Source organism: Hypanus sabinus, chromosome 12, assembly GCF_030144855.1.
Source record: "Hypanus sabinus isolate sHypSab1 chromosome 12, sHypSab1.hap1, whole genome shotgun sequence".
NCBI classification, from domain to species: Eukaryota; Metazoa; Chordata; class Chondrichthyes; order Myliobatiformes; family Dasyatidae; genus Hypanus; species Hypanus sabinus.
In genome coordinates, this window is record NC_082717.1 from 25340945 (window position 1) to 26494377 (window position 1153433).

The 1153433-nt window shown below is 41.1% G+C and overlaps 8 protein-coding genes and 1 long non-coding RNA gene across 11 annotated transcripts in view; 5 read left to right on the forward strand and 4 right to left on the reverse strand.

Moving 5' to 3' along the window:
- Nucleotides 1-25580: 25580 nt before the first annotated feature.
- On the reverse strand, nt 25581-60158 carry LOC132402713 (gremlin-2-like). The gene is made up of 2 exons (XM_059985675.1): nt 59658-60158; nt 25581-31626 (listed from the first exon to the last, which is right to left on the reverse strand). Exon 2 carries the CDS (start codon nt 31623-31625, stop codon nt 31128-31130), a length of 498 nt encoding a protein of 165 aa, XP_059841658.1. The 5' UTR covers nt 31626; nt 59658-60158; the 3' UTR covers nt 25581-31127.
- On the forward strand, nt 58075-89834 carry LOC132402714 (uncharacterized). 3 transcript variants are annotated; one of them, XR_009515044.1, is made up of 4 exons: nt 58075-58283; nt 84774-84891; nt 87895-87974; nt 88484-89834. It is a non-coding gene; the product is annotated as an uncharacterized LOC132402714 (long non-coding RNA). The 3 variants fall into 3 exon arrangements; XR_009515043.1 differs by lacking the exon at nt 58075-58283 and adding an exon at nt 79347-80666; XR_009515045.1 differs by lacking the exon at nt 84774-84891 and having other exon boundaries at nt 88484-89833.
- A 22541-nt stretch (nt 89835-112375) lies between these two features.
- LOC132403321 (regulator of G-protein signaling 7) lies at nt 112376-581692 on the reverse strand. Its single transcript, XM_059986772.1, has 16 exons — nt 581609-581692; nt 325902-325998; nt 242955-243005; nt 207856-207962; nt 200501-200552; nt 187917-187981; nt 177729-177805; nt 176347-176428; nt 143672-143746; nt 140447-140545; nt 140290-140351; nt 136298-136408; nt 132241-132366; nt 125947-126133; nt 124200-124289; nt 112376-112576 (listed from the first exon to the last, which is right to left on the reverse strand). The coding sequence occupies exons 1-16, from the start codon at nt 581690-581692 to the stop codon at nt 112376-112378; spliced, it is 1566 nt and encodes a 521-aa protein (XP_059842755.1).
- Nucleotides 581693-640174: 58482 nt separating this feature from the next.
- fh (fumarate hydratase) lies at nt 640175-673948 on the reverse strand. The gene is made up of 10 exons (XM_059985676.1): nt 673781-673948; nt 668654-668788; nt 664879-664989; nt 661855-662031; nt 661056-661238; nt 657073-657238; nt 653442-653645; nt 650382-650509; nt 648675-648828; nt 640175-642222 (listed from the first exon to the last, which is right to left on the reverse strand). Exons 1-10 carry the CDS (start codon nt 673898-673900, stop codon nt 642080-642082), a joined length of 1521 nt encoding a protein of 506 aa, XP_059841659.1. The 5' UTR covers nt 673901-673948; the 3' UTR covers nt 640175-642079.
- Nucleotides 673949-680025: 6077 nt separating this feature from the next.
- LOC132402716 (kynurenine 3-monooxygenase-like) lies at nt 680026-725053 on the forward strand. The gene is made up of 15 exons (XM_059985677.1): nt 680026-680222; nt 690520-690589; nt 693404-693501; nt 699962-700051; nt 706606-706654; nt 706745-706832; nt 708440-708605; nt 708721-708792; nt 710862-710983; nt 712930-713077; nt 715317-715374; nt 716459-716541; nt 718226-718327; nt 718420-718479; nt 724422-725053. The coding sequence occupies exons 1-15, from the start codon at nt 680148-680150 to the stop codon at nt 724548-724550; spliced, it is 1410 nt and encodes a 469-aa protein (XP_059841660.1). The 5' UTR covers nt 680026-680147; the 3' UTR covers nt 724551-725053.
- A 14999-nt stretch (nt 725054-740052) lies between these two features.
- opn3 (opsin 3) lies at nt 740053-775719 on the reverse strand. Its single transcript, XM_059985316.1, has 4 exons — nt 775410-775719; nt 746945-747264; nt 742577-742828; nt 740053-740912 (listed from the first exon to the last, which is right to left on the reverse strand). Exons 1-4 carry the CDS (start codon nt 775717-775719, stop codon nt 740631-740633), a joined length of 1164 nt encoding a protein of 387 aa, XP_059841299.1. The 3' UTR covers nt 740053-740630.
- A 38530-nt stretch (nt 775720-814249) lies between these two features.
- Nucleotides 814250-943817, forward strand: LOC132403322 (WD repeat-containing protein 64-like). The gene is made up of 28 exons (XM_059986773.1): nt 814250-814400; nt 817896-818026; nt 823951-824044; nt 827397-827503; nt 846635-846745; nt 860580-860788; nt 862996-863136; nt 865351-865430; nt 868415-868554; nt 876752-876875; nt 877739-877887; nt 881804-882003; nt 884182-884353; nt 886716-886814; nt 888275-888406; nt 890376-890503; nt 896082-896219; nt 898719-898788; nt 902739-902778; nt 904323-904447; nt 906232-906334; nt 916227-916288; nt 925484-925596; nt 926850-927032; nt 928721-928829; nt 931318-931398; nt 936415-936537; nt 943803-943817. Exons 1-28 carry the CDS (start codon nt 814250-814252, stop codon nt 943815-943817), a joined length of 3330 nt encoding a protein of 1109 aa, XP_059842756.1.
- A 10625-nt stretch (nt 943818-954442) lies between these two features.
- zgc:112001 (uncharacterized protein LOC550384 homolog) lies at nt 954443-957092 on the forward strand. Its single transcript, XM_059985317.1, has one exon. It carries the CDS (start codon nt 954790-954792, stop codon nt 955663-955665), a length of 876 nt encoding a protein of 291 aa, XP_059841300.1. The 5' UTR covers nt 954443-954789; the 3' UTR covers nt 955666-957092.
- A 143789-nt stretch (nt 957093-1100881) lies between these two features.
- LOC132403323 (ALK tyrosine kinase receptor-like) overlaps nt 1100882-1153433 on the forward strand; it is an 891331-nt gene continuing 838779 nt past the window's right edge. Inside the window, exon 1 of the mRNA XM_059986774.1 lies at nt 1100882-1101882. Coding sequence (XP_059842757.1) covers nt 1101237-1101882 — 646 coding nt within the window. The 5' untranslated portion in view covers nt 1100882-1101236. The remainder of the gene's footprint in view (nt 1101883-1153433) is intronic.

The following is a 1153433-nucleotide window of genomic DNA, read 5'->3' on the forward strand; positions in this document are numbered from 1 at the left end:
AATGATCCAGAAATCTGAATCCCTGCCTCCTGTTCCAATCCCTCAGCCACGCATTTATCCTCCACCACATTCTATTCCTATACTCATTGTCACAAGGCACAGGCAGTAATCCTGAGATTACTACTTTTGCCGTCCTGCTTCTCAACTTCCTTCCTAACTCCCTGTAGTTGTTTTCAGGACCTCCTCCCTTTTCCAACCTATGTCATTGGAACCATTATGTACCACGACCTCTGGCTGTTCTCCTTCCCACTTCAAGATATTGTGGATGTGATCAGAAACATCCTGAACCCTGACACCTGGGAGGCAAGCTTTTCTTTCCTGTGTCCACAGGATCGCCTGTCTGTCCCCTAACTATAGAGTCCCCTGTCACTGCTGCAATCCTCTTCCTTTCACTACCCTTCTGAGCCACAGAGCACTTGCTTCCTCCAGTTGGGCTGTTCCCCCACCCCCCAACAGTACTCAAGCAGGAATACTTATTGTTAAGGGGGACAGCCACTGGGGTACTCTATAGTACCTGCTTCTTGCCCTTCCCTCTCCTGACTGTTACACACTTCTCGGTCTCCTGTGGTCCCAGGGTAAATACCTGCCTATAGCTCCTTTCTATCACCTCCTCACTCTCCCTGACCAGACGAAGCTCATTGAGCTGCAGCTTCAGTTCCCTAACATGGTCACTAAAGAGCTGCAGCTCGATGCAGATGTGATCATCCAGGAGGCCGGGAGTCTCCAGGACCTCCCACATCTGACACCAAGCACAGAGAACCGGCCTCACACATACTTTGTCTTTTTAAACTTTTTAAACTTTATACTTTTTAAACAGATTACCTACCTGGCCTCGACCACTTATCTCCGAAGCCCCTTTGAGTCAAAGCCTTCCTACTCTGTCTCCCGCTCTGCAAATCTGTCTTCCTTTAGACTGTTACTGCGGTTCTCACTGGCCAACCTCCATGTGCTTGTGTAGTTGTGCCCAATTCAAACTGCTGAAGAAGTAACCTTCACCTTTTCAACTCTGCTCGCTTTTAAACTCTTCCCGCTGTTCTCACTGGCCAACTTCCATGTGCTTGCCCTGTTCAAACTGCTAGTACCATTTTTACTATTTCTACTCTTGGGAGAACAACTCTATCTACCTCATCTATGTCTCTCATAATCATATCAACTTCTATCAGGTATCCCCTTAACCTCTGATGTTTCAGTGGAAACAATCAGTTTTTCTAACCTCTCCTTATAGCACATGCGAGTACATCTTTCCTAGACTGGGACAACCAGAATTGCAGAAAATACTCAAGTTTAGTCTAACTAAAATCTTGTATCAATGAAATAAATATATTTATCTGAATATGATGTATATAATTTTTAATTAAAATAAGTAATTGTTTTGGGAGGGTTCTAAATGATCATGAGCTTTGAAAGCATTGAAGTTCTTCAGAATTAAATCTCATGATCAAATGGAGGGAAAAATCAAATTTAGTTCTATTGACTGAAGAATTTAACTACTTCAACAAAAGGATTGATTCCCTGACCTTTTTCAGAATATTGCCTGCAATTATTCAAGCTCTATTTCAAAAAGTCTTTTGTTAAAAAGTAGGAATTTGGACAAAGGTAGTTCAATATGGAAATAGTCATAATTTCTGAAGATTCAAAGCCTTTCTTCTTTAGAGTTTTGTTTTACATTATTTTTAAACTTTTGAAAAGAAATTAAACTGGGTGTCATAGAGGCACAAGTAGAACTGCTGTCTCATAGCAAAAATAATGTGGATTCTATACTGACCCCCAGTGCTGTCTGTGTGGAGTTCCCACTTCCTCCCATAGCTGGATATCATAAATTGCTCCTGTTACATTTGTGAAGAGTAAAATGTGAAAGAGTTGATAGAAGAATGAAGAGATTAAAATGGGATTAGTGTCATATTAGTGCAAATAGTTACATGATGGTCATCATGAAGATGAAGGGCCAAAGGTTGCCTTCTGTGCGGTATGACTAGAGAAATGAACATGGGGAAAATAGTTTGGAATAATCTTAAAATTACAAGGAGTATAGAAGAATTAAGTGAGTAAGACTATCAGTCAAAGCACATCACAAAATAGGACTTGCTCATAACTTGATTAGCTGTAGGGTTATTTGATGCTCAATGTATTATGAATGTTGAACTTAATCAGGTAACCATATCAGCCATTTTGCAAAATTCACATAAGGTTAATAGATTTTAGATGGTTGAGAATTGAGGCTTGGACATTCCTACTAAACATTCATGCCTCCAGACTGGTTATAAGCTGAGGACAATTACTGTGCCTTTTCTCCAGTGATGCCATGGGTCACATTTGGGTGAATGCAAATTTTATACACAAGTGATATCCTCAACCACCATAGCACAAGGCATTAAGCAGGGAACAGCAGCTTATTTTTTTGGAGATTTTGGGTTTACATCAACCACTTGTTCAAAATGTACAGTACAGTGGGATTTGAATGCATAATTCAATGACAGATACACTGAAGCTATAATTATTTCATCACTAGTAGGATGGGACTTGACAAAGTAGGCCGTAGTCAGTATGGTTTCCATAAAGGGAAAATCTCGCCTCACAAATCTGTTGGAATTCTTTGAAGAAATAATAAGCAAGATAGACAATGGAGAATCAGCTGATGCTGTGTACTTCGATTTTCACAAGGTCTTTCACAAGTTGCCGTACATGAGGCTGCTTAACAAGATGAGAGCCCATTGTATTACAGTAAAGATACTAATATAGATAGAGCATTGGCTGATTGGAAGGAGACTGTGGGAATAAAGACACTTTTCTGGTAACTAGTGTTTCACAGGGGTCTGTGTTGAGATTGCTTCTGTTTATGTCATGCGTCAATGATATGGATGATGGAATTTGTGGTTTTGTGGCCATGTTTGCAGATGATACAAAGATAGGTGCAGGGGAAAGTAGTGTTGAGGAATCGGAGAGTCTGCAGAAGAACTTAGACAGATTAGGAGAATGGGCAAAGAAGTGGTAAATGGACTATTGTGTTGGGAAGTGTATAGTCATACATTTTAGTCGAAGAAATATGTAGGCTATTTCTATGGAGAGAATTTTTTTTTTAAATCAGAAGTAAAAAAAGGACTTGGGAGTGATTGTTCAGGATTCCCTGAAGTTTAATTTGTAGGTTGAGTCAGTGGTCAGGAACAAGTAAAATATTATCATTTATCTCAAGAGGGGTGGAATATAAAGCAAGGACATAATGTTGAGAATTGATAAATCACTGATAAGGCTTCACTTCAAGTATTGTGAGCAGTTTTGGGCCCCTTATCTAAGAAAGGATGTGCTGACATTGGAGAGGGTTCAAAGGAGGTTCAAGGGAATGATTCTGGGAATGAAAGGGTTACCATATGAGGAACATTTGATGACCCTGGCCTGTACTCACTGGAATTCAGAAGAATTAGGGAGGACCTCATTGAAACCTATCAAGTGTTGAAAGACCCCGAAAGAGTAGATGTGAAGAAGGTGTTTCCTAATGTGGGGTAGTCTTGGACCAGAGAGTACTGGTTCAGAATAGAGGGATGACCATTTAGAATGGAGATGATGAGACATTCCTTTAGATAATGACGAATTTGTGCAATTTGTTACCACAGGTGGCTGTGGAGACCAAGTCATTGGGTTTATTTAAGGCAGAGGTTGTTAGATTCTTGATTAGTCAGGGCATGAAGTGTTGCAGGGATAAGGCAGGAGATTGGGGCTGAGAGGAAAATTGGATCAGCCGTGATGACATGGCAGTGCAGACTCAATGGGCCAAATGACCTAATTCTGCTCCTATATCTTATGGTCTTAGAGGGTCAATCCCAATCGGGCAGGCAGAATAGCACTTCTGCAATAGGGGCATCGATTGTTTTTCTTACCCACAGCAGATTTCACAATCTGAAGTTGTTTTGCCCAATACTGACTCAAGTTTATTCAGGTGGAAGCTTCAAAGATCATGAAAAGCGTAGTTAGTCTAACAGACAGCTGCCTGTTATCTCTTTTTTCTCCCCCAGTGTGGAAACATCTAATACCGGAAGGCACGCATTTCAGGTGAGAGGAGGAAATCTCAAAAGAGATGGACAGGGCATTTTTTTTGCAGTTTGTTGCCCGGAATTGATCCAAGTTGGGTACATACACCATTTACAATATTTCCTGTGTTCCAAAGAAACATCACTCAAGAATTTTATTGAGTATAAGAGTTGAGATATCATATTGCCATTGTACAAAATCTAAATTAAGGCACACTTAGAATATTGTGTTCACTTCTAGTCAACAACTTACAGGTAGGATGCGGTAACATTAAGAAGAGTACAAGAGCTTCACCAGGATGTTGCCTGTAATGGAAGGCTTTATTTTAAAGTAGCGATTGGATGGGCTGGGATTATTCCTACTGCAAAGTAGGCAGGTGAAGGGTGATCTTATTAAGATTTATGAAATTATGAGGGGCACAGAAGATAGCTGGAGTCATTTTCCTCGGTGGTCCTTGACAGGAGTACAATGGTAAGGGCCTAATCTGGGCAAATGGGATTGGCATAGATAGACACCAGTCTGCATAGAACAGTTAGATTGATGGGCCTGTTTCTGTACAGTATAACTATAAACATGCACAATGGTTTGAAGATTTATAGATATGTTATTCTATAGAATTTTCACCAAATGTTTCATAGAGTCATAGAGGTGTACAGCAAAGAAAGAGGGCCTTTGGCACACCACATCCTTGCCAAGTGGGTAAATATTTTCTGCTCTTACAGAAAAGCCACTATTTCAAACAGAGCTTTGGCAAGAAGACTGGAAGGCTGATTATATTCAACGGGCATTCTCATTCCAGTGTTCCTCTGGCACACTTGTCCCTCTATCATGCACTAGCTCCAGAGATCTAGATCCAGGTCACTGTGAAAAGGAGCCAGGCATCCTAGCATTTTCCTCTTTTACTTGGCCTGTATGTCCAACAAGCATGTAGTTCTAAGATCACAAGGATGAGGGAAATTCTGCGTGTTTAATTTGGCACATTCTGAAGTGATGTTCCTCCATGAACTTGCAGTTCATGCATAGTTCAACTTGCCTCCAAGCAGCTCTTGCTCAGCATTCTGGCCAGAAAAGATAGTCTTAATCTGTCTTGTAAATTGTGTTCTAGTCTTGCACTGTACCCTATGACACTCAATCAATGCCGGTGTTCTGCATCTAGAAAGACTGACGCTGACATGAAGAAAATGTGACCCACTATTGAAAATTTAACACCTAGCTTGTAGGCTGCAATAGTCTATAACAGTTTGAAAATGTATGTTTCACCTTCCGTAAGACCATAAAATATAGGAGCAGAAGTAGGTCATTCGGCCCATCAAGTCTGCTCCACCATTCAATCATGGCTGATGCATTTCTTCCAGTCATCCCCATTCGCCTGCCTTCTCCCCATGCCCTTTGATGCCCTGGCTTATCAAGAATGTATCTATCTTTTCCATAAATGCACCCAATGACTTGGCCTCCACAGCCACTCGTGGCAACAAATTCCACAGATTTACCACCCTCTGACTAAAGTAATTTCTCTGCACCTCTGTTCTAAATGGACGTCCTTCAATACTGAAGTCATGCCCTCTTGTCCTAGAATCCCCTACCATGGGAAATAACTTTGCTATATCTAATCTGTTCAGGTCTTTTAACATTCAGCAGAATGTTTCTATGAGATCCCCCCCTCAATCTCCTGAACTCCAGGGAATATAGTCCAAGAGCTGCCAGATGTTCCTCAAACTGTAACCCTTTCATTCCTGGAATCATTCTTGTGAATCTTCTCTGAGCCCTCTCCAATGTAAGTATATCCTTTCTAAAATAAGGAGCCCAAAACTGCACACAATACTCCAAGTGGGGTCTCACGAGTGCATTATAGAGCCTCAACATCACATCCCTGATATTCTGTACCTCTAGAAATGAATGAGAACAATGCATTCACCTTCTTCACCAACTCAACCTGCAGGTTAACCTTTAGGGTATCCTACACAAGAACTCCCAAGTCCCTTTGCAGCTCTGCATTTTGAGTTCTCTCCCTGTCTAAATAATAATTTGTGCATTTATTTCTTCCACCAAGGTGCATGACCATACACTTTCTAACATTGTATTTCATTTGCCACTTCTTTGCCCATTTCCCTAATCTATCTAAGTCTCTCTCCAGGCTCTCTGTTTCTTCAACACTACCCGCTCCTCCTCCTATCTTTGTATCATCGGCACAATTCCAGCCACAATTCTTCAGATTCCTTGAATGAAGGTGCACAAGTTATTTGATAGAAGGGCTGAATGGGAATTGAGAAAATGTGTTTCAAAAGAGGTCTCGAACTCACTGCCTGAAAGAATGATGGAGGCAGAAGCCCTTGCTATACTTAGGAAGTACCTGAATGTGCTCTTGAAGAGCCTGACCCAATTGTAGGGAAGTGAGATTACCTGAAAGCCCATTTCTGGATGACATGGATACTGTAGTAGAACAAACTCTGATGCTGTAAACTTCTGTGATTCCACAGGCCTAATGTTTCTTTGATTACACTGTAAGAGCTGCAGGTACCAAAACAATAAGAGGAATATTAGCCATCTGCCTCCATGAACCTGCTCCTTTATCCATCAAAATCATTGGCATCATGATGGATTAGAGGTTACAACAACAAGACGCTATTAGAGCTTGGGGGATCGGAGTTTGCAGATCAATTCCGGCACCATTGTCCTTCCCGTGGAATGCATGGGTTCTCCCCAGGTGCTCAGGTCTCCCCGCACTGTCCAGAGATGTACCAGGTAGGTTAACTGGCCATTGTAAATTATCCCGTGATTAGGTTAGGGTTAACTGTGATTGTTGAGGTGGTGTGGCTTGAAGGGCTGTGTGGCCCTTCTCGGCACTATATCACTAAATAAAAATGAAGTAAAATAAAATGCTTCATTCTTAATTTTCCAGGATTATTGCACATCTTTTGGTTCCCTTAATATTCAACAATCTATCAGTCTGTAGCAAGGGTTCCCAACCTGGGATCCACGGACCCCTTGGCTAATGTCATAAAGATGTTTGGGAACCTCTGGTTCAGAGAAAACTCTGGAGATAATTCCAGATATTTACTGAAACTCCATGGTGAGTTTGTAAGCTTTAATCAATGTTGATCTATTCTTTGAAAGCAGAGGATAGTGGTGCAGGGGCACTTTTCTGACTGGAAGTCAGTAAACATTGTTGTTCTGCAAGAATCAGTGCTTGGGCCTCTGTTGCTTGTAATATTTAATAATGATTTGAATAAAACTGTATGTGGTCTGATTGAAAAGTTTGCAGCTGACACAGAAATTGGCGGAGTTATTGGCTAATTAGGACAGTCAAAGAATAGAGCATAATATATTGGAAATCAGTTGGAAATTTGGATGGAGAAATGGCAGATGAAATTTGATCTGAACAAAGTTGTAATTAATTTTATTATCAAAGTATATGTCACCATATACAACCCTAAGATTAATTTTCCTGTGGGCACACTCAGCAAATCCATATATTAGTAATAATAACAGGATCAATGAAAGATCAACCAGAGGGCAGAAGACAACAAACTGTGCAAATGCCAATATAAACAAATAGCAATAAATAATGAGAACATGAGATAATGAAATAAAGGGTCCTTTAAGTGAGATCATTGGTTGTAAGAACATTTCAATGATGGGCAATTAAATGCAGCTCTCCCCTTTTATTCAAGAGCCTGATGATTAAGGGGTAGTAAGTGTTGTTGAACGTGTTGATGTGATCCTGAGACTCTTGCATCTTATACCTGATGGCAGTAGTGAGAAGAGAGCATGACACAGGGGGTGGGGATCTCTGTTGATGGATGTTGCTTTGAAGCAGTGTTTCAAGAAGATGTGCTCAATGGTTGGGAGGGCTTTGCCCAGGATGGATTGGGTAGATTCCACTACCTTTTGTAGGATTTTCCATTCAAAAGCATTGGCGGTTCCATATGCCATAATGCAGCCAGTCAGCATACCCTCCACTCCACATCGGATGGATAGTGTTGCATTTTAGAAGGTATAATACAAAAAGAAAGTATATAGTAGATGACAGGACCAGAAGTATTGAGTTGAAATCTTGGGATGCAAGTCCATAGTATCCTGAAAGTGCTAACTCAAGTAGGTTTGTTGGTAAAGAAGTTATGCAACATGGTTGCACTTATCAGTGGGGATATTAAGTATAAAAGTTAGCAAGCCATGCTACAGCTGAATAGAACTTTAGTTAGACCACACTTGGAATATAGTGTGAAGTCCAGGTTGCCAGCCTGTAGGAAGATTGTTGAGTCTTCAGAGAGGGCACAGAAAAGGTTCACGACAATGCCGCTGGGATGGAGAGTATTAGCCCTAAGGAGAAGAGTGTTAACCTTGGACTGTTTTCTCTGGAGCAGCAAAGACTAGGGAGCAATCTGTCAGAAGTATATTTATTATGAAAGACTTAGACATAGCAGATAGTCCTTTCCCCTAAGAACAAATGTCAAGTACCAGAGGGCATAGGTTTCCAATGGGAGGAGGAAAACCTAGAGGAGATTTGGAAGACAAGATTTTTTATACACAGGGAGTACATGGAACATACTGCTATTGGGTGTGAGGGCATAGGGGAGGATGTCTGGGATTGGTAGATGCAAAAATAATAGTAATGGCTAGGAGGCTTTAAGACATACTCGACATGAAGAGACAGAGAATGGACAGACAGACCCAGATTCATTTGATTTGCCATCACAGTTAGCCCAGCTATGATTGGTCAAAGAGCGGTACTATTCTGTTTTACTATGAAGAAATTGCTCCTCATCTCCATCCTAAATTGCCTACCCTTCATTTTGAAACTGACCTGTGGATTTCTCAACCAGGGGATGTTACACAGGGGCGATGGAGGAGAACCCAAGTGCAGGACACTGGCACGTCGACTCAGTTGGGAAGGCTGACGTAGACCTGAACATAGAGCAGGAAACCAGAGGGATCTTAACAAGGATACAGGATTCACAGGGACTCTCTAGAAACTGGAGCAGAACTTAGAACTAACGGTTCTAATCAGAACAAAGTATCACATGAGAATTGACCAACGAACTGGCAACCTGTGATAGAGTTGCCATCATATTTATTTCCCAGTCTCTGATGAAAGCCAGGTGTATGATTATTGGGTAATTAGCAGCAATTGACTTAAATTGGGGCATGATCAGGGAGAAAGAAGTGTTACAGGGGACGGCCAACCGGAACCATGACAGGGGAAGCATCCTTTCTTCTTCCCACGAGAGCCTTGCAATTTACTGAGATCTTCTCCCACTTTTCTAAATTCTAGGGAATACAGTGTCAGTCTACTCAATCCCTCTGCATCTCTGTCATCCTTAGAGGTAGTCTGGTAAATCTTTGCACTTTCTCTGTGGCACGTACAGGGATAATCTCAATGATCCACTTACAACAAAATTATCATCTGCCTACAAATGTTTCAAAGTTCTGGCTCTTCATTGTGCTACTGAGGAGCAGCAGTAGTGTGTTAATGAAAATGAACCAATGCTGAATCCAAGAACTCTCTCTACAAAACCTACAGGAGTGCTTGAGGGAGAATCAGGTCAATAACCAAGCCCTGTAGCCAGAGTTCATTGAAGGAGGTCCCATTTCTGCTTCCTTGTTCAGGAGGCTGTTTTTGATCTTGTGTGGTCCACAGATGCTCAGTCATTGATCCTTGTGCGATGTTTCACAATTGATAGAGTAGGTTATCTCCCTTGTTTATCTGCTCAGAAACATGGCAAGGAACCAGTATCTCTGGGATGCAAGCCTTCAGAATTCCTTGCAGATTCCCATTTCTGTGTGGGCTGTTGGGCCATTGTCAAATTCTGTAGATGATGATCCGCTGTTCCAGATTATGACCTTGTTGGGGAAAAGGGTGGTCTGTCTAATGAGGTATTCATATGGCATGTAAGTAAGTCAATCATAGAATCTCTTGACAGAACAAATGTAGATTACACTTGAAAAATGTTTTCTTTAATGAGAGAGCAACACACACAAAGCTGGAGGAACTCAGTGGGTCAGGCAGTATGGACAGTTGACGTTTTGTGTTGAGGGGAAGACAGTGGAGAATGGAATAAAGGGAAGGAAGTGAGCAAAGGAACCACTGGGAGGGAGGCATGGTGATGGGCAGATCAAGAGGATGTTGGGGGGGGGGAAGAAATGGCTGTTGGGAGCAGCGGAATAAGGAAAAACTTGTACAAAGGGAGTGGTTACTGGAAGCTGGAGAAACTGATGCCCATGCTGACAGGTTGGAGACCACCAAGATGAAATATAAATGCAGGGGAGGGAGGAGGTACAGGGACAGATGTAACATTTAGCCTGGTGGAGGGATAATTGTTTGGAGTGGGATCTATGTGAGGAGGGATGAGCGGACAAGGGAGTCATGGAGAGAATGATACCTGTGGAAAGTGGAGAGGTGAAGCTAGGGGAAGATGTGTCTGGTAGTAGGTTCCTAATGGAGATGAGGGAATATTGAGTACATTGAAACGTTGAATGAGTGGCATCATGAGGTGCTTAGTAAAGACTATGGGATTTCTATTCCTGTTTTGTTGGTGGGGGTTTTGGAGTGAGGCAGACATGTGGGAAGTAGAAGAAATGTAGGTGGGAGCTGCTTCGATAGTAGTAGGGCATTCAGATTTCAGATGTCCTGGAATGGAAAGTGTCATCATGAGAACAGATATGGAGGAAGCGGAGGAACTAATAAAAAGGGGAAGAGGTATAGGCTAGATAACTGTGGGAGTCAGTGGGTTTGTAGAAGATGTCAGTGGTTAATCTGTCCTCTGGAGATGGAGGCAAATCAAGAAAGGGAAGAGAAGTGTCAGAGTTGGACCAAGCGAATTTAAGGGCAGGATTGGTATCAAAATTGATGCCATTGATGTGCTCCTCATATATTCAGGAAGTGGCACCAATGGAGCCATCAAGGTTGTGAAGAGAGAGTAAGGGAGCATTGCCATTATAGGTTTGGAACATGGATTGTCCCACATAGCCAGCAAAAAGACAGTCATAGGGCTGAATCAAGTTTCCATTGCTACACCTTTGGTCTGGAGTAAGTGGAAGGAGCCAAAGAAAAGGTTGTTGAGAATGATACCAGTTCTGCCAAAGGGGAGTGGGTGGTGGTGGAGCAGAATTAGTTGGATCTGTTACCCAGAAAGAAACAGAAAGTCCTGGGGCCTTGCTGATGGGGATAGAGGTGTACAGATACTGAACATCCATGGGAAAATGAGGCGGTTGGAGCCAAGGCACTGAAAGTTGTTAAAGTGTGGAGACCATACAAAGTGTCATGGATGTAGGTGGGAAGATGGAGTCAAGATACAAGGACACAAATTCAGTGGGGGAGGAGCAAGCAGAAACAATGGCCTTAAATGGCACTTTAGTTCATGAATCTTGGGTAGGAGGTAAAAACAGGCAATGCAGGGTTGGGGATCATTGGGTTGAGGCTGTAGAGGTAATGTGGACAGTGGTGGTGCAGAAGACAGTGGCCTGATATTTCTCAGTGGGGTCTTGGTTCAGAGGTAAATAAGAGGAAGTGTCCAAGACCAGGATCTACAGTCACTTGTGCCTCCTTGTTAAATTACAGTTTTGAAAGCAGGACTTTCCCATAGTTTTTTTCCCATAGTTTCCATGCAAAAGTAGAGTTTTTAACTTTTGAATCAGATAAAGAGGATGGATGGGTTATTCTTTCCAGTGTCCACTGGTAAATTAAAATTCTAGTCTTGGATGTCTCTGCTGGCTTACATTATTGGTTTGTAATGGGCAAAGGATGAGAGGAAATCCTTTAATTAGGGGATAAAAGCAACAATTAATATTGGACATACTGAAAATCAGGCATGGATATGGGAAGCAAGATGAAAACATTTACAGTAGTGCAGTAAAGTTCAAGGGGGAGGAAATACTGAGTAACAAGACAACATACTCTGAGGCTGTTGTTACCTAATGCCTTGTCTTGTGCAGTTTGCATATTATTATATTACTTAACATATAGGAAATTCTACATTTCATTGAAAATGTGATCATCCCAATGCATCCATAGTCTTGTAAATGTCAAGGCTGAAATAAAGGGGGTCTTTTCTGGTTGACTGCTGGTGACTAGTGGTGTGCCGCACTGCCAGTGTAGTGACTCCTTCTTTTGACATTCTTTGTCAGTGATTTGGATGAAGGAGTTGATGGCTTTGTGGCCAAGTTTGCATTCATTTCGAGAGGGCCAGAATACAAAAGCAAGGATGTGATGCCACACATAACACACTTGTGAACAGTTTTGTGCCCCTTATAAGAAAAGATGTGCTTGTATTGGAGAGGGTTTAGAGGAGCTACATGAGAATAACTCCGGGAATGAAAGAGCTAACAAATGAGGAGGGTTAAATAATTCTGAGCCTGTATTCATTGGATTTTAGAAGAATGAATGGGGGGATCTCATTGAAACCTATTGAATATTGAAATGTCTGGATAAAGTGGACATGGAGAGGATGCTTCCTACAATGGGAGAGTTGAGGACCAGGAGACACAGAGTCAGAACTGAGGAATGTCTATTTAGAACAGAGATGAGAAAATATTTCTTTAGCCAGGAGGTGGTGAATCTAGAATCATTGACACAGACGGCTGTGCAGGCCAAGTCATTGGGTATATTTAAGGTGGAGGTTGACAGTTCCTTGATTAGTCAGTGTCAAAAGTTACGGGGAGAAGGCGGGAGAATGGGGTTGAGAGGGATAATAAATCAGCCATGATGGAATGGTGGAGTAGACTCAATACATTGAATGGCCTAATTCTGCTCCTATATCTTATAATCTTTTGGAAGTGCCTTTCTCTACTCATCTGATATTCATTATGAGATAGATTTCACTATCTCAGAAAAAAAAATTTTAGCCAGATCAATTCACTCTAAATGATACTGATCACATAATAGCTGAGAGAGCTGATGTGCCACAATGTTATGGGTGGGTCTCAGCAATTTTGAGACAGTTGTATCCATCCAATGTTTCCGCAAGCTACTATCAATTAGAAGGTATAATTGGAAATGCTCTCATATAGTCCTTCTCACCATCATCATAGTATAGGGACTTGATGAGACCTCATCAGGAGTACTGTAGGCAAGTTTGGTCTCCCCAGCCAAGAAAAAACTGTACTTGCTATAAAGACAACTACACTGGTTCCAGGGATGGTGGGTTTGATATATCAGAAGAAATTTAATGGACTGTAAGAGATGGCACCGATAAGGGATGACTCATTGCTTGCAGCTCCAATGGCAATTATTAAATAGTCTCATTCAGGTCTACTGCAGCAGAAATCCACTGTCACAGCAATGAGTACCTCAGTAAGCAACATCGTTTTAAGAAGTTTAGAAAATCTATCAATACTCAAAATCAGCAAATCCTGGACTGCAATCTCAGGTCACTAGTACAGTTTCCCTTTAAGAAAAACCAAATGCTGACAGTGTGTTGGTCTGCAAGTTCGACTGAAATACTGAGGCCTTAGACCCTCACTCTTGACTATCCTTCTGGCAAATGTGAAGTCCCTGGAAAATAAAACTGAAGACCTCAGAGTAAGGTTGCTGCCCAGAGGGACATCAGGGACTGCTGTGTACTTTGCTTCATGAAATCATGGCTATCCCCCATGATTTTGGATGCAGCGCTGCAGCTTCACCATTCGTCATTAAGAAGGACATTTCAATCTTTTAAAGTCAGAGGAGGTGAAGTATGCTTTCTAATTAACTCATCATGGTCCAGAGACCTGGTGGTTCTACCTCAGTCCTGCTCACCTGACCTGGAACATCTAGCAGTCAAATATCATCCTTTTTATCTGCTGAAGGACTTTCCTTCATCATCCTGGTAGTGGTGTACATTCCCGCCCAGGCCAGCGAGCCAGACATTGGAGGAGTTAACTCCATAATCAGCAGGCACAACAATGCACACCCAATGATGTCCCTATCATTGTGGGGGACTTCAACCTGACCAGCTTGAAAAAGTCTCTGAACAACTATCACCAACATATCACCTGTGGAACTAGAAGAGCCAGCACACTTGACCATTATTATAGCATTAACAAGAACACTTACTGTGCCACCCCACACAGACACTTCGGAAAGTTCAATCTGCTGGCTGTACTTCTACTCCCAAAGTATAGGCAGAAACTAAAGACAGCATACCAAGAAGGTATGGTCAAAGCAGATGGAGGAGCACTTATAGAACTGCCTTGAGTCAGTGGTCTGGACAATTTTCAGGAATTCATCATCAAGTCTGAATAAATATGACACAGCTATCACCGATTCCATCGAGACCTGTGTGGGTGAGTGTGTGCCTTTGAGAGCATACCAGACATGTGTGGTGGATGAACCAAAAGATTCATAGGGGGCTGAGAGCTAGATCTGTGATATTAAAGACCAGTGATCTAGAACTATGTAAGAAATCATAGTATGATCTATCTTAAGAATGCACAAACAATTCCAATTGAGGCTAGAGACTGAATCAAATGAACATCAGCTCTGGCAAGATTTACAGGCCATTACTTCCTGCAAAATGAAACCAAGTATCATGAATGGCAGTGATGTGTCACTCCCATATGAGCTCAATGCCTTTTATGCACACTTTGAAAAGAAGAATAAAGCCACAGTTATGCGAATCCCTGCAGCACCCAGTGACCCTGTGGTCTCTGTCTCAGAATCCGATATCAGAACATCTTTTGAGAGGGTGAACCCTCGCAACACATCAAGCCCTGATGGTGTATCTGGTTAGTGTTCTGAACACCTGTGTCAACCAAGTGGTGAGCATGTTCAAGGACATCTGCAATCTTTCATTCCAGCATTCAGAGTTTCCCATCTGCTTCAAAAGGGTGATCATCATACCAATGCCCAAGAAAAGCAGGGGGTGAACTGCCTCAACAATTGTCGCCCAGTTGCACTCACTTCATCAGTGATGAAGTGCTTTGAGAAATTGATTGAATAAACCCCTGCCTCAGCAAGAACATGGACCCACTGCATTTGCCTGTCGCCACAATAGGTCTACAGTGCGTGCAGTCTCACTCGGCCTTGGGTTACCTGGACGATAGTAATACTTACATTGGGCTGCTGCTCAGCGTGCAACACAATCATACCCTCAGTTCTGAAAAAGAAGCTCTAAAACATAGGCCTCTGTACTTCCCTCTGCAACTGAATGCTTCATTTCATCTTGGGGAAACCACAGTCTGTGAGGACTGGAAATAACATCTCCTTCTTGCTGACATTCAACACAGGTGTACCTTAAGGATGCATATTTAGCCTACTGCTCTACCCTCTCTACACCCAAGAAGTGCGGCTGGAGACAGTTCAAATATCATCTATGAATTTGCCAATGGCACAACTATTGTTGGCAAAATTTCAGATGGTGAGGAGGAAGCATACAGGAGAGAGATAGATCAGCTAATTGAATGGTGTCAAAATGACAACCTTACACATAACATCATTAAGACCAAAGAATTGATTGTGGACTTCAGGAAGGGTAAGTCAAGAGAACACACATCAGTCCTCATCGAGAAGAGTGAACAGTTCCTGGGTGTCAACATCTCTGAGATCTACCTTGGGCTAAACCTATAGATGCAGTTTACATAAAAGCCATGACAGTAGCTATAATTCATTAGGAGTTTGTTGAGAATTAGTATGTCACCAAAGACTCTCACAAATTTCTACAGGTTTTACTCTGAAGAGCATTCCAGTTGGTTGCATCACTGTCTAGTATGGAGGGGCCACTGCACAGGATCAGAAAATGCTGCAGAAATTTGAAATCTCAACCAGCTCCATCATAGTTGCTAGCCACCCGACATCCAGGACATCTTCAAAAGGTGATGCCTCAAAAAGGCGGTATCCATCATACTGGATAGGACTCCGTCACCTAGGACATGCTATGTTCTCATTGCTGCCATTAAGGAGAAGGTACAGGAGCCTGAAAAAGATGTGCAGGTTGATAGAATCACTGGCCACTTTAAGTTGCTTCAGCTGTGTATGTGTAGAATCTCGAGAAAGTTGATGGGAATGTGAAGAAAGTAATATGGGATTAGTGTAAATGGATGTTTGATGGTTGGCTTGGGCTTGTTGGGAAAAAAGGTCCTATTTCCATGCTGAAGGGAAAAAACAACCTTCAAACCTATTCTTTAATGTTTAGTTAATGTTTAAGAGCAAAGATAAATATGCTGTAAGTGAGATTGTTGAGTTGTAGTCCTGTCATAACATCACCATTCAATGTAATCAGACATTGAGTTAAAACAACACTGAGAACTCACCAATTTAAAACGTGGAAATGGGTAAGAAGCTGTTTTGTACCTGTGCACTAATTCATTTGAAAATATTGATAATAATTGGGTAACAACACAAAGTTTCTTCATATGGATCTGAAAGTGCACTCGGACCCAGAGGCTGTCACAGTTCTCCTATTCAACATTCTTGAAATGCAACACCACTTTATCCCAGGCAATTTTAGTGTTTACATATGATTTTTAATCTGTTTTTACAGTTTAAATTAAAACTTCTTTAATTTACAAAATTGTGTTTGGTTTATTTAAGTATGTAGACCAACTTACCAAAATGAAATTGGATAGATAAGACTAACAAGAAAAAATTGAGAGCTATAGAAAAAATGCAGTGAATTGAAACTGATTGGATAGCTGTTCCAAAGCATCAGCAGAGCCACAATTAACTGAATTGCATTTTATGAGCGAGACACATTAATCTGTTATTCTTTACCTAAAACGAGTTCAGTGATCATTACTTGAACCACTGTATTCCATAATCACTCTCGCTTATCTTTTTTGTACAACCCCAATGTATTTATATCCTGTTTAGGATAAACTGCCAAGAATTTCCACCATTTCAAAATACAAGGCTGAAGCAACCTGTTGTGACTTGTACGTAATTGCCATTAAGATACATAGCAGTATGCAATAAGCATTGCTTAGTATCCAGTGATAAGGTACTTACAGCTACAGAGATATAATACTCCTCAAATCCTGTTAGTTTTCCATGGTTTGTCAATGAAAACTTCCTTCTTCTCCTGTCCCATGGGCACTAGATCTAGAGAAGCAGACATTGACCAAGGTGCAAGTCGATCTGAACAATCCTGCAGTAACTCAACTTTTCGTGTGGGAGGAAAGGAATTGTTGATGTTTGCAGTCAAAACCGTGCATCAGGGCTAAGTGAGGAGGGGCAGGATGATCAATGTAAAGAGAAGAATTTAGAGTGGTAAGATCTTATCTTACTGCTCCACTTCTGTGGTCTCTCCGGCACTCTGGCTCTTCGACTTTCTCACCATTCACCTTCTCCTCTGAGATTAGATCACCCACAGGCTGCTTGAACGTAAGAGGACCTCTATATAGGAAGCTATTTTTATGTGTGCATTCATCACTGGAAAGAATTGATAAGGATTTGTAGAGGCAGGGTACATTGCAGGGATAGGGTGCACAAGTCAATAATGATGAATTAGCCCACTGTTTTGCCAGTCCTTTGCTGAAGCTGGTGACTGTGGCTGAGGTAATGGGCTGCAATCTGCTGCCAGCCAAAAACCACCCACGATTGCTGCTGACCTGTGTGGTAGATGGAACTTATATTTTGCAGCTCCACCAGTGTCTTCTGAATGTTATAAAGGTTGCTTGATCCTCAACAATAAGACCCAGTGTAGAGCCAGGTCTTGCACAAAAACATGTCATCATGTAAACCGTAGGGCAGATAGGGGTGGGGCTGGAGGAGACAAGATCGAATAAGCCCCAGGACCAATCCTACTAAAAACCTTTGACTGCTGGCTATCAAAGGCTTTTTGCTTAACCAACAATCAAACTTACCAAAAAAAATTATGTATGTTTCTGTATTTCTCTGATTGTTTAAAGATCAACACAATACATTTTTCATGAAAATACAGTGCATAAAATCTTTTAAGCAATTATATTTATCTGAACTCATTTAATTCAACAGAATATGTATATTGACTCAATAATTTCCACATTCTCCGATGAGATTCTGCCATCAAACAGATCATGCCCTCTCCTCCCAGTATTACAAAGGGACTGATCACTTTGTGAATTCCTTGTCAACTTCCATTTCCACCAATCATTCTCTTCATCGCACTGATCCACACAGATGCAGGAGATACAATACCTACCATTTTTCCTCATATATTCCCACCACGGAAGGAATTAATACTACTCTTTCAGATGAAGCAGTGATTTATTTGCATTTTTCCAGTCATTTAATGCTCCTGTTGTGTTCCCTTCTACTTTGGAGAAAACCAGCCAGAGAATGGGAAGCCACCTTGTAGAACATCTTTGCTCAGTTCACAAGGGTGACCCTGAGTTTCTAGTGGTCCATCATGTTAATTCCACTTCTCACTTCGGTGCTGGCATCTCCACCTTTGACCTGTTATTATGTCTGTCTCAGCTTTTGTCTTGTCAAGTTCCAGCCCTTATGACTCAATGTTGAAGTAAACAATTTCACATAACCAGGCTTTTATATTTGTGTTAGGTACTCATTGAGGTATAGAATAACAGAGTAATACAACACACAAAAGCCCCTCTCCTCCATAATACTCTAAGCCCCTCCCCTCAACCTACCTATCTAAATGCCTCTTAAATATTGCAACCTGCTTTGATCACTTCCTTTGGCAGCTCATTGCACATTCTCACTACCCTCTGTTACCTCTCAGGTCTCTTTTAAATGTTTCCCCTCTTATCTTGTATCTGTGCCTTTTAATTTTGGACTTCCCAACACTGGGGGTAAGAACATGAACATCATCCACTTTATCCATGTCCTTCATGATTTTATAAACTCCTTTGAAGTCACCCCTCATTCTCCTACTCTTCAGGGAATAAAGATCTAGTATGGCTTTCCTCCCCTTATAACTCAGGCCCTCTGGGCCAAGCAACATCCTCATAAATCTCTTCTGCCCTTTCTCCAGATGAACAATGTCTTTCCTGTAACAGGGTGGTCAAAATTGCGGACAATACCCCAAGCACTGCCTCACCAATGACTTACATAACTGTAACTAATGTCCCTACTCCTAATTTTGTTACCTTGACTGATTAAAACCAGCATGCTAAACATCTTCACTCTCATTCACTTCACTTGCGTGGCTGCTTTCAGTGAACTGTGCGCTTGTACCCTCATCTTTCTCCGTCCCACATCGCTCATCACTGACCCGCTACTCACTATTTAGGCCCTACCCTGGTGTGACTGTCCAAAATTTTTCACCTTATACTTATCGAAATTGAAATTCATTTGCCATTCCTCAGCCATCTCTCCTCTGATCAATATCTTTTTGCAATTCATTATAACCTGCTTCAGCATCAACAAGACCCCCTAATTTAGGATCATCAGCAAACTTGGTACGTTCATGTACGTTCACATCCAAATTCTTCACATAAGATTTATGTGATAATTATTTATGTCATAAATAATGAATAACAGCTGCCCTAACACTAGTCCTGAAGTACCACACGGGTCACATGGTTTCAACTGGAGAATTGATCTTTACCCAGCACCCTCTGCTTCTTAACATTGAGGTAATTTTGAATCAACCTCAGTTACTCCTCTTAAATCCTATGTGACCTAATCTTCCAGATTAGTCTGCCATGGAGGACCTTGTTAAAGGCGATGACCTAACAGAGGAAAGTCACAGTGGTCAGGTCCCTGGCACTGAGCCTGTCTCTGTTATTCAGAAGGGAAGGGGGAGAAAAGGCATGCTGTCGTGATAGGGGATTGATTAGTAGGGGAATGGACAGGAGGTTCTGTGGGCAAGAATGAGATTCCTGGATGGTATGTTGCCTCCTGGATGCCATGGTCCAGGATTTCTGGGATTGAGTCCTCAGCATTCTTAAGGGGGAGGGTAAACAGGCAGAAGTCGTGGTCCATGTAGATACCAATGACATGGGTAGGACAAGTCTCGAGGTTCTGCAGAGGGAGTTCAGGGAGTTAGGTACTAAGTTAAGGGCAGGACCTCCGGGGTTGTGATCTCAGGATTGCTACCACGCCACGTGCTAGTGAGGCCAGAACTAGGAAGATTATACAGTATAACACGTAGCTGAGGCGTTGGTGTAGGAGGGAGGGCATAAGTTTTTGGATCACTGGGCCCACTTCTAGGGAAGTTGGGACCTATACAGATGGGATGGTTGGCACTTGAACCAGAGGGGACTAATATCCTAGCAGGAAGCTTTGTTAATGCTGTATGTTGGGGGTTTAAACTAGCGTTGCAGGCAGATGGGAACCTAAGTGTCAAAACTGTTAGTGAACAGGTTGTGGGTGCAAATGTTGGTAAGATCTCAGAAAAAGTTAGGAATCAAAAGGTTGATCATAGTGCAACTATTGTCCTGAGTTGCTTATATTTCAATGCAAGGAGTATTGTAGGAAAGGTGAATAATAGTGCTGAAGATGAGGTAGCTGATTTACAAACAGAGGCATGTGTGGTGAGGAGAGGCTGTTGATAGGGCAAAATTGTGCTCAACAGGCTGAGTTGCAATGGAAAAGGTGGACAAAATCAAAAGGGGTGAATACAGGACTGAAGGTGTTGTATTTGAACGCGCGCAGTATATGGAATAAGGTGGATGAGCTTGCAGCACAGTTACAGATTGGCAGGCATGATTTTGTAAGCATCACTGAATCATGGTTGAACGAAGATTATAGCTGGAATCTTATTGTCTAAGGATACACATTGTATCAAAAGGACAGCCAGGAAAGCAGAGGGGCTGGCATTGCTCTGTTGGTGAAACATGAAATTAAATCTTTAGGAAGAGGTGATAATAGGGTCAGAACATGTTGAATCATGGTGGATACAGCTAAGGAACTGAAAGGGTAAAAAGACTCTGATGGGAGTTGTATACAGACCCCCAACAAGTATAAGGCTGTGGCCTACAAATTACAATGAGAGATAGAAAATGCATGCAGTGTTACAATAGTCATTGGGAACTTCAAAATGCAGGTTGATTGGGAAAATTAGGTTGGTGTTCGATACCAAGAGGAGGATTTCCTAGAGTGCCTACGAGATGGCTTCTTAGAGCAGCTCATGGTTAAGTTCACTAAGGGATCAGCTAATCTTGATTGGGTGCTGTGCAATGAGCCAGAATTGATTAGAGAGCTTAAGGTAAAAGAACCCTTAGAAGAAAGTCATCATAATATGATTGAATTCGGTCAGAAATTTGAAAAAGAGAAGCTAAATTCAGACGTATCAGTATAACAGTGGAATGAAGGGAACTACAGAGGCATGAGAGGGGAGTTGGACAGAATTGATTGGAAAAGAACACTGGCAGATATGAAGACAAAGCAGCAACGGCTGGAATTTCTGAAAGGAATTCACAAGGCATAGGATATACACTTCCCAAAGTGGAACTATTCTGAAGGAATGATAACACAACCATGGTTAACAAGAGAAGTCAAAGCTAACATAAATGACACAGAGAGGGCATATAATAGAGCAAAAAAAAGTGGGAAGTTAGCTTTTAAAAACCAATAGAAGACAACTAAAAATGTCATCAAGACATTAAAAGTGGAATACGAAAGTATACCAAAAGAGGATACCAAATGTTTCTTCAGTTACATAAAGTGTAAAAGAGATCCAAGAGGGTTTATCAGACTGCTGGAAAGTGATGCTGGAGAGGCAGTAATGGGGGACAATGAAATAGCAAATTAACTGAATAAATACTTTGTGTCAGTCTTCACTGTGGAAGACACTGGCAGTATGGTGGAAGGTCCAGGTGTTGGGGTCATTAAGTGTGTGAAGTTACCATAACTAGAGAGAAGGTTCCTAGGAAACTGAAAGGTCTGAAGGGAGACAAATCACCCGGACCAGATGGTGCACACCCCAGAGAATCACTAGACCAGGGGTGGGCAAACTTTTTGACTTGTGGGCCACAAAGGGTTCTAAAATTTGACAGGGGGGCCAGACCAGGAGCAGATGGACGGAGTGTTTTGGTAATACACCTCATAAGAGAAAATAAAATATCATGGGATATGTAGAAAACATGTGCTTTAATTTCAATTGAAAATGAACAAATGCATTACAACAAAATATTTGTCTTTGAAGTCCCATGGTATTTAGCTTTTTATTGAAATGACTTTTAAAACACTGAAAATTAAATGAATAAAATACAGCTTTTTTAATAGTAACAGTTATTATTTTAAAGCACTGAAAATTCTGTTATCCTTCAAGATATTATCATCATCACTCTCCTCCTGACTGTCTTTATTTCAAAAACGGTAGGAGATGCAGGTCTACTTGTCCTGCTCCTTCTTATTCAATTGTCCCCTGTGCCAAAACTCAACAACGACCAGCACAATGACAGCGCGCCAGTATGCGGAGCACGTTATTTGATCTGGAGCGCATTTTTTATTTTGAGAACGTACGTGCACCTGCGCACTACTCATGTCCATCACTTAACAGAAATGACATGTAACATGAAAGGCTTATTGAAAAAAATATTTTCAAATGCATTTTTTACATAACACAACAAAGAAACTTATTTTTAATTTCAGTGGGAACAGTGTTGTTGGTCTCCCTTTTTAGCCAGCGCATCAAAATCTGGATTTAGTTTTGTTGTGGCAATTCTCAGGATGGATCTGAGGTGTCGGTCAGTTAACTTGGATCTGTGGCTGGCTTTGTTGATGTTCATGACGCTGAACGCCTGCTCACACAAATAGGTCGAGCCGAACAAAGAGTAAAGCGCAAATGTGGAGTAATACGCTGCACCTCAACAAAGGTCAATGTATATAGAGTGCGTCATCTATTGGGAAAACGCCAGAATTGCGGGAAAAAAATGTTAACAAGGTTTATTAATATAATCTCATCAAGTTCTGCAGGCCGGATTAAAAAGCTTAACGGGCCGCATATGGCCCGCGGGCTGTAGTTTGCCCATGCCTGCACTAGACTCTGGAATGGTTCCGAAAGACTGGAAAATTGCAAACGTCACTCCACTCTTCAAGAAGAGAGTGATGCAGAAGATTGTGGTTGGACATTGGTGTCAATCATTACGAATGAGGTGTCAGGGTACTTGGGAGGACATGTAAAATAGGCCACAGTCAGCATGGTTTCCTCAAGGGAAAATCTTGACTGACAAATCTGTTGGAATTCTTTGAAGAAATAACAAGGGAGAATTGGTTGATGGTGTGTACTTGGATTTTCAGAAGGCCTTTGACAAGGTGCCTCACATGAGGCTGCTTAACAAGCTAAGAGCCCATAGTATTACATGGAGGAATGCATAGATAAAGAAATGGCTGAATGGCAGGAGGCAAAGAGTGGGAATAAAGAGAGCCTTTTCTGGTCAGCTGCTGGTGACTACTGATCTTCCACAGAGGGCTAGTTTGGGACAGGTTCTTTTTAGATTATATGTCAATGATTTGGATGATGGAATTGATGGTTTTCTGCAATGTTTTCAGACAATATGAAAATAGGTGGAGGGGGCAGGTAGTTTTGAGGAAGTAGAGAGGCTACAGAAGGGCTTTGTCAGATTATGAGAACGGGCAAAGAAATGGCAGATAGAATACAGTGTTGGGAAGTATATGCTCATGCACTTTGGTAGAAGAAATAAAAGTGTTGACTATTTTCTAAATTGAGAGAAAATACAAAAACTGAGGTGCAGTGCGAAGGGACTTGGGAGTCCTTATACAGGATTCTGTAAAGGTTAGTTTGCAGATTGAGTCTACAGTAAGCAAGATAACTGCGATTTCAGCTTTCACTTCCGGAGGACTAGGATATAAAAGCAAGGAATTAATGTTGAAAATTTATAAAGCATTTGTTTCACCTCACTTAGAGTATTGTGAGCAGTTTTAGGGTCCTTATCTTAGAAAGGATGGGCTGAAACTGGAAAGGATTCAAAGGAGGTTCATGAAGATGATTCGAGAATTGAATGGCTTGACATATAAAGAGCATTTGGTGGCTCCAGGCCTGTATTCACTAGAATTCAGGAGTGACCTCATTGAAACCCATCAAATGGTGAAAGCCCTTGATAGAGTGGATGTGGAGAGGAGGTTTCCTATGGTGGGATTGTCTAGGACCAGAGGACATGGCCTCAGAATAGAAGGGCATCCTTTTTGAACTGAGTTGAGGAGGAATTTCTTTAGCCAAAGAATGGTGAATCTGTGGGATTATTTGTCACAGGCAGCTGTGGAGGCCAGGTCTTTATGTATAGTTAAGGCAGAGGTTGATAGATTCTTTTTCGGTCAGGGCCTGAAGGGATACAGGGAGAAGGCAGGAGATTGGGGCTGAGAGGAAAATTGGATCAGCCATGATGAAATGGCAAAGCAGACATGATGAGCCAAATGGCTTAAATTTGCTCCTAAATCTTATGATCTTATCTCAGAGTTCCAGCCAATTATTTTGATTTTTCCCAAACCACACCCCCCCCCACCTTTCTAATTTTCGTTTGTTAATTAGACTGCACTGAAAGCATTTGCATTATTGGGACACTGTTTGTCTCCATCTAATTAAAAGTATTCTCTCAGACTTTTCCATCCTCTCCCTCTTTGCAAATTAAAAGCATCTTTGCTTTCTGAAACATTAGGATCGGTTTCTCGGTCTATTGATGCTGCCTGACCTGCTGAGTATTTCTAGCACTTTTTGTCTTGCATTACCTTCGAGGTTCTTTTGGTCTCTATCAGTCTTCCTTTCCACTGAAATTAATAGACAACTGTTCCTGCATTGGAGAATATTTTTCAGTGTAAATGCTGGATAAGTTCTCTAAGTTATTTTCAGCTACTGACCTCCATGTTGGAGAGCAGCCAGGGAAAGGGAAAACCAATTACAATGGTCTGTAAATTTGTAAGTTCAGTGTTTTAGTCCTGGAATCATGAAGTTATTAGCACTAACATGGAAAAATAATAAACTTCTATGTGAAGAACAACCATGTTCCTGCAAGAGCCTATTTCTTCTCATACATATCACATAGATACTGCTGTGGGTTTGTTCTTGTCAACAGCGTACACGCACCATCAGTCTACAGGACACAGGAACTTGGGCTATATATATTTTTTGTGTGACTGTATGTTTACTGCTATCTTATTTGTGCTATATGATCTTGTGCAGTGTATGACTGTTGATGCCGAATTTTGCACCTTGGCCCTGCAAGAACACTGTTTTGTTTGGCTGTATTTGTGGGTATCCATGTAAGGCTGAATGACAATGCAACTTGAACTGAAACTTGAGATACGTTAGCAAGCAGGACAAGATCACCCACTGGAGTACACTTCACTAGAAAGCTCAGTGATAACTTCAAGCAGCACTACCTCTTGTAAGTGTCCAGGTATTGCCCTGGACATTGTATGTGGTCCCTGGGTAATTAGCTGAGATTCAACAGTAATGCTCTTAATTATCCTAAATTCATGAAAATTAATGAACACAATACACATAGAGGATCAAATCCATATAAATTTATATTGAGGGTTTTTGAGGTGGAGACTTTTCACTCTGGAGCAGTTATGCTGATTTCCAATTATATCAGCTGATTGTAATGTTATCAAGACAACAGAAATCAAGGAAGCAAACAGACTGAAAGGTCTGATAAAAATTCATGAAGTTGTATTTTATTTCTTGAGTTCTATACCATGATGAGTTAGAGAGAACTAATTCACAAACATCAAAGTTCATGTCATAAAAAGTTAATTGGCTGAAACATTAACCTGATTCTCACTCCACAGATACTGACTGTCCTGTTTATCTCCAACATTTATTGGCTTTAATCACAAACTTGAGACAACAGACAATTTCATTGTAATTCAAGAACTTATTTATTATTTTCTTCTATATAATTTACAGAGTAACTTTAAAATAATCATATTTCTCAGTGTGATAGCACTTCTTCATTTTAATAGTATCCATAAATCTTTGTAAGCTCTTCTAGCCAGTACAAGGCAACTTTCTTTATATATCATGAACCTCAATACGAAGTTATATTGTTCAGATTTAAAAAAATTATTAAACTTAACTTCTGGAACAAATCAAATCCAAGCTGATGCCTGTCATTCCCTGTGTGATTTTTGTAAGATGAGAATGTATTTCTAAATGTGATTGTAGGCAATGGTAGATGTCTTACACTTTGATGATTAGGTTGTCTACGGGATTTGAAGGATGCAGATATTATCAATGAGTGAACAGAAAGGAAACAAACCAGACTGTAGAAAGGACAAAAGTAAATTCTTTCTATCTATAAATGACTGGAATGTTACTCAATTGAAGACTTTGAATCTGAGACATTGAATGCTCAGAGTTCAGCCTTGATTAACACTGTGAATTTTCATATGAATTTTCTCTACATTGATTTTAACATCTAGTGACAGTTCAAGACTCCAACATTGAGATCTGATTGAGAAACAATCCAAGAATGAATCCATGAAAATGAATAAAGTTGGTAAGTGATGAGAATTGGAATGCTATGTTCAATTTCTATGAGATGCTAATGAGGCCTAAACTGGAGTAGTGTGTACATTTCTGGTCACCTAACTGCAAGAAAGGTTTCCATAAGATTAAAAAGAGTACAAAGGAAATTTACAAGGATGTTACCAGGACTTGAGGATTTGAGTTATAGGGAAGGGTTGAATATGTTGGACTTCATTACATGCAGCACAGGAGAACAAAAAGATTTTTGATAGAGGTATACAAAATTATGAGTGGTATAAATTGGATTTATGAAGCAGGCTTTTTTTCACTGAGATTGGGTGAAACTAGAACTAGAGGTTATACGCCAAGGATGAAGGTAAAATATTTCAGGGGAATTTGAGAGGGGGCTTCACTCAGAAGCAGGTTAAAATTCAACATTTGAGACAACTTTGGATAGGTACTTGGATGGGAGGGTTATGGAGGGCTATTACCTAGGAGTTGAATGAGACTAAAAAGACCCTGATGGGAGTTATATACAGGATTCCAATCAGTATCCAGTATGTGGGCTACAAATTACATTGGGAAATAGAAAATGCATGTAAGAAAATTGCTGCAATAATCATGTGGAATTTCAATATGCAGGTAGATTGGGAAAACCTGGGTGGTGCTGGATCCCAAGAAAGGGAATTTGTAGAACACCTACAAGAAGGCTTTTTAGAGCAGCTTGTGATTGAGCGAACTAGGTGAACGGCAATTCTGGATTGGGTGCTATGTAATGAACCAGATTTGATTAGGGAGCTTAAGATAAAGGAACCCTTGAGAGGCAGTGATCATAACATGATAGAATTCCTCCTGCAGTTTGAGAAGGAGAAGCTAATATCAGATGTATCAGCTCTACAGCGGAAGAAAGGGAATTAGAGGCATGAGAGAGGAGCTACCCAAAGTTGAGTGGAAGCTGGTTTCGAAGAACAATTCAGAAGGCACAGGATAGATACATTGCAACAAAGAAGTATTCTAAAGGCAGAATGACACAATCGTGGATGACAAGGAAAGTCAAAGCCAACATAAAAGTGAAAGTGAGGGATTAAAATAGAGCAAAAATTAGTGGGAAGTTAGAATATTGGGAAGTTTTAAAAATCCGACAGCAGACAACCAAAAAAAGCCGTAAGGAGGGAAAAGATGAAATAGGGAAGGTAAGCTAGTCAATAACATAGAAAGGATACAAGATTATTTTTCAGATATATAAAGATTAAAAGAAAGATGAGAGTTGATATTGGACCACTGGAACATGATGCTGTAGAAATGGGGGACAAAGAAATGACAAACAGAACAAATATCAATCTTCACAGCAGAAGACGCTAGTAGAATGCCAGAAATGTGAGAGTGTCATGGGCAGAAGTGAGTGTCATTACTAAGGAAAAGGCTTTTGGGCAGCCAAAAGCTCTGAAGGTAGGCAAGTCTGCTGGACCAGATGGACTATCCCCTGGGATCTGAAGGGGGTAGTTGAAGAGATTGTACAGGCATTAATAATGATCTTTCAAGAATTGTCAGATTCTGCAATGGTTCCAGAGGTCTGGAAAACTGCAAGTATCAACCCACTCCTTAAGAAGGGAGGGAGGCTGAAGAAACAAAATTATAGGCCAGTAAGCCTGACTTCAGTGGTTGTGAAGATGTTGGAATCTTGCCTGACTAATCTGTTAGAATTCTTTAAGGAAATAACAGGCAGGATAGACAAAGGAGAGTCCGTGGATGTTGTTTATTTGGATTTTCAGAAGGCCTTTGAGAAGGTGGTGCAAATGAGGCTGCTTAACAAAATATAAGCCTTTGGTTTTACAGGAAAGATGCTAGCATGGAAAGAAGATTTGCTGACTTGCAGGGGGCAAAGAGTGCGAATTACGGGCACCTTTTCTGGTTGGCTACCAGTGATTAGTGGTGTTCTGCATGGGTTGTTGCTGGAACTACTTTTGACACTGTATGTCAATGATTCTGTTGAATGAATTGATGGCTTTGTGGCCAAGTTTGCAGACAATATGAAGATAAGTGAAGGGGCAGGTAGTGTTAAGGAAGCAGGGTGTCTGCTAGACAGATTGAGAGAATAGGCAAAGTGGCAGATGGAATACAGTGCAGAAAAGTGCATGGTCATGCACGTTGGTTGAAGAATAAAATCATGGACTATTTTCTAAATGGGGAGAAATTTCAAAAACCAGAGCTGCACTGCGACTTGGGAGCCATTGTGTAGGCTTCCTTAAATTGGTGGTGAGGAAGACAAGTGCAATGTTGACATTCATTTTGGTTGAATTAGAATTCAAAAGCAGAGATATAATGCTGAGCTTTTATAAGGGATTGATCAGACTGCCCTTGCAGTATTGTGAGCAGTTTTGGGCCCCTTATCTCAGAAAAGATGTGCTGACATTGAAGTGGTCCAGAGGAGGTTCACAAAAATCATCCCAGGAATGAAGCCATTAGCAAATGAGGAGTGTTCATTGACTCTGGGGATGTAGATGAATGTTTAGATGAAGTGGGGAGGATCTCAATGAATCATATCAAATATTGAAAAGCCTAGATAGATTGGATGTGGAGAGGGTGTTTCCTGTGATGGGGGAGTCCAGAACCAGTGGGCACAGACTCAGAAATCAGGAACTTCCATTTAGAACAGAGATGAGGATGAGGAAAAATTTCCTTAGCCAGATGGTGGTGAATCTGTGGAATTCATTGCCATAGATGGCTGGGTGTGCCAAGTCATATACTTAAGGCGGAGGATGATAACTTCTTGATTAATCAGGGAGTCAAAGGTTAAAGGGCAAAGGCAGAAGAATGGGGTGGAGAGGGATAATAAATCAGCCATGATGGAATAGCGGGACAAACTCAATGGACTAAATAGCTTAATTCTGCTCCTATGTCTTATGGATTGGGCAGAATAACAATTTGACATGGGCTAAGTGGGCAAAGAGTGTGTTTCTGTGCTGTAATGCTCTATGACTCAATAACTCATGTAGATTATTAAACCTTAAGGTCTAAGGAAAATTAGCTTCTGTTGGACAAGTGAAGAGTTTTAAAAACCAGAATGTGGGAATCTGTCAAAATCAAATTGACTCCTATGAAATCATAATCAACTGTACAATTGGATGAAAAACATTTGTCCATGTTGTAGGTCTACTGAAGGAAACAAGAACTGAATAACTATGGCAAATGGTCCAGAAAGGCAGACCACAGTCAAAATATTGTAAAATTGCGAGGGAGAAGATGCTGGTCCAAGACACCACTGCTACAGACCCAGGGCCATTATCAGTGTCATTGTCAACAGATTGGGATCATCGGTACCAGACCGCAAACCCAGACAATAGTCAATTTAAGTCCAGCATTTTGCTCATTATTTTGAGATTCAATTATTAAGTAGAATTCCACCATTACACCAAGGGTTACAATCACCCTGCAATGGCCTCTGAACAACGTTTGATGAAATCTGCAGAACAAAAATGTACTTGCCTGTAAACAAACTGATCTGTTCAACTAAAAAGCTTTTACTGTTACGACTCCATGTTTTGCTCATTATGCCTTTTAGATCCCAAGTGCTTAAAATCTTTTCATGTGTAAAATAGCAATGCAATAAATGGTTTTCCCCTTTGTTCTACATAATCTGCAGGAATACTTTGTGTATCTACACTGTAATGAGTGGGCTTAATTGAGCAAAAATATTTGTGGCACAAACTTTTTTTCTTAATTAATACCATGTCCCTTCTGACAGTTAAGTTTCAACTTGCATTTCTATGCGATACTAAATGCAACAAAAACATATAGTGGAATAACTACCTTCTATTACAATGCTGTATTATTGAGACCGCACAACACGGCTCACTGTCACTTCTGAAACACCAGAACAAAATACTGTCCACATGCAGTTAAAAAAGATAAAATAAAGAATATACAACAAATAACTGTACTAATTTACACTTTCATCATATATTAACAATAATCGTTTATAAAAGAAGAGAGGAAATATAATCCATTGTCAATTTAGTGCCTTTTCTATATTCAGCTCCATTGAGATAATGTTTGAAAAGTGCCATTAATTCATACTTGTATGTACAAAATTATGGTCATGAATACTGAAATACAAAAGGCCAAAGAAGGAAAATAATAATTAAAAATGTTTTGAATAGTTAAATATATACTATTATCTTCAATGCAGTTTGATCAGCATAATCCCATGTAAAACATTGTTGAAGATCTGGATTTCTGGCTGTTCAGAGGTGCAGAGAACTGGCTCAGTCCCAGGCTCTGTCTCTGTGCACCAGGAGCACAGTTCATGTCTGTCCACAGTCTAAGCAGTTCAAATTCTCTTATCTGCATTGAACCATCAAAAAGTCTCCTATCTGGTTTGGCACCACATCCGTATCAAATCATGGGCGACAGCAGTGAGCAAAATGAAAGTGAAAATGTCCAGACTGTAAGAAAATATCTTTAAAGATAGTCAGGATAGGGACGGTTGTATTTCAACTATTTGGAGCCGGCAAATGGGTTTAGGGCAGCTTGTAATATTAGAATGGAATTTATTTTGAAACAAAATTTTGTCAGAAGGATTTTGTTCCTTTTCTGTAACAATTAAGATTTTTTACAGGTATTCAGTGTTTGGATGACCAGGGTATTCAGCCCAACTCTCCCACCTAAATACTGGCCATGCTCAAACTAAAATGTTGCTCATGCATTAGGGCAGGCTTTGTACAGTGTTTGTTTTCTACAGGTATTTTATCTGATGGCTGTGCTGGAAGTTGGGTGTATTTCCTACTAACTAGGGAGGCTGTAGTTGTTTATCTTATCTCACTGCTTGCTCCAGTCATTCACATTTACTGACATACATTTGCACTGCTTGACTCGCTGGATTTTCTTGTGTCTAAAGGGAGGTTGCAGGTCAGGGCAGTCCAGCTTGACAGTCAGGGTAGTAAATTTCTGTGGTTTACAGAAGGCACAGGACTGGAAAGATTCTTGATCCCTTTTAACATGCCTGGGGATATAGAAGGAGTTGCATTGTCCATAGCAGAACCTGTTGATGACAGTTTGGCTCAGACAACCATCCTCGTTAATAGTTTGCCTGAGGGGCTGGGTTTTACACCAGTCACTCTTCAGGTACTTGCGCTCTGTCACCACTAGTGCCTCTTGGCTAGACGCTAGGACATCGGGTCTCCTGCGCTTCTCTGAGCTGTTGGTATTTCCCTTGTAAAGGGGAGGAATTGCTCCGGGAGGCCGATTTTTTTTCAATTCCACCGCCATCATTAATGTCCCAACCAGGAAAAGGAGGATGATGAACTTCTGATACATCCTACGGAAAAAAAAAACAGAAAGTGAAGCAATGTTCTATACAGTTAAATACCGATTTCATTATCATTCCTTGACTTCTGACACAATAGGTGCATTACTGTCCTTATTTCAAAAGAAAACATAATTATTCCAATCAGACATACCTAGTGCCAGAATCACTTTTTAATGTGATTGAGTGCAACTTATGTATGCCCTAGGTTTCACAATCAGAGAGGTGGGACCACCCCAGACACCAGTTCCAATTCTTCTACTTTATCTTGGTGTTCCACATCTAATGTAGCGGGTCACCTTGATTATGGAGCTAAAACATTGGCCGACTTGAACCTGAGCACCAGCAATTCTGACTTTTCTCCATCTCTGACCTAACCTGGCCAACACTGAACATATACTGTACAGTACAATGCATCCAAGTATACTATTCAGACTTGGTAACATTAGGCTGAATTGAGCTGGATAAAGTATGCACAAATGTATCATTGAAGTATCCAGTTTGATCAGAGCTCACTGGTCTTGGATCATGTTCAAAAGATGAAAAAGAGAACTGAATAGATTGGGTAAGGGGCTTAACAATTTGAAACCTAGATTTAAATTTGATTACACTTTCAGGAGCACATTAAATATCTCCACAGATGCCCTTGTTCCTAACGTTAGAGGAGGTCTATACCTCTCAAACTCATCCCCTTCACCAAATCCAACATCTGAGCATGCTAATGCTTATTCTCTAGTTAGCCATCTACCTTTTGGTGGCAAAACATCCCCTCAGCCATCCCTAATAGGAAAAAATGTGAAACATATAACCTTGAGAGCTGAGGAGTCAAGTTCAGGGACTGCTCTATCTACCAGTTTGTTGTCCTCATATAGCAACACCAGTCACCATTAACATGAGTCTTCTCACAACCAGGAGATGGCACTTTTGAGTCCCCAGCTTAATTTTCACCTTTACTGCAGCATTAAATAGATTTGTATCTATTCACCTCTAGCCCCTCCACTAGATGGAGCACTGCACAGAGATGAGCGTTACGGCCTTGGGAAGGAAGGTTGACCTTGTTCCTATGATTATATTTGGTGTCCAAACTTGACTGATGTTGTAAAGGTAAAATAGATGCTGGCCTTCTGCTGACATCTGTGGTATCAGATACCATTCAAGAGAGAAAAGTCAGACCGAAGAATGATCATTCTTTTGCAAAGTATGTGAATTGTATGTAGATGTCAAGGTTTGAAGGTGGTATCCCTATCGTAAATTGAATTTCATCATTAACTACAAATGGGCTTATTTTTTCCAATGAGCTGAAAGAAAATAAATGAGAAATAAGGGAATGTATCTATTAGGTAATGTTAAATTAATGAAAATTACTTTGTTTTGATATCAAAGCTTTATTGCAAGATATTTATTGCAGACACAAACAAAGCTTACAAATAAATAAGATGTAAAAAGGACATCATGTTCTTATTTTAAAAGGGGGCAGGGATTATGGAGGAAACTCAAATGCTGAAAATCTGAAATAAAAGTTTAGGTGCTGGTGAAGCACAGTGAAGACTTGCTGTTAGCAAACAAAATCATAAATTACTGCATCATATGGTCTTTTTAATGGGCTCGATTGGGTTTCATAGTTTTGTTGCTGAGTGTAAGGAGTCGAATCTCAAAGTTGTATATTGTATACATACTTTGATAATAAACTTTGAATAGTAGGTCCAACAGCATCAGAGGAATGGGAAACTCAGTTACCTAGGCTAAGGTTGACTATCTTTCATCAGAATTCTGCAAAAGGCCTTTTGCCTGCACGAGAAATATGATTTTCACTCCACAGATATTTCTTGATATGCTAAGAATCTCTTTTTTTTTGTTTGTTTTGTTTTGTTCTTGCAAGTTAGATTCACATGAATATGAAAGAAATAAGTGCAATAGTTTGAGAAAAGTTCAGCTTAATAGCTTATGAGGAAAAGAGCAGGCTTAAAAAGTCATTCATCTAATGCTGTGGCTGGAATGGTCTTATCTTCTTAAACTCTATGCCCTTTATCCTAGTAAAACATTTCCTGGAATGCTATTTGCATGTCCATTAATGAGTGCTGGTCGGAGTCATTGATTTTACTAAACTGTTTACTAATGGTTTCTTAATAACAACACTGAAAAGCAGCAGGACCACATTACAGTGACAGCGCCACACTATGGACTCACACAGAGATCTAGCTCGGGGCATGCTTTGTCCCAATCTTCCATCAAAGGATAATAAAGAGTCAACTATCTTTAACTTTATTTTTATTAGAAAAAATTCCTTCACACCAGTTACACCACAGTTTAACTGGGTCAAAATTTCAATTGCTCCTAAGTGACAAACTGAAGCTGCAGTTATGGTTTATCCATGTTAAAACTCATCTGCTGAAATCCTCAACCTCGTCTTTGTTACCTATAAACTCTACTATTCGACAATATTCCTGAGTGGTCCAACTGTATTCTAATGTCCTAACTCATGCCATTGTTCTATCTCCCCTCAACCCAAGGACCAACATTGGATTAGAGTTTTGCAATGTCTTGATTCTAAGTTTTACCTTCTTGTACTTCCAATTTATGCATTAGCCTCCAGCCTTTTAACCTTTTGAAACATCAATGCCCCTCTTACTTTGACCTCTGCTGATCTATTTATCCCCAAATTTCATTTTTCTACCATTACCTTCAGGTGCTCTGAACCCAAGCTCTGAAACATACCTTTCTTTCCTGTAAATTTCTACAGATGTACCATGGAGAGCATCCTAACTGGATGTATCACCATCTGGTATAGAGAAGGCATTGGAGAGGATCGGGGAAAAAACTGCAGAAATTTGTAAACTCAGCCAGCTCCATCATGGGTACAAGTGGAAGATACCTTAAAAAGGTGACATCTCAAAAAGGCAGCATCTATCATTAAGGACCCGCATCATCCAGGACATGCGCTTTTCTCCTTGCTACCATTGAGGAGGAAGTAAAGGACCCTGAGGCAGGCATTCAACATTTCAGGAACAGCTTCTTCACCTCCACCATCAGATTGCTGAATAGCCCATAAATCCACGAAACCATGTACTATTTTTCTCCCCCTCTCTTTTTGCACTTCTTATTTAATTTTATATTTACATATACTTCTTATTGTAATTTACAGATATTTATGATGTATTATAATGTACTTCTGCCAGAGAACACCAGATTTAATGACATATGCCAATGACATTAAAGTTGATTCTGATTGTCTCTTTTGAAGAACTCTCAAAACCCCATCCCACTGAACAAGTCTTGCCTCATCTCCGCAAACATCTTGCTCTCATTTTCATTTATCTTTTCCTTGACAACATGATACATCTGAGCATGTTTTTGATCTGTTAAAGGTGCTATTTAATTTGATGCCAATAGTACCTGATTCAGCAACAAGACTGTTCAGTGAATAATGAAGAGTATGAAGAACAATGAATAATGTGTAGCGGTGTGCTACACGCAGCGCTGAAATAACGACACGCAGTCGGTGAGTTGCAGTTGCAAAAGAGGTTTATTTAAACTTCGCAGCCTCACTTTAAAGCCTTCCTGATCCTGCCCTCCCCGGGCGTGAATGCTGTAGGGGGTGCGTATTCACAGTCCCGTCCCGCGCGCAGGCTTGTCCCCTTGCTGGTGAAGCAGGCTTGGCGCCCTTTTTGGGACTGGCCTCAATGCTGGCGCGCGCCGCTTTGTGACCCAGTTCAAGTGCGCTGGGAAGTGGGTTGCCACATAACCCCCCCCCCCAGAACCGGCGGTACACCCCCCAATGTCCTCAGTCTAGGTTGGACTCTGTTTGGGAGGTCTGTCCAGGACTGCTGCAGGTTCTTCCTTTTGCCCCCTTGGGGCTGGTACGAACTCTCCTGGATGACCAGGGGTCCGCCCTACACCAACTGGGCTGACGAGGTGAGCAGATCCTCTTTGGGCGCAAAACGGATTCCGAGCAGGACCTAGGGAAGTTCGTCCACCCAGTTAGGCCCTTTGAAGTGGGCCACGAGGGCCGACTTCAGGTGACGGTGGAAACGCTCCACTAGTCCGTTTGACTATGGGTGGTAGGCAGTGGTGTGGTGCAGCTGTGTCCCCAAAAGCCTGGCCATAGCTGACCACAGACTGGAGGTGAACTGGGTGTCTCTGTCGGAGATAATGTGGGCCGGTACCCCAAAGCGAGATACCCAGGTTGCAATCAGTGCCCAGGCGCAGGATTCGGAGGTGGTGTCAGTGAGCGGGATCGCCTCTGGCCATCTTGTGAACCGGTCTATGATAGTCAGGAGATGCTGCGCTGCTGGGACGACGGGGTGGGGTTGGCTGGTGGGGACATCACAGAATAGGGTCCTCTCACCTGGGCCTACGGGGAGGTCCTGGAGCTGCAAACTGGAGACTGCAGTCCTGTAACTAAGGATCTCCTCATCTGCCTGCTACGCCTCCGCCAGCACTTCATAGTCTACCCCCGGGACAGGGCTTGGATTTTAGGAATGGAGAGAGCGTCCGCCACAACATTGTCCTTTCCCGAGACATGCCGGACATCTGTCGTGTATTCGGAGATGTAGGACAGACGTCACTGCTGGCAGGACGACCAGGGGTCCGATGCTTTCGTGAATGCAAAGGTAAGCGGTTTGTGGTCCATGAACGCAGTGAAGGGCCTACCTTCTAAGAAGTACCTGAAATGCAGGATTGTCAGGTATAGTGCTAACATTTCCCGGTTGAAAGCACTGTATTTGAGCTTGGGTGGTCGTAGGTGTTTGCTGAAAAATGCCAGGGGTTGCCAGCGACTCTCGATGAGTTGTTCCAGCACTCCACCGACTACTGTGTTAGATGCGTCCACTGTGAGGGCAGTAGGGATGTCCATTCTGGGGTGCACTAGCATCGCGGCCTTTGCCAAGGCTTCTTTCGTTTTAATCAAAGCGGCGGTGGACTCCTCGTCCCAGGTAACATCCTTGCCCTTACCCGACATCAGAGCGAACAGGGGGCGCATGATTTGGACTGCTGAAGGGAGGAAGTGGTGGTAGAAATTCACTATACCCACGAATTCCTGAAGGCCTTTGATTGTGGTGGTTTGGGGGAAATGGCAGACCACATCTACCTTGATGGGAAGAGGGTTTGCCCCGTCTTTAGTAATCCTGTGGCCCAGGAAGTCGATGATGTCGAGCCCGAACTGGCATTGGGCTGGGTTGATTATTAGGCCGTATACACTCAGTCGGGCGTAGAGCTGACGGAGGTGGGACAGATGATCCTGACGACTACTGCTGGCTATAAGGATGCCGTCCAAATAGATAAAAACGAAGTCCAGGTCGCGTCCCACCACATCCATTAACCGTTGGAATGTCTATGCGGCATTCTTTAGGCCGAACGGGGTGATGAGTGCCGTTCTGGGGACATCGTCCGGATGCATTGGGATTTGATGGTATCCCCGGACGAGGTCTACCTTGGAGAAGATCCGTGCGCCGTGCAGGTTTGCTGCAAAGTCCTGAATATGTCTGGTGTTGTAGCCTTGTTCAGCATGCAGTAGTTGCCGCATGGTCTCCAGCTCCCATTGCTTTGGGCACCATGTGCAGGGGGGAGGCCCATGGGCTGTCGGACCACCATATGATCCCCAATTCCTCCATCCTCTTGAACTCCTCCTTCGCCAGTTGGAACTTGTCCAGGGGAAGCCTTCGAGCATGGGCATGGAGGGGTGGTCCTTGTGTCGGGGTGTGGTGTTGTACGCCGTGAACTGCGGTGCCAGAACCGATGGGAAATTCGCCAGGACTCTTGTGTAGTCATTGTCGGACAGCATGATGGAGTTGAGGTGTGGGACTGGCAACTGGGCTTCACCCAGGGAGAACGTTTGAAAGGTCTCGGCGTGGACCAGTCTCTTCCTGGGCAGGTCGACCAGTAGGCTGTGAGCTTGCAAAAAATCCGCTCCCAGGAGCGGTTGAGCTACGGCAGCCAGTGTGAAGTCCCATGTGAACCGGCTGGAGCCAAACTGTAGCCGCACCGTACGGGTGCTGTAGGTCCTTACTGTGCTGCCGTTCGCGGCCCTCAGGGTGGGACCCGGTTCTCTGTTGCGGGTGTTGTAACTCGTCGGAGGTCAGACACTGATCTTGGCTCCGGTGTCGACCAAAAAGCGGCGTCCCGACTGCTTGTCCCACACATACAGGAGGCTATCCCGATGGCCAGCTGCCTTAGCCATCAGTGGCGGCTGGCCCTGGCATTTCCCGGAAACTTGCAGGGCAGGCTACAGCAGCGGGCTTCTGCGCCCCACCGCTGATGGTAGAAGCACCATTGTTTGTTGGTTTTCTCGCCCCTGCCTCGGGGGTTAGTGGGCTCTGTGGCTGGGCCTGGTCTGGTCTGCTACTGGGAGCGTGGCCTGTTGATCTGTGCGATGGATGCCCCACTCTCCTTCTTGGCTTTCCACATCACATCTGCCCAGGCCGCCACCTTCCGGGGGCCGCTGAAATCCACGTCGGACAGCAGCAGGCGTATGTCCTCGGGCAGCTGCTCCAGAAACGCCTGCTTAAATATAAGGCAGGGCTTGTGTCCTCCGGCCAGGGACAGCATCTCATTCATTAATGCCGACGGCGGCCTGTCTCCCAAACCATCCAGGTGCAGTAAGCGGGCAGCTCGCTCGTGCCGTAAGAGTCCAAAAGTCCTTATGAGCAGGGCTTTGAATTCTGTGTATTTGCCGTCCTCCAGGGGCGACTGTATGAACTCCTCAACTTGGGCAGTTGTCTCCTGGTCGAGGGAGCTCACCACGTAGTAGTAACGTGTGGCATCCGAGGTTATCTGCCGAATGTGGAATTGGGCTTCTGCTTGCTGGAACCATAGGTGAGGTCGCAGCGTCCAGAAGCTTGGCAGTTTTAACGAAACTGCATGAACAGATGCGGCGTCGTTCATCTTCGGCCCAAATATCGTTCAGGCCATCGGGGTCACCAATTGTAACGGTGTGCTACAAGCAGCGCTGAAATAACGACACGGAGTCGGTGAGCTGCAGTTGCAAAAGAGGTTTATTCAAACTTTGCGGCCTCGTTTTAAAGCCTTCCTGTTCCTGCCCTCCCCGGGCGGGAATGCTGTAGGGGGTGCATATTCACAGTCCTGTCCCGCATGCGAGCTTTTCCCCTTGCTGGTGAAGCAGGTTTGGCGCCCTCTTTGGGACCGGCCTCAATGCCGGCGTGTGCCACTTTGTGAGCCGGTTCGAGTGCGCTGGGAAGTGGGTCGCCACAAATGAACATATTTGTTCTACTCTACCTCTGTAGAGTATGTATGCTAACCATGTTCAATAAAATGGATAAAATCTTGTTGAATGCAGATATTTCTAAATAAATCCAGCACGTCTTCCACTTCACGCATGTCTGCTCTCACCCCATCCTCCTGCCACCCCTCCAGGGATAGGTAGGGCTCCTCTTGTCCATACCTACCACTGTGCCAGCATCTGCGTCCAGCACATAATTCTTTGTATCTTCTGCCATCTCAACGGGATCCACCACCAGCCATACCTTTCCCCTTCTCCCTTCTTCCCACTTTCCGCAGGGATCACTCTCTATGCGATTCCCTTGCCCATTGTCGTCCTCACTGATCTCCTTCCCGATACTCATTGTTGCAAGTCAAAGTGCCACACTGCTTCTTCACTACCATTCGGGACCCAAACAGTCTTTCCAGGTGTGATGACGCTTTACCTGTGAGTGTGTTGGGATAATCTTCTACATCTGGTACTCCTGCTGTGGCCCTTTATATGTCAGTGAGAGGTGACATAGAATGGGAGACTGATTGAGTGATCTTTAACGTTAATTAAATGAAATTCAGGAAAAGCCAATGAGAAGTGGAAGGTTGGGGCTACGTATTGTGTTTTCTTTTGCCAATTACATCATCGTTCAGGTTTTGGCAGGTAGTTGAGGACCACCAGTTCACCACACAGCAGGCCTGCACCTACGTGCATTTCCTCTATTTAGTAAAATTATAACTGTTAACTCATGGAATTCAATACATTCTCATTATGAATAAAAAGCAATCTGGATAAAATTATTTTAAATGCATGCCACTGAGTTCATTGTTGCTGTTAAACATAGATGTTATGTAGTTCAACAACATATTTAAGTAAACATTGAGTGATTGGGTCTGATTCCAGAGACAAGCATTTAGATCCTGAAGAAGGTTATTTGTTTTATTTATTCATTTCTCAAGTCCTGGACTAACATCCAGGCCCCAATTTATTCACATTTGTAATTGACAATGAGGAACTTGACAGTGAGTTATCTTTTTCCGGTGAAAATACTCCCACATTGCTATTCAGGAGGGAGCTCCAGGATTTAGACCCAAGGATAACGAAGGAACAACAGTATTTTTCCAAGTCAGGATGGTGTGCAGCTTAATGAGAAACATGCAGGAGTTCCCTTGCACCATCTGCCCTTGATCATCTGCTTGATAGAGACATTGGCATTGGTGTAGCTCGGAGAAGTAATTTTCTATTTTGTAGACTATATACATTGCAGCCACAACAGGTAGGATAATTGGTTTGCCCTGCATCCTGCTGGCTTTCTTGTGTGTCATTGGAGAGTCCTTAAGGATAGTCCTGACTTTGTGCCTTGCAGATAGTAGAATGCCCTCAAGTGATGAGTCACTCAATTTGGAATACTCATCTTTTAACCACAGTTTTGACTGGCTGCTCCAGTTCAGAAACATAGAAAACCTGCAGCACAATACAAGCCCTTTGACCCACAATGCTGTGCCAAACATGTACTTATTTAGAAATTACCTAGGGTTACCAATAGCCCCCTATTTTTCTAAGCTCCATGTACCAATAGTTTATTGATTTCCAGGTGGTAGATACTGGGATATTAATGAGGACTGGGTGTAGGTGCTTGGTACTGTTAAGTCATTGAATACCAAGGGTGGGTTGTTGCTTATTCAGAGATACAGTGTGGAAATGGCCTTTCCAGCCCCTCAAACTGTGCCGCCCTGATTTAACCCTAATCTAATCATGCGGCAATTTGCAATGACCAATCAGTCTACTTGGTATGCCTTTGGACTGTGGGAGGAAACCGCAGCCCCCAGGGAAAACACATGCATTCCACGGGGAGGACAGACAGAAAATCCTTACAGAGGTCACTGGAACTGAACTCCAAACTCCAATGCCATGAGTTTTAATAGCCTTGTGCTAACCACTATGCTACCGTGGTTCCCAAAAGCTCTCTTTGGAAGATAGAATTTTATGTGTCATTCATCAGCCCCTTCATGAATGTTGTCTGGGTGCACACAGAAATAAACTGGTCCATTTGCTGAAGAATTGGCAACTGTGATTGAACACTGTACAATCATCAATAAACATCCTATTGATTCTTTGATGGGAGTATTTTGCTGAAGCTAAGGACGCTTAAGCCTAGGACACTGTCCTAAGGATATCTTGGGGCTGAGAAGAATGTCATTCTATAACATGACTCAAAATATTGGATTGTTCTCCCCTGGAAGCTTGACACCACAGTCAGCCAAATGCTGTCTTGATGTCCAGGGCTGTACCCTCAACTCACCCCTGGAATTCAGCTCTTTGATCCATATTTGGATTACAGCTGAGTTGAGTTCTGTAACTGAGTGGGGCTGGTAAAGCTTAAACTAGGTACCTGTGAGTAGATTATTGTTGAGAAGTACTGCATGATAGCACCATTGATGGCATTTTCCATCATTTTTCAGAAGTTTGAAAATACATTGTTTCAACTGTTTATTTTAAACAAGATGTACCTAGGCAATATTCCACATTCTTGGGTAGATGCTAGTGTTATAACTATTTAGCCTGCAAGAGACTTAGAGAATTTTGGATTCAGAATTAATTTTATTATCACTGATATGACATGAAACTTCTTGTCTTGCAGCAGTAGTACAGAAAAATTCAGAATAAAAATACAGTAAGTTATAATTTTTAAATATTTAAACAGTGCAAAAAGAGCACAAAGCAGGATAATGTTCATGGGTATCATGGTGGATGTAGTGTCAATGTCAACATTTAAGAGAAATTTGGATAGGTACATGGGTGGGAGGGGTATGGAGGGCTATGGTCCCAGTGCAAGTTGATGAGACGAGGCAGGTTAATAGTTTGGAAAACTAGATAGGCCGAGGGACAAGCACAAAATGCCAGAGGAACTCAGCAGGGCTGTGGGACCTGTATCTGTGCTGTAGAGAGAAAAAAAAAGTGTTTGTTTTGAGTGCGTGAGTTTCCATGCAATGTGGATGAAAGGCAGACTGTGCTTGCGTACTATTACACCATGAAATTCAGGTAGGTGGAGCTCGTCAGCCTGGGAAGCCAGTCCACCTACGAGAGGGAAAACTCTGATTTCAAACCTCCGCTGCCTTGCGGCCAGACCCACTCATGGGGAAGGTTTAGGGAGTAAAGCCTGAGGACAAATCTGGATTTGGAGTCCCTTAGCCAGTCTGACGTTGCCTTCAACCTCGTTCTAGCAGCTCCTGTGACGACACTGGTGCCAAGCTGTATCCGCCCTTGGACAACATCAGTGGCGTGGAGAGGGGACACTCGCTGCATGGGCAACTGCTAGTCTTCCATACAACCTTGCCCAGGCCTGCACCCTGGAGATCCATGGTCTCACAAGACTAACAGATCACACACACACACACACTGAAAATAGTCCATGAAGATCATTAACTGAGAATGTTGTCACGTATGGTTTACACTGTAGCCTATTTTGTGCTCAGCTGAAGGTATTTGCCTATAATCTTGACATACCCCTGAATTTACAATGATCTGAAAGTTATTTGCAGAGATCAACTTCCTCCCAAATTATTTCCACAATTGTGCCAATTGTATATCTGTGCTGTATCTCTCTATGACCCTGTGAATCAATGATACAAAGCCTGCACTTTTAATATACATAGTTCTGCATCTCAAAGCGCTTCACAGGAATGTTATTGAACAAGATCTGACACTGAGCCACTTAAAAAGAGATTAGAACGGCTGGTGAAAAGATTGGCAATGGATTAAGTTCTATGAAGTGATTCTGAGGAGAAAAGAAAGTTTTAAAGAAGGGATGCCAGAGTTTAAGAGCCTAAACAATCAAAAGTTTTGCATTTAATTATCCTCATAATCTTACTGATGCTTATCTTTCTCCTTGTTAATAGGTGATTTATGCACGAATTAGTCTTTAACTATGTACAGTAAGTACATTGTTGGTGTTGGGATAGCACCTCCTGTGCACCAACCATGAAATGACGGACATTAAGATCATGAAGTTGTACAACGTATTAATGGGACATTTGGCCCATCGTGCCCATGCTGACCTTTTCTGCCCATCTAACTAATCCCATTTGTCAACATTGGTACCATAACCTTCTATCCCTTGAATTTTATTTTAATTATGTTTCTGCCCTAACTGGTTTAGACCTGAGAGGATTAGACACAGAGTTCCATGATCCTCTAAAGTATAAGCATGTTTATCAAAATTAACAGAACGGTTAGGGAAAAGCCTCTGCCTCATATTTGGAAACTACAGTATAATTTCCAATCATCTTTCTATCTTTCCAGCAAGCTCCAGCAAAATCTTATGACACTACAGTGCTTCCTGTGTACAAGCTATTAATAATAGTCTCCCCTTATCTACCCTACTTAAGATCTTAAGATTATGAAAATCTATGGCCTGATTCTTTTTGGATTTTGAGAAAAAAGTTCATTTATTCTCCTGAAATGAATTTGTATTCCAACATACTCATGCAGGAATGTGCATCTGTTTGCTTAAACAGTCTAATGCAAATTATTTAGGTGAGTCAATTGAATTCTTGGTTTTCTGAGGTTGTTCAAGGCAGATTTATATATCTTGCTGTAGATTTACCCCCTTGTAGTAATTCAGTCCATGAGTGAATGGATACAATTAGACCAAGCTGCTTTATTCACATTTAAAATACGTTCATCCCAATTCACAAGCCTCTATAGAATGTTATTAGTTTGTTTTAGCATATTTGTACAGCTTTCAGCCTCCTGCGTTTCATCTTGTGCTATCTGTTCTGAAACAGGCCATCATATGGCGAACTGAGCTGCCTCTTGTGCGTGACAAGGCTGTCTAACTATGAAGGACTCATGGATCTTTGCCAGAGGATCTTGCAACACAGACTGAGAATATATGAGAGACGTGGAGAGTATTGTTTTCAACTTTTCATACTTTCTGATTTCTTAATTCTGATCATTCCTTGACAAACTATCTTCAGCAGTATTGCAGGAGACCCAGGTAACTCTGTGCCAACTAAAACTGCAATGATGCTTAACTGAAGTAAAGTTCTTTGGGTATCATTATACACTCAGGAGTTGGGAACATCCTTTCTTCTTTCTCAAGTCTTTACAACGTTAAGTAACTGAGCAAAAACCTATCTGCTAAAAAAAACATGTGTAATGAATAATGCACTGGGCTGGAACTGAAATTTATTTAGGAGCTATTGGATGTAGCACTTCACTTACTGAGTCAGTAGATACGAGCAAGCTAATTTCTTTGTTAAATGAAACTCATTTGAAAGGCAGCACTTGTTCCTTAATTTACCACTATTAAAACTTAAGAGATTTTCTTTGCAATATGTCCTCCAACACTGATGCATAATGCCTGCAGGGTGTACAATCTGTAAAATTCACTGCAACAACTCACCAAGGATCAACTGAAAGGAGCCCACACATCCACGGCATCCAAGGACTGAAAGGATCGGGGCAGCAGGAGAGGCCCACCTGCAGCTTCATCTCATTCACATCGTATCCTGTCCCCTCTGGGCCTAAATCAAAGGCTTTCCTTCAAACAGTCCCACGGAAGCATCTTCACACAAGAGATTGCAAAGTTTCAAGAAGGGGACGCATTGTTTTTTTGCAAGAGCAATCGGGTTTGTGCACTAAATGCTGTCTTTACAAGTCACAACTGCGTCACATAATAAAATTAAGAAAATACAGAGCAGTTGCTTATATATATAGTTATCATTCTGGTTAGGTGCGGAAAAGAACAACAGGTTGAATGCCAATGTGCCTGGTTCTGTCCCTGAAAATGTATAATCAGTGTTCTTATTCAATGAACGGATAGCAAAATTAATTATTTACAATGGATGGCACAGTTCCGACTTCCAGTTCCAGACACGGGAAGCTGTGGAGGCCAAGTCATTGGGAGAAGACCTGATGGGCTGTGCGACCTAATTCTGCTCTTACATCTTACGGACCAGAGTTTAATCCTGACCCCAGGTACTGTCCATGTCTTCTCCCTGTGACCATGGTTACTCCCTCCTACATTCCAAAGTTGTGCTGGTTGGTGGTTAATTTCCATTTGTAAATTGCCCCTAGTGTTGCGAGGATTCTTGGAGGGAGAATGGCTCATAGCAAAATAAGATTGATGGCATTGCCTGCCACACACAATCTATGCTGTGAAGAAAAATGAGAAGAAAAAGACGAAAATTTTAGTCTGGAATTTGAAGGGCAGCACAGAGGTTAATGTACTGCCCCATACCTTCAGAGACCTGGGTCTCTGCTCTGAAATTGACTCTTGTGCTGTGCTTGCACATTCTACAGTACCCTCTCTCCCTGGGTCTACATGGGTTTTCTCAAAGTGTCCTGGATTCTTCTAACATCTTAAAGACTTGCTCTTGTGTTATTAGGTCAGAGTAAAGTACCTCTCAAGGGAGGTTTTTGCAAGATCAATCAAAGGAGATAGATTGGCATGTGTGAGAGGGAGTAAGATGCAGAGAATTAGGGAGAGTGTGAATAGTATGAATAGCTCCTTGGGAACTAGCATGGATGCAATGGGCCGATGAGCTGCCGCGCTCTTATAAGAAAGGAGAACATTAAGTGTGAGAAAATGTATTTACAAATTTTTGTTTGTAGCCATTGAAAACCAAAATGTCATTCTCATCATAACAGAGTAACCTCCAGTAATGTTTTAATGAGACTTGCTCTATTTCACTCTGTGTTTATTAAATCACTTCTTGAATAATGGCCAAACATTCCTGCCTTCTCATTCCAAGTTAAAAGTTTTACAATAAACACAGGCCAGAGAGTAACATCCAATTTCAATATAAAATTAAATTACAAAATGACTGGTGAAAACGTCCTTCACTCTTGGAGAATTTGCTTGTCTGGGAGTCCAGGGTCAAGGACCGGAGACCCAGAAGTGCCCTGCCCTGTCCCGGCGGCGTGTGATGGGAGGGAGGGAAAGGGAAAGGGGCTTGCTTTGCTGTTGTTTTGTCCTGTTCTTGTTGCTGCTGCTTGGGTTGTTCTTCTGAACATTGTGGGCATGCTACGTAGGCACTGTAATATCTGGTGACACCTGAGGGATTCCCAGCACATCCTTCAGTTGTGTTGATGTTAATGCATTTCAACGTATGTTTGGATGCATGGTGCATGTCATAAATAAATCTGAATCTGAATTGTGTTCACTTCTGCTGAGCTCACCATAGGAAGAATGTGGAAGCTTTAAAGAGGGTGCAGAGGAGGTTTACTGGGATGCTCATAGGATTGGAAGGAGGATGAGAGGTGTTACTGGTGTAACACGCTGTAAGGTTTCACAGCTAATGTCATGGCCTCTCTGTAATGTTCCATTGCTGAGATAATGGTTTCTCTGTAGCAGCAATGGTTGGGTTATGACCAGAGATAACGGGGCTTTGGAATGTATGCTAGCCAGAGAGCGGGATGTCGTTCTTTCTTGTGAGTCTGGGAGCAGGGATTTTGCAGGCTTTTGCTGGGGTGAGAATAAAAGAGAAGACATGAATGGAGAGAGTTGGTAGACCATCAGACGGATCAGAGGAGGAGCGAGGGTCCAAGGGTCAGCTACACTCCAAGGAAGTCGACGGGGAACAAACGAATGGAACAATGAGCTCCAATGTTGCATGTTAGACTCTTTCAGGAGAATGGGCCCTTTTCTTTTTTTTTTGTTTCTTTACTAACCATATAGTCAAATTTAGAATTATAAAGCTCAATCATTTAATCACATATTGAGTACTGTTTGTTATTTGGGGGTACTGATTTGTAACAGGGGGCACATCGCGCAGCATCCACCCGAACAAGATCTCTAAAGTTTGGCCGGGCTGAGGGCTGTCTTCCCCTAGGTTAAGCTGCTAGCCAAACCGAGAATTACACAGGTGTACAAGATAATAAGAGGCATAAATAGTGGGTAGCTAGAGACTACTTTTCCAGGATATAAATGGTTAATACAAGGAGAGATAACTTTACAGTTTTTGGAGGAAGGCATAGGGTGGGGGATGTCAGAGGTAGTTTTTCTACACAGAAAGATGTGCGTGTGAGGAATGCACTGAAAGCCTGGTGATAAAGGCAGATGCATTTAAAGACTCTTCCACGGATGAAAGAAAAGTGGTGGGCTCTGTGGGAACGGTTAGATTGATCTTGTGGTAGTTTAAAGGGCCAGCAAAACACTATGGGCTGAAGGCCTGGTACTGTGCTGTACTCTTCTATATTCTAAATTCTATTTTCTTACCTGGGTTACCTTGCAAGGCAAGCACTTTCCAAAGCAAAGCTCTGTAAAACTGCCTGTCTTAACTTAGTGTGCATGGAAGCAGCCACCTGAATCACAGTGTCACCTTCAAGCCTTTCACACTTGAAACTAATTAGTCGAATTATGACTGAGTCTATGACACATTGGATGCTGGAATGCTGTGTGCAGTATTTGGAAATTTTTTCAGAGGAAATTCGAAGCACGGGCTTTCAGGTGAACAAGAGAGAAATGAAAATCACATGATATTGTAATCCAGCATCAACAGGTGACACTGAAATGGTAGGCTTTAACAGGATTGATTCCTGGGAAGCAAAGGGCCAATAAGCTACTGTGCTGTTATTACTGGGCGTTAACTGTGTGAAAATGTACTTACAAATCTTTGTTTACATCGATTGAAAATCAATATCTCTCAGGATACGAGCCCAATTTTCAGATGCGTGATTCAGAATTATGCTGATATACCAGACAACAGTAAATCTGGATAAGAATCTTAAATCTAGAATACGTTTGCTTCCATCCAATTTTGTTTCTTGTAATAACTCTATAGACTGTGCGCTAATGAAGCAAATGCAACCTCCACTTTTGTTCAAGTGAATCCACCACCAACCGATCAGGGAGGTGGATGCTAGCCTCCCCTAACTAACATAACTATGAAACCGTTTGTCGTTATTTAGGCAAATGACCAGATTACTAGTCACATATAATGATATAATATATAATATAATATCTAATCATATAATGATCACATCATATCTCCAGTGCCCAACAAGTTTTGCTATGCCTCCGTGAAAGCTTCAAAACTCAACAACATTACAATTGATGACAAACCCAATGAGGAGGATGCTGATGTGGAATGTGATGAGTCACAATGCAAAATTCTGGAGAAAAAAACATAGCAGAAGGGTAATGGTGAGGCGAAATCAAACAGATTAAGAAGTGGAGTTCTGGTTATGGTTGGTGTGCACCAGATAAAGTACTCGTGAAAGTATTCAGGTTGCTGGAATCATCCTAGAGACTTATTATTGACATCGGAGTCACTGGCAGCCACAGTGATATGGCCTAAGTGTGCTTCCAGGTTTTTTACTGTACAATCTCTTCCTATTTGACCATGAAATGGCCCAACAATGGATTAATACCAGTGGCACGTGCTAGTCCGAGTAGAAATGGGAGGATATTTCAGATGAATACATGGCTTGAAAAATGGTGCAAGGGGGAGGGATTCAAATTTCTGGGGCATTGGAACCAGTTCTGGGGGAGATGGGACCGGTAGAAACAGAATGGTCTGCACCTGGGCTGGACTGGAACCAATGTCCTAGGCAGAGCGTTTGCTACTGCGGTTCAGGAGGCTTTAAGCTAATGTGGCAGGGGGATGGGAACAAGTGCAGAGAGACAGGGGGGTGTCTCTCTGAGGGTAGAAGCAAAAAGAGGGTAGAAGCAAAAAGTAGTAAGGTGAAAAGTAAAAGTGGCAGGCAGGCAAATCCAGGGCAAAAAGCAAAAACAGCCACTTTCCAACATAATTGTATAAGGACTAAGAGTGTTGTAAAAACAAGCCTGAAGGCTTTGTGTGTCAATGCGAGGAGCATTCGTAACAAGGTGGATGAATTGAATGTGCAGATAATTATTAATGAATATTATATAGTTGGGATCACAGAGAAATGGCTCCAGGGTGACCAAGGAAGGGAGCTCAACATCCAGGGATATTCAATATTCAGGAGGGATAGACAGGAAAGAAAAGGAGGTGGGGTAGCATTGCTGGTTAGAGAGGAGATTAACACAATAGAAAGGAAGGACATTAGCCTGGAGGATGTGGAATGTACATGGGTAGAGCTGCATAACACTAAGGGGCAGAAAACGCTGGTGGCAGTTGTGTACAGGCCACCTAACAGTAGTAGTGAGGTTGGGGATGGCATTAAACAGGAAATTAGAAATGCGTGCAATAAAGGAACAGTAGTTATAATGGGTGACTTCAATCTACATATAGATTGGGTGAACCAAATTGGTAAGGGTGCTGAGGAAGAGGATTTCTTGGAATGTATGCGGGATGGTTTTCTGAACCAACATGTCGAGGAACCAACTAGAGGGCAGGCCATTCTAGGTTGGGTATTGAGCAATGAGGAAGGGTTAGTTAGCAATCTTGTTGTGGGAGGCCCCTTGGGAAAGAGTGACCATAATATAGTGGAATTCTTCATTAAGATGGAGAGTGATATAGGTAATTCAGAAACAAAGGTTCTGAACTTAAAGAAGGGTAACTTTGAAGGTATGAGACGTGAATTTGCTAAGATAGACTGGCAAATGATATTTAAATGGTTGACAGTGGATATGCAATGGCAAGCATTTAAAGATCACATGGATGAACTACAACAATTGTTCATCGCAGTTTGGCAAAAGAATAAACCAGGGAAGGTAGTGCACCCATGGCTGACAAGGGAAATTAAGAAGAGTATCAAGTCCAAAGAAGAAACATATAAATTAGAAAAAAAAAGTGGCACACCTGAGGACTGGGAGAAATTCAGAGACCAGCAGAGGAGGACAAAGGGCTTAATTAGGAAAGGGAAAAAAGATTATGAGAGAAAGCTGGGAGGGAACATAAAAACTGACTATAAAAGCTTTTATAGATACGTGAAAAGAAGAAGATTGGTCAAGACAAATGTAGGTCCTTTACAGTCAGAAGCAGGTGAATTGATCATAGGGAACAAGGACATGGCAGACCAATTGAATAACTACTTTGGTTCTGTCTTCCCTGAGGAGGACATAAATAATCTTCTGGAAATAGTAAGGGACCGAGGGTCTAGTGAGATGGAGGAACTGAGGGAAATACATGTTAGTAGGGAAGTGGTGTTAGGTAAATTGAAGGGATTAAAGGCAGATAAATCTCCAGGGCCAGATGGTCTGCATCCCAGAGTGCTTAAGGAAGTAGCCCAAGAAATAGTGGATGGATTAGTGATAATTTTTCAAAACTCCTTAGATTCTGGATTAGTTCCTGAGGATTGGAGGGTGGCTAATGTAACCCCACTTTTTAAAAAGGGAGGGAGAGAGAAACCAGGGAATTATAGACCGGTTAGTCAGACATCGGTAGTGGGGAAAATGCTAGAGTCGGTTATCAAAGATGTGATAACAGCACATTTGGAAAGAAGTGAAATCATCAGACAAAGGCAGCATGGATTTGTGAAAGGAAAATCATGTCTGACGAATCTTATAGAATTTTTTGAAGATGTAACTAGTAGAGTGGATCGGGGAGAGCCAGTGGATGTGGTATATTTAGATTTTCAAAAGGTTTTTGACAAGGTCCCACACAGGAGATTAGTGTGCAAACTTAAAGCACATGGTATTGGGAGTATGGGATTGATGTGGATAGAGAATTGGTTGGCAGACAGGAAGCAAAGAGTGGGAGTAAACAGGACCTTTTCAGAATGGCAGGCAGTGACTAGTGGGGTACCGCAAGGCTCAGTGCTGGGACCCCAGTTGTTTACAATATATATTAATGATTTAGACGAGGGAATTAAATGCAGCATCTCCAAGTTTGTGGATGACACGAAGCTGGGCGGCAGTGTTAGCAGTGAGGAGGATGCTAAAAGGACGCGGGGTGACTTGGATAGGTTAGGTGAGTGGGCAAATTCATGGCAGATGTAATTTAATGTGGATAAATGTGAGGTTATCCACTTTGGTTGCAAGAACAGGAAAACAGATTATTATCTGAATGGTGGCCGTTTAGGAAAAGGGGAGATGCAACGAGACCTGGGTGTCATTGTACACCAGTCATTGAAGGTGGGCATGCAGGTACAGCAGGTGGTGAAAAAGGAAAATGGTATGTTGGCATTCATAGCAAAAGGATTTGAGTACAGGAGCAGGGAGGTTCTACTGCAGTTGTACAGGGCCTTGGTGAGACCGCACCTAGAATATTGTGTGCAGTTTTGGTCCCCTAATCTGAGGAAAGACATTCTTGCCATAGAGGGAGTACAGAGAAGGTTCACCAGATTGATTCCTGGGATGGTGGGACTTTCATATGAAGAAAGACTGGATCGACTAGGCTTATTCTCACTGCAATTTAGAAGATTGAGGGGGGATCTTATTGAAACATATAAAATTCTAAAGGGATTGGACAGGCTAGATGCAGGAAGATTGTTTCCGATGTTGGGGAAGTCCAGTACGAGGGGTCACAGTTTAAGGATAAAGGGGAAGCCTTTTAGGACCAGGATGAGGAAAAACTTCTTCACACAGAGAGAATCAGAATCAGAATCAGAATCAGACTTTAATCGCCAAGTACCTGTGCACATACAAGGAATTTACTTCCAGCAGATGTTGTCTCTCTGCTCATAACAATAATAATGATAAATATAAATGAAAATATAGATTATACATACAAGTAGTGCAATCCAAGTAATAGTTAGCCGACAGTAAACCGGCAGTTAACTGTTCAGCAAAGTGACCGCAGCAGGGAAAAAACTCCAATGCCTATTAGTCTTAGTCTGGAGGGATCTGAAGCGCCTACCAGACGGAAGCAGTTCAAAAAGTCAGTGCGCAGGCTGGGAGGAGTCCTTAATGATGTTCCCCGCCCTCTTCTTCAACCTGGAAGAGTACAGGTCCACAATAGAGGGCAGGGAGGCTCGGCAGTCCTCACTGTGCGCTGTAGTCTGGTTCTATCCTGCTTGGTGGCAGCTCCAAACCACACAGTGATGGAGGTGCACAGGACAGACTCGATGACTGCAGTATAGAACTGCAGCAGCAATTCCTGAGGCAGACCATATTTCCTCAAGAGCCGCAGGAAGTACATCCGCTGCTGGGCCTTCTTCAGGATGGAGCTGATGTTCTGCTCCTACTTCAGATCCTGAGAGATGGTGGTTCCCAGGAACCTGAAGTTCTCCACGGCGGACACATGGCTGCCGAGGACTGTGAGGGGGGACATAATGGGGGATGTCTCCTGAAATCCACTATCATCTCCTTTGCCTTGAGCGTGTTCAGCTCCAGATTGTTGTGACTGCACCAGAGCACCAGTTGATCCACCTGCTGTCGATATGCAGACTCATCACTGCGCTGGATGAGTCCGATGACAGTGGTGAATTTGTGGAATTCTCTGCCACGGGAAACAGTTGAAGCCAGCTCATTGGCTATATTAAAGAGGGAGTTCGATATGACCCTTGTGGCTAAAGGGATCAGGAGGTATGGAGAGAAAGCAGGTACAGGGTTCTGAGTTGGATGATCAGCCATGATCATACTGAATGGCGGTGCAGGTTTGAAGGGCCAAATGGCCTACTCCTGCACCTATTTTCTATGTTTCTAACAAGTCAATCAAGTGTTTGGATAATCTCTCTAAAATTCGACCCCATTGTCACCTCCCATAGCAAATGAAAATGGCTAATAAATCCTCAATACGAGGAAATCTGCAGATGCTGGAAATTCAAGCAACACACACAAATGCTGGGGGAACACAGCAGGCCAGGCAGCACCTATAGGAAAAAGTACAGTCAACATTTCGTGTCGAGACCCTTCGTCAGGACTAACTAAAAGAAAAGACAGTACCAGATATGAAAGTGGGAGGGGGAGGGGGAAATCCGAAATGATAGGAGAAGACAGGAGGGGGAAGGATGAAGCTAAGAGCTGGAATGGAGATTGGCAAAAGGGATACACAGCTGGAGAAGGGGGAGGAATATGGAACGGGAAGCCTAGGGAGAAAGAAAAGGGGAGGGGAGCACCTGAGGGTGATGGAGAACAGGCAAGGAGTGATTGTGAGAGGGGCAGAGAGAGAAAAAAAGGAGAGAGAAAACAAGGGGGATAATAAATAAATAAACAAATAAATAGATAGATAGATAGATAGATAGATAGATAGATAAATAAATAAATAGATAAGGGATGGGGTAAGAAGGGAAGGAGGGGCATTAATGGAAGTTTGAAACCTGACACAGACTGGGAGACCGTTTCGCTGAACACCTACGCTCTATCCGCCAGAGAAAGCAGGACCTCCCAGTGGCCACACATTTTAATTCCACATCCCATTCCCATTCTAATATGTCTATCCATGGCCTCCTCTACTGTCAAGATGAAGCCACACTCAGATTGGAGGAACAATACCTTATATACTGGCTGGGTAGCCTCCAACCTGATGGCATGAACATTGATTTCTCTAACTTCTATTAATGCCCCTCCTCCCCTTCTTACCCCATCCCTTATTTATTTATTATTCCCCCCTTTATTTCACTCTCTGCCCCTCTCACAATCACTCCTTGCCTGTTCTCCATCTCCCTCTGGTGCTCCCGTCCCACTTTCTTTCTCCCTTGGCCTCCCGTCCCATGATCCTTTCCCTTATCCAGCTGTGTATCCCTTTTGCCAATCAACTTTCCAGCTCTTAGCTTTTTCTCTTATCATTTCAGATCTCCCCTCCCCCCCCCCCCCCACTTTCAAATCTCTTATTATCTCTTCTTTCAGTCAGTCCTGACGAAGGGTCTTGGCCCGAAATGTCGACTTTACCTTTTCCTATAGATGCTGCCTGGCCTGCTGCATTCCACCAGCAATTTGTGTGTGTTGCTTTTATAAATCCTTCTTTGCCAGGCTCATCTGAACTCCAGGGGTAAATTAATTTCAGCTGTTAGTAATTCATTGAGAATGTTAAGTTGCTTTTTGTTGAATACGGAGACTTTCCTTCATTCTCTTGCCTTTCTGACTTGTTTTGTTTTGTTTGCAGTTTTACAGATCACACATTGCATTGCTTTAGCCCTTATTAAATGTTTGGTTTCAGTCTGAGATGAGTTTCAATAAAGAAAAATCTGTTGATACGAATCATTCAAGAACCATGAAATAAACATAGTCAATGGAAACAAAGAACAGATAAACCATTTAATTGTATTGATCTTACTAAATATCTAATCAATGTTGAGCATTCATACTTTATATTTGCACCATACTACTACAACAAATAATTTTCTCAGATTTAGGAATAATGTGACATCTATATATTTCTTCCACCATCCCATCCCAAGTTATAAATTCTAATTTTAGGTCAACTTTAATGAAGAAAAAATAACTTTGTTTACATTATAAGATCATAAGACCTAGGTATACAATTAGGTCATTTGGCCCATTGAGTCTGCTCTACAACTCCATTGTCTGATTTATTTCCCTCTGACTCTTTTCTCCCCGTAACCTTCGACACCCTTACTAATCAAGGAACTCTCAACTCCCACTTCAAATATACCCAATGGGTTGGCCTCCACAGCCATCTGTGTGCAATGAATTTTACAAATTCACTACCCTTTGGCTAAAGAAATTTCTCCTTATCTCTGTTCTAAAGGGATGTCTTTGTATTTTGAGGTTGTGCTATCTGGTCCTAGAATCTCCCACTGGAAGAAACATCCTATCACTGAATGAGAGAGCATTCTTGGATATATAATTTTTATTGAAGGAAAATTGTGCCCATACACTGTGTACAGACCTGTTTGCAAAACAAACTGGGAGGTATCTTAGACTGATAAAAATTCACTCAGTAGCTACAGATGTTTCTTGCTGTTTGTTTTAACATGGTACTGTGAGATTGTATATGTGGATTCTAATAGCCTGCTTGGGTAGGACACTTTAACCTGTCAAACCAGCAATAGTAAGTAATGAAAAGCATAGGGTTTGTCAATTAGAGACAGTCCCAGGATTCTCTCATAATTAAGAGCTACCACAACATGCAGAAAATGTTCAGTTTAGCCATTGCACCAATGGAGTGTCAGTTTTACTGAGCTCCAGATAAGCTACTGTACACCACACACAGAAAGTGTTGGTTAGTGGGCATTAGGCAATTATGGTACATGTGTCATGGCATTGACCAAAAGATTAGAACTTGAGAAATTCAGGAGAATGGTGACTTCTGGTACTAGGGAAACTACAAGCTAACGTAAGAAAATGGAAGTATTAATGCAATTGTATCCAAAGTAATGAGTGTCTAAAAGTTAGATGTCATTGATGTCATTCAGACAATTTATTAGACTGGTAAGTTGTTTTATTATTGTCACATGTACTGAAATGCAGAGAAAAACATTGATTTGCATGATATCCATGCAAATCATCTCATTATATTAGCACATCAAGATTCAAGGGAAAAGTAATAACAGGAGACAAAATAAAGTTTTAGAATTACAGAGATTCAACGTAGGCAGACGTTAAGTTACAAGGGTATGAAAACATAGGCTACTCCATATTCCAGCATCTGCGATGTCTTCTTATTCCAGACATAGCAGTAGATATTCTGTTTTTTATTCAACCCACCGCCCTCCCTAAACCCACCACTGGCATCATTCACTGGCAAGCATTTGTGGATTTGACTCCCAAAAGAGTTATCTGACAAATAAGTGTGAGTTAACAGACAATGCATTTGAAGTTTTCTATAATGGGCTGCTCAGTTAGTCCTGTTTCAAGCTGTTCAACCCATGAGACCAAGAATGAGAGTTCATGCTCTCATTTTAGTCATTGCTAATTAAAGCTTTCACCCCGAAATGTCGACTGTTTATTCTCCTCCATAGATGCTGCCTGACCTGCTGAGTAACTTCACCATTTTGTGTGTGTTGCTCTGGGTTTTCAGCATCCTCAGAATGACTTGCGTTTAAGATGAGAATTGTCTCTCTTGTTGACATTTTCCTGAATTTCTCTCTCTCTCTCTCTCTCTCTCTCTCTCTCTCTCTCTCCTTCTGGATAATGTTCCAAAGCTGGGAAGTGGGCAAGGTCCCTGGCTGGCAAAATGCAAGAAACAGTGGTGCAACTTATAACTGAAGTATGTCTGTGGAAAGAAATGGGAAACTGACTAACTGGTTGCTAATTTCAGAGTGATGCATGATCTGTTAGCATGAATCTTGTTAAGTGAGGGAATGGGCAAAATGGAGCTCCTGTTCATGGTGCCAACAGCTCAGTAAAGTAAAACAGCACTGACAACATTTCTGTTACCAACAAGCATTGTGCTTTCCTCGCATCCCTTTACTCACTGGTAAATCTAATTAAGATATCATTCAGTGGAACAAAATGATGGATGGGGTATTTTGTGGGGAAACTATGACTTCAACCCTGCCCTGCCCCACACTGCTATCATTTGTCCAAGTTAATGCCAAGCTGGATGACAAGATATCACCGGTATTGTCTTTTGAAGGACTTCAGCAATGTTCAAGGTCAGTGCTTCACGCCCCTGCCTAAACTCAGAGGATCTGGGAAAATAACTCCCAATGAGAACTGGTGGTTAAAAGGATCACTGCAGTACATGGGGTGACGCACTGACATTGCTAGTGAGATGCAGTCAGATGTCTCCCTGCCACTTTGCTGTCTCTCTGCTGGACTCAGTCTGAGTTGACGTGCAAGGGCTGACTCTATAAATGAGACCGGGAATAGGTTGCTGGGAAGCAGCCCAGAGTTCAGTCCAAACTTGACATTAATAAGCTGGGCAACTGGCTCTAAGTGACCGCACCTTCGGTCTCATTTATCCCAGACAGTGGCTGATGAGAAAGAGGTACACTATTTATTGCAATTTCAAGTTTTTTTAATATCAAAATAAACTTATTTTTAAAAAATTACAATAAACCATGCAATGCCTCTTCATTCTTCTGTTCTTAGACAATGCATGATGGACTGTTTCATAATACTTTATAAAACCAGAAGCACTGCTGTCACTCATGTGGCTCCCGGAGGTGGTACAATACTATAGTAATTGAGGGGATTCCTGTCCCTACCCATCCATAAGACCATTATACAGAGAGCAGAGTAAGACCATTTGGTCCACCATGTCTACTCCACCATTCCATCATGGCTGATTTATTATCCCTCTCAACCCCATTCTCCCGCGTTCTCTCTGTAACTATTCAAGAACCTATCAACCTCCACTTCAAATATATACAATGACATGCAATTCACAGCAGTCTGTGCAAATGAATTCCACAATTCACCACCCTCTGGCTAAGTAAATTCCTCTTCATCTCTGTTCTAAAGAGAATTCCTTGTATTCTGCAACTGTGCTCTCTGGTGTTAGACTCTCCCCACTAGAGGAAACACCCTCCCCACATCCACTCTGTTTAGGCCTTCCAATTTGTGATGGGTTTCAATGAGATCCTCCCTGCTTTTTCTCTCCCTGTCAGTTGTTAATGGAAGAACTCTATACTTTGATCTAACGTACTTTGGGTGTTGTCACTGTTTTAGTGATGGTGACAATTCTTACTCAGCAACCTGTCACATCATTGACCTAATGACCTGATATTAGACATTAATACATGAGACATGACACACTGCTATCTGGAGCAGCCCACGGGCCCAGCGGCATCCGTGGGATGAAATTCCTTTCCCCACAGAGGCTGCTGGATCCTCCAGCAGACCGCTTGCTTTTTCACCTGATGGTCAGCTTGTTGAGCAACTAATACTGGTCAAGGAGTCGGGTATCTTTGGCGATAAGCATCTGAAGTTAGCACCTCGGACAGTGCAGCTCTTCCTCGGTATTGCGCAGGGCACTAAACTGGATTTTACAGAATAGTTGCGGTACGGTTAGGTGGTCGTCCGGTCGATTGAATCCATACAGGTCGAATACGAGAGAGCGCCAGCTCGCTTCACTCTCAATCCCTTCCAAAGACCTTCATTCCGCATACTTACCGAGCTCCCGTTTGAAGATACCTGTTGAACCCCCACCCCACCTCCCCAGCACCGCCGTCAGTGCAGTTCAGACTCTGATCGCGAACAAAGAAAAAACACAATTTTCTTACCACGTTTTACTTCGTTTGGCAGTCGCTTCCACATATCTGAGCTTCAGTGTGGGAAGGTCTTAGAATTCAGATGCAGGAGCGGCAATCTCTCGGCCACTTCCGTTACACCACTCATAACTTTGCCAAATTTCACCGTTAGCCTGAGATGCTCGGCTACCCATTCAGATCAATCCCGCCCCCCCCCCCCCCCAACCCTCCAGAGTATGAGCGAACAGGAGGTCTAGTAGGTGAGGAGCGGAGACTCTTCAGCACCAGCTGAGTCAACGAGTTCCCCCAGCGGCCCCCTAGCGGCTGCCTTGCGTGAGCATCTTCGATTTGCACGGCCAGGCAACGTGGATTGTCAAAAACTGCGCAACAAGTAATCTGCCAACTCATTGGAACATGAGAGGGGGAACTGATTGCAAATCTTCCAGTATCACTTTTAAGCGTCTCTTCCGCTCTTCGATCCAAATTTCCTCCGCGCCGCTATCCTGGGGCAGTAGCTACACGTGAGTTTATGTGAAGATTGACGCGAAAATTGGTGAGTTTCAACCGAGATCAGACAGCAATTGTGAATAGCACTGAACCATAGAAATGATGGGCGAGCAGTACTTAAAGTGTGTGTGTGTGTGTGTGTGTGTGTGTGTGTGTGTGTGTGTGTGTGTGTGTGTGTGTGTGTGTGTGTGTGTGTGTGTGTGTGTGTGTGTGTGTGTGTGTGTGTGTGTGTGTGTGTGTGTGTGTGTGTTTAAATAGCTCGGAAATAATACTAAATCACTTGCACAGAAATGCCCCCTCTCCTTTGCTCGGCGCCGCACTCGCAATTCATCAACATTCCCCATCCGTTTTATTCCAACATGAGCTGACAGATATAATGGGAAACAATACTATTTAAAGACTCGTTTTCTAAATTATAGCCTTGTCTAAAAAAAAAATTCAATATCCACCAGGTTACTTGGTGGTTTCCATCCCTGTCCATGTGGGATGTCGCACGGGCTGAACGTCCATCAATAACTGATACAAGGTGCAGAGACCGTTACTGTCACCTGGTCATTAGCTATGAGTTACACACACACACACACACACACACACACACACACACACACACACGAAAGCTGGATGTATACATATACATACAGAGCTGGATATATATAATATATGTGTGTGTATGTGTGTGTGTCAGTGTACATATTCAGCTCTCTCAGCCCGAGCCCGGAGCCACTTGGGAGCTCTAATTTACTGATCCAATTTCAAGTTACTAAGATGCCACTTGAAAGAGCCAAGAAAGCGAGTCTGCGTGTGGGCGCATGTTAGAAGTGACCGACTCTGTGTGGGGAGAAGTACAGCACTCAGAGGTTAACCAGAGACGAACGCGTGGTCCATCCGTAGTGCACTGAACTGGATACAACAGAATGAGAGAAGGTTCACGACACAGAAGGAAACCATTCAAGTCCACTGAGTCTCCGCTGACTCAGTCATGTCAGTGTCAATGCCCTCTACTCTTTTATAGACCTGTAAATAATTATCTCTCCTCCAGTGTCCCTATTTGCCTCGGTGAAAGCGCGAGGCAATTCTGCCTCAATCATCCTAGAGCCTGAATTCAGATCCCAACTACCCTCTGAATATTTCTCTAATATTCCTTTGCATAAAATGAAATAAAATTACCCTTGGTCCCTGAAACCAAGCAGGTTTCCTTCGATTTACGCTAATACATTCATAGTATGTAGAATAAGCACATTCTCTCAAAAAAGACGTGCTGTCCCAAAGGAATAACAATTGCAAGACCAGGCAACTTGCATGAAGAATTATCCTGTTTTAATCTCGAAAACTCAGCGACGATCCGTATCAACCCGCAGGCCGGTTTGATACTGCCTATTGTCGAGCCGCAAGTCCCTTGGCAATGTTTTAATGTCCTTACCTGGAGAAGAGATGCTGGCCGGCCGCAGATTTGCTGTGTGGGATCGGGGGGTGTTGATGTGCACTGAGATTGTCAGGAGTGAGCAGCGCTGTTGCCTGCAAGACTGAATTCCATATACTCAAGACGAGGTGAAGAGAGCTTCAGACAGTTCTGGTTGTACAGCCAGCGCCGTTCAGTCTCACTTCTAGTTGATCAGAGAGTCTGCATGTGGATGTTATCAGAATGTGGGGCTCGGATTGGCTGTGATCAAACACTCAGCCAAAAAAACAAATCACACACTCCTCTGACTAATATTACACAAGCAACAGCCCACGGTGCCGGGGAGGGAAATTCCTTCACCGCTCTCTGCAGGGCACAAGCACGGTTATAGAGTACTCCGGCTGGCACATACCCACAACATGCCGCCGTATCTGTCAAACAAAGGACCTCACGCAAATGTTCCAGACTGGCAGGCGGTGTTCACAGTAACAGTAAGGTCAGGGCACAGACACTCGTTCGAAGCAGGATAAGCTCCAAGCTGGAGACAAACTCAAGAGGCACCGTGTCGGTCTTCTACATTCGCGGCTAAAATGGTAACAAGAAGTTCCCCAAAATGCAATAAAGTGGTGTCCCACATTTATCACGCGATTCTTGACGGGGTGGGGTCGTTAAATCCCCATTTTTGAAGGTGACCGCGCTCTCAAAATGTTTGGTCTGTCAATGTTCGTGTACAAAGCAGAGAGATATCAATGGGATAAGCTCACTTCTCTGTCAATGCAGCTAACGAGCACTGCAGATGCCTTAATTAGCTGCAGGATAACGCTGCTCTCCACTGCGCATCCGAAACAAATCATTCTCCGTCCATTTAGTCGTTTATGAATTGGCAATCAATTCGTTGAAAGCTGTTTCTCTCGAGACGGAGTGCCTAGGACCGGGGCTGACAGCCGATTCTAAGATAATAAGGTAAAGGGGTTCCTTTACCTTACTCTACATTCAAAGTAGCTACTCTCCAGATGAACGGGGAAGAATTGTGTTCACCCATAGGGTTGCGCTTTGAATTCCCTAACCAATAGGGCAGTGGAGGCTCAGTGGCTAAGTGTATACAAGACAGATAGATTTTGTGTTGCTCAGGGGATTAAGGAATGTGGTGTAAGTGCAGGAAAGTTGCGCTACGATAGACACTCTTATTGCAGGATGGAGCCACCGGGTCAGATGTTCTATTTCTCTATGTCCTCGGACACTGATCACCTGGCGTCGTATTCCCTTGAGCTCGCATAGTTACCCGAGCCCACGCTAACATGATGGCACGGGGTAGCAGGAGGCAATAGGGTGGTCAGGCTTGCTTGACTGGGGGAACTGAAGCTGGCACGGAGGATGTGCCGAGTATCTGCGTAACCAGCCACACAAGCGAATTCCTTAAAACTTTGGCGAGCTCGCTTGGATGGTGCTGGGCGCAAATAGCGCATGTTTGCAACAAACTGCTCCTCGTCACCAATCACATGCTTTTTGGGGTGTGAGGTGATAACTCTGAGGGAGCACGTTTCATATGCTTACCAGAACTTTTTGTTAGTGCAAAATAATTGCAAGACGTTCATTTGTAAACTTATAAAATGCTTGGGGAAAATGAGGGAATATAAAACAGGAATGCATTTCAACTGAATTTTTCATGAATGTATTCTTCCAGCCACACTTACAAATCAAATGCAGGGTGCTAGGGCCGTCTAGCATTCAGGTCACGTTTTAGTGTAAGAGCGCTAATGTTTAACACATCTTTCAACAGGGAGCAAGCCAGTGAATCCCGGCCATATTTTATATCCGGATCCTGCATCTTGTCAACGGCGACGCTACTAGAAGTTGGACAAGCTTCTGGCATGCAATTAATTCCTTAAACTTTTTACTTGTGAGGCAATAAAGAGAGACAGCAAATTCTCTTGACAATGTATATAGAAGTGCGTTGGAAGTGACACGTCCAGCCCCATCGGCTACTTGTCATTCTTGGCATGTTACATTGGAAATTCCGATTCAGTGCGAAGAACCGTCACCCCTTGCCAACAAACAACCAAACACTTTACGAAGTGCTGACAGACAATAGACAATAGACAATAGACAATAGGTGCAGAAGTAGACCATTCGGCCCCTCGAGTCTGCACCGCCATTCTGAGATCATGGCTGATCATTCACTATCAATACCCAGTCCCTGCCTTGTCCCCATATCCCTTGATTCCCCTATCCATCAGATATCTATCCAGCTCCTTCTTGAAAGCATCCAGAGAATTGGCCTCCACCGTCTTCCGAGGCAGTGCATTCCACACCTCCACAACTCTCTGGGAGAAGAAGCTCTTCCTCAACTCTGTTTTAAATAACTGACCTCTTATTCTCAATCCATGCCCTCTGGTACTGGACTCTCCCAACATCTGGAACATATTTCCTGCCTCAATCCTATCAAATCCTTTAATTATCTTAAACGTTTCAATCAGATCCCCTCTCAATCTCCTCAATTCCAGCGTGTACAAGCCCAATCTCTCCAATCTCTCTGCGTAAGACAGCCCTGCCATCCCAGGAATCAACCTAGTGAATCTACGCTGCACTTCCTCAACTGCCAGAATGTCCTTCCTTAAACCTGGAGACCAAAACTGTACACAATATTCCAGGTGTGGTCTCACCAGGGCCCTGTACAAATGCAAAAGGACATCCTTGCTCTTGTATTCAATTCCCCTTGTAACAAAGGCCAACATTCCATTTGCCCTCTTCACTGCCTGTTGCACTTGCTCATTCACCTTCATTGACTGGTGAACTAGGACTCCTAGGTCTCTTTGCATTTCTCCCTTACCTAACTCGACACCGTTCAGACAATACTCTGCCCTCTTGTTCCTGCTTCCAAAGTGGATAACTTCACATTTATTCACATTGATTGACATCTGCCAAGTATCTGCCCACTCACCCAGCCTATCCAAGTCTCCCTGTATTCTCCTAACATCCTCTTCACATGTCACACTGCCACCCAGTTTAGTATCGTCAGCAAACTTGCTGATATAGTTTTCAATGCCCTCATCTAAATCATTGACATAAATCGTAAAGAGCTGTGGTCCCAATACAGAGCCCTGTGGTACCCCACTAGTCACCTCCAGCCAGTCTGAGAAACACCCATTCACTGCTACCCTTTGCTTTCTACCTGCCAACCAGTTTTCTATCCATGTTGAAACCCTGCCCCCAATGCCATGAGCTCTGATTTTACTCACCAATCTCCTATGTGGCACCTTATCGAATGCCTTCTGAAAATCTAGGTATACAACATCCACTGGCTTACCCTCGTCTAACATCCTTGTTACACCCTCAAAAAACTCCAACAGATTAGTCAAGCATGATTTGCCCTTGGTAAATCCATGCTGGCTCGGCCTAATCCTATTTCTGCCATCTAGATGTGCCACTATTTCGTCCTTAATAATGGACTCAAGCATCTTCCCCACGACTGACGTTAGGCTAACAGGGCGATAGTTCTCCGTTTTCTCCTTCCCTCCCTTCTTGAAAAGTGGGATAACATTAGCCACTCTCCAACCTTCAGGAACTGATCCTGAATCTAAGGAACATTGGAAAATGATTACCAATGCATCCGCAATTTCCTGAGCCACCTCTTTTAGAACCCTCGGATGCAGGCCATCTGGACCCGGGGATTTATTAGCCTTCAGTCCTACCAGTCTACTCATCACAGTTTCTTACCTAATGTCAATCTGTCTCAATTCCTCTGATATCTTATGACCCTGGCCCATCCATACATCTGGGAGATTGCTTGTGTCCTCCCTGGTGAAGACAGATCTAAAGTACGCATTAAATTCTGTTGCCATTTCCCTGTTTCCCATAACAATTTCTCCCAATTCATTCTTCAAGGGGCCAACATTGTTCTTAACTATCTTCTTTCTCTTCACATAGCTAAAAAAGCTTTTGCTATCCCCTTTTATATTCCTGGCTAGACTGAGCTCATACCTGATTTTTTCTCTCCGTATTGCTTTTTTAGTTAAGATCTGCTGCTCCTTAAAACTTTCCCAATCATCTGTATTCCCACTCATCTTCGCCCTGTCATACTTCTTTTTCTTTTTCTACCGTGAGCTTGGTCTAGGTACTTCTACTTCCCTTATTAAACTCTGTCCTGCTCTCGGTCAGTTCTGGTTCAAGTGGCCCAGGGGTAACGCTTGTCAATCTAAAACCACTTTCCGAGAGTTGCTGCAACGTGGGGCAAGAATTCACTCCTAGGGCCCCAAGTGGATCTGATTCACAACTGTTGGCAGATCGCTTACAATTAAAATGCATCAACGCCAGTTGGTATATTTTGCAATCTGAAGAGACCTTCGGAGGGAGGAAGCTCTGATAATTGATTATAAATGATACCCAAGTTTGTTTAGTGTTTATGATTGCGTTCTCAGTCCTCTCCTGTAACTGTTTTCCCCACTGGGACTGCATCCTCGTTTTTTGACATCTTCTATAAGACAACACCGTCACCAGCTGCTTTCCCAAAATAACAGAGCTGTAGGAATCCTGTCCCGCAAGACCCTTCTTTCCACATGACTGTTTACACCTTACATATAACCCCGCCCTCTTCCATGATCTCCCCGTTTCATTTTCTTCTTCGCCATTTCGCCCCATCCCACCAACTTCTGATCTGCTCCACAATTGTACGTCTTGTTTTTGCCCGTGAATGCTCATTCCTACTGCTGTCCCCGTAACTTGAGTCAATATGCCCGCTTTCTACTTGCATAGCTTTCCCCTACATTATTTATTTCTATCACTTGACCATTCCCCTTTTCAATACAACTGGTCTGCCCAATTGCAGTTGATGTATGCTTCAGTGCCTTACAAATATTCACTTTCCTGTAAGTAATTGCTCCACTCTGCGTGATTGCGTTCTCCAACTAGACGCTGCCCTGTCCCGCTTTGTGGCCACCCCTCCAGTTTGTTGATGTTCTTCCTGGACGATGAAATGGTTGCTTAGTTTTCCAGATGCTCCCTACTTAGTTTTGTCAATCCTTCTTTTCAGTTTGTGCTTTTGGATATCAGGCGAATAAGGTTAGTGCAGGAAATTGAAACTGAGGTCAATGATCAACTATGTACCGGGTGATTGATAAGTTCGTGGCCTAGGGTAGAAGGAGATGAGTTACACAGCTCTCGTTACATGCGCATGCAGTTCAATTCTTTGAGTGATTATGCAGAAAGTTTGAAGTTAATAACGTCTCATTCTACCTTAAGGCACGGAATTATCAATCACCCCTGATGAGTTATTAACTTCAAACTTTCTGCATAATCACTCAAAGAGTTGAGCTGCATGGGCACGTAACGAGAGACGTATAACTCATATCGGCTTACCTTAGGCCACGAACTTATCAATCACCCGTACTTCATTGAACACAAGGATAACCGCGCGAGCCGAATGGCCTTCCGTGATTTTCTTTTTCATACGTTCCTTCCCAAAGCACCATTTCCTCCTTTTTGCTTTCTGCCTAGCAGGATCCTAATGGATTCTCTCAACTCTTCCCTGATACTGACTGTGGCGTGGCTGTTTTATATTGAAGTATTCAGCAACTTGTCTTTCTCGTTTATGTAATCGTTGCCACTTTACATGTGAGTACTCTTGAAAAAGAACAGACCGCCGGAAGAACTCAGCGGGCCAAACAGCATCTGTGGAGGCAAAGCGAGTACGCCGACGTTCCGGGTCGAGACATCCTACATTGGGACTCCTTCAAATATTTGCTCTCTCGCGTGCGGCACTTTGCACTTTAATAATAGCGCTTCCTTCCGCTGAGATTTCTCTCCGATGCGTTTGCTTTACCTTCTCCGATCTGTCACTCGAAAACGATTGCACTCCTTTCTAATGTGTTTTCCTCTCCAGAAAGAGTGTCTTGATCGACGTGATAGTGACAGTTCTTCCCCCACAACCATCTTTCCGTGTCGAAATACTATCTCTTGAGGTATAATATTTTCCGGAATTACAATCTTCTGTTGGACTCCTCGCTCTTGTTTCGGCTTCGCCTTTTCTAATTGTTCACTGTTAGCCCATTGCCCTAGCTTATTTTATTCTGATTCGTTATATTTATTACGTAAACACCAGATTTGAATTCATACGGTATAAGACAGTGATAATAAATTTGATTTTTTAAGTCTAGATGATAATTACTCTGTCCAGCTATCGCCGACCACTCAAATAATGACGTGTTTGCCTATCTCTCGGATGTCAACCTGGTGCTTTCCTCTGATCGATTGCTTTGTTTCATTGACCTGTGCGCAGTTTTCTAATTACAAATCGCTCCTACATTCTCATCATTTATTTTCCTGTCTTTATTTCGACCCCACGTATTTTTCGCTCTCACCCCGTCCCCGTCTCCTTCTCCCCCCCCCCTCCTTTTAATGAATCTGGTAGTAGAATGACTTTCTTCTTTCAGAAGAGATAGAAAGATAGAAATAAACTCTTAGTGACACTGTTGCACCTGGAGTTGTTGCGGCCAATCATTCCGCTGGTCGGAAAGTTCTTTTGCAATTGGATCAATAACGGAATTAATCAGAGTGCTGGGGAAATTAATCTGATTCGCCGAGCGGATCCAAATGTTTGAAGTATAGAAGTATAAAGGGAGAAACGATCTGTGTGTGTGTGTGTGTGAGACAGAGAGAGAGAGAGAGAGAGAGAGAGAGAGAATGTGAGTGTGCGCGTGTGTTAATGCGATTGCTACAGGCTCGCTTCGTTAATCTCAAATATTAACTGGAGCCCACAAGTTTTTTTTCGGCTGATATTAATGCCGGCTGATGTGTTGATTCTTGGAAAGTGGCGCCTGGTTTCAGTTATTCTAAGTGACTGTATAAACACAAAAGTAAAGAAGACGCAAATTTACAATCTCGCTTCTTCCCAGACGAGGCCTTTCTCCAGATATTTATCTCTCACTTCAGTCTGTGTTTCTATTTCGGGTTTAAAACAAACCAAAGGAGTACTGACTGTCTGATTGCACTGATAACAATTTGTTCTGCTCCAGGGGGAGAGAAAGGTGAATTGGTCCGACCCACACACATTTCACTCACCCTTTCGGCTGGTGTATCATTTGTGAAGGGAAGGTTTAATGCAGACGCGTGGGTCAGCGCCTACCTCCCAATCGCCCCGTGCCTGTGTTGGGGTGGGGAAGGGGAAGATTTTAATGGAGATAGGGTCTGTGACAAGTCACGGTTTGAGCTGCTCTCAATCCGCTCTAGAAATGTTGCCACTTGTCGTAATAAAGAAATGTGCCATTTACAGTAATCATTGTAAACTGGGCAGCATCAATCCCACTACTTAGGCATCAGGACAATAAACACTGTCGTGATATTGCAAATATGTCACTGAATTGATTCCCATGTGCGCCATTAAAGATCTGCGGCGTGCGCTGAATGCAATCTAACTCCGGGATAATTCAAAGATACGAAGTAAATGGTTCATATTTAAAAGCGAGCCACTTTGGAACTGTAGCCTAAGAAACACTTATTATGTTTTAAACACAGCAACGTTGTCAGAGAGCAATGCAACCAAATCATCCCGGCGAGACTGCATGGTCAAATACTAGATGTCACCTTAAACCAGGTGATGGTTTTTCTTCCTAGATCTTGCACCTTCGCTAAACTCTTGATTTTCTCTTACTCCATGCTCTTTCTAGTTCCAATCTCGAGTGATTTCCCATCGGTAGTAGGATGCGCTGCCTCTGGCGTTTCAGCTTGTCCGGTAGAATTAACAACAGGCTGAACTGTTTCAGGTGAAATGTGGATCAGTGGCGGTGAAAGTCATGGCGTTTAGCGATTGCCGTCCAGCGCCCTCTGCCGTCACGTCCAATCAACTGCCTCAGACTTCATTATTTACTTCAGTCTGTATTGCAATTTGGGAAAGGGATTGCGCATTTCATTAAACTAATCTTCCCATTAATTAGTAAATGCCCCAGCTATGAAATCCCAAGGATTTTGTTATTTGGCCATATATTATCATTTGATGGTTGTGGTCCTGATGAGCCACAAGCCGGAGATTGAGAACTGTTCCAAGATTTCTGAACTGGCTTCAATTTCCGAAGAAAGATAAATCAATTTAAACAACATCTGAGCAATATGTTATTATATACCCAGCATAAAATTAACAGTAGACAAAAACCAATCTATTGAAATAATGTTTACATTTATTGTCAATTCTTCTTTTAATCATAATCCTAATAGAGGTTTATTGCAAATATAAACCATCTTTTATCTTACATAAAGGAGAGATAACAACATTTACATTTACTTCCAAGTTCCTCTGGAAGCTATATCTGGAACAGCAGACATGATCACGTAACTTCTGTGACCTCTCTCACAATGGCTTTTCAGAGACCACAAATACTGTCAATGCTCTTCCCATCAAATTTATTCACCATTTACCCAAAACATCTTGTATGGGAGCAGGCATTGTGAAGCATGGCTGTATCTACACAAACCTTTACCTTCCAGCAACGTACTGGAATTGGTTTATTATTGTCACGGTGAGAAGCTTGTCTTGCCCACTGTTCATACAGGTCATATTTTTATAGAGTGCATTGTGGTAATCATAGTGCCATGGAGCACTAGGGTCATACAGCACAGTAACAAGCCCTTCAGCACCACTAGTCCTGCCCAACCTGTTTTTCTGCTTAGCCCCATCTATCTGCACCTGGCCCACAGCTCTCCATAATTCTCTCATCCATTTACCTAAACCAAAATTCTCTTAAATGCTGCAATTGAACCCTCTTCTTTCCACACTTGCACCAGCATCAGAGTGAAGGAGTTCCTCCTCAGGTTCCCCTGAAATACTTCACTTTTCACCATAAACCTATGACATGTAGTTTTAATCTCAGCCAACCTCAGGGGAAAAAGCCTGGATGTATACCCTATTTATACACCCTCATAATTTTGTATACCCTTATTCACTCATACTACAGCAAATAAATTTCTAACCTATTCAATCTTCCCCTGTAATTCAGGTCCTCAAATCCTGGCAAAATCCTTGTAAATTTTCTCCGCATTCTTTTAATCTTATTGATACCTTTCCTGTGGGGATGTGATCAGAACTGCACAGAATACTCCAAGGTCAGCCTCACCAATGTCTTAGACAAGTTCAGTAAAACTGCCCAACTCCTGTGCTCAGTGCTTTGATTTATGAAGGTCAATCTGCCAAACGCTCTCATTGTGTCCCTATTTACCCATGATGATGGTTTCAAGGAATGATAGACCTACTGCACTCATCAGTGTCCTACCTTGTATACTATATACAGTGTACTACTGGTCTGGCTTGACCTTTCATTGTGCAACATCTTACACTTGTCTGCATTAAATCCCATCTGCATGTTTCAGCTTGTTTTCCCAGATAGTGCAGATCATGCTGCAAGCTTTGTAGAGTGAGGTAAACCAATAAAAATAAAGTGTAATAGCCACGGTGCATTAGCAGTAAGGTGCAAGATTATAACAGGGTAGAATGTGAGGTCAGGAGTCCATCTTCAGTTCGGCGTTCAACACCACCATTCATCAGAAACTGGTGGTGAAACTGTCCTTGCTGGGTCTCAAGAGATCCCTCTGCAATTGGATGCTGGGCTTCTTAACAGTAAGATTATAGTCAGTCTGTGTGGGCAATGTCTCTCATCCCTTTACACTGAGCACAGGTGCTACCCAAGGCTGTGTGCTCAGCCCACTGCTGTTCACACCGCTGACACACGACTGTCGCAGGATCCAGTTCAATCCATGATATCAAGTTTACGGATGGTTGGCCTTATCAAGAACGATAACGAGATGGAGTATAGAGAGGAAGTGGAGCAGCTGGTAGGTTGGTGTGAGAAGAACAAACTAAATCTGAATATTGAGAAGATGAAGGAAACCATTGTGGACTTCAGGAAATTACAGACAAATGATCCCCCTCTGCTCCTTCGTAGAGAGAGTTCAGTGCACCAAATTCCTGGGAGTTCACAGATGACCTAACCTGGTCCCCTAATATCACCACCCTGAACAAGAAGGTACAGCAGGCCTTCACTTCCTAAGAAGATTGAGGACAGTAAGGCTCTGTTCCCCCACCTCGCCATCTTACATGTGTTTTACAGGTGCACCATTGAGAGCATCCTAACGAGTTGACCCACCATCTGTTATGGGGCAGTCGAGCATCGGAGCAGAAGTCCCTACAAAGCTCTGTGAGAATGGCTGAGGGGATCATAGAAGTCTCCTTACCATCCATCAGGAGCGCTGCGTATATAGGGCCTTTGGTGTTATTAAGGATCCCACTGATATATTGAGCGTCCCCTTTGACTTGCAATCACCAAACAGCAGAAAACAATGCTTAAAAACAAGAATGGACAGGATGAGAAACAGTTTCTTCCCCCTGGCCATTAGGCTTCTGAACTCCTTGACGCATCTTATTCAAAGTGTCACTGATCTGTTCCGTATCTTACAATATTTAATATTAATGCACTTTAGTTTGTTATTTATGTGTGATTCATCTGTAGATTTTATCCTTACCTTCATAAGTTATTGTGTGTTATGTGTACTAGTGTGCTTTACACCCTGGTTCGGGGAAACGTTGTCTCTTTTCTCTATACATTATATGGTTATATATGTTAAATGCATATATGTAGTTAAATGATGATAAGCTTCACTTGAATTATTGTGCTAGAAACCATTTAGTAGAATTATAACAGCAGAGTAGAAGGTGTTTTTTGAGCCTGGTTACGTGCTTGTGCCTGATGTTGGGGGGTGGGAGAAGAGAGAATATTCAGGGTGGACGGGGTCTTTGATTACACTGGCTACTTTACTAAGGCAGCAAAGAGAATAAACAGACTCTTTGTAGGGGAGGCTATTTACCATGATGTACTGAGTTGTGTCCACAACTCTACGTTTTCTTGTGATCATATGCTAGCTAGCTCGTTACATGGCAGCAGAAAAGTTCTTAAGTGGTTCTCTTAATCTTCATTTGGTTCATCTGGTATTTCTCCAAAATCTCAAGAATCATCTGCAACAACCTTTATTTCTGCAGACACATGCCATTTGTGATCAGTTGATGAAGAATAGATCAGAAATGGCAGATACTTCCAAAGGAGAAACAGAGTCATTGAATATTTCAAAAGTTCACCCGAAGTCAAAGGTCAACATCCATCTTGAACATCAAGAATTGTGAACATTTTAGTATTATTTAAGTGAATACAGTAATAACCATATAATCATAACAGCACAGAAACAGGCCATCTCGGCCCTTCTAGTCCATGCCGAATGCTTACTCTCACCTAGTCCCACTGGCCCACATTCAGCCCATAACCCTCCATTCCTTTCCTGTCCATATACCTATCCAATTTTACTTTAAATGACAATACCGAACCTGCCTCTACCACTTCTACTGGAAGCTCATTCCACACAGCTACCACTCTCTGAGTAAAGAAATTCCCCCTCATGTTACCCTTGAACTTTTGCACCCTAACTCTCAACTCATGTCCTCTTGTTTGAATCTCCCCTACTCTCAGTGGAAAAATCCTATCCACATCAACTCTATCTATCCCCCTCATAATTTTAAATACCTCTATCAAGTCCCCCCCTCAACCTTCTACGCTCCAAAGAATGAAGACCTAACTTGTTCAACCTTTCCCTGTAACTTAGGTGCTGAAACCCAGGTAAATCTTTAGTAAATCTAGTAAATTCTAGTAAATATTTTCTGTACACTATTTTGTTGACATCTTTCCTATAATTCAGTGACCAGAACTGTACACAATACTCCAAATTCGGCCTTACCAATGCCTTGTACAATTTTAACATTACATCCCAACTCCTATACTCAATGCTCTTAATTATAAATGTCAGTATTTATAAAGGCCAGGATACCAAAAGTAATAGACCACATAATTCCTGTTCTCTCTTAGAATCATGAAGTAATTGAGAAATACACCTTGGATACTGGCTTTTTGGAATAACAAGTCCATGCTGACCATGGTTACCACTCATCTAGACCCAATTTCTTGTGTTTGGTCCATATCTCTCTAATCTCACTGCCTCATCTACCTATCCAAGTGCTTCTTGTCTAATGCTATGCTCAGGCCGCTGGTTCTATATTTGACTCTTAATAGCTAAATTCAAGTCTTTAGGATCTAAAATGGCACATAGTGACCCTTCTTTCTTATGCACTGCTACCAAAGGATTAGAAATTGGTTATTTACCAGCACTTATTGGTAACTGGTTTATTACCACATTTACTGAAATACAGTGAAACACCTTGTTTGTGGGCTATCTACACAGATCATTTCAACACATATCAAAAAGGGACAATAGAGGGCAGAGGCAATGGAGGACAAGTTAGCTTTCATAATGTGCTGAGCTGTGTCCACAATTCTCTGCAATTTCTTGTAGTTTTGGTCAGAGCAGTTGCCATGCCAAGCTGTGATGCATCTGGATAGGATATACGTACAAGAATTGATGAGAGTCAATGGGAACACACTGAACTTCCTCAGACCTCTTAGGAAGTACGAGTACTGATGTGCTTTCTTGGACATGTACCATTGTTACTAATGATGTTGACTGTCAAGATCATCCAGGATGTCCTTCTGCTTAAGCCATGTAATGACTTACATTGAGCCGGCTTTTTAGTCGAGCTTGAATTGTAGATTTATGGAGAATAGGAATAGGCCTTTAAACCACAATTTTTGTGCTGACCATAATGCGAGTTTAAACTAATCTCATCTGCCTGCACATGGTCTATGTCTTTCCATACACAGCCAATTCTTAAGTCTCTCTCTAAATCCCTCTCATACATAGGAATCTGCTTCCACACTTTCTCTGGTAGTGTGTTCCAGGTACCTAACACTCTCTGTGTAAAAATCTTGCCTCTTAAATCTTGCTTAAACTTTCACCTTAAAGCTACACCCTCTGGTATTTGATGTTTTCATTAACTTGTCCAACTATATTAGTAAACATAAGAACTAAATACTCCTTGCTAAGATATTTATAGTCATTTATCAGCAGAGAATGTTCCATTAATTACATCATTATTATTTGAAAATATATGCACCTAAACAAGTCATTCCTACCAGCTAATATCATCAACGAGCTTACAATTTAATGTAGACTTACAATCAAACATTGGCCTAAGACTTATTCCTGCCTTTTTAAAGGAAAACTTGCTCTGCCACAAGCTTTAAACCACAAAATCGAGTAGTGATACTTTTACAAATTTATCAGTGTAGTTTGCATAACATAACGCCATGTATTTAAAATCTCAGATAGTTGCCTTGCTTATATTTTAGTGTAAGATACTCCTCTCATTCAAATCAAATGCACTGAACTCCACAGACAATATATTTGAATTTACCCTGAGTGTGTAAGAGGTTGGGAAAAATTTGATGGGAATATGGAGAAAAAAAGTTACAATGAAAGTGAGTGGGGTACAGGCCAACATAGACGTGTTAGCCTGAAATCATCTCCTTCTGCATTGTACAGAAATATGGAAATATAAATGTTCCCAGTAATTCCTGTGTTTTATTTTTCCCATATCCAGAGTTTACAGTCGGTAGTGAAGTGATCTTGAAGAAAGATTTCAGGTGATCCCTGTGGCAAGATCTGCCCTCCTGTCAGGTGACAGTTCATGGTTGATGCACCATCTATAACTCTTGGAGACAGGAAGTGAACGATACGCTTTTATTAGCAGCAAACCGGAGCACAGCATCTCGGAGACTGAGGGAGGAGCAGTGCCTCCAATCACCTTTATACAGGGGTCTGTGGGAGGAGCCACAGGAGCAGTCAGCAGAAGGGCATGTCCAGACAGGTATACATAGTTTACCACAATGGTGACTAGCTATTGCAATAGCATTAAGCTGGTGAAGCACTTGTGCCCATTGAGGAACCCTCACAGACAACCTACCAGGGAGTTAAAATAAAAAATGAAGCTTGCACATCTGACTATGGTGCAATGTGAAATATCAGAAGTAAATTCAAGATTCAAGATTGTTTAATGTCATTTCCAATACCTAAGTGTAAAGGAGAACAAAATAATTGTTACTCCTGATCCAGTGCAGCACAAAAATACAAAAGATAAAGAACATGAAGATAATAAAGAAAATACAATAAGTATAAATACAGAAGATAGTTTATATACATTGATTGCTTGTCAATAAAGTGACGCTAGGATGTACGCGAGATGGCTGACAGGAGATAATAAAGTAGTGGTGGAGTTATTGGGTGGAGGTGTTGATCAGCCTTACTGCTTAGGGAAAGTAATTGTTTTTGAGTCTGGTGTTCCTGCTGCTGGGTGACGGGGTGGAGATACATCTCTACCAAAGGAGGTGTAAGGCACTTTTTTCCTCCCTATCCTGCAGGTCACACTTGGGCAAGGTGTAGCATCTGCTTTAACCCACACGATCAGGGTCATATTAAGCTATGGGAGCAGGTAGTAGGTGGTCAAAGAGGCACCTTTATGTTGTTTTACCTTTAACCATGATGTTTTACCTTTACAATCCTTTATATTTAGATGTAGTTATGTGAAGGAATTACAATACTTGTGCGCACACAGACTACAATATGTATTTGCAAAGCTGTAGCCATAGATGAATATCTTGTTAAAGACTAGATTAAAGCCTGACATTAGCATGACCAGTCCAAACTTGTCCTGAGGTCAACCGCTTACAACTGTTTTCCTAATCCAGCCTAGATACCATAAATCCAACAGGTTTAAATATGCTGTTCACATGCCTGTAATATCGGACAAACTATCCTGGTTCTGGATAAAGTCAGCATGGCCTACACTGATCCAAGTGTGGATGTTTCTTGAGAACGTACACCCACCCCACTATCGGCCTGATTTATGTAAACAAGATGATCAGGCCAGACTGTCATTTAGATCTCATGTAATGAAGCAGAGGATTATTAAAGTATTTTACAGCAGGGCTAGGTTGCAGCTAACTTAAAATTATAACAGCTCAAGTGATTACCCTTGTGGTCTGCGGTGGACTGCTGAATCACTGACTGCAGCTTCGTAGCTTTCACATTCAACCACGCACATATGGAAATACCAAAGATACCCTCATTCTCATGAAATACAGACAGTGATGGGTAAAACTTCCACTAGCATTTACTACCACAGACTCCCAGTGTGGTGAGTTATTGCAAAGTAGGCTAGTAGAAATATAGCTATTTTATAGGGTCACAAAAGTTAGACAGAATAGATTTGTAAATTTATTTGCTACTTTTAAAAGTTTCTGTAAGCTCACTGCAATGCACAAAATACACGAAAGCTGTAGTAATAAACTGCTCAGACATCAGAGAAAGCTGATTTTATTTATTTTGCTATTAAAAGCCAAATTAACATTTCTGCAAATCTTCTTAAAACCTGGATCATCTGTTTTGTATTCCCTATTCTATCATTTAATTTCTTATGATTTATACTAATTTTTACCTCATAGACCCAGTGTACAGTATTTTTGGCAATGAAATGTGAAGGGTTGCTACATCTGAAGTGTCATATTACACTCCTGGACCTTGTGAAAGGCCAGTGAAGAAATCACAGAGGCCCTTGTAGAAATATTTGTTTCTTCGTTAGCCACTGGTGAAGTTTCAGAAGATTAGAAGGTAGCTAGTGCTGTTAAATTATTCTAGAAGGGTAGCAAGGAAGGGCCAGGCTACTACAGGCTGGTGAGTCTGCCTTCAGTTGCAGGGATGTTACTGGAGGGATAAGATCTACCATCACTTGGATAGTCAAGGCCTAATCTGAAATAGACTATGTTTTATGATTTTGTCAACCTTCTTTTGTGTGTGGGAGGTCATATTTAATGAATCTTTTGGAGTTTTTTTTTGATGAGGTAACTAAGAGGTTAGATGAAGGTAGGGTAGTGAATACATGAACTTTAGCAAGGCCTTTGACAAGGTCTCACAAGGCAGGATGATCTGGAAGGTTAGGTTGTACGGGATTCAGGAGGAGCCAATGAAGAAGATTCAGAATTGGCTTGGTGATAGGAAGCAGAGAGTGATGGCTGAAGGTCAATTGTCCAACTGGAGGTCATGAATAGCGGGGTGCCTGAGGAGACAGTGTTGGGTGCTCAATGATTCATTATTTATGTAAATCATTTAGGTAAGAATGTACAAGGCACATTCAATAAGTTTGCTGATGGTACTAAATCAATCTGTCTTGTTGATACTGAAACAGGTTACAATGAATTGCAAAGAAATCTTGATCATTAGGAAGGTGAATGAGGAACAGCAAGTGGATTTCATCTTAGAGATAAGCATGGATGATTTTGCATATTCAATCCAGGGTAGGATTTATACAGTGAATGGCAGGGTACTGGTGTGGAACAAATGAACCTGTGAATATGCCATGTAAGTAGACAGGGTGGTCAAGCAGGCATTTAGCATACTTTCCTTCTTCAGTTAGAGCACTGAGTTTAGATGTAGGGACATTATGATACAGTTGTAAAAATCAAGAGAGAGGTTGGCCTTGCTGGATCTTTATTACCTGGCGTGCAGGAGAATGAGGAATGACTCATTGATAAGGTGGATGGTCATAGTCTTCTCTCCAAGCTCAAGGAGTGCAAAATTAGAGGGCACTGTTACAAGATAAGAGGGGAGAGATTTAAAAGAGACCTGATAGTGAGTACCTAGAAGAAGATGCCAGAGGAAATGGTCAAGGCGAATACAATTCAACACTGAGGAGCTAGTTGTATAGGTACATGGAGGGGAAGGGCTTGGAGAGATCATGTGAACAACAAAGACTAGCAGGGATTAGCTTGGACCAGTTGGCCCTGCTTACTTGCTAGTAAGTAATTTTATGACTTTTATGACTTTATGACGGTGGAAAATTAAAGGTAACAGGATATAATTTAAATATGTTTTCCATAATTTTAACTGAGTATAGGAAACTGCACTGAAGCAATTATTATTAATTCTTGTCTTTTGATTTTAATTGATTAGCAATGTTTGTAAGCTAGACATAAAATGGTAACAAAGCAAATGTTACATTTTTCACACAGATTAGACAATCAGGGCAAAAGGTTTGCTTAACATTGTAGATGTGCTATTGCAGTTTAATAATCTAAAATGCGAAATATATTTTCTTACTTGTGCCTATCTACCCTGACCTGCTTTGGATTATAATTAAGTCTGCTTTGGTTCAACATTTTGTGAGATCTTGTAGATCCTATTAAACATAACTTCTTAAAATTAATAGCAAATGTTAAAACATAAAAGAAACATTTAACTAGATACTCCCTGTTAGAACAAGACTACAGTATTTTGGCACAAGCATTTACAACTGGAAAACTTCTGCATTTTTGAATTCATACCTTCCTTTGAATTGTTGCAAAGACATGCAGAGTAAAGGATAGGGGTTATTGTTACTCAGTTCCTGGATGCAGATCCAGGACCCTACTATTACCTTGTTGGATATAAACCACAGCTTTACATAAAAGTAAAGCAGGGCAGCAGTTTAGGTAGCAGTTAGCATATCACATTACTGTGCCGGTGATTACAGATTGGGGTTCAATTCCTGCTGCCGCTTGTAAAGGGTTCTCCCCATGACTGCTTGGGTTTCCTCTGGGTGTTCCAGTTTCCTCTCACATTTCGAAGACACATGGTTAGGGTTAGTGAGTAGTGGCATTCTATGTTGGTGCTAGGAGTATGGTGACATTTGCAGCCTGTGCAGCACCATCCTCACTGATTTGTTTGGATGCCAATGACATAGTTCACTCTATGGTTCGATGTTTTCGTATGCATGTGTAAAGAAAACCTCCTCTTTATAGCTTCTTCTCATCTGGATGAAGACCGAGCTGGTTGAATGCCCTGTCATGTTAATATTTAGTGAAGTAAATGGAATACATTGGGCATAAAGAAAGATGTGAAAATGCAAGAGACTGGTGAATCTGGTTGACAAAATACTGAGTAACTCAACAGCTCAGACAACATTTGTTGAGGGAAATGTACAGTCAATGCTTTGGGTCAAGACCTTTGGGACAGAAGAGTGAAGGGAGATAGCCTGTATAAAGGAGGTGTGGGGCAGGTGATAGGTTAATCCATGTGCTTTGGGGTGATTGACAGATGGGGAAGGGATAGATGGAAAAAGAAGCAGATATTTAAAGGTGAGGGTAGGTGGAGGCAACAAAGGGCTGCTGCTGATGGTATTTGATAGGAGCATGAAGCAAAATAATAAAGATTCTTACTCTTGAGGAGTAACATTTCCCGATAAGGGGGTCACCTTGCATGGCTTGGAAGGGTGGGAGGACTTGTTGCTTTGAAACAACCTCAGGTTCTGGGACCTCCTCCGTGGTGCTTGTAGATGTTGTTTCTGGGACAGCAGGAAGTAGTTCTGACAGCTCTGGATACCTTTCTTCTCCACGATGCATTTTGCATCTTCTGGATGTGTTGATATCCTAAACAGACCAGCAGACAAAGCTTTGAGCCAGTGCTTTCATTTTGACCATAGCTTGATGACCAGCATGTCGCTCCTCCAACACTTTAGCTCTCTTCCTAGATGGTACACCAACTCTCAATCCCCACATAAGGTAGCCCCTGTCAAGGCCAAGTTTATCTTGGTGCTTGTAAAAATGGCGGGAGTGGGATTTCTGCTGTGCATTCCAGCCACGGAGATCTGAGACCGTGTGGAGTCTTTTCTGGTTTCCCTTTGGATCATCTCTGCTGTAACAAGGACACTTTCGATTTGTACTGGCGACAAGGCATGCTTTGAGAGGAGTGTCCTCTTCTATAAATGTTTCAGGTGTTTTTTTTTCCCAAGGGTAAACAGGATAATTGATCAACATTTCCATGAAAGTGGGAAACCTTTCTGTGGATTGAAAATGGACACCAGTGGTTGATGGTCAGTAATGAGTTTAAACCCCAAACCGTAGTCAGTGGTCAGGGAACGTGACATAATATGTGACATGACTGCGCCTATACCAGAACGTGAGACATCACAGGCAAAATTTCACTAGACGGTGTGTATCATAAAGTGTACGTACAGTGTCTGATGTCACCATTTCCTTTACCCTTTGGAAAGCAACGTCACACTGCTTTGTCCTCTGCCATTTCTTCCAGATCTATAGTAATGAGTTCAAGGGATAGAGCACGTTGGTGAGGCTTGGTAGGAAACTGCTATAGTAATTGACAAATCCTAAAAAGGACCACAACTGTGATGCATCCTTTGGCCTTGGAACATCCACTGTTGAATTTTCTCAGCACACTTGTATAATTCTTGTGCTTCAATGGTAAGACCACTGTAAGTGATGCATAGTTTAAAGAATTCACACTTGTGGAATTATGCTTTGAGAACATAACTTTCTAATCTTTGTAACACTGTCTTGAAATTTTAGAGATGTTCCTTGCATCCTTACTGGTAACAATGAGGCCATCCAGGTAAGAATGAGTACCTGGACAGTCTTGCAGCAACTGGTCCATACATTCTGCCAGAGTGCAGGAGGTGCAGAAGCTACTCCAAAAATAATCCTATTATAGTGATAAAGTCCTTTTTGAGTGTTTATAGTAAGAAACACTTTGAACTCTTCTCCATCTCCATTTCCATCAGTAGGCAGGCCTCAGCTAAGTCCAGTTTGCTGAAATGCTTCTCTCCAGAAAGGTTTGCAAAGGTATCTGGTATCCTGGGAAGATAATCCACTTGCAGTACTGGGTTGATGGTGACTTTAAAATCACCACAGATCCTGACAGATCCATTCTTCTTTGCTATTAGAACCATTGGCATTACCCAATGGCTCTAGTCAACCCTGGAAAGAATTTCGTCAGCCTCCATGTGATCTAGCTCACTGGCTACTTGATTAGGGATAGGAAAAGGAACAGGATGGGCTTTGTAAAACTTGGGTGTGGCATTTTCATTTAACACTATTTGGCTCTTGATAAGTTTGTGTTTTCCAGCGCCATCTTTGAACACTGTTGTGGCATCATCCAGTATCTTTCTTAATTTGATTTCGACTCTATTGCAGGGATGTGGCATGCAAATTATGGATGGATCTCCAATTAAATTTTAGTTTTCTGAGCCTCTCATGTCCCCACAATACTGGCCTTCCTGTTCTTACCAGATAAATAAGAACATAAGAAATAAGAGCAGGAGTAGGCCATCTAGCCCATTGAGCCTGCCCCGCCACTCAATAAGATCATGGCTGATCTGTCCATAAACTCAGCTCCATCTACCTACCTTTTCCCCATAACCCTTAATTCCCCTACTATGTAAAAATCTATCTAACTGTATCTTAAATGTGCTTAGTTAAGAAGCCTCAACTGCTTCCCTGGGCAGAGAATTCCACAGATTCACCACTCTCTGGGAAAAACTCATCTCCATCCTAAATCTTCTCCTCCGAATCTTGAGGCAATACTCCCTAGTTCTAGTCTCACCTACCAATGGAAACAACTTTCCTACTTCTATCTTATCTATCCCTTTCAAAATTTTGTATGTTTCTATAAGATACCCTCTCATTCTTCTGAATTCCAGACAGTATAGTCCTAGGCAACTCAATCTCTCCTCATAGGTTAACCCCTTCACCTCTGGAATCAACCTGGTGAACCTCCTCTGCACTACCTCGAAAGTCAGTATATCCTTCCTGAAGAATGGAGACCAGACCTGCACACAGTACGCCAGGTGCGGCCTCACCAGTACCCTGTATAGTTGCAGCACGTTCACCGGGTAGGTTTCTGACTAGATGCTGCAATTTTGTTCATGCTCATTTTTGTTCCTGACTGTAACACAAATGGATCTCTGTCAACTGTTTCTATTGATAGATCTACTTCAACTGCTTTTAATTTGCGATAACTTTCAACTGCAGTAAGTTGCATTTTAATTAGGAGTCATTTTTGAATGCTTTCTTGTAAGATCACTCAGTATATCATTAAAACCATTACTGAACTGACAATGCTCAGACATCTTCTTCAATTCAGCCAACTAAGCTGAAATGGACTACTCTTCCCTTTGATTCTGCTGATGAAACCGAAAACATTCTGCAATCAACAATGAGTCCTGAAGAAGAGTCTTGGCCTGAAATGTCAACTGTTTATTAATTTCCATAGATGTTGCCTATCCTGGTGAGTTCCTTCAGCATTTTGTGTGTATTGCTTTGACTCTAAATGTTCTTGCATTACTTTCATTATATCAGCAAAGCTTATTTCAGCTGGTTTCAGCTGGAGCAGTTAAACATCTAAAAAAAACTGTGTGCTCTTCCACCTGGTACACAGCAAAACTGGCACTCACTTTGCAATGGCTATTTCATTTGATTTAAAATACTGCTCAGTTTGCTCTGTTACGTATCCCGTAACTGGATAACTTACCAGCAAAGATAGAGAGGTCCGTTGAAGTCTGATGGCATTATTTTCAAACGTTTTTATTTATAAAGGGGCACAAAAGTAAGGTTAATACAAACATTCAGATAATGCACGTTGTCAATACTCAATCTAAAGCGCAGGTATAGTAATAATCATCATTAAGAAATAACCTCTACTGTTGTCTAGGGGATAATACATTGTCTGTTGGAGATATAAAAGTCACTCAGATGTCTGCAGGCTTCAGCCTTTTGGGAATCACTGGGTTTCACGTGGTGCGACAGAGAGAGAGATTGGTGAGAAAAAGGAAAGACTTGCCGGTTCCTTATGAAGCATCCGTTGAATCAGGGGAGCGGGATCCCCCTCCCCAATGTTAGTTGAAAGCGGTTTTCCGTGATTCCAGCCACAAATTCCAATCCCGGAATCTAACGCACGTGGCTTCCTTCAAAATGGCTTCCCGCTACGGTGGGATCACTCTCGTGTCTTCTTGGTGCGTCTGAAGGGGCTGTCCCCCTTAGACCCTCCTTTATACTTCCTCACGGGGTCGCAGATGTCAATCAGGTTGGGATGATGCAATCTCTCTCTCAACCAGCCCACTTTGCCCGAGGGCTTTACACGTGATCTCCATGAGACAATAGTCACTGTCGCCTTATTTTGCATCCCGGTGGAACGTGCTATTCGGCACGTCTCTCTCTCTCTCCCACTTCCTGAGTCTATTCAGCACGTCTCTCTCTCTCTCCCACTTCCTGGGTCTACTGACCGCCCCCCCCTCAACGGGTGCTCTTGCGATTCTCACAAAGGAGGGGGCTGGGATCATAACAGCTCAGTATGCAATATTCAGTTATCCATTGTTCAATCAAATGTGTTCATCTTTCTGATGTAGCCAGCTAATTCTGCTTTTCAAAATTTATGACTGTTAAAACCATTTATGATCCTGTGAATTTGTCCATTTTCTGGCTGTTCTTTTAGCTCAAACATCTTTCCTAATCTGACGAAACTAGAGTTGTGCTGCTTTTTTTTACTCGACTCTTTCTCGCTGTTTTTTTTTTAACTCGAACATCTTGCTGTCCTTCAATAGGCAGGCAGTCATCTCCAGTTCATTTAAATCTTCCTTGTCACCACTGTTACTTTTTGTAACTTCGAAACAAAAAACACTGAGCTAGGAGGTGTATGTCTTAGTTTTGTTTTTACTTTTAGCGAGAAGCTCATGTATGATGTTGTGGCATAATGACGTATGCCATTCATGTACTTTTGCATAGCGTATAACCCATAGTGAACTATTGAAACAAAAAAAAGCTTAATCACATTATATTTACAATTTTACTCATATATTACTAAAATATTAAATACAAAACACTTTCTAACCTGTTTTTCCATTCAGAGCTCACTGTTAATCGTGTTTTCACATTTTCATTTGCTTGAACTCCATTTCCTCATCTACCTTTGTTTTATTTTTTCTGTTTGGGTCTTATGTTGCAGAACCAGGCATTTAATTCCTTTGAAAGAGCATAAAACAGTACTGTACAGGAACAGGCCCTTCATCTCATATGTTGTACTGAACCAATTAAATTAGCAATCAACTGGCCAACAAAACTAATCCCTTTCGTCTACACAATGTTCACATCCTTCCATTTCCCTTACATTCATATGCCTAAATAAGCATCTCTTAACAGATCTTAATATGTCTGCCTCTACCACCACCCTAGGGAGTGTAATCCAGGCACCTATCTCTCTATGTGTAAACGAGTTTCTCCTCACATCTCCTTTGAAAGTACCCCCTCTCACCTTAAATGCATGCCTTCTGGTATTATATATTCCAACCTTGGGAGAAAGATACTATCTATCTACTCTATCTATGCCTCTCATAATCTTATAAACTTCTATCAGATCTCCTCTCAGCCTCTACTGTTCCAGAAAAAACAGCCACGTTTGTCCAACGTTTTGTTATAGCACATGCTCTCCAATCCAGGTAGCATCCTTGTAAACCTTTTCTGCACCAAAGCCTCAGAATCCTGCCTATAATGGGGCAACCAGAACTGTATGCAATATTCCAGAAGCAGAGTGTAATACAATTTCTTGATTTTTGAGCTTAGTGCATTAACTAATAGAGGCAAACATGCCATGTGCTTGCTTTCTTAACCACCATATCACCCTGTGCAGCCATTTTCAGGGAGCTATAAACTTAGACCCCAAGATCCCTCTGTTCTCAACACTGTTTAGGATCTTTACATTTGACCCACCAACGTGGAACACTTCACATTTGGCCGGGTTAAACTCCATCTGCCATTTCTCTGCCCACATCTGCAATGATCTATATACCCATTGTATTCTCTGCCAGTATTCTACGCTATCCATAATCAATTCCCAAGTGTACTAACCCACCAATCTACATTTTCACCCTGGTCATTTATATACATCACATAAGCAGAAGTCCAAGTAAAGATCCCTGAGGAACACCAAAAAAACCCCTCCAGGTAGAGAATAAGTCCCTTTGAATACTATCCTCTAACTTCCATGGGTAAGCCAGTTCTGAATAAAAACAGCCAATTCACCATAGATCCCTTGCATCTTAAACTTTTGGATCAGTTTCCCATGAGGGACCTTGACCAACGGCTTATTTAAATCCATGTAGATAAAATCCACAGCTCTACCTTCAACAATCACCCTCATCTCCTCATCAAAAACAAAATGAAGTTAGTAAGACTTGACTTGCCATGCACAAAGCCATGCTGGTTCTCTCTAATTAGGCCAAGAATCCTAACCCTAAGAATTCTCTCCAAACACTACCACTGATGTGAAACTAACTAGTCTATAGTTTCCAGGACTATCCCTACTTCCCTTCTCAAATAATGGAACAACATCAACTACTCAACAGCCATCTGGTCAGGGCCCCAGCAATCTCATCTCTTCTCTCTCTCAGTAACTTGGATTATATTCTATCAGACTCTGGGGACTTATCCACCATAATGGTCTTTAAGAGACCCAATGCTATCCCCTCCTTTACCTTGGAATTCCATAGCATAATAATACTCTTGGCACTGATCTCCCTGTTGTCTACATCCTTCTCCTTGGTAAGTACTGATGTGAAGTGCTCATTAAGGACCTCACCCACATCTGTCGCTGGCAGCCCATTCCGCGCACTCACCACTCTGCGTAAAAAACTTACCCCAGACATCTCCTCTGTATCTACTTCCTAGCATGTTAAAACTGTGTTCTCTCGTGCTAGCCACTTCAGCCCTGGTAAAATGACTATCCACACGATCAATGCCTCTCATCACCTTATACACCTCTATCAGGTCACCACTCATCCTCCGTTGCTCCAAGGGAAAAGGGCCAAGTTCACTCAACCTATTCTCATAAGGCATGCTCCCCAATCCAGTAACCACCCTTGTAAATCTCCTCTGCACCCATTCTATGGTTTCCACATCTTTCCTATGGTGAGGCAACCAAAACTGAGCACAGTACTCCAAGTGAGCTCTGACAAGGGTTCTATATACCTGCAACATTACCTCTCGGCTCCTAAACTCAGTTCCATGATTGATGAAGGCCAATGCACCATATGCTTTCTTAACCACAGAGTCAACTGTGCAGTTGTTTTGAGTGTTCTATGGACTCGGACCCCAAGTTCCCTCTATCCTCCACACTGCCAAGAGTCTTACCTTTAATACTATATCCTGCCAACATATTTGACCTACCAAAATGAACCACCTCACACTTATCTGGGTTGAACTCCATCTGCCACTTCTCAGCCCAGTTTTGCATCCTATCAATGTCCCACTGTAACCTTTGACAGCCCTCCACACTATCCACAGCACACAAAAACTTTGTGTCATCAGCAAATTTACTAACTCATCCCTCCATCTTTTCATCCAGGTCATTTATAAAAATCACGAAGAGTAGGTGTCCCAGAACAGATCCCTGAGGCACCCCACTGGTGACCGACCTCCATGCCGAATATGACCCGTGTACAACCATTCTTTGTCTTCTGTGGGTGAGCAACAAAGCAATGTTCCCTTGGATCCCTTGCCTCCTTACTTTTTCATGGGGTACCTTGTCAAATGTACCATTCATTTGTATGGATTTCATCAATGTTGTCCAGTTTCCTTGCGCATGCCAGAGACATGCTGGTTGGTAGATTTGAGGCCCACTGAAGAATCAGAGAGCACTGATGGACATTTGAAGAGAATACGGCACAGTGAAATTACCGGAGGAATATCACTGATAGGCTGACTGGATAGGCTTGATGCTTTGAATAACCTCCCTTTATGCCATCAGGAAATACAAGAATATGTTAGTGACTTCCTCTGTGGAATATATGAACATCACATTCTTATATGAAACCAGCATCCTTCAGTCATCAGTGCAGAATACCAATGTTGGAAGCCAATAATGTTGCCAGGAATTCTAACCAGAAATGGAAGAACGCGTTTTCTCTTATGTTTAAGGGTGTGAACCATGATTAAGAAAAAGGCTTTAATGTGATGAATCACATCTTTGTTCAGCTTACTTCTGATGCATTTTAAAAAAATTTACAAGAAACCTGATAACCTGACGTCCACCCTGTCCGTAACAGCCATATGGTGTCCAAAACATCAAAACCATCCCGACACTCACTATAACTAACCTCTTTGAACAGATTCTTGGCCTCTCCACATGAATAAAATTCAGGAATAGTTTGATGACAAAGGCCAGTTTAAGGAAATCCAGAGCTAATTATTCACAAAGCTCTCAATCTGAGAGCTCCAGTACTCCTCAGAAAAAGAAACAGGCCACTGTAAACTGTCCAGTTGGTAGGTGCGTTGTAGAGCCAGGGAGGTGTTGATGGTGATTTGGGAAAATTAAAGTGAGATCAGTATAGGACCAGAGTAGAAGGGTGCTTGATGATTTGTGCAGATCTGAGAGGCAAAAGGACTGCTTCCTTGCTTAATGACTCTTTGACTCTTTTGCCTCTCAGAAAATGGCACACCAATCACCTTGCTATTTAAGTTAGCCATCTCCCGCCTCTTACGTCTCACTTAGGGTGTCATTACTGATATGCGAGTTCCTGAGTTCTTGGGTGATGGTAGTGGAGTGACTGTTCTGTCAATGTTGTTTTTGTCCATGAGAGTACTAATATTTGAGGTCCCAAAGTTCATATGGAGAAGTGGCAGCTGCATGTAAAAGGCTTCTAATGGAGACCGACTTCTGTATTGACACTAACACACAGAGTGGGTTCAGACTCAGTCACCATTGACTCCATCTTTCTCACCTCACCTAAATCCAACCCAGCCTCGACTTGATGTCTTTCATGCTCAGTCCTCCCTATTCCTGAATCTCCAAAGTCCTCCCACTCCTCTAACCTCCTCCTACCCACTCCCAGTCTCTCTCCTCCAGCTCCTGTAACCGTCCACCTCATTCCTCACCAGTAACCTCAACCTCTTTTCTTTCCTTCCATTCATTGGTCAATGTGGTAGCTGACGGCAGAACCATTGGCTCAGTAGCTGGGCACTGCGAAAGGACCTGGTATGTGGCTTGTGGGCATTGTGGGAAGGGTACGAAACCAGATGGTCTGCTGAAACTCTCCGGCACTGTGTGGAAAGAAATAACAGTGTTATCAACATGTACAAACAAGCTGGATGAACTCAGCAGGTCAGGCAGCGTCTGTTGAAATAAGCAGTCAACATTTCGGACCAAGACCCTTCGTCAGTATATCAGTGTTATAACTGCTCCAGAGGAGATTCCTCCCATCCTCATCATTTAAGTAATCAAGTACATCTCTGGTAACTTTTTTTCTAGCTTTCCTTTAAAATTATCTGTGCTGCCATTTATCCCAACCATTCTGGATCGATGTACCCTCTGCCTTCTCACCACTCCCTTCCCAAAGATGTTCCTTATTTCTTTTTTTCTGAATTAACCATAGAGAGAATAGGTGATATGTCTACTGGGCCAGTGTTCTGTTCTGGGTGTCAGATGTGTGATTTCTGGGAGACTACCGGCTTCCCTGACGGCCACATCTGTGCCAGCTCCTTAGAGACCGAGTTAGGGAGCTGGAGCTGCTGTTAGGGAAAGTGAAGTAGTGATAGACAGGAGTTACAGGGAGGTAATAACCCCGAGGCTACAGGAGACTGATAAATGGGTGACTGTCAGGAGAGGGAAGGTAGAGCATTAGATATTGGAGAGCACCCCTGTGACCATCCCCATCAGCAATGTACTCCATTTTGACTACAGTTGGGGGGGGGGAATGACCTTCCTGGGGGAAGCAATAGTTGCCATGCCTCTGCCATTGAGTCTGGCCCTATAAGGGCAGGAAACTGAAGAGGATGGCAGCAGTAACAGGGAAACCTAAAGTTAGGGGGACAGGTAGGCGATTCTGTGGATGTGGAGGGGAAACACGAACGGTAATTTGCCTCTTAGTCCGTGGGTGTATTCAAAGCAGAAGTTGTTTGATTCTGATTGATTGGAGCATCAAGGGACATGGTGAGAGGGCAGGTGTCTGGGGTTGAATGGGATCCAGGATCAGCCATGATAAAATGGCGGAGTGGACTCTGCTCCTATGTTTTATGGTCTTAAAGTCTTATGAATTGATTGTAACATGAACAAGTCACTAATGCCCATTTACAGCATGTAGCTGTTCCTGAAATCTGAAGTCTGGCTGACCATTTCTTGAACATGAAATATAGATTTTTACATCAGTACAGTACTGTGGGAGCACGGCATTGTGTTGTCACTGAACGCAATCCTACTTGTTCTTTCCAGTGGAGTAGGCGGTGTTGTGCTGCTATTTAAAAAAAAATGAAACTTTGTCCAGTCTCCTTGGCTAATAGTCAATCCTTCACCCCTAAAAGTCACCTTAAAACAGACCAGCAGGATTTTTCAGAGAGCAAGTCTGCAGATGGTCTGAATATGAAATAAATACAATAAAATGTTCAGTGGGTTATACAGTATCTTCAGGTCAGTTATCTTTTTAGTTCCAATAACAGCTCATCTGAAGCAGTAACTTTGTTTCTCTCAACAGATGCTGCCTTATCTGTCAAGAGCGTCCAGTATTCTCTGCTTATATTAACTGAATATCTGTCATGCTGCTGTCTGCAAGATGTAAGTTCGTGTGAATTGCCAGCTAAGCTGGACTAAATAACAGTCGTGATTGCTCTTCAGAGGCAATGCGTTGGCTGCAAAATGTTTCGGCATATACTCTAGATGCAATCATCTTTATCCCTGATCCTTCTAGCAAGTATTAAGCTGTCTCATTCATTGAAGTTGTGCTTTGGACAGATGTTGTTTGATTTGCAATCAAAATATTTTAGAACAGGTAGGAAAGGATAGGTTTAAAGCAAAGTTAAGGCATCACACATAAACATTGAAAATTAAATGTAAATGTGAATCAAATCTTCAAGAATAACTGGGTAAATGAAAGACTTATCCAACAGTCTTCAACTAATTCTTAATATTTCTAAAATAACATAAAGATTATGCAGGATTTATGCTGGTACAGATATTTGTTGTGGGGGGGGGGGATTTATGATTAAGTGGGATAAACCTAGCAGAAGATCTAAACCACTACTGAACCAGCTGACATCATTGATAATCTGTCTGATCTCTGAAAGTCACAGGACACCAAGAGACAGCCCCTGAATGCAAATATGAGAAGGTAGAAGGCCTAATTTTTGTACCACAGCCTCCTTAAGCATCTATCAAGCAACTTGACCAGTGAGGAGAACAGCAGGAAACAGTGAACAAAAACAGATTTTGCGCTGAAATCATTAGACTCCTAACTCTTGCCGTTATCCTCAGGATAAATTCAGTAGCAGACTGAGCATACACTGCTGAGTATTAAGAAAGTGAATAATTGGGGGAACATGTTATGCTTGGAGTGGAATTCTGATTTGCATTTTGTATTTATGTGTTATGTCTGGGGAAGGAATTGTACCAAATTTGAGTGCATGGCTTGGCACGTTGGATCAAAATTGAGCTTTGATCTGAGGCACATTTATTTGAAGTTGACAGCACTGGCCTCCATTTATGTTTGTACTAAGTGAGCTCGCAGCTCCAGTGGTGGAACTACGATAATACATTTTGAAGTCGACACTATTGTCAGATAGCTGCTGTCTCAGGTACAGACAACTGGAAATTTTATAAGTACCATATGAAACAATATAGGTCATAAAGTCAGAGACAAAAGCAATGCACTGATTCTCAAATTGTTCCTTCTGGGAATAATTTTGTCAAGGTTTCTAGACAGAAAAAGGAGAGCATGTTTGTTCCTGTGTCATGATAAATGTGTTAAATTTGATCTTTATTCAGCTTATTTCTGATGCATTGTACATGAAGACTTTAAAAAGATCAGATAATGTTAAATGCTATGTATATTGTCATTCAATGTTTAGATTTCAAGTATTTAAGGGAAATAGCTGTAATGAGTCTGGTTAACAGTGAAGCAAAGACTTCATATGAACTGTTCTCCAGATAAAATATTATAACCAAAGAAGATATCATTTCTTTGATGTAATCATTTCCTCTTACGTTCAAGGAGCTGTTTTGAATTGCTGTTCATTTCGGAATCCATTCTAATGATGCATATTAAACTGCTCCTGCTGATACACGGTGCTGAAATCCAGGAATGCTTTGGCTGCAAATGTTTATGTGCCTTAAATTAAAGTGTCCACGGAATAAAACATTAGGATTTGAATAAGAGTGGAAAAGAAGGTCAGATAAACCTCAAGGGAAGGACTTGCTAGCGTCTGAAAAGGATGGATCTTCAATAGATCCCAGAGTAAATGGAACTCAACATGTGAAAAGTCCCTGTTTGAAGGATTGGAAGGGACTTGGGGAAATAATCTCCGAGTGAGAGGTAGTGATCTGGGACACAAGAGCTGTGATGTTGGTGTAAGCAGAAACCTTATTTATCATGATGCAACTAAAAGTTTGCAGGGAGTAGGGGTTAAGTATAAATTTTATTTTTTTCAATAAATAGTATCCTGTCTGAGCTGTAGAACCACATTTGTATGAGAAATGGGTTAATCCGTAGAGTAGGCCATAATCAGCATGCTTCTTTAAGGGAAAATCTTACTTGACAAATCCCTTGGAATTCTATGAAGAAATAACAAGCAGAATAGACAAGGAATAATCAATGGATATTGTGTACTTGGACTTTCAGAAGGTCTTTGACAAGGTGTCACACATGAATCTGCTTAACAAGTTAAGAGCCCATGGTATTATAGGAAAGATCCCAGCAAGGTTAAAGCATTGGCAGGAGGCAAAGAATAAAGGGAGGCTTTTCTGGTTGGCTGCCAGTGACTACCAATGCTCCACAGGGGTCTGTACTGGGACGACTTCTTTTATTTTATATGTTCCACTTGTATGGTGGAATTAATGACTTTGTGGCCAAGTTTGTGGACGATACAATGATACGTGGAGGGGCAGGTAGTTTTGAGGAAGTAGAGAGGCTACTGAAGGTCTTAGAGAGATTAGGACAATGGGTAAAGAAGTGGTAGATGGACTGCAGTGTTGGAAAGCATATGGTCATGCACTTTGGTAGAAGAAATAAGAAGGTAGACTATTTTCTAAATGGAAAGAAAATTCAAAAATCTGAGGTACCAAGGAACTTGGGAGAAAATATGTGCTGACTTTGGTGAGAAGGTTCAAAGGATGAAAATGGTTCCAAATTGAATGGCTTGTCATATGAGGAGTGTTTGATGTCTCTGGGACTCTCCTCTCTAGAATTCAGAAGAATGAGGGGTGAGCTTACTGAGATAAATCAAACATCGAAAGGCCTCAGTAAAATGAATGTGGAGAGAATGTTTCATACAGTCAGGGAGTCTAATACCAGAAGACACAGCCTCACAATAAAGGGGTGTCCTTTTAGAATTGAGGTGAAGAGGAATTTCACATTGGCAGACGGTGACTAGTGGGGTTCCGCAAGGCTCAGTGTTGGGACCCCAATTGTTTACAATCTATATTAATGGTTTAGACGAGGGAATTAAATGCAGCATCTCCAAGTTTGCGGATGACATGAAGCTGGGTGGTGGTGTTAACTGTGAGGAGGATGCTAAGAGGATGCAGGGTGACTTGGATAGGTTAGGTGAGTGGGCAAGTTCATGGCAGATGCAATTTAATGTGGATAAATGTGAGGTTATCCACTGTGGTTGCAAGAACAGGAAAACAGATTATTATCTGAATGGTGGCCGAATAGGAAAAGGTGAGGTGCAACGAGACCTGGGTGTCATTGTACACCAGTCATTGAAAGTGGGCATGCAGGTACAGCAGGCGGTGAAAAAGGCAAATGGTATGCTGGTATTCATAACAAGAAGATTCAAATACAGGAGCAGAGAGGTTCTACTGCAGTTGTACAAGGCCTTGGTGAGACCACAGCTGGAGTATTGTGTGCAGTTTTGGCCCCCTAATCTGAGGAAAGACATTCTTGCCTAGAAGGAGTACAAAGAAGGTTCACCAGATTGATTCCTGGTTGGCAGGACTTTCATATGAAGAAAGACTGGATCGACTAGGCTTATACTCATTGGAATTTAGAAGACTGAGGGGGGATCTTATTGAAATTTATATAATTCTAAAGGGATTGAACAGGCTAGATGCAGGAAGATTGTTTCCGATGTTGGGGGAGTCCAGAACGAGAGGTCACAGTTTAAGAATAAAGGGGAAGCCTTTTAGGACCGAGATGAGGAAAAACTTCTTCACACAAAGAGTGGTGAATCTGTGGACTTCTCTGTCACAGGAAACAGTTGAGGCCGGTTCATTGGCTATATTTAAGAGGAAGTTAGATATGACCCTTCTGGCTAAAGGGATCAAGGGGTATGGAGAGAAAGTGGTTACAGGGTTCTGAGTTGGATGATCAGCCATGATTATACAATGGCGGTGCAGGCTCGAAGGGCTGAATGGCCTACTCCTGAACCTATTTAAAGAGCAAACACGAGGAAATCTGCAGATGCTGGAAATTCGAACAACGCACACAAAATTTTGGTGGAACACAGCAGGCCTGGCAGCATCTATAAGGAGAAGCACTGTCGACGTTATGGGCTGAGACCCTTCGTCAGGACTGATTGAAAGGAAAGATAGTAAGAGATCTCTTTTTCTATTTTCTATGTTTTCTATATTTAGACAGAGAATGGTGAATCTGAGGAATTCATTGCCACAATCGAGTGTGGAAGCCAAGACAAGGCCTTAAATTTTTGCTTAGTCGGGATATGAAGGGTGAAGGTAGAAGGCAGAAGGGGAAAATGGGTGACTATAATGCCCATGGCTTGAAACTTTTCCTATCAATATACTCTCTTCTCTGGTTCTTTTCATTGGCCATGCTCCTACAATTGACTGAAACATTTGTGACAGCTGACTGACCATAAGACTATAAGACATAAGAGCACAATTAGGCCATTTGACCTTTTGACTCTCCTATGCCATTCAATCATGCCTGATTCTTATTTTCTCCCCTCCTCAGCAGCACTCACCAGCCTTTTCCCCGTAACCTTTGATGCCGTGGCCAATCAAGAAACTATTAAATTCCACTTTAAATACACCCAATGACTGGCCTCCTCAGCTGCCTGTGGTAACGAATTCCACAAATTCACCACCCTCTGGCTAAAGAAATTTCTCTGCATCTCTGTTTTAAATGAATGCCCCTCTATCCTGAGTCTGTGAAGTCTTAAACTATAAGACACAAGAGCAGAATTAGGCCATTCAGTCCATCGATTCCATTCTGCCATTTCATCGTGGCTGATCCCAGATCCCATTCAACCTTATAAACTGCCTCTGTCACCATATCCGTTGATGCCCCGATTAATCAGGAATCTATCAACTTCTGCTTTAAATATACCCATAGACTTCACCTCAACTGCTGTCAGTGGCAGAATATTCCACAGATTCACCACTCTTTGGCTAAAATAATCACATGTTTTCCTGCATTCTATTTCATTTGCTACTTTCTTGCCCATTCTCCTAATTTGCCCAAGTCCACCTGCACCCTTCTTGCCCAACACTACCTGCCCTTCGATCAATATTTGTACAAACTTGGCAACTAAGCCATTCATTCCATCATCTAAATCATTGATATACAGCATAAAAAGAAGCTGTCCCAGCACCGACCCCTGCGTAACACCACTGGTCACTGGCAGCCAACTGGACAAGGATCCTTTTATCCCCACTCATTTCCTCCTACCAATCAGCCAATGCTCTAACCATGCTAGTAACTTTCCTGTAATACCATGAGCTTTTAACTTATAACATAAGGTCATAAGTGACCTTATGTGTGACTCCTTGTTAAAGGCCTTCTGAAACTCCAAATACACAACATCCACTGCATCCCCTTTATCTATCCTACTTCTAATCTTTTCAAAGAATTCCAACAGGTTCATCAGGCAAGATTTTTTCTGAATGAAAACATGCTGACTTTGTACTATCTAGTCCTGTGTCATCAAGAACTTCATAACCTCAGCCTTAACAATTGACATCTTCCCAACCACTGAGATCAGGCTAACTAGTCTATAATTTCCTTTCTGCTGCCCTCCTCCTTTCTTAAAGAGTGGAGTAACATCTGGAGTTTTCCAGTTCTCTGGCACCATGCCAGAGTCCAATGATTTTTGAAGGATCATTTCTAATGGCACCACAATCTCTAACCATAGGGTGCAGTTCCTCTGGTCCAGATCACTTATGTACCTTTAGGTCTTTCAGCTTTTTGAGCACTTTCTCCCTTGTAATAGTAACTGTACTTATTTCTCTCCTTCACACACTTCAACACCTGGGACAGTAAAGACTGATACAAATTAATCATTTAGTTCATCTGCCATCTCCTTGTTCCCCATTATTATTTCTTTGGCCTCATTTTCTAGTGGTCCTATATCCACTGTGATCTCTCTATTTTTTATCTTTGGAAAACCTTTTTCTATCCATCTTGATACTGTTTGCTAGCTTGCTTTCATATTTCATCTTTTCCCTCCTAATGATTCATTTAGTTGCTTTCTGTAGGTTTTTAAAAGCTTCTCAATCCTCTCTCTTTCCACTAATTTTTGCTTTGTTGTATGCCCTGTCTTTTGCTTTTACATGAGCTTTGAATTCCCTTATCAACCACGGTTGTCCTAATTTGCTATTTGAGTATTTCTTTTTTTTTGGAATACATCTATCCTGCCCTTTATCATTTTTCCCAGAAACTCAAGCCATTCCTGATCTGCTGTCATCCCTGCCAGCATCTCCTTCCAATTTACTTTGACCAACTCCTCTCGCATACCACTGTAATTTCCTTTACTACATTGAAACACTGCTACTTTTGTTGCTACATATCAAATTTTAAGTTGAACTCAATCATATTGTGATCACTGTCTCCTAAGGGTTCCTTTATCTTAAGCTCCCTAATCACCTCCAGTTGATTACATTACACCCAAGTCAGTATTGCTGATCCCCTAGTAGGCTCATTGACAAACTGCTCTAAAAAGGCATCCTGTAGGCATTCAACAAATTCAGTCTCTTGAGATCCATCACCAACCAGATTTTCTGAATTGGCCCGCATGTTAAAATCTCCCATGACTATCATAACATTGCCCTTTTGACATGTTTTTTCTATTTCCCATTGTAATATGTGGTCCACATCCTAGCTACTCTTTGGAGGCTTGTATATAACTGCCATCAGGGTCCTTTTACCCTTGCAGTTTCTTAACTCAACCCACAAGGATTCAACATCTTCTGATCCTATGTCACATCTTTCTAATGATTTGGTGCCATTCTTTACCAGCAGAGCCTCGCCACCCCTTCTGTCTACCTTTCTATCCCTCCAATATAATGTGTAACCTTGGATATTCAGCTCCCAACTACAACCGTCCTTCAGTCACAATTCAGTGATGGCCACAACATCATACGCGACAATTGGCAACAAGATCATGCACCTTATTTCTTATTCTCCATGTATTGAGATATAACACTTTGAGTACTGTATTTGCTACCTTTTTTGATTCTGTATCATAAATGCACTGATACTCACCCTGCTGGCTACAATTTTGTCCTATCATCTTTCTGCCCTTCTTGTCAGCCTGACTCTATGTTATCTTTGTTTTTTACCATCTGTCCAATCCCGAGTCTCTTCCCTCCTGTTCCCACTTCCTTTGCCAAATTAGTTTAAACTCTCCCCAATAGCTCTAACAAACTTGCCCATGGGAATATTTATCCTTCTCAGGTTCAGGTGTAACCTCTCTCCTTTGTACAGGTCATACCTCCCCCAGAAGAGACCCCAGTGATCCAGGAACCTGAGGCCCTGCCCCCTGCACCAGCTTCTCAGCCATGCATTTATCTGTCAAATCATCCTGTTTCTACTTTCACTAATGCACAAGCAGCAATCCAAAAATTACTAACCTGGAGTTCCTGCTTCTCAACTTTCTACTTGGCTCTCTAATTCTCTCTTCAGGACCTCATTGCTTTTCTTTCCTATGTCATTGGTATCAAAGTGTACCAAGACATCTGGCTGTTCTTCCTTCCCTTTCCAAAGTGCTGTGGATGCGATCCGAATTGTCCCTGACCTACCCTGAAGTAACATACCATCCGGTGTCCTATTCACCTCCACAGAACCTCCTGCGTTTTCCTCTGACTATTGAGCCCCGTCACTTCTGCTCGCTTCTTCTCCCTCTGTCTCTTCTGCACCATGGACCCATGCTCAGTGCCAGTAATCTGGTCCTTGTGGCATATTCCCTAGCTTTATTAATTAGTTACTTGCTAATTTAACTCTTTATTGTATATAATGACATTGACTAAATGTATCTTTTTTTTGTTAATCTTCAATAATAATTAATAAAAGAAGATTTAAAACTGGCATTCCCCAGTGAGGTTATTCCCCACAACAGTATCCAAAACAGTATACTCAATATTGAGGGGACTGGCCACAGGGGTGTTCTGCTTGTTCGCCTTCCCATTCCTTTTCCTGACAGCCACCCAGCTATCTGCCTGTTGTAACTTAGGAGTGACTACTTCCCTGTAACTCTGATGAATGATTTCCTCATTCTCCCGTACAAGCCTAAGCTTATTCAGCCGCTGTTCCAGATTTCTACCACGGTCTTCAAGGAGCTGCGGCCGGATGAACTGCATGCAGATGTAGTTCCCTGGGAGACTCTGGGTCTTGCAGGACTCCAACATCTGGTTGGAAATACACACAATGACCATTTAAACTACACTAAATACCACTGGCAGAGTAAGAAAATAAAGGAAACTTACCTGGACAACTTATCACCACCTCTCCCAAGCTGAAGGCTCCTTTGAGCCAAAGCCCGCTCCCACTCTCACCACTGGCCTACTCCCAAAAATGACCGCTCTGCTTGTCCCTTCTGTTCTTTTATTTCCTCCTCCCTGCCCTGCTCCCACCGCTGATTGTGTTGTTGGAAAGAAAACTGAGCGCCTGCAAAGCTCTCCATTTAAACAATTGCTTCCAGTATTTGTCTGATCACTCCCTGATCTCAGCAGGATCTTTCATCTCACATGACCTCCAATAAACATTTAACCTCTGGACCTCCCAGTCATCTGTTTCTTCACCTCATTTTTCATGCCTCCAAATCTTCCCTTATCTTCACTCCGCTTTCTTACTAAAGGTTTATGTCATTGACCGCTGCTGCTCCTTCCTCTTCCCATGATACTTGTCGAGCCTCAACAGGCAAAAAACTAGCTTAACATTATCTACATTTTCAGGTTCCCAGGTCACTTAAGCCTCACCATAATCCCTTTCAATAAGCATCACCTATACTTATGGAGTCCTCTGCTTTATCAGGAGGGAAGAAACTAAAATGACGTGAAGTGATAATCACAAATGTTCGGAAATGTACAACAGGTTTGAACTAAGTAGTATCCTGAGACTTATTTACTTATTGCCTGTTACACCACTGGCATTTAGGACAGCAGTGAAGATTCTCCTTCTCTGTCCATAGCCACTCAAATGTCAAAGGATTCTTCATTGCTGTTTTCATAACAGTTTTGGTTTACCAGTCAGTGTTGTTAGCCCTGATGTGAACCCCTGAACCTGGAGGACTGGCGGACCACTCTTAGTCTGTCCTCTACCCTTTGACCTGTTTGCCATGGGTGACCCTACCAAGAGCCAAAGCATAAAGCCCTGACTCAGTCAACTTAGCTGTCTGGGTCATTGAGGCATGCAAGTCTCCAAACTACAACAAGGTTCTGGTCCTCTTGGAGGTGTATCCCCAAAGCTTTCCCTCTTTTCCAAAGCTCAAGTTCTTAATATTCGGTGGCACGGTAGCGTAATGCTGTTTATATTGGCAGTGACATGATTCAATTATGCCATCGCATGTAAGGTGTTTGTATGTTCTCTGCGTGACAGTGTGCTGCTCATGATACTGCCCGAGCTGCCTTTCCATGCCAGAGGTCTGGGTCCAATCCTGACCTTGGAGCTGTCTGTGTGGGATTTGTACATTCTCTATGTCTTTGCCCATGCATTTCCTCCAGATGTTCTCCAGATGTCCCCTTACATTCTAAAAGTTAAAATGTTATTAAGCATTGTAAATTCCTCTTAGTGTGTAGTTGGGGGAGGTCATATGGTAGCATTGATGACCATGAGAGGAGAATCTTAAAAAATGCTTTAGGATTTGTATAATGATTGGATGTGTCTTGTTGGGACCAAAAGCCTGTTTATTTGCTGGATGGCTCTATTGACTCGATATCTCTAAGGTATGAATCAGGATCAGGAAAAAGACCTTTGGTCCTACAAGACTGCTCCACAGTCTTCACAACAGTCCTGAAGAAGGTGTATGGCCCAAAACATCAATTGTCTTTTCACTTCCATAGGTGCTGCCTGACATGCTGAGTTCCTCCAGCATTTTGTGCGTATTGCTATGGATTTCTAGGATCTGCAGACGTTCTCATGTTTTTGCTTCACATTGAATAAGATCATGGCTAATCTGAATGTAATGTCAACTCCTGGTTCTCACCTGCCCTTGTATCCTTTTACATTCTTGTTTACTCAAAGATTCTGCTTCTAATGCCCTTTGAGCAAGACAGTCCTGATGACTCATAACCCTGTCCAAGAAAACATCACCTTATCTAAAATCTTCTTATTTTTAATTGTGATCCTCACAAATTCATTGTTGATGATTTTTTTTCTAAGAGATTCCCCTCCTTCCCTGCATGGGTGGTGTTTTTCCCCCTGCACCCTCAACATAATTCACTATTTGAACAGACACTTAATTTTTAAAAAATCAACAAAAAAATAGACTTCAAAATTAGTCATAATTCTTTGTAACTGTTTCAGTTTAAAAGGGGTCTTGATGGCGCTAATCCTTTTTTAATGTAAACTGTCTTGGACCAGCGCTCTCTATTTCTCATATTATATTCCACCAACTTTTTTTGTCTCATGTCAGACGATCATCCAGTAAATGTACCATTTGCCATTAACACTAGTTTTATTGTGATCTGTTTGACAGTATATTAAACAGTTGTCCCACAGCTCCCTGGTTAATGTCCACGTTTAATTAGAGTACACTGGCTCCTGTGTAAAATTGAGATGTTACACTTCAATCTCAGCACAGTTTGCATGGAAAAAAAGGGAAAATATTTAGGCACAAAGAGATAGTCGTGGAACAGTGATCATACCCAGGGCACTTGTGCATTCTCTTGTTCCCAGACGACGTGTTAGTTTCATACTGGCACCTCATTAAAATGAGTCCAGCGTGCAGACAGCACTAATCAGACTGTTCACTGGCTGCTCTCTCTTTTGGAGAGGCTGGCTTTCAATGCCTAAAAAGGCAGCTAACCTTACTGGAAGAGGTGTAGAAATGCTGGCTGTAGAAATAAGAGGAATGCCTCAAGCTGTAAAACACCTTCAATAGCTTGCCATTGGAAGAGGCCGCAGAGGTTAATACCGCAGTGCCGAGTATATGATTTTAATGCAGAAAAAAATTCAAATCTTCAACAAGGTTGTGAAACTAAGATAGTTGTTTTCTTAGTCTCTTTTTCACATCTTCACCACCACACCCTTGGTGCATGCAACACCTCTTTAGGTAATTCCTTTTACTTCCTGGCAATTACTTCAATATATTTTACCCCATTTCTTTCCATTCCAACTGACACTCTCTCCATAATTGCTCACCATCTCTACTTTACAAGTGGTGCCATAATGACCTCACTGTTTGGCTCATTCCAGGCATAACGGTCAAGATGGTCCTCAACCTGCCTGCACCTTCTTTTGTACAAAGTAGTCATGTGTTCTTCCATGTGCCTCTAAGCATATAATGATAAATTTCTCTGCTGGTTAACTAATTTAAATGTTTTAAAATTAATATATTATTCTTCATTTTTAAATAATGTTTTTTTTTTAAATTACATTCCTAGTCTAAATATTTATGATCATCAAGGACCTTCCAACTGTGTTAAAAGACCATCATTGTGATCTGTGGGTGGGGCTCAGGTTTTACCTCCTCAGTTATCACTGACTGACAGCTCTACTTCCCAACATAACCAGGGCGTAAGGCCTCCACAATTCTGTGAGTTGTGTGAGCACAAAAGATAAGTGCAGGAACCAGTAGAAAGGCCCAGGCCAAGTCAATGTATATCTGCCTCATTAACTTAATTTCCTTTTCCACTGAAACTCTATGGATATCGGGATTCCTACTGTTCTTCATTACTAGTTTGGATTTCTGGTAATTGCTTCATTTTAGCTTGGGATTATTTCATAATAAATGTTATTGCTGGAAGTTGACAGCTTTCACAATTTCTCTTTTACATAACAGAAAAAGGAAATGCTCAAAATATTCATCAGGTACAGCAGCATCAGCTAAGAGAAATAGCGATAGCAGAGAAGTAAAATTTAATGTTTCAAGGGAGTGGCTGTCCATCAGTTATAATCACTTTGTTCACTATGAAAGAGCAGAATATGGTTGATGTGTATAATTACAAAGTGTTACAATAATAAATAAATTCATAGCAGTACTCAGAATGTGAACTATGTGAGGGATCCATCAAAAGGAACATCACCGAATAATGGTTGTTTAATTATAATTAATTGATTGAAATTGTTTTCCTTTTCTTTTGCTTATAAATTATGGAGCAAAACTTCAAAGAGTATTCAGAATAAACTCTTCTGTAAATCGATGAGTTCTATTTCACATTTTAGAAGTGGATCCCTTAATGGAAGTTTTTTCGCAAGTGAAAGCAATAAATTTTTACTATGTGACAGTTGTGAATTTTGTTATTATAATAAAGAAATTTTGTTGACAGTTGTCAATGTTTGAAATGACCAAGTAGATTAACATTGTTTAATCATTATAATCACTTTAAATTTTTGGAGATAAGCACCAGGTCTGTGATAACCAATGGATTATTTTTAAATAGAACTGAGTAATATAATATGCATATACTTCAAAACCCTTATCATTCAAGTATAAAGAACATGGTTATCAATCTATACTGCTATAAGTTAATCAGGAAGGAAATGAGTACAATAATCAGGTAAGTATGTAGTCACAATTGATTGGAGATTAAAACAATTTAAAGAGTGCAAGTATAGACCAATGGGACCAAAATATTTTTGTTTATATTACACAAAAATGAAAAATCTTCTAACTAATGCCTTGACAATCACAGTCTTGGAATTTGCAAATTCTAATGCTGCACAATTAATTATGGCAATAAACAGGTATTCACAGATTTTTTCACTACAAGGGAAATTTTACCCTATCCACTCACTGACTACTAGAGTTCAAAAGTACAATTATTGGAGTGTTGACAGTGCTGTCAGTTATTCCTGGAAACTGAAAGAACACATTGAAATTTACTTGAAAATCTCAACATATGGCATATCTGTAACACAGCAGTCTGAATGAGGCCAGACAGACTGATAATAAGAGTGACAAAATTGTTTGCTTCAGGGGCTTTGTGGTCTTTTTACTAACCTTAAAGCCTCATAATGACCCAAAATGGCTGCACAAAAATGCATTTGCTGTGGTTTACTTAACCAAATTATGTGAAGCTGTGAACTTGCAGTGTATGAAACAGAGTCTGCATAGATAAGATTGCTACAGTACCATTGCTGTATATAGAACTATAAAGATTGCATTAAACTGAAGGGATGTTTGGATAAATAGTAGGATCTAGATGTACAAAAGTTTCCAAAATGATACATGAATGCTTGCAAACCTGCTGTAGGCAAAAGAACAAGTGACTTTTTACGACCCATTTGCTTAGAAATTTTTATCTTAATCCACTACAACCACAGAGACAACAAGTTTCTACATTTTATTATCATTCTATAAAGAGTAATCACAATTCCTAAAGAATTTGTAAGATATGAAAATTGTTCAGGCTCTCCATATATGTTCAATCAGTGAAGATTTAATTATAGTTCTGAGTTAATTATACTTTACATTTCTTGTAAGATGTCTTAATGACGAACACCCCTACTTCTACAAGTATAGTCTGTGACACAGTTCATAAGAAAGTTGTGTTTTATGCTTTACGTAAACATTAAACAATTGTGAACAACCATAAAACAACTTGGCTTAAACATTTTACTCAGTTGTTATCATTAGTCCTGATGATCAGTATGCTTCAGAAAGGAAAAGAATGTGGATGCAAAGTGTCCCAGTGAAAAGACATACTGTATCTCTATTGTCACGAACTTACATCTAATTGAATTTGATGTCAGAATCAGTCTCTAGGAAATATAACATATGGGATCTTAGCAGCAGAAAATCCATTCAAGATTGCATCCATCAAAATGAGTAATAATAGTTGACACTTTGCTATTTACCAATCTAATGTACATTAACAAACAATGATAGCTTGACATGAAAAGGGTATTTCACACTTTATATCTACTTCCAATGCAACTGCTGCTGAGTTTGAGGAGGTGGAAGCCTTAGTACTTAGGTAATGCACTGTACTTTCAGAAAGCATGACTCTGTTTGGAAATCTTCTTACTGAAGTTGAAAACCGTGCCCAGTCCACTCCACAACTGAATGGTTGGCGATTCAGCAATGTTTAACCAGAAGCCTCTTTCTCATTAGTGAGTGGTTGTCAGAATAAGTGTGACAGCTACTGTGAAGGTAGTATGTGGTAATACTTTCACTTTGAAATTTGACCCTGGCTGAAGTAGACACCAGTGGACTGAGTCACTTGACATTACTGCCTTGGTAAGAAGAAATAACCGAAAATAATAAGAAACAAATTTAAACTGCTTTCAGTCAATCTGGATAGATCAAAATTTAACTAATTTGAACTCAGTGCATTTATTGTCAGGTGGTGTTTTAACCACCAAGTTGGAAAGAATAGAAGTTGAATTAGAACACCAGGAGTGACTGGCAGAATTATCAGACTTGCTTTCATTGATTGGCATTAGATAGCCATTTTACTGAGCTTCTTGGAGCAGGCAGGCTTAAACATCTAACAGTGAGATGAAAATCATGTCCAAGGAATGTGCTGTAGACAAATGCACAATGTTTTTGCTGAATTAAAAGTGATATTTGAGATTAGGGAGTTTCTGCAGGAATAAGTAAATTAGTTAGAAAGTAGGTCACATCTAAATGATTCCTATGGTATCTGTGCTCTGCACAACTGTATGCTTCCAGATGCTGGCTATCAGCAGAAGCTGTAAAACTAGACACTTATTTCCTTGTTTCAGTTGTTAAGTCCTACTGACAGCTAATAAAACCACAAACTCCATTTTCTTAGCTACATGGGCAGTCTACAATCAGTACACCTGTGTCTGCAATCATTAATCTCCCTCACATCAGGTACAGTCGCATTAAAAAAGCTGCATATCACCTGCTGCAAATACTTTTTCCTACCAACTATCCTCGTAGTGAGATAATCAAATGCTTTTAAATATTCCATTTGCCCTGGCATGATAACCCATGATGACTGTTCAACTTAATTTTAAATCCAAGGCTGACAAGGTACAGAGTGGAGGCATTAAGAAGCAATTTGGTGATTCTGTGCTTACAATAAGCATATTCTGGGCACGCTGCCCATTGGCATTACTCTCATTCAAGTGAGCAGATGGAAAATTATGTTCGCCTGCAATGTCCTGTGATGCATTTTCAGCAAGTGCCGAAAAGAACCTTTTCATTGCTTGGTATATTTTGGATTCAAGCTGAAGTCCCAAAGGTGAAAAGATAATTAATTTATCATTATTCCCCATCCCTATTCAAATTGTAACACCTCTCTCCAACAACTGCCTTTTTAATATTAAATCAATGCTCCTGAAATCATTAGTTAAATGACCCATGCTAACTCAGCTAATGATGACTAATCTTTATCTGTGTTTTCGATTTTCTTGAAATCATCAGATTAGTTGCAAAGCTCTAATACATTTTGACTCATAGCTGATTAATTTCAATTACACTAATCCATCCTCTGACTGACAGAAAGAAAACCAGTTCCATTTAAAATAGATTATAATCCACTGACAGGGATTTTGAAATGTTGTTGGTGTCATCAGTGTAAAGGTTGAGTCAACCAAGGGAAGGGAATATGAGTTAGGTTATTAAATCAAGATAAAATAACAGAAATAAGAGAATATAATCTCAGATAGTGGGACAATATTTATCCTCATTTTGCAGTATTATGACCTCAATTACATGTAGTGTTCTACATCTGGAAAGAAACATCCTTGATATCAATGCAACATGACTTTAGATGAACAATGTGCATTCACTGCAAGCGATAGAGCACAGTTGTTAAAACTTTTCATCATTTAGGATTTCAAGGAGTATATTTCATAATTGTTCTTATTTAAAATAATATAAGAATATTAAGTGAATTTGTGAGATCCAGTGTGTTAAGTTAATGGGTTGCATTGATTTCATGAATTGCAGTGCATTTAGCAATGGAAGTCATATTTCTACCAGTGGTATAGACAAAACCTTGGTCATCTTGCAGTGCTTTCTTCTTCCATGATTGTTCTCATGCCAGATGAATTTATTTTTAAAGACTATTTAACCTGCTCTTGCACTTGTCTTCATTGTTTCTCTGGTGAGGCATCTCATTATCAATGCTACATTGCTGTCTCTTCTTCAGCAAATAGTTACTGGCTCACTCTTCAGGTTATCGTCACCATTTCCATTTTAATCAAGGCTACATCCCTCCATGACTTTTGTTTTACAATATTGGAATGTCAGCTGGTTTATTTGATTATTTCTCCCAGGTGGAAACCTTTTTATTTTATTTCTGAAAGTAGGTTACATTGGAACCTCTTATTTTATAGCCAGGTTGGTATTTTTCTTCTTTGCTGATCACTTATGAATCTGGACTGAAGTACTGCAGAGAGAAAGGAGGTTTTTCAAACTTTCTATTGAGTAATCTTTAGTGCCTGCTGACAGTCTTTTGCATATAGTTATTTGGATAATTCTTTGCATCTTCTTTTTTGTTTTCAAAAATAAAAATGCCTGACTTGCAAATTGCTTACAGGAAAGGAGAGGAAGGATAATTAGATTAAGGTCCTGAAAATGTTAGGAATTGTAGTTATCACTTATAAAGGGGCTGTTGTACCTTAATCTCTCAATGAAACAGATCTGTTCATTAGAAACACTCTCATACAGATGGAAGCAGGCTCTTTGTCCCAGCTTGTCCAAGCTGACTGGGAACCCCATCTAAGTTAAATACATTTGCCTGCTTTTGGCCCTCGTCCCTCTAAAGCAGGGGTTCCCAGCCTGGGGTCCATGGACCCTTTGATTAATGGTTTTAGTCCATGGCATAAATAAGGTTGGGAACCCCTGGTCTAAACAGTTCATATCCATGTATCCATTGAACTGTATTTTAAATCATATTGTACCTCACTCTACCACTTCCTCTGGCAGCTCTTTTCATATTACTGACCATGCTGTGTAAAAAAGTTGCCCCCTATGTTGTCATAGGATTTCCCTTGCAACAGGCTGATCTGAGATGTTCTTTCTTTTTAGTGAGTGAATTAGCAAATACATGTTAAAGTAAAAGTAAGATCCTTGAGATAAGCTAATATTCCTGCAAGAACTCTTCAGTGATTGTCACAACTTAGTTATTAAAATACATGCCTGCTTTTCAGCATTACCTGCAACAGACTTAAATTTTCTTACAAAGAAAATATTAAACAAACTCTGAACTACTTTAAACTCATTATATTTATTTTATTTTGACTTACCTAGTTATTAAGAAATAAACCTAAAATTTACAAAATATCTCTATGGTGCTAAGTGCTTTTCTTAATATTCTTCAAGCAAGATTGACTAGCCATTTGCAATATCATATAACTGCTTTGAACTTCTAAGAAATGAAACACGCTGACTTAATTAACATGATGGCTCTCATCTTGTGAAACAATATCAAAACAATGAATAACTTTAAAAAAAACATTTGAAAAATAAATGAACATGAAAAAATAAACAAAAAAGACAAACTTTAATAAATCTGTAATAAATAGTGAATTCATTGTATTGTATAAAAATAAGACACAAAAACACTGAAGTTGCAGCACAGGTTATTTTCAGCAAGGATACTCTAACAAGCCTTGTAATAGAATCTTTCTGTGCTCATTGTATTTTGTGGTGCAACATAATGTTTGATTGTGGACAATAGCATATGTACTATGTACATAATAAACCTTTCTAATATCTCGCTGTATGAATCGTATTCATTTAATGACTTTCTGAGTTAGTTTGGTGTATGAATCATACTCTGAGTTGGAGTTTTAATGTTATGATAAACTTTAACTTATTATCTGTGGAGGTACAACACACATCGACTGGTTGATATGGCACTGGATGAAGTAAACATAAAAGACTTGGGGAGCACTCGTCCCTCCCTTCCCACCCTCTCCTTATATATCTGCAATGTCTTTGTACACACGCAGAGGAAACAAAGGTCAGATTCTCATTCATGCAAAGAATGGTGCAATGTCTTTTGGGTTCAGGATACACAGTGAGTTATAGCTTTGAAAAACTGATCACGCTTGCTCCTCGGCAGAAGGGTGAGTGGACTCATCAGTAAGACTGCACCAGACTTGTCAATCGTTTCGAAGTCAGTGATTTTCCCTGTGCAAGAGAAGCAGAAGTGAAATTTCTGGTTAGATCAATAGCTGTAACATCCACTTGCAGAAAATTAACTTCAAATCCAAATGAAACAAATTTGATATTGAATAATTTACAGTAAACAGAAGATGAAACATATCTATTAAACTTTACCTATGACATACACTTATTGGTCACTTTATTAGGTACCACCTGATGATAATGTGGCCACTGAGTGTATATTCATGGTCTTTTGCTGCTGTAGCCCATCCACTTGACAACTCAATATGTTGTGCATTCAGAGATGCTCCCCGACATGGTCCCAGAACACATCCTGGACAGTCAAGAAAACTCATCAACGCCTCTACATTCTGAGACGGCTGAAGTGAGCTGCAGTTTGCATGTCTATACTCACACCATGCTACAGATGCACAGCAGAGAACATCCTAACAAGCTGCACCACCTCACTACACGGAGACTGCACTGCGGCAGACAGGAAGGGTCGACAACGTCCAATGCATCACTGGCACCAGCCTGCCCGTCATCAAACATACATACAGAAAGATGCTGAAAAAGGTCAGTAACATCTTGAAGAATCCCACTCAAGCTGCTTACGGACTGTTTGTCCCATTCCCACCAGGAAGGATACTACATAGCATCCACGCCAGGAGCACTACACTCAAAAGCACTTACTTTCCCCAAGCAGTATGACTGATCTACACCTCCACCCACTAACTCTAACACTACTTTATTATTTCCTGTCAGTCACCTTGTGTACAGCCTAATGTCACTGTATCGCCTTGCAATCGATCTATGTACATAAACTATCTTATGTACTTACATTTACTCTGTTTTAATATTATTCTTGTGTCTTCATCTTTTGTTTTTTTGTGCAGCATCTGATCAGGAGTAACAATTACTTTGTTCTCTTTTACACTTGTGTACAAGAAATGACATTATACAATCTTGATTCTTGAATCTACTGTTGTATAATGTACAAAGTCAAAGTTCAAAATAAAATTTATTATCAGAGTACATACATGTCACCACATACAACCCTGAAATTATTTTTCTGCGAGCATACTTAGCAAATCTGTAGAACAGTTACTGTAAACAGGATCAATGGACAACAAACTGTGCAAATACAAATTTAAATAAATAGCAATTAATAACAAGCAGGAAATAATAAGATAAAAGAAAGCTTGAATGAGAGTAGTTATCTTTTGTTTAAGAGCCTGATGGTTGAGGGGTAGTAACTGTTCTTAAACCTGGTAGTACCTGAGGGTCTTGTACCTTCTACATGTTGGCAGCAGCGAGAAAAGAGCATGACCTGGGTAGTGAGGATCTTTGATGATGGATGCTGGTTTACTATGGCAACATTTCATACAGACGTGCTCAATTGTTGGGAAGGTTTTATCTGTAATGTACTTGGCCAAATTCACTACATTTTGTAGGATTTTCCTCTCAAAGGTTCTGGTGTTCCCATACTAGGCTGTAATTCAGCCAGTCAGTACACTCTCCATCACACATCTAAAGAAGTTTTTCAACATTTTTGATGACATCTGCATCTCTGCAAACTCCTGAAGAAGTGGAGCCACTGTCGAACTTACTTCGCAATTATATTAACACGATGGGTACAGGACAGGTCCTCTGAGATAGTGACAGCCAGGAATTAAAGTTACTGACCCTCTCCAAATAATGTGTGCTTATTTGTGTTACTGCCACCTTTCTGTCAGCTTGAACCAGTCTGCCAAATCTCCTCTGACCCCTCACATTAACAAGGCAACTTTCCCCACAGAACCGTTGCTCACTAGGTTTTTTTTTGTTCATTGCACCATTCTCTGTAAATTCTAGAGAGTGGATGCATGAAAATTCTAGGAGCTCAACAGTTTTTGAAATACTCCAAGTTCAAAGTTCAAATAAATTTATTACCAAATTACACAATTCTCACAATATACAACCTGGAGATTAATTTTCTTGCAGGCATTCTCAGAAAAATCCAGGAAACGTAATGAAAGACAGCTCCCAACAGGATGGACAAACAACCAGCGTGCAAAAGACAGCAAAGTATGCCAAATACAAAAGAAAAAAAGAAATAATAGTAATAAATAAATAAACAATAAATAACAAGAACATGAGATATAGAGGCCTCGAAAGTCAATCCATTTCACCAAGTACAGTTCAGTTTTGGGGTGAGCGAAGTTGAGTGGAGTTATCCACTCTGATTGAAGAGTCTGATGGTTGAGGGGTAATAACTGTTCCTGAACTTGGAGCTATGGGTTCTGAAGCTCTTGTACCTTTCTCCCGAAGGCAGCAGTGAAAAAGGTGCATCACCACGGTGGTGGGTGTCCCTGATGATGGATGCTGCTTTCCTGTGAAAATATTCTATATAGAATTGCTGAATGGTGGGGAGAGCTCCACCCATGATGGACTGGGCTGTATCCAGTACTTTTTGCAGGCTTTTTCATTCAAGGGCATTGATGTTTCCATACCAGGCTATGATACAATCATTCAATATACTCTCTATCACACATCTATAGATTTTTGTCAAAGTTTTATATGTCGTGACAAATCTTTGCAAACTTCTAAAGTACAGGCATGCCATGCTCTCTCCATAATTGCACTTATGTGCAAGGCGCCGGACAGATCCTCTGAAAAGATAACACCGAGGTATTTAAAGTTGCTGACCCTCAATCTTTGAACCCCTGATGAAGACTGGCTGATGGACCTCCAGTTTCCTCCTCCTGCTGTCAATAATCAGCTCCTTGGTCTCACTGATATTGAGTGAGAGATTGTTGCTGTGTAAACCACTCAGCCAGGTTTCAATGCTCCTCCTTTCTGCTGATGCATCACCTCCTTTGATTTTGGCCAAATCATTTCGCCATCAAAATCACTTAGATCTCTTTTCTTCCCCATTCTGACGGCTGGTCTGAACAACAACTGAAAGCCTTGACCACGTCTTCGAGCTTTTAAGCATTGAGTTGCTGCCACACGATTGTCTGATTAGATATTGCATGAAAGAACAGGTGTACCTTATTCAGTGGCCACGGAGTGTATATGAAAGGCAGACATGATGACAGGATAATATTTTCACTTTGCATTTTCCAATTACTGTATTGCATTAGACCTTATTCCTCTTAAAAAGTAAATTAGTAATAATTTGATTTGACAATTGTAGTAGCCAGCATCCCTCCATACTAAATGATATTTTCATTCTTAGAAGGTGAGTGTATTACATCTACAAAGTAGGGCGACTCCAAGCTAAATGAGAATAAAGCAGAGAAACTGCTGGAGGAGCTTATCCGGTTCCTCCAGAATTGTGTGCGTGTGTAACTCTGGATTGCCAACATCTGTTATATCTCTTGTGTTGATAAAGTATAGATTTGGAAGTAATGGGTAAGAAACTAATACTGTCTTCAAATTTTCCAGCCATACAGCATGCTGATTTCAAGTTTATCGTCATAGGCATGCATACACAGGATATAATTGCAATGGAAATTAGCTTATGCAGCAACAGCACATATATTACAAATACAAGTTAACATAAACTTAAATTATACATAATTTAAATGACAAAAATAAATATAATAATATCAATGCATCACTATAAAGTAATAGGACTAATTTTATTATTAATTCTAGTTCTCTTGTCATGAAACCCTTTGTCCTCATGGTTATTAAAATGAATCAAATTGTGCCTGCCTTAACTTAATTTCTGGAGAACATTGATAGGTGTGGGAATTTGTTGGTTTCTTTTCTCGTAGGTGGGGCTGTGACTTTATTGCTAAAGAGACTAGTGGTGTAATTTTGATCAGTGATTCATCATTAACAATTTATTTTCACTACTCAAACAAAAAAGTTTTAAAATATGCTAAAATCTGTTGAAATTCTATAAATTGGACACTGCAGGGAATGAGTTAGGATCAGATGTGAAAGTGAATCTTGCAAGATATCTGAGTGTTTCCTGGTGCTGTCTAATGGGAAAAAAATGTCTATAATTTTCTAACCTGCGGGACAGGTGCAATGGGCGAACCAAGTACACATTCATGTGGTCAGAACGCTGCTGAGCGGCAGTGAAAGGAGTTAAGGGAGCTGTGGAGTGTCAATGCATCTTTGCGCGTTGACATGCCAACCAAGCACTAGTCCCATTCCTGACATCCTTAAGCCCATGCCACACAAACTTTTCTGTCACCAGTTTCTGGGATGCCCTCCAGCCCGAGTGAGAAAGCCCATGGACTTGCCACCACAAGCTCATTGACACAACCAGCCTGGGTCGCCCCGTTAACACATCACGCAGTAGTGAAATGCTGCTGTCACCGAAAGAAATGGCCACCAATTTCAGCCCAGTGTCTGTTGAATGCAGCACTTGCACGCTCGGGTCCAAAACCTGGTCTGCCGCCCTCTGAACGTATTCCACGCCCAAATGGACAGCACCAGTGAAGGACTGGGAAAAGCAGTCAGCCACTAGGTCATGCTTCCCCGAGGCACGTTGGATGTCCGTGGTGAACTCTGAAATGAAAGGAAGATGGCGCTGTTGTCGAACAGACCGAGGTTCAGAGACCCTAGCCATGGCGAATTGGAGGGGCTTATGATCCACAGAAGCCGTAAATAGATGGCCCTCTAGGAGAAAACGAAAATGCCGCACTACCAAGTACAGACCAAGAACCTCACAGTCGAATGTGCTGTATTTGCGTCACATAGTTGAAGCTGATGGCTGAAAAAGGAGAGAGGCTGCCAAACACCGTTGACCAACTGCTGATGCACCATGCCGAGGGGGTGCACCAAGAGTGTTGCATTAGCCAGAACCTGCTTAGTGCTGAGAATGCCTTGAGCCTTTCCTCCATGACGGGCTTGGCTGCTTTGCCCTTAAGGGCCTCTTAGAGGGGACGCATGAGCTGATCCGCTTTGGGGACAAAAATGGTGGTAAAAGTTCACCATGCCCAAAAACTCCTGCAGGACGTTAACGGTGACTGGTCGAGGAACGTGCTTAATGGCCTCAACTTCAGCTGGCAGGGACGTGCCCCTGCTGCATTGATGCAGTGTCCAAGGAAGTTGAGCACGGACACCTAAACTGACACTTCACCAGATTCATGATAAGACTGTGCTGACTAAAGCTTTAGAAAAGGGTTCTCAAGTGTAAGAGATGTTCATCACTAGAAGAACTGGCTACCAAAATGTCATCTGGGTAAACAAACAGGAATGGTAAATCCCTGAGAATACCATCCATGAGGCACTGAGTGGTCTGGGCCGCGTTTTTCAGCCTGAATGGCATTCGAAGGAACTCATCCAAACCAAACAGTGGAATATCAGTGGTTTTAGGAATGTCACTTGGGTGGACAGGGACATGGTGATGACTGCGAATGAGGTCCACCTTTGAAAAACTAATTTTCCCTGCTGGGCAAACAGAAGGATCCTGGATGCGTGGGATCGGGAATCGGACAGGGGTCATGGCATTGTTGAGGCAGCGGTAGTCATCGCGTGGATCCCACCTGCCTTAGGTTTTGGCACGATGTGGAGGGGGGAAGCCCATGAGCTGCTCGACTGCCTGATGATGCCCCGGTGCTCCACAGCATCAAACTCAGCCTTGGCGACAGCTCGTTTCTCCGGCTCAAGGGGCCTGGTGTGGGTGGTGCACAGGTGAGCTGATGGTGTGGGTGCAGTGCTGCACCCCGTGTTTAGCAGTTAGAGAGGAGAAGGTGGGCTTGGTCAGGTCTAGGAATTTAGCGAGGAGGTGGAGGAAGTCGTCGGAGGCAGAAACGGTGCCGGAGAGGGAGCAGGAAGTCTCTGAGTTGACGAGGTGCCGGTTCTGGACATAAGTGAGAAGGCTGTAGGCGCAGAGGAAGTCGGTGCCCAGCAGCAGTGTATGCACTGTTGTCAACACAAAAATCCAGCAGAACCTCTGCCTGCCGAAGCACAATGCCATCTTATGCTTAGCAAAAGTCCGAATGGTACTGCCTTTCGCAGCCTTGAGAGATGGTCCATATTACCCAGTTCATGTGTCCAACTTAGATGTGGGCAGGACACTCACCTGAGAGCCCGCGTCACAGAGGAAATGGCGCCTGGAAACAGAGTCTGTAATGAACAACAGACTGCCTGGCCTGCCGACGCCCATAGCAGCTGACGGGCGCTGGCTGTTCTTCCCAGGCTCCTGGGACTCGTGGGGTGGGTGGCACATCTTAGCTGCAGGCCCAAACCTCAGGTGGTAGAAATACAGGGTAGTAAACCGTCATTGAGCCGCAGAGATTGTCTCATGTTCAGGTGGCAGCAAGGCTGTGAAGTCATCCAGCCGCGTAGTCGCACAGGTCCTCTGGGTGACGGAAAACACTTTGTCAGCCTCTCTCGTTAGAGCCCGGAGGTCTTTGATGGGAGAGCCAGCCAGACCCAACCGCACCTTGCCTGGGGGTTGTTGCAGGAAAGAGTCTCTGTAGATGAAACACAGCTGATGTCTGCCCGCCAAGGAGGGATAAAATGTGGTCCATCAACTCTGATGGCTTGGAGTCGCCTACGCCGGGCAGTGAGAGGAGCTGATGGGTGCACTCAGTCTTGGAAAGTTCTGCCAAAACTGCCGACTTCCAGGTGGTGCTGTAGGACGCTTATCATCTTGGTTGCCGTAGAGCCGTCTAACACTGCAACGACATAGTAATATTTCGTATTGTCCTGTGAGATTCTCCGCACTGCAAACTGGGCCTCTGTCTGAGCAAACCAAACTGTGGCATGCTCCTGCCAGAGTTCAGGGAGCTGGAGAGCAAAGGCATTTGCAGTCATTGTAAAATGAGTGAATTCACTCCATACTCGTCTGGAGGAACACTGGGGGTCACCATTATAGGGGTGTTGACAAAAATCGACAAGTATAATTACTTCTAATGTACTCTTTATTCCCTCAGCCAACAAATGGCGACGCGTGTGTGTGTGTGTGTGTGTGTGTGTGTATATATATATATATATACACACACATATATATCTGAAAAAAATGCCCCCAAAATGTAATAACGTACAGCATAACACTTGGCAAACTTAACCCTTAACAGTCTTGGTGAATCCTGTCTCATTAAATTAAGAAGTCCCTACACATGCCCCCCAGAATTCACCTAGCAGACAAAGTCAAATGAGCCGTATAATTTCCATCAGAGATTAGTTGTTAACATTTTACTTTCACTAATAAAACAAAAAGTTATAAAATATTCTAAAATCTGTTTAAATTATACAAAATGGGCACACTGCAGGGAATGAGTTAGGATCAGATGTTAAAGTGAATCCTGCAAAATGTCTCAGTATTTCCTGGTGCCGTCTAATGAGAAAAACTGCCTTTAATTTTTGTAGAACGCAAACACGAGGAAATCTGCAGATGCTCAAATTCAAACAACACACACAAAATGCTGGTGGAACACAGCAGGCCAGGCAGCATCTATAGGGAGAAACACTGTCCTGATGAAGGGTCTTGGCCCGAAACGTCGACAGAGCTTCTCCTTATAGATGCTGCCTGGCCTGCTGTGTTCCACCAGCATTTTGTGTGTGCTGCTTTAATTTTTTTAATTCTCTGTCATATCAAGAACATTTGTAGCTGCACTACTTTCAGAAATGCACTCAGCAGGATATATTAATTTACAATGCAACTGAGCAGTTGGCCACCTACCAAAGATAAATGTAAGGAGCTTGCTGAAACTAAAGCAGAAAATGTTGGGAATTTTCAGCAATTTTGACAGAATCTGTAAAGAGAGAATCTGAGTTAATGTTTCAGGCTGATATACTTTCATCATAACTCTGATTCTGAACAATATTCTAATGAAAGGTCATCAACTTGCAAACTCTTTCTCTCTCCACATTTGCTGTCTGACCAGCTGGGTATTTTCAACATCTGAAGAATTTTGCTTTAGTTCTGCTGCATAAACTATTTTATTGATTCCCTAACCTGTCCTTTCCTGGCAGGAAGGAGATGTATCATGTGATATGAGAGACATCGAGATCATTACGCTCTAGAGAAGAATCTGTAACAACCACAGGGGTGTCTTTCTTTCTTTGGCAAAGTCTTCACCCAAGTCTTCTTGGTCCGATTACAGGAGTTGGCTGAATGTGTCTACCTGGAGGCACAGACTGGCTTCCGTACTTGAAGGTCAACTGAGGAAATGATTTTCTCTTTCCTCCAACTCTAGGAGAAGTGCAAAAAAACCCCAAAAGAAACCTCTGCACGTTGCATTCATTGATCTCACCAAGGCATTTGAATTGGTCAGCAGAGGTGGGCTCTTTCAGATCCACTCTAAGTTAGGCTGCCCATCAAGACTACACAAATTGATCAAATACTTCCACAACTACATGAAGGGAACTGTGCAGTACAACTGCAGCTCTTTAGAGCCCTTTGACATAAGCAGCAGCATTATGCAAGACTGTGTCCTTGCCCAAATCTTCTTTGCTTTCTCCTGAGGCACGTATTTGGCATTATGTTTCGCATAACTCCATACTAGATCAGATGACGGGCTTTTTAACCACATCCACCTAAGAGTCAAAGGCAAAGTGTACAAGCTGGGATGAGAGGCTTGCTGTTTGCCAATAATGTAGCAGTCACAACCCACACTCCACAGTAGCTCAAAACACATAGACTGAATAAAATGTTCGACTTCATGGAAATGACTAACTCTTATATGAAAGTGGTATTACAGCAATGAGCTCGTACTACTTGCATATTTATAAATGTTGGGCTATTCCAGTAAAATTCATCTTTAAACTGTCAAGGAGTTTCATGTTTTCTTGCATCAATATGAATTACCTCAATTTGTAAATCATGGGGTTTACAATCAAGACTTTCTGGTTTGGAAGGAAAACGTTGCAAAAGTTCAAATGGCTGACAATTGCTCAGAATTCCTATTTATGGATTCATAAAAATATAGAACACAACAAAAGGTGGTATTGTATTTGTTTCAGATTTAAGCAGATGTTCTCATCAAACTGAATAAAATTACAGTGGTTCAAGCATATCCAAAGTTGTATTACTTTCTCTTTTACTATAAACAATTTTATTTTCAAAGGCAGCATGTACAGATATAAAAGAGATTTGTGGAAAAGGAAAGTAATGCATAGCATTGAAGAAAACTGAAAAAGAAGAATTTATTTCATGCTACAAAACTAAAGTTATAATACGTTAAAATGGTCCGTGGCTGAGCTGAGAGCTTTATACTGAGGATCAGCCTAAACAGGCCTGAAGAAGGTTTTCAGCCTGAAATGTCGACTCTTTTCCACAGATGCTGCCTGACTTGAGTTCCTCCAGCATTTTGTGTGTGTACTTTGTACTTCCAGCATCTGCAGACTTTCTCATGTTTAGGCTTAATGACATTGTTGGGAGTAGGGTGTGGTTTATTTTATATAGTCTCTGCTGATACTAGGCACCTAAAAGTAAATGGGTTTGGTTCCATTCTCTATCATTGATGCATCTCTTCATGGGAAATTCTAAAGTTAAAACCTTGACTGAAGCAAAGTTAAATAATATTTATGGGACAGAATATTTTGCTACTGGAGTGTGTTGTTTCAGAACTGGTCATCATCAGATGCCGAATTTTTTTATTGTCCTCCTGTAATATATTTACTATGATAAATGCAAAAATTACTATTAAATTTTCACACCTCAACAATTTTTTCCAATTATACATCAGGGACAGAGGCTTTCACATGCTGCATACAGATAGAAAGGATTGTGAGGGCGATTGATTTGAGCAGCAGATTATATGACCATTGAGCCTGCTTCACTACTTAAGCTCATGACTGATCTGATTTTTGCTTCAACTATACATTGCAGCTTATTCCCTAAGATTCTAGCTTTCCCTATATTTTAAACAATTGATTAGACCTCGAATATATTCAGTCTTCACAGTTCTCTGGGGTAGAAAATTCCAATGATTCGAGACTCTTTGAGAGAAGAACTTGGTCCTTTACTCCCAAACCCCCTTTTCTTACCTCCACTCAGGACCTCCAATAGTCCTTCCAGATGTAGGAACATTCACCTGCAAATCTCACACAGTCAACTACTGCATCTAGTGCTCCTGGTACGGCCTCCTCTACATCAATGAGACCCAATGGAGATTGAGGGACTGCCTCATTGAGCACCTTTGCTTTGTCTGCCACAAAAGGCAGCTCTACTGCCAAGTTAGAGAAGTAATACCTCATATTCTGTCTGGTTAACTGGTATGGCATGATGGCATGAATGTGAATTTCTTTAACTCTGGTAATTTCATCCCCCTCCTCCTTCCTTCTTTTTCCATTCCTCATTCTGGCTCCCTTCTTATCCTTCTCCATACATATCCATCACCTCCCTTTGGTGCCCCTCCTCCTTCCCTTTCTCATGTGGTCCTCTGTCCTCTCTATCGGATTCCTTATTCTTCAGTCCTTTACCTCTTTCACCTATCATCTCCCAGCTCTTTACTTCATCCTCCTTCCCCTCGTTTGGCTTCACTTATCACCTACCAACTTGCACTCCTTCCTGTCTCCCCACCGTCCACCTTCATTTCCAGTCCTGATGAAGGACATTGGCCTGAGACAATGACTGTCCATATATTCTCCCTGACCTGCTGAGCTCTTCCAGAATTTTGTGTGCGTTGCCCTGGATTTCCAGTTTCTGCAGAATTTCTTATGTTTGTGTTCTTGTATTTGTGATGCAGCCCCTTTCTGCTCACCCACAAGTGAAAAGAGGAGCAGGAATAGACCAGCAGATCCCTCCAGTGTGTCACATCACTTGATATGATCATGGCTGAACTACTCCAGGCCTCAACTCCTGCTCTGTGTCAAATGCTCACAGCCCTCAATAGTAAATATTTCAAACATATTTTTTAAATTCCACTTTAAATACTTCTAAAGAACCACAATCTACAACTTCCTGGAGTAGGGTCGACATTTACCATACCATAAGAGCATCTGCCATGTTTTGTAAAGTTGTAACATAACGCCCTGACGTTTGTATTTTATGCACCAATGTAAGTCTTCTTCACCACCCAATCTAGCTATGTTGGCACTTTCAGGGAAATATGGATTTGAATCCCAATGTCCTGATCATCAACATGCCTTGGTTACATTGGCTTTTCCTGCAAGCCATAGCGGCCTCTGTAGGACTTGCTAGAACTGATAAGACTGAGTGCATGTTTTGGGATCCCATACATAACTATAATAATATGGAATGAACTGATGTTAAGTCAAATATAGCCATCAACTTCAAAGGATTCAAAGGATCATTTGTTATCAAAGTATATAACTCTGAGGATCTTCTTCCCCTTATAGCCATGAAACTAAGAGAAAAAGAGAACTGCAACACAATCATCAACCCCCTCCAAATCCCCCTCACCTGCAAACAAAAAATGACAAAAAAATGGACCAAAGCTCAGAATATTAAAAAAACTATAAGATTGATATAATCTCATAGTCCATTATCCAAAATCATATCCATATGCACAATGTAGAAAACCTCAGTAACATCCTCTAGGCCCACCGACAGGCCACTGTCACTTACATATTTTATAGAAAATTGCATAGCAGAAAGGGAATGACATTTGTCCTCAATAGAAGTTGTTTCTGCAAAGATTTGAACTCTTAAATATCAAGACTTAAACAAGCAAAATCAAATCTTCTTGGCTAAGAGCAGGCAAGCACTGTACATTGGCCACTATTGAACATTATAAAATATTTAGACCTGTACAACTTCCAACATAAGGTGATATTATGTATCTTGTATTCCATTTTGGAGTGTTCTCAGTGGGAGACCTGGCTACAACACTGTAGGTCTTATTCTTTAACCAAGGACGTTTGAGGATAGATTCAGCAGCCATCAGTCAATATAGGTTAAATGTGTTAGCAAGGAATTAGCGAAAGTAATCACCGTTGCCAAGCTGCATGGGTCCTAGTGCCCTTTCCTTGGACAACATCGGTGGCGTGGAGAGGGGAAGGCCTGCAGCTTGGGCAACTGCCAGTCTCCCATACAACCCTGCCCAGGCCTGCACCCTGGGAACTCCAGGCGCAGATCCATGGTCTCTCGAGACTGACAGATGCCACCACTAGTGAAAGTACATCAAGGATTGAATTGCATCAGCAAGCACATAGAAGGCACTGAATACGAATGTTTAAAATCTGGATAGCAATTCTTACCTCTGACATTCATTTGGGATTGAATAATTTTGCAGTTAAAATTTAGAATTTTATTATTTATGAAATTGTCAGACAGTTTTACTGCTGGAATATTTAGAAACATAGAAACATAGAAAACCTACAGAACAATACAGGCCCTTTGGCCCACAAAGTTGTGCCGAACATGTCCCAACTTTAGAAATTACTAGGCTTACCTATAGCCCTCTATTTTTCTAAGCTCCATGTACCTATCCAAAAATTTCTTAAAAGACCCTATCATATCTGCCTTCACCACCGTTGCTGGCAGCCCATTCCATCCACTCACCACTGTCTGAGTAAAAAAAATTACCCCTGACATCTCTTCTGTACTTGCTCCCCAGCACCTTAAACCTGTGTCCTCTTGTGGCAACCATTTCATCCCTGGGAAAAAGCCTCTGACTATCCACACAATCAATGCCTCTCATCATCTTATACACTTCTATCAGTTCACCTCTCATTGTTGCTTCAAAGAGACAAGGCCGAGTTCACTCAACCTATGATCATAAGGCAAGCTCCCCAATCCAGGCAATATCCTTGTAAGTCTCCTCTGCACCTTTTCTATAACTTCCACATCCTTTCCGTAGTGAGGCAACCAGAACTGAGCACAGTACTCCAAGTGGGGTCTGACCAGGGTCCTATATAGCTGCAACATTACTTCTGACTCCAAAATTCAATTCCATGATTGATGAAGGCCAATACACCATATGCCTTCTTAACCACTGAGTCAACCTGCACAGCTGCTTTGAGCGTTCTATGGACTCGGAGCCCAAGATACCTCTGATCCTCCACACTGCCAAGTTTTACCATTAATACTGTATTCTGCCATCATATTTGACCTACCAAAATGAACCACTTCACACTCATCTGGGTTGAACTCTATCTGCTACTTCTTAGCCCAGTTTTGATCCTATCAACGTCCCACTGTAACATCTGACAGCCCTCCACACTATCCACAACACCTTCACCTTTGTGTCATCAGCAAACTTACTAACCCATCCCTCCACTTCCTCATCCAGGTAATTTATAAAAATCACGAAGAGTAAGGTTTCCACAACAGATCCCTGAGGCACTCCACTGACCTCCATGCAGCATATGACCTGCCTAAAACCATGCTTTGCCTTCTGTGGGCAAGCCAGTTCTGGATCCACAAAGCAATGTCCACTTGGATCCCATGCCTCCTTACTTTCTCAATAAGCCTTGCATGGGGTACCTTATCAAATACCTTGCTGAAATCCATATGCACTACATCTACTGCTCTTCCTTCATCAATGTGTTTAGTCACATCCTCGAAAAATTCAATCAGGCTCATAAGCCCTGACCCGCCCCTGACAAAGTCATGCTAACTATTCCTAATCATATTATACCTCTCCAAATGTTCACAAATCCTGCCTCTCAGGATCTTCTCCATCAACTTATGAACCATTTAGGTAAGAATGGTCTATAATTTCCTGGGCTATCTCTACTCCCTTCTCTTGAATATGAGAACAACATTCGCAACCCTTCAATCCTCTGGAACCTCTCCCGTCCCCATTGATGATGCAAAGATCATCGCCAGAGGCTCAGCAATCTCCTCCTTCACCTCTCACAGTACCCTGTGATACATCTCATCTGGTCCCGGCGACTTATCCAACTTGATGCTTTCCCACAGCTCCAGCTCATCCTCTTTCTTAATATTTACATGCTCAAGCTTTTCACTCTGCTTAAAGTCATCACTACAATCACCAAGATCCTGTTACTGAAACAAAGTTAGTCATTAAGTACCTCTGCTATTTCTTCCGGTTCCATACACACTTTCACACTGTCACACTTGATAGGTCCTATTCTTTCACGTCTTATCCTCTTGCTCTTCACATACCTGTAGAATGCCTTGGGGTTCTCCTTAATCCTGCCCGCCAAGGCCTTCTCATGGCCCCAGCTGGCTCTCCAAATTTCCTTCCTAAGCTCATTCCTGTTAGCTTTATAATCTTCCACATTTCTAACATTACCTAGCTCTCTGAACCTTTTGTAAGCTTTTCTTTTTTTCTTGACTAGATTTATTACAGCCTTTGTACACCACGATTAGGGTACGCAACCATAACTTCCCTCCATTGGAATGTACCTCTGCAGAACTCCACACAAATATTTCCTGAACATTTGCCACATTTCTTCTACACTTTTCCCTGAGAACATATGTTTCCAATTTAAGCTTCCAATTTCCTGCCAGATAGCCTCATAATTTCCCTCACTCCAATTAAACACTTTTCTAACTTGTCTGTTCCTATCTCTCTCCAATGCTACCTGACCAGGTTGATTTTCCAATACCAAATCAAGTACAGCCTCTCCTCTTGTAGGCTTATCTACATACTGTGTCAAGAAACCTTCCTGAACACACCTAACAAACTCCACCCCATCTAAACCCCTTGCTCTAGGCAGATGCCAATCGATATTTGGGAAATTAAACTCTCCCATCATGACAACTCTGTTATTATTACACCTCTCCAGGATCTGTTTCCCTATCTACTCCTCGATATCTCTGTTACAATTGAGCGGCCCATAAACAACACCCAGTAAAGTTATTGACCCCTTCTTGTTCCTAATCTCCACCCACAGAGACTCTGTAGACAATCCTGCTCCTATTTCTTATATTCTTATGTTTCATAGATGCTCCTTGGCCTGCTGCAATCTTCCTGCATATTGGGTGTGTTGTTTGTATATACAGCATCTGCAGATTTTCTTGTGCTTAAGTATTTTCTTGTCTGATGAATGAATCCTTCCCTGGGGTTCCACTGGCTATTACTATTTCATCAAGCACACTTTGGTGGAGTACATCAAAATAGGATGAAAGCCAAAAATGGGACAATAAAGGCACAGGTCCTCATCCAACCTGCTCACACTACACCAGATCCAACAATTATGATTCTTACTGACACACTGCAAAATGTGGATCATATCATAAGGAAGACAGATATAGACAGTGAAGTGCATCACTGGCTTCCATGTGCCAACAATTGAGGAGTTGGGTATTTGAAGCTGAAGATATTAGAAGTATCACAAAATATCAGTGTTCTCTTCTGAGACAACATGGGCTATGTTGGTGTGAATGTGTTATTTGTATGCCTGACACAGACAATAAGAACACAAGTTATAGGAGCAGAAGTAGACCATTCAGCCCATTGAGTCTGCTCTGCGATTCAATCATGGTCTGATCTATTTTTTCCAGTCATCACCACTCCCTTGCCATCCCCCCATACCTTTTAAAGCCCCAATTAATCACGTACCTATCTAGCTCTGCCTTAAATGCACCCAATGACTTGGCCTCCACAGCCACTTGTTGCAACAAATTCCATAGATTTACCACCCTCTGACTAAAGTAATTTCTCCAGATCTCTGTTCTAAATGGACGTCCTTCAATCTTGAAGTCATGCTCTCTGTCCTAGACTCCCCTACCATGAGAAATAACTTTGCCATATCTAATCTGTTCAGGCCTTTAAACATACAGAATGTTTCTATGAGATCCCCGCTCACTCTGCTGAACTCCAGGGAATACAGCCCAAGAGCTGCCAGATGTTCCTCACATAGTAACCCTTTCATTCCTGGAATCATTCCCGTGAATCTTCTGAACCCTCCCAATGTCAGTATATATTTTCTAAAATAAGGAGCCCAAACCTGCACACAATACTCCAAGTGTGGTCTCACAAGTGCTTTACAGAGCCTCAACATCACATCCTGGCTCTTATATTCTGCACCTCTAGAAATGATTGCCAATATTACATTCACTTTCTTCACCACTGACTCAACCTGGAGGTTAACCTTTAGGGTATCCTGCACAAGGACTCCTGAGTACCTTTGCATCTCTGCATTTTGAATTCTCTCCCATCTAAATAATAGTCTGCCTGTTTATATCTTTCACTAAAGTGCATGACCATACACTTTACAACATTATATTTCATTTACCACTTTTTTGCCCATTCCCCTAAACTATCCAAGTCTCTCTACAGCTTTCTGTTTTCTCAACGCTACCCACTCCTCCACCTATCTTTGTATCATTGGAAAATTTAGCCACAAATCCATTAATCCAATAGTCCAAATCATTAAAAAGCAGTGGTCCCAACACCGACCCCTGTGGAATGCCACTGGTAGCTGGCAGTCAGCCAGAATAGGATCCCTTTATTCCCACTCTCTGTTTTCTGCCGATCAGCCAATGCTCCACCCATGCTAGTAACTTCCCTGTAATTCTATGGGCTCTTATCTTGCTAAGCAGCCACAAGTGTGGCACCTTGTTAAAGGCCTTCTGAAAATCCAAGTACACCACATCTACTGTATCTCCTTTTTCTACCCTGCTTGTAATTTCCTCAAAAAATTGCAGTAGGCAGGATTTTTATGTAAGAATCTCAAAACAGATATTTTAATCTAAGCTCTATTGTGGGAAAAGATTAACAGGGGAATGGAGAAAAAATATATTCAAGCAACTGTTCAAAACATCCTTGAAAATATGAAACATCTTTAAGCAGTCCTGGGAATCTCTGGTCCATGAGAAGGAGCATTTGCGACATTAGTAATTGATCATATGTGTGTAATTAGATGGCATGAGGGCATTGGGCTGGAAGGGCAGTTCATGATGCTGTATCTCTAAAAGGCTCCAATTTACAGGATTGAACAAGACTGCAGAGAGTTGTAGACTCTGCTTGTTCCGACATGGCCACAAGCCTCCCCATCATCAAGGACCTTTAAAAGGAGGTGCCTCAAGAATACAGCATCCATCATTAAAGACTCCTCACCATCTGGGACAAGTCTTCTTCTCATTGCCACCATCACAATGGAGGTACAGGAGCTTGAAGACAAACACTCAACAATTTAGCAACAGCTTCTTCCCTTCTGCCCATCAGATTTCTGAACAGTCCGCGAACCCATGGACTTTAATTCACAATTCATCTTTATTTATTTATTTATTTATTTATCTATCTATCTATTTATTGTTTATTTTATTTTGTATTATAACTTATGTCTTGCACTGTGCTGTTGTCACAAAATATCAGATTTCACGACATACTGTATGCTATTGATAATAAGCCCGATTCTGAGTGCCGCTAATGTGTTCACAAATCCCTGAAATTCACTGGCTGAAGAGGCTAATGTTCTCTTCCCAACCAGCACTCCCATCTCTGAGACCTTGGCTACACTCAGATAGATACATTGGGAAGCCATCTGAAAATGTGTTTTTTCTCTTTATAAGGAATTCTTTAGGCCAAGTTTTATAAAAACAACTCTCCCAATAATGAGCCTCACACATAGGGAGAAGATCCAACACATAGTGCTTTTGGACCCTGAGATGAAACGAAATGGTGAACATGGCTGTGATGTGCATTCTCAGCAAACAAAGCCAGACATTAATGCCAAAATGCTTTAGGATATTCTTTTTAATGCAGTATTGCAAAAGTTCTTTATTAAATTTGCTGTTTACTGATATCAGCATTACTGAATGCGGAAAAAGACTGCCATAATTTTTTTGTTACCACACTGTTGTGTAAACAGCTGCAGAAATACACTCAGTGGCCGCTTTATTGGGTACCTCCTGTGGTGTATGTTTGTGGTCTTCTGCTGCTGTAGCCCGTGCACTTCAAAGTTTAATGTGTTGTGCCTTCTGACATGTTCTTCTGTGCACCACTGTTGTCAAGCATGGTTGAATTACTGTTGTCTCCCAGTCAGCTTGAACCAGTCTGGCCATTCTCCTCTGATCTCTCTCATTCACAAGTTATTTTCCCCCACAGAACTACCTCTCACTGGATTTTTTTGGGTTTTTTTTTGCACCATTCTCTGTAAACTCTAGAGATCGTTTTGTGTGAGAATTCCAGGAGATCTGCAATTTCTGAGATATTCAGAACAACCTGTGTGAAACCAACAATCATTCCATGGTCAAAGTCACTTAGTTCACTCCTTCCTAACTTGGATGTTTGGTCTGGGCAGCAACTGAACCTCTTGATTACTTATGCACGTTTTAATACATTGAGTTGCTGCCCCATGATTGGCTGATAAGATATTTGCATTACTTGCCAATGGAATAACAAAAGGCAAATTAAATTGGTAAATTATGAATCTGATTTAATCACCGGCCAATATTATACATGGCATTTTAAATTCAAAGATGATTTTCTTTGCTTTTTTCCACTGCTCCCACACTTATCCCGTAACTCCAGTGTATTATTAAAGGCTTGTCAGGTGCAGACAAAACAGAATTTTGAACATGTACCTTTTTTTTAGCCTGGAGCAGCTCCTGATAGGCACTGGAACGTAGGAAACGAGGGTAGGAATCACTTTTCATCAGTTTGTAAATGTGCTCCTAAAACAACAAGATATTAGCTGTAAACTTAAGTAGGCTCTATCATGTAGCACACGTATAGTAAAGGCTAACAGTGAGAACATATTGTAAGAATACAAGAAAATAGGATCCTCTTTGTCCCTCAAGACTGTCCCACAATTCTCAATGATCCTGGCTGATCTGCCTCAATTTCAGCTCCTCATATCATCAATTTTCTGATATTCAAAGTGGTGCCGCACAGTACAGGCCCTTCAGCCCATGATGTCTTTATCTAACTTTGTTACATAACTTCAGTAAAGTAGCCTCCATAACCTCCAGGTGCTTCATTTTTATCCCACGTTCTAAAGCTGTCAAGATTGGTGGGTAAGTTGGCCACTGTAAATGACCCTCAGTATGTAGGGCATTAGAGTGAAAGATTTAAGAAGTACCTTTGTGGTAACTTCTTCAAGCAGCATGTGGTGTGCGTATGGATTGAGCTCCCAGAGAAGATGGTTGAGGCAAGTAGAACAATATGGGTGGCTCAGTAGCACAGTGTTTAGTACAGCACTTTTCAGTGCTGGCAATTGAAATATTGGGATTCAATTCCTGCTGCTACCTGTAAGGAGGTTGTGTGTTCACCCCGTTTTCTCTGAGTGCTCCCATTTCCAAAGGCATACACGTAGTCAGGCAAATATGAAAAAATCTTCAGATGCTGGAAATCCAAATCAACACACATAAAATGATGCAGGAACTCAGCAAACCAGGCAGCATCTATGGAGAAGAGTAAACAGTCAACGCTTTGGGCTGAGACCCTTCCCGATCCTGATGAGGGGATCTTGGCCCAAAACGTCAGCTGTTTTGTCTTTTCCATAGACGCTGCCTGGCTTGGTGAGTTGCCCCAGCATTTTGTGTGTGTTACATATGGTTAAAGTTAGGGTTAGCAAGTCGTGGCCAGAAGCATGACAGCACTTATGGTCTGCTCCCAGCACATTTTGTATTGTATTTATCATCCCGCATGTGACACATTTCATTGTATGTTTCAATGTACGTGTGAAATTTAAAGCTAATCTCTCTTTAAATCCCCTTTTTAGAAAAACAACTTTACAAAAAAAAATTTGGATAAGTACGTGGGAGCATTCGGAGGAAACCCATATTGTCAAACTCTGCACATTCAAGACCCAAGGTTTCCATTGTATCCAGGTTTAATAGATCCCTAAAACAACATCGATACCAGCTGTTCCACTGTGTTGCCTCTTCTGCTTCTTCTTAACCTTTGATTGATCATCCTCTCAGTTTTGGAGTACTTCATGGGTCAGGTGACACTCTGTGGGCAAAGGAGTAAATTGGCAATCTACTCACGGGCCCGTGAAATGGCTGCAGAAAGATCTCAGAAGAGACACTTATGGTGATTCATCTTTTGATTGCTAAGAAAGGGGAAGATGGATGATGGCATTTACTGACCCCACTTAAATAATCTATGCTCTACTATCATTTCCCTTCTTGTAGAAAATGTGCAGTTTCATGATGCAGATAAGAAGATTATTTATAGGTTATGAGTAATCCAGTAATAGCCACATGCCTTCATTCACTGCATGATGCCTATTTTCCCTGGACACATGCAGCTTACATCAATGTACATTTCCTGCAGCAATTCTAAAAATAATGTGCACTTTTTACCTCAGTGATGTAAATTGCTCACCTGAGCATCTTCAAATGCATATCTTCCTGGGTCCTTCACATTTTGTGTGGTCTTATCATAGCTTTTGGAATCTACATTTATGGCACTGGGGGCTCCTGGGGCTAGAAACTCCAGCCAGATTTCCTGAACACGAGATGGCACCTCACGAATGGGCCTCTTCTTCAGGTCCAGGACAGCTAACCAGAACCTGTTCAAATGTTAAAAAAGTATTCTGTTATTAGGGCTTGCATTGCTATGAGTTAGCAAATGTTAGCTAATGTGATACTGTGAGAAACCCGAGCGGGAGTAGGCCTTTCAGCCTTTCAAGTTAGAGTCATAGAGCACGATAACCCAGAATCAGACCCTTCTGCTCATCTAGTCCTTGTTAAACTATTATTCTCTCTTGTCTCATCGACATGAACCTGGACCATAGTCCTCCATACCCCTCACATCCATGTACTCATCTAAACTTCTCTGGAGTGTTGAAATTGAACCCACATCCACCATTTCTGCCAACAGCTCGATCCATACTTTCACCACCCTTCAAGTGAAGAAGTGCTCCCCTTCAACATTTCACCTTTCACCCTTAACCCATGCCCTCTAGTTCTAGTTCCAAACAATCCTGGTTGATTATCCACCTCAGTACCTTGTTCCCGCCCTTTCCTCATATCGCCGGATCACTTCAGCATTAAGCAATAAATTTACTCACTTTATATTGACTTAGCTTCCAGTGCCTTCTGTGGTAGGAAATTCCACAGGTGAAAAAAAACTTTTGATTCCAGCTGTAAATCATATCCTGATGCTGTGGCCCCAGTCCTGGATTCCCCACCTACTGAGACCATCCTCTTTCTGCTTAGTCTGCATTGGCCTGTTGGATTTTATATGTTTTTACAAGATTCCTTCTCACAAAAACCTACAAAACTATAACAGGTCAAACAGGATAGAATCTCATTCATTTTTTCCACTGAATATAAACCTAACAGACTCAGTCTTTCCTCAGATGTCATTCTAGCAAATGAGAAGAGAAACAGACAGAGATAGTAAGCTTGATGAGATAATTGCTGTGAAGACCTAGCTGAAGATGTACCTTTATGTAATTTCAGGCAAAAGCTAAAGCCCATCACCTAACTGAGAAAACATCAGGGTGTCCTGAAATAGCACAAGAGACTAGGAGAAGGATCCCAATGATGGCCATGGAATGTCACAGACACTTGTACAGTAACTGTAACACTTATACAGTTTTGAGTTTATAATCTAGATAGTATAGTAATGAATTTGGACTGAGATGGAACAAGAGAGAAAACATAAGTTAAAAGATAATCAGCAATATGTTGTGAGGAAGTGACCACAGAACATAGGACCATTAAGACATAGGGGCAGAATTAAGCCAGTTTGCCCACTGAGTCTGTACTGCAAACAGTCAGTATGGGTGTTGTATGTTGTTCAAGAAGAGCATCAACTCTTATCAGATAATTTTCTGATCAAGAGATGCTTCATCTGTGTACCAGTAGTTAGTTTGCAAATTATGTATATGTGATCAAGAAATAAAATGTACTGAAAATGCTGCATAGCAGGGAAAGCCTTGATTTGACTCAACTTCCAGCTTGCCTAATCACATGTACTTGCCCCAGACGCATGCTCCTTTATTTCCTTTCAACTGCCTGCTCAGCTAATCTATTCTTAAACAACAATTCGGTATCTACTTAAATTATTAATTCCAGACATGTATTTTGTGGTTTTAGGACCAGCTGCTAAAGTCATTCTCCTGCTTCCTATCCAAAGTAGTTCATGTTTAATATTGTATCCAATTTTTTGGCCATATATATTTCACCTTCAAGGTAATAAAATTCCCCAAAGGACTTCACTGGAGTGAAATTAAACAAAAATGACTGGAAACAGTCTGTTTCTATGTCTACATTACTCTATTTGCATTATTTAATATTTTTCTATTAAAAACAGGGCTTCTGTGGTTTCAAACTGGTATTAATGTTCTGTCTCGACTTGAAGAGGAAAAGAGGTGACTTGATAGAGGTGTGTAAATTAATAAGAGGCATAGATCAAGTGGACAGTGAACACCTTCATTATTTTCAAATATACCTCAAAAAGCACAGTAGGTTTCTGTAACGTAATTTATTTCATGATGCTTGCGTGCTCTCTTCTTAGCTCTTACTACTTTGTGGGAAAATTTTAGTCTGATTAACTCACTAGAACACAGGACAGTGCAGACCCTTTGGTCCATGATGTTGTATCAACATATTACCGACTCTAAGATCAATCTAACCCTTCCCTCCCATATAGTCCTCATTCTTATATCATCCTTGTGCTTATCTAAATGCCCCTAAAATATTTGCCTCTATAACTACCCATGGCAGCACATACCATGCACCTACCACAGTGTAAAAAACTTATCTCTCACATCCCTCCTATACGTTCCTCCGAAAACCTTAAAATGCCCTCTCTTGTATCAACCGTTTCCACCCTGAGAACAAAAAAAAGTGTTGGCTTGATCTATGCTTCCTATCAAATCTCTTATCTATGCCAGCTCTATCAAATGACGACTCATCTTCCTTCACTTTGAAGAGAAAAAACACTAGCACGCTTAACCTATATTTCTTTAGTTTTATTTAGCAACACAGTATGGAGTTGGCCCTGCTGGGAATATGACAACTGCCCCAGCAACCCCACAACCCTGATTAACCCTAACCTAATCATGGGACAATTTACAATCACCAGTTAACCCACCCAGTTCAAATTTGAACTGTGGAAGGAAATGGGAGCAGCCCAGGGAAAACCTATGCATTCTATGGCAAGGATGTATAGAAATTCCTTACAGAACAGTGCCAGAAGTTAACTCCAAATTCTGGAATGCCCCGAGCTGTAATAGTGCTGTGCTAACCGCCATGCTAGCGTGGTGCCCACAGTATCTTATCCTCAGAGGACATGCTCTCCAATCCAAGCAGTATCCTGTTAAGTCTCATCCACACCTTCTCTAACCCTTCCACGTCTTTCCTATAATGAGATGATCAGAAATGAACACAATATTCCAAGTGCGGTCTCAACAGAACTAATTCCTTTCAATTGTTTATTTTAGTATTTCTCACCTTGCTTTCAGTTGATTCTGGATTTATCATATTCCCAATCTTTTTGTCTTTTACAAACACCGGAATAATGAAAGTAGTAACTCATTCATCTATCATTAATTCATTATTTTCCATTCTCAGGATCTAAACTCCCATTGAATAAACATATCTTTACTGCTGGTCCAGGCAGTCAATCCCAATGAAGAAATTGTGAAGTCAGTAGATTCACCCCTTTGGAGTAGTTGTGAACATGCATGCACAAGCATTTTCTTTATTTCCTCTTAAGAATTCTGGAGCTACAGCTGGTACAAGTGAAGTTCCAGAGATTCTAATTTCAAACTACAGGGTGGAGGAGCCCAATAGATTCATGAAAATCCATTTCCAGCATTTCATCTCATGTAAGTAAAGGTGATATTGAAAAAACACTTGGTGCTTGATAATCAGAATCAGAATCAGGTTTAGTATCACCAGCATATTTCATGGAATTTGTTGACTTTGAGGCAGCTGTCAATGCAATACATAATAACAGAAAAAATGAGAATTACGGTAAAAAATAATATATAAAATAGTTAAATAAATAGTGCAAAAATAGAAATGAGGAAGTAGTGAAGTAGTGCTCATGGGTTCAAAGTCCATTCAAAAATAGGACAGCAGAGAGGAAGAAGCTGTTCCTGAATTGCTGAGTGTGTGCCTTCAGGCTCCTGTACTTCCTCCCTGATGGTAGCAATGAAAACAAGGCATGACCTGGGTGATTGGGGTCCTTAATGCTGGATGTCACCCTTTTGAGTCATCACTCCATTGACCCTACAATGCCAGTGCCCATGGTGGAGCTGACTAAGTTTAAATCTCTCTCCAGCTTATTTCGATCAACAATCCAGATTAGGCTAAATTGAACTTTATGAAAAACGTGCATTAGTAGCACAATGCTGTTGAATATGCAGTTGATATCAGCATAGGATTTCCATCAGTACAACAGAGTTACAAGCCATTCCGGCCATGATGCTGTGCTGAACTAAATAAACTAGTAATGAAGTGCCCAGTTAAACTGGCCCATTCTGCTTATATATTATCATAACCTTCCATTTCCTGGATATTCATGTGCCCATCTAAGAATCTCTTAAATGTCTCTATCATATTTGCCTTCACCTCTACTCCTGGCAGTCCAGCTCTGGCACCATTCGCTCTCTGTACAAAAAAAGACTTGCCCTCCTCTCAACTTGAATGCATGCCTTCTCATATTAGATATTTTGAGCATAGAAAAGAAGGTACCAACTATACCTTTCACAATATTAAATTTCTCTCAGGTTTCCCCTCAGCCTCTGCCACTCCAGAGAAAACAACACAGCTTTGCCCAACTTTACCTTACAGCACACGCCCTGTAATCCAGCAGCAGCCTGTAACCCTCATCTGTGTCCCCTTCAAAATCTTGACATCCTTCCTATAATGGAATGACCAGAACTGACTGTATTACTTCAGATGCAGCCAAACCAGAGTTAAATTTTATTTTATTGTTTTTTTTTGAGATATGGTGTGGAATTCGCTCTTCTGGCCCTTTGAGCCATGCCACGCAGTAATTTGCCGATTTAATTTGAGCCCAAACATGGGGCAATTTACAATGGTCAATTAACCTACCAACTGGTATGTCTTTGGACCACAGAGGAAACTGGAGCACCTGGAGGAAATTCATACGGTCACGGAGAGAACATACAAACTCCATACAGGCAGCACCGAGAATTGAACCTAGGTTGTATGCACTGTAAAGCATTGTGCTAACCACTATGCTACTGTGCCACTAAATCAAGCTGCAACAGAGGTAATTTAAGAAAGGCAAGCATACCATATGGATTCCTAACCATTCTATCAATGTGTGCAATCACTTTCAGGGAGGGTGGACATGGATCCCAATATCCCTCTGCATATCAGCACTGTACAGTGTACTGTATTGTCACTTTATATTTGATGACCCGAAGTGAACACTTCACATTTGGCTTGGTTAAACTTCTCCTGCCTTTTCTTTGCCCATGTTTGTAACTGATCTGTATCCCACAGTATCCTTTGGCAATTTTCCGCATTATCCACAACATCACCAGTCTTCGTATTGTCTGTAAACTTACTAACCCACCCATTCACATTTTCATGCAGTTCATTTATGCATAATCACAAGCAGCAGAGTTTGCAGTATGGATCCCTGTGGAGCACCACTAGCCACTGACCTCTAGACAGAATAAATTTCATTGACCACTGTATTGGCAATGCCGCTTCTGGTCCCAGAAGAAGAGGGCAATGGTTCTACATAGGTAGTTATCCTAATGTGATACACCCTCTGATCAATCCAATAATAATGTTCAAAAAAGTAGAAGAGATGTATTTGATCCTTTATTAGCAATGAGTAAAGCACACAGTCTTGAAGTGACGAAACTTATGGAATTAAAGCCAGCGATATTAAATGTCCTTAAAAAATTTCAAATGTAATTAAGCAAAGTTAGGCAGTCAACAAAAGATATGACACCTAACTGTCCCCAACTTTAAGTTGCCCAGAAAAAAGCATGACTATGTAACTAATCTCCTCACCCACACCCACATGACTAACTACTATAATGAACGTAATAAACATGCAACACAGAACACAATGCGGATAGAAAACAGATGCATGGCCACTTCCCTCTGTCTTCTATGACCAAGCCAGTTCTGAATTAAAATAGCCAATTCACTATGGATCCCATGCATATTAGTCTTCTCAGTGAGCCTACCATGAGGGGCCTTATCAAAATCCTTGCTAAAATCCATGTTGACATATCCACAGTTCGGTCACAGCCTGTCTCATCTGCAATCAAGTTAGTAAGATACGGCCTGCTGTGGATAAGGCATTGCTGACTTTCCCTAATGGCTTTTCAAAGGCTCATAATTCCTTCCCTAAGAATCCCTCCAATCGCTTTCCTACCAATGGTGTGAGACTCATTGTCTATAGTTTCCAGGATTATCCATATTTCCTTTTTGAATAACAAAAGAACATTAACTACTCACAAGTCCTCCAGGACCTCACTTGTGGCTAGAAAGACACAAAAGTCATCATCAAGTTCCCAACAATCGCATCCTATGCTTCTCTCAATAATCAAAGTTAAATACCATTCGGCCCTGGAGACTTCATGTAAGCTCTGAGAGGATTTTACTAGGGATAAACAGTTTTGATATTAGTTTGGTCACTTTCCCCTGGGAAGAATGCTGCTGTACATACCGGAGGTTCTCAGAACTGAACTCAGACTCCACAAATTTAAGAAACTGTTCACGGCCAACGGGATCTTTTAAAACTTCATCAATGCAGAAACCCCATCGCTTTACTCTCTGTCCGTATGGTTCCTTGCTGCAAACACAAGTGGTAAAGATTCTTAAGAGTTATTAACAACAGCAGCAAGTTGCACTTGTGCATTTGGGCTTCAAAAAACTACAAGCGTTAATAGGATCTTCAGTCAATGCGCTACCTTCGAAACAATAAATGCTTTTATAATTAGCCTTCAACAAAAACCATGGTGAAATGGATGATCTCATTCAATTTCTTCCTTTTAAAAATTAATACTTTTAAAAATAATTTATAATTACTATCTGATTTTTTAGTTTAGGATGAGATATTGTTGGTAAATCTGTATGTAGATGGATTGGATTTATAAATGTAATTTCAAACTGTTTCATATTCCTTATATTGACAAAAAATCCCAGCAAACAGGAAAGATAGCCAATGTACAGTAACTTAGTTTCATCATCTTGTCTCTTTCTACACATGGGTAAATGTTTAATTTCCAAATACCTATCCATTTTACTTTTAAAATGCATTTTGGAAACTGTTTCCTCCACTGCATCTACTGTGATCCGGCATTTCTGTATGAGAAGAATTCTCTGATTTCTCCCTCTGGATTTGTCATGCTGATCCTTATTTTATACCCTCTGGTTATGAACTCACTAACTAAATGGAGATATTTGTTTTCCCTTTTTTTCCCAAAGCCTTTCAACATTATGAATAACCTCTTGGATCTCCTCATAATCTTCAACGATGCATTGGAAATTCATTCTGGCTGCCAGTGTTAAGCAACATGAAACATTGAATTGAGTCAATGGAATTGAAAGCAGTATGCAGATACGATGGTACATCCTTTTTAGTCCTATAAAATCAGAATGGATTTCTAGGTGCTACCCATTTTCCAGCCTCATCCAGGTACTTTGGGTCTGGGAGAAGGAAAAAAAAAACTACCTTCTACCAACTGTGAAAACCAGTGTAGATTAATAATGCAGAATTCACGAGAGGAAGAAATCTGAAGGTTGATAACAAGACAACTTTTCCTGAACTCACCTATTTGTTTACATTGGCAAGATATTGGTGTTCATTCTCTTTTGGCTGTGGTAAATTGACACCAATTGAATGACATGCATAGAAAATCAGGGAATTGATCGAGAAAAAAATCATTACGAGGCTTCTTAACTGAAATCCTGTCATCAATTTTCCTCTGAGTTGTTCCCAATGACAAATTTTCTGCACAAACTGCAACGGCCATATTACTAATTCATTTACCACAGAGATGAAAATACTCTTTCCATAAAAGGCTTCCATGGACCTGAGGAAAACCTGATGTGCACTCTCTTCTGTGGAAAGGATGTGTCCTCATTCAGTCCCATGTCATGCAACATAAGTTTATCAAAGAAACAATTATCATAGTACAAACTACCTTGAGTAACAAACAGGGTCCATTTTTATAGATTTCATCTATTAAGTCAGAAAATTACTCAGAATGGTAACCATACTTCCACAATATTGTAATAAATGAAATTAAAAGCAGATGGGTAATTAGTAAATGTGGAGGGAGAGAGACAACTGCTTCTGCCACTCGTAGCAACAAGCAAATACTCTTATGTCAGACTTTTGAATTTAATAATATAATGGGAGCTTGCTTGTACATAGGTGTATCGATCAGTTAGATATTTATAACCTGGGGACAGCATTAAGGTGCATAATGTAGAGATGTAGAGATCATTGTCACTGATGCTTGGGCAGAGAATGTCGGCAAATTGTCTTTTTCCCGTGGAAAACTTTTAATTTGCATCTCTTTGATGACTCTCTATGGGGTTTACACCTTGATTTACTGTAAATGAAAAGTCTAGGTCACAGGTATGCACCTGTAAAATTCAGTTTGTAAAATGCTGAAGTGATGGTAATAAACTTCAATGAACATCTGGTAGTGGGTGCACTTCAGAGGCAGTAAAGTGAAGAGCATCCAGAACTGTGATTATTGTATGATGGTTGCTAATTGACCCAGAACGATCACTAGCACAATCTAACATGAATGAAATGGCTTTTACATGCAAATTATGTATTAAATGTGTTCACTTTCCAGGCAATTTTTAGAAAATAAATGAACCTGTTCGTATTTTGGTTCCTTTAAAGATTTATGTAACAAAATGTTAAACCTATTCATTAGATCTATTAAACTAAACAATCAACACTATTATGCCATTGATTAATAGACAAAATAAATGTCATTCTAGCAGCAAAATATACTGTCTTAATTTAACATCCTGTTTCTTGATACAATATCCTTTAATGTATTTTAATAAAATAATGCTTTTAAAATATTCTGGTTATAGGCATGATATAAGCTATGATTAAGGAACAATTGTTCCATTTAGTGTCGGAATGTTTAATTGAGGACGCAGAAATATTCAGAAAATTCTAACCAAGTTTTTAATGTACGGAGATATGACAGTGTAGAGATAGAGAGATACATGGAGGTAAACATATATCTTCGCTTTTAAGGACCATTACGTTATCCTTTGTATTAAACAAGTCCTTAAGGAAGTGGTCTAGGGAGCCTGTTGTTCTCCACACAGAAGATTGGCACAGACCCTTTATCCTTTAAACAGTGCAGCTACGCAATAACATTCCTGCAGCTATTGGAAGCTTTCCCTGTTATCTCAGAATCCATTTGATATTAAAATAGCAAACTGAAGTATCTGAATTTTGGAACCTTGGTGTCTCAACTTATCTAAACACACATTCCACAGAGACACTTCATGAGACAGCTCTGGATCTCAATCTGCCATGGGTGTCTTTTTCAAGATTAAGAGTTTCTGCTTTCCTTGAATTAAAAACTTTGTTACTTTCTTTTACAAATTTAGAGAAATTTAAGAAGATTTGATACCTTTTCGTCCTAATCTTTAACAAGATGCACTTAATAGAATTTAATATAGCAAGGAAAGTGGAGGCTAAAGATTCTTCAGCTATAGCAGTATTACAAGTAGTATGCAAAATAGAATTTAGAAAATCCAATGTCTGGGTCAATTAAACCAGATACATTTACTACTTAAGCTTCACTATATTTTAACCAATATTGAAAGTTCTTCATCAGGGGAAGGAAAAGGAAAGTAACAAAACTTTAGTTTTTAATGCCTCTGGTCTGAAGTAATCCACACAAAACAGTTAACTCAATATGATACAGCTGTAATTTGGTAATTCAACTGACTTTATAATATAACACCTGTCAATATCCTTGTTTGATGTAAGAGCACATGTTCCAGTGGAGGGCACTGGAGCGAGTATTTTTTAAAGTCAGATATGGAGGTCCATGCAATTGAACATTTACATCTGGTTCCTACGGATTTCACTCTAATTTAAGTCAATGGAAAACATTATGACCTGTTTGGATAGTGAAATGGATCAATATCACTTGCAGTCAATTTATTGAACTATCAAACATTTTCAAATGATACAGAACAAAGAAAACTTTAATGAATGGTAGTAAAAGTGCATAATTTACCACTTTGCATCAGTTCTTTTCTCTTGCTATCAGTAAGTATGAAATCCTAGCTCTAATGAGAACTCATATTCGAAGTAACTGAAAACATTTCAATGATTTCTATGTTGTTTAGAATGTGATACATGTATAAAAATCTATCTAGTAAGTATTCTAATGTTCATAGTTACCAGTGCAGTATAAAAATTGAAGTCTTTCCAAGCTAAAGGAGTCAACACAGACTGTCTCTGCTCAGCAGCAGTTTATCTAGTCGATGTGCAATACAGGGAATGACAAACAAACAAGCATTGTGTTGGAAAAGAATGCAGAAAGGCAAGGTATAATGTAAAACCAAAGGTTTCTTAAAACTTAGTTACTTATCTAACAACATTAAATTTATACAGCTCTTTTAAAACCTGATGCATTCAAGGGTAGACAGACTTTGGGCTACTCAGCCTATGGAATTTAAGGAATGCCTGCCATTTTTCAAGTAGAAGAAGCAAAGTAAAGACAGACCTTGCTTCCAGCTCCCAGAAGGAAATGTCATCAGACGTCCACGGGTTTGAAGGTTCAGGGCTTATGAGAAATGGATCAAATTCCATATACTGCTCTGTGTATCCTATCAGACTAAAATCAAAATAAACAGCTCATGAGATAAAAGCATCCTGCATGCGTGATTATCATACCAATTACTACAGTTTCTAAATAGAGGGTTAATTGGTCTTCAAATATAGCAATAAGAAATTCAAATGAAGATGACTGTTCCTGGAGTTTCTGTGAATATGACAGAAGAGACATTAAATCTTTTCTGCATGATACAGTATACAGCACAATATGTCTATGATTTGTGAATATTTTATCCATCTAACTTTGACGTGTTCAGACTGGCAAGTGTGGATCGGGTCAGGCTGTTTTCTGGACAGGGGGTACTTGGAAAGTGGGAGGCCTTCAAAAATGAGATTTTGAGAGAACAAAGTTTGTATGTTCCTGACAGAATAAAAAGTAAAGATAACAAATGTATGGGACCTTGGTTTTCAAGGGATTTTGAGGCCCCTGTAAAGAGAAAAAAGGAGATGCCTGGCAGGTATAGGCAAGTCAGAATAAATGAGGTGCTTATTCAATACAAGAAATGCAGGAGAACACTTCAAGTCAAGTCACTTTTATTGTCATTTCGACCATAAATGCTGGTACAGTACATAGTAAAAATGAGGCATTTTTCAGGACCATTGTGTTACATGACACAGTACAAAAAGTAGATTGAACTATGTAAAAAAAACACAGAGAAAGCTACACTAGACTACAGACCTACACTAGACTGCATAAAGTGCACAAAAACAGTGCAGGCATTACAATAAATAATAAACAGGACAATAGGGCAAGGTGTCAGTCTAGGCTTCGATATTGTATTGAGAAGTCTGATAGCTTGGGGGAAGAAACTGTTACAATAGTCTGGTCGTGAGAGCCCGAATGCTTTTCCCAGACAGCAGGAGGGAGAAGAGATTGTATGAGGGGTGCATAATGCTGTTTCTTTTGCGGATGCAGCAGGTAGTGCAAATGTCCATGATGGCGGGAAGAGAGACCCCAATAATCTTCTCAGCTAACCTCACTATCTGCTGCAGGGTCTTGCAATCCGAGATGGTGCAATTTCCGAACCGGGCAGTGATGCATCTGCTCAAGATGCTCTCAATACAAACCCTGTAGAATGTGATGAGGATGGTGGGGGTGGGGGGTGGGAGATGGACTTCCCTCAGCCTTCACAGAAAGTAGAGATACTGCTGGGCTTTCTTTGCTATGGAGCTGGTGATGAGGGACCAGGTGAGATTCTCCGCCAGGTGAACACCAAGAAACTTGGTGCTCTTAACGATCTCTACTGAGGAGCCGTCGATGTTCAGCGGGAAGTGGTTGCTCCGTGCCCTCCTGAAGTCAACAACCATCTCTTTTGTTTTGTTCACATTAAGAGACAGGTTGTTGGCTCTGCACCAGTCCGTTAGCCGCTGCACCTCCTCTCTGTAAGCTGACTCATCGATCTTGCTGATGAGGTCCACCATGGTCATGTCATCGGCGAACTTGATGATGTGGTTCGAGCTGTGTGTTGCAGCACAGTCATGGATCAGCAGAGTGAACAGCAGTGGACTGAGCACGCAGCCCTGGGTGGCCACCAAGCTCAGTGTGATGGTGTTGGAGATGCTGCTTCTGATCTGGACTGACTGAGTTCTCCCATTCAGGAAGTCTAGGATCCAGTTGCAGAGGGAGGTGTTCAGGCCCAGTAGGCTCAGCTTTCCAATCGGTTTCTGATGGATGATTGTGTTGAATGCGGAACTGGTCTACGAACAGCATCTGAACGGTATGTGTCTTTTTTGTCCAGGTGGGTTAGGGCCAGGTGGAGGGTGGTGGCAATGATGTCATCTGTTGAGCAGTTAGGATGGTACACAAACTGCAGGGTGTCCGGTGAGGGGGGCATTCAGAATAAGGTAGTAAACTGCATGACATTGGCTTTGTGGGAGGTGCCAGAGAGTGATAGTAGAGGGCTGCCTCTCTGACTGGAGGCCTGTGACTAGTGGTGTGCTGCAGGGATTGGTGCTGGGTCCATTGTTGTTTGTCATCCATATCAATGATCTGGATGATAATGTAGTTAACTGGATCAGCAAATTTGCGAATGACTCTAAGATTGGGGGTGTAGTGGACAGTGAGAAAGACTATCATGGCTTGCAGCAGGATCTGGATCAGCTGGAAAAATGTCAGACAAGTGCGATGGTTTGCACTTCAGTAGGACCAGCCAGGGTAGGTCTTATCTAGTGAAGGCAGGGCACTGAAGAGTGTGGTAGAACAAGGGGACTTGGGAATAAAGGTACATAATTCATTGAAAGTGGTGTCACAGGTAGACAGGGTCATAAATAGAGCTTTTGGCATTTCGGCCTTCATAAGTACATGTATTGAGTAGAGAAGGTGGGATGTTATGTTGAAGTTGTATAAGATGTTGGTGAGTATGGAGTGCAGTTTTGGTCACCTATCTACAGGAAAGATGTAAACCAGGGTGAAAGAGTACAGAAAAATTTACAATGGTGTTGTCGGGTCTGGAAGACCTGAGATATAAGGAAAGATCAAATAGGTTAGGACTGTATTTTTTAGAATCCAGAAGATTGAGAGGAAAGTTATACAAAATTATGAGGGGTATATATAGAGTCGCTGCAAGAAGATTTTTTTCACTGAGATTGGGTGGGACTACAACTAGAGTTCATAGGCTAAGGATGAAAGCTTAAGGGAAACATGAGGAGAAACAACTTCATTCAGAGGGTTGTAAGAGTGTGGAGTGAGCTGCCAGCTTCATTTCGCCACTTAAGAGAAGTTTGGATATGTACATGGTAGTAAGGGTATGAAGGGCCATGGTCTCAGTGCAGGTTGATGGGAAAAGGCAGTTTAAATGGTTTCAGAATGGGCTAGATGGGCCAAGGGGCCTGTTTCTGTGCTGTACTTCTCTATAACTCAATGGCTTATTCAAATGGGAAAAGAAAGAAGTCAAAATATTTGTTTCCTGAGCAGAAGTAAGATTGTCAGAATGTTCTGTTAATCTGGAATGAGTGGATGGAATTTATATGAAGAACACTCAAAATGCTGGAGGAACTCTGTGGATGAGGCAGCATCTCTGGAGGGAAAAAGGCAATATTTATGGGTCTAGATCCTTCATCAGGATTGTTTCGTGAGGAGGGCAGGAGAAAAAAGCAACTGGGTGAAAATGGATGAAGGAAGTGCTGGCAGGTGATTGGTGAATCCATCTGAGAGGTGTGTGATTGGAGGAGAGCAGGAAAGATGTAAGAATCTGGGAGTTTATAGGTGGAAGTGACAAAAGGCTGAAGTAGATTGACTCTGAAAGGAGAGGAGAGTCCAAAGTGGGCCATTGAATAAAGAGTAGGAGCTGAGATGGGAAATGGGAAGGAAGAATGTGCAAGTGTTGGGCAGATTAAAGGGTGGGGAGGCAAAAGAGAAGAGGTAATAAGGCTGGTGGGATAAAGGGAAGAATTGTATTTCTATGGTACAGTATTTAATGCTATTTATATAGCAATGTTTACCCCATAATAAGTCCCAAAAAGACTGTGCAGAACGAAGAGCAGAGCTATGAATGACCAGTCAATTGTCCTTTATAGTATATTGATTACTAGATGTTGGCCATGACTTTGTTGGAACTTACTTTTCTTTTTGAAACTGCAACCAGATCTATATTCTGATTAATATCTGAAGCAAAAGGTGATTGTTCTCACAATGCAACACTTCTTCACTAAAATTTCAGTCTGATTAATATATTTAAGGTCCAGATTTGGATTTGAATGCAAGGCATTCAAAATACTACCAATTGATAGAATCTATGGGTGAAGGTCTGATGCAAGTATTGGAAGTAACGGGCTAACATATGCAGGCATGAAGCATGATTAACATATTATGTCTAGTATAGAGAAGATGGCCAAAAATCAAAGAAACATCTGCAAATTATGAAATGGAAAATCGAACCCTACCTTTCTGCAACCTTTGACATTTTTAACCGATGCCTGTCCAGCTGCATTTGCCAGAATTTTATCTGTAAAAGGAAAGTACATCAAAATAAACTCACAAAATTGTACAACATTGCTCTTATATAACACTTCTGCTACTCACCTGATCAATACTACTCACCTGCTGATGTAGCTCTTCTACTGTCGGCTGCTTTGCTTCTGGCGCAGGGACATGAGTAGGACTGTGACCTCGGACATCATTTTGTAATCCATAGACAGACTAAACACAAGATGGAAATAAGAATAATTTGGAAGTGTAAGTCCCTGGCTTGCCTCATATCTAGCTGACTTTGGCTTTTAGTACACATGGGGATTTTATGAAATAGAAGCAAGAACCCTCTACAAGGGAGTTCACCACTCAATAGGAGCTTTCTGGAGTCCTTTCATGGAGTTACAAAATATTTGCTTAATTCAGCCACAATTTACTGATTCCCCTAACTATGACTAGTTTAAAGCAATTGGTAATTTAGAGTTACTTACAGCTAACTAGACAGGTATAATAGATGAAGTATAGCTTTAAGAAGCTGTCTGAAAAGTTCTAGGAAGTTTCGCTGCCTTCCTCGATCCAAATTGATCAGCATTAAGGACCAAGGCCTAAGAAGAAATCACATTTGGTGTCCGGCATAACTTATGTTTCGTGTGTTGTTTTGCATCCATACTCTGATGCCACAGCAAGCAAGTTTTGTATTGCACCTGTCCCTCACTGTACTTGTACATATGACAATAAACTGAACTTGATGTGTGATTATGATCACTATGAAAACTATGTCTACTTTGGAATAAAATAGATTGCTTTATTAGTCATAATTATTTATAACTTATGGTTAATTTAGGCTTTTGTTATTAATGTTACTTATATGATGTTATATACCTGTGATGATGCTGCGAGTAAGTTTTTCATTTCATCTGTGCATACCTGTAATTGTGCACTTGACAATAAAATCAAGCTTGACTTTGATCACTCTTCATTTCCAACTGAATTGCAAGCTTAGAACCATAGAACATTACAGCACAGAAACAGGCCTTTTGGCCCTTCTTGGCTGTGCCGAACCATTTTTCTGCCTAGTCCCACTGATCTGCACCCGGCCCATAACCCTCCATACACCTCTCATCCATGTACCTGTCCAAGTTTTTCTTAAATGTTAAAAGTGAGCCCGCATTTACCACTTCATCTGGCAGCTCATTCCACACTCTCTGTGTGAAGAAGTGCCCCGCAATGTTCCCCTTAAACCAGGGGTTCCCAGCCTGGGGTTGCCCGCGCCCCCAGGGGATGTGAGATGAAATTTCAAGGGGTGCAACAAAGAGTGGCTTGTGTGCTTGAGTGACAAGTCACGGGTCATCACTCAGCCAGCTGCCAGCGTGCCTTGAGAAGTGGTAGTAATGTTTGTCCCAAGCACACTCCAGTCTCCAGCTGCCCGAGTCAGCATTGAGGATTCTCATCAGTGTTACCTGGGAAGTTACACCTCAGAGTTGAGGAGTCTCGTCAATTTACTGTTTACAATTTTTTCTGAATAAATTAGAATCTAATTGCTCAATTTATAATTTCATTTTATGCACTGAGTTAAAAGCTTATTTTTTTAAGTTCAATTTGTTTACCCACAGTATTGTATGTGGTTTAATTTGTGGCTCAAAAATTAGAAATTAGACTTCTTCATCTTCAAATGTGATATTACTTCTGTATGGGGTGCGGACATTAATCAAACATTTCCTAGGGGTGTGGGTCATAGAAAAGGTTGGGAACCACTGCTTTAAACTTTTCCCCCTTCACCCTTAACCCATGGCCTCTGGTTTTTTTCTCCTCTAGCCTCAGTGGAAAAGCCTGCTTGTATTCACTCTATCTATACCCATTATAATTTTATATACCTCTTAAATCTGTATAGGTTCCATGACCTCACTACTTGTTTGCCTTATTTCCATTGACTCCATGCCAGTTTCCTTAGTAAATACAGATGCAAAACCATTTAAGATCTCCCCCATTTCTTTTGGTTCCATACATAGCCGACCACTCTGATCCTCAAGAGGACCAATTTTATCCCTTACTAACCTTTTGCTCTTAATACTCCTGTAGAAGCTCTTTGGATTATCCTTCACTTTGACTGCCAAAGCAACCTCATGTCTTCTTTTAGCCTTCCTAATTTCTTTTTTAAGTATTTTTTTGCACTTTTTATACTCCTCAAGTACCTTATTTGCTCCCTGTTTCCTATACATGTCATACATCTCTCTCTTCTTCTTTATCAGAGTTCCAATATCCCTCGAGAACCAAGGTTCCTTATTCTTATTCACTTTGCCTTTAATCCTGACAGGAACATACAGACTCTGCACTCTAAGTTGTCTCTGCTTGGTGAGCCTTCAGATAATTACCGCATGGAATGCTGGCATGAGGGAGGATCTTAATAGTATCATTATATTCTGCAAACAATGAGTAGTTTGGATGCTGTTATGAGTCCCTCACTTTTCGATGACTCAAAAATTTATCCATCATGGGTTCTAACATTACCAATTTTAACATAGCCATTTGCAGTTTTACAAGATGTCTAATGTAATAAAATACACCAATAACTTAGAATCAGAATCAGGTTTAATATCACTGTCATATGTTGTGATATTTGCTGTCTTTGTAGAATGCAATTCATAATAATAGAGAAAAATGTATGTGTGTGTGTGTGTGTGTATAATAGTTAAATTAAACAAGTAATGCAAAATAGAAAGAAGAGGTAGTGAATTGGTGTCCATGAGTTCAATGTTCATGCAGAAACTGGATGAAAGAAGGGAAGAAGCTGTTCCTGACTCACTGAGTGTGTGTCTTCAGACTTCTGTACCTCCTTCCTGATGGTAGAAATGATAACATACCATTTCCCCTACTTCATCTATCTGGCAGATCCATAATCTGGAGCATTTGGATAAAAAGTTCTTTTATAACTTTTCTATAAGTTGTCTAACAAGAAATCGGGCCATGGTAGGATATACACTTTATTGCTTCCAATTTGTTTCCCAGTGTGTTAGATTCTATTTTAGATACCATGCTTTTCCAATGCATGAGTGATACATGCACTCAGCTCTACATTGGTCTCTCAGTAAACAATGCCCTACAATATTCTGTCAACACATTTCAGCAATTAATTAGGCACCGCTATATTCTACCAGTTCTTTAGGTTTCACGTTGTTCTGCCAATACATTTGGTTGTACAATGCTCTGTTGATATTTTGGAATTCTCAGTGTGCTGCCAATATACTGAATCTGCAATATTTTGTCTCAGTACTCTGCTTCACATTGGACCCTATATTTCTCTTGTCAGAATAGTAAGTTGAACAATCTTTTCTCAGGAGTTTTGAAAGTATATTTTACCTTTCTTGTTTTGTGAGGATTTCTCATTCGGGAAGATTTCTTTATGTCCACTTCAGTAGTATTTACACATCCTGGCTAAAAGCAAGAAGAAACAAATTTTAAATTTATACTTATCGTACCTTTCATCTACAGGCATCTGACATAAGGTAGTACATGAAAATGCACTAGAAAGTATTGAATTTCTGTACATAAGGAACATGAATAAAGCAAAACTTTGCACTAATGACCTGAGATTTCAAATGTTCTTAAAATAGTGTCTAATTATATAGGAAAAAATGAAGCACAGACTAATAAAATGACTTGATGAGCACTGGGTCCCAAAAATACATTGCAACTCTCAGTATGGAACTGTACATCAGTATGCTACAGAATACCCGCTGGGCTTCTTTTGTGTAATATTCATCCAGCTCCTTTGTGTTGTAGAAATGATTTGACCCAAAGTATATAATCAGTTAAAAAAGTATAGTGACGTCAAGTTTTCCCAGAGAAAATGCCCATTAGGCTCCCAATGGAGAAAAATGGTTAATGAAAATAAAAGGAGATAAAATGGTATTTCAAACAAGTCAAGGCAATCTCACAGTCTAGAAATTCCACTGTGCACAGTGATACACAATGGACTTTTAACAGGAGAACTGGCTGTACATTTATCACATCAATTCTGATGTTTGCAATTTTTCTCCCAAGTATAAAAACTAAATCCCATGTTGCTTATGTATTTGATGGCATACAATGGCATAAATTACATGAAACTCACTTATGCAGGCACAGTAAGACAGACGGGTCATTTAAGCGGATGTCAGCCTTCATAACAATAATGTTGCTGATATTTAAATGGATGATGCCATGGAGGTCCCAAGCCTGTGGTTCAGGGCCAGGAACTCATTTAAAGTAGGCTTCTGTTAAATTTAAACTTCAAGCTTCAAGATTGCTTAATGTCATTTCCAGTACATGAGTGTAAAGGAGAACAAAATAATTGTTACTCCGGATCTGATGCAGCACACAAAAAAAAACAATAAGATAAAGAAAACAATAATAAAAACACAATATATATAAATACATAACATAGGTTATATATACATAGATTGATTGTATATACAGTACATAAAATGTTGCCAGGTTCAGGAGAGCCTGTACATAAGATGACTGAAAAAGTAGTACTGTTGGCATGGGACAGACAATCCAAGAGCAGGGTGGGTGGGATCGTTCATGACATTGCTAGCCATTTTCTGGCACCTTTCTGTATAAATGTTCTTGTTAGTGGCTTGACTGGTGCTGGTGATGCATGGGCAGGTTTGCTTACCCGTTGCAGGGCCTTCCTATATGCTGCAGTGCAGTTTCCGTACCGTACAGTGATGCAGCATGTTAGGATGCTCTCTATTGTACACCACCTGTAGAAGGCCATGAGTATTGGTATGTCCAGCTCTCTTCCGTCTCCTCATAAAGTAGGGCGTCGGTGTGCTTTCTTGATTGTGTGGGATGTGTTCTGGGAACATGAGAAGATGGTCACTCCCAGAAGTTTGACACTGCTCGCAGCTTCCACTGGTGTGCCGCTGATGTTAGGAATGGTGCAAGTTCTCTTGAAGTCAGTAACAATCTCCTTTGTCTTATTGACATTGAGGAAGGAGCTATTTGCCTGGCACCAGGCACCTCCATCTCTTCATTGCCATCGGCAAACTTGACAATGTGATTACTCGGGTATTTGGTCATGCAATCATGTGAGCAGAGTGGACAGCAATGGGCTCAGCATTTAGCCCCTGCGGGCACCGGTGTTGATGATGATGGAGAGGGAGGAGCACTGCGCATCTTGACTATCTGAGGTGTGTTAGTTAGGAAGTCAAATACCCAGTTGCACAGTGGTGTGTTTAGACTGACGATCCAGGAGTTTGTTCACCAAGATCTGTGGGACAATAGTGTTGAATGCCGAATTGAAATCCAGAAACAATATTCTGACATAAGTGTCCTTGTTTTCTAGGTGTGTCAGGGCCAGCTGCATGACAGGTGCTATGGCATCCACCATAGAGCAGTTTTGTTGATAAGCATATTGGTCAGTATCTGGTGTGGCAGGAATGGATGTTTTGATGTGTACTATTCCCACCTGTTCAAAGTACTTCACCCCATATTGCAACTTCCCCTCTCCTAACCTACTAATTCCCATGACACCATACCATAACTTCAATACACCCCACTCAGTATCAGAGCAGATAAAGACCACAAGAAATGGTGTAAGACACTGCTAATCTCCTCATGCAAGTAGTGAGCCCCCACTCACTACTTCTCTGACCTCTTTCCACAGACCAAGTGTCTGGAGAAAGTCCTTTGAGTCTAGAACATAAAAGAATTATGCTGTTCTTGTACAAACCACCCAATGGTCCTGTTTATGTGCCTTTATCGTTCCGAAGTATTCCTAGGTGTGGATGCCAATTATCATCTGATGTAGATGCCATAAAAACAGAAGGAAATGCATTTCTTTGGGCAGCCTGATTAATCGTCCACATAGTTACAGTAAGCAGGTTGGCTCTGCTCTGTATGTTTATCTCTCTGAGCTTGTTTTCCGGAAAAAATCTGTGTCTAGCTGATAATTTATTTCCAAATGGCACATCTGCTCTGCCCAGTCAATACCTTCAGGTGGCAGTGTGGCCTCAGACCCAAGCACAGTGAATCCTGAGACTGTTATCATGCTGATGGCAGTGAGCAGTTGCGAAGTTCAGTTCATCAGCTAATCAGTGGGGCTTTAGACATTCAGCATTAAATAATGAGCATGTTTAGTTCTGTGCCAGCTAACAATCTCAAACAAAGCAGTGAGAAATTTGCCAAGACAAAAATATGGAGTGGGGCAACAGTGCCATATTGAGGGAACATTGCTGGTTCTATCTGTGGAGATGTTTCCAAGATGGCAGAGCTGTGATTTCCATTGAGATTGCACCTCTGATTTAGTTATTTCTTAGCTGGTGTTTAGGTTTCTAGGGATGGTTTTGGGGATAGAGAGGGGAGTTAGGGGTCATGTTAGGTTTTAGGGACAGAGATGGTGCGGAATTAGAGGTCAGGCAGAAGTCTAAGTCTTCGCTCTGTGCTCAAAGGCTTGTGATGTGGACTTGGGACATTTGTGGATGAGGGCTGGTGGACCCCCCCCCCCCACCCCACCCGGGTCAGCGAGTAGCTGGCAGTTTCCAGAAATGGAGCTGTGTTCAGACAGGATGAATGAGGTCCGATGAACACCTGGGTTTGCAAATCGGTGAGACCAGAGTTCGAGGTATAATGCTTGTGGTCCTGTCTTCAGTGAGTCTGGAGTTTGAGGCCTAGTGAGAGTGACCATGGGGTCGATGCTGTGGACAGAGGCCTGAGGGTTGAATAGGAAATCCAGAAGTCGAGGCCTGTTGGCCAGAGACCCAAGTCTGCGAATCTCTGCAACCGTGTTGGGGAAGTTAAAGCCCAAAGTCCTCAAGGCCGAGTCCAAAAGCAAGTCTGCCAGAAGCTGAAGAAGATGGCCTATCCTAGCGTTAGTGGACTGTGTATGTGTGGGAGTGAGGAATGGACCTGTTTTGCTCTTGTTGCTTTGTATGTTCTGTTTGTGTTCGTTGATGTTCTACTGAGCATTGTGGGCATGCTAAATTGGTGCCAGAATCTGTGACACCACCTGCAGTGAACCCCAGCATATCCTCAGTTGTGTTGGTTGTTAACACAAACTATACATTTTGCTGCATATTTCAATGTGCTGGTTGGCATCCATCTGTCGTGAAGGATAATGGGTGATCATCATCATCGGCACAAGTCTAGGTGGAAGGTATGGAGATCCGGAGATGCACAGTTGACAAGAACCTCCTCTTGGCCTCATCAGTGTTGTTCAACGGAAATCTTGTGAAGCAATATGTTTGGCACCAGCTTGGCTGTAGAAATGGCTGGAAGGATTATCAGTGACATCCAGCTACCTTGGGGGCTCCACCCCGGATTTGCTGTCTGGGTTTACTCCCGTAGCCTTCGTCTCTCCTGAGGCTGCCCACAAGGCAGTGGGGCTGGGGATTTCAGTGTATGTGTGATAAGTAAACTTGAAGCTTGAAATCTTGACTCTTTCCTGTGAAGGGTGAAGGCAGAGGCTTCAACTTCTACCTCAGCTGGATGCTACAGACCCGATTGCAGTATTTTTAACCCTGTGAGAGATTACTTAGCAAGGCCATTGTCAAGCATATACATGGGAGGCTGGTGCAGAAGGTTCAGTCACTTGGCTTTCAGGATGAGGTAGTAAATTAGATTTGACATTGACTTCACAGAAGGAGCCCAGAGAGTGGTAGTATACGGTTGCCTCACTGACTGAAGCCCTGTGACTCGTGGTGTGCCGCAGAGTCTGGTGCTGAGCATGTTGTTATTTATCAATCATATTAATGATTTGGATCATAATATGGTAAACTGGATCAGCAAAGATGTGGATGACACCAAGATTGAGAGGTCAGTGGATAGTGAGGGGTCTGGACCAACCAGAAAAATGGGCTGAAAAATGGCAGGTGGAATTCAATACAGACAAATATGAGGGGTTACATCTTGGGACGTTCAACCAGAGTTGGACTTACACAGTGAAAATTAGGGGACAGCAAGATGCTGTACAACAAAAAAGACCCATAATTCCTTGAAAGTGGCATTTCAGTAAATAGGGTTGTAAAGAAAACTTTTGGCACAATAGCCTTCATAAACCAGAGTTTTGGTTCAAGTTCTGGGATATTATGTTGAAGTTGTATAACACATTGGTGAAGCCAAATTTGGAGCATTGTGTACAGTTCTGGTCACCTACCCACAGGAAAGATGTCAATAAGATTGAAAGAGTGCAGAGAAAATTTACAAGGATGTTGCTGAGAATTGAGAACTTGAGCTACAGGGAAAGGGTGAATAGGTTAGGACTTTATTCCATGGAGCATAGGAAAATGAGGGGAAATATGATAGAGGTACACAAAAATATAACAGGTATGGATTAAATTCTCTGCATCAGTAAATAAGGCACCTAAGTTCAACTACGAGTCTCCTCTTATGAAATGTGTCTCTAGCCTCACCCAGGAAATTAGCCCAGGGGCTCACCTGTTAAAATGAAACTGAATGTGGGAGCCAGCATGGTCCCAATTTCACACAGGATGAACCAGTTAGAATATTCTGCATTTTGTCCTTTTTTTCCCCTTTGTACTACCTTGATCTGTCTGGATGGCACGCAAGCATAATCTTTGCACTGTGTCTTGGCACCAAACACTACGTTAAAATATTAACTTTGAGGAAAATCTTGACCCACTAATATGACTCCAGTTGCAGCAAATTGGTGAATCAAAGTTATGGTTTAAAAGAAATATGGGAGAGGCAGCAGACAATGGCCTCAACTTGAATCTGTTCCTCCCTCCACAGATGCTGCCAGACTTGCCAGAAATCTTCCCAGCATTTCTGTTTTTATATTCTCGGTGGCTCCTCTGCACATGATTATCATGTCATAAAGCTCGAAGAATTACTGAAAACTCTGACAACTCACCCTTGATGACGCAGTTCCTGGATTAATAACTTGCCTCTACCACATAGTGCAGTGCAGTGATTGGATTCTATTTCGAGAAATGCTAAATGAATGGCTGAGATTTGCTTCAATTATGTCCTGATCATTTCATTAAAGCCAAGAGATACAGCAGCTTGCAAATTCTTTGTTGCTGGAAATCTAAAATATGCAAAACTGTATAAGCCATAAAAGCTGTTTTTATTTGTTGTTATTTTTAACAGGAGGTTAATTTATTGAAGATTATTCCTGTTTAACTTAAAATGTGAATTATTTAAGGTCAACCCAACATAAATTGAGAAAAACAACACAAAACAATTGAAGAGAATGTTCAGTTTTTTTTGTCAAGAGACAAAATATAAAAACCAAAATTATATCTATTCACAAACATTTTGGCTTCTCTTTAAACTGTTAATCTTTATGTAAGTTCTCTAATTGATCGTAATTATTTTAGAAGAATCTGATGAAATAACAGAGGTAAAGCGTATACTGATTCCATGGGCTCGTACTGTTGGCGTAGCAGAAAATCAGACAACTTCCTCGTAGCAATTCTATATCTTAGAATAATGAACTGTCCTCCACCTTCTCCGCACCACACCAGCCCCAACCTTATCATCGAACCCACAGACAGAAGGGATGCTGTTGTGGTCTGGCAGACCAACCTTACCTTGCTGAGACCAGGCAGCAACTCTCAGACACCTCCTCTAACCTACCCTTTGAAAGGGACCCTCACCAGACCAGCAAAAATCTGTTTCTGATGCCATTACTAACTTCATCAACTCTAGAGAACTCCCATCCACTGTCACCAGACTCATAGTTCCCTTTCTCCACACTGCTTGTTTCTACCTCCTACCTAAGATCCACAAACTTGACAGTCTGGGTAGGCCCATTGTCTCTGCCTGCTCCTGCCCCACTGAACTCATGCCCGCAAACCTCGACTCCATTCTATTACCCTTGATTTATTTCCCTCCAACCTACATCCATGACACTTCACATGCTCTCTCAATCTCCTCCACAAATTTCAATTCCCTGGCACTGACTGCCTCATTGTCACCATGGATCTCCAGTCCTGTACATTTCTATCCCCCATCAAGAAGGCTTTAAAGTTCTCCATTTCTTTCTCAACAAAACCTAACATTTCCCACTGTTACCTTGAAATCACCACTTCCTACCATCCCCTATAAAAATGCTATTCCCCTTTCTCAGTTCCTTTGCCTCCACTACATCTGTTTCCAGGATGAAGCTTTCCATTCCAGGGCAACAGGGATGCCCTCATTCTTCAAAGAATGGGGTTTTCCTTTCTGCACCACTGATGCTGCCTTCACCCACAGTGCCTCCATTTCCTAGACATCTGCGCATACCAATTTTCCTCTCAGCCCCAATCTCCTTCAGATCCCTTCATGCCCTGATCAGTCAAGAATCTATTGCCCTCTGCCTTAAATATACATAAAGACTTGGCCTCTACGGCTGCCAGTGGTAATGAATTCTACAGGTTCACCACCCTCTGGCTAAAGGGATTCTTCCATACTTCCATTCTAAAAGGACGCCCTTCTATTTTGAGGCTGTGTCATCTGGTCTTAGACACTCCCACCATAGGGGATATTCTCTCCACATCCACTCTGTCAAGGCCTTTCACTATTTGATAGGTTTTGTAAGGTCACCCCTCATTTTTCTAAATTCCAGTGAATGCAGGCCTCGAGCCATCAAACTCTCTTCATAAGACTAGCCATTTTATCCTGGAATCACTTTAATGAACCTCCTTTGAACCCTCTCCAGTGTCAGCACATACTTTCTAAGATAAGAAGCCTAAACCTATTCAGAATACTCTAAGTGAGGCCTCAACAGTTGCTTTATAAAGTCTCATCATACATCCTTGCTTTATATTCTAGTTTTCTTGAAATTAATGCTAACATTGCACTTGCTTTCCTCACCACAGACTGAACCTGCAAATTAAACTTTAGAGAATCCAGCACAAGGACTCCCAAGCTCCTTTGCACCTCAGATTTTTGTATTTTCTCCCCATTTGGAAAATAGTCAACACTTTCATTTCTTCCACCAAAGTGCATGACCATACACTTCCCAAAACTGTCTTCCATCAGCCACTTCTTTGCCCATTCTCCTAATCAATCTGTCCTTTTGTAGCCTCCCTATTTCCTCAAAACTACCTGTACCTTCACCTATCTTCATATCGTCTGCAGATCTTGCAACAAAGCCATCAGTTCCATCATTCAAATCATTGACAAATAATGTAAAAGGTATCAACACAGACCCCTGTGGATCACCACTAATCACTGGCAGTCAGCCAGAAAAGTCTCCCTTTGTTTCCACTCTTTGCCTCCTGCCAATCAACCACTGCTTTATCCATAGAACCATAGAACCATAGAACCATAGAACATTACAGCACAGAAACAGGCCTTTTGGGCCTTCTTGGCAGTGCCGAACCATTTTTCTGCCTAGTCCCACTGACCTGCACCCGGCCCATATCCCTCCATACACCTCTCATCCATATACCTGTCCAAGTTGTTCTTAAATATTAAAAGTGAGCCCGGATTTACCACTTCATCTGGTAGCTCATTCCACACTCCCACCACTCTCTGTGTGAAGAAGCCCCCCCCACCAATGTTCCCTTTAAACATTACCCCCTTCACCCTTAATCCATGTCCTCTGGTTTTTTTTTATCCCCTAGCCTCAGTGGAAAAAGCCTGCTTGTATTCATTCTATCTATACCCATCATAATTTTATATACCTTTATCAAATCTCCCCTCATTCTTCCACGCTCCAGGGAATAAAGTCCTAACCTATTCAACCTTTCTCTGTAACTCAGTTTCTCAAGTCCTGGTAACATCCTTGTAAACCTTCTCTACACTCTTTCAACCTTATTAATATCTTTCCTGTAATTCAGTGACCAAACAGCACACAATGATAGAATCTTTCATGTAACACCATGGACTTGTTCAGCAGCCTTATATGGGGCACTTTGTCAAAGGCCTTCTGAACATCCAAGTACACAACATCAACTGGTTCTCTTTTGTCTACCTGCTTGTTATTTTTTCAAAGTATTTCAACACATCTGCCAGGTAAGATTTTACTTTGAGGAAACCATGCTGATTACAGCCTATTTTATCACGTGTCTCCAAGTACCCCAAAGCCACATCTTTAACAAATGACTCCAACATCTTCTGATCACTGAAGTCAGACTAACTAACCTATCATTTCTTTTCTTCTGCCTCTTTCCCTTCTTGAAGAGTGCAGTGATATTTGTAATTTTCCAGTCTTCTGGAACCATTCCAGAATCTAGTGATTCTTCAGAAGTTATTACTAATGCCTCCACAATCTCTACAGCCACCTCTTTCAGAACCCTGGGGACCATGTGGTCCATGTGACTCATCTACCTTCAGATCTTTCAGTTTCCCAAGAACCTTCTCTCCAGTAATGGTAACTTCGCACAGTTCATGACCCCTGACATCTGGAACTTCTGCCATACTATTAGTGTCTGCCACAGTCAAGACCAATGCAAAATACTTATTTAGTTCATCCAACATTTTGTTGCCCCCCATTTCTACCTCTCCAGCATTGTTTTCCAGTCGTCTGATATCCACTTTTGCATCTCTTTTGCACTTTACGTATCGGTACTCTCTTTAATATTATTGACTAGCTTATTTTGGATTCCATCTTTACCTTCTTGATGTCTTTTTTAGTTGCCTTCTGTTGGTACTTAAGAAGCTTCCCAATCCTTGATCTTGCCACAATTTTTTGTTCTGCTATATGTCTTCTTTTTGCTGTTATGTTGACTTTGAAGTGCCTTGTTAGCCATGGTTGTGTCATAGAAACTTAGAAAAACCTACAGCACAATACAGGCCCTTCTGCCTACAAAGCTGTGCCAAACATATCCTTACCTTAGAACTACCTAGGCTTACCCATAGCCCTCTATTTTTCTAAGCTCCATGTATCCATCCAGGAGTCTCTGAAAAGACCCTATCATTTCCACCTCCACCGCCGTTGGCGGCAACCCATTCCATACTCTCACCACTCTGTGTAAGAAACTCACCTCTGACATCTCCTCTGTACCTAAAGTCATCTTTCCTTCAGAATACTTCTTCAACTTTAGGATGTATATATCCTGTACCTTCCGAATTGCTTTCAGATAATCCAGCTATTGCTGGTCTGCTATCATCCCTACCACTATTCTTTTCCAATCAGGTTAGGCTAACTCCTCTCTTATGCTTTTGTAATCTCATTTACTCCACTATAATACTGATACATCCAACATGAGCTTTTCCTTCTCAATTTCAGGATAAATTTGATCATATTATGATCACTTTCCCCTCAGGGTTCTTTTACCTTAAGATCTCTAATCAATTCCAGTTCATTGCACAATACCCAATCTAGATTAGCTGATCCTCCAGTGGGCTTAACCATGCTCTAAAAAACAATCTTGTAGACATTCTAAAAATTTCCCCTCTTGGAATCCTTCAGCAACCTGATTTCCCCAATTTACATATTGAAATCCCCCTGACCATTGTAACATTACCCTTTTGGCATGCATTTTCTATCTCCTGTTGTAACTTGTGGATCACATCCTTACTACTGTTTAGGAGGCTGTATATAACTCCTATCAGGGTCATTTTAGCCTTCAGTTCCTTAGCTCAATCCACAATGATTCAACATGTTCTGACCCTATGTCAACTCTTTCAAATGATTTAATTTCATTTTTTACCAACAGAACCACACCACCCCCTATCCTTTCAATACAATGTGTATTCTTGGACATTAAGTTCCCAGTTATAATCTTCTTTCAGCCATGATTCAGTGATGCCTATCACTTGCCAAGCAGTGACTGTGCTACAAGTTCATTGACCTTATTTCATGTACTGTGAGCATTCAAATATAATTCCTTTAGTCCTGTATTTATCTTTTTCTATTTTGTCTGCCTTTTACATTGCAATTCATCCTGTTGACTACATTTTTGCCCTTTCATCAGCCTATCCTTGCTAGGAGTCTCACTACACACTGCCTTTGTTTGTAACCCAGCTACCTCATCTTTGCAATATCACGCTGGTTCCCACTCCCCTGCCAAATTAGTTTACATCCGAACAACTCTAGCCAACCTGCCCAAAAGGATTTTGGACCTCCTTGGGTTTAGGTGTAACCTGTCATACCTTCACCAAAAGAGATCCCAATGATCCATAAATCTGAACCCCTGCCCCGTGCACTAGTTCCTCAGCCACACATTCATCTGCAAGATCATCCAATTCTTACGTTCAACACGTGGTACGTGGAACAGACTACCCTGGAGGTCCTGTTTCTCAGCTTCCTACCTAACTTTCTAAATTCTCTCTTCAGGACCTCCTCACCTTGTCTACCTATCTCATTGGCACCAATGTGTATGGAGACTTCTGGCTGCTCACCCTCTCCCTTGAGAATGTAATGGACACCATCTGAAATATCCCAGATCCTGGCATCATGGAGGCAACATACCATCTGAGTCTCTCTTTATGCCCATAGAACCTCATCACTGTGCCTTTGACTAAGGAATCTCCTGTCAACACTGCAGTCCTCTTCACAGCATTGATCTACTGAGCCACAGCAACAGACGCAGTGCCAGAGACCTTAAGACCAAAAGATCACAAGACTTAGGAGCAGAATTAGGCCATTCAATCCATTGAGTCTGCTTTGCCATTCCATCATGGCTGATCTCAGATCCCATTCAACTCCGTACACCTGCCTATCCTTTGATGCTCTGACCAATCAGGAAACTATCAACGTCTGCCTTAAATATAAGATAATATCAAATCTATCTAGTATGATGTATGATGTTGTAGAAATAAAAGACAGTATCTAATTAAAAGCTCATATGTACAAAGTCGTAAAGAGTAGTGGGAGACTGGAGGATTGGGAAAACTTTAAAAAAGCAACAGAGACCAGCTAAAGAAGAAATAAGGAAAGGGAAGATAGAGTATGAAAGTAAATTAGCACCAAATATAAAAATAGATAGAAAAAGTTTTTATAAATATATAAAGTGGAAGAGGGTGGCTAAAGTCAGTGTAGGTCCCCTGGAAGATGATGGGAAAATTGATATTGGTTGATAAGGAAATGGCTGAGGCATTGAAAGACTAATTTATGTTGGTCTTCACGATGGAGGACATGTCTAGAATGCCAAAGAAGGATGTTATGAATGAAATGCGAGGTGAGGACCTTGATAAAATCACTGTCACTAAAGAGACAGTGATGAATAAGCTAGAGTGCTGAAGGTAGATAAGCCCCCTGATCCTAATGGGATGCATCCCAGGGTGCTGAAGGAATTAGCGGAGGTTATAGTAGACATGTAGGTAATCATTTATCAAAAATCTCTGGACTCTGGGGAGGTCCTGGTGGATTGGAAGAAAGCAAATGTCACGCTACTTTTAAAAAAAGGATGTAGGCAAAAGGTGGGCAACGATAGGCCAGATAGCTTAACATCCGTAGTCAGAAAATGCTTGAAGTTGTCATTAAAGAAGAAATAGTGAAACATTCAGAAAGGAGTGGTTCCATTAGACAGACGCAGCATGGATTCAGAAAGGGCAGGTCCTGTTTGACCAACTTACTGGAGTTCTTTGAGGACATAATGAGTGTATTGGATAGAGTGGAACAGGTAGATGTCGTATACCTGGATTTCCAGAATGCGTTCGATAAGGTTCAGCACAAGAGACTTATAAATCAGATAGGATGCATGGAGTCAGAGGAAGTGTATTGGCATAGATAGTGGATTGGTTAGCTGATAGAAGGCAGAGAGTCAGAGAGTTGGTATAAATGGGTGTTGCTCCAGTTGGCAGTCCGTGGTGAGTAGGGTGTCGCAGGGGTTGGTGCTGGGCCCGCAGCTGTTTACCATTTACATTGATGGTTTGGAAGAGGGGACTGCGTAGCATTGCAAAATTTTCTGCTGACACAAAACTGAGTGGAAAAGCAAATTGTACAGAGGATGTGGAGAGTCTGCAGAGGGATATAGATAGGTTAAGTGAGTGGGCCAAGGTCTGGCAGATGGAGTACAATGTTGGTAAATGTGAGATCAAACACGAGGAAATCTACAGATGCTGGAAATTCAAACAGCAACACACACAAAATGCTGGTGGAACACAGCAGGCCAGGCAGCATCTATAGGGAGAAGCACTGTCGACGTTTCGGGCCGAGACCCTTTGTCAGGACCCCTGAAAAATGTGAGAGCATCCACTTTGGAATGAATAATAGAAGAGCAGATTATTATTTAAATAGTGAAAGATTGCAGCATGCTGTTGTGCAGAGGGACTTGGGAGTGCTTGTGCATGAATTGCAAAAATTTGACTTGCAGGTACAACAGGTTATTAAGAAAACAAATGGAATGTTGGCCTTCATTGCTAGAGGGATTGAATTCAAGAGCAGGGAGGTCATGCTGCAACTGTACAGGGTACTGGTGAGGACGCACCTGGAGTACTGTGAGCAGTTCTTGTCTCCATACTTGAGGAAGGATATACTGGCTTTGAGGCTGTGCAGAGGAGGTTCAACAGGTTGATTCCAGGGATGAAGGAGTTAACCTATGAGGAGAGATTGAGTTGCCTGGGTCTATACTCTCTGGAGTTCAAAAGAATGAGAGAATTTCTTATAGAAACATACAACATTTTGGAAGATAGATAAGATAGAAGTAAGAAAGTTGTTTCCATTGGTAGGTGAGACTAGAACTAGGGGACATCACCTCAAGGTTCAGGGGAGAAGATTTAGGATGGAGATGAGGAGAAACTGTTTTTCCCAGAGAATCTGTGGAATTCTCTGCCCAGGGAAGCAGCTGAGGCTTCCTAATTAAATATATTTAAGGAACAGTTAGGTAGGTTTTCACATAGTAAGGGAAGTTAGGATTATGGGGAAAAGGCAGGTAGATGGAGCTGAGACAGATCAGCCATGATCTTATTGAATGGTGGGGCAGGCTCGATGGGCTGGATGGCCTACTTCTGCTCCTATTTCTTATGTTCTTATCTTCTTATATACCCACGGACTTGACCTCCACCGCAGTCTGTGCAGAGCATTCCACAGATTTACTACTCTCTGGCTAAAAATAATCTTCCTTACCTCTGTTCTAAAGGGTAGCCCTCAGTTTTGAGGCTGTGCCCTCTAGTTCTGGATGCCCCCACCGTAGGAAACATTCTCTCCACATCCACCTTATCTAGTTCTTCCAACCTTCGATAGGTTTCAGAGAGATCCCCCGCATTCATCTAAATTCATAAATCTAAAGTGAGTACAGGCCCAAAGCTGCCCAACACTCCTCATATATTAACCCCTTCATTCCCAGAATTATCCTCATGAACCTCTCGTGGATTCTCTCCAATGACAACACATCCTTTCTGAGATATAGGGCCCAAAACTGTTGACAATACTCCCAGTGTGGACTGACTAATATCTTATAAAAGCTCAGCATTGTCTATTTACTTTTAAATTCTATTCCCATTGAAATAAATGCCCACATTGCAGTTGCCTTCTTTACCACAGACTCAACCTATAAATTAACCTTCTGGGAGTCTTGCATGAGGACTCCTAAGTCCCTTTGTACCTCTGATGTTTGAATCTTCTCCCCATTTAGATAATAATGCGCACTACAGTTCCCTTTATCACAATACATTTCCTAACACTGTATTCCATCTGTCACTTTTTTGCCCATTCTAAATCCTATTGCAATACCTTTCCACCTATCTTTGTATCATCCACAGACTTTGCCACAAAGCCATCAATTCCATTATTTAAATCATTTACAAACAATGTGAAAAGTAGCAATTCCAAAACTGACTCGTGAGGAACACCTCTAGTCACTGGCAGCCATCCAGAAAAGGTTCGCTTTATTCCCTTTCACTGCCTCCTACTTGTCAATCGTTCTGATACCCATACCAGTATCTTTCCTGTAATGCCACAGGATTTTATCTTGTTAAGCAGCCTCTTGTGTGGCACTTATCAAATGCCTTCTGAAAATCCAAGTAAATGACATCCACTGCCTTTCCATTGTCCACCGTGCTCACTACTTCCTCGAAGAACTCTAACAGATTTGTCAGGCAAGATTTTCCTTTACAGAAACCATGCTGACTTTAATGTATTTTCATCATTAGTCTCCAAGAACCTTGAAACCTCATCTTTAATAATAGACTCTAACACTTTCCCGTACACTTAGGTTAGGCTAACCGGCCTAAATTTCATTCTTTCCTTTCGCCGTCCTCCCTTCTTAAAGAGCGAAGTGGCACTTGCAATCTTCCAGTCCTCTGGGACCATGCCAGAATCAAGCGATTCTTGAAAGATCATTACCAATGAATCCATTATCTCTTCAGCAACCTATAGGATGTGGTCAGTCCATCTGGCCCAGGTGATGTATCCACCTGAAGACCTTAGAGTTTCCCTAGCACTTTTTCCTTTGTAATAGCAGTGGCACTCACTCATGCTTTCTGACACTCACGGAACTCTGGAACACTGCTAGAGTTTTCCACAGTGAAGACAGATGCAAAGTACCTACTAAGTTAATTTGCCATGTCTTTGTCCCCCGTTAGTACCTCACCAGCATCATTTTCCAAAGGTCCCTTTTGTTATCCTGCTTTATATTTTTGGCAAGCTGGCCATCATATTTCATCTTTTCTTATAGCTTTTTTAGTTGCCTTTTGTTGGATTTTAAAAGCTTCCCAATCATCTAACTTCCCACTCACTTTCGCCATCCTATATGCCCTTTCCTTGGCTTTTATGCAGTCCTTTACTTCCCTTGTCATCCAGAGTTGCCTTCCCTGCCATTTGAGAACTTCTTCCTCTGTGGGACATATCTATCCTGTGCTTTGCAAACAATTCCCAGAAACTTCAACCATCTCTGCTCTGCCATTATCCCCACCAGTATCCACCTGAGCAAACTCTCTCGTGCCTCTGTAATTCCCTTTATTCCATTGTGATACTGAGACATGTGAGTTATTCTTCTCCCTCTCAAATTGCAGTATGAATTTAATCATATCGTGATGACTGCCTCCTAAGGGTTCTTTGTGTTGAGCTCCCCAATATGATCTGGGTTATTACACAACACCCAATCTAAGATAGCCTTTCCCTGAGTTGGCTCAAGCACAAGCTGCTCTAAAAAAGCCATCTTGTAGGCGTTCAATAAATTCCTTCTCTCGCAATCTGACACCAACTTAATTTTCCCAATCCTCTTGCATATTGTAGTTCCCCATTACAATTGTGTCATTACCCTTATTACAGACCTTCTCCAGATCCCCTTGCAATCTCAATCCCACATCTTGGCTACTATTTGGAGGCATATATATGAATCGCATGATGGTTTTTTTTATACTCACAAAGATTCAACATTCTCTAACTCTCTGCAAGGCAGTCACAATGTGCTTGTAGTGGAAGAAATAAATTTTCAAAGCGATGAATGGGATATCAATCAGAAAGCCTCCTTTTGCCTGGATGACATTAAGCAGTCCTGTTGGAGTTGCACTCATCTCGAATTGTGCAAAGTATTCCTTTACATGTAGCTTTTAGATGGTGGAAAGTCTTTGGTATCAAAACTTGTCCACCAACGATACCCATAATCTGCAATACTCTTGCATTACAATACATAAGCTAGGTTCATTTAGTTTCCAGTCAACGGCAATCTCCAACAGGATGAGGAGTCAGTGACAGTGATGTCATTGAGTGTCAAAGGGTGATGGTCACTGCCTAGTCCTTTGTACCACTTATCAGCCCATGTCTTCATTTTGTTTGGGTATTGTGTATAGGAATGAGCTATCCTGTTTGCTAATTGGTTGGAATTGGAATTGAATATTGAGCAATATTCAGAAATCGTCTCCACTCCTGACTTTGACTTGAAAGGAAGGCACACAGGAACACAAGAAAGCAGAACTAATCTACCATGCCTGTCAAGACTGTTCCACCATTCAAAATGACTATGGTGTGAACCCAATCTGTTTCCACTTTAAATATATCTAATGATCTTGCCTCCAACGTCTTTAGGGGCGGAGAGTTCCAGAGATCCATTACGCTCTGAGAGAAGAAAGTTCTATATGTATCAGTTTTTAATAATCAGTGCTTTATTTTGTAGCTGTATCCCTTCTTTGTAATTCTCCCATGAATGGAAACATCTCTTACATGTTTAAATAGATCACTCTCGTTTTAGTTCTAAACTCCAAGGAATAAAAACCAAAACATCTGAGACTCCCTTGATGTGACAACAATCTCATTCCTAGAATTAGCCTCATAAATATCCTTTGGATTGCTTCTTGTGCTATTATATCAGCTTTTCAGATGAAGGTCATCAAAACTGTTGACAGTATTTCAGATGCAGCCTCAACAACACTCTTTACAACTGCAACATCAGCTCCCTGTTCTTAAATTCCAACCTCTTTGAGATAAAGGCCAACTTGCTGTTTGCTTTCTTAGCTACTTGTCGGGCTTGTTTTCTAAAGAAAAAGAAGCTGAGGGTGGTTGGAATTTCTGCAATGAAATGACTGGGCCTGGCCAATTTACCTCCAATAAGCACAACCACCTTCCTCATGGCACTGGATTATTTCCTTTATGATTCTACTTAGTCTAAAGTAGTCACTATCAAGATTAGGCAGTGTTGCCTCACCAGTGAAAATTTAGCTCTTTGTTCCATTTTTAGACAAAACTCTGATGGTGTCTGTAGCTGAATGGTCTTGGCTAATCCCAAACTGGGAAGCAACGTGTAGTGTGTTGTCTAGTAAATGCTGCACACTGGCATCATCAACAACAAAATTTATCACTTTGTGATGTCTGAGAATTGAGTGATTGGAAGATAATTAATCGGCTAGGATTTGTAATGCTTTTTGCAAACAGAATACACCTGGCCAAGTTTTCCACAATGACAGACAGATGCCAGTAATATAATTGCACTGGGAAGCCTGGCTACAGATATGGCCACCTTTGCAAGACATCTTCGGCATCACAGCTGGTATATTGTCTAGTTCGGTCCCCTTTGTTGTAACTGGTGGCCTCAGTTATTTTAGTGCTGCTTGGTCAGACTCATTCATTCACCTATCTTTGCCACTACTTTTTATTCTGAGGGAAGAGCTCAGAAGAACAACCCTTTAGAACAGAGAAGTGGAGGAATTTCTTTGGCCAGAGGGTGGTGAATCTGTGGAATTCATTGCCACTGATGGTAGTGGAGGACAAGTTATTGAGTATATTTAAAGTGGAGGTTGATAGGTTACTGATTAATCAGGGATTCAAAGGTTATAAGGAGAAGGTAGAAGAATGGGGTTGAGAGGGAAAGTAGATCAAAGGCAGAGCCAAATTTATGTCTTATGGTCTTGTTTTGCTGTGGAATTTCAGGAAGACCTAACCCGGACTATTTTATATTTCGTACCTTAGTGATTCTTGAAAATTCCATCCCTCTGGTGAAATGGCCATCTGTTGGCTGCTAATGAGCACCTTTGGAAATAGAGATTGCTCCTTGCTTCCTTCTGCTGGGTTATGAGATGACCTCAGCAACTGTTATTTCGGCCATGAAGTGAATATGTGAGCACAGGTGTATATGACAAGGGCAGAATGCATAATATTTTCTGCTGGCAGGCTGAGTTTCCTCAGAGCCTGTGAACACCAGCACTTCCTGATGTCATATGGTAACACTGAAGATGAAGGTATATTTGTAACAGCATTAGTAACACATTCCTATAAGTGTTCTTGAACTTACTGATGTAAGGTAAGTTATAGAAACATAGAAAATAGGTGCAGGAGTAGACCATTCGGCCCTTTGAGCCTGCATTGCCATTCAGTATGATCATGGCTGATCATCCAACTCAGAACCCTGTACCTGCTTTCTCTCCATACCCCCTGATCCCTTTAGCCACAAGGGCCATATCTAACTCCCTTTTAAATATAGCCAATGAACTGGCCTCAACTGTTTCCTGTGGCAGAGAATTCCACAGATTTACCACTCTCTGTGTGAAGAAGTTTTTCCTCATCTCGGTTCTAAAAGGCTTCCCCTTTATCCTTAAAATGTGACCCCTCATTCTGGACTCCCCCAACATCAGAAACAATCTTCCTGCATCTAGCCTGTCCAATCCCTTTAGAACTTTATACGTTTCAATAAGATCCCCCCTCAATCTTCTAAATTCCAGTGAGTATAAGCCTAGTTGATCCAGTCTTTCTTCATATGAAAGTCCTGCCATCCCAGGAATCAATCTGGTGAACCTTCTCTGTACTCTCTCTATGGCAAGAATGTCTTTCCTCAGATTAGGGGACCAAAACTGCACACAATACTCTAGGTGTGGTCTCACCAAGGCCTTGTACAACTGCAGTAGAACCTCCCTGCTCCTGTACTCAAATCATTTTGCTATGAATGCCAACATACCATTTGCCTTTTTCACCGCCTGCTGTACCTGCATGCCCACCTTCAATGACTTGTGTACAATGACACCCAGGTCTCGTTTCACCTTTCCTTTTCCTAATCGGCCACCGTTCAGATAATAATCCATTTTCCTGTTCTTGCAACCAAAGTGGATAACCTCACATCTTATCCACATTAAATTGTACCTGCCACATATTTGCCCACTCACCTAACCTATCCAAGTCACCCTGCATCCTCTTAGCATCCTCCTCACAGCTAACACCACTGCCTTTGTGGTCCTACTTTTTAGTTTATCTCCTAACTCCCTAAATTCACCTTGTAGGACCTCATCCCATTTTTTACCTATATCGTTGGTATCTATGTGCACCACGACCACTGGCTATTCACCCTCCCATTCCAGAATGTCCTGCAGCCGCTCAGAGACATCCTTGACCCTTGCACCAGGGAGGCAACATACAATCCTGGAGTCTCGTTTGCGGCCGCAGAAACACCTATCTATTCCCCTTACAATCGAATCCCCTATCACTATAGCTCTCCCACTCCTTTTCCTTCCCTCCTGTGCCGCAGAGCCACCCATGGTGCAATGAACTCGGCTGCTGCTGCCTTCCCCTGATGAGACATCTCCCCAAACAGTATCCAAAACAGTATATCTGTTTAGGAGTGAGATGACTTCAGGGGACTCCTGCACTACCTGCCTACTGCTACGCTGTCTAGTGGCCACCCATTCCCTTTCTGCCTGTGTAGCCTTTACCTGCGGTGTGGCCATCTCACTGAATGTGCTATTCACGACTTTCTCAGCATCGCGGATGCTCCAGTATGAATCCAATCGCAGCTCCAGATGCTCAATGCGGTCTGCCAGAAGCTGCAGCTGGACACACTTCCTGCACACATAGTTGTCATGGACACTGGAAGTATCTCTGATTTCCCACATGCTGCAGGATGAACAAACCACGGGGATGATCTCAGCTGCCATGACCTACCCAGTACTTGCCTCAACTTTTGAAACTTCCTTCCTACTCTGTCCCCCTCTACTCCATCGCCCACTGCACCTGCTGTTCTACTTAAATACTCCCGCTGCCTCACTCTTACACTTACAAGCGCTTGAGCAGTTGTACCCCCGTTAAACTGCTGAAGAAAATGACCTACTTCAACAAACTGTTCTCTTTAAATACTCCCGCTATATATCACACACTACTTGTGTCAAAATTTGCAGTTGGTTTGGAGCAGGTAATGTCAACAGCAAAGACGGGCTGTAGTCTGCAGCTTGCTGGTATTCTCCACTATGACTTCCTCCAAAGGGCTCTGTCATCTCCCTCAATGGTTTGGACACTTTGACATCAATTCTCCACATTTGCTGCCTGACCTGCAGAGTATTTCAATATTGTCTCTTATAATCTCAGGTTTCCAGCATCTGTTAGGACTACCAATATTTTTAGTGAGGATCCCAACCCCTCTCCCATGTACTAGGAAAGCACAGGAAGTGAATGTGATGAGACCACACAATTAAATGTTATTGAATAATACAGCATGGAAGCGGGGCCTTCAGCTCACCTTGTCCATGTTGACAAAACCCCCATCTATGCTAGTCTCACTTGTCCGTGTTTGGCCCATATCCCTTTAAATCTTTACTATTTGTTTGCTTGTCCAAGTGTCTTCTAATTATTACTATTGTACCTGCTTCAACCACTCCCTCTAGTAGCTTGCTTTATATATGTATATATACCACCTTCTGCAAGAAGAAGTTTCCCCCTCAGGTATCTAAAATTTTCCTCTTTCCCCTTACACTTGTGCCCTTTAGTTTTGATTCCCTTTCCCGGGGAAAATTCAGTGCATTCTCCGCATTGCTGAGGTCCACCTGCTTTTCCTTTGCACAACTAATGAATAACAAGAATAACAAATGCCATTAGTGCAAGTGATAGGATTTAAATTATGGAATAAATACATAATAGTGCAATACTATTAAGAGTGTGCATTGTAGATAAGGCATTTCATTCAAATCAACAATGCTATTTAAAAGCACAAAAGCTGTAATTAAATCTGTCATTAAAAATCAAAGTGTGTCTATTTACTGTATCTCAGCTTTGCTTATAACCTGATTTGAATGTATTTAAAAATACTTCCAAAATTATCATATAATTGGTATTCATGTAAAATTGATTTCCACCATTAATTAACTATTTAAATCCTGCTCTGTGAAAACTACTAAGGTAACACCAACTTTAATTGTCTCCAATTTATGGACTGCCTTTGATCATGTAGAGGATCGACTATTTTCCAAACCAATGATAATGAAACTTATAGGGGTTTGAACCACTGATAGATGAATCAGAATCAGTTTTAATATCCCTAACATACGTCATCAAGCTGCACTTCATTAAAGCAACTCTTTATTGCTTCATTTCCAAACATGTTGCAAATAAGCAACATGGTAATGACAATTCATTGTCTAAATGTTCACTATTCATTCTAACAATGCAAGTTATGTTGCTTCTTCTCAATGGATGCAAAAACAAATGGAGTGAAAGGAAATTACAGACGGTATATATCTGAGACACAGAGAAAATGCTGAGAGCACTCATTGTCATCAGAGGGGAAAGAAACAGGTGACATTTACAGAACATTGTAACAGTACAGCGCAGAAATAGGCCCTTCAGCCCACAATGACTGTGCTGAACATGATACCAAATTAAATAAATTACTGGGTATACTTAAAGTGGTGGTTGAATGGTTCATAATTAGTATGCACATCTGATGTTACAGGGAGAAGGCAGCAGACTGGGGTTGAGAGGGATAATAAATCAGCAATGACGGAATGGTGAGGCTGGCTTGATGGGCTGAATGGCCTAATTCTGCTTCAATGTCTTATGGTCTAAATGACTAACATACTCCCCGCCCTGCTGAACTGGGAATTAAAAAAAAATTGTTACGTATGAGTATACCATACAATATCTGAGATTGTCTGATTGGACATCTGTTCTGAACTTCCTGAAAGAATTGTAGCCACAATAAGTGTTGCTCATTGTTCACAATGGACTTGCTTGCCTCTTGACTGATTTCAGTGGATCAAGCCAACAGCACACTCCATTCCTTTACTTTTCCTTCTCCTCTTCCTTTCCTGACGAAGGGTCTTGGCCCAAGCCATTGACTATTTATTCTTTTTCATCAACTTTGCCTGGCGTAGAACTGAGAGTTCTAGATATAAACGGCATATATGCTGATGCCATCACTTGCTTAACTGACATGAAAACCCTTAGCGATACTTCTCACTGTGTCAAACTTTGCAGTCACTTTGCAACCCCAAAGAAAAGAGAAAATCGAGTTTCTGTAAGTCACGGATTTCCAAGGAGACAGCTGGATTTCATAGCATGAGAGAGAAAAGAAGTGAGGAAGTCGGGACATTCTGTGCACTGCACTTCCCAAGGAGTTGTTGGATTGTGCATAATGTGGCACTTGGAAAGGGAGAATAAAAAGTTAAGTTTAACGGACAGACCGTTGTGGGAGCGGGCCAGTTTTAGAGTGTGGAGTTCAAGTATTGTTTAATAAAGGCTTCAGCAAGGATAGGCAAAGGCTGTAGGTAGATTTTTTTTTCTTTCTTATTGCAGTTAGAGAAGTGGGATGCCAGGCAGGATAGAAAGGGGAATGCTCCTCTCGCCAGATGTGAGAAGGCAGGAAGACCCCCAGTGTCCCTGATGACTACACCTACAAGAAGAGCATGCAGCTACAGCTTCTTTCAGACTGTGTTAAGGAATTCGAGCTGGAAATGGATGATCTCTGGATCATTTAGGAGGTTGGGGGACGGGCATGTGGTTGATTGACAGGACATACAGGGAGGTAGCTACATCCAAGGACAGGACACAGATAGTTAGGTACCTGTCAGGAGGGGGAAAGGAGATAGGCAGCCAGTGCAGAGTAACCCTGTGGCCATTCGCCTCAATAAAATGTACACCAGTTTGGATATTTTTGACCAAGCAGAGGAAAGCCAACACAATCAGGTCATATGTGCTGAGTCTGACTCTGTGACTGAGTGGGGAAGGGGGAGAGTTGTAGTGATAGGGAATTCCTTAGTTGGGGAAACAGACAGGAAATTTTGTGGACAAGAATGAAAAGTCCTACAAAAAAGTAGTGGATATGGCCCAGTCCATCAATGGATAAAGTCCTCCCTACCACTGAGCTCGTCTACATGGAATGTTGTCGCAGGAAAGCAGAGATGCCCACCACCCAGGACACGCTCTCTTCTCACTGCTGCCACCAGGAAGAGGGTACAGGAGCCTCAGGACTCACCCATCCCATCAGGCTCAGGAACTGTTATTACCCCTCAACCATCAGGCTCTTCAACCAAAGGGGATAACTTCATTCCACTTCACTTGCCCCATTTCTGTAATGCTTCCACAACCTATGGAATTAGTTTTGAGGATTCAGGTTCTCGATATTTATTGCTTATTATTTCCTTCTTTTTGTATTTGCAGGCTTTGTTCTCTTTTGCACACTGGTTCAATACCCAAGCTGGAGCAGTCTTTCAATGACACTATTATGGTTTTTATTCCATTATGGATTTACTGAGTATGCCCACAAGAAAATGAATATCAGGGTGACATATACGTACTCTGATGTAAGTTTATTTTGAACTTTGAGAATGATATTCCTGGATGATAATCAAGAGGATTAGAATATAAATGCCAGGATGTAATGCTGAGGCTTTACAAGGCATTGGTCGGATCACTCTTGGAGTATTTTGGGCCCCTTATCTATGAAAAGGTGTGCAATCATTGAAGAGACTCCAGAAGAAGTTCATGAGAATAGATCCACCAATGAAAGGATCAACAGATGAAGACCTTTTGATGGCTCTGGGCCTGTACTCAATAGAGTTTTGAAAAATGGGGGGGGGGAGGTAATTTCATTAAAACTTATTGAATATTGAAAGGCCTAGATAGAGTGGATGTAGAGAGAATGTTTCCTATAGTGGTGGAGTCCAGGACCAGAGGACACAGCCTTTGAATACAAGGACAGAGATGAGGGTGAATATCTTTAGCTAGAGGTGATGAATCTGTGGAATTCATTGCCACAGATGTCTGTGGTGGCCAAGTCATTGGGTAAATTTAAAGCAAATTTTGATAGGTTTCTTATGAGTCGGGGTATTAAACAGCCCTGGGAAAAGCAGGAGAATGGGGTTGAGAGAGATAATAAATCAAACATGATGAAATGGCAGAGTTGACTCCATGGACCAAATGGCTTAATTCTGCTCCTATGTCTTCTGGTCATATGGTCTTATCATATATTGTCTCCCAGGTAGCAGGGCCAGGGATATCTTGGATCACAACCACAGCATTCCTAAATGGGAGGATGAAAATTCATGATCGTAGTCCATGTTTGGAGCAATGACATGCGGAGGAAGAATGATGAGGTCCTGCTAAGTGGGTTCAGGGAGTTACAAACTAAGTTAAAGTACAGGACTTCCAGGGTTGTGATCTCAGGATTGCTACCTGTGCCATGTGCTAGTGCAGCCAGAAATAGGAAGCTCATACAGTTTAACATTTGATTAAGGAGATAGTACAGGATGGAGGGCTTCAGATTTTTGGATCACTGGGTTCTTTTCCAGGCAAAGTGCGACCTGTACAGAAGGGATGTTTTGAACATAACTGGAGGGGAGGGACTAATAATCTTGTGGGTAAGTTTGCTAGAGCTGCATGGTGGGGCTTTTACTAGAGTTGCAGCAGGATGGGAACCAAAGTGTCAGAGCAGATAGTGGAGTGGTTGTGGGGGAAGATGTTGTTAAACACACATACAGAGATAGGAATCGAGCATGGTGGGACTAATGTTCTGGGTTGTGTGTACTTCACTGTGAGGAGAGTTGTAGGAAAGGCAGATGAGTTTAGTGGATCTGCACATGGATTTATGACATTGTAGCCATTAATGAAACTTGATTGCAGGAGGGGCAGGCCTGGCAGCTCAATGTTCGAGTGTTTTAGTCATGATTGGGTGGTGTGGATTAAAGGGGAAGGTGGAAGGGGCGTTACTACTCTGGGAAATTGTCACAGCAATGCTCAGACAGGACAGACTGCTGAGTTTGTCTAGTGAGGTTTTATGGGTGCAATTGAGGAATAAAAAAGGGATGAACATATTAATGAGATTATATTATGGACCACACAACAGTCTGTGGGATTTAAAGGAGCAAATTTGTTCAACCTTCCGTTTCCTTTAATGTGACAGATATGGAAATCTGGCATCTTTTAGATAGATAGAATTACAGAGCACTACAATACAGAGACAAGTCCTGTGGCCCACCTAGTCCATGCTGGGATATTAATCTGCCTAGTCCCAGTTACCTACAACAGACCATAGCCCTATATACACCCCCACCCATTTACCTATCCAGATTTGCCTTACATGTTGACATTAAACCTGCATCCACCCACCTCTACTGGCAGTTCATTCCACACTCTCACTGCCCTCTGAGTGAAGAAGTTCCCCTTCAAATGCTCCCCTTAAACATTTCACCTTTCACCTATGACCTCTAGTTGTAGTCTTGCACACCTCGAACTGGGACCATGGATAACAGACAGACAGGCAGACAGACAGACATACTTTATTGATCCCGAGGGAAATTGGGTTTCGTTACAGCCGCACCAACCAAGAATAGTGTAGAAATATAGCAATATAAAACCACAAATAATTAAATAATAATAAGTCAATCATGCCAAGTGGAAATAAGTCCAGGACCAACCTATTGGCTCAGGGTGTCTGACACTCCGAGGGAGGAGTTGTAAAGTTTGATGGCCAAAGGCAGGAATGACTTCCTATGACATTCAGTGTTACATCTTGGTGGAATGAGTCTCTGGCTGAATATACTCCTGTGCCTAACCAGTACATTATGGAGTGGATGGGAGTCATTGTCCAAGATGGCATGCAACTTGGACAGCATCCTCTTTTCAGACACCACCGTCGGAGAGTCCAGTTCCACCCTCACAACACCACTGGCCTTACGAATGAGTTTGTTGATTCTGTTGGTGTCTGCTACCCTCAGCACACAACAGCAAACGTGATAGCACTGGCCACCACAGCCTCATAGAACATCCTCAGCATCGTCTGGCAGATGTTAAAGGACCTTAGTCTCCTCAGGAAATAGAGACGGCTCTGACCCTTCTTGCAGACAGCCTCAGTGTTTTTTGACCAGTTCAGTTTATTGTCAATTCACATCCCCAGATATTTGTAATCCTCCATCATGTCCACACTGACCCCTTGGATGGAAACAGGGGTCACTGGTGCCCTAGACCTCCTCAGGTCCACCATCAGCTCCTTAGTCTTTTTCACATTAAGCTGCAGATGATTCTGCTCGCACCATGTGACAAAATTTCCCAAACAAAGTACCAGCAACTTCAGGGGGCACTATCAGTCTGTGGGTTAAACAATCTAGTACATTGTGCATGTTACTAGTAATTCTTTCATAAAGACTCCAAACTTCAAGAAAAATATTTTTATTGTACTTAAAGGTGTTCATTTTATATCCCTGACCTTGTATTGGAGCTGATAGTATTTTGCTTTCAAATGATTCAATAGAATCCTGAGATTGTTCATCAAAAGGAGATCAACCATCTTTGGCTACAGTTTGAAACTTTTAGCACTGATTATTACCCCTTCTTCCAAGTCTAAATTATTCATTCCTCCTATGGGTAGATAAACTGCTCACAGGGACATTGTAATCAAGGCCTTTCTTACTGCTTTGAGCCTAAACATTTCCACTGAATATATGTATATATGCTTCTCAGAATCAAGCAATACTGCTCCAAAAAAGGAACAAAGTTACTGGTTACAGGTCAGGACTCAGCTTGAGTGAAGTGACAAGTAAGGCAGGGGAGGTGTAAGAACTATTTTATGCTCAGTAAAAGGAATTTTTATTCATAAGAGAACATGCACTATTAAGTTATGTTTTGACAAGTTTGTGTAAGTGTTGAAAAAGATCAACAAGATCAATTATTTATCGCTAGCTTTTATTTTTAGATTGCTGGAACAACAAAATAATGATTCCTGTTTTTGCAGTCAGTTTCAGTGGTTCTAGTTATTAATAGTTTAATCTGTTTATAAAGTACCCTGGATGCTATTAAGCTATCTTTTTAAATAAAAATAAATTGAACATGTAATTAAAGTAATGTTAATTATCATCACAAACTAGATACTTATCTTTTTTAAAATGGAGATAAAGAGTACAAGTCTTTTCGATAATGACTCAACACATCCTAGCAAACAACAATGATCAAATGGGGAATGGTTGAAAGAACAACATCTGAATTCTCCCAGGACTAATTTTGTAATGTATTCGAGATGGATAAGATTAAAATCTCGCTTCCATTCCAGATGAAAGTATTCAAATGGAGATTCAGTACGATCTGCCCAAATCCATGTGAGAAAAGCACATCGAACAAGATTACAGATAATTCTCCATTAACTATTGCTAAGCCAGCAATGTTAACTAGATTGATGCGGTTTATATTTTTCTAGTGAAGTGATTCTCTTTTAAGACTGGGCATGCTTGTTGGCCTTCTAGGTGAAAGTTACAATGCTCCTATCATAACCCAAACGAACTTCATGTTGGGCAATATCACCGTTATATCTCCATTACATTGATGGGGTGGCCATTGTGTGAGTGTTAGCGTGGAGAGGCTTTGGCTCCTCAGGTTTTGTGGGAACAGGTTTGGGTGAGGTACATATCTGGTAAGTTTCTTCTTCATCATCTGCTAATACATAGTTAGAGCAGCAAGGGTGACTCCAAGGGCTGTGTTGTGTTCTTTGTGTGAGATGTAGGAATTCTGCAACACCTCCAGCCTCTTAAATAACCATATCGACACCTGGTGCACTGAGCTGCAGTTCCTCAGAGAGAGAATGTGTTAAGGAACTGGAGCTGCAGCTCAATGACCTTCGGCTCATATGGGAAACCCACAAGGTGATGGATAGGGGCTACAAGGATGTGGTCTCCTCTAAGACGCAGAAGGCATGTATCTGTGTGACTGACATGAGAGGGAAAATAAATGGTCAGCCAGTGCAGATTACCCCTGTGGCTGTTCCCCTCAATAATAAGTGTTCAGTTTTGGATACTGTTGGGGGAGGGGTTCCACTTACTGGGGGGAACCCACAGTGAGTCAGGTGCTGTGGCTCAGAAGGGATGGAGGAAGGAGAGGACTGCAATAGTGATAGGGGATTCTATAGTTGTAGGAGTAGACACAGGATTCTGTGGACATGACAGAGATCCCCAATGGCATGTTGTCTCAGAGATGTCAGGGTCAGGGACATTTCAGATTTGGTCCACAGCATTCTAAAGGGGGAGGGTCAGCAGCCAAAAGTCTTGGTACATATTGGCACCAATGACATAGGTAGGAAAAGGGAAGTTCTGACGAGAGAATTTAGGGAGCTATGTAGAAAACTGAAAAGCAGGACCTCCAGGGTAGTAATCTTTGGATTTCTGCCTGTGCCATGCACTAATGAGGGTAAGAAGAGGAAGATTTGGCAGATATATGTGAGACAGAGGAACTGATGTAGGGGGCAGGGTTTCAGATTTCTGGACCGTTAGGATCTCTTCTGGGGATGGTATTACCTATGCAAAAGGGTTCCACCTGAACCTGGTGGGGGGGGGGGGTGCCACTGTCCTTGCGGACAAGTTTTCTAGGACTGTTAGGAAGGGTTTAATCTAATTTTGCAGGGGGATGCGAACCAGAGTAATAGGGCTGAGGATGGGTCAGTTGGTATACAAGCAGAGGCAGTGTTTAGCAAGACTGTCAGGAAGGACAGGCAGATGATTGGGCAAAAATACAGACAATGCAATGAGTTGCAGTATAACGGGGACAAAATCAAAAAGGGTGATGAATAAAGGATAAAGTTGTTATACAGTATTTTAATGCATGCAATATATGGAATAAGATAGATGATCTCGTCACACAGTTAGACAACAGCACATATGACATTGTGGGCATCACTGAGTCGTGGCTGAAAGGGGATTATAGTTCAAACACGAGGAAACTGACGAAGGCTCTTGGCCCGAAACGTCGACAATGCTTCTCCTTATAGATGCTGCCTGGCCTGCTGTGTTCCACCAGCATTTTGTGTGTGTTGTTGAGAGGATTATAGTTGGCAGCTTAACAACCAGGGATACACATTGTATAGAAAGGACAGGCAGTTAGCAGAGAGGGTGCCATGGCTCTGTTGGTAAAAAATGAAATCAAATCTTTAGAAAGAGGTGACATAGGATTGGAAGATGTTGGGGGGAAAGTTAAGAAACTGCAAGGGTAAAAAGATCCAGATGGGAGTTATATACAGCCCTCTGAACAATAGCCAGGATATGGGCTACAAATTACAACTAGAGATAGCAAATGCAGGCCAAAGAGCAATGTTTTAAAAACCAACAGAATGCAACTAAATATCAATAAGGAAGAAAAGGATGAAAAATGAAGAGTGGGAATAAAGGGAACCTTTTCTGATTGACTGCCTGAGACTAGTGGTGTTCTGCAGAGGTCAGTGTTGGGACCACTTCTTTTTATGTTGTATGTCAATGATTCAGATGACAGGATTGATGGCTTTGTGGCAAAGTATGCAGATGATTCAAAGATAGGTGGAGGGTTCGGGTATGTTGAGGAGGTAAGAAGGCTGCAGAAAGACAACATATTCGGAGAGAAAGTACAGAAGTGGCATGGAATACAATGGGAAGTGCATGGTTCTGTACTTTGGTAGAAGGATTAAAAGCATAGATTTTCTTCTAAACAAGGAAAAAAAAATTAACAAACCTGAGGTGCAAAGGGATTTGGGAATCCTTGTGCAGGATTCCTGAAGGGAGGAAGGCAAATGCAGTACTAGCATTCATTTCATGAGGACTAGAATGTAAATACAAGGATGTAATGCAGAGGCTTTATAAGGCACTGGTGAGGCCCCACTTGGAGCATTGTGAGCAGTTTTGGGCTCCTTATCTTAGAAAGGATGTGCTGAAATTGGAGAGGATTCAACGGAGGTTCACAATAATATTTCTTGGAATTAAAGGCTTATTGTATGAGGAGCATTTGATGGCTCTGGGCGTGTACTCACTGAAATTTAGAAGAATGAGGGGGATCTCATTGAAACCAGTTGAGTGTTGAAAGGCCTAGATATAATGGATATGGGGAAGATACTTCCTATGGTGGTGGAGTCCAAGACCAGAAGACATGGCCTCAGAACATGGGATGTTCCTTTAGAATGGATATGAAGAGGAATTTCTATTGCCAGAGGCTGGTGAATCGGTGCAATTTATTGCCACAGGCGGCTCTGGAGGCCAAGTGATTGGGTGTATTTAAGGTGGTGGTCATGGCATGAAAGATTATGGGGGTGACAGGGAAATGGATTGGCCATGACAAAATGGTAAAGCAGACTCACTGGGCCACATGACCTAATTCAGCCCCTCTGTCTTAAGCTCTTATATAGAGTTGGTATATTTCAATTTACTGAATAGAACTGACCAACATAATAAATTGTTGCACTATAAATAGAAGAGCTCCTTCAGAAGATGGAAATCTTGAGCTATGCACGCAAAATGCTGGAGCAACTCAGTTGCAGGCTGAGGTGAATAAGCAGTCTACAATCTACAATAGTAGATTACAATCTACAGAGGGGAATAAACAGTCAACGCTGGCCGAGACCCTTCATCAGGACTAGTGTTGCTCATTGAGTAGTTGTACTAGTGTCTCGACTCCCTTGATTTATTCTCTAAGCTTGAGTTTTTCCAAACCTCTGTGCCAACATCTTTCCACCACTACAAAGCATCTTGAGGTGGTTAAATTTCATTTACCATCTAATGGAAAGGCAGAAATATGAAATGGGATTTTCACTTCCAACCTTATAATTGCAGCAACTAAACCCTGAAAGCCAACATTCCGGGTTGGAAAAGATTACTAAATATAAACTCATAGATAGGCACTTAATAAATAACATTTGTCTCAAAGCTAATTATAAATAACACGTAGTTAACTTTCCTGGAACGTAATAGTGCCCATGTTAAACTTTGACTTCTTGCCTCATAGACAGCAAAAACACTGTGTATTCCAAGATAAACTTCCTGCACACTAAAACACATTCCATTACAAAAGAATATTGTTTTCGTGAAAGCTTTGTTTGTTATGGACAAGAACTCTAAGGACCATTTCATGAAATGCTAATTCACATTGGTGCATGGCAGACACAGGCAAAGTGCACCTATCCCCTTTCTTCCTTTTGATCTCTTCTGCCAGAACACATTGGCTAAAAATTTACTCTTAAAGCAAACAACATTTGCTTGATCTGGGACTGATGGGGAATGATACTCACACAGATATGTTTTGTGGAGCTTTTGGGTCAATCTGCACATCATTGCATAATTTTGGGAGCCATTCATAAAATACACTGTTTCATCATGGTCACAGCTCTCAAAGTTTCACTTCTCAGTTTCAAACACTATTGGAAGTACTGGGGGTGGGGGGGATCCTAACTGTGCCTGCTATCAACAGATGAGTGGGCTGAGTTGCAGATCATGACAAAAGGGACTTGCAGGGTAAGAATTAATAACCTTGGTAATAATTTGGTAAGTCTTACCAGAAATTATAAGTAGATATCTGGCACATTGTTTGAACTGAGCCAAGGCCATTAACATTATTTCTATAAACACCATCAATGATGGAGTAAAGGTTCTTTAAAGGCAGGGATTTCCAACCTTTTTTTATTCCATGGACCAATACCATTAAGTAAAGGGTCTGTGCACCCCAGGTTGGGAACTTTTAGGGCATATTCTGGACTTAGGGTTTGTAGTAAAATCTTAACTTCAGCACCAGATCATTAGATCTGAATGTAGATAGTAGATCAAATTTAAACTGCAGTTCTGGAAAAAAGGTTCCTGGAGCTCAGAACAGCAGTTAATTGAAAAAAATAGACAATACTGATTTAACATTAATTTTGTGTGTTTGTTGTGTGAGTGTGAAGGAAGAGGTGTGAAGGTTATATGTAATGTAAAGGAAGCATTGTAGATACTTTGAAAGTATAGAATTGTCTTTTGATCTTTAGCATATAAAATGTCAAGTAACATTGGATCAAAACAGGCTTCTTCCTTCAGGGACTGTTTCATTCAGTCAAATAAAAGACTTTTATATATATCTACCAGCTTTGGAGCCTTTGTTCACTTTACAACAGGAACCCCTGCTGTAAGGAGAGCTTGAGACATAATGCCTTGTGCATGCTTTTAATTCCAAACTGGATTCAATATTTGTTCAAGTTTACATGTCAATTCAACTGCGTAGTGCACAAGCTACGTCTTTTAAGCGATTAAATTTCTGGGCCTGTGTGTGTGTTACTGAGTAGAATAATTGGGCACCTCATACTTCCTTGATGATTTATGCTATGGTTTGTTGTGCTAGATGGGAAGCATGTTATTATAACCCAATCTCTTTGATCACCCTTAATCACAATTGTCTCGTTATACTTTCATGGGATTCGTAGAAGTGGACTGCAAATCTAACGTCAAATAACCAAACTTATTTCACATAATTACACTTAGCAAAGTGACCTTCAAGGCATTTTTGCTTATGAATCATGAATGCATAATGAAGTGTTGATATTGTTTAGTCACGATAATCCTCCACTCCATCGCCAAATGCAGATATTCTTGATTATATAAGATGGCAAGATAATCAGAGGCAACTGCACACATTACAGCAATACAAATGTTTCATCTGTAAAGCTACATTCTTGTAGACTATTTTTCTCAAGTGAGTCTTCCTGGAGAAATGCATCAAACCACAAACATCATTATATGAATTATTCACGGCTCATTTTTTACATCCGGAAGTTACTTACCACAGGCCTGTGTACATCCCAGAATGCTCGTTCTTGACTATCAAGAATTTTTCTTTCAATTTTATCTCTTTTCTTATCAACTCTGAAAATTAAAGAAACAATACTTTATTTATCATTAACGTTTGAATGACTTCATATATAGAGAGTAAATGATACGTGGAACTTGCTCCCAGAGGAAGTGGTGGAGTCAGATGCAATTACTAATTTAGAGGACATTTTGACAGACTCGTAAATAGGTAAGGCATAGAAGGATATGCAGCTAATACAGCAAATGGGATTAGCGTAAATGGGAAAAACTTTCAGCAGTTGGGATTAGTGTAGATGGGCAAAACTTTGACCAAGGGCCCATTTTCTTCCTATTCCATGCCATGCATGTATCTCTTTGCTTAAAATAACAGTTTAAAATAGAAAAGTGGATGGTAGGATTGAACTAATGTATTGATTTTTAGCTAAATTTTAAATGTAGAGAATATGCAAAAGTGGTTTAGGAAGAGAATTCCTGAGGGTAGCTCTGTATTAGATCAAAGTTTATTATCTCAAGGTGGGCAGGTGAACATGCATTAATCCAGACTAAGAGGACGAGGATCTATATATGTGGTTGGACTTGAAGGTCTTAGAGTGCCTTGGTCTTGAGAATAAGAGGGTTATGGTGCAAAGAAATTTGCCCGGGAATATACACATAATGTAAGGATATGAACTAGTTCATGTGTGCATGAAAATTGGAAGCATGGAGCCAACAGGAAAGGGAAATTTACCTTCAGAGTACCAGAAATGCAGATGTGGTTCACAGTAAGGGCAGATTATGTTCTAGATGTGGAAGAAGGGAATTTTAGCTATAGGTCGCCTGTGGAGCTGAACTCCCTACCTGGGTTGGAACTCAAAGATTGCAGGACATTGAAACTACGTCCAATGAAGTTTATGAATGAGGAGTCAGCAACGGTGGCAGCATAGTGGAGCAGCTCATAGAGCCACTGCCTCAAAGTGGCAGAGAGACATGTTCAATCCTGCCCTTGAATACTGTCTGTGTGGAGTTTTTCTGTGACTGTGTGGATTTCCTCTGGGTGTTCCAGTTTCCTCCCACAGTCCAAAGGCAAGTCACTTGGTAGGTAAATTGTCCATTGCAAGTTATCTCTAGAGTGTAGGTGAGTGGTAGAATCAGGGGAAAGTTGACAAAAATGTAAAGAGAATAACAATGGGATTAATGTCATATTAAAGTAAATGTGTGGTTGGTACAGACTTGGTGGGTTGAAGACCTTGTTTATATGCTATATCTCTTTAAGGCACTTTAACTAGTATATCAGTGATAATGATTAATATTTCAGTGCTGGTACCAAATAGATTCAAGCTCATAATATCATGAAAAGAAGCTGCCTCAGACTCACTTTGCTTGGGCTTCTGCTTGCATGAAGATAAATTCCCATTTTCGAGCAAATGCTCTTTGTAGACGAGCCAAACTCTCCTAGAATTTGAACATTCTATATTACATTTGAGCAGCCATCATCCATGACCATTAAAATAAGCACAGTTGTCTCTGTGTCAGCTCATGAGTTGGAGGAAGGCAAGGTTAATGTCACAACTTGCTGAAAACAGGATTTTCTTTACAGCAAACTCTATTTACTTAACAGAATCCATTTCAACCAAATCTCTAGCAAAAAAAACTCGCGACAGAAACAGTACGGAAAGCTCCTGATAAATGTAGAAATATGGCATCATTAAAACACAATGAATGGAAAACTATTACGTTATAAAAATAGATTACAACTCCAGTAAACTCCATTGACAATCTGACTAAAACTTGCTTTTAAGCAAAATTTGAAGTTAGTCAGAACTATTGCTTCAGTTCATTAATACAATGATGAAGTTTCAATAAAACATAAATTGACATGAATACAAATATTTTGCCTGCGCGAAATGATGCCGTATACTTCTGCATAAATTACATACATAATAAAATCCCAGTCTCTTCCAGAAGTACAGTGCCTAGACAAGACTGAAAGAAGAATTTATCATTAATTCTATCCAGGTCTAGCATATGCCTTTAACACCATCCAGCCCAGGATCTTAAGGCACAAACTAACGGAGATGGGAGTAGACACACACATGGTGGCTTGGATAATGGACTACTTGACAGACAGACCTCAGTATGTGCGGTTGGGAGACTGTAGGTCTGACACGGTGGTCAGCAGCACAGGAGCGCCACAGGGGACCGTGCTCTCTCCGGTCCTGTTCACCCTGTACACATCAGACTTCCAATATAACTCGGAGTCCTGCCATGTGCAGAAGTTCGCTGATGACACGGCCATAGTGGGGTGTGTCAGGAATGGTCAAGAGGAAGAGTATAGGAAACTGATACAGGACTTTGTGATATGGTGCAACTCAAACCACCCACATCTCAATATCACCAAGACCAAGGAGATGGTGGTGGACTTTAGGAGATCTAGGCCTCATATGGAGCCAGTGATCATTAATGGAGAATGTGTGGAGCAGGTTAAGACCTACAAGTATCTGGGAGTGCAGTTAGACGAGAAGCTAGACTGGACTGCCAACACAGATGCCCTGTGCAGGAAAGCACAGAGTCGACTGTACTTCCTCAGAAGGCTGGCGTCATTCAATGTTTGTAGTGAGATGCTGAAGATGTTCTATTGGTCAGTTGTGGAGAGTGCCCTCTTCTTTGTGGTGGCATGCTGGGGAGGCAGCATTAAGAAGAGGGACGCCTCACGTCTTAATAAGCTGGTAAGGAAGGCGGGCTCTGTCGTGGGCATAGAACTGGAGAGTATGACATCGGTGGCAGAGCGGAGGGTGCTGAGTAGGCTACGGTCAATCATGGAAAACTCTGAACATCCTATGCACAGCACCATCCAGAGACAGAGAAGCAGCTTCAGCGGCAGGTTGCTGTCAATGCAATGCTCCTCAGACAGGATGAAGAGATCATTACTCCCCAATGCCATTTGGCTCTACAATTCAACCACCAGGGGCAAGACATGTTAAAGTGCCAGGGTTAGGACTGAGCTTAAGTTACCACTCAATGCACTTTAGTAAACTATTAAAGAACTTTTTAAAAGCTATTTATTAATGCTTTTTGGGAGGGTGATTTTAGATGCATATCATATTTATACTGAGTTAAATACTGTATGTAATTAGTTTTGCTACAATAAGTGTATGGGACACTGGAAAAATGTTGAATTTCCCTTTGGGGATGAATAAAGTATCTATCTATCTATCTATCTATCTATCTATCTATCTATCTATCTATCTATCTATCTATCTATCTATCTATCTATCTATCTATCTAACATCGATCTGTAAGCATATCTCAGCTAAGGGAATGCCCATATCCATTCATACATGTAATCAATGTTTTTTACTGACCTCACATGTTGATAATGAACAAGGCTTGTCATGTCATATGGAGGTTGGAAGATGCTTGCATTGTAACAATTTTTTAACTACAGGTGGACTTTTCTGTTTTTCACCAGAGGTTCTAGAGAGGATTACCAACTAGCTACAGTGTTCCAGACTTCCACGCCTCTGCACAGTACAGTGGATGTACAGAAACATATCATTTAATTGTTTCACAATACAGTAGAGGTAAAAGTCAGACACACTGTGATCTGGTCTGACCTTTTTCTTTACCTCTGGGCACAGGAGTGATTCCTGGGTGGCTTCTAATGGCAGCAAACTGAGGATCTGGATAAATATTGTATTTCATCCCTCAGCTTCATGCCATCCATTGCTCAAGTATCAAATTTGGAAAGATTAGTTAAACAGTGTCATGAACCTTAATTGAAGAGATAAATGAAGCAATTTGGTTTAGGTTTTCTGTATCTTTTGAATTAAAATTTGTGTCTTTAATAAAATTACATGAGATATAGAAGTACTTAAAGATACTTTTAAATACAGAATTTCAAAATTATTCTTAGATCTTAGAAAATACTTAAATGTATTTCTAATGGTTAGAGGCATTTGGAAACTATAGGAAAGTGTTTGCCAGAATAAGCTGTTAGAAGACCAGCACATTGGTGCAGACAGGCAATGCAGGCTCCAGATACACGGGCTGAGGCCCAGAAGCATCATTAGCTGAGTTTCTCCAGCACTTTAGCCAGGACTGGATTTCCAGCATCTTCAGAATCATTTGTGTTAAAAAACAAATTGGAGGCTGACTTTTGTCTTATTGTAAAGTTATTCATTTTTTTCTAGCCTGCTGAGTGCACATGTCTGCATAATCCTTCCAAAGATCAGCCAGAAATCAAAATAACCATGACCTCTGCTGGTTTGACAGAAAAGAACTGTCAACTATATATATTAATTTCTATACAGACAAAACAGCATATCTTGTGTGAACACCTTTTGGAAGTGTTTTTTTTTAACAGGCTAGTTTTTACAAGGTTAAATGTAATGTTTTGTTTAATTACTTCAAGTATTACAAACATAGTTAAGTTACCACACAGATCAGCAATTTAAATTAGAAATCACTATGTAGATTTAGTATTGCCTCTATCATTCTTGCATTTAAGCTCTTACTATTTATTCACAAGCATTAAACCCTACTCACAGTCACCAATCAGCCTTGCTTTGGCATGAGGGGTCTATATTTCCACTGCTTTGATCATAAGACTATGTCCAATCCCTTCCATGTGTCTCCAAATTCTCATATCTCCCCACCAACATGAAGCACCCTGGCATCTGCTGCTGCAAGGTAATTACTCAGAATTGTATTTACAAATATCTGTTTGCTTTGTCTTTGATCTTACCTGTCATAGACAGGTATATGGAGGAACTTAAGGTGGAGGGTTATATGGAGGGGCAGGGTTTAAGGGTCGGCACAACATTGTGGGCCGAATGGCCTATACTGTGCTGTATTGCTCTTTGTTCTTTATATTCACCACAAAACTTTCTGATCTGTTTATCTTCTAAAATCCTCTCATACCTTCAGATATAGTGCTCAGTAAAACCTTTTATTTTCTTTTCAGTCTGGATATCTCCCCTGATACAGTGCCCAACTTGTCTTCCCAAAGAACTCAGAAATGAGCATTTCTGCCAATGTAACCACTTAAACCACAATTCACCAGCCCTGGCAGGATTTATAAGGTGGTGTTGAGATTCTGTCTCCTCTCTTGAAATCACAAGCTGCTCCATACTCAACCCAGAGAGCCAATTTGGATCCTTGATTTTCTTTGTTACGTCTATTCTTAAACCTTCAACTATCCATGATCTAATGTCACTGGAGAATGGCACAGTGGCAATATCTAGCAAAGCCATTGCTTCACAATTCTAGTGCCTCGAGCTCAATTCTGACCTTAAGTGTCGGCTGTGTGGATTTAGAGCATTTTTGTTGTGACTGTGCGGATTTTCTTTGAGTCCTTTCACATTCCAACAACGAGCAGAGTGTCAGGTTAATTGGCCATTGTAAATTCTGCCTAGTGTGTAGGTAGGAGATAGAATCTAGTAGAGTTGATGAGTGACATTTGCAATTTTGCAGCCTTATGGAACCATTCCAGAACCTTGTGATTCTTGAAAGATCGTTACTAATGGCTTCACAGCCTCTTCAGCTACTTATTTCAGAACCCTGGAGTGTACACTATCTGCTCCAGTTGACTTATCTACCTTCAGCCCTTTGAGGTTCCCAAGAACCTTCACAAACTTCAAGATCCCTGATACCTGGAACTTCCAACTTACTGATCGTGTCTTCCACAGTGTACTTGTTTATATTTGCACAATTTGTTGTCTTCTGCACTCCTATTGAATGTCCAATTCAGGTGGTCATTCATCGATTCTGTTATGGTTATTACTCTAAAATTTTATTATGTCAACAAGAAAATTAATCTCATGATTCTATATGGTAACATATTTGTACTTTAATAATAAATATCCTTTGAACTTAAATACAGTAGGTGTTTGAATGTTGACATAGACTCTGTGTATACCTCTAGGAGATGAAAATCATACATTCAGCAATTTCTCTTCTTGCCTCCCAGTCCCCTTTACATCCCTCAAATTCCTTTCTTTTCCTTTATTGTGGAATATTATCCTGGGTTTCGTGTAGACCTTCCCTTATACTGCCTTCAAACTCAACATCTAGAGTGACAGGAATGATTAAGTCCTCTGGCTTAAGTTAAATGAAACACGAGGAAATCTGCAGATGCTGGAAATACTGAGATCTACCATAAGCCTACAGACTCTCACAGCTACCTGGGCTATTCCTCTTCCCACCCTGTCTCTTCCCAAAACGCTATCCCCTTCTCACAATTCCTCTGCCTCCACTGCATCTGCTCTCAGGATGAAGCTTTTCATTCTAGGACAAAGGAGATGTCTTCCTTTTTTAAACAAAGGGGCTTCCCTTTTTCCACCATCAACTCTGCTCTCAAACACATCTCTCCCATTTCCCGCACATCTGCCCTCACCCCATCCGACCGCCACGCCACTCGGGATAGGGTTCCCCTTGTCCTCACCTACCACCCCACCAGCCTCCAGGTCCAACGTATAATTCTCCGTAACTTCCGCCACCTCCAACGGGATCCCACTACTAAGCACATCTTTCCCTACCCCCCCTCCCCTTTCTGCTTTCTGCAGGGATCGCTTCCTACTCGACTCCCTTGTCCATTCATCACCCCATCCCTTCCCACCGATCTCCCTCCTGGCACTTACCCTTGTAAACAGAATAAGTGCTACACCTGCCCTTACACTTCCTCCCTCACCACCATTCAGGGCCACAGACAGTCCTTCCAGGTGAGGCGACACTTCACCTGTGAGTTGGCTGGTGTGGTATACTGCGTCCGGTGCTCCCGGTGTGTCCTTTTATATATTGGTGAGACCCGATGCAGACTGGGAGACCATTTCGCTGAACACCTACGCTTGGTCCGCCAGAGAAAGCAGGATCTCCCAGTGGCCACACATTTTAATTCCACGTCCCATTCCCATTCTGATATGTCTATCCATGGCCTCCTCTACTGTCAAAATGAATCCAAATTCAGGTTGGAGGAACAACACCTTATATACTGGCTGGGTAACCTCCAACCTGATGGCATGAACATTGACTTCTCTAACTTCTGTTAATGCCCCTCCTCCCCTTCTTACCCCATCCCTGACATATTTAGTTGTTTGTTTTTTTCTCTCTCTCTCTGCCCATCACTCTGTCTGTTCTCCATCTCCCTCTGGTGCTTCCCCCTTTCCCTCTTTCCTTCACTCAAGGCCTCCTGCCCCATGATCCTTTCCCTTCTCCAGCTCTGTATCACTTTCGCCAATCACCTTTCCAGCTCTTAGCTTCATCCCACCCCCTCCGGTCTTCTCCTATCATTTCATATTTCCCCCTCCCCCCACTACTTTCAAATCTCTTACTATCTTTCCTTTCAGTTTGTCCTGACGAAGGGTCTCGGCCCAAAACATCGACAGTGCTTCTCCTTATAGATGCTGCTTGGCCTACTGTGTTCCACTAGCACTTTGTGTGTGTTGTTTGAATTTCCAGCATCCGCAGATTTCCTTGTGTTTGCTGTGACAAATACTGTATATATTTTGTATTGTTTTATCAAAAGTTTTCACCATATGTTAATGTGGAAGAGTGAACATTAAGCGGTTAATCTTACTGCGATCGTGCCCTCATTGACTACAGTTTAGTTTAGAGTTCTTACATGTATGAGAGCACTACATCCTTTACTGCACTGTAATACTGATACATCTGACATGAGCTTTTCCTTCTCAATTTCAGGATAAATTTGATCATATTTTGATCACTTTCCCCTCAGGGTTCTTTTACCTTAAGATCTCTAATCAATTCCAGTTCATTGCACAATACCCAATCTAGATTAGCTGATCCTCCAGTGGGCTTAACCATGCTCTAAAAAACCATCTTGTAGACATTCTAAAAATATCCCCTCTTGGAATCCTTGTGCAACTTGATTTTCCCGATTTACATATTGAAATCCCCCTGACCATTGTAACATTACCCTTTTGGCATGCATTTTCTATCTCCTGTTGTAACTTGTGGACCACATCCTTACTACTGTTTGGGAGACTGTATATAACTCCTATCAGGGTCTTTTTAGCCTTCAGTTCCTTAGCTCGATCCACAATGATTCAACATGTTCTGACCCCATGTCATCTCTTTCAAATGATTTAATTTCAATTTTATCAACAGAACCACACCACCCCCTATCTTTTCAATACAATGTGTATTCTTGGACATTAAGCTCCCAGTTATAATCTTTTTTTCAGCCATGATTCAGTGATGCCTATCACTTGCCAATCAGTGACTGTGCTACAAGTTCATTGACCTTGTTCGATAGACTGTGAGCATTCAAATATAATTCCTTTAGTCCTGTATTTATCTTTTTCTATTTTGTCTGCCTTTTACATTGCAATTCATCCTGTTGACTACATTTTTGCCTTTTCATCAGCCTATCCTTGCTAGGAGTCTCACTACACACTGCCTTTGTTTGTAACCCAGCTACCTCATCTTCGCAATATCACTCTGGTTCCCACTCCCCTGCCAAATTAGTTTACATCCGAACAACTCTAGCCAACCTGCCCAAAAGGATTTTGGACCTCCTTGGGTTTAGGTGTAACCTGTCATACCTTCACCAAAAGAGATCCCAATGATCCATAAATCTGAACCCCTGCCCCGTGCACTAGTTCCTCAGCCACACATTCATCTGCAAGATCATCCAATTCTTACGTTCAACACATAACACATGGCACAGGCAGCAATCCAGGGATTACTACCCTGGAGGTCCTGTTTCTCAGCTTCCTACCTAGCTTTCTAAAATTTCTCTTCTGGACTTCCTCACCTTGTCTACCTATGTAATTAGTACCAATATGTACGAAGACTTCTGGCTGCTCACCTTCTCCCTTGAGAATGTAATGGACACCATCTGAAATATCCCTGATCCTGGCACCATGGAGGCAACATGACATCTGAGTCTCTCTATCGTGCCCATAGTACCTCATTACTGTTCCTTTAACTTCCAGTTAGTCCTGACGAAGGGTCTTGGCCCAAAACATCGACAGTACTTCTCCTTATAGATGCTGCCTGGCCTGCTGTGTTCCACCAGAATTTTGTGTGTTGCTTAAGTTAAATGAGTTGACTTTTGTTTCATGTTGCTATTGATGTAGTTTTAAAGACTGACTTATAAATTATTTGAGGGGAGGGAATGATAGCTTTGTGGTTAGCACATCACTTTCAGTACCAGTGACCGGGGTTCAATTCCTGTCGCTGGCTATAATGAGTTTGTAAGTTCTCCCCATGAATGCATGGCTTTACTTTTGGTGCTCTGATTTCATCCCACCATCTAAAGGTGCACTGACTGGTAGGTTAGTTGGTCATTGTAAGTTCTCTCTCATGATTATGTTAGGATTAAAATCGGAGGCTTGCTGGGCAGTGTGGCTCGAAGGGCCAGAGGGCTAATTCCATGCTATAGAATAGTAAAATATAGATGATCAATACATCCCATTCCTTTTTAACTCAACTGTACTGGAGAGAAAAATACACCTTGAGGAAGAGCTAGTCGAATGTCACTCGACAATCACTTGAATCACAAGGGAAGAGAAGAAGGGGTCGCCCAAAGGAAACCTGAAGGCGTAGGCTTTTGGATGAACTGAAAGCTGCCTGCCAAACTTGGGAGACTGCAAAAACATCTGCTAGAGATCCCGGGAAGTGGAGGAATTTTATTGAGGCCCTATGCCCCATAAGGAGCGAAAAGGATTAAAGAGAGAGAATGTTCTAGGAAAGATGCCATTAAGCTGGAAAGAGTGAAGAAGCGATTTAAAAAGCTGTTGCCAGCACTGGAGGGTCAGAGCTCTGGAGAGAGACTGAACAGGTTGAGACTTTTTTCATTGGAGTATTGGAAAATAAAATGTGATTTTGTAGAGATGCATAAAATTATGAGTGACAGAGCTGCACAGTCTTTTCCCCCTGGACTGGGGTATCAAAAACCAGAGGACATAGTTTTAAGGTGAGAGGAGTGAGATTTGATAGATACCTGAGGGGCAACTTTTTCACCCACAGGGAGTTCTGTATAAGGGAATGAGATGTTAGAGGAAGTACTTGAGGCAAGTAAATTTAAAAAGCACATGTAGGTAAATGAATGAGGATTTTGAGGACTATGAAAATTAAGATAAAAGTCAACTTTATTTGTCAAATGTACATTGAAACAACAAAGCCTACATTGAAATGCGTTATTTCCATCAATGCCCAACACACTCGGGATGTGCTGGATGCAGCCCACAAGTGTTTCTATGCTTCCAGCACCAACATACGTGCCCAAAATGGAACAAGTGCAGGAGAACCTCTTTTACTTCATCCTTCCCCATACCAGAGATCCAAAGCTGCTTCACTTCCACTTCCACTTTCAAAAATGCACTTTCACCTTTTCCAGGCGAAGTGGAGATCCAGATGCACATTCCTTGTCTAGTGAATTTGGTGTCTGCAATGTGGATTCTTCTACCTTGGAGAAATTAGGTTGTGACCACTTTGTAGAGCACCTTATTCAGACAGCCGAAATTACCTTCAGCATTCACTCATCAACACTTTAAATCTGTATCCCATTCCCCCCCTGACCTATCATGCATCATTCCAATAAGATGCAAAATTAACCCGAGGAATAAGGTGCACAGTTATAGAAAAGTACAGCACAGAAACAGACCCTTCAGTCCATCTAGTACATGCCAAAACCATTTAAGTTGCCTCCTCCAATCAATCTGCATCGGGACCATAGCCCTCCATACCCCTACCATCCATGTACTGATCCAAACTTCACTTAAATATTGGAATTGAGCTTGCACCATTTGGGCTGGCAGCTCGTTCCACACTCTCATGATCCCCTAAAGAAAGTTTCCCTTATGTTCCCCTTAAACGTTTCACCTTTCCTCCAGACTCAGCAACATCTTTGTAAATTTTCTCTCTACCCTTTCAAGCTATTGACATTCTTCCTGTAAGTAGGTGATCAAAACCACACACATTATTCCAAATTAGGCTTCACCAATGTCTGATACAGCTTCAACATAACACCCCACCTCCTGTATTTAAAACTGATGTGTTGCCTCAGATTTTCCAGTTCTGAAGAAGGGTGCTTGACCCGAAAGGTTTTTTATTACTTCATTTCAAAAAGAGCCTTGCTGAGTGTTTTCAGCATTTTCTGTTTTTTTTTAAATATTTCAGCTCACACATTGCAGCTTCGTGATTTCTTTCACTGTACGACTGTGACTCTATTGAATCCTGTTCCCTGCTGGAAATGCTTGACCACTGTTTTGACATCTCTTGTGGCTGGGTTACTATTTGTAACAGTTTCAATTCTTTGTTTGTTGTTTCTTTTACTCAAGTTATGGAACGCTGGATGAGAAACAATCCCCAATCATTTTGCTAGTGACTCATTTAACACGCGCTTCATAACGAGCATTTGTCAGTTCATTACAATTTATAATTCCAATGGAAACTTTTTGAAGTGTGAGAGGCATTTTCTAAAAGCTGGTATTTTAAGTACCTGAAGATGATGATACTCATACATTTCATGAGTCACTCAGTGCTTATCCAAATAGTAAAATTTTGTCCTTCAAGATAAATGAATCAGAATGGTACTCACAGCTTCGTAATCCGCCAACTCCAACCGAGCTTTATTTTGCATTGTTCGCTTGCAGAGATAAACAGCTGGAAAAGGAAACAAAATAATTATTGCTGCCTTGAAAAAGCAAAGAACCAAGAGGATCACAAGTTAAACACAGCAAACTGCCGATATCAAGTATGCAATACATGTGCAAAATGCTGGAGAAACTTAGCAGGTCAGGCTGTGTCTATGGAAGGCAATAAATAATCAATATTTTGGGCCAAGCCCTTTCAACAGGACTTGCCCCGAAATGTCAAATGTTTATTCCCATCCTGTGGGAGTTCCTTCAGTATTATGGATGGTTGCTCTGAATTTCCAGCATCTGCAGAACCTCAACTGTTTAAGATTAGGTATTGCTGTTCCTTTTTGCATCTTGTGGCACATTGGGTGGCATTTTAAGATAAAGATGGAGTACAAAAGTAAGCTAGCCAAAAATATTAAAGAGAATACCAAAACTATCTTCAGATACATACAATGTAAAAGAGAGGCAAGAGTGGATATTGAACAGCTGGAAAACAATACTGGAGAGGTAGTAATGGGGGACAATGAAATGGTGGAAGAATTGAATAACTATTTTGCATCGGTCTTCACCGTGGAAGACACTAGCAGTATGGTGAAAGTTTCAGGTGTCAGGGGGCATGAAGTGTGTGAAGCTACTATAAATAGAGAGAAGTTTCTTGGAAAACTGAAAGGTTTGAAGGTAGATAGTTACCTGGACCAGAGTTCTGAAAGAGGCGGCTGAAGAGATCATGGAAGCATTAGTAATGATCTTTCAAGAATCACTAGATACTGGAATGATTCTGGAAGAGTGGAAAATTGGAAATGTCACTCCACTCTTCAAGAAGGGAGAGAGGCAGCAGAAAGGAAACTATAGGCTAGTTAGTCTGACCTCTGGTTGGGAAGATGTTGGAGTCAATTATTAAGGGTGAGGTCTCAGGGTACTTGGAGGCACATGATTTCTTCAAGGGAAAATCTTGCCTTGTTGGAATTCTTTGAAGAAATAACAAGCAGGATAGATGAAGGAGAATTGGTTGTTGTTGTGTACTGATTGGTTGATGTTTCTGAAGGCCCTTGACAAAGTGCCACATATGAGGCTGCTTAACAGATTACATGCCCATGCAATTAGAGAAAATATTCTTGTATCAATAAAGCAGTGGCTGATTGACAGGAGGCAACGCGTGGGAATGCAGGGAGCTGTTACTAGTTGGAAGCCAGAGACTAGTGGTCTGTGTTGGGACTGATTCTTTTTATGTTATGTGTCAATGATTTGGATGATGGAATTGATGTCACTGTTCCAAAGTTTGCAGACGATATAAAGATAGGTGGATGTGAAGGTAGTTTTGTGGAAGTAGTGAGGCTACAGGAGGACTTAGACAGATTAAGAGAAAGGGCAAAGAAATGGCAGATGGAATACAATGTTGGGAAGTGTATGGTCATGCACTTTGGCAGAAGAAGTGAAAGGACTATTATCTAAATGGAGAGAAAATACATAAATCTAAATTACAATGGGACTTGAGAGACCTTGTGCAGGATTCCCTAAAGGTTAATTTGCAAGCTGAGTCTGTGATGAGGAAGGTAAATGCAATGTTCACATACATTTCAAGAGGAATAGAATATACAAACAAGGATGCAATATTAGACTCAATAATGCAGTTGTGAGCCCTTACATGAAGTATTGTGAGCAGTTTTAAAAAGGATGTGCTGAAACTTGAGAGGGTTCAAAGGAAGTTCACAAAAATGATTCCAGAATTGGGTGGCTTGTCATATGAAGAGCGTCTGATAGCTAGAATTCAGAAGAATAAGAGGTGACCTTATTGAAACCTAATGAATGGTGAAAGGCCTTGATACAGTGGATGTGGGGAGAATGTTTCCTGTGGCAGGAGTGTCTAAGACCAGCGGACACAACCTCAGAATAGAGGGGCATCCTTTTAGAATGCAGATGAGGAGGAATTTCCTTAGCCAGTGAGTGGTGAATCTGTGGAATTCCTTGCCACAGGCAGCAAGTTTTTAATGCATATTTCAGGCAGAGATTGATAGATTCATGATTGGTCAGGTCATGAAGGGATACAGGGAGAAGATAGGAGATTGGTATTGAGAGAAAAATTGAATCAGCCTTGATGAAATGGGATGGGCCAAATGGCCTAATTCTGCTCCTATATCTTATGATTTATGGTCTTAATTGTTGTTTAAACAAGTTCAGTGAAAATCTTTTAGAGGAGAACTCTATCTGTATTTGCAGAGCTGTGGGAATGAAACCTAGTAATGGAAATACTTAGTAATTTGCAGTAGGGGCACGATGAATTTGGATATATTGTTTAAAGTTAACGATAGTGAGCATTCTAAACTAGGCTGCATAATCATTGCCAACCTTGCCCCACAGGAGCCAAGCGAGTATATTTACAACAATCAAATGGGACTTTAAAGAAAGATAAGTGGTGTAATCATTTTTTTCTTCTTCTTTGGGATTTCGGTGCTTTGGCAGAAGACCTGGAATCATTTGAGATCAGTGATAGGCTTTGCCACTTATCGACACGTTAATGTAGCTGAGCTGCGAATCGAAGTCCCGGCGAAGCTGCATCGTCGTGCTAGCTTTGCGCACTTGCTAGACTTCGCAGAAGTTTGTGACTTTAGTTTTAGTTGGAGAATTGGAAAAGAATAGCATTGTGGAAACACTGCCTGTATTTGTCCCATCAAACTCAAGTGGGAGCAAGAGTATTCCTGTTAGTCCCATTACCTGGTTCTTTGTCCACATGCCTGTGAATATTGCCACCTCCATCCCCAACTGAAAGCAGGAACTGAATCTGCTTCCAGGGCTTTCAGGCACTGTATTTTCAATCTCACCTATATGCAGCATGACATGTCACACATCAACCCTGGCACTCTTTTCTCAATCACCTTAAATCATAAGAATATTAAAAAAAAAACACGAGCAGGGATTGACCATTCACCTCTTGGTACAGCTCTGCCTTCAATAAGATTTTCTACCTCAACTCAACACCATTCCCTCTGATTCCACAAATATCCAAAATTCCATCAATCTCATTTCAGAATGGATTCAATGACCAAACCTCCACAATTCAAGAATTCCAATGATTTGTTGCCCACTGAGTGAGGAACTTTCTCCTTAGTTCAGTTCTAACTGGCCTTCATGTTATTTTGAGATGGTAACACTCATCCTTGAACCCAGAATCAACATCTGAATCAGACACAGGTGACAGAGGAGCTCAGATGGCACTAGAGGGCAGCTTCTTCAATCTCATCTGCGAAACAGCTTAAATTCCTCTCTTTAATGTCTCTTTTTTCCTTTTCAAGGGATCCTGTTAGAGTCTGTGATCTATAGCTGCATTCGAACTATGGTTCTTCATGGCATTGGTTCCTGCTCCCAGAGCTCACTAACTGGCCGTTTGCAGTATCTCCAGGAGTGGCGTGGAAGACTTGTGACCTCAGGCAGCTCACGTGGACCATATTACTTGCCACTGTTGCCAACTGAAGCATTGTCGGTGATTAGAACATTGAGACAACATATGTGACTGTCGGATGCCTCTGAAATTGAGCGCTTTCTCTCTCTCTCTCTCTCTCTCTCTTGACGGGGGGAAGTGTGCTGGTTCTCAAGTTGGATGAGCTCAAAGGAATGTCGCTTCAGACTGTAACATTGAAACAGCGAGATGTTGGTCTCCTATCTCACTGTGGAAGGGATGGCACCTCTCTCTTCCTTGTTAGTAAGAGAAGAGATCCTGTAGCATGCTGAGGTGCTGATTATGGACTGTGCTTTTTGATGATCTTGGAGGAGGCTTTTGCAATTGCTTGCTTGGTGGGAGCTGGTGCTTCCCGCTGGAACAATGTGGGGAGGATTGATGCTTTGCTGTTGTTTGTGTGTGTGTGAGGCGGAGAGCAGGCTTTTGAGCTCTAATGTTTTTCTGTGATTCATTCTTTGGGGTTTTCTTCTGTTTTGTGGATGTCTGTAAGAAGTAAGAATTTCAGGTTGTGTACTGTATACATTCTCTGATACTAAATGGAACCATTGAACCATGGAATCAGAATGAGCTTTATTGTCATTGGACATAAATTCTGATTTTTTTTATTTTGTGGCAGCAGTACTGTGCAGGCATAACAAATTATTATAAGTTACAATAAATAAATAGTGCAAATAATTTAGATTAAAGTTCAGTTAATTTATTTATCACATATGTATCGAAACATACAGTGAAATATGTCATTTGTATGAACAGCCAACATAATCTAATGATGTGCTGGGGCAGCGTGCAAACATCACTACACATTATGGTGCCAATATGGCATTCCCACAGTGCTTGAACAATTCAGAACTCAACGAGCAATGTTCTGAAACTACCCTGCTGAGCCCTATTAAAAAATGTGTGCATTCTTCTAAACTCCAGAGATAAGAAGCTTAGCCTGCTCAATCTCTCATTTCACCGACCTGGCACTCCAAGAATTAATTATAGAACACTCATTCTCTTGTTCTCGTCCCTTCCACCAATGGGGAAAAGTTTCTTCTTATTCATTTTATCTGGAACTGAATAACGTTGATAATTTGAAAACAAAGGAATCAAATTTCTATGAGTGCAATGCTGCAATTCGGTTGGAGTGCAGTTTAGTCAGGTTACCATTGTCTGTGGACGTGTCTTCCAACAGTACCTCAACCTAAAGTTGACCTGAGATGCTGCAACATGTCAGGTAAATGGAACACATGATGGAGATAGAGGGGTTGGGGCAGAGCTGTGGATTTCCCACTCACTATATCTGAATCTTTCAGTGGCAGGAGAGGGACCAGTGATAGAAATGTTGTTTACTTGAGGACATAGGCTTAAAGTAAATAGAGAAAGTTTAAAGAAGATGTGTGAGGCAAACTTTTACCCACAGAATGGTGGGTACCAGCAATGTTGTGCCAGGGGAAAGTGATGGAAACAGGTACAATTGCAATGTTTATGATACATTTAGACAGGCCCATGAATGGGCAGTTAACAGAGGGATGCATATCATCTTCAGGAAGGTGGGATTAGTTAGATCGGCATCATGGTTGGACAACACATGGTGGGATGAAGGGCCTTTTCCTGTGTTGTACTGATTTATGTTTATATTCTATCTTCTGTATACCAATCGATTCTGATGACTTTTTTTGCTTAATTACCAGTTGAACTCTTATAACTTCTGACTGGAACAAATCCAAAAAAATCTTACAGGGACATCCATTGGTAATATTCTAATGAGGTTCTAATATTCTAATTGTCTATGCTGGAAGTGCCATTTATTGAATGAGCTGTCAATGTGAGTCTCTGTCTACTTTGGTATTAATGTGTACTTTAGAGATGGGCACTGAAGGATGGATTTGTTAATGGCCTCTGTATTGTGGGAATGAGGCGAAACATGAGGATGAAATGAAATTCCCACAGCACCAAAGACAATTTGGACATAGGCCTTTCAACTGAACAAGTCAACGCCCTCCAGTAAACATCCAGTAACATCATTCCTAGTCTGTTATATCTATACTTACATCAACTCCTTCTGAATTCTACCATGTGCATACACTAAGGGAAATTTACAACAGCCAATTCATCTATCAAACCACACATCTGAGCTGAACTGGGCCTGCTCTGGGCTTAGTTTCTGAGGACTCACATTTGCTCTAAATGCTATTTGCTTACTTCTATTGTTTGCACATTTATCTCTCTCTCTCTACCCATTGGATGTTTGCATTTTTTTATCGTTCCTTTGAGTTTCTTCTTTTGTGACTGCCTGCAAGTAGACATATCTCAAGATTGTATAAAGTATATATACTTTGATAATGAATATACTTTGAAATTTGAACTTCGAACATCTTGGAGATGTGGAAGGAAATCAGAGCACCTGGAGGAATCATAAATGGTCTCAAGGAGAGCAAGCGAAGTCCACTCAGGCAGCTTTGGAGGTCAGAATTGAACTCAGGTCCTTAGAAGTGGGAGGCAGCTGATGTACCTGCTGTGCCACTGTGCTGCAATGCCACCCCTATTTCTGCACCCAGGCTGCCATCCAATCCTCAACTAATATTTTCCAGAGTTATCTGCTAAGTTGCTGGGTGGTAATCTTTGATGTGCACAGCAATTCCTTAGGAAATCTCCTCTCCAAGACAGTAGATTGCTTATGAGGTACGCTGGGGCAGTTATGGGTCTGACAAGAGCTTTCTCAGAAGTTCTTACTTTGTTTTGAAAGGAATTGCAATGGAGCTGCAGTGCTTGGGACAATATGTTCTATAGCTGCTAGGCACCTGCCAAGTTGGCAACACAATGTACAGTTGACCTGCTTTAAACGTGCAATCACATTGTGACGTCTGGAAATGACATACTGTGGTGATAGTTGAAATGTGGCTGATTGAAGACTGGATAGAGTTCTCTAATTCAATAGATGCCTTGTTTTTTTGCAACTCCTCCTATCATTACATTTAAAAATTGCTTGCTACAAAAGAATCGAGATAACGAGGTCAAATCATATCAGTAAAGAATATCTTAATCCATAAAAGTCAACACATTTTGGGTCAGGACAAATGCCCATCAGCACAACAATTGTGTCCCTGCTTTCATGGCCTGGCCCAGCTCCAAATTTTCTATACATTTTTGCTCTAGTTTCATTGTTACCAGGTCAAAATTCTAAAGTTCCCCAGGCCACCGCAGTGCGTGGGCACACTCATCAGAAGGACAGCTGTGGTTTGAGATGTTGACTCCCAATACCTCCCATAGAGCAGTAACTGTTGAACACATCAACAATGCCCACATTGCAGGAAAGAATATTAAAAATAAACATTTGTTTAAATGTTGATAAGCGATCGAGCTCTGATATTTACAGTAATAACAAACAATTAACCACTTTTGCATTGAATTTACTTTGGAATATTGGCCAACTGTAATTACTACTAATTCTTTCCCACATTTAATGGCCTTCATCCATTTTGTACATATTTTATTTTATTTTGTACATATCTTATTTGGACTTGATAGAGGTATTTAAAATTATGAGGGGGATAGATAGAGTTGACGTGGATAGGCTTTTTCCATTGAGAGTAGGGGAGATTCAAACAAGAGTACATGAGTTGAGAGTTAAGGGGCAAAAGTTTAGGGGTAACACGAGGGGGAACTTCTTTACTTAGAGAGTGGTAGCTGTGTGGAATGAGCTTCCAGTAGAAGTGGTAGAGGCAGGTTCGGTTTGTCATTTAAAAAAATTGGATAGGTATATGGACAGGAAAGGAATGGAGGGTTATGGGCTGAGTGCAGGTCGGTGGGACTAGGTGAGAGTAAGCGTTCAGCACGGACTAGAAGGGCCGAGATGGCCTGTTTCTGTGCTGTAATTGTTATATGGTTATAAGAACTGGAAAGGCACAGTCTATGTGATGTAGGAAGAAGTTGGAGCACCTGGAGGAAACCCATGTGATTACAAGGAGAACATGCTGCAAAACAAGTGGGATAAAAGCACGGCAGTTAGCGCAAGAATTTAAAGTGCCAGCAATCAGCGATCGGGGCTCAATTCCCACTGCTGTCTGTATATACGCCCCGTGACTGCATGGGGTCCTTCCGGGTGTCCCCGTTTTCTCGGCATCCCAAAGACGTACGGGTTAAGGTTAGTAAGTCGTGAGCTTGCTATGTTGGTGATGGAAGCATGGTAACACTTGTGGGCTGCCCCCAGCACACCTTTGGACTGTGTTGACACCAACAATGCATTTCACTGAACGCTTTGATGTTTCGATGTACGTGTGAAAAATAAAGCTAACCTTAAAATCTGAAGTAACATAGCATGGAAAAAGTGCCAATGGCCTATTATGTCCATATCAATCGTCGCACACCCATTCACACAAATCCCATTAGCTTCCTATCAGATTCCGTCACTCATCTATATGCAAAGGGAAATTCCTGGTGGCCAGTTAACCCACCAACCCATGCATCCTTGTGATATGGAAAGAAACCAGAACAGCCAAAAGGGAACCACACAGTCACAGGAAGGACGTACCAATTCTACACAGGTAGATTAGAACTTGAATGCACAGGAGGTAACTCTATGAGCTATACCACTGGGGTGCCAAGTGGAGGGGCTGACAGTGTCTCACTTGTTTCTGCCATCTGCATGGTGTCAACAGACTTCTGCTGAATCACAAAAGATTGCTGGGATTCTGACTGGCTGGCACATGCAGAAAACACCTCAATGCGATTGAGAGTGTCCAGTCTCTGCAGATCCAAGTTAGAAGAACGAGGCTTAAGGATGTCTAGATATGAGCAGCAATGTAATGCTGAAGATATTACAGCAAAAACACTGGCTCAGACTAAATGGATTCAACAGATCATTTTCAATGACTGCTTTCCAAGGAGTTTACCACTGCAAGAGGAAACAAACAACTGCTTTACAACCAAACAAGTACAGTAATTAATTTGTCATAATTTTAATGTAGAAAATATGGTAATCGAAATTATTCACATTAAGATCTCACAAATAACAATGCAGTAAATGAAAGCATGAATCTTGGCCAAGACGCCTGCAGCCATGAGATGTGTTAAGGCTTCAGAAATAGCCAAAAGGAAAAAAGCTTAATGTCCATCTACTAGATTCCATCAGTGCAACCTTAGGTTAGATGTCTCCATGATGCAGAGATAAGTAAGTTAGGATAAATACGTCATTGTTGCTTTTAAAAGCACCATGGTATATGTATTGGCCTACAGCTATAACACCTTGATAGGCAAGCAATTGGCAGAGTTCTCAACCATGCCTGCATCATATCCTACACATCTGCTGTCATCCTAAGCAGACCAAGGATAGAAGTTCCTTTGTCCTCAATTTGCATTCCATCAGCCTCCACAGTTGATGCAATTACTGAAAATGTTAAAAGGAGGCCACTACCTCCCCATCTCCTTCCTCTTCACTAACACCACACCCTTCTGCAGCAGCATTTGAAACTTCTGGTCCCCCTGCAGAGGTCAGCTTCACTCTATTAACATGAATCCTTTCCTCACTCCACCTTCCCTTGTCACTTCCCTTTTGTCTCAACTCTTCTTACCCTTCAGGCAAAAACTGTGCTTGCCAATGGAGCACTAGTTCCAGTTTAGGCTACTTTTCATATTGTGTCCTCCTCTGCTCCTTTTTTTTTCTTTCTCTCTCTGCCCATCACTCTGCCTGTTCTCCATCTCCCTCTGGTGCTCCCCCACTCCCCCTTTCTTTCTTCCCTAGGCCTCCTGTCCCATGATCCTTTCCCTTCTCTAGCTCTGTATCCCTTTTGCCAATCACCATTCTGGCTCTCAGTTTCACCCCACCCTCTCCTACCATTTTGAATTTTCCCCCTCCCCCTCCTACTTTCAAATCTCTTACTATCTTTCCTTTCAGTTAGTCCTGACGAAGGGTCTCGGCCTGAAACGTCGACAGCGCTTCTCCCTATAGAAGCTGCCTGGCCTGCTGCGTTCCACCAGCATTTTGTGGGAATACTCAGCAGTAAGGCAGTATTTCTAGAAAGAAAAAGAGTTTTGGAAGCCACATGGATCAGAAACAGTTCCACATGGAACAGAAACAGTTTACCTCTCAGGTCCAAAACCCCCTCATAAGAAATTTCTACAGATGCTGCCTGACCTGGTGGGTGATTACAGAATTTGCTTGCTTCTACCTCCTTCCCAAGATCCACAAACAAATCTACCCTGGCAGGTGCATTGTTTCTGCCTGCTCCTTTCCCACTGAACTCGTATCCATGCCTACCCTACAGAGCTGTCTGCTTTTATTTCAAATTTCAAGCATCTACAATGTTTTTTTCTGCTCTTGCATTAATTCAATGAAGCCCAATATCAACTTAAAGAATGGCAACCTCACATAATATGGTCCTCAGGACTAGTTAACAATAAACACCACAATTTCAGGCACGCCGCCATTCCAGTTCATATAGAAACAGGTGAATTCTAATGAAACGTCAATAATTTGTAACATCAACTCTGCTTTCCTTTGATTGTAGGGGCTGCCTGATCTTCAGAATATGTATAGCATATTCTGTTATTTTTATTTCAGATTTCTAGCTTCTGTATTTTTTGCATTTGGCACTGATCGGACCTTTAATAGAAGACATGTTATCAAGCCAAAGGATGAGTGAAACCATTGCATCTGACAGCACTAGTTTGCACATGCTGGGTAGGTTTCCATGCAGGTCTCAGCAGTAATCTGAATTACTTTTTTATTGCAACTTCTATGTCTTATCACTTCCATTTTAGCAGCAGGTATGAGGCATTTTAACCTTTAATCTGTGTTAGGATACATTAATTTTTACATTTTAATATCAAGTTATCTCTCAAAAAAAATACAAGTTTATTTTGGAATTATTATGTAACATCAGAAAACCGTGGCTGTGAAAGAATAGACATAAACATCCATCGGAAACAAGTGAACTCATTTAAAAATGATTACACGGAAATATCCCTGCTGTCTCTTGGAAAAAGAACATCATGGGGTACAAAGGAAGCTACTTATGCTAATTTGGAGTATGAAAAATTAATTTTGTTTATCACTTTCAAGACAGACTCAGGAATTTTTCAGCATTTGTGCACTAACAAATTATTCCTAGTCAAATTGACAATTGATTTAATGTCAGAGGAAGAAGGAGCTGAAATACTAATAATTCATTATATTCAATACCTTTCATTGAAAAATGACAATATTACCTAGGAAATGCTTCAAGCTTCATTTCTGGCATTGAATAGAACTGAATTTTGCAAACTCATGCAGAAAATAAAATAAATAAATAAAAACTCGTATTCTAATAATGGTAACTGGTGGCGAATTTCTACACACGATTACTTCCCACACTTAGCCAGGAGAAAGAAGCCAGTGGTTACAAAGCTATGGTGTGTGTAGCTCTGGGTTATGCTAGGCACATGGATGATACTGTGTAAACAGTGACTTTCATTTTCATCAATAGTTTGAGGATATGGATACCTATATCTATGTCCCTATACCAGTGAAAGAACATCTCAGCCTCCCAATCTATTTGAAATTCACAGCTTACTTTTCCTTGTTTCCTCCTGTTCTTCTTGTGCCCAGTGGCAGGGGCTGGGTGCTTGCTCTCCTGCTGACGTGCTTCTACCTGCAGCTCAATTCTCCCTACAATCAATTCTTCTTGTACGATTACTGCTCTAATACCAGGTTTCATCAAGAATCAAAATGACAGAGCTCTTTAGATAGCTGCTATTCTTTCTTTTTTTTGTTGGGGGGGGGGGGGTGCTGTTGATCCAGGCACTGCTGGAAAGGTCAACCATTAATTGCCCATTGCTAATTGCCCTAGAGAATATATTGATGATTCAGTTTAATGAATCACTGCAGCCTTATAGTGAAGTCATTCCACAGTGCTATGTAGATATGAGATTAAGAATTTAGAACTCGTGATGACAAAGGAGGATTATTTCCAAGTTAGGATGATGGGTAATGTGGGGTACAACTTACAGATGTGCCTGCCTCCCTTGTCCTATTTCTCTGATGATTTCACTGATTTTTTTCTTGCTCTCTATTTTGAATGTGTTATGTATGTTTTGCGCCTTGGCCTCAGAGGAATGCTGTTTCATTCGGCTGTATTCATGTATGGTTGGGTGATGTTAAACTTGTGTTTGATTTGATTTGAGGGTGATCTTAGTGGAAGTCAGACATTGCTCATCTATTCAATACCTCCAGTTGAATGTATTAGGCTTGCTTGTAGCTTTTACATGTTAGGTCACACTATTGTAGAGATATTCTGTTTTTGGGAGGTGATCATAGAAAATCTGGGGCAGGTTTAACAATCAATCAACAACATTAAATTAGTTTCAACAATGTATTTAAGAGGTTAAGCTACATAACGCATGCTAGTGGAACTACCCCAGGAACAGGTAAATCTAGAAAGAAATTAAAAACAACTTAGGACCTGTGAATCACCTTGATTGAATGTGGTTTGCTCATCATCACCTCCCTATGTGATGATTAGTTTACTTCAACTGTGAGACATAAATTAAAAGCAATTTCATTGCTGCATAATTTAAATGAGTCAAAACTGAGCTGTAAAACATCATGGTTCATCTGCAAATTGAAACTACCACACAAAATACTGGAAACACTCAGGCCAGTTCACATTTCTGGACAAAGGAAACAATAAATTTTTGATTTGAAACATTAACTCTGCTCCCCTTTTTGGAAACACTGCCTGAAATACTGGGTGTTTCCAGAATTTTCTGCTTCTATTTCAGATTTCTATTATCATTGGAAAATTTGATTTTCAGTGAATGGATGCTCTATAGTGGACGGAGAATTTGATTTTCATAAGCTGCCTGGTTGTGAGCTATTGCTTCCTTTTCAGACCAGCGTACCAAGAGAACTAATGACACTTTAAATACATGTCATGCTAAATTCACAATTAAAAAAGATATTTTAATATAAAATCTTTAATAATTCATGTTAAGAAAACAACATGAAGTGATCTAACCTCCATCACTGAAATAGAACCGTGCGATTGGTATAAGATTTTCAAGTAGACCAGCTACAATTGCATCTCTCATGCATACATTAAGGAAATGCCTTATGCAAGGACTAACCATAGTCAGTATTTTCTGGCTCCCAACAATTGGATGGCCAAAAGTATGGTGTCTGTAAAAAAGGAAAAAACATAGAAACCATGTTAGTAGATTATTGCTTTCCTTTGAAAACATCAATAAATATTCATTCTCATTTTTGAGTAATTTAAGATTTAATGAAACCTCATTGAGCACAAGCAGTAATAAAATGTTAAGCTTTGTAGGAATTTCATCCATATGTGCTGAGAACAACAGGTTTATAATTTATCAGGGCCTATTTTGGGGAAACACGTAGTCAGTGAGTGCATAACCCAACAATTCAAAGGCTTCCCTAAAACTGCCCCGGGCGTAACTTCAATGCTTTAGATCAGTTGTCCACATGTGTCGGCCAGACGACTGCTTTATCTCCTTGCAGGTATTTTGCCACTTGGCCCTGTTCCCAGATTCTGAGGCTCGAAGATTTTTTGCTCCCTTTCATGTCTACCTGACAGGTATGGTGTTGATGAAACTACTTCACTATGAATTGTGAAAGGCTTCTGCAACTCTTCCCTTCCAAATGCTATGATCCTCTCAGATACACGGTCCTTTAATCCAACTGCGCCATTCCATTCTTCACCCACAGTGTTAGGTCCCATAACTACGTTTGGTAACAGAACTCATGCTTCTCACTGGTCTTTTTGCTCTGCCTCACGGAAGATACCTCGAGTATTTCCCATGCATATCTTGGACTGTAACAGTTTGACTTGCTGCAGAACCAACGTCCACAAATGTTGCTCCATTCTCAATTAGTAACGTGGCCTGAGAGTTCATGATCAGTCAATACCATTCAGAATGCCACCTCCTCCTTATTCAATTCTGCCATATTACAGTGACTTAGTGGGCCTGATTCATACCATTGTTCTCTTGCCTCGGAGGCAAATGGGGACATCATTTGTGGGATTTGGACTCTTACTATATGCAATTACAGACTATTTTAAATGGGCTTTTTGAAGCTATGTGAAAAGCATGTAGCCTAACCGGACCAACCACATTAATACCATGGGCACAAGATTATGAGGAGTGACTTGCCTCCTGACAACCAGAAACCTCTCCATCGCCTGTAAGGCACAGATTAGGAGAGTGATGATGAACTTTCTGCTTGTCCAGATGAGTGTAGTACAACTCTCACCAACCATATAATGAATACCATTTACAAAATGGACTGCAGTTATTCACTGCTCCAACGGGTCGCTCCAACAACATTTCCCAAACCCATGACTTCAAACACCATGAAAGGCAAGGTCAACAGATACAAGGCATTCCCATTTCCGTTCCAACGTGTCAATCCATGCCTCCTGTTGCACCCACATGAGGCCATGCTTAGGGTGAATGAGCAACCTGATGGGATGAATATTGATTTCTCCTTCTTTTGCACAAACCCATCACCCCCCACATCTATTCCCTGCACTGACCTTTCATTTCTTCTCACCTGCCAATTACTTCCACCTGGGTCTTTTCTTTCTCCCATTGTCCACTCTCCTCTCCCATCAGATTCTTTGCTCTCCAGCCCCTGACCTTTCCCACCCACCTGATGTCACCTTCCACCTAGCCACTTTCCCCTCCCCCACCCCCACTCCCATTGTTTTATTCTGGCATCCTCCCACTTCCTTCTCAGTCCTCAACCTGAAATGTCAGCTGTTTATTCATGTCCATCGATGCTGCCTGACCAGCTGAGTTCCTCCAGCACCTTCTGTGGGTTGCTTTGGATCTCTGATGTTTGTGAACACTACCATCTGCAGTTCTCTCTCCATTTGCATGCCATCTTGACCTGGAAATGTAGCACTATTCCTTCATCATCACTGGCTGTAAATCCTGGACCTCCTAATGCAACATTAGGGAGAGTATATTCACCAGGAGAATTGCAACAAAATACTATATATTACTTTCTCAAGGACAATGGAGAATGGGCAATAAATGGCCTTGTCTGTGAATTCCAGATACCAAAGACAATTCAAAAAAATAAGTTGAATTAAATTTAAATGCAATTGTCTGTTTATTTTCTGTCCTTGTGTTTTATTTTCCAACCTTCACCACTTTTTATGAAGCTTAACGTTAATGCAGTTCTTGAAGGTACATTACTGAAATGAAATGAGTTCCAGATTGAGCTCAGATGACAGAGTGCAACATGCCATCCAACAGATCGCTGGTAATCGCTAAAGCAAAACGGAACTGTTACCCCAGAATATACGATACTTTCAGAACTCTAACCCAGACTAGGCGATTGTAATGTTGGCTTTTAGTGAAAGGAAGGAATCACAGATGAAGCAGTGAGCGAAGATTTTCACTGTCATAATTATAGTGATGTCTGCAGAGTATTACTGATGATTTATTCACTGATGACAGAACATTTAGCCTGGTGATCAGTTATGAACCATTTTTAAGTTTCTTAGTGAGCAATTAACATCATTTGAAGTAATCTAAAATTATAACAAATAATATTTACATTACTGAAGGGCATTATTTGAACTATTACTCATTGCTTGTTAACTTTTTCTGACAATGGAGGACACTGCAGTCCTTCCATTGCCCTGAAATTGTCCATGTGCCTGGTGTTCTTTGGATCCCACTTCTCAGCAACACTCAGCATATTCTGCCTACTGGACGATCAGTGAGAATCAAAATGGAAACTGCAGTTGCTGAAACCTAAAACACAAGCAGAAAATGCCACAAATTCTCAGCAGGTCTGTTTCATCCATAGGAAGAGAAACAGATTCAACAATTTAGGTTATTGAGGGTCCCCAACCTGAAATGTTGACTCTGTTTCAGATACCTCCTAACCCACTGAGTATCTCTGGCATTTTCTGTTTTTATGCAGGACCCACAGGAAAGCTTTGATTACTGGCGGGGGATTGCAGCCCTCCCTTCCCAACTCAGCAAAACCAGACCCAGGAGCTGTCAAAACAGCTAGTGTATTCGGAGGCCTTGGAATGCTTGTGAATGCCAGTGGGAACAGACTCAGAGCCGGCTTTCCCAGAGTGGCACCAGTGTTGAAATCCAGAAATTCCAAAGAGATAAACAGATTAACACCCAGCATCAGTACTGGCATGGGTAAGCACCATTCCCTGTGGTCTTATCATTGTCCAGTCTTAATTAGCTGTTAATTACCTGAAGCAGTAATTCTCCCCACAGATGCGGCTTGCCCAACTGAGTAATTTCAGCATTTTCTCTGTTACCTAATTAAATTTGGATGTTCAATGCGATATATGTTAAAACTAACTAAAAACGGTCACTAACAAAACACCATAAGAGGAGCAGAGTTAGGCTATTCGTCCTATCAAATTTGTTCCACCATCCCATTATGGCTCACAGCACAAAAATACAACTGCAGATGCTGTGGGTCAAAGAATACGTACACGACGCTGGAAGAACTCAGCAGGTCGGGCAGCATCCATGAGAAAAGAGACCCGAAACATTGGCTACTCTTTTCTCACTGATGCTGCCTGACCTGCTGTGTTCTTCCAGCGTTGTGTACGTATCCCATTATGGCTAACTTATTATGCCTCTCAACATTTTACTGTCTTCTCCCTGTAACCTTTGATACACATACTAATCAAGAATCAATCAACCTCCCCTTTAAATACTTAAAGGGTTAGATTGTGAAGAAAGAACATAAAAACAATCGGCCCCTCAAGCCTGCTCCGCCATTCAACAAGATCATGGCTGATCCAATCTTAACTCTAGTTATCACCAAATCCCACAAGGCAACAGTGCCAACCAACAGGGCACCATGCCGCCCATTTTATTTTATTATTCATCCCACCCAAACCCATGTGATCACCCGGGGGAAAAAAAAAACGATTTGCCAATTGAGGAGAAAAAAATCTGGAAAATTCCTCTCCGACCCATCCAGGCTATCGAAAACTGGCCCAGGAGATCACATGGCTGATCTAAACCTAGCCTCATGTCCACTTACCTGCTCGCTCACCGTATCCCCTAATGCCATTTTTATCCAGGAAAATGTCTATCTCCTTTTGAATTTATTGAGTGTAATAGCTTCCACAGCTCTCTGGGGCAGTAAATTCCACAGCCCCACTGAGTGAAGAAATTTCTCTTCATCTCAGTCCTGGAACAGCATCCCTTTATTTTAAGATTATGCCCCCTAGTCCTAGTTTCACCCAACATTGGGAACATTCTCCCCGCATCCACCCGATCAAGCCCCTTCACAACCTTATATGTTTCAATATGATCGCCTCTCATTCTTTGGAACTCCAATGAGTAGAGTTCCAATCTACTCAACCTCTCATCATTAATCAACCCACCCATCCCCGGAATTAACCTAGTGAACCTTCGCTGCACTGCCTCGAGAGCCAGTATGTCCTTTCTTAAATATGGACACCAGAACTGCACGCAGTACTCCAGGTGTGGTCTCACCAATACCCGGTACAAATGCAGTAAGACCACCCTGTTCTTATACTCCATCCCCCTAGCAATAAAAGCCAGCATTCCATTGGCCTTCTTGACCACCTGCTGCACTTGCATACTAACTTCTTGTGTTTCCTGCACCAGGACCCCCAGATTCCTTTGCACAGAAGCACTTTCCAGTTTCTCTCCATTTAGATAATAACTTGCTCTATTATTTTTCCTGCCAAAGTGCAAGACCTCACACTTGTCAGAACTGCTGGAGATTAAGGGCTAATTTGGTTGAGACTTTTAGGATACTGAGAGGGGAGTTAAGAATCTTTTTTTTATTTGTTCATTTTTTTTAAGGATCTGAGAATCATTGGCAAAGCCAGCATTTATTCCTACAGTTGCTCCTCCAGTCAGCGAGGATGAGCCATTTCCTTGAACTGCAGTAGTGATTCTGGTGAAAGTACTCTCACAGTACTGTGTGAGCACAATCCCAGATTTTGTGACAGTGAAGGAACAACAAAAAGAATGCGTAGTGTGTGACTTGGAATGGTACCTGCTACCCTTGTCTTTCCTAACAGTCAAGGACTTAGACCCAGCATGATGGAGCACCACTGATACATTTCCAGATCAGATGATATGCAACCTGCATGCAATGATTTTCCCCTGTGTACAAGGCCTTTTCCTTTTTGGTGTGGAGGTCATGGGTTCAGGAGGTGTGGTTGGAATAACCTAGATGGGGGATTGCAGTGCAGTTTGTGGTTAGGGTACTCAGCAATACTGGTCATGGGGGGAATGAATATTTAGAAAAGGGAGTAAATCAAGTGGGTTTCTTTGGCCTGAATAGTGTTAAGCTTCTTATGAATTGTTGCACGCATTCAGACAAGTGGGAGTATCTGTCCCTTATAGGTGGTAGAAATGTTCTCTGGTATCAGGCGGTGAGTCAGTCACACAGGATATACAGTCTCTGACCTACTCTCATAGCTACAGTACATACATGGCTGGTCCAGATAGGTGGGCAAAGCTTTTCTTGCTGATGGGGGATATCTTGGGCTTCAATATTCAAAGTGAGGAATTCACACTGAATATTTTGAAGATGGGGATCAATTGCTTTTTAACAGCCAGTGATACCAATGGATATAGAATTGAAGCAAGAAGTTAAGCAAGGATTGAAATTAGCCATGATCACATTAAATAGCATAAGAGTCTAGAGGGGCTGAATGGCCTATATCTATAATTCGGAGACTGACTCAGCAACATATCTTTAAATTATGAGCTATAGTTTGAAACCTGGCTATCAATTTGAACGCATCCCAGGGCCGAGGTAGATGTTTGGAGGATCATTTTCAAACAGGATTAGAAGACAGCAGGTCAAAATTTGGCATTTCTGTATCCATGACAAATTCCATGTAATAGCAAGCTTTGTGCTAATCCCATTTAGACATCATTGATGTAAAATTCTGTTTTGCATATGATCTCTGTCAATTGCACAGGCTTCAAACACTGATATAACCTCAGGGATCATATTATCTTCAACATTAGTTTAAGTACTACGCCTTGTCTGCTGCGTAGTATGTTTATTCTTTAACAGTTTACTGCTGGACATAATTGGAGTTAGCAAAGGGACCAATTAAATCTGGGAATCCCAACCGCGTGACAAGTAGTGAAAACCTTTGGAGAGCAGTCAAAATTAACTCAATCTATTAGAATATGTCAATGTTAATGGAGCAAAGGATTAAAGTTTATGAAAGCTTTTGGTTCATTTACAGAATAGTTGGCATGGCGAGTATTTATTGCCTGTCAATTACTGACTCAAAAGAACTTGGTGGTGAGCTAATTTTTGAGCCATTGAATTCCTTCTGGAGAAATCATTTTCACAATGTTGTTGGGTTGGAAGTTCCAAGCATTAGACACATTGGCGAGAAAGGAACAACATTTCTGATTGGTGTGTTACCGTAAAATGCAAATTAACGGATCAATTAATCTTATTCAAGATGCCCTGCTGTGCACAAACATTGGTTCTGCTCTGTTTTAATTACAATAAAAGGAATCTATCCCTTCCTGATGGTCTTACTATCCCACTGGTAAGAACCAAACATTGGTCTTTCGTGTCTCTTATACATTCTGTTCTCTTATCATTGGCTCTACTCACCTCCCTGACAACTGTCTGAAGTTGAACCAGATTGTTCTCACTTTTGTGTCATATTTAATTCTAAGTTATGCTTTGCAAAGTGGAGCTGAGGGAGAAGATCAGCTATAATTCTACGGAACAGTGGAACAGGCTTATCCTCATTTCTTATAGTCTTAGGGAATACCTGCTCCTTGACTTCTTCCTGTTCCTTTAATTCCTCCTCTGTGACTTCACCTTTCCCATCTGTATTATCTCCTGCTGAACCCTTCTCCCACATATTTCTATCTCTAGACATGACATTTCAAAGCACTCCCTGGGTGACACCTCTCTCCTTCTGCACCCCATTGTTTCAAATCTGTTGTTCCTCCAAACAATTGCTCCTTAAAATTTGCCATTCAATTACCCTGTACTTGCTGATGGACCTGGCTTCCTGTTAAGTAACATTTCAATTTAAAAATACATTTCTTTTCTTTCAATTTGTTCAATGGTCTCAGTCCTGCAAATCTCAATCTCCTCTAGCCCTAAACCCTACAGGTTATCTGTCTGCCTGAACATCTCCAAACTGAATTGCACCATCATTAACCATTATGCCTTCACTTGTCAGAGCTTCAGAATCCACACCTTTAATATCTCTACCTCTCTACTTTTCTTTCCTTCTTTAAGAGGCTTGACCTACTTTTTTGGTCATCTATCAATATGCTGGATGCACCTCTTAACCTTATAATATTCTGGGATATTTCTGTAAAGTGGAAAGCACTTAATGGAAGTTGTTATTACAATTAAAAGTGCAGCAAATTTACCATAGATTATAAAAAAAGACTTAGTTTTGTATTTCAGTGATTGATTTGTATCAGCCCACCTGGAATCTGTAGAAAGTTCCATCATCTTTCAACGTCAGGACATGGTCTGAGATTGGGAAGAGATAGCCATGAGCTGCCATCAATGATCCAAGGTGCAGTGCTTCCACTGTTCACAGAACAACATGAGAGGCATTGAGTTTTACCAAGACTAAATGTTCATTAATACATAATTAACCTGCTTACTAGTAAGTATATAATGCATACTATATTTCAGTAAGTCTTAATAAATTTCATATAACGATATTGAATTGCAAACACAGAATGATTAGTAAATTTTTTAGGAAAATAATCACAAATATTTTTAAGTAACAAGAGGCTCTGAGCATGAAGAGTGGGAGTAGAGTCAGCAATTACCATAACATTCAATAAGGTTGGGTAAACTTAAGCAGGTTTTTTCCATGGAGGTTGGGTGAGATTAGAACCAGAGGTCATGGGTTAAGGGAAGGTGTAATATTTAAGAAGAACATGAGGGGCAACTTCTTCATTCAGAGGGTGGTGAGAGTGTGGAACAAGCTGCCAGCAGAGGTGGTGAAACTGGCTCAGTTTCAACATTTAAGTGAAATTTGGATAAACACGTGGATAGGAGGGGAATGGAGGGCTATGGTCTAGATGAAGGTCAATGGGACTCGGCAGAGTGATAGTTTGGCATGGACTAGATGGGCTGAAGTGTCTGTTTTTGTGCTCTAGTATTCCATGACAATGACTCTATCACTAATGTTCCTATTTCTTATTGCCATCAATGTGCTGGATGCCACAATGCAGAAACTCATTTTACCAGTGCATCTCGTATTCTGGAGATTCAGATGGCATTTCCTCCCCTCTGTGACTCTTATCATTTGTCAAGTTACATAAAGTTTATTGTCATGTACCTATACACATGTATACTGTCAAATGAGACAACTGTTTTCTGGCGTAATGCATTGTAGTACACAAAGAACAAACCTATAACCCTCAATAACTTGGGAAAATAGAATAAAATCTACAAATGAATTACGCATAAAAAAAACAAAACAAAGTGTAAAAATCAAATACTGTAAGGCGGAGAACAAATTAACCGGTGACACTTTGATTGCTAAGTGGCATGTAGTTCAGAAGCCTAATGGTCTGGGGAGAAACATTTCCCATCTTGACCGTTCCTGTCTTTATGCATCAGTATCTCCTGTTTGATAGTAAAAAGTCAAAGAAGATGTTGGATGGATGGCTGGAATCATTGAGAATGCTAAGGGCCCTGCGTATGCAGCACTCCTGATAAATGTCCCCGATGGATGGTAGGGAGATGGCAAAGAATCAATAGATCCTTTAGTAAATTTACTGTCCCTGTGTACATATTTATGTTGGTTTGCTATTTCCATTTGATGATTTTTCTGAAGTGTTTCTGATTCCGGAGTGTCTCCGATGCACGGACATAAAAGTTTCATTAAGCATATAATTAAGTTCAAAATCCAACAACACCATAAGCTGTAAGCCATTAGAAACAGGTTTGCTGTTGATTTTTTAAGAACAGAAATTAAGTCAATGCTGAGGTGATAACCTATATTTTATATAATTACATTCTTATGATTGAGAAGGAGATCATTTATCCCACTGAGTCTTTGTCAACTCTCAGAGCAGTTCCATTAATCCCATTACCCGCTTAATTCCTTATAACCTGTTCTCTCATACATGCCCATTAATATCACCACACATGAATTTTCCAACTATCCACTTCCACTAGGAGTAACTTACGGTAGTCATTTCAGCTGACAATCACTACCTCTTTGGGAAGCGGGAGGAAAATGGAGCATGTGGAGGGAGCCCTTGCAGGGAGCTGCACTACCAGCTGCATTTGGGTGCCATCGTTTCGTACGACATTCATAGGTTTGGTCTGATCACAGGATCAACAACTGGCTTGCCATCGTTAGCTACCCAATGGCCAACTTGTTGGTAGACCAAGTTTTAAAATGGCACTGGTGAATCTCAGCGATTTCTGGCTGCTGGTCAATGAATCAAGGAACACAACTAAATACTTTGATAATCACTCTTTTTCTGGTAAATGATCATCACAAACAGTAGCCTGTAACTTCCCTTTAGACTTGGAGACAATTTGATGTGGCAGAACCAAGGCAAGGCAAAGCAGTGGGCCCATTGCCAACAGCGAGGAAGCCCTGAGATTCGATTGATTAAAATGTTGTGTCGAATCGGAAAGGTCGGGTACAGGCAAAATCTCCAGTCCGCAGAGCATACCAAAGTAACTGAATCCGATACTTGGGTGACAATTTAAGTGCCAGGCGAAATTGAGGTGACAAGGTCCAGGGCCCAGAGCATATCAGATTGAAAACCAGTGTTTAGATGATGATTTAAGCACTGAGGCAGATTGAAAAGGTCAGGGTGCTGAGGCCTGAGGCAAAGGTCAGGATCGTTCAGATCAAACGTCTTCTAGACGTTTATTTGGCTCTGTGCTGAGCTAACGGTCTGTGAATGGATTCTCTTTGTGGTCTTCAGCTCAGAACACGGTTTGCTTGTGTTTATTATTTGCGTGATTTATTTCTTTTTCTCTCTGCACCTCGGGTGTTTGACAGTCTTCTTATTTTTAATGGGTTCTGTTGGGTTTCTTTGTTTTGTAGCTGCCTGTTAGGAGATGAGTCTTAAGATTGTTTCATGTATACATACTTTGATAATAAATGTACTTTGAATTTTGAACTTTAAATGAAGGCAGCTGGCTTGTCACCTCAAAAGGAAACGGACATTCTTCATCAAATAAGAAATCCAACCTCTAGTCACTTGCCCTGTTCCAGGGTGTACAGTCTCTGCAAAATGCTCCAAGGAAATCTTCTCCTGCCTTTCCTGAGTAACAGATCTTCTCCTGCCTTTCCTGAGACACGGGTGTTCATTCCTTAGAGCTTAGTGGTGACCTTATCCAAACTAATAAGTGCCTAAGGGGCAACAGTCAACCTGCTAGAGGCATTCAGTGGGTCGAGCAGTGTCTGTGGTGTAGTAAACATGTTGGGAGAAGGAACTGATGCTGCTTTAGGTCCAAATCCAGTATCAACATAAGAACAGAAGACATAAGAAATAGGAGCAGAAGGCCATCTGGCCTGTTGAGCTTGCTCCACCATTCAATAAGATCATGGCTGGTCTGGCCATGGGCTCATCTCTACCTCCTGTCTTTTCCCCATAACCCTGAGTTAATCCTACTATGCAAAGATCTAACCAACCTTGTCTTAAATACACTTACTGAGGTAGCCTCCATTGCTTCATTGGGCAGAGAATTCATGACAAGGTTTTGCAGGCACTTGTGTCTCAAAGATCCTGAAAGGGTTTGATGGAGCAGATGTTGAGCTAATAGAGGTTGATGAGAGTGGAACTCATCGCCATCATTATGTGCTGTGTCATATGACATGGGCCATCATGGTCTTCCATCTGTCCTTAAAACCCCCTTCGTGCTGTTGTTTTTATTCTTTTCTCTATCCATGCACATAATTGCTCTTGGCAAATCTTTCTACAGAAGTAGTTTGCCATTGCCTTCTTTTGGACAGTGTCTTTACAAGACGGGTTATAGAGATGAGAGGGTTATAGTCCAGGGACTAGGCAGAAGACCAGGGTGGTGCGCACTTGATGGACTGTGGAGTCTGTTTCTGTGCTGTAGTAACTCTATACTGAGATGTTTCTACTAATGGGACAGTAATGAACATGAGGACATAGCTGCAAAATAAGGGCTGATCATTTAAAACTGCGATGATTAGAAATTTCTTCTCTCAGAGAGTAGTGAATCTCCAGAATTCCCTTTCCCTGAGGATCGAGCAGGCTAGAGCATTATATATATAAGTTGGAGATAGATAAGTATTTCAAAGATTGAGGAATCAAGGGTTATAGGTAACCAACATAAATCAGCAATGATTGCATTGAATGGTGAGGCAGGCAGGGAAGCAAATGGCCGATTTTCTTGTGCTGTTGTGTTCTTGATTCAGCTCTCAGTTCTGGATTTGATGATGTCATGCAGAAAGTCAGCATGATTTATCGAGTTTTCCACATAAGAAAAAAAGAGCAGACTCCAGATGTTGACCATTTCAGATATGGCTAGATATGTTGCTCAACCATGGATATTTCTGACACTGAAATGAACGTAAAGCTTCTGTGGTAGGTATCACTGATCAAATATTTTCAGATTACACCTTGAAAGCCCAAGACAGATGGAGAGGTTAACTCATTGTTGCCATGGTGGTACTGTGGTGCCAGATGTATCTGTCAAGCTGATTTATTCATGTAGACATACATGATTGATGCTTAGATGGGAAACACCCTAAATAAAACATTTGCAGAATGTCAAAGCCAATTAAACAAATCACTTAAATAAACATGGTGAATGCCGGTGATGCCTCAAGAACAGAATCCCTTTCTGCAGTAAGTCTCACTGTACTGAACTTACACATTTTCACTGGGGATCAGAAATGTTACTCTCTGATGTCAGCTGTTTTCTGCTGTATTTAGATATCCATAATTAATTGAGATTGGAACCGAGGTCAAAAATCATAATCTGATTAGAAAATTGTGCAATGTCTTCCTTAAGTGCCAGATCAACATCTCTAGCCTTATGCCATCACAAATGTGACATGGACACTCCAACCATTCTGCATCATTGTGCACATTCAAATTTCAACTTTCGATTACTTTACGCAGTGCTCATCAAACTCAAGTATTCTTTTCTAAAATTGTATATCTCCTTGATTTCTATTATTTCCTTTGGCTTTATAATATATTGTTCAGATCACATTTGGAGTACTGGAAGCAGTTTTGGGTTCCTTATCTAAGAAAGGATGTGTTGGCATTGGAGAGGGTCACAAAAGAAACACTTTCATGTTGAGAATGAAAGGATTAATGTATGAAGAACATCTGATGACTCTGGGCCTATATTTGCAGGAGTTTAGAACAATGAGGGGAGATCCCTGTGAAACCTATCAAATATTGAAAGACCCGGTTGGAGTGGATAGGGAGAGGATGTTTCCAATAGTGGGAGTACAGGACCAGAGGGCACAGCCTTAGAAGGTTCTTGTAAGTGCATCAATGGTTATGGAGAGAAGGCAGGAGAATGAGGTTGAGGATAATATATCAGCCATTACTGAATTACAGAGCAGAATTGATGGGCCAAATAGCCTACTTTTAGTCCTATGTCTTATGGTCGATTCTCTGATATTATTGAGGTTATGTGCTGTGTGTACCAATCATCCTTTTGCTTTGTCACTAAAAACATAAACAGTGCAAACAATAAGAGCAAGCAACACATCCGTTCTGAACACTGTTGCTTGCTTTTATTATTTGCATGATTGGTGTTTTTATTCTCTCTCTGCACATTGAGTGTTTGTTGGTCTTTTTTTTAAAATGTTCTTTTGGATTTCTTATTTTGTGGCTGCCTGTGAGGTGACAAATCTCAAGCTTGTGTAATTTGTACATATTTTGATAATAAGTGCACTTTGAACAATCCTGTAAATATAGCAGTCAAAGCAAAACTAGTTTGATTGGATTAACTGTAATGTAATCTGGACAACCATTCTGTATTTCAAAAACAGCTTCCTTGTTTTCTCTTTGGAGCTCAGGGACACTCCATGGTGTAGAATAATAAGGTAACTATCGAACCTCATATTAAACATTGAATTATTTATTTAGTCATTTACAAAATAAGAGAATAACATGCTACCATTGAAGACTGGATGTAATAGAGCAAATATCAAATTGTGCTGCTGCAGGTTTGATCCACGGCTTTTGACAGTTATGCGTCTGCTGTATCTTTTGAGGTGTGAAATCTGTATTAGCCTGAATTAGTCGTCCCTGATAATTGGAGCATATTGTTATTTTAGGTAAAAAGTCAAGTATATGCAAATTTTTTTTTGGTGCCACCACTAACTCTGAGCTTTTGGGAGAACACTGGCTATATGGTCAGCCAAGTCACTAAAATTACTTTTGAAACTGAGCTGCTGAAATTCCTTCATCCCCATTCCATGTTCCCATATCATGGTGGACTCTTGCAAATTCAGACTATTATTTCAGTAAGAGCAGCTTGATGTTCATAATTTCCATCAAAGTGCTTTGGCTGATGAATAGTAAACATTCATTAATAATACAACTCTTCCATTTGAACATGTTTGTGGAAACAAGATCTAAGGCCACAATGAAAATGGAAGATAACACAGAAAAATTCAGACCACTTGTCCCATTTGCTCTCAGGATGACCTCTGCTTAATCCAGATGAACGCACTATGCCATCAACAATAATGGATTTCATTCAGCTGTGAACTAATTTGTGTGATGGGGAAGTTGTTCCATGATCAGCAAACACTACTGCATGTGTCGTACTTTGGAGTAGCTAATATGTTTTGACAAAGAGGTCTTACATTAACAGGAGAGATTCTGCAGATGTCGGAAACCTTGACCAACACATAGAAAATACTCAGCAAGTCAGGCAGCATCTGTAGAGGGACCAAACTTTCAGGCCAAGACACTTTATTGGGACTGGAAAGCAAGGGGCAGAAGCAAGATTAAGAAGGTGGGGCAGTGGAGGAGTACAAGGCCACTATTAATAGGTGAAACCACGTGATGGGGAAGGTGGATGGGTGGGGAACGGGGGATGAACTAAGAAGCAGGGATGTGATAGGTGGAAGGGGTAAAGGGCAGAAGAAAAAAACATTTGATAGGATGGGATAGTAGATCATGGAAGAAAGGGAAGGAGGAGGGGACCTGACATGTCAGTCCATGGCCTCCTCTAATGCCAAACTCAAGTTTGAGGAGCAATACTCCATTTGGGTAACTCCAATCAAGTGGCATGAACATTGATTTCTCTAACTTCCAGTAATTTCTTCCCCACTCCTTAGTCCTTCTCTCATTTTCTAATCATTATTCCGGTTACCTTCTGATACCCTTCTCTTGTACTTACCTGCCTTTTGCCTCCCTCTGAACCCCCTCGGCGTGAAACATTGACTATTTGTTCTCCTCCATAGATGCTGGCTGACTCGCAGAATTCAATGGCTCCCACCCCATGCCATCCAAAAACATGAACTGCAACTTTGTTTGCCATGTGCCCTGTAATTTTGTCCTTTGCAAGTGTTGCCCATGGCCTGTTACTGATGATGCAAGCCTCCAGATTGATTCTGAATGTACCTCTGCACTTCACATCATCAAGGTAATCCCCTAGGATTATGAATATTTTATGATAACTCTCAGATATTAACATCATTGGCTATTCGTTCTTATGTATTGATCTTATTTGTTTAGGAGCACACCACTTACTTCCTCAGAAAGCAGTCTGCAGATCTTTTCTGTCACTGCAGAAATTACCTATCTCTGTTCCTAAGTAGCTATTTATAGGTACATCTTTTGACAGTTAACCAACACACCATTAACTGGACTCTAACCCCACTCTATTCTGTGCAGGATGTACAGACAAAGCATATTTTACCATCACGCATGGAATGAAATTTTGAAGTTACCAGGACTTAGAAGCCTCTGTCTAAAGAGGTAGGTATGGAGCTAGAAATTTATTTTTGGCTTGGTCTGGCAATTGTCCAAATTTAACAGAAAAATCTGACAACATTAGCGGCAGCAGCCAGAGGTGGAACCAATCAAACAGAACTGATGACAATTCTGAAGGAAAAGAATGAATAATAAATTGCCTATTGACAGCTGGTGGCATTGTGTCAGCACAGTGAAAAGTTCCATGAACACAAACCTGCTGAGATTTCCTCTGCAGGGCAAACCTTGCTTCACAGCTGGTTCTGTTCCCTGGTAACATGGAGGTGGAAAGGTTGCTTGCTGCAACAAACTGAATGAAAGACAACTAAGGGCCAGAACTGGCTGAAAAAACAGGAACCTTCATTGCTGTGCAGCATGTGATGTTTAACAAGCCTTTTTCACTTCCTGACTACCAACGAGCAGCTTCCACTTTGGTAATCTAATCAGAAGTATGCTAGATAGGAAAGCTGCTGCAACCATCATATATAAAAGAGTTTATTTTGTGGCTGCATGTTTATCATCAATTACCCTGAAGCATGATATAGTTAATGAAGTAAGTTATTTTATTAACTGCCTTCATTTTAATGGGGTGGTACATTCATGTCATATGATGTCCGTCAAAATACAATCACAGGTATTAATGTTAATTTACATATCAAATGACTCTATGGCAGAGGAAGGTTTTTGATAATGAGTGTTCAGTGGATGGAGCTTGCATTGGGAGTCTCTGGGTAATGAATCGTTTCCACTTTTGCAGATATCCATATGTTGATATTGTTCGTATGTTGAAAAACACACAAAAACACACTTGCTACGTTACCGTATCTCAGTGGTCTTGGAATGAATGATATGAAAAGCAGATAGACTGATAAGAAAGAACAATTAATAAAAAGCATAGGAACAGGTCACTTTGCCTGCAATGTTGTGCAAAACCAGCTAAAAAGCAAATCAAAAACACCCAAACACTATCCCTCCATCTTCCTTACATACATGTGCCTATCCAAACATGTCTTAAAAGCCCCTAATGAATTTGCCTCTACCACCATACCAGGCAACGCATTCCAGGCATCCACAACTCTCTGAGTAAATGACTTACCCTTCACATCCCCCTTGAAGCTATCCCCTCTCACCTTCAATGCATGCCCTCTGGTATTAGACATTTCAACCCTGGAATACAGATACCCTCTGTCCATTCTATCTGTGCCTCTCATAATCTTGTATACCTTCATCAGATCTCCCTCCATCCTCCTGCTCTCCAGAAAAAAACATGATAGCACATGCCCCCTAAACCAGGCAGTATCATGGTAAAACTCTCCTGCACCCTCTCCCAATCCTCAATATCCTTCCTATCAAGGAGCAACCAGACCTGTGTGTAGCACACTAATGGTTCAATATAACATCAGAGAATGTTCAGTAAAACCCTTAAATTCTTACTTTTCACAGACATCCACAAAACACGAAAAAAACCCAAAGAATGACAGAAAACATTTGAATCCCCGAAGTCCCCCTCCCCTTACCCCCAATGCACAGCCAGCAACAAGAGCATCAACCCTCCCCCCCCCCGCCACTCCCCATGGGAGTGAAAGAGAGAATAGCCTAGTTTTTCCATTTGAAAAAACAAATGTACATGTTCGTGTCAGCATTTTGCTTTTAACAGTATTACACGAACTTGCTTGTATGTAGAGATGTCCATAAATCTGATGTCTGTAGCCTAGGGATGGCTTGGTATAGTGAGTGGGTTCTGTAAATAGTAAGTGTACCACAGATGGAATTTGTAAACAGTATCATGTGTTGGCTTTGTGAACTGTGAGTGTATAACGGATGGAGTCTGTCAATAGTTTGTGTGCAATGAGTGGATTCTGTAAAGTAGCCAGTGAAGTCTGTGACTGGCGGATAGTAAATAGGGTGTGTACTGTATATACCGAGTGTTTATGAAGTGGAATTTGCATATAGTGTTGGTCTCTGTAAGTGGTGTGCGATGAAGGATGGGGTCTGTAAATAGCGAGTATGTAAAGTGTTGATTCTGCAAAAAGCCAGTGGAGTCTGTACATACAGATTGTACAATGAGGGAGCCTGAATACACGTGTATAGTGGATAGGATCTGTAAATAGTGAACACATAGCAAATGGAGTTTGTAAATAGCAAGAATACAATGAGTGGACTCTGTAGTGACTGTGTAGCAGGTGGTGTCTGTAAGTAGTGACTAGAATGGAAGTGGGTCTGTTAATAACAAGTGTACAAAAAGTGGAGTCTATAAATGCTAAGTGCAATGTAAATTGCGTCTGTAAATTTTGAATGTGGAGGAAGTGTATTTACATATTGTATCTTTACAATGGGGAGTCTATAATCCATCAGTGCATGGACCCTGTCTTGTGGGTTCAGTTTACAAATATATTTTCAGTCCAGTTGGAAATGTAAATGTAGAAAGACAGTCTGCAAGTAGCAGGAATTTTTCATTTGGCTTGGTCAGACAACACAATCTGCCACGAAATGTAGCAGGTGAGGTACATGAGTGACAGGATGCACCAACAGTATGCTACAGGTAGCAGAGATCTATAACTACTGAATGGATATCTAGAGGAACATATTACGGGCAAAGTGTGAAGCCAGGGAGTTCTTTAGCTCGAGAGTGTACAGCAAGAAAATATTGTGGCAAGGTTATTACGGGCAGGGTGTTAGTCATAGAGTTTTATAGCTAGAGAGTGCATAGTGAGAGAGTGTGCTCTGGACTAGTGGAAGTATGTAAAGAAGCAGAAGCATATTGTTAGAAAATGTATTGCTAGATAATGTAAGGAATGTATTATCGGCAGGGTTTATAAAGAGTTTGTTTAAAACAGTTGATTTAATATTGCCTGCCTTTAACTTTGGTTGAAAACAAATTTCTTTCCTTCTGTTTGTTTGAAAAGAACAAATTAAATCCTTTATTGGAACACATCATACATTCTCAGGTTTAATTAGTAGGAAAAATACAACTTAACAAGAGTCCAAGTTACTCTACAGTTTCAACAGGACAGTGACCTAATTTTAAAATCCAAAAATGCTGATAAAATTTGTCACGTCAGGCACCATCTGTGGAAAGAGAAACAGTAAGTATTTTGGATCTAGGACCTTGATCTGTTTTGATGAAGGATCTTATACCTAAAACATTAACTGTTTGTCTTCCCACAGATACTGCCTAACCTGCTGAGGGTTTCCAGCATTTTGAGTTTTCATTTCAGATTTTCAGTTTCTGAAGTTTTCTAATTTTCATTCACATTTTGCTTTTAACTATCTCCCAATCTGTCCAAATCCTTCTGCAGGCTTTCTGCTTCCTCAACACTATCTGCTCGTTCATCTGTCTTCATATTATTCGAAGCTTAGCCACAAATCCATCAATTCCATCATCCAAGTCATTGACATGTAAAGTGAAAAGAAGCAATTACAATACCAACCCCTGCAGAACACTACCAGTCACTGGCAGCCAGCCAGAAAGGCCTGCTTTTTTCCTAGACATTTCCCACAATACCGTGGCTCTTACTCTTTTGAAACAGCCTCACGTGCAGCAACTTGTCAAGGGCCTTCTGAAAATACAAACAAACAATATCTTCTGACTCCTTTGTCTCTTCTGCCTGCTATTTCCTCAAAGAATTCCAACAGATTTGTCAGGCAAGATTTCCCCTCAAGGAAATCTGACTTTTTGCCTACTTTATCATGTGCCTCCAAGTAGCCCAAAACCTCATCCTTAATAATGGACTCCAAAACTGGCATCAGGCTAACTGGCTTATAAATTCCTTTCTTCTGCATCCCTCCAAGCTTAAAGATTGGAGTGATATTTTCAATTTTCGTGAACCATTCCAGACCTTGAGAGGTCATTACTAATACCTCCACTATCTCTTCAGCTACCTCTTTCAAAATGTCCAGGTAGCTTATTTACCATCTAACTTCAGATATTTCAGCTTCCCAAGCCCCTTCTCCTAAGAACATTCACTTCTGTCCAACACTCCAATTCTGTGGAATACTGCTAGTGTCTTCCAATGTGAAGACTGATAAAAAATACTTATTGTGCTCGTCTGCCATTTCTTTATTCCTCATTACAACCTCTCCAGTGTCATTTTCCACTGATCCAATAACCATTCTCATCCATTTTATTATTTATATATCTGAAGTAACTTTTGGTATCCGGTTTATATTATTGCCTAGCTTACAATCATATTTTTCTTTTCTCTCCTCATGGAGTTTTAATTGCCTTCTGTTATTTTTAAAAGTGTCAATTCCTCTAGAGTCCTTCTCAATTTTTCTATTTTATATGCCTTCTCTTTTGTTTTTATGTTGTATTTGATTTCCCTTGTCATTCATAGTTGCCTCATCCTCCCTTTAGAATACGTTTTCAACTTTGTGATGTATCTATCCTGCACCTTCTGAATTGCTCCCAGAAACTTCAGGTATTGTTGTTCTGCCATCATCCCTGATAGTGTCCCCTTCTAATCAATTTTGGCCAGCTCTTCTCTCATTCTCTTTAATTTCCTCTACTGAACTCCAATACTGAGACATCTGACTTTAACTTCTCCCTCTCGAACTGCAGGGTAAGTTCTAGCACAAGGGTATACGTGCTATCGTAGGGACAGAAATGTGGGCAGAGGGGGTGGGGCGGCCCTGTTGGTGAGGAATGAGATTCAGTCCTTTGCAAGGGGGGACATAGGGTCAGGAGAACTAGAGTCTGTGTGGATTGAACTGAGGAACAGTAAGGGCAAAAGGACCCAAATGGGTGTTCTCAACAGGCCACCAAACAGTAGCATGGATATTGGGTGCAAGTTGAAAAGGGAGTTAACATTGGCATGTAGCAAAGGTAATGTCACAGTAGTTATGGGGGATTTCAACACACAGGTGAACTGGGAGAATCAGGTTGGTGCTGGACCCCAGGACCCCAGAGTTTGTAGAGTGCCTACAGGATGCATTCTTGGAACAGCTTGTATGAGAGCCGACCAGGGAAAAGACTATTCTGGATTTAGTGTTATGTAATGAACAGGATTTGATAAGCAATCTTGCAGTAAAGGAGACATTAGGAGGTAGTGATCATAATATGATAAGTTTTTATCTGCAATTTGAGAAGGATAAGGGCAGCTCGGAGGTGTCAGTGTTGCAGATGAACAGGGGAAACTATGGAGCCATGAGGGAGGAGCTGGCCAAAGTTGACTGGACGGATATCCTAGCAGAAAAGATAGTGGAACAGCAATGGCAGGTATTCTTGGGAATAATGCATAAGGTGCAAAATCAGTTCATCCCCCAGAGAAGGAAGGATTCAAAGGGGGGAAAGGGGCCACAGTGGTTGACAAAGGAAGTCAGAGATTGCACAGCATTAAAATAAAGGAAGTATGACAGAGCTAAGGTGAGTGGGAGGACAGATGATTGGGAAGTTTTTAAGGAACAACAGAACTTAACTAAAAAGGCAATACGGGGAGAAAAAATGAGGTACGAACGCAAGCTAGCCAGGAATATAAAGGAAGATAGCAAAAGCTTTTTTAGGTATGTGAAGAGAAAGAAGATAGTTAAGAACAATGTTGGGCCCTTGAAGAATGAATTGGGTGAAATTGTTATGGGAAACAGAGAAATGGCAGAAGAATTTAATGAGTACTTTAGATCTGTTTTCACCAAGGAAGACACAAGCAATCTCCCAGATGTATGGATGGGCCAAGGACATAGGGTAACAGAGGAAATGAAACAGATTGACATTAGGAAGGAAACGGTGATGAGAAGCCTGATGGGACTGAAGGCTGACAAATCCCCAGGTCCAGATGGGCTGCATCCTAGGGTACTAAAGGAGGTGGCCCTGGAAATTGTGGATGCATTGGTAATCATTTTCCAATGTTCCTTAGATTCAGGATCAGTTCCTGAGGATTGGAGAATGGCTAATGTTATCCCACTTTTTAAGAAAGGAGGGAGGGAGAAAATAGAGAACTATCGACCTGTCAGCCTGACATCAGTGGTGGGGAAGATGCTAGAGTCCATTATTAAGGATGAAATAGTGGTATATCTAGATAGCAGTGATAGGATTGGGCCGAGCCAGCATGGATTTACCAAGGGTAAATCATGCTTGACTAATCTGTTGGAGTTTTTCGAGGATGTAACCAGGAAGTTAGATGGGGGGAGATCCAGTGGATGTAGTGTACCTCGATTTTCAGAAGGCATTTGATAAGGTCCCACATAGGAGATTGGTGGGTAAAATCCAAACTCAGGGCATTGGGGAGAAGACTTTGACATGGATAGAAAACTGGTTGGCAGATAGAAAGCAAAGGGTAGGGGTGAATGGGTGTTTCTCGGAATGGCAGGTGGTGACTAGTGGGGTGCCACAGGGCTCGTTATTGGGACCACAGCTGTTTACAATTTACATCAATGATTTAGATGAAGGCATTGAGAATAACATCAGCAAATTTGCTGATGATACTAAGCTGGGTGGCAGTGTGACATGTGATGAGGATGTTAGGAGAATTCAGGGTGACTTGGATAGGCTGGGTGAGTGGGCAGATACTTGGCAGATGATGTTTAATGTGAATAAGTGTGAGGTTATCCACTTTGGGAGTAAGAACAGGAAGACAGATTATTATCTGAATGGTGTAGAGTTAGGTAAGGGAGAAATACAAAGAGATCTAGGAGTACTTGTTCATCAGTCACTGAAGGTGAATGAGCAAGTGCAGCAGGCAGTGAAGAAGGCTAATGGAATGTTGGCCTTTATTACAAAGGGAATTGAGTACAAGAGCAAGGAAATCCTTTTGCATTTGTACAGGGCCCTGGTGAGACCACACCTGGAGTATTGTGTACAGTTTTGGTCTCCAGGGTTAAGGAAGGACATTCTGGCTGTAGAGGGAGTGCAGTGTAGATTCACAAGGTTAATTCCTGGGATGTTTGGACTGTCTTACGCAGAGAGGTTAGAGAGACTGGGCTTGTACATGCTGGAATTGAGGAGATTGAGATGGGATCTGATTGAAACATATAAGATTATTAAGAGATTGGACAAGATAGAGGCAGGAAATATGTTCCAGATGCTGGGAGAGTCCAGTACCAGAGAGCATGGTTTGAGAATAAGGGGTAGGTCATTTAGGACAGAGTTAAGGAAAAACTTCTTTTCCCAGAGAGTTGTGGGGGGTGTGGAATACACTGCCTCGTAAGGTAGTGGAGGCCAATTCTCTGGATGCTTTCAAGAAGGAGCTAGATAGGTATCTTATGGATAGGGGAATCAAGGGATATGGGGACAAGGCAGGAACCGGGTATTGATAGTAGATGATCAGCCATGATCTCAAAATGGTGGTGCAGGCTCGAAGGGCCGAATGGTCTACTTCTGCACCTATTGTCTATTGTCTAATATGGTCACTGACTCCTAATGGTTCCTTTACCTTAAGCTCCCTAATTAAACTTAATGCTACTGCATTAATTTAAAGAATTACCTGGAGTCAGTAGATAGGAGTTGTCATTATATCTGCTTATCAGGAATCCAAAATGACTAATCAGTCATATATACTGCCCTTCTGTGCAGTAAAATTGTTCATATCAGATAGATTATCAGATTTCCAAGTACGTCATTTGGGATTGTTACAGTTCCAATATCAAAGGCAGGCATACCGTCTCAATGCCAAAGATACAGTGCTCGCTTTTTTCTTATATTATCTGATCTGCTATACTTCCATTTAAACCTGTTCAATATCTTCCTGTCAGCTGCAAGCATCCTCTCTAAAATTACTTTGGTTAGTCAGATCATTAGTATCATCTGCTTCTAATAAAGTCAACAAACTGGTGAGATGTCAGCATTATACTGAGAACAATGGACCATGCTCACTATGAAGGCTAGAAAAAATCCACATCAAATTATAGTTTTTAATCTAGTTTCACTGAGTTTGGGAAAAGCACCCTCATTTTGGCTCTGAGGACCAGAAATTCCATTGCACTATACCCATTTCATTTGGCTCAAAGTAACTTCCTAAGCTCACAATCTGGAGACTGGAGGCCATAAGACCATATTGGAGGTAAATGCATCCTATATCATGAGGGAAAAACGATTAGAACTATTTTTTGACATTGAGTAGCTACCTAATCACATTATTAAAGATATGTTTATCCTTCTCCTTTTCTTTTGATTATCAATCTCCCTTTCCTGAATTAGGAACTTGAGTAGGATGTGATCTTTGAGGATGTTGGGCCTGAAGTTCAGCTTCAGTTTGGAATCTGTATATCCTTTTGGCAAGAAAACATTGAAAATATAATTATCTTTTTTCTATATTATGTATTGCATTGAACATACAATGAATACAAATTTCATGACACATGCCATTTGATTCTGAATTAGATTCTGATTCTGAAACAGAACACTGGATCAAGTCCTATAGCCCACAATAACGTGATGCCAAATTGAACTAAATCTCTCTTCTGCTTTAATATGATCCATATCCATTGCTTGCAAATTCACGAGTTTGTCTAAAACAGGGGTACACAACCTGGGGTCCATGGACCCCTTGGTTAATGGTGAGGCTCACTCGGACAATGGGAATTGCTGGAAGGAACTTTGAACACCATAATGAGCCAGAGGATTGGAGTGTAGGATTAGGTAAGGTTTTCTAAATAACCTGATGGTGGAAATAATGAGGTGGGGTGGGGAAATGTCAATCATGTATTTGCATCAGGCTACCATGCTCCATTCAGATGAATGCTGCCCAAACCATTGGTCACATCGGAGAATACAGAACTGGAGTGGAAGTCAGTTATTCTTGGGGGACTGCCGAAGAGATGATACTCTACCAATTGCAATTCACAAGTGGATGGGTACATGAAGCACAAGGCCATGACAGAAAGTGCAATGAAAGTGACAGTCTTGAAATTATCACGTTGCGTCCAGGGGCTTGTTGACTGTGGGCTAAACTGCAGTGGCATGACTGCTGGAGTAGGGCTTGACAAGTCTGGTGCAGAAGAGCTGTAATCTTTGTGACAGGGAGTGTCTGGACGAGCACACTTCAAGAAATCAGTGTGAGTAAATCAGAGGCAGACACAAAGAAATTAGATGTCACTTTTTAACAATGGCAATGCATCCGTGCCACAGATGCAATTAGAAAGTAATTAAAGCAATAATGATTAACTCATATTATGAAGATCCACATGACTAATCAGTTAAGTACTCTATTACAGAAATGGAGGATCAAATACCATGGACTTGTGCTGCTTCAGTGATTCAACAAGAATTGGCCGAGAGGAAACAGAGCCACACAGATTCAAAACATCACTCACTGTGGGGTCAGCTGTGGAAAGGCTCGACCACTTCAAGTTCCTGATTATCATCGTCTCAGAGGATCTAACCTGGGCTGAACACATTGCTGCAGTCATGGAAAAGACTCTACGTCATTAAGAATGTGAGGAGATGTGGTATGCCACCAAAGATCCAGGTAATTTTTTACAGATGTACAGTGGAGAGCATTCTCAATAGTTGCATCAGCATCTGGTATGGCGGTTCCAATGTGCAGTATTGACAAAGGCTGCAAAGGATTGTAGGCTCCACCAGCTCTATCTAGGAGGGAACTTCCCCACTGTTTGGGGCATCTTCAAGAAGCGGTGCATCAAAAAGGTGCCATCCATAATTAAGGATTCTCACTATCAGGGCCAGTCCCTCTTCTCACCATTAAGGAGGAGATACAGGCAAGTGAAAACCCACACCCATCATTTTAAGAATAGGTTCTTCTCCTCTGCTATCAGATTTCCAAATGATAGATAACACATGAACGCTGTCTCGCTATTCTTCCTTTGTACTATCTATCTACTGTAACTTGCAGCAATTTTTATGTCTTGCACTGTACTGCTGCAAAAAACCAACAAACTTCACAACATACTACAGTATAAGTCAGTAATAATGAACCTGATTTTCATTTGATTGATTCCAATCCATATTGCCTGTATCAGCTGGGGAACTGGGAAAGTTAAAGAACTTACACTCAGTCTACACTTTATTAGGAAAATGTACACCAGTTTGCTAATGCAAAAATATAATCACCCAATCATGTGGCAGCAACTCAATGCATAAAAGTATGCAGACATGGTCAGAATGTTTAGTTGTTGTTTAGATCAAACATCAAAATGGGGAAGAAATGTGATCCAAGTGACTTTGACCATGGAATGATTGTTGGTGCCAGATGGAATAGTTTAAGAATCTCAGAAACTACTGATTGCCTGGATTTTCATGCACAATAGTCTTTAGAGTTTACAGAGAACGGTTTATAAAATAAAAACAAACATCCAGTGAGCAACAGTTCTGTGGGTGAAAATGCTTTGTTAATGAGAGAGGTCGGAGGAGAATGGCCAGACTGGTTCACGCTGACAGGGAGGTGATAGTAACTCAAATACCAATGGGTTACAACAGTGGTATGCAGAAGAGCATCTCTAAATGCACAACACATTGAACCTTGAGGGGGATGGGCTACAGCAGCAGAAGACCACAGTGGATTCCACTCCTGTATCTAATAAAGCGGCCACCGAGTATATATAATACTAATACCTATAATAATATAAATATATTAAAATTCAAATTAGAATATATTGAAAGCCTAAATATTTAACAACAATATATTGGTTATTGGATGTAATTATGTTGATGTCGAGGTGTAAAGGCACCAGATTACATTTCCTGCTGCAAATCATGGTAATGATGCCAAATCCTCCCAAACTATCGACCTCATCAGCCCTTATTTACAAAAGATAGGATTAAATATATAGATGCTTTTAAGATGAAACAATTGGTTATTAGGGGAAAGAAATAAATATACATATTAAAATTATTACGAACTCCATGGAGCATGTGGAGATCTTCCAACCACCAGGCATTCTTTCTTTCTTTCTTTCTTACTTTCTTTCTTTTTTTTCTAAGGGGCAGTTAGGGGGGAGGGGTAAAGGGGAGGGGGTATGGGTTATATACATTGTTTTTTTCATACTTTGTAATCATTTAAAAATGCAATAAAAAATTATTTTTAAAAAAAAAAAAAAAAAAAACTATAGAACTGAACAAAACCAAGTCATGCTCAAGGGAATGGTGGAGAGAAGATGCTCATTTCATGCAATATCTGTTTAGATCTACAGTAGAGAGAGTACTAAAGCACATCTATAGTTCTGTGCTTTCAGGAAGAGTGAAATTCCAGGGACAGGGTGTTTATTTTCTGACACAAGTGAGTTGTCTCATCTTCAATTTATACTTTTGCACTCGCATCTGTGTTCATTACTCTTTTCACCACCTTCCCTGCTCCACTATCCCAACAACCTCACTAGCCTACCATTGATCCCTATCAATATACCAAGCTTTTTAATCCCCATGTTTGACCTCACCATCACAACAGCTACGGCGATTGTACCAACTCCCTCCATGCAGCCACTGGCATTTTTTTCAAACAAGGCTGGCTACTGATGCTACAGCATTTGAAAGTTTTCAGACACAGTATATTTAGTGCATCACAGATATTACATGCATTATTCCTCACTGAGGCTGAAGTAACAGAGTTATTAATCTTTAGAGATCCAATGGCTTCTTGGGTAAGAAGCCTGCTTCTCTTTTTCTCTTTCTGGCAAATTGTCCTCCGCAACATGGCCACATCTCATTTGTGCAGTCTTGCACATTTCCTGGTGGAAACCTAATAGGTTTGACATACACTTTTCAGAAAATTCTCTTCATAGACAAGGATCCTTTCTCAGTACAAACACAGCCACTCTTTGTAGACTAATTAAACTTTATCTTTTTATAACATCTTCCAAATCACGTGCACTAGTGCCAGGACCAAGAACAGATAATCTAGTAAATAATCATTAGTCGATCAACACTTTAAATAATGTTGGTGGCTGGTGGGCTGTAGTAATGGTGGCTGAAGAGAGGGAAGTGTCAGGCTCCTTAATGTAGTACATAGCTGAACCAGATTAACACAGAGTGTTGTCTGCATTTGGAATTGGCTGCACTGGTGTTAAATCAGATTACATACAGTTTCATGTCATTATCTAAAATAAAAGCAGGAAATTTTGTAATTATCTAGTAGGTCAGGGCTTAACAGCGGGAAGTTCACTTGATGGAATTTTTTCAAAATAGAAACAGACCCTTCCACCTACAATGGACCTAGTTGTAGCATTCCCAAATCTCTCTAAGCCCTGCTTATTCAAATATATGTCAATATACCTAATAAATATCTCGACTCCTCTTGATTCTGACACCTCCTCTGGCAGCTCATTCCACATTATCAACTGCTCTTTGTGTAAAATCCTTACCCCCTTGATCCTCTTTAAACCTCCTTCTCATTTTAAATGATGCCCCCTTGTTTCAGACACCCCTGCTATGCGAAACAGACACTGACTATCTTCCTATTTATGCGTCTTATCATTTTGTATACCCTTATTATGTCACTCTAAGCCTCCTTCACTCCAGGTAAAAGAGACCAAACTATCCCGAGAATGCAAGACCTTCAGTCTAGGCAGCATCCTTGTGAATCATTTTCTGAACCATGACCCTCCAGAGTGTAATGACTGCAACTGCCCACAATATTCTGAATGGAACCTAACCAACTTCATCTTCTATTTGCCAAGTCTGCCACTAGCAACTATAAGGTCACACCTTTATCAAAATGGCATGCTGAGCACCTCCTCTTGGAATTGTGTATGCAAATCATAGACTCAGGTCTCTAAACAATGGACTCAATATAATCTGGTTTACTGCTCTCAATGTTTGATGGCAATCAAAGAACTCATTCTCTATATAGTCTCTTCATTTTCTAGTTTCTGCCCACTTGATTTCCAATCCTGGTGAAGGCTCTCAGCCTGAAACATTGACGGTTTATTTCTCTCCATTTCCTGTCTGACTTCCTGAGTTCCACCAACAATTTTTTGCGTGTGTTCTACATAGTATGCTATTTTGCATTTGTATATTCAAGCTAGGGAGGAGAGGTCTCCTGTAGTGTTTTTGCTGTATAGACAGATTCAGCCTGCAATGTTTGATGATCAGGCAGATGTAACCGTCAGCAAAGAGCTGAAGAAGAGTTGTAACCGTAGAACTCGGAGCACCCGGCTGACGTTCCTGACAAACGCATTATGCTTGCAACTGGAAGTCACCACTGGCTTCCAGCAGCAACTATGTCCACAGAAGTGTGAAGTGAGTAATCCATTAATGTGCCAACATAGCCAGCATGGCACTGGACGGCAATCACTTAAACAACTTGAGGAAGTTTTTATTTTTTGATAGATAAAGGCCTGCGTATCGCTAAGGAGAAAATAATGGTGTGAATTATTTGGGAAAACATATGCAGGTTCAAGCTTGAGAAATGTGGCCACCTCTGATCATTACTGGACGGATTTTATACAAAATATGAGTTCAATCAATGGTTTGAAATAAAGGACAGAGGGCAGTCAGCCTATCAGAAACAGTTGAGATTAACTGTTCTGGAAATTAGTCAAGATACAGGGTCGTTGCTCAGGGCATAAATTAGATTACACATTGCAGAGCTAATCATAAGTCTCTGTCACCCAAGGAAGTGCAATTAAATGTTCATTACCATTAATGTGGCAATGTTCAAGCTAAAATCTCACCATTACTCATGGAGTCATGACTTTATGTTCAATAAATTGACTGGATTGGAAATTATGTATCTTTGAAATAGGTGCAGAACAGAGGTCCCAGACATGCTCTGCATCCGGAGCGTTGAAGATGAAAATTGTGCCATTGATGAGAAAGCACTTTAGAGGACATTCTGAAACCATGGTTTCAAACTGCCCTGATACTGATGGTTAGTCGTTGGATACATTCTGAGAGGAATGGGTCGGGAAAGGCATGAAGTAATTGGGAGAAGGCTGACTTGGGACCTTTGCTGTGAGGTGAAGAGTAGCCTTGCTCCCCCAATTCCCTGGAATGATTAAAAAAACCACGCTAATCTCTACAGCCTAACACTAGTTGGTGATTGGGTAGAATCCAGGAACTCAGCTCTGCTCCACTTACAGCAGGATTTTCAATCTAGGGTCTACGAATTCCTTTGGTTAATGGTAAGGCTCATTGGCATAAACAAGGTTGGGGACCCCTGGTTTACAGAGACTGCAGATGCTGGAATCTGGACCTAGAAACAGTCTGCTGGAGGAACTCAGGGAGCAAGCAAAAGGAATAGTCAACATTACAGGTTGAAACCCAGCGTGCATCTGAATCGACTGAGTTTCTCCAGCAGATTGCTGCTGTTCATTTCATTGCTGCTGAGTTTTCAAAAGGACTCCTGCGAACAAAAGAACATAAGAAGCATGAATACAAGAGCCCCTTGAACCTACTCAGTGAGGTCATGGTTAATGTGATCTCCGCATCATCTACATCTCAGCATGTTCTCCATAACACATGGTTCCTTTATAGATCAAAAGTCCATCTATCTCAGCCTTAAATAGATTCAAGAACCCAGTCTCCACTGTCCTTTGGGATAGTGAATTCCAAGAAAATTTGCAAACTGGTAGAAGAACATTTCCAGTCACCTTCAACTTAACTGGTAATTTTAAAGGTTTTGGATCCCTAGAGTTCAGATTGGGTCATCTAAACATAGGTCTCACAGAATTCCCGCTAAAACCCTAATCAACGCCAGTGGGCTGTCTTCAGAGATTGCTCAAAGATTTAGGCTTCCCTAAATTGGGAATTACCACAGCAATTACTGTGGACTGGGTTTACAACTACCTCTGCAGGACTGACTGTGATACAAAGACAGTATCTGCAGCTACATTTGATGGATGCATCCCTCTTTGATACTGACCTGAAGGAGCTAGGTACTATTGCAGTTGATCCACTGTCAGAGTATAGACCAGAGGATCTCAAGCAGGGGTCCATGGACCCCTCGCTTAATGGTATTGGTCCATGGTATACAAAAGGTTGGGATTCCCTGGTATAGACCTTTTCCTCCCGTAATTTATGCTTTGAAACATAATGTGCTATACATGATTATTTCTGGCTGTTGGATTTGTAACTAGTACATATTGCATCAACCCTTATTCTGTATTGATTAGTGTAGAAATAGATTCATGTAGAAATGGGGGAAGGCATGAATATTGTCTTGAAATATATTGAAGTCAGAAGGAATAGAGCTAATATTCATTTGCCCAAATGCAAATCTGCCTGAAATAAGCATCTGAAATGCTCAGCCTGCTTTTACCAAGTGTTCACTGACTGTATGATAAACTGATACGTTCACTTGAGTGACTGACTTCCAAATCATGCCTAAAAGTAATGGTGCGACACAAATGATTGTGAAAGATAAATCAGGAGGTGATGGAAAATGCCAGCAGTACCAATTGGTGTTCCCACCAAATAGTAAAAATTAATGGGAAGCTAGACAATTGGGAAGCTGGACACTTAGGGAGCTTTTCAAAGCCAACAGAAGGCAACAAATAAAGCAAAAGGAGAGAAAGGATGAAATATGAAGGGAAGTGAGACAATAAAAGAAGATACCAGAAGTTCTTGTTTTCAGATAAATAAAGAATAAAAGAAAGGTTAGAGTGGACATCAGTCTGCTGAAAATGGAGAAGTAGTTCTGGGGAACAAAGACATGGCAAACAAACATAATAAGTATTTATATCAGTCTTCACTATAGAAAAATCCAGCAGCATGCCAGAAATTTGAAAATATCCAAAAGCAGAAATCCTTATATGGAGATCAGAGGAGGAGAGGGCCAGCAACTTCAAATTCCTTGGTGTTATCATTTCAGAGGACTTGACCTGGGCCCAGCATGTAAATGCAGTTAAGAAAAATGAATGGAAATGCCTGTACTTCCTTAGAAGTTGTGAAGATTCACTATCACATACAATACTTTGAAAGCGGAGAGTATATTGACTGTCTGTATCACAGCCTGATATGGAAGCACCAATATAGAAATTCCTCCAGAAAGTAGAGAATGTGGCCCAGGTGCCTCAAGACTCACAACACCAGGTTCAGGAACCAGTGGGGATAATGTCACTCATCTTCACTTGCCCCATCACTGAACTGTTCCCACAAACTACAGACTCACTTTCATATTTTCATATCTTCCCTCCATATTTTTGTATGCAGTGCTAATTAATTAACAATAATAATTATTATTACTGTATAACTGGCCTGGGTGCAAGGTTAGATTGCTTTGGATACCAAGCTGATTTGAAGAGCTTGAGAGCAGCTTTAGGCTGGACAATGAAATCTGGGCTCATGGACCTCTGATTTCCTTCTCCTGAAGTCAATAATCTGCTCCTTGGTCTTGCTAATGCCGAGTAAGAGGTTGTTTTTATGGCAACACTCAGCCAGATTTCCAATCTCCCTCCTATATGCTGATTCATCACCAGTCTTGCTTCAAGCCTGTAGCAGTGATGTCATCAACAAACTTGAATATAGCATTGCCAGTGTGCTTAGCCATACAGTCATAAGTGTAAAGCAAATAGACCAGGGGACTAAGCACTCAGTCTTGTATGTATGTTCTGCCTGATGAGAGGGAGACGAAGAGAGAATGTCCAGGGTGGGGTTGTTGATTATACTGCTGCTTTACTAAGGTGCAATAAGTACAGGCAAAGTCCACAGAGGAAAGGCTGATTTCTATGATGTGCTCAACTGCCTCCACAACATACTGCAGTTTTGTGCTGTCACAGGTGGAATATTACTATATCAAGCCACAGTGCATCCTGGTTATACTGGTGTGGGTCAAAGGCGACTTGCCAAATTTATTTAGCCTCCCGAGGAAGTAAAGACACTGGTGAGCTTTCTTCGGTGTGGCGTCAATGTGGTTGGACCAGAACAGGCTATTGGTGATGTTCACTCCAAGGAACTTGAAGCTCTCAACCCTCTCAAACCCAGCACCACTGACATAAACAGGAACATGTGCATTACCCCCGTTCCTGAAGTCAATGACCAGCCCTTTTGTTGCAGAGGTGACACTAAAGTAAACCGATGAGGTACAATCTTACTGAATGATGGAGCAGGCACAAGGAACTGAATGCTGCACGCCTGCTTCTACTTCCTGTCTTTCATGAAAGGGCTACCGAAACTGGGGATTCCCATTTTTCTGGTTTATTTAAGATCTGGAGTACAATTGGAAGCAAAATGAATCTTCTGAAGAATCAACAAGCAACATGGAGGAGGCTTTGCAATCCGTTGTGGATGTCTGCCCTTTTTCAAACAGCTATCCAATTAGTCCCATGTCCCTCCTCATTTCCCTCAACTCTGCACAGTACTTATGTAAATCCCTTGCATAAATTCCTGCTTAATCTGCTTCCATCAGTCTGTTGGGAAGGGCATTCCAAATCCTATTATCTTAATCTTTAAAAATTATCTCTCTCATCTCAGCTCTGGCTCTTATGACAATAATTTATTTTATTTATCACAACACTATGATTTGGAATGTTTTGTTAACTTCCCCTTTAACCTCCTCTGCTGTCAGAGGAACTACAATCATTGTGGAGAAAAACTCACCTTACCGTAGGAGAAGAGAACATGGCTTGTCTCAATGTAGTTTAAGGGAGGAGTGCATATAACGAGGTATTTTTCATTAATTTCTGATATTACTGTAAGAAATTTGAAAAATTACTGGAGAATTCTGTATGAGAATAGACATAGCCTATCAAGTCAGTGCCAACTCTCAAAGCAATCTCATCAATTCCATTACCCCACTACCCTAGTCTATCTCAGATTCCAAACAACTCCTTCTGATTTGCTTGATACAGAACCACTGCAGGGCTAAATTTCAGTAGCCAGTTATTCGACCACCTTCTTCAGGGATTCATTCAGGCTTTCACAGGAGTTTTTAAAAGGAGCTCCATCAACTCTATTATCATTATCATGTTTAATATCAGCAGGTAATGTCATGAAATTTGTTGTCTTTGCAGCAGCAATACAATGCAATGCATAATAATAGAAAAAAAACTTAATTCCAGTAAGGACATATTAGATTGTTAAATTAAATAGATTGTGCAAAAATAAATTTAAAAAAATAGTGAGGTAGTACTTATAGGTTCAATGTCCATTCAAAAATCATATGGCAGAGGGGATAACGTTCCTGAATCGTTGAGTGCATGCCTTCAAGCTTCTGTACCTCCTCCTTGATGGTAGCAATGAGAAAAGGGCATGTCCTGGGTGATGGGGTCCTTAAGGGTGAACAACGCCTTTTCGATGCATCGCTCCTTGAAGACGTCCTGGATACTACGGAGACTAGTGTCCATGACTGAGCTGACTAAGTTTACAACTCTCTGCAACTTACTTCGATACTGTGCAGTAGCCCCCCCAACCCATACCAGATGGTGATGCAGCCAGTTAGAATGCTCTCCATGGTACATCTGTAGAAATTTGTGAGTGCTTTAGGTGACATACTATATCTCGTCAAACTCCAAAAGAAATATTATCATGGTTGTGCCTTCTTTGTAGCTGAATCAATATGTTGGGTTCTTTAGAGATACTAACACCAGGTACTTGAAATTGCTTATCTTTCCACTTCCGATCCCTCTACGAGGATTGATTCGTGTTCCTTCGTCTTACCCTGTCTGAAGTCCACACGCAGCTCTTTGATCTTACTGATGTTGAATGCAAGGTTGTTGCTGTGACAGCACCCATCTAGTTGGTATATCTCACCTTCTCGTCACCATCTGAGATGTTGCCAACAATGGTTGTATCATCAGCAAATTTATAGATGGCAATAACAGGGGAAGGCAATAAGGAGTCCTGGGAAAGTGACCTGGGCTTTTCCCCATTCTCTACTACTCAGCTGACAGAGGGCAGTTACCAGATTTCTCTGCTGCTTAGGACAGACAACAATATCACAGAAAGGCTAGAACACAGAAGCACAGCCCACCAAATCCATGCAAGCTCTTTGCTAGAGTATTCAGCCCGGCCCACTCTGCTGTCCTTTCTCTATAGCTCTGTAGTTTTTCCCTATCTTCAAGTACTTCTCTGACAGATATTCTTCTTTTGACCCAGTGAAACCTGTTTTGGGAACCTAAGTATATTGAGATGAACTTCAGCATAACTTAACAGAGATAAACATATCCATATCCAATACCATGGGGTTCACCATATCAGTCTAGTTATAGGTAGGATTCCTTATCTTATTTACTTACTTTTGCCATGCATCTCTTTCAAAGTTCCTGTCACTAGATTCCAGCCTGACTGCAGTCTGAACTGTGCACTATTGCCATTGACCGCTCACAGACATTGCCCATACTCTTTCTCAGTGCATTATAACCCTCTCCCAATGCCATGATCTGATCCTTGAGATCCCAATCCACCGTGTGACTGAGGTTCACTATTCCTCACGTGATCCCTGTTGCATGACCTGTGACCTGAGCTCCCCCATTCCCTGATGTTTCTGTGCCTATTCCACACAACTCTTATCCATCTAACATTTGGGACCGATCCCACCACATCGGATACCATATCCAGAGCCAAAACAGCACTGGGAGCACCCATAACATATTCCCTGCATTTGAAATTTGCTCTCAAAATATTTTCAGTGATTGATTTTTTGATCTTGATGTATTTTCTAACTTAAATTAACATTCTGACCTTGCTCATTCACTTTTCTAGTAACCTGAAGCAGAAAAGCAGTTAGAGTATTCTAAACATTGTTAAAAGCTGGGCGACAATTTAGGAATCTTTAAATGAATCAAATTATGACCAATGTACATTTATTCTTTATAAATTAAGGAAGCCTTCTCCTCTTTGTTTTTTTTTCCATGTATGGCATTAAAACCTGACCTTAGAATCGAAATATCAGAGAAACTGGTACAAGCAGTGTCCTGAGGACACTGTACTGCTGGTAGATGTCACAGGAAAGAAATATTCATATATGGTTCTCCTTCCATTATTATACCTGAAACTTACTGTGGAACTGTTCTTACTTGAGATGAATTGCTTCATCCCCATGTGCAGCAAGGTCAAGTCGCTGAGGAATACAGGACTGGTTTCTGATTGTGTACATCTTGGCACATACTGTAACTTTCTGAACTGGAGAAAACGCTTAAATAGATGGTCTCTGATTGAAACTATCTGTCAGAATTAATGATTCCTAAATTTATACCTTAGCTAGATGGATAAAGCTGTGATTTGTGATTTATATTAAAAAAGATTTCTGCTTTTATAAGGGGTAGACCAAGGTCATTCCACGGGTGCCACCAGTAATTTGATATGACTTCTTTCAAAGCTCTGTGCAACGAGAGGCAGTGAAGATTTGTATTATGAGGTACGTAGCAATCCTGGTCCCAATTCAGTCAACAGGGAAACATACAGGTTAATCACAGCATATTGTTCCATCAGAGAGTCTTGCTGACTTAAACGCATCAACTTAGAAACTTCCATAAACATTAATAGATACTTATTTATCTATGTGCTAGTAATCCAATCAAGATCATTATTCATGATATTACTGAAATAACATGATTTTTCTACAAACAGTTTGATTTTCAACAGAATGAAATTTCTTGGAAAATTATGCACACCAAAGCCCTGAAATTCTGAAGATAAACTTGGCTTGCCATTGTAGTTCTCCATTCCGGTCTGTTCTGAACCTTTGGCCTCTCATATTGTTCCCAGGAAGCTGCATCCCCTTTTCTGATAAAGCATGGGGCTGCATTTACCTGAGGTAAGTAACCACAACACCAGTTGCAGCGAGCTCAAGTCAGCAAGGAAAGCAGGACGGATTTTTGATCATGATTACTTTGGTACTTTCTAGGCAGAGAAAATGCTTATATTAATGGTCTCTAAATAAAACTTCCTGTCAGAGAAAAGACTGAATTCAATAATTCCAAACATCCAGCCATTCCAGTTGCTATCAGAACTGCTCTTTTCTACATTTGAATCTAGAGGACAGATCTGTTTAACTATTCAATAAGATCACGACTGTACTGATTTTAATCTCAGCTCTGAATTCTTGTCTATCTGTGGCAACCTTTCACCTTCTCGATACCAAGAATTGATATATACTTTAAACATACTCTAAAGCTTCACTATCACCCCAGAGAATTACCTTCCACACCAGAAAACAAGTCCTGCATTCATGTTCTGTGTTTCAATGTGGGAAACCTTGCAGGCAATGGTCAACCTCTCCTAGTTTAGCTGTTAGTGTACATGGATATCAGGACAAATTCCCAGCCTCTTAATAATCATCCTATTAAGTTTCAAAGACCCGCAACTCCCTGTCTTAACCAGGTAGTCCCTTATTTTTTGAAAACAGTAACCCCTCACTGTACTTGTGCATATGATAATCGACGACTTGATGAAGATGAGAAGGAGGAGCAGGGTGACTAAAGGAATATTTAAATTTGGAAGCATCACCCATTAAGGTTTGTTATATTACTCATCTACTTTGTGGTGTGGACACAGAACACTTCAACTTCAACTTCAGAACACTTCCCACTTCAACTCTGCCTCTCATTCCCATCTAGATATGTCCATACATGGCCTCCTCTACTGCCATGATGAGGCCAAACTCCAGTTGGAGAAGCAACACCTCATCTACCATCTGGGTAGCCTCCAGCCTGGTGGTATGAACATTGAGTTCTCCAATTTCCGGTAATTCCCTCCCCCTCCCCCTTCCCCTATCCCAGGTCCCTCTCTGCCTCTCTTCCCTTTCAACTTTCTGCTTCTTTATCTCTACAGTTCTTTCATGCTTATCCCCTCCCCCCCTTTATCTTTCCTCTGATTGGTTTTCCTCCTGGTGCCTCTAGGCCCTACCCCCTCCCCTATCTGTATTACTGTGCTTCGGCCCTCTCTTCCGCCCCATTCCTGATGAAGGGTCTCGGGCCAAAACGTTGGCTACTCTTTTCTCACGGATGCTCCCTGACCTGCTGAGTTCTTCCAGCATTGTGTACGTATTTTTTGATCCACAGCATCTGCAGTTGTATTTTTGTGTTGTGACATAGAACATACTCTCCTGTAGGACTGTCCAAAACCATGGGTTATGCATATCAGTTAAGGAGCAACACACATAGGAACTGAAAGAACTCAGCAGCATCTATGGAGGGAAATGACCAGTCAACGTTTATCAGCTCTGAACACTGGAAAGAAAGGGGCGAGAGAGCCAGTATAACAAAGCTGAGAGGAAGGGGCAAGAGCTCATGGGTGCAATTTAGGATGGGATAGGCGAGTGAGAAGCTAATGAGGGAGGCAAGAGAGCGGGAATGATGAAATCTGGGAGGTGATAGGTGAAAGTGATAAAGGGCTGAAGAAGATGGAATCTGAAAGGAGAGGACTGTGGATTATGGAATAAATGGAAAGTGGGTTGGGAGCAGAGAGAATATCTTGTGGGTGTTGGGTAAATGGAGAGGTGGGGGAACGGAAAATGATTGATTGATGGGGGCCAGTCAGATCAGAATAATAGGGAAGTGACAGAGATTACTGGGTGTTATCAAAGTCAATGAAAAATATCAATGTCAATACTGTCAGATTGGACACTACCAAGGTGCAGTTTCTCTAATCTGCATCTCATCTAAACTTGGCAATGGAGGAGGCTGTGAACAGACATATCAGTGTGAGACTGTGAAGTGGAATTAGACTGGTTGGCCACTGTGAGATCCTAGCTGGTATGGCAGATGGAGTGAAGGTGGCTAATGAAGCAGTCCCCCAGTCTGCGTCGGGTTTCACTGTGGAAGAGGAATCTGAACTGTAGCAATGAATGCAATAAAAAACACCGATAGGTTTACATGTGACTGACTTGCCTCACGTGGAAGAACTGTTCAAGGCTCTGAAAATGTCAGGATGCTGTTCATTATTTAACACCATTATTCCCACAATCCTGACTGAGAAGTTGAAGAACCTGGGCCTCTATACCTCCCTCTGCAATTGGATCCTCAACTTCCTAACTAGAAAACCACAATCTGAGCAGACTGGTGATAACATATCCTCCTCGCTGATGATCAACATTGGCGCACCTCAGGGGTGTGTGCTTAGCCCACTGCTCTACTCTCTATATACACGTATGACTGTGTGGCTAGGCATTGTTCAAATACCATCTATAAATTTGCTGACTGCTACCATTGTTGGTAGAATTTCAGAAGGAGACAAGAGGGCGTACAGGAGTGAGATATGCCAACTAATGAAGTGGTGTCGCAGCAACAACCTGGTGCTCAACGTCAGTAAGACAAGGGAGCTGATTGTGGACTTCAGGAAGGGTAAGATGAAGGAACACATACCAATCCTCATAGAGGAATCAGAAGTGGAGAGAGTGAGCAGCTTCAAGTTCCTGGGTGTCAAGATCTCTGAGGATCTAACCTGGTCCCAACATATCGATATAAAGAAGGCAAGACAGCGGCTATCCTTTGTTAGGGGTTTTAAGAGATTTGGCATGTCAACAAATACACTCAAAAACTTCTATAGTTGTACCATGGAAAACATTTTGACAGGCTGCATTACTGTCTGGTATGGAAGGGCTACTGCACAGGACCAAAAGAAGCTGCAGAAGGTTGTAAATCTAGTCAGCTCCATCTTGGGCACTAGCCTAAAAAGTACCCAGGACATCTTTAGGGAGTGGTGTCTCAGAAAGGCAGCATCCATTATTAAGGACCTTCATCACCCAGGACATGCCCTTTTCTCACTGTTACCATCAGGAAGGAGGTACAGAAGCCTGAAGACACACACTCAGTGATTCAGGAACAGCTTCTTTCCTTCTGCCATCCAGTTCCTAAATGGACATTGAATCTTTGGGCACTACCTCACTTTTTTTTAATATACAGTATTTCTGTTTTTGCACTTTAAAAAAAATCTATTCAATATACATAATTGATTTACTTGTTTATTTATTATTATTATTATTTTCTCTCTGCTAGATTATGTATTGCATTGAACTGCTGCTGCTAAGTTCACAAATTTCACATCACATGACAGTGATAATAAACCTGAATCTGATTCTGAATGGTGGTGAGTAAGGAGGTGTAGTGCTTAGTTCTCTTGCAAGAATAAGTGACTGGATGGAGATTAGTGGGGAAGGAGGAGTGGTTAAAGAGTGTTTTTAGGAATTCTAGATAATCATCTTTAACCAGATAGTAATGTAGAACTTGCAATATATAATGAAGAAGAAGTAAACAAAACAATTACACTATACGTATATTGAATAGATTAAAAATCATGCAAGAAGCAAAAATAATATATATTAAAAAAGTGAAGTAGTGTTCACAGGTTCAATGTACTTTCAGGAATTGGATGGCAGAGGGGATGAATGAATAGATTAATCTTGCTGTTAAAATTTCATGTAGGGAAATATGAAATTAAACCACTAATGATGACATTGTAGTTTGTCTCATATTTATGACTGTCACAATATATTTTATTGATCAGTGCAAATAGTTTCACTGAAACTAAAGCTAACATATTGATGTCAGCACAAACAAAAAAAATTCTGCAGATGTTGGGAATCTAGAGCAATCCACACAAAATGCTGGAGGAATTCAGCAGCTCAGACAGCATTGATTTCAGGCTGAGACACATTTTCAGGTCTCCTTTGATGAGATGCTAAACAGTGATTCTGCAACCCAGTTCAAGGTGTTAAAAATTCCCTGCAAGTATTTACAGGGGTTCTGCCATCATTTATTCTTAAACTAGCACCAACAAAGAAAGGCCTTGTATGAATATTCACTCTACTAAGATTTGGTTATTATACTTTTGCACGCCACACTTCAGATTTTTCAACGTAGTACAAGTAATGTTTTCAGAATGTTTGAAGGATATGATGCTGTATAAATGGTCAGAGTACTTACAATCAAATCTATTGTCAGAGTGTGTTTTAAGTTCCTTAAAAATGTATGATAAAAAAATTTGAATCAGAATCAGATTTAATATCACCAGCATATATAATTAAATTTGTTGTCTTTGCAGCAGCAGTAAAATGCAATATACTGTATATTAATAGGAAAAAGGTGAATTACAGAACACACACACACATATATAAACAGTTAAATTAAATAAGTAGTGCAAAAATAGAAATAAAAAAGATGTGAGGTAGTGTCCATGGATTCAATATCCATTCAGAAATCAGATGACAGGGGGAAGAAAGTGTTCCTGAATCGTTGAGTGTGTGCCTTCAGGCTTCTGTACCTCTCTCCTGATGGTAGCAATGTGAACAATGTGACCTGGGTGATGGGTGTCCTTAATGATGGATGCTGTCTTTTTGAGCTCCTTGAAGATGTCCTGAATACTATGGAGGCCAGTGCCCATGATGGAGCTGACTATGCTTACAACTCTGTAGCTTATTTTGATCCTGTGCAGTCGACCACCAGACCAGACAGTGATGCAGTCAGCTGGTATGCTCTCCACGGCACATCTGTAGAAATTTGAGAGTATCTTTGGTGACATACCCAATACCCTCCAACTCTTAATGAAATATAGTCACTGTTGTGCTTTTTTAGCTCCATTGATATGTTGGGTCCAGGATAAATCCTCAAAGATATTGACACCCAGGGACTTGAAAATGATCATGTTTTCCACTCCTGATCCCTTTATGAGGACTGGTGTTTGCTCCCTCGTCTTACCCCATATGAAATCCACAATCAGTTCTTTGGTCTGACTGGTGTTGAGTAAGAGGTTGTCTTTGCATGCAGTTTAACCAAAAACTTCCACTGGAAATAATTTCCAAAGGACTTCTTGTTCAAAGAGACAATGTAATTATACTTGGTGCTTCTCTGGTCACTTTTACATATCCGGTAATGGGATTAAGATCAATCTAAAAGTACTAAGTTCCTGGGTTATATTTAATTGCTGTTTTTATTCAGTTGCTGTTTTTTGATGATTTCTTAGAACAACATGGTAACAATAAGCCAATAACCAGTAGGGCTACATTCAATTCAGCACTTAATCAACCTGTCACTAAAGTAATGCATGTTATGAACAGAACTCAAATGTTGATCAGCACTATTAGATTGCTAAGGCAGCTAAGATGATTCTAATAATATTGCTATACTTGCATTTATAAATTGCCTTATCAGTTTGCAGTGCACTTTAGACTACATTATTTTCTGAAGCACAGTGATTGCTGCTCTGTGGGTGGATAAACATGGCATGAATTTACACCAGGAATATCCCATACCTACTTATGAGTTCACACTCTAATTAGTGGCAAAAACAAAACCATTAAATAGTGCCATAATGTTACTAATGTCCCACACAAGTTTTAAAAGCAGCTACAACAAAAATGCCCGTGAGGATTTTGATTTAATGTATCAAGTGAGGAGTAAAATTCCATTTTTTTCATCCGCTCAACAATCTTGCTTCAATAAACAACGTTCAACAGAGGCAAATATCCCAAAGCACAACTACCAAAGATTTCACGTTAAACTACATGGAGATACAAGGAAGAGTAACCATGTTTCAATAAAGAGTCAAGAATGTGGACAGTCTGAAGGGAGGAAAGAAAAATAATTAGATCAGAAATTTAGAACTTTCTGACCACCAAATTTAGAAACCAAATCAGAAAATATCTTCTTACATCTTAGGAAAAGGACATAGTAAAAATTAAATTAAATAGCTTACCCATATAATAGGGGAGAGAATAATGTGGGCTAATGACTGGTGAATGGATTGTGCTACTGAGGTAACAGGGGACCACAGGCATGGAATGCAGCAGTCACAACAACTCCATCTTCAGGAGCTTCACTAATTGTGTTACAGTGGGCACCATTGTGGTAATAGAAAATTGGATGCAATAGGGTAGAGAGTCTGAATATAGATCCCCTCATTTCAATAAGAGGCTGCCAGCACCCCTGATAAAGAAAGTCATTGGTGTGTTGGAGAATGAGGGGAGATTTGACAGAGGTGTACAGGTAGGCTAAATGCAAGCATGCTATTTTTCACTGAGTTTGATGAGAATAGAACTAGAGATTATAGGTTAAGAGTGATATACTGAATGATATACTTAATAACATTAAGATGAAATACTTAATGAGAACCTGAGGGGGAATTTCTTCACCCAGAGGGTGGTGCGAGTGTGGAACGAGCTTCTAGCGAAAGTGGTGGATGTAGGTTTGATTTCAACATATAAAAGAAGTTTGGGCGACTACATGGATGGGAGGGCCATGGAGGACAAAGGTCCAGGTACAGGTCAATGAGACTAGGCAGAATAATAGTTCAACATGTACTAGATGGGCCAAAGGGCCTGCTTCTGTGCTGTAGGTCTTTATAATTCTGACTCGAGAGCAGAGAATGGCACAGAGGAATAAATAAGGCCTGTTGGCATTAGCTGGACATGTTGATAGTTACAGCCCCCAAATGACCAAGATGCCAGGTATCAGAGCACATGATGCAACCCATGATATCAGAGGTAACATGGAGTCTATAACCTGGACCAAACCTAGTGTACTTGTGTCCTACACTGCCCATTCAACAAGGATGTGTTCCACTTGGCACTGTGCATCAGTCGGCTTTCTAACAGAGTAAGTGTCAAGATGTTGCAGTTATCATTTGCAATACTGCTAGGGTAAGGATCAAGGACGCAGGGACTGGAAAGGCATTGTTCTCTTGTAGCAGAGGCTGTACCAGCTAAGTCAGGCTAAGTAAAAATTTCAGGCAATATCAATGTCTACAAAATAATCAGTTTCAATTTATTTAAGTTACATCATGCTTTTTGAAATAAATGCTTTGTTCTACTTATCAGATTGTGCATGGATTTACCAGTTTGAATCTCAGTAATTGTACCTTGGTCTTCAATGTTCAGATTCTTCAATAGCCACTGGACAATATCTGCACCTGTTAAAGTAAAACAGAAAGGAATGCTTGAATTATTGTCAACCAACTCAATTATGCCTATAGGTTCCACTTGAAAATATGATACAGAGTCATGCAGCAACTATCTATCATGTCTTTTTTTTTTTGCTTTGTTACATCAAAATATAACATCCATTCCAGAATCTGTGTTTTTCTGTTCATCATTTCATACATGATAGATGGGTCAGAAGGCATCTACTTGGGTTTGAATTTGGGAATGTAGTCACAGGTTAAAGATCAGCCAAGTGAAATTCATTTATACAGGAAGGAGATAGCTTTTGAACTCTATCTTGAGGGCCACGGATGCTCAGTTGTTGAATGTTTTTAAGATGGAGGTTGATAGGTGTTTGATCACTTTAAGCAATCAGAGGGCATTGGGAATGAAAAGGAAGATGGACCTCAAGCACAGCATCAACTATGAGCCATTAGCCCATACCCCACTCTAGCTTCCATTTCAAACCAATCGAGTCTACCTGAGTTAGTCCCATTTGCCTGCATCTGGTCCATAGACCTCAAAACTTTCCCTATCCATATTGTAATTGTACTTGTCTCTACCACTTTTTAAATGCTGTACTTGTACCTGCCTCTTCCACTTCATCTGGTAGCTCTGTCCATATATCCATTACCCTTTGCATGAAAACCTGTCCCTCAGGTTTCCTTTAAATCTTTTCCATTTTTCCTTAAAACTACACCCCCTAGTTTTAGACTCTAAAACTATTTAACATAAACTCCCTAATTTAAGCCCATCATGATTTTATAAATTCACCCCTCAACCTCCTTCACTCCTCAGAAAACAGCCCCACCCTATGCAGTCTCTCCTTCTAATAAAAGCTCACAGGTTCCAGCAACATCCTTGAGTTCTTTTCTGCTCCCCCACCCCTTCAGCTTAATCATATCCTTCCCAAAGTGTATTTACCAGAATTCTACACAATACTCCAAAAGTGGTCTAACCAACATTTTGTACGGCTCTAACATTTCTTGCATTCTGTGCTGACTAAGCAATAAGAGTGTACACTATGCCACCTTCAACACTCTGTCTACATATACCCTCACTTTCACAGAACTATGCACTTGTACCCGAAGGCCACAACTTTACTCAGAGACGTGCTTTTCACTCTGTATGTTCCGGCCTTAGTTTGAATTGCCAAAGTGAGCTAGTAAATGCCACCTACTATTTTCTTTGTTCACTTTCCCAGTTAAACTAGCATAACTTAGGACAACTTCCTTCACTGTCCACCAATTTTGATGTCATCCTCAAACTTGCTTATCATGCACACCTGCATTCTCAAACAAATTGTTGATATATATGACTAACAACATGGACCCAGCACCAACTCCTGTGGCACACCATGGGTCCCTGGGCCTCCAATCTGAAAAACAACACTCCACTTCCAGCTGCATTCAGACCAGCCTACCATGTGGGATCTTGTCAAAGGCATTGCTAAAGTCGGTGCAGACCATGCCATTGTCAATCCTCCTTGTCACCTAGCTTGTAAAGAAGGCCTTCTTGAATAAAGACACACCATTAGCCACCCTCCAGTCCTCTGGTACTGCATCCACAGATAACAATACAAAGATTACACATGTCCAAATCTGTGACTACATTTGTGAATTCCTAATTATTGTCCACATGTTCTGGACCCCAGCACAAACTTCAAATGCAACTTTGGCTTCCTTGATAATTGCCTCCAACTTCTTCCACTATCCAAATGGCTTGGGCATTCTTTTTGCTTATTCAGTCATTTTTGAGGCAAGGATGCTGCTGGCAGGGTCAGCATTTATTGACCAGCCCCAATTATCCATGAAAAGTGGTGGAACAGCCGCCGTTCCGCTGATAAAGTTGGGCAGGGAGCTCTAAGACTTGGACCAAGGAATCCCAATATGGGGTCCATGGACCCCTCGATTAATGGTAAGGCTCCATGGCATTAAAAAAAAGTTAGGAACCTCTGTCTTAGACCAAATGACATTAAAAGAATGGCAGCATATTTCTGGGAAAGAATGCTGTGCAACTTGGAGAGGAACTTACTGTGAATGGCGATTCCATTCATCTCTTACCATTGCTCTTTAACCCCAGTACATTTTGCAGATGGTAAACACTGTGGAGAGAATTAACATTCTGTGTGATGGATGGCATGGCAATAGATTGCACTTCTTTGTTTAGATGGTATTGACCTTCTTGAGAGATATTCCAGCTGCACTCATGCAGGCAAGTCACCTGCTGCTGAATTTTGGTCACTTTTCTGTGCAGAGGTCTTAGTAGATGTAATGACCACCTTGGAATTTACACAGACAACTCCCACATAAATCAGAGGCAGGTTAGTTCTGAGTTTAATCCCAGTTCAAGCACAAGCACATTCCTTTGTCTGTATTCTTCTGCAGAAGGCACTACAGTTTGCCTTGTACTTCTAAGTGCAGATGGAGCAATGATTTATAGTAGTATGGTTCCCTTACTGTTTCAGTTTCATGTTGACCTTTTAATGCATCCCAACATCTGATCTGCTTTACTCACTGCCTCTGAGCTGTTATGCAATTTAATGACGATCAGGAGACCAGATCTCTCCCCTTTTATGGATGCATTTTTCTGTCCACAGTTGCCCTGAAGGATGCCAGGTAGTGACACTCATAAAAGTAAGGCTTCACACATATATATTCTTCCAAAAGCTCAGTTTAACTCAGAAGGTGACACATCAGTTTCAATAACCGCCCACATTACTGCATAGCAATTGTATGAGAACTGTAAGTGTTCATTTTAAATAATAGGCTGATTACTAAAATCATCACAACATTCACTTTATTATTTCTTTCTTTCTGCCATGTTTTTATCATATATCCACATGGACTTCGTAATTCCTTTTTTTCTAATTAACACTAAATGATAAGCACAGGTTTAAAACTGCAAGATTCAAAGGATTAACCTCAACATATTTCATTTCCTGTAGTTTGCTCACCAGATTTGGTAAAAAGATGAATTTATTCATTTGCTGACACTTTCAAATAAACCTATAATTACAACATTTGGAAATTACGTAGCCACTGTTGGCTTGTCTCCACTTTGGGGCTCAAAATCATCAACCTGCTTTCTTCTTCCAAGAAAGGTCAGCTCAGCTTCAGGTTGTAAATTCTGTGTGTATATATATCCACACTGTTGGCAAAACCAGATGTCCTAAACATTGAGACACAAAAGAATGTGGATGCTGGAATCTGGAGTAACAAGCAAAGTGGTGGGGGAACTCAATGGGTCAGGCAGCATCTGTGGAGGGAAATGGGTGGTTGAAGTTTTGGATCGAGACCCTTCATCTAGAGTTGCAAGTTGTAAGTGCTGTTTTATGATACAGTAATCCAGTGCTTTTATGTTCATGCTTACTATTCCTATCTTTTATTAGAACATAGAACAGTACAGCACAGGAAAAGGCTATTTGGCCCACAATATTGTGCCGTACCAGCTAAAAGAAAATCAAAAACACCCAAACACCCATCCCTCCTAACTACACCATGTCCTCGTCCCTCCATTTTCCTTATGTCCATGTACCTATCCAGAGGTTTCTTAAGAGCCTCTAACGTAATTGCCACACCAAGCATCACATTCCAGGCATCCACACTTCTCTGATTAAAAGACTTAACCCTCACATCCCCCTCTTCACCTTCAATGTATGCCCTCTGGTATTAGAGGTTTCAACCCTGGGAAATAGATACGTTCTGTCCATTCTATCTATGCCTCTCATAATTTTGTATATCTCTGTCAGATCTCCTCTCAGCCTCTGGCACTCCAGAGAAAAACAATCCAAGCTTATCCTGCCTCTCATGATGGCACATGGCCTCTAAACCGGGCAGCATCCTGGTGAACCCCTTCTGAACCCTCTCCAAAGCCTCAACATCCTTCCTATAGTGTGTATGCAATACTCCAGATGTGGCCTAACTAGAGTTCAATAAATTTCCAGCATAACCTTCTGATTTTATTTTCTATTTAGAGAAACAGCATAGTTAAAGGCCTTTTCAGGCCAATGGGCCTATGTTGCCCAATTACACACGTGACCAATTAACCTACTAACCTATACACCTTTGGAATATGGGAGGACGCTGGAACATCTGGAGGAAATGCACGTGGTCACGGCGAGAACATACAAACTCTTTACAGTCAGAGGCGGGAAATGAACCTGAATTGCTGGCGCTGTAAAGCGTTATGTTAACTGCTACACTACTGTGTCGCCCCTGCATTGCATTTCTCGAATCTGAATTCCCCACTTGACTGGGATTTAGATTCACATCTCAGATCTATAAAGCAGTCAGTTAATCAATATGTTACCATACACAGCAGATTGTGTCTTTCAAAAATAATCTGTTTCAATAAGTATTTAATGCTAAATCATTCCCAGGTTGAGGGAAAAGAGTGAAGGAACACAAATGTCTAGATTGTTTAACAAAGAACTCTTTCTGTCTAGTCTATGATTCCAGTGGAAACTTTACACTATTATAAAATCAGTCATGAGAGAAAATCATCTGGGTAAAGTGATTCCGTTTGAATATCAGGATAGCAACAGCAGTTTACTGTCAAATTAAGGAACTGATATTGTGAAGACTAGCTGACATTGAACAAGCCAAACAAGATATTAAAATCAATTGGGTAAATTCTATGCAAAACATCATAGTCAGCCAGAATCACTGGTAATGTCCCAGGCCACACTTATGACCATGTTCCATGTTGCAGTTGCTGCAGTTGACATTGATATCCATGGCCAGGATGGTCTCATTTCTGTTCAGTTGTTGTGACTCCTGCTGAAAGAGTAAATGTCTCCTGTGGACAGAACTGCACCAGCTGTGGTGATCTCTTAAAGTCTCATAGCCAGTATCACTTAATCTGGATGGATGAGGCAGTGCTTTTCAGATAGTGTTTTAAAAGACACTTTAAAAAGAAGTAATGCATTGAAATAAATGGCTGCAAATATTGATTAAGTATAAAATGATCATGCTAATACTTCAACCTAAGGAATATAAAAACATCTTACAAAAGCCTTAAGAATAAATATCTATCTTGGAACATAAAGCTCAGTATTCAGATCAATATATTGAAAACAGAACAGACACAATGGAAACTTCAGAGACTTATTTTGGAATAAACTTTAGTTCTCACTACTACCATCGGCAGGAGGTATAGAGGCCTTAGAAACATAGAAACATAGAAAACCTACAGCACAATACAGGCCCTTCAGCCTATAAAGTTGTGCCAAACACGTCCCTGCCTTAGAAATTACTAGGCTTACCTATAGCCCTCTATTTTACTAAGTTCCATGTACCTATCTAAAAGTCTCTTAAAAGACCCTATTGTATCCGCCTCCACCACCATTGCCAGCAGCCCATTCCACACACTCACCACTCTCTGCATAAAAAACTAATGTTCCATACCACCAGATTTAGGGAGATTTATTACCCTACAAACATTAGGCTCCTGAACTGGGGTACATAGCTTCATTCACCTCTATTCTGAACCGATCAGACTCACTTTCAAAGATTCTTTACAACTGATGTTCTCAGTTCCATTATTTTTGTTTGCAGAGTTTGGCTTATTTTGCACATTAGTTGTTTGTTAGTCTTTTATGTATAGTTTTTTCCATAAAATTCTGATGTATTTCTTCAATTCCTGTAAATATTTGCAAGAAAGTGAATTACAAGATAGTGCATGGTAACCTATAAGTACTTTGATAATAAATTTATTTTGAACTTCTTTGTGACTCTCATCTCATAGTCATTATCCTGACATAGAAGCTTCAGTTTTGATCAGTGGTGGGGCAAGGATCCAGTATAAATGATGTGGACAACAGACATGGTGTAAGGTGGTCTAGAGGGGAGGTCACAGTTTCACCTGGAAATGATGGTTAACTTAATTTGCTGGGGTAAAATGGATCCTGCGGCACTGAGAAATAAACAAGGACTAAGCAATCCAGTTTTGAGGCATCTGCTCTTTGTAAATTACAGATAGTTAAAAACCTTTTGACTTACTGATGTAGTTCTCCTGGTACATTTTGTTAGAATGAACAAATTCTGTTAAAACTACAGTATTGTGTTTTTGCTTATACATTGTTATCATAGACAGAGCAACTTGCATATTGAAAATTAACCCTCTACAAATAACTATTAGTTCCCAGATGCAGGAACATGACTTCGCTCTCCTTCTATGGTAACTTTTAGACCATTTTACTGAAGGTTTGCCTATTCAGTTATTCCTCAGTCAAGAAAGCAGATTCATTGTCTGAAGTAAGCTTTTGCTAATATACAGTACATGCAGTACTCTTTCAGTCAACACATTGTGAGTTATGAATCTCTATTTAGTGAAGGAGGTTCAGTTCTATTTTTGGTATATGGAGCAGTTTTTATATTTTTTAAAAATAAGTCCATCTATAGGGAACCCTATTGTAAATTTCCAGATTGAACCCTTTAACGGCTCAGTTACACTGCTCTCCTTTACAGGCCTTGCTCCTGGTGGATTGACAGATTGCAAGATTAATGACTGTGATCTCATCACCACTGATTTATACTGGAGCAGCTCTCAGTCCGTTGCCAGGAAACTCTATCATCAATGTACGATACTGTTCCAATGCAATACACACACAAAATGCTGGAAGAACTCAGCAGCTCAGGCAACATCTATAGAAATGACTAAACAGTTGACGTATGAGGCCGAGACCTTTCATCGGTCCTGATGAAGGGTCTTGGCCTAATATGTCGATTGGATTTCCAGCATCTGCAAAATCACTTGTGTTTATGATTTACTGTTTCAATGTATTTCATTTTTTTTAAATTTTGGATGCTGCCAGGTAGACCTAACCCTGCCAGTCTTAACCCTCCCATCTTCCCATTTTTTTTTAATTACTCAAGCCTATTTATTTTGTTTTGTAAAATTAGCCAATGATATAAACGTAAAAGCCTGTGGCCTTTTTATATTCAGTTGATACTCTTTGTTAGCCTCCTGTTATAAAGTGTTAGAAATGTTTTGAATGTGAAATAATGTTTTCACTTGGCATAAGACCAGTTACAATTTCTAATTTTACAGATTTAATCACAACAGCAGATGCCTACCTCAGTTGGAAGCTTATTGAAACTTGACAACAGTTAATTACAATTCTTTGTTAAAAAAGCACATATTTAATTTTCACTTTCCCATTTGATTATGCACAAAGTGAATTAGTTTAATATAACATGTTTGCTTAACTCTTAACACTGATAGTCACAAGCTGTGACTGATTTTCACAGCAGACTTTGGTGTACAGATAAGCACCAGCCCTATTGTAATTGCCTGGCCAACATTGTAAATGTAAGCACCCCAATTTATTAGTGACCTTCATATGTGATGATTCGTGTCAAATTTTTGAAGAATGCTTGACTGTACAATGGGCATTAAATCCTTGAGCTTTAGTCAATTAACTTTTCATAGGATAGCTTAAAAACAGAATTGATATTGTTTTAGGCACTAAGATATTAATTTTGAACAGGTTGATGCCTCTGTTGGAGTGAACGTGGAGTGAAATAAGTGTTTATTGCCTAATATGTTGTCCAGCAGGCAGGAAACCAACAGGAAAGTTGTAACATAATCTCACTAAGATACTTCTACAGATGACTGAGTACATTGATGACAAATTTTGACAAACAAAAGCCAAGAACTGCAAGAGATTATCTGAACGAAGTCTTTAATACTGTGAATGGCTATAAAAGAATTTTTAAAAAATCGACGCAACCCTTCAACAGACCCACAAATCTTAATCTCACGCCTGTTAAACTTAGCTTTCCGTGATAGCCTACTGCTGAATTAAACATGTATTTGTTTATTTCTGTGAACCTTTTCCACAAGCTGTTAGTGCTTTTCCAGTATCCATCTTTCCAAATGACAAGTACAATTACCAGGTCAATTGCAAGTCATAAATGGTAGGCATTATTTGAATGTACAATGTGATAAATCTGAGCCTTATAAGTTTTAGTGGGACGCTGAGGGGCTTACACTGAGATTTACAGAATGCATGCATAAGAGGAAGAGAAAAGAATGGATCAGGTCATCAGATTTCTGCCATGCCCTGGCCAAGTGAGAGAGGGAATGGCTGAAACCTCGAGACCTCTAGACCACCTATGAAGATAGGTCTCGAGGTTTCCAGTATCTGTGGAATCTCTTGTGTCAGCACCTATGAAGCTCTCCTCAGTGAAAGGGAAATTTAGCCATGATGTAGAAAATTCTGCCTCCAAGTTTTGTGAGGTCATCACAAGTCAAACCACTTGCCTGTATGAAACTAACGCCAATGACAAACAAGGAAGTTGGCAGTGTCTGGGAGAAAGCACCCAATCCATCACACGGTAACTAGTGTGTGTTCTATCCAAATAATATACCACAATAACTTGCCAAGATTTGTTTTAGAATCTCTCCTGAGACAGTGACCTCTACAGTCTTAAAGGACAAGGGCAGGCTGTTGTTTGTAAGTTCCTCTTCCAACACTGCTCAGTCCAGGGTTGGAAATAAATCACCATTCCTTCACTTTGCTGCGTGTCCTGATGTTCTCTAGCCCAAAGCACTGAGGGACCACCTTCACCAGTAGGACTGCAGCAGTTCAAGGATTACAACTCATCACCACCTTTACAAGGGCAGATAAAGCTGGGCAATAAAGACTTTTTTTTACCAATACCACAGAAAAAATGAAAAGAAATATCCTGTGGAGTTAACTACATCATGGGAACCAACCACCCCTCTGTTGTCTCTGGATATTTATCTCTCTGCCTTAGTAATGCAGCCAACATAATCAATGACCCCAGGCATTCTCTCTTCTCCGCTCTGCTATTGGGAAAAAGCCTAATACAGGTGCCTACCAGGTTCAGTGACAGCTTCTATCCCTCTGTCATCAGACTCTTGAGAAGACCTCTTGTATAAGTTGGACTCTGTACCTCATAATGATGTTGCACTTCATCATTTACCTTCATTAGACTTACTAGTAGCCTTTACACTTTATTCTGCATTCAGTTATTGTTTCACCTAGATCTACCTCAATACATTCTGTTCTGTTCGAACAGAATGCAAGACAAACTTCTCACTGTATCGTGGTAGATGTGACAATAACAAACCATTACCTGTAATGTACCAATACTGAAGTTGTAGCAGGGCCCTTTGTGATGGTGGCTGAAACAAGCTTAGACAGTCACTATTCAGGAGTTGGTTGCCATCTTGCCAATTATCAAAGAAGGCCTGGATTGTGAGGTCCAAATCATTTAATCACTCCTCTATTGTTCACTTTGGAACAATATCAATATCCTTCGACCCTGCAAGAAGACGAATCTCAAGGTCTATACAGTATGTAGTATATACTTTGATAATAACTGTATTTGGAAATTTGACCTTTGCTATTCCTTCTGAGTAAGATAACATGTTTGCCATCCTGACATTCCATCCCTCTTCCTGTGCATGTGACAGAGTCAGGAAGCCAGTTGAGCCAGATAGCTGAGCCATTGCTGAAATTTTGTCGTCCACAGCCAACCCTTCAGGGCAGCTCTTCTCAAAATGGCCTGCTAAAGCCAGTTTCAGGAACCTTGACTGGATAAGAAGCAGACTTCCACCTCCCATGTTTTAGATGCCTAAATTTGTAATAGCTCTGAATTAATCAAGGCAGTAATTAATGCAAAGACTGGAGCTCTGCAACAAAGTGCATTTTTATTTCTATATTGATTTGATAATTGATATCCAATCAGGCACCAAAGTCCTGTCCCTTGTTTCTCTGCATTAGTATTGGTTAAGTAGGCCAGGTAATATCTTTGACGTTCTGAGGTTGGCAGCCTGCCCCTGCATTTCTAATAACCAGCACTGTTTATTGTTCTTGTGTTAAAATGCTTTTGTGAGATTATGGTGGGGAGTTCCAGTTCGTTTATTCTTACATTTTAGCTTGGGTTAGACAGTTATTTGCTTGTGTATTTGTGGGTCACCCTAACTGTAACCAGATGTGTGATGGTCACCCCCGTTGGTGTGAGACGGGTTGGGTTCACTCTCCGGGTCATGGTGCCCGGTCTGTTTTGTCTCTATCACAATAAAATGGTTGTTGAGTTAAAAAGCTTCCTCGTCTGTCATTATGGACCAACACCACAATATTATATCCATGGCAACATCTTGAGATCTCGACAACATTCACCAGAACAGATGAGCAATGCCTAATAGTAATAGAAAGTACAATGAGGATGATTTAACCAGAATATTTATTGATAATGAGAATAGCTGGTAGGTTTTATAAGCATATTCAGTTCTTACTTCTCAATATCTCCCTTTATGGAGATCTGCCATTGCAATTGACTCCTTTGCAGCCAGAGTCACAAAGAAGATTATGGAGTATCTGGAGCCTCCATTAGGCTCCAATTGTGACAGAATTATGCCTGCACATTCAGATGATTCCAGTGGCATTCCCAGCCAGAGGCTTGGGTTTGGCTCTCATTGGCTTCATTTTGCATCTTAAAGCAGTTTTCTGACTCATATTGTATACTTAGGGGATATTCCCTGACCCATTGGTCTGGGTTGAAGAGAAGGGTGATTCAGGACTGGAGCTCGATAAAAGCATCACTGTGAATAGCAGAGCATTGTGCATAGATCTGTGTGTGTTCTACATCATTACTCACCAGCAGCTCTCTCACTGAATGGCAGGTCTGGCATCTACTGAGCTTCAGTGTCTGCTCAACTAGACATGTCCAAAATGCTGTAAATGACTCTGCTTCCACCACCCACTCAAGCAGGGCATTCCCTGTACTCACTGCTCTCTGGGTGGAAAAAAACTCAGATCTTCTCTAAACATCTTACTACTTATACTAAATCAAGTCAAGTCAAGTCAAGCTTATTGGCATTTCGACCATAAACTGCTGATACAGTACACAGTAAAAACGAAACAACGTTCCTCCAGGACCCTGGTGTTCCATGAAACAACACAAAACTACACTAGACTATGTGAGACAGCACAAGGCTACACTAGACTATGTAAGACAACATAAAAACTGCACTAGACTCCAGAGCTGCACAGGACTACATAAATTGCACAAAACAGTGCAGGCAGTACAATAATTAATAAACAAGACAATAAGCACAGTAGAGGACAAATTACAATATGATAATAAATGCTGTAGATGTCAGTCTAGACTAAGTATTGATGAGTCTGATGGTTTGGGGGAAGAAACTGTTGCACAGTCTGGTTGTGAGAATCTGAATGCTTCAGTACCTTTTGCCAGATGGCAGCAGGGAGAAGAGATTGTGTGAGGGGGCATGTGGGGTCCTTCACAATGCCATTAGCTTTGCAGGTGCAGCGTGTGGTGTAAATGTCTGTAATAGCAGGAAGAAAGACCCCAATGATCTTCTCAGCTGACCTCACTATCCGCTGCAGGGTCTTGCAATCCGAGACAGTGGAATTCCTGAATCAGGCAGTGATGCAGCTGCTCAGGATGCTCTCGATACATCCTCTGTAGAATGTGGTGCAGATGGGGGGGGGTGGTGTGAAATAGACTTTTCTCAGCTTTTGCAGAAAGTAGAGACGCCGCTGGGCTTTCTTGGCTATGGAGCTGGTGTTGAGGGACCAGGTGAGATTCTCCACAAGGTGAACACCAAGAAATGTGGTGCTCTTAACAATCTCAATGGAGGAGCCATTAATGTTCAGTGGAGAGTGGTTGCTCTCCTGAAGTCAACAACCATCTCTTTCATTTTGTTCACATTCAGAGACAGGTTGTTGGCTTTGCACCAGTTCGTTAGCCGCTGCACCTCATCTCTGTATGCTGACTCATCATTCTTGCTGATGAGACCCACCATGGTTTATGATCTCTTTACAAACTGTACTCCTGAAAAACTAATCTAGCCTTTTATTAAACTGAAATATCCTCTCCTTCTTCTCCGAAATGAAATACAACATCCTGGTGAATCTTCTCTGCATCCTCTCCAAAACTGCCATATACTTCCCACAGTGTGCTGACCACAACTGCATGGAGTATACTTCAGTTAAGATCTGGCCAATGATTTATTAATGTGGAGCATACTGCCATGTCCATTGTGCTCAAAGTCAGAGTAAAAGTAACTTTTATTATTGAAGTACATATGTCACCACACAAAACCCTGAGATTCATTTTCCCACCGGCATACTCAGCAAATCTGTAGAATAGCAATTATAACAGGATCAATGAAAGATCAACTAGAGGGCAGCAGACAACAAACTGTGCAAATGAAAATATAAATAAATAGCAATAATAACAAAAGCATGAGATAATGAGACAGAATCCTTAAAGTAAGATCATTAGTTTTGGGTAACATCTCAATGATGGGGTAAGAGGGTGTAGTTATCCCCTTTTATTCAAGAGCCTGATGGTTGAGGAGTAGTAACTGTTCTTGAACCTAGTGGTGTAAGTCCTGAGGCTCTTGTACCTTCTACTTGATGGCAGAAGCAAGAAGAGAGCATGGCCTAGGTGGTGGGGATCTCTGATGAGGAATGCTGTTTTCCTTTGACAGCATTTCATGTTGATGTGCTTAGTGGCTTTACCCATGATGTGCTGGACTGAATCCATCACCTTTTGTAGGATTTTCCATTCAAAGCCTTTAGTGTTTCCATACCAGGCCATGATGCATCCAGTCAATATACTCTCCACTCCATGCCTATAGAAAATGCCAAAGTTTCAGGTCATGCTGAATCTCCACAGATTCCTAGGGAAGTAGAGACATCACTGTGCCTTTTTTGCAATTGTACTTATGTGCTGTGTCCATGACAGATCCTCCAAAATAGTAACACTCAGGAGTTTAAAATTGCTGAGCCTCTGAACCTCAGATCCTCCAATGAGGACTGGGTCATGGGCCTCTGGCTTCCCACTCCTGAAGTCTCCAGTCAGTTCCTTGGTCCTGCTGACATTGTGAGAGGTTGTTGTTATGACACCACTCAGCCAAATTTCAATCTCTCTCTTGTACTCTGATTCATCACCACCTTTGATTTGGCCTATGACAGTAGTATTGTCAGGAAACTTGAATCTGGTATTGGAGCTGTGCTTAGCCATACAGTCATAGGTGTAAAGTGAGGAGAGCAGGTGGGGGGGCTAAGCACACAGCTTGTGGTGCACCTGTGCTGATGCAGATTGTGAAGGAGATGTTGTTTCCAGTCCAAACTGGCTGGAGCCTACAAGTGAGGATGTCTGGGATCCAATTACACAAGGAGGTATTGATGGAACTTATTGATTAGCTTTGAGCGGGTTATGGTATTGAATGCTGAGCTGTAATCAGTAAAGAGCATCCTGATATACCGTATGCATCTTTGCTGTCCAGATGTTCCAGGGTTGAGTGAAGAGCCAACCAGATGGCATCTGCTGTGGACCTGTTGCTCTGGTGGGTGATTTTCTGACTACTGAAGTCTGGTATCCCATTTGCCTTTTTTTCCAACCATGTTATCTATCTCCTCTGACAATTTCAAGGGCCTTTGGACTTGCATTTCAAGGTCCCTCTGTTCCTCAATATTCCCCATGATCTTATCTTTCATGGTGCATGTCCTAGCCTTATCTTTGTTCCCAAAAAGCAACACCACATTAACAGGATTAAGTTCCATCTGTCATTTTGTAGCCCATTTCACTAACACACACATACCACCCTGGAGCCCAAGACTGTCCTTTTAGTCTACAGGGGAGTGAGTCGCCTATACATGTTCCTATTTGCATGTTTTTGTGTTTATCTTCTTGTCTTAAAGTTGCAGGTTTCTGGAATCATCCCTTACAGTTGCCAATCTCAGACAGAACAGTAAACCTATGCAGCCAAAGCAAATATTACCCAGGGTAGATATTGTACCCTGCCATCAAAACACAGAAGTTCATCTGTCAATATCTGCTCATACAGCAGTATGGCAGTGGGGTCGGTGGGGGAGGGGTGAGCTGCTGCATGATATAGGAATTACGGGATCAATCTTAAAAAGATATCACTTGCAAGCATTTAAATACAATTTATCCTAATGCACCAGCTGTTGAAAACTATTATGGAGCGGGAATGGTATGTTGCCTCCCTGGTGCCGGGGTCCGAGACATCTCAGATCAGGTGCAGGTTATTCTCGAGAGGGAGGGCAAGAACCCAGATGTTGTGGTCCATGTAGGGACCAACGACATGGGTAGGATGAGTGAGGGGGTCCTGCATAGTGAGTTCAGGGAGTTAGGTGCGAAGCTGAAGGGCAGGACCTCCAGGGTAACAATCTCAGGATTGCTACCTGTGCCAAGTGCGAGTGAGGCAAGGAACAGAAGGATTATACAGATTAATACGTGGCTGAGAGGATGGTGCAAGAGGGAGGGCTTCAGGTTTTTAGATAATTGGTCTTTGTTCCAGGGAAGGTGGGATCTGTTCCAACGGGATGGTTTACACCTGGACTGGAGCGGTACTAACATTCTTGCGGGAAAGTTTGCTAGTGCTACTCGGGGGGGGGGGGGGGGGGGTTAAACTAAATTTTCAGGGGGCAGGGTCCAGAATGTGTGAGAAGATAGCGAGATTTAGAATAAAGGACAGGTGGGGACTACATGGTTCCGGAATATTAAGTTTGTAGTAGAGAAAGGTGAGGCAGAACAAGTGATAAGGAGGGCACATGTACAGAGGGATGGTCTGATGGAACATGGAGTTAAATGTGCAGAAAGAATAAGTAAATTTAGGAAGGACAACAAAATTCTAAGGGCGTATATCCCGCTGGGAGTTCGGGGAGCTGGGTTGAGCACAAAAGGCAGCGATTTAAACAGAGAGAGGAGAAATGGGCTAAAAATTCTATATCTGAATGCACGAAGTGTCAGAAATAAGGCAGATGAGCTTGAAGCTCAGGTGTGAATGGGTAACTAAGATGCTGTTGGGATAACGGAGACAAGGCTGCAGGGAGATCAGACCTGGGAAATGAATGTACAAGGGTATACGTACTATCGTAGGGACAGAAATGTGGGCAGAGGGGGTGGGGTGGCCCTGTTGCTGAGGATTGAGATTCAGTCCTTTGCAAGGGGGGATATAGGATCAGGAGAAGTAGAGTCTGTGTGGATAGAACTGAGGAACAGCAAGGTCAAAAAGACCCTAGTGGGTGTTGTCTACAGGCCCCCAAACAGTAGCATGGATATTGGGTGCAAGTTGAATAGGGAGTTAACATTGGAGTGTGGCAAAGGTAATGTCGCAGTAGTTATGGGGGATTTCAACATGCAGGTGAACTGGGAGAATCAGGTTGGTGCTGGACCCCAGGATAAGGAGTTTGTAGAGTGCCTACGGGATGCATTCTTGGAACAGCTTGTACAAGAGCCAATCAGGGACAAGGCTATTCTGGATTTAGTGTTGTGTAATGAACAGGATTTGATAAGCGATCTCGCAGTAAAGGAGCCATTAGGAGGTAGTGATCATAATATGATAAGTTTTTATCTGCAATTTGAGAAGGATAAGGGCAGCTTGGAGGTGTCAGTGTTGCAGTTGAACAGGGGAGACTATGGAGCCTTGAGGGAGGAGCTGGCCAAAGTTAACTGGACGGATATCCTAGCAGAAAAGACAGTGGAACAGCAATGGCAGGTGTTCTTGGGAATAATGCACAAGGTGCAAAATCAGTTCATCCCCCAGAGAAGGAAGGATTCAAAGGGGGGAAAGGGGCCACAGTGGTTGACAAAGGAAGTCAGAGATTACATAGCACTAAAAAAAGGAAGTATGACAGAGCTAAAGTGAATGGGAGGACAGATGATTGGGAAATTTTTAAGGAACAACAGACCTTAACTAAAAAGGCAATACGGGGAGAAAAAATGAGGTACAAACACAAGCTAGCCAGGAATATAAAGGAGGATAGCAAAAGATTTTTTTAGGTATGTGAAGAGAAAGAAGATAGTTAAGAACAATGTTGGATCCTTGAAGAATGAATTGGGTGAAATTGTTATGGAAAACAGAGAAATGGCAGAAAAATTTATTAAGTACTTTAGATCTGTCTTCACTAGGGAAGACGCAAGCAATCTCCTAAATGTATGGATGGGCCAAGGACAGAGGAAATGAAACAGATTGACATTCAGAAGGAAACGGTAATGAGAAGACTGATGGGACTGAAGGCTGACAAATCCCCAGGTCCAGATGGTCTGCATCCTAGGGTACTAAAGGAACTGGCTCTGGAAATTGTGGATGCAATGGTAATCATTTTCCAATGTTCCTTAGATTCAGGATCAGTTCCTGAGGATTGGAGAATGACTAATGTTATCCCACTTTTGAAGAAAGGAGGAAGGGAGAAAACAGTCCTGTCAGCCTAACATCAGTAGTGGGGAAGATGCTAGAGTCCATTAATAAAGATGAAATAGTGGCATATCTAGATAACAGTGATAGGATTGGGCTAAGCCAGCATGGATTTACAAAGGGCAAATCATGCTGGACTAATATATTGGAGTTTTTCGAAGATGTAACCAGGAAGTTAGACAAGGGAGATCCAGTGGATGTAGTGTACCTCGATTTTCAGAAGGCATTTGATAAGGTCCCACATAGGAGATTGGTGGGTAAAATCAGTGCTCAGGGCATCGGGGGGAAGGCATTGACATGGATAGAAAACTGGTTGGCAGATAGAAAACAAAGGGTAGCGGTGAATGGGTGTTTCTCGGAATGGCAGGTGGTGACTAGTGGGGTGCCACAGGGCTCGGTATTGGGACCACAGCTGTTTACCATTTACATCAATGATTTAGATGAAGGCATTGAGAATAACATCAGCAAGTTTGCTGATGATACTAAGCTGGGTGGCAGTGTGACATGTGATGAGGATGTTAGGAGAATTCAGGGTGACTTGGATAGGCTGGGTGAGTGGGCAGATACTTGGCAGATGACGTTTAATGTGAATAAGTGTGAGGTTATCCACTTTGGGAATAAGAACAGGAAGGCAGATTATTATCTGAACGGTGTAGAGTTAGGTAAGGGAGAAATATAAAGAGATCTAGGAGTCCTTGTTCATCAGTCACTGAAAGTGAATGAGCAAGTGCAGCAGGCAGTGAAGAAGGCTAATGGAATGTTGGCCTTTATTACAAAGGGAATTGAGTACAAGAGCAAGGAAATCCTTTTGCATTTGTACAGGGCCCTGGTGATACCACACCTGGAGTATTGTGTACAGTTTTGGTCTCCAGGGTTAAGGAAGGACATCCTGGCTGTAGAGGGAGTGCAGCGTAGATTCACGAGGTTAATTCCTGGGATGTCTGGACTGTCTTACACAGAGGGGTTAGAGAGACTGGGCTTGTACATGCTGGAATTAAGGAGATTGAGAGGGGATCTGATTACAACATATAAGATTATTAAGGGATTGGACAAGATAGAGGTAGGAAATATGGTCCAGATGCTGGGAGAGTCCAGTACCAGAGGGCATGTTTTAAGAATAAGGGGTAGATCATTTAGGACAGAGTTAAGGAAAAAATTCTTCTCCCAGAGAGTTGTGGGGGTCTGGAATGCACTGCCTCAGAAGGCAGTGGAGGCTAATTCTCTGGATGCTTTCAAGAAGGAGCTAGATAGGTATCTTATGAATAGGGGAATCAAGGGATATGGGGACAAGGCAGGAACCGGGTATTGATAGTAGATGATCAGCCATGATCTCAGAATGTCGGTGCAGGCTCGAAGGGCCAAACGGTCAACTTCTGCACCTATTGTCTATTGTCTATTGGGAACTGTTATTTAACAACTCTTTGCTACATGGTTCGTTGTTAGGTGTCTTGTACTGTGGAACCAGGGATACAGCAAGTCATTCTAATATGTGTAAAATTATTAAGGTTTATTATTTAATTACAGCTTCATTCTCTGGTATAAGTGAGCAAATTAAAGTCATCGAGGCAAAGCAATTTTCATTAATTTTGCGTCAATTCATTTTCAGCACCAGAAGGTGCTTCGTAAATTGAAGCTTGGAGAATGAGAGCTATTAAAGCCTTTATTTCTCCAACCACAGTATACAATTTCTGACGACTGCTGGATATACATTGCGGGGGGAAATTGTGATTTTCAAATTGATGCTTAATTAAAGTCCCTAAAGTTCAATTCATATTACTAAGCTATTAAGTTAGTCATTACCTAAGAGTTGAATTAAAGTGGTGTACTGAGGAAGTTTTTTATCCTGTGATTGTTAAACATTTTTCTCTTTATGCAGTTTCTCAGAACTCAGGACGGCTTGATTCCACTTAATCATGCTCCATCCTGATTTTCCTGTGACCCATGAGCCCAATTAAGGAAACTCAAACTTTTCCAGAACTGGGGCAGGAGCATGTGTCAGGATGGGCAGGTGGGCAAGAAGGTGTGCTCTTTATGATGATTCTGCAGGGCTTATAACGTTTCAATGCATAGACTCAGGGTTCTCAATACGTTAGGGTCCAGCACAAAGACTGCAATATCAACAAACAGCTTTGGCTATCTCTTTTGTTGAAATAGCTCCTAGGTGATTTTTATACGATATGCTGATCAATATACAAGGATACGAGCCTCCAAATAACCTCAATGTGCCTAATTGTCAGCACGTCAAAGGGCTAGGTTAGGCCGGAAAATTATACTTGCAAAGTCTTAAGGGACAAAGGTTGCTACGGTTATATTAGGTCATCAAGAGAGCATGCCTGGAAAACAGTGAATCATTTTTCTGTAATTACAAATGAAGATTAATTGCCAGGGGTGGAGTGCAGTGTACTTAAGATTCACCAGAGAATTTTCTGAGATTGCATGCTTGTCATATGAGGATACACTGGGTGTACTAGGTCACCTGGAAGGAGAGGAGACCTCATTGACAAGAATATCAAAATCAAGAGGACATAGTTTTGAAGTGAGCTTTAAATGGGATCTGATTTCATTGGTCCACATTAGCACTGCATCCTTCTAAGCTTTGTCTTTTTAAGTGTATATCACCAACTCCTGTGACAGTGAATTCCAGGTAACAATCACTGTCTGTGTAAAAATGCCTGACATTCAGATTTCCATTTAAACCTCTGAAGAAGTAATGCCTCATATTCCACTTGGGTAGCCTCCAACTTGACGGCATGAACATCGATTTCTGTTACTTACAGTAATCTTTCTCTTTCTCTACTCCCCTTTCTGGACACCATCTCACCCCTTCTGTTCTTACCTGACAATCACATCCCTCTGGTGTCCCTCCTCCTTCCCTTTTTCCATGATCCACTGTGGTGAACTACATATACCTGTCTGGACACGTCCCTCTGCTGACTGCTCCTGTGGCTCCTCCCACAGACCCCTGCATAAAGGCGATTGGAGGCACTGCTCCCCCCCTCAGTCTCCAGGATGTTGTGTGGTCATTTCTTGAAGCTAATAAAAGCCTATCGTTCGCCTCCCGTCTCCGAGAGTTATTGATGGTGCATCAATTTTATTAGCTGCAATTTTAAAACATGGAGAGCATTTTACAACCGGATAAATTGGACATCGATCCTCAAGATCCCAAAGCAGCCATTGCCTTTGAACTCTGGCTTGCATGCTTCCAATCATACCTGGAAGAGATTCCCATGACTGAGCCTGCTATCATGCGCAGAGTTCTCCTCTCCAGAGTCATTCCGCGGGTGTACTCCCTCATCAGAGCCCTGCCAACCTACCAAGAGGCACTGGACGCCCTCAAAAGACAGTACCTGCAGCCGGTGAACACAGTCTATGCAAGACATCACTTAGCGGCACGGCGGCAGTGGGCCAGAGAGTCGAGCGCTGAGTTTGTCCGAGCCCTACAGATACTTGTGCGGGCCTGCGACTGCGACTGCAGGGGACTGACGGCGGAACAGCATGCGGAACTCCTGGTACGAGACGCCTTCATTACGGGGATCAGGTCAGTGTAGATGCACCAGCAGCTGCTGGAAAACGCCAATCTTACCTTACAGTCGGCGATCAAGCTGGCCGACACGCTGGAGGCTGCTCTGCACAACGCTGACGCTGTCCAGCCGCGCGATCTCCCGCCAGCCCCATGGCTGCCGCAGACCCCACCATCTGCCAGCGAATTGACCACAGCTGCTGCCACTCACGAGTCCGTGAACTCCCCGCAACACTCTGGCGAATCGACCATGGCTGCTGCCAGTCACAAGTCCGTACAGTGTTACTTCTGCGGACTCGAAAAGCACCCCCGAAAACGCTGCCCGGCCCGAGAAGCTACCCGCTCCAGCTGCGGAAAGAAGGGCCACTTCGCCAAGGCCTGTAAGTTTAAACCATGAGTGGGGTCGAGCAGTGCTGCATGCGAGGCATGGGGATTGCCATCTTGCCTGCCTGCCCCGTGCGAGGCATGGGGGCGGCCATCTTTGTTGGCGCCACCTCGCCCCGTCTCCGACCCACGGGTGCTTACCGGACACCAAGATAGCAATTCAACTCTGGCCTCCGTAACCCTTGACCAAAGTGCTCCACACCAGCTGGCAAGGTCAATGATGGAGATCCTGGTGGAGGGGCACAGGACTAGCTGCCTGTTTGACATGGGCAGCACTGAGAGTTTTATTCACCCGGACACGGTGCAATACTGCGGACTCGTGATACAGCTGGTAAGCCAGAGGGTCACCATGGCTTCAGGGTCGCATTCCACAGACATCCGGGGGGTGGGGGGGGGGGGTTGTGTAGCGACATTGATGGTGCAGGGCACAGAATATCGGGACATTGCGTTACTGGTCATGCCTCAACTGTGTGCCCCTGTGCTATTGGGGCTCAACTTCCAAAACCACCTGAAAAGTGTGACAATGGAGTATGACGGGCCCCTCCCACCAATCACTGTCAGAAATCCTCAGTTTTGTGGGACTTCGTCATATACCCCACTACTGACCGCACAAACACACCGACCCGCACATCCCACCCAACACCATGCCAACGGCCACGCTACTGACACCACTTGCAGCCTCTCCACCCCCAAGATCCCTCCCCCACTGCTGTTCGCCAACCTGACCCCCGACTGTAAACCTGTGGCAATTAAAAGCTGGAGGTACAGTGCGGGGGACAGGGCCTTCATTAAGTTGGTGCTGCGGCTGCTCAGGGAGGGGATCATTGAGCCAAGCACAAGTCCTTGGAGGGCCCAGGTGGCTGTTGTTTGGACTGGGCAGAAAAATAGGATGGTTGTGGACTATAGCCAGACCATCAATAGGTTCACCAGCTTGACGTGTACCCCCTACCCCGCATCACGGATATGGTCAACCAGATAGTTCAGTACAAGATGTACTCAACCATAGATCTGAAATCCGCTTACCATCAGCTCCCCATCCGCCCAGAGGACCGCCCCTACACCGCCTTCAAGGCGGGCGGCAGGCTCTATCACTTTCTGTGCGTCTCCTTCGGTGTCACGAATGGTGTCTCTGTCTTCCAGAGGGAAATGGACCGGATGGTGGACCAGTGCCAACTGAAGGCCACATTCCCATATCTGGATAACATCACCATCTGCAGTCATGACTGGCAGGATCACGATGCCAACCTCCAACAATTTTTCCAAGCGGCCAAAGCTCTTAACCTTACCTATAACAGGGACAAGTGGGTGTTTGGAACCACCCGACTCGCTATCCTTGGGTATGTCATGGAGAATGGGGTCATTGGCCCTGACCCTGACCGTATGCGCCCCCTGTTGGAACACCCTCTTCCCACCACCCTCAGAGCCCTCAAAAGGTGCCTGGGCTTCTTTTCCTATTACGCCCAATGGGTCCCTTACTATGCAGACAAGGCCCGCCCCCTGGTCAAGTCCACAGCATTTCCCCTCTCAGCCGAGGCCCACGCGGCCTTCAGCCACATTAAAGGGGACATTGCCAAAGCAATGATGCATGCCGTGGATGAGACCATTCCCTTCCAAGTAGAGAGTGACGACTCCAACTTCGCGCTGGCTGCTACCCTTAATTAGGCAGGAAGGCCAGTAGCATTCTTCTCTCATACCCTTCAGGGCCCTGAAATTCGGCACTCCGCGGTGGAGAAAGAAGCCCAGGCCATAGTGGAAGCTATTAGACACTGGAGGCACTATCGCGCCGGCAAAAAGTTCACCTTGCTGACCGACCAGCGCTCAGTTGCGTTCATGTTCAGCAACCAACATCGGGGCAAAATCAAAAATGATAAAATTTTGCGGTGGAGAATGGAACTCTCCACCTACAACTATGATATCCTGTACCGTCCTAGAAGGCTCAATGAGCCCCTGATGCCCTATCCCGGGGTGCATGTGCCAGCGTGCAGCTCGACCGGCTATATGCACGCCCTCCATGCAGATCTTTGCCACCTGGGGGTCACCCGATTTTACCATTTTGTGAAAGCCCAGAACCTGCCTTACTCCCTTGAGGACATCAGGACGATGACCAGGGACTGCCAAGTCTGCGCTGAGTGCAAACCGCACTTCTACCATCCTGAAAAGGCACAACTTATCAAGGCCACCCACCCCTTTGAGCGACTGAGTATCGACTTTAAGGGCCCCTTTCCCTCCACCGACCGCAATGTCTACTTTCTCAACATAATCGACGAGTACTCGCAGTTCCCCTTTGCCATCCCTGCCCCAATACCACTGCCACGTCCGTCATAAAAGCCCTGCACCAGCTCTTCACTCTGTTCGGATATCTCTGCTATATCCACAGTGATAGAGGGTCCTCCTTTATGAGTGACGAGCTGCGCCAGTACCTGCTGGCTAGGGGTATTGCTACTAGTAGGGCCATGAGCTATAATCCCCGGGGAAATGGGCAGGTGGAGAGGGAGAATGCCACGGTGTAGAAGGCCACACTCTTAGACCTTAAGTCAAAGGGATTGCCGGTCTCTCGCTGGCAGGAGGTCCTCCCCGAGGCTCTCCACTCCATCTGCTCCCTGTTATACACGTCCACCAATGCCACCCCTCATGAGCGACTCTTTTCTTTTCCCAGGAAGTCTGCCACTGGGACCACCCTACCGGATTGGCTGATGTCCCCAGGGCCAGTGCTGCTCCAGAAACATGTGAGGAGCAATAAGTACTCCCCGATGGTCGAGAGGGTTCACCTTCTACAGGCGAACCCCCAGTATGCATAGGTGGTCTTACCTGATGGGCAGGAGGACAAGGTCTCTGTCCATGACCTGGCGCCCGCAGGAGCACCAGGCCCCTACCCCAAACACTCCACGGTACACCGCACACACCAAGCCCTACACAGACTCCTCACGACACTCCCATACCAGGCGCCTCGTACACGCATGAGGGATTACTGACACCTAATGGGCTGGCACCTCAAGTCAGGCCGGAGCCAGCACAACCACTGTCTCCGGTGCAATCACCACCGGCACTGGTGCAATCATCACCGGTGCTACATAGATCGCAGCGACAGATTCGACCAGCTGATAGACTTAACCTGTAAATATACTTGTAAGAAACTTTGCCCATGGGGACTCTCTTTTAAAACAAAGGCGGGGTTGAATGTGGTGAACTACATATACCTGTCTGGACACGCCCCTCTGCTGACTGCTCCTGTGGCTACTCCCACAGACCCCTGTATAACAGCGATTGGAGGCACTGCTCCCCCCTCAGTCTCCAGGATGTTGTGTGGTCGTTTCTTGCAGCTAATAAAAGCCTATCGTTTGCCTCCCATCTCCGAGAGTTATTGATGGTGCATCATCCACTATCGTCTCTGGTCAAACTCCTTTTGTCAGCCCTTTACCTCTTCCACCTATCGCCTCTCAGCTTCTTACTTCATCCCCTTCCCTCTCCCCAGCTTGTTGTTCAGGCTTCTGCTCCTTTTGTTTCCAGTCCATATGGAAAATCGTGCTCCAAAACATTAACTGTGTATTCCCCTCCATAGATGCTGGCTGACTTAATGAGTTCCTCCAGCAATTTGTGCATGTTGCTGGGCATTTCCAGCATCTGTAGAATATCATGTGTTTCAGGTTTGCACAATAGTTCCTTTGATGGGGTGTTGCATTTCCACCACTCACTCACTTATTCTGAAGGGGTATTTTATTTCCTTGGTCAGAATTTTATAAAATCCCCTCCCTGAAATCCAATCTAATTCTGGCCAGCAAAATTTAACTTGAATCAGTAGAAAACATTTGGCAAGGGGAAAGTAACTTCCAAGTACTCTAGTCCTGCATATGCCAAGTATGATCAGGATTTTTAGCTTTCTGGCAGATGGTGGTATTTTTCTAATATCACTACCAGCGGAGGCACAGTAGAGTAGCGGTTAGTGCAATTACTATACAGTGCCAATGATCACCACTCAGGGTTTTAATCCCACACTTGTCTGCATGTTCCCCCTAAGATGGCATGAGTTTCCTCCGGGTGCTCCAGTTTTCTCCCAGATTCCAAAGATGTATGGTTAGGGTTAGGGAAAGTAAGCGGTTCCATGTTATGTTGCTGTGGGAAGAGTGGCACCACTATGGGCTGCCGGAGCACAATCCTCGCTGGTTTGAGTTGGCAGAAAATGTAGTATTTCACTGTATGTTTCAATGTAGTACAGTATAACTGAAAAATACAGCTAATCTTTAATTTTAATAATTAATCTCATTTTCTTTTGTGTCTCCATTTTCCAATATTTTGTCTCTACCAGACATTATTTTAAATATTCATGAAATCTTCAGGTGATTTCAGCATTTCCCATATTTCATGTGATTGGAATAAGGAACTTGCAAAGACTGTAAGACTAAAAAAAATATTACTTTTTGGTCATTATTGGTAACGGAACTCACATGCCTCAGAATGCAAATCTGCTCACTGGCGCTAAGCATAATATTGTAGTTGAATAGGTTCATTGTCGTCTCTGAAATGTACTTAATGGAATACATTTTGGAAAGTGCCAAACACATTGTCACTGCTATAATGTGCATGTGGCTCTGCAAATTGACTTGGGCCATGGTTTGCATTTTAACTATATAAGGCAAAGGAATTGGGACAAACAAATAATCTCTCAACAAAGAGAAGATTCCTTGGTTGAAAACGTCTCTGTGCCTATTAATGAATAAAGAAGTCAAAATTAAATTGATGTAACCGATGAGGAGGAGGTAGGCCTTCAGTCAGCAAGCCCTAAGCTTCACAATTCTCTGACTCTCTCCAATCATCCACTTCTACTTTCACCCTTACAATGACTCGAAAATCCACCTCATAGAATAACTGTTTGGTTGCCTGTACTACAATCTGTGCTTGTGACTCAGCGTCAATTTTACCCTGACAGTGTTTTTCTGAGAGGTGATTTGATTTTTTTATTGTTACTGTATCAAGCCACTGTGTAAATGCAATGCTGTTGTTTCAGTAGTTCCGCTGGCTTAATCCAATTAAAATCTTAACCCTTCTCTGAGCCTCCAGAGATGCTTTCAACCCATAGCAGCAGAAAGAAGCGAAAAATCTGAAATTCGGCAGAATTCAGTACTTGATGATTCATATTCACATAACAGTATATTACCATGCCAATCATAGTTTTACTGACTGGATCCCACAATATTTGCATTTATAATTATTTCTAGCGGCGTACTAGCACATTGCAAAATGGTGTTTAGCATTCCCTTACTTGCAAGGTGTTTAAGCTGAGTGTATAATATGCTTTATTATTTCACCGTGATATTAATGGCCTCTGAGTAAGGTAAATCACCCACTTAGTTATCAGTCCACCAACAAAAGTGCTCATATTGTATATTTACAAATTGGACTGCAGAGAGCCTGGTTTTCAGCAGATAAGCCACCTCTTTTCTTTTGCTACATGGGGAATGAAGGGGGCAATCCTCAGGAGTAGAAAGTCCTAGACCTGCTCTGATCGTAAAAGTAAAGAGCTCAAACTTGAAACTTTCATTAGCAATTTGAAATGAATGATCCAACATACATCACGACTCTCCCATGGGTTTCATTTACCTTGAGGCAGCAAACTCTAGGAACTAAGTCTAGATGAAGACAAGTAGGAGGTCTTAAAAGAACATTTTGAAATTTGAAACACACTAGATTGAATGCTAACCACTCGGATGGTATGAGGGTACTTCGTATGTCCAAATGCTTCTTTAAGCTAGGTTAAGTTTTTTTTTAAAGTGGTGAAGGAGGAACTCGGGGGATCAGACATGACATGCCTCAGGCTCCCAAAGGCAAAAGCCTCTAAAGCAAGGGTTAAAATTATTTTAGTATTTCCCCCTTGGTCAATCTGAGCTTCTTGCATCTTTCGAATGCCATTGCCCACTCTAGAAGCTTGATCACAGCGGTAGGGGATACAGCTGAACACCTCTCAGATCTGCCGCTGTGTTCTGATTTCCTCTTGATTGAATTTAGTTACAAAGTTCCACACAAAAAGAGCCGACTGAAATGATGTTACAGCAATAGAAATGTGTGATTTAAAATACTGGGGTTTGAAGCCAATTTGTTGAAAGTAAAGGTTGGCATAATCAGTCCTTTTGGAGTCTTAGTGATTCTAACAATAGCCATGGGTTACTCAGCAGGATTCAAAAACTTCAGAAGAAAGAGAATAAATTTAACAAGGATGGTAAGTGGAGCCTCTGGCCAGGAGTGAACTGACTGTCAATTTATATTCTCACAGGGAGGCTGTCAGCAGTCGGAGTGATACTTTAAGATCACAAAGATAACAACAAGGGACTGTAATAGACCACTTGGAAAAGGTAATGAAATACATATGGAAATGGAGACAGAGACTGGATGAATGTAATTATGAAATGGTGAGTTGTACCTGAAAGTGTATTGGCTTTTTAAAAAAAGAGTTGAAAAGAACTCTAAAAGGAGAGGCAAAATATTTTTAACATTGGAGCTGGACATTTTGTCCCAACTACGGTTTTCAACTAGACACTACATTACCTCTTGCTCCAGTTCATGTTCCGATGATCATTATCCGAGAACCTAAGGTTAGATTACATAAACAGAATCTCTCCATCTGCTCCCTCAACAGAACAATGCCCGTGCCTGTTTAATGTCCAGGATGGGAGAGGTATTCTTTCTTCCTGTTAAACTGTGGCAAAATGGCACAGATTCCATCCCATTGTCGAACATTGAACCAGGCTACTCACAATCCCTAAACAGGCTTTTACCCCCAGGTTGAACGAGACTAGATCTAGCGGTTATAGTTTAGGCTAAAAGGAAAAATATTTAAGGGGGATCTGAAAGGGATCTTTTTCACTCATAGGGTGATGAGAGTGTTGAACAAGCTGCCCATGTAAGTACAGTATTGGATGCAGGTTCATTAAGTGAAGGCTGGATGAGAGGGGCATGGGAGGCTATGGTCCAGATGAGGATAGATCAGACCAAGCAGAAAACCAGACAGGCAAGGACTAGATGGGCTGAAAGATCTGTTTCTGTGCTGTAGTGCTTTATGTTACCGTCCTATAGTGCACAGTCTCAGAATAGTAGAACATGCCTTTCAGAAGAAAGAGCCTCAGGATATAAGGACATCCCTTTAGAACAGGAAGAACTTCATTAGCAAGAGGATGGTGTATCGGTGAATTCCATTGCCTCTGACAGCTGCAGGGGTTCAGAGGTTTTAGAATACTACAAGTGTCAAAGTTATGGAGAGAAGACAGTAGTATGGGGTGAGAAGTAAGATAAGTTGCCCATGATCGAATGACCTAATTCTGCTCCTATGTCTGTTGGTCCTTTGGTCTTCTGTCTCTAAGTCTCGGAGCAGAGCATCATACTCTTCTTCCAGATGGCCCGTAATTTCAGTACTGTAATGCTACTTTCTCTGCCTGAGACCTCTCTTATTGCTGCTCACTCCCAAAATGACACACTTGAACTCTTTAGAGGCTATTCAACAACCCATTTGGTTAACGTTCATCACCAAATATCGAAGGTCAAATTGACCATACCCTTTGCTTTATTAAGAACTGTTCTTCCTTCACTCTGTCTGCACTCATCTGCATTGCTTTTGTCCCCTGAACAAGTTAAAATGGTCATGCCTTGGACTTGGCCTAGTAACCTGCTCCTGCCTTGCAGTCAGTTAAGCACACTCTGATCGTAACCTCATCCTACAATGTTCTCAGCTCTGGAAGTGCCTTCAAAAAAAAACTATAGCTTATTATTGGCTTAGTCTGCCTGCACTGAAGGAAAGTAATGGAAGCTCAGGGAGAGAATGTGGACACAAGCCTTCTCTTTAGCATTGGCAGCACAGACATTATACTGAATACTTCATTGACGTTTATTGGGTCATGCAGTATGGGAGCAGATAATTTGGCCCAACTCATCCATGCTGACCCAGATGACCATTTGGGCCATATCCCTCTAACCTAGGTCTTCCCAACCTTTTTTATGCCATAGGCCCTGACCATTAATCAAAAGGCACCACTGACTCCAGGTTGGACATTGCCGCTCTGACCCTTTCCAAACATTCCCTAGACTAAGACTATTCCAAACCTTTCCTAACTCTACATCTGAGACTTTAAAGGATGTGTTATGCACAGCAATTTCAGCAGGGGTATTGGAGTAGATGCTGAAAAAGCAACCAGGCATGAGGAATAGCATCAGGATGAAATTGACCATAGTTGTTTGGAAGTACCTTCCCTTGTTTATCTCCTTTGGTTACATGTCACAACCTAAATGTCAGTGACACAGCATGGTAAACACTGGCACAATAATTTGTCAGTTCCACACCTGCACTTCATTATTTCTTTTCCTTTAAATTTTGTTTGAGTTTCACAGCTGGCACCCATGGTTGTTGCACATTGTGGCAAAAATTCTGCTTGAAAAGGCTTCACCGTCCTGAGTCATTGTTTCACACAGATAAGATTGAGTACAGGAGATGTCACTCTGCAATCCTCCAAGAGCCAAACGTGGCATCATTTGAGCTTCTGATGCCCTGCATGTTGTCCGACTCAAGACAGGACACATTTCAGCACATCATGGAAAGCAGCCTCCGCTTACACTCTTCACTGCCTCAGCATAATCAAAGCCCCGACCCACCCACCCTGGCCATTCTCTCCTTCTCTCTCTCACCGGACCAAAGATAAAAAACACCTGAAGGCACGTAGCACCAGGCTCAAGAGCAGCTTCTGTTATCAGACTCATGGAGTGGCCTCTGGCATGATAAGGCAGAGTCTTCACCAAATAATATATCTTGTTATGAATTTGCATTTTATTGTTAACCTGCACTGCATTTTCCCTGCAGCTATTACACATTATTCTGGATCGATCATGTTTAACTTTGTTCTACCTCATGCACTGTGTTAGGATTCGAACTGCATAAACAATATACAGAACTAGCTTTTCACTAAACACTCAGTTGCCACTTTATTAGGTACACCTGCACACCTGCTTGTTAATGCCAGTAAGTTATTAGCCAATCATGTGGCAGCTTAATGCAAAAAAAAAAAAAGCACGCAGATATGGTCAGTTGTTGTTCAGACTAAACATAAGAATGAACAAGAAATATGATCTAAGTGACTTTGACCATGGAATGATTGTTAGTGCCAGATGGGGTGGTTTGAGAATCTCAGAAACTATTGATTTCCTGGGATTTTCACACACAACAATCTCAAGTGTTTACAGAGACTGGTGTGAAAAGCAAAAAAAAAAGAAAAAATCCAATGCTTATGGAGAAAATGCCTTGTTTTTGAGAGAGGTCACAGGAGAATAGCCAGATTGGTTCAAGTTGACAGGAATGCAAAAGTAACCCAAATAACCACAATTTATTACAGTGGTATATTGAAGAGCATCTTTGAATGAACAAAATGTTGAACTTTGAAGTGAATAGGCTACACCGGCAGAAGATCATGCTAGGTTCCACCCCTGTACCTAATAAAGTGGCCAGTGAATGTATCTTAGTACTTATGACAATAGCAAACCAATACCAAGAAGAGGATATATGCCAGCAAGCGACTGGCAAATGTGTGATGGGCCAGTGGCAAATGTAGTCTTCAGAAGGCTGTTTCCTTTAGTGTGGAGGATCTGCTGTTGTCCTTACACTATGTGTTTATATTCATGTACCACATTATCAGAATTTCGGCTGCCTGTTACTGAGATGGAGTGTATGTCTGATGGTCACCACAAATATACTGGCAACCATCAAGCACCAATAACTCTACATTACACTGTTCTCACATTAATCTACTTTAATTCCCATCATTGACATCAGATCCTGTCATTCGTGCCAAGATCTACTACCCACCTACACATCAGGGGCAAAATAACATTCCAGCCCACATTTTCTGGGATGTGAGAGGAAGCAAAACCACTCCGAGGAAACACCTGCAGTCACAGGGAGAACATCCAGACTCCACACGGACAGTGCCCAAGGTCAGAACTGAACCAAGGTCACTGGAACTGTAAGGCTCAAGCTGTGTTATTGTGCCACTTTCAACTGCAGCAATAGAACTGAAATTGGGGCCATGATCTAAAAGATCAAATTATGGTGTTTATTCGGATGACAAAATTAACTTTTTTCATAAGTCATAAGGTGAGTTTTGAAAAGACAAACTTAAAACTGCCTTAAGATATTTCAATATGAGAGCTGAGAGATGGCAAACCACAGTCACTGAAATGGCACAGCGGTACCACACCTGGCAGATGGATTGAATGACTATGGGGCTGCTTGCCAAATACTTGGAATGCAAACAACTCATTGACTTTCATGGAAAATGTTGCTTCTGCCAGTTGAGAAGTCTAGAACCAGGGGAAGTCACAGTAACAGAATAAGAGGTATGTCAATTGACACTGAGATGAGGAGACGTTTATTCATTCAGAGGAATTTTTGGTATTCTCCAACCCTGAGGAACTGGAGTCTCAGTCACTGAGTTCATTAAACTCACTGAACCTCATCACTGAACTATTCCCATATCTCTGGACTTACTCTCAAGGACTCGTCATCTCATGTTCTCAATACTCATTGCTTATTTATAAAAACAACAACAACAACAACAACAACAATAATAATAACAATTATTATTATTATTATTATTATGGGGATACCTCTTTTCCCTTATTAGGGGGAGAGAGAGAGAGAAAGAGAGAGAGAGCCTGTGGTATGTCGAATTAGTGGGTGAACGAGTAGATCTTTGGGATACTGCAAGTCTGTGTCTTTATTGATGCTTTGCTGCACCCTTGAGTGCTCAGCAGAGGATGCTGATGATTTTGTTAGCCGGGAGGGAGGGGGGATCATTGTATTGCTGCTACTTATGCATGGAAGGGGGAGCTGGGGGTCTCTGGGGTTCTAACATTTAACTGTCATTCATTCTTTGAGGCAGTCCTCTGTTTTTGTGGATGGTGGCGAAGAAAAAGCATTTCAGGATGTATATTGTATACATTTCTCTTACATTAAGTGTACCTCTGAGACCTTTATTATTTTGTATTTGCACAGTTTGCTGTCTTTTACACATGATTTGCCCATTCTGTTGGGTGCAGTCTTTCATTGATTCTATTATGGTTCTTGGATTTACTGAGATTGCCCACAAGAAATCCATAAGACCTGACCATTTAGGACCAGAATTAGGCCTTTTGGCCCATTGACTCTGCTCCATTATTTCATCATGGCTGTTCCTTTTTTTCATCTAAGCCAAAATCTCCTACATTCCTCCCGTATCCCTTCATGCCCTGACCAATTAAAAATCCATCAACCTTTGCCTTAAATATACCTAAATACTTGGCCTCCACAGCTGCCTGTTTCCAGAGATTCACCACTCTCTGGCTAAAGAAATTCCTCCTCATCTCCGTAGTAAAAAGACGTCCCTCTATTTTGAGGCTGTGTCCTCTTAGTCCTAAACTCTCCCTCCATAGGAAACATCCTCTCCACATCCATTCCATCAAGGTTTCTCACCATTTGATAGGTTTCAATTAGGTCACTCCTCACTCCATGAAATTTCATGCCCAGAGCCATCAAACGCTGTTCATATGACAAGACATTCAATCCTGGAATCATTTTCATGAACCTCCTTTGAATCCTCAACAGTTTCGGCTCACATCTAAGGTAAGGGACCCAAAACTGCTCACAATACTCCAAGTGAGGCCTCACCAGTGCTCTATAAAGCCTCAACATTGCACCCTTGTGAAATGAATGCTAACATTGCATTTCCCTTCCTCACCAAAGACACAACCTACAAATTAACCTTTAGGGAATCCAGCACAAGGAGTCCCAAATTTCTTTGCACCTCAGAATTTTGTATTTTCTATCCATTTGGAAAATAGTCAATCCTTTCATTTTTTCTACCAAAGTGCATGACCACACACTTCCTGACATTAAATTCCATCTACCACCTTTTTGTCCCAGTCTATGTCATTCTGTAGACTTCGTATTTCCTTAAAACTACCTGCCCCTCCACCTATCTTTGTATTGTCTTCAAACTTTGCAACAATTATCCAAATCATTGACATGTGTAACCCTCAGGTTTGGTCGGCAGTGTTAATTTGACTAGAGGGTTAGTAAAGAAACAAAAAGAAAAGGGCCCATTTTAATGAAACGGTCTAATGTGCACATTGGAGCTCACGATTTTCCCATCCATTTGTTCTCTGTCAATTTCCTTCAGGCGTCGTAAACTCCGACCCCATTCCAAGCCCACTCCATCCTGTAGTCTACGATCTCTCCGTTCTGGCATCTTCTCTCTCAATCTTCTGTCAAACAAAGCCTGTGGATACCTCACTCTCAGGCACACAAGGAAGAAAAGTGCCCCCCTCAATGGACGCCACACATTCCAAAGCCCCCGTTATTTCTAGTCACAGCCCAAACACTGCTGCTACAGAGAAACCATTACATTAGCAGTTAAACCTTTCCCAGGGCATTACACACATTTTGTATAAAGAATCGGTCCCAACACAGACCACTGTGGAACACCATTAGTCACTGGCAGCCAAACGGAAAAGGCTCCCTTTATTTCCACACTTTGCTTCTTGCCAGTTAGCCACTGCTTTATTCTGCTAGAATCTTTCCTTTAATTACCATGGGCTCGTAGCTTGTTGAGCAGCCTCAAGCGTGTCACCTCGTCAAAGGTCTTCTGAAATTCCAAGTACACAACATCGACTGATCCTCCTTTGTCTAATGCCTCCACAATCTCTTCAGCCACTTCTTTCAGAACTCTGGGGTGTAGACCATCTGGTCCAGGTGACTTACCTACCTTCAGACCTTTCAATTTCCCCAAAATCTTCTCTCCAGTTATGGAAACTTCACACACTTCATGAATTCTCACACCTGGAACTTCCAGCATACTGCTAGTGTGTCAGCCATGATTCTGCTCTCTTGCCTGGTGGGCTCAGCCTCAAGCTGGTCTAAAAAGCCATCTCATAGGCATTCTAGAAATTACCCCTCTTGGAATCCTGCACCAACCAATTTTCCCAATCTACCTGCACATTGAAATCCTCCAAGACTATTGTAATATTATCCTTTTGGCATGCATTTTCTATCTCCTGTTGTACAGGCAGACAGACAGAGATACTTTATTGATCCCAAGGGAATTTGGGTGCTGTTACAGCTGCACCAACCAAGAATAGTGTAGAAATATAGCAATATAAAACCATAAATAATTAAATAATAATAAGTCATTCATGCCAAGTGGAAATAAGTCCAGGACCAGCCTATTGGCTCAGTGTGTCTGACACTCTGAGGGAGGAGTTGTAAAGTTTGATGGCCACAGGCAGGAATGACTTCCTATGATGCTCAGTGTTGCATCTCGGTTGAATGACTCTCTGGCTGAATGTACTTCTGTGCCTAACCAGTACACTATGGAGTGGATGGGAGGCATTGTCCAAGATGGCCTGCAACTTGGACGCATCCTCTTTTCAGACACCACCGTCAGAAAGTCCAGTTCCACCCCCACAACATCACTGGCCTTGCAAATGAGTTTGTTGATTCTGTTGGTGTCTGCTACCCTCAGCCTGCTGCCCCAGCACACAACAGCAAACATGATAGCACTGGCCACCACAGCCTCGTAAAACATCTTCAGCATTGTCCGGCAGATGTTAAAGGACCTCAGTCTCCTCAGGAAATAGAGACGGCTCTGACCCTTCTTGTAGACAGCCTCAGTAGCTTGTGGACCACACTCTCACAACTGTTTGGGGGTTTACATTTAACTCCCATTAGGTTCTTTTTAACCTTGCAGTTCTTAGCTCTATCCACAGCAATTCAACACCTTCCAGCCTATGTCACCTCTTTCTAATGATTTAATTAAATTATTTCCCAGCAAAGGTACGCCACTCCCTCTGGCTTCTGGACTTTCCTTCCAATACAACCTGCACCCTTGGACATTAAGTTCCCAGCTATAATTTTCTTCCATCCATGATTCAGTGATGCCGTCAACATCATAGTTGCCAATCTGTAACTGTGCTCCAAGTTCATCTACCTTATTCCGAATGCTACTCCCATTCAAATATAACACCTTTAGTCCTTAGTCACCTTTTTTGATTTTGTCATTCTTTTACATTGCAACTCATCCTGTTGACTGCAATTTTGCCCTACCATCAGTCTCTCCATGCTAGGAGTCTCACTACACACTGCCTCTGTTTGTAAACTAACTACTTCATCTTTAGCACTGTCACCCTGCTTCCCATCCCCCTGTCAGATTAGTTCAAACCCACCCAACCAAATCTAGCCAACCTGCCCACAAGGATATTTGATATTCTTGGGTACAGGTGTAACCCCTCCCTTTTATACAGGTCATACCTTCCCCAGAAGTGATCCCAATGATCCATAAAACTGAACCCCTGCCCCCTGCACCAGTTCCTCAGCCATGCATTCACCTGCCAAATCACCCTATTCTTACCCTCAGAAGCACATGGCACAAGCCACAATCAAGAGTGCTACCCTGGAGGTCCTTTCTCAGCTTTCTAGAGCTCTCTAAAATTTCTCTTCAGGCCCTACTCATCTTGTCTATCTCTATCACTGGTGCCAAAATGTGTCAAGACTTCTGGCTGCTCATCCTCGCCTTTGAGAATGCCATGTACCTAATCTGAGACTTCCCTGACCCTGGCACCAGGGAGGCAACATACCATCAGGATGTCTTTGTCACACCCACAGAACCTTGTCTCTGTTCCTCTGACAAGGAATCTCACATCCACACTGCAGTCCTCTTCACCTCTCTACTCTTCTGAGCCACAGCACCGGACTCAGTGTCACAGACCCAGTCACTGTGGCTCTCCCTCGGCAGGTCATCACAGGATTGAAAAAAGCTGCAGGGAGTTGTAATCTCAGTCAGCTCCATCATGGGGACTAGTCTCCCCACCACAGAGGATACCTTCAAAGGACCATGCCTCAAAAAGGCAGCATCCATCTTTAAGAACCCCATCAGTCAGGAGGTGCCCTTCTCTCATTGCTACCAGCATAGAGGAGGTACAGGAATCTGAAGGCACACACTGATTTATTTAGCAACAGCTTCTTTCCCTCTGCAATCACATTGCCTAATGGCCAATGAACCCCTAAACGTCCCTCAATCTTTTTGCTTTCCTTTTCCACTACTTATTTAATTTGATTTGCAGTGCCTCTAAAACGTATTCACACACACTTCCTCCTGGAAGTTTTCATGTTTTATTGTTTTACAACATTGAATCACAGTGGCTTTTTTTTTTGACACTGATCAACAGTAAAAGACTCATTTTTAGATCTTTACAAAATGATCTAAATTAATTACAAATAAAAAAACTCAAAATAATTGATTGCATAAGCATTTAAGACGACACACCAAATCATCACTGGTGCAGCCAATTGGTTTTAGAAGTCACTTAATTTATTAAAATTTATTAAACTTTGTCACATGGCATGAGCAGAATCATCTGCAGCTTAATGTGAAAAAGACTAAGGGGCTGGTGGTGGACCTGAGGAGGGCCAAGGCACCAGTGACCCCTGTTTCCATCCAAAGGGTCAGTGTGGACATGGTGGAGGATTACAGATACCTGGGGATACAAATTGACAATAAACTGGACTGGTCAAAGAACATTGAGGCTGTCTACAAGAAGGGTCAGAGCCATTTCTATTTCCTGAGGAGACTGAGGTCCTTTAACATCTGGCGGACGATGCTGAGGATGTTCGATGAGTTTGTGGTGGCCTGTGCTATCATGTTTGCTGTTGTGTGCTGGGGCAGAAAGCTGAGGGTAGCAGACACCAACAGAATCAACAAACTCATTCGTAAGGCCAGTGATGTTGTGGGGGTGGAACTGGTCTCTCCGATGGTGGTGTCTGAAAAGAGGATTCTGTCCACGTTGCATGCCATCTTGGACAACGTCTCCCATCCACTCCATAATGTACTGGTTAGGCACAGGAATACATTCAGCCAGGGACTCATTCCACCAAGATGTAACACCGAGTGTCATAGGAAGTCATTCCTGGCTGTGACCATCAAACTTTACAACTCCTCCCTCGGAGTGTCAGACACCCTGATCCAATAGGCCAGTCCTGGACTTATTTCCACTTGGCATAATTGACTTATTATCATTTAATTATTTTGCTATATTTCTACTCTATTACTGGTTGGTGCAACTGTAACAAAACCCAATTTCCCTTGGGATCAATAAAGTATGTCTGTCTGTCTATCAAAATGGAGAGCTATTTATGACCTGTGTGCAGACAAGGTGTTTCAATTGATTGTAGTAAAAATACTCCTGTATCTGGAAAGTCTAAATGCTGGTGAGTCACTTTCCTGGCAAAAGCTACACAATGAAGACAAAAGAACACTCCAAGCACCTCTGCAAAAAGATTATTGAAAAACACAAGTCAGGAAGTGGATACAAGAAAATTTCCAAGTCACTGAATTTCCCTTGGAGTACAGTTAAGTCGATCATCGAGAAATGGAAGGAATATGACACAGCTGTAAATCTGCCTAGAGCAGGCCGTCCTCAAAAACTGAATGAGCGTGCAAGAAGGGGACAAGTGAGAGAGGCCTCCAAGAAACCTATGACAAATGTGGAGGAGTTACAAGCTTCAGTGACTGAGATGGAGAGACTGTGCATGCAACAACTGTTGCAGCTTTATTGGAGAGTGGAAAAGAGAAAGCCACTGTTGAAAAAATTCACATGAAATCTTGGCTAGAATTTGCCAGAAGGCATGTGGGAGACTCTGAAGTCAGCTGGAAGAAGGTTCCATGGTCCAATAAAACCAAAATCCATCTTTATGGCCATCAGACTAAATGCTATTTTTGGCGTAAGCCAAATGCCGCATATCATCAAAAACATACCATCCCTACCATGAAGCATGCTAGTGGCTACATCATGATGTGGGGATGCTTCAATGCAGCAGGCCCTGGAAGGCTTGTGAAGGTAGAGGGTAAAATGAATACAGCAAAATACAGGGAAATCCTGGAGGAAAACTCTGATGTAGTCTGCAAGAGAACTGTGACTTGGGTGAAGATTTATTTTCCAGTAACACAATGACACCAAGCATAAAGCCAAGCTCCACAGGAATGGGTGAAAAACAACAAAACTAATGTCCTGGAGTGGCTAAGTCAGAGTCCAGACCTCAATCCAATTGAGAGTTTGTGGCTGGACTTGAAAGGACTCTTCACTCATGATCCCCATGCAATCTGATAGAGCTTGAGCAGTTTTGTAAAGAAGAATGGGGTAAAGTTGCTGTGTCCAGATGTGCAAAGCTGAGAGAGACTTATCCACACAGAGTCAAGACTGTAATTGCTACCAAAGGTGCATCTACTAAATCCTGACTTGAAGGATACTTATGCACTCAATTATTTTCTGTTTTATGTTTGTAATTAATTTAGATCTCTTTTTAGATATTTGTTTTCACTTTGACACAAAAGAATGGTTTTCTGTTGATCCGTGTCAAAAAAGCCAAATTAAATCCACTGTGATTCAATGTTGTAAAACAATAAAACATAAAATATTTTATAGGAGGTGTGTAGATAGTGGATTCCGGTCAATTGGGCCATCAATTAATCAGAGCTGCTGCTTATTTGTTGCAATGCTTAAAGAACAAAAATCAATTGAGAAAATAGCCAGGATTCCCTTTAATTATTTGCAACTGGAAACTGTTGCTGAGCAATTTCTAACTAGTATCAGTTGTGTGACTATTAGACACAATACCATACTTAGAGCAAACAATTTTTAAACAGTATTAGTTGCATGGGTTTGTGTTCAAGAAGCAGTGATTTTTGTCACTGACAGTGTCTAAGAAATAAGCAGTAAGATAACTCAGAACTCTTGCTCACAGTTTTTTAAAAAAATCAGGCTTGGAGATACCAGAAACAGCCTTGAGTGAAAATGAGATGATTTCACCACTTCAACAAGTTAGGAACTGCAAAGAATCTGAAGGTATCAATAATCATCTTGAACTTTGCAATTAGAAACAAGATTTGGAAGATTCTTTGTCAAAATCACTGTATTAAGGGAGCCCATCATCTGCATTAGATGGCTGTGCTGACTTTGTTCATTACAGACAATCAAAAGAACATGGCAGCTGGATGAACTTCTTTGTCATTAAGTAATAGGGACCAATACAGTTTTTATTGTACTGTAGTAGCATTGGTAATGTTCTGATTTGTTTTCTGTTTCATTTAAATAGATAATTTGTTACGCAGTTAAATGGCGGTTTGTCTTTTTTATAGTTTTTTAACTATTTCCAAGAAACATCGGCTAATTGGGACAGCTGCTCAATTGGGCCAAAATGTACAGGTCCTGATGAGTCACAATTAACTGGAATCCACTGTATTTCATATTTATTATAATTTATAGTATATTTTATGTATTGCACTGTAATGTTGCTGCAAACAGACTTGACAATAAACCTGATTCAGATTTTGTATAAACCAGCTGCTCTCATTTAACACTTGAATATATTTTTCAGGTACGAGAGAAATAAATAATAAAGTTTCTATCCGCACTGGTCAAAACTCAGAAGCTAAGAATTAGGTAAAATGATCTCAACCCTCAAGGAAAGAGTGGCTGTTGCTATAAATACTGAGTAAGTCGGTGAACATTTGTAAGGTTCAACATGTTGATATGGACTATAATAAATCTACAAATGCTAATCCATCATTTATCATTTCTATTTTAGACAAGGGGACAAAAGCTGGTTCTGGCACTTTATGATGCCGAGAATGTGCTACTCTATCAGGAGGGTACAGGAAAAGGCAGTGTGTAAGTAAGGATTTTCAGAAAGGTCCTTGAAGATCGAATTTGTGTTGTTTGAAAACCTACAATCAATCAAATCAGATCAAATCAAGTTTAGTTATTATTCAAACCATACATGGGCATAGCCAAACGAGACAGTGTTCTTCTGGGGCCAAGGTGCAAAAACATACATGTGTAATCAAGTGAAAGAGAAAAAATATATAGTCACGTAAGAAAGTACATTTTCAGTCCAAGACTCTGAGCAACATTTCACCAATTGATGGTTCCTGGCAGTCCAGCATGTTATATCACTGATCCAACACTGGAGGGCAGCACCGACAGGAGAGGCCACCCCCCAATCAAGCGTCATTGCTTCAGGCGTCTCCTTACCTGCAACAGCAGACAAGCCCCTGGCTTGAGGCCTAGTCCTCACTACAACAGAGGTGACACCTCTGCCTTGCCTCCTGTCTCACCACCAAAGAAGGGAAACAGCGTTGCTGCACTCAGTGCAGGGTCTTGTGATCACAAAAGAAATGTCCAGGACAGTCACTCATGGTTTTGCTGCACATCACCTTCGCTCACCAATACCAGTAGCAGGCAGCAGCATGGTCTGCACCCAGGTCAGCCCCTCTGAACCCTGACCAGCTCATCCCACAGCCCAGCTGCCCGACTCGCCTCCTGCAGCCTAACGGTTAACCTTCCCTTCTCTGAACCACCTGCCGGCTCCTCTGACACTCCAGGCTGCTGAATCCGATCAATGAGCCACTCGCTGATTCGGTAGACCTGCTGTACTCGTAGTTCTTGAAGTCAAGTATAGTCTTATGATGCAAAAAACATATTCAACAAGGGGAAAAAAAAAGCAACTTTGGTCGGCCCCTGGGAAGCAGCTGCATCTACATGCGCCACCATCTTACTCTTAATTTTCCAATGAGATGTGAATGTTTGGTCCCACCCGTTTTCTCAGATGGACATAGAAGATTCTGCAGTACAAATTTAAGGTGTTCTACCCAAAATTTTTTTGTTGATTGCACTTGATTGTGGTATTTGGTCATTTGCGCATTGTTATTTGTGGGATCTTGCTGTGTAAGGAACATTGCATTATGCACCGCAGTAACTGCTTTTTAAAACATAGTACATTGACAGTAAAACACTCACTGATGGTGAAGGCATTTTAAGGTGATGTGAAAGTTGCTATGTAGGCACAAACTTTTATTTCACTTTCTGTGGAGGTCATTAGCTTTCTCCTTCTGTTTGGAAAGATTCACCTCCCTCTCTCCCAACCTCACCCACCTCAAACCAAACTGAGGCAATCCTGATAAAGGATCTTTGATCTGAAGCATTAGCTGTCTTTCCCTTCCACTGATGTGGCCTGACTTACTGAGTATTTAAAGATTTTTCTGTTTTTAATTTAGATTTCCAGCATTTGTTAATAATTCATATGAAAAACTAGTTATGATCACATTAATAACAATTATCATTATCACTAATGATGGCAATCCTTCACAGATCAGAGACAGATGAACATTTCAGGTGTAACCATTTAGTAGGACTGGATCTATTAAGTAGCTTCAGTTGAGATAGTAACCAATTTCTCTATTTCAGATAATAATCAACATTCTGCATAATTTTCAATTTAACATCAACTTGTTTTTTTCCTTTTGAAATCATCTCAATTTATGGATGCACCGTTGTATGTTCCCCTCATCTTCCTTTCATTATTGTACTCAGAGGTTTGAGGAATATACTTTATTACTCCACAACAATCTTAAAGTTCTATTTTTTACAACCTCTCATTTTCCAAAGTTTCTTAAAACTTTTCATTTAAGGTGTGTCCATAAATCCCCTCTCAATTAATCCATTAACATATGTTTTGTTATGGTAAACATTGTATAAATATATGTAATGATGGCAGTGGCTGACTGCTGAAGAAAATTATCTCAATAAGGAGTTTTGGTGATATATTGTGATAAACAGGAGTGAAATGAAGTGGTTAATCTATGGTGGGCAAATAAATTACACTTGCTTTAGATGTAATCTTCTTTTCTCCAATATCAAGAAACTGAAAATGGTGTTAAAGTGTTGAATTACGTAAGTGAAAGGCTACAAAAGTTAGACTGCATCAATCAGGCCTCTCTGCACTCAAATTGCAGCTAAAATTCCTTCAGAGTTTAGCAGAGGGCCACTCTGAAACCCATGGAATGCAGAGGATGAAGGTAATTAATCCCACAGAGGATTCTCTGCCTCCTTGTGATCATTTTCAAACTTCCTCACCTTCTCCGACTGGCCCCTTGAGTCACTATTATGATTTTAGACAGCCACTGCGGACACCGGGGCTCCAAGCTCATATCAGAAGAATACTGCTTTTCCTGCATCACGTGGTTTCCTTCCAAACTTTGTGAAATTAAAAGCTCTCATTCTAGTCTCATTGCTTTTGTTATGTGCTTCTTCATTTCCTGCTCATACACAGCAGCTCATTCAGTTCTACATGGAAGAAGATCAGCAAGATAAGGACTAACACTCTTTTTGCTTCCATTGTTAGAACCAGCATTTCCAAATTGTTCACTCTTGATTTTCTATTGTCATTTCAGCTTCCCAAACTAATTTGAGATATATAAGAAGAGGAAATATGCTAATAACAGATGGGCTTTTTAATGGTGACTACCCATCAGAGAAGCAGAAGGAGAGAAAATTGTATAGCTTATGTAGGCGTTAGAATATTCAGGTGCCATTTATGCACAACTTGTCATAGAGTCAAAGAGCACAGAAACAGGCCCGTCAGTCCAACTCATCAATGCTGACAGTGATAACTATCTACACATCCTATTTAGCCTGATTAGGCCTGAATTCCACTACTTCTATTCCATCCAACTACCTATCCAAATGCCTTTTCATTTGTCTAATTGTTTCTGTTTCTATCACCTTCTTCGGCAGCTCATTCCATATAATCATCTCCTTTTGTGTGAAAAATTCACCCTCAGAATTCCTTTTAATTTCTCACCTCTTACGTTAAACCAGTCCCCCTCTAATTTCAGATTCCCCTACCTTGTGGGTGGTGGGGTTTAGATACAGTATGTCACTACCAAAGGAAGTGTAAGGTGCTCCTTCTCTCTGCTAGCCTGCAGGTTACTCTTGGGAAAGGCACAGTCCCTGGCCAGCCCCCCGATCAGGGTCACGTGAAGCCACGGAGCAGGTGGTGGATGGCCATATGAGCAGCTGGTGCACATCACAAGTCCTTGTTGTGTCCCTGAAGAGTGTTGATCATGGCTGGGGTCACCCATCTTGTAAAGGCACTGCCTAGAAGCCACATCTGCAGAAAAATTTGCGGAGAACAACCATGGTGAAAGACCATGATCGCCATGTGTCCTACGACACGGCACAGAATGATGCTGATCACCATGTGAGAATCACCATCTACCTTTCTGTTGCACCTCATAATCTTATAAACCTTGATAATGTCTCTGTAATATGTGGTCACTTCTATTTTACAAAAGGACTACTCGACAACTTTATGGCCAAAAGAACATCTTTATCTGGGACGGCAAATGATATTTACAATACAGGGGCTTTCCTCGCCCCCCCCTTTCCTCGCCCATCAATGTACTTATCACTCACTGAGTGATCATCGCCCCCACCTTAACTCACCCATCATTGTACTTATCACTCACTGAGTGACCATCGCCCCCACCTTAACTCACCCATCATTGTACTTATCACTCACTGAGTGACCATCGCCCCCACCTTAACTCACCCATCATTGTACTTATCACTCACTGAGTGACCATCGCCCCCACCTTAACTCACCCATCATTGTACTTATCACTCACTGAGTGACCATCGCCCCCACCTTAACTCACCCATCATTGTACTTATCACTCACTGAGTGACCATCGCCCCCACCTTAACTCACCCATCATTGTACTTATCACTCACTGAGTGGGCATGGGCATGGGTGGTGGAACTATATACAATGCACACCGGAAATAAAAAAAAAACCCACTGACCCCAGAACCTGCCTCTTGCTACCAACAGCTTCCCAATTAGTATTAACTTACTTTTAATAATACTCACATTACAACACTTCTCCCCCTTTAAAATCCAACATTCCCTAAATATAGAACTGGGAAATAAAAACAGTGGTATCGTTAGCAACAGGTTACCAATACAAAACACCTAAAAAACAGGGCAAATTCAACATTCAATCTAACAACGAAAAATCTATCCAATCAAAGATTCAGTCTGTCAGGAGGTTTGCGAGGGCGCTGCGATCTACACACTACCCTGGGTGACCCAGCAGGTGAGGATGTTTTGGGTGGATCTAGTGTTGGGGACATGAGAGGGGTCTGCGTGAGAATGTCCATCCTCCTCAGGAGACCCCGAACCTTCTGCCAGCGTCTCTCCGTCTGGCAAAGTCACTGCTGGACATGCTTTCCTGGTATGCATTAAGTGGTCATGGCTCCTTAACTGGTGGTGGCGAGCTATTCTCAGCATCGTTGGGATAAACAGCATCTGCAGGTTTGCCACCTGACTTGGAACGCACTGAAGAAGGAACTTTGGTTTTTGAATCATCATCACGACCGTGGCTCAGAATAGATCCAATTGCAAATTTTTCAGAGTTCCTTGTTATAACTTGGAACTATCTGGAGTCCAACAGCAGGAAATTGCAATGCATTTCAGAAAACCTCTTGTGCTTGAACAAAGGTCTTGTCTGTTAAATCACAGTCATTGATGTTGATGATACATTCATTCTCCTGGAGCCGGTTCTCTTTTCTTGAATGGCTGTTCTCTTCAATACCACGAATACTCAGGCCAAGGAATCTTCCACTCAGCGTAGAGTTAAGGGGCACCACATGGATTTCCAGGGGGCCACCGACTCCAGAAAATTCTACCTTCTTTATCAAATCACTTAGAGTGCTTTTTGAATGCTTGTCTGGTGGTCCTGGAGGCTCTGTTCTTACATCGTCTGTGGGTGCTCCGTTTGCTATTGTTACGATTGGCTTCACATGCAGGTTCCTGTTAGCGGGATCATCAGGCTGAGATGCACCTTGCTGTAACTGGGCAGGGGGTACAAGAGCTGGGTCACTGCTTCGCCGGACCAGAAGTGGCTGGCTGGCTTTCAGTGCCGAGGGGGAAACCTCAATTTCTCCTGTAAAAGGCTGAAAAGCCATAAGCTACGCTGCGAGCTCACTCTCAAACGAGTCCGGACTATGTCTGTCACTCACATTGCCATCGGTGACTTCATCTGCATGTTGCGCCTCTTGTTCTTCATCCGTTTCTACATGCTGTAGGCACACGCTGTCACCTCGTTTGCTTCTCCTAGGTGGTGTGTGGCTGTCTGAGCCTGTTGCGCTTTCCCCTTCCCAGGCTTAACCTCACCCTTTAAACTCCTGAACTTTTTAGCTGAATGCCCCTTTTTGCTACAAGCATGGCAGACAGTATCGTTGAATTTGCAAACATTTGCATAGTGAGTCCCTCCACACTGAAAACATTCCACCCGCTTTGCCTGTTTGCCAGTCTCCCCCCTGACTTGGCGCCCTGCCGCCGACTGCGACCTCCCATGTCCTTTCTGGATATCCTTGGCATTATTAGCAGCCATCTCCATGGCAATCTCTAAGACTGTCTCGAAAGTCAATGGTGGGGTTCCCCCAACAAGCGGTGTTGAATGGCGTCATTATTAATGCCGCATACTAATCTATCATGGAGCATGTCATCCACGGCTCAGAAATCAGAATGCTCCGACAGCTGCCGAAGCTCGGCCACAAAATCGGCTACAGACTGACCTGGCTTCTTGAAATGGCTGTGAAACTTGAACCGATGGGCTATCACTGAAGGTTTTGGATTGTGGCGGTTCCCCACGAGCTTGACCAGTTCGTCATATGGAATTTCTCCCAGTTTCCATGGTGTTGTTAAGTTCCTTTTCAGCTCGTAAGTCTTTGCCCCACACACACTCAGGTGCTTCTTAGCCTCCTCAGTAATTCCATTAGCACAGAAAAAGTGTCCCAACCTTTTCTCATACTCCAACCAGTCCTCGGCTCCCTCCAGAAATTCACTGATAGTCTCAAATGCAGTCATTGGAAATGCAAGGCCGCTCACAGCTCCTGTTTGAAACGAGCCAACACATCCACAAAACCATCCCATCCTCGTCACCAAAAATATCTGTTAACTTCTACTTCACAAAAGGACCACTCGACAATTTTATGGCCAAAAGAACATCTTTAACTGGGACGGCAAATGATACTTACAATACAGAGGCTTTCAGGCACCTCATGCAGCATGGATGGTGGAACTGTATACAATGCACACCGGAAATAAAAAAACCCACTGATCCCGGAGCCAGCCTTTTGTTACCAACAGCTTCCCGATTAGTATTAACTTACTTTTAATAATACTCACATTACAACATAATGATTACTATCTCACACCGTAACACTGAATTTTTATTTCATAGTCATCTGCTTTACTTCCTCTGGTGTTCCCATTTCATTTTGAATAACTCTTTTATATTCAACCCATAGAAGCAGAATTGGAATCAGTATAATTATCTCTGATGTGTGTCATGAAATTTGTTGTTTTTTAGTAGCAGCACAAGTCATAAAAACTACCATAACTCACAATAAATAAGTAATTTTTTTTTCTGTTTCTATTGAAGCTCTTCATTCACAGTTGGCTACATTCTTCAGGTCCAATGTATCAGTGTTGTCACTGCTCTTCCCGCAGGTTGAGGTCTGGTCAACACTTACCTGCGTGAATTTCAAATGCAGTAGGCTTGCTGCTTGGGGGAATCAGATGATCCAGGCAGAGTGAAATCACTAAGGATCTCAGTTGCACTGCATATCACAAACATATGCTCATAATGTTCATACCTCTGGCTTTATTATTAAGATGCATATTTTCTACATTGAGTGGCCTCTTTATTAGTTACCTCCTGTACCCAGTAGAGGGGCACTGAGTGTATGTTTGTGGTCTTTCGTTGCTGTACTCCATCCATTTCAAGGTTCATGTGTTGTGCATTCAAGTAACTCTTCCACAATGCATGGTAATCTGAGTTACTGTCAGCTTGAACCAGTCTGACCTCTCTCATTAACAAGGCATTTTTGCCCACAGAACAGCCGCTCACTGGATGTTTTCTTTGCCTCTTGCAACATTCTCTGTAAACTCTAGAGACTGTTGTGCATGCAAATCTCAGGAGATCAGCAGTTTCTAAATGCTCAAATCACCCCGCCTGGCACCAACAATCATTCCATGGTCAAAATCACTTGGAAATCATATTTCTTCCCATTCTGATGTTTGGTATGGATCATAACTGAACCTCTTGACCATGCCTGCGTGCTTTTATGCATTGGAGTTTCTGCCACCTGATTGACTGATTAGAAACGTGCATTAATGAGCAGGTGTATTATCACTTCACCTAATCAAGTGGCCATTGTGTGTATTATACTTTCTGGAGCCAGAACTAAAGTTTTCTGTTTGCAGAAATAAATTATCTGTTGAAGACATAGTGAAGCACTTTTCTCCCCCTTTGAGATGTGCTGTGAGTCACTTGACACCTGCCAAAGAGCAGTGGAAACAGGATTCTTAAATATTTTAAGGAAAAGGTAGATAAGATCAGAGATAAGAATGTTAGCAGCGATAGGCAAGAATGTGAAGCGAGATTATAGTCAAATCAACCAAGATCTTATTGAGTGGTGATTCAGCTGTGTGGTCAGGTGACTTACTCCTATGACTAATTCCTATGTTTGTATGTAACCTTGATGGTTACAGGATTATTTATTGCTTTCTATTCTCTGACCTGTGCTCTTAATTTTTATTCACTTATGACACAATAACTTCCATTAATTCCCTGCCTCCAGAAAGCAATGTCCATCATTAAAAATCCCCACCATCCGAACCATGAAACTTTTCTCACAGCTGCCATCAGACAGGAGGTACAAAAGCCTTTAAGAACAACTATGTCTCTTTAATCAGATTAACACAAGAGATGCCAGCAATCTTGAGACACACACACACACACACACACACACACACACACACACACAGTGCCGGAGATACTCAGCAAGTCAAGCAGCATCTGTGGAGGGAATAAACAGTTGATCCTTTAGTTTGAGATCTATCCTAATCACTAGAGGTTAGCAACACAATGACTACTTTGTTCACTTTGCATTAAAATGGATATTTTGTTCATTGTTTTTCTAAAAATATGTGCATAATTTATGTTTAATTTGAGTTTCTCTTTTGAATATAATGCTGACATGATGCTATGTACCTGTGATGCTGCTGCAAGAAATTTTTCTTTGCACCTGTGTCAATGTGTAATTGTGTGTATGACAAGATATGTCAATATGGCGTCAGCATATAACGTTCCCTTGGTTGACATCTTCCAGATATCTCATGAAAATGATTTTTTAATTCTTTTACATCTGTTTTTCACCTTAAGTGTGTTTCTCAGTCTGTAGACCCTATGATGGACAATTTGGAGATCACTTGAGTGATCCAGCACTCTGCTGTCTCCGGGAAGATTCCAGGGAGTGAGCGCATACTTTGAGACGGAGCACAAGCTGATGTTCGACTCCATTTCACTGAATAAAGCGTCCAATAATTGCTGATGAAAGCATCGAGGAAAATTGAGAAATCAACGAGAATGTGGAAAGGAAGCGAGAGTTCAGTGCTGACTGCCTTCCTTTCGATCACTGCTGGAGAAGGAATCTGTGAATGGCTTATCACTGTGTGGCTCCTTGTGGCATGTGGGAAAGCCTCTCTGCCGCATGTGGTGTCCCCCATTTTTTGATTAATATGAATGATATCATAGGATGGCATTGTGGTTCTGCATTTATGGATTGGACTATTACGCTTATGGACTGTGATCTTTTTCAGACATGGTTTTTATATTCTGTATTTCCTCTTGCCCGTTCCTTCTCCATTTTGTTGTGCAAGGAGAAGGGGTTTGTAGGCTGATATTCTCCTGTATTCTGTTGGGGAGGAGGTTTTTTTTGTGGGTCAATGTTCCTGTTCTGTTTTGTGCACAGGAGGGGGTTTTTAGGGCTTGATGATCAGGATGCCATTCTGTTTTGTGCATGGTGGGTGGTGGGTTAGATGTTTCTTTCTGGATGACCTTCATGTCCTTTCTTTGTTACGTGGCTGACCGGAGAAGACAAATTTCAGACATGCATGTGGATATATGCTTTAATAATGAATGAACCTTTGGAACTTTGAACTTGAATTTGACTTTTGAAGACGGTAAACTCGTGCACAAGACAGCAGAGTATAGTGCTTTTCATGGAAGAATTCGATCCGTTAATGTATCAACTCTAAGGGATCTTTAACAACTCCCTAAACTCTTCAGAGCATTAATTCAACATTTATCTAAGGTTTAGCATTGCAGTTAATGAAGCACCATTCAGTATTATACCAGTGTCTCTGTATTGTTTAGGCATCATAGACAGCCAGGTACGTTGTGCTGGATTGCCTGTGGGCAACCAATGGGAGAAAATTTAATGGGGTGTGCATTCCCCTATAAAGGGTGATACTCCATCAAAGCAGCACAGGTAGAGATTTTCCAGTTATGCAGCAAATGAAAGCAATGAATTTACATGTTCATTTCATACATGGCTGTAGCTTTTCAGCCCCATTAGCGACTGACATTGTGACTCCATTAATCACACATTGGATTAACATTATCTTTCAGCTAGATCTGTCACCTCCACATTTGATGATCAGAAGCAGAAGTAAAGGTGAAGTACCATCTCAATTAGGATATTCTGAATAATTACAACAAAGCTGTCTCTGAAGTTAAACAAAGATAGAGGTCAAGAACAGGAAAAGGAGGATGAAATGAGTAAAAAACACTTTTTAAAAATTGTACTCTAATCTGGTGATTCCAAGTTAATGTTAAATTTATAATCCTGTTTCCATTGTTTGAGCAAGATTATTATTGAACTAGTGGCATTATACTCAGGATCCTATATACTACCTGAAAGTGAACAAGGGAACAATCCATTCAGATGGGAGTTGATGGCGTGAAGCTTAACATTGTTTGAGAGTGCTGTCTTACTGTCAATCATAAGATCATCTAGAGGCAAAACACACACTGGCAACTTTATAATATTACCTTGTTAAATCTTTCAAGCTGACAGTTATACACCAGGGTTCCTGGATAAACTCAAAACCAATTCTTCTCACATAATCGGGTCCCAGCAAAACATAATCTTAAAGGAACTTCAGACACAGCATGTTGACCTAATAGCCTTTCTATTACTATCTACATTACTTTTGTTATTATACCTCTTCTGTCCCTTTGTTTTGATAGATGTAACATGGATGGGTCATTGAGTTCCTATATTCTAGTCTAGCAGTACCCTTTCATCTCTTTATTATCAAGTAAGTTGGTAAAGCAGTTTATTAGTGTCACATGTATGAAGCTCCAGTAAAAATCTTTGTATTGCATGCCATTTATACAGATCAATTCAGAGCATGTATATTAATGTAGTATGAAGGGAAAGGGATTAACAAACTGCAGAAAGTAATGCAATGCAGTAAGACAATAATATGCAAGGTCATAAGAAGGTAGATTAAGAGATCAAGAGTTCACCTGTATCATGTGGGAGGTCAGTTCAAGGGTCTTGGAGTAATGGAATAGAAGCTGACATTGAGTGTAGTGGTGCATATTTTCAAGTTTTTGCCTGATAAGAAATGGTAAAAGAGGGAATGGTGGGATGGTTGGTGTCCTTGATTATGCTGGCTGTTTTCCCAAGGCAGCAAGAGGTGTGGACAAAATACATAGAAAGGATTCTAGTTTCCATGTTGGAATGGACTGTGTCTGTTGTGACTGTTATCAAAGTCATCGCAGAGACAATGAAGCTGGTAATATAGAAATCTTTATTCATCACATCAGGCAGGTATACTCATGGAGACCTTCCTAGCAGAGGCTCACAAATCCAACACCTTAAGATCAAAGTTAACAGTAGGTGATTCAACAGTTACAATGACATTGTTCACTTCTATATTTTGAGTTGATAGAGCTTCTTTAGAATTATATATCTATAGTGCGAGACAACTTGAATATTTATCACAATATTTGTCACAAAGTAATTCACACAAATAGTCTACAAGCTTCTGAAGACAGAGAGCCAGACAACCAAAATTAATGTTGTCAGGACTGTTTCTGAGTGCACAAAAAATTATTGATTGCCTATGTCTTTGAACATGTTTGATTGGCAAAGCGACAACATCAGTCTGGTTTGCATGCATGAACTCAAGTCACAATGGTGCAAATAACTTAGCCCCTGCTTTGGTTTGATGCAGGGCAATTAACACAACCCCATTGTCTTAACGTTTGGTTGATAAATACTCAGACACCTCAGGGTTATCATTTTGCAAACCATATCTCCTAGTCTGTGGGCCATCCTGTTAATTGCTAAGGTGCACTTTTAACTTCAATTTACTGCCTGCAATTTACAATACACAGTAAGAACTGAAGACTGGTTCTTGTTTGAATTAGTATCTGCTATATTCACATTACTCCAGAATAATCCTTAACACATCCTCACACCTTGACCCATGGACAGAAATTTGTCTCAGGAAGGCCAAACATGAAGGAGGATCTAATTAAATAGGGCAGCAAAAGTAAGCTTCACTTAAGTGAGGAACATACGATGCCCCTATCTACATTTACACTATCATCCCTAACTGGCTGTCTATAAGACTAAGCAGATTTTCCAATAAAATGTTCCAGAAATTTGATCACATCCTTTTCTTGGATACTTTTGTCCTCTCAATGTCAATCAGTCTTTAAAATGCCACGTGGTTGTCCATGCGCTTGTTGCCTCCTCCCCTACAGGCCCATTATGTCCTTATATTTGCTCCTTCAATATCTGATAGCTGAAACTCAGCAGTGGCTATCAGCAGTTACTTTGTGTGTAGCTTCAAAGCAAGGTAACTTTGTTTCAGGTTCACAGGCAACACTTCACGTTCTATACCATGAAATCTGACAATAAGCCCCTCAGTCCTTTAGGTCTATATACAGAAGAGTTTGGAGAGGCCTCTATTTGAATGGCTCCAAGGACCTTGCCCCAGCACCACATCCTCATCACTGGTTGGCCACTGAAAGGACCCAGCTCATTTGTGTCCGCTCCCATTCCAGGCTGGGGTGGCAGTCTTCAGACACTGTACGCAATTCTTTCTCTTTAACGGTTGCCTTGCCTTCAGGTTTGTGGAATTTAATGTCTCTGCCGTAACTTGGGTTCTTTCCCATTTATTTTCTGAATACCTTTCTATCCTTATCTATATAACTAATCAACTACTTCCAAAACCCACCGTCATCACAAATTATAGTTGCTATTATACTTTAACACACTGTTCATGGCTTGCTGACATGCTCTCTCTGTGTTTCCAGCATTTGCATTTCATTTGTAGATTTGCTTCCATCGGGAGTGGCCAGATGTGAAGCAACAGGCTGGTGTTGAAAACCACTTCAATTCTCTGCAACAACATTGTTACTGGGTGGACTTGTTCCCTAGTTCTGTCTGTGAGGGCAACAAAAAGTTGAGTCATACTATTTAACCAGAATCCAACATTCCCACTGGCTGCCTTGCTGGGTCCGTACTCAGACACAGGTTTCTTTTGTTAGAGCACCACCTGTGGTCCTATCTCCTGCGAGTGAGCCTTGGGACTTGGGCACCCCGCTGTGGGGTGAGCCTTGGGCATCCTGCTGTGGAGTGAGCCTTGGGACTGGGGCACCCCGTTGTGGAGTGAGCCTTGGGACTTGGGCACCCTGCTGTGGAAGGACTATCTTCTCTCCCTCTGCCTCTCTCTGATCAGCAATATGTTGCTGCCATTTCACTTGATCCCTCGACACTTTAATCTGGTACAATGGTCCTTTACACTTCTGTATAACTTTGCCAAACTGATACCAGTAGTTTCTTTCTCTATACTTTCAACTTCTGTTGTCTCATGTTCTTCTGTTGCTCTCTTTGCCCAATGTTGTGCACACTCATTCTGTTTCTGCTCCTTACTCTCCCCCTTCTAGCATGTCGTTACTTTAATTGCTGCTACATAAGCAGGCAGCTGCAGTGCTTCTAATAATTGTTGACCATGTTTGACGTTTGGGACCTCCTGTCATGATCCCCACATATTGTGTGCTAACTCCCCTCCTTGCTTGGGACTGCTGTCTCTCTATAGGCCATGTTGCCTGCTCTGAGGATCACAAACACATTTTTACTGTCTCTGCCTTGTCCATGTTATCTCTCCCTTTTCTGAGTCTATGATATCACCTGCCTGTCTATCCCAGGACAGTCTTCTCATTGGGCACACCAAGAATCTACAGGAAGCTGCAGTCCCCCAATTTCAAATATCTGAGGGTCACTTCTCTCTGCTCTCATTGTTTCACTCTCTGCACTGGTAATGTATGGTGTTAAGTTTTGTAGCTCCTAAAACTAATGAGAAGAAAAATTGGGGGGGGGGGGGCACTTTGTTTTTACATTACAGTGGCGCACACTTATGGCATCATGATGAATGCCAGTCATGTACTTCTTACATATAACCCATGGTGAATTATGTAAACAACACCCAATGCTTAATCAAACAATATATTTACAATATTACTCCAATAATACTGAAATATTAAATATCTATATAGTTCTATTCAGACCTAAAAATTTAATCATTGTGGAGGAATTCTTACTCTTGTGGGATAATATCTGTCCTGATGGGGGCTGCTTGGCAGGTGAGACTTGTAACTGTGAAAGAATCTTAGGTTCTGGGGCCTCCTCCGTGGTGGATGTAGGAGTTGGCTTTGGGACTGCAGGAAGCATTTCTGAGAGCTCTGGACAATTTTCATCTCTAACAATTGACTGTTCTGTTCAACTGATCGATGCATATTCTCCATATGACCCCAGATGCAATCTCCACTGTGTAGGAGAGCCATCCAGTTCTGTCCTTAATCCTGCCAAGTACCTACTTTTGATCAGCTCTGTAGTCCCTCGCCATTATTGCTTGCCTGGAAGTGAAACATCAAACTTCTCTGCTTGAGCAGCCCTCAATTTGTCTCGGCTATTTGTCCTACATATTCCTTCTGAGATTGGGAGTGCGAGGGATGACCCAGGAACAGCATAGCTGGTGGGTGGTTGGTTGTGGAGTGTCTTCCATTATGATATGCAAGGAAAACTCCCGACTCAGTGTTAGTGTAGTGTGTTCTACTGACATTGCTCGCAGTGTTTTCTTTAGACTCTGGACAAACCTTCCTGCCAAGCAATTTGTAGCTCTGTGGTTTGGTTCAGGTGTAATATTACATTCATTTTCAAGAATAACTGAAACTGTTCAGCAACAAACTGTGGTCCACTGTCACTGACTAAGTATTCTGGAACACTGATCCTAGAGAAGAGGCTTCTCAGCACATTAATATTGTGCAAGGCTGTTGGAAACACTGCTGGCCACAATGCAGCTACATCCACTACTAACAAGAAAGTTGTGCCCATGAATAATCTGACAAAATCCGCATAAATCTTGTGCCAGGGCAATTCAGGGCATTCCCAGAGGCCCTGCTCTTGGCATCTTCTGGGCATGTTGGCATGTTGAACAGTGCATGGCAATTTGCTTAACCTGCTGATCTGTTCCAGGCCACCAGACAAAGCTTTGAGCGAAAGCTTTCATTTTGACCATACCTAGACGTAGCTCCTCTAACAACTCTCAATCCTTACATAAGGCAACTTCTGTCAAGGGTAAGTTCATCCTGGTGCTGATAACAATTAGGCAACTGGAATTCCTGCTGCACATTCCAGCCATTTTGGGTGGCCATATAGACCTGAGAGAGTGTGGAATCTTTTCTGGTTTCCCTTTGTATCATCTCTGCCATAATAGGGAGACTTCAACTTGCATTAAAGAGAGTATGTCAAGAGGAGTGTCCTCTTTTGTAAATTTTTCATGTGTTTCCTTTACCAAAGGTAAACAGGATAATCCATCAGCATTTCTATGACAAGTTGTCCTCTAGAATTTCATCATGTAATTGTGTCTCCAAGAAATAGAGCCCGGCTCAGCATTTGTGATGCTACTTTTAGGGAAACATCCATCTGTGGGTTAAAAATGGACATTAGTGATTGGTGATCAGTAATGAGGATAAATTCTCTCCCATAAAAGAATTGGCTGAAATGCTTTAACACATTGAACCAGACTCAAGGCTTCTGTCAATCTATGCGCAATTTTTCTCAGCAGCGGTAAAGGAATGTGATGCAATGGGGTGTTCACTTCCATCACTCTGACACGACTCTACCAAATCCATAAGTCAATGTGTTACAGGAAGGCTTCACTGGATAATGTGGAAATGCAGATGGATTGTCCCTATACTTCCTTAGGAGTTTCTGAAATTTGGCATGACATCTAAAACTTAGCCAAACTTCTATAGATACTATGTGGTGGAGAGTATGACTGTCCGCATCATGGTCTGGTATAGAAACACCAATGCCCTTGAATTAAAAATCCTACAAAAAGTCCATCACAGTAAAGCCCTCCCAGCCATTGAGCACATCTACATGAAATGCTGATGCAGAAAAGTAGCATTCATCATCAGGGACCTCTATCACCCAGGACATGCTCTCTTCTTGTAGCTATGAGCAATTTCAACTGCTCTTTTAAGTATGAGTTGTGCTTCAGTTAGGAGCCATTTTTGAAAGCTTTCTTGTAAGATTCCACAAACTAAATGATCTCTTGGTGCATCATTAAGCCCATTACTGAACTAGCAATGCTCAGACAATTTCTTTAATCCAGCCCCATAAGCTGAAATGACTCCTCTGCATTTCAATTCTGCTTATGAAACCTAAAGCATTCTGCAATCAACAATGGTTTTGGTCCTAAATGTTCCTGCATTACTTTCACAATGTCAGCAAAGCTCATATTGGTTGGTTTAGTTGGAGTAATCAAACATTTAAGCAAACTGCATGCTCTTTCAACAATTACACTCAGAAAAACCAGCACTCATTTCTCATGGGCTAATTTGTTTCAAAATACTATTCAATTCGTTCAGTATATATAACCCAGTTCTCATTTCTGCAATCAAATATGTTTAACTTTCTGATGTAGTCAGCCATTTCTGCTTTTCTAAATTTATGATTATCACTTTTCATTATTTTTTTGTTTATGAACCCCTGAATTTCATCTGCTTTCAGTCTTTTTTTTTACTCAACCATCTCTCGCCCCTTGTAAAGAAAAAAACAAGCTGTGTTTTTTTAAAAGCTCAAACGTCTATTCTCTTTTTTCCGACGAAATACATGCTGGTTTTCTTTTCAATTCAACTGTACTTCACCAGGTTCTGTAAGTGGTCAGCTTGGGTTGGTTTTAATAGTTTCTTGTCGCCACTGTTAGTTTTTGGAGATACAAAGCATAATTCGGAAAAAAAAAACCATGGGTTGTGGGTGTTGTGGATCTACTTTGTGTTTATTTTAGTGAGGTGCACACTTATGAGCTGGTGGCCTAATGGTGAATGTTATTCACGTACTTCATATGTATAATCTTTGGAGATAACAAATAATTCTTAATCAAACAATATGGTTACAATATTACTCAAATATTACTGAAATATTAAATGCACAAGATATATCACCTCTCCGGTAGCGGGCAATGTTAAATCAATTATCCCTACTGATGACCCTGTGTCCACTAATGTATATTACCTACCTCCAGTACAGCCTTTGCGTACATTCATTGGTGATTACTAGCTGCAATGGAGGCTGCTGTCATCCATTTGTCTGACCAGGATCCTGTCCTCACTAGCACTATAATCTGGTTGGCAGTCAAATTGAACACAGAGGATGCTTCTGTGGTTTCTGCCAACTTTGTTGGTTAATTTAACACCTTCCTCCCTGGTTAGGGAACTATGGCCTGATAGGCTACAGCTGTAACTTATAAACTCCTTTATTCTTCTACCTCTATTCTGGTGCTCGCTTGCTGGCACAAAAAGCAAGTCCTCTATGACATCGCAGCAGCTAAAGATGCTTTACACCTCCTCTTCCCCCTCCTTTGGTCTATCTCTCTAGCTCATGATACTTACGTGAACACTCTGCTATCCCCAAATCTAAAATTTCCTGATGGGCTGAGCTCTGGCCTTCCAGCATTTTCAGGAAAACTGAATCATTCATCCCTGCATTGTTGAACCTTGAAAAAAATCCTTGTCTGCTCAATATTTATGCTCTGCATAATCCACCAGCTCTCTGAACCACTGACATTACCATTCCCTGGTTACACTCGCCTCCTCCCAGTCACTGCCTCACTTCCCCCTTAAAGAAGTGGTAACTCTCCACATTACTAGCATTCCCACTAGATACGCATACACCATCTCACTCTCCCTGGGCCATTCTATCCCAAATATTACCAACACGCACAGATCTATCGGGTGCATCTGGTGAATTTCAATCATTTCTTTGGTCTTGCACCAGAATTCTGAAATCCCACAAGCATCTTAGACTGTGGGCGGCTCAGACATCATGACAGGGTGAGGGTGAAGGGCTTGTGAATGGTAGTAATCAGGGTCAAGGGTTGGCTCGGGTCATCAGGATTCTCAACTTGCCACTGTCTGACCTCAATAGATGCTACCTCAACAGATATATGTGCTTATAAACTTTCCCTCAAACATTTCCACACTAATTCCCCATATTAATCAAAATATAACATGGATAAAAATTAAACAATACATATAGTATTTAAAATCACTGTAATTTTTCAATTATCTACTGCTGAGCTTATGGCGCCTGTTGTATTCTTGTGGATTGGAAATAAATCCCCTCCTTGCTGAAATCAACACTGCTGCACCTCGAGTATGCGTCCTTAGCCCAGTGCTCTACTCCTTATACACCAATCGATAGTTATAATAGGCACAGCACATCGCAATCTATAAATTTACTAAAGACACAACTATTGTTGACAGAATTTCAGATGGTGATGCGGAGGTGTACAGGAGTGAGATAGATCAGCTGGATGAGTGGTGTCACATCAACAACCTTGCACTCAATGTCAGGAAGACCACGAATTGATTATGCTCTTCAGGAAGGGGAAATTGTGGGAACATACACGAGTACTCATCAAGAGACCTGTATATCCTTACAGTTTTTTTGATTATATATTGCAATATACTGCTGCCCCAAAACAACAAATTTCATGCCAGTGATGTTAAACCTGCTTTGATTCTGATTCTCTTACATATAAAGTTCTGTTACACTAAAGTTTTAAGTCTATTCTTAAACATACAAACACTCAGAAACAAGTTATGATTCTACTGTTTCCCCCAAATAAGAATACATGCCCTCCTCTGGCATCCCAAATGGTCAGTTACCACCTTTTGCAACTGGTGGCCCTGTCTCCTCTAGCTATGCAATACTGTCTGATAGCTGGTTTCATACACAAGCACACATGCACGCACAGAGCACATTTATTATAAAAAAGCACATTTTTTATATCTATCAGTTCAACACTCCACAGAGTCCTTGATACTTTATGATCCAATGGTCATTGGCCTGAACAGGTCTAAGTATGGGCACAGATCTTAAAAATGCTCACCCCTATAGACTGCTAAAAAGAGGTTGGCCACACAATGAGTCGTGAATGGATTCTGGACAAGCATCCAAATGTTGTGACTGTGATCCAACTCACAGGAGAGACACTGAAGCTGGTGATATCAAAGTCTTTATTCAGCACAACAAGCAGACATCTTTCTGGAGGTACTCTTGGTGGAGGATCACAAACCCAAAAGTACATCACATTTACATAACCTTAACGGTAGTTAAGATTCAGTACGACTTAAATAGTTACAATGGCATCATTCATTTTGATAGTTTGGATTGGAGTTGCTTCCTTTGAATTACAGTGGGAAAACCCACCTGGACAAAAAAGACACATATGTTCGAATAATGTTTATAGACTTCAGTTCGGCATTCAACACAATCATCCCTCAAAAACTGATTGGAAAACTGAGCCTATTGGGCCTGAACACCTCCCTCTGAAACTAGATACTAGCTTTCCTGACTGGGAGAACTCAGTCAGTCCGGATCGGAGGCAGCATCTCCAACACCATCACACTGAGCACGGGGGCCCCCCAGGGCTGTGAGCTCAGTCCGCTGTTGTTCACTCTGCTGACCCATGACTGTGCTGCAACACACAGCTCGAACCACATCATCGAGTTCGCTGATAACATGACCGTGGTGTCTCATCAGCAAGAACGATGAGTCAGCTTACAGAGAGGAGGTGCAGCGGCTAACGGACTGTTGCAGAGCCAACAACCTGTCTCTTAATGTGAACAAAACAAAAGTGATCGTTGTTGACTTCAGGAGGGCACTCCTGAACTCCCCATTAAACATCGATGGCTCTTTGGTAGAGGTCATTAAGAGCACCAGATTTCTTGGTGTTCACCTGGCAGAGAATCTTACCCTATCCCTCAACACCAGCTCCATAGCAAAGAAAGCCCAGCAGCATCTCTACTTTCTGCGAAGGCTGAGGAAAGTCCATCTCCCCCCCCCCCCCCCCCCCCCCATCCCCATCACATTCTACAGGGGTTGTATTGAGAGCATCCTGAGCAGCTTCATCACTGCCTGGTTCGGAAATCGCACCATCTCGGATTGCAAGACCCGGCAGTGGATAGTGAGGTCAGCTGAGAAGATCATAAGATCATTGGGGTCTCTCTTCCCGCCATTACGGACAGTTACACTACACGCTGCATCTGCAAAGCAAACAGCATTATGAAGGACCCCACACACCCCTCATACAAACGCTTTTCCCTCCTGCCATCTGGGGAAAGGCTCTGAAGTATTTGGGCTCTCACGACCAGACTATGTAACAGTTTCTTCCCCCAAGCTATCAGACTCCTCAATACCCAGAGCCTGGACTGACACCAACTTACTGCCCTATTGGCTTGTTTATTTTTTATTGTAATGCCTGCACTGTTTTGTGCACTTTATGAAGTCCTGGGTAGGTCTGTAGTCTAGCGTAGTTATTTTTTCCTGTGGTGTTTTTTTTTAATGTAGTTCAGTCTAGATTTTGTACTGTTTCATGTAACACTATGGTCCTGAAAAACGTTGTCTTGTTTTTACTGTACCAGCAGTTATGGTCGAAATGACAATAAGAAGTGACTTGACTTGACTTTTATCACAAAGTACTTCACTCAAATTGTCTACAAGCTTCTGAAGACAGAGAGCCAGAGAGCTAAAATTAATGTTGTCAGTGCACATAAATATCCTGTGTACAAGATTACTACTGATTGTCTGTACCTGTGACCATGTTGATTTGCTAAGCGACAACATCAATCTGGTATGCCAGCTTGAACTCAAGTCATGTCACAATAGAGCTAATAACTTAGCCCATGTTGCCCGGTTTAATAGAGGCCAATTTCAGAACCCTATTATCTTAATGTTTGGTTCATGCATATGCAGACATCTCATGGTCACCATATCTCTTAGTCTATGGGCCAGCCTGTTTATTTTGCTTTTAACTTCAATTTACTGCTTGCAATTTACAATCCACATTAAAAACTGAAGACCGGTTCTTGCTTGAATTAATATCTGCTATATTCATATAACTCTTGAGTACTCCCTAACAGTGTTCACAACTCTCTGTAGTTTCTTACGGTACCGTGCAGAACAGTTGCCATACCTACCTGTGATACATTCTGAAAGGATGCTTTATATAGAATAAGTATCAGTGAGGATTTTTTAAGACATGCCGGGTTTCCCTAGCCTTCTGAGGAAATAGAGCTGCTGGTATCTTTCTTGGTCATAAGCATCTAAACGGTCGAATTAGGACAACCTATCGGTGATATTTACACTTAGGAACCATCTTCACCTTAGCACTATGGATAGAGACAGGGGAGAATGCTTTTATGCTCCAACCCATTTCCTGAAGTCAATGGACAATGGAGCAGAGAAAGTTAAGAAGTGTCAAAACTGAGGTACATAAGAGGATGACGGCTACAGGAAACTCTCGCCTTTCAGAGAAGATGGTTCTTTTTTAACTTTTCTTGTCAAAATGAACAATTTTACATTTTCCAAGTTTATATTCCATTTTAAGATTTCTGTCACATATGCTCTCACTGAAAACTGCTATCCACTGAAACCATGCATATTCCTTTTTTGCCTCCATATGTCCTCTTCTCAAAATACTTTCCTACCTGCTCTTGTATCATTATCAAATTAATAAACCACACATTTAGTTTGTATATGTCATTCATATAAGTTTCAAAAAGCTGAGGTCTCAGCTTCAATCCTTGGACACACTTCATTGCATTCTACCATCCAAATTAAGACCGCTTAATCCTCTTTCTTGTTTCCTGTTTACCAGCTGATCTTTTTTTATCCATACCAAAATATTACCAACCATACTGTGAGCTTTTACCTTTTACAACAATCTTTGATGCTGCATAGTATCAGATCCTTTGCCGAAATCGATAACATATCCACTGGTTCTTTTTAACACACTACACATGAATGTGCGCAGTGTAGACGGTGAAGGAGCTTTGGGGATTTTGGAAGTGAATCATTCATAACATAAAGTAGTGTTTTAAGCCCACATGTTGACTATAGGGGAATTCAGCCATTGCAGAACTGAACATCACAACACAAATGGTTGCAGACTCACAGTTGCATATTATCAAGGCTGCCAGCCCAAAACCAAGCAAGACCTACTTTATTACTGTAAAACCTCTGAATAGAGGTGCCTACTGTGCAATATCCAGTGCTCAGCCTCTCCTCTGATCAACTGGATCCTCTTCCTCCATGAAGAAATCCCAGCCAATTTCCTTGATTATCATGAAAGCAGGAATTAAATACGTTGCTTCTAATTTTTACTTTGGAAACGTTCAGATGGGCACAAGATGCAGGTTTTTATTTAATTTTAACTCATTCTTTTGGTTTGCAAATTTTCTTCTAGTTTTTTTTTGCAAAACTGATAGGAACAAAGGCGGTAAACAATGGTTAATTTTCTCTGCCTCACCGAGGCCAGGTGTAATGATGCTTTAGCTTTCTGGCTGAACTCATCAAACATGGCACAGGATCAAGTTCCTAAACTGTCTCTACCTTCTCAGGAGTTCTTTTAAGGAGTTTTAATATGATTTTTTTTTAAAAAACAAGTGCATCAGAATTTGAACAGCAGGGATTTGGCAGAATGTGAATGGTAAATGTCAGAATCCATGTTTATCACTGACATAGACTCATGGAGCCTACTGTTATCTGTTACTCCTGCTGTAAGCTTACATTTAAAATAACAGGAACTTGCATCATTGTAACTCTGCAAAGCGGTGCAAGGCTCCAATACACTTTTCAGGTGTGATTTTGAGTCATAGAACATTGAAGCACAGAAACTGTTCCTTCAGCCCATCTAGCTTGTGCCAAAACATTAATCTGCTTAGTTCCATTGGCCTGAATCCAGATCATATCCCACCATACCCCTCTCATTCATGAACCTATCCAAATTTCTCTTTAATGTTTAAATCTGGAATAATTTCAGAAAACATTGAATTTGATTTAACTGAGGCATGGTTTGGCACAGGTGAAAATTCTTACCTCACACTACTTAAAGTAATAATCTGCAGCAGCACGTATTCACATGTGTATGAAAATTCAATTGTACAATGCTGTTTGCTTTCCCATTGGTATGAATAAAAAAGTGTAAAAATGAGAAGAGCGATAATTCCGGGCCATGCCACATCACTTAAGCTCCATTGTGGGTACTTTTATTGTCCACCACATTGCAACCCTGACAGAATTTCCTTACGCAGAGGAGCTGGGACTATTTTCTTGGGAATCCCATCATTAAGCTCTCCACAAAATCTGACTGAGTGGTGTCACAACAACAACTTCCCACGCAATGTTCGCAAGACCAAGAAGCTTTGATTTTGGGAGGAGGAGACAGGAGGTCCATGAGCCAGACCTCATCAGGAGATCAGATGTGTAGAGGGTCATGAACTCTAAATTCCTTGGCATTATCATTTCAGAGGATCGGCCCTGGGCTCACCGTGCAAGTACAATTATGAAGAAAGCATGGCAGCAACGCTACTTCCTTTGAAGTTGGCAAAGAGTTGGCATGACCTGTAAAACTTTGACAAAACTTCTACAGATGTGTGGTGAAGAGTGTATTGACTGGTTGTATCACAGTCTGGTATGGAAACACTAATGCACTTAAACAGAAAACCCTACAAACAGCCCAGACCATCACGTGTAACTTTCTCCCACCATTGACCACATCTACATGGAGCTTAGCTGTAGAAAAGCAGCATCCAACATCTATTCTCATTACTGCCATCAGAAAGAAGGTACTGGAGTCTCAGAATTCATGCTACCAGGTTCAGGAACAACTATTGCCACAACCATCGGGCTCTTGATCCAGTGGGGTTAACTTCACTCAATTTTACTTGCACCATCATTGAAATGCTCTCACAATCTATGGACTCACTTTCAGGCACTCCTCCACTCATGTTCTTATTGCTTATGTGATGGGCAAACCGAGTTTGAGATGGGGTCCAGAGTTGACCCTATTGACCTGTGCTGCTATTGAGAGCAAGAGGGGGAGGCATCCAGCACAGATGTGTGAGAGGGAGACAAGATTTAATGTTATGGTTCTTCGGCTGATTACTTACCTTTTCTCCAAGGACACTTTAGCCTGCTTGTTAAGATTCCTGCAGAGACAGCAGGGAGGAGTTGGTTGACGGACAGCCAGTGTCCAGCATGTGGGGATAAAAAGCAGGTCTGCAAAGACACAGGCAGACACACCACAAGACACTGAATGAGCTTTGTGCACCCACGTGAAGGTGGGGGTTTTGGAGGATCGATTCGGGGAAATTGATCAGAGGCTCACAGTGTGAGAAGGTGCGACCGGTGGGGAACTGTTTGTGTGCTCACCCTCGCCTGGGTGACAGGTCCACCACTGAAGAACGGTCGTACGTGGTATGGTCATAGTCGGTGACCACAACAGGAAGACAACAGGAAGATCGGCGGCAATGACTTCACCTCTCATCACCTCTCTCTCTCTCTTTTTTCTCCAACAACTAGCTCAACCTGAACTGAACTCTTCACCATCGTAAGACTGTATCCATTTACCCCAGCACTGAAAGAGCTTGGTTTTGGTTTCTATTTCCACACTTCTGTATATATCATTGCTAACATGTTTCGCATATATTTGCATTTATATTACTGCATTGCTTAGTTTACTAATAAACACTATTAGTCACTAGTAATACCAGACTCCAAGGTGTTTTCCATTTCTGCTGGTTCTTAACCCGGTCACGGGGTACGTGACACTTACTTATTACTATTAATTATTTTATCTTTTGTACTTGCACAGTTTGTTGTCTTTTCCATATTGGTTGTTTGCCTGCCCTGTTGGGTGTGGTCTTTCACTGATTCTAATATGGTTCTTGGATTTACTGAGTATGCCTACAGGAAAATGAATCTCAGAGTTGTATATGGTGACATATATGTACTTTGATAATAAATTTACGTTGAACTTTGATCTTTGAGTAATTCGCTATTACTAAAGCGAAGATGCTTGAGAAGCTGTAAACCTCTGAAGGTAGATAAGTCACCTGGACCAGGGTCTTAAAAGAGATAGCTGAAGAGTATCTAGTACATTGATTGGTTGGATCACAGCCTGGTAAGGAAACACCAATCGCTTTGAATGGAAATTCCTAAAAAAGTAGAGGATATTGTTACATTTTGCAAATCTAAATAAAAAGAAATTCAAAAACAAAGTCTGGAATGGTGTCTTAGTTCAGTTTTTACTTTAGTGAGATGTGCATGTATGATGTGCTGGTGTGATAACATATGCTATTCCCATAGTTTTACTTATATCTAACCTGAAATGAATCACATAAACAAAGAATGCTTAATCAAACAAAATTAAGTATCATTACAATATTTTCCTGTTTAGCTATAAACTCCAACATCTACAGCATAGTAAATTTTACGTTGTCGCATTCATGTCTAAAGTTATAATTTCTATGAAGGATTTCTTACTCTTGACAAGTGGGGTGGGGAAGGAGGTTGTTACTGCTTGGTAGGTGAGACTTGTGGCTGTGATACAAACTCAGGTCCTGGGGCCTCTTCCGTGATGCTTGTAGGAGTTGACTCTGGGACTGCAGGAAATAGCTCTGGACACCTTTCTTCTGGATGTGATGGCATCCTGAACAGTGCATGGCAAGGTGCTCTGTCTGCTCATATATCCCAGGTCACCAAGCAAAGCCTTGAGCAAACACTTCCATTTTGGCCGCACCTAGGTGATTGGCCTGCAGCTTCTCCAGCACTTTAGCTCTCAGTTTGGATGGTGCCACAACTCTCAATCTCTACATAAGGCAACCCCTGTCAAGGACAAGTTTAAATGGGGGAACTGATGTCTCTATTGCACATTTCAGCCATTTTAGGTGGTCATGTTTACCTGAGAACGTGGTGTACTTTCTGCTTTCCCTTTCAAGCATCAAGAGGGGTGTTCCCTTTTGTAAAGTTTTTAGGTATTTCCTTTTCCAAGGGTAAACGAGACAATCCATCAGCATTACTGTGATTAGTCGTCCTCTTGAAGTCAATTTTGTAATTGTGCCCTCCAAGAAGCAGAGTCCATCTCTGCACTTGTCTTGCTGCTGTAAGTGGAACACCCTTCTGTGGATTGAAAATGGGCACTAGTGGCTGATGATCAATATGAGAGTCAACTATCTCCCATACAAGTAGTGGTTGAACCATTTTACACTCAAACTAAACTCAAGGTCTCTCTGTACATTTTTTTTTACAGCGGTAAGGGAATGTGATGCAAAGACTAAGGGGTGTTCACTTCCATCACTCATAACATGTGACATGACTGTACCTATACCAAAAGGTGAGACATCACAAGCAAACTGCCTTGAGATTTTAGAGATGTTCCTATCACCCTTACCACAATGATGTCACCCAGGTAACACTGAGTGCCCGGACAGCCTCGCAGCATCTGGTCCATGGCTTTCTGCCAGAGTGCAGGTGCAGATGCTACTCCAAAAATAGGCCTATTATAGCATTAAAACCTTTTGTGAGCTTTTACACTGAGAAATACTTTGAACTCTTCTTCTACCTTCATATGTAGGTAGGCCTCAGCTACATAACCATAGAACCATAGAACATTACAGCACAGAAACAGGCCTCTTGGCCCTTCTTGGCTGTGCCAAACCATTTTTCTGCCTAGTCCCACTGACCTACACCTGGACCATATCCCTCCTTACACCCCTCATCCATGTACCTATCCAATTTTTTCTTAAATGTTAAAAGTGAGCCGACATTTACCACTTCATCCACACTCCCACCACTCTCTGTGTGAAGAAGCCAATGTTCACCCCAATGTTCCCTTTAAACTTTTCCCCCTTCACCCTTAACCCATGTCCTCTGGTTTTTTTTTCCTCCCCTAGTAAAGTCCACTTTGCTGAAGTATTTCTCTCCAGAACGGTTTGCAAAGATATCACTTGCAGAGGGTATTGATTTACTTTCAGGACTGGGTTGATGGTGATCTTAAAATGATTACAGATCCCAGCAGACTCATTGTTCTTGGCTACAAGGATCACAGGCATTGCCAATGGGCTCCACTCAAATTTGGAAAGAATTCTTGCTTCCATACGTTCTAGAACACTGGCTACTTTATCTCAGTTGTTATAAGGAACCAGACAGGTTTTGTAAAATTTGGGTGTGGTGATTTCATTTAATAGTACTTTACTCTTGATCTGTTTGAATTTTTGAACACTATTGTGGCATCTTCCTGTACCCTTCTTAATTCACTTTCAGCTATTGCAGGGGATGTGGCATGCAACTGGTGGATGGGTTGCCAATCAAGTTGTAGCTGCTTTAGCCAAACATGAGAAAGACTGATAAAGAAACTGAAAAGGAGAAAAATAAGGGACAGAAAGGAAGTGACAACCTGAATTTGACCTTCTAAAGTACAGCACCTAGCACTTGTCCAGATTAAATCCCACCTGCCATTTCAAACGCATGGTTTTATGTGAAGAAGGTCATGTCTAATGAACTTGATGGATTTAAAGATCAGTTTGAAGCAGAATCGTAAGTGCTACTATCCAGACGTTTCAGACACATTATTTTTAGACACTTTATTTTCTTTAAAGCATTTCCTGTCCTTAATTCCTACCTTAAAGAGTTTTTTTAAACATATGTTATGTTATTCATTTCATTATAAAGCACAATCCAAATTTTACTTTACATAAATAGTAATTTACTCAGAATTGTGGCTCGAGAGCATAGTGGTTAGCGTAATGCTTTACACACCGGTGATTATGACAGGGTTTTAATTCCCTCGTACATTCTTATGTTTTCCTATGTGCTCTAGTTTCCCCTCACACTCCAAAGACTTACAGGTTAGGGTTCATAAGTTGAGGCACGCTATTTTAGAACCAGAAGCCTGCCAACACTTCCAGACTGCCCTGCAACAATCCTCAGACTGGATTGGTTCTTGATGCTAATGACACATTTATTTGTGTGTTCTGATATTTTGTGTGCATGTTACAAATAAAGCTGATCTTTAATCCTTAAATTCCTTTGAATACCTTATTCAAAGTTGACCGATGCTTAAATATTCAGCAAGCTAAATTAACATATTGAGGAAATGCCATGCAATCCTAGCTCTAAGTACACATTAAACTAAAGTTGGCAACCCTAGCATCAATGGTTGTGAAGGAACTCACGGATGTGAAACAGGTCAGAACAGGATCAGCACAGATGGTTGTGGGGATGGTGGAGTTTATGGAAACAATTCAGTGCAGAGTGTGATATGTAAAAATAATGCAAAGGTTAACCACAGGAACTAGATTGAAACATTCACAAGGATTACAGTTTTGGTTAATTGCATCTTGGGTTCGTTCACTCCAATACAACACTGAAAGTTAAAAAATTTAATTAGCCATAATCACACATCATAATTAATGTTTTCAAGCTGCTAAAAATCAATCTAATTCTTTCTATGCAATTAGCAATCAGTTTGGAAAAGAATCATAAATCTCATTACTGGAGCTTTCGATTGATTTGTAAGGTGCAAATGTCGCAATGTTTGCCGTATGGTTCAATGTTGAATGATGTTCGCAATTATCACCTTTTCTTCCATTCATTTGTTAACTGACAAAACTGAGTTTTTTTTAAGCTCTTCAGTTCGGAGAATAGTGATGTGGGATTTTTCCTAAATTGCTGGATTTCCACAGCGGCGCTGGGTAGGTGAAACAGGTCTTTGTAGGTTGCGCCGATGGGTGTGAACACCAGAAGAAGCCTTCAATTCCTCGCAAATGCTAAGGCACCAATTTAATCAAGAAATGAGTCTCCTCATCATTGACATGATTGATACTTACCGATACCTCAAGAATGTGGCCAACAGAATCAAAGACCTCTCCCATCCCGGTGATTCTCTCTTCTCCCTTTTCCCATCAGGGAGAAAATATAAAATTCCAAAGCATGTGCCACCAGATTAAAGAAAAACTTTCTGTCCTTGGTTAACAGGCCATCAAATGGACCTCTTATATGCTAAAGATGAATTCTTGATCTCACAATGTAACCTGTTTTGGCCTTAGACTTTATTTATTTATAACAAATAATCTGGTACAGGAGTTGGAATTTATGTTGAAGTTGTATGAGACTTTGATGAGGCCTAATTTGGACTACTGTATGCAGTTTTGATCACTTAACTAGAGGTTGAAAGAGTACAGAGAAAGCGTATAAATATGTTGCCAGAACTGGAGGACATGAGTTATAGGGAAAAAATGAATAGGTTAGGACTTTATTCCTTGGAATTTAGAGAAGATTTGATAGAGTTATACAAAATTATTAGGGTTGAATAGAGTAAAGTCAAGCAGACTTTTTCCACTGAGGTTGAGTGGGACTACAGCTAAAAGAGTGAAAGGTGAAAAGTTTAAGGGAAACGTGAGGGGAAACTTCTTCACTCAGAGAGTTGTGAGCATGGTTTTGAAGAATGAGAGAAGTTTAGATAGGTACATGGATAGTAGAGGCATGGAGGCTATGGTCCTGGTGTAGGTTGATGGGAGTAGGCAGTTTAAATGGCTTGGCATAAACTAGATGGGCCAAAAGGCCTGTTGCTGTGCTGTACTTTTCTATAACTCTATGGTGGTGGAACTCTAGTTAGTCCACATTCCAGGTCCTCTTCTGTATCTCCACTTCATTTGTTAACCTGCACTGCCATTTCTCTGTGGCTGCTACACCATATTCTGCATTCTGATTTAATTTTATTACTGTAATATAATTATGCATGACATAATCTGTGTGGATGGTACACACAAAGAAAAATTTTTCACTGTCTCACACTGCACCTAGTAATAAAAAAAGTAATACCAGTACCAAAATTGTGCTGGCTTATGTGCAGCGATTATGCTGTTATAATTCTGCATCGGACTGCAATCCCATTGAAGCAAGCTGCCAGTAGAGTACAGAAGCCCACATGATTGCTGACAGAAACCTGGATACATAGGTTGAGGAGATCTGCTGGGAGAATCATGCCCCAAAGGAGTATTGATGTAACAGACCATTATGATTTCACAAAAATGGTCCTGTCAGCTGTGGAAGCAGTTTGCAACACAGCCCCAAGCAGTCTCTCCCCTCTCCACACTTTCAGTTCGTATGGAGGACTTTGACTTGAAACTTCCATGGTTCCTCTCCCTGCACGGCCCACACACATTACCTGACTGATGGAGCTGATCCAGCAGATCGTTTGCTGTTCCAGTTTCCAACAATTGCAATCTGTGTGTTTCAGAATTCACCATACTTTCTTCAAAATACTAAGTTGTTGTACACAAAATGTGACAAGCATTGGATCCACCAGAGGCAAAGGTCACAGAATAGTACATAGGAATAATCTTTTCAGCCCACAATATCTGCACCAAACACAAAGCTGAATTAATCTTCCTGGCACTACCCTAATCTCTGGACAGTAAATATACCTCTATTCAACTATTGCTTATTGATTACATCTCCACCTTTGCAGTTTGCATGTGACAGCAGCCACACCCCGGTACACCACTTCGACAGATGGACTAAGCCAGGCCAGGGTACCCCAGTGAGATAGGGACGTACCCGTCCTAGCATGTGAAGTCAGCTCTGGTGGACTGGGCGGTTGAGATCTGCAGAGAGATCCAAAGGCTAGGAAGGCAATACTGAAATGCTCCATGGAGAACAAAGGGCATGACAAGGTACAGGAGACCTCATGATCATCCACTGCAACCAAGGAAGACCCCATTTTGTGACACTTGTTTGCACCACTAGACCTGGACTTCCAAGGTCAAGAAAGTGGAACTGGCCCAGTGCTCCATCTTTTTTAATTCAAAATCTCTCCCGTACAGGTTTACTGTCATGTCAGACATAATAGATGATCGCCACAACTCCACCTTCAATACTATAATGCCAAGAAAACTCATTTTCAAGTTTCTAGATTTGGGGCTCAACACATTCCTTTGCAAAAAGATCCTTGACTTCTTGACAAACTGACCATAATCAGTAAGAATAGGCAGATACTTCTACACCATAATTATTGTCAACACAGGTGCCCCACAAGGGTGCGTCCTCAGGCCTCTACTCTACTCTCTGTACATATCACCACAGAGTGTTGCATCTCAAATAATGATGAATCAGAGAACAAGAAGGAAGTAAAGAGCCTAAGGATTTGAGGTAATGACAACAACCTTTCCCTCAACATTGGCACTGCATCAGTGGAGCTGAGGTAAGGAGGATTGAGAGTTCAAGTTCCTATCAAGATCACCAACACCCTGCAATGGTTTAACCCAGATAAATGCCATGACCAGAGAATCTCACCAGGGCCTTTGTTCTTCAGGAGGCTAAAGAAATTTTGCATGTCCCTTTCGACCATATCCAATTTATACTGATGTCCGATGGAAAGCATCCTATCCCGATGCATCACTGCTTGGCATGGCAACTGTTCAGCACATGACCGCAAGAAACTGCAGAGAGTTGTGGACATAGCTCAGCATGTTATGGAAACCAGTCTTCACTCCATTGACTCAGTCCACACTTCTCGGTCACTCAGTAAAGCAACCAGCCCTCACCCGCCCTTCACGTTCTCTTTTCTCCACTCCCACTGGACAGAAGCCTGAATGCACACATTGCCAGGCTCCAGGACAGCTTCTATCCCACTGTTATGAGGCTATTGAATGGTTCCCTAGTTTGATAAGATGGGAACTCTTGACCTTGCAGTCTACATCATTATGGCTTTGCATTCATTGTCTATCTGCACTCTGTTATTGTTTTATCTTGTACTACCTCAGTGCACTGTTGTAATGAATTGATCTGTATGAACATGATGCAAGATCAGTTTTTCAATGTACCTTAATACATGTGACAATACTTTACCAATTTACCAACTAAATCCCTATACGTGATCTACATCTTGATCTTGCAATGTACCCTAACCGTGAACCTTATTTATTTATAACAAATAATCTTGTACAGGAGATGGGATGTTATGTTGAAGTTGTATAAGACATTGGTGAGGCCTAGTTTGGAGTAATGTGTGCAGTTTTGGTCACCTACCTACAGGAAAGATGTAAATAAAGTTGAAAGAGTGCAGAGAAAACTTACAAAGATGTTGCCAGGACTGGAGGACATGAGTTATAGAAAAAAATTAAATAGGTTAAAACTTTATTCCTTGGAACATAGAAGATTGAGAGAAGATTAGATAGAGTTAAACAAAATTATGAGGGGTATAGATAGGGTAAAGGCAAGCAGGCTTTTTCCTCTGAGGTTGGGTGAGACTACAACTAGAGGTCATATGTTAAGGGTGAAAGGTGAAAAGCTTAAGGGGAACATGAGGGGAAACTTCTTCACTCAGAGAGTTGTAAATGTGATTTCGAAGAATGAGAGAAGTTTGGATAGGTACGTGGATAGTAGAGGTATGGAGGGCTATGGTCCCGGTGCAGGTCGATGGGAGTATGCAGTTTAAATGGCTTGGCATAGACTAGACAGGCTGAACGGCCTGTTTCTGTGCTGCGCTTGTCTGTAACTCTGTTGTGGTGGAACTCTAGATTAGTCCATATTTCAGGTCCTATTCTGCATCTCCACTTCTTTTGTTAACTTGCACTGCCATTTTTCTGCAGCTGCTGCACCATATTCTGCATTCTGGTTTACCTGAATACATGTGACAATAATTTACCAATTTACCAACTAAATCCCTGTATAAGATCCATATCCTTTCATATTTATGTGTTCATCTACCACCCTCTTTAAAATCTGTATCATAATGCATTCCATGCAACCACCATACTCTTGTGTAAAAGACAGCACCACACAGCTTTGAACTTTGCTTCTGCCACATTAAATACATATCCTTGAGTATTTAATATTTCTACACTTGGAAAAAGGTTTGTGCTGTCTATCCTATCTATGCCTGTCATAATGTTATAACCTTTGATAGGTCACCTCTCAAACTCCAATGCCCCAGAGTAAACACCCCAGATATATCCAAATTCTCCTGCTTGTTCAATCTAGGCAGCATCCTGCTAAAGCTCTTCTGCACCCTTTCCAAAGCCTCCACATGCTTCCTGTGAGAAAGAAACTTGGAAGTGGAGCTTCATGGATTAACATATTTAGGTTGTCTCTAGATTTGTTCCAGAGATCCCACTTATGAGGAATATATTGAGATGGGCATGAATCCCAGATTACACAGCATATCACATATTACCACATAGGCAGCACGTCCAATCAAACGAGAATTGTTCTCCACTTCTGAGTGATTTGCCAGAGGCACTGTGTTGTTGGGATGACACGATGCAGAAATGTGGCTGTCAGGATGCCAGGGATACGAGTGGATTTGATCCAGATGACAGTCAATCACAATATGTGAGTGTGTGAGAGAATGTGATTGAGTGTGTAAGTGAAAAAACAACTAAATGTCAAGAGCAGATGGTATCCCTGTGAAGTGCTAAAATTTGGCAAAGAGGAAGTTTAGTATCAAATTCACAAACTCAACTCTCATGTCTGGAAAGAGTAGGACGTGCCAGAGGCCTCAAAGATGCTGTCATCATAAACATGTTCAAGAAATGAGCCAAGTCCAATTGTGGTCATTGCAGAGGGAAACACTTCCTCAACTACATCCTGTCTCCTGTCCCCAAACTGCAGATAGGATTCTGTCCATCCACAGAAAAAGACACATGGTTTTCACTGTGCATCAACATCAAAGGGAATGCAAGGAGAAGCCTTAACCACTGTGTTCACAAAAGATTTTGACTCCAGTCAAGAGGGATTCTGGAGCATCCTTCTCTGGTTTGGCTGCCCACAGAAAATGATCTTCATCTAGTATCTGCTTCACGATAGTATGCAAGCCATGATCATAACCAGCAGATACAACCTCAGTGCAGCCTGATGTCAAGCAGGGCCTCATTAACGCCCAATACTTTGTTAGTCTTCCTCAACAGCTTCCTGTCTGAGTGAGAAAATCTATAGGGCATATGTTCCACCTATATGTCTCTGCTCCAAAAGCAAATCACTCCAATTTCAGTCAGAAAGCTGATGTAGGCAGAAGGCCAGGTATACTATCACCATCCTTTTGGTGGCAGAGTTCTAAGTTGTGACTGACTATTTCACTGAAACACAAGAGCTTTCCACTTAACGTCTGCAAACATCCTTTACTAGCCCACCTTTTCTGTACAATATTGACCACCAACACTTTCCTGTACAATACTAATCACCAACAACAAAAGCCACTGCATCATCCTGGAATTCCTGGACTGCTTTTCATATATTGAGATCCATCTCTCTGCAAGAATAGATATCATTGATGAAATTCGCTGTCACCTGATTTGTGCCAACACAGTATTTGTTTGAGAAAAAAGTGAATCTTGACGTACAATTCCTAGCTCACGGGAAGGAGCCACAGAAGCTGCTTGCCTTCTTCAACTGAGAGATGGAGTATAAAAGTGAGGAAGTCATGTTGCAGCTGTATGCTTGTGGAACTTTTGGAAAGGGTACAGAAAAGGTCTGCCAGGATGCTGCCTGGATCTAAGGTATCAGCTAAATGGGCTTTGATTGGAGTACTGAGCAGACACAGAAGAAGCATTCCTGCATGAGTCCAGCGAAGAGCTTTCAAAACCCAGTCCCAATAAAAGAGGGCTATCAACTAGCAGAGCGGTCATCATGGGAGTGGTCTGAGTCAGAGTGGAAAGGCTTTGGCTCAAAAGGGCTTCAGTGAGAACAGGCAGAGGCAAGGTAAATAGGTAAGATCATTCCTTCTTTCTTACTTAACTCTTGAGTGAGCAGGGAGTATGTCTACAGAGCCAGTGTCCTATTCTGGGTGCCAGATGTGGGGGTTTTGGACTACCACCCTCCCTCATGGCCACGTCTGCACCAGGTGCATCGAGATGCAGGTCCTTAGAAACCGTGTTAGGGAACCAGAGCTGCAGCTTGATGACCTTCGGTTTGTAAGGGAGAATGAAGCAGTAATAGACAGGAGCTACAGGGAAATAGTCACCCCAAGGCTACAGGAGACAGATAAAAGGGTGACTGACAGGAGAGGGAAAGTAGAACATCAGATAGTGGAGAGTATGCCTGCAGCAATCCCCCTCAACAGTAAGTACTCCAATTTGAGTACTGTTGGTGGCAGGGGTGGACCTACCTGGGAGGAAGCAATAGTGGCCATGGCTTTGGTATTGAGTCTGGCCCTGTGGTTCAGAAGGGCAGGAAACCGAAGAGGACAGCAGTAATAATAGGGGACCTTATAGTTTGGGGGACAGATACGCAATTCTGTGGGCACAAAAAAGAAACACAGAAGGTGGTTTGCCTCTTAGGTACCAGGGTCTGCGATGTTTTTGGACGTGTCCACAATATCCTGGAAAGGGAGGGTGAGCAGCTAGAAGTCACAGTTCATATTGGTACCAACAACATGGGTAGAAAAAGGGAAAAGGTCCTGAAAACAGAGTACAGAGAGTTAGGAAGGAAGCTGAGAAGCAGGACATCTTTGGTAGTAATCTTTGGATTGCTGCCTGTGCCACATGACAGTGAGGATAGGAATAGAATGAAGTGGCAGATAAATGCGTGGCTGAAGAACTGGAGCAGGGGGCAGTGATTCAGATTTCTAGACAATTGGGATATCTTCTGGGGCAGGTATGACCTGTACAAAAGGGATGGGTTGCACTTGAATCTGAGGGGGAACAGATATTTTTGTGGGCAGGTTTACTAGAGCTGTTGGGAGTAATTTAAACTAACATTGCAGTGGGATGGGAACCAGTATGATAGAGCTAAGGATGAGCCAGCAGGTTTACAAGTCTATGATGTAGTATGTACAGTGCCTATGAGAAGTACCCATCCTCCTTGGAAGTTTTCATGTTTTATTGTTTTACAACATTGAACTACTGTGGATTTAACTTGGCTTTTTTGACACCGATCAACAGAAAAAGACTCTTCCATGTCCAAGTGAAAACAAATCTTTACAAAGTTATCTAGGTTAATTACTAATATAAAACACAAAATAATTGATTGCAAATATATTCACCTCCTTTGATATGACACACCAAATCATCACTGGTACAGCCAATTGGTTTTAGAAGTCACATAATTAGTTAGATGGAGATCTGACTTTGGAGACCTGTGTGCAGTCACAGTGTTTCAATTGACTGTAGTAAAAATACACCTGTATCTGGAAGGTCCAACTGCTGATGAGTCAATATCCTGGCAAAAACTATACTATGAAGACAAAAGATCACTTCAATCATCTCCACCAAAAGGTTATTAAAATCATAAGTTAGGAGATAGATACAAGAAAATTTCCAAGTCACTGAATATCCCTTGAAGTACAGTTAAGTCAATCATCAAGAAATGGAAAGAATATGGCACAGCTGTAAATCTGCTAGAACAAGCTGTCCTCAAAAACTGAGTGACCGTGCAAGATGGGGGACTAATGAAGTACGCCACCAAGAGTCCTACGACAACAGTGGCTGAGATGGGAGAGACTGCACATACAACAACTATTGCCCGGGTGCTTCACCAGTTGCAGCTTTATGGGAGAGTGGCAAAGAGAAAGCCACTGTTGAACAAAACCCACATGAAATCTCTGCTAGAGGTTGCCAGAAGGCAAGTGGGAGGCTCTGAAGTCAGCTGGAAGAAGGTTCTATGGCCTGATTAAACCAAAGTTGAGCTTTTTGGCCTTCAGTCTAAACTTCATGTTTGGCATAAGCCAAACACCTCACGTCGTCAAAATCACACCATCCCTACTGTGAAGCACGGTGGTGGCTGTATCATGCTGTGGGGATGCTTCACTGCAACAGGGCCTGAAAGACCTGTGACTGTACAGGGTAAAATGAATGCAGCAAAATTCAGGGAAGTCCTGGAGGAAAATGTGATGCAGTCTGCAAGAGAACTGTGACGGGAAAAGATTTGTTTTCCAGCAAGACCATGGCCCCATGCATAAAGCCAAAGCTACAAGGGAATGGCTTAAAGTTATTGTCCTAGAGTGGCCAAGTCAGAGTCCAGACTGCAATCCATTTGGGAAGAATTGCAGTGTTCAGATGTGCAAAGTTAATTGAGACCTACCCAAACAGACTCAATGCTGTAATTTTCTGCCCAAGGTGCATAAACTAAATACTGACTTGAAGGGGGTGAATACTTATGCAATCAATTATTTTATGCTTTATATTTGTAATTAAGTTAGTTCACTTTGTAGAGACCTGTTTTCACTTTGACATGAGTCTTTTTCTGTTGATCAGTGTCAAAAAAAGCCAAATTAAATCCACTGTGATTCAATGTTGTAAAATGATAAAACATGAAAACTTCCAAGGGGGGTGAAAACTTCTCATAGGCACAGTAACGTGAATGTAAGGAAAGAAAAGCCAATGATTGGGGTCAAATGAAGACAGAGCAAAGAACTAAATTGTACCACAGAGGCAAAATTCAAAAGGACAAACAATGCAGGCCTGAAGGTGCTGTATTTAAATGCACTTAGCATTCACAAGAAGGTGGACAGACTCATGGCACTATTAGAGATTGGTTGGTATGATGTTGTGAGCATCACTGAGTTGTGGCTGAAAGGAGGCCATAGTTGGGAGCTTAACATCAAAGGATAAGCAGGAAGGTATGGGCGGTGGTGTACCTTTATTGGTAAGAGATGGAATTACAACTTTAGAAAGAGGTGACATTGGGTCGGAGAACGTCAAATCTTTGTGGGTGGAGTTAAGAAACTGCAAAGGAGAGAAAAAAACATTATGGGAATCATAAATAGGCCTCCAAATACTACCAAAGATGTGGAGTAGAGATTGCAAAAGAAGTTGGAAAAGGCATGTAATAAGGGTAATGACACAATTGTAATGGGGGACTTCAATATGCAAGAGGATTGAGAAAATCAGGTTGGTGTCAGATCGCAAGAGAGGGAAATTGTTGAATGCCTATGAGATGGAATTTTAGAGTAGCTTGTTCTTGAACCTACTTGGGGCTATCTTAGATTGTGTGTTGTGTAATATCCCAGACCTTATTATGGAACTTAATGTAAAGGAACTCTTAGGAGGCAGTGATCATAATATAAAGCAGGACACTTAAAGTTTTTTTCAGTTATATAAAGAGTAAAAGGGAGGTGAAGGTTGATATTGGACCACTGGAAAATGATGCTGGTGAGGTAGTAATGGGGGACAAAGAAATGGCAGATGAACCTAATGGGTTTTTTTGCAATAGTTTTCACTCTAGAAGACAATAGCACTGTGCCAGAGATTTGTTAGTGTCAGGGAACAGGAGTGAGTGCCTTTGCTATTACAAAGGCAATGGCAAACAGAAAGATCTTATGGTTGATAAGTCACCTGGTCCAAATGGTCTATATCCAAGATGTAATGGATGCATATGTTGTGATCTTTCAAAAATCTCTTGATTCTGGCATGCTCCTGGAGGACTAGAAGTTTGCAAATGTGGCTCTTTATGTTGGGAGGAAGGCAAAAGAAAGGGAATTATTGGCCACTTAGCCTAACCTCAGTGGTTGGGAAAGTGTTGGAGTCTATTATTAAGGATGAGGTTTCAGGGTACATGAGGACTAATGATAAAATAAGTCAAAGTCAGCATGGTTTCTGTAAAGGGAAATCTTGCCTGACAAATCTGTTAGAGTTCTTTGAGGAAGTAACCAGCAGGGTGCGCAAAAGAGAGGAAGTGAATGTTATTTACTTAGATTTTCAAAAGGCATTTGATAAGGTTACACACATGAGGCTGCTTAACAAGACACAGTTCTGTGGCATTACAGGAAAGATATTAGCATGAGGAATGGCTGACAGGCAAGAGGCAGCAAATGGGAAGAAAGTGGGCCTTTTCTGGTTGGCAGCTGGAGACTAGAGGTGTTCTTCAGGGGTCAGTAATGGGTCTGCTACTTTTCACATTGTTTGCCAATGATTTGGATAGTGGAATTGATGGCTTTGTGGCATTGTTTGCGGATGATACAAAGATAGGTGGAGGGATAAATAGAACTGACGAAACAATGCGATTGCAGCCTTAGACAAATTGGAAGAATGGGCAAAAAAATGGCAGCTGGAATAGTGTTGAGAAATGTATGATAATGCATTTTGGTAAAATTAACAATAGTGCAGATTATTATCTAAATGGGGAGAAGGTTCAAACATCAGAGGTGCAGAGGAACTTAGGAGTCCTTGTGCAAGACTCCCAGATGGTTAATTTACAGGTTGGGTCTGTGGTAAAGAAGACAAATGCAATGTCGCCATTTATTTCAAGGGGAATACAGTATAAAAGCAAGGAGATAATGCTGAGGCTTTATAAGATACTAGTCAGACTGCACTTGGAGTACTGTCAACAGTTTTGGGCCCCATATCTCAGAACAGGTGTGTTGTCATTGTGCAGAGTACAGTGGAGATTCATGTGCATGATTCTGGGAATGAAGGGGTTAAGATATGAGGAGGTTTTGGCAGCTTTAGGCCTGTACTCACTAGAATTTAGAAGAATGTAGGGGGATCTCACTGAAAGCTACTAAATGTTGAAAGGACTAGATCAGGTGGATATGAGGAAGATGTTTACAATGGTTGAGGTATCCTGAACAAGAGGGCACAGCCTCAAAATTAAGGGCAACCATTTAGAACAGAGGCAAGGAGGATATTTTTTTGCCAGGGAGTGGCAAATCTGTGGAATGCCCTGCTGCCAACTGTGGTGGAAGCCAAGTCTGTGGGTATATTTAAGGTGGAAATTGATCATTTCCTGATCAGTCAAGGCATCGAAGGATATGGCAAGAAGGAAGGTGCATGGTTTGAACGGGATCCAGGATCGGCCATGATGGAATGGCAGAGTAGACTTGATGGGCTGAATGGCAGATTTATACTCCTATGTTTTATGCAGAGGTTGTTTTCTCTGGAGCCTCGGAGGTAAAGGGAGGACCCAATAGAAGCTCATAAAATTATGAGAGGTGTTTCGAGGGGAGACTGTCAGAATCTTATTCGCAGGGTAGAAATGCCAAATACTAGTGGATATTCATTTAAGGTGAGAGGGGGATTGTTGAAAGTAGATATGCCAGATATTTTAAATTGTAGGTGCCTGGTTTGGGGTTATAAGGTAATGACAGCAAGAGAAACGATAAAGACATCAGGTGAGGTTTTGAAGTCAGACACATAAATATGAAAGAATATGGACTACATGCAGGCAAAAGAGCCTTTTAATATGGCTTTTTGATCAGCAATGACATCATGGGCCTGTTCCTGTGCTTTTTTTCAATGTTTTATAAAGAGCAAGAACTCAAAAAACAACAAAAGGTACATAGCCTACCAGACAGCAGTGATCCCTGCTTATCTCTATGTTTCAGAGATACAGACTGTTCAAGCAGGCAACTTGGAGCACTGGAGGGCTACCACCAACACTAGCTCCTCCGGATCCTCAAATCCACTCAGAATAAAGAATCCAGTAACAATTTTCTCCCTGGCCACAATTCCCAGCATGGAGTCCTATAGCACGACATGTCACTTGTTTGCCCACCTCTGATGGGATGCCCAGTGAAGATATTCTGTCCCATGCCCTATCAGTATGATGGGAATAGATCACTAAGTAGAAAGAGGAAATCATTCAAAGATGTATTCCAAGACTCCTTGAAGTGATGCAATGTCCTCGTCACTCCCCATCCCATGGCACTTTCCCATTCAACTGAAGGAGATGCAAAGGAGTGCTGTTGCAGGAAAGTAGCATCCATTATCAGGGAACACAGCATCCAGGACATGCTCTCTTCTTGCTGCTGCCATCAGGAAGAAGGTACAGCAGCCTCAGGACCTGCATGACCAGGTGCAGGAACAGTTGTTAGCTCTCAGTCATCAGGCTCTTGAACCAAAAGGAATAACTTCACTCAACTTGACTCACCCCATCACTGAACTATTTGCACAATTCTTGGACTGACTTTCAATGACTCTTCATATCATCCTCTCCATATTTATTGGTATTATTATTAATAATTCTTCTTTCTCCTTATTTTTGTATTTGCACAGGTTTTTGTTTTTCCCCACATTGGTTGTTTGTCCATCTTGTTGGATATAGTCTTTTATTGATTCTATTGTGTTTCTTATGTGATTGCCCATAAGAAAATGAATCTCTGTGTTGTATATGGTCACCTATACATACAGTATTTACCATGATAATAAAATATTGTTGATTGTTGGACTTTGAACTTCGAACACAGTCCACTCACCTCTTCCTTTCCCAGCTTCAGGGGCCAGAACAAACTTTCATTTGCACTACATTGGCTCCGGTGTCATGCATCAGGTGTTCTCAGTGTTTTCTGCTCCAAAATGGAGAAATCGGACACATTTTGGGTGATGACTCTGCAAAGCATCTTGCTTAGTTTGCTGCAGCTTCCTGTTGTGTGACACTTTAATCCTCAAAGTTCCTTCTTTCCAACCACTTTGTGGCTTAGTGAGGTGCAATGTAAACAAGAAGAACACCTTGTCTTCAGTCTAGGAATTCTGCAGCTTTCAGAACATTGAATTTTCCATCTTCAGGTAAGCTCCCTGTACCTACATCTCTTTCTCACCCCATCTTTTTTAAAAGTTTCATTGGCAGTCCGTACTTCTGCTCTTTATCACCTGATCTGTCTTAACCTATCTCCATGTGATATTTTATCATAAACCACACTCCTCAGCAGCTGTGCTTTGAAAACTGGAACCCTTTCACTTATCCTTCAGTTTTGAGGAGGGGTTGCTGACCAGAAACATTGACTGCTTTCTCCTTCCTTTGATGCTGTTTAACTGGCTAAGCAGACAGAGCAGTATAGCTTTTGTTCTATCAGTCTCTGATTTGAATGCCTTACTAATTAGAACCTCCACAAAACTTTGCAATATAGAGTTCCAAGTATTCACTACCCTCTCGAGTTCAGAAAATTCCTCTCTTCACTGGGCAACTCACACAAAATGCTGGAGAAATTCTGCAGATCAGATTGTATCTATGGAGAGGGATAAACAGTTGACATTTCAGCCAGGGACCCTTCATCGAGACTGGAAAGAATTGGGGAGGAGCCCTCACCTCTGTCCTAATAGTCCTTCCTTACTCTGAAACTGATGTCTGAGTCCTTGACCAGGGAAAGCATCCTTCTTTTATCCACTAGATCAAGCCCAATGAGAGTTTTGTAAGTTTCAATGAGATTACTTCTCATTGTTCTAAAATGCAGAGAATCCAGACCTACTCAGTCTTTCACAGGGCAAACCCATTATCCTAGAAGTGATTAATGACTTTTCATTGTACTATATTGACAAGTATGTCTTTTTTTAGATAAGGAGGCTAAAACTGTGCACAATACTCCATTCCCATATAATTGTAGTAAATCATCTTTACTCCTGCACTCCAATTTTCTCATAATAAAGGGAAACACTTGCCTTCCTGATTGCTGGCGGCTGGTGTTTGTTGGTGTTCAGTTACTTGTGTACAAGGATACTTAGGCCCCTTTAAGTATCATCAGTTTGCAGTCTCCTAGCTTCTTCTCTTCTGCTTTATATTTTCATACATCCATGCTATTGCCCCCATCTCTTACTTAGCTTCCCCATATCCCCTTGAAAGCCCCTTTAGCCTCCCTACTCTCAAAATCCATCTTTTTTGCATTAGTGTGGAACTTGGAAATATGGGTGTCAGAAGATGTCTGTACAGATTTCCATTTTCTTACTTGGATTGCCATGCAGGCTTCAATGACCTGCAGTTCCATCTGCTCCCTGGACTCCCCTGTAATTTTCACTGATTATCACATTCTCTAGATAAAATCTAGGTCAAATCCAGATTGCTCACAGGTGTGTAAGCATCTCCCAGATCACTTTGCTTCAAAGACTGCAATTGCCAAGCATTCACTTGACTGTATATCCACTTTCTCTCAGTGCTCGTTGGCTCTTGGTTTTGGGGTGTGAATAATTTAACCCACTGCATGTTGGGGTTAAAGTGGGGACAAGGCTGGAAGGTGTGACTAGTGGATTACTATCCAACATAGGATCAGCTGAACCCAAACCTCTTCAAGAATGCTGATTAGTTTAATCCGGAAGGAGATGGAGAGCCCAGTGACATGGTGTCATGACACCAACTTTTCTCTCGATATCAACGAAACAAAAGAGTGGTCATTGACTTCAGGATGCACTTGCTACATCAATCATTCTGAGGTCGAGTGGGTTAAGAATTTCAAGTTTCTTGGAGTGAACATCACAAACAGCCGGGCCTGGTCCAGCCACATGACTAAGAAAGCACACACAAGACATCAGGAGGTTAAACAATTTGTCATGTTTTCTTCGATCCTCACCAATTTTTGCGGAAGCACCCTGTCCAGAAGCATCACAGTGTGGTCTGGTAACTACTCTGACTGCGACTGCGAGAAAATGCAGAGATGCAGATACAACCCAGCACATCATGAAAACCAGCTTTTCCTCCACAGTCTCTACCTACACTTCTCGATGCCTTTATAAAGTTGAAAGCACAATCAAACACTTCCACCCAGACCAGACATTCTCTCTTCTCCCACCTCCCAGGCTGCTAAAAGTCTATTGAATGGTTCCCTAATACAATAAGATGGACTCTGGACCGCTGGCTGGTTGTGACCCAGTTCCTTAGTGCCTATTTCTACTGCGCTTTCTATGTACTTATTCTGCACTCTGTTATTGTTTTACATTTACTACCTCAATTTTCATTGCAATGAATTTGTTGGCAAAAAAGAAGTACAATTAACAAATCAGTGAACAGAATTAAGGGCAGTGGCAACGGATAAAGCAAAAGTCTTTGTTCTTGCTATGTGGTTGCAGGAAAGGAAACAGCCATTCTGTGAGACTTGCTTTGCAGCTGCTACTGTGTGAATTGTTTGATGAACATATTCTTGCTCAGTGATAGTTTAAACAGAGCAATTGAATGTGGACACGAAGGATTTCTGCTAATGATCTGCCAAACCTGAGACCATTCTAGGAGAGGAAGCTGTTTGTAATATAAAATGGCAGGCTTGAAAAAGGAATGGCCTGTAATCTCATCATATTGGCTCACTTGAAAAGAAAAGAAGTAATTATATAGGGTATAAGGCCAAAGAGAGAGCCATGAGGCAATCTGCTTGTCACCTTGGGCTACATCCAATGAAAAGCTAACACAGGTTAGTCAGAAGAGCTTTCCCCAATGAAATTGAAGCATCATAGATTGATCCAATAAGGAAAAGAATAAGAGTGGATGATTTTGAGAGAACAGAGTGCCACATCACTGTGGAGACCACTCATTACACAAGTGAATGACCCCGCAACAGAATCATGGAGATTACTTTAGGATCAAGAAGAACTTCTTTTCTCAGCCATTATTTTTACTGTCTTTGCCTGATAATTAAGGATCAGGGAACCCAGTGGGTGTGCTCACAGGTACTTAGTTTTGTAAATTCATGTGATTGCTAACTGAGCCAGTAAATACAGATTCTCTTTGTGCCTAACTGATCACTATTACTGTGGGTTAATACTTGTAACAAATTGATCTGAATGAGTGGCTTGTAAGACCAGTGTTTCACTGTACCATAGCATAAACTCATTTTCCAGTTTACCAAATCTTTGCTGTGATTGTATATTTCCATAACTTCTCCACTGTTAACGATGAACTCGAATACCACTTGTTCAATAAAACCGATATCTTACCAGAAAATACACTGGGAATCTTTGACAAAAAACTTTTGACTGTGCGAATTGGAATCCCATTTTTCTCCTCTTGCATTCGTGCTATGACATCTTCCATCTGCAAAAAAAAAAATTAGACGGAACATTCATTATAGGGCAGTTTCCTTTATGCTGTCTTACAATGAACAAGATGGCATTTTTTGCTATTCTTTAAAGTTGTGGTGAATTGGTTTGCCTTCTGCACACGATCTAACTTTATATTTACCATAAGGCTATCCATTGTCTAAAGCAGGGGTTTCCAACTTGGGCTCCACAGTCCCCCTGCTTAATGGTATTGGTCCATGCCATAAAAAAAGTTGGAAATCCCCAGTCTGAAGGATTAGCAGGATAATCCATGGTATTGTTAATATAAAGGTTTATTATCTACAATGAAAAATATATAAAATAAATATAATTGATCCTTTCACAACTTGGAATTAATTTAACAATGATTTTAAAAAGCCTTTCTAATTCCTCAGAATATGCATCGCTTTCAAAAACAATCATCTGACTGAGTACGCTGACTGTTACATACACTCACTACTTTGCTTTCTAAGTATCTTAATCGATGCACTTCGTGATGTAGCACGTTTATTTTCTGGTGGCCAGATCATATATTCCGCGAACAAACTCTAAGAGAGTATCCGGACAATGACAGAGCTGTCAGTAAGAAATCATGAGACCTAGGGAATTTAATGTCCTTTATTTGTTTAAACTTCAGTTTTGGGCCAGTTGCTTGCCAATATTGGGCTTCATCAAGTACAACACCAGGATTGACTGACATTCTGTTTGTTTGCTTTCAGAGTCTTTAATGGAAACCAGTTATGTAGGTCTTCAGCCTGTCTGGAGCCAGGTTTTGTAAGTTGCCATGGCAGTCTGTCCTTTTGGTGTCTTTAATGATGTGTAATTCAACAGTCCTTCTTCATTCAGCCTGTCTGGAGCCGATTTTATTCTTTAATATAAAGTTTTTGTTTATCTTACCTATTTTTAAATCCATCTAGAATCTTTGTTCTACAACTCATTCCAAGACAAATCATGTGTTTATCGAAATTTGCAGATCAGTCGCCCAACATCCAACATAATATGAACAGAAAGATCCTGCTATTAAATATTGAGAATACCAAAGCCATGGTCATCAACCCTACTATAAATTCCATTCCCTAACCATTGTCTCCAGACTTGTCTCTGATGAGTAGCTGAACCTAAATTAGCCTTTTAGTAATGTGGGTTTTAGTTAACCACAGGACAAAATTTTGATCCTATCACCAAGCCGTCATAAGGTTGGCTTATTTCCTTCTCACTAACTCATCAAACAATCTGCTGTAAAAACGCTCAGTTAAGTCAACATTGCTCCCAGAACATGACCACTCGAACCCATGCCTTGATTGCCTTTCTTCCAGTGCTGTTGGATGCCTTAACCTTTTGCCTGTATCCTAACTTAGACCAAGTCTAGTTCACCCATCAGCCCTGTGCACGTTAACTTGCAATGATTCCTAGTTAAGCAACAGATTAACTTTAAAATTCTCATCCTGGTTTTCAAATCTTTCTCCAAGTCTCAATCCTCCTGAATGCTAATCTTGTTCAGCCCTATAGCCTCTTCCAATTCTGACTTCTTGAGCATTCTTGAATCTCATTACTCTGCCAGTGGGGACCTGGCTTGCAGCCACTTTCTCTGTCACTATTACACTTCATTCTGTTTTAGTTTGACCTTATTCTACCTCGATGTACTGTGTAATGATTTGGTCCATGTGAATAGCATGCAACATCGGCATTTCACTGTATCACAGTACATATGACAATAATAGACCAATTCCAATTGCACTAAGATCCAGTTCTGACAAAGGGTGCTGAATCTGAATAATTATTTTTTTTCTCTCCCTCTACAGTTACTGGCCGATTTACTTAGAGTTCCCAGCATTTTGTGCTTTTATTCCTATGCTCTAGAATTTCCCAGCATGGCACTGGCATGAGGGAATTACCTGCAGCTGTAAGTACTCTTGGCTCTAGTAGTGAAAAACTGATTTCAGTTTTGTTCTCAGGCCAATATTTTTGCCAATGATTTTGGTCCTGAAATCTCCATTAGGAGTTGGGTATTAACTTTGTCCAATGGCACTTATGTGAAGAAACATTGAATGTTTAGTTATATTGAAGGTACCTTATAAATGTAAGTTGTTGTTCTTATCCCTTACTTTCAACATTCTGTACGATTCTTAATTTCTTTCTCCTGAAAAATCTAAGCTTTTTATTTATTTGGTTCTTTCAAGGCTATAAATTTCAGAATCTTCATGTTCTTTAACAATTCAGCAAAATAAAACTGCTATTTTAAACATTTATCAACAAACATGGTACAAAAGATTGGAAATATGAGACTATTAATTAAGAAGGGGATTAGATTGAATAATTCTGTACCAAAAACAAACTGACCAGAAAAATACCAGAACAAGGAGAAGGTCTTTTGCTTTCAGTATATGTTTTAGTACAGATTCTAGCTGAGAAAAGGTTGATCCAGAGTTTCTCAGTACTCCCCAAGGCAAACAACTAAACTTTGGCAACATTATGTAAAGAGAGCAGGGTCAACAATGCATTTATGCTTATGTAACATTCTTCCAAACATTATTCCAAAATTACAATAACCTTTCCAATTTGTGTTGAGGTAAGTGTGCCCTATCAGTAGTAATTTATATCACATATTTATTGACAACAAAACTGACATCCATTTTCCCCTGCAGGAGATGACAGCAATTATGCAGTTCTATTCACTGGGCATTATAATTGAGCTTTAATACCAGTTGTTGGAAGAACTCATCCAATTTGAAATCTTCAAGCACTTTAGGTTTTTCTATGCACTCATTTGACTTCAAGGTGACTTACTTTCACTTTGTGGCTTTGGGGTTTCTAAGGTAGCCGATGAGGCTAAAGCAGGAACAGCAGACTGTTCCAAAAACGAGGCAAGAGGTGTTTGAGAGAGTGAGCAGAATGGTGTTTCCCTTTCACAATTTATGTATGGTTACTATGTGTTCTGAGTACATGGATTAGAGGATTTCAGCATCATCCAAGATGTTCCCAATTAAAACGTTTCCTTAAAGCAAATATCAATACTGTTATTACCCTGCCATTCTCATAAACAATTATAAAATAGATTTCCTCTTGTAGTATTACTCTGAGCACCATTTACATGTTTCTTTTCAATATATTATTACAATGAGATAAAGATTCTGTTGTTATAATACAAATCAATAGGTTTGGGAAAGTATCATTAGAGCAAAATAATTGACAAAGCTTGAAAGTTTTTAGCATTGAACATTAAGGAATGTAATCATTAAGGTAGACAGCAAGGGAAATATTTCTTTCAATAGAGGACCAGATAATTCATACCTTTTTCCCTTGCTGTCTACCTCTCAATGGAGCAGCCTCAGGCAAGAGCCAAAACAAATAAGCTGTTCAAGTTTGCATCAATATTGTTCCCTGTCTGACAACAACAGCAACAACAACTTGTATTTATAGTGAAACCAGGTATTGTCTTGAAAGCAGATTTGGCAAGAAGCATTTGGTTGTGCTGGCAATACATTTTATGTTAGCTACAACCCAGTTGTACTCTTGGTCTAGTTTACAAAATTCCCCTCCTGAGACTTCAGACCGAAATCTAGGCTGTCACCTCAGTGCTAAAATACTGGAGGTCACCTGGAGGGATGTTGAATTAAATCTCTTCTACTTACTCAGATCTTATACCAATACTCTGAAGAGCACCTCCAATACTTCTCTTTAAGAAAAAAATTCCAAAATAGAATATTGTTCATCATTTGTTGGTTGTGGGTTAAAATGACTGCCATAGATTCTTCAGTTTCAGATATTTCAGTGGTTGCAAAATACTCAGGGTTTTTCAGAGAAGCAAAGTGTAATTAGAAAGCTCTTCTTCTCTCTTTTAGAAAAATGTACTTGGGCCTAGAAGCAGGATTATTTCACCATAATGCAGTTTGTTTCCTGAGCACAAACTTATAGATAATCACAAATTGATTAATAATCTATCTACCATGGCATTCAAAAACACACTTTGAGTGGGGAAGAAGGTACTGGGTGAAATCAAGGAGGAAGGGAAAACAGCACTATAAACAGCTTTTTAAACTATATCCCATTACATGGTGGGAATACCTTCACCATGAACTCTGTCATGGCTCAGAAAAAGACATGTGGACAGGAACATGCTTAGAAAAGCCTTAGACCAGTGGATTCCAAACATTTTTGGGTTACCACCTCTTGGTTCCCAGACTTCATTCCCAGCATCTTCCTCTCCCCTTCCAGCCATTACATAAAAAGTATAAAGAATACTGATTTATGATGCACAGTGAAAGAAAACAGGAACTGCAAATTCAAAGCAGTGACAAATAAGACAGAAAAAAAGAAAACCTATTTAAAGCTACAAATAAAATTATTTCTTCATTTTATTACAATAGAAAACAATTTTCATCAACAGTCTTAGAGTGTACATTAGTAATCCAACCATTCATTGCCTAATTTCTTTCTCACCTCTCAATGAGATGGATGGGCTCAGTGCAGTGACAGCAGCTTTTCAACATCAGGTTGAAAGTTACTCCAAAGACATCTCAGATCCCCATATTCAGTCATTTTCAGCTTGTTTCATAACTTTGAAAGAAGTTGGGTGCTGAACATGCACTCCACTAAATGAGTTGTTGGAAAGGCAATAAAGAACCTCTTGACCTTTTTTCCACAGTGCAGAATAGCGTTCAGAGATTTCTTTCAGCAACCAAAAGTTTTGATGTGATCTTTTGACCTTTGGCTTCAGCTGAAAGTCATTTTGTAGCAAGATCAGTTCTTCCTTCGTCCTTCCTGTTAATTCCTTATTACAAGTATCCAGGAATGAATTAATTTGGATGGAGAGAAGATGCTGATATCACTCTGATGTCTTTATATAGCTCACCCAGGTGGGCACAGTATACTTGAAAATCATCTGGTATTCTTTCTTTCTCTTCCAACTCAGTGATACTCGGAAATTGGAACAGGTCACGACGGCCAATGCTGCACTTGAATAGTGTTAACTTGGACAGAAATGTGGAGACATCAGATTTTGTCTGATGTCTGCCAGAGAGAGCACAGAAACATCAGAATGGGGAGCAGGAGTAGGCTTTTCTGCTCTTCACACTTGCTCTATCATTTGAGAAGATCATAGCTGATCTTCTACCTTAACTTCATTACCCTGTCCTGTCATCATCACCTTAAGAGGTCCTAATTAACTACAGTACAGTGCAACAGTCTTAGGCACATATAAAAATAACTCAAGTGCCTAAGATTTTTGCACAGTACTGTATTTGATAAAGTGGAGTGGAGAGCATGTTTGCAAATCAGGCAGGAGCAAAGGATGGCAGAGAAGGATGTCAAGGGCTTGAGTGTACAATTGCAGACACACCCAACCCTGAGACACCAGGCAAGGTCACTTGATTCCAAAGAATTGATTTATTGATCATAACAGAATGTTTCTCTGGTGCTTTCTGCTCTCTCACCCCTCCTTTCCTCTTCTCACAACCATGGTTTCTCTCGCTCTTCCCTCTTCCCACTCTTGGCACACAATAGAGACCCATATCAGAGTCAGGTTTATCATCACTCACATACATCATGACATTTTTTCTGCAGCAGCAGTACAGTACAATACATAAAATTACTTCAGTAGTCTGCCTTAGCTTATAATAAGCAACTTAAGCACTCCAGCTGTACACATGTGCCTGGGACTGCAGAACTACATTGTGACTCTAGAAATCCATTTGCCACTCCTCGAACCACTTCCTTCACCAATCAAAACCCCCCTGTGAATCTCAACAACATCTCCTAATTTTGTGTCATCCCCAATTTACTGATCAAGCCTTGTGTATTTGCATCCCAATCATTTACTTAAATAACAAATAACAAGAGTCCAATGTCAACACCTTCAGCACACCACGTAGTTTGGAAAATCTCACACCATCAGTGTGGGGAACCTCACACAAGAAAATGCATCAACTGAGAGGTTTTAAGAAGGAGAAATATGAAATTTATACAGAAGTCTAAAAGTGTCAGAAGAGAAACAAACAGAACCATTAAAAGTTTCCTTTGCACAGTGGGAAAACCCTCATGTCAAAGCAAAGCAAAAACAATCTCTGGAGCATGAATTTCCTTGCTTAATGTGAACTAAGAGACAGCTTCCAATGTCACATTTGATACATGCCGATAATGGAACAACAAAGGACTAAGAACGACTCCATTTTTAAATGCAATACAACCTTTAAACACAATAAGGTTTTCCAAGAGTCAACTGGTTAAGAGGACACACACCTCCTCAAGTCAAGTCAAGTCAAATCACTTTTATTGTCATTTCGACCATAACTGCTGGTATAGAACATAGTAAAAATGAGACAACATTTTTTCAGGACCATGGTGTTACATGATACAGTACAAAAACTAGACTAAACTACGTAAAAAAAAAACAGAAAAAAAAAATAGACCACAGACCTACCCAGGACTGCATAAAGTGCCCAAAACAGTGCAGGCATTACAATAAATAATAAACAAGACAATAGGACAGTAAGTTGGTGTCAGTCCAGTCTCTGGGTATTGAGGAGTCCGATAGCTTGGGGGAAGAAACTGTTACATAGTCTGGTCGTGAGAGCCCGAATGTTTTGGCACCTTTTCTCAGATGGCAGGAGGGAGAAGAGTTTGTATGAGGAATGTGTGGGGTCCTTCATAATGCTGTTTCCGGAAACGGAATCAGTTTTATTATCACTAAAGTATGTTGCCCTCCAAGAGGGCTACAAACGGCGTAGGGTATGGAGGCTTGGGTGCATCAATGACCCAGAGAGCTATGTTGGCTGGAGTCATATCCTTGTGCTTTGACTCTTGGTAAGGTCACCCATGTCAAACAGGTCAAAGGGTAGATACCAGATTAAGAGTCCTCTGGGTTCAGGGGTTCAGTGCAGGCTAACAACCCTCACTGGTCAAAAAAAAATTGTTACAGATGCAATAGAGAAACTGCCCTAAATGCCCATGGCGTAAAAGGTAGTAACTAAAGTAGTCTGCGAAATTTGCTATATTGCAGCAGTAGTACAGTGCAAGACATAAAAAAACTATAAATTACAAAGATACATAAAGTCAAATCAGGAGATAATGTAAATAGGCCTCACTATTTTCTTCCTTCATAGAAAACTTTTGCTTCATTATAAATATTTTAAAAAGAAGATAAAATAGAAAGGTTATCAAACTATTCCATTTGGTAATCATTTCAAAATGTGCATTTTGTATTGAAATGAGTAGAATTCATAACATAACATGCAAACATCTTCCTTGGTTTCAAATTCAATGACAGAATGCTCATTAAAGGTGACCTCAATTAATTCCCAAATGCCCCTCACATTATGCAGATGACTATTTATAAAGCTCCGTTCATTTCTGTCTCTTAAATGATGGTGAATATACCTGACACTTTCATATACAATCACAGAGCAGCAGGGAGAAAATTTTGCTATGTGTTAATGCAACTCCCAAGAAATTTTATCAGAATTCAAATTTAGTCCATATTAATTGCAACAATGCCTTGGTGGGGAGATGATTGTTATCTTCCGAGAAATCTCAACGTGTTTACAGCCTTTAGGGGCCCTGCCTCTGACTCTCTCATTAATCCAGAAGGGACATCATCCTTATCAATACAGGGAGTCAAATATAGAAAGTGATGAGTGGGTGTGGTTGGAAGGTTTGGGGTTATATGAGTCCAGGCATCATCAAGGTAACCAAGGAAACGGTCTCAAAGTAAGTACTGGTGAAGAGAATGAATATGCTGGGGATTAGGTAAGGAGAGAGAGAGTGGATGTGGAAAGGTCATGAAAACCTGAAAAGGCCAGATAACTCTGCTTCTGATGCTTCCAGGATCTTTACTTCCACTAGACTTCAAAGTTCAAAGTTTAACATAAATTTGTTATCAAAGTACATATATGTCACATAAACTACCCTGGAAATAATTTTCTTATTTAGACATTCATGGTAGAACAAAGGAATACAACTGGAGGCCTCATTTGATCAGGGTTGACTGTAGATGTTGCCTCCTAGCTGTCTAGATACGTAAGCCTGGGCAGTGCAATATGGAGAACAAACTGCTGCCCAGGAGGCAGGCTCCCCCTCGCCATGCACCTGATGAACACAAAGGAACGGCAGAGACCGATAGAGTTTGGCACCAGCAGCATTGCAGGAGTTGTCAGTCAGCATTGAACTCAATGTAGGACTGTCTTAGGGATTCCAGTTCCAGGTTTTTTACTCTTGAAGCCTTCCCCGTGAGTGGATATAGCCATACAGTAGCAGAGATTTGAGATCAGTTTTCCTTCTCCTAGATCACTTGCCAACTATGGCTGGCAAGCCCAATCTGCCTGAAGCATTTGGTTTTAAGGTGACAGTAACCCACTTTGCCCCTTCTCCTGTCAGTAGAAATGGTTCTGCTGGGCTTAGTAGCTAAGCTACACTTGAAGGCCAGGAGCCTTGGTTGTCAAGAGCTACTTGAGACACACATCTTTGGGAGCATTTAATAGGCAATAGGAGCTGGCCCCATTACCATCTTCAGCTGTGCAATAGAACCAATGAAAATCTATACACAAAGCCTGACAGACAACCAATGTGCAAAAGAAGACAAACTGCAATACCAAAAAAACAACAATAATAATAACAGATAAACAGTAAATAAATAAAATTGAAAACATGAATTGAACGGTCCTTGAAAGTGAGTCCATGGGTTGTGGAATCAATTCAGAGTTGAGGTGAGTGAATTCATCCATGCTGTTTCAGAAGCCTGATGGTTGAAGGGTAATAACTATTCCTCAACCTGCTGGAATGGGATCTAAGGTTCCTGTACTCCCTTCCCAATGGAAGCAACAAGAAGAGAGCATTGTGGGGGGTCCTTGATGATGGATACTGATTTCTCGTGGCAGCATTCCTTGTAGATTTGCTTAATGGTGGGGAAGGGTTTTCCTGTGATGGACTAAGCTATATCCACCAGGAGGCATTTTTGATTCTTTGACAATAGGGTTTCCATACCAGACTGTGATGCATTCAGTCAGGATACTCTTTACAATGCTTCAATAGAAATTTATCAGTTTCAGATGCCAACTTCTACGAAAGTACAGGTTACCCCCGCTATCCGAAGGCAGAGTGTTCCTATGAAACAGTTTGTAAGCTGAAATGGCGTAAAGCGAAGAAGCAATTACCATTAATTTATATGGGAAAAATTTTTGAGTGTACCCAGACCCAAAAAATAACCTACCAAATCATATCAAATAACACATAAAACTTAAAATAACACGAACATATAGTAAAAGCAGGAATAATATGATAAATATACAGCCTGTATAAAGTAGAAATGTTGTATGTATGGTGTATTTTCACTTATCAGCATAGGGAAGACAGTGAGTCAAAAATCGATTTGGAGAAAAATAAAATCGGCACGTACACACATGCGCACACAACTGCTCACACTAGGCTTCACGGTCATGGTAGTCTTTCTCAAGGTAAACACACATATAAAGAGGGCACCTTCCTTTTGTAAAAGTGAAAATCCTCTTTGGTTAGTGAAAACAGGTACTAATGTAGGTCTTTCGTAACAGTGAGTTGTTGTAAAGTGAATGTTCGAAAATCGGGGGCCACCTGTATAGGTGCTGCCTTGCCTTCTTTGTGATGGCACTTACCTGCTGGTCCCAGAACAGATCCTCTGAAATGATAACACCAAGGAACTTAAAGTACATGACCCTCTCCACATCTGCATCGTCTGATGAGGACTGGTTCATGGACATCCAGTGCCTCCTCATGTAGTCAATAATCAGTTCATTGGTTTGCTAACGTTGTTGTTGTGGCACTAAATGACCAGATTCTCAATGTTCCACCTTTATGCTAATTCACCACCACCTTTGATTCGGCGAAAAGCAGTGGTGTCGTCAGCAAACTTGAATATGGCATTGGAGCTGAGCTCAGCCCACGTTCATAAATGTAAAGAGAGTAGAGTAGGGGACAAAGCACACAGCCCTGTTGTGCACCTATGCTGATGGAGATTGTGGAGAGGTAGTGTTGTCAATCTGAAAGTAAGGAAATCGAAAATCCACTTGCAGATCGTCTTGGAGGTTATTGATTAGTATTGAGGGGATGACTGTTGAATGCTGAGCTGTAGTCAATGAAGAACATTCTGATATATGCACTTTTACCGTCCAGACGCTCCAGGGCTGAGTAAAGAGCTGTTACGAACCCCGTAACTGGGTCACTTACCAGCAAAGATAGAGAGGTCCGTTGAAGTCTGATGGTACTATTTTAACAGTATTTATTGATAAAAAAATACACAAAATAATATCAATGCAAACATACAGATAACATATGTCGTCAATACTAAATCTAAAAGCGTGGGTATAATAATCAATAAGAAATAGCTCTATCGTTGTCTAGGGGATAATGTATTGTCCGATGGAAATATAAAAGTCACTGTTAGTTCGTTCAAGCTGCAGCGTTTTGGTTTGAGAGAAAGACGGGTTAAAACTTGCCCAGTCCTTTAATGACGTCAATCCTTCGAGAGTCATTGGGAGTTGGTTTCCCTGTTGTTATCTAAAAGCCGTTTGTCCGTGGTAAAAGCCACTGGTTCCAGGGCAAACAGAACCGAACGCACGTGGCCTCCTCCCATCGGCTTCTGCTATTACGGGATCACTAGCGTTTCTTCTGGTGCATCTAAAGGGGCTGTTCCCACAGACCATCTTTTATTCTGACTCACAGTGTCTCAGATGTCAATCAGGTTGGGGGGGATGCAATCCCTCTCTCAACCAGCCCACTTTGCCTGAGGGCTTCCACGTAGCACGGTATTGTAATACACAAGTCCGTCTCCAAGAGACAATGGCCGTTTCCCGTAGCTTTATATCGCTGGGGGGGAGGGTCAAGACATTCCGCATGTCTCTCTCTCTCATTTCCTGGGTCTCCTGACCCAAGTCAATAGTGATCTTGCGATTCTCACAAAGGAGGGGGCTACCCCGCACCCTTCGGCCCCTCAGAGCTGTGGTACATTCATAACAGAGCCAATGAAATGGCATCTGCTGTTGACCTTTTGTGACGGTAGGCAAATCAGAGTGGATCGATGTCACTCTCCCTGAGAGCATCTTTTAGATTGTGCAGCCATTAGTTGATAGTGCACTTATAGTGGCTTTCCTATCGAGAGAGCTCCTACTTCTCCAATATGTTCCATGGTTAGTTTCAGGACTGTTAAAATAATAGTGCATCAGTGGGGAAAGGGATAAAGAGCAGCAGTAATGTGCTGGGAAGCTGACATGAAGCCACATTTGTAACTTAATCCTTACAATGCCAATTATGGCAAGTAAACAATTGGTAATTTCAGTGTGGGAGGTAGGGCAGATCTCAATAAATTTTTAGCAGCCCACCCCTCCCCACAACTTCACCATTGGAAAACAATTTAAATATGCAAAGGTTCAGCAGATGACACTGTTTCCTTTTCTGCTGCTTCTAATTTAGTGAGTTCTAAACTGCACAGAGTAATTTTCTTTGCATGTTGTCTAAACATGCATTAAGATTTCCATGGTGTTACCTAAAATAGTCAGCTATTTGCTTTAAGTGGTGAATTAAACAAAAGAGGCCTTTGCACTGATTGCTGCAGAGACACCAAGAGACTTGACGGAGTTCAACACTGAGGTCACAATTTTAATTCCAACTCCAACAGTCCTGCCTTAGTGATGTGTATGATTCAACTCTCAGTGGGTGTAGCATATACAAGTGTGAGTGAACTTTAATACACTGTTATGTCAGACACTACTGCTTATCATGAGAGAGGCTGTCATCAATAAAAGATGCTCTGTTGTCAACTTTATCTAATCTAATTAACAGGGCCTGTAGCATAACTAAAGAAATGCATGGCCTTTGGATTGCATTAGATTGGCAGCCATGGAAAGATATATTTCTTCTTGTTTAACAGTTGCCCTTGGAACTCTTTCCCCAACACTTGTCTGTTCTCTCAGTCTTTATTGTGTGAACATGCTGAACAGAAAGGATCTATAGTTCTTGGTAGAGAAGTGGATAGGATTAAAGTAAGCAGGGGAGGCAAAGGAAGAAAGTGTTTATATCTAGAAGTAGATGGACAGAGATTAATGTGTCCTAGCTCATTAATATTGATGACGATATGTGATAAGCATTTTGCTATTTGTGGTGAGCAGTAGTTCTGTGTGCAAAAATGTTTTCTGAATTAGAGAGGTCAGAGGAGATTGGCCAGACTGGTTCAAGCTGGTTGACATGAATATGATGGGCCAAAAGGCCTCATTTACATTCAACAGTATACATTTTAGATCAGTATATATTTTACTTGTGCCTATTTGCAAAATGCTTTGGGAGGCTTTCCTTGCTTTAAGGACTGAATGTAAATGCACAGTAGGCGTGAATTGTTAATGGATTCAAGTGTTATTATGGGCACTTCAGCTTTAAGACTGCTTCTGCCTCCTGTATTGCTGATAAATGCATATACTCAGCTACCGCTAATTGCCTCATACATGCTGTGGCATTAATGAGTAGAATGGCACCATGCCGCTGTTAAAACCATTAAAGCTGCATGACTCTCTGTCTCCTTTTATATATAAAAAAATCACAAGCATGCTGTAAAATAATTAGCTGCCAACGAGAGGAGGAAAACAACGGTGGATCAATTGATCATGTATGTGCTAGCAAAACGGAGGAAATGGTGAACTTGTGTAAGAGTGCTGATTAAAGAGATTGGAGGTGCTACTTTCGACATGTCAGGTGTTACGCACTTCAGGTAGTGCTGTAGCAACACCAGCAGCCAGATCCTGTTGTGATGTTGAGCATTAGTTTCAGTGCCAGCTAATTTTGTTCTGCCAGATGCAACCATTCCGATACAGTCTGACCACATAAAAAAAAATGAAAATGGCCTGTATAAATGAGATGCTTTGATGTCCCAGAGGAGAAAATGAAAAGCAGCCCCAACATTACATACACCAGCAAGGAGGGAGCTTAGTGTAAATTTTCCTGTTACCAGGCTGGAGCTCTGGGATTGTAACATCATCATCTTCATTCTCACTGAAGTCACCTTTGGCTGGCCTTGCCGGATTTGAGGGAAGCAGCCTAATTAATTATGCATCACAAACTCGCTGTCTGTATTGGTCCAGTCTCCAGGAGCTTCCTGACAACTCTACAAAGCTGCAATTGCTGTTTAAATAGGCAATTTAATTTTTCCTGGGCACAGACTTGGAAATAACTTGGTTGAGTGACAGACCATCTTTATCTGGTAATGATTGTGTGAGGGAAATTAATGGAATATTGTGTACTGGGCCGGCTGCTCAATGTGGGGCTCTGTCCAGACTACTCAGGAGGTGGGCAAGGCAGAATCAATAGCCTGTTCAAAGTCAAATGGATGAGTGGGTGCAGATCAATGAAATTGTCACACTGAAGTCAGGAACTTCTCCAATGCGATGCATGCCACAAAGAATTTCTTCCTCCTCCACTTAACCCCAATTGAGCTTTTTAAAATTGTTCTTTGCAAATTTTACATATCAGCTCACAATGCAGCAATCTTTTAACAGTCATCAAAATGGGATCTATTTCCCTCCAGAAGTGGTAAACCTGCTAACCAGCTTTACTGTACATCTTATTTGCAAGATAGGTATTGATGTTCTGGCAAACAAGTCAGGGTGCAGACACTTTAGCTTTAATCTGATATACGGATCTCCAGCACTTCAGTAAATGCTTGTATGTAGGAGAAGGCAGTGATTCACAGGAAAGCCAGAATTTAAAGGGAGTGCACTTGAAATGGCCATTTTCAACATCACTAAGACAGAAAACCGTAAGGGACAGGGTCAGCTGAAGTTGGAGGTTCCCCCTAAACTTCACATCTAGCGTCAGTTTTATTTGTGAATTTTCTTTTCATGTTTATGGAGATTCAAAGGGGTAAATTGTCTTTATCATATTGTTGCTGTGTTTATGATGCTCTGACTCAATGGTACTCATTGCATTGAGCTCATTAGTACAGGAGAAGACAATGCCGATGGAGAAAGAGCAGGAATGGATTGGCACCACTTTTAGTTGGCTGTGGCTCTAACCCATTGACCTTCAGCAAATGTACCTGGCACTTAAAGAAGAATGCTTCCAGGTCAATGATCCTTGATGCAGTTTGAGAGTAAAGAATTCTGCTAGAAAATCTACAACCCTCCAGACAATCCTTGTGATGTCTACAGTGAAATCTACTTTCAGAGAATCTGGGTCACTGCGGATGATTATAGTCATTCTTAATCCTCGTACTAACATTAAACAGATATCATTAGATATCATGATATCATCAGATATCATTAACGTAGTTGCAATGAACTCAAATAAACAAACTTGAATCTACAGCCTGAACATGTTGAATATGTGGCAGGTTCAGTGTCCCTTCCATCGGACACAATAGTTCATGTCTTATATCCCTTTCAGTTATGAGATTGCAATCATTACCCTTGGAAGACTTTGTCAGACAAAGTCTTTAACCTGTACAGCTATCACAAGCACAGCTCTAGAAATCTGCCTATAATAGATTTGGGTGAAACTCATTTGCAGTTTTCTTTATGATATAGAAGTAGCCTATTTCAGTATGTCTACCTTTGCCAGTTGACAGAGTAACCTCTTCCCCTCCAACCACTAATTTTCTCAGGAATGCACCTCCCTATGTTAACATCAACTAGCCTCTCCCCAGATTCTACCACTCATCTGCACACTGTGGCAATTTTCATTAACCAGTTAATCTACTAACTTCATCGCTTTGGCATGTGGGGGAAAGAAGAGCAAAACATGGATGAAACCCATATGCCAAACCTGCAGAGTGTGGAATCAGAACGGGGTTTAATATCGCCAGCATATGTTGTAAAATTTGTTGTTATGTGGAAGCAGTACATTGCAATACATAATAATAAAAGCTGTAAGTTACAGTAAGTATATGTATGTATAGATTAATAAGTAGTAAAAAAGGGAACAATGAAGTAGCAAAGGAGTGTTCATGGGTTCAATGTTCATTCAGAAATCTCATGATAGAGGGGAAGTGGGGAAGAAAGACAATGTGCAAACTCTACCAGGGGTTAGATTTCACCCCAGGTTGCTGGAGCTGTGACACAGTATCTCTACTTGCTGCATTAATATACCACCCTCACAGTCTGCAGATAACAGAAAGGTCCCATTGGTGATGTAGTGATTGTCTCCACATGACCTGAATTGCAAGCTTGTCCTTTATTTTTCTTAACTTGCTTTATGTGTGGTTGTGAAAATATGCATTCCACTTTACCATGAAGCCCCATGAGTTTCTTTGAGTCATTTACAAGATATGGGCAAAGCCAGCATTTATCAGCATCTAAATGATAAAAGAGGCAAAGCCAGCATCTTATCAGCCTGTCACCTCTGATTCTGAATACCCCATCCAGGGAAAGTCATCCGTATATCTAATCTATCAAACACTGTCTGCTTCAAATCGAAACACAAGGGATTCTGCACATGCTGGAAGTCTAAAGCAACACACGCAAAATGCCAAGGAAACTGAACAAGTCAGGCAACTTCTATGGAAGGGAATTAACAGTTGGCATTTCAGGCCAAGAAGCCTCATCTGAACTCATCAGGTCTCAGCCCAAATTATCAACTGTTTATTTTGTATGTGTTTCAAATAAATCCCCTCTTATACTTCCAAGATCTTGAGTATTAGCCTGTCTGGTTAATCTGTCTCGTTAATCCATTCATTCTGGTAAAAAAAAATTCTGAAATTTAATCTCTGATGGGAGACTATCATAGGAATCTACAAGAACATATTATGCAACAAATATTAATCAAAAATGTATGCCCTTAAAAAAGACAATGATGCTCACCTATTCAAATATAACAGCTCTGCAAAACAGCTATTTTATTCTGACATAAATTAAATCAGCCAGTTTTAAAGTATAAATGTGGGATTTCACAGTACCTTTTCAATCTATAAATCATGTGCAAATCACAACACTATAACTGGTTTGAGAACATCCAATCCACAATTTACTTCAGATTGAATTCAGAGTAGAATTTGAATGAGACATATAATTCCATGTCCTAAGCATATTTTGACCACAGTGATCAGCCATGTAAATTTCCTGTAGAATTTCATGGCCTTAGGCTTAAGGAAAATCATAACTCACATTGAAATCCAACTCAGTCAGTCCGCTGAGTAATGTTGACAATGTTTAGAATACTAAAACCTCACTATTTAAAAGTTAAGGGCCAAGGTAAGCATGGCAAACACAAGCTGTGCCCTCCTTGCAAGGGTTGTGATGAGGAAGCAAGAAAGAACAGATTGACGACAGCCTCTCTTATGAAATAAATATCAGTGTCAGAAAAGTGTTCAGCCAAGTACTGCAGTCACCATTTTCTCTTGTACTGTCACTCAGGCAAAGAAATGAGAAGCAGGACTGCACTGTGCTCCAAATCTGCTCTGATCTGGTGCCTAAAACCCATTTCCCTGTACAGTCCCCATTTCTTAGATTCTGTCTGAGTTAATGAAAAGTTCAGAGAGATATGGCCTATATGCAAACAAGTAGAACTTATTCAGGTTGTCATAGACAAACTGGTCTATTTCCATGCTGATTAATTCAATGAGATGACTACATTCAAGAATGAGATTATCAAACATTTGAACTGTACTGGATGGGAAGAAGTCATTGAAGACAACCAGATGTTATTGAATGCTGGAACATTTTCGAGGAGCTGGTTGACCTCCTCCTGCTCTTTTTCCTTATGTTCTTGGTAGCTAAACTTCCATTGCTCTCAACTTCAAACATACACTCAATGGCCAATAATGTGGTCACCGAATTAGAATGTATGTTCATGGTCTTCTGCTGTTGTAGCCAATCACTTCAAGGTTCAACATGTTATACATTCAGAGATGCTCTTCTACACACCACTATTGTATTATGTGGTCATTTGCCTTCCTGTCAGATTTAATCAGTCTGGCCTTTCTTCTTTAATCTCTCTCATCAATAAGGTGTTTTTGCCCACAGAAATGCCACTTACTGGATTTTTTTGAATCATTCCCTGTAAGCTCTAGATGCTCTTGTGCATGAAAATTCCAGGAGATCAGCATTTTCTGAGATATATAAAGCACCCTGTCCAGCACCAACAATCATTCCATGGTCAAAGTCACATTTTAGTTTAAATTTCTTCCCCGTTCTGATGCTTAGTCTGAACAACAACGGAACCTCTTGACCATGTCTGCATGCTTTTATGCATTGAATTGCTGCCACGTGGTTGGCTAATTAGACACTTGCATTAACAAGCAGGTGTATAGGTGTACCTAATAAAGTAGCTACTGAGTGTAGATAACAACTTGGTACCTCCAGGTCTTTTCACAGAATTGCCAATGATTTAAAATGCTCTGCACAAACAATTTTCTCTTCACCTCATCCTAAACGGTTAATTTCTCATCCTGAGATTCTGCCCTTTAGTTCTTGACTGTCGAATAGGTCCCCCACTCCCAGTTGTTCCCACTCACCCCTCTTTCTCAATTCCCTGAAGTTTACCAGCATCTAAGACAGCCCCAACAAACTGCTCAAGATCGCAATGTAATTACCATTGCTTTGCAGATGCAGTAATAGGCAATGAAAATAATCTGCTGGGGTGGCTCAGTCAGCATTTGTGGAGGCAAAGGAATAGTTAAGTTTCAGGTGGTGACGATCTATTAGTATGACACAAGGGACTGTAGATGCCGTTGCCTGGAGCAAAAGAAATATAGGAGCAAACACGAGGAAATCTGCAGATGCTGGAAATTCAAACAACACACGCAAAATGCTGGTAAAACACAGCAGGCCAGGCAGCATCTATAGGGAGAAGCACTGTCGATGTTTCGGGCCAAGACCCTTCATCAGGACTAATATAGGAAATCGACTCAATGGTCCCTTTATTAGGTATACCTGTACACTTGCTCGTTAATGTAAATATCCAATCAGGTGGCAGCAACTCAATGCATAAAAGCATGCAGGCATGGTCAAGAGGTTCAGTTGTTGTTCGAATCAAATACATCAGAAGGAGGAAGAAATGTGATTTATGTGACTTTGACAGTGGAATGATTGTTGGTGCTAGATGGGGTGGATTCAGGTGATCTCAGAAACTGCTGATCTCCTGAGATTTACACACACACCATTCTCTAGTGTTTACAGATTGTGTTGTAAAGAACAAAAGAAAAACTTCCAGTAAGAGGCAGTTCTGTGGGTACAAACGCCTTGTTAATGAGGGAAGTCAAAGGAGAAAGTCCAGACTGGTTCAAGCTGACAGGAACTTAAAAAACCATATGTTACTACAGTGGTGTGCCAAAGAGCATCCCTCAATGCACAACAGGTCAAGCCTTGATGTGAATGGGAAATGGCAACAAAAAATCATGAACATACAGAAGTACAATAAGTGGCCACTTTACTTGTACCGAATAAAGTGTCCACAGAATATATATGTGGGGGGGGGGGGGTTCAGATTCAAAAGATTGACTATCCCCTTGCCGCCGCACATTCTGTCTGAACCACTAAATTCTTTCAGCAATACGTTTTATTATCACAAATTTTGTGCCCACTACAGGAAAACCAACCCTCCAGTAGCCTTGAGACTTGGGTGATGCTGGACTGGCAAATGGTCCAGATAGTACTCCCACTAATACTGCCCTGATACTGCCTGTAAGCAGATTGTACGTTCTCCCCATGACCACGTGGGTTTCCTCCAGGTGCTCCAGTTTCCTTCCACAGTCTAAAGGCGTACTGGTTGAATATTGGGCATTTTAAATTGTCCCATGATTAGGCTAGGGTTAAATCCGGAGATTGTTGAGTAGCACAGCTTGAAGGAGAGACTATATATCAATCAAATCAATCAATAAATACCCTGGCTCATGCTTTGCTTTCTCTTGTTTTAGTTGCAATACAATAATATAAAGAATAACCATAAACATTATAATGAAATGAACCAAATGAATTCAAAGGAGGCTGGGAAGAAGCAGGAGGAGAGGTGCCAGATTCAGAAAGATTATGATTTCCAAACAATGCGATAATGAATTATCAATTTACTGCACCGGCAAAATATCCTCTCAGTAGGCAGAGATCAAACAAAGAGATCCGCACATGTTAACCAACAACAAACAAGTTTATTGCGACTGATTCCTTTAAACTAGTGGTTCACAACCTGGAGTCCGTGAACCGCTTGGTTAATGGTAAGGCTCTGTGGCATAAAAAGTCTGGGAACCCCTGCTTTAAACAGTGCTGGTGAAGGATTGAGTAACACAAACAAAATGCTTAAGGAACTCAGCAGGTCAGGCAGCATCTGTGAGGAGGAAGAAACAGTCAGTGTTTCAGTCTGAGGCCCTTCACCAGGAATGGAAAGGAAGGGGGGTAGTGGGCGAAGAATCCAGAATAAGAACATGGGGGGTGGGGGGGAAGGACTACAATCTAGCAGGTGATAGGTAAGACCAGATGATGGAAAAGGTGGGTAGGTGGTGGAATGTGAGATGGGCCCCAGTCCAAAGTGTCATACCGTTCATTCACTTCTGCAGAGGAGACCTGACCTGCTGAGTTCCTCCAGTACTTTGTATGTGCTCCTCTGGATTTCCAGCATCTGCCGAGTCTCTTGTGTTTCTGGCAAAGGATCCTTTGTTTCTGTTGGCACCATGAATTCCTGCACAGATTTAATCACACAGTGAGGGACATGCTGGGCCGTCTGATATGTGAACAGACCAGCAGCATCTGATAGAGCAGGCAGCACATACCCAGCTTGAGGTGTCGAGTGGCATAATGGATGCCTAGGTCTATTTTAACACACTCAATACTCACTAATTAAATCACTTTCAGCTTCCACATTAACACCAAAAAATCAGCTGATGTCTTTCTCATGGATAATAACTAAGATATGCTTTGAACTGCATGACTGATCCAGATGTATGTAGTGTTCTGGTTGTTATTGAACCAGCAGCCAGTGTTCCGTTAACCCAATAACAGAGTTAGAATCCAACCCTAGTGAGCGGAGAGTGCAAACATCAGTAATTAAATAAATCTGGAATTTGAAAATTATCTATCCGAGATGAGGAGGAATTTCTTTAGCCAGAGGATGGTGAATCTGTGGAATTCATTGCAACAGATGGCCGTGGAGGACAGGTCATTGGGTATATGATAGGATCCTGATTAGTAAGGGTGTCAAAGGTAATGGAAAAAGGCAGGAGAACAGGGTTGAGAGGGTAAAATAAATCAGCCATGATCAAATGGCAGAGCAGACTCGATGGGCCAAACTCTTCTCCGATATCCTATGACCCTATGGTCTAATACTGGCTGAGTTACTCAGTCCCCACATGCAAACCATCTGCTTCAATATTTCCTTCAGGCAAGAAAACCTGTTGACCTTCAAGTGACTCTAGACCATACTCCCTTCAACGTAGTCACCCATCTCCCTGGCTGGGATGCAGTGTGTGCTGGTGTTGTTTGGAATTTTTATTTTATTAATGCTTTTCATTCCCCTCACATGATTGTATTCTTTTACCATGGCTTTACTCAAGTGGCCTCCGTCGGTCGTGGTCGACCACGGGTAATGTGCCTCTGGTAGTCACCGGGAGTGGCTTCTCCAGGGCGTGAGCCACAGCAGAGTTGATATGGAGATCCGTCTGTTGCCTATGCAGTGGGACCCCCCTCTCCATGCTGATAATGGGTCCAAAGGAACAATAAAGTCAGTACAGTTTGGCGCCAGCAGCATCGCAGGAGTTGCCGTGCCGGTGCTGGGTACAGCAGTCAGCCGCCTTCGGGACTCCGACTCCGGATTTTTCCTCGGGGTTTACTCCCAAAGCCTGTCCCGTGAGTGGGTATAGCCGCAAGGCAGAGGAGGTTTGAAATCCATCCGTGGTTAATGAGCCCCATCTGCCCGGAGCAACTGGTTTTAAGGTGCCAGTGATCTGACTGCCCCTTCTCCTGTCAGTGAGAACAGCTCCACCGGGGATAAGAACCGTGCCACACGTGAAGGCCAGGAGTTGGACTTGGTTGTCAGAGGCTGATTGCGACACACGCCATGAAGAGCATTTGTTTGGCAGTGGGAGCCCGTCCCCACTACCACCTTTCGGCTATACTACCCTTGGAGCCGGTTTTACTCAGACCTTAACAAAAAGGGTGTACGGCAGAACATAATCCGGCTCTGAAGCTGTTCCAGGCAGCATCTGGGAAGCGAGGTTCAACTGGGGCACCGACATCTACTTACTTCTTCAGAATTGTCTGATGCAAATAGCTGGTGCGGAAGATCAAAGTTGATAGGTGATCTCTTAGCTAATTATCCTGAGAATGGTTTATGATTAAAAATGCTGCTTTCCTTAGCAATTAAATTACTTATCCAATCAGAACACACATATCTCAACTTGACTGGAGCTGACAAAAGGCAAAGTAAACAACTAGTTTAAATTTAGATGCTGCTTGATCTTGAATTTTATTATATAGCGAAAGCTAAAATTACATTCACTGAAGTCTTGCTTTATGAACTATTGTGCTGCAAGGTCCCAGCAGTAAGTCAGATCCTCCTACTATTTTTTTTAATGTCAGAACAGGAAGTTACTGTGCTATTTGCACCCAGGAGCGATAATAAGCTGGGTCTGATTGCTACCACTGGGACATTCTTTAATTAGCTGTTTAAGTGAGTGGCAAGCAGACAAAATCAAACTGTGTTACCTGTTCATGGAGGCATTAGGAACGTGGTGGCAGGCAGATACAGGAAAGGAGCAAGATGGTCCATTTTATAATGTTACTCCTCTCCTGAACATTGGGACTTCCAAACCATGAGCAGTGAGAGGTTTGCAAGTTATTTGACTACTAAGAGGCTTTTAGTGTCAGGAAGAAACTGATGTGGCTTCACATGACTCCAAAGAATGACATCAGGATATAGGGATGCGGGGCTTGTTAAGGGTTCTGATGACCTTTCAACAGCATTTCAACCTGAAATGTTGATAATTCCTTTTCTCCCACAGATGCAGCTTGATCTGCTGAGTCTCACCCTGCAAAGCTAGAAAGTTTGATGACAGGCTAGCAATTTGCAAGATCAGAGCCAGTGAAGGTACCACTCTCTGTGCAAAAGAACTAACTCTGTCCCTTCCCCAATACTTCCCTCCACTCACCTTAAAGGAGGTCCCCTGGTATTAGCCATTGCCATCCTGGGGAGAAAGCTGGTGGCTATCCACTTTATCTATGCCTCTTACAATCTTATACACTTCTATTGAGTCACCTCTCACCTTCCTCACTCCAAGGAAATAAATCACAAACTCACTCAACCTTCCCATGTCTGACACATTCTCTAATCTGAACAGCATGCTAATGCATCTGTTCTGCACTTTCTCCAAAGGTAAAGATTAGGCGAGTTAAAAATACATGACTAAAATGAGAAATATGACATGGGTGCTTAACGGTGTAAGAGAGAGAACAAGTTCAAGCTTAATTGTCATTCAACCACATGCAGCCAAACAAAACAGTGTTCCTGAGGCCAATGTGCAAAACATAAACCAGAGTTACACACAGCACCTACTGTATAATTAGGATAGTAGAAAAACAGACAGTTAGAAAAAATGGTTAATAATAATAATATAGCTCAAGTCCTTGAGTGTCACAGCCTGTAGATGATTGTGCATGGATATCGTCTTGGAGCCTCATTTCTGTAAGAGCAGCCCACGGCTGTGCAAATACAGCCACAGACGAACGCAACCCAGCTTGTCATACCGGGAGTAAACACTGGAGGCCAGCACTGACAGGAGGGGCCAGCTCCCACCCCAGTACAGAATCCAGCAGCACACAGCCAGCTCTAGTGTCCCCCTTCCCTGGTGGCTGCAGAAAGCAACCTCTTGGTATGAGGGCCTGGTCCAAGCCACAGCCGAGGCCCCGCAGCTACTTTGCCATCAACTTCTCCAATGAAATGGACTTGCAGTATTCTACATTACTAGAGTCAAACAGGGTCTTGCAATCACAACAAAACCAATTATTTCCACCGTTTGTTTGGTCATGAACTACCTCTCATGCCTTCTTCCCTGGGTTGCTGAAGAAGGCTGCAATGTGATGCAGAACAAGTCTAGCTCCACGACTATTGAGCAGCTCGCTAGTGGGGTAAGCTTGTCTTACCCGATGTTCTTTAATATCCAGCAGTGTCTTGCAATTGGAAAAAATATCCATAAAGGATGAACAATTTCACCTTTGCTTGGACCCAGAAAGGCAGTGGCCTCTCTGGGTCCAAGGGTTAGGGCAAGTTCTTGAATGAGGAGGCAAAGGCAAAGCTGAGAAAAACCTAAGGAATGTGAAGCTTCCCTCACTACGTCAAACATTTTATCAGAAGCTATGCATACAAAAATCCAAGATCATATGTGTCCACCCGTATTTACAAGTACAAGGAAGCAATGGCATTGGATTAAAAGTTACTGTCTACAAGGAAACTGGTTGAAGAGCAAGGATACTTGAAAAAGTATTCAACGCCTACAACTATTTTCACAATCTACTGTCTCATTTTCTAAATGTAAAATATATTGAAGTAGGGTTTTTGAGCTAATCTACAAAACGTGCATTATGTCAAATCAAAGGAAAAATTGCAAAACATGTCACAACTTATTAAATATTAAAACCATAATAGTGAAGGTGAAAATATATTCATCTCTTATGCTAACTTTCTTCAGTAGCTTCTCACACAATATGTTGATGTAGAAAATTGGAGGATCACCCTGTTTTCAATGAATTCATAAGAATACCCTCTCTCTCTGTAACGTCCAACAGTATGGTCGACTTTCAAGCAACCAAACCAAAAGAAAGACAAAAGAGCTTTTAAGACAAGCCAGGGAAATGATAATAGAGAAGCACAGATCTGCGGAAAGGTACAAGACCATCTCAAAGGCACTGGACATACCTCAGAGCCCAGTGCCGTCTATTGTTCAAAAAATGGGAAAAAAATATGAAAGCACAGCTACCACTGCTTATGTCAGGCCACTGCTCTACACTGAGTTGCCAGAGAAGAAGGGCACTTGTAAGAGAAGCTACTGAGATTCCAACAGTCACTCTGTGAGTGAGCTGCTGGAGTCAGTGACTGAAACTGGAGATGAAATTTATGGCTCCACAATCTCAAAGGCCTTCCTCAAAAAGTGTATTTATGGAAAAATGGCGAGGAAGAAGCCCTGGCTTAAAAAAAAACATTTTTTTGCCAGTAAAGACTTTGTGAAGCATCACTTAGAAGGCACTGTAAATATGTGGAAGAAAGTCTTCTGGTCAGATGAGACTAAATTGGAACTTATTGGCCTCAAAACTAAGCACAATGTATGGCTTAAATCTAGTACTGTACATCAGCCAGGTAACATCATCCCTACTGTTAAGTATGGTGGAGGTAGCATCATGCTATGGGAGTGCTTTTCAGCAGCAGGAATTGAAAATCTGGTCAGGATTGATGGGAAGATGAATGCTGCTAGATACAGGGAGATCCTGGAATTAAAGAAGAGCTCCAGGGGTTGTGATGTATTCTTTGTGTGAGCTGTGAGAATTCTGGGAGACCTCCAGCCACCTGGATAACCACATCTGCACCAGGTGCACCGAGTTGCAGTTCCTCAGAGAACATGTTAAGGAACTGGAACTGCAGCTCGATGACCTTCAGCTCATATGGGAAACTGAGGAGTTGATAGAGAGGATCTACAGGAAGGTGGGAAGGTAAGTTGCAAGAGGCAGGTAAATGTATGACTAGCAGGAGAGGGATGGAAAATAGGCTGCAAGTGCAGACTATACCCTGTTTGGCCATTCCTCTCAGTAATAAGTTTACTGTTTTGGATACTGTTGAAGGGGATAACCTAAGGAGGCAAGGAAGGGGGTGGGTAGCTGCAGTGACCCGGTCTCTGGCATTGAGTCTGGTGCTGTGGTTCAGAAGGGGGTGGGGGTGGAGGGGAGAACTGCAGTAGTGACGGTGATTCCATAGTTAAAGGAGGACACAGAAGATACTGTGCACACAATAGAGACACCATATGGTATGTTGGCTCCTAGGTGCCAGGGTCAGGCATGTCTTGTATTGGGTCCACAATAGTCTAAAGGGGTAGGGTGAACAGCCAGAAGTCTTGATATATATTGGCACCAATGCCATAGATAGGAAAAGCAAGGAGGTCATTAATTTCTAGTTTTTCATGCTTTACAATTTTCCCTGTTTGTTGGACTCCACTGAGAAAAAAGGAGCATGTGATTCACAAATAAAAATTCTCAGTTAAATTGATCAAAATCCCTGGTCATAAAACTCATTTATGTGAACAAAGAATTGGGTGCTGAATATTTTTTCAAGGCGCTGTAGACACTATCAGAATAACTTGAAATTTATTGTGTTTTCCCTGTTCATTGTCCACATTTGAAAGCGTTTTCAAAATAATATCTGCACCAAGTGACAATAATCAGAGAAGTCAAACTAATTGAAGAAGATGGAGATAATGAAATAACTCAAATAGTGAGTAAGGAAGAACTTTTACTTAAGGGGATAGATGCACTGAGACACAAGTAATCTTCTTTGGAACTGACCACCTTGTTCGAACCTTTGAATCACTTTCAGAACCCACACAAATTCTCAACAAGAATGACATTTGTTGGAACTAGAGAAGCTGAAATGGGCAGTTTCCTGAATTATTCCAGCAGCACTCCTGTAATCTTAGACCGTTGTCAAGATGGTAAGAATGGGCAGAAATATTACCCTCACCTCACCAGTACTGAGATTGGGATGCAATACTCCCCAGGCTTCAACTCAGGAGATGTGTCTTCTGCCATTATTCCTGTTCCCTCAAGGGTAATCATTCAATTTCTTACCCTAGCCAGTTCATTATATCTATTTTTCCTTGAAGTTATCTTTTGAGGCAAGCCTGAGGTGAAGCTTTATTTTTTTCAAGACTGGTTCTAGCCATTTTACTTGTGATAAGAGGGAAGTTACCATTTGTGACAGTAATAACTGATTTTATCTGAACATTTCTGTCCCTTGAGCTATAGGCAGTTTTTAGAAAGAAAGCAAGGAGTGTAGTTGACATGGTGATGAGTTTTACTTTCTTTAAGAGCTCAGAGACAAATGTGTTATAACAGTGTGTCTATGATGTTTTTGGATGTAGGACCATTAGACCATAAGGTATAGGAGCAGAATTAGGCCAGTTCACCCAAGGAGTCTGCTCTGCCATTCCATCATGGCTGATTTATTTTCCCTCTTAACCCCATACTCCTGTCATCACCCTGTAACCTTTAACACCCTTATTAATCAAGAACCTATTCGCCATGATAAATATACCCAATGACTTGGCCTCAACCACTGCCTGTGGCAATGAGTTTCACAGATTCACCACCCTCTGGCTAAATAAAAATCTTCCTCAATTCTGTTCTAAAGGGACATTCTTCTATTCTGAGACTGTGCCCTCTGGTTCTAGACTTCCCCACTCTATTTAGCCCTTTCAATATTCGACAGGTTTCAATGAGAAACCTGTTAATTCTTCTTAATTACAGTGAGTACAGACCCAGAGTCATTAAATGCTCCTCATGTGTTAACCCTTTCATTCCCAGAATCACTCTTGTGAACCTCCTCCGGATCCTCTACAATGCTAACACATCTTTTCTTAGATAAGAGGCCAAAAACTCCTCCCTTATCCAAGTGAAATAGTCCAAGTGAAATCTGACCCAAGCCTTATAAAGTCTCTGCATTACATCCTTGCTTTTACATTCCAGTCCTGTCAAAAAGCATGTTAGCATTGCATTTGCTTTCCTTACCAACAACTCAACCTGCAAGGCAACATTTAGAGAATCTTGTACTCTCAAGTCCCAGTGCACCTTTCATTTCTGAATTTTCCCCCCATTCTGAAAGTAATCTATGCCTTTATTCCTTCTACCAAGGTGCATGATCGCACACTTCCCAAACACTATATTCCACCTGCACGTCAGTGCCAATTCTACAATCCGTCTAGCTCCTTCTGTAGATACCCTGCTTATTCAATACTACTTGCCCCTCCCACCTATCTGTGTATCATCCACAAACTTGACCACAAAGTCAACAGTTTCACCAACCAAATTATTGACATACAACATGAAAAGAGGTGGTCTGAACTCTGATTCCTGTGGAACACCACTAGTCACCAGCAGCCAACCAGAAAATGCCCAGTTTATTCCCACTTTTTGCCTCCTACTGGTCAGCCAATCTTTAGAGTAATATCCAACATATCCTCTAACTTTGAAAGTGATGTTAAGATTGCTCATATGCCTTTACTGCAGGTCCATTTGTAGAAATTCAGTAAATTGTCAAACATTCCACAATGACAGAAGAACAGTTGGTGTCCATCAAAAAAAAATGGGGACAAGGCTAAACTTAATTAATGTCTGGATAGGAAATGACAAATTCAGACTGGAGTCAGTAACCCATAAGGCAGAAACATAAAATTGCTTCTCATGTGTCTCTGAAAAGCCTGTCTGCATCTGTATCACTGCTTCTCTTTAAATGACTTCAGTGCACAATGATTTATTGGAAAACAGACCATTCCATTGAAGTGACACAAACAACATGTAAAACAGGAGGCTACTGGTCTTTTGCAAGTTGGGTTCCATTTAACGTACCCCAGGACTTATAGGTGGAAATCTACATTTTGAATTTCCATGTCAAAACTTTCATTTGGTTATAGGGACAGAAGATGCTGGAGATACTAAAGTCAGGCAGCATATGCCCAGAGAAAAACAGCGTCAATAACCTGCAGGAGGCTCAGTCACATTTCTTATGATGAAACATCAAAAACTTCAAATCTAGGTCCGTTTCCATAAGGCCGTAGGACATAGGAGCAGATTTATGCTCTGATCTGCACTGCCATTCACTCACACCTAATTAATATCCATCACAATCTCATTCTCCTGTGTTCAGCTCATAACCTTTAATGACCTTACTATCAGCCTTCATTTTAAATATACCCAATGACTTAGACTTCACAGCCATCTCGGGCATTACAGATGTGCCTAGCATGCTGAGTATATGAGCAGTTTCAACTTTATTTCAGATTTAGAGCACCTACAAGGTTGTCCTTTTCTTTTAGTTGGTCACTGATTTTTAAACAGGTGATCTATTCTTGCTACATGGGGACAGGTAGAATGCAAAGACTGGAACCTGGAGCAACACAAAATTGCTGGAGGAACTTAACGGGTCAGGCAGCACCTGTGGAGGGAAATGGAGAATTTATGTTTCAGGCTGAGACCATTCATCCGTACTGGAATAAAAGTGGAGAGGTAGCCAATATAAAAAGGTGGAGGGAAGGTGGGGGGGGGGGGGGAAGAAAGAGATAGCAGGTGATAGGTGAACCAGGTGAAGGAGGTGATAGGTGGATGAGAGTGGGAATTATGTCAAAAGCTGGGAAGTGATTGGTGGAAGTGACAAAGGGCTAAAGATGATGGATTATGATATGAGCGTGGAATAACCAGAGGGTGGAGCATGTCAATATGATTTGCTGATGATATCTCATCCATAAAACAATGTAATTAATTATATTGTTGTGTTAATTCCATTTATTTTCAACATGCAATTCACTCCAAGACATTAGTCTCTAACTTAAATTTGCTTGTAACCACTACAGACTACTTATCTATCATTTCAAAAAAATAATGCACAAAATGGTTACAGGAACAGAACCCTCAGCTCTACCTTCACCTAAATTATGGTTAATCTATAGCCTCATTCCATCTTGCTACTTTAACTCTGTGTTCTTTGATTTAGTCAATATCCAAAAGCTGATCAGTCTCTGTCTTCAGCAACTAAATCTCTATGGCCCCTACTGGTGGAGTATCCAAAAAATTCATTATATCCTGTGTGAAAAAAAATATTTTATCTTAGTCTGGAATGGTCAGTTGCTATTTCAAACTCCATTATCTCTGGAACTGCAAAATTCTGTTACTTCTTTCTCCTTGTGTTGTTTCAGTGTACTGATGTGTTAAAATTATTTCAAACAAATGAGCCATTTATTATTGTTCCCTGTTTTCTGTGTACTAATCACCCCTTCTCCGTGGATTGTCACCTTGTCATGGTGGAGAATCTTGTGTGGTCCTGAGATCCTGAGAGTGATGCCGTCTGGAGTGAGGCTCCTGGTAGGGTCACCCATGGCAGTAAGGTTGAGAATGAGGTCCCTATAAAGAAAAATCCAACCAAGACCTCAATGGTGGAACAGGCGGACAAAGTTACCTCGAACTCAACAGCTGCGAAGGCGGATGAAGGCTGCAACAAATCCATCAGCTCCATTCGTCATGGTTTCCATGCCATTGGTTGATTTGTGAAGTATAGTGTGCTTCTTGGAGTGCAACATCAAGTACATGTTAAACAAATACACGCACAGGCATCTTCGCTCTGTGATAGATCAATGGAATTAAAACCATCATCCTCGACCTCAAGGGATAGCCACGACGATGACGATTAATCACCCCAGGATATGACCCACAATTCCAAGTGCTACAATTTTGCATAAAAACACATTTTGTGCCACCTTGTTGAAGATCTTCTGATCGACCAAATATAATCACACACGTTTCAAAAAGCTCCACCAGATTTCTCAAACCTGATGTCCTTTTTATAACTCAACATTGATCAGCCCAATCCAAATTAATGGTTTCTATGTCATTTGCTACCATTTCCTTATTAACATATTACGGCAATTTTCCTGCTATTGACATCAAGCTAACTAGTCTGCCGTTCTCCACTATCTCTTTCCTTCATTTCCTCAAAGTGCTACATTTGCTACCTTCTAATATATGAAAAATAATGGACTTTTGGAAGATCAGGATACCCATGATCTCTATAACAGGTCTTTCAAAGATGGAGATGCTGTTTATTGGATCCTGCAGGTTTATCAATCCCATTTATTTTCCACTACTCTATGTAATGCTAATTTCCTTCATCTCCTTATTTGCTTAAGACTTGTTAATGCCCCCATTTTCAGGAAGACTTTTTTTGTCTTCTTTCATGAAGATAGACACAAAATATCTATTTTTAAATTTCTCCATTATTTCCATATTCCCCTATAATTTTCCCCTTCTTTACCTGCCAAGAACCCATATTAGCTTTTGCTTCTTTTTATTTAAAATGCTTCATTTGGAATTGGCATCACGCCAATTAAGGATGAATTATAGAAATCTGATGGCAGAGGAGAATCCATTCAGCATATTTTGTCTTTGGTGGTAATTGGGAGTGTGTTAATCATGGATTGTGATCTGGAGTTCATCAAAATTAGTGATCTCCCCTCTTGGCAGGTGTGCTTTGACACATCTTAATTTTGATAGTTCGCCATCACACAGTGATATTATGATGTTGTTCGATGTTAGTTAGGAAATATTTCATTGAGAGTAATATTGTACACAAGCTATTGAAGAGGTTGCTATGAAAGGCAACCTACATTTCACAAAATGGTCCTTTTTCAAGATATAGAACAAATTAACATGTGAACTGGTGTTGTGCAATAATTCCTGCCATTATTGAAGATCATGTTGGAAGTAAGTCTCTATCTAATCCCAAAGTTAACTGATTTGAAGTGTTTGAATTGTATCCTCTTTGGATTATCTTTCATGAATAGCTTTTGCTTAGCCTGACAACATAAACTCAAGAGTAAATATATGAACAAATTAGTGATCCTATTCACAATCTTATACACACACCCTCCAAACTTTTGTACTGCATCCAGCCTTCTTGGCAATTCTATCAAATATATTATAAAAGGTAATTCTGTTCCACTTCCCACAGATATAGCCTCACTTTTAGCATTTACTATTTTTTTATTACATTTCGAACACATGCAGACTTCTTTTGCCCATTATAACCACTTTTGACTTCATCAATTGAACTGCTGTTCCCAAGAAGGATTACAGTGTATGCATGGACAATAAACACGCAGACTGCTCGTTACTGGCGAAACTCAATAAACTCTCCTTATTGAGTTCGAGCAATATAATTAATCAATGTTATCAACCCTCATGCTGAAATTTAATTGTTACGGCCTGGTTACACCACTGGGTGTCAGCGTGTCCAAATGACAAAGAACTAACTTCACATATATTACTAATAATACACACACAATGCTGGAGGAACTCAAACCAACATGCTGGAGGAACCCAGTACCATTTATTTGAGTTCCTCCAACATTTTTTGTGTATTACTTTGATTTGCAGCATCTTCAGATTTTCTCTTGTTTGTGTTCACAATATATTAGTCACATTTACTGGTCAGTGTTTCAAAGTGATGTGGCCTTAGTTGCTTTACATCCATGTAAAGAAATTGAAATGTTTCTACCTTTAGTAAGCTCTATAAATTCATAGAAGTTATAGATATGATAGCACAGGATCACTATAAAAACACATGATAACGATTTCATGGTCATGTTGGCATAATTACCTGGTTAAACCAAATTATTAGCCTAATCTCAAAAAAATTATTTTGGTTCACTGATTAAACACACTTCGATAAAAAACAAATCCACAGGCATCAACAATTTTAGTCTAACTTGAGGAATAAAGAATAAAGGAACATAAAATACGTCACCTTTCACAACCTCAGCTCATGCCATATCAACACAATAGTAAAGAAATCATGCAGTCATGGAACCACATGATAAGAGCCCTTTGGCTTACATTGCCCATGTCAGCCATTATGGACCCATCAACATCATCATTATGTGCTGTGTCATGACTCACTGGACCCGCTGCAGTTTGTGTAGAAATTTGGTGCTCTTTACCATCTCTACCGAGGAGCCGCCAATTTTCAGCAGGGAGTGGTTGCTCCGTGCCCTCCTGAAGTTAACAACCATCTCTTTTGTTTTGTTCACATTAAGAGACAGGTTGTTGGCTCTGCACCAGTCCGTTAGCCGCTGCACCTCCTCTCTGTAAGCTGTTTGCGTACCGTCCCAACCGCTCAACAGATGACGCCATTGCCACCACCCTCCACCTGGCCCTAACCCACCTGGACAAAAAAGACACATACGATTGGATGCTGTTCATAGACTTCAGTTCCGCATTCAACACAATCATCCCTCAGAAACTGATTGGAAAAATGAGCCTATTGGGCCTGAACACCTCCCTCTGCAACTGGATCCTAGACTTACTGACAGGGAGACCTCAGTCAGTCCGGATCGGGAGTGGTATCTCCAACACCATCACACTGAGCATGGGGGCCCCCCAGGGCTGTGTGCTCAGTCCACTGCTGTTCACTCTGCTGACCCACGACTGTGCTGCAACACACAGCTCAAACCATATCATCAAGTTCGCCGATGATATGACTGTGGTGGTCTCATCAGCAAGAAATACGAGTCAGCATACAGAGAGGAGGTGCAGCGGCTAATGGACTGGTGCAGAGCCAACAACCTGTCTCTTAATGTGAACAAAACAAAAGAGATGGTTGTTGAGTTCAGGAGGACATGGAGTGACCACTCCCCTCTGAACATCAACTGCTCCTCGGTAGAGATCATAAAGAGCACCAAATTTCTTGGTGTTCACCTGACGGAGAATCTCACCTGGTCTCTCAACACCAGCTCCATAGCAAAGAAAGCCCAGCAGTGCCTCTACTTTTTGCGAAGGCTGAGGAAAGTCCATCTCCCATCCCCAGACCTCATCACATTCTACAGGGGTTGTATTGAGAGCATCCTGAGCAGCTGCATCACTGCCTAGTTCGGAAATTGCACCATCTCAGATCGCAAGACCTTGCAGCGGATAGTGAGGTCAGCTGAGAAGATCATTGGGGTCTCTCTTCCCACCATCACGGACATTTACACTACACGCTGCATCTGCAAAGGAAACTGCATTATGAAGGACCTCATGCACCCCTCATACAATTTCTTCTCCCCACTGCCGTCTGGGAAAAGGCTCCGAAGCATTCGGGCTCTTATGACCAGACTATATAACAGTTTCTTCCTCCAAGGTATCAGACTCCTCAAAACCCGAGGCCTGGACTGACATCTTGCCCTACTGTCCTGTTTATTATTTATTGTAATGCCTGCAATGTTTTTGTGCACTTTATGCAGTCCAGTGAAGGTCTGTAGTCTAGTATAGCTTTCTCTGTGTTGTTTTTTTATTATTACGTAGTTCAGTCTAGTTTTCTGTACTGTGTCATGTAACACCATGGTCCTGAAAAGCATTGTCTCATTTTTACTATGCACTGTACCAGCAGTTATGGTCGAAATGACAATAAAAGTTGACTTCTCTTGACGACATGGGTGATCATGGTCTATGACAATGGTTGTCCTTGGCAAATCTTTCTTTAGAAGATGTTAGACGAGGGTAAGCCAGTAGATGTTGTGTACCTAGATTTTCAGAAGGCATTCGATAAGGTGCCACATAGGAGATTGGTGAGTAAAATCAGAGCTCATGGCATTGGGGGCAGGGTTTCAACATGGATAGAAAACTGGTTGGCAGATAGAAAGCAAAGGGTAGCAGTGAATGGGTGTTTCTCAGACTGGCTGGAGGTGACTAGTGGGGTACCACAGGGCTCTGTATTGGGACCACAGCTCTTTACAATTTATGTCAATGATTTAGATGAGGGCATTGAAAACTATATCAGCAAGTTTGCTGACGATACTAAACTGGGTGGCAGTGTGACATGCGAAGAGGACGTTAGGAGAATACAGGGAGACTTGGATAGGCTGAGTGAGTGGGCAGATACTTGGCAGATGTCATTCAATGTGAATAAATGTGAAGTTATCCACTTTGGAAGCAGGAACAAGAGGGCAGAGTATTGTCTGAACGGTGTCGAGTTAGGTAAGGGAGAAATGCAAAGAGACCTAGGAGTCCTAGTTCACCAGTCAATGAAGGTGAATGAGCAAGTGCAACAGGCAGTGAAGAGGGCAAATGGAATGTTGGCCTTTGTTACAAGGGGAATTGAATACAAGAGCAAGGATGTCCTTTTGCAGTTGTACAGGGCCCTGGTGAGACCACATCTGGAATATTGTGTACAGTTTTGGTCTCCAGGTTTAAGGAAGGACATTCTGGCAATTGAGGAAGTGCAGCGTAGATTCACTAGGTTGATTCCTGGGATGGCAGGGCTGTCTTACACAGAGAGATTGGAGAGATTGGGCTTGTACACACTGGAATTGAGGAGATTGAGAGGGGATCTGATTGAAACGTTTAAGATAATTAAAGGATTTGATAGGATTGAGGCAGGAAATATGTTCCGGATGTTGGGAGAGTCCAGTACCAGAGGGCATGGGTTGAGAATAAGAGGTCAGTTATTTAAAACAGAGTTGAGGAAGAGCTTCTTCTCCCAGAGAGTTGTGGAGGTGTGGAATGCACTGCCTCGGAAGGCAGTGGAGGCCAATTCTCTGGATGCTTTCAAGAAGGAGCTGGATAGATATCTGATGGATAGGGGAATCAAGGGATATGGGGACAAGGCAGGGACTGGGTATTGATACTGAATGATCAGCCATGATCTCAGAATGGCGGTGCACTGGAGGGGCCGAATGGTCTACTTCTGCACCTATTGTCTATTAAGTGGTTTGCCATTGCTTTCTTCTAGATAGTGTCATTACAAGATGGAGACCCCAGACAGTATCAATACCCTTCAGAGATTGTCTGCCTGGTGTCAATGGTTGCATAACCAGAACTTCTAATTTGCACCAGCTGCTCATATGAGCATCTGCCACCTGTCTCATGGCTTTAAGTCAACCTGATCGGGGGGCTACAACTTGCTCAAGGGTGACCTGCAGATTAGTGAAGGGAAGGAGCGCTTTACACCTCCTTTGGCAGAGACATGTCCACCCCGCCACCCGTATCATGTACTCATCCATAATTAATCCCATTTTCCATTATTCAACCCATAACCTGTCATGTTTTTGGCTCTCTGAGCATGCAGGTACTTCTCTATCATTCACTCAGGCAAGCATCTCTGAAGGGCTGGTGATAAAGATGTCACAAACCCCATGATACTTGCAACTGTAGTTTATAGAGAAATTGAACAAGGATCAAGGAGAAGTGATTAACCATCACCCACCAAATAAAGCTCCCAGAACAGAAATTATTTCACTAGAAAATGAGAGTCAGCAAAGGCATGATCATTATCTTTGAAATAGAATGATGCAAGCTGTGAGCCAGTCAACTTTGCCTGACATTACAAACGGTCAGTTAGATTCTCAAGTCATATTGGGAGCACAGTGAGATTTGCTCAGTTAATGGAGAATATTTTCACTGATGCACATCAACCAGACAGTGGAAACCTAAAATGTACAACTGCATTTTAAGGCAGGCAGCAAGGAGGCAGGAACGACAACTGGCCTTGGAACTATTGAGTGGAAATTCAGTCACTCCCCTGCTGGTGTAAGAGCAGAGACCAAATCTCTATGAATTTTCAGGTCCTGGAACTTATAAATCAGAATTACATTTTATCCAATGGGAAGCTAAATGGACATGAATGTTTACTGTCTTTACTCTGCCTATGCCTCTTTCTAAAATTACTGAGACACAAGTTACTGTCACAAAAATACTACTTTCAGAGCTAATTTATCTTCTCTCTTGTTGTTTTCACCTTGGCAATGTCCTCCCCTTCAGCTAGCTTTTGACCATGAAAACAAATTACTTAACTTCATCTACATGCTGTATTTGAGAAAAAAATGTCTTTATATTTTTCAAGGCATTAATTTTCTGGCTGAGACAAACATGTGCTTACATGATAAACAAAAAGACAGACAATTATAGATGAATTCTAGAACAGTCTGAGCATCCTGGAACAAGGACTAGAGGTCATAGGAATGTAGGCAGCTTGCAATGTACTGGCATGCCAGAATGAGAATGGGAAGTAGAACTAAAACAGGTGGCCACTAGAAAATCCTGTCTGTGCAGATGGAGCAAAGGTACTCAACAAAGCAGCCCCCAGTCAATGTTGTATAGGAAGCTGCCCCATCCACAACAGGCAGAATTTCCAGGAGGCCACCCTTTCCCTTTTTAATCTACTTCCCATTCCAACATGTTGGCCCACAGTCTCCTCTACTGTCACAATGAGGCCCCTGCCAAGTTGGAGGAGAAATATCTCATATTCTGTCTGAGTAACCTCTAACCTGACAGCATAAGCATTGATTTCTCCTTAGTCCCCCTTCTTTCTTTTTCTATGCCCTATTCTGGTGTCCCTCTGAACCCATCTCCACTCATCACTTACCTATCACCTCCTTCTGCTGCCTTTTCTCCTTCTCTTTCTCCCATGTTCACCCTCGTCTCCTGTTAGATTCCTTCTTCTTTATGCCTTTACCTTTTCCTCCTCTCACCTCCCAGTTGCTCACTTCATCCCCTCTCCCCCGTCAACTAGATTCACTTATTACCTGCCAGTTTGTACTTTTGCCCCCTTCTTATTCTGGCTAATTCCCCTTTCCTTTCCAGACCTGATGAAGGGAATTGGCCTAGAACATTGACTTTTTATTCCTCTCCATAAATGCTGCTTGACATGCTAAGTTTCTCCAACATTTTGTGTGTGCATTATCCCATATTTCACATCTCTCCCTCACTGACTAGCAGACCAGATTAAACCAGACATCTTCTTTGCAGGTGCCACACTACGCCAGCCAGTATAGGCTTTTCCTAGTGTACGAATTGATCCAATATTTCTTTGGAGGTCATTGAATTTGCAAACAACAGGCCCACAATCAAAATAACTGTTGGCTTTCCACACAACACATTGAATAACAAGCTTCTTCAGATACCCATGAATACTTAGGCCACACTGAACTAAATACTACACATGAATTCAGTCTTTCTTTTATTTAGATTATAAATACGTATACTCTTGTTAACTTCTCTCCCAATTTGCCTGCAGCAGATTGTGTCCAGTGTTGTTCACCGCTGAATAACACCATGAGTTTATTAATAACTTCACAATAGCTCTCAGCTACTCAGTCTCCTTCATCTATTACCCACTTGCCCACACAAGTGATTTTAAAGTAAATCATTCTCTGTGAAGTGCTTTGGGATGTTTCTGAGATACACAATCAGATGCTAGAGGTTTATAAGTTTTATTTTGTTTATAAACTTGCCTGCGATCATACATTGCTGCTCAGGCACTGAAAGATTTTTGTGAAAATATGTGTTGTAGCATGCTCCAGCAGGGTATAAAATAAACATGTTTAGAGAATCAAGACTATCCCCTTCCAAAATTCTTCTGCTTTACAATCTCTAGAGTCTTAATTCTAAAAGAACCATGAGAGCTGGATAACTATACACTCCTTCCTGACTGTTGCCAATGCCTTTCCTGATCAGTCTCTGTTACAAAATAAATGGAATGCGGATTTCTCATTGGCCTGTAAAGGAGCACCAAAGTAACAGCATGATGAAACAAGAATACCAAAAAAGCTAGGAAATAAAAGTAGGTCAAATAACCCCGCAAGCTTGATCTGCCATACACTGTAGCTTAATGAGTTCTTCGAGTCATCCAATCCCCAAGAACTTAGATTCACAGAGTCCAGAAGAGTATCACTTTCAGCCTTGAAATATTACCTTGCTCAGGTAGAGAAATCCAAAGATTAACAATGTTCTATATAAAGAAATATCTCCTCACTTTGTTTTCCTGTGACTAGCTCCCACCAGTTCTAGATGCAAATTTAAGGTTTACCAAATAGAAAGATGAGCTGAAATTTATACTCAGATTCAAAATTTTGTATTTGAGGACCTACACTTGAGTGACCTACACCACTCACTCTGCACAATAGATTGTGCAACCATGCCCACCATTCATGTGGTACAACAGAGACTGCACTTCAAAAGTGATATTCTGTAACCCTCAAAACATATATCACGCACAGCACATAAAACAAAATATTACCACAAATAGGTTGATAAAATATAATTCAAAATGCATAGCACAGTTCAATAGTAAACAGCTCAGTGTCCAAGTGACACAAAGTATTCATTAGTCTCACAGCCTGAGGAGGGAAGCTGTTATTTAATCTTCCAGTCTTAGTCCTAGTGCCTCCTTCCTGATGGGAGTAGATCAAAAAGATTGTGGGATAGGTGTACAGATCCTCAACAATGTTTCAGGACATTTCTATGCAACGTTCCCAGTCTATGTCACAAATGATGGGGTGAGAGACTTCTAGTGATCTTCTCAGTGATTTTAACTATCCATTGTAGGGTCTTGCAGTCCATAACTTGCATCTTCCGTACCACACAATGTCGTGGCCAGATACGGACTTGATTGTGCTCCTGTAGCAAGTCATTTGAATAGCGTTAGGGAGCCTTGACTGCTTCAATCTCCTCAGAAAGGTTCGAAGCTGCTGTGCTGAAGACACGAGCACAGTTATTTCAAAGTAGACTTTTTTTCTTATAAACAGAATTTTCTTTAAGCTAACATGGAACATGTAAACATTTGGCTTTTTTTCTAATAATACCTATTCTTCTTAAACAGCAGTTTAAGAATGAACACAAAATACTGGAGGAAGTCAGCAGGTTAGGCAGCACCTATGGAAATAAACAGTCAATGTTTCAGGCCAAGACCCTTCTTCAGAACTGGAAACAAGGGGAGGGGGCAGAGGATGCTGGAATAAAAAGGTGGGGGAGGGGAAGGAGGACAGGCTAGAAGGTGATAGGTGAATCCAAGTGGGTGGGAAAGGTAAAGGGCTGGAGAAAAATGAATCTGATAGGACAGGAGAGTGGACTATGGGAAAAAGGGTAGGAGGAAGGCTCCTGGGACAGGTGATTATCCTGTGAAGAGAAGAAGTAGGAGGCCAGAGTGGGGAAGAGCAGCAGAGGGAAAGGGGGATGAAAAAATAAGTTATGGTAAGTAGAAGTTGATGTTCATGCTACCAGGTTGGAGCATACCCAGGTGGAATATGAGGAGTTGATCCTCCGCCCTGAGAGTGGCTTCATCATGACAAAAGAGGAGGCCGTGGACCAACATGTTGCAATAGGTATGAGGATGGGAAGTAAAATATTTGGCCACTGGGAAATTCCACCTTTGACAGATGAAGCAGAGGTGCCCCAAAGCGGCCCCCCAATTTACATTGAGTCACACCCATGTAGAGGAGACTGCCTCGGAAGCATCGGATGACCAAAAGCGATTCACAGGTGAAGTGTTGCCTCACCTGGAATGCTGTTTGGGGCTCGGAATGGAAGTAATGGGGGAAGTGAATGGGCAAGAGTAGCATGGATACGTGCCAGGAAGGAGATTATTCGGGAGGGAGAAGTAGGCAAGGGAATCATCGAGGGAGTGATCCCAGTGTAAAGCAAAGAGAGGGGGAGGAAATGATGTGGCTTCGGATACTTCGGCACTGGCAAGATCATGGTGGTGTTCTTGAAGCCACAAAGAATGTCCCAGGACAGAGAACTCTGCAAGCTGCTGTTGCCAGTGCATGCCCCCCCATAGGGTAATAAACGTATTAAGTAAGATAATTTGACAGATCCTAGAGTGATCTGGGATTGTGCTCCTTGAGTGTTTGGACCACAATCTCTCCTCTGGTGTTTTATTTCTGGCTGCTGTTATTGATTCTGAAAACATACCCAACACCTACTGATTAAGTGGCAGCAAAATTATAAGTCAGGGAAAGAATGTGTAGAAATTAGCACGGAAGGACAACAAAGTAATAGGTTCACACAATCACAGCTCAAGGTGAATAAGGAAGCAAGAAAGTGTTTAGAGTGCTAAGAAGTTGCAGGCAATTATGAGGTGATAATGATGAGGGACTTAGGTATCACAGGGGGAATGTGGTTGAGTCAAGGACAATGAAAAAATAACAAAATTATAAAAAAGCTGACAGAGCCAATAAGTGCAGCTTAACAAAATTTAGGAATAAGGAAACTATATACTAATAGACATAAGAAAGTCTGCAGATACTGGAAATCCAAAGCAATACACACACAAAATGCTGGAGGAACTCAGCAGATCAGGCAGAATTCATGGAGATGAATAAACAGTTGCCATATCTGACTGAGACTCTTCTTCAGGAATTACAACTATTCAACATTTTTAATCTTTCTTCTTATTAAAATGATTTAGTACTTAGTTTATAACAATATATCAGGTACATATAAGGCAGTACTGTAACAAATTAAAATCTTCTGATAATGACAGTTCAGTTTAGTGTTCTTGAGGCTTGATGCCAGGCTCTTCTCCAGCATTGGAGACACACAGAATTGCAGATGCTGGAATGTGAAGCAATAATCAATTCGGGGAACTCAAGACTGGTGCAGGGTTTGGAACTGATATATCAACCATTCCTTTCCAACCACTACTGAAACTGCTCAATCAGCTGAGATCCTCCAGTGCATTCTCAAGCATTAATTCACAGGACCCGGGAGAAACAAACAGCAATCACTATGAATCATCCACCTCAAAGTAGGAGATGGATCTCAATCTCCAAGCACTGAATTACACAAGGGACTGCAGACAAGTTGTATTCCATGCAATATTGGAAGCCAAGGGCTGAGTTGATTTATATTTTAAATATACTAAGGAACTCAAGAAAGATAAATAGAAACTTTTACCTGTGATTGAAGGCAATTGACTCACTGGTGAAGTATAACAATCAGAGAAGAGGAAAGTTTGTCAGAGCCTTCAATCTCCTTAATACCAGAGTCAATGGACAGTAAAAAAGCCATATGGCATGCTTCCTTCATTAATTGGGGCATAGAGATCAGGAGTCAAGAAGTTTGTTGTACCTTTGCTAAACTCTGGTTAGGCTGCACCTGAGGCCTATTTTGCCCCTTGATAGGAAAGGCGTAGAGACTATGTAGAGAGTTCAGAAGAGGTTATCCAGGATTAAAGAGCACATGCTATGAACAAACAGGTTGTTTTCTCTGGAGTGGCAGAAGCTGAAGGGAGACAGAAGTTTATAAAACTACCAGAGGCATAAATAGACAGCTGATATTATTTTTACAGCACAAACACATATAATACTAGAGGGTATGAATACAAGGTGAGAAGGTGCAAGTTCAAAGGAGATATGCAGTGCAAATCTTTCACTCAGATGGTGCGTGCCTGGAATGCACTGCCAGGAATGGTGATTGAGGCAGGTATGATAAAAATGTTTACAGTGCTCTTAGGTAGGCCTATGAATATGCAGAGAATGATAGGATATTGATTATGAGCAAACAAACAGGATTCAAAGTAAAAAGAAAATTTATTATCAAAGTACATATATATTATATACAACCCTGAAATTCATTTTCTTGTGGACATACTCAATACATCCATAAAAAAAATAATAGAATCTTCAAAAGACCAAACCTACTTGTGTTCAACCACTGTGCAAAAGACAACAAACTATGAAAATATAAAAAGAAATAATAATAATAGTAATAATAATAAATAAGCAATAATTACTGAGAGCATGAAATGAAGAGTCCTTGAAAGAGAGTCTATAGGTTGTGGGAACATTTCAGGTGATGGGGCAAGTGAAGTTGAGTGAATTTGGTTCAAGAACCTGATGATTGAGGGTAATAACTGTTCTTGAACCTGGTGTTGTGAGTCCTGAAGCTCCGGTACCTTCTTACTGAAGGCACACCTGAGAAGAGAGCATGACCTGGGTGGTTGGGATCCCTGATGATGGATGCTTTCCATGTTACCACTAGCCCTTGCCACTCTATATACTCTGGTCTTTGACTTAATATTTTCCTCACCCTCCTTTGTTAATCACATGTGATTCATCTTTTTCATGTGATCCCCATTTCTGATCAGGTTAAATTTCTGCTGTGTTATGAACTAGATGCCTAAGTGTCTTCCAGTTCTCATCACAGACCAATCCATTCATCTAATTATCCATACCAGGCAACTCTGTAGTCAAATTCTACCATGCTGTGTTAAATATTCCCTCATAAATCCTTACAACATCTTTATTAATCCACCACAACATTGTATATTAATCTTACTTGAGCTAAAATTACCCAGAATTGAGGTATTTGAACTTAAGTATGCAGATCAGTTGTCCAAACCTTTGGAAGAATTTTAGTAAAATAAGCACCATGCTATCTACCTATGGGGTATAGACTCAGTGGCCACTTTATTAGGTACCTCCTGTATAGCGGTTCTAACACATGGTTATTTGAGTTACTGTTGCCTTCCTGTCCATTTTTTTTTGTTTTTTGCTTTTCTGCACCATTCTCTGTAAAGTCTAAGGAGCTGTACATGAAAATCCTAGGAGATCAGCAGTTTCTGAAATACTCAAACTACCTTGTCTAACACCAACAAACAATCATTCCATGGTCAAAGACACAGACCACATTTGCTCCCCATTCTGATGTTTGGTCTGTTCAACTGAACCTCTTGACCATGTTTGCATGCTGTCATGTGCATTGAGTTGCAGCCACATGATTGGCCAGTTAGATACTTGCATTAACAGAGCAGGATACAGGTGTACCTAATAAACTGTCCTCTCAGTGTAGATTAGCAAAATTTCTGTTTCTCTAATGAGAAAGGTTGATTGTAGTGATAAGAAGACAGCAGCTGTTAAACATTACCCATCAGTATTTTTAGAAAATTTTGAAAAACAGCATGATATATGCTCCATTATTGCATCAGGTTCTTGCTACTGACATCACACTCAGGAAGAGCGCATCATCCACACAGGAAGAGTTCATTATTGATAATGAGACCGAATACATTTAGTGTCCTTTGCTATAGCGACAGTGAGTGGGGAAACACAACATGAATCATGTCTGTTTCACAACAGCATTTTGTTGTTTTCACTTGGCTTCATTACAAGGCTTTTTAAGGACTCTGTCCTCTTTTGTGTTGTGAGCATTGCCTGTTATTGACTGATCTAAGTGAAAAAGCAGCTGTAAGCTGGTTAAGCATCATTGTTTCAAAGTGGTATGAGCAAATTATGTTTAGCTAATGAATACATGCCATGTTGTGCTCCCTGCTGACTGGCACAGGTGACAATCATAGACCAATTTACCAATTTATTCCATCCAATTTCTGCTATTCCATCATTGAATCTGGGGAGTGTGGATAGCAAGAGAAATAACTAGATATACAATACTCACAACCCTGAAAGAGTGATGAAAGTTGAAATTGAATAGAAATTGAATCAATTGGATCTCTAATGTGTGTTGCAATTGCTGTGATATTTTAAGAGTGAAATCTCTTTATAATGTCTATGACTTCCTACCTTCATCTTCAATTCAATGAGAGATTGTGCTTCCAAGGGAGGCTAAACAGAATTTGTCTATATTCATTGTTTTCTAGAAGAATAGTACGTGATCTCTTTGAAACATATAGGATCCTAAAGGGCAAGACATGATAGGTGTTGAGGCGTTTTCAGTATTGAGAGAATCCTAAATGAGGGAACATAATTTCAGTGGAAGGAACCAGTTATTGCAAACTGAGATACATAGAAATTTCTTCTCACAAGTGTTGATGCATTCCTTGAATCCTCTGCCTCAGATATTTGTGAAAGCTTTCAGTCAAAATAATTAGACCATAAGAACAAAAGACAATTAGACAAAGGAGCAGAAGTCGGCCATTTGGCCCATTGAGTCTGCTCCACCATTTCATCATGAGCTGATCCAATCTCCCCTTTAGTCCCATTACCCAGCATTCTCACCATAACCTTTGATGCACTGACTACTCAGAGACCTATCAATCTTTGCCTTAAATACACCCAATGACTTGGCCTCCACTGCTGCCCGTGGCAACAAATTCCACAGATTCACCACCCTCTGGCTAAAATAAAAAAAAACGCATTTCTGTTATGAATGGGCACCCTGCAATCCTCAAGTCATGTCCTCTCGTACTAGACTCCCCTATCATGGGAAACAACTTTGCCACATCCACTCTGTCCATGCCTTTCAACATTCAAAATGTTTCTATGAGGTCCCCCCTCATTCTTCTAAACTCCAAGGAGTACAGTCCAAGAGTGGTCAAACATTCCTCATATGTTAACCCTCTCATTCTCAGAATCATTCTAGTGAATCTTCTCTGAACCCTCTCCAATGTCAGCACATCCTTTCATAAATCAGGAGCCCAAAACTGCACACGGTATTCCAAGTGAGGTCTTACCAGTGCCTTATAGAGCCTCAACATCACATCCCTGCTCCTATACTCTATTCCTCTAGAAATGAATGCCAACATTGCATTCGTCTTCTTCACCACCAACTCAACCTGGAGGTAAACCTTAAGGGCATCCTGCACGAGGACTCCCAAGTCCCGTTGCATCTCAGAACTTTCAATTCTCTCCCCATTTAAATGAGCATCAGTCTGCCCATTTATTTCTTCTACCAAAGTGCATGACAGTGCACATCCCAACATTGTAATTTATTTGCCACTTCTTTGCCCATTCCCCCAATCTATCCAAGTCTCTCTGCAGACTCCCTGTTTCCTCAGCACTACCAGCCCCTCCACCTATCTTTGTATCATCAGCGAACTTAGCCACTGTGATGAACTACATATACCTGTCTGGACATGCCCCCCACCCCCAACCCCCGCTGACTGCTCCTGTGGCTCCTCCCACAGACCCCGGTATAAAGGCGATTGAGGCCTGAGCCCAGCCCTCATTCTCCAGGATGTAGTATGGTGGTCAACTACTACTTGTTCTTTCTTCCAGTCAATAAAAGCCGGTATCTCGCCTTCATGTCTCAGAGAGAGTTATTGATAGTGCTTCAATTTTATTGACTGGAAGTTTTAAAACATGTAAAGTGTTTTATGTCTGGAAAGATTGGATTTGGACCCCCAAGACCCTGAAGCAGCTCTTGCCTTTGAACTCTGGCTTGCCTGCTTCCAATCATACTTGGAGGAGGTGAGTGCAACTGAACCCACTGTTATGCACCGAATTCTCCTCTCGAGGGTCACCCAGAAAGTTTACTCAGTTATCAGAGGCCTGCCAAACTATGAAGGGGCACTGGACGCCCTCAAAAGACAGTACCTGTGGCCGGTGAACACCATCTACGCAAGACATTGCTTAGCTGCGCGATGACAGCAGCCTGGAGAATCGAGCACCGAGATTCTCCGAGCCCTACAGACACTCGTGCAAACTTGCGATTGCAAAACACTCACGGTGGAACAGCATGCGGAGCTCCTCGAACGAGACGCCTTCGTTACAGGAATCAGGTCAGTGTATGTGCGCCAGCAGCTGCTGGAAAATGCCGATCTTGCCTTACGCTCGGCGATCGAGACAGCTGACACGCTGGAGGCTGCTCTGCACAACGCTGACGCTGTCCAGCCGCGCAATCTGCCGCTGGTTCTGTGCACACCTCAGACCCCGCCGCCACCAGTTCCCGCGAGCGAATTCACCAACGCTGCACCAGTCACAATTCCACGAACTCCCCGAACCCAACCACAGCTGCTGCCAGTCGCAAGCCCGCGCAGTGTTACTTATGCGGACTCGAAAAGCACCCCCGAAAATGCTGCCTGGCCCGAGAAGCGACCTGCTCCAGCTGCGGGAAGGAAGGCCATTTCGCCAAGGTCTGTAAGTCTAAGCCATGAGCGGGGTCAGGCAGCGCTGCGTGTGAGGCATGGGGGCCGCCATCTTGCATGTTGTCGGCGCCAACATGCCCCGCCCTCTACCCACCGGTGCTTACCGGGCACCAAGATGACAGTTCAACTCTGGCCACCATAACCTTCAACCAGAGCGCCCCACACCAGCTTGCAAGGTCAATGATGGACATCCTGGTGGAGGGGCAAAGGATTAGCTGCCTGTTTGACACGGGCAGCACTGAGAGTTTTATTGACCCAGACACGGTGCAACGCTGCGGACTCGTGACACGGCCGGTAAGCCAGAGGGTCACCTTGGCTTCTGGGTCATATTCCACAGACATCCGGGTGGGTTGTGTAGCGACATTGGTGGTGCAGGGCACAGAATATCGGAACTTTGCGTTACTGGTCATGCCTCAACTATGCGCGCCTGTGCTATTGGGGCTCGACTTCCAGAGCCACCTGAAAAGTGTGACTATGGCATATGACGGGCCCCTCCCAACACTCACTGTCAGGAATCCTCAGTTTTGTGGGACACCGACCTGCAAATCCCACCCAGCACCATGCCGATAGCTGCGCCACTGACACCACTTGCAGCCTCTCCACCATCAAGATCCCTCCCCCACTGCTGTTCGCCAACCCGACCCCCGACTGTAAACCTGTGGCAACTAAAAGCAGGAGGTACAGTGCGGGGGACAGGGCCTTCATTCAGTCAGAAGTGCAGTGGCTGCTCAGGGAGGGGATCATTGAGCCAAGCACAAGCCCTTGGAGGGCCCAGGTGGTTGTTGTTCGGACCGGGCAGAAAAATAGGATGGTCGTGGACTATAGTCAAACCATCAATAGGTTCACGCAGCTTGACGCGTACCCCCTACCCCGCATCGTGGATATGGTCTACCAGATAGCTCAGTACAAGGTGTACTCGACAATAGATCTGAAATCCGCTTATCACCAGCTCCCCATCCGCCCAGTGGACCGCCCCTACATCGCCTTCGAGGAGGGCGGCAGGCTCTATCACTTCCTGCGCATCCCATTTGGTGTCACAAATGTTGTCTCGGTCTTCCAGAGGGAAATGGACTGGATGGTGGATCAATGCCAACTGAAGGCCACATTTCCCTATCTGGATAAAATCACCATCTGTGGTCACGACTGGCCGGATCACAACACCAACCTCCAACGATTTTTCCAAGTGGCCAAAGCCCTGAACCTTACTTATAACAGGGATATGTGTGTTCAGAACCACCCGACTCACTATCCTTGGGTATGTCGTGGAAAACGGGGTCATTGGCCCTGATCCTGACCGTATGCGCCCCCTGTTAGAACTCCCTCTTCCCACCACTCTCAAAGCCCTCAGACAGTGCCTGGGCTTCTTTTCCTATTATGCCCAATGGGTCCCTCATTATGCAGACAAAGCCCACCCCCTGGTCAAGTCTACCACTTTTCCCCTCTCTGCCGAGGCCTGCGCGGCCTTCAGCAGCATTAAAGGGGACATTGCCAAAGCAACGATGCATGCGGTGGACGAGACCATTCCCTTCCAAGTAGAGAGTGACGCCTCCGATTTCGCACTTGCTGCTACCCTCAATCAGGCAGGCAGACCAGTAGCATTCTTTTCTCGTACCCTTTAAGGCTCTGAAATTCAGCACTCCACAGTGGAGAAAGAAGCCCAGGCCATAGTGGAAGCTATTAGGCACTGGAGGCACTATCTCGCCGGCAAAAGGTTCACCTTGCTGACCGACCAGCGCTCAGTTGCGTTCATGTTCAGCAACCAACAGTGGGGCAAAATCAAAAATGATAAAATTTTGCGGTGGAGAATAGAACTCTCCACCTACAACTATGATATCCTGTACCGGCCTGGAAGGCTCAATGAGCCCCCTGATGCCCTATTCCGGGGAGTGTGTGCCAGCGCACAGCTCGACCAGCTATACACCCTCCATGCACATCTTTGCCATCCGGGGGTCACCCAATGTTACCATTTTGTGAAAGGCCGGAACCTGCCGTACTCCCTTGAGGACATCAGGACGATGACCAGGGACTGCCAAGTCTGTGCTGAGTGCAAACCGCACTTCTACCGTCCTGAAAAGGCGCAACTTATCAAGGCCACCCGCCCCTTTGAGCGATTGAGTGTTGACTTTAAGGGCCCCCTTAAATCACTGATCACAATGTCTACTTTCTCAATATTATCGACGAGTACTCACGGTTCCCCTTTGCCATCCCCTGCCCCGACATCACTACCACGTCTGTCATAAAAGCCCTAAGCCAGCTCTTCACTCTGTTCGGATATCCCTGCTATATCCACAGTGATAGAGGGTCCTCCTTTATGAGTGACGAGCTGCGCCAGTACCTGCTGGTTAGGGTCATTGCTACTAGTCGGACCACGAGTTATAATCCCCAGGTGGAGAGAGAGAATGCCACAGTGTGGAAGGCCACACTTTTAGCCCTTAAGTCAAAAGGGTTGCCGGTCTCTCGATGGCAGGAGGTCCTCCCCGAGGCACTCCACTCTATCCGCTCCCTGTTATGTACGTCCACCAATGCCACCCCTCACGAACGCCTATTCTCTTTTCCCAGGAAGTCTGTCACTGGGACCACCCTACCAGCTTGGCTAATGTCCCCAGGGCCAGTGCTGCTCCGGAAACATGTGAGGAGCAATAAATACTCCCCGCTGGTTGAGAGGGTTCACCTTCTACACGTGAACTCCCAGTATGCTTACGTGGTCTTACCTGATGGACGGGAGGACACGGTCTCCGTCCGCAACCTGGCGCCTGCAGGAGCAGCAGACCACTACCCCGAACACTCCACGGTAACTATGAACCCTGTACCCGAGGTGACACCGCGCACACTGAGCCCTACACAGACTCCTCACGACACTCCTATACCAGGCGTCTCACACACGCATGAGGGATCACTGACGTCTAGTGGGCTGACACCTCCAGTTAGGCCAGAACCAGCACAGCCACCGGCACCTGCGCAATCACAGCCGGTGCTACATAGATCGCAGCGACAGACTCGACCACCTGATAGACTTAACCTGTAAATGTACTTGTAAGAAACTTCGCCCCATGGGGACTCTCTTTTAAAACAAAGGGGGGGTGAATGTGGTGAACTATATATACCTGTCTGGACACGCCCCCTGCTGCCTGCTCCTGTGGCCCCTCCCACTGACCCTGGTATAAAGGCAATTGAGGCCTGAGCCCGGCCCTCATTCTCCAGGATGTAGTATGGTGGTCAACTACTGCTTGTTCTTTCTTCCAGTCAATAAGTGCCGATATCTCGACTTCACGTCTTAGAGAGAGTTATTGATGGTGCATCAGCCACAAAGCCATCTATTCGATAATCCAAGTCGTTGATATACAACATAAAAAGAAGCGGCCCCAACATGGACCCCTGTGGAACACCACTGGTAACCAGCAGTCAACCAGAATGGGATCCCTTTATTCCCACTCTCTGTTTCCTGCCAATCAACCAACGCTCTATCCACGTATGTAACTTTCCCATAATTCCATGGGCTCTTATCTTGTTTAGCAGTCTCATGTGCGGCACCTTGTCAAAGGCCTTCTGAAAATCCAAATACACAACATTAACTGCATCTCCCTTGTTTAGTCTACTTGTAATTTCCTCAAAAAATTGCACTAGGTTTGTCAGGCAGGATTTTCCTTTAAGGAAACCATGCTGAGTTCTGCCTATCTTGTCATATGCCTCCAGGTACTCCACAACTTCATACTTTACAATCGACTCCAACAACTTCCCAACCACTGATGTCAAGCTAACAGGTCTATAATTTCCTTTTTGCTTCCTTGCCCCCTTCTTCAATAGCAGAGTGACATTTGCAATCTTCCAGTCCTCCGAAACCAGGCCAGAGTCTATCGACTTTTGAAAGATCACTGCTAATGCCTCCACAATCTCCACTGCTACTTCCTTCAGAACACGAGGGTGCATTCCATCTGGTCCAGGAGATTTATCTACCCTTAGACTATTCAGTTTCCTGAGTACTTTCTCTGTCGTAATTGTAACTGCGTATATTTCTCTTCCCTGACACCCTTGAATATCCAGTATATTGCTAATGTCTTCCTCAGTGAAGACTGATGCAAAATACTCATTGTTCCTCAGTCATCTCCTTATCCTCTTTGATATTATTTGATATTATTATTTTGATATTATTTGATACTAATACTTTGATATTATTTGCTAGCTTCCTTTCATAGTTCATCTTTTCCCTCTTAACGACCTTCTTAGTTTCCTTTTGTAAGCTTTTAAAAACTTCCCAATCAATTAAAGGTGGAGGTGGACAATTTTCTGAAAGATCAAGCAATTGACAGCTTTGGGATATCTGGCATACTAAAGGAGGCCTGGGGTAAATCAGCCACAATCATATAGCATGACTGGCAGACTTGAAGGGCCAAGTAGCCAACTCCTATTCCTATTTAATTGTGGTCTTGTGAAACCAGCACAGAAGATTATTAGTAGAGAGAGCAAGTAGGATTAAATTAGGTTTGAAGGGAATGTAAGTTCTCTGGGGATCATGTCCGGGCCCACTTCAATTCTGTGCACTGATGATGAAGTTGTTAACATAAAAAACGTGAAGAGAAAATGTCCAGGTTATATCAAAGTAAGATATACAATTAATTATATAGAAGACCTTAGGAAGTTCTAAGGAATCAAAATTACTACCATAGGCTTACAGTATATGCAGTGAAATTAATCGTCTTGCAGCAGCAGTAAAGCACAAAGAAAACAAATTATTATAAATCACAAGAATAAATAAAATTTCCAAAACAAAGAATAAAGAGTAGTGTTCATGAATGGTTTATGGACCATTCAGAACAGGGGTTCCTAACCTTTTGAATGTATGGACCAATACCACTAAGCTAGGGTTTGGTGGACCCCAAGTTGGGAAACCCTGATTTAGAGAGGTAATATTGGAGAGGAAGACACTGCCGCTGAAGGATCAAGGTGGGTTGTTATGACGATGAATGGGTAGAAGAGGAGGGTGATGTGATGAAATCTTGCTGGCACAGTGCATATTCCCAGTAAATTGAGAATCAGGTCAAAGAGCCAGGGAATGGGATTAAATGGGAAAGTTCTGGGACAAAAGGAGGGAGAATCCTAATGACACAGGAACCTGCTGTGTTTGAAGCAGAGACTACATCAGCAATGAAGAAAATGGGAAAGAATAAATATTAGTCAATGTGCTCACAATTATAACTAAATATTCAAGTGAAATAACAGGATCATTTCTATGTGCTTCTTTGAATCTACAATATTCCTTCCTTTTTCACATTGATTGCTACTCTAGTTGTAGGCTTATCTTTTGATTAATCAGTTTACACAAATAACATACAAAACTTCCTAACAACCTTTGGTCATCCATTTCTAATATGCTGACAACTAGGGAGTAATTTTAACGTGCCTCATTGACAAAGGAATAAATATTTTTCACACAATATTATTCTCCATCTTCTTCACAGTCATGGTGTAAAACCAACATTACCAATCCTATACTTATTTTGACATGTGACCCAGTTTAGAATTACAACCTTTAGCACTGAAACATATTCATGTGGACCTACTTCACCAATGTGCAAAATTTCTGAATTGAGTGGAATTCGTGACATCAAAGTGAATTTAATACTGGTTGAGGAATTAGAAAACAGAACAGTATAGAATATTATAGCAGGAACAGACCATTCAGATCGCCAGCCATGATATGAATTATATGCACATAGTCTGCAACTCTTTTTTTCCATGTCTGTCAAAATACCTTATAAATGTTGCTCCCACCTCCCATGGCTGTACCTTCCAGGTAGCTATGACTTTCTGTTAAAACTTGGCTTACAAATTTCCTTTTTCATCTTAAACTTATCTGCTCCACTCTTTAACGTGGCCATCCTGGGAAAAAGACTGACCATCTAACTTTATCTATTCTTGAAATTTAACATGTTTCTAGCAGGTTGCCCTTTAGGTTCAAATGCTCCACTGAAAACAACCCAAGTTTGTCTAACCACTCTTTATAACTAATATCCTCCAATATAAGCAACATCCTGATGATTCTCCACACCCTGTAAAAGGTCTCCAAATCCTTAGAGTATGATAACCAGAACTGCACACAATACTCCAAACGTTACCTATACAACAACATGCCTTACGGACTTTTATAGTTTGCACCTTGAATACCAGAGGCAAGAATGCTCTTTGCCTTCTTAGAACTCCATCCACAGGTAATGCCACTTTTGGGAAACTATGGACTTGCACTCCACTGCATACTTACCTTTTGCATTTGATTCCCCTGAATGCTTCAGCTCACACTTCTTGGGATAAACTTCCATATGCTCAGCTTTCCATCTGATCTACATAGTACTGTAGCTTTAGACAACCTTCTTCACTATCTAGAACATCACCAACTTGCAAGCCATCATCATACTTACTAATCTTCCCACCTACATTCACAGTTACCAAATCACAAACGTCAAGGGTCCCAGCACCACCCAGTCCTGGAGGAGGATACCACTAGACTTCCAATCAGAAAATCATCTTTCCTTTACTACCTTTTGCCTCCTAGCACCAAGCCAATTTTGGATCTAATTAACCAACTCCACATGTATCCCATGTAATCTTCTGGAGCACCAGCCTTCCAGGAGGGACCCTGTCAAATAATTTTTGGAAGTCTATGTAGGTAACATCCACCACCCTAGCCTCACCAATCAACCTTCATTGCATTCTCAAAAAGTTCATCAAATTTGGGAGACAGGGTCACCTCCATACAGAGCTATAGTGATTATAATTGAGCAAACACGAGGAAATCTGCAGATGCTAGAAATTCAAACAACAACACACACAAAATGCTGGTGGAATGCAGCAGGCCAAGCAGCATCTATAGGGAGAAGTGCTGTCGGCCCAAAACGTTGACAGCGTTTCTCCCTATAGATGCTGCCTGGCCTGCTGTGTTCCACCAGCATTTTGTGTGTGTTGTGGTTATAATTGACGCACATTGAGAGGAGAGAAAAAACCATTTCCCTAAAACTTAGAAAAGTTCTTATCTTGTAACCCAATGTTCATTATGGTGGTTGAGAAGACATGCAATGGGACAAAGTTTCATTTGGATGTCTAATCTTAAACCAGGAGACACAGCTATCAGCTATTTTGGAATGAAATCTGGAAACATTTCTTCACCTGAAAAGCTGTGAGTTCATTGGTTTGATGCTTAATAATTGACTGTGGTCAAGATGCAAATCAACAGGTTTTGGAAATTGAGGAACTGCATAGGAAAATGGAATTGCATGTAGAATTAGCCCATAAGCTAACTACGTGGTAGAAAGGTCTGATGTCTCAATGGACCACTCCTAACAATAATTAAAATGTTCTGATTTATAGTTTGCAATCTTAGCACTAGTGTGAAACCATTTCATTAGGTTAAACTTATAGTAAATTTACTATGACATATCAATTTGCTTAAATTTTAACTTCAAGGTGAGAAGCTGCACAGTGATTCTATGCCAGACTTGATTCAATTTGTGTGCTTCTCAAGTTAATAACACAATAGAAGCTATATCCAAACCATTCATAATTAACTATGCTCCCACATCAACTCATGATGTTAGCAGATTCAAGGGTGTGACAAGCATGAGCAGGTTGAGAGAAAAAATAGCAGAAGAAAAAGCTATATAAAACAACTAGCAGATGTTTAATAGCTATCAGAGTTACATAATTTTTTTTCCTAATGGTTTTACTTCAAGATAAAGCTTTGCCAAATAGAGCTCTTTCAGGATCTAGAGTAAGGAGGAAGGCAAAAGAAAGGAAATTATAGGCTAGTTAGCCTAACCTCAGTGATTGAGAAAGTTTTGGAGGCTAATAATAAGGATGAGGTTTTGAGGTACTTGATAAAGTAAGTCAAAGTCAGCATAGTTTCTGTACAGGGAAATCTTGCCTGACAAATTTGTTTGAATTCTTCGAGGAAGTTACAAGTAGGGTGGACAAGGAGAGGCAGTGGATGTCATTTACTTGGAATTTCAGAAGGTTTTTGATAAGGTGCCACACGAGGCTGTTCAACAAGATAAAATTCTATGGTGTTACAGGAAAGACACTGATATGGATAGCGGAATGGCTGACAGGCAGGAGGCAGCGAGTGGGAATAAAGGGGGCCTTGTCATGTTGGCAGCCGGTGACTAGTGGTATTCCTCAGGGGTCAGTATTGGGACCATTACTTTTCATATTGTTTGACAGTGATTTAGATAATGGAATTCATGGCTTTGTGGCAAAGATAGCAAATGATAAGAAGATAAGTGGAGGGGTAGGTACTTCTGAACAAGCAATGCGATTTTAGCAGCCCTTAGACAAATTGGAAGAATAGGCAAAAAAGTGGAGATGGAATTCAGTGTTGGGAAATGTATGATAAGGCATTTATTTCAAGGGGAATAGAATATAAAAGCAAGGAGATAATGCTGAGCCTTTATAAGACACGAGTCAGGCTGCACTCAGAGCATCGTCAACAGTTTTAGACCCTATATCTCAGAAAGGATGTGTTGTCATTGGAGAGAGTCCAGAAGAGTTTCACGAGGATGATACTGGGAATGAAGGGGTTAACATATGAAGAACACTTGACAGCTTTGGGCCTGTACTCACTGGAATTTAGAAGAATGCGGGGGGGGGGTGGATCTCATTGAAAGCTACTAAACGTTGAGAGGACTAGATAGGGTGAATATTTCCTATGGTGGGGGTATCTGGAACTTAAGTGCACAGTCTCAAATTGAGGGGCAACCCTTTAGAATAGAGATAAGGAGAAATTTTGAGCAACACACACAAAATGCCGGAAGAACTCAGCAGGCAAGGCAGCTACTAGGAAAGGAGTACATTTGACATTTTGGGCCGAAACTGTTCGGCAGGGCCTTTGGCCCGAAACATCAACTGTACTCTTTCCCATAGATGCTGCCTGGACTGCTGAGTTCCTCCAGAATTTTGTGTGTGTTGCTCAGATTTCCAGCATCTGCAGATTTTCTCCTGTTTGTGATCATGAGGAATTTTTTTTTTACCAGAGAGTAGTAAATCTGTGGCATGCTCTGCCACAGACTGCAGAGGAGACCAAGTCCATGTGTATATTTAAGGCAGAAGTTAACTGTTTCCTGGTTGATCAAGGCATCAAAGGATATGGCGAGAAGGCAGATGTATGGGTTCGAGTGGGATCTGGGATCAGCCATGTTGGAATGGCAGAGCAGACTCAATGGGCCGAATGGCCTAATTCTGCTCCTTTGTCTCATGGTCTTCTGGTCTTAGTAAAAGTGACCATAAAGCTGTCAACATGAATAAATACCAGTCATTAAAGCCCTTCAGTAAGAAACTCTATATACATATGGCATATATTAAAACCAGGCAATGAACAGAGTGTGAATTTCAGACACAAAGAATATCCCATGCTGTGAATTATCTTGAAATACATTGACAGTTGTCACATGGACAGCTATTTTGCACTAGCAGTAATGACAAAAATATTCAGTTAATCTATTTCTGGTGCTTTTGAAGCACTTACAGCCCCAAAAGTCTGTTAGCCCTGCTTTGTTTCTGGAAAAGTATTTGAGTGAAAACTTGGACCCATCCATAATCAATGGTGTAGACCATATCCCAAATTATTAACAACCTCTAGTGCTTTGGGCAGTAAGTCCTTCCATCCATGTATGTCTCTGGTAAATCTTTCAATGTACAAACTTGTGCCCCAAGTTATCAACTTAGTTTCCATGCCTCAATGGCACCATTTTTTCAGAAAGCCACATTTTTGTCAGAATTCCAGTGGGTGGTTTATTGTTCCTCTAGTGATGGGTGCAGCTTCCATCTGTCCACATAAAGCTGCTGATAATAACAGTGTTCATATCTCCTACATTAAATAGATAGGCTTTGGTTTGAGAGTGCTTTGGACCAAAAGATTAGAAGGATTTTTCTGATACGGATTATAGGAAATAGAAAAGTTTTAATGCAATACTCTATCATTCCTCAGTATTCTACACTGGAAGGAAGTTCTGAAAGCATGCAACTCTCTTCAGATTGAAAAGGGTATAGTTTTTATCCTAAGGAGAATGAAATTTAGAAGGTATAAAAGGATAATTCTTTTCACCTGCAGGTGATTGGAGTTTAGAATGCACTGCCTGAGATATAGTGGAAGCAGATACACTCACTGCATTTAAGCATTTGAATTGCTGAATTGTAGAAGGGTACATAGCACAGAAGACTACGCATCAAGTGCTGGTGAATGGGATAACTATTGATGGTCAGCAGGGCTATGATGGCTGAAAGGCCTATTTCTGTGACACTATGTGTCTACTTTGAGGTTGAGTTCAGTGATGTATGCTGATGACTCCCCCAAAACTATACTTGGCTTTGCTGCCTCCGCTCTGGGTGTCTTGGGTTGGTTCACTATCCTGACTATGTAGAAGGTTATTATTTGGTAAACACCATGATCCTCTCGGTATGCTGGTGATAGTGAGGTGATGTTAAAGGTTGGCATCAACCTTCTGTCTATTTTGCCAGCTGAATGCTCTGGGTTTGGTGTGTTTTTCTGTATAAGTTTATGTGTACATAATAAGAGGGCAAAGGCAAAAATCAAGGTCTCCAAGGAGTGAGAAAGGTGTGCATTTGATAGATATTTTTGTTGCACACAGTATTGTAATATTAAAGACAGCTATAGATGTGACACACTGTGATGCACTTCTGTTTTGACTTGAAAATTGATCAACACAGTATTTAAATTTGGAGCAGAATCTTTTGATAATGTTGATTACATGGCAAGAGATTCCATCTGCAGACAGAACATGCAGCGAGCCAGTTTTACAAATCTTGCCAAAAGCCTTGTCAAAGTCTATGTGCTTTGCATAATGCTACCATTCAAATTCTGAGCATTGATCTTTGGCTTCTTGGAGGAAAGGTCTACTCAGTGAAACCTTGGGTATTTCCAAAAGCTAGTTTTCTCACTTTGAGGAGGCTTCAGCTTCCTCTGTATGCGGTAGACTATAAACTTCAATAATGCCTGCGCTGCGGGCATTGAGTGCTGATATACTGTCATGTGGTGCGCCTTTCTTAGACAATTTCATTTTAACCTCATGGGTCCACTCATTTTCTCTTCCCCAGACTAATACAAATAAAGAGTCTTGGATGGATTCTGTTAACAGGATTTATCTGGAAAAATTCAGCCTTCAGGTTGTCCTATCTGGGGTCTCTTTCTTTTTAAAGAGTTTGATAACTTGAAGGATATCTTCCATTTTTGGTGCATATATGCTGAGATCAAAATGTTCTTCTATTTCCCAGATATTTGTTTTTTTCTTTTAGGTGACTCCCTGTTCAGCGATTCTTTGAAGAGTTCAGTCCAGTTTCATTCTTAATCTTTTCCTGATGCTATTTAGTGCCCCTGTTTATCCCTGAACATATTTGCTACTGATAAGTCATATTTTTAATAGTGATTCTTTTATCATTGCAGGAAGTAATAGCCATTGCTTCTGTTGCCAGGTTATCAATGCAGTGTTGTCTGTTTAACAAGGTGTCTGAACTCCTGATGTACCTTGCTGTTCTGCTGTGATATTTTCCTATAAGCACTGAGATTTTCTTTTTAAGCTCATTTTCTTCTGAGATACTATGATTTTCCGGCCATTAAATGTAATTCTCTTCTTCCTTTTTTTTTTAGCTTACCTGTAGCCCCAACGGGTTCAATTTTCCATTTATTGATAGTTGCAGCTTTGATCCACTTCTTCATGACCTCCTAATATGCCTCTATCCCATTCATCTTCAAGCATGTAAACATGTACTTTAACTGCAGAGTGAAAGATTTCTGTATTTAGTGGGACTTCTGCATTCCTGCGTGTGACGTGCTTGAACTTTACTAATAAACCTGCACCTCTTGGTTCTAGCATTGGGGGCTGCAAAAGGTTGTGGCAGCCAACAACATCTGCTCCCCTTCTCACTTTTACATTGTATGGAATGAGGGCACCAAAGCACAGAATCGTGAGAGGTTTCAAAGGTTTTAGACTCAGTCATCTCCATCATAGACACAACCATCTCCACCTTCAAGGGGATCTTCAAAAGGAATTCAGCATTAAGAACCCTCACCATCTGGGACTTGCCCAGTTCTCATCCCTCCCATCAAGGAGGAGAGACAGAAGCCTAAAGAACCACACTCAGTGTTTTGGGAACAGCTTCTTCCCCTTCATCATCAGGTTCCTGATTGCTTCATGAACCCATGAACACAATGTCATTATTCCTCGTTTGCTCTATTTATTTATTTGTTTGTTTTTTTTTAATCTATTGCAACATATTAATATCTTATGCCTGCATACTGCTGCCAAAATCAACACATTTCATGGGTAAGGTCAGTGACATTAACTCTGACCGAATCTGGAATTAATCTTTATATAGTTGTCCTGGTCTTGCCTCTTCTATTTGGAAATCACTATGTTAGCCTGATTATTCCACAAAATTAGAATCAAATTTTACTGGTGACAAGATTATTCACATTGCTGAGATTACTAAGCCTCTCTCTACTTTAATTCATGATGATCCAGCCATGTTTTCCCATTAATTTTTTGTTAACTCTGTCCCTACTCATTACTTGGTTTTACTTACTAAGTATTCAAGTCTTCAATAACAATCCTTAAGTTAGGATGGGACTTCTACTCAAGTAGGGGTCATTCCATTCACTTATTCAAAAGGATGGTGACATCCTCTGGTTTTATCCACTATCCTGTCCAAAACAAAGTTTCTGCTATTTATCTTCCAGGTCCTGTCATTGACTCTTCTCTGATGTCCAAGCTACACATACTGTCGTCTTATTTCTGGCATGGACTAGGAGGGCCGAGATGGCCTGTTTCCGTGCTGTGATTGTTAAATGGTTATATGGTTAACCTGGAAAGGCTTTCCTGTACTATGCATTGTTGGTATTGATTGCACCTCCGAAGATTCAGGATACTCTAAATGGTGGCATTTCTCCTCTTCTCAGTCCTAAAAGGGACTAATCCCTTTTTCTGATATTGTAAACCTAACTGGTAGGCTCCACAGCCAGACAAGTTCATTCACCCTGCATCCAACTTACTGAACTCTGGAGGAAATCTAGAGCTTTATAAAGAAATATATGCTGTTACTGCTAAATGCCAGCTTCCATAGTCTACCCTTTATCAACCTGAAGCAAAAATTTACTGTCAGGTTCTAATCCAGAACAAGTCCAATTTGCTCAACCACATGTAACTATGCTTCAATTTTAAAATTAATATCCTATGTTCAAATTTCTCCACAGCCTCACATTTCTTCCTATATAGGCTCCACTGGACCTCTATATCTCTTAGAAATTAGCACTCATCTGGTGCTGCACCATTGCTCAGATTTATACTTGTGGTTCAAACACAAGTATGAATCTGAGCAATAACCACACTCAGTGTCTGAACTCCAGCATTGGTAGTTATGTCTTCATTTGGTAAGATATAAAACTTTGAAACTGCCTCACTAAGTTTCTGTAGCTCTTTCCCCCAAATAAGGCAATGATAGGCAGGTCCAAGACAACCTATGGTGAAGTTATTTGATAATTGATGACACACCTTAAATGGCTAAGTGTTAATATTTCCCTTGCATTTTATACAAAGGTGATTTTCTCTATTAAATGTGAGTAAAACACTGCTATGGCTGTTGCAAGAAGTTGAATAAAATAAACAGCAATGCTTTCCCACAGTGCTTCTGTTCCTGAATAAAGCAGTTCCTTCAAGTCAAAAATAATAATGAGTATCCCAATAATTCTGTAAGGGAACCGTGAACAGACAAAATATCCACACACTTGCCTTCCCACCAATTATGACTCATAGCTTTCAATGTATTTTTCACAGGATTTGTTAATTTTGAACAAATTTTGCCTCAACAATCTCTGCTTCCTTTTACTTCTCTAACAATTCTGTTTTGCTTTTCTACTTTTTCCACATTTGTCTTTATATTCCAAATGTGTGCATACCTCTCCCTTCTTGTTTGAATTACTTTATTTCAACTTAATTTGTCCTGGATTTCATATTTCAACCCTCTCAGAAAGTAACCCCCAGTTTTTTTTATGGCTAGTCCTTTTACTGAAACCAAACAAATATCAAATGACATCAACAACCATTTCACTGCAGCTGACATTGACTGTCGTCTTCCTACTGTAATATACAAGATCTGTCATTACTCATGCTGTGGTACTCCAAATCTAATTAAACGTGTAGACAAAGTAAAACACAGCCCTTTTAGGCCATGAGTAAAACAATAACATTTCTCTTTCTATTGTGTTTGGTGAATCGTGTTTAACTCAATTTGAGTCCTTTGATGAAGTAGGTGATGATGGCAGTCTGGTTGATGCTCAGTGTACTGCCTTTCAAAAGGTGCTTGTCAGTGTAACATATAATAGAATTATTAGGGAAACTTAAGCCCATGGGATGAAAAGCTGCAAGGGATTTAAAATTGGTTAAGCTGCAGAAAACAGAGTGCTGGTGAATGCTTGCTTTTGAGATAGGAAGAAATTGTACAGTCATGTCCTCAGGTTGTGATATAACTGCTCTTTGTGTAATGATGACTTGGATTTGGGTCTGCAGGGCTTTATTTTAAAGTAAGCTGATGACGCAGAACTATGAAAGATTGCAATGTTGTAACAGAGATGAGACTAGTCGAAATTTTCAGAGCAAGTGGTTTAAAAGAACAGATAAGTGATTAAGTTGATGTAGAAAAGGGATGTAATTTATTTTTTGGGGGAGTGTGAGGAAAAGTTAATATAAATGCAATTATAAAAGTTTCCAAAGGTGCCCAGACTTTACATGCACAAGACTTGGAAGACAGCTGAATGTTCAAAGTAAGTTTACTATCGAAGTACACAAATGTCACCATACAACCCTAAGATTCATTTTCTTGCTGGCACACTCAATAAAATCCATAAAAGGATAATAGAATCAATGAAAGACTGCACCAACTTGGGCATTCAAGAAGTGTGCAAAAGACAACAAACTGTGCAAATATAAAAAAAATCCTAACAATACTGTAATAAATATATAAGCAATAAATAATCTGAGATGAAGAGTCCTTGAAAATGAGTCCATAGTTTCTGGGAACATTTCAGTGATGGGAATATGCTGAAAAACTGCAAGAAAATTAATCTTAGGGTAGTATATGGTCACACATGTACTTTGATAATAAATTTGAACTTTGAAAAAGAGGAGACATCCAAATTCAATAACCGAGATGTGTCCCTCGGTGGCATGCCGAGGGTGAGAAAGATTGTGTATAATTGTCAGGATTTTCCACAAGGTCCTTTGTTCTACTGCAGCCTCCAGTGTGTCCAGTTTGACTTCTATAACAGAGCCAGCCTTTCTAATTATTTTGTTGACCTTGTTGGCATCACTCCTGTTGATGCCATTGCCCCAGCACACCACCACATAGCAAGGATGATATGAATGTTACCCAAATTGTCTGTACTAGACTGTTGCATCACTGTCCCAACACTTTTCTTAGTCGTTCTCAATGCAATTTTGCATCTCTCCTTTAATTAATGTACTGCTGGAGTGCAGCTACTTTACAGGACAGGTTAAAAGTAACTAACTTCAGTCATCTGACAGCAGTACTGGGGAGCCAAATGTCTCATGGCAGTGAGGAACTTACATAATTTGTGACACTAAAGAGAACGCACTTGATATATAACAGGGACTAAGTGACACCAGACGCCCTTGACCTCCGAGTCAAGAAGTAGAAAGGGCTGTAGAAAGAAGTAGAAATGAGCAGGTTGCTTATGAGGTGGTGTGCTCCCTCTGGTACCTACTCTGGTAGATTTCTGTGTACTCCCAAAGCAAAGGGGATTGTTAGCTTATAAAGAAATCTATGCAGCACAATAGTACATGCACTAATTACTGCTGGAGATGAGATTCAATCACGAGTTCACAACCTTACCTCCCATGTCTGAAAAACATGTCAGGAGACAACAGAGATTTACAAATTGTTCAAAGTAAATTCTGAAATTCTAAATGTGCAAAAGAGGACACATCATGCAAATAATAAAAAGTAAATAAACGATACTGGGCCCATCAGCTGCAGAGTCTCCAAAAATAAGTGCACAGGCTGTGGAATCAGGTTGGCACTGTGATGAGTGAAGCCATCCACACTGGTCCAGCAGCCCGACAGTTGTAGGACAACAATTGTTCCTGAACTTAGTGGTGTGGGACCTAAGACTCCAGTACCTCCCGCCCAATGGTAGTAGCGAGAAAAGAGGTCAAACACCATCAGATGAGACGTCCCTCAAAAAATATAAAAAGATAATTGCCAATGTGTTTTCAAATATTCAGAATTTTACTCTTCTGTGTGCCTGGAGTGCGCTCAGAGAGATGATTCTACATCTCAAGATTGGGATCCCTTTCTGTCTCCACATGTGATAGTGTGTGTGGCAATAACAGCAGTGTTATCAGTTACTCAGTGAGTCATAGGTTCATGGTAAGGACTTACATTGAAACAGCTCATTTCCAAACCTTTAGCCACAGATATTCAGGCACTTTCCCAAAGCAAAATGTCTCTAATGTACCGAAGTGTTCATACTTGAATTGTGCTAAAGTAACAGACTGAAGCCTGCAACCTTTTAATTCAGAGAATATTAAGGACAGAGCCACTAAGAATGACATTCAGCTGTCAGTAGTCGCAGGTGGCCAGAATAATTGGAAAGAGATAAGCAGAAATAGAGATTGAGAAAAAGGAGTATCAGACATCCAGTGAAACCCTGCAGCAAGCCAATACACTTCCTCTACACCCACGGGACCTGCTTGGAAGGAAATGTAGCCAATTTATTTACATGTTGGATACATGCCAAATTAATCTAGCAATGCTCTGACAATGAACACTAGATTAAATTATTGCACCAAATTTGATTTGAACCTTGTTCTACGCATTTGTTTTCCCATCATTTGCGACAAGACTGTTAACTGCCTCAACCACTGGCAATGGAAGGAAATCTGTAAAGAAAAAGACAGACACACCAATATGCTTTGGAACCTTAAGGACAATGTTTATTTTTATTAGAAGGCTCTTTAAATACCAGTCTGACTGCATTGCTGATTTTGTCACACATTCCCTATCACTATTTTCTTGCTTCACTCTTTGGTATCTATTCTCCCATCTCTGTAACCTCCTCCCATCCAATAATCCTTCATTCCTTTTGGCACTTCTCCCTTATTCATCCATTTGCCTTCATCAACCAGAGGGTATTTATTTTGTTCCTTGTGCCATTTATTCTAGATTTCCCACTCAACAACTTCTCACCTCAGTGCCCCTCAGCCCAAGCCCTTGTTAAATCGTGATCATTTAACAAAAGATTGAGGGACCCGATTGAATACCATTTCTTGAAGTTTTAATAAGTTTTGTAATTTTATCTACATTAAACTTAGTTCTAAAATGGAAGAAAATTGCTTTTCAAAATGACGGTTACTAGGGCCTGTCAGATTCTTGGAGACTCCTCATGATACAAGGTCCTCCTGATATAAAACACTGGTGAAGCCTCACTTGGAGAACTGTTAGCATTTCTGGGCCCTTTATGATGTGCCGAAACTGGAGAAAGGATGTGCTGAAGCTGGAGAGGGTTCAAAGGAGGTTCATGAAGATGATTCCAGGATTGAATAGCTTATCATATGAAGAGCGTCGATGCCTCTGAGCCTGTGTTTACTAGAATTCAAAAGAATGAGGGATGATCTCATTGAAACCTATTGACTGGCGAAAGGCCTTGATAGAGTGGATGTGGAGAGGATGTTTCTTAAGGTGGGAGAGTCTAAAACCAGAGGACACAGTCTCAGAATAAAGAGGTGTCCTTTTAGAATGAAGATGAAGAGAAATTTCTTTAGCCAGAAAGTGGTGAATCTGTGGTATTTGTTGCCACAGGCAACTGTGGAGGCCAAGTCTTAATGTATATTTAAGGTAGAGGTTGATAGGTTCTTCTTTGGTCAGGCCATGAAGGGATACAGGGGAATGGGGGTTGAGAGGAAAAATGGATCAGTCTTGATGAAATGGTGGAGCAGACTTGACGGGCCAAATGGCCTGATTCTGCTCTAACAAAACATGCTCTAATGGTTTTATATTCAATGTCACCACACATTTCTTTTTCTCCCCTGCTGGGACTATGTAAGTAAATGCCAGGTTGTTCAGAGCAACTCAATTTCAGCTACTTTCACAGAGCAGCATTGCCCGGGCTACATCCTGGCTATTTTTGAACAAGGACTAACATTTAGTACCTCATTACTTCTGCACTGCAGTGTGTACCTGGTTAATGTGTGGCTGATTTGATTTCAACAGCTGCAGCTTAACAGTACCACCCATCAGCTACAGTCAGTGAACTCCAGCTACAATCCTTCCAGGTTTACCTTCCCTTTCAAATAGGTCACCCATTGCAGATTATGTTGATCTAACAACTCAGACTTCCGTGGGCCCATAACTCAGTGGTTGCCAGTTTCGGAAAACATATCCAGTGATTTTGTTTGCTGCTGGGCTGGGTGGGAGGAGTTGTATCGGATTTTAGCACACTTGCAGAAATCCAGTGACTAAGATCATGGCACAAGGTGAAGGAACGAAGCCTCACTTGACTAATGGCACCATGATATGATAAGATTTCTCTCATTGCTGGCTTACAGACAGAGAAACTATACAGCAGGGCTCCAATTCTAAAAAGCAGCTGTCATTAAAATTTGGCAAGTCATGCTTGCTTCAAGAAACATATTACTACTCAATACCAAGACGGATATTACTAGAATGCTAGCATTACCTTCAACAATGTATCATCATAAAATATAATATATTTTGGGAGCTTCTGGTAAGTGTATAGATATAGCAGATAAAACCCATTTTTTTTTGTAAATTATCAGATTGCCATTATTGTTTATTGGGCTAATATCTAACTTCCGTTGTTTACAGAAGCTGTAAGTTTTGCCCTAATTTTTGCTTCTGGATATTAGTATATTATATCAGTAAGGTTTTAAAGATTCTTCATATGATGGCAGAGAGACATAGGAGATTCGGCAGATGGTGGAAATCTTAAGCAACACACACACATGTAGCACATTGTAAGGTTTCACTGCTAATGAAATGGCCTCTCTGTAATGTTTCATGCTAATGTAATGGTTTCTCTGTAGCAGGGGTGTTTGGGTTATGACTCGAGATAATGGGTGCTTTGGAATGTGCGCTGGCCAATGAGGGGAGATGCTTTACTTTCTTGTATGCCTGAGAGAAGGCTTTACAGACTTTTGTTCAACGGAAGATGGAAAGAGAAGTTGCCAGAATGGGGAAGTCGTAGTCTGCAGGATGGAGTGAACTTGGAATGGGGTTGGGTGTCGACACCCGGGGAGAAAATCAATGGAGAATGAACAGATGGGAAAACTGTGAGCTCCAATGTTGTGCATTAGACTGTTTCATGAGAATGGGCCCTTATTCTTTTTTTTGTTTTCTTTACTACCCCTATAGTCAAATTAAGAATTACAAAGCTCAATTGTTTAATTGCGTATTATGTACTGTTTGTGTGTGTTGCTTGAATTTCCAGCACCTGCAGATTTCCTCGTGTTGTGCACTGTTTGTTATTTTGTGGCACAGATCTGTAACAGGGGAACACATCACGTAGCATCTACCCTAACGAGATTTCTCAAGTTTGGCCAAGCCGGAGGCTGTCTTCCCCTAGATTAAACTGCTAGCCAAACCTGAGGGTTACGCACAAAATCCAGGAGGACCTCTTCGGGTCAGGCAGCATTTATGGAGAGAAGTAAACAGTTTAGGATTCGGGCCAAGACCCCATGTGGATTGTTTATTCCCTCTATAGATGCTGCCAGCCAAATAACTAGCCTTTCCTTTAGAGTCAGAACTGGCCATTCCTAATAAGAGAGAGACACACAAGAGTATGATTGTGCAGTAACCTGAAGAACTCAGCAAGTCAGGCTATTCTTTTTAAATAATTTACCAGGATTGCCCTATCCAGTACAGCAAAACTTCAAAAATCTGGTATCCTTAGATCTTGGATGATACCAGACCAGTAGATCTTACACACAATTGGATATAACTCCCTTTTACCCCAATTCAGCTTTATAGATGCAGAGCAATAGTATAATGAATAAATAAAATAAATAGTATATAGTCATATAATAAAGTTTTCAGTGAACCATGTTAATCTGAGAGGGGAAGCAGCAGGAGGAGATCCAGAATCCAAATTATTAAGATTAATGACTGATTTCAGAAATGGCTTTAGGTCTTAACCTGAAGGATCAACTATCCATTTGCTTCCATAGATGAGCCTAACATGACCAGTACCTGAACATCATTTTGACAATGACTTTTAAATGGATTTTGTCCAGAGATGCAATGCCAAAAATCTGAAATGTTGCAGGTGTCTATAAATGGAGAACAAATAACTACAAGATAGTCAGACTGACATCAGCAATAAGCAGATTGTTCTGAGGGAGGACTTATATTAACACTAAGAGAAACACAGATTAGTGAAGGCTAAGTCAGTATGAATTTGCTCAGAAAGGATTATGTGTAACTAACTTAAGCTTTGGAGTTGGTAGCAATGAGTACAGATCAGGCCAGCATTTGATGTGACATACATGGATTTTAGCAAGACATTTGTCAAAGTCACACTTGATTAACCAAAAGAGCAAAAAATAAACACGAAATACAGGGAAAGAAACAAATTGTATCAATAACTAACTCAAGGATAGAAATGTTTTGTTGCTTTTGCAAATTTAATGGCTCGTGGGTATAAATAGTGGAGTTTTATACACTCAATAGTCACTTTAATAGGTATACATGTACATTAACACAAATATCTAATCAGACAATCATGTGGCAGCAACTCAGTTGATAAAAGCATGCAAAATAAGTCATGAAATACAATTATTGTTCAGATGCTCAGATCAAATATCAGAATAGGGAAAAAAAGTGATCTGAATGACTTGGATCGTGGAATGATTGTTGGTGCCAGATCGGATGGTTTGAGTATCTCAGAAACAGCTGAGCTCCTGAGATTTTCATGTATAACAGTCTTTGGAGCTTACAGAGAATGGTGCAGGAAAGAAAAAAAAAATCATCCAGTGAGCAGCAGTTCTGTGGTTGAAAACATCTTACTATTAAGAATGGATCCTAGGAGAATGGCCAGACTGGTTCAATCTGACAGGAAGTTGACAAGTAACTTAAATAACCACACCTTATAACAGCGGTGTGTAGAAGAGCATCTCTGAACACACCACACGCCAAACCTTAAAGTGGAAGTGGAGGTACCTAGTAAAGTGGCCATTGGGTGTTGTTCAGGACTAGGTGCTGTGCTTTTTTTTGTGTGACATGCATAAATGATTTGGTCTCAAATGCAGGAGATTACATAGAACATAGAAAACCTACAGCACAATACAGGCCCTTTGGCCCACAATGCTACGCCGGACATGTATTTACATGAGTTTGCTGATGATATTAAAATTGTCAGTGTGGTTACCAGTAAGAAACAGAGTCCCAGATTACAGGGTGAAAACAATGGGCTGGTGACTGGTTAAGCAAGAACAAAAGTGACAAATGGATTTCAATCTGGAGAAAGGTGCCATTTGAGAAGAGCAAGCAAAGCTTAGGAATAGATAATGTATGGAGGAACAGTGGAATCTTGCAGTGCATTCTCATTTCCCAGGTTGCCATGGATAATTCTGATATTTTCCCTTAGAGTTTACTTCTGAAGCCTTCCCCATGAGTGGGTATAGCCGCAAGGCAGTGGAGGTTTGAGTACAACACAAAAGGATGTCACTAGGGCTGTTGAATCATTCTTATGGACACTGTGTCAGGGTTGATTTCTTCAGAATAATGGGAATTGAGGGGAGAGTTAATTGAGGTGTGTAAACTTAAGGGAATGACCAGAAAGGACCTGTTTTCCTTATAGTGAGGTCAGAGGAACTGAGGATTTAACTTTATTTCTATAGGTTTGGGGTTTCGCAACAAACCGATCAGATGGGTATTGTGAAAGAAAAATGTCACCATTCAGTGAATGGTGTGGGACTGCAACTCACTGCCCAAATGGATGGCTGAAGCTCTCACCAAGTTTGATGAGCACTTGAACATCCATAATCTGCAGTACCACAGAATAATTCAGGAAATCTGGGAATCCAGTTTTACTCCGCATGGACTGAGTGTCTCGTCCTCACCTGCCATCCCTTGAGTCTCCAAATCCAACATATCATTCTCTGCAACTTTTGCAGCCTTCACCGGGACCCAAACACCCAACATATCTCCACCTTCCACAAGGATCATTTCCTCTGTGGTTCCTTTGTCCGTTTGTCCCTCTGCACTAATTTCCTTCCCAACACTTATCCCAGCAACCAGCTGAACTGCTACACTTGCCCATTTACCTCCTCCTGCACTTCCAATCAAGGCCCCAAGCAGTCCTTCCAGGTGAGGCAACATCTGTTGGGGTCCTCTACTGTATCTGGTGTGCCTTCCTCTACATTAGCAACATCTGACATAGACTGAGAGTTTGCTTTGTTGAATACCTCAGCTCTATCTACAGAAAACAGAATTTCCTGGTAGCCAACAATTTCAATTCCTATCGCTCTCCAACATGTTGGTTCATGGCCTCCTCTTCTGCCACAATGAGACAACTATTAGACTGGAGGTGCAACACCTCATATTCCACCTGAGCAGCCTCCAAACCGATGGCATGAACATCAATTTCATCAACCTCCAGTACTTTTTCCCCTCCCCCTTCCCTCTTTTTCATTTTCCTTTTCTGGCCTCTAACCACCTCCCCTCTCACCTGCCTGTGACATCCCATGGACCCCTCCTCCTTCTCTTTCTTCCATTTTCCACACTCCTCTCCTATCAGATTCCTTCTTCTCCAACCCTTTGCCTTTTCCACATCACCCAGCTTCTCACTTCATCCCCCCTCCTGAACCCACCTGGCTTCACCTATCACTTTTTACCTTCTCTTCCTACCCCTCCTTCTACCTTCTTATTCTGACTTCTTGCACCTGCTTTTCCAGTCTTGATGAAGGGTATTGACCCAAAAACTTTGACTGTTTAGTCATTTCCATAGATGTAGCCTGACCTGCTGAGTTCTGCCAGCATTTTGTGTGTGTTGCTCTGGACTGAGGGGCTTCCCGTTGTGGCAAAATTGTCTATGATGATAATCTCTTGAATATATGAAGATGAATACATGTTTGTTAATGATCCTCTAATTTTGCATATTATTAATGAATTTTGATTGTGAAACCTGGCTGAGTTTACATTGGTCAGTGTGTTTCATGGGTAAAAGAACTGAGCTTTGTCACTGACTGTGGCGGCATTTAGTCATGTCAAAAGTGAGTGGACACATTTCAGAGATTCACTTTATGTTAAGAGGTAACACATTTTAAGTGTAGATGATGATGAATTCATAACCTGATCTTTACTCTGATAGAATATAACACATCTAATGAAATCAAAATGAAGATGTCCCCATGTATCAGAAAACAGGCATGTTCAAAAAGCAGTACCTTGAGAAGGCAGCATCCATCATCAAGGACCCTCACCTTTCGGGACTTAGTACCATCAGGTAGAAGGTACGAGAGCCTGAAGACACACACGCAAAGCTTTAGGATTATGTTTCTCCCCTCTGCCATCAGATTTCTGAACTGTCCCTGAATCCATAAATCCGCACATCATACCCTTTTTGCACTATTTATTTATTTTATTTTTTTATTGCAACTTATAACAAGTTTTTTTTGTCTTGCATGGTATTTCTGCAACAAAACAACAAACTTGATGACATATGTCAGTGATAATCAACTTGATTCTGAACCTCTGCAACCTGCTTTGCTATACTTTTATCTATCTACTTGGTAGCAAAAGGCGTACACTGGTTGTGTAATCATTGTTGAATATGCAGTATCTTTCTACTCTCAATCTGCTGCCCAAGATTGAGCCAAAAGCATAGGATTAACCTCAGTGACCCTCCCCAAGCCGATATCTGTGAAGGGAACATTCCTTGAATGAATATATTAAATAAATCTGGAAATTGGACCTCAGATGGAATCATCTGAAGTCCCTGCTCCCCCTCCCCCCATCGCCCACTCTTTCCCGGAGAGGTTTTGATAGGACAAGCTTGGAAATAAGCTACATCTTCTGTAAATTCTCAAGTATCTCTGGAATTCAGAGATGTGATAAGACTCAAAATTCATATCAACTCAAATTTGAGTTGATTTTTTTTAACAATAATAAAACATTTTTAAAAATGGTTAAGAAAGCCCTAAAATATTTCAAAGTCATTAAAATATTCACTGAAAATGTAAGATAACTTAAAGCAAATATAGCCACCTTATTCAGAGAGGTTACTCCACAGGGTGTCACAACCATGGATTCGGCAGCGCAATAGATATGGCAATTGCGCTTGTGAATTTGTACATGTCAGGTAATTATTATTTAATCGTGATAGTATTTAACTCCATACTTGTCGTAGTGCTTGTCGAGACTTGGACAGAGCATAGCAATGCTTCGCTGCCTGTTTGCTTTTAGCCTTCCCTGAGAAATCGGTCTTTCGAGTCAACTGATTCTGAAGACTCACGGTATTCGTCTAATGTTTAGATTTTCATTGTGTGCTCGAGACTTGCTCTTATCTGGTTTGGATATGGACCAAGTGCGGAGTGAGAGATACTGAAGCAGGTCAATAGTTCACAAACTTTAATGTGACCAGCATTAAAGGGAAAATAAACAATAAACGCTAGGCCAAATAGGGCCACTAACTAAAACTTCCAAATGGGAAATGAAGCCTACTCTGCAGTTGGAAAGAAAATCTATACATTAAACGAATACCACTAGTCTTCAGATTCAGTTGACTCGGAAGTCCAGTTTCTCAGGGAATGCTGAATGCAAACAGACAACAAAGCAATGCTGTGCTCTGTCCAAGTCTTGACAAGCACTACAACAATAAGTATGGAATTAAATACTATCACAATTAAATATAATTACCTGACACATGCAAATTCACAAGCACAATTGCTGTATCTACTGCACCGCTGAATCCGTGGTTGTGACACGGTGATGCTTGATATTCCCAGTGTGACTGGTTCAGCCATAACATAAGAGATTGCAGATACTGGCAGCCAGAGCAACAGAAAACCTGCCATTGGAGCTCAATGTGTGATGTGGCACATTTGGGAGAAATGGAATTTTCAATGTTTCAGGTTGAAATCCCGCATCAGCCTTCTGCCCTTGGAGTCCACATGGATTCCAAAGGCAGAACATAGTAAAGGATGGGGAGGCAACAGTCAATCAGTAAGTCTATGAGTTACAGAATGTTTAAGTAGATCTGGGACTACCACACTGTCAATCATTATGCACCATCAACAAGAGATTCATCACTTGGTGTTGAAATCCACCAGTGTGTATATTGAGTTGAGATAAGTTTCACTACCTTTGAGTATAAAAACTTATCTTTATTTTAAGATTCCCTCTATGGCAATTCAAATAAAAGACATTATATACTTATTTCTAATTTTAAATAATTACCATACCAATTAAAGTCTCGAAATCTGAAGTCCAACAGTGCTTAACAATAGATACACAAATAAACTACTCGTAGTTATACAACAGTAAAGATTATTACCTGCTTGCCTATCTGAAGAACAAATTACAGAAGATGCAAGAGTTAGTACGTTTAAAATATTTTAGTAAAATCTTCTGTGGCAGCCCTGGAAAGCTGAAAACCAAGTTAACTTCTTGGTCATTAGATTTTAACGGTGGTAATTCTTTGCAAAGTTTCCAAACACCGTCATAGTAATTTATTGAAAAGTGGCTGGATAAGATTCCAGTTAGTATCTAAAAATGCAAATTATCACATTACCTCTAGAAAGTGGAGAAAGATCCAAGACAGCCTATCATTAAAATTGAAAAAGCAAAGCTTTGAAAGGAAAATAAATGCTAGTCTTCCATTCAATCTAGAAGGAAAATGTTGGAACACCTTTTCAGATGTACTTATTTGCCTACTGTGTAGTCTAATCACCTAACCATTCTATGAAGAAACTATGTTATTTCTTTGGTTTATAATTTTAATACTGATAGTTTGAACCTTCCAGAATTTTCTGTCTAAACATTTTTGCTTCTTTGCATAGATTTTCCTTTTTAAGGTAACTCTTTAAAACCTGCTTTTTTTTCTGTCCTAATACCAGTGCCTAAGAAGAATAATGTGAGCTGCCTTAATGACTATCACCTGGTAGCACTCACATCTACAGTGATGAAACGCTTTGAGAGGTTGGTCATGACCAGACTGAACCCGTCTCAGCAAGGACCTGGACTCATTGCAATCTGCCTATCACCACAATAGGTCAACGGCAGAAGCAATCTCAATGGCTCTTCACATGGCTTTAGACCACCTAGCCAACACACCTATGTCAGGATGCTGTTCATCGACTATAGCTCATCATTTAATGCCATCATTCCCAAATTCCTGATTAAAAAGTTACAGAACCTGGGCCTCTGTAGCTCCCTTTGCAATTGGATCCTCGACTTCCTAAGCAGAAGACCACAGTTTGTGCGGATTGGTGATAACATCTCCTTCTCGCTGACGATCAACACTGGCGCATCTCAAGGGTGTGTGCTATCATCCGATTAAACGTAAAAAAATATTTAAAGTATTCCATAGACTGAATGCTAATATTATCTTTGCACAGGAGACCCATATCAGGAGGGAGGATAATCAACGTTTTTTTAGGTTCTGGAAGGGTCAACAATTTCACTCGAATTGTACCGTTAAAATTAGGGGTGTGTCTATTTTTATAGACCCCTCAATATCGTTTACACATCATGAAATTATTTCTGACCCACAGGGTAGATTTTTGTTGATAACTGGCTTACTTTTTCATGGGAAAGTTGTTCTAGTTAATATTTATGCTCCAAACTTTGACTGCCCTGAATTTTTTAAACGTTTATTTACTTCCCTTCCTAATCTAAATGAATATATGTTGATAATGGGTGGAGATTTTAATTGTTGTTTGAATCCTTTGATGGATAGATCTAAACCTATTCGTACTCTTCCGAACAGATCAGCCCTACTTATTAATTTGTTTATGGTTGATTCGGGAATTACAGAAATATGGCGGTTTTTGAACCCTAAAGATAAAGAATTTTCATTTTTTTCACATGTATATCATAGCTATTCTAGAATTGACTATTTTCTTATTGATCATCGGTTATTAATGGATGTTATTGATTGTAAATATGATTCTATTACTATTTCAGATCATGCACCTTTGAAGTTATCTATTAAGATTTCGGACTATTCTAATAATATCAGATCTTGGAGGCTTAACGCTACTTTGCTTCAAGACCCAGAATTTATCACCTATATAAAACAGCAAATTGACTTGTTTTTCTCAACAAACTGTACTGAAGAAATCGACAGAGGAATATTTTGGGACTCTTTTAAGGCTTTTATTCGTGGACAAATTATCTCATATTCTGCTGGTAAAAGAAAACAAAGATATTTAGATATTGCTTTATTAGTGGATAAAATCAAGGAAATTGATAAGATTTATTCCGTGACTCCTACCAAAGAACTTTATAAGAAGAGAGTTGAGCTTCAAATGGAACATAGTTTACTATTATCTTCTTCAATTGAAAATCAATCAATTAGGACCAGGGCTCAATTCTATATTCACAGTGATCGTACTGGTAAACTGTTAGCTAATCAATTAAAAGCTATCTCGACTAAGCGACAAATTATTAAAATTCGCAAACAAGACGGTAATTTAACTACTGATCATAAAGAAATTAATAATACCTTTCAAGATTTTTATAAATCTCTATATCAATCAGAATTTGATGGTGACCAGTCCATGATAGATAATTTTTTTAACAATTTGAATATTCCTAAACTGATTGATGAAGACCATAGCCTGTTAGATGCTCCTATCTCTATGGTGGAAATAGGAGAGGCTATCTCATCAATGAATTCAGGGAAAGCTCCTGGTCCTGATGGTTATATAGTAGAATTTTTTAAAACTTTTTCTTCTTTGCTCTCTCCTTGGTTATGTGAAATTTTTAATGATGCATTTGCTAAGAAGAGATTACCTCAATCTTTTTATGAAGCTAATATCTCTCTAATTCTTAAAAAAGATAAAGATCCTACTTTATGTACATCTTATCGCCCTATATCATTATTAAATGTAGATTCTAAGATTCTTACAAAAATTTTAGCCATTAGATTAGAAAAAGTACTATCACAGATTATTTCAGAAGATCAAACTGGTTTTATGAGGAATCGGTATTCCTTTTTTAATGTTAGAAAATTGATTAATATAATTCATACTTCACCACCCACAATCCCAGAATGTGTTATTTCATTAGATGCTGAAAAAGCTTTTGATAGAGTTGAATGGATATATTTATTTAATACATTGAGAAATTTTAATTTTAGTCCTAACTTTATATCATGGATTAAATTAATATATCATAAACCCGTTGCTTCTGTTCTTACAAATAACTATAGATCCTCTTTTTTTCAATTATCTCGTGGTACGAGACAAGGCTGTCCCTTAAGTCCTTTATTATTTAATATTGCATTAGAACCTTTAGCTATTGCTATTCGTGAATCTCCTAATATTTTTGGTATTACCCGTAATGAGAAGTTATACAAATTATCACTTTATGCTGATGATTTGCTGTTATATATTTCTGACCCTGATAGGTCTATTCCCGCTATTTTATCCTTGTTGGTTCAATTTGGTACTTTTTCTGGTTATAAACTAAATTTAGATAAGAGTGAATTATTTCCGTTAAATGCACAAACTTTATTGAGTGATAGGATACCATTTAAAGTTGTTACTGATAACTTTACCTATTTAGGTATAAAAATTACCAAGAAATATAAAGATTTATTTAGACTGAATTTTTTACCTATGCTTCATCAAATTCATCAACTTACTACAAGATGGTCTCCTTTGTTTTTATCATTAATTGGTCTGATTAATGCTATTAAAATGATGATTTTACCGAAATTTTTATACTTATTTCAAGCCTTACCAGTTTTTATTTCTAAATCTTTTTTTGATAACATTGATTCAAAAATTTCCTCATTTGTGTGGCAAAATAAAAACCCTAGGTTAAGTAAAAAGCAATTACAAAAATCTAAAAAAGATGGTGGTTTAGCTTTACCTAACTTTAGATTTTATTATTGGGCAAATAATATTCGTAATTTAATGTATTGGAAACTAGATTTGGATTCACCACTGTGCCCACAGTGGGTAAATTTGGAATGTAATGAGGTAAAGGGATATTCTCTATTCTCTGTTCTTGGTTCTTGTCTTCCTGCTGATTTAGTTAAATTTAATAAACAAATATCTAATCCTGTTATTAAACATACATTACGAATTTGGTTTCAATTTCATAAGTTTTTTACTTTGAAAAACTTTGTTCTTGATAGCCCTATCTTACTTAATTTCTTTTTCAAACCCTCTTGGACAGATCAAGCTTTTAACATATGGAAAAGGAAAGGTATAAGATGTTTTCGTGATCTCTTTTTTGAAGATACTTTGATGTTATTTGACCAACTTTCCAACAAATTTGAATTACCTAAATCTAATTTTTTCAGATATTTACAAATTAAAAATTTCTTACATAAAGTTTTACCATCTTTTCCTAATTCAACTTTGGTGGACTTTACAGATTTGATTTTTACCTTAAACCCTTGTCAGAAGGGATTAGTAGCTTTTATTTATAATATGATTATGAAGATACAACCAGAAATATCAGTTAGAATTAAACAAGAATGGGAAAAAGAACTTCGATATAATATATTAACAGATAAATGGGAAAAAATTTTGCAAATGGTTAATTCTTCTTCTATATGTGCTAAACATGCTTTAATACAATTTAAAATTGTACATAGAGCTCATATGTCTAAAGATAAACTTGCTCGATTCTATTCTCATATTAACCCTCAATGTGACAGATGTCATTCAGAAGTGGCCTCATTGACCCATATGTTTTGGTCATGTCCCACTTTACATAATTACTGGAAGGACATATTTACTACTATTTCCTCAATTTGGAATATAGATTTACAACCTCATTTTATTACTGCAATTTTTGGCATACCAAATGAAGATGGTAATCAGTTTTCCCCTTCAATCAGACGAATGATTGCTTTTGTAACATTAATGGCCAGAAGGTCTATATTACAAAATTGGAAAGAAGTAAATCCTCCTACCACGTTTCAATGGCTTTCTCAAACTATTTCTTATCTGAGCCTGGAAAAAATTAGAAGCACTATTTTTGACTCATCAATTAAATTTGAAGAAACTTGGAGACCGTTTATTCGACATTTTCATATGAATTAATTTGGCCTTTTCCAGACCTTCTTTCTGCTTATTCATGTTCAGGTATGGAGTTCCGGAGTTTGTTGACACTATCATATACATATAAACTGTTATTATTGCCCATGTTAGTTTAGTTTAGTGTCTTATTTTTCTTAATATATACTTTTTTTCACATATTTTCAAAATTTTTTTTCTCTTTTAATGGTTATTTTTGTTTTTTTTCATATATAATCATATGGACTTGATTGATTAAGGTATTTTTTTTTCTGCTGATGTTTAATAGGATATTGTTATCTTATTATCAACGTGATTTCAAGTCTATTGTATTCATAATTTACTCATTATTATGTTATGTTTTTTTATATGTATGTATGAAAATCAATAAAAAAATTGAAAAAGAAAGAAAGGGTGTGTGCTGAGCCCATTGCTCTACTCTCTCTATACCGATGACCTGTGGTCCCCAACCACCTGGCCACAAAGCATGTGCTACCATGGCTGCGAGGAAACAATATGATTTGGTGATATGAAATGTTGAGTCAGCTGCTCTTTTCTTCATTCCCTGTCACGCCCACTGTTGAACTTGAAAGCACGTGAGGTCATCAGTCGCCTAAACGCAGTGATACCCTCGTACGCAGGGATCACTGGTTGGCCTCACGTGGCTGGTGAGAAGTGTTGTTGCTACTGTCCTGGAGCACGGACAGGTGGGCACCACCTCTAAACCTGTTTAGCACACCGAATGCTCGTGGGGAACCCGGTGCTAAAATATTCGCGGATGACCTAATTCAGGCTCAGGGATTTGTAAGTAGCAGAGCAGCTACCTCACTGCGATCTACTGAAAGTCATCCCTCGAACCAAACTTTTGTGGCCGATAGATCCTACCTACCTCCTTGAGGGGGGGGATTGGGGCAAGTGCCCTGTCGCACTCCTCCTCACTCTCCGGACTGCGACCACTGTGGCCCCGGCACTGGGACCCCCGGCCCTTACCTTGTCCTCTCATCCCAACTATGACCAGACACACCTGGCCAAGGCGTCTGGCGACAGGTGGGCGGGAGGCTGTCTAATGAGGCAACGAAGCCCTCAAAACTGCTTCAGCACCTTGAGTCCAAACATCCTGCACTTAAAGACAAACCCATTGAGTTTTGAGCAAAAAAAAAATGTGAGCAAGCAGGACAGAAACAAGTGCTGAGAGCCACGAAAACTAAATGGCGGAATAGACTGGACATAAGGAACCTCCTCTGAGTGTTGCTGTCTCTTATCACCCCTCGATGGGACCATCTTGTTGCAGGGAAACAAGGCCAGGGCTCCCAATGATTCAGCAATATTGGTGTGTTGCAATAATTTTACATGTTCATACACGGAAAATATGTGCTGTATGTTTAATATCCAAACATTACTTAAAATGTTACGATGCTATTGATTTATAAGTGAGTTATAGTTGACTTATCACTATATTCATGTGAGGAAAATACGTGCTGTGTGTTTAATACTAAATTCATTAGATAAACCGTTTTAGAAATTGAGTGTATTAGCCACTTATAAGTGACTTATAGTTGACATATCACCTATATTCCGGTCATGATTAACACCCCCGTCCCCATCGGCTGGTCGGCAAGAATATTGTCAATATTAAACCAGTCCGTGGTGCAATAAAGGTTGGTAACCCCTTCCCATGACTGTGTGGCGAGGCATAGCTCAAATAGCATCTATAAATTTGCTGATGGTGCAACTATTGTTGGTAGAATCTCAGATGGTGACAAGAGGATGTACAGGAGTGAGATATGCCAACTAGTGGAGTGGTGTCACTGTAACAACCTGGCACTCAACATCAGTAAGATGAAAGAGCTAATTGTGGACTTCAGGAAGGGTATGATAAAGCAACACATACTACTCCTCATAGAGGGATCAGAAGTGGAGAGAGTGAACAGTTTCAAGTTGCTGGGCGTCAAGATCTCCAAGGACCTAACCTGGTCCTAACATATCGATGCAGTTATGAAAAAGGAAAAATGACGACTATACTTCATTAGGAGTTTGAAGAGATTTGGTATGACAACAAATACACCTAAAAACTTTTATAGATGTACCATGGACATCTGACAGCCTGCGTTACTGTGAGGTATGGGGTGGGGGGGGGGGGGGGTGAATACTGCGCAGGACCAAAAGAAGCTGCAGAGGGTTGTAAATTTAGTTAGCTCCACCTTGGGTACTGGCCTACAAAGTATCCAGGACATCTTCAAGGAGCAGTGTCTCAGAAAGGCAGCATCCATTATTAAGGATGTCCAGCACCCAGGGTATGCCTTTTTCTCACTGTTACCATCAGGTAGGAGGAACAGAAGCCTGAAGGCACACACTCAGCGATTCAGAAACAGCTTCTTCCCTTCTGCCATCCATTTCCTAAATGGCAATCAAACTCTTGAACATTACCTCACTTTTTAAATATATATTAATTTGTTTTTTTGCACGATTTTTAATGTATTCAATATACATATACTGTAATAGATTTAATTGTTTATTTATTACTTTTTTTTCCTCTATATTGCATTGAACTGCTGCTGCTAAGTTAACAAATTTCACGACACATGCTGGTAATAATAAACCTGATTCTGATACACATTTGCATAGCTCAAAACCATATGACCATAAGACTTAAGAGCAGAATTAGGATACTCAACCCATCAAATCTGCTCTGCCATTCCATCATGGCTGATTTATTATCCCTCTAACCCTCATTCTCCTACCTTCTCCCTGTAACCTTTGGCGTCCTTATTAATTAAGTACCTATCAACTTCCTCTTTAAATAAACCCCATAACTTGTTTCATAAGTTCATAAACCCCATAAGTTTCACATATTCACCACCATCTGGCTAAGAAAATCCTGCTCATCTCTGTCCTAAAGGGGTGTCCTTCTAGTTGAAGGCTGTGCTCGCCGGTCCTAGACGCCCCTGCTATAGGAAACATCCTCTCTACATCCACTCTATCTAGGCCTTTCACCATTCAACAGATTTCAATGAGACCCCTCCCACTTATTTTTCTAAACTCCAGCAAGTCTTTGTATGTTAACTCTTTCATTCCCAGAATCATTCTCATGTACCTCCTCTGTACTCTCACCAAAGCCAGCACGTTTTCTTAGAAAAGAGAACCAAAAAGTCAAAACTTGTTTGATGCTGCTGTAGTGAAGCATTCAATGCAGACAATGTATAGGCATTAGCAGTGGATTGTGTTAATATATAACCTGTAATGCAACTGTTAATATACAACTATGATGCTGAATATTCTACTAATCAAGGTTTCCCACATAACTCACATCCTTGGTTTCAATCCTGTGCATGATCTTTCCCCACCCTAGCTCTGTAATTCCCCCCAGCTTCGCCACACTTTGCGGTTTCTGTCCTCCCTCATTTCAGCCACTTTGCAGATTCTAAATTTCCTCAGACCATTCATTCATGACAAATCCTTCACATCTCCAAGATCCAAGAACTGAAATTGTCCCTCAAAAGCTCTACACCTCTATCCTTCACTCTCATTAAGAGAATACATTAGCCTATTATCTGCCCTACTATTTCTACCTGTGTCTCAGGATTACATTTGGTGTGAAAACTCCCTAGGAAACACATGAATTATTTTAATACATTATGTTTCCTCTATGATTTCGTCATAAAATACGTCCTTACAAAAGCCTAGCAGTGAACAAGAAATGATACCTGCAGAGCAACTGTACCCGAATTACGTCACTAAAAACACCATGTATCCTCAGGCTGACCTATCACTGTGGGATAACATACTTGTACAGTCATCACCATTTACAGCTACTCATACTGAATGCACAATTAATTTGGATAATATTAATTATAACTTTAATAGATTAGTGCTGGCTAGCAATGATTTGTAAATTGGCTTCATTTGATTAAGCCAGATAATTATTTTCTATTTTTATGAAGGTGTTAAGATTTGGCAGGGCAAAAGTCTTTCATTACACGATGTTATCGTTTCACAGAGATATATGTTATTGTTTCAATCCATGCTAATGCATTAACTATATTAAGCCATCGATGGTATTTCAAAATTAAATATGACAATATATGATGAACGTATTTGAAAATACTCTCAATGTGAATTTTTGCACAAAGCAACTCTTAGGGAGGATCATTGCCTTCATCCATGCTACATTTTAAACATGTACATTAAGAAAGTAAGCAACTGAAATAATCAGGTCAGGACATTAACTTAATTACATGGCTTTTCTAGTGAGAAGTTTGACAGGCAGCTGCATGTTCCTCCTGAGGAAAATATATCACTGTGGGGTTTATTGCTGTTTAGAAAATTTTAATTTAAAAACAAAATCAAAATATAACTTAAATTGATGTAAATTGGAAGTCTGTTTCATCCCCAAGCTATTGTAATTAATCATATTTCTTGCCATAGTTATTAACTTTTAAAACATTTCACCTGACCCCTCTCCACAATCTCTTGCCATCTTCATTCTGTCGCCAGCATTTTGCAACTTCTCTGCTATCTAGCTGCCTGGTCATGCCACCCAGCACCTTTCCCTTTGTTTGACTATTCTTCCCCATTTGTGACTGAAATCTATTAGCCTTCTGAGAAATGTTCTCCGAACCTGTGTCTTTACTCCCACTATCAAAATGAAAGAGGAAACAGCAGAAGGCCATAAGACTATATGCTGCCCCCCTCCCCACTATCCCTGCCTCTACTGTTTTGCCCTTTTGTAAAAGTGGGTTGATCTGTTATCTAAGCACAGTGCTGCAGTTCAGCAGAGCCACTGCCTCTCAAAATCAGAGACGTGGGTTCAGTGTGAATCTGTGGTGCTGTCTTTGTGGAGTTTGTATGATCTCGTTGTGATCCACTGTCCTCCCACACTCTAAGATGTGCAGGTTGATAGGTTAACCGGTCACATTAAATACCCACTGGCATATTTGTGAATGTCAGAACCCAAGAGAAATTGAAGACATCTATAGTGTCTTCAATCATCTATTACCATCCACAATGGTCGAAGACCACCGTTGAACATACCTACATGTTGCAGGAAAACAGTATCCATCATCAGGGACCCAGCCCCCGTGAACCAGGGCACGCTCTTTTCTCACTGCTGCCATCAGAAAGAAGGTAAAGGAGCCTCAGGACTCACACCAGCAGATTCAGGAATAGTTATTACCCCTCAACCATCAGGAGTGGAGATAACTTCATTCAACTTCACTTGCCCCAGCACTGAATTGTTCCCACAATCAATGGACTCATGTTCAAGGACTCTTCATCTCATGTTCCCGATATTTATTTCTTATTTATTTGTTATTATTTTATTCTTTTTGTATTTGCACATTTTTTTTTGTCTTCTGCACTCTGGTCAAATGTCCAAGTTCAGCAGTCTTTTATTGTTTCTGTAATTATTCTATAGATTTATTGGGTATACTTAGCAGAAAATAAATTTCAGGGTTGTATCTGGTGATATATATGTTGTTTAATAATAACACTTACTTTGAATTTTAGAAGGTAGGGAGAATAATATTGCAATTAATGCAGGATTAGTGTAAGTGGCTGGTTGCTGGTCAGTTTGGACTGGGTGGGGTGGTGTTGGGATGGAGATGGGGCAAACAAATACGTATTTTGTTTCTACGCTGTATCTCCTCTTGACTCTGTGACTCTTCCCACCTTCCTGCACCAAATCCTGTGATTCCTCTAATATCCCAAAATATATTGATCTGTTTTTAATATCCTGAATGACATAGCTTCCAAAGCTCTCTTGGAAGAGAATTCTAAAGATTAATTGGTCACATGGGTGTAATTGGCTGGTGTGAGCTCATTGGGTCGGATTAATTTTCTTGCAGGCATTTACAGGGAGATAGAAATACAATAGAATTTTATGAAAAATGGTACATAAACAAAGACTGACAAGCAACCAATGTCAAAAGCAGAAAATCTTGACAAATAAAAATAATACTGACAACATAAATCATAAAGAGTGGGGGATTGTTATTGTCATTGAGGGGGGATTTTTATGGTCTGCAAGTTTTGTTTCTTTTATTTCTCATGCTGGAGAGAAGTTGATGTCTTTTCTTTTATCAACACCCATGGCTGTTCTGTATTTAATGGCTATCTGGAGTAGACAAATATCAGAGTTGTATTGTGCATGCATTCTTTGACAATAAAAGGAACCTTTGAATCCTTGAAAATAAGTCTGTTATTCATGAAATCGGTTCAGAGTAATGATGAATGAAATTATCCACACTGGTGCAGGTGACTGATGGTTGCAAGATAATATCTGTTCCTGAACCTGATGGTGTGGAGCCCAAGGTGTCTGTACTTCAGCCCATTAGTAAAAGTGAGAAGGCATGGCCAGGAAGGTTGGGGGTCTTTAATGATGGATGCTGCTTTCTTGTGGTAGTGCTCCATGTGAATGTACTCAGTGGTGGGGAGAGCTTTGTGATGGACTGGGCCACCACCACCACTTAGACCATTCCAGGCCATGATGCAACCAGTTATGAACCTCTCCACTGTGCACCTATAGAAATTTCTGAAAGGTTTTGCTGACATACCAGATATTCTAAGCTTCTGTGAAACTACGTGTTCTGTCACACTTTTGCTGTGATGACACTAATTGCTGGTCCCAGGACACATACTCTGATATTTTATCAGCAAGGAATTTAAAGCCACTAACCCTCTCCACCTCTGTTCTCCTAACGAAGATGGCTCATAAAGCTTCATCTTTTTCCTCCTGCAGCTGATGATCAACTCTTTGGTTTTGCTGACATGTTGTCATGGTACCATTCAACCAGATTTTCAATCTCCTTCCTATACACCAAGGTTTAAAGAACCATTGATTTCCTTTACAACATTTTTCCATTCAAACAAGCTCTCATTAGCCTTGGCTCAAACTTTATTTCTTATTTGTTGGTAAATGGCCTCCCCCAGTGCAATGGATTAAATTTACTTTAGTAGCAAATAAGCAGATTTCCATTCTCACTAATGACAACACTACCAAATCTGGAATCTTCCACAAATTTCTTAATTACAGACTTCAAATTTTAAGTCTAAGTTATTAACATAGACTGTAAAAGTACTGGATTGAGGTCTGAGCCTCAGGAAACCACTCCACGTACAGTCCATCAGTCAATAAAACTATCATTCTTGACCTTTTACTTTTAAATTAAATTTTGTTGCCTTTAAGAACCATAATTAAAAGCCACATCTTCTGAGAAAACAACAGAAATAAGCAGAAAATAAATTAAAAGGCGAGAGTAATAATTTGATTTTTTAACAGATATTGCCAACTCTTTTAAATATTTTTGACAATATGATTGAACAAACACAGTGTAATAAAAATACCACCAGGAGCTTCAAATGTATATAAAAGAACATTACAATATGTGAAAAATTTGCATGGTTTTGATACAGACAACAGAATAATAGTCAATTTCAGAAGATTTCAGGTCACTTGACACAATAATTAAAATAACTCAATGAATTATTCTAGTCTACAATGCAATTACGTTCAGGACAATTTAAATAGGCCTTTGCCCTGCAGGTAAGTAGACTGACTACCAGGATTTTTTCTTTGTGTTAACGTAGATAATGAAAACAAGCTTCTACTGAAACAATGATGAATCAATTAAACAAAAAAAAGATATAACAGGATAAAGTACCACAAGAAGAGTAACTATTTTATATGTTAATACTTTTTAATTCATTATCAGGTAATTGCTTCTCATCAAAGAGTATAGGTCTCCACAAGACATGTTCTGGTCCACTCCATTGCTATCAACCCTCACCTGCATCTCCTCCATTTCTCGCACTTTTATCTAATACTCAGAACACCACTTCCCCCAACCAATGATAGAGATGCCCTTATCCCCATCTAGTGCCCCAAGAGACTCCACCATCCAACATATCATTTTCTACAACTTCCATCTTCTCCAATGAGATCCCACAACTGGTCAGATTTTCTCCTCCCCTCTCCACTTTCCCAGGGTTTGCTCTCTCCGCGATTCATTTATCAACTTGTTGCTCCCCACCAACACCTCCAGGCACTTATACTTTAAACCATCTGCAGACACCTGTAGATGTCAGGCTGTCCTGGGTCAGTGGGACACTGGATAGGATAAGTAGGAGGCATGAGGGCCGATTATTTTACTACAATGTGATAATGTGACATGAGGTAAATCCACTTTTACCACCCAGAATATGTTTAGCTTGGATTACAGTGGGCAGTGGATGGTTTACAACCTATCAGAGACAAAGTTAAAGCAACGGGACCAAAAAGTGTTGGAGAGCTCAAATCCCTTTTGAGTGGTTTGATTAAGAATTTTACCAGATACAGCAAACAAAAGGACAATCAGCAGATGACAAACATCTTATTCAAAGGACTACATGATTGAGCATTGATTTTGCAAATAAAACACAATCACGGATGCTTTATCCAGGCTACTACATGCAGGTTCTGACAAGGGAAGTAAAAGGACAATTTTCACCTGACAACTGGTGAACGATAAGTTTCCAGTCATGCAACAGAAACTTTAGAGACAATACTTCTGAACTGAATTTACAAACACGTTTGCATACATTGTACCAATTCAAGTTAAACTTGCAAATATAAACATCCAGCTATTTTACAACAGAAGAGTCAAATTGTTCACTGATTAAACAGGTAAAAATGGGAATATTGATGTCATCACCAAAAATCCTGGACAATGTTTCTTAAGTCAAAGCTATACAGAATTGACTGGTATTGTGGTTGTGAAAGCTATTGATGGTAGCTTCATATGCAGTACCAGACATGAATTGATAGAAGATCTAGAATATTTTAAAGCACTACAACACAGAAACAGGCCCTTCAGTCCATCTAGTCTAAGATAGGTGGTGTTGTAGTTAATGAACACACACAAAATGCTGGTGGGACACAGCAGGCCAGGCAGCATCTATGAGGAGAAGCACTGTCGACGTTTCGGGCCAAGACCCTTCGTCAGGATTAACTGAAAGGAGAGATACTAAGAGATTTGAAAGTAGCGGGGGGAGGGGGAAAATGCGAAATGGTAGGAGAAGACCGGAGGGGGTGGGATGAAGCTAAGAGCTGGAAAGGTGATTGGCAAAAGTGATACAGAGCTGGAGAAAGGAAAGGATCATGGGACAGGAGGCCTCGGGACAAAGAAAGGTGGGGGGGGGGAAGCACCAGAGGGAGATGGAGAACAGGCAGAGTGATGAGCAGAGAGAGCGAGAAAAAAAAAACAACTAAATATGTCAGGGATGGGGTAAGAAGGTGAGGAGGGGCATTAACGGAAATTAGAGAAGTCAATGTTCATGCCATCGGGTTGGAGGCTACCCAGCCAGTATATAAGGTGTTGTTCCTCCAACCTGAGTTGAAAATACTAAAGATAAGGTGAGGCCAAATTTGGAGTATTGTGTACAGTTCTGGTCACTGAATTATAGGAAAGATGTCAACAAATTAGAGGGAGAAGAGGAGACTTACTAGAATGTTACCTGGGTTTCAGCACCTAAGTTACAGAGAAAGGTTGAAAAAGTCAGGTCTTTATTCTTTGGAGTGTAGAAGGTTGATGGGGGACTTGATAGAGGTATTTAAAATTATGAGGGGGATAGATAGAGTTGATGTGGATAGGCTTTTTCCATTGAGAATAGGGGAGATTCAAACAAGAGGACATGAGTTGAGAGTTAAGGGGCAAAAGTTTAGGGGTAACACAAGAGGGAATTTCTTTACTAAGAGAGTGGTAGCTGTGTGGAATGAGCTTCCAGTAGAATTGGTAGAGGCAGGTTCGATTTTGTCATTTAAAAAAAATTGGATAGGTATGTGAACAGGAAAGGAATAGAGGGTTATGGGCTGAGCGAAGGTAGGTGGGACTAGGTGAGAGTAAGCAGTCAGCACAGACTAGGAGGACAGAGATGGCCTATTTCCATGCTATAATTGTTATATGGTTATATAGTCCATGCCAATCTATTCTGCTGTCTAGTCCCATTGACCTGCACCTGGCCCATAGACCACCATACCCCTCCCACTTTTTTGTACCAATCCAAATTACTCTTAAGTGTTAAAATTAGGGTCCAATTTGACCCAAATCCCCTTGGTATTATTGCAAATGAAGATATAATTTTAAGTACTCCTAACCTACAGGTTTTAGTTTTTACCTCTCTTTTAGCAAGGAGAGCGATCTTGCTTAAATGAAAGGAGTCTAGCCCTCCTACACATCTTCATTGGTTACGTGATATTATGTCTTATTTAAATTTAGAGAAGACCCGCTGCTCAGTCTTAAATTTGAAACAATCTTTTTATGCTATCTGGGGACCTTTCCTAAATTACTTTTCCAATTTATAAAGTTTAACAGTGCATAGACTTTTATGTATATTTCTATCTTCTCTTCTTAAGTGAATATGTTTTTTTTCTAATTATCCATTATCATCCATCAGCTTTTTTCTTTGGTAGTTGGTAGGGGTTTGACTTTTTTTATATAAAAATTTATTTTATGATGTATGACCTATCTTTAAATTTTTGATTACACAGTGGTATACCTTTATGTGATATGCTATAACATTTTGATCAATTTTATTACAATATGAATGTACACAATTTATGTTGAGATATATCTATGTGTTGCACTCTGTAAATCTCGTTTTTTCTTCTGAGTAAAAATATTGTAAAAAGAAAGTGTTGAAATTGAACCCCAAACACATCTGCCAGTCGCAGTTCATTCTACATTCTGTGAAGAAGCTCCCCTCACATGCACCTCACCTGTAGCTAAGGACATATCAAATATTTCTTTAGAACTTCTGCAATTTTTGCACTAGATTCACATAAGGTCTGGGGGAACCCCTTATCAGGCCCTGGAGATTTATCCATCCTAATTTGCCTCAATACAGCAAGAACCTCCTTTGCTGTAATCTGTATACTGAACATGACCTCACTGTTGCTTTGCCTTACTTTTATAGACACTGTGTCCATCTTCTGAGTAAATACAGATGTAGAAAATCCATTTAAAGGATCTCCCATCTCTCTTGGTTCTGTGCATAGATGAATACTCTGATCTTCAAGAGGATCAATTTTGTTCCTAGCTATCCTTTTGGCCTTAATATACCTGGGGAATCCCTTTGGATTCTCCTTCACTTTGTCTGTTACAGCAACCTCATGACTTTTTAAGTCCTCCTGATTTCCTCAAGTGTTCTCTTGCATTTTTTAAATTCTTCAAGTACTTCATTTGCTCTTGTCTGCCTCTACCTGTTATGCACTGCTCTTCTTAATCAGAGCCTTACTATCTCTCAAAAACCAAGGTTTCCTAAACCTGTTATCCTTGTGTTTTATTCTGACAGAAACAATCAAAACTCTTTACTCTCAAAATTTCATTTTTGAAGGCCTCCCACTTGCTTTTGCCAGAAAACAATCTGTCCTAGTCCACACTAGTCAGATGCTTTCTAATACCATCAATATTGGCCTTTCTCCAATTTAGAGTCTCAACTGGGGGACGAGATCTGTCCTTCTCCACAATTAGCTTGAAACTGATACCTGTACAGGACCCTGCAACAAAAAAAAGGCTCAATTCTCCTTGTTTAGTAAATATGAAATAGAGCAGAAAACTGTCAACCACTTTGCTATTTTGTGAGAAGATGGTGATTCATGCAGAGAAATAGTAAAACATTAGGGAGTTACCTAAGGAAGAAGATCTCAAGCTGTGTGTGCTTTCAGAAATGATGCAACAATTGATAGGCAAGAGGAAAAATATAATATGATAAATCACTCATAATTATTGCTAAATAGTTTTTTATTTGTTGCATAATGTTTCATAATTGTACTTGCCCTTTACAATTTAGTTCATGATTGTTTAGACAGTTTTAATGCTGCTTGTCTCAATTTCTCAATTTGAACAATAACCTTAAGATTAGCCTATGAAAGAGAATACAACCCACGAGATTCTGAAAGTATGGTTATTTAGGATAAATTATAAATGCAGTACATAAATTAGCATATTTCAACATGAAAATAGGAATAATGAATGCATCTGCCCTTGATTACTACAGATTTTATGGATGCTCATTTCACTATTTAAGGTATAGTCTATGGCATAAGAAATTATCCTTACCTTTTGATCTTTTTTTGCTAATATTAAGACTGAAATGAAGTTCATTGGGTCCAAAGAAGAAAGTAGGTTTGAAATTCAGCTGCTTTCTGACAAACAGAGTGTGTCTCCAATTTGCCTGTCGTAGAGGAACAACCACCGATTGTCATAGTTAAATACAATCTCCACACTCCTGTCATCTCAGATGGAACTGTTTAATATATATAGACCAGTGACAGAACCACAAAGGTCTGTGCTGACATTTATGTCTCTCCTTCATCGTCGGATTAGATAGTCCCCAGCTTCCCTTAACTGCATCAATGCAATTTGCTTCAACTACTTCCATTCACATTCTTACAATTGTCTGGGTAAAGGATACCTTGTCAGGTAACATAAAGAAGGTAATACAGACATTTATACTGACACAGTTTGAATCACATAATAACCAGGATCTAAAGGTAATATTTAACTCTCAGCTCTATCTTTTCCTTTGATGAATGCAGCTCTCAATCAGCATCACTACAGCAGTATTATTTGATTGATTATTCAGTCATTGGCTCATAATAAGGCACATCTGGTGGCCAAAGGCACACAGACACGAGATCCAGCAGATGCTTAAAACCTGGAGCAGTCCTGCTTAGACCTTGAAAAGATTCATTATTCAGTTCTTAATTCGGATATAAAGTTCCATAAGGTCTGTGGACCTTTTATTGAGTACTTTCTTAACCTTCCTCTTAACTAAGGTTTTTTTTTCGGTCCCTTGCTTTCAGCTCTTTTGTTTTTGGTAGTAGGCATTATTATCTTCTGTTGCTAAGTGTATTTACAGTTTTGGGGGTTTGAATGTCCTGATTTATATTCTCTATATTGTGTTGTGGTTGGTCTGGAGTTCTTTTTGTTGCGGGGCTTGGGGAGGATACTAATTTTACATGTCTTCAATTTGGGTGCTTTCTCAATGATCTTTTTTGTATTATAGTATTATTGTATGTTTATTTTTGCACTGTATTAATTTTCTTCACTTAGATTTGGGGTTTTTTTTTCTGTCTGTAGTGATGTAGAAAATGCATAAAAAAACTAATTAAAAAAAAAACCTGGAGCAGCACACACACCATGCTGGCGGAACTCAGCAGATCAGGAAACATCTAAAGAAGGAAATAAACGGTTACCCAAGACTCTCTGTCAAGATCTTCCATCAGAAACGGTGAATGTTTATTTCCTTCCGTAGATGCTAGCTGACCTGCCGAGTTTGTCCAGCATTCCAAGCATGTTCCTGCAGATCAATGCTGTTGTCCTTGAGCTGACATCAGTAAATTACCATATGAATCATTTCAAACATTTTCAACTGATGGAAGATGCTGACAATAGTTCCCAACTCCCAACATCACTACTACCACCACTTCCCCACTAAAAACTTACACTGGGTCCAAGGCCACATACAACTGAATAATTATCATACATTTTCCTGCTTGGCTGACTGGTGCCCAAGACCTGATCTGAGAAAGCACTAACCTTAGGTCAATGGTGTTTGTCCTGGGTCGTGGAATTATTGATGTTTAGACAGTGAAGTGGTAGGAGAGGGTAATGTGGAGAGATGGTGGGATCCAGTGCTTTGAGTGGGGGAGTGGTAGACAGCGATTGCACTGAGGACCTGGCCGTGGATGGAGGAAGTGGCAGGGAGATGGAGTATTTCAGTAAGGTTCATAGGGAATTGAGGGACAGGGGCCTGGGAGGGAATTAAAGGATTGTAAGAATGAGGTTGAAATGAGCCGGGTTGGGGGATGTTGGATGTGTGTTGTCATGGGTGGAAGTGGTTCTAGAAGATAAACGTGGAATAAGACAGATGCCTGAGCTCCCGATGGGGGGTGTGCTGACACCATGGCCCCTCTCAGTCCAACATGGTCTAAGTTGTCCCAAAACATCACAGAAGCATCTCTGTATCTTGCTATATGTAACAGTAATAAACCAATCCCAATGAACATTACACAGGGAATGATGTCACCCCAAGCATCCAACTCAAGTATCTGAGAGAACAGAGATGACTTGCACTGGAAGCTCCTTGTTGAATTTCTGTAATGTTCTGAAAGATACCACCAGAGATCAACTATAATCAAGCGCTTGAGATACTGCATGATGCCATCACAAAGCAAGAAACAGTCCACCCTGATGCACTTAAAATTATAGTTGGAGACTTCAGTCAGGCTTGTTTGAAGAAATCCTTCCCCTGTTATCATCTACATGTAACCTGTAGCTGCAGAGGTCCCAACACATTTGACTACTGCTATAGTAGGACAATGAATGCCTACCATTCCATGTCCAGAATGCATTTTGAGAAATATGATCACTTGGCTGACCTTGTCCTATCTGCAAACAGGCAGAGGCTAAAAAGCAAGGCTCTAGAGATTAAGAAAACAAAGAGGTGATTGCGGGAAGCAGAGGAGAGGCTAAGGAATTGTTTTGAGTCGATAGACTAGGCTGTCCTCAAGGATTCACTGTGCATCTGAATGAATACACCATGATTGTCACAGACTTTATAAAAACAGTTGTAGATGAACATGCACCCACAAAGTTATTCAGTCTTCCCCAAACCAAAACCCAGGAGAGCTACAATTTGCTGAGGGTTAGATCAGGGGCCTTCAAGTCGAGCGACCAAGAAAGTTATTACTAGTCCAGCTACAATCTCTGGAAAGCCACCTCAATGGCAAAGTGGCGATTTTGGACAATACTGGAATCAGGTCTTGAGTGCTACCACCTCTTACAAAGTGAAATGCTGTGACATAGGTGACAACAGAGCTTTGCTTCCCGATGAGCCCAATGCCTTCTAAGCTCATTTTGGCTATCAAAACATGGAGGAACCACCATGAACTCCCACAGCCCCTGAGACCGAGGTGCGAGTATCCTTCAGGAGTGTGAACCTACAGAAAGCATTCATCACAGATGGGGTACCTGGTTGAGTACTAAAGACCAGTGCTGATCAGCTGGCTGGAGTGCTCACTGAGATCTTTAACCATTCACTTCAGCAGCATGAGGTACACACCTGCTTCAAGAAAACTTAAATTAAACCAGTGCCTAAGAAGAATATGATAACCTACCTCAATGATTATCATCCAGTAGCAATTACTGTTACAGGTTTCCACATTATTATTCAGAATAACATTGAGTTTTCCATACCATTTTCACATGCCTTCCAATGCTCTTCAGCCTTCCCCATGTCCTATTCCCAATAACACAATTGTAACTCCTACACACATATAGTCTACCATTTCTTCTCAACTTAATAGATTTTATGGCCTATCATTTCATTGCTTCATATTCTCTTCTTCTATGTGATTAGGTAATGGACGTTGGCCGAACTAGATGAACACTGGAGGCATCTCAACCAGTCCTATTTTCATTTTACAAAACATTTAAATCAAGATAAGCAATTTTGTTTGTGTTTTCCCATCTACCCCAATCGCCGTCAACACCCTATTCCCCAACACTACTGCTTTCTAGCTGAGGAGCTCTCTTCCAAAAAAAAACTCACTATGGAACTTTCTTGTCTCGTTTGTATTGACAGCCGCTTTGTCTCAGGGCTATCATTAGCCATAATTATAGATATTACAATGAAAATTCTAAACTTACTTCTTAAACAACAAGCTGCTTTCATGCCTGTAAGAGAAAACCAAGCCAGATTTTTAACAGCAAAATTGCCAACTTTCACCATCATTATGCCAGAAACTGACAGAAACTTTGAGACTTTCATACATCATTTAAAGTGGTAATCCCAAACGCATTGTTAGTAATTCAGTCCACCTCCACAGTCTGTTGCATGCCTCCTTCTCCCTGTAATAAAGGGGTTACTAAAACTAATGTGAGTTTCAGCTGCTTATCAACTGCTTTACTGTACAATACCCTGAAAACTTGTGCTACTATATGTGCATGAAATCTATGAGATTTGACTGGTGTACAAAGCCATCATTACCACAAGGCAAACTATCAGGCAAAAAAACACTTATTTTAGAAATATATAGTAAATTCTACATGAAAGTTCCTCAGAATATAAATAAATTTACAATAAAATATTGACTGAGTGGGTTGAGGAACCTCCTACATCATAATAAAATATAAATATTTAAAAAACATAATTAATTTAAGGAAAACTACTATTAACAAAAATAAAGCAATTGAGTTAAAACCCTCAATTATCCTTTTTAGTAAAGATCAACTCTTCCTGTTCGGTTCTACAGGTGGATAAGTACAGAACTTGCTGATACATGCACTCCAACAGCCAATGTTTATCTACTGAACTGCCCGCAGAAGAGGAACATGATCTGGCTCAACGTCATGAAGAGTAGCTTCTGCAGCAGAAAACTGTATGAGAGGCTGTCAGAACAGGTCATCTCAGGGCAGTAAGTTTAGTCACAACTGAGCTTGAAATAATTTCACTATTATTATCCTGTCTTTTGGGCGACCCCTTAAAAGGACACAGAGCTTTCCTCACTCTACCAAATAGAAAGTTAGATTCCCTGAAGGCTTGCGGGTGGTAAAGGCCACACCATATCATTCTGTTTCCTAGCTGTTTGGGGTACTGCCCACAAGAGAGGTATCTATGAAAATTGGCCCTCCATTCTACTGAATCCATATTGGGTAAAGCCCTCCCCACCATTGAGTACTCCTACACAGAACATCAGGGACCCCCACCACCCACAACATACTCTCGCTGCTGCCATCAGGAAGAAGGTACAGGAGCCTCAGTGCTCATACCACCAGGTTCAGGAACAGTTATTACCCCTCAACCATCAGGTTCTTGAACCAGAGGGGTAACTTCACTTCACCCATCATTGACTCACTTTCTAGGACACTTCCTCTCATGTTCTCGATATTTATTACTTATTTATTATTATTATTTCTTTCTTTTTGCATTTAAGCACTTAATTTTTCTTTGCACACTGGATGAATGCACAAGTTTGTGTGGTTTTCTATTCATTCTATTATGGTTACTATTCTACTGTGGATTTACTGAGTATGCCAAAATTGGGTCGTACTAGTGACATATATGTATTTTGCTAATAAATTTACTTTGAATTCTGAATTTAGCATGCACTGTTATTGATATATGTTTAAATCAAAATCAGAGAGATTCTAGTGGTGAAGGGATAAGGGTAGTTTTGACCCGGTGGGAAATGACGAACATTTCATGAAATGGGTTTTCAAATCCTGCCCTTATATTGAAGTTATGCCTAGAAGTCCATAAACTGATCTGTCTTGCTAATTTTCTACAATACTGGTGAATCCTTCTAATTGTAGAAAGTTAGCAAGGCAGATGATTTTGTGGATGAGGAACTGACACAGGGCACAAGAATGTATGTTCTGGGACCATTGGGACATCTTCTGGGATCGAGGCAGCCTATACAAGAGACACACTTGAACAGATGAATATCTTTGCAGGGAAACCTGCTAGTGCCACATAGGAGGGTTTAAACTCAATTAGCTAGGGGGAGAGGGGTACGTGTCTCTGAGCAGCAACATGTAATGGGATAAAACAGTACAAAGCAAAAGCAAGTTCAGTAATCAGGATAGCCAGATGCTCATTAAAGGGAGAGAAAGGAATACTCTGTAAAAAATGTTGGAGAAACTCAGCAGCTCAGGCAGCATCTTTGGAGCCAAATTGGTAGGTGCCTTTTCAGGCTAAGACCTTTCATCAGGACTGAAAAGAAAGAGAGCAGAGGCCAGAATAAAAGGGTTGGGAGGAGTAGGAGCACAAGCTGTCAAATGATAAGTGAATCTAGGTGAAAGGGAGATGGTAGGGAGGTGGAGGAGCCAGGAAGGTGTGAACGATGTGAGAAGCTGGGAGATGATACATGGAAGAGGACAAGAGTTTAAAACAATGAATCTGATAGCAGAGGACAGTAGACCATGGAATAAAGGTGTTGTTAAATCTACATACAAAGTCAGGAATCGAAAGGTTAAGCGTGGTAGGACTAAGGTTGATAGGGTAGTTAAGAAGGCCTTTGGGATGCTAGGCTTCATTGACAGGGGGATTGAGTTCAAGAGTAGAGAGGACATGTTGCAACTCTACAAATCTCTGGTGAGACTGCACTTAGAGTATTGTGTTCATTTCTGGTCACCTCATTATAGGAAGGATGTGGAAGCTATGGAGAGGGTGCAGAGGAGATTTATCAGGATGTTGCCTGGATTGGAGAACAAGTCATATGAAGCAAGGTTAGCAGAGCTGGGACTTTTCTCTTTGGAGAGTAGAAGAATGAGAGGGGACTTGATAGAAGTCTACAAGATTATAAGAGGCATAGATAGGGTGGATAGTCAGTACCTGTTTCCCAGGGCACCAATAGCAAACAACAGAGGGCAGATGTGAAAAATTAAGGGAGGGAAGTTTAGGGGAGACATCGGGGTAAGTTTTTTTTTACACAGAGGATTGTGAGTGCCTGGAATGGCTTGCCAGGGATGGTGGTGGAGGCTAAAACATTAGGGGTATTTAAGAGCCTCTTGGACAGACACATGGATGAAAGAAAAATAGGTTATGGGGTAGTGTGGGTTTAGTACTTTTTTAAAGGATTATATGGGTCGGCATAACATGGAGGGCTGAAGGGCCTGTACTGTGCTGTAGTGTTCTATGATTTAATGTTGAGTTGAGTATATTTCAATTCAAGGAATATTATAGGAAATTTGGATAAGCTTAGGGCATAGGTCTGCACATGGAATTTTGAAGTAGTGGCCATTACTGAGACTTAGTTGCAAGAGGGATAGGACTGGAAGCTCAATGTTCCCAGTTTCATTACTAGTCAGGGAAAATGTCACAGCAGTGCTCAGACAGGACAGGCTGGGGAGCTCATCTGCTATATGGGTGGAACTGAGAAGAAAAGAAGGCCAATGTTAATGGGATTATATTACAGAGCACCCAATAGTCTGCTGGATTTAGAGGAGCAAATTTGCAGAGAAATCACAGACTGTTGCAAGAAACCTAAAGTTGTTATAATACGTAGGTGATTTTAACTTTCCACATACAGACTGGGACTCCGATACTGTAAAAGGGCTGGATGAGACAGAGTTCGTCATGTGTGTTCAGGAAAGTTTCCTTAATCAATATGTAGAGGTCTCAGGTAGAGAGAGAGTACAAAACTAGATTTCCTGTTAGGGAATGAGACAGGGCAGGTGACAGATGTTTGTGTAGGGAAATACTTTGCATCTAGTGATCATGATGCCATAAGTTTCAAGGTACTTATGGAGAAGGAAGGATCTCATCCTTAGGCTGAGATTATAAATTGGAAAAAAAGCCCAACTTTGATGACATCAGAAAGGATCTGGCAAGAGTGGATTGGGAAAACAGAGGAGCAGGTGTTTGCCGTCTTGAAGTAAATTAGGATGGATAAGTCCTCAGGGCCTGACAAGGTGTTCCCTCGGGCCCTGTGGGAGGTTAGTGAAGGAAATGCAGGGGGTCTAGAAGAGATACTTAAAATGTTCTTAGTCACAAGTGAGGTGCTGGAGGATTGGAGGATTGCTAATGTTTTCTATTGTTTAAGGAAAGCTCTTGGAAAAACTGGGAAACTATAGGCTTTATTACAAAATGAGTCATGTGAATTGGAAATGAATTGCTGGGTAGAGTATAGTTGCCTTCAAAATGTAATTAGAGTCCATAGGACCATAAGACATAGGAGTAGAATTAGGCTATTTGGCTCTTTGAGTCTGCTCCATCATTTAATCACGGCTGAGCCTTCCCCTTCCCCCCCCCCCTTAGCACCAATAGCCTGGCTTTTCATTAGGTTATGGAGCACCATAGCATAGAAACAGGCCCTTGGGCCCATCTAGTCCATGCTGAATTATTAATTTTCATAGTCCCATTGACCTGCATCCAGACCATAACCACCTCCCATCTATGCAACCATCTAAATTTCTCTTAAACTTCTTAAGCTTCTTCCCTTCTGCCATCCGATTTCTAAACGGACATTGAACACATGAATGCTGCTTCAGTACGTTTTATTTCTGGTTTTTGTTTTGCATTAATTTTAACTTAACTATTTAATAGACTTACATATACTTAATGCAGTCATTTTTTCCCATGTTTATTTATCATGGATGTCATTGCACTGTTGCCATAAAGTTAACAAATTTCACGACATATGCCAAAGACATTAAATCTGATTGAGATTCTGAAATGTTGAAATTGAACCCATATCTACCACTTTCACTGGCCCTCATCATCCTTTGAATGAAGAAATTGCCCATCATGTTCCCCTTCAACATTTCACCGTTTACCCTTAACCCATGACTTCTAGTTCTAGTCCTACCCAACCTCAGTGGAAAAAGCCTGCTTGCATTTACCTGATCTATACCACTCTTAATTTAGTATACTTCTATCATATCTCACCTCATTCTCCTACACTCCAGGAAATAAAACCCTAATCTATTCAACCTTTCCAAAAACACAGGGAAATTAGATAAATATTTGAAGGAGGAAACCTTCCAGGAAAATAAAATGGTTTGAAAAAGCCAGCGGGGGCTCAAGCAGCTGGATAACTTTTTGTTTTGCATAACTCTATATATGGACAGATTCAGAAATCAAACAATATCAAATCAAACATTTTTATTCAGAATCAACAGAACTCTCAAGTCTAAAACCTTGAAGTAGGATCTTCAAGAAATTGCTTGGAAGTTCTCGTACTCTGTTAACAGACTCAAAAAGATAAACAGCAGTAATCTGCTCTTGTTACTATTGGTAACCAGTCAAGTAGTATTTCATCAGGAAAATTATTTTTTCCAGTGAGGTAACAAAACCAGCATGGATAAATTGTTATCAAGCTAGTCAACTTAATTTTAATGAATTTGTTTAACGAGCCCATGTCATAATTTATATGGGATTTATATTTCTAAAAAATTACAAAATATTAAATGAAATAACTACTAAATGGGTTATCATACTAATTTCAAACTAAAAATGGCAACAAAAATTCAAATAGGCATACTCCAAATTCCATACCATTTACTTGTGGACAGATACATGATCAACTTTACAAAGAACTCTTCGAAGTCCTTTTCCTAGTCCGCACCGAATTTCCTGATCTCAGGTAGTGTTGATATAATAGACAAAGAAAATAGTTGCACTTATACAGCACTTTTCATAACCTCCAAAATTGCTAAGGCACTGCAGCCAGTCAATCTCATTTTACCGTGTGATTGCTATTTTAATGGAAACAACCGGCCAACAATCTGCATCTGCATCCTGCAAGCTTCTAAAAACATTTTTGGGAACTTTGTTGAGAGGACTGAGAAAAACTCCCCAGCTTTTTTTGTGCCGTAAAATCATTTTCATCTCTGAGGGTAATTTTGAATGCCTCATCCAATAGTGGTACTTTCCAGACCGTACCGCTCCTTCAGTACTATGCTTGAAGCCTGTGCTCAGAATAGCCACAATCTCCTGACTCTGAGGCAAGTACACTTCCTCGTCAGGGCTATTTGTTTAGTAATTCTTGTCTGGAGGAACAAGACAAGGATAATAACCTCCATCTGCATTCCAAAAATCTCCTCTCCAAAATATAGGTTATTTTGCACTGTGTTAACAGCAAGGCCAGGTGTAGTCTTACCCACAATCAAATAGACTGATGAAATGCAATCAAATCCAAAAAGCACACAAGAAATTGAATCTGTTTTTAAAATCCAATGCAGATAAACTTGTACTATACCCTCTGTCATTCTTAAAATGTTACAGCATTTCTTTGACAGTTTTCATGACAACAAACTTGAGAACACAAACTGAATTAGATGAAAGAGTTTACACTGCAGTGAATGATCCAACATAGTTGCAACTATGTTTTCTATAATTAAGAGTTCCCTGAAACAATGAGTCTGAATTTTTCTACTGCAATATAGGGATTTATTTTAAACTAGACATTTTCAAGGAATTGAACAAAATTAAAGACTGCACATTTGGACACAAGGTTACATGAATGCAGAACCTCAAAGAAATTAATTAAAATATAGCTGATAATCTACACATAAACATACAAATGGGGAGCAGCATTAAGTATTTGGCCCTCAATTCTGCTCTGATATTTAATAAGGTGATGGTTGATTATTATCTCAACTCGTCATTTACATCTACTCTGTGATTAAGTTTTCCCATCTTGCTTCTCAAGAATGTGCCTTAAAAGTATTTAAAGTCTCTGCTTCCAGCAGCCTTTGAGGAGAGTTCCAAAGGGCCATAAAGCTTTGAAAGAAAAATAACTGCATCACCTCTATGATCAATATGTAGTCCCTTGTTTTCAAATAGTCAGCTACAGTTTTTGATTCTCCCACAACAGGAATCAATCTTTGTACCTTAATCCTTCCAAGAACTGTCTGGGTTACATATTTTTTCATCAAAGCTCTCCTTAATCTTTTACAGTCAAACTTAGCCTGTTCCAGGTATTAGTTTGTGAATCTTCTCCAAACTGTCTTCAATACGTTAACCTCCTTTCATAGATGAGACTTAAATTGTACACTGTGTTTCAAATGTGATCTGATCAATGCCCCTTTATCAATGTAGCATAATCTTCCTTTTTTTTCTTTCAATTCCTTAGTACTCGATGATAAAGGACCTATGGATGAAGTCTACCCAGACCAGGGAGAGTTGTCAGCAACAATACAAGAGTTGAAACAGCAAACACGAGGAAATCTGCAGATGCTGGAAATTCAAACACAAAATGCTGGTGGAACACAGCAGGCCAGGCAGTATCTATAAGGAGAAGCTCTGTCGACGTTTCGGGCCAAGACCCTTCATCAGGACTAACTGAAAGGAGAGATAGTAAGAGGTTTGATAGTGGGGGGGAGGGCGAAATGCGAAATAAGAGGAGAAGTCCAGAGGGGGTGGGATGAAGCTAAGAGCTGGAAAGGTGATTGGCAAAAGTGATATAGAGCTGGAGAAGGGAAAGGATCATGGGACGGGAGGCCTCGGGAGAAAGAAAGGGGGAGGGGAGCACCAGAGGGAGATGGAGAACAGGCAGAGTGATGGGCAGAGAAAGAGAGAGAAAGAAAAAAAAAACAACTAAATATGTCAGGGATAGGGTAAGAAGGTGAAGAGGGGCGTTAACGGAAATTAGAGAAGTCAATATTCATGCCATCAGGTTGGAGGCTACCCGGCCGGTATATAAGGTGTTATTCCTCCAACCTGAGTTGAAACATCAAGTTTTAACTGTTCAGAATGTTGGTGAGACCACACCTGGAATGTTGTGTGCAGTTCTGGTCATCCAGCTACAGGAAAGATGTCTTGCAACCAGATTTCTCAGCTTCAAATCTAAGCAAAGATTCTTTGATGTGCATTCCTTTGCATATGAAATGCAAATGAAAATAAGTCAATTTTTATAGTGAAGTATCTTCTTTATACTCTCAGGTTTCTGACCTTGCAGTAGCATTCCTACTTTTGGGGCATAAAACGCTTACTAGGGTGTTAACTTGACTGGAGGGCTTGGGTTATATGGAGAGAATAGATAGGAAAGGATTAGAGGGATATGGGCCAAAACGCATGCAAAAAAAAGAAAAGCTCAGGTGGGCAACTTGTCAGCATGAACAAGTTAGGCCCAATAGACTGTATGGTTGCATGGTTCCATGACAACTACAACACTTAAATGTGAAATAAATGTGCTGACTATTTTCTAAATGGGAAGAAAATTCAAAAATCTGAGGTGCAAAGGGACCTGGGAGAACATTCAAAAGGTTAACTTGCAGGTTGAGTCAGTGGCAAGGAAGGCAAATGCCATGTAAGCATTCATTTCAAGCAGTCTAGAATACAAGAGCAAGGATGTGATGCTGAGGCTTTATAAGGTACTGGTGAGGCCTCAGCTTGAGTATCGTGAACAGTTTTGGGCCCCTCATCTTAGAAGAGATGTGCTGGCATTGGAGGTGGTCCAGAGGAGGGTCACAAGGATGATTCCAGGAATGAAAGGGTTATCCTACGAGGAATGATTGATGGCTCTGGGTCTGTACTCACTGGAATTCAGAAGGATGAGGGGGGGATCTCATTGAAACCTTTTGAATGTCATTAGGCCTAGATGGAGAAGATGTTTCCCATGGCTATTTCCATGGTGGGAGAGGGCACATCCTCGGGATAGAGGGGTGCCCTTTAGCCAAAGGGTGATGAATTTGTGGAATTTGTTGTCACGTACAGCTGTGGAGGCTAGGTCATTGGGTGTATTTAAAGCAGAGATTGATAAGTTCTTGATCGAACATGGCTTCAAAGGTTACAGGGAGAAGGCCGGGAACTGGGGTTGAGGAGGAGAAAAAAATGATCAGCCACGATTGAATGATGGAGCAGACTTGATGGGCCATATGGCCTAATTCTGCTCCTATGTCTTATGGTCTTAATTCAAATATCACCACCTGGTTTTTCACCATTACATCCCTCGCCACACTTTCCAAAGGACCAACACTTACTTTGTTAGTTATTTTTCTCCCCAAGTATCTATAAAATCTCTTAGTATGTTTTTTATATTTCCAGCAAGTTTTAACTCACACTATTGATCTTATATCTTCATTATTTTAAATTCTAGCCAATTTTCTGACAAACTCTCCCACTCCCCCCCACAACTGCCACCTGCTGCCTTTCTCATTATTATATAATTATTGCTATTTTCCCTTTCTATATAATTTATCCTGGATAAAATAAAAGTCAGATGTATTTCCTTTCTGCCAGGACAGTAATGTCTTTTCAGTGGTTATCACTTAATATGAATCATTACCACTGATTTCAATATCTACCCTGTCAACAATAAAAAAGTGCTACCAGTCATATAATTTTCTAAATAAGATCAGGACGAGCAAAGGTACCAAGAGCTAAGTAGGTGGGGATGGGTGACTGCAGGTGGAAAGAGGCTTGTACGCTCTAAACAATGGCAAGAATTTCATTTTAGTATTGTAGAACATTGTACAGCAGAGAAATAGACCATTCAGCCCACAATGTTAGTCTGAAACAGCTAAAAAGCAAATGAAAAACACCCAAACACTAATTCCCTCCTACGTACCCCATGCCCATATCCTTCCATCCTCCTTACATCACGTATCTATCCAAATGTCTCTTAAAAGCCCTTAACATATTTGCCTCCACCACCATATCAAGTAACCCATTCCAGGCATCCATGACTCTCTGAGCTATAAACTTCCCCCTCACGTTCCCCTTGAACCTAACCCCTCTCACCAGTGATGCATGCCTTCTGATATTAGACAGTGGGAAACAGATACTCTCTGCCCACTCTATCTATGCCTCTCATAATCTTATAAACCTCTAACAGATCTCCCCTCAGCCTCAGGAGCTAACAGCCCAAGTTTATTCAGCCTCTTGTGATAACACATATCCTGTAAACCAGGCAGCATCCTGGTAAACCTCTTCTGCACCCTCTCCAAAGCCAGTGTACGGTTTTAGGAAGCCTCTGCCATTGCAAGGATCAATGAGAAAAATGTTCTGAGATAAAATCTCCCCTAGGATTAAAGAATGAAAAACAAGCAGCTAAAGGAACTCAGCATCTGTGGAGGCAGAGAGACAGTCAAAGTTTCAGGCAGAGACTTTGCATTAGAAACTGAGTGCAGTTGATGTAAGAAGTTGATGTTGATTCAATGATCTAAGAATTTTTTGTTCCAAATTCAAGGTTCTGCAGTCTCTTGTGTCTCCCTCAAATTCTTCCCTGAGTCACAGGTCATTGTGACTTTGACATACATTCTCTTCAATCCCCTGTGGTTGCTCAAATCTGTGATCACCTCCTTCATAAGGACAACAGCAGGTCATGCAGATTTTCTCTGAGGCACTGAGATTTGCAAAGGAGGATCAAAATCTGGTTTAATATGATCAAGATGTCATGAAATTTGCTGAATTTGCAACAGCAGTAAAGTGCAATATATCATAACAACAAAAACAGGAATTATACTAAGTATATATATTAAATGGTTAAATTAAATAAGTAGTACAAAAATAGAAATAAAAAACTAGTGAGGTAGTTTTCATGGGTTCAATGGTCTATTCTGAAATTGGAAGGCAGAGGGGAAGAAGCTGCTCCTGAATCATTGTGTGTGCCTTCAGGTTTCTGTCCCTGCTTCCTGATGTTAGCAAAAAGAACAAGACATAACCTGGGTGATGGGGGTCCTTAATGATAGATACCTCTTTTTTGAAGCATTGCTCCTTGAAGATGTCTTAGATAGTACGGAGGTTAGTGTTGACTAAGTTTACAAGTCTCTGCAGCTTACTTCAATCTTGTGTAGTAAGCCCCATCACCTCCCATCCTCACATAACGGATGGTGATGCAGCCAGTTAAATTGCTCTCTGTAGCATGTAGATTTCTACATCTGTTGAAATTTGAGGGTATCTTTGGTGACATATCAAATCACTCAACCTCTTAATTAAATATTGCCGCTGTTGTGCCTTCTTTGTAGCTGCATCAATATGTTGGGTCCAGCATAGATCTTCAGAAATATTGACATCCAGGAACCTGAAATTGCTCACTCTTTCCACTTCTGTGGAAAGCATGTGGCTTTGTCATTATTGGTCAGACTAAGGAACAAATCCTAAGGATATGATATGAGTTAGACACACCAGGCACTAAGTAGGGGTTGAACTAAATAAGTCAAAACCAAACAATTCAGTGCCACTCAGCGACAGTAAATATACTACTCTGTAGCAGTTCAAATCTCCTGAAAATCATTGCCATCAGTCAATGACAAGGGAAGGCTTGCTCAGCCAGCAGTGCTCCCAAATGTGGTTCAGTCAGTTCGCTGTGGTGGGCAGTGAGATTCTAATTCTTCAATCATTTACAAGGCACATCAGAAGAGCGTAGAAACTGAATGTTTGGCAGAAGAACAGAAGGAAACTAATAATTCAACAATTTCCCAAGGGAGAACAAGTTGAGAGAGCAAATTACGTGTTTATCAGATCAGTGAATTAAGTATCAAAGACTAAAGTGATCCCACTTCCTTAGATATTTATGGATGTGGGAGAAGGTTGATGAGACTGTTCTAATTGATGCAACTGACTTTCACTATTGGTGACATTTCTGAAAGCTGCCTGCAACTGAGAATAAAGTAGTTCTGCTCCAGTTGTTAACTGAAACAATTGAACAAATCCTAGACCTAGCCAAGCTCTTTCCTAATGAGGGAAACAACAGCATAGCACATGGTGCTCACAGTCACATTTGTCATATCATTAAGAACTGTGTCAAGATTGAGGAAGACGGCTACTCATTCTTCTGTGGCTGAGAAAATGAGTAGCAATCACAAGCAAATTAATCTTACAGCACTGATCTTCAGGATAGTGCACAGAATTCATAGTGCAATACATTTTGATGGAGAGTATCTAAAACCCTCCCAGAATGATTCAAATTCTCATAACTTTCTTCTTCCCTTTTTTCACTGACAGAAAAGGGGGCATTCAGCCCATCAAGTGCATTCTAGCACTGGGAGCAATTCCATCTCTCCATGCATTTCCTAGCAATGTATTCCCCCTCACAGTCCCATCAAATCCATGCGGATTTGTTACCTAAACTTGGAGTAATTTGCAATGGCCAATTAACCCACTGCGAACCATGCCGATGTTGTGAGAACTGAGGGGGAGACATGAATGTCACTACAATCTCAAGTTTTCACCATAATCTGCTAGTTACTTCTCATTCCTTTGCTCTGTTTCACCCATTAATATATCTATCTAATTCAGCCACACATCCATTTCTTCACAAGCAAGCAAGGGAATGGTGAAATGGGAGGCCGTTTTGTCCATCTGGTTCAGGCTAAGCAAAATAGTAAGTCATTTCCAAATCCTAGATCACAGAAATCATCGGCTAAAACTCCAAATTTCATCTCTTCAAGTGCTCTTTCAACGTGATGGGAGTTTAAGACCATAAGATACAGGACCAAAATTAGGCCATTTGGCCAATGGAATCTGCTTTGACATTTCATCATGTCTGATCCAATTTTATTCTCAGCACCAATCCCCTACCTTCTCCCCGTATCCCTTCATGCCCTGGCCAATCAAGAATCTATCAACCTCTACCTTTGACTTGGCAACAAGCTGCTGTGGCAAAGAATTCCACAGATTCACCACTCTCTGGCTAAAGAAATTGCATTCTAAAAGGACAACCCCTCTGTTCTGAGGTTGTGTCCTCGGGTCTTAGACTCTCCCATCGTAGGAAACATTCTCTCTACATCCACTCTATAAAGGCCTTTCATCATTCAACAGTTTTCAATCAGGTCAAGCTGCAGCTGGATGCACTTCTCACAGTTGTAGGTGTCAGGAACACTGGAGGGCTCCCTGCCTTCCCACATCCCACAGGAAGAGCATTCCACTATCCTGCCCGGTATCTCTACAGTCCTAGCTGAGCAGATATAAAGAAGGGAAGGAAAAAAAAATTAATCTTGAGTTTTTCTGCACTTGCCCCGCCTTCCTTTAACTTTCTCTTACTAATTAGTCCCGAACACCTGCAGGAAACACGTTCCAGTGTCCCAGTGGTCTTCCTCGATAAACGTTCCTTTAAATCCCTTCTAGTCCATTGCCTTAAGATCCTCAGAAAAAGAATTAGATTATTTTTGTTCACCTTGTCAAAGCTTCTCATAAGCTTATACTACTCAGTTAAATCTCCACTCATAGAAAATAGAATTAGAAGAGTACAGCAAAGGAACAAAATCTTTATCCCATCATGACAATGAAATCTTTGATCTGGAGAGAACAATCCTGTTTTATCCGGCCCTTCATTATAACTGTCGCTCTCAAGCCCGGCAGTTTCCTTGTAAACCTTTACTTCATGTTAGAATGTCCTTTACATAGTGAGGTGACCAGAGCTGTACTCAGGACTCCTGCTGTGGCCCTACTAATGTTTTTGACAATTATAACATAATCACCCTTGTTTTCCCCACAAATAGAAACATCTCTGCGCTCGCTCACCGAAACCCTTCAAAATTCGAGAAACCTCAGTCAGGCCAGTCTCTCTTTCCTAGAGATATAATCTACAGCTCACTTAGTCTTTTCTACAACCTCTCAGTTCCTGAGATAGACTGGGAAGTTGGAAAATAACTCTATATCTTAGGGATCTTGACAGTCAATGAGATTAGTTGTTAAAATGCAGCTAGAACTAATCTGCAGAATAATATTTATCATTACATTTTATAGTGGTCCTGTCCTTACAAAATGGTACAGTATATTGTTATTCTGTGAGCAATAGCATCATAGATTTATTAGCTATGCAGAAAATAGCACAGCTAGGAGCTGTACTATGAATCTCTCAAGAGATATACTTCAGATAGGAAATATGACAAATTACAGGAGCAGTTGAACAGTCTTTAATCTTCACCAGCTGTCCACCACTGCCTTTGAAACACTTTTATACATTTCCATTGAATTAATTCCCAGTGCATGAAGTGACCACTGAAAATCACTGGTTGGAAATTTGAGCACATCCTAAAGATTCAGGAGCAGGGTACAGAGAAGAACAACATTTGTCAAAAGGACATGGGGAGATAGCTCAGTCATGTCTATAATTTATTTGTTGAGTACAGTATTCAGGAGCAGAGGTGTGGGTGTAGATTTAACAGTTATGCAGTCAAGGTGCTTCAACATAGAGAGTAGAGTCGAAGAGAAGATTGGGGCATTTTGGAGATTTCAAATGGGGTGATGGGATGCAATTTACTTAGTTTACGGACCTCCCATTCTGACTTGCTCTGAGATGAGATTTTGTGATTACAAATGATGGAAGCCGCAGGTAATATGACCAAAGTTACATGGTCCAAAGGGAAGCGGACCAGGAATGAGAACGTCCTGACAGATTATAAACTAATGATGACTGATGTCAGCAAGTGTCAGAACAGATTTCCTGAATGGTGTGATACAACCCAGAATTGGTCGCAACTGCAATGTATACCTGGTTAAGGCAACTGTCAACACCAAACTATTGTCAGGAGTGCATGGAATCTAATTTCTGGGCTCACATGCTGGCTATCATAGACCTCAGATTCTTTTCATAAAATTTGTTTCATGCTTTCCACTCTGGTCGTTGTTTATATTGGTGACTGTTAGGATGAGAAAATGACAAAACCCAGGCTTGGACTCGTAGCTAGATGGAAATTTGTGCGGAACAGGGAATCAGCCTTCATTCCCACTCAAGAACCAGCTTCAAAAACAACCTTAATCGCTTCAATTCTCAGTCATTGCCTGTCAGTTCAGCTTCCTCACAGAAGCAGCATCTATCAGTGTCTTCCTTTGTTTTTCTCTGCTAAGCTTTGCAATGTCATAATTTGATCAGATACAAACTCTGGAGTTGCTGTTGACTCTAAGTGGCAGGTGTTAGAGATGAATGGCTCTAATTTATCAGAGCACTGTGCAAGCTGAATTCATTCTTTCAAGTGCCGCATATCTAATTATTGTTTTTGTTTCATTTTTGGGGGTTTGTTTGTCATAATATTTTAAAATGCAACAGACTACCAACCCTCACTCTGCAAATTTGGAAAAGATGGATTATTTGCAAAGAATAATTTCTAAATAGTTGAATAACTGAAAAGAATCATTTAACCCATAAAAAAGTATTTCATTCCAGCCCGTCTGCTTTCCACAATTCTTAATTTGCAGAATCTCTTATAGTTGATTGACATTAGGTAAGTTGGTAAACAGGTTTATTATTGTCTCATGTGTTGAGGTACAGTGAAAATCTTGTCTTGCGTACCTTTCATACATTTATTGAGGTCGTACATCACCATCATCATGTGCTGCATCATGTAACGTAGGCGTTTATGGTCTAAGACCACAATTGTTCTTGGCAAATTTTTCTACAAAAGTGGTTTGCCAACAACCTTCTGGGCAATGTCTTACAAGGCAGTCTAAGGTAAAATTATAGCAGAATGCAAAATAAAGTGTTACAGTTACAGAGAATGTGCAGTGCAGGCAGATAATACAATGCAAGATCATAAGGTAGATTATGAGATCAGAAGTCCATATTAACATTATAGGGAACCGTTCATTAGTCCTATAACAAGAGGGTGGAAACTGTCCTTAAGCCTGATGCTACCACTTTCAGTGTTTTGTAAACTTCTGTCCAATGAAGATGTTTAGGCTTCCTTTCTTCGTGCTGTATTTCCAGTACAACATTGCAATTCTGCTGCAAACAAGTTTTTCATTGAAACTGTAGCTTGAAAGCTTATGCATATGACAAGAAGCTCAACTTGACTGGACATGAATGTTATGATATTCACCCAACTGTGCCAGCTTCTGGGGTTTAGACACTCTAACTCACCAGAATATGGATAGCTGGCATGGACCCTTTAAGGATTCACTAATTGGCAGGCATGTTTTGGCACCAGGATTCTATATTTGAGGGGCACCTGAATGAGGTTCAGTGCTCTTAATATATGCAGTATAGGAGATAATTTGTCCTCTAATATGCCTTAAAAGCATCCCCAATGATAAGACTAGAAGTCTCTTTCCATGTATTTTCTTCCAAAAAAAGAGTAATTTGATTCTCCAGAAATTTTAGTACGTCCTTATCAGATAACAAAGTTAAATTAAAATGCCAGGATCTGTTCATATGATTGAAACCAGGAAGATTTAAAGATAGAGATACAGGAGAATGGTTAAATACAGCTATTTATTTATATTCAATGGATCGGACTAATTGAATTATTTAACTATCAATAAAAAAAATCAATCCTGGTATAGGAATGATGGACATGAGAAAAGAATGAATACTCCATTTTTGCTGGGTGAGAAAAATGCCAAATATCAACAATACCATACTTTGTTATAAAGGATTGAATAAATGCATTAGGTGTGGCTGATTTAAGAGAAGAATGATCTGATACTAGGTCTAGACAACAATTAAAACATCTAGCTTAGTATTCTGTTCTTATTTCTGTCTCGCATTGTGTCTCAGTTCTAGCCTTGCCATACTCCAGTTCTTGGGTCCAACCATCCTCACTAAGTTCTCTTGTTACATTGAATGTTGGCTGTGTAGAAATAATCAGAGTTTTAGCAGTCATATTTGGGCTCTATTTTCACAACAAGGCTTTTGAAGTCACTGGTGTTCCACCTCAGAGAAGCATAGGAATAGGGGAACAAGTAAATCCTTGAATAGAATGAGAATGGATGGTGAATCATTCATACAGCAAGGTCATTATTCTGACAAAAGTATGAGGTAATAAATTTTGAAAAGACAAACAAAGCAGGGAGTACATAAATATTAGGTACTAGGAAGTGTGGAGGAAGAAAGGATTTCAATATGCCTCTGCACAAATTCTTGAAGGTGGGAAAGAAGTAGTTAAGATACAGACACCAAGACAGAATATAATGGCGGGGAGGTCAGGCTAGAACTGCAATAAACATTACTTAAGCCATATCTAGCCTTCTATGGGCAGCCCTGCTAATCACACTACAAGATGTGGTCGAAGAGAATACACTAATCCAATATACAGATGACTTTGCTAGTGCTGCATTATAGGAACCTCCTGGACATTCAGGAAACCAGAAACCTTCACTTCACACCCAGCAGTGTGCTCTATTTTGTTCTTCAAGATCCTATAAATCTTATTGAATAGGTATGTGCAATTATAACTCCGCTATGGATAGTCCCAAGCCCGGATACAAAAGGAGGAGGGTGGGGTATCGGGCTAGCAACCCCACCCCGTAAAAACTCAGAGATACAGAAATGCCAACAGAAGCTCCAAAGACTTTATCCCAGTGAGAGGAAGATACAACAAGATAATGGGCTACACTTGGAATCTATATGAAAGATTGGTCCAGGACAGAGGACTCTGATAAGTTCTGTCAGAGGCCTGTGTTCTGGTAAGGGTGATGGGCTTAAGTCAGGAGTATGTGGAATTATACAGGTGCCATTAAATATAGGTATTCCTCATTCTCTTATCACTTATGAAATTAAATTATCAAGGAACATTATCAAAATCATGAAATACTTCATGGACACAACAAAGGCTTGGGATGGGAATAGAGCTGTTAAGTGACAGGCAATGGTAAGCCACAGGCAACGACAGGGAGATGAAAGAAATATTTAATCATTCATTTGTTTTAGTATTCAACAAGTAAGTAGAACAAGATGGATGAGTAAAGAGATGGATGCGTGTAATGCAGAAAAAAGGCATTTATGAGGTAAATTAATCCAAGAGAAAGAGAAGAAAACTCCTGGATTGCAGCCATGCAGTTTAAAAGATAGCAGAGAGATTACTTTTGTCTAATTTTTTGGCGAAAGGGTCAGTGCCAAAGGACTAATGGATACCCATTAAAATATCTGTTCATAAAACGGATTGAGCATATTCAGGAAATTACACACTACTCATCTTGAACATGACTGTAGAAAATAATAGAGGAATTGCAATTGAAGAAGACAACTCAAGGTAACCTAGAGATTAAAAGTATCATAACAAATAGCATGGATATCAAAAGGAAAATCTTGCTAGATAAACCTTTTTCTTTGAAGAGGTAACAGAGAAAACATAGAATGGTCATGCAATTTATCCAGATTTTCCAAAGGCCTTTGAAGATAGACACAATGAAAGCATGACTCAGAAGGTGATGTTGTTGGGGATACCAAGGCAGGTCGTGTAATATAGTTCAGATAGAAAATAAGGCAGAGTGTTGTCAGATGGAATCTAATCCCAACAAGTGTAAAATGAAGCATTTTGGAAAGTTAAAATGCTGTGGCACAGTAAATAAGGAACATTGATGGCCAGAGTTCTCTGAAAGAATGTAATGCTGAAATTTTGTAAGGCATGGCTGAGGCCTAATGTGGAGTATTGTGAACCATTTTGGGAACCTTATTTAAGAAAGGATGTGTTGACATTGGTGAAATTTTAGAGGAAGTTCACGACAGTGATTCCAGGAAAAATAGGCTTACTGTATGAGGACTGATTGATGGTTGTGGGCCTGTACTCAATGGAATTTAGAGGAACAAGAGGGGGATTTCATCGAAACCTATCGAATGTTGAAATGTCTAGATAAAGTGGCTGTGGAGAGGATGTTTTCTATGGTGGGAGAGTCTAAGACCAGAGGGCACAACCTCAGACTAGAGGCACATCTATTTATAATGGAGATGAGGTGGAATTTCTTTAACCAGAGGGTGATAAATCTTGGGAATTCATTGCCACAGGTGGCTGTGGAGACCAGGTCTTTGGGTGTATTTAAGGTGGAGGTTGTAGGTTCTTGATCGGTCAGGATGTGAAAGGATACAGACAGAATGAGGTTGAGAGGGAAATGGATCAGCCATGATGAAATGGTGGAGCATACTTGATGGGCTGAAAGCCCTAATTTTGCTCCTATGTCTTATAGTCTTATGGAAAGTGACAACATAGGTAAAGAGAGTGGTGGAGAAAGTATATGGCATGATCCTTCAGTCCAGATGAAGGTCCTCATCCATAAATGCAACCTGACCTGCTGAGTTTCTCCAGTGCTTTTGTCTGTTTTTCCAAAGTTCCAGCATCTGCTGTCTCTTGTCTATCTCGTGTCTATGGAGGTTGTCTCTGTGGTTAAGAAGGCATATGGTGCATTGGCCTTCATCTGCCATGTTGTTGCCGACTCACTTATCTCATTGAAGCCTCTTTGTATCCTCATCACTGATCACGTGTTGGGAAAAACAGAAATACTGAATATTCTTGGTGATGAGAGATTGGGAACAATTGATGGTCAAAGGTACCTGGGAGGCAGAGGTAATTGAGAACAGGAAAGCAGATGCTGCAAATGGTTGGGCATTGGTGTGGGAGGATTTGAAAACAAGAGTTAAGATGCATTATTCAAAAGACAAAGAGGCTTGATGAGATAATGATCAAGGTTCTTGAGGTATGTGTACAGGTGTAGTCCATTTCCCTTTGAAAAGAATGCCTGCTGTAAAGGAGGCACAGCAAAGACTGGAATAGTAGGTTTTCTTTATGAGGACTGACCAACAATACTAAGCTTCAATTTTCCTAACATTAGAAGAATGAGTAGCACTTCATTGAAACATACAAAATACTTGTACAACTCAGCTGGTTGGTTGCAGAGACAATATTTCCCCTAGCTAAGGTATTTAGAAATACAAGCCACAGTCTCAAAACTTAGGCTCGGCCAGTTGAGAATGAAATGAGGAGAAACATTGTCTTTCTAAAGTTTTAAATATTTTTGAGGTGTTTAATTGGTTATAAAGAATTTATTTGAAATTATTTCCCAAAAATAGATGCAATGATTAAGTTGTATTCCAAACAGAGATTAGTGAATGTGTGGTCATTGAAGATATCAAAAGGTATAGTTTTCGAGCAGGAAAATGGTGTTGAGGTAAAAGATGAGCCATGAACTTCTTGAGTGTTAAATATGAATGGCCTATTTCTGTGACTATTTTTTCTGTTCTTACCTTCTGTTCTTAATAGCCTGTTTCTGTACTCTGTATCCAATGTAAAATGGAGATCAAACACAAGGAAATCTGCAGATGCTGGAAATTCAAACAGCAACACACACAAAATGCTGGTGGAACACAGCATGCCAGGCAGCGTCTATAGAGAGAAGCACTGTCGACGTTTCGGGCCGAGACCCTTTGTCTAAAATGGAGATAGTGTCCAGGCTGGACAAAGGAAATAAGTGTAGAATCTGCTGCACAGACAAAGTTATATCTTGTATTGTTACGCATTCTAGGGAGTGATTTAGCTCTAAGTACCGTTGTTGTACCAAAACCCTCAATGACATTTTGCAGGTTAGATTCCATGAAATGATAAACTTTCTTTCTCCGTCTGTATGTTAGATTCTGCTGTCAGACTGCAAGCACCAGCTGGCCATGTAGGCAACGTTCTTGAGGAGTGGCAGGTGAGTGATGCCTTGAAGCTTTGCTACCAGTCAAGTCAAAGAGTCTCCTTTCTCAGCTCCTCTGACCACCAATATTTTACCATTCAGCACAGAAATGGAGAAAAAATGAAAAACAAGGTTAAATATTACCTCTACATACAAAGCAGCATTAAATAAATAAACGGTATGCCTGCATTGTATCGGGCAGGAAAGAGTGAGTAATTAGAGGTTTTTCTGCTGCCATCTGCCATGTTCAGTCCTGACAGGCAAAGAACAAACGTAAACAAAAGCTTTATTTAGGCAGCCTTTGATTTAACATGACACTGCTCAGAAAGGAAGAAGAAAGCAATCTGTTGCATAGTCACTTCAGTGAATATCAGTTGGAATCATCTCCACTCTAAGATATAAACTTGTCATTGGTACTGAAGAGGTCCTAAAATGAAAAGTCAGAATGCTGGAAATACTTAGCAGATCAGGCAGCTTCCAAGGACAAGGAAACAATGTTATCTTTTCAAGTCAAAGGTCTTTCTTAAAAAAAATCATGGGAAAATCATTGTCCAGACACATTGGACTGGAACCTACCAAATAAAACCTCACCATTTAAACAAAAATACTGTATGTCTAAGATGTTCGATCCCTGGTGATACAGAGTATCTGTCAGTTCCAAGAAGAGTCCAGCAATGTGGCCCAGTATTGTGGCAGCTCCCAAATAATTACATTGGGTGCTTAGATCTTGGATCAGGTTAGTACTAGCACGGAGCTAGATTTGTCAGTGACTGCAATAAGGGAAGTAGTAATTGCAGATTAGGAGTCAAAAGGAAAGGTAATTTCCAATTCCGTTGTTAATAATTTACCTTAGTTCTGGTTTTAATTAGTTATCAATATTCTTGAGTGTTTGAAGTTAGTTTTATTTTAATTTTTCATTAACTTTTGCATGCTTTTACATGTCTTCACCAACTTGACAACTGTTAGAGGTGGAGGCAAACTTTGTAAGCTCCCAGATCCTTTACTGGTGTCTCAGGGGCTGGTCATTTGAAACCAGATGCATGGAGATATTTTGCTGAGAGCAGTGAATCTCTGGAGATCTCTTCCCCACAGAGTTGTAGACAGTAGCTTGTTAGAAGTATTGAAAGTGTAGTTACATATATTTTTGAATGATCAGAGAACTTGAGGGTTATTGGGATCTGGCAGAGAGAAGTTGAGACCTGAGGAAGATCAGCCATAATTATATTCAGTGATAGGACAAGCTTAATGGGCGGGTGACCTACTCCTGCTCCTAAATTCTCCTGTCTATTTGATATTATGTGCACTGCCAGTGACCACAACACTGGATTCCAGTATTTTTCAGGACTTCTGAATGTGGATAAAAGAAGTATTTGCATGGGGAGAAAGCAGACTGCAATTCTTGAAAAGTTGGCCAGTGAGCTTTGGCCAATGACTCTGTTTCTCTTTATACCGATACAACCTGATTTTCTGAATATTTCTAACATTTCCTCTTTTCATATTGAAATTTAGCATCGCCTATAACTCTGTTCTTTATTGCAATTTCCAGGTTATTCATGGATCTAAGAAGTATTCTTAGCCCCCATCACACAGGAAATGCCCTCTTCTCATAGCTATCATCAGGAAGGAGGTACAGGAGCCTGAAAGCACACACTCAAATACTCAGGAACGACTCAACGCTTCTTCCCCTCTGCCATCCGATTTCTGATTGGACATTGAACACATGAACACTACCTCGCTATTTTTTGCACTACTTTATTTAACTTTTAATAGATATATTATATATAATATATATATAAAATTCTGTAATTCTTACTGTAATTCAGTTTTTATTGTTATGTATTGTAATGTAAGTCTGCTGGTGATATTAAACCTGATTCTGATTCAGATTTTGATCGTTATAACAACAATATAAATTTCCAGGTGGTATTTTTATCATCTGTTATTTAAACTTCTGTCAATGTATGAGTAACTTCAAAGGATTGTTTCTAACAAAATTTCTAATACTAGGTTGAAAATGCTTAAATAAATTTATATTTGTTGTTGACTTATCTGCTGGATGTATTGTGTTATTAAATACCTCCCTGCCTGAAATAACTGTCAACATGATGTTGTGTTTGAAACTTTCCCTATTTCTCATGCTTTCAGGGATATTTCTCCAGTTTTTCCTATACTATGTCCAAAATCTGTGTAATTTTTCTGTCAGTTCATCTACAGTGACAGAACTGCAGCCATTTACTTTGACTGTTGATTTTTTTGACAACTGCATTTTTTCTGTGAGATTTTCCTCCATAGAGAATGGATGTCCTTCAGTAATCTCTGCAACATTTTCTGTGAAAAAGAATCAAATATGGTTCATATTTAGCATAAATGATTATTTGTTTCATTTGAGCAAACAACAGACATAGAAAGTACATAGGGAAGGTGAAAATGATTGGAAATTTCTGAACCATGCCTTGCAAATTAGAACAATGATATTTATATGTTGGTTGTAGAGCTCGGGAAGCTGAAATCTTGGCAATCTACATCCTCTTCATCCTAAAAAAGTGGATATTCCTATTGGGCTGAGTTGCTTTTGATTGAAAAGTGGAAGGGATCAGAATACAGGAAACATCATAAAGGAAAGGTATGGCAGTTAGCAAGTAATGTGTTAGGTTCCATCTGATTTTAGCTGGAAATCAGTACCTTCAGGTAAACATCCTGGCTGAGATGGGGAAAGATACAAAATAACAAAACAACAGTCCAGGTGAGGGGTCCTTGTCAGAAAAGTCGATTGTTTACTCTTTTCCATAGATGCAGCCTGGCCTCCAGAGTTTCTCTAGCACTTTGTATGTGTGGCTTGGATTTCCAGCACCTGCAGATTGTCTCTTGTTTGCGATGGGGAAAGAGTAAAGACAGGGTGTTGAATAGATGCCCTGCAAGAAACTGAATGATTCCTTCTCAAATAAATTGATTCTCTGATTCAATTAAAGTAGAAATTGTGATAAATTTATAAACCAGTGAACATGGTATTTCCTAAAAGCCAACACGGGGCTTTCATTGGCAGATTAAAAAACAGAGACAAAATGGAGAGCAATACTTTTGGTGCAGTAGGAAAATAACTTGTACCTGATAAAGAAAGATTGCAAACAGAGTAAAGGGACAGGAAGATCAGCATGAAGATACAGAGGTGGTTGGCATAAGGCTCAGAGGTATAAAATAGAGAAGGCAAAGGTTTTCAAATATGAACCACAAAATGCAGATAGAGTTAATGGAGGCAAGGACACTGCAGGTGCTAGATTTCTAGCAACAGTGTGCTGATATTCAGTCAGGCAGCATCTGTGGGAGAAAAGTAATTGTTGACATTCCCAAGATTGCAGTTTTGATGCAGGGTTGCAATCTGAAATATCATTGATTATTTTCCTCCCACAGATGTGGCTCGATCGCCGAGCTCCTCCAGCAAATTGTTTGGAGCTCTACTAGCCACACCACGGTGTTACCCTCACTCCAACAATTAAAATCTGCATCCCCAGCCTTTGTGCCATCAACTCATGGCAGCAGTTTCGCTTTGTTCACCTTACCTAAACATGCCATAATTTTGCTCACCTCCAGCAAATCTCCTGTCAACCTCCTCTACTTCAAAGAACTTGATGGAATTGTATAAAATGATAAGAGGCATAGAGTTGACAATCAGCACCTTTTTCCCCAGGGTGACAATAGCTAATTCAAGAGGACAAAACTTTAAGGTGATTGGAGAAGAGTACAGGGGGAATGTCAGAGGTAGGCTTTTTACTCAGCAGGTGGATGGTGGCTCTAGGCAGAAACAGAGGGACATTTTGACACTCTTAGATAAACACTTAGATGAAAGAAAAATGGAGGGCTATGTGCAAGAGAAGGGTTAAGATTGATATTGGAAAAGGTTAAAAGGTCAGCACAATCTCATGAACCAAGTGGCCTGTACTGTTCTGCATTCTATGTCCTATGCTCTATGTTCGACTGTAGCTTCTCTAAGCTAACCTCGCATTGCTCATCACCAGTACCCTCAACTGCTCCCTCATTCTCAGAATCTGGCTCTTGATGCAATCTCAGCAATTTCTGTTTTAACTCCCATTTAATCCTGTTAGTATTAAAAATCAAGGTCTAAGGTTCCACCTTTTGAAATCCTGACTGCTGAATACTGAGGGGGCTGGCTAACACCGCTGCTAGGATGAAGCAGTGAACTATTTCACTCAGCTGTGCTCTTAGGGATTTTGTTTCGTAGTCAGCTCAGTATAACCTTTCGAATCTAGGACAAGGTGAAATGTGGCAGAGCAAATTACTGCTTTGTTCCAATTCTACCTCTGCTGTTCAGTCCCAGGTCAAAAATAAGGAGAGCATTATCTTTCTTAAAGTAGAGCAAGTAAACTGATAGTATAATTTATTAAAGTTCATCCTTTTAAATTACTGATCTAACTTAAAGTAAATAGAACGTTTTAAAATTGTTGTCCTCAATGTGCAGCCAGACTGCAGTTAAAACCTATCATTCATTCGAATCAGAATCAGATTTACTATCACCGACCTATGCCATAATATTTGTTAACTTTACGGCAGCAGTACAATGAAATGCATGATAAACAGAGAAAAAACTGAATTACTGTAAATATATATATATTAAATAGTTCAGTTAAAATAAGAAGTGCAAAAAAAAAACAGAAATAAAGAAGTAGTGAGGTAATGTTCATGGGTTCAATGTCCATTTAGAAATTGGATGGCAGAGGGGAAGAAGTTGGTCCTGAATCACTGAGTATGTGCCTTCAGGGTTCTGTACCTCCTTCCTGATGCTAACACTGAGAAGAGGGCATGTCCTTGGTGGTCTTAATCTTAATTTAAAGTAAATATAACTTTTAAAAAATTGTTGCCCTCAGATATTCCTAATTGGACTTTATTGTTCATTGTCATGTCACCTGCATGACAGTCGTGCGGAATTTGTGTCAGATGTAACGGAAGAAGTCAGTTGGACTTCCCTTTGAGGCTGACGAAAGCAAGTGGAAGCTGCAATATGATCAATGTACAGATCAGTATTGATTACAGAAGGTGGGTGGATGACAGTGACTCCTCTCACTGACTACCTCCAACTAAGGCTACGTGTGCTGAGAGTTTTTCCAAATTTTCACCTCTGAGTTGCTTTTCTATCTGTGACATGAGACAGATAGCTGATGTTGGTGCGATTGAGTTAGAAATTGCTGCAAAAGCACTAAGAATGTCAATAAAGTATTAAGCAGGAAGTGAGTGCCATCACTGGCCACCAAGGTTCAGATATCCTTGAGACTAACACCTAAATATTTGTGTTATGCTTTGGGGAGATTTCAGGAGACCCCTGCTGTCCTCTGTCAGGAGAAGTGTTGCCCAAGTTTATGTGCATTCTTTAAGACTTAGACAATCCCCTTATTCCTCACCTGAGTTAGATTAGAATAGTGCACAGCATAAAAATAATTAAAAGATTTTCTTCATGGCACTGGTGTTGAATACAGGAAATTGCCATTTTAAAATAACTAGTTCATCAACCACATTTGTTTCTGGTTAAATCACTTTACTATACCAGTTTTATTTAAACCAAGAATGCCAATTATTATTACAGCACTGGTCAAGGATACTTCAGCAAATTGGAACCAATGTAATAAAAAAAAAGCTATCAAAACTTCTGAACTAAAAATAAAACATGTTCATCAGCGAACCTCAGAGAAAGATTATTTGGTTTTATAGCAGCTGGCGTGAAGGAAGGATACTGATCAAGAAACAGATCAAATGAAAGCTTATCACACATAGGGTGGTGGTTATCTGGAACCATCTGCCAGGGAGGTTGGTAGAGGCAGATACAATTACAGCTTTTCTAAAGCACTTGAAAGTACTAAATAGGAAAGGTTTTGAGGGACCTGGACCCAGTACAACTTGCCTATCACCACAATTGGTCAATGGTATTTGCAATCTCAAAGGATCTTCATATGGCCCTAGATCACCTGGATAATACAAACACCTATGTCAGGATGCAGTTCATTGTCCATAGCCCAGTATTTAACACCATTATTCCCACGGGCCTAATCGATAAGCTACAGAATCCTGGTCTCTGTATCTCACTCTGCAATTAGATCCACGACTTCCTAATTGGAAGACCACAATCTGTGTGGATTGGCGATAATATCTCTGACTCGATGACAATCAACACCTCTGTGCCATGTGCTTAGCCCACTGCTCCATTCTCTCCATACCCAGTGTGGCTAGGCATAACTCAAATGACATCTATAAATTTACTGATGATACAACCATTGTTGGTAGAATCTCAAAGGGAGATGAGAGGGCATACAGGAGTGAGAAATACCTGCTAGTTGAGTGGTGCCTCAGCAACAACTTTGCATTCAATGTCATTATGACCAAAGAGCAGATTGTGAACGTCAGGAAAGGAAAGTTGAGGAAACACAAGCCATCCCTCATAGAGGGACCAGAAGTGGAGGGAGTGAGCAATGTCAAGTTCTTGGGTGTCAAGATCTCTAAGGATCTAACCTGGTCCCAACATTATCAATGCAGCTATAAAGAAGGGAAGACAGCAGCTATATTTCATTAGGAGTTTGAGGTGATTTGGCTTGTCAACTCAAACACTTGAAAATTTCTACAGATGTACTGTGGAAAGTATTGTGACAGGTTGCATCACTGTCTGATATGGGGAGTGCTACTGCATGGGATCAAAAGAAGCTACAGAAAGTTATAAAATCAGTCAGCTCCATCTTGGGTACTAACCTCTATAGTATCCAAGATATCTTCAAGGATTGGTGCCTCAGAAAGGCAACATTCATTATTAAAGACCCCCATCACCCAGGACATGCCCTCTTCTCATTGTTCCCATCGGGAAGGAGATACACAAGCCAGAAGGCACAAACTCAACAATTCAGGAACAGCTTCTTTCCCTCTGCCATATAATTCCTAAATGGACATTGAACCCATGAATACTACTTCACTATTTTTTATATATATTGTTTCAATTTTTGCACTATTTTTAATCTATTTACTATCTGTGTATATATATACACACACACACGCACATACATACACACACACTTACTGTAAGATTTACTTTTTTTCTTTCTTTCTCTATTATCATGTATTGCATCATGCTGCTGCTGCTAAGTTAACAAATTTTACAACATGTCGGTGATGATAAACTTGATTCTGATTCTAAAGCAAAGATCAGCATTACAGTTGGCATGGATGAGGTAGGCCCAAAGGATCCAATGTGAGCGTTTCCATGATTCCGTGAAATGTGTCAAAATGATATCATAGAAATAATTAAACTTAAATATAAAGCAATAAAGCAAATTGTTGTATTACCATCTATGAAGCCCAATGTCCATCCCAGCTTAATGGTTATGATCGACAATGATAAGCTCTCAGTACCCAGCTGTCTGTTGTAATCCTTCTCTCTGAACCAGTCAAAGACTCTCACCTGAAAATGGAGTGAATTACCAGACAGCCACACTGCACTCCAGTTTTGTTCAGTATCTGGATCTTTTTTCAGACCAGCTATTGGCAAGAGGCCAATGAATTAAAAAGTATTTTACATGTTCATTTCATTCTCAAGAAAACAAACAAGTGAATGAATTGCAAGTACCTGAAAAGCCCATGACAGTCTGAAACAGGAATAAAATTAAAATAAAATGTAAACAAATTACTCCGAAAACTAAACAATGAAGACGAGGAGTTGCAGGAAAATCAATAGAGGATTTTCTTCTAATTTATATCTTATTTAATAATAGGACCTTCTGGCCCTTTAAGCCAAGTCACTCTAGCAACCCCTGACAACCCCAATTTAACGCTAACCTAATCTCAGGAGGATATACAATGACCAATTAACCTACCCGGTCCCTGGCACATCTTTGGACCGAGGGAGTAAACAAGAATACCCTGGGAAAACTCACATGGGGAGAATATACAGAAACTTCTTACGGAGGATGCCGGAATTGAACTCCAAACTTTCAATGCCCCAAGCTGTAATAGTATTGTGCTAACCATCGCGCTATTGCGGCACCTAATTTATTTAATATTATTTATTTAATTCTGCTACTTTAAAATCAACCTGCACGTTATGAGAACTGAAATGTGAGTTCTTTGTACTATCTCATATCAGAATAAACAATGGCCAACTCTTCATCTTCATCGTTTGACATTTACATGTGCAGATACATAAGGATTTGCTTTCTGCTGTGCCAAGGTAGCGACAATGAACTGTCTGTATTCAGACAGCACTTCAGGCTTGAGGGCATTTATTGTTCAATTTAATTGCTTCCATCTGCTCTTGAAATATAAAGTATACTTGCACATACATCAGAACAACATCAAATGCCTACTGGCAGTTTATCTTTGTCAACAAAACACATCAGTTTTAGAGGAAAAACAAAAACTGGCATATATATGATTTCAATGTGCAAAGCAAAACTGATTTTGACTTTGATTTGGTGGATTTTTTGCCACTTCTTTTTGCAGTTCTCTTTAGAAATATGAACTTTCATCCAGATTTCTGAGACCAAGGAGTTATTTTAATTTGTTCTTGTGGCTGGTAGATGCGGTGTGGCAGGCAGTGCACATGGACTGAAATCCATGGTTGCCTAGTGAAAACAGAGTTGAGCCTTTTCCTTAGACACTGCAGTCACTGATGCACGCACTCTCAGCAGTGGATATTCAAGTCAGGATCAGGCTGGATCTACCAGAGACCCATGCACGGACCAAGCCCTTTTGAACAGCTTTGCTTCCTCAGACACCTTGGGGTCCAACACCTGGCAGGTAGCAGATCCCACTGATCCATGAAATGGGCCTTTTCTGACTACAGGCAACCAGCTCATTGGCAAAAGGCGGGCTTGACAGCTCCAAACCAATTTTTACCAGCAGATCATCCAACTCTCAGGTTAAGGGGCTGTCTGTGTAGGATTCCCATATTCTCCCAGTACAGGTCATTTTTAATTTCGGGTTTAATTAAACATCCTAAAGATGGCTTGACAGGCTAATTTTCAACTGTAACCTGTGTGCAGGAGTGTCAAAACAATCAAGGGGAATTGATAGGCATGTGAAAGAGGTTAAACTGACACCTCATTATCAATGAGAGATAAGAGCACAAACTTCCAGTAGATATATTAGACAGCCATTGAAGCAAGTTATTAGGATGTCAATTGGCATATTGGACATTTTTGCAAGTGTTTAGTAAAAGGGAAGTACAGTTAAGATTGTACGGGGTATGCAGGAGGCCACAATGGGAGTATTAGACCATAAGACACATAGGAGAGAATTAGGCCACTCAGGCCATCAAGTCTGTTCCTCTCAACCCCACTTTCCTGCCTTCTTCTTGTAACCTTTGATGCCCTGACTAATCAAGAAACTATCAATCTCCATTTTAAATACACCGAAGACATGGCCTTCACAGCCACCTGTGACAATGAATTCCACTGATTCACTACTCACTGGCTAAAGAAATCTCTCTATATCTCCCTTTTCTGAGTCTCTGGTGCTAAACTCCCTTAATATAGGAAACATCATCTCATCATCCACTCTATCTAGGCCTTGCAGTTTTGGATATGCTTCAATAAGATCCTCCTCATTCTTCTAAATTCCAGCGGGTAAATGTCCAGTGCCATCAAAAGCTCCCTTTTATTCCCAGAATCAATCTCATGCACCTCCTCTCCAATGCCAGCACATCTTCTCTTAGATATGGGGCTCAAAACTGCTCATGGTACTCCAAGGGAGGCCTCACCAGTGCTTTATAAATCCTCAACATTATGTACTTGCTTTTATATTCCTGACCTCTCAAAAAGAATGCTAACATTGCACTTGCCTTCCTTACCACTGTATGACGTTGTGGCATCACTGAGCCATGGCTGAAAGGCAGCCTCAGTTGAGAGCTTAACATCAAAGGATAGACTTTGCACCAAAATGACAGGCAGGAAGGTACAGGAGGTAGTGTGGTTATGCTTGTAAGAGTTGGAATTATATCTTTAGAAAGAGGTGACATAGGGTTGGGGAATATTGAATTCTTTGTGGGTGAAGTAAAGAAACTGCAAGGGTGAGAAAAAAACATTATGGGAATCATCTATAGGCCTCCAAATAGTAGCCAAGATTGCAATGGGAGCTGGAAAAGGCATGTAATAAAGGTAATGACACAACTGTAATGAGAGACATCAATATGCAAAGGGATTGGGAAAATCAGGTTGGTGTTGGATTGCAAGAGAGAGAATTTGTTGAATGCCTATGAGATGGCTTTTTAGAGCAGCTTGGAAAGGCTATCTTAGATTAGGTACAGTGTAATAACCCAGACCTTATTAGGGAGTTTAATGTAAAGGAGCCCTTAGGAGACAGTGATCATAATATGATTGAATTCATACTGCAGTTTGAGAGGGAGAAGCATAAGTCACATTATTCAATATCACAATGGAATAAAAGGAACTACAGAGGCTTGAGAGAGGAGCCTGCCCAGGTGGTTTGGAGGAAGATACCAGCAGGGATATTGACAGAGCAGAGATGGCTGAAGTTTCTGGGAATAGTTCACAAGGCACAGGATAGATATATCCTACAGTAGAAGAAATTGTCAAATGGCAGGGATAGGTAACCATGGCTGACAAGGGAAATTAAGGACTGCATTAAAGCCAAGGAAAGGGTGTCTCGGTAGCAAAGGTGATTGGGAAGTTGGATGATAGGGTACATTTTAAAATCTAATGAAAGGCCACCATAAAAGCTAGAAGGGAAAAGATGAAATATGAGGGCAAACTAGCCAATAACATAAAGCAGGATACCAATTTATTTCAGTTATATAAAGAGTGAAAGGGTGGTAAGAGTTGATATTGGACCATCAATCTGTCACCAAAATCATTGACATTTAATCTGAAAAGAAGCAGTCACAATCCTGATCCCTGTGGAACACCATTAGTCACTGGCAGCTATGAGAAGAGGCCCCCTTTTCCCCTCTCTTTTCCTCTTGCCAGTCAGACAATCTTCTATCCATGCTAGTATTTTTCCTGTAACACATGTATTGTGCACAACTTTTCTACATTTATTTAAGAAAGGACTTAACGATATTAAAGGCAGTCAAACAAGTTGCACTGCACTAATTAGTGGGATGAGAGGTTGTCCTATCCTGAGCACCTGAAGAAAATAGATCTATATTCTTCAAAGAATGAAAGTAGATTTATTGAAACATATAATATCCTGAGGGGATGCAACAGTGTAGCTGTCAAAATGTTTTCACTAGTGTAAGAATTTCAAATGAAGGAATGAAGAGATTGGGGACAGCTATTTTAAACAAAGGTACTTGGGAACTTCTCACAAAGCCTGATGAATCTCTGGAAGTCTCTGTAGGGTCTGGATTATTGGCTGTGGTTAGGGAACATGTATCTAGATGTTTGGACACATAGGGCTGAGGAGCCAATAATGCACTGTGAAGAGTCTCTTAGCCGATTTCATCATGGCCTGGAATGGAAACTTCAATGCCCAGGAGCAGAAAAGCATGCAGAAATGGTGGTTACAACCCATTCCATCATGGGAAAAGCCATTCCCACCACTGAGTACATTTACACGGTGCTGCCACAAGAAAAGACCATCCATTATCAAAGTCCCTCACCAACTTGCACTCTTCTCTACACTGTCACAGGCAGGATGCATCAGGTCCCACATCAGCAGGTTCAGGATCAGTTATTTCCTACAACCATTAGGCTCCTGAACTGAATAACTTCAATCCCCATGACTCTGAACTGATTCTACAACCTACAGACTCAGTTCCAAAGACTCTCTACAGCTCGTGCTCTCACAACTGCTCTTTCACTTGAACAGTTTGCCTTCTTTTGCACATAGTCACTCTTTGTTTCTGTACAGCTTTTCATGAAATTCTACTGCAGATTTTTTCCTGTAAATGTCTGCAAGAAAATTAATTTCAAGGTAGTAAGTACATTGTAACGTATAAATACATTGATGATACATTTATTTTGAAATTTGAACTTTGAGTTCTAGGCAAATTATCATTGATTAGGTTGAACCAAGGGGAGGCCTTGATGAGTTGGTGGTCCACTCCTGCTCCTACTATCTTATGATAACAAAAAAAGGTGGATTCCAGACCTAACCAAATCCCCTCTACCACCACTCTCCTCCATCTAGCGGAATTAGTTCTTACTCTCAATAATTTCTCCTTTGGCTCCTCCCACTTCCGCCAAACCAAGGGTGCAGCCATGGGCACCCGTATGGGTCCCAGTTATGCCTGCCTTTTTGTTGGCTTTGTGGAACAGTCCATGTTCCAAGTCTATACCGGTATTCATCCCCCTCTTTTCCTTCGCTACATCGACGACTGCATTGGCGCTGCCTCTTGCACGCGTGCTGAGCTCATCGGTTTCATTAACTCTGTCTCCAACTTTCACCCTGCCCTCAAATTTACCTGGTCTATTTCTGACACCTCCCTCCCCTTTCTTGATCTTTCTGTCTCCATCTCTGGAGACGGCTTATCTACTGATATCTACTATAAGCCTACAGACTCTCACAGCTACCTGGACTATTCCTCTTCCCACCCCGTCTCTTGCAAAAAGGCTATCCCCTTCTCACAATTTCCCCATCTCCGCCGCATCTTCTCTCAGGATGAGGCTTTTCTTTCCAGTTCGAAGGAGATGTCTTCCTTTTTTAAACAAAGGGGTTTCCCTTCGTCCACCATCAACTCTGCTCTCAAACGCATCTCTCCCATTTCCCGCACATCTGCCCTCACCCCATCCACCCGCCACCCCACTCGGGATAGGGTTCCCCTTGTCCTTACCTACACCCCACCAGCCTCCAGGTCCAACATATAATTCTCCGTAACTTCCGCCACCTCCAACGGGATCCCACTACCAAACACATTTTTCCCTCCCCACCCCTTTCTGCTTCTCACAGGGATTGCTCCCTACGCGACTCCCTTGTCCACTCATCCGTTCCCACCGATCTCCCTCCTGGCACTTATCCTTGTAAATGGAACAAGTGCTACACCTGCCCTTACACTTCCTCCCTCACCACCATTCAGGGCCCCAGACAGTCCTTCCAGGTGAGGCGACACTTCACCTGTGAGTCAGTTGGTGTGGTATATTGCGTCTAGTGCTCCCGGTGTGGCCTTTTATATATTGGTGAGACCCGACGCAGACTGGGAGACCGTTTCGCGGAACACCTACGCTCGGTCCGCCAGAAAAAGCAGGGTCTCCCAGTAGCAACACATTTTAATTCCACTTGCCATTCCCATTCTGATATGTCTATCCATGGCCTCCTCTATTGTCAAAATGAATCCAAACTCAGGTTGGAAGAACAACACCTTATATACTGGCTGGGTAGCCTCCAACCCGATGATATGAACATTGACCTCTAACTTCTGTTAATGCCCCTCCTCCCCTTCTTACCCCATCCCTGACATATTTAGTTGTTTGCCTGTTCTCCATCTCCCTCTGGTGCTCCTCCCCTCTTTCTTTCTCCCGAGGCCTCCCGTCCCATGATCCTTTCCCTTCTCCAGCTCTGTATCACTTTCGCCAATCACCTTTCCAGCTCTTAGCTTCATCCCACCCCCTCCGGTCTTCTCCTACCATTTCGCATCTCCCCCTCCCCCCCACTACTTTCAAATCTCTTACTATCTTTCCTTTCAGTTAGTCCTGACGAAGGGTCTCGGCCCAAAACGTCAACAGCGCTTCTCCCTATATATGCTGCCTAGCCTGCTGTGTTCTACCAGCATTTTGTGTGTGTTGTTTGAATTTCCAGCATCTGCAGATTTCCTCGTGTTTGATACCAAAAAGACTCTTTCTTTCGTATCTCAAATAAAGATATTCTTCATTGAACTCTAAGGTTCTTAAAATGTTAACACGCGTTAATATCCATTAATAAATACATTAAATTGTTTAGAAGAATTTCATCTTAACAAACTAACTACTTGAATGTACTGAAATTTAGACAAAGGGGATGATTTTTAAATGACAAATTGCAGTTTATTTTATTTATTAAAGGGATTTGTACTTCACAGGTTGAGCCAGCACAAGGACCCATCCCTAATTGGATCTGGAAAGGTGGTGGGTTAGTAGTCACGTTCACTCATAGCCTCATCAGGTAGTGCTGCTGCCTCACTGCTCCATTGACCTGGGTCCAGTCCTGGGAGAATAGTTGTCGATGGGATACTTATCAAATGGACTGTTTCCTGTATGGTATCAAGCTTCGAGAAAGTAAATGAAGCTGTACTCATCCAACCAATTAAAGATTATTCCATCACACTGTCGACTTTCAGAAGGCATTTGAAAAAATTCAGAAAGAATTTTCAGAAGGCATTCGATAAGGTGCCACATAGGAGATTGGTGAGTAAAATCAGAGCTCATGGCATTGGGGGCAGGGTTTCAACATGGATAGAAAACTGGTTGGCAGATAGAAAGCAAAGGGTAGCAGTGAATGGGTGTTTCTCGGTCTGGCTGGAGGTGACTAGTGGGGTACCACAGGGCTCTGTATTGGGACCACAGCTCTTTACGATTTATGTCAATGATTTAGATGAGGGCATTGAAAACTATATCAGCAAGTTTGCTGACGATACTAAACTGGGTGGCAGTGTGACATGCGAAGAGGACGTTAGGAGGATACAGGGAGACTTGGATAGGCTGGGTGAGTGGGCAGATACTTGGCAGATGTCATTCAATGTGAATAAATGTGAAGTTATCCACTTTGGAAGCAGGAACAAGAGGGCAGAGTATTGTCTGAATGGTGTAGAGTTAGGTAAGGGAGAAATGCAAAGAGACCTAGGAGTCCTAGTTCATCAGTCAATGAAGGTGAATGAGCAAGTGCAACAGGCAGTGAAGAGGGCAAATGGAATGTTGGCCTTTATTACAAGGGGAATTGAGAACAAGAGCAAGGATGTCCTTTTGCATTTGTACAGGTGAGACCTGTACCTGGTGAGACCACACCTGGAATATTGTGTACAGTTTTGGTCTCCAGGTTTAAGGAAGGACATTCTGGCAATTGAGGAAGTGCAGCGTAGATTCACTAGGTTGATTCCTGGGATGGCAGGGCTGTCTTATGCAGAGAGATTGGAGAGATTGGGCTTGTACACGCTGGAATTGAGGAGATTGAGAGGGGATCTGATTGAAATGTTTAAGATAATTAAAGGATTTGATAGGATTGAGGCAGGAAAAATGTTCCAGATGTTGGGAGAGTCCAGTACCAGAGGGCATGGATTGAGAATAAGAGGTCAGTTATTGAAAACAGAGTTGAGGAAAAACTTCTTCTCCCAGAGAGTTGTGGAGGTGTGGAATGCACTGCCTCACAAGACAGTGGAGGCCAATTCTCTGGATGCTTTCAAGAAGGAGCTGGATAGATATCTGATGGATAGGGGAATCAAGGGATATGGGGACAAGGCAGGGACTGGGTATTGATAGTGAATGATCAGCCATGATCTCAGAATGGCGGTGCAGACTCAAGGGGCCAAATGGTCTACTTCTGTACCTATTGTCTATTGTCTATTGACTTGAGGCTTGTAGATGGTAGACTCACTTTGAGAATTAGGAGAATGAACAATAAATAGAATGTGGAATACAATGTTACAGAAACAGAAAAAATAGAGTGAAGGTGGACAAATAAAATACAAGGGCCACGATCAGGTAGACTGAAAGATCAGGAATTCATCTTTATCATATTAGAAATTCTATCGTGAGCCTGATAACTACAGGATGGAAACTGTTCTTGAGCCTGTTAACACATGTTCTCGAGCTTCTGTATATACCACTTAATGGGAGTTGGGGAGAGAGAGAAGAGAAAGTGACCAGGTTGGGAGGATCCTTTGTTATGTTGGCTGCTCTCCCAAGGCTGTGGGACATAAATCAGAATTAGTGGAAATTGTTAACGCTCTGTAACTCCAAAAAATGATCAGAAAAGAATCATGGGGGGCCCAGGGTATAAATATGTGTACTTCATCACTTTAGAGTGGTGCACACTGATGACGTGGTGGAGTAATAATATATGCCATTTGCATACTTTTACACATACCCATAATGAATTATGTAAACAAGGAATATTTAACCAAACAATCTATCTACAATACTACTCAAATATTACTGAAATATTAAATGCACAACAGAAACAAAATGAATGGTAACATTTTGAGAGCTGGCATCGATTCAATGGGTCAAATAATTTTCTACCATGCTGAACTAAAATACGAAATTCTCCTGTTTGTTTCTGATATATTGCATTCACAGGTAAAATAGAAGACTACAGTGTTTCTTTCCAAGCCCTAATGTTCCAGGATATGGATTCTAAAGGTGTTTACAGAGGTTAATGAGGAGATGATGTTGCCTTTTTGATAAAGACCATAATACATACGATCAGAATTAGGCTATTCAGCTCATAGAGTCTATTCTGCCCTTCCATCGTGGCAGATTTATTATCCCTCAACCCTATATTCCTGTCTTCTCCCTGTAAGCCCTGACTAATCAAGAACCTATGAACCTCTACTTTAAATACACTCTATGACTTGGCCTCCACAGCCATGTGCAGCAATGAATTATACAGATTCACTGCCTTCTGTCTAAAGAAATTACTCCTCATCTCTGTTCTAAATGCATGTCCCTCTCGTCTCAGATTAGTCCTCTCATCCAAGACACACACACACAAAAGGAAAGATCCTCCCTACATTCATTTTATCAAGACCTTTCAATTTTTGACAAGTTTCAATGTGAAACTTCATTCTTCTAAACTCCAATGAGTATAGGCCAAAAGCTATCAAATGCTCCTCATATACTAACCTTCTCATTCCCAAAATCATTCTAGTGAACTTGATCTGGACGCTCTCCCATGCCTGCATATCTTTTCTTAGATAACACCACAGTCTTTTAATGGAAAACCATACAAAAAGTGATGGATATGGCCCATTTCATTATGGGTAAAACCCTTTTCACCTATGGTAACACTGTTGCAGGAGAGCAACCTCTATAACCCAGGCCATAATCTCTTCTTGCAGCTGCCATCAGGAAGAAGGCACAGAAACCTCAGGACCCACACCACTAAGTCCAGGAATGGTTATTACCCCTCAACCATCAGGGTCTTGAACCAGTGGGGATAATTTCACTGAACTTCACTTGCCTCCGCATTGAACTGTTCCCATAACAATTTTCTCACTTTTAAGGACTCTTCATCGCATGTTCTCAATATTTATCAGATTTATTATTATTATTTCTTTTTTCTTCTGTATTGCACAGTTAGATGCCTTTTGCACATTGGTTGTTGCCCATCCTTTGGGGTGTGGTCTTTCACTGATTCTGTTATGTTTCTTGAATTAACTGAGTATGCTCACAAGAAACTGAATCACAAGGTTGTATATGGTGACATATATGTACTTCAATAATAAATTTACTTTGAACTTTGATCTTAAAAGCTGCTCACAATACTGCAAGTGTGGTCTGACCAACGCTTTATAGAGCATTGCATTCTCACTCTTATATTCTAGTCCTCTCAAGATGAATTCTAACATTTTATTCGCCTTCCTTACCACCAACTCAACCTGTAAGTTAACCTTTAGGGAATTTTGCACAAAGACACTCAAGCCCCTTTACACCTCTGATTTTTGAATTTTCTCCCCTTTTAGAAAATAATCCACACCTTTATTCCTTCTTTCACAATGCATGACCGTACACTTCCCTACCTTGTATTCAATCTGTAATTTCTTTGCCCAGTATCCCGATCTAAGTCCTTCTGCAGATTCCCTGCTTTCTTGACACTTCTTGCCCTTCCACCTATCTTCATATTGTAGGCAAAGCCATCAGCTCCACCATCCAAATCATTGACATATAACATGGAACTAAGTGGTCCCCACAGCAACCGCTGTGGACACTAGTAGTCTCTGGCAACCAACCAGAAAATGCACCCCTTTATTCCCACTCTTTGCCTCCTGCTAGTCAGCCAATCTTCTATCCATACTAGTAGCTTTCTTGTAATACCATGGACTCTAATCTTAGTAGGCAACTTCAGGTGCAGCACTTTGGTAAAAGCCTTCTGAAAATCCAAGTAAACAATATCCGCTGACTCTCCTTTGTTTATCTACCCTGTTATTTCTTGAAAGAAGTCCAACAGATTTGTCAGGCAAGGTTTCCCCTTTAGGAAGCTGTGCAGACTTTAGCATTTCATACTGTTCCAGTTGCTTAACTCTATCCACAACAATTCTACATCTTTCAATCCTATGTCACCTCTTTCAAAGGATTTGAGTTTATTTTTTTACCTACACAATCTCCCCATTCCCTCTGCCCACCTGCTTGTTCTTTTGAATCAACTTGTATCCTTGGATGTTAAGCTCCCAACTTTAATCTTCTCTCATCCACGACTCAGTGATGCCCACAATTTCATACCTGTCAATCAATCTCTCACTGCGCTGTTTGGTCATCTACCTTATTCTGTATGCTGCGTGCATTCAAATATAACACTTTCAATCCTGTATTCATTACCCTTTATGATTTTGCCCCCATGTTACATTTCAGCTAATCACACTGACTGCAATTATGTCCTATCAACTGCCTGTCCTTCCCAGCAGTCTCACTGCACACTGCATCTGCTTGGATACCAATCGTCCCACCCTCAGCCATATCATTTCAGTTCCCAGTTGCCTATATTCAGCCCATAACTCTCCAAGCCCTTCCCCTCCATGTACCTACCTAAATGCCTCCAGTGCCCTCTATTAGTTTAAAGATAGTGATGGAAAAGGGTGCAGCCGCTCCACAGTATAGCAGCAAGGCTAATTTTGATGAATTAGGCAGGATCTAGCAGAGGTCAACTGGGAGGGCCTGTCTGAAGGGAATGGAGTAAACGGCAATCAAGAGAGAAACCTGTAAGAGAGATGTCAAGAGTTCAGGGGCGGCAGGGTCCTCTTAGGGTGAAGGGTAAATCTGGCAAGTTGAGGAAACCCTGGCTGATAAAAGAAAAGAAAAAGAAGCAAGTATGCATTGTTTTTAGGAGATTCAGTAAGTCACCAGACTCTTGAGAAGTTCTGTAGATGCATGACAGAGATCATCACCACATGGTATGTAGATTACAACCACAGAATCAAAGGAAGCTACAGGGAGTTGTCCACTCAGCCTACCCCAGCAAAAGCACAGCCCTCCCACCATCGAGGACATCTAAAAGAGGCGGTAGCTCTGAAATGCTGCATCCATTATCAAGGACCCTCACCATCCAGGACACGCCCTCTATTCATTACTACCATCAGGTAGGAGGCAGAGGCAGGCTCAATATTTTAGGACGTTTCTTGCCTTCTGCCATTAGATTTCTGAACAGTTCATAGACCAAATGAACACAGCCTCATTATCCCTTATGCACTATATATGAATGTTTGTAATTTATAGCAATTTTCCTTTCTCACACTGTACCGCTGTTGCAAAACCACAAGTTTCTTGACCTGATTTCCATTCTGATTCTGATATAACTTTTTAGGTACCTCTTCAGAGAACTCCAATAGATTTGGCAAACATGGCTTCCCACACACAAAGCCATGCTGACTCGAATACTGGCTCACTTGCCGTGTTCCTCGAGCATTGCTTCTGATGACCACTTCCTTGAGTGGCTGTAGCAGACTGCAGCATGGTGCAAGGGTCCACTGACCTTTTTTTAAGATCCAAGCATCACAGGGGAAGACGAATAACTCTGACACTGATAAACAGGTGACCTCAGACATGTCTATCACGTGATAATATGACACAGAGATATTTCAGATCATGTTGATCATTATACAACGCAGTAGCAAGGCCTCACTTGGAGAGCTGGAAGTTGCATTAACTAGGATTTTATCCCCTAGAATGCAGGGGTGTACAAGATCAAGAGGGGCATAGATAGGGTGAAAGCATGTTTTTTTTTTCCCTATCGAGAAGGTGCTAGGAACAAGAGGGGAACAGGTTTCAGATCAGAGGAGGGAAATTTAAAAGGGCTGTCAGCGACAGCTTCTTCTCACAAAGGGTGGAGTGTATTTACGATGAGCTGCCAGAAATAGTAGTTGAGGCAGGGACATTCGGAAACTTTAAGCACCATCTGGAAAAATATATGGCTAAATTGAGGTTTAGAAGTGAGGGCCAAATGTGAGCAAATAGGACTAGTTTACTGGACAACACAGATGACATGGATGAATTGTGCCAAAAGGCTTGTTTCTTTGACTCTATAAGAACTCCTAGCAGTTACAACAGCAATTGTTAGGCCTTCTGCATAACTAGTTCAACATGGCTAGTCACTGGTGTTGGTGTTTTCATGAAGTAGCTACTTTTGTCCCCCATTGTACACCATTTTCATCAGGATAACAACGTAGCACTTGCCATTGTTGAACTTCACAGTAATTGGAATCTACTTGCTGATTTCCAACGACAAGAGGTGCAATCAACTAAAGCAAATACTCTTGGGCCTCTGCTCATTCTGCTTATGATTCTTAGAACTGTTGGAATTACTTCACTTTCCAGCGATTTTATTCAGTTAATGAAGGAATCTTGAGAACATAACAAAATTTCCCCTGGAGAAATGCTTCATTGTTTCTACTCTTAACAATGGGATCTATTAACAATATGAAACCCAAATGAGTGGAAATGATGATGCAAAGAAACAGATAAGAAAACAAGTTAAGTGTATTTTGCTGAACTGGCCCGACAATGAAATCCTGTACATCTTTATTCATGGAATAGCAGCCAATAACTTCTAGAATATGACAGACTTAATTTCAGAATGTATATTGATTCTTTAAGAACTCTCACCCTGATGACCCTACTTGTATATATATAAATCCTATCTCAGGTTCAGCAATAATATTGATGGGCTGGCAGAAGGCAAGGATGAATTGGCCTACCTCGTGAACCATCTGGACAATACATCTATTAGATATGGCATGGAGATCAGTGCAGAGAAAACCACGCTGATGAGAAACAGTAAGGAGCCAATCATGATAAAAATACAGTCAATGGACAAGAACTAAAGTTTGCCAAATGGTTTAAGTATCTTGGTGCCATCATCAGTCAAGAAGAATCAAAGCCTGAAGTCCTTACAAGGACAACTCAATTAATAGAAATGCTGACTAAACTAAAACCTATCTAGAGAAGATAACAATGTTCTCATTTCCAAATTGATATTCCTGCATGCATCTCCATCTTCTTGTATGCATGTGAATCATGGACTTTAACAAGAGAACTTCAAGAGAAGATCCAGGCAATAGAAATGAATTTTTTTCAGAAGGCTCCTTGGCATCTCCTATACAGACTATGTCTCAAATAATGAAGTGAAAAGAACCATCACCCAGCACATGAGACACTACAAAGATCTACTGTCCACAGCAAAGAAGAGGAAACTGAGATGGTATGGCCACATAACAAGATCAAGTGGACTCTCAAAGACCATCCTTCAGGGAGCAGTGCAGGGGAAAAGAAAAAAGGGGCAGACAACAATGTAGATTTGAATTGAATTGACTTTATTACCTACATCCTTCATATACGTGAAGAGTAAAAGTCTTTACCTTATGTCTCTGTCTAAATACGAAATGTGCAATTTATAGTAATTTATACTAAATAGTATGCAGCACAGGATAATCAATATAACACAGCTGCATCAGCTTGAGTTAAGCAGTCAGATGGCCCGGTGGAAGAAGCTGTCCTGTAGCCTGTTGGTCCTGGCTTTTATGCTGTGGTACCGTTTCCCAGATGGTAGCAGCTGGAACAGTTTGTGGTTGGTGATGCACCATCAATAACTCTCTCTGAGATCTAAAGGCGAGATATCAGCTTTTATTGACTGGAAGAAGGAACAAGCAGTGGTTGACCACCATACTACATCCTGGAGACTGAGAGGCCGGGCTCAGGCCTCAATCGCCTTTATACAGGGATCTGTGGGATGAGCCACAGGAGCAGTCAGCGGGGGGTGGGGGGGGCGCGTCCAGACAGGTATATGTAGTTCACCACATTCACTCCCCCTTTGTTTTAAAAGAAGAGTCCCCAGGTGGCAAAGTTTCTTACAAGTATATTTACAGGTTAAGTCTATCAGGTGGTCAAATCTGTCGCTGCGATCTACGTAGCTCCGGCTGTGATTGCACAGGTGCCGGTGGTTCTTGCACCGGAGATGGAGGTTGTGCTGGTTCCGGCCTAACTGGAGGTGTCAGCCCACTAGGCATCAGTGCTCCCTCATGCGTGTGCGAGGCGCCTGGTATATACGCGTACGAGACGCCCGGTATATGAGTGTCATGAGGATTCTGTGTAGGGCTCAGTGTGCGCGGTGTCACCTCGGGTACAGGGTTCATAGATACCGTGGAGTGTTCGGGGTAGTGGTCTACTGCTCCTGCGGGTGCCAGGTCGCGGACAGAGACCATGTCCTCCCGCCCATCAGGTAAGACCATGTAGGCATACTGGGGGTTCGCATGTAGAAGGTGAACCCTCTCAACCAGCGGGGAGTATTTATTGCTCCTCACATGTTTCCAGAGCAGCACTGGCCCTGGGGACATCAGCCAAGCTGGTAGGGTGGTCCCAGTGGCAGACTTCCTGGGAAAAGAGAATAGGCGCTCGTGAGGGGTGGCATTGGTGGACATACATAACAGGGAGCGGATAGAGTGGAGTGCCTCGGGGAGGACCTCCTGCCATCGAGAGACCGGCAACCCTTTTGACTTAAGGGCTAAAAGTGTGGCCTTCCACACTGTGGCATTCTCCCTCTCCACCTGTCCATTTCCCCGGGGATTATAACTCGTGATCCGACTAGCAGGTACTGGCGCAGCTTGTCACTCATAAAGAGGACCGTCTATCACTGTGGATATAGCAGGGATATCCAAACAGAGTGAAGAGCTGGCGCAGGGCTTTTATGACGGACGTGGTAGTGGTGTCGGGGCAGGGGATGGCAAAGGGGAACCGTGAGTACTCGTCGATAATATTGAGAAAATAGACATTGTGGTCGGTGGAGGGAAGGGGGCCCTTAAAGTCAACACTCAGTCGCTCAAAAGGGCGGTGGCCTTGACAAGTTGCGCTGTTTCAGGACGGTAGAAGTGTGGTTTGCACTCGGCGCAGATTTGGCAGTCCCTGGTCATCGTCCTGATGTCCTCCAGGGAGTACAGCAGGTTCCGAGCTTTCACAAAATGGTAAAATTGGGTGACCCCTGGATGGCAAAGATGTGCATGGAGGGCGTATAGCTGGTCGAGCTGTGCGCTAGCACACGCTCCCCGGGATAGGGCATCTGGGGCTCATTGAGTCTGCCAGGCCGGTACAGGATGTCATAGTTGTAGGTGGAGAGTTCTGTTCTCCACCGCAAAATTTTATCATTTTTGATTTTTCCCCGCTGTTGGTTGCTGAACATGAACGCAACCGAGCGCTGGTCGGTCAGCAAGGTGAACCTTTTGCTGGCGAGATAGTGCCTCCAGTGCCTAATAGCTTCCACTATGGCCTGGGCTTCTTTCTCCACCGCGGAGTGCCGAATTTCAGAGCCTTGAAGGGTACGAGAAAAGAATGCTACTGGCCTGCCTGCCTGATTGAGGGTAGCAGCAAGCGCGAAATCGGAGGCGTCACTCGCTACTTGGAAGGGAATAGTCTCGTCCACCACATGCATCGTTGCTTTGGCAATGTCCCCTTTAATGCAGCTGAAGGCCGCGCAGGCCTCAGCAGAGAGGGGGAAAAGTGGTAGACTTGACCTTGTCTGCGTAATGGGGGACCCATTGGGCGTAATAGGAAAAAAAACCCAGGCACCGTCTGAGGGCTTTGAGAGTGGTGGGAAGAGGGAGTTCTAACAGGGATATACAGTCGGGATCAGGGCCAATGACCCCCTTTTCCACGACATACCCAAGGATAGCGAGTTGGGTGGTTCTGAACACACACTTGTCCCTATTATAAGTAAGGTTCAGGGCTTTGGCCACTTGGAAAAATCGCTGGAGGTTGGTGTTGTGATCCGGCCAGTCGTGACCACAGATGGTGATTTTATCCAGATAGGGAAATGTGGCCTTCAGTTGGCACTGGTCCACCATCCAGTCCATTTCCCTCTGGAAGACAGAGACACCATTTGTGACACCAAATGGGACGCGCAGGAAGTGATAGAGCCTGCTGCCCGCCTCGAAGGCGGTGTACGGGTGGTCCTCTGGGCGGATGGGGAGCTGGTGATAAGCGGATTTCAGATCTATTGTCGAGTACACCTTGTACTAAGCTATCTGGTTGACCATATCCGCGATGCAGGGTAGGGGGTACACATCTAGCTGCGTGAACCTATTGATGGTTTGACTATAGTCCACGACCATCCTATTTTTCTGCCCAGTCTGAACAACAGCCACCTGGGACCGCCAAGGTTCCCATTGCTTGGTTCAATGGTCCCCTCCCCGAGCAGCCACTGCACCTCTGACTGAATGAAGGCCCTGTCCCCCACGCTGTACCTCCTGCTTTTAGTTGCCACCGGTTTACAGTCAGGGGTCAGGTTGGTGAACAGCGATGGGGGAGGGATCTTGAGGGTGGAGAGGCTGCAAGTGGTGTCAGTAGCGCAGCTGTCGGCATGGTGCTGGGCAGGACGTGTGGGTCAGTGTGTGTGTGTGGTCAGTAGTGGGGTATATGGCGAAGTGCATGGTGCTGGGCAGGACGTGTGGGTCAGTGTGTGTGTGTGGTCAGTAGTGGGGTATATGGCGAAGTCCCACCAAACTGAGGATTCCTGACAGTGAGTGGTGGGAGGGGCCCGTCATATGCCATAGTCACACTTTCGAGATGGCTCTGGAAGTCCAGCCCCAATAGCACAGGCAGGAACAGTCAGCAGGGGGCGTGTCCAGACAGGTATATGTAGTTCACCACAGTTGGGGTGACTCGGGTCCCCAATGGTCCTTCAGGCCTTTTTTACACACCTGTCCATGTAAATATCCTGAATCAAGGGAAGTTCACATCTACAGATGCACTGGGCTGTCTGAACCACTCTCTGCAGACTCTTGCAATTGAGGGAGGTGAAGTTCCCAATACCAGGCAGAGATGCAGCCAGTCAAGATATTCTCAATTGTGCACCTATAAAAAGAATTCTGGGGGCCATACCAAACTTCTTCAACCATCTGAGGTGAAAGAGGTGCTGTTGTTCTTTTATCACCACACAGCTGGTGTGTACAGCCCACATGAGATCCTCGGTGATGTTTATGCCGAGGATCTTAAAGTTGCTCACCATGTTCTACCTCAGGACGTGAGAAGGAAGACCATACTTTCCAAAGAGGCAGTGCAGTGTAGATTAATTCCTGAAAAAAACAGGGCTCTCCTACGGAGAGAATTTGTTACAATTTGAAATTTGCGGAATGACCTTCCTCAGAAGACTGAATGCTCTGTCACGGAATTTATTCAGGACTGAGATCAAGAGAAATTAAGATATAGGAATTGATCAGTAATATGGATCCAAGCAGGGAAACAACCATGGTCATATTTAATGAAGCAGCAGGTACATATTGCTCCAAGTACTGTAGATTCCTGCTTAAACTTTCCATGTTCTGCAAAGGATTAGCAATGAGGGAAATGATGAAAATGTTATATCATCTATATTTACATCTGTCATTCATTTCTACTACCAGGCACACCCTTACCTTGGGTTGCTTGTTAATATAAATAATGTATTTTACTGCATGTTTTGATGTAAATAAATGAACCTGAGTTCGAGTTAAAATTCTCTGCCCAATTGAGAAAAAACAGCAAAGAAAAATGAACAAAACTTGTATTTTTAAGGCTTTTACATTAGGCAGCACGTCACAGTGGCTCTGACAGCCCACAAAGCAGAGTGATGGACGTCACGGCTACAAATTAAGAGTGAGCAGGCTGCAACTGCAAGATAAGGCACTGAGGTGATAACGGGAGAAATAACAAGCAAAAAATATTCACAGTTTGCCAATTCGTCTTGTACCCAACCAAAGCACAATTTCAAACAGGTTAAGGATGCACACAAGTTAGCAAACCTCACTTGTACAAACAAGGTGGGGCAGTGGTTTCTTTCCACAGGAGCAAGTGAACCATCAACTTGCTGCTTACCAGCATTAGCTCCAAAGACTATAAGAAGAAATATATATTAAAAAATTGGCCTATCTTTCATGCAAGGAGACAAATAAATCCGTGGTGAACAGATAACGCAAAATGCTTAACTAAGAGATCTGAACAAAACGAAAACACCATGCCTTTCAATACTGTTGATTAATTGCTCTTCCATGCCAGGAAAGTGAATCATCCTATTTATTAAATCAGAGCATACAACGTGAAGAGAACATTACACTCCATCTGGTTGGTCCCAAAGTTCAAGCTGTGTCATATTCTCATCATTCTTAATCACTTTCTCTGCCAAACTTCCATCCAATATTTTCTGTAATTTGTCAACATTGTCCACTCTCATCATATTTATAAGTAGTTTGTTTACAATTGCACACTCTGCCCTTCTAAATTTGCGATCTTGTTCCTTCTCACTCATCCTTAACTCTCCACCCTAAGCTGACACTGAGGCAAGATGGAGGAGGGACAAGATGAGAAATACATCAATAACTCACACAAAATTCTGGGTCCTGCTTCTTCCCCTTATAGTCCTGATTAAGGGCCTGAAATGTCAACTGTTTATTTCCCTCCTAAGATGCTGCCTGACTTAATGAATTTCTTCAGCATTTTATGTGTGCTGTTCAAAATTTTACTCCCATAACATGAGGGAGTAAAAATCTTTGCATTATGACTCTGTTGCAATGTACAGCCATGTGAATTTATAAGTCTAATGGCTTTCAGAAAGAAACTGTCCTGTAGATTGTTGGCTTTGGCTTTAAGGCTTTAAGCACCATTGGCCAGACGGAAGCAGCTGAAGCAGTTTATGGTTGGGGTGACTGGTGTCCCCAATGATCTTCCAGGCCTTCTTTCTGCACCTGCTGCTGTAAATGTCCTCAATCGAGAGAAGTTCATGTCCACAGATGTGCTGGGATGTCCATACTGCTCTCTGCAGTGCCCAGTAACCAAGGTTGGTGCAGTTCCCGTACCAGGTGGTGATACAGCCAGTCAGGATTCTCTCAATGCCCATGAAGAAGGTCTTCAGGAATTGGGGCTCATTCAGTCTCCTAAAGTGGAAAAGATGCTGTTGTACTTTCTTTTTGCCACACAGTCCAGGTGCGATCTTCGGTAATGTGTGTACACATTACTTGCAACTTTACGAGGCACTTGCAACTACTCACTCTCTTGATTGTAGACCCACTGTTGTTGATTGAGCTGAGCCTGTCTCCATTCCTTCTGTAATCTACAATCAGCTCTTTTGTTCTTTGGACATTTAGGGTGAGGTTGTTATCCTGGTACCACTGTATCAGGGTGTCAACCTCACCTTTGTAGGCTGTCTCATCACCGCTAGAAATAAGGCCTATCAAAGTCATGTCATCCGTGAATTTGATCAGCAGATTGGAGCTGTGTGTGGCAGCACAGTCATGGGTGTAAAGAGAGTAGAGGAGGGGATTCCGGACACAACCATGGGGGACACCTGTGTTAAAGGTCAGAGGGGCAGAGGTGAGGGAGCCCATCCTTTGCACCTGTCGGCGATCCGATAGGAAGTCTAGGATCCATCTGCACAAGGTGGGTTGCAGGCTGAGGTTTCTGAGCTTCCTGTCAAGTCTGGAGGGAATTACAGTGTTGAATACTGAACTGTAGTCCAAGAATAGCATTTTAACATATGCATCCCTCTTATCCAGATGTGTGAGGACAGTGTGTAGTGCTATGACTATAGTGTCATTGGTAGACAGGTTATGTTGGTAGGTTAACTGTAGGGGGTCCAGTGTGGGTGGTAGCAAGCTGCCGATGTAGTCCTTGACCAGCCTCCCAAAGCATTTGCTTATAATTGAGGTGAATGTGACAGGATGCCAATTGTTCAGGCATGCTACCTCGGTTTTCTTAGGTACAAGGACAACGATGGACAATTTGAAACAGAAGGGCACTACACATTGGGAGAGAGAGGTTAAAAATGTCTGTAAACACACCAGCCAGCCGTTCCACACACTCTTTGAGGATGCACCCTGGGATGCTGTCTGGGATGCAGCTGTTGACATGTTGGAAAATTCTATGTTCCTCAACCTCAGAGATGACCAAGGTGCAGGTCTTGTTGGCAGCTCTCCTCAAGGGTTCAGTCCTATCAACCTCAAATCAAGTGTAAAAAACATTTAGCCCTTCCAAGAGTGAGGCAGCAATGCTGGCTGTTGAAGTCCGCGATGGTGTGCAGTCCATGTTGGGGAACAATGCTGGCTGTTGAAGTCCGCGATGGTGTGCAGTCCATGTTGGGGAACAATGCTGGCTGTTGAAGTCCGCGATGGTGTGCAGTCCATGTTGGGGAACAATGCTGGCTGTTGAAGTCCGCGATGGTGTGCAGTCCATGTTGGGGAACAATGCTGGCTGTTGAAATCCACGATGGTGTGCAGTCCATGTTGGGGAACAATGCTGGCTGTTGAAGTCCGCGATGGTGTGCAGTCCATGTTGGGGAACAATGTCTTCAAAACACTTCCAAATGAAGCTTCTGACCACTTCCGTGTATTCAGAGATGTTCTCAGCTTGAAATTCCTCCCAGGTGATTTTAACAAAGCCGTCCTGGAACATTGAATCTGATTGGTGGGACCAGTAGTGAATGGTTTTCAATATGGCCACTTCCTGTTTCAGTTTCTGCCTGTAGGCAGGCAGGAGCAAGATGGAAGAATGGTCAGATGACCAAACAGGGGGTGGAGAAGTGCTTTGTAGGTGTTGCAGAAGGGAGAGCAGCAGTGGTTGAATGCTCGATGTGTTGGCAGAACTTTGGGTAAACTCTAGCCAGCGACATTTGGTTAAAGTCTCCAGCAATGATGAAAGCAGCCTCTGGGTGTGTGGTTTCATGGATATTGGTGGTTTCATACAGTTCATTGAGAGCCAGGTTGGTATTGTCCTGTGGTGGGATGTACTCAGCCGTAATAATAGCAGACGTGAATTCTCCAGGCTGCCAATAAGGTCGACATAGGTACTCCAGATCTGGGGAGCATAATGATTTGAGGGCGTGCACACTACCTGAGTCACACAAACCATTTTTCACCGTGAAACATACTCCTCCCCCACCAATTTACTTTTCCCAGAGTGGTCTATCGACCTGTCCATTTGGAACACAGAGAACCCGATGGGTTCGATGGAATCTCCTCCAACAGCCAGGTTTCTGTAAAGCATAAGGTGTTTCAGTGCTTTGTTTCCCATTGGTAGGAGATTCTGGATCTCAGATCACACAGCTTGTTGTCCAGGGACTGTACGTTAGTCAGGTGTATGCGAGGGAGTGGCAGCTGATTTGTGCACCGTCTTCACCTAACCAAGATGTCAGCACTTTTTCCTCACTTTCAGCGATGCTTCCTCGGTAATGCCAGTGCGGTGAATGAACCTCCCGTGGTTCGGGCGATCAGGGGGTTTCAGTGGTAGAAAGGCAACAGAATCTCTTGTGTTTAGACATACATCAGCACTGTAAAGCTGACTTGGTGCTGTGCCGCAGGCCAACAGCTGTTTTTTTCCAAGAATCTGCCTTGGTACAGTCTTGCCTTGGTCTCATAGCACATAAAGCAATGTTGCAGTGTCATGAAAATCCCCAGCCAAGACTTCTTACCATGTTTTCCCAGACACATTCTTGAGTTGAGACATGGAAGTTGGACTCAGGACTGACAGTACTCATTCCACTTGATTTTCCCTCCTTTTTTAACCACCTCCGTGCCAATTTCAAATGACATATAGAAAGGAAAATCCAATTGTACTTCCCTGCTCCATTTTGTAGTTTGTGAATATCCTCCTGAATATTGCTGAAGTTCATTTACTGAGAATTGAGAATATCACTGCTTACAGATTATATTGTGAATCCAAGGTACTAACTGTCCTTATCGTAACTAACTTTAGTGTCCTATAATCCCACTGTAATGGGTTATTCCAGCACAAGGGACGTTACTGACTTTGAGAGTTTCTTAGCATTTATTTTCTGTGGCACTGGCTATCCCAGCCATTCAGCCCATCATTCTCACTGGCATCTTGTGTGAATTTAACAGAATGACTTCTATAACAGAATGACTCTGTCAAATAGCCTCTACAGAAACTATCATTGATTCATATATCATTTACCATATTTAGATCTATGGATACACGCGTGGCCTATCAGCAGCATCAACAGAGCTTTACCAAGAGGGATTTCTCGCAGGTGGGTGGCGGTTATTTGAAAAGGGAGCTTCAAGAGCATTTGTCCATTGTATGTGGCCTATTAGAAGCTATAACTGGAGCACCAATCATGAGTTAAGTAGCAGGGAATGTTCAGGCATAAAAAGGGAGACACCGCCTAGCGGAGCGGTCATCAACGGAGTGATCTGAGGCAGAGTGGTAGGGCTTTGGCTCACTCGGGCTTTGGTGATAATGGGTCGAGGTGAGAAATAAAAACAGGAAGTATGTCTGTGAGTCCGGCGTTCTGTACTGGGTATCAGATGTGGGAGGTCTGGGAGTCTCCCAGCCTCCCGGTCGGCCACATCTGCACAAGGTGCATTGAGCTGCAGCTTCGTAGTGACCATGTTAGGGAACTGGAGATGCAGCTCAATGACCTTCGTCTGGTCAGGGAAAGTGAGAAGGTGATAGAAAGGAGCTATAGGCAAGTAGTCACACCGGGAACTCGGGAGACAGATAAGTGGGTAACGGTCAGGAGAGGGAAGGGCAAGAGTCAGGTACTAGACAGTACCCCTGTGGCTGTTCCCCTTAATAATTAGTACTCCTGTTTGAGTACTATTGGGGGGGGGGGGGGAAACGGCCTACCTGGCAGAAGCAACAGTGGCCACTCCTCTAGCACAGCGTCTGGCCCTGTGGCTCAGAAGGGTAGGGGAAGGAAGAAAGCAGCAGTAATAAGGGACTCTATAGCTAGGGGGTCAGACAAGCGATTCTGTGGACGCAGGAAAGAAACGCGGATGGTAATTTGCCTCCCAGGTGCCAGCGTCTGGGATGTTTCTGATCACGTCCATGATATCCTAAAGTGGGAAGCTGAAACAGCCAGAAGTCGTGGTACAAAATGGTACCAACGACATAGGTAGGAAAGGGGAGGAGGTCCTGAAAACAGACTACCAGGAGTTCAGAAGGAATTTGAGAAGCAGGACCACAAAGGTCGTAATCTCCGGATTACTGCCTGTGCCAAGCAACAGAGAGTATAGGAATAAAGTGAGGTGGAGGATAAATACGTGGCTGAGGGATTGGAGCAGGGGGCAGGGATTCAGATCTTTGGATCATTGGGAACTCTTTTGGGGCAGGCGTGACTTGTACAAAAAGGATGGGTTGCACTTGTATCCAAGGGGGATCAATTTCCTGGCAGGGCAGTTTGCAAAGGCTATTGGGGAGAGTTTAAATGTCTATTTTAATGCAAGAAGCATCATGAACAAAGTGGGTGAGGTTAGAGTGTGGATCAGTACTTGGAGCTATGATGTTGTGGCCATTACGGAGACTTGGATGGCTCAGGGGCAGGATGGCTACTCAGAGTGCCAGGCTTTAGATGTTTCAGAAAGGACAGGGAGGGAGGTAAGAGAGGTGGGGGCATGGCACTGCTGATCAGAGATAATGTCACGGCTACAGAAAAGGAGGAAGTCATGGAGGGATTGTCTACCGAGTCTCTGCGGGTGGAAGTTGGAAACAGGAAGGGGTCATTATCTCTACTAGGTGTTGTGGTGGGCGATTTTAATTTCCCAAATATCAACTGGCAACTCCCTGGAGGAAGGGGATTAAATGGGGTGGAGTTTGTTAGGTGTGCTCAGGAAGGTTTCCTGACACAATACTGTATGTAAATAAGCCAACAAGACGAGAGGATGTACTTGATCTGGTATCAGGAAATGAACCTGGTCAGGTGCCAGGTCTCTCAGTGGGAGAGCATTTTGAAGATAGTGATCACTATTGTATCTCCTTTACTATAGCATTGGAGAGGGATAGGAACAGACAAGTTAGGAAAGCGTTTAATTGGAGCAAGGGGAAATATGAAGCTATCAGGCAGGAACTTGGAAGCATAAATTGGGAACAGTTGTTCTCAGGGTAAGGCACGGCAGAAATGTGACAAATGTTCAGAGGATATTTGCGTCGCAATCTGCATAGGTATGTTCCAATGAGACAGGGAAAGGATGGTGGTGTACAGGAACCGGGGTGTACAAAGGCTGCTGAAAATCTAGTGAAGGAGAAAAGAAAAGCTCACGAAAGATTCAAAAAAACTAGGTAATGATGGAGATCTAGAAGATTATAATGTTAACAGGAAGGAGCTTAAGAATGAAATTAGGAGAGCCAGAAGGGGCCATGAGAAGACCTTGGTGAGCAGGATTAAAGAAAACCCCAAGGCATTCTACAAGTATGTAAAAAGGAAGAGGATAAGATGTGGGAGAATGGGACCAATCAAGCGTGACAGTGGAAAAGTGTGTATGGAACCGGAGGAGATAGCATAGGTACTTAATGAATACTTTGCTTCAGGATTCACTAGGAAAAAGGATCTTGGCGATTGTAGGGGTGACTTGCAGTGGATTGAAAAGATTGAGCATGTAGATATTAAGAAAGAGGATGTGCTGGAGCTTTTGGAAGCATCAAGTTGGATAAGTCTCCGGGAACAGAAGAGATGTACCTCAGGCTACTGTGGGAGGCGAGGAAGGAGATTGCTGAGCCTTTGGCAATGATCTTTGCATCGTCAATGGGGACAGGGGAGGTTCCAGAGGATTGTGAGGTTGTAGATGTTGTTCCCTTATTCAAGAAGGGGAGTAGATATAGCCCAGGAAATTATAGACCAGTGAGTCTTATTTCAGTGGTTCATAAATTGGTGGAAAAGATCCTGAGAGGCATAATATGATTAAGAATAGCCAGCATGGCTTTGTCAAAGGCAGGTTGTGCCTTACGAGCCTGACTGAATTTTTTGAGGATGTGACTAAACAAATTGATGAAGGAAGAGCAGTAGATGTAGTGCATGTGGATTTCAGCAAGGCATTTGATATGATACCCCATACGTCTTAATGAGAAAGTAAGGAGGCATGGGATCCAAGGGGACCTTGCTTTGTGGATCCAGAATTGCATTGCCTACAGAAGGCAAAGAGTGGTTGTAAATGGGTCATATTCTCCATGGAGGTCGGTCACCAGTGGTGTGCCTCAGGGATCTGTTCTGGGATCCTTTCTCTTTGTGATTTTTATAAATGACCTAGATGAGGAAGTGGAGGGATAGGTTGGTAAGTTTGCTGATGACACAAAGGTTGGGGGTGTTGTGGATAGTGTGGAGGGCTGACAGAGGTTACAGCGGGACATCGATAGGATGCAAAACTGGGCTGAGAAGTGGCAAATAGAGTTTAACCCAGATAAGTGTGAGGTGGTTCATTTTGGTAGGTCAAATATGATTGTATTAATGGTAAGTCTCTTGGCAATGTGGAGGATCAGAGGGATCTTGGGGTCCAAGTCCATAGGACGCTCAAAGCAGCTGCGCAGGTTGGCTCTGTGGTTAAGAAAACATACGGTGCATTGGCCTTTATTAATCATGGGATTAAGTTTAAGAGCTGAGAAGTAATGTTGCAGCTATATAGGACCCTGGTCAGACCCCACTTGGAGTACTCTGCTCAGTTCTGGTCACCTCACTACAGGAAGGATATGGAAGCCATAGAAAGGGTGCAGAGGAGATTTACAAGGTTTTTGCCTGGATTGGGGAGCGTGCCTTACGAAAATAGGTTAAGTGAACTTGGCCTTTTCTCCTTGGAGCGACAGAGGATGAGAGGTGTCCTGATAGAGGTGTATAAGATGATGAGAGGCATTAATTGTGTGGATAGTCAGAGGCTTTTTCCCAGGGCTGAAATGGCTAGTATGAGAAGGCACAATTTTAAGGTGCTTGGAAGTAGGTACAGAGGAGATGTCAGGGGTAAGTTTTTTTATGCAGAGAGTAGTCAGTGTGTGGAAAGGGCTGTGGGTGACGGTGGTGGAGGCAGATACGGTATGGTCTTTTAAGAGACTCCTGGATAGGTCCATGGAGCTTAGAAAAATAGAGGGCTATGGGTAACAGTAAGTAATTCCTGAAGTAAGTGCATTTTCAGCATAGCATTGTGGGCCAAATGGCCTGTATTATGCTGTAGTTTTTCTATGTTTCTACAATATTCTTTTAAGGTAGTATTTTTACAGTCTTCTTTCACTGGATGGCACGCTGCACTGTAAACATATCCAGTTGTACTTAATTGAATTTTGAAAAGCAAATATGTTTTACTGCCAAATGACGAGATGTGAAAATCATTGTGAACATATGTTTATGAAGGCCATATCATTCAGATCCAATTCATTACTAAGATAGTTGCGGCTGGGTCAAATGAACAATATAGGCTTTTGTTCTACTGGCTTGCCCTAATTTATATCCCATATTATTGAGTAAAATCAAATTATTTAAAGCCTAGACTTTAAGGTTTTGTCATTAGCTTCAGGCTACACATGCAGGAACTTCAAGTCATCACAATACTGAATGAAAACCATGCAATATGTCCATTGCCAAGTCTTTAATTCACAATGAAACTTCCAGTGTTAGATTAGAACCAAAAACAGAATCGAAGTCAGGTTTAACATCTCCAGCATATAGTATGTTGTGAATTGTTGTTGTGTTTGCAGCAGCTGTACAATGTAATACATAATAATAGAAAAACTGAATTACAGTAAGTCAGTAAGTATATATATATATATATATTAAAAAAGTCAAATTAAATAAGTAGTGCAAAAATAGAAATTAAGTAGTGAGGTAGTGTTCATAGTTTTTATATCTATTCAGAAATCAGATGGCAAAGGGGAAGAAGCTGTTCCTGAATTGGTGAGTGTGTGGCTTCAGGCTCCTGTACCTCCTTGCTGATAGGAATGCGTATAAGGCATGACCTGGGTAATGGTAATACAATGGGTAATACCACTTCTTTGAGGCATCTCTCCTTGAAGATGTCCTGGATGCTATGGAGGCTAGTGCCCAAGATAGAAATGATTAAGTTTACAACTCTCTGCAGCTTACTTTGATCCTGTGCAGTACCCCCACCCCAGAGCAGACACCATTGCAGCCAATTAGAATGCTCTCCACAGTACATCTGTAGAAATTTGAGAGTGTCTTTGGTGACATAACAAATTTCTTTAAACTCCTAATGAAATATAGCTGCTGTGGTACCTTCTTTGTAGCTGCATCAATATTTTGGGTTCCAATGAAGGGTTTCAGCCTGAAACATCAACTGTTCACTTTTTTCCCCATAGATGCTGCCTGGCCTGCTGAGTTTCTCCAGCATTTTGTGTGTGTTGCTCAACATTTTGGGTCTGGGATAGATCCTCAGAGATTTTGACACCCAAGAACTTGACATTGCTTATTGTCCACTTCTGATCCCTCTATAAAGATTGGTGTGTGTTCTCTAGTCTTATTATCTTTGGTCTTACTGAAGCTGTGTGCTGTAACACCATGCAACTAACTGCTATATCCCACTCCTGTATGCCCTTTCATCACCAGCTGAAATTCTGCCAACAATAGTTGTGTCATCAGCAAATGTACAGATGGCATCTCAACCGTGCCCAGTAACAAAGTCATTGATGTATAGAGAGTAGAGCAGTGGGCTAAGCACACAGCCCTGAGGTACACCAGGGTTGATTATCAATGAGGTGGAAATGTTATTTCCAACTTGTACAGATTGTGGTCTTCTGGATAAGAAGTCAAGGATCCAGTGGCATTGAGTCAATGTGTCTTTATTGCACTCCCAACATCTATTCCTAGGTAAGGGGACCAGAACATCATTCAGTCTTACAGGTACTTTCTTTCCAGAAGCTTCAGTAATTTCAATGAGACATTATTACTCTTGTTCTCAAATCTTTTTACAATACAAGCCAATATTTGCATTCACAATTTTTGTTTAATTTACCAGATATGTTAATGTATTATAGATTTTTGCCTTTTTATTTTCTTTTTTTTAAGGTTTGATTAACTTCAGATATTTTAGAAGCATTTTTTTTGGTGTTTCAGTTGCATTCATGTCATTTCAGTAACTTTTACATGCAGCAGTTTGCGGCTAAACCACCGAGTCTTCAGTCATCTTTACCTAAAATACTCCCCTTGAGAGATAATACAATGGTAAGCATGGACCTAATTTATAAAAGAGTGTGGCTTTCTACTATTTGAAAATCCCAAAGAAAACACTGCAATTCTCACATTGCTGTGAAAGGAAAATAAAACCTTTCCAGGAATTTGAGGTTTGAAAATAACTAACTGTTTTGAAGACTATCTGGGCCTAAGTTTGTGTAGCTCCATGAGTCTTCAATTGTTCTGAATGCCATTTAAACAGCATCTTGCTTTGGAGATATGGTGCTGGTCAATTAATGAGGTGAAAGACAATTTCTCACAGAGAGTATCAATGGAATTTAACTTAGAGAGTGGTGGAGACTACCTCAATGGGAATATTTAAGGAAGCAGATACTGTAAGTTTTACAATGATCAGAGAATTAAAGCAAAGAGCACAGAAGAGAAGAGGAGGTTGAGTACATCTGTCGTGATTACATTGAATGTAAAGCTTAAGATGCAGAGTGACCTATTCCTGCTCCCATTTCTTATGGTTTTATGTTAACCTTGAAATGCTTATCTCAAAATAAACCTGATCTTTGAACTAGCATTGGCAGTGACATTGCAATATTGTTCACAAAGTAGGCAAGATACGACATTTATTCTCATTGCTTTAATGTCTGCTAGAACCTATTGTTATTCTGAGCAGTCAAGTTTCAAAGATAAATGACCTTGCAATGAGTGTCTGAAACCTTCGAGAAAATCTGAAAATACTGGAAAACTAGATTAAACCTCGTGAAATTTGGAACCGCGCATCAGACTGTCAATATGCTTGGATCTAAGCAAGCTATATACACCTTAATTTCATACAAAAGCCTTATTAAAACATAGGTTTCATTGAATTGTGTACCTCTCACTGCATATTAATTTACTTGCTCAGTGTGTACTTTCAGATATTCCAAGACGCTAATTTAAATCTATATTTATTAATTATCTGTGGAGTTTTGAGACATGCTTGATGAATCTGCCCAGGTAGAACTAAAGTTGCTGTTGAATTCTCATTTCCTCTTCATGTGATATGCATCAGAGCCCTGCCACATTTTCTCTCACATGCAATATATTGTTCAAGATCCCCACTGTGATATGACCAGTCAGCTACCAGCTTTTATTATAAAATCAGCTGTGGCCAGAAAGGAATAAAATTTAAACTTGATATAATTTCTATTCACTTGGTTGCTTTTATTTCTAGATGTCTTTTTTGCTTTTACTTGAGGACAGGAGTGTGGTTATGTCCAGAAAGAACATTTATTTACACTCTTTGTTAGGTACAGGTGTGGAATCCAGTGTGGCTCTCTGCTGCTGTAGCCCATCCACTCCAAAGTTCAATGTGTTGTGCATTCAGAGATGCTCTTCTGCACACCAGTGTTGTAAAGCATTGCTATTTGTGTTGCAGTTGCCTTCCTGTCTGCTTGAACCAGTCTGGTCATCCTCCTCGGACCTCTCTCATTAACAAAGCGTTTTTGTCCCTAGAACTACTGCTGACTGTATATTTTTGTACCATTCTCTATAAACTTTAAGAGATGCAGATGTTTCCAACAGGTGGACAGTCGCAAGGCTGTGTGACCGGACGGCATCCCAGGGCGAGTACTCAGAATGTGCACAGCACAACTGGTAGGTATGTTTACTGACATTTTTAATCTCTCCCTCTCCCAGTGTAGCAAGTCCCCCTGCTTTAAATTATCCACCATTGTCCCTGTACCAAAAAAAAGGTAACATGCCTTAATGAATAGCGTACTGTCACACTCACCCCAATAGTAAACAGATGCTTTAAAAGACTGGTCAAGGATTACAGCTGCAACTTGCTGCCACCCAAAATGGAACCCCAACAATTAGCAGCTGGATCCTGGACATCCAGTCAGATCACCAGCAGGTGGTAAGAGTGGGCTCCCTCACCTCTACCCCTCTGACTCTCAACACAGGAGCCCCTCAGATCTGTGCACTGTCCCTTCCTTTGATAGTGTCACCACCCACAGCTCTAGTCTGCTAATTAAACTTGCTGACAACACTACATTGATTGGCCTAATCTCAAACAATAATGAGGTGGCCTACAGGAAAGAAGTCATCTCTCTGACACAGTGGTGTCAAGAAAACAACCTCTCCCTCAATGTTGCAAAAACAAAGAAGCTGATTGTGGACTACAGGAGGAATGGAGATGGACTAACCCCTATTGACATCAATGGATCTGGGATTGAGAAGGTAAACAGCTTTAAATTCTTCAGCACCCAAATCACTGAGGACCTCGTTCTGTACACACCAGCTGTGTGCTGAAAAAGGCGCAACAGCACCTCTTTTACCTCAGACGGTTGAGGAAGTTTGGTATGGGCCCCCATATCCCACGAACTTTCTACAGGGGCACAATTGAGAGCATCCTGACTGGCTGCATCACTGCCTGGTATGGAAACTGTACCTCCCTTAATCTCGGGATTCAGGAGTGGTGCAGACAGCCCAGCACACCTGTAGTTGTGAACTTCCCATGATTCAGGACATTTACAAAGACAGGTGTGAAAAAAGGGCCCGAAGGATCATTGGGTACCCGAGTCACCTCAACCACTATCTACTCCAGCTGCTACAATCCAGGAAATGGTACCGCAGCATAAAAGCCAGGACCAACAGACTCCAGGACTGCTTCTTCCACTAGGGCATCAGACTGATGAACTCACACTGATTTGAGTGTATTTCTATGTTACCTTGACTGTTCTATTTATTATAAATTACAATGATTGCATATTGCACATTTAGACCGAGACGTAATGTAAAGATTTTTACTCCTGTTTGTGAAGGATGTAAGAAATAAAATCAACCATGTCTGCATGCTGTTATGCATTGAGTTGCCACCACACGATCCGCTGATTAGATATTTGCATTAACGAGCAGGTATACAGGTGTACCTAATAAAGCACCCACTCAATGTCTATAGGCTTATTATTCTTTCATTATTATGGTCTTCCCCATGTCCCATAGTATCCACTGTCCATACACCCGATACTTCTATACACATCTACAAGTTCACATCTCAGCCTCCTGCACTGCACTGTGAACAATTGCAACATATCTCGTCATTCTTTGTTATTAAAGGTATTCCAGTCCAGGCAATATCCTGGTGAATCTCTTCTGCATTGTTTCTCATGTTACCATACTGTGGGGTCAACCACCAAGGTCATGCTCTCTTCTCGCTGCTTCTATCAGGATTTGCGCCACTAGGTTCAGGAACATTTATTACCCATCAACCATGAGGCTCTTGAACCGATGGAGATAACTTCACTCGCCCCATCACTGAAATATTGCGACAGACTATGGACATACTTTCAAGGACTCTTCATCTCATGCTCTCAATATTTATTGCTTATTTATTATTATTATTTCTTTCTTTTTGTATTTGCAGAGTTAGTTGTCTTTTGCACACTGGCTGAATGCCCAGTTGTTGCAATCTTTCATTTATTCTTTTATGTGGATTGTGGATTTATTGAGTATTCCTGCAAGAAAATGAAGCTCAGGGTTGTATGTGGTGTCTTATGAGGAAATTCAATAATAAATTTACTTTGAATTTTCTTTTTAAACTTCGAACCAGAAATGCACACTATATTCTAGACATTCCCTTAAAACACACTCACAAAATGCTGGATGAACACACTGGGTCAAGCAGTATCTATTGAAGAAAATGGATGTTTGATATTTTAGTTCATGGCCCTTCATCTGAACTGGAATGAAAGAGGGGAGATAGCCAGTATTTAAAGATGGGGAAATGAGTAGAGCAAGAGATGGGCATAAAAATTAGTGCTTATTTTAAAAATCATAAAATTATTTGCATTCTTTCTTCCACACATATAACATTTTTTTTTAAGGACAGGGAGGTTGCTCAGCAATAATTATGATGTTGGATGCAGTGGTATGTCAAACTAGATGACTAGATTCGTGTTTAGAGTTGGGCTTGGTGATGAATGAAAATGGTGCAGACATAGGTAAAGTTTACACCAGTTCTTTGACTGTGTGTAATTATGCTTGTGAAAGCAATAGTGTTACATGATAAGGAGCATCAGTATGGTAGTGTAGCAGGAAATTTTGTATTTCAAGATTTACATTTAATTTGCATACTCCAAAACTCAAAGAACCAGTTTCCAACCACACTCTGTGAAGTGGTAGGATATCATCATTCTTTTTCTACTAAAGTTGAAATTTTAAAGACCTTCTGAGGAACTGCATTTAAACACTTTATCTTGCACTGGAAATCTGTTCATTCTTAACCATTTGAGTTTGGTGGCCTTCCTATCAAGATGATGCTGAACTACGGTCTCTTTCAAAGTTATGGCTCAGACTTAGTTTTTCTATATGCTTATAGGGATTTTTTGGGGACAGAGAGGAGTTTGGGTCAGATGGAGGCCTGGGGGCAATCTGCCTTGGGATTGGAGGACAATCTGGGTGTTAGTGGGTAGCTAGATGGGAGGTAGGAAATGGACTTAGTTTGCTGCTGTTGTTTTGTTGCTATTGTTCTGTTGAACATTGTGAGCATGCTATGTTGGTGCTGGAAGTGTGGCAACACTAGTGTTGGTTGTTAATGTAAATGATGTATTTCACTGTTTCGATGCACGTGATAAATAAATGAATCTGAAAAATTACACATTGAGAACTTTAAGTAATGCACTGTGCACCATTACTTAGGTAAAAGTATTAGCACCATGGAAGCCTCTTTGCAGAAGCAGCCTATAAGAAAAGGAAATGTGCCCTCATCCATTCATTTCTATTAAATAACCAGCAGGAACTTGATCAGCAGCAATTTGAGCCTGTGTTAAGGGGATGAAATGTGAAGAGATTTACTGACCTTTCACTCTGCCACTGTCAATTCAATTCTACATTTATTCACACCTTCAGATCAATATTTGCCCTACCTGAATTTTCTTCTCCTGATCTATGCTTCTCCTCCAAGCTACTAAGACATTGTTCTATATCATTCTTCATTCCATTCTCAATGCATCAAGACTAGAGATTGTCCTCTCAGGTTTGCTTTCCCCTCTATATTAAGCTTTTCACAAGCTACTGAATTGTTTACCACATCCTCGCTTTCCTATAAACCTTGATTCCACACGTTAAAAGTTACTACTATAGTTATTTGCTAATACAATTACAACTTCTGCTTTGGATAAAGTTTAGTAATGAAATTACAGGGCAAGTTGGAGATACTGATCAAAAATAACAGCTTCAACCATTGGCTGGCACAATCCCAATCACTTGGGTTTAGCAACATAATGCCCACTTTTGTTCACTATGCACAATTTGTTCTAATTATGTTCTTTCTTGTAAAATTTGTGGTATATTTTTATTTGTGAACTCTGCTTATAAGATGCTATGGGCTTGTAATGCTGCTGTAAGTAAGGTTTTCATTGTACATGTATTTACTTCTGCATAGGACAATAAATTCAACTTTGACTTAGTCTTTTAAAATAGAGCTATTTTAGTTGTATAAAAGTTAGAGATTTAGACATCCCTGAATCTTTGTGACAAACTGGCAAATCTCATCAAAACTATCACCTACAGCAGTAATATATGATGCACAGAAGGTTAAAATGGATTGTGTCTTTGCTCATTTAAACAGTTCAGTCATCTTTACATCACATAATGAGAGTGAGCAGAATACCATGTGACTTTAAACAGTTCAGAAATGTAGGATATGGTTCTTAAAGGCTGACAACTATATAGTGTATAATAATTATACATGATGTATATCTGTATGTTCCTTATACATACGTACTCAGATGATGTGTGGTTAGATGAATGAACAACATATTGCATATGCTTGCACCCTGTTTCTCTTCAAATTTCTCTGTGTGGTATGGGTTTGAAGTCAGAGACTAACTTGCTTCTTTATCCAAGTTATTGAATGGTGCCTCTACCCAATTTGCTGTGATTTTTCTGCGTTCTTTTCTTTTATTAATGTCAAGTATGCAAGCATATATTGTACACTGCAGATTGGTGGTGAGGATAGAAAGTCAGTCGACAACAAAGTAAAAAATGCCAAGTCTTTGAGTGCATTGCCAAACATATGTGAACAGTGCAGAGATATTAGTCCAAGTCCATAACAAATGCTACTTCATGAGAAACAGTTAATCAGGTTACTATCTCAACAGAAGGAACATAATAGTCCTTGAGCAAAAACTTTGTCACCATAAGAGCAAGAACAGAGCAAAATAGCTGCTCAGACTTAAGTTGGTTACAAAGGGAAGCTTGTTGTACATGATTGGCTGAATCTCAATATATGCCTGGAACAGCTGGTAGTGTTTCTTTAAAGAAAGCAGAATATTCAAAATTGAAGGCGGTTGTGAGAATGTGCTTTCATAAAGCATTGCAACCAGATGCAAAAAAAAAACTAAAATTGATTCCAAAGATGGCAACTTGCTCACAGTAGCCTCACTGGGAGCATTAAGAGTGTAATTATCCATCCAGGACTCTGCCAGAGATTGAAGGACAGGCAGATGGCAGGCTAAAATTGCCGTCTGTGGGCTGAGGTGAAGTGTAATATGGGGCAAAGTCAAAAAGGGTGAATAATACAGGACTGAAGGTGTTATATTTGAAAGCACACAGTATACGGAATAAGGTAGATCTTGTTGTAGCTCAATTCGAGATTAGTATGTATGATGCTTTGGGCATCAATAAGCTATAGCTGAAAGGAGATCATAGCTGGAATCTCAACATCCAATGATATATAAAAGGACTTGCTGATAGATGGAGCAGACAGGGTGGCTCTGTTGGTAAAAAAAAATGAAGTCAAATCCAAAGAAAGAGGTGACATAGGGTCGGAAGATGTAGAATTGTTGTGGGTAGAGTTTAGAAATTGCAAGGGTAGAAAGACCATGATGGGAATTATATACAGGCCTCCAAACAGTAGCTAGGATGTGGGATATAAATTTCAATAGCAAGTAGAAAACACATAATAAGGGCAATGGTATGCTGGTCATGCAGGATTTCAAAATGCAGGAAGTTCGGGTAAACCAGGTTGGTGGTGGATCCTAAGAGGGAATTTGAAGAATGCCTACAAGATGCCTTTTTGGAGCAGCTTGTGGTTGAGCCCACTAGGTGAAAGTCAATTTTGGATTGGGTATGTGTAATAAACCAGATTTGATTAGGGAGCTTAAGATAAAGGAACCCTTGGGAGACGGTGATCATAATATGATAGAATTCTCCCTATAGTTTGAAAGGGAAAAGATAAAGTCAGCTGTATCAGTATTGCAGTGGAGTAAAGAGAATTACTGAGCCATGAGAGGGGAGCTGGTCAAAGCTGATTGGAAGGTTTCCCTATCAGAGATGATTGCAGATTAGCAATGGCTGGAGTTTCTGTGGGCAATTCAGAAGGCGCATAATAGATACATCGTGAAGAGGCACTGAATGACAAGGTAAGTCAAAGGCACCAGAAAAGCAGAAGAGAGGGCATGCAATATATAAAAAAAATAGGAAGTGAGAGGACTGGGAAGCTTTTAAAAACTAACAGAAGGCAACTAAAATACCATAAGGAGAGAAAAGATGACAAATGAAGGTAAACTACCCAAAAATATCAAAGAGGATACAAACGTCTTTTTAAGCTATACAAGAGAGGTGAGAGTGTACTGCTGTAAAATGACACTGGAGAGATAGTAGTGCAGGATACTGGAAATCTGAGAGTATGAGTGTTGTTGCGATTTCCAAGGACAAGGTGCTTGGGAACATGAAATGTCTGCAGGTAGATAAATCACCTGGACCAGGTGGTCTTCACCCTCAAGTTCTAAAAGTGGTAGCTGAAGAGATTATGGAAGCATTATTATTGATCCTTTAATAATTACTTGATTCTGGAAAGGTTCCAGAGGACTGTAAAGTTGAAAATGTCACTCCACATTTTAACAAGGGAGTGAGGCAGTTGAAAAGAAATTATAGACCAGTTGGCCTAAATTTTAGTGGTTGAAGTCCATTATTAAGTATGAGATTTTGGGGTACCTGGATGCACATGATAAAGTAGGCCAAAGGTAACATGGTTTCTCTGATGGGACATCTTGCCAGACAAATTTGTTGGAATTCTTTGAGGAAATAACAGGCAGGATAGACAAAGGAGCATCAGTGTATTCTGTTTACCTGGAATTTCAGAAAGCCTTGACAAGGTGCTGCATGTGAGGCTACTTAATATGATAAGAGACCATGGTATTACAGGAAATATACTAGCATTGTCAGAAGAGTGGCTGATTGGCAGGAGAAAAACTGTCAGAATAAAGGGAGTCTATTCTGGTTGGCTGCTGATGACATGGTCTTCCACAGCTGTTGCTATAGACATGTGTCAATGACTTGGATGATGGAATAGATGGCTTTGCGATCAGGTTTGCAGATGACACAAAGATAGGTGGAGGGGCATGTAGTGTTGAGGAAGCAGGGAGACTGCAGAAGGACTTGGACAGATTGAGAGAATGGGAAAAGTAACTGCAGATGGAATATAGTGGAGGGAAATGTATGGCCATTCACTACGGCAGAAGGAATAAAGGTGTAGTCTATTTTCTGAATAGGGAGAAAACTAAAAAAAATAATTAGAGATGCAAAGGGTCTTGAGAGTCTTTGTGTTGGCATTGGACAATATCCAGTAAAGGTTCATGAGAATGATTCTGGGAATGAAAAGGTTATCCTATGATGAGTGATTTATGGCTCTGGGCCTGTACTTGGAGTTATTTGTTTTTTAAGAATGATAAGGGATCTCCTTGAAACCTATTAAATATTGAAAGGTATAGATAAAGTGCACGTTGGGAGGATGTCTCCAGTAGTGGGTGAGTCCTGGACCAGAAGACACAGCCTCAGAATAGAGGGACATCCATTTAGAACAGCAATGAAAAGGAATTTCTTCAGCCAGAGGGTGGTAAATTCATTCTATAGAATTCATTGCCACAGGCAGCTGTATTTGAGTATATTTAAAGCAAAGGTTCTTGGTTCGTCAGAGCATCCAAGATTACAGGGAGAAATCAGGAGAACGGAGTTGAAAGGGATAATGGATCAGTCATAATGGAATGGCAAAACAGAGTGGCCTAATTCTGCTTGCATGTCTGTCACGTAGTTTTATGGTTTAACATCAATACTGAAGGTCTACCTCACTAGATAGCAGTGGAGCTGCTGCACAGCAAGAGCTTGCTGAATACTGCGCAGTCATCCAGGGGAGAAGACATTAGAGGCAGTGCATGGAGTAGCTTAGTGGTCCAACAAATGTTTGAAATGATTTTCCTGTACATTTTTTTGTGATCGCAAGACTTTGTTGGATATTGGTAATGTAGAATACTGCAAGTCTGGTTCATTGGTTCAACAGAGACACCAGTGACGGGGCAGCTGTTGTGCGGACCAGGCCTTTATACTGTGGCCTCACCCATTGCTGCACAGGGTCGGTGTGGGAAAGAGCAGAGGTGTGGTAGGTGCAGTCCCATCCCATCAGTGCTGCCCCCTAGTGTTCACTCAGTGAAAGACAAGCATTCATCTACGTCTGCATTAGTGAATGATGAGGAACTGCAGCATGCTTAATCTTGCAGAAATGTGGCTCAAGGACAACATCCCATGTACCATCAATCTTCAATTCCTGCCACTCTGGGACTTGGGCTAATAATATTTTTGTGACTGAATGTGCTATCATAACTACAGTATATGTGCTATGTGCCGTGTACTCTGTGTAGCTGTATGTATTGTTTTGCACCTTGGCCCTGGAGAAACGCTGTTTTGTTTAGCTATTCATTATATGTGTATTATTGAATGACAATTAAATGAACTTGAACAAAATATACACTGTGTGCAAATGAACAAAATATATTTTGTTCAATAAAATGATACAAAAATAGAGCAGTAAAGCATAGTACAAGCCCTATGGCCCAGTATGTTGTGCCAATTTATAAAAAAATGTACTCCACAAATAATTGTAACCATTCATCTCTCAACAGCCCATAGCCCTCCAGTTGTCATACATCCCTGAGCCTATTTAAAAGTTTCTTAAATGTCCTGTCCCTAATCCGTATTGGTTCAGCCTATACCATCATCCTTTCAGCAGTTATGCAAGGCACCCACTGCTCCCTGTGCATAAAACCTGCCTCTGACATCTCCCCTCACCTTAAAGAGATGTCCTCTGAAATTGTCATCTAAAACAAATGGAAAGAGGCAGCATAAGAAATTTACTGCAAAGTTAGTTACAGGATTTTCGATGCTAAATCTTAGAAACATGTTTGTAAGTAGGAAACAGGTTAGATAAAATAGTTAGCAGATATGCTGTTTCCCTGAAGGACTTGTAGAGCCACCACAACTAACATCCTATGGGAAACTCAAATACCAGCTGTAGACAATAAAGAAACTATTAGCACATACATATCAATGCAAAATGGCAAATTCGTTAACTAGTCAGATTAATATGGGACATACAATCACTACTGGACGATAGTCATTAAGGCAGTTCACAACATATTTCTTGGGCATTAGTATAATTGAAGCCTGCTAGAACTAGTTGGGTACCTCAGATTGCTGAAGTGAGAGGTTAAAGATCTCATTCAACACTCTAGTCACTTGATTGGTACAATTCTTCCGTACTTGGCCAGGTATCCCATCTGGGCCGGTTGCTTTTCATGGGTTCACCCTCCTGAGGGATGCTCGCACATCAGTCTCAGGGAGTTTGTGATGGTAGACAGACAACCAATACAGCTCTAATAATACGTTTTCACAACATGATGCCAATGGGATCAATGAGTTCAGCATTCTGACATTGGCAGCTGAATGATTTAAGTCAAGTGTATATTTAACCTGTCAGTGCAACATATTGCTCAGTTTTGGAGAAGGAGAAGGATCTTACCAGGTTCATCTGAATACCACCGATAAATGGCACAGTGAATTATATTCAGATCAAGTACTGTAAACTTAAAGCCACAAAAAAAAAATGCTTACAGCATACGAGAGTCAGCTAACACACCTGCCTATGGTTGTAACTGGTCCTATTAATCAATCAATCAACAATGAAGAGCAAGGATTGGTTCAGAAGATTAATACTGTAATGGCAATACTATAAATTTACATTTAGACATACAATTGGAAAGTATGCAGAAATCTTCCAGGATACCCATAAGGGTATTACAATTTATGGTAACCACATCAGATCAAAGTCAATCCTTTAGCCACCGAAGATGCAGATGAAGGAAGAGTTAGATAAAATAGAAAGCCACTATGACTGAACAGGATGACCAAAGTGCCACCTCAAGCAGACAGGGCTGATCAACTATGTAGTGATAACAAAGCAGTGATCTTTGCTTCACAGAGCTGGCAAAATCCAAAATTTAACCTAGACTTTTTTTTTTACATTTCAACACAATACAATGAAATTCTCAAAAGAGAATGCGCACATTTGTATAGAAAATTTAATTCATCTTGAGTGAAAAGCAGACAAAATGTATTGCAGCTAGTGAAAGAAAAAATGTAGATAAGGAAATAAGATGACATTGCAGAATTGATGGTATTTCTACACATGGCACAGCACCATGCTATGTTTTAGCAACATCTTTTAACAGTACTGACATTACCTCAGATCAAAGCTGGGATAAAGAACCACAAGTGACACCAGATTTCTGTGAGAAGAGTAAGGAAAGTTTGATGAGTGTTTTTTTATTAATAAACCAAGTTATAGCACATATGCTGAAGTATGCAACATACATCAAACTATTGATTTTGAGTAGCGATCTGTCATAGACTGAACAAAGTTAAGATTAAGATTAGCTTTATTAATCACATGATGAAAGATTCCGCAAAGTGCATCATTTGGGTCGACAATGAACACAGTCAGAGTCATGCTGGGGCAGCCCATTGTGGTGCCATGCTTCACAGCCTGCCCATAATTTACTAAGCTTAATCCATATATCGTTTAGAATGTGGGAGGAAACCGGAAAACACAGAGGTGAACCACGTGATCATTGGAGAACACACAAACTCTTTAACAGAGGCAGGAATTGAATCCTGGCCTTACAGCTGTCATTGCAAGAACAAATGTGTCTACGACAGGTACACTGACAAGGAGTGAGAGAAACAATACTCCCATTGAGAAAGAGACATTAAAGTATTACAGTACAGAGCATTGAGGACTACTTTCATTGGAAGAGTTAGAAAAATGGATGTAGAATAAAGTTTGAGAAAACCCAAGCCATGATCACTAATGGCGAGCTTCTGTTATCATTGCTTGCTCCTATATTGGCATGTTGGCAGCACTGAGAACTAAATGTACTGAGGGTGCAAATGTAAGTCATTCAACCACCTAAATGTGATTATACAAATCCAATATAGAAGTCAAAAATTAAAGCATATTGCTAATTCAAGAGACTGCAGATGCTTTGCCTCCAGATTGCAGTAAGTTACCTGCTCTATGACAAATCTTACAGACTGCGAGAGTGTAAAAAAACCATAAGCAATGATTTTTTTTCCTATTTCAGCAATGAAAACGGCCAAGAAAGCAAAAAAAACTCACTCTGAAATGAGTGAAGAAAATAAAACCTTAAAAATGATGGAGTGAAGCAAATATCCAGATGAAGAGCTTAGACCATACTATAAATGATAATGTTAAGCTTTCTTCAGTGCATACTTGTATTAAGTACATTAAAGACCTCACCATGGTCTTCCACTCAATTGCCTGACTACACTGCACTTTCTCTGTAACTGTTACACTTTATTCTACATCCTGTTATTGTGTTTCCCTTGTGCTACCTTGATGTAATGATGTGACGAATGATCCGTTATGGAATGGATTCAAAACAAAATTTTCAATAACCCAACTTAGCATTGTGAACAAGAAAGACATTACCAAGTGTCTTGCTCATTGGCCAGGATAAGATAAAGGTCTTGAAGAGTTGGTAGATATAGAACATAAAGTATTACATCACAATACTGGCCCTCTGACCAATGATGTTGTAGCAATCTTTTAATCTACTCTAAGATCAAACTAATCCTTTTCTACATAGCCTAGAGAACATCTTCAGAAACACACACAAAATGCTGGAGAAGCTCAGCAGGCCAGGCAGCATCTATGGAAAAGAGTACAGTCGACATTTTGGGCTGAAACCTTCAGCTGTGTTTCTTCTACATAGCCCTGCATTTTGCTACCATCCATGTACCGATCTAAGAGTTTTTTTTTTAGTATGCCCCCAATGCATCCACTCTACCACCATCCCCAGCAGAGTGTTCTATGCACTTCCACTCCCTGTGTGAAGCACTTACCTCTGACATCTCCCCCAATACTTTAATCCGATCACTTTAAAGTATGTTCCCATGTATTCACCCTAAGAAAATGTCTCTGGATACCCACTCTGTCTATGGTTCTTATCATCTTATCACCTCTATCAAGTTACCCATTATCCTCTTTCATTCCAGAGAGAAAAGCCCTAGTTCACTTAACTTGTCTTCATAAGTCATACTATCTACTTGGCTGCATCCTGGTAAATTTCCTCTGCCCCCTCTCTATGAGCGCTATATGTGTGTGCTTCCATGTGGACTTGGACATAACCTTTTCATTTGATAAAAATCACCATGATAAAGGATTGTATGTCATGGTCCCGAACGTTAATTCCCTATCTTGCTCCTAACTTTCTTTGATTATGCTATGGTCCCGATTGTTAATTTCCCATTGCTTCCAATTCAGTACAAGAACCTCTACATCACAACCACTGGTCTCCAGTTTGTCGGTCTTTTTTCTTGTGAGTAAACTACATTTCCCAATTGCTTAGAACCAGTTGTTCTAAGTTTAGCTCTAGTTTCAAGCTTTACCTACGAGACTGTTTCTCTGAGTCAAGGCTCCGTGTCAAGTCTCCGAGTCAAAGCTCCATGTCAACGCTCCATATCAGGACTTGGTGTCAAGATCTCTCCTGCTTGCTGTTTGGCATTTACGCTCGGGTAAACATCCAAACTCAATCTCCGTGCCTGTGTCCTGCACTTGGGTTCGCTTCAGTCACTCACTGCAACACTGTATCTTCTTAGTACAGAAAGATAATCATTTAAAAAAGATCATTGTGGCAAGGAGCTCAGATGGAAGGAGGTCCAGGAAGTTGTCAGGGCAGCCAGAGCTAGTTCTGCCCCCTGGTCCCAGTGGACTACCCTACAAAGAGTAAGAGCACTATCCTAGGTTCCTCTAGCTAATTTTAAAATTATTTAGGGTTCTCTGGTGTAGAGGAAAGGTTGCGGATCAGTCAAGGTGTGCATAGGGAGAAAAGAACTCCAAGGATCCATCGCACTGCTCAGCGTGGAAGGGAAGAGCCGGGGGAAGGACTGTGACTACAGTCTAAGAGGTATCACTGCCATCCAGGAGACCACCAAGGAGCTACAAGTCTGGCTCAACACTGTGGACAAATCAGGCCTACCTGGCAAGTTCAAGGCCTGGATCTACCAGCATCGCACCCTCTCCCAAATCCTCTGGCAAGTATGCTGTATACGAGGTACCCATGTCAACAACTGAGGCTCTTGAAAGAAATATCAATGGCTAACTTTGAAGATGGCTGTGCCTCCCACATAGTCCAAGTAACATTGCTCTGTACCAAATGAGAAATAAATCATAGCTTCCCTTCAGTAGCCCAAACAAGATCCCACCAAGAGATCTGGCACCTGACCAGGTTCATTTTCCAATACCAGATTAAGTACAGCTTCTCCTCTATGTTGGCTTATCTACATATTGTGTCAGGATACCTTTCTGAACACACCTAACAAACTCCACCCCTTCTAAACCCCTTGCGTTAAGGAGATGCAAATCAATATTAGGAAAGTTAAAATCTCCCATCACAACAACCCTATTATTATTGCATCTTTCCAGAATCTGCCTCCCTGTCTGCTCCTTAATATCCCTGTTGGGGGGTCTATAAAAAAAACGCTAGTAGAGCCCCTTTCCTGTCTCTGACTTCCACCCACTCTGACTCCGTAGGCAATCCCTCCGTGACTTCCTCCTTTTCTGCAGCCGTGACACCATTTCTGATTAGCAATGCCATGTACCCACCTATTTTGTCTCTCTCTCTGTTCTTTTTGAAAGATCTAAAACCTGGCACACTCAGCAGCTATTCCTGCTCCTGAGACATCCAAGTCTCTGTAGTGGTCACAACATCATAGTTCCACATAATGATCCATGCTGTAAGTTCATCCACCTTGTTTCTGATACTCCTTGTGTTAAAATAGACATCTCAAACTATCAGGCTGAGTGCATCTTTGCTTGAGGATCTGCCTACCCTTCCTCATGAACTTCCTACAAGCTGTCTCTACTTGTGCTCCAACCTCTCTATCCTCTGCCTCTTCACTTCTGATCCCACCCCCCTGCAAATCTAGATTAAACACTCCCCAAAAGCATTAGCAATACTCCCCAGCAGGATATTGGTTCCCCTTAGATTCAAGTGCAACCCGTCCTTTTTGTACAGGTCACACCTGCATCAGAAGATGCCTTAATGATCCAAAAGTCTGAAGCCCTGCCCCTTGCTCCATCCTTCAGCCACACATTTATCCTCCACCTCATTCTATGCCCATACTCAAAGTCACGTGGCACAAGCAGCAATCCCGAGATTGAGGTCCTGCTTCTCAGCTTCCTTCCTAACTCACTGTAATCTGCTTTCAGGACCTCCTCCCTTTTTCTACCTATGCCATTGGTACCAATAGGTAGCATGACCTCTGGCTGACCACCCTCCCATTTCAGGATATTGATATTGTGCTCATAATCATCATGAGCCCTGGCACCTGGGAGGCAAACTACTATCCTTTTTTCTTTTTCGTGTCCACAGAATCACTTATCTGTCCCCCTAACTAAAGAGTCCTCTATTACAACCGCCATCCTTTTCCATTCCCTGCCCTTCTGCACCACAGGATCAGACTTGGTGCCAGAAGCACGGCCACTATTGCTCCCCCAGGTAGGTTGCTCCCCCTCCATAGCACTGAAAATGGAGTACTTATTGTTATGGGGGCAGCCACAGGGGTGCTCTGCACCTCCTGACACCCTCCCTTCCCTCTCCTGATGGTCACTCACTTGTTACATACATTTATACGTATATTTTAAATAAAAACCAGTAAATGCTGGAAACACTCGGCCAGTCAGGCGGCATCTGCGGAAAGAGAATCAGAGTTAAAGATGGAGTCTGAGATCCTTGATTAGAATTTGTACTGAAGTTGTTGTTTTTTTATATATAAATATTTGTGGTGTGAGGTGGAACGCACAGTTAAAATATTTTATATCTACTTTATTGCGGACATAAATATTAGCCATCTGCAATGCAAAGAACAGAACACATTGTCCAAAAAATAACGAATCCTTTTGTATTGCATATCTCCTGGTTTCTTGTTTCAGCTTTTGACTAAATTCCTTATTTTAAATGAGAAATTTTATTTATAACTAGGAAAGCCTAATAGGTGAAGGATGTACTGTAAGAAAACAAAAGATAGACTGGAGGTGGAATATGAAAATTTAACAACTTTATTGCAAACTACTACACTGCTAAATGCTGCAGAGAAAAATACTTGCCCATTGTGGAGTGAATTGTGGAAAAATAATGACCAAAAAAAGTCAGATACCAATGAGTTCTTGCAGACACAAAGTCACTATTACACAGTGATTTGGATCAGAAAATGACAGTAAGTTTTTACAATAAAAACAGAACATACTGGAGATATTGAGCAGGTCCAATAAGAGGAGGAGAAACAGAGTTAATGTTTTAAGTTGGAGGTCCTTCCACCAAACTAGTAAAAAAGAGATAAAACAACTTAAGGCTGTAGAGAAGATACCCATGTGGCCGTTCCCCTCAATAATAATCATACCACTTTGGACAGGACTGTGGGAGATGGCCTACCAGGGCTAAGTTGCAGTGACCAGGTCTCTGGCACCAAGTGTGGCTCTGTGGCTCAGTAGGGAAGGTTGGAAAGAGGATTGTATAGGTAGAGGAGCAGGCAGGAGATCCTGTGGCTCTAAAAGAGACACCCAGATGATATGTTGCCTCCCAGTTTCAGGGACTTCTCAGATCGAGTCCACAGCATTCTAAAGGAGGAGATTGAGCAGCCAGGTACAAATTGGAACCAACAATATAGGTAGGGAAAGGGAGTAAGTCCTTAAGACAGGAGATAAAGAGTTAGGTAGAAAGATGAGATGCAGGACACTCCTGGGTGTTTCCTTGGATTTTCAGAAAGCCCTTGACAAGATGCCTCACATGAGGCTACTTAACAAGAGCTCATGATATTTCAGGGAAGATACTAGCATGAATAGAAGCAATACACATGGATATATGGAAATATATATGGAAATGTAGAAATAGTCATTGTTCTTCACCAGAATACAAAGGTTGGGGGAAGGGAAGGAAATTGGCTTGAAGATGCAAGGTGAAGCCAGGTGGGTATGAAAGGTAAAGGGCCAGAAAGGGGGAGGAATCAGAATAACAAAGAGTGGACAATAGGGAAAAGGGAAGAAAGAGGGACACCAGAGAGAGGCAAGTAGAGGTAAGTGGCCAGAATGGAGAATACAAGAGGGGAGGTGGAGGGAAGAGTTTTTGACCAGAAGGAAAAGTCAATATTCATACCAGCAAAGAGGAGGTTACCCAGACAGAATATTCTGGCTTCTTCCCTCTGTTTCCAGTCGTGAAAAAGGGTCTCAGCCTGAAAGAAAACTGTTTCTACATTTCCATATATACAGCCTTACATAGTTGGGTTCTTCCAGCAATTTGTGCGTGCTGCAGATGGAATATAGTGCAGGGAAGTGTATGGTCATGCACTTTGGTAAAAGGAATAAAGGTGTAGAATATTTTCTAAATGTGGAGAAAATTCAGAAATCGGAGGTGCAAAGTGACTTGGAAGTCCTCATGCAAGATCCCCTAAATATTAACTTACAGGCTGAGTTGGTGGTGAAGTGGTCAAATGTAATGCTAGTGTTCATTTTGAGGGGACTAGAACATAAAAGTAAGGATGTAACACCGAGGCTTTATAAGGCATTGGTCAGACCTCACTTAGAGTACTGTGAGCAGTTTTGAGCCCCTTATGTATGAAAAGATGTCCTGTCATTAGAGGGGGTCCGGAGAGGTTTACAAGAATGATAGTGGAAATGAAAGTTAATCTATGAGAATGAAAGACTCCTGGATGAAAGTTTCTGACTATCAGAATTTCATAAACATCAGAATCAGGTTTAATATCACCAGCATAATGCCACTGAATGTTTTCTTTGCAGCAGCAGTAAAATGCAATACATAATAGAGAAAAATACCTGTGACTTACAACATATATAATAGTTAAATAAGTACTGCAAAATATTTTTTTTAAAAAATTAGTGAGGTAGTGTTCATGGGTATAAAGCTCATTCAGAGGGGAAGAAGTTCTTCTTGAAGCACTGAGTGTATGCCTTTAGGCTTCTGTACCTCCTTCCTGTTGGTAGTAATGTGAACAGGGCATAACCTGGTTAATGGGGATTCTTAATAATGGATGCCACCTTTTTGAGGCATCCCTCCTTGTAGATGTCCTGGATACTATGGAGGATTGTGCACATGTTTGAGCTTAATAAGTTTACATCTCTCTGCAATTTGTTTCTATCCTGTGTAGTAGAACCACCCCCCATACCAGATGGTGATGCAGCCAGTTAGAACACTATCCAAACCAGAAACACTGGGTCAACAGTTCGATGCGCATTGCACTCACCGCGTGAGACACAGTTTTTGATGCTGGTAACCACCAGGAACTCAAAAAAAAATACACAAAGTCATCAAGGCAACGAAACAATACAGGGACAAGATCCAAACAACTCTCTACCAACAACACACACAGCTTATGGCAAGGTCTGCACACCATTGCAGACTTCAAAGCTAAATGCATCACTGCCTCTCTCCCAGATGAGCTAGATCCTTTTTTACTCTTGGTTCGATGTTGTCAACATGGAGCCCCGGAGGAGAGCTGCCGACGCGACTTGCACCAGAGTCATCCCTGGGGCTGAAGTATGGTACGCAGGTGTTTCCAACCAGTGGACAGCCACAAGCCTGGGGGACTGGACGACATCCCAGGACAGGTACTCAGAATATGCGCGGCACAACTTGCTGATGCGTTTGCAGATGTTTTTAAATCTCTCCCTCTCTGTGTAGAGTGCCCTCCTGCTTCAAAGCTTCCACCATTGTCCCTGTACCTAAACAGACCAAAGTAACATGTCTGAACGACTGGCATCCTGTCACATTCACCTCAATAATAAGCAAATGCTTTGAGGCTGGTCAAGGACTACATCTGCAGCTTGCTACCACCCACACTGGACCCCCTACAATTCACCTACCGACACAACTGATTGGCAGACAATGCACTGTCCTTACACACCTGGAGAGGAGGGATGCTCATGTGAGAATGTTGTTCTTGGACTACAGTTTAGCATTCAATACCACAAATCCCTCCAGAGATCTTGGCCTTCACCCTGCCTTGTGCAAGTGGATCCTCGACTTCCTGTCAGATAGCCGGCAGGTGGCAAGATGGGGCTCCCTCACTTCTACCCCTCTGACCATCAACACAGGAGCCTCCAGGACTGTCCTAAACACCTCCTTTACTCTCTATATACCCACAACTGTGTCACCACCCACAGCTCCAATCTGCTAATTAAATTTGCAGATGATACATTGATTGGCCTCATCTCAAATAATAACTAGGCAGCCAGAGAAGTCATCACCCTGTCCGTGGCATCTTGAAAACAACCTCTCCCTCAAAGTCGCAAAAACAAAGGAGCTGGTTGTGGACTACAGGAGGAATGGAGACAGGCTAACCCCCATTGACATCAATGGATCTGGGGTTGAGAGAGTGAATAGCTTCAAGTTCCTCAGTACACACATCACCAAAGACCTCTCTTGGTTTGTAAATACCAGCTTTGTGGTGTCACTTTCATCTTAGACAGTTGAATAAGTTCAGCACAAATCCCAAGGATTTTCTACAGGGGCACAATTGAGTGCATTCTAACTGGCTTTATTGGTGCCTGGTATGGGAACTCAATCGCAGGACTCTGCAGAAAGTGATGTGGACAGCCCAGCGCATCTGTGGATCTGAATGTCCCACTATTCAGGACATTTACAGTGACAAGTGCGTAAAAAGGACCTGGAGGATCATCGGGGACCCGAGTCACCCCAACCACAAACTGCTCCAGCTGCTACCATTCGGGAAACTGTACCGCAGCATAAAAGCCAGAACCAACAGACACAGGACAGCTTCTGCCACCAGGCCATCAGACTGATTAATTCACACTGACACAATTGTATTTCTAAGTTATATTGACTGCTTTGTTGTAAATCTTACTGTACATACTAATTACATATTACTATAATTTGCACATTCAGACGGAGATGTAACGTAAAGACTTTAACTCCGTGTATGTGAGGGATGCAGAAGATAAAGTCAATCCAATTATTCATGGTACACTGTAGAAATCTGCAGGTGTCTTTGCTGACATTAATCATGCTCCCCCAAAACCTCCTACCTTGAAACCTTCAGAGTAAACAACCCAAGTCTGCCCAATCTTGAATTATGCTTCATTTATGCTTTTTGTCAGTGTTACCAATACATTCTCTGCAGGTCAGTGTGTACTAATGAAGACAGAGAAACTATTATTACAGATTGATGATTTATGGTAGAGGTGGCCAGTTCTGTTATGTTACGAACCCCGTAACTGCGTCACTTACCAGCAAAGAGAGAGAGGTCCGTTGAAGTCTGATGGTACTATTTCTAACCGTATTTATTGATAGATACACAAAAATAATATCAATGCAAACATACAGATAATATACGTCATCAATACTAAATCTAAGAGCACGGGTATAATAATAATCAATAAGAAATAGCTCTTTCGTTGTCTAGGGGTTAATGTATTGTCCGATGGAAATATAAAAGTCACTATTAGTTTGTTCAAGCTGCAGTGTTTTGAGAGAAAGACGGGTTAAACTTGCCCAGTCCTTTTATGATGCCAATCTTTTGAGAGTCTTTGGGAGTTGGTTTCCCCGTTGTTAACTAAAAGCCATTCTTCCATGGTAAAAGCCACTGGTTCTGGGGCAAAATGGAACCAAACGCATGTGGCCTCCTCCCATCGGCTTCTGCTATTACGGGATCACTAGCGTTTCTTCTGGTGCGTCTGAAGGGGCTGTTCCCACAGACCCTCTTTTATCCTGACTCACAGGGTCTCAGATGTCAATCAGGTTGGGGGTGATGCAATCCCTCCCTCAACCAGCCCAATTTGCCTGAGGGCTTCCATGTAGCACAGTATTGTAATACACAAGTCAGTCTCCAAGAGACAATGGCCGTTTCCCGTAGCTTTATATCGCCGGGGAGGGGGGGGGTCAAGACATTCCACTCGTGTCTCTCTCTCTCTCTCATTTCCTGGGTCTCCTGACCCAAATCAATAGTGATCTTGCGATTCTCACAAAGGAGAGGGCTACTCCGCACCCTTCGGCCCCTCAGAGCTGTGGTACATTCATAACAGTTAGAACAAAAAATTGGAGAATTTAATTTCATGTCCAGAAGGCTTATCTGCTCCAGGCCTCATCTCCTCTTCTGCATCAATTCTATCAATCTGCAGTCTTTCAAAAATGTAACTTCTTCCTACAAATCTAATTCAGGTAAACAGAATTAATGTAGAAATGTACTAAGGATGCCATGGATCTGCTGAGCTGAAGGACCCATCTCTGTTGTGTATGACTCCACGACACTTCAAATGTCTAGTCAAGCTTGCATTGAGCCTTGTTGTAACAATGCGGGAGGTCCCAAATAGATAGGTCAGAGTGGAAATGTGATGGAGAATGAAATAGAGTATTGCCATTGAATTTCTTCAGTGTATATAAAATCACATTGTGAACACTGAATGCATTACAGAGTCTGGAAAAGTACCAGTGAATCATTGCTTTTCTGGGGGGAAAAAAATTGCTCCTGAGGGGAATGGGGGAGCACGGGTGTTTGGGGTTGAAAGAGGTGAAAATACATTTAAATATAGTTTTTACTTGTGAATATTTGAAAAACAAATCAGAAGGCAACTTGCAAAATTATTCATTTTCATCGCATTCCTATTTTTAAACACATTTCCCAATGGAATAACCATTTGCTTGTGGCTCTATCATTCCACTCATAAACAGCAATTTTATAAGTAAGAACATGACATCTGTCCTCTGCATATACTAAATGCGAGATGTAATAACTTTTTGTACTTCCATAGTAATATTCTGAACTCACTGGAAAATTTCAGAAGAGAGTTCAAACTGCATACTTTATCACAGGCACACAGACAGGCACACAGCAGTCAGGCAGAATCTATGGAAATGAATAAACAGTTGACATTTTAGGCCAAGACCCTTCTTCAGGACTGTATTTTTAGTACTTTATTTTCAGGTAATGTATACAATAGTGGATATACTTTTGTCCTCAATGTTCACAAATTCCTCCTACTTTTCTGTTTTTCTTGTTTAAATCATTGACACTGATGTCTATATTTAACAAGGGTGGCCCTATACTTGCTAGATAGGAACTCGACTAAAAGAATTGACTGATTTTAGTTCTCCAACACCATCTGCATCCAATGAGGCTGTAGCTCAATAAGATGACCTTGTCAAATTTACCTTTGCAGACTTCAAAGCTAAATGCATCACTGCCTCTCTCCCAGATGAGCTAGATCATTACCTTATTTACCTTATTTTGAGACTAATTAGAATTCTGGCACTCCTCAACAAGCCAGGGACAAGGAAAGGGAAATACCTGTGCCCATCAGATAATAAATATTCCATTAGATGTCGGCTCTCATCTCCACTCATAAGGACTGTCCAAACTAGAGCAAACATCAAACCCTACTCTGTCAGCCCACACTCCACGTGCATGCAGGTTTCTGGTGAAATTATCACATTAGCTAAATTGCTGTCGACTACCTCAGATGTCATGCTTGCCTCCTGCTTATACTCTCACCAGATGTTCCTCTCATACCCTAAGCCAACAGCTACTTACGTAAGCAGGCCACTGTTCATTACAAGCCAGAATGTGACTTCATAAAGTCAGGAACCCATAATGGAGTCAGTGACCTGATACAATTGTTTCAGTCCCCTCTGCATTACTATTGTATCCAGCGTTCTGGCAATGCTGCACCAATTGCCAGAGACCTTTGTGACTGCAATGATTTATTGAATTTAGATGTGTCCTCTTAGCAATGTGCAACTTTTGCTACTAGCACACAAAGGAATTTAAACTGCACACAAAAGGTTATCACCATCTACTTCGTTGGCACGTTAAGCATATTTCAAGATCGTACACAATCACATTTCATTTTCCAGTTTCTGATGTGGTTGGTGTTGACAATGTGATGTTTGCGATGACGTGTCTGCAGAGTTTAGAACTGCATTATTTATACTGTTCTCATTGAAAAAAATATTCAGTACACATGCTGCTGTCTCTGCTCAAAAAAATTGCACAACACAAGATTGTTGTGCACATTGGTTAATACAAATTAGAGGGAATATTGTCTCTTAGTGTTTAGATTGTAAAAGACTAAACAAACCATTCAGTTTAGGCCAGAAACTGCTAGTCAGCTTCATTAAAAATTTAGTTGCCCAAAATATGGTAGATATTGTTTGCTCACCGAACTTCAAAGATGCTTCTCTGCAAAGAAAAATTAAAAATATGAAGACAGACAACATGTACTTAATTATCAATCTTATTTTGCTTGGACTATCATCTGTAATACAAAATATGTACTACTGGTTAATCTTCCAAACACCACTTCTGTAGGGTTCAATCATTCATAACTCATCAGGGATGCTTGACAGCAGTTAGTCTTGTTAACTGGTATAAAAAAAATCCCATTCATGTGTTATAAAATCTCATTATACTGTTAAGTAGCCTCCTAGTGTAATTCAGTTTTAATTGGATTGTCCCAGACATTCATTATGGTGCTTAGTTTCTTTTTGTTGTTGGGTTTAAAAACTTGAAGGCCAGGTTAAAATGCTCACTGGATTACATGGGGGAAATTTGGGGCAAGGGTGGGACACGTGCCAGATTCAAGCTGGGTGAGAAACTCAGGTTACCAGCATCGAGGAGAGGTTAATCCTAATGGTCAGACCTTACATCTTACAGATCATTCACAATGTTACCTGAGACATGCAAAATCCACCAGATATCCTATGACCAAGAGTTTTATAGAGCCACAAATGAGGTCAACAAGAATCAATTCAGTGAATAGATGGGATAAGATCAAAGATGTAACAATTATAAAACTTCACCAGTCTGGGTCACCTTTGACCCATGTCCCAACTCCCAACAAAGTTGATTGGACAAAGAATTGTTGCTTTCCTCTTGCCAGTCTCTGGTTAAAGAGGAGGCCAAGGGCTAATTATATCATCAGAATTGCTTCTTATCTAAAGAAGGTCCCATACCGACTTTAAAAGGGCAGGCAGAGATCAGGGCATAGCAGAAGGAGAGAAGGATTATTCAGGATCTCCAAGTTAAAATCAGAACAGTCAGAGAAAACAATCAGGGTGGGTGGGCATGCCTTTAAGCATTTTGGACGTAATCAGCTCAACCCCAATTCAACTACTTGCATTTTTAAAAAGGCAGTAGATCTGGAATTGTGAAACCAACATGCTCAGCAGTTGAGGGCCTGTCATTTTAATAATGAGGCTGTGAGCCTTAAACTTTAACCATAATTTTTAACTCTTGGGGCTCAGGAAAGTTGTCATTCGGAGGGAAATTTAATTGGCAAATGCAGTATGAAAGGGATTTCCCTGCTGCTTATAGGATAGAAACAGCTGGACTACATCAACACATCTCCCAAACATCCATAATATATCCCTCCAATTAGCTAACCCACTATCAGTGCTCTCACAATCCAATCTCCCTTGGACCTCAGATCCAAATTCATAGACTTATGGAGTCCTAACACTCAGGAACAGTTTCTTCAGCCCAACAGATTCAGGCATCTTTCCTGCACAAGTTACATTTCATTCTTTGCAAATCTCCATTAACTCCTATCACTGATCTACACATTTGGGGTGACTTACTGTGGGCAATTAATTTACCAAAATGTAATTGGAATGTAGGAGGAAACCATACCACTACAGGGAAACCCATCTGGTCAGAAGCAGAACTTTAAACTCCTCACAGACAACACTGAACGTTAGAATCAAATTTATGTTATTGGAAATTTGAGGCAACATCTTCAACAGAGCTCTCACACATACAGTGTCAAAAAAAGTATTCACTCACCTTGGCTTTTTCAACTCTTTTCAACTGAAAAGACTTTCATGTCAAAGTGAAAACAGCTTTCTACAAATTGGTCTAAATTTATTACAATTATTAAACAAAATAATAGTTTCATGCCTACTCACCCCTTTCAAGCCAGTATTTAGTAGATGCACCTTTAGCAGTAATTACAGGCTTGTGTCTGTGTGGATAGGTCTCTACCATCTTTGCACAAATGCTCTCTGCAATTTTTCCCCAGTCTTCTTTACAAAACTACTCAAGCTCTGTCAGATTGCATGGGGATTGTGAGTGAACAGCCCTCTTCAAGTCCAGCCACAACTTCTCAATTGGATTGAGGTCTGGACTCTGACTTGGCCACAACAAGACATTAACTTTGTGGCTTTTAAGCCATTCATGTGCAGCTTTGGCTTTATGCTTGGAGCCTTGCTGGAAAACAAATCTTCTCCCAAATTGCAGTTCTCTTGCAGATTGCATCAGGTTTTCCTCCAGGATCTCCTTGTATTTTGCTGCATTCATTTTATGCTCTATCTTCACAAGCCTTCTAGGGCTTGTAGCAGTAAAGCATTCCCACAGCATGATGCAGCCACCACCTTGCTTCACAGTGGGGATAGAGTTTTTGATGATGTGCTTGACTTATGCCAAATATAACGTAGTGTGCTGGCCAAAAAAAACTCAATTTTAGTTTCATCAGACCATATAACCTTTTTCTAGCTGACTTCAGAGTCTCCCGTATGCCTTCTGGCAAACTGCAACAGAGATCTCATGTAGGTTTTATTCAACAGTGGCTTTCACTTTGCCACTCTGGCATAAAGCTGTGGCCATTGAAACACCTGAGCAACAGCTGTTGTGCGCAGTCTCTCCAATCTCAACCACTGAAGCTTGGAACTCCTCCTGAGTTCTCATAGGTCTCTTGCTGGCCTCCCTCACTAGTCCCCTTCTTGCACAGTCACTCAGTTTTTGAAGACAGACTGATCTAGGCAGATTTATCATATCCTTTCCATTTCTTGATTGTACTTCAATGGATATTCAGTGACTTGGAAATTTTGTTGAAATCATCTCCTGACTGGTGCTTTTTAATGCCCTTTTCATGCTGTTGATTGGAGTGTTCTTTCATCTTCAAGGTTTAGTTTTTGCCAGGATACTGACACACCAGCAGTTGGACCTTCCAGATACAGGTGTATTTTTGCAACCATCAACTGAAACACCTTGCCAGTACACTAGAGATCACCGTTTAATGAATTATGTGACCCCTAAAACCAATTGACTGCACAAGTGATGACTTGGTGTCATATTAAATGGGATGAATACATCTGCAATCAATTATTTTGTGGTTTATATTTGTAATTAATTTAGATCAATTTGTAGAGATCTGCTTTCAACAAAACATGAAAACTTCCTGGGGTTTGAATACTTTTTATAGGCAGTGTATATGCCCATCCTGCCTTTCGTATCACCCTTTCCCTTCAGAATGTTTTACAGCATTGCTTATTTCCATTTCCCCACTGGAGCCTCTCTGTTGAAACCTGGCATGTGGCAGTGAATCAGTCACTTAATTCAGCAGCCAAGATACAAGCTATAAAATTTGGAATCTGATGCATTTCTGAAACTTATGAATGCTTGCTAAAATTTACTTGAAAATCAACTAGAAAATAATTTGCTGAGGACAATATTCTATATTAAGTTTAACAAGATTACTTTTGTAATTAAGATTATAATTTTCCAGACTAACAATTAAATTCATGTAGATGTACTAAACTCAGCTTATTCTTTTAAAATATATTTGAAGTGTGTATATATTCCATTACAAATTGATTTGTTGTATTATTCTACTTAAACCTAAAGCAGTCTCAAATTACTATAGCTTGCAAATTTTTTGAAGTATTCAGTAAATAATCAATATTTGTCCAAGCTCTCCTGCATATACGCAGCAAGAATAGCTCCACCAAAGCCTTTCATTAATTTTGTCACATGCTGTGGCCTAACAGATGTTAGCACAGATTTTTCATATCTGAATGCTAAAAGCAGACAATTAGGAGATTATGAATACCAATTTATTCATCTAGTTTTTGACCTTTTAGTAGAATTATTTTAATTAAAACAGGAAGGTGCAATTAATTTAAAATAAACTTTGCTTTTCACGTACTGTTCAAACATGTTATGTGAGGATGGATGCAAGGTTACTAGAACTTTGAAGGGTTTAGGCATTCTAGTAAATAAACCAGTTGCAATGAACATGTGGCATAATCAATCTAATTCTCAAATGGATAATTCCCCAGGATTCAACTGCCTACAGAAAAAGAGATTTTCATCCTGTAATGAGCTGCGCATATTAAGCTCCAACAGACAAAATTTCCTTACAAGTTCTGCAGAGGAGATTCCATACCAAAATGACAAGGCTTCATGCCACAGCGGCTAAAAGCCGTACCCGTGACATTGCAAAAAAACTTTGGTAGCTGACAAAATTACATCCCAGTCTTAATCAGCTGTCAAATTTGTCTTCAATATCAATGCTTCTCATGTTCAGAAACATTCATTAACTATTAAAAAATGTCAAAATGGTTGTCACATTTCTTACATTAAAAGGATGCATTTAAGATTATTTCACTGACTGTGAAGAGCTTGAAAGGGCTAACTAAATGCAAAACATTAATTTCATTCTCACATTCTCAATTTGAATAATATTGTACTTTACTTTCTGTACATTTTACCATCATTGCTAATTTTCAGAACACAGCAATTAATGAAGGCTATAATGATTTACTTGGAAAGGTGATCATTATTGGTTTCTTTATATTACATAGAAACAGAAAACCTACAGCACAATACAGGCACTTCAGTCTACAATGCTGTACTCAACATATACTCACATTAAAAATTACCTCAAGTTACCCATAGCCATCTGTTTTTCTAAGCTCTATGTACATACCCAGGAATCTCTTAAAATACCTTATCATTTCTGCCCCCACCACTGTCACTGGCAGCCCATTCCACACACTCACCACTCTCCAAGTAAAAAAACTTACCCCTGATATCTCCTCTGTACCTACTTCCAAGCACCTTAAACCCATTCCCTCTTGTGTTAGCCATTTCAGCCCTGGGGAAAAGCCTCTAATCATCCACACAATCAAAGCCTCTTATACACCTCTATCAGGTCAACTCTCACCCTCTGCCACTCCAAGGAGAAAAGGCCGGGTTCACTCAATCTATTCTCATAGGGCATACTCCCCAATCCAGGTAACATCTTGTAAATCTCCTCTGCACACTTTCCATCATTTCCATATCCTTCCTGTAGCGAGGTGACCAAAACTGAGCACAGTACTCCAACTGACCAGGGCCCTATACAGCAGTAACATTACCTCTCAGTGTCATAGTCCCTTCTAGCAATCACCCACCTGGCTATTTACCACAGGAATTAGGCCTCAATCACCTCATTTAGTTCCAATCATTCCCAGGTTCCACTAACTACACACACCTGCTTTCCATCAACAAATACAGTATAAAAAACCCTGTGATCTCAACAAGGAGCTGCTAGTTTGTTGCTTGATTCTGGTGTGAGTAACTTTGTTTCATGGTTCTTAGGACTGCCAGTTCTAAATCTAGTATTGCTCCTGGATGCTAATTCTGCACTCACTATGTCAAGAACACCTCCTGACTCTGCCTCTGTGCCCATGATCTGCATGTAGGTTCATCCTTTGCCTTGCTTGTGTAACACTTGGCTCTTAAACTCAGTTCCATAGTTGATGAAGGCCAATGCACCATATGACTTCATAACTACAGAGTCAACCTGCACAGATGCTTTTACTGTCCTATGGATTTGAACCCCAAGACCCCTCTGATCCTCCACACTGCCAAGAGTCTTGCCATTAATACTATATTCTGCCATCATATTTGAACTACCATAATGAACCAACTCACACTTATCTGGGTTGAGTTCCATTTGCCACTTCTCAGCCCTGAACGGATTAGATATGGCAAAGTTATTTCCTGTGGTAGGGGAGTCTAGGACAAGAGGGCAGGACTTCAATATTGAAGGACGTCCATTTAGAACAGAGATGCGGAGAAATTAAAGGGTGGTAAAGACCTTTAAGAAATTAAAGGTCAAAGGGTGGTAAATCTGAGGAGTTTGTTGCCTTGAGTGGCTGTGGAGGCCAAGTCATTGGGTGTATTTAAGGCAGAGACATAGATAGGTTCTTGATTAGCCAGGGCATCAAAGGGTATGGGGTGAAGGCAGGGGAGTGGGAAAGACTGGAAGAATTGGATCAGCCCATGATTAAGTAGACTCAATGTGCCGAGTGACCTGCTTCTGCTCCTATATCTTATTGTCTAACTTGTCCACTCCTATCCCTCTCCAGTGCAGTGGTAAAGGAGATAGAATTGTGATTACTATCTTCAAAATGCTCTCCCACTGAGAGACCTGACACCTGACCAGGTTCATTTCCCAATTCCAGATTAAATACAGCCTCTCCTCTTGTAGGCCTATCCACATATTGTGTCAGGATACCTTCCTGAACACACGAAACAAACTCCACCCCATCTAAACCCCTTGCTCCAGGGAGACGCCAATCAATATTTGGAAAATTAAAATCTCCCACCACGATAATCCTATTATCATTACAACTTTCCAGAATCTGGCTCCCTATCAGCTCCTCGATGTCCCTGTTACTACAGAGTGGTCTATAAGAAATACTCAGTAGGGTTATTGACACCTTCCTGCTCCTAACTTACACCCACAGAGACTGAGTAGACAATCCCTCCTTTACTTCCTCCTTTTCTACAGCAGTGACACTATCTCTGATCAGCAGTGTCAAAACCCCATCTCTTTTGCCTCCCTCCCTATCCTTTCTGAAACATCTAAAGCCTGGCATTCAAAATAACCATTTCTGCCCCTGAGCCATCCAAGTCTCTGTAATGGCCACAACATCACAGCTCCAAGTACTGATCCATGTTCTAAGCTCATCCGCTTTGTTCATGATGCTTCTTGCGTTAAAATAGACACATCTCAAATCATTAGTCTGAGCATATCCCTTCTCTATCACCTGCCTATCTTCCTTCTCACACTGTCTCCAAGCTTTCTCTATTTGTGAGCTAATGGCCCCTTCCTCCGTCTCTTCAGTTCAGTTCCCAACACCCAGCAATTCTAGTTTACACTCTCCCCACTAGCCTTAGCAAACCTTCCTGCCAGGATACAGCGGTACTCTGTCGTATCTGACTCGCTCTCCCTCTCCTGACTGTTACCCACTTTTCTGTCTCCCGAGTCCCCGGTGTGACTACTTGTCTATAGCTCCTCTCTGTCACCTCTTCATTTTCCCTGACCAGACGAAGGTCATTGAGCTGCATCTCCAGTTCCCTAACCTGGTCTTTAAGGAGCTGCAGCTCAATGCACCTTGTGCAGATGTGACCATCTGGAAGGCTGGGAGTCTCCCAGGCTTCCCACATCTGACACCCAGTACAGAAAACCTGCCTCACAGACATACCTCCTGTTTCTGTTCCTCCTAGATAATTCACCTTGCCTCGACCCATTATCACCGAAGCCCAAATGAGCCAAAGCCCTACCACTGCCTCAGTTCACTCTGTCGACGACCGCTCATTTGATGACAGCTCCGCTAGGCAGTGTCTCCTTTTTTATGCCTGAACCTTCTCTGCTATTCAACTCAAGATTGGTGCTCTGGTTATAGCCACTGATAGGCAACGTACAATGGACCAATGCTCTCAAAGCTCCCTTTTTAAATAACTGCCACCGACCTGCGAGAAATCCCTGTTAGTAAAGCTCTGTTGACATCGCTGATAGGCCACATACAATGGACAAATGCTCTCAAAGCTCCCTTTTTAAATATTGCTTTCCTTATATCAGGTCCATTTTTGTTATGACAGATTATCAAGTACAGAGAGCATTGTTACCTTGGCTCGTGTGAAGTTTAAACTTAATACTATAAAATTGCTACAAATTAGACTGGTGTTAGATTGAAAGGATAATAATGCGGTGTCAAAGATCCTCGTCATCACTTCACAAACACCTGAATAGACTGGAACACACTTTGAATTATCTGGGACTATCTGTATAGAAATGAAGCGTCTTTTTTCAGATTTTATTTGAGTCTTCAACAACATTGATCTCTCATTGTTGACATGCACCTTATCACAAATACTCACAAGCTAAACCTTCCAAAACAAGTGACAATAGAAGATGATCAGAATATGCTGGCCAAGAAGACTTTCAAAACCAAGAACCAAAAATTACATTGTATCATGGATATTAAACCGATTAGCCAACATATAAGGGAGGAATTGGAGGTAGTTTGGATGTGTATATTAACACCAATAGCCATACTACCCTGAATTGTCCCATGGTGGACACCAGACAGAAACCATAAAAGGGATTGTACATAGGTGTGTTGAAGAACAACAAGTAGATGTGTTCTTTCTGCGCAGGTGAACCGGCTCACAAATAGCCATCGCGCGGGGGCAGACTTTGGTAATGCTCCCCTGACGTCGTTTACAGGAGAGGGCGGGCGCCGGGGATTAAATGCCAGCGCCGCGAAGTTTGAATAAACTAGTCTCGAAACGATTTACCGACTGCGTGTCGTTATTTCAGCGCTGTGTGTAGCACATCGCTACAAGGAACCATTAAACAGACAGACCACAGAGCAGCAACATTGTATCTCCCACATGAAGTTGTGAGATGCAAAAATTACTGAATGAATGAATGATGTAAATATATTAAGTGTTTTTCCAATCTCTAAATCACCTGTTGAAAACGATGCCTTGAGAGCATAGAAGACAATGACACTCGGCACAACAGCTAGGATCAGCTTAACTATAATAAAGACTCTGTGTGAGCCTCGGTCTATGAGGGTACCGGGCTGTTATCAGAGAAAAAGAAATTTGCAGAATGTCATTTAAACATTTAAAGCAAAGCATATTGACGATTAATCTTAACTTCTTTTCATTTATCTGCTTATTATTTATACAGTCCCATTAACAATATAATTGCTGTAAGCAGCCAGCTCGTTTATTGTAAAAAGAAAAACGCAGGTTAAGTTTAAGTGCTAAATGCTAATGCCCATACTTAAATAAATCCAACAACAAGGTGAAAAAGAGTCTAAAAATTACCCAAATGTTGGTTTTTGTGCCTTGAAGATATATTGTTCCATGGAACTGGACTCTGTTATTTGACATCGCTGCTGGGGAGAAGGGTGGTAAGGAGACTGACTTTTGCACATTCAACATTCCATATTTAGTACTCTAAGCATCACTTCCTGATGCCTGCATAATCTTATTTGCTCATATTTTATTAAACTTCATTCAAAATAAAAAAAAATTCTAAAACATATTAGTACAGCCTGCATTGTGGCTAGTAGATGTTAGCCTCAGTCAGAATTAGAATCAGGTTTATTATCACTGGCATGTGTCATGAAATTTGTTAACTTAGCAGAGGCAGCTCAATGCAATATATAATATAGAAGATAAAATAATAGTAATAAATAAATAAGTAAATCAATTACAGTATATGTAAAGTGAATAGATGAAAAATCATGCAAAAAAACAGAAATAATACATATTTAAAAAGTGAGGTAGTGTTTAAGAGTTCAATGTCCATTTAAGAATTGGATGGCAGAGGAGAAGAAGCTGTTCCTGAATCACTGACTGTGTGCCTTCAGGCTCCTGTACCTCCTCCCTGATGGTAACAGTGAGAGAGGGCATGTCCTGGGTGCTAGAGATTCTTAATAATGGACGCTGCCTTTCTGAGACAATGCTTTTTGATGACGTCCTAGGTACTTTGTAGTCTAGTACCCAAGCTGAGGCTGACTAAATTTACAACCCTCTGCAGCTTCTTTCAGTCCTGTGCAGTAGCCCCCACCTCCCATACCAGACAGTGATGCAGCCTGTCATTATGCTCTCCACAGAGTGTATTTGTTGACATGACAAATCTCTTAAAACTCCTAATAAAAGTATATTCACTGCCTTGCCTTATAACAGTATCAATATGTTGGGGCCTGGTTAGTTACTCAGAGATCTTGACACCCAGGAACCTGAAACTGCTCACCATCTCCACTTCTGATCCCTCTATGAGGATTGGTTTATGTTCCTTTGTCCTACCCTTCCTGAAGTCCACAATCAGCTCTTTCATCTTACTGACATTGAGTGCCAGGTTGTTGCTGCGGCACCATTCCACTAGTTGGCATTTCTCACTCCTGTATGCCCTCTCGTCACCACCTGAGATTCTACCAACAATGGTTGTATCGTCAGCAAATTTATAGATGGGATTTGAGCTATGCCTAGCCACACAGTCATGTGTATAGAGAGAGCAGCGCCATGAGCTAAGCACACACCCCTGAGGTGTGCCAGTGTTGATCATCAGCGAGGAGGAGATGTTGTCACCAATCCGCACTAACTGTGGTCTTCTGGTTGGAAAGTCGAGGATCCAGTTGCAGAGGGAGTTATAGAGGCCCAGGTCCAGTAATCAGGAAAGAAACACTAATATTAAAGCTATGCTAACCTGTTGTAGAGATGATTGATTACATTCTATGATGTGGCACAGTAGAGCAGCTAGCAGAGCCATTGCCTGACAGCACCAGAGATCTGGATTCAGATCTGGTGCTGTCCGAGTGGAGTTTCACATTCTCCCTGTGACTGTGTGGGTTTCCTCTGGATGCTCATTCCCAAAGAGGTGTGGTTTGGTAGTTTAAGGTTTTCCTTTGTGTATGGGTGAGTGGTAGAATGTTGGAAGGTGGGGGAATAAAGTGGATGAGGATATAGGAGGTTCATGTAAAATTGGTGTAAGTGGTCGGATGATAGTCAACACAGACTTAGTGGGCAGAAAGCCCTTCTTCATGCTGCATCTCTCATTAATAAAGAAACATGATTTTATTTTCATTACTGACCTTAAGTTTACAGTGGAAGCTAATTGATTTAAATGCATTTTAATACCAATAAAATATTTCCATGTAACCCAAGACACCCCAAGAAATAGAAGCAGTTAAAACTGTACTTATTGACAAGTGAGTAACCTAAATCTAGAACTACCCTTAGCAATCTTGAAATTCTCTTCACAAGTTATACAGTATCCTTATCCTGCTCATTTATTCATGTGATAATTATTATAGTATAATTTAACAGAGTTATCAATGCATTCCTGTTGCGAGTTGCTTTTCATTGCTGTATTAACCATTTCCTACCATCCGGTGTTGACTGGAAACCAACGCTCTGAACAGAAAATCCGTGGATACGACCCAACCCATCATGGGTAAAGGGCTCCCTACTATTGAGCACATCTACATGAAACCTTGTCGCAGGAAAGCAGCATCCATCAACAGTGACATGCCAGGCCATGCTCTCTTCTCACTGCCACCATCAGGAAGAAGGTATAGGAGCTTCAGGACTCACAACACTAGGTTCAGGAATAGTTATTATCTATCAACCATCAGTCTCTTGAACCAAAAGGGATAATTTCATGTAAGTTCACTTCATCATTGAAATGTTCCCAAAGCCTATGGATTCACTTTCAAGGATTCTTCAACTCATGTATTCAATATTACTGTCTATGAATTTATTATTTTTGTATTTACACAGTTTATAGACTTTTGCACACTGGTTGAATGCCCAAATTGGTGTGATCTTTCATTGATTATATTATGGTTATTATTCTATTATGGGTTTATTGAATATGCCCACAAAAAATCTTAGGGTTGTTTCTGGTGACATACAGTATATATGCTTTGATAATAAATTCACTTAGAACTTTGAACTTTAACCAGAAATTCTGAAAGAAACTCTCGGGTTCCAGATTCCAAAATACCGTGTGTAAATTGTAAACCTGGCACTGATCACCGGGAATTATTTCCTCCCCTGTTTTCCCGGGAACGTCCTGGCCAATCATGAGAAGCAATAGCTTCAGTAAACGGTCAGTGTAAGGACACGGAGATAAAGGCCATGCTTTAAAAATCTGCTGGGCTTCATACTCCCAGTGTGGCAAATGCACATCTGATTTTCACCCCAAACTTTAAATCAAATGATTAAGAATGCATCCAGATCCACTAATGGAGTGAACTGAAAAGCTTTCAATAACTTCCACTTCCATGATTTCCTTCATGCTTAAATTCTCTCATCCACTATTGATATCATGGTTATCATTTCCCTCCCCAGCATTAAAGGAAGGTTAGAAACAATAGCAGAAGGATGCCATTCTTCAGGCAGCTCCACATCACAACATCTTCAGGAAAGATCCTCTCCACTAACTTTAGTTTGTTGCTTGTTATCTCTAACATTGTTTCGCCTCATCTCCATAATCTGTCTTTATCTACCTTGGAGGTAATCAATGACAGTGCCTCATCTACGGGGTAAAGTTCACCAAAGATCTTCATTCCTTTGAGAGAAGAAGTTCCTTCTCATCTCCAATATAAATTAATCAAACCCTTGTGGCTTACTGCTGCTCCCATTTCTTATTAATCCTTCTCAAAATTTTATTTTCCTCATTCCAATTGTCTTTTTTGATTCACTTTTTTGAATCGGATCACATTTCAGCGATCATGACATACAGAGTCATAGATTTTCCAAGTGCTCCATCACCTGCCCTTAGTTCTTTACCCTATATAATAATTAAATGTATCTTTCTGCAATGTCATCACTCTTAGCTACTTTCTTCTTAGTTCCAACCATTCATTTTTCTATTAACGCACCTTTGTAATTTCATGAGAGATTGAGTGGGTGAAGTTGTCAAGGAAGTGTGAGCTTTTGTCACTGCCACAGAAAAAGAACAGACACTGTATTGTGAGCATATGAAGTATGAAGGGTATTTCTAGAATTAAAAGCTTCCCTGTGGTTATGACCTATTTTTATCAGCATTGATCAGTAGAAAAGAGCTGTGCTGTGAGGAATAGGTGTTATGACAGTTTGGAAGTGTGAGAGGTGATCTGGATTCTGAAAGACTTTACCAGGATAGACACGGAGGAACTGAGAGATGGTGGACTAAATACCTGTAACTATAAAAAATCAGGAGTCAGGGCGACAATTTGATTTCTCAATGTTATGCTACCATTTATTAAGATCATGGATGATCTTGTAGGGACTCCTTAATTTCATGAGGCAGAATTCACTTAGACCATTAAGGGTTAAGTCCGCCGTATATGTTACATGTAACATTGTACGTTATTATGTTTTGGGGTCAATATTTTTCTGATAAATATACAAGGTTGCCATTTGGTTGCGGGGAAAATAAAGTGTATGTTGGAGGTAATTACACTCGGGTTGGTTTTTGTCGACGCTCCTACAATATGACCATAACCTCAATGCTGCATCTCCATACAACCCCATTAACCTCAAACAATGTAGGGGTGTATCCAATATTTATCTGCTTCTGTCTTACAAATATTCAAAGACAGCTCCTACCATTGAAGAAGAGACAAAAATTCATGACCATCTGTGCGAAAAAATGTCATCTCAGCTCTGTTTTAAATGAGTGAACCTTTATTCTTCAAAAGTAAGCTGTTGTTTAGATTCTCCCACAGGAGGAAATAACATCTACTCTGTCAAGATCACTTGGGAACTTAGACTTAAATCAAGTCTATTCTCAATTTTTCAATAACCAGTGAATACATGTCCAATATTTCCTAATAACAATAACTATCCCAATCTACAATGGGTGGATTATCAATATTAGGAAATGTTGGATAGTAAACTTTCAATGCATTGAATGTTTACATAATAATAAAAAAAAGTTTTCCTTTTGGATTGTTGTCATGCATATTGGCCTGTCTGAAGTGTTACAGATCTCAGAGAATCACAATTGAGATAATATGCTATTTTTTTATTCTTCCTTCCAAAATGGACAATTTCACATTTCTCCCCCAGTATCCTCCATCTGTCAGACCTTGTCCACTCACTTAGTCTCTCTATAAGTATTTCAAAACATAGAAAACCTACAGCACAATACAGGCCCTTTGGCCCACAATGTTGTGCTGTACATGTCCCTACCTTAGAAATTACTAGGCTTACCTATAGCCCTCTATTTTTCTAAGCTCTATGTACCTATCTGGAAGTCTCTTAAAAGACCCTATCATATCCACCTCCACCACCGTTGCCAGCAACCCATTCCACGCACTTTTGTAGCCTCCTCATAGAATCACATAGCAGGTAAACAGGTCCATCAGCCCAAACGATCTATGCAGATCAAGATTCTGTCTAAGATAACACACATAAAATGCTGGAGGAACTCAGCAGGTCAGGTAGCACCCATGGAAATGAATAAACAGTCAACATTTCAGGACAAGGTCCTTTATTAGGAGTGGAAAGGAAGGGGAAGATGCCAGAACAAAAAGGTGTGGGGAAGGGGAAGGAGGATAGCTAGTAGGAGATAGCTGAAGCCAGGTGGGTTGGCAAAATAAAGGCCTGGAGAAGAAAGTATCTGATAGGAGAGGAGAGTGAAGAAAGGGAAGGAGGGGCACCAGGGAAAGAAGATAGGTATGTGAAAAGTGGTACGTGGTCAGAGTGGGGAACTGAAGAAGAGGGAAGGTGGAGGGACTTTTTTACTGGAAGGAGAAATGGATATTCAGGCCATCAAGTTGGAGGCAACCAGAACAGAACATAAGGTGCTGCTCTTCCACCATGAGGATGACCTCATCTTAGCACAAGAGGAGGCTATGGACCAGTATGTCGGAACCGGATTGGGAATTGGAGTTAAATACCAAAAAAACAGAAAATCTGCAGATGCTGGAAAGCCAAAGCAACACATACAAAGTGCCGGAGGAACTCAGCAGGTCAGGCAACATCCATGAGGAAGAATAAACAGTCGACGTTTCAGGCTGGGACTCTTCATCGGGACTCAGGAATTAAAAAGCTTGGCCACCAGGAAGTTCTGCTTTGGGTGGCTGGAGTACTGCCAATTTCCACGTTTGGTCCATATCTTTGTTACCCATGTATCTGTTTCAGTGTTTTGTAAATCTTTTTTTGTGTTTCTTCCTCAACCATTTCTTCTGGAAGCTCATTCCACATAAAGATTACTAAAATGTGGGAAGTGTTGCCCCACAGGTTTCTATTAAACCTCTCTTTTCTTACCCTAAGCCTACTGCTCGTTCCCTCATTCTTCATTCCTCAATTCTGGGAAAAAAGATGATGTGCACTCAGCAGATCATGATTTTATACACCTCCATAATATCAACCCTCATTCTCCTCTGTTCGAACAAAGAGTTATGTTCTCTCCAAAGCTTACTTTCTACCTATCTTTAGCTTATCAGCAAATTTAGCAAATGTAGCTTGGTGCCTTCAATGGACAGATTTGTATAAATTATACGAAGTGAAGCCTCATCAATGATCCCTGTGGCACACTATCCATTATACTGTATCTTGCCAACAGAAAAAAGACATATTTACGCCCACTCTTTGTTTCCTGTTAGCCTAGCATTTTTCTAAATGTTCAGGCCTCTTTCTGTCACAAATGATTTAATTTCTTTTCACTGAAAGCTGACTAAATGCTCACAACATAACACCACAGATTTTAACTGAAATATTATACACCAGACATAGTGTCAATCCTCCAACGCGTATGGGTGTGCTATAGTAATCCAGTGTTGTTTATACTTAACTCTTGCATATTAGTTACCATCAGCGACAAACTTGCTTCTTTTCCTTACCATCTATGAATACAGAAGCTATATTGAAAACTTTGAAAAACTAAAGGCCCTATTCAGAAAAACAAGTAGAATTTTTGTTATTTTTACACCATCATACAGACATAGGTGCTTCCTAAGAATAATTAACATGCAAAATCTTACAGAGCAAGATATTAGGATGAATGACCCAAAACTCCTTCCAAGGAGGAAAACATTTCTAGAGTTTGCAGCTGAGAATTTGGTTGGTATTGTTAAAGCAATTAATACAGAGGAGCATGAAGCCCTCACAGACTTGAAGGGCTGGAGGGGGTTATTGAGAGAAAAGAGACAAGACTATGAAATTATAAAAAAACAATATTAAAGGAATGCAGGTAACTGGGATCCGAAACTGTTTACCCTTCATCTTGGATCTATTGCTAAATATCACTCCCTATGCAACTCCATTGTCCATTCGTCCCTCTCCACTGATCTCCTTCCTGCAACTTATTCTTCTTGCAAGCAGAACAAGTGCTACACCTGCCCCTGCACCTTCTCCCTCACTACCATTCAGGGCCACAAACAGTCCTTCCAGGTGAGGGGACTGTTCACCTGTGAATCTGTTGGGGTTACTTACCGTATCCGTTGCTCCAGGCGTGGCCACCAGTTTATCAGTGGGAGCCGATGTAGGTTGGGAGACCGCTTCGCCAAACGCCTACGCTTCATTCACCAGAAAAAGCTGGATCTCCCGGTAGGCACTCATTTCAATTCTACTTCCCATTCCCATTCCAACATGTCCTCCTCTATTGCTGCAATGAGGCCACAATCAGGTTGGAGGAGCAACACCTTATATTCCTTTAGGGTAGCCTCCAGCCTGATGGCATGAACATAGATTTCTCAAATTTCTGGTAATTGCTCCCCCTTTCCTTTGTTATTCCCCATTCTCATTAACCTGTCTCACATTATCTCCTTACCTGCCCATCAGCTCCTCTGGTGGTCCTCCTCCTTTTCTTTCTTCCTTGGCGTTCTGTCTTCTTCTATCAGATTCCCCTTTCTCCAAGCCCTTTATTTATTTCAGCAATCAACTTCACAGCTCTTCATTACAACCCTTCCCCTCTCCCGGTTTCAACTGTCACCTATGATCTTGTACTTCTTCCTCCCCTCCTCCCACCTTCTTACTCTGACTTCTCATCTTTTTAATCCAGTCCCGATGAAGGATCTTGGCCTGAAGCATCAATTCTTTATTCCTTTCCACAATATGATTCCTGGCTTGCTGAGTTCCTCCATAATTTTGTGTGTGTGGCCTTGCTAAAGATAATCTCAGTGCACCATCCTGTGACCATTAAAATAAAAAAAACAAATTTACCAAAAGCAACCTTCCTTTCTTGATATTAAAAAAAATTACAGATGCTGGAAGTCTAAAAGCAGAACATACAGGAAATATTCAACAGATCGAGCAGCAACTATGAATGAGTGAAACTTTCTCTGCAACCTAGAATACAACTGCAATTTTATTTTTCTTTAACTTCCCATCCCACTCCCACTGTGATCTCTCTGCCACTGTCTCCATCTGCACTCAACTAGACAGCAGGGAAAACAGACCTTTCAGCCCAAATGATCCATGCTGACTAGGATTCCATCTAAGGTGGTGCCTTTTCCCACATTTGGTCCATATCCCTCTAAAGCTTTGCTATCCATGCGCCTGTCCAAATTCTTTTTGAATGAGTTCAATTTTGGAGGGAAGAACAAAAAAAAGCAGCATATTGTCTAAATGATGAAAAATTTCAGTATTCTGAGATCTTGACTCTCTCAGAAATGCCAAACTCAAAACACTCTCTCTCTCTCAATGTTCTCACTCTCTCTCTCTCTCTCTCTCTCTCTCAAATCTCTTATCCTCATTTTCTCTCTCCCTCTCTTTCTTGTCATTTACTCATCTATAGAGGACCGAATGTCTGCCTGATGCATTGAGCTAATGTGACTGCTGATAGCTGAAGTGTCTTATCACCCTTTCCAAGGAAATGAACTGCATTAGCTGCCCTGTCACACAATTCTGAGAGCTGTTAGAGAAGGGTAAGGAACTCACAAACAACCTACATTAACTCCATAAGGACCATCAGGTAACCTTCACTGATCTTATCCATTTAAACTCTCCCTATTGCACATTATGGAGCTATCTAGATGAAGAAATGGATGACCACATGTCCCAGAGCAAAACACTGTCATTTCAGAATAAAGCTTGGAAAGTGATGATGCATCCCAGCCGGAGCAAAAATATCTAAAGAGGTCTAAACATTAAGATGAGAAAGTTCCTTGAGTGATACAGGATACCATTTAGACCCTGACAGCTCTGTGCAAAACAGCAACAACTCAACAGTTTCCAGCACCTCTTCTGGAGGGCCGATTTTAACACCATCAGACTAACAGCAGAGGGATGGAAGACTGGTTAAAATGCCAGTTTACCATGTCAGTCCATTGCAAAGTGTTCCTGCCTGTAACTGAATTGATGTTGGTTTATTTCTGTCTGTAACAGTCCATTCAATAGAAACATACTGATGGCAGGCGATTTACAGAATGGTGAGGTTGGTGTTATGGTCCTCTGGATCCCATAAGGAATCATTAGATTTTCTCTGCCACTTCTCAATTCCAAATTGTACTCTGCTCTGAAAAAACCCTTCTATCTGCATTACCACCCATCTCAATTCTGGGAAATATTACCTCTCAATCACAATGGTATCTGCTGACCTGTCATCGGTGGGACCACATCACCTAACATACCTATCAGCATAAACTTCACCTCTAGTGTTAAACCACAGAGTGATCGATTAGTTCAGGCCAGATTTAACAGTATAAATAAGATCATTGTAGCAAGCTACTTTGTGGACAAAACCGTAAGACATGGAACAAAATTAGGGCATTCAGCCCATCAAGTGTGCTCCGCAATTCTATTGTGGCTGAGTAATCTCACTCAACCCCATTCTCCAGCTTTCTATCCATACACTTCGACACATTTGATCAAGAACCTATCAACCTCTGCTTTAAATACTGTATATCTAACAACCTAGCCTGAATCTGTCCATGGCAATGAATTCCACAGATTCACCACCGTCTGGCTAATGAAATTCCTCCTTATCTTTGCTCTAAAGGGGCCTCCTCAGAGTTATATGCTCATACAACACAGAAACAGTGAAGTTCCACTTAAACATTTCACCTTTCACCCTTAACCCATGATCCTAGATGTAGTCTCACCGAACCTCAATGGAAAAAAGCTTGTTTACTTTATCTATACCCCTCATAATTTTGTATTCCTCAATAAAATCTCCCCTCATTCTTCTATGTTCCAAGGAATAAATGTCATGGTCAGGATCGGTTCTCCTTTAAATTTAGTTAGGTTGCGTTATGATCTGGACCATTGACTCTTTGTTCCTTTCTAATTCCGTTTCACGTGTCCCTTGAGCTGGCAATTAAGGTGATCTACTCTCGACCCAAACCGGAAGGTTATAAGCCCCTGGCTTTAGCCGTTCGGGGCGAGAGTGTTAAGAAGCCTTAACAAGCTGCCGTCACTACGACAAGCCAGAGTTATCCAGCCCACATGGGAGTACCAGAAATTCGCCTTCCTGCGCCAGAGTGGATCCGGGCAAGGTCACTCACCAGGGGTGAGTTGAAGGCAGAGTCCTGGCTTGACATTCATGCCAATTGTCTGTGTCTACCCCTCGAAGAGTCCCGGCTCGGTGCCTGACTGGAAGGCGGAGTCCTGGCTCGATGTTCATGCCCATTGCCTGTGTCTACCCCTCGAAGAGTCCCGGCTCGGTGCCTGAGTTGAAGGCGAAGTTCCGGCTCGATGTCCATGCCCAGTGTCCACATCTGTCCCCTCAAGGAAAAGTCCCGGCTCGGTGCCTGAGTTGAAGGCGGAGTTCCAGCTCGATGTTCATGTCATATGTCCGCATCTGTCCCCTTGAAGAAGAGTCCCGGCTTGATGCCTGATCTGAAAGGAGGAGTCCTGGCTCAAGGGTCCCTGTCCTGTGTTTTGGTGTCCATGTTTCTGGCTGCGGTGAATCAAGGTCCTAGTCTCCTAGTCCAGGGGTTCGCGATGATCCAGGTTCCCTATTCCAGGCTGTAGCGATCCATGGTGTCCATGTTTTCTGGCTGCGATGAATCAAGGTCCTAGTCTCCTAGTCCAAGGTCCGTGGCAGTCCCAGTCCCCAGGGGAAATGTCCAAGGTCCGCAGCTGTCCATGTTCCCACTGTCCAAGTCCAAGGGCTGCAGCTGTCCATGTTCCCACTGTCCAAGTTCAAGGGCTGCAGCTGTCCATGTTCCCACTGTCCAAGTCCAAGGTTCCACGGCTGTCCATGTTCTCACTGTGCAAGTCATGGCCGTGGCAATCCCAGTTTCCTGTTTCCAAGTCCCAGGTCCACAGTGGTCCAAGTCCCTAGTCCACTAGTCCGAGGTTCGTGTTTCTCTTTGTCCTCCTTGAGTTCCCGATTTTCTGTGTAGCGAGTAATAAACGCTATTTTATCGAACCTAAGAAAGACGTATTTGTGTCCTGCGTGTGGGTCCTCTCCCAGCACCCTTGTCCCCACCACATGACAATAAAGTCCTAACCTATTCAATCTTTTGTAATGAGAGAGGTATGGCTAGTGATGAACCCAAGTCAAGAGTAAGGTCAAGAATTAACTCAGACTCAGACTCAAAATAAACAAGCTGCCAAAAATGAAATCCAAAGGTGAAGTCACAAACAATAGAACTAGAAATGGAACTCCTTCAATTGAGCACTGACGGGAATGGCCGGATGAGAACCTTGTCCTGAATGCTTACTCCTCTTACTTTTCCTGGTGGTCACCCATCTTCTATCTGAAGAATGTACTCTGGGTACGACCATCTCAGTAAAAGTATCATCAATGAGGTTTACAATCTCTCAGGTTGTCCTAAGTAACTTTAGCTCCAGCTCCGCTTCCTTGATCATGTCAGGTAAAAGCTGCAGTTGGATGCACTTCCCACAGATGTTGTCATCATGGAGATAATTAGGTACCCTGCAAACCTACATCTCACAGGAGGAGCATTCCATTGCCTTAACTACCATCCTGCCTACATTTGTTATACCTCTACTTTCTCAAGCTTAATTCCGAGCCTGCACCTGTTCTTACCAAAGCCTGTCCACTCTCACACTGGGGATCTCCAAAAATGGCCACTCTACTGAAACTATGCTTCTTTTTAGTGGCCCCAGCTAAGTGCCTAAAGAGTTGTTATTATTGCAGCCCACTGAATAGTTCAAAGGGCTCAGCGCTTCTTAAATCTTCCACTGCCTCACCAACTAATGACTGCTTGCAATGAGTGTAGTCCACCATTACAGGGAGAAGGCAGGAGATCAAAATTGAAAAAAAAATAGCCATGACTGAATAATGGAACTAACTAACTTGATGCCCAATTCAGCTCCTACACTCCATCTGCCAGAAGAAGTGGGATCTTTATTCCACTTCCCATTCTCATTCTGCTATGGAGGGAAGGCCAAAAAAAAAGCAGCATATTATCTAAATGGTTATGCTACAATTGTACAGGGTACTGGTGAGGCCACACCTGGAGTACTGCGTGCATTTCCTGTCTTTTTACTTGAGGAAGGATATACTGGCTTTGGAGGCATTGCAGAGGAGGTTAACTAGGTTGATTCCAGAGATGAGGAGGTTAGATGATAAGGAGAGATTGAGTCGCCTGAGACTGCACTCGCTGGAATTCAGAAGAATGAAAGGAGATCTTATAGAAACATATAAAGTTATGAAAGGGATAGATAAGTTAGAGGCAGGAAAGTTGTTTCCACTGATAGGTGAGACTAGAACTAGGGGACATAGCCTCAAGATTCAGGGGAGTAGATTTAGGATGGAGATGAGGAGGAACTGCTTTTCCCAGAGAGTGGTGAATCTGTGGAATTCTCTGCCCAATGAAGCAGTGGAGGCTACCTCAGTAAATATATTTAAGACAAGGTTGGATAGATCTTTGCATAGTCGGGGAATTAAGGGTTATGGGGAAAAATGCAGGTAGGTGGAGATGATTCCATGACCTTATTGAATGGCAGAGTGGGCTTGACGGGCCAGATAGCCTACTCCTGCTCCTATTTCTTATGTAGGCATGATAACAGGCCCTTCCAGTCCAACAAACCCATACCACCATGTGACCAATTAACCTATTAAACTGTGCCTTATTGGAATGTGGGAAGAAACCCAAGCTCCCCTTGAGTAAACCTGTGTGGTCACAGGAAGAAGATATAAACTGCTTACCATGGGTATTAAACCTGGGTCCATTTAACTTGGATCTTGATTTCATCAGAAATCAGGTGACATGGAATAAATTGTGTAAATGGGATTTCTGTTTTTTTATTCCTTTTTGAGAACAATGAATATGGAGAATCAACCTGTATGAACAGGAGTTAATATTTTCTGGTATAATGTTTGAGCAAACTGGTAGTCGACCAGTTAAGAATGTCATGAAGAACAGGCAAATGTGAATGATTAAGTCAATTACGGAACATTTTGGCCATGGTGATGCTTGAAGCATTCAAAAATAATCAGGAGAATATAGTCTGAATTTAATAAACTCAGTTAATAAGACTGGATTAATATTTTAGAGTTCAGTATGAATATGTTTGGGGTAAAACTATATAAGCATTTCCTGAGAGATATCCTTGGTAGAATGCTATTTTTGCAAGGAAGTTGAAGGGATTGTATAAACACACACAAAATACTGGAGGAACTCAGCAAATCAGACAGCACCCTTCCTTTTCCCAACCTTCTTATTCTGACTTCTGTCCCCTCCATTTCCAATCCAGATGAAGAGGCTCAGCCTGAGATGTCGACTGTTTATTCTTCTTCATGGATGCTGCCTGACTTGCTGTGTTCCTCCAGTATTTTGAGTGTGTTGCTCTAGATTTCCAGCGTCTACAGATGCCGACGAAGGGTCTTGGCCGGAAATGTCGACTGTACTTCTTCCTATAGATACTGCCTGGCCTGCTGCGTTCCACCAGCATTTTGTGTGTGTTGCTTGAATCTCCAGCAGCTGCAGATTTCCTCATATCTACAGAATCTCTTGTGTTTAAGGATGGATTGCAGAGTTTGTGATAATAAAATGTTACTAATGAATTTTATACTGATGACTGTTTTCTACAAAACTTTGTGCGAGAGTGTTAAGCCATCCTAAGGATTCGTTCATTTACAATGCTGCGATGACCAGCTCCAACATATCTCCCCTAACTCTCTCCTTCTGCAGCATCCAGATGCTGAGGAGAAAGCATAGTTGTTGCTTCAGTTATTTTACCCTCACATTAATTAGCTGTGATCCTTCTTGCATTGATGTGATAAGATAGAAGCAGGAAAGTTGTTTCCATTGGCTGGTGAGACTAGAACTAGGGGACATTGCCTCAAGATTCAAGGGAGAAGATTTAGGACGGAGATGAGGAGAAACTGCTTTTCTCAGAGAGTGGTGAATCAGTGGAATTCTCTGCTCAGTCTTCTTCACTAAATATATTTAAGAAGCAGTTAGATAGGTTTTTACATAGTAAGGGAATTAAGGGTTCTGGGGAAAAGGCAGGTAGATGGAGCTGAGTTTACGGACAGATCAGCCATGACCTTATTGAATGGCGGGGCAGGCTATAAGGGCTGGATGGCCTACTCTGGCTCCTATTTCTTATGTTCTTATATTAAGATCCAAACAGGAAAGATCCAGGTGAAAACATCAAAGTGCTGCACTACTGAAGGAGCTTCTCTTTAGGTAAGAAGTTGAACTCTAGTCTCAGGTAACTGCACATGGCTCTTTCTTCAATTATATTGAAAATAAGTAACATGAGTCATGACCAGTACCTTGACTTTACCTTGTAATCAGCATAAAAAAATTACTGGGTAATCATCAACTTTCTCTGTGAAGGAGATTGCTCTGCAGAAATTGATTACTGCATTTCCAACAATATAATATCGATTGCCTGCTTTAAATGGAAACCACTTGGGTCGTCTAAAGCTGTGGATGGTGCTTTATAATTACAAATGCTTCTGTCCTACTTTAGCATGGAGAAAGTATCGCTGATGTAAGACAGCCATAGGAATTACGTTGATGAGTGCCGGGAGTTTTTGCATTCAGTAATTTCTGCCAGTTCTAGGCACATGCCCGGCTACAGTATTAGATGTAGATAGTATTAGATGTGGCTTCCCAGTCACCAGCCCAAAGGATCAAAGGTTCATTTTATTGTCATGTACAATACAACTCTGATATTTGCCTTCTCCAGATAGTCATGAGAAACAGAAAGACCATGGGTGTCGGTGATAGAAAAGACATCAACTCACCCCTCCCGGCATCAAAAGGAAAAGAAACAAAACTTGTAGACCCCCTCCAGGTGCATGCATTGAAGCACCCAAGAAAAAATTATGTTTATAAATCAGATGCTTCCTCCCCTGCCAAAATTGGCCCTGCAAACTAATAGCTGCATCAGTTTATACTAAGTCACAGGACAGTAGTGGCAGAGGGCTGATCGTTGAATCCAGCTCTCAAGATGTCCAATGCTATTTGGCTTGATCTATTGGACTGAAAAAGTGGGAAAAGGAACATTAAATGTTTATTTCCCTCCATGGGTGTTTCCTGACCTGTTGACTTCCTCTAGCATTTTGTGACAGGTGCACAGTATTCATTTGAAGGAGAGAAGCTACAGTGAATCTCAAGAAGCCCTGTGATGTAGATCACGTTAAATAACATTGAACATCCTGGCTTCTAAACTCAACTCTCCACTGTTACTGCACTGCGACTTAGTACTATAAGCTAATGAAATTATTCGTTCGCATGACCATTTTTGGCAGGGGAGGGAGCAACTGATTTATAAGTATAATTAATATAATTAATTACAATTAATATAAGTATAACCAGTTCTGCTGAAAGGTCTCGGCCTGAAACATCAACTGGTTTCTTTTCCACTGGAGCTGCCTGGCCTGCTGAGTTCCTCCAGCATTTTGTGAGCGTCATGTTAATTAGTTCTTTGCTAGCTTGATCACTGATATGTTGATAGAGTGGTTGCTATAGTTTTACCTGTATTGCAGTTCAAATAATTAAAAAAAATAATTTTAAGACTATTTATATGGTAGATATTTTATAAAGGCCCCTGGCATGTGATTCATATTATGTGAGTGGTCTGGCTTCTCGTATAATGAGTAGTCATGATCCAGGTAATATGTAACTATAAATCATATTCCACTACTCTTCATATTTTTGTGTGTTTTTGAACGGTGTTACAAATTAATCGGTTAAGCACTTGGGTGAATAAATAAAAAAAAGATCAATTTCATGGTACACTGACTTCTTTTGATGATTCGTTGCATTGAACCTGGAGGCAAGGTGAATGCTAATTAGTCTGTTGTCATGTGAGATGAGATCTAGGGATATGTTTACACTATTCCAAACAGTACCTATAAATTACATTCAAAGGAAAAATAGATCCAACAATTAGTTAGTAGTTAGTCATATTTTGTAGAGATAACATCATGCAGTCAGCTAGGTCCCGTGATGATTAGTAATGAATACTGATTACATTTTCTCTAACTGAAAGGCAGAAAAGGTGGCAAAAATGAATGATATAGTTTATCTATGTTATAATTAATGTTCTAAAGCTTTCAAAAGGCCTCAGGAATAGATTTGGCTCAGAAGCACCTGCTCAAAATCTGCATGTTACTTCTGTAGCATAACCTCAAATACTGAATAAGATGGTCGGTTCTTTAACCAAAGCCCAAATAGGCCCCAACCCACTTTGCTGTTCTCATCTCCATAGCTTGAAGTCATCCGACCCAAGTTGGAAATACTGCAGACCTTTAATTAAGAAAAGGAACATTTTACTCATATGTGATATCTAGAAATTCTCAGTAACTTCAGTAGCCTTAACTACTTTTCATAGAATCATAGAAATCTACAGCACATTACAGACTCTTCAGCCCACAAAGTTGTGCTGACTATGCAACCTACTGCAGAAACTGCTTAGAATTCCCTTACCACAGATTCCTCTATTTTTCTAAGCCCCAAGTATCTATCTAAGAGTCTTTTAGAAGACCCTATTGTATCCACCTCTACCACTGTTGCTGGCAGTGCTTTTCACACACCCACCACTCTCCGTGAAAACACTTACATAGACTCATAGAAATCATAGAAAACCTACAGCACAATATAGGATCTTTGGCCCACAAAGCTGTGCCGAACATGTTCTTATATTAGAACTACCTAGGCTTACCCATAGCCCTCTGTTTTTCTAAGCTCCATGTATCCATCCAGAAATCTCTTAAAAGACTTTATCATATCCGCCTCCACCACTGCCACTGGCAGCCCATTCCATGCACTCACCACCCTCTGCATAAAAAACTTACCCCTGACTTCTCCTCTGTACCTACTTCCAAGCACCTTAAAACTATGCTCTCTCGTGCTAGCCATTTCTGCCCTGGGGAAAAGCCTCTGACTATCCATATGATCAATGCCTCTCATCATCTTGTACACCTCTATCAGGTCACCTCTCATCCTCCGTCGCTCCAAGGAGAAAAGGCCGAGTTCACTCAACCTATTCTCATAAGTCATGCTCCTCAATCCAGGCAACATCCTTATAAGTCTCCTCTGCACCCTTTCTATGGTTTCCACCTCCTTCCTATAGTGAGGCGACCAGAACTGTACACAGTACTCCCAAATGGGATCTCACCACAGTCCCATATACCTGCAATATTACCTCTCGGCTCTTAAACTCAATCCCATGATTGATGAAAGCCAATGCAACATATGCCTTCTTAACCACAGAGTCAACCTGTGGACTCGGATCCCAAGATCCCTCTGATCCTCCACACTGCCAAGAGTCTTATCATTAATGCTATATTCTGCCATCATATTTGACCTACCAAAATGAACCAATGAACCACCTCACACTTAGCTGGATTGAACTCCATCTGCCACTTCTCAGACTAGTTTTGCATCCTATCAATGTCCCACTGTAATCTCTGACAGCCCTCCACACTATCCACAACACCCCCCATCTTTGTGTCATCAGCAAATTTACTAACCCATCCCTCCACTTCCTCATCAAGTTCATTTATAAAAATTATAAACAGTAGGGGTCCCAGAACAGATCCCTGAGGCACACCACTGGTCACCGGCCTCCATGCAGAATATGACCCAACTACAACCACTTTGCCTTCTGTGGGCAAGCCGGTTCTGGATCCACAAAGTAATGACCCCTGGGATCCCATGCCTCCTTACTTTCTCAATAGGCCTTGCATGGGGTACCTTATCAAATGCCTTGCTAAAATCCATATACACTACATCTACTGCTCTACCTTCATCAATGTGCTTAGTCACTTCCTCAAAAAATTCAATCAGGCTCGTGAGGCACGATCTGCCTTTGACAATGCCATGCTGACAATTCCTAATCATATTATGCCTCTCCAAATGTTCAATGATCCTGCCTCTCAGGATCTTCTCCATCAACTTACCAACCACTGAAGTAAGACTCACTGGTGTATAATTCCCTGGGCTATCCCTACTCCCCTTCCTGAATAAGGGAACAACATCCACAACCCTCCAATCCTCCGGAACCTCTCCTATCCTCATTGATGATGCAAAGATCATTGCCAAAGGCTCAGCAATCTCCTCTCTTGCTTCCCACAGCAGGCTGGGGTACATCCCGTCTGATCCTGGTGACTTATCCAACTTGATGCTTTCCAAAAGCTCCAGCACATACCCTTTCTTAATATCTACATTCTCAAGCTTTACAGTCCACTGCAAGTCATCCCTACAATTGCCAAGATCCTTTTCTGTAGTGAATACTGAAGCAAAGTATTCATTAAGTACCTCCGCTATTTCCTCCAGTTTCATACACACTTTTCTATTGTCACTCTTGATTGGTCTTATTCTCTCACATCTTATCCTCTTGCTCTTCATATACTTGTAGAATGCCTTGAGGTTTTCCTTAATCCTGTCCACAAAGGGCTTCTCATGGCCCCTTCTGGCTCTCCTAATTTCATTCATAAGCTCCTTCTTGCTAGCCTTATAATCATCTAGATTCATATCATTACCTAGTTTTTGGAACCTTTCATAAGCTCTTCTTTTCTTCTGGACTAGATTTACAACAGTCTTTGTACACCACGGATCTTGTACCTTACAATACTTTCCATGTCTCATAGGAACATACCTACTCAGAACCCTAAGCAAATATCCCCTGAATATTTGCCACATTTCTTCTGTATGTTTCCCTGAGAACATCTGTTTCCAATTTATGCTTCTAAGTTCCTGCCTGATAGCCTCATATTTCCTCTTACTCCAATTAAACATTTCCCTAACTTGTCTGTTCCTATCCCACTCCAATGCTATGGTAATGGAGACAGAATTGTGATCACTATCTCCAAAATGCTCTCCAACTGAGAATCCTGACATCTGACCAGGTTCATTTCACAATACCAGATCAAGAACAGCCTCTCCCTTTGTAGGCTTATCTACATATTGTATCAAGAAACCTTCCTGAACACACCTAACAAACTCCACCCCATCTAAAGCCCTCGCTCCAGGGAGATGCCAATCAATATTTGGGAAATTAAAATCTCCCACCACAACAACTCTGTTATTATTACTCCCTTCCAGAATCTGTCTCCCTACCTGCTCCTTGATGTCCCTGTTACTATTGGGTGGACTATTGAAAAAAACACAGTAGAATTATTGTCCCCTTCTTGTTCCTAACTTCCTCCCACAGAGATCCTGTAAACAACTCCTCCATGACTTCCTCCTTTTCTGCAGCCATGACGCTATCTCCGATCAACAGTGCCACACCTCCATCTCTTTTGCCTCTCTCCCTATCCTTTCTGAAACAGCTAAAGCCTGGCACTTGAAGTAGCCATTCCTGCCCCTACACCATCCAGGTCTCTGTAATGGACACAATATCATAGCTCCAAGTGCTGATCCACGCTCTAAGCTCATCCGCTTTATTCATGATACTCCTTGCATTAAAATAGACATATCTCTAACCATCGGATTGAGCGTGTCCCTTCTCTATCATCTGCCTATCCTCCCTTTCACACTGTCTCCAAGCTTTCTCTATTTGTGAGCCAACCTCCCCTTCCTCCGACACTTCAGTTTGGTTCCCACCCCCCAGCAATTCCAGTTTAAACTCTCCCCAACAGCCTTAGCAAACCTCCCCACCAGGATATTAGTCCCCCTCGGATTCAAGTGCAACCCGTCCTTTTTGTACAGGTCACACCTGCTCCAGAAGAGGTTGCAATGATCCAGAAATCTGAATCCATGCCCCCTGCTCCAATCCCTCAGCCACGCACTTCTCCTCCACCTCACTCTATTCCTATACTCACTGTCACTTGGCACAGGCAGTAATCTCGAGATTACTACCTTTGAGGTCCTGCTTCTCAACTTCTTTCCTAACTTCCAGTTGTCATTTTTCAGGACCTCCTCCCTTTTGCTACCTATGTTGTTGGTACCAAAATGTACCACAATCTCTGGCTGTTCTCATTCCCACTTCAAGATATCGTGGTCGTGATCAGAAACATCCTGGACCCTGGCACCTGGGAGGCAAACTATCATCTGCATTTTTTTCCTGCATCCACAGAATCACCTATCTGACTTTCTAACTATAGAGTTCCCTATCACTACTGCCTTCCTCTTCCTTTTCCTACCTTTCTGAGCCACAGGGCCAGACTCTGTGCCAGAGGCGTGACCACTATTGCTTCCCCCAGGTAGGCTGTTCCCCCCCCCAACTGTACTCAAGCAGGAATAATTATTGTTAAGGGGGGGGGACAGCCACTGGTGTACTCTCTAGTACCTGCTTCTTGCCCTTCCCTCTCCTGACTGTTACTCTCTTCTCCATCTCCTGTGGTCCCGGGGTGACTACTTGCCTATAGCTCCTCTCTATCACCTCCTCACTCTCCCTGACCTGACAAAGGTCATTGAGCTGCAGCTCCAGTTCCCTAAAGCAGCTACTAAGGAGCAGCAGCTCAATGCACCCGGTGCAGATGTAGCTGTCTGGAAGGCTGGGAGTCTCCAGGACCTCCCACATCTGACACCGAGCACAGAAAACCGGCCTCACACACATACTTTGTCCTTATTTTAAACAGATTACCTACCTGGCCTTGACCCCTTATCACCGAAGCCCTGTTGAGTCAAAGCCTTCCTACTCTGTCTCCCTCTATTCTATTGCCTACTCCTCAGACACCTGCTCTGTAAATTTCTCTTCCTTTTAAACTCTCCCCGCTGTTCTCACCGGCCAACCTCTATGCACTTGCACAGTCATCTCCCATTCAAACCACTGAAGAAATAGACTCACTGGTCTATAATTTCCTGGGCTATGATATTACCTCTGACATTGCCCTTGTACCTACTTCCAAAAACCTTAAAACTATGCCCCCTCTTGTTGGCCATTTCAGCCCTGGGAAAAAGCCTCCGACTATCCACTCATTATCTCATACACCTGTATCAGGTCATTTCACATCCTGTCACTCCAAGAAGAAAAGGCCAAGTTCACTCAACCTATTCTCATAAGGTATGCTCTTCAATCCAGGCAACATCCTTGTGAATTTCCTCTGCACTCTCTCTATAGTACCCACATCCTTCCTGTCGTGAGGTGACCAGAACCAAACGCAGTAATCCAAGTGGAGTCTAACTAAGATCTTATATAGCTTTAACATTACCTCACAGCTCTAGAACTCAATCCCACAGTAGATGAAGGGCATCACACCATACACCTTCTTAACAACACAGTAACCTGTGCAGCAACTTTGAGTATCCCATGGACACCGATCCCAAGATCTCACTGATCCTCCACACTGCCAAGAGTCTTACCATTAATATTATATTCTGTCTTCAAATTTGACCTACCAAACTGAACCACTTCATACTTATCTGGGTTTAACACCATCTGCCACTTCTCAGCCCAGTTCTGCATCTTATTAATGTCCCGCTGCAACCTTTGACAATCCTCCAGACTATCCACAACACCCTCAACTTTTGTGTCATCAGCAAACTTACTAGCTCACCCTTGTATTTCCTCACCTAGGTCATTTATAAAAATCACAAAGAGGAGGGGTCACAGTACAGATCCCCGTGGAACATCACTGGTCACCATCCTCCATGCAGAATACCAACCATCTACAACCACCATTTGCCTTCTGTGGGCAAGCCAGTTTTGGATCCACAAAGCAAGGTCACCTTGGATCCCATGCTTCATTACTATCTGAATGAAATTTGCATGGGGATCTTTATCAAGTGCCTTACTGAAATCCATATACACTATATCGACTGCTCAATCTTCATCAGCATTATTTGTTACCTCCTCAAAGATTGCAATTAGGTTTGTAAGGCATGTTCTGCCCTTGACAAAGCCATGTTGAGTATCCATCATCAGATTATGTCTCTCCAAATGAGCAAAAATCCTACCTCTCAGGATCCTGTCCAACAACATGCCCACCAGTGAAGTCAGAAACACTGGTCTATAATTTCCTGGGTTACCTCTACTCCCTTTCTTGAACAGTGAACAACCCTCCAATCCTCCGCTACTTCTCCTGTCCCTATTGATGATGCAAGGATCATTGCCAGAGCCTCAGCAGTCTCTTCCCTTGCTTCCCACAGTAGCCTGGCTGTATTTGTCTGGTCCTGGTCACTTATCTAACTTATACCTTTCAAAAGATCCAGCACATCCTTTTTCTTAATGTCTATACACTCAAGCATTTCAGTCCACTGTAAGCCATCCCCACAATTGCCAAGGTCCTTTTATACTGGTGAATACTGAAGCAAAGTATTCACCACCTCCTCTGGCTCCATGCCCATCTTTCCACTTTTGCACCTGATTGATCCTATTCTCACACAACTCATTGTCTTGCACTTCACATACTTTAGAATGCCTTGGGGTTTTCCTTCATCTTGCCTACCAAGGCCTTCGAATGGCCCCTCCTAGCTCTCCTAATTTCATTCTTGAGCTCCTTTCTGGCAGGCTTGTAATTTTCTAGAGCTCTAACTACCTACTTTCTTAAACCTTCTGTAAACTTTTCTTTTCTCCTTAACTAGATTTTCTACAACCTTTGTTCAGCATGGTTCTTTTACCCTAACATCTTTTCTCTGCCTCAATACAACATACTTATGTAGAATGCCATGGAAATGTTCCCTGAATATTTGCCACATTTCTGCCATACATTTCTCTGAGAACATCTGCTCCCAATTTATGTTCCCAAATTCCTGCCTAATAGCATCATATTTCCCCCTACCCGTCAAATGTTTTCCCAAATTGTCTGCTCCAATCCCTCTCCAGCGCTATGGTAAAGGAGATAGATTTATGATCACTACCTCCAAAATGCTCTCCCACTGAGAGCTCTGACACTAACCAGGTTCATTTCTCAGTACCAGATCAAGTACAGCCTCTCCTCTTTTCCAGAAGAATTCATTGTGTCACTTTATTTCTAGTCTGTCAGCTTTGCCATTGTACAATGTGAGAGAAAACCAAGGGTTGGCAGCACACACTTATCTATATTATGAGCAACACACACAAAATGCTTGAGGAAATCAAACAAGTTAGGCAGCATCTATGGAAATGAATGACCTGTCAACATTTCAGTCCAAGACCTTTCATGAGGGCTCCTACTTCATGAATTCAAGTCTAGGTCCAGAAACCTGAGCACAAGATCCAGTCTAATGCCTAAGTCCAGCTTTTGGTGTCCGAGCTGCCATGTTTCGAAGCCTCTTGAGCCCTTGCCTGTGTTACTCTTTCAAATAAAAAGGAAAACCTTTCCCAATACCCATCCCTTAATCAATATCACTTGAGCAATCTAACTGGTTCTTATCGTATTGCTGCTCACAAAATGGCCACCGTCTTTCTCTACATTATAACATTGTTTTGCACTTCTGAGTATTTAACTGGCTTAAAGTACTCAGTGAAACCTGAGGTCACAAAGGCATTTTAAAAATTCAAGCTCCTTTTTATCATTATAAAACATGCATTTAGAAAGCAATTTATTGCTTTGTAACACAATCTAATAAATATTTATGCTTTTGGAACAAGGTAATAGATCACCTTCATGCTCATTTCAATTGTACATGACCCAAAAGGTGTAAATGTAATCTAATTCACAGAAGCTTTTTATATGGAACTATCTACTGGTGTCCTTGATAGAAATAGTGCTGAAGCTTTGTTTTATTACTTAAATATTAAATTTGATCATTTAATTTGTTTTATGACAGCTCATCATTCTGCAGAGTTCCAAAGTTGCCTAATTGAATTATTCTTTTGCTAGCTCATTTTCCTTTTTCCATCTACCTAATGGTGACTTGTATTTACACAAAGAGCAGCTGTGCCACATAAGGAATCAAGGCTCAATTCCCAGACTGGCAGAAGGTAACTGGGCCATTAAACAGGACCCCTGGACTTGAATGGGGAATATCAGGCAAGGAACTATACCCAATTGTATTCCCGCAGGAAGCATATCCATGGCAATCAGATGAGGACAGAATCAGGTCAGTGCAACTCAAAACTCTGCGGGCACTCAATATCACGGTATGAAGGTATTAGGGATTGTGAACAAATGAAATGATTAAAATCAGCAAGACAAAAATAGTAAGTCCAAATGGTTCATTAACATCCTTTCAACTCCAAAAAAACAGTACGCCTGTCTACTTATCGTCCATATACAACATAAAAGTCAGAATTTTACTGAATAAATACTTTTTATGCAACATTATTTATGATTATACCACAAGACAGAGAAATATGAACAAAGGAATTTAGAAGAACTGTAATAATATTTATCCGTATTGATGTGAAGCTAGTATATATTTAAGATGTCATATCCAAAAAATAATTCATTGGCATTGACAGGAGGTTAAGAAAAGATCAGTGTATATTGACAAAATACTCCAGAATAATAGTATTAACTTTCAGTTTACTACCAACACTAATATTTATTTCTTACCAGTGGTAGGTACTGTTCATCCAAATGGAAAACGTTTCCATTTCATCCAGTTCATTACAAATACAACTTAATAAAAAATACATAATTTGGAAATTGCTATACCTCTGCAAAACAATTATGCCAGAAAGTTATTCATTAATAAGCAATATTTCTTTTGACAAAGATAAAGAATGACTAATAGTCATTCTGTACAGACTTTCTGCTCCAATGTCTTATGGTCTAGCAATAGGCATAATAAGGCACCTACAGCTAATTACTGAAAATGTGTACACAAGATGATAAAGATCGTTCCATGTATTCAACTAATGGACAGCAACACTAGTGGCACAAGATTAGTATAGCGATTTTCAATGTTCAGTCAAAGCAGAAACCAAAAGTCATTATCAGAAGGTAAGATCTATTGATAAAACTGTTTCACTTTCAATGATGTTTCATAACATACCAAATGATTTCCTCTGGTCATTGACATGATGTGAGGCTTAGTTTTTTTTAAGTTGGAATGGGATTGTAGTGAAAACAAACTTGTAGTTGATCTCAACAGCATCCCATTCCTTAGCAAAGGCCTGCTCACTGGTACTTTTGAGTAAGGCTTGAGGCAACCATTATTGAACTAACACCCTCTCAAACCCACCACAACCAGAACAAAAAGCCCTAGGTCTTACTGGAACTAACTGGATTTCTCTACTGGCACTGGTCTAATCTAGCTGTGTCATCTTCCAACCAGCCCCTGGGATCAGCAGTTGTCCTTCTGTATGGCCAACAGGAGATAGTTGAAAGCCTATCTCCATCTATTTTGTTTTGAATGGACTATCTGGTAGATATTCAAGCAGGCCACCACATACACAGGGAAGTCAGGAACACAGAGATTGAGGGATATGTGTCACTGTCATTGGCTCCATCATTAAGTGTGTAGACTATGTTGGTATCTCAAGAACAGTCATTTCATAGCCCAACCAAAAACCCTGGCAGGATACTGAGGCTCGCTCCCTACTAAAAGCCCAGGATGTTACCTTCATGTCTGGTGACAGAACAGCTCTCAGAGTAGCCAAGAGAAACCTCATCACAGGTATCAAGAGGGTAAAGGTCACCTACGTACAAAAAATTCAGGACCATCTGTCTGATAACAATACCCAGTGTATGCAGCTGGACATCAAGGGCATTTCTGACTAGGCAAGGAAAAACAGTGTTGACTGTACCAGTGACGCCTCCCCACAGATGCTCTAAACAACTTTTATGCACAATTCACGTTATGCAACACAACGTTGTCCATGAAAGCTACTCCTTTCCCAGGTGAGCAGACAACATTCCAAGCTGACTACTCAGCGTGAGTGTACACCAGCTCACTGATGTCTTCAACACTTCACTCATCGTGGCTGCTTTCTCCACATGGTTCAAATCAGCCACTGTCATCCCTGTACCAAATCACTCTTCACCTTCAGAACTAAATAACTGCTGTCTGTTGGCACTGACACCCATCATCATGAAGTGCTTTGAATGGCTGGTAATGGCACATATCAAAAACTCCATTCCTGCCACATTGGACACTCACCAATATGTTTACCAACACAACTGCTCTGCAACAGATACTTTAGCCTGTGTCATGCACCTGACCCTGTCACACCTTGAAAACAGAACACTTGTGTCAAATGCTGATCCTGCATTTCAGTTCCGCGGTGTCCGTGCTATGGGAATATAATACAAGAGAGCTGCCCATAGTAAGGGATTCTAGGCCAAGAGGGCACAACTTCAGGATTGAAGGACAACCTTTTAGAACTGAGATGTGGAGAAATTACTTTAGTCAGGGGGTGGTAAATCTGTGGAATTTGTTGCCATAAGTGGCTGTGGAGGCTAAATCATTGGGTGTATTTAAGGCAGAGATAGATAGGTTCTTGATTAGCCAGGGCATCAAAGGGTATGGGCTGAAAGCAGGGGAGTGGGGATGACTGGAGGAATTGGATCAGCCCATGATTCAATAGCAGAGCAGACTTGATGGGCTGAATGGCCTACTTTTGCTACTATATCTTATGGTCATATGGTCTTATGGTCCCACAGACCTTGGTGAACAAACTCCTACTCCTCAGTCTAAATACACCACTGTAGAACTGGGTGTTGGACTTCCTAACCACAGAGAGTCAGGATGCACAACCACTCCTCCCACGCCATCATTCTCAACATGAGTTCCCTGAGCTCTCTGCTAACACATGACTGCATGGCCAAACACCCAAAGAATCACATCATCAAGTTCAACAAAGATATGACAATGGTGGGGCTCATCACCAACAATGATGAGATGGCCTACAGAGAGGAGGTGAAAGAGCTCGAGGCCTGGTGCCAGACAAATAAACTCTTTCTCAATGTCAACAAGACAAAGGAGATGGCTATCGACTTTAGAAAAATTTTCAGCACTAACACCCCACTTTACACTGGCAGCACAGCAGTGGAAACGGTGAGTAACGATTCAAAGTGTTATGTAGCACATATCAGGCCCTTTGACCCAGACTCGTACATGTCTAAAACAATGTTATTTGTTTGCATTTGCCCATGTCCCGCTACATCCTTCTCACTCCTGTACATGCCCAAATATTTTTAAAATATTGTAATTGTGCCCACCTCAATCATTACCTCCGGCTGTTCCTTCCATCCTCTGTGTGAAAAAACTGCCCCTCCGATTTCTCTTAAATGCCTCTGCTCTCACCTTAATCCTATGCCCTCTAGTTTTAGGCACCAATGCTCTGGGGAAAAAGACTAACTCAAGTCCTTCACTCTAGGCAACATTCCTGTGAATCTTTTTGTGTCCTCTCTAGCACAATCACATCCTTCCTATAGCGTGGCCACCAGAACTGCACTAAATGCTCCAACTATGGCCAAACCAAAGTTTTGGCCAAGTGTAATATGATATCTCCACTCCTCCACTCAATGCCATGGCAAGTATTCCATGAGCTTTGTCTCTGTGTTGACATTTTCGGGAAACCTCAGTACTGTGCAAAAGTCTTAAGCACATATATATACCTAGTATGCCTAAGATTTTTGCACAGTAACATACTTGTCAACATGGAATGGACAGCAAGTTTGTAAATCTTGCACAAGCAAAGGATGTTGGGAGCGGCAAGGATGGAGGGCCACATGAGCAGCGTGGGACAGGTGGCAGAGGAGTGTGGATGTGGGGGATGGGGATGCAAACACAGGCCTAACACACCAGGCAAGGTCATTTGATTCCAAACAATTGGTTTGTTAATCATTACAGAATGTCCCTCTCCTCTCCAGTCCCCTTTTCTCAACCACGATTCTCCTCTCCCTACCCCTTTCCCACTCACAGTCCATAATAGAGACCCACGTCAGAACCAGGTTTACATATACAATGATTTTAATCTGCAGCAGCAGCACTACTACAGTGTAATACATAAAATCACCACAGTACTGTCTTAGACACCCTGGCTATATAAATATACACACACATTTAAGACATACAAGACAGAGTAATGTTTCTCTGTTCAACCACACCTCCCAGGGCCCTGTCAGTCATTGTATATGTGCTGAACTGTTTTAACTTCCCAAAACAAATCATTTCCCACATGCCTGAGTTAACTTCCAATAGCTGTTTCTTTGCTTGCCTTCCCAGCTGATCAGCATCCTGTTGTAACTTTAGATAACTTTCTTCACATCCACTATCCCACCAATTTTAGTGTCAGCTGAAAGCCTCCTACTTTCCCATTCAAATCACCCCATTAATGCAGCCAAGGACTTTCTGTTATTATATTTAAATCATCAAAGCTACATAAGACCTTAGTTACTTTAACTTTAAGTTACTATAGTAACTTATAGTTACTATAAGACCTTACTCCCAATTGGAGTACAGTGTTCAGTTCTGGTTGTTACGAACCCCGTAACTGGGTCACTTACCAGCAAAGATAGAGAGGTCAGTTGAAGTCTGATGGTACTATTTTTAACGGTATTTATTAATAAAAATACACAAAAATAATATCAATGCAAACATACAGATAATATACGTCGTCACTATTAAGTCTAAAAGCGCGGGTATAATAATAATCACTAAGAAATAGCTCTGTCGTTGTCTAGGGGATAATGAATTGTCCGATGGAAATATAAAAGTCACTCAAGTTCATTCAAGCTGCAGGCTGCAGCTTTTGGTTGGAGTCAAGAGAGAGAGTTTAAAACCTGCTCATTCCTTTTCTGATGTCAATCCTTCGAGAGTCGTTGGGGCTGATTTCTCCTTTGTTTTAGCTAAAGCCGTTCTTCTGTGGTAAGGCCCACCAATTCCGAGGCAAATGGAAAAGGACGCACGTGGGTTTTCCACCGGCTGTCGCTATTACGGGATTTCTAGCGTTTCTTCTGGTGCATCTGAAGGGGTTGTTCCCCAGACCCTCTTTTATCCTGACTCACAGGGTCTCAGATGTCAATCAGGTTGGGAGGATGCCACCCCTCAACCAGCCCACTTTTGGTCATTCCCTGAGGGCTTCAAATAAATAGCACAGTACTCAATACACAATTCCATCTCCAAGAGACAATGGCCGTTTCCTGTGGCTTTGTATTGCTGAGGGGCCAGGACATTCCAAACCCCTTTGTGGATTCTGCGTGTCTTTCCCTCATTTCCTGAGTCTCCTGACCTGAATTAATAGCGATCTTGCGATTCTCAAAAAGGAGGGGGCTACTTTGGACCCTTCGGCCCCTCAGAGTTGGGGCACAGGCGTAACATGGTGACCTCACTACAGGAAAGATATTGATGCTATGGAGTGCAGAGGAGATTTACGAGGATGTTGCCTGGATTGGGGAGCATGCGTTATGAGAATAGGTTGAGTGAACTTGGACTTTTCTACTTAGAGCGATGGAGAATGAGAGGTGACCTGATAGAGATGTACAAGATGATGAGAGGCTTTGATCATGTGGATTGCCAGAGGCTTTTCCCAGGGCTGAAATGGCTAACATAAGGGGACATAGATTTAAGGTGCTTAGAAGTAGGCAGAAGTGGGATGTTAGAGGTAAGTTTTTCACACATTGAGCAATGGGTGTGTGGAATGTACTCCCAGCAACAGTGGTAGAGATGGATACAATAAGGTCTTCTAAGAGACCCTTAGATAGGAACATGGAAATTGGAAAAATTGAGGGCAATGTGGTAGGGTAACTTGAGGCAGTTTCTAGTGAAGGTTGCATGGTTGGCACAACATTGCGCTCCGAAGGTCCTGTAATGTGCGGTAGATTTCTATGATTATCCTCCAATGTTTCAATATCAGTTGTCATGCTTTCACAGAGTAATATTTCTGTTCACATTTATGTACCTGGAAAATAATGGTATATTCATTTTAAGCTTCTCATGAAACTAACCAGTCAGTGTTAATCATTGCGATCATTGTCAATAAAGTATCAAACCAAGTAATTATGATTTCACCAGTAGAATGAAGGCTATTTATGGATGAATTCTGTGCATAAATTAATCTTAGTCATTTACAGAGTCTGTTGACTCATATTGACAGGCAGCATTGCTCAATCATCTCCACTGTAGCCACTGTACCAATGTAACTAAATTCAACCTTATATCCTATGCAAGACAGCTGCCACATTATTATGCAGACTAGCTCTCCAACATGCCTTTATTGCTGAGACAGGAATTATGCTTATACTTGTACTTGCCTGTTCAAATTTCTGATTTACCTTAGGATTGTCATATATGACTTAACAAGAATTGAATTGAATTGGAATCGAGTTTATTACTTACGTCCCTCAGATACACGAGGAGTAAAAATCTTTATGTTACGTCTCCACCTAAATGTGCCATGTGCAATCATAGTGATTTATAATAAATAGAACAGTCAATTTAATATACAGTACACTCAAATCAGTGTGAGTTTATCAGTCTGATGGCCTGGTGGAAGAAGCTGTCTCAGAGCCTGTTGGTCCTGGCTTTTATATTGCAGTACCACTTCCCAGATGGTAGCAGTTGGAAAAAATTGTGCTTGGGATGACTTGGGTCGCCAATGATCCTATGGATCCTGTTTTACACACCTGTCCTTGTAAATGCCCTGAATCATGGGTAGTTCACAACTACAGACGTGCTGGGCTGTCTGCACCACTCTCTGCAGAGTCCTGCGATTAAGGGAGGTACAGTTCCCATACCAGGCAGTGATGCAGCCAGTTAGGATACTCTCAGTTATGCCCCTGTAGAAATTTCTTAGGATTTGAGGGCCCATATCAACCGTCTGAAGTGAAAGAGATGCTGTTGTGCCTTTCTCACCACAAAGCTGGTGTGTACAGACCACATGAGGTCCTCAGTGATGTGGATGCCGAGGAACTTGAAGATGTTTACCCTCTCAACCCCAGATCCGTTGATGTCAATAGAAGTTAGCCCATCTCCATTTCTCCTGTAATCCACAACTAGCTCCTTTGTTTTTGCGACATTGTGGGAAAGGATGATTCTTGATGCCACTGTGTCAGAGAGATCACTTCTTCCCTGTAGGCCACCATGTTATATAAAGACATGCCCTACCAGATTACAACCTCATCATTGCCTATTCAAAATTGTCTGTGACCCAGAAGCTAATATTCATCCTTTTGCCTAAAAACCGCCTGTGCTTAGAGAAGATTTAACTATGTATGGTATGGTGATCAAAATTATTGAGATTTGGGACTTGATTCACAAATCGGTTAATTCAACCTCTCTTTGTGCTCGCCATTGCCTTTTACAGATTAAAATTGTTCATAGAGCCCATATGTCTAAATCTAAATTATCTCGATTTTACCCTAATATTAATCCTCTTTGTGATAAATGCAAAAGGGGCGAGGCTTCTCTTATTCATCTGTACTGGTCCTGTCCTAGCCAGGAGAAATTTTGGAGGGGTGTTTTTATAACTTTATCCTGTATTCTGAATCACCACTTAGAACCTAACCGATTAATTGCTCTGTTTGGTTTTTTCGGTGAGACAGATATACGTTTGAGTTCAATATTATCTTTTGCTTCACTCCTGGCTAGATGTTTAATCCTCCTTAGATGGAGAGATGTTGTCCCGCCCACTCATGCTCAATGGCTTAATGATATTATGTCCTGTTTAGACCTTGAAAAAATTCATTATTCAATTCTTAATTCGGATATAAAGTTTCATAAGGTCTGGGGACCTTTTATTGAGTACTTTCATAACATTGCTCTTAACTAAGGTTTTTTTTTCAGTCTGTTACTTTCAGCTCTTTTGTTTTTGGTAGTAGGCATTATCATCTTCTGTTGCTAAGTGTATTTACAGTTTTGGGGGTTTGAATGTCCTGATTTATATTCTCTATATTGTGTTTTGGTTGGTCTGGAGTTTTTTTTTGTTGTGGGGCTTGGGGAGGATACTAACTTTACATGACTTCAATTTTGGTGCTTTCTCAATTACCTTTTTTGTATTATATTATTATTGTATGTTTATTTTTGCACTGTATTATTTTTTTTTATTTTGGTTTGGGTTTTTTTCTTATTTGTAGTGTTGTAGAAAATGCATAAAAAAACCAATAAAAAAAATTTATCCAAACAGAAATGAGGAAAATTCTTTAACCATTTACATTTTAAGAGGATTAGATTTGTGCTTATCTGGCTGCAAAATGTGATGTCCTGTGCTGACTTGTTCATATTATTTTAATAGCTATCCTTTGTTTTAACTTGCAATGCTGACTTCAGTTGGCACAAGGGATGGTGATTGAAACAGATATGAAGATTTGTAATGAATGAGAGTTCTTTTATTTGTGAGCCGCAAGCGTGTGCAGGACATTGGTCTTGTACATTTGATTCTAAGTTAAGTTAGCGAGTATATCCAAGTATGAATGTACTCCCTCATGGGCATATTATGAAAAAAAGTCTGTCTTTCTCCTACAGGAGCATTCAGTAGAGGTAATCGAGAAAGCTCACCGATGTTTCTACTTCCTCAGGAAGCTAAAGCAATTTGGCATGTCCCCATAAAACCCTTGTCAACTTTTATTGATACACCAGAGAGAACATCCTACCTGGCATGGCAACTGTTTCGCCAATGGCCATAAGAAACTGCAGAAAGTTATGGGCGCAGTTCAGCACATTACAGAAACCAGCTTCCCTCACAGTGATTCTATAATTTTCACAAACTCAGTAATGCAGCCATCATAATCAAAGACCCCATTCACCCCAGACATTCTGTCTTCTCTCCTTCCCTACTGGGCAGAAGATGCAAAAGCCTGCAAGCATCAACAGCTTAGCTCAAGGACAGTTTCTACTGCACTGTTATGAATATTGAATGGTTCCCTAAAATAATAAGATGGAATCTTACATCACAATCTACCTTGTTATATTCTTGATCCTTATCATGTACCTATGCTACACTTTCTCCACATTTTTCTTTGATCCATATGCCTATCTTGAAGTATCCTATATGCTCCTAATGCATTTGCCTCTACCGCCATCCTGGCAGTACATTCCATGCACTTGTCACTCTGTACAAAAAACCCTTCTGACATCACCCCTACACCTTCCTCTTGAAATGAGCTGTTGTGACTCAGGGAAAAAAAGATATTAGTTGCCTACTCTATGCCTTTTATTGTTTAACTTTTGTAAACTTTCCATAAAACATATAGCTTCTCACCATTATTTTTTCTATAAAATATATAAACTTCATGGCCACTATAATAGGTTCCACCAGTACCTAATAAAGGGCCACTGAGTGCATGTTCATGATCTTCTGTTGCTTGTTCAAGGTCTGATGGGTTGTCCTTTCAGACATGCTCTTCTGCACAGCACTGTTGTAACATGAGATTTATTTGAGTGACTGTCACCTTCTTGTCAGTTTGAACTAGTTTGGCTATTCTCCTCTGACCGCTCTCATTAATGAGGCATGTTCACCATCAGAACTGCCACTGTGGCGCAAAATAAATCAGGTGAGTGGCAGTTCTGTGGGCGAAAATGCCTCTTTTCACCCACAGAACTGACAGGAAGGTTACAGTAACTCAAATAACCATGTGTTACAACATTGGTGTGCAGAAGAGCATCTCTGAATGCATAACACATCAAACCTTGAAGTGAATGGGGTACAGCAGCAGAAGACCATGAAAGTACACTCAGTGACCACTTTATTAGGTACAAGACATACCCAGTGGCCACTGAATGTTTATTCCAATATTATGAAATTCTGAGCTGCTGTGGAAATAGTTACTTAGATCTTGGTTGTTTAATATGAAGCAGAATAATCAACTTCTTCCAGCACTTTGGCTTGCTTATTGAATTTAGTAATCAACATTAAGCTGCTAAGTGCCAGTGGTTGGCTAACAATTCTGTAGTGACAGTTGATTCCTGAGTAACACTCGCAAAATGCTGGAGGAGCTCAGCAAGCCAGGCAGTATCTCTGGAAAAGAGTACAGTCGACGTTTTGGGCCGAGACCGCTTCATTAGGACTGGAGAAAAAAAGATGGGGAGTAAGATTAGAAGGTGGAGGGAGTGTAGGAAGAAAGACAAGGTGATAGGTGAAACCACGTGTTTCTTCCTCCCGTCCCCCACCTTCTAACTCATCTTTTTTTTTCTCTAGTCCTGATGATTTTTCTCCAGTCTTCGCCCAAAATGTCCACTGTACTTTTCCCCATAGATGCTCCCTGGCTTTCAGAGTTCCTCCAGCATCTTGAGTGTGCTGCTTGGATTTTCAGCATCTGCAGGTTTTCTATTGTTTGTGATTCCTAAGTGTTGTCTCACATGAAGTTACGGTATTGATGCAAGAGCAGTCTTGTAAATTAGGTTGAAAATTTAAAATACTCAATTTTGACTGTTCTGTCAATAAGGTAAATCTTTAAAAACTGTGTATCCACAAATACTTCAGATAAATTGGCAACGATAAGGGGCACAGGATTTTCATCACGTTTCCAGGTTCCTTTCTAACTTGGTATGCTGAGCAAGTCTGCAGGGTCGAGTCATGTGAAATGAACCTGAGCAGATTCGTGAAGCAAGCAGAGAAGCCTTCACGGTGCAGTAATGACTGAGAGTGAGAAAAGGGGTATAAAGGCCACGGTAATTGATTGAAAAGTCAACCATGAGGCTTCTGATGCATTCTGTAGTCACAGGAGTAACAAAGGGAGAAATGAGATTAGGTAACAAGCACAAAGGGAAGAGAGAGTTAAGCACATATGTTCTGATAGTGAATTTTCAGAATACTGAACACATACATCCCCTGATCTTGCACCAAAATGCCTCATAAAAGAAACATCAATAGTAAAAGCTGTCAAGAGGAATATTGTAACAATCGAACACTAAAATCTTCTAGAAGGCAGCAGAACAGCCATGTGTTCTTTTGCAATTACTGGACCATCTCCAACCACTACTTCCCCATCCTTCACCTATGCCAGACTCCTACCTCCACAACCCCCATCCCTCAATCCCTTTTCCCCATCCCAACTCTTTACTCCTTCCTAAACCCCATCCCTGCTTACAGTTCCCTATACCCAACCCTTTACCTCCCAACTCCCAGCATGTTTCCTCTACACTCCACTAACCCTATTTCCCTCATTCCCTAGTGCCTCTGCAGCACATGCATCACCAGGAGATTGAGCTTCTAGGCAACTGAATTGAAACCAAGTCACATGGTTTCACTGTCAACAAACTGAAAAAGAAACCAGTTAGTCCAACACAAAAGCAATTCTCTATTAGTGCAACATGGTTACACTTGTCAATTCTAACCATTGTCAACTTCCTGCCCATGAAGCATTCAGCAGAGATGTCATTCATTGGTCTGTATTTGGCAGAGAGCAGGGGTTGACAGTAGGGAATGATGGTAGGTCATTGTGTGGACCAGGCCTCAAGCTGTGATGTCATTTGCTTACAGCCGCCAGAAGAGAGGTGTTGAAGCTGGTGTGCTCCATTGGGAATGGTGTGACGTGACGCCCAGGCTGGCCCACACAGTGCTCGCTCGGTAGAGCCAAACTGTATTGTGGTTGACTGTAGGTTTCTGAGGCATTCATGACTCGGGTCTGGACAGTTTTTATTTGCGTGGCTGTACCTTACTGATGTCCTTATGTGCTTGCTATCTTGTACGTGCTATGTGCACTTTGTGCTCTGTGACTGGTACTGTGTTCAGAATCAGAATCAGGTTTATTATCACTGGCATGTGTCGCGAAATTTGTTAACTTAGCAGCAGCAGTTCAATGCAATATGTAATATAGAAGAAAATCAATCAATCATAGTATATGTATATTGAATAGATTAAAAATCATACAAAAATAGAAATAATATATATTTAAAAAGTGAGGTAATGTTCACAGGTTCAAAGTCCATTTAGGAATCAGATGGCAGAGGGGAAGAAGCTGTTCCTGAATCGCTAAGTGTGTGCCTTCAAGCTTCTGTACCTCCTACCTGATGGTAGCAGTGAGAAAAGGGCATGCCCTGGGAAATGGAGGTGCTTAATAATGGACGCTGCCTCTCGGAGACACCACACCTTGAAATTCAATGCAACATTGTATTTCTGCCTTGTTTGGCTGTATTCATGTATGGTTGAATGATAATTAAACTTGAATTGAATTGAATTAATTTGAATTTCACAAAGCAATCCTCTTGTAAAAAAACTCTGTTTAGGCACCTGAATTATAACTGATTTTGCTGACATGCATTTGCATTGACTGGCACAGTTGCAGAGTTCAAGGGTCTCCCTTACAGCACGATAAATCCAGGTTCAGAACTGACTTGCAGTGCTGACGTTGTGGAGTCTACCTGTTCTCTCCTGCACCATATGGGTTTTCTTGAGGTGTCCTTGCTTACTTCCAAATCCCAAATATGTGTGTCTAATCTGTGGGGTAAATTTGTGGGGTATGTCGATAGTAGAATGTAGAGAAACTAGAATGAGTTACAGTAGGATTAGTGAAAAAAGGGGCTTGATGGTCAACATAGATTTGATGGGCTGAAAGGTCTGTTTCTGTGCTGCTACTATACAGAACCAAAGAGAAATATCAGAGCCCTACAAAGTGATCACGAACACTGGTAAACAAGTCCAATGACTGGATGAGAGGGATTCCTTCCTAAAGCCTTACCTAAAAGCAGACGAATAATTTTAACAATAAATTTTTTTAGCTACTACTATTAACTTCTTGTTGATGGTGTTGTGGCTTTTCTTAAATTAGAGCTCACTTACTGAGCCTGTCAGTACTGCCAAAGCAATAGAAGCCAGATAGTCTAACATTTAGAGATCTGCTCCGGAATAATAAGGAAACCTGACACTAATCCATTTCGTACACAAATGTATTTTGAATTTTTCCCCAACCCGATCCATCATTACCATAAAGATAACAATAACAAGTTATTAACTGCTTTAGGAGAAGAGGGTAAATACTGATCAAGAACAGAGAACACGTTGCATAACACTGAATAAATTACCCTGACTTGGCGGAAGTTCCAGGCTGCCACAGTACTTATTGACCCAGTCCAAACATAAGTCTTTGAGCTCAAAGCATATGGTCTAGTCCCATTGGGTTCAGATCAGGGGAGCAGGCTCTAGTAACACTTTCAGTGTAGTTGGATTAGATTCATATCATGTCACCCAACATTACATGTGATGGTTGAAATCCCCATCAAAAACTGTTTGAAATGCATCTCTGTTGCAATTTAATTTAAATAATGCCTAAGAAAGCAAGGTATTGCAGTTGGTAGATAGCTCTGAAGAAAATGTCATACACCTGAAGCATTAATGTTGCTTTTCCCCACTGAGCAATAGCTGAGTACTTATTGCTAATTGTAACTCCAATTTTAATGCAAACAATTAAAATAACATAATCTTCCTTCTGTCAAAGCTGTTCTATACAAAACTGAATGGAAACCCTGACCCTAAGTGTGGGCAGTGTGACAAAATGCTCCTTCTTTGGCCTGTAAAGTTGTCTACCAAGCAACGTGCTCCATCAGTCATGTTATAGTGTTATGATACCTTCTAATCTCCTTGATTGAAGTAGATGTACCTCATCGCAGAGACAGAATAAAATACACCAGTCTGACACTATGGTTAGCACTGTTATGAATTTCTAAACACTGAAGTGTTCTATAGATAATTGTCAAAATATAACTAGTTTCTCTCAAACAGCATTTGAAAGATACAGTTTATCAATGCATTTACACTGCTCATTTTCTAAAGGATCAATACACTAGGACCTTTGAATCAAGATACTGCAGCCATAGATTATATTTCTCCATTCTTCCCTGTTGTGCCACTTTAGTCAATCACTCCTTCAGTTCAGCTCTCAGACTTCACTTTTTTAGGTAATGCACTATTTTCCCCATGTTTTAATAGCTATCTTATGATGCAGTGCAAAAGAACAAAGGCAAATACACCAGATATCTCCCAATGACATACACCAAATCAACTTCAACTAAATCAATACACCCCTGACCAATTACTGCATACGCTTCCATGAGCAGTGATCCCAACACCCAAACAAAACAAACATTGTTTCTAATTCAGTTATCTCTGACCGCGCCATCTACTATCAGTCCCCACCACCAATCAACCATCATGTCTTTTGCAAATTCTTACAATCCCTGATTACTGACCCCAGCATCATCTACCATTCTGTCTACAGAGCTCAACCGTTGAATTGACTTTGCTGGCCCAGAGGAGCAATCGCAATCCCCAGTCTATCCACCATTGGTACTGGCTGCCAATGATCTCTGCAATCCTCTCATTTACCACCCCTTGAATCTTCCTCACTCCAAGATTAGCATATCTTTTGAAGTCTGCACTCTACAGGGCACTAGAGGTTCAGTCAATGAGGGCATTCAGAAATGAGATTGAACATTAGTCGAATCAAAGGGTAAAGGGAGATTGTGTTTGAGATATAAGACCATAAGACCAGCAGAATTAGGCCATTTGGCCTATTGAGTCTGCTCTGCCATTTCATCATGGCTGATCCAATTTTCTTCTCAGCCCCAGACTCTTGCCTTCTCCCCATATCTCTTCACACCCTGACCAATCAAGAATATCTCTTGTTGACTGAAAGAATAGGCTCATGGGGATAAATGGCCTCATCCTTTCCCTACTTTCTTCATTCAGACGGTATTTGTTTGCGCCTTGTCACTGGATCTATCCTACAACCTCTGAGCTCAGAAGCAGCAGAGCTGCCAAATGAGCCAAAGATGGCAGCGCCCTAAAAACCATTCCATCTCTCTACCTAGGTCTGATGGAGAGTCTCAGATCCATTCTCCTCCATAGATGCTGCCAGATGTGCTGAGTTCCTCCAGCATTTTGTGTCTCTTGCTCTCTATCCACCTTTATAGTCGAGCTTTTGATCACCCTAAATAATACTGCCCCTCAATGTTGCACATGCTTCTATGTATTAATTGCTACATGTCGATAGGGTGGTTATGAAGGCTTTTGGAATGTTTACTTTTATTAGTCGAGGCATTTAGTTCAAAAGTCAAGAGGTTTAGCTGCAACTTTATAAAATTCTGGTGAGGCCACATCTGGAGTATTGCGTACAGTACTGGTTGCCCTGCACTAGTGGAAGGATGTTGAGGCTTTGGAAAGGGTGCAGAAGAAGCTTACCAGGATACTGCCTGGTTTAGAAGGCATGTGCTATCCTGAGAGGCTGGATAAGCTTGGATTGGTCATCAGAGGCTCAGGGGAGATCTGATAGAGGATAACAAGATTATGAGTGGGACAGATAGCGTAGACAAGGTAAAAATATCTAATACCAAAGGGCATGCTTTGAAGGTGAGAAAGGGTAGGTTCAAAGGGAATGTGAGGGGCAAGTTTTTTACTCAGAAATTGGTGGATGCCTGGAATGTGCTGCCTGGTGTGGCAAATACATTAGAGGCTTTTAAGAGATGTTTAGATAGGCACATGGATGTGAGGAGGATGGAGCAATTTGGATATTCTGTAGGTAGGAGGGATTAGCATTTAGGTGTTTTTGATTTGCTTTTTAGCTGGTATGGCACAATATTGTGGGCCAAATGGCCAGTTCTTGTGCTGTACTGTTCTATGTTCTATGTAACATAAGTCACTCACCCACGTTTAAACACATGGAAATGGAAAAATCAATTTTCAAAATACTTGCATAATTTCCACAACCTGATTGAATGAAAGCTGATTTTGAGTTTTTTCTGTCACCAAAACTCAGTGCAAATTCTTATCATTCAAATAGAACTATACGTATTTCATGAAGAAAATGGTTTGGGAAATAAAATATTAATAGTTTAAATGTTCAATTTAGTATTTTTTGTATGGCTCTGATTTATACTAATGGCTGCATATTTTTCATGTTTTCTTCATTTACTTCCCAATTGCTTCTGAATCCTGGTTCTCTTATGATTCTACTTTATTTTATCATTTCAGGCATAAAGCAGCATGTCTGCTGTTATTTTGAAAGTTTAATTAGTGTTATACTAAGTAATTTGATTTAAGCAGGAAACACTCTAAAGTGAGTCAGAAAATGCAAAACATTAGCAGGAATTCACTCATTTGACAACAAGTTTTTGAAATGAAGGAAGATTTATGTGGACACTGAATGCCTTAGGAAATAGCCACTAAAGTGATTCATTGTCATTGCAGTTTGAAGAGAAATGCAGAAAAACTCTCCCTGGAACAATTGTATCACTCTACTAGAAGAGTTAACACAGACAAAATGGAACAACTATTTCCACTATATCTTTCCAGCCTGTTGCAAAATGTGGCTGTAACATACAAAACACTTCAGTTCTGTCTGCACTGTTGCATGGGATACCAATGGAATGATTAACTACTTCTTATTTGATGCAATTTTCCCCAAATTGAGCCCACGTGCTCCTTCAGCCGAAGCACACTTCCACTCATTCTCTTTCATTTTCACATTGTTGCTGACATGAGTTACAAACCATGGATCAAAAGTCATCTGAAGTATATGACCTTCCTCAAGCATGCTGCCTGGAGGTAGACATCTCAACCAAAAGGCATCTTTCACAACTTCAGGATATATTAAAATGGGTTTCCAGCAACTGACTGCTTCTGAAGAGCAGCCACTGTTGTTAACACAGGCAGCCAATTTGCAAGTAGTACCTAGCTCAACAGTAATCTAGTAAATGATCAGATAATTTGTTCTATGTGCTTGTTGAGCGAACAATTTTTCCTAGGGAGAGACCCCTGGACTTAGTTAATTGACTCCATGACATCTTTTACATCAATTTGAATGGAAGCTTGGTTTGCTCGTGTTCACAAAATGTCTCTGCCAAAAACGAAGAGCTCATTCAGCATCATAATTAAATTTAATCCAGAATATATTGATCTTGCATTCATGTCCACTTTTCTCTCACTGACTGATCCTAAACTGAGACAAGAAAGTTACTGTGTGCTTAATGCGAAGGGTTCCCTTAGAAACCAGAAGTTAGCAAAATTGGAATACTTCACATTTAAATGCTATGACCGTATACCACTAAAACATCAAATACTGATTGTAGTGGCTAAATTGTAACAAATCAAAGTTACCTTGTGACAAGTATAGCATACAAAAATCAAATCAAGCGCAAACAGTGCAACAACACTTCTGCGTCACAAAAATATTGAATGGTTTAAATGTGTTGTTTAATGACTACCATGAGCTTCAATAAGACCATAAGACATAGGAGGAGAATTGTCCCATTCAGCACATCAAGACTGCTCTGCAATTCTGTCATATCTGATTTATTATCCCTCTGAGCCCCATTCTCCTGCCTTCTCCTACAGATACACACACTCTGTTAGTAAATACTACTCTATATATGCTCCTTTACTCCTTTCTATTTGGAAGTCCAGCCCAACTGTTAACAGTGTGTGACTTTTTGCAAGCATGGTAAACGTGCTCATACAAATTCAGTTTTCTCTCACTATTCTATCCATCAAAGCCTGTAATATTACTGGCCTTGGCACTGAAACTGAAAGAAATTGAAGGAACAAAAAGCAAGAAGATATTGAAGTTGATTTTAATTCATTTTAGAAGTCTGAGGAACAAATAATAATTTCTGGCGTGATCCCCCCCCCCCTCCAGAGAATTTTACAGCATAACTGTAAAAATTCAGAATTGATCTGCAAGCCCCAGATTGAAGTGCTGTGAACTGGAGGCAACAGCAAAATGTACACCATCACCAATTGTCAATTTGTACCCAACCATATCCCACATGCTGTTGTTGCAATTAAACCCTGCATCATTATGCACGGTGTAGAGGAGAGACTGAAAGCAGCACTACTCATACCTAAAAGAGAGGAGCCTCCCTGGCGAGGATGAGGTATAGGAGTTATGTGCACGCAACAGCAAAAATAACATTCCATAACATTCCAATGAACTGATTTCAGAACCAGCTGAACACCTGCTGTCAGCATTCAATGCCATTACCATGGTGAGTCTGCTCTATCGGCATCACTGGGGTCACTTTTGAACAGAAACTCTGCTGCTGGACTCGGCACGCTATCACCACAATGCCCCAACATGTGCCTTCCACAAACGCGCTGCATTCACTCACTTAAACTGTTATAATGGTGCCTCTGTCGTTTGCAACCTCAAGAAGACCAAAACCGACAGACACACGGGAACACTGCCACACGCAGGTCCAAGTCAAGTACAAGATCAAGTACAAGTTGCTGTTCGGCCTAGTCAGGCAATCTCTATCCTCTAAGACTGTTCTGAATGGTCTAACTGGCAGATGTTCCAGAAGGCCGACACAAATGGAGAAGGTACAGACTTCAAGGAATTTGGTTCATCTGTCATTGGCTACATCAGTAGGTGTGAAGAGGATGTCAGTATCTTAAGAACAGTCATCTCATGGCCCAACCTGAAGCTCTGGCTGAACACAGAGGTGTGCTCCTTATTAAAAGCCCGGGGTACCGCCATCAAGCCCGGTGACAGGACAGCTCTCAGAGCCGTCAGGAGGAACCTCATCTTAGGTTAAGAAGCAAAGGCTACCTACGGACAAAAATGCAGGATCATTTATCCGATAACTATCCCTGGCGTATGTGGCTGGTTATCAAGGGCATTACAGGAAAAACAGTGTCGGCTGTACTAGTGACACCTCCTTCCCTGATATTCCAAACAAATTTTATGCATGTATCAAGGCATCCACATAACACCAGGCATGAAATCCCAGGAGAGCAGCCGTTGTCTGTAACAGCAGCAGACATGAGAGTCAACCCCCTTAAGGTGGCCGAATCAGACGATATCCTAGTCCGAGTAGTTCGGGAGTGTGCACGCAAGCTCATTGGCATCTTCAACACTTCACTCACAAAGGCTGCTGTCCTTACATGCTTCGAATCAGCCCCGTCATCCCTGTACAGAAGAACTCCACATCTTCAGACCTAAATGACTACCACCAGGTGGCACTGACAACAATCATCATGAAGTGCTGATAATAACTCCATTCCTCACTTTATTCTTATGCCTGTGACTCTAAGTCCAGCGCCAAAGCCAGACTTAAATTGCTGTCAACACCACTATTGTGGCCCAACTCAAAGGTGGTCACAAATCAGCAAGTAGGAGGGAGATTGAAAATCTGGCTGAGTGATGCCACAACAACAGCCTCTCACTCAATGTCAGCAAAACCAAAGAGGTGTTTTTTACTACAGAGGGGGAAACCAGAGGTTCATGAGCCAGTCTTCATCAGGGGATCAAGGGTCAGCAATTTAAATCCCTCAGCATTAAGATTACATTCTCAGTGGTTTTAATGGATGAACAATAACTGAGATATTCTCATTTTGAGAAACACATTTTAAAAATGCACTTTCCAGTTCAAAATTTTATAAATCGTTTTGTGAAGCACTGCATGACAAATAAGAAAAAGAAATCAAATGACGCACAGTTTGAAATCCATCAGTCCCCACTGGCCTAAATGCTTCAGGAAGAGATTCTTACATAAAGGAAGGCCATTTCATTCAGTGAAGCCCATGCCAATTTACAGAATAATACCTCTCCCCTGCCAATTTTCCCGAACAACCATTCTACCCACACTTTCATCAGTTTCCCCTCAGACTCTACAAATCGCCTGTATTCGAAAGGCAATTTATTGTGGTAAATTAATCAACTTACTTACACATCGTCAGCATGTAGAAGGAAATCAAATCATCTGGGGAACCCCATAAGGGTACAAAGAGAACATGCAAACTCCACTAGAGAGCACTGGAGGTAAGGACCGGACCCAGGCATTGAAAATGTAAGGCAACCATTCCATTAGCTGCACCATTATGCTGACCCTTACTTATATAAAACAATGCCATATAAGACCATGAGACCATAATACATAGGAGCAGAATTAGGCCATTCAGTCCATCGAGCCTGCTCCGCCATTTCATCATGACCGATCCATTTCCCTCTCAACTCCATTCTTATGCCTTCTACCCATATCCTTTTATGCCCTGACTAACCAAGAAACTATCAACCTTTGCCTTAAACACACCCAATGATTTGGCCTCCACAGCCACCTTTGGCAATGAATTCCACAGATTCACCAGCCCTTGGCTAAAGAAGTTCCTCCTGATCTCCTTTCTAAATGGATATCCCTCTTTTCTGAGGCTGTGCCCTCTGGTCCTAGCCTCCCCCATTATAGGAAGCATCATCTCTACATCCAAACTATTTGTGCCTTTCACCATTCAGTAGGTTTCAATGAGATTCCCCTTCATTCTTCTAAATTCTAGTGAGTAAAGGCCCAGAGCCATCAATGGCTCCATATGCGATAAGCCTTTCATTCCCAAAATTGCTTTTGTGAACCTCCTCTGAACCCTCTCCAATGTCAGCACATCCTTTCTTAAATGAAGGGCCCAGAACTACTCACAAGGCTCCATGAGGCCTCACCAGTGCCTTATAAAACCTCAGCATTGTGTCCTTGCTTTTATATTCCAGTAAGTTATCAGAAAAGTGAATGGAGTTTGTAATAAGGTTAGTCCAGGGACTGAGATAGAAGTTCAAAGGGTAACAGTTATTGAATGATGAAGCAGACACAAAGGGCCAAATTGTCACAGCTTGCTCCTAGTTCTTGTCACAAGTGAACAGTAAATCTATGTTTGATTGACTGATGGAAATAGGGAAAAATTGGACCAGTGGACTGACGTAGGCAGCTGCTGCAAATAATTAAAAATGACTAATTACACTGATGTTCCAAACTTTCACGAATCCTTCTGTGCTGCTTTGACAAGTCACAATCGTCATGTCAGTATTTTTGAAGGACCTGCAATTATTAAGCATTCTGGACAATTGTGAGGTGTTGCATTTTGCAGTTTTAAATGCAATGGAAAAGTATTCAGGAAATAGCAGGATCCTGAGGAGCTTCAATGTACAAGGGATCTTGGGGTTTAAATCTGTAGCTCCCTGACAGTGCCAACACTAAAAGATGGAATGGTGAAGAAGGCACGGAAGCAGCATGCTTGCCTTCATTAGTCGGGCATTGTGGGTAAGAGTCAGGAAATCATTTTGCGGTCACGTTTGTGGTAGTGTGTGGAGTTTGGACACCTATGTTGCAGGAAGGATTTGGAGAGGTTGCACAAGAGGTTGACAAGAAAATTTGCCTGAATTTGTCTATATTAGTAATAAAGAGAGAATGGAAAAACTTAAATTGCTTTCACCAGTGTTTCAATGACAGTGCGTGTGGTTTAATCAACGTTTATAAAATTATGAGAGGGATAGATTGGGTAGGTAGTCAGAATCTTTACCCTAGAGTCAGAATATGAAATACCAGAGGGCATTGGTTAAAATGAGATGGGAAGTTTAAAAGGGTTGTGTTTCGGAGAGGCAAGTTTTTATTTTATGCAACAGTAGGTGCCTGGGACACACTGCCTGGAGATGTGGCAGATGGAATACAGTGTTGGGAAATGTAGAATAATGCATTTCGGTAAAAGGAACAATAGTGCGGACTATCAGCTAAATGGGAGAAGGTTCAAACATCAGAGGTGCAGAGGGACTTAGGAGTCTTCGAGCAAGACTCCAAGAAGGTTAATTTACAGATAGAGTCTGTGGTAAAGAAGGCAAATGTAATGTTGGTATTTATTTCAAGGGGAATAGAAAATAAGAGCAAGGAAATAATGCTGAGCCTTTATCAGACACTAGTCAGGCCACACTTAGTATTGTCAACAGTTTTGGGTCCCATATCTCAGAAAGGATGTATTGTCATTGGAGAGAGTCTAGAGGAGGTTCACGAGGACGATTCAAGGAATGAAGTGGTTAACAAATGTGGTGCATTTGGCAGCTTTGGGCTTGTACTCATTGGAAATAGAAGAATGTGGGGAGGAATCTCATTGAAACCTACCAAATGTTGAAAGGACTAGATAAGGTGGACGTGGGGAGGTTGTTTCCTTTGGTGAGGGTATCCAGAACTAGAGGGAAAACCTCAAAATTGATGGGTGACCCTTTAGAACAGAAGTAAGGAGGAAATTTTTTAGATAGAGAGTAGTGAATCTGTGGAATGCTCTGCCACAGACTGCGGTGGAGACCAAGTCCGTGCGAATATTTAAGGCAGAAGCAGATCGTTTCCTGATCAGCCAGGGCATCAAAGAATATGACAAGAAGGCAGGTGTACAGGATTCAGTGAGTCTGGTATCAGTCATGATGGAATGGCAAAGCAGACTCGATGGGCTAAACGGCCTAATTCTGCTCCTATGGCTTACAGTCTGATGGTCTTAAGCACATACAATAGCAATATTTATGAGCTATTAGACATAAACATGAATATCCAGGGACAGACCATGTACAAATAGATGGACTTAGTTTGACATTATGAACAGTGCAGACTTGGTGGGCCAAAAGGGCCTGTTCCCAGGCTGTACAGATTTAAGTTCCACGGAAACTAAATTCCAGTAAAATATTTAAGAGCTAGCTGTATATTTTAATAAATAAAATGATAACCCAAGTAGAAAAGCAGCATCCATCATCAGAGATCCTCACCACCCAGGCCATGCTGTCTTCTTGCTGCTGCCATCAGGTAGAAGATACAAGTGTCCCAGGACTTGCACCACCAGGTTCAACATCTGTTACTAACTCTTAACCATCAGGCTCTTGAACAAATGGGATAACTACATCATCCATTGAGATGTTCCCACAACCAATCACCTCTCTTTAAGGACTTTTTCTCGTGTTGTTTCATGCTCTTGTTATTTATTGCTATTCATTTATGTTTGCATTTGCACAGTTTGTTGTCTTCTGCACTCTACTTGACATTTCATCAATCCTGTTATAGCTACTATTTCATAGATTTGCTGAGTATGTCTGCAGGAAAAGAATTGCAGGAGTGTATGCTGTGACATATATGTCCTCTGATAAAAACATTTGCCTTGAACTTTGAATTTTGAAACATTTCTAGCAATTTGGTAGTGTCCATCACTAAGGAGCCTCACCATATAGGATGTGCCCTCTTCTCATTGCTATGATTGGCAGAAGCCTGAAGACTTACAATCATTGACACAGAAAGAGCATCTTTCCCTTCACTATCTGATTTCTGAACAGTCCATAAATCCAAGAAGATTATCACATTTTTCCTTTATCTTCAGCACTATTTACATATTTTAAAAATGTTTTAGCAATTTATGTCTTTGTACCATACTACAGCTGCAAAACAACAAATTTCACATCATAACTGTCCATAAGACCATAAGACATTGGTGCAGAATTAGGCCATTTGGCCCATCAAGTCTGCTCCACCTTTCCATAATGGCTGATTTATTGTCTTTCTCAACACCATTCTCTTGCCTTCTCACCATAATTCCACAGATTCACCAACCTCTGGCTAAAAATATTCCTCCTCATCTCTGTTCTAAAGAGATGCCCTTCAATTTTGAGGCTGTGTTCTCTGGTCCTAGACTACCCCACTAAGGGAAACTTCTTTTCCATGTCAACTCTACGTACAGTGATAACAAATCTAAATCTGTTTTTGATTCAGATAAAAGTGAAAGGTAAATTAGTTGCTTATAAAATACCTTAACAGATTTATTCATCATAAAGGCATCCCTTTTAGTTGGGTTTAGCATTTATGTTTCTAACCAGACAACAACATTGTAAAAAAAAATCTAAATTTTGAGTGCAGACAGACAGTATTTTGGCAAATATATGAATCTCCTCAGATGTTTTGGAGCAGAGTTTCTTGAGAACAGGATGTTCTACATTTAAACCCCAGAGAGACATATCTTGTCATCTATCCAATAGTCATCAACACAGTAAAAAAGCTACAGGTAATAAAATGATAAAAGATGATACTATTATATATAATAGAATTACAATTCATTATTACAGTGCAATATCCCCCCCATCATAGCATTCAGAATCCTAACATAATAATAATCATCATGCACAAGACAAAGGATTAAAGCACCATAATTAAGGGTTTACTTCAACATTGAAGAATCAGTGTCCTAGGGCAGAAAGACAAAATACAATTTATTTCACAGTATTGAGATTACTATCATATTAAAACACTTTTAAAAACAATTACTGCATTGTCTAAAAATTAAACAGTGATGTCCCCATTAGCCTTTCTCTTCACAGAGTGAACTACATCATTTAATGTTCTATCTGGCAGAGCTCTTTACCTCTGTAATTTCTCCCTTTAGAAAACTGAGGTTGTAAGTGAATGTCACTGATGTTAGCAGGTAAATGTAACACGTCCATTGGGAATTCCTCTTTTTGTCATTTTAATGATGGCATTAATCTGTTCATTAGTTTTCAGTCACTCACGCCACACACGATAATTTCTACTCACCCTCCTCTATCTACAAATACTTTATTAGTATGTAGTACAGTGCGAGTCTTAAGATTCCAATGAAGGGCCTCAGCCCGAAATGTCAACTGTTTCCATAGCTGCGGCCCGACCTGCTGACTTCCCCCAGCATTTTGTGAGTGCTGCTTTGGACTTCCAGCATCTGCAGACCTTCTTGTGTTTATGATTAGGCACATATATACAGCCTAAGACATCTACTCTGTACTGTATTTGACAAAACGGAGCAGACAGCGAGTTTGTAAAACTGGCGGGAGCAAAGGATCTTGGGAAAGGCAAGGGTGGTGTGCCATGGCAGGGATGTGGGTAAGGTGGCAGAGAAGGAGTGCCAGGGTGCCAGGAGCAGTGGGTGCTGCGGGTGCAGGCACACCCAGCCCCGAGGCACCAGGCAAGGTCATTTGGCTCCAAACAATTAGTTTTATTGATCATTACAGAATATCTCTCTGGTGCTTCCCCTCCCCTCTCCCTTCCACTTTCCCCAACCATGATATCCCTCTCCCTGCCCCCTCCGCACTCTCAGACCACAACAGAAACACATATTAGAATCAGGTTTATCATCACATATGTCATGAAATTTGCTTATTTTTACCCCAGCAGTACAGTGAAGTAGATGAAATTACTACAGTACTGTGCACAAGTAAACTGCCACTCTGCCTACACTTAGAAAGTAGTTCTGTGACTGTAAATTCAAGTCCTTCTTTCCTTTAACCTGAGATTAACTTGATCCTGTTCTATTAATTATGTTTGCCTCTGTTTAAAATTTTGGAAGCTGAGTTAGTCCAAGCAACAGCTGTTGAATTCATTGCTACTGGTTGGAATTAAAACTGGAAAAGTATTTGATGAGTGATGTTACAGTTTATTGAAAATACATGGATACCAAGATGAGGGTATTTTAAAGGACAAAGGTAAGGGCCATGATCTGAAGTGAATCAGAGCAGAAGTTTCTTTGCTTTGTTTTGCATACCGTATACAATTGGTTGAAGTAATGATAGTTTATCCCCTGATTAAAGGAGCACTTTCATCAATTTAAGTGTCTTGCAAGATTCTGCAGTGCTTGATTACATCAGCTACTGGAAAGGTTAGGATTGAGGTGTCTCATTAACTGTGTGATGAAGATTGAACAATGAATTTAAGACTAATGTTATCAAAGCAATAGACTGATCACAAGCATTTCTGACATAGAAACATAGAAAATAGGTGCAGGAGTAGGCCATTCGGCCCTTTGAGCCTGCACCGCCATTCAGTATGATCATGGCTGATCATCCAACTCAGAACCCTGTACCTGCTTTCTCTCCATACCCCCTGATCCCTTTAGCCACAAGGGCCATATCTAACTTCCTCTTAAATATAGCCAATGAACCGGCCTCAACTGTTTCCTGTGGCAGAGAATTCCACAGATTCACCACTCTCTGTCTGAAGAAGTTTTTCCTCATCTCGGTCTTAAAAGGCTTCCCCTTTATCCTTAAACTGTGACTCCACATTCTGGACTTCTCCAACATTGGACACAATCTTCCTGCATCTAGCCTGTCCAATCCCTTTAGAATTTTGTACATTTCAATAAGATCCCCCCTCGATCTTCTAAATTCCAGTGAGTATAAGCCTAGTCAATCCAGTTTTTCTTCATATGAAAGTCCTGCCATCCCAGGAATCAATCTGGTGAACCTTCTCTGTACTCCCTGTATGGCAAGAATGTCTTTCTTCAGATTAGGGGACCAAAACTGCACACAATACTCCAGGTCCGGTCTCACCAAGGTCTTGTACAACAGCAGTAGAACCTCCCTGCTTCTGTACTCAAATCCTTTTGCTATGAATGCCAACATACCATTTGCCTTTTTCACTGCATGCTGTACCTGCATGCCCACCTTCAATGACTGGTGTACAATGACACCCAGGTCTTGTTGCACCTCTCCTTTTCCTAATCGGCCACCATTCAGATAATAATCTGTTTTCCTGTTCTTGCAACCAAAGTGAATAACCTCACATTTATCCACATTAAATTGCATCTGCCATGAATTTGCCCACTCACCTAACCTATCCAAGTCACCCTGCATCCTCTTAGCATCCTCCTCACAGCTAACACTGCTGCCTAGCTTTGTGTCATCCACAAACTTGGAGATGCTGCATTTAATTCCCACATCTCAATCATTAATATATATTGTAAACAACTGGGGTCTCAGCACTGAGCCTTGCGGTACCCCACTAGTCACTGCCTGCCATTCTGAAAAGGTCTTGTTTACTCCCACTCTTTGCTTCCTGTCTGCCAACCAATTCTCTATCCACATCAATACCATACCCCCAATACCGTGTGCTTTAAGTTTGCACACTAATCTCCTGTGTGGACCTTGTCAAAAGCCTTTTGAAAATCTAAATATACCACATCCACTGGCTCTCCCCTTTCCACTCCACTAGTTACATCTTCAAAAAATTCTATAAGATTCGTCAGACTTGATTTTCCTTTCACAAATCTATGCTGACTTTGTCCATGATTTCACCTCTTTCCAAATGTGCAACAATAGTACAATGTCAAAATGGAGTGCAAAAAAACAGCCAATGTTTTACCTTTGTAAGTTGTTGGTTACAACATTAAGACAATTAGAACATCATTACCAGTATTTGGTTTCTCACCGCAAGAATGACTTCAGGGTGACAACAAGGTATTGACTGTATTACAAAACAGAATAATAACATAATAACAGGGCATTTTCTCTGAAGGTGAGGCAGAGTTTGTCATTGAAACATCGATTATAATTGATATCTATACCCAGCTGGAAGCCTGCGAAGAGTTTACTCGTAGAATAATAACAGTTATAAATGAGCCTGAAAAAGCTAGTGCTTAAACATTGGGTTCACTTTATCTTAATATGGCAGACAAGTACTGCATATGGTGCTAAACCTTATCAATTCCTCTGCAAATATTCATAAAATTGTACAAAAACATGTATTAAAAGCAATTCTATCACAGTTTTCAGAGTTTATATCTGTTAACAAAACCTGTATGGTTCTTGTCCTGAGATGCACGAAGATAAATATTGTTGCTCCTTTATTTAAGAAGTTGATCAGGTATAAGCTATATAATTATAGGATGGTGAACCATAAATCAGTTGTAGAGAAATTACTGGAGAAAATCTTGAGGGATATCACTTATGTATATTTGGGAAAGTAGGGGCTTATTGGAATTAATAGTAAAAATGATTTTGTCTGAGGCAAATACTGGCCCATGAATTTGAAAAGATAACTGAAAGGAGTGATCAAGGCAGGTTGGTAGATGCTGTCTATATGGATTTCAATAAAGTGTCTGACCAAGTCCCAGGTCGTCGGCTGATCCAGAAGGAATCCAAGGCAGCTGAAGAGTTGGACTGCAAAATTGGTTTGGTGATAGCAGATAGTGGTGAAAGGACACTTTGCAACTGGAAGATAGTAACCGCTAGTGTACTACAGGGGTCAGAGCTGAAACCCTTTTTATTTGTGATATACTGTACATGTGTAAATATAGGAGCTATGACTTGTAGATGTGTAGATGATGCAAAAATTGTTGGAGTTGTAGACAGCTAGGAAGCAGGTTGTCTAAGGCTGCAGCAGAATATTTTCCGATAGGAAATTGGATGGAGCATTGGCAGATGGAATCAATCCCAACACAGACAAGGTGACACATTTTGAGAAGTCATATTGGAAGAGAATATAACCAGCAAATAGAACGATGCAAGGAAATGGTGATGAACAAAGAGACATTGAGTTTCAGATTTACCATTCTCTGAAATTGATAACACAGACAGATAGAGGCATGAAGTAGGGATATTGCATGCATATCTTTATAGGTCAGAACATAGAATATAAACATTCAGACATTGTGTTGGAATTTCAAAAATAATGGTTAGGCCTCACTTGGAGAATTTTGTGCATTTCTGGTCACCACACGATAGGAAGGATGTAGTTGTGCTCAAGGGAGTGCATGAAGATTCGTCAGGGCTTTGCCTGATTGGAGGACTTTAGCTATGAGAAGAAATTTGTTAAGGTGAGTTTTTTTTATTCTGGGTGTTGAAAGAGGCTGAGGTGTCCTAGTGGAGATATACAAAATGATATGAAGCATAGCCAGTGTAGATAGTCAGAATTTTCTTTCCTCTCTAGGAGTATCAAAGATAAATAATCATAGATTTAAGGTGAGAGGAAAGAGTTTTAAAGAGAATTTCAGTAGAGTCAGATGCAATCACTACTTCTAAGAAACATTTAAGCAGGCACAGAAAATATAGACCTGAGTGTACATGGACAAAAAAGGCTGTGGTGGGCTAAAAGTTGTACAACCCTATGACAAAGATCTCTCAACAGCTGTGTCACACTGGCTGCAAGTCAGCCCTTAATGAGCACCCCCCACTCACCCCAGGCAGTCACATTACAGCTGCAGGAAAGGTAGCCGTGGAGATGAGGGAAACTTGTGTGATGGGATGCACCACCCCTTTCCATCCTGATGTAATCATCTGGCCTTAATGACAACTGCATTGCAAGTGTTCTCTAATTACTGTAGGTTGCTGGATAATCAAGAGGGATAGTAAGATGGAGTTCAGAACTGAGTTGGGAAACACTACAGTGATTAGTACTGGGCAAACTGCTACTGGTACTAAGAAAACGTAGTAATATCAGGCAATTTTCCCAGTGGCTGTGATTCCAAGTAGATTGCTTAGATGATTAACCCTGCATAAAATCACACTAGTTTATTATTTGTGGAAAGGCACCCAATTTCTCAGGGTCTATAACATTTAAAAAAATGATTGAGATTAAGATGTACAAAATAAGTATGCATTATGTTAAAGCAAAAGAAGACGAAAGTCAGTGATTTTCAAACCAGAAATATGTACTGCATGTTTAAAATTCTCATCATAGGGTTAAAGTACATTGTGGTTTCTTTCACATAAGTAGATGGATCTGGAAATTCTCACTATATTGTTTTGGATGACACACAAACAGAAGTCTAACACTGTGTTTATATGTAATTTAAATAAATCAAGGCAAAACAAATCCTAATCCCACACTTAATAAAGTAAAAATGTCTCTAATAATGATGTTTTTCAGACTTTTCTAAGTATAAGCAAAATCTTATCACCATCTTCATCACTGATATTTTTGCCATGGTATTTCCTCTGCTTTCAAATGCAGCTTGTGGATTTAATCTAATACTAAACAACATTAGTAGAATTTAAGCTCCTTGTTCCCTTGAACATATTTTTCTCAACATTCTGGCTTCCTACTAAAGATTAATTCAATATAAGAATTTACTAGCATTGGCAATTTTAAGGGTATTCTTCAAGAATGCAATTCAGATCACTGGTTGATTTACTAGCTCTCTCAACCCCATTCTTCTGCCTTCCCCCCATAAACCTTGATGCCCTTGACTAATCAAGAACCTATCACTTTAACTATTCCTAATGACTTGGCCTCCATAGATTCACCACCCTCTGACTAAATAAATTCCTTCTCATCTCTGTTCTAAAGTACATCCTTCTATTCTGAGGCTGTGCCCTGTGGTTCTAGAATCCCCGAATATTGGAAATATCCTCTCCACATCCGCTCTATCTTGGCATTTCATTCAAAACCTATCTATTCAAAGGGTCTGAATGAGATCTTCCCTCATTTTTCTAAACTCCAACAAGCAAAGGCCCAAACCCATCAAACACTCCAGAGTAGAAGCAAAGCAAAAACAAAGTATATAACAAAGAATATTACAAACTATATAACAAAGCAGAAACCTATTTTGTCCCATCAAGTCTATGCCAGCTCATCAGAGTGACCTATTTTCCATCATGAATTTCCTTCTATTCTATTCTTCCAATGTTCGCATTAATGCCTCACAAAATTCTTCTAGTCAACCACGCATAATAGGCAATTTATAGTGGCCAGTTCAACCTACCAATCAGCACCCAAGAGAAACTCACATGGTGACAAGGAAATCCCAATAGATATTACCAAAGTAAGGATTGAACTCGGGCTGCTGGAGCTGGAAAGCAGAAGCTCTTTTGGCTGTTTCACTGCATCACCCTGGAGATAAATGTCTATACCAGTCAACTGATTGTAGAAATTCATCCTTCAAGGCATGCATCAAACAGATGAAATAGCAGTTTGCTCTACTTCTGACACTCAGGTCAATTAGTTTCAGTGAAACAGATTTTGGAAGCAAAGAACAATGTACATGCAATAATATATTACACATTTGGAACATGTGACTGTAAACATACCTTTCTTTCATCTTTAAACTCTCAGGGCCATAATCTTTTACATTTTTCCCACCTTAAGAAAAGCTCTGCTGGATAAAGTTTCTTATGAATTCCTTACATTTACAAATTTGAACATTACACTTTCCTTCCCTCCCTGCATCGTTCACAGTGTGTGTGTGGCACCTAGTCAGATCAAAGACTGAGAAGGGAATTTCAAAATTCAACGTTTGGCCAGTTGCAGAAAGAGAACTGGCAAATCAATTCTAAAACTCATAACATAACAAATAAAATTCCCCACGTTACTTCACATTAATTGAGGATGCCGGGAGGCTACAGAAGGAATTAGACCGATTAAGACAACGGACAACGAAGTGGAACATGGAACACAATGTAGGGAAGTGTATGATCATGCACTTTTGTAGAAGGAATAAAAACATAGACTATTTTGTAAATGGACAGAAAATTCAAAAATCCGAGTTGCAAAGGGAATTGGGTATTCATTGCCACAGGTGGCTGCGGAGGCTAGGTCATTGGGTGCCTTCAAGCCGGATGCTGATAGATTCTTGATATGTCAGGGTGTGAAAGGTTACAGGGAGAAGGCAGGAGAATAGGGTTGAGAGGGAAATGGAGCAGACTCGATGGGTCCAATGGTCTTATTCTTCTCCAAAGACCTATGGTCTTCATTCCCTTTAACCAGAATAAATGACACTTAGCTCAGTAAAAAATGATTTAGACTTGATATGACTCAATTTCTGCAGCAATATTAATTTATATTGTGCAATTACCAAGTATTCACACCATTTAATGCCAGAGTCCATTTTTATGAAGCGAACACAACAAATTTCCAATTTCTACACTTAATTGCATCTCTATCCTTGCATAAATTTGCAATGGCATTTGCACATTAATAATGCCAAGCACTCTTAACTTCACCATTATGTTGACAGCAGTTTAATACTATCATTGTGTTGTGTGACTTGGGGTGGAATTTACACTCAAAGTTTGGAGTCACTACATACAGGACTATCTCAGCTGTTTCCTGACTAATTTAAAACAGACCTTGTGTAAATAAATGTATTTTTATAACAAACCAACACTTGCAAATCATCAAGCTGCTCTTGATCAGTCACAAGTGCCATTTCTTGACATCAGAGTACACTATTCATGAATAAACAGGTGCCTACAACATGTTTCAGCAACTGGTTTCCATGGCAATATTTCATCAATCAATGCAAAGTACTTTTTAAGCTTTTCCTAAAATAAATTTATAATTCATTTTCTGGATAAAATATAAAATGTTGTTCATAGAGGGGAAATATTGGAAAGAATAAACTATGGCCATGTAGAATCAGACTTTTCCACGCACTGTTGACACAAGTACATACGAGCAAGCTAATCGGATGAAAGATTTTTAGTCTGGCTAGGACACACTTGTGACTGGAGTTGATGTGTTTTCTTCCATCATCACTCAGTCTTTCAAGTCCCCTGCTGAAAAGTTCAGGAAATTCAACAACTTGGAATTGAAGTTTTGCCACCCTTCATTCAACTGGAACAACATGGATCTTAATTTCAGATTGGCAATGAGTACTCTTGCCTATAAATAAAACAGCTTTTAAAATGAAAAACATTTTGGTGGTTATTTTGCAGTGGTAATACTACAATAGTTCAATGGTCGTTACCAGAGTTAGAGACCTAACTTATTGGTCGGGTTTGACTCCCACCATACCAACTAGGAAAACTAAATTTAACTAACAAGATACATTTAGAAAAAAGAACTAGTGTCAGTAGTGGCTAAAAAAATTCCTCCTCAGCTCCGTTCTAAATGGAACACCATTTAAAGGTCGACTGTTTATTCCTCTATATAGATGCTGCTTGTCCTGCTGGTTCCTCCAGCATTTTGTGTGTGTTACTCCAGCCTATTCAAAATCTCTTGTGATTTTGTGTGCAGTTTGTGCGGCCACGCTCCTCGATTATGACAGGAGGATGTTCTCAAAATTTTGACATTTATGTCATTATTGGACTGTAGTTTATATTGCTCCCCTTCAGTTTTCTGTTTTTTCCTTCTTGTTGCCGATTGGTGGGTTGGTGGTCTGGTAGGTGATATGTCAGCTAGCACGCCAGAAAACATACATGTTCACTGTACATACAGTATATTTTCACATTTTGGGACTTTGTGCGGAAAACCGGGAGCATTTAATAAAACCCCTGAACCTGCTATTGCAGTGGAGTCAGTCTTTTTTTCAATAGTCATAGAACTCATACATTGCCTCTACACTATACCTATGAACAAGAAAAATTAGAAATAATATACGTGTTATCCTTTAAGTCCTTATTTTAGTCACCTGAACTTAATGGAGCCATGGATGAAGGTCTCATAACAGCTAAGTAGCTTTACACTTTGTTGTAGAGTTTACTTCAGCAACAATATGTGAACTAAGTAGTCGGTGGCACCCTTGGGGGTTAATATAGATATATGATTAAAAATTCACCTTATGACCAAAATACTTAGTGACATGAGCTCAGTTATGCTCATGCTTGCAAACAATTCATTAGTAAAAATATGCATGGAAAACAATCACTCCCAGTTCTACATAGTCAAATATTAGTATTTCAGAACTGAATCTTCTATAGAGGATTTCTTTAAAGCAAAGGAGCACACTTTGCAATGTAGTACAAAATCAGGCTGATCACAATGTCAAAAGATGCGTTCCTGGGATGACTGATTTCAGAGTTTTTGCCTTTTGTGTTGCTGGATTAAGCCATGTTAAAAGATCAGACAAACGCTTTTGACCTTGAATCAGACGTTAGTCCACCATTGGTCACTAAGAACACTTACTTTTTGGAGAGTGAAAGACTTTTAAAATCATTTAATACATAAGAAAACCATATACATTTTGCACTGGCTCAGTCTTCTGCATCCATCAACAACCTCTACTTCTCTTATGACTGGAGCTACAACACTTGAATCATTAGCTCCTCCTTCCCAGCTACCCAGGACCCCCAACACTACTTTTCAATGAAGCAGAGAAATTCTTGAGTTGCTTCTAATTTAATATGCTACACTTACTGTTCACAGTACAGTTACCATTTTAGTTCGAAGAAATAAAACGTACTATGAGCTAGTACTTTCCAGAATACATGCGGCTGACATGAAAAAATTCTCAAATTCCTTCACTTTAACAGACAAAACAGAACTAAATCTGTCTTCATAATTCTGATTCGAACAACATTCTGTGTGATGAAAATTTTCCTCACGTCATTTTTCTTTCTTACGTCACTCATCTTCATTCTGTTCTCTACTCCTTCATGTTTTCACCAGTGAAAACAGTTGCACTCTATCTTCCTTTTTTAAATACACCAAGATTTTATATCCTGCTAGACTCCCTCACAATCTTTTCTGTTTCAAGGAGAACAAATCCCAACTTTTTCAGTCCCCCACCATTTTACTAAAGTCCTGCAATCATTCTAATAAATTTCTTCAGTACACTATTTTAAGACCTTTACATTTTTCTACAATTGTGTTGCCCATAAGTGAGAGCAGTACTCAAACTGGATCTGAATCAGTGTTTTATAAAAGTTCACCATAAATTTCCTGTTCTTGTACATGCAGTAGCATGTCTACCAATGTTCATATCATTCAAGATAAACAATGAGAATATCTATGCTACAACAATATGCCAATTGATAATCCCCTACACTGGCTCCCTGACCTTCAGCTACCTGCCATTTTTTGTTTGCTTTTTCCCAATTGTCTTTAGAGATAATGCAGATAGTGTGCTCAGATTTTTTTCGTGTTAGTATATAGCTGAAAATCAAATATTTGTTCTCACAGAAAGAAGTGGAAGAAAAATGTGGGGGTGGGCTGGGGGATAGCATTATACATAACAATGCTGTTACGAAGCAGGCAAAAATGATTAATTGGGACTCCAAGTGTAATTAATTGTACTTTTGATTCAACAACAAAAAAAAAGGAAAAAATTGGTGTGAGCCTTGGACGCGCCATCATCCTGCTCATAAGTCTATATCTGTTTAAAACTTACGGTGTTTGCTGGGAGTATGATAGGACAAAAGGTGAAGTATGACACAGTGAATGGTTTGGCTCTGGAATTCACTGCCTGAGTTCAAAAGGCCATAAGACATAGGAGCAGAATTAGGCTATTTTCGCATTGAGTCTGATCCACCATTCCATCATGGCTCTCCAATATTTCTCTTAGCCCCAATCTCCTGCTTTTTCCCCACACTCCTCCACGCCCTGACCAATCACGAATCTATCAATGTTGGCCTTAAATATACATAAATACTTGGCATTCACAGCTGCCTACGGCAAAGAATTCCACAGATTCACCACTCTCTAGCTAAATAAATTTCTCTTCATCTCCATTCTAAAGGGACACCCCTCTATTCTGGGTCTGTGTCCTCTGGTCTTAGACTTTTCATCTTAGGAACCATCCTCTCCACATTCACTCTGTCAGGCTGATTCACCATTTGATAGGTTTCTTCTTCTGAATTCTAGTCAATACAGGCCCAGAGACATCAAACACTCTTCATATCATAAGCCATTCAATCCTGGAATCATTTTTGTGAACCTCTTTTTCTCCAATTTCAGCACATTCTTTTTAAGATAAGGGGCCCAAAATTGCTCACAATACTTCAATTGAGGCCTCACCAGTGCTTAATAAAGTCTCAACATTACATCCTTGCTTTTATATTCCGGTCTTCTTGAAATGAATGCTAACATTGAATTTGGCTTCCTCACCACTGACTCAATTGATTCTCCTTTGTCTATCCTGCTTGCTATTTCTTCAAAGAATTCTAACTGATTTGTCAGGCAACCTTTTTTCCTCGAGGAAACTATGCTGATTATGGCGTATTTTACCATGTGCCTCCAAGTACCCTGAGACCTCACCTTTTATAATCAACTCCAACATCCTCCTGACCACTGAGGTTAAACTAACTGGTCTATAGTTTCCTTTCTTCTGCAAGTATAAACACCATAGGACTACGCAGCCATCACACCACTCAGGAAGGAGATGTACTTACTTTGGTGTGAAAAGTGCAAATCAATCCCAGAACAACAGCAAAGGACCTTGTGAAGCTGCTGGAGGAAACAGGTAGACAATGATCTATATCCACAGTAAAATGAGTCCTATATCATCATAACCTGAAAGGCTGCTCATCAAGGAAGAAGCCACTGCTATAAAACTGCCATAAAAAAAAGCCATACTACGGTTTGTAAGTGCACATGTGGACAACGATCTTACTTTTTGGAGAAATGTCCTTGGTCTGATGAAACAAAAATGACCATCGTTATGTTTGGAGGAAAAAGGCTTGCAAGCCGAAGAACACCATCCCAACCGTGAAGCATGGGGGTGGCAGCATCATGTTGTGAGGGTGCTTTGCTGCAGGAGGGACTGGTGCACTTCACAAAATAGATGGCCTCATGAGGAAGGAAAATTATGTGGATATATTGAAGCAGCTTCTCAAGACATCAGCCAGGAAGTTAAAGCTCGGTCGCAAATGGGTCTTCCAAATGGACATCGACCCCAAGCATACCTCCAAAGATGTGGCAAAATTTCTTAAGGACAACAAAGTCAAGGTATTGCAGTGGCCATCACAAAGCCTTGACCTCAATCCGATAGAAAATTTGTAGGCAGAACTGAAAAAGCGTGTGCGAGCAAGGAGGCCTACAAACCTGACTCAGTTACACCAGTTCTGTCTGGAGGAATGGATCAAAATTCCAGCAACTTACTGTGAGAAGCTTGTGGAAGGCTACCCAAAATGTTTGACCTAATTTAAATAATTTAAAGGCAATGCTACCAAATACTAACACAGTGTATGTAAACTTCTGACCCACTGGGAAAGTGATGAATGAAATAACAGTTGAAATAAATTATTCTCTCTACTATTATTCTGACAGTTCACATTCTCAAAATAAAGTAGTGATCCTAACTGACCTAAGACAGGGAATGTTTTCTTGGATTAAATGTCAGGAATTGTGAAAAATTGAGTTTAAATGTATTTGACCAAGTTGTATGTAAACTTCTGAATTCAACTGTATATTTATTGTGTGTGTATTTTGTATTCTTTATCTTTTATGGATTTTTTGAGCACCATCAGATCTGGGGTGGCAACTAGCTCATTCTCCTTACCCTTGTGCACAGGAAATGACATTAAACTACATTAATCTTAATCTTAGAACCAGAGAGCATAGCCTCAGAATACAGGAATATCTTTTTAGAACAGAGATTAGGAGCTATTTCTTTAGCCAGAGGGTGGTGAATCTGTGGAATTCATTGCCACAGACAGCTGTGGAGGCCAATTCATTGGGCATATTTAAAGTAGAGTTTGATAAATTATTGATTATTAATGGTGTCAAAGGTTACAGGAAGAAGGCAGGGAAATGGGGTTGAGAGAGATCAGCCATCAGACTCAATGGGCCAAAAATTCCTGTGCCTTATGTTCTAAGACGGGAGAGATGGATGAGATCAACAGGATCCCTGTTACAAAGACCAATACAGATTTGAAGAGACTAGCAGCCTCCTTCCATGCTGTGATTGGGCTGTAAGTCCCTGATTCTCTGTGGCTGTATTCATTTTATCATTGTGAACACATTACTTGTCTGTGCATTACTTCCTATCTATTAAAATAGTGTACAACATGGCAGAAAATACTCGACTATAGCAATGTTATGCAGTGCGTGTAACAATCATGATAGTCAGCCTGACCAGTCCTGTTGACTGCTCCAAGAAGTGACAGGCCTACCTTGCCTGGGCCTATACAGCACACTCCCTTAATAATCTCTTAACTACAGCTTGCCGCTCTTTAGCAAAAGCTGGGAGATATACTGGCTGATAAATTTATTCCTTTATTCCAAATTTTAGCGTGAAACAGAAAAGCTGCACTGTGAATGGTGACAAACTTTGATTAAGTGATTATTAATATTAAGTATATTATTCTCCATTCTATAGGGCAGAATCTCAAACAAAATCAGTGTTTGTGCTAAATTGTCCATCTGTAATTAATGATGTGGAACAGAGAACCAATCAGGTAATAGAAATACATTTATGCTCCTACCTATTTTTTAAAGACAAATTGAAGTTGACAAGGTGTATCACCATGCCCACATCACTAAGTTTCAATTGTCTTTCTTGATTTGCACATTAGATAAAATACTAAGGATTTGGTTGGAGCCTGATGTTTCTCAAATCAACCATCAATGGCAATAAAAGGTTAAATTGCTAAAACAAAATAAATAGCTATGAATTTTGATTGAATGGAAGTGCTGTGCTAAGTTGCTTACTTCAATTCTGATTTCCAGGGAGACCTGATGAAACTTTGATGTTAAGAAAGGCTCAAAATGAGCTTGGCAGATGGTGCCTTGTTCACAATGGGACGATAGAAAAAAAAGGAACAGAATTATTGACAGAAATACTGGCTGCTGGACTGTTTGCAAGACAAATGGACAAAGAAACCCTGGATAACATCTAGTCAATCAATCTGCTGTCGTGTGTACAAGTACAGTGAGGTACAGGTACAATGAAAATCAAAAATACTTGCAGGAAGATATAACAAATACAAGATAATCTATGTATAATTTATTTACTTAGAGATACAGTGCACGGCACCATGAGCCACCCCAACCATCAGCTCACTTATTTAACACTAATGTAATCACAGGACAATTTACAATGACCAATTAAGCTACTAACCAGTATGTCTTTGGACTGTCAGAGGAAATCTGAACACGCAGAGGAAAGCCACACAGTTTGTGGGGAGAATGTAGAAATTCCTTACAGATAGTACCAAAATTGAACTCCGAACTCTGAACACTGCAAGTTGTAATAGCTTCAAACTAACTGCTATGCTTCCAATACTCATACATAACACCGGAAGTTTCATAGCAGCTCATTAACTACCCAACCAACCACACCTTCAGGAATCCTCAGACCCACCTATGGAATAGACTATGGTTCCTAATTACCCTTTCAAGAACCCCCAACACCAGGAACAAAGAAAGTTATCCTTGATCTTAAAGAGGAAAAGACCAAGTGACTGATTAAGTCTTGCATCATTGGGGGAAGATGTCCCCTAGTGGTCATTGTGAGATGTGTCAAAATGTAACAGCAAGACTTGGTGACATGTGCAAAACTCTAAACTGATAACAAAAAGTAGAGCAGTGGGTTCCTGGTTAGGAAGTCAAGGATACAGTTTCAGAGAGAGAATCAGAGGCTAGGTTCTGTAGCTTTCTGATCGTGACTGTAGGAATGATGCTGTTAAATGCTAAGCTATAGCCAATAATCTGACAAAGGTATTTGCATTGTCCAGGAGATCCAAGGCCATGTAGCGAGCTATTGAGATCATGTCTGCTGTAGATCTATTGTAGCAATAGGCAAATTGCAATGGGCCCAGGTCCTTCCTGAGACATGACTGCCATGACTGACCTCTCAGAGCATTTCATCACTGTAGATGTGGGTGCTTCTGGATGGTAGAGGCAGGTTCGGTATTGGCATTTAAATAAAATTGGATAAGTATATGGACAGGAAAGGAATGGAGGGTTATGGGCTGAGTGCGGGCCAGCAGGACTAAGTGAGTGTAAGCATTTGGCATGGACTAGAAGGGCTGAGATGGCCTGTTTCCGTGCTGTAATTGTTATATGGTTATATGGTTAATATAATAGCTGTTAAAGCAGGTCACACTGCTCTTCTTGGGCACTGGTATAATTATTGCCCTTTTGAAGCAGGTGGGAATTTCTGACCATAACAATGAGAGATTGAAGATGTCTTTGAATCCCCCCCATCAGTTGGTTGGCATAATTTTTCAGAGCCTTACCGAGGACTCCATCTATGAGGAGGTGCACTTGCACAAATAAATTGTAGATATTATATTAAATCTACTTTATTAATTGTGAATGTTAGTGAATTGCTGACGCTTTTCTTCATGGAACAAATATATTTTTCTCTTATTAATGCATCCCTCTTTTTACTGCACAAGTAAGCCGATTTGAATCAATCTCCATTAACTGCTCTACTGATCAGATGGATATGAACTCATAGCATCAATAGACAATAGACAGTAGGGGCAGGAGTAGGCCATTTGGCCCTTCTAGCCAGGACTGCCATTCACTGTGATTATGGCTGATCATACACAATCAGTACCCCATTCCTGCCCTCTCCCCATATCCCTTGATCCCGCTATCTATAAGAGCTCTATCTAACTCTCTCTTGAATGCATCCAGAGACTTGGCCTCCACTGCCTTCAGGGGCAGACCATTCCACATATCCACCACTCTCTGGGTGAAAAAGATTTTCTGCATCTCTGTTCTAAATGGCCAACTCCTTATTTTTAAACTGTGGCCTCTAGTTCTGGACTCCCCCATCAGCGGGAACATGCTTCCTGCCTCTAGTGTGTCCAATCCCTTAATAATCTTATATGTTTCAATCAGATACACTTTGCATACACAGAAATCACCAAACACTGCACAGTATATCTAAACTTAGTTATTTTAAAACGGGCCTTAGAGGAAAAATGGATCATTCATGATAAAATGGCAGGACAGGCTCGATGGGCCAAATAGCCTAATTCTGCTCCTATGTCTTATGGTCTTCTGAATTGTCATCTTTTGCACATCAGTTGACAAACTCTAAAAGAGATCACCTTTAGGTGATGATGTTTAAGTGCAAGGCATTGAGTTAGGTACTGGTTTGGTTTCTGGGATAGAGTATTAAACTATAACACCTACTTGACAGGTTCATGCACAATCAAAGTGATATACATGTCAGATAATGCTGAACATTTGAAGGATCAAGACAAAAAAGAGACCGTGAAACTAAACGCTAATTGTTCACTAAGGAAACACCAAGTTTCAGATATTTCAAAGGATCTTCAAGGATGTGTAATCCTCCATGACATATTTAAGTTGGATGGATGTTCCTGCAGATGTTTAATTTAATAATGAGTCAGTATATATAAAGATACCTTTTCACAAATATGATGGCTACTTTGGAATCTATCTCAAAGCCAAAAATATGAAATGTAGCAAAAAAAAAGAAAATAAAATTTGTTAAGAAATTCACATGAGGATGATCATGTATTATTTTCTACTCCATTGCTACTTGTTAAAGAAAAACTTCTCAACGTCAAAAACAATATTTTTGGCCTTAAACATCCTCATATAAAATATTTTTTTTAACATTTTGTCAATTGATGCGCAAACTGTGGCTATCCATAACTACCTTTAGAATAAAACAATTTAGATATGCTGGACAGTGTACAGAGATTCCTGTGTACAAAGTGTATTCATGTTATGAGCTCACATCCTTAAGACAATAAGACACAGGACCAGAATAAGGCCACTTGGCCCATCAAGTCTGCTCTATCACTCCATCAAAGTTTATTTATTATCCTCTCAACCCCATTCTTCTGCCTTCTGCCTGTAACCATGACACCCTGATTAATCATGAACCTATCAACCTCCACTTTGAATATACTAAACAATTTGCCTTCTACAGATTCACCACCTTTTGGCAAAAGAAATTCGTCCTCATCTCTCCTCTGTAGGAGCGTCCTAGAGTCATAGAGTCATAGCACACTACAGCACAGGAAAAGGCCTTTCAGGCCATCTAGTCCATGCTGAACAAATATTTTCCCTAGTCCCATCAACCTGCACCCATAGCCCTCTGTACCAGTCCCATTCATGGATCTATCCAAATTTCTCTTACATGCTGAAATTGAACCTGCATCCACCACTTCCACTGGCAGTTCATTTCGCACACAACACCATCTGAATGAAGAAGATCCCCCTCCTGTTCCCCTTAAACATTGCACCTTTCATGCTTAACCCATGATCTCCAGATGTAGTCCCACCCAGTCTCAGTAGTATCCATCAGTGCTAATTTATTATTCCTCTCAACCCCCCTCTCTTCTCCCTGTAGTCTTTGATACCCTGACTAATCAAGAACTTATCACTCACCACTTTAAATATACTCAACGACTTCGCTGCCACAGCCATCCGTGGCAATGAATTTCACAGATTCTCCACCCTCTGGCTAAAGAAATTTCTCCTTATCCCTGTTCTAAATGCATGTCCCTCTAGTCCGAGGCTGTGAACTGCAGTCCTGGATTCACCCACTATGGGAAACATCTTCTCAACATTCACTATCAAAATCTGATAGATTTCAATGCGAATCCACATTCTTCGAAACTCCAGCCATTACAAGCCCAGAGCCATTAAGCTCTCTTCATGTGTTAAACTTTTCATTACCATTTCGTGAACCTCCTCTGGATCCTCTCCTTTGCCAGCACCTCCTTTCTTAGATAAGGGTCCCAAAATTGCTTCTTTATTCCTCCTTTAAGAGCCCTTTACTCCACTGTAATACTGATATACCTCACTTTATCTTCTCCCTCTCAGACATCCAATTGATCGGGAAAGTGGTTAACTGAGATGAGTTCAAATAGACTTGTCCAGTGAAAAAAGGAATGCATCAAAAATAAGAGGAAAATATAATTTTTAAGGAAGATTATGCTCCTAACATACTAGTACTCATTGTTAATAAAGTAGCTTTAACTTAATGTCTACTAGTTAAATTATTGCTGGTTGTGCAGTATAGACCTTCATAGAGGTCAATCATTATATTGATGAATAGAAGTGAAAATTTTGTTCCTCCCATTCACTATAATGGTTGAACTCTGCAGCGAAGGCCAAATGTCTGCACAGATAGTGGCATTCATTGAAAATGCTTGGTGTAAGACTGAGAAGGATTTGATTGGGTGCCATGATAATGTAATATTTAACACCACACTATTACAGAAGAATGCAGGGGGATCACATAACAATCGGAGCTTGGAATTCCATGCTGGCATCGTCCATAAGGAGTCTGTATGCCCTACCTGTGGAATCTGTGGGTTTTCTCCCACAGTCCAGAGACTTACCAGGTATGAAGCTAACTGGTCATTGTAAACTGTCCCGTGATTAGGTTAGGGTTAAATCAGGCTTTTTGGGGGGTGCCGGGTGGCATCACTTGCGCTGTATCTCTAAATGAGTAAATAAATAAAATTAAAGATGAAGATGCACCTGGCTCCTTTTGGCAACCCCAAGGTGAATCCCACCAGTGGTCCTGAAAGTACTCCTTTTGGAAAGGCCAACACAGCTGTGCAATAGAACTGAACCTGATATATATGTTCATTAAGGACACCAAATGAATCCTGAACTCCTTCATCACAACTCCTTGCCTCAGAACTGCTGGGGTTTTGTCAGCCTAGGAATAGAAATTAATTTATTGCCAGGTTTGGCTCACTTAACTGTTTAACTTCAAATGCTTTGTTTCTATTAGTATTTACACGGCAGATCTCCAAAAAGGATTTGCAAAAGCTACAAAATAACTGAATTAACCTTTCCTTGCAATTATCAAATCACTTGACAAGAAAATTATGAGTTGAAAAGTCTTTATCATCGAATCATAGTTGTATAGTGTTACCTATTGAATTTGCAAGTGTTTAGTAGCTGGGGTAAATAAGTGATATTAGTAACAATGCCATAGTGACATTCCACTTGCAAAGCAGAAATTCAGTAATTCCTCATTGCTGACTACAAATTTACAAGCAAGGTCAATGTAGGAGATTGACACAAAACTGACAGATTAATTTATGTTCAGTCTCCTTGGATTGTTACTCATTACAGAGCCTGAATATCACACATGTTGTAATATGCTGTATAACCTATATGTCCACACACATCCTCATCATCTGCTGTCCTGCAGTGGGTGAACACTTTACCATTTAGCTAGGTTTCTACAGACAGAATGATTTATCCTTCTGAGATGTCAGCATGATCATTAGTAGAAGCACTATGCTATATTCTGGAGTAACCCAATTGGTCAGGCAGCATCTGTGGAGGGAAATGGACAATATTGATGATATCATCACCCTCATTGCCATTACGTGCACCAGGATTAGATGGTTTAATCCTCAAGCACAAAGGGATTCTGCAGATGTTGGAAATTCAGAATAGCACATACAAAATGCCAAGGAAACTCAGCAGGTCAGGCAGCACCTATGAAAAGGAATAAGTAGTCAATGTTTTGGTCCGAGACTATTCATCAAGACTCATCGTTTAAATCTCACCTCCCTCAGAAAACTTGATGGAAGTAACACATTTACAGTTGACCATAATTTATGCAAACTTTCTCATTCAAGTGGAATGTACTTTTACTTTTAGATTTTACGGCCAACCTACCAAATACTCCAATGGCTTCCTGTACAAAATTAATTTTACAAAGTGTTAAAAAAATGACAATTAGAGAAAGAACTAAAGTCTGAATATTTTTCTTAAAACCTAACCTTGTATTTCAAATAAATGTATACACTTCTATGGACCAACCCAAATGAAACATATTGAGTTTTCTGACATTGTTTCATTAGACAGAATCCAATTGAATCATTCAGATATGCTAAGAAATAGAAAATCACCAGGTTACTGTCTACCCTCTCAGGTCTTTGAACACAAAGTGCTTGCGGAGTAGATCACCTAAGTTGAAGTACAAAGTTCAAACTATATGTATTATCTAAGTATGTACCGTATATTTACTATATGGTAGATTGAAATTTATTTTCTTGCAGGCATATACAGGAAGAAACACAACAGAATTTTATGAAATACTACACAAACAGAAAAAGACTAACAAACATGAATGTGCAAAAGAAGATAAACAATGGAAGTAAAAATAATACTGTGAACATGAGCTGTAAAGAGTCCTTGAAAGTGAGTCTGTGGGTCATGGAATGAGTTCAGAGTGGTGGTGAATGATGTAATCCATGCTGATTCAGGAGTCTGATGGTTGTAAGGTAGTAACTGCTCCTGAACCTGGTGGTATGGGACCTAAGAGTTCTCTACCTCCTGTCTGATGTTAGTATTGAGAAGACAGTTATGTCCCTATCAACATGCCACATTTGAACCTATGCTGGTGACAGTTTATTTTCCATTCCTGACAAGAAATATCTGTAGTTCAATTAGCATTGTTCCTTTCTTCTCAGTACAGTCAAATTGAACACAAATTCTAATTTGAGTACCTAGCTAAGACTATCCCAAGGGAACACCTCCCACAATTTTTTATAGGATGTCCCAGTAAAGATTTCAATGCTAATTTATTTGTTTCTCACCTTTATAAGAAGGGAGAGAATTACAAGAGCTGTGTCATTATCTTGGGACTAAAATGAATGCACATTCGAGATGTTACATTACTGATAATAAGGAACATTTTGCAAAATGATGAAAGAATATTGAAACTTTCACTAACATTCATAGTTTCTTTCTATGCACTTACATTTAATTCCAAATTGTTACATTGAATGTGATGTATTATTAAATTTAAACATTATTCAGGATATAGTTTACGGGAAACTGATGGAAAACAATTACTTTAAATTCCAATATATCATTAATAATCCTTCCTCGTTATATGTGCTTTGATTGTATAATGCAGGGATGTATTTGAAAGAAAATACTCTAACAGCAAGTGAATTATCGTATGTGGCCATCTCACCAATACTATTTATCAGTCATGGAAATGCATTCATTTGATTCAGTTGACAATAACATTGCCAGGTTGCCATCTGTTGGAACCTCTATGGCCCTAGCACTAAAGTGAGCTTTGTATGTACCTTATTCAAGTGCAGTTTATGAGGTTCCATGCAAAGCACAGCTGAATAAGCAAAGGGCAACCAATTAAGAAGCTTTCAGGATGCTTGAGCAGTGTAAAGGCAGCATTACATTTGAATCACTTCTTTCCCAATGTTGCCACATGTGATCTCAGGTTTATAAAAAATCATTGTCAAGAAATTTGTAAGGACACATCTATTTTACTTGGCAGACTTAAAATTCTACAAAGAAAGTGTCAATAATGATTTCTTTTCAAAAGAAGAAAATAACTCTCTTATTCCTCTCTATTAATGTAAACATTTGGTTCACATCAATGACTGCCAGTCAACACACCTACAAATGATTCACCTGGTATTCAGAGCGGTGATAGTGGGTTTTATCATATTGATTGAAGACTGAAATATAGTTTCTGTACAGTGGAATGTCAGTCCATATATTTTTTCTTGATAAGTTGTTGGTGTAAACAGTCACATTTTAAGGCAGAAGCACTTTAAGTACAAATCATTTTTTATTCTTTTTTAGGATTAGACATAATATAAACATTTAATCTTTCTTTTTTAACCTTCTTAATAATGAATGGAGTGCTTACATTAAAAAAAAAACAGAACTACAGGCAATAGTATGCTGAAAGGAATCAGGTATACGAGGGATTATTTGAAACAAGGCTACAGAAAAATCAGGATGAGGAATTAAACAATACAGAATCTAATGCATTTTGAAAAGAGCATGGGGAAAAGAACCTGAAAAGTTTCCATGAAATCAGCAGAAAAGAAGACATTAAAAAGGTAGAAACGGGTATCAAATTGGCAGAAAATCAAACCATATGGAGAGAAATGAAAGACAATGAAGGATTAATCACATTAAAAGGGATGGCGTCTAACAGTGGACCACAAAACAATGGAATGGCGGGGAATGAGAAATCAATCAATGTGTGCAAGATTTCCAGCAAGGGTAAAATTATCATTGGATCCAATGATGAAGAACACATCAAAAGTAGAAGTAATACCTCATCAAGGAGTAAATCATAGAAGATGGAAATCTGAAATTCAAACTAAAAATATTAGAAATGCTCATCAAGTCAGGCTCATTTCCAAGGAGACAGGAACAGAGGTAATATTACAAGTCTATGACTTTTCACCAGTACTGGGGAAAGTTATAAAATTAACATGTTTCAAGATGCAAAGAGAAGTACAGAAGACAACAGGAATGGATGTGATAGGCTATGCAGCAAGGGGAAGTGAATGCTTCGATTGCTATCACGGCAACTGAACGCAACACAGTGTTTGTGAACAAAGAATGGTGTGTTGCAGCATTCCCAACATTGAAATAAACAACTTCAGATACTCTGAGTTTCCAGTTTGTATTGGAAGCGTCCAATTCCAATGGAAGGTCATCAGCAGTACCATTAACTCAATTTTTTTCTCTGTCCAGAAGCTGCTGATCTGCTGAGCATTTCTCAAATTATTTTATATTCTATTTCCAGCAACTGAGGCATTTGTTTCTTCTTTCCACTCCCTGTCCTTATTCATTTCCCTCCATTTTGATCATCTACAGATAAATCAACTGCAATTAACAAGCCTTCACAATCCTCCGTAAGCAGCAACAGCACCACTTGTATCATTCATTTTCCTTTGCTCTCCCCATTCCCTTTCATCTCTCCCGGACTTCTCTGCAACTTAAAAGATGGTTGATTGCTAACAATCAGCCTGAAGCATCGTCATTGTTTCAGTCTTTACAGATGATGTTTGATCCGATGAACATTTCTTTTTTTCGTATATCAAGACAATTGCAGCTTACAATATTAAGTAAAAATGACAAAAGTAAGGCAGAAGTATTAGACTATAGGAATATTCCATGGAGAATTGCTGGTTACTGTGTTCTGCAGCTTAGAAAGTCTCACATTTTTAGGTACAAGTGGCAAATATGAATGTTTGAGATGACCTAGAGGTCAGCTGTTGTGCTTCCTGGCTATATACTGGACTCAGCACTGCATCTAGTGATGAAACACTGATGTACTGAGACAAGCCACATACAATGTATCAAGTCCTCAATTATACACCAGGACTACCTGGTATAACTTATCCACCAGCATGTCTTTGGGACGTGGGAGCAAATCAGATCATCTATCAGAAACCCACTTGGTCAGAGGGAGAAGACGTAAATGTCACAATGTCAGCTCCTGAGTTCATGGCCAAAGAACAATTTGTAGTTGGGCTGAGTAGCTTTATCCTGAATTAAGAAATAGATACTGTAACTTTCTAAATTGCAACAGAAGTACACTAATGAATGAGGCCTTGTCAACTTAGAGCACAGCCTTTTCCTTAGTGTCTGGTTTTTGATTTTGTTTTGTAAGTTTTTAGTTTGTTCTTCTTTTATCGTGAAAAATTTTTCCAGTCTTGATCCTGAACCTAAGTGTTGACTGTGTGGAGTTTAATACATATCCCCTGTTATGGTGTGGGTTTATGAAAGGTGCTTCAATTTCCCCCCACCTATTAAAATGATGGATCAGACCTTGATCCATGAAGCTGTGAGGCAGCAGCACTAGCTGCTGTATCATCATGCCAAAAGACAAGCATGAAAAGAGAGAAAGCAAAGAGATTAGATGAGGTTAAAATAAAGGACTTGGGATAACAAAAATGGACCACAAAATTAAACTGTCAAAGTACAGAGAACAGCAATAACATTGTATTTGAATAAGAAAGCAAAATCCTAATGGGATGAAATAACAGGAACTGATAGATGAAGAGAAGAAATACTAAATAAATATTTTGGTTCAGTGTTCAGCACTGAGACAGATTAGAAGAATTTATCAGAGGACAGGATTTAAAATTAAGAAGAGCAATCCTAAATAAATTAATCTAACTTGAAGAACAACATAAAACATGGGACATGGAAAATAGAACAGTACAGCGGAGGAACTGATGATGACTCTGCTGACCATAACTCCAGAACAGAAGATAAAAACCATAGCTCTTAAGGAAATAAATTTCACTTCATATAAAATTCAAGGAACAATATAACAGAAACACTATTACACATTATTAATACTTTGTTATGCTATGGTACAATGCCAGAAAAATCAGTAGATAGATCACCCCTGCTTTAAATAAAACAGTAGAACATGTCCAGGAAACTAAAGGGCCATCATTATACCAATACTGGGGAAGCAAAATAATGAAATTTCTATTAAAAATTTAATAGGCAAGATAGTCAGAAACCAAGTTACAATACTGTATAATTGGTATATATTTTAGCAGGAAAATGTGGGTTGATCAGCCTCAAAGGTATCTCAGAAGCAATAACAGTAAGAGTACATACAGATGCTGCAGTAGGCGTCATTCCTCCAGAACTCAAATATGTGTTTGAATATAATGGAACAGGTAAATAAATACAGCATCAAGAATCTATTCAGAAGATGGATATGTAGCCACTTTCAAAATGGACAAGAGAGGAAAGAGAAAAATTATAGCATTTTAAAGTTTTAAAAGTTGGTATGTGTGGTTCCCCCATCAGACTACTGCAGTTCATATATTACATTTTTTAAAGATTAAATGATGACATCAAAGGCAAAATTTCTAAAGTTGTGAATGATTTAGGTAGCGAATTTGGCAAAATGGAGCATTACATAATGACAAGGATTAAAGCAAATCATAAAATGTCATAAATAAATTTGTAAAGAGGGATAAAATTAGCAAGTAAAACTTAAGACAAGTAAACAAGTGTAGAATGGTAACATTGTTGTTAGCATAATACTGTTACAGCAGAGCAGCCCGGGGTTCAATTCCCACCACTGAATGTAGGGATGTTCTCCCGATGACTGCATGGTTTCTATCTGGGTGCTCCAGTTGCCCCCACATTCCAAAGACGTAAGTGGTTTAGTAGGTTAATTGGTCACGTGGGTGTGACTGGGCAGCATGGTCTCATTCGGCCAGAAGGACCTGTTCTGGCATTGTTTCTCTAAATAAAGAAAAATAAAATAAATAAACCTAAGATACTTGGTAGGAAAATTAAGGAGGTCATAAATTAATTAATAGTGAAAAATTGGGAGGTGAAGGCATTAAACTGTACTCTTTCTGCAGGGACATTCTAAACATAAATGTAATATACATACTAGTATAAATGTACAGACCTCTACTGTGCTCATTTATTATTCAGCATTCAGATAACAATATAAGAACTACAAGCTGGGGTAGGGCTTTCAGCTCTCATATCTGCTCTTTCATGGAACAATTGTCAATCTTTCACCTCAGCACTGCATGTCTGCAGTAATCCATATTTCTCAGTTTCCTCAACATAGAAGGAAACCCTACACTGCTCTCTATGGGAGATGTTTCTACTTATCCCAGTTCTGAATGCCTGGCCTCATATTATGAGACCACAACCCATGTTTCTTCGGACACATCATCTACCTGTTTAAGAATTACTGTATAGTGTATGTGTTTCAATGAGATCACCTCTCATTCTGAATTTCTGAGTGTATGGGAGCTTTCAAGTTGATCTTTTCTCCTGACCCAGGAATCACTCTAGTGAATTTTCTTGGAGACACTCTATCACAAGTATATTCTTAGACGGTGAAGACATGCCTGCATAAAATATTTGCCATGCAACTTGCCTTACGTTTTTTCAATATGAATGAAAGGGCTGCAAATGATTGGCATTCCTAAATCTTTCTGTACCTGCATGTTCCCTCTGCTCATTCCAAGTGAAAGGCCTACTAATATGCCCATGTCTGAGATCAGCTGATTCCTAAAAAATCGATGTAGTCAGGCACCAGCCATATCACTCCCTGCAAATCTTAGCAAACTGAAAGCACCAAAAATTTGTGCAAAAATCCAATGGGAATCCATTGCAAACTATCTGAAACAAGGTGATGGTCTGTGTAAACTGCGGTGTCACTGGGGTATGCCACTGCTGATGGAACACACATTCAACTGTACAGATTTAACGACCGAAATACTCAAGCTCAGAAAGGCAATGCAGGTTTCAACAGACCTGTGCTACACATGATGCTGCATATACAGTTTGTGAACCAATTCCACTTCCATTGCACCTAGAATCACCTGTTACAAAATGGGACAGATATTCCAGAGGATATCAGCATTGCATTGGCACCTAGAGAGCATACAGTGAGTGTTCAGAATGTGGGCCCTGCTGCCAGAGGGAACGCTTGAGACAAACAGTACGCATTGATTTGAGAAATGGCTGAATATTAAAAGAAACAGGGGATTTTGCTGATTGAGAGAGATAAGTAAAGTCAGGCATGGGCTAATGTAGGGAATCTTTATTCTAGGTACTTCTGTGCATGGACTAATTCAAAAACAAAACAATAAATGCTCTTGATTGTAGTTAATTTTATATAGAACTGCTAGGCACACGAGTTTTCCATAGTTACAATAGCTTGTTTTCTATTGTCTACTGAAGAGTATCAACATAAGTCATAATGACTCTAATGTTAATCATGTTGGAACGACTTAGAAGTTAAAACAACATTTGTCAAGACCAAACCTGAGTTAACATTTCAGGCAGATGAAACTGTCTTCTGAAAAATCAGGCACCTAAAACATTAACTCTATTGCTCTCTCCACACATGCTGCCTGACCTGCTGATTATTCGGGTATTTTCTATTTTAGTTTAGATCAGGGGATCCCTCCCATTATCTGAGGAGCTCACGGTGGGAACCCTTGCTTTAGATTATACTAAAGCTATTTGCTCTCCTCCCGCTAATCATGATGAACTTAGAAAGGATGTCACATCCCCTAGACAAGTAATATCACTCTTAAGGCTGTCTGTTCTCAGCATGTTGCCAAACAAGCTTTGCAGAATTGGAGTTTAAGTGTTACCATTGTGAAGTGTCCATGCATGCAAACAGAAATCCAATTACTAGGTAATATACCCAGTGTGGTAAAAGTCCTTATTTACCACTTTACATTGCAGCCAAGCAGCAGCTGATTTTTTCAACAAATATCAGAACCAACTTACCCTGTTATATTTTACTTCGTGTTCAAAAGTGACGAAAATAAAACCTTGCACTTTAATCTTTCCTTCTGAATTACTTTTGTTTCCTTGCACTCAATCTCTCGGTACCACTCTTTACTACATAAGGCCCGTCATCTATACAAGTTGTTAAAATTAAGGTTCAGGACATTTGCTTCATATGAAATTTAAACAATACTTAATATAATTCAACAATATTTAAGCTAGTGAATGACATCGCACTCAGCAGCAAAAATGCATTGGTTTAAATTATCTAACTGGGAAGAATATCTTCCACTCCAGACAATGTTAAAACGTGTTTAAATAACCTAAACTGTAAGCCTATGTAAGCAAAACAGTGCTCTAAACATCACATCAGATTATGTAATTCATGAAGAGCACACACAGAAGTCTTCTTTTATCGCGAGCACGTAATTGACCATCATTCTGCGGCGGTAACACCTGGACAACAACCTCACTCCTCGAATATTGAAGTTACACACCGGCTAGTTCACCGGCATATGGCGAGATGAAGAGTTGTGCCAGGTCTGACTCAGAGTTGCTCTGCAACCTGGCCACCTGTCAATCCAGCACCGTCGCCGGAGAGCCAGCGAGCCCAGCTCCGGGAGATTTCCAGCTCCCTCAGCAAGCTATCTCCAGCCCAGGCTCCGCCGCGGGGCACACCGCAGCATACTTTTAAAATGGCTTTTAAAGAAATGGTGTTTTTATTTCGTCAACTGCCAATAGCAGAAATTAACGGCGCGGTGCTCAAATCGATCCACAGGCGGCTGGAAATCCATCAGTCTGACTGCCCTAGCTCCACTACTGGGATTCCAGCCACACGCCCGAGGAGACACAAAACTGCAGAAACCCAAACAATGCTGTGGCTTCAGCAAGCCGGTATATCTTCTAACACACGTCTCCCTCTCTCTCTCTCCCACACACACACACACACCCATACACTTCACTCACTCACTCACTCACTCACTCACTTGCCTACCTTTCTGTACACCAGCATGTTGGGCGATTCGTCCGCGGTTCCGTTGTTACTCGCATTCTGCCCATAATTATTTCCTTGCGCCATAGCAAGATGTGCCTTGGGATTCCTGAATTCTCACCAGGGGGAGGAAACAAAAAAGGGTCTTGTTTTAAAATCTCAATTATGCATACATATCAAAAGATGCTGACAATCGTCAAGTGGAGATTGTAATAAAGAAAGAGCAGCAAGATGTCAAATGCGGTCACGGCAAAGGGCACAGCAACGCGGGACAGAGGCGGGGGGACAGGCCACCTGAACTACACTTAGATGCTAAAACAGCAATGATTTTGTCGGGGGGGAGGATTTAGCGGACAGCAGTACTCCTGCTGTAAACGCGACCCTCACCCCGATTCATGACAGTAAAGGTAATGCTGGCTGAAAGAAATGGAAAGCGCGAAGGGACAAACCAAATGAGTGTTCTCTAATGCAGCAGATCGCAAAATATATCATCGAAATTGCACTGTTCATTCGCGGCATGCTGCCCATGTTTCATCGCTGCCTTTATTTGCAAATTCCTAGTCCTGCTGTTCACATCGCGAGTGCATGCGGCGGGGTGTGTTGCTCCAGCGGGTTGTTTCGCGCTGGATAACCAGGCAGAACATTTAGGCTGTTCCCCCAACACCGAAAGACAGTTGGGTTCCTTCGCGCAGTGAGCCCGAGTCAGGCAGCGCCTTCAGCACCATAGACAGCGATCAAAATATTCAAGAAAGCAAGCAGTATAAGAGGGACAATAAATGCAAACAAATCCAGCATCGAGGGTCGCTGCCAAAGGCTTCGATTCCCTTTACCTCTCCCTTTCCCCCCAAGATTTGGATATAGAGCCGCTAGCATTTACCTCAAGCACAGCAGACTGCACGATAACAGCCAAAAGTCCTGATCTCTGCAACGCTTGCACCCGATCCCGGCCTCAGACAATTCATTTGCGATTTGCAGCGAGGCTCCGAGAGGGCAAGGCTTTTTTTTTCCTTTCTCTCCCTCCCTCTGTCAGCCTTATTTCTGGAGATGTGTTGCAGCCCGCGCTCCCTGCTGGGCACGAGCTCCCCCCACCTCCCGCTCGCGTTCCCGGGACGCACGGGCGCGCGGAATACGAGCCTCGCTGCTAACAATTGGCTCGCGCTCCGGGGTGCCGGGCTCGCGAGCGTGGTCGGCTCCGGACAGAGCCACAGCAAAGATCTTGTCTCGTCCCCTACCTGAACTACTTTCTTAAAACTACAGTCAGATGACTGGAAGTGATTGATGATGTTTCATTAGGACTGCAAGCTGCGGATGTAAAACCTCTATATCTTCCTCAAGCCGTGCATCGCTCCAAGTTGTTTGTTTTTTATTCATCCAATTGTGGATGAATCTTGATCAACCTTACAAAGGATGTACAACTGTAACTTGCTGAATATTCCCAGTAACTGTTTTCGATAAACCTGAGTATCACTGAACTTACAGCTAGAAATAGCAGTTAAAATGATCCATAAAATAACTATTACAAGACACTGTAAGAGTTCCTTTACCAAACCATTCTCTTTCAATCATATAGCTCTTCTTAAGAACGACCACTCTGACAAGACCAATGTACTCCAGTATCTCCTAAATGATTGAAATTCAGAGAGATCTCAGTATTCCTTTACATCAATCACAAAAAGTTACCAGGCAGAGCTGCAAGCAGTTGATCTTTGTTGCAAAGTTTTAAGAATAGAGAGGTTTTGTTACAATTGTATTAGGCCAAGCCTGGATTACCAAACTCAGTTATCATCCCCTTCCATAAAAAAAAGTCAAGTCACATTGGAAGCACTCCAACAGAGATTCAGTAGATTTATTCCTGGGATAGGAGTCTTGTTTGTTCAAACGAGGTTAGACAGTTTCTGTTTATTTGTTGGTTGGGAAGAATATTTTTTTTTAAAAATATGATCATAAAAGGCCTGACAGAGTAAATGTCAATTGGTTTTATCCTTGTTGGACTGACAAGTAAAGGATAGGTCATTTAAAACCAAGGTGCATAGAAATCTCTTCTCTCAAAAGGGTGGTGATTCTCTGGAATTCTTGTCCCCAAGAACATAGGAGACAAGTTAATTAGATATATATATATAGGGTGGGATCACACTGTGGAATTGAGGATTATAAGTCCTGCATAGACTAGTATTAATCATTTGGAATGGCAAGGCAGGCATGACAAGCTTACTGTTCTGTCCTTGGATCTGTCCTTCTTATTCTATCCTTCCTGTGTGTCTGTGCTCTAATTTACCACATACCATTGTTAGCAACACATACAAAATACTGGAGGATATACACATACAAAATACTGGAGGAACTCAGCAGGCCTGGCAGCATCTCTGGAAAAGAGTGCAGTTGACGTTTTGGGCCGAGACCTTTCAGCAGGACTGTTTCAGCATGAAATGCTGACTGCACTCTTCTCAAAACGACAGCTCAGGAAGACAAAATGCAATTGAGCCAGAGATACTCCGGCCCATGCCTCCACAATTCAAAATTCAACTTCCTTCTTCTTATACTCACTCTTTGGTAAGAAAAAAAAACTGGGATGAGAAGCAGTGGATGGAGTTCAATCTGGGAAAGTGTGAAGTGATGCTTTTGGGAGGTCAAACTGGAAGGCAGAGTACAATATCAAAGGCAGGATTCTTAGCATTGTAGAGGAACAAAGGGATCTTATGGTCCATGAACTTAGATCCCTCAAAGTTGCCATGCAGTTTGATTGGCCTTTATTAGTTGGAGGATTGTGTTCAAGAGCTACAAGGTAATTTTGCACATACAAACAATCTGGAGGAACTCAGCAGGTCGGGCAACATCCATGGAAACAAGCAGTCCATGTTTCGGGCCGAGACCCTTTGTCAGGTCTGACTGAAGAAGGAGGGGGCAGGAGCCCTATAAAGAAGGTGGGGGGAGGGTGGAAGGTGCCAGGTGAAGAACCAATCAGAGGAAAGATCAAGGGGTGGGGAAAGGGAAGCAGGGAGGGTATAGGCAGGAGAGGTGAAGAAGGAATGTAAGGGGAAAAGCACTGTGGGAAGTAGAAGAAGGCAGAATCATGAGAGGTGATAGGCAGCTGGAAGAGGAGGCAGAGTGGAAGTGGGATGGGGGAAGGTAATTTTGCAGCTCTATAAAACTATGGTTATACCACACTGGGAGTATTGAGTTACGTTCTTGTTGCCTTATTGTAAGATGAATATGGAAGCATTTGATTGTGTACAGAGGAGATTTAGCAGGGTGCTGAGTGCGCTAGGGAGATTTGTTTTGGAGCAAAAGAGGAAGAGAGGTGAGTTGATAGATGTGTGTAAGTGTATAAGAGATGAATAGATAGGGAGGATAGCCAGTTCCTTTTTCCCAGAGCAGCAATGACTACTGCAAGAGGGCATGCTTTTAAGGTGATTGGAGTAAATTATCGGAGGATTGTCACAGGCTGTTTTTTTATTAGACAGAGAGTGGAAGTTGCACAGAAGGCACTGCTAGGGATGGTTTCTTTTTTCATTGCAAAGCTGCTACCGACCCAGTCCTCTGAACCACTGATGTCTCCATTATCAAGTACTCCCACAACACTGTTAGGGAGTGTATTCCATAGTTTAGGCCCAACAGTGATGAAGGAATGTTGATACATTTCCAAGTCAGGACAAGGTGCTGGTGGGAGAACCTGCAGGTAGTGATGTATCTATGTATTGAAGCTGATATATTTTATTTTCTGATAGATAAGATTAGGAGACATTTATTTAAATCTCTGATGCATAGGGGTTTCAGCTTGCAGAGGATGGTGAATCTCTGGAATTCTCCATCCTAAGGGGTTGAAAAATAAATCACTGAGGGCATTTAAAGAGGAGCTCAATATATTTTTGCAAGATCAAGGAATTGAGGACAATGGAAAATTGACATAAGAGGAATTGAGGCTTGGCAGATCAACCATGATCATGTTCAATGACAGGTCAGTCTTAAGGCCTGCTCCTGAACTTTTCTTGTGATAGAGACAGCAGGTATGTCTTATTACCCTTTCCAGGTTACTACAAATGGGACACAGTACACCACAGATAGAAATTATGGCCTTTGATGGTGATGGCTAGGTTGTCAATGAAGTAAGCTGCTTTGATCTGCATGAGTAACACACACAGTCCTGATGTCAAGGTTAGCAGTTGTAGATTGAGTCTCTAAATATGTGAAAGTCTGGAATGCTAATTAATTTGCTAAACACAGTAAATGCCATAGATGCCAGTGATGTTTGTTAAGCACAGTGGAATTAGAGCTTCATTTATGGCAAAGAATCCAACTGTTTTTCCAATTTTAGTGACACTTAACTTAGAAAATATAAAGTAGTATTGGTAATACTCGAGTAAATGCTCATGTGTTGAAACATTTATTGATGGGAGAATCATAATGCTGAGAAAAGATTTTCAGTGGAAATCATAACTGCTTCTAACAAAGCATATATCGTAATATTCAATTTGCATCACTTCTGGCTTTCAAAGGATCAGAATATGATAGGGCTTCTAATGTAATTAAAAAGGTTATTTATGAAATATTCATGGCACTACCAGAACTCCACTGGCATAGTTTATGGGTGGAAACCTAAGACACTTGAACTTGATAATTCTGAGTGGAGATCAGGCAAGTAGATGTTTTAATTGCATTGCTGGGATATTTTAAAGGCTGGTTTCCTTTATATTTGATATTCAAATAAAAGCTGGATAAAGTTAAAGTCAATCAAGAATAGTGCTAAACTAGCTGTTGAGGTTCTACTGGCAAAGATCAATTTCACTGTCCTGGTCTTTGTCTCTTTTGGCTTAATAAATGTACATATGGATTTATATAACAGGAGTAGGAATCACAACTTAGACTCCCAAGCCTGTTGCACTATTATACAGCTCCTCTTTTTATATGACCAATGTTCCAATGACATCAGAAGGTGCAAGGTCTTAGCAACGATTTCTGAATAAGCTAGAATAAGACAATTCATCAAAATCCAGTTCTCATAAAAGCATGGAATACATGCACTGTGGGCAAGTAGCCTTGAACTAGAGCCACATATATTCATGGCAGAACAGAGGAGATTTTTGTCATAATGGGGGCATTTGGAGACACAGCAAGACACAGACACTGAACTACCAGGAACAGGACTAGGCATGAGAAGGAAGCAAGGGAAGTGAGGAAGAAAGGATGCTGGGCATGACAACAGCCCCAGACGAGACAAGGATTTGGGGCCTGGGCTTGGACTTTACGAGGAAAGCGGAACAAGGACATGAAACTGGGAACTAGGAGCCTGGGCTTGGACTCCAAGCCAGAGACTGGACAAGGACCCAGAACGTGAGTCTTGACTCGGGCTCGGACCCCGGAACCAGGCTCGGACAAGACGCAGCTATAGGATGAGGAGTGGCACAGGACTGGACGCGAGACTCCTGGACAGGACAATAGAATCTCAGCACCAGGCTGGGTGAGGCACATCGACAAGAGAACAGAGCCTGGGTTGAGGGAGAACAGGAACACAGAACACAGAGTCAAGGGAGAAACAGGAACCTGGAACACCAAGACAGGACCTCTCCTTGGGTACAGGACATAGGGTCAGGTCTCAGTACGCAGAACGCTGAACGCAACAAGGCAGTTCCCAATGCTAGGTAGCAGCAAAACAGCCAGACCTACCTACCAAAGGCATGGACACAGACTGACAGTTCCAAACAGGGCAAGGCTCCAGGCAGAGGCAGGGCAAGGCCCCAGGCATAGGTTGCAGGGCAGGCATCACAGGGAAGGAAGGGAACAGTCCAGCCTCAGGGTAACAGCAATGACAGCCTGACTTACCCAACAGAGGCAAAGACCAGAAGGGACAGATTCCACTGTAGGGTAATTGCAAGGACAGCCTGACAAACCCCACAGCACCTAGGGCAGGATACTGACAAGACGAGCCCCTCAGAGCCCAGGACAGAATCCTGTCCCCCCCCACCAGCCTTAACCCCAGGGCTACTTATATTCCTGGCCCCAAGATGAGAATCAGGTGCCTACGATTAAGCCCAAGTGAGATAAGGGAACACCAAAAGACCTGGAGTCTGGAGTCCCTGGACCAGACCGTGAGCCAGAATGCGGACATTATGGACCGGACCATGACAATTTTTAATTGTAATTTGCTCTGATGTTCTCTTAGACATGCAGAGTGAAATGAAGGAGCCTTAGAAGAATATGATGGAGACACCCAGGGAAATGACAAAGAATTTCAGTATTTTACCAATCGCAGGCTTATTCAGGATAGGAGAGTTTGTTCAGTCCATCATGTACCATATGTCCCTTTGAAAGAGCTAGCTGATTATTCAAAATCAGGTTTATTATCACCGGCATATATCATGAAATTTGTTAACATAGCAGAGAAGTTCAATGTAATACATAATATAAAAGAAGAAAAAAAACAATTATAATAAATCAATCAATCAATCACAGTATACGTATACTGAATAGAATAAAAATCGTGCAAAAACCAGAAATAATATATATTAAAAAAGTGAGGTAGTATTCACAGGTTCAATGTCCACTTAGGAACTGGATGGCAGAGGGAAAGAAGCTGTTCCTGAATCACTGAGTGTGTGTCTTCAGGCTACTGTACCATCTACCCGATGGTAACAGTGAGAAAAGTGCATGCCCTGGATGCTGGAGATCCTTAAAAATGAATGCTGCCTTTCTGAGGCACCACTCCTTGAAGATGTTCTGGGTACTTTGTAGGCTACTACCCAAGATGGAGCTGAATAAACTTACAATCCTCTGCAGCTTCTTTCGGTCCTGTGCAGTAGCCCCCCCCCCCCGCCCCCCATACCGGACAGTGATGCAGCCTGTCAGAATGCTCTCCACGGTACATGTATAGAAGTTTTTGAGTATATTTGTTGACATACCAAGTGTCTTCAAACTCCTAATGAAATATAGTCGCTGTCTTGCCTTCTTTATATCTACATCAATCTGTTGGGACCAGGTTAGGTCCTCAGAGACCTTGACACCCAGGAACGTGAAACTGCTCACTCTCTCCACTTCCAATCCCTCTATGAGGATTGGTATATGTTCCTTCATCTTACCCTTCCTGAAGTCCGCAATCAGCTCTTTCATCTTACTGACTTTGAGTGCCAGATTGTTGCTGTGACACTGCTCCATTATTTGGCATATCTCATTTCTGTATGCCCTCTCATCACCATCTGAGATTCTACTAACAATGGTTGTATCATCAGCAAATTTATAGATGGTATTTGAGCTATGCCTAGCCACACAGTCATGGGTATTCTCTCATTTCTATTCTCTCACTCATTCTACTGTGCCTGGAAAAGTTCTCCTTTTCAAATATAAATCCAATTGATTTTATTGCAGCTAATTTTGTCATAACACAGCAAATGATGTTTTCCAATTACTTTGTCCATTTGAAAAATGTGTGATGTGGGTATCTTATGTTAAGAAACTAATTAATGGTGTACTCATTTTAAAGCAGTTAAAATGCCATCCTACGGCAACATTTCATCAGGACTGATGAAGGGTCTCAGCCCAAAATGTCAACTGCTTACCTTTTCCATCAGTCCTGATGAAATGTTGCAGTAGGATGGCCAGCTGCTTGGCCTGCTGAGTTCCTTTACTAGTTTGTGTGTGTTGCTCTGATTTCCAGTATCTGTAGACCTTCTCACCTTTGTGCTACTGTAACATTTGCAAGTATGCTTGCTTTCACCCTTTTAAGGATTATATCATGTGACCAAATACCCTCTGGACTGCAAAAATATGTATTAGAAGAAATATATATTAGAGACGGTTTAGTGAAAAGTTTTGATGAAAAACTACACACGTCGTTGAGCTCTTCGTGTCTCATATATATCTTTCCGTACACATTAAGGGAGCTTTATAGAGACTGAGAAATACTGAACACATGTACATTACACCAACTATCCAATATGGCCATTTGTTCATAGAGAGACACTCCCCACCATGTAAGCAGAACTGATGCTCAGTATCTACATTGGAAACATATGTAAATAGACAACCAGAAATGCTGGGATCACATTGAGATTACCCATTCTTCTCAGTAACATTCCCTCTATTTATTTTCCTTACAGCTGCTCAGACCAACTATTGGTCAGAGCAGAACATTTTTACACAGCATGAAAACTGCTCATCACCTTAATATTATCAATTTAGAAAGTAATATTACAGCTATGTGGCAACAAGGGCTATGTGCTCGGGAGCATTTCAGCTACTGTGCAACCACACACCTGTGGAACATAGAGGAAAAAGTGCTTCTCAGCATGCTGTGAGATCTGGGGCAACTTCACACTTCAAAGAAGGGAGCTCAGAGAGAAACTGAAAGCTGCCTTTGTGGTTCTTTTTAAAGAGAATCATGAAGCATCGATCATAACATTGGGCTATTCTGGACACTGCCAACTGAATGAGACAGATGGTCAGTGAGATTGCAACCTGTTATGTACCCCCAGGGTTCATTTTTTCTGTGGACTGTCACTTTAAAATACCAAGAGAATAAGACTGACTTTTGGACACTGAGCTGCTCCAGAGAGAGGTGGAGTTACTAGATGGACAATTGAATGTTATGGTTTCTCTGCAACTTGTTTACTTTTTACAAGGACAGTCACAGGACACAGACGCACACATTTCGAGTCAAGATGGATTCAGTCAATGGAAGGCACCAGTGAGTCTGTCACTGGTTAAACTTTCAGTAGCCCAAAAGGAGTGAGTTGAGATTGATCCTGAGTATTGATAAATGACACTCTCTGAGTAGCCTGTGAGGATGACTTTGTTTTCATTCGGCTACAAAAGTGTGATTGTCACTTAGTTAATCCGCAGGAGCGGGTTCTCTGGTGAGGGGAAACCTTTGCGAATACCACGTGTATGTTTACCCTTTGTCTGGGTGTGGTAATTCACTGAAGAAAGGCACCCCTGTAGCAAATCACTGTTGGAGTTATTTCATATGTTGTGGCTATCACATTGTGTGTGATTGGGGTAACCTTACTGGTATGTCAACCCTTGCCTGGGTGGTGGTTCCCTTGAAGAAGGTCCCCTTTGTGATAAGCTACTGTTGGTGATAATACATACGTGGATTCAATTTGAGTATCCTGTGGCCACCACTTCGAGATGTCCTGTAGCTGAATTTGGGTGTTGTACCACTTGTGTTGAAAGGATATTCATTGAAGATCACTGTCGGTGATACTTCATGTGTGGAGTGGAACAACTTCGGAGATAAAACCTACTGCTATTGTTATTTTGTATTGCAGTCATGGAATCTATGGACTATCAATGTAATTGCCTTCTCACAACATTCGTCTTTGGATTACAAATATCTCCCTCATAACAACAGTAACAACTCTGCATTTGAAATGAACTGAACTTTCTTACATACCATCATAAGACTGTATCACTTACCACCTAAGCTTGAAGAAGTTTATATTACGCCTATATATGCAAAACACCGTTAACTCTTGTCTTACCTGGTTAAAGTTACTATATGATATGGTTACTAATAAAATAGTGTTTTGTTAACAACAAATCCAGACTCCAGGTCTGTTCTATTGTTGGTGATACTTTTACAGGGTTGCGAGTACGTAAAAAAAAAACAAATATAGAACATCTGTAATCAAAATCGTTGATAAGCGTTCTGAAAGACATTTGTGGGAAAAATTGGAAGTAGAATAGGATGTGGATTAATATGACAAGAAAATGTAGCTGTTCTGATTGAGGCAAAAAGCAATCCATGAAGTAGTGCCAGCTCATTCTTTTATTTGGATTTACAGTATGTTGTGATTCATATGCAGAAAACATAACTTTGAAATCTGATGATAGCAGAAAGGAGAAGGAAAGACTTGATAAAATTACAGACAGGCTTCTGGAAGAGATAGACAAAACTTAATGTGAATATCTTTGAGATATATTGAAAGGACTAGTAGGAAGGATGATGTTTAGTTAATGGGAAAAAAGCTGAAAAATATGATGGGACAATGAGAGACATTGAAATACACAGGATAGATTTTGTCTTTAGCAGTTTGACAGAACACAATACCCATTCTTTGGAGAAATGAACTTCTATTGATTTCAGTTTAAATGCAAGTCAATAAAGTCATGAAAAGGGCATCAGTGTGTTGATTATTACAGACTCGAAGATAGTTTCTAGAATGAACAAAATAAGTTGTTAAAATACTGAAAATTGTGAAGCTATACTGTTTTTACTCAAGCCAAAGAACTGGATGGAAGTTCAAAAGATATTTTTAAACACATTTATGGGATTTGCTCTATGATTAGGGCAAGACCAGCTGATTGGAAAAAGACACATTTAGAAAACATGCTTTCACATGAAGAATTAATGCCAATAGTGAACGCAGCATGTGATGCTTTTCACTGAGAGTGTTCATAAGAGTTTGATGCCTAATTGTTTCACTGTACTGAGTGACTTGTCTTTAAGGTAATTGGACTTTAGTTTCTAGTTATACAAAAGAACAAAATAAGATGAACTGGTCCATCCTCCACCCATTCTCTGTATCTGTAATCCATACATATTATTCATCACTACTGAAACACCACATCATTGACTACATGGTGTAAAAGTCGATTCATTTCATGTGGAACTGTAATCTTACTAATCTTAAATAAAAGATTTTTGCATGGATAGACATTCTTCAGTTGTTTATTTATGTCTGTTTTGAAGGATACCATTAATATCCATCATCCCATCAGGCAAGGCATTACAAACAGTAAACATTTTGGCTTAATTGATTTTATTTTGCATCCTTGGGATCTTTTGCCAACCAACTTCCGTCTGTGATTTCTGGCTATTGGTCAACCATTGCAACTACTTAGGCTTGGAAATTCACTAAACATAGAGAATATAGAATTTATACTTTGCTTCCAAAATTCATAAGAACATAAGACAAAGGAGCAGAATTAAACCATTTAGCCCATGAAGTCATTCCATCACGGCTGATTTATTAACTCTCTCAACCCATTCTGTGGTCTTGTTCCCTGTAACCTTTTATGCCCTGATTAATCAAGAACCTACCAACCTAATGACTTGGTCTCCACTGCCATCTATGGCACTGATTTTATTTTGACCGTCTTTTGCAAAATGTGGTATGATGTGCAAAAGTTGGGCTGCTAATGGCAATCTCTTACAGTATGTTACATGTAAAAGGCAGCTACCAGTGATGCTGAGGATGCATTGAAATTACCTATCCTTCTCATGTTGTGAGACCTGGAGCAATTTAACACTTCCGGCAATGAAGCCTAGAAAGAACCTGAAAGCTGCTTTTGTGTTAATTTTTCAAAGTGCGCAATTTTAGTATCTTTTCTTAGAGTTTTTTAAATCAATGTTCAGAACCCATTGTGGGTGCCTCTAAGGTAGGTAATATTTGTATTTTCCTTGAGAAAATGCTTCTTCTGTTTTCCTCCTGATTCACTGGATACTTTGTACAGAAAGGAAGTGCATGGAGAATGGCAGTAGATTGTTTGTATTTGATTAGCTGTTTTCTATTTTATTCCTTTTTTATCAGTTTTCTTTGGAGCACAAAACGCAGGATAGAGCAATTTAAATTGACATGGAAGCGGATAATCAGGAAATTGACAAAATAATTGCAAATCACTGTCAGCTCTGAGCATTAGGTATACTTTAGATGTCAATATTTCTTGTATTGAAAGGTTTCTACTGCCTTTCTTGTTATTCGTACACCAGAAGGGGATTCAGTGTTGAATTGAGTCCAACATAAGTTGCAGCAGATATGGTAAGTTCCCAGCATTCCACACAAAGCATCATAGAGCTTTCTGTCATGAGGTAGAGGTGGGTGAGTGAGTCTGTCATTCAATGCCACTTCATGAAAAGTCTGCCCTGCACTTTTCAGTCCCTAACCTCCACATCACAGATTCTGACCGAATTGTGAATGATTCCAAACCAATTGCTACTTAAACAATGTAATCACCTATAGAATGCATGTTACTTATCTATCCATAATGGGTCTTTGGTGTGCATTTGACCTCTTTAAACAATTGCCGGTTAATCTTGTGACTTGGTACAGTGAAAATAATGTATCACACTGTTCAATCCATAAAGGGTCTTCAGAAACAGGATCAGAATCAGGTTTAATATCACCAGCATATGTTGTGAATTTTGTTGTCTTTGTGGCAGTATTACAAGGCAATACACAATAATAAAAAAACTGTCAATTACAGTTAAAAATATATATATATATAATTCAATTAAGTAAGTTGTTCAAAAACAGAAATAAAAAGTAATGAGGTAGTGATCATGGGTTCAATACCCATTCAGAAATCTGATGGTAGAGGGGAAGAAGCTATTCTTGAATCATTGAATGTGTGCCTTCTGTACCTCCTTCTTGATGAAAGCAATGAGAACAAGGCATGACCTGGGTGATGGGGGGTCCTTAATGATGGACGTCACCTCTTTGAAGCATTGCTCCTTGAAGATGTCCTGGATACTACGGAGGTTAGTGCCCATGATAAAGCCCATTCAACTTCCTGTATCTTGGTACAGTAAAGCATTGATAATGTGGGACTACTGGCAGATTTCCTGTGATTTAAAATGAGCAGAGGAATCGAATTCTGCAGAGTTTAAAGAGAAGATGGGATCAGAAACAGGTGAAGCCCAAAATTGGAAAGTGGATTAATGGTGTTACTTCGCATTGTTACTTTTTCTGACTCAAGTTTGTGCTTGTTATTTCCTTTCTGGTCTAACTTGAGCCAGTGCTCTGAGTCATTTTTATTTTTGCGCAGTTTGTCATATTATCGCATTAGCCTCTTGTCACTCTCATGATCAAAGTGTTCAATTTTTTTTTCAAACTGTTTTCACCATCTGTTTCTCCAACACCAGAGATCAGTGCTCACTGCACTCTTTCAATGTCTGGGAAGTTTCTTTATACCTCTTTAACTTGCCCATTTCAGCTTCCATAATTTTTAGTGTGGGATGGACTACTCCTGCTTAGACTTAGACTTATACTTAGACTTTCAGAAGGCATTTGATAAGATGCCCCATGTGAGCCTGCTTAACAAGATAAAATCGTGTGATGTTACAGGAGAGATACCGGCATGGACAGAGGAATGGCTGACAGGTAGGAGGCAGTGAATGAGAATAAAGGAGCCTTTCTGGTTGGCTGCCAGTGACTAGTGGTGTTTCTTGTGAGTCAGTATTGGGGACTGAACTTTTCACATTGTGTTTCGATGATCTGGATGATGGAATTGAAGGCTTTGTGGCAAAGTTTGAGCATGATACAAAGATACGTGGAGGAATAGGTAGTGCTGAGGAAGTGGTGAGATTGCAGCAGGACTAAGACAAATTAGAAGAACAGACAAAAAGGTGGCAGATGTAATACAGGGAAATGTATGACAATGCATTTTGGTAAAAGAAAGAATAATGCAGACTGTTATCTAAATTGAGAGAAAATTCAAAATCAGAGGTGTAGAGGGACTTTGGAATCCTGATGCAAGACTCCCAGAAGGTTATTTTACCGGTTGAGTGCCTGGTAAAGAAGGAAAATGCAATATTAGTATTTATTTCAAGGGGAATAGAATATAAGTGCTAGGAGATAATGCTGAGCCTTTTTAAGACATTAGTCAGGCTGTATTTGAAGTATTGTCAACAGTTTTGGGCCCCATATGTTTTCCCATTGGAGAGAGTCCAGAGGAAGTTCATGAGGATGATTCCAGGAATGAAGGGGTTTTCATATGAGGAGCGCTTGGCAGCTTTAGGTCTGTACTCACTGGAATTTAGAAGAATGCAGGGAGATCCCATTGAAACCTACCATATGTTGCAAGGACTGGATAAGGCAGATGGGAAAAGGATGTTTCCTATCGTGTGGGCATTCAGAAATAGAGGTTACAGCCTTAAAATTGAGGCTAGACCTTTTAGAACAGAGTTAATGAAGAATTTTTTTAGCCAGAGAGTAGAGAATCTGTAGAATGCTCTTGCATAGACTGTAGTGGAGGCCAAATCCATGAGTATATTTAAAGCAGGAGTTGATGGTTTCCTGATTGGTCAGGGCATCAAAGGATATGTCAAGAAGATAGGTGTATGGGGTTGAGTGAAATCCAGAATCAGCCATGACGGAATGGTGGAGCAGACTCGATGGGCTGAATGGCCTAATTCTGGTCCTATGTCTTGTGATCTTATGGTCTTATGGATACACTGTACTTATTTTTTTTCAAATTTGATTCCCAATTAATTAAATAGGGTTTGCCAACTCTGAGATTAAGAGGATAAAAGTAAGATATTTTGCTTTGACAATTTATTTTATTTAAAGATTTCAATTATTTCAGTGTTTAAATAATCTATTTTATTTTGATATTATTTACTGTAATTTTAATTGCTTTAAATGGTTATTACACACAGTGAAAGTCTCTTTGCAATGTCTGACATCCTGGTGGGAAATAAGGATGTGAAGCAAATCATTGCTTGGGCCTTGTCATCAGTGTGGACAGTCCATAGGTTGGTTTAAACCCTGTCTAATGCAGCACCACATCTTGCAGACCCTTGGACAACTTCTGCCTAGAGATTATTCTGGCCATTCACAATGGAAAGAGGGCTCCAGGAAAATTGGAGATATCCTTTGGCCAAATAAATTCTTATTCTTTTTAAAAAGGCCAGTCAGTAAATGACTGAATTTAACTGATGCAATATAAAAGAGTGATGCTGAAGAAACATAACCATTCATTGCCAGTTTCCAGTTTTTAACTCTGGATAAAAAAAAAATAATCTATAGTGTTTTGTCTATATCCCAGTTCATACAGTTACATTCATCCATGACCCCTATGCCGAATGATCAAGACGTGCCCCTTTAATCATCTCCAGCCCCACATTGTAAGGTCATAAAATGCTAGGTGAAGTGCTTGTAAATGAGATTGGTATAGGTGGATAGAATAGCCAGAATAGACAGGTTGGGCTAAAGACCTATTTATGTATAAATCTATGACTCAAGGAACTCTACAAGATCTCTCCATCAGCCCAGTTCCTGCATCTGGAATATTCTTGATTGTAATTGCTCCACATTTGACAGTCTTACGTTCAGCTGTCCAAACCCTTGTCTTTGGAATTTCAACTTCAAAGCTTCTCTCTATCTTTGTCTTCCCTTAAAGCATACCACTTTACATCTGTTTGTGTGCTTCCCTACATTGCTCAGAGAGAAATTTGTGATGTTTTACTGCTATTAAAGGCAACACATAATTGCAAGTCAATTCTTACTGCCATTCACAAAATGCTGGTGGAACACCAAATCCATGGATCTGTCCTGACGAAGGGTCTCGGCCCGAAACGTCGACAGTGCTTCTCCTTATAGATGCTGCCTGGCCTGCTGTGTTCCACCAGCATTTTGTGTGTGTTGTTTGAATTTCCAGCATCTGGAGATTTCCTCGTGTTTGCTCTTACCGCCATTTCTATTTTGATTCCTTCAGCCATAGTTTGCTTCTCCTTCTGTCTTTGGCTGGAGGTGACTAGATTGATTTGTGGTGGAAAACTGTATGTCAAAAATGGAGACACAAGACATTGCCGATGCTGGAATCTGGAACAATATTTAAAATGCTGAAGGAACTCAGTGGGTCAGATAGCATCAATGGAGGAAACTGGATAGTCAACTTTTGAGTTGAAACTATTCATCTGGACTTAATATTTGCTTACACAAGCAAATGTGATTGTCAGAACACCACTGATGCTACTTTGTAAACTCCCTTCAATTTGATAATGTACCTGAAGCAATACTTCAAGATGTCAGTAGTTTGATTTGGAATGATTATAGCTGTAGACATCACTGACAAAGCCAGCATTTAATTTATGAGCCACTTTGTGTTTGCACATTGCTTCAGTCTATGTCTGCCACAGAGTATCCGTGAAAAGAAGCGAAGAGGATAGCTTTAATCTCTAAGGAGCCATCCTTTCAGCTTATGTTTAATGTCTAATTACCTCAGAAAGAAAGCATCATGGAGACTCCATGAGACTAGCTGCAATTGGTGGAGTGGGAGCCCTTTCTGATCCTGAAGCTGCAATGTCTCCTCATCAGCCACAGCCAGCAGCAGCAATAGTGACCGTTGGGTTTCCATGAAGCTCTTCACTCCCATCATACAGATGTTGCTCTTATACCATAAAGCATCTGTAATTTTCCTTCCCAGTTAACAATGCATCCTTCATTTCCTTGCTAAAGCACCAATTAGGAAATTGGCTCAGGTTATGTATTCACTCTGTGCTAGTTAAAAGGACTGACATTATGTTGACAGCAATTGTCAGTCTACCCCAATGGTGAAAATCGTCTGTGGATACCAATAGAGTAGATGGCATCATTCTACATCTATTTCCACAGTGATCTGGAGCTGATTGGAGAAACCACTCTCAAATACTCAGGCTGCGTTAGGACAAAAGGATATTGATATTCATGGGGTGTAGGCAATTTGGTTTTATTGTAGTTCTTTTTTTTAATTGAGATCATCATCATCATTATGCACTGTGTCTTAAGACATGGGTGATCATGGTCTTATCCATGGCCATGATTGTTCTTTGCATTTTATTCAGATGCAATGCGGAATCGACCCTTCTGCCTCTTTGAGCTGCACCACCCAGCACTTCTCCTGATTTAATCCTAGACTAATCACAGGAGAATTTATAGTGACCAATTAACCTGATAACTGGTATGTCTTTGGACTGTGGGAGAAAAGTGGAGCACCCAAAGGCAAACAAACAACTATGCTACCCTAATGATAGGTCTCGGCCCGAAACGTCGACAGTGTTTCTCCCTATAGATTCTGCCTGGCCTGCTGCTTTCCACCAGCATTTTGTGTGTGTAACTATGCTACCCTGCCGCCCCCACTGTTTCACATTATATCAATTAAATAAGTTAACTGTTTGCCTGGGCTATTCAAAAAATAAATGTGCAATGATTCAGTAAAGTGGTCTGATGTGGTTGCTTATCATCAGTATATTTGTAGAATGCGGCATTTTAAGATGATCTCACTGGCATTTATTCTCACTTCTCAAATCATGTCCAGGTCCTCCAATAGCTCAAGGTTACTTATGAATAGGAATGTCCAAATAACAGGAAAAAAGTTCTTGATAAACTTTTTAATTCAGTAAATTCTGTTACACACAACTAAAACAATTGGAATGATGCAAATCTATAAGGAGAAAGCCAGCTTCTGGCATTAAAGTGCAAATGTAAGAAAAAGAAACATGAATCAATGAGATAATCAGCCAAGAATATATTCTATTTGTTTATTCAATAACTACTAAGACAATTTAATAATGATGGTGAGACTCTTACCATTATTTATTCATGAAGCACATTGTCATTTACTTTGTATGTAAGATGCATGAAAGTGAAAGATTGTTTCTGTGCATAAAGCTGTTGGCAGATGGAATAAATGACATTCATCTTAGACAGTCAAAATGTGGGTGCACCCTGGAATTAAAAACTGCATTTTGATTTTAAGGGTGGATGACTGGTGCATTGCAAAATTATTGGCAATTTATTCAAATGTGTCTGGGAAGGCGAGACAGGGGAAATAAACTGGACTGTCTTTCCCCAAAAATAATCGCTTTGTAACAGATTGACATAGATTTGACTTCTTGGCCTCATAATATTAAAGTCAATATTATAAGAAGCGTAGATGGGCAAAAATGGAAAAGGCCTAATTCCTTTTCCAGAGAGGTCAGTAAACAAAGGGCAGAGAACTGAACTAATTGATGGAAAGTTTAGAGGGTGAAACAGAAGAAAATATTTCTCTGAACAGTTTTGAGAATCCTGAAGTCACTGCCTTGTTGCATTAAAAAGGACTTTGAACATTTGAAGATTTATAACTTGTAGGACAGTTATACAAATGCTGGAAATTAGGTTTAATCCAATGTCCATTTTTGATCAACGTGGATACAATGGGCCAAATGCTTTCTGTTTTATTTTCATAACTTTCTGTAATATTACTTAATTTCTTCTGATTATAGCAACATCGCAAATAGTATATCCTGATATACTTGTGATCTGCTAGAATTATTGGTAAAATTGTATGTAAGACAACAAGGTATAGAAGCAGAATTAGACCATTTTGACCATTGAATCTGCTCTGCTGTTTATTCATTGCTGATATTTTTTCTCCACCCCATTCACCACTTTCTCCCCATAGCTCCCTTACCAATCATCAACCTATCACTCTGTGCCTTAAATATATCCAATGACTGGGCTGGCATGGTAGCGTAGAGTAGCACAATGCGATACAGTACACGCAACCCGGGTTCAATTCCTACTGCTGCCTGCAAAGAGTTTGTATGTTATCCCTGTGACCACGTGGGTTTCCTCCAAGTTATCCAGTTTCCTTTCACATTCCAATGTGATTCCAAATAGATTAATTGGTCATTGTAAATTGTTGCATGATTAAATCTGGGGATTGCTCAAAGGACTGGAAGGGCCTGTTCTGTTTTGTATCAATAAATAAATAAAAGGAAATCCGTTTATTCTGAGGCTGCTTACCTATTAAAAATACGATTATTTGTCATTGTGCATATGTTCATTCTTTGTAATTTTGTGGTAGCTTACAATGACCAAAGCCCTTACTTTCATCTGTAATTGAATTTTATTTACTTTAAACTTTTAAATGGGCTGATAACTCAGTTATAATGTAAAAGGAATGAATTTTTCCACATTGGTGAGTGAAGTGAATCGCTGCATCTGATTTACTGAGGAGAGAAAAAGGATATACTGACAAGCTCAGGGGATAAATTTTACAGAGGGCAAACACAAAATTATTTTTCATTCATCTTAAAACATATGGATTGTCAAAAGATAGTGTCAAGAAGTAGCAAGAGATGCGCCAAAGCTAGAGAACAGTCTCATGCAAAGCTGATCAAACTAAGGAGGTAATATCACACTTTACCACCAAGTATCTATTATAGGCTGAAAATGTACCAGCTCAACAGTGCAGTCTCCTCTAATTGGAATGGTAGCAATATTAAATGTAATCTTGTGAGGGAGAAACATAGCTCACATGTATCAGTATTGCAATGGAATAAAAGAGAATTACAGAAGCATGAAAGAGGAGCTTGCCCAGATGGATTGGAAGGGTATACTGTTGGGGATGATGGCAAACTAGAGATGGCTGAAGCTTCTGGGAATCGTTCACAAGGAACAGGATAGATATGTCACACAGAGGAGCAAGTACTCAAATGATAGGGGTAGGTAAAGGTGGCTGGCAAAGGAAGTTAAGGACAGCATAAAAGTCAAGGAAAGAGCATGCAAGGTAGCAAAAGTGAGGGAGAAGTTGGATAATTGGGAAGCTTTTAAAATCTCACAAAAGGCAACTAAAAAACCTATTAGAAGGGAAAAGATAAAATATGAGGGCCAATAATATAAAGCAGGATACCAAAAGTTTTTTTCAATTACATAAAGAGTAAAAAGGAGGTGAGAGTTGATATTGGACCACTGGAAAATGATGCTGGTAAGGTAGTAATGGGGGACAAAGAAATGGCAGATGAACTTAATGAGTACTTTACATCAGTCTTCACTATGGAAAAAACTAGCAGTATGCCAGAGCCCTGCGAGGATCAGGGAGTGAGAGTGAGTACCATTGTTATTGCAAAGGAAAAAGTAATAGGCAAACTCAGAGATCTTAAGGTGGATAAGACACCTGAGTCAAATGAACTACATCGCAGAGTCCTGAGAGAGGTTGCTGAAGAGATAATGGGTTCTGTGGTCATGATCTTTCAAGAATCACTTGATTTTGGCATGGTCCTAGAGGACTGGAAGATTGAAAATGTCACCCACTCTTAAAGAAAGAGGAAGGTAAAAGAAAGTAAATTTAAAGACCATAAGACCATAAGATATAGGAGCAGAAGTAGACCATGCGGCTCATCAAGTCTGTTCTGCCATTCAGTCATGGACTGATTCAATTCTTCCAATCATCCTCACTCCCCTGCCTTCTCCCCATACCCTTTGATGCCCTGGCTAATCAAGAACCTATCTATCTCTGCCTTAAATGCACCCAATGACTTGGCCTCCATTCGTGGCAACAAATTCCACAGATTTGCCACCCTCTGACCGAAGTAATTTCTCCACACCTCTGTTCTAAATGGATGTCCTTCAATCCTGAAGTTATGCCCACTTGTCCCTGACTATGGGAAATAACTTTGCCATTTCTAATCTGCTCAGGCTTTTTAACATACAGAATGTTTCTATGAGATCCCCCTCATTCTCCTGAACTCCAGGGAGTACAGCCCAAAAGCTGCCAGTCATTACTTGTATAGTAACCCTTTCATTCCTGGAATAATTCACATGAATCTTCTTTGCACCATCTGCACTGTCATATATCCTTTCTAAAACTGCACACAATACTCTAAGTGTGGTCTCACGAATGCTTTATAGAGCCTCAACATCACATCTCTTCTCTTATATTCTATACATGTAGAAATGAATGCCACCATTGCATTTGCCTTCTTCACCACCAACTTAACTATGAGATTAACCTTTAGGGTATCCTGCACAAGGAATCCCAATTCCCTTTGCATCTCTATATCTTGAATTTTCTCCCATCTATATAACAGTATACCCATTTATTTTTTTCCACCAAAGTGCATGATCATACACTTCCCAACATTGTATTTCATTTGCCACTTCTTTGCCCATTCCCCTAAACTATCTAAGTCTTTCTCCAGGCTCTCTGTTTCCTCAACACTACTCACTTCTCCACCTATCTTTGTATCATTGGCAAATTTAGCCTCAAATCTATTAATGCAATAGTCCAAATCATTGACATACATCATAAAAAGCAGTGGTCTCAACACCGACCCCTGTGGAACTCCATTGGTAACCAGCAGCCAGCCAGAATAGGATCCCTTTATTCCCACTCTCTATTTTCTGCCAATTAACCAATGCTCCATCCATTCTAGTAACTTCCCTGTAATTCTATGGGTTCTTATTTTGCTAATCAGCCTAACGTGTGGCACCCTGTCTTCTGGAAATCCAAGTACACCACATGTGTCTACCCAGCTTGTAACTTCCTCAAACATTGCAGTAGGTTTGTCAAGAAGGAAATTATAGGCCAGTTAGCCTAACCTCAGTGGTTGGGAAAGTGTTGGAGTCTATTATTAAGGATTACGTATTGAGGTACTTGGAGACTAATGATAAAATAAGTCAAAATCAGCATGGTTCCTGTAAAGGGAAATTGTGCCAGTTAAATCTGTTAGAGTTCTTCAAGAAAGTAACAAGCAAAGTGGACAAAGGTGAGTCAATGAATGTCATTTACTTGGATTTTCAGAAGGTGTTTGATAAGATGCCACACATGAGGCTGCTTAACAAGATAAAATCCTATGGTGTTATAAGAAAGAAACTGGCATGGATAGAGGAATAGCTGACAGGCAAGAGGCAGCGAGTGGGATTAAAAGGGACTTTTTCTCGTTGGCTTCCAGTGACTAGTGGTGTTCGTCAGGGGTCAGTACTGGGACCACTGCTTTTCACATTGTTTGTCAATGATTTAGATAATGGAATTGATGGCTTTGTGGCAAAGTTTGTGGATGATATGAAGATAGGTAGAGGGGTAGGTAGTGCTGAGGAACTAAGATGATTGCTGCAGGACTTAGATAAATTGGAAGAATGGGCAAAAAAGTGGCAGACGGAATATAGTGTTGGGACATGTATGATAATGCATTTTGGGAAAAGAGGCAATAGTATCGGCTATTAACTAACGGGGAAAATTTTCAAATTTCAGAGGTGCAGAGGATCTGTGGTAAATGCAAGTTCTGTGTCTTTGTTATTGGTGATTGTACCGATGGGCATTTATTTTTGCCTATGGAGGAGGGAGATTGTTGCTCGCTGCCTCTTACGCACGGGAGGGGGGAGCTGGGGGGGACTTCAGGGTTCTCATGCTTAACTGCTGTTCATTCTTTGGGGCACTTCTCTGTTTTCATTGATGTTTTGTGAAGAAAAAGCATTTTAGGATATATATGGTATACATTTTTCTGACATTAAACTTGAACTTTGAACCTTTGAACTTAGGAGTCCTCGTGCAAAACTCCCAGAAGGTTAATTGAGACTGAGATAAAGAAGGCAAATGCAACGTTGGCATTTATTTCAAAGGGAATAGACTATAAGAGCAAGGAGATATTGCCCAGCCTTTATAAGATACAAGTCAGGCAACACTTGAAGTACTGTCAACAGTTTTGGAGAGTGTCCCGAGAGGGTTCACAAGGATGATTCTGGGAAGGAAGGGGTTCACATATATGAAGCATTTGGCAGCTTTGGGCCTGTACTCACTGGAATTTAGAAGAATGCGGAGGATCTCATTGAAACCTACCAAATGTTGAACGGACTAGGATAGGGTGGATATGCAGAGAATGGATTTTTTTTAGCCAGGGATTAGTAAATCTGTGGAATGCACTGCCATAGCCTGCAGTGGAGGCCAAGCCCGCGGGTATATTTAAGGCAAAGGTTGATTGTTTCCTGATCAGTCAGGGCATTAAAGGATATCGCTAGAAGGCATGTGTATGGGGTTGGCTGGGATCTGGGATCAGCCATGATGGAATGGTGGAGCAGACTCAGTGGGTTGAATGGCCTAATTCTGCTTACATGTTTTGTAGTCTAATGGTCTTATGGTCTTGTAAGGGTGTGATGGAGGTCACGTTGGGGAGCATGCTTTACCAGATTAGGCAGGTTCCATCATTAAGGACCCTCTCCATCCACGATCTGCTCTCTTCACATTACTGCCAACAAGGAGGAGGTACAACAGCCTAAAGACACAAACTCAGCATTTTAGGAGCAGCTTCTTCCCCTTTTTCATCAGATTTCTGAAAATCCATGAACCCATGAACATTACCACACTATTTTTCACCAGGCTTGGACTACTTATTCAACTTTTTAAAATATATTCCTTATTGTAATATAGAGAAATTTGTCTGCATTATACTGTACTGCTGCCACAAAAGAATAAATTTTATGAAGTACATCAGTACTAGTAAACCTGATTCTGATTCTCTTTTCTTTATTATCATTATGTTTGTTCTTAATAAAGACAAACTGAGCATAGGCTTACATTAGAACATTTTATTACTGAACTGCCGCTCAACCCCATGCATGTACAATCAGTTTACCATCATAGCTTCTGGTTCCAGGTTTGGATTGCCCACTGGCAACTCAAGTTCTTTATTATGCACACATAATAATACATCTTCCCCCTTGAAAGAAAACAAACACAATTCTGTGTCCTCATAAACATGCAAGGAACAATAATCCTTTCCAACAAGTATATCTACATTTCCTAGCTGGTCACTTCTCTTATTTTTTTTTTAATTTTTAACTGTTCAACATTTCAACTTCAATTGCAATGAGCAACTACAATTCCTTATCCAATCATCAACTTTCAATCAGTCTCTAAGGTGGCTTAATGGTCCTTTTTGGTCTGCTATTTCTTTCTACAGGTGTATTGCTTGCACTTACTGAGTAATATTTGTGTCCTTCTGACAGCTCTAATTAATATGGTTTTTTTTTTACATATGCTGGCCCCTTTGCTAAACAGACAGATAATGCATCACAACTATGGGTTGGAGTTAGTGGTTGTAGATTCATATGGTTCCTTCTGTCAGTGTCCCTCAGTCTGTCTGGATCTGGTAGGAATGTGGAGCTACTTCTTCTTCCATAAATCAATCCATGGACCAGGTGCCAGGATCATGATATTGGATTTGCACTTAATCTCCAGGCTTCAGGACTGGTAGGCTTCTCACAGTCTTATTTTGATGCTGTTTCTGTTTCGTGTTTGTGTTAATACACTGACAAAGTATTATGTTTCTGTTACTGAAATCAGTTTGACCTTGTGTGCTCTTTTAGGTGTCAACATATTTTCATGCATTGGAAGGTTAGTGAGCATGCATCAGCCCATCAGCATTTGGGCTGTTGAGTGGTCATTCTGCAATGGTGCACTTCTGTAAACCTTTAAACTTTTGTGGAAATATTCTCATCCATCTTGCACCTTCTTCATGAGGCCCTACAGTACCTTAACTGAACTCTCTGCGAGGACGTTAGATTTTGGATGATGTAACTTGAAGTTATATGTCGAAACCCACAAACACTGGCAAAGGACTCACATTCACAGCTTGAAAATTGTGAATCATTGTCTGATACTAATACACATGGATCTCCATGCCTGACAAACACAGTTTTCAGGAAGGCAATGACTGCCTTGCTGGATATTGATTGCAGTGCTGCAACCTCTGAGTAATTGGAAAAGTAGCCTGTTATAACAATATGAATCTTCCCATTACATTCAAACAAATCCATTTAAACTTTTTAGTACAGTCTCTCTGGAATAGAGTGGGATGCATCAGCTGAGATCCTAGTACACCTTTCTAGATCATAAAAGTTCAGCATGGACTCTTCAGTTGTGACTCTTTTCAGCGTTTGGGAACACTCTTCTTCCTCATGAAATCAAATCCACTGATTTTGCTGACATTCGAGGGATGAACCAGGTAAGTCACCAGCCCTGAGAAATGTCTTACCTCCTCTTTGTTTTGGAACCTCTCCATGTTTTTAATGGCTGACAAGTATCAGGCTTCACTCCCTCTTCTGATATGACATCTCCTATGAAAGTCAATGTTTTAACACCAAACTCACATTTCTCTTTATTTAATTTCAAATTGATATTCCATGTCACATCAAGCACCTGTCTCAGCCATTTATTATGTTAATCCTTGGTTGAGCCCCAGATGATAATGTCATCCATCACGGTCTAGACAGCAGGTATGCCCTTAAGGATCATGTAGGTGGTTTTATGGTAAACTTCCTGTGTGGACAGAATCCCATAGCTGAAGAAAGTGATAACTTGCCTGTGGTGTGTTGGAAGCACACAATCACAAACTTACCTCATCAAGCTTCATCTACCAAAACCCAGATGACATGTGAGATTGCTAAACCGCTTGGCACCTGCAAACCTCCTATGTTGGCAATGTAAAATGTTTTCCCTTGATGGCTTTATTGAGATCTCTTGGGTCTAGACATATCTGTAATGCTTCATTTTTCTTTTGCATAATGACCAGTGAGCTCATCCAATCTGCTGGGTCTTTCATTTTCTGTATGACATTTATCCATTCCATGCATGCTAGTTCTTGTTTAAGTTTGTCTTTGAGTGCAAACAGAATTTTCCTGCATGCATGGACAACAGGAGTCATTGTCTCATCTTTATGAATTTTCTATACACCAGGTAAGCATCCAAGCTTTTCAAAAACATCTGCGTACTCTTCCATGACAGTTATGTGGTCATCTTTGGTCTGTGCGGACACTACAAAAACTCTTTTCAGCAGATTGAGCTTTTCACATGAACTCAGACCTAATATTGGTTGTACTCGCCTTTCTACAATCAGTAGCTGTGCCTTTAGGTGCTGCCCTTTGTGCTTGAAGGTCACCAAATAGCCCTCTTGTACTGAAATCTTCTGTCCAGTGCAGTCTGTCACTTCAAAAACTTCACTGGGTAAACCTTGCTCTTTATTCTGAGCATCTGAATATCATCCATGGAAAACAGATTCACCTGTGCTCTACTGTTGAGTTTGAATGGAATTACTGCGTCTCAGTCACTGTTTTATGAACACCAGCTGTCTGTAGAGAATCTACAAAGAATTCTTCCATTTCCTCAGCAACAATGTGCACCTTTCTCTTGGTAGTCCCATCTTTGCAGCAATTTGCAAAATGATTCTTCTTCCCACAATTATTGCAGGCAGGACTTTCCGTAGCAGAACACGTCTTTGGAATGTGACTACCTTCTCATTTGCTACCTTTGCTGTTTGAGTCTTCCTCTTTCCTCTGCTGTTCCTTTGGGAAACATCTTGTGCATTGTTCATCTGTTTAGGACCTGTGCAGTTCCTTAGCTTGTACTCATGTGGTCTCTACTGCCTTACGCATATTCACAGCCTATTCCAGTGCAAAGTATTTTTCATGCAGCATTCTTTCTCTGAGTCCATTACCTGGAATCCCCCCTGCCCCCCAACTGCTCTGTCTCTAACCAGTGAGTTTCTCATAGCTCCAAATTCACAGGACTTATTCGGTGTGTATTGGCTGCAGCTAAAACCTTGTTTCTGGTCACAGAAAAGAAAACTATCAAACATGATGTTTTTACTCAGGATAAAACGCTCCACAAATTTTGTCATCTGAATTTAAAACTGTCAATCATCAATGTGAAAACCAGCTCATCAATTTGAAATTGGTTATAGGTGTTCAAAGCATCTTCACCAATTAAATGCAGAAATATAGATGCTTTCAATTTTTCATCAGTTCCTTCCACTCCGCTGGCAACTAAATATCTATTGAATTGCTGTTTGAAGTATTTCCAGTTATCAGTTAGCTTGTTCTGTTGAAGGGTCTCAGTCCCAGATGTCAATTGTTTTCCTTTTCCATGGATATGGCCTGGCCAGTTGAGTTCCTCCAAAATTTTGTGTGGGTTTGCATTAGAACATTTCTTACTGAACTGCTGGTCAATCCTCTGCACTCACAACCAAGTCACCATCATAGCTTCTGGTTCTGTTGAACCCTCACATTGCCCACTGGGTACTGAAGTTCTTTATTAATCACACATAACAACACAATTAACATCAGGGAGGGCATGCCTGAAGAAACACACTCAGTGCTTTAGAAACAGCTTCTTTTTCTACACCATTCTATTTCCAAACAGTCCATGACACCCTGAACACTGCTTTACCATTCCTGTTTTGCACTATCTATCTATTTATTGTAATTTATAGTTATTTTTATGTCTTGCATGATACTGCTGCAGGGGAAGATATCAACTTTATTTTATCTTGGATCTGATATGGACTCCAGATTTAATATGGTTGCTTGTTTCAAGGTTATTTTGGATGGACAATAAATGCAAGCCTTGCCCGGATCACAAATCCTAACAAAATGAAGTTTCCATTCTCATGCTTTCATACTTTGTCCATGATGTCAACCTGACAAAACCAGCTAGTTAAAAAAAGATAAGAAAAAAAGTGACATAAATTCTTTAGCATTCCGAGGCACCAAGCTTCTATTGTATTCTTACAATTTTTGGAGTTAATAAAACTGGGGAGGAGGAGTTCAATAATAAACTGCTGTTAATGTTGATATTATATATTGTAGGATAGTCCAATAACTAGTCCTGACAATATAGTACACAGAAGAGGAACAATCAATGGGGGATTGGCATAAGGGGTTTCAGTAAAAGTAGGATAACTGAAAGCAGAGTGATAGAGATTGGGCCTGTATCTTGTGCAGAAATACAGAGTTGAAAAGGTCTTCCAATAAATGGAAGTAATATTTAAAACAGTAAGTAATAAATAGTAAAATAAATACTATTCCTCAACGCCACCTGCCCCTCTACCTATCTTTGTATAGAGCGGAGTTACAATGTCTCTCCACTCTTTGAGAAGGGAGGAGGTGGGGAAGGAGAGAGGAGTTTATAGGCCAGTTAGCTAGACTTCAGTGTTGAGGAAGATGTTGAAGTCCATTATTAAAAATTAGGTTCTTGGAGCCCCATGATAATATGAGCCAACGTTAGCATAGTTTATTTCAGGTGAAATCTTACCTGACAAATTTGTTGGAATTCTTTGTGGAAATAACAGGCAATAAAAGATGTGATGGCTTTGGAGAAAGTCCAGTGGAGGCTCAGAAGAACGATTCTGGGAATGACAGGGTTAGCACATGAGGAGCATTTGATGGCTCAGGGCCTGCACTCGCTGGAGTTTATTAGAATGAGGGGGATCTCATTGAAGCCTATTGAACATGGATGTTGTTTACTTGGATTTCCAGAAGGCCTTTGACAAGGTGCTGAACATGAGGCTGCTTTACAAGATAAAAACCATTTGTATTACAGAAAAGATAGAGTGTCTGCAGAAGGGCTTAGACAGATTGGGGGAATGGGCAAAGGAGTGGCAGATGGAATACAGTGTAGGAATGTGCATAGTCATTCACTTTGGCAGAAGGAATAAAGACAAGGACTATTTTCAAAATGGGAAGAAATTCTAAAATCAGAGGTGCAAATGGACTTGGGCATCCTCATGTTAGATTACCTGAAGGGTAACTTGCAGGTTGATTTGGTGTAAGGAAGGAAAATGCAATGTAAGCATACATTTCAAGAGGACTAGAATATAAAAGTAAGGATGTAATGCCGAGGCTTTGTATTTGGGAGTATTGTGAGCAATTTTGTGCCCCTTGTCTAAGAAAAGATGTACTGACATTAGGGAGGGTCTAGAGGAAGTTAACGAGAATGATTCAGGGCATGACAGGGTTAACATATAAGGAATGTTTGATGGCTCTGAGCCTGCTGGACATGACAAGAATGAGGAGGATCTCATTGAAACCTATCAAATTCTGATGGAATGGATGTGGAGAGGATGTTTCCTATAATGGATGAGTCTTGGATCAAAGGGGAAAGACTCAGAATAGAGGGACATCCATGTAGAACAGAGGTCAGGAGGAATTTCTTTAGTCAGGATGTGGTGAATCTGTAGACTTTTCTGCCACAGTTGGCTATGGAGGCCAAGTATTTTTAAAATGGAGGTTGATAGGTTTTTGATTAGTCATGGTGTCAAATGTTACAGGGCAAAATCAGCTATGATGGAATGGCGGAACAGACTCAATAAGCCGATTGGTCAAATTCTGCTCCTATGTCTCATCGTCTAATAGCTTGCAAAATTAATCTTTAAAAAAAATCCAAATGTAACATCATAGTAGAGATGAAAACAACACTAATATTTTGTTTCCTTAGATGTTAACAATTATATCATAACAGAGAAGCACATTACAAGGATCTGTTTAGTTAACAATCAATAATTAATACATGGAGCAATTTTTATCACTGAGCAAATGATTGACAGTGAGCTTTTCAAATGTAAAACGTTAAGTCTGATTCTTAACTCTGAAATGACTTTATGTCTTAATAGATTGGAGTTGATGTAAACTCAAAGCTATAAATTTTTGGACACTTGATTTGTATGGCTAAATCTGACTTCTTCTCAGTTCTCTCAGTAGATGTATGATGTTATTGAAATCTTTATTTTCAGAGATACACAAAATAGATTGGAAACCTCATCAAAGTGCAGATTTAGTCACTGTTCTGTTGACTGTAACAGATGTCCAAAGAGGATATTCCTGCTGATTCTTTCTCAACTTAATCAAAATCTGTGCCAAGACACAAAGCTGAAATGTTACTTGTGGCTGGAGGATGAAGGTGGTTTTCACACAGAGTCTGAAAATTGACGAAACTTGGTAGAGAAACTGATTGAGGTGTTCTGAGATATTGCCCACCTACGGCTAGAAATTATTTAGTAATAGTGGGTCAGACTTCATGTTCAAGTGGGAGACCCTTCAGCAGAACTTTGAGCTGAAATGTTAACTCCTTTTTCCAAAGATGCTGCTTCTTCCACTGAGTGATTCCAGATTTTTCATTTTTATTTCTGACTTCCAGCATCTAGTTTATTTTTATTTTCATTTATAGGAGTAATGTTCTTATTCTTTTAATGTACGTTATTTACAATAGAAACATAAGGTATAGGAGTAGAATTAGACCAATCAGTCCATCGAGTCGGTTCCACCATTCCATCATGGCTGATTTATGTATTCCTCTGAACCCCATTCTCCTGCCTTCTCCCTGGAACACTTGTCACCCTGACTAATCAAGAATCTGTCAACCTGTGCTTTAAAAATACCCAATGACTTGGCCTCCTCAGCTATCTATAGCAATGAATTCCACAGTATCACCACGCTCTGGCTTAAGAAATTCCTCCTCATTTCTGTTCTAAAGGGACGTCCTTCTATTCTGAAGCTGTGCCCTCCCATTAACAATGCTCCCAGTTCCAGGAATTGTCTTCAAACCATACATTCCTGCACATGTCGCTCTTCATAATTTGCTGAACGCATAGGTGCTTTGCTGATATCATCTGGCCCTTCAAAGTACAAAACACAAACTGTGTGAACTCCTTACTCACCTAGGATTTGAACCTGCACTTGGGAATCTGGTGCAGTAGTTCCATTGTTCACAGTTTGGAGATAAAGCCTCCAAAGCATAGACTAGTTATGATTAAGCTGAATGGCAGTACAGTCTTACGGGGCCTAGGGGGCTATCCCTACTCCCTTATCACTGTGTTCTTGTGGTTATGTGGGCGGAATGAGAAATTGCACAAGAAATTTGAAATAAGCATAACTTGTAACAAAAATCAAAACTAATGAAAACAGCAAATTGGAGAGTTTAGTATTGAAATGTGTTATCATGCTGGACTTGCTGCCTGGATTGGAGAGCATGTCTTACGGAGATAGGTTGAGTGAAGTAGGGCTTTTCTCTTTGGGGCAAAGAAGGATGAGAGACAACTTGATCAGTGTGTATAAGATGATAAGAGGCAAAGATGGAGTGGATAGCCAGAGACCTTTTCCCAGGCTGGAAATAGCTAATACCAGAGTGCATAATTTTAAGGTGATTGGAGGAAAATACAGTGGGGATGTCAGAGGTTCAAAGGTTCATTTATTATCAAAGTGTGTATTCATATACAACTCTGAAATTTGCATTGCTCCAAATTGCCACAAAATAAAGAAAGAATATGAAAGCTGTTCAGAGAGAAACATCAAGCCCACCACACCCCCCCTGTTTAAAAATAGAATGACATCCTGATCATCAACCCAAACCTGCCTCCCCCCACACAAAACAGAACAGGAACATCAACCCCCAAAGAATAGCCCCTCCACCACACAAAAAAACTAACAGAACATCAACTTCAAACACCCTCCCCTTGCACAACAAAATGGAAAAGGAACGGACAATAAAAAAACATAGGTGTGAAAAAGATCACAGTCCATAAACATGCAACCCCCTGGTTATAGTCCAATCCATAAACACAGAACCATTATAACATCCTATGATATCACCGACATTCATCAAAAGAGAGGGACACCACACGAGGCAGAGAGGCCTACCCACCAGCCACAGTGAGTCACTCAGCGAAAGGTCACTCATAGACTCCTTCTCGGCAGTGATCAAAAGGCAGGCAATTGGCACTGAAACTCTCACTCCCCTTCTACATTTGCCTCAATGTCTCAGTCTTCCTTGATCCTTCAATCAGCGATTAGTGGATGCTTTAAATGGTGAAATATAGTTAAACATTGGCTCACACCCCGTCTCAGAGATTCTTCACATCAAGGCTGTCAGAGTATGCACTAGCTTCCTAGAATCTTCTTGGAGCCAGTAAATCACTGGACCTCTCAAACAGTCTCCAAGGTGAAAATCACAGGCTCTAACAGTCTCAGAAACATATTTAAGATGAAAAAAGAAACAGATTTAAAAGAAGTAAAAAAGTCATAAAGTAAAGAAGTAAAAAAGGTGAGGCCTAATTTGGAGCATTCTGTGCTGTCCTGGTCACATACCTAGCGGAAATTTATCAGTAAGATTGAAAGAGTGCAGATAGAATTTACAAGTATGCTGCTGGGTCTTGAGAACCTGAGTTATAGGGAAAGATTGAATAGGTTAGGACTTTATTCCCTAGAGCATAGAAGAATGAGGGAAGATTTGATGGATGTATATGAATTTATGAGCAGCATAGCTATGGTAAATGCACAGAGTTTTTTTCCACTGAAGTTGAGTGAGAACTAGAGGTCATGGGTTAAGACTGAAAGGTGAAATGCTTAAAGGGAACATGAAGGGAAACTTCTTCAGTCAGGGGCCGGTGAGAATGTGCCAGCAGAAGTGGTGGATGTGGGTTTAAGAGAAATTTGGATAAGTACATAGATGGGCAGGGCACGCAGGGCTATGGGCTGGATACAAGTCGATGGAATTGGGCAGAATAATAGTTCAACATGGACTAGATGACTAGAGGGGCCTGTTCTTATTCTGTAGACCTCTATATCGCTAGGTAAATTTATTCTATTACTAACAGCGGTGGGTGTGTGGAGGCAGATACATTAGGAACAGTTTAGAGACTCTTAGTTAGGTGCATGGATGGAACAAAAATGGAGGCCTGTGTGGGAGGGAAGAGTCAGATTGAACTTAGATTAGGTTAATATGTCAGTACAGCATTGAGGTATGAAGGGCCTAGAGTATTCTGTCTTCTATACCAGAGTTTTATCCAGGTAAGTATCAGTAAACCTATAGCTCCTCTTCCTAGCACAGAGCAGAAATTTGACACATCAAGAGCTAATGCCACCCACTCAGACTGATGTGCAAATCCTGCTTATCAATTCAAAACCTGCATCTTCCACCTCCATTGCTTTACCAACAACACTTATATTGAACTGCCATGAATGTCAAATTGGATTTGGGCTCATTAATCGAGCATACCAGTATCTCACTTTGGGAGAGTACTTAAGAACAAGAGTAAAATTTTGCTGTGTTTACTTTCCAGTCGATGAATGCATTGTGGAATAAATTCCAAATTCATTTTTATGAGAAGCTCAGAATATCCAGTTTTTTAAAAGCAAAGCAGAGCCAGTAACTCAGTTTGTATGTACAGTAATTATACTCTACATTTCTACAGTAATACCTAAGTCAGTTAATATTTTATTGCTACCCATTTTCTAGTAATCCCAAACACAGCCAATTCTGCAGATGCTGGAAATCCAAAGCAACACACACAAAATGCTGGAGGAACACAGCAGGTCAGGCAGCATCCAAGGAAATGAGCAAACAGTTGACGTTTCAGGCTGAGACCAGGACTGGAAAGGAAAGAGGGAAGCTGCCAGAATACAAGAGTGTGGGGAGATGGCGGAGGATAGCTAGGTGGTAGATGAAGCCGGGTGGGTGGGAAGATAAAGGGCTAGAGATAAAGAACTGATAGAAGAGGGGAATGGACCATTGGAGAAAGGGAAGGAGGAGGGGCATCAGGGGAACTGATTGGCATGTGGAGGAAAGGTGAGAGTCGAGAGTGGGGAATAGAAGAAGAAGGGAGGGGAGGGATTTTTTTTTTACCAGAAGGAAAAATCAGTATTCATGCCATCAAGTTGGAGTGTTCCCAGATAGAATATAAGGTGTTGTTCCTCCACCCCGAGTGTGGCCTCATCATAATGCAAGAGGAGGCCATGAACTGATATATCAGAACGGGAATGGGAATTGGAATTAAAATGTTGAGCCACCGGGAATTTCCACTTTTGCAGGATGGAGAGGAAATGCTCAACAAAGCAGTCCTCCAATTTACGACAGGTCTCACCAGTGTAAAACAGGCTGCACTGGCAGCGCTGGATACGATAGAAGACCCCAGCAGATTTGCAAGTGAAGTGTTGCCTCGCCTGGTAGGACTGTTTGAGGCAGTGATTGGAGGTGATGGAGGAGGTGAATGGAGGAGGTGAATGGGCTGATGTAGCACTTTGGCTGATTGCAGTGTTAAGTGTTGGGGGAAATGAATGGACAAGGGAATCATGAAGAAGTAACCCCTGTGGGAAGTGGAGAATGGGGTTCGGGTGAAATAAAGATGTATTTGGTGGTAGGATCTCTTTGGAGATGGTGGACATCGTGCAGAAAGACGTGTTGAATGCAGAGTCTCATGGGGCAACGGGTAAGGACAAGAGGAAGTCTACCGCTGCAAAGTGGGCAGAAAGTTCGTGTGAACACGGATGTCTGGGAAATGGAGGAGATTGAGGTGAGGGCAGCAACACTGGTAGAGAAAGAGAAACACTTTACTTTGAAGAGGGAGGACATCTCTGATGCCCTGGAAAAGGAAAATCTCATCCCAGGAACAGCAGAGACAAAGAACAATGAAAAAGGAATTGCGTTTTTACAAGAGACAGGATAAGAAGAGGTATAGTCAAGATAGCCATGGGAATAGGTAGGTTTATAAAGAATGTCAGATCAACATACATTTTCTTTCACTTATTTTCAATTTTTTTTTTCTTTTTTGACGATTATTTTTGTTTTCTTTTCATATATAGTTATATAGACGATTGATCTCTATTGATGTTTTAATAGGATATTATTATCTTATTATCAATGTAATTTCAAGTCTATTGTATTCATAACCTATTCATTATTATGTTATTTATATATATATATATATATATATGAAACTTAATAAAAAGATTGAAAAAGAAAGAAAGAAAAAAAAAGAATGTCAGGCGACAGTTTGTCTCCAGAGATGAAGAAAAGGGAGGGGGGAGTCAGAAATGGAGTTAAGTGAATTTAAGGGCCGGGTAGAAGGAGGAGGCAAAGTTGGTGCAATTGACTAGGTTAGCAAGGGTACATGAAGCAGCACCAATGCAATTGTTAATGTGGCAGAGTAAGAGTTGGGGAACTTTATTGGGAAAGGCTGTATACATGGACTGTTTCACATAGCTAGCAAAAAGGCAGGCATAGTTGGGGCTGTTATGGGTGCTTATGGCTACCCCTTGAGTCTGGAGAAAGTGTGAAGAAATTAAGGAGAAATTGTTGAGGATGAAGACTAGTTCTGCCAGATAGAGGGGAACTGATTGGCTCTTTTATTGAGAAAGAAGTGAAGAGCTTTAAGGCTTTCTTGATGGGGGATAGAAGTATATAGCAACTGAACATCCATGGTGAAAATGAGGTGGTCAGGGCAAGGGAATTGAACGTTTGTGAGGAGACTGAGAGCTTGAGAAGTGTCAGGGATGTAGGTAGAAAGGGACTGAACTAAGGGGGATAGAATAGGGTTGAGAAATGAGGACATGAATTCAGTGAGGCAGGAGCAGGCAGAGCTAGTAATCCCAGTTTGGTTTTGGATTGTAAAGTTACAGTCATTGAAACTGGGAATAGACAATAGATGCAGGAGTTGGCCATTTGTCCCTTCGAGCCAGCATCACCATTCACTGTGATCATGGCTGATCATCCACAATCAGTACCCCGTTCCTGCCTTCTCCCCATATCCCTTGATGCCACTATCTTTAAGAGCTCTATCTAACTCTTTCTTGAAAGTTTCCAGAGAATTGGCCTCCACTGCCTTCTAGGCAGAGCTTTCCACAGATCCACAGCTCTCCGGGTGCAAAAGTTTTTCCTGAACTCCATTCTAAATGGCCTACCCTTTATTCTTAAACTGTGGCCTCTGGTTCTGGACACCCCCCAACATCGAGAACATGTTTCCTGCCTCTAGCGTGTCCAATCCCTTAATAATCTTATATGTTTCAATCAGATCCCCTCTCGTCCTTCTAAATTCCAGTGTATACAAGCCCAGTCGCTCCAATCTTTCAACATATGACAGTCCCTCCATTCCGGGAATTAACCTCGTGAACCTACACTGCACTCCCTCAGTAGCAAGAATGCCCTTCCTCAAATTTGGAGACCAAAACTGAACATAATATTCCAGGTGTGGTCTCACCAGGGCCCTGTACAACTGCAGAAGGACCTCTTTGCTCCTATACTCAATTACCCTTGTTATGAAAGCCAACGTGCCATTAGCTTTCTTCACTGCCTGCTGTACCTGCGTGCTTACTTTCAGTGATTGATGAACAAGGACACCAAGATCTTGTTGTACTTCCACTTTTCCTAACTTGACACCATTCAGATAGAAAGCTACCTTCCTGTTCTTGCCACCCAAGTGGATAACTCACATTTATTTCAAGATGGCGGCACGACACAGCTTGCAGCAGCCAGTCCGGAGCTGCTTATCTGTTATTTGTGAAGTGGTGTGCCGTGCGCAATCATAATCGATTGAAAACGGACTAGGAGCATGGAGAAACATCTGGAAATCTCCAGGAAGACCGTCTTCATTGCTGCTGCTGCCGTGAGGTCCGGGACTCTGCTGGGAAGAACAGGCCCCCAGTCCTCTGTGTCGCACTGCCAATAGCCATTGGTGGGGCCGTCTTAATATGCTTGGCAGAAGATGGTGCTCGGAGAAGCTGTGCCGGAGGGGATGGTCGGAGGCTCGGAGGCTCGACGGACTCGGAGTCCACTGCGGTCAGGTCGCTTTCGGTATGTGCTGCGTCTGCGAGGCTGGGTTCGACGGAGCTTCCATTGTGTGCTGTGTTTGCGAGGCTGAGTCGGGTGAGGCCGTGGACGTCCATAGCGGGGGTATTCCCTTCTGCTGTCGGCATGGGATGGCGAGCCTGTTGGGACCCTGGGGATTTGTGGAAACTGTGTGGTGATTTGTTTTGAACTTTAACATCTTTGGACTATTTTTACTGTGCCCATGGTCTGTTTTTTATCAATTATGCTATTGTTTGCACTGTTGTAACTATGTGGTTTTGTGCAGGTCTTATAGCTTTAGTTTTTGGTCTTGTTTGTCTGGTGGATTTGGAGCTCCTTTCCGGGGAACGCACTAAGATGGTAGTGCGATATTAATACGCAGCAGCCTCTCCGAACGCTGGATTGGGGATTGCCAAATGTTTTGTGATATCATTCTGGAGGAACATTGTCTCATTTTTTAACTGCATTGCATTTGTGGTTTCTCAGTGACAATAAACTGAATCTGAATCTGAATTTATCCACATTAAACTGCAGCTGTCCACTCACCCAACCTGTCCAAGTCACCCTGCATTCTCCTAACGTCCTCCTCATATTTCACACTGCCACCCAGCTTTGTGTCATCTGCAAATTTGCTAATGTTACTTTTAATCCCTTCATCTAAATCATTAATGTATTTTGTATATAGCTGTGGTCCCAGCACCGAGCCTTGCAGTACCCCACTAGCCACTGCCTGCTATTCTGAAAAGGGCCATTTAATCCCTACTCTTTGTTTCCTGTCTGCCATATACATAGAAACATATACAGTGAATGGAGTTTGAAATTTCATTCACAATAATAGAAAAAGGCATAAGATTCTTTGTTCACTGAAGAGATTCTGTTAATGTGAATTAGTTATCAAATGCATTTCATTGTGAATTGAAAGATCATTTTAATCGCAAACTGATTGCTGAGGCCATATCTGGAATCGTCTGTGCAATATTGCTTTCAAGGAGGTATTGAATATTCAGAAAAGGATAATAAGGATGATCCTTGGGCTTATATGTGTACATTATAAAGAGAATCTTGTGAACCTGCATAAAAGTATGATGAAATCCATAGTGGAGAGAAATATGATTAATATAAATCTAAATATTTTATTTAAGACAGTGAGTGCACATTGAAGAGCTTGAACAGCAAGTTAAATAACTCAGGAGATTTACAGATAAATTGTAATGCCTTAAATAAAGTAAAGATTTATACAGTACAACATCCCTGAAACACAGTGGTTCCGTTGAATCAGTGCAGTTAGTATACCATATATCTTCTAACAGAAACAATTGTTCTGACCCTCACTCTGGCCAGATATTGACTAGACAATTAGGTGCACAGATCCATGATATCATATTTTACTAATAAAAAATATTTAGTCTTATGGAGGTTGTGTGGATTACAGTTGTTTAATTAACTTCCTTATATCCTGGGCTACATTCCGCTTTGTTCACATACCTTCTCTATGGCTCTGCTTGTCCAGATGCTACAGGTACATGCATTTTATTTTAATCTTACCTAACCTGAAAACTCCTTCCATTAATTGGTTCATCCATACTGCACAGGAATACTCCTTTTGGCTATGGCTATATAGAACAGTGAACAACACACTGTCTTCTCCTAACAATTGTAATTTTCTTACCATAGGTTTCCATTTATAATTTCCAATCAGCTTTATAAACTTTCAGAGGCAGAAGGCAATACATTTATATGGCTATTTAACATACTTAGCAAACCAGATGCTGATGAACTTCAAGGCAATAAACTTTTTAACTTTGTCTGATTCTCATAAAGCATAATTAATCCGAAACATTAATTCTCAACATAAAGGCGGCTTAACCAGCTGAACATTTCTAACAAGTTCCTTCATTCAAAGGTTTCCATCAATTCCATTAAATTTCATGTTTCCTTGCAACATAAGAGGAGGCCACTCTGCCCATCATCTATATTGGCTCTTCTGCAATTTGGCGATTTATGAGGAGAGAATGGATAGACTGCAGCTGTTTACCTTGGAGTGAAGATGGAGGAGAGGTGGCCTTATGGAGGCTCATAAAATCATGAAAGTCATAAACAAGGTGAATTGTCACAGTCTTTTATCCCCAAGAGAGAAGATTATAACTAAGGTGATAGCAAAAGATTTAAAGGGGGAACTGAAGGGCAATATTTTCAAACAGAACTTGGTTTGTATATGGAACGAGCTGCCAGATGTATAGTTACAATGTTAAAAGGCATTTAGTCAGGTACATTGATAGGAGATGTTCAGAAGGATAAGGGCCAAACAAAGACAAGTGTTTTACCTGTAACTTGGTTGGTATAGACAAGTTGGGCTGAAGGGCTTGCTTCTATACTCTATAACTGTATGACCCTGTCTTGTAAATACATACAAAATACAGCACGTGAGTCTGGAAATCTTGAGCACCAAACACAAGATGCTGGAGGAATTCAGCATGTCAGGCAACATTAATGGAGAGGAATAAACTTCTGAATTCTGGGCCAAGACCCTTCATCAGTTCTGTAAGGGAAGGGGAAAGAAGCCAGAATAATAGCTATGGGGAGGGGAAGGAGTACAATAAAGGGTCTTGGTCCAAAACATTTACCGTTTATTCCCCTCTATAGATGCTATCTGACTTGCTGATTTCTTGCAGCATTTTGTGTGCGTTGTTCAATATAGTCCTTTCCCATTCCTGGGCAAGAATCTATGATAAGAATGCCACTAGAGGTTAGGTTCAGCAAGAACCAGCATAACCCTACATCTTGCTTTTCTTTTCATTGTTTGGCTGGATCTATATTGCCTTAAGCTACTACAAGACACACAAAATGCCTTAGAGTCATTTAGGACAGAATCTTGCTGACCAAGATTCTCATCTATGTTAGTCATATTTGTCTCTGTTTGGTCCATATCCTTCTAAACATTTCCTATTCATGTATCTGTCCAAGTATTTTTAAATAATGTTAATCTGCTTCCCTCAACCACTTCCTGAGGCAGTTCATTCTGCACACTGACCATCTTCTGGGTGTTTTCCTCCCTCCACCTCTTTTTCTATTTCCCACTCTGGCCTCTTACTTCTTCTCACTGGCCTATCACCTCCTCCTGCATTCTCTCCTCCTTCTCTTTCTCCTATGGTCCACTCTTCTCTCCAAATAGACTACAATTTACTATCTTGGAGAAATTATGATATTATAGACATATCAAAGTCTGCAGATGCTGGAAATCCAAAGCAACACACACAAAATGCTGGTGGAACTCAGCAGGTCAGGCAGCATCGATGGAAAAGAATCAACAGTTGTCATTTCATTCCAAGACTCTTCTTCAGGACTGGAAGGGAAGGAGGAAGATGCCAGAAGAAAAAGGTATAGGGAGTTGAAGAAGGATAGCAAGTAGGTGATAGATGAAGCCAGGCATTTAAGAAGGATAAAGGAAGGAATCTGATAGAGTGGAGAGTAGATCAATATTCATTCCATCAAGTTGGAGAATATAAGGTATTGCTTCTTCACGCTGAGGGAGGCATCATATTGGCACACGAGGAAGCCATGGACCTACATGCCAGAATGGGAATGGGAATTGGGGTATATATTGGGATTTATTTTCTTCCCTTACTTATTACTTCCATTGGAGCTGAATCAAACTTTTTTTTGGATTTTTAACTTTAGGATGTCCCAGAGTATATAATCCAAATTAGCTGGCTATTTAATCAATGGGATCCAGTTTCTGTTATTTATGATATTTGGACAAAATACAGGAGGGCGGATTAGTAAGTTTTCAGATGACATGAAAGTTGTCAGGGTTTAAGATGGTAAGGATCATTGTCAAAGGATATAAAGCAGTTGGAAATATGGACAGAGAACAGGCAGATGGATTTAAATCCAGACAAGGATTCGGAAGTCAAATGTAAGAGGTAAGTAAATTGTAATTGGTATGGCCCTGGGAGCGTTGATGTACAGAGAGATCTAGGGGTGCAAAAGAATGACTCCCAGATAATGGCAACACAAGCAGATAGGGAGGCAATGAAGACATGCACATATTTGCCTTCATTGGTAAGGTCATTAAGTATAAAAGTCAGGAAGTCATGCTGAAACTTTATGCAACTTTGATTATACTGTATTTGGAACTGTATGCAGTTCTGGTTGCCATATCAGAATCAGGTTTATTATCACCAGCATGTGACATGAAATTTGTGAACTTAGCAGCAGCAGTTCAATGCAATACATAAACTAGCAGAGAGAGAAAAAACTATTATAATAATAATAAATAAAATAAAACATAATAATAAATAAACAAGTAATTCAATTATGTGTATTGAATAGATCTTTTAAAATGTCTAAGAACAGAAATACTATATATTAAAAAAAATGTGAGTTAGTGTCCAAAGCTTCAATGTCCATTAGGTGTTGGATGGCAGAGGGGAAGAAGCTGTTTCTGAATCGCTGAGTATGTGCCTTCAAGCTTCTGTATCTCCTGCCTGATGGTAACAGTGAGAAAAGGGCATGTCCTGGGTGCTGGACAGGAAAGATACGGAGGCTGCTGAAGAGGTTCACCAGGATGTTGCCTGAAACAGTGAATTAGCTTCAAGAAAAGGTTGGATAAACTTGCAATGTTTTCTCTGGAGCATTGGAGGCTTGGGAGGCATGGAATGACTTGACAAAGATATATAAAATTATATATCAGGTAGATAGAGCCTTTTTTCTGGGTGAAAATATCAAATGCTAGAGAGTGTCACTTTAAGATGGGAAAAGGAATGTTTAAATGTGATTTATGAGGCAGGTTCTTTGTTTTTACACAGACTGGTAGGTGACTAGAACACATTGCCAGCAGAAATAATGTCTACAGATATTATAGCAATATTTCAGAGGTATTTAGACAACATGAAGATGCAGGGAATAGGGAGATCTGGATCACGTGCAGGCAGATATTCAATCCACTTTGCTAATCATTGTGTGTCAATTCATGATCAAACACAAAAATACACATAGAAATAATTTTAAAATTGCCTGTGCACATTACTGCAGGTGCACATTCAGAAATGACTATTGATACAGCTGTAAAATGCCTGTGGATGTGTATAAAATGCCAGATATGTCTGTAGAAATGTTTTACATGTATACCTGTAGATACACCTGTGAAAATGCCTTTTGGTATATCTAAAATTGCAAAAGTCCCTGTAAAAATATACGAGCATAGAAAATGGAGCAGTACAGAACAGTACAGACCCAGGGATGACGATGTTGTGCTGGTCTTTTACCCTATTCCAAGATCAATCTAACTCCTTCCTCCCACATAGCCATCCATTTTTCTTTTATCAACATTCCTAATGCATCTCTCTACCAACACCCCTGGCAGTACATTGCATGCAATTATCGCTGTCTGTAAACATCCTACCATTGGCATCTCACTCCAATTACCTTAATTTTATGGCCTCTTGTATTAACCATTGCCACCCAGGGAAAAAGGTGCCATCTGTCCATTCTGTCTGTGGCTCTTATCACCTGATACATCTGAATCATCGCCTCTCTTCCTCCTTCCCTCCAGGAAGAAATGTCCTAGTTCACTCAACTTTTCTCATAAAACATGCTCTTTAAGCAGGCAGCAGTCTGTAATCTCTAATCTGTATAACATGTGCACTCACACGTATAGAAATACCCGTAGCACCTATTGTTACTCTACGTCCTTGTAAGATACAAATCTCACTGAATGAGATTGCTTGCTTATTTGGCAACAATAGTGAGATTGCATGCCGCTCACTTCATTCAAAATTGCTTTTTAGCTTGGAAGTAGAGAGATTACTGGTCAGCCAAATGTCATTTGACCTGTAAAGTAATACTGGAGTTAGTAATTTTGTATGCAATCTTTATTAGAAGCTGATAAATGACCTTCTGGAAAATAAGTCAATTTATGATCGCTGAGTTTGCAAGTTTTACAGTGTAATTATTGGTAGTGCCTCCTGTTACAACTGTTTGGAATATAATCTCTTCTGGTCGATGTACTGTTTGTTAACCAAGTATTCTCCTGCTTTTGGCATACATGGTTACTTAATCAGCAACTTTGGAGTTCTTCATGTGCCCTTTGATTCTGAACTATCTGACCATTATGTAAATGAATTACTGTCATGTCTGATGATTTCCATAATTAGAATTCCAATGACATCAAGACTACATCCACTGGGCTAGTATTTTGAATATTAAAGAGAGAAGCACTGTCGAAGTTTCGTCAGGACTAAGGGTCTCGGCCCGAAACGTTGACAGCGCTTTTCCCTATAGATGCTGCCTGGCCTGCTGCGTTCCACCAACATTTTGTGTGTGTTGTTGCTTGAATTTCCAGCATCTGCAGATTTCCTCGTGTTTTCCTTGAATATTAAAGATACCTGTTTAGTTTCAAAATCACAGCTTGTAAAATGGGTTGGATGCATTGGTGTCGGTGAGCATTTGTAAAGATGACAGAGATCTTTCACCTACACTAACGTTGCACTTTGTTCGATACATGGGGCAGAGAATCAGTGGATCTGTCAGTGTTGGCTTCCATTTCCGATCAACATTTTAGCCACTGCAAAAGAGGAAATAAGGGCAAAAGACATACCGAAGAATCTTTTGTCGTGAATGGCTGTTCCAAAATGACTTCATTCATGCCTCAAGATAACAAGACAGTGAAATGGAAACTTAATTCAGAAATAAAAGATATTAACAATTTCTGTGAAAAGGGATACAGTTAATATTTAACATTGAAGACCCTTCATCAGAACTTTTGGAGGTCGGGCTGGCTGGAGTCCAGGCCCCCACTCGATGCCAGAAGGTCAGGGACATGGATGGGTGATGAAGGATGTCTGAAGTTTAGACTTCCACTCTACACTTGAAGGTCACCAATGTGGACGTAGGATGAAAGACATCTGGAATGCTGACCTCCACTCTGCGCTTGACATCAGAGGCTAGGCTTCTGCTCCATGCACGAAGGCCAGCAACGTGGACGTGTGACAAAGGACATTTATGCTTATCATGCTGTCCCAGGATTGACTGTCTGTGTTAGCATGAATCATGAGGGCCAATGAGATGGTGAACCTGGATTTTGAGCCTGGAACCTGTGTCCCGTATTCGGTTCGGCCATTCCAGGATCGATACCGAAGATCAAAGCCCAAAGCTTGGTTGGAAGTCCAGAAGCCAAAGGCTAATGGGTCAAAGCCTTGAGACTTTGAGATTAGAGGTCTGGAGGAGTGTGTGTGTGTGTGTGTGTGTGTGTGTGTGTGTGTGTATGTGTGTGTGTGTGTGTGTGTGTGTGTGTGTGTGTGTGTGTGTGTGTGTGTGTGTGTGTGTGTGTGTGTGTGTGTGTGTGTGTGTGTGGACACTTGTGGGCTGCCCCAGCATATCTTTAGGTATGTTGATTGTTAACGCAAGTGACACCTTCTAATTTCAAAAATAAACCTTATTCACAATTGTCATCATCATCATTATGTGCTGTGTCATATGATATAGGCCATCATGGTCTTTCCATGACCATGATTGCTTTGGCAAAAATTTCTACAGAACTGCTTTATCATTGCCTTCAAGGCAGTACCTTTACAAGATGGGAGACCCCAGCCATTATCAATACTCTTCAGAAATCGTCTGCCCAGGGTCAGTGGCCACATCACCAGGGCTTGTGATATACACTAACTGCTCATACCACCATCCACTACCTGCTTCACGTGACCCTGATTGGGGGAATAAAGAGGTGCTACAACTTGCTCAAAGGAGATCTGCGGGCTAGCAGAGGGAAGGAATGCCTTACACCTCCTTTGTTAGAGATGTATCTCCACCCTGCCACCCTTTATTCATAATGAAAAATATAACAAAGAAAGGAGCAGTGCAAGAAACCTTTACACTCGTGGTTATTACATTTGGTATGGAAACTATTGTTCTAAAGAAAAAAAAAACAAACATAGCACTGTACCACTCCTGTGGTCTCCTGCAATGATCTGTCTATTTCATGGTTCATTGTTTGAGGAGCTTCCCCACCCAGTTCCATCCCTCCACGTGCAGTAGCAGAAGGAGCCTGCACTGTGCTCCTGCCCCACACAGACTTAGCACACCGATTCTTCTGAGCTTTAGTGCATCTCTCCGCACATATTCCTCAAGCATTCCCTTACAGATGTCTTGGTGTTCTGGAAGACAAACACATATCGGGCAGGACCAAATGTGCCTTTCACTGAGTTGATAACTTCCCACCTGCACTTGGTTTCTGTTGAAGTGTGTGTCCCTGGGAATAGTATGTAGATCGGAGAGTCCTCTGTTACACCACTGCTGGCAAATTAACCAGGACACAGACCTTTGCATCCATCTGCATATCATCTTTGCAATAACAGCCTGCAAAAAGATGGATGACCATTTCTTCCTCACGACAGTGTGCAGTAAGGGTGTTAGGTCATCTGTCCAGGAAGACTCTGAAAGGAGACAGCCCCTCACCGCCACCCATTAAAGACTTGCTACTTGTTGCTTGTTGGTGAGATCTGCTGATGAGGCATTCTGCCAAAAGGTCTGGACCACAGGCTCAGGGAACCACCCTAACGTGTCCCTATTATTCCAGTCCTGCCGAGTCTGTAGGATGTTATGTGCACACAACTGCCTGACGGACTTGAGGTCAAAGGTGTTTATTTGGAAGAACGCTTCTATGAAGGACAGGTATTGCGGCACCATTCAGCTGACTGAGACTTTGTGAGGTAACTGGGTCAGAGCTATCTTATCATTCAGTGATACTTGGAACCCACATACAGTGAGTCCACAGTCCAGCTGATACAGGCATACACAAAGGTGATCGTTAGGATGAAGACAACATTGTGTACATTTTTACTCCCATTCTCTGGGATTTGTGCATGGTGACCTATCAGACTTGACACCCATATAAAGTAGAAGACATTCTAGGTAAGAATCAAAGCAGAGGAGTGGACATCAGACCATATTTGCACAATGCAGAGCAGCCCTGAAGGCATATCGCATCTGATAACCAAGTTTTTCTAGCTATTGACAGAGCTCACCATTTCCACAGACCTAATCTTTGTTTCACACTTCCAGTTTGTTCCAGCCAGTTCTTGTTATATGTCTCACCCCTCTGAAACAGATCCCCAGCACTTTTAGGTAGTCAGACCAGACAGTGATGGGACATGGATGAATTGAAGAGCATTGACACAAACAAGCCTGACAGACTTTTCTCAGGGAAGTAACAAAATAGGCTGATGAAGGTAAAGCAGTCTGTATGGATATTGGTATTGGTATGACAAGGTTCATTCATAAAGGCTTGAGGTATTGTAACCAGGAAGACTTAACTGCATGGATTCAGAATTGGCTTGCCAGCAGAAGGCAGGGGGTGGTAGTAAATGAAGTGTATGTTGCCTGGTGGTGTCTACTGATGTTCCACAGCGATCTCCACGCTTTGTGACTTTTATAAATGATTTGGATGAGGAAGTGGAAGGGTGGGTTAGAAAGTTTGGAGATGACAAAAAGGTTGATGGAATAGTGGATAGTGTAGCAGATTGTCACTATGATATTGACAGGATGTATAGCTCAGCTGAAAATAAGCAAATGGAATTCAATCTGGAAAAGTGTGAAGTGATTCACTTTGGAGGTTGAACTTGAAAGAATACAGAGTTAATGCCAGGCTTTTTGGCAGTGTGGAGCAACAGAGGGATCTTGGTATCCAAGTCCACAGATCCCACAAAGTTGCCACACAATTTAATATATAGTTAAGAAGGCATATTGTGTGTTGGATTTCTTTAGTCAGGGATTGAGTTCAAGAACCATGAAGTTATGTTGAGTTCTCTGAAACCCTGGTTAGAACACACTTGGAATATTGCGTTCAGTTCTGGTCATCTTATTATAGGAAAGATCTGGAAGCACTAAAGAGGGTGCAGTTGAGAGGATGCTGGCTGAATTGGAGAATATGTCTTATGAGGAAAGGCTGAGCAAGCTAGGGCTTTACTCTTTAGGTCAAAGGAGGATGAGAGGTAACACTATGGGTGTATAAGATGAATGAAGGCATAGATAGAGTAGCCAACCATTGCCCTTTTCCCAGGATAACAATGGCAAATACAAGAGGACTTACTACAAATGTGATTGGACAAAAGTACAAGGATGATGTCAAAGGTTTTTTTTTACACAGAATGTGCTAAGTGTAATGAGGGCACTGCTGGGGTGTTGTTAGAGGTAGATACGTTAAGGACATTTTTGAGATTCTTAGCTAGGTATAGGGATGACAGAAAAATGGAAGACTCTTTGGGACAGAAGGGGTGGGTTGACCCTGGAGTAGGTTAAAAGTCTGGCACAGCATCATGAGCCGAAGGGTCTGTACTGTTCTATGTTCTACTTGTGGTTGACTCTGGTCCACTGCGCCAACTCAAACTGGTTGCAGATGCTGATCTATCTGTGACTGACTGTGGATCCGAGCATAAGACAATGATATTGTTCATGTACTGGGGGAGTTTTGACTTGTGTGCCTCCACTGTCAGGCAATATCAACCTCTTATGCTCTCATCCTAATGTATTTGGCAAAAGGTTCTATGCATGGCATAAGTAAGGCAGGGGTGAGTGGGCTGGAAAAGAAGGAATGCAAGGTACTTTCAGTAAAGAGAAGATGGGGGAGGGGTGACCATAATAGGTGGACAAAGTGAGTATCTGTAATTGGGCAAAATGGCACAGGCTAAGTTCCTTCGTGTGATGTTGTAGTTCTGGGTAATAATGCGTGCTCTGGATGACTTTGTAGAGAAATATCTCCGCTGGTCTTCAAAGGAGCATCATGGTGCTTCTACGCCAGCATGAAACGGTGTCTCAGTTTGAAAACGGATCTAAGGAGAGGCATCCAGAACAGAGAACCATTCCCTCAGTGGTATATTGGACTGACCAGCTGGCCTTCTGAAACCAAAGCCTCTGGGTTGATAGTTTCTCCTGGAGCCTTCTGACTCTGAATAGAGTGGGTTACAAACTGACCCGCAGCTAGAGTTATGTACCTAATAATAATGTATTGCCTGCAAAAGAACAGGAGCAATCACCCTGATAGATAAGCTACTGTGGTATGCAGGACAATGAAGACAGAAGGTTTGTAAAATCAACATTATTTTCAGGCCAACATCCACAGAACATTTTTAACTCCTTCGGTTTTCTGTGCTCAGCGCGATGTTACAAAGAACATGACTGACTTTAACAGCAAGGACAACGTAGGTTTTAGTATTTATTACAGAGTACAGCAGCCCAATTTGTCTGATAAATTGCTTTCAATTAAATGTGCTGCTGTGAACATGCGCAAAACTGCAACGAGCAAAGCTACAATAATCACAGGTGATCAACACAGATCAAATGAATGTGCATTAGAAATAATACCTAGTCTCATGGGCTATCAGTGGAGACACTATTAAATCTATCTCCAGGTAATGTCATAGGCCTTACTGCCATTTGTTCTTCATAAACATCTTCCACTGCAATGGAATCAATTCCTGCACAATTTCTTCAGTGAATGAATACCCTGAATAGAGGCTGGGTTCCAGTAATGCACTTAACCGCTTGTTCAATATTATAATTATGTACAGAGTAAGGATGTAAAATATAACCCTTTTTATGTCATAATGGAGCCTAAAATAACTGTATTTATTTTTAGTTTTGATGAAATGCTGTATATCCTAACCTAGTCAACTTTAATGTTATTAAACCCTTGTTTCAATCTGAGGCACACAGTTATCTCAATCTTTTCCCACTTGAATATTAAGCAGAAAATAAACTCTATGCGTCTATCAATTAGTTTTATGAGCATGCTTTATACAATTTTAAATAGCACAACTCAATCTACATATAAACACATTCAGCAGTCAGAAAGTGGTTACCCAACAGCTTTGAGTGACTATTAGTGATAGATGAACTATATACACAGTGTCACTGCTTCATTAGGCACCTTTGGTACCCAATAAAATGCTACTGAGTGTATGATTGTGATCTTCTGCTGCTGTAGTCGGTACACTTCAATATTCAACGTGTTGTGCATTCAGAGATCCTCATCTGCACACCATTGTTGTAACCTGCGTTTATTTGAGTAATTGTCACCTTCCTGTCAGTTTGAACCAGTCTGGCGATTCTCTTCTGATCTCTCTCATTAACAAAGCATTCTTGCTCACAGAACTGCTGCTCACTGGATGTTTTTCTTTTGTTCCTCAGACCATTCTCTGTAAAATCCGGAGAACGTTGTATGTGAATATCAGGAGATCAGCAATTTCTGAGATACATAAGCCACCCCTTTTGACACCAGCAATCATTCAAAGTTGAAAGATCAAAGCAAAATTATTATCAAAGTAATGCTTGTCACTATATACAACCTTGGATTCATTTTCTTTATGGCGTTCTCAATAAATCCATTAACCATAATTGTTATGGTCTGGTCCGGAGCCCGCATTCCGGGTCTTGATCCGGTCCGCGGAATGCGTACTCCGGGTCTTGTAGCCGTCCCTCCTTTCGCCCTTGAGCCCAATTAGTCACACCTGTGGATCGTCGTGGCTTGTTGGGGCTCAAGGAGGCACACCTGATGCCCATCGGCTGGCGGTGTATATAGGGGGCTCTGGGACTGAGTGGAGTTGTGGGGTTGCTCTGTCTTGGAGTTTCCATGGTTAAAGATGAGGGTTTTTTTTTTTTGAGTAAGTCTGGCAGTCACCCTGGACCTATTTCCCTTCCTATCCCTTGCCTTTGTTGGGCAAGCCAGGCAGGACTGCTGTTGCCTGGTAGGGGACTCTGCCCTTTTCCATCCCTTACTGCTGATGGGTTGTGCTCTGCAACCTACCCAGGTGCACTGTGACCTGCTCAGGCTCCTGTGTTCCTGCCTGGGAGGTCTGGGCCCTGCCTAGGAGTTAAGTGGCCTGCCCAGTGAACTCCAGGATCCTGCCTTGCCTGAACTCTGGGATCTTCCTTGCCTGAACTAAGACTCCCCTGGAACCCAGAATCACCTTGAACATCACGTCCCTCATACACATCATGGTCACCACATCTTGTCTATCGTTTAGTTGTTCCCATCCTGCCCCTAGTACTTCAGTGCCTGCGTCCTGCACTTGGGTCCAGCCTCCTGTCCCCTTATGACAATAATAGAATCAATGAAACGCTGCACCAACAGGGTTGACACCCAGTGTGCAAAAGACAACAAACTATGCAAATATAAAAAGGAATAAATAAATGAATGAAGAGTCCTTGAAGATGAGTCCATGTGTAGTGGGACCAGTTCAGTGATGGAGCAAGTGATGTTGAGTGAAGTTATCCCCTCTGGTTCAAGAGCCAGACGGTTGAGGATAAGAACTGTTCCTAAACCTGGTGGTGTGAGTTCTGAAGTTCCTGTACCTTCTCCCTGATGCCAACAGTGAGAAGAGGGCAATACCTGGGTGGTGGAGGGTCCCTGACGATGTATGCTGCTTTCCTGCAACAATGCTTAGCGTAGATGTGCTCAGTGGTGTGTGTGTGTGTGGGGGGAGGGGGTTACCTGTGACGGACTGGGCTGTATCCACGACTCTTTGAAGAATTTTCCATTCAAGGCCATTGATGCTTCCATACCAAGCTGTGATGCAGCCAGTCAGTTTACTTTCCACCACACGTCTATAGAAGTCTGTCGAAGCTTAAGATGTCATACTGTATCTTTGCAAACTTATGAGGATGTAGAGGCAGTGCATTGCTTTCTCCATATGTGTTGGGCCCAGGGCAGGTCCTCTGCAACGATAAAACCAAAGAATTTAAATTTTATGTCACTCTGCACCTCTGATTCCTTGATGAGATCTCACTCATGGATCTCCTTTTCTTCCTCCTGAAATTAATATTCAGCTCCTTGTTTTTGCTGACATTGAGTAAGATATTGGGACACCACTCAGCCAGATTTTCAACCTCCCTCCTATATGCTGATTCATCACCGCCTTTGATTTGGCCAACAACAATGGTGGGATTGGCAACTTTAAACATAGCATTGGAGCTGTGTTTAGCCACACGGTCATATGTTTAAAGCGAGTAGAGTAGGAGGCTAAGCACACAGCCTTTTGGCTTCCACAGTCAAAGTCGTTCTGATCACATTACTTTGCCATTCTGAAGTTCGGGCTGTACAACAACTGAACATCTTGACCATGACCACATGCTTTTATGCATTGAGTTACTGCCACATGATTGGCTGATTAGATATTTACGATTTCAAGCACATTTGCATTGGGTACAGGTGCATCTAATAAAGTGGCCACAAAGTGTATACAGGAATTGTATTTTTCCAGAAATGCATTCGACAATGAATAGATTATTTACTATTTATGTTTAAATGATATGTCTTGCAAAATTGAGAAAATAAAAGCTATAAAAATACTTGTCCATCTGTGGCCTTTAGAAAGTGGGACTGGTTTTACATTAAACATTAAAGGTGGAGTACAAAAAAGACATACAAAAAAGCTGGGTGAACTCAGCAGGTCGGGCAACATCCGTTGAAAGAAGCAGTCAACATTTTGAGTCGAGACCCTTCGTCAGGATGGGGCAGGGGCCCTATAAAGAAAGTGGGGGGAGGGTGGAAAACCAATCAGAGGAAAAATCAAGGGGTGGGGGAGGGGATAGGCAGGAGAGATGAAGAAGGAATATAAGGGGAAAGCACTATGGGTCGTAGAAGAAGGCAGAATCATGAGAGAGGTGATAGGCAGCTAGAAGAGGAGACAGTGTGAAGGTGGGATGGGGGAAGGCAGAGGGAGGGAATTACCAGAAGTTGGAGAATTCGATGCTCATACCAAGCGGCTGGAGACTACCCAGACGGTATATGAGATGTTGACGTTTGGCCTCATCATGGCAGTAGAGGAGGCCATGTATGGACATACCAGAATGGGAATGTGAAGGAGAGTTGAAGTGAGTGGCAACCGGGAGATCCTGTCTTTTGTGGCGGACGGAGTGGAGGTGCTCGACGAAGCGGTCCCCCAATCTGCGTCGGATCTTGCCGATGTAGAGGAGGCCACACCGGGAGCACTGGATGCAATAGATTACCCCAACAGACTCACAAGTGAAGTGTTGCCTCACCTGGAAGGACTGTTTGAGACCCTGAATGGTAGTAAGAGATGCGGTGTAGGGACAGGTGTAGCAACTCATCGGTTGGAGGAACAACATCTCCTATACCGTCTGGGTAGTCTCCAGCCCCTTGGTATGAACATCGAATTCTCCAACTTCCGGTAATTCCCTCCCTCTCCCTTCCTCCATCCCACCTTCACTCTGTCTCCTCTTCTAGCTGCCTATCACCTCTCATGACTCTGCCTTCTTCTACTACCCATAGTGCTTTCCCCTTACATTCCTTCTTCACCTCTCCTGCCTATCCCCTCCCTGCTTCCCCTCCCCAACCCTTGATCTTTCCTCTGATTGGTTTTCCACCCTCCCTCCACCTTCCTTACAGGGCCCCTGCCCCCTCCTTTAGTCCTGACGAAGGGTCTCGACCCGAAACGTTGACTGCTTCTTTCAACGGATGCCGCCCGACCTGCTGAGTTTATCCAGCCTTTTTGTACGTCTTGATTTGACCACAGCATCTGCAGTGTACTTTGTGTTTATTAAATATGAAGTGTTGTGTGCAAAACAATTTACCATGGCAAGGGAAATCTGAGAATCGTATAAATTCTCTCAAATTCTCTTTATTTCACATTTTTTTGCAATGTAGAGTGCAATAAAAATGTAAATAGCAATAGCAATAAGTAATGGAAATTAATTTGAATTACATGATTCCACAGAAAAGTTAATTTTTGCTCAACAATATCCAGGCAATAATATTCCGTGATAACTTATGCATTATTTAAAGTACTCAAGTTTTGTGTGTGGCAAAGTAGAAATAGACCATAAGGTAAACATCATTCATTAGATTTCTGGAACATTCCCCAGTAAACGTCTAAAGCAAAGTAAAAAATAAATTCTGTGCAGACTCCGTGATTCTGCATTTGCAGAGTGACCATATACTAAACTTGTAACCGATCTGGAAAATTGTTTAACAATAAAGCTGCCAAAAATAGAATACTGCATATTATTTCAATAATAATTTAGTTGAAAAGCATTCCCATGTACAGTAAGATCCTGCTAAATTGCACACTCAGGACTTCAGTGATGCTGGATTAACAGATTTTCTAGATTATTGGATACATTAGCCAAATATATTTCTGCTTCACTATTTTTAATGTAGGAACCAAAAAGTTTCAAATGAACCTGGTAAGTTTAAAAGATGGTGGTGGTGGTGGTTGTGGGGGTGGAGGGGAGGGAGTATACATGTCTCTATTTGGACTACTTGGTTGGCTCCAGCTGTGAAGTGACTTGACTTCATAAACTTCTCATTTTTTATCAGCAACTATAACGTTTACACAAATAATAAGTTTATTAAAATGTTTGTAGGAAGCGTTATCTAATTTTTAACTCAATTGTGTAACATGTTCAAAGATATGTTATCTAAACACGTGAAGAAAATGATATATGTTGGGAATTATCATTACTTGTCATTGACATTTCAAACTCAATTTGACCTGGTGAGGAATTTCAGCTGCAAATTACACTAAACACGGATTCAGAATTCTTGTAATTCTTTGGCAATAGTTTGATAAACATTGCACAGGGCACTGTATAGCCAGGTTTACTGTGGATAAAATGAATCATTAAGGAGGGTTTCTGCAAATTACTCCTTTTTAACTAGTGTATGAGGAAATGTTTTTATTAAATCTGAGAATCTGGATACCAGTGTAATGTGAAAATAGGTTTGTAGAGTTCTCTTGAGTCAATTTCAATTAGTAAAATAATATTACCCACTGGCAGTGAGCTGATTATAATTCCTTATTTGTTATGAACCTATTTATGTTATTTCAATAAAGCAGCTTTAGATAATAGACAATAGACAGTAGGTGCAGGAGTAGGCCATTCAGCCCTTCTAGCCAGCACCGCCATTCACCGTGATCATGCTGATCATACACAATCAGTACCCCGTTCCTGCCCTCTCCCCATATCTCTTGACCCCTCTATCTATAAGAGCTCTATCTAACTCTTTCTTGAATGCTTCCAGAGACTTGGCCTCCACTGCCTTCTGGGGCAGACCATTCCACATATCCACCACTCTCTGGGTGAAAAAGTTTTTCCGCATCTCTGTTCTAAATGGCCTACCCCTTATTCGTAAACTGTGGCCTCCAGTTCTGGACTCACCCATCAGCGGGAACATGCTTCCTGCCTCCAGCGTGTCCAATCCCTTAATAATCTTATATGTTTCAATCAGATCCCCTCTCATCCTTCATTCCAGTGTATACAAGCCCAGTCGCTCCAATCTTTCAACATATGACAGTCCCGCCATTCCGGGAATTAACCTTGTGAACCTACGCTGCACTCCCTCAATAGCAAGAATAACCTTCCTCAAATTTGGAGACCAAACCTGCACACAATACTCCAGGTGGGATCTCACCAGGGTCCTGTACAGCTGCAGAAGGACCTCTTTACTCCTATACTCAATTCCTCTTGTTATAAAGGCCAGCATGCCATTAGCTTTCTTCACCGCCTGCTGTACCTGCATGCTTGCTTTCATTAACTGATGTACATGAACAGCTAGATCTCGTTGTACTTCCCCTTTTCCTAACTTGACTCCATTTAGATAGTAATTCAGATCATTAAACCTAATCTTAAAAAATAAATCAATGATTCTACTAAAACACTGTCCACTACCAGTTTATGGAGGATGTCACATGGATTATAAGCAAAAGCAGATTACTCACTTTGCAACATGCAGTTTTGACCCTGACTTGACAATTGTCCAAAGTGGAATCACTCCATTACTTAGCTCTTATTTTACTTAACCAGATCCTTGTGATCTGGATGTTTTATTGTTTTAGTTGAGTACTTCACAAAACATTAATTAATGTTATAGTGTAGAAATTGCTGCAGTTCTAATTCTTAGCTAATGCCCTTGTGGTGACGTGGTGTGCAGGAGATACATTCCTCCATTCCTCTACGAGCCTGCAGGTCACCCTTGGGCAAAGTGTAGCACCTGCTTAGGCCACTGATTGGGGTCCGTGAAGCCGCCGGAGCAGCTGGTGCAAATCACAAGTTCTGGCTGTGCAAGCACTGACGTCAGACACACAAACCCTGAAGAGAGATTGTGGCTGGGCTCACTCATCTTGAAAAGATCCTGCCCTGAGGAAGGCAGTGGCAAACACCTTCTGTTGAAAAATTTGCCAAGAACAATCACGGTTATGGAAAGACCATGATCGCCTACGTCATACGACATGGCACATAACAAACCAAGGAACAAAGCTTGTGCTTTTATCCATGGTTAATTTGCATTTGGATTCAACTACTTACTTATTGCTCACAAGGAACTTTAATCAGAAACATGCTTACCACCTTTGAGTTACCTTAATTATGTGTTCAGTTATCAGAAAATGAATCTCAATGTTGTATATGGTGACATATATGTACTTGAATAATAAACTTACTTTGAATTTCAAACTATTTTTACCTTATATTTTGTATATCAGGTTTAAACTGGATCATAGAGTTTAGTTTATATTTAATTTGTCTGAATTGATATAAAATATTGACATATAATTTTCTTCAAAAAATGTTAATTTTACAAGTTGTTTTAAAGCACCACTTCTGCAAGATTTTACATGTTCAAACTGAAGATTTTGGGTAGGTTGTTCATATTGTTAATTGCTGGTGCAAAATGCAAAGCAACCACTGACATTCTCTAAACTGCACTCAGGTGCAGCCAGTAAAAGCTGTCACAGGTTCTCAGTACAAAGTCTCAGACACCAATGGACTGAGTTAGCTGCTCCAGATAATGTACAAAGACTGAACAAGCTTCCCATTCAAGCCACCATTTGGTGATACCCGTCAATGACTATATTTCATTGCTGGCCCTTTTCTACAAGATGGCTAGTAAAGCATCTATTAAATATGCTGTATCATTCAGTCTCAAGTGTTTATCTACATATCCCCTAGGGTGAAATAGACTCGAGCTACACTTTGATAAATATCATTTCTTACTCCAGCAATGAAATGCAAAATAAATTCTCAAACTCGTCGGGTGGAGAGGGGATGTTAAGGGATTAGGAGAGGGAAGAGAGAAAGGGTGGAGAGGGGAGTTGGGTATTAGAGAAAGTGTTGGGGGAGGGGTAGAAAAATGATGAGGGGATTAGTGGGGAGGGATAAGGGTTTGGGAGGAGCAGCGGAAGTAGGAGGAGGAGGAGGAGAGAGGAAAAGTGGGAGAAAAGAAGCGGGGTAAGAGGGGTGAAGGGGGCAGGAACAGACTGGGAATCAAGGGAAGTGGTTGCCGGAAGGGGAGTGTGAGGGGAGGAGGAGGAGGAGTGGGTAAAGGACAAAGACAGGTTGAAATGTGGAGGTGGATTGCAAGGAGGGAAAGAAGAAATAATAAATTTTGACAATTATGTCGTGGGCTGGCATTTGAATTGCAATTGTGGAAAAATATTCAACACTTGAGAACTTAAATTAATAGTGTCATAATTGTACAGCACTGAATTAACACCAAAGCAGCTCAAAATTACATTAAATATTTTGAATTATTTATTCACTATAATGCAGAAAATTACAGTATCGCACCATTGCTGAGTCATTTCAGCAATATCATGCAGGTTCCAGGTTTAATTCTGTGATTAATGACACCTTTGCAGATCAAGTTAATGTGAAGCTGAATAATTCAAAAATATTAATGATGCAGTCTTCAACAGCTCTCAAACCTGTGCTAAATAGAGCCACTTCTAGGTGAATTAATGGTATAAACATGGCAAATCAATTTAAATTAATTTATTCTCCACCTTACCCCTGCAAGACCACAGTATAAAGGATAACAGTAGTGCTGCATTTGGAAGATGTGATCACAGTGCTGGTCCCTCAACCCAACCTCTTTGGTCAGGAAAGCACAGCAACATCTCCATTTCTTGAGGACATTGAGGTGAGTCAGGCCCTCCATCCCCAACTTTAACCAGTTTTTACAGGACTGTCCGAACCAGACACATCACCTTCTGGTACGGGAATTGCAAGACATCTGACTGCAAATCCCTACAAAAGATTGCGAGCACAAACAATGGAAAATATGCAGACGCTGTAAATCCGAGCAACACAGGCAAAATGCTGAAGGAACTCAGCAAGCCAGGCAGCATCTATGGAAAAGGGAAGAAAAAATCTGCAGACGCTGGAAATCCGAGCAACACGAGAAGGGTCCTGCTGAAGGGTTTCAGCCTGGCATGTCCACTGTATTCTTTTCCAGTATGCTGGCTGGCCTGCTGAGTTCCTCCAGCATTTTGTGTGTGTTGCAAAAGATTGCGAGGACTGCTGAGAAGATCACTGGGTCCTTATCAGGACCGTTGCACTCACAGGGCCCTTAGCATTGTCAATGATCCCTCCCAACCACCCAGCAATCGCTTTGACTCCCTACCAACAGGCAGACGGCACTGTAGCATTAGGACAAGAACTGGTAGAATGGGAAAAAGCTTCTTCCCCTAAGCCGTAAGACTACTGAACTCACGGCCACCACCCAGGTCTCATCACATATGAAGTACCTGTAGTGTTGTACTGTTTACTTTATAACTTCTATCATATATACACCTTTATTATTTGTGGCATAATTATTTATATGTACCTGTGTGGTGCACTTTGGTCTTAAGGACTGTTGTTCTGTTTGGTGGAATACATGTTTGTGGCTGAATGACAACAAACTTGATGAGGTCACACTCTCTTTTGGAGCGTGGGGGAGGGGTCCTCATGTTACAATATTTACATCTCAAGTCATACAATTGACTGCATTAAATACCAAGAAGAGTTTATAAAACTAACCCAAAAGTAGATGTTAAATTCCACAACGTTTTACCAAATTACAGATACAATCTCCTAATAAAATTATCTTCTCTACATTAATGATACTAAAATGATCAAAGAGTAGTTTTGGAAGAGTAAGAGATCAATTTCTCTTAAAAACAATTCAATTACATACATAAAAGTCCGCTTGATATTCCTATGTGAAAATCTGGATATCAAAGATCTTGCACAGAACATGTTGAGTGAATGAGTTGCTCATGAATTGCACTGAATTTACGTTTTAATGAAATGCTCCTCTTGTGGGATGTGGGAAGACAGGGAGACCCCCAGTGTCCCCGACCACAATTGCAAGGAGTGCATCCAGCTGCAGCTTCTAACGAGTTGGAGTTGGAACTGGATGAACTCCAGATCATTTGGGAGGCTGAAAGGGTGATAGATAGGAGATAGAGAGAGGTAGTTACCCCCAAGGTGCAGGACACAGGAAACTGTGTGACAGTCAGGAAGACAAAAAGGGGTAAGGACCCAGTGCAGAATACCTATTTCCAAGCCCCACAAGGACAGGTCTATCACTTTGGATACTCTCAGGCGGGGGGGGGGGGGGGTGTTACTTAACTGAAGAAAGCCACCATGTACAAGTCTCTAGCACTGAATAGACGGGCATCCTTTTAGAACAGAGATGAGGAATTTCCTTAGCCAGACAGTGGTGAATCTGTGGAATTCTCTGCCCAAAGAAGCAGTGGAGGATACCTAAGTAAATATATTTAAGACAAGGTTGGATAGATTATTCTATAGTAGGGGGAAAGGCAGGTAAGTGGAGATGAGTCCATGGCCAGATCAGACATGATCTTATTGAATGGCAAAGCAGGCTCGATGGGCCAAATGGCCTACTTCTGCACATATTTAAGGCAGAGATTGATAGATTCTTGATTGGTCAGTGCATGAAAGGATACAGGAAGAAGGCACGAGATTGAAGCTGAGAGGTAAATTGGATCAGCCATGATGAAATAGCAGACCAGACCCAATGGGCCAAATAGCCTAACCTTACTTCTGTATCTTATGGTCTTACTGTTTTAGGACCTGCAATAACTGCACTCTGTAGAAGCATATACATTAAAAGCTTATGTCATGCAAGAACATGACAGTATTATATTGGAGTGGTGCAAGGATGCAGAGCATGAAGCACTAGCACAAGATGCTGTGTGTAGTAGGACACTGGATCACACCTGGAGTTTTATCCACATGCTGAATTCTGTATTACAAGCTCTGCATTTTAAAGTGGGAAAATATAGTGTTAGGTTCCAAGATGTTCAACTATTTACTAATAACTAGAAAAATAATGTTTGAATACCAAATGTCACTCTTGGTTATGGAACGGGGAGATGAGGACTCCTATGGAGTACATTACTGTGCAAATGTCTTAGGTACATACTGCATATGTAGCTAGGGGGCCCAAGACATTTGCATAGTACTGCAGTAATCTTATTTATTGCACTGTACTGCTGCCACAAAACAAACTTATTTCATAACATTCATAAGGGATGATAAACCTGATTCCGATATGGGAGGCGGGCAGAGAGAGCAGAATAATTCTTGGGAAAAGGGGAAGGGAGAAGGGAGTAAGTGGGAAGCATTAGAGAGACATTGTGCAACGATCAATAACCTAATTGTTCGGAATCAAATGACCTTGCCTAATGTCTCAGGGTTGGGTGTGTCTGCACGCATGCCAACCCCCGCTCCTTCTCTGCCACCTGAGACACAGCCTCTCCTGTGGCGCTCCACCCTCACGATCCTTTGCTGCCACCAGATTTACAAACTCACTCTCTGCTCCATATTGACAAATACAGTACTGTGCAAAAGTTTTAGGCACCCTAGTTATATAACTGTGCCTATGACTATTGCATTGTACAGTATAATTATTAACACTCACAATGGGTCATTTATTTGACTTTATTTCTCAAAATATAACAGATCATAGCTATCACATTGTTTGCAAATAATGATTACATTGTTTAGGTGTTTGTATCTCTTACCTAGTTACATTTCCAGAAAATATATTTGACAGTTACTTCGAATAGTCAAAGAAAAAATTATTTTAATGAATGCACCTAGTTTTCATCCATAAGTTACATTATTTGTAGTATATCTCCTAGGTCCTGGTATTTCACATCACACTTGGTTGAGCAATTCTCCATTATTTAGGATATAAAATAATCACCTCACAGAACAATAGAGGCTGCAAAGTCCATGGAATATGGACGAATAGAACAATGCTAGACTGTGATAAACAAACAGGTCAAGCCAGACGCTAAGGAACATTATACGGTATTCCGAACCATTATGTAATTTGGCATCCCAAGTTTAGAGTGAATATGTGAGATTGCTAAAAATATTCTGATGTGGCAGCCAAATAAAAGTCACAATGTGTCGTTGCTGTGATGTTGAGAATGCAAACATGAAGTTAGGCAGGGAAAGAGAGAGCAGAGCAGGATAGCAACCATCAGAAATCAGTGTAATTTGTAAGGGATAGGGCAAAAGCGATCAAAAATCACTGGAAACGTCGTGGCAAGAGAGCAAGGATTAATTGATTGATGGATTCCCAAAGGTGGGGGATGAGTAAGGAATGGAACTTACTGGACAGGTATCAGACAGCTGTTTGAATGCCACTGGGTTCAAAAGCCTTGTTCCATAGAATATGATTTCAAGATGGTGTTTATTTTATAAGCATAGTTTGTGATGGTTACTGTCTCTTCATATTATCCCCAGGCGAAAGGGAAAAAACATCAGAAATTTAGTTGTTTTTTGAGATACTTCTCTACCAAAGGGGTTATAAGGCGCTCCTTCCCTCTGCTAGCCTGCAGCTTACCCTGGGGGAAGGTGTAGCACCAGCTTAGCCCCCCACCCCTGACCAGAGTCACGTGAAGCCATGGGAGCAGATGGTAGATGCTAGTATGACCACCTGGTCCACATCATATGCGACCACTGACGGCAGGCAATCTGTGAATAGGATGGATAATGGCAAACCACTTCTGCAGAAAAATTTGCCAAGAACAGTCATGGTCAAAGACCATGATGACACATATCATATGACATGGCACATAATGATCATCATCATCTTTGGTTTTTAAAAAATAGAGGAAATACAATACCTATTGGAACAGTTATAGGAATGAAAAAAGCAACTACATGGGATGTTCAATTCTGCCTGTACTTCCCCACCTCCCTCACAACGCATCCGCTAAGACCACAAGTGTGACACCACTTGTCCAGCTTTCACAATTAGGCCACTAGTATGCAGATCCAAAGAGAAACGCCAAACTACTTTCATTTGCTGACTTTGGATGGCTTAAACAAAATTTTGGCAAGCTGGTGAATTGGGCACAGCAGAACCATATCTCTTTGTTATTTGTGAATCTTGCAGATTCTTGTCAAGTTAGAAGTATGCATTATTAGCTTGGTAAGAGTAACTCAGGGGTTGAAATCTGGTACAAAAATTCAGTTCCCTTGTAGACCGTGAAAGTAATTTCAGAAGCAGTGTTCATCATATTTTCTGCAGGCATTGGACAAGTTGGCTGTTATGAAATGCAGTTCACGAGGTAGAAGACCCAGCCCCAAATGGACTTCTTCAATTAGCAGCATTTACTACATAAGTCAAAGTATTGAATATTTCAAGTTCTGTTTCTGCTCTTTACCATGCATTCATTTCTAAAATAGCACACTCACTATAATATTTTCTATGCTAAATTACAAAGATTGCACAGGAGAATAGCAATTAGAAGTTTTGCAAAATGTTTATTTCCCAGTATTATGTAACATTTGGAGCCGAAAGAATGGTAAAAATTACTTAGGGCCCAGCATTTCCTGTGGTTTAACCCACTTTTCAAACTCTTCTGCTGTAAGGAATCCTAACTTGACTGCCATTTCTTTTAACGTTGTGCCTTCCTTGTGGGCTGCCTTGGCGATCTTCGCTGCTTTATCATAACCTGTTTACAAAGAAGTTAAAACCATCATTCTTTGTTTTTGAGAAATCCACACTTCTATCAACAATTTCCTAGCAAATTGTGCACCACAAAACAATTCACATCAATGTGCTTTATTTATAGAGTTCTGTCCATGATACTTGCCAAAACAGTGATGAAGGATTTGCTAGTCAAAAATGCACTCTTCGTTTTGTGGAAGGAATCTATCTTTCTGAACTACTGCTCAGGAATTGTACAGAACTAAACCAGTGAACCACAATGTGAAAATAGCAAAACCATCTCAGTCAACCTCACAAGCATGTACAGACTAGTGTCAGAATTGAGAGAGCCAATCCACAGAGTTAGCCAGCTTTGTCACAATTAGGTAATGATACAGACTGCTCCAACATTAACCCTGTGTATATATGGCCCATTAGAGGTACAAGCAGGGTAATGGGAAGGAAATTACATCAGAATTTCTCGGTATTAGTTCCATACCGCATGAATTACACATGTGCAAGGAGAACTACCGCAGGGTACTGTCCCACTGCTGATTTATCAGCATTCTCTATGTTGAGATCCATCTGGTGGTACTACTGAGGGTATGAGGGGCACACAAGAATGGGGGAACTTCAATGTCCCTCATTCGATGACTTGATGTTACAGTCTCAGAGATGGTTAAAGCCAAAGGACAGATTGGGTTTGAGGGGGCCTGAGAGACAACCAAAGCAATGGAATAGCATGTGGATATCTTTCTCTCCAATTGGTCAGCCATACTGGAATTTCCCCACAAAATAAAAAATTTCAAATTGGCGGTGCGACGCAGTTTGCAGCAGCATCTCCGGAGTTGTTATCTGTTATTTGTCAAGCGGGGTGCCATGCACAATCCTAATCTGATGAAAAATGGACGTGGGAGCATGGAGGAACATCTGGAAATCTCCAGGAAGGCCTTCTTCGTTGTTGCTGCTGTTGTGAGGTCCAGGTCTCTGCTGGGAGAACAGGCGCCCAGTCCTCGGGGTTGCGTTGCTGGTGGCCAGTGGCAGGAGCGTCGTAGCACAGAGGATGGTGCTAAGAGAGGCGGTGCTAAGAGAGGCTGTGCCAGAGGGAATGGTCGGAGGCTCAGAGGTTTGACGGACTCAGAGTCCGCTGCGGTCGGGGTGCTTTCACTGTGTCTGCGTCTGCGAGGCTGAATCCGGCGGCGCCATGGAAGTCCGTAGCGGGGGTATTCCATTCTGCTGCCTGCGTGGTATGACGAGTCTAATGGGACCCTGAGGACTTGTGGAAACTGTGTGGTGGTTTCTTTCAAACTTATTGTCTTTTAACATCTTTGGACTATTTTTACTGTGCCCATGGTCTGTTTTTTTAATCAATTATGGTATTGTTTGCACTGTTGTAACTATGTGGGTTTGTGTAGATCTTGTAGCTTTAGTTTTCGGTTTGTTGGGTGGTAGAGTTAGTCTCCTGACTTGGTGTGTCTGGGTAGTCTTGTTTTGTCTGGTGGATTTGGAGCTCCTTTCCAGGGAAAGGAGACGGTAGGAGACTAAGACGGTAGTGCGATATTAATACACAGCAACCTCTCCGGACTCTGAATTTGGGGATTGCCAAACATTATGTGGATTTTCTGGTGTAGTTTGTTTTGTCGTGTGCTTTTCTAATATCATTCTGGAGGAACTTTATTTCATTTTTTTTTTTACTGCATTGCAGTTGTGGTTTCTAAATGAAAATAAACTGAAATTCAATAGCAATGTGAAGTGCCCTTGCCATCAGAGTCATAGACCGTGACAGCACAACAGGTCCTTTTCCCATTTAGTCCGTACCAAACTATTGTTCTGTCTAGTCCCACTGACCCACACCTGGAGCACGGCCCTCCATACCTCTACCATCCAATAACTTATCCAAAATTCTCTTAAATGTTGAATTCGAGCCTGCATCCACCACTTTCACTGGCAGCTTTTTCCACAGTCACCACTCTCTGAGTGAAGAAGTTGCCCCTCATATTCCCCTTGTCACTGTGAAGACTGAGTCTGACTTTTACATGCAATATTTACATGCAATATTTACATGCAATATTCAGCACTCTGTCATAACCATATAAAAATTACAGCATGCAAACAGGCCATCTCGGCCATTCTAGTCTGTGCCGAACGCCTACTCTCAACTAGTCCCACTGACCTGCACTCAGCCCATAACCTTCCATTCTTTTCCTGTCCATATACCTATCCAATTTTACTCTAAACAACAATATCAAACCTGCCTCTACCACTTCTACTGGAAGCTCATTCCACACAGCTACCACTCTCTGAGTAAAGAAGTTCCCCCTCGTGTTAGCCCTAAACTTTTGCCCCCTAACTCTCATCTCATGTCCTCTTGATTGAATCTCCCCTACTCTCAATGGAAAAAGCCTATGTCAACTCTTATCTATCCCCCTCATAATTTTAAATGCCTCTATCAAGTCCCCCCTCAACCTTCTACGTTCCAAAGAATAAAGACCTAACTTGTTCAACCTTTCTCTGTAACTAAGGTGCTGAAACCAGGTAACATTCTAGTAAATCTCCTCTGTACTCTCTCTATTTTGGTGACAACTTTCCTATAATTCGGTGACCAGAACTGTGCACAATACTCCAAATTTGGCCTTACCAATGCCTTGTACAATTTTAACATTACATCCCAACTCCTATACTCAATGCTCTGATTTATAAAGGCCAGCATACCAAAAGCTTTCTTCACCAGCCCTATCCACATGAAATTCCACCTTCAGGGAACTATGCACCATTATTCCTAGATCATTCTGTTCTACCGCATTCTTCAATGCCCTACCATTTACCATGTATATCCTATTTTGATTAGTCCTACCAAAATGTAGCACCTCACACTTATCAGCATTAAACTCCATCTGCCATCTTTTAGCCCGCTCTTCTGTGTAGCTTTGAAAACCTACTTCATTATCCACAACGCCACCTATCTTGGTATCATCTGCATACTTACCAATCCAATTTACCACCTCATCATCCAGATCATTTATGTATATGACAAACAACATTGGACCCAGTACAGATCCCTGAGGCACACCACTAGTCACCAGCCTCCAATCTGACAAACAGTTATCCACCACTACTCTCTGGCATCTCCCATCCAGCCACTGTTGAATCCATTTTACTACTTCAATAATAATAGCTAACGATTGAACCTTCCATGTGGAACCTTGTCAAAGGCCTTACTGAAGTCCATATAGACAACATCCACTGCTTTACCCTGGTCAACTTTCATAGTAACCTCTTCAAAAAATTCAATAAGATTTGTCAAACATGACCTTCCACGCACAAATCCATGTTGACTGTTCCTAATCAGACCCTGTCTATCCAGATAATTATACATATCATCTCTAAGAATACTTTCCATTAATTTACCCACCACTGACGTCAAACTTACAGGCCAATAATTGCTAGGTTTACTCTTAGAACCCTTTTTAAACAGTAGAATAACATGTGCTGTAAGATTACGTACACAATCAGTACTCATAATGGTTATGTGAGCTACTGTTAAATTTCAGCAACCAAATGGTAACCAATTGGCCAGGCACTTTCCTCACTCCTCTAGCAGAAGAAAAGAACCCACTACCTCTCCCTAACCAGTTGGCCCAGTGCTATCCTTAATCCTTCAGAGGTAGAAAGATTCATGGTGCTCTCGCTAACCAGTTGGCTAGGCACCTCCCTCGCTCCTCCAGCAACAGAAAGGGTAGTCACCATCTCTCTCTAGTTGTCTTAACACTGCCTTCACACCTCCAACTGTGTAAAATCGGTTGAGCAATGATGAACATTGTCAACCTAAATGTAGCTTCAACCAGTTGGTGGACAATTATTCCAGAAATAACGAGAATAATTCCAGGAAAGAAAGGGTTACCATATGAGGAAGGTCTGGCAGCTCTTGGGCTGTATTCCCTGGAATTCAGGAGAATGAGGGGGGATCTCATAGAAACACTCCAAATGTTAAAAGGCCTGAACAGATTAGATATGGCAAAGTTATTTCCCATGGTAGGGGAGTCTAGGACAAGAGGACATGGCTTCAGGTTTGAAGGATGTTCATTCAGAACAGAGATGCAGAGAAATTACTTTAGTCAGAGGGTGGTAAATCTGTGGAATTTGTTGCCACAAGCAGCTGTGGAGCCCAAGTCATTGGGTGCATTTAAAGCAGAGGCAGACAGGTTTTTGATTAGCTAGGGCATCAAAGGATATGGGGAGAAAACAGGGGAGTGGGGATGACTGAAAGAATTGGATCAGCCCATGACTGAAAGGCGGAGCAGACTCGATGGCCTGAATGGCCTACTTCTGCTCCTATATCTTATGGTCTAATTAAGAATTTAAGATGGAGGGCCATGAACATCCCTACGGATAGCAAGTGAATGTAAGGGATATCTGACTGTGCAGCCGGATCCTAACTCCATCTGCAAGTTTGTAGATGATACTACCATGGTGGGCCATATCTCACTGGAGTTGGAGTACAGGAAGCAGATAGAGAGTTTAGTGGCATGGATTCATGACAACCTCAATGTCAATGGAAGAGCTGATCACTGACTTCAGGAAGAGGGTGGGCAGTGCATGTGCTCCTGTCTATACCATTGGTGCTGAGGCTGGGAGGATCAAGTGCTTCATGATCCTTGGAGTGAACAGTAACGTGACCTGGTGCAGCAAAATAGACGCTATGAATAAGGCGGCTCACCAACACCTCTACTCCCTAAGGAGGCTGAATACCTTTTACATGTTGCCATCAACCAGCAATCTAGTATATCCCAAAAATTAATAGGTTACACGCTGAATATCCAATGCATTATTCTATTTCTTAAGACACCACAGCACAGTACAGGTCCTTCAGCCCACAATGTTGTGCAAACCTTATCATCTACTCTAAGATCAATCTAGTCCTTCCCTCCTACATCCCCCTTCATTTCTCGATCATCCATGTCCAATAGCTTATTAAATTATCCTAATTTATCTGCTTCAACCGCTACCCCTGACAGTGCATTTCACACACTTACCACTCCCTGTGGAAGAGAAAGGTCATCTCTGATATCTCCCTATACCTTTCTCCAATCACCTTAAAAGATCTGGCCATTTGTGTCCCGAGAAAAAGTCTGTGACTGTCCATTTGATCTATGACTCTTATCATCTTGTACACCACTAACAAGTCACCTCTCATCCCCCTTTGCTCCAAAGAAAAAAGAATTAGCTCACTCAACCTATCCTCACCATCCAGTTCAGGCTGTATCCTGGTAAATATTCTCTGCACCCTCTCTAAAGCTTCCACATCATAAGACAATTAGAACTAAACACACTATTCCAAGGATGGGCTAACCATGATTTTATAAACTGCAACATTACCTCTTGGCTCTTGAGCTCAGTCCCCAACTACTAAAGGCCAACACACCATACACCTTCTTAACGACCCTATAAATGTACATGGCAATTTTGAGGGACCAATGTAAGTGGACCCCAACCAAGATCCTCCTGATCCTCCACACCACTAAGGATCCTGCCATTAACCATGTATTTCATACAAAACCAAAGTAGACTATAGTACTAATGGTACAAAAGGAAATTATGAAGGGCATAGAGAGAATAAATGCAAGCAGGTTTTTCCCCACTGAGGTTGGGTAGGACTACAACTAGAGGTCATGGGCTAAGGGTGAAAGGTGATAAGTTTAAATGGAATATGGGGAACTTCTTCACTCAGAGAGCCGTGAGAGTGTAGAATGAGCTAACAGCACAAGTTGTGCATGTAACTTCAATTTCAATGTTTAAGAGAAGTTTAAATAGGTACATTGATGGTAGAGAAATGGAGAGCTGTAGTCCTGGTGCAGGTTGGTGGGAGTAAGCAGTTTAGATGGTTCAGCCTGGACTAGATGGACTAATGATTCTAATCTTTTCCAATCTATACTTCTCCCTATGACAATGGAATTTCAACTTCCAAGGCTCAATTTTCAGTTAACAAAGTGTTAAATGAAAGAAGTCCAAATTAGCTGGGCTACTATCTTCAGACCCCTTTCAAGGCAACAGCCTGTTATTTTACACTGTTGCGTACGACAACAGACCGAAAACGCTTAGAATTTCCATCCCTGAAAGTATTGTTTACTTTTAAGACCACAATGCTATTCAAGATCTGCTGGAAACCTTTCACTTCATCTCCTGATTCGAGTCAAAAGAGATTCTTTTCTGTGAAGGTCAGGGCCTTCTTTCAAAGATAAAAGATGATTTTGTTTTGTCTTTTATTCTGACCCAGCATTACATGGTGACATGCTAGGTTTCTGGTACAAAAAGTAAACAAATAACATTTGAAAATCAGTCCTGGAGTCATGTACTATGTGGTGACAGTCAATCACAGCAGGAATATTGATCTCAAGTACTTCACTCTGATTCTAACTCACATTCAGCAGTTTCCCCAAAACGAAGACAAAAAGAAATAACATCAACCTGCTCTCTTACCGATATGTGGGTTAAGTGCTGTCACCAGCATTAGTGACTCATTCATTAACTTGTTAATCCTTTCAGTGTTGGCCTCAATTCCAACCACACAATTGTCTGTGAAGGAGACACAGGAATCTCCAATCAATTGTGCTGAATTCAGCACATTTTTAATCTGGAAGAGAAAAGCAAAATATATCAAATCATCTTGGAGATTAGAACATACAGTTAATACGAAAAGCTGAACGTTAGTCAGGCTTTGTGGTTCTAATGAGAAATAATAATTCCCCCCTGCTCCACTTTGTCTCCTAACCCAATGATCATACACATTAAAAGAGAAATCTATCCCCATTTGAAGAGTTCTTTCTTTTTAAGAACCACCTACTCAATCCAAGGACCTGGTTCAATGCTCTTTACCAGGATTGATTTTCAAATTTCACGTATTTCTGTAGTTCTTTATCAAAACTATAATTCATTCCAGAAACTAGTGAAATTGTACAATATGATATCACATAGAATAGTTGAGAGTGCAAGGAGGAAAATGGGCAAGATAGGAGAAAAACAATATAATAATTATAGCAGAGAGAAAGTAAACAGAAAGGGTGAGGCTTGTGCAGACAGAATTGCCAGCACTTGCCAAATGGATGTTTCTAAACTACAAGCGTGAACAATTTAAATGGTTATTTCTCATGTTTGGAAAAGGGCTGTGCAAAGGATAATATACTTAAACATCAACAAACTCAAGAGAACATACCAACCCTTAACAAACTTCCTTCAATATGAACAGAGGGCAGGGGAGAAAAAAAATAAATGAAGAAAGAACTTGCATATATGCTCCCTTGACATTATAGGAGCAAAGTGGCTGTTCTGAGATGAAGTGACTGTTGGATCATAGGATTGAGCATATGGGATACAACTAATTACACAAACAGGTTCACCAAATTACCACATCACTTGTTCCTTTTGCAAGGGGATTCTATCTCCTGCACTATCTTAGTCAGCAATACTTCACACTATATAGTTTTAGGAGATGAAGCAAAATCCATGCTTAAGTATAACAAGCAATAAGGACCTGACATGTTGGAAAGAGCTGCAGCAAACAGGAGCAGCAAAGATTTACTCCAGTAATCTGTTTGCCACAGCTCTGTCAAACATGTCAGGCCCTCATTGCTTGTTATATATCAGCATGAATTTTGCTTCATCTCCGAAAACTATATAGTGTAAAGTACTGCTGACTTCAAGTTGGTATACAATAGTGGAAATTATCAATTTTTTTGGGTGGGGTAGCATTCATTCCAACATATCTGAAAGATGGATGAGTGGATGTGACAGGAATAGCTATGTAGCAATATTACAAAACCCCAGTGCAGCAATAATTTCAACTTTCTCTTTGAGAATGTGGTTTCTTCTTCCTCTTAATAAAACTCAATTTCCCTAGTCCTGCAGCATATGAAAATCAGCCAAACCTTACAGTCTTTAGTTCAGGGATATAAGACAAAATTCACAGTGCTATATAACAGGCAGTAAACTTAGGGGACTATTTAATATACAAACATAGGCACAAACACAAAGATACATGCATCAAATACACTGCAGTTAGAGGACAAACAACCAATATTACATAGACACCCAGTATGTGCTTTTATTGTTTTGTACCATTGCAAAGGACTCATGTTATGACTAACCACAAATTCCTTCAAAAAAAAATCAGCCTTCTTTTATACTTACCATCATGGGCTTAAACACATTCAACTCAAAGTGGCCGTTACTTCCACCAACAGTGACAGCGACGTGATTTCCCATGACCTGCGCAGCTACCATGGTAACAGCTTCACATTGAGTAGGGTTCACCTTACCTTACAAGGGATAGAAAATACTTCGTGAAAATTAAAGTTAGACGTTAACAGAAAATGAGGCTTTATATAAACCATTGTTTTATTTTTGAATTGTAAGATCACAACAGTCAAAAATTAAATACAGCAACAAAACGAGGTGAAATTGCCTTATATGAACATGTGCACTATCCAAATAAACTCTTCCCGGGCTTCCAGCGAGGTACGGGTATTGATTATAACCGATGTTTCAATGACAAACTGCCATCTTCATCAGGGACGATGCCTGGGCATGTCTAGTCCGGTGTTATTTCTACCTCTCTCCCACCACCCCTCCCCCCCACCCCGTTGTCATCCCTCCTGATTGGTTAGTCCTCATCCAATCAGGTTTCCACTTTTCCATCTTGTTAATAATTGAATTCCAATTCTTATTTCTAGCGAGGTCTTTGTCTTTGTTAAAACTCTTTCCCTCTAGTTTTATTTCAATGGCTTCCTTTACCAGGCAGTCCCGAAAGCCATTGGTGCAGCACAGTAGTTTTGTGCGGTCGAAGTCAATCCTCTGGCCATTGTGAATGCAGAGCTGTGCTACCACTCATTTCTCCGGGTAACCCGAATGGTAATATTTCCTGTGCTCCCTGAAGTGTGTTTCCATCGTGCGTGGAAATATAGGGAAGACAGGTGGGAGTGATAGGTTCCTCCTTGCCATTAGGTTTCCTGGTTTTTCCATCAACACTAATCAATTTCCTTCTCTTTGTAACCATTCTGTAGAAGTGTCATGCATAATTGTCTCATTTGCTCAGGGAGACTCTTTGGATCTAAAATAGTTTTTGCATAGTTAGTCTAAGTCGAAAGAACCACTCTACTTTGGGAGGCATGATGGTAGCTGTTATTGTTGAATTATAAGTCCATTTGAATGGGTTTCCAGTAGACAGCATGTCTGAGGCTATCGTCAGGTTTCTGTCATATTAGAAATGTCCAGGAACAGGAGGCAAATATTCTCCTTCATCTCCATTGTAAACTGAATGGCTACAAGATAAAGGAAATCAATTGGACACTTAAAAACGGTCGAGGTAAAAACTAGGAAACCTAACAACAAGGAGGAACCTGTTGCTATTGCCAGCTTTCCCTATACCGTCACAGTTTCTGGGATTATCTGGATCCTGAAGAAATACTGGATTAATCCCATCTACAAGCCCATAAAGAAGCTCAAAACACAGCTTATGCGGGTCAAGGGTGACCTGGGACTCAGGTTGTCTGGATTCACAGGACTCCCTGTGAAAGTGGAGCAGTATATATCGGCCAGACGGGACACATGGTGGAAACCCACATCAAAGAGAACAGCGGCTGTATCCATTTGGATTACACTGAGAAATTAGCGGTAGTAGAACATGGCATTGAAATAAGAAGAAAAGAATTTTAACGAAGATGAAGGTCTTACTCTAAGCAAGAATTGGAATTCGATTGTAAACAAGGTGGGAGAGCGCAAACCTGATTGGATGAGGACTAACCCATCAGGAAGGATTGATATTGGGATATAAATACCACTGGACTATACAGCATCACCCCTGATGAAGATGGAAGAGTTGTCATCGAAACGTGAGTTATAATAGATATTTGTACCCATCTGGAAGCCCGAGAAGATTTTATTTGTCATGTACGCCGGGAAAGCACTAAATCCTTTTTCATATGCCCTATCCTCTTTTGTCCCAGCTTTTACTATGGCTCTCTAAAGCCCAGTTTTGCATAAGCTCAAAAGGTTCAAGTTTTATATGGCCATTGGACACTGGAATTAAAGTCTCAGTGTTTCCAGATTAATGGAATTAGAAATTATTAAATATTTTGTCACAAGAACCACATAGAATGCTGATGATTGGACAATTCCTCTCAAGCTCTTCAGTGCAGAACCAGGGCTGGTATCACATTGACATCATGTGGATTTCCTGGTTTTGTTACACAGAACAAGGACAGTCCCTTTGGTCAATAATGTTGTGCCTAGCTAATTAAACCAATAATTTAACGGCTACCTAAATTAATCAGAATCTGGTTTAATATCACTGGCATATGTCCTGAAATTTGTTAACTTTGTGGCAGCAGTACAATGCAATAAATGATAAATATAGAAAAAAAATTGAATTACAAATATATTGTATATTAAATAGTTAAATTAAAAATAGTGAAATAACAGAAATAATAAAGTGAGGAGGTGTTCATGAGTTCAGTGTCCATTTAGGAATCGGATGGCAGAGGGGATGAAGCTGTTCCTGAACCGCTGAATGTGTGCCTTTAGGCTTCTGTACGTCCTTCCTGATGCTAACAGTGAGGAGTGGGCATGACCTGGGTGCTGGGGGTCCTTAATAATGGACACCGCCCTTCTGAGGCACAGCTCCTTAAAAATATCTTGGATATTACAGAGGCTAGTACTCATGATGGAGCTGACTATACCGCTTTCTGTAGCACCTTGGTAATGCAGCCTGTCAGAATGCTCTCCACACAGTACATGGTAACTTAATCCCTTCTTGCCTACTCCATTCTTCACATAGTCAGGTGCCGACTAATGAGCCTCTTAGATGCTTCTTTCATGTTTGATCCACCTCAAGCCCTGGCAGCACTTTCCAAACCCATCACTCTGTATAAACAGCTTGCCCAGCAGGTCCCTTCAAACCTAACTTCTCTCACCTTAAATGCATTCCTCTAGTGTTAGAATCGTAGCCCCTGGTGAAAAGATAACAGCAGTCTGCTTGTTCTGCTGAAGTCCATGAATCAGTTGCGATCTACTGCAGTCCTAAGTTTGGTCCCTAAAGATAGGAATAGGCTCCTTTGGACAACAAAGCTTGTTGTAATCAAGATGTAAATTTTTCACCCTATGAACATATATCTTAAAAAAAAACAAAGTACAATATGCAAAGCAGCAACCATAGCCCGGCACTCTGCCGCTGAATACAAACTGTAGAATTACCAGGCATGATGCTGCTCCCTGGTTCGTTCTCAGGCAGAATAAGCTCCCCCAAACCAGAGCGAGGTCCAGATCCCAGAAAACGAATATCATTGGCCACCTTCATCAAACTGCAGGCAACAACGTTCATGGCACCACTCAGTTCGACCAAAGCGTCGTGTGCAGCAAGTGCTTCAAACTTATTGGGCGCAGTGACAAACGGTAAACCTGAAAACAAAGGTTGCATTATTCTCAGTGGTCATTTGGTGCAGTTCAGTGCTTATCGATGGAAGAATAAACACATGATCCAGCATGTGCCAAATGCTAGTGTAAAGCCACTGCTAGTTAGTGTAAGTGCAGGAAAGCACACATTTCTCTCCATAAAATGTCTTCTCCAGTATTTAACAGTTTCACCCCTCCACAGACTAATTAGAGTGAGGATGATTTTGTTTTACTGTGAGTACAACCACGTTCATTTAATTGCATGATGGCTGAAGAAATGAAATTTTAAAAAGCAAATAGAAGGAAAGGGAACATTTAAATATGCAAAAAAAAAATGCTAGTATCTGGTGCGTATATAATAAAAAAAATAAGAGCATTTTCCTTACCTTGGTAAGCTCCATTATTTTAAACTACATTCGCTGAACTGGTATGGCAGGGTGTGCCCAATAATTAATTACATTAGTACAGATTGCTGATACACAATATGCACTGTACAACAAAGAGGAGTCCTTATTGTGGGTGGATTTAAGAAACTACAAGAATAAAATTAAACACAGCCCCCCAAACAGTAGTCAGGATAAGGGATATAAATTTCAATGGGAAAAAGATGCGGCATATAAAAACGGCAATGTTACGATAATCATGGGAGGTTTCAATATGCAGGTAGGTTGGGAAAATCAGGATAGTCCTGGATAGGATACTATGAGAAGGAATTTACGGAATGCTTACGAGTTGGCCTTTTACTGCAGCTTGTGGTTGAACACACTAAGCGAAAGACAATTCTGGACTGGGTAACACGTACAATGCGCTGGAGGAACTCAGCAGGTCGGGCAGCATCCGTGGAAATGAGCAGTCAACGTTTTGAGCCGAGACCCTTCGTCAGGATTGAAGAGGGAGGGGACAGGGGCCCTATCTGGACTGGGTGTTGTGTAATGAACCAGGTTTGATTAGGGACCTCAAGATAAAGGTAAAGGCAATGATCCTAATATGATAGAATTCACCCTGTAATTTGAGAGGGAGAAGATAAAGTCAGATGTATCAGCATTACAGTGGAGTAAAGGGAAAATAGAGGCAAGAGAGAGGAGCTGGCCAAAGTTGACTGGAAGGGGATGCTAGCAGGGATGACAGCAGAACAGCAATGGCTGGAGTTTCTGGAGGGAATTCTGAAGGTGCAGGGTAGATACATGCCGAAGATAAAGAATTCTAAAAGGTGGATAAAGGTAACTGTGCCCGAGAAGGGAAATTAAAGATAACATAAGAGGAAAAAAGAGGGCATATAATATAGCAAAAATTAGCAGGAAGTTAGAGGATTGGGAAACTTCTAAAAACCAACAGAGGGCAACTAAAAAAAAATTATAAGTAGAGAAAAAATATAAAGCTGATCTTACCAATAATATCAAAGAGTTTGCCAGAAGTTTTTTTTCAGATATATAAAGTAAAGGAAAGGCAAGAGTGGATATTGGACCCTGGAAAACTATGCTGGAGAAGTAGTAATGGGGACAAAGAGATGGCATACAAACTTATTAAGTATTTTCTGTCAATCTTCAGTGTGGAAGACACTTCAGTGTGGAAGAAATTGAGTGTGTCAGGGGGCAGAAATGAGTGTAGTTGCTATCCCTACGGAGGAGGTGCTTGAGAAGTTGAAAGATCTGAAGGTAGATAAGTCACCTGGACCAGATGGACTACACCCCAAGGTTCTGAAGTAGGTAGCTGAAGAGATTGTGGAGGCATTAGTAATGATCTTTCAAGAATAAATTGATTCTGGCATGGTTCCAGAGGAATGGAAAATTGCAAATGTCACTCCACTCTTCAAGAAGTGAGAGAGGCAGAAGAAAGGAAATTATAGACCAGTTAGTCTGACTTCAGTGGCTGGGAAGATGTTGAAGTCCATTATTAAGGATGAGGTTTAGGGGTATTCAGAAATGCATGATAAAGAAGGGTAAAGTCAGCATGTTATTCTTAAGGGACAACCTTCCCTGACAAATCTGTTGGAATTCTATGAGGAAATAACAGGCAGGATAGGCAAAGGAAAGTCAGCAGATGTTGCTTATTTGAATTTTCAGAGACCATTTAACAAGGTGCTGTACATGAGACTGCTTAACAAGAGTCCATGGCATTACAGGAAAGATACTAGCATGGATAGAAGGTTGGCTGACTAGCAGGAAGCAAAGAGTGGGAATAAAGGGGGTCTTTTCTGGTTGTCTGTTAGAGACAAGTGGTGTTCCACAGGTGTCAGTATAGGAACCTCATTTTTTTCATGTTATATGTCAACAAACTGGATGATGGAATTTATGGCTTTGTGCCCAAGTTTGTAAACGATACACAGATTGTGGATGGGAAGGTAGTATTGAGTAAGTAGGGAGGCTGCAGAAGGACTTGAACAGTTTGGAAGAATGGGCAAAGAAATGGCAGATGGAAAATAGTGTAGAGAAGTACATGGTCATTCATGCACTTTGGTAGAATAAAAGCATAGACCATTTTCTAAAGGGGGAAAAATTTCAAAGGTCAGAGGTGCAAAGGGATTTTGCAGCACTTGTGCAGGATTCTCTAAAGGTTAACTTGCAGATGGAACTGATAGTAAGGAAAGCAAATGCAATGTTTAGCATTCCTTTCGAAAGGACTAGAATATAAGAGCAAGGACATGTTGCTAATATGCATCTCCTCTTTCCCTTCCTCCCATGCTTCACTCTCCTCTCCAATCAGATTCTTTCTTCTTCAGCCCTTTACCATTTCAACCTATCACTTCCAAATTTATTCCCCCTCTCCCACCCACCTTCCCTCTCACCTGGCTTCACTTATCACTTGCCACTGTGTAAACCTTCCCCTCTCCCCATCTTCTTATTCTGGCCTCTGCACCCCTCCTTCCTTTCCAATCCTGATGTTCTGTGGGCAAAAATGCCTCGTTAATGAGAGGTCAGAGGAGAACAATCAGATTGGCCCAAGCTGATAGGAAGGCAACAGTAACTTAAACAATCGTGTTATCTGGATGACGGAATTTGTGGCCAGGTTTGCAGACAATATAAAGATAAGTGGAGGGGTAAATAGTGTTGAGGAAACAGGGAGTCTGCAGAAGGAGCTGGACAGATTGGGAAATAGGCAAAGAATTTGCAGATGGAATATAGCATACTGAAGTGTATGGTCATACATTTTGGTTCCATACTTTAAATGGACAAGAAACTTTCTGAAACGTCAACTCTTTATTCCCATTCAAAGATGCTGCCTGACTTCCTGAACTCCTGCAGCATTTTGTGTGTGTTATTCAGTATTGGATCATCAGGATTTGTGGGGTTTCCCCGCAGTTCTGTGCAATGATCATTATTGGATTTATTCCTTTCAAGGCTGTGTTTGCATGCGAGACATTTGAACATTATATTTAAAAACTAAATTATTATTAATAGCCATAGCGCAGATACAGTTTTGCACAATGTCTGACCTGTGAATTCTGAAACTTTGGCAGCCACCTTCTCTGCAAATCCTATCCGCGTGTTCAATCCAGTTCCCACGGCAGTTCCACCAGCCGCTAATTGATATATCCTTGGCATTGCAGCCTTAATCCGTTCCATGCTATATTTTATCTGCTGTACGTAGCCACTAAATTCCTAAATTGAATGAACACCAAAAGCCATGAAATCCAAGCAATATTTTAAAAGGTAACTGAGGCAGTCTGGAAGAATATCATGTAGTAAGATCTCATGGTCACAGTAATCTGAATAGGACAGTTTTATGGAGACTATATTAGCAAGTTAACCTTTTATATTAGAGACATCCAAAACAACCTAAATTTCTGGCATGAAGGCTTCCTTTCACTTAGCCAATCTCAATTCATTTTCTAATATGGGACACAGCAGAAAGCCAGCGATGATTTTCCACAAATAAACAGTTTCACTGAAAAGAGATGTGTTATTGTTGATGAACTTTGCTTGGAGAAAGGAAGGAGGCAGCAGGAAGGATTGTGGAAGAATGGGAGTGAAATAAAATTTACCACAGCTAAGTTGAAATTCAATGCAAGCCAGATTGAAGAAGCTTTGCATCTGACTATGTGCACAAATTTGATTAAAACCCTTTGTCTGAACTGAAAAGTATCTGATTCCCTTTGGCTGCTCCACTATATACCCAATGAACACAAGATTTTCAAGTGTCTTTCTTCTTCATTATTTATTACACCTAAATGAACTCATCTATTGGACTCACCCGGCTGGACTCTCTCATTTAACCCAAAAAAAGTCTGCTGCCTTAACTGGATTTGTAATTCAACTGGCATCCAGGTACGATGTTAGAGTTCTCAAAACCTTTTTCAAGTTCTTCCAAGGCCTAACCCCTCCTTTTACCAGGAGGCTTCCCCAGGCCTACAATGCAGAGATCTTTCTACACCTCCAGTTCTGTTCCTTGTACACCTCCAATATCAATCATTACCTTCAGCTGCCAAGATCACAGGCTCAGGTAGTTCTTTTTTAAAGGTTTCTGCTCTGTTGTCCTTTAAACAGTGACTACATTCAGCGGCCATTTTATTAGGTACACCCATACACATGCTCGTTAATGCAAATATCCTATCAGCCAATCATGTGGAAGCAACTCAATGCATAAAAGCACACAGACATGGTCAAGAGATACAGTTGTTGTTCAGATCAAACATCAGAATAGGGAAAAAATGAGTTCAAAGTGACTTTGACTGTGGAATGACTGCTGGGGTCAGATGGGGTGGTCTGAATCATCTCAGAAACTACTGATCTCCTGGGATTTTCATGCACAAGTCTCTAGAGATCACAGAGGATGGAGCAAAAAAAAAACATCCAGTGAGTGGCAATTCTGTGGGTGAAAATGCCTCATTAATGAGAGGTCAGAGGAGAATGGTCAGACTGGCCCAAGCTGACAGGGAGGCAATAGTAACTTAAATAATCATGTTACTTGGATCATGGAATTGATGGCTTTGTGGCCAGGTTTGCAGACAATATAAAGATAAGTGGAGGGGTAAATAGTGTTGAGGAAGCAGGAAGTCTGCAGAAGGACCTGGACAGACTGGGAGAATAGGCAACGAATTTGCAGATGGAATGTAGCATACTTAAGCTTATGGTCATGCATTTTGGTTCCATTCTTTAAATGGAAAAGAAACTTTCTGAAATCAGGATCCAAGGGATTTGGAAGACCTCATGCAGGATTCCCTAAGGGTTAACTTGCAGGCTGAAGCAGTGGTAAGGAAGATAAATGTAATCCCAGCACTTTTCAGAATCAGAATCAGGTTTAATATCATTGGAGTATGTCGTGAAATTTGTTGACTTTGCAGCTGCAAGCAATGAAATACATAATAGAAAAAAAAACATGAATTACAGCATGTATATATAAAATAGTTCAATTCAATAAGTAATGCAAAAATAAAAAAGTAGTGAGGTAATGTTCATGGGTTCAATGCCCATTCAGAAATTGGATGGCAGAGGGGAAGAAGATGTTCCTGAATTGTTGACTGTGTGGATTCAGACTTCTATACCTCTTTCCTGATGGCAGCAATGAGAATAAGGCATGATGTGGTATGTACAAGAGGTATCTAATAAAGTGGCCACTGAGGGTATATTTACCTTTGCTGTCCATGCGTTTGGGCAAGTAACAATAACAGCTTATGGAGCTTTTTGTTAAATTTATTTTAATACTGCTCTTTCATATCACCTTACAATATTAAAGATTTTACATTAATACAATTTATTAAATGTTGTTCCTGTTACGAATGTGCCACAACTTTGAGGGGCCGAAGGGTACAAAGTCACCCCCTCATTCTTGAGAATCGCAAGATCGCTATTAATTCGGGTCTGGGACCCAGGAAATGAGAGAGAATCCTCAAGGTTTTGGAATGTGTCCTGGCCTCAGCAAGACAAAGCCACGAATAACGGTCATTGTCTCTTGGAGACAGAATTGCGTATTAAGTACAGTACTATTCATTGAAGCCCTCAGGGGATGACCAGAGTGGGCTGGTTGAGGGATTGCATCATCCCAACCTGATTGACATCTGAGACCCCATGAGTAAGGATAAAAGAGGGTCTGGAGAACAACCCCTTCAGACACACCAGGAGAAACGTATGAAACCGGTGGGGACTTGTGTGTGTGTCCATCCTTGCCTGGATGACAAGTCCTCCACGGAATGGCCTTGCTAAAGGACGAATACAGATCAAGATCGGACCAAGGAAAGCCGGCAAGTTTCTTTTCTCGGAATCTCTTTCTCTCTTCAACAATTGAAAACCCAGCGGTCCCCAAAGGCTGAAGCCTGAATGAACTGAGTGACTTTTATATTTCCATCAGACAATACATTTATCCCCTAGACAACGATACAGCTATTTCTTATTGATTATTATTATACCCACACTTTTAGATTTAGTATTGACGATGTATATTATCTGTATGGTTGCATTGATATTATTTTTGTGTATTTTTACTAATAAATACTGTTAAAAATAGTACTATCAGACTTCAATGGACCTCTCTATCTTTGCTGGTAAGTGACCCAGTTACGGGGTTCGTAACATTCCCAACTCATATTTATGTACTTTCTTTGTATACCAATATCAAGTCATTTCTCAATGTCAGATGTAGAATGAAAGTAGGTCTCAATAGCATGATCCTCAAACATAAGCAACTTTTAACTAATTAGGAATCCAGATATATATAAAAAAATGCATTGATTATTAATTAGAGGAGAAACTCTTGCTGGATGTAATTTAAACACAACAAAATAATGTCTATACAATTAACTTAATTTTACTGCTCTCGAAGATGAAAGCAGGACTTACCCCACCGCAACAGTTTCCTTTTCTCAGGAGAAATGAAGCAGTATTCATTTATCCTATCCTGACCTGTACAATTTCACACTCCTGGGACCAATCTCCTAAATCCTTTCTGCACCCTTTCCAATATTTGGTATCTATTTTATAAAGTAGTGACCAAACTAGTGTGCAATATTTCAATTATTATATAACTCAAGTTCAATACAGGTTTGTTGAACCTGTACTGCTTCCACGTGTTGTATTCAGTCCCGCTAGAATGAAACTCCAGTATTTGGTTTGCCTTTGTAATGGCGTTGTTAATCTGAACAGACACGGTAATGGACAAAATCTATGGACTACTGAGAAACAGTGTGTGATTTCTAGTATCCCTGTCTAGGTTTGAAACCTTGGTGAAAGTGATCTTTAGGGTATTGGGATCCAATGTCCATTCAACTTACATTACATCTTTGTCCAGTAAATAATACACATGAAGGATCTGTTCTCAGCATGAAGCATTTGATATGATTGCTGCAAAAGGACAGATTTTTTTAACCATCATTCCAGATGAGCTCCCTCTCTCAGCTGTGCTATCCAGTTTCTGACAGATTGTCTTTTTATTTCTCTTTGCTTTCTTTGTCAAATAACTGAGATTTCATACAACAAAACCCACCTGCCCTAAAGACAGAGGTACTGCATCTTGTGTATGTGTACGGCCAATCTTGATAATGTCTGCAAATTCCTTGGCCTTAGCGTCAAGGGCATCATGGAGCTTCTGCAAACCGGGCAGGAGTACCTCATGAACCTCCTTTGCAGCAGCAATATGCATGGCAGTTGGGAATGTATCATTGGAACTCTGCAACAAAGGGAAAGAAAGGAATTGGGAAATCAAGACAAATTCAACATCTGACATAATTAAACATTAAGTAAGATAGAAGTGCAGAATTAGGCCATTTGGCCCATCAAGTCTGCTCAAATTTATTTTAATAGTGCTCCTGCACATCACCTTGTAATACTAAAGATTTGACACTAATGAAATTTGTTAGTGCTGTTTCTAATTCTATTTATGAACTTTCTACAGGCACTCACATCAAATCATTTCTCTGTGATATTAGGTCCCAATAGCCATGGTCCTCAAGCATTAACCACATTTAACTAACTGGGAATTTGGAAAGATATTAAAATTATTCAAATGAAACCTTCAAATGTTGGAAATATGAAATTAAAAACTAGAAAATAGCAGACACATTCAACAGGTCAGGAAGCATCTGTGGAAAGAGAAACTTAACATTTCAGATCTGATTCCCTGTAATATTAAACCTGTTGCTTTCTCCATAAATACTGCCTGACTTGCACAGTGTTTCCAGAATCACTTGTAATAAAATGATTTCCTACTATATACAAGCTAATACGTGTCATTTTACAGACCATTTAAAAAAAAACACAAAGTTTCACAAGGCTAGAACCAGTACCTGGCTCTTGTTCACATGGTCATTGGGATGGACGGGATCTTTACTGCCCAGTTTACCTCCAAGAATCTCAATTGCCCTGTTGCTGATAACTTCATTTACATTCATATTAGTTTGCGTTCCAGAGCCAGTCTGCCATACGACCAGAGGGAAGTGATCATCCAGTTTTCCAGCAATCACCTGCAATGACATAAAATACCTCATTTTAAGATTCTTGTACCTTTTATTCAGTCTTAGTAACAAAGAATAGCAGCAAATAATCAAGTTGCTCTTAACATCATAATACAATACTTAGAACAAAAACAGAAGCCTCAGGACTAACCCAGTTGGTTCTGGAACAGGTATTGCCTCACAACCATCAGGCTCTTGAAGCAGAGAGGATAACTTCACTTGGCCCCTCACTGCAATGTCCCCACAACCAATGGGCTCACTTTCATGCTCTCAATATTTATAACTTGTCTATTATTATTTCTTCTTCATGTATTTGCACAGTCTGTTATTGCCTTCTGTACTCTGGCTGAACGCCCTAGTTGGGCAGTCTTTCACTGATTCTATATGGTGATTATTTCACAGAGTTATTGAGTACATCCACAAGAAAATGAATCTCAGGTTGTATATGGTGACATATATGTACTTTAATAATAAAATGTACGTTGAACTCAAGGATATTGTGCAAGTTCCAATACTATGTGTATGTGACCCTGCTGCAGGTGAGGCTTTCATTGCACCTGTGCATACATACACGCACAGGTGTGTAACACAATAAGCTCGACTCCGACTTTGGGAATACAAGGACTAGACTTTGAAGCCCATCCATCCAGATCTATCATCACAACCAATCCTGAAACATGTTAATTTTCTTGCCCAATCCATTTGTGTTTAATGTAATTTTCTACTGTACTGTAATATCTAATAGTACAATTCATTGTACAAGTCAAACTTCTATATTAAACTAAGTTGTGAATTTTTTTTTTGCATCGTCCTACTGTATGACTGAAAATTGCCACCCACTGGCCAGATCATAGCATGGCAACGTTAATGATCAGAAATAAAGAACAAAGAAATAAAAGTATTAGTAATCTCATTTACCTTTAATATTTTTCCTTATATATCACATATTCTGTACTTATCCTATCATGGGCAAATTACTAATTTCCATGGCATTTCTCCTGATTAACACGGGCGCCCTGAGGTGGTCATATGAATTGCATTTTAAGACTAAGGCACTCTGGACTGGTGACTTGGGCTCACTATCAGCAGTTTCTGTATTCACAACATGCTTAGTGTCTAACCTTCAAGAACATACAATCCCAAACCCCAAACACCTCCTATATAAACTGATCCTTGCCAAAAATGTACAGATCCTCCCTGGGTTACGAACACCTGACTTATATACAGTTTGTCCACACAAACACACATTTGGGAGGTTAGTAATAAGCTATACGGCTGAAAGCATCTTCTGAGAGGGGAAACTTGGTCTGAAGGAACACCATTTCATCCTGCAGAGAAAACGCTCTGGTTTAACTACACATTAGCCTTCGTCGGCTGTTTTTTTTAAATATATTGCTGGGTGGCCTCATTTCTAACTTATTAACTGGGTTACAAACAGTTCTCAGAAACAGAACCCTATTGTACCTGGGAAGGACCTGTAATTTGCTTAACTTGGTAAGAAATGATTGATCTGCTTATCACTTAAATGATTTAAAGCCACAAAATTGAAACATAAGAATCACGCCACAGAACAGCAATGTTTAAAATACATTTCAATTTTACAGGGCTATTGGTGAGTATTTAATATTTCAGTACTATTTTAGTAATATTGCAAACATATATTGTTTCATTAACCATTCACTGTTTATTCGCATAATTCATTACAGGTTGTATGTAAGAGTAATGGCATACGTCATTACACCACCATGTCATATGTGAGTGCCTCACTAAAGTAAAATAAAGTAGACACATTATCTTTTCTTTTCATTAATTTCTGGAGTTACAAGCCACAATAACTATGAATCAAAGTGTTCTGTGTGACGACACTGATGATTTTGTATTTTTGTGAGACATTATAAACAGCCCTTTTTTTTCCAGTTTTTCTTTTTCTCTTCCACTTCCATGGAAGTAATGTCAAATATCACGCTTTATTTTCCCTCTACTCACCAACAGAGAGGTTTCGTTAAAATAACGTATCTGGAAAGTTTTATTTTCCTTATTAGTTATTAGATTAGTTTTTTTGCATAATTTTTTTTTCTTTTTCTTTTTTCTGTTTTTTTATTATATATTATGATATACCTAGATTTGCCTAGTTTATTTATATATTGTATCGTCCATGATTTAGGAATACTCATTTATACTGTAATCATTGCTTATGTATTCTTTCATGTGCAGTTAAAATGTGCATGTTTGTAATCCCATTATCTATGAATCAATCGTATTTTGTTGATATTAATAACAATAATAAAAAGATTGAAAAAGAAAGAACAAAGTGTTCTGTGAAGCAGACAGAATGATGAAGTCTTCAAGAGATGCCCAATTCCAATTTCACAGCAAATTAAGGTATTTAAATGCTACATAACTTCCAAAGCCTTGTATGCATTGATACAATTTTTTCTCATAATGCTTGGTACTTAACAGTTCATTTATCAGAATGCATAGAGCTCTGGAGTGGTCGTATAGTTGAATCAACCTGCTCTGAGTCAATGTGAAGCTATGCAAATTGATGAGCGAATGTCAGTGTGGAGTAATTGCCAGGCACGATAAAGATTGCAGAAGGCAAAGCAATAAATTGTCTTTTCTTTCAATCCACTTTCAGAATGTTTTGTTCCTTACCAGTCTTCTTGGAGTTCCTGTAATGCCATTACAGGTCTCCTCTGTTCATTGACCATGACCTGTTCTAACTAAAATGGTTGCTTGTTTCAGCCCACTAGATTTGGCCATCACTTCTCCAGTCTAGCAATTCAGCTCAGATGGCTATCTTCCTTCCAAAATCCATGAAGATTCCACAATATATTTTATGTACTATCACACTACCTCATCTGCTGCTTTCATAATACCATGTGCAATCTTTGGGTCCAAGCCATAGTCCATATTCACTTCTGCGGCAGCTCTTTTCAAAATCCCAAATGCTTTTATCACTTGGATCTGTGAACAGAAGCCATGGAAGTAATGTCAAATATCACGCTTTATTTTCCCTCTACTCACCAACAGAGAGGTTTCGTTAAAATAACGTATCTGGAAAGTGTGTAAGGATTGAATCAGAAAGAATGCAATTTCCTTATGTATTTATACATTTCTGACAGATTGTATAATCTATTTTGCTATTAGAGAATTGCAAGCAAGACCTGCTGATGTTGAACTGGACAATATTCAAATTACACTGCATCACAGTAGGGCAAGTGAGGTCTATTCACTCTTTCTGAATTATACACAAAATCCTGTTTGCTGGATTCCCACCGTTAAAAATCTCTCAATGCCACAGTCCCCATAATCAGAATTCCATTTAAATTAAGACAAATGAAAAACAAAATTAAACGTTCTTCCAGTGCAAGAGTGAATATGTCTTGTATTAATTGTAAGTAATTTTGTGAGAACATAAACAGTTTTATTCTCTTTGCAGGGAGTGGAATTGAGATTCACTTTTCTGGTTTCTGGGATGGATTTGAGATAAGAGGACAGAGTATACTAGACAGCATTCTGTAGAGTTTAGGAGAATATGTGAAAATCTCATCAATACAGTACTTTTAAAGAGCAAACACAAGGAAATCTGCAGATGCTGGAAATTCAAACAACAACACACACAAAATGCTGGTAGAACACAGCAGGCTAGGCAGCATCTATAGGGAGAAGCGCTGTTGACGTTTTGGGTCGAGACCCTTCGTCAGGACTAACCGAAAGGAAAGAGCGCGGAACACCTACGTTCGGTCCGCCAGAATAAGCAGGATCTCCCAGTGGCCATACATTTTAATTCCATGTCCCATTCCCATTCTGATATGTCTATCCATGGCCTCCTCTATTGTCAAAATGAATCCAAACTCAGGTTGGAAGAACAACACCTTATATACCGGTTGGGTAGCCTCCAACCTGATGGCATGAATATTGACTTCTCTAACTTCCGTTAATGCCCCTCCTCCCCTTCTTACCCTATCCCTGTCATAGTTAGTTGTTTACCTGTTCTCCATCTCCCTCTGGTGCTCCCCCCACCTCCTTACTTTATCCTGAGGCCTCCCGTCCCATAATCCTTTCCCTTCTCCAGCTCTGTATCACTTTCGCCAATTACCTTTCCAGCTCTTAGCTTCATCCCACTCCCTCCGGTCTTCTCCTATCATTTTGCATTTCTCCCTCCCCCCACTACTTTCAAATCTCTTACTATTTTTCCTTTCGGTTAGTCCTTTTGAAGGGTCCCGGCCCGAAACGTCGACAGCGCTTCTCCCTATAGATTCTGCCTAGCCTGCTGTGTTCCACCAGCATTTTGTGTGAATACAGTACTTTCAACATTCTAGGCTGATTGCAGAAAAAAATTATTTCCCTTGGCTGAGGAGTCAAGATCAGGGGGACAGATTCAGTTTTAAGAATGATATCAAATGGATGGTGGATGGTGAATCTTTAAAATCCCTTGTCCTGAAGACTCTGCCATTGTATTCATTCCAAACAAATGGATATTAATGTGAGCAGGAGATACGGGGATAGTTTTGGAAAATTCCAGGTGAGGCTCCTCAGCCATAATCTTGATGAAGACAGAGCAGATTTTAAGGGCTTAATGACCTACTCCTGATTAGATCATAAGATACAGGTACAGAATTAGGCCATTCAGCCCATTGAGTCATCTCCATGATACAATCATGGCAGATTTATATGACCTTTCAATCCCATTCTGCTGTAATCATTGATAGCCTTATTAGTCAAGAACGTATCACCCTCCATTTTAAATATCCCACTTACCCAATAATTCTTGTTTTTCGTGTAAATGAGAGACAAACTGGTGCTAACCCTTTCTAAAGCTGTCACAAAATTTCTAAAATTGAGGTTTAAAAGCATTTAATTGCATGATGCAATTGGAAACATTCACTCAAGAAGACGAGAGTTTCAATCTGCGAAAATTCTTTTCCAAGTCAATTTCTGCCAATACTCTGGCATTTTACATAAGAAGTAGGAGCAGGAGTAGGCAATCTGGCTCTGCTATTCAATAAGATCATGGCTGATCTGGCCACGGACTCATCTCCACTTAAATGCCTTTCCCCCATAACCCTTAATTCTCCTACTACGCAAAAATCTATCCAACCTTGTCTTAAATATGTTCACTGAGTTAGCCTCCACTGTTTCATTGGGCAGAGAATGCCACAGATTCATCACCCTCTGGGAAAAGCATTTCCTCCTCATCTCCATCCCAAATCTACTCCGCCGAATCTTGAGGCTATGTCCACTAGTTCTAGGCTCATCTATAGTGGAAACAACTTTCCTGCCTCTAACTTATCTATCCCTTTCATAATTTTATCTGTTTCTAAAAGATCTCCTCTCATTCTTCTGAATTCCAGCGAGTACTGTCCTAAGCGACACAATCTCTCCTCATAGTCTAACCCCCTCATCTCTGGAGTCAGCCTGGTGAACCTCTTCTGCACTGCCTCCAAAGCCAGTATATCCTTCTTCAAATAAGGAGACCAGAACTGCATACAGTACTCCAGGTGCAACCTCACCAGTACCCTGTACAATTGCAGCATAACCTCCCTGCTCTTAAAATTCAATCCCTCTAGCAATGAAGACCAACATTTCATTTGCCTTCTTGATAGCCTGCTGCACCTGCAAACCACCCTTTTGTGATTCATATACAAACACTCTCAAGTCCCTCTGAACAGCAGCATGTTGCAATCTTCTGCCTTTTAAATAATAATCTGCTCTTCCATTTTTCCTTTCAAAGTGGATGATCTCACATTTACCAACATTGTATTCCATCTGCCAAACCCTTGCCCACTCACGTAACCCATCTATCTCTGCAGACTCCCCGTATCTTCTGCAGTTTGCTTTTCCACGCAATTTAGTTATCATTAGCAAACGTAGATACACTACACTCAGTCCCCTCTTCCAGATCGCTAATGTATATCGTGAACAGTTACGAGCCCAGAACCAGTCCCTGCGGCACACCGCTCATCACTGATTGCCAACCAGAGAAACACCCATATATCCCAATTCTCTGCTATTAGTTAACCAATCCTCTATCCACGCTAATACATCCCCCCAACTCTATGCATACTTATCCTATGGATAAGTCTTTAATGCTGCACCTTATCGAACAACTTCTGGAAATCCAAGTAAATAACATCTATCTGTTCCCCTCTATCGACTGCGCTCGTTATATCTTCAGAGAACTCCAGTAAGTTTGTCAAACTGGACCTGCCTTTGCTGAATCCATGCTGCGTCTGCCTGATGGATCCATTTCATTCCAGATGCCTCACTATTTCATGTTTAATGATAGCTTCAAGCATTTTCCCAACTACAGATGTTAAGCTGGCTGAGTTACCTACCTTTTGCCTACATCCTTTTTTGAACAATGGTGTGACATTTGCCATCTTCCAATCAATTAAAAATCAATTAATTAAAAATTAAAGGTAATTATCTTTACATTTGTTATAATTCTGTGTGACTTTTCATTGGCCAGAGGCTTTCAAAATATAGGTACATTGCTAAACTTTTGACCAAACGAATGGGGAAATAACACAATACTCCTGCAGTAGAACAATGGGCAAATTATGGTGAAGTGCCTGATGTTTTAAAGGATAAGAACGTTCATTTAAATAGCTGTCCCATTACTTACTGGCATTCTCTCAGAAGTCCCTCCAATTTTAAAATTCATCACTGATCTCACTGTTTGGGCTCCATAATATCGATCATTTGGCACCTTCAGTTCACCAAAGGTATCATACTCTATTCTGTATCCGTCAGAACTTGCCTGCAAAAATCAAAAGGTCAAATGTATTGATTTCTTCAGTAATCACATAACTGTGGTTGTGTAATTTTCAAATTCAATCTCAAAGTCCATTAGACACAAAGCAGTTTAAAACTTTAGAGGTCATGAGCAAAATTTCAGACAAGATAGGAGGCCATTCAGACAAGCAAGTTCAAATACAAGTTTATTTATCATTCAACCATACATGAATACAGCTGAACAAAACAGCATTCTTTTGGGGCCAAAGTGCAAAACATACATACATAGCTAGGTTGCCGAAGACTTTTGCACAGTACCGTTGTAACTTTCTGCATTGTACAGCTGGCGGAAAAAAAAACCATGATACAAGAGACTGATGATAAACCTGATTTTGATATGGGTCTCAGTTGTGGACTGAGAGTGGAAAGGGGGCAGAGAGAGGGTAATCATGTTTTCAAAAAGGGAAGGGTGTGGGAAGCACCAAGAGAGACACTCAGTAGAGATCAATAGACCATTGGAACCAAATGACTTTGCTGAGTGTCTCAGTGCTGGATGCGACTGCACCTGCACGACCCTGAGCCCGACATGCCTTCTCTGTCACGTCCCACACCTCTCTCGTGGTGCTCCACCCTCACTATTCCTAACACCCTTTGCTCCCGCCAGATTTATAATCTCACTCTCCACTCCACGTTGACAAATCCATTACTGTGCAAGTCTTCGACACGCCTCAGGCTTTTGCAAAGTACAGTACTTATTCAATTTCTGTGTGAATTTGGAAATATCTATGTCTTTATAGATTTATTGTAAAAAGGTTTGTCTGCTTGTGGCCCCTTACTACAAAAAACTTGTATTTATTTGACACCATTAAACTTCTAAGATTTTCCAAGACATTTTTACAGAAATGTAGCTCGACATAGACCACACGATCAACAACTTGATCAGAAGCTGCGGAGTCAGGTACAATTCAGCTACAATATCACTGGGGGTGTTTCCTCACTCAAAGAGATAATGGAGACACAAAACAGAAAGATTACACAATGGAGAGGTTTCCAATGCAGAACCATCAATGAATTAAGTACATCATTATAAACAGTGTCCAGTGAGCACATTACCCAATGAGTTACAATGAGAATGAAGCATGGTCAATCTACAAAATTATTTTAATCAGAAAACACCATCCATTTAAATAAACAACCTTACAATCGAAACACTCAGCAAAATAAAAATATGAATTCTCCTGAAAGAGTGTTCTGATTAGAGGATAACCTTGTAAGCAGGCTTGACTGACAGGTGAATTACCCAATCATCTCCACCCTGGCTAGAAATGTCAGCAGTCAATTTTAAAGTAATCCTGGACAATCATTCTTCTCTTGAAAATATTCGATTTTTTCTTGTATATCATTTTCTAAGATCTGGAGTGAAGTATGAAACCAACTTTTTCCTTAATAACTGGATCTTCACGAATTCAACATTGAAATTGGGACCACAGCTGTTTACAATTTACATCAACGATTTAGATGAAGGCATTGAGAATAACATCAGCAAGTTTGCTAATGATACTAAGCTGGGTGGCAGTGTCTTGTGATGAGGATGTTAGGGAGAATTTAGGGTGACTTGGATAGGTTGGGTGAGTGGGCAGATACTTGGCAGATGACGTTTAATGTGAATAAGTGTGAGGTTATCCACTTTGGGAGTAAGAACAGGAAGGCAGATTATTATCTGAACGGTGTAGAGTTAGGTAAGGGAGAAATACAAAGAGATCTAGGAGTCCTTGTTCATGAGTCACTGAAAGTGAATGAGCAAGTGCAGCAGACAGTGAAGAAGGCTAATGAAATGTTGGCCTTTATTACAAAGGGAATTGAGTACAAGAGCAAGGAAATCCTTTTGCATTTGTACAGGGCCCTGGTGAGACCACAGCTGGAGTACTGTGTACGGTTTTGGTCTCCAGGGTTAAGGAAGGACATCCCGGTTGTAGAGGAAGTGCAGCATAGATTCACAAGGTTAATTCCTGGGATGTCCGGACTGTCTTACGCAGAGAGGTCAGAGAGACTGGGCTTGTACACGCTGGAATTAAGGAGATTGAGAGGGGATCTGATTGCAACATATAAAATTATTAAGGGATTGGACAAGATAGAGGCAGGAAATATGCTCCAGATGCTGGGAGAGTCCTGTACCAGAGGGCATGGTTTAAGAATAAGGGGTAGGTCATTTAGGACAGAGTTAAGGAAAAATTTCTTCTCCCAGAGAGTTGTGGGGGTGTGGAATGCACTGCCTCAGAAGGCAGTGGAGGCCAATTTTCTGGATGCTTTCAAGAGGGAGCTAGATAGGTATCTTATGGATAGGGGAATCAAGGGATATGGGGACAAGGCAGGAACTGGGTATTGATAGTAGATGATCAGCCATGATCTCAGAATGGCGGTGCAGGCTCGAAGGGCCATATGGTCTACTTCTGCACCCATTGTCTATTGAAATTGAAAGTGGACCTGATTGAGGTATACAAAATGACGAAGGGCACGCATGGGAGACAGAAACTATTCCCCCAACACTTTGATTACTTTACACTTGTTTTCAATAGTTCTTTCTTGTAAAAAAGATGAAAAGTTGCAGTTTATGTTTAATTTACTGCTTTCATGTGCATGCTACGTATAGGTTGCTATGTGGCTGTGCAAACATGAGTCATGAAATCACAAATCAACCAGATAATCACCAACTTCTACGTCATGAAATTTGTCATGTTGCAGCAATAGTACAAAGATAAACCACTAATACTGTTGTTTGGACAACAAAGTGCTGATGTATTATACAAGGAAATCACTGCTTCTGAGATGGGGCAAACTGTAGCATTAATTTGATTAGATTTATGTTAAATAATTGCCAAGTCCACTGGACACAATAAAGGTTAAGAGCCCGAGAATAAGCTGCTAGAAGGGACAAGACTTACTGCCAAAGCCAACTGCTCTGCATTTAGAGCTATTTCAGTCAGCTCTGACACTGGATATCGGTGGCCCTGCAGAAACAGCCGGGTTTTGCTTTCCTTTTTTCAGAACCAAGTGCTAAGAGATGATCTACACCACTGGTCAGAAATAGCCCTAAATGATATCACTTTTAGATTCCTGAAGGGAAATAATCTGATTTGTCCCAGATGTCATAATAGATTCCAAAAAAAGTTACTGTTTTTAAAGTTTGACTTGGATTAATTTCAAACCCTTGAACACAAGTTGATCTTAGTTACCATAAAAGTCTTGAGAATTAACACCTCTAAGGCTGTTAAGTGAAAAACCATACAATCTTTTGTCAAGTTTTCTATTGGTTGGGAAGTCATACATCTTGAAAAAGAAAAAGAAAATAGTTTTTTTTTTCTTAAACAAGAGAAAATCTGCAGATACTGGAAGTCCGAGCAACACACACACAAAATGCTGGAGAAACTCAGCAGGAAAAGAGCACAGTCAATGTTTTGGGCCAAATCTCTTCAGCAAGACTTCTTTTATCATATAAAGGTTACTTCCCTGTATTTCATTAATTCAACTGAATTTAGTTGTTTAAAACCAAAAGCTATTTCCTAAAGTGGATATCAGAGGTAAGCTCGCAACTGTGGGGAAAGCAATGAAATCCATCCAGAACTAGAAATGAGACACTACATTTGATTTGAATGTTAAAGGACCTGTGTAAAAACAAATCTTTTTTCTAATATTTGACTTTCAAAGTTTCATATGACCGTTCAGAAATATTTTGAAGATAAAGGAACAGTGGATTCTGAATAAAACGCTTTGGCTTTCAAATAATTATTTACTCTTACAATCTCACAAACAAGTGGTCTCTACTGTTTAAAGATAGTAGATAGGTAGATACTTAATTGATTCCGAAGGATAAGCATTGTGGGGAACCCCTTCACCGCTGTTTTGCATATCCTACTTTGCAGTGTGTCACTAGTTGCCCTTCATTTCTTGGACAAACTGGGGATCCCCTAACCAACAACACTATGGGAGTAATTTCAACAGATGCACAGTAGCGTTCAAGGCAGTGAGTAGTTAAGCCTAGGGAAAGTACTACAAACAATAAGTGCCAGGCCTGGCAGTGTCATTTCATAAATGATACACCTACACTAAATCCACAGAATTACCTTCCAACAGTAATTACTGGCCAAGGCAATCTTAAATAACTCTAAAAAGATAAATTTTCTGTTGCAGAATTTTTTTTATAGTTAAATAATTTGAGTGTCGATAATTGCCAAAAGCATCTTCAATTACCACATGCATTTAGATACGCGGGTCTGCGACAGAAGTTCAAACAAGCCACTGAATAACAACCAATAGTTGTACACACATCCACCAATTACACTGCCGCCGAGAAAGATTCCAACCGACTTGAGGAGATGTCTGCCCTCTGCACTTTCTACATCAGAATCAGACTTTAATCGCCAAGTACCTGTACACATACAAGGAATTTACTTCCGGCAGATGTTGTCTCTCTGCTCATAACAGATGATAAATATAAATCCCTAAAACGGAAGTAAAACTGCAATCTATGTGTTTAATTGTCAGAAGGAAATCGGCACACGATCAGCCGGCTCTCACGATTCTTATTCCCACAGAGCTTAGGCCTGCAGGCTTTCCCGGTCCGTGTGCAGGGTACGCTTAAACAGCAGAACATCGAAGCTGAATAGAATCTTCTTTGGGGGGAAATGTTCATTAAAAAGGAACCGGTGGCGAAGTGCAGCTGCCTGCCTTGGTTCAGCGCCGCCACCCGGAGGGAGCGGCTCCGTTGCCAGGCTCCCAGTGACCTTGTGCGACGGGAACGTTGTCCCGGGGAACACGGGCAAAGCCAGGACTGCGCGGCCTGATGGACCCGAGAGCCCCCGGCACGGCGACAGGAGGCATGCATGCACCGAAAGGGCGAAGTTTTAACCGCGACGCGCTTCGGCATGACAGCCAGCGAACCTGTCGCAGTAAAGGCCGCACGGCGTGGGCGTCCCTGCCTGCCTTGGTCCCGAGGTTGATTGGACATGACTGCACTCACCATCCTCTTACTGACTGCAGCAGCAGCGGCCGGGAGCGAGTTCTTTGCAAATAGCTGGCAGCCTTGGATAACTCGGAGTTTGCCTTGGACGCACTGGAGATTTCGGACAAAGCGGAACATGCTGTAAAGGAGGGCGGGGAGGAACCAAGGACAGGCTGGGGAAGGGCCGCCAGGGGGAGTTGTAGAATGGGGCAAAGGCTTGAACCAGTTGCAGTCAGATATCTCATTTTACATTTGGGAGTTAGTTCAGTACTGCTTAGTATCCCTAAAATTTACATTTTTATCATGTTTTAAACTCTTTTTAGGTAACTAAATTTTGAAATTGCTGTAAAAGTTCAGAAATTTGAACTTTGATGCATTGCTTAACTATTGACAAAACTCCAAGGCAAATTTACAGAAGCTCAGAGTTGATGACATCCAGAGCAATAATCATACTGATAAGATATATGAAGATAAAATTATTCCTCCCAAAGAGAATCATATACACCACACGACCAGTAACAGCCTAGCAGATGCAAGATCAGTAGCCATTAAGCAAATGATAACTGCAGCTGTTGTAAATCTGAAGACAAAAACATACTGGAAATTGCAGCAAATGAAAAATTTAGCGATGGGAACCAATACAGCTCCAAATCAATGTTGCGACTGCTGCATTTGTAATGTTTTCACTTCTGGGTGGATGGGAAATGAATGGGCACAACATTTTGGGTTGATTTACGCAGAATATGGTCCCAGTGTACTTTCTGTTGTTCCTTCAACAACACACACAAATGCTGGTGGAACACAGCAGGCCAGGCAGCATCTATAGGGAGAGGTGCTGTCGACGTTTTGGGCTGAGACCCTTCGTTGACATTTCGGGACGAAGGGTCTCGGCCAGAAACGTCGACAGCACTTCTCCCTATAGATGCTGCCTGGCCTGCTGTGTTCCACCAGCATTTTGTGTGTGTTGTTGTTTGAATTTCCAGCATCTGCAGATTTTCTTGTGTTTGTTCTGTCGTTCCTTCATGGTTTTGTAAAGCTCCAAATCAAAGGAGCAGCAATGGGGATAAGTGGCCACTTTATTAGGTACACATGTAGACCTGTCCATTAATACATATACCTAGTCAGCCATAAAAGCATGCAGACGTGGTCAAAAGTTTCAGTTTTCTAAAAGGAACATTACACACATAATGAATCTCAAATTATATGGTAAATCTCTTAAGCATGAGTCCGTGGTAACATCTCTAGGAACGTGGATGGACACAAGCCTAACATGGAAGGTGCATGTGAATCAAGTGTAAAAAAAAGCCCTTAATGTGCTCAGATGCTCAGTTGGGTGTGATTGGTGTGTGCGTAGGAGGTCACTAAATTTTATATTGCTTTAATCAGATCTTTCCTTGATTGTGGATACGTTGCATATGGGTCAGCCTCACCAGCAGTCTTGGATAAGGTTCAAGCTCAAGCATTGAGATTATGTTGTGCTATTAACTCATCCGCAATATTGGCATTATTGGTAGAGATGGGTGAAATGCCTTTTCATCTATGCTGGTTACAGTTAGCAAAGATTTATCGGGTTAACGCGAAAGGACATAAAGTTCGCAATCCAATATTGGCAACATTAGTAGTTTTGGAAGCACTGCATCCAAAAGATCTTCAGTTTTGGGTGGATGGAAAGTGAATGGGCACAAAATGTTGGGTCGTTTAGTGTGGAATATGGTCCCAGTGTATCCCTTTCTGTTCTCCTTCACGGTTTTTCCCTTTGCCTGTGGTTGATTTAAGCTTCAAGGAAAGATCAAGAAGAGGATTTATTCTATATCAGTGGCACAGGTAATTCAGCAATATATGCAAGGTAGATATTATAGCTTCCTGCAAACTGTATCTATATGTAAGAAATTGGACAACTTGAAATTGGACAGCTTCTGTTGAGGCTACAAGATCTAGGCTGGTGTATTCATTTTTATGGGTCCCTGCCCATGTTGGGGTTGAAGGAAATGAAGTGGCAGACATTCTAGCCAAGCAGTCACTTAAAATCACAGATGTAAATGGAGTAGAACATAGAAAACCTACAGCACAATGCAGGCCCTTCAGCCCACAATGCTGTGCTGAACATGTACTTGCTTTAGAAATTACCTAGGGTTACACATAGCCCTCCACTTTTCTATGCTCCATGTATCCATCCAGGAGCCTCTTAAAAGACCCTATCGTATCTGCCTCCACCAATATCACCAGCAGCCCATTCCACACACTCACCACTCTGTGTAAAAAAAACTTACCCCTGAAATCTCCTCTATATGGTGCTTTTACGTACAGGAGAGGTGAAAGCGATAATTTAAAAGTCTATTTAATTAATGTGGCAACAAAATTTGGGATAAGGTAGAGGATGGTGGGAACTCAAATGGAAGATGGGTAAAATAGGAGGGATGAAGTTATACTTAGAAATTTACATATTGGATGTACTAGATGGAATAATTTCTTGTTCAGAATTAAAATGCATGAATGGGCATTTGTAGGGAGTGCACTTGTCAAGAAATGTTGCAGCATGTATTGTTTGAATGCACTTCCTATGAGTTGCAAAGGAAACTTCTAATTGCTAAATTGAGATCTTTGCATCGGACACAGGTTAACATGGAAAGTCATGGAAACTTGCAATTTTGCCATTGTATATAAGTGAATATTACTCTTTCTGAAAAGCCCTCAGCTTTTTGATATTATTGTTTTTTTTTGGGGGGGGGGGAAGGATTTAGTAGGTATACTTCCTGTCTCTTTGTTCTGCACTCCATCTCAGTAGATGGTGGTGATGCACTTATGTTGGTCTGCCATTAAACTTTATGAGAAGACATTCAGTTGTTATTCAGACCAAACATCAGAATGGGGAAGAAATGTGATCTAAGTGATTTTGACTGTAGAATGGTAATGGGCACCAGATGTCGCAAATCTCCTGGGATTTTCGTGTACAAAAGTCTCTTGAGTTTACAGAGAATGGTGCAATAAACAGCAAAAAAAGGTAAGTACTCCCTGCCCTCTGTGGAAAGAAGTTACTTCCCAGGTCTCTTTTAAATCTCTTCCCCTGTATATCTGTATTCTCTAGCTTTGGACTCCCGAAACTGTGGGGAAAAGACTATGACCATCGACCTGATTCATACTGCTCATGGTTTTATGAACTTCTCTAAAGTTCAGCTCTCATTCTTCTATGCTCCAAGGGGAAAAGATCCTGCATGGCCACCCTCTTCCTGTAACTCTGGCCCTCTAGTCCAGGCAGCATCCTTATAAATCTCTCTGTCCCCTCTCACGCTTGTCTTTCCTAAAACAGTACACAATGCTCTAAGTGTGGTCTATCGCAATGACTTCTATAACTGCCACATAATGTCCCTACTCTTAAACTTGACACCCTGATTGATGAAGGCCAGCATGCTATATGCCTTCTTGTGTGGCTGTTTTCAGTGTTCAGTACACATATACTCTCAGGTCCCTCTGGTTAGTGAGTGCCCTGCCATTCACTATCCTGGAATGAATGCCCAAAGTACATTACCTCACTCTTGAACACTGTTTGCCATTCCTCAGCCTATCTCCCCAACTGATCAAGATCTCATTGTAACCTGCTTCACTATCAAGACGCCCTAATTTAATATCTTCAGCAAACTGGGTAATCATGGCTTTTATATTCACATCCAAATCATTTACATAAAAAGTTACTAACAGAGGTCCCAACACCGACCCCTGCAGTACTCCACGAGTCAAATGCCTCCTATCAGAGAATAGACTTTTAACCATCGCCCTCTGCTTCCTTTCATTCAGCCAATCTGCCTCATTAGCTCCCCCTGAATCCCATGCAACATAATCTTCCAGAACAGCCTGACATGTGGAACCTTGTCAACAGCCTTACTAAATTCCGCACACACAACATCGACTACCCTACCTTCATCTATCTCCTTAGTTACTTCTTTGACAAACTTGAAAAGTTTTATCAGACATTACCTCTCACGCAAAAACCATGCTGGCTATTCCTGATGAGGCTTTGATTGCCAAGTGATAGTAGATCTTGTACCTCAGAAATTGCTTCAGTAACTTCCTTATAAGTGAATTTATAACCACTGTGTTGTTTTCTGGCCTGGTCTTGCTACATTTCTTGAACAATAGTACAGCATTAGCCTCCCTCCAGTCTTCTGGAACTTCACCAGTGACTAATGAAAAAGCAAATACCTCTTCAGGGCCTCGACATTTTTTTCCCTAGCCCCCCATTAGGTCTGTGGTGTATTTGGGCCCTGAGAATTTGCCCACCTTAATACATTTCAAGGCTGCAAATAGCTCTCTCCTCATAATAAGCACATGTTCTAAGACATCACTACTTATTATTCTCACTTTTATGGCATCCTTAGTAAACACCAAGGAGAAATAGACATTAAAAATCTTGCCCATCTCCTGTGGCTCTATACAATTCATAAGAGGCCCTAAAGGTCTCATTTAGAGGAAAGCTGAGGAAGATTCTTTTTCACTTAGAGAGTAGATGCAATATGGCACACACTGTCTAAGAAGGTGGTTGAGGAAGGTACTCTCATAAAATTTGAATGAGCACTTGAATTACCAAGGGATAGGAGGCTCCAAATGAAGTGGTGATAAATGGAATTGGTATTCTCACAGCTACCTGGACTATACCACTTCCCACCCTATTACTTGTAAAAATGCAATCCCCTTCTCTCGATTCCTTCCTCTCTGCTGCATCTGCTCGCTGGATGAGGCTTTTCATTCCAGAATCAAGGAGATGTTCTCCTTCAAAGAAAGGACCTTCCCCTCCCACCAATGCTGCCCTTACCATATGTCTTCCATTACCCCATGAGTGATAGGGTTCCTCTTGTCCTCACCTACCACCCCACCAGCCTCTGCACCCAGCTCATAATCCTTCGTAACTTCCACCGCCTCTAATGGGATCCCACCACCAAGCACATCTTTCACTCCCCACTACTTTCTGCTATCCACAGGGATTGCTCCCCACGTAACTCCCTTGTCCATTCATCCCTCCCCACTGATTTCCCTCCTGACACTTATCCTTGCAAGCGGAACAAGTACTACACCTGCCCCACACCTCCTCCCTCACTACTCTTCAGGGCCCCAAACAGTCCTTCCAGGTGAGGCAACACTTAACCTGTGAGTCTGTTAGGGCCATCTACTGTGTCCAGAGCTCCTGATGTGGCTTCCTGCATATCGGTGAGACCTGACATAGATTGGGAGACCCCTTTGCTGAGCATCTACACTCTGTCCACCCAGAAAAAGAAGGATCTCTCAGTGGCTACCCATTTTAATTCCACTTCCAATTCCCATTTCGACATGACAGTCCATGGCCTCCTACACTGTTGTGACGAGGCCACTCTCAGGATGGAGGAGCAACACATTACATTCTGTCTGGGTAGCCTCCAACCTGATGGCATGCCCATTGATTTCTGTAACTTTCCAAATTGCCCCCTCCCCCTCTCCCTTTCCTTCACCATTCCCCTCTCTCACCTTATCTCCTTACCTGCCCACCACCTCCCTCTTGTGCTCCTCCCACTTTTCCTTCTTCCATGGCCTTCTCTTCTCTCCTATCAGCTTCCCCCTTCTCCAGCCCTATATCTCTTACACCAATTGACTTCCCAGCTCTTTACTTTGTCTGCCTCCTCTCCTGGTTTCACCTATCTCCTACCGCCTTGTATTTCTTCTGCCCCCTCCCCCCATACCTTCTTATTGGCTTCTCATCTTTTTCTCCAGTCCTGATGAAGGGTCTCGGCCTGAAATGTTGACTGTCTGCTCCTTTCCATAGATACTGTCTGGTCTGCGGAGTTCCTCCAGCATTTTATGTGTGGTGCTTGGATTTCCAGCATCTGCAGGTATTCTCTTGCTTGTGATTGGTATGGAACTTGACGGTTTTCGTCACAATGGGCCTTAGGAGTCTTTTTCTGTGCTCTGTGAGTCTATGTTGCGGTGATGTGAAAACAGAACTGCAGTGAGAAAATTAACAAACCTTAATTTTCCGCAGTTGATTTATGTTCAGAGGTATCTACTTGTTTTGTCTCACGGGTCTGTTGATAATTTACACGTTAAATTTCCAAAATTCGGTCTTAGTTGGTAGTGGTAGGAGGATCAGGTAAACCATCGGCTTGGAAATAGCAGAGGGAAGCAGCTGGCGTTCAATGCAATATTGCACTTACCGTTGGTCGCCGCCGGTTGGCGCCCTCCAGTAGAAATACTCGTGGGGGTGAATTAACTTGGAGCCAATGAAGTTTGGATTCCGAGATTACATTGTCTCTTCTACGGAGTTGAAACTAGAGAGGTTATCAACAGCATTCAATGTGGGTGTCAGTTCAGTGAGGTCTGTGCGATTGATGAGAAGGAGGTAGCGACTTCAGCTGTCTGTAAAATGTCATCACGATCAAGTTCCCAAAACTACGAGTGTGGGAAAACAAAGAAAGTCGTGATTGTTGGAGGTGGCTTGGTAAGGTTCAGACAGAGTTAAAAATCGTTGCAATTTTATACCAGGAGGAAGCCCTTGCTCGCAAGGCATGGAGATCGAGTTCCAGTCGCATCCTATAAAAAACAATTCAAAAGTGTTTTAGAAAGAACCGAATTTTACAATTCATGCTTATAATTCGAGAAAAGCCAATATAAAATGCCAGGGCAGCTTTAAGTAACTGAGAATAGGTTTTAGACTTGAGAGTTCTACATCATTATTGTAAACCTGCATTGTGAAATGTTTATCCTTTGGGAATTGTTTTAGAAGAGTTAGTAATCATTACATTACGCTGCAGGGTAGGGACGGGTATCGATCAAATACAGAATCACTCCTAGTGCGATTAGGAGTCCAAAAACCTGCTGATGCTGGAAATTGACATACAAACAGAAAATGGTAGACATGCTCAGCAGATTAGGTTTTGCTCGTGGAAGGAGACTCAAGAGTTAACGTTTCAGCACAAAGAGCTTCAGCAGTACGGAATACTGAAAACGGGCTCATTTTAAATTGCAGAATGTAAGACTGGAATGAACAGAACAGAGGGAATGCCTCAGATTTTTGAGAGAGACATGATTTGCATTTATATTTCCTTGTGTTCTTGCTGTCTCACTGCTTTCAATTTAATGCATTTATTTTCCTTTGATCGGATTCTCTAACTGCCCCCCCCCCCCCCCCGTATATTATGGCACAAAGTACATTGTTGGCAGATTATCCCAATCATGTTGAAGTGCTGGTGAGCCTGGCATCACTTGTGGGTTAGATGATGGGGTTTGCAGCAGACGACGTGAAGATCGCTGGAGGGGAAGGTAGTTTTGAGGAAGCCGAGAGGCTACAGAAGGACCTAGACAGATTAGGAAAATAGCCAAAGTGGCTGATGGAATGCAGTGTTGGAAAGTGTATGGTCACTTTGGTAGAAGAAATAAAACCATAGACTATTTTCTAAATGGTGAGATAAGTCAAGAATCCGAGGTGTAATGGGACTTGGGAGTCCTGGTGGAGGATTCCCTAAAGGTTAACTTGCAAGATGAATTGGTGGTGAGAAAGACAAATGTGATGTTAGCATTCATTTTGAGGGGAATAGAATATTCAAAGTACATTTATTATCAAACAATGTATTCATTATTCAACTTTCAGACTTGACTACTTGCAGGCAGTCACAAAACAAGAAACCTGAAAGAATCCATTTTTAAAAAAAAAACAACCAACACCCAATGCACAGAGAAAGGAGGGGTTGAAAAACCAAAAATCATGCAAGTAATAAAAGCAAGCAACAGCATTGTCCATAGGCCCAGAGCAGCTGGAGTAGGCCTATTGCCTCAGCCTCCGTTCATCAAATCACCATGAAGCTCGCAGATACGAAGTGCGTAACAGCTGAGGCAGTCTCACGCCTCAGTGCTGCAGAGGGAGAAGTAAACATGGTGGAAGTGTGAGTGGAATTGGCCCAATCCTCTCCTAATCCGTCTAGGTCCTTCTGTAGCTTCTCTGCTTCTTCAAAACTATTTCCCCCGCCCCCTATCTTTGTATTGTTGGCACACTTGGCCACAAAGCCTTAAGTCCCAATAATTAACGCACAAGTGTTGTCAGGCTCACCAGCCTATAATTTTCAGTTTATTTATTCTTAGCACCCTTCCTAACAGTGGAACATCAGCTATAAAATCAAGTGTGTAACGTTGAGGCTTTATAAAACACTGGGCAGCATCACTTGGAGTATGGTGAGCAGTTTTGAGCCCTTTATCTAAGAAAGGATGTACTGACATTGGAGAGACTTCAAAGGAGATTCACAGAAAAATATTCTGGGATTGAAAGGATTATCACATGAGTGTTTGATCGCTCTGGGCCTGTCCTCACTGGAATTCAGGAGAATGAAGAGGTCCTTATTGAAACCTGTTGAATGTTGAAAGGCCAGATAGAGTGACTCAGGAGAAGATATTTCCTAAGGTGGGGGAGTCTAAGACCAGAGGACAGAGCCTCAGAATAGAGTGACGTCTATTAGAATGAAGATGAAGAGGAATTTCTTTTTCCAGAGTGTTGAATCTCTGGAATCTGTTGCTGCAGACGGCTGTGGAGGTCAAGCCGTTGGGTATATTTAAGGCAGAAGTTGATAGATTCTTGATTAGTCAAGGCCTGAAGGGATATGGGAGAAGGCAGGAGAATGTTGAGAATGAAATGGATTAGCCATGATAAAATAGTGGAGCAGACTAGATGGGCCAAATGGCCTAATTCTGCTTATATATCTTGTGGTCATATGGTATTGTGAGGGATCAGATGTGTAATAATTTGGAAAGTTGGTCTGAATATGGATAGTCATTATGGCTTTGTGCATGGCAGGTTATATCTAGATTCAGGGAAGAAGATTTAGTATGGTGATGAAGAGAAACTGTTTTTCCCAGAGAGTGGTGAATCTGTGGAATTCTCTGCCTAGGGAAGCAGTTGAGGCTTCTTCACTAAATATACTTAAGATACAGTTAGATAGGTTTTTACATAGTAAAGGAACTAAGGGTTATGGGGAAAAGGCAGATGGATGGAGCTGTTTACGGACAAATCAGCCATGGTCCTATTGAATGGTGGGGCAAGCTCGATGGGCCGGATGGCCTACTCCTGCTCCTATTTCTTATGTTCTTATGTCTAACCAATCTTAGAGTTTTTTTTTGTAGAGGTTCCCAAGAAGATGATGAAGAAAAGGTGGTGACTACCTTTTTATTCTCGAGGCCATTGACAAAGTACTGCATGGGGTGTTAGTCCTGTATGTTAAGTTGCTTGGCATTCAAAATGAAGAAGTCAATTGGATTTCACATTGGCTTGGCTGGAGAAGCCACAGCATGATAGTAGATGGTTGTCTCTTTGATTGGAGCCTAATGACCAGTGGTCTGTTGCAGGTATTGGTGTTGGATCTGCCATTGTTTAATATATAATATAGATGATTAAACTGATAATGTGGTAAACTAGATCAGTAAATTTGTAGAAAATAAGATTTGCGATGTAGTGGACAGCAGGGAAGTCTATCAAATCTTGCATTGGGATCCAGACCAGCTGGGAAAATGGGTTGAAAAATGGCAGATGAAACTTAATGCAGACAAGAGAGGTGTTTCACTTTTAGGAGTGCAAACCAGAGTGAGACTTACACAGTGAATGGTAGAGTATTGGGGTTTGTGGCAGAACAAAGAGGCCTGGGAATACAGATACATAAATTCCATGAAAATGGCATCACTAATATGTAACATTAAGAGAGCTTTTGGCACATTGGCTTTCATAAATCAAGGAACAAGAAAGGTGATGTTGTATTGAAGTTGTATAAGACATTGTGTGCAGTTCTGGAAAGATATTGATGAGCTTCAATGAGTGCAGAGAAAATGTACATGGATGTCGAGATTTAAGAATCTGAGTTATAGGAAAAGGCCCTGTAACCTTATTCACCTGAGCACAAGAGAATGAGGGGAGATCTTGTAGGAGTATACAAAATTGAGTGATACAGATAGGGTGAATACTTGTAGGCTTTTAAGGGAGAGAAGTTCAGGGGAGACATCAGGGGTAAGTTTTTTTACACAGAGGGTTGTGGGTGCCTGGAATGACTTGCCAGGGATGGTGGTGGAGGCTAAAACATTAGGGGTATTCAAGAGCCTCTTGGACAAGCACATGGATGAAAGAAAAATAGAGGGTTATGGGGTAGTGTGGGTTTAGTACTTTTTTTAAAGGATTATATGGGTCGGCACAACATGGAGGGCTGAAGGGCCTGTACTGTGCTGTAGTGTTCTATGGTTCTATGGTTTTCCCCGTCAGGTTGGTTAAGACTAGAACTAGTGTGCATAAGTTTAGGGTAAAAGACAATGTTTGAGTGATGTCTTCACTCAGGATGGTGTGAATATGGACTGAGTTGCCAGTGGAAATGGATGATGTGAGTTCAATTGTGACATTTATTTATTTTGCAATTCAGCACGGAGTAGGCCTTTCCGGCCCTATGACCATGCCACCCCAGCAATCCCACAACCCCGATTAACCCTAATGTAGTCACTGGACAATTTGCATTGACCAATTAGCTTACCCGGTATGTCTTTAGACTGTGGGAGTTAACCAGAAGAGAAGTATGGATGAGAGAGTTATGGGTGGTTAGGGTCTGGGTACAGGGAGAAGGCATTATGTAGAAGACTAGCCCGACAAGGATTATATTGACTGAAGAGTACTACAGCATGGAACAAGGCCCCATGACAATGACAACACTGTTCTTATCAGAGGTATAGCCTTTGCCCTGTCCATTCCACCCCCACCTTCTGCAATTCAAAATTGACTTGTTTACTAGTTACGAGGTTTTTGAACTGAAAAATTATCTCTGTTTATCTTTCTGCAAATGCTGTCAGATCTGAGTTTTGCCCGGCATTTTCTGTTTGTGAACAGTCTGTGCACCCATATACTACCTCACTGTTCCTCTTTTCATGACATATGTCAGTGATAATAAACCTGATTCTCATAAAGTGACTGGTAGTATTTAATCCTAGAAAGACGTAAAAACAAATGATTTTTATACCAGTTTGTGTCCATTAAAGTAATATTAGTACAACACTTGTGTTGCCTTTCCATATACTTGGCATACCATTTGTAGAGTTAAAAATAACCTGTATTTTGGGTAGATTTTATGATTGACACACAGTTTTTAGGAGATAAAGGAGCAGAAAATGCAGGCAATTAGGTTGCAGTAATTAGGTGGGGTTTGCAGTCATCTGTCAGACATTGATTTACCAATGTGCAGTAGAATTTATGGTACAACTTGTGATAATGATTTGCATGATTAAAAATTAACCGGTTTACATTCTAATCCTGATTTTTCCATTCTTCACTCTCTCCCCACACTTCAACCATAAACGGAGTGTATGTGCAGATGAGGTGCTGGCCTTGGCCAGTAGCATTACACTGTGGCAGTTAGATAGCTGTTATGTCATGCTTGCATCAATGTTGTCATCTGTGGAAGCCAAATTAGCTGACGTATGACTTGAACTTTATTCTTTTGTGACATAAAAATCTATAAATTGCAAGAATCAATATTGTGGGGAAAAAAAGCAAGGTAGTTTTCAAGGATTCATGAACTAACAGGCTGGAGTATGCAAGGACATCTCCAGCTCTCACTGGGCATCAGACAAATGCCCCTGAAGAGCAGTGTGACCTGTGACAATGACTATTGCATGCTAGCACTCACATATACACATTAAAATGCTTGGGCAGGTTGGTTATGGCTGGAATTAACTCAGAATCAGAATTCAGGTTTAATATCCCTGGCATAAATTGTGAGACTTAAATAAGAATATAAGAGATAGCAGCAGCAGTAGGCCATTTGGCCCATCGAGCCTGCTCTGCTGTTCAATAAGATCATCGCTGATCTGGCCATGGACTCCTCTCCACCTACCTGCCTTTTTCCAATAACCCTTAATTCCCCTACTATGTAAAGATATATCTAACCTTGTCTTAAATATATTTACTGAGGTAGCCTCCACTGCTTCACTGGGCAGAGAATTCCACAGATTCACCACTCACTGAGAAAAGCAGTTCCTCCTCATCTTCATCCTAAATCTACTCCCCCGAATCTTGAGGCTATGCCCGTTAGTTCTAGTTTCACCTACCAGTGGAAACAACATTCCTGCTTCTATCTTATCCTTTTTCATAATTTTCTGTTTCTGTAAGATCTCCTCTCATTCTTCTGAATTCCAGTGAGTACAGTCCCAGGTGACTCAATCTCTCCTCATAGTCTAACCCCCTCATCTCTGGAATTAACCTGGTGAACCTCCTCTGCACTGCCTCCAAAGTCAGTATATCCTTCCTCAAGTAAGGAGACCAGAACTGCACGCAGTACTCCAGATGCAGCCTCACCAGTACCCTGTACAGTTGCAACATAACCTCCCTGCTCTGAAGTTCTAGCCATCTAGCAATGAAGGTCAACATCCCATTGGCCTTCTTGATAGCCTGTTGCACCTGCAAACCACCCTTTTGTGATTCATGCACAAGCATTCCCAAGACTCTCTGCACGATAACATGCTACAATTTTTTACCATTTAAATAATAATCTGATCTTACATTTTTCCTTCCAAAGTGGATGACCTCGCATTTACCAGCATAGTATTCCATTTGCCAGTACCTTGCCCATTCACTTAACCTATCTATATATCTCAGCAGTCTCTCCGTACCTTCTGCACAATTTGCTTATCCACTCAATTTAGCGTCATCAGCAAACTTAGATACATTGTACTTGGTCCCTTCTTCCAGATTGTTAATTTATTTCGTGAACAGTTCTGGGCCTAGCACTGAGCCCTGTGGCGCACCACCCATCACTGATTACCAACCAGAGTAAAACCCATGCATCCCAATTCTCTGCATTCTATTGGATAGCCAGTCCTCTACCTATGCTAATACATGACCCCCAACTTTTCAACTCCTTATCTTATGGATGAGTCTTTTATGCGGCACCTTATCGAACGCCTTCTGGAAATCCAAGTAAATAACATCCATCCATTCCCCTCTTTCCACTGCACTCATTATATCCTCAAAGAACTCCAGTAAATTTGTCAAACAGGACCTCCTTTTGCTGAATCCTTGCTGTGTCTGCCTGATGGACCCATTTCTTTCCAACTGTCTCACTATTTCTTCTTTAATGATAGCTTCAAGCATTTTCCCAACTACAGATGTTAAACTAACTGGCCTATAGTAACCTGCCTGTTGCCTTCATCTATTCTAGAACAGTGGCATGACATTCATCATCTTCCAATCTGCTAGGACCTGCGCAGAGTCGAGAGAATTTTGGTAAATTATCACCAAAGCCTCTACTATAACTTATGCCATTTCTTCCAGTACCCTAGGATGCATTCCATCAGGGCCAAAGGACTTGTCTATCTTCAGACCCGCATTTGGACAGCACTACCTCTTTAGTGATAGCTACTGTATCAAGGTTCTCACCTCCCATTGCATCCATAGCATCTTTCTTTGGCATGTTAGATGTGTTCTCCACTGTGAAGACTGACACAAAATAGTCATTCAAAGCCTCAGCCATTTCCTCATTACCCGATATCATTTCCTCCTTCTCGTCCTCCAAGGGACCTATATTCACTTTAGCCAACCTTTTCTGCTTTATATAATTAGAAAAACTTTTACTATCCATTTTTCTATTTTGTGCTAGTTTATTTTCATATTCTATCTTCCCTTTCTTTGCTGCTCGCTTACTGGTTCTTTGTTGCTTTTTAAAGTTTTCCCAGTGTTCCAGTTTGCTACGACTCTTAGTGACTTTGTACACATGAGTTTGATGCCTTTAATTTCCTTAGTTATCCAAGGCTGGCTCTCTCCACCCTTATTCCTGCTTTTAACTTGAATATACTTCTGTTGAGCATTGTGAAAAATCTCTGAAAGTCTTCCACTGTTCCTCAAAAGCCTGTGTTCCCAGTCTACACGAGCCAAATCCTCCCTCATCCCATTGTAGTCTCCATTGTTTAGGCATAATACACTGGTTTAGATTGAACTATTGCAACTTAATTTGTATCATAAACTCTGTCATACTGTGATCACTCTTTCCAAGAGGATCTTCAACTGCAAGATCACTAATATTGCCTTTCCCATTGCACAGGACCAGAACTAAGATAGCACGTTCCCTTGTAGGTTCAGTAACATGCTGTTCAAGAAAGCCACTGCGGATGCATTCTATGAAGCCCTTCCTCAAAGACCGTCTTGACCAACTTGATTCAATCTCTAATCTTCTTGACCCTATGCCAATTTGCACGTGGCTCAGGTAGTAATCCACAGATTCCTACTTTTTTTTTTGGTTCTACTTTTTAATTTAGTCCCTTGCTATTCAAATTCCCTCAGAGGAGCCTCTTTCCTCATTCTACCTATTTCATTGATACCCACATGTTCCACAACAACTGGATCTTTTCCCTCCCACTGCAAATAAGGTAGCGATGTAGTGTTCATGGGCTCAATGTCTATTTAAAATCAGATGGTAGAGGGGAAGAAGCAATTTCTGAATTGCTGAGTGTATGTCTTCATACTTCTGTACCTCCTCCATGATGGTAGTAAAATTAACAAGGCATGACCTGGGAATTGGGGCTCCTTAATGATAGATTCCACCTTTTTGAGGTATTGCTCCTTGAAGTTGTCCCGGATACTATGGAGACTAGTTTTCATGATGGAGCTGACTCAGTTTACAACACTGCAGCTTATTGTGATCCTATGCAGTAACCACCACCCTCCCATACCAGACAGTGATGCAGCAGTTAGAATGCTCTGAATCGTACATCTGTAGAATTTTTCGAGTGTATTTGGTGACATACCAAATCTTCTCAAAGCCCTAATGAAGTATAGCCACTGGTTTGCCTTCATTGTAGCTGTATTGATATGTTTGATCTAGGTTAGGTCCTCAGAGATAATGATACCCAAGAACTTGAAGTTGCTTACACTCTCCACTCTTGATCCCTCTGAGGACTAGTGTGTGTTCCCTCTTCTTAACCTCTCTGAAGTCCACAATCAGTTTTTTGGTCTTGTTCAGTGCAAAGTTGTTGCAGGAACACCACTTAACTAGCTAATATATGTTACGTCCTCTCATCTCCATCTGAAATTCTGCCAACAATGGTTGTATCATCAGCAAATTTATAGATGGCATTTGATCAGTGCTGAGTCACACAGTCATGGGTGTAGAGAGAGTAGAGTAGTGGACTCACACACCCCTTTGCCAATGTTGGTTTCTCTGGTCCGCACAGATTATGGTCTTCCAGTTAGAAAGTCAAGAATCCAGTTGCAGAGGAAGGACAGAGGCCCAAGTTCTGGAGCTGTTGATCAGAACTGTATGAATGTGTTAAATGCTCAGCTGTAGTCAATAAGCAGTATTCTGATATAAGTACTTGCATTGTCTAGGTGATCCAAGGTTGTGTGAAGAGCCAAAGATCTTGTATCCACCATAGACCTACTGTGGTGATAGGCAAATTGCAGTGTGTCCAGGTCCACGCTGAGATAGGAGTTAATTCGAGCCATAGCCAACCTCTCAAAGCACTTCATCACCGGAGGATGGTCCTGAACACACTGCAATTTGTCGATCGCCACAATGAATACAATGTCACTGGCTCTCTGCTTTGGAATACCGAGACAACCACGGGTTATATCATCAGGCTACTGTTAATCAATTACAGCTTGGTATTACACATCATCATTCCCTCAATACTAATAACCAAGCTTCAAAACTGGGGCCTCTGCACCTCCCTCTGCAACTGGATCCTCAGCTTCCTCATCACAAGACTGCAGTTAACAACTTCTTACTGTTAATAAACACACGTTCACTTCATGGACACATGCTTATCCCACTGTTCTACTTTCTCTACATGCATAACTGTGTGACTAAGCACAACTGAAACACCACTTATAAATTTGCTGCTGATGCCACTTTTGCTGGTAGACCATCCGATGGTGATGAGGAGGCTTACTAGAGGGAGGTAGATCAGCTGGTTGAATGATGGCGAAACAACATCCTTAAGCTCATTGCCAGCAAGATCAAGAGACTGATTTTGGACTTCAGGTGGGAGAAGTTGAAAGATCATACGTCAGTCTTCATTGATAGGTCAGTGGTGGAGAAAGTGAGAAGCTTTAAATTTCTGGGAGTCAGCATTTCAGAGGATCAATTCTGGGCCCAACACATTGATGTAATCATGAAGAAGTTGCATGAGCAGTTCTACCTATTAAGTCTACCTATTAAGACATTTGAGGAGATTTCGTATGTCATCAAAGGCTCTTACAATTTTCTAGATGTACAGTGATGCATTCTGACAGGCTGCATCACAGGAGGCTCAAATGCACAAGACTGCAAGTGGCTACAGAAGGTTATTGAATCAGCCAGTCAAATTGCGGGCATAACCCTGCCCATCATCAAGGATGTCTTTAAGAAGCGATGCATCAGAAAGGCAGCATCTATCGTTAAGGGTTGTCACTGTTTGAGATTTGCTCCCTTGTCATTGCTCCCATCAGGGAGGAGGGAAAGGAGTCTGAGTACCCAAGCTCAACAATTTTAGAACAATTTTTTTTCTCCTGTGCCATTAGACTCCTCATGTCAATGCAACCAGGTAAAAATGTACCCAGTTGACAAGAAAGCAGCCAAAATAAAGGTCTGTAGTCATTCACAAGTGAATTAAATTATTGTTCTCATTTCTCTCCAAATTTATTTCTTCTTCAGAAATGAATGCTGCTGAAAGCCATTGCATTCACGGATGGTGGTGCAATTGTTGATGTGCTGTTAATCTGCAGAGAAACAAATAGTATTTTCTTTCCCCAGGTTGGTGCTTTAAATGCATGTTTTTTTGCAAAGCGAGGCTTCCAGGTGGAAGTTTATGAAGCACGGAAAGGTAGGTCTCACTATGTATTCTATTTCACTGTATTCAAACACATCTCAGATTTGCTCTGTTGTCTTCTTTATAGATCAGAAGTATCCATTAAGTATATAGTTATTAAATAATCTAAGGCCTGATTATTTATGTCTATTATATTAAAGAAGTGCCAACTGCAATTCCTATCCACATCCCATTCTTCCAGTGTAGCTATTCAATTCTTTAGTCATACTTTGAATCAATAAAATAATTTGAAATTGATACCTTTATTGTAAGATCTTTTTATTTTAAGGGGCAGAAATTCGCCTTTGGTTGCTTATACTGAGTTATTGGCAATTACTTAATTTTATATTCCACTTTTACCATCTAGTTCAGTTAAAATCAGTCCAATCATGTCTTTGGGCTAAGTGCAACTTGTAAATTGATGGGGTGAGGGGTTGTGAACAGGTTCTGGATGTGAACACAAAAGGAAGATAAAAGATCTGGCTAAGATACGAGTTGTATAATTGAGCCAAGTGACAACAGTAAGTAAGCTTGGAAGGGATACTCAGATTATAAAACAATTTAGAGGGTGATAGAAGGAAACAGCACCAGAGTTATTTGTGCTTTTGAGCAGAGGTGACTTGGCCAGAAATCTGGTTGAAAAGATTCAGGAATGGAACCCTGCTACTCCATTAATCGGCAAGAAGAATGAAAGTGCCTTGGAGTTATTCTGACTTAGAAATGATCTACTGAATGGAAATTTTTAGTTAAATTTTATTAGTTTAAATGTCTCCAGAATACCTTTTAAAATTATTTAACTTCCGATCTCTTTTGCTTTGAAGTGGTACTAATTGAAGTAGTACAGTTAGCCTGACATTAGTAGTGGGAAAGATGCTGGAGTCAATTATAAAAGAGGAAATTACGACACATTTGGATAGCAGTGGAAGGATCAGTCTGAGTCAGCATGGATTTACAAAGGGAAAATCATGCTTGACTGATCTTATGGAGTTTTTTGAGGATGTAGCTATGAAAATGGACAAGGGAGAGCCAGTGGATGTAGTGTACCTGGGCTTTCAGAAAGCTTTTGATAAAGTCACACATAGGAGCTTAGTGGGCAAAATTAGGGCACATGGTATTGGGGGCAGAGTACTGACATGGATTGAAAATTGGCTGGCTGACAGGAAACAAAGAGCAGCATTTAACAGGTCCTTTTCAGAATGGCAGGCTGTGACCAGTGGGGTACCGCAAGGTTCGGTGCTGGGACCGCAGCTGTTTACAACATACACTAATGATTTAGATGAAGGGATCTAAAGTAACATTAGCAAATTTGCTGATGACACAAAGCTGAGTGGCAGTGTGAAATGTCAGGAGGATGTTATGAGAATGCAGGGTGACTTGGACAGGCTAGGTGAGTGGGCAAATGTATGGCAGATGCAGTTTAATGTGGATAAATGTGAGGTTATCCACTTTGGTGGCAAGAACAGGAAGGCAGATTACTATCTAAATGGAGTCAAGTTAGGAAAAGGAGAAGTACAACGAGATCTAGGTGTTCTTGTACATCAGTCAATGAAAGCAAGCATGCAGGTACAGCAGGCAGTGAAGAAAACTAATGGCATGCTGGCCTTTATAACAAGAGGAATTGAGTATAGGAGTAAAGAGGTCCTTCTGCAGCTGTACAGGGCCCTGGTGAGACCCCACCTGGAGTATTGTGTGAAGTTTTGATCTCCAAATTTGAGGAAGGACTTTCTTGCTATTGAGGGAGTACAGCGTAGGTTCACAAGGTTAATTCACGGAATGGCAGGACAGTCATACGTTGAAAATTGGAGCAACTGGGCTTGTATACACTGGAATTTAGAAGGATGAGAGGGTATCTGATTGAAATATATAAGATTATTAAGGGATTGGACATACTGGAGGCAGGAAGCATGTTCCCGCTGATTGGTGAGTCCAGAACTAGAGGCCACAGTTTAAGAACAAGGGGTAGGCCATTAAGAAAAGAGATGCATAAAAACTTCTTCACCCAGAGAGTGGTGGATATGTGGAATGCTCTGCCCCAGAAGGCAGTGGAGGCCAAGTCTCTGGATGCTTTCAAGAGAGAGTTAGATAGAGCTCTTATAGATAGCAGGGTCAAGGGATATGGGGAGAGGGCAGGAACGGGGTACTGATTGTGTAGGCCGAGTGGCCTACTCCTGCACCTACTGTCTATTGTCTATAATTTGATGGCTGGCTCCATAACTAATATCACTGCATAAATAAAGGGGTTGGAATTCTTCATTGTTTAAAATGCTATTCAAAGATTCTTTGAATTTAGTTTAATGCAATGCATAGGTATTAAATCCTTTTCAGACTGGTGACTAAATAATGCAAGAGTGACAGTTTTGTTACCTGTTTACAAAACTGGCACAAAGCAGAAGATTTCCAGCTTTCCAGCTTCTAAACTATTTGGCTATTAACTTCTCAAAGCTGGTAATTTGAATGGCACTATTATGACATTTTGTGATAAGGTGCAGAAAAATTATTCTTGATTGTCAATTACAACAGTGGTCCCTTCTTCATAGTGTATGCTTGGGAATAAGGAGGAAGTTAGTCTTTGTAATGACTGCCATAGCAGAAGGACCCAACGAAGTTCATCAGCTGAGATCAACGGTGAAGAATTGCTCTTCTCTGCAGCCTTGTATACTTTCCTATTTCAATTTTATGTCAGATTCTTGGAAGTGATTATTGTTACACAGTTGTTCAGACTGTGAATGTTAGAGTATTTCCTGGGGATCCTACACTTGAGGGTAGCTAATGGATAGTGATGTATTTAAGAGAAGAGTGCCTTGACATCTCCCATTCCCTTTATGACAGATATTCGAACTGCTAACGTTGTACGGGGAAGAAGTATCAATCTTGCCTTATCTTACAGAGGTCGGCAGGCTTTGAAAGCTGTTGGAATGGAGGACCAGGTATGGTGAAAGTAGATTTTCTCTTCAAGTTGATGGAATGGAGTAGTGTGAACACAATTTTTTTCTTTATTTTAAAGGAAGATTAATTAATTGCCTTGTTTATCTATGCAAATTGGTGAGCCAGAATTAAGTTAATGGATTCTGCCAGTGTTGAAGAAAACTGTTTTAAGCGGGTGAATTCCACAGATTTAGCTTTCAACAGACTGCAATTCTCCTTGCTCACCCAAAGCTTCTGGTTTGGGAAAATACAGTTTGTTCTTGAAGGACAACGCTGATCCACAAAGATTTTGATTAAGTTGATGACTGTTGTAGCATTTTTGCTCAGAAGAAAATATGGTTCAGGTCCAAGTATTTAATGTCCAGAATCAGGCCTATAATAAAGAACAGTTGCTGATGACACCATTCATTATACAGTAGACTTTCCTTGGGATTTTGTATCTATGTTAGTTCTCCTAAGTACCCAACTTCACTCTCCCTGTCACTGAATATCCATCAGCCATCGTTCTCATTATTTCAATATCCTCAAACCTGTAACTATCTTCATCACAATCTCTTGGAATGAGGATGACTCACTTTGCCTCCAGTTTTTGGATCTGAGATTGCTGCTGAGGCTAGACTCTGCCACAACAGGAGCAGGAGTGTTAGGGAGGTTCATCGATGGAAAGTGGCTGCAGGGTATTGTAGACTCAGCCAGCTCCAGTATGAGGACAAGCCTTCCAACCAATGTGGACATCTTTAAAAGGTGGTGCCCAAAAGCCAACATCCATCATTAAAGATCCTCACCATCCAAGACGTGCCCTTCTCTCATTACTGCCACTGTGATGGAAGTACAGGATCCTGAAGAGACAACTCTCAATATTTTAGGAACAGCATCTTCACCTTCACCATCAGATTTCTGAATAGTCTTTGAACACAACTTTAACTATTCTATTTTGCAGTATTTTAGTATTTTATTTCTTATTGTAGCATGTAATAACTTCCATTGTTTTTCCACAAAACCTCAAATTTCACAACATGTCAATTATGATACGTCAAGTTGGATTTCTGACCCTGATTTTTGCTCAATTCAGTCCTGGGTCCTCATTCTGAATGAGCTGGTGATTCCCACTAGTTGGTGAAAAATTTTATTTCTTCTGCATTATTTTTATCCCTCATCCTTTCAAAATCCTTGGATTGTTCCATCCACCTGGTAATCTCTGGCTTAGACCACTCCGAGTAGGCTGTCCGTTTGGTGGGGGTGGGGTGGGGGTTTAGTGTCGGCATGTGAGCAATGTGGCCTGCCCATTGGAACTGGCAGAATGTAATTCAACCCTTAATGTTGGGATCATTGACCTGGGAATGGACACTGTTATTGGCTCGTTGATCCTGCCAAAGGATTTGGAGGATTTTGTGGAGACAGTATTGGTGACATTTGTCCAAGACTTTGAAGTGTCCACTTTGGGAACTGAACAGAAGAGTTCATGGTCCTTCAACTCGGTCTGAGTTTAATCTGGATGTTCAACACTTTTGCATAAGGTGACCGGAGAATGTGGTACTAGAAGCAGTACTTGATATAAAACAAATGATTCTGCAGTTGCTGTAAATCCAAGCCAAAGACACACAAAATGCTGGAGGAATTCAGCAGGCCAGGCAACATCTATGGAGAGGAATAAACTGTCGATGTTTCTGGCTGAGGTTTGTTTAATTAAGACCCTTCATCAGAGCGGTGTTCTTTGTTTGCTCTCCAACCCTAATTGTTAGAACATCTCCAGAAGTTTTAAATAATTAAATGTAAATAGTTTAAAATTAAAACTTTTAATACTTTAAGAAAAGACATTTAAATTGAATATTGTTTTTTTTTCCAAAAAACTCACTTGTTTGTATTTCTCAATCTGCATTAGCAATTCCAGCCAAATGAATGGGGCTATGGTGCATTCCCCTCTGGTATAAAACTGAGGGGCCAGATACAAAGTGCATCCTGTACCCCTCATTCATTTCCTAGCACATACCCCCAACCCCGCTGTCATGTAACAGCTCAGTATGTTTGTGCTCAGCCCCTGAAGTCTGTTCAGAAATGCAGCTCTGCCTGTAGCTGATTCCTGACTTGCTGCATTGTACTGTGTGAATAAACTGGGTTAGCAGACTGCTGGATAGCTTGATCCAGCCATCATAAATACCTTTTTGATATTAGTTTGGTCGTGTGTCCACTAGTGAGCTTGAGATTCTTGACCAGTCATCTTAAATTGATACATTTAACAAAATATAGACCACAATCAGGGAATGTCAGTGTTACTGGTCAGTTTCACCAGTGTTACCATTATCTCACTTTCTCTCAGTTGTTCCTGATGACCACACCTGCAATAGGTGAATCCAGCTGCAGCTCCTATCAGACCGAGTTAGGGAATTGGAGCAGGAGCTGGATGAATTACGGATCATTCGGGAGGCAGAGGCAGAGATAGATAAGAGTTATTGGGAGGCAGTCACACCGAAAAGACAGGAAGTAGGCAAATGGGTGACAGTCAAGAGAGGCAGGGGGAGCAGACAGAGAGAGAAGAGCACCCCATTGGCTGTTCCCATCAAAAATAAGTATACCGTTTTGGATACTGTTGGTGGGGATGACCTACCAGGAACAAGCTGCAGTGGTCCTGTCTCTGGCACTGAGGTTGGACCCTTGACTAGGAAGGGAAGAGAAGAGAGCGGTATTGATAGGGGATTCTATAGTCAGGGGAGCGGATAGGAGATTTTGTGGGGAAGATCTGGAGTCTTGGATGGTATGTTGCTTCCCTGGTGCTGGGGTCCAAGACATCTCAGATCTCAGGTTATTCTCAAGAGGGAGGGCAAGAATCCAGATGTTGTGGTCCATGTAGGGACCAATGATGTGGGTAGGATGAGTGAGGGGGTCCTGCGTAGGGAGTTCAGGGAGTTAGGTGTGAAGCTGAAGAGCAGGACCTCCAGGGTAACAATCTCAGGATTGTTACCTGTGCCATGTGCGAGTGAGGCAAGGAACAGAAGGATTATAAAGATTAATACGTGGCTGAGAGGATGGTGCAGGAGGGAGGGCTTCAGGTTTGTAGATAATTGGGCTTTGTTCAGGGAAGGTGGGATCTATTCCAAAGGAACAGTTTACACCTGAACTGGAGCGGTACTAACATTCTTGCAGGGAAGTTTGCTAGTGCTTCTTGTGGGGGTTTAAACTAAATTTGCAGGGGGCAGGGATCCAGAATGTGAGGGAGGATAGCGAGAGGAAGAATAAAGGACAGGTGGGGACTACACGGTTCCTGAATATTAAGTGTGTAGTAGAGGAAGATGGGGCGGAACAAGTGATAAGGAGGACTCATGTACAGAGGGATGGTCTGACGGAACATGGAGTTAAATGTGTTGAAAGAATAAGTAAATTTAGGAAGGACAACAAAATTCAAGGGGTGTATAGCCCGATGGGAGTTCAGGGAGCTGGGTTAAGCACAATAGGCAGCGATTTAAACAGCGAGAGGAGAAATGGGTTAAAAATTCTATATCTGAATGCACAAAGTGTCAGAAATAAGGCAGATGAGCTTGAAGCTCAGGTGCGAATGGGTAACTATGATGTTGTTGGGATAACGGAAACATGGCTGCAGGGAGATCAGACCTGGGAAATGAATGTACAAGGGTATACTTGCTATCGTAGGGACAGAAATGTGGGCAGAGGGGGTGGGGTGGCCCTGTTGGTGAGGAATGAGATTCAGTCCTTTGCAAGGGGGGAGATAGGGTCAGGAGAAGTAGAGTCTGTGTGGATCGAACTGAGGAACAGTAAGGGCAAAAGGACCCAAATGGTTGTTGTCTACAGGCCACCAAACAGTAGCATGGATATTGGGTGCAAGTTGAATAGGGAGTTAACATTGGCATGTGGCAAAGGTAATGTCGCAGTAGTTATGGGGGATTTCAACATGCAGGTGAACTGGGAGAATCAGGTTGGAGCTGGATAGGGAGTTTGTAGAGTGCCTACGGGATGCATTCATGGAACAGCTTGTACAAGAGCCAACCAGGGTCAAGGCTATTCTGGATTTAGTGTTATGTAATGAACAGGATTTGATAAATGATCTCACAGTAAAGGAGCCACTAGGAGGTAGTGATCACAATATGATAAGCTTTTACCTGCAATTTCAGAAGGATAAGGGCAGCTCAGAGGTGTCAGTGTTGCAGATGAACAGGGGAAACTATGGAGCCATGAGGGAGGAGCTGGCCAAAGTTGACTGGATGGATATCCTAGCAGAAAAGACAGTGGAACAGCAATGGCAGGTGTTCTTGGGAATAATGCACAAGGTGCAAAATCAGTTCATCCCCTAGAGAAGGAAGGATTCAAAGGGGGGAAAGTGGCCACAGTGGTTGACAAAGGAAGTCAGAGATTGCATAGCATTAAAGAAAAAGGAAATATGATAGAGCTAAGGTGAGTGGGAGGACAGATGATTGGGAAGTTTTTAAGGAACAACAGAACTTAACTAAAAAGGCAATACGGGGAGAAAAAAATGAGGTACGAACACAGGCTAGCCAGGAATATAAAGGAAGATAGCAAAAGCTTTTTTAGGTATGTGAAGAGAAAGAAGATAGTTAAGAATAATGTTTGGCCCTTGAAGAATGAATTGGGTGAAATTGTTATGGGAAACAGAGAAATGGCAGAAGAATTTAATGAGTACTTTAGATCTATCTTCACTAGGGAAGACACAAGCAATCTCCCAGATGTATGGATGGGCCAAGGACATAGGGTAACAAAGGAAATGAAACAGATTGACATTCGGAAGGAAACGGTGATGAGAAGACTGATGGGACTGAAGGCTGACAAATCCCCAGGTCCAAATGGTCTGCACCCTAGGGTACTAAAGGAGGTGGCCTTGGAAATTGCGGATGCATTGGTAATCATTTTCCAATGTTCCTTAGATTCAGGATCAGTTCCTGAGGATTGGAGAATGGCTAATGTTATCCCACTTTTTAAAAAAGGAGGGAGGGAGAAAACAGAGAACTATCGACTTGTCAGCCTGATATCGGTGCTGGGAAAGATGCTAGAGTCCATTATTAAGGATGAAATAGTGGCATATCTGGATAGCAGTGATAGGATTGGACCGAGCCAGCATGGATTTACCAAGGGCAAATCATGCTTGACTAATCTATTGGAGTTTTTCGAGGATGTAACCAGGAAGTTAGACGGGGGAGATCCAGTGGATGTAGTGTACCTCAATTTTCAGAAGGCATTTGATAAGGTCCCACATAGGAGATTGGTGGGTAAAATCAAAGCTCAGGGTATCGGGGGGAAGACATTGACATGGATAGAAAGCAAAGGGTAGCGGTGAATGGGTGTTTCTCGGAATGGCAGGTGGTGACTAGTGGGGTGCCACAGGGCTCGGTATTGGGACCACAGCTGTTTACAATTTACGTTAGCGATTTGGATGAAGGCATAAAAGGTAACATCAGCAAATTTGCTGATGATACTGAGCTGGGTGGCAGTGTGACATGTGATGAGGGTGTTAGGAGAATTCAGGGTGACTTGGATAGGCTGGGTGAGTGGGCAGATACTTGGCAGATGGTGTTCAATGTGAATAAGTGTGAGGTTATCCACTTTGGGAGTAAGAACAGGAAGGTAGGTTATTATCTGAACGGTGTAGAGTTAGGTCAGGGAGGAATACAAAGAGATCTAGGAGTCCTTGTTCATCGTCACTGAAGGTGAATGAGCAAGTGCAGCAGGCAGTGAAGAAGGCTAATGAAATGTTGGCCTTTATTACAAAGGGAATTGAGTACAAGAGCAAGGAAATCCTTTTGCATTTGTACAGGGCCCTGGTGAGCCCACACCTGGAGTATTGTGTACAGTTTTGGTCTCCAGGGTTAAGGAAGGACATCCTGGCTGTAGAGGAAGTGCAGCATAGATTCACGAGGTTAATTCCTGGGATGTCTGGACTGTCTTACGCAGAGAGGTTAGAGAGACTGGGCTTGTACACGCTGGAATTAAGGAGATTGAGAGGGGATCTGATTGAAATATATAAGATTATTAAGGGATTGGACAGGATAGAGGCAGGAAATATGTTCCAGATGCTGGGAGAGTCCAGTACCAGAGGGCATGGTTTGAGAATAAGGGGTAGGTCATTTAGGACAGAGTTAAGGAAAAACTACTTCCAGAGAGTTGTTGGGGCCTGGAATGCACTGCCTCGGAGGGTAGTGGAGGCCAATTCTCTGGATGCTTTCAAGAAGGAGCTAAATGGGTATCTTATAGATAGGGGAGTCAAGGGATATGGGGACAAGGCAGGAACCGGGTATTGATAGTAATTGATCAGCCATGATCTCAAAATGGTGGTGCAGGCTCGAAGGGCCGAATGGTCTACTTCTGCACCTATTGTCTATTGTCTTGCCAGAGATGCTGCTGAATATTTCTGGCTTTTTTGTATTATTAATAAAATCTTTTGTTTTTTGTGTTGCAAATCTCACATGTCTTAAATTCTTCAAATGTACTTCCTCTAAGGTCATTTCCAAGGGTATTCCCATGAATGCTAGGATGATCCATTCTCTTTCGGGCAAGAAATCCTCGCTTCCTTATGGAAAAAAAGGCCAGGTGAATCAAGTGTCTTGAAAATGTGTTTTAATGCTTGCAATATTGCGGGGAGGTTCTTGAATGCTTTTGTTTTTTTTAATGTACGCAGCTGAGGTAAACCCAATGTGATCTTTCTAAAAGCAGACGGATGACCCAATATAATTACTTATACCAAATACTACATGAAGGAGATTCATTCCAGGGAAAAATTAACTTTAGAGCAGAAACCATGGTGGAATGCAGAACAGTTAGTGAGAAGTAAATGGCAGAAACTCTGGACGGACAACTGCTGACCACCTTAAGTTGCTGGGGTCTTGGCTTGGTGGCACCTTCGAAGGCAGATGCTTTCTGAGCACCAACGATTCACAGAGTCTTATCTAAGCCAAGGGTTCCCAACCTGGTGTCCATGGCATAAAAATAGGTTGGGAACTCCTTGATTTAAACTGATCACTGACCATGTCTGCAGTGGTAATTGCAGTTGTCAATCGTGCATCAAAAGTGATAGCAGAACAATGATCTAGAAACAGGACAGGGATTGCTGAAGGTTCGAGGATTTTCTGTATTATTTCATATTTTCAACATCTGCAGTAGTTTGACTTTTGCAATGATGTTGAAACCCCAGGTTCAGCCATTGACTCTGCTTTCATTGTATTGGGATACTATGTCCTAATGCAGGATGCTATGATTCTGCAGTGGCTTGACAAACCATCTCTTAAACAGATGTCCATTCACACTCAAAGTATCAGGCAAAAGAGAATCAGGAAGAAGCTGATACAAATTGTGAATTATTCAAGTGACCCATGAAAAACTGGAAAATGAGCTTCTGATCCAAGGCCACGTGGGAATTTCTCAGACACCCAGCTCCTTCACCCACATCTCTATTTACAAAGTTCAAAGTAAGTTTTATTATCAACATACATGTATATCACCATATACATTCCTGAGGGCATATTCAGCAAATAGTAACTACAACAAGATCAATGAAAGATCAACCATAGAGCAAAAGACAACAAACTGTGCAAATAAATAGTAATAAATAACAAGATAAAGAGTCCTTCAAGAGAGATTGGGCCGTCTGGTAATGTAGTAGCAGCAGCAGCACTGGACTTTGGGGTGCATAGTCCTGAGTTCGAATCCCAACCTGGCCAGCAGCAGCATCTGTGTGGAAGAATGGCCTGGCAATCTACTTCTGTATCTTGCCATGGAATCCTTATGGACAACTACACTATCCATAAGGTCACCATGACTTTAGGACGAGTCGCCAGCACTCAACAACAACAATAAAATGAGATCATTGGTTGTGGGAACATCTCGATGGATGGGTGAGTGAGTGTGGTTAACCCCTTTGTTCAAGAGCCTGATGGTTTTGGCACCAGGTTTAGAAATGAGTAACAGATCCTCGTCATTTGTCATGAAAGGGTAGCAGTGAGTTGGGAACTTGCACACACGTAGAAATTTAAAATTTCTGTTCTAGGTGGAGTTATTTTTTGTTTGACCCCTCAGTGGTTCAAACTGCATGTGCAGAAAAGATGGGGAAATGAATTGACAGAGGTCTACCGAGATATAAAATTACAACCTAACCAAACCTAAGCACAGTCTTTCTGTTTGTAATATTCTCCCAGCCCAACCTGATCCTCAGTGTTGATACCATAAGATCTAGGAGAGGATTAGGCCATTTGGCCTGTAGAGTCTGCTCTCCTTTTCATCACGGTTGATCCAATTTTCCTCTCAGCCCCAATCTCCTACCTTCACCCTGTTCCCTTCATGCCCTGACCAGCCAAGAATCTATAACCTCTGCCTAATATGCATAAAGACTAGGCCTCTACAGTGGCTTGTGACAAAGAATTCACCACTCTGTGGCTAAAGAAATTCCTTCTCATCTCCATCCTAAAAGGACACCCTTCTATTCTGAGTTTGAGTCCTCTGGTCTTAGACTCTCCCAGCATCCTCTCCACATCTACTCTATCAAGGCCTTTCACCATTCGATAGGTTTCAATGAGGGCATCCTTCATTCTTTTAAATTCTAGTGAATATACTCCCAGAGCCATCGAAAATTCTTCATATGTCAAGCCAATCAATCCTGGAATCACTTTCTTAAACCTCGTTTGAATGCTCTCCGGTTTAAGCACATCCTTTCTAAGATAAGGGGCCCAAAGCTGCTCTCAGTACTCAACGTGAGGCCTCACCAAAGTCTCAAAATTACATTTTTGCTTTTATATTCTATTTCTTTTTGAAACTAATACTCACATCACATTTGCCTTTCTTACCACAGACTCTACCTGCAAATTAACCTTTAGGGAATCCTGCACAAGGACTCCCAAATCCCTTTGCACCTCAGTGCTGTGTATTTTTTCTCCATTTGAAAATGGTTAACTTTTTCATTTCTTCTACCAAGGTACATGATTATACACTACTGTATACCATCTGCAATTTCTTTGCCTATTCTCCTAACCTGCCTAAGTCCTTCAATAGCCTCTGTACTTCCTCAAAGGTACCTAACTCTTCACCTATATTCATATTGTCTGCTAACTCTCTGCAATAAACCCATAAATTTCATTATCCAAATCATTAACATTTAACATAAAAAGAATCAGACTGAACACAGACCCCTGTGGAACACCACTAGTCATTGGCAGCCAGTCAGAAAAGACTCCCTTTCTTTGCCTTCTGCCAACCAGCCACTGCTTTATCCATGCTAGAATATTTCCTGTAATACCATGGGGTCGAAACCTATTAGGAAACCTAATCTGTGGCACCTTGCAAAAAAACCTTCAGAAAATCCAAGTACACAACATCAACTGATTCTCTTTTGTCTATCCTGCTTGTTATCTCTGCAAAGAATTCCAACAGGTTTGTCAGGTTGATTTTCCCTTGAGGGAGCCATGCTGGCTAAGGCCTATTTTATCATTTGTCCCCAAATACCCTGAGACTGCATACTTGATAATCAACTCCAATATCTTTGAGTTCAGACTAATGGACCTGTAGTTTCCTTTCTTCTGCCTCTCTCCCTTCTTGTAGTGACATTTGCAATGTTCCAGTCTTTCAGAATCATTCCAGAAACTAGTGATTCTTGGAAGATCATTACTAATGCCTCCATAATCTTTTCAGCCGCCTCTTTCATAACCCTGGGGTGTAGTCCATCTTGTCCAGGTGACATCCTCACCTTCAGATCTTTCAGTTTCCCAAGAACATTCTCTGTTGTAATAGTAACTTCACACACTTCATGACCCCTGGCATTTGCAACTTCCACCATGCTACTAGTGTCTTCCATGGTGATACAAAATACTTAGTTAGTTTGTTTGCCATTTTCTTGTTCCCGTTACCACCTCTCCAGCATTGTTTTCCAGTGGTCTGATATTTACTCTCATTTCTCTTTTACTTTTAATGTATCTGGAGAAACTTTTGGTATCCTTTTTAAATATTATTGGCTAGCTTACTTTCGTATTCCATCTTGACCTTCTTAATGACTTTTTAGTTGCCTTCGGTTGGTTTTTAAAACTTCCCAATCCTCTAACTTCCCTGCAATTTTTGCTTGATTATATGCCCTCTCTTTGGCTTTAATGCTGGCTTTGACTTCTGTTGTTAGCCACTGTTCATCTTTCCTTTAGAATTCTACTACTTCTTTAGGATGCATATAACCTGTGCCTTCTAAATTGCTTCTAGAAATTTCAGCCATTGCTGCTCTGCCATATCTCTGCCAGTGTTCTTTTCCAATCATTTCTGGCCAACTCCTTTCTCATGCCTCTGTAATTCCCTTTACTCCACCATAATACTAGTAAATCTAGCTTTAGCTTCTCTTTCTCAAATTTCAGGATGAATTCAAACATATTATGATCACTTCCCTTAAGGGTTCTTTTACCTTAAACTCTTTAATTCTGGTTCATTGCATAACAACTAATCCAGAGTAGATTATCCTCCAGTGGGCTAATCATGCACTGCTCTAAAAAGCTGTCATGTTGCACTCTAGACATTCTCCCTCCTGAAATCGGCACCAACCTGATTTTCCCAATCTACCTGCATATTGAAATCTCCCATGACCATTGTAATATTGCCCTTTTGGCATGCATTTTCTGTCTCCCATTGTAATTTGTAGATCACATCTTTACTACTGTTTGGGTGTCTGTATACAACTCCCATCAGGGATTTTCCCCCTTGCAGTTCCTTAGCTCTATCTACAAAGATTCAACATCTTCTAACCCTCTTTCTAATGTTTTTTTTTAACCATCAGAGCAACGTCACCCCCTCTGCCTTCCTGCCTGTCTTTCTTATGTTGTGTATCCTTGGATATTAAGCTTCCAGCTATAATCTTCTTACAGCCAGAATTCACTGATGCCTATATCACATCTGAAGCTGTGCTACAATTTCAACTACCTTATTCCGTACACAGTGCGTATTCAAATATAACACTTTGCTTATTCACTTTCTTTTGATTTTTGTCTGCCTTTTACGTTATAACTCATCCTGTTGACTGCAATTTTGCCCTATCTACAGTCTCTCTTCCCTACACATTGCCTCTGTTTGTAAACAGTCCACCTTTCCTACGATCCCTCTTGCACTGAAATATATGCCGCTTAGGACATTAGTCACACCTTTTGATTCCTAACTGTGAGGTCTTGCCAACATCTGTCTCCACAACTTTTCCACTAACTGTTCTGGCATTCTGGTTCCCATTCCCCTGCAACTCTAGTTTAAATCCCACTGTGCAGGACTGACAAACCTTCCCGGTAGGATATCAGTCCTCTTCCCGTTCAGGCGCAAACAGTCCCTTGTGTACAGATTACACCATCCCTGGAAGAGAGCCCAATAATCCAAAAATCATATGCTTTCCCTCCTACACCAACTCCTTAACCACGTATTAAACTGTAAAATCTTCCTAGCACTGGCCTCACTAGAATGTGGCACAGGTAGCAATCCTGAGATCATAAACCTGAAGGTTCTGCCTTTTAACTTAGTACCTAAGTCTCAGAAGTCTCTTTGCAGAACCTCATCACTCATCCTACCCATGTCATTCGTACCAACATGGACTACGACTTCTGGCTGTTCACCCTCCCTCTTAAGAAATGCTGAGGACTGAATCCGAGATATCCCAGACCCTGGCAACCAGGAGGCAACGTAGCATCCGAGAACCTCGTTCTTGCCCACAGAACCTCCTGTCTTTTCCCCAACTAACTAATCTCCTATCACCACAGTGTGTTTCTCCTCCCTTTTCCCCTCTGAGTCACGGGTAAACTCAGTGTCAGAGACCTCACCTCTATTAGATTACCTCCCCCGACAGTATCCACAGTATTGTTGAGGGGGTTGGTCACTTCCTGACTGTCAACCAGTTTCCTATGTCCTGCACCTTGGGTGTAACTACCATTCTGTATATCCTATCTATCACCCCCCTCAGCCTGCCGAGCGATCCGGAGTTCATCACGTTCCAGCTCCAACTCCTTAACGCTGTTTGTTAGAAGCTGCATCTGGATGCACTTCTCGCATTTGAAGTCATCATAGACACTGAATGTCTCCTTGCCTTCCCCCATCCTGAAAGAGGAGCATTGTAGTATCCTGCCTGACATCTCTATTGTCATTGCTGAGCAAATAAAAAGCAAATAAAACCTGATTAAAAGGTGGTTCTCCAACGAACTCCATGCTATGGATTAGGTACAGCAATCTAAAACATACTGGCAAAACTAAGTTGAATAAAGTTGCCATCCAGACCTTGGTGACATTGTCCAAACTTAAATATTTTCATCAATATATGCACCTGATCCCTATAGAACACTCATAATTGAATCCCATTAGTTCTGTGTCTGGTAGGCAGGGTCTAATGTCGGGGTGTAGAAGCAATACACTGAGAACATGATGGAGTATTGATTCTACCAAATGTAAAGTCATCTGACTCACTTTACTGAGTACCAGTGATTCCTGCAAAATGGCTATTTGGGTTACAGATTGCAGATCTGACAAGTCACTACCTAGCAATTTGACAAGCATAGTGATTTATTTTTACTTCGAGAGTAAGATACCCTTCAGGCTGAACATGCCTGTACTGCCTAATTACACCCATGTGACCAATTAATCTACAAACCCACACATCTTTGCAACGTGGGAGGAATCCGGAGCACGCGGATTAAACCTGTGCAGGCTTAAGGAGATTGTACAAACCCCTTGCAGACAGGGAAAGAGTTGCTGATGCTGTAATAGCATTAGGTTAACCACTATGCTACCACACTGCCACATTTTGCTGTTGTGGAATTTGAGTGAGGCGGCTGCAAGAAAAGTAAACAAACACACAGTTAACTTTTTTTACAACCTGCATTTATTGATATGTGCAGATGACATGTTTCAGAAAATAGTGATGCAGCCATTCCCCCCCCCCCCCCCACCACCCTCCTCTTCCACCGTGCAACTCTTCTCACCCCATTCGGTCTTCTGGTAATCCACGGCAAAGTGCAAAACAACATTTTTAATATGACCTGGCAGTTATTCTCAATAGTAACCTTGCTAAACACAGAGGTGAATTTCTTCAGCAACCACATTTGTGCTGCTGCTATAAGTGAGTGTTAAATTTAAATCTGTCCCTTTATTTTCAGTATATCCTTTCAGTGGACAGAGCAAACTTAAATCGGGAACTATTATTTGGTGAGTTAGTGCTTCCAGATTTCTTCCAAAATTGCTTTGTTCCATTTTTGGTGTGCTGCTGAAGTGCGCTTAATATGTTTGTACTTCCAGCTGCTAGCCAGTACCCAAATGTTAAGTTAAACTTTGAAGAGAAGTTGCAACACTACAGTGTGGAGAAGGGGTTGCTGACATTTACCAGGTAACTTTACTTTGCAGTTCATGTGCTGTTCAAATTCCTGTCCTGTTTACTCTTCAGTGTGAGATAAGACAGATATATAGATTGCAGCACCACTGACCTAAGTGTTGACAAGGGAAGTGAGGGACTTACAAAATATGGGAAATAAAAGTTCTGTGCTTCAGTTTGGCTTAATCTAAGTAATTTCTTTTTTTTGCCTCAGGAATTCCAACAAAGCAGTTGCTGGTGAGGATGGGTTTGAGATGCACATCTTTAGTAATGGGGTATTTGTGTATAAACATGTCTATGTGCCCGTAAGCAAATGTCAGTCTGTAATTGCACCATCAATGCTACAAACTCTACTTTGTAGATGTGTATCCTTAAATTGGAGTACGTGCCTGCAGCCATCAAATTGCACTGTAAGGCATTTCTGACAGTCTCTTTACAAATTGATTTCTGCTCTCCTCTACACACTTTTCTGCTATTTGTTCTCCACCTACTTATAATCTTATAACGATGGCACATGTGGTCTTGATACCCTGTATTGCTATTCATTGGAGAACTTTAAGTAACATTTTGGAATGGTGCAGGGAAGATTAATATGAAGATTGCTGTGAGCTCACGCAGAGGTTAACTATGGATGGAGCTTGGAGAATGTTTTGGATAGCTTTGAAATTATTTCTGATTATCTTCTTGCAATGTAAGATCATTGATAGATTTTGATCACACCTTGCTAGTGGTTCTTCAGGGCCATAATTTTCTCTGACCATCTTTCATGTTTTTCTAATTATAATATTTTCCTATACCTAGTTTGATATAAAAAGGTTGATTTTAACTTCCATTGTAAGACAAAAATAACCAAATAACAGCTCGTGTTGCACCTTTTGTAGCTTTTCCAGTCTGAGATGAGGTGCTGACTGTTTGAAATTATGACCATCGGCTACAGGAATAGAGCAATTTTGACCAAAATACTGGGCATTCAGATAAAGTGGATCAATGTAAGAGCACTCGTCACAACCTGTAATTGCAGCTTAAATTAGTAGTAACCTGCACTGGTGGGAACCTCCATACATGACAGGGTGGACTGGTGCTGACTAACATTACTAATGGATTCTTATGCCTTCATCTGAATGTTATGTATTGCAGTAGCTGAAATGCTTCCTGTGTTCATTAGTGGTAGCTTCCACCTGTTGTCAGTTAAGTACAGCACACAACAAAAAATGACTTTGCCTATTTGTGTTAGTTTTAAAAATAAGGACTTCAAAATCCTTTCACACACTACCTACAAGTTTATTCTAGTTTTAGTAATTGTATGTGATATGCCTTTTAAAATGGTGATTTTGCTGCTGTAATTAATCATTTAATTTGCCCGTAGTTTGGAATGATTCATATGGTTTACACTCTTGCTATCTCTACACTGACAAATGAAGTGAAGATCAGAAGAGACCATGTTAGTGTTAGCCATTCCTCATTAATTTGTTAATTTACCTTCTCATTCTTTACAGTGGTAGCTCGAACTTATTCTTTGTTATTTAGGATGATTTTACATTGGAAGTTGAGGAACGTTTAGAATTGATATTGTCCAGACTGACTTAACCTACAGAAAATGATTCATTTTGTGTTCGTGCCAGACCTGATAACTCCACCTTTGAAGTTTCACATGATCTTGTTGTTGGATGTGATGGAGCTTTTTCAACTGTAAGGAAACAGTTCATGCGACAACCCAGATTTAATTACAGCCATGTTTACATCCCTCATGGTTACATGGAGCTGACAATGCCTCCTAAAAATGATGATGTAAGGATTAGTCTTAATACATTTATTTTGTTTTTTTTAGATGTTTCTTCTTACTTATTTTTGTCACTGTCTGAAAATGTTAACATCAAAAATTGGAGTGTTTTTTTTGTTCTAGTTTGTAATGGAACCCAATTTTCTTCATATATGGCCCAGAAACACCTTCATGATGATTGCTTTGCCTAACTTGGTGAGTATTACGTGCCCTTTTAACAAATGTTCTGCTGGATCATAGTCTTTCTTGGCTAGGTCCTGTTTGAATTTTGGAGGATTTGAGCTCAGGCAGGGTCTCTTTGGGGCTCTGAAGTTGTGTTTGGGGCTCTGATGTTGTGTTGGACTTCTGTCAGTCTCACAGAGTAGCTGGAATAAAATGATCACTCTTTTGCATAAAGGTGTAATAACCAGATGATTAAACTAGAGATGTGTTTGAGATCCACCTTAACACTGGGAGAATTTCAAAACAAGAAGTTAAATAAAACTGACTTAGAAAAGAAAATCTAGTGTTCACTGTGAACAAACATTTCAATTGTTGCAAATACCCATCCAGTTCACAGCTGAGGGGGAACTTTGTCTTCCTTATCCATTGTGATTTTCATGTGATTCATCATTAATTACTTTCTAAAATGGACCAATAAAGCTCCATATCATAAAAATAAATGGAATAAAGATGTATTTCTTGCTATTGGTGTTAAACCAGATTTCTTTTGGCTGTGTGCCTTGAAATTCTCTAAATGTATCTTGTAACTTGGACAACCCAAGAAGTAAGGTTGAAGAATATTAATTTATACTATATAGTCCAGGGTTCTGCTTTAATGCACTAAATTTACAGTCATATTTTGGAGGATCTTCCAAATATTTGGGATTTCTTTCTGTCTGTGATTGCAGGCAATTGCATTGGGCGTATGTTCTATATTTTTAAACCTCGTTTAAGCCTGTTGCATCATGACTCAAATGGATTAAGGACTTGGAAGATAGAATTCAAAGAGTTCCTGTTCTACCCCAAGTTCCTCCTGTTTTTCTGTGTTTATGTCAGATGACCATGATTTTCTGTATAGTTCCTGTCATTGTAATGAGTTATTCCTAGCTGGGTAGCTAGAATATATTCAAGATGTGCACTAGATGTGCATGATAGAAGATCTCACTGTGATATAGGGTGTTGTCCACACCTGAAGTTTAATTCCATTTATTAACGAAGGAAAAGGTAGATCTAATTTTTCACCTGTGACAGGCATTAGGACTTGCTTTTATAATAATTGAAGTGACTTTATATCTTGCATCCTTCACATACAAGAAGAGTAAAAATCTCTACATTATGTCTCCTCGGAATGTGCAACTTATAGTAATTTGTAATAAATAGTATGTACATAAGATATACAATAGAACATTTAATATGGCTTAGAAATATGATTGTGTCAGCATGAATTAATTAGTCTGATGACCTGGTGGAAGAAGCTGTCCCGGAGCCTGTTGATCCTGGTGGTACCATTTCCTGGATGGTAGCAGCTGGAACAGTTTGTGGTTGGGGTGACTCTGGTCACCAGTGATCCTTTGGGCCCTTTTTACACACCTGTCTTTGTAAATGTCCTGGAAAGTAGAAAGTTCATATCCACAGATGTGCTGAGCTGTCTGCACAATTGCAGTCTCACGTGTCCTTTGCAAATTGGGTCTTTCACAAATGTAGCTGATGTGCACATTAACCTTAGTTTAGTTTTTTTTTGTGTGTGCCTGTTCTCTGTAGTAGATATTTGTTTAAATTCTTTTGCTTCACTTGAAAGGATCTTCTGTTGGAATATGATCTTAAGTTATATTACGAAGCAAGTATTAAAGTTTTAATTTTGTGTTAATTTCAGCAATGGTTTTCTTGACCATGAATAAAGTGAATGCAAAAGTCAGTGTATCATATTTGGAGGCAGAAAATTACAATTTCATAACTCATCAGAAAATGATAAGCTAATAATGGTGAAGTGGCACAATCTTCAGTGATTATTGGAGGTGGTAACTACAGGCAACTGAACTTTTGAATTTAATCCTACAGTAGTCTACAAGATGTTTTATTGGTTGCACCATCTGAATGGTAAGATTTATAAGCTTGGATAGAGAGGTCAGACACATCACCATCAAAGAAAGGAGAATTGGATATAAAGTTCTGTACTGTCTTGCATCTAGCTTGAGAGGTATTAGAAACATGTATTCATTGTTTTATCCTAAAGTGCAATGTATTTTTAAATTGCAATATCATTTTCTTTGTTGCCTGGACAGGACAAGTCATTTACATGCACTCTCTTCATGCCTTTTGAAGAATTTGAGAAGCTCACGACAGGAGATGAAGTGCTTCAGTTTTTCAAGAAATACTTTCCAGATTCCGTACCTCTGATAGGAGTGTAAGGACTTTTTAATCAAGATAATTGCTTATCAATTTCTTACCCCACCCCCTCAGTTAGCATGGGACCACAGAATGGTTCCAACACAGAAGGAAGTTATTTGGCCTGTTAAGATTTGAACCATCCCTTTATGAGAGCAATAATGTTGTCCAACATGCCTGCAAATGCTTTCAGTTCAGATTCTTATCTGGCTCCCGATTGAATGCTACGGAGGAATCTGCCTCCACTGTTACACCTTGTAGCACAAGGATGTAGAGGCTTTGGAAAGGGTGTGGAAGAGATTTACCAGGATGCTGCCTGGATTAGAGGGTATGAGCTATAAGGGAGGTTGGATAAACTTGGATTGTTTTCTCTGGATCTTCAGAGGCTAAGGGGGAGATCTGACATTTCTAAAATACTTCATAAAAATGATAGGAACAGAAGTCATGTATGAAATTCCCATTCTAGACACCTTGGCAATCATTGATGTGTAAGAGAAACCTGGGGTGGTATGCCCTCAGTTTTTGGTTGATTGAACTCTTCCTTATCCATAATTCACATTTTTAAAAAAGTCATATACATCCAGGGTGCAATGAAGTTCCTTGTGTACATGAAGGTCACAGAGTAAACAGTATACATGGTAATTATTACTACAACAATAAATATAGACACCAGCACCTAAGAACAGAATGGTGCAAAGATTGTAGTGTAATCTAAAATAGTGTAAAAAGGAATACTAAAGTGAATATAACTGAGCGAGGCTGAATTATGAGTTCAAATACATGGTAGCCCCTCTAGGAAGTGTATGTGAGAGATGTGAATGATTCAAACTTTTTCAATATATTCTACTAAATTTTTTCCATCAATTTGCACTCAACAAAATGGCAAATATTTTAAAATCATTTGCAACTTTCAGGTATTTTCACACCTCAAAGTCGAGTTCATTGTCATACGCACAAGTACATGTGTGCATAGGTGCAATGACAAACTTGTAGCAGCATCACAGGCATGCAAGTCAAGCAACATTCACAATAAAATATAATTTATACGTTAAATTATACACTATTTTTGCAAAACACTAAAATATACATTTTAGTATAGAAAATGGTTGAATGATGTATCTAGTTTTGAACCTGGTGGTTTGGGACCTCAGGCTCTTGCCTCCTGCCTGATGATATCTACAAAAAGATGGCACAGCCTGGATGGAGAGGATATTGCCACCATGAGGCATTGCTTCCTGTAGAGTGTACCAATGACGGGGAGGGATTTGACCATGATGTATTAGACAAGTCTGCAACTGGCTGCAGCTTCTTGTGTTCCTCTGTATTCAAACTGCAGTAACAGACCATGACACAGAATACTTTCAGTCAGGATACCTGTAGAAGTTTGTTGAAGAGTTCGATGATCTGCCAAACCTCTTAATATCCTAAGAAACTAAAGATGACGGTGCACTTTCCTTTATAATTGATTCTATGCACTGGGCCCAAGACAGGTCATCTGACATTAACGTCCAGTAATCCACCACCGATTTCACCAATGGCTACTGATGCATGTTTGCCACCTTCCCCTGCCTGAGTCAAAAACCAGCTGTTTTATTTTGCTGACGTTGAGCGAGAAATTGTTTTAGTGGCTTCCCTCAGGTGAATTATTTTGCTCTGGTCAGCAGACTCATTGCCATGTTGGCTCCACTAGGCACCCTTAAAATTTGGGTTGGGTGCTAAGTTATCGGGGATTCTGCTATTATAATATGCAGTTGTCAAATGAATAAATCTTGTTTCATTGAAGTAAAGCAAACACATGGATACATAATGCAATGTAATTACTTTATAGAGAGAGGGAACCAGCTGAGGGATGAGATGGAAAGGTAGAGGGAAGCAAAGAAAAGCAGGAATAATTATTTATTTGCCTGACTTTAATGTTCACTATTGTGAAGAGTTGTGGATGACAAATAGGGCATTATTTTGCAGTGAGGCACTGAAGTGGGATTACTTTCGTTTGCCAGCCCAAGCAATGATCTCCGTGAAGTGTTCCTCCTATCACATTGGGACCAGGTGTGTGCTAATGGGAGATGCAGCTCACGCAGTAGTTCCTTTTTATGGGCAAGGCATGAATGCTGTAAGTGCTGAGTATCCAAAGCCTTCTGTTCATCCATTATGTAGACTGCAACTGGGTTAAAATCTGAATATTCATCTGCCCTTCTTAAATTCTTTCAATTACTTCTCAAGATTTTGATGATATGAGACGTTTTGTAAACAAGTATTTTATCAAACTTTTCACTACATGCAGCTTCAGGTATGATAAATTAAATTTTCAATGAAAACACTGGTTAGGCTACAGATTGAATTTAATGCCATATTTTGTTTGTCATATTTTAAGAAGCTCGTAGAAGCCCCAGAATATGGAAACTATAACCAGCCTTGAACAGCCTCCTTAAATTGCCAGTCCTTGGTGAAACCTAATTTTTTATTATATTGTACCTTCCACTAATTATCTGCACATTGCTTCATTATTTCATTTGGGATAATTCTATCCTAAGGTGACCAATGAAACTTGATTCTATTTATAGCAGTGAAATGTGGTGGATTCTGTTATTGAGACACATCGGGACTAGTACATTTTAGCCCAAAGCGGCTGTCCCAATCTAAAGTTTGATGAGAATAGTTAAAGGTATTAAAAAAAAGACAAACTAAAATTTAACTGAGTAACATTTAAGTATTTAAATAAAACACAGAACAAATTGGGCTACTGCTAAAGAACTATATAACTCTATTAGTTCCCAATAGTTATCAAAAGTGTATTTCATCCAGTGTATGCGGCCATGTTTTTTGATAGACTGTAAATGAACAAAATCAGTGCAGACACCTAGTGCAGATAATAGACTGCCTTCATACAATGCTTTTGATGACTGCAGCCTCCAAATCTTCCCTTTCATTGTAACATTCAAGGTAATTGTCGACACTTTCAAATTCTTCATAGTTCCTAACCGGAAGTAGTGAAATCATTTCATTTTCACTTTCAGCCATTTCTAGCATCTCCAAGCCTGAAGAATGCTTGAAACTGCAGTGAACAAAACGGTTCTGAATTGTCTTGCTGCTTATTTTCCGTAACTCTTGGTGACATAAAGTACTGCTTTTTGAACACAGACACGCACGGCTGATGCTGTTTAAAAACTGTTTGCTGTAAGCATGGTATAGTGTCTAACAGCCACAAAAGTACACACAACTGACACAGGTTAGAAACTGTTCGGTGGCAGTCTTTATCCTAATCAAGTGGCTTAGTGACTTAAAGAGTTCAGAGTGGAGCGACTAGAATAATTCCAGATCTGCAGGGTATGAGCTATAAAGAAAGATTGAAAGAAATGAATCGTTTTAGCCGAAGTAGACATTGAATGAGAGGAGACATGAGAGGAGTGTTCAGGCTCTTTGAGGCTATGACCAAGGTGGATGCCAGATGTTACTTCAAAATTAATCCACCATGAAGGACACAAGGCCATAGGTGGAGCCTGGTTAAGGGGAGATTTCAAACTAGCATTTCTTTACACAGGACAAGCTACAAGCTGTGTAGTTGAGAGTAGTACCTAACGGATTTTCAAAGCTAAACTCAATAGTTATTTCAACACACTATATGAATAGGAATTTGGCAACTTTTGTTGGGCCGAATGGCCTGTTTCGTCAACAATTTTCTAATGTTCTAAATAAAAAGAATCCTGGTGATTTTCTCAATTAGCTTTTGTTGTTTAAGAGCTGTCCCAAATAAGTGGCTCTCCTGAATAATTCTTAAAATAAATTGTATTTCTGATTTCTGAGACCATTATTTGGATTGCTACATCAGTCCATTTTTTTTTGTGGCTGGCACTATGCACAGCATGGTGCTTTAAACTCTAACTCTTTGACCTCTACTAGAAGAACTTTTTATCTTTCATGCCAAGCAACTGAAATGATTAATCGCAAGGGCAGTTTGAAGGGAAAATCTAGGCATGAAAAGGTTAGATTGATGTTGATCCCTTTTTTATAAGAAAGGTCTGTGAGAATAATTTAATAAAAGTCTGATGTTTTGCATACAAGTGGTGTGAGTAAAGGTATAGTTTTCTGAAGATATCTTCAGTTACTAGTTTGAACTAGAAAGTAAAATAATTGTTTAGTTATGAGTGCAAGCACCTTTAGACACTCCATTTGATGTAGGAAATCACCAATAATGGTGCATTGAAGCACGTGGAATGAGAAGATTCCAAAGTACATTGGAGCTAATCCATTTTCATGTGAAGAGGGAAATTCATTTTCATGAGCATGTGAAGAGGGAAATCTCTTCTGTTATTGAAGCTTCAATTGTTTTTATTTTCTTCCTTTTCATCAAGGGCTTTGAAGACTGCATTGTCTTTGATGAATTAATGGACCAGTTTAACAATGACCTGTGTAAGTCTATAAATATGGTGGAGATTGTAATGTTGCAATATTATCATCTTTCTCCCATAACATCACTAATATACACTTTGTAGGAATTGCTAGCTCCCCATCTGATGAGCTTGCAATAGTTTCACGTGATGTACCCTGGAATTTCACTCGGTAAGAGTGTACTTCCATTTAAGTGCACAGCAGAGGTTCCAGTCTGTTAGAATCAGCAGCTAAGTATTTTCCAAAACTTAAATACCTAAAATACCAACCTGTAACCTGTGAGACTAGAAATATTGGTATTACAATGTTGATACTACTACTTTAATTCAAATCTGCACACCTATGTTTTAATAACTTATCTGAATTCAAACTTAACACATTCCTAATGGTATATTTTCAAACACTTGGGATTCATTTATTATTGTCACATGTACCAAGTGAAAAGCTTGCATACTGTTCTTGCATTTCAAATCATTACATAGTGCATTGAGGTAGGACAAGGTAAAGTAATAACCAAATGCAGAATAAAATGTAACAGCTCCAGAAAAAGGCCCAGTGCATAGAGGCAAACATGAGGAAATCTGCAGATGCTGGAAATTCAAGCAACACACACACAAAATGCTGGTGGAACATGGCAGGTCAGGCAGCATCTATAGGGGGAAGTGCTGTCTGGATGAAGGGTCTCGGCCCAAAACGTCAACAGCGCTTCTCCCTATAGATGCTGCCTGACCTGCTGTGTTCCATCAGCATTTTGTGTGTGTTGCCAGTACATAGAGGTAGATTATGAGAACAAGAGTCCATTTTGTTGTACAAGGGAACCATTCAATAGTCTTATAATGGTGGGGTAGAAGCTATACTTGAGCCTGGTGTTTTCAGGCTTTTGTATTTTCCCTCCCCTCCCCTCTTCCTCTATTCCCCACCCTGGCCTTTTGCCTCTTCTCACCTGCTCATCTTCTTACCCCAGATCTCTCCCCCCCACTTCCCTTTCTCCTTCAGTACATTCTTGTCTTCTATCAGATTCCTTCTCCTGCAGCCCTTAACCCTTCCCATACACATGGCTTCACCTATCACCTTTTTTTGAAATGTGTTTATTTCTGTATTGCAGCTAAGTGTCTTCCTGAATTTTCAAGGCTGCGTGTACCCGATGATCATGCAATAAGTGATCTGGCTATGTACAACTACGTGGAGGTAGGGGACACGGGTTCAAGGATTCTACTTGTAATAAGCATGTAATAACTTGATGACAAGATTCCCAGTCTAGATTCTTTTGCTTTCTGAACTTTGCATTTTCAGATCACATGGGCAGACCATTGTGCAATAAGTTCCTTATTTCACTCATTGTTTGGAATGGTAGTTGATTAAAGCAAGGTCTGTTCAAGAGCAACAATTCTAGTTTGTGCTTATGAGGGTCTGTTAGTTCCTCTGTGGAGGCTGGGATAATGCAGCTTCTGAATAATATTGGTATTTCTAAGGGAGCATGGATAGAAAATGGATTTTATTCAGTATCAGATTTGTCTCAGCTACAAACCCTTGAGGCCAAGAAATATATTTTAGCATGAGGCCTTTAGTCTTCAGTAAATCAAGGAGGCAACATTGTAGTCATCTCAGTGACACAGCTGGTAGACCTAATGCAGACATCCCACCCTGCAAAATTTTGTTTCAGGGACGTAGCTCCAGTTTGCGGGAGACTCCCGGGAGAGGTGGAATGTCTGCATTAGAGTATCTCCTCAGCAGCTAGCCAGCTAGTTTAAATAACGTTAGCTATGCTAATGAACGAATGACACCTGTTAAACTCACCTCAACATGTCTTTTACATTTTAACCCACTGGGGCAATAGAAAAGTCACTGTTGCAAACACAGTAGTGAGCAACACTGTCATTATTTTTGACCCCTATTAAGCAGGGGTACACTTTAGTGTAGTTTGGGTTGAAGTATGTTTTTTGGAATATCTCTCCTCCCCCCACCCTCCCTCTTCCACCTCCCCCATCCCCCCCAAAAAAAAATCTATTTCTGGGATATTGCATATAAGTTGTGGGCATCAGGGAGCCGCTATCAGTATGCGGGAGACTCCTGGACTTCTGGGAGAGCTGGGATGTCTGCTAATGCCATAGAGCTCCAGTGACCAGGGTGTAATCTACACCTCTAATGCTAACTGGGTGGAGTTTGTATGTTCTCCCAGTGACTTGGCCACTGTGAAGTGTGGGTGGTAGAAGTTACTGGAATATGGTGAGGAAAGGTCTTGGGGGAAATGAAAAGGGGTATGGGATTGCTCAGTGTACTTGCTCTGACCTGAAAGGCCTTTTCTTGTTGTATGGAGATGTAATGATACTAACCAGAGACTGGGAGCTGAGGACACCACCTGGACAAACTCTGCAGGTCACTGGTTGTGAAAGGGCCTGTGGTGAGCTACATATACCTGTCTGGACACGCTCCCCCCTGCTGACTGCTCCTGTGGCTCCTCCCACAGACCCCGGTATAAAGATGATTGGGGCCTGAGCCCTGCCTCTCAGTCTCCAGGATGTAGCATGGTGGTCAATTGCTGCTTGTTCTTTCTTTCAGTCAATAAAAGCCGATATCTCGCCTCACATCTCGGTGAGTTATTGATGGTGCATCAGCCACAAAACAACCACTTACAATCCTAGAAATTGTGAAGGACTTGCAGAGGAGAGTGTGAAACCAGGAGGAACTCTTCTCTCCCCCCCCCCACCCCCTTGGACATGGCAATGAAATACTAAATATCTCCAAAACCACTTTCTAACTGATGCTCAGCTAACATTACATTCGGGTGGAAGATGTTTTTGCTTCACTTATTTGCTCTTCAGTTTTTGGTTGTCATTGTAACATGATTTTTGCTTTTGCTGTCTGCTTTTAGATGCGTAAGCATGTGAACTCAAAGTGGTTTATTTTCCGTAAATATGTGGATAGCTTCCTCCACTTCTGCTTGCCGAACACTGTTGTGCCATTATACACCATGGTGAGACAAGTTTCAGTTTCTAAACTCTGTATATTATACAAGATGAAGCAATCACGTCAGTTTCAATTCTTTCTATTGCTCTTTCATTTTAGGTGACTTTTAGCAGAATACGTTACCATGAGGTGATAAAACGCAATCAGTGGCAGCGCAAGGTATCAAGTTTTAACATTTTATATCCTAATTTTTTAAAAAAAACTTTTGATTCATTCTGAAAATCTGAAGATAATATAATGATAAGTAAGGATTCCATTTTCCAGGTAAAATTATGTACAAACCTCATGCATAGGCAGGAGTGTATAGTCACTGTGCTGGTGATTCCAAAAGCAACAGTGTACTGAATAGAACTTCACTAAATGCTGTACTTCACCTACCAGTTTCAAATCGGTTGAAGGCAGGTAGACATATTTAGGCTACTTTCATTTCAAATGACATCATGATAGTGGAAAATTGCCACTATGATTGTTGACTACCCGGCAAAAGACAAATCCATCCCAGCCAACTACCAGCCCATTTGTGTGGTATTGGTTTATCATAACGAGGTACAGTGAAAAGGTTTTCTTCCATACTGTTCGTACCGATCAAATCAGTCACGATGCATTGAGGTAGATCACAGTTAAAGAAAAGAACACAATGCAGAACAAAATGCAACATCTACAGAGAAAGTGCAGTGCAGGTAGACAACAAGGTGCAAGATCATAATGTAGATTGTGTGCTTATGTGTCCAATTTATCATACTATAATAGTCTTACAACAATGGATAGAAGCTGTCCTTGAGCTTGGTGGTACATGGTATAGTATCTACCGCATAAAGCAAGAGGGGATGAGTTTGGTTTTTGATTATGCTGGCTGCTTTACTGAGGCGGTAAGTGTAGACAATCTATGGAGGGGAAGCTGGTTTATGTCCGCGACTCTGCAATTTCATGTGGTCACATGCAGTGCAGTTCCCGTACTAAGCCATAATGCTTCCAGAGAGGATGCTTTCAATAGTGCATTGATAAACATTGATCAATGGGGACTTGAGCATCAGCAAAGTAACAGAAGGGGTTATCAAGCAGCACTTAGCAACAACACACTTACTAAACACACTTTGGCTTATGCTAATGTCTCTTGGCTGTGGACCTCATTATAGCCTCTGTCCAAATATTGGCAATAGAACTGAATTCTGGAGGACGCATGTGAATGACTCCTCTTGACATCAAAAAGTAATTTATGGCATTTAGCCATCAAGGAGTCCTGGCTAAAATAGATTCAATGTGAATGCAGGGGGAAGATCCCTCAGCTAGTTGGAAACATACCTAATACAAAAGATGATGGTTGAGCTGATTTGTACATCAATCATCTCCACTACAGAACACCTCTGCTGGCGTTCCTCAGGTTGGTGGCCTAGGCCCAGACGTCTTCAGGTTGTTGGTAATCTCATCTTCTTTAGTATCATTCACAATATCTTAGCAGGACCTGGATAATATCCAGATCTGAGCTGATAGGTGGCAAGTGACAGTCACAACATAAAAATGTCTGTCAGTAGTATCCAATGAGACAAAATCAGCAATCACCTGCTAATATTGAATGGTATTACCGTTACTCAATCCCCGGCTACAAATATACTGCAGGTACCATTCGCCAGAAACTAAACTTCAATAGCCATATATAATTCCAGTGCCAAATTGGACATTGGAAGCCGGAGGAGACGTATTTCACACAAGTTTGCCGATCGAGTAGAAAAGGCAGTAACTTGTGGCAGTTTGGCGCTTTGAGCAGCACCCAATCAGAGTTCGGGATTGATTGACAAAAACCAATTAAAGTAAGGCAGGGGCAAGAGAGGAGTGGACAGATTTTGAGGCTTCAGCTCTTTGAGGCTTCTGCGAGAGAGGCTTCAGTTAGAGAAGACAAAAATAAACCAGTAGTTAGGCCAGGCAGGATAGTGGAATGCTTGGGAAGGCAGGGAGACTTCTGGTGTCCCTGAGCACTTCACTTGCATGAAGTGCATCTGGCTGCAGCTTCTAACAATCCATGTTAAGGAGTTGGAGCTGGAACTCTATGAACTTCGCATTGTCTGGGAGACTGGGGAGGTGATAGATAGGCCACAGAGAGGTAGACACAGGAAACTGGGTGACACTCAGGAAGGAGAAAGGGGTTAAAAAACCAGTGTAGAGTGCCCCTGTGGCTATCCCAATCAACAACAGGTATACCACATTGTATACTGTTGGCGGGATGAAAAAGCGGCAGGCCTCTAGCAACTAGTGTGGCTCCACAACTCAGAAGGGAAGTGGGGAGAAGAGGTGAGTTGTGGTGACAAGGGGTTCATTAGTTAGGAGAACAGAAAGGAGGTTCTGTAAACAAGAATGAGATGTGTTGCCTCGGAGGTGTCAGAACCTGGGGCATCTCAGATTGAGTCCTCAGCAAGTGGGTAGGTTTGCAAGTGCTGCACGTTGGAGGGGTGGGGTTTAAACTATAGTTGCAGGGTGATGAAAACCAGAGTGCCAGAACAGATAGTGGAGCGGTTGTGAAGACAGATCTTGTTAAGACCTCAGACAAAATTCCTCAAGACCTTTTACAGGGGCACCATTGAGAGAATCCTAACTGGCTGTATCACTACCTGGTACGGGAACTGCACCAATCTCGGTCGCTGGGCACTGCGGAAAGTGATACGGACAGCTCAGCGCATCTGTAGATGTGAACTTCCCTCCATTGAGGACATATATAGCAGCAGGTGCATAAAGAAGGGCTGGAATATCATCAAGGACACTAGTCACCCCAACCATAAACTGGTTCAGCTGCTACCATCTGGCAAATGCTACTGCAGTATTAAAGCCAGGACCAACAGGCTATGGGACAGCTTCTTTCTACAAACCATCAGACTTGTAAACTCCCATGTTTGTACATGGCAACAGAGTCATAACACAAAGAATTTTACTCCCTCGTGTTGTGGGATGGATGTAATTTATAAATAAATTTAATTAATTGAAACTTTTGGCACACTGGTCTTCATTGATCGAAGTATTGAATACAGGAGGTGAGACGTTAGATAGGGTAAATGCAAGCAGGCTTTTTTTTCCACAGAGGTTGGGTGAAACTACAACCAGAGGTCATGAGTTAAGGGTGAAAGGTAAAAAGTTTTAAGAAGAACTTGAGGGGAATTGTCTTCACTCAGAGGTTCATGAGAGTGTGAAACGAGTTGCCAGTGTAAGTGGTGCATGCAAGATTTGAATATTTCAGCGGTTTTGACAAGTTCATGGATGGTAGGGGTATGGAGGGCTATGGTGATGGTGCAGTTGATGGGAGTAGGCAGCTTAAATGGTTCAGCATTGAATAGATGAGCCAAAGGGCCTGTTTCTGTGAATTGAATTGACTTTATTTCTTACACCCTTCACATATGAGTAAAAATCTTTGTCTTTGTCTAAATGTGCAATTTATAGTAATTTGTAATAAATAGTAAGTACAACAGGACAGTCAATATAGCATAGAAATACAATTGTATCAGTGTGAATTAATCAGTCTGATGGCCTGGTGTACTTCTTAATGACTCTATACACAATGTGGCTACAAGAATAGGTCTTAGACAAGGAATCCAATAACAATTAATTCTCCTCCTGACTCTCAAGGTGTATCTACCATCTGTGAGGCTCAGGTCAGGAGTGTGGTGGAATTTTCTCCACTTGCCTGGATAAGTGTAGCTTCAGTAGCATTTGAGAAGCTCAAGCCCATACAGGACATAGCAGTCTGTTTGATAGGCACCCTATCCATAGTCATTCACACACTTCACTATCAATGCACAATAGCAGCAGCTTGTACCATCTGCAAGATACAATGTAGCAATTCTGCAAGACCCCTTACATAGCTCCTTCCAAACCCATAACATCTACCAGCTAGAGAAAGACAGCAAGATTATAGGAACATCACTAATTGGAAGTTGCCTTTAAACCCACACATCATCCTGACTCACTGTTCCTTAGTCATTGCTGGGACAGAATCCTACAGTTCTGCCCCTATCAGCATTGTGTGTATTTTTATTTACTCATTTACAGGATGTGGGCTTACCAGCTTGGCCAGCATTTATTGCCCATCCCTAGTTGCCCTTGAGAAGGTGGTGATGAGCTGCCTTCTTGAACCGCTGCAGTCCCCGAGTTGTAGGTACACCCACAGGGCTGTTGGAGAAGGGAATTCCTTGATTTTGACCCAGTGAAGGAACGGCAATTATGTTTCCAAGTCAGGATGCTGAGTGACTTGGAGAGGGATTTCCAAGTGGTGGTGTTCCTGCGTATCTGCTGTTCTCGTCCTTCTAGATGGTGGTGGCCGTGGGTCTGGAAGGTGCTGCCTTAGGAACTTTGGTGTGTTGTTGCAGTGCATCTTGTAGATAGTACACACTGCTGCAACTGTTTGTTGATGGTGGAGGGACTGGATGCTTGAGGAAGGGGTACTAATCAAGGGGACTGCCTTGTACTGGATGATGTCAAGCTTCTCGAGTGTTGTTGGAGTTGCAGTCATCCAAGTGAGTGGTGAGTATTCCACTGCACTCCTGACCTGGTGGACAGGCTTTAGGAAGTTGGGAGGCGAGTTACACACCACAGGATTCCTAGCCTTTGACCTGCTCTGGTAGCCACTGCATTTATAAGGCTAGACTAGCTCAGTTTTCTGTCAATGGTAAGCCTCAGGATGTTGATAGTATAGGATTCAGTGATAGTGATGCCACTGAATGTCAAGGGACAATGGTTAGAGCCTCCCTTGTTGGCGATGGTCATTGCCTGGCACTTGGGTGGCTCGAATGTTACTTGCCACTTGTCAGCCCAAGCCTGGATATTGTCCAGGTCCTGCTGCATTTGGGTATGAACTTCTTCTCTATCTGAGAAGTCACAGTTATCTGTGAACATCTCCACTTTTGACCTTATAATGGAAGGAAGGTCATTGATGAAGCACGTGAAGATTGTTAGTCCTTGGACACTTCCCTGAGGAACTTATGCAGTGATGTCCTAAGGATGAGATGACTGGCCTCCAACCACCACAGCCATCTTCTTTTGCGTCAGGTATAATTCCAACCAGCGGAGAGTTTTCATTGACTCCTTTTTAGCTAGGGCACTTTGATGCCATACTTGGTCAAATGCTGCCTTGATGTCAAAGGCTATCATGCTCACCTCACCTGTGGTATTTAGCTCTTTGGTCCATGATTGAACTGGGGAGGTGATAAGGTCAGGAGCTGAGTAGCCTTGACGGAGCTCAAACTGGGCATCTGTAAGCAGGTTATTGCTGAGTAGTTGCTGTGTGATAGCATGGTTGATGACCCATCCATTATTTTGCTGATTGAGAATAGGCTGACAGGGTAGTAATTGGCTGAGTTGATCTTGCCCTGTTTCTTGTGTATAGGACATAGCTGGGTAATTTTCCACCTTGCCAGGTAGTTGTCAGTGTTGTAGCTGTATACCCACAACTTTCTTAAGTACTGCAGTAGTTCAAGAGGCAGTTCACCACTGCCTTTGCAAAGGCAATTAGAGATGAGTAACTAAATGCTGGCTCAGTCTGTGAAGCCCACATTCCCTGAATCTGGACTTTTAACAGAGATGAGGAGGAAATTGCTAAGCCAGGTGAGTCTATGGTATTCATTGCCAAAGACAGCTGTGGCAGCAGAGTTACTGAGTATCTTTAAAGCAGATCAGTCTTCAGCAATGCCACGCAGACTTGAGCAATTATTTTCTGACTGTTATTGTAACTACGTGTGTTGGGTGTTTTTTCACCCTGAGCCTAGAGGAACACTTTTGTTTGGATGTATCCGTGCATATGACAATTAAACTTGACAGATTCTTGATTAGTGAGGGCATCAAAGGTTACAAAAAGCAGGCAGGGAAATGGGGTTGACAGGGATAATAAATCAGCCGTAATTGAATGGCAGAGCAAACTTGATGGGCCAAATGGCTCAATTCTGCTCCTACACCTTAGGAAATGACAAATTCTACACACATTTGATGTCCATCAAGTTAATCTCATGACATTTTGAGTCCTGCCACTGTCAATTTCTCTATTAACTCTGAAAGAAATATTGCTGGTAAGCTATTGTATAACTGTGTGGCTATGCTGATAGTAAATTCCTGTATTTTCCTTTCAGGTAATTAATTCCATGTTAACGGTTATCGGAGTAATCACCACACTAACAGGAGCAGTGATTCTCTTAAAATACTTGCCCAAGTCACTTCACACCATGGAGCTGCTGAACAGGAAGTTTGGCTTTCATTAATCAAATGAGAAGCAAAATCCTTCTGGTTTTGAAACAGAGAAAAGAGATCACCATTTTAATTTGTCTCTGTACATAAAGTAAAGATCTGATAGAAAATATGCACTACCAACATGATTTTAGCACTGCCTGTAATAAGTACTTTCTAAAAATCATTACACTAGCCTTGTTCTGCCTTTCTCATGGAATCAGACTTTGTGTTTGCTGGGAGAGTGGGTCAGTTTTTTGGGTGGCTCCAGCCGAGCATTTACTGTCATTTACTTTCATCATGTCCTGTGTCAGGAAACCATGTTCCTTCACAAACTGGATAGGGTCCTTAAGGTCTGAAAGGTGAGGTCCTCTGATACAGGTAGAATGCCACTGCTCATCTCCTTCAAGATGATGGAAGATGGCACAGCTGCCAAATTAGTGTGTTACAAAATGGCTTACCTGCATCCTATAGCTACATCAGCAATAATGCTTAAAAGAAAGTAAAACCAGTTAACCAAAGTAAATATGATTGAAAAATAAAGCCTACTGTTAAGTCCTTGGAACATGTTTGGTCACTTTTACTACACGAATGCTACCACTGATCAACTGAAATACCTCAGACAGCTAGACATAACAAACTCTACCTCAAATATGTACTTCAAACTCCCACAATAAAAATGGACAAACTCTGGAGTGTCAGTACAGTGGATCACTAATGAAAAGGGAAAGGTTAAGCCTTGAATGGATTTAAAAACAAGGCTGATGTTTCACATTGGCTGCAGATTCCACTCTCGGATTCCATCTCCAAGGCAGAGCAGCAGCTAGACTAGTAGGTTTGGTGAGGTATGTGGGGAAGTTCTGGTTGAGCTTTATAGAGCGAGCAAGATGTGAGGTTCTGGTAGATTAAAACTGACTTAAAGTCTCAAAGATCTGGTTGGGAGGTGCAACATTCATCATGCCAACCTGTTTAATGTTAGTGGAGGGTTACTCAGCACAGTTTTGTGGTGGGAGCAAATCAACTGGATGGATTAAGTTGTGAATTTTTCACAACTAAGTATTGGATAAGTAGTCTGACAAGGCAAGTACTGTGGAAAAGTTAAAATTGTACTTGGAGTTATGGAGATTATCCCAAATTCCTTTTGGAGTCTTTGTGTTGCATACCTGATTCTGAATTAGAAAGCTGAATCAACAGTAGTGTCTGTTAGGTTTGGTAATTCAGAAATATTGGAGGATTTCTTACCCTTGTGGGATAATGTCTTTCCTGACAAGGGATTCACTCTGCTTGGCAGGAGTGAGTTGTGGGGTTGTGAAACAATCTCTGATTCTGGGCTCCATGATGGTTGCATGAGTTAACTCTGGAACTGCAGGAGGTGGTTCAGACAGTTGTGGACACATTTCTTCTGGACCTGTTGGTGTCTTGAACAGTCAATGGCAAATTTCATTGGACAATGTGGATAATAATGTGTGAGTATAGTACATCACACTGTTTTGTCCATAGCCATTTCTTTCTGATCTGTAGTAGTCAGTTCAGAGGGTGGAGCATGGTAGCCAGATTTGGCTAGAACCTGCTATAGTAATTGACAAATCTTAAAAAGGACTTAACCTGTGACATGTCTTTGTCCTTGGGACATCCACCACTGCTTGATTTTCTCAGCACACTTGTGCAATCCTTGTGTGTCAATGGTATGGCCATAGTAAGTGATGCTTGATTTAAAGAATTCCTACTTGAGCCCATAATCTTCTAATCTTTTTAACACAGTCTTGAGAATTTGGAGATGTTTCTTGTCATCCAGGTAACACTGAGTGCCTGGGCAGCCTTGCAGCACCTGGTCCATAGCTTTCTGCCAGAGTGCAGGTACAGATGCTACCCCAAAAATAAGCCTATTGTAGTGATAAAGCCCTTGTGAGTGCTTATGGTGAGAAATTCTTTGGACCCCTCTTCCATCTCTATGTGTAGATAGGCCTCAACTAAGTCCACTTTACTGAAGTGTTTCCCTCCAGAACGGTTTGCAAAGATAACCTCTATCCTAGACAGAGGGTATTGATCTACTTTCAATACTGGGTTAATTGTGGCTTTAATATCACCACATGTCCTGACAGACCCATCCTTCTTGGCCACTGGGGCCACTGGTGTTGCCCATGGACTCCACTCAACTTTGGAAAGATTCCTTTGGCCTCTCTGCGATCTAGCTCACAAGCTACTTTATCACAGATAAGATCATAAGAAATAGGAGCAGGAGCAGGCCATCTGGCCCATTGACCCATCCCCGCCATTCAATAAGATCATGGCTGCTCTGTCCGTAAACTCTGCTCCATCTACCCGCCTTTTCCTCATGACCCCGTAATTCCCCTACTATGTAAAAATCTATCTAACTATTTTAAATATATTTAGTGAAGAAGTGTCAACTGCTTCCCTGGGCAGAGAATTCCACAGATTCACCAGTTTCTGGGGAAAAACAGTTTCTCCTCACCTCTGTCTTAAATCTTCTCCCCTGAATCTTGAGGCAAAGATATCATGAATCTTGCTGGTATAAGGAATTGGATGTACTTTGCAATACTTGAGTGTGGCAGTTTCATTTAAGATTATTTTATCTTGAAGTCTTCTGTGGCATCATCCAATAATTTTCTTAATTCACTTTCAGTTGACTCTGGTGCAGAGGATGTGGTATGCAAATAGTAGATGGATCTCCAATTGTTGTTGTCTCAGCCAATGATGACCCCACAATGCTGGCCCTCCTGTTTACCACAAACCCAATGTGCCTTTTTTGGCTGTTGGGGTGTATGGGGTGTCTAGGGAAGGGTAGCACCTCTGGTGGGGGGGGGGCAGCTACTGTGCCCTTTTTCAGGGCACCTCGTCCACCTTTGGTTCTCCACCTGGCGCTCAGCTCTCACCTGTGGCTCCAAGTAGCTGTAACACGTGCAGCGACCACACCCCAGTAAACTGTTTCGGCAGACGGTGGTCTTCGACCCTTGGTGCGGTCAGAGATCTGTCTATCCCAGCGTGTGAAGTCTGGCCCCGGCAGATTGAGCGGAGGAGACCGATTAATGGTCCAACAGTCAAGAAGGCAGGCCCAGCAGGCATTGTAGAGTGCTAAGAGCACGACAAGGCACTTGGACGTCCTGGTCATCCACTGCAGCAGAAGAGGTCACCATCTGTAATGGTTGTCTGTGTCACTGGATCAGGCAGTGGGACTGCCCCTGTGCAATGGCTGTTCCACTTAACACTCCATCATGCACAGGTTTCTGTCGTGTGATTCATCTCAGTCTGAAATCAACTCGTCATGGGGGAGTGGAAAAGCAACAAGTGGAGATGACCACTGGCAGTTGTAGTCACAAACCTGCACAAAGGCCGCCTTTGGACCAGTGGCCATTTGTCTCTCTACCCGGGGCAGCAGAGATGTCCAGCAGCATCCAGGGTGACTGGGCAGCCCTTTTTAAGGACAGCACTGCCCACCCTCGCATGAGGGAGGGGGGTTAGAAAAGGTACCCTAAACATTGCCTGCCCCATAACATCTGGCTAGCTAACTGCAGCAGGTGGATCAACTCCTTAGCGGTTGACATGCATAACAAAGGAAATTCATCTTTGGAGCCTGGAATATCGGCACTTTGCTGGATAGAGACAAGGTGGCAAGGCCTGAAAGACGAACAGCACTCATAGTGGCCAACTCGCCGTTATCGCATTGACATCGCCACACTTAGTGAGACCAGGTTTGCAGACGAGGGTTCATTACAGGAAGCAGTGAGTGGATAGACGTTCCTTTGGGAAGGGAAACCACAGACTGACCACAGGATCCATGGAGTAGGTTTTGCAGACAAAACTGCTCTGCTGAAGGACATCCCTACTCTACCCACTGGAATAAAGGAACATATTATGAAGTTCCACTTTCCTCTCAGCAAGTCCTGGTATATCACCACAGTCTATGCACCAACCCTCGTGAGTGCAGACAAAGATGAGGTAAGTTTCTGCGAGGATCGGGACCAGACTATTCGGATAAACCCCGCCAGTGATAAACTCGTCATCTTGGGTGACTTCAGTGCTAGGGTGGGGACAGACAGCGACAACTGGGACGGAGTGCTTGGGAAACACGGGGTGGGAAAACCAAACAGTCACGTCCTGCTGCTTCTGAACAAGTGTGCCGAGCACAACCTGTGCATCACTAACACGAATTGCAAACAAGTAGAAAACAACCTGGATGCATCCCGGGCCCAAACACTGGCAGCTACTCGACTATGTCATAGTGCGCCAGCGCCACCTTCAAGACGTCACCATCACCTGGGCCAGGCGAGGTGCTGAGTGCTGGACAGATCACAGACTGGTTCAGTTGGTCCTCAACCTGCACATAGCCCTTTTGCATCATAAATAACCAAAAACTGTTAGTGTCATTCAACATCGGCAGACTGCAAGACCCAGGACAAGTCTAACATTTTCAAGATGTACTTAATGAAAAACTCTGCGGCAATTCACCACTTGCAAGAACCCATTCTGAAAAGTGGAACAGTTCAAAGATGTTATCACACAGACTACAACAACTGTACTCGGACTGAAAACCCGAGTGCATCAAAACTGGTTTGATGAAAACCACAAGACCATCTCAGCAGCCCTTCAGGCCAAGAACAAGACCTATGCAGACTGGCAGAATGATCCATCCTCTGTCTCAAAGAAAGACAAGTTTAGACACCTGCAGTCCAAAGTACAGGTGGAACTGTGAGAAATGCAGGACCAGTGGTGGCAGAGAAAGGCCGAGCAGGTGGAACACTAAGCAGACATGCATGCCACCAGAGAGTTCTTCAGCACCATAAAGTCAGTTTATGGTGCTTCTAAATCGAGATGCTCTCCCTTCCTGTCATCTGACGGGTCGAGCCTGATCAAAGATGAGGAAGGACTGAAAAATCACTGGGCTGAACACTTTTCTAACCTACTCAATAGGCCGTCCACAGTTGATCCTGACTCTTACAGCAGATCCCTCAACAGCCAGTCCTGGATGGCCTAGACCTGCCACCCTCTACTGATGAGGTCAAGAAAGTGATCTCGCAGATGAACTCAAATAAAGCAACAGGGCAGGATGAAATTCCTGCCAAGATCAACAAAGTATTAGGCCCAAATGACTCACGGGCATTCCAAGACATCCTGGAGGACATCTGGATCACAGAGGAGATGCTTGACGACTTCTGCAATGCCCTCATCGTGGCTTTCTACAAAAACAAGGGAAGCAAATCAGATTGCGGAAACTACAGGGGTATCTCACTGCTGTCCATCGCAGGCAAGACTTTTGCCTGCATTCTCCTGAACAGACTTGTCACCGTCTCAGAAAGCAACCTCCCAGAGGCGCAGTGTGGCTTTCGGCCAGAACAGAGTACAGTAGACATTTGCTGTGAGGCAAGTCCAGAAGTGCATCGAGCAGAACAATCCTCTTTACTCTGTCTTCATTGACCTGGCGAAGGCATTTGACACTGTAAACAGAGAGGCTCTCTGGATCATCCTGAGACATTACAGATGCCTGAGGAAATTCATAAAGATGATTCAGCTGCTCCACAACGGAATGACAGGACTGGTCCTTTGCAGTTGTGATACGTCAGCTGCATTTGCCATTTCCAACGGGGTGAAGCAGGGCTGTGTATTAGCCCCAGTCCTGTTCAATCTGTTCTTTACTTGTGTAACGTTCTCCTTCGCGTGTACTAATAACGCCGAATTCAACGTCGAGATAAACCACAGTCAATGAAACCAGATCGCAGTAAGATTAACCATTTACTGTTCACTCTTCACATTAACATATGGTGAAAACTGTTGATAAAACAATACAAGATTGATACAGTATTTGTTCCTTCCTTAATGTCACATTTCAATTGTAAATACTTGCAAAGGTGACTATAACTACATTACACTAAGGTGCAGTATACAGGCAGAGTTTACCTGCGCCATTGACTACTTTAAATACACTTCAATGCAACTATCCGCAACTCTTTAACTAACGAAAGCATAAACATTATCGACCGTCGTTACTTTTAACAGGATTGGCATTAACATCTTAGTTCAATATATCGATTATCTATTAACTTACAGCGTTGCTCTCACTGTGATTTTTCATGCCTGCAAAACAACTTCTGCTCAGGTGTGCCTCGTGGTGAGCCCCCACCTTCGCGTTAATTTCAAACCGGTACTTTCCCACAAGACGTGGCGAAACCGGATGTGACGTCATCACATGCCGATATATTTTACATGCAATGAATATACTTTAAACACTTCTAATTCTAACTAGAAAATACTATCGAATGAATTACTAAGCGAAAATATTATAAACTAAATAACTGTCGTAAAGACAGCACAACTTGCATGTTGTTACATGCTGTCCAAGGTCTGAAGGAGCGAGTGTACATCAGGTACCGATTGGATGACTCTCTTTTTGACCTTCGCTGCTTGAACACACAGATGAAGTGCCTCCATACAGTCATTCAAGAAACCCTACTTGCTGATGACTGTGCGCTCCTGAAGCACAAAGACTGTGATCTACAGTTGATGCTGAACAAATTCTCAGACGCTGCTATGCCCTTTGGCCTGGCCATCAGCCTGAACAAGACTGAAGTACTTCACCCGCCCATGCCAAACACTAACCCCATTGAACCAAAATCACTGTTGACGACACCCAGCCGACAAATGTAAACAGCTTCAAATACTTGGGAAGCATCATCTCGAGTGATGGGTCTTTGGACAAAGAAATTGACTCCAGGATCATCAACGCCGGCCAGGCTCCAGGGAGGCTGCGTACCAGAGTACTCAGTCGAAACAACGTCTGCATCTCCACAAAGCTGAAAGTCTAAAGAGCTGTGGTTATCCCTTCTTTCCTATATAGATGTGAGACCTGGACTCAGTACTGACGACACATCAAACAACTGGAGAAATTTCACGTGTGCCCTCCACTCCATCCTTGGCATTCATTGGCAAGACCGTGTCTCCAACCTGGAGGTCTTGGATCACACAGAGTCCACCAGCATTGATCCCTGATCATCAGAGCCCAGATGCGGTGAGTGGGACACGTCATCAGAATGGACGACCACCGTAAACCTTGCCAGCTGCTCTATGGTGAACTGGAGACCGGAAAAAGACCAAGGTTGTCCACGCAACCATTACAAAGACACTGTGAAGGAAACTCTACGCTACTGTGACATCCAGCCAGGGGAACTAGAAGCTGCGGCTGCTGACAGAACCCACTGGTGAGCCCTGTGCTATGAAGCCTACACCAGTTTTGAAGACGGGCGCTGCCAAAAACTGATGGAAAACTGTGAGTGGCATCACAGATCAGCAGCCACAATTATTACAACAGATGTCCAGTGCCCCTGTTGTGCTAAACTCAGCGCTTCCAGACTGGGACTGCAGAGCCACCTCCATGTCCACAGTCAACCTGCACAACAGCGTGTCTTCTTCCAATCCGAAGGACTACCACTAATAATATTTCACTGTTACAAATGTCATTGCCACAGTGTCCAAACTGGGATTGTTTTCCTCGGAGTGGAGGAGACTACGTACCATTCGGGTAAATGATATTATGAAAGGCATAGATAGTGTAGAGAGCACCAGCCTTTCCGTCATCAAGGACACCTTCAAAGGCCAAGCCTTAAAAAGGTGGCATCCATCATTAAAGACCCCAGGACGTGCCCTCTTCTCATCACTACCATCAAGGAAGTACAGGAGTCTGCAGAGAGACACTCACCATTTCAGAATAGCTTACTCTCCTCCACCATCAGATTTCTGAATGGACCATGCACCTGTGAACACTACCCCATTATTTTTGCTCTTTTTGCACTCCTTAATTTTTATTTAAAAATATACTTGTTGTAATTTAGTTTATTTACTATTACTATATTTATTAGTACTAATGCACTGTTGCAAAACAAGAAATTTCATGACATATGCTAGTGATATTCTGATTTTTAAAAACCAAGTGGAAATTTTAAAATATGAAATACAGACTCGCTCTAGGTCAGGTAAAGGCAAAAGACATCGCCTCCTCAATAGGGTAGAGGAACACCAAAGGTTATAGGGAAATCAGTAAGACTTCAGGAACATTGAGGTAACTGAGGTAGAATGTTCACAAAACAAAAAAAATTAAGAATAAATATAAGTATACTTGGTCCAGCAGCTCACCAGCCTCAGACCCATTAGCAATATGCAGGAATGCCTAGACAAGCCATTGCTTTAACAGGAATGGTGTCATTTGGGGGACGTATAGCCATTCAAAAAACTAACAGGAGACAACTTTGAAGGTATTAGGAAAACCTCTTGACCCATCATGCCAATACAGCTGCTTATCCACAGGCATATTACACCACAACTCATTCATTAAAAACCAAGAATGAACTTTGTGAATTCATAGGTACCCACTTCTGCCCGAGAACTTGGTCACTAGGATTCTATACAAGATTTTCAGGATTCATTTATTTATTACAAAGTAATATATAAATTATACGAGATTTGCTTGCAGGTAGCTACAATGCAAAAAAAAAACCTGAAAGAACACAGTTTAATGGGAAAAAACCCAAAAGACCAACACTCTATGTGCAAGAAAAAAAAACAAATCATGCAAACAATTGAAGCAAACACCAGCATTCTGAATCAAAAAGAAATCCTCAGAGCCAAACCCCAGAGTAGCCAGGCAGTCTTCACATCCTCAGACCATTAACATGACCATCGGGGAGAACGAGCAAAATGATCTCAACCAGCATCCTGTCTTCTCAGTCTATCTGGGTTGGCATTTAAATTGTCTAAACAGTGCATTGTACCTCATACCAGAACCCAGGCACTGCTGCTGTGAAATGCCCTGGGTCTCGACCACGCCACCCAGTGACGCATTCCAGGCCCACATTTTGTTGCCCAGCCCGAATCTGCTCTCAAACTCCTCAGATCATTTCGGCACCCAGAGCAATCCAGCTTCACCCTCAGGCCAGTTGAATGAGCATCGGAACTTCTCTGCCTGGGCTTCAACTTCTCCTTTTGGCACCCAGATTTTATGTGGATAAGATAGATAGACACCAGTATCACTCCTTCCTTGGGAGGCTAAAGAAATGTGGCTTTTCTCCTTTGACTCTCACCAATTTTCATCACTGCAGTTTTATCAATACTATACAGATGAATCGTGCCTTGATATGGCAACTGATCTGCCCAAGACCACAAGAAGCTTCAGAGAGATGTGGACATATGCCAATACATCACAGACACCAGCTTTCTCACCCTAGAATGTCTACAATTTTCACCATCTTGATTAAGCAGCCAACATAAACCTGTACCCATGCCAGGAGTTTACTCTTCAACCCACCTCCCACTGGGCAGAAGATACAAAAACACTTATCACTAGGCTCAAGTCTAGCTTTTACCCCACTGTTAGAAATGAACCATCCCCTAGTATGACAAGATGGATTCTCGACCTCTCAGCCAATCTCTTGTTATGGCCTTGCACTTTATCTTTTATTTTAATGCTTCATTCGGTTATTACTTTCCCTGTTACTACCTCAATGCACTGTTGTAGAGAAATGGCCCATATGGATGGCATGCAAAACAAGGTTTTTCCACTCTACCTTGTCACCTGTAACAATAATAAACCAATTTACCAAACCAGTAGTCCATATGCCCAAAACACAAAAATACAAATGCAGATGCTGTGGATCAAAGAATAAGTACACAACGCTGGAAGAACTCAGCAGGTCAGCCTATTTGCCTTAAATTTTTGGCTGGGTTCTTATTGCAAAAGAAATTGCCAGCAGGAAGTTTAGGAGAAAGCTGTAAAAATGCTAATATTCTCCACTGCTTCCTCTTGTAGTAACGTGCAAGTGTTCTCCAAAAAATAATAATTGAGCATAAAGTTAGATTACAATAAGCATGATTAAGATATAAATAATTGGAATGACGCAAATGTTATTCCTTTGTTCAAGAAAGAGAGTAGGGATAATCCTGGGAATTAAAGACTAGTGAGTCTTACTTCAGTGGTGGGCAAAAGATTGGAGAGGATTCTTAGAGACAGGATTTGGAGAAGCATAGTCTGATTAGGTATAGTGTTGTAGGGGGAAAAATTAGTGAGGGCTAATAATAAATAGGGATGTGGATTGTGCTAATGTTGGAAGAAGGAACCATAGGCAAAAGTAGAGATATGGAACGCAACAGCAACAGCTCCCAAGTTTAAGGAATTTCTAATTATGTTATAGCATGTATGCACTGTAGTAATAGAAAATTGAATTTGCTGTTCAACTTATCTCCAAGAGAACCACACACAGTCTTGTCGTGGTTTGGAGGCACATGTGCCTCAATGACCCAGGGATATGTTTTGGTTGGAGTTAGGACTTTCTGCTTTGTTTTTTTGTTTGGGTCTCCCATGACAAACAGCTCAAGGATAGATGAAGAGTGGCCCACTGTTTCTCCAGGGTTAGAGGGTTCAGCTCAGGGCTAACAACTCTGACTAGTAAAACAAAATTGTTATGGAAACAGCAATGAAGGATTCTTTAGATTGGGTCCGCAGCATTCTAAACGGGAAGAGTGAACAGCCAGAAGTCTTGGTGCATGAAGGTGAGGAGGTCCCAAAAAGAAATTTTAGTGAGCTAGGTAGAATGCTGAGAAACAGGTCCTCCAGGGTAATAATCTCTGAATTGCTTCCTGTGCCACACACGTGAGGGTAAAAATAGGATGATTTGGCAGGTGAATGTGTGGCTGAGGAACTGGTGCAGGAGGCAGAGGTTCAGATTTATGGATCATTGGGGTCTCTTCTGGGGAAGGTATGACCTGTACAAAAGGGACTGGTTAAACTTGAATCTGAGTGGAACTAATATCCTTGCAGGAAGGTTTGCTAGAGCTATTCCAGGAGGATTCAAGCTAATTTGGGAGGGGATATGAACCATAGTGATTGTGCTGAGAATGAGGCAGTGCGTAGTGAGACTCCTAGCAAGGAGAGGCTGATGAAAGGGGAAAATTGCAAAAAGGATGAGTTGCAATGTAAAAGGCAGACAAAAATCAAAAAAGATAAATACAGGACTGAAGATGTTATATTTGAACATGTGCAGTATACAGAATAAAGAAAATTAATTTGTAGCAGTTACAGATTTGCACGTATGATATTGTGGGCATCACTGAATAATGGCTGAAGGAATATTATAGTTGGGAGCTTAACATCCAAAGATACCCATTGTATCAAAAGGACAGGCAGGTAGTTAGAGTGGAGGTGGGGTTTTGTTGGTTAAAAAAAAAATGAAATCAAATCATTAGAAAGAGGTGACATAGGATCAGAAGGTGTTGAATCGTGGGTACGGCTAAGGATCTACAAAAGGTATAAAGACCCTGATGGGAGTTGTATACAGACACCCCAGACAATAGTAAAGACATGGTCATCAAATAACAATGAGAGACAGCAAATGCATGTCAAAAAGGAAATATTACGATAGTCATGGGGAATTTCAGATGCAGATGGACAGGGGAAATCAGGTTGGTGTTGGATTCCAAGGGGGAAATTTCTAGAATGCCTACGAGATGGCTTTTTAAAACGCAACTTGTGGTTAAGCCCGGACCAACACACAAAATGCTGGAGGAACACAGCAGGCTCGGCAGCATCTATGGAAAAAGAGTACGGTTGATGTTTTGGGCCGAGGCCCTTGCCTGAAACATCGTCTGTACTCTTTTTCCATAGATGCTGTCTGGCCTACTGAGTTCCTCCATGTGAGTTGCTTGGATTTGAAAACAAACTTTTTACAGGTTAATTGCAAGTTGCTAGGCACAGCTTTGTAACTGCTTTTCACCGCATCCTTGCAATCCAGCTATACTGGATTGGGTGTTGTGCAATGAACTGGAATTGATTAGAGAGTAAAGGAACTGTTGGGGAAAGTGGTCATAAAATGAATTTACCCTGCAATTTGAGAAGGAGAAAGTCAAGTCAGATGTATCAGTATTACAGTGGAGTGAAAGGGGTTACAGAGACATGAGAGAGGAGCTGGCCAAAATTAATTGGAAAGCAACTCTGGCAGGGATGATGGCAGAGCAGCAATGATTGGAATTTCTGGGAGCAATTTGGAAGATGCTGGATACAGACATCCCAAAGAGGAAGTAGTCTTTTAAAGGCAGGATGAAACTACTGTGGCTGACATGTCAAAACCAACATAAGAGCCAAAGTGAGAGCATATAATAGACCAAAAATTAGTGGGAAGTCAGAGGATTGGGAAGCTTTAAGAACCATCAGAAGGCAACTATAAAGTCATAAAGAGGCAAATGTGGATATTGTACCACTGGAAAATGATGCTGTAGAGGTAGTAATGAGGGACACAGAAATGGCAAATGAACTGGAAAGTATTTTGCCTCAGTCTTCACTGTGAAAGGTACTAGATTGAGTGTGAGGGGGCATAAGTGTGTAAATTTGCCATTACCAGGAAGGTGATTGTTGGGAAACTGAAATGTCTGACACTAGCCAAGTTACCTGGACGAGATGGTATATACCCCAGAGCTCCAAAAGAGGTGGCTGAAGGGATTGGGGAGGCATTAGTAATGAACTTTAAAGAATCAATTGCTTCTGGCATGGTTTCAGAGGAATGAAAAATTGCAAATGTCACTCCACTCTTCAAGAAAGGAGAGGGGCAGAAGAAAGGAAATTATAGGCCAATTAGTCTGACCTCAGAGGGTGGAACGTCTTGGAGTCTATTGTTAAGAATGTGGTTTGGGGACACTTGGTGGCACGTGTTAAAATAGACCAGAATGGTTTCCTTAAGGGAAAATCTTGCCTGACAAATCTGCTGTAATTCTTAAATGAAGAAATAACAAGCAGGATACCCTGTTGTACATAATATTTATTATGAATTACTATAATTGCACATTTGAACAGAGATCTAAAGATTTTTACTCATGTATTTGAAGGATGTAAGTAATAAAGTCAATTCAACGGAGAATCAGTGGATGTTGTGTACTTGGAATTTCAGGAGGCTTTTACAAGGTGCCACTCATGAGGCTGTTTAACAAGTTAAAACCTCATGGTATTACAAGAAAGATACTAGCATGGATTGAGCATTTGCTGATTGGAAGGCTACAGAAGGACAGACAAATTAGGAGGATGGGCAAGGAAATTGAAGATGGAATACAGTGTCGGGAAGTGTATGGTCATGCACTTCGGTAGAAGAGATAAAACCATAGATTATATTCTAAATGGAGAGCGGTATCAAAATCTGAAGTGCAAAGGGACTTGAAAGTCCTCATGCAGAATTCCCTAGAAGTTAATTTGCAGGCCGAGTCTGCAGTGAGGAAGGCAAGTGAAATGTTAACATTTATTTTGAAAGGACTAGAATAATAAAGGATGTAACGTGAAGGCTTTATAAAACACTGGTGAGGTTTCACTTGGAGTATTCACAGCAGTTTTGGGCTTTAAAAAAAATCAAAGAAAGAACGTGCCAACATTGGCAAGGGTTAAAGGATGTTTACAGAAATGATTCCAGAATTGAAGGCTTGGGACACATTGCTGGCTCTGGGCCTCTACTCACTAGAATTAAGAAGAATGAGGGGTTACCTGATTGAAACCTATCCAATGTTGAATGGCCTCAGTAGAACGGATGTGGAGAGAATGTTCCCAATGGTGGGGGGGGGGGGGTCCAAGACTGGTGGACACAGCTCAGAATAGAGGGGTGCCCTTTCAGATTGGAGACTAGTAGGAATTTCTTTAGCCAGAATGGTGTGTTGTCATTCATGAGTTGGGGGATTTCAATCACGATTCGCGAAATAATATTGGAGCTCTGTAACACCACGGTTAGACAACACTTGGAATACTTTGTTCAGTTCTGCTTGTGTCATTATAGCAATGATTTAGAGAGAAGCTTTAGAGGGAGTGCTTATAAAATTTACCAGGATGCCACCTGGACTAAAGGACACATCTTATGTAGATGGTTGAGCAAGCTAGGACTTCTGTTTGGAGCAAAGGATGATGAGAGGTGACTGATAGAGATATACAAAATTTATAAGAGATGTAGAAAGAGTTAACAGCCAGAAACTTTTCTCCCAGGGTAGAAATAGTTAATACAAGGGGGCATAATTTTAAGGTGATTAGGAGAAAGTTTGGGGGAGGGATGGTGTCAGAGGTATGTTCTTTACAGGGTGGTGGATGAATGGAACACACTGCCAGAGGTGGTGATTGAGGCAATTACATCAGGGCACTTAAACTCTGGCACATGGATAATTAAAAAAAAATGGTAGGCTAATGGAGGAGATAAAGTTTAGATTGAAATGTCAGTGCAATCTCACGGGCCTAAATACATGTACTTCCTATAATGTACCATATACTCTACAAGCACATAATCTGGAAGGATGTAAACATACTGTAATTTGCTATTTGCCTTGGGCTAAGTGGAAACTTTTCTCCTGTTCAAAGTGCATCAAGTTTACTTTACATAAAAGTTAAATACTAAACAGTTAAGCACTCAACACTTCAGCACTGTTAAGTGTGTCTGATTAACTCCTGTGGAGTTACAGAGCACGTTGAAAGCTCCATAGGCTGAAGTACCCATTTCTGCAGTAACCCCCGTCTGCTTATCTGTTGATAGAGCTAGTTAAATAAAAGAATTTGAGGCATTAGTCAGTTCTTCTGATCTTATGTAGATATTGACTTTTTTCTGCATGCTTTCATCATGATTCAACAACCATTACGTTTGGTAGCATGCTAGGGGAAGACAGCCTCCAACCCAGCCACACTGAGAAATCTTGTCTGTGTGGATGCTGTGCGATGTGTTGCCCAGTTATGAATCCATAGCAGAAAATATCACACAGTACACCATATGCAATTAAACAATTGAGCTTTATAGTTCTTAATCTGGCTATAGGGTTAGTAAAATAAAAAGAAAAAGGGCACTTTTTAATGACAGAGTCTATTGTGCATGTTACAGCTCACGGTTTTCCATCCATTCATTCCCCATCGACCTCCGAGCATTGTTGACTCATGGACACTCGCTCCAAGTCCACTCTGTCCTGTGTCTACCAACTCTCTCCACTCGTGTCTTCTCCCTTCATCTCTCACCAACTAAAAGCCCCCGAGTACCTGCTCTCAGACACACAAGAGGAACGACACACCTCTCATTGGATGGTGCACATTCCAAGCCCCCCACTATCACTGCTGCTACAGAGAAATCATAACATTAACAGTGAAAAGCAGTTACAAAGCAGTGCTTAGCAACTTGCAATTAATTAACCTGTAAAGAATTTAAAAATTCTTAACAGAACCTTTAATTTCATCGTACAGCTTCTGTAAGGGCAATCACCCCCATCTCCTATTACAAATTCTCCATTTTAATTTCTGGGACTGAACTTTTGATTAATACTTACTTCAAGACAGTGGCTATATTTCATTAGGAGTTTGAGATTTGGTTTGTCAACTGAAACACTCAAGTTTCTACAAATGTACCGGCAAGAGCATTCTGACTGGCTGTATCACGTCTGGTATGGGGGAAAGGGGTGTGGGGGAGGGGGGTGCTACAGCACAAGATCGAAATAAGTTGCAGAAACCTGTAATCAGTTCCATCATGGGTACTAGCCCCCAGGTACCCAAGACATCTTCGAGGGACAGTGCTTTAGGAAGGCAGTGTCTATCATTAAGGATCCCCACCAGCCAGGACACACCCTCTTCACACTGTATCATTGGGAAGGAGGAACCAAGGACTGAAGCCACACATTCAGCAATTGAGGGACAGCCTCTTCCTCTCTGCCTTCTGATTTCTGAATGGATATTGAACCCATGAACACTACTTCACTACTTTATTTCTGTTTTTGCACTATGTATTTTAACTTAACTATTTAAAAGACATACATATACTTAATGCAACTCAATTTTTCCCTATTCGTCATGTATTTCATTGTACTGCTGCCATAAAGTTAACAAATTTCACAATATATGCCAGTGATATTAAATCTGACTAAATGTCCTGTAACATTTAAAATTTGACACTGTGTTTATAAATAAAACACAAACTGCTAAAATTATAAATAACAGTTTAATATCAATTTTCCTAAAGGCTCAAGTGCAAGGTGCTGCAGGAATCGTGGTGGTGCAATGTCTCAGTCTAATAGGAACCGTGGCATGATCAACTCTCCCATATCATTGCAAAATATAGTTTTCCTCTTCATGCTCTTTCTGATCTCAGAGGCCTCACCTGAACAACATTTGGGTTTGTAGCATTGAGTTCAGCAGTGCTACCAATATCCTGAGTTTCATCATTTGCTATGATGAATATTATCGAAGATGAACTAAAAGTCACTCTCTTTTTTGGTCTGTCTGCAACCTTTTCAGAAATGACAATAGGTTTGATTGGCTTTTCACTTCTGACTCTAACAGTGCGATCTTTAATTGCCCACTTGATCCTCATAACGCGAGAGCAAAGGAACTGCTTTAGGCACCATCGATACTGTTGAAATGATCACAGAAATACCAGTTTCACTTTGTCATTCATTAATAGTTAATACAAGAGCATTTTGTCAAGATTACTCATTTGGAAACTCAAAGATATGGACTAATACCACCCAACTGACAGGGAAGTTACACTCTGTTAATGAGGCAAATTTAGACTGGATCATTGTACTCAGAAGGTTTACTATTCTGGTCTGGCATGGCCTAAACGCAACAGAGCAACAAGTGAGGCTCTGCAGTTTGTGCTGCTCCCTCATAGCTCCAGGTACTAAGGTTTGACCATGACCTTGGGTGCTAACTGCACATTCAACCCATGGCCAGAGATGCTTTGACTTCTGCCTGCATCCCAAAAAGTGTTGTTGGTAAGTTAGTTGGCCACTGTAAATTACTTTAGTGTATGCAAGTAGCAAGAATTAAAAGGAGAGCTGATGAGAGAATAAATGGGACTGCTCTGCTGGAAGCAAGAATGGACCCAGTGGATTGATGGCCTGCTCTGTAAACTATCAATCTCCACTTTTAATGACCACCTGTACTGTCCTAGTAAGCTACCAGAGCTGAAGGGCAGTTAGGGTACATGTCAAGATGCTAAACTAGCCATCAACACTTACACTCACTGACAAGGAAACAAGATTTTGCTCTGCACAGGACATGTTTAATGATTGCATTCATTACATTAAAAGCCAGAAGATTCATTTTATTTAAATGGAAAAATTCTATTCCCCCTACTACATTTCAATGGTTTTCCCAAACTATAACATATTTAAATTTGGAAAAAATTAGGAGTGGCACTATCGACCCTTCGGTTAAATTTGAAGAAACTTGGAGACCATTTATTCAACATTTTCATATGATGTAAGCTGACTGTTTCCGAATCCTTGTCAATAATTTTTTGTTCGAGTATAGAGGAGTGGAGTTAATGACAAATAACAATTTTAACCGATGAAACATGGCAGCCCAGCTTTTGTTTTTATTTTGTTTTTTTTTTTATTTGTTAGTTTAGGGGGATTTATTTTTCTTTTGTAAAAATATTTTTCTCTTTGGAACTATCTCATGTTTAGTTATTTAGAGATTGGGAGGCTTAGATTACACATGTTACTCGGAGTCTGTTTCTGTATACGTGAACAGTTATTAATGTAATCCCCATCTCTTTGTATCATTATCATTATGTTCAGCTATTTGAAACTCAATAAAAAATATTGATTATTGACATGTTTAAATGAAGGCCAGGCATACTTGTATATGGCAAGCCAGTTCAATGTGTGGAAATCCAATAGAAATCCCATTATTGATGATTTTCTAGAAAATAACCATTGGGAATATAACATGTATGGACCTCACTCAAAGAAAAAACTTACCTACAATTCTGTTTGAACTTCTTACTAACGTCCAAGGTCAAATAAATAAAATCTGAACTGTTTTCAGCCGTATACCAGGAGGGGCTTAATTCTTCATTTACATATTGGGGAGGTGGGGCAGAGGACAGGAAAGCACAAGAACATCAATTTCTTAACTTATCTCTCCAGTTAAAAACAGCCAAGTTATCAGGTCAAAGAGGAGGAACCTCCACATTCATATCACAAATATTTATAACCTCACTGAATTAAGGAATGCAAGATTACATGTTACTTCTATTTAAAAAACATGGTAAGTATTACAACATACCTTTCTGCTCATGAAGGTATAAATGATGGGATTAGATGTTGTGCTTGATTTGGCAAGAAGAGAAACTATGATGGTTACAGAGGGGGTAATTACATCAGTGTAACCATAAACCACCATAAAGGACGTCACGGCATATGGCAGCAAACAAGAGAAGGCCACAGAGATCATGAAGAAGCACATCTTTGACATATTCTTCTCATATGTTAAGATCCTTGCAAATCGGGCCATCTGAAGGTCTTGAATGTTTCGAAGCTGTGTAAACATGAAAGGCAAGTCATAAATTTAAAAGATCAATCAGGCAATTATGCTTCCTTGGGATTTGCTTCTGCTTATCAGGAAGGCCCTGACTCATGCCGGACTCCAACGCACTAGGCTCTTCATAAGCTTTCAAGTCCCAGTATAGAGTCTGACCCTGGATTTTATTGTGCACACGTACTGGGGTCATCACTGGATACGGCCACAAAAGGGACAAGAGAGAAAAAAAAGTTAATCAAATTGTACAACAGCTGGCTAATTCCTCTTTCCCGGATACAAGATTACAGAGAGACATTCCAGAGTCAATTCCAGTTGAGCGATCTCAGATCAAATCAGAATGCAAAATCAATCATGGGCAAAACAGCTCAATTTCATAGAGAGAATCCCCCTGCCCCTGATCCCCACCTCTCTCACCACCTGATAAAAGAAACCAGTGAAGTTTTGATAAACAGTCCAACTTATTGGATAGCAGTAGAAGGATCAGTCCGAGTCAGCATGGATTTATGAAGGGAAAATCATGCTTTGACTAATCTTCTGGAGTTTTTTTTTGAGGATGTAACTATGAAAATGGCCAAGGGAGAGCCAGTGGATGTAGTGTACCTGGACTTCCAGAAAGCTTTTGATAAAGTCCCACATAGGAGATTAGTGGGTAAAATTAGGGCACATGGTATTGGGGGCAGAGTACTGACATGGATTGAAAATTGGCTGGCTGACAGGAAACAAAGAGTAGCAATTAACGGGTCCCTTTTGGAATGGCAGGCTGTGACCAGTGGGGTACCGCAAGGTTCGGTGCTGGGACCGCAGCTGTTTACAATATACATTAATGATTCAGATGAAGGGATTAAAAGTAACATTAGCAAATTTGCTAATGACACAAAGCTGGGTGGCAGTGTGAAATGTCAGGAGGATGTTATGAGAATGCAGGGTGACTTGGACAGGTGGGTGAGTGGGCAAATGTATGGCAGATGCAGTTTAATGTGGATAAATGTGAGGTTATCCACTTTGGTGGCAAGAACAGGAAGGCAGATTACTATCTAAATGGAGTCAAGTTAGGAAAAGGAGAAGTACAACGAGATCTAGGTGTTCTTGTACATCAGTCAATGAAAGCAAGCATGCAGGTACAGCAGGCAGTGAAGAAAACTAATGGCATGCTGGCCTTTATAACAAGAGGAATTGAGTATAGGAGTAAAGAGGTCCTTCTGCAGCTGTACAGGGCCCTGGTGAGACCCCACCAGGAGTACTGTGTGCAGTTTTGGTCTCCAAATTTGAGGAAGGACATTCTTGCTATTGAGGGAGTGCAGCGTAGGTTCACAAGGTTAATTCGCGGAATGGCAGGACTGTCATATGTTGAAAGATTGGAGCGACTGGGCTTGTATACACTGGAATTTAGAAGGATGAGAGGGGATCCGATTGAAACATATTATTAAGGGATTGGACACGCTGGAGGCAAGAACCATGTTCCCGCTGATGGGTGAGTCCAAAACTAGAGGCCACAGTTTAAGAATAAGGGGTAGGCCATTTAGAACTGAGATACGGAAAAACTTTTTCACCCAGAGAGTGGTGGATATGTGGAATGCTCTGCCCCAGAAGGCAGTGGAGGCCAAGTCTCTGGATGCTTTCAAGAGAGAGTTAGATAGAGCTCTTATAGATAGCAGGGTCAAGGGATATGGGGAGAGGGCAGGAACGGGGTACTGATTGTGTATGATCAGCCATGATCACAGTGAATGGCGTTGCTGGCTAGTAGGGCTGAATGGCCTACTCCTGCACCTACTGTCTATTCCCATTTCAAGGAATTGCTTGCAGGGAAACTTTCACAGTGATTACACAAGTAGTTAATACATGTAGACAAGCTGACAATATACTTACCTTCATTAAAATCTAATAATTTATTTATAGAGCACTTTTCATACAATGTGATAAAGTATAAATTTAAAAAGACAAAATGTTCATTGAAAACAAGTTTAAATAAATCGCTTTTGAGCTGGAGTCTGCATTCCTTATAGAATTAGGTAATGATTTCCACAGTTTAGGAACGTATTTTAAAAAGCTGAGCTGACAATTTTCTTTTTCGTTACAGTAATTTAAGAGACTGACAGAAGACCTGAGAGCTCAAGCAGGATTAAAAGTGTTACATTTTTAAAAACATCTGGACAGTTGAAATGTTTGTAAATCATAATTTATAATCTCTCTTTAAACCTGTCCACCACAGATCTGACAAAATAGAAGCCATTATGCTGTAAGAGACAGTGGCTCAAAATGATTTTTTTTGGGTTAACTACAGAACTAAAAACAGATTGAATACTTGTTAATCATAAACACAGGAAATTCTGCAGATACTGGAAATCAAGAGCAACACATACAAGATGCTAGAGGAGCTCCTAGCTTCTCACTTCATCCTCCTTCCCCCACCTGGCTTCACATCTATCACCTTCTAGCTTGTACTCATTCCCTGACCTTATTTTGGCTTCTGCCCCTTTTTCCAGTTCTGATGAAGGGTCTCAGCCTGAAAAGTCAACTGTTTATTTCTCACCACAGAATATTTGTAAAGGCTTTAAACTGGTCCAGCCAGTTTGTGTAGCAACATCACACACTGTCAGAGAATTTGGACCTTCTCAACAAACAGCATACAAATTGTAGGAAAAGTAGGGGGGGGGGATGTTGGTTTCATATACATATTCCAGAATACAGATTGACAAGTTTACAGACAGGAAAATCCAAGTCTTTCCTCTTAAACAAGATACATTTTTTTTTATATATATGAAAGGTAGACAAGAATCACGGTGGGAAGACACCCAATTGGCAGGCTCAAGTATGGAGAAGTCTATAAGTGTTGGTTAGGAGGACTCATTTGCATGAGCAGCCTGGTTTACATACTCTTCATGGCCAAGATTGAAATTGCAGATATGTTAAATTTAAAATCACCAGCCTCAGTACATAAACAGCAACCTACGTCCTAGACCCTGGTCAAATGTCTCCTTCTCAACTCAGACTGAGTGAGAGGGGTGGAGGGATAATTAATGTTCCACTCTTTTTGGGCATTTATAACATTCTCCCCATGGATAATCTGTAAAGTTAATTTCATAAATATTAAAAGGGAAACATGAAAATCAAATAAATGATAGCAACCCTGATACTATTCATATTACACAAACGAGATGGAAGGAAAGCAGGGTAGAATTTTTGATTGTCTTTTTTTTCCTATGAGGAGAATCATGTAGGCATTTCAGACACCAAGATGTAAAGCGTCTTGCAAAACAATAATTCTGAATCAATCCCAGTAATGATTTATTCAGTGCAGACATATTTGGAATCTTCTGATTAAGGTGAGAATCCAAAACAAGATGATTGAGAGCAGATGATATGAGGAAGGATGAAGGGGATTGTCAAATGTCCCATCTGGAGAAGTCATAAATGGCCTTAGTTTTGGACACAGCTTTCTAGGCACCATGTAGCTTTATAAAGTCCAAAGGTAGCAGGCAGGAAATATGTTCAAAAATCTAGCTGGGAATGCATCAACTTTCAAAGGTATAAGGCCTCTTCTCCCTATACTTGAAATCACTGTATCGTGAGGTGATGTTTGAGATGTTCCCGTAACATACATTTTCTCCAAGGCAGAAGGCTGTTAAAGCTGGTTGAAACTGTGTTCAGACAATTTGCAGAGTGCACATAGTATGTCCCCTTAATGTTTGGAAACCACTTCTAAGAATAATTTTTATAAGATTTGTACTTTTTAAAGCAATCTCATTTTCACAATCACTGGCAGAAAGCGGTATAGCAGCTAAATTATGTTTTTCACCTTTCTCATTTTTCACTGGCCAAGTATTAGCACAATACCCACGTGATGCAAAATTGTTTTAATTATGTAGCCTATTAACTAACATCGTTATCTAAGGAATTTTCTTTATCTTATCTATAAGAGATTTCTCAGAAGCACCATCTTCATTCCTTTGTCTTACAATCCTTAGCATTGTTTCTGAGCTCTTTAGTTTACTTAGTATTTGTATGTTTGTACTCCAAAATAAATTGAAATCTTGGAATTAAGACTGCTTATCATTCCTGACTCCCTAAACTTCAGAAATTAAACAGATGCAACAGTACTTAAGTTCTACTTACCATTCTTAATGTATACAAAATATTCCCATAACAGTAAGTTATGACACCTAGAGGGACAAGCAGGCATCCCAGGAATAAAAAGAGGATAAATGAGGTGTCACTGGGGTTTCTCGCATCCCAGTTCACTGAGCAGCCTAGTCTATGCAACTCCAGAGTATATCTGTTCCAGCCAATTAATGGCGCTCCGCTCCAGGCCAGTGAGTAAAGCCAGATGTAGGTGATGGCCCGCCAAGCCCAGGAGAAATCAATTGCTGTCGCATTCACCATCCGGAGGAAACGCTCATATGCCAAGACAGTCAGTGATATTATTGATGAAATTCCTGTGGTTTAATGAAATGAACACATTAAATTCTTTTCACAGGAGATAAACTTAACAGTAACTAACACCTCTTCTCAATAACTAACATCTCTTCTCAATTGTTATTTGCACTGTGGGACTTATGAGTCTTGGAGGATCTAGTGCTTTCCCAGCGAATTTGATGAATAAACTCCTCTGGCTTCCTGCTGGGTACATGTATTGATTTTAACTGATATTTCCTTGACAAATTCTTCCTTCTTCATCACAGTTAAAGGTCTTGACATGTCTATTTCAGGGGATACTCTATATACCCCTGTGGTCCGTCCCTCCTGATTGGACGAGGACTAACCAATCAGGTTTCCACTGTCCCACCTGGTTTCCAATCATATTCCAGTTCTTACTTGGAATGAGACCTTCATCTTTGTTAAAATTCTTTTTCTCTAGTTTTATTTCAATGGTTCTCTTCACCAGGCGGTCCCAAAATCTACTGATGCAGACAGTAGCTTTTGTCTTTGGAGTCAAAGCTATGGCCATTGTGAATGCAATTTTCTGTTACTGCTGACTTCTCCGGGAACCCAAACAGATAAACCAGGAAACCTAGCAACGATGAGGAACCCATCACTACTGCTCGTCTTTCCTATATTTCCACAGTTTCTGCAAGGATCTCCAGGATCCTGAAGAAATACTGGGTTAATACCATCCAAAAACCTGTAAGCTCAAATCCAAGCTTATGCAGGTGAAAGATTACCTAGGATACAGTTTGAATGGCATTTACAGGATTCCCTGTGAATGTGGAGCAGCATTTATTGGCCAGACAGGACGCATGGTGGAAACCCGCATCAAGGAGCACAGGAGGTGTTTCTGTTTGGGTCACCAAGAGAAATCATCAGCAGAACACTGCATTTGCAATGGTCGTAGGTGCCACAAAACTACTGTGCCGTGCCAATGGATTTTGGGACCGCCTGGTGAATCAAGCCATTGAAATAAAACTAGAGAAAAAGAATTTTAACAACAATGAAGATCTCATTCTAAGTAAGAACTGGAATTCAATTGCAAACAAGGTGGGGCAGCGGAAACTGACTGGTTAGTCCTCAACCAATCAGGAGGGATGGGCAATGGGGGAAATATATGCAACTGGACTAGATGTGTCAAGGCATCATCCCCGACGAAGATTGCCACTGAAACGTCACTTGAAATTGACACTGAGAAGAGTTCATTCAACTTGAGTCTTCTTTGTAATAATGAAATAATAGACTTTTATTAAAATTATAAACCGTATCTTGGAACTACCATTTCAGAAACACACAGCCATCTTCTGCGTAGAAAAGCAATCAAATCGCCAGTTCCTAGAAAATTCATCATGGATGCAAAGGCATTCAAGACAGATGATGATAGAAAGGCCAAATTGTGTAACCCAGAGGACAGATACGCAATGCTTGGCTTTAATTTAACATCTTGAAACTAGGCCTCAAGTTCTGGGGTAGGGATTTGCCATCCTGGAATATTTAGTCAGAATTTGAGTTAGTTCCCCTTAAAAAGGGGATTGAATTTGGATATGGTCAATTACTAAAAGCAGAATTGAGCAAAAGGCCTCACAGTTCATGACAGTGAGCTCAGATCAACCCTGTCAGCATTTTATAAAATCATTTGCTGCACATTGCTGTTCTCTCTTCATCTACCTCCCCCCACACCTCCATTGCATCACTTAATCTGAGTAGGAGATCCACTTCTATAACCATAACTACTTTGCAACCATTCTTTGTCTTGTTACCATATATAGCTGCCTCTGTGGCAGTTCAATACAAGACCAGAAGTGAGTGAGGTACAGAATGATCTTGGTGTTCTTATGCATGAAATACTGAAGTTAGCAGGCAGATACAGCAAGTAGTTAAGAGGGCAAAAAGCACATTAACTTTTATTACAAACATGTTTTACTTTAAAAATAGGGATATTCCATTACAATTGCACCAGGGTACTGTGCAAAGTTTTGATGCCCCTAACAAGGATATAGAAGCAAATTTCAAAGTAAATTTATTATCGAAGTTGGTACACGTTACAATGCACTACATTGAGATTCATTTTATTGTTGATAGTTGCATGAAAATAAAAACTATGATAGAGTTTTACAAAAATGATAAACAAAGATCAACGAACATCCAACGTCCACAAAAGAGACAGAGCAAATAAAAATACTGAGAACACGAGTTACACTGGAGATTCACCAGGTCCAACTGTGGGATGTGAAGATTGCCTAACAAGAGGCTAAGCAGGTTGAGTCTGAACTGTCTAAAGTTTAGAAGAATGAAGAATGATCGTATTGAAACCTAGAGGGTATGACTGGGTCGATATTGAGATTCTTCCCCCGCACCCCAACTCCCATGGAACTCAAGTTGAGAGTTAAGGTAGCATTCATTTCTTCTGGAAGGTTTTGAATTTCTGGTCTGCACTGGACCCCACAGAATGGTAGAAACTAGCTACTAAAGTGGATGTAGATTAACTTTGAGGGATTGGAGGCTATTGAGATCTAACACAGAGGAATTGAGATGTGGCCCTGCTGAATGACAAGCAGGCTTGTGAGGATGGGTAGCCTACTCCAGCCCCTTGTGTAGAGGGAGATCAATTTCAAGCAAATTATTGGATCTGAATTTCTTAAATTTTCTTCCATCTAGTTTATAAAAAGTAAAATAACAAGCTAACACGAAGGCATAACACTTCAAGATTGAAGTACCAGAAAGTCATCAGGGATTGCTGTGTACTTTGCTTCATGGAAATGTCAGTCACTCCCACCATTTCTGATACAGTGCCACCACCGGATAGCTACAAAATTCACCGTAAAGATAGGACAGCGCAGTGTTTTAATAGGTCGAGAAGGTGGAATAAGCTTTATGGTTAACTCATCGCAGTGCACATTCCACTTCAGGCCAGCATTAGCCAAGCACAGAAGATCATCAGTCATGAAACAGCACACCCTGATGGACAATAACAGTACCTACTCCAGGCCGCAGCTTATTGATTACAGCTCAGTGTACGGCACAATCATACCCTCAGTTTGAATCAACAAGCTTCAAAATCTGAGTCTTAAGGTGGATAAGTTTCCAGGGCCTGATGGGATTTACCCCAGGTTATTGAAGGAGGAAACAGATAAGATTGCTGCTGCCTTGACCAATATCTCACGTCCTCTCTAGCCACAAGTGATGTCCCAGAGGGCTGGTGAGTAGCTAATGTTGTACCTCTAGTTAAGAAGGAACAAGGGAAAGTACTGGGAACTATAGACCACTGAGTCTCACGTCATTGGCAGAGAAGCAGCTCCAGAAAATTCCAAGGGATAAGAAATCCATGACCTTTGGAGTTGGAGGCAGCGGTAAAATGGCACAAAATGGCAACTCCTTTGCTTGCATCTTTGGAAACAGCTTTATTTCCATCTTGAATATCTTTTTTGCCCTTTCAGGATTCTTTAGAAGACCCTGACCTGGAGTTACATGTAGACTTCGGTTCTTTGTGGGAATGGGACCCGTTCTTGGGGTTTCAGGACTGGCCAAGGGTTCGGCCTGAGAGGCATCCTAGCATTTGGAAGCCTCGGATCTCAGGGCTTTGGAGACGGGCGGATCAATGGTCAGTGACTTGGCAGGAGACCCGTGTGTCATCGGAGGAGGCTAGAAAATCTTTCTCTGTGGGCCTGAAGACCCGAGATCTTTGTGATCTTCAGGCACAGGGTTCATAAAAAGCAACAAAACAGATTTTATAACATCATAAACCAGCGGGTTGTTGTTATGTCTCCCACTTGCTGTAAAAATGGAGGACACCTCCTTCTTTCTCACTAGGGAGAGAGAGAACCTGTGGTTTGTCGAATGCCAGATGAAATGCGATAGGCTTTGGGGTAACTGCAAGGTCTGTGTTTTTGCTGTCCCTTAGCTCACGCTTGTGCTTGGTAGCAGGTGCATTTTTTGCCGGTGGGGGAGGGGGTTACTGTTGCCTTTCTGCCGCTTACACACAGGAGGGGGAAGCTGGGGGGGGGGGGTACTTTGGGGTTCTCATGTTTAACTGTCGTTCATTCTTTGGGGCACTTCTCTGTTTTCGTGGACGCTTCACGGAAGAAAAACATTTCAGGATGCATATTGTATACATTTCTCTGACATTAAATTGAACCTTTTAATTAGGGAGAGGCAACATTGCTTTGTGCGTGGCCTGGTCATGCCCTACCAAGTTGATTGCATTTTTTTTGATAAGGTGACAAGAGAAATTGATGAGGGTAGGGCGGTGGATGTTGTTTACATGTATTTCAGTAAGGCACTTGACAAAGTCTCCCATGGAAGGCTAATCCAGAAGATTAAGATGCACGGGATCTCTGGTGAATTGGCTGTTTGGATTCAGAACAGGCTTGCACACAGAAGACAGAGGGTATTGGTTGTAGGGACTTACTGAATTCGAGCTGATATCTGTAATTAGAGAAGTTCTGCAGGGATCTGTGCGGAGACTTCTGCTGTTTGTGATGTATATAAATGAACTGGATGAAAAAGTAGATGGATGGGTTAGTAAATTTGTGGATGATACCAAGATTGGTAGAGTTGAGGATAGTGTAGAAGACTGGCAAAGAATACAGCGTGATATAGACCAGTTGCAGATAGGGGCTGAGAAATGGCAGTGGAGTTTAACCCGGAGAATGTGAGGTGTTGTACCTCAGTAGGGCAAATGCAAGGAGACAGTACACTGTTAAGTGCAAGATTCTTCACAGTGTTGCTGAGCCAAGAGATCTTGGTTCATAGCTCCTTGAAAGTGGTGACACAGGTGGTTAAGGCGACTTGTGGAACACTTGCTTTTGTTAGTCGAAACATTGAGTTCAAAAGTCAGGAGGTTATGTTGCAAATTTATAACATTCTGGTTAGATCACATCTGGAGTATTGTGTGCCATTCTGGTCACCCCACTATAGGATGTTGAGGCTTTGGAGACAGTGAGGAGTTTTGCCAGGATGCTGACTGGTTTAGACAGCACGTGCTGTCACAAGACGGTGGATAGACTTAGTTTTCTCTGGTACTCCAGAGACCGAGGGGAGATCTGACCGATTTACATAGATAGTCAACACAGTATCTCTCACAAGGTGCTGGAGGAACTTTCCAGCTCTACTTGATCCATCACCTACCACCTTGTATTTCTTCTTCCCCCTCCTCCCACCTTCTTACTTTGACTTCTCATCTCTTTCTCCTCTCCCGATGGAGGGTCTCAGCCCAAAACGTCGACTGTTCACTCTTTTCCATAGACACTGCCTGACCTGCTGAGTTCCTCCAGAATCGAGTGTGTTGCTTTGGATTTCCAGCATCTGCAGATTTTCTCGTGTTTTTGGATAATCTGTTTCCCAGGGTTCAAAGTTCGAATACCAGAAGGCGTGCACTAATGGTGAGAGGGGGGTAGGTTCAGATGGGATGGGAGGGGCAAGTTTTATTTAAAACTCAGTAGAGGATGCCTGGAATGCGCTGCCTGGTATGGTGAAAGTGACAAATACGTTAGAGGCTTTAAGACGGGTTTAGATTGGCGCAGATGCAAGGGACACTGCAGGTAGGAGGGATTAGTGTTAGGTGTTTTTGATTTGCTTTTTAGTAGGTTCAGGACAACATTGTAGGTTCTATGTTCTAAATTAATATGTCCTGCAGTTTATTGCTGCCACAAAACAACACATTTCATTTTAAAAAAAGCGTCAGTGATATTAAATCTGATTCTGATAGTCTGGGCTTCCGTCTTGAGGTTGTGCTCATTAATTTTATAATATGAAAGACAAGTCCAGTCAAACTAAGACCATGAGAAAGGGGAGAAGAATTAGGACATTTGGCCCATTGAGTCTGCTCTGCCATCTGATCATGGCTGATTTATTTTCCTCATAGCCCCATTCTCCTGCCTTCTCTCTGTTACCTTTGAGGATTTTGTTTACCTCCACTTTACAATATTTCCAACAACTTGGCCTCCACTGCCTTCTGTTGCAATGAATTCCACCGATTCACCACCCTCCGGATCTAATGGAGAGGTAAATGACAACTGGGCTGGAAAAAAATCTGGCTGTGGGGGGGGAGGGGGGTGGTGTTCATTTCTTCTTCCTGGGATTCAAAGACAAGATATTACTGTCTTAGGATACGGGCCAAACTTTTGAAGCTAACAAGATGAGAAGCTACTTCAATAAGCAGTTTATCAACCTGTGAAATTCTGTATGACAGAGCAATGAAAGCTAAATTGCCAAATTTAAATTGATAGATTTCTGGTACAAAAGCCATCAAGAGAAATGAGAATAGGTATCAATTCAGAGACAGTTGTACTGAATGACAGAGCTGGGAGGGTCCATGTTCTAGATTTAAACAACAAAAATCAGCACCAAAATCTGCTGTCCAGGAGCAACAGTAATAATTAGAATTTGCTGAATTTTTGTGGAAACTATTAAACACTTAACAAGGTGTCCTCATTAGAAATACAGCAAGATCAGCACCCCTGCCACTGACTTTGAAGAAACTCATTACACCAAATCTTTTCTCCAGCTCTGAAAGGTCAGAAATCTCAATTACCTTATTTAATCCATATAGATATAGTTCTATCAGCTGAGCATTTTCAATGGCTTCTGCTTACATTTGTAGTAAATTGTGTTTGTATCATTAATCCAAATATTAATTCTCCATGAGAACTCCATACACAAAGTTTTGGTTACCCCATTATAGGAAGGATATCAAGGCTTTGGAAGGAGTGCAGAAGAGTACGAGGATATTGCCTGGATTAGAGGGCACAAGAGATTGGACAAACTTGGGCTTTTTCTAGCATGGCAGAGGCTGAGGGGAGATCTGATAGAGGTGTGCAAGAATACCAGAGGAATAGAGTAGAGTAGACAGACAGCATCTCTGCATTCCCACCCCGCCCCCACTCCCCCAACCCAATGGTTGAAATGTCTAATACCGGAGGGCGTGCATTTAAGGTGAGCGGGGGTAATTTCAAAGAGATTGAGGGGCAAGTTTATTTGTATTTACACAGAGTGGTGGGTGCCTGCAATGCACTGCCTGCGGTGGTGGTGGGAGGCAGAAACATCCAATTTTTAAAAAGACATTTAGACGGGCACATGAATGTGTGGAAAATACAAGAATATGGATGTTGTGTAGGCACAAAAGATTAGTTAGCCATTTAATTACCGACTGAATTGGTTTGGCACAGCACCGTGGGCAGAACAGTCTGTTCCTGTGTTGTACTGTGTCAGATTTGGTTACTCGGCTAAAATGTTCTCAGCATCATTTTATGGGTGAAGCAAGTTAAGCACAGCATTGGAAATTTGAAAATTTCAAAGTGTTTCACAAGGTTAAAACATTGTCAGGACAGTGCACAGAGGGAAAAAATTTTGAATGTGTACTTCCAGCAATTACAACTTGCACTCCATACAAATTTGGTGCAACAGCTCCCCCTAGCATCCCAGACAAGAATACATCAGCAGTTCAGTCATTACTGACTCTTCCTCTAAAGTTTAAAAAAAAGAACCTTCCCTTATCTTTTCATATAAAGAATGTTTAAATTAAAACTGGTGTTTCATCCCTACATACCAAAAGCCCAGTACTGCACTAAATTGACTGCAGACTATGAATAACTTTTCATAGACATACAATTGAGTACCAGCAACCCAAAGATAAGCAGCAGAACAAGAGGAAACTTGCACCAAATGCTGACCAACCCTGCAAGGTCCTCCCATGGACACAATTATGTATTTCTGCCAAGTTTATTCCACAGATGTGCAAACATATTTTCCTTCCACATTCAACTGAAACATCTTCACCAGTATATATAGTACTGTCTTAAGCAGATATATAGCTGGGGTGCCCAAGGCTTTTGCACAGTATGCTTTTGTCAATGTGAAGCAGAGAGCAAGTTTAAGTCTGGTGGGAGCAGAAGATGCTGGGACTGGCAAGGGTAGATGGTTACGGAAGGGACAGAGAAGGAGTGCCGGGGTGGGGTTTGTTACGGTGCAGATACACACGGCCCTGAGACACCAGGGAATGCCATTTGATTGCAAACAATTGTTTATTGATTATAGAATGTCTGTTTCTTCCTGCTCCCTCCCGTCTCCCTTACTTAACCCCCCAATCATGATTCCTTTCTCCCTTCCCAACCAGTCCACAACAGAGATACAGATCAGAATCACGTTTATCACTCACACCTTACAAAATTTGTTTTTGTGTCAGAAGTACAGTGCAAAGCAGAAAATGACCACAGAACTGTTCAGATCTTAGGTACCCTAGCTTTATATACAGTATGTACCTTGAACCTTTGCACCCACCGTATTGTAGCTCCAAATCCTTCCAGTATGCCTCATTAAATAGAGAAGCCCCAAGGGTTTAACATGGCAAACATTCATTGCATAACAAGGGTTGTGCAATTTTATCACTCTCAAGCAATAAACGCTAGCAGTTTCACCAGAGTCTTAGATAACACACAGGCCTGAGTTCAAACTGGAATTGATAATTATCATGCAAAAAGAAAAAGATATTCAAGCTTTCAGAAGCACAATTAGTCTGGTGAAAAATCTGTGCCAGTCACTGCATCGACTGAGAGCTGTCACCGCTCCATTTCATTCAAACTTCCCATCAGATTCCAACCGGATGACAAGAGCAGATTTCATTTGTCCACCAGAATCAAACAAAGAATTTTGTCTAGATGAAGTTCAGAACCACTGGGTAGTATTTCTATTTACCCGTGACTGCATTGTCCAAAATATTTCACAGTCAAGTTAATTTAGTGACAGCTGAAAGGTTGGAAGGTGAGATTGAAAACAAGGCTGACAATAAGGCTTGTGTATGGCATTTAGAAAAAAGGAAGATAGAATGTAGTCAAAGGTGAAATTGCAAGTATGATGAAGTAATTACAGCAGCACAAGTACATAGCATTAGAAATAACATTCACAGGAACAAATTAAATAAATAGAATTAAATCAAAGGAAGTTCAGTGTAGTGCAAAATGGTCATAGTGTTGATATACTGTGGTAGTAATAGTGTTAGCAGCTTTGTTCACTAATCAATGTTTGAAGGGAAGCAACTTTTCTTGACCCGTGCTGAGATACTTCAGGCTTCTGTACCTCCAGCTACAGGATGACATGGCCCAGATGGAGGGGATATTTGACAATGGATGTTCCCTTCTTGAGACAGTATTTCATGTAGATACTACTGTTGTTGGGGGGGGGGGGGGGGAATATGCCAGTACGTACCGGCCAGACTCCACTACACTCTGCAGCTTCTTGCAACCTGCAAGTATTGATATTCTAGAGCACGATGCAACCAGTACATGCACAGATGCTGGAGAATTCAGTGAGACGCCAAGCCTTCTGAGAAAGTGAGGGTGCTGCTGCACTTTCCTGGTAAGTAGATCAGTGCGAATGGCTCAGAAATGGCCACTCAATATCCAGGAACCGTCTCCACCACTCATGCTCACATTCGCACTGTTGCATACTAACCTTCCTCTCATACCTGAAGTCAACAGTTCTTCAATTTGACATTGAACAAGAATTTGTTTACCTGCCCCACTCTATGCTGACTCATCATCAGCTCTGATTCATCCAGTGGTGTCACCGGTAAATTGGAGTTGTGCTCAGCCACAGTTGTGTATATGAGGAATAGAGCTGGGGAGGATGGGATCAGGCATGCAAACCCGAGCAGCACTTGTGTTGATGGGCAACAAAGATATGTTATTTATTGATGTCTGCAAATGAACAAGGATGCAGCTGCAGAGGGAGGGAAAAGGCCCAAGTCTCAAAACTTGATGAATGTGGATGGGTTGATTGGGTTGAACACTGAGATGTAGCCAACGAACAGCAGCCCGACGTACGAGTTTGTGTTGCAGATGTGTTCCCATAACAGATAGCAGAGGTTGAGCAACACTGTTTGGTCACATGAGCCCAGGAAGCAGCTGTAATGTGGCTTTCAGAAGGTGAATAGAGTAATAGTTCCCAGGAAGTGTAAATCAAGAGTTATACAGCACAGAAGCAGCTCACCAGCTCACCAACTACATGATATCCTGGCAAAGTATTGTCATTCTACTAATCATTCTTGTATGAGGGGGCTGAGCTGCGTTAACACTTTCACACGCTGTCCCAAGGTTAACACACAACTTATGGACACTCACTGCATATGAACAAATGCTCATGATATTATTAAATTCAAAAGTCTAAAGCAAGTGCATACATGTATTCCATGAATTTTAGAACTACTTTCCACTCTCTCTATTTTAAGTGCTCCTTATTTTAAAAAAAGTATCTGCCTTTAGATGTTATTCATTACAAAACAGTGGAGGAGTGGTCACCATAAAGTGATTGTTGGCATTTTCTGACTTACTGATGTCCAAAGCAGAATTTATTTGCTACCAAGATAAAGCCTGATTTAAACCCTATGTGGGGATTCCAGCAATTTACTCACAGTAACTCTAAAGGGAATGTATGCAACTCATTCTGAAGCAAAATTGATTGTAAGGACCAAAAAAAAACCTTGGGGCCAGTTACAGAAATTAACAGTACAAAAATTTCAATAACAGTTCCTTGTGGTCCTTCAAGAAGATGGTAGGTAGCCTTGTTGTAGGGATTGGAGGCTTGTGTGCCTCAATGATCTCGAGAGCTAGGTTGGCTAGAGTCAGTGCTTTGGCTGGTGATAGGTCACCTATGCCAAACAGGTCAAAGGGTAGAGGCCAGACTAAGAGTGATCCACCAGTCCTCCAGGTTAGAGGGTACAACTCAGGCCAACAACCTTGTCTGGTCGATTGTTATGGGAACAGCAATGGAGAATCCTTCTATATCTGTGCATAACAGTTTAGACCCTGAACTACACCAGGGGCACACTACAGAAGACGGCCTAGGACAGCAGAGATGGATGACCTTCATTGATGCCTTGAACACCAGCAGCAAGTACCTTGTGGTACAGTGATTTGCACACTTTACCGAACCAGCTGCCAGCTCAGGGTACAATTCCTGCCACTGTCCATCAGGAGTTTGTACATTCTCCCTGTGAACATGTGGGTTTCTCCAGGTGCTTCCAGTTCCACCCCCATTCCAAAGATATACTGTTAGTGTTAGTGAATCGTGGACATGATACGTTTGCTCCACCAGGCTGTTCGGCACAATACACAGATTTGATGCAGATGATGCATTTCACTGTATGTCTCCACCTGCATGTGACCAATAAAGCTAACGTTGTTATTCCTTTCCACTGCACTATTTTTATAATTTATATATTTTTGTGTCTGAACTGTGCTGCTGCTACAAAACAAATTTCACATTATATATCAGTGATAATAAATCTGATTGAGTAGCTGACACGGCAGAGGATCACAAGAAAGTTCTAAACACAGAACACAGGAGGAGGATGTTCTATTAAAAAAATTTATATTTTCATAGGCGCAGAATTCTGCCCTCACCCCCGCTCCCAAAATAAATAAAGGGCTAGAACAAGCTACAACAGGTCAGAGCAAGACCAAGGTTGTGGAACATTGTGTAGTGTGGATGACAGCAAAATTGTGAGAGAAGTCAAATCTGGGATTGTAATAAAGTCGGCACCTGCTTCTGGCAGAGCAAGGTGTGCGGTACTACTACAGATCTGAAAGTCATCTTAACAGCAGAATTAGAAGAGAGGTTGAGCTCAGCTGACTTGCAAAGTTCCACTGGAAGTTGTAGTCAGGTAACTAGACAAATCCAAAGCCAAAAAAGCACTTGTGTTGCCTGGAACTCCAGTCTGCTCAGCATAGGATGGAAGAGACTTCAACTCATCCCAGCATGAAGGACATTTGAAAATAGCTACTGCAACCTTGAGATCAACAAGGTAATATTTAAGTATTAACTTCTGATGACCAGGGTTGCTTTCGGAACCACTACACAAAATAATTCAATTCTCTTTGGGAAGATAATATAGCAATGCTAAGGAGAAGCAACAGCTTGAAACTCCAGATACGAGTGCTAGCATAGCATTATTGGACTAGTTATCCAGGAGTGTGGACCTACAATCCAAAAAAAGAGCTTACATCTCACACAGAAGCGATGGAATTGAAATTCAGTGAAAAAAAATCTGGCATAACTAACAAGGAAGATGATGATTGGAGGTAGACAAGAGGGATTTTGTGAATCTGTGGGGGTTGGGAAAGGAGAGAAGATAGACAACTAAGTAGGTTAAGCTTGTGGATGATGGGCAGGTGGAACCTGATGTGAAGGGGAAAGAAAGTGGATAACAGAAGGTTGAAGTTGGAAGAGGGTATGCAAGAGAACCGGGATGGATCTGATGAAGACAGTGGAATAGAAGACAAGAAAACCGAGATGGATCTGATGAAGACAATGGAATAGAAGGTATGCAGGTTACTCAAAAAATGGGAATTCAATATTCATGCTGTCAGCACGTAGATAACCCAAAGTACAAGGTGCTGTTCTTCTAGTTTGTGTTTAATCAACCCTGGCATTGGAGAAGACAGCACAGATACGACTCTGTGGGAATACAAAGGATACTTAGTAGATTCCTCCTCAAATTTGTCAGTGGTAATTCATGTTGAACTAACAATCAACAATGATATGCAGAAGCAGTATTAGAACATGGGACCAGAATGTATTCTGCCTTCAAACATGGGCTGATAGTCCTGTCATTGACTAAGCTGGCTGACTCCTGTCTGCCAGAGTGGCAGGTAGTGAAGAATAAACATACTTCACCAACTGTGACCTCCACCCACTGGTAAAAGTGGCCACATTTCCAGAGGGGAAACAGTCCCACTTACATACAAGGGCACCAGCATGGTGCAATACAAAATAATAATAAGAGATAGACCAGCCACAGATTTGGCAGTTCAAAAATGGGCATCAATAGACCATGAACAGCAGGATAAAGGTACATGACTGTAATTTGTAGTCTTATGGCCCACACATTTCTCACTCCATCAATAACGATTGTCTTTAATTTAGTAATGATTACTGCATAATTACTGGGAGCAGTGGTAGGTTGGCATCACCTCCAAAAAGGAATGCCAGCCTACTGAAGCCTACAGGCAGGCTTAACAGCAGCATGCAAGAAAGAGCGCCAAGCAATCCCGCAAATGATGGACCAGGTCAATGTTCTGCTCTGCCATCGGATCAAATCATAAACTGTAGTGCAGCAAGAGGCTGCAAGAACAACTCCATCCTCCATGCAAAAAGACTGAAGCATGTTCAGCCAGAACAAATGGATGGACCACCTTAGCTTCCCCTCATCTCATCCCTACAATCCTCACCATCACAGAATCAAGTCATCACATCAAGCTGATTCACCATCTGAAGCAGTTTGCTTCAACAGCCACAAAGGCTCCTGGGCCAGACAACGTTTTAGTTGTAGTACTGAAATTCAGTACTACATTGGAAAACTGCCCAAATAAGTCTCATTTACAAGAGACAGGACAATTCTAATCCAGATAATTATCACATTAGTCAGTCTGCTTATAATCAAAATGATGGACATATCATCAATAGCACTACCTAGTGGCAATTGTCCAATAAATGACCTGCTTAATGATATCCAGTGAAGATTTACCCAGAACCACTCAGCTGCAGATTTTGCAACATTGCTCCGGACAGAATGAAGCTGAGCCTCAGAAGCAAAGCAGAATTTGATAGAGTCACATGAAGGAACCTGGAAAATGGCAGAGATCAATGAGTATCAAGGGAACAATTGGTTAAAACATTGGTTAAAATAATACCAAGCACAGAAAGATTGTTGTGGATTTCAAAGGTTAATCATTCACTCACAGGATATCCTCAGGGGAGTGTCCAGTTAACTTCAACTTCCTATCATCAAGGTGCACATTGATAATTGCATAATGATGGATTCCATTCACATTTTTGCAAACAAATAGCTCCATGTCTACACACAGCAAGATATCATTCAGACATGGGCCAAGGTGTGTCAAGTAACATGGAAGCCACAGTAGTGACAAGCAATAACCACCTCCACTTGATATTCAATGACTTCTCATCACTGATGGAAACAGTTTCTGGATAGTTGGTCACTATCACACAACCATATACATGCTGTGGCTAGATCAGAAGGTCAGAGGCTGGGCAAATCTCATTTTACATTCTAAATCCTTTCCACCTTTCACAAGGCACAAGATTGCTGCAATGGAATAATTTCCACTTGCCTCAACAAGTGCAGCACAAACACCAATCTTAACCTAACTTCATAAAATCGACCGCATTAAACTTCCTAAACATTAATTCCCTCTGCCACTGGCACACAATAACTACAAGCAGGATATACATGGGAGCACCATCACCTGAATATTCCTTCTCATGATACACACCATTCCAGCATGGAAATAGATCAGCTGACCTTTGCTGTGTCAGTTTTTAACATTGGTTCAAAATGATGACTCATCGCCATCAAGGTTAATTTGCTGTGGAAGAAATGTGGTTTTGTCACGGTTACCAACTCCCCTACAACAGTGAATGAAATGGAGTTATGGTATACATGTTTAACAGTTTGCAAAACTAAATATACTAGGACAAATAGATACTCTTAAAAAGTCCCATCCCATAAACATCATAGTATCTGGCCATAATAGTGTGGTCATTATTGCATCTAGATTGCATGACCCAGCTTTAGAGTATACATATGCAATGTTCCCTCTAATCTGTAATGACCTGTGTGTGCAAAACTTGTGCCATGCAATTTTTTGTCCAGTGGCAACATGTGCACTCTAAATAGCTTCTTCAATAAACACAGTACAAATAAATCAGTTTCGAAATCCTGCAGACAAATCATTGCAAACTTCATGTTGTCAAAACCCTTTGCATCAGAAACTGGAAAAGGAAATGTCATTGTGTACAATTGTGAAATATACTTAACATGCAAACAAAGTAGAGAGTGCCAGCTTTTTATGCACGGTTTAAATTCCCTTGTGCTCTAGAAGCAGAAGGTGTGTGTGGACGTGCACGCCTTAGAGGCAGCATTGTACACATGACGTACAACTAATGAGCACATCTACTGCAAGGAATCAGAGCACAAGATACATGGAATTCACTACTAAATTCAGGCTGGAACAGCGAGATGTCGGATTAAGTATCAAATAATAAAATGGTATTCTCACTGAAGTATCACAAGACATAGAAGAATTAGGCCATTGAGCCCATTGTGTCTGCTCCACCATGGCTGATATATTATCCCTTTCAACTCTATTGTCCTGCCCTCTCCATGCAACATTTGACACCCTGATAAATAAATAGCCTATCAGCTACCACTTTAAATATACCCAATGAATTGTCCTCCACAGTCATCTATTGCAATAAGTTCCACAGATTCACCACCCTGTGACTAAAGAAATTCCTCTCATCTCTGTTCTAAATGGATGTCCCTTTATTCTGAGGGTGTGCCCTCCAGTCCTAGACTCCCCAACTATAGGAAACATCCTCTATGTTCACTCAATCTAGGCCTTTCAATATTTGAAAAGGATCAATGCGGTTACCAACCTCATATTATTTTAAACTGCATTAAGTACAGGCCCAAGCTATCAATTGCTCTCTAAACGTAATCCCCTCATTCCTGGAATCATCCTCTGGACCCTCTCCAATGCCAGCACATGTTTTCTTAGATAAGCAGCCCAGGACTGCTCACAGTACTCCAAATGCAGTCTGACCAGTGTTTTATAAAGGGCCAGGAACAATAAAATTCAGCACATTTCTGTTTTTCTGATTAATACTTGCCAACTTCTGAAAATGCCGTTTTTTTCATAATGATCCTGGGTATCATCTTCCACTGGGATACCAGCACTCAGTGCAGTATAAAGGTGGCTTCTTGTTTGCTGCCACTCTTTTTGGCCTAAGAATCAATGTCCCCAAAACCAAACTTCTGTACCAGCCTCCTCCTCTGTGTAGTCCCAGTGAGACCCAACCATCAGTCATATCAGTCAATGAGGTAGCACTGAAATGTTCTGAATCTTTTACATACTTAGGAAGTGCTGTGACCAACACCAACTCTTCAGATCTGGAAGTTGAGAGGAGAATTCAATCAGCTACAAAAGTCTTTGGTGCTTTGCAGAAACAACTTTGGTCTTGCCAAGACATTAAATTGGCAACCAAGGTCAAAGTGTATAACACAGCTGTTTTACCATCTCTGTTTTATTCAACTGAAATGATGACATTGTATTGGAAGCACATCAAGAAATTGACCAAGACAACTTGGGTATTTACGCCAAATATTACACATCAAGTGACAAGAGAGGGTACCAGATGTGGAGGTGTTCAAACGTGCTGGGACAGTCAGTGCAGAACCGCACATCACAGCTTCTCAGCTGCGTTGGACTGGTCATGTCACAAGAATGAGCGATAATCGTTTACCCAAAGCTGTTTTCTATGGCAAGCTACATGAAGGAGAGAGGAAGCATGGTGGTTAGAATCCGCGCTACAAAGATGTGAAGAACACTGACATGGATGTCAACACCTGGGAGAAAGATGCTTTGGACAGAAGTTGGTGCTACATTGTCAAGAAGTCAATCCCAGCTATCGAGGAGGAAAGGCAGAAGAAATATGAAGGAGGTCATGAATGCAGACATTCGGTGCTAGACCAGTCAAATCACAAATGCAACCGATTTGGGAGACAGTGCCAATCCAATGCTGGTCTTGTGGCCCATAAACATGCCTGCAGAGACTAAAATGTCAGCACAGTCAACATCGAAATTGACAGACAGCCGAAGAAGATGATAAAGGTGGCCATTATACCTAGCAACTGGTCTTTAGACTGTGGAGGGAAACCAGAGTACCCGGAGGAAATCCACATGGTTATGGAGAGAACACAAACTCCTTACAGACAGCAGAGAGAATTTAACCCGGGTTACTGTTACGAGTTAACCACTACACTACCCTACACTACCACCCTATTTAATCCAGCCATGAACCTTAGCAACCTCTACCTTCAACACAATTTACATTTTTAACCCATCATTGTGCAATCAAATGTAATAACCATCTTTTATGTTTGCATCCAAGACTCCATACAAATAGCAAAAAAAAACAAGGCTCCACTGATCTCTGTGGTACACCACAAATTCATTAATCTTGTTAAGCAGAAAAATACAATTTTATCTACTCTGCTTCCCGAGAGCCATCAAAATTTCTACCATGACAATGCTACCTTCTGCAACTAGAGATATCGTTTTCCACAACTCCTGATTCAACAATTATCCAATTCTTTTGGAAATCTATGGAATTATTGGTTTTCCTTATCCACAACAATTTTCTTCCGCAAAGAATTCCAACATCGACTAAATACAATTTACTTTCTCAAGGGAATGTTAATTTTGCCTAATTACCATCTAGTTGCCACAGCATGTTTAATATCAGTTTCTAGCATTTCTCCTCATTATCAATTCATGAGGCATGACTGCCACTGGTAGAGCAACTAACAAACGGAATAATTAGGGCTAGAATTGGGAGTGGGCAAATAAATAATGCCTAGAAGAGGTTAGAATGTAGGCAGCTGCAAGGCGGCATTGGACAGAGACAAATTGAATATAAGGTTAAGAAAAATGTAAGGTTGTTGTTCAATGTTTGCTTGCTAATGTCATCAGCTCGAGAGGGAATAGACAGTATTTAGCATCTCAGTTAAGCATGCACAAGATTTAGCCATTTAGATCCGAGTCAGGGCTCCAAGCGGAAGTGGTGAAGCTCAAATGTGCTGGTTTAGCAATGGAATTCTCATTCATTTGGTCCTAGACCCAAGGGGTGGATCCCAAAGGAAACTGCAGTATCACAGTAGCATTACAAGTGCACAGATATACCAATATTAAAAGAGAAGCAAAGAAGAATAAAAAAAAGTGACCACAAACAGTCTAACAGGAGGGGATCATCATTTCCCCAGCTATAGGTTGACTTATTATAGAACCTAATAGTAGAGGGCAAGAATGACTTCATATAATACTCTTTGGAGCAGTGGAATTGTCTTAGTCCATTACTTAAAGTGCTTTGCTGTTCAGTGAAAGTGGCATGCAGAGGTTGAGAAGCATTGTCCAGAATTGGCAGGATTTTCTGCAGGGCTCTTTGCTCTACCACAGCCTCCAGTATGTCCAGTTTAACTCCTATAACAGAGCCAGTCTTTCTAATCAGTTTATTGAGCCTATTACCATCACCCATGTTGATGCCATTACCCCAGCTCCCCACTGCATAGAAGATAGTACTGGCAACAACCGACTGGTAGAACATATGAAGAAGTTTGCAAACTCCAAAGGACCTCCGCCTTCTCAGGAAGTAGAGGTGACTCTGGCCCTTCTTTTATACAACCTCTGTGTTGGTGCTCAACTCAATTCTGTCATTCAGGTGTTCGTAGGTCGTCACTACATACACATTCTCACCATCAACAGTAACAGGGAGCAGTGCAGGCTTAGTCTTCCCAAAGTCCATCACCACCTTCCTTGCCTTATTGAGCACAGGAAGTGGTGGGAAATTGAACTTCTGAGGATGCCAAGAACTGACCCATTTTAATGAGCTGCCAAATCATCCTTCTAACTGTTAGCTATCTTTTTAACCAGCTGTGTTTGATCAAGAGCAGGAGGTAGCCGTGAGCATTGTCCATTAATCAACATTGCAGGTTGTTTGCTGCATATTTATTTGTTAAACTGTGCATGTGTTTGTTACATTCTTTCCCAAGATAATTCACCTTAAAAGTGCATCAAATGTGGAAAGCGGCCAGTGAGTGAGTGGGCCAGTGAAGAAATGGAGATTTGAGGCTTTGACTCGAGAGATTCTGGCAGTTTCGGCAGTTGGACTGTGCAATCAAGTCAATCAAGATTTGACTAGCTCAGACTCAGCAGAAAGCAGCTGATTGGGCAATCGAGGCTTCGATGAGAAGAGGCTGAGGACAAGCTTCACTCCAAGTGAGATAAGGCCGGGTAAGTTCCTTTCAAAGGAGAAAGTTTCAAAAACTGAGGCAAGTATTGGGTAGGTCATGGCAGCTGAGATCGGCCCCGTTGTTTGTTCATCCTGCAGCATGTGGGAAATCAGGGATACTTCCAGTGTCCCTGACAACTATGTGTGCAGGAAGTGTGTCCAGCTGCAGCTTCTGGCAGACCGCATTGAGCATCTGGAGCTGCAATTGGATTCACACTGGAGCATCCGCGATGCTGAGAAAGTTGTGAATAGCACATTCAGTGAGTTGGCCACACCGCAGGTAAAGGCTACACAGGCAGAAAGGGAATGGGTGGCCACTAGACAGCGTAGCAGTAGGCAGGTAGTGCAGGAGTCCCCTGGGGTCATCTCCCTCCTAAACAGATATACTGTTTTGCATACTGTTGGGGGAGATGTCTCATCAGGGGAAGGCAGCAGTAGCTGAGTTCATTGCACCTTGGGTGGCTCTGCGGCACAGGAGGGAAGGAAAAGGAGAGGGAGAGCTATAGTGATAGGGGATTCGATTGTAAGGGGAATAGATAGGCGTTTCTGTGGCTGCAAACGAGACTCCAGGATGGTATGTTGCCTCCCTGGTGCAAGGGTCAAGGATGTCTCTGAGCAGCTGCAGGACATTCTGGAATGGGAGAGTGAACAGCCAATGGTCATGGTGCACATAGGTACCAACGATATATGTAAAAAACAGGATGAGGTCCTACAAGGTGAATTTAGGGAGTTAAGTGATGCACCATCAATAACTCACACTGAGACGTAGGCGAGATATCGGCTTTTATTGACTGGAAGAAGGAACCAGGAGTGAGTGTCTATCATACAAGGTCTTGGAGACTGAGGCCGAGCTTCAGGCCGCAGGTCTCCTTTATTCAGGGGCCTGTGGGAGGAGCCACAGGAGCAGTCAGCAGGGGCGTGTCCCGACAGGCACATAGTTCACCACATTAAGAGATAAACTAAAAAGTAGGATGATGAAGGTAATAATCTCTGGATTAATACCAGTGTCACGTGCTAGTCAGAGTAGAAATAGGAGGATATTTCAGATGAATATGTGGCTTGAAAAATGGTGCAAGGGGAGGGATTCAAATTTCTGGAACCAGTTCTGGGGGAGGTGGGATCGGTATAAACAGGACGGTCTGCACCTGGGCTGGACTGGAACCAATGTCCTAGGGGGAGCATTTGCTGCTGCTGTTCAGGAGGCTTTAAACTAATGTGGCAGGGGGATGGCAACAAGTGCAGAGAGACAGAGGGGTGTAAAATGAGGGTAGAAGCAAAAAGTAGTAAGGTGAAAAGTAAAAGTTGCAGGCAGGCAAATCCAGGGCAAAAAGCAAAAAGGGCCACTTTTCAACATAATTTTATCAGGGCTCAGAGTGTTGTAAAAACAAGCCTGAAGGCTTTGTGTGTCAATGCGAGGAGCATTCGTAACAAGGTGGATGAACTGAATATTATATAGTTGGGATCACAGAGACATGGCTCCAGGGTGACCAAGGATGGGAGCCCAACATCCAGGGATATTCAATATTCAGGAGGGATAGACAGGAAAGAAAAGGGGGTGGGGTAGCATTGCCGGTTAGAGAGGAGATTAACGCAATTAAAATGAAGGACATTAGCCTGGAGGATGTGGAATCGATATGGGTAGAGCTGCATAACACTAAGGGGCAGAAAACGCTGGTGGGAGTTGAGTACAGGCCACCTAATAGTAGTAGTGAGGTTGGGGATGGCATTAAACAGGGAATTAGAAATGCATGCAATAAAGGAACAGCAGTTATAATGGGTGACTTCAATCTACATATAGATTGGGTGAACCAAATTGGCAAGGGTGCTGAGGAAGATGATTTCTTGGAATGTATGCGGGATGGTTTTCTGAACCAACATGTCGAGGAACCAACTAGAGAGCAGGCCATTCTAGATTGGGTATTGAGCAATGAGGAAGGGTTAGTTAGCAATCTTGTCGTGCGAGGCCCCTTGGGTAAGTGTGACCATAATATGGTGGAATTCTTCATTAAGATGGAGAGTGACATAATTAATTCAGAAACAAAGGTTCTGAACTTAAAGAAGTGTAACTTTGAAGGTATGAGACGTGAATTAGCTTAGACTGGCAAATTATACTTAAAGGGTTGATGGTGGATATGCAATGGCAAACATTTAAAGATCGCATGGATGAACTACAACAATTGTTCATCCCAGTTTGGCAAAAGAATAAACCAGGGAAGGTAGTGCACCCGTGGCTGACAAGGGAAATTAGGGATAGTATTAAGTCCAAAGAAGAAACATGTAAATTAGCAAAAAAAAGCAGCACACCTGAGGACTGGGAGAAATTCAGATCAGCAGAGGAGGACAAAGGGCTTAATTAGGAAAGGGAAAAAAGATTATGAGAGAAAGCTTGCAGGGAACATAAACTGACTGTAAAAGCTTTTATAGATACATGAAAAGAAAAAGATTGGTCAAGACAAATGTAGGTCCTTTACAGTCAGAAACAGGTGAATTGATCATGGGGAACAAGGACATGGCAGACCAATTGAATAACTACTTTGGTTCTGTCTTCACTTAGGAGGACATAAATAATCTTCTGGAAATAGTAAGGGACCGAGCGTCCAGTGAGATGGAGGAACTGAGGGAAAAACATGTTAGTAGGGAAGTGGTGTTAGGTAAATTGAAGGGATTAAAGGCAGATAAATCCCCAGGGCCAGATGGTCTGCATCCCAGAGTGCTTAAGGAAGTAGCCCAAGAAATAGTGGATGGATTAGTGATAATTTTTCAAAACTCCTTAGATTCTGGATTAGTTCCTGAGGATTGGAGGGTGGCTAATGTAACACCACTTTTTAAAAAAAGGGAGAGAGAAACTAGGGAATTATAGACCAGTTAGTCTGACATCGGTAGTGGGGAAAATGCTAGAGTCAGTTATCAAAGATATGATAACAGCACATTTGGAAAGAGGTGAAATCATCGGACAAAGTCAGCATGGATTTGTGAAAGGAAAATCATGTCTGACGAATCTTATAGAATTTTTAGAAGATGTAACTAGTAGAGTGGATAGGGGAGAGCCAGTGGATGTGGTATACTTAAATTTTCAAAAGGCTTTTGACAAGGTCCCACATGGGAGATTAGTGTGCAAACTTAAGGCACATGGTATTGGGGGTATGGTATTGATGTGGATAGAGAATTGGTTGGCAGACAGGAAGCAAAGAGTGGGAGTAAACGGGACCTTTTCAGAATGGCAGGCAGTGACTAGTGAGTGCGGTACCGCAAGGCTCAGTGCTGGGACCCCAGTTGTTTACAATATATATGAATGATTTAGACGAGGGAATTAAATGCAGCATCTCCAAGTTTGTGGATGACATGAAGCTGGGTGGCGGTGTTAGCTGTGAGAAGAATGCTAAGAGGATGCAGGGTGATTTGGATACGTTAAGTGAGTGGGCAAATTCATGGCAGATGCAATTTAATGTGGAATAATGTGAAGTTATCCACTTTGGTTGCAAGAACAGGAAAACAGACTATTATCTGAACGGTGGCCAATTAGGAAAATGGGAGATGCAACGAGACCTGGGTGTCATTGTACACCAGTCATTGAAGGTGGGCATGCAGGTACAGCAAGTGGTGAAAAAGGCAAATGGTATGTTGGCATTCATAGCAAAAGGATTTACGTACAGGAGCAGGGAGGTTCTACTGCAGATGTACAAGGCCTTGGTGAGACTGCACTTAGAATATTGTGTGCAGTTTTGGTCCCCTAATCTGAGGAAAGACATTCTTGCCATAGAGGGAGTACAGAGAAGGTTCACCAGATTGATTCCTGGGATGGCAAGACTTTCATATGAAGAAAGACTGGATCGTCTAGGCTTATACTCACTGGAATTTAGAAGATTGAGGAGGGATCTTACTGAAAAGTATAAAATTCTAAAGGGATTGGACAGGCTAGATGCAGGAAGATTGTTTCTGACGTTGGGGAAGTCCAGAACGAGGGGTCACAGTTTAAGGATAAACGGGAAGCCTTTTAGGACCGAGATGAGGAAAAGCTTCTTCACACAGAGTGGTGAATCTGTGGAATTCTCTGCCACAGGAAACAGTTGAGGCTGGTTTATTGGCTATATTTAAGAGGAAGTTAGATATGACCCTTGTGGCTAAAGGGATTGGGGGTATGGAGAGAAAGCAGGTACAGGGTTCTGAGTTGGATGATCAGCCATGATCATACCGAATGGCGTGCAGGCTTGAAGGGCCGAATGGCCTACTCCTGCACCTATTTTCTATGTTTCTATGTTTCTAAATGTTATTTTAACTGCAGTAGCCCATATGGTACATTAAAAAAAAGGCATACTACAGACACAGGCAATGTCTGGTTAGACTTATGAATAACTAAAGACAGATCAACAGCTTCTGTTCATCACTTTAGTGATTGAAGTAATATGCGCAAAATAAAGAATAATTGTGACAATGAACAGGCATTATATGTAATCTTGACATAGAATAGAATTGTACAGTGAACACTGATCAGGGCAATTTGATTAAGAGTACAAGGAATAACAAAAATCCTTACTTTGTTCTATTCTACCAACACGAATGCTCCTAAATCGTTTTAAAAAAAAATAACACGTGTCTAGCCCAGAGGTTTCCCAACCATTTTTATGCCATACACCAATACCATTGAGCAAGGAGTCTGTGGACCCCAGGTTGGGAACACCTGATCAATCCCATTGATATACTCCTAACACTACTGTGCTCACAACTGCTCTGCTGGCATTACATTTCCAACTGCAGGTAGGTTCAGGGTATCATTTATGTACCAAAGTATATTTTATAGTTCCTCCCTACTTTATGGCAATCCATTTTGTTTTCTTTGCCTGTATCCCATTCTGAGGACTAACCCCAGGAGAATTTTTCCACCGCATCATGCAATCCTCTACCCATCAGGACTTCATGTGCTTTCAATCTTTGCAGTTGTCAGTGATCTGTGCAAACTTTGCTTTACAGTTCCTTAACATTCACATGTTGGATTTATTCTTTGATTCTTGGATCCTGGATTCTTTGATTCTTTGGATGGAGAACATAGAAATCTACAGCACATTACAGGCCATTCAGCCCAGTGTTTGACCATGCAACTCTAGAGGCAACTATGAATTTCCCTGTCAGATGCTCCTCTATTTTTTGAAGCTCCATGTAGCTATTTAAGAGGTTCTTAAAAGACCCTATTGTATCCACCTCCACCTTTGGCAGTTCATTCCATGCACTCACCACTGTGTAAAAAAAAACAAAAAAAAACTTACCCCTGATACCCCCTCGGTACCTATTTCCAAGCACCTTAAAACTATGCCCCTCGTGTTAGCCATTGCAGCCCTGGGAGAAAAGCTCTGGCTATCAACACAATCAATGCCCCTCATCATGTTATACACCTCTATCACCTCTCATTCTCTGTCACTCCAAGAAGAAAAGGCCAAGTTCACTTAACTTGTTCTCATAAGTTATGCACTCCAATCTAGGCAACATCCTTGCAAATCTACTCTGCACTCTCTATTTATGATGTCTCCTCAATCTCCTGCTTACTATCATTACATGTGCACCCAGGCTTTCATCACTGGTATTCCTTGCATCCTGTACATTTTGAATATAATACTGGACTCCCCCTCCTATCCTTCCAACTACACCATTGTCCCATAAGTGTATATAGCTCAACTAAGCCTACATCACCCTCTGAATAGCACAGCAATTCCATCCTTTCTATCTTCAATTGTCTCATCCCGAATACTCGCAGGGCTTTTGGGAAGAGTTGAGTGGAGAAAAGTAGCTTTGAATTCATTCCCATTCATCCTACCCTCTCCTGTACTGATGTGCATCCTGCAACAAGATCATACTATTGCTAATGAAGCCTACATTTCCCTCTAGTTTAGCAGAATTGGCCATCTTTGAGTGTCCTGACATTTCACCATCCTTCTGCGATTGCATCATCATGAATTTGATGGACACCTGGCCAAGGTGTGATAGCATCACCAATCCTCTAGCCCCAATCCCTTCTTCAAATTAAGCCATCTGGCTACATATACAATTATAATTTGATATTTCCATTGATTCCAAAGTACTTCCTTCTTCTTGAACTTCTCAATGTTCCACACCACTCATGGTTAAAATCCTCATCCTCTCCCATCCAAGAACTATAAAAATTGATTCCCAAGATACTTCCTTTTCATTGTTGCTCTGTTCCAGGAGCAAGCTCAGTATTCCTATCAATGACTGCTCAGTGTTCAAGAGATCAAGAGTAACTTGTCTGAAAAGAGTACATTTCTAGTCTAAAATGTGCCCCACTCCATATTGCTTTCTTTTGCAAACTGCTGTTCTGGTTCAGCAGTTAGAAAGTTCCTCCTAACAGATGGCATGGAAAGGGCATGACACTTTGAAAGGAGGGATAGGACACAATTACCAGCCCAAATTTCATTTAAACTTCATTTGAATCTTCCCCTACCCATACAAATATTTTTGACACCAAGTAACTTCAAATTTTGTCACCATGTTTCATTTTAATTCACTGTCAAACTGTTATTCCACAATCTTTCTCCAGAAACCTAACCAGGATAGCACTATCCCACAGTTATCTGTAACAGATAACCATCCTCAATTATTTCCCTTGTACAATTTTACAACTATATTCTCTCTGAAGCAAAACAACAACTCCATCCAGGTTCAATTAAAGCTAGACTTTCAAAATACCAACTGACTGGTCTTTAGCCATCCATCCATCATATTTCCACAGCTATCTTTCTACTCAGACATGCCCTCTCTCCACATCTCTGAAGCTCCAATCTCATTACTCATGCCATTACCCCAGTCTTGGTAGAATCATTATTCCAATTCCCCTGTTCAAAAGATGCAGATGAGTGGATTCAGCAGTATAGTTGTTTTAACTACTTACTATTACACTGCTTCTTGAACATCGCAATGTTCCAAACCTCTCATGGTTAAAATCCTCACCCTCCTCTGTCCAGGAACTATTGAAATTAATTCAACAAGATATTTTTATTTCATTAGTGCTGTTATGGGAGTAAGCACTGGGCTGATATCTGAATCAAAATCAAATTTTGTTCTAATGGCAGATGATTCCAGAATCATCCTGGATTAAATGTTACTCCTAGATTTTTCCCCCCTACTGGAAATACCCTCAAATGACTGTCACAGCTCTGTTCAAACCTCAAACCCAATAGACAGAACCTGGACATTATGTCACTAAAGACTTGAGGCACCCACAACTTTGGGAACAGTAAACTTACTTGGCTCTCCACACTCTTTCATCCAAGCTCCAAACTCACCTTCTTTAAATTCCTTCCCCATCTAAAATATTCAGCTCATGCTGAAATCCTCCTTCTCTCTTAGTCCTCTCCCAAAACAAAAACTATAATCATCCACTTTACTTTTGAATGAATGAATGCATGCTAGGTCACATCGTTAATGGTTCTCTCTCCCTCCAGAAATAGCAGTTAACGTCACAGCTCTGTACAAACCATTGATCCATTTGCAAAATGCCTTGCTATCTCCAAGCTCAATTTCCTCCCTAAAGGATACATCACCCCTTGAAATCCATAACCAGCCATTCTTGCAGGCACGTTTAAATACCTTCAGTCTGGATTATTCCCAGTTGCAGCACTGAAATTTAATCATAAATCATTGAGACTATAAAAGGCCAATCCCTCCCATCTCCTCTCCTGGCCTGCTACAGCACACAACACCATTGACTACACTACTCTTCAAAGTGACCTCAGTGATGCAGTTTTACAAGTTGGACAGTTTGTTTCCAGTTCTGGCTACATTCTCACCTGTAATTGCTTCTCTTCTAGGTCCAGATGTAGTTGAGGAAAAAAAATACATTGGGCTTTATTACAACACACACAAAATGTCGGAGGAACTCAGCAGGCCAGGCAGCATCTGTAGAAAAAGAGTTCAATTGATGTTTCGGGCTGAACCCCTTTATTACAAACAGCTTGATGTTTAAGAATAGAGTTTTTGTGTAGGATGTCAGTGAGCATACCAGGAATACTGTGCTGAGTTGTGGACCCAATTCAAAATGCAGAAATCACTTGAAAGGAGGCTTGGGAATAAGACTGCCCTGTGAAGAGAGGCCAGTCTGTTTGAGATAGTATCCTTTAGGGGTTGAAAGAATAAGGGGTGAGCTTTTTGAAACACTCAAATTCTAATGGATCTTGACACAGCAGATTGAGATGTTTTCACTTGGGGGGGGGGGGAGTCTCAAACAAAGGTGTTTAAGGTTGGTTTCTTAAAACTGAAGAGCAAAAATTTTGCTCTGGGGACAACGATTGCCTGGAATTTTCTGCCTTGCTGGATGCTGGAGGACCAACATTCAAGGTGGAAATAGATACACGTTTCAATTGATCAGAGAATAAAGTGTTATGGGGAACTTGTGCAGACAAGGAGCTGACACTAGCAGATATCTACCATAATCTTATAGAATGATGGATGCCTGGAGGCTTAGGCCTACACCCAGTTTGTTTGTTGAGCATGGTTAACCTTAATAATTGTAACACTGCAGGAGTGCCTTCATCTGCCAATTCCCTCCTTCAAGTCAAGCCATAAAATTTGCCTCTACTTTCAGCTCTCACTTGACTCATGTCAACAAGGATTCTGTCAAATGCCATAGGTTGTTTTACAAAGCTAAAGATGCTTCAGGAGTCACAGATAAACACAGCATAGAAACAGGCCCTCCAGCTCAATTTATCCACACCAAAAGTATTACTCATCAAATTAATCCCATTTGTTGCGTTTGGGCTACATCACTTTTATCCATGTATTTACTCAATATTTTAATAGCGACCTATCTGCCTTTGCCGTTTTCTCTGGCAACTTTTTACAAGTAAGTACACACCACCACTTTTGTGAAACTGCTGCCCCACAGGTCCCTCCTGAATCTTTCGCTTTTCACCTTAAACCTATGTGTTCTAGTTTTTCGTTCCTTAGTTATTAAGTTGGGAATAAAAAAAACTACACGTCGATACAATACCAAGTTTGATGTATCCCTGACCATTGGGAGATAAACCATAACTTAAGTAGATGTCCCAAAAAAAAGCACAAGATGCACAGAGTGGTTTCCTAGTAATGGAAGGTGACCGCCCCCGGCTCCTCTCTCTGCAGATGCCAGCTGATCCATGGGGAGTTTCTGTTGCTAACCTGGGTCTCCTGGTGCACACTATCGGCGACATCACCGCAGCGTTTCTGAAAACGTTCCCGGAATAAGAGGTTCTCCTACCTCTACCTCCTACCACCGTGGAGGGGATGGGAAAGGGATAAACGTACTCACCAAACAGACTGCTGCTGAAACCATCCCAGACACAAGCACCGTTATCCCAAATCCATCGCTCTTTTACACAGGAGATCAAGGTAAAGAAAACTCCGAAGACAGACAGCAGCAAGTCACTGATGCTGATGTTCACGAGGAAGAGGTTGGAAGGGCTCCTAAGCCTCTGAAATTTGCAATAAAGCACCAGCATCAGCAGGTTATTGCAGAAGCCCACGGCACCCATCGTGCCCACAATGACCGCCAACACTTTGTAAGTGCCGGAGCTGAAGGGCTTTTCCTCCAGTGCGTCAGTGCCGTTCGCCGAATTCATCGCTGCCTGCTGCCCGACTGCGACATGCTGTGTGGTCGGTGTGCAGACAACCTCCAGAAAGATTCGGGAAGTGAGCTGTGTGATATGTAATCTGAACTCCAGACAGCGCCGAGCCAGTCGTGTGCTATTGGAACCACTTCATTTAAATTCGGGCTGGTAATTTTGCCCAATCTCTCAGCGTCATGCACTTCCCACGTCACCAGTGAAAAGGGAGTGGAGATGTTTCTGACTGCTGAGCCAGAATAGCAGTCTGCCAAAGGAAGGAATATCGACTAGGGCACGTTTTAGACTACCTTTCAGTCATGTTATTCTTAATTTTATTACACGGTGACTGTATGTAAAAGGAACGTTCTGTGCCTAGTGACTTAACAGAGAAACGCAATTGAGTGATTCTAATCAGTTAATAATTGGTAATTACACCCAAAGGGCCATAATTGACGATTAAATTCTCTATTGACGATATATTTATTCTAAACACGGTTATTAACTATGCCAATGAATCTGTAGAGCAGTCACGTTGCCTTTAATTATTTTATACCTATGAGGATCTGATGGACGTTGGGGTCCGAATCCATAGGATACTCGAAGATACTATGTAGTTGACTCTGTGGTTAAGAAAGCATACAGTGCGTTGGCCTTCATCAACCGTGGGATTGAGTTTAAGAGCCGAGAGGTAATGTTGCAGCTATACAGGAGCCTGGTCAAACCCCACTTGGAGTACTGTGATCAGTTCTAGTCACTTCATTACAGGAAGGATGTGGAGACCATAGACAGGGTGCAGAGGAGATTTACAAGGATGTTGCCTGGATTGGGGAGCATGCTTTATGAGAATGCGTTGAGTGAACTTGGTCTTTTCTCCTTGGAGCGAAGGAGGATGAGAGGTGACCTGATAGAGGTGTACAAGATAATGAGAGGCATTGATCGTGTGGATAGTCCGACACTTTTTCCCAGGGCTGAAATGACTACCACGAGAGCACACAGTTTTAAAGTGTTTGGAAGTAGGTACAGAGGAGATGTCAGGGTTAAGTGTTTTACGCAGAGAGTGGTGAGTGCGTGGAATGGGCTACCGGCGACAGTGATGGAAGCAGATACAATACGGTCTTTTAAGAGACTCCACGATGGGTACATGGAGCTTAAGAAAATAGAGGGCTATGGGTAACTCTAGGCAGTTTCTAAAGTAAGTACATGTTCTGCACAGCATTGTAGCCCGAAAGGCCTGTATTGTGCAAACATGAGGAAATCTGCAGATGCTGGAAATTCAAACAACACACAAAATGCTGGTGGAACACAGCAGGCCAGGCAGCATCTATAGGGAGAAGCGCTGTCAACGTTTCGGGCCGAGACCCTTTGTCAGGACTAACCAAAAGGAAAGATAGTAAGAGATTTGAAATTAGTGGGGGGGAGGGGGAAATGCGAAATGATAGGAGAAGACTGGAAGGGGTGGGATGAAGCTAAGAGCTGGAAAGGTGATTGGCAAAAGTGATACAGAGCTGGAGAAGGGAAAGGAACATGGGATGGGAGGCCTCAGGAGAAAGAAAGGAGGGGGGGGGGAAGCACCAGAGGGAGATGGAGAACAGGCAAACAACTAAATATGTCAGGGATGGGGTAAGAAGGGGAGGAGGGATCTTGGCCCGAAACGTCGACAGCGCCTCTCCCTATAGATGCTGCCTGGCCTGCTGTGCTCCACTAGCATTTTGTGTTGTGATCTGTATTGTGCTGTAGGTTTTCAATGTTTCCAGAACTTGCCTGGCATATCTGTGTCTACCTGACTCCCGATTTCACATAAAAATTACCATGATCAGTCTTTCCCTTCAATGGCTAATCAGACTGGCAAAGATAGGGTTGGTGCCAGATCACAGTAGGAATGTAAACCACATTAAAACGTATGTAAAAACTTGCAGTTAAGACTAAGTGGGCGAAGGTTTCCATTAATATAAAAGTACAAATTAAATTTATTATCAAAATGTATATGTTACAATAAACAACCATGAGATTTTCTTGTTGGCATACTCAATAGATCTATAATAGTATAATAACCATAACAGAATCATTGAAAGGTCACACTGACTTGTATGTTAAACCGATGTGCAAAAGTTAACCAACTGAGCACATACAAAAAGAAATAGCAATAATATAATAAAAAACATTGGGAATATGAGATGAGTTCTTGAAAGTGAGGCCTTAGGTTTTGGGAACATTTCAATGGCGGGGCAAGTGAAGTTAAATGAAGTTATCCACTTTGATTCAAGAGCTTGATAGTTGCCACACTCCTGAACCTGGAGCTGTAAGCCCTGGGGTTCCTATACTGTCTATAGAAGTTGTGTCAAACTTTTAGAAGTTGTACTGAATCCTGGCAAGATCCTAAGGAAGTAGACATGCTGCTGTGTTTTCTTCATAGCTGGCACTTGCATGCTGGATCCAGGACAGGTCCTCTGAAATAATAACACTGAGGAGTATAAAGTTGTTGAATGTCTTCACCTTGCATCATTCAATGAGGACTGGCTCATGGACCTCTGGATTCCTTCTCATGAAGTCAATAATGAGCTTCTTGGTCTTGTGGCTGTTGAATGGGAGGTTGATGTTTTGACACTATTCAGCAAGATTTTCAGTCTCCCTCCAATATGCTCATTCTTCATCACCACCTTTGATTTGGCCTATGGCAGTGGTGGTGTCAGTTAACTTGAAGCTGGCTTTGGAGCTGAGCTTAGCCATACAGTCATTAGTGTAAAATGAGTAGGTGGGGAGGGGGTGCTAGGTACACAGCTTGTGGTGCACCTGTGCTGATGGCCATCATGGAGATGTTGCCAATCCAAAATGGCTACACATCTGGAAGTCCAGGATCCAATTCTACAAGGAGGTATTGATGCCAAGTTTTGGAGCTTATTAATTAATTCTGAGGGAATGGTGGTATTGAATGCTGAACTGTAGTCGATAAAGTATGAAGAGCCAGTGATATGGCTTCTGCTGTGGACCTGTTTTCTTTGGTAGGGAAATTGGCTACCGGAGCTACCCTTAACCTGCACACCCTCTCTCCTTCAGCCTCTCAGTTTCATCCCCCAACTCTACCCCTAACCATTACCTCATAAACCCTCTCTCCCCCAGTCTCTCGCCTCCATCCCTACCCCTATCCCTAACCCTAACATCCACGCCACTTTGCTGGCCCATATCCCCACAAACTTGAGCACTCATTCCTACAATCCACCCCCAAACACTGACCATAAGCTATAACTCCACTAACCTTAGCCATGGCCCCCACAAACCCTTAGCAGATTCATACCTTGAACTTAATAAGAAAGATGCAAGAAGAGGGAAGATTGCAATAAAGGCAAATAGTGTTGGACCAGGTTAATGAAGGCATGGACCAGATCAAAGTGGCGGGATCAGATGACACTGAGTCTCCAGTAACTAGAGCAAGAAACACAAGAGGGAAAAGTATTGTTAAAATTTTACTCTGGGGTGGCACAGTAACGTAGCGGTTAGCACATCACCGTGCCAGCTTATGGGGTTCAATTCATGTCGCTGTCTGTAAGGAGTTTGTATGTTCTCCCCTTGACTGCATGGGCTTCCTCCAGGTGCTTTGGTTTCCTCCCACGTTCTAAAGACACATGGGTTAGTTGGTTAATTGGTCACATGGGTGTAAACACCCATAAACACAAAACCTGAAAATGAATAGAAAACCATCATTATGTAAAATATTTTGTGTCACCTTTGAGAAAAGTCTTTAATTTAATTTTGAGGTACAGCTTGGCAACAGGTCCTACCAGCCCAATGAGCCTGCACTGCCCAATTACACCATGTGAGCAATTAGCCTATTAACACATAGGTCTTTGGAATATGGGAGAAAAAGTATGATTGCTGGCATATTTGGAGTGTTATCATTAAATATGAAATGAATTGTTATTGAGTAAGACTGTTTATGTGGAAAATAAATTACAATTTCTTGTTCATAAGTATCAACTCCCAAATGACACCAAAACTCCCCAGAGGTCATTCTTAAATTACATTGTGTGAGCTGCAGTATTTCAATGGTCTTGGATGCACAATGTCACTGCGTCATTTTCAGAACTTGCTCCTGGTCTGATCCAGAGTCTTTGGGAAGAAAAGAAACATAGTTGTACTTACTGATAATGAAGTGATAATTTCTGAACACACAAGCTATACTATAGAAGTTGTGAGTTATTTCTTTAACAATGTCTCTCATTTGGTTACTCTCTTCCAAGACAGCTAATTTAATTTAGACATGCAGCAGGGTAACAGGACCTTTTGGCCCAAAGAGTCCCTGCCGCCTAATTACACCCATAACATTGAGTAAAATAACAGCTAAAAAGCAACTAGTGATTTGGCTTTCAAAAGGTGAGCTGTTTCTGAATGATATAGAATGGAATTATCTCTTCCACTTTTCAAGGGTAATACAGTCGTATGTTATGAAAGTGATAATATTGTCAACAAAACTGGCATTTACAAATGTGCTCCTTATGTACAGGTTAGAAAACTTTATATTAGAATGAAAATTTTTGTTTTACACTTTCCTGTTATATCTTGGGGTAGTGAAATTGTTGAGTTATGGATGGGCCACTAGAGCTTGCGCATTGATCCAGAGATAGGAGTTTGCTCACAGCATGTGAGTTTACCGGAATAAGATGCTCGGTGCAAGATGTAATATATCAAGATCAGCAGTTATGCTGAAGTGCAGATTGGACACAGTGGTCTGAATAAAGGAGAAGGCATTTTTATTGTGGATTTCAGAAAGGGTAAGATGGGGGAACACACACCAATCCTCACAGTGATCGGAAGTGGAGATAGTGAGCAATTTCAAGTTCCTGGGTGCCTAACCTGGTCCCAACATGTCAATGCAGCTACAAAGAAGGCAAGGCAGTGACTATACTTCATTAGGAGTTTGAAGGGATTTGGTATGTCAACAAAAACACTCAAAAACTACTATAGATGTGCTGTGGAGAGCATTCTGACAGGCTACATCATTGTTTAGTATGGGTGATATGGGGGAAGCGTGAGGCTACTGCACAGGATGAAAGTAAGCTGCAAAGAGTTGTAAAGTTAGTCAGCTCTATCATGTGCACTAACCTCTGTAGTATCCAAGATGTCTTCAAGGAGTGGTGTCTCAGAAGGTGGTGCCATCATTAAGGACCCAGCTACCCAAGACATGCCGCCTTCTCACTGTAACCATCAGGAAGGAAGTACAAAAGCCTGAAGGCACACAGTCACTGATTCAGGAACAGCTTCTTCCCCTCTGCCATCTGATTTCTGAATGGGCATTGAACCAATGAACACTACCTCACCACTATTTTACTTTTCATTTTGCACTAGTTAATTAATTTAACTATTTTGTGTGTGTGTGTGTGTACGTTTACTGTAAGTCAGTTTTTTCTATATTATCATGTATTGCATTGTACTCCTGCCACAAAGTTAACAAGTTTCACAACCTTTGCCAGTGATACTAAACCTGATTCTGATTAATTGATTGGGGAAAAGCAAACAAAAACAAGTTGTTGATCTTCATCTTTCTAATTCAGAGTGGTTCTCACTATTATGGTCTCAGTAATCATGCGTTCCAATAAGAGCAGCTCAAAAAATGATATTTGAGTATTGAAGGACTCTTTATCTGGGTTTCTTAGTTTGCAGCTCACATTTCAATCCTAAGGTAGGAATGCTACTGTAAGGCCAGAAACCTGAGAGTATAAAAAAGATATTTCACTATAAAAGTTGGATTTTGAAACACTACAAAGGAATGTACATCAAAGAATCGTTGCTTAGATTTGTAGCTGAGAAATCTGGTTGCAAGACAACCTAAGATTAGCTCCATATTTTTTTTTAAAGATATCACAGGGCAATGTTATTTAAAACAAAAATCAGTATTCTTCTTCCTATGCTAATCAGCTAGCAAGACTGCTGAAAGTGCCACTTGTGGGAAAAATGTATTGTAGATACTGCGGAGGAATGTATTTGATGAAACGGTTTGACACAACAATCTTCAGGTTATGACATTGTAGCAGAGCTAGCGTCCATTGCCTATCCTTAATTGTCCTTGACAAGATTATGGTGTGCCTCCTACTTGCACTACTTTATCTGGAATGCACTCACATTCCTATACTGTTACTACTGTTCTAGGATTTGGATCACACAGTAATGACGAAATGATTCACCACATCCTGGTGGATAAAGATTCATATTACTTCTGTGCGACTACTGTCCTTGTATACAGCAGAGATCCCGAGTCTCTAAAGTGCTGTTAAAATTTTTATTAAGGAGTAATTCCCAATACCAGCACTTGTACAAACAGTTCTCAGAGGTAACACGCATAATGGATTTTAGTGTAACTTTTATTCCTCCAAATGAAATTCAGATTTTGAAATAATCTCCTGGGGTCAGGATGAATTCAAAGGTTCACTTATTATCAAAGTAAACAGTTCTGGAAATTCTTCTTTTCCAGATAGCCATGAAACCAGGAAAGAGAAGAATGTGGCATGATCGTCAACCCACAAATCCCTCCTCCCAAAAGTGAACAAAAATGGAACAGGTACATCAACCTACAAATTCAAACCACCACACCCCCCCCCCACACACACACACACAAAAAAAGCAAGAAAGATCAGATGAAAAACATAGAATATAAAAAAAACTTCAAGACAAAAGAAAATCCATAGTCCAAGTCCATATCCAAAACGCAGAAAACCTGGATTACATCCTCCTGGCACAGCAGCAGGTCTTTCCCTCTGCCAGCACCACGATCCCACTGGCACTCAAAAGGCAGTCTCCCCTCTCCCTCCAGGAGAAGAGTGATCCCAACAGCAATCAGATTCTGAGACTACTGGAAATGCCTAGATGGCATTTGAACACACTTCCACAAGTGGAGTTGTTGGAAGTGTAGTGGGTTACTTGAAAAATTCTGTGCTCATATGCACTTTTACTATTTTGAATAGTTAAGGGCAGGGATTTCCATGTTAAATTTTTTTTTCAAGGTAGCTCTGAGAACATCCTTGAAGAGTTTTCTTTGTCCTTGAACTGTCTCACTATGGAGCTTGGAGTAAACTACCAGCTCCAAGAGTCAGGTGTTAGCAACCTAGATGACGTGGTCTGCCCATCACAGAACGGTAGATATTGGTGCTGAAAAGAGTGGCCTCAATTAAGAGAATTCTGTGTGAACAATTCTGGCACTTTCCCTCATGTATTTTAAGGTGCTTGTTGTCAGCTAGTTCATGTGGCTGAAGCACGGAAGAGAAAGGCCAGCAGGCTATGGGTTTCGTACCAAGTTTGTGGTCTTAAGCTTCAAACTCTCTTTCTTAGATGGTGAGTAGTTTGCAGATGATTAATTTTGTCATCTGTGCCTTCCTTCGCTGAAATATGGTTCCTGAGATATGGAGCCAATCTATTTTCTACAGTCTCATTGTGGGCTTTAGTTGCTGTGAGGTGCAGGGTGTGGTGTTCTGCAGCTAGACAGGTTGCTAGCAGGCCATTGTATAATGAATATGACACCACTCTTGTGTGTGTCCATGAATAATGATTTGGGACTCCAACCGATGCATAAAGGGAAAGTATTGTCTGTATACTGCACTGTAATAATTAATTTGTAATCAGATTGTTTCTAGAGTGGAGGCTATAAAAACTGAAGTTTCTTATTCATCCTGTAGACCAGCTGCATTCCAATGGGATGTTTGTTGGAAAAGGAGGTTGACAAGCATACTGGAGGTATAAAATATTCTTGCCTGATCCCAATGTGTATTAGGACTTGATCAGCAGTGGACAAACAAGACTGAATAGGCTCCATATTATTGTGATAAAGATAAAATCTTCTCAAATGTCACAGATTTGAATGCATTTGTGAGTTCTAAAAGGTCACATAAAGTGTTTGATGCTACACCCTGTATTTTTATTGGAGTTATCACCTGGTGAAAATCATGTCCATTCTACACCTTGATGGATGGAATCTACACTACAGCTTGGAATAGCTCTTCATTAAACCGGGGGGGGGGGGGGGGGGAGTGGGTGGGAAGTAGTTGAGAATTACCTTGCAATGATTTGCGTTTGGAAGATGTGGAGTCCCAACTGTAAATAGCTCAGCTGAATTTGTGTTCTTTCTATCTTCAAGTTTCTGGAGTGTCTCTGAAGAAGTTTGAAATCTCACCAAGACCTTTATTTCCTCAGGAGGAAAGTTTGCTGGTCTTACTAATTTATTTTATCAATGCAACATTGCACTTGGTATCTCAACTGCTGTGCATGTGATCACAAGACACTGCCCAGAGTTGAGGACACAGCACAGCACACTACAGAAAGTAATCTTCTCTTCATGGACCCTGATATTATTTCTCACTGCTTCAATAAAGAAGCCAGCATAATCAAAGACCCCATGCACCCTGAATATTCTCTCTTCTGTTGGATCTGAAAATTCAAAAGCCTGAAAACATACAGGCTCAAGGACAGTGATACACTGTTGTTGAATATTTCCCTAATGTGTATGTTAAATTGGACCTCACAATTGACCTCATTATGATCTTGTGCCTGGCTGTTTACCTGTACTACTACTCCTCTGTAGCTATTATGCTTTAACCAGCATTGTTATTGTTTTACCTTGTTCCACTTCAACAGACTGTGTTAAGATTTGATCTGTTTGGATTTACATAAGAAAAGTTTTTTCACTGTATCTCAATATATGTGATGATAATAAACCAACTCCAACTCCTTGGCATGCTCCCTCTTTCCCAGTTGAAGGAGGTAAAACTGTGATAACGGTGCCATTTCTTCGGTGCTCAGGAGGAATATCCAATCCTCCAAAAGCATTGTTGCTCCTCAGTTGATGTAGGATCTTTATAACTTGCTAGATTGGGTTAATGGTAAAGCTGCACTAGTGCAGTTTTGTGCTTTGGCTGTGCTGTGGAATAAAGTTAAGAACAAATGCACCACCCTACAGAGTCTTCATTGAGGAGTTTTTGAGATGCTCCTTCCTATTTGGTTTTGACAAGCTCCTCAGTCCTGATATTGGGATGGACCTTTGACACTTGGCCAAAGTAGTCTCAAATGCACTGAAAAAATATGTACATCATGGTTACTGGTGAGTTATTGGATCTTCTGTATCTTTTTCCTTTCGCCATCTATTCTGTAGCTATCAAGTATTTTTGTTGGACCTGGATTTTCAGATGCCAATAGAATATTGAACATTACTGCACAACACTCGTCCTTCGGCCCACAATGTTGTGCTAACCTTTCCCCCTGACGTATCCCAGAACTCTCCATTTTTCTTTTATCTGTGTACTTGTCTGAGTCTCTTAAGTATACCTAAATTAACTGCCCCTGCAATGGATTTCTGGGTACTTACCTCTCCCTCTGTAACTTACTTCTGGCATCTCCCTAAACTCACCTTAAATGGGTGTCCTCTGATATTAGCAATTGCCACCCTGGGGAAAAGTGCTAGATGTCCATAGTCTCCTCACAGGTTCAATACCATACAGGGTATGGTAGTATAGTGGTTAAGTTATCAGATTTGCATACAGGGTCTTCAACCATTGTCCCAGAACGAGAATTCACATCTCACTACAGAAGCTGGTTGATTTAAATTTGTGTCAAAACCAATAAATAAATAAACAACTAACTAAGAGTCTTAGTTGTGGAACTCATAGATCTGCATTCATCTGGCTCAATCATATCCTTACCCCCTCTGGTCTATACATGACAATGATAGATCACAAAATTGACTGACCCTTAACTGGTTCCTCAGCTGAAAGGCAATTAGGGATGAACAGTAAATACTGGTATTGCCAGTGACATCTTCACCCTGCGAATGGATCAACGGAATGTTCTAATGGTTGACATCATGGCAATCCAAATTTCATTCTCTTCTTTTGACTCATGCAACCTCTTGTTGTCTTTGGGTTGCTAGGTTGTTTTGAAAATAGCTTCCTTTATGGGTGTTTAAGGCATTCAATTTTCTTCTGGCAACTTTTCTGTTGTAATTGTTTTATAGGAGCCAACCACTTGAAAATGGATAAGGTGCCAAGTTAGTGAAGTAAACATTCTTTTGTGGTCCCTTACTGATATGATAACGCAATCTAATGAGAGCTACTGCTTGGATAAAGGAGCTGCTACAATCTCCAGTTCTTGTCTCCCTGATGAAAAAGGATACGGTTATGTCGCGATGATGTTCCAAGCATTTCTTCAGGAAGAAAGCACCAGTGGAGTTTCCTTCTCCTTTCTTGCGAACTTTGCACATCTTCCCCTTTTGGTTCCAATTGGCCCTCACCATGCCATCACAGGGTATATCCCTGGAAAGCTGAAGGATCAGTTGAAAGTTTTAAATTCAATCAAATATGGACGTGACAGGCAAGAAAAGAGTTCAATGAATAAGCCATGTTTGACAAAAACATTACATTTTTGTCACATATTGTCTGATAACATTCCAGCATGTGTGTTGCTTAGAATCCTGATTAAGCAGTTATTATTCATTTGAGATTGAGAGATTTAAAATGCATTTTAATTCAATACTTGATTTATTTTTCATCTGTAGAGAAATAGATAAAATATTAAATTAAAAATAACAGGTTTGACACTTTAAAGAAGCTTAAAAAGATTTGTTTCCCCAATGTTCACATCTTTCAGTTTATATTGTAAATAAAATTGACTTAAAACTAATTAACAAAGATGATCCCATAATCGCTGAGGTTTTGTAATAGTTTTTAATATTCTTTAATAGTGCAGTTGAGGAAAAAAGTCATTGTTAAAAATCAAATGGCTTGGGTCACTACAGAATTTACAGAAAATGTATCTGGCTGTAACCTACAGGAGTACATCTTCAATCCATAGAACACACCTTCCTGAGGTAATCTTAGGAACATGCAGTGTCAATCTGGTGTCACTTCATGGATTGATTTAGTTCAAAGCAAACCTCAAGTTCCAAATTTTCTCCCCAGAGCTGTTAGCCTGGTTTCAGCTAAATCCTGCTAGCAATTAACAATGAAACCCTACATCAGGTATGAGCTTTGAGTCAAGTCAGTCTCGATGAAAAGCCAAAGCTTTATCCTCACCATAGATGACGCCTGATCTGCTAATTCCCTCCGTTTTAGAAACATAGGAATATAGAAAACCTACAGCACAATAGAGGCCCTTTGGCCCACAAAGTTGTGCAGAATGTGTCCCTACCTTAGAAATTACTAGGCTTACCTGTAGCCCTCTATTTTTCTAAGATCCATGTACCTATCCAAAAGTCTCTTAAAAGATCCTATTGTATCTGCCTCCACCACCATAGCTGGCAGCCCATTCCACGCACTCACCACTCTGGGTAAAAATTTACCCCTTTCACCTCCTCTGTACCTACTCCCCAGCACCATAAACCTGTGTCCTTTTGTGGCAACCTTCAGCCCTGGGAAAAAGCCTCTGACTATCCACACTATCAATGCCTCTCATCATCTTATACACCTCTCATCCTCCCTTGCTCCAAGGAGAAAAGGCCAGGTTCACTCTACCTATTCTCATAAGGCATGCTCCCCAGTCCAGGCAACAACCTTGCAAATCTCCTCTGCACCATTTCTATGGTTTCCATATCCTTCCTGTAGTAACGTGACCAGAACTGAGCACAGAACTCCAAGTGGGGTCTGACCAGAGTCCTATATAGCAGCAACTTTACCTCTCAGCTCCTAAATTTAATTCCAGGATTGATGAAGGCCAATACACCATACGCCTTCTTAACCACAGAGTCAACCTGTGCAGCTGCTTTGAGCGTCCAATGGACTCGGACCCAAAAATCCCTCTGATCCTCCACACTGCCAAGAGACTTACCATTAATACTATATTCTGCCATCATAGTTGACCTACCAAAATGAACCACTTCACACTTATCTGGGTTGAACTCCATCTGCCACTTCTCAGCCCAGTTTTGCATCCTATCATTGTGTCTCTGTAACCTCTCACATCCCTCCACACTATCCACAACACCTCCAACCTTTGTGTCATCAGCAAACTTACTAACCCATCCCCCCACTTCCTCATCCAGGTCATTTATAAAAATCACAAAGAGTAGGGGTTCCAGAACAGATCCCTGAGGCACACCACTGGTCACTGGCCTCTATGCAGAATATGACCCATCTACAACCACTCTTTGCATTCTGAGGGCAAACCAGTTCTGGATCCACAAAGCAATGTCCCCTTGGATCCCATGCCTCCTTACTTTCTCAATAAGCCTCACAAGGGTTACCTTAACAAAAACCTTGCTGAAATCCGTATACACTACATATACTGCTCTTCCTTCATCAATGTGTTTAGTCACATCCTCAAACAATTCCATCAGGCTCATAAGGCATGACTTGCCCTTGACAAAGCCATGCTGACTACTCCTAATCATATTTTACCTCTTCAAATGTTCATAAATCCTGCCTCTCAGGATCTTCTCCATCAACTTACCAACCACTGAGGTAAGACTCATTGGTCTATAATTTCCTGGGCTAACTCTTCTCCTTTTCTTGAATAAAGGAACAACATCCGCAACCCTTCAATCCTTCGGAACCTCTCCCATCCCCATTGATGATGCAAAGATCATCGCCAGAGGCTCAGCAATCTCCTCCCTTGCTTCCCACAGTAGCCTGAGGTACATCTCATCTGGTCCCGGTGACTTATCCAACTTGATGCTTTCCAAAAGCTCCAGGACATACTATTTCTTAATATCTACATGCTCAATCTTTTCAGTCCACTGCAAGCCATCACTACCATCAACAAGATCCTTTTCCATAGCGAATACTGAAGTAAAGTATTCATTAAGTACCTCTGCTATTTCCTCTGGTTCCATACGTGCTTTCCCACTGAGACACTTGATAGGTCCTAATCTTTCACATTTTGTCCTCTTGCTCTTTACGTGCTTCTAGAACGCCTTTGAGGTTTTCCTTAATCCTGCCCACCAAGGCCTTCCTATGGTCCCTTCTGGCTCTCCTAATTTCTTTCTTGAGCTTTTTCCTGCTAGCCTTATAATCTTCTAACTCGTTTCATTATCTAGCTTTTTGAACCTTCCTATTAACCTTATAATCTTCTAGATTTCTAACATTACCTAGCTCTTTGAACCTTTTGTATGCTTTTCTTCTTGACTAGATTTATTATAGCCTTTGTACACCAAGGTTCCTATACCCTACCATAACTTCGCTGTCTTATTGGAACGCACCTATACAGAACCCCACACAAATATCCAGGAACATTTGCCACACTTCTTCCATACTTTTCCTTGAGAACATCTGTTTCCAACTTAAGCTTCCAATTTCCTGCCAGATAGCCTTATAGTTCCCCTTACTGCAATTAAGCACTTTTCTAACTTGTCTGTTCCTAAATCTCTCCATTGCTATTGTAAAGGAAATAGAATTATGATCACTATCTCCAAAATGCTCTACCACTGAGAGATCTGACACCTGACCAGTTTCATTTCCCAATACCAAATCAAGTACAGCCTCTCCTCTTGTAGGCTTATTTACATATTGTGTCAAGAAACCTTCCTGAACACACCTAACAAACTCCACCCCACCTAAACCCCTTGCTCTAGGGAGATACCAATTGATATTTGGGAAATTACAATCTCCCAACACGACAACTCTGCTATTATTACTCATTTTCAGGATTTGCTCCTCGATATCTCTGTTACTATTGAACAGCCTATAAAAGAATCACCCAGTAAAGTTATTGACCCTTTCCTGTTCCTAACATCCACCCACAGAGACTCCGTAGACAATCCCTCCATGGCGTCCACCTTTTCTGCAGCTGTGTCACTATCTCTGATCAGCAGTGCCTTGCCCTCCACCTCTTTTGCCTCCCTCCCTGTCCTTTCTGAAACATCTAAAGCTTGGCCCTTGAAGTAACCATTCCTGCCCATGAGCCATCCATGTATCTGTAATGGCCACATCATATTTTGAAGTACCGATAGATGCTCTAAGCTCATCCGCTTTATACACAACATTCCTTACGTTAACATAGACGCATCTCAAACCTTCAGTCTGAGCGCATCCCTTCTCTATCACCTGCCTATCCTCCCTCTCGCATTGTCTGCAAGCTTTCTCTATTTGTGAGACAACCTCCTCTTCCCCAGTCTCTTCAGTTCGGTTCCCACCCCTCAACAATTCTAGTTTAAACTCTCCGCAGCAACCTTAGCAAACCTCCCCACCAGGATATTGGTCCCCCTGGGATTCAAGTGCAAGCTATCCTTTTTGTGCAGGACACACCTGCCCCAAACAAGGTCCCAATGATCCAGAAATCTGACTCCCTACCCCCTGCTCCAATCCCTCAGCCACGCATTTATCCTCTACCTCATTCTATTCCTATTCTCACTGTCGTGAGTGGGTGTCGCTCTGGATTTCCAACATCTGAAAAATGTTTTGTGTTTCTAGTGGTCCTTCAGGTAAGTTTTCTATCAATGTCTTCAATTCTTCATCTTTCTACTTTCTGCATAGCAAATTTCAGTGTTCTGCTTTTAATAGAAGTGTCAATTTGAACATATTTTGTATTAGGTCATCGTGCATAGCCAGGAACTGTAGACTGCAATGGGATATGGAAAGCCCATAGTTAGGAGGAAGTAGTTTCTAGGAGGATTGAAACAGAAGTAAGTGAAATCACAGAGTTCCTGCTGGGAAATAGAACAGGATGAAATTAGAAATCAAGACCTTAGCAAAGAATAAACTAGTGAAAGACAAAAAAAAACACTTAAATCAATTAAAAATAAACCTCAACAAAGGAAATTTAGAGAAATTCAAGACTGTCCTTGCCTGACCCCTCCTTTGCTGTTCTATGATCATTCTTGCAAACTTCATCACCAGTTTTCACATCTCAACAGATTATAATCTTCAAGGTCAAAACCACTTGTTTCACAGTTGCTGGTAGAAATGTATGCAAATATCTTGCCTTTATTGCAAACTATCCATCTTCTTTGAATCCAAATATCTTGAAGGTAATGAGCTCTAAATGAAAGGCCATTCAGGGATATTCCTTGCCTTTCCCCCACCTCCTTTTACGGGCACCTTTCCCCCTTCCTTTCCAGTCTTATTGAAGAGTCTTGGCAGGAAATGTTGACTGTTTATTCCTTTCCATAGATGCTGCCTGACCTGCTGGGTACCAATAAGTGGTGACTCTGTGTGCATCTCTGATGGGAATCATCAAATATTCCTGATTAGGACAATAACTGCTGAAATCCACAGACACAGAAATGGGTACTTCTGTAAGCAACATTGTTTTAAGAAATTTTCAAAAAACTATTGATACTCAAACCTAGTGATACTGCCAGATCCCGGACTGCAGTTACTTAGAAATGTAGGGTGGGTAGGATCTAACATGAAAAAGGAATCGGGAAAGCAACAAAGTACTATGAAATATCATTGGCAGATATGACATCCTACATACGTATTAAGAACTACAGGTAGCGAGGGAATGAGTAACTCTACTTGGAGATGAAAGCGCTAATCTGTATGCAGAGTCAAGCAATGTGGGTAATGTAATTTGGGAGGATCTTCTAATCTGCATTCACAAAGTACAGAATGTGGACGACACTCAGTTCAGGGAGATGGGGATAATGATCGTTTGGAGCATGTCTTTGTTAAAAAGGTGGAGATTTTAGATATCTTGGAATTCATGGAGATGGATGAATTCCCAGGACTGGATGGAATCTATCCCAAGATGCAGTGTAAAGCAAGGGATTTGGTAATTGGGCACCTGATGGATTGTTTTCATATTTGTTAGCCATAGTTAGGATGCCAAAGGGCTGGAAGATAGCTAATGATTAAGAAGGGCAGCAGGAATAAGCCAGAAAACCACAGACTAGTGAACCTTGTGTCTGTGGTAGGAAATTTATTGGAAAAATATCCTAAGGGACTGACTTTATGTACACCAGAAAGATGAGCTGATCATGGATAGTCAGCATTGCTTTATGCAAGAGAAATTTTGCCTCACCAATTTTTCAGAGGAGGTAACTAAGAAATATAAGGAAAGCAGAGCATTTAATGTTGTCTATGTGGCATTTATTAGGGCATTTGAGAAGATCATGCATAATATGATGGGTCAGAAGATTAAGGCACTTGAAGTTCAAGGTAAGTTGGCTAACCAGATTGGCTTGGTGATGGAAGGGAGGTGGTGGAAAATTACCTTACAAATAGTAAGTTTATGATCTGTGGTATAACACAAGGGTCAGTACTGTGACCTTGGGTGTTTGTGATATATACAGTTAACAACTTGGTTAGAAATGTAGAAAAATTGGTGGTGGTGCATGGTGGAGAAAAATGTCTAAGGCTACAATAGGAATGTTAGACCAAATAGGAATGTTAAAAGAACATAGAATAGTACAGCACAGTACATGCCCTTCGGCCCACAACTTTGGGCTGACCTTTAAACCCTGCCTCCCATATATCACCCCACCTTAAATATAGAACATAGAATAGTACAGCACAAAGGTGGAACTTAATCCTGACTAGCACACAGTCAGTTAGGGTAGGACATGTACAGTAAATGACAGTGTAGCAAGGAATGTTAATAAATGAACAGATCTTATGCTCACGTCTCTTGATCCCCATTAGTGGCAACACAGATAGTGGTGAAGAAATGTTGCGTGCTTGTCTTCATTAATACAAGGTGTACAGGAGAAAGGTATACCAGCTGGTTTAGTGGTGTTGCAGCAACATCAGTAAAACTAAAGAGCTGATTATGGACTTCAGAAAGGGGAGGACGAGGGAACGTGAACCAATCCTCACAGAGGGTTCAGAAGTGAAACTTGAGTAGTTTCAAGTTCCTGGGTGTAAAGATCACTGAGTAGCTAACATGGTCCCACCATATTGATGCAGCTATAAAGAAGGCAAGGCATGGGCTATATTTCATTAGGAGTTAGAGAAGATTTGGTTTGTTACCTAAAACACTTGAAAACTTCTACAGATGTACCCTACAGAGCATTCTGTCTGTCTCTGTGACTGGTATGAGGGGGACTATTGCACAAGATCAAAAAGTTGTACAATTAGTCAGCTCCATCTTGGATTCAAGCCTCCGTAGTATCCAAGACATCTTCAAGGAGCGGTGCCTCAGAAAGGTGGCATTCATTATTATCATCCAGGGCATGACCTCTTCTCGTTGTAACTGTCAGGAAGGAGGTACAGAAGCCTAAAGGCACACACTCAGCAATTCAGGAACAGCTTCTTTCCCTCTGCCATCCGACTCCTAAATCGACTTTGAACCTATGAACACTATTTCACTTTTTTATATTATTTCTGTTTTTTTCACTTTTTAATTTAACGATTTAATATACATATATATCTTTACTGTAATAGACTTATTTTATCATATACTTACCCCATATTATCATGTATTGGATTGCACTGCTGCTGTAAAGTTAACAAAAGTCACGACAAATGCCCATGATATTAAACCCGATTCTGATTTTGATGTACTGGGTCAAGTCCTGCATTCTTGTGCATTTGAATTGCTGTACTAGAACATGATGTAACCAGTCAGGATACTTTCAACAGTACATTTGTGGAACATGTTAGTGTTCAATGATAAACCAAACCTCCTTATCCACCTAAGAAATTAAAGATACTGATACACTTATGATTGTATCTAGGTGCTGGGTCCAGGACAGATTATTCAATATGTTAGCAGCCAGGAATTTAAAGGTGCTGGCTCTCCCCACTGCCAATTGCTTAATAGCAGAGGTTCAGGTTCTGAGGTGTGAAGATCACCAATAGTCTTCTCCAGTCCACACATGTTGATGGCAGTCTAAAGTGATAAATTTAGAGGGGTGTCGAGGGGTTGATGAGGATAATGTAGATAGATGGTAAGAGTTGAAAGGAAGACGTTGCAGTTTGCCTTTCCTACAATTGAAATAAGAGAAGTGGGGACGGTACGTATGATGACAAGTGCAAAAGGGTGACCATGAACATGGAAGAAGGGTATCAGAATCAGTTTTATTGTCACTGACATTTGTTAGCGTACAATACAAGGCATAAAAATTACCATAAGTTACAAAAAATAAATAGCATAAAAGAGGAATAATGAAGTAGTGTTCATGGACTGTTCAGAAAAGCTGTTGGTAGAAGGGAAGAAGATGTTCTAAGCATAGAATGTGGGTCTTCAGGCTCCTATCTCTCCTCCCCAATGGTAGTAATGAGAAGAAACCGTACACTGCATGCTGAAAGTTCTTAATGATGGAAGCTACTTTATTGAGACACTGTCTCTTGAAAATGTCCTTGAATGTGGGGAGGTTGTAGCCATGATGGAACTCTTAGAGTCTACAGCCCTCTGCAGCTTCTTGTGACCTTGTGCATTGGAGCCTCCACACCAGGCTGTGATACAACCAGTCAGAAGGCTCTCCATTGTACATCTGTAGATATTTGCTAGTCTTTGGTGACATACCAAATCTCCTCAAACTCCTCATGATGTATCTCTGCTGGTGTGCTTTCATGATTGCATAAAATGTTTATGAAAACTTAAAGGAGTGGTCTATTGGAATTAGATGACAGAGGACGTTGGGAAGAGTTTGAAATCAGAATTATCTGCAAAACAAAATGGATCTCAGTGTTGTATATGGTGACATACACGTGTTTGATAATAAAGGTGAGACATCCTGCAGATGCTGGAAATCCCAGCACCACACACACAAAATGCTAGAGGAACTCAGCTGGCCAAGCAGCATCTAAGAAAAAGAGTAAGTAGTCAATGTTTTGGTCTGAGACCCTTCATTAGCACTGCTGATTTCCTCCTGCATTTGTGTGTGTTACTAACTTTGAACTTTGCACTTTGGACTGAGAAAGTGCAGAGTCTGCTATTGAACTCTTTCATCAATATGTGAAGTTTTCAGACAAACAAAACTATTTTCAAATTGGGCCTTTGATCTATCCTTTTGAATTTAACATTCTAGTGAAGATTATAACCTACAAAAAGGCTGTAGTCTCTAATATCAAATTGGTGTCTCATAAAGTTCAGTTCTCTTATTGCATATTTGCCTATCAGTACATCTGTTGAACCAATTGAATTGACCATGGAAGCTACCCAGAAAACATCCATAGTTTTGTTTCCCAAATAAGATCTTGTGGAGTGGGATCAATAATTAAACAATAATTGCGCCAACTCCCACCAGTTATTTTCTCATTAATCTGTGTTTACAAAGCAGTGTAAATAAAGTTAACAATGCCCTACAAAGTGCAACTGGTACAAAGAGTATATGATATCTGTATGCATACATGTGGGAGTTTTTCATGTGTATATACTGACAGGTAAAACATCTCTCTTCCAATATTATTTATATTATATATCATCAAAAGCCATTCACTTCTGATTTCATGTAGACAAATGGTTTAAATTGAAGGCAGCTCATTATGTTTTATCTTTTATTGTGCAGTGCCATTTACTGACTGTACTCCAGGAACAATATTGATGTTAGGCTTTAATGGTAGCAGAGCATTTCACATTTTGTTGAGTTTTTTTCCTTGTATGCCACAGCAGGTTCCACCATTTTTAAGCCGTTTAGATGATAGTATATAATACTATTCATATCAATTCTTAACCTTGTTGTCAATAACAACTAGAACAAAGAACGAGTAGCCACATCTTTCCACTTCGTGCTCTCGGTAGGTGTGGTGTGGAATAGTGTCAGCAGATGAAGCTAAGAATTTTGTGCATTGCAGCAGACCTCATTTGGGAATGCAGATATTCCAACAATGAGTGAAGGGTGGTTGGGGTTTGCTCTTCTTTCTGTCATTTGTGCAATTTGCTTTTTTTTGCACGTGAGGAGAGGGTTTTTGCAGTATGGGGATTGATGTTCTTTTTGCTGTTTGAGCATTTTTTTTTTGACTGAGGGGTGTTTGGGGTTCCTGCTGTTGTTCAAACAATTTGTTTGTTTTTTTTTTGCGTGCAAGGAGGGTTTGGCATTTGTTGTTCTTGCCATTTGTGCCATTTGTTTTTTCTGTGCGAGGAAGGTTTGGGATTGGTGCCCTTGTTGCAGTCTACATGATTTGTTCTTTGCACGTGGTGGAGGGAGGGGCTGATGTTCTTGTTGCTGCTTGTGTGATTAGTTTTATTTTGCATATGTGAGGGTGGGGTGATGTTTTTCTTTTGCTCCAGGGTTTTCTTTGTTTTGTAGCTGCCTGGAAAAGACGAATCTCAGAGTTGTATATGGCATACACATTTTGATCATAAATGCACCTTGAACCTTGACTTACTAAAGTATTTTATATCACTGAAAATTAATTGCTGTTATGTTTCAGTGGCCACATTTTGTAGTGTCCATAAACTCCCACCCCCATTCCCCCCAGGCTGTTTTTACCCACATACATACTAGCAGCCATAAATCTATTTAGCTTCATCTGGGAGTAAACTAAGAGTCACAGGGAGACTGTGTAAACTTCATGTTAACAGAACTGTAGGTCAGGAGTGTACCTAGGCAAAAGAAATTTACAAGCACAGTGAACAAATCCATTAAACCAGGACAGGATTTCACAGTTACTTAAGTTCAAAGTTCAAAATAAATTTGTTATCAAAGTACATATTTGTCACCATAGACAAATCCGAGGTTCATTTTCTTGCAGGCGTACACAGGAAATCCGATAACCAATATAGAATCAATGAAACACTGTACCAACAGGGTGGACAACCAGTGTGCAAAAGACAACAAACTGTGCTAATACAATAGAAAAATAAATCATAATAAATAAATAAGCAATAAATATCGAGAGCATGAGATAAACACTCCTTGAAAGTGAGTCCATAGGATGTGGGAAAAGTTCAGTGAAGTTATTCCCCTTTGGTTCAAGAGTCTGATGTTTGAAGGGTAATAACTGTTCTTGAGCATGCTGGTGTGAGTACAGAGTCTCCTGTACCACCTTCCTGATGGCAGCAGCGAGAAGAGAACAGCATTCATCATCGGGGCATGAGCATGACACTGTTTTTCTGCCACAACATTCCATGTAGATATGCTCAATGGTGAGGAGGACTTTACCAGTGATGGACCGGGCCATTTCTTTTTGTAGGATTTTCCATTCAAAAGGCTTTGGTATTTCCAAACCAAGCAATACGCTTGACTCTCCAAAACACATCCATAGAAGTCTGTCAAAGTTTTACATGTCATGTCAAATCTTCACAAACTTTGAAGGAAATAGAGGCGCTGCTGTGCTTTCTTTGTAATTACACCTACATGCTGTGCCCAGGCCATGTCCTCTGAAATGAAAACACCAAGAAATTTAAAGTTTCTGACCCTCCCCACCTCTTGTCCCCTGACGAGACTAAAAAATGATCTCTGGTTTCCTCTTCCTGAAATCAATAATCAGCTCTTTGGTCTTGCTGACATTGAGTAAGAGGTTGTTATACACCACTCAGCCTGATTTCCAATCTCCCTTCTATAGGCTGATGCATCACCACCTTTGATTCGGCGAATGACGGGTGTCGTCAGCAAACTTGAATATGGCATTGGAGCCACAATCATAAGCATAAAACAAGTAGAATAGGGGGCTAAGCAGACAGCCTCATGGTTCACCTGTGCTGATGGAGATTGTACAGGAGATGCTGTTGGCAATCGGATCTGATTGGGGTTACGAGTGAGGTAATCAAGGATCTAATTGTACAAGGAGGAATTGAGGCCAAGGTCTGGGAGCTTATTGGTTAGCTTTGAGGGGATGATAGTATTGTATGCTGAGCAGTAGTTGATAAAGAGCAACATTATGTGTGTACCTTTGCAGTCCAGACGTTCCATGCTTTATTAAAATATATTTTTAATTAAATTTTTAAGAGAATTACGTACAATGAATAGAATAATAAAGTAATGAAAGTTAATATTAGCCCTCCCCCTTTCCCTTAACCCTCTCCCCCTTAACATCCCCGTCTAAAAAAAAAGAAAAAAGAAAAAGAAAGAAAGAAGAAAGAAAGAAGAATTGCCTGGAAATCGGAGGATCCCCACATGCACCATGGAGTTCAAAATAACTTTAGTATATATCTTTATTTTTTCCCCAAATAACTAATAATTTTATCTTCAAAGGACATATATTTAATCCTATCTTTTGTAGATAGGGGTGTCAAATTTTCAAAAATATATCATATTCATAAATTATAAGTAATTTTTGCAAGTGGAATGCAGCTACATATTTCAGTATTCCAACAGTCCATAGTTAAGTATGAATCTGATTTCCAAGTAACTGCAATAGCTTTTTTGGCTACTGCCAATGCAATGTTTATAAATTTTTTCTGATATTTATTCAATTCAGGTTTCAGTATTATCCCTTCAATATCACCTAATAAAAATAATGTTGGGCTATGTGGAAGTTGTATTCCAATAATTTGTTCCAGTAAAAGTCTTAGATTTATCCAAAAAGGTTGAATATTAAAACAAGACCAAGTAGAGTGTAAAAAAAGTATCTATTTCTTGATTACATTGGAAACATTGGTCAGATAAATTTAGGTTTAATCTAATTATTTTTTGTGGTGTAATATATAATTGACAGGCTAGATGCAGGAAGATGGTTTCCAATGTTGGGGAAGTCCAGAACGAGGGGTCACAGTTTAAGGATAAACAGTTTAAGGAAGCCTTTCAGGACCGAGATGAGGAAAAACTTCTTCAGACAGAGAGTGGTGAATCTGTGGAATTCTCTGCCACAGGAAACAGTTGAGGCTGGTTCATTGGCTATATTTAAGAGGAAATTAGATATGGCCCTTGTGGCTAAAGGGATCAGGGGTTATGGAGAGAAAGCAGGTACAGGGTTCTGAGTTGGATGATCAGCCATGATCATACTGAATGGCAGTGCAGGCTCGAAGGGCTGAATGGCCTACTCCTGCACCTATTTTCTATGTTTCTATGTAAAAAATTGTATTGTACTAATCTAAGTGGAACATTTATTGTATTTGTCATACTATCAAGACATAGTCTTGACCAATTTTTTTCATCAATTTTAATATTCAAATCAGTTTCCCATTTTTGTCTTGACTTATGAATTCCTGGTTTAATTGTCTGTTTTTGAATCAACTTAAACATACAAGACATAATTTTTTTTTAATTTTTCCTTTTTGAATTAAAGTTTCTATTTTATTAGGTTTTGGCATTAACATTGTTTGTCCCAGTTTATCTCTTAAATAGGCCTTTAATTGAAAATAACAGAAAAGAGTGTTATTTGATATTTTATATTTATTCTTTAATTGATCAAATGACATCAATATACCTCCTTCAAAACAGTCACCTATATATTTGATCCCTTTTTGAAACCAGTTATATAAAAGTTGATTATCCATTGTAAAAGGAATAAGTCTATTTTGAATTAGGGTTCTCTTTGCTAATAAAGGTTTCTTTATCTCATCATCCACATTTACCTTATTCAATAAATTGATCAAATGTTTTAATATAAGAGATTCTTTCTTTTCCCATATCCAATTGGATTCCCATTTATATATAAAATCTTCTGGTATATTTTCTCCTATCTTATCTAACTCTATTCTACTCCATGCCGGTTTTTCTTCATCAAAAAAGATGCAATATATTTCTTTATCAATATATCATCTGTAGTCTGTCCATATTACTAATATTAATAAAAAGATTTAGAAAGAAAAAAGAAAAGAAAAAGATGCAATAAATCTAAGTTGATTTGCTTTATAGTAATTCTTAAAATTTGGGAGTTGTAACCCTCCTAGATCAAATTTACACGTCAATTTTTCCAACGATATTCTTGACATCTTACCTTTCCAAAGAAACTTCCTCACACATTTATTCAACTCTTGAAAAAACTTCTGGGACAGTTGTATTGGTAATGTTTGGAATAAATATTGTAATCTGGAAAATATATTCATTTTTACAGCAGTAACTCTACCTACTAATGTTATTGGTAACATCATCCATTTATCAAGATCATCTTGTATTTTTTTTCAATAATGGCAAATAACTTAATTTATATAAATTATTTCTATCATTATCGACTCTTATACCTAAATATTTTATACCATTTGTTGGCCATCTAAATTAAGTTACTAATCACCATTGACTATAATCTCCTTTAGCAAAGGGTAAAATTTCACTTCTATCCCAGTTTACTTTATACCCTGATATTTTCCCATATTCTTCCAATCTGAAAGATAATTTATGCAATGAATGTAATGGGTTTGTTAAGTAAATCAGAACATTATCAGCAAATAAATTAATCTTATATTCCTCCTGGTTAACTCTGAAGCCCACAATGTCTGGATCCGTTCTAATTAATTCAGCTAATGGTTTTATTGTCAATACAAGTAGGGCAGGTGATAATGGGCAGCCTTGTCTGGTTGACCTTGTTAACTGGAATGATGTTGAAATTTGACCATTTGTCACTACTTTAGCTTTGGGACTAGTATTTAAGGTTTTAATCCATTTTATAAAAGATTTTCCTAACCCATATTTTTCCAATACCTTAAATAAAACGTCCCATTCCAATCTATCAAATGCTTTTTCTGCACCCAAAGCAACTGCCACACTCATTTCCTCCTCCTTTTGTGCCAGATGAATTATGCTAAATAACCGAGTTACATTATCCGCCCGATTGTCTATTCTTAATAAAGCTGTTTGATCCATATGCATTAATTTTGGTAAATATTTAGATAATCTATTAGATAAAATTTTTGCTATTATTTTATAATCCGTATTCAACAAAGAAATAGGCCTATATGATGATGGTTTTAAAGGATCTCTATCTTTTTTTGGCAATTCTATTAGGATCGCTGTCGAAAAAGATTGTGGAAGTTTATGTGTTCTTTCCGCTTGATATATTAACTCCATAAAGGGAGAGATTAATAAATCTTTAAATTTTTTATAAAATTCAGGCGGAAAACGATCTTCTCCTGGAGATTTATTACTCTGAAGTGATCCTAAAGCTTCTTCAACCTCTTTTAATGTAAAGGGCATATCTAATCCTTTCTGTTCTTCTGAATTCAATTTTAGAAGAGTTGTTTGTGATAAAAAATAATTCTATCTCAGCAACCTCATTTTGTGATTCTGATTGATATAATTTGGAGTAAAAAATTTTAAGTTTCATTAATTTCTAAAGGTTTATAAGTAATTTTATTTGCACTTGTTCTAATTGCATTTATTGATTTGGAAGCCTGCTCTGTTTTCAACTGCCAAGCAAGAATCTTGTGTGATCTTTCACCTAATTCGTAATATCTCTGTTTAGCTCTCATAATTACTTTTTCTGTTCAATATGTCTGGAGTGTATTATATTGTAGCTTCTTATTAACAAGTTGTCTTTGTTTTTCTTCTGTCATATATCTTTGGGATTCTTTTTCTAATTTTGTAATCTCTTTTTCCAATTGATCTATTTCTACCATATATTCCTTCTTAATTTTAGAAGTATAACTTATTATCTGACCCCTCAAATATGCTTTGATCACTTTCCATAATATAAATTTACCATCAACTGAATACGAGTTTGTATCCAAAAAAATTTGATCTGTTTTTTCATAAAATCACAAAAATCTTGACGTTTAAATAAAATTGGATTAAATCTCTATCTGTAAATGAATTCCTCCTTATCCATCATTATCATTGTCATTATCAAGGGGGGATGATCTGACAGTATTCTCGCTTTATATTCTACACTTTTCACTATCCTGAATATTCATTGACAATAGGAAAAAATCAATCCTTGAATAAGTTGTATGTCTATTTGAATAAAATGAATAATCTCTTTCTCTTGGATTAATTCTTCTCCATATATCAATCAAATTCAAGTCTTTCATCAATGATAAAGTTAGCTTTTTTACTTTTGATTTTGTAACAGCCTTAGTTGACCTATCTAGAGCTGGGTCTAAACAAAAGTTAAAATCTCCACCTATTAATATTTTATCATGTGCGTCAGCCAAATTCAAAAACTTGTATGAATTTTGCATCATTTTCATTTGGTGCATAAATGTTCACAAGAGTCCATAATTCCGAAAAGATTTGACAATGTATAATCACATATCTCCCCACAGAATCAATAGTACATTTCGTATTTTAATTGGTAAGGTTTTATTAACCAAAATTGCAACTCCCCTCGACTTTGAATTAAATGAAGCTGCAATAACAAGTTGGAGTGGATTCAAGTTATTTCTCAGGCAGCAGTTGATGTTTCATCACTAGCCTATGAAAACATTTCATAGTAAATGCCCAAATCACAAACACAGAAAATCTGCAGATGCTGGAAATCCAAGGCAAAACTCACAAAACGCTAGAGGAACTCAACGAGCTTCATGTCCATAGTTGCTGCCTGACTTGCTGAGCTCCTCCAGAATTTTAATGTATTTTATCATGGTAAGTGCCACTGGGCAATAGTCATTGAGGTAGGTTCCACTTTCTTCTCAGGCACCAGTAAAATTGAAGCCTACTTGAGGCAGGCGGGTACCCCAGACAGCTGAAGTAAGAGGTTAACGATCTCAGTGAACATTGCCGCACAGGTTTTTAGTACTCAGCCAGGCACCTCATTTGAGTAGGATGCTATCTGTGTGTTCATCCTCACAAAGGATGCTCTCACATCAGCCTCAGAGACTGAAATCATAGTGTCATCAGGGGCTGTGGGAGCTTATGAAGATGCCTCCATGTTTTGACAGTCAAACCGAACAGAGGACATTGATTTCATCTGGAAACAAAGCTCTGTTATCATCAATATTGCCTGATTTAACTTTATAAGAAGCAACAGCATTCGAGCCCTGAAGCAACTGTCGAGCGTCCTTCATTGATTCAAGTCTAGTCCGTTCACCCGTGAGATGGCTTTCTGGAGATTGTACCTGGATCTCTTGCAACTTGGTCACCAGACTTCAATGCCCCTGATTTGTCCTTCAGCAGATTGTGGATCTCATCGTTCATTCTGGGCTTCTGATTGGTGAAGAATCTGAATGATTTTGTAGAGCCACACTCATCTATGAACTTTTCCTGAGCTCTGCCAGTGTTCAAAATGTATTTAATTTCTGCTCATCTTTAGCAAATCAAATATATATCTATGTCATTTTATTTTAATGGCAGGACTTCCTTCTTAGCTATACTTAAAATGTACCCATAAAGTGCAACATTTTATGCAAGCCTGTGATTTTGTGATCTTTTCTGTGTATTGTAGTGTTATCATAACATAGATCATAGCTACCATGTTATCTGTGCCATCAATTATGTTTATTCTATATTATCTCCAATCATTCTTCCTACCAAAATGTATCACTTCTCACTTCTCCACAGTACATTTCATCTGCCATGTGACCATCTTTTCCACTTCCTGCCTATATGTTACTGCAGTCTATTGCCAATATCCTTTCGGTTTGAGTCAGCCGCAGACTGTGGTTTGTACTCTGAATCAAGTTCATTTATATAGATCTAAAACAGCAATGCAGACAGCCCAGTGCATCTGTGGATGTGAACTTCCCACTATTCAGGACTGGTGTGTAAAAAGGGCCCAAAGGATCATTGGGGACCCAAGTCACCCCAACTATAAACTTCCATCTGCTACCATCCAGGAAATGGTACCGCAGCAGAAAAGCCAGTATCAGGAGGCTCTGGGACAGCTTCTTCCACCAGGCCTTCAGACTGCTTAATTCATGCTCACAGATCTGTATTCCTATGTTATATTGACTGTCCTATTGTACTGTTTATTACAAATTATGATAAATTTCACATTTAAAAGGAAACGTAATGTAAAGAATTTTACTCCTTGTGTATATAAAGGATGTAAGTAATAAAATCAATTTAATTCAACACTCATAGCTGGGAAACATTACTGTTCATCTTCCAGTCAGAGAAGCATCCATTCATCACGTCCTGTTGACTGGAACTTTGCTAACTTTGTTGCCATGTTATCAATGTCCTTTTATGGCCATGTGGTCATTTTTGTTGATGAGACTTTCATATGACAGTTTATGCCTTCTGGAAGACAGTGCGCACCATATCAACAGCATTATCTTCATCAACTCTGAAAATGGTTTAACATGATTTACCGTTAATACAATTGTTCTGGGTTAACTTACTTATTTTCCTCTAGGTGCCTAATAATTCTTTCACAGATCAATATTTCTAAAGATCTTTCCTTTCTCCTTTTGTTTCGGTTCTCTGACAACAGCCTCATATCCAAAGAAAATTGGAAGGTTATAATCTGTTCCGATTTCCTCTTATACTTCCCTCAAAAACCCAGGTGACTTACAAACTTTGAGCTTAGTCACATCTCTGTACCTAATCCCCTTTCAGTATGCGGGCTTCATTGTATTCATTCGTCCTTGCATTCTGAATTGCCCCGTGAGGCATTATGGTTTGTGCAGATGATGATGATGCATCGGTATAACCTGATCTTCTGGTTCTGAGAAGTCCCATTGCTTTGTAAGCAATCATTTGGATGATGAGGAAACATTTATCTGTCTATTCTCCACTGTTCTGGAAAGTAATAATATTAATGTAAACAATTATTTTGTGCAGAGCATTAGGCCATTAACGATGCCCCTCTGTGAATCAGTGAGAGTATGAATTTGGAATGCATATCCCTTTCATAATTTATTTTCCATAATTTCTTTATTGTATACAGTACTGTGTAAAAAGCCTCAGGCAAATATGCCCTATACAGCTCGAGTGCCCAGTACTGCATTTGTCAATGTGGAGTGGAGAGTGAGTTTGTAAATTTGGCGGAAGCAATGGATATTGGGAATGGTGCTGGTGGAGTGCCATGGGAGGGGTTTGGGGGAAGTGGCAGAGAACAGGTTCCAAGGGTAAGGGGTGCCGCAGGTGCAGATGAACCCAGCCCTAAGACTGCAGACAAGGTCATTTGATTCCAAACAATCGGTTTATTGATCATGTCAGATTGTCTCTCTGGTGCTTCCTGCCCCCTCTCCTTTCCCTTCCCCTTTTCCCAACCACGATTCCTCTCTTCCTCCCCTCTTCTCTCTCTGTCCACATATCAGAATCAGGTTTATCATCACTCACGTTCAGTGTCACGTTTTATTTGTGGCAGCAGTACAGTGCAATACATAAAATTACTACAGTACTGTGCATAAGTCTGTGTGTGTATATATATACACACACACACACCTAAGACTTATGCACAGTACTGTTCAGCATTCTGTGTTCCAAATTTGTTGTAGTTTCATCAGCAAAGCACAGCATGAATTTTGTTGTCGGTTTCCATACATTCTACGTTTTGATTTGCGTGGCAGGATCCATTCTGCAAGGTCCTTGTGATGCCAAGTGAGCTCGCTATATTATCAGCCAAGTGCAACTAGTATAAGAGCAGAGAATCCATTCACTGCGAACAGAAGCAGGCCTGGCAGTTCCTATGTGAAAAGTTGTCCAGTCATTTCTAAACCCTTGCTCCTCCCCACAGGCATGACAATTATTTATAAGTACTCATCCAAATCCATTTTGAGGTTGAATACTCCAGAAAACTCACTGCACATCGTTTCAATTCGTCATCTCTTTTTGATGATTATTTTAAATCTATGTCCTGGAGCTGCCAGTGGAAACGCTTCTACTATTTTTCTTCATCAAAATCCATTATAACTGTAAATGGTTCCTTTTCCCACCTCTGGCCCAACATCACATGATCCTTGCTTCTAGAATCTAACATCCTATAATATAATTCCACATCTGCATCTGTGCAAGGCTAAAAATGGATTTCTGATTATATGTTTTTGCTATGGTGTAATCAAAGTGATTGAAGAGTGTAAGCAGCATGCAAAATGAAGAAAGCCTCTGAGTTACAATTCCTTACTATCTCTGTGGCTATGTTCAAGATGTAATACTGTTTCATCTTTGTATTGTTAGAAACAGTTGATCGACTGCCCTTGCGCTCTCAAAGGTTGTATTACTTGTCATGCCTGCAATTAACTCTTGCAAATAGATACTGCCTTGTCATTTTGATTTTCCTTGGTGGCTTTTAAAAAATGTGCTCAATAGTAATAGTGATGATCAAATGACAAGCTGTTTGTCCAGGAACAGAAAATGTGTATGACAGATTGGTGCTGCTTAGCTTCTGATTTTCTGAGTAAAACTTTCAAATTGTGCCCACAGATGTGAATAAAGAATTGGAGCATCAATAGCTAGACTGTATGCATAAACTGAAATGGACAAACTCTAATGGTTCCTTTAGAAAGGAAATACACACAAATTACATTTATTGAGATGATGAAATTGACAGTGGTTTTTCCAACAATTTGCAAAATCAAAAAGCAACACTAGTTTGGAAAGCAAAAATAATAAAAAGATTGCTTATCTAAAAATAATAAGAGCATCTGAGGAAACATTGACAATGTACAAAGCTCAGAACAATATTTAAAACTAAATGGATAAGTAATTATTTCCAAACACAAAGTATCAGAAGCAGGCCCTCATGCCACCTCTTCCTACCAGTAAGATTATTTCAGTACTATGTGCATTTTTTAAAAAAAAAAAACAGCTGGCCATTTAGAAAAGAGATGAGAAAAAATTCTACATTCAGAAAGTAGCAAGGATTTGGAATTCAAGAAGGCTTGAATTCCAAATGCTTGAGTACAGAGTTTGTATGTTCCTGCCTGAATAGGAGGCAAGGAAGGACCACAGGTTTTTGTTTCAAAAGATATTGAAGCCCTGGTTAAGAAAAGGGAGGTACATAGCAGGTATTGGGAAGGAGGAAAAATTACGTACTTAAGGAGTGTAAGAAATGCAAGAGAATGGTTCAGAAGGAAACCAGAAGGGCTAAAATAAGTCATGAGGTTGATCTGTAATCAAGGTGAAGGAGAATCCCAAGGGATTCTACAGTATATTGAGAGCAGAAGGATAACTGATACACCATCAATAACTCTTGGAGACAGGAGGCGAACGATAGGCTTTTATTAGCTGCAAGAGATCACCACACAATATCCTGGAGACTGAGGGAGGAGCAGTGCCTCCAACCGCCTTTATACAGGGGTCTGTGGGAGGAGCCACAGGAGCAGTCAGCAGAGGGATGTGTCCAGACAAGTATATGTAGTTCACCACAATAACAAGGGACAATATTAATCATCTTGATCGAGTGGTCATCTTGATATGATGATGGAGGAGACATTAAATGGATTAAATGTATATTTACTCGGAAGACATGTAGAGTCTATAGAAATGAGGCAAAGTAACATGGAGGTCAAGGAGTGAGTGAATGTGCGTGTGTGTATTACACAGGAGGTGTTGCTGTATTGAGGCAAATTAGGGTGCACAAATGTTAGCACTTGCTTATTTTTTGTCATATCTTTCAATGTAATTTCTCCTTATGCAGCTTCCTAATCTGTCAGCGTAACTTTGGTTTTAGGCCAGCTTACCTCTGTTGCTGTGCAGTCATATGTCTGCAATGGCTATTAGATTGTACACATTACGTTTAACACAGAAGAGTACAGGAGCAGGTCCTTTGGCCCAGAATGTCTGTGCTGATTATGATATCACCTTGACTCCAGTGATTAATCAATGGAATTGCTACCTGGACCAAAATACCCAGACAATCTTCTTCTCCTCAAGGCAATATTGCCTGCTTGGTATCAGGGTTAGCTATATCGAAAACACAAACAAGAGAAAATCTCAAACAAGAGAAATCAGATGCTGGAAATCCAAGCAACACTGTTCAGGGTGGAATGTAAAATGTGAGTTGCAATTTCTAATTGTCATGATCCATGTTCTCTGTAATTTCTTGAGGTAACTAGAATTTTTTTTTGCAAGATGTTGCTAGCGTATTATGGTGACGTTCTGCGGGTTACATACAAAACTTCTAATTACACCTCTTTTGATTAATCTCACTGCAATTTGCAGTGTGTAATTTCCCTTTAAGCAACATACTTTTGAATTGGCTTTAATGAGCTCCAGATTTCCCAATCTTCTGAAGGACTTGACGGACTTAACCCGCAAGCAAGCAGGTAGAGCACCTTTAAGAGGATGAGCGTTCATTGTCATGGGCTGAAGGGGGGTGTCGAATTCAAATCAGAGGGCCCCTCTATCCAGCATCTTGTTAGCAAATATATAGTTGCTAGAGAACAAATTTGAGGACCCAAGGGAACGATTGCTGTGTCATAAGAAAATGAGGAACTGTTGTGTTCTGTGTTTTACCATGACATGGCTTTTTCAGAATATTCAGTTTGGAAGACTCAGATCCACCAAACTGCTGATTCAGAAAAGGCAGAAGGTGGGGGTGTGAGGTTCATGATAATCTCTTTGTGGTGCTCTGATGTGGCAGTCCTGCTGTACTCATTCATGATCCCCAAAATTAACCACCTAATAATCAAATGCCAACCATTATTTTTACAGAGACAGTTCTCCTCCATGACCTTGACTGCAGTTTACATACCATCAGTGGCTGACTGCAATCAAGCACTTGAGATGTTGCATGATGCCATCACCAAACAAGAAGCAAACCACCCCGATACATTTCAAATCATAGTCGGCGACTTCAATCAGGCTTCCTTGAAGAAATCCTCGCCTAATTACCATCGGCATTTAAACCTGTAGCGTTAGAAGTCCCAACACACTAGACCATTGCTATATAAGGGTAAGAAATCTGATCACTTGTCTGTCCTTCTCCTACCTGCATCCACGGAGCCAGGGAGAGGCTAAAGAACAAGAACTTCAGAGATTAGGACTACAAAGAGGTGGCCATGGGAGGCAGACGAGCAGCTATGCAATTGCTTTGAGTCAGTGGACTGTGTCGTGTCCAAGGACGCATCTGTGGATCTGAATAATTGTTTGTCATGGACTTTATACAAACAGTTGTAGAAGAGTGTGTCCCCATAAGATCATTCAAAGATATTCCCCAACCAGAAGCCATAAGATCCACAATCTGCAGAGGTCCAGATCGAAGCATTCAAGTCTGGCGACCAAGAAAGTTACAAGAGGTATGATCTTGGGAAAGCTATCTTAAGTGACAATTTTGAGCTAAACTTGAATCAATGGAAGATGCTCAACAGTTCTTTCAGGGCTTGAATGCTATCGCCTCTTATAAAGTTAGATCAAATGACACTGGTGATATAGGGCTTCGCTTCCAGATGAGCTCAATGCTTTCTATGCTCGCTTTGATTGTCAAAACATGCAGGAACCATCACAGACATTCACAGCCCCTGCTGATCCTATAGTTTCAGTCTCTGAAGCTGATGTGAAAGCATCCTTCAGGAGGGTGAACCCACAGAAATTATCCGGTCCAGCCAGGGTACCTGGCTGAGAAATAAAGATCTGTGCGGATCAACTGGCTGCAGTGTTCACTGAGATCTTTAACTTCTCACTTCGTACTGAGGTACTTCCCTGCTTAGAGAAGGCTTCACTTATGCCGGTGCCTAAGAAGAGTAAGGTAGCCTGCCTCAATATCTATCATCCAGTAGCACTTACATCCACAGTGAAGGAGTGTTTTCAGAGGTTAGTGATGAAGTATATCAACTCATTCATGAGTAGCAACTTGGATCCACTGCAGTTTGCCCACCGACGCAACAGATCTGAGGTAAATGCCATTTCATTAGCTCTTCAGTCAACCCTGGAACAGCTGGACAGTAGAAATGCATACATCATGATGCTCTTTATGAACTGCAGTTCAGTATTCAACTATCATCACCTCCCAAAGTAAGCAATAAGCTCCAAGAAATCGGCCTCAATTCCCCCTTGTGCAATTGGATCCTCGATTTCCTCACTATCAGACCCCAGTCAGTCCAGATTGGCAACAACATCTCCTCCACCATCTCCATCAGCACAGAAGCACCACAAAGCTGTGTGCTTAGCTCCCTACTCTACTCGCATAACATTTATGGCTGCGTGGTTAAGCAGAGCTCCAATGCCATATTTAAGTTTACAGATGACACCACTGCCGTTGGTTGAATCAAAAGAGGCGATGAATCAGCATATACGAGGGGGACCAAAAATCTGCCTGGGTTGTGTCATAACAACAACCTCTCACTCAATGTCGGCAAGACCGTGAAGCTGATAATTAACTTCAGGAGGAAGAAACCAGAGGTCCATGAGCCAGTCCTCATTGGGGGATCAGAGGTGGAGAGGGTCAGCAACTTTAAATTCCTCATTGTTATTATTTCAGAGGATCTGTCCTGGTCCCAGCACGTAAGTACAATTATGAAGAAAGCACAGCAGCACCTCTACTTCCTTAGAAGTTCCCAGGATTTGGCATGACATCTAAAACTTTGACAAACTTCTATAGGTGTGTGGTGGAGAGTATATTGACTGGCTGCATCACAGTCTGGTATAGGAACAGCAATACTACGCTTGAACAGAACATCCTATAAAAAGTAATGCATATATATGTCAGTCCATCACAGATTAACTTTGGCTCCTTAAGGCTGATATAGCTGGGGCTCGTAATAGGGACAAGCTCTCACACAGTTTGTCTTCTTTTGCAAACAAGTTGTCCAATATGATTCTATTATGGTCATTGGATTGACTGAGTATGCCTGCGAGAAAATGAATCTCAGGGTTGTACATGGTGACATAAAGGTACTTTGAAAGTAAATTTATTTTGAGCTTTGAACTTTGAGCCATATGGGAGCAAATGACCCAGACAGGGTGAAGGAGGAAGTTCTAATGAATAATATGAGCATGACTGATCCAAGGTCAAAGAGAAACACGGAAGTAATCATCTCTAGGTTGTAACCACAGCTGCATAAAAATTATCATTGGGTCAAAATATAAGAGAACTGAATTTATGGCTCAAATTGCTGCATCTTAATCCCATTCTCCAGATCATCATCTCCAAGCTGAATTTCCTTGAGTTGCAGAGGTTTATAGTAGAATCAATTGCATGGATCTCAATAGTTCCCATCAGCTCTCACATCCATCTGGTGCAGCACAGTACCTGTCCTGGCATGCATACTGTGTATTAAGGCATTATACAATTTAATCAACTTGCTTAATTCTGTTACTGCCCCTCTTACTTTACCTAGATCCCTTAGCAATGGCTACACTCTGTTAATTTTCACTCAGAGATCGGTAAATTGACACAGTCCTTTACCAATGATTCATGTTACATCTGATTTATTTAACCCGTGATGTAAATGATAAGACATTGATTAGCACTTTTTAAAAAGAACTATCACCAGTTCATTATGAGCTGGATCAATAACTTATACCCATACGTATAGAGGTTTGTGAAAGGTGTGTAGAGTATCATGACTCCTCTCCTTCAAAATGAAAAGCAAAACGGTAAGATTTGGGAGATTATGAATACAATGGATATTAAAATCTACTTTCCATCTTTATAACATAATACTCCTGAGTCAGGTATATTTCCATATATAATACACTCTCTGTTAGATGACAGTAAAAGCTCATTCAATAGGTTTTAAGAGGTACATTTAATGTCAGAGAAACGTATATAATGTACATCCTGAAATTCTTTTTTGATTGGGCATTTTCATTTTTATTGTTTTGCAATGGAAGGAGCAACTAAAATAATTTGACATCTGATTAATGAATTCCAAAACTTAAGGACTGCACTCTAGATTGCAATCATAAAATGATATAAACCAGACGTGGCATTTCACAAGGATGCCATAAAATGTTTGCTGTGTAACAATCATAATGTACAAATAGATGAAGCTTATCAAAGTTAAATAAGTTAAAGCAGAACTGATTTCCATTGATCTGTTAGAATATTTCTCATTTCTATCCCAAACATCAGATTCAGATTTATTTATCTTACGTACTTGAAACACGCAGTGAAACGTATTATTTACATTGATGAACTGAGTGCCCATGGATGTGCAGCCTACAAGTGTTACCACACATTCTGCCAACATAGCATGCATGTCCCACAGAACAAACAAGCAACAACGATAACAAGATGAGATTAAAATGAGCCCCTTTTCCATCCTTCCTATCTTTTCCTCTTCTCCAACTTTTTCTAATAAATACCTGTATTTAGAAAACCCACAATGCCACAAAACACTTAAAGAATTTCAGAAGGGTTGCCACTATTTTAATTTGACAGCAAATTTGTGGCAAGTCATATGAAGAGTTAATCAAAAATGACTCAAAGTCTCAGTTTATTTTAAGTGTTTGGAATAGAAGGTAGACCTCTAAATTTAGAGTCAACAGACTGGAACAGTGAATACAAAAATACAACTATGGTTTGATTTAGTACTTTTTAATCTGAAATAATTATTCTTATATTTCTAATAGTTTCAACACAGTTCAAATTTAGTACAATAAAAATTATAAAATGCTGGAAACATCAGTTCAGAATAAAAGTTCAGAAGGAGCTAATAATTATTGTTTCAATTTGACGACCTTTCATAGGAACTGTCTAATCATAAAAAGTCTGAATTAAACAGTATATTGAAAATTTAAATTACTGGATCCAATGACATTTTGTGGTCATTTTTCAAAAAATATTACTTACAGAAACACCATATATTTATATATCCTGACAAAAGTATAAAAAATATTTAGATCTAAACAAAATAATGATGCACACATGAAACAAAGTACACCAGAAATTATGAACTGTAAAGCACATTATATAAATCCTAAAGGCATTTGGTGGTGGTTATGTATCAGATGGTTAAACAACTAATCTATAAAAACTATATCATCAGCAATGCAGGCTTCTGATGCTGCAACAAAAATGATCAGCTTGGATTAAATGCTCAAGCCACCAGTGTAGATTTAAGATCTGGGTTTAGCCACAGACACTGATTAGATGCTACGCAGATGAAATGTAACTGCAATAGAGGAGCAAGCCTTAGATATCAATCAATGGCGATCATATCAGTAAAGCTCTGCTTTGAAATACAGGCTGTGAGGACGAGCAGACACAAAGCAGATAACATGATTATACTGTGGTGTCTATTTTTTCAAATGTTTCAGCATCTCATCAATTGGCAGAACAGAGCATTTGAAGTTTCGCCATGAATTGATTTGTAACCACATAGCATGAATGATTTATTTTAAACTCTGAATTTTCCAGCTTGATCACTAGTCAGTGAAAGAAAGTTTCTACCAGTGAAATATTCTTTCATGAGCTTACAATGTTTTAATTCTACTAACTGATGTTACTACGGAGTTGGAGGTGACCTTTTTAACCACAGTGATTATTATTCCAGGTATTCAGGTTTAGAAAATGTTATACAATATAATTAACTCTTCATTGTTTTATACCAGAATTATTATAACATGAAATCTTTAAATATTAAGTTTTACAATAACTTATTTTCATTATTTTGGGAGTTTGGTGTAATTCTGCATTTAGAGAAACATTTGCTTATTATGGCAGAATATTTGCTTTACGGTCATTGCCACATCATTATGTTGGCTATTTATCAATGGACTAGGTTAGGTAATTCACTATGCAGCTCATAATTAATTAACTCTTGTCTCTGCACTAACAATGATGTAACTATGTTGACCCAGGACGATAACTTAAAACATGGATTCTACTATTCCCTCTGTGTTACTAGTCACTCAGACCACTGCTACAATTTATAACACCAAAATAGAGATCTCCCATTGGCCAGACCATCAGTCCTTTCTTTTCCCAGCCCTTGACATGGAGGTTCTTCCTTGTGATAGTTAGTCTCCAGACCTTTTTCCCCTTTGCATTTGAAGCTCCTTAATTTTAAACACTTTTATCAGTTCAAATGTTGCCCTTCAATCTTGTTGGCTTGAGGTAATCTGACTGACCTGTCAGATCCCCATTGGATGTAGTCCAAGGGCTACACAACCCCATGCCCTGGGTGGGTTCTTCTGTCCTACTGAACTCTGGTTCAAACCAGGTGTCCCAGACACTGGGAGATAATGCAATTACTTCTGCAAATTTGCCATTGTACACAATGCACAGCTTATCTGAGAATGATCTGAGCTTTCGCAGGTCAGTAGCAGAAATTCCTTGCATCCCCATTCAATTGCTCTGATTAAGTTATCCCTGAGCAAGAATCAGCTCGTCAAAAAGTTCCACAAAATTGAGGTTACAGAGTAGCTTCACAAAAAGGCAGCTTCCAATTCATGGCAGAAAAACAGTTGGTTTGTCTGCTTGACTGTCCTTGACCCATATGAGTTTGGTGATTTCTTCCATATTTCAATGCCTTCATGCCAACATTTAGGAGAGTGGTGGAAAATTTAGGGGAGATTTCAGAGGCATATTTTGTACATGAGAGTGGTGGTATAGGTGGTTACATTATGGATATTTAAGAGACTCTTTGATGCGCTCATGGATGAAAGAAAAATGGAGGATAATGGACGAGATTGATCGCAGAGTAGGTTAAAAGGCCAGTACAACACCTTCACTGTGTAGACTGTGTTGGGCTTCTGCATTAGACACAATATTATGGATGAGAGTCTTTTTAAGGGGGTAATGTTGATGAGCATCCACCAAGTTAGCCTCAGCCTTCCATTCCTTGCCTATTGACACAATGTCACAATGGCACTGATGTCATGGCTGGTGCTGATGTGACAATTGACAGGACAAGTTGCCATATAATTAGTTGCCAGGGAAACAGCACAGCCTTCACCTGGTCATGGCTGTCCCCAGATCTTCGGCATTCATAATTCCATTTCCCAACATTGCACTTAGCCCACACAGCGGGCAGGGAGTTTGCTGAAATCTTACAGTTTCAGGACGTTTTTTTAAAGGCAAAGGGCATTTGAAACTTTCAGGTACTAATGTCGGTGGAGAGATTTACAAGCCAGGATCTGGAAGACCCGTTTGTTTTGCCCACATTCAAGGAGCGAGTGGACAGCTTCTACCAAATGATGGCGGTGATGGTGCAGAATATAAAAGACAGTGAAAACATTAAAAAGATGGCAGATTTTGGTGAGCATTTCTACACAGCCACAATGAAGGCCTTTTGATTAGATTGGTGCAAACTTAGCTGCTTATTTATTATCACTGAAAATTTCTATTTTCTACAAATAAATGCTGAGGTCAACATTTTGCGATTGAATTGCTTGATTTTGTAGATTATCTTCAGTGGTGCTAAGTTGATGTATTTCATGGCTCTTCGCCAAGTGTAGCCATGTCTTACGCACTTTTTGAGTTGGCTGAGGTAATCTTTTCCTTTTTTTGTGTCTTTATGACTTAGCTAATCCCTGGCCTTTACTATTCTTTGCCGGCAGTTCTAGGAAAGAGGTTGACATTTTAAAGATTTTTTTAAATTCTGTATATTTCTTGTTTATTTTTTCAAATGAACTCCATCATTAAATTCACATAATTTAAGAGTGGGACCAAATAAACAATGAATGGTTTGCAACACAGTCACATGAAGCACCTGAAACTGATGACTTTCATTTACAGCTATAAGAAATAATATAATGTTAATAATATTTTGATTATCATGGTGTTTTGAAATAGACAGTGATGCTTTGCTAAAATGAAATTTTACTGTCCAATATTGAATTGAGTCACAGAGTCATGTAGTCTATTCTTCTCAGTGACCCTCTTTAGATCTGACATCTTCAGTGCTTATATCTATTAATCCCTACCCCCTTAAAGGATTGAGTTAAATTCAGGCCAATTAATTCCACTCATGAAGTGAAGTCTAACCTGGCCAAATATGAGATGTTGCACCTTGGTAGGTCAAAAGTAAAGAGACAGTACACTGTGAAGCATGAGAAACAGAAGGATTTTGAGGTCCAAGTTCATAGCTCCCTGAAAATGTCAACATCGGTTGATATGATGGTTAAGAAGGCACTGGCAAGGTAGCCTTCATTAGTCGAGAAATTGAGTTCAAAAGTCAGAAACTTATATTGAAACTGGTCAGAGAGTGAGCTCAGATAGCCACATGATTGTGAGGAAAATAGAAGGATATAGACATTCTATAGCCAGAAGAAATTAGTTTAGTTGGCCATTTGATTACTAATTTTATTTGCTTTGCACAACATTGTTCCTGCGCTGAGCTGTTCAATGTTCTCTCCCCCTGTAACCTTTGACACTCTGACTAATCAAGAACCTATAAACCTCTGTTTTAAATATACTTCATGATTTGGCTTCCACAGCCATCCGTGGCAATAAATTCCACAGATTCACCACCATCGGCCTGAAAAAATTTGTCCTCATCTCTGTTCTAAAGGGACATCCTTAGAGTCATAGGACACTACAGTAAGTAAACAGGTCCTTTATCCCATCTAGTCAATGTCGAAATATTAATCTGCACCAGTACCATATCCCATCATATTCCTCCAATCTATGTACCTATCCAAATTTTGCTTAAGCGTTGAAATCAAACCTGCATCCACCACTTCAACTGGCAGTTCATTCCACACTCTCATCACCCTCTGAGCAAAGAAGTTCACTCTCATGTTCCCCTTAAACATATCACCTTTCACCCTTAACCAATGACCTCTAGTTCTAGTCTCATCCAATCTCAGTGCAAAAAAGCCGGCTTGCATTTGTATTCACTCGTAATTTTGTATACCTCTATCGCCCCTCATTCTCCTATTCTAGGGGATAAAATCCTAACCTATTCAACCTTTCCCTATAACTCAGGCCCTCAAGACTTGGTAAGACCCTTGTCAGCTTTCTCTGCACTCTTTCAATCTTATTGCCATCTCTCCTGTAGGTAGGTGACCAAAACTGGACACAAAACTCCAAATTAAGCCTCACCAATGTCTTGTGCATCTTCAACATAGCATTGTAACTCTATGAAGCCCAACGTGCCAAAAGGTTTATTTACAACCTTATCTACCTGTAACATCACTTTCAAAGAACTACGTATGGATCTATATTCCCAGATCCTTTTGTTCTTCTACACTTCTCAATGGCCTACCCTGGTTTTCCTTCCCAAAGTGCAGCACATCACACTCTATTTGCTTGTAAAATTCTGTTTGCCTTTTTTCAGCCCATTTTTCCAGCTGGTCCATATCCCACTGCAAGCTTCCTCACTGTCCACTTCACCCCCAATCTTGGTGTCATCTGCAGATTTGCTTATCTAGTTTACTACATTATCTTCCAGACGACAAACACCAACATACGCAGAAATGATCCCCGCAGCACGCCACTAGATACAGGCCTCTAGTCAGAGAGACAACCATTTGCTACCACTCCCTGGCTTCTCCTGTGAAACTAATGTCTAATCCAATTTATTACCTCATGTTGAATGCCAGCTTAACAAATTTAATTTCCTAGAATTGTTTGGTAAATATCTTTGAAAAATAAAATTGCACCATATCAAAGGTGAACAGGGTGACAGGCTGATAAGCAATTTGGATAATGGATACAGACACCCCACTCCCACACTAGCCTGTTGCCTTCTACTTCCTGTACTGCCAGGGTGAAACCATTCCAAATCAGGTGAACTGCATCTTCATATTCCATTTGGGTAGTCTACAACTTGACAGGAAAAGCACTAAATTCTCTCATTTCAGGTAAACTGCACCCCACGCTTTCTGTTCCAATTTTTTTCCTTCTGATCCATGTTAATCCTCTCACGTGTGCAATTCTTTCCATCCACACAACGTTGCCTAGTATCTTCTCCACCTAGTTAAGTGTGCTTAGTAGCCACACACTCAACACTGTCAGTTTCCTACCCTCTGCCCCTACTTTTCTCATCTGTCACGATTCCTCTTTTATCTGGTTCCACTCAATGTCTTCCTTTATTATCGGATTCCATTGTCTGCAACCCTTCATTGGCTCCAATAATCACATCCAGCCTCTTGTTTCTGCTTCCATTCTCCCCTCTTTATCCTTGCTCCATCTGCCCATCCTCTATTTCTTCACCTCCCTATCTCCCCTCTACACTATTTAGGGTCTCAACTCATAATGTTGCCTCCACTGCTGCTGCATGACCTGCTGAGTTCCTTACAAAGTTTGTTTCTTTGTTCATTAATACAGCAGTTTATCCTCTATCATCATTCTTCATTCTGTGCTGTCACCCATCAGTTTCATGATTCATTATGTGCCATGTCATAAGACGTGGGCGATCATGGTCTTTCCATGACCATGATTATTCTTGGCAAATTTTTCTATAGAAGTGGTTTTCCATTGCCTTCTTTCGAGCAGTGCCTTTACAAGACGAGTGACCGATCCCCGCTATTATCAATACACTTCAAAGATTGTCTGCCTGGCGTCAGTGGTAGCATAAGCAGCATTTGAGATATGCATCAGCTACCTAAAGTATGTTATGCTTTAAACTTTCCCTTTCTCATGAAACTTAATAAATATGACCTCTGTTTTATTCCACAGTTCCTTCATGACCTACTTAATATTTCTGATATTTTCTGTGCTTTTATGTCAAGCATACAAAATCATTCATGTGAAATATATTTATGTATGAATATATGTTTCAGTGTACTTATTTAATTTTCTTACTAGACCCAATGACATATGATCAGTTTCATGATGCAGTTCAATATCTCTTCAATGACGAATTGAAAAGTGAATCTGTAAAAGGTGTTTTTAAGAAGATTAGTAGCCATTTGGATGCACTTGTTGACTGGACTGAAGTAAGTTTTATGACAATACTTTTTGTAATGAAGAACATTTTTATTTTTATACTATTATGCAAGTGTATATTTTGTTTCATTACATTAGGGTAATTATATTTAATCTCAAAATGTCAGGTTCAGCTGTCTTAGAAACATAGGAAACCTACTGCACAACACAGGCCCTTCGGCCCACAAGGCTGTGCTGAATATGTCCTAACTTTAGAAATTACCTAGGGTTACCCGTAGCCCTCTATTTTTCTAAGCTCCATGTACCTATCCAGGAGTCCCATGAAAGATCCTATCACAACTTGATGAAGATTACTTAATGAAAAGGATGGACACTGATATTTAAATAATGCAATATTGGCATTATTCAGATTTTGTAGTATACTTTGTGGCTATGTTAATGTGTGCACCATATAAACATCTAATGTAAGATCCTTGGAAAAACATAGGATAGAAAGAGATATTGACTTGTCCAATGAGAACATACAATGTTGACTCCAATGTTAACTGGGCTTGGGCTGAAGCTCAGTTAATATCAAGCTGTTTAAAATGATTTTATTTATTTCTGTAATTTATAACTTGCTCTAGCTATCTTTAATGTTGTATGTGATTGTCCATTTTTGTTTTGAACTTGAAATATTTATATGAAATAAAGATTTCATAATAAACTTCATTTTATTTTAGACTAATGATTATTAATATTTGTGGATTTAATATACTATTTTTTATTATTGTCTGAAATAATGGCAAATACTTTCCTCTGAAATTTTCTCACAGAAATTAACTTATATATAATTAAACAGTGTGTCTGTTTTAATGTTTCTGTTTTTTTTTTCATTTGTTTCACAGAGTGGATTCATTATTCACTTCAAGAATTTTATTTTGCAATTAAAAGAACTGCTTAGTAATTTCCTAATGATTCACTGGTAAATATCTTCTGACCTTTTTTAAAAAAGGGGTAGGTGTTGTGTTTGGTCACTGGCTGCGATGTTCAAACCAACCTCTGGAACAAAGGCAGCCTATTTATTCTGAAGTCTATAAGACTATAAAGCAATAAGGTATAAGAGCGGAATTTGGCCATTTGGCCCATCGAGTCTACTCCACTATTCCGCCATGACTGATTTATTATCCCTCTCACCCCTATTCTCCTGCCTCCTTCCCATAACCTTTGATATCCTTACTAATCAAGAACCTGTCAACCTCCACTTTAAATATATCCATTGACTTGTTCTCCACTGCCATATGTGACAATGAATACCACAGATTCAACATTCTTTGGCTGAAGAAATTGCACCTCATCTCTTCTCTAAAGGACATCCTTCTATGCTCATGGTGTGTTCTTTGGTGCGAGACTCACCGACTATGGGACACATTCACTCCATATCCACTTCATCTACGTTGTTCAATATTTGATAAAATACTATGAGATCCCCTATTATCCTCCGGTGAGTACAGGCCCAGAGCCATTTAAAAGCTCCTCATACATTAACTCTTGTATTCCCAGAATCATTCTTGTGACCCTCTCCAATATCAGCACATCCGTTCTTAGATAAGGAACCAAAAACTGCCGGTAATGTTACAAGTGAGATCTGACCAATGCCTTATAAGACCTCTGCATTACATCCTTCTTTTATATTTTAGTTATCTCGAAATGAGTGCTAACATTACAATTATCTTCCTTAACACTGACTGAAATTGTAAGTTAACATTTAGGGAATCCTGCAAAGGAACACCCAATTCCCTGTCCACCTCTGATTTCTGAATTTTATCCCCATTTAGAATATAGTTTGCACCTTTATTCCTTCTGCCAAAATGCATGATCATACACTTTCCTACACAATTTTCCACCTGTCACTTCTTTGCTCATTATCCTAAACTGTATTAAGTTCTTTTTACAGACTCCCTGCTTCCTGAACACTACATGCACCTCCACGTATCTTGGGATCGTCCACAAATTAAGCCATAAAGCCATCAATTCTGTCATTCAAATCTCTGATGTATAATGTGAAAGGAAGCAGTCCCCAAACTGACCCATCTGGAAAAGCTCCCTTTGTTCCCAAATACAAGAAGATTTGCAGATGCTGGAAATCCACGCAAAACACAGAATGCTGGAGGAACTCGTCAGGCCAAGCAGCATCTATGGAAAAGAGTAAACAGTTGATGTCTGGGGCCGAAACCTTTCACCAGGACTGGAAAGATAGATGACAAGTCAGAGCAAGAAAGTGGGGAGGAGGACATACAAGGTGGTAGGTGATAGGTGAAAGCAGGCGAGGGGGAGTTGTGAAGTAATGAGCTGGGAAATTGATTGGTGAAAGCAATAAAGGGCTGGAACAGGGGGAATTGATTGGAAAGGATAGAAGATCATGGAAGAAAGGGTTGGGAAAGGAGCACAGAGGAAGGTGATCGGCAGGTAAGGAGGTAAGGTGAGAGGGGGAAATGGGAATGGTGAAGGGGGGAGCAATTACCAAAAGTTTGAGAAATCGATGTTCATGCCATCAGATTGGAGGCTTCTTATACTGAAGGAGTGAGGTTAGAATTGGAGAGAGGAATCTTCTCCTGTCTTCAACGCTCCTCCTCTTCCTGAACACCCCACTCTGGTCTTCTTCCTGCTCTGGATCTTTTCATTGCTAACTGCCAATGAGGCATCAACTGTCTCGACTTTACCACTCTGCTTTCCAATTCTAACCTCACTCCTTCCAAATGCTCTGATCTCCACTCTCTCTACACTAATCTTAACCACACTATCAAACACACAGATAATGGAGCTGTAGTAGTCTGGCGGACTTATCTTGTTGAGGCCAGGTGACAACTTTCAGATACCTCCTCTTACTTGCCCCGTGAACCAGGATCCCACAAAGGAGTACAAGGCCATTTTCACCCACATCATCAGTGACCTTATTAACTCTGGAGATCTACCATCCTCTGTCATCAATCTCATAGTTCCCTTACCCCGCACCTCCCATTTCTACCTCCTACCCACAAATCTGCCTGTCCAGATAGAATCATTGTCTCTGCATGTTCCTGTACCATGAAATTTATAGTTGCATATCTTGATTCTGTTTCATCCCCCCGGTTCAGTCCCTGCATCTATGACTCTTCACACACTTTGGATGTTTCAATGTCTTCAAGTTTCCATGACCCAATCTTCTCATTTTCACCATGAGTGTCTAGTCCCTATATCTCCCCATCCAGCATCAGGGGGGCCTCAAAGCTTTCTGCTTCGTTCTAGACAACAGACCCAATCTTATCCTCTCCACTATCATTCTCACTCTCAATAATTTCTCCTTCAGCTCCTCCCACTTCCTTCAAACAAAAGGTGTAGCCATAGGCACTCACGTGGGCCCTAGCTATCCCTGTTTTTTTTTTTCATCTACATGGAACAATTTATGTTTCAAGCCTATACCAGTATCACTCTACAACTTTTCCTGTCGTATATCAACAACTGCATTGGTGTTGCTTCCTGCACCCATGCTGAGCTTGTTGATTTCATGAACTTTGCCTACAACTTCCAACCTGCTCTCAAATTTACCTGGTTCATTTCCAACACCTCCCTCTCTTTCTCCATCTCTCTGTCTCTAGATTTGATTTGTCTACTGATATCTTTTATAAACCTACTGATTCTCTCAGCTATCTGGACTAAACCACTTCCCACCCTGTCACTTGTAAAAATGCCAACCTGTTCTGTCATTTCCTCTAACTGCTGCATCAGCTCTCAAAATTAGTCTTTTCATTCCAGAACCAATGAGGTGGTCCTCCTTCACCAAAGAAAGGGGCTTTCCTTCCTCAACCATCAGTGCTGCCCTCACTTGCATCTCTTCCATTTTGTGCACATTTTCCCTCTTCCCATCTTCCCATCACCACACAGGCGATAGCTTCCTCTTGTCCTCACCTACAACTCCAATAACCTCCACACCCAGCACATAATTCTCTGTAACTTCTGCCATCTCCAATGGAGTCCCACCACCAAGCTCATCTTTCTCTCTATCCCCACCTTCTGCTTTCCGCAGAGAGCACTCCCTATGCAACTCCCTTGACAATTTGTTGCTCCCCACTGACCTCCCTCCTGGTACTTATCCTTGCAAGTGGAACAAGTGCTACACCTGCCCCTACACACAGTCCCTCACCTCTATTCAGGGCCCCAAATGTCCTTCCAGGTGAGGCAACACTTCACCTGCAAGTATGTTGGGGTCATCTAGAGTATCCAGTACTTCTAGTGGGCCCTCCTGTATATTGGTGAGATTGGGAGACTGCTTCACCGAGAAACTACGCTCCATCTGCCAGACAAAGCGGGATCTCTTGGTGGCCGCCCATTTCAATTCTACTTCTCATACTTCCAGTGATGGTCCCCCACCTTTATCATTCCTCCATTCCCACATCCCTCTCTCATCTTATCTCCTCACCTGCCCATCACCTCCCTCTGTGCTCCTTCCCCTTCCCTTTCTCCCATGACCTTCTGTCCTCTCCTATCAGATTCCCTCTTCTCCAGTCCTTTATCTTTCACCAATCAACTTCCCTGTTCTTTATTTCTCCAGGTTTCACCTATTACCTACCACCTTGTACTTCTTCCTCCCCTCCCCTCATCTTCTTCACTCTGACTTCTCATCTTATTTCCAGTCCAGATGAAGGGACTGGGCCTGAAATTTTGACTGTTTATTCTTTTCCGTAGATGCTGCCTGCCCCCCTGACTTCCTCCAGCAATTTTTGTGTGTCCCTTTATTCCTACTCTTTGCCAGTCAGCCAGTCATCTATCCATCCTCGTATCCTACCTTTTATCTTGTTTAACAGCCTCAAGTGCGGTATCTTGTCAAAGGCCTTCTGAAAATCCAAGTAAACAATGTTCAGAGATTATCCTCTGTCCATCCTGACTTTTAGTTCCTCAAAGAAATCCAACAAATTTGATATGCAAGATTTCCGCTTTTAAAAGAAGAACAATTTTGGCCTATTTCATCACATGCCTCCAAGTACCCTGAAGCCTCATCCTTAATAATTGATTACAACATCTTCCTAGCCATTGAAGTCAGTCTAACCGGCCTATAATTGCCTGATTTTGCCTCCCGCCCAGCATAAAGAGTGCAGTGACATTTACAATTTTCTATCATTGGGAACCATTCCAGAATCTAGTGACTTTTGAAAGATCACTACCAATGCCTCAACAATCTCTTCAGCTACTGCTTTCCTTTCAGAACCCTGGGCTGTAGTCCATCTGTTCCAGGTGACGTACCTATCTTCAGAACTTTCAGCTTTTCAAGCACCTTTTCCTTAATGGCAAATACACTCAGTTCTGCCACCTAGCAATCTCAAATTGCTGGCATTCTCCTGATGTCTTCCTCAGTGAAGAATACAGTAATGCAAAATATATTAAGTTCTTTGGTCATTTCTTTGTCTCCCTTTACTACATCTCTAGCATCATTTTCCAGTGGTCCAATATCCACTCGTCACCTCTCTTTTAGTCTTTATGTATCTGATAAAACTTTTGATATCCTCTTTTATATTACTGGCTAGCTTATTTTCATATTTCATCTTTTCTCATTATTTTATTTAATTGCCTTCTGTTGGTTTATAAAAGCTTCTAAATCCTTGAAGTTCCCACTAAGCCATGGTGATTAATGGATGGGAATTGAATTTTGTGTGCTATCTGATCCTGGTGAATACATGCAGGTTAAGCATTTCATTAAATCTGAACTTGTTTTTCAGTAATGTGCAATTTAGCGCCGATCTCTCCATAATAATCTTTTGATTACAGTTTGCAGCTAGTACAGCTATGAATAACATTGACTCTCGATAATGCAGAGAAAGTTTATTGAATATTGTTACGATTGAACCTGATTAGGATTTAGAGGACTTGTCGTTTTGTTAGAAATAAAATGTTATAATTATATTATAATAATAATGAAATTTATAAGAAAAATGTTTTATCTGTATTGATTTTTTTGCAGCTTTTTGGGTATTTTCCATCTGAAGGACAGGATATCATGAAAGAAATACCAGTATTTTTGCTTCCAAGGCGACAATGTGTTGAATTGAGAGAAGGTAATGCAAAGGATTTCAACATAATTCTTAGTTATTAGTTATCTAGTAGTTAATTATTTAAAGTATTTAATCACTGTTGACAAATAATGCTATGCAACTCTGTATCTTGCCTTCCAGGTGGTAGAATAGGTTAGTACAGTGGATTCCAGTTAATTCCACCATTGGTTAATTGGGGAAGCTACCTATTTGGGACAATTTTTAAAGAATAAAAAATAATTGATAAAATAGCCGGCATTCACTTTGTCTATTTGGGACATTATGTTGCTTACTTGGGACAGGAAACTGTTGCTGAACAGTTTCTAACTAGTGTCAGTTGAGTGGACTCATGTAGCTTTTGGATACTACACCGTGCTTAGAGTGAACAATTTTCAAATAACTTCAGTTATGCGTGTTTATGTTCAAAAAGCAATGATTCTTCTCCCTGATAGTTGGCGAGAAATGAGCAGTAAGACAATTCAGAATTTTTTTTTTGCTCAATGCATTTTCAAGCATTGAGGCTTGGAGATTCCAGAAATGGCAGGAAGTGAAAACAAAACAATTTCACTACTTCCATAAGTTAGGAGCCATGCAGAATTAGAAGGCATCGACAATCAACTTGAATGTTACAATGAAGATTGAAGTTTTGGAGGATGCAATAGTTGAAAGCTTTGTATGTAGGCAGTCCATTATTGTGCTGATTTTGTTAAGCTACATTCAATCAAAAGAACATGACACCGTACACTGGATGAATTCCTCCCTTGATAACTATTAGGAACTATTGCACAGTTTTATAGTATTGTATTTGCATGATAGTGTTCTAATCTGTTCTGTATTTCATTTAAATATATAACTTGTTGCTCAGTTAAATGATACTATGCCTTTTTTTAATACCTTTTTAATTATTTTCATGAAAATTTGTTTAGTTGGGGCAGGCATTTAATTGGGCCTAAATGTATTGGTCCTGATATGTCTCTATTAACCAGAATCCACTTTATTAAGATAATAGTGAGGTATCAATGGTGAGCTTTGTGTTACATTGTATGCAAAAATCAAATTCTTAAAATAAGCGTGGAGAGAGTCCTATAGAAAGGGTGGAATGTCAGTTCTGGTTGGGTGGATCTTTTTAGTGTAGCAGACTTAACTCTGGTGTGCCATTGAAGTATCTGTTCGAGATTTCCTCACCAGTTAAGAGAAGCAGTCATGAAGCTGGTGAATTCTCAGCAATACCAATGGTGCACATTCAATGTGTTTGCTTCTATGGGATATTTCAGTATTGCCAATGAAAGAGGAACGTGAGCAGTAGGTATGTCAAACTTTTCCTTCCTGTCTAGGTGACATTGTGGAGGACTTGGGGAGATGGGAAGAATAAGCCTATAGTTGTTTGGCCTGGCTGTAGAAGGCAGCAGTAAGAAATGTTCTTTTGTTTCTAGATTGGGAACTGTAAGCTGCCTAATGGCCTCATTAGATCAGTTGTGTGGTCTGTGATTTGTACACACCCATGACACATGTGGAGCATGTACAGATGATGTGAAATGCTACTGTGAAATTGATTCACGGATATGCAATTAACACCATGGAAAACAGATTTTAAAACAGATTTAAACTATGCAGCTTCACAATACAAAGGGTTGTCAATAACTTGTAGCATTTTGTGGGGATTACCAGTATGGGAGCTCATTGCATTCACCGAAGACAAAGACTGCAGTTAGAGGAATTGGGTCATTCCTGATCCTGGTGTATTTGCCCTGTTGTTTGAGAGAGGGGGATTAGCTGATGATTGCGCAATGTGGCAATGGCAATAACCGACAAGGAAAAACCTGGCTATTTCTCCCTGACAATCAATGTCATTATCATCACTGAATCCTCCATTATCAAAATCCTAAGGGTTAAATTTATCAGACTTTGAACTGGAATGGCCATATGGAAAATCCTGGCAATTCTGGGCAAAGTTTCTCACTCACTGCATGTCACCTTGGCTGAGCAGAGGAGTACCCTTAGTAACTGACTAAGGCAACTATGCTCCAAAGAGAGCTACATGAAGTCCCTCTTACCCTCGGCTATTTGGCTTTATAATAAGTCAACCTATAGAAAGGGAAATTATGAACCCCTTCTGTTAGATTGTTTGAGGTAACTTATTTTTTTATCTGTTCTTACTTCTCTTCTAATATTTGTATATTTGTGCACTTGTAACGCTACTGTGACACTGCAATTTCATAGTAACATAGAAAAGCTACAGCACGATACAGGCCCTTTGGCCCACAAAGCTGTGCTGAACATGTTCTTACCTGAGTAATTACCTAGGGTTACCCATAGCCCTCTATTTTTCTGAGCTCCATATACCTATCCAGGAGTCCCTTAAAAGATCCTATAATGTCCGCCTCCACCACCATCGCTGACAGCCTATTCCAAGCACTCACCACTCTCTGCATAAAAAAAACTTATCCCTGATATTGCCTTTGTACTTCCAAGCACCTTAAAACTGTGCCCTCTCGTGCTAGCCATTTCCACCCTGGGAAAAAGCCTCTGACTATCTACACAATCAATGACTTTCATCATCTTGTACACCTCTATCAGGTCACCTCTCATCCTCTGTTGCTCCCAGGATAAAAGGCCAAGTTCACTCTACCTATTCTCAGAAGGCCTATTCCCAAATCCAGGCAACATCCTTGTAAATCTCCTCTACACCCTTTCTATAGTTTCCACATCCTTCCTGTAGTGAGGCAATCAGAACTGAGCACAGTTCTCCTAGTGGGGTCTGACCAGGGTCCTATATAGTTGCAACATTACCTTTCGGCTCATAAACTCAATCCCAAGATTGATGAAGGTCAATGCACCGTATGCTTTCTTAACCAGAGTCAACCTGCACAGCAGCCTTGAGTGTCCTATGGACTCAGACCCCAAGATTCCTCTGATCCTTAACACAGCCAAGAGTCCTACCATTAATACTATATTCTGTCATCGTACTCGACCTACCAAAATGAACCATCTCACACTTATCTTGGTTGAACTCTATCTGCCAACTCTCAGACCAGTTTTGCATCCTATCAATGTCCCTCTGTGACCTCTGACAGCCCTCCACACTATCCACAAAAACCTCCAACTTTTGTGTCATCAGCAAATTTACTAACCCATCCCTCCACTTCTTCATCCAGATCATTTATAAAAATCAGGAAGAACAGGGGTACCAGAACAGATCCCTGAGGCACACCACTGGTAACTGACCTCCATGCAGAATATGACCTGTCTACAACCACTCTTTGCCTTCTGCGGGCAAGCCAGTTCTGGAAAATATAGGAATATGTAGGAAATGTAGGAAAATAGTAATATCGTATGAATATTATTTCTACTGAAACCATTGATTTTGTTATAACAGAAGAAAGAAGAAAACATGATTATATTCAATGCATTGTTAATGTGCCCCAGCTTGATCAACTAATTGCAGCTACTCAAAAAGGAATGACTTTGCTTTATAACAACCAAGTAAGTCCAGAATCAACTTCCCTCTTTATTGTTATCAAAAAAAAAATCTGAAGGTATCTGGCTAAACTTTAAATTTCATTGAGCCATTTACTCAGAAGTCTTAGTGGAGAAAGTTACTGGTCCTTATTTATGAGGTTACTGATAATGGTTACAGCTCACTGATAATGGAGGCTTTAATGAATGGTTGTGTTAGTGGATGATGAGGTGTCATTCAAGCTAGAAGTTTTGTCTTTGATAGTATCAAGCTTCTTGAGTGTTGCTGGATGCGTTCTCATGCCATCAAGTGGAAAGTATGCCAATTTACATATAATGAAAAGACATTGGAGTGTTAGGAGATGAGTTACTCACCGCAGGATATGGGCATTGGAGAACTAAGAAGCTGCAGGAAGGGGTGGGGATGTGCCTGTTACCCGCCATCACATACTCATGTCACACATCCAGTCCCATGTTCTAAGTGACCCAAATTACTACAAAGCCCATAATGCAGGAAGAGATCTGAGCAATATTTTTCTTGCAGTGAAAAGCAGTGGCAGGTAGTCAAAAGTACTGAATACATTATCTTCACAAATAGCAATAATCCATGCACCTTAAGGGCAAAAAGCATTACTATCCCAGAGAGGAGATTATTGACTAGTGAAGTTTAGTTATTTATTAATGTAGAAATTGACCATAAGACATAGGAGCAGAATGAGCCCATTTCACCCATTGAGTCTGCTCTGCCATTCCATCATGGCTGATCGATTTTTTTCCCTCCTCAGCCCCACTCCCAGCCTTCTCCCCATAACATTTGATGCAATGTCCAAACAAGAACTTAACACACTCTGCCTCAAATATACCCAATGACCTGGCCTCCACAGCTGTCTGTGGTAATAAATTCCACAAATTCACCACCCTCTGTTTAAAGAAATTTCTCTGCATCCCTGATTTTAATGGATGCCCCTTTATCCTGAAGCTGTGTCCTCTTGTCCTAGACTCCCCCACCATGGAAAACATCCTTTTCACTTCTACTCTGTCTGGGGCTTTCAACATTCGAAAGATTTCAACAATGCTTCCCCCCCCCCCCCCAATCCTTCTAAATTCCAATGAATACTAACCCAGAGCTATCAAATGATAACTCTTTAATTCCTGGAATCATTCTTGTGAACCTCCTCTGAAACCCCTCCAATGCCAGCACATTTTTTCTCAGATGTGGAGCCCAAAACTGTTCGCAATACTCAAAGTGAGGCCTCACCAGTGCCTTATAAAGCCTCAGCAATACATCCCTGCTCTTGTATTCTAGGCCACTTGAAAAGAATGCTAACATTACATTTACTTTCCTCACCACCGACACAATCTGCAAGTTAACTGTTAGGGTGTTCTGCACAAGGACTCCCAAGTCCCTTTGCAGCTCAGATTTTTAGATTTTCTCCCTTTTAGAAAATAATCTGCACATTTATTTCTCCTACTAAAGTGCATAACCATGCATTTTCCAACTTTGTATTTCTTTTGTGACTTCCTTGCACTTTCTCCTAATCTATCTAAGTCCTTCTGAAGCCTGCCTGTTTCCAAGACACTACTTGCTCCTCCACCAGTCTTTATATCATCTGCGAACTTGGCAACGAAGCCATCTATTCTATCATCTCAATCATAAAAAATCATTTTATACTAACTCATAGCCTCCTACCAATCAGCCAATGCTACTAGCTTTCTCTTAACTTGGTAAGAAGCCTCATGTGTGGCACCTTGTCAAAAGCCTTCTGAAAGTCCAAATATTTCATAATTTAGAACATTTTTTAACATCTCATAATTTGATGGCATCAACAATGCATGAATGCTGATTGGAAAGTAACATTTCTACCAAAGTTAAATGCCCCTAGAAATGCCCAGTCCAATTATCCAATTATCTGATGGAAGGAACTTCAGGTAAAAATCTGTCTCTATCTATCTATCTATCTATCTATCTATCTATCTATCTATCTATCTATCTATCTATCTATATATAATATAAAGAAAATCCTTGAGATAAGTGATTTGTATTCATTGACTGTCATGGTATACTGTATATTTTCTTAAATCCATACTTTCTTTCAGTAATGAAAGATAATCCTGCATAATCCTGCATACAGATTGGGATCATGACATCACTCCTGAGAAATCAGGAGTTTTGTGTTTTCTTTTCATTTCTGCAGTCAGTGAACACGGGAAGACCACCAGAAAATAAAAGCATTGCACCTACTTGTGGGTCAGCTAACTGGGATTCTTACTTGCCAACATAATGTTGTTTGATGGGTGATTGTAATTGCTGGAGAGATTATAAAAAATCATATTGTTTTGTAATATTTTGATCAATTAATGTTATGGTGGGAAATGGGCTTGGTGGGGGCGGATGGGGGGGGGGAGTGTGGAATCTCTTCCAATTGTAGATTGTGCTGCTTCATCCAATCTGTTTTATATATGGGCAGTGGAATACATAGGAGGAAATTCACAAGTAATAGCTGAAACATTCCTATTAATAATTGGGACTAGAAGTTTCTGTTGGCTAGGCTCCCATCTGATGGCAATGTAATCTCCATGCTTCTAATATGGGCTCATCCACTTCCACGATGGTTTGTCTCCAGAGTTTTTGCTTCTCCTTCAATCGATATCCTCCATTTTTATTCTCTGTTTTTATTAGTTTGACCTGTCATTTTTCACTGTTGTTGGTTCTGGCTTATCCAATTAGCCTGTTTTCACTTTCAATTCGATCTGGCCTAAGGCTGCAGGCAGCATTACCTCATTGCTCTTCCATCAAATAAGTATTTGTTTCTAATGTCACTTCAATTGTTCGTTCCAAACTCAAGTAGTTCAAACCAGTTCCAGGTGGATCAGGACTGTTGTCAGGCCACATACCTCAGTTCATAGTTTGCTGTCATCATAGTCTGTGATTTTTGGCCAATACTGACGTTGTTGCCTTTGGGATATATTGGGAAAAGTGTACATTACCAAGAGGTTATGTTGTTGTATTTCCTTGCAAATCTAAAACAACATCATCCAAATTGTCCAACCTTTTGTAATCTAACAGACAAAAATAGTTCATTGCAAATTCTGAACTGCACGCTATTCTAAAAGTGATAAATAACACATTCTTTGTGGTGGTGGGGTCTTAAGGCTGAAACTCCTTTCTTTACAATGGTGTGGGAATATCTTCATTAAATAGACAACTGTGGTTGATGGAGATGAGCCCAGTTTATAATCTGCAAGACAGCAACTAGTGGTTCATAAATCTGACCTCACCAACATGACCAACGTCATGAGAAAGAACATAAACATAACCATGAGTTCATAACATGATTGCATATGCAAGATTATAATGTACAGCCATAGTGATCTTTGAAGTAAAAAAATTTTAACAAAAGTTTCAGCTTCCTTGAGTGGGTAATAAATCAGCCATGATGGAGTGGCAGAGCAGATTCGATGAGCTGAATGGCCTAATTCTGTTCCTATGTCTTATGGAGGCTTTCATTGTTTCATTGGAGCAATCAGACATTATTAATCTGATTATCTGTTGTCAATTTCTGCAGACCAAAGAATATATGTGATGAGGAAAAAACTTTTAATATACCATTACCGATGGTTTAAAATAATGTCTGTTTGTATTTGTTTATAAGTTAGCTCATCACTGACAACATGTTCCTGTAAAAGTCACTGGAACGATGATATGTTGCAAGACTTAATGAGTTATGTGGAATTTTGCACTGATAGGATGTTTTGCATCCTGACAGAGCTGCATATAGTGTTGTCAATGCCTGTATTTACACTCAAGCAGATTTAATGACTTCTTTCCCATTAACATTCTAATCAAAATGTTATTGGATCACAGATTTTATAAGTTGATAATAAACCATCTGTTAAAATTAATTTCATTTCCGAATCTGACTTAACAAATTTTCATTTTTGTAAAATACATTAATCACTTCCAAGGTGATTCAATCTGTCACAGGAAATATAATGAAATTTTAATATCTTGATCACTAATAGAGAATTTTCTATAAATCTGGAGGAGCTGAGGCTCTCTGGTGGTGTTGACCATGGATGTTGTGTCCTACTTGTCTACATGATGTGCAAGCCAGGGCACTGTGATATGGAGAAGATGCTGTTGCCCATGCAGAGTCTTGCCCTCTTCACCCAGCTTAAGAATCTGAGGAATGGCAGAAATCAGTACATTGTGGCACCAGCAGCGTTACAAGAGTTGCCAGTCAGTGCTGAACTCAGCTCAGCACTGTCTTGGGAACTCCAGCACTGGATTTTTCTTTGCGGTTTACTCCCAAAGCCTTCCCCATGAGTGAGCACAGCTGCAAGGCAACAGATGTTCGACCCAGGGCATTTTGAAAATCCAGACTCCAGCACCATCACCATGGGTTCCAACGGCCATGGATTGGCCCCGGCCGTCGATCTCGGCTGCCCCAGCCACCCAGGGCATTTTGAAAATCCGGACTCCAGCACCATCAACGCGGGTTCCAACGACCATGGACAGCTTCAAAGCGATTGTGCAACCACCGACTGCGGCTCCAGCCTTGAACTCCAGGCCGGGTCTTCACATGCTGCGATTGTGTCTCCCGTCTCCCCTTCCCCCACCACCTCTCTGCAAATCCCTCTCCCTCAGATCCCATCGTCAGCTCCTGGGCCCTCAGAGGCTCCATCTTCCTCTCACCCTAACCCTTCCTTCTCCACTGTCACTACCAGCTTCCCTCCCATCTCTGATCCCATCTCTCATCTGTGCCGGGTCTTTACCATTCCCTCCGACCTTCAACTCTCTGAGGCAGAGCGCTCTGTCCTCATTAAGGGCCTCACCTTTGTCCCTCTTCGTCCACACCTCAGTGAGTTCTGCGTACGCCATGACGCTGAACTCTTCTTCCAGCGGCTCTGTCTCCGAGCTTACTTCTTTGACAAGGACTCTCCTACCCCCACCAATGACCCTTTCTCCCGTCTTCAACCCTCCTCCTCTTCATGGACACCCCACTCTACTGCCTGCTGTGGATCTCTTTATTGCTAATTGCCGATGGGACATCAACCGTCTTGACTTCACCACACCCTGTTCCAATTCCAACCTCACTCCTTCCGAATGCTCTGCTCTCCGCTCCCTCCGCACCAATCCCAACCTCACTATAAAACCTGCTGATAAGGGGGGAGCTGTTGTTGTCTGGCGTACTGACATCTACCTGGCCAAGGCACAGCGACAACTCTCTGATACCTCCTCTTATTTACCCCTTGATCATGACCCCACTAAGGAGCACCAGGCCATTGTCTCCTATACCATCACCAACCTTATCAGCTCTGGGGATCTCCCATCTCCTTCCACCAACCTCATAGTTCCCACAGCCCGCACTTCCCGTTTCTACCTCTTACCCAAGATCCACAAACCTGCCAGTCCAGGTAGACCTTGTGGTGAACTATGTGCCTTTCTGGACACGCCCCCTGCTGACTGCTCCTGTGGCTCCTCCCACAGGCCCCTGTATAAAGGCGATCTGAGGCCTGACGCTTGGCCTCAGTCTCCAGGACATAGTATGATGGACACTCACTCCTGGTTCCTTCTTCCAGTCAATAAAAGCCGATATCTCGCCTTACGTCTCAGTGTGAGTTATTGATGGTGCATCAGACCTATTGTCTCCTGCCCCACTGAACTCATTTCTGCATACCTTGACACTGTCTTATCCCCCCTTGTTCAATCTCTTCCCACCTATGTTCGTGACACTTCTCATGCTTTGAATTTTTTCAATGATTTTAAGTTCCCTGGCCCCCTCCGTCTTATTTTCACCATGGACGTCCAGTCCCTATATACCTCCATCCCCCACCGAGATGGTCTCGAAGCTCTTCGGTTTTTTTTGGATTCCAGACATAACCAATTCCCCTCTATCACCACTCTCCTCCGTCTAGCGGAATTAGTTCTTACTCTCAATAATTTCTCCTTTGGCTCCTCCCACTTCCTCCAAACCAAGGGTGTAGCCATGGGCACCCGTATGGGTCCCAGTTATGCCTGCCTTTTTGTTGGTTTTGTTGGACAGTCCATGTTCCAAGTCTATACCGGTATCCATCCCCCTCTTTTCCTTCGCTACATCGACAACTGCATTGGCGTTGCCTCTTGCACGCGTGCTGAGCTCGTCGACTTCATTAACTTTGCCTCCAACTTTCACCCTGCCCTCAAATTTACCTGGTCCATTTCCGACACCTCCCTCCCCTTTCTTGATCTGTCTGTCTCCATCTCTGAAGACGGCCTATCTACTGATATCTACTATAAGCCTACAGATTCTCACAGCTACCTGGACTATTCCTCTTCCCACACTGTCTCTTGCAAAAAGGCTATCCCCTTCTCACAGTTCCTCCGTCTCCGCCGCATCTGCTCTCAGGATGAGGCTTTTCATTCCAGGACAAAGGAGATGTCTTCCTTTTTTAAACAAAGGGGCTTTCCTTTGTCCACCATCAACTCTGCTCTCAAATGCTTCTCTCCCATTTCCCGCACATCTGCCCTCACCCCATCCACCCGCTACCCCCTTCGAGATAGGGTTCCCCTTGTCCTTACCTACCACCCCACCAGCCTCCAGGTCCAACATATAATTCTCCGTAACTTCCGCCACCTCCAACGGGATCCCACTACCAAACACATTTTTCCCTCCCCCCCTTCTGCTTTTCGCAGGGATCGCCCCCTACGTGACTCCCTTGTCCAATCGTCTCCCCCATCCCTTCCCACCGATCTCCCTCCTGGCACTTATCCTTGTAAACGGAACAAGTGCTACACCTGCCCTTACACTTCCTCCCTCACCACCGTTCAGGGCCCCAGACAGTCCTTCCAGGTGAGGCGACACTTCACCTGTGAGTCGGCTGGTGTGGTATACTGCGTCCGGTGCTCCCGGTGTGTCCTTTTATATATTGGTGAGACCCGACGCAGACTGGGAGACAATTTCGCTGAACACCTATGCTCGGTCTGCCAGAAAAAGCAGGATCTCCCAGTGGCCACACATTTTAATCCACGTCCCATTCCCATTCTGATATGTCTATCCATGGCCTCCTCTACTGTCAAAATGAATCCAAACTCAGGTTGGAGGAACAACACCTTATATACCGGCTGGGTAGCTTCCAACCTGATGGTATGAACATTGACTTCTCTAACTTCCGTTAATGCCCCTCCTCCCCTTCTTACCCCATCCCTGACATATTTAGTTGTTTGCCTGTTCTCCATCTCCCTCTGGTGCTCCCCCCCCCCTTTCTTTCTCCTGAGGCCTCCCATCCCATGATCCTTCCCCTTCTCCAGCTCTGTATCATTTTCGCCAATCACCTTTCCAGCTCTTAGCTTCATCCCACCCCCTCCGGTCTTCTCCTATCATTTTGCATTTCCCCCTCCCCCCATTACTTTCAAATCTCTTACTATCTTTCCTTCCAGTTAGTCCTGATGAAGGGTCTCAGCCCGAAACGTCGACAGCGCTTCTCCCTATAGATGCTGCCCGGCCTGCTGTGTTCCACCAGCATTTTGTGTGTTGTTGTTGTTTGAATTTCCAGCATCTGCAGATTTCCTCGTGTTTGTAGATGTTTGAAATCTGAGTTTTCCTTCTAGATGTGCTGTCAACCACATCTGATAGGTCCCATTTGCCTGAAGCAACTGGTTTTAAAGCACCAGTGACCTGCCTTTGACCCTACTCCTGTCAGTAGAAATGGTTCCACTGGGCCTAGTAGCTAAACCATAGGTGAAGGCCAAGACAAATAAGAGAATATCTGCAAATGCAGGAAATCCAGGCAACATGCACAAAATGCTGGAGAAACTCAGCAGACCAGTCAGTATCTACGGGAAAAAAATGTAAATTGTCAATGTTTTATGCTGAAACCCTTCATCAGGACTGGAGAAAAAAGGATGAGAAGTCAGAGTAAAAAGCTGGGGAGAGGGCAGGAAGAAATACCAGGTAGTGGGTGATAGGTGAAACTGGGAGAGGGGGAGGAGTGAAGTAAAGAGCTTGGAAGTTGATTGGTGAAAGAGATAAGGGAGTATCTGATAGGAGAGGACATCAATGAAAGGGAAGGAAGGGCACCCAGTGGGAGGTGATGGGCAAGTAAGGAGATAATGAATGAGAGGGAAATGGGAATAGGGAATGATGAAGGGGGGAGGGCAGTTACCAGAAATTTGAGAGATCGATGTTCATGCCATCAGGTTGGGGGCTACACAGACAGAATATAAGGTTTTGTTCCTCCATCCTGAGTGTGGCCTCATCATGACAGTAGTGGAGTCCATGGACTAACATGTTGAAATTGGACTGGGAAGTAGAATGGATGGCTACTGGGAGATCTTGCTTTTTCTGGCAGACAGAGCATATGTACAAGGTGAAGCCATCTCCCAATCTATGTCTGGCCTCACCAATATACATGAGGCCACACCGGGAGTGCTGGATACAGTAGATGACCCCAACAGACTCGTAGGTGAAGTGTCGCCTCACCTGGAAGGACTGTATGGGGCTCTGAATGGCAGTGAGGGGGGAGGTGTAGGGGCAGGTGCAGCACTTGCTCCGCCTGCAAAAATAAGTTCCAAGAGGGAGATAAGTGGGGTGGGACAAATGGCCAAGGGAATCGTGTTGGAAATGATCACAGTGCAAAGCGGATAGTGGGGGTGGGAACCTGTTGGAGGTGGCGAAAGTTACAGTGAATTATATGCCGGACGCGAAGGCTGGTGGGGTGGTTGGTGAAGGTCAGGAGCTGAACTTGGTTGTCAGAGGCCATTTGAGATGCATTCCATTGGCAGCATTTAACAGTTAGTGGGAACTTATCTGCAACACCTCCCCTAGCTATGATAACCTTAAGAAATCAGTTTAGAATATGAACATATAATCTGGAGTATTATAACATCTAAATAGAAGAAATTCACAACTGCTGCCAAAATTTGTCAAAGTTCATTGCATAATTTTGTTCATTTTTATGTATTCATTTTTGGATATGGATATCACATATTTATTTCCTAGCCTCAGTTTTACTTGAGAAGTTAGTGATGAGCTATGTTTTTGATGTTTCATGGGTATTGTGATGCTACTGCTCAGATGTTACCAGGTAGTGTTCTGGAGCTTAAACCCATCGATGATAAAGAAGCAATAATATTTCTCAAGTCATGAAGTGAATATACTTTGAGATGTTTCATTGTGTCAGTTGCTGTTGTTCTTTTTGATTAGAGGGATCATATCAAAAGATTGTGCATTTTGTGGATGGTACGTGCTGTATAGTAGGGACTTATTTTCTAACACATGAATCAAACTTTAACCCAACCAATACAAATACAATGAAAGTCAACAGAAAAGAATTTGACAATATACCAGAATGCTGAATGAAAAAAATATGAGAGAAATGTGTAATTCAATGACAACATTGTGAAGGAGTCATTGGTAATTGCAAGTAGATTGAAAATACATCTGCCCCGCAGTGGGTAAATTTGGAATGTAACGAGGTAAAGGGATATTCTCTATTCTCTGTTCTTGGTTCTTTTCTTCCTGCTGATTTAGTTAAATTCAATAAACAGATATCTAATCCTGTTAACAAATTTACATTACGAATTTGGTTTCAATTTCGTAAGTTTTTTACTTTGAAAAACTTTGTTCTTGATAGCCCTATCTTACTTTTTTTTTCAAACCTTCCTGGACAGATCAAGCTTTTAGCATATGGAAAAGGAAAGGTATAAAATGTTTTCGTGATCTTTTTTTTGAAGATACTTTGATGTCCTTTGACCAACTTTCCAACAAATTTAAATTACCTAAATCTAATTTTTTCAGATATCTACAAATCAGAAATTTCTTACATAAGGTTCTACCATCTTTTCCCAATTCAACTTCAGTGGATTTCTCAGATTTGATTTTTACCTTAAACCTTTGTCAGAAGGGATTAGTAGCTTTTATTTATAATATGATTATGAAGATACAACCAGAAATATCAGATAGAATTAAACAAGAATGGGGAAAAAGAACTTCGATATAATATTTCAACAGATAAATGGGAAAAAATTTTACAAATGGTTAATTCCTCTTCTATATGTGCTAAGCATGCTTTAATACAATTTAAAATTGTACATAGAGCTTATATGTCTAAAGATAAGCCTGCTCGATTTTACTCTTATATTAACCCTCAATGTGACAGGTGCCATCTAGAAGTGGCTTCATTGACCCACATGTTTTGGTCATGTCCCACTTTACATAACTATTGGAAGGACATATTTGTTACCATTTCTTCAATTTGGAATATCGATTTACAACCTCATTTTATTACTGCAATTTTTGGTATACCAAATGAGGATGGTATTCAGTTTTCCCCTTCAATCAGACGAATGATTGCTTTTGGAACATTAATGGCCAGAAGGTCTATATTACAAAACTGGAAAGAAGTAAATCCTCCTACCACGTCTCAGTGGCTTTCCCAAACTATTTCATATCTAAGTTTGGAAAAAATCAGAAGCACTATTTTTGACCCATCAGTCAAATTTGAAGAAACTTGGAGACCGTTTATTCGACATTTTCATATGAATTAATCTGACCTTTTCCAGACCTTCTTTCTGCTTATTCTTGTTCAGGTATGGAGTTCCGGAGTTTTTTTGACACTATCACATACTTATAAACTGTTACTATTGCCCATGTTAGTTTAGTTTAGTTTAGTGTTCTTTTATCAATATACATTTTCTTTTACTTATTTTCAATTTTTTTTCTTTTTTGACGATTATTTTTGTTTTTTTTCATATATAGTTATTTAGACTTGATTGATTAATGTACTTTTTTCTGTTGATATTTTAATAGGATATTATTATCTTATTACCAATGTAATTTCAATTCTATTGTATTCATAACCTATTCATCATTGTGTTATGTTTTTCTTTATATATATATGAAACTTAATAAAAAGATTGAAAAAGAAAAAGAAAAAGAAAAGAAAATGCATCTGCATAGTGTCCATAATCCAAAAGGAAAATAAAACTAACTTGAATGATTAGAATGCTATTGAATTAATTTTCCGTACAATATCCTGCAAATGTTGTACATCTGGAAATAAAGTAAAAATGCTGCAAGCATTCATAAGGCCTTAAGATATAGGAGCAGAATTTGGCCATTTGGCCCATCGAATCTGCTCTGCAATTTCATCTTGGCTGATCCATTTTCCCTCTCAACCCCATTCTTCTGCCTTCTCTCCATAACTTTTGAAGCCCTTACTAATCAAGAACCTATCAACTTCATCCTTAAATGCATCCAATGACTTGGCTTCCACAGCTGCCGGTGGCAATGAATTTCACAGATTCACCACCCTCTAACTGAAGAAATTCCTCCTCATCGGCATTTTAAACGGATGTCTCTTGATTCTGAGGCTGTGCCTTCCGGTCCTAGACTCCCCCACTATAGGAAACATCCTCTCCACATCCACTCTATCTAGGTCTTTCAACAATTAATAGGTTTCAATGAGATCCCTCTTATTTGTCTTAATTCCAGCAAATACCAGCCCAAAGCCATCAAATGCTCCTCAAATGATAACCATATCCTTCCCAGAATCTTTCTTGTGAACCTCCTCTGAACCCTCTCCAATGTCAGCACATCCTTTCTTAGATATGGTGACCAAAACTACTCACCCTATTTCAAGTGAGGCCTCACTAGTGCTATATAAAGCAATACCATTAAATCCTTGCTCTTATATTCTAGTCCTCTCAAAATGAATGCTATAGTTGCATTTGTTTTTCTCACTACCCATTCAGCCTGCAGGCTAACCATTAGGGAATTCTACCCGAGGACTCCCAAATCCCTTTGCACTTCAGATTTTTGAATTTTCTGCCTGTTTAAAGAACAGTATGTTGTTTTGTTCCTTCTACCAATGCTCATGACTGTACACTTCCCAACATTGTATTCCATCTGCCACTTCTTTGCCCATTCTCCTAATCTGTTTAAGGCCTTCTGCAGCCTCCCTGCTTCCTCAACACTACCTGCGTCTCCCCTTTTCTTTGTATCGTCTGCAAACTGGGCCACAAGGCCATTTACTTAGCCATGCAACTCATTGACATACAACAAAAAAAGAAGCAGTTCAAACACCATTGGCTGTGAAACACCACTAGTCACCAGCAGCCAACCAGATAATACTCCCTTTATTCCCACCTTGTGGTGAACTACATATAATTGTCTGGACACGCCCCTCTGCTAACTGCTCCTGTGGCTCCTCCCACGGACCCCTGCATAAAGGCAATTGGAGGCACTGTTCCTCCCTCAGTCTCCAGGATGTTGTGTGGTGGTCGCTTGCTGCTGACGGTGCTTTCTTCCAGCCAATAAAAGCCTACCTTATCTCGTGTCTCCGAGAGTTATTGATGGTGCATCACACCTTTTGCCTCCTACCTATCAGCCAGTGCTCTGTCTATGTTAGTTTCTTTCCTTTAATACTGCGAGCTCTTAATTTGTTAAGCAATCTCCTGTGTTGCACCTTATCAAAGGTTTTCTGAGAATCCAAGTACACAGCATCAATCAATTCTCCTTTGTCTATTCTGCTTTTTTATTTCTTTAAATAATTCAAGCAGATTTGTCAGGCGAGGTTTTCACTTGAGGAAACCTTGCTGACTGCAGCCTATTTTATTATGTGCGTCCAAGTACCCTGAGACCTCACCCGTGAATCCAAAATCTTCCCAACTACTGAAGTCAGACTAATTGGCCTATAGTTTCCTTTCTTCTGCCTCTCTCCCTTCTTCAAGAGTGGAGTGACATTCGCAATTTTCCAGTCTTCCTCAAGGGAAAATCTTGCCTGTCAAATCTGCTGGAATTTGTTGAAGAAATGACAAGCAGGATAGACAAAGGAGAATTGGCTGATGTGTATTTGGATTTTCAAAAGGCCTTTGACAAGGAGCTACACATGAGGCTGCTTAACAAGCTACAAACTCATGGTATTAACAGGAAAGATTCTAGCATGGACAACACTGAGGCTTATTGGCAGGAGGCAAAGAATGGGAGTAAAGAGAACCTTTTCTGGCTGGCTGGCAGTGACTAGTGGTGTTCCAGAGGGGTCTGTGTTGGGACTGATTATTTTTAAGTTACATGTCAGTGACTTGGATAATGGAATTGATGGCTTTGCTGCAAAGTTTGTAGACGATAGCAAGATAGGTGGAATGGCAGATAGTTTTGAGGAAGCTGAGAGGTTACAGAAGGACTAGACAGAATAGGAGAATAGGCAAAGATATGGGAGATGGAATACAACAGTGTTGGGAAGTGTATGGTCATGCACTTTGGTAGAAAAAATGAAAGGGTTGACTATTTTCTTAAGTGGAGAGAAAATTCAAAAACCTGAGGTGCAAATAGACTTTGAATCTTTGTGCAGGATCCTCTAAAGGTTCATTTACAGGTTGAGTCTGTGGTGAGGAAGGCAAATACAATGTTAGCATTCATTTCAAGAGGACTTGAATATAAAAGAAAGGATGTATTGTTGAGAATTTAAGGCCTCACTTGGAGTATTGTGAACAGCTTTTGACCCCTTAGAAAGGATGTGCTAAAACTGGAGAGGGTTGAAAGGAGGTTCACGAAAATGATTTCTGGATTGAATGACTTGTCATATGAAGAACGTTTGATGTCTCTGCTCCTGCACTCACTGGAATGCAGAAGAAGGAGTACTGACCTAATTGAAAGCTGTCGAATATGTTTGACCTTGATAGAGTGGATGTGGAGAGAATGTTTCCTTTGTTGGAAGAGTCTAAGAACAGAGGACACAGCCTCAGAATATAGGGGTATCCTTTCAGAACGGAGTTTAGGAGGAATTTCTTTAGCCAGAGAGTGGTGAATCTGTGGAATTCTTTGCCACAGCTGTGGAACCCAAGTCTTTATGTATATTTAATACAGAGGTTGATAGGTCATTGGTTGGTCATGCATGAAGGGATGCGGAGAGAAGGCAGAAGCTTGGGGCTGAGAGAAAAATTGGATCAGCCGTGATGAAACAGCGGAGCAGACTCGATGGTCTAAATGGCCCAATTCTGCTCCTATATCTTATGGTCTTCAGGTCTTACCTGGAAACTGCAGTGTTGGATGGATGTGGCTTCATCATCAATGACCCTCCACTGGAAACTTCAACTGAGTCAAAGGACCCAGACTTGGGCAGTTAGGATGCAAGTTTAGGGAAAGCTGAAAAAGAAGCTTGGAAGATTGATGGGAACAATGTTCAGATTGGTAGTTTGGATGGTGTCATGGACAGCATGAAGGTGAGGTAGGTGTTGAAATAAGACAGCATTATTAAACTGGCAGGATGAATGATGTTCACATTATGATGTGTTTCTGGTTTCTGGACATCCTGTTTTTCGTTGCTATTTTTGTGTGATTTTGATCAGAGCGGACTGGCCCTGTGGCCTGCCGATAACAAAGACACAGCAGTGGGTTAGGCTGAACTGAGCTGGACTGAATATGCCTGGACTCCTTTGATAACTTTTTTGCTGTTTGGATGATTTGCTCATTTTTTTTAATGCATTGGGAGTTTGATAGTTTTCTTTGTTTCATGACAGTCTATGGGAAGACAAATCACAAGGTTGTATACTGCATAATACTTAGATAATAAATATACTTTGAATCTTTGTATCTTAGCAATACAGGATCAGGTCATGTCTTGAGACTAGAGAAATTATTGGGAAGAGGACTGGGATGTCTGAGCTCATGCTTGGGATATTAGGTGTCAGGGGTCCAGAAGTGAGTGTGGGTGAGTGGTGGCTGTCAGTGAAAGCTGGGAGGAAAGAAAAGTATCATACACTGACCTGTCAAGCATCCAAATCTGCCGCTGCACTTGGCAGAACCTGTTGCCAGGACCCACTTGAGACATCATCCCCTACAGGAACTTTTCATGGGGAATGATAGTGGGAGAAATCTAGTTAGAGGTGCAAGGGTGACTGGCACATAAAACTGCCCATATGAAGTTCACTTGTATAACACTGATATTTGGCTGAAACATACACTCTGGAGAGTTCCAGAGAAGGTGGATGTAGAGTGATTGTTTGTTGGTGTGGGAGAACCTAAAACTAAAGGTGCTCATTGAAAAATAAGGTCCATCCATTTAAGAAAGAAAAAAGTGATTTTCTCTGAGCATTGCAACTCTGACCATTGAGCAGTGCTGCATACATACTCAAGGCAATGGAGCTTTCTTGATCAGTAAACAATGAAAGCATTTCCACAGATAAATTGAATTGTGAAGTTGAGATCACAGTAATATCAAATACTTGAAATACTTGAAAGGCAGAATGCAATGTACTCATGTAACAAATTTCATCAGAAAGAAAAAATACATATACTGAATGGTTTTCTGGTAGAAGTAGAGATAGGAATGTCTTTGTTCACCATTTCAACAAGTGATGTCAACTCCCTGAACTATACAAAGCAATACACACAAAATGCTAGAGGAACTCAGCAGGTCAGGCAACATCAATGAAAATGAATAAACATTTTATGTTTTGGGCTGAGACCCTTCCCTTCTTCAGGGCTGATATTGAAGGGGGAGAAAGGTGAAGGAGAATAGCTAGAAGGTGATAGGTGAAGCTAGGTTGGTAGGAAAGATGAAGGGCTGGAGAGGAAGAAATCTAATAGGAAAGGAGAGTGGACCATAGGAGAAAGGGAAGTAGGAAGGGATCCAAGGGGAAGTGGTAGGCAGGTGAGAAGATGTAAAGGCCAGAACGGGGAATAGAAGAAGAGGGGAGGAGGAAATAGTTTTACTGGAAAGAGAAATCAATATTCATGCCATCAGGTTGGGGGCAACCCAGATAGAATATAACATGTTGCTCCACCACCCTAAAGGTGGCCTCATCTTTGCACAAGAGACCATGGACCAACATGTCAAAATGGGAAAAGGAATCAAAATTAAAAGGTTTGGCCATCAGAAAGTTCTGCTTTTGTCAGATGGAGAGGAGGTGCCAAACAAAGTGGTCCCCCAATTTATGATGGGTCTCCCCAGTGTAGAGGAGGCCACATCAAGAACACTAGACCCAATAGATGACCCCAGCACATTCACAGGTGAAGTGTTACATCACCTGCAAGGATTGTTTAGGACCCTGAACGGAGGTGTGGGAGATAATGAATGGGCAGGCGTAGCATTTAGGCTGCTTGTAGGAATAAATGCAGAGATTAGTGGGGAGAGATGAATGGAAAAGGGAATCATTGAGTGAGCAATCTGTAGGAAACAGAGAGGGTGGGGGAGGTAAAGATATATTTAGTGGTAGTATCCCTACAAACAGGCATCATAAGAAAATGCAAAGTGGTTATACCTCCTTATACTGTCAGTTGGGACGGGCCATTGAACGTGTGGGGAATGGACAATATAAATGCATCATGAAGAGTGCTAAATTAGCTAAGGGTGCAGTATACTAATGTCAAAAATAGCCTGAAGCACATTCTGGCAACAGCCCTTTAATTGATGTGTTCAGTGAGATGCGAATTCCAAAACTTCAAACATTTTAAAGTCTAAATTATTAATTCTTCATCCTGGCCTCTGTTACACTTTCTGGTTTTCAAATTATCTTTGGTTTCTTTCAGGACACTTTTTCCATTATGTTCAACACAGAAACAATGCCTGCATTGCTTCATATGTTACTAATGTAGGAAGATGTTAGTTTTTTTTAGATCTATTGGATTGCAAGTGTTGGAAAGTTCTTGAAAAATCACCTATGGATAACTAATAGTTAAACTTTTAAATGTGGCAATCTGGAAATCACTTTGATTGCAGTTTCCAATTTCTTTTACAGATGAATCTTCAGACATTTACCAGAGCTAGTGTGAGTATACAATCCTCTCAGTTAGGTGAACCGTGACAGCTACGAGTATAGTAAATGTATATTCAGGACCTAAGAACAAATTCTTGAAAAATAGAAACTTCAGGAGTACTAATAAAAGGAATGATCTCAATAACCAACTGGATATGAGGGAATGCATCACTTCTGCTGGCAGCTCATTCCATAATCTCACAACCCTCCAAATGAAGAAGTTTCCCATCATGTTTCCCTTAAACTTTTTACCTTTCACCCTTAACCCATGAGCTCTGGTTGTAGTTCCACACATCCTCAGTGGAAAAAGCCTGCTTGCATTTACCCTATTTATACCCCCTATAATTTTGTATACCTTTATTAAATCTCCTCTCAATTTTCTACATTCCAAGGAAAAAAGTCCTATCCTATTCAATCTTCCTATATAATTCAGGTCCTCCAGACCCAAGTTATGAGGAAAGATTGAATGAGTTCAAGAGCCACAAGGTAATGTTACAAAGTTCAAAAGTTCAAAATAAATTTACTATCAAAGTACATATATATCATTTCTTATGAACATGCTCAGTAAATAGAAAGATACAATAATAAATAAGCAATAAATATCGAGAACATGAAATGAAGAATTCTTGAATTGAAGTCCATAGGTTGTAAGGACAGTTCAGTGATGGAGTGATTGAAGTTGAGAGAAGTGATCCCCTCTGGTTCAAGAGCCTGATGGGTGAAGGGTAATAACTGTTCTAGAACCAGGTCCTGTGGGTCCTCATGCTCCTGTACCTCCTTCCTGATGGCAGCAGTGAGAAGAGAGCATGGCCTGGATGGTGGGGGTCCTTGATGATGATTGTAGATGTGCTCAATGGTGGGGAGGGCTATACCCATGATGGACTGGGCTGTATCCACTACTTTTTGTATGATTCTCCATTCAAGGGCATTGGTGTTTCCACACCAAGCCATGATGCAACCAGTCAATATACTCTACACCATATATATAGAGAGAGTTTGTTAAAGTTTCTGTTGACTTGCCAATTCTTTGCATTCTTCTGAGGAAGTAGAGGAGCTGTGCGTTTCCTTGTAACGGCACTCGCTGAACCCAGGACAAACACTCTGAAATGATAATGCTAAGGAATTTAAAGTTGCTGACCCCCTCCATCTGGACCCCCAACTGGACCACCAGTTTCCTCCACCTGTAGTCAGTAATCAGCCCCTTGGTCTTGCTGATATTGTGCGTGAGGTTGTTATTGTGGCACCACTTGGCCAGAATTTCAATCTCCCTCCTCTATGCTGATTCATCATCGGCTTTCATTCAGCTGATAATGGTAGTGTCGTCAGCAAACTTAAATATGGCATTGGACCTGTGGTTAGCCTCACAGTCATAAGTATCAAGTAAGTCGAGAATGAGGCTAAGCACTCAGCCGTGTGGTACACTGGTGGCGATGGTGACCGTGGAGGCGATATTGTTGCCAATCCAAATTGACTGGGATCTGCAAGTGAGGAAATGAAGAATCCAGTTGCACATAGGTACTCAGGCCTAGCTGTTGGAGCTTATTGATCAGTTTTGAGGGGATGATCGTATTGAATGCCAAGCTGTAGTTACTGAAGTGCATTCTGATATATGCATCTTCACTGCTCAGATGTTCAAGAGTTGAGTGAAGAATCAATGAAGTGGCATCTGCTGGTGACCCGTAATGATGATAGGCAATTTGGAGCAGATCTAAGTCACTCCTCAGGCAGGAGTTGATAAGTTTCATTACCAGCCTTCCAAAGCACTTCGTCACAGTGGGCCAAAGTGCCTCTGGATGGTACTCATTGAGATTGATAAAACTCTGTTTAGACCACACTTGGAGTATTGTGATTAGTTCTGCTTGCCTCTTTGAAAGAAGGTTATGAAAGCTTGATTGAGGGTGCAGAGGAGATTTACCAGGACTAATGAATATATCTTATGAGGAAAGGTTGTGCAAGCTGGTGCTTTTCTCTTTGGAGTGAAGGAAAATGAAAAACAATACATAAAGGAGTGTAAGATTATGAAAACCATAGACAGAGTGTAGAACCAGTGCTTTTTTTCATTGGACAGCAATGGTGAATACCATTTAGAGGAGGTTTTGGAAGTAGGTTTTTTACACAGAGCGTGGTATGTTGCTGGAATGCACTGCCAGGAATACAGATAGAAGCTGATAGCATGATACCAGTGGCTGTTAGAGACACTTAGGTATTCATGAGGATGAATAAAGTTGAGTGTAATCGGCAGTTTAAGAGGGAAGGGTTGGATTGATTGGGAAGTAGTTTTATATAGGACAGCACAACATCATGGGCTGAGGGCCTGTGCTACGCTGTCCTCTTCTACATCCACAGGAATGACAAATATCATGCAAAATTTTGTTAATCATTGCTTATAGTTGTATTAATTAATTATTACTTTTACCTAGGATACTTCCCCAGTGTCTGGCTGTGATTACCTCAGCCAGCTAAAACGAATTGTAACAGTCACTGAAAAGAGTATTATTGTCTGGGATCATAAACCAAAGAGTAAAAATCAGGTAAATCTACTTATCCTGCCTTCTGGAAACTGGAAACTGAAAATGTTCTTGGAAATTACAGCTTTTCATGGTATTGTGAAAACTTTAATAAACAAAGACATAATTTATCCAAATATCTTTGCATTTATGCTGATTGCAATTGCAATCACTCATTCCATCATCTGACAACTTCTTTCTGATCTTTTCCCAGTATTTTAGATTTTTCTTTTGAAAAGTTTGTCCCTTTTCCAGACTAGTTCAGAGTCTTTAAAGATAAAGTGTACAGGATGATTCTCAATATTCTAAAAGCAAAGTAGAATAGATATTGGAAATGTAAACTGATAATATCAATTTGAAATATTGTCTCTTTTCTTCTCTGTGCACCACTTTTATTTCATATTGTCATTATTTTGGAACAAAATGTGTAAACATAAGAACAAGCTGGCTCTTAGATTTCTTATCTTCAGCTAACAGTGAGAGAAAATGGGAACCTGTTGAACTGATGGGAAGAAAGTTTAATAGGCTTGCAAATCATAAAGGCATAAAAAAATTCCTGCAATTATAGAATCATAAAGTGCAAAAGCAGAGAAACATGCTCTTCAACCCATCTAGTCCTGATCTTCTGATCTGATGTTCTGCCAAGGCCATTTACTGCACCCAGACCATATCCATGAGCCTATAGGACAGAGGAGAAGAATTAGGCCACTTGGCCAATTGAGACTGCTCCAGCATTACATCATGACTGATTTATTAACCCGATTATCTTGCCTTCTCCCCACCACCCTTGATGCACTGACTAATCAAGAACCTATCAACTTCTGCTTTAAATAGGCTCAAAGACTTGGTCTCCACAGTAGCTGTGGCAATGAATTCCACAGATTCATCACCCTATGGCCTTAAGAAATTCCTTCTCGTCTCCGTCCTAAATGGATGTCCCTCGGTTCAGAGGAAGTGTTGTCTGGTCTGAGACTCCCCACTACAGGAAGTACCCTCTCCAGATCCACTCATCATAGGCCTTTTAATATTTAATAGGTTTCAATGAGATCCTCCAGCAAGTACAGGCCCAGAGTCATCAACTACTCTTTATAGGTTAAACGGTTCATTCCTGGAACCATTCTCATGAACTTCTTCTGGACCCTCTCAAATGCCATCACATCTTTTCTTAGATAAGGGACCCAGAATGATTGACAACACTTCAAGTGTGGTCTGACCAAAGCCTCATAAAGCCACAACATCACATCCTTGCTCTTGTATTCTAGTATTCTTGAAATGAAAGCCATAAAAGCATGAGAGATAGGAGTAGAATTAGGCTATTTGGCCCAGAGACTCTACTCCCCTTTTCATCATGGCCAATCCAGTTTTCCTCACAGCCCCAATCTCCTTCCTGCTCCCCATATCCCTTTGTGCCCTGACCAATCAAGAATCTATCAACCTCTGCCTTAAATATACATAAAGACTTGGTCTCCACAGCTGCCTGTGGTAAAGAATTCCACAGATTCACCACTCTCTGGATAAAGAAATTCCTCCTCATCTGTGGTCTAAAAGGACACCCTCAATTCTGAGGCTGTGTCCTCTGGTCTTAGACTCTTCCACCATAGGAGATACCCTCTTCACATCCACTCTATCAAGGCCATTCACTATTTAATAGGTTTCAACTAGGTCACCTCTCCTTCTTCAGAATTTGAATGTATACAGGTCCAGAGCCATCAAACGCTCTTCATATGACAAGCCATTCAATCCAGGAGTCATTTTTATGACCATCCTTTGAAAGCTCTCCAATTTCAGCATATCCTTTCTAAGATAAGGGCCAAAACCCCCTTACCCCGGGACCCTGACAATGCTTCTTCTTATAGATGCTGCCTGGCCTGCTGCGTTCCACCAGCATTTTGTGTGTGTTGCAGTCCTGACGAAGGGTCTCAGCCCGAAACGTCGTCAGTGCTTCTTCCTATAGATTCTGCCTGGCCTGCTGCGTTCCACCAGCATTTTTTGTGTGTTGCTTGAATTTCCAGCATCTGCAGATTTCCTCATGTTTGCGTTTCCAAAATACTCCAAGTGAGCCTAGTGAGGCCTCACCAGTGCTTTATATACTCTCAAAAGTGCATCCTTGCTTTTATATTCTAGTCCTCTTGAAATGAATGGTAACATCACATTTGCCTTGCTTATCACACACACAACCTGCAAATTAACATTTAGGAAATCCTGCTCTAAGACTCCCATGTCCCTTCGTGCCTCAGTTTTTTGTATTTCCCTCCATTGAGAAAATAGCCAACCCTTTCATTCGTTCTACCAATGCGCATGGCTATGCACTTCCCAACACTATATTCCATCGGCCACTTCTTTGCCCATTCTCCGGTTCTATCTGTCCTTCTGCAGCCTCTCTACTTCCTCAAGTCTGCTCTTCCCCCAATCTTCATATTCTCTGCAAACTTTGCAACAAAGCCATTAATTCCATCATCCAAATCCATCACAGTATAATGTAAATATAATGTATTTCTGTTTTGGCATATTTTTAATCTATACAATATACATAATTGATATATTTGTTTATTTATTATTGTTTTTATTTTATTTATTATAATTATGTTTATTATTATTTTTCTCCACTAGATTATGTATTGCATTGAACTGCTGTTGCTAAGTTAACAAATTTCATGTCACATACCTGTTATAATATACCTGACTCTGTTTCTGAAAAAGAATCAGGTTTCCTTTATTCCTGCTCTTTGCCTCCTGCCAATCAGGAACTGCTTTATCCATGCAAAGATCTTTCATGTAATACCATGGGCTTGTAGTTTATCAAGCAGGCTCGTGTGTGGCACTTTGTCGAAGGTCTTCTGAAAATCCAAGGACATAACATCTATTGATTCTCCTTTGTCTATTCTGCTTACTGTTTCTTTAAAGAATTCCAACAGATTTATCAGACAATACTATTTCTTTGAAGAAACCATGCTGACTATGGCCTATTTTATCATGTGTTTCACTGTGCACCCCTCCCCCTGAGTAGGTCGTCTCCCTCACTAGTATCTAAAGTTATTATTGAGGGGATTGGCCACAGGTGTACACTGCACTGGTTGTGCATTTCCCCTCTTTCTCCTTACAGTCACCCATTTACCACTCTCCTGTAATCTGGGGGTGACAACATCCCTGTAGCTTCTGTCTATCACCTTATTCTCCTGTATGAGTCGAAGGTCTTGAAGGTGCAGCTCCAGTTCCTTAATACATCTTCTCTCAGGAGCTGTGTTGAATGCAAGTGATGTGTTTATCCAGCAGGCCGGAGGTCTCCCAGACCTCCCACATCCCACACACAGTACAAAACACTGCCTATGGAGCCATTCTCACTACACTACTATGCCCTAAGAGATAAGGATGAACGAGTAAGAACAGAGGGAGAGAAACCTACCAAATACTTAACCTCACCCGAGCCTGTTCTCATCTAAGCCTGATAAGCAAAAGCCACTCTAAACACTGGCACACTCAAAGAATGGCCACAACATTGACTCCAATATATTGATATCAATCCATTAGATAGTGACCTGAACTGCGGTCAGTACTCCCAGTTCAGTTAGGCTGACATCATGATAAGCTTCAACATCACAACTCCTGTACTCTGTGCCCTGATTTATGAAGACCAACGTGCCAACCAATTGAATGCATTTCCAGTAACCAGATTTGCAGTTGGCATTTAAGTTAATTCTTTGAAGGACATGCCTTACCTGAAAGACCCTGATTATTTCCCCCTAGTAGTCAAAAAGTATGCCTGCGAGAAACTCACCAGTGTTTTGGATTTTAAAACTCCTGGGTGTGAATTTCAAGGTATTGGCAATAGGAAGGCTATTGTGAAATGCAAGGCTGATCACTCATCCTAGATGCCATCTAGTTTAAAACAAATGTTGAGAAGCTGATATTGGGGAGATCCTGCTTCATCAAGGTGCACTTTCCCTTATAGAACCTGCAACGTCTTTGCATGAACTTAAGTCAGTTGGTCATTGTTGCTTCTTGCAAAGGCATTGGAAACTTCAACTGCTTTTAACTGTATGAGGTGATAGAAATAACTTACATCTCATTTTCCTCAGTGTAAGAAATTCAGAATTGATAACATTGACAATTCATGCATTGAGAACATTGGAGGAAAGGCACTGTGTGCTTCAAGAACAAAGCAAGCTAAAATCATGCAGGAATGTTGGAGCAGAGTTCTGAAGTAATTTTATTTATTTATTGAGATACTGTGTGAAGTCTGCTCTTTTGGCCTTTCAAGCCATGCCACACAACAACCCACCAATTTCTAACAGTAGCCTAATCATAGGACAATTTACAGTGACCAATTAATTTACCATCCGGTATGCCTCCATATTGTGGAAGGAAATTGGAGCACCCGGAGAAACCCACACAGCCATGGGAAGAAGGTACAAACTCCTAACAGGCAGCAATGGGAATCGAACCTAGGTCCGCTGCCACTATGCTACCATGTCCAGTTATCTAAACTGGATAAAAATGATTAAAAGACACATGACAGCCTGTCTACAAAAACAAAGAGGAAACAATGAGTGTATTCAAAATGCGGCTGTATGTTAAAAGTATGAAAGTCATAGGGAGGTATTTCCTAGATTAATCAAGGTATCATTTGAGATATGAAGTTTATTTTGTTATTGGATATAGCAGAACAATGACAAGGCAATGAGTTAAATTCTGGAAAAGTTTGACAGGTTATTTCTACTTATCAAACTGTAGCATGTGAACATAAATGTAACAATAGTATTGTGGAATGCTAATGTAATATGCTTCTACGTGACCTTCTGTCATAGCATTTGTGAGCAAAATATGTAAGTCCTTGAAAAAACAATGTTACCTTGAATAGGAAAGAAATGCGAAATGAGGACTACAGCAGCAATTATGGACCATCATAGAAATATTACCCTTTTCTTTGCAACATTTATATGACCTCCATGTACATAATGAATAAGCCAGTTGGCCTCTCTTTCTGTGTGTGTGTTTTATATAGAGAGAGAGACAGAGACAGACAGACCCACCCATCCAGTCAGTCAGTCATTGGGTATATTTAAAATGGAAATTGATTGTTTCTTAATTAGCCAAGGCATTGAAGGTATGGTGAAAAAGCAAGAGAACAGAACTAAGAGGGATAACAAATCAGCCATGATAGAATGGCAGAGCAAATTCAATAGACTGTATTACCTAATTCTACTCCAAAGCCTTATGATCTTGTATTAAGAAATCCAAAGTAGTTCTTCAAAAATCCCACATAACCAAGGAGAAAGAGTAGAAGAAAAAAAACTTGAACAATTCCACAATCTTTTTATAGAGCTTCCATTTCTTTAATATTGAAAAAAGATAAAGACCCTATTGACTGTGCGTCCTATAGACCGATATCCCTGTTGAACGTAGATTCCAAGATCTTTTCCAAGTTACTGGTGACCAGGCTGGAGAAGGTATTACCTCAAATTATCTCAGAGGATCAAACTGGTTTTATTAAAAATCTCTATTCTTTTTTCAATATTAGGAGGTTAATGAACATTGTATATACTCCTTCACGTAGCACCCCAGAATGTGTCATTTCATTAGATGCGGAGAAAGCATTTGATGGAGTTGAATGGCCGTATTTATTTACTGTGCTTGAGAAGTTTAACTTTAGCCTGACATTTATATCCTGATTAAATTGATATATCATACTCCAGTAGCCTCAGTTTTTACAAACAATCAAACATCTCCCTTTTTTCGCTTATTTCAGGGTACCAGGAAAAGTTGTCCTCTCGGTCCATTATTCTTTGATATTGCCCTGGAACCTCTGGCAATTGCTATTAGAGAATTACCTAACATTTTTGGCATTACTCGTGGGATGGATATACATAAGTTATCATTATATGTAGATGACTTGTTTTTATAGATATCTGATCCTGAGAAATCCATTCCTGCAGTTATATCATTGATGGCTCAGTTTAGTCATTTTTCTGGGTATAACATGAATCTTAATAAGAGTGAGTTGTTTCCCCTTAAATAGACAGGTTCCAATTTATGGAAGTTTACCTTTTAAATTAGTTAATGATTATTTTATATACTTAGGGATTAAAATTAAAATTACATAAAAACATAAGGATGTGGTGACCCACTTTCTGCACAGGCAAACCGGCTCACAAATAGCCAACGCGCTGGGAGAGACTTTGGTAATGCACCTCTGACGTCATTTCCGCCCAGAGAGGGTGGGCGCTAGGGATTAAATGCCAGCGCCGCGAAGTTTGAATAAACTAGTCTCAAAACGACTTACCGACTGTGTGTCGTTGTCTCTAGCTCTGTATGTAGTACATCGCTACGTTGGTGACCCCAACGGTCCAAACGGGATTTGGACCAAAGATGCCCGACTCTCCATGTGTTCACGCAGTTTCGCTAAAACTGCCGACTTTCTGGCCGCTGCGACCACACGTGTGGTTTAGCCAAGCAGAAGCCCGGTTCCAGATTCGGCAGATATCCTCTGATTCTACGCGTTACTATCACGTGGCGAGTGCCCTTGACCAGGAGACGGCCGCCCAGGTTGCGGATTTCATACAGTCGTCCCTGGAAGAAGGCAAATATGAAGCGTTCAAAGTGCTGCTCATTGGGACCTTTGGCCTCTCACAGCGTGAGCGGGGTGCCCGCCTGCTTCACCTGGACGGCTTGGGAGACAGACTGCCATCAGCATTGATCAATGAGATGCTGGCCCTGGCTGACGGACACAAGCCCTGCCTCATGTTCGAGCAAGCGTTCCTAGAGCAACTGCCCAAGGACACACATCTGTTGCTGGCCGACGCAGATTTCAGCGACCCCCGGAAGGTGGCGGCCCGGGCAGACGTGCTGTGGAAAGCCAAGAGGGAGAGGGTGGCGTCCGTCGGTCAGATTACCAGGCCACGCGCCCAACAGCAGACCAGACCAGGCCCAGCACACAACACAGGGGCAGGAGTGAGGAGGACAGTGAACAGTGGTGTTTCTACCACCAGCGGTGGGACACAAAAGCCCGCCGTTGTCGCCCGCCCCGCAAGGGCCAGAGCCAGCTCCAGCTGCAGCTAATGACTGTGGCGGCTGTCCACCAGGACAGCCTCTTGTACATCTGGGACAAACAGTCAGGATGCCGCTTCTTGGTCAACACTGGAGCGGAAATCAGTGCCTTGCCCCCGATGGGGTACGACACCCGCAACAGGAAGCCATGACCCACCCTGAGGGCTTCAAACAGCAGCACGATACGGACCTACAGCACCCCCACAGTGCAGCTGCAGATCGGTGCCAGCTGGTTCACGTGGGACTTCACACTGACTGCCATGGTCCAACCACTCCTGGGGGCGGACTTCTCGCGAGCTCACAGCCTGCTGGTCGACCTGCAAGGAAAAGGATTGGTACATACCGAGACTTTCCAGACATTCTCCCCGGGTGAAGCCAAGTTGCCGGCCTCACACCTGGACTCCATCACGCTGTCGGACAACGAATTCACCAGAATCCTGGCGGACTTTCCATCAATTCTGGCATCGCAGTTCATGGCAGCCATGACTAGACACGGGGTACAGCACCACATCCCAACCCAGGGACCGCCCGTCCATGCCCGCGCACGAAGGATCCCCCTGGAAAAGCTCCGCCTGGCAAATTGGGGATCGTACGGAGGTCCGACAGCACATGGGCCTCCACCCTGCACATGGTGCCCAAAGCAGCTGGGGGTTGGAGACCATGCAGCGACTACCGCAGACTGAACGAGGCTACAACTCCGGACCGCTACCCTGTGCTGCACATACAGGACTTTGTAGCAAACCTGCATGGGGCAAGAATCTTTTCCAATGTAGACCTCGTCCACGAATACCATCAAATCCTGGTGAACCCTGAAGACCCTGAAGACATCCCCAAAACTGCACTCATCACCCCATTCGGCCTGTTTGAGTTCCTCCAAATGCCGTTCGGCCTGAAGGATGCCGCTCAGACGTTCTAGCGGCTAATGGATGCGGTGGGACGTGACCTGGACTTTGCGTTCATCTATTTGGACAACATTCTTATAGCCAGCAGTAGTTGCCAGGAGTATCTGTCCCACCTCCACCAGCTCTACTCCCGCCTGAGTGATTTCGGCCTCACAATCAACCCGGCCAAATGCCAGTTTGGTCTCAATACCATCAACTTCCTGGACCACAGGATTACCAAAGATGGGGCAACACCTCTGCCCGCCAAGGTAGACGCGATCCAAAACTTTGCTCAGCCCAACATGGTCAAAGGCCTGCAGGAGTTCATTGGTATGGTGAACTTCTACCACCATTTCTTCCCCTTTGACCCATATCATGCGCCCTTTGTACACCCTGATGTCGGGTAAAGGCAAGGACATTACTTGGGACGAGGAGGCCACGGCTGCTTTCGCTAAAGCCAAGGGAGCCTTGGCAGATGCCACAATGCTGGTGCACCCCAGAACGGACGTTCCGACCGCACTCACGGTGGATGCATCCGACACAGCAGTCGGTGGGGTGCTGGTGCAGCTCATTGAGGGGCGCTGGCAACCCCTGGCATTATTCAGCAAGCACCTAGGACCTTAAGTACAGTGCTTTTGACCGGGAGTTGTAGGCACTGTATCTGGAAATCCGGCATTTCAGGTACTTCTTAGAAGACAGGCCATACACCGTGTTCACGGACCACAAACCACTGACCTTCACATTCATGAAGGTGTCTGATCCCTGGTCGGCTCGCCAGCAGCAACATCTGTCCTACGTCTCCGAGTAAACGACGGACATCCAGCATGTCTCGGGAAAGGACAACATAGTGCCAGACGCACTCCAGACCAGCTGTCCAGGCCCTGTCCCTGGGGGTGGACTATGCAGCACTGGCGGAGGCGCAGCAGGCAGACGACGAGATACCCAGCTACAGGACCACAGTCTCGGGTTTGCAGCTGCAGGACTTTCTCGTAGGCCCCGGTGATAGGACCCTCCTGTACGATGTGGCTACTGGCCAACCTCGCCCCATCATCCCAGCAGCCTGGAGGCAGCGAGTTTTCGACTCCATAAACGATTTGGCGCACCCATCTATCAGGACAACCATCCGGCTGGTCTCCAGCAGGTTCACGTGGCACAGACTTCACAAGCAGGTCAGTGAATGGGCCAGAACATGCACATAGTGCCAAACAGCCAAGGTGCAGCGGCACACTAAAGCCCCGCCACAGCAGTTTGAACCCACCCACCAGAGGTTCGACCACATTCACGTGGATATTGTGGGGCCCCTACCAGTGTCCCGAGGAGCGCGGTACCTCCTAACGGTGGTAGACCGGTTCATGTGGCCAGAGGCGGTCCTGCTCACCGACACATCTGCTGATTCCTGCACCCAAGCACTGATTGCAACCTGGGTAGCACGCTTCAGGGTATCGGCCCACATTACCTCCGACAGAGGTGCCCAGTTCACCTCCAGCCTATGGTCGGCTGCGGCCAGCCTGTTGGGAACACAGCTGCACCACACAACTGCCTACCACCCACAGTCGAACGGACTAGAGGAACGTTTCCACCGTCACTTGAAGTCGGCTCTCATGGCCTGCCTGAGAGGACCTAACTGGGTGGATGAGCTTCCCTGGGTCCTGCTTGGAGTTCGCACAGTGCCCAAAGAGGATCTGCACGCCTTGTCGGCCGAGTTGGTGTATGGCACACCCCTGGCCATCCCAGAAGAGTTCATACCAGCCCCAAGGGGGCAAGAGGAAGAACCCGCAGCAGTCCTGGACAGACTATGTGAAAGGCTTGGCAACCTGGCCCCCGTACCGACCTCACAGCACGGATGGACCCCGACCCAAGTACCCAAAGACCTTCAGAACTGTAAGTTTGTGTTTGTATGAAGGGGCGGACACCAGGCACCACTACAATGGCCGTACAAGGGGCTGCTCAAGGTGTTCAACAACAACGGGTCCATGTACGTTCTGGACATTGGGGGGAAAGAGGAGGTTTTCATGGTGGACCGACTCAAACCAACCCATGTGGACTTGGCACAGCCAGTCGAGGTTCAGGCACCACGGCACAGATGCAGACCTCCCAAACAGAGGCGGATCCAGACTGTGGACATTGGGGGGTGTATCGCCAGTTGTTGGGGGGGGGGCTTATGTTGTGACCCACTTTCTGCGCAGGTGAACCGGCTCACAAATAGCCAGCGCGCGGGGAGAGACTTTGGTAATGCACCACTGACGTCATTTCCACCCGGAGAGGGCGGGTGCTAGGGATTAAATGCCAGCGCCGTGAAGTTTGAATAAACTAGTCTCAAAACGACTTACTGACTGCATGTCATCTTTAGCTCTGTATGTAGTACATCGCTACAAGGATTTATTTAAGGTTAATTTTTTACCCTTAATTGATCAGACCAAATGTTTGTTTACTAAATGGTCACCATTGTCTTTTTACTGATAGGTCGGATTAATGCTATTAAGGTGATTATTTTACCTAAGTTCTTATATATATATATTTCAAGCGGTACCAATATTTATTCCGAAATACTTTTTTGACAATGTTGATTCAAAAATTTCTTCATATATATGGGAGAATAAAAATCCTAGGTTGGGTAAAAGATATTTACAGAAGTCAAAAAGAAAGTGAGTTGGCATTGCCAAAGTTTAGATTTTATTATTGGGCAATTAATATTAAATATTAAAATTGTTGGTTAAGGGATTTGGATTTATCTCCTAGCCCTCATAGGGTAAATTTGGAAATTAAATCTGTACAAGGATTTCCATTGGGTTCTATTTTAGGGACTTCTCTTCCCTTTGCTCTTTCTATATTGCATAAACAAATTGACAATCCGATAGTAAAACACACTCTACGTATATGGTTTCAATTTTGGAAATTTTTTGGGTTGAATCAATTTGTTTTAGAAATTCCTATTGTATTCAATTTCTTCTTTCATCCCTCTATTATGGACCAAGCTTATTCAGCTTGGAAGACTAAAGGTATACTACGAACCCCATTTCCAGAAAAGATAGGATATTTTCCAAAATGCAATAAAAACAAAAATCTGTGATATGTTAATTCACGTGAACCTTTATTTAACTGACAAAAGTACAAAAAAAAGATTTGCATTAGTTTTACTGACCAACTTAATTGTATTTTGTAAATATACACAAATTTAGAATTTGATGGCTGCAACACACTCAACAAAAGTTGGGACAGATTTAAAATAAGATTGAAAAGTGCACAGAATATTCAAGTAACACCAGTTTGGAAGACTCCACATTAAGCAGGGTAATTGGTAGCAGGTGAGGTATCATGACTGGGTATAAAAGTAGCGTCCATCAAAGGCTCAGTCTTTGCAAGCAAGGATGGGTCGTGGCTCACTCCTTTGTGCCAAAATTCGTGAGAGAATTGTTAGTCAGTTCAAAAGGAATATTTCCCAATGCAAGATTGCAGAGAATTTAGGTCTTCAACATCTACTGTACATAATATTGTGAAAAGATTCAGAGAATTCAGAGACACCTCAGTACATAAAGGGCAAGGTCGGAAACCACTGTTGAATGTGTGTGATCTTCAAGACCTCTGGCGGCACTGCCTAAGAAACCGTCTTGCTACTGTGACAATTATAGCTACCCGGGCTCGGGACTATTTCAGAAAACCATTGTCACTTAACACAGTCCATCGCTGCATCCAGAAATGCAACTTGAAACTGTATTACACAAGGAGGAAGCCATACATCAACTCTATGCAGAAACGTCGGCGAGTTCTCTGGGCCGGAGCTCATCTCAGATGGACCGAAAGACCGTGGAACTATGTGCTGTGGTCAGATGAGTCCACATTTCCCCTAGTTTTTGGAAAAAAACGGGCGTTGAGTTCTCCGTGCCAAAGATGAAAACGACCATCCTGATTGTTATCAGCGAAAGGTACAAAAGCCAGCATCTGTGATGGTATGGGGGTGTATCAGTGCCCACGGCATGGGTGAGTTGCATGTATGTGGAGGTACCATTGACTCTGAGGTGTGTATTAGGATTTTAGAGAGACATTTGTTGTCATCAAGGCGGCGTCTCTTCCCGGGACGTCCGTGCTTATTTCAGCAGGACAATGCCAGACCACATTCTGCACGGGCTACAGCAGCGTGGCTTTGTAGACACAGAGTGCATGTGCTTGACTGGCCTGCTGCCAGTCCAGATCTATCTCCTATTGAAAATGTGTGGCGGATCATGAAGAGGAGAATCAGACAACAGAGACCACAGACTGCTGAGCAGCTGAAGTCTTATATCAAGCAAGAATGGACAAAATTTCCAATTGCAAATCTACTACAATTAGTATCCTCAGTTCCAAAACGATTAAAAAGTGTTATTAAATGGAAAAGTGATGTAACACAATGGTAAACATGCCTCTGTCCCAACTTTTGTTGAGTGTGTTGCAGCCATCAAATTCTAAATTTGTGTATATTTACAAAATACAATTAAGTTGGTCAGTAAAACTATTGAAAATCTTTTCTTTTTACTTTTGTCAGTTAAGTAAAGGTTCACATGAGTTAACATATCACAGATTTTTGTTTTTATTGCATTTTGGAAAATATCCCAACTTTTCTGGAAATGGGGTTTGTACAATTTTCTAATTTATTTTTGCATAATTGTTTCATGTCTTTTGAACAATTATCTAATAAATATAATTTGCCCAGATTTCATTTTTTTTACATATTTACAGATTAGGAACTTTTAAAACACTGTACTTCCTACCTTTCCAAATTTAGATTCTATGGGTATTTTGGAGAAATTGTTAGAACTAAATCCTTTTCAGAAAGGTGTAATATCAAATGTTTACAATATAATTATGAAAAGATGTTCAGAGGCCTTTTATAAGATTAAGAATGATTGGGAAAGGGAACTTAACTTTTCTATCCCTATTGAGAATTGGGATAAAATTCTTCAATTAGTTAATTCATCCTCTATATGTTCTAAACATCCATTGATACAGTTTAACGTTGTGCACAGGGCTTATATGTCCAAGGATAAATTAGCTCATTTTTATTCCCACATAAATCCTATATGTGATAGATGTCATTCTGAGATAGCCTCTCTAACTCATATGTTTTGTCCATTTCTGTCTTTGAAAAAATATTGGAAAGACATTTTTGATATTATTTCCACGGTATTGAGTATTGATTTACAACCTCACCCTATCACCGCAGTCTTTGGTTTACCAATGATAGAGTCAATTCATTTATCTCCTTCTGCTTGTCGAATGATTGCATTTCTTACATTAATGGCTAAAAGATCTATTTTGTTGAATTGGAAAGAGCTTAATCCCCCTACCACATTTCATTGGTTTTCTCAAACTATGATATGTTCAAATTTGGAAAAAATTAGAAGTGTCACGTATGACCTTTTTATTAAATTTGAAAAGACTTAGAGGCTATTCATTCAATATTTTCACATGATGTAATTTGACCCTGTTCAAATCCTATGTTTTTCTGGTTCTGATTATATATATGTAGAGAGGATCGGAGATGATGACACTGATGACTCTTTGTCTTTTCTTAGATACTATAAACAGCCAATTTTTTTGATTTTCTCCTTTTCTTTTGTCTTTTTTTAGTTAATGGTTAGTTTCTTAGATTAGTTCTTGTTTTTTTGGGGTAATTTTTTTCATTTTCTTCTTTTTCTGTTTTTTTTTCATATTGATGTACCTAGTTTGTGTTTTTTTTTTGTCTTGTTCATATTATACTCATATCACATATGATCTGGGAAGACTTAACTATATTCTACTTATTGTTTATGTATCCTTTTATGCTCATTTTAATTTTGTAATTTTGTAGTCCCAATAATTATGTATAAATCTCACCATGTTGATATTAATAAAAAGATTGAAAAGGAAAAAGAAAGAAATTCAAAGCAACTTTAACTGATAATTGACATTCTTTGCAGACTAACTTCGTTACCATTAAACCCATGCAAAATATTATGCTTTGCATCTGTGCGGTGATCCAGCCTGAGAACACAGGTGAAGATTACATGTTGATTGGTGATGATGCTGGTTTTGTGAACCTATTAATTCTGGGAAATGAAGATCTCCAGAAATCCAAGGAGAGTAACGCCCTCCAATCCCAGGTCTTGGAACCAAGACTTCTCCGTCGGTAGGTTGTCATGAGAGTTTTAACGGTTTTGTTTCTCTTTGGAAAAGTAGTGGGTTAATAATGGTTTAGTCTGACAACTGCTAAAGTTAAGAACACCGTGGGAAGCTAGAGAAGAGATTGCCAGAGTCCTAGCTGATAAATGTGCATCATCATTAACCGTAGGTTGAGGTGCCAGTAGACTGGAGAGTGGTTGATTGCTGTGCCTTTATTTTTAAAATGGGTGTAAGACAAAACCCTGGGATATATAGACCAGTAAGCTAACATCTCTGATAGGTAAGTTACTGGAGAGGTTTCTCAGAGTGAGAGAGAGGTAGATTAAAGAAATTAGCTTTATTAGTCACATACATATGAATACATACAGAGAAGTGCCTCATTTACGTCAAATCAGATCAGCAAGAATTGCACTGGAGACAACCTGCAAGTTGTTGAGACCATAAGATCTAAGATCAGAATTAGGCCACTTGACCCATCGAGTCTGCTCTGCCATTTCATCATAGCTGATTCATTTCCCCCTCAGTCACAATCTCCTGTCATCTCCTCATATCCCTCCATGCCCTGACTAATCAAGAACCTATCAACCTCTGCTTTAAGTATACCCAATGACTTGGCCTTCACAACTACTGGTGGCAACAAATTCCACAGATTAACCACCAAGCTTCCTGTGCCAACATAGCAAGCCCACAGCTTACTAACCATAACCGTACATCTTTGGAATGTGGGAATAAACCGGAATACCAGGAGAAAACCCATGCTGTCACAGGGAGAATGTACAAACACCTTATAGTGACAGCATTTGAACCCCAATTGATAATTGCTGGTGCTGCAAAGCGATTGCGCTAACCACTATGCTACCATGCTATACAAGTGTTTGGAAAGATAGAATTTGGTTAGGGGTAGTCAACATGACTTTGCACATGTCTATATGGGCCGAGAAATGACAATAGAGTTTAACTTGGATAAGTGCAAAATTATGATCTTTTTTTGGAAGATAGATCCCAATAGGACTTAACACAGTAAATTGTAGGGCCTTCAGGAGTGTTAGAGAACAAAAGGACCCAAGTGAACAAGTACATAGTCTTTTAAAAGTGGTATCACAAGCAGGATGTGTGATGAAGAAGACTTTTGGCATGCTAGACTGGATTAGCCAGGGAATTGAGTAGAGAAGCTATGTTGCAGTAACATTGGTAATAACATCTCCTCCTCGCTGACAATCAACACTGGCGTACCTCAGGATGTGTGTTTGGTCCACTGCTCTACTCCTCTATACCTATGACTGTGTGGCTAGGCACAGCTCGTGGCATTTATAAGTTTGCTGATGATGCGACCATTGTTGGCAAAATCTCAGATAGTGATGAGAGGGACTATAGCAAGATATACCAGCTAGTTGAGTGGTTTTGCAGCATCAAGCTTGCGCTCAATGCCAGTAAGACCATTTAAGCTGGAAAGAGTGCAGAAAAGATTTACAAGGAAGTTGCCGCAATTCAAGGGATAGATTTAAGGGGAGATATTGTGCAGTCTGGGACTTTATTCATTGGCGTGCATGTTACAGATAGAGTGGTTACACACAGTCACTTTCCTAGGTTAGGGAATCAAGAACTGGACAGTGTAAGTTTAAGTGAGAGAAGAGAAATTTAATAGGAACCATGCAGAGGGTGATATTGTATAAGCTGCCAGAGAAAGTAATAGAGGTAGGTACATTAATTACATTTAAAAGGCACTTGGGCAGGTACATATATAGGAAAGGTTGAGACTGATATTGGTCAGATGCAGTTTAGGTGGGCATCTTGGTTGGTGTGGACCAGTGGGATGGAATGGCTTTTTTCTGACTGTATAACTTCATGACCGTATTATTGATTAAATCAAATATTGATTATCACTTAATACCATAATTTGGAATTTACCAACCCCTTCAGTCAAATGTCACCAATAAAGTTAAATAATTTCTAACTTTGTCAAGAGCATCTCATGGAGTCAGTAAGTTAATGGTTCAGGTCAAAGACCATTTGGTAGAAGTGAGCAGGACTTAACATGAACTCGTCACATCACAGTACAGCACTCCCATGGTGCTGGAGCGTCAGCTCCGACATTCAGTCAGGAATTTGGAAATGCACGTGAACCCACATTCTTCTATCTTTGATCCATGTCCTGCACAATATGCCATCATTGATAAGGCACAGAATATCATTTTCTATTATTTATTTTTTCAGTCCTATTTTACGACGGAAACTGCATCATGAGTGGGTATTGAGAGTGAAATATTTTCCACATTTGAGCTCTTTTGTGAGCTGCTCTTCGGACAGTGTAAACTCGGTGGTGCTGGATGACATACGCAAGCTGGGAGATTGTCAGTAAGTTACATATGTTATATGAACAAAGCTGTACATTTGTTCCATTAAATTCTTCTTTATTTTTCTGTTGTGTCTTCCCTCTCTTTCTCCTGCAGCTGTTCTGGGAAATTATGTGTACACAACAATATTCAGTGCCCAACCACAAAAAAGTTTTGAAATATTTATAGGCCTTCATCAGTCAAAATTGATAAAATTATCATTTTGTTAATTTATATAGTAACAACACATTTGCATCCATATGTTAAACCTTTCAGAGGATTTGTTTTTGCTTCTCAATCTATATTTAATCCTTTATTCTGTATTCAAATGCCTTTCAAAACTGGAAATGATCCGGGCAAGCTGTAAGGCATAAGCACAAAAGGTTCTGCAAATGCTGGAAATACAAAGTAACACTTGCAAAATGCTGGAGGAACTCAGCAGGTCAGGCAGCATCTATGGAAAAGAGTAAACAGATGATGATTTGGGCCGAAATCATTTATCAAGTCCAGCATTTTGTATGTGTTACTTTAAACAGACATTTGGTAAAATGTAGTAATATAGAGGCCTGGTTGCCCTCATCATATGCTTTTCAGCTTGTGAGAAGACCATGCTATGATAGCTACACCTATTTCAGACTAGGGCATATCTGTCGTGCAGACTGAGGGCTGGAGGACCTTGCACAGGCCTTCTAATTCCTTTGCATTGGTAACTATGGACCAGAACAATGAAGAGACCTTAGAACTCAGATAGCCACAGTCTTTATATTTAAAAAATATAAAACACGTCTTTCAAATGAAGTGAACCTGGTTACTCAACTCAGTTTATCAGACATCCTCCTTCCTGACCTGATTAACATTGAAGTCAGAAGAAATCTGACCTGTACACTACATCCTGCAGATAGTTCTCAATGGAACGACTGACTGGTAAAGCTGATAGAGTCCATCAGCTTCTTTGAGCCGTCACTATTCCATGTTTTGTGAAATCTGCATTCAGTGGCCCATGTTATGTGTGCGTTTGTTGTTGCAGCTCCTCAATCAGCCTCACAGCCAGTCCCAAAAAAAGTTCCTATCCTTTCCTGTACTTTCTCATTGGTAACATCAGAAACAAAAAAAAATTAGGAAGGGTTAAGTTGGTTTTGGTGGGACCTTAAACCAGAGAAGAAATAGAAAGAATGAAGGAGGAAATTCCAAAACTAATAGTTTAAGTGACTGAGGCACGAGGGACTTTGTGTGTGTGAAGAGAAACAGGGATTTGCAAATGGTTAGAATAGAATAATACTATGAATACTTTGGACATTGGTGGGAATAGAAGGTTACCAAAAGGTAGAAGAAAGTGACTCCCAGTGGCCATCCATTTTAATTCCCATTCCGATATGTCTATCCATGCTCCCTCCACTGTCGTGATGAGGCCACACTCAGGTTGGAGGAACAACACCTTATATTCTGTCTGGGTAGCCTCCAACCTGATGGCATGAACATTAATTTCTCAAACTTCCGGTAATGCCCCCCCACCTCTCCTTCCCCATTTCCTTTCCCCTTTTCCCTCTCTCACTTCATCTTCTTGCCCACCCATCACCTCCCCTGGTGTTCCTCCCCTCCTCTTCTTTCTTCCATGGCCTTCTTTCTCTTTAACCAATCAACTTCCCACCTCTTTACTTCATTCTTCCCTCTCTAGGTTTCACTTATCACCTTGTGTTTCTCTCTCCTCTCTCCCCCAACCTTTTAAACACACTCATCAGCTTTTTTTCTCTAGTTCTGCCAAAGGGTTTCAGCCTGAAACGACAACTGTACTCTTTTCCTAGATGTTACCTGGCCTGTTGAGTTCCTCCAGCATTTTGTGTGTGTTGTTCAGATTTCCAGCATCTGCAGATTTTCTCCTGTTTGTGGTAAGAAGTGACTTTGCTAAATAAAACGGTAAGAAATCTGTCAGCAAGACAGAAATGTTTCCAATGGAATTTTGACAGTAGCCTGTCAATGGCGTTGTGGAATATTGACAGCAGGCTCTGTTGCAGTTCTGAATGCAGCTGGCCAAAGTGAGGATCTATGAAAATCTAAAGTACAACTATAAACCACATTCAAGGTAACAGATACAGAACTTGGATGACATAAAGATTGAGTGTACATTTATGATGAATTCCCTCAGCTGCAAGCACGATTCTACGAAGGTTTTATCATTGCTTTGCGTGTCTTGTGTAACATATTCATGTATTGACCTATTCCTTATCTTCAACTGTAGGCCTATTAGAACGCTGTCCGTTCCACGAGGTGTTAATGCATTTGATTATTGTGTGAAAGCAAATACGCTTGTTACTGGAGGTAGGTCTCAAAATTGGAATATTTGGAATATTTCAGAATTTCTATCTTGCTTCAACAGTATGTCGGTGAATGGATTAATTGTGTTTGATCAAAGGGTATGCTCACAACTAACTACATAATCAGTTAATTTTGGCTTGAAATGTGTGACAAAAATTGCAGTCCTAATTTGCAAACTGTTTCCAACTATAAGTAGAACTAATCATGTAAATTGCTCCTTTTGAGTCATATTATAAGCCTGCAAGTTCTTTACTATTGTCAGTTTAGTTGTATGTGATTAGGGTTTAGGAATGATGATAATGCTCATAACACTAAAATTAGAAATGCTTCACTCTTGTTTCAAAGCATCCTGTTACCCATTGTGATTTGCTGTTTCTCCGTGGCATTCTAATGATCTGTCAGCTTGGGAGTTAAGTAGAGGATTATTGAAGAATAAATGACTAAGGTTTGGCTGCTGGTATTGGACCAAGATAGGGAAGAAAGGCAAAAAAGGGACTCTTCCTCACCTTCTTGACGTACAGTTGAAACCAAGCCAATCTCAGTACTTCGCAGTACTTTGTAAGCATTGAACATCATGACTGCACTGTCAGATTTCGAGTGATGGGATGACTTTCATTGCATTCCTGCTTCTCACATGAGCTGTGCTCACATGCAGATAGAGCAAATAATTAGACAGGCAATAAAAATGTCTTCCTTTTTAAGGAGATGAAATACAAGAATAAGGAATTTTATAAATCTTTGATGAGATTATAACTGGAATGCAGAGTTCAGTATTGGTCTGTGTATCGAAGCAATTGATCATCAAGACACAAGAGACTGCAAGTGCTGAAGAGCAAGGAACGTTCTGCTGGAGGAACTCAATGCATCAAGCAGCATCTGTGGGAAGAAAGAAGCCATTGATATTTCAGTTTGAAACCGTGCATCAGGTTATACTTGGATTTTTTGTGGGGCAAATTCATTAGATCGATTTTTTGGATGAGCACTTGCCTAATGAGGTGATATTATGTTATACTGCAGCAGTGTGGAGGAAGGGGATCTACCGACTGTCAAGGGTAGATGTACAGAAGCTGCTTCTTCAGGCCGAGAAACTCAGAACTAGGAGTCACGGCCTTGAACCTGAATCTGAGATGAGGATGAACTTGAAAATGCAAATGGTTAGAATTTCTAAAGTCTCAATCACAGAGTCCGGAGGCTACCCGATCATCTCAATATTTTCAAGGCTGATATCTTTGTGCATTGAGCAGAATGGGATATAGTAGGCCAGTGGACTTGAGGTTCAGGGTCATGAAAGCCATGTTCTTTCTGGAAGGCGCTGGAGTTCAGAATTTGTTATTCCGTGCAGTACGAGATCAATGACATCCTGCTCCAAAATATACAAGTCTGGTCTATATGATGAAATGTTGTGTACAGGTTTTGGTTTTACTTACAGTGGAGAAAATACAGCAAAAGTTCAACATACTGATTCTGGGAAAGAAGAGGTATTAAGTAGACTAAGCTGTTACTCTTGAGATTAAAAGAATGGGAGGCTATCAGATTGAAATGTACAATATTCTTATGAGAATGGTAGATTTGATGATTCCCTGGCTTTGATGTCTAGAATCAAGGATCATGATCTCACCATAGGGATTGTTCACTGACATGAGCAGACATTTCTTCACAAAAAAAGGTATTGATCCTTTTGTAATTCTCAACCCAGGAGAGCAGTGCAAACTTTCAAGGTGGGTATGAAATTAAAGAATTTGGGTTTAGTGCAGGGAAGTACAGTTGAAATAAAAAATAAGCTATAACCTCATTGAATGGCAAAGCAGGCTGGAGAGGTCACAGGTGGATAGCAGAGTAACATTATAAGGCTGTGAGCCCAGGTACCTGAGTTACTCACTTAAGTTCTTATATTGTTCAGCAACCAACTTCTGTACCTCTAGTCTGGAACTTTGTACTTGAACTCCAAGGACACCCATATCACTCAAAAAATGAGAATGCTTTATTGATTAAGAAAGGCACTACTGTGCTTTAAAATTTCAGCTTTGATTGTGAGCTTAGGTATTCGTTAATAAAACAAATTTAGGGTATTTTTGTTTGATGTGCACACAATATGCTAGAGGAAATCAGCAGGTCAAGCAGCATCTATGAAAATAAATAGTTAATGTTTCAAACTGAGAGCCTTCATTAGGACTAGAAAGGAAGTGGAAGACGGCAGAATAAAAAGTTGAGGGGAGAGGAAGGATGGCAAGCTAGAAGAAGAAATCTGATAGGAGAGGAGAGGGGACCATTGGAGACAGGGAAGGAGGAGAAAGGGGAGGTGGCAGGCAATTGAGGAGAAGCGATAAGAGGCCAGTGTGGGGAATAGAAGATGGAAGGGAGAGGGGAAAAGAAAAGGAGAAGATAATATTACTGTAAGGAGAATTCTATGTTCATGCCATTAGGTTGGAGGCTGCTGTGATGGAATATAAGGTGTTGCTCCTCCACCCTGAGATAAGTCTCATCATAAAAGAAGAGGAGGTCATGGTTCAAAATGTCAGAATGGGAATTGGGATAAGAATTAAAATGGTTGATCACCAGGAAATTCTGCTTTTGGTGGGTGTGTGAAAGTGTTCAGCAAAAAATGCGAACTGCATGTCTTAACTTTATTTGAAACGTTAACTTTCTGAATACTTTAAAAAATAAATAATATATAATATTTTTAAAGAATACAATTTTTATCTGTTAAATATTTTACGAGCTGTATGTATTGTGTTTTGCACCTTTGTCCCTGAGCTATGTACATATATCCAGTTGAATGACAATAAATATAAACTTGTACTTAAAATAAGTAGTAGGAGACTCATTTACCGATGTGGAATTGGGAACTCAAGTGTGCTCTGCTGTACCGTCCCAGACCTCTGGTTTCAAGTTTCTGTGATCAGAATTTCCCTTTAGGATCTAGGCAGGAATGTTTTACACACATGTGAAATATTCCAGTAATAAAGCATCTCTTATTTCATGTCCAGGAGAAGACAAGATTGTTCGACTTTGGAATCCTAATATGTTCTCGAAGCCAAAGGCATTGTTGATTGGCCACAACTGTATCATTACTGAGGTTGCAATTAACGAAGTAGATCAACACATCATTAGCCTCTCAACTGAAGGAGTAAGTGATGGTTGCATGGTAGTTCCTTTTCTTTAGTTTACCATCCATTCTCTGAGTCATTGCACAAGTAGAACAAATGAATGTCTGTCACTGATAGTGGACCTTCCTCTTTCATTGTATCAGCAATGCTTCGCTAAATAGCATGCTTGTCTCTGAGTCATACGGCAATGAGTCGAGCCCCTCCCAGACACATGCAGCTGATATTTTGTTGCTGTGTTGAAGGGATGTGGAACTGTACAATTCTCGGATAGACTAATTGAGAATCTTTTGCATCTGGTCAGTGTTTATTTTCAAAGAAGGCAAGCCAGCAGCTATATTTCATTAGGAATTTGAAGAAATTTGGTTTGTCACCTAAAACGCTTGAAAACTTCTATAGATGTACCATGGAGAGCATTCTGACAGGCTGCATCACTAACTGGTATGGGGAGGCTACTGCACAGGACTGAAAGAAGCTACAGAAAATTGTAAAATTAGTCATCTCCATCTTGGGTACTAGCCTCCGTCGTATCCAAGACATCTTCATTTTCAATCTTTTTTTATTGATTTAAAAAAAGATTGAATAGATGTCTTCAAGGAATGGTGCCTCAGAAAGGCAACCGTCTTAAAGACTCTTATCACCCAGGGCATTCCCTTTTCTCACTGTTACCATCAGGTAGGAGGTACAGAAGCCTGAAGGCACACACTTAGTGGTTCAGGTACAGCTTCTTCCCCTCTGCATGGCAAATTTCACTATAGAAACATAGCACTATAGCACAATACAGGCCCTTTGGCCCACAAAGTTGTGCTGAACATGTCTCTACCTTAGAAATTACTAGGCTTACCCGTAGCCCTCTATTTTTCTAAGCTCCATGTACCTGTCCAGGAGTCTCTTAAAAGATCCAATTGTATCCGCCTCCACCACCGTTGCCGGCAGCCCATTCCACGCACTCACCACTCTCTGAGTAAAAGACTTACCTCTGACATCTAGAAGACACTATTAACTATTTTGAATTAAGATTACTACTTCTAGAGGCTTTCCTTGCCTCAGTGCTGACGTGGCTTCATGGCTGTGTCCTGCATCTATCGGGCTTCTTAACCGGTTGCAGGCTGACCTGATTTGTTTACTATTTTTGTTCGCACAAGTTGTTCTTTTCTCACATGGGTGTTCAATGGTCTTTGTTGAGTAGGTTTTTTTTAGTGGCATTTATTATGTTTATTATGTTTCTTGGCTGCCTACAAGAAGATTAATTTCAAGGTTGTACATAGTAAACATTGTTCAATTGTTCATTATGTGCTGTGTCATATGGTATCAGCGTGGTCTTTCAATGACCATGATTATTGTTGTTAAGTTTTTCTACAGAAGTGGTTTGCTAGTCCTTTTTCTGGGCAGTGACCCCAGCCATTATTAATACTCTCCAGAGATTGTATGTCTGGTGTCAGTGGTTGCAAAACCAGGACTTGCGATTTGCACCAGTGGCTCATACGAGCATCCACCACCTGCTCCCAAGGCTTCATGTGGCCCTGATCGGGGGTGGGGAGGGAGGAGGGCTAAGCAAGTGCTACACTTAGCCCAGGGGTGATCTGCAGGCTGGTAGAAGGAAGGAGTGTCTTACCTCTCCAAGCGGGTAGAGATGCATCTCTACCCGCTTTTAAGTTTGAACATCAGGATGCTCTTCATTGACTACAGTCTGGCATTCAATGCTATCACCCCATCAAAAGTAATCAATAACCTGGAAGACCTAGGCCTCAAAACCTCCTTCTGCAACTGAATCCTCGAGTTCCTTACTTGCAGAACCCAGCCAGTTTGGATTCGAAACAACTTCTCCTCCACAAACATCATCAGCACAGATGCACCACGATTCTCTGTGCTTAGCCCCCTGCTCTTCTCGCTTTATACTTGTGACTGTGAGGCTAAACACAGCTCCAATGCCATATTTAAGTTTGCTGATGATACCACTGTTGTTGGCCCAGTCAAATGTGGTGCTGAATCAGCATATAGGAGGGAGATTCAAAATCTGACAGAGTGGTGCCACAGCAAAACCTCTCACTCAATGTCAGCAAGACCCAAGAGCTGATTATTGACTACAGAGGGAGAAAAGTAGAGGGAATCAGCGGCAGATTCCTCAATGTTATCATTTCAGAGGATCTTTCCTGGGTCCTGCAAATAAGTGTTAATGCAAAGAAAGCACGGCAGCATCCCTACTCTCTTATAAGTTTGCCAAGTTTTGGCATGTCATTGAAAACTTGGACAAACTTCTATAGATGTGTGGTGGAGACTGTATTGACTGGCAGGCAATAAAATGAATCTCAGCGTTGTATGTATATGCTGACGTATATCCACATTGATAGTAAATTTACTCTAAACTTTGAACTTTGCATCATGACCTGTGCTTTTGAATGGAAAAGCAGACAGAAAGTAATGAATACAGCCTAGTCTCCCAGAGATCAATCCTTTCCCACCATTGAGCACATCTACATGGAGCGCTTTCACAGGAAATCAGCATCCAATATCAAAGACGCGCACCATCTAGGCAATGCTTCTTTCTTGCTGCTGCCATAGGGAAGGAGGTACAGGAGCCTGAAGATCTACCTCACAAGGTTCAGGAACAGTTATCCATCAGCCATTGGGGTCTTGAACCAGAGGGGATGACTTCACTTAACTTCACTTATCCTATCTCTGAATTGTTCCTAACACCTCTGGACTCACTTTCAAGGACTGTTCCTCTCATGTTCTAAACATTCATTGTTTTTTTATTTATTATTATGATTGTTATTATTTTCATGTTTTGTATTTGCAGTTTGTTGTCGTTTGCACCTTGGTGTTTGTCTTGTTAGATGCTGCTTTTTATTGATTCTATTGAGATTCTTTGTATTTACTGCGAATTCCCGCAAGAAAATGAATCTCAAGATTGTATATATGGTGATATATATGTACTTTGATAATAAATTTACTTTGAACTTTGAGTTGACTAAGGTACTAACTTGATTGCTTGTTTTCCTACATTAAGTATCAAGTACAATATATTTCAAACTATGAGGTGATTTGGAATGTCATACTAGGAAAGAAAGCAGATAAATGAAAGCTGTTTCTTCTAATATTCACTTTACTGTATAAGAATGTTTAATTATCTGTTTTATTATAACAAGAACCTAAGCAATGAGAATCTTTTCTCTTCACAGTGTTGACTGTACTGCATACAGTATATGTATATTTTCTGTGGTATTACTCATTAATTTGAATATATATTACAGTAATATAAATAATACAAACTCTCTAGTGTTGTGTTCAAGTTCTGTACTGATTTTGGGGAAGAAGCTTGTAATAACTATATAATGTGCTATAACAGTAAGCTAAGTATTGTTTAGAAAGAAATCTTAATTTACTAGAACGTTACCTGGAATTTACTAGAATGTTACCTGGGTTTCAGCACCTAAGTTACAGGGAAAGATTGAACAAGTTAGGTCTTTATTCTTTGGAGCATAGAAGGTTGAGGGGGAACTTGATAGAGGTATTTAAAATAATGAGGGGGATAGATAGAGTTGACGTGGATAGGCTTTTTCCACTGAGAGTAGGGGAGATTCAAACAAGAGGACATTAGTTTATACTTAGGGGACAAAAGTTTAAGGGTAACACGAGGGGGAATTTCTTTACACGGAGAGTGGTAGCTGTGTGGAATGAGCTTCCAGTAGAAGTGGTAGAGGCAGATTCGGTATTGCTATTTAAAGCAAAATTGGATAGGTATATGGGCAGGAAAGGAATGGAGGGTTATGGGCTGAGTGCGGGTCAGTGGGATTAGGTGAGAGTAAGCGTTCTGCATGGACTAAAAAGGCCAAGATGGCCTGTTTCCGTGCTGTAATTGTTATATGGTTATATAAATACATCATTTAGATTTTCAAAATGGATTTTAATGACTGTCTGCTAATTCCTGATAAAGGCCAATACCCTCAAATCAACCCACAAAGTGTTTTTTTTTTCGCTGAGCAAACTCTGAAAACAATTGGAATTGGAGATTGTAAAATAAAAATAATGGCCTAGAACTTTATGGAACTTATGCCCCTTTTATTGAGAATCAATTCCTCATTCTTTCGATTGAAACACTTCTCCTGTAAATTGCTGAGCATGAGAGCTGAATATAAAGCAAAGGCAAAAAGTAATTTGTTGAATGAGATAAAACTAAGAATGAAGAAAGCAACAGAGAATGGTAAAGAAGAGAAATGGTGCAGCAAGAGAAATAACGAGAGTAAACTATTGAACTGAGAGAAAGCAATTAAAAATTTTAGAGCAGAAGAGTAAAAAAAAATGTTTTAATCTCACTGTAAATGCTAGAGATTCTGCAGGTGCTGGAAATCCGGAGCAACACCAGCATTTTGTGTGCTGCTCTTAATCTCACTGTTTGATTTGTTCCAATCCTGGCTAGAGATGTTAAGTTGCTTTGCAGGAGCCAGAATATAAATTGTTCAAATGTCATTTGGATGGTTAATTCACAAGGCAAATTTTCTATGACATATTTAATAGAAGTTCTTGGATATGTTTAATGGAAGCAATTTCATGAATGTCATGAGTAGATGAGGGTGTGCTGCTGAGTTCATGATACTGAACGCAAGATCATCCTTCAGCTTGTGGCAACTCAAACTTCACAGTCCATCACTTGCTGGGTGATGTGAAATTCAGGGTAGCAGACACCATTAAGTTCTGCATTAATGTAGCAGAATATTTGACAATGATCTTGACTTGGAATCTTCAAATTTTATTTCACATGATTTAATGCTATTGGATTTGATCAATGGCACACACGTGATATGTATATATGTGGAACTAATTCTTCCTCAAGACAAGTATGGCATTGAAGAGGGGAGTGCTGGATTAACACCAAACACATCCATCTGCACACTGAGCATTTAAATAGACTGTTAAAATCCAGGACTACTTTGTGTTTTACATGGAGAATAACGCATTGGGAAGTTTGAGTATGAATGGCATCTGTGTACTATAGATTGGTGCTTAGCCAATTATCTCCGGTGCTTATGTAATAAGGTCTTACTGGCTGCTGCTGAAATGATTTGCAGGTCAACATGAATGAGCAAATCTCGTGGTGATGGTTTCTTAGGGAAGTACATTCCTGACACAGAGGGATAATTATTTCTGCCCAGATAATATACAGAAAAATGCATGAAATTTTGTTCTGTAATTCCAATAATTACTCAAACTTCTTCAGCCTGCAGACTCCAGAATAAAGTCATTCTGCTTTCTCAGTGACTGCTAGTAAGAAGCACATTTCAATGCTTACAAATTGTACAGCAACAACAACCTCCACATATCTAGTACAAAGCAAATGACAGACCTTCTTGAGGGAGGGGAGAACTCTTCCTGCAAGCAATGTTATAATCATAGAATCTTTCCTCTTAGTGACAATCAGTATGGACAATCAATTTTTGAGAGCTAAACAACTGGAGAATATTTGCAACATGCACAAAATGCTGGAGGCATCCATGGAAATGAGTAAATGGTTGATGTTTTGGATGAGACCCTTCTTCAGGACTGAATTCTTGCCTTGCTTTCTGTACAAAGCTGGATGATGGGAAGCAGAGAAAAGGCATGTTGGCAGGACATGAAGTGCAAACTCAGAGTTGTGAAATGTAGGCAAATCAATTACCTGCTCCACTGCAGAAAATCAAGTAATTTTCATAGCAACACGTGTTCCTATAAAAGATATTATATGAATTCTGATTACCTCATATTGGTTGGAGTTTCCAGCCTGGCCCACTTTATATCCAGTAAGATCAGTATGATTTGTGGGATACTTCTTATATGTTTCTTTCAGGGGCACAGTGACAAAATGGGAAAATATTATGATTGAAAGTTGGAAGTTTCATGTTTAGTTGGAGCTTCAAGTAGGGAACCTAAATACTTGATTCAAAGGAGAGCTATTGTTAAAGTATGTATGCAGTACACAACCCTGAGATTCATCTTCTGACAGATAGCCAGAAACCAATAAAAACATGGAATCTATTCAAAGAAAAACATCAAACTCACAATGCGCTATAAAAAAGAACAGTGCACAAATGACAAAAGGAAAATGAGTGAAAACAACACAGAATATAAAACATCAAACCACAAAGTCATCAAAACAGTCCAGAAATGTTCAGTTTCAGCTCAGTTCAGTTCAGTTCAACTGACTGTGTCGTTCATTGTCTGCAGGCTGCAAAACCACTTTGCCCTGATCAAAATAGTGCAAAATAGCTACAAAAAAGGAGGAACTAGAAACCAGAAACACATCATAATGTGAACTACAGTGTCTAATCCACAAGCCGCATCCATTAAACTTTGCCCAAGATCCAAGACTCCGGCCATAACAAGTAAGAGTCAGAAAGAGACCTTTCACTTCAGGCAAATGGTGCTGTTCACCCACTCAGCTTCCATTCATGACCCCATTGATTTAATCATCAAAGTTGTCGAGAAATGGAGTACATCACTGGCTTGCACCCTTTCTCCATCCTTCTTGGCCTTCAAGTCACACACTTCACTTGAAGCCTCACCTAAAACCCTTGGAGACAGCAAAGCACCAAATTGCTCAATTGGCCTGAAAACACACAATTAAAATGTAGATCCCCGGCTCCAAAAGTAGCAGAATCATATTTGAAAGAATATGTAAAGGATGTAAAGGATGAAAAGGAAGTAGTTTCATGAACTGTCTGAAGAATGTCACCTTTGGTCACATTGTTCGCTGGCACTATCTTCTCATGGAGATAGAATTTTTTCATCTCCAGAACTTTCCTCTCTTCTAATTTATCCACAGCATTGACAGCGAGGTGAAAGATCAGTATTTTCAATAGTTTCATAGAGCAATACAGCACAGAGACAGGCAATTCAGCCCAACGGGTTCATGCTGTCTATGGTGCCCACACAGCAAGACCAATAATCAATAAGCCCCCTCCCTCCATTAACATATCCAAGTGCTTTTTAAATGATACTATTGTAGCAGGAAAAGCCATGTCCCCTGGCAGCTTTTTACCATCTACTCAGCACCCTCTGAGTGAAGAAGTTGATCCTCAGGGTCTTTTCAGATCCTTTTCTCATCCTTGATCTATGCTCCCTAGTCTTGATCTCTCCTAACCTGAGGAAAAGAATGTTACCCATCTGTTAGAGTTTGTAACTTCAAAACATAAAAATCTAATTGAAAGGAAAACAAAGGAGCCAGGAATAAATTTCTAACTTAGTTTTTACTTTAAGCAAGGAGTGTACCTGTGACATAGTGGTGTAATGATGTTTGCCATTTACGTATTTTTATTTTTAACCCACAGTGCAATATGTAAAAAGAATCTTTAATCAAGCATCGTATTAACAATATTACACAAATATTACTGTAATATTAAATACCTTATCTATTCCTCTAATGTTAAACATTTCTATATGGTCAGCCCTCATTCTCCTACATTCCAAGGAATAAAGATCTGGCCCGGCCATCCTCTCTCTATATCTTCGGCTCTCTAGTCCAGACAACATCCTCAAATCTGTTCTGCACTTGCTCCAGTTTAGCACATCCATCCTATAACAAAACTGAAGATAATACTCCATGCAGCCTTGCCAACAACCTATGCAACTGCAATATAATGTCGCAACTCCCGTATTTCCTGCCCTGACTGAGGATGCATGCTAATGTATTTTTCCATCACACTGTCTACCCTTGAAGCCCCTTAAAATGACTATGGAGTTGTACTTATTGGTTCCTCTGTTCCATTATATTTCCTTGTTCCATTCACAGTATAAATACTAGAATAGTTTGAATTTCAGCAAACTTCCCTTATTTTTGACAAAAATCTTGTTTTGCATTTACTTTTAGATAAAGAAGCTGAAAACCTGGTTTAAAAAAAAACATGCAACATAATGATTGCAGGGTTTAAACTCAGCAGGAACAGAATTACTGACTCACAGTGGCATTATGCTGATATTACCTCTGGCTCAAAATGGCTTTTACTGTTCTAATAATTTCTTAAAATTAGATTTCATAGATTAGAGTTGCTTTTCCTGGTGTTGTTTAATTAAGTTTGTATTTGTATGTTTAAATCCTGGTGTTGTTTAATTAAGTTTGTATTTGTATGTTTAAATCCTGGTGTTGTTTAATTAAGTTTGTATTTGTATGTTTAAAATTAACTGTGAAGTTAATGGAAATGTTATTAATGTTCTCTTAAATTTAAACTTCTAAATTTCTTTTGGAAGATGTTCAGAGTCTGGGATGTTCAGACAATTGCTATCCTGCAGGTCTTCATCTTGGGTGAACATCAAGTAGATCGGCACTTCAACACAATGGTGTTTGACAATAAAAATAAGAGATTAATTGCTGGTAGGTTAGTAAGCTATGAAAAATTCAATTATAGATTCTCAGGTTGAGGTGAAATAGAAAATAAGTTTTTTACCATAGTAATAGTGCTGAATCTGGATTAATGGTCCAGGAAAACCATTTCAGAAGGGAATTTTGATTCACTAAATTAAATAAATTGTAATTGAGCACAAAATTTGATGTGATGGTGGCTATGAAACTATTGGACTGTTAGGAATAACCAATTGGTTTATTATTGTCTGTTACAAGAAAGAAAATAAAGAATACTGTACATGATGGTAGTCTAATATAAAAACAGAACATGTTGCAAAAACTAAAGTCAGGCTGCTTTGGTGGAAAAAGAAACACATCTAATGTTTTGGGTTTGTAAAGCATTTAACTGTTTTGGATTTCATGATCTTAATAATTAGCTTTAAATTGTTTTATTTTGCCAGCCTTTTCTTTGAGTACTTTGAAGATCATTTTTCTTTTTCTCCACCTGTTCTGATTCAACATCTTACATAATGCTCTTTTTAATTGCTTGTTTTCTTTTTTCCAGAGGCTCAATGCAAAATCCCATTATCCCGATTACTACTTCTCTTTGCATTTTTTTTACTTATCCCTTCACTGGTGACCTTGTCTTAATCTCATCATAGTTTCAAGCCAACCAGTATTGCACTCTATAAATAATGTGTTTGGACAGAATTATTAACTTGTGTGTGCTTTCACACACAATGGACAACTCTGCACTTCTGTGAGATCTCATTTCATTAAGAATTACCTAACATCTGCAAATTAGAAGAGGTTTATATAAAGGTAAAAAATCCCACTGTTAGCTTTACAGGTTGAGGGAAATTCATATTCATTGTGTACATTTACTTGTGCAGGATCCACTTCAATCGAACTTGTGCCTCTTACATCAGCTGTGCAGGACATTCTGGAGATACCCCGTTCCCATGAACGATCCATCAATGTTCTTGTCTTCAACAAAATTAGTGGCAAGGTTGTCTCCATTTGTAGTAAATCTGTAATTAAGGTAAGTGCTTATCTGAGAAATAGCAAATGGATAATTAAAACTTTGATACTGGGTTTCAAGAAGGAAAGCATACATAAAGTGAGAACAGTTTCTCTAAATGTAAGTAAAAAAAAAAAGCATGCAAAAATGGGCCGGCACTGGGACCTGTTCAGGTTTCTTGCATCACTTGTGTATACATACATAAGGGTACATGCGCTTCAGAGGGGCTTAAAAATGGTATCTTCATTATTTGTGGATGTTTTCTGGACAGAACTGCAGGAGGATCAGGTGAAATCTTCTTGCACAAGTTCATTTCATGTTTACACCTTTTGAAAGTGAGATGAACATTAAATCCTACCAGTGCTGGAATTCATTATGTAGCCTGAAAGAAGAGTAGTGAAAGTTAACAGTCCCTTTCACTGACATGGGCTTCCACAGCCAAGTGCAACACAAGGTCATGATGAGTGAAAACATTCCAAAAAGCCCTGGAAGTCACAAAGAGCCAAAAGGAATCTGTACCTGTATTAGGTAACTAGAAAAATATATGGCCAACGTAAATGTCCTGGTATCAAAAATGTTTAATGGAGCCAACAACAAATTAGATCAAATAATAAGTTACATCTTAACACTCAGAAATTCTATATACAAACTTGTATCAGTATGTTTCAACCATGGTAAGCAAAATCAGATAGATTACCTTGATTTCCCCCCTCTTTTACAGGAGAAGGGTGCAGTCAGTTGCAGTGTAATGGCAGATGGAAAGTGGTTCTCAAAGTAGTCACTGGCTCTGTTGCTTTGAGTAGCATGTGCTGGCTACTATGGTGAAGGTGACCACAAAATCCGTGAGTTGTAGGGGAGTAGAGTTCATTGAAGATGAAGTTAGTCTCATATAGGATTCTCTTTTCAGCATCCTACTTATTTGTTTCTCCACCATTTTGCCAGGATATGATCTTTGCATGATTTAAATATATGCATCTCATCAATGTCTTTTCCCTCACTTTGACCATATACATATGGCTTCCTCATTTCACATACATCATTAATACATCCTAACCCTAGAGTTTTCTGTTCAGAAAGATTCAATTATCTGAAGGTTGCACAACGAGTTCAGATCCAGACACTTCATAGACAATAATGGAGAGTTTAGAGGCTTAGTCAAACATCATGGGTGACTAGGAAGACATAAGCTACAGTGATATCTGGAGGAAAGGGTAGCTTATACGTCAGCTCTCTGCAGCGGGAGCTGCACACAAATTTCTACTTGCAGGTACAAGGGTAAAGATAGTGCTGGGTAGCTTGCAATCAACAGCTGATGAGTCTGCACACAGAGATGCTTAAGAGATTATCTGACTTGACCTGTGAGTGAGGAGTTGGAGAGCTTGATATGGACCAACTCAATTCTTACTAATGGCTGGGGCTCATCTACTCCTCAGCACTAAACTTTTGTGTAATAGGAGAGATCCCATCTTCTGTCGCAGCATGTCTAGAAGGCATTCAGATATTCAGTTGGAATAAAAGGGAGTGACTACTCTCCAAGTAGAGTTTATTTAACCATGTGTGTTTTTTTTTATCATGTATGTGAGTGTGACAGAAAGATACAAATTTTCAGTGTCACCAGTCCTAGAACAACAAAGGAGCATTTCCACTTGTCTTTCAATGTAATTATATTTGAATAGAGAATACATGAACAAAAATACTAGGATGAGAGAACAGCAAATGCCTGATAGTTTTATTCCCATCTATATTCTTCCTTTCAATATAGGATAACAAAGTGAAATGTATACAATTGAATATGACAACTGCAGTGTTTGTTGCAATGGATTTTATTGCTTCAAAATCATGGAATCATAGACATTACAGCACAGAAGACAGGCCCTTTGGCCCATCTAGCCCATGCCAAACTATCTATTGATTGAGGCACAGCATGGAATAGGCCTTTCCTGTCATTTTAACCATGCTACCCAGCATACTGAAATTTAATCTGAGCCTAATCATGGGACAATGTACAATGACCAATTAACCTACTAACCAGAGGGCCTTTGGACTGTGGGAGGAAACCCATGTGATCACAGAGAGAACATACAAGCTCCTAACAGGCAGCAGCGGGAATTGAACCCAGGTCACCTGTATTATACCCATCCAAATTTCTCTTAAATATTGAAATCCGTCCCCATTATCTTTGTCATTGGTTGGTAGAATTAATGCTATTAAGATGATAGTATTACCCAAATTTTTATATTTATTCCAAGCATTACCAATTTTCATTCCTAAATCTTTTTTTGATATTATTGACTCCAAAATATCCTCGTATGTGTGGCAGAATAAAAATCCTAGATTAAGTAAAAAATATTTACAGAAGCCTAAGAAGGAGGGTGGTTTGGCTTTGCCAAACCTGAAATTTTACTATTGGGCAGTTAATACTCGATATTTAATATTTTGGACACAAGAATCGATTATGGTATCTTGCCCATAATGGGTAAATTTGGAATGTAAATCTGTACAAGACTTCTCATTGTTTTTTTATTTTAGGATCTTTGCTTTCTTTTGCTTTATTTAAATTGAATAAATAAATAACCAATCCTATAGTTAAACATACATTACGAATATGGTTTCAATTTTGTAAATTCTTTGGCTTGAGTAAGTTTATCTTATCAAGCCCTATTATATCAAACTTTTTTTTTTCGGCCCTGTTTTATGGATCAAGCCTTTGTATTATGGAAAACAAAAGGTATAACATGCTTTCATGATCTTTTTTTAGACAATAGTTTTATGTCCTTTGAACAGCTATCTAATAAATATAATTTGCCTAAAACTGATTTTTTTTAGATACTTGCAAGTTAGAAATTTCTTGAATAGCATGTTACGGTTTTTTCAGAAATTATGTCCAATGGACATTACGGAAAAATTTTTAGCTCTGAATCCTTGCCAGAAGGGTTTAGTAGCCATCATTTATAATATGATCATGAAAATACAGCCAGATGTATCAGGAAAAATTAAGAAGGAATGGGAGAAAGAACTTCATTGTCTTATACCCACTGAGCAGTGGGAGAAAATTTTACAATTAGTCAGTTCTTCTTCTATTTGTGCTAAACATGCCTTAATACAATTTAAGGTTGTACATAGGGCTCACATGTCCAAGGATAAACTGGCTCAATTTTATTCTTATGTTAATCCAACCTGTGACAGATGTCATTCTGAAGTTGCTTCATTGACCCACATGTTTTGGTCTTGCCCCTGCTTGCAAAATTATTTGAAAGATATTTTCGGTATTATTTCAAAAGTTCTGAATATTAAATTGCAACCGCATCCTATTACTGCAATTTTTGGTTTACCAGTGGTGGATGATAGTTGTTTATCCCCCTCAGCTTGGCGGATGATTGCATTTGTTACATTAATGGCTAGAAGATCTATCCTATTGAATTGAAAAGAAATTAATCCTACAACCATATTTCAGTGGTTTTCTCAAACTATTTCTTGTTTGAGTTTAGAAAAAACTTAGAAGTGTTGTTTTTGACCCTTCAATTAAATTTGAAGAAACTTGGAGACCATTTATGCAGCATTTTCATATGAGCTAAATTGACTATTCCTAAACCTTACTTTTATTATCCTTAATTATTTGGATGGAGGTGTGGAGTTATTGACGTTGCTGTGTATATTTGACATAATGCAATGGCCCATGTTGGTTAGGTTTTTTTGGGAGGGTTTTTTTTTTCTTATTTACTCCTTTTTTGGTAATTACTATGAGTTTGGGAGGTTATTATATATGGATTATCATCTATTTGTATTTATACTTTAACCTATTAATTATGTATTCTCAACCTCTCTGTATCTATGTTTCTCTTATGTTTGCTTAAAATTAATAAAGATATAATAAAAAATATTGAAATCCAGCCTGCAAATATCACCAATGATACTTTGTTGTGCTTTTTTGCAAAAGGTATTTGCTCAAGCTTTCAGTAACAACAGGAATGCACATTTGGATTTTCTGCAGGTCTGGAAACTGCTAGGCGGGAAACAGTTCTATCAAATTGCACATCCTCACGGTCGTGCCATAGAGGTGACAGCAGCAGCGGTGGATGAACATGGAATCCATCTGATCACAGGGGCAATTGACGGTGAATCACTCTTAGATCATTTGTGAGCGTGAACGCACGCGGACGCCTGGAAAATGGATCAAGTGGTGCTTCTTTTAATGCAGCAAACATTCAAAAATAGATTTCTCCTGAAATAAATTGTGTGATTTTCGGGTGAAATCACAAACTTGTACTGGGAACTTAGGCTTTCAATCCTCATTAGTATACAGTATATGACAAGTTTTTGGCTTCAGGCATGCCTAGTGTTGTTATTGGCATATTGCATACTTTTGCTCAGAATGATGTTAAATGGAACTCAAACCTTCATGTCTTAATTAATAGAATCTGAAGCACATAGCATTATGTTCTTCTATGGTATTTCTTGTGTAGTCCATCATGAAAAAATGGGAAAATATGAAACCGCAGCTCACATTGCCCATTTCAGGCTGCACAGATGCCCATGACAGCCTTATGCTTGAGTGTTCACATCAGTGTTGATCTGATTTCCATCCAATGGGGAATCACACAGGTCACAGTTTAGTCCTTGTTCCTGAGTGAACCCACCCTATGATGTCTTAATCTGCTATTTCTTCGGGTTCCCGGCAATCCTTCCAGAAACCGTGGAAATTTAGGGAAGGCGGATGTTAGCGACAGGTTCCTCCTTGTTGTTAGGTTTCCTTGTTTTTCCATCAGTCTTTTTAAGGGTGATTTCCTTGATTTCCTTCGCCTTGTAGCCATTCTACAGGAATGTCATGTATAATCGTCTTATTTCCCCAGGGAGATCACTGCATTCGCAATGGCCACAATACTGGCTTCGGCGCCACAAAACTACTGGTAAAAGAGGGCATTGAAATAAAATAGAGGAACAGAGTGTTAACAAAGGCAGAGCTCTCAGTCTAAGTAAGAACTGTAGTTTGATTGTAAACAAAGTGGGGGAATGAGCACTAACCAATCAGGAGGGACAGATGATGGGGTTATAAATACCACTGGACTAGGTGAGCTCAGGAATCATCCCTGAAGAAGGTTGCAGAATTTGTCATTGAAACATCGGTTATAATTGATATCTGTACCTGGCTAAATGCACGAGCTTATTCATTTTCTGTTAGAGTTATCATTATCAATTTCAAGTTTGGAAAACTCATGTTTGACCCTCCATCCTTGAAAGGGATCTCTCTGTTCAAAACTCTCTGGAAATGTTTTGTGTCATTTTCCTTCAATAATGGAGTTACATTGTTCTTGAAGACAACTAAACTTGGTAAATGATGATTGTGGAGAAGCATCTTATGTAGTAGGATTTATGTAGGACCAACAAAACTAAGTGCCTTTTATCAGTGATAAGGACTGTGTGTTTTTCATTTCATCTAATGCATTTGTCATTCTCTTTAAATGCAGGCTCATTAATAAGTTGGGAGTTATATACAGGAGAGAAAGTTAGAAGCTTACCTCCAGTTATAGAAAGCAATGAAGAAGATATACAGGTCTCACAACTGTTCTTTTTGAACCCCACTGAACCAAAGTTAATCCTTGCTATGGGCTGGAATAACACCATCAAAGTTATTCAGGTTTCTAAGATTTACTACTTAATCGTTCAGTTTTCTCATATGATATGAAGGTACCAAGACTTGCCTGAATAGCAGGAAGATTTTATGCATAACTTTCTACCTTCTTGCATCTTGGTGAGATACAGAGGCTAGAATCATTCTCAGGACAAGATGTAGAAGATAAAATGTCATGGACCTGTTCAAAATGATTAGGGCTATGACGGAAAGTTTGGCAAACTATTTACGTAGACTAGAATGTAGGTAACCAGAAGTCATAGGTTTAAAGTAATTGGCAAGAAATACTATGTGATTTTCATATATTGCTGACCCAGAAAGGATGATACCAAGAGATTCAACAACTACTCCTGGGGGGCTTCAGACTGTAAATGCTGAACATTTAGCCTGTAATATTTTGGCTGCTAACGTTGATATATGGGTTCGAGAATGTCATCCACCAAATCAAATTTCAGCCGGTACCAATTGCTGAGGTAGATAAAGATGGGGGTTGTGAATTTGATCTACACCCAACACTGACGAGCTCTAGCTTTACTCCCTGGAGCTCAGCACTCCAGCACAAGTACTCTCTGAATTTATGCAACTGAATTTTCATCAATGTCGAGAAGTGCCCAAGCATGTACTTTCAGGTCAGTTTCAGCTGATTGTTACTCTGAGAGCTTTCTTGGGTTTTTCCTAAACGACAGAGATTTGCAGGATCCGACTGCTGCTAGTTCTGGGCACAGTGCTGAATGGGAGGAACGGGCACTCAAGCTACTAAAGGCGGGGAAGCTGGAAGATGGGACACTTGCTAGCAGCCACTTGTGCGCAGGATACTCATGGAGATTTTTTGCTGCTGGATACAGAATAGGCTTGATGGTATGAGGCAGAGGGTGATAATGGAAAAACCTTCCCAATGTCCAAGCATTTTAATTCTGATTCCCACACCAACATGTTGGTGCGTGGCCTTCTCTTGTGCCAAGATGAGGCCACCCTCAGGATAGAGGAGCAACACATTTTATTCTGTCTAGAAAGCCTCCAACCTGATGGCATAAATATCAATTTTTCCTTCCAGTTTAAAAAAAATCCCTCCCCCTCCTCTCTTCTTCTATTCCCCACTCAGCTCTGGCCTCTTAACTCTTCTCACCTGCCAATCCCCTTTCCCCTTGGCCGTCTCCTTTTCTTTCACCTGTGGTCCTATTTTCTTTCCTATCAGATTTCTTCCTCTCCAGCCCTTTATGTTTCCCACCCACCTGGCTTCACCAATCAACATCTAGCTATCCTCCTTCCCATCCCCCCTACCACTTTTGTATTCTGGTTATGATTTTAACACCCTGGTTATAATTTTTACTGCTATGCTGAAAGTATCTCATTTTAGCAGTTCTGTAAGAGCAGTCTGTTCTGCTTTTAGCATGTTTGGGTTTGATCTAAAGGTAAGGGGCTATGTTGTTCAACTTAGGAATGTTGAGTCAGCCAATCGGGATGGTGGAATTGGGAAAAAGTGCCAGAGAATGCTGTGCAGAGAGGCTTTTTTTGACAGATACTGGTATGGGTCGAGATTTTTTTGGTGGGAGCTGGGAGAAGATGGGAGGGAAGATGGGTGAGGAAGCCGTCCCAGTTGCGCAAGGTGCTTTGTGCAGATGAATGGCTTCAAGGAGGAAGGACCAATATTCCCAGGGGGGGAGCCCCCTTGTTCAAGATGGATTTTGAGTGACATTCTGAAGGTGGTATGTGCTTTCGTTCAGACTGTGAGTCCAGTACATGAGTTAAAGGCAACTTCAAGATGAACTTTTGTGCACGTTTGGACAGTGTTAACTGTAATGGGCCCCTTTTATTTGTTTTTTTTTCTTCTTCCTACTAACTGTTCGATAAAGCTGGAATTAATAAGTATACTCTCTTTATAATTGTATGCAGTTCTTGCTGGAATTAATAAATATACTCTCTTTATAATTGTATGCAGTTACTTCTTGCTGACAGCTATTTGTATGGAGGCACTATTTACATGGTATTCACACAGACTGGGCTTCAGGTGGTCAGAACCTCCCAACTCCCCAGTCTGGTGGAACCCAAGTCACATCCTCCCTAGATGTTCAGAGTTTGAGAAAGTTAACAAACTGCGTCTCTAGAGATGCCCAGTAAAAAGGGGTTTCATTGTGTTTGATTCTCTCAACAGAGTACTGTTGATTTGCTGTAAGAATTGATTAAGTGATTTGTGTGTTCAAGCTTGTGTTTAAACTAATGTCTGAGAAAGTGCTTAGTGTACTTGATTATGGATGCTGCGGAGATTAAGCTTTGTTGTGATGCAAAGAGATTATCCACAATTAATGCTTGTGGTCTGAGCGGGGTGGATATCCACAGCCAAGACAAATTATTTATTAGGGTTTTAAGTACCATTACAGTACTGTATTAGGGAATGTTACCCTCATTGAATGAGACTTTGATCAATTAGCTGGTTAGGATGTTGTGTTAGTCCAGGACTGAATGGGAGTTTATCTGCCTGCTGTGATTGGCGAGGTGGGGCCATGGCCCGTCCATACATATAGAGATGAGGGGGGTGCAGGTGAGGGCGCATTGGGGCAGTATTTACACAGCATTCACTCAGGTCGGGTTCCAGTGGTCGAGACATCCCAACTTCCCGGTCTGGTGGGACCCAAATCGTACTGACTCTAGACGTACAGAGTTTGAGAGAAGTGCTTTTCTCACTACTGAGTCAAGACGCTGTTAGCGAGGGCTAATGCGCTGTGTCTCTGAAGGCATTCAGTAAATAGTGGCTTCATGTTCTTCTCAGTCTACTGATTTGCACTAGTTTTGAGGATGAACTAGTGGGGAAAGAGGTTGTCAGTGGAATGGAAAAAAGTGAATTTTCCATCAAGTTACTTTCTCTTTGAATACTTGCTCAATGTTCAAGGCTAAATTTATTATCAAAATACATACATATCACCACAGAGGACCCTGAGGTCCTTTTTCTGCGATCATACTTAGCAAATCTATAAAACAGTAACTGTAAACAGGATCAATGGACAACAAACTCTGCAGGGATAAATTAATAGCTATTTATTTGCTTACTTTAATAAAGAACCATAGAACTGATGTCATTAACAGTGCTCCCTTTCCAATGCAGTTATGTTCTTGGTGCAATCCAAATTCTATAATTCTAGGATGAATGAATAGAATTTTATTGAATGTTTTTTCCCTTTGTAATTTTATGAATTTTGAGAGTAACTCTCTGATACCTTTTCAGTCAGACACTGAGTTCAAGCACAAAGAGAGCAATAGATTTCAGAATATTATTGAAAATGTGGATAAAACAAAAGTACAGGAAATTGAAACTGAAATAAAGGTCAGCTATTATCATGATAAATGACACAGCAGCTCAAGGCCAAATTGTCTGCTGGTTCTACTAATTCCTATTTTCCAAAAGCTGAGAGATTCCACTAGGACTATGCCATCAAATTATCCTTTACAACTTTATCTCTTGTAACCAGAAACATCCACTAAATTATCTGCCAGTATTTCACCTATTTTATTAATTGCCTTATTGGAATATCTCAGCCTTGTTATTAGCTCCTGTTGGTAGTAACAAAGATTACTAATGCATCACAATAATATATCTTCCAATATATGGATAATTCAACTGTGTTTCTCTTTAGGATTTAAGAGTAAAGACAGAAGTTGTCAAAAATTATGTTTTGTCCATGGATGTTTCTTTCATATCTTGGCAATGTAGTACCTAGAACCCTAGAAATGGTAGGCTAACTCCCATGCGTCACAACACATACTACACTGCCATATTCATGGAACACCATTGAACACCAGAATAGGATGAATTACATTGGTAGTAACGACGGGTTTCATTGGCTTTTAGGGATGGTGGTGGTTATGAATATTTGTACGCAGACTCATGAGAATCCCATGCAACTTCTCTGATGGTGCTCAGTGCCTGACTACTCTCTAGCATGTCCTCAGTTCTTAAGAGACTTGTAGAAATTGCATGATTTTTATAATAATAGGGGAGAAAGCAACATGAAATTCTTTTTCCAACAGAACTCTACACTCTAGTCATATAGACTGAATATTAGAAATTCACATGGAAATCACATGTGGGTCAAACCCAACTCTCTCCCATCTATTCTGATAACTCATATTATGTCACAGTGAAAGCTATGATAATTCAGTGCCATTCCACAGTTTTCTGCTTCTGTTTTGTACATTTTAAATATTTACAATTTTAAAAAAATGTTCAGACAAAAGAAATTTATTGTTTCATGCCTGCCAACCAACTTGGAATTTGTTGCAAATGATTTTCTGGCCAACACTTTCCTATTTTTTGAAATTGCTTGTGTGCACAGTCCAGTTTCTGATGTACTTCACATGGTCAAGGCTCCTTCCTTAAGGAAGTTAGACCATTACTTCAAATTGTACTTTCATCACAAATAATGTAACGTCAACCTTGCAAACTTGCTGAGGAGGAATGCATGCAAGATTAATGTCGATAATAATCTGAATGGCTTCCTTTAACAATGATCTTGTTTTGATGACACATTGTCCCCAAGTTCCCTTTCCACAGCAATCACTTGCAATTAGTGTCCTTAATTCTGGTGCATCAGGAGATTACTTTTGAGTGATAAGAATTTGAATGAAATCCAACAGAAGTTTCTATTTTAATTGCAAAACTGTGGATTTAGTTCATGTTATGGTATCTGTTCACATTATAACCCAGTTCATGCTGGAGCAGATTGAAATTTCACTAAAGAAATCTTAAATTAAGTGTATTAAATTTTGGATTACTTTTCCCAAAAGGATGGACCAGATGAATCTTCTTTCACAATTCTTGGAACATTTCCAGACATATTCAGTAAAATATACAGCAGTAGTTTGTTCCCATTGAAACAATTTCAAAGCACCAGTGGACCGTCTGATACTGTGAAGCAGGTAAATACCATTTTTAAAGTTCAATAGTTTACCAATATTTTGAGACATTTTATGATGCTTTATTAAGTGGGAATTGAGAATCATAAGATGTTCCAGGTACAGAATTATGGTCCCTCTTGTTTTTTTTACCTTGTGGCAAAAGAATGCAAATTATCCCTAATGTTATTTAATAGAAATTAGTTTGCCTTTGAACCATGGTATGAATCTTTACTGTGACCCTGAAACTCATGAACTGGAGAATTTGCTGAACATGGTCAAGTTCTTTCATCAGTTTGCAGCTGGTGTTTTGTGAACACTGGTTTTGCCCAAGAGTCAATGTACCAGTTCTGGCAAGGATGAAAGTCAACAATGGGAAATGCCAGTATTAGACAATAGTAAACCTTGGAGAGATGGGAGAGGATTAGGAATATTGAGTTAAAACATGTAGGACCGTGATATCAACATGGGGATTAAAAAGGCCATACTGTTACATAGAAACATAGAAAATCTACAGCACAATACAGGCCATTCAGCCCACAAAGCTGTGCCGAACGTGTCCTTACCTTGGAAATTACCGAGGGTTACCCATAGCCCTCTATTTTTCTGAGCTCCATGTATGTGTTCAGGAGTCTTTTAAAAGGCCATATCATATCCGCCTCCACCACCATCGCCAGCAACCCATTCCACACACTCAGCATTCTCTGTGTAAAAAAAAAACTTACCCCTGACATCTCCTCTATACCTACTTTCAAGCAGCTAAAAGCTGTGCCCTCTCGTGCTAGCCATTACAACCCTGGGAAAAACATACCAACTATCCGCACAACCAATGCCTCTCATCATCTTATACACCTCTATCAGGTCACCTCTCATCCTCCTTTGATCCAAGGAAAAAAGGCTGAATTCACTCAACCTATTCTCATAAGGCATGCTCCCCAATCTAGGCAACATCCTTGTAAATCTCCTCTGCATCCTTTCTATGGCTTCCATATCCTTCCTGTAGTGAGGCAACCAGGACTGAGCACAGTTCTCCAAGTGGGGCCTGACCAGGGTCCTATATAGCTGCAACATTACCTCTCGGCTCCTAATTTCAATCCCATGGTTGTTGAAGGCCAATGCACCGTATGCTTTCTTAACCACAGAGTCAACCTGCACAGCAGCTTTGAGTGTCCTCTGGATTTGGACCTCAAGATCCCTCTGATCCTCTGATCATTAATACTATATTCTACCATCATATTTGACCTACCAAAATGAACCACCTCACACTTATGTGGGTTGAACTCCTACTGCCAATTCTCAGCCCAGTTTTGCATCTTATCAATGTCCTGCTGTAAGCTCTGACAGCCCTCCACACTATCCACAACACTTCCAACCTTTGTGTCATCAGCAAACTTACTAATCCATCCCTCCACTTCTTCATCCAGATCACTTATAAAAAATCATGAAGAGTAGGGGTCCCAGAACAGATCCCTGAGGCACACCACTGGTCACTGGCCTCTATGCAGAATATGACCTGTCTATAACCACACTTTGCCTTCTGTGGTCAAGCCAGTTCTGGATCCACAAAGCAATGTCCCCTTGGATCCCATGCCTCCTTACTTTCTCAATAAGCCTTGCATGGGTTACCTTGTCAAATGCCTTGCTAAAATCCATATACACTACATCTACGGCTCTACCTTCAATCAGGCTCGTAAGACACTACCTGCCTTTCACAAAGCCATGCTGACTATTCCTAATTCAAGATAGGCATTTCAGAACAGGCACAGGACAACTGGTGGTGTTCTAGCCAGTACGGCAAACTGTATATTTCCGATTGATTCCAGTCATTTTATCCTGTCACAATGAAATTTAATGTCATTTTCCAGTTCTATACATCCGGTTAGGAATCTACTTCTTTTCCACACTGCTCATTTGTTAAGTATTGTGTGTTAGGTACAGCCAGTGAATAAAATATCAATTTACCTAATTATAATTATGTGCTTTCAATTGTCAGGGTCATCTGGATACTAAGGGAATATGTGGCATTGATATATTCGTCTATAATGCTGAAACCTTGTTAGCAATGGGATGGTATAACTTGATCATAATATGGAATTTTGATACAGCACACATTTTGCAAATGTAAGCAAAAACGTAAGCGCTAAATATTGAAACTTTAACCATCAAATTTTTAAAAAATGTTCTTCAGTAGAATTGTCAATTTTTAATAAAATGTTCTTAACAAAAATATTATTCTAGTTGAATAAATTATACCATTAAGATGCCAATAAATATTTATAGACCCACACTCAATTATTCAAAAACAGCTTCTTCTCTTCCACATAGAACAGTAACTGTAAACAATATCAGTGGTTAACAAACTGTCCAAATGCAAATATAATAAACAGAAATATTTAATGGTATAGAATAATATGAAATGAAGGAGCATGAAATAACAAGATAAAAAGTCCTTAAAGTGAGACCATCGGTTGTGGGAACGCCAGAAATAGAATGAGTGTAGTTACTCTCTTCAAGAGCCTGATGGTTCAGGGGTAGTAACTGTTCTTGACCCTGGTGGTACAAGTCCTGAGGCATGTGGTCCTTCTACCCGATGGCAGCAACACACACAAAATGCTGGAGGAACTCAGCAGGACAGGCGGCATCTATGGAAAAGAGTACAGCCGATGTTTCGGGCCAAAGTCCTTCAGCAGTCTGCTTCTCTACAGTAACATTTCATGTAGATGTACTCAGTGGTTAGGTGGGCTTTATCAGCGATGTATTGGGCCAAATCCACTACCTTTTGAAGGACTTTCTGCTCAAAGGCATTGGTGTTCCTAAACCAGGCTCTAATGCAGTCAGTCAACACACCTTCCACCACACATCTATAGAAGTTTGCCACTGTCCTTGATGAAATGCTGAATCTCTGCAGACTCCTGAGGAAGTAGAGATGCTGTTGTGCTTTCTTTGCAATTATATTTATATGATGTGTTCGGGACAGGTCCTCTGAGATGGTGACACCATGGAATTTAAAAGTACTGACCCTCTCCGTCTCTGATCTTCTGATGAGTATTCTGGTTTGCAATCAGTTCCTTGGTCTTATTGACATTGAGTGAGAGGTTCTTGTCATTACACCACTCAGCCAAAGTTTCAGTCTCCGGTGAACTGATACATCCCCATCTTTGAACAGCACACAACAGTGATGTCATCAGCAAACTTGTATATGGTGTTGGAGCTGTACTTACCCACACAGACACAGGTGTAAAGCAACTAGTGCAGGGGGCTAAGCACACATCACTCATCAACATCTGAAATTATGCCAACAATAGTTGTGTCTTTGGCAAATTTATAAATGACATTTGAGTTGTCCCTAGCCACACAATCATGGGTGCAGAGTGAGTAGAGAAGTGGGCTAAGCACACATCCTTGAGGTGCGCCAGTATTGATTGTCAGTGAGGAGGAGATGTTATTTCTGATCTGCCCAGACTGTGGTCTCCCAATTTGTAAGTTAAAGATCCAGTTGCAGAGGGAGGTACAGAGGCCCAGGTTTTGGAGATTGTTGATTCGAACTGAGGGTATGATTGTGTTGGGCACTGAGCTGTAATCAATAAACAGCAGTCTGACATAGGCATTACTATTGTCCAGGTGATCCAAGGCTGAGTGGAGAGCCAGTGAGATTGCATCCCCTTATTGTTTACTGTGGTGATAGAAAAGTTGTAGTGGGTTCAGGTCCTTCCTTAGGCAGGGGCTGACACTAGCCATGATCAACCTCTCAAAGTGCTTTATCACTGTACATGTGAGTGCCCCTGGGCAATAGCCATTGAGGCAGCTTGCCCTGCTCTTCTTGGGTGCTGGTGTGATTGTCGTCCAACAGAATCAACAAACTCATTCGTAAGGCCAGTGATGTTGTGGGGGTGGAACTGGACTCTCTGACGGTGGTGTCTGAAAAGAGGATGCTGTCCAAGTTGCATGCCATCTTGGACAACGTCTCCCATCCACTGCATAATGTACTGGTTAGGCACAGGAGTACATTCAGCCAGAGATTTATTCCACCAAGATGCAACGCTGAGCGTCATAGGAAGTCATTCCTGCCTATGGCCATCAAACTTTACAACTCCTCCCTTGGAGTGTCAGACACCCTGAGCCAATAGGCTGGTCACGGACTTATTTCCACTTGGCATAATTTACCTATTATTATTTAATTATTTATGCTTTTATATTGCTATATTTCTACACTACCCTTGGTTGTTGCGACTGTAACGAAACCCAATTTCCCTCGGGATCAATAAGATATGTCTGTCTGCCCTTTTGAAGCAGGTAGGAAGCTCTGACTGCAGCAGTGAGAGATTGAAGCTGTCTTTGAACGCTCTCACCATTAGGACCTGTCACTTTGGAAGAGCTCATCCTCTTGGAAAGATGTTCTGACATCAGATTCCGAGATAGACATCACAGGATCATGAAATGCTGCAGGGATTTGCACTGGTATAGCTTTATTTTCCTTTTCAAAGCATGCATAATAGGCACTGAGCTCACCCTGGGTATGAAGCATCACAGCCATTCATGATATTAGGCTTTGCTTTGTAGGAAGAAATGGCCTGCAAACCCTGCCAGAGCTGCCATGCATCCAACTCAATCTCTAACCTCAATTGGAATTGTTTTTTCACTCTTAAAATAGCCTTCTGTAGGTCGTACCTGGACTTCTTGTATAGTTCTAGATCACTGGTCTTGAATGCCACAGATATAGACCTCAGCAGACTATGAATATCCTGGTTTATCCATGACTTCTGGTCTGGGTATGTCTGGTTTGTTCTTGAAGGCACACCCTCATCCATACAGTTCTTAATGAAGTTGGTGCCAACTCTGCTGGATTTATTCAGATTCAAAGATGAATCTCTGAATATTGTCCTGCTTATCAACCAAAACAGTCCTGTAAGTTCTCCTCGCTTCCCTTGACCATTCCTTCTTGGTGCTCAGCACCGGTGCTGCAGTCTTTAGTGTCTGACTATACTCTGGGAGTAGAAGTACTGCCAGGTGACTGGACTTTCCAATGTGTGGGATTGGGATGGCACAGTAGGCGTTCTTGATGGTGGTATAACATTGGATCAAGTGTGTTGGCTTCTCTGGTCCCACAGGTGATTTGTTGGTGGTAGCTGTTCAGAGACCTCATGTTTCCCTGGCTAAATTCCCGTTATGATAAAGAAGGGTGTGTTGTTTAGTCACAAACAAAAGAAAATCTGCAGATGCTGGAAATCCAAGGAACACACACAAAATGCTGGAGGAACTCAGAAGGCCAGGCAGCATCTACGGAAATGAGTACAGTCAACTTTGTTCCATGGATGCCCCCTGGCCTGCTGAGTTCCTCCAGCATTTCGTGTGTAGTGCATTGTTTAGTGCCTATTGATTATAGTGCTCGGTTCTTCCAATGCTGCTAATGTTGGCCTGAGGTGAAATGTACACTGCTACGAGGATGACAGTGGAAAACTCCCATCACTGCTAGATGTTTCAGGTTGGGTGAGGAAGACTGAGATAGATCCAGCATGATGAGTTAATTATAAAGCATCCTCTACCTTCAAAAGACTGAAGTAACCTGTCTTTGTGGAGAATGGTGAAGCCTTTGGGCTGCAGCATTATGTTCAAAATGGCAGGTATCAGCCATGTTTTCCAGAAGTCCCTGATGTCCCTCTGGCACTAAAATCTTGCTCTCTGGTTTTCAATTTTATTTTCCAGAGATTGTGCATTCACCAACAGGATAGTCAGGAGGGAGAGTGTAAGGCTTTGGCAGTTTAATCATTCCTACAGACCTGCACGCTGTCCCTACTTCTGTTTTCCTAAAAAGGAACTGCACTCATGACCAAAGTCTGCCATCTGGAGATTGTTGGCTTTGAGTATTGATAGATTTTTTAAATGTCTTGAAATGATGCTGCCTACTGAAGTACCCAGTGGCTGTCAGCTGTAGTAGTCCTAAAAAGGAATATGATTCCCATCGGATTCCCAAGAGAAGACCAGTTAATGAAGAATTCCAGTTAGAGTTTCAGTTAGTTGAAGTATTCACAATAATGCGCTGCATTACAGGATCTGTTCTGACTGGAATAATTGTGCTATGTGTTTATGGAACAAGCTCTATGAAAGCTGTTTGAGGAGATCTTGTTCGAAGGAAAGTAAAACCCTAGTCCGGTGTGGCTGGTTTATACTTTGTGAAGTGATGTGAGGCAAGCTGCTGTGTGTCTGAGTGTTGCAGAAAGCTATCGGCCTGCAGAAAGTGTCACAGAGCAGGAAGGTGCCTTTGGCTGCCAAATACAAGAACGGTAGGCAATGTACCCCCAACAAGCAGATGACAGCAAAATGTAGAGTGTGCCATTTGTGAAAGCAACAGTAGTCAGCATTGAAAGAATGTTTTGTCTAGTGTCAATTGCTAATTATAGAAGAGGATAAGTTTGGAGTTGGTGGGGTCACATTGTGCTTGGGTAGGGAGCTTGGCAAGCATTAGAACATGTTGGATCACCAAGTTTAATTTTTCTAATCGTATAAATTTGAGGTGAGACGCCGGTGAAATGCAGACAAAAAGCTGGAAGAATTCAGCATTATTTATTTATGGCATTATTTATGGAGAGAAATAAGCTGTAGCCATTTCAGGCCGAGACCCTTCATTAGTCATGAAGGGTGCTAATCATGGTCTGTGGAATCATCAATCTTATTCACTGTTGCCTCTGCACCCATTCATGTGAATGGATATATTGTCACTTTCTGCACTTGTGCCTTTAAAGGAAAAAGTATACAATTTTTCAATAAATACCTGGTCTCTGGTAGCCATGCCATTGACTTGATTGACTCTCATTGATGGAGTTGTTTCTCAAGGACTTTTAGAGGTTCTATGATTGGGATGATGCTATCGATTTGCCTCAATTGTTAATTGCCATTCATCCTCATTGATATGAATATTGTCTTTTTCTTGCTGCATTAGGCTATCTTTCCTTATCTATAGACATAAATATGCAAAACTTGAAATTAGACCCACTTTTTACTTTATGGGAATAGAAAAGTCACCCATGTAGAAATTGAAGATGTTTGCATTGAGGTACTCCTGCAGCAAAGTATTGAAGTGAAGATGTTTGGCTGCAAAGTGTATCTATCTTCTTCTACATTCAGTTTGACTCCAGATAGAGGAGAGCCATTCCCTGTACCATGTATGAAGCTTGTATCTAGGACATCCTGATACCACAGTTAAGTATTTGTATTAAAGTATAAAGGACAATGCTTTCATTTTGAAATCATTTAGATTTTCAACTGTAGAGATGTTCCACAGCCAGTGATCTCACGTTAATGACTTTTTATCTTGATATTTCATGGTCTTGTTATTCATTGCCATTTATTTATATTTGCATTTGCACAGTTTGTCTTTTTGCTCTTTCACTGATCATGTTTATAGTTACTATTCTATAGATTTGCTGAGTATGCCCACAGGAAAGCAATCTCAGAGTTGTATGTGGTAACACGTATGCACTCTGATAATAAATTTTACTTTGAACTTTGAAATCTGAGCCACACCTGCTGGGTTAATGTGCCCATTAGTATATACAAAGTTGACAAAGGTATACCCACAGTTTTGGATCAGGATTCGAGCCTGTTAACTTATAACAAGTAAACCAAATAGAAGAGGTTGTCTATCAGGAGCATGATGTCCTTAAATCTACATTCAGCAACTGTTGTCTGTTTTGCATTCCAGATTTAATGAAGATCGACTTTTGGAAGCCACAGATGGAGGTGAACAGAATAATGCAACTCCAGATATGGAGTCATCCAGGGTTCAAGTTGTCAAATTTATTGGCCTTAAAAGTAAAATGATTGAACTGCAGGCTGCTGAGTAAGTGATCCAATTGGATAATAAGATTTTGTTTGCATTCTTGTGTACTCATAGCATGTAAAAGTGCGTAAATATAGCTGACAGGATATTTCCCCAGTGTAAATTGTTGATAAATTGCAGTTTTTGTCAAATAAAATGATAGTTGCTTGATGAATTTTGCCATTTATTGTCTCAAATCTGATACCTCATTGCAGTTTTCTATGAAAGGGTGTCCAAATTGAATGGAATGATTTGTTATTTATTATACCAAAATTTTCAATAATCCAGCTTCCTCGGGATGTTGGTTGTGCTGAACTGACAAATTTTCCATACTATAGGAGATCATTCCTGTTAGTACCCAACATACATTTTATTCAACCTTTTCATGATGTTGCACTGTAGTATTATAAATTTTCTAGTGAATGAATTAAGATTAAGGGGAGTGTAGGAAACAGCATCCTGCTTAGGATGGACTGGGTGCAGGAAATACAGTCTTAAACTGCTTTTAGGCAAGAATATGAACAGGGCCATAGGTCCATTTAAAAGGGGCATAGGAAGCGGGACCTGGTGTTTGAAGGAAATGGGAAAACTGAAGCTTGGGGATTTAAAGAATCCATGTGTAGCATGTTTAAACTAAGTATTGAAAACATAACCCATATGCTCTGGATACCGAAGTTCTGATTATTAGCAGATATGACTGTGGATTATTGGAGTTTACTTTAGTTGAAGTTACAGATTTTGTGCATTATAAAATGTATTGTATAATTGAACAGAATTGGTACATAAGAACATAAGAAATAGGAGCAGGAGTAGCCCATCTGGCCTGTCGAGCCTGCTCTGCCATTTAATAAGATCCTGGCTGATCTGGCCATGGACTCATCTCCACCCACCTTTTTCCTCATAACCCTTAATTCCCCTACTATACAAAAATCTATCCAACTTCATCTTCACTGAGTTAGCCTCCACCACTTCATTGGGCAGAGAATTCCACAGATTCACCACTCGCATGGTAAAGCAGTTTCTCCTCATCTCCATCCTAAAACTACTCCTCCGAATCTTGAGACTATATCCCTAGTTCTGGTCTCAACATTGTTTTACAGTTTGATTATCACACGATTATTATTATTATTATTGATTATTATTATTTGAAAAGCATGTCTTGTGTACTGTTTGTACATTGAGATGGCACAAGATAAAACTAACAGAGTGCAGAATAGTGCAACCGTTACTGAGAAAGTACAGTGCAGGAGACAAGAGGTTGAAAGGTTATAATGTGGTAGATTGTGAGGTCAAGTCCATTTTTATCATATTAGGGAACTGTTCAATAGACTCATTGCAGTGGGTTAGAAGCTCTCCTTGAGCCTGGTGGTACTTGCTTTCAGGCTTTTTTATCTTTTGCCAATGGGAGGAGGGAGAAGTGAATGTCCAGGGTGGCTTGAGTATTTGATTATGCTGGATTGGATACTTCCCCAAAGAAGCAAAACATGTAGACGGAGTCTAAGGAGGGGAGGCTGGTCTCTGTGAGCTGTGTCTCCAACTCTCTGTAGCTTCTTGCAGTCACAGACAGAGCAGTTGCCAGACCACGCTTTGACGTCTGTGAATAGGATGGATTGATAAAACTTGGTAATGATCAAAAGGTACTATGCCAATTTCTTTAGCTTCCTGAGGAACTGAAGATACCAATGACCTTTCTTGGGTGAGGCATCAATACTGTTTGACCAGGACAGGCTACTATGATGATGTTCATTCCCAGGAACTGGAGCACCATTGATGTTTTTGTTGTGTATTTTCATATTTCAGTAGTTCAGCAGTGATATTATTTGATTAGGCATTTTTGTTCATTTAAATAATTCATTATGGTTATATGTACGAAATACATGAACTGCATACGTCATGACTCTACCACGTGATGCGTGCTCACATCACTTAATGTAAAGAACAAACTAAAACTCACATTTTGGACTCCTTTGTTTTCCTTTGAATTACTTTAATGTTTTGAAGTTACAAATCATGACAATTTTAATAAATCATGACAGAACTTATTGTAACTATCCAAGAGCAGAAGAAACAATATGCAAAGATGTCACTGAAAAATATCAAAGTAGTTCAGTTCTGTCATACTTATATTATTGTGATCATCTAATGAGACAGCATAATTTAAATTTATCAAATCGCAATCCGATTTACATCCATTTATTCTAAACAAAACATTTGTTAAAGAAAAGCCAAGCATGTAGTGGAGTCAAAACTCTACAGTTCACCATATGGGAAAGTTGAATTTCAAGTGTTCTTGATTCATCTATTCAGCTGCACAGTCTGCACTTGAAGTTTGGTCTCAAGTTCTGAAAATTACTGTAGCATCCAATTATTGACTCATGGTTTCTGATACAGTACTCTGATATTCTGAAATTAGATCATGTTATTTCCGTTGTAAATGCTTAAGCAGTAATGAAGAGCTGATATGGCCAGTAGAAGTCTGGTTGACTGCTTTGTCTCATGCCATGATTGTTTGTTCCACAGGATGTTTGCTGATAATCATTCACAGGATTCAATTAAAAGTAACTTCTCAAAAGCTAGCTCATTGCTTAAGGTGGGTCTTTATAATTTTGCTAATTTTTCATATGTAGTTTCTTTTCCAAACGATCTCTGTGAGGTCAGGAGATGGGGGAGTGCCACAGTAGCGTAGAGCTAGCAAAATGCTATTACAGTGCCGGAGATGTGGTTTCAAATCCCGCTGCTGTTGGTGCGGAGTTTGTACATTCTCCACGTGGCTGCATGGGTTTTCCCCACGTGTTCCAGTTTCCTCCCACATTTGAACAGGTGGGTGAGGTATGAGTCTGCGATGTCGACAGCAGGAGCATGCCAACACTTCTGGACTGCATCTGGCACATTCTTGAGCTGCGTTGGCTCTTGATGCAACTGATGCATTTCACTACATGTTTCAATGTTTTGACGTACGTGTGACAAATAAAGCTGATCTAATCTTTATTGTTCTGAATCAATCACCCTTGGGTAAAGCATTTCATTTTACCCCAGCTTTAATCTTCAGATTCCCCTGGTAGTTTGTGAGCTGCCCCCAGCACAATGAGACTGTTGATCAGTGACAAAACGTGTTTTTTGGACATTTTAATGTAAATGTAACAAACAAAGCTAATTTTTGCTTTTTACCCTTTTTTCTTGCATATTCATGCACCTATGTAAAGAGCTTCTTGAACATTACTATCGTGTTTGCCCCCACTATCAGCTCTGGCATCTAATACTGTGTGCATCTGTTTAAAAAGTACACATATCTTCATATCTCATTTGAACTTGCGCTCACCTTAAATGCATGTCCTCTGGCATTAGATATTTCAACCTTGGGAAAACGATACTGACTGTCTGCATTGTCTTTGCCTCACATGAACTTACAAACCTCTATCAGATCTCCCTTCTGCCTCCACCACTCCAGAGGAAACAACCCAAGTTTTTTTAGCCTCTCATTGAACCACATGCCCTCTAATTGGGTCTACAACCTCTCTAAAGTATTGCCATCCTTTTCATAACGGGTGACCAGAAACAAATGCAGCCGAAATGGAGTTTTACAAAGCTGCAACATAACTTCCTGACACTTGAACTCAATTCCTTAACTAATTACAGGGCAAGCATGCTATATGTCTTCTTTACCATTTCAAAAACCTGTGTAGCCATTTTAAGGGAGCAATGGACTTGGACTCCAATATGCCTTTGCACATACAGTGCACTGTCCTTTCCTGCTTGACCTAAATTAAAACTACTCTGCCATTTCTGCGCTGATATCTGTAAATGATCTACGTTCAAGATTGAAGGTCGTATAGTGCCATTTCCAGCACTTAAGTGTCAAAGAGAACAAAATAATTGTTACTCTGGATCTGATCCAGCCCAAAAAAGCACACTAAGATAAAGAATACAATAAATATAATTATATAAGATAGCTTATATACATAGGTTGATTGTCCATAATAGGATACTAGGCACAGGAGTGTCTATATCCTACTGAATCCTTTGGCAGTCTTCTACACATCCACAACACAATCAATCTTAATAACATCTGTGAGCTGATTAACCACGTACATCATTAACAGCCGAAGATCCGCCAGAGTAAGTCGCATCTACTACTACCTTCTGACTTCTATAGGCAAGCCAATCCTGAGTCCAGACGGTCAATTCACCTTGGTTTCTCTGCATCTTAATCTTCTGGATGAGCTTCCCATGAGGGACCTTGTTAAATGCCTCACTAAAAGTAACATCCACAGATCTGCCTTCATCAATTACCTTCGTCACCATCTCTCAAAAGTTGATCAAGTTGGTAAGATATGATTTGCCCTGCAAAATTCCATGCTGACTGTCCGTGATTAGGACATGGTTTTCCAATGCTTGTAAGTCATCTCCAAGAGTTTTTATACATCTGCTGTGAGACTCATTGCTCTATAATTTGTAATATTATCCTAACTTGAATAATGAAAAAGCTACTTAACTCTGAGAAGAACAAGGATATTGGATAAGGTCCCAGCAATCTCATATCTTGTTGCTCTCAATAATCTAGGCTATCTATCCCATTAGGCCCCGGGAACCTATCTACCTTAATGTTTCTTTAAGAGGCCCAGCGCCACCTCCTCCTTTACCTCAAAATGCCCTAGTGAATCAGCACACTGATATTCGGATCCTCCATGCTCTTCTCCTTGGTGAACACTGATGCAACATACTCAGTTAGGAGCTTGCCTCTAGCTCCACCTCCAAGCACATGGTCCTTCCTTTATCCATCAGTCCTACCTGCTCCCTAGTTATTCTCTTGCTCTTGAGCTACAGTATGAATATAAAATGCCTCAATATTTTTCACCTGGCACTCTCCAGCCTTCTCCTTCCCCCCCCCCACCTTCTTTATAGGGCCTCTGCCCTCTCCTTCTTCAATCCTGACGAAGGGTCTCGGCCCGAAATGTTGACTGCTTATTTCAATGGATGCTGCCTGACCTGCTGAGTTCATCCAGCTTGTTTGTACATGTTGATACTCCCTTAGTTGTTTTATTAAACTCCAAACAGCATAGATTAACAATTTTTTTGAATATTCATGGTCGGAGAATCATCACATTCCAGGAATTAGCTTTCTTCGTCTCTTTTGGACTACCTCAAATTAAAATTTTAACTTAAATTATCATTCTGAATGACTTCATCCATCTCAGGGAATTCCAGTTTCAAATTGGGATAACTTTAAGCTGAATGTTGTGAAACAGCTGCTTCATTTCTGTTACTGTTCATTACAGACCTTTTATCCCTATTATTATTATTATTATTATTATTATTATTATTATTATTATTATTATCCCATTATCCTATTATCCCAGTCCATTCTAGATAACTCTTCCTTTGTCCCCTTATTTAGATTTTAGGTCAGAGGTGTTCAACCTCATCTTGTAACAGGAATTCTTCCCTTCATTCTCCTGCATCCTCATTTGTTCAATTATTGTGCATTCCATCACTTGGAACTTGCAATACAAAGTCATAATTTCATATAGTGATATTTATTGATTCAGATGATCTACAGTACCTCCCATGATATACAGTCTCACCATACACAAACCACGAACTGCACATTTTGACAGCAAAGGAGACTTCTGAACCCAGCACAATGCAGTTGTGCACTTCTGATTCCAAAAGTCCTTTTTGTTACTTGGTAGCATCTGGGAACATAAATTGAAGGAAACCTTTAGTGCAACAGGGACTTGCTTTGTTCTATGAATCTTCTATGAGAAATGGTGCAGAGGATTGTGAGTTCATGAGATATCCAGGGAGATACCATCTTGTGTTTAGCCATCTGGCACTGAGCTCCCATTAGGGTCACACTTAGCAGTAAGTTCAAGGGGAGATTCCAGACAACGAGCGATCCAACCAAGACCTCAGTGGTGGAGTTAGTGGAAGATGCTGACACATCACAATGGCAGTGAAGGTGGAGAAAGGCTGCAACATTGTAGGCTTTCCAGTCATCTTGCAATCCCTGCCTCCAGATCCCTACCTTGATCTGTCCACACATGAGCCTCACCAGGTTAAACAAGGACTTTCCCAGGTGTTCTTCATGAAGGGAATCCAACCACCCCTCCCCACTATTCTGCCGATACAGTAATCTATTGTGAACATTGATTGGCCAATATTATCTCCCAGAGAGTACATCTGGAGAGGATCATACTGCTGTGATGTTAATACAGATCGGTAATAAACTAGTGTTTAGTAATCCACTGATTATTTGAGCTGCTTCATTTATGGACTGAACTTAACCTGGGGCAAATTTCATAACTTCGTCAGTGTTGTAATTTCTAAAGATTTGTGTGACTCATAAACATTTAGTAATTATTTTAATCTTGGCAAATATTCATAAACATGATTATGTTAATTTGTTAGTTGTTTTTGGTGCATCTTATTCTGGTGAATCTGATATTTCTCTAATCTTAGAGTAATAAAATCAGTTACATAGCTTTTTTTGTAAATGATAAACTCTAAACATTCTTTTATAATTTGTTTTATTTCATGCAGTATGCTGAGAGCTTTTCAGGTTTTGAATATGGTCAAACAGGTAGGTATTATTGAGTCAACTGATTTGTGAATTTGTTCATTGTTAAGGTCTACGTGCACTGTTATTTCTCTATGCCTATAATACTATATTCTACATTCGGTTATTGTTTTCCTTCTTACTACTCAATGTACTCATGCATGGAATCTCTTTTGATGGCATTTTCATTTAGGGGTTCCATGGACCCCTCAGTTAATGGTAGACATCAACGGCATAAAAAAAGGTTGGGAGCCTGTTTTCATTGTATCTTCGTAAATGTGACAGCAATAAATCAATTACACCTAAGTGCAGGATTTGTGAGAAACGTTGGTCCATTCCATGTATTGTAGCTGCTACAAAATGGAGGATTTTTTGCTTTTGATAGCTGTGCTCTCTTTTTGGACTTTGCATGGAGTCCAGTGGGGTATGTGAAGTTGCAATGCAGAATATCCTCAAAACCACCTACATCACATGGACAGCTTCTGCATTGATTTCAGTGAGAAGGCTGAGTGACTAAGGCAAGTTATTTCAGTTTCATTGTTTTATACTCTATGTGGAATATGCAGACCTCAGCGGGGTTTACACCAACTGAATCTCAAAAGTTCTCCAGAAGTGAATTGCAGAGTTTTTTTAAATGGCCTTATGAGTATATTTTGCTATTTTTAGTGATGTGTATATTTTTGCCTCTTTATATATGTAACTTACTGTAATTTATAGTATTTTTATGTATTGCATGGCATTCATAATATGTCAGTGATATTAAACCTGATTCTGATTGTGAAATTATTGCTGTCAAAGTTGGGCTATTGTTTCTATGCAATCAGATGCAGCCTTATTCTTCCCACCAGATATGCATTGTCAGCTATATTTCTACAGTATATGTTCACGCTGCAGACGCACTAATTTCCCCTTTTTATGCAAAGTTTTGGTTTTTCTCATTATGAACCATCACTCCCAACAGTGTTAACCATAAATTTTGAAATTGGTGACTGATTTCCATTTTGTTTATTTATATATTATGATTAGCTGTGGTCTTCCTATTACCTGTTGTAAGCAAGGTTTCTGGTATTCTTTTTTGATGCGTTATCCATGGTAGCTTGAATTGTGGTGTAAAAGTTCATTGGAGCATTGACTTTACTCCATTGGGTAGGGATAAAGTTACTCTCCACTGACAACCCCAAAGATGCTCCATGGAGCTAATTATAGGTGGAAGGATGAATACGAGAAGCGTAAGATACAATCATAACTGCCCTTTTTTGACATCTCATTAACTTCGCTAAATACTGGACATACTATGTCCTAGAGCTGCAATGTGAAGTCACTTAAAAGGAATTTCAGGCCTTCCTATTTTGCTACTAATGAAATTCACTTTTCAAGACCACCACTGTTGGTTTGTGATGTCATCATCAGCACAGACTTGAAAGTACACTTTCTAAACTTTTACCCTGCAAAAGATCTGATCTATGTCTGTTTCAGGTGTGAATATGTGCTGCAGTATCAGTTTTTTCTATGTACTGTCCCAGAAATAGATATCCTACTGAACATATTGCTTCTTGTTTACATGCTAGGGGGCAACCCACCGACGCCTGTTTTTGATGATGAACCTGCATTGACAAAATCGACTGAACTAGAGCCTAGCCCCATTCTGCTAACTGCTCATCAGGATGGTTCAATTCAGTTTTGGAGTGTTGAGGTAATATAGAAATTGGTTCTGGGATATTATTATTAATTAAATTAGAATTCTGAGGATAAACATTTAAGCACTTGCTTTTCTTGGATGCAAGAATCTTTATAAATGCACACTACTGGAGTGGAATTTTGTTTGCAATAAACATCTTAGTCTCGCAAATAATTTCAGCCTCATTTCTCCCTGACTACCAACAGCTGATCTGATCTGATCATAACCTTTACTTGACTGGCGTACCTGCTTCCCACCTTTTCCAGTGCCAATTGATCATAACCATCCCCCTTCCCTGCACAATTACTTCATGCCAAAATCATTCCTTTTCCTTCCCAGACTTTCTTGGATATAGGCTTTTGATTTCATTTGTATACTTCACAATAGCTGAGCTCCAAAGGAAATCCTTTTACTATTTTTCTTCACTTGGGCTGCATGTAGTTGCAGATTTTCTGATGGAAGGCACCCATTTCTGTAGGTATTTAACCTGCCTGGAGGCACCAAGGACATTCTTTGTCATGATCTTCCAATATCTTAGTAAGTGACTGATTTATATCTCCTTCTGTTTTCTAGAAGTTGTTCACATTTATTAAATCAGATCAGCTGTTCTACATTTAGTCATTTCATGAGCTTTAAGGTTGAACCTTAGAAATATTTATAGACAGGGTTATAGTAAAGCTGCCACTGTCATATTGAAGCACAGGAACCAACTTCCCTTTTTTTGATCAAAATCAAGGTCTAACTCAGTAATGTCACCTCAGCGTTGTAACCTTTAAAGCAATCATTTCTTAACTGTTGTGAATCAGGAAATATGGGGGCGATCTTTTCCTCTGCCTGATTTTTTTCCCTGTAGACCATTTGCCGACAATCAATTTTACTTGAGTCATTGCCTCTATAAAATTGAATGGGCAGGAGTCTAGGGATATAACCTTGTCAAACAAGGAGCTATGAGAAGAATAAAATTGCAGTGCATTGTAAGGCAATGGTTATTGTCACCAAGTTCATCATTGAGTTGGATTTTGGAAGGTTGGGCCAATAAATTAATTCTCCCCGAACAGACATAATTTATTCTGGAGTTCTCTATCAATGACTCATAACATGAATGGTAACTCTAAATGTTCTTGGGTTTACCAAATGATTTCCCACAGAATTGTCCAGCTCCTCTGTGAATCACTGATTTATAATGGGCAGGAAGTGACAAGATTAGGTCGGGGATTTTTCTAGGCTGGAGGAGTTTGAGGTTTGTTAGTAAGTGAAGGTAAAAGTCAGAATTGGGTGAAGATGCTAACTTTGGCCTGACATTAATGCAATAGTGATCATTTCAGAAGAATCAGGAACCTCACTGTTAACAGAGGCAATAAGGCCAACATCAATTTAAAAGGTATAATTTGTATTTTTCAGCTAATGGCCCAGATTGTCAATGGAAATCATGGCCGAATGATGCAAGATTGATGTGATTATGATAGTGATGGAGTTTCTGACTTATACAATTCAACCAACTTGTTTTCCATTAGTAGGTTTATATTTCCCCCTTGGTGCAATGATCTTTAATGAGTAGTAAATGATTTATTTTGCAATAGCACCATCTGTAGTCCTACAATAACATTTCTATTAATGTCCTCACTGTAACCACACAAATGTGCATCTTATGTTATAGTCCTGATTGGCCAAGGCTAGATAGTGTGGGCAAATGTTTATTATTGGAAATTAGAATACGTATTTAGAGATGGTCCTGAGGCATAGTACTCCCTTTGTATTGTATAATACAAACCATTGTTTCTTCTCTCATTCTTCAACAGGGTGTACAACTGGATAAAATTTTGCCCACCATTCAATTTTGCAGTCCGATCACAACAATCTCAGTTGGTAAAAGGGTTCCTTGTCTCTTAGCTGGAAATCAGAGTAAGTTAACCATTCCAAAGCAGCTCTCTTTATGGACAAACATGCCTATAATTGTTTTGTTCAGCTCAATAACTAGTTTTAAAATAGGTTGAATCACTAGTTGTGATGGTGTCTTTTGCTGATTGTAACCTTAATAGCACAGTGGCTGGCCTCATTTTCCATCCTCATCTCAATCTTTATCTCTGATTTTCAAGGTTGTCACTATATGCTTACCATGCACAACTCTCTCAGACTTAGCTGCTCCCTCTTCACTAATAGTGCCTTGAGTCTCTGCTCTCTTTATCACCTCATCTCGAAGACTCCTATCTCCATCAATTTTGACCTGAGCTTATGGAAGCATAAAACCTGAAACCAAATTGGATATCAGGACAAACAAGAGAAAATCTGCCAGCTTTTTGTTGGTGTTGCTTAGATATCAAGACATATTTCTTTCCAAAGTTATTAAATGCCTTTACATGCATAGTTCCTAACTCTGGTTGATATAAAGATCAGTTGCACAGGTAATGGAGATCTTTATTTCTGTCGATCCTAGAACTTTTATGATCTTAGCCCTGGGCTTACTTTGTTCTTGGTCCATCTGGTTGTGTGGAAAGGTGAGCAAGCATGATGTATGGAACAGTGTCTTTTGTATGGTCCATGGGGTCTTTTCCATCATGTTTGCATTTTGGTCTGAATTACAGGATTTAGACAAACCATCAGAAAAAAATACAGGCCAAACACTTTTAACCATTCAACGTTGATGGCGAGGGAGAAGACACACTTTATGTAGGCATCAGGAGCCACCTTGAAATGGGTCAGCACCTGTGCTAAGCAGCCGGTCATGTTTATTAACTCATTACTTGTGAATCAAGGCCCAGGGTTTCAGTATGGTGAGAGGCACGAGGATGGTTGGTGAAGGAGAGGAAAGTAGTCACGGATTAGAACAGACCATTTCAAAGTCCAGAACTGAATGGTCCCGTCCCAGAAAAAAATGCTCTCAGCCTGGGCATTGGTTTGCAGATTACTTGTTGACTAAGTGGACCTTTATACCACTGCAAACTCAAGGAAATCTGCAGATGCTGGAAATTCAAGTAACACTCACAAAATGGCTGGTGAAATGCAGCAGGCAGGTAGCATCTTTAGGAAGAAGTACAGTCGACGTTTCGGGCCAAGACCCTTCGTCAGGACTAACTGGACTTCTTTCAGTTAGTCCTGATGAAGGGTCTAAGCCCGAAACGGCTTATGTAGGGGGAGAGACAGTTTAAAAGAAGCAAGCAAATAGTTGGTTCATTTTGCACACCACAGTCCCAAAGAGACGACTTTCTCTGTTGCAGGTGTCACATTACTGTTAGTGCCATGACCATCGCTGGGAGGTAAGTCCGGTGGCTGTAATATGTCCATCTTGCTGGATGCAGGTGTGTTCTTCGGTTGAGCATCCAGTATCTGGTCCACATGATGTTTCCTTGTATGATCGCCAACATTCACTGAGTACATCAGTGGTCCAGTTCTTGTAGCTATCCTGCTGGGTTCCTCTTGTCTTCTCGGTAATCACGTACTAGGACTTCCTGTCCAACCTCGAAGCTTCTTGCTGATTCATTTGGCAATTAGCTGAACTGCTTATTCTGTACTTCCCTCTGTAGATCTGGTTTCAGGAGGTCTATGTGAGATCTCAGATTCCTGCCCACGAGCAGCATTACAGATGTTTGGTTTGTCATCATGTTGGCCAGAAAAAAAAGAGAGTCTACAAATCAGTGAACTCAAATGGATCAAGGACAGCGGAAGCAGACAGACTCATCGTCTTTGTTCTTGCTGTGTGCTCAGGGATGGAGACTGCCATTTTGTGAAGACACTGTGCTCTCCAACTTGTGAGCTTCATCAATGTTTTAAAGAAGAGACAATGATACTTCAGGTAATCTGCTGGACTGGGGATAATTTCCAGATAAGAAATTATTTGTGAGATGTTATTTGGTTGGATATAATATGCAGGTTTGTGAATGTTGGAGTTGGTGCCTTTCTGGAGAGATTCGAGTTTGTTGCTGATTGAGAACAAAGAGCCATAAATTATTGACTGTCACTGAATGGATGCTGGCTTGGAGCAGAGCCAATAACGCGGTGTTACAGGTCAGACACATAAGGTGCAGTCAATGAACACTGGAACACAATATTTGATTGATAAGGAATGGATATAAAAGTACATGCTTTGTGTGTGCTGGTAGCAGTAACTTTGAAGAATAATGATCAGAGATACAACTATGAGCAACCCTGTGTGAAACACATGGCAAGTGGACCAGGACTATGAAGAATGCCTGGCCGGCATTGACTCTTCTGCCCAGGTAATTCTTTGACTATTCAGGAGTCAGGGATGCTTAGCGGATGTGCACACAAGGTATTTAGTGTACGAACGCATGTGTTTGTTAGCTTAAACAATGATGGTACTTGTCAGTAAATGCCTCTTTGTGCCTCACTAATCATTGTTGTAAGAGGTATTTTTTTTTACAACAGTTGCATGAATGGAGTTCTGATACACAGAAAAGGAAATTGTCCACCTTGTGTTGTACAGAAATGTCCTCCGTATCCATAGTTTTAATAGACTTCGTGAAGGTTTGGATAAACTTTTCAGCTAACCCTTTCATTGCTGGGCAATGAGGAAATGTCTCGCGATGTTTGATGCCATTTTACTTCATGAATAATTTGAACACTTCTGATGTGTATTGCGGTCCATTGTCACTCACAATTTGTTCAGGTAATCCATTTCTGGTGAAGATAATCCTCAGAGCAGAAATAGTCTTTTCTGATGTGGTTGACTTTATTGGTATGACCTTGGGCCACTTCGAATGAGCATCCACAGCAATCAGAAACATAGAGTACAAGAAGGATCCAGCGAAGTCAATATGCACTCTCTGCCGTGGTGAAGACAGCTGCTGCCATGAGTGTAGTGATACGTGTAGTCTACTTTGAACTTTGTGGCATCCTGAACAGCTTTTGGTTAAGTCATCAATCTGTCTATCTATTCCCAACCACTGCACGTAGCTCCAGGTGAGACTCTTCATCTTGATTGTACCCAGGTGTCCTTCATGCAGATTCTCTAACCCTCTGGTACACAGTTTAGAGGGAACCACAACATGAGATCCACACATCAGCATTCTTTGACGTACAGCCCATTAAAGAAAATCCTCAGAGCAGAAATAGTCTTTTCTGATGTGGTTGACTTCATTAGTATGACCTGAGTTCTGACACATTTTCTGGTTTGGGTGCCTGCAGCACTGTTTCAGTCTTCTCTTCTGACTTATGTAAGCCATGCTTGTGAATGATATGTCCACAGTATGAGATTTTATTCTTGAGGAACTCACATTTCTCTCTGTTCACATGCAGAGCACACTCACTCGGCCTGGTAAGATGTTTACCAAGGTTCTAAAGGTTCTATTCATCATTCTTGCTAGATACAATAAGATCATTAAGTAACATTGTGTTCCTGGGATATCTTGGAGCACTTGTTCCATTGCTCTTTGCCAAACTACTGGAGCTGATGTGATGCCAAAATGAGATGGATATACTGGAACAGTCCCTTGTGAATGTTGATTGTGAGAAACTTCCTGCCTGACTCCTCAATCTCCTTTTGCAGATAGGCTTGTGGCAAGTCAATCTTTGAAAACCTCTCCCATCCTGTCAAAGATCCAAAAATGTCTTCTATTCATGGTAGGGGATATTGCACAGTACACAGCAAGGAGTTGATACCCACATTGAAATCCATGCATATGTGAAAAACTATTGCCTTTCCATTCCTGATTACTGGGACAGTGGGCGTGGCCCAACCATTCCAATCAGCCATGGAGAGAATGCCAGATGCCTCCAAGCTCTGAAATTCAGTATCCATCTTAGGATGTAGTGCGTTTGGCACTGGATGTGCTTTATGGAATCTTGGTGTTGCTGCTTCATTCAATTAATTTATAACCTTTATGCCTTTGAGTTTATCAATGCTCTTCTCAAACACCTTCTCATTAGCATTAAGCAGCTGTGACAGTCTCTGGCCAGTGCTACTATTTTGGCTGCAGTTGCCTGTTGATGACGTATTGAGAGCTTTGATTGTGTGCTGGTCTAGTTGGATTTTTCGCAAACATTCACGTCTAAAAAGTGCTGACTCCATTTTTCAACACGTAATGCTCTAACTGCTGTTTTTTGCCTCCATACGTCACACTTTTAGTTTGCCTTTGGAAGTCACTTATTCATCTGTGTAGGTCTTTAGCATCACTGAGGGCTCTTCTAATGGTAGCTTGGATAACAGTCTGTTGTAGTCAGCCTCTGAAATTATAGACAAATCTGACCCAGCTCCATTTTCAGTTTTACACCAGACACAATTATTGTCATCCAGATGATTTTGTGATCTAGAACTATGCAGAACTAGAACCATGAAGTTCTAGGCATGTCAGCTCACATTTGCCACACTCTGTGTTGTCAGATTCTGTTTCACATTCAGTCACTTAGTGCTATTGTTTAGTTTTTTGTTTGAAACTTTTCACTCTTGATGGTTCTTCTCTTTGGTTCTGCTTTTTGTCTGATTTGCACACTCTCTCTATGTGACCTTTCTGCAATTTTTTTACTTTGAACCAACAGTCTTTTGCATCATGGGAGGATTTACCATATCGATAACATTTCTGGCTTTTTGCACAATTCAAGGACATTTTGTACATTTCACATTATATAGTTCTCCTGCATCCTTTTCTGCAGTCTCTAATGATGTTGCAAAGGCCAATGTCTGTTCTAAGGTGAGGTCTCTTTCTGATAGTAATTTCTTTTGAGTGCTTTGACTATACATGCCACATACAAGCCTGTCACTTAATGAATCAGAAAGTCAAACTTTAAAGTCACAATATTGGGAAAGTTTGCACAGTTCTGCAATGTATTCAGCAATGCTTTCATCCTTTGACTGGTTCCCTTTGTTAAACATAAATCTCTCAGCTCAGCAGTTTAGGGTTCAAGTGATTTTGCACAATTGCAACAATTTTGGGCAAAGCTTGTTGGCTTTTCATTGTGTATATTGCGTATTTTTTGTATATTTTAGCACTCATTAAGTTAAGAAGCATGGTGGCTTTCTTTTCCTCATCCGCGTTGTTGATATTACAATTCAGTTCAACCCTCTCAATATACAATTCCCTGTCCTCATTAGCACTATCAAATTCATCAGCTTTCCCGACTAAGGCCATCGTCACGTTATTTTCACTTTAATTTTGCTAGTTGTGCGTCTTTCACTGTGTACTACGCAGTTACTCATGCTTTCTTTTGTTAGCATCCATGGTCTGTACTGTTTAACGCATTCCTCTCGTTGTCTCTCTCCCATAACTGTCTGTGCAGTTGCCGATATTTGCTAACTTTCAGGTTTGTAGTCACCACTAATTCGTTGTGTCTGTAGAACTACATATCAATTAAAATAAAAGCACACATGCAGGAGATGGCTTTAACCAGACTATTCACATTGCAGTGAGAGAGAACGAGAGAGAGAGAGATAGACCAATGGGCGTGCGTAGATAACAGGTCAATGTGCATAGGTAAATTATCAATCTATCAGTAGTGCTAAGAAGAGTGATTGTTCTAAAAGAAAAATATCCGCACGTTGCAGATATTGTGTCTATAGAAGTGAGGCAAAGCAGCTGCAAGTTCATGGATCCTATATAGATTACAGAGGAGGTGATGTTTGCTGTCTTGAGGCAAATTAGGGTGGATAAATTCCCAGGGTCCGACAAGCTGTTCCCTTTAGTCCTGTGGGAGGCAAGTGTAGAAGTTTCAGGGGCCATAGCAGAGATGCTAAAACATCCTTAGTCACAGGTGAGGTGCCAGAGGACTAGAGGATAGCTATAGTTGTTCCATTGTTTAAGAAAGGCTCTAAGAATAAGCCAGAAAATTATAGGCTGGGAGCCTGATATCAGTAATGGTGAAAGTTATTGGAAGGTATTCTAAGGGACCTGATATATAAGGATTTGGATAGTTAGGGATTTGCTGAGGGATACTCAACATGGTTTTGTGGGTAGTAAGCTGTGTCTGACCAATCTTATGGAGTTTTTTGAAGAAGTTACCAGGAGAGTTGGTGAAAGCAAAGCAGGAGACATTGTCTACATGGTCCTTAGCAAGGATGGTCAAGAAGTTTCAGACACTTGGAATTCTAAGTGAGGAAGTAAATTGAATTAGACAAAGTTTCAAATTATCAATGCATGTAGGCTACAATTATGAGATTCATCTTCTCCAGATGGCCTTGAAATACAGAAAAAACATGTATCATTGAAAGAACAACCCCCACCCTGCAAGAAAAAGAAAAAGAAACAAAAACTCACAAACACCAAAACCCCAACCCCTCCCTCACAGAAAAACTAACAGATTGCCCTCATGAGAAAACACCAGGTACATCAGACCCCAAATCTCCAACCCCTCCCTCGCACAAAAATTAACACGTTGCGCTTCCGAAAAATGGCAACAAGAAAGAAAACACAGAAAACTGTAGGAAACCAATATAAAGAACAGCCCACACCAATAATCGCATCAGAGCCAGAATTTCAAAAACATCCTCTGTCAGCATTGGTGAGAGTATCACCCCAATCTCAGTCCTTCCATAGGAGCGACTTCCAGCCCAATGCAGCCTCCTGACCTCTGGAATGACATGGCCCACCATGACTGCTTGTCCAATGTGGCCTCCGATCTCTGTCCCAATGCTGCCTCCTAACTGATGACCTGTTGGGGCCTCTGGAACGCTGGCCTGATGTGGCCTTCATGGACAGCGTCCACTGACCCGGTCTTCTCTGCATTCACCTTGATGTATCAATCTTCTTTGATGCTTTGATCAGTGAGAAATGGAGTCGGTCATGGCCCTGCACCACGTCTCTGATCTACTGCTCGAGGCAGCTGGTGCTCACCATCCTCTCCTGGAATTTCTCAGAAACAGCAGAACTCTAGATCACTTGATCGAACTCCAAACTCTAAGTCACAAGCTTCAAGAGTTTCCAAAATACAATTATACAAAAAAAAAAATAAGTTGAAGTTGTAGAAAATGTGAAATAATTGAAATAATTGACTAGCTGGAAGATATCACCCAAGGAATTGTTGTTCACAGGCACCATCTTGGTTTCTGACATTGGTTTTGTGGAACAAGCCAGGGAGTGGTAGTAGATAGTTGCCTCTTTGACTGGGGGCCTGTGGCTAGTGGTGTGCAGCAGGGATCGATGCTGGGTCCATTGTTATTTGTCATCTATATCAATGATCTGGATGATAATGCAGTAAACATGGACAGAAAGTTTGTGAATGACAATAAAATTGGGGTTGTAGTGGAGAGCGAGGAAGACTATCATAGCTTGCACCAGCAGGAAAAACTGGCTGAAAACTGGCCGCTGGAATTTAATACAGGCACGTGTGAGCTGTTGCACTTCGGGAGGACTAATAAGTGTTACATGGTGAGCAGCAGAACACTGAAGTGTGTAGAAGGAGAGAGGGATCTGGGAAAACAGGTCCATAATTCATTGAAAGTGGCATCACAGGCAGATAGGGTTGATAAAACAGTTTCTGGCAAATTGGCTTTCATAAATCAATGCATTGAGTATTGAATTGGGATGTTACGTGTAAATGGTATAAGGCATTAGTGAGGCCTAATTTAAGACCATAATGTATAGGAGCAGAATTAGGCTATTTGGTCCATCGAGTCTTCTTTGCCATTTCATCATGGCTGATCCATTTTTCCTCTTACCTCAATTACTTTCCTTCTCCCCATATCCCTTCTTGCCCTGACTAATCAAGAAATATAATATACCTAAAGACTTGGCCTCCACATGCAACTGTGAAAATGAATTCCATGGACTTACAACTCTTTGGCTAAAGAAATTCCTCCTTATCTTCATTCTAAAAGGATGCCCCTCCCTTCTGAGATTGCATCCTCTGGACTTCAACTCCTACAATAATTGACTATCTGGAAGATGTCATCTGAACAATCATTGTTCACTAGTACCACCTTGGTTTGGGTTGGTTTCAGACTTTGGTTTTGTGGAAGAAGACAGTTGCCTCTCTGTCTTGAGGCCTCTCCACATCCTCTCCACATTCACTCTATCTAGGTCTTTCAATATTTGATAGGTCTCAAATGAGGTCAACCCTCATTTTTCTGAATTCCAGTCAGTATAGATCCAGAGTGATCAAATGGTCCTCATATGACAAGCCTTTCATTCCTGATTTTAGTCAATTTCCTTTGAACCTTCTCCAACAACAGCACATCTTTTCTTAGACACGAGGCCCAAAATGCTCCAAGTGAGGTCTCACCTGTGCTTTATAAAGCTTCAAAATTACAGCCTTGCTTTTATATTCTAGTCCTCTTGAAATGAGCATCACATTTCTCTTCCTCACCATCGACTCAACCTACAAATTTAGAGAATCCTGAATGAGGACTCACAGTCCCTTTGCACATCAGATTTTTAAATTTTTTCTCTATTTAGAAAATAGTCTACTCTTTTATATCTTTTACCAAGTTGCATGACCATACACTTCTCAACACTGAATTCTATCTGCCACACCTTTGCCCATTCTCTTAATCTGTCTAAGTCCTTTTGCAGCCTATCTGTTTCCTCAAAACTACCTGCCCCTCCACCTATCGTCGTATTCTCAACAAACATTGCAACAAAGACATCCAAGTCATTGACATATAATACAAAAAGACGTGATCCCAACACAGACCCCATGGAACACCACTAGTCGCCAGCAGCCAATCAGAAAAGGCTCCATTTATTCCCACTGTATAACTCCTGTTAATCAGTGACTGCTTTATCCATGCTAATACCTTTCCTGTAATACCATAGGCTCTTAACTTACTAAGCAGCCTCGCATGTGGCGCCTTGTCAAAGGCCTCCTGAAAATCCAAATACACAACATCCACTGAAGGTCCTTTGTCTATCCTGCTTGTTATTTCTTCAAACAATTCCAATAGATTTATCAGCCATAGCCATTGAGGCCAGACTAGCTTCTTGAACACTGTTCAAGAGAATTTCTTTTGCAGCCCTTTTTTCCTGTTTATTTGTCTTACAACATTCATAACTGAGTGTGGCAGGGCCGCAAAGCATTGATCTGATCTTTTGGTTATGGCACTGCTTAGCTCTGTCTTACGCTCATGGCTTATTTTCTACCTACTGCATAATCCCATGTTTTAGCCTCTGCAGCTTGGCATTTAATTTTAAGTTTTCCTGGTACTGATCTTCATATTCTCTGCTGCCCTCCTCATCACATCAGAATTACTCCCTTGGTTTATTGTGATTTTAGAGCAAGGAGCATGCTGCACCTTGAGTTTACAATCACACTTGCCGGTGATAAATGGAGCAGGGGAATCAGTTTGACTTTTGTAGTTCGCAAAGCATTGAGCATTCTGTGTGTCAAGAAAAAACTTGGTTCACAAGTGTCCTTTAACTTTTTCCCTTTACCTTCAGGCTATGCCCCCGGGTATTTGACATTTCAAACTTGGTGGGGGGGAGGAAGTGGAGGGATTCTGGAAAGCTTTGACTATGTACTTTAGCTATGGCTCTCATAATTTGAGTGGAGGCTTGAAAACGTCCATATTGATAATATCCACTGCTTTTCATGAGTCATCAACATCTCCTCCTCAAAAAAAATCATTCAAGGTCTTTCCCTGCACAAAGCCTTGCTGTCTATTCCTAATGACCGGGCTTTTCCAAATACAATAAATTCCTAATCCCTGAGAATACTCTCTGGTAATTACTCTGTTATTGATAAAAGGCAGAGCTTTATAGATGGCCTTATTATTCAAAAGATTCACTTTTGATGTAAGCCAAGTATTGGAACTTTCATCTGTTTCACTCCAAGGAGCAGCTATTTGGAATAAGGTGGGAATTTCAAAAATTACTTCTGTCTTAAAATTTAACTTTTGTGTGTTTTCATACAGGAGGATACATAATAATTTGGGATATTGAAGCATTGATCAGTGATCCATATGCAGCAAATAAGGTATGTTTCCTTTCTTAACTCAATGAAGATTTAAGAACTTAATAATTATTGAATGATATCACAGAATTATTGGATGGTCACTAAAGGATTGTTTCTGTGATCATTCTCAGATTCTGAGGATTACAGAAAGTTCCAGTTTGGACCTCTGCCAGAGCAACTCACTAGTTCCACCATCCACTTTTTTACCATTTCATTGCAATTTTTTTTTTTCACTGGATATTGATCCAATTTCCCCCACAATGTATCCTTCCTCCACTACATCTACACACAATGTAGTCGAAATTGTAACCATGTACCACATTGTAATAATTTCTCCCTCGTGCCTCTCCTAATTCTCTTTCTTTTACTCTATACCTGTAATCTTCTGTCTTGACTCCTCCACCTATGGGTACAGAACCCTCAGTATTTTATGTATTTCCACTGTGTGTTCCCTCACTGTGGTGAACTATGTGCCTGTCTTGTCACGCCCCCTTCTGACTGCTCCTGTGGCTCCTCCCACAGGCCCCTGTATAAAGGCAATCGAGGTCTAATCCTCTGCCTCATTCTCCAGGATGTAATATGATGGTCACTCACTGCTGGTTCCTTCTTCAGTCAATAAAAGCCGATATCTCGCCTTACGTCTCAGAGTGAGTTATTGATGGTGCATCAATTTTATTGACATGCCCCGCCCCCGGCCCTCCAATGCTTACCGGGTACCCCGGATGTGGGCGGCCATCTTTGTCGGCGTCAGCATGCCCCGCCCCCGACCCTCCAATGCTTACCGGGTACCCCGACGGCGATTCAACTCTGGCCACTGTAACTCTCGACCAAAGCGCCCCACACCAGCTTGCAAGGTCCATGATGGACATCCGGGTGGAGGGGCACAGGACTAGATGCCTGTTTGACACGGGCAGCACTAAGAGTTTTATTCACCCGGACACAGTGCAACGCTGCGGACTCACAACACGGCCAGTAAGTCAGAAGATCCATTTGGTTTCTGGGTCGCATTCTGCAGACATCCGGGTGGGTTGTGTAGCGACATTGGTGGTGCAAGGCACAGAATATCGGAACTTTGCACTACTGGCCATGCCTAATCTGTGCGCACCTTTGCTATTGGGTCTGGACTTCCAGAGCCGTCTCGAAAGTGTGACTATGGTATATGACGGGCCCCTCCCACCACTCACTGTCCGGAATCCTCAGTTCTGTGGGACTTCTTCACATACCCCACTACTGACCACACACACACACACACACACACACATCCCATCCAGCACCAGGCTGACAGCTGCGCTACCGACACTTGCAGCCTCTCCACTCTCAAGGTCCCTCCCCCACCGCTGTTCGCCAACCTGACCCCGACTGTAAACCTGTGGCAACTAAAAGCAGGAGGTACAGCGCAGGGGACAGGGCCTTCATTCAGTCAGAGGTGCAGTGGCTGCTCAGGGAGGGGATCATTGAGCAAAGCACAAGCCCTTGGAGGGCCCAGGTGGTCGGATGGTGGCCCCACCCCCCCCCCCCACGAACTCCTATTCTCTTTTCCCAGGAAGTCTATCACTGGGACCGCTCTACTAGCTCTACTGTCCCCGGGGCCAGTGCTGCTCCGGTAACATGTGAGGAGCAATAAATACTCCCCGCTGGTCGAGAGGGTTCACCTTCTGCATGCGAACCCCCAGTATGCTTACATGGTCTTACCTGATGGGCGGGAGGACACGGTCTCCATCCGCGACCTGGCACCCGTGGTGGTGCAGACCACTACCCTGAACACTCTCCAGTAACTATGAACCCTGTACACGAGGTGACACCGCGCTCACCAGGCCCTACAAGGACTCCTCATGACACTTATATACCAGGTGCCTCGCACATGCATGAGCTGGAACCAGCACAACCTCCGTCTCCTGTGCAATCACCAATGTTGCCGGCATCGGTGCAATCACAGCCGGTGCTACGTAGATCGCAGCGACAGATTCGACCACCTGATAGACTTGACCTGTAAGAAACTTCGCCACATGGGGACTCTTTCAAACAAAGGGGAGGTGAATGTGGTGAACTATGTGCCTGTCTGGACATGCCCCTTTCTGACTGCTCCTGTGGCTCCTCCCACAGGCCCCTGTATAAAGGCGATCGAGGTCTGATCCTCTGCCTCATTCTCCAGGATGTAATATGATGGTTACTCACTGCTGGTTCCTTCTTCAGTCAATAAAAGCCGATATCTCGCCTTACATCTCAGAGTGAGTTATTGATGGTGCATCACTCACCTTCTCCAAAAAAAGTTCAGGCTTCTCTAATCCATCCCTGTAACTAGTCCTTCACCCCAGGAGCCATTCACTTAAATCTTTAATGCCTTATACATATCCAGTTAAAAAAGTGACCCGTCTTTTGTAAAGTTTCAACATGGCTTTCCTACTTTTAAACTTAATGCCGTTTTGATAAAGCCTAGAAATACGTATGCATTAACAGTGTTGATCTTAACTCGCCTGAACAATTTCAGTGGTTTAGATACACACACCTTCATACTGCTCTGCTGCACACCCCTTTCAAAACTGTTGCTTGATATTGTCTTCCTTCATTATCCTTCCCAAAATGTATCACTTCACATTTCTCCACATTTGCACAATTATTTTCATTTTACAGCACCAACGAAGAGCAGCTGTCTGTAAGAAGTTTGTACATTCTCCCTGTCACCACATGGGGCTCCGGTTTCCTCCCATATTCTGAAAATGTGCCGGTTAATAGGTTAATCGGTCACATGGGTTAATTGGACACCATGGGCTCATGGGCCAAAGGGCCTATTAGTGCACTTTAACTCTAAATAAATAAGAGATAATATTCAACCAGGCTGTCTATTTCCTGCTGCAATCTATCACTACCCTTCTTACAGTTCAGAATACTGTGAAGATTTGTGTTAGCCACAAATTTAAGAATTATGTTTTGCACTCCCAAATCTAAATGGGAAAAGTAATAACCAACAATGAAATCTGGGGAACATCACTCTCCATATTCCTCATCCAAAAACTACTACAAGCCTCTGTTCCTTTTGTGCCACATGCTACAACTATTCATATGGCTCCTTACCATATGCATTTTGAAGTCCACATACCCCACTTTATTACATTGCCAGTATCAACTCATGAAAAAGAATTTACCCAGTTGGTTGAAACTGATTTTCTGGTCAAGATGGTGCCAATGGACAACAATTTCTTGAGCAACATCTTTCAGATAAAAAATCTATCAAATTCTTTCACTTTTTTCTACACCTTGTGCTTGTTCTTTTTGTCTTGTTTGTGTAACGAATACTGTTGGAGCCTGTGACGTACAGTTTGGAACTTCATTGAAGGATCCGTTGGTTGGCTGTGTCGGGAGAGCTGCCTTGTGGAGATCAGAGACCGAGAGCCTAAAAGGTCTGAAGACACATGCTGACTCGTGGAAAAGACCCTGAGTTGCAGGGTCATTTATGACTCCATCTCGAAGGGGCGAAGAAGACTGAAGCATCGAGGTGAATGCAGAAGGGGGTCAGCGATTTTTCCCAACAGAAATGGTCAGCAGCAGGTTTGGCGTGTTGGGACCCAGGTCGGGATTGGCAGTGATAGGACCCGGGTCAGCAGTCACTCTTTACCGAAAGGTTGAATTCATGTGGCTGCTCTCCTCATATGTTGATGAAAAGATGTTTTCCATATTCTGATCTTTCCTGTGGTTGCCGTCACTAGATTTTGCTGTGGAAGGAGGGATTTTGGGGTCTGCAAATTTTGTTTCTTTACTTTTTTGTGTTGGTGGGGGGAGTTAATGTCTCTCATCAGCTCCCGTGGTCTGTCTATGTTTCATGGCTATCTGAAGAAGACAAATATCGGAGTTGTATTGTACATGCATACTTTGACAATAAAATTAACATTTGAACCTTTGAAGCTTTGAACACCTTAACATATCTGTGCTAGTCTGCTTTAATTATTCCACATTCCTACAGTTGAATATTAATTTCATCCTGGAGCAATGGTCCAAAATCTTTCATGCCACCAAAGTTAAATAGACTCTATTTGTTGAGCTTTAACCTTTGATTGGAGGAACAGAATTTGATACTCACCTGTTCTCTGGCACAAGATCTCCATATCTAAAGAGCATTGATAGATCACAGTCAGCCCCTCAATGAATGTCTCCCATACTTCCTTCAAACCTCTCACCCCTGCTGACTTGCATATATTTTTGGCTAACTTTTCTAAAACCTGCATACTATCAACTTTAAAGAATCTGGTGTCCTAACCATCTCCTCTTTCACTATTACTTGTGCAATACTCTCACCCCTGATAAAGAAAAGCATTCATTTAATACCTTAGCTATCCTGTCAGCATCCAAGTGCACTTTTTCAAAATTTTTGGTCTTAATAAACTCCATTCTTCCATGTGTTATCCCTTTTTATTAATTAAGTGCTTTTCAAACACAAGGGAGAATGTCACTTAGCAGATAAAGTACAGCTTAAATTCCAATTCAGACTCATTCTCCAGGGAAAATAATAACCATACCTGATTCTAACAAGGAGTTAATATTTTTGAGATTTTTCAACAGAAGAATTTATTTTTATGATTTAGGAATTGCATTCTGCACCATTCCATCTTGAGCAGTTTTGCTTGCCAGTGACAAATAGCCAACAGATCACGTATCACTGTTGTAAGTGGCAAATGAGCAATATCCAACTTAAATATCAATGTATTTAAAATCAACATGAATACCCTTGAATTTTGTACTTCCCTGCTTGCAACTTTAATTTAGAAAACAGAAAATCAAATATTTGTTCTGTTTGGTTTGAAAATATACACTTCCCATCAGGATCCAAAAAAAAATCTGAAAACTTTTCCTGAAAATGTTTTTGACATGCCTATAAATAATCTTTCATTTCTACATAGTTCCTCCCTTTGAATTTTCTCCTTGGGTTAACTTCTGTTGGCTTTGGTTCTACACTCAGTGGGCACTTTATTAGGTATCTCCTGTGCCTAATATTGAGGCCGCTGAATGTATGTTTGTGGTCTCCTGGTGATGCAGCCCACCCACTTCAAGATCCGATGTGTTGTGCATTCAGTGATGCTCTTCTGCAGACTACTGCCGTATTTGTGTTTACTGTTGCCTTCCTGTCAGCTTGAATCAGTCTGACCTTTCTCATTAACAAGGTGTTTTCACCCACAGAAGCTGCTCACTGGATAATTTTTGTTTTTTTTCTTGCATCTAGAGACTTTAGTCTGTGAAAATCCCAGGAGATCAACAGTTTCTAAGAAACTTAAACCACCCTGTTTGACACCAATAATCATTCCATGTTCAAAGTCACTTGGACCATATTTCTTTCCCATTCTGATATTTGGGCTGAACAACTATAGTTGTATAAGATGATGAGAGTCATTGATCATGTGGATAGCCAGAGGCTTTTTCCCAGGGCTGAAATGGCTAACATGAAGGGGCATCATTTTTAAGGGCTTGGAAGTAGGTACAAGGGGGATGTCAGAAGTAGGTTTTATACACAGAGAGAGGTGGGTATGTGGAATACGCTGCTAGTGACTGTGGTAGATGGATACAATAAGGTCTTTTGAGAGAATCTTAAATAGGTACATGGAACTTAGAAAAATAGAGAGCTATGTCGTAGGGTAATTCTAGGCTGCTTCTAGAGTAGGGTACGTGGTCGGCAAAACATTGTGGGCTGAAGGGCCTGTAATGTATTGTTGATTTCTATGTGCTATAAGCTTGCTGAACATATCTGCATGTGTTTATGCTTGAGCTACTGCCACATAAGTGGCTGATTAGATATTTGTATTAATAAGCAGATGTACTGGTGTATCTAATTAAGAGGCCACTGAGTATATCTGTTCTATTCTGATTTTCCCTCATGTTGATGGTACTATTTGTAATTGGAGATATCACAGACAGGTCAGATCTTTTTTCATTTGCTTTTCAATATATGAATACATCTGAAGATGAAGCACTAAATTTTAGTAAATATTGAACATGTTTCTTGGAACCAGAATAACGAACAGCAATCATTCAAACGAAGTCTCCAACAAACTGATCTTTTAAGGTATACAAATTCATAGATTATCCAGGCAATTTGTTTCCCTGCTCAACATCTGAATATATGTTCATTTTGTAATCAATAGTGCATAAATCATAGAGGAGTCAAGGATTAATAGCATATTGTAGCATAAGAACATAAGAACTTAAGAGATAGGAACAGGAGTAGGCCATCTGGCTCCGCCATTCAATAAGATCATGGCTGATCTGTTCATGAGCTCAGCTCCATCTACCTGCCTTTTCCCCATAACCCTTAATTCCCTTACTATGTAAAAACCTATCTAACTGTTTATTGAATATAATTAGTGAGGAAGCCTCAACTGCTTCCCTGGGCAGTGAATTCCACAGATTCACCACTCTCTGAGAAAAACCATTTCTCCTCATCTCCATCTTAAATCTTCTCCCGTGAATCTTGAAGCAATGTCCCCTAGTTCTAGTCTCACCCATCAATGGAAACAACTTTCCTACTTCCATCTTATCTATCCCTTTCAAAATTTTGTATGTTTCTACAAGATACCCTCTCATTCTTCTGAACTCCAGAGAGTATAGTCCCAGGCGACTCAATCGCTCCTCATAGGTTAACCCCTTCATCTCTTGAATCAAACTGCCTCCAAAGCCAGTGTATCATTCCTCAAGTATGGAGACCAGAACTGCACACAGTACTCCAGGTGCGGCCTCACCATTACCCTGTATAGTTACAGCATGACCTCCCTGCTCTTGAATTCAATCCCTCTAGCAATGAAGGCCAACATTCCGTTTGCCTTCTTAATAACCTGTTGTACCTGCAAGTCAACTTTTTGTGATTCAGGCACAAGCATTCCCAAGTCCCTCTGCACAACAGCATGCTGCAATCTCTTACCATGTAAATAATAATCTGCTCTTGTATTATTCCTTCCAAAGTGGATGATCTCGCATTTACCAGCGTTTTATTCCATTTGCCAGATCTTGGCCCACTCACTTAACCTATCTATATCCCTCCGCAGACTCTCCACATCCTCTGTACAATTTGCTTTTCCACTCAGTTTAGAGTCATCAGCAAAGTTTGCTACGCTACATTCAGTCCCCTCTTCCAAATCATCAATGTGAATGGTAAATAGTTGCAGGCCCAGCACTGACCCTTGCGGCACCCTACTCACCATCGACTACCAACTGGAGAAACACCCATTTATACCAACTCTCTGCCTTCTTTTGTAACAAATTGCTGTTTTTTCATCAGTGCCATGCAGAGTTATGATGTCATACAAACTAGGAGCAGCAGTAAGGAAAACCAACTCTCCGAATCATAGCTAATCTCATTATAATCTCAGCTCTACCAATGCAGGGTTGTGACCAGAAACATGACCGTCCTTCTGCATCCACAGATGCTGCTTTACCCATGCAGCTCTCCCTGGAGTTTTGTCTTTTGTTTGTGAATTTAGCCATGTTGATTGGATAAGACCCTGCAGCAGATAGTGAGGTCAGCTGAGAAGATCATCGGCGTCTCTCTTCCTGCCACTACATTTACATCACACGCTGCATCCGCAAAACAAATAGCATTATGAAAGACCCCACGGACCCCTCAGACAAACTCTTCTCCCTCCTGCCATCTGGGAAAAGGCACCAAAGCATTCAGGCTCTCACAACCAGACTATGTAACAGTTTCTTCCCCCAAGCCATCAGACTCCTCAATACCCAGAGTCTGGACTGACACCAAACTACTGCCCTCTACTGTGCCTATTGTCTTGTTTATTATTTATTGCAATGCCTGCACTGTTTTGTGCACTTTATGCAGTCCTGGGTAGGTCTATAGTCTAGTGTAGTTTTTGTGTTGTTTTACGTAGTTCAGTGTAGTTTTGTATTGTTTAATGTAGCACCATGGTCCTGAAAAACATTGTCTCATTTTTACTGTGTACTGTACCAGCAGTTATGGTCAAAATGACAATAAAAAGTGATTGACTTGACTTAATAATAACTCTTCCTTCTGCATAACGCTAGATATTCATTTTTTGTGTTACGAAGTGCAAGGATCTGAATAATTAGTGAACACTTGAGATGCTCAAGGTTTTTTGCAGAATCTACTATTTCCACGTAATAAAATATGCCATTTTGTAACAAAAGGAAAAATGAAAAATGCAATTTGGATCAATACAATAAATCCAAAGCTAAACTAACTTGAAAAAGTGCTGTGAGAATAGTTTTCTCGACACAAGAGAATCTGCAGATGCTGAAAATCTTGAGCAAAAACATACCAAAACCTGGAAGAACTCACCAAGTCAGGAAAATAATGTCTTGACACCTGATGAAGGGCCTTGGCCCGGAAAGTTGACTATTTATTTCCCATTATAGATTCTGCCTGACTCACCAAGTTCAACCAGCATTTTGCGTGTCCTGTGGGAATAGTTTTCTACAAGAATTTTTTTTTTCCCGGTGCAAAAAAATGCAGCAATGACATAGGAAGCATTTTGCACTACAAAGGTATTGTGGAGCAACTTAATATTGCAAATCAAATTCCTCAATCACAGAAACATAATCAATATTGTGGTATAAGTAACATATGAGAAGTAAATACTGTACATACAATAATAAAATCATACAGTACAATTCTGATTTTCTGGCATGCTTGGCAGCTTGGCAAATTTTCTAGGTTCTTGGATGTTATTTCAACAGCCCAACATTTTTCTAATTGACCTTAGAGTTTATATCATTAATTTTCCAGTAAACTTGGTGAGTAGAAAGGAGAGCAGAAAACATTACCAGTGTGGATCTGCTGGGATTTCCAAATGATCATAAACTGAATAATTACCTTGTTTTTTTCCCATTTGAAAGAAGAAAAACTGGAAGCAATGACACTAATTGTTGGTAAATTGGTTTATTTTTGTCAAGTATACTGAGGTACAGAGAAAAATTTCTTTCTGATGCCATCCATACAGACCATTTCATTAGAACAGTGCACTAGGGTGGTGTAAGCGAAAAGTACCGGAATGCAGAATGAAGTTATAGTGGAAGCGCAGTGCATACAGACAATAAGGTGGAATGTCATGTGGAGGTGGATTATGAGGCCAAGTGTCCATCTTAACATACATGGGGACCATCCAATAGTCTTGCAGCAGTGGGATTAGTCAATCTTTGCACACTTTCTGTATAAAGTCGGAAGGACAGGAGTCTCATCAGATCATCCTAATTATGTCTTTACAGGAGCCTGTAAATCGTATAATTAGCTGGAGAGCTCACACTCTGCAAATAATCAGCATCTTCTTGGTGGAGGAAGCCTTTGTTGTTATTTCTGCATCTGTGGATTGTTCTGTCAGGTGTGTAATAGGATTGACATTAAACATGGGATTTTGTTGACATTTTTGCTAAGGACTAGCTTTTATATTAATGCGTACTTTTTGTATTTAATACTGAATGATTTAAACTTGGCTTAAGCACGATGTGCTTCATGGTATGGATTTTGTTCTGTGAAGGACATTGCTAAATTAGTTAAAATATTACAGAAATGCAACATCCATGCGTCACTTTTACTGATGCATGAGTTTTATTTCTAAATATTTGATGTAAATTTGTATTCCTAAACCAAAATGACAGGATTTAAGTTCAACATATCAATTTGTCATCAGTTGTTTGAAAGAAATACTTATACAATAGTGGTTGTGTACTTCACCAAGCCTCTGAAATGAATTTGCCATGTGCACTTTCTTCTATTTATGGGTATGTAGCCTAACTATATTCTCAAATTGCTATTGCATGCCTATTGATTACTTAACTAATATTTTAAATGCCATGCCTTCTACTGTGATATTGCAGTTTTGTCAGGTTTCCAGAATCACTTCTCATTCCCATATTTATCATGGAAACTGCCTGGGTCAACTTATCACAGTGTACATACATAATAGTGGCTTTGTAGCAGCTCATTTTTTCACATTAATTATCTCAATGCTCAAAGCTAAGCCAGTAAATGCAAATTTTAAAATGTTATTGAAAATTCCAAAGTATTTTCCCATCATACATGAGACAGACATATTCACAAGTGTGCAATGAAGTTCTCCGAGCTTTGTCGGAGAGAAATGCACCCCCCCCCCCCCCTTTATCAGATACTTTCTCATCGGCGGCAATCGATATTAAGGATAGCAATGGGGATCACTGAATACAGGAGGTGTAGGAGTAGAATCAGCAGGCAGGCTGCCAGTGCAGCTCGAAGGAGGGAACCGGACAGTGCTACAAAGAGGCTTTGGCTGAGTGAGGACAAACCATTAAAAAGCAAGGAAGATGAAGTCCTTTGATCTCTTGCTACGTAATCCATTTCTGAGTTCTCACCTGTTCACCAGACTCCCCTGCTGTGTTACGTTATACTCTGTCACCTTCAGCTAAACAGCTTGTTTCTTTCTGGTGGGTTTAGTGAGTTGGTTTTGGGAGAACCATGACATATATCTGTCCTTTTACTTTGGCACGTGAATTTGAGCATAGAAATATTTCTGGACCTTAGTTTCCCTGTACCCATATACCTGGCCTTTTATTTTTGAAAGAAAAATGTTAAATGATTAACTGTTTTATTGCTTTTCAGGGTTTGGTATGCATTAAATGGCCATTACATTGGATATTTTGGACAGCAAAGTGAGCTGCTTTTAATGAATCCCAGTGAGTGTGTTTTACCCAGTGACATAACTGAGGGACCTGTGGAGGGTAAGTCAAAGCAATCCAACAAGGCGGACCATTTGGACTACCCTTTGATGTTGGACTGGGAAAGGTGAGACGATAAATAATAAAGTTGATCAGAACGTCTTGTAGTTTGTGACCCTATAGTAAGTGCACCTTAGTCCTGACGAAGGGTCTCGGCCTGAAACGTCAACAATGCTTATCCCTATAGATGCTGCTTGGCCTACTGTGTTCCACCAGCATTTTGTGTGTGTTGTATAGAAATATTATGTTATGTTTTGCCTATATCATTCCTGATTTTTAAAGTCACGGGGCATGTGCATTATGGGCACTTGCATTTATTGCCCATCCTTAATTGGCCTCAATCTACGTATATATTGGGTCCCTGGAGTCAAATTTAAATTGATAACTTTGTGATCCAGAAGCAATAGTGTTACCCACTGAGCTACAGGTGCTGAAGTATGTGAAATATGATACATGATGCCTCCAATTGAAATCTAAGGTTTTAGGATTGCTGGAAACTTTGTCCAGTTTGTGCATCATCTTGAAAAGTTTTTGAATGTTTCAAAAATAATCAGAATTCCCTCAACAGTGTTGACAGCCAGCAATGTCTGTGGTTACTGCTGCTTTTTTATTGCTATTTTCTGCTATTCTGATTGGGACATTTCGACGTGGACCAGACCTGTGGCCTGTAGTCAGGAATGAAAGAGCGCTAAATGGAACTGAACTGAACTACACTGAACATTCCTAGACTGTTTCAAGGACTATGCAGTTTGATGTTTCATATTCTATGCATTATTCGCTCATTTTTTGCTGTTTGTGTGATTTGTTCACATTTTCTGTGCATTGAGTGTTTGATGTTTTCTTTGAACGCGGTCCATGGTTTTCTTTGTTTCATGGCTGTCTGTGGGAAGATGAATCTTAGGGTTGTATACTGCATATATACTTTGATAATTAATCTACTTTTAATTATCTATCAATGAAATATTGTGGCTCTAATTTGAATAGAACTTATCCTGCTCCTCCCACTACTCGTACAATGGACCTTCCCATTTTGGATCAGAAAGGCTACAGATGCATCTCCTGGCCCATTCTGATCCAGATTGTTCAATAGTTACTGTCAAGTTCTTTGTTATTGGAAACAAAATTCACAATGATTGTGTGAATAGTCAGAGGCTTCATCTCAGGGCTGAAATGGCTAACAGGAGAGGGCACAGTTTTAGGGTGCTTGGAAGTAGGAACAGAGGAGATATCAGGGGTAAGATTTTTAGGCAGAGAGTGGTGAATGCGTGGAATGGGCTTCTGGCAATGGTGGTGGTAGTGAATGCAATAGGGTCTTTCAAGAGACTCCTGGATAGGTTCATGGAGCTTAGCAAAATAGAGGGCTATGGGTAACCCGAGGTAATTTCTAAAGTAAGTGCATGATCGGCACAGCATTGTGGGCTGAAGGGTCTGTATTGTGCTGTGGGTTTTCTATGTTTCTAATGCATGGATTCTCCATGGAAGTGTCTCTTTCCTGAAGTTTGATTTGCACTGCATTCCAAGGTCCGTAGTGGTTGATATGTTGTTCACATGTATCTATTTGTGAATCACACTTTACACCTACTTTATCAGCTGATGATAAGCGGTTTGTAGATCTAAGTTTTCTCCATTTCTATTGCTAAATGTGTTTGACTGCAGTTAAAATAACAATCATTCAACTGTTCTAGATACAAGTACTTTAACTTAACTCAAACCTTGAAAGGTAAGCACATTTACTTTTACAGCTTTTTGATTTAGATGGAAACCATTTGATCGGGAAGGTTACTTAATGAAGATGGAGCAACAACGGAAAGTTCTTGATGTTGATCAAGACAAAAAATTATTTAACTCATTGACTATTCCAAGGGTAGGAATAGAACTTTCCTTGATTTTCATGCATTGCTGTGAAATCAGTGTTTCTCTAGTATCTATCATATGAGGCAAGATTACCTCCCTCCCCCATCACCACACTCCCTTCCCAACCCCTACATTTGGTAGTGTTTTCTCCTCAGCTTTGCTATCACACACTGTTCCAAATTAACCATCATCAGCTCTCTCTCCAAAAGCTCAAGCTTGACCCTCCTAAACTAACAATTCTGTCCCAGAGTCATAGAGAAACGGGATTGGAATCATCTCCAATCTGCCATAGAGAAACGAGATTGAAGTCATCCCCACTGTGTCATACAGTCATAGAGAAGTATGATGCTGAAACAGGCCAAAACCATTAGACTGTCCCTTTGTTTGTGTCTAACATTGGTTCCCACAGTCAGGCAATTAATTTTACATTTATTATCCTTGCTTTAATATCCTTAGTCCCAGATCTTCAAGGTATTTGTGGTCATCTGGCTTTCATGAGCATCTACTTTGTTATCTACTTCATATTATGGCAGCTCTGCCTTCAAATGCCAGGGCCATAAATTCTGAATTCTCTCCCAAAAGTATTTTTCACTCCTTTCCTTGTCTTCCTTTCTTTAATATGGTCATCTGCCATAATGTCGCTTTCTGAGATTCATTCTCAAATTTCATTTGATATACTGCCTTGGGCAATTTTGCTATATTAGGGGTATCATTATAAATAACTGTATATTAATAATGGTGAGGGCGCAGCTTCACAAACCAGTGTGAATTAATCTATAGTGTTCAGGTCAAGTTAGCAGGCATTTCATGAACTCCCTCTCAATTAATGCAGAAATGCCTAAATTCTCAGATAGTGGTCTGTGATGAAGTTAGAAAGTTTAGAAGAATAGTACAAGTTTGATTATTGCTGAAATTACTTTTGGTTCTGTAATGAACTATAAAGCACTCATTCCTTAAGTTCACATGCATACAGTTTGGCTTAAGTAAATGTGTAGTAAATTTAGTAGTAATATCAATTCTCATCACCAAATGGGAATGGTGAGAATGGGGCATTATTGTTCAAGAAAGTAAAAGAATGATTTGGGACCTTTGTGGGGCATTGAAATCTGAGCTTTACACTCACAGTACTGCTGACTAGGACTAGAGCAGTGAAGGCTTGGGCATGCTGACCTACTGGTTAGCATTGTGAACATGATCCCCTTTATGACAGTCACCAGCTGGGTTGGAGTTGCTAGGGAAGTGCAAGGAAATTGATTGGATAGGATATTATTGGGGTAAAAGCAAGGTCTGAGCATTTTCCCAATAAATCAGACAGATTTCACAATTTTCACTGTGATGTGAAAATCCAGAAAACAAATGCTAGAAATCCTAAATGTAAACTGAAATTCTGGAAACGCTCAGTACGTTAGGCAGTATCTGTGAAAAGTTCAAGTTTAATTGTAATTCAACCATATGCATGAATGTAGCTAAATCAAACAACGTTCCTCCAGGACAAAGAACCAAAGCACAGAGCCGACAGTCATAAATAACACACAGCATACATAGTTAAGATAGCATGTGCAGTCACAAAAATAATATTAGCACTACTCCCTGAGTGGCTCACTCACGGAATTATAAAGAGAAACAGTCATGATTTGAGTCTGTGGCCTTTCATCAGAGTGTCTTTCCACATGCTGCTTAACTGCTGTGATTTTCCAAATGTATTATTATTGTACGTGCAAAACACGATGCAGAAATAATATCAGAGTTAGAGTGAATTATGCCATTAAGTGCCTGACCCAATTTCCTGATGACTGGCATTTCACTGGAAAAGCTGTACAAATATAGTAAAACCTGGACAAAATTGTGCTCCATATGCTGTTAATACTTTTTTAAATAAGTGCCAATGGATTTTTCTAATTCACTTTCTGGGTAAGTACTCAAAATCTACATTTTGTTAAAACTACTAATTGTAGACTAATACTAAACTACGGGCCTCTTTCTATTTTATATTTTACTTTTATTAAGTTTAAAAAGTTATCTTATGGAATGTGTTTGATGTCGGAGCTGTTAAAATCAATCTCAATTGAATGATTCCTCACTAAAACTGTCACCTTTGCTGATAAAATGGAATTTCGTTCACATAAAAGTAACAGCTGTTCCCCTCCCCTCCCCTCCCCATTCCATGGTTGTAAATCCCCAAGTAACAGTCTTGAAAACCACAGATTTGATCTGTAGATAGCCAGTTAAATGGCAAAATTTGCCTTTGTCAAAATGTATCTTTTCCACTAATTCAGGACTTGCAATTTATTTAAAGCTTTAGAAAGTTTTAGATACTAATATTGTGATCAGTCCTCCAACAGGGGTTGCAAGCTCTGGGATATTGTGTTAGATCCTTTTGAATGTCACTGTTTCCAATCTTTGTTCACTTTGCCATCATTTGTGTAAGTTTTAAGTTCAATAAATAATACTAATCAAAAGCACATTGATTTTTGTTTTTGCATCTTTATTCCAAACAGCTAAAATGTAAACCAGTGGAAAATTCTGTATCTGGCAAAAGAGCAATGGGGGCAGTATTCCGGGCTCTTCCTGTGTACAAAGTAAGATCATAATAATCACATTTACAGAGGATATAAAGTACTTGATAAGATGTCAAATGACATCCAGTAAATAAAACCTCAATGTTATATCTCACCTAATATCCAGCTGCAAAATTATTTTCTCTAGTGTTTCCCAGAAAAGCATTATAAACATTTCAGGGTGGTTTTGCATCACTCTCAAAATTCAATTGGGCGCTTCTGGGTATGGAGCCCAGTAGTGATCTTGCAGGACCTCTCCAACATAATACCAGGGAACTGCTTTTGGGATCTGCGTGGGATCGGACCTGACACAGGATCCAGATTCAGATTCAAATTTATTTATCACATATATGTCACAACAAACAGTGAAATGTGTCACTTGTGCTAACAATCACCATACCCAAGGGGGTGTGGACACCCTGCAAGTGTTGCCAATGGGGAATTTAGGTCCATGGTATATCAGGCAAAGGAAAAGGTACTGTATTATGCTTTGTAAGAAAATTCATGGTTAATTTATAGTAAAAATATCAATATAGTAAAAATAGCCAGTCTGATTAGATTTTAAAAGCACTTTAAATATGTTTCATGAGTTCCATTTTTTACATTGTCTACTTCAGTTAGAAAAATGATTAACATTTATTGAAAACATTTCATTTTTATAGCCAGTCTAACTCGGAATGTTTTCTGCCTGGGGCATCCTTATTCTACCAGCAGATGCTGACCATATTGTTGGAGTCCTGGCTGGGTGCAATAGGACAGTCTGACTTGTTTTCTGCATCAGGATTAGGCAGATGTGGGATATTGGAGCTTGACCAGCAAGATCTGAACCATAAAGCATCAGGGTGATTGAGCTTGATCGTCTTAAAGGATAAATATTTGAGGCAGAATAGAGAACAGAGCTCGAGGATTAATTTGATTCAGCAAAGAACCTAATTCCGTTGTGATACTATGTGCTGTGAACTCTGACTCTGTGCAACTGCAGGTCTGACTTCTGATGCGACAAATGTTTTCTTGTCTAATCGCATTACTTGATTTGTGCAACTGAACAATTGTCATTTGAACTTACCGCATGCAAAAAGATATACTGTAGGTTCCAAACTTTACCAATTTCATACCTCAAGTTAGTAATCGTCTTTCAAAAGAATTGGGAGCAAATCTGATGCAGAAATTAACCCTTTCAGGTTTTACTGCCACATAGTATCAATAGCATCTCAGGATCTAATCCTCAGAGTTCATTGGGACAGGAGGATATTGCTGAATAATGATTCTTAGTTAGATTTCTATAGTTCAGTCAAATGCACTCATCAACTTTAATTAAGTTATGTCCTTTTGAATGGAACTTGTCTCAGCGTCTATGTATAGAAGTTTGAATTAGCTCAATATACACTCAGTGTCCACTTTGTTCTGTACATCAATACCCCTGCTCGTTAATGCAAGTATCTAATCAGCCAAGCATGTGGCAGCAACTCAATGCTTAACGGGATGCAGACTTGATTAAGAGGTTCAGTTGCTGTTCAGAACAAACATCAGAAATGGGAAGAAATGACTTCCTACTAGACATAGTGACTTCCACTTTGGAATGATTTTTGGTGCCAGACGGGGTGATTTGAGTATCTCAGAAACTACTGATCTCCTGGGGTTTTCACACACAACAGTCTCTAGAGTTTACAGAGAGTGGTGCAAAAACTTTAAAAAAAACTTCCAGTAAGGAGCAGTTCTGTGGGCAAAAATGCCTTGTTAGTGAGAGAGTTCAGAGGAGAATCGCCAGACTGGTTCAAACTGACAGGAAGGTAACAGTAACTCAAATAACCACATGTTACAACAGAAGAGCATCACTGAACAATGAACCTGAACATAAATGGGCTACAGCAGCAAAAGACCACAAACATAGCAACAGTCCTGTCTGTACCCAGTAAAGCGGCCACTGAGTGCCACTTAGTTTTGATGTCTTCAGGGAACATTCTGTTAATTCATTCTATTTTCAGGAATATGGACATTACTGCCAAGAATGGGCAATATGTGCTGGTATAATTTTGTTTGAGAATTTCTTTGTGAGGTGCCACTTTGAACCAAAGTTGTCCTTCTGTTTCTGTTAGTGAGGTGGAGGACTTGAACCCCACAATGAAGGGGAAGTGATATAACAATTACAGCAGGGTAACAGGCCATCTCAGCCCTTTTAGTCCATGCCGGCACTTACAATCACCTAGTCCCACTGGCCCACACTCAGCCCATAACCCTCCATTCCTTTCCTGTCCATATACCTATCCAATTTTACTTTAAATGACAATACCGAACCTGCCTCTACCACTTCTACTGGAAGCTCATTCCACACAGCTACCACTCTCTGAGTAAAGAAATGAGGCACACCACTAGTCACCGGCCTCCAACCTGACAAACAGTTATCCACCACTGCTCTCTGGCGTCTCCCATCCAGCCACTGTTGTATCCATTTTACTACTTCAATATTAATACCTAATGATTGAACCTTCCTAACTAACCTTCCATGCGGAACCTTGTCAAAAGCCTTATTGAAGTCCATATAGACAACATCTAGTGCTTTAGCCTCGTCAACTTTCCTTGAAACGTCTTCAAAAAATTCAATAAGATTTGTCAAACATGACCTTCCACACACAAATCCACGCTGACTATTCCTAATCAGACCCTGTCTATCCGGATAATTATATATACCATTTCTAAGAATACTTCCCATTAATTTACCCACCACTGACGTCAAACTAACAGGCCTATAATTGCTAGGTTTACTCTTAGAACCTTTTTTAAACAATGGAACTACATGAGCAATACACCAATCCTCCAGCACCATCCCAGTTTCTAATGATATTTGAAATATTTCTGTCAGAGCCCCTGCTATCTCTACACCAACTGCCCTCAAGGTCCTAGGGAATATCCTGTCAGGACTCAGAGATTTATCCGCTTTTATATTCCTTAAGAGCGCCAGTACTTCCTCCTCTTTAATTGAAATAATTTCCTGTGTTACGGATTCAGCAACAATAAATATATAAGTGAAGCAGGGTTTTTATAACAAAGAAAACATTTATTAAACACTGAAAAACAAACCCCCAAAAGTAAACAAACAACTAACATAACCGGAAATCAGCTGCTGTGTGGCAGCTTAAACAGTTCTTAAAGGAATAAAGTGAAAACAGTTCTTAAAGCGAGGTTGCAAAAACAGTTCTTCAAAGTAGTACTGCAAAAGTTCAAAATGCTTACAGTCCATTAAATGTGAGACTTTTTAGACAATTTAAATTCTCTTTCACGCCGTGTTGTTGCAGTTCCCAGTCAAACTATACTTTTCCCGGAGAATTTACGAAGATGAAAATGAAACGGCTTAAAGGCACTGACCTTTCCTTTACAAAACTGTACCCAATCCTTTCTGCTATATTTTGCAGGGGTTACCGGGGGACAGCCAACAAATTCCTTCCGAATGAGGATCGAACAAGGTCGAACCTGTTTCACCATCGAAATCGACTTTCCCCGATCTCTTAGCTCCTGAACTCCGATCTTCACTCTTCACTGATTTTTAACTGGCAGTATTATAAAGTAACTGCTGGCAATGACCTTTTAAACTTTAGGCATTCAATAAAACTCCACCTTTCAACCAAACTGCATCATAATATTGGACCACGCAGTGGCAAATCCAGCCACAAACTGCCCCCCTCACAGGGAGGGGTCCTCCTTTTATACCCTGTTAAAAAAACCTGTCACTTGACCTCTATTGGTGGGAAAATGATGTCACTCCACCATCACAACACCACTACCTTAGGTCCAGCATATCTTCAACACCACTGTTACGTGACAAGTACAAGATACCCACGGGTATGTAACACCAGAACTTCTCTACTCATTTCCCTTACCTTACACAGTTCAATATCCTTCTCCTTAGTGAATACCGAAGAAAAGAAATTGTTCAAAATCTGCCCCATCTCTTTCGGCTCCAGATATAGCTGTCCACTCTGATTCTCTAAGGGGCCAATTTTAGCCCTCACTATCCTTTTGCTATTAATATAACTGTAGAAGCCCTTCAGATTTATTTTCACCTTACTTGCCAAAGCAACCTCATATCTTCTTTTTGCTTTTCTAATTACTTTCTTCAGATTCTTCTTACATTCTTTATATTCCTCGAGCACCTCATTTACTCCATGCTGCCTATATTTATTGTAGATCTCCCTCTTTTTCCGAACCAAGTTTCCAATATCCCTTGAAAACCATGGCTCTCTCAAACTTTTAACCCTTCCTTTCAACCTAACAAGAACATAAAGATTCTGTACCCTCAAAATTTCACCTTTAAATGACCTCCATTTCTCTATTACATCCTTCCCATAAAACAAATTGTCCCAATCCACTCCTTCCAAATCCTTCCACATCTCCTCAAAGTTAACCTTTCTCCAATCAAAAATCTCAACCCTGGGTCCAGCCCTATCCTTCTCCATTATTATATTGAAACTAACTGTATTGTGATCACTGGACCCGAAGTGCTCCCCAACACATACATCCATCACCTGACCTATCTCATTCCCTAACAGGAGATCCAACACTGTCCCTTCTCTAGTTGGTCCCTCTATGTATTGCTGCAAAAAACTATCCTGCACACATTTTACAAACTCCAAACCATCCAGCCCTTTTACAGATTGGGCTTCCCAGTCTATGTGTGGAAAATTAAAATCTCCCACAATCACAACCTTGTGCTTACCACAAATATCTGCTATCTCCTTACAAATTTGCTCCTCCAATTGATAGTGCAATTATCAAAAAGGAAGATGTATAATTTGGAGGTGTATATACAAGTGGTAATGTTCCTTTGCATAAACAAAACAATGTATGTCATGGAATGCATATTTTAGACCTATATATTATAAAAGGGAATGAGATACAACTTATTGCTGATTTTATGGAGCAATATAAAACAAATATAGAATAGACAGACCAGTTCAAAGGCTATCCTAATTTTACCTACCCAAGGAATAAGACAGGAAATTGCACTTTATTTAGTTCTTCAATGTCTTCTCTTTTTCACAGATTGATCCTTTATTCCGAATGGACACATTTAAGGACGTATCATTTTCTGAGGGAGGTGGTCATGACTCCTTCCATAACCTTTTTACAGGAAAAAAGAAAATCATTATTCCAAGCAGTAGAAAAGTAAGTTGGATAGAATTTTAATTCAAGAGTAATGTAAACAGTAGCCTGCAGAGGTGCGCTGGTATCCGCAATTTGGTTAGGAGCTAGTCCTTCCAGTTGATGCTGCCCTCTGGTGTTCACTCAGTGGAAAGACATGCTGAACCAGGACAATTTGCCATCAGTTTTACAGTCTTGCCACTCGTAGACTTAGGCTATATACCACGCTTTATGACTATGTTTTTCTGAAACTGCAACCATATGTGCTATTTGTGCAATGTGCTTTGTACAGTGTGAGGTTGGGAATGTTTTGCACCTTGGGCCCAGAAGAATGCTGTTTTGTTTGGCCATATTCATATATGATTCAATGATAATTAAACTTGAAGTTGCAATTTAACTTACCGTGGCAGCCAGTTTCAGGGCATCTAGTTTTGAATTTTTTTCTGTCCTATAAGAGAAGCAACCTAGAAAAAAAAAGTTCAGGCAACATTGCTTGAAAATTCACTTCTAGCGTTGATATGCTAAGAGCAGCTTGAGCTGCCTTAATGACTATCATCCAGTAGCACTCACATATATGATGATGAAATGCCTTGAGAGGTTGGTCATGGCTAAAATTATGTGTCTCAGATAGGACCTGGAACCACTGAAATTTGCCTATCACCACAATATGCATAATGTAGACGCAATCCCAATGCCTACGGGATGCATTCTTGGAACAGCTTGTACGAGAGCCAACCAGGGACAAGACTATTCTGGATTTAGTGTTATGTAATGAACAGGATTTGATAAGCGATCTTGCAGTAAAGGAGCCATTAGGAGGTAGTAATCATAATATGATAAGATTTTATCTGCAATTTGAGAAGGATAAGGGCAGCTCGGAAGTGTCAGTGCTGCAGTTGAACAAAGGAGACTATGGAGCCATGAGGGAGGAGCTGGCCAAAGTTGACTGGACGGATATCCTAGCAGAAAATAAAGTGGAACAGCAATGGCAGGTATTCTTGGGAATAATGCACAAGGTGCAAAATCAGTTCATCCCCCAGAGAAGGAAGGATTCAAAGGGGGGAAAGGGGCCACAGTGGTTGACAAAGGAAGTCAGAGATTGCATAGCATTTAAAAAAAGGAAGTATGACAGAGCTAAGGTGAGTGGGAGGACAGATGATTGGGAAGTTTTTAAGGAACAACAGAACTTAACTAAAAAGCCAATACGGGGAGAAAAAATGAGGTACAAACGCAAGCTAGCCAGGAATATAAAGGAAGATAGCAAAAGCTTTTTTAGGTATGTGAAGAGAAAGAAGATAGTTAAGAACAATGTTGGGCCCTTGAAGAATGAATTGGGTGAAATTGTTATGGGAAACAGAGAAGTGGCAGAAGAATTTAATAAGTACTTTAGATCTGTCTTCACTAGGGAAGACACAAGCAATCTTCCAGATGTATGGATGGGCCAAGGACGTAGGGTGACAGAGGAAATGAAACAGATTTAGTAGATTAGCTAGTTTTGCATTATATATATATATATATATATATATATTTTTCTTTCTTTTTTCTGTTTTCTTTATATCATATATTATGAAATATTTAGATTTACCATGTTCATACATATATTTTATGGCATGTCTTGGTAAACTCATTTATATTGTAACTATTATGTATGTTTTTTTATATGTAATGGAATTTGTATGTTGGTAATTTCTTTATCAATATGTCATTTGTATTCTGTCCATATTACTAATAATAATAAAAAGATTTAGAAAGAAAGAAAAAGAAAAAAAAAAGAAACAGATTGACATTAGGAAGGAAACGGTGATGAGTAGACTGATGGGACTGAAAGCTGACAAATTCCCAGGTCCAGATGGGCTGCATCCTAGGGTACTAAAGGAGGTGGCTCTGAAAATTGTGGATGCATTGGTAATCATTTTCCAATGTTCCTTAGATTCAGGATCAGTTCCTGAGGATTGGAGAATGGCTAATGTTATCCCACTTTTTAAGAAAGGAAGGAGGGAGAAAATAGAGAACTATCGACCTGTCAGCCTGACATTGGTGGTGGGGAAGATGCTAGAGTCCATTATTAAAGATGAAATAGTGGCATATCTAGATAGCAGTGATAGGATTGGGCCGAGCCAGCATGGATTTACCAAGGGTACATCATGCTTGACTAATCTGTTGGAGTTTTTTGAGGATGTAACCAGGAAGTTAGACAGGGGAGATCCAGTGGATGTAGTGTACCTCGATTTTCAGAAGGCATTTGATAAGGTCCCACATAGGAGATTGGTGGGTAAAATCAAAGCTCAGGGTATCGGGGGGAAGACATTGACATGGATAGAAAACTGGTTGGCTGATAGAAAGCAAAGGGTAACGGTGAATGGGTGTTTCTCAGAATGGCAGGTGGGGTGCCACAGGCCTCAGTATTGGGACTACAGCTGTTTACAATTTATGTTAACGATTTGGATGAAGGCATTGAGAATAACATCAGCAAATTTGCTGATGATACTAAGCTGGGTGGCAGTGTGACATGTGATGAGGATGTTAGGAGAATTCAGGGTGACTTGGATAGGCTGGGTGAGTGGGCAGGTACTTGGCAGATGAGGTTTAATGTGAACAAGTGTGAGGTTATCCACTTTGGGAGTAAGAACAGGAAGGCAGATTATTATCTGAAAGGTGTAGAGTTAGGTAAGGGAGAAATACAAAGAAATCTAGGAGCCCTTGTTCATCAGTCACTGAAGGTGAATGAGCAAGTGCAGCAGGCATTGAAGAAGGCTAATAGAATGTTGGCCTTTATTACAAAGGGAATTGAGTACAAGAGCAAGGAAATCCTCTTGCATTTGTACAGAGCCCTGGTGAGACCACACCTGGAGTATTCTGTACAGTTTTGGTCTCCAGGGTTAAGGAAGGACATCCTGGCTGTAGAGGAAGTGCAGCGTAGATTCACGAGGTTAATTCCTGGGATGTCTGGACTGTCTTATGCAGACAGGTTAGAGAGACTGGGCTTGTACACGCTGGAATTAAGGAGATTGAGAGGGGATCTGATTGCAACGTATAAGATTATTAAGGGATTGGACAAGATAGAGGCAGGAAATATGTTCCAGATGCTGGGAGAGTCCAGTACCAGAGGGCATGGTTTGAGAATAAGGGGTAGGTCATTTAGGACAGAGTTAAGGAAAAACTACTTCTCCCAGAGAGTTGTGGGGGTCTGGAATGCACTGCCTCGGAAGGTAGTGGAGGCCAATTCTCTGGATGCTTTCAAGAAGGAGCTAGATAGGTATCTTATGGATAGGGGAATCAAGGGATATGGGGACAAGGCAGGAACTGGGTATTGATAGTAGATGATCAGCCATGATCTCAAAATGGTGGCGCAGGCTCGAAGGGCCGAATGGTCTACTTCTGCACCTATTGTCTATTGTCCATTGACTCTCCACACGATCTTGGATCACCTGGGTAATGCAGATAACTCTGTCAGGATGCTGTTTATTGACTACAGCTCAGCATTTAGCATCATCATTCCTACAGCCCTGAGTGAAAAGCTGTGAAACCTCGGCCTCTGTACCTCCCTCTGCAACTGGATCCTTGACTTCCCAACCAAAAGACCACAATCCATGCAGATCGGATCACCACCTCACAGACAATCGACACTGGTGCACCACAGGGATGCGTGTATAGCCCACTGTTGTACTCTCTCTACCACCATGACTGTGTGACTAGACATGTCTCAAGTGCCATCTATAAACTTATTGATGATACAACCAGCTTTGTCAGAATTTCTGAGTGTGACGAGAGAGCGTACAGGAGTGAGACTGATTAGTTGAGTTGTGTTGTCGCAACTACCTGACACTCAGTGTTAGCAAGATCAAAGAGCTGATTGTGTGCTTCCGGAAGGGAAAGGCCAGGGAACGCAAACCAATCCTCATGGAGGGATCAGAAGTGGAGAGAGTGAGAAATTTCAGGTTCCTGTGTGTGATTATCTCCGAGGGCCTAACCTGGAGGCAACATATTGATGCAGTTATAAAGAAGGCAAGACGGTGCTTATCTTTCATTAGGAGTATGAGGATTTTTTTTTTGTCAACTAAAACACTAGAAAGGCTCTGTAAATGTACAGTGGAGAGTATTCTGACTGGCTGCATTGACGTCTGGTATCGGGTGGGGGGGTGGGGAGTTGCTACTGTACAAGATCGAAGTAAGTTGCCGAAACTTGCAGAATTTGTCAGCTTGTCATAGTACAAGCCTCCGCAGTATCCAAGATATCTTCAAGGAGTGGTACCTTAGGAAGGTAGCATCCATCATAAAGGATCCATACCAACCAGGGCATGCCCTCTCTCACTGTTACCATCAGGTAGGAGGTACAGGAGCCTGAAGGCACACCCTCAATGATTTAGAACAGCTTCTGCCCCTCTGCCATCTGATTCCTAAATGGATATTGAACTCCTGAACACTAGCTCACTAATTTTTTTCTCTTTTTTTTGCACTACTTATTTCAAATTAACTATTTAATAGACACATATGTACTTAATGTAACTCAGTTTTTAATATATTTATTGATCATGTACCATATTTCATTGTATTGCTGTCATAAACCTAACAAAGTTCATAACATATGCTGGTAATACTAATTCTGATTTAAAGTGATTTAACTTTTTGTACTGCTTTACATGTGAAGCATAAATTACAGAAAAAAGGCCTCATTTAAATTTGTCCAATATGAGACTGCCTGTAGACAAAAATATTTTGTATTTTTACAGTTTTTTTCCTTAAGTACTTAAGAACCAATTAAATACTTTGGATCTGCAATAATGGTTGTTAAAAAAATGCAGCCGGACTGTATAGTATTCTGAACAGATAATATGTTTTTGTGATAGACCCAGTGTACCTACTTTTATTTTGAATGTTTATACATCATACATCCTCGGTAACATATAGACTAAACAGGACATTTAGACAATAGACAGATTGTGTTGAGCATAACCTGTCACCCATTGTCATTGTCCAGAACAACAACCACCAACTCACCTGCTGCTTTTACCTCCCTGTCCAAATTCAACTAATAGGACAAACCAGGTTGATCTTGGTAGTCCTCTGCACCCTGAACACAGACATTAAGATCTCAGTGGTGACAGCCCTCAGGTCATGATGCTGAACGTGGAATGTTCTAAAGTGACAGAGTAAATGTTTGCAAGAAAAGAATCTCAGGGTGTATATGGTAACATATACTGTATGTACTTGAACAATAAATTTACTTTGAATTTAGAGAACCACACCAATAACTGAGCAACAACCCAACCTCTTGACCATGTATGCATGCTTTTATGCATTGAGATGCTGTTGAATGATTGGCTAATTAAATATTTGAATTAATAAGCTGTCATACCTAATAAAGAGGCCACCCACTGAGTATGTATCTCCCACCAATGTCTTCTGACATCTATTGTTTCTTAGCCCCATCCATATTAATTCCAGATCTTGTTTTACTCAGTTAAGATTCTTTCTCACTACTTCCTTCATTCCATTCTCTAACATGGGGCCACCTTTCCTATTTTGTCTAAATCTATTAAAAAGTAACCATGCTGAAAAATTGAATTTAACTCATCTTGGTCATTTTGCAACCATATATATGTAATGGCTTTCTGATCATTAACATTAATTTAGATTTATGCCAATAATTCACTAACCTTGTAAAGAAAGCACACTCATTTTAATAAAGAGCCTTCATTGTTTTTCTTCTTCCCAATTCCCCCACGTCTGATTAATCAGAAACTTGATGAACACATGTTCTGTCCCTTCCTGACCCAACTCTGGTTATCGCTGTCGAAACTTTGACCTTCCTTTTTAATATTTGCCCTCACCAGCATCCGTCCTACACCAGACAATTTCTCTTAAAACTTTATTTGCAGCTCTAACTAATCAACTGATTAGCTCTAACTGATGCAGCTCAATTCAAAGGAAACCTGGTCTGATAGAAGATCTCCTCCTTTCCTGGTACTGGTTCCAGTGCTTCACTTGACATGGGGTTGAGGTGAATGCTGGGGTTAGGGACATTGACTGGAGAAGGTAGTTCATGTTCATGGAACTGTATGGTCTATATAACCATATAACAATTACAGCACAGAAACAGGCCATCTCGGCCCTTCTAGTCCGTGCCGATGCTTACACTCACCTAGTCCCACTGGCCCGCATTCAACCCATAACCCTCCAAATGTGCTATATGTGCTCTCCTTTTTCACATTCTCACTGAAGAAGAGTAATCTTGTCTGTATTGCAGGAAGTTAAGGGCTCAACTCTCCACCATGTTCAGACCTGCAAAGTTTTCAATGCTTCTACTGCCCCACCTCCCTATGCTATGCTTTGAACACCAGAAAAGCTGCAGCCAATTCATCTCAAACAAGTGACATCTGGATCTTTAATAATATCAACTGATAACTGTGTAAGACAAAAGGACTACTTCGTTTGATTAATTGGAAACATTTTGTTCAGTTGAATTAAAGTACCTGCACCATATTGCTTCTGTATTATGTTATTTGCAAATGTACTCTTCCAAAGATAGTACTGAAAAAATCTGCATTTAGAAAGAGGTGAAGATTGAATAGGTTAACATCTTAACGCCTGTCTCTTCATTGTGAATCACGTCAGTTTTACTCGACTGATAACAACATTTCAAAAACAGTTGAACAATGCAATAGGAATTAATCGTATTAGATGAATCAATTGTATTAGCTGAATCATATCAATGAAAATAGATCAGTTGCTCCCTAACCAAGATTGAGCAGCTGGAGTCCTATAATGGACATTCTATTATCGTACACAATGACGTTTTGAAGCCATGTGACTCTTGCACTTGAAGTAAGAATTGGGTGTTAGCCATCAGAGCAGAATGTTGACAGACATATTTGGAATTTCTTTAGTTATAAAGTTAATGTGCATATCCTAGAGATATGCAGACTGAATGGATAAACAAGGATAATCTGCAGGGAATTGTTGCTTCTTACCAGCTGTGACAGGCATGATAACCTTATGCAAATTGTGTCATATTATCAGGATTGTCCTGGGGAAAATAAGTGATGAAATCAGACACACAGTTGAGCACTGGTTCACTTAGGAATTAGATTGAAATATCATCATAAAAAATAGAAAATATAGTATATCCATTTTTAAAATAAATGCAAGAAAATGTTTTTAAAAAATCAACAAGTCACACTGCACTTGTGGAAAGGGGGGCTTTCAACCTGAAATATCTGGTTTATTTTCCTATCTGCAGATGCAATTTGATCTTTTGAGTACTTTAGCATTTTCTGGTCTTATTTTAGACTCCTCGCATCTAATTTTTTTGGTGCCAAAATAAATATATAACAGTCAAATAAATAAAACCCCTGCTTTTCCGACACAATTACTGTCTGTCAATCCTGACAACATTTATTTTCAATATGAAAGAAAATTTACTTTACCTAATATAGCAAGGGACCAAAATTAATAGCTCTGCAAACCATTAAGTGCAGAGTGCTTTTTAGCAGTTAAACAGCTGTACACACTTATCAAGAATCTGCTGGAACTGTGTTCTGTTTTTGTGAGAGGAGATCTAAATGGGTGTGAATTCTAAACTCCAAACCACAAACCTCGAGTTTACATTACTCTTCATGCATTCCGCATGAAGACTTGCCTAGTCACGCTGATGCAGTTGATCGGGATTGTTTTGTTTTTTGAAGCTCTGAGAAGTTTACATTTTGACTACTGATGGTGTAATTTATTATGTAAATTGCAAATGTTTTAAATGACCAAAAACTGTAAGCATGTTAAGCATTGTGGATTTTTTTTTACTATAAATACTGCCTATTCATTTAAAGGAGGTGGGCTTTGCAGGCAGAGCCAATTGTCCATCCCTAAAAGAAGGTGGAGGTGGGCTGCCATCTTGAACCATTGAGTCTTTGATGTGTAGGTTTACTGACAATATACTTAGGGAGGGAGTTCTGGGATATTGACCATCAATATTGAAGCAACAGAGATATTTCCATGTCAGGATGGTTTCCAGTTTGGAGATCAACCTTCAGGTGATGATATTCCCATGCTTTTCCTACCCTTCCAGCTGGTAGAGGTCATGGGTTTGGAAGGTGTGGTCTGAAGAATGTTGGTGTGTATCCTGTAGATGGTACAAACTACCGCTACTGTGCATTTATTGTGATTTGATCATTGCAGGTGGGATTCCTATCAAGTGGGTTGCCATGTCCTGTATGGTGTCGAGGTTCTTGAGTGCTCTTGAAGCTGTAGTCATCCAGGCAAGTGGAGAGTATTCCATCGCACTCCTGACTTGAGCCTCGTGGATGGGAGTCAGGATTTGGAGAGTTAGGAGGTGATCTACTTGCCTCATGATTCTTGGCCACTGACTTTCTTTTACAGCCATCTAGTGCATATAGCGTAGATTATGTGTACCAGTTCAATTTGTGGCCAGAGGTAACCCCCAGGATATTGACAATGGGAGATTCAATGATGGTTGTGCTTTTGAATGGATGACAGGTGGATTGTAGTTTGTTGGATATTGTCATTGTCCGATACTTGTGTGGCATGAACATTATTTAGCATCAGCCCAGGCCTGAATATTGTCCATGTCTTGTTGTATTTGGATGTGGACTGCTTCTTTGACTGGGGAATTGTGAATGGTACCGAACATCATGCAGTTATCTATGAACATCTCTACCTCTGACTTTGTGATTAAAGGAATGTCTTTGATAAAGCAGCTGAGGATGTTTCATCCCAGGACACCACCTTGAGAAACTCGTGCTGAGATGTGCTGTGGCCAAGGTGACTGACTTCCGACCATGACAATCATCTTCCATTGTGATAAGTATGATTTTAACTAGTTGAGGTCCTCCTCCTGATACCTACTGACTCCAGTTTAGCTAAGGCTTCTCAAATGTTGCCTCAATTTCAAGGACAATTACACTGTAAAAAGCATATATATATAGTACAATGGGAAAAGTCTTTGGCTCATATATATACCTACAGTACCCAAGACTTCTGCACAGTACAGTAGTAATTTTATGTATTGCACTGTACGGCTGCTGTTAAAAAAATAAATTTCATGGCTTATGTGAGTGGTGATAGACTTTATTCTGATACAGGTCTATATTGTGGACCAAGAGAAAGGGTAGGGAGAGGGGAGGAAGATAGAATGCTCTAGAGAGACATTCTGCAATGATTACTAAACCAATTATTTAGAATCATATAACATTGCCTGATGTTTCAGTGCTGTGTCTGTCTGCACCCGTGCCCCCACTCCGCTCCCAGCACTCTTTCTCTGCCCCCCTGTCCCACACCCCTGCCGCGGTTCTCCACCCTCGCCATTCTCAACATTCTTTGCTCCGGCCAGATTTACAAACTCACTCTCTGCTCCACATTGACAAGTACAGAAGAATCAGAATCAGAATCGGGTTTATTATCACTGGCATGTGACGTGAAATTTGTTAACTTAGCAGTTCAATACAAAATCTAGCAGAGAAAATAAAATAAAATAATAATAAATAAATAGTAAATTAATTACTTGTATTGAATAGATTTTTTTTAAATGTGCAAAAACAGAAATACTGTATATTTAAAAAAGAATCAGGTAGTGTCCAAAGATTCAATGTCCATTTAGGAATTGAATGACAGAGGGGAAGAAGATGTTCCTGAATCACTGAGTGTGTGCCTTCAGGCTTTTGTACCTCCTAGCTGATGGTAACAGTGAGAAAAGGGCATGTCCTGCAGTGCTGGAGGTCCTTAATAATGGATGCTGCCTTTCTGAGACACCGCTCCCTAAAGGTGTCCTGGGTACTTTATAGGCTAGTACCCAAGATGGAGCCGACTAGATTTACGACCTTCTGCAGCTTCTTTCAGTCCTGTGCAGTAGCCCCACCATACCAGACAGTGATGCAGCCTGTCAGAATGCTCTCCACTGTACAACTGTAGAGATTTTTAAGTGTACTTGTTGACATGCCAAATCTCTTCAAACTCCTAATAAAGTATAGCCGCTGTCTTGACTTCTTTATAATTACATCGATATGTTGAGACCAGGTTAGATCCTCAGAGATCTTGACACCCAGGAACTTGAAACTGCTCACTCTCTCCACTTCTGATCCCTCTATGAGGATTGGTATGTGTTCCTTTGTCTTATCCTTCCTGAAGTCCACAATCAGCAACTTTGTCCACTGACGTTGTGTGCCAGGTAGTTGCTGTGGCACCATTCCACTAGTTAGCATATCTCACGTCCTCTCGTCACCACCTGAGATTCTACCAACAGTGGTTGTATCATTAGCAAATTTATAGATGGTATTTGAGCTATGCCTAGCCACACAGTCATGGGTATATAGAGAGTAGAGCAGTGGGCTAAGCACACACCCTGAGGTGCACCAGTGTTGATCATCAGTGAGGAGGAGATGTTATCACCAATCCGCACAGATTATGGTCTTCTGGTCAGGAAGTCAAGGATCCAACTGCAAAGGGAGGTACAGAAGCTCAAGTTCTGCAACTTCTCAGTCAGGATTGTGGGAATGATGGTATTAAATGCTGAGCTATAGTCGATGAATGGCATCCTGATGTAGACATTTGTATTGTCCAGGTGGTGTAAAGCTGTGTGTAGAGCCATTGAGACTGCATCTACCATTGACCTATTGTGGCAATAGGCAAACTGCAATGGGTCCTGGTCCTTGCTGAGGCAGGAGTTCAGTCTAGTCATGACCAACCTCTCAAAGCATTTCATCACTGTCGATGTGAGTGCTACCGGGTGATAGTCATTAAGACAGCTCACATTATTCTCTCAGGCACTAGTATAATTGTTGCCTTTTTGAAGTAAGTGGGAACTGCTGCCCGTAGCAGTGAGAGGTTGAAAATGTCCTTGAATCGTCCCGCTAGTTGGTTGCAACAGGTTTTCAGAGCCTTACCAGGTACTTCATTGGGCCCTTCCACCTTACGACTGTTCACTCTATTTAAAGACAGTGTAACATTGGCCTCTGAGACGGAGATCACAGTATCATCAGGTGTTCTTCACAGCTGTAGTTGTGTTCTCCCTTTCAAAGCATGCATTGTGTTTGTCTGGTAGCAGAGCATCACTGCCATTCATGCTATTGGGTTTCACTTTGTAGGAAATAATGTCTTGCAGACCCTGCCAGAGTTGCCGTGCATCTGATGTCACTTCCAACCTCATTCAAAATTGTCTCTTCGCCCTTGAAATAGCCCTCCGCAACTCATACCTGGTCTTCTGGCCCAGGCTTGGATTGCCACACTTGAATGCCACAGATCTAGCCTTTAGCAGATAACATACCTCCTGGTTCATCCACGCCTTTTGGTTTGGGAATGTACAAAAAGTCTTTGTGGGCACACACTCATCCACACAGTCGGTAACAACTGCAGCATACTCATCCAGGTTTCAAGATGAATCCCTCAATACGGTCCAATCCACCGATTCAAAGCAGTCCTGTAGGCGCTCCTGTGCTTCACTTGTCCATGCCTTCTTGGTGCTGCAGTCTCCAGTCTCTGCCTATACTCGGGGAGTAGAAGTGCAGCCAGGTGATCAGACTTCCCGAAGTGAGGGCATGGAATAGCACGGCAGGCATTCTTGATGGTGGTGTAGCAATGGTCCAGTGTGTTGTTTCCTCTGGTATTGAAAGTGATCTGTTGATGGTAGTTACTTAGTGATTTTTTTCAGACTGGCCTGGTTAAAATCTCCCAAAACGATGGTGAAGGCTTAGGGTGCGTTGTTTTGTGCATGTTGATCACATTACTCAGATCATCTAAAGCCTGCTTGACATTGGCCTGAGGTGGAATGCAAACTGCTACCAAAATGACCCCAGAGAACTCCTGTGGTAGGTAAAAAGGACGGTAATTTACTGCTAGATTTTCCAGGTCTGGTGAGCAGAATTAGGACAGCACTGATACATTTGTGCACCCAGAAGAGATGATCATGTGGCGCACTCCTCCACCTCTGCTTTTGAGAAACTCTATAGATCTGACCTGACGTTGTATAGTAAACCTGCCGCTCTGAATTGCTGCATCTGGTACGGAAGGGGTTAACCAGTATTCTGTGAAACAAGGGACACACGCGACCCTGATGTCCCTCTGATTCAGCACCCTGGCTCTAAGATTATCAATTTTATTCACCAGAGACTGAACATTCGCCAGCAAGATAGTTGGTATAGGGAGTATAAAACCTTGTTTCCTTAAACACACCTGTAACCCTTGTAACATACATACACACACACCCCTAAACCTATTGCACAGTAATACATGTAAATACTGTACCAAATTACATTGAAATATTAAATGCTTATTTACTTCCTATGAAAGTACATGATAAAGTAATCAGCTGAGGGAGGGTTAAGAGGCCCTGTTGACATAGCAATATCTCAGTAGCTAGGATACTGGAAGCATATTTTTTTTCACCCGAAAGTTATCTGTAGCTGTTTGCTAACCTTCCCTTCTTTACCCCTTCACTCTATGAAGACAGAAGTTTGTATATCAAGCAAAAATAAAACATCCACTGAATAAATTTTCTGACACAATGAGAGCCTTCCAACAGTTTTTCTGATGGCCATTAATATTCCTTCAGCGTCAGCTGATAACAATGAAGCATTTAATTCAGAAGGTTTTTTTGAGTAAAAAACTGCTGAAGAGTAATAAAAATAAAAAATTGGACTAGGAAAGAAACTAACTGATTTTATTCGTTCCAACACATACAGAAACCTATTTGTAGTCATTTTCTGAGATGCATTGTTATATGCAAAGAGAATAGCTTTACTGAATAATGTGGGAAGAGAGATGTCATTTCAGGGGATATTTAATTGACAGGTAATAAAAGAACTGATAATGAAAAGTTTGTCAACAGATGCTGCTCATCCTAAAATGGACTGTCCCGTTCACCATTTCCCTAGCACTTACTAGTGTGTGCTGATCCAATTAAGACAGACCTCAATTTAGATTATCTCGAATCCTCCTCAGTTTTCGCCCTGCCTTTCTCTTGCATCACAGAGGTATCTCCCTCTAAACAGGCATTCCCAACCTGGGGTCCGCATTTGTGAATAACGACCAGCAATTCTAATGAAAGGAAACATCCTCCCCACATTCACCCTTTCCAGAGGCCTCTGTCTATTGATGACAGTTGTAGCTTGTGTGCTTTGAACAGAATTATCAGATACAAAACAACTCTGCTTCATCAGTGAGAAGATTTCCAGTTTTTGTCTTTCTTCCCACTTCCTCCCTCAAGTGATAAGGATTCATTGGCTAAAGAAAATCAAAATCGGAAACTTAAAATCATGAAAGTGAGCAATACTGGCATTTGAAAAAATATAGAACATAGAAATCTACAGCACATTACAGGCCCCTCGGCCCACCAAGTTGTTCCAACCGTGTAACCTACTCTAGAGACTGCTTAGAATTTCCCTACCACAGAGTCCCCTATTTTTTCTATGTACCTACCTAAGAGGCTCTTAAAAGACCCTATTGCCTCAACCACCATTGCCAACAGTGCATTCCATGCACCCACCACTCTTTTTTCTGTGAAAAACTTACCCCTGACATCCCCTCTGTACTTACTTCCAAGCATCTTAAATCTATGCCCCCTCGAGCTATCTCAGCCCTGGGAAAAAGCCTCTGACTATCCACACGATCAATGAACCTCATCATCTTATACACCTCTATCAGGTCACCTCTCATCCTCTGTCGCTCCAAGGAGAAAAGTCCAAGTTCACTCAACCTATTCTCATAAGGCATGCTTCCCAATCCAGGCAACATCCTTGTAAATCTCCTCTGCATCCATTCTATTGCTTCCACATCCTTCCTGTAGTGAGGCGACCAGAAATGAGCACAGTACTCCAAGTGGGGTCTGACCAGGGTCCTATATGGATGTAACATTACCTCACGTCTTTTGAACTCAGTCCCTTGCTTGATGAAGGCCTTCTTACGCCTTCTTAACAACATTGTCAACCTTTGAGTGTCCTATGGACACAGACCCCAAGATTTCTCAGATCCTCCACACTGCCGAGAGTCTTACCGTTAATATTATATTCTGTCTTTAAATTTGGCCTACCAAAATGTACCACTTCACACTTATCTGAGTTGAACTCCAACAGGCACTGCATTATCTCTTTGATCAGAACTGTTATTGAGGATTGACCAGTTTATTATGTCCATTGCATTCAGTGTTACTTTAGTAACCAGTTGCTCAAACCACCATTTATGAAACATTTTATGATCCTACTTTGCAGGGAGTGATGCCATACTCAGTAAAGCCAGTGTTTTCTTCAAAATTTTAAAGGGTGTTAAGTTTGAATCAGTCACTGCTCATGCACATACATGATGTCAGATTCTACACGATGAAGGCCAGAATCAAGAATAATGTACATGTTAATTATTGACTGAAATCTTTGTTGACATGTTTGAGCAGGTTAAATCAGCAATGAGTTCATTTATCAAAAAGGACAGTCCTAATTGTGAAATTGATCTTGTTTACACCTGCATGGAGTTTATTTGCATCTTAAAAGATATTTCATAACAACATGATTGTAAATAACTTTTGACAGGTTAATTGCAACAAGATCTGCTGTACCAAGTGACTGTGTGTTTGATACATTTAAAGAAAGACCTAATTGATCAATATTACATAATTAAAGTTATATAGGTGTTGTACTTGATCATAAGACATACTCCCTGTAATTTCTTCAGGAGACCTCAACACCCACAGCAGTACCATTGGAGAAACCTATATCTTTTTTTAAAGTTCTCTCCACAGTTTAGATTGAAAGAGGGACAATGTGATGACCCAGCCAAAACTCTTCTAAACATGGGAAATAGGAGGAGTCAGCATTTCAGTGCCCTGCTCCTTCTCTGCCATTCAATATGGTCACAGGTAATCATGAGTTCAATACCTTGATTTTCTCTTCATTTCTTTTGATCTCATTAACCCTCAGGATTTAATCTATTCTTGAAGATATTCAATAATTTAGTTTCAACTGCTTTTGGTGATCGAGAACTCCACAGTATTGGTTCTCTCTGATTGAAGGCATTTCTTCTCATCTCTACCCTGCATGACTTACACATAATCTTAAACCATGGCATCCCGATCTTACTGCATCTCCCCCTTTCCTATTCTATTATCCACCAGATAATAATTTGCCTTTCATACCTTTGCTGCAAAGTTGAATACTTCACGTTTATTCACATTGTTCGATACAGCTGATCAATTCCCCAGACTCTCTGTATCCTCACAACTCAAGCTCCCACACTTCTTTGTGGCAACCGTAAACTTGAATTAACTTATACATGGAAAAGTTTAACTCCTGATGCAAAACTTTAGTATGGTAGCTGCCAGGGACTGGAGATACTAGACAGATGGCAGACTTCTTTTTGATGTCATAATAGTTGAGTTTAGTTATTCAAGTGCATGTCAAGTGTGATAATGTGTCCTGCAGTGGAATTTCAGTATCACAGTTTTTGGAGTTAACTTCAGCAAGATTTCCATTTTAGAAATGATATCTTGATTTTGGTTGGGCAGACATTCTCTTTATGGCATGCCACTAAGAGTGTTAGAGAATAGGTGACCAAAAATTGGTCAAAATGGTAAGTATTAAGGGTATTGTACAGGAAGATGGAAGTTGAGCAAAGGTATTGTGGCTAATGTCACACTCCACATAATGAGAGCCAACATCAAGAATAATGACATCATAGGTGTATCGATTATTGACTGAAGTATGTGCTGGCATGTTTGAGTAGTTTAAAATACTTCAAATAAATAAACCAATTCTAATTGTTAAATAATGGTTCCCTTGTGCATGGAGTACATTGATGACATTTTTAAATATTTCAGAAAAACATGATTGTCAATCATTTTCAGTTGAATAATTGTAATAAGATTTTATGTATAAAGTAATTCACATATTGATGCTTTTGGATACAGCTGTTTGCTTTCTAGCAAACCAAGGATTGAGCCTTGTGCAAAGACAAACTGTATTTGCACAGTTTGTTGTCTTTTGCCCAGTGGTTGAGTGCCCGGTTGGTGCAGTCTTTCATTGATTCTGTTTTGGTTATTATGCTGTTAAGGATTTATTGAGTATGCCACAAAAAAACTGAATGTCGGGGTTGTATTGTTCGTTCGTCTAGTGCTGTGTTGTATGACATTGGTGATCATGCTTCTTCCATGTCCATGATTGTTCTTGGCAAAGTTTTCCACAGAAGTGGTTTGCCATTGCCTTCTTCTGGACAGTGTCTTTACAAGACAGGTGACCCCAGCTGTTATTAATACTCTTTAGAGATTGTCTGCCTGGTGTCAGTAGTCGGACTTGTGATATGCACGAGTTGTTCTTATGATCTTCCATTACCTGCTCCCATATCTTCACATGACCCTGACTTGGGGGGGGGGGGCTAAGCAAGTGCTACACCTTGCCCAAGGGTGACCTACAAGCTAGTGGGGAGGAGGAGTGCTTTACACCTCCTTTGCTAAAGATGTACCTCCACCCTGCCACCCCCAGGGTTGTATATGGTGACATATATGCACTTTGATAATAAATTCACTTTGAACTTCATTAAGCTGGCAAAGATGTGAATTTATGTCTCCCTGCAGGGATATCAATGTTTTAGCTACATATGCTTATGTGTGGTGTTTCACCAACTCGGTGATCACTGGCATTATGATAGTCCCAAACTTCATAGTGGGACCAGTAAGAGCACAGAGACCATGATGCCTGAACATGGTGTGGCTGTATGTCTATGGACATTGTAGAGCACATGTTCTTCCTCCTCACCCTTCCCTCATCTCCGTGGTAACCTTTATGTTGCTGTGCTCTGCTAGCTACTGAAAATTTAAGGATCCGACTCACTTCCTGGCAGAGAGTGTGGGAATGATGCAGCAGACGGGAAACCTACCAGTAGTGTTTTAATGAATGAATTTGGTTATCAAGCACCCTAGTGGATTCTGCTCCAAGTTGAGACAAGCTGTCCAATAATTTTGGAAGACAGTTGACTGGGTGCCAATCTGTTCAGAGTGTGTGAATTCCAATTTCTAGACATTTGGGGAAAAAAAGCTGCAGATGCTGGAAACTTGAAATAAAAACAGGAAATGCTGGAAAACACAGCAAGTCCTAGAGCATCTGCGGGAAGAGAAACAGATCATCGGAACTGAGAAAGGTAGAAAGCACATTAATCTTAGTGGTGAAGATGGTGTCACAAAGGAAGTGTATGTAATATGTATCTGAGTTTTTGGTGCCATTCTCTGATGAAACAGATTGTGTGGTATATTGGTTAAAGGAGACGCCTTCCCTAATGATCAGGACGCACACCTTACCCTGAAGGTATCTGGTGCGATTCTGTCAATTTGATGATTTAAGGTATTTAAACCGATTAGATTACTTTAACGATGCGATTCTGTCTAAGGCCAAGCCTGTGTATGCCAAGCCCAGTCAGACTCTGAAACATCGGGGAAGCCAGTTAGGGACAGGCGCTAGATGCAGCCAAAGGTCAAGTTCACGTGTATTGTCGCACTTATTTTGTGTGTTAGACGGAAATCAGGGATACTTTTGTCGATAATAGAATCCTGACGTGAACAAAATGTTCCAGTGTCCTGGTGAGGAATGTCAGCGGGATGGGAACTCTCCGTGGCAGCGATGCGCGAGGTTTTTTGGCTGAGTGGCGCCGGTACCAGCTCATTTGCAGCTGCCATCTGCCAAGTCATGTTTTACCTTTTGTTGCATCACTCTAACCATGTTTAATTTAAAGGACCAGTTTTATAATTATAATTTATTGTAACCCCTTCTGGTAATCACTTTAGTTTTTTCTCTCTCTCTCTCTCTCCCTCACTTTTTTTAAAATGTTGGTCGTTCCTCCTTGCCGTTTGCTGTTTGGTCGGTGTTCTGCATTATGCTGCCTCTCCCTCCGCTGCTGCCCCGGGTGGAAGTGAGAGGAGGTCGCGGAGGCAGATTGGGGTGGTGGGAGGAGGGCGAGCCACAAGAGCGCGCAGCGCGCATCCGCCGCCACTGACAGCAGTCCAGCAGATGCTGAGAAGTGCAGCCTGTCCGCCTTCGCCGCTGGTGTTTGTCATGACCGTCCGCTTCAATGCGTCTCCCTGAAGCTGCGCCGAACACAGCACAGGGAGGCAAAGGAGGAGGGAAGGTTGCCCGACGAAATCCAGATCCAAGGGGGCTGCGCTGGAGACGCTGCACCGTCGCAAATGTCGCTGCGAAAATGCGCTGGCCAGATTTCTCCCCCGCGTGTGTGCAGGATTTAAATTAAAGGGGAGTTCGCTTGGGGTAGACCACTTCAGCAGATCTGTTTCTTTTTATCATGTGCAACAACTCGCCTTCCAGCCAGGACAACCAAAGACAATGCAAATTTCTGTCATACATGTTCTACCAGGCAGTCCGGGACCGTAAGCCGGTGTGGATGCTGGAGGAAATGAGGACGATGGAATCATTCTACTGGGAAGAGAACACCAAACTCCGCACTTACACCCCTTCGGAAGCCCTCCTGTACGCAGTGGTGCACAATCACCTCCCCTATGCCCAATACTTGCTGTCTCGTTACGCGGACGAGGCTCTGGAAATGCCCGGGGATCGATTCTGTTGCTGCCCTTCATCCGCCCCTCATCTCGCCATGGCTGTCAGGTACGACCGCAAAGACATCCTGGGCCTGATCCTGAAGATCGCCAGCCAGCTGCCCGGCTTCAAGTCGTACGTTAACCGGAAGGGCTGTTTTCACGTCGAGGATGGGAAAACTCCACTTCACTTGGCCTGTGAGCTTCTGAGAGCTGAAAGCGTCCTGATGCTGCTCGGGAGCGGGGCTTCGCCGAAGATTGCCGACAGCAAAGGGCTCACGCCGCTGGATGTGATTCTAGAACAGCTCCAGGTCTCCAAGATCAACGCAGAGTCCACAAAGTTGTGCATCGATCACCTGCTGCTCTTCACCTCAAACCTACAATTCAAGATGAAGGGGGATTTGAAAGACAACCCGGCTGAATGGAACAGGCTTCTGGGCGAAGAGAAATACAACTACCTCTCTGGGAAAACGCCCGCTACTTTATTCCTAATTTCTATGCAAGGCGTCTTAAAATGCCTTCCGCCATCGGATTTCCCAGCCAGCGTGAAGGAATTGCCCATACCGCAATCCTTAAAACCTCTGCCTTCAGAAAGATTGACATTGCGTTCGCTCAATGTACAGTAGCGCTAATTTACCTTAAAAGGGATTTTTGTGACCATGAATGAATTGTTGCTACAGGAATGCCAAAATTGTCCTCTAAAGAAAAAGCATGGTATGCGTTCCTTTTATAGCTTATTATCTTTCGACCTGTGCTGATACAAAGAACAGATTCAAAACCTTGCAAAATGAACGGATCGATTAGTTCGTGAGGCATGTGACCTTTAATATCACTATTGGGTAGAGAATGCGAAACAGAATTGTGAATCTTACTGTGCTGGGCTACTTAAATGACAATCTTCCAGGAGCTCAGAATGAAGAAGAAACTGCAATTCCTGATAGCATGTGTTAGAGAATAAATAGACTACAGCAGCTGGAAGCAAGCTGTTTATCTCTGCGAATGGATTCTGGTTACAGATCCATATTGTGTTTCTGTGATTGCCTAGGCCGCGAGTTCATTAGACTTTGTGAATACGTTATAAGACAGTAATAATACGTTAGCATTAATTTCCGTGCTGAACGATAGGTAATAAATCAATACATTCAATTAAATTAATATTAATATACTTCCATATTTTAAACAATCTTTTCATGTAGACGTCCCTTTCACTCTTCGAATACGCCCTCTTGTACAGAGCATTTATGTTTGTGTATAATAAGAACAAGGCTGACTTTGAGAATATGATCCCTAAGAAAATAAAGGGGCCAATAAATAATACTAACATTCTAGGATGTTATTCCTAGTTTACAAAATATTAAAACATTGCATGTTTACTGTAAACCATAATAAATTAAGTATTTAAGGAATTGTATGTGCCAAAGGCAATCTATTTATATATCAAGAAACTTTTCATTTCTGTATAATATCCATAATTCAGGATCCTAAGGACATGCTGCATTTAATGAAGAGAGTTTTTAATTTTTTAAAACTTTTAATCATGTATATCTGTTCATTAAAATTTTTAAAATTACATTTAAATATTTATTATAGCAATGCTATTGAATATATTAGTTCCTAGCAAGTCATAGTTCATTTCAAATCCAGAATTGGCAAATTGTATCTCTGATTTGTAAATGGCTATGTTTTTTTTTAACTCACTGGAGTTGACTGGATGACTGACGCTGCCTTTCTGTACATTTGTTGTTGAGAAGAAAATGAGAGTACCTAAGTTTTACATTGATCATTTTGGCTGCTTTACCATTTGGTTAACAAATGGTCCTCAGTGTTTATATTGTAAATATTCACATGGAAAAGAATATTTGTACAGAGATATACACATTTTCTACTGATGTAAAAATCATCTAAAGTAGCGAAGTCTGAGGTTGGTCAGAAATTTTAGTTGAACCAACTGCAGTAAAATCTCTAGGTAGTTAAATATAAGTAAAAGTGAAAGCATGATTGGGCATATTTTGTATTGTTAATATGCATGTATGTAGAATGGATTTCTATCAAAAAAGCAATAAATGCTGCAAAAGTTTGCCAAATGGCTAGGTTGGTCATTTCTAATTCAGATGGAAGTACAAAATTCAGCAATGAAGTGAAATTTTGTGTTTTTGTGTCCCTGATATGGATTGTTGCCATTCATCTGGTAAAATCTAAATAAGTATATTTCCTGTACATGAAATAGTTTAACTATCTGTACACCTTTAAGGTCAAGATCAAAATTAGAATAGATTTTTGCAGATAGCTCATGTTCCAGTGTTTCTAGAGTGTGCAACAATCTTAAAAGTCTCTTCATACATTCCCTTGAAAATATTCAATATTATGTAATATGAACATTTTTCTTAACCTCAGAATTAAACAATCAAGGCTTTGCACTCTTTCATCATATCTCAGATATCGTAAGTTGTCAATCTCTGCTTTGCTTCCAGTAACTGTATATCTCTGCTGTATTATAGTGATGGAAACATTTCATCAAGCTCTGTACCTATATGGCATATTATAGCAACCACTGGAGCCTAAAAGTAATTTCTTGAAACTTGAACACCAAGTTGACTTGGCTTTCTTCACTGCCATCATATATCATGATTCTGGCTTTACCAATGCTCTTTGCCAAGCTCTATCTTCCATGGCTTTTCGAAGCTCCTGCTTGCAAACCATAATAATTCCCTATTCTATTCTCACACCCCCATCTGACCTCTGCTTCTTCTACTGCCAGGGTCAGTCCAATGTAATCTAAAAGAGCAGCAGCTCATATTCTGCCTGGGTAGTTTTATTTCATTTTTATTTAAAGATACAGCACCGTAGCTGACCTGTCTGGGCCAATAAGTCCACACTGCCCAAATGCATTCATGTGACCAACTTCAAACCCTGTGTCTTTAGAATGTGGGAGGAAACCCACGTTGACATAGGGAGAATGAATAAACTCTGTGCAGAGTTTATTATAGCGGCCATTGGCACTGTAATATCGTTAAGTTAGCTACTAAGCTACTGTGTCACCGGACTGTATGAAAACTGAGTTCTCCAACTTTAGCTAAACTGATCTGTCCCTTTCTCTCTCCTTCTAGGCTCCTCAGGCCCTGTCACAAACACCTTTCTTTTCAAGTGTAAAGCGAGGGTAACTTCACTCACCTCAACACTGAACTGATTCCACAAGCTATGGACTCACTTTCAAGGACTCTACAAGAACGTTCTCAGAACCTTTATATTTATTTATTTATTATCATTATTTGTTTTTATTGCATTTGCACAGTGCATCTTCTTTTGCACGTTGGTTATCTTTTCAGTCTGTGTTTTGCATTGATTCTATTGTATTTCTTTGTTCTACTGTGAGTGCCTGCAAGGGAACGAATCTCAGGGTAGTATATGGAAACATCATTTTGATAATAAATTTACTTTGAACTTTGAAGTCAACTCAACCATCCCCATCCCCCAGTTTTCTTCCCCTCCTCCACCTTCTCAATCTGCACATCATCCACAATTCCCACTGTGTCCACTCCACCCACTAGTTCCACCTTCCCACCATACCACTCTTATTTGGTCTCTCTTCACCTTCCTTTCTTATCAAATTCCATAACACTTTGTTGCCTCTGCCTCTTAAATCCTAGCCTTTATCACTATTTCCACTAATTCATCTCCTACCTGACTTCATCTTCCAATCAATTCCTCACCTGTATTCACTTATTACTTGCCAGGTCTTCCTTCATTCCATACCGATGACTCCTCCTGACTTAAGCCTTCTTCCTTCTCATGGACAGCCCGGTCTAAATCTTCTGCCTGCTCTGAATCTTTTCATCTCCTAATTGCTGACAGGACATTAGCCATCTCGGCTTCACCATTCCCCTCACCTATTTCAACTTCAACTTCATATGTTCTGCTCTCCACTCTCCATACTAATCCGAACTCAGTGTCAAACCCGTAGACAAGGTGGTGCTGTTGTAGTCTGGCAGACTGACCTCTACCCAACTGAGGCCAGGCAGCAGCTCTCTTGGACACATCATCTTATTTAACCAGAACCCTACTGTTGCCGACACCATTGCTGACCTAATCATCTTAGCAGATATCTGCTCTACAATTACAAACTCCTGTTTCCCAAACCTGCTCTGCATGTTTCCACCTCCTACCCAAGATCTGCAAACTAAACTGCCCGGTTAGCCCCATTGTTTCCACCTGCTCCTGCTCCACTAAACTTGAGTCTTATCTCAACTCTAATTTGTCCCTCTTGGCCTGGTACCTTCCTATCTATATCCATGACATTTAAAATGCTCTCCACTACACCAATAACTCTTAGCTTTCCTGAACCTGACTGCCTCATTTTCACCATGGACATCCAGTCCCTGAACACCTCCATCTTCCATCAGGAATTCCTCAAGGCTCTCTGCTTATTTCTTGATAACAGTCCAAACAGTCCAAGTTTCCCTCCACTACCATTCTCCTGTCTTGCTGAACTGGTACTTGCCCCTAACATCTCTTTTGGCTCCTCCCACTTACTCCAGACGAAGATGTAGTGATGGACATTCACATGGGCTCCAGCTACAGTATGCCTGCCTTTCCATTGGCTATGTGGAGCCATCTATGTTCCAAATCTATGCTGGTAACTCTGACCAGTTGTTTCTCCATTTGTTTGACAACTGTGTCGGTACCACTTCCTGCACCCATGCGGAGCTCATTAATTTAATCAAATTCACCACCAACTTCTACACTGCTCTCAAATTTACTTGGTCCATCTCTGATCACTTTTCTTCCCTTTCTTCAGCTCTCTGTCTCCAACTCCAGAGTCATATTATCCATCAACAACTTTTACAAACCCACTGACTCCTACAGTTACCCTGACTACAACACTTCCCAACGTGTCACTTGCAAGGATGTTATTTCCTTCTCTCAGTTCCTCCATCTCTGGCATGATAAATCCCCAGGGCTTGACAAGGGGTTCTCTCAGACCTTGCTGAAATACATTCATTGCAGGGGTCTTAGCAGAGGTATTTAAAACATCCTTAGCCAGGGGTGAGGTGCCAGAGGACTGGAGGATAGCTAATGTTGTTCCGTTATTTAAGAAATTCTCTAAGAATAAGCCAGGAAAGTATAGTCTGGCATGCCTGGCATGAGTAGTGGGTAAGCTACTAGAAATTATTCTGAGGGACCCAATATACAAGTACAGTCAATTCTGGTTAATTGGGACGCATCAGGATAATACATTTTGGCCCAGTTAGTCAGAGTTGCATGAAAATGGTTAAACAGATGTAACCCTCAGCTTCGGCGAGTGGCTTGATCTAGGGGAGTGCTGCCTCTGGCCCAGCCAAACTTAAGAAATCTTGTTTGAGTGGATGCTGTGTGATGTGTTCCCCTGTTAAAAAATCATTACCAGGAAGTAACAGACAGCACACAATATGCAATTAAATGGGGCAGAGTGCTCTGTCCTCAGAAAGGGCCTCAGCTTTGTCCCCCTTCACCCACGCCTCGGCGAGTTCTGCGTACGCCATGACGCTGATCTCTTCTTCCGCCGGCTCCATCTCTGAGCTTATTTCTTTGGCAAGGACTCTCCTACCCCCACCAATGAACCCTTCTCCCGTCTTCAACCTTCTTCCTCTTCATGGACACCCCACTCTGGTCTTCTGCCTGTTCTGGATCTCTTTATTGCTAATTGCCGACGGGACATCAACCATCTCGACTTCACCACACCCTGTTCCAATTCCAACCTCACTCCTTCCGAATGCTCTGCTCTCCACTCCCTCCGCACCAACCTGCTGATAAGGGGGGAGCCATTGTTGTCTGGCATACTGACATCTACCTGGCCGAGGCACAGTGACAACAGCCGCAAAATTGCTATCCCCTTCTCATAATTCCTCCGTCTCCGTCGCACCTGCTCTCAGGATGAGTGAGGTTTTTCATTCCAGGACGAAGGAGATGTCTTCCTTTTTTAAACAAAGGGGCTTCCCTTCTTCCACCATCAACTCTGCTCTCAAATGCATCTCTCCCATTTCCCGCACATCTGCCCGCCACCCCACTCAGGATAGGGTTCCCCTTGTCCTCACCTACCACCCCACCAGCCTCCAGGTCCGACGCATAATTCTCCGTAACTTCAGCCACCTCTAACAGGATCCCACTACCAAGCACATCTTTCCCTCCCCCCTCTTTCTGCTTTCCACAGGGATTGCTCCCTACGCGACTCCCTTGTCCACTCGTTCCCCCCATCCCTTCCCACCGATCTCCCTCCTGGCACTTATCCTTGTAAGCGGAACAAGTGCTACACCTGCCCTTACACTTCCTCCCTCACCACCATTCAGGGCCCCAGACAGTCCTTCTAGGTGAGGCGACACCTGTGAATCGGCTGGTGTGGTATACTGTGTCCGGTGCTCCCGGTGTGGCCTTTTATATATTGGTGAGACCCGACGCAGACTGGGAGACCATTTCGCTGAACACCTACACTTGGTCCGCTAGAGAAAGCAGGATATCCCAGTGGCAGTGCATTTTAATTCCATGTCCCATTCCCATTCTGATATGTCTATCCATGGCCTCTGCTACTATCAAGATGAAGCCACACTCAGGTTGGAGGAACAATACCTTATATACCGGCTGGGTAGCCTCCAACCTGATGGCATGAACATTGACTTCTCTAACTTCCATTAATGCCCCTCCTCCTCTTCTTAACCCATCCCTGACATAAATGGTTTTGTTTTTTTTCTCTCTCTCTTCCCATCACCCTGCCTGTTCTCCATCTCCCTCTGGTGCTCCCCTCCCCCTTTCTTTCTCCCGACGCCTCCCATCCCATGATTCTTTCCCTTCTCCAGCTCTGTATCACTTTTGCCAATCACCTTTCCAGCTCTTAGCTTCATCCCACCCCTCCAGTCTTCTCCTATCATTTCGCATCTCCCCCTCCCCCCCACTACTTTCAAATCTCTTACTATCTTTCCTTTCAGTTAGTCCTGACAAAGGGTCTCGGCCCAAAACGTCGATAGTGCTTCTCCTTATAGATGCTGCCTGGCCTGCTGTGTTCCACCAGCATTTTTTGTGTGTTGTTTGAATTTCCAGCATCTGCAGATTTCCTCGTGTTTGCTCATGTAATTAAACGATTGAGCTTTATAATTCTCTCTTTGACTACAGGGTTAGTAAAGAAAACAAAAAAGGAGTAAGGCCCATTATCATGAGACAGTCTAACGAGTAATGTTGGAGTTCACGGTTTTCCCATCAGTTCGTTCTCCATTGATTTTCTCCCTGGGTGTCGACACCCGATCCCATTCCTCCATTCTGCAGGCTATAACTTCCCTGTTCTGGCATCTTCTCTCTCCATCTTCCACCGAACAAAAGACCGCAAAACCTTCGCTCAAGCACACAAAAAAGAAAAGCATCTCCCTTTCTGGCCAGTGCACGTTCCACAGCCCCCATTATCGCTAGTCAGAACCCAAACATTCCATTACATTAGCAGGGAAGACTTTCTCAGATCATTACACAGGTACAAAAAAAACTATTGTTTAACTGAGTAAAAAATTATGTATTTAAATGAAATACAGAACAAATTAGACCTCTGTCAATGCTACTACAGTACTATAAAACTGTTCCAATTAGTTTTTGATGGATTGTCAATATCTTCAATTTCTTCTTAATTCCTAACTCACTGAAGTAATGAAATCATTTCATTTTCACTCCCAGCTGTTTCTGGCATCTCCAAGCCTGAAAGCTTGAAACAACAGTGAGAAAAACAAATCTAAATGGTCTTATTGCTTATTTCTTGCCAACTATCAATGAGAAATTTTGAACACAACCACATGCAAATTATGCTATTTAAAAACCCTTTGCTCTGATCATGGTATACTTTCTAATGGCCACACAAGCTCAGTTGACTGACAATAGTAAGAAGCTGTTTGGCAACTATCTCCTGTGTCAATTAATTGGCATATCAACCAAAATAATTGAATGGAATCCCAGCTATTTTCTTGATCAGTTTTTGTTCCTCAAGAGTTGTCCCAAATAAATGACTGACCCAATTAACTGATGGACCAATGAACTAGAAACCACTGTATTTGGATAGACAGCGACTGGTTAGAGATGGTCAGCATCGCTTTGTGCATGTTTAACCATTGTTATAGACCTTTTGAAGAAGTTACCAGGAAAGTTGATGAAGAAAAGGCAGTGAATATAGTCTACATGGACTTTAGCAAGGCCTTTGAGAAGGTCCCATATGAGAAGTTGGTCAAGAACGTTTAGTCACTTGGCAGTCAAGATAAGGTAATTATTGCATCTGCATGATATCTCTGTGTGCACCATTTCAGAAGGGGCTTATCGGGTCCAGGGTTCTGTTGTTTTTGATGTGATAAGAGTGGGAGGGATTAAAGGGTGTGGGGGAGGGGCAGCATTATGGGTCAGGGAACATGTCACAGCAGTGCTCAGTCAGGACAGACTGGACGAGTGAGGCTATATGGGTAGAACTGAGGAATAAGTAAGGTTTGACCACATTATTGGAATTCTATTGTAGACTAACCAAAATTCTGCTGAATTTAGAGGAGCAAATTTGTAGAGAGATTGCAGACTGTTAAAAGAAAAGTAAGATTGTGATTCTGCAAATTAACTGAGACTCCATACTATAAAAGTGCTGGATGGGAACATGCTTGTCAAATGGATTCAGGTGAGTTTTCTTAATCAGTATGTAGAAGTCCCAACTAGAGAGAGTGCGTTACCAAATCTCCTTTTAGGGAATGAGGCAGGGCAGGTGACAGAAATTTCTGTAAGGGAACACTTTTGCATCTTGTGATCATAATCCCATTAGTTTCAAGGTAGTTATGAAAAAGGATAGGTCTAATCCTCAGGTTAAGATTCTAAATTGTAGAAAGGCCAAGTTTTGATGTTAGCAGAAAGGATCTGGCAAGTGTAGATTGAGACAGGTTGTTTTGTGGCAAATGTATACCTGGTAAATGGGAGGCCTCCAAAAGTGAAATTTTGAGAGTACAGACTTTGTATATTCCTGTCAAAATAAAAAGCAAGGATAACCGGTTTAGGGATTCTTGTTTTCAAGGTGCATTGAGGCCCTGGTTAAGAAAAGGAAGGAGGTGCATAGGCAGATAAAAACAAATGAGGTACTTGAGGAGTATAAGAAGTGCAAGAGAACATTTAAGAAGGAAATTTGGAGGGTGGAAAGAAAGCATGAGCTTACTCTAGCAGACAAGGTGAAGGAGAATCTTAAAGGATTTTACTGATACATTAGGAGCAAAGAGATTACAAGGGGCAAAATAGGTCCTCTGGAAGATCGGAATGATACTACATGCATGGAACCAAAAACGATGGGGGAGGTCTTAAATGGATTTTTTGCACCTCTATTTACTCAGGAAATGTTTATATATGTGAGGCAATGCAGAAACGAGGTCATGAACCCTATGACACTAACATAGATTGGTGAAAATCCCCTCTTCTATACTAATAATGGAAGCTGGTGAAGATGGTTGGAGTATTGACTCTGCCCCGAGGAACTCCTGCAGTGGCATGATTTCCATCCTCTAGACCATCACTCCCTTGCTCTCTTGTTGCCGAGACTAATTATCCTCTTAATCCTGATTCCATCTGTTTATCAATGCACAGAAACATTCATTTTGGGTCATGGTCTTATAACCCCAACACACTCTTGTAACCCTCCAGAAATTCAGTGAATTGTAGTGGAGCACATTGTACACAGTAATGACTCGACTGCTCATGGCAGTCCACCAGTGAGGCTCTGAACTTTTTCTGGTAGAACCCCTCGTCCACCTAATGAGGCAGATAATGAGACTTGGTGTGCCAGTGCTGAACTGCCCTTGCAAGACCCAAGTGTGTTTGATCTTCAGAACGCGGAAAATATGTGAAAGTATTCTTCCTCCAGCTTCTGACATCATCAAGTCAATAAGCCCTGGAGCTTCGCCCACAATTTATTTACAGCTCCTATATTCAGTTTTTGCCACCATGGAAGATAGTGATGCATTATTTGCCAAAATCATGAACACAGTACAGAACATGGTTAAAAAACCGTCTGCCTACCTACAGCGGTTACAATTAGAGTTGACTCTGACTGTAAAGCGAGGTTGAGTTGCCGAAACTGAAGCTAATAAGCGTCTCCTAAAGCAGTTTTGTAGGGCATGTTGGGACTGCTCTCTGCAGCTGGAACAGAAAACACAAAACCTGCCATTGTTTACTGAGTTATTGACAGTTCTATGCACCAAGTAAGACAAGCATTCCAGAACCGCACGCATGAGACAGCATTTAGGAACAGTCAAACAACTTGCTGTTATACGGTCTCAGACTGCAGGTGCCTGTAAGGAGGATGATGTAGACAGCTAACTTCAGTTACTTCTCAACTGGCCAAACAAACCGCTGAGCTTCAAAGTCAACTAGCTACTCTAACCACAAGACAGAAGGTGGTAAAAGCGAGCTCTGAGACAGCAAGTGATAAGCCACTAAAAGGAGAGGCCGAAACAAAAGATAAACACGTGTCCACAACCACTGACAAACAGCCAAGTGTCAAACCAAAACTATGGTACTGTTTTAAATGTGGTGAAGATGGGCACATAGCCAGCTCTTGCTGCTATGAAACTAGTCCTGCAATAATAGCAGAAAAGAGAAGACAGTTCAAAAAGAGACAGAGTGAGTCGGAGTCACGTTATGGTACTTGTAAGCCTCATTTAAACTAGAAGTGCTTCCTGTTGCAGGACAAACAGGGACTAGTGTTAGCAAAGCATGACTCAATAGCTCCAAGACCTTGCTTGGTGAAACAAAGTCCAGAAGACCTACCCAAGAGATTAGTCAGCACAAATACGCCTAGCAGAAAGAAAATGCAATTATTTACTAAATGCAGGATCACAGGTCACAACCATCTCTAAATCCTACTATGGTCACAACTTGTCAGACCTACCAGTTCATTCTCTCACCAGCTTGTCGGAAGTTGAGGGTGCTAACCGACAAGCTGCCCCATGTCATCTGAGGTAAAAAAGGCGCTGTTATGCCTTTTTCACCACACAGCCAGCATGTACAGACCACTTGAGATCCTCAGTGATGCTTATGCCAAGGAATTTAAAGCTGTTCACCCTCTCAACCCCAGACGCATTGATATCAATAGGGGTTAGCCTATAGACAACAACCTTTTTGCGACATTGGGGGAGAAGTTGTTTTCTTGACACCACTGTGTCAGGGTGATGACTTCTTCCCATCAGACCAATCAGTGTAGTGTCATCAGCAAATTTAATTAGCAGATTGGAGCTGTGGATGGCAACACAGTCATGGGTATACAGAGAGTAAAGTAGGAGGCTTAGTACACAGGCCTAAGGGGCACCTGTGTTGAGGGTCAGAGGGGCAGACGTGAGGGGGCCCACTCTTAAACCACCTGCCAGTGATCTGACAGGAAGTCCAGGATCCAGCTACACAAGGCAGGGTGAAGGCCAAGGTCCCTGTGCTGCTCGTCAAGCCTGGAGGGAGTTATGGTGTCGAATGTTGAACTGTAGTCCAAGAACAGCATTCTCACACAAGCATCCCTCTTCTCCAGACTTGCCTGATTACTTTGCAAAACAAGAAACATGGTTACTTACCTGTAGTGATCTCTAATATAACAACACATGATGTCAGAATTCCTCCCAGGTGTGTTCCAGCTGAACTAAATTCAGTGCAAGCCTCACCAAATAATCACCAAGTAAAACTTCCAGTCAGTCTGGATCCACTCAAGCCACAAGCCTAGTGTTTGACTTTGGTGATTCTCCTGTCCCCACTGAGTGGAAGGCAATACTTACTCAGAAATTACAAAGCAACATTTACGTTTTCCTGCTTCCTGCACACATGCTGAGCTCGTTGACTTCATTAACTTCGCTTCCAACTTTCACCCCGCCCTCAAATTTACCTGGTCTATTTCCGACACCTCCCTCCCCTTTCTAGATCTTTCTGTCTCTATCTCTGGAGACAGCCTATCCACCGATGTCTACTACAAACCTACAGACTCTCACAGTTACCCAGACTATTCCTCCTCCCACCCTGTCTCCTGCAAAAATACTATCCCTTTCCCTCAATTCCTCCGCCTCCACCACATCTGCTCTCAGGATGAGGCCTTTCATTCTAGTACAAAGGAGATGTCTTCCTTTTTTAAAGAAAGGGGCTTCCCTTCGTCCACTATCAACTCTGCCCTCCATCGCGTCTCCCGTATTTCACGCACCTCTGCCCTCACCCCATCCCCCGCCAGCCCACCAGGGATAGAGTCCCCCTGGTCCTCACCTATCACCCTACCAGCCTACAGATCCAACGTATAATTCTCCGTAACTTCCGCCACCTCCTACATGATCCCACCACCAACCACATCTTCCCCTCCCCCCACTCTTGGCTTTCTGCAGGGATCACTCCCTACGCGACTCCCTTGTCCATTCGTCCCCCTCATTCCTCCCCACCATCATCCCTCCGGGCACTCATCCCTGCAAGCGGAAGAAGTGCTACACCTGCCCCCACACTTCTTCCCTCACCACCATCCCAGGCCCCCGACAGTCCTTTCAGGTGAGGCACCACTTCACCTGCAAGTCAACTGGGGTGATATACTATATCCGGTGCTCCCGATGTGGCCATTTATACATCGGGGAGACCCGCCGCAGACTGGGAGACCATCTCGCCCGACACCGGCGCACAGTCCTCCAGCAGTGGCGGGATCTCCCTGTGGCCACACACTTCAATTCCACAGACCATTCCCACTCTGACATGTCTGTCCATGGCCTCCTCTACTGTCAAGATGAGGCCACACGCAGGCTGATGAAGCAATACCTTATCTCCCGCCTAAGTAGCCTCCTACCTGCCGGCATGAACATTCAACTCACAGACCTCCGTTGAAACCCCTGCCCCCCCCCCTTACCCCATCCCTATCTATTATTTTAGTCTGGTTCTCTTTCTCTCTCTTTTTTCCCCCCTCACTATAATCTCCCCCCAGCCCTGCCTTTCTTTCTCTTTTATTTCCCATAATTCTCCTACTTCCCCCTAGCCCATTTCCCTCTGGCCTATCACTTCCCAGCTCTCTACTTTATCCCTCCCCCCACTTCTTATCCCCCCTCCCCCGACCATCCCATGTTACTTCGCTCCTGATGAAGGGTTTCGGCCCGAAACGTCGTCACTACCTCCTCCCATAGATGCTGTCTGGCCTGCTGAGTTCCGCCGGCATTTTGTGTTTTTATTGAAATATTGAATCAACCTTATTGACGAAACACCGTTCAAACGCCAACCTCAACCTACAAACTCGGAAGACAGAGAAGCTGTTTGGAAGCATCTCTAAGAACTCCTAAACGCAGGAGTAATCAGAGAGTCTAAGCCTCCTTTTTCTTCTCCAGTGGTTGTGGTGAGAAAAAGAATGGGGATGTCCATTTGTCTATAGATTATTGGAAGTTAAACCAACGGACAATTAAAGGCGCCTGTGCACTCCCAAATCTCAAAGATACTTTTATGGCTTTGACCGGTTCCAAATGGTTTTCAGGCCTTGGCCTAAAATCTGCTTACTACCAGATAGCAGTTGAAGAAGCTGACATGCCTAAAAGCACCTTTTGTGTGTACTCTTGGATTTTATGAATTCAATAGGATGCCACAGGGAATTACAAATGCATAAAGCACAATTCAGCAACACATGGAAAAATGCATGGCTGTTATAAACCTGAGGGAAGTTCCTTGTCTTCATCGATGACACCATTGTGTTTTCTAAAGACTTGGACAAGCGTCCTGAATTGAATCAGATAGTACAGTTTTAAGCTAGCTCCCGAAAATTGTGTTTTTGCACGGACCTCAGTCAAATATCTCAGATGTATGTCGTGCCTCATCAACGAGTTCAAACTGACTCTGACAAGAATAGCTGTGGTCAAAACCTGGCCAATTCCCAGAAAACTGAAGGAATTGAAGTACTTCCTTGGACTAATCTGATATTACCGCTGATTCATCAAGGGTTTCTCTCCAAAAGTTAAGTCACTCAATGATTTGACATCGGTATACCTACCTATCAGAAAGAACTCGAAGGTGAAGAATGATAGGCAGTATCATAATCAAAAAGACCCTTTAGAGGCAGGTGGACTACCGCATGTCAAGAAACATTCAACCCAATCATAAAGGAACTTACCATTTGTTAGCCCTCAGCTGCCATTCATTTTACACACAGATGCTAGCACTACTAACTTAGGGGACATAAGACCATAAGACTAAGGAGCAGAAGTCAGCCATTCAGCCCATCAAGTCTGCTCCGCCATTTCATCATGAGCTGATCCAATCTGCCCTTTAGTCCCATTCCCCCGCCTTCTCACCATAACCTTTGATGCCCTGACTACTCAGAATCCTATCAATCTCTGCCTTAAATACACCCAATGACATCCTCTGCCAAGAACAGGACAGGCACCTTAGGGTCATCACCTATGCCAGTAGGGGTCTTTCCGTAAAAAATTCAGGAATCCTGCCCATAAATTAGAGTTCCTAGTTCTAAAATGGGCAGGCAGTGAAAAATTTCATTAATTATCTTTATGGTAGTTCACTTACTGCAGTAACAGAGTGACCCCCTGAGTTACTTGCATTCCACTGCTGGACTGGATGCAGCCAGTTACAGACGGCTAGCTGCTCTGTCAGCCTACAATTTTAGGTTGGGAAAGTTGAACAATGATGCTGATGAGTTGTCCCAATGACCACATGGAGGACTATCAGAAGATCTCTCATTGCAGAAAGAGCGAGAACGGAACTTGAAGATAACTGAAAGTCACCTGGGGAACTCGGGTGAAGTTAGCACTGCTGTTGTGCAAGCTGTATGTGAGGGTAATCTTATACCACAGACAGAACTGCTGCAACTGTCACCAGTTGTTGCATTTGTTGGATCCTTAACCACGCATGCAAGTGCTATACCGGACAGTTATGCACAAAGAGATCAGAGTGGGGGATTACCAGTCATTTCTCATTCATGATGCTGATATTACAAATTTCCAGTTAGCTGATCCTTGTATATGGGGTGTTATCAAGCAGATGGAAACTGGAGAAAAATCAATCCCTTCAGTAAGAAATGTAATCAGTAAACTACCCTGCCTTCTCAGAGAATGGAATTGCCTAGAGCTAAAAGACAGAATTCTCTCTAGAAAAAGATTAACTAGAGATAAAACAACTTACCGGCTTGTTTTACCTGAAAAGCTTCGATCTGATGTACTTCAGAGTCTTCACAATGTCTTTGGTCACTTGGGTATAGATCGTACTTTGGATTTAGTCAGAAGCCAATTTTATTGACCCAAGATGGCTGTTGATGTGGAACAAAAGATTAGAATCTGCTGTTGATGTGTAAGAAGAATGATCTTGCCTGAGAAAACTGCTCCACTAGTGAATATTGTGACTTCTCAACTCTTGCAGCGGGACTGAATGGACTTTCTTACATTAGAACCCGATCAAATTAACACAAAAGATGTGTTAGTAATAACTGATCATTTGGATCATTTTACTAAATATGCTTTGACTATTTCTACACCTAATCAAAAAACCAAGACAGTTGGGAAGTGCCTATGGGAGCATTTCATCTCTCATGTCCCAAGTGCCTACACAGCGATAGAGGGCCTGACTTTGAATCCCATTTGATTAAAGAACTGTGTGAGATAGCTGGAACTCAAAAAATCAGAACTACACCATGTCATCCCAGAGGAAAACCTGATGGGAGGTTTGGCAGGACATGCAGGTTGGACATAAATATGCTAGGAACCCTGGAGATGAAAGATAAAAGTCACTGATGAGAATTGTGAAATCCCTGGTCCATGTTTATGATTGTACTAGGACAACCCAGACTCCCAGTTGAGCTAGCGTTCAGACTACCCTTGAAAGACAAACATGGTACATCACACTCTCAGTATGCACAAAAGTTAAATTACATCTTGTGGAAAGCTTCAAGATAGCAATGAGGAACTCACAAAAAATGGCAGACCCGAAACAAGACCAGACATGACAAACATGTGGCCACTTCAGAGTAGAAAGAAGATGACTAAATGACAGTAAAGAATGTGCGCCTAAAAAGCAAAAACAAACTTGCTGATAAATGGGAAGAAATAGTTTTTGTAGTGATGAGCCAAGCTGGTGATCTGCCTGTCTACACGGTATGTCTTGAGAACCAGTCTGAGCCCATACAAATATTACATAAGGATCTATTGCTCCCTTGTGGATTCCTTCCTTCTGAAGAAGATGAACAACTTTCTCCGGTCCCTGTTCGCAAATACAGAATTGCAGGAGAACTAAGAATGAACAGTTGGCTGAAGAAGAAGAAAATCCAATTCATTCCGAAGAGGGTGAGGACAAGGTTTATTACCTCAGACCAAAGAGTCAAGAAACCTGTGAAAAGTTACACAGAAGAATTGTGGCTCCATCCCAAGCTCAACTCAGCCACTTAAAACCACTCCAGTTGCAGACCAAGTGCTGGAACCACAAAGAAATTAAAGTAACTTACCTATCTTTCCTGAAGAAAAGCCTGTGGAGGAAACCACAAATGAGGAAATGCATTATTAGAATATCCTACCTGATGAAAAACATTTGAACTCTTCATCAATCCCAGATGAGTCTGAGATTAGATTAGAAGAAAGGACACACAATGCTTAGAAAAGGGAAGACAAATAAGAATTCTCACAAAGAAAAGCCTCAACACACAAGGTTTTCTAGACACAAAGAAAAACCTAGAACTCTAATATCTCCTCAGCTAAGAAATCCTTTAGTAACAATAGTTCAGTCCCTTTTCCATGGACTGAGTTCAGCTATTATAGAGACTCTTCAGATTTCCCAAATGTTGAACACCCCAAACCCATTACACCTGTAGCCATATTCAAAAGGTCTTGCATCAATTTGAAGAGGACGGTGTAACTCAAGTAAATTAAACCCAATGATGTAATGTTAAATCTCCATTAAATGACCATGAGATTTATAGGTCTGCAAAGGGAGCTTCAAAAAGTTAGCAATGCAAGAATAAGACATCGCTGACTCCGGCGAGGACAAGCAATAGAAACAAACAAAAGATATAAACTGTTATAAGTGGAATTAGTAGTTAGTATCTCTACCCTACTTACTGGAAATCCTCGAGGTGAAACCCCAGGAGGAGAGACAACATTGATAAAAGATTTATTGTAGCAAGACGATATCAGCAGAAACTAGGCTCCAAGACTTCTACTATGTTACCAGGAATTAGTTCTGCTAATCTTTTTTTTTTGTGTAAGTATTGTGAGTTGACTTTCAGTGGATGACCCACCATTTCAACCAACCAACCAAGAAACAAGATGGCGAGCCACCAAAGATCGAAGGACTAGCATAGGAATGGAATTCTTCAAGATATAGAGGATTTAAGATAGAAACATAGAAAACCTATAGCACATAACAGGCCCTTCGGCCCACAAAGTTGTGCTGAACATGTCCCTACCTTAAAATTACCAGGGTTACTCTTAGTCCTCTATTTTTCTAAGCTCTATGTACCTATCCAAAAGTCTCTTAAAAGACCTTATCATATCCTCTTCCACCACCGTTGCCGGCAGCCCATTCTACGCACTCACCACTCTCTGCGTAGGAAACTTACCCCTGACATCTACTCTGTACCTACTCCCAAGCACCTTAAACCTGTGCCCTCTTGTGGCAGCTACTTCAGCCCTGGGAAAAAGCCTCTGACTATCCACATGATCAATGCCTCTCATCACCTTATACACCTCTATCAGGTCACCTCTCATCCTCCGTCGCTCCAAGGCTGAGTTCACTCAACCTGTTTTCATACGGCATGCTCCCCAATCCAGGCAACATCATTGTAAATCTCCTCTGCACCTTTTCTATGGTTTCCACATCCTTCCTGTAGTGAGGCAATCAGAACTGAGCACAATACTCCAAATGGGGTCTGACCAGGGTCCTATATAGCTGCAACATTACCTCTCAGCTCCTAAATTCAATTCCACGATTGATGAAGGCCAATACACAGTATGCCTTCCTAACCACAGAGTCAACCTGTGCAGCTGCTTTGAGTGTCCTATGGACTTGGACCCAAGATCCCTCTGATCCTCCACACTGCCAAGGGTCTTAGCATTAATACTTTATTCTGCCATCATATTTGACCTACCAAAATGAACCACCTCACACTTATCTGGGTTGAACGCCATCTGCCACTTCTCAGCCCAGTTTTGCATCCTATCAATGTCCCACTGTAACCTTTGACAGCCCTCCACACTATCCACAACACCCCCGACCTTTGTTTATCAGGAAATTTTCAAACCCATCCCTCCAGATCCTCATCCATGTCATTTATAAAAATCATGAAGAGAAGGGGTCTCAGAACAGATCCCTGAGGCACACCACTGGTCACTGACCTCCATTCAGAATATGCCTTGCTGAAATCCATATAAGCTACATCTACGGCTCTACCTTGATCAATGTGTTTAGTCACATCCTCAAAAAATTCAATCAGGGTTGTAAGGCACGACCTACCTTTGACAAAACCAAGCTAGTTCTGGATCCACAAAGCAATGTCCCATTGGATCCCATGCCTCGTTACTTCCTCAGTAAGCCTTGCATGGGGTACCTTATCAAATGCCTTGTTGAAATCCATATACACTGCATCTACTACTCTTCCTTCATCAATGTGTTTAGTCACCTCCTCAAAAAATTCAATCAGGCTCTTAAGGCACAATTTATCTTTGACAAAGCCATGCTAACTATTTCTAATCATATTATGCCTCTCCAAATGTTCATAAATCCTGCCTCTCAGGGTCTTCTCCAACAACTTAACAACCACTGAAGTAAGACTCACTGGTCAATAATTTCCTAGGCAATCTCTACTTCCTTTCTTGAATAAGGGAACAACATCCACATCCCACCAATCCTTGGGAACCTCTCCCTACCTCATTGATGATGCAAAGATCACTGCCAGAGGCTCAGCAATCTCCTCCCTCAATTCCCACAGCAGCCTAGGGTACATCCCATCTGATCTGGTGATTTATCCAACTTGATGATTTCCAATAGCCCCAGCTTTCCGGTCCACTGCAAGTCATCCCTACAGTCGCCAAGATACTTTTTTATAGTGAATGTTGAAGGAAAGTATTCATTAAGTACCTTCACTATTTCCCCTTTAGAGTCATAGAATCTTAGAGAAGTACAGCACAGAAACAGGCTCTTCGGCCCAACTAGCCAAAGCCAAAACCATTTAATCTGCCTACTCCCATCGACCTGCACCAGGACCACAGCCTGCCATGCCTCTACCATCCATGTAACTATCCGAAGTTCCCTTCAACTTTGAAATAGAGCTTACATGCAACACTTGCTAGCAGTGCATTCCGCACTCTTACGACCCTCTAAGTGAAGAAGTTTCCCTTCATGCTTCCTTAAACTTTTCACCTTTCACCCTTAGCAAACAACCTCTGGTTACAGCCCCCCCCCCCCCACCTCAGTGGAAATGCCTGTTTGTATTTACCCTATCTACACAATCTATAATTTTGTACAGCTCTATCAACTCCTCCCTCTATCTTCTACATTCTAAGGATTAAATCCGAACTTATTCGATCCTTCCTTATAACTCAGGTTCTCCAGGCCTGGCAACATCCTTGTAAATTTTCTCTGTACTCTTTCAACCTTGTTTACATCTTTCTTGTAGGTAGATGACCAAAACTGCAAACTACCCAATGGAAGGTGTCTGTATTGTGAAGATGGGACTGCTCACAAGGGCTCTGTGCTGCTGACCATCACCTAAGACCATAACACATAGGAGTAGAATTAGGTCATTTAGCCCATTGAGTCTGCTCTGCCATTCCATCATGGGTGAACCCGGATCCCATTCAACCCCACACACTTGCCTTCTTGCCATATCCTTTAATGTCCTGACTGATCAGGAAGCAATCAACTTCCGTCTTAAGTATACCCACGGACCTGGCCTCCGCCGCAGTCTGTGAAGAGCATTCCACAGATTCAGTTCTCTGTGGCTAAAAGAATTCCTCCTGAACTCTGTTCTAAAAGGTCAGCCCTCAATTTTCAGGCTTTGCCCTCTGGTTCAGGATACCCCCACCATAGGACACATCCTCTCCACATCCACCCTATCTAAGTCCTTTCAACATTCGATAGGTTTCAATGAGATCCCACACATTCTTCTAAATTCCAGTGAGTACAGGCCCAAATCAGCCAAACACTCCGCAACTGTTAACCCCTTCATTCCTGGAATTATCCATGTGAACCTCCTCTGGACTCTCTCCAATTTCAACACATCCTTTCTGAGATATGGGGCCCAAAACTATTAACAATACTTTAAGTGCAGCCTGACTTCTGTCTTATTTAGGCTCAGCATTATCTCCTTGCTTTTAAATTCTATTCCCCTTGAAATAAATACCAATATTGCAGTTGTCTTTTTTTTAAATCACAGACTCAACCTCTAAATTACCCTTTTGGGAATCTTACATGAGGACTATCAAGTTCCTCTGCACCTCTGATGTTTGAACCTTCTCCCCATTTGGATAACAGTCCGTGCTATCATTCTTTTTACCAAAGTGCATTACCATACATTTCCCAACTCTACATGGAAGAGCTTCCGCAGAAGTGGGTGATCAAGGTTCCCTTGCCTAAATTCCACGGAACCTCATGGCATCTCGAGTTAATGCTGGTATCCAGTGGTTACTCCTTCCCATTTTTATGCTGTTCTGCTGGCCTTTCTTGTAGACCTGAGCTTCTGGTAGGATAGGACACACCCAGCTATTGTGATAGAGGAGTCTGTCACATTGTAAGGTATGATACTGTGAAAATCATTGTAAGGCTGTTGCTTAACTAGTCTTTGGGACGGATAGAGACACTGGTCCCTTGAATAGAAAATCCTCAAACAGTAATGGATATAGCCCAGTCCATCACAAGGAAAGCCCTCCCCTTCATTGAGCATATCTACACCGAGTGCTGTCGTATGAAAGCAGCATTCATTATCAGGGATCCCCACCATCCAGGTCATGCACCCTTCTCATTGCTGACATTAGGAAGACCCACACCACCAAGTTCAGAGACTGTTATTACCCCTCAGCCAGGCTCTTAAACCAAGGGGGATACCTTCAGTCAACTTTACTTGCCCTATCACTGAACTGGTCCTGCAATCTATGGACTCAGCTTCAAGGACTCTTCATCTCAGTATTGATATTTACTGCTTATTATTTATTTTCTTTTGCATTTGCAGTTTATTGTCTTTTGCACATTGGTTGTTTGTCCACCCTGTTGGGTGCACTCTTTCTTTGATTCTATTATGGTTTTTGGATTTACTGAGTATACTTACAAAAAAAATATATCTCAGGGCTGTCGATGCTAACATTTATGTACTTGGATAATTTTTTTAATCAAATGTACTGTGAACATTGAATTTATGAATTATGGTACATCTGGGTGGTTTGCTGACTTACTTTTGGATCCAGTTAGATATCAATGACATTGATGAGACTGTAGTCATTTACTGAGGAGACTGACAAAGAGTCACAGAGTACGACAGCACAAAAACAGGCCTTTGGCCCACCTATAACATGACAAACTGTTATTCTGCCTAGTCTCATCGACCCACACCTGCACTATACTCCTCCTATTCAATTACTTATCCAAACTTCTCTTAAATGTTGCAATCAAACCAACCTCCACTGACAGCTTGTTCCACACTTGCACTGGCCTCTGAGTGAAGGCATCTCCTTCCCATTCCCCTTAAATATTTCACCTCCCACCATTAACCTAGGACCTCCAGTTCTAGTCTCACTCAACCTCATTAAGGATGGAGGTCTTTATCCTCTGAAGGATCTCTAGATGGTTAGCCTCCTTCTGTGCTCTATCATCCTATGATTTTAAAGGAGAAAGCAGTCCCAACCCCATTCTACTCCAAAGGACACTTACTCAAACAAACACCTTCATTTCTTATTTCAAACATTTGCTCTTGGTAAAAGTTCTATCATTTCATACTATTGATTCTAGGACTTTTTTTAATCTTTGGGAAGTCTAAGCTGCTCATTTTCTCCTTTGTTATTTTTTACTAGAAAATTGTCAATCAGAAGGTTCGGGTAATATTTGTTCTTCTTCCATATATAAACAATGAATACTTTTTTGTTTTTGTGGTACAGAATGAATTCTTCTTTCTTATTATATCCTGTCTCTTGTTTCGTTTCCCCATTCGGCAAATCTTCAACATTTTTAAAAATTCTTGTATTTATCCTGGAGTGATGGGTCTGGAGTGTGTTGGTGGGGTGGGGCCATTGAATGGTGCCTTGCAGGACAGAGGTAACACCAAGCAGTGCAGGAATTTCAGGGTTCTGTATAAAAACAGATAATTTAAGTGAACCAAATAATCATTAGTGTCACTTAAAGAATAATAAATATGGTGTTATTTTGTTAGCATTAGTAGTGTTTTAAAAATATTGAGTGGATTTCTTCTAACTAATACTGGATCAGGTGTACATGGAAAGAGAAGAGTACAGTATAGGAAAAGGCCCTTTGGCCCTTAAGTGTTGTGCTGAACCAATTAAATTAGTGATCAAGTTTCAGGATTCAAGTACATTCATTATCAAAGAATGTATAAATTCTTCAAATTTGTTTGCTCACTAGTAGCCACAATTCATGAAACCTAAAAAAAAACAACTAAAGAAAAAAAATAAAAGACCAACACTAGATACGCATGGGAAGAAAGAAATTACAGATCATGCAAACAATTGAAGCAAACAACAGAATTCAGAACCAAAAATGAGTCCTCAGATCCAAACCCTGGAGCAGCCCGAATAGGCCCAAAGCCTCATTCATCAGTTCATCATATTAGCAGAAATGGCTAACTAAAGAAACCTCTTCTGCCTACAGCATTCCAGTACCCAGCTATCTCTGCGTGAAAAAACAAACTTCTCCCTCCTGTCTCTATACCCCCTCTAATTCTGGTATTAGATATTTCAACCCCTGGAAAAATATATTGTCTGTCTTCTCCGGAGTTTCTCAGCCGGGACTCCCTGGAATCCTAGGGTTTTTAAGAGAGGTTGCTATTCGTTAAGTATTGTTTTTTGAACATCGCGCATTGAGGAATGTTATCGACGCTAACCAGTGGTGGGTGGTGACCAAGCAGCCCTGTTAGAGGTCTCTCAGCCCAGTATGGCTGTGTGCAGTAGGATCATGTTTATTTTGGTTCAGTCCATGCTCAGTTTTTGATGTGAGTTGATTGATAATTGGTGAGCGTTGTATTGCATGGAGAGGAGGATGGTACACTTATAATTGTAGAGTGCTGTATTGAATGGGGGGGAGGATGGCAGTCTGAAGAAGAGAATGAAGTGTGTCTTATGCGCCACTGACTGTGAGCAAGCAAAATCTACTGGATTAGTAGAAAATTGGAGGGAAATTTTCATTCTAAAGAAAGAATTTTTACATGCTGTTACTCAGCTGCTGGTCTGCCCTTTTGCTGATATTGTAAATATTACAAAAGGTGGATTGCATTGTGAAGTTTTCATAACTTTTGTGGTTTTATCATTTAGTTATTATCATGCCGTTTTTATTATGTTAAAACGGACACAAAGAAAGTCCGGCTTTACAACGAAAACTACTTATCAATGGATTTTACATGGACCGGTGATCCAAGCTGTCCTGTTCCACTGTGCCGAGTCTGTGAAAAAACAACTTGCAAGTGCAGCAATGGCTCCGGCAAAATTGCAAAGACACTTAACTACAAATCATAGAATATGACACATAAAAGTGTTGATTATTGTAAATGGCTATTGGAATCCTGAAACAAACAAATTAAAGCCTTTGTTAATAAAGTCACAGTAAAAAGAATCAGGAAGCAACTTACTTAGTAACAGAAGTTATTATCCAGAAAAGGAAAAGTCACACAGTTGGTGAGAACCTAATGATGCCAGCATGCAAAATTACAGTGGGCAAAATGCTTGGACAAGGTGCTATATGAGAAATTGAAAACATTTCACTTTCAAACAGTATGATAAGTCGATGTGTTGATGACATGTCACACGCTGCTAAAGAGGTTCTGTGTGATAAATTGAAAAACAACAGCTTTTCTATCTAGGCTGATGAGTCAACAAATTTCACCAATAAATCTCATGTTGTAACATTTGAAAGATTTGTAAATGATGGTGAAATTCAAGAATTTTTTTTTCTGTTGCAAAAAGCTGCCTGAAACAAGCAAAGGCCAAGATATATTTAATATCTTGTCTTCATATCTGGAAAAAAGGGTCTGACTGGCAGGAACTGTGTTGGCATTTGCACTGATGATCCCCCATCAATGTTTGTCTCCATGAGGGGTTCTGTTTCTCTTATAAAACAAAATTCTGATGTTGTCACAACACACTGCTTCAACATTGTCAGTAAATTTTCATGTTGTAAATAGCATTAATTATAATCAATTACAAACTTCGCTTAAATTTAAGCCTACTATTAGAAAAATTAAAAATCCCACTTTGGCTTAATCCAGTCATTTCACAGAAATTTATTATGTTTGCCTTATGAGTTTTTAAATTTATGAAAATGAAAGAATTAAACATGAAAAATGAATGTCAAGAAAAGGAAGCTAAGCTTAACTAGCCATTTTTTCAAGAAATGTTGACTAAACATTTATTCTCTACTCTAAAGAGCATTGACAATTGATTTTGGATAATTATATCTACAATTCACTGATCACTGATCATTCTAATGTACCACATGCTGAAACATAGATAGAAAGCCTACAGCACAATACAGGCTCCTCAGACCACAACGCTGTGCTGAACATATACTTACTTTAGAAATTACCTAGGGTTACCCATAGCCCTCTATTTTTCTAAGCTCCATGTATCTATCCAAAAGTCTCTTAAAAGACCCTATCGTATCCGTCTCCACCACTATCACTGGCAGCCCGTTCCACGTACTCACCGCTCTTTGCGTAAAAAAACTTACCCCTGACCTCTCCTCTGTACCTGCTTCCAAACAGCTTAGAACTGTGTTCTCTCCTATTAGCAATTTCAGCCCTGGGAAAAAGTCTCTGACTATCCACACGATCAGTGCCTCTCATCATCTTATACACATCTATCAGGTCACCTCTCATGCTTCGTTGCTCCAAGAAGAAAAGGCCAGGTTCACTCAACCTATTCTCATTAGGCAGGGGTCAGCAACCTTTACCACTGAAAGAGCCATTTGGACCCGTTTCCCACAGAAAAGAAAGCACTGGGAGCCACAAAACCATTTTGACAATTAAAATGAAATAATACTGCATACAATGTTTTGTTTGCCTTTATGCTATGTATAAACAAACTATAATGTGTTACATTTATGAAATCGATGAACTCCTGCAGAGAAAACAAAATTACATTTCTGCATGCAACAAAAACATTTTGAACTCTGAAAAAAAGACGTTGGGTTGAAGGTTACTTTTAAGTAAAATACTCAATGTCTATTTGAGTCCTTCTTGTATTTATGAAAAATGCCAAACTTAAATTTTCTGCCAGCAGCAAACCAAAAATAACGTCAGCCAGCTGTCAACCTGAAAAGTAAAAGGACTATTTCACTGAACAATGAAAAAATATGAATATACGTTAAAAAAATAGGCAATTAAAATATTTATCATACTTGGTTAATGGGATTTCTGCTCCTGGACCTCAGCACACAGCGTCTGCAAATTAGGGCTGTATGATGTCACCTTCATCTTTACACAGGATCGCAAGCTGTCATCTGTGAGGCGTGCGCGATGTTTGTTTTTAATAAAGTTCATGTTGGAGAACACCCGCTCACATACATATGTGGATCCAAAGATCGACAGGACTCCAAGCGCATACTTTTTAATGTTTACATAAATGTCAGGGGTAGCATTCCATGTTTCGAACACAAGTTTGTCCGGTTTGGGGAGGTTTTCAATATCACTCCATTTGTGATTCTGAGCAAGAACGGCCTTCTGATGGGCAACATCTTCAAGGTCTGCTGCCAAGCGTCTAAACTTGGACACCCATATGTCTTTGTCGGCTATGTCGGCCAGTTCCATCTCAAGATCAGGTTGACTCACACCTGCCAATGCTGTCGTATTCAGTAGGGATGGATCGATGCTTAGGGGAGTGACCGGGAAGGATAATGTGTTTTTTCCCTCTCTGAACTCACAGAAGCGTTTCCCAAACGATGTTTGCATTGCGATGATTGCAGAATGTAAATACTCCGAATTTATCATGTCGTGACCTTGTTTGAACTCTCTCAAATTGGGAAAGTGAGACAATGTGCCTTCCTGTAAATCTCTGGCAAGCACTGTCAACTTGCGCTCGAATGCCAAAACATCCTCCAACATGTGTAGGGCTGTACGTCCTTTCCCCTGAAGAGCTGTGTTCAGCGTATTCAGGTGCGCTGTCATGTCTACCATGAAGTGTAGATTTTCCAGCTACTTTGGGTGTTCCAGCTCAGGAAAGGTGAGCCCTTTGCTGCCCAGGAAAGTTTTCACTTTTTCCAGACACGCGACAAAGCGTTTCAGCACCTCCCCTCTGGACAGCCAGCAATAAAAACACGTTGTAGCGGTGTGCTACACGCAGTCAGTAAACTTGCAGTCAAAGATAACTTCATTTGAACTAAACAGCCTTGCTTTTAAGCCTCCCTCAACCCGCCCCCCCATGGGCGCGGGGGTTCCAAAAGACACGTACTCACAAACCCCCGTAGGCTATCTCCCTTAGCCTGAACGCTGGCTAATTGTGAGCCGGTTCGGAAGTGCCAGGAAATGGGTCACCACGTTTTATTTAGATTGTACAAGATCACCATAATCTTCAAATTTAGAATTACATTTCAAACACTAACAAACTAACATAAAATACATTTTAATTAAATACTGACCATTTATTTTCCAAAGCCACAGGGAGCCGCAGCACAGAGATGAAAGAGTCGCATGCGGCTCCAGAGCCATGGGTTGCCGACCCCTGTCATAAGGCATGCCTGTGTATCCAGGCAACATCCTTGTAAATCTCCCCTGCACCCTTTCTATAGTTTCCACATCCTTCCTGTAGTGAGGTGACAAGAACTGAGCAGAGTACTCCCAGTGGGGTCTGACCAGGGTCCTATATAGCTGTAACATTACCTCTCAGTTCTTGAACTCAATCCCACAGTTGATGAAGGCCAATATATCATATGTCTTCTTAAACACACAGTCAACCTGCACAGCAGATTTGAGTGTCCATTGGACCTGGAACCCAAGATCCCTCTGATCATCCACAGTGCCAAGAGTCTTACCATTAATACTGTATTCTTACTATTAATACTGTATTCTGCCATCATATTTTACCTACCAAAATGAACCACCTCGCACTTATCTGGGTTGAACTCCATCTGCAACTTCTCAGCCCAGTTTTGCATCCTATCAATGTCCCACTGTAAACTCTGACAGCTCTCCACACTATCCACAGCACCCCCAACCTTTGTTCTTCAGGAAATTTACAAACCCATCCCTCCAGATCCTCATCCATGTCATTTATAAAAATCATGAAGAGAAGGGGTCTCAGAACAGATCCCTGAGGCACACCACTAGTCACTGACCTCCATTCAGAATACGCCTTGCTGAAATCCATATAAGCTACATCTACGGCTCTACCTTCATCAATGTGTTTAGTCACATCCTCAACAAATTCGATCAGGCTCATATGGCCCAAACTACCTTTGACAAAACCTTGGTGACTATTCCTAATCATATTATGTCTCTCCAAATGTTCATAAATCCTGCCTCTCAGGATCTTCTCCATCAACTTATCAACCACTGAAATAAGACTCACTGGTCTATAATTTCCTAGGCAATCTCTACTCCCTTTCTTGAGTAAGGGAACCACTCCCATCCCCTTTGAAGATGTAATGATCATTGCCAGTGGCTCAGCAATCTCCTTCTTTGCTTCCCACAGTAATCTGGCGAATATCTTGTCCGGGCCAGGTGACTTATCCAACGTGATGCTTTCCAAAAGCTCCAGCACATCCTCTTTCTTAAAGTCTATATGTTCAAGCTTTTCAGTCCACTGTAAGTCATCCCTATAATCGCCTAGGTCCTTTTCCATAGTGAATACTGAAGCAAAGTATTCATTAAGTACCTCCACTACTTCCTCCGGTTCCATACACACTTTTCCACTGTCACACTTGATTGGTCCTATTTGGTCATGTCTTATCCTTTTGCTCTTTACATACTTGTAGAATGCTTTGGAGTTTTCCTTAACCCTGGTCGTCAAGGCCTTCTCATGGCCCCTTCTGGCTCTCCTAATTTCATTCTTAAGCTCCTTCCTGCTAGTCTTATAACCTTCTAGATCTCTATCATTACCTAGTTTTTTGAACTGTTCGTAAGCCTGTCTTTTCTTCTTGACTAGATTTTCAGCAGATTTGTACACCATGGTTCCTGTACCCTACCATCCTTTCCCTGACTTATTGGAATGTACCTGTGCATAACGCCACACAAATATCCCCTGAACATTTGCCACATTTCTGCCATACATTTCCCTGAGAACATTTGTTCCCAATTTATGCTTCCAACTTCCAGCTTGATAGCTTCATATTTCCTCTTACTCCAATTAAGTGCTTTCCTAACTTGTCTGTTCCTATCCCTCTCTAATGCTATGGTAATGGAGATAGAATTGTGATCACTATCTCCAAAATTCTCTTCCACTGAGAGACCTGACATCTGACCAGGTTCATTTTCCAATACCAGATCAAGTACAGCCTTTCCTCTTGTAGGCTTATCTACATATTGTGTCAGGAAACCTTCCTGAACACACCTAACAAACTCAACCCCATCTAAACCCCTCGCTCTAGGGAGATGCCAATCAATATTAGGGAAATTAAAATCCCCCATTACGACAACTCTGTTATTACTGCACCGTTCCAGAATCTGTCTCCCTATCTGCTCCTCGAAGTCCCTGGGTGTTATTGACCCCTTCCTGTTCCTAACTTACACCCACAGAGACTCAGTAGACAATCCCTCCATGACTTCCTCCTTTTCTGCAGCCATGACATTATCTCTGATCAGCAGTGCCATGCCCCCAACTCTTTTGCCTCTCTCCCTGTCCTTTCTGAAAGATCTAATGCCTGGCACTCTAAGTAGCCATTCCTGCCCCGATCCATCCAAGTCTCACAGCCTCAAGTACTGAACCACGCTCTCAGCTCATCTGCTTTGTTCATGATGCTTCTTGCATTAAAATAGACACATCTCAAGCCATCAGTCTGAGTGCATCCCTCCTCTATCACCTCCCTCTCACACCGTCTCCAAGCTTTCTCTTTGTGAGCCAACCACCCCTTCCTCCGTCTCCTCAGTTCCGTTTCTACCCCCCAGTAATTCTAGTTTAAACTCTCCCCAATTGCCTTAGCAAACCTCCCTGCTGAATATCAGAGGGTGGAAATGTTAAAAATATCAGCAGTTTATGATAAAAATTATAAACATATATCTCAGTTACTTGTAGGCAAATGAAGCTATCTGTTTTAATATAAATCAATGGGATGGATCAAATTCGATTTTACCTGCCCTTTCTGCAGGTAAGAATCCCCTTACAAATCTACTCATGATTGCCTCAATGTCCTGTTAAAGTGCCCTTGGAATATCTTTTAGGATTCCTTTTTTTAAGCTTATATGATAAGTGCCCACAATACTGTTACAAGCAAGTTTCTCGTTGCAACTGTGCATAAATGTGCTTGTGCATATGAAAAAAAAAACTCTGCTTGGAATTTGGCAGTGTTTGTTATTTAAGAAATGTTACATAAAATGTTGTCTGTAAGCTAATTTTATTGGCTATGATGATGGAATTCTTAAAAATCTGGTATGAAGATTCAATACACAATTTAGCACTTATAGTGCCTGTAAAAAGTATTCACCCCCCCCCCTTGGATATTTTAATGTTTTATTGTTTTAAAACATTGAACCACAGTGGATTTAATTTGGCAGTTTTGACAATGATCAACAGAAAATATTCCTTCATGTCAAAGTGAAAACAAATATCTATAAATTGGTCTGAGTTTATTACAATTATTAAACACAAATAATTGATTCCATAATTACTTTCCCCCTTCATGTCAGTATTTAGTAGATGCACCTTTGGCAGCAATTACAGCCTTGAGTCTGTCTGAATAGGTCTTTACACAACTGAACACTGCAATTTTTCCCCATTCTTCTTTACAAAACTGCTTAAGCTCTGTCACATTGCAAAGGGATCATGAGTGAACAACCCTTTTTAAGTTCAGCCACAAATTCTCAATTGGACTGAGGTCTGGACTCTGACTCCAGGACATTTAACTTTGCTGTATAGCTTTGGCTTTAAGCTTGGGGCCATTGTCTTGCTGGAAAACAAGTTTTCTGCCAAGTCACAGTTCTCTTGCAGGCATTTTGCTGCATTCATTTTACCTTCTACCTTCACAAGCCTTCAGAGCCTGCTGCAGTGAAGCATCCCCACAGCATGATGCAGCCACCACCGTGCTTCACGGTAGGGATGATCTGATTTTGATGGTGTGCAGTGTTCAGCTTACACCAGACATAGTGTTCAGGCCAAAAAGCTCAGTTTTGGTTTAATCAGACCATAGAAGCTTCTTCCAGCTGACTTCAGAGTCTCTCACATGCCTTCTGGCAAACTCTAGCTGAGATTTCATGTGAGAGTTTTTTTTCAGCAGTGGCTTTGTCTTTGGCACTCTCGTATAAAGCTGGAACTGGTGAAGCACCTGGGCAACAGTTGTTGTATGCACAGTCTCTCCTATCTCAGCCACTGTAACTCCTCCAGAGCTGTCATAGGTCTCTTGGTGGCCACCCTCACTAGTCCCCTTCTTGCGCAGTCACTCAGTTTTTGAGGACAGCCTGCTCTAGGCAGAGTTACAGCTGTGCCATATTCTTTCCACTTCTTGATGATTGACAGAACTGTACTCCAAAGAATATTCAGTGACTTGGAAATCTTCTTGTGTCCATCTCCTGACCTGTGCTTTTCAATAACCTTTCCACAGTGTTGCTGGAGTGTTCTTTTGTCTTTATGCTGTAGTTTATGCCAGGATACTGATTCACCAGATACAGGTGTATTTTTACTACGATCAATTAAAACACCTTGACTGCATATATTCAACTAATCATATGACTGCTAAAAGCAATTGGCTGCACAGGCGATCATTTGGTGGGCTATATTAAAGGGGATGAATACTCATGCAATCAATTATTTTGTACCTTATATTTGTAATTATTTTAAATCATTTTGTAGAGATTTGTTTTCACTTTGACATGAAAGAGTCTTTTTCTGTTGATTAGTGTCAAAATAAACCAAAATAAATCTACAGTGTTCAATGTTGTAAAACAATAAAACATGAAAACTTTCGGGGGGGGGGGAATACTTTTTACAGGCACTACATAGAGTCATAGAACACTATAGCCCACAAACAGGACCTTTGGCCCATCTTGTCCATACTGAACCATTAATCAGCCTAGTTCCATTGACCTGCACCCAGAACATTGCCCTCCATACCCTACTCATCCATCAAATTGTTCCTAAATGTTGGAATCAACCCCACATCCATCTTCACCTGCAGAGGCAGCTTATTCCACATTCTTATGACCCTCTGACTGAAAAAGCTCCCCTTCACGTTTCCCCTTAAGCATTTCTCCTTTCAAATTTCTCCCAAGACCTCAAGTTGTAGACTCTCCCAACCTCAATGGAATAAGCCTGCTTGCATTTATCCTATCTATACCTCTCATAATTTTGTATACCTCTGTCAAATTTCCCCTCAATCTTCTGCGTTCAAGTGAATAAAGTCCTAAACTATTCAATCTTCCCCTACAACTCTAGTCACAGCAACATCTTTGCAATTTTTTCCTGCACTATTTCAATCTTATTTACTTCTTTCCTGCAGATACAAGACCAAAACTTTACATTAGGTCTCACCGACATTTTTTTATGATTTCAACATAACACCCTAACTCCTGCATTCAGTTGAATGATTTATGAAGGCCAATGTGCCAAGAACTTTCTTTATGACCCTATTTATCAGTGACAACACTTTCAAGGAATTATGGACCTGTATTTCCAGATTTCTCTGTTCTACCACATTCCTCAGTACAATACTGCTCACAGTGTAAGACCTACCCTGGCTGGTCTTCCCAATGTGAAACACCTCACACTTCTCTGCATTAAATTCTATCTGCCATTGTTTAGCCCAATTTTCCAGCTGGGTCAAATCCTACTGCAAGCTTTGATAGTCTTCCTTCCTGTCCACAATGCCCTCTGCCCACAATCCCATGTGTCACCTGCGTAGTTTCTGATCCAGTTAACTAAATAACATGCAGATCATTGATACAGATGACAAACAACAAAGGACCCAGTACTGATCCCTGTGGCACACCAGTAGTCACGGGCCTCCAGTCAGAGAAGCAACCATTTACTACTGCTCTCTGGCTTCTTCTGAGAAGCCAATGTCTTATCCAATATGTTCAGGCGCTCTGATTCCGTTCACCCTGCAATTCTAATTTAAGCATCCCTCCCTCCTTCGAGCACCAGTAAACATTCCCATTAGTTCAGGTCCCCCTCCAGTTCAGGTCCAAACTGTTCCTTCTGTACAGGTCTCACCTTCCCTAGAAGAGAGCCTATGGTCCAAAAATCTGAAGCCCTTCCTCCTGCACCATCACCTTAGCCATGTGTTAAAATGTGTGATCTTCCTATTTATTGCCTCACTAGCAACCCTGTAGGTCCTGTGTTTTAGTTTTGTACCACGCTCACAGACCCACCTTGCATGACCTCGTCACCTCTCCTAGCCATGGCATTGGTACCAATGTGGACTACAACCTCTGGCTGCTTTTTCTTCCACTTGTGAGTGCTGTGGATTGGATACAACTTATCCCTGACCCTGGCACTCAGGAGGCAACATGCCATCCGAGAATCTCGTTCTCATCCACATAGCCTCCTGCATCACTACAGCTCATCTCTTTCCCTTCTGAACCACGGAGTCTGACTGCTGTGGCTTTCCTCTGCTGGGTCATCCACACGACAGTATACCTTTTGTTGAGGAGAACAACTATGAGGGCACTCTCCTTTCCCCCTCCCTAAACGTTACTCATTTACTGTGTCCTACACCTTGGGTGTAACTACCTCCCTGTATGTCCTGTCTATCAACCCCTCTGCCTCTCATATGATCTGGAGTTCATCATCTGCCTGCAACAGCTCCTTAACGCAGTCTATTAGAAGCTACGGCCGGCTGCACCTCTTGCAGGTGCAGTCATCCTGGACACTTCCTGTTTTCCCAAAACCATTCCAGTCTCCTGACTGGCACTCACACTGCTCCAAATGTGTAATAAGGAAGAAAGAAGGAATAAATTATAAAAAAAATTCTATCTATAGCCTACATCTCTCCTCATCAAAGCCTCAGTGAGTCAAAGCTTCAACACTGGCCCACTCACACAATAGCCATACCCACAAAGGCCACCCCACTTAAACATAACTTTTATTTTGTACCTTGTCAAGTGCCTAACAATTCACAATCCAATCTCTCCTCAGGAACTGTGACATGCCAAATGTGCCAGCTGCCCCTGCTTGTTTCTTTAAAACTCTTCCTCCCTTTATGCAATCCAATGTCTCCTTGGGAACTGTGATGTGTCAAATGTGGCAGCTGCCCCCACTTGCTTCTTTTCAACTCTTACCCTCTATGGAATGCTTTACAACATTTTCTGTGCTTACTCACCTTGGCTGCTTGAACATGACTCCTCAAACCCATAACTTCTACTACCAGGAATCTTACCATCCGGTATGATGGCTCCATTAAGTGGCAACTCTTTGCGTGTAGATCCAATGGGAATCATTAAGTATTCCCATTTAGGACTACCACACAGTTCAAGTTCGCAGTCACGCTATGGGTATTTCAATAAGCAGCATTGTTGTAAAATGTTTCAAAAATATTTCGATACTCAATGTGAATGAACCTCGAATGGCAGACTTGGGTCATGAGTTAAGTTCACCTGTAAGGAAATGTAAGTGGGGACACCACATCAGTCTACAGGTGTGATTGAAATGCAGAAACCAAGACTTCCACTCCTGTCTATCCTGCTGGCTCTGGTACAGTCTCTGGAAAATAATACTAAACATCTCAGAACAACTACCACCATCGTATCACCTGCGGAACCAGAGAAGCCAACCCACTTGACCACTGTTATACCTCCCGTGCCATCCTATGCCCACATTTTGAAAAGTCCAGTCACCTGTCTATACTTCTACTCCCAGGGTATAAGCAGAGACCAAAGTCTGCACTACCAGTGGTGAGGACCAAGAGGTATGGAGGCAGAGGAGTGCTTACAGGACTGCTTTGAGTCGGCAGACTGGAAAATATTCAGAGATTCATCTTCAAGTCTGAATGAAGTTGTCATTGACTACATCAAGACCTGTGTGAATGAGTGTGTGACTTTGAAATCGTACCGGATGTACCCAAACCAAAAGCCACAAAATGAACCAGAAGATATGTACTCTTCGGAGAGCTAGAACTGTGGCATTCAACACCAGTGGTTCAGAGCTATTCAAAAAGTCCAGGTATAACCTACAGAAGGTTATTTTAAGAGTGAAAAAACAATTCCAATTAAGGTTAGAGATGGATGCTAACTCTGGCAGGATTTACAGGCCATTACCTCCTACAAAGCAAAAACTAACATCATGAATGGCTGTGATGCTTCATCCGTAGTAAAACTACACCTGTGAGAATCCCTGCAGCATCTGGTGACCCTGTGATCTCTGTCTCAGAGGTCAATGTCAGAATATTGTTTTAAGAAGGTGAACCCTCGCAAGGAGTCAGGCCCTGATGGTGTACCTGGTGGAGCTCTGAAAATTTGTGCCAACCAGCTGGCGAGAATGCTCAAGGACATTTTCAATCTCGCTGCTGTAGATGAGCAGGATGAGCTGCCTCAATGACTATTGCCCAGTGATATTTACATCTATTGTGATGATGTTCTTTGAGATGTTGGGCATGGTTAGAATCGACTCCTGCCTAAGCAAGGACCTGGACCTGCTGCAATTTACCTATCTCCACAATAGGTCTACACTTGGGCTTAGATCATCTGGACATAACATTACCTCCATCAGGTTGCTGCTTGTTGATTACAGTTAATTGTTCAACACCATCATACCTTCAGTTCTACTCAACAAGTCCCAAAACCTAGGCCTCTGTACCTTCCTCTGTAACTGGATCCTTGACTTCCTCACTGGGAGACCATAGTCTGTGTGCACTGAAATAGCACCTGACAATCAACACTTGTGCACCTCAAGGATGTGTGCTTATCCCACTTGCTTTACTTTCTCTTCACCCATGATTGCGTAGCTAGGAACAGCTCAAACGCTATCTGTAAATTTGCTGATGACACAGCTATTGTTGGCAGAATTTCAGATAGTGACGAGGATGTGTACACCACTCAGATAGACCAACTAGTTGAGTGATGTCACAGCAACAACCTTGCACTCAGCATCAATAAGATCAAGGAATTGATTGTGGATGTCAGGAAGGGAAAGTTGTGGGAATACGCACCAGTCTTCATCAAGGGATCAGAAGTGGAGATGGTGAATGGTTCCTGGGTGTCAGAATCACTGAAGGTCTATCCTGGGCCAACATATTGATATAATTATAAAATGGCTATATTTCATTAGGACTTTGAGCACATCTTCAAAAGCTGATGCCTCAAAAAAATTGGTATCCATCATTAAGGACCTCCATCACCCAGGGCACTCCCTCTTCACATTGCTACCAAAAGGAGGAAGTACAGGACCCCAAAGATGTACACTCAATGTTTCAGGGACAACTTTGTCCTCTCTGCCAGAAGATTTCTGAATGGGCAATAAACCCATGAACACTACTTCACTGCTCATTATTTTTCCCTCTCTTTTTACACTAGGTAATTAATTACATTTTATATATATATTTTTATTGTAATGTATAGTTTTTATTATTACGTATTGCAATATACTGCTGCCTCAAAACAACAATTTTATGACATAAACCTTATTCTGATCCTGATTCGGAAAGACAAGTTTTTGAGAACATGGGATATTACAGTTGGTAATAGTGAAAATAATTTTAATAATTTTAAATACTTCTAATACTAGGTACCAGATGGATGTAAGAGCAATTGTAACATTTAAAATAACTTCGGATAGGTGCATAGATGAGAGAGGTAAGGAGTGGAATGGTTTGGATGCACGTAGATAGAACAAGGCTGAAGAACAGGCTGTCATGGACTAGATGGGCTGAAGGGTCTGTTTCTGAGCTGTAGTATTTCATGACTGAATGAAGGGTGCAAGGGGTAGACGCTCTGGTGAATGAAGATAAAATCACACTTGATTGGTTAGATATTGACACAACAAGACATTGGATTGTGGACTCAAGATTGTCCTCATCTTGTGATCTTTTGAAGAATGAGAATATACAGTGGATTCCAGTTAATTGAGGCATATCAGGACTAATACAATTTGGCTCAATTAAGCAGCTTTCCCAATTGGCCAATTTTTTTGTGGAAACACAGTGGAATCCTGTTAATTGTGACACATTGGGACCAATACATTTTGGCCCATTCAAGCAGCTTCTGCAATAAGCCAAAGTATCATGGAAATAGTTAAAAAGGTATATAAGAAGACCAACTACCAGAATAGTTAGTTTAACTGAGTAACAAATTCTGTATTTAAATGAAATGCCGAACAAATTAGAATGCCACCAGTACCTCTGCATTACCATAAAACATTGTATTAGTTCAGGGGTGGGCAAACTTTTTGACTTGAGGGCCACAAAGGGTTCTAAAATTTGACAGGGGGGCCGGACCAGGAGCAGATGGATGGAGTGTTTTGGTAATACACCTCATAAGAGAAAATAAAATATCATGGGATATGTAGAAAACATGTGCTTTAATTTCAATTGAAAATGAACAAATGCATTACAACAAAATATCTGTCTTTGAAGTCCCATGGTATTTAGCTATTTATTGAAATGACTTTTAAAACACTGAAAATTAAATGAATAAAATACAGCTTTTTTTAATAGTAACAGTTATTATTTTAAAGCACTGGAAATTCTGTTATCCTTCAAGATATTATCATCATCACTCTCCTCCTGACTGTCTTTATTTCAAAAACAGTAGGAGATGCAGGTCTACTTGTCCTGCTCCTTCTTATTCAATTGTCCCCTGTGCCAAAACTCAACAACGACCCACAGAATGACAAAGCAGGGAGAGCGCGCCGGTATGCAGAGCTCTGTGCTCGCAAATCCCCGCAGGCTATCTCTCTTAGCTGGAACGCTGGCTAATTGTGAGCCGGTTCGGATGTGCCAGGAAATGGGTCGCCACAAGGTCACAAAGTAAAGCACAAATGTGGAGTAATACGCTGCACCTCAACAAAGGTCAATGTATATAGAGTGCGTCATCTATTGGGAAAACGCCAGAATTGCGGGGAGAAAACATTAACAAGGTTTATTAATATAATTTCATCAAGTTCTGCGGGCCGGATTAAAAAGCTTAACGGGCCGCATATGGCCCGCGGGCCGTAGTTTGCCCATGCCTGGGTTAGTTCCTAATAGTTAACGACAGAGAAATTACATCCAGCGTATGTTACCGTGTTCTTTTGATTAAATGTAAATGAAAAAAATCAGTGGAAACATCCAGTACAAATAATGGAATGCCTTTGTATAATGGTTTTGATTATTGCATCCTCCAAGTCTCAATATTCATTAACATTCAAGATGATGGTCAATGTCATCATGGTTCCTAATTTGTTGAAGTAGTGAAATCATTTCACTTTCACTCCCGGCTGTTTCTGGCATCTCCATGCCTAAACCATTGAAACTACAGTGAGCAAAACCATTCTGAATTGTCCAACTCTTATTTATTGTCAACTGTCAGTGACAAAAATCATAACTATTTAAAAACTTCACACTAATCAGGATGGCCAAATAGCCACAGCAGGTGCATGTGGTTAACACTGTTTGGCAAAAGTCTCCTGTGTACCAAATAAATGAAAGGAACCTGACCTGACTTTTTCAATTAGAAGAGCAAACTCGAGGAAATCTGCAGATGCTGGAAATTCAAACAACACACACAAAATCCTGGTAGAACACAGCAGGCTAAGCAGCATCTATAGTGAAAAGCGCTGTCGATGTTTCGGGCCGAGACCCTTCGTCAGGACTAACCGAAAGGAAAGATAGTAAGAGATTTCTCGGCCCGAACCGTAGACAGCGCTTCTCCCTATAGATGCTGCCCGGCCTGCTGTGTTCTACCAGCATTTTGTGTGTGTTGTTTTTCAATTAGATTTTGTTCTTCAAGAGTTGTCCCAAATAAACGGCTGTCCTGGTTAGCAAATAGCCCAATTAATCAAAATCCGCTGTATTTACTTTCATGAAAAAATACACTTTAATCACATTAAGAAAAAACATTATTTTGAAGAAGGAAAATTAAAATGGAAATTCACACTGACATTCCACTGGACGACTAATTTTTTCACCTTGATTACTCTGCAAAATATTGCTATTTGTCAATATAATCCATTCCTGCATCTCCTGCAGCTCTTGAGTAGTGAAGACACCGGTGATGATGGGCTGCCGTTGTAATTCTTTTTTTAAATTTGCAGGTTTAAAACCCAATGTCAGCCTCATACATTACTCATGAATTTCCCAGAGCCATACTGCCACGAGTTTTCTTTTAGTTTGAATAAGAACTTGCTCTTGGCTTGCAATGGTGACAGTAGATAATTCTGGTGTGCACCCAAGTGAAGATGTGCATTACTTCATGGAGTTATTGGCATTATCAGCCTCTTTCTTTCCTTCCTACATTGAGCAAGGAAAATCTGTGCAGAACAATGATTAGCAAGGCCAGCAGAATTTAAAACCACATCACCAAAAGTAGAAGGCAATTCAGTAACAATCAAGCTTTATATTCCCCTGCAACATACACTAAATGCTGAAGGAACTCACCAGGTCAGGCAGCATTCCCAATCATACATTCTGTTTGGTCAATCAAGAAGCATATAATGTGTAGGTGTAGAAGCAGCATGTTGAGGTCACGAGTCTGACTTCCAGTGTCAAGATCCTGAGGAATGATAAAAGGCCATTAAGCAGACTTACAAGTCTCAACCTCAGATTCCATTCTATTTGTGCCACACTTTGCTCTATAGATGTTTGTTACAATTTAGTTTCTGAGTCTCTGAGGCTCTCCTGAAAGGTAACTTAAACTGGAAGCCATTAAAGAAGACAAGAAATTGAAAAGTTTGATTAAATCTAAGACTGATAGTTAACCTGGGTCAAGGAAAGTCTGCCCATTCCACCAACAATGGCTTTTTGTAGATTTCATCCAGTCACACTTTGCATGTGGAATACACGCAGTGGCCACTTTAATAGGCACATCTCGTTAATGCAAATATCGAACCAATCAATCATGTGGCAGCAACTCAATGCATTGTTTTGATCCCCAGTTTCAACACTTGGGACACTACATGATGTACTGGGAATCAGTGTGTTATGTACCCCAGTATCAATTCTTGGGCCAGTACGTGATGTACTGGAAATCTGTGATTTTGTTTCTTGTAGTGTCACACGATGACATGATGAGTATAAAAAAGAGCCGTGCAGATTGCTCCAGAGAGGCTTTTGAGAAACCCACTTTGGTGGACAGTCGTTGTGTTTGGACAGCAGAGTTGTTAGTGAGAGTGAAGAGTGCAAGCTTCAATCGAACCCAAAAGGGAGTGGGTAGTCGATAACGCTGTGCATTTTGGATGTGACTGACATTTCGTAATCCAAACATGGATTTTTTGGCACCCACTTTGGTGACCCCTGCAAAATCGCAGGTGTGTGGTGACCAGTCCTAGAAAAGGGACTTCTCATGTCAGTCACGTGGTGAAATTCTCACTTTTTGTGGACTCTTTGTCGACCCTTCGAAACAGACTGCATCGTGAACTTGCTTCCACTGTAAAGGTACGATGGCCACTTGGCAAGATCAGGGTTGGAGAGGTACCGTGAGTCTGCCAGGTCGCCTTCGGAAAGGTACGGTGGCCGTTTTGGCATATCTCTGCGAGACTCGCTTCTTCGCTGTATTTTGAATCTCCGTCTTCAAGATCAGCACTTCGCTACACTTCAAAACTAAAGTCTCCCTTATCAATCCCCCCGTGAATCCCTTGAAACTTTCTGAACTGACATTCTGAGACTGTGCTCCAGTAAGACTCTGTTAAGAATTGTTTCTAAGTTTAACCGTTTGGAAGCTATTGACACATGGCGCTGTTAACATTGTTTTAAGTTAGTCGTTTGTTTAATTTTCTATGTTTCTGCTTGAGTGTTAATAAACTGAGTTGTTTTGCAATAATTCCCTGACTCCGTTCCACATCTATTATTGCTGGTTCCACGTAACAGCATAAAAGCATGCAGACGTAGTCAAGAGGTTCAGTTGTTGCTCAGACCAAACATCAGAATGGGGAAGAAATGTGACCTAAGTGACTTTGACTGTGGAATGATTGTTGGTGCCAGACGAGGTAATTTGACTACCGCAAAAAGTGCTGATCTCTTGGGATTTTCATGCACAGCAATCTCTAGAGTTTACAGAAAATGGCACAAAAAACAAAAAGAAAAATCCAGGGGTGTGGCAGTTCTCTGGGCAAAAATGCCTTGTTAATGAGAGAAGTCAGAAAAGTATGGCTACACTGGTTCATGTTGACACATTACAACAGTGGAGTGCAGAAAAGCACCTCCGAACTCACAATCTGTTGAACCTTGAACTGAATGGGCTGCAGCAACACAAAACCACAGAAGTACCTAATAAAGAAGCCACTGAGTGTGTGTAGCACCGCTAGATGAGCAGATAATGTGGAAGAGTTATAAATAAAGGGATAAGGTAACTCTAGAAAATTATCAAACCATAATAAATGCATCTTAGTCAGCAAAATCGAGTAAGTGGAGTTAGACAGATAGATAGATAGATACTTTATTCATCCCCAAGGGGAAATTCAACATTTTTCCAGTGTCCCATACACTTATTGTAGCAAAACTAATTACATACAGTATTTAATTCAGTATAAATATGATATGCATCTAAAATCACCCTCCCAAAAAGCATTAATAAATAGCTTTTAAAAAGTTCTTAAATAGTTTACTAAAGTGTATTGAGTGGTAACTTAAGCTCAGTCCTAACCCCAGCACTTTAACATGTCTTGCCCCTTGTGGTTGAATTGTAGAGCCTAATGGCGTTGGGTGATTGGCTGCATCATTGTGTTATTTGAACAAAAGGATGAAAAAAGAATTAGTTCAACCATTTTTAGAAATTCATTTATGGATGCCAGGCATCACCAGGCAGGCTATTAGTTATATCCCACTCCTGTTTCTAACCACAGCTAGCTTAGATGATTGAGGCTCTGCCTTATGGAGAGAATTCCAACAACCAGGCAATAATGAGAAGACGTCTCTGCCAACCAAGGATGGAGATGAAGCAAACAAGAGAACTCTGCGGATGCTGGAAATCCAAGCAGCACACACAAATTGCTGAAGGAACTCAGCAGGCCAGGCAGCAACTGTGTAAAAGGGTACAGTCGACATTTCGGACCGAAACACTTCATCAGGTCTGGAGAAAAAAAGATGAGGAGTCAGAGTTAGAAGGTGGGGGTGGGGAGGTGTAAGGAAGAAACAAAAAGTGATAGGTGAAACTGGGAGGGGCGGAGGGGTGAAGTAAAGAACCAGAAAGTTGACTGGTAAAAGAGATACAAGGCTGGAGAAGAGTGAATCTGACAGGAGAGGACAGAAGGCCATGGAAGAAATGAAAGGGTAAGGAGACCCAGAGGGAGGTGAGAGGCAGCTAAGGAGATAAGGTGAGAGAGGGAAAAGGGAATGTGGAATGGTGAAGGGGGAGTGGTGGGTTAGCCAGAAGTTCGAGAAATTGATGTTCATCCCATCAGGTTGGAGGCTACCCAGAAGAAATATAAGGTGTTGCTCCTCCAACCGAGTGAGGCCTCATCGCGATGGAAGAGGAGGACATGGACTGATGTGTCGGTCTGGGAATGGGAAGTGGAATTAAACTGGGTGGCCACTGGGAGATCCTGCCTTTTCCGGAGGACGGGGCATAGGTGTACATTGAAGCGGTCTCCCAATCTACATCGGGCCTCACCGAAACACAGCAGGCCACATCAGGAGCACTGCTGAGCTATCGCCTCACCTGGAAGGACTGATTAGGGCCTTGAATGGTAGCAGGGGCAGACGAGGCACTTGCTCGACTTGCAAGGATAAGTGCCAGGAGGGAGATCAGTGGAAAGGGATGAACGGACAAGGAAGTTGCATACGGAGCGATCCCTGCGGAAGGCAGAAAGTGCGGGGGGGGGGGGGGGGGTTGTTGAGGGGGTAGGAAAGATATTCTTGGTGGTGGGATCCTGTTGGAGATGGTGGAAGTTATGGAGAATTATGTTGCTTGGAGATGAAGCAACGGATATCTCAGTGAAAACTAGACATCAATTACTGTTAAACTGATAAAACTGATTATACCATTGCTACAAGGAATTACATCCAGGAATATGTAAACATGGCTTTGTCAAAGGCAGGTCATCCCTTACGAACCTGATTGATTTTTTTTGAGGACATTGTTGAAGGTAGAGCAGTAGATGTCGTGTATATGGATTTCAACAAGGCATTCGATAAGGTACCCATGCAAGGCTTACTGAGGAAGTAAGGAGGCATGGGATCCAAGGGGACATTGATTTGTGGATCCAGAACTGGCTTGCCCACAGAAGGCAAAGTGTGATTGTAGACGGGTCATATTCTCCATGGAGGTCGGTCACCAGTGGTGTGCCTCAGGGATCTGTTCTGAAACCCCTACTCTTTGTGATTTTTTATAAATGACCTGGATGAGGAAGTGGAGGGATGGGTTAGTAAATTTTCTGATGACACAAAGTTTGGGGGTATTGTGGATAGTGTAGAGGGCTGCCAGAGGTTACAGCGGGACATTGATAGGATGCAAAACTGGGCTGAGAAGTGGCAGATGGAGTTCAATCCAGATAAGTGTGAGGTGGTTCATTTTGGTAGGTCAAATATGATGGCAGAATGTAGTATTAATGGTAAGACTCTTGGCAGTGTGGAGGATCAGAGGGATCTTGGGGTCAGAATCCATAAGATGCTCAAAGCTGCTGTGCATGTTGACTCTTTGGTTAAGAAGGCATACGGTGCATTAGCCTTCATCAATCTTGAGATTGAGTTTAAGCGCCGAGAGGTAATGTTGCAGCTATATAGGACCCTGGTCAGACCCCACGTGGAGTACTGTGCTCAATTCTCATCACCTCACTACAGGAAGGATATGGAAACCATAGAAGAGGAGATTTACAAGGATGTTGCCTGGTTTGTGGAACATGCCTTATGAGAATAGGTTGAGTGAACTTGGCCTTTTCTCCTTGGAGCAACAGAGGATGAGAGGTGACCTGATAGGGGTGTATAAGGTGATGAGAGGCATTGTTTGTGTGGGTAGTCAGAGGCTTTTTTCTAGAGCTGAAATAACACGAGAGGGAATAGTTTTAATGTGCTTGGAAGTAGGTACAGAGGGGCTGTCAGGAGTAAGTATTTTATGCAGTGAGTGGTGAGAGCATGGAATGGGCTGCTGGTGACGGTGGTGGAGGCGGAAACAACAGGGTCTTTTACGAGATACATGGAGCTTGGAAAAATAGAGGGCTATGGGTAAACCTATGAAATTTCTAAGGTAAAGACATATCCGGCACAGCTTTCTGGGCAAAGGGCCTGTATTGTGCTGTAGGTTTCCTCTGTTCCATCTTCTATGTTGCAAATAGTTAAGCAAAGAGTTGAATCTAGTTGGTCTATTTCTGTGCCATACACGAATGGCAACGTAAAAAGCAAACTATTTGCAATTTTGGTGAAAATCACTAGAGGTCACCATTGTCCTTTGAAATATCTGCTTAAAGCAAGGTTAGAATCAAAGTTCAGTCTCTCATTTCACAATATATTTGAAATAATTAAGGAATAAACGTGTCCCTGTCTGCGTGATAAATGCACCTATGTTTTATCATTTCAGTGCACCATCTAAGCTTCTTACAGAGTCGTGACCTGGTGCCTTAATTTTGTTCCACTATTATTTAATGGGCGACCATCCTTCCTTTCTAATATCAGTGTGCTTACTGTTGCCTTTTCTTTCTCATTCAGGATTCTCTGACAGGATGATAAGTGTCACAAATACCCAAGAGTAACCAACCATCTCTGTCATGTTCTTGTTCAGTCTGCACAACTTTCTTTTTTTATATCTCAATTTTTGAAAGCTGGCCACCACTGTCAAGCCTGCATATATTGCTCATGGCTTCGTAACCTTTGGAAGGTGAGCAAACTTCTTGAGCGTTGCAGTGCTTCTAGTGGAGCTGCTCTGTTGATTGTGGTGTAGGCATTTCCAGGACTTCAATCCAATGATGATGAATGGCTAACAGTACAGTCATATGTACATCGGAGTGGAACTCTACGTGTGGTTTTCTCATGGATTAGCTGCTCTTAGGTGGTAGAGGTCCTGGTTTGAGAGTGACTATTGGAGTAGTCTTGGTAAATGACTACAGTATATTTTGTGGAACCTTCACGCTTTACACGATGTGCTGATAGGAATGAATGCCCGCCCGGGGTGTTTAATGGGCTGCCAGTCAAATGGAATTGTGATGCATTGCCTCTGAGTTGTTCTCACTGAGGTGGGAAGCTGAATTATCTTGATGAAACGCAAACTGGTCATTAATGAACAGTTATTGGGAAGTCAATTGCACTCTCCTGATGATTGAGGATAGACTGATTGGGTAGAAGCAAGCTAGATTGCATTTCTCCCAAATTTTGTCAATGGGGCATCACTGGGTAATAGTCCATCTTGTTGACTTGATGCCAGTATCAGGGCATAACCCAGAGTTATGGAATATAGCAAATATTAATTTCAACACCAACCAGTCTTCAGATCTGAATGTGGATTGTAGATGGAGTTCAAAATGCAGCTCAGAACAATAGTGTTCTTGCAGCTTCAGATCAGGGTTGATAAAAACCAGGAAACATCCCATTGACCTGAGGTGCTTGCATATGCATGAACAGAGGCCAGAGACAGGGGTGATTAACATTAATTTTGGATGTCTGCAGTGTTAATGTGAAGATCTAGGTATTTGAAAATTATATGTAATTCAAAGGAAGCATTGTGAATACATTGTAACTACAGAATTGTCCTGCTGTACCTTTGCTTTTTAGCATATAAAACTGTCATGCAATGTTGGGTGAAGGAAGTCTGCTCTTACAAGAGTGTCTCCGGTATGATGCCTACTTGTTTTCTGAATAAATTCTTCCATATCCATCAGCTCAGTGCCTCTCTTGTGACTTCATTCTTAGTCACAGCAGCCAGTACTATAATTGTACTGGAAAAGCATAGCTGGAGGTACAACTGGTTCTGGAGGAGGAAGGGGAGGGTATCTGCAAGACTGAAGTTGCACTGCTGGCTTTGTTGAGTTCCAATGTTCTCAGCAGTTTATTGCTGTCAAGTGGAATAAGACCATAAGATGCAGGAACAGAATTAGGCCATTTGGCCCATCGTGTCTTCTCTACTATTTCATCATGGCTGACCCAAGTTTCCTCTCAGTCCCAATCTTCTGTCTTCTCCTCATATCCCTCCATGACCTGACCAATCAACAATCTATCAACCTCTGCCTTAAATAAACATAAAGACTTGGCAAAGAATCCCACAGATTCGCAACTCTCTGGCTAAAGAAAATTCTCCTCATCTCCACTCTCAAAGGATGCTCCTCTATTCTGAAGCTGTGTCTTTAATCTTAGGCTCTCCCGTAATAGGAAACATCCTCTCTACATTCACTCTATCAAGATCTTTCACTATTCAATTGGTTTCAATTCTCATTCTTCTGAATTCTCATTCACTCCTCATTCTTCTGAATTCCAGTGTATACAGGCCCAGAGCCATAAAAGGCTCTTCATATGACAATACATTCAATCCTGGAATCATTTTCATGAATCTCCTTTGAACCCTGTTCAGATTTAGTACATCTTTTCTAAGATAAGGGGCCCAGAACTGTTCTCAAAACTCCACGAGTCCTCACCAGTGTCAGCTTTACATCCTTGCTTTTATATTCTAGTCCTCATGAAATGAATGCTAACATCATATTTGCCTTCTTCACCACAGACTCAGCCTGCAAATTAACCTTTAGGGAACCCTGCACAAGGACTCCTAAGTCCCTTTTCACCTCAGTTATTTGTACTTCTTCTCCATTTAGAAAACAGTCAACCTTTTCACTTCTTCTACCAAATTGAATGACAGTCACTTTCCAACACTGTATTCCATCTGCCATTTATTTGCCCTTTGTTCTAATCTGTTTCTCCTTCTGTAGCACAAAACTACATCCCCTCCACCTATCTTCGTATAATTTGCAAACATTGGAACAAAGACATCAATTCCATCATTCCAATCAGTGACAAATAACATATAAATAATTGGTACCATCATAGACCCTGTGGAACACCAGTAGACTCCGGCAGACAGCCAGAAAAGGCTCCTTTTATTCCTACTTTTTTGTCTCCTAGAATCTTTCTGGTAATACCATGGGCTTGTAGCTTGTTAAGCAGCCTCATGTGTGGCACCTTGTCAAAGGCCTCTGAAAATCCAAGTAAACAACATCAGCCGGTTCTCCTTTGTTTATCCTGTTTGTTATTTCTTCAAAGAATTCCAACAAGTTTGTCAGGCAAGATTTTCCCTGTGCTCTGGGACCTCATCCTTAATAATTGACTCCAGCATCTTCCCAACTAGTGAGGCAGTCTAACTGGCCCATAATTTTCTTTCTTCTTCCTCTCTCCATTCTTGAAGAGTGGAGTGACATTTGCAATTTTCCAGTCTTCTCAAATCATTCCAGAATCTAGTGATTTTTGTGAAATCATTACTAATCCTTCCACAATTTCTTTAGCCATCTCTTTTTGAACCCTAATACACACTCTTGTCTCCTTTTAATACACTTCATGTATCTGAGGAAACTTCTGGTATCCTCTTTCATATTATTGGCAAGCTTACTTTTGTATTCTATCTTAATGATGTTTTTTGTTGCCTTCTGTTGGTATTGGAAAGTTTCCCAATCCTTTAACTTTCACTAATGTTTGCTCTATTATTTGGCTTTTATGTTGGCTTTGACTTCTCTTGTTAACCACTGTTGTGTCATCTTTCCTTTAGAATGCTTCTTCTTCTTTCTGATGTATATATCCTGTGCCTTCTACATTACTTCCCGAAATTCCAGCCATTGCTGTTTTGCTGTCATCCCTGCCGGTGTCCTTTTCCAATCAATTCTGGCCTACTCCTCTCTCTCGTGCCACCTTAATTCCCTTTACTCCATTGTAAAACTGATACATCTGACTTTAGCTTCTCACTCTCAAAAGTTCAGGGTGAATTTGATCATATTATTATCACTTGCCCCTAAGGATTCTTTTACCACCAGGTCTCCGATCAATTTTGGATCATTGTACGACACCCAATCCACAATAGCTGATCCTCTAGTGGGTACTACCATGAGCTGCTCTAAAAATTAATCTCATAGGCATTCCAAAAATTCCCCTCTTGGAATCCAGCAACCAGATTTCCCCAATCTACCTGCATATCGAAATCCACTATGACTATTGTAACATTGCCCTTTTGGCATGGATTTTTGAAACCACTGTTTGTGGGTCTATATATAGCTCCGGTCAGTATCTTTTTACCCTTGCAGTTCGTTAGCTCTATTCACAGTGATACAAGACTTTCTAACCATATGTCACCTCTTTCTAATGATTTTACTTCATTTTTTACCAACAGAGCATAGCCTCCCCATTTCACTCCCTGCCTGTCCTTTTGATACAATGTGTATCCTTGGACATTAAGCTCTCAGCTATAATCTTTCAGCCATGATTCAGTGATACCTACAACATCATGTATTCCAATCTGTAACTATGCTAGTTCATCTACCTTATGCTGTATACTGTGCACATTTAAATATAATATCTTCAGTCCTGTATTCACCCTTTTTGATTTTGTCCACCTTTTACATTGCAACTCATCCTGTTGACTGCAATTTTGCCCTGCCATCAGCCTCTCCTTGCTGGGAGTCTCACTACACATTGCCTCTGTTTGTAAACCATCTACATCATCTTTAGCACTATCATTCATTTTCCCAACCCCCTGCTAAATTAGTCTAACCCCACCCAAACAATTCTAGCCAACATGCCCACAAGGGTATTCGATGCCCTTGGGTTCCAGTGTAAACTGTCCTTTTTTAACAGGTCATACCTTCTCCAGAAGAGATCCCAATGATCCGTAAATCTGAACCCTTGCCCTCTTCACCACACATTCACCTGCCAAATCTTTCAGTGTCTCTCACTGGCACGTGGCGCAGGCAGCAGCCTGGAGGTCCTGTTTCTCAACTTTCTACCTAGCTCCCTAAAATCTCTCTCCAGAACCTCCTCACCTTGTCTACCTATGTCACTGGTGCCAATTTGCACCAAGATTTCTTGTTGCTCACTCTCACCCTTGAGAATGCCATGGACATGATACAAGATATCCCTGATCCTGGCACCAGGGAGGCAACATCCCATCCGTATGTCTCTATTGCACCCACAGAACCTCACTTCTGTTCCTCTGACTGTACCTCCTCAGGCTAGGATTAAATCAGGGGATAGCTGGCAAGCATGGCTTGTTAGGCCAGATGGGCCCACCCTGTGCTGTATCTCAATAACTAAATAAGTAGAATGTGTGTTGAGAGGTTGTAATGGACAGAGGAGGATTAATCTTCTTGCTTCAAGTCTGTTCTTGTTATTGCCTCAGTTCCTAGAGGGTGATCGCAAGCACTAGCACCCAAAACTCAACAATGGCTCTTCCCATCACTGAGGAATTCTGGGGAGATCAAAAATATGGAAATGCACCGTATGAGGCGGAACGATAGCGTAGTGGTTAGCATTTCTCTTTACAGAGCTAGCGATCAAAAGATCGATGTTGGATTCTTGCTACCCTCTGTAAGGAGTTTGTATGATCTCACCGTGACCATGTAGTTTTCCTCTGGGTGCTGCAGTTTCCTCTCATATTCCAAAGTTGGATAGTTAGGTTTAGGGTCAGTGTGTTGCGGGCATGTTACGTTGGCACAGGAAGTGTGGCAACACTTCCTGGCTGTCCTGCAGCACACTTCCCAAACTGTATTTGTCCTTGACACAAAGCAACACATTTCACTGCATGTTTCGATATACATGTGACAAGTAAAGATATGTCTTTCCCCATGCTGTTAATTCCTGCTCACCCTGGTTGTGTGAGCTAACATGCAGGGGGAGTGAGGGAGGACTGTCTCTTAAAGTTGAGCAATAAATATGGGTGCAGTGGCCCACTTGGCTGAGTAGCTGCCGAGGTATCAAGCTTTTGGAATGAGAGCTCAATACCTGGCACAGGATAAATGTGAGACGATATGGTGGAGCATGTAAATGACAGATATGAGCCCTGATTAATGGAGCAGTCTAGCTGGTGAGTGATGGGGTGTGGTGAATCGAGCAGCTTGGGACTAGTGGTGCAATTAGTTAGAATCTTAAGCAGGTGTATTTCACTGTCTTATATGAAATGAAATTTATTGATTTGTGGCAGCAGTGCAGTATAAAGTTACTATTACAAATAATAAATAAATAGAGTGAGGAATAAAGAAGTACTTGTTATGTACTCATGAACCTGTCAGAAACATGATGATGGTGGGAAGAAGCTGTTCCTAAATTGTTAAATGCAACTCAATGACATTTGCCAGTCACACATTATCAAATTAATTTCTTTTTTTGCACTTCATCCAGGAAGTGGAGCTCACACTCCTGGGAATGCACATTGCTTTGGCTTCTTTTTGCTTGCTGAACACCAGCCTTGAAGACTTCTGGTCCCGTTGAGAATGGAGGCTCTCTGTCTGTTCTGTGTAATTCCCAGAACCCCTGGTGCAGTCTCTCCCACTGGGAGCCATTGCTTGTTCTTCAGCGGTGCAAAGGGCTGCACCATCAGCAGTCACAGCAAGTCTCCCCTGTAAGGAGTGAAGGCTTCCTTATTCAACCGATTTTTAATAAAATAAAAATTTTACTCACAATAAAAAAATACAAGAACAAACTGTCCAGTGCCTTTTCTTTCTTTGCATTCATCGTCAAAACGTTTGCATTCGTACACATTAATAGCAAGGCAGCCACTCACGTGGCAGTCTGGGGTAGTATACTGCTGCAATAAATGAGGGGCTTTCTCTCCCAATCCAGCTTCTTCCTCTCCAGCAGCAGAAGATCCTACACTGTCCCTACAAGGTCCTTCCCCACTGAGCGCCCTCAGCAAGTCCTCCTGTAGCCTGGAACGCTCCAGTTGGCAGCATTTGTCTATGCGCTGGCAGACCAACAAGCATCGGTCAGACCAAAGGGCATCTTCACCAAGCTGATGATCTGCCAGCAGAACTTGATGTTGGTCTCCATGCGTGCCCCTAGGAACAGCCCGTAGATTTCTGTCATGCTAATGCTCAGGATAAACCGTGACGTAGGCCCTTCCATCTCTCTCCACACCCTCTTCACAAACCCACAGTCCACAAAGATGTGAGCTACTGCCTCTTCCCCACTATAGTCATGCTGTGGAGTGAAGCTCCAGGCATGCAGGAAAGATCTGACTAGTTGAGCCTGTTCTGGTGCCTGTTGGTGAGCCTGACAATGAAGTATCCTACCAGATGATCTTGACCGTCTGCTCAGCGAACTACCCCGCTGTGTCCATCGAGTTCTTTTCCTGCAGTGTCATTAAGACATACGAGCAGAATTAGGCCATTTGGCCCGTCAAGTCTGTTCAACTATTCCATCACAGCTGATTTATTATCCCAACCCCATTCTCCTACCATCTCCCTGCATCCTTTGACATCTTGCCTAATCAAGCACATCAACCTCAGCTTTAAATATACCCAATGACTTGACCTCCACAGCCATCTCTGGCAATTAATTCCACAGATTCAATATGCTTTAGCTAAAGAAACTCCTCCCTATCTCTGTTCTAAAGGAACATCCTTCTACAAAGCCTGCGCACTTTGGTCTTAGACTTTTCGGATATAGGAAACATCCACTCTCTCTAAGAGTTTCAATATTTGATAGGTTTCAATGAGATATCCACCCCCACATTCTAATAAACTCCAGTGAATACAGGCCCAGAGCCATCAAACGCTTCTCATACATTAACCCTTTCATTCCTAGAATCTTTCTTGAGAACATCCTCTGGACCTCTCCAATGCCGTCTCATCCTTTCTTTGTTAAGGCGTCTAAAACTGCACATGATACTCTGTGTTGCCTGACTAATGCCTTTATTAAAGCCTCAGCATCACAAATTTTGTTCTAGATTTCCAGCATCTGCTGTCACCCATTTAAAAAGGGTTAAGGTGATTTTTGTTCCCCTCTCGAGGGCTGTGAGCTTTTGGAGTACTGTAATATTGTATAACTCCATGACTCTCCCCTCCTTCACCAATGATATCCAGTGTGCCTTCCTGTAATTTATTTTACAATCCTTCTATGAAAAGTACCCCCCTCTCAACATAACCCAACCTATGCACAAAGAGATCCAAGCTTCAGAAAGGGGAAAGAGTCAACATGGTCCCTGGGGCAAACTCACTTTCTGCAGGACATTCCATGCTGACTAAAGGTGTTGGTCTGGAAGAATTTTTCCACAAAAGGCAGGCCAAGCGGCAATGTCCAACTAACAGAGATGTTGCTCGGCAACTGGGGCCTTACCCATCCTTTGCAACACCAGGAACAGATAGAACCTTGGCACATAGTGGTTCTTTGTGCCCATCTATTTAGGTTCCATGTATAGCCTGAAGTAGCCACACATGACAGCGAGGGTGGCATTGGGTATGTTTTTGAACCCGTTGTCCAGGAACCTGTGCATTCTGACCTATCTGACAGTTCCATCCTGGATGAACCTGAAGACAGCTTGGGTGATTCCCAAGCTAAACGAGTGGAGGATGGGCCACACCGACACCAAGTGTGGCAGCCCTGAGTGCACATCACACCTGGTGATCAGGTTCTTCCAGGTTATTGATGGAGAGCACCTCCTCACAGTACCAATTTCTGTTTTGGCTTCCCCATCTGCTCCAGCCAACTCCTGTTGAATGCCTCAGCCCCTCCAAATCAGATCCCCAACAACATTCATCCCTCCACTGCCCAGCAAAGTCACCCCACTTATGTTCGCATCCTTCCTGATGGCTTCAGTAAAAGATTACTTAATCAATTGGCCTGATGGTCTGCTCAGGGAGTGCAGGTTTCCTGTAGGATTCTTTGAAATTTGTAGTTAGCACAAAAACTGCTCTTCACAATTCCTGTGTGAGTTCTTTTTTAGGTTTATCCAAATTTATCCCTCTCCAATTTTGAATGTGACTTCAGCTGAAGTATAAAGTTCGTGTTGCTTTGACAAAGAAATATTCTGAGAATTTCCTTTTACCAATAACATTTCAAATTAACCAGAAGTGAGCCTATGATCACAGGGCAATTTACAAAGTTCAGCTTCAGTGAAAGTTAATTACCTGAAAGCATGGCTTTGAACATACGAGAATGGCTTATTTAAACTCGACTGAACCAAACTGACAGGAAAATTACTGCCAGCCAATCAGGCTGGGAAAGCTGACAAAATCACTTGCTGTTCTGCCAGTTGGAATGTCCATGGTTAATGCTTCCAGTGGATTGCTTTGGCTGACCTGTCACAGCTGAGCCCTAATCTCTCGCTTCCATCTTGCTTCTCATTGCATTTGAGTCCCCCTGCCAACACTTATCAGCTTATCCGAACCAGTTTGTCAACAGAAACGAGTGCCCCTTCACTGTTCTGTGCGCTTAATTATCATTAATGAAGGAGGTTTATAAAAAAATGATAGAATTAAACCTAATGCTTAGTGTGCTCTTCTAGAATTATAAGATAGAGTGGCTAGTAAAAGTCTTTTATGGATATTAAATTTTAAATGAGCTAGGATAGCTGTTAGTTGAGAAGGGATATTCTACATTCCTCTAGCTGAAGATTCTCTTTTATCCGTGAAGCACTTAACGAACATGTGCAATTGCACACTCTCCTCCCCACACATCTGCACCTTCACACACACTCACTCACATGCACTCAATGTGATCTAACACTTTTCTTCTTTTTCTTCAGCAGTCCCTCAGAATGGATGATAACTTACTTCCACTCCAGTTTTGTAAGTTCTGGGGTGGCTGATGAGGCCAAGATAGAAACCACAGATGGGCCAGGATAGGTGGCGTTACGCATACACAGAGAAAAAAACGACAGTGGAGTAGTAGCACTAAAAGTTGTTACTGATTCATGTTGGTAACACTATATGCTGGACAACTTACAGTGCGGGATCAACAAATCGAGACTGCCAAGGTGGAAGCCCTGCACACTTAAAAAGCCCATGTCTCTTACACAGGAGGCCCTATGGAATCACCATGCCATCAAATCAGCCGCATGCTGATATGATTCAAGTGAGCCTGTGGTCTATGAGGTGCTCACGCAGACCGTCGGCATGCTTCTGATGAATGGCACCAAGCTTCCCAAATGATTCTTCTGTAATCTGAGTGATCATGGCCCAACGTTTCCCAGGAGTCGGTTGGGAAGATCTGCACCTCTTTAAGGAGACTTCCATCAGAGTTTTGATTTTTTGTTTTGTTTTTCTTTTCTAGAAATTCCCTTCCACAACAGAACTTGGACTGGAGTGCCTGTTTTGAGAGTAACTTGTTGGGCATGAATGACATGTCCAGTCCAAAGTAGTCACACAGGGACATGAGGACACAGAGAGAGTATATATTCTCAGACATACGCAAGAACTGAGAGAACCACAACAACAAGATGCAGGTGTCTGGATAGATTTAAGATGCCTCACAGAGTGAGTGTGGTATTGATTCTTATGACTGAATGTCAGGTTTTCAGAACTCTGTAGCCAGAGTGAACTAATAGGAGACGTTCTTTGCAGTGGCATTGATGTTCTGTAGACTTCACCTATGGAGGACAGAAAATAAATTGTGGATATCTGACAGTCATTTGATATGCCTTCACAGAGGAGTCTACCATCTCTGGCTGATGTGACCTGTTTTTCCATGATAGCTACTGAAGCTTATCCTGAATCAACAGGTACACTTGCAGTACTACACTGTATGGTGCCTGAGGGCCTGGGCTCAGTAGGAAAGCGTGAACTTCTTGCAACAGAAGTGGCACTTGTCCTAATGCCCATAAGACCACGATAGACATGAGACACGGTAAAGCTTTGTCATTAACTCTTCAGCATACTAGTCACACAGAGCACAAACTTGATGGAGCAATCTTCAACCCCTGCTTTCATATCAGCCCCAGACTGTGAGGCACTGACTTTCCCATCAATGCTGAGCACATCCACATCTTCATCATTTAAATCTCCCATGGGCTCTGCCTTTCAGCAGGATCTTGTCAGCTCTTGCACTCCCTTGAACATCCATCTCCAGGCTACTGAGAGACGGGATGTGAACAAGTAAGGAAATACATGGGCATTTGCCAGCTCAGGCAGGAATGGAGAGGACAGTCTGCAGCAATCTTCCCTGGGATTTAACAAAAAGACTCTGTCAAGTTTAAATAGGTGATCAGCTACTGTGTAGATAGATTATAGGCAAAGTAGTATAAGATGAAAGAGAATGAAGACCATATTTTAGTTTGCCCAGTTTGGAAATGACATTGTTGCCCTGAGTGAAGCAGTTTCCCGGTTCAAGCCCCACTCAAGAGGTATGAGTATCCATAACCTTGGTTAGCAATTCTACTTAATGTTAAAGTCCTCTTCTAACACTACTTCCTCCTGCATACACACACATTCAGTTTTCTAGGTTCGTCCTGTTTATTGTTAGTGAGATGCATAATTGTATAGAATGAAAATGATTAAAACCAAACATTTGGGGATTTGGTCCGTCAGTAGGAAAATGGTGGAGCAGGATTGAATTGCAGGCTCAGGGCCCATCAGCAATTCAAGGATGTTGTAATGTGAAAAGGCAGCCAGCTGCTTCCTGTAAGTATGTTTCCTTCATCAATGCCTGTGCAAATCATCAGGCTGGCAACAGGCTACTCCGATACTTTGAAAATCAAAGGTGGTAAATAATAGAAATCTAAAATTAACTCAAAAAAATCACTGGAAACACTCAGCAGGTCAGACAGCATCTGTGGAGAGAGAGGGAGAGAGAGATACAGTTAATATTTTATTTCTGGTGAAGGATCTCCTATGTGAAATGTTAATTTTGTTCTCCTTACACAAATACTTAGTTTTTCAAGCATTTTCAGATTTGGTGTTTTGCCAGAACATGTAAAATAAATAAGGGATGGTTTTCGCGTTCACCTGATTGTGCAGTGCACATTGTTGCAGAATCCAATCATCTTTATCATTGCTAAAGGGATAGAAGATACAAAGGGGGGAGGGGAAAGGGGCCGTGGGACAGAAAGCAAAGGTGAGAGAGGTGATGGGATGGAACCGGAAAGGAAAGGCACTGGGTTCACTATGCACAAAACCTTTAACTCAAAAGGAGATTTTAAGCCATTTTTGAGATAGATATCCATGGGGTACCCTCATCCTGGAGTGGTTATGCTGTTTCAATCTACTCGTCAAAAACTAGCTTACTTTCCTGCCCAGTCTTTGCGACGAGGTCTAACTGCCATTACCCACTATTTGAGTGGTGGATTCCTTCTCCCTACCAAGGAAGAGATATTTCCAGCTAACAATGTAGGTTAAACATATTTTAATGATACAAATTTAAATTTAGATTAATAGTTCTTAACACATATTTCACTCTCACAGATGATTTCCGATTCGTCAAATGTTTCTAAATTCCAAACTAAAAGAACATATTCAACAAGTTGCAGATGAATGTGTGTCCTTCACAGAAACTAAAGATTGAAGAATGAATTCTAGTTCTTCATCCCTTCTTTCTTCACTCTCCTTGCCATTCCTAACAATCTCCAATGCTTTCTAACATTTATACTGTTTTGCTACTAGTTGACATGATCTGCAGGTGAAGTTTTGCTGATACATTTGCTGGGACAAAGTAATTCACACAGATGGACTAAAAGCTTCTGGGACAGAGATGCCAGACACCAAATAAATACTGTGAGGGTTGTCTCTTTGAATACACAACTATCCCAACTATTGATTAATCTACTAGTGCACCTGTGATCATGTCTAAGTGTCAAAAGTCTGATCTGCAAGCTTCCTTGAACTCCGTCACAATGGTGTAAATATCTTAGCCAGCGCAGGCTGGTTTGATGCAGGCCAATTAACATATCCCCATTGTTTACATTGATTAAACATGGACTAACAAGACTCCACTGTTCACTTGCTTACAGCAAGCTGATGATCAAGGAATATTGGTTTTAAGTTTAACTTTATCAAAAACAACTCTGACCTTTTGTAAGGGCCATGGTGCGTGCTCAAAAGCTGAGGTCAGCAATAAGCATCTTGGGTCCGAGACATTGCCCAGAGGGAAAGTGTCCATCACAAAGGGAAGGGATCATAAGGGAACTCGGATTCATTCATTCTGGGTCCATGGACGGACAGTTCCATCCAGAACCACTGGCAGATGGCAATGAAGTTGTCCAGACTCCCATGTCAGCGCATCACAGGACATGCTGGAGGTCAGATGGCAGTATGTCTGTGCTCTTACTTCTCTGTTGGATTCAGCGCAGAGTTGAAGGATGTTTCCTAGTTCAAAGTGCAGAAGAGCTGGGTGTTCTCCTCTGGCACCTTGGCTTGAAGCCAGCATCATCTGGTGCAGCTTGACACAGTTGGATGGGAACCTTCGAGAAATATGGTAAACAAAACTAAATGGTTTTGTTTATGTTATTTTAAATAGTAAATTAATCTTTTAATGAATTTCTGTTAAAGGCTATATCAAACATATTATGTTATTGTTATTAGATCAAAAATTAAGGTTACTTAGCTTCTTCAATTTGGTTGTAAGTGTTTTTGATCACTGTAGAAAACACCAGCAGTTGTGCTTCCACATTACTAATGTCAGTGAATTCCACACCACTCCAGCTGTCCACATCACTCAGCATCAGATGCTCTTCTCACAGAGATGCAAAGGCCAGCTTTGCCCACAGGTCTGCTGAAAGGGTCGGCTCCCATGCTGACTGACGGATATGCAAGGCAGGCGTCAGCAGGCAGAAACATACTGACCTCTAGAACTGCCGCGCCGTGCTCCTCGTGGTTCAGCTTATCACTGTGCCTCTGTGCTTGAGATGGGTGAGTGGAGGTTATGTGCTGCTACAACCAAGCTCCGATTCTGGCACTGAGTTCAGGGCAAAGAACCATGAGCTAAGTGGCCATTTGAACCCTATACACATTCCTTCAGCCTGAAGCCAGTTACAGGTGATATAAAGGGTGCAACCCCCTCCACTTCAGATGGTTTTCCCACCGTGATTACAAGAGTAAGCAAGTGTAAGTAAAAGCTGGAGTAGAATCCTGTTTGGTCTTTTTGTGAACATAACTTCTAATTGTTCAGGGCTGAATTTATGAATAATAATTTTTAATTGACTAAATATATTGTAAATGCATAAATATCAGAGAAATATGAAAAAATAATTGGAAACTGGCTTCAAGATTCATCATATGATGCTTCCTCTTTGCTTAAAGTTCAACTGATTGGTCAGTATGTCTGATCTGAGGAAGAGCAGGTGTTCTGGGTCTACACCAACCTTCATACTAATCCATACTAATTCTCCCACATTCACTACCACTAACCTCTGCACTAGGGGTATTTTACAATGGTCAAATACCCTATCAACCCACACATTCTTGGGTGTGGGAGAAAACTCAAGCACCCATGGGAAACTCCACACCAAAAGTGGGTTTGAACCAGGGAGGCAGGAATTCTGAGGTGAGTACAAGTTTTATATCACTCAATTAGAGGGTTAATTTGAGAGCTAGCACTGAGAGCACAGGTTATAGGAAGTCCAGCAAGATCATATCAAAGGTAGCTACAAGCAAGTCTTCACTTAATACTGTCCCTTTGATAATGGTGTTATTATTTCATTGCAAACTATTAGTGACTTAAGACTTATCGTTGCTGGAACTCACTGTTACATCATTGCTTACCTCACACCCTGCAGTTCATAGCTATTCAGTCATTGTCCTGAGCCCCCAGTACATCTCCAGTTTGTATTCTGCACAGATTTCATTATAGACTGATTGTCCTCTGACCCCCATCCACTTAACTGTCTACTGACCTTGGCTTTCATCTATGAAATAGTGTGGGTCTAGAAATGATAAGTTCAGTGTAGAGGGTATTGAGATATTAGCGGAGGGACATGAACAAAGTTGTTAAAACTGAGCCCAGTTTCTCCCTTGAAAGGAAAAAATTAGGTACTGTACACATAATATTTCCCTCTGATGTATATCATTTTCATGTGCTGACTGACCCTTCCGTCAATTATGGATGAGGTAGATACAACTGAGTTAGCAGCTTTTAAAATCTCTTCAAATAATAATGAAGAAAGAACAATTTTCTAAACTATCTAATAATTTTTATTCATTTATTCATGGACATGATGGAGCATCATAAGATTACATTGAGCATGTTGCCTCAGTGAGATAATTTTTATCTCCTCCTTGCCAAATGCAACAAGACCATATTCTAATACCTTCTTTATCAGATTTATTTTCTTTTGGTGTTTGGCTGAGTCCCCATTCAATACACTAGATGGCAGTGTATTCCACAAATTGAAAACTTCAAGTGTATCATTTCATAATGTAAGTAGATTCCTCTTCAGACTGGAGAGAAGATTTACATCTTTTCATGATTTCAATCAAAGATCTAGATTGTTTACTCCAACGCAGAGTGCATGGACTCTGAAACTCCAAGGGATGAACTGAGGTAGGGAGGGAGTGAAAGATTGCAATAAAGGTAGGTCGCTGTTGGGCAAATAGCTCTTTTGCTCACTTTGTCCACAGCCAGCTTTGGGAATAAGGCTGGAGGAAGTTGATCTATCTAGTGCTTCCTGTTTGGAAGCCAGGGAAACTAACATTGTTGGAGAAACAAATGCACTAAACCAGATGTACTGATTTAAATCCTCCTACTCTATATCTCCATTGAAAATACAGTTAATATATTTCCTCGTACATTCATTTTCAGTCCCTGAAGGATCTGGAGGTATTTAAAAATAAGGAAGCTAAATGGAACTATCAGTTGAGGATCAGAAGCAAATGATAATTCAGGTAAGTCCATTAAATATAGAGGAAGACTTGGGAGCCAATGGGCCTGCTCCTGTTCTAATTTTCTTGTATTCTCATTGTCTTCAACATACCAGTCAGTTGTCAATCTTCCACTGAACATAGGGGGATAGCATAAATTTCTTGCCTCACATGATGCCCAAATATTAAAATACTTCAGTTGTCAGAATGAGGAGAGCATACAGTTAACTTCGTTTTGGACATAGTGCTGAATCCCAGCACCTCAACTCTGCCAGCTACTAAATTATCCAATAGAGAACCATTTAGGATTCAATCATCAAATTGCCCTCTAGACCTCAGTAATGTCATGACAGAGCTGCTCGATTGACCTTGGTGCCTCAAAGTGGAAAAAATGCAAGGGCCTGCTTCGATGACTATCTATAAATCTCTGCTTAGGCCATTAAAGAGAATCATTTATCGGGTCAGGTGGGAAAATGCTGAGTTGCCGCACTGTAGTGGACAACTTTATCGAAGATCTAGCACAGGTTCAGGAAGCCAAGCCACATGCAGCTTGGCTGCAAATTTTAATAACTTCAGTAACTGCTTGAAAAAAGATGTCACCGAGATTTACAATTCCATCTCATTAGATAAGCATTGAAGGATTTAAGTCATATACATTCCGTTTCTGTTATCTTTGGCAGCCTTGGGTTTTTATTACTCACAACTCGCCTTAGCCTGCTGACTATTTTATTGTAAATGAATTAATTCATTATTTTAAAAAATACCTAGTGTTTGTGTCCTTGCAGCTTGGATTATGTTTGAAATAGGGCAAATGATGGTTGTGAAATTATGTTCTTGCTAGTGATTAAACTGTTAAATGACAGAACAAAAACAAAGGAGACCTGTTGTAACTGTGCAGGCCACCACTAGATTATGGAGTGTCGTGTTGTCTCTAGATAATGAAGGATGTCTTTGGCTAGGAAGCAAGCTAACTAAGTTCTTTCCTTAGCTGAGGAAGGGTTCTGAGGGGAAACATTGTGTAGGATGAGCCGATACTCATTAGGATGAATGAGAGTTGATCCCATTGAAACAGGGACATTGGAGGGTTTCAAAGCTCTTCGCTTCTTTTTGGATTCCAGACCTAACCAATTCCCCCTCTACCACCACTCTCCTCCGTCTAGCGGAATTAGTTCTTACTCTCAATAATTTCTCCTTTGGCTCCTCCCACTTCCTCCAAACCAAGGGTGCAGCCATGGGCACCCTCATGGGTCCCAGTTATGCCTGCCTTTTTGTTGGCTTTCTGGAACAGTCCATGTTCCAAGTCTATACGGGTATCTATCCCCCTCTTTTCCTTCGCTACATTGACAACTGCATTGGTGCTGCCTCCTGCACACATGCTGAGCTCGTTGACTTCATTAACTTTGCCTCCAACTTTCACCCTCCGTCAAATTTACCTGGTTCATTTCTGACACCTCCTTCCCCTTTCTTGATCTTTCTGTCTCAATCTCTGGAGACAGCTTATCTACTGACATCTACTATAAGCCTACAGACTCTCACAGCTACCTGGACTATTCCTCTTCCCACCCTGTCTCTTACAAAAATGCTATCTCCTTTTCACAATTCTGTTTCTGCTGCTTCTCCTCTCAGGATGAGGTTTTTCATTCCAGGACAAAGGAGATGCCTTCCTTTTTTAAACAAAGGGGCTTCCCTTCTTCCACCATCAACTCTGCTCTCAAACACATCTCTCCCATTTCCCGCACATCTGCCCTCACCCCATCTGCCCGCCACCCCACTCGGGATAGGGTTCCCCTTGTCCTCACCTACCACCCCACCAGCCTCCACGTCCAACGTATAATTCTCTGTAACTTCCGCCACCTCTAACAGGATCCCACTACCAAGCACATCTTTCCCTCCCCCCTCTTTCTGCTTTCCACAGGGATTGCTCCCTACACGACTCCCTTGTCCACTCGTGCCCCCCCCCCCCCCATCCCTTCCCACCGATCTCCCTCCTGGCACTTATCCTTGTAAGTGGAACAAGTGCTACACCTGCCCTTACACTTCCTCCCTCACCACCATTCAGGACCCCAGACAGCCCTTCCAGGTGAGGCGACACTTCACCTGTGAGTTGGCTGGTGTGGTATACTGTGTCTGGTGGCCTTTTATATATTGGTGAGACCCAACGCAGACTGGGAGACCGTTTCGCTGAACACCTACACTTGGTCCGCTAGAGAAAGCAGGATCTCCCAGTGGCAATGCATTTTAATTCCATGTCCCATTCCAATTCTGATACGTCTATCCATGGCCTCCTCTGCTGTCAAGATGAAGCCACACTCAGGTTGGAGGAACAACACTTTATATACTAGCTGGGTAGCCTCCAACCTGATGGCATGAACATTGACTTCTCTAACTTCAGTTAATGCCCCTCCTCCCCTTCTTATCCCATCCCTGACATATTTAGTTGTTTGTTTTTTTTCTCGCTCTCTGCCCATCACTCTGCCTGTTCTCCATCTCCCTCTGGTGCTCCCCCCCCCCCTTTCTTTCTCCCGAGGCCTCCCGTCCCATGATTCTTTCCCTTCTCCAGCTCTGTATCACTTTTGCCAATCACCTTTCCAGTTCTTAGCTTCATCCCACCCCCTCCAGTCTTCTCCTATCATTTCGCATTTCCCCCTCCCCCCACTACTTTCAAATCTCATACTATGTTTCCTTTCAGTTAGTCCTGACGAAGGGTCTCGGCCCAAAACGTCGACAGTGCTTCTCTTTATAGATGCTGCCTGGCTTGCTGTGTTCCACCAGCACTTTGTGTGTTGTTTGAATTTCCAGCATCTGCAGATTTCCTCGTGTTTGCACATTGGAGGGTTTACCAGGGTGGGTGGTGAGAAATTGCTTCCTCTGCTGGGAGAGAACCAGGGGACATAATCTCATGACCAAAGACCAAAGAGCTGATTGTGGACTTCAGAATGGGTAAGATGTGGGAGCACAAACCAATTCTCACAGAGAGTGAGAAATTTCAAGCTCCTGGGTGTCAATATCTCTGAGAAATTAACCTGGACATAACTTATTGATGAAGCAAGACAGCGGCTATATATCATTAGAAGTTTAAAGAGATTTGGTTTGTCAACTAAAACACTCAAACACTTCTACAAATGTACTGTGGAGAGCATTTCGACAGGCTGCATCACCATCTGGTATAGGGATGCATGGGAGGCTACTGCACAGGACTGGAGCAAGCTGCAGAAACTTGTAAAAGTAGTAAGCTCCATCATGGGTACTCACCTCCATAGTATCGAAGGTATCTCCAAGGAGCTGTGCCTTAAGAAGGCAGCATCCATCATCAAGGATCCCAGCACCCAGGAAATGCCCTTTTCCCACTGTTACCATTGGGAAGGAGGTACAGAAGCCTAAAGGTACACACTCAGCGATTCAGGAACAGCTTCTTTGCCTCTGTCACCTGATTTTGAAAAGGACAATGAACCGATGAACATGACCTCATTAATTTATTACCTCTGGGGGTATTTGCTCATCTTATTTTAACTGAACCACTTAATAGACTTATTTACGGTAATTCATTTTTTTCTCTATATTTATTTATTATGTATTTCATTTGTAAGTTAACAGATTTTGCAACATATGCTGGTGATATTAAGCCTGATTCTGAGAGGCAACTATCCACTGAGGTGAGAAGAAGCTTCCTAACTCGATGAATGTGAATTAATGAATATTTGGATCAAGTGGATGTGATTCAGGTATATTGTCACTAAACAGTAGAGAATCTCAAAGGACCACTTAGCTCTGATTTTGTTGTTATATAAAAGTTCAAAAAAATCAATTTTGATTTACAAGAGCACATATTATGTAAATCTGATACCACAATAAATATTCCTAAATTACATTAATATTAACTAAATTTTTGAAGCACTCAGACATAAATCTCTAAGTTGTGTAGATGGTTCAATCATTATTTGCCAACTTCAAAAAATAGTTCATGTTTAACTTTTTGATGTGTAAAACAAATATTCCCTAATGCACCATTCATTGCTGATCTCAGCTATAGGTTACACAGCGGCTGGATGAAATGAATCACTACCAAAATATTAAAACTGCTTTGGGCAACAGCACAGAGATAATTCTTTGAAGAATCTTTTTTGTTGTAGCAAGTCTAACTGTTGTAAAAATAAACCAAGGTACAAATGATGATTAACAATGTGAAATTCAATTTTAAAACACAAAATTAGGATGAAATTCAGCTTTGGAAAATTTACTTATATTTCCTGATGTATGTTCTGGGAGGGGGTGTCCATAAACAAAACTCACACAAGCTCAAAGCAAAATGATAATTAAGGGAAAAACTATCATGGGAGGAAGTGCAATATTGCACCTTGGCAGCTTATTCAGGCCCACAGAACCCTGCAATGACGTCTATTAAACTGTAAATGCGTATGCATTTGCAAAAGAGAAAAAAAATCTACCAGACTCATAATGCATTGGGGATTAATAGCAGTTCTGAAGTAGTGTTTGTATTTCACATATTCTTATGTTTGTCTGTCAGTTATTTGATTCTGTACATTTGTTAAATAACTGAAATGCCAAGGTAGAAATTAACTTCTCATTACAAGTGCTAAACATGAGATGGAGTCATGTACACACACAGAATTCTGCTGCCATTGAAATAAATGGTAAACTACTGGAGTCAATGGATTAAATATCAGAAGCAGAACTCAATCTATAATTTTCACAACTTCACGTGTTTAGCACATACAGCAGAGTAATTTTTATCCTGTGGATTCTTATTTGAGTAGTTTTGTTATTTTTCTTGTTTCCATCATCTTTTGGCTGTGAAATTCAAGACTTAACTTTGTTTATTGTCATTTCAATGTAAAGGAGAATGAAATAATTGTTACTCCAGATACGACACGGCACAAAAACCAATAAATATTAATACATTAGATATTGTAGCTTACATAGATACTTTGATTGTATGTCCATAAAGTGATGCTAGGCACAGGAGTCTCTATAGGTACCTAAGGTGACTCTGACAGGAAATAATGAAGTAGTGGTGGTAGGAGGTGTAGAGGGATGTTAGTGAGTGAGGGAATTGATCAGCTTTACTTCTTGGGGAAAGTAACTGTTTTAGATTCTGGTTGTCTTGGTGTGGATACTATTGAGTCTCCTCCCTGATTGGAGTTAAACAAACAGTTTATGAGCAGGGTGGGTGGGATTCCTCATTATGTCAATTGCTGTTTTCTAGCACTTTTCTGTACATATGTCCTTAAAGGTAGGTAGGCTGGTGCCAGTGATACTTTAGGTAGTTTGGCTACCTACCCATTGTAGAGACAGCCTGACTGCCACAGTGCAGCGATGCAGCATGCCAGGGTGCTCTCTACTGTGCATCTGTAGGAGGTCATGATGAGCACGGTCTTGCTCTTTTCAGCCTCCTCATAAAATAGAGTCATTCTTGAGCTCTCCTGATTGTGTAGGAGGTATTCTGAGACCACATGAGCTTTTGTGAGATGTGCTCTCCCAGGAGTTGGAAACGGCTCAGGTTCCAGTGCTGTGCCACTGATATAAAGAGGGGTGTGGGTGGTTTCTGCAGTCAGTAACAATCACCTTGGTCTTGAGGAAGAGGTTATTTGCTTATGCTCTTCCACCTGCTCTCTGTAAGCTGACATCGTTGGTGGTGATGAGCCCCATCACTGTCATATCACCAACAAACTTGACCGCTAGAATGTTTGGCCGTGTACTCAGGTGTGAGTAGAATGTTTCCCAATGGGCTCAGCACATGGCCCTGGGAGACACCTGTGTTGACGATGACTGGGAAGGAGGAGTAGTTGTGCATCCTCACCATCTAATGTCTGTCGGTTAGGACCAAGGAGTAGAAGTTTACTCACCGAGGTCAGTGGGACAATAATGTTGAATGCTGAACTAAAGTCCAGGAACAACATTCTGACAAAAGTGTCCTTGTTTTCCCAGGTGTGTAAGGGACAGGTGCACGACAGATGCTATGGCACCTATCATAAAGCTGTTCTGTTGGTAAATGCCCACAATGGCAGGAATGGAGTTTTTGGTATGTGCCATTACCAGCCATTCAAAGCACTTCATGACGATGGGTGTCCGTGCCACCGGGCAACAATTGTTTAGTTCTGAAATGAAGAGTTCTTTGGTACAGAGATGGTGGCAGCTAATTTGAAGCACGTGGGAACAGTGGCCTGGATGAGTGAAGTGTCCGTGAGCTGGTGTGCACTCTCCCTGAGAACTCAGCATGGGATGTTGTCTGCTCTAGCTGCCTTACAGGGGTTGACCCCCGGCAGAGACCTTCTCATCTCCGCTGCTGTTACAGACAGTGGCTGCTCACTTGGGAGGGGGTAACTTTGATGGCTGCATGTCTCAAGGCGTGTATAGAAGTTGATGAGAGCATCAGAGAGGGGAGGTGTCACAGGCACAGATGATGCTGTTTTACCTTGCGTGGTCAGTAATGCCCCTGAGGCCCAGACACATTCAAGAATACAGGCAAAAATCATTAATGGAAGCATATGGATTTAGATGGGACAAAATATATAAAAGAGATATTTTTCACTCAGTATTTGAATTATCTTGATTGCTTAATGATTGTATTTCTCAAAAAGGAGGTATTTTAAGGTGCTTATCATATATTTACATGAGGTTCCTTCAGGTTGTTATAGCCAGGGCTGGTAATAGGGTCAAGCTCCCACTACCTATTAAATGCTCCCAATGGCGTGCACCTCAAATAGCCTCTGACAGCCTAGTCCAGCTCCTGGTCTTCACATGTGCTTTAGTTACTAAGCCCAGCAGAGGATAGGAGAAGGAGCAAAGGTGGGTTACTGGCACCTTAAAACCATTTGCTTCGGGCGGATGGGGCTCATCAGCCATATTTGGCAGGTTATCTAGGGAAAGGAAAACCTCTGATCTCATACCTCGGCTGACTTGCGGCTATACCTACTCTTGGGGAAGGCTTCCGGAGTAAATCCCGAGGGAAATGTCTGGAGCTGCAGTTCCTAAGGCAGTCCTACATTGAGCTCAATACTGACTGGCAATTACTGTAGTGCTGCTGGTACCAAAATGTATCAGTCTCTGTCATTCCTTTGGGTTCATCAGATGCATGGAGGGAGTGGGGGGAGCTTGTACATGGGCAGCTTGCTCTCTATATCGTACTGCCCAGGCTTGTATATCTAGCCAGCTAGGACGCAATATCCATGTTCAACTCTGACCAATGGCGGCCCTCACCTCACATGAGGTAAGCTTTTGTTCAATTATCCACAAAATTTGGTCTAATATATTATCTTTACTTATAGAAAAGTCAAACACCTTGCTTTGGTGGTATTTGATAGCCTGTGATGACAAAGGCTGCGAAATTGTATTGGAAATAATGGTGAGGTTGTCAGGTCTCACACTTGTAATGGAGTAGATGTGACAACAAATGTCTACATCTATGAAATAAAAAGTAAAACTCCAGAAGTCACTGCCAGTTATTCTCTATTACTTCATATTCTGTCCAGAGTAATCAGATTTGGTACTTAGGAACTTTCCCCATTGTAAGGAAAAACTCTCAAAATGTTACACATTGGTGCCTTAAGGTGTAACTCTGCAAGTAATGATGTACAAAACCAAAGTACTGTAATTACTTGTAGGCTTTCAATCACTCACTTAAATAGTTCACAATTTCATTCCTTATTAAAATAATATTTTCAGCTAACCTTTAACTTTCATTACAGAAACCTGTCTCTCGTCTCTGGACTTCGCCTAAACTTCTCTCTGCCTCAGTAAAGAAGCCAATATAATCAAAGACCCCATTCACCCAAGACATTCTTTATTCTCCCTTTTCCCAATAGGCAGCAGACACAAAAGCCTGAAAGCATGTATCACTAGACTCATTGACAGCCTCTATCCTGCTGTTATCAGATTCTTAACTGGATTTCTTGGATGATAAAATGGATTCTTGATCTACCTCACTTTAATCTTGCACTTTATTGTTTCCCTCCACTGCACTTTCTCTGTAGCTTTTACACTTTATTGCATATTGTTATTGTTTTACTTTATTCTACCTCAATTCACCGTGTAATGATATGAACTGTATGAACACAAAACAAGATTAGTTTTTCACTGTGTCTTGGAGTATGTGACAATAATAATCTAATACCAGTACCAATAGCAATCATCCACAAGTTTTTTAAAATTTTCTTAAAAAGCTCTATATACACATTTGATAATGGAACAGAAATCATTAAATCTTTAAAATTTAAAGGTAAATCATTTAAACCCAAAATGTTAGTCTTTTTACACCTTACTCTGCTTTACGCCTCATTGTGGATCTCATGATCAAATCAAATCATGTTTCATTGTCATTCAAACCATGCATGGAAACAGCTTTCCTCTGGGCCCAATGTGCAAGAACATAAATGCACATTCAAAATAGTGAGGAGAAAAAACATTGGCACAAAAGAAAAAACATATTTTAGTTGAAGACCCTGAGCGACAATTCCCACAAATGGATGGTTCCCGCCAATCCAGCCTGTCATTCCACTATTCGAACACTAGAGGGCAGCACCAGCAGGAGAGGCCACCTCCAACTGAGCATGAACGCCATGCTACACCGGCCTCCAGCATCTCCTCCCCTGGACTGCATCAACTGGCAAACCCATGGCTTGGGGCCTAGTCCTCACTGCAACCAAGCTTATGCTGCTGCCTCTCTGCCTATCACCCCACAAAACAAGGGAATCAAGTCTGTGGCAATCAACGCTCAAAAGGTCTAGCAATCACAAGAAGAACGTCCAAGACATTCACTCACGGCTCTATTGCATGCTGCCTTCACACACCAACTCTGGTGCCTTCAAGTAGCAGGCAGTAGCATGGTCTGCACCCAGGTCCTCTCCTCTGACTCTCTTCCAGTAGTCCAATGGCAGACCAGATGCTGAAATTTCCTTTATCTAACTCTTACTCTGACAAATTTTGAAAGTCATTACTGCTAGTCTCTCTCTAGACTTTTTCAGTGAAGGTGGCACTGCCATTAGGGGTTTCAACCTCCCATACTGTAGCTTGGCTACAATAACCAGTAGGTTAGACAGTATCTGTCAATGACACTTTATCAGAAGTCCACGCCTTTGCGTGACACACCAGGCTGGTAGAATGTTTGCAAATACTAGGGGACTTGAAGCTTTGAAAAATTTCTTGCTATTGCGGGACAAGATCTTTCTTGACACTTTGTTTCAGGAGCCGTCAGTTTGTCTCTGCTGTCTCCTCCATCCGAAATTGGATTTGAGGAAATCCAAGCATGAGCACAAGGGATGGCCCAGGAGCAGTATAGCCGGTGAGTTGTTGGTTGTGGAGTGTGCTGTATTACGAAATGCAAGGAGGAGACTGGCGAGCTTTTGACTTAGTATTAGTGTAGCGTCTTCTGCTGACATGGCTCGTGGTGTATTCTCTTGACTCTGGACAAACCTTACCACCGAGCCATTTGTAGTTGGGTGGCATGGTGCAGATGTAATATGTTTTATTTCATTAATTTTCAGCAATGACTGAAGCTGTGGTCCTTGTGATAGGAACATCAGTCCTTGCAAAGAGGCTTCATAACACATTAACAGTGTGCTGGATTGCAATAAACATTATTAGGAACACTTCTGACTGCTTTGTATCTGATTGCACTACAGTAATACCAAGAAATTTGAGCCCATGAATGGTCTGGCAAAATCCACATGAATCCTGTACCAGGGCAATGCAGGCCATTCCCAGGGATGGAGAGGCACTGTCCGTGGAATCTTCTGGACACGTTAGCATCCTGAACAGTGCATGGCAAGCTGCTCGATCTGCTGATCTCTCACAGGCCACCAAAAAGAGCTTTGAGCCAATGCTTTCACTTTGATCATCCCTAGATGACTGGCATGTAGCTCCTTCAACACTTTAGCTCTCAGCATGTGTGGTACAGCTCTCAAACCCCACCTAAGGCAACCCCCATCAAGGAACTGGAATTTCTGCTGCACTTTCCAGCCATTTTGAACTGCCATGTAGACCTGAGAGAGTGTAGGATCTTTTCTCATTTCCCTTTGGATCATCTCTGCCATAATAGGGACACTTTTGCTTTGTGTTAGGGAAACTGCATCAAGAAGAGAGTCCTCTTTTGTAAATATTTCAGGGTATTTCCTTTTCCAAGAGTAAACGGGATAATCCATTAGCATTTCTGTGATTAGTTGTCCTCTTGAATTTGATCTTGTATTTGTGTCCTCTTAGAAACAGAGCCCATCTCTGAATTCATGCTGGTGCTGTCAGTGAAACACCCTTCTGTGGATTGAAAATCAATACTAGTGGCTGATGATCAGTAATGATGGTAAACTCTTTCCCATTGTGGTGAACGATGTGCCTGTCTGGACACTCTCCCTGCTGACTGCTCCTGTGGCTCCTCCCACAGGCCCCTGTATAAAGGCGATCTGAGGCCTGACACTCGGCCTCAGTCTCCAGGACATAGTATGATGGACACTCACTCCTGGTTCCTTCTTCCAGTCAATAAAAGCCGATATCTTGCCTTACGTCTCAGTGTGAGTTATTGATGGTGCATCACCCATACAGATACTAATTGCAATGTTTTACACCCCAAACTAGACTCACAACTGCTCTGTCAATTTGCCCATAATTTATCTCTGTAGTGGTCAGGGAATGTGAGGCTAAGACTATGGGGTATTCACTTCCATCACTCATTAGGTGTGACATGATTGTATCTATATCATAAAGCAAGGCATTACAAGTTAGCTTCACTGGACAGTATGGATCATAATGTATGAGTGCAGTGTCCAGCATCACCATTTCCATTGTCTTTTGGGAAGTCACCTCACACTGTTTTGTCCATGCCATTTCTTCCCTGTAGGTCTGTAGAAATGAGTTCAAGGGGTGAAGCACAGTATCCAAGTTACTGCTATAGCAATTGAAAAACGCTAAAAAGGAATGCAACTGTGACACATCCTTTGGCCTTGGGGCATCCACCACTGCTTGACTTTCCTCAGCATTCAAAGAATTGACACTTACTGTGTCATGAAGTGAGCCCATAACCTTTTAATCTTTTTAACACCACTTTGAGAATGTGAAGATGTTTCTTGTCGTCTTCACTGGTAACACTGAGTTCCTGGACAGCCTCGCAGCACCTGATCCATAGCATTCTGCCAGAGTGCAGGTGCAGTGTCGACTCCAAAAATAAGTCTATTATAGTGAAAAAGCCCTTTGTGAGTGTTCATGGTGAGAAACACTTGGGAATCTTCTTCCATCTCCGTCTGTACATAGGCCTTGGCTGGCTCCATTTTACTGAAGTGTTTCCGTCCAGAAAGATGTTCATAGATATGCTCTATCCTGGGCAGAGGGCATTGATCTATTTTCAGTACTGGATAGATGGTGGCCTTAAAATCACCATTAGTTCTGATATACGCATTCTTCCTAGTTACTGGGGCAAATGGGCTTTGTACAGCTTGGGTGTGGCATTTTCATTTCACACCATCTTAGCCTTGAAACAGTATGTGTGAGTTTTCCAGCGACATCAGATGAACACTGTGACATCATCCAGTACCTTTCTTAATTCACTTTCTCCAACTCAGTTGTAGCTGTCAAATGCTGGCCTTCCTGTTTTTACCACATACAAGCCCAATGAAACTTGTTAGTTGTGTTTTATTGTTACAAATGTCATTCCCATAGAAGTTATCTTTTCTCCAGTTTGAAGTTGACTCTTCACCCTAGAAACAGCCCTCCACAAGTCTTGTCTGGTCTTCTGGTACAGACCTGGGTTGCCAGCCTTTATTACTACAGACCTAGCCTTCAGCAGATACTCATCCAGGCTCGATGATGAATCCCTGAATACAGCCCAGTCCACCAATTCAAAGCAGACCTGTAAGTGCTCCTGTCCATGCTTTCTTGGTCCCCACTGCTGGTGCTGCAGTCTCCAGTCTCTGCCTATACTCAGGGAGTAGAAGTACAGTCAGGTGATCAGACTTCCCGAAGTGAGGGCGTGGAATAGCATGGTAGGCATTCTTGATGGTGGTGTAGCAATGGTCCAGTGTGTTGTTTCCTCTGGTATTGCAAGTGATCTGTTGATAGTAATTGCTTAACTATTTTTTCAGGCTAGCTTGATTGAAATCCCCTAAAACAATGGTGAAGGCATTAGGGTCTGCTGTTTCATGCAAGTTGATCCCATTGCTCAGATCATCTAAAGCCTGATTGACATTGGCCTGAGGTGGAATTTATACTGCTACCAAAATGATCGAGGAAATCTCCCATGATATGTAACTGCTAGATATTCTAGGACTGGTGAGGAGAATTGGGACAGCACTGATATATTTGTGCACCAAAAGAGTTGATAATGAGGCATACTCTTCCACCTCTGCTTTTGAGAGACTCTATAGATCTATCCTGATGGCGTATGGTAAACCTGTTGATCTGGATCACTGCATCCGATATGGAAAGGGTTAACCAGGATTCTGTGAAACAAAGAGCACAAGGGGTCCTAATGTCCCTCTGAATCAGCACCCTGGCTCTGAGATCATCAATTTTATTCACCAGAGACTGAGTGTTTGCCAGCAAGATGGTCGGTATTGGGAATTTAAAGACCCATGTCCTTAAATGCACTTGTATCCCTGACCTGCAGCCATGTTTCCTACATGGAATCTGGCGAGGAGTACGTCCACAATCGACATTGTTTCCGTCCGTTCAATAGGTTTCAATGAGGTCACCCCTAACTCTTCTGAATTCCAGTGAATACAGGCCCAGAGCCATCAGACAGTCTTCACATGACAAGCCTTTCAATTCTGGAATCATTTTTGTGAACTTCCCTTGAACCCTCTCCAGTTTCAGCACATCCCTTCTAAGATGAAGGTTCCAAAACTGCTCATGATGCTCCAAGTGAGACCTCCCCAGTGCTTTATAAAGTCCCAACATTTCTGGTCCTCTTGAAATGAATGCTAACATCGCATTTACTCTCAACACCACAGACTCACCGTGCAAATTAACCTTTAGGGAATCCTGCACAAGGACTCCCAAGTCCCTCTGTGCCTCAGTTTTTTTTTGTATTTCTCTCCATTTAGAAAATAGTCTACTCTTTTATTTCTTCTATTGAAGTGCATGTCTGTACATTTCCTGACACTGTATTCCATCTGGCATTTTTTTGCCCATTCTTCTGATCTGTCTAAGTCCTTCTGTAGCCTCTCTACTTCCTCAAAACTACATGCCCCTCCACCCATCTTCATAACTCTGCAACAAAGCAATCAATTCCATCATCCAATATCATTGACATATAACGTAAAACGAATTGGTCCCAACACAGACCCCTGTGGAACACCACTAGTCATCAGCAGCCAGTCAGAAAAGGCTCCCTTTTTCTCACTCTTTGCCTCCTGCCAATTAGCCACTGTTTTATCCATGCCAGAATCCTTCCTGTAATACCATGGCCTCATAGCTTGTTAAGCAACCTCATGTCAAAGGCCTTCTGAAAAGCCAAATATACGACATCAACCAAATTTCCTTTGTCTATCCTGCTTGATCTTTCTTCAATGAATTCCAACAAATTTGTCAGGCAAGATTTCCCCTCAAGGAAACTATGCTGAAGATGGCCTATTTTATCATGTGCCTCCAAGTACCCTGAGACCTCATCCTTAATAATCAACTCCAACATCTTCCCAACCACTGAAGTCGGACTAACTAGGCTATAGTTTCGTTTTTTTTTCTGTCTCTCTCCCTTCTTGAATAGTGAAATGTGATTTGCAATTTTCCAGACTTCTGGAACCATTCCAGAATCTAGTAATTCTTGAAAGATCTTGGAGTAATGCCTCCAGGATCTGTCTAGACATGTTAACATCACACGCTTCATGACCCCTAACACCTAGAAATTCCACTATAGTGCTAGTGTCTTCTTCACTGAAGACTGATGCAAAATACTTAATCAGTTTTTCTGCTATCCCATTGTCCCCTATTACAACCTCTCCAGTATCGTTTTCCAGCGGTCCAATATCCACTCTCACCACTCTTTTACACTTCACGTATCTGATGAACCTTTTGGTATCAAATGCTTTCTTGTAAGATTCCACAAGCTGGACAATCTCTCGTGCATCAGTAAGCCCATCACTGAACTGACAATGCTCAGACAACCTCTTCAATTCAACTAAATAACCTGTAATAGACCCAGATTCCCCTTGATTCTGCTTATAAACCTAAAGCATTCTGCAATCAACAATTGTTTTGGTTTTAAGTGTTGCTGCATTATTTTCATGATATCAACAAAGTTCATTTCAGTTGGTTTTGTTTGAGCAGTTGAAATTCTAAGCAAAATGTATGCCCTTCCACCAATTACACTCAACAAAACCAACACTCGTTTCTCATTTACTATTTAATTTGCTTCAAAATACTGCCCTATTAATTCAGTATACATCAGTATTCAGTATCTTTTGTGCAATCAAAAATGTCTATCTTTTTGATGTATCCAATTTTTAAAAAAAATTATGATTATTATCATCCAGTACTCACTATTTATGAACACATGAATTTTATCCATTTTCTGCCATTTTTAACTCAAATGTCTTTATCTCCATCTTCTGAAGAAAAGAATGCACTCTGCTGTTTGTTTTTTAAACTTGAATGTTTCTTTACCTGAAAAAAATATTCTGCGTTTTTTTTTTACTTGAACGTTTCACTGCCCTTCAACAGGCAGGTAATCATTCTAAAACTTACCCGTCACCGCAAAAACACAAAACTAATTGAAAGAAAAACAAGGGAGCTGGGAAAGCATGTATGTTAGGTTTTACTTGGGCAGAGCTACGATTGTGCTAGAGTGGCTTCTCTGAGAGCTTACCTGCGGAAAGAGCTTAACTTCTACCTTTACAGTTGCTTTTCAAGGTGATGAGGTTCTGTTGAAGTCCCTGACTGACAGCTGCACTTAAACCTTTGCTTTTTATGATGATGGTTCCCTCTCCTGGGGCTCTTCAACCGGCCATTTTTCGATATCCCAAGGATGTGGCCTAGAGATGAGAGTACCCTTCATGTGCTGAGTCACTGCGGCCCTGGGGACAAGTCGATTCCATGCCAGTGTCACTGAAGAAAAACAAGATATCATAAAAACGGAAGAAAACGGGATATCATGAACAGTGGTCAGCTGTCAGAGGTCTCTGTACTCGGCAAATTACTGCCTGTCTCTCTCTTTCTCTCATTGGTGGAGGAGATTTTGTTGCCAATTCTCAAGTTGGGGAACATGGGAGAAAACAAAGCAATACAGCAGACATTAATAATGTAATCAGTGGCGCCGTTTTTTGTCTTGTTAGTCTCCTCTCTCGCTGTATGCCACCTCTCTACCCTTTTATCAGGAGAGAGAGAGAGAGAGAGAGCCTGTGGCACATTGAATTGTCAGGCTTACAATAACATTTCTGTTGTACTGCAGATCATGATCTTTCAGGGTCTTTGCTATTGCTTGCTTGGTCGGTGGAGGGTGCTGATGCTTTTTGCTGAAGTAAGTGGGGGAGGGAAGGGTCAATGCTTAACTGCTGCTTGTGCATGGGAGGGGGTATAGGGGGCAGTTTGCTGTCATTCATTCTTTGAGGTACCCTTTGGCTTTTGTGGGTATCTGCAAAGAACAAGAATTTCTGGTTGTATATTATGTCCATTCTCTGTTAATAAATGGAACAACTGAACTATTAAACTCTAGTGAGGCACACACATATGGTGTGGTGCTGTATTGCCGTATGTCATTCACGTGCTTTTATATATAACCTGTAATGAATTATATAAACAACAAAGAATGTTTAATCGACCAATACATTTACAATATTACTCAAATATTACTGAAATATTAAATGCACAACACTTTTTAACTGCCTTAATGAGCATCTGTACAACAAAAGACTTGCAGATGCCACATTGGCAATAAGCCTAAGATATTGTTTGTCGAGCAAGTAACAGGCATGAGGTAAAAGTGAACTGGGTTCTCAAATCAGGGGGTGGAAGGTAGTAAATTTATTGGTGAGTTGGACAATTATGAGAGGTTTCAGCTGCTTGCTCTCAGTTAATATCATCAAAGACCCAGGGAGTATGAAGTAAAGAGATGATTTGTGAGATGAGAAAGGCAAATCTACTGCAAGTAGAATTGGATCCGTGCAATATAACAGCATGTTTATTAGTTCCATGGATCACAGGGAGGATATTCTATTAATTTTGCAAGATGTTTTAATCCAGAATTTTAACAAACACATGGTGGGATGCTATCCCCTTTAGTGAACAAGTCAAGGGTTAGGGTTATTAAATAACATGGAAAAGCATTAATTGTGACATGAGGGAAACATTTTTTATGCAGTGTGTAGGCAAAATCGAGAAAGCACAACTTGCAAGTGCAGTAGAGGCAGGTTCCTTTGTATCCTTCAAGAGGCATTTGAATAAATATATGGTGCAGAAAAAATTGCAAAGCTATACAGAAAGAAGCACAGCACGCAACTAGAGAGTTACTCCAGTTGACAGATAACATAGATACGACATTTCTTCATGTGGCAACTGCTACAACCATTGAGGACATCTTGAAAAGGTGGTGACGCAAGAAGGCAGCATCTATCATTAAGGACAGTTCACCATCCAGGACATGCCCTGTTCTTATTAGTACCATCAGGGATGAGATACAAGAGCCTGAAGACTCACACTTAATGTTTTAGGAACAACTTCTTGCCCTCTGCTATCAGATTTCTGAATGGTCCATGAGCTCATGAACACTAACTCATTATCCTGCTCTTTTTAAATGATTTAGAACATAGAACAACTCAGGCCCATCAGCCCATGCTGCTGTGTCTTTTAACCTACTCTAAGTACAATATAACCCTTCCCTCCCCTCCTTTTTTTCATCCATATGCCCCTTATACAAAAAAGAATATCTATTTATTTATTTGCAAGAGAAAACCTGCAGATGCTGGAAATCCAAGCAACATGCACGAAATGCTGGAGGAACTCAGTAGGCCAGGCAGTATTTGTGGAAAAGAGTACATTCGACGTTTCGGACTGCGACCCTTCAGCATGACTCGACGCAAAATGTTGACTGCACTCTTTTCCATAGTTACAGCCCGACCTGCTGAGTTCCTCCAGCAATTTGTGTGTGTTGCTATTATTTACTTATTTACTGTATTTCTTATTGTATTCTATAGTAAAGGTTTATGTATTGCACTGTACTGTTGCCACAAGAAGTAATTTTGTTTGTATATGTCAATGATAACAAACCTGATTCTGATTCTCAGATTCAATGAAATGGACATGAAAAATCTTTACAATGATTGGCATTTTGTTTGGCATTGTTTCGTCAAAGTAGGTGTGCTTATCAGTAAATCGTTTATAATTAAATATGGCCAAATGGTTCAATGTTGAGAGGTTTTCAATAGAACTCTTAAGGGATGCTGAAGAGAGCTGGAGATCAAACACAACACAAGCCAGTGATTACCTTAAAGCATACTTCCAGTTGGTCTATCAGAGTTACAGTGAGCTTCCAGTAACCTAGATATTCACTGATTTGTGGAAAGATTCTCCATGGTAGCAGGTCTCTCAGCCTTCCGAGTTTATGCTATAAACCACACATTTACAATAAACTTATATTAGTCACACATTTTTAATTTTCCTTTCACATACCTATCAACTCTAAGCAGAATTTACCTCTCAACGACACAGCAGCCAAATAACCTACCAAACTGCCCATGTGGGAGTTTCCTGGAGCACCTAGCCGAAACTCAGGCAGTTACAGGGAGAAAGTGCAGTCTCCTCGCAGACAGTGCCTGAGGTCAGGATTTAACCCGGATCTTTGGGAACTGTGAGGCGATGAATCTACCAGCTGTATCAATGTGCTGCCCCACTTGCCAGTTTGATTCTCAGTCTCACCCTGATCATCCTGTCTCTTACTGAGCTCTAGTGAACTGAGTCAGGAGCCCATCCAATCTTCCTTTCTGTTGAGATCAAGAATGAAAGGTTGAGTCGCTTCATTTTCCATCACCAATTTTAGCCCAGCTTGATCTTATTTCACAAACTGTCACCCAGTTGTGCATTTATTTACCAAATTATTAAATTCTGTAAGAAGTGTTGCAAAATAGAAAAATACGAATGAAACCAGGGCAACAATCTGAAGATTCAGATCTTTCTCTCCATTTCTCAATTCATCAAACTGCTTCTCTCACCAGCAGAAGTAAGTTGTTAATGAAACCCTTAAAAGTTTTATGAAGCTCATTAAAACAGATAGTAATTGAAAGACGACCAGTATCCTATATGGGTGTATTTTTAAATATTGATTCAGAATTTTTAATATTTTTTATAAGCCTCAGAAATGGTCTGGCAGATCAAGAAAATAAGGTGCAAGTGCTTAGAAACTTTTCTCGCTTTTATATGCTAAATGTGTGCAAAACCTCCTGAAGAGAACTGCAAAGGCAGCACAGTAGTTTGGTGGTTAGCACATTGTTTTACAGTACAGGCGCCCTGGGTTCAATTCCCACCACTGCCTGTAAGGAGTTTGTACGTTGTCCTCGTGGGTGTGTGGGTTTCCTCCAGGGGCTCCAATTTCTTTCCATAGTCCAAAGGTGAACCGGGTGATAGGTTAATTGGTCATTATAAATTGTCCTGTGATTAGGCCCGGATTAAATCAGGGGATTGCTGGGTGGCATGGCTGAAAGGGCTTATTCCATGCTGTATAAATAAATTAATTAAAATTTGGCAAATACCCATTGAAGAGTGATGTATTATTTTACAGACAGCATCGTATGCTAAAGTGGGACATGTGCTGGGAAGTAATTCAGCAATTAAACACATTTACCTGAGTATAACCACAGTAGAGCTGAAGACACGGATGCCCAGGAGACAAAGGAAAATGTGGAGCAAAACACGAAACCCAGGAGCAATTCAAGTGGGACAGGCAGTACCAATGAAGGGAAATGGGTAGTCAACATTTTGATTCCAGACCCTTCAACTAGACTGAAAAACAGAGGGGAGGTAGTGGGGGGAAAGGGCTAGGCTAATAGCTGGCAGATGATAGGTGGATCCAGATGAGATGGAGGATGATAGGCAGATGGGCTTGGGGAGAGTGGGAATAATGCCAGTGGGTAGGAGGTGACAAAGGGGTGCTGATCGAGTCGGATAGGAGAGGAAGATGGAACATAAAATAAAGAGAGGGAGATGGGGTGAGGCGGTTGGGAGTAGTGTGGGATAAGAACCAGTAGGAAAAATTTGTAGGCAATGGGCAGATGGAACAGTGAAGAGATCTGTAGTTTTGTATCTCAATTTTGGTATTCCATTGTGTGTCTGCAGTCTTTGGTATCTCTGAAGGGAAATGTGAAGTGGGTGGGTGATACTGCACTCTCTTTGTCTCAGGATACCTATCATGTGATTGGTTGAACAAATTGACTCCCATCCTGTGAACGCTTCCAGGTCACAGTGAATTGTGGGCAGAACAAAAGGTGAAGATCACAGCGCACAGCTGGCTCAAAGAGGTCACAGTCAATGGAGCGAGCACCAACAAGTCACTTTGCATAATGTCCATTGAGAAATGACGCTGGCAGATGCTGAGTGTATCTTTTAATTACCGGCTCATCTCCAGTCCCTGGGTGACGTACTCCAGTATTTCTGTGAGTGAGCAAGAAAGCGTGCAGGTCACGTGCAACATCTTCCATCTTGGCCAGCAATGGAGGTGGTGTTCCTGAGTGATCATTAGGTGCAATGCTACTGCTTGGAAAATGCCAGGAACAATAAAGGTGAATTGCATGCGGAAGTTCCAAGGATAATTTACCAGTGGTGATGCCATTACCCATTGATGACTCCTATACTGGCATTTTCTGTGGGTGCCGGCACTATTGTGCATGAGTTATAGACTGAAAGATGAGAACAGGACATTGAATCCACTCAGTCTGTACCAACCATCAGCTATCCTTTTACATGATGTATTAGCATGGATAGATAATTGATGCATTAGCATGGATAGTGGATTGGTTCACCAATAAAAAGTAGAGAGTTGGGATACATGGGTGTTACTCTGGTTGGCAATCTGTGGTGAGCAGTGTGCTGCAGGGGTTAGTGCCCCCCAACTGTTCCTGATATACATTAACAATCTGGAAGAGGGGACTGAGAGTAAAGTATCTAAGTTTGTTGAGGACCCTATGTTGAGTGGAAAAGCAAGTTGTGCAGAAGATACGGAGAGTGGGCAGAGGTGTATAGACATGTTAAGTCAATGGGCAAGGGCCTGGCAGATCAAATGCAATATTGGTAAATGTGAGGTCATCCACTTCGGAAGGAAAAATGGAAGATCAGATTATTATTTAAGTGTTAAAAGATTGCAGCACGCTGCTGTGCAGAAGGACTTGGGAGCATTTGTGCATGAATCACAAAAGGATGGTTTGCAGGTGCAGCAGGCTATCAAGAAGGCAAATGGAATGTTGGCCTTCATGGTTAGAGGATTGAATTTAAGAGTAGGGAGGTTTTGCGACAACTGTACAAGGTACTGGTGAGGCCGCACCTGGATTACTGCGTGCAGTTCTGGTCTCCTTACCTGGGAAATGATACACTGGCTTTGGAGGCGAAGCAGAGGAGGTTCATCAGTTTAATCCCAGAGATGAGGGGTTTAGACTATGAGGAGAGACTGAATCACCTGGGACTGTACTCGTTGGAATTCAGAAGAATGAGAGGATACCTTATAAAAACATATAATATTATGAAAGGGATAGATAAAATAGAGGCAGGAAAGTTGTTTCCACTGATAGGTGAGGCTATATCAAGGGGACATGCTCTCAAGATTCAGGGGACTAAATTTAGATGGAGATGAGGAGGAACTACTTTTCTCTGAGAGTGGTGAATCTGTGGAATTCTCTGTTCAATGAAGCAGTGGTAGTTACCTCAGTAAATATGTTTAAGAGTTGGGATACATGGGTGTTGCTCTGGTTGGCAAACATTGGTGAGTGGTGTGCCACAAGGGCCGGTGCTGGGCCTGCAACCGTTGATGATATACACTAATGATCCAAGTGGAGTCCAAGTGTAGTGTATCTAAGTTTGCTGATAGTAGGGGAATTAGCGGTTATGGGGAAAAGGCAGGTAGGTGGAGATGAGTCCATGGTCAGATCAGCCATGATCATATTGAATGGCAGAGCAGGCTTGATGGCCCTACTCCTACTCCTATTTCTTATGTTCTTATGTACACTAAACCTGTCGTCTCTATTTTCTCCACAATTACAACCCCTCCCACCCAAGATTCTATGACCCAGCTACACATTGGGGTTGGTGGCACAGTTTGCAGCAGCCAATTAGCCCTCCAGCCATATACCTTTGGGACGTGGGAGGAAATTGGAGCATCTGGTGGAAACACATGGAGACACAGGAAAAATGTGTCTGCGCAATCAGGATTGAACCTGGGTCTCTGGTGATGTGCTTCCCAGTTACAGCAAAAATGAACCTTTTTGATGCACCATATAAAACTTTGAATTCCAAGTTTACGCTGCCCAATGTAACATTTTTCCTTCCAAGTTATTATGATGTTGTCAATCTAATTTTTCATAATTGTTCCATCCATAATCCTGTAATTTATTCCTCTCAGCTGCCGGTGAGTCATACAGTTACCTTGCAAAGAGGGCATGCTCTTGGCCTGCTCCCAGCTGGTGGTTAAGAAAACTCTTCTCTTTTTCTTCCTGCAGTGAAGAAGGTGAAGCCTAAAAATTCATGCCAGCCCTTAAGCTTGCCATGTAGTTACATCAGTAAGCTGTACTCTGACCCTGTATTGAGTCTATTGCCTTCAGCTGGATAAATTTCTGAGGCAGAGCACGATCCACTGTTGCTGCTGTATAGGATGTTCAATCCTAACAGAAGAGTATTTATTTCCATGCACTTGTGCCTCTGTTCATAATTCCCCTCAAGATGGGTTCTTTGATACAAGGATCACTTGAAGAAGAAACTTACCTTTGTCAGTCATGGTAAACAAACTCCAAAGTACCAGCTGCTGCTTGTACTCACCCCCATGCATGAGTTTCAATTGCCATACCATAAATGTGCCACATTTATATATTTTTTAAAATGTTCATAGTGGAATATGAAGAGATTCTGCAGCTGCTGGAAATCTTGAGTAGCACATGTAAAATGCTGGAGGAATGCAAGTCAAAGCAGTATTCTATGGAGGGGAATAACCAGTCAACTTGTTGGCATGTGGCCAAATGGTTAAGGCATTGGTCTAATGATCTGAAGGTCGTTAGTTCGAGCCTCAGCTGAGGCAACGTGTTGTGTCCTTGAGCAAGACACTTAACCACACATTGCTCCGCGATGACACTGATGCCAAGCTGTATCAGCCCTAGTGCTCTTCCCTTGGACAACGTCGGTGGCGTGGAGAGGGGAGACTTGCAACATGGGCAACTGCCGGTCTTCCATACAACCCTGCCCAGGCCTGCAAGGGGCAAACCTTCCAAGGCACAAATCCATGGAATCTCAAGACTAACGGATGTGTATAAATAGTCAACGCTTCTGGCAGAACCCTTCATCAGGACTGGAAAGGAATGGGGCAGAAGGTGGGGAGAGGTGAAGGTGTACAAGTTGGTGGGTGATAGGTGAGGGGGTGGAGTTTCAAGATGGCGACGTAAGCATCTGCCTTTTAGGCGCTCTTTATTTTTTTAACTATAATCACCCTTTAATTAGACCTTTTCGAACTTAATCATATGAGTTGCTACCTTTGATTGACCCTTTTTTCCTAAAATAATAGTTGATCTAATCTTGTCAAACCTAAAATGGCTACAAGTAAGAAATCGGCTAAGGATCCTTTATCCATCGACGCAATTGTTGGTCTTTTGGACACTAAACTGGATGTTAAATTTGCGGCTATGGAAAGTAAATTGGACAATAAACTGGATGCTAAATTTGCGGCTCTGGAAGGCAGACTAGAAGGTAAATTGGACAGTAAACTGTTAAGTTTGGAAAGGAGGATTACTTCGAGAATATCCGATCTTGAAGGAGTTGTTAAATCGCTTGAAACTAAGTTTCAGTCGCAGGCGTTAGAGGTTCAACAGCATGGAATTAAGATCACGACTCTTGAACAATCAATTTGTGAAAAAGCACGTACAATTGAAGTGTTAGAGAAGAAGATAGAGTCGACTGCTAAAACTTTAGATCAGTACAAGTTTAAAATTACTGATCTTGAAAATCGCTCTCGCAGACAGAATTTGCGCATCATCGGAATTCCCGAAAAAGTTGAGTCCGGTGATTTAACTGAATTTTTCTCTAAATTACTGTGGGAAATTTTCGGTGGTGAAGGTTTGAAAAATGAACCTGTTATTGACCGCGCTCATAGAGTTGCGAGGCTTTCGTCTGTGTCTGATAAACCACGAGCGGTGATTGTTCGCCTTCATTATCCTCGTGAGAAAGAGCTTCTAATTCGGTTAGCTCGTAAAAAAGGTATGATCTCCTACAGAAATTATTCATTTCGAATAGTTGAAGACTACTCGTATGAAGTAATGAAAGCCAGGATCGCTTTTAAACCAGTGATGGCAGAGATTCATTCGTTTGGTTTTAAACAAGCTTTAATGTATCCAGCGAAACTTAGAATGGTGCTGCCCGACAACAGTCTACACTTTTTTATCACTCCTGAAGAAGCGAAGAAATTTGTTGAAGAATATCGATCCTCTAGTGCAACTTGAACTATGAGTTACATTGAAGATTTTTTTTGGAGAGAGGATGTTATTTCATTTTAAGTTTTAACCCTGGAAGTTGGGTTATAACTTCTTATTTTGAACTATGGGTCTGGGTCTTTTTTTTTTTACCATTATTATTGCTTATAGATGCTGTTTTAATCTTTATAATATCCTTTTTTTATATACGTTTGTATTTTGTAATAATGAATTATTTTTTTTTCAAAATGTCGTTTCTTCTTCCCATAAGTCTTTACTTTTTATAAGCGTTTATTTGCTTGCCTGTATTTAGAAATGGAACAAAGGTTTTGAATTCTTTTTCTTTAGTTTTTTTTTAAATATGTTGTAGTGTCTATTAAATCTTTTTTTTTATATAAAAATATTCTATTTTGATAACTTTTTTTTACTATATTTTCTCATTAGATTGCTGAATTTATATTCATATTTTGTAATATGGCTTTCTCAAAATGTCGTTTCTTCTTCCCATAAGTCTTGGCTTGTGAAACGTCATCTTTGTATCTGAATATGGAAATTCTTTTTTAAAGGTGTATCACATTTTTAAACTTTAATGTGCATTTTTTTTTATTAATGATCTTTCTGGTTTTACTATTTTAGTTTTTTTTTGATTTGTCTGATATGGGTGTGTATGTGTATGTGTATGTATATATATATATATATATATGTAGGTATATATATATATATATATTTTTTTTGCAACTCTATATTTTAATTGGGGTGTTATATAGTTTTTTCTTAAAAAATTTTCTTATGGAGCTGCCATCTTGAAATGGGGGTAATATTAGTATTAGTTTATGCGCCTGCCGCTTGGCTTTCTTTCAAAGGGTGGGGGGAGGGGGGAGGGATCTTTTTTCATGCTTTTGCTTTTTATTTTTTTGCTTTTAGTTTATGGGCTGACTTTAAATTGTTAATATTGTTGAGGTGTCAGGATCTCCGGTTGCTCCTGAATCAATTTTCCTTCTTCCTAAATTGTGGGTTATGTGTTTTTTTAACCTTTTATGATACACACAATTAATATTGGTATGATGGATAAATCTATTAACTTTATCTCGTGGAATACTAATGGTTTAAATCATCCGATTAAACGTAAAAAAATATTTAAAGTATTCCATAGATTGAACGCTAATATTATTTTTGCACAGGAGACCCACATTAGGAGGGAGGATAATCAACGTTTTTTTAGGTTCTGGAAAGGTCAACAATTTCACTCAAATTGTACCGCTAAAATTAGGGGTGTGTCTATTTTTATAGACGCCTCAATTTCGTTTACACATTATGAAATTATTTCTGATCCACAGGGTAGATTTTTGTTGATAACTGGTTCACTTTTTAATCGGAAAGTTGTTTTAGTTAATATTTATGCTCCAAACTTTGATTGTCCTGAATTTTTTAAACGGTTATTTACTTCTCTTCCTAATTTGAATGAATATATGTTGATTATGGGTGGAGACTTTAATTGTTGTTTGAATCCTTCGATGGATAGATCTAAACCTATTCGAACTCTTCCGAATAGATCAGCTTTACTTATTAATTCTTTTATGGTTGATTCTGGAATTACTGAAATATGGCGGTTTTTGAACCCTAAAGGTAAAGAATTTTCATTTTTTTCACATGTATATCATAGTTATTCTAGAATTGATTACTTTCTTATTGATCATCGTTTATTAACAGATGTTATTGATTGTAAATACGATTCTATTGCTATTTCGGATCATGCGCCTCTGAAGTTATCTATCAAGATTTCGGATTCTTCTATCAATACTAGATCTTGGAGACTTAATGCTACTTTACTTCAAGATCCAGAATTTATTACCTTCATAAAACAACAAATTGACTTATTTTTTTCAACAAACTATAATGAAGAGATTGATAAAGGAATACTTTGGGACTCTTTCAAGGCTTTTATTCGTGGACAAATTATTTCATATTCCGCTGGTAAAAGAAAACAAAGATACTCAGATATAGCTTTATTGGTGGATAAAATTAAAGAAATTGATAAGATTTATTCCGTTACTCCTACCAAAGAACTTTATAAGAAGAGAGTTGAGCTTCAAATGGAACATAGTTTATTATTATCTTCTTCAATTGAGAATCAATTAATTAAGACTAGGGCTCAATTTTATATTCATAGTGATCGAACTGGTAAATTGTTAGCTAATCAATTAAAAGCTATTTCGACTAAGCGACAAATTATTAAAATTCGTAAACAAGACGGTAATTTAACTACTGATTATAAAGAAATCAATAACACTTTTCAAGATTTTTATAAATCTTTATATCAATCAGAATTTGACGGTGACCGGTTTATGATGGATAATTTTTTTAATAATTTGAATATTCCTAAACTGATAGATGAAGATTGTAGCTTGCTTGATGCTCCTATTTCTATGGATGAAATAAGAGAGGCTATCTCATCAATGAATTCAGGGAAAGCTCCTGGTCCTGATGGTTTTATTGTAGAATTTTTTAAAACTTTTTCTTTATTGCTTTCTCCTTGGCTATGTGAAATCTTTAATGATGCGTTTGTTAAGAAGAGATTACCTCAATCGTTTTATGAAGCTACTATCTCTCTAATTCTTAAAAAAGATAAAGATCCTACCTTATGTGCATCTTATCGCCCTATATCATTATTAAATGTAGACTCTAAGATTCTTACAAAAATTTTAGCCATTAGATTAGAAAAGGTATTACCACAGATTATTTCAGAAGATCAAACTGGTTTTATTAGGAATCGATATTCCTTTTTTAATATTAGAAAATTGATTAACATAATTTATACTTCATCACCTACAACCCCAGAATGTGTTATCTCATTAGATGCTGAAAAAGCCTTTGATAGAGTTGAATGGACATATTTATTTAATGCATTGAGAAACTTTAATTTTAGTCCTAATTTTATATCATGGATTAAATTAATATATTATAAACCTGTTGCTTCTGTTCTTACAAATAATTATAGATCCTCTTTTTTTCAATTATCTCGTGGTACGAGACAAGGTTGTCCTTTAAGTCCTTTACTATTTAATATTGCATTAGAACCTTTAGCTATTGCTATTCGTGAGTCTCCTAATATTTTTGGTATTACCCGTAATGAGAAGTTATACAAATTATCGCTTTATGCTGATGATTTGTTGTTATATATTTCTAATCCTAGTAGGTCTATTCCTGCTATTTTATCCTTGTTGGCTCAATTTGGTAGTTTTTCTGGTTATAAGTTAAACTTAGATAAGAGTGAGTTATTCCCTTTAAACGCGCAAACTTTATTGAGTGATAGGATGCCATTTAAAGTTGTTACTGATAACTTTATCTATTTAGGTATAAAAATTACCAAGAAATATAAAGATTTATTTGGACTGAATTTTTTACCTATGCTTCATCAAATTCAGCAACTTACTACTAGATGGTCTCCCTTATTTTTATCATTAGTTGGTCGGATTAATGCTATTAAAATGATGATTTTACCGAAATTTTTATATTTATTCCAAGCTTTACCAATTTTTATTCCTAAATCTTTTTTTGATAATATTGATTCAAAGATTTCCTCATTTGTTTGGCAAAATAAAAATCCTAGGTTAAGCAAAAGGCAATTACAAAAGTCTAAAAAAGATGGTGGTCTAGCTCTACCTAACTTTAGATTTTATTATTGGGCGAATAATATTCGTAACCTAATGTACTGGAAACTAGATTTGGATTCACCTGTGTGCCCACAGTGGGTAAATTTGGAATGTAGTGAGGTTAAGGGATATTCTATATTTTCCGTTCTTGGTTCTTTTCTTCCTATTGATTTAGCCAAATTCAATAAACAGATATCTAACCCTGTTGTTAAACATACACTACGAATTTGGTTTCAATTTCGCAAATTCTTTAATCTGAAAAACTTTGCTTTGGACAGCCCTATTTTATGTAATTTTTTTTTTAAACCTTCATTGACAGATCAAGCTTTTAGTATATGGAAAAGGAAAGGTATAAAATGTTTTCGTGATCTTTTTTTTGAAGGTACTTTGATGTCCTTTGATCAACTATCCAACAAATTTGAATTACCTAAATCTAATTTTTTTAGATACTTACAAATTAGAAATTTCTTACATAAAATTCTTCCATCTTTTCCTAATTCAACTCCATCGGATTTTTCAGATTTGATTTTTACTTTTAATCCTTGTCAGAAGGGATTAGTAGCTTTTATTTATAACATGATTATGAAGATACAGCCAGAAATATCGGATAGAATTAGACAAGAATGGGAAAAAGAACTTCGATGTAATATATCAACAGATAAATGGGAAAAAATTTTACAAATGGTTAATTCCTCCTCTATTTGTGCTAAACATGCTTTAATACAATTTAAAATTGTACATAGAGCTTATATGTCTAAAGATAAACTTGCCCGATTTTATTCGCATATCAATCCTCAATGTGACAGATGTCACTTAGAAGTGGCTTCATTGACTCACATGTTTTGGACATGTCCCACTTTACATAACTATTGGAAGGACATTTTTGATGTCATTTCCTCAGTATGGAATATCGATTTACAACCCCATTTTATTACTGCAATTTTCGGTATACCAAATGAAGATGGCAATCAACTTTCCCCTTCAATCAGACGAATGATTGCCTTTGTAACATTAATTGCCAGAAGGTCTATATTACAAAACTGGAAAGAAGTAAACCCTCCTACTACATTTCAGTGGTTCTCCCAAACTATTTCTTATTTGAGTTTGGAAAAAATCAGAAGCACTATCTTTGATTCTTCAATTAAATTTGAAGAAACCTGGGGACCATTTATTCGACACTTTCATATGAATTAATTTGGCTTATTTCAGATCCTTTTCTCTACTTATACTTGTTCAGGTATGGAGTTCTGGAGTTCTTTTCTTGACACCTTTATATATTTATAAAGTGTTATTATTGCCCATGTTAGTGTTAGTTTAGTATTTTTTTTCATTATATATTTTTTCTCATATATAATTTCAATTTTTTTTTTTCTCTTTTTTCGACGATTATTTTTGTTTTTCATATATATTTACATAGACTTGATTGATTTATGCACCTTTTGTTGATGGATGTTTTAATAGGATATTATTATCCTATTACTAATGTAATCTCAAGTTTATTGAATCTGTAATCTATTCATTATTTTGTGTTGTTTTTTTTTATATATGAAATTTAATAAAAAGATTGAAAAAGAAAGAAAGATAGGTGAAACCGGGCGAGGGGAAAGATGGTTGGGTGCAGTGTTCATGGTATGTGCATGTTGCTAGCAAGGCAGGGATTCAGGGTCTGTCCTGAATTACTCCTGAACTGTGGAAACAGTGACTGCAGCAGGTGTGTAAAAAGGGCCCGAAGGATCGTCAAGGGCTCCAGCCATCCCAACCACCAACTGTTCCCACTGCTTCCATCCAGCAAATGGTACCGCAGCATTAAGCCAAGACCAATGGGATTTAGGACAGCTTCTTTCACCAAGCCATCAGATTTATCAATCCACATCGATCTGATTGCATATGTGACTATACATTGTATCTGACTTTACATGCATGTGTACAAAACAATTACATATATAAGTGTTTGGACAATATCCTCCCACATTTCCCATCCCTATTGCCTCTACAATGTGAAGGAGACACAACATAAAGATTTTTACTTCCTCATGTTGTGAGATGGATGGAAGAAATAAAATAAATTCTAAATTTGAAGGGTCAACAATGGCACAACTTGAACTTGGAATACTAGATTAATATAATCACCTGTCCGGCTCTTTCCAATGATGAACTGCATCAAATGATATCAACGTGCACCTCTCCTCCCACAAATGATGCGACACACTTTGAGTTTCTCCAGCAGATCATTTGAGGTGATCCAGCAGTTGCTAGTGTCTGCACCAAATTTCTTCATCTCCTCTTGGCTTTTAATGCCATTAACATTGCCTGGAACTGTTCCAACTGACAGCTTGTCCTGGGAGCTATCTGAACTGGACCTCTAGTTGTTGTGAAGTAAAAAGTTAGAGTCGGTAACAGTGACCATATTGTTGTACAATTACATTTGATTTACTGCTGTCTTTGAGGAAAAAAATATGCACTTTTAATCTGACAGTCTGCTGTGACTCCACATCACCAAGGAGATGGATTCTAACCTGCTTCCTGGGTGCAGGATGCATGAGATGTGAACACTGAATGCTTTCCTCGCTTGTGATACAGGGGTCTCGCACATCAGTTCTCTGCTCTTAAAATCCATTCAATTGAATTACAGGTGTGAATTACAGTACTGTGCCAGATTTAAGAGTAAGCAACAGAAAATTAATTTCTAGGTTAAATGATATGCCACAGCAAAGTATAAGACTCTCCCTAAACAGTGGTATGTGCCCTCTGTGGAGTCCAGCCGGTGTATGAAACTACTATTTCTTACGGTGGTAACATGGTACACTGGTGGTAATTGTAACTCACCATCAGCAAGACCAGTGACCTGGACTGGAGTGAGATTCGGAGGGGTTAACCTTTCTCACCAAAGGTCTGTTCATATAGCATATGAGATATGGCCAACGAATTCCCTGATGTTGTGTGAGCTTCTTGGGTGCAAGCTTTGACCATGAATGCTAGTGACACCACACTATGCTCATGAAGTGTTAGCCTTACATAGATAGATAGATTCATAGAGTTATACAGCATGGCAACAGCTCTTCAGCCCAGCTCATTCATTCCATTCAAGATGCCTGTGTATGCTAATTCTATGTTCTTGTGTTTGGCCCACGTCCTTCTTAAACCATTCCCATTCATGTACCTGTCTAAACGAATTTTAAACAGTGTCATTGTACTCTCCTCCAACGCTTTCTCTGGCAGTTAGTTCCCGAGAACCAATTATCCCTCAGAACCCCTTTAAAATTTTCCCCTCATACTTTAAGCTTATGCCTTCTCATTTTAAACTCCCTTACCCTGAGGAAAAAGACTGTGGCCATCCATCCCATTGGCCCTTTGCACTCCAGGCAAAACATTCCCAGCCAATCCATTCCCTCCTTATAACTCAAGTCCACCTGTCTTGACAACACTCCTGTTAATCTTTTCTGCAACCTCTGTTTACATTTCACAATTGATTTTACAGCTGCAATTAAGCAGGGCATAAAATTGGTGTTTCATCTGTGGAACTGGTTTGTGTCCAATGGAGCAAAAATGGGGTGCAGTCATGTAAAGATGGCGAAGATCTTGCCCCAGTTCAGTTCCCCTACAGTCTTAATACATATTCTGGATGCTGTTGGTGATACCTTTTTCCTTGCAGGGGGTCATAATTGTGTGTTTTTAATGTTGTTTATAGTTGAATAAGGTACAAAGCCGTAATGTATTTCCTCTTTAGTTATATCTGTAAAAGGTGAAATATTTACTCTTTGGCCTAATAATATTGATGTTCTTAAACAACCGCCATTTGCATTGACGTTACTAGCATCTGGATGCAGTGAAAATACTTTAAATAAAATCTAATCAGATAATATATTGAACAGTCATACATGATGCAATTTTTTTATTATGCATTCAATATATTTTTGATTGTGAACTTAATTTAATAGGAAATGGAATAAAAATGGGATGTGTAAACTGGAGGAAATATGTTAATCTTTTGTGTGCTTATTCACAAGGTCAGATGAAAAGTGAAAGTTCAGCAAAAAAATTACTGTGAATCTAAGATAGCTTGACAGACATTAATCAAGAACCTGGATACTTCAATAGCACTGCAGTGTAGTCAGCCTCCTCATTAATTCATGGGACTTTGTGTGAATATAATATCATATTCACATTAGAGCTGTCACTAACTACCTTTGGTTGACTACTCTAATAGTAGATGACTGTGATTTTTCTAAAGAATGCATAATGTATCTGACAATTTGGAATGCTGGTTTACTGTGACCTAAACTGACCCAAATCCATCACTGATAAAATCTGTTGCTTTTTGAAAATCAGTAATAAGTAGACATGTAGCTGTAACTAAACTTAATACCAAAACCCTATACAGGAAATATAGGGGTTTAATCAGAACACGGCATTGACGGCAGAGACTGAAAGCCTGCCGTTGTTTGTTGTTGTTCAACAGCTGATTCAGGTACTCTCTCGATGCTGATTTGTTACCCTGTACACATTATATTTTCATTACATTAATGGTATGCAGTAATTGTTACTGTTAAGTACATATGTGTTATGAACAGGACAAAGACTGCTTATCGGTAGCACATAAATTCAGAATCAGAAATTATGGCACTCCCAAGCTATCTTGCTATATATTCCAAACTCCAAATTCTGAAACACTTCAGGCCCCAAGCATTTCGGATATTACAACCTCTTTTTTTTGGATGCACTCAGACTCTGCTTAACGCTGAGGATGCCTTCCTCAGAGGTGGAGCGTTATGTAAATCAGCACTATAAAGGGTCCCTATAACATTACGTAAATGGGCGTGTGCTTGATATAAAAAAAATCAAACTCAAGATATATTATTTTATGTACACACAGTAATTTGTGGAGTGACAAACACGCAAATAGGCCTAACCTGGACATCAGTGGAGCAGCAACACGTCACAGCAGTAGCAGTAGAGGGAAGCGGGCGGTGATTACGTGCAGGAAGGAACAGGCTGTTGCTCTTCTAATTTTGGCTTCTTCTTCAAGTAGGCATCAAGATTTCACTCCCTTTTCTTAAGTTTCTTTTCGTGAAGCAGATCTCAGTAGCTGGAAATCATGTCGAGAACATCTCTTTGCCTTATTGCTTCGCTCCCAATCAGGGTCATTATCGATGAACTGGTCCATGATTTGTCTGATCGTGGTGATGCTAGTGCTGAGAAATTTTGCAGTGAGGTTTCTTGCTGGTGTTCCCTCTTCTCCATCCGTGTCCTCATAGTAACCCAGGATGCATTGCTCTGCCAGTTCTCGAAGCTCCTCAGTATTAAGGCTCTCACCCTGAGAATGCACTAACTGTTCAACATCGCCATCATTAACATCCTCTAATCCCACTCACTGGCCAGTTCAATGATGAATGGTGCCAAACAAAATCCTCGGATGTCGTTGCATGCTTCAGGTCACAGCTTCTTGCACACTCTCTTCACCCCAGTTTGAAGCTACTTCATCCCAGGGTACTCTGATATTGTCTACATTGTAGTTTTTCTAAAAGGGCCTGATGGATTGTTTCTCTTGACCTCTACAAGTGCCGGAATCTATGACAAAGGTAGTGGGCTTTAAAATTCAATATTCCTCCTTGATCTATTGGTTGGAGTAATGAAGTGGTGTTGGGTGGAAGGTAAAACAGTTCTACAGGAACACAGGTTAAGATTCTCACGGTGGCTTGTGGCCTTATCAAACACTAAAAATGCTTTAGGTTCAAGGTCATGCTCCTCACAATGCTGCTTCACTGTTGGACAAAAATGTGAAACAAACTAATTTTGGAAAACATTAATCATCACCCAGGCTTTCTTGTTTGATTTCCAAGTCACTGGCAGACTTTTCTTTAAAATGCTTTCATTGCTGGTGGTGTTTCATAGAAACATAGAAACATAGAAAATAGGTGCAGGAGTAGGCCATTTGGTCCTTCGAGCCTGCACTGCCATTCAGCATGATCATGGCTGATCATCCAACTCAGAACCCTGTACCTGCTTTCTCTCCATACCCCCGATCCCTTTAGCCACAAGGGTCATATCGAACTCCCTCTTTAATATAGCCAATGAGCTGGCTTCAACTGTTTCCTGTGGCAGAGAATTCCACAGATTCACCACAATCTGTGTGAAGAAGTTTTTCCTCATCTTGGTCCTAAAAGGCTGCCCTTTATCCTTAAACTGTGACCCCTCGTTCTGGACTCCCCCAACATTGGAAACAATCTTCCTGCATCTAGCCTGTCCAATCCCTTTAGAATTTTATACTTTTCAATAAGATCCCCCCTCAATCTTCTAAATTCCATTGAGTATAAGCCTATTCGATCCAGTATTTCTTCATATGAAAGTCCTGCCATCCCAGGAATCAATCTGGTGAACCTTCTCTGTACTCCCTCTATGGCAAGAATGTCTTTCCTCAGATTAGGGGACCAAAACTGCACACAATACTCTAGGTGTGGTCTCACCAAGGCCTTGTACAACTGCAGTAGTACCTCCCTGCTCCTGTACTCGAATCCTCTTGCTATGAATGCCAACATACCATTTGCCTTTTTCACCGCCTGCTGTACCTGCATGCCCACTTTCAATGACTGGTGTACAATGACACCAAGGTCTTGTTGCATCTCCCCTTTTCCTAATCGGCCACCATTCAGATAATAATTTGTTTTCCTGTTCTTGCAACCAAAGTGGATAACCTCACATTTATCCACATTAAATTGCATCTGCCATGAATTTGCCCATTCATCTAACCTATCCAAGTCACCCTGCATCCTCTTAGCATCCTCCTCACAGCTAACACCGCCGCCCAGCTTCATGTCATCCACAAACTTGGAGATGCTGCATTTAATTCCCTCGTCTAAATCATTAATATATATTGTAAACAACTGGGGTCCCAGCACTGAGTCTTGCGGTACCCCACTAGTCACTGCCTGCTATTCTGAAAAGGTCCTGTTTACTCCCACTCTTTGCTTCCTGTTTGCCAACCAATTCTCTATCCACATCAATACCATACCCCCAATACTGTGTGCTTTAAGTTTGCACAATAATCTCCTGTGTGGGACCTTGTCAAAAGCCTTTTGAAAATCCAAATATACCACATCCACTGGTTCTCCCCTATCCACTCTACTAGTTACATCTTCAAAAAATTCTATAAGATTCGTCAGACATGATTTTCCTTTCACAAATCCATGCTGACTTTGTCCGACGATTTCACCTCTTTCCAAATGTGCTGTTATCTCATCTTTGATAACCGAGTCTAGCATTTTCCCCACCACCGATGTCAGGCTAACCGGTCTATAATTCCCCGGTTTCTCTCTCCCTCCTTTTTTAAAAAGTGGGGTTACATTAGCCACCCTCCGATCCTCAGGAACTAATCCAGGATCTAAGGAGTTTTGAAAAATTATTACTAATGCATCCATTATTTCTTGGGCTACTTCCTTAAGCACTCTGAGATGCAGACCATCTGGCCCTGGGGATTTATCTGCCTTTAATCCCTTCAATTTATTTAACACCACTTCCCTCAGTTCCTCCATCTCACTAGACCCTCAGTCCCCTACTATTTCCAGAAGATTATTTATGTCCTCCTTAGTGAAGACAGAACCAAAGTAGTTATTCAATTGGTCTGCCATGTCCTTGTTCCCCATGATCAATTCACCTGTTTCTGACTGTAAGACATTTGTCTTAACCAATCTATTTCTTTTCACATATCTATAAAAGCTTTTACAGTCAGTATTTATGTTCCCTGCCAGTTTTCTCTCATAATCTTTTTCCCTTTCCTAATTAAGCCCTTTATCCTTCTCTGCTGGACTCTGAATTTCTCCCAGTCCTCAGGTGTTCTGTTTTTTTCTGGTTAATTTGTATGTTTCTTTCTTGGAATTGATACTTTCCCTAATTTCCCTTGTCAGCCATTGGTGCACTACCTTCCCAGGTTTATTCTTTTGCCAAACTGGGATGAACAATTGTTGTAGTTCATCCATGCAATCTTTAAATGCTTGCCATTGCATATCCACCCTCAACCCTTTAAGTAACATTTGCCAGTCTATCTTAGCTAATTCTCTTCTCATACCTTCTAAGTTATCCTTCTTTAAGTTCAGAACCTTTGTTTCTGAATTAACTATGTCACTCTCCATCTTAATGAAGAATTCCACCATATTATGGTCACACTTACCCAAGGGGCCTCGCACGACAAGATTGCTAACTAACCCTTCCTCATTGCTCAATACCTAATCTAGAATGGCCTGCTCTCTAGTTGGTTCCTCGACATGTTGGTTCAGAAAACCATCCCGTATACATTCCAAGAAATCCTCTTCCTCAGCACCCTTACCAATTTGGTTCACCCAATCTATATGTAGATTGAAGTCACCCATTATAACTACTGTTCCTTTATTGCATGCATTTCTAATTTCCTGTTTAATGCCATCCCCAACCTCACTACTACTGTTAGGTGGCCTGTACACAACTCACACCAGCGTTTTCTGCCCCTTAGTGTTATGCAGCTCTACCCATATCGATTCCACATCCTCCAGGCTAATGTCCTTCCTTTCTATTGTGTTAATCTCCTCTCTAACCAGCAATGCTACCCCACCTCCTTTTCTTTCCTGTCTATCCCTCCAGAATATTGAATATCCCTGGATGTTGAGCTCCCATCCTTGGTCACCCTGGAGCCATGTCTCTGTGATCCCAGCTATATCATATTCATTAATAACTATCTGCTCATTCAATTCATCCACCTTGTCACAAATTGACACACAAAGCATTGACACACAAAGCCTTCAGGTTTGTTTTTACAACACTCTTAGCCCTTATACCATTAAGTTGAAAAGTGGCCCTTTTTGATTTTCTCATAGACTTTAACTTAAAGTCACCTTTAGCATTTCCTCCTAGCAAGATAGTTAACTGGTCCTCTGCAGCCTTGAACCCAGATACTTGTTTCTATTCTTGGATAATGAAAGTACAAGAAGGCATTCTTTTCCAAAATAGGCCTGTTTCATCCACATTGAAGACAAGCTCAGGAGGATAATCGTCCTTTTCGATTATGACCTTCAGTGTTGCTGGAAAATGCTGGGCTGCCTTGCTGTCTGCACTAGCTGCTTCTCCAGAGATATGTATGTTATGGAGGTTACTGGGCTGTTTAAATCTATCAAACCAACCTCTGCTGGCTACAAATATTACCAATGTATCTTCTTCCTCTTTCTGAATATGATTGAAGATGTTTCTTGCCTTTTCCATTATTATCAGCTGACTTAGGGGCATGTTTTGTATGTTTGATCATCCACCCAAATATTCAGTCTATTTTCCATTTTTTCAAGCAAATGGCTCCTTGAACGAGCCACCTTTGTTGATAATAACTCTCAGGTCATCATTGCAGAAGCTTTTATCTTGTCTGCATTTTTTGAAATCGTTCTGATCGGCGATGTAGCCAATTTCAAAGAGGTGCCAACATCAACCTGATGCTCAGTAGCTTCCAAACGCTGTATCACTTGCAATTTCACATCCATGCTAATGCTTTTCCTAGACATCTTAGATGTACTATGTTCATTGGAAGTTGCAGGCCATTTTCATGAATGGGTAAAAAAACTGGAATAAATTGGACAGAGAGCAAGAGCATTTACACATGTGGGAGAGGCAGAACATGAACTGATGCGTGATTGGCTGTGAGTAACTCAGAGCCTATGTAAAGTGCTCTCATTGGCTGATTGAATGTTTACTGTAATAGTGGCCACTCTTGAGAAGTTTTAAGTGCTGTTTAGAATGAATTTTTGTCGTTTGAAATTTTTCCACTAAAGAATCAAATAACCATGTTGCAATGCACCAGCTCTATGCAGAGTAGCATTATGCGGGGTCTGAGTGTATATTCAAGGAAGCATGAACAAAACATCTGGAAGCTCAGAAAACTCCCTTTGCCAAGTAGGTTTTGGGATATGGACATGAGCCACAAGGCCAACTATTATTGTCCATCCTTCATTGCCTCTACCTCTGAACAGGGTGGCCATTTCATCGGTCTGGGGTCTCATAACAGGTCTATCAGGATAACGGAGGCATATTTACACTCCTGAACACCATCAGTGAAGCAGATGGGTTTCTATAAAAGCCCATTCATCTTTTTGTAAGGCCAGATATCCTACTTACTTGAATTGAAAGTTCACAGCTGTCAAAATGAAATTTGAATTGGTATCGCTGGATTATTTTTTTCTCAGATTGTTACTGGTACAGTTAACTTTAAGTTGATGATCTTGCCCTTGAATATGTAGACCACTCTCTCTACCTTGGCAGCATTCTCTCCTCAAAAGTGTCACCATCTCAGATATCAAAGCTGCCTGAGAAGTGCTTGTGAAGCTTATGCAAGGTTAAGGAAAAGAGTCTTTGAAGACCATGACCTGCAGGTCCACGCAAAACTTCTGATCTATAGAACAGTTGTCCTTCGTATATTATGGTATAGAAGTGATTGTGGATGACTTTGGTAGAAAATACACCAAAGATCCTTGCGAAACACTTTGAGGATCAGCCAGGGGGACAGATGCACTAACACCACTGAACTGGAGGAGGCCAACATCAACAGCATGTCCATCATGATAAAGCAATACCAACCCTGATGCTCTGATGGATAGGACATGCCATCTAGAACTGACATCTCCCCAAACAGGTCCTTTACTCCTAGTTGAAGGGAGGTCGGGAAGCCCCGGGTGGGCAAGAAAAATACTCTTTAAAAATAACATCAAAATCGGCCTAAAGGCATCTAAAAACTGGAAAGTCATTACACTTAATAAACATACCTGGAGGAAATCTGTGATACATGAGAGTGACCTCCACTGTGCTGCAAGGAACAGCGGCAGCTGCAAAAGAAGAGACTGAAACAACTGAAAGGCCCAACCACTAACCACTTACTCTTGCCCATACTGTGCCAGAATCTGGATCCCAGATCAGCCTCTACTGGAAACCTGAGGGTTTACCAGTTAATAACCCCTTAGGAGAACATCATACTTGACTCAGACGATTGCATTACTACAACCAACACGGTACATTAAGCACTGAATTAGAACCTGCCCACCTAAACCAGACACATTGTACACCTTGGTGATTTTATAAGTCTTTCTTTGATATCATCTGAACCTTAAAAGCTGTCACATTTTTAAAGTACACTCACAATATGTTACCATATGAAACTTTGCAGATGGAGTTCACTGATGGGTTTTCACTCACATTTAATGCACTTTTAGTTTCAATGCATGACGGGTCAACGTACTGCCAGAGGTTTGTTAATGCAAATTAATTACCTGTTCCTACTGGGTTTTACAGAAGAGATTAGATAAATCAAGGAGTGTATAAGATAATGCCTCATTACACAAAATAGATGTAAAAGCACACTACTATTAGAATTTCTGTTAGAACAGCGTGGAATTTTCTGTTCCAAATAAATGATTTCTCACTCTATATCAATTCCCAGCAGCAAACTCACATGTTACAAGAATATTAAATCAAGACATCACCAAGAACTATAAAAGTAGGGTTCAGCTTACATTCCCAGTGGCTTCAGTATTGAAACCAGCAGCTCCAACAACAAACACTCAGCAAGACTCTGGATCAGAAGTGTTATTGTTGATTCTATTTCCACAAATGGCTTTGGAGGCTTGCATGCCTCAGTGACCCAGACAGCTATGAGGGCCGGAGTCAGAGCTTCATGCTTTGGCTCTGGGTAGGCTCACCCTTGCTGAACAGGTCAAAGGGCAGAGGCCAGACTAAGTGCAGTCCAACTATCCTCCAGGTTCAGGGGTACAGCTCAGAGCTAGCAACCATGACTGGTGAAACAAAACTGTTACGAAAACAATTATGAAGAATCCTTCTACATCTGAGTGTGACAGTTTTCCTGAGTCTCTTCTTGGAACTTGCTTGACTGACAGTAGTGAAAACCAAACCACTGACATGATGAAGGAAGTCCTGAACATGGCTGGAAATGGAGGAGTTTCATTGCTGCCCTAGATGCCAGCAATGTGATGAAAAGTAAGTAGTTGATCTTTCCACAAATGCTGCTTGAACTGTTGAGTGTTTTCAACATTTTCTGTTCTTTATTTCAGATTTCCAGTGTCTTAGTGTTTTTACAGTCAAAGAGTTAGTTGGTTAAGCAGTGGCATCAGAAAGTTGTGAAAGGGAAGCACACAAGTTGACTTAACTTCTGTTCACAGAAATTAAGTCACCATTTCTGCTTCCCTTTCATAACAGGTAGCTGATATTGAGTGATCTACCTGTTGACCTCTTCCGGTAATTTAGAGTTTGCAATTTAGGACCAGGCCTCATGTCAAATAATATGTGAGCAGCTAATGGTCCTAGTCTAAATTTCCCACCCTGTTCCAACTCTCATTATCGTTATTGTCTTTGTCATCCAGTTCTAGTTAATAATCTATCTTGATTTATTACCCACCTCTGGAAACACAACACTTAATCCTTCATATCTTTTCTTTTCCATTGGCCGTAATTATTTGCTTTCTGTTTTTTCTGTTTTGACTCTTTCTCATACTCCCACAGTTTTACATAATTTCAATATATTACTCAACATTCAGTTTCACTCCATCCATGAGGCCTAATTGTTCATTTTTTTCTCATATTGCGATCTCCTTTTGTGAGGTACATGCCTAATGATCTGAATATCTCTAAAGCTTTTATATCTTGCTGTAATTAGGGTCCCAGTACTACACACGTTTCTTTGTCAGAGGTCATATTCAGGTTTTATTATGAGGAATAATCAACTCATTATTTCTGCTTGACTTTCATATCCTTTGCCTTTTTGGTCTGCCTGTTCTATATTAGTATAATCAGAAAATGTTAGCATTACTCCCTCAGGGTTAATCGAAACCATTGATATGCTGATAGACCTGGAACAGGCCCAGAACTGAAGCCTATGTACTACCACTGCCTATTTCCAACTCTCTCTGCTTCACTCTTCTGGTGGAGTCATCGGGGCACCATCATGACAAGCTATTTGCACCGATCTTATTGGTGATTGCTCATCATGTGGCATTTCTGTAGCATTCCCCAGTTTTTTTTTACGAGGTCCAGTTGCTAGCTCAACGCTCAACCCAGCATGGATGGAAAGCACGCAAGGGAGCCGTCTGGGTTCGAACTCATAACCATTTGCTCCACAGTCCGGCGCTGATGCCACTGCACCACCAGCTGGCCAATATATATCTTACTACTTGCTTGTAATTTCCAGGTGCTGCTGTTGGGGAGGGTATAACCTTTCCCACAACTGCCCATAAGGAGTTTGTACATTCTCCCCATGAACATGTGAGTTTCCTCCCATAGTACAAAGGTGCATGGGTTGGCAGGCAAATTGGTCATTGTAAATTGTCTAATGATTAGGTGAGGATTAGACTGGGGGGTTGCTGGATGGTGTGGCTCAAAGGGACAGAAGGGCCTATTCTGCACTGTATTGCAATAAATAAACACATAAATTATCAGGGGAACGGGAACTGGAGTGACAGGGGTGAGGATGGGCAATTGGTATACAAATCAATGCACTATGTAGTGAGAGAAGGTCAAGCAGATATGAGGGCAAAATTGTTGTCAGTGGGATGAATTGAAGTATAGCATGGGGGTAAAATCAAAGAAGGTGGTGAATACAGAACAGAAGGTATTAATATTTAAATGCATGCAGTATATGGAATAAGGTGCTGTCGATGATCTTGTAGAGCAGTCAGAGATTGGCAGGTATAACATTGTGAGCTTCGCTAAGCTGTGGCTGAAAGAAGATCATAGCAAGGAGCTTAACATCCAAGGATACACCTTGTACTATAAGGGCAGGCAACTAGGCGGGGTGAGGGATGTGGTCAAGTCAAGTCAAGTTAAGTCACTTTTATTGTCATTCCGACCATAACTGCTGGTACAGTACACAGTAAAAATGAGACAATGTTTTTCAGGACCATGGTGTTACATGACACAGTACAAAAACTAGACTGAGCTACGTAAAAAAAGCATAACAACACAGAGAAAGCTACAATAGACTACAGACATATCCAGGACTACATAAAGTGCACAAAAACAGTGCAGGCATTACAATAAATAATAAACAGGCAAGGTGTCAGTCCAGGCTTGGGGTATTGAGGAGTCTGATAGCTTGGGGGAAGAAACTGTTACATAGTCTGGTTGTGAGAATCCAAATGCTTTGAAGCTCTTTCCCAGACAGGAGGGAGAAGAGATTGTATGAGGGGTGCGTGGGGTCCTTCATAACGCTGTTTCTTTTGCGGATGAACCGTGTAGTGTAAATGTCCATGTTGACGGGAAAAGAGACCCTGACGATCTTCTCAGCTGGCCTCACTATCTGCTGCAGAGTCTTGCAATCCAAGATCCATTCCAAGAATTTCCGAACCAGGAAGTGATGCAGTTGCTCAGGACGCTTTCAATGCAACCCCTGTAGAATGTGATGAGGATGAGGGGTGGGAGCTGGACTTTCCTCAGCCTTCGCAGAAAGTAGAGATGCTGTTGGGCTTTCTTTGCTATGGAGCTGGTGTTGAGGGACCAGGTGAACACCAAGAAATTTGGTGCTCTTAACGATCTCTACTGAGGAGCTGTCGATGTTCAGCGGGGAGTGGTCGCTCCGTGCCCTCCTGAAGTCAACAACCATCTTTTTTGTTTTGTTCACATTCAGAGACAGGTTGTTGGCTCTGCACCAGTCTGTTAGCCGCTGCACCTCCTCTCTGTAAGATGGCTTTGTTCATAAAAAGTCAAATCAAATCCTTAGAAAGATGTTGCCTGGATTGGGGAGCATGCCTTATGAGAGTAGGTTGAGTGAACTTGGCCCTTTCTCCTTCGAGTGATGGAGGATGAAAGATGACCCAATAGAAGTGTATAATAAGACGATGAGAGGCATTGATCGTGTGGATAGGCATTTTCCCAGGCCTGAGATAGCTAGCATGAAAGGGCACAGTTTTAAGGTGCTTGGAGTAGATACAGAGGGGATGTCAGGGGTAACTTTTTTAGGCAGAGTGGTGAGTGTATGGAATGGGCTGCCAGCGTCCCTGGTGGATGTGAATGCAATAGGTTCTTTTAAGAGGCCTCTGGATAGGTAAATGGAGCTTAGAAAAATAGAGGGCTATGGGTAACCCTAGGTAATTTCTAAAGTACATGTTCGGCACAACATTGTGGGCTGAAAGGCCTGTATTGTGCTGTAAGTTTTCTATGTTTCTATGTTTCTAGGAGGTAACAAAGGATTAGAAGATGTAGAATCCTTGTGGTTAGAGTTAAGAAGCTGCAAGGGTAAAAAGACCCTGATGGGAGTTATATATAAGCCCCTGAACAGTAGCCAGCATGTGGGATACAAATTACAATGGGAGATAGAAAGGGCACGTAAAAAGGAAAACGTTATGATAGTAATGGGGAATTTCAAATATGCAGGTAGATTGGAAAAATCAGGTTGGTGCTGGATCCCAAGAGAGGGAATTTGTAGAATGTAAAAGGATAGCTTTATAAAGCAGTGATCACTTTATAGTGATTGAGACCACTAGAGGAATGGTAATTTTGGATTGGGTGTTGTGTAATGATCCAGATTTGATTAGGGAGTTTAAGGTAAAGAAATCTTCAGCAGGCAGAAGATAAAGTCAGATGTGTCAGTATGACAGTGAAGTAAAGAGAATTGCAGAGGCATGAGAGAGGAGCTGGTCAAAGTTAATTGGAAAGGGACATTAGCAGGGATTATGAAAGAAGAGCGATAGTTGGAGTTTATGGGGACAATTTTGGGGACAAAGATGAAGAATTATTCTAAAGAGAGGATGCAGCAACCAAGGCTGACAAGGGAAATCAAAGACAGCATAAAAGAAAAAAGAGAGCATGTAATATAGCAAAAACTTAGTGAGAACTTAGTGGATTGGGAACCTTCTAAAGCCAACTGAACGCAGCTAAAAAACATAAGGAGATTAAGGAGATAAAAGATGAAATATGAATGTAAGCTTATAAATAATATAAAAGAGGATACCAAAAGCTGTTTTTTTTTCAAATATATAAAGGGTAAAAGAGAGGAGTAGGTGTTTATTTGATTTCTGGAAAGCAATGCAGGAGAGGTAGTAATGCGAGACAAAGAAATGGAGGACAAACTTGTTAAGCATTTTGTGTCAGTCTTCACTGTGGAAGACACTAGCAGTATGCCATAAATTTGAGAGTATCAAGGAGGAGAAGCGAGTGTAGTTGCTTGCTATTACTAAGGAGAAGGTGTTTGGGAAGCTGAAAGGTCTGAATGTAGAAAAGTCACCTGGACCAGATGGACTACACCCCAGGTTTGTGGAAGAGGTGGATGGAGAGATTGTGGAGGCATTAGGAATTATCTTTCAAAACGTACTAGATTCTGGAATGTTTCCAGAGTACTGGGAAATTTTAAGTGCCACTTCACTCTTTAAGAAGGAAGGGAGGAAGCAGAAGGCAATTATAGGCCAGTTTTCCTGATTTGAGTGGCTGGGAAGATATTAGAGTCCATTTTTAAGGATGAGTTATCTGGTACTTGGAGGCACATGATTAATAGGCCATGGTTTCCTTAAGGAGAAGTTTTGCCTGAAAAATCTCTTGGAATTTTTGAGAAAATTCTTTGAGATATGCAGGATAGACATAGGGGTGTCAGTGGATGTTGTTTACTTGCAGTTTCTGAAGGCAGTTGACAAGGTGCCAAATATGAGGCTATTATATAATATAGGAGAGGCCCATGGTTTTACAGGAAAGATTCTAGCATGGATGGGTTTGGGTGATTGCAAGAAGTGACGAGTGGAGATAAAGGGGGTCTTTTCTCATTTTCTGATCACAGTGCTCAGCTCTTCCAGTGCCTGCCTGACATTGGCCTGAGTTGGAATATACACCACTAGAAGGATGATGGTGGACAATTCCCTCAGCAGATAAAATAGATGACGTTTGACTGCTAGATGTTCCAGGCTGGGTGAGCAGGACTGAGACAGAGCCACCACATTTGTATACCCACGATGAGTTAGTCATAAGACGTACTCCACCTCCTCTGCCTTTAAGAGACTGACCTGTCCTGTCTTTGCTGAGGGCCTTGAAGTCATCAGGCTACAGTACTGCATCCCAAGTTGCTGGTGTGACCCATGTTTCTGTAGAGTACACCATCACACATCCACAGACAAGAACAATCATCTCAATGTTCTCCCTAATAATGAGTTTGTGTAATGTTGATGCTCAGCTGGTGGCTGATGTCCAGTCCAAAAAATTTAATATATATTTATCTTACCAACCAGTAGTTGTGAATAAAATTCTCAGATGTTTTAGCTGAGATTGCTCTACATATCCTAGCATACAGCCTTAAGTAAGATGCATTCAGAATGGTACAAATGCCTTAGCACTTCAAGGCCTTCATTCTGTCTTTGAATTTTTGAAGCTAACTACTCAGTTGCCAGAATTATATCTCATTTTTCTCTGTTGAACCTCCTCCCACAGGGGTAGCCTTCAAATCTCAACACTGCAGAAGTCTTGAAGTGCTTAAGAAAAAAAATCATCTGTTTTATTCCATCACTTAATCTAGTGTGGATGGTTTCATTTGTCAGTTCCGTCCTTTGAGTGTAAGGATGTTTACATGGGAGACTGCTTATTATGTACAAGATTTTAATTCAGTTAGACCATTAAAGTCACCAGTTATGAGAGTTATATGAAGTTAAGTGGAAAACTAGAATCGGTAGAATACAGAACATCCCAAAAACTTTCAGCGAAGTAGTCGAGCTACAGTTGTAAGATCGAGTGAAGAATCCAGTGGTAAAACAATCTCATGAATACTCCTTGATATATTTTTATATGTAGATGGAATTGGAATTAGTTTATTATTGTCACATGTAACAAGATACAATGACCAGCTTGTCTTGCATACTGTTCACACAGATCAATTCATTAAAAAGGGCATTGAGACAGAGAAAGGCAAAATAATAACAGTTTAGAATAAATTGTAGCAGCTTCTGAGAACATACAGGGCAGGTAAATGATGAAGTGCAATGTCATAATGAGATATACTGTGAGGATATTGGAAGTCCATCTTATTGTATTAGGGAACCATTTAATAGTGTTGAAATAGCCGGGTGGACCTTGAACCTGGATATACGTGCTTTCAGGCTTTTGCACCTTCTGTCCAATGTGGAAAGGAACAATTTGGAGCTGACAGGGAGAGTGATCTGTGGCAGCCATGGTGCTGCTAGTTGGATTGTATCTTTCTGTCTATTTCACATCAGGGTTAATTCCATTTGAAGGAACTGAGGATAAAAAGAGAATGTTTACAGTGAACACCATGCACCCTGCTGTCCCTTTCTTCCACTGCTTACGGTAATTTTCTCCCCTTCCTTTCCGTATCTTCTGTGGCTGAATGGAAGAATGGCCGCAAATGGCTGAATCTGTGGTCCAGGAATCATTAATGTTGACATATGAAGTAAATCATGAAGAAAAGTTGTGAATGCCGACTCATTGCTGCACGGTGCACAGAATATCTAAATCTTAGGCTATTAGAATTAATTTCCATTTAGAATTTTCTGCTGACAGCATTAAAGAGGAATGGACTTCACCACTACAGATTTGGCCAATTGGCCATTTCACAGAATTTGCATGGTCACTTGATAAAATATATACTCTAATTTATATGGTTCTTCTGCAAGAGGGTGGATGAGTTTTCAGATATGAATAACCTTTAATCCCTTAAAGACATGGTGCTATGAGAAACCACAAAAGACTATGTCTCTTAAAGGTTGATAGAAGTGTTTTAAAACCAGAAGTTTCTAAAGACAGATGAAGATAATTTGTATTAAATGGATAAGAATTTGGAAGAATTTTGAAGCTGTAAAAGGAAGGAAGATGTACATCAAAACAGCATTTTTCATGATTGCAAGTGATCCCAAAGCACTTTACAACTTATCAGGTACTTTTTGGGTGTGTAATTGTTATTGAACTGCGGAAAGCAGGTGCTCACTTTGGACATGATTTCACAGAGAAATGGGATAAGAAGCTGCAAATTCATTATTTTATGCAATATTGATTGACAAATAAATATTTGCCAGGACACTGAGGATAATTCCCCTGGTTTTCTTTACAGAGCACTTAAAAGGTCAGACAGTGCTTTGGTTTAACATTTCATCTGAGAGAAGAAATCTTTGGCAGCTCAGGATTCCCTCAGTATTCAGCTGGTGTGTCAGCCTAGAATTATTTTTTTTGTACTCAACTCGGTAGGTCAGAACGTTGATCTTCTTGACTCAAAGGTCACAATGCTGCTGATGATGAAACCAAGACAAGCATAATGTTTGGTTCTCAAAACGCAATGACAAATAAAATATATGTGGCAGTAGGAAATGCAGTCTGAGCATGTAGCTGGAAAGGTAACAGCGATCTCAGTATGATGTCATCTAAAGGAACCTCAGCAAATTGCTCCTTATTGAGAACAGTTTTAAATCATTAGCATCCCCTTTGAGGCAGATATTTCAACAGCGCATTTTTTTTGCTTGTATGGGGACTTTATACCCCATTAGGTTCTAAACATTCTGCTCTGTCAAAACTCTGCTTCATTCTTGCTGAACTCAATTTAATTAGGCCAGTATGCTCTTAATGAGGAGTTTGATATTTGATGGTGGAAGTTTGCAAAGTTTGAAAGTCTGTAAGCCTTCAAGATCTTCAGCAGTGTAAAAAGGATCACAGGAAGATGAGCCCGACAGAAATCAGTGGTTATTTTATACACTCTAGTTGTTATTTCTAAAGACATTACACTTCTGTTAAAATACTCCTGAATGTTAACAGTCTGGATCTAAGAGACAGTTTGCAAAGAAAAGCTGTACAGCATTGGTGATGGAACAATGGATGAAATCATTCTCTTTTCAAAGTTCAAAGTAAATTTATTATCAAACTACAAATTTGTCTCCATATACGACCCTGAGATTCATTTTCTTGTGGGCATACTCAATAAATCCATGACAGAATAATAACCATAATGAAATCAATGGAAGACTGCACCAACTTGGCTGTTGAACCAATGTGCAGAAGACAAGAAACAATGCAAATACAAAAAGAAATAATATGAAAAATAAATAAGCAGTAAATATCAAGAACTTGCAATAAAGAGTCCACAGGTTGTGGGAACATCTCAAAGTTGGGGCAAGTGAAGTTATCGCTATGAAGCAAGCTCTATGAGTATATCTTCAACTGCTAGATCTCTATGAATAGGGGCAAAGGCATTTTGGAAGTGCAGAGTAAAGTACTCCCTGTGAACTTAACTTCAACTGCCTGCTGTTATTCACTTGCAATCCTATGCAATCACTTCCCAAACATATGTGTGAATTATTGCAGAATGAACATAAAGGTTGTTGTACTGCTTGTGATCTTTATCAGAATTTTTTTTTGCAGCAATATATGAAGGTACCAACTAGAGAAGGGGAAGTGTTGGATCTACTGTTAGGGAATGAAATAGGTCAGGTGACGGAGGTATGTGTTGGGGAGCACTTCGGGTCCAGTGATCACAATGCCATTAGTTTCAATATAATTATAAAGAAGGATAGGACTGGACCCAGGGTTGAGATTTTTGATTGGAGAAAGGCTAACTTTGAGGAGATGCAAAAGCATTTAGGAGGAGTGGATTGGGACAATTTGTTTTATGGGAAGGAAGTAATGGAGAAATGGAGGTCATTTAAAGGTGAAATTTTGAGGGTACAGAATCTTTGTGTCCTGTTAGGTTGAAAGGAAAGGTTAAAAGTTTGAGAGAGCCACGGTTTTCAAGGGATATTGGAAACTTGGTTAGGAAAAAGAGAGATATCTACAATAAATATAGGCAGCATGGAGTAAATGAGATGCTTGAGGAATATAAAGAATGTAAGAATCTTAAGAAAGAAATTAGAAAAGCTAAAAGAAGATACAAGGTTGCTTTGGCAAGTAAGGTGAAAATAAATCTGAAGAGTTTCTACAGTTATATTAATAGCAAAAGGATAGTGAGGAATAAATTGGTCCCTTAGAGAATCACAGTGGACAACTATGTGTGGAGCCGAAAGAGTTGGGGGAGACTTTGAACAATTTCTTTTCTTCGGTATTCACTAAGGAGAAGAATATTGAATTATGTAAGGTAAGGGAAACAAGTAGGGAAATTATGGAAACTATGACGATTAAAGAGGAGGAAGTACTGGTGCTTTTAAGGAATATAAAAGTGGATAAATCTCCGGATCCTGACAGGATATTCTCTAGGACCTTGAGGGAAGTTAGTGTAGAAATAGCAGAGGCTCTGACAGAAATATTTCAAATGTTATTAGAAGCAGGGTTGGTGCCGGAGGATTGGCGTATTGCTCATGTGCTTTCATTGTTTAAAAATGGTTCTAAGAGTAAACCTAGCAATTATAGGCCTGTCAGTTTGACATCAGTGGTGGGAAAATTAATGGAAAGTATTCTTAGTGATGGTATATATAATTATCTGGATAGACAGGGTCTGATTAGGAACAGTCAACATGGATTTGTGCATGGAAGGTCATGTTTAACAAATCTTATTGAATTTTCTGAAGAGGTTACGAGGAAAGTTGACGAGGGTAAAGCTGTGGATGTTGTCTATATGGACTTCAGTGCGGACTTTGACGAGGTTCTGCACGGAAGGTTAGTTAGGAAATTTCGATCGTTAGGTATTAATATTGAAGTAGTAAAATGGATTCAACAGTGGCTGGATGGAAGATGCCAGAGAGTAGTGGTGGATAACTGTTTGTCAGGTTTGAGGCCGGTGATTAGTGGTGTGCCTCAGGGATCTGTACCCGGTCCAATGTTGTTTGTCATATACATTAATAATCTGGATGACGGGGTGGTAAATTGGATTAGTAAGTATGCAGATGATACTAAGGTGGGTGGTGTTGTGGATAATGAAGTAGGTTTTCAAAGTTTGCAGAGAGATTTAGGCCATTTAGAAGAGTGGGCTGAATGATGGCAGATGGAGTTTAATGCTGATAAGTGTGAGGTGCTACATTTTGGTAGGAATAATCCAAATAGGACATACATGGTAAATGGTAGGGCATTGAAGAATGCAGTAGAACAGAGTGATCTAGGAATAATGGTGCATAGTTTCCTGAAGGTGGAATCTCATGTGGATAGGGTGGTGAAGAAAGCTTTTAGTATGTTGGCCTTTATAAATCAGAGCATTGAGTATAGGAGTTGGGATGTAATGTTAAAATTGTACAAGGCATTGGTAAGGCTGAATTTGGAGTATTGTGTACTGTTCTGGTCACCGAATTATAGGAAACAAATGTCAACAAAATAGAGAGAGTACAGAGAAGATTTTCTAGAATGTCACCTAGGTTTCAGCACCTAAGCTACAGGGAAAGATTGAACAAGTTAGGTCTTTATTCTTTGGAGCGTAGAAGGTTGAGGGGTGACCTGATAGAGGCATTTAAAATTATGAAGGGGTAGATAGAGTTGATGTGGATAGGCTTTTTCCATTGAGAGTAGGGGAGATTCAAACAAGAGGACATGAGTTGAGAGTTGGGGGCAAAAGTTTAAGGGTAACACGAGGGGGAATGTCTTTACTCTGAGAGTGGTAGCTGTGTGGAACGATCTTCCAGTAGAAGTGGTAGAGGTAGGTTCGGTATTGTCATTTAAAGTAAAATTGTATAGGTATATGGACAGGAAAGATATGGAGGGTTATGGGCTGAGTGCAGGTCAGTGGGACTAGGTGTGAGTAAGCGTTCGGCATGGACTAGAAGTGCCGAGATGGCCTGTTTCCGTGCTGTAATTGTTGTATGGTTATTACGATCACAAACAAGAGAAAATCTGCAGGTGCTGGAAATCCAAGCAACACATTCAAAATGCTGGAGGAACTCTGCAGGTGGACAGCATCTATGGAAATGAGTACAGTCATTGTTTTGGGTCAAAACCCTGCAGCAGGACTGGAGAAAAAAATGACAAGGATTAGATTTTTTAAAATTACCTTGTCCATTTTCAACACCTACCTCCCCCTTCTCGCTGCGCTTGGTGGTGGGATCCCACTGGAGATGGCAGAAGTTCTAGAGAATTATGTGCTGGATGTGGAGGCAGGTGGGGTGGTAGGGGAGGAGAAGAGGAGTCCTATCCCTGGTAGGGTGGCAGGATGATGGGGTGAGAGCAGAAGTATGTGAAATGAAAGAGAGGCCGTCGATGGTGAAGGAAGGAAAGCCCCTCTGAAGACATCTCCTTTGTTCTGGAATGAAAAGCATCATCCTGAAAGCAGATTCTGAGGAGACAGAGGAACTGAAAGCAGCGGGGGGCTTTTTTACAAGTAATGGTTGGGAAGAGGTATAGACCAGATAGGTGTGACAGTCAGTGGGTTAATAATAGAGATCAGTAGATAAGCTGTCTCCAGAGATAGAGACAAAGAGATCGAGAAAGGGGAGGGAGGTGTTAAAAATGGATCAGGTAAACTTGAGGGCAGGGTGGAAGTTGGAGGCAAAGTTGATGAAGTTAATGCACCACACGGGTGCAGGAAGCAGCACCAATGTAGTCTTCAATGTTGCATAGGAAAAGTGAGGGACAGAATGTTCACCTTCCCCTCCCTTTTAAATCTAATCCTCATCGATTTTGCTCCAGCCCTGCTGAAGGCTCTCGGCACAAAACGTCAACTGTACTCTTTTTCATAGATGCTGCCTGGTCTGCTGAGATCCCCCAGCATTTTGTGTGTGTTGCTCAGAAATTGCAATGGAGGGTCTTTGGCCTGACTCAGCTTCTCACTTCACAGATGCTGTCTGACCTGCTGAGTAGTTCCAATATCTGCAGCTCTTGTTTTGGATTTTAAGCATCTGCTTTATTTCACCTCTTAATGATCAACAGTGATAATTACTCCCTGGTTGAAAATCCGGTAAATCCTGATGTGAACAGTTCAAACAAAATCACTAATCAGTAAAGGAGAAAAATCAACTCCATTATTTGTGTCCTTCTTGTGGTTGATTTTGATTTATAGGCTCCAGTTGTGATGCTTGCTATCTGTTTACTTGGTTCCTGAATTCATATTGTTCTTCTCTTTTATTTCTGGGAAATTTCAGAGGAGATTTATTTGCATGGATATATATTTGGAGTCGGCACTGTTTTACAAAATGGAATGGTTCAGGTATTCTTTAATGGAATATTGGGTAAATATTTGATTAAAGGTGTGATATGCAGGAATAGGAGGTGAGAGGAGCAAGTGTTATTAGTTCTTAGTGGTTACAGCAAAAAACATGCCACAGACACAGAAGACTGTTTGCTACTTCCCATAAAATGTTCCCTTTCAGCTTCACCACAGAGTCTACTGGTTGATTAACTCCATATTCTGGAAGTTGTTTTAAAAAAATCTTGTAATAGAAACTGTATTCTGCCTGCTGCCTTTTTTTCTCTGAGTACCCTTCTTTCCCTAGTTCCTGTATTGTAGGTTGTAGCATCCACATACTAATACAACATACTTCTATGTTCTTACATTTCTCTGTCAGTTTCAGGTCAAGGGGCATAAACTCTGCATGAATTCAGTTCCAGGAAATATCCTTCTATCAATGTATTGCTTTGTATAAGTATGTCTGGAACTTAGCCAAATCTTCATCTCTAATTCATAATATCCATGTCCTGATCCAAACCCCTCTCACTTGAAGTCAGAGTAAAGTGATTTGACCCTGAATAATTTTGGAGAAAGCTGATACCTATAGTATTTTTCCAAGAATAACTTATTTATCAACACAAAAGCAACTTTGAACTATTGCTTCAATTAAACTAACAAAAACTCTCTTTTTATCCTTCTTTAGAAGGTCTATGCCTGAAACGTTACTTTTATTATAATTTAATATGAAAAGGTCATAAGAAATGGGAACAGGAGTAGACCACTTAGCCCTCAGCTTGTCCATTTTCTCCCCTCTCACTTAACACTTGATACCTTTACTGATTAAAAATCCATCTCAATTTTAAATATATTCAGGAATTCAGCCCCCATAACCTGCTGGAGCAATATACTCAACCATTTGAGAAAATACATTCTTGCTCAACTTAGTTATATGGTGCACCCACTACTATATCACCCCCAACTACCCAGTGAAGTGAAAATTCTTCCAGCATTTAGCCTGTCCGGTTCTCCAAAATCTGGTGGTTCAGTAACCCTGCCCTCATTCTTCTAAACTCATGAAGTTTCAATCCATTCAACAAGACAATCCTTGGGATCATCCTAGTGAAATGTCTGTAAGATACCTGCAAAGACAATAAGCCTTTCTTTTAATTAGAGGACTAACCTGCATGTGGTACTCTTTGTAGCCTTGCTAGTGCCTTGTACATTTCTAGAAAGACTTCCCTACCTTTATAGTCTAATCTCCTCAGAGTAAAGGCCTGTATCTCATTCCCCTTCCCTATTATATTCTGAACTCATGCTGATGTTTTTTCATGTTTCGTATAAGGATCCCCAAATCCCACTATACTGCAGCTTTCAACAGTCTCTCTCAACTTAAATAATCTATTTTGTCAGTCTTACTTACAAACTTAACAAATTGTCATTTTCCCATCTTGTGCTCCATTTCCCAACACTTTGCTGACTCACTTAACCTTTTAATATCTTTCACAAAACTGTCTGTATCCTCCTCAAAGCCTGTCTGCCTTCAGAACTACTTGTACATCATTTGGCCATTATGCATTTACAGTTGCCCCTATAACACATTAATGTATATTGTAAACAGCTACGGCATCCCGCTGTTTACAGAATGCCAACCTAAAAGTGATCCCTTTATCCCCACTTTGTATTCACTGTTTGTCAGTCCTCTAATCAAGCTAACATACTATCTCCAATATCATGAGCTCTTAATTTGTAAAGTAACTTTTTTTGGCACTTTAAGGCCTTTTTGAAGATCTGCTGAAACATCCTCAACGAACCCAAACTTTTTTCAGACATGATTTCTTCTTTATGGAGCAATGATGTCTCTGCTTAATCAGATTATAACTTCCCAAATGTTCTGCTTTAACACATTCAATTTTGTCCTACTGCAACAAAACAAGATATGACACACAGTATGTAAGTGATAATAAACCTGATTCTTATTTGGACTCTTATATTGGGTCTGATATTAGGTGTTAAGCTACCCATTTAATAGTTAACAGTTTTTCACTTCTTCCCAAAGCTTTTCTGAGCAAAAGTATCACTTTATTAGTTTTCTAATTTTCCATTTATTTCTCCAGAAACTAATGACATTTGGAAAGATACAATCAGTGTGCCAATATTCTTTGAATCATTTGAAGTGGACAGCACCAAACTGAGTTTGATGTCTATCCATGTGTGGTGAGCTATGTGCCTGTCTGGACACACCCCCTTCTGACTGCTCCTGTGGCTCCTCCCACAGGCCCCTGTATAAAGGCGATAGAGGTCTGATCCTCTGCCTCATTCTCCAGGATGTAATATGATGGTCACTCACTGCTGGTTCCTTCTTCAGTCAATAAAAGCCGATATCTCGCCTTACGTCTCAGAGTGAGTTATTAATGCTAAACTCATTTGCACACATTTGGCCCTGATCTGATCCCTCTATGCCTTCCCTATCCAATAACCAGCTTAGGTGCTTCTTAAATACTGTAATTGCTTCTCTTTCCATCATCATCTCAGACAGATTGATCCAGAAATTCACCACCTTCTGAGGAAAAATGTACCCCTCAAACCTCAAGCAACACATACAAATTGCTGGAAGAGTTCATCTGGTCAGCAGTATCTATGGAAATGAATAAACAGTCCAAGTTTTGGGGTGAGACCATTCATCAGGGCTGGAAAGGAAGAGGGAAGATAAAAAGGTGGGTGGAGGGGAAGGAGTACAAACTAGAAAGTGATAGGTGAAGCTAAGTGGATGAGGTGATAGGTGAGAAAGGTAAAGGGCTGAAAAAGCAGGATTTTAAATATGCTTGGAACTTAACAATCAGCTTGACTTGTACCCTCATAATCTTATGAAATTCTAGATGGTCACCCCTCAGACTCCTACTTCCTTGAGAGATTACACCCAGTATAACTAAACATTCTTGATAACTACTGTAATATTCTGTTGAATTTCTTCTGCACTCTCTCTCAATGGCTACCATCTCCTCAACAAGTACACAATACTCTGACTGCAATCTAACCAATCTAACCAATACTCTGACTGCAATCTGCCTTCTGCATAAAATGATATCTCAGATTTTTGCCTTAAGCGTCTGCTACTCTACTGCTCATCTTACCTTTTGATCTTTTTTGATTTGTCCACCCTTGGTAACTTCTTGTCAACTCACAATTTCTCCTGATTTAAATTTAATAGTTTATCAAGCCCAAACACAAGAAAATCTGCAGATACTGCAAATCTAAGCAATACACACAAAATGCTGAAGAACTCTACACACAAAATGCTGAAGGAACTCAGCAGGCCAGGCAACATTTTAGAAAAGGCCTTATGAGACCAGATGAAGGATCTTGGCCTGAACCATCATCTGCTTATTCATTTTCATTATTGTTGCCTGGCCTGCTCAATTCTTCCAGCCCAAAGTTTCTTCACCTCAAAATGAATATTAAATTCTGTCATACTAAGATTACTGCTTCCTGAGGGTGTCACATGGGGACAGGAGGCTGGACCCAAGTGCAGGACACTGTCACTGAATTACTAGGGGCAGGACAGGAATAACTAAAGGATAGAACCAGATGGGGAGACCAGGGCATGCGAAAGAGACAGGGCATGCTAGGTAATCCTAAGGTTCAGAGAGAGTCCGTGGCTAGGCTGGAGAGCTCCCTGGGCAGGGCCACCTCCCAGGCAGGAACAGAGGCCCAGGAAAGACACAGAACACCTGGGCAGGTGCAGGCACAACCCACAAGGAGCAAGGGGCAGGAAGGGGCAGAGACCTCAGAGTGGGCCACATACTCCTGGGTTGGGCTGCCTCCCAGATGGGAACACAGAGGTTCAGGTAAGATACATGACACCTGGGCAGGTAGCAAGCACAACCCATCGGAGGTGAGGGGTAGGAAGGGGACAGAGTCCCCCCACCAGGCAACAGCAGTCCAGCCTGATAGCCTACAAGAGGCAAGGGATCAGAAGGGAACTTGGTCCAGGGTGACTCCAAGGCTGACTCACAGAACTTGGGGATGAAGTTGTGGGCCCTCCAAGCCAGAACAAACAGAGCCAATCAGACAAAACACCTTGAAAACTGGTTCATACAAGACAACCCCCAACTAGGCTTGGTCCCAGAGTCCCTTATATCCACCTGCCAGGTGATAGGCAACAGATGCACCTTCTTAAGCCAAGGTGATCCTATTTGGCTTAAGGATGACAGGAGGGACGGCTGCAAGACCCGGAGTCCACGGATTGGATCAAGACCCGAAATGTGGGCTCCAGGCCAGACCATAACAGAGGGATCTTCTAATTTGGGATTATTCATCATATTAGCTCATTACATATTATCAGATCCAAATCAAAACTATCCAAATAGTTGCTCTTTAAAATATTCCTCTTGGAAGCAATCACAAAAGCACACCATGAATTCATTCTTGTGGCTACCATTTCCAATTTGATTAACCCAGTCTCCATAAAGATTCAAGTAATTGGTGAGTAAAGCACAGAAGACATGCCACAATCTGAAATAAAAAGTAGAATGCTTGAAGAACCCAATGGACCAAGCAGCATCTGTAGATGTGCAAGTGAACATTTTGAACAAGAGATTCTGTAGATGCTGGAAATCCAAAGCAAAATGCAAAAAAAAAATGTTGGAGGAAGTCAACAGGTCAAGTAGCATCTATGGAAATGAATAAGCTGTCCTGAGTTAATCAAAATAACAATTTGAGTGTCACTTTAAATAGGAACTCTACAAATAGACGTAATTAATTTACATCCTTATTTTTGAAACTGAGTGTGGCTACTAATTACACAACCATACTACTACCACAACCTTTTCCTTACCCCCACTTAAGAGGACTCCAATATTCTAAATCAAGCTAATCTCTTGATATTTACTTATTTTACTCTTTTTCATCAGAGCTCTTGGGCTCATCATCTTTTCCAGTTTATCCTTCCTTAAAGACAAGTATCCTTGAACATTGAGTTCCCAGTTCCGATCTCCATGTAACTGTGTCTCTATCTGGCAATTAGTTGATACTCATTATGCTATTAGTTTGTTGATTTTCTTTTGGATATTAAATATATTTAGATTCATAGCTATTATTTTCTCTTCTTTAACCACCTTTCCTTACATTAAACCCGGCTCTAGTGCCTACTATTTGTTTCCCTCCTTTCTTTCCCACCTTTCTTTGCTGCTCCCTATTTTCCTGTAGCTATAGATTGAACTTGGTTTGCCCATATTTACTTACATAACTTTCTGATGTCACAACAACAACATTTCTGGTTACCAGTACTCAATCTGTTGGTACGTACTGTGTCTGAGGTATTACCCATCACAGCAGAGTCTCCTTACCAATTTTATTAACCCTTGTGAATATTTCTGTTAAATTCCCTGGGGTCAGAAGCAGTTCTGAAAGTTGTGCGCATCGACTTGTGTTTTTGGTGTGGTGTTGAAAAATTTTCTCAGATTTCAAGGTTCAAAGTAAATTTATTATCAAAGTACATACAGATCACCGTATGCTACCTTGAGATTCATTTTCTTGCAGGCATTCACAGGAAAACAAGTAAATTCAATAGAATCAATGAAAAAGATACAGCACCCATAAGCAAAGACTGGGAAACAACCAATGTGCAAAAGAAGTCAAACTGTGCAAGTCATAAATGAATAATGAGTTGTAGAGTCCATACTCTACAAAAGTGAGTCCATAGTTTGCAGAATCAGTTCTGAGCTGAGGTGAGTAAAGTTATCCATACTGATTCAGGAGCCTGATGGTTGAAGGGTAATAACTGTTCCTTATGCTGGTGGTGTAGGACCTCAGGCTCCTCCTGATGCCAGAGTGAGAAGAGAGCATAGCCTAGATGGTGGGGGATTGCTTTCTAATGTAGTGTTCTGAAGTTAATTCTTTGTACTGAGGACCACTGAGCACATTGCTTTCAATAATTCACACCAGCCATCACCTCTGATTTGACGTGAATCATGTTTGCACTGAGAGCTTTGTTCACTTTAAAGGAATCATCAAGGATTTTCTTTGTTGCAACTTTGTTGAAGAGATCATGTCTACAAGACCTTTCCGAATCAACAATGAAATTGTGATTAGTTGCTAAAGTAGTTAGAGCAAGCAGTGTGCAAAAACATATAAAGAATTAATCTGTGGATGCATGCTGCAGCCTCCTTTTGATCATTCCACTTAAATATTACATCTCAATTAACAAATTCTGACAAGTGCTTCAGGACTGTAATATTTACATGACACAAGCTTTGTGAAGATACCAGAGATCACACCAGTCACCTGTGGCAGGGCTTATGTGCCATAATAGGCTACAAAATGAAGTCAGGTAGGATCATCAATGGGGCACATGATAACCATTGCAATTTGCCTACCACCTAAACAGGTCCAATTATGCCATCCCCGGCCCTACATTCATTTATGCAGCAGCTGAATAATAACAACACCTATATCAGCCTACTATTTATAGTTCACAATAACATAACTCTAAGCAAACTCATCTCCAAACACTTAGACCTGCATCTCAGTACCTCCCTCACAAAAGGGTTCTTCACTTTATGACCAACAGACCGTAATCCGTAAAGACTGGCAGTAACATTTCCACCATGATTAATCCTCTCCAATAGTATCCCTCAAGGCTGATCTTCTGCTCCCTACTCTACTCACAACCATGTGGCCAGATTCTGATTTAACTCCATCACAAGTTTGCAGATGACACCAATGAAATGGGATGAATCTCAGATGATGATGAGATGGAGCACAGGATGGATATAGCTTAGGGACATGGTGTCATTTCTTTCAATGTCATCAAAACAAAAGGGCTGGTCATTGTCTTCAGGAATTGGGGTGGTATGCAGTTTGTCAGTCAAGGGAAATTGAGACATTCAATTTCTTTGGAGTCACTAACACCAATAGCCTGTCCCGGTCCAATCATGTGGACTCCATGGCCAATAAAGCCCACCAATTCTTCTACTCAGGAAACTAAAGGAAGTCGGCATTTTCCATGTTGAGCCTCATCAATATTTACAGATACACCATAGAGAGCACCCTATCTGGATGATTCACGGTTTGATATGGCAACAGCTCTGTCTGTGACCACAAGAAACTGCTGAGCTTGGCATATCACAGAGAAAACAGTCTCCCTTCCATGGACTCTGTCTATACTTCTCACTGTCTTGGTAAAGCAGCCAACATAATCATAGACCCTACCCACTCTAGACATTCACTCTTCTCCCCTTCCCATAAGACAGAAGATTCAAAAGTCTGAAAGCATGTACCATTAGGCACAAGGACAGCTTCTATCATGCTGTTATGAGACCATTGAATAGTTTCCTAGTGTGGTAAGATGAACTCCTAACCCCACAGTTCATCTTGATGTGGTCTTGCACTATACTCTCTCCATAAGTACTTTTCCCTTTCCTAAACTGAACACCAACTATCTCTCTACTGCCTGTTACACCACAGGTGTTTAGAGCAGGAATGAATATCTTCTATCTGTGGTGGTGTTCAGGGCTACATTCGTCATGTCAGTAGCTCCATTTTCATCACTGTCAGTCATGCAAGTTCCAGGCAGCGATTCAGGAATTCCATCACATTCAGATGTAGGAGGATTCTTCATTGTTGTTTCTGTAACAGTTTTGTTTTACCAGTCAGGGTTATTGGCTCTGAGCTGAACCCTTGAACCTGGAGGACAGTAAGACCATTCTTAGTCTACACTTTGACCTGTTGCCATGCGTGACCCTACCAAGAGCCAAAGCATAAAGCCCTGACTCCAGCCAGCATTGCTGTCTGAGTCATTGAGGCATGCAAACTTCCAAACCACGTCAAGCTTGTGGTCCTGTTGGAGAAACATCTACTGTATACCTACTTAAAGCTCTTTGAGTCAGACTATATTTGAACAAGATCTGGTGGATCTGCACCCTGAGGTCCGGCTTGCTCATTGTGCTAGTTCATTGTTTTAAAACATTACTGAAATCACAGACATTTAATTACAATTGCAATTGATTTAAGTAATAAAAAATAATGAACAATCTTCCTCTAATTTAAAAACTCATTAAACTACTATTGATTACTTAAAACCTAAATAAGCAGTGAAATAAAGTAAAAATAGGAAATCGGCTAGTGCTTGTGATGAAGGTGGGCATTTGGATTGAAATGCTGAAGAAACTATTGAGTTCTAGAGGGCATCTTCTTGGTGGTTTGGACAATGCACCGATGGTGAAGTGTACAAATGGGCTGCCAGTGAAGTAACACACAAATACTGGAAGAATTCAATGGGTCAGGCAGCAGCAACAGTGCGTCAGTGTTTTGCATCCTGGCTTGTGGTGAAGTTGACCACATTTCAATGATGTTATTGGTGCGGCATTCATGTTGCAAGCAGAGAGTATTCCAGTACCATCCTGTCTCATGCAGTGCAAATGGGCACAAGCTGCTGATCTGTCCTTGTGCCCAGAGTGTTTACTGGACCAATGAATCCTGGTAGAGGTTGCGAGTCTCAGGGGTACAATTGAAGAAATCTATGTGACAAGCTGCAGCGTATTTTGTGGATAGCATGCATTGCGGTCGCAGTGTACTGATGCAGCAAAAGAACGTTCAGAGGGGTGGATGGAATGCCAAACAAATTGGCTGCTGCGTCCTGCAGGATTTCGACTTTCTGTTGAGCTTGTGTGCTGGAACTGCTTAAATTCAGAGAAGCAGAGCCTATTTCTCATAAGCCCGTAACTGGTGTGTTTTAGATGTCAGAAATAATTTAGAGAGTCAGGGGATTGAATCACATTGCCTTTAACCAGTCATTGTACCCCAAAGATTTAATGTGCCTACTCCAGATATGTTTCTTCTCAGTGGGAATCATGAGGAAGTTGATGGTGAAGGATTTTACACTGGAAATGACACTGAATGTCAAGGGGGGTGGTGTGGTTAGACATTGTTGTAGAAATTGTTATTGTTGTGCATTTATATGCTGCAAATATTATCAACGACTTAGTAGTCTGTGCTTGACTATAGTCTAGATCTAAATAATGTACTTTCTCATAATAACACAGAAGGTCATTTGACTCATCACGTCTATGCCAAACCCAAGAAAAACAATACCATCAATCCCATTCCCCCTGTTATTTCCCCGTACCCTTCTCTCACCCACGTGCCTGCTGACTTCACCCAGTTTTCCCGTCAGCCTCCTGTAACTGATTCACCCAGCAGTAAATCTTTTGGAAAGTGGGAGGGACCAGGACTATCTAGAAGAAGCCCATGTCGAGTATCAGAATGAGAACCAAGTTTATTATCACCGGCATATGGCGTGAAATTCATTGACTTTGAAGCAACAGCACAATGCAATACAAAGTAATAGAGAAAAAAACTCTGAATTACAATAAGTATATATCTTAAATAGAAACATAGAAAACCTACAGAATACAGGCCCTTTGGCCCACAAAGCTGTGCTGAACATGTCCTTACCTGAGAAATTACCCAGGGTTACTCATAGCCCTCTGTTTTTCTGAGTTCCGTATACCTGTCTAAGAGTGTCTTAAAAGACCCTAACGTATCCGCCACCACCACCTTCATCAACAGCCCATTCCACGCACTCATCACTTTCTCTGTTAAAAGCTTACCCCAATATCTCCTCTGAGCCTGCTTCCAAGCACCTTAAAACTGTGCCCTCTCATGCTAGCAATTTCAGCCCTGGGAAAAAGCCTCTGACTATCCACACGACCAATGCCTCTCATCATCTTACACACCTCTATCAGGTCATCTCTCATCCCCTGTCGCTCCAAGAAAAAAAGGCCGAGTTCTCTCAACCTATTCTCATAAGGCATGCTCCCCAATCCAGGCAACATCCTTGTAAGTCTCCTCTGCACCCTTTCTATGGTTTCCACATCCTTCCTGTAGTGAGGCGACCATAACTGAGCACAGTACTCCAAGTGGGGTCCGTCCAGGGTACTATATAGCTGAAACATTATGTCTCAGCTTCTAAACTCAATCCCATGATTGATGAAGGCCAATGCACCGTACGCTTTCTTAACCACAGAGTCAACCTGCACAACAGCCTTGAGTGTCCTATGGACTTGGACCCCAAGATCCCTCTGATCCTCCACACTGCCAAGAGCCTCACCTTTAGTTACCAATAGTTAAAATAAATAAGCAGTTCAGAAATAGAAATTTAAAAAGTAGTGAGCGTTTTAAAAAATTTAAAAAACGTTCATGGATTCAATGTCCATTCAGAAATTGGATGGCAGAGTTGAGGAAGCTGTTCCAGAATCATTGAGTGTGTGCTTTCAGGTTCTTATACCTCCTTCCTGACGGTAGCAATCTGAACAAGGCATGTCCTGGATGCTGGTGCTCCATAATGATGATCAACACCTTTTTGAGGCATCACTCTTTGAAGGTGTCCTGGATACTATGAAGTCTAGTGCTCATGATGGAGAAAACTCTGCAGCTTACTTTGATCCTGTGCAGTAGCACCACCCTCAACCTCCATACCAGACAGTGATGTGGCTAATTAGAACACACCCATAGTACATTTGTAGTAATTTGCAAGTGGTTTTAGAGACATACCACATCCTCTCAAACTCCTAATGAAATATAGACGCTGTCGTGTATTCTTTGTAGCTGCGTCAATATGTTAGGTCCAAGTTAGATCCTCAGAGATATTGACAGCCAGGAACTTGGAATTGCTCACTCTCTGCACTTCTGATCCTTCTATAAAGATCTCTGTGTGTTCTCTCACTTTACCCTTTCTGAAGTCCACAATCAGTTTTTTGATCTTACTGACATTTTATGCAAGGTCGTTGCTATAACACCACTCAACTCGCTGATATATTTCACTCCTGTATGCCCTCTAGTCACGGTCTGAAATTTTGCCAACAATGGCTGTATCGTCAGCAAATTTATAGACAGCATATGAACTGTGACATCATGGATATATAGAGAGTAGAGCAGTGGGCTAAGCACACACCCCTGAGGTGCACCAGGGTTGATTATCAACAAGGTGCAGACATTATTTCCGATCTGTACAGATTATGGTTTTCTGGTTAGGAAGTCGAGAATTCAGCTCAGAGGGAGGTACAGAAACCCATGTTGTGGAGCTTTTTGATCAGAACTGTAGACGACGATAGTCATTAAGACGGCTCACTCTGCTCTTCCTGGGTAGTGGTATAATTACTGCCATTTGTGCAAGGATACAACATCAAAGTCAGGGTGGGTGATTCGAGCTGTGAGTTTTGTATAGATTGGTTCATTATCTGCAGAATTGTGAATTAAAATTTACAGACTGCTGTTATCAGCAAATAACTCCGACTTTAAAATGGAGGCAAGGTCTGAGCCCCAGATAGAAAAGTGAGGAAGCCTTGCAGTAATGTCTAAAGGCTAGGAAAATAGAAATTCCAATAATTACAATCGCTTTTATTTGTTCTGGGTATAGTTCCAGCTGGAGGAAAGCTTTCTCCTGATTCTCATTGACTTTGACTTTATCAGGTTTCCTCAGTTCAGCACTCAATTAAAAGATGTCTTTAAGCCATGGGTAATCACTCTCACTTCCCCTCCGAAATTTAGTTCTGATATCCATCTTTGGACCAAGGGCATAGCAAGATATGGAGTTGAGTGGTCCTCATACAATTCAATGTTAGCGTCAGTGAGCTGGTTGCTTGTGATGAAGTGCTATTTGATAGTACTCTTGATAACACTTTACATTACTTAGCTGGTGATTAAAAGTAAGCTGATGAGGTGGTGGTTGGGTTGGATTGGCTAATTTCATGATCACTGAAATTTCAGAATCTGGAAGCTTTGCCAGTTGAATCATATAAAATTCTCAATTATTCATTCTCAGGTAAAATTCTGAGATTAGCCTCTAAATTTGTCAGGATAATTTCCATCTGCCAACAATCTGCCCAACTTTCCAACTAATCTTCATCCTGTTGTAGCCTTCCTTGATATCCACAACACCACCAAGGCATTCACAAACTTACCATTCATACCACCCTAATTTTACATTGAAGATACTAGTATATATCACAACCAATAAGTGTCCCAGCACAGATCCCTACAGTATATCACTGGACACTGACTTCTAGTCAGAAAAGCATCCTACAACTACCATCCTCTTGCCCAACGTTACCTGGCTCCACACATACACAGTAGATTATCTTATTCACACATAATTTCACCTACAGTATGTGTCAACTGTTTGCCTTTGATTGGCTTCTTGGCTTTGAACCTTTGGCTGTGAAATGTTTCTGTTCACAATAAGCTTTCCACTTCCGAACGCAAAGATTCTTTCTTCCTGACATTTACCACAGTATTTATCATCTATTTTAGGAATGTGTGAGAATTTATGCTCCTTCCTTGGTACTTAGTTCTTCTAGCTGTCAGCTCTCTGTACTATAAATGTCAGTGCAAGGCCTCAATGTTAGCTTTGATTCCACCAGTTCCTTTGCTACATATGTCAGAACTAAAGGACTTCACATCTGTAAATGGAGTTCGCCAGGGTCACCCAGCAAAGGGGTCAATCGTATTCTGGTCACAGAAAGCACCCATCAAAATTTCACCTTGGTTCTGAGCTAACTCAACTTTGTGGCTGTTCATGAACTTCCTTCCCTATCATGGTGCTCTCAGCAGGAACTTGTCTCACTGCTAGTTCCTCGTCTCTCTCTGGGATTTAACTTGAGTTGGAATCTCATTATTCTGAGAACACAGAGGGAGATTATTTGGTGTACCATGTCAATACTTTGTAGCTTTGCAAATTATTTTCTCTTAGGTGTTTATCCAATTCCATCTTCAAAGGCCTGTCTGATTTTGTTTCTTTCATCTTCACAGGCAATGAATTATTCTCTGATGCCAACGATTTTCTTCAACAGAGTATTAAATCTGGGCTTTATGATTCGTGAATCATGCTCTAATGGGAACAATTTCCTATTATTTAGTCTGTGTAAGACCATCATGATCTTGTACATCTCATCAAACCATCTTTCAATTTCCTTTGTTCCAAGGATCTCCGGTGCTCTCTATATTAGTGATGATCTTTCAAGATGTGGAAACCATAGAAAGGATGCAGAGGAGATTTACAAGGATGTTACCTGGATTGGGGAACATGCCTTATGAGAATAGGTTGAGTAAACTCAGCCTTTTTTCCTTGGAGTGACAGAGGATAAGAGATGACCTGATAGAGGGGTACAAGATAATGAGAGGCATTGATCGTGTGGATAGTCAGAGGTTTTTTCCCAGGGTTGGAATGGCTAGCATGAGAGGGCATAGTTTTAAGGTGCGTGGAAGTAGGTACAGAGGAAATATCAGGGTTAAGTTTTTTTTTTCACAGAGAGTGGTGAGTGCACGGAATGGGCTGCCGTCGGTGGTGGAGGAGGAGGAAACGATAGGGTCTTTTAAGAGGCTCCTGGACAGGTACATGAAGATAAGAAAGATAGAGGGCTATGGGTAAGCCTAGGTAGTTCTAAGGTAAGGACTTGTTTGGTACAGCTTTGTGCGCCAAAGGATTGTAATGTGCTGTAGGTTTTCTATGTTCTATGTTCTATGTTCTATAATAAACTTCCCAGAAAATTGTGAAGAACACTTAAGGGCTAACTTGAATACTCTTTTCCCCTTCTTCCACTTACAGCCCCCAACACATACATACTACCTCCCTGAAAAACACATTAAGATCTGAGACAAAAGATTCTGCAAATGCTGGAAAACTTAAGCAACACACACAGAATGCTGGATGAACTCAGCCAGTTGATGTTTGGCATGCCCTTTAATTAGAGTTCTGGTCTGAAATATTAACTGTATATTTCCCTCCAAAGATGCTGTCTGGCTCTCTGAGTTCCTCCAGCACTTTGTGTGTGTTGCTCAAGATCAGAGAACTATGCCACTCATCATCATCTTGCTAACTTTGCGTTGTTTAACCTGTTCTGAAAAAGGGTTACAGGCATTGACTGTTTCTCTTTTCACAAATGCTATCTGACCTGCTTAGTTTTTCTTGCACTTTTCTCTTTTTGTTCATGCTATTTCAACCATCACATTTTAGTTGGTACATTAACCTTTGACCAGCCAAGTAACACTAGCATGCAGCTATAGGGTTGGCTGTAGGAATGAGAAGACTGTAGGGGCAAGTCTCAACCAATGTGTAGCTCCCTTGCACCCTTTCCCCTGTCTTTTACAAATATTAGATAGATTTGGTAAAGTTCTGTGCTGTACAATTGACAACAAAAAAATCCTTCTGTTCAATAATGGATTGATTATTTAACACCAGCAACAACCATTTATGACACTTTGTCTAACCTATTACTTTATGATATACGTTGTTTTTCCCTTGTAATTTTCAACTCTGCTGTAACCTTTACAATGCATATTGACCTTTCAGCTAAATATGTCAATTATGAAAAAGACCTAATCTTGACTGCGCACGAAATAACAGTGCAATTAATCGTGTTAATAATTTAGGTATGTAACATATCATTCTGACAGAACTGTTATTTTTTAATCCAAATTTTGTTTTAAAGCTACATGTATCAAAGCCGTAAATATAAATAATGTACAAGAAGCAGTTGAAAGCAGTGATTACCAGAGGGAGTGAAAGGATCACACAGGTGTAGTATTTGCATAGCATCTGTGGAGCTAGTGTGTTTGAATGCTTGTAATTCATTCAGTGATCATTAGTCATAAGTGGCTGAGATGGCAATATATTCCATTGGGGCATAGCCCAAGTCACAAGACAGCTTCTATGATGGACAGTTTGCTTGTATGCCTGGTTCAAATGAAATATGTACGCTCTTGTTATCTATTGTGTTAACCTGCCAAGTGCATTCATTTGGGAGGTACACTTTCAAACAGAAACAATAGTACTGTCCCCACTAATCATCCAGTAAAAAATGAAATCATACCAGAGTGCTGAAATCAGAAAATAATTGCAAATGCTTTGGTTTTCTTGTCACAATTTTTATATAAGTTTTATCTCAAGTCCAAATTGGCTGTGTTGGCAGAATGACTGATTAGCAAAATGTGGCATTTACTTTAAATGCTTCATTCAAGTTTAACAATTTTTGTCTCTTCATAATTAATTGAAACTAGATCAATACAAACATATTGTTGTTATAACGTAGAGTTGTAACATTGAAGTCGATTAACTTCAGTCCATCAACTTCCACCCTGCCGTCAGATTCACTTGGTCTATTCTCAACACCTCTCTCCCCTTTCCTAATCTCTTTCCTCCATGTCAGGAGACAGATCATCCACTGATACCTTCTACAAACCAACATTTACTTCCACAACTCCTCTTTTCACTCCGTCATCTGCAAAGATGCAATTTCCTTTACTTGGTTCCCCTGTCGCTGCTGCATCTGTTCTGGTGATAAGGCTTTCCACTTGAGATATCCTCCACTTTCTGAAAGCAGGTTTTCACCCCACTGCTATCAATGCAGCCTTCACCCAGCTCTCTTTTATTTCCTGAGCATCTGCCCTCACTCTGCCTCTCCCCCAAATAGTGTTCCCCTTCTCCTCCCCTACGAGCCTACTGGCCAGCAAACCATTCCCCGCAACTTCTGCCATCTCCAACAGGATACCACCACCAGGCACAGCTTCCACTCTCCACCCTGCTCTGCTTTTCACAAGAATTGCTCTCTCAGTCTCCTTTGCCTACTTGTCCTTCCCCATTAATTTCACTCCATACACTTATCCTTGAAACTCAGCTAGTGCTACAACTTCCCCCACACCTCTTCCCTCACCAATGTTCAAGGCCCTAAGCAGTCCTTCACATGTAAATACCTTGCTGTCATTTGTCACATCGGGTGCTCCTGATTTGTTTTCTACATCACTGAAAGCCTTTGCAGATTGGGGGATTGCTTGTTCACGATAGCAAGGATCTCCCAGTGGCCAGCTATTTTAATACTATTTCTCAAACACACACGTGCCTGTCCATGGCCTTCTCTACTACCAAGATGAAGCTAGATTCAGATTTAAGGACCTCATATTCTTGGGGGGGGGGTTTAAACTAAATTTGCAGGGGGCGGGGATTCAGAATGTGAGAGGGGATAGCGAGAGGAAGAATAAAGGACAGGTGGGGACTACACGGTTCCGGAATATTAAGTGTGTAGTAGGGGAAGGTGGGGCGGAACAAGTAATAAGGAGGACACATGTACAGAGGGATGGTCTGACGGAACATGGAGTTAAATGTGTTGAAAGAATAAGTAAATGTAGGAAGGACAACAAAATTCTAGGGGCGTATAGCCCGATGGGAGCTCGGGGAGCTGGGTTAAGCACAATAGGCAGCGATTCAAACAGAGAGAGGAGAAATGGGTTAAAAATTCTAAATCTGAATGCACAAAGTGTCAGAAATAAGGCGGATGAGCTTGAAGCTCAGGTGCAAATGGGTAACTATGAAGTTGTTGGGATAACGGAGACATGGTTGCAGGGAGATCAGACCTGGGAAATGAATGTACAAGGGTATACGTCCTATCGTAGGGACAGAAATGTGGGCAGAGGGGGTGGGCTGGCCCTGTTGGTGAGGAATGAGATTCAGTCCTTTGCAAGGGGGACATAGGGTCAGGAGAAGTAAAGTCTGTGTGGATAGAACTGAGGAACAGTAAGGGCAAAAGGACCCAAATGGGTGTTGTCTACAGGCCACCAAACAGTAGCATGGATATTGGGTGCAAGTTGAATAGGGAGTTAACATTGGCATGTGGCAAAGGTAATGTCGCAGTAGTTATGGGGGATTTCAACATGCAAGTGAACTGGGAGAATCAGGTTGGTGCTGGACCACAGGATAGGGAGTTTGTAGAGTGCCTACGGGATGCATTCTTGGAACAACTTGTACGAGAGCCGATCAGGGACAAGGTTATTCTGGATTTAGTGTTATGTAATGAACAGGATTTGATAAGCGATCTCACAGTAAAGGAGCCACTAGGAGGTAGTGATCACAATATGATAAGCTTTTACCTGCAATTTCAGAAGGATAAGGGCAGCTCGGAGGTGTCAGTGTTGCAGATGAACAGGGGAAACTATGGAGCCATGAGGGAAGAGCTGGCCAAAGTTGACTGGACGGATAGCCTAGCAATGGCAGATATTCTTGGGAATAATGCACAAGGTGCAAAATCAGTTCATCCCCCAGAGAAGGAAGGATTCAAAGGGGGGAAAGAGGCCTCAGTGGTTGACAAAGGAAGTCAGAGACTGCATAGCATTAAAAAAAAGGAAATATGACAGAGCTAAGGTGAGTGGGAGGACAGATGATTGGGAAGTTTTTAAGGAACAACAGAACTTAACTAAAAAGACAATACAGGGAGAAAAAATGAGGTATGAATGCAAGCTAGCCAGGAATATAAAGGAAGATAGCAAAAGCTTTTTTAGGTATGTGAAGAGAAAGAAGATAGTTAAGAACAATGTTGGGCCCTTGAAGAATGAATTGGGTGAAATTGTTATGGGAACCAGAGAAATGGCAGAAGAATTTAATGAGTACTTTAGATCTGTTTTCACTAAGGAAGACACAAGCAATCTCCCAGATGTATGGATGGGCCAAGGACATAGGGTAACAGAGGAAATGAAACAGATTGACATTCGGAAGGAAACAGTGATGAGAAGACTGATGGGACTGAAGGCTGACAAATCCCCAGGTCCATATGGTCTGCACCCTAGGGTACTAAAGGAGGTGGCCCTGGAAATTGCGGATGTATTGGTAATCATTTTCCAATGTTCCTTAGATTCAGGATCAGTTCCTGAGGATTGGAGAATGGCTAATGTTATCCCACTTTTTAAGAAAGGAGGGGGGGAGAAAACAGAGAACTATCGATCTGTCAGCCTGACATTGGTGGTGGGGAAGATGCTATAGTCCATTATTAAAGATGAAATAGTGGCATATCTAGATAGCAGTGATAGGACTGGGCCAAGCCAGCATGGATTTACCAAGGGTAAATCATGCTTGACTAATCTGTTGGAGTTTATCGAGGATGTAACCAGAAAGTTAGACGGGGGAGATCAAATGGATGTAGTGTACCTCGATTTTCAGAAGGCATTTGATAAGGTCCCACATAGAAGATTGGTGGGTAAAATCAAAGCTCAGGGCATCGGGGGGAAGGCATTGACATGGATAGAAAACTGGTTGGCAGATAGAAAGCAAAGGGTAGCGGTGAATGGGTGTTTCTCGGAATGGCAGATGGTGACTAGTGGGGTGCCGCAGGGCTCGGTATTGGGACCACAGCTGTTTACAATTTACGTCAACGATTTGGATGAAGGCATAGAAAATAACATCAGCAAATTTGCTGATTATACTAAACTGGGTGGCAGTGTGACATGTGATGAGGATGTTAGGAGAATTCGGGATGACTTGGATAGGCTGGGTGAGTGGGCAGATACTTGGCAGATGGTGTTTAATATAAATAAGTGTGAGGTTATCCACTTTGGGAGTAAGAACAGGAAGGCAGATTATTATCTGAACGGTATAGAGTTGGACAAGGGAGTAATACAAAGAGATCTCGGAGTCCTTGTTCATCAGTCACTGAAGGTGAATAAGCAAGTGCAGCAGGCAGTGAAGAAGGCTAATGGAATGTTGGCCTTTATTACAAAGGGAATTGAGTACAAGAGCAAGGAAATCCTCTTGGATTTGTACAGAGCCCTGGTGAGACCACACCTGGAGTACTGTGTACAGTTTTGGTCTCCAGGGTTAAGGAAGGACATCCTGGCAAGTGCAGCGTAGATTCACGAGGTTAATTCATGGGATGTCTGGACTGTCTTACGCAGAGAAGTTAGAGAGACTGGACTTGTACACACTGGAATTAAGGAGATTGAGAGGGGATCTGATTGAAACATATACGATTATTAAGGGATTGGACAAGATAGAGGCAGGAAATATGTTCCAGATGCTGGGAAAGTCCAGTACCAGAGGGCATGGTTTTAGAATAAGGGGTAGGTAATTTAGAAAAACGTCTTCTCCCAGAGAGTTGTGGGGGTCTGGAATGCACTGCCTCGGAAGGCAGTGGAGGCCAATTCTCTGGATGCTTTCAAGAAGGAGCTAGATAGGTATCTTATGGATAGGGGAATCAAGGGATATGGGGACAAGGCAGGAACCGGGTATTGATAGGAATTGATCAGCCATGATCTCAAAATGGTGGTGCAGGCTTGAAGGGCCGAATGGTCTACTTCTGCACCTATTGTCTATTCCATCTTTGTAGTCTCCAACCTGATGGCATCAAAACTGATTTCTCTAAGTTCTGATAACCAGTTCCCCCCATCCTTTCCTTTTTATCCTTTTTTCATAGGCACCCATTATTATCTCTTCCCTGTAACCCCCATCTCCATCTGCTCAATACCCACTCTTTCATACCACTGGTTCCTTTCCCACCTCTTTCCATTATTCCATGGTCCACTGTCCTCTCCTATCAGATTCCTTCCTCTTCATCCATTTGTCATTCCACCTATCACCTGCCAGCGCTTACTACAACTCTCACTATTTCACCATTTTATACTGGCTTTCCACCCTCTTCCTTTCCAATCATGGTGAAGGCTCTTGATCTAAAACATCAACTGTACATTTCGTAAATGCTGGGGTCAAAGCAACACGCACAACTTGCTGGAGGATCTCAGCAGGTTGGGCAGCGTCTGTGGAAACGAACAGTCAATGTTTCGAGCCGAGTCCCTTCATCAGAAACTGTACATTTCTCCCTTATACATAGGTCTATGTAGCTGCCTGACCCACTGAATCCCTCCAGCACTTTGTGTGTTGCTCCATTTGGAATGCTTTTTGTTTTTCTCTCCTTCATCTGCATTTTTAATATTCCAAGAAGTTTTCTTCATCACATACTGTTCTCCCAAATCTAACCACAAATTTTATTTATTTAGTGATTCAGTGCTGAGTAGCCCCTTCTGGCTTTCCGTGCCAGCAACCCCTGACAAACCCGATTAACCCTAAACTAATCACAGAGCAATTTGCAATGACCAATGCAGCCCTCACACTGTGTCCTTGGGAAGAAACAGAAGAACCTGGAGAAAACTTATGGGGAAGACATACAGAGACTCCTTACAGAATGGCTCCAAATTTGAACTCCGACCTCTGGAGCGCCTCGAGCTGGAATAGCATCACACTAACTGCTGCACTCCCTTGGCACCCCAAAAGCTGCCAGATCACCAGCGTCCCTGTGTGGGCCCCATCATAACTTTGCCTAGCATATTTCCATAGTGCACCCACAATCAAATGTAATTTGTTAGTTGTCTGTGCACCATCCCCATCACTTCAAAGTCAATAGTGCTGAAGGAAAATGCATATTTGAGAAAATTTAAAGTATTGCCCACACATTGTTTTATCGGCGTTCTATAAACCCTATTTTTCTAAGTCTTGTTTCAAGCCAATAAAATCAAAAGGCTCAAGCCCTGAAATTGGGATCATGGTGTTTTAGTTGCAGCAATGTAAGAAATACAGGAATAAATCTGGACTATGTAATATTCCATAAAAGGCAAAGAAAAATAATGATTAGATCATCAGTGGTTGGAAAGGGAAAAGCATGTTCAGAGTGCCAGGAAAATTCCTCGTTGAAGAATGAAGTTGGATCATTTATGTTCTGGGACGGCTAACTGGGCAATGGTTTAGCATTTCATCTTGAAGGTGTAACCCTCCAGCAGCACAACACTCCCTCAGTAACATCTTGTGGAGACAACCTAGAATATGTGCTCAATTGATTAAATCCATATCTGCTAGAGGTCTCAGAATTCCCTTAGGAACCATTCTAATTGATAACAGCCAGCTGAGAAATATTGAAGTGGGTTCAAAACTGTGAAATAATGTGAATGGATGATGCATTGGAATTGTCTTTAGATCTGAATAGTACTTGCAAAGTCTCATACATTCATTATGATTATTGCACTAAAGTGTCTGGTATTGTAGTAGTATTGTAATTACACAATAAACCTTGCTTCATTGAATTGTCAGCACCAAGATTTCAGAACTCCTGAAATGTGACACAGATTGAAACATTACTAAAATTGTGTAAGGAAATAATGACCTTCGGGAATTTAGTTCGCTTTAGCTTTTAAATGTTGTATCTTCAATTGAAAATAAAAAATCAATGTAATCAAATAAAAATAGAGAAAGCAAAATAGGTTATTTGGAACTAAGAAACCCAGGATGAGGGTTGACCCATCTGCAAAAGAAAATGTTGGTTTGGGATTAGAATGAAAGTTATATTGTTTAAAAGTCTAAAGATGGCCTCAATCCACCTCCTATACTGGAGCTAGCTTAATGAAAGAGGAGCTAATTTTATTGGGAGATGAATAGTCCATTTTTGTGTCTGATAGCCTCTGGTTTATTTCCATTGTGTATTTAACACTGAGTTCCCAATACCTTGGGAAAGTGTAAGTTGAAGGGAAGGAGAATCAATCCTCTCCATAACCCCATACCATTTGTTCCCCTACACAATACTCTCCTGAATCAGGTTCAGACCCAGACTTGTGGTCCCACCAGCGATGAGTCAGCATTTCTCCAAAATTTATTGCACTCACCGAAAACGAAACCCATCAATGAGGGTGAACTTCCAGGAAGGGTACCTGTCAAAGCAACATGAACTGAATCAGGATCATTATTAACATCGAGGGCATATGCCATGAATTTGATGTTTTATGGCAGCTGTACATTGCAATACAAAATAATAAAAATTACCAAAATAATAAAGGTATATAAAAGAATAAATAAGCAGTGCAAATAGGAGAGGGATAAAAGTACTGAGGAAGTGTCCAGGGGTTCATTGTCTACTCAGAAACCTAGTGGTGGAGAGAAAGAAATTGTTCCTAAAACATTGGGCGCATGTCTTTAGGCTCTTGTACCTGCTCCTGGATGTTAAAAAGTGAGAAGAGGGAACGTCCTAGCTGATGGGAGTCCTTTACTGATGGATGCGCCTTTTTGAGGCATCACCTTTTCAAGGTGTCGTTGTTGCAGAGAAGACCAGTTCCCAAGAGGGAGCTAGCTCAATTTACACATTTCAACAGCTCTTTTTGATCCTGTGCAGTGGTGCCTCCATACCAGATGCTGAAGCCACCAATTATAATGATCTTCACTGTACATCTGTAGCAATTTGTAAGTGTCTTTCATGACATGCCAATTCTCCGCAAACCCTAAATGAAATGTGGCTACTATTGTGCCTTCTTTGTAATTGCATCAATATGTTGGGCCCAGGATGGATTCTCAGAGATGTTGGCAGCCAGAAACCTGAAACTGTCGGCCCTTTCCACTCTGATCCCTCGATGAGGATTGGTGTGTGTTACTTCATCTTTCCCTTCCTTGGGCTTACTAATGTTGAATGTAGGGTTGTTGCTGTGACAGTGCTCAACCAGCAGACTATCTCCATCCAGCAAGCCTCCGCTTTCCCATTGGAAATTCTGCCAACAATAGTTGTGTTGTCAGCAACTTTATAGATGGCATTTGTAGGTGTAGAGAGAATCGAGCAATAGGCATCATTAAGGTGCACCAGTGTTGATTTTTAGTGAGGGGGAGATGCTATTTCGGATCTACACAGACTGTGGTCTCTTGATGAGAAGGTCAGAGTCCAGTTGCAGGGGGAGGTACAGAGGCCCATGTTTTGGAGCTTGTTGATTAGAATTGAGTGCACGATTGTGGTGAACACTGAGCTGTAGTCAATGAACAGACATAGGCTAGGGGGCAAAATCCATGGCAAGGCTGGAAACAAATGCCTCCAGTATACCTCCAGTATACCCAGCTCATCCATGTGCAAATCATTTTCATCCTCTGGTACAATGATACATCATAGTTTGAAACTGATCCGGTGCCTTTTCACCTCTGTGGACAGGGAGTGAAATGTGTAGAGTCACTTTTTGAGAACTATTTTAAGAAGACTGGAGACACAAGAGACTGCAGATACTGGAATATGGGGCAAAACCAAACTGCTGGAAGAACTCAGCAGGTGAAGCAGTGTCTGTGAAGGCAAAGGAATGGTTCAATGGCTCAGTGGTTCCATTTAATATCAGAGAATGTATACAGCATAAAAAACTAAAATTTCTACTCTTCACAGACATCCACAAAGCATAAGAAAATCCCAAATAACAAATGACAGTAAAATTATTAGAACCCCAAAGGAGTAGCCAATAGTTTGAGTTGTGAATGTATGTAGTAACAATTACAAGACATGTTTAATGTTGCAAATACTCAGCAGGTTAAGCAGCATCAGAAACAGGGAATATAGTGTTAAAATTCAAGTCCACTATCATCTCTTCAAGTGATTTTTTTGATGTTCTTTTTCATGCATTGTGGCACTTTACTTGGCGACTTTGCTGTTTCTTTAACATTTGTTTTTTTATGAGGCTGAGCTGCTAGCTTGACGCTCAACCCAGTATGGATGGAAAGCATGAAAGGAGCCAGCTGGATATGAAGCTGGGACCACTCACCTCGAAGTTTGGCACGGGTACCACTATGCCACTGGTTGGCTATCTTTAAATGTCACCGCTAGATTTATGTATGCATTGACTAGTGTCCTCCTCATAGAAATTTGAGCAACAATGACATCTAGACACTGGGAAACAAATGCCTATTAATAGATGTTTCAGACACTGTGGTAGAAAGTGGCATTTTCACCAGTTCTTGTTAGAGGAAGAGGATCAAAGACATCACAGTTTTCCTTCACTGCTAATATCACGCTGGCACTTTTCCCTGCAAATGGCCGAAGTGTTACACCTGCCCATTGACTTCCTCCCTCACCTCCATTCAGAGACCCGAAAACAGTCTTTACAGGTGAGGCAACACTTCACCTGCATATCTGCTGGAGTCATCTATTGCGTCCAGTGCCTCCTGATGCAGCCTCCTCTACATCAGTGAGACCCGTTGTAAATTGGGGAACGGTTCATCAAGCACCTCCAATCCATTTGTCAAAAATGGAACTTCCTGGTGCGCAACAATTTTAATTCCAATTCCCATTCCCGTTCTGATGTGTCAGTCCATGGCCTCTTTTGGTGCCACGATGAGGCTGCTCTCAGGGTGGAGGAGCAACACTTTATATTCCATCTGGGTAGCCTCCAATCTGATGGCACAGATACCGATTTCTCCTTCTGATAAAAAGTAATTCCCTCTCCCTCCCCTTCTTCTATTCCCCACTCTGGCCTCTTTCCTCTCCTCACCTGCCTATCACCTCTCCCTGGGTCCCCTCCTCCTCCCTTTTCTCCTGTACTCCATTCTCCTCTCCTATCAGATTCCACTGTCTTCAGCCCTTTCACCTTCCAGCTATCCTCCTTCCCCTTCCCCCACCCCACCTTTTTATTCTGGCGTCTTCCCAATTCCTTTTCTGTCCTGAGGGATCTCAACCTGAAGTGTTGACTGCTTAATTATTTCCATAGATACTGCCTGATCTGCTGAGTTCCTCCAGCATTCTGTGTGTGTTGCTTTAGATTTCCAGTATCTGCAGCATTTCTTGTGCTTACAGCTTTATTCTTTTGTGGGTATTTTACCCATTTGTCAATAATAGAAGAAAAACCACTAGACCCCACAGACCTTCCCCATTCATTCAATATGACCACATTCCTCAACTCCTCCTGTACTAATTTTTCATAACCTTAAATTCCTCAATCGTTTGAATAGTTACCTATCTCCACTTTAAATATATCTATTGATCTCACCATCTTCTGACTAAAGAACTCCAGTAATTCACACCAAAGAATTCCAGTAATTCTTTGCCTTCTGATAAAAGAATTTTCTACACAATACAATTTTAAATCATCGGCCCCTCACTGCCTCCTCAGGTTTGTAGGAAAGCTTTTTCTCGGTTGTTAGGTTTTATTTGAAATTGGGGAAGATCTTCTTGGCAGCCGTAACTAGGGCAGCTTGTGGCCTCAATCTCCTGGTGTGAACCTGGTTTGAAGGAAGAAATGCAAAGGATTTCAGATGTGCTTTGGTTGTGGCCACCACCAAGATAACACTAGAGAAGTCCTCCTCATATCTGTTCCTGGAGAAGTGATTGCCAGGGTCCTCCTTTACTGCTTCCTCCCGGTGACTCAAGAGCTGCTCTTGATTCACAATTTGAATTCTGTCCATCAAGAAGTATAATGAGCATAATCTTCACCATACACCAGCTCTAAGAGAAATACAGGCTACAGCACCAACTGAAACACAGGAGCTTCAGAAAATGCTGGAAGTCTTGAGTAACACATGCAAAATCCTGGAAGGTCTCATCAAATCAGGCAGCATCTATGGAAGGAAATAAACAGTCGATGTTTCAGGCTGAGACCCTTTATGAGGACTGGAAGGGAAGGGGTCAGAAGCCAAAATCTGTCCTTCTGTTTATTTGGCCATTATTGACCTGATAAAAACATTTGAACAAGAGGATCATCAAATATGGCTGTTTTCAAGAAATTGTTTCCTATCTGCACCTGCAAATGATGGCAAGCCAGTTGTAATTAGAACCAATTACATTGGAGACAGTTTGAGGCAAGACTCAGTTATCGCTCCAAGCCCGCTGTCAACATTTCGCAGTTTTTCTGCAGCTCACCCACCAGCAGGCACCCCACTGTAATCTACAGGCCGAATGGAAAACAGTTCAAACTCCAAAGCTGTTCCGGTCTCAGTCATCTAGCTGTAGTACAAAGATGGCTCTTGAGTAAGCTCAAGTTGGGAGACTATATACTCCAAGACATCATCTCATGGGTTGAGTCATGAGAAGGAATGCTCCTTCGGTGAACCATTTGCAAATCAGCAGTCCTCTATCAACCTGGCCATGTTGTGCAGCACTGCTGCCTGATAATAAAGAGACACTCCTAGAAAATGTGATCAGATTCCATAGCTCAGGTAGAGCTTCTCAGTGAAGACCCTTATCAATGACAAAATATTCTACTGACTCCTGCATCCTCTCACAGTCTTTGGTTGTCTGAGGAAAAGAATAAATCAGGATGTCAAGATCTGACTCTAAGCTATGCCATACCAACATCACAGTCCTACTCACACTTAGGTCAGCCACGGTGTTTGCATGCAGGTTATTACCACCTCCTGTCCCAGCTGTGGCAGCATCCATCAGTCTCAAACCTGTCTCCTCAGTCATCTCTGAGCCAACAGAGCTTAAGTGGAAGCTAGCCAGCCACAATACCAAGGTTGCAGCAGAAAAGGAAGGGGGGGGGGGGCGGGGGGAATACCTGTAAGTTCTGAAGAATTGACAGAGGCTTGGATGTGCCTACACTCTTTTGAGTTTTGCAAAATGAGAAGTGATCTCATGGAAGCACATGGACATAATTTGATGGATTAGAGGCGGAATTGATGCTTCCCCTAGTTTAGGTGCTGAGAACCAAGAGTCACAAACTCACAATAAGAAACTGGCCACTGAGACAGAGATGAGTGAGAAACTACCCTCTCAATACTTAGTGAATCTCTGGACTCCTTTACCCAAAAGGGCTGTAAAGTCTCTGCTGATTGTATTCAAGGCAGAGCTTGAGAGGTTTTTAGATACTTCTCCAATGAAGTGATAAGAAGTTAGTACCCAAAAATGGAATTGAGGGAAGATGTGATCTTATTCAATGGCAGAGCAAGCACAGGGGGCCAAATGGGTGACTCCTGCTTATTTCTTATGTTCTTACATCCTTTTAGTCTGTCCATGCTGTATCACGATGATAAGAAAATTGACCTATTCACAGTGAACATATTCACACTTTGTTAACTGCAAACCATTATGAGCTTGCATTACTTAGCTTGAAATGTTCTTTTAGTCAAAGAAATGAAGTTTAAAGAGGGAGCTTACTGCAGCCTGCATCACGTTTAATGGGACAAGTGCACACAATTGAGTAAAGAAATGTTACTCAGATCGCTTCAGTTCTGTGTTCACATTCTGCAAAGTGGTTTCATTCAACCAGTGAGTAAGAATTTTGACTGGATGAGTTACGCCCACTTAATGAAGTTTGACTATGTGAGAGGAGGAAGTGTTGCAGCACATGAGGCTGTGGGAGACAGGGAAGTGGGAGGAAAAGTGCCAAAAATAGGCTGATGAAAGCAGGCCAGAGATTATTAGGCTGCAAGGTAATAATTACTTGACTGGATGGATTTGGGCTGAATTATAACTTGCCAATGTACTGAGGGGTCGAGGATGGCAGTTTTGAGAGTGCATAGGAAAGTTAGTACAAGTAAAATGTAAGCTATTTAAACCAGACATTGCATTGATATATTATTTCCACATTTTCTGGCCAATGAAAGGTTTTAATAATGATTCACAAGTCAATCTTAACTTCACTGTGAAACAAAACACTGCACTATGAAATTTGATGGATTCTGAAAATGGGATAATAACATAGAGCTGCCTACCATGGAGAACATTTTTAACACAGGGTGCCTCTCAACTAAGTCAGTGCTTTAAAAGTCCTTTTTTTGGGGATGGGATTTCCCTTGACAAGACGTGCTGACTCACCTGCAACTACAGCAGCCTTTCAGATGACGCCGCTCACTCAGAGTTGTTGGGCAGGGAATTCCAGGGTTTAGAACCAGCAGCAATGAAAATCCAGCAATATATATTTTATATATTTTAAATCAAGATTGTGTGAAAGGGAACCTGCAGATGGTAGTGTTCTCATACATCTGCTCTCTTTGTCCTTCGCAGTGATAGTGATTGCAGGTTGGGACGTGCTGTTGGAGAGTAGATTTTGTAATTGGTACACACTCTAGCTGCTGTCAATCTTTGGTGTAGGATTAAATGTTTGAAGTGGTTACCAATCCCTTCCTCTATTCTCCACTCAAACCTTTTATTTCTTTGTACCTGCCTATTACTTCCCCTCCTCCTCCCATGGTCCACTCTCCCCTCCTATCAAATTCCTTCCTCTCCAGCCCTTTACCTTTCCCACCCGCCTTGGCTTCACCTAACACCTTCCAGCTAACCTGTTTTCCCTTCCCCTACCTTTTTATTCTGGCATCTGTCCCCTTCCTTCTCAGTCCTGAAGAAGGGTCTCGGCCTGAAATGTTGACTGCTTACTCTTGTCCATAGGTGCTGCCTGACCTGCTGAGTTCCTCCAGCATGTTGTATGAGTTGAAGGGGGGAGAGTATTCCATCACACTCTTGGCTTGTGCCGAGAACATGGAAGTGAGTAATCTACTACTGATTACTATTTATTTAGCCTTTGACCTGGTGATGTAAGAACATTAACATGGATCATTCAAGTTGTTTCTAGTCAATGATGGCTCCTAGAAAGCTGAGGTGAGGTAACTGAAAATGTAATGTCATTGAATGTCTACAGTTTTGATGTGTCAAAGAGCAGAGTAGTAGAACAGGAGCCGCATTGGTAAGGTGTTTATATTTTGCAGTTACTAAGCATAAGACACACAATTCAATAAAAAAGTCAACAATAATAATTTGGAAGTTAGCTTCCAAACATATGGATATCCAAGTGTCATCTACATGGCTCCCCAAATGAAAGTTGTAGTCTTGGAAGTTGTAGAGTTATAGATTTTCACCAATAAAACCACGTGAGGCATTTTATGCTTAAGAAAAACCATAACAACTGAAACACAGAGCACAAGACACGGTAACAGTACTTTACATAATTACATCATCACATCAGACCAGTCTCTTAAAGTGAACCCCAATGCAATGTCAGTGGAGCTGAATTATGTGCATTTCCACCAATTAAATTACTCTACAGTATCAGTGGATGAACAAGTTACTGTAAGTATGCTCTACTTTAGTGGGATGTTTTGTGGGTGAGTTGTAATATTTCAGGGGGTAAGATTGAAGCAAGCATTGAAATGATGGAGCATTTTGATTGACAGAGTAATCTGCACTGCGATTGAGCTTGTGGTGAACAAATAGGTTAAAGTCACATAGCAGATGTAAGCAAACTGTTACGTATTCCGGCAACAATAAATATATGAGTTCGGCAAGGGTTTCTTATAACAAACAACACGTTTATTAAACACAGAAAACAAACCCCCCAAAAGTAAACAAACACTACCGTAACCGGAAACAGCTGCTGAGCGGCAGCCCAAACAGTTCTTAAAGTGATATTCCAAAAACAGTTCTTAAAAGTGGTATTGCCAAAAGTTCGATATGCTCACAGTCCATTTAAAAGGAGAGACTTTACAGGACGATTTAGGTTCTCTTTCACGTCGCTTGCTTCGATCCCCGACGTCGAACTTCCCACGAAGAATTCACGAAACAGAACGGCTTAAAGGCACTGACCTTTCCTTCTCCACTACCTTCAATCCTTTCTAGTTAAACCTAGGGATTAACACGAAGATAGTCAACGAAATTCTTCCAAATAAGGATCAAACAAAGGTCGCCCCCGTTTCACCGTAGAAAGCGATTCTCCTCGATCTTTAACTTCCAACTTCCAATCTTCACTCTCCACTAATTTCGAACTAACAGGATCATAAAGAACCTGCTGGCAATGACCTCTTAAACTTTAGGCATTAAATAAAAACTTCATCTTTCAACTAAACTGTGTCATCACTTAAAACACGCAGTGGCATGAAGTCAACCTGGCAAATCCAGCCACGAACTGCCCCTCCTCACAGGGTGGGGTCTACCTTTTATAACCTGTAAAAAAAAACCGTCACATGATCTCTACTGGCGGGAAAATGACGTCATTCCACCATCACAAGACCATCACCTCAAGTCCAGTACAGCTTCAACCCCAGTCACATGACAAGGGCTCCACTGTCATGTGTCACGAGTACGTAACAAAACAAACTTTTGCAGGCAGCCAAATCTGAGAAAGACGCATCACGATTAGGTGTGATTGGAATTTTCATGTGAGGTCAGTGAAGACCGTACATACTTGTTGATGCTGTCTCCTGAAGTTCATATGTAGTGAAGATCATCTTCATAGTGCCTCAAGCCAGATGTGGAAGCAGCTCTTTGGCTATCAGCAGGGATGGCTTCGGAGGACCCTGGTAGTAACTTTCCCAGTGACAGACAGCAGGGAGACATCTCTGTGGTTATTGGAAATGGATATTTCTCTTTTCTTAAAGATTGTCAAGATTATGATGTCTCCAAAGTCCTGTGCTTTTCACATCCACCATCTGTTCCTTTTGTCACAGATTTTCTGCTTAACAGCTTTCTGCTGTTTTTTTTCCCTGTATGCATTCATTTTATGCATACACAGATGCGTGCACCCAAACATGGTTTTTAATCTTAAATCTAAATTTGACTATTGTTTTGTTGAAATAGTTAATATTCTTTCCCATAGCCATTCTAAATCTTATATTATAGTTCACTGTTTCTCAGATGTTCCCACCTGTACCCCACTGAAACTAGCTCTCCTTCATCCTGTTTATATTTCAGAAGCAACTACAACAGTACCACTTTCTTTGATGTGCTAGAAATCTATCAAGGAAGTTCTTCTGAAAGCTCAACAGAAACCTCAACATACCCTCTCCCACCACACTCTATGCCTTGAATTGAACTCGTTTGCAGGAATCCTGTTACTTTACAGGATTTCAGATTAGTTTGTTTTTTAGCTTTAATAGGGATGCTTAAAAATTAGTACACCACCTGAAAGAATATCAAAAACCACCTTGAACTTACAAGCAATGGCCAGACAATACGGTTCCCCAAAGAGGTTCACAGGGAAAATAAAATTAGAGCCATCATTTGCTCCATTTCTACAGAAAACGTTGCATTATTTAATAAAGTGGGTATCAAATTTTTATCTATCCGTTGGTATAACTTCTCCTTGAGAAGTTGAATAATCCTTGAGATTATTGAAAACACAGCAATTAAGAGACCAACCAAAAGTTCTAATGCATGAATTGCTCCCGATAGGTCATTGCCCGGAAATATTAACTCTGTTTCTCTATCCACATGCTCCCGAGCCTCCTGAGTATTCTCAGTACAGTCTGCTTTTATTCTAAGTACAGCTATCTCGGTCTTGGTTTCAGACGCTGGAAAGCAATGTTACCAGAACTGAAGTTCCTCTGATCTCTTACTTCCATATCTTCCTGCCCTTTACAACACAGGAGGAGAGGAATTCTCATTGGGAAATTCCACTTTCCAACCCAAAAGTTACCTTTTATGGTATCAGTAGATAATAATTCAGAGGGGATGGAATATACCTCAAAACAAAAATACACATCCAGTCAAAGCAAGATTCAAATTTGTCACCAGTGATGGCCTCCGTAACATATGTGGTATATATAATCTGGATTTAGGAATGGTATAATGCAAGCAACTTTGATTTATGTTCCCACAATAATATTTGTTGTCAAGCATGTCATGGATTTTATTTGTCTCTGTAGAGAAAGACAACATAAGAAAAGTGCTGTTTTGATATGGTAAGTTTTTTTTATTTAATTTGCTGATTTGAATTAAAACATTTTCTTTCTTTTTTAATTAGCTTACTGTAATTTTTAAATCAATTAAGTTAAAACTGCTTCTGATATGGAGATTGATGTTGAGGCTCGGTGTCAGAAATACTAATTGAAACACACGTGAAACTCAAACATAATGTCTGAATCCAAATACTGAGTGCCAAATTTTAACCCACACTATCAAAGTAACACATGGATATTCACATGGAGCTGTTTGATCAATTGAGATAGTAGATCATGGAACAATTAAAGCTGCCTGAGCTGCTGGATTTTCTAACTAGTGATTTGTATGAAGAACGAGAAGATTGGAGAAAGAGTTTATACTGTATATTGAGCTGGCAATGACAGATATGACAGATGAAAATGAAGATGTTATTGTATCCCATTGATTCCAAAAAAGAGCGAATTGTACCATAACATAGAACACTCAAATGAGATTCTGGAGAATGCTTCAGATACTTAACAAGCAATTGTAATCTCCCTCAGACTGATTATCTGTCACCAGTTATTCACATGTAACATGAGTAGGGAGAATTCTGTAATATTTTCCTAATGGATCTGCAATTCCTAGGAGATAACCACAATTTTGCAGATTGAAACACTTGGTCTTTAGAGATTGGATTATATGTGGAATCTCAGGGAACAAGTTTATAAGACATTGTTTATATTAGAAGCATATACACATGCAAAGCTCAGGAACTATCCACAGAGCACGAATGCTAAATGAGCGACAGTAGAAATTTCATGCAATGAAGAGCAGAGCAATTGGCAGAAGAGGGAAATACTTCCAAAGGGGTCTCAATGTTGAAAATATCGTGGACAGCAAAATGAGGATCTGATGAAGGAATGCCCTGTTAGAGGAAGTGTGTGTAATCCAGATAATAAAACTTCCTCTACAGATGTTCAGTGATGAAGATGAGATCAAAAGTCCGGAGAATTGATAATATCAACTACTGAGAGGCAGAGGTAGATTCAGATTCAGAGTAGTCGGATTAGAGAAGGTAACATCAAATGGTACAAAAAGAGAGTTTACTATTACCTTCTTAAGTACAATTAAGGATGGACAATAAATGTCATTGCCTGTGATCCCAGAAATTAAAACAACATTGATTTCAACCTAGGTTTAGGAAAATTACACAGTTATTGTGGCAATAGACATCTGGTCTTAAATTGTAAACTGATAGAATATACAAGTGAGATGGTAATGGGTGGATAGGTTTTATCAACATGTATGTTAAATTAAATAAGTTAGAGAATACCCACTTGTTCTTTCTTGCAAAGGTGCCTGAAGTACAAATTCTTAGGAACAAGGCATCAAATCCAATAAATGTATCCATTTTTGACAGACTAGTTCCAAAGTTCTGCCACTTTTCTCCCTAAAAATGCATCTAATCACCACTTGAATCCAAATTACTCCCTATTTTGGAGTATTCTTCTGGTGTTATAATGCTCCTCCAGTTAGGACGCTTCCTATTATAATGAAGCAGTGTATTTAAATATTTAATTCTTTATTTTAATGTTGGTGTTACAATGTAGTTTTTATTAAGAATCATGGTAAGAAATTTCAGGACCAGAAAAATCTTGAACAAATCCAAGCCACTTAACAATAAAAGTTGGAAAGTCAACTTATTTACAGGTAATTCTTAAGGATGCATTTATCTTGTAAATAAAACAGCAGTGATATGTTGAGAAATAAAGCTTAGTTATATTGGCACTTGAAAACTACTGGTCCATCCATCACCATTCTCAGTGACAACTATAAGTATAATGTTGAGAGTAACTGCTCAGCTGCCTCTAATGCTTTTCATACTTTCTTTATCCAGACATCAAATCATCAGCTGGTACCACACACCACCATTCCTCCAGCCTATCCAGAACACTCAGTTTGGTTAATGTTAATTTGTTCCCATTACCAAATTTGAAAAATTGATTTATTATTCATCCGTCAATATGATGTAGATGCCATTGCTTCACCACCCTGTCCTTAAATTACGACCCAAACAGACTATCTTCCATTTCAGAGAGGATTTAAGGGTCTACCACACCAGCATTTCTAGAGTCTCGTATAGGTCAGAAGAGACAGATTCCATTCTCTTCAGGACATTGGTGAATCAGATGCTTTTAAAAATGTCATTCTGGTGGTTTCGCAGACATTTCAGTCCAGATTTATATAGCTGCTAGAATTCAAATTCTCCAGTTGCAGTGGGATTCAAACTCCTTACTGGTCCTCTGAAAAAAATTAACCTTCAATCAACATTTTCCTTACTACAAAACCATCCTCATGATCCCTAGATAAGTTGTGTGGAAATGTTGGAACATAGGAACTTGGCATAAGAATGCACCATTTTGACCTCTGCCCCACCTTTCAATGCAATCACAGCAAATCATTCATCTCAGTATACTTCCCCTTTCCCCATACTCCTTGGTTGCGTCTAGAAATTACCCATTTCCTTTCTCTTACTTCCAAGGACTTGACTTCTTCATGATCTCCATAGGTCCACCATCCTCTAAGTGGACACATTTCAGTTCATCTCAGTCCATAACTCTTCTTTTGCAACCTGAGATGGTGGCCCCTAATTCATTCAGTGGAAATATTCTCCCCACATCCAGTCCATTGAACCACATCTGGTTTTTAAAATTTCAGTTTGATCACCCACCTTTCTTCTAAGCTTGAGGGAATACATAACTGATTCACCTATTCTTTCATCTGGCTATCTCAGCATCTTAGGATAAGACCAATAGTTCCCACTCCTCAAGTGAAGGACAAGGTGGCATTATACCCCCATGCGTTGTAATTGCATCAACCGATAATGAGTATGCAACATTTGCATCCTGTACTTAGCTCATGACATTGGAAAATCATTACTCTGCAAACCTATCACAGATCTGCTAATAGAACCTCTGCAGTTTTTCGTAGCAACTTCAACAGAAGTAAGCTGCTGTGTGATTCTATGGCTGCCTACAGCCCATTGTCATCTAGTCTCCAAGTGGTCATTGTTCATCTGTGAACTTGGCCAGTAAGTTTTGACAACCTCTTATCTTTTAGCATGTACAGAGGCAGAATCTAACTTTTTCTCATTTACAATCCACTTCACCATCTGTGATGAGAAATAACTGATCTTCCCTGACCTAAACCTGGATCTAACTGCAACACTCTCTAATTCTCTCTAAAACCAGACTTCCTCCTTGGTATTACCTAATGTTACATCGTAATTATTGAAGCATAATTAATTAGATAAGTTTTAGTGCAGCGTCTAAAAAGAGAAAAAGGGCACTATAAACGTGAAGCTAATATTTTTAGATTGTTTTATTAATGTATTGATATCAGAGGAACTCATTGCAAATACAAAGAGATTGTAAAGTAAATCAAAACACAGTCATTGCCAGTGTGGTGACGGAATCCCAAACTGGGGAATGAAAAGTACGAAGAGTAAGGGAGCAAATGGATAGCGAAGAGTAAGGTCCAGCTAGAGAAATAAAAGATAAACACCAGTACCGTTTCACTTTAAGTGCATTGCTGCCTGGGTGAGTGAGATGATAAGAAACACAAGGCGGAACTGGGGGTAGTGGAGTGACATTTATCAGCACAAACGAAGCTGCTACCAACCCCATTTCAGCCCGCGTCAACCAATGGTGGCAGCGAGATTTGCAGGAAAGGGGATACATTTTTTAAATGCGAGTCCCGAATCGGAATGAGTGAGACTCGCCACCTGTCCGATTTGTCCAGACAGTCTGATTTTTCAGCGGCTTGTCTGGAAATTTCGAAGGGATGAAATGGATACCCAAGGATATTACATTGTAAAAGCATTTTCTTTTCGCTTCTTTGCAGCGACTTGAGATGTGAATTAATTCATGAACGAGTTTTATAATGACTTTGTTTTCAGTAAATTTTTAAAAATCTCAGAATAACACTTGTCATTAAATTTGGCAGAATGTGTCGGGGGCCCGGCGGGCCACTTTAAACGTAAAGGATACAGCACTGTTGAAGGGTGTTTCCAGAGACGGGTTATAGAGTATCTGACTCACTGTGTGTGTCTATCTGTATGTCTTTGGGGAGGCGCTGACGTTACGGGCAGAGTAAAAAAGACAAGAGGGGGGTTTTATTTATTTCTTCCCGAGTGCTTGAAGCATGCAGCAAAGCAAACCTGATACACTCTCTTGTGATATTTTGCACACTCACGTCTACACATACACAGAGAGGAAGAGGAAGAGTACAGAAGCAACGGAGGGGGCATCGCAGCACTCTACAGAGGGCAAGGACTGAAGAGCCGACAAACGCGACCTTAAACCCATTTCAAACTGAAGGAACAGTGCAGAGAGAAGAGAGCTTTAACGTAACTTCTAACCGGAGGAAGAGGCAGGCAGATTCTGAACGGGAAGAATATGTTTTGAGCGGCAACATCTATCTGCATCTGCTGAAGCTGACACGGACAAGGAATTAATGATAAGCGCAGTTCGCAGGAGACGCGGCCGACAATCAAAGCTTTGATATCAACCGCAAGGAAGATTTACTTTGCATTATTGGGGGGCAGAATCAATTTAAATCCTCGCCTCTGCCAGAGTTCCCCCGTGGGTCTATCCACACACCTCTCCCATTTTCCCTTTTGCAACCACATGGAATAATGAGGAGCGCGGCTTTCCTGCTCGGTCTCTTGCTCCTCTGCTCCGGATTCCAGCCCACTTCCCCGGACCGCCAGCGGCAGCAGCGCCGAGGAGGACCGGCCAGAGCGGCGGAGGGGCGCCCGCAGAGCAAAGCGGCCAAGGTTGGACAGACCTACAGCTCGCGTCTCAAGCGCAAGGGGCTGGCGGTGGACTTCACCTTCTCGCCCTTCTTCCGCAACTACCTGTTACAGTTCTTCGGCAGGGCGAGGAACGCCGACTGCCGCCTGGAACTGGACTGCGAGGCGCTGAGATCCTCCCTGGAGGGATACCCCCGAGCCTGGGGCGACAGCGTCCCGGACTCGCCCTCACCCCCTCCCTCGCCAGTGTCCAAGCGGAGGTCGAAGAAGCAGCCCAACCAGGTGGTGCTGGAGGTGGGCTGGGCAGACACCGTCCGCTGCGGGCGCGACGCCGACCCTGCTTCTACCCTGATGGTATACAACTTGACGGAAGTCTTCCTGCGCTGGTCCGTCTCGACCGAGGGTAGGCTGAGGATCAGACTCATGCCGGAGAGGAAAGCGGTAGCCAGTTACCCCAGGAGAGAGGAGATAATCTCAGCCGCCATCAGAGGCTCCGAGCCGCGAGTCTGGCTTCGGGTCTCCTTTGCAGGTGAGGGAATTGTAAATAAGGACGCGGGGAAGGTAAAACAAGTGCGTGACAAAGTTAGACAGAGTGTGTGTGGGGGGGGAGGGGGAGAGGGAAGCCGAAGCTGTCTGACAACGGGAGACAAACAGGAATAAGGTACTCACAGGGAAAGAGGAGAGCAAATGTGCAGGAATGAATGAAAGCTCTGTGTGTGTGTGAGAGAGAGAACGAAATATTGAAATTCACGCTGAGTGACAGATGGGAAGTACAGAAAAATGAAAGTCAGGTCCACAGCCAAATGAGTCTTGGGAAAGATAGTGGGAGGGTCCAAAATGCTGATCATGCTGCGCGTTTGGTGGACGGTGGTGCATCTATTTGCCCGCCCGAATCTACGAGTCTCGTCGTTAACCCTTGCGCCCGGCCAGAATGGAGCACGGAGAAGCGGTCGGTACACGAAGGGAAGGGTTTGAAGGAGTATCTGGCGCGTTTTGTTGGTGCCCCCCCCCCCCGACTTGGTTTTAGAGGTCTTTGCGGAATCAAAGGCAGCCCATGATCTGGGGTAATGCAATCCAAATTGTTGCCGGAACTCACCCTGAAAAAGGGAGCAATTTTGATCCAATCGGCTCACCAGCAGGGAACAGATACATCAGGAGATAAAACTCTCCTCCTACTAATACTGATTGAAATCGGTCTGTGGGTCAAACCGGATGTGCATCTGGTCCAGATGAGTTAAGAAATCCAGGGAATGAATGAAAGTGTTACGGGAGTTTGTCAGGTAGACTCTGTGGTCACAGTAGACCCCATGCCTTCGTTGACCCTTTTAAGTTCTTATAGTAGTTTAGTTTCCCTCCATTGAAGACCCAGACTGAATAATGCACATAGATAGGAAAGGTGGGAAAGAAGAGGTTCCGAGTATTTACAGAAAAAGGAATAAAATTGGTGGTGTAGTCTAAACCTCAGAAAGAGTGCTGATGGGTTTAGACTGGTTTAAATTGGAGAGTATGTTCACAAATAATTTTCAACTCAACATCATTCCTTAGGTGCAAATTTGGATGTGCGTAGGGAGTACATAAGAGGTGGAAGTGAACCATTTTGTATCGAGTAAAATTTAAAGAGATGCAGGAAATTAAAGGGATTGTCATAATATTTAGGCGGCAGATTCTGAAAGCCTGGGAAGCTATGTAGGTGAAGGAAGGGATAGACCAAAAGGAAGGGAGAGGGTTCTCCCGGTTCAAGCCTGGATGCGGAGCAAGTGATGGAACACCCTTGCAGCTGTCAGCAGTGCTGTTACAGCATTCCACTGCACCACACTTGGCAGTGTGGCATGCATGGAGGCAGAGGGCTCCATTTCAGGCCCAAACTCTCAATTTCAACTCGAAGCTCATGAACATATTGCAGATGCTTGAAATCTGAAGTAAAAAAAAAGATGCTGGAAACTTCTAGCAGAAGAGAGGATATCTGTAGTGAGAGAGAATTAGTTGAATGGTCAATCACCCAAAGTTTTAGCCCTGTTTCACTTCCTAGAGTGTGGTCTAAGCGGATGAGTATCTCCAGAACCGTCTGGTTTTTTAAAATACAATTATTGCCAATTGCTAGTAAAAAGTAGCTTGATAACTGGAAGTGAGCGTGCTGAGAGTGTTCTGACTCTGCATCTAGTTTAGATCTGCTTCAACCAGGGAATAGCAGGTAATGGTACCACGGCTTGCAGGTTAAGATTGGTATCAAATCCAGTTCACTGCCTGCCAATCACCTTTCTTCCATTGTGTAGTTGGGCTGCCCTGAACCAGCACCCAATATTGGGGTTAACCACCCATTCACTGTTCAGGGTGCTGCCACCTTCCATTCCATCTACTTCTACTGGTTTGTGAACACCCTTCCAATGGCTGCAATATCAGTTGGGCAGCTTGAAATGCAGAGTATTTCTCAGTCAATCTTCTTCCTCTTCTACACATGTCAATTGTCACTTCAGTGTCAATAGATTGCCAGATGGACTGCCGGTAATAGTTTATTGTAAATAATTAACATAAAGGTTTCTGAAAACCAAAGTCGAATACATGTGAATAAAGAGCAATCAAATATATTGAAGGACTAAAGCTATTTGCTACTTAAACCAGTGACTATAACAACTACTTCCCTAGAAAACCTGGGGATAATTGACACTGGTGCCTAAAGAATAGAAATGCGTACAAGTATATCACATGGCAGATTTTTTGGTGTAGATTGATCCATAACTACTGTTTTTACCACTGGATATAAAATTGCAGTGGAAATTTGGCAGAATTCCACCCATTTCACATTACAACAAAAGATAGTGGAAACTCCAGGGTATTTGGCCACCTAATGGAGGAAGTAAGAGAGAACAATACAGGAAGTAATTGCGAGTAATGTTAAAGTGAACGTGGAAGTGTCATACAGAAAGTCACAGTGATAGTGGAAGATACAGCGAGAGTCTAAGAGAGCAGTAGAGTAAACTAGACAAGGAAATTCTGGACTGAAAATGTGTTTAGGTGTTGGGAAAAGAAAACAAAAAGAATATGCAAAGGAGTGAAATTGTGCAAAGATTAAAAGAAGGTGAAATGATAAAGATTTTGAGAGTGAGTGAGATGTGCATGAATAGAATAAGGAGCACTCCAGGGAAGAGAATGAACAATAGACATAGATTGAAGGATAAACAGAAAAGCAAAAAAGGATGTGAAGAATATTTAAACAAATACAGAGATGCAGGTTAAAAAATAAGTATGACTTAAACTGTCTTAGAGACATATTGTTCATAACATTGTGTGTCAAATGAAAAAATACTGGAGATGAAAGAAGATGACAAGAATTGAGATCAGGTGAAAGAAAATCAAATTATATCTTTCTTGCTTTCTGAAAGCAAGTTTGCTGAAAGGTAATGATTGTTTTAAGCCCATCCACACTACATATCAATATGTGAAAATGTAACTTAATGGATGCATAAAAGAATGAGGAATGAAAGATCTGTGTAAAAGGAAAGCAGGAATATGAAGGAATGACTGTTGGATTTCACATTGAATGATTTAAAAATATTGAGCAAAACAAATTAAAATGAAAGGGGTTTATTGATACTATTCCCCAATATAAGCAACATTATTTTTGCTGGGCATAAATTATATGTGTTGTCAGTATTGAGACCACAGTGCAAATGATGGATCTTGTCCAATAGCACCTTTCATCTGGCAAGATTTTCATTTTCAGGCACGTAAGTGTCTACAGTCTCAACATGTTATCTCTTTGTTACAATTCACCCCACCTGCCTGCCTGCTCTTCAGACGCTTTCTAGCAGGATGATTTAAACTGTCCTCTTCATGTGTTTATCTGGTACTTTCTTTCATAGCTTCAATAACCCCAGTGTAGGGGCAAACAGTCAAGATTTTCCTTTTCTCTGTGATTACCCTAAATTTCAACTGATCTTTTCTGGTAGTATCTGAACCCTTTGCCAAATGAGAAATTTGCTGGGGATGAAAAAGCCATATCGGTGCTCAAGGATGATAGTTACCTGGTTGCTTAAAAGGGATTGTGAGTGTTGTCCTGTGGAAGCACCATTGTTCTCCCTTCATCTTGAATGAGATGACGGTGGTAGTTCTTTCAGAAACAACACGGGCACAACAGGCTGTAGGGCAACATTTTATGTGCAATGGCCACTTAAGAATGCACTACATGTAAGGAGTAAGCATTCTCATAGATATAAGGTTGGATATTTTGTTTTAAGATCAGCATTATGTTGAATCAATTGTCAAAACATTACTATGTTTTATGCAGGCTTGCCAAAGTACTGATACAGATATCAAGAATAATGCAAGAGACAAAAAGATTGCTAGTCAAAAAGGGAAATGCAACATCTGACCAAAATATGTTCCTATGTTCATGGATTAGCAGTGAATTGTGCCTCTCATGTAAACATGCTACATTGTCCTACACTTCTGCCAACTCAGTGAGCCATATCTGCTGTTTTGTGGGATAGGATGCTTCTTGCTTCTCTCTACATTGAATAGGGAAAACAAAGAACTAATCTGTGTATAAAGAAGGTCTGTGAATAAGGAAAATAAGAAAAAAGCACACAACATCAGAATGGGGGTTTAAAAATCAGCATTCAAAGCATTGTGGTATCCCTAAGGGCTAATTACTCTTTTCTCAGATGACATCCAACATGTCGTTCTTTCCCAGAGTTTTACAATCCCACTGGCACTTTTGAGCATAGTAATGATGATGCTTTACTCTCCCTAGTACTGTACTCTGATTCATAGATATGTCTTTTTAGCAGATATCAGGCACAGATGCCATTGATTATTGTTAAAGGTGGACAGTTCTGAACATTAATTGCTTTAAGCACATATGCCAACTGCAAGACATGCCCCAAAGGTGTGCATTCCTTGCTTTTTTAAATGATAGATTTGTTCCCATACTGCACTCAGTGCACGTGCAGACTTTGTGTCTGGGCCATGTTCCGCACCTTATTTTTAAGGATGTTACTATGAGCACAGCTAAAACCTATCAGTCGTATACAGAGTATACAGATAGTTAGGTCATTATACAATATCAGTCTATTGGTAATGCTGGATTCATGCCCATTGCCATTATGAATCCCAGTGTTTCCATTTAACCACCATATCCCACCTTCTTACCCTCTCCAGCTTTACAAAGCTTAGTAAGGATTCAGCAGCAGAAGATTTTGTCATCAGACATATTAAAATGAATCAATGAAGGTTAGCTGTTGAATTATTTATGTTGCTGTGACTCTACAAGTGTTTGAGTTTGCTAAGACATTTTAAAAGTTGCTGCAGTTTGGAGGGAGAAGATAGAGCTAGTCAATAATCGGGGCTACTGCATCAACTAATTTGTTCCCAGACATATTGGTAGGCAGACTATTAGGAGACAGTATGATGGGGAGATTGGGCAGATGACATAAAAAAAGAAAGTTTGAAATATGGATGATGAGAGCTAGAGAGTAACTCCCAGGTTATGCTAAATATCAGGGAGCTATTATCTTACCAGGATCTGAGTAGGCAAGAGAATGGGATGTCAGGGCTACACTAACAATAGTTATCTTCTTGTCCAGCTTCATAGTAGGGCAAAGACTGCACAGCCATTCATTCTCAAGGTTACCTTGGCAATAAGCTGCTATTTGTTGGGATACTTTCAAACTGGAGCTGGAGGCACTTCTAACATCTGGAGACAATTTGCTTTATGTTATCTTATGACATTTGCTATTGCGTAAGCAGGCAACTGATAACCACCATTTTAAAAATTATTTGAGTCACATGCCTGCTGAAATTATGAATGTCTGGAAATGTGTATAAACTCTGAGAGGTTAGGAAGAGGTTTGCAGCAGTTCGACGTATCCAATGATGTGGTGGAGAAATGTCTATGATATGAGGACGGGATGCAACAAGGAATGATTAATTGTGCTTTGTAGATCTTGTTTAGCTCTGCACACCTCTAATCTCTGTTTGGAGAATTCTAGATTCGACATTCAGTCAGTGCAGCAATAAATGGAGCTGCTAATATTGACTGTCATTGTGTGCATCTTTGCATAATTAACTATATTAATTTTGGTGAAAATGCATGCATGGATCACCAGGAGCTGGGTAATGTGTAAGTGTTGAAGTGGTTCCCACACTCACTTAAATATGCCTTGGGCAATTATTCATTCATGCTATAGTTATGAAAAGGAAACAAAAGCCCCTGCATTTATAAGACAACATCAACAGTCACAGTAGATCCTGACAGCAAATAAATAACTTCTGTAGTGTTTTCACTGTTGGAAAGCACAAACACTATGATGGCATGAAGAAATAAATGATTGTGTAATGATAATATGACTTACTTTGTTCTGGTCTTAGCTTGTGGATTTACTGCAGGTGAGGAAGTTTTTGAAGAAGCATGGTCATTTTTGCAGCATTGGTATTTTTTCCTGATGGTTTCGGAAGAATAATGAACTGGCAATTAGAACTAATCAGACTTTTAAATCTCTTTCCTGCTTGATGCAATATTGTTTATTGCTACAGCACTATTTTGCAGGGATCCTGTATAAAATTCCGAAGTGTAGAGAATTATGCCCCATAAAACAGAGTACGGCAAATAGATAGTGAAACTCTGAAATAAAGAAGACCTTGCTTGATTGCATGTAAAAGGTTAAGATCTATGTGTGCATGCTTTGTCATGAATTGCATATTCCTAATGTTGGGAGAGTATGCAAATAAATACATGCGGATATATATTCAATTACAGAACAGGCTGCCCATTGTCTCAGTAAGGTGGTAGATTAAGACTTTAACTTCTCTGAATTTCCAAAAAAATAATTGGTTTGAAGTTGTATTCCAAGTGCAGGTCAACCTGAGTTTAGTACAGGACTTTAAGAAGGAGTACCGACATGATTTGTCTATCTTACAGGTCTGTAGTCATGGAACTTAAGAGGGAATACTAATGTTGAGTCCAGGACACTACAATGGCAAAGCAGTTAGAGAAAGTCAAAGGTTAAGTTTATAGTCATAGGCACAAGTGCATGTACGCACAGGTGAAGTGAAAAGCTTGCAGCAGCAGTACTGGCGCACTGCATTAGAGGCATTCACAAGAAGAACACAAATTAATCATAAATGACCAGTAACTCATATTATAGATCCGTTGAAGGCAAACGAGAAAAGCATTCTATTTAGCACCAATCAGAAAGACAGAATACTCTTGCAATTGGAGTTGGCAGAATACAGTGATTCTAACTTCAGTCTAGTAGGTCTGGGGATGAGGATTTCACTTTAAAGAAATTGCTAAACACAGGATGTTTTAACTTAGATTACATTCTTACCATTGTACAGGAATGGAAAGTGAATATTGAGCGATGTAAAACACTTTCAAATGATTTGCCTATTTAATAAAAGCTATAAGAATTATCATCAAAGGTTTTATTGTCAGTTGGAATGTAATAGGGCAGATTGTTTGTGATCCAGTCTCCAAAGCTTTTTCCCTGGAAATCATCTCCTTTTATGATTCTGTAGAGTCGATTGACCCAAAGATTGGGAATTGGTGGCGACATTATAATGCTGGCAGTAATTAGGCAGGGATCTTGAGGACATATCTCTGGGTCATCATGAGGCCTTTAAACAGATCACGGATTTAAATAATTAATATAAATACACCTATGAAGAAAACTAAAACAAAATAATAGAATTACCTTCACAGTTTAATTGAAAGCATTAAGATGAAGGTAAATGAAAGAAAATCAAAAAATAATACTTTATTGCACAAAGCTTTAGTTAAGGTTAGGCTATACTCTAGTAACCATGGCGACAGAAAGCTGAGGGGTTGGAAGCAAAGTGTCCCTCATCGCAGCACCCTGGAGCTTACTATGATGGTGTGGGAGGTCCTCTCTGTAGGTTTCAACATGGAGCAACAGAAGTTAGTGACAAGCTTACCCAAAGGAAGGTGGTTGCCAGTAGTTCTCTACAGAGTCGCTGACCAGAGGTGAGTAAAATCTGGCCCTGTAGGACCTAATCTAACACAGTGAAGACATTCCTCTCCTCCCACAGCTGATACTCCACAGGAATGCACATTGTGAAACTGCTCACTGCCAGGCGTATGACTATCTGGCCATTAGATGGGCCTTTGGCCTGGCATACAAATGGTATGTTAATATGAAGGGATGATGTTTAATTTGATAAATATTTGTAGATGTACTTCTGACCAGAAACCGGCCATTACTTGGTCATTTGAAAGCTCCTCCATTATCTTCACTAATTGCATTTGACATAATCCCTTTCTCTGTACAGCAATTTTGAAAAATACTTATAGCTACTTAATCATGTAGACAAGAAAACTTGTGCATTATGTCATTGGCCTATTATCTATTAGTAACTTTTTGGTCATTATGATTTGTGGTGATCTCACTACATGACAAATAAATTTGCCCAGGATGGCTGATGCCCGACATTTGTAAATGTAGGTCACACTAAGGGATTTGGCACCACTAGATGGCATAAACAAACCCTTTTCCACTAAGTGTGCTTACGCATTGGCCTATTAATTCATGCATCTTAATTTAAACTGCTCATGTGCTTTCTTCCACAAAGGCACATAACACAAATTAAGCTGCCAAAAATTACTTAAGAGACATAGTTTTAAAGTTATTTGTTTTCATCAGTTTTGAAACAGCAGCCTCTTCGGAAAAGCTGCTAATTTGCTTTGGAAATGTGGCTGTAGAGACTCTGGGTGTCATTTAATGCCTTTCCCATCTGGACATTCTATGCTGAAGCAGATCAAAAGTCTCCCGTCCAACCCATGCACTTTCCACAAGCGAAGTGAAAATAGTCCCTTATTTTAACTTGCCCTTCTCAAGCTTATTTGTAACACATTTGCTATATTCAGCTGTGTCAGCATAGATCAGAGATTAAACCGAGCCTTTCTTAGTCTATTTAGTTCAATATTTCATCATGCACTAACTTGCACTTTTGCCCCTGCCTTCACAAATTTTGCCATCAAGAAGCAGCTTTAAAAATCTGTATTTTGATGTTAAATATTTAATTTTTTGGACTGACTTCTGCTTCTGAATTTAACATGCTTACATTACAGATGTACATAGCATGTGGATTGCTAATGTTTAATTAGCAGCCAGCACGTTTCACATCTCATGGTCACAGAGAGGATTTATTATAGCTGAGCATGTACTTCACTAATACCTGTGGTATCTAACACTGTGCAGAAATTATAGGAAAACTGGCAAGAGGTTTTAATTTAATCATCACTGAAATTAATAAAGAAGATTTGCTTAAAATATTGGCTACGTTATTTGAAAAGCAACATAATCATTTAATTTTGTCACTTGACCTTGCATTCTGCACAGCCAAGTATGAATATTAGGTTCTGGCTGAAGCAGTCAGAAATGTTTACAGGGCAGCAGCCAAAATGGTTTTTGTATCCTGAAGAGTTGGCTATGCACAATACATAGTCTTTGAATTTGAACGGAATTAGGGACAATCCTTTTAAATCAGAAAACACTCCACTGGTGCTTGTCAAATAAGTATCTCATCTTGAAGTGCATTTTGCAATCTGAAAGTTGTTCACAGAAAGTGCATGGGTTAGCATGCAGTAGCAAAGAGCACAGTACAAATTCAATAGTCACCGCATTCAGAAAGTAGCACAGTGGATCAAGAAGTATACAAAATCTTATATTATCCGTGCTTTCATATGCCTTTTAGTGTATTTCTAATGACTTTATAGTTGAAGCCTTTTGAATTGTATTTTTGTTATAACATATGAAAAATGCTCCTGGAAACAGATACTTAGTTTCAGTTATGTTGATTGAGAAATAAGTTGTAGTCAGGATAGCAGAGATACTTTTCAGTTTTTCTTTGGAGAAGCAGCATAAAACAGCTTAGTCAGTCTGAAAGAAGGCACTTCCTGGAGACTGCAGTGTAGGGATGGGCCAGCTTGGGTCTCAAGAGTGCTACAAACTGACCTGCAGCTTGCAAGCAGCAAAAACGTTAAAGGTTCCTGCGCTCGGCACAACTGTAGCTGCTGCGATAAGTATGACTTGTTTAACATAGGTAGGACTTTGTGGGAATGGAATTGGTCTCTGAAAGCAGCACATGCATGCAACCATGAATTACTGCCTCACTTTGCCAGATACTAAATCCCATTTAGCTCCTGCTGCTTTGCACAATTACGCAATACCAATTTCATCCACTGATTACTGAAATCTCTTTTGCTGATGACTGTTGTACTGAAAAATGCAGTCAATGTATTTCATTTGGCCAGTTATCAATTGTGAGCTATATCCCAATATCCTGCTCTGCTCTTCTGAAGCTACTAGCTGTGACTGAGTTGCTTCAAGCTTGTCCTCCATCATGTCTGAGTACTGGCTGTGAACTACAGCCAGCATTTCTTATTTATGCTTATAAATTATTGGGTTTTTGTGGAACAAATTCAAGAAGCAGAATACTCTGTGCTGACATTGACACTGTCTTGTTTGCCACTTTGTTTGTTTAGCCTTACTGGGGCCTGCAATTCTAGGCCACAAGCAAAGAAAACCGTAAAATTTTGCAGTGATGAATTATTGAGTAATTGGGGAGAAGACTAAGGAATAGCAAAAGACAGATTGATTCTGGTGCCCTAAGTACTGCACAGCTGTGAATAGATGTTGGAAAAAAATATGTACACTTGCAGTGCCTATAAAAAGTATTCACTCTCTAGGAAGTTTTCATGTTCTATTGTTTTACAATATTGAATCACAGTGGATTTAATTTGGCTTTTTTGACATTGATCAACAGGAAAAATACTCTTTCATGTCAAAGTGAAAACATATCTCTACAAAGTGATCTAAATCAATTACCAGCATAAAACACATATAAAATAATTGATTGCAAAGGTATTCACCCTTTTCAAGTCAATATTTAGTAGATGCACCTTTGGCAGCAATTACAGTCTTGAGTCTGTGTGGATAGGTTTCTATCAGCTTTGCACATCTGGACACTGCGATTTTTCCCCATTCTTCTGTACAAAGCTGCTCAAGCTCTGTCAGATTGCACGGGCTCATAAGTGAACATCCTTTTCAAGTCCAGCCACATATTCTCAATTGCATTGAGGTGTGGATTCTGACTTTGCCACTCCAGGACATTAACTTTTGTTAGTTTTAAGCCATTCCTGTGTAGCTTTGGCTTTCTGCTTAGGGTCATTGTCTTGCTGGAAAACAGATCTTCTCCCAAGTCGCAGTTCCCTTGCAGACTATATCAGGTTTTCCTCCAGGATTTCCCTATATTTTGCTGCATTCATTTTACCCTCTACCTTCACAAGCCTTCCAGGGCCCTGCTGCAGTGAAGCATCCCCACAACATGATGCAGCCACTACCAGGCTTCACGGTAGAGATGGTGTGTTTTTGATGATGTGCAGTGTCTGGCTTACACCAAACATAGCATTTAGTCTGATGGCCAAAAAGCTCAATTTTGGTTTCATCACACCAAAGAACCTTTTTACAGCTGACTTCAGAGTTTCCCACGTGCCTTCTGGCAAACTCTAGCTGAGATTTCATGTGAGTTTTTTTTTCCCAACAGTTGCTATCTCTTGGCCATTTTCCCATTAAGCTGAGAGTGGTGAAGCACCCGGGAAACAGCTGTTGTATGCACAGTCTCTCCCATCTCAGCCACTGAAGCTTGTAACTCCTCCAGAATTGTCACAGGTCTCTTGGTGGCATCCTTCACTAGTCCCCTTCTTGCATTGTCACTCAGTTTTTGAGGACGACCTGCAAATTTACAGCTGTGCGATATTTTCTCTATTTTTTTTTGATAATTTACTTAAATGTATTCCAAGAGATATTCAGTGACTTGGAAATTTTCTTGTATCCATCTCCTGACTTGTGCTTCCCAATAACCTTTTCACAGAGTTGCTTTCAGTGTTCTTTTGTCTTATTGGTGTAGGTTTTGCCAGGGTACTGACTCACCAGCAGTTGAATCTCCCACTTACAGGTGTAATTTTACTACAATCACTTGAAACACCCTGACTGCACACAGATCTTGAAAAACAGATCTCTATTTAACTAATTATGCAACATCTAAAACCAATTGGCTGCACCAGTGATGATGTGGTGTATTCTATTGGGGGGAGGGGGTGTGAATACTTATGCAACCAATTATTTTGCGTTTTACATTTGTAATTAATTTGGATCACTTTTTAGAGATCTGTTTTCACTTTGACACAAAAGAGTCTTCCTCTGTTGATCAGTGTTCAAGAAATCCAAATTAAATATACTGTGATTCATTGTTGTAAAACAATAAAACATCCAAACTTACAATGGGGTGAATACTTTTTGAAGGCAATAGCACTAATATAAATATGTATGTGTATTTGACATTTATTCTGGGATTTTATTGCTCAGTGGCACATTTGACTGTTCAGCTATTATCACCCACATGAACAGACTGAATATGACTGAAAAAAAAGTACAATGCTTTTGCAATTTCAAGAATTCCCAAGGCATTTTGTTAATTCAATGATTTTTTTTTTGAAGTACATTCACTGTTGACATGCATTAACTGCAGCAGCCATATGCACACAGGAAGTTCTTCTAAAGAACAGTATGAAAAGTTTAGAACAATTCATTTTAGTGATGTTGAATGAGGAATAATTATTATTCAGGGCACTAACTCCCTTGGTCCTCTTCAAATACTAACCTTGGCAACTTTCACCTCCATCTGAGTGTCAGGGCTTCAGCTTAACATCTCTTTACAATCTTTACTAATGAGCTGAGTTCTGTAAATGATGAGTAATTAAACAGTTAGTGGAATCTGCTTGCCCCTTATACACAATCCTGTGAATGTTAAAATGTTCGGGCAGCAAGCATTAAGTCCGAAGTTCAGAATAAATTTATTTCAATGTATATGTTACCATATAAGACACACAAGATACTGAAGGAACTTAGCAAGCCAGGCAGCATCTATGGAAAAGAGTACAGTCGATGTTTTGAGTCCTGCCGAAGGGCTTCGGCCTAAAACATCGACTGTATTTTTTGATGCTGCCTGGCCGGCTGAGTTCCTCCAGCATTTTGTGTGTGTTGTTCGGATTTCCAGCATCTGCGGATTTTCTCCTGTTTGTATATGTTACCGTATATTACCTTGAAATTTCCAAGCTTAAAATAAAATCAATTATCAGAGTACATACATGTCACCATGTACAACCCTGCAATTCTTTTCATGCAGGCACTCTTAGCAAATCTATAGAACAGGAACTGTCAGCAGGATCAGTGGAAAACAAGCTGTGCAAATTCAGATATAAATAAATAGCAATAAATAACAAACATGAAATAACAGGATAAACGAGTAGTGAAATGAGTTGAGAGGTTGTAACTGTTCTTGAACCTAGTGGTGTGAGTCCTTCTGCCTGATGGCAGCAGTGAGAAAAGAGCACGGCCTGGGTGGTGACGATCTTTGATGATGGATGCTGCTTTTCGACAGCAACATTTCATATAGAAGTGCTCAATGGTTGGGATGGTTTTATCCATGATGTACTGGGCTGAATCCACTACCTTTTCCTACAAAATGAAAATGTGTCTTCTTGCAGGCATCTACAGGAAAATATACAACAGAATTGCACAAAAATCTTTACGTAAACAGACAATGACTGACAAACAGCGAAGTGCAAATGAAAACCAAACTGTGAAAATAATACTGAGAACATGAATTGTAAAGAGTCCTTGAAAATGAATTTCTAGATCATAGAATTAGTTTAGATTAGTGGTGAATTATTGTATTGGTAAAGGAGCCTGATAGTTGTTAGTTACTATTCCTGAACCTAGTGGTGTGGGACTTAAAGCGTCTGTACCACATATTGGATGGTAGTAGTGAGAAGAGGGTGTGCCCTGGATGGTAGGGTCTTTTCCTATGGCAGTGCTCCTTGTAAACGGATTTCATGGTGGATGTGGTTTTGCCTGTGATAGACTAGGCTGAATCCACACTTTCTGTAACATTTTCTGTTTCTGGGCATTGGTGTTTCCATATCAAACTGCGGCGCAGCAAGCTACAATACTTTTCTCTCTGCATCTATAGAAGTTTGTCAAAGTTTTTGGTGACATCCTGAATCTACACAAACTTCTAAGAACTCAAAGTCACTATTGTGGCTTCTTTGTGGTGATACTTCCTGCTGGCTTAGAACACATCCTCTGATATGGTCATACTGACACTCTACACCTCCGCTCCCCTAATGAGCACTGGCTCATGGACCTCCAGCTTCTTCTTCTTGTAGTTGATAATTACCCCATTTGTTTTGCTGACATTGAGTACGAGATTGCTGTTGTGGCATGACTTAACTAGATTTTCAATCTCCCTCTCTTGTGCCAATGCATCGCCACCTTTGAACTGGCCAATAGCAATGGTGTTGTCGGAAAACCAATATGGATTGGAGCTGTACTTAGGCACAAACTGATAAGTATAAAGTGAGTAGAGCAGGGGTGGGGTGTAAGCACATAGTCTATGGAGGATCTGTGCTAATAATGAATGTGGAAGAGAGATTGTTTCCAATCCTTACTAACTGAGGTCTGCCAGAGGGGAAATCAAAGATCCAGCTGCATGGGGATGTACTGATATCTTGGATGCTAGTAATGAATTTCAAGCAGATAATAGTGTTGAATGCTGAGCATAGTCTTGAATGCATCTTCATGGTCCAGGTATTCCAGAGCTGAGTAAAGAGCCAATGAAATGGCTTCCTTTGTTGACCTGTTGTGATGATAGGCAAATTGGAGTGGACCCAAGTAATACGTCAGGCAGGAGTTAATACGTTTCATCACCATCCTCTCAAAGCACTGTATCATAATGGATGGAAACGCTACTGGATGATAGTCATTGAGGCAGGTTACCATGTTCTTCTTGGATACCGGTGTGACTGATGCCTGCTTGAAGCAGGCAGGTACCTCAGAGTGCTGGAGCGAAATGTTAAAGATATTCAAAAACACTCCAGCCAATTTATTATCACAGGTCTTCAGTACTCAGCCAGGTACACCGTTTGGGCCAGATGCCTTCCATGGATTCATCCTCCTGATAAATGCTCTCATGTCAGATTAAGAGACTGAGGTTACAGTATCATTGGGAACTGTAAGGGTTATTGAAGGTTTTCTATGTTCTGTTGCTCAAGGTAAGCAAAAGAGGGAATTAACTCATCTGCAAGTGAAACTTCTTTGCCATTTGTATCGCTTAGTTTTCCTTCGGTGATGGCATTCAAGCCCCATCATGGCTGTCAAGCATCCTTCTATGAAACAAGTTTAGCTCACTTTGCATATGAAATAACTTTCCGGAGGTCATACTTCAATCCCTTGTACTTTCCTGGATTGGCAATCCTGAATGCCACTGATCCAGCCTTCAACAGATTGTGAACGTAGAAAGAAAATCATTGTGTTGTCCTTTATTGAAAGAAGATTTGAGTCTGAGTGAAGTTGCATAGGACTTTGCTGAGATTGCTGCTGGAATACCATATACAAGTCTGGTCTTCATACCTAAAGAAGGATATACTTACTGAGAGGATTACCAGATTGATTCCAGAGAAGGGCAGATTGTTCTTCGAGAAAAAAAATCAGGTGAGATCTACATACTCTGGAGAGTGAGAGGTGTTTCTTTAAAACATAGATAATTCTGAAGATTTGACATGTTTGATGTTTTCCCTAGCTGAATGTCTAGAAAGAGGCTCACAGTCTCAAGATAAGGTATCAGCATTCAGGCCTGAGATGAGAGGATTTTTCACTTAATAAATCTCATGTACTTAAAGAGAGCTGTGAATGTTCATTAGCAGAGTATATTGAACAGAAAAATCAATAATTATTTTGTTAATAAGAGAATTAGTCCGGCTGGTGGCGCAGTGACATCAGCGCCAGACTTCGGAGCGAAGGTTCCCGAGTTTGAATCCGGTTGTTCCCGGACATGCTTTCCATCATAGAAACATAGAAACATAGAAAAACTACAGCACAATCCAGGCTTTTTGGCCCACAAATCTGTGCCAAACATGTCCCTACCTTAGAAATTACTTAGGGGTACCCATAACCCTCTATTTTTCTGGATTCCATGTACCTATCCAGGAGTCTCTTAAAAGACCCTATTGTATCCATCTCCACCTCTGTTGCCGGCAGCCCATTCCACACACTCACCACTCTCTGCATAAAAAAACTTACCCATGACGTCTCCTCTGTATCTACTCCCAAGCACCTTAATCCTCTGTCCTCTTGTGGCAACCATTTCAGTCCTAGGAAAAAGCCTCTGACTATCCACATGATCAATGCCTCTCATTATCTTATACACCTCTATCAGGTCACCTCTCATCCTCCATTACTCCAAGGAGAAAAGGCCAAGTTCACTCAACCTATTCGCATAAGGTATACACCCTGATCCAGGCAACATCTTTGTAAATCTCTTCTGCACCATTTCTATGGTTTCCACGTCCTTCCTGTAGTGAGGCATCCAAACTGAGCACAGTACTCCAAGTGGGGTCTGACCAGGGCCTTACATAGCTGCCACATTGCCCCTCGGCTCTTAAACTCAATTTCATGATTGATGAAGGCCAATGCACTGTATGGCTTCTTAACCACAGTCAACCTGCATAGCAGCTTTGAGTGTCCTATGGGTTTGGACCCAAAGATCCCTCTGATCCTCCACATTGCCAAGAGTCTAACCATTAATACTATACATTATTTCCATAACTCTTCTACGTCTCTGTAATCCACAGTAACACTCAGTCTCCATATATGGCTAGAGTCCCTATGCCCATCACTATAAAAGCCATCATTACTCTATGGAAAAAAATTTTGGCCAGAGGATGTGTCAGCAGGAGCTTCATGAGGGCTGTGGAGCAGTACAAGATGACAGAAAGGTAGAAGTGGGTGAACCAAGACATGGCGTGTCAAGTGAGAGATATAAATACAGCTACAATGAGAATGATCATAGTGATGATAAACTAACATGTTATTGTGAAGCCAATTCCATAAAGCAGATCACTCCTATAGAGAGAACCAGAACTTTTTGAACTTTTATGATTAATATTAGAGAATTGAAAGATCAACAATGGTGTTATTGAACAGCAGGATGAATGCAGAGGGCCAAAATGGCATTCTCTTATGGAACCGTCTGTCCGTGATGGTTCTCTCAAATGTGCAACCTCTTCAGGTGCGTGGAAATGTAAACACCCAAAGATTTCATTCCAAGTTCTACACCAACCTGAATGAGAAATGCATCACAATTCTTTCATCATCGTGTCCAGATCCTGGAAGTCTGTACCCAGCAGTACATTAGGAGCATTTTCCACATCTGGACCTGGGCCTTAGACCTTTCTTCTAATTTTAAGCCACTAACTCCCCTTGCTGATACGTGGGAGGCATGGAATTTATGATGAGACTATTTTTAGAGAGAAGCGTCTCATCCAAACTTTCTATAAGAATAAAATTATCACTCTACATTATTACAGCTGGCACATTATTACAGGAACTTTCATTGTGAAACATGAAATTATGAAAAGCTTTAGACTTTATTAGAAGGGAATTTGAATACAGGAATAGAGAAGCTTATTGCAATTGCACGGGGCCTTGGCGAGACTATAGCTGGAATATTGTGTACAAGTCTCTTTATCTAAGAAAGGATTAACTTGCTGTATAGGGAGTGTAGCAAAGATTCACTAGAATGGCCCAGAGATAGCAGCTTTACTGTATGAGAAGAGATTGAGTGGACTGTGACTTTCTAGGATTAAGAAGAATGAGAGGAGATCTCAGTAAAGCAGGGAACGAAACTTAACAAAACTTTTAAGGCACAATGAGGAAAGTTGTTGTCCCTGGCTGGGTTGTCTAGGACCAATGGCCCCTAATTCTAAAAGATAAAATGAATATTTGAAGGCTGAGATGAGGGAAATATTTTAAACTCAAGATGAAGTTCTCCCCTGCTCGTAGGGCTGTGCAAGTTCAGTCATTTGTGCTCAATCAAAATAAGGAAATCAAAGTGTATGAGGATGATACTAAAATATCTGCCATAATCTTAACAAATGGCAGAACAGGTTCAAAGGACTGGATTATCTCCTCCTTGTGTTTTAATGAAAGGACATGTAAATATAAGGCTTTTATTTACCCCGGGTTGGCAATAATCTTAAAAAGGAACCGAAGATAGGGAAAAGACCATAAGATATAGGAGCAGAGTTAGGCCATTTGCTCTAGCAAACTCACCCACACGGGTATTGGCCCCCTTGGGTTCAGGTGGAACCCATTCCTTTTGTGCAGGTTGTACCTTCCTCTGAAGATGTCCCAATGATGCAGAAATCTGAACCCCTGCCCCCTGCATCAGCCATGCATTTATTTGTTAAGTACTCCTATCATTACCCTCACGGGCACATGGTACAGGCAGCAATCCAGAGATTACTACTGTGGAGGTCCTGCTTTTCAGCTTTCTACTTAGCTCTCTAAAAAATATCTTCAGGTCCTTCTCACCTTTCTTTCCTATGTCATTGGTGTCAATATATACCAAGACTTCTGGATGCTCACCCTTCTTCTTTAGAATGCTATGGATGTGATCCAAGATGTTCCTGACCTTGGCACCTGGGAGACAACACACCATCTGGGTGTTTCTAGTGCATCCAGAGAAACCCATCTCAATTCCTCTATCTATGGAATCTCTTAACACTGCTGAAGTCCTCTTCACCTACCTTCTCTTTTGAGCCGCAGCGCCAGACTCTGCGTCAGGGACTTACCCTGGCCCCTGTCCCCATCAACAATATTCAAAACAGTATACCTATTATTGAGGGAATACTCTCTACTGGCTGCCCTTTCTTCTCTTGACAGTCACCCATTACCTGCCTCCTGCAACCTAAAGGTGACTACCTCCCTGTAGCTGCTATCTATCACTCACTCAGCCTCCTGAATGATCCAAAAGTCAATGAGCTTTAGCTCTGGTTCCTTAGCATGTTCTCTGAGGAGCTGCGGCTCGGTACACCTGGTGGAGATGTGGTTATCCGGGAGGCTGAGGATCTCTCAGAATTCCCACATTTTACACAAAGAACACAACACAGCCCTGACCTAACTGTGCCACAACGGATGAGGAATGAACAATAAAGAAGAAGAAATTAACCAGATACTTAACTCGATGAAGCCTGATGAGCCAAAGCCCCTCTAACATTGGCCCACTCACGCAATAGCTGCACTGCTTGCCTCTGCCATTTTTAAAATCACACTTTCTAATAAATCCCGTTCACTGTTTCGGCACAGTCAAACTATAAAAACTTCTGTGAAATGCTGCTGTTTCAGTCTTCAATCACGGACCTGCGTGGAGCCACCATTTTTTTTTCTCACTGGTTGGGCTCAGTCTAAACTCAAAAGAGAAAGAGTTAGTGAGGTTATTTGAAGAAAAGAAAGTGACATAATTAACTAAAAGAACAAGAGCTAGTGAGGCTATTAGCAGTCTAGACTGAAGTGGGGATGCTGCTTGCTTTGTGGCTTTGATCATGACTTTCTGGGCACATGTTCTACTGTTCATCATAATTTCTCCTTGCAACAGAAGGTCCTTCGTCTAGACCTTCACATACGGCTCGAGAGTGAATTTGCTGGCATTGCGTTGTTTGTAATTTCTCCAACATAATCAGGCTGAAATTATTGCAACTCCCATAAATTCAGATTTTATATGAAGTTACATTTAATTTCATGAGGTCTAAGTGAGTTTTCAATAGCGTGCTGAATCCTAATTACTGTTAATAAAACTACTTAACCCCGTAAAATTGATTTTACATATCTAAATTGTTATTTTTCAAATGAACAATCTATAAGGGCTTCATAAACCATTTCTAAAAACAACTTATTTTTTATTTTCTTTAATCGTATATCTTAGTTTCAATCTTAATGTTTAAATAAATTAACTTGCAAATATTTCCTAGGTTCCTGTGAGAATTCTTTAGCATGAGTGGGTGCCAGAGATAAAACTGAATCAAAGCTAGGCAATAGTAGATGTGGGGTAAGAGGAAACTTTCACCATGGAACTTGGTAGGCTTTAAGGGGGACTATTTTCCAGATGTATAGAAGTCCATTTTTTTGTCAATTGCCATAAATTCTGGGCATTTAACTTGACAAAGGAATGTTCATTGAAGTAAGAGTATAAACAGTAGAATATGGCTTTCTGCTCCCTGTTGCACTGGCTTTGCTATTTCCAATACTTTTCAGTCTAGATGCCTCTAGCGCCTCAAGGGCTGCCGCCTCCTCAGTATAATGGAAGGCTTGAAGGTTAGTAATTTCATCTAGCAGCAAGAAGTTCAGAGAGAGAGAAAGATAGTCAATATTAGCTTCAGTTTATAGTGTACGGGTTGAGAGAGTGAGGAAGCAGAGTAGACAGGTGTTCAATGCAAAGTAAGTGACTGGACTGTGAAATGAGACAACACGCATCAGGGAACATTATTTTGCAATTACTACCAAGTGAGAGCAGCATGCGCTTTGTGCCCTCTGTGAAGACAGAAAGCAACAGTTGAACACTTGCCTGGAATGAGAAAAGAGGCATTGACCTGTTCTGATTGGTGAAACAGGATGCAACTATGAGAAACAAACTACTGGGGGACTGGTGGTTGAAAAGAGCTGTGGCCAGGTGCAAGGCAGAGAAAGGAGATGTACTAACTTGCACTCAGCCTGACACTCTCATCAGGACATTGAAACGTTAACTGCAGGAAAAGCAGGCCCTGGCATCATTTCTGTCCATATCCTCTATACAGATGGAAATAAGATGAGGGGAGGAGTATTATTTGTCCACAGTAGATTCAAATCTTTCCAGTGAAACCAGAGACAGGTTTCATTGACAGAGTGTGTTTCTTTTATAGGTCTGCATAATTCTTAAAGAGTTCTCTTAGGAGCTGTGCAGAGATGACAGCTCATTATTGATGGGAATCATCCTAATTAAATGCTAAAGTAACTTATCAATTGAGATCCTCAAGAGAATCACTCTGTTGATGTCAGGATGACCTACTCTGAGTGAAATAAAATCTTATAATCTCTTGCACAAGTGAAATCTTTCTCATTGTAGATTGAATACAGTGTTGGGAAGTGTATGATAATGCATTTTGTTAAAAGGAACAAAAGTGCGGACTATTAACTAAATGGGGAGAAAATTCAAACATCAGAGGTGCAGAGGGACTTCAGAGTCCTTGTGCAAGACTCCCAGAAGGTTGATTCACAGTCTGAGTCTGTGGTAAAGAAGGTAGATGATAATATTGGCATTTATTTCAAGGGGAAGAGAATATAAGAACAAGGAGATAATGCTGAAGCTTTATAAGACACCAGTTAGGCAGCACTTGGAGCACTGGCAACAGTTTTGCACCCCTTATCGCAGAAAGGATGTGTTGTCATTGGAAAGAGTACAGAGGAGGTTCACGAGGATAATTCTGGGAATGAAAGGTTTAATGTATGTGGAGCGTTTGGCAGCTTTGGGCCTGTACTCACTAGAATTTAGAAGAATGTGTGGAGATCTCATTAATAGCCTCCAGATTTTGAAAGGATTAGATCAGGTGGATGTGGAGAGGATATTTCCTCTGTTGTGGGTGTCCAGAACTGGAGCACACTGCCTCAAAGTTGAGGGGTGACCTTCTAGAACAGAGTAAGGAAGATTTTTTTCTTAGTTAAAGAGTTGTGAATCTCTGGAATACTCTGCCTCAATGGAGGCCAAGTCCATGGGCATTTACAAAGTGGACATTGATAGATTACTGATTTGTCAGTGCATCAATGTATATGGCGAGAGGGCAGGTGTATGGGGTTGAGTGGGATCCAGGATCAGCCTTGATGAGATGGCAGAGTGGACTCAATGGGCTGAATGGCTTAATTCTGCTCCTATGTCTCATGGTCTTATGGTCTATCACAGGAGTGATAAGTGTGTGCAACTGTAAAAGAGATTTCATCTGCAGATTTCCTCGTGTTGCTTTCATCTTCATGAATTTGATTATTTGAGGGAATAAATGACTTCTAAATTTATTAAATATTTAAGTATCTTAATTCTAAACCAGAACTGTTAATTATGAAAGCACAGTTCAAACATCAGTCCAGTCCTAGACATTAGGGTCCCTATAACAGGGAGGCAGGAAGAGAGGGTTTGGTGAGAGAAGGATTTTTCAAGCAGGAGCCCTGCCTTGCTGAACTTCAATCTTAGGCCTGTTGAAGCTTTTCTAAAGATTTCATACCTACAAATATGAAAACAAAATTTTTTTGGGCAGATGGGAACAATTCGGTGGTGCATTGTGGGTTGAGTTTAGACATTGAGTGTGAGTACAGTGAGAGGAGTCAAAATGTAGGTTGGATAAGAGGAGAGACTGATGTCATGGGAGAACAGTGGTGCTGTCTGTAAAAGTTATAATTGTTGCATTAAGCACTCTTGCTTTGCTTAGCATGATCTAGTAGCAGAGCAGACTTGATGGGCTGAATACCCTAATTCTGCGTCTGTGCCTTATGTTCTTATGGAACACAGATGTCAATCTATGAGATCTGCTAGAGTTCCAGTTACCCTGCTTCAATTCTGACCTTCGGTGCTGTCTGGATGCAGTTTGCATGATTTGCCTGTGACTGTGTGCGCTCCTCCAGATAGCCCAGTTTCCTCTCAAGCCCCTAAGATATAAAGGTTTATAGCCATTGTAAGTTACCCCTGGTGATTTGAGTGGTAGAATCTGGAGAGAGTTGATGGGAATATGGACAGAATAAAATCGAATTAGTTTTGGTTGGTTTGGATGGATCCCTAGTCACTGGTGTGCACCAATTGGTTTGAAGGATCTGTTCCACGCTTTGAGCTCCAGATCTAAAAATATCTAATACGTTCTAAAGGCCTGATCTGCTTTCTGAGAATGAATTAGTTGTCTATGTTTTTGAACTATTTCAAACACAGTTGTGGTAATGTTGAGATTTTCAGAAAGCTTACTTTGTGGGAAAATTCATTTGTATCCCTATCCTAGTTTCCTTAAGAAAGTGTTGGAGATATAAACTGGAACATCCTGGTGAAAGGTCATCAGCTTGAACAATTAATCGTGCTTCCCTCCACAGATGTTGTGTTGAGTGTCTCTGTCCCCACTATCATTTCTGCCAGTGGATTCCAGGCCCCTCGGGTGAAAAGAAAATCATCAATTTTTTTTCAGCCTGTTCTATGAAATCTGTTTCTGCTGGTTGTTGATACCTATGCTAAGAGATGTCAACCCACCTGTTAGTTTGTTGAGATTCACTGAACTTCATATATCTTTGTTAAATCTTGTCTCATTTGGCATTGGTCCAATCAGACATGAATACCTTCCAGTTCAGGAAATTCCCCTTCTCTTCACACGTTCTTCCAGTGATAGTGTTGCCCTGTAATGTCCTGACATTTGCATCTCTCCTTCTCTGTTCTTGCTTTTATTGTTGTTAAAGGTTAGTCGCCATAGCAGATTCCATTTATTGCCTCAGCTAATCATTAGTTACATCGTTACTCAAATTGCTGGGGTGGGGAGAGATGCTTTTATGGTTCTCTATTTCATAGCTCAGTTCATTATGGACATTTTGTCACATAACTGAAAGCATTAGCTTATGGTTCACTTTTTTTTAAAGCTAATCTCTCTCTCTGTGAACTTGTAAGCAATCCCAGTATTCAATGCATTGGATTGGAACATTGCTATCCAGGTTGCAGCACTTCCTGTTTTTTTTATTTTTATGGTAATTACCAACATTGCATTTTTGCATTAGTGTCAAAGTCCTAAGGTATTATGAGTTTCAGAAAGTGAATAATGAAAGAACCGCAAGTGACAAGGAGGGGGGAGTTGATGGTGCTGGTGGGGTGGGGGGCAGATTTATTGTCTGTACTGTAAAGACATCCAAATTTCAATCATCTCCTCATCCTTACCCCTACTTAACACACAAAAATGCTGAGGGAACTCAGCAGGTCAGGCAGCATCTGCGGAAAAGAATAAACAGTCGACGTTTCAGGCCAAGACCCTTCTTCAAGCTGTTTGCTCTTTTCCTCCAGCATTTTGTGCGTGTTGCTTTGGATTTCAAGCGATTGCAGAATTTCTTGTGTCAGTGGTTTACCCTCCTTAGTAGCTCAGGGAATTCCTGCACCAGTGATTCCTCCCTCAGCCCGATGGAAGGCCTGGGAGCAGAATACGTTGATATTTTCCTACTCTCAATCAAATTGACAATCTCTATACTAGGCAATGAATATGGTCAGGTGACAGATCTCTCAGCGGCTAAGCATTTCTGAGACAGTAACCACGACTCCCTGACTTTTAGCACAGCCTGTGGCAAGAATAGGAACAGGCAGCATGGGAAAGCATTTAATTTGGGGAGTGCTAATTATGATTCTGAAGGTTGGTAGGCTGAAGGAACTATGATTGTTGACAAGAGAAGTGGAACATTTAGTCAAGAGAAAGAAGGAAGCATCCTTAATGTTTAGGAATCAAGGGTCAGGCAGTGTTTCTGAGAGTTATAAGGTAGCCAGGAGGAAGTTGAGGAAGAGACTGAGGAGAGGTGGAAGAGGACATGAAAAGGCCTTGGCAAGTAGGATTAAGGAAAACCCAAACATTGTACAAGTTCCTGAAGAATAGGAAGATGACTAGAGTGAGGAAGGAACCAATCAGGGATAGAAGAGAAATCAGAGGAATCATGTACCTGGAGCCAGAGGAAGTAGGGGAGTTCCTTAATGTATAGTTTGCTTCAGTATTCACCAGAGAGAGGGACTTTGTTGAATGTGAGGTCAGCTTAGAAAAGGCTAATATGCTAGAACATGTCAAAGTTAAGGAAGTGGATACGTTAGAACTTTTGAGTAACATTAGGAGGAATAAGTCCCTGGGTCAGATGGGATATATCCCAGGCTGCAATGAGAATTGAGGAAAGTGATTGCTATATTATTGGATATATATCATCGACTATATCATATCTTTGTGTCCTTATTAGCTACAGGAGAAGTACCAGAAAATCAGAGGGTGGCAAATGTTATTTCTTTGTTCAAGGAAGGTAATAGAGATAATCCTGGGAATTATAGGCTGGTGAGTCTTACATGAGTGGTGTGCAAATAATTCGAGAGGATTTTTAGAGACAGGATTGACAAGCATTTGGAGAAGCATAGTCTGTATAGTTTTGTAAGGGGCAGGTCATGCCTTGCAAGCCTGATTCATTTTTTCGAGGAAGTGGCAAAACAAATTGAAGGTAAATCAATTGATGTGATGTTATTGATTTTGGTAAGGCACTCAGTAAAGTTCCCTGTAGCAGGTTCATTCAAAAAGACGTGTGGCATGGTATCCATGGAAACTTGGGTGCATGAATTCTATTTGGGTGAGAACAAGAACTTGGGTGCATGAAGGCAGTAGATGAAGAATATTCTGCATGGAAGTCTGTGACTAGTGGTGTTCTAAAGGGATTTGTAATTTTTATAAAAGACATAAATGAGAAAGTAGAGGTGTGTGCTATTTAGTATGCAGATGACAAGAAGTTTTGGGTTTTTGTGGATAGTGTAGAGGGTTGTCTTAGGCTACACAGCACATTGATAAAATGCAGAGCTGGGCTGAGAAGTGGCAGATGGATTTCATCCAGAGAAGAGTGCAGTGATACACTTCGGAAATTCAAACTTGAAGACAGACTACAAAGTTGATGACAGGATTCTTAGAAGTGTGGAGAAACAGAGGGAACTTTGGTCCAAGTTCAGAGAACTGTTAAAGTTGCCACACAAGTTGATAGGGTTGTTGAGAAGGCATATGTGTATGGGTCTTCATTTGTCAAGAGTCAGATCAGGAGCTAATATTGCAGATCTATAAAGCTCTGCTTACACCACACTTGGAGTATTGTGCCTCATTTTAGGTAGGGTGTGGAACCTTTGAGAAGGTGCAGAGGAGATTTACCAGGATGCTGCTTCGATTAGAGAAATATCGAATTGGGAAAGGTTGAGTGAGCTAGAGCTTTTCTCTTTGGAGCGAAGGAGGATGATAGGCGACTTGATAGAGGTGTATATGATAATATAAATAAGGTATACAACCAGAACCTTTTCCCGTGGATACAATTAGAAGACATATGAAAGGAAATACTTTTAAGATGATTGGAGGGAATTATACGGGTGATGTCAGAGGTAGATGTTTTAAACAGAAAGTGTTAAGTGCCTGACAGGCACACTAGGGACATTTATGAAATTCTTAAATTGCCACATAGTTGAAAGAAAAATGGAGGGTTATGGTGGAGGGAAGGATTAGGTTGATCATGGAGTATGTTAAAAGGTCAGTACAATATTTTGGGCCAAAGGGCCTGTGCTATGCTGTACATTTCAATGTTCTGTGATTGAAGAAAATGTGCTTTCACATTGTTGGTTCAAGACCATCATCGATTGGAGTGGTAAGGTGCTTCATTGTGTTTCACTGCAAGATTGTCAGAGCAGTGCTTCTGATTAATGGTCTGTGTGTAGATCAAATACTGAAAACCTGAAGAGAATAAATCTTCGTTTAGTTCCCAACAGTGTAAGATGGAATTTACCCAAGCTATAGATTTTGGAATGTTTTAATGCTGTGTAGCTAAGATTCGTAGGGATTACAGAGGCAAGAGTTTTTCATTGCAATGAGTCAGATACCAGGAATATTTATAAAAGGCACAGTGAGAGTAACTCACCACAAGAACTAAGGCATCTTAAGAAGATGCTACACATATCCTTCCCAAGGATTGAGGGAAAGGCAATGCATGCTGGCAATGAGAATGTAATGTTGTCCATCATTAAATGACAACACTTTCAAGTAAATAATCACAATTAATAGAGTTCAGTTTTGAAGCTACTTTATTAACCCTTGCATATACTTTTTACTTAATCTGTATTTTTACATTTAATTTCCTTTTCTAAGTTGAGATATTACTAAATAGATGGCAGCATTGTGGTTAGCACAATGATTTACAGTACAGGCGATCACTGTTCAATTCCCACTACTGCCTGTAAGGTGTTTGCACATTTTCCCCGTGACTGCATGGGTTTCCTCCAGGTTCTCCGGTTTCCTGCCATAGTCCAAAGGTGTACTGGCTGGTAGGTTAATTGGTCATTGTAAATTGTCCTGTGTTTAGGCTAGTGGTAAATTGGGGATTGCTGGGTGGTGAGGCTCAAAGGGCTGGAAGGGCCTAATCCCCACTGTATCTCAATAAAAAAAATTCTTATGGACTGTCCAGCTCACAATGGAGAGTTTTCCTGACTCCCAGTACCAGAAATCACTTTTTCCTTGAAATGGTTAGTCTCCAGAGTTGTTGCTGTTGATGTCTTTGACAAACCTTTTTTGTGTATAATTTCTTCCAAAACTATTCTGTTCTGTCCAGATCTGTTGACACAGTTTCTCTGTAAGTCCCTCCCTTGTTTTTTCCACTTCACTTACTTACCTTTCATCAGTCCACTGATAAAGTTCTCATGCAACTATTAATCAGATAGGCACCATCTATTTCCCTAACATTGAAAGCTACCAGACAAACCAGATGTATTCCCTTCACCATCAGTGTAATATAGTTGCAGTCTGAACTATCTAATGCAATGCACAACAGTTTCTCACTCAAGCTATCTTGGCGGCAACTCTTGAACCCATGATGTTTCCCAATAAAATGGATAAACATAGCGCAGGTTTTCCTCATCATCTCACAACTATCCTGATGTAGAAATATATCGCTAGACTATCATCATTGCTGGGTCTAAATCCTGAAACTCCCAAGCCAACACTTCTGCAGGGGTACCTACAGCAGAGAAGCTCCAACAATTCAAGCAGGTGCTTCACCACCATCTTTCCAAGACAAATTGGGGCCGAGGAATAGATTGAGTCATGTTTTAAGAGATGATTACTGGATGTGATTCGTGGATATGGGGAGGAGTTCTTCAGCTGAGTTAATGTATCAAAAACAGGACTGGCACATGATGTTCTTATGGATAAGAAGTATTAAAGCAGAGTGAATACCCGCTATTTAGCATTTAAACATGATTATTACACCGATCACATACAGTACCATTACTACATCGTTAAAGGAGCCTTTCCAGTTAGTGTTATCATTGCAGTCCAATTGATAATTAAAGAGACTTTATATTCTTATGTGTCTGTGTAACAAGAAGAATGAAGCATGAATAAACAACAGGAAAGAACCACGAAAGACACACAGTGCTACCATTATGTTTGTTGAAATCAAATCACATTTGTTTGAAGCTCAGCGTAAGTTTACAACTTCAGTCCATTTTATGAGACATTAAAGATGGATAGTTTGCTTATTTAATGTGAAGTGAGCATTGTTTATTTTGTTCTGTTCAAAACTTAGTATGTCAATCACAATGTAATGAATGGCAGTGCATGAACAGGAATTGAAACGAGATCCTTTCTTTTTATTGTAACCAAGAGAACACATTTATTATGCATGTTCTGTGAGAAGTTCTGAATAGACTTTGGAAAAAGCTTACGTTTGAAAAAACTCTAATCTAAATGGATTGTTTCCCCTTAGTTAGAGGAGTAAAGCACTGGGTCATTGCTATTTAGAGGAGTAAAATTAAAAGGCTCTGTTCAGTAAATGTTTGTGAAGTTTAGTCCAACAGTGTCCAATAGTCTGACTGCCAGTTCCTGCAACCTGAAACCCAGCCAAGACTGGTAGTTAATAGAGAACTTCCAGCACTTGATGCGTTGAACTGAACATCTTTGATCTTCCATTGGGGGCTTGCTGGAGGAAATTGTTCAGGTCTTTTTCATCAGAACCATGCACAGCAAAAATAACTCATGTTATAACTCCCATGAGGGTTACTGAATAAACTGGAATTGTTGAAAAACCTTGTTTGTCAGCTAAGATGATCCTTGCCAATAGACACCTGTCAAACTCTTAATATTTCTGAAAAGATTCTGTCATTGCAAATCTACTCAAAACTTAAAAAATGATAACTTAGTTAACTATTTAAGAAAAATAAGCAATTATTCAAAGAAATACAGGTGATTAAAATGAGTGTACGAAGTACTATAGCCAGCTTTCCCATGTAGCCACCCCAGTTTACGCAGTTCAAAGGAGTTGTCCCTGACTTGATCTAACTTGATGTAGAGAAAAGAACAAACCACTGAAATCACTCAGCAGGTGAAGCAGCATCTTTGGAGGCAAAGGGATTATCAACATTTTGGACAGGACTCTAGATCGAGTTTTGGCAGAGGTTGTTTGAGTGAATTCCTTGACCTAAGTGCCAGGGATCTGTTGCCATTTAGTGCTTTGGCACTGTAGTACCATCATAGAATTGCAAGTAAAGAGCTGTGAGCAAGTTTGGACTTCCCTGCTCACCTGCCCTGAGCAGAAATCCAGAACCTGCTTGCAATTATTTCTTCAGCTGCATCACTTCTACTCAGAACATGCAGCATTTTCCAAAATTCCAGACCGCAGTCCTTCAATGTTTTGTTTGCAATTTATACTTTTCTGCTTATGGTGTTATACTATTCAGAGGCTTTAAAAATTTGTATTTTGATGACTGATTTTTACAGATTCAGACCATTAAAGTATTTGAATACATTAATGTTTTAGGTAAGCTTGTATCCTCCTCAAATAATCTGGATGATGAAATGACGATGCAACAAAATAGTCATTACTGTTGTTGTTTCCAGACAAACATGATCATGGTGCTTTATCCAATGAAATGTCCGGTTGACTAAAGGGATTCTTTTCAACTTGACAGAGAGGCTGTGGAAGAGTGAGTGATATACCTGATGTAAACAATTACTCTTCTCAAATATAAACTAGAGAAAGAAATCAGCAATCCCCACACAAAATCTGAGTTAATTTATGTCTAAGCTTCTAAATCTCTTAACAAATAAGTATTAGGGAAACCATTCAGTCCAGAAAGAGTTAATTGCAACAAAACCACTTTTCTATTTAGTAGTTACGATGCACGTGCCTCTATATGGGGCCCCAGTGTGGCTGAAACAGAGCCAATATTGATTTCGAAAAACAAGAACTACTTTCAGTGTTCCAGTGTAAATATTTACTGGCCATTTGATCCAACTGGTAGATGCAAATTGATTTATTATAGACACATATACTGAGATACAGTGAAAAACTCATCTGGCACACCGTTTATGCAGATCAAACAGTTGAGGTAGTCCAAAGTAAAGCAATAACAGAATGAAGAATAAAATGTAGCAGTTACAGAGGAAATGCAGTGTAGGTAAGATAATAAAGTGCCAGGTTTTAATTAGGTAGAGTGAGAGATCAGGAATAATTTGATATTGTACTTAGGAACTGTTCAAATGCCATAGAACAGTTGTGCTTGAGCCTGGTGGTATGTGCTTTCACCTGTTGTATCTTCGAATTGAGAAGAGGGAGTGTCTAGGATGTGTGAGGTCTTCGAACTGACTTAACAAGGCAGTGAGAAGTGTAGGGACCAAGGTCACTGTGATGCCCCGAGCAGTGTCCATAAAACTTTGTAGTTTCTTGCAATCACAGACAGAGCAGTTGCCCTACCAATCTATGGTACATCTATAAAGGAAGCCTTCAACGGTGCATCAATAAAAAACTAATGACGCTTAGAGGGGGCATGCGAAGCTTTTAACCTTCTGTACTGCGTACGTTAATCAAAATGGCTTCTTTGTTTGTTAAAAGTAAAACTGCTTCTTTGTTATGCTAACTGGTGAGGGAGTGTTTCTCTTACAGAGCATTCTTGAAGCTTCTCGCAGCTTGTTTAGATTAAAGTTGCTGATAACGGGGATTGTATTCATTTGTTAACCAGTTGGGTTGGATGTTATTTTCTCTTGTGGGTCTGGGAGCTGGGATTGCGCAGTCTTTTCGGGAGTCGGGAAGAAGACTGCGAGGAAGGTGGACGGGTGTGGCACTGCTGGTCGATCACCGAGGGTGGTCCCAGGTGTGCGGGTTGTGGAGGTCAGAGAGGAGCGAAGAGTGGTCGGAGGGTCGAGGATTGAGCTCCAACGATGTGCACTAATTGACTGAACTCTGATAAGTTTTGGCGCCTTTTCTTTCTTTTCTTTCCCTTCATATATATTGTATCATTATTAATCACTTAGTTCTAGTAAGATTTATAAAGTGTATTCTGTAACCGTACCTGGTATGAGCTTGATATTGTGTGTGTGAGTTTGTATTAGCATATATTCCACAGCATCCACACATACGGGAGGCGGGGTTTGGCGGGTGGACAAATTTTCCCCTAGACATACACCAGCCGGTCGCGTAAGCGTTACATTTGTGGGGGCTTGTCTCGGATTGAATTTTCATTAGCTGTGGAATTGTGCATGCCCAGTAGTGTGGTGGTGGACAGTGATAAGATTGTAAACTGGTGCGATTTAGAAGATGTACTGGTGCATTAAGCGTGTGTGGTGAGCGGGGTGGATTTTTGGGTTTCGGATGGTGCGTTAGTGCGGGGGTTGAGTTTCGTCAAAGGTATGGGGTCGATAGAACGGTAGCACAGAGCTGCGGTAAAGAGATGGAGGGAAGCTGGGTGTTGGTTCATATGAGTGTTGACGTCAGGATGTTGGAACTGCCAGCGATGGTCAGCATCCAGGGTGAGGCGGGGCCAAGGGGCCTCCACACCCTCCCAGAGAACGAAGGTGAGGAGACTCCGGAGGAGGAGCTAGAGTTGACCCCAGGGGAGGTGCCCGTAAACAGTAAGTGGGGGGGTCGGAGTGGGAAGGCGTGGCCAGGCCCCACCTCCCAGATAGAGTGGAGGCCTCCGAGCTGGCAGCCGCCCTTAACTCCCTGGTGGGAGTGGCCGAGAGGCCACGGCTGAAGCTGGGGGTTTTCTCAGGAGCTACACTTACTCCGGACGGGGAGGTTGGCTATGAGAACTGGATCAAACATATGTCCCTGTTTTTAGAGGAGTGGCCAGGCTCGGATGAGGAGAAGAGACACCGATTGGTGGGAAGTTTGAGGGACCCGGTGGCCAAAGTAGTCCAGGAATTGAAAAACCTGTGGCTTCGGTGGAGGAGTATTTACAAGTTTTGGAGGGAGCGTTTGGGTTGTCAGGGGATCCCTGGCTGCTTTTAGCAGAGTTTCAACACATGGAGCAAGGGAGAGGGGGAAGCTCTCAGAGTACATATTTCTGCTGGAGAGAATGCTTACGGGGTTGTGAAGGCTCACGACGTGGCGAGAGTGAGGATGAGTCAGATATTCAGTGGTTCCTTGGAGGAGGACAAGGTGGCGTGGAGTATCTGGCAGCCTTACAAAAAGGGCCCCCCTCCACCATTTGGGCAGCTGATTAGAGAGGTGCGGGAGGAAGAGAGAGAGCATTGGGCTGGAAAAGGGGCTGGGGCCACTGGGAGCGATCCTCAGTGGTACAGGAAGTGGTGTCCGAGTGGAGAACCGAGAAATCCAAGGGGTCCCAGGGGAGTAGGGACCCCCCCACTTGAGGGGAGGGACAGGGAGAGCACCCCCTCCGGAGGATGACCCGTGCAGTGGGCTGGGAGTGGCGGGCGTCCCGGGAGAGGAGGGGCAGCGGGTAGCATGTGCTTTAACTGTGGGAAAGAGGGGCATTTCCGGTGGGACTGTGAATGGCCAAGAGTGTGCTACAGTTGTGGGGATGAGGGACTCTTTCGGTGGGATTATCAGAGACAAAGCGTCCCGCGGAGGGCAAGCCCCCAGGCTACTAAGAAGGGAGAGGGGTCGGGAAATTTAGGAGAGACTCAGTGAGGGAACGGACCGGAGTCTCTGGAGGAACACGTTCCCAGAAATCAGCCAGGGAACCACTGAAAGCCCAAGCCTTTATTCCAGATGGGCTGGTGGGACTCCATTCCAGCGTGTGCCTATGGATAGAGGGAGTTTATGCAAAAGCCATTCTCGACACAGGATTGCAGGTGACCTTATTGTACCGGTCGTTCTATAACAAATATCTAAAGCACTTGCCAGTCACCCCATTTGACGCACTGAAGATTTGGGGTGTGAGCGAGGGTGATTACCCATACGATGGGTTCCTGTCAGTGAGATTGGAATTCTCGGAGGGCGATGTGGGAGTGTCTGAAGCTATTGAGACGTTGGTGTTGGTGTGTCTGGACCTGGTGGAAATCGGTGGCACTGCCCTTCTGGTGGGGACTAACTCACCCCTTGTGTGACGGCTCCTGGGAGCCTGTAAGGAGAAGGCGGGGAGAACTTTCTGGAGACCCTCTCAGTACACCCAGTGTTTCGGGTGGAGTTCGAAGAAGGAGGTGACCCCCAAGGACTGGATCCAGAGTGCAAACAATTGATGGGGTGGTGTACGCAGGCGAGGCCGAAGGTGATACGACCAGGGGAGGTAGCACTCGTGATGGGGACCCCCAGATTCCCTGGAGTGCTGGCGGGTGAAGCCCTGTTAGTAGATGCCGCGGAAGATCTCAAAAGGGAGACACGATTTCTGGTGGGGGTGCTGGTGAGGCCCGAAGTGCAGAGGCCAGCGGTGGTACATGCGAGGCGGATAGCCGTGAGTGTCAGGAACACTATGGAGAGAGAAATCACCTTTAAGAGAGGGATGCTGCTGGCACATTTGTTCCCGGTGACAGTAGTGTCTAGCTCACCGGTGAGGCCCACTAAAGGGGAAGGATTGGAAAGCTGACCGCTGAGGCTTTTAACTTTGGGGATTCTCCTGTGTCACCAGAGTGGAAATGCAGGCTGGTGGAGAAGATGTTGAAGCTGTAAGATGTTTTTTCTCTTGGCGAGTTTGATGTGGGTTGCTCCAAGAGCACTTGCCATACCATCCGAGTGACGGAGGACACCCTGTTCAGAGAGAGGTCACGGCGACTGGCCCCTGCAGATGTGGAAGACGCGTGGCAGCCCTTGTGCAAGTTGAAGGAAGCTGGAATCATCACTGAGTCCTGAAGCTCCGATGCGTCCCCAATAGTAGTGGCCCGGCAGAAGAACGGGAGAGTACGCATGTGTGTGGACTATAGGACTTTGAATTGGTGAACTGTCCCTGACCAGTATACCGTCCCAAGGGTCGAAGACACGCTGGCCTGCCTGAGTGGATTGAAATGGTTTAGTGTGCTGGACTTGAGGAGTGGGTATTACCTGATCCAGATGAGTGGGGGCGATAAAGAGAAGACAGCCTTTATCTGCCTGCTGGGGTTCTTTCAGTTCAATCGAATACCTCAAGGCATATCGGGAGCCCCGGCCACCTCCCAGAGGCTCATAGAGAGGACTGTGGGAAATACGAATCTGCTCGAAGTGCTGGTGTATTTGGACGATCTGATAGTGTTTGGATGTACTGTGGAGGAACATGAGAAGAGGCTGCTGAAGGTGTTAAGCCGGCTTAAGGAGGAAGGGTTGAAACTTTCCCTGGACAAATGCCAGTTCTGTAAGTCGTCGGTGGGCTATGTTGGCCACATAATTTCGAGAGAGGGAGTGGCTACTGATCCGACAGATATGCGCCATGACCACCTGGCCGAAACACTAGAAGGTGAGCACCCTACACTCATTTTTAGGGTTCTGTGGGTATTACTGGCGATTCGTGAAAGGATACGCTAAAATGTGTCACCTGTTGACTCAGCTGTTGTGTGGATATCCCCGGCTGGGAAAGAAAAGGAAGGGGGACCGGGGGCAAGATGCAGGAGGGTACCGGAACCCGGCAGAGCCTTTTGGATCGAAATGAGATGATAAATGTGAGGAGGCATTCCAATCTCTGAAGAGGGCGCTGACTCAGGCCCCGGTGTTGGCTTTTGCTGATCCCCAGAAGCCATATGTGCTGCACACTGATGCCAGCCGAGAGGGCCTTGAGGCTGTCCTGTACCAGGAACAGGGCAACGCATTGAGACTGGTGGCGTTTGTCAGCCGAAGCTTGTCACCATCTGAGAGAAACTATCCCACTCACAAGTTGGAGTTCCTGGCGCTGAAATGGGCGGTGGTGGACAAGTTGAGCAACTACCTATACGGAGCCAATTTGGAGGTGAGAACAATCCTATCACTTATATCCTGACTTCGGCGAAACTGGATGCCGCAGGGCATCGGTGACTGGCAGCTTTGTCGGTATATGATTTCAGCCTGAAGTACTGGCCGGGAAGCAAGAATGTCAATGTGGATGTTTTGTCACGTCGGGAGCATGGAGAACCGGAGACAGAATGGGAGAGCATTCCTGCCCCTGGAGTGAAAACCATGTGTCAGTTTGTTATCACCGTGAAGGCCAAGGGAAGGGGGAGGCCAGAGCGAGCAGTGGACCCCTTGGTGGCTTTTGATGACCCTCTGCCCCAAATTTACTGTGACCTGACCGCACTGCAGACTAAACAGTTGCCAGAACTAAGTCTGGGGGAAGTGGCAGCTGCTCAGCGAAATGACCCGGGCATTGGCACTGTGTGGAGAATGGGGATGTGGTGTGGGCAGAGAAACACACTTCAGTGCAACTGTTATTGAAGGGATGACCTCAGTTAAAGTTGAAGAACCAAGTCTTATACTGGGTCACGGCGCCTCCGGACCAAACACGACGTTGGCAGCTGGTCATGCCCGAGGAGTATCAGAAGATTGTGCTCCAGGCTCTGCATGATGATTCCGGGCAGCTGGGGGTGGAAAAGACCTATGGATTACTCAAGGACCGGTTCTACTGGCCCCGGATGAGGTGGGAAGTCGCAGAGTACTACAGGGGATGCAGTCGTTGCATCCGGAGGAAACCCTGCTGGCGTCAGTGGCCCCTTTGTCACACTGACAGAGTGCGGGACCTCTGGACCTGGTGTGTATGGATTTCCTGTTGATTGAGCCGGACACCAGCAACACCGTGTCATCATGGATCGCTACACTCGCTATGCTCAGGCATTTCCCACTAAGGATCAGAAAGCGACGACAGTGGCGAAGCTGTTATGGGAGAAGCAGAATCAGAGGAATAAGAGGAGATATGATCAGAAAGTGAAGTTCGCTCAATTACTGCTGGGCGACCGGGTCCTTATATGGAATTTAGGACTACCCGGTAGGTATAAGTTGGCAGATCAATGGGTGGCCACCCCAATGTGGTAGAGAGCCAGATGCCGAATCTACCTGTTTACCAGGTGAAACCTGAGGATGGGAAGGGGCCTGTCAAGGTACTCCATTGGAACCACCTGCTGCCCCTGGGTCAAGCAGCGCAGGTGGATAAAGAGCCAGGGTGGGCGGTTACACCTAGTACGAGGACTCTGTGAGGGCACGAGGTGAGGGAAGAGCCCACTGCGGAAGAGACAGGACTGGTCCTCACCCCGGAAAGGGATACCGATTTGGAAGACGACGATTCAGATGTGTGGCCCATGTTTCCATTCGCTAATTCTCCAGTACCAGAAGAGGAGGCTCCTGACCCTTCCCCCACTGAGTTAGGTGAGAGGAGGGAGGGTGTTGATGGGCAGACTGAGATGCAGCCGACATTGGGGGGAGAGAGGGTGGAACCTCTGTGAGACAGATGGTTCTCAGGTGAAGAGGGATCCTAGTGAGGGAGAGGGTGAGGGTCCAACAGGTTGCTCTGGCTGTCCCCTGTGGTGTCTGAGGCAGAAAGGTCGGCAAAGGGGGTACAGAGGTCTCAGAGAAGTAGGCACCCCCCCGAGAGGTTGACGTATGTAGTTCCAGGAGAACCAAGTGTGATCTCTACAGCCCTGGGCAGTTATGTCACTGCTTTCTGCACCTGGGTTGGGTTTTGTGTTTTGCAAGAAGCATTGGGGAACTCTGTTAATGTCATGAGGGCATGACTTTTGTTAGTGGGGGCAGAGTAAACTGCTATGTTAATCAAAATGGCTTCTTTGTTTGTTAAAAATAAAACTGCTTATTTGTTATGCTAACTGGTGAGGGAGTGCTTTTCTTGCAGAGTATTCTCGATGCTTTTAACCATATAACAATTACAGTACGGAAACAGGCCATCTCGGCTTTTCTAGTCTGTACTGAACGCTAACTCTCACCTAGTCCCACTGACCCACATTCAGCCCATAACCCTCCATTCCTTTCCTATCCATATACCTATCCAATTTTACTTTAAATGACAATACCAAACCTGCCTCTACCACTTTTACTGGAGGCTCATTCCACACAGCTACCACTCTCTGAGTAAAGAAATTCCCCCTCGTGTTACCCTTAAACTTTTGCCCCCAACTCTCAACTCATGTCCTCTTGTTTGAATCTCCCATACTCTCAATGGAAAAAGCCTATCCACGTCAACTCTATCTATCCCCCTCATAATTTTAAATATCTCTATCAAGTCCCCCCTCAACCTTATATGCTCCAAAGAATAAAGACCTAACTTGTTCAACCTTTCCCTGTAACTTAGGTGCTGAAACCCAGGTAACATTCTAGTAAATCTTCTCTTTACTCTCTCTATTTTGTTGACATCTTTCCTATAATTCGGTGACCAGAACTGTACACAATACTCCAAATTTGGCCTTACCAATGCCTTGTACAATTTTAACATTACATCCCAATTCCTATACTCAATGCTCTGATTTATAAAGGCCAAAATACCAAAAGCTTTCTTCACCACCCTATCCACATGAGATCCCACCTTCAGGGAACTATGCACCATTATTCTTAGATCGCTGTGTTCTACTGCATTCCTCAATGCCCTACCATTTACCATGTATTTCCTATTTGGATTATTCCTACCAAAATGTAGCACCTCACATTAACCTCCATCTGCCATCGTTCAGCCCACTTTTCTAACTGGCCTAAATCTCTCTGCAAGCTTTGAAAACCTACTTCATTATCCACAACACCACCTACCTTAGTATCATCTGCATACTTACTAATCCAATTTACCACCCCATCATCCAGATCATTAATGTGTATAACAAACAGCATTGGACCCAGTACAAATCCCTGAGGCACACCACTAGTCACCGGCCTCCAACCTAACAAACAGTTATCCACCATTACTCTCTGGCATCTCCCATCCAGCCACTGTTGAATCTATTTTACTATTTCAATATTAATACCTAATGATTGAACCTTCATAACTAACCTTCCATGTGGAACCTTGTCAAAGGCCTTACTGAAGTCCATATAGACAACATCCACTGCTTTACCCTCGTCAACTTTCCTAGTATCCTCTTCAAAAAGTTCAATAAGATTTGCCAAACATGACCTTCCACGCACAAATCCATGCTGACTGTTCCTAATCAGACCCTGTCTATCCAGATAATTATATACATCATCTCTAAGAATACTTTCCATTAATTTACCCACCACTGACATCAAACTGACAGGCCTATAATTGCTATGTTTACTCTTAGAACCTTTTTAAACAATGGAACCACATGAGCAATACACCAATCCTCTGGCACCATCCCCGTTTCTAATGACATTTGAAATATTTCTGTCATAGCCCCTGCTATTTCTACACTAACTTCCCTCAAGATCCTAGGGAATATCCTGTCAGGATCAGGAGATTTATCCACTTTTATATTCCTTAAAAGTGCCAGTACTTCCTCCTCTTTAATCGTCATAGTTTTCATAACTTTCTTACTTGTTTCCCTTACTTTACACAGTTCAATATCCTTCTCCTTAGTGAATAACCAAAGAAAATAAATTGTACAAAATCTCCCCCATCTCTTTTGGCTCCACACATAGCTGTCCACTCTGATTCTCTAAGGGACCAATTTTATCCCTCACTATCCTTTTGCTATTAATATAACTGTAGAAATCATTTGGATTTATTTTCACCTTACTTGCCAAAGCAACCTCATATCTTCTTTTAGCTTTTCTAATTTCTTTCTTAAGATTCTTTTTACATTCTTTATATTCCTTGAGCACCTCATTTACTCCATGCTGCCTATATTTATTGTAGATATCTCTCTTTTCCCTCACCAAGTTTCCAATATCCCTTGAAAACCATGGCTCTCTCAAACTTTTAACCTTTCCTTTCAACCTAACAGGACACAAAGATTCTGTACCCTCAAAATTTCACCTTTAAATGACCTCCATTTCTCCATTACTTCCTTCCCATAAAATAAATTGTCCCAATCCACTCCTTCCAAATCCTTTCGCATCTCCTCAAAGTTAGCCTTTCTCCAATCAAAAATCTCAGCCCTGGGTCCAGTCCTATCCTTCTCCGTAAGTCCTATCCTTCTCCATAATTATATTGAAACTAATGGCATTGTGATCACTGGATCAGAAGTGCTCCCCAACACATACCTGGTCACCTGACCTATTTCATTACCTAACAGGAGATCCAACACTGGCCCTTCTCTAGTTGGAACCTCTATGTATTGCTGCAAAAAACTATCCTGCACACATTTTACGAAATTCAAACCATCCATCCCTTTTACAGTATGGGCTTCCCAGTCTATGTGTGGAAAATTAAAATCTCCCACAATCACAACGCTATGCTTACTCCAAATATCTGCTATCTCCTTGCAAATTTGCTCCTTCAACTCTTGCTCCCCATTAGATAGTCTATAATACACCCCTATAAGTGTTACTACACCTTTCCCATTCCTCAATTCCACCCAAATAGTCTGCCTAGATGACCCCTCTAATCTATCCTGCCAGAGCACCGCTGTAATATTTTCTCTGACAAGCAATGCAACACCTCCCCCACTTGTCCCACCAATTCCATCACACCTGAAGCAATGAAATCCAGGAATATTTAGTTGCCAATCACACCCCTCCTGCAACCATGTTTCACTAATAGCTACAACATCATATTTCCAGTTATCAATCCATGCTGTAAGCCCATCCACCTTTCTTACAATGCTCCTAGCATTAAAATAAATGCATTTAAGAAATTCTCCACCTCTTCCTCTCTGTTTATCTCCAACAGTACAAAGAACTTTACTGTCTTCTTTTTCTTCCTTCTCCCATACATCTGTTCCTGCACTCTGGTTCCCCAAGCTTCTCAAAGCTTATTTGGGTTAAAGTTGCTGATAACGGGGATTGCATTCATTTGTTAACCAGTTGGGTTGGATGTTATTTTCTCTTGTGGGTCTGGGAGCTGGGATTGCGCAGTCTTTTCGGGAGTCGGGAAGAAGACTGCGAGGAAGGTGGACAGGTGCGGCACTGCTGGTCGATCACCAAGAGTCGGAGAATTCAGTGATTGAGCTCCAACAATGTGCCCTAATTGACTGAACTCTGATAAGTTTTGGTGCCTTTTCTTTATTTTCTTTCCCTTCATATATATTGTATCGTTATTAATCACTTAGGTCTAGTAAGATTTATAAAGTGTATTCTGTAAATGTACCTGGTGTGAGCTTGATATTGTGTGTGCGACTTTGTCCTAGCGTGTATTCCACAGCATTGACGTATACGGGAGGCGGGGTTTGGCGGGTGGACGAATTTTCCCCGAGACATACACCCGCCGGTTGCATAAGCATTACACTTCTGAGAAAGTAGAGATGCTGGTGAGCTTTCATGTGCGTGGCAATAATGTGGTTCGACTAGGTGATTGATGATGTTCACTCTTAAGAGCTTCATGTTCCCAATCCTCTCAACTTCAGCACCACTGATGCAACCTAGACCACGTACACTACCCCAATCCAAAAGTCAATCACCAATTCTTTTGTTTTGCTGACATTGAGAGAAAGGTTGCTATCACTGGTCTCTCTATCTCCTTCATTTACTCAGACTCATCATTATTTGAGATGCAGCCCACTCTGGTGGTATCATCTACAAGCTTGTAAACGGGGTTAGTGCAGCATCTGGTTGTGCAGTCATGAGTTTATAGGGAGTAGGGCAGAGGGCTGAGGAAGCAGTGTTGTGGAGTACCAGTGTTGAGGATAATTGTAGCAGAGTTTTGCAGCCTTCCTTTACTGATTGGGGTCTGGGGGTCAGTAGTGAAGGATTTTGTGTAAAAGGAGCTATTCATCCCAAGTCCAGGAGTTTGGAGATGAGGTTGCTTGGAATTATTGAAATGAAGGTGAAGCTGTTGTTTAATCAGCAATAGTATAATGTAAGTGTCTTTGCTGTCTTGATGCCCCAGAGGTGAGTGTAGGGCCAGAGAGACTGTGATCTGCCTGTTTCAACAGTGGGGAAGTGCAGTAGGTCAAGTTATCTGGAAGGCTGGAGTTACTCCCATGACTAGCCTCTCAAAGCAGTCCTTAATGTGGATAACAGTACTAATAGGCAGTAATCATGAAGGCAATTTACTTTGTTTTTCTTAGGTGCCGGAATAATAATAATCTTAAAGCAGGTAGGAATCTCAGAATGAAGTAGGGAGTCAGTGGCTGGGCTGACGCCTCTGCATATAAAAACAACATTTCCTTCCTCATTCACTTACTTGTCTCGGGATACAATAATACCAAAAAACAAAAATACTCCACTCAAAGAAGAGGAAGTCTGCAGATGCTGGAAATCCAGAGAGCCAAGAAGGAGCTGTATCTCTCTCCACACAATTCTCAAAACAAGTCAGTTACCTGAAACATTAACTGTTCCTTCCTCCACAGATGGTGCCTGACTTGACAACTATCTCCAGCATTTTGTGCTCCCTGACCAATATCCAGCATCTTGTTTTCAATTTTACTTTGATACTGTTAATTATATGAGACTAGTATGTTGGAAGAAAGCATCATCTGCACAGCGCCAGAGGAATATAAAGGTTGTTTTAAACGGCTTCAAGGTTTTTACATCCATTATCCTACTTGGAAGTTCATTTAAATGTTAATCAGTATTTGTATGTCTGGAAGAATTTACTGATATTGATTTTAATTTTGCTTTTCGCTATTTGAACAATGTGCTCTTTGTCTCAGTAGTGCACCTTAGAGTAATGTGTTATGTTTACTGATTCTGAAATCAGTGAGACTACAATCCAGGTAGTCAGAGGAGGAAATTGGTGGGGCATATTATGTGGTGGCTTACAATTGTTGGCGTTTGTACCTGTGCCTTCCAGCACTTACAGGCTTTTTTTTATTCGGTGATAGACAAAAGCATATCTTGTCTTTCAGTCAACCTCCTGAGCAGACCATTTGCTGGGGTAGATATGTGCTCTGTAGATCTGCATCTTAGTGGAATCCTCCAGTTTTTGCAACACAGATGATAGCAGCGATCCAGGAAGCACTGATCTGAAGCAAATCACCTCACTGAGGCTTTGACAGGCAACAGCTTTCTTTTAGCTGCCTCAGCTGATCCTGCAACAAAGCACATGAATTTCCTCTTTCATCTTTGCTAAATACCCATTTAATCTTCCAATTGACCAGTTCTCTTCTGAGTGGGTGGTGTCTAGAAGAGTGGGACATGGTGAGGTGGGATCTGGTGAAGGGACAGTCAAAGTTGGGTACAACTAAAAATGGAACTAGCTCGCTAGAAAGAAGGAAGCGATAAGATCCACAGGAGTCCAGCAGATTGTGGAGGCTTACACAATAAAATGAAATTGCTGTAAACACATAGCCAGGCAGGGTCCATTAACTGAGTAACAGTAACAACATATCAGTTTATTGGCTGTTCTGATGGAAAGTCTCCATGCTGATATATTAATGGTTTCTCTCTCATCAGCAGCAATGTTAAAGTTGTGAGCTTTCACGGAATTCTGCAGTGCTGCTGGGTATCAAGCACAGTTTATAACCAAAGGGTCAGAGACAGCTAGTTAGGGTAAGAAAGGCCCAGCACTCACAGAACCTCTGCAGGTCAGTCAGCCCACCTGTATCGAAGGGGTAGAGCAAGCTGCAAAGATTCAGTGATGACTCAACTCATGTGACTTGCTGGTCACTGGGAGATGAGGTTCAATGGATCACTTGCAACTTGAAAAGTTAGATAACTGTTAAAAGCATCTCCCCTATAGTATATAAGATATAGTGTCATTTTACTAGGCTAGTAGTCCAGAAGCTAAATCAAAGATGAATACAAATACCATCACAGCAAATAAATTTGGAAAATATATGCTACATTCATTCTCAGGGATCAGGAATATATAGAATTTCTGTGATTTGCTGAGATTCATTAGGGAAGGATATATTCCAAGGGATAAAGACACAGCCTGACATATCTCTCCCTGTAACTCAGGCATTTTAGTCCTGGAAATATCCCTGTAAATCTTTTCTGCGCTCTTTGAGCACTTTAACCACTCCTTTCCTATAACAGGATGACTAAAATCCTACACAATAGCCTAATTGTGGGCTCACCAGTGTCTTACACATCTACAACGTGATGCTCCATCTCCTATTCTCAATGCCCCGACTGATGAAGGCTAGCATGCTTAATGCCTTTTTTTGCCACTCTGTCTATCTGCAATGCTGCTTTCAACCAACCATGCACAGGTAGTCCTTTGTTCCATTACACTCACTGCAGCATTACCATTTATGTTGGTTTGTTGGTTTGCTGCTTTCTCACCCTATACTTTGATGCCCAGACCAATCAGGAAACCATCAACTTCCATCTTAAATATACACACAGACTTTTCCTCCACTGCAGTCCATGGCAGGGCATTCCACAGATTCACCACTCTTTGTCTGAAAAATATTCCTCCTTACCTCTTTCTAAAAGGTCTCTGCTCAATTTTGAGACTATGCCCTCTAGCTCTAGGATACCCCCACCATAGAAAGCATCCTCTCCACATCCACCCTATCTAGGCCTTTCAACATTTGGTAGGTTTCAATAAGATTACCCCCCCCCCCCCGCATTCTTTAAAATTCCAGTGGGTACAGGCCCAAAGCCGCCAAACGCTCTTCATTTGATTCCTGGAATGATCCTGGTGAACCTCTTCGGGACTCTCACCAATGACAACACATGCTCTTTGGTATGTGGGAGGAAGCCAGAACACCCACAGGAAACCTGTGCGGGAGGGGGGTGCAAATGCCACATAGACAGCAATAGAGATCAGAATCACACTTGGGCTAGCAGTACAAACTAGCCACAGGTTCTTAGTAAATGTGCCCTTTGACAGCTTGCTTTCTTGTTGCAAGTATAGTGTCCTCACAGACTTCCTTGCTTAAGAATTATATTTATACAAAGGGCCAGAATTTGTCCTTTAAGGCTCCTGTAGGATGGAACTCTTGATGCAATATAACACTGTTGGTCAGTTCCTTACAAGTGCGGGAAACCACATTTGTCCAACCTTCCTCACATAATTGAATCATTTGATAAGGATCAGCCTTTTAGCTCTTTTCAATACTACTTCCAAAGCTCAAATCATTCTCTCGTGGATAAGAGCAGTTTTTTTTTAAATAAAACAGCTGCTGTTTATCTTGTATAAAAAGCTATACATTTACACAGTGTGATTTGAGCAATCTCTCACTGGATGAATTCAATACTCTCTCTACAGTCAGAGCATGGAATTCCTCACTTTACATTCACTATTAATCTGTATTTCAAGGAAATGGAGAATTTGTGCAACAATGAATTGTGCTTTTTTCTGTCTCTTGTGATACCACACAAACTTTACAGGCAATGAAAGAGTATCAAAATTTCAGAATGTGTGTTTTTCTCACGTTTGACTTAGCTGGATGTTATAACAACATAAGTTTATATGAAGTAGAAGAAAGAGTTGCCATGCAACCCTTGAGCCCTCCTACTCCATTGTGGATCTTGTGCTTTGCTGCCCAAATCACATGCCCTCTAGTTCCTCTAGTGTTCAATATTCTATTGATGTTTGCTTTGAATACGAGTCTTCCACTTCTTCATCTGCAGTAGAGAATTCCAACGATTTGGAACCCTCTGTATATCAAAGTTTATTTTCTCAGTCTCAAGTAGATGAGCCATTCTCATAAGAGTACACACCCCATTTTGTACTCGTCAACAGGAGAAAACAACCTCTTGGTCAATTTCACAATGAGCTCACTTATCTTTCTTCAAAATTCCAGTGGGAATCAAATAATATTCCTCAACCATCCTTCATATAATGATACTTCATCGCAGTACTCTACTTAATGCAATTTCTGTACAAAGACCAAATCGGCTCTCAGTTGTCTCAGTAATATCTCAACAAGCCATGTATAATTTCAGTAAATCTTCTTTGCTTTTACTGTTTACTCCAACTCAGTAAACTGCATCGTACCATTTACCTTCCTTATTGTTTATTGTATTTGCATGTTTGCTTACTGTGGTGAGCACACCAAAATTCACATTTAATGGCTCCAATCAAAATATGTTCTTATTTAAACTCTTCATGCTGGTAAATATATTTTCTACATTATACTCCAGTGTCTACTCTGCATTAAATTTCTTGTCTATAATTCCTTCAGGTACTTTGCATTTTCCTTGCAAAAAGGATCTTCCAAATATAATACTTCTATTAGTTTCCCATTGCCCATGCTCCCATGTTCTAACCTCCTGCCATCTTATTCTGGCTTCTTCCCCCTTTCTTTCCAGTCCAGCTGAAGAATATAAACCTGAAACGTTGACTGTTTATTCCTCTTCATCGAAGCTGCCTGTGGTCCTGAGTTTGTCCAACATTTTCTGTGTTACTCTAAAAATACCATTAAATTTGTTAAACATGATTTTCCTATTTTAAGATCTTGTTGATCTTGCATGATTATATTATGATATTCCTATGACTGCATCCTTTCTGATAGATTCCAACATTTTGAGGAGAAACTGAATGGAGTCATTAATAAATCATTATTTAATAACGTACGAAGCAAACACATGGTGATCCTGCCCTGCTATTCATTAAAATTATTGCTGATTCTCTACACTGACTTCACTTTCATGACTAATCTTCACATTCCTGTGGAGCCCTGAAATCTTTCATTCTTCATCTTGAATATTACCGACAGCCCTCTGATAAATCAATGTAACGAGGAATAGGGAGGCTTTGAGAGAAAAGAAAATCTCCTCGCCCCACTCCTAACTCCCAGATTCCTTACGCTGAGACTGCATCTCTTCCTTCTAGCTTGGCCTGCCTGTAGCCACTGTCATTCCTAACCGTTAATGAACAGTGTGGGCAGCTCTGCATCTAAGATTTGGTCATTTTGTTTTCTTTGTAAGTCTGATGTATCGTCTTAATGAAAGTGATCATTAGAGAGACCCAGAAAGCAAGGTCAGCTTCTGGTGGAAAAGGGGACAATTATTTTATCCAGGCAGCTGAAAATGAGTACTTGTGTGCTCTTTCAGGGAATGGCACAGTCTCACCTGTTCAGCTGCTTTTGATTTTGGCCCTTTTATATCTTGATCACAGCTAAGGTACTCGTTTTTTTTGCCAGCACTGCACAGCATGGTTTCAGCAGGAGATATGGATTAGAAGATGCAACAAATTTGATACAATGCACCATCCTGCAAACCTTCATAATGTCACACTTCTTGCATCTCCTTTTTAATTGGGATGACTTGCCAATAAGCTGCAGCACTCTGAAGAGGACTGTAGAATCTCAAGAGTTGTTGCAGCATTGTCTCCTGATGGAGCAAGATCACCTGTCCTTTTAACCAACACTTTCCACTTATTCCTGCAGATTGTTCCTTCACATGCTTATCCCCTATGGACCACTAGTGTCGATAGGGAGTTACCAGACATGGCTATGCTCCACATAAAAAGGGCTTTTCCTTACATCCCCATTATTCGCACTTGTTTAAATTGTTTATTTTCTAGCAAAGGCAAGGAGAGTCCATTCTAGCCTCACAAAATGAACCTGTGCAAGATGGACCCCCAATTGGCCTGTTATGCCCCCCCAGTCTACACGCAGGTTCCAGCTGATAGCCGAGTTATTGGGTTTGCTAGCTGGCTGTTAATGAAAAATAGGCCTGACCAATATAAAAGCGATCATGCTGTGCTTGCTGGCCACTCTCAAGCCTGGTTGAGGTAATAATTAACAGTGATGAGGTGCCTGAAAGCTCTGACTGCAGCTTTTGATTTCTGTCCATGGCTTCTCCCCACTATCTGACATATGTTAGTGATAATAAATCTGATTCTCCTTCTGAAAGGGACACCAGACTTCCTTTGGCTGCACTTTAGGCCAAATGCAAGCAATTGAAGAAAATCAACTGCCCATAACACAAAATAATGTAGGCATCTGTGACAGCATCGTTCACTCCAGAATGGGAGGTTATGCTCCTCAGTCTGAGCACATGTTATTGCCTGACTCTCTAATTCTGGAAGTGTGGGAGTCAATGTTAGCAATATAAAAGTGTTCTTCACACTTTTCAAACATGCAAAATATTTTAGCATTCTTCACTTCATTGTATATCATTTCATTTCAGAATCAGGTTTATTATCACTGATTTATGTCATGAAATTTGTTGTGTAGCACTACAGTGTAATGCATTAAAATTACAAGAAGTTACAATAAGAAATATATTAAAAATACAAAGGAATACTGCAAATAGAGAGCTAAATAGTGATGTGGTGTTCCTGGACCATTCAAAAATATGATGGCAGAGGTGGAGAACCGGTTCCTAAAATGTTGTGTGTCTTTCGAGAAGAGTGCATGTCCTAGATGGTGATGGCATTTACTGTTTGTGCTATCTTGCTGTGCACAAAGCTGTTGATAATTTTTATTTGGACCAATATTAAGTATAATATTTGATTGGAAGTGAAAAAAATAAGTTGATAATAATGCTGAATTTCTTAAAAAGTTCAAAGTTCAAAGTAAAATTTATTATCAGAGAACTTACATGTCACCACGTACAACCCTGAGATTCTTTTTCTTAACAAATTCTTTTTCTTAACAAATCCATAGTTCACTAACTGTAAATTGTAAATGAACTGTGCAAATGCAGATACAAATAAATAGCAATAAATAACAAGCATGAAATAACAATATAGCAGAGTCCTTAAATGAGTGTAATTATGCCATTTTTTTCAAGAACCTGATGGTTGAGGTGTGGTATCTGATCTTGAACCTGGTGGTGCAATACATGAGCTACCTATACCTTCTGTCTGATGGCAGCAGTGAGGAAAGACATGGTCTGGGTAGTGAGGATCTTTGATGATAGATGCTGTTTTTCTATGACAACATCTCATGTTGAAGTGCTCAGTGGTTTTACTTGTGGTAAAGGCAGAAGAGCTGAGGGCCTGGATTGACACATGGAATTATGACATCATAGCCATTACTGAAACTTGGCTACAGGAGGGGCAGGACTGGCAGCTCAATGTTCCAGGGTTCCAATGTTTCAGATGTGATAGAGGCAGAGCGATGAAGGGTGGGGGGGGGGTGGCTTTGCTAGTCAGGGAAAATATTACAGCAGTGCTTCGGCAAGACAGATTAGAGGGCTTGTCTACTGAGGCCATATGGGTGCAGCTGAGAAACAGGAAAGGTATGACCACATTAATAGGGTTGTATTATGGCGAGAATTGGAGGAGCACATCTGCAGAGAGATAACAGACAACTGCAGGAGACAGAAAGTTGTGATTGTAGGGGATTTTAATTTTCCACACACTGATTGGGACTCCCATGCTGTTGAAGGTCCAGATAGATTAGAGTTTGTGAAATGTGTTCAGGAAAGTTTTCTAAATCAAGATATAGATGTACCAACTAGGGAGGATGCAATATTAGATCTCCTATTAGGAAATGAGTTAGGGCAGGTGACGGATGTGTGTGTAGGGGAACACTTTGGTTCCAGTGATCATAACGTCATTAGTTTCAATGTAATCATGGATAAAGATAGGTCTGGTCCTTGGGTTGAAGTTCTGAACTGGAAGAAGGCCAAATTTGAAGAAATGAGAAAGGATCTAAAAAGCGTAGATTGGGACAGGTTGTTCTCTGGCAAGGATGTGATTGGTAAGTGGCAGGCCTTCAAAGGAGAAATTTTGAGAGTGCAGAGTCTGTATGTTCCTGTCAGGATCAAAGGCAAAACGAATAAGAATAAGGAACCTTGGTTCTCGAGGGATATTGGAACTCTGATAAAGAAGAAGAGAGAGATGTATAACATGTATAGGCAACAGAGAGGAAATAAGATGCTTGAGGAGTATAAAAAGAGTCAGAAAATACTTAAGAAAGAAATTAGGAGAGCTAAAAGAAGACATGAGGTTGTTTTGGGCATGAGGCATGAGGGTGAAGGATAATCCTAAGAGCTTCTACAGGTATGTTAAGAGCAAAAGGATAGTAAGGGATAAAATTGGTCCGCTTGAAGATTAGAGTGGTCGGCTATGTATGGAACCAGAAGAAATGGGAGAGATATTAAATGGGTTTTTTGCATCTGTATTTACTAAGGAAACTGGAATGGAGACTATGGAAACAAGGCAAACAAGTAGGGAGGTCATGGAACTTAGACAGATTAAAGAGGAGGAGGTGCTTGCTGTCTTGAGGCAAATCAGAGTAGATAAATCCCCAGGACCTGACAGGGTATTTCCTCGGACCTTGAAGGAGACTAGTGTTGAAATTGCAGGAGCCCTGGCAGAAATATTTTAAATGTCGATATCCACGGGTCAGGTGCTGGAGGATTGGAGGATAGCTCAAGAAGTTCTGTTGTTTAAAAAAGGCTCAAAAAGTAAGCTGGGAAATTATAGGCCAGTAAGTTTGACATTGTTAGTAGGTAAATTATTGGAAGGAATACTAAGAGATAGGATTTACAAGTATTTGGATAGACAGGGACTTATTAGAAAAAGTCAGCATGGGTTTGTGCATGGTAGGTCATGTTTAACAAAGCTATTAGAGTTTTTCGAGGAAGGTACCTCGAAAGTGGATGAAGGGAAGGCAGTGGATGTTGTGTACGTGGACTTCAGTAAGGCCTTTGACAAGGTCCCGCATGGGAGGTTAGTTAGGAAGATTCGGTCACTAAGTATACATGGAGAGGTAGTAAATTGGATTAGACATTGGCTCAATGGAAGAAGCCAGAGAGTGGTAGTGGAGGATTGCTACTCTGAGTGGAGGCCTGTGAATAGCGGTGTGCCTCAGGGATCAGTGCTGGGTCCATTGTTATTTGTCATCTATATCAATGATCTGGATGATAATGTTACAAATTGGATCAGTAAATTTACTGACGATACAAAGATTGGAGGTGTAGTGGACAGTGAGGAAGGTTTTCAAAGCTTGCAGAGGGATTTGGACCAGTTGGAGGAATAGGCTGAAAATGGCAGATGGAATTTAATGCAGACAAGTGTGAGGTATTGCACTTTGGAAGGTCATTTCATTTCATTTTTCAATCTTTTTTATTGATTTCCAGTTAAAGAATATACAAATCAGAAGAGGAGTTTAACAAGTAGATAATATAAAAGACATATAAACAGCAACAGCAAAAACAAAAAGTATATAATATCAAAATCAAATAAGTAAAATATTATGCTGTTATATATACAATGGTCAAAAAAAAACTACAACTCCTCATAACAATCATAAAAAAGAATTGGAAATTTTATTGATAAGGAAAAAAACCCACTAACTAAAACCCCACAAAAAAACCCACAAACCAAGGTAGAACATTCAAGGTAAATGATAGGACACTGAGGAGTGCAGTAGAGCAGAGGGATCTGGGAGTACAGATACATAATTCCCTAAAAGTAGCATCACAAGTAGATAGGGTTGTAAAGAGAGCTTTTGTTATATTGGCCTTTATAAATCAAAGTATTGAGTATAAGAGTTGGAATATTATGGTGAGGTTGTATAAGACACTGGTGAGACTGAATTTGGAGTATTGTGTGCAGTTTTGATCACCTAATTACAGGAAGGATATTAATAAGGTTGAAAGAGTGCAGAGAAGGTTTACAAGGATGTTGCCAGGACTTGAGAAACTGAGTTACAGAGAAAGGTTGAATAGGTTAGGACTTTATTCCCTGGAGCGTAGAAGAATGAGGGGTGATTTGATTGAGGTGTATAAAATTATGATGGGTATCGATAGAGTGAATGCAAGCAGGCTTTTTCCACTGAGGCTAGGGGAGAAAAAAACAGAGGTCATGGGTTAAGGGTGAAGGGGGAAAAGTTTAAAAGGAACATGGGTGGGGGCTTTTTCATGCAGAGTGGTGGGAGTGTGGAATGAGCTGCCAGATGAAGTGGTGAATGCGGGCTCACTTTTGACATTTAAGAAAAACTTGGACAGGTATATGGATGAGAGGGGTTTGGCGGGATAAGGCCCAGGTGCAGGTCAGTGGGACTAGGCAGAAAAATAGTTTGGCACAGCCAAGAAGGGCCAAAAGGCCTTTTTTTTTTGTGCTGTGATGTTCTATGGTTCTACTGTGTGAAAACTTAACCTTGATGTCTCCCCTAAACTTCCCTCCCTTAATTTTGTACATATGCCCTCTGGTGTTTGCTATTGGTGCCCTGGGAAACAGGTACTGACTATCCACCCTATCTATGCCTCTCCTAATCTTGTAGACCTCCATCAAGTTCCCTCTCATTCTTTTACGGTCCAAAGAGAAAAGTCCCAGCTCTGCTAACCTTGCTTCATATGACTTGTTCTCCAAACCAGGCAACATCCTGGTAAATCTCCTCTGCACCCTCTCCATAGCCTCCACATCCTTCCTATAATGAGGTGACCAGAACTGAACACAATAAGTGCGGTCTCACCAGAGGTTTACTCTAAGGTAAAAAATATACTTATTTTTCCTTGATTTACTCATAATCTACTGGGCTGAATCCACTACATTTTAAAGGATTTTTCACCCAAAGGCATTGGCGTTTCCATACTAGGCCATAATGCCGCCAGTCAGCATAATTTCCACCACACATCAATAGAAGCTTGCCAAGAAGCATGGCACGACAAACCTCTGCAGACTACCAAGGAAGTAGAGATGTTGTTGTGTTTTCTTTGCAATAATATTTACCTGATGGGTCCAGGACAGGTCCTCTAAGATGGTGACACCCAGGAATTTAAAGTTACTGACCCTCTCCACCTCTGATCCTCCAATGATTACTGGCTGATGGAGCTCTGAAGTCTACAATTGGTCTTATTGACATTGAGTGAGAGGTTGTTACTGCACCACTCTGCCATGTTTTCAATTTCCCTATTGTATGCTGATTCATCGCCCTCTTTGATACAGCCCACAACAGTGGTGTCATCAGCAAACTTTTATATGGTGTTAGAGCTGTACTTAGCTACACAGTCATGGGTATAAAGTGAGTAGAACAGGGGGCTAAGTACACATCCCTGCACTTCTCCTCTGCTGGTGGAGATTAGTAGGAAATATTTTTGCCAGTCTGAACTCTCCAGGGTCTAGAAGTGAGGAAATCCAGGATCTTGCTTTGGAGACTGGCTCTTTAGCCTTTGTCCATATGCAGGCAGCATGAGTACAGCCAAATGATCTGACTTGCCAAACTGTGGTGTCGGGAAGGATAGCTCCTCTTGAATGAACAGTATAATGCACACCAGGACCTTCAACATCAGGAGGATCAATACAGGCTGTTAGTAAAAAGTAGTCACCAAAGATCTCTCGTCAGAACATAGATCCTAGCTGAGCTCATTTCTCCCAAGTCTCAGAGCTATTTAGAGTTCC

Excerpts from the sequence above, each read along its gene's own strand:
- zgc:112001 (XM_059985317.1), top strand. The coding sequence starts at position 954,790 with ATGTGCAACAACTCGCCTTCCAGCCAGGACAACCAAAGACAATGCAAA.
- LOC132402716 (XM_059985677.1), top strand. The coding sequence starts at position 680,148 with ATGTCATCACGATCAAGTTCCCAAAACTACGAGTGTGGGAAAACAAAG. Across the intron at positions 693,502-699,961 it reads CTGTTGGAATGGAGGACCAG|GTCATTTCCAAGGGTATTCC; the intron begins GTATGGTGAAAG and ends ACTTCCTCTAAG. Across the intron at positions 706,655-706,744 it reads AAATCGGGAACTATTATTTG|CTGCTAGCCAGTACCCAAAT; the intron begins GTGAGTTAGTGC and ends TTGTACTTCCAG.
- fh (XM_059985676.1), bottom strand. The coding sequence starts at position 673,900 with ATGTTCCGCTTTGTCCGAAATCTCCAGTGCGTCCAAGGCAAACTCCGA. Across the intron at positions 668,789-673,780 it reads CTGCAGTCAGTAAGAGGATG|GCAAGTTCTGACGGATACAG; the intron begins GTGAGTGCAGTC and ends TGATTTTTGCAG. Across the intron at positions 661,239-661,854 it reads ACCATGTGAACAAGAGCCAG|AGTTCCAATGATACATTCCC; the intron begins GTACTGGTTCTA and ends CCTTTGTTGCAG.
- opn3 (XM_059985316.1), bottom strand. The coding sequence starts at position 775,719 with ATGAATTCGGCGAACGGCACTGACGCACTGGAGGAAAAGCCCTTCAGC. Across the intron at positions 742,829-746,944 it reads TTTTGTATACATTAAGAATG|CTTCGAAACATTCAAGACCT; the intron begins GTAAGTAGAACT and ends ATGTTTACACAG. Across the intron at positions 740,913-742,576 it reads ATACCTTCATGAGCAGAAAG|TATCGATGGTGCCTAAAGCA; the intron begins GTATGTTGTAAT and ends TCATTTCAACAG.
- LOC132402713 (XM_059985675.1), bottom strand. The coding sequence starts at position 31,625 with ATGTATCAGAAGTTCATCATCCTCCTTTTCCTGGTTGGGACATTAATG.
- LOC132403321 (XM_059986772.1), bottom strand. The coding sequence starts at position 581,692 with ATGGCGCAAGGAAATAATTATGGGCAGAATGCGAGTAACAACGGAACC. Across the intron at positions 243,006-325,901 it reads GATTCCCAGTGTATTTTCTG|GTGCAGATATTGTCCAGTGG; the intron begins GTAAGATATCGG and ends TTACTTTAACAG. Across the intron at positions 143,747-176,346 it reads GGGATGTACACAGGCCTGTG|CCAGGATGTGTAAATACTAC; the intron begins GTAAGTAACTTC and ends TCTTGCTTTTAG.
- LOC132403322 (XM_059986773.1), top strand. The coding sequence starts at position 814,250 with ATGTCGGTGGAGAGATTTACAAGCCAGGATCTGGAAGACCCGTTTGTT. Across the intron at positions 863,137-865,350 it reads CGCAAGCTGGGAGATTGTCA|GCCTATTAGAACGCTGTCCG; the intron begins GTAAGTTACATA and ends CTTCAACTGTAG. Across the intron at positions 877,888-881,803 it reads GTAGTAAATCTGTAATTAAG|GTATTTGCTCAAGCTTTCAG; the intron begins GTAAGTGCTTAT and ends TTTTTGCAAAAG.